This window comes from Balaenoptera borealis, assembly GCF_965194805.1.
Source record: "Balaenoptera borealis genome assembly, chromosome: 7".
In the NCBI taxonomy this organism is placed as follows: Eukaryota; Metazoa; Chordata; class Mammalia; order Artiodactyla; family Balaenopteridae; genus Balaenoptera; species Balaenoptera borealis.
This window is the reverse complement of record NC_138864.1, coordinates 104,448,293-105,560,591: the sequence shown is the minus strand read 5'-3', so window position 1 is coordinate 105,560,591 and position 1,112,299 is coordinate 104,448,293. Positions and strand designations below refer to the sequence as shown.

Sequence of the window (1,112,299 nt, the reverse complement as noted above, 5' to 3'; positions counted from 1 at the left end):
TAGCCACCAGGTGGTGGCAGCAGAGTGGGGAAACCTGCATTCTGTTGCCCACTTCTGCCCCTGGTGGTGGCCTAGGTGCAGGTGCAAGGAGGATCAGAGTCTGGAGCATGCCCTGTGGTGTCTTGGGGCGGCAGCACCCTGTACATTTGGCAGGTGACTCGGAGGGCCCTTTTGAACATCCCCAATCCAGGCGCTGAGCATGTACTGGCGTGGAAGTTATAATCCTTTGGAACTTGCCTGTCGCCTGTGAGCTGGGCACTGGTTCTGGGGCCCTGCATTTTCAGTTTGCACTGGATCATGCAAATTATGTAGCTATCCCTGCCTGAGAATCCTGCTAGAAGCCACTATGCTGAATTATACAACAGAGGCATCTGCCATTGTTTCAAAAGTGTTTTTCTTTTTCAATATAGATTTACCTACAAGGGATGGAAAGATTCTTCATCTGTCTCCCATGACCACATTATCGTGGATCAAATTCATTAGTTTTGCAAATTGTGATCAGAGATGGCATTTTAAAGAGCCTGATCCTGGGGCTTCCCTGGTGGCGCAGTGGTTAAGAATCTGCCTGCCAATGCAGGGGACACGGGTTCGAGCCCTGGTCTAGGAAGATCCCACATGCCTTGGAGCAACTAAGCCTGTGCGCCACAACTACTGAGCCTGCGTTCTAGAGCCCGTGGGCCACAACTACTGAGCCTGCGTTCTAGAACCCGTGAGCCACAACTGCTGAGCCTGCGTGACACAGCTACTGAAGCCCGCGCGCCTAGAGCCCGTGCTCTGCAACAAGAGAAACCACTGCAATGAGAAGCCCATGCACCACAACGAAGAGTAGCCCCCGCTCGCTGCAACTAGAGAAAAGCCTGTGCACAGCAACAAAGACCCAATGCAGTCAAAATAAAATAAAATAAAATAAAATAAAATAAATAAATTTTAAAAAGAAGATATATATTTTGAAAAAAATAAAAATAAAAATAAAGACTCTGATCCTGAGGAAATTCAGAACTGACAGATTTCTGCAGGTAAATTCATCATAACAAATCCTGAATGGTCGTGGCAGGACAGGCCAAACAACAAAGATGGCAGAACGTCTACGGGACCCCAGACAATCCTGGCCAGGAAAGGCAAATACGACACAGTGCAGTGCCAGAAAGGGAGGAAACAGGGGAGGAAGAGAAGGGAATGGCCAAAAGGCAAGTCTCCTATACTTCGTAATTTTGCTTAGATTGGGTTTTGCTTTGAAAATTCTTTATCTTGAGGAAAATGGCAGCAGGAAGCTGACGTGTATATCAGCAGTGTTTATATGCTCAAATCTAAAAGTAGCAATTTCTTGTCACTGTAAAGTTTGGCTGGTAATTTTGCATGTTCTTCTATGACAAGTAGTTGTATCTCTATTGCTATTGTATTATTTCTCATGAAAAACCCTCAAGATGACTTAAGGGCACTTACAGTTGTCCAAGACTTCTGGTATTTTTCTCCCTCAAGATCAAGAAGAAAAATAAGCAGGAGGACTTAGAAATTGAAACTAGAAGTCGTACCACTCATCAATACCACTATTTTACTTCCTTTCCCGCAGCCATAATTTCACAGGCAAAGCATTATTGCTTTAAGAAAAAAGGTAAATGTTATGGGTTGAATTGCGTCCCCCCTCCCACTCCAGAATTATATGTTGAAGTCCTAACCCCTAGTACCTCAGAATGTGACTATTTATTTATTTATTTTTTTGAGTATTTAAAACAATTGTAATATAGTTGATTTACAATGTTGTGTTAATTTCTGCTGTACAGCAAAATGATTCAGTTATACATATATATACAGTTTTTATATTCTTTTCCACTGCGGTTTATTGTAGGATAGCTATAGAGTAGGGCCTTGTTGTTTATCCATTCTATATAAAATAGCTTACATCTGTTAACCCCAGCTTCCCACTCCATCCCTCCCCCAACCCCTCCCCCTTGACAACCACAAGTCTGTTCTATATGAGAATGCGACCTTACTTAGAAATAGAGTTTTGCAGAGTAACGGTAAAGATGAGGTCCTACTGGAGCATGGTGGATCCCTAATACATTATACTCTTTCTTTTGGCGATCTTGACTTACGTATTCCATCCTGCACAATTTATACTCACCTCCTCCCCCAAATAATTCAAGGCAGTTGATGACTCTTTCCTTCTCTCCAGTCTGGAACATCATAGCCATATTGGTGGCTGGATCAATGATACAAGGTTCATTAAACAATTCACATGGACCAATGTGACTCTCGTTGCTATAATGCCCCATGATAATATGAGATGTCTTGATATTGGATCTAACTCAACTTCATGAAATAATATATTAAAATTAAAATAAAATGGGAGACTACAGAGAGAGAAAGCAAGAATGCATTAAGCCTCCATGTTTTCCAGTTCATGAAGCAGCACCTGGACTCCTATTCTAAGACCTGCCTTTATTAGCTAGAAGCTGCAGGGACCAAGACCACAGCTGAGCAACCATGCTACTTGGAGACAATCAATACATAAAGTTAAGATGTAAAAGAATTAGATTCTGAAGATATTAAGCCACTCCCCAACTATATGTTTGACATCTTTGTACATTACACTATTATGCTGTGGTCCTGTAAGGTCCCAGAAGAATTTAAGTGATAAAGGATTAATTTAATGATACCCGGCACGATGGGAGAGCATGGGGGAACACTGGCCACATTTGCACTAGATTTCAAAGAAAACCAGAAAAGCTGTTGTGTCTCTCTTGCGTCCATAGATGAGCTTCTCACAGTCAATTATCTGCACAGCATCTGGAGTTTATAGAACCCAAACATGATTATGTTACCTCCTAGCTTGCTTTAAATACTTACAGTTAGCAATAATTAAAATAGCACATTTTAATTTGTCCCTTAAATCATGAGTTTTATCATCTTCTGCACTTGAGGATGAGGCTTGGGGTTTACTGCTCTGGGGATGAGAGGGAAGTTACCTGACTTCTTTAATCTTTAAACCAGGCTTGGGCTAGAGATGATCATCTAAATTCTTTTAGCATATCAAGAACCAGGCCTACTCACTGGAGAGCATAGAGCCTGCCGTAGTGTAGAGAAGCTAGCCAGGCCTCAGATGATAGCCAGGCCATGAGGCTTGCTGCCCTGGGTGGATAAGGATATGATGTAGAGCAGTGGGTCTCAACCCTCTCAGATCCAGTGTCCCATTTCCATAACTAATGTTGTGTAATTCCTCCTTCATTATCCTGAAATGAAAGTCATAGGTAATATAAATTATATCCACATAGAATTCCAAAAAAAATCAATATAATAACCTATACCTAATATAAAGGGGAAAAAAAGGGGAAGTAATTTATTATAAAATAATAAATCTTTCAATGTGTAAATGCCTGGGCATGTCTAGACTAGAAGATATCACGTAGGGGTCAGATGTTTGAGTCTCGTTATAATGAAAAAGTTTGAATTTGAGAGAAGTAAGAAATTCCTCTGTACAAGAAATACAGGAAAATGAAAGAGCAGAAGTACAAGTGGAAATGAAAGTATAAACTAGAATTAGGATACGTATTATGGATCAGGCTTATTTGTATATGATAAGAGAAAGAGGGAAATAACCATGACCAAAGTGTAGTTAACAGCCAAGACAAATTACAGACAGTTGAAATGGAGAAAATGAGGAAGTACTGTATGATATTTGTACACGTGAGTTTGGTCTTATTTGTTAGTACAATGTAGAATAATTCCCTTTATTATGACATCAGGTAGACAGTGATGAAATATCACACACACACACACGCACACACAAAACATGTCTCCTGTCTTAAAATCCCAGTGCACTCAATCTTTGGTATTTAAAAAGACCTTGGATACTACATCCTTAGACAGGCGAAGAGGAAGAAGGCAGACTGGAAATAATACCGTATTAGAAGAGACTACCAAGAGGCTTGTTTGACAGGCTTCTGGGAACACGAGTAAGATCGAAAAACAACAGACCATTATGAATTACATAATTTTAATATGTAATTTTCACAGCATAGATAACACTGTGTTAGACAACATTAAAATATGTAAGTTAGAAATAACATAGAATATTTACAAACAACCCTTATTGTTAACATGCATTGAGATGCCTGTGTTTCTAAATCTATTAAAAGGAGTCTCAAATTCCCTTGAATACTTATTTGCATGTCACAGCAACAAGCGCAGACTGATACAGAAAGGCATGTTACACCAGCAATTCAAATGCCATGAGGGCACTGCCATTGATCATGTGCTCTGAAATAATGAACAGATCTTGCTAAGCTTCTGAATATAACATGGTATAATCGATACTCAATTTACATGGTAGTTGCATTCCTTGAATTCACCATATATTAAAACCATGCAAAAATATTTCATGATTGTATGTGACCTGGAGTTAAATTCTAGGCTCAGATAATTATAAACAATTTTTCACCTTTATGAAAATCTAATAGGATATTCAAAAGTCAGGCATGGTATTTCTCCAGAGAAGATACACAAATGGCCAATAAACCCATGAAAATATGCTCAACATCATTAGCTATCAGGGAAATGCAAATCAAAACCACAATGAGATACCACTGCACACCAACTAAGATGTTTATAATAATAATAATAATAATAAAAGACAGTAGCAAGTGTTAACAAGGATGTGGAGAAATTGGAACATTCATTCACTGCTAGGATTGAAAAGTGGTGCAACTACTTTGAAAAATAGTCTGCATTTCCTCAAAAAGTTAAACATAAAGTTACCATATGACCCAGCAGTTACACTTCTAAGCATATACCCAAGAGAAATGAAAACATATGTCAACACAAAAACTTATATTTAAATGTCTAGCAGCACTATTTATTATTGCCAAAAGAGGAAACAACCCAAATGTCCATCAACTGATGAATGGATAAATAAAATGTGGTACATCTATACAATGGAATATTATTTGGCAATCAGAAGAAATGAAGTACTGATACATGCTACAACATGGATGAACCTTGAAAACATAATGCTAGGTGAAAGAAGCCAGACACAAAGACCACATATTATATGATTCCGTTTATATGAAGTGTCCAGAATAGGCAAACCCACACAGACAGAAAGTAGACTAGTGGTTGCCAGAGACTGGGGAGAGGGGAGTAGGGCAGCGGTCCCCAATCTTTTTGGCATCAGGGACCAGTTTCATGGAAGACAATTTTTCCACGGACGGGGGTTGGGCGGGGGAGGGGGTACGATAGTTCAGGCGGTAATGTGAGCGATGAGGAGCGATGGGGAGAAGCAGATGAAGCTTCGCTTGCTCGCCTGCCGCTCACCTCCTGCCATGTGGCCTGGTTCCTAACAGGCCTTGGACCGGTGCTGGTCTGCAGCCGGGGGGTTGGGGACCCCTGGAGTAGAGAATAGCTGCTAGTGGGTATGGAGCTTCTTTTTGGGATGATGAAAAGGTTCTGAAATTAGATGGTGGTGATGGTTGCACAACTCTGTAAATATACTAAAACCTACTGAATTGTTCATTCTAACAGGATGAATTTATTCTATCGGTTACGTAATGTTAACTATATCTCAGTTTAAAAATATATGTATATGTATATATACACACATTGTATATAGACACACACGTAACATGATGACACCATGTTTTGTGTGCATGTTTGAGTGTAGTGATTAAATCTCTAATCTTGTTACACACTGGGATGCTTTTACTTGCTTTTAAGACTAAAGGACCACCACTCACGGCCTACAGGGGTCTTTCCAGCCTCATCTCACACCATGCCTCCTGTGCAAAGGCGTACTGGCCCTCATTCTTCCATGAGATCTTTGCACCTGCCAGACCCTGTGACTGGAACGCTCCTTCAGCCTCACTTCGTCTGGGTAATTCTTTGTCATCATGTCCTTTAGCAAGGCTTCCCTGACCTCCCTGACAAGGTCAGACCCCTCTGTTAGACCCTCTCGTAGCACCATACCTCTTATCATGCCACTTCTCATATTATGCATATTATATTTGCATTTTAATGGGTGGCTTTTGATTAGTATCTGTCTTTTCAGTTAGACTGTAAACTTCTTGAGGGGTAGTACGATCATGTCTGGTCTTGCTTACACCTATATACCTTGGAAGAGTATCTGACATACAGTGCCTGATTTAATTATAGAGATGAGAAAATATTTATTGAATGAGTTAATGAGTGAGTCACTTTCTCTTTTTTTTAACCACTGTTATGCTAGTTCTGAGTTTACTTCCACTTCTGCCCATTTGTTCATTCATTTAAAAATGTTCATTGGGTGCCTAGGGTGTGCCAGACTGTATAATGTTGCCTGTGACTCGTGAAATGATGACTGGTTTAATCAACCACGATTACAAAGGCAGGAGTCGTTTTACCTGCAAACAATTCTGAATAAGCCTGCAAGAATATAGGAATTCATCTCCTCATCATGTGGCTTTGTATATGGCAGGAACTTAAGGCTTCGTAGATTCTGCCTTCAGAGTTTTCATATGTTATTCTTGGTAATGTCAGTCAACTAAATCACATGACTTAATCTTGTAAAAGTTTTTTTCCAGCTCCTAACCTAAATCCTACTACCAAACTTCCAGCTCAACTGTAAATTTAATTTTGCAGCAAATCAAACTACTGGGGTATGTAAGAACCAGACTACTAACCACAAATGTTTCTAATGCTGATCTAGACCATAGTATCTATCTGAAAACTGCAAAACGCCAGCTAATTAACTTTCATAAATAATTTTTGATTATTCAAGTAATTATATTCTCTTAATGAGTCACATTTCGTGCAAATTAATTTCTCTATATAAGTTAATCATAGCAAAGAACATTCTTACATATTATGTATATTTGCACTAACTCCATAAATATAAGCAGTAATGTATTTTGGTAGAATATGGTTTCTCAGATTATGTAAATTGAGTCCTTCTAAGCTGATAATCATGATATTTCTGCTGAATGTTTAATAGAAGGAAAATGTTTTTTCTGTTTTAATAATTTTGACATTTTTAATCAGAAAGTAAATTAATGAAGGCACATGCATGGAAACAGTAGACTTCATGTGATCTGTAGGGAGACAGCAATTGTACTAGACTGTAAACTCCTTGAGGGCAGAGGTCATGTTTTTTTGTTCATGATTATATCTCCCATCCCAATCCCTAGCACTGTTATTGGCATATAATAAGTGCTCAATAAATAGCTGTTATATGAATGAATCAAAATACTCTAATTCCATACTTGATATTTATAGAGGATAAACCAATGATGCCTGACCCCAGTGTTGGCATTAACAGGTCAAGTTATTGGTTTGTGTCTCAATTTATGAAAAAACCAGTGAGTAAATTGTATATTCTAACTTTGAATTAGGAAGGGTGGGAAAAGTCTGATTTCTTATTGTATGGTTCATGTGAGAAAAGTTTATTCCGATTTATTGTATTTTGAACTATGAGTTCCGAGGCACGAAGGTTTGGTTCAATCACCAGTCATTTGTGCACACGTCTGGGTTGGAAATAACTTCAGAGTCATCTTTTTAAACCCAGTCTTCCGTCTTAAGTTTGAATCTCCTTTACAATATTTCTGCCAAGGGCCCAGTCAAAGTTTGCACATTTCCAAGTGATAGAGAACTTATCACCTCCTGAGGCAATCCATTCCATTTAAGGACAGTTTGGTTAGAAAATTCTTTATTCTATCATATTGAGATTGGCCTTCCTGCACTTCTTGCACCCAGCAAGGATGGGCATATAGAACACATATTTTTCCTCTTCTATCTGACACCTCATATGTTTTTGAAGTCTTCAGTGGCTAGGCGAAATTTCCCCAGTTTGTACGAACACTCCAGGTAGGACATGATTTCCTATCTCTTCCCTTTTCTGGTCATTCTCCCAGTGAATGTGCCTCTGTTTGCTTGTATCTCTTTTAAAGTGTAGTGTCCAGAGCCCAGTATTTTAAGTGTGGTTTATGTGCTCCTGCCAAATACTGGATTTGTAGATAGCCAGGAGTGTCCGCACATGTTTTCTCCTGGTAGTGTAGTGACAATTCCTATCAATCTGCAGCAACCTTTCTGTCTCCCTTGTGAAAGTATCAGAGCTAAAGCATTTTAGACTGGGCAAAGTGATTTTTTTCATAGGGCACATAAAAAACAACAGGAGAGAATAGCTTCATGCTCAGTGAACATATGAAGGTTAGGATAAAGCTATTTAATACTGCTTGTAAGTGAGATAATGAATGTAAAGTGCCTAGGCTGGTGTCTGGTCCAGAGTAGTGATTCAACTAATGTTCATTAACTTTTCCTTTCCCCTCGCCATCTCTTTATATTTTTTCTCAGAATTTTTTCCCCTCTCTTTTAACACAAGGATGATGTAGGGATGAACACGTAGACTATAAAATATCTTCTGTAGACTCTTTCTGTAATTCCCAGAAGACATGAGTTCTTTGTTTTCTTTAACTAAAATCCTAAGGGAGAGTTAGATGAGATACGTCTCAGACGTTTTCCACATAAAATATAGCACTTAAGTTGAACAATCTTTAGGCATTCATTTTATTAATCTAGTTGACTTGTGCGTTATTTTGCATCTTCATTCATCTGGCTGGGTTGTGTGTTTAAAATGAGCTTCCTAGCTATTTGTTTTTTTTTTTAATTATGGATACAAAGTCAAATAAAATTAGTGTATTTGAACACCAAATAAAATAAAATAAAATAAAATGAGCTTCCTAAGATTAGAAAGACAAAGATTAAAAAATGAGGAGTTTCAATTAGATCTTCTTTCACTTTATTGTATTACAGTTTCCAGTTTCACAAGAGATTAAGAAAAGAGAACTAACATGGATAGGGGAATTCTTGAATATCCTATAGCACTTGTTTCTTTAAAAATAAGGTTCTGAGAAATGTAAAGCAACTTTGTTCCCATAAATGAAACTGCCATTCCTAACAGTTGGCACACCATCTCTTTTAGCAATAAGATGATTAGAAACACACTGAACTTTGACTCACTTTTTTACAAAGACATTTATTTTAGAAGAGAGAGTGACACTACTTTAGGTACTCCCCCACAAAGTACTAAGAAGAAAGCGTCATTCTATGGCATTGAAAACAGTGATATTAACTCCAGCATCTAGGTATTACTGGATGACTTAGTACTGCCCAGCAACACAGGTCTTACCAAGGATCTCGACACTGTGGATCCTGAGGGGCTTTCTCCTAACTTGAAACGTCTCTTCTTGAGTGGAGAGAGTAATTCCTTGATGCTCTTTTTCAAAATTCTCACCAATCTAACTTTTTTCCTTACTCCACGTATGATCATTACAACACTGAAATTGCTTTAACTGTTTGCTGACTGACAATAACTGATGACCTGAAGTAGAAGAAACACCCAAGCAAGCTTCCTGACTTTTTATAAGGTACCTTCTACCTGCAGAGGCTCTAATTCTAGAGATTTCTCAGCTGTAAAATATGCAACTTTCATTTGAGAAAATTAGACCATTTGAAAGGGAAAAATTAATGCCAATTTAAGATAAAAATGTGATCATTTTGTAGAAATTATTTTAGAAATTACTTAAAATCTCAGATCAATATAATAAGTGCAGACACCATTTATTTACTTAAAAATGTTCCATTAATACAGTATTTTGTTGTAGGTTATAGTCTGGTACATAGTAGTCTATGTATTCAACTGGAATTAAGACCTAAGGCACATGTGTTGACTCAGTTCTCATAAGTCAAAAATGTACATTTCTTCTGATACTTTGTTGTTAGAGATGAGGCATCATCTCACTTTTCCAGAGAAGATTTTGGAATTGATATTTTAGATCAAGATACTAATGAAGTTAGAGTTACATAAAAGAGCTAACTTCATTCTGTTCCACAGTCCTGAACTGCAGCCTTATTTTCAATCATGCAAATAAACCTTCTTGGCCATAAGGAGGAACAGTTAGGAGAATGAATGAAAAACTCAGACTGTCTTTGATGGTACAATATCAAATACAAAGTCCTTCATGACTATTGTTCAAACTGAATCAGAAAGCATTTACAGCTTCCGATTTAGGATGAATTATTCTCTTAATATATAGTAATAGGTAATCTATTAGTTAGCTGTCCTAGAGAAATAGGTCTTAGAAACATTTTAATATTTACTTGGAAAAAAACAACATATTATTATTCATGATCTATTATTATGGCTTTCTAACTCGAGTTGAAAACATGCTGCAAACACCCCCTCCCCCCCTGCCCCCGTGCTTCTGTTGTGAATAGACCTTATAAGTCCATGGTTTCAGTCATCTCTCATGTGCCTGTCTTATGTGATTATCATGAAACAATACAGGTTTTTATTGCGCCACCATTACTAGATTGAGAGCTCCTCAATAATTAGACTATAAACTCCAAGTAGGTAAGAACTTCCCAAATTATTCATGAATGTATTCCTAGAACCCAGTGCATAGGCACTAAGGAAATTTTTGTTTACTAAAGGGAAGAGACCTGGTCTTACTCGTCAATGTATTCTCAGCTTGACGTGATGTTTGGAATATCATAGATACTCAGCAAATGTTGGTTGAATGGATTTACTGATAATAAATTAACACCCAGGGTAATAACAAATATTTTTCTAACTTTTTATCATATAAGAGTAAACCAAAAAACAGTTTCCAGTTACATAATTGACCATAGTTTATAATTATATTACAGTCAATTCATTTAACTTTTACTCTGTTTAATTTTGCTTTGATAGTTTCTAAAACCTAAGTAAGATTACTGAGATCACTAGTTAAAAGGAGTCTCTATAATAAAACCATTGTTATCTACACACAAATTACTTATTCATAACAACAGGAAAAACAGTAACTATACAGTGGAGAAGCTGAATAACGTCTTAAACCCATGATCAAGATTAATATCAAACATACATGCACCCCCGTGTTCATTGTAGCATAGCATTATTTACAATACCCAAGACATGCAAACAACCTAAGTCTCCATTGATGTGCATATATATACACACAGTGGAATATTATCCAGCCATGAAAAGAAAGAAATCTTGCCATTTGTGACAATATGATGGACCTAGAGGGCATTATGCTAAGTGAAATAAGTCAGACAAAGACAAATACCATATGGTCTAACTTATATATGGAATCTTAAACAAAAACAAAAACAAAACAAAACTGAGCTCATAGATACAGAGAACAGATTGGTGGTTGCTGCAGGCGGGGGGTTAAGGGGGGTGGGAAGGAGTGAGTGAAATGTGTGAAGGGGGTCAAAAGTACAAAAGTACAAACTTCCAGTTATAAAATAATAGGTCCTGGGGTTGTAATTTATAGCATGGTGACTATAGTTAATAATACTGTGTTGTATATTTGAAAGTTGATAAGAGAGTAGATCTTAGAAGTTCTCATCATCAGAAAAAAAGTTTCATAATTCTGTGGTGATGGATATTAATGACTTATTGTGGGGATCATTTTGCAATATATACAAATATATTTGAATCGTTGTGCTGTACACCTGAAACTAATATAACGTTATATGTCAATTATATCTCAACTTAAGAAAAAGGATTACTGGGAGTTCTCTGGTAGCCTAATGGTTAGGGCAAGCTGCGTGGCTAGGTGCAAAAAAAAAAAAAAAAAAAAAAAGCCTATCAAACAGGCATTCCGTGCCATGAGAAAGACACCACATCAAGTATTACATACCATTCAAAAAATGTAAAACTTCAATCTAATCATGAAGAAACATCAGACAAGTCCAAATTGACTCATTCTATAAAACAACTGGCCCGTATTGAACAAAATGTCATTGTCATGAAAGACGAAGAAAGGCTGAGGAACTATTGCAGGTTAAAGGAAAGCAAAGAGACACGACAACTAAATGCAATATGTGATCCTGGATAGGGTCTTAGATTGGAGAAAAAAAAATCCATAAAAGTCATTATCAGGATAACTGACAAAATTATAACATAGACCGTAGTCTAAATAAAAGTATTGCATCAGTGTTAAACTTGCTGAATATGATAACTGTATTGTGCTTATGTAAGATAATAAAATCCTTGCTTTCAGAAAATACACACTGAGGTAATTACGGATAAAGGGGCAGGATGTACATTTGAATATACTCTCAGATGACTCAAAAAATCAGGTATGTATATGGACTGAGAGAGAGAGTAAGTGAGCAAATATGACGAAATGTTAAAAATTCGTGAATCTGGGTAGAGTATGGGAATTATTTGTGTTCTTTCAATTTGCTTTTAAATTTGAAACTATTTCAAAATTAAAAGTTAAAAAAGTCAAAGATGATATCTAAAAAAGCAGAAATTGCTTAAAATAAAATCCCATTTATTTGCAAGTTAAAAAAAAAAGTTAAAAAAACCAACCAAACCAAAATAACCACCCCTCATAAAAACAAAAACACAATCCTGATGAATGGTTTAACCTGATGAATGGTTTTACCTGATGAATGGTTAGTAGTTTCAAGTGTCCAGCTATGGCATATAGTCTACAGCATTACTAATTGTATACAATAGTGGTTCCTTTAATTGTCCTCGTATGGTCATTCTCTACATTGAAAATGAGTGTCCTATTAGGCCAGGGGCCTAATTAAACTAAACCAGTAAAATTGATTTTCCCCACTAAACTTTTTCTTATGATGTTTATTGCAAAGAATGAGCGTTGTCAATATTTCTTCTTTAGCCCAATTGAAGTGAAAATTCGTTCACTCAAGCCCATCTAGTAACTTTTAATTGTTGCCTATCATGTGCCATGTAGTGGGCTAGGTGATGGCAAAACAAAGAGGGATAAGTTATGATGTGTTTCTTGACGAATTCAGACCAGTGGGAGAGTCAGCCATTTAATCAGAATGATTTATTACAGGAGCAGGAAAATGGAGCAGTTATTTGTCTGTGGGAGCTAGTTTCTCAGAAGAAGTGACATCTGAAGGATGAATAGGAGCTTTACAGGTGGAGGGGAAGGATATTTATTTCCAGGTGTAAGGAGTAGCATGTGCAAAGGCTCAAAGCCTTGAAAACTTCAATACTCATTTCTAATTTATGCCAGATGTAGTTCAGAGGCATTAAAACCTACGTCAGCTGCTTTAAAAAATATTTTTATTGTGAAATATTATACACGTTCATAAAAGTGCATAAAACATAACTATCAGCTTGCTGAATTATTACAAGGCAAATATACATGTAACAATCATGAGGTCAAAACCTATAAAATGGCCAGTAGCCCCCAAATTGGCACCCCTTCCCTCCCAGTACACTTCCCAACCTTCTACCCAAACCACTGTTCTATTATTTAACAGTTGCTTTTGCTAATGGATACAGCCACATAACCTACAACTCTATCATCTCTCTCTAAAGTTCCCTCATGTCCCACACTCCCTCCCCATCCAGTTAAACTACTGTTTGCTTTGTTGATTTCTGCAAAGGGTGAGAAATCCAGCAAGTTTGTTTGGAGCATAAAGTTGTGAAGTTGTGGGAGGGACAAGTATAATAGTCAGTATTTATTATTGTTATACCTGAAATGTGTTCCAGGTCCTGCTGGGCACTTTATTCAGTCACTGATTTCCCACAACACTGAAAGTAGCAGACAGCCGAGGAAACTGAGGTTCAAGACAGGTTCTCACTTGTTTAGAGACACAAAACTCATGAATGGTGGAGATGGGACTAAGACCTAGATTTTTCTGGCTCCAAAACAAATGCTTTTTTTTTTTTCTTCCAACACAGCTTGTGGGATCTTAGTTCCCCAACCAGGGATCGAACCCTGGCCCCCTGCAGTGGAAGCGCAGAGCCCTAACCACTGGACCACCAGGGATTCCCCATGTGCTCTTTCTACTAATGGTTTTTGTTGAGATTTGACTTCTTCATATGGAACATGAGCAGTCAACAGAAATTTTAAATTGGGAAGTAATATTATTATATTTGTTTGGACTATAATTCTGTTGATAGTGTGGAATAATGGAGAGAGGGAGATATGGTGGTAGGGAGACCATGGAGGTAGTTATTGAAATGGTTCAGAGATGAGGTTTTGGACTAGAAGATTGATGGTGCCCATGGAGAGAGGACACTATTTCCTAGACTTTTCTGAGGTATAACCAATGGTGCTAGGTTAGACGCTGGGGATAAGTGAGATGAGAAACCTTGTACACAGGTAACTTGCATTACTTTGCATCTCTGCATGTGCTCCTCTCTATGACTCCAAGGTCTCTACCTTGATAGCCTGAATAGATAGCAACACTTGATTAAAATTTGGAAGAGGAAGAACAGGTTTCGTGAGAAGGTAGGTTCAGTTTGGACCCTGCTAATTTTGAGATGCCTGGGGAAATTCAGATTATCTGCCTCCTGGGTAGTTAGAAATAGAGCTTAGAGGCTTCAGGGACAGGTCTGAGCTGAAGATAAAATTTTAGGAATAATCAGAATGTATAATCCGAACGCATGTAACTTGAGGTACAGGACCTGGACTCAGACCTACGTTTAAATCTTAGGTCAAACACAAATGATCTGTGTCCTAATTTGTAAAATGGGATAATATCTAACCCAGGAACTTAGTAAGGATTCAGTGAAAAACCAGAAAGCACCTAGTCTGAGTTCAATAAGTAACACAATTATCTTTAGCTATTATTATTAGATTATAATACAGACTTACTTATGAACATACTCTAACAAAAAACATTTTTTAAAATGGAATTCACTTAAATGCTATCTGGAATGCATTTGAATGGAAGACCTGTAAGGCATGGTTCGGTGCTGTGTCACATGCCAGCATGGTGCATGCACTGTGTCACCTGGCCAGGAAGACCTAAGTGTACTTTTAGCACCAGGAATGGAAACTTTAAGTCCATGTTCGGGGGGTGGGGCGGGGGGGTGGTGGTTCCTAGTAGGTGACTTACCTCCAGGGCAGCAGACCAGGTACAATCTACTCCCTACTGTCCTTAAAATAAACATCTTGGGGAAAGCATTATCATCTTCTTTCAATGTTATGTTGCTTGCTTAGATGTTAAGTTCTAGAATTGATAATAGATCAACAGTTTAATATTTGTCCTTCTAAATCAATTTTTCCATGACCCTTTCTAAACTTTCAGCCTCTATTTTGGTCCATAATTTGATTTGTAAATAATTATGAATTTGAATATTTGTGTTGTAAAATGCCACATCATAATCAAAGTTGGAAAAATGTGGACCAGAATATGTATGTCCTATAGGAACTATAACTGCTTCTACTTGTTGTTAGGTTTTTATACTGTGTTTTAGAGAGATTTGTTTAGAACCGATGGGAAAATCTTAAAGAAAGCAACAAAATGATGAGAAAAGTGAAGGAATCACTAAAGTTTATTTATACAAGGCCAGCAAATTGACCCACTTAGTCAGTTTAAAGAATTGGTCTGACTAGTGTTTCCTTGTTATGCTCTTCTTAAAGGAATCATCAAGCATTAAGAAAAAAAAGAAAAAAGAAAAGCAATCCAGCAGCTTTAATTAGTTAGTATCATTCTTGAAATAATTATATATTGTGATAGACTACATGCAAAGATCATCACAATAATTGCTTCCATTCCTATATGCATATCCCTTTGAAATGTGACTTGGCTACTCCTCCCATCAAGAAGGGAAATTTAAAATATAGCACAAATGAACCTATCTACAAAACAGAGACTCACAGACATAGAGATCAGACTTGTAGTTGCCAAGGGGGAGGGAGGGAGGGAGAGGGGTGGACTGGGAATTTGGGGTTGGTAGATGCAAACTATTATATTTAGAATGGATAAACAACAAGGTCCTACGGTATAGCACAGGGAACTATATCCAATCTCCTGGAATAAGCCATAATGGAAAAGAATATTTAAAAAAGCATGTGTATATGTATAAAACTGAGTCACTTTGCTATACAGCAGAGATTGGCACAATATTGTAAATCAACTATACTTTAATAAAAAAATTTAAAAAGAAGGGAAATTTATCTGCCCAGTTTCTGAATATGTGCTGGCCTTTTGACTTTCTTTGACCAATAGAATGTGGTGGAAGTGATGTCAAGTTTCTGCTTCAAGAGGTGTTGCAGTTCCCACTCTGTATTTGCTTGGTGTGCTGCCACAATGTGAAGATGCCCAGGATAATATTCAGGATGAAAGGCTACAAGGGGAGAGAGAGGTCCAGCCAATAGTCAACACTAACTGCCAGCCATGAGTGCACCCAGTCAAGCTGCCAGATGACTGTAGCAGCTACATGCATGATCCCAGACAAGGCCAGAGAGCACAACAAATGGCTTTAAGGCACTGATTCTAGGGTGGTTTGCTATGCAGTAATAATATATATGTGTGTATGTGTAATATATACACATACACACACTCACATATATATTCTCTAGCCTTGGAGAGAATATTTTTAAACTGTAAGAGGGTCTTAACATCATTAGGATGCACTTGCAGACATTAAGGATCAAAAATTTCCTTAAAGCTGTAATGATGTGTCACCTAGGTTGCTGCAGTGAACGATGGAAAGGAAGACATAATTTTTCTGTGATGGTTTGTGCATAGTGTTTTTAGAGGTAGGGTGAAAATTCTAGACGATGTTCAAAGTCTCTTTAAACTCTAGGGCCCTGTGAAATTCAGTTGTGATTTCAGCAACTCCATTCCCGCTTCGTGAACTTGTACATGGCATTTTAATACTTTTCACAAATGACAGGATCTACTGGCTCCTCTTTCATATACAATGTGATCCAAAACAGCTGTGGTACAGTGTAGGCAACACAGTATAGCCCGCATAACATAGTGGCTAAGGTCATGAGTTCCAGAGCCATACCATTTGGGTTCAAATGCTGGTTCAGTTGCCTATCAGCTGTAACCTTGATGAGTTATTTAACCATTCTTTGCCTCAGTTTCTCCCCCTGAAGAATGGAATGATAACAAAATCTCATTGGATTGTTGTTAGGATTAAATGAGTTAATGCTTGAGCTTAAAACATATTACTCAAAACATGTCATATACTAGTATTGTTATTTTATAAAGGGAATGATCTAGGTCCTAGACTCAGTTCTGTTAACTTGTGTGACCTTCAGCAAATCAGTTAACCTATCTGGGTTTCAGTTTTCTGTCTATAAAGTAAGGTTTACTACATAACTTTCATGGTTTCTTTTCCTCTTTAAAATTCTATGATTCAGGGTTCAATATTTGTTCTACCCACATGCACATTACAATCTTGTCTATAATTCTAATTTTTCAAAGATTGTTTAAAACTTATTCTATTAGCAAGCAATTTTGAGGACCCTCTAGTAATGACCACTTTGAAGTACAATATAAATAATACTGCATTTACTCAGGAAACTAAACATTTTTTATTCACATCTGGTCAGCAAACATTTACAACTCTCACATATCCGAAGCAATGCCTTTTCAGGTTTATGAAAACTTAAAATTGTATATTCATTTTTTTAAACCCATGATAAATTTGCTTATTAAAGTAGGAAAAGATCTTCCAAAAGTGAAGACAGTATTTCACCTCAAATTTTACCAAAGATCTCCAGTGTTAAATAAAATCCACTGTTACGGGTCACGTTTAAAATTTTTTTCTATTTTTTTGCTTAAGCATATTGCACACAATATTATAAAAATGTGATTTTTTTTTATTGGCTTCATAACAAACACCATCATGTGGACGTAGTTTATTTTACACTGGTTTATAAATTGTGGCATTTCATTCTAGTTTGATGTTTTGCGTTGCTTCTTGACAATGGGACAGATAAAAAGATCAAACGTACTAAGGTGACCAGTTAGTATGTAGAATGTACAGTACATGGAATTCCTTTTAAAAAGTTTTTCATTTTTCTATCCTTTTCCTGTCACCCCTATAATCAAGCTGCTACAATCCCTCAGGACCCATGCAAATGCTCCATTCAATATTTTTACAGTAACAAATTTATCAATTACTGGATCTTCTACAAACTTAACTTTGAATTCTGAAAATAGATTTCAGTCACTCATTTGTTCTTCGAAAAGCCCATCAACGAAACTTTCTTTCTCAGGGATCCGAAAACTGGCAAGCTAACTACGAAGTGGATCTTGGGGGTAGGGGGGGAGAGATGGAGATAAACAAAGCAAAGGGGCTTTTTCTGTCTTAAAATTTTCATATTTGCTTCTGGAGCAAGAATTCTTTCCTAGGAGTCGGGGAGAAGGCGGGGGAGGTGTCTCTCCTGCCCCCGAGCAGCGGCACACGGGTTTGCTGAATTTGACAGACCACTGCGATCTTGGGGGATTTTCCAAGCTGGAAGAGAGCGCCGATGAGAAAAAGTGCGTACAGCCCACGTGACCCAACTTCACTTTCAGGTGCCAGAAGCGGAGCGCAGCTGCAATCAATACCGATCTTCCACCAACTAGACTGTTTTCCTCCCAAGGACCTGATAAAAACCCCGAAGTTCTGAGACACACTTGGAAAATTGTTGGGTTTAAAAAAAAAAAAAGTTCCACTTGTACCATTTATAAATGCGCTGACAACTTTTTCGGAATCACAACGATTTACGGCTTACGCATTTGCCAAGCCTCTTCCTACAGTTCCCTCCCTTGCTTTTCCAAGCCTCCCGTTTCGGTTCCACCGAAAGAAGAAAAGCGATAGCAACAGTTTGGTTGCCCAGCAGCCCGTCTCCCGGGCGCAATCACCGCACCAGAGGCCTCACACCTCTAGGCCCGCGAAGCCCAGGACTTCGGCTCCCCGTCCACCGGGGACGTGCGGGAGTACGGCCGCTTCCAGACCCGGGCCGCGGTCCCGCGCCACCCGCCCCGGCTCCCTCCCCGCTCCCGGCCGCAGAGCGTCGCCTCCCCACCGTCGGGGGCGCCGGGCTGGGCGCATGCGCGCGGCGCTCCCGGGCGTGCCGGCCACACTCCCCCCACCCACTCCGAGAGCTTGTCACTTCCTGCCCTCGCCCCATCTCCGTCCGGGGTCAGTCAGTCGTTCCCTGTCGCAGCCGGCGAGTCTCTGCTTCCCCCTTCCTACCCGCTCCGCGGCGGCAGCTTAGGCTCTTCGTGGAGGGGGAGACAGAGAAAGAGAGAGACTGACTTAATAAAGTTTCCTGAAACAACAACTATTACCAAAAAGAGCCTAAGGCGGGGGGAAACCCCCATCCTTCCCCGCCCCTCTCCAAAAGCCTGAGGGACCGTCACAGGTGGAGCGGCGCTGGGGGGAGCCGGGCTCCGGCGGCAGCCGTTGCCCTGGCAAGGGGCGCCTCGGGTCCTGCCCGCTCCGGTTCCGGCTCCTTCGGTGGCGGCGACAGCGGCTGCGGGGCGGTTCCTGCTGTCAACTGCCTGCGCCCGCGCGCCGTCCGCCCGCCCGCACGCCCAGCTCCACAGCGCGGAGGGACGCCGTGAGCCGCCGCCGCAGCCGTCGCCTCGGGCCGCGGAGGGACGTGGTGAGCTGCGGCGCTTCCGCGTCAGCGCCGGCGGGGAATCTTTGCGAGCGCGTCGGGCCCGAACCCCGGTCCCTTCGCGCGGTCAGCCGAGGCTGCGCCAGGTGGGGCCCGAAGCCGCCTCCCACGCCAGGCTGTCCCCGCGGCCGCCCGGCCTGCCTTCCTTCCTTCCGCCCGCCCGTCGGCCCGCCCTAGGAGTTCAGTAAGTTGGGCGCACTTGGTTGGGGGGACGGGGGCTCAGCCGGGGAGACCCTGGCGCACGTGCGTCGCGGGAGGGCGCGACGTGGGCCGGCCGCCGGCGGGAGCTACACCTCGGCCCCCCGGCCGCCGCGCCCCCCGCCCCGCGGGCCCCGGCGCCGGCCGTGCCCGCTGCGCTCCGCGCCTCCGTCTCCGCGCGCGCCCGCCCGGGAAGGCGAGGCCGCCGCCACCGCCGCCACCGCCGCCGCCCGCGCAGCCGGCCAGGCCCTCGCTCTGCGCGCCCGGGGCTGCGTTTCCGGGTAGGGCGATGAACCTGTGCGGGAGTTCGGGCTGAAGAAGCCTTCGTGCGTTTTTCTTTCTCAGTTTGAGAGGAAGGTGCAGGGCTGTGGAGGGCAAGCGGAGGGCGGGTGAGGGGCACGTTTCTGGAAAATGCAGCCAGAACCCCCCCAGGAAGTTCAGGCTGAGTGACGGGTTTGTGCTTCTTTCAACAGCCAAGCCGCAATGAAGAGCTTCTTACAGTGAAAGGAAAGTAGGTCGCGCCCACTGAAAATGCCTTTAAGGGACAAATACTGTCAGACTGACCACCATCATCACGGATGCTGTGAACCAGGTATACGCCTTTCTTCAGTTACTTTGCCCTCCACCAGAGCCACTCTGCCTTCTGTTTTCTTCTAGTTCTCCTTACCTCCTGCCCAAGAAGACATTCCTAACTAAGCAGGCTATAATTTCCCCCAGCATAAAACCAGTTATGAAGCTAAAAACTTGTGCAAACAAGAGGTCTCCCCTGCTTGATCCCTTAAAAAAAGTACTGCAAGTGTCACCTTAAATCTTTTCCACAAGATCAATTACTCAATCCCCTTTCCTTCTCTTTCACGGCAGCCTTCAGTTAGTAGTATACCCTCATGCTCTGTGAATGTTTAAAACTGAAGAGAAAGGAAAAAATGGCTAGTAGAATACTGGCATTTATCTTCGAGGAAGCTGTTTCATGTAAACTTTTAAAAACTAAAAGTTTCTCATGCTTTGATAGTGCTTAAACACAGAATAATGCTTAAACCTAAAAATGAGTTTAGTTTGGGCTAAGAAAAGTTTGCTGAAGTCAGCTTGTTGGAAGAATCAGGTTTTGTTAAGGGGAACCTCTTAAAGAAATTTCTTGGACAGAACACATTGTTGCAAAATCTGAATATTTAGGTAGAATACATAAATATTTTTAGGATAGTTTGTTCAGTGGAACTCTTTTGAGTTGAATTTATGAAATGAAGAAGTTGCTTTTTGGAGTCTCATGAAGAGTATTACAACACTTTAATAAATGTGACATATAAATTCTTAGTAGTTTCTCTGCTTATTAGAAGTATGATGTGCTTTGTCACAGACATTTAGAGGTACAGCTTAAAAAGGGAATCCTTGAATACACACTGTCACTAAACCAACTAAGAGGTCTTCTGTTACAGTTCAGAGGCAGTTATGTATCATTATTTTTGACCTAAAAGTTATTAGGACTTTTTAATACTTTTGCTTGTTTTTTTGTTGGAGTATTTTAACTGCACTACTGTACTTGGTTTTGTCACAGTAGAGTTCATGTAAAGTAGAGTACTTTTTTTGTATAATGGGAAAAAATGGCAGTGGTAAAAGGGGAAGAACTATTTTCGGAACACTTTGGTACACATGAGAATAAAATTTGTACTATGACCCTATCCCCACTGATTTGCTGAAAATAATACATCTGCTAGTAAAACAGGCAATCCCAGGGTGGAATCCAGTGTTTATTCTACTGTTCCCTGATCTGCCTACCTTTCACCATCCTTTCTGCTGCATATTTTATGTATTTGAAGTGATGATATATCACTTAACGTTTTGCCAAATGTTGAATGAATTTTGCTAGTTTTGAAGTAGAAAGCTGTGAATGACTTCTTATACTTGTGTTCCACTGTCTTTTTATTCCATTTTTTTTCCTGAGAAGTCATTTGAGTTGCATTAGTTAATTAAATCATTATATTAAAACTTCTTATTTAGGAAGAAATTTATTTGGTCACTCATTTCTTTATTTCTTTGACAAATCTTTATTGAGCACCAGTTAGGTGCTAGGCACTATTCAAGGCAATGGGGATGTAAGTGGTGAACAAAACAGATAAGCTCACTCCCTCATGGAACGTTTGAGTGGGAAGAGATAGACATAAGTAAACAAGTAAGATAATTTGTGACCATACCTTATTTAGTGTATTCTGGTAATTAAAGTTTTCTAGATACTTTAATGTCTTTTTAAAGAGGTTTTCCAGAGTTGAACTTTTAAATATGTGTTGGAACTTTTCTGCTGCTTTTTCTCCCTCATTAACACAAATTCAGATAAGTTGCATTAATTGAAAAATTTCAACTTTATTTTGCTAGGAACTCTTCCCATGCAATTTATTTTTCAGACTGTCAGGTCAAAAGTGGTTGGTGTTTCTTCGCTTCCTTAGTTAGAAGTAAACACTTTCTGAAGATTTAGTTCAGTGGAAAGCCAAAAGTTTAACTTACGGGGTAGTTAATTGTCATTATTTCAGAGGAAGGTATGGGCCAAGTGGGAGGATGTTTCCATTATTGAGAGGAATATGTTATGGTAGTTTTAAAAGAGGATGGATGCCCTCAGATGGAGGAAAGACGATGACATGATGTTTGAGAAGTTCTTTTAATGGGCTGTCCCAAGAGGTCTGGCCTCCTTTGGATTATGGACGATAGGTGAGTTCTGAATGAGAGCAGTGTGTTCCTGAGCAGGTCTTGATAGGATGGATCAGTCTGTAGTGAGGGGTGGTGTTATAAGTCTTATCAGTGTATGTAAAATATATTCTTAGTCATGTTTTAAGAAAGTTTTTTGTTAGAGAAATTTTCAAATGTTCAGAAGTAGAGAGAATGGTATAAGGAACCTGATGTAGCCATCACACAACTCTATCAGTTTCAATATGTGGACAAGCTCATTTGATCTGTATTCTCCCCTCCCCACAATTCCCTTCTCCATCCTCCACCTGCTCCCCTACTCTCTACTGTTTGAAAGCAAATCTCAGACATCATAGGTAGAAGGATATTTTAAGGGGCTTGTTTTAAGGTAGGAGAGACTCTAAAAAAAGTAGGTGTTTTATTCTGGGAAGTGTGTTCTTGGAAGGATGTAAAGAAAGGTGTTAACTTCTGAGCGTTTGTGTTTTTTGGCTGGAGAGAGATGCTCTTTTTTTCCTGAATGGTCATGTAACCTGATCTTGGGAGGGATGTTAGGATATGTAAGAGGAAATTTTATAAAATACTAACATATAAAGTTTTTTTAGGATTGAGACTATGTTTTCATGAAGAAAGAAAAGTTTCTTACAGGGGGACCTACACAGATGTGTATACCAAATGAATGTGTCCACTGATAACTGAACTAACCCTGGGGTTATTTTGAATGGTGTCTCAGGATGTGTATGTATTCTGGTGGTACCAGTGATGGTTATGGGTAACAAAATTTTGCTCTAGCTTTAAAATCAGATGTTGTTATGTGGAAGTGGAAGTTAGTGTATTAGAGGAAGTTTTCTGGAGCACGTACCTAAATGAGGACAGGGGGCTCTAAGGAGAAGTTTCCATTTTTTTCCCCCATATTTCTCCCTTATTCATTACTCTTTTCTTCATTCTTCCTTTCTAGAATTCTTGTCACTTAGAGAGCTAGGCCTTCGAGCCTTTTAGTTCTTTAAAATTGTATAACTTCTGCCCTGTCTTCTGTAGTTGTTATTTTTTGTAATCAGTTATTGGTTCTTACAGTGTACAAATACTGGAAAGAACATCTAACCTAAATAAATGATATCATCAATCTATTTACAAACTTCTACTGTTGTTTCTCTAAGGGGTTGCATTCTACTTCTCTTAGATTTTGGAAAAGAGTTTTCAGTTTTTGGTGTCAGGAAAGCAGTTGATTTGTAGATGATGATGATGCTAGAACATTTATTGAGCCTTTACTATATTCCAGGCTCTGATTTAACCAGGTACCTGCATTAGCTAATTTAATCCTCACACAACCCCATGATTTGGGTACTTTTATTATCTGCATTTTAGAGATGAGAACAGAGAAATCAGAGAGTGTAATTTGCCCTAGTGGAAACTAGTTATTGGTAGAAAAAGAATTTCAGCGCAGTCTGTCCAGGTCTGGAGTCTTCTGTTCTTAACCACTGCAGTTAGTGCCAATGTCAGATATTCCCAAAATGAGTTGTATTTGTGTGTATGTTCTTAAAAATATCTCGAAGTTTCTCTTAAAATTGGGAAAATTTTGCTTAATGGAATGATTTGGTCCTGAGACATAGTTCCTCCCATTTGTGTACACTGAACTTAAGAGTTGAAGCCAGAAAGAGAATCTAAGGCTGTGTCTCTACACATAGCCTAGCAGGCTTTATCAGACAGCTAAATGCTGTCCAAGCCTGGGCCCTGAAGCAGTAGCAGCACACATTACTGAAGTAACCCTCCTTATCTTCTCACACCGAGCAGATGATGGTAAAATATCATCTGGGTTAAGACGGTAAAACATTATAACATATTGAAAAAAAAGAGGTAATTAAAATGGCCGGTTTTTCTCCACCACAACTATCTCTTTATTTGATATCTGATGGGAAACTTCAGTTTTCCTTTTCAGTTACCTTATTTCTTATTACCATAATCTTATTTATATTATATATTTATACTGCTACTCTGGGAATTTTGGAAAGCAGGGATGATATAGACCTCTGTATATGAAAATTTTTACTTTTACAATGGGATTATTATTTTTACTTATTATAAAAATGCATACTTTCTAAAGTGCACACTTCCAAAAGCCCAGGCTAGTGAAATGTGAGGCAGAAAGTGAAAATCACCCCTATAAACCCACCCTGACAGAAAGAACCATTGTTAAATTTTGTTGGTATCCCATCAGACTTTCTGTGTTTATATTAGCATTTATACATAGACGCTCATATATGTTAAGTTTATTTCTTTCTGTGGCTACTGAAATATATATTAATATAATTGAGGTCATATTCTATAACCTGTTTTTGTTGCTTAACAATGTAGTATTGACATCCTTTGTTGTCAGTACATGTAGACCTAGCTCATGCTGTGCAAGAGCCGTGAGAGATTCTGTTGTATGGATATTTCATAGTTTATTTAGTCTGGTTCCTTTTGAGAGACTTCTAAGTTGTTTGAAATTTTTCTCAATTATTTACAGTACTGCAGAGTGCTGCAGTGAACTTTCTTGTACATCTATCGTTGTGCACTTGACCAGTTCTTTCCTTAGGCAGTGGTTTTTGAGTTTTGCTCTCTTAATTGCCCAGAGAGCTGTACTAGATTGTCCGGAGAGTTTTGGAATGGTTTATGAGGTGTGGCTAGGTTATCATTGCCCTAGAATTTTGGTTAAATTTAGTGGTTCCTCTTCAAGGGGAATAAAAAGGCAAACATGACTAATATGTACTAACTAACACCAAAATAGTAAAATCTTTGCATTTGAACTTAATGCATAGTCTCAGTAGCCTTAATTTCGCCTTGAATTGAGAAAAATTTTAGTTACATTTTTCCCATTATTTCATTTTGCCTTACAAAGATAATGGTGGAATATATACAAAAAAGTGTGATTGTCATTAACGTGATTATAGCAAACCATTGTTTTACTTCAATAGTAAATGATTTAAATAAATAACCCTTTTTTTGTGGGGATTGGGTTGGGTGTTTGTCTTCCATGTAGTTTATATCCTGGAACCTGGAGATGCTCCTTTGTTACAGCAACCACTACAGACATCCAAATCTGGTATTCAGCAAATAATTGAGTGCTTTCGATCAGGTATGAATGTTTTAGGATGTATTTTCAATCTTCACATAGTAGCTAAAAACTACCTAGAAATCCTTAGAAATAATTTTTTAAAAATAAAATGTATACATTGGTTTTCTTTACAGAATACTTTTAATTGTCATTTTTAAAAAGTGGATGAGTAAATATTGACTTGATTAGAGATTCCTTTTCAGTACTATATATTATATACTAATTTAAAAAGTAGTATGGCTTAAAGAAATATGTGGTATATTTGCTGGCAAAGATTCATTGTTATTTTTTGGCATGTTCTTTATAAACTCTCAGAGGACGGTAGTAGACTATACAGGGTCTTTATGAGCTTTGACAGAGTAGATTATTTACTCAGAATGTCTGAGATGTCCCTTGTTCTATATTAATTACTTTATCATCTCTGTTTATGTGACTCACCATCTCCTACCTAACCCTGGAGTTTCAATATCTTTAGTAGAGCACAGATAGAAAAAAGATTATTCCAGCCCTGATATTTAGATATATTTGTTTAGCTTTTCTTTCCATTAGATTACTATAATAATGGATATATAATAAGTATATTTGTGCAGTTACAATCCAGTGCTCTAAAGTAGGTGTTGCTCAGTAAGTATAAATGGTTGAGAACTGTTAGAACTCCAGTGTTTTGTAAAGTCTTAGGTTGCTGTGATTCTTAAGATCCACTTGTCCACCTCTTGTGGATTTGGCTTCTCTGACATTGCAGGCTATCAAATCAAATATGAACAAGCAAACATACATGACTGATGGACACCTAAGTGGTGGGCAATTAAAGGGTTAGAATATCTTTTGTTATTATTTTAAAGCTTATTATATCGTAATGAAAAATTTCTGAGGTTCAAAGAAAAAGATAATTTATATGAAACCATTTGTTTTGTATTGAGAAATTTTTTGAGGTGCTTGTTTTTAAATCATTTTAAAGGGAAGTAGTATCTATTTGATTTACTTTAGGATTCTAAGAAATAGATTGTTCTTTAATCTAAAATAAAGTTAATTTCTGAGTCTAAGATTCATTTCTTACACTTTTCATCTGTAGTCCTTATGGCATTGCTTTTATGTATATTTAAATCAGTAAGTATTTCGTGTATACCATATGCCTATGCTCAGTGTTGGATGGTGGTCTAACGTATTTTACTGTGTTTTTTGTTGTTGTTTTTTACTTTTGATAATTGCCCTTGGTTAACAGAAATAAATAATACGTCAAATTCTCCTGTGGTAAATACAATTAAAATTTTTCTAATTAGAGGCAGTATTTAAATACGTATCTGGCATAACAGAAGAATGGTTAGTTTTTATTTGTAGTTAGAGTTTCTGTTAGCTACTTTCAGTATAGAGATAATTCTTTTTGTTCTTTCTCATATCATGGAAATGAAGGTAATGGCTTCACACTTAGTCATATTCCTTGCTATAGGTTTCTTTTTTAAAAATTCATAATTTGGGATTAATGAAGTTATTTTATACTGCTTCAGTTTATTATAGTGTTATTTGATTAAGAAGTTAGAATTGTTTCATTTATTTGTGCTTTGTCTTGTAAAAAATACCTTTTCAACAAGCTCCTGTACCCAAAATCTATGTTTTTTTTTTTTTAACTTTGGAAGGTGAATATTTAAAAAGGAAATTATGTGTTTTTTCATTGCACTGTGGTTGTATCTGTTTTCTGTGTTTACTGTTTCTTTACAAAGCTGAAGAAAAGGGACTGTGAAACGGGTAATATGTTCTTTCTTAAATGTCCCTGGTAAATTTGCCTTCTGAGTTTTTTTTTTTTCCCAAGCAAATTTTGAAAATACTATAATTTAAATTCTCTAAGTACCCAATCATTTAAATTAGAGATGATTTAGAAATATGCTGAATGGTACAAAGAAACTAATTTTGGATTAAAAAAGGAATTCTTTTACTTCATTAGTGTATCTCATAGCTAAGTAATTCTAATTTCCTCAGGATAGTAATCTCTTACGTTTCTGGATAATCTCAAGTCTCCTAAGGTAGCTCTTCTTTAGCACTGAGGTATTTAAGCCTTGGCTGACTGAAACCTTGAGAGGATGAGCTGGAAGTTTGGGCCTCATGACTTAGGGTCTAAGATCCCTTCTCATCCTGAGACTCGTGTAAGTTTCTCCCGGTCTCAGTCTACTCCCAAGCAGCCCCTCAATGACTCATCTCTTTCTAGGCTCTTACCATTACAGCTGGGTCACACACATTGCATTTAAAGAACTATCTTGGTGGTGTTTTGTACCTGACAGGTACTTGAAGATAGAACTTTGAAGTCTATGCTTTTGCTCTTGTTAACCTTCAGAGGCTAAACCAGGTTGGGCAGTAGTAGTGTGTTAGGATATCTGCCTTTGTCTTCAAGCTCAAGATAGTTGTCTTCAGCTCCGGTATCAGCTTTGTGTAAGGGATTCATGGTCTCCTGCCTAAACTGGGCTCTCTTTGGCCTGGTATTAATTCCTACCCAAGCTGGAAGTTCATGAAAGGCTGAGGAAGGAGTTGACTCATTTTTTAGGTCTACCGACCCCATGTGTGCTGTACTGACTGCTTGGCCAGTTTTGACTCATTTTCTTTGCTTCACACTTCAGCTTTTGCTTTGGACTGTTTTCCTGGCTTTAAATTACAAATACTTCTTAACCTCCAATCTCTCTTTATTTCTATCTGCTTAACTTATAATCTGAGTAGACTTTTCTTTTTGGAATAAGTGGTTTAAAAAAATAATAAACAGGTATAAAAGGGTATACAGAAATACAAAAATAAGTGTCTTTGTTCAGACAGCACAGCTACATGGTTTGTGTCTTCTTCTGGAGACCTTCTACACACATATGAGCATATATCCCTCACTTTCTTCCTAATACAAGGAGTAGCTGACTGTGCATAGTTACGTGTCTTTGGTTTTTTAACAGTACTTTCCACTGTTGTTTGACATCTGTCCATAGATAGATACCTCATTTTTTTTAGAACCCTGACAGTTTTGCCCCTACCTGCACATTTTCTACTCTGAAATCCCTGATGGTTGGTTGACTTGAGACATGCTGTTTGCTTTGAATCCTGGCTTCAGGTACTACCTTGACTGTGCCCTGCCCTTTGCTCGAGCCTTTCCTTAGTTGTGTCAGTCCTTCCAGGATCATGTCTGTGACTTTTTGTCTTCAAATTTCCGTCGTATCTATTAACTTTTTTAAAGAAATAGTTGATTTACAATGTTGTGTTAGTTTCCAGTGTACAGCAAAGTGATTCAGTTTTATATATATATGTATATATTCATTCTTTTTCATATTCTTTTCCATTTTAATTTATTACTAGATACTGAATATAGTTCCCTGTGCTATACAATAGGATCTTGTTGTTTATCTGTCCTCTATGTATTAGTTTGTATCTGCTAGTCCCAAACTCCCAATCCAACCCTCCCTCTATTAACTTTTATTTTAGCTTCCTTCTTTTCCCAATCTCTCTCCCCAAACGGAAACAAAATTTTAAATAACAAAAAAGGTGTACTTCCATGAGGTATTTATAAATAATTGATTAATTGAGCTTAATATTCTTTCTTAGTCTCTTAGTCTTCTGGTAGAGGCAAAGGAGCTGTGGAATGCCCTAAGGTTAGAAGCAGAAAAATGGGAAATTGTCCAGTATTCATAACTGGTCTTTAATATGAAGTTGACATCTTTTTTTGAATTCTTGAAATATATATGATCTCTTTTTACAATATTATACTGTTGATTCTTGAACATTCACCATGGGTGTGAACTGCGCAGGTCTATTTTTTGCGGATTTTTTCAATAGTAAATATTACAGTATCAGACGATCCTTGGTTGATTGAATCCAAGGATGCAGAAGTGAGGATATGGAGGAAGGGAGTATAAGGAGGACTGTAGGTTATATGCAGATTTTTGACTGTGCAGAGTGTTGGCATCCCTAACCCCTGTGTTTGTTCAAGGGTCAACTGTATTATAGAAAAAAGAGTCTACCTATACAATACATTACTACTATTTGCAAGTAGCAGCATCTTTTTTGAATCTTAGGGAGGAATAAATTGCAGTGAAAAATGAGAATTGGCTTTGTGTGATGTTTGCTATTGTCATTAACTAAATTTAAGTTTGGTCATTTAGTTTCTTAGAAGAGTTTTTGTTTGTTTTTTATTGCTTAAAGCAACATTTCTTGGAGTTAGTGTAAGCTATGACTGGATTGCGATGCCTCTGTCCTGGAAGTGTGATTTATCAGAGATACATAAGAGAGTGCCATATTATATGATGGATTTTTTGGGGTTTTTTTTTTTTTTTGGTTGATACATAGCAACTGTAGGAAGTTTTAAATCAGACTGCATATTTTGGGGATGAATAAGAAAAAATGTAGATTTGTTTTATTTGTTGTTCTTACATTCATCTTCAAAGCATCTCATCTGGGGCTGTGTTCCTAGGAGAGCAACCATTTATATTAGGGAATTTCTCAAGGGCGCAGATCATATCCTTCACTTTTCATGTCTTCAGTGAATAACATTGTACCTGGTATTTAATAGGTGTTCAATAAATGTGTGTAAGACTAAACGAAAGATTCACCAATTGGGCACTAAAATAATTTTATTCTACTTACAAATTTATTGTAGTATGTGGCAGTGTTCCATGATTAATCTAGTATTTTTTTTTTTTTTACCAACCTTTGTAGGTGGTGGTTTTAAGATAACAATTTCAATTTTCGTAAGTTTTCTTATGTTAAGGATGATCAGTATGAAATTCCCTTCGTACTGGTCTTGGAACTCAGGAGGTATGACACGAGTTACAGATTTGCTTGCAGTGTTGGGATGATATTGTGGTTAAACAGTCGTCCTAAAGAAACTGAGCTCATGTGTGAGTCAACAATAAAGCATGCAGTATACTATTTAAAAATCATTATTGCCGCAACTTAAAAGGGTCATTGATCAACATATCAGTATATTAAGGGAGAAAAGGAAAGTTTATCTTTGTCTAGCACTGAAGAGTTAGAAATAATATTATGTCATGTCAACTGACTGCCACCCAACCTAATGTAAAATTGACTATTGATTCCTTTTGAAAATAATTTTTTAAACATTTTTATCAGTATATACAATGTGTTTGGCATTAATTGATAGCACAGGAGAAACCCTTGATGAGGTTTAACTAAATTTTATTGAGCACCCATTATGCGTGATAATCTGAAATATTCATTAATTAGTTAATTTCTAGGCATCAAAAGCCTTCCCTTTGGAGGGCTGGTTTTTTGAAAGATACTAATTGATGATCTGTGTAAGCAGTATGTAAGCAGTACGTAGTGACGTCTAAGATAATTTAAAAACCTAAGGCAAGAAAGAGAGTTAAATATAGGAAAAGGAATAATTAGGGGTAAGGCAGTGTGGCTCTCTCTATCAGGGTTAGGAGTTGTGGAAGAACTTATGTGGCTGTCTAGATGAACTTTTGTTGCTGTCTTGTCTCGGTGTTTCAGGTTGTAGCAAGTTTAACTGTTGACAGAGGCGCAGTTGGTTGGCTGTGTCTAATTGTCAGTGAGCAAAGCAGTCAGAAAAAGGTAGCTGATTAGAATAAAGCAGTTATGTCCCCATGGGAAACCAACAAAACCTTAAATGGTAACTGGAACTAACTTAGGGAATAACTTTTGCCTGTATTTATGGAATGAGGGCACATCTTATTTTTCTCATTTGGAAAATATGTAAGCAGATTGGAAAATCATTCAGGTCCCTTTTTTGACTTTCTGGTCAACTTTACATAGACTTAAAAGAAATCTTACTTACAGGGAAGGTTTTCTGAAACATAGAGAAGGCTCTTCAGTATGTCATTTAACAAATGCCCATCAGGCCTGGTCCTGAAAGCTGGGAGTACAGTAGTGAGCATCAAAGATATCTTCTCTGTCCTCTTAGAGCCTCCAGTTCAATGGGGATACAGAAAAGTAACTAATTACAAGATAGCGGGGTAATGTAGTATAGATGTATAGGGTGCTCTGGGGAATATAGGGGAAGAATTCTTAACAAAAAACAGGAGGAGTCCGAGAAGGCTTCCTGGAGGAAATGACATCTAACCTGGAATCTGAAGGATTGCTAGAAGTGACAGACCAGGGAAATGAGAGAATGTTATAGGCAGAGAGAAAAAAACATAGGTGAAGACCTGAAAAGTAAGTGAGAGAGAGAATTTGGTGAATCCAAGGACCTGAAAGAATTTTGGTATGCCTGGATCAACACAACTGTGTTTGTATGTGTGTGTGTGTGCATAGGTGACGTGAGGGTGGTGGAGCATTTGTGATTGAAAAGTCAGGCAGGTTCTCTTACATCGACCGCCTAAGGGTCGCGCTGTAAGAAGCAACAACCTCTCCTCCTCCTCTCTGCCATCTGCTCGGCAGCCGCAAAACAGCAGCTATGCGTGAGTGCATCTCCATCCACGTTGGCCAGGCTGGTGTCCAGATCGGCAGTCCCTGCTGGGAGCTCTGCTACCTGTAACACTGCTACCTGGCCTAATGGCCAGATGCCAAGTGACAAGACTGTTGGGGGAGGAGATGACTCCTTTAACACCTTCTTCAGTGAGACAGGCGCTGGCAAACATGTGCCCAGGGCAGTGTTTGTAGACCTGGAACCCACGGTCATTGATGAAGTTTGCATTGGCACCTACCGCCAGCTCTTCCACCCTGAGCAGCTCATCACAGGCAAGGAAGATGCTGCCAATAACTATGCCTGAGGTCACTACACCATTGGCAAGGAGATCATTGACCTCGTCTTGGACCCAATTCGGAAACTGGCTGACCAGTGCACAAGTCTTCAGGGCTTCTTGGTTTTCCACAGCTTTTGTGGGGGAACTGGTTCTGGGTTCACCTCCCTGCTGATGGAACATCTGTCTGTCAATTATGGCAAGAAGTCCAAGCTGGAGTTCTCCATTTACCCAGCCCCTCAGGTTTCCACAGCTGTAGTTGAGCCCTACAATTTCATCCTCACCACCCACACCACCCTGGAGCACTCTGATTATGCCTTTATGGTAGACAGTGAGGCCATCTATCATCTGTCGTAGAAACCTTGATGTTGAGCGCCCAACATATACTAACCTGAATAGGTTGATAGGTCCAATTGTGTGGAGCTCTGAATGTTGATCTGACAGAATTCCAGACCAACCTGGTACCCTATCCCCGTATCCACTTCCCTCTGGCCACATATGCCCCTGTCATCTCTGCTGAGAAAGCCTACCATGAACAACTTTCTGTACCACACATCACCAATGCTTGCCTTCAGCCAGCCAACCAGATGGTGAAATGCGACCCTCGCCATGGTAAATACATGGCTTGCTGCCTGTTGTACCATGGTGGGACATGGTTCCCAAAGATGTCAGTGCTGCCATTGCCACCATCAAGACCAAGCGTACCATCCAGTTTGTGGACTGGTGCCCCACTGGCTTCAAAGCTGGCATTAATTACCAGTCTTTCACTATGGTACCTGGTGGAGACCTGGCCAGAGTACAGCGAGCTGTGTGCATGCTGAGCAACACCACAGCCAACGCTGAGGCCTGGGCTCACGTGGACCACAAGTTTGACCTGATGTATGGCAAGTGTGCCTTTGTTCACTGGTACGTGGGTGAGGGCATGGAGGAAGGAGAGTTTTCTGAGGCCCGTGAGGACATGACTGCCCTTGGGAAGGATTATGAGGAGGTTGGGGTGTCTGTTGAAGGAGAGGGAGAGGAAAAAGGAGAGGAATACTAAAGTTAAAATGTCACAAAGGTGCTGCTTTTACAGGGAAGCTTACTCTGTTTTAAACATTGAAAAGTTGTGGTCTGACCAGTTGATTTGTTCAAACATTTAGAGAAGAGCTAACACCTATGCTTCTCAAACTCTTGCAAAATACAGCAGAGGGAGGAACACTCCCAAACGCATTCTATGAGGCCACCATCACCCTGATATCAAAACCAGACAAAGATGTGACAAAGAAAGAAAACTACAGACCAATATCACTGATGAACATAAATGCAAAAATCCTCAACAAAATACTAGTATATAGAATCCAATAGCACATTAAAAGTATCATACACCATGATCAAGTGGGATTTATCCCAGGAATGCAAGGATTCTTCAATACAGGCAAATCAATCAATATGATACACCATATTAACAAATTGAAGGAGGAAAACCATATGATCATCTCAGTAGATGCAGAAAAAGCTTTCAACAAAATTCAACACCCATTTATGATAAAAACTCTCCAGAAAGTAGGCATAGAGGGAACTTACCTCAACATAATAAAGGCCATATATGACAAACCTGTAGCCAGCATCGTTCTCAACGGTGAAAAACTGAAACCATTTCCACTAAGATCAGGAACAAGACAAGGTTGCCCACTCTCACCACTATTATTCAACACAGTTTTGGAAGTTATAGCCACAGCAGTCAGAGAAGAAAAAGAAAAACAATCCAAATCAGAAAAGAAGAAGTTAAACTATCATTGTTGCAGATGACATGATACTATACATAGAGAATCCCAAAGATGCTACCAGAAAACTGCTAGAGCTAATCAGTGAATTTGGTAAAGTAGCTATAAAATTTGGTAAAGTAGGATATAAAATTAATGCCCAGAAATCTCTTGCATTCCTATACACTAATGATGAAAAATCTGAAAGAGAAATTAAGGAAACACTCCCATTTACCTTTGCAAAGAAAAGAATAAAATACCTAGGAATAAACCTACCTAAGGAGACAAAAGACCTGTATGCAGAAAACTATAAGACACTGATGGAAGAAGTTAAAGATGATACAAACAGATGGAGAGATACACCATGTTCTTGGATTGGAAAAATCAACATTGTGAAAATGACTATACTACCCAAAGCAATCTACAGATTCAGTGCAATCCCTATCAAACTACCAATGGCATTTTTCACAGAACTAGAACAAAAATTTCACAATTTGTATAGAAACACAAAAGACCCTGAATAACCAAAGCAATCTTGAGAAAGAAAAACGGAGCTGGAGGAATCAGGCTCCCTGACTTCAGACTATACTACAAAGCTACAGTAATCAAGACAGTATGGTACTGGTGCAAAGACAGAAATATAGATCAATGGAACAGGTTAGAAAGCCCAGAGGTAAACCCACGCACATATGGTCACCTTATCTTTGATAAAGGAGACAAGAATATACAATGGAGAAAAGACAGCCTCTTCAATAAGTGGTGCTGGGAAGACTGGACAGCTACATTTAAAAGAATGAAATTAGAACACTCCCTAACACCATACACAAAACTAAACTCAAAATGGATTAAAGACCTAAATGTAAGCCAGACACTATAAAACTCTTAGAGGAAAACATAGGCAAAACACTCTATGACATAAATCACAGCAAGATCCTTTCTGTCCCACCTCCTAGAGAAATGGAAATAAAAACAAAAACGAATGGGACCTAATGAAACTTAAAAGCTTTTGCACAGCAAAGGAAACCATAAACAAGGTGAAAAGACAACCCTCAGAATGGGAGAAAATATTTGCAAATGAAGCAACTGACAAAGGATTAATCTCCAAAATATACAGGCAGCTCATGCAGCTCAATATCAAAAAAACAAACAACCCAATCCAAAAATGGGCAGAAGACCTAAATAGACATTTCTCCAAAGAAGATATACAGATTGCCAACAAACACATGAAAGGATGCTCAACATCACTAATCTTTAGAGAAATGCAAATCAAAACTACCATGAGATATCACCTCACACCAGTCAGAATGGCCATCATCAAGAAATCTACAGACAATAAATGCTGGAGAGGGTGTGGAGAAAAGGGAACCCTCTCACACTGTTGGTGGGAATGTAAATTGATACAGCCACTATGGAGAACAGTATGGCGGTTCCTTAAGAGACTAAAACCATATGACCCAGCAATCCCACTACTGAGCATATACCCTGAGAAAACCATAATTCAAAAAGAGTCATGTACCACAATGTTCATTGCAGCTCTGTTTACAATATCCAGGACATGGAAGCAACCTAAGTATCCATCGACAGATGAATGGATAAAGAAGATGTGGCACATATATACAATGGAATATTACTCAGCTATAAGAAGAAATGAAATGGAGTTACTTGTAATGAGATGGATGGACCTAGAGACTGTCAAACAAAGTGAAGTAAGTCAGAAATAGGAAAACACATACTGTATGCTAACACATATATATGGAATCTAAAAAAAAAAAAAAGATTCTGAAGAACCTAGGGACAGGACAGGAATAAAAACGCAGACATAGAGAATGGCCTTGAGGATATGGGGAGGGGGAAGGGTAAGCTGAGACAAAGTGAGAGAGTGGCATGAACATATATACACTACCAAATGTAAAATAGATAGCTAATGGGAAGCAGCCACATAGCACAGGGAGATCAGCTCGGTGCTTTGTGACCACCTAGAGGGGTGGGATAGGGAGGGTAGGAGGGAGATGCAAGAGGGAGGAGATATGGGGATATATGTTTATGTATAACTGATTTACTTTGTTATACAGCAGAAACTAACACACCATTGTAAAGCAGTTATACCCCAATAAAGATGTTAAAAAAAAAAAAGAGATTGATGAGTCAAGGTTAGCCCCAGTGTTTTTTTTTTGGGGGGGGGGGGGATGCTTACTGGGAATAAATATATACTCTCTACTGAATATAACTGTGTAACTGGGACTGAAGAAAAAATTGATACTGTTTTAGTTTTTTATGGTTGATTGAGAGAACCTCATTTAGAGATGCAGTCTTAGTTTTTACAAATAACATTTTTTATGTATAACTTCATGTTGTATGTTCTAGTTAGATCTTCAGTAGAATTCTTAAGCTAATCCTAGTTCAGATTATTTCTGTGTCCCTCTTCGATCCTCTTTAACTACTTTTAGAGGCAGAATTGAATTTGTAGTATGGGTCTAGCTGGTCTTTTAATTTATAATTAAAGTGCAAAATTTTCCCATGTTTTCTTCCATCTGGTAACACACCCACCTACACTTACCGAGAACTATATGTAGATCAATTAGAGAGGTTTATCTAAAGTGTTTTTTTTATCATCAGTCTACCTCTCATAGTTTGTCAGTGACTTATGAGGTTAACTATGAACTAAATATATTAGCACTTTATTGCCAGTATATTTTGTAATGTGAAATAAACTAGAGAAGTGTGTGTGTGTGTGTGTGTGTGTATGTGAACTTACTTTTATACAAAGTATAATACCCAAGCTATCCTCTGAATCTTTTAAAATGTGTGTTTTCTGATTTTGCAGTAGTATGGTCTAGTGGACCAAATTAAACCTTGAGTTGGATTGGGAAATAGTGGGTTATTTTATTTTATATATATATATATATATATTTTTTTTTTTTTTTTGCAGTAGAAACCTGGATTTATAATTTAATTCTTGTAGAATTTAGGTTCATATTTTCTTTCATAATTCTCCAAGATAGGTTTGGTTTGTTTGTTTTAAAAGATGAATAAACCAAGGTGCAAAGATTATATAGCCCTTTAAGGTCACACGACTAGGTGATAATCAAAATTGGAATCTCTAAAGACTTAGTAAAGTTCTGATAATGTGGTAATCTTTTTGCAGTAGAAATTTGAGGGCTGGCTTGTCTTCAAAATGATAAAATGCAACATGATGATTGATACAGTAATTAAATATAAACAGATTGCAAAAGATTGAATCAGAAATGCTTAACTTTTATGGATCCTACAGTATTAATTACGCTACTGAGATGGTGTTTATTCTCTAGTAGTCTCAGAGCTTAATAGTCACGTGCTTGTTTAATGATGGAACACTGTGCACCTAGGTAGTCTTAGGTATTTTTCAGGATGCTGTTCTTTCCCCTCTTTAATTTAAGTCAATATTATCATTTTTTTGAGGAAACCAAAGGCTCATTAATTAGTGAACACTGCAGATCACTTTTGTCAATTTACCTGTGTCAAAGACCTGTAGGAAGTAGTGACAGAAGAGCTTCTATTTGTGTTTTATTTTAAAGATTTAAAGAGTGCTTGTTGCTGTTTATTTTTTCTCTGCCTTTTGATCTTCCATCATAATAATGCTTAGATTCCGTAGATCAGTGGCAATTCTTCAACGAATATTTATTGAGCATTATTAGAGCTGAGCACTTTGTAGCTGTAAATAAGGCAGGCTTGGTCTTGGCTGCCTTGGAATTTATAATCTAGTGGAAAAGATGGGCTTTAAAGTAGTAATTATATCAATATTTAATTTATTGCAATTAGGGTGTGTTTTTGAGGGAGAAAGGCTTTGAATAAATTTCTAGTGGTATTAAGAGACCTAAGCAAAATTCAAAACCATGGACAAGGATTCTTTACTCTCACACTAAATGGCCATAATCCCACGTTGCCCCAGAACCCGAAGTGATTTAAGCTGAATTTAAAAAGAAAGTCACAGACAACCCTGTGACAGTTTTGACCTTCTTTAAGGAATCGGGGAAAGTGTATTGCTCATGTTTACTTCCTAATGTGAAAGAGAGCTGGAAGAACCAGCCAAAAACTTGGGTTGGGGTGGCATTTAATTCTTCTGTCAAACTCCAGGTCTATTGAATCAGAATCTCCAGGAGTGGGTCATGTACATCTTTATTCCCAGGTCACAGTGATCAACCAGATGTTGGAACCACTGTTAAGATAGCCCAGGAATTGATTGGCTGCTGAATTAGAAAAAGACCATCAATTTCAGCTGTCCTAATATCCAAATGATAGTAGAATTTTGCTTAGAACTTAGTTTATAAATTAGTTCTGAGTATAGTGTGGTAGACATCGGCAATGCCCGTATTTTGTTTTTAAAGAGTAAAACTGCACCTTTGGATTGTCAGCAGTGGTTGCCCAGTTTAAAACTGCATGTTGAAGTTACCTTTTGTGTTAAGTTTTCTTTTCTTTTTTCCCTCAGGAACTAAACAACTTAAGCATATTTTATTAAAAGATGTGGACACTATTTTTGAATGTAAATTATGCCGCAGTCTCTTCAGAGGATTACCAAATTTAATTACCCATAAAAAATTCTACTGCCCACCAAGTCTCCAGATGGATGACAGTAAGTTTTATTCATATATGCATTTTGCTATGTATTCGTATACTGCAACTACACATTTATGTTAATAATGGTATCGATATCTAGTTACAGATAATTTAGTGATAGAGAACAAGATAAAATACTTGACTCAATGTTACATTCAGTTTCTTTAAATAGATACTTCATATCAGTGTTTTTCATTTGGATTTTGCTAAAGATATATGAGGTTAGATTTTTGAGTATATTTATTTGTATTAAAGTGTTGGATATTGTTTTTGAATGTTTATATGGGCTATACAGTTTATATCCAGGATTTTTGTAAGTTAAAATATTAATGCTTGATGAGGGTGTTGGTATTTTTCCTCCTTACTTCTTAACAACTTGTTACCAGATACGACTCATCATTTACTTAGATTCTCCTTAAGTAAATGAGAAGGTTGGAAATAGAGCAAAGAATGAGTAAATGAGTTGATTTTTTTGGTAATTGTAGAGAGCATTAAAAAATATTTGTTAACCTTTCTAGTGTTTTCTGGGTCTTGATTTGAAGATCAGTTTTATTCTCAGTGAAGTTTATTAGATAAGTCATTTTATCAGAAATTAGACTGTGTTATGGGCTAACCTGAGATCTGAAATAGCTTTATGTGATAAAGGCAGGTTAGTAGCCTAACAAAGTCTTTGTGGAACCAAATGTTTGTTGAATTAAGCATATTGTCTCTGTATGATTAAGTTGCAGTATATATAATGGTATTATTTTCTTGCTTTAAAGAATAATGTAAATTCCTTAAAATATTTTAATAAGTAATAGGTTACTTTCATTATTTCTTGTTCAGGGATTTAACTCTTGTGGACTTACAAAATATAGAATTTATTTTGTTTGATATTACACTTGCATTATGGATTTTGTGCATTTTTCCGCTTAACCTTTTTGGGATGGAAATGGAATGCAGAACTCCAAATATCAAAAGTACTGCTTTAATTACTAGCATGAAGCTGATTTAAAGTATATTATAGGACACAGATGAAACAAAAATTTCGTATTTGTCTGGAAACTTTCCCTACCACTGTTAGATCTTATTATACTTCTTTTTATCCTTGAAATATAAATGAAAAGGTAGGCTATAGAGATTAGTTTCAAATCTAACCTTTTAATTAAAGAACTAGTAGGAATTTAATTTTCTGGTAGTTATTCTTTGTTATTTTTTGGTGTGAACTAAAGTTTAGTTGAATTTTAGAGGGAAATAGATAAATGGATTTGCTGTATTATTGTGCACTCTTCTGCAATACTTATTCTAGAAATACTTCTGTGAAAGTATAATTCTTCTTATAGATACCACTTTATCCATTTGAAAAAGAAAGATTAGTAGACTAGAAGAGCTATGATGAATCATTTCTTTTTTTTTTTTTTTTTTTAAATAATTCACTCTGGGGTATAAGTGACGTCAACAAGGTTTAATGTGACGTCTCCCCCTAGAATGTTTGCATTTTTAGTTACTCTGTTTTTTTTTTAAATTTAATTTAATTAATTTATTTATTTATTTATTTATTTATTTTTGGCTGTGCTGGGTCTTCGTTTCTGTGTGTGGGCTTTCTCCAGTTGTGGCAAGTGGGGGCCACTCTTCATCGCGGTGTGCGGGCCTCTCACTGTCGCGGCCTCTCTTGTTGTGGAGCACAGGCTCCAGACGCGCAGGCTCAGTAGTTGTGGCTCACGGGCCCAGTTGCTCCGCGGCATATGGGATCTTCCCAGACCAGGGCTCGAACCCGTGTCCCCTGCATTGGCAGGCAGATTCTCAACCACTGCGCCGCCAGGGAAGCCCGTCATTTCTTGATTTATAATTAGATACCAGATTTGATGCTATATTTGTAGCTAGATTTTAACATTGTATGTAGAAACATAACCAGTGTTAGACCATTCTGTTACAATAGGAATATTAGGTTGCCTACAGACGGTGTAATTATTGCACAGATAAATAAAACTGGCTCTGTTTTTGGAGTTAATCTGTAGTTTTTAATCATTTGTTTTAATAGGTTGCCATGTTAAGAAGACATGTAATAGGACTGAATTTAGCAAACGCTTCTATACATCCTGTCATTCGTGTTTATATATTTTCCTAGAAATCTTTTTCATTTTCCATAAGATGTTCAAATGTCCCTATACAATTAGACGAGATTATTTATTATGGATTAAGTTAATAGGAATGCTGTTATGTTTTCTAAAAAAAAAATTATTTTTATATGTAGTAACATTCTTCATGGTGTTTTATCCATCTTGGGTTATGAGAACTTTGATTTGCCTTTGCTAGCCTAAAAATATGAAATATTATTTATATTGTTTAGGATACCCATGTGCTTAAATATTTTATATTAAGCGCCCTTATTAGAAGTAGCTCTTCAGATTCCATCTATTCCTTAACATTTGTGTACCATGATGAGATTGTAAATTAAAGCAAATTTTAATTTAATTAATACTTGTTTTTATACTCATAAGATACTGAAAAGTAGATAATGCTCTTGTAAAAATAAATGCAAACCAGTAATATAATAAATTTTAAGATAGAAGTTCATAATACATTTAAAAATATTAGAGGGCTAGAGCAGGCTAATTATTTCAGATTAAAATGTTGTTTTTTCCTTAACAGACCTTCCTGATGTAAATGATAAACAAAGCCAAGCCATAAATGATCTCCTAGAAGCCATATATCCAAGTGTGGACAAGCGAGAATACATTATTAAGCTAGAACCCATAGAAACTAATCAGAATGCAGTGTTTCAATATATTTCAAGGACTGATAATCCTACTGAAGTCACAGAGTCAAGCAGTACTCCTGAACAGCCTGAAGTTCAAATACAGGAAACTAGCACTGAACAGTCTAAAACAGTTCCAGTTACAGACACAGAGGTGGAAACTGTAGAGCCCCCTCCTGTTGAAATTGTTGCAGATGAAGTTGCACCTACATCTGATGAACAACTGCAGGAATCACAGGCTGACTTGGAAACTTCTGACAATTCTGATTTTGGTCACCAGTTGATATGTTGTCTTTGTAGAAAAGAATTCAATTCCAGACGAGGTGTTCGTCGTCACATTCGAAAAGTACACAAGAAAAAAATGGAAGAACTAAAAAAGTACATTGAAACACGAAAGAATCCAAACCAATCCTCTAAAGGACGCAGTAAGAATGTTCTAGTTCCATTAAGTAGGAGTTGTCCAGTATGTTGTAAATCATTTGCTACAAAAGCGAATGTAAGGAGGCATTTTGATGAAGTTCATAGAGGACTAAGGAGGGATTCAATTACTCCTGATATAGCAACAAAGCCTGGGCAACCTTTGTTCCTGGATTCTGTTTCTCCTAAAAAATCTTTTAAGGCTCGAAAACAAAAGTCGTCTTCAAAGGCTGAATACAATTTAACTGCATGCAAATGCCTCCTTTGCAAGAGGAAATATAGTTCACAAATAATGCTTAAAAGACATATGCAAATTGTCCACAAGATAACTCTTTCTGGAACAAACTCTAAAAGAGAGAAAGGCCCCAGTAATACTGCCAACAGTTCAGAAATAAAAGTTAAAGTTGAACCAGCAGATTCTGTAGAATCTTCACCCCCTTCCATTATCCATTCTCCACAGAATGAATTAAAGGGAACAAATCATTCAAATGAAAAAAAGAACGCACCGGCAGCACAGAAAAATAAAGTTAAACAAGACTCTGAAAGCCCTAAATCAACTAGTCCGTCTGCTGCAGGTGGCCAGCAAAAAACCAGGAAACCAAAACTTTCAGCTGGCTTTGACTTTAAGCAACTTTACTGTAAACTTTGTAAACGTCAGTTTACTTCCAAACAGAACTTGACTAAACACATTGAATTGCACACAGATGGGAATAACATTTATGTTAAATTCTACAAGTGTCCTCTTTGCACTTATGAAACTCGTCGGAAGCGCGATGTGATACGACATATAACTGTGGTTCATAAAAAGTCATCCCGTTATCTTGGGAAAATAACAGCCAGTTTAGAGATCAGAGCTATAAAAAAGCCCATTGATTTTGTTCTAAATAAAGTGGCAAAAAGAGGCCCTTCAAGAGACGAAGCAAAACATAGTGATTCAAAACATGATGGCACTTCTAACTCTCCTAGTAAAAAGTATGAAGTAGCTGATGTTGGTATTGAAGTAAAAGTCACGAAAAACTTTTCTCTTCACAGATGCAATAAATGTGGAAAGGCATTTGCCAAAAAGACTTATCTTGAACATCATAAGAAAACTCATAAGGCAAATGCTTCCAATTCACCTGAAGGAAACAAAACCAAAGGCCGAAGTACAAGATCTAAGGCTCTTGTCTGGTGAGGAACAGTTACAGAGTTTTGCTTTTTTCCCCCCATCGAACTAAAAAAATCATTTGACCATAATTTATAGCTGGTTCCATTTTAACACATTTGCTTCCATGTATCTTACGGCAGTGGGAACTGCAAGAGTAATGTGCATATCGCATTTACCTCTTCAGTGACCTTTATTCCAGTGGCTTGGGAACAAAAGTTAACTTCAGAACTTATCTTCCACAGGACAATGCAATATAGTTATAGGTAGATGGCACAGGGTCAGTGATTTCCTCTCAATGTTGTAAAATATATACATTTATATTGGCTTGTGTTTACAATAGAAGTCTTCTGTTTAACTAACTTTGCACAGGTTTAATTTGATTCAGTGACTTAGTCTACTAATTAATACATTGTAGGAAGTTAAGTATATTAGAATGAATTTGTGAAGGCGATAATTATAGGAAAAAAGTCTTTTGAGGCACTGTAATTATTGTTAAATTAATCTGTGACGGCTAAATAAAGTGCTGCACTCAGAAAAAACAATCCCCAAATTGAATTTAGAACAATTAGCATTTATTATTTATGTTTAACATAGTGCTTCCAGGCAAAGGGGGAAACTTGATAAACAAAAGTTTGGGTTTATTTTTCCTTCTCCTTGGGAGTATGTGTTAGTTCCTGTTTTTTAGTTTTGATCTTTGGAAAAAGTGATTGTTTAGGTCCCCGATCCTCTTATTTTTACCTTTTTGTTTAAATAAAGTTTTGGTGATCATTTCAACATAGGTAATATTATTAAGGAGGTTTTTTTTTTTTTTTTTTTTTTTTTTTCTCCTGGGGTTGTGTGTTGCAAGAAAAATAAAATTCCTATTGGGAAGAAAGAAAAAAATATTAGTTTTTTAGAGGGTTTTGGAACAAATGTAGATTTTTAAAAAGCAATATAAAATAAGGAGTAGACTCCCTATACTTGTTTTTGCAAGTCTCTCTGTATTTTAGAAGTTTACCTTCATTACCTGTGTCCCTTGTATTAATGCATTTAATATATTTAATTAGTATTAAATTAGTTTTGGATTCAGGTTCTAAAGCAGTATACTTAGTTTGAGTGCTGAGTAGGTTAAATGTTGTGGTTTGATTATCACACATTTTTTTATTTGTGTGGAAAACTTGAGATGAAACCATCCTTTAGAAGTCACTTACTATTGTATTATTTTGAAAATAAGGTTTTATTGGTAAACTCAAAAGTGTTCATTTATTCCCATTTCTCCTCAGATAACTTCAAGTGATGTACGAAAAGGTTTGGAGTTCATTTTTGTGGAAAGACTTTAAATTGGTGTTAGAACCACTAAACATCTTCAAATGGTACTATGAGGAAAAAAAAAGAAAAAAATTTGATAAATATATGACTGTAACTGCTGTTTTCTGACTAAAATAATAACCATCTAACCACTTGTTTCTAAGGCACTGCCTCTTCCAGCACTTTCAAGTAGCTGTGACATTTTGTATTGTCATCCCAGTCCATCAGCTAACCACCCCTGTGCGTTTGGTCTACAGTTTCTACAAAAATGTTGCAAATTTTGTTTTCCAGCAGTTTGTTGATTAAGTGATCAACAACCTGAAGAAAATATCACCACTGGTGATTTTTAATTAACAAAGACTTTATATGTTAGCGATTTTAGTTTTGTTCCACTTTATTTGGCAGAATTTTTATCTGGATTGTACAGATATATAACTTCCTAGTGAGCGTATGTTAGGACCAAAAGACAAATCTCAACACATTATAAATATTTAGCCTACTAAATATTTGTAATTATTTTTACATCCATTTATTTCTAACTTGTTCTATAGCACTTAAATGTTTGAAAATTTCATTCTAAAATATATACTACAGGAAACTTCCCGTTCATTTTCATCCATGGATCATCACATTCTTCATTTGTAAACATCTGAGGTTTTTATGAAAATTAAACATTCCCCTATTTTTCTTTAAGTTTCATACAAAGCACTTTAATGATAGATGCAACTTAATTTTTCAGTTTTTTTTAAAAGACCACACATTTACTAATGTTAATATGAAGGTAAAGATAGCTTACTGCTATTTTATGGATGCAGACAATCCCTGCACAACCACTTCTTATAATACTAGTTTATTTCTTTAAATATTACTAAAAAAGGAAGATTGGGGTGTAAACCCTGATTCTTTTTCTCTCCCAAGTAAAATCTTAAATGACCACTTTAGATAATATTTGATCCCTACTGTAAAATTTAGAAAATAATGAATTTTTGTCCATTTTTGTAATCAAGATTTTAGGGAAAACAGAAGTACATCTATCTTTAATGAAATACTGGGCAGGTTTTTGTGTATCAATATTTTATACTTTTTAGGGAATATTTTATTTTTTAGTAATTTTTGTCAAATTATAATTTTAAAAGGTACAGCAGAGAATATACCATGTTTTTATATAGGTTCATCCCTGTACTTAGGAGGGACCCTGTCCATCTATATACTTTTTGTATAAAATTTTAAAATGTTGAAGATCCACAAGGTCATAATAAAATGCTTTCATAGCTAGAAAAACATTTACCCTTCCCAGTGCTTTGCACTAAAATATACTGTGAAAGGAAACTAGAAAGACTGTAACTGTTGCTGGAAATGTTCTATATTGAATGTACATGCTCTTGTTGGAAAAATGTACTATATGTGATGGAAATAAACCAGACTCGAAGTTATTTCAGCTAAATGTGCTTCAACGAAGGTGCATTGGTTGAAACTTAAATGTTTTATTATCAAATTTAAATTTATTCAGTGACTATGAGCAGCTACACTTGAAATTTATCCTGATAGTTTTATTTTTTAGAATTAGAGTGATAATTTCTCTTTAATTTAAAAACAGATTTACTTTTCCACATATGGAAAACTTGTACTTTATAGGTCTAACTTTAATGATTAATAGTGTAATATATTTAGGGAACTAAATGTGTAGGTGTTATTTCATTTATAAACCATCTTCGTTAGTTGCACATTATTAAACCTGTATGTTTGACTTTTGCAAGGTGTTATCTTTTATGCATTCCTACACACAAGACATATTCCAAAGATATTTTCCAGACTTAGGTACCTATGACAAGTGGAAAGATATGAGGATTCCTAAAAAGCTTGGGGTAGCTCTTTGCTGCAGCCTCTCGTGTGTATGCCAGCCTTTTCCTTTCTGCTTTACTTGTTAAATACTGTAGGGAAGAAAGAGAAATATCCTGATGTTGGTGGAGGAGAGCCCAATTGCTGCAGTACCCTTACTCCACTCACCTGTTTCCACAGGACGTTTCACATACAGTTTGTCTCCACTGTCGTAACTTTAGAGCCACAGAGCAGGAATTTAGGAGGGGGCATCAAGGGTTTCAAGGACTATAAAAATATTTCATCTGGGTCATAGAGAAAAAAATAGCATTATGTCAGGACTTGTCTAAATTAGAAGGGCCTAGAGAGATTAAAAATATTTTATCATAATAGCCAAATTAATGGATCATGGGCAACATAGGAGTTAGAGACTAAACTAGGACCAGTTAAGTAGAATGAACAAGTAAGAAGTGATTAGAAATTCTTTGTTCTTCCTATTCCTTTCTGGTCTTCATCCTTTTTGGTTTTATTTTGACTCTTGAGGTTTGTCATCTCAGAGGATCAGGCTTGAGGCTCTTGAGAAGAGGCCTAAGAAATTTGTGCCAGAAGCTTTTCTGCACACAGGCTGTATAAGCAAATATTTATAGTACTTTTTGTTGTCGTTGGGGGGAGTAGTGAAGCAGGTAAAGAACCATCAGAAACTCCTTATTTTATATTAAGACCTATTTCTGGCTACAAATTACATTCACTTTTGCTGCAATTTGATCAATTGAGAGTTCTTCTATAGAATTCAAATCATCTTCCTTCCTGAAGATACCTTTTATTCCTAAATTTGGTGCAAGAGGAGAAACAGTAAAAGGTATGGCTTGCACTTCAACTTCATAAGTTTGTATAGTGCAAGCAAAAGCTGGATGAAGTATGGCTGACACTAAGGTGTTTTTGGTTTTGTTTTGTTTCTTTTGGCCACGCTGCCCAGCTTGTGGGATTTTAGTTCCCCGATCAGGGATCGAACCCTGGCCTTTGGCAGTGAGAGTACGGAGTTCTAGCCACTGGACTGCCAGGGAATTCCCTAAGCAGGTGTTGATTATAACATGCAGATATACCTTGAATGCACAATAACCATTTTTGGGGTTCATGTCTCTTTCCCCTCTTTACTCCCTACTTCAAGAAAACCTTGAATGTTCATATATATATATATATATATAAAGCCAAATTTTCGGTTGACACAGATTGCTTGTATTGTTGAAAAGTACCTTCACATTTTTTAGGAATATGTATTTGTTACATTGCCTTATGGTCAGTAGGCTGTTCTCCTCAGTTTGCTTTAAAGAGCCTGTGGATGCAGTAGTGGGGAGTTTTGTGGTTTTGCTACGGTTTGAGGCTGCAGGTATAGAAAGAGGAGTTTCCCAGTAGGTATTATGGCAAGTAGGTATGGAGATAGAAGCACAAGTGAATATCATTTCCTGCTGTGAAGTTGTAGAAGATCTCTTCGAATAGCGTGACTACTGAAAATGAGATTTGAAATGCTTCTAAAACTTTAGAAATTAGGTCTCCAGGTTTCCTGTAGTGGCCCTTGGAAATATTCTAGTTAGGAGTTTTAGAATTTACTTTTCTAATGGAATCCTTAGATTATCAGGATTATGATTCAGACACAGTCTCGTAGTTGATCAGTGGCCGAGCTCTAAGATATGGGCAGCATGATGTTGGCTGTGGTGTTAGACAGAATCCTTCTGTACTCCATGCTATTTTTCTCTTCTCTGACTTCAAGAGCTAGCGGAAACCTCAAGATTGAAAAGGAGTAAGGATCAGCAATCTTAAGTACGGCTGTTAGTTGTTTGGTTTCTAAGGCATTAAGCACATGATAGACTGCAGAATAAAATGTGTTTCACTTAAAGTCACCTACAATGATTTTGGCTTTTCTAACTTTCCAAATTCATTCCTTCTCTCTCTTATAATTTGTTTCTGTACTCTTTTTCTTTGACCTCAGTTCTGAGCTTCTAGCTCTTATCTTTCCTTTTTTCTCTTCTGGTTAATTAACAGAGATCATTAGTACCAAGATAGCTAAAACATTTTTTTGAGAAGGTAAGAGGGTGGAAAGACAGCTCATTTCTTCCTGAATCTTTATCATTCTACACTTGTCAGGTTTATTATTTATTTTGAAGCTTCTTTCTCTACATATGTTCACCACTACAAACAGAGGGGAACTTAATGAGCACCATAGGTGCATCTGGTTCAGAAAGTGCCTGGAGTTGGAGGTTTTGCTGTTTGTGCCCACTCAGCAGAATTAATTTGCTTGATTGTGTATTTTTGAAGTCAGGGACTATGTCTTGATAATTTTGTTTAGTGCCTAGCACGTTTTCATGTATACCCAGGCACTTTAAATAAATGTTTGATAATGATGTTAAAGTAAGTAGTAGCCTTTTCCATCTGAATTGTGCTGTCATATACTTTGAGGCTTTTGGGTCTTACTTTCCTAAACTTTTATTATCTCAATATTGATAGATTTAATTTATTTTAGAAAGTGCCATCAGTACTAAAATGAGAGTTTATGATAATAAAGAGAATTCTTAGTATTAGTTGATAGTAATTAACGTGTATAGAGTGCTTACTATATACCAAGCGCTCTGCTAATCCTTTATATGCATGATGCCCCTAATCCACCAACAACCCTGTGGAGTAAGAACTGTCCCTTCATTGTGCCCACTTTACAGAACAGAGAAATTGAAGCTTAGGGAAGTTCACTGGTTTACTCAAGTTCACACAGCTAGTAAATTACAGAATTGAGACTTGACACTAAGTCTGACCACAAAGCATGTTCCCTTCATCAGTGCACCTTATATTTGCAGATTTTATCATTTGCAAAGTACAGTCACTACATTACTTGTTGGCAGTTTGGTGTAATGATCTGGAGCTAGATTCGTTGGTGAAATTTTTGTATCCACAAATTATTTCCTGTGTGACCTTGGGCAAGTTAAGTTACTTAAGCATTCTGTATCCTAGTTAACCTCATTTATAAAATGAGAATAATATTTCTTACCTGATAAGGTTGTTCTGAGGAGAAAATGAAAAATACATGTAAAACAGGGTGGTCCTTGTCATGTTACAATAAATGCTAGATACGATTACTATAAGTAATTTTCACAGTATAAATGTGCAATTTTTTATTACCTTGTAAAGTTAAGTTTAAATGGAAATGTGTGCATTAGAAGAGAGTTTATTGCTACGCACCAGATTTTAACTGCTGCTTTTGTGTTTAATTGGGAAATGAGGACAACCAACTATATTATTATTTGCCACCAATTTTCTTCTAAGCAGCTATTACTAGTTTATCATTCCTACTCAAGTTTTTCATTTATCTTGAAAAGGTATTAGGTAGTTTTAAGCACATTCATTGTAAGTTAGGCTTTGTTTTTATCATTACTCCTTAGGACAACCCATCTGTCTTAAAATTCTCTTAGTATCTGTTCTATCACACAATATTTTGGTTTTGGTCATGTGTAAAATATTGACATGGAGCAAATATTAACTGAGTAACATAGTTGAAATATTTCTATGAAACTAAAGTAGATATGCATTACTATTTGAAAGCAAGCATTTGGTTGTGGAAAGAGTGGATTCTTCAGGAGAGCATGATTTGGGCTAAGTCAGGAATTTCTTTGGTGAATGTGTCATGAAGAAGTAAGAAGAAATGGTACTTTTCCAAAGTCTTGCCAATGGTAGTCATTAGTGGCAGTACTCCACATTTCAGTTGAGGCCCAAGTACTGTTAAATTATCTACCAACAGGGTTTACCTGCACATCTCCCTGTTCTTGATCTTGTTTTTTTTAACCATAAGATGACGGTTTTAGAAATGTTTGTGTCTAGGGTTAATTTGCAACACCAGAGAACCTTTGTCCCTAGGTTTGGATGAACTTTCGTATCTTGATCTGCAGATCAAGTGCTGGGGTCCCAACACCTGGGTTGTGTGGTTTCTTAATGATTCTGATACTCAAATTCTTATGTCAGGTATCTGAGCATGTTTCTGGCACACAAAACATTGTAATGTTTAAACAGTAGAATGAGGTGGTTGAAAAAAATAGGCAAACCAAAACAAAAAAAAACCACTTCGAATGCTTGAGCAATAATGACTTGCAGCCTATCTGGGTGTCCTGCTCCTGTATAATCTGGTAACACTTTCAATGCAAGAGCATGTAATAATGTTATTATGTTCAGAGGAGAAATTATTACACCAAAATGAACCCTAAATGCATAGAACTCTCTTTACAACCCAGGTTTTGAATATTAGTTTTTAATTCCTTCTATCTGTGGAATTATCCTGAGAATAAATTAGCTCCGAGAAATGGAACTGTGGCTTTTAGTCAGGCTTTCTTTCTAGGCTGTGCAAAAATATATTTTTTAAAAAGTTGAGACTCTTGGCTAAATCGATGCTTTGGTAGACCTAAACCCCAAAGTACTGGTTGTGTCTGGTAGTTTTTATTTTGGATGGGAAGAGAAAGTGAGGAATAGTTTTCTTCTAAGAAAAAAAAATAGCCAAGTACTAGGAACATGGTGTGCACAAGTGATTGAATTACATGAAAAAAAAATTAACTTTTAAGGAAAAGATTTTTATGTAGTGTTCTTGGATTTTTGTCATATAAGTTGTTAGGGTTGTTCTGTGTAAGCTTCTGCAGGAGAGTGGCCATGCCATTTTCATGCCTTTTGCTCATTAGATATTTACTGAGTTCCTTGGAATCCAGCATGCTGGACATTTGTAGATGTTTGAGACTTTCTGAGCCTTATTCTCCTTTCCTTTGAATGGGCAGGCTTTGAGGACATAAGGTAGGCTCATGGGGCTGTCATAAAGATAGAGAGGAACACGCTTAGTGAAATTTGTGAGTCATCTTCAATATTTATATCCTCAAGTTAAACTTTCCTCAAAACGTTTTCATGGTTTTCCAATTTGCCCTTTCTTTGCCTGGCTGTCTTGACTAGCCAGCTGTTGTTTCTTATGATTGTAAGTGAACACAATCACTTAGTTACCATGAAATTTGGATACAAACACACACCAGAGGAAGAAACTTTTCAAGGAAATGGTTTTGTTGCCCGTAACTGCCCTGGATCTCTTTTCAGTTTCTAAATGTATAATTGTAATGATATGAATTGTTAGTTTTTAAGGTTTAAGATACTTCTTTGAAGGTCATTTCTTTCTAAAACAGTTAACTAGAGCTAAAGAACACAATGTCTTCAAACCACAGATTCTACAGGATGGAAGTAAGACCCACAGTAGGTGGCTTACCGGTCACCACCCGGCTTGCCGTGCCATCTCGCTGCAGGCGTGAGGGTGCACGTGTGCCGGTGACACAGCATCGTGCTGCGCTCTTGCTGCTGCTGCTGCGAGTGCAGGGTTTTAGTTGGTCTGTAGCCGGTCAGGAGAGGTTCGTTAGAGAGTGCTGTGTGGGGAACTGAGAAGGGGCCAGGCCTTAAGGGAACCTAGCAGTAATTGTACAAACTGGCCTCACCATATGGATTTCAACCAGGTGTTAAAGAAGCCGGAAAAAATGCAACTCTAGGGACTGGGTGTTGCCTTCTTAGCAGCAGGAGTGTGGCTCCTCTGCTGCTATTAGCCCTTCTCAGACTCTGCTTTTTTTTTTTTTTTTTTTTTAACATCTTTATTGGAGTATAATTGCTTTACAATGGTGTGTTAGTTTCTGCTGTGTAACAAAGTGAATCAGCTATACATATACATACATCCCCATATCTCTCCCTCTTGCGTCTCCCTCCCACCCTCCCTATCCCAGCCCTCTAGGTGGTCACAAAGCACCGAGCTGATCTCCCTGTGCCATGCAGCTGCTTCCCACTAGCTAGCTATTTTACATTTGGTAGTGTATATGTGTCCATGCCACTCTCTCACTTCGTCCCAGCCTACCCTTCCCCCTCCTCGTGTCAGACTCTGCTTTTACTTTAAAAAAAAAAAAGACACTAATTACCTCATTTGATATCTTCTCAATGTGGTTATATAACTGCCTCATTATTTCCACTGCTTGCCTCTTCTGTGTCGTTCAGGTATTTTCTTTCTCCGTATAGCTTGAATTTAGACTTCTGTAAGAGAAAATCTGATTGGTTCAGTTAGGTGCATTCTTGTTGGGCAAATCTCCCATGCTAGGCCTCTTCGTAGGTTGCTGGCCATAGGTTGCTCTTCAGAGGTTGGCTGTTCCTGGGACAGGTGCTCTCTGTGGGTCGTGTCGTTGGTGATCATGGTAGCAGAGTCAGTGCCATAAAACATGGCCCTGGACCCAGTAAGAGGAATCTTTTGGTGCCAGTCTTTTAAAAGAGGGATGTGGCTGGTTCTAGAATGTACTAACCTTTCCAGTACACGTCATTTTCTTTCATTTTAAAGGTGATAGAGTTAAAGGTAACCTGTGGGCTTGACTGTTCGTCAGTGCAGCACCAACAATCCTTTCCATACTGAGAAAATGTGCGGAAGAGTTTTCTAATCAGTACCTGCAGTTCCTTTTCTGAACTGCCTGGTGCTGTTTCCGTCTTTGGCTTTGTAGATTCATAGACAGCCTGAAGTTTTCACTCAAAAAGAGCCATTACATTTCCTGTAACAGTGTATTAGGCCATTCTGTCAGTTTCTGTGATTTTCCAGACACCCACAATTACGCTGCACAATTTGAGTTGGTGATTTAGTGAATCCTTAAAAGTATTGCTTCTGCTCTTCTTGTATTTTCCGCATTTGGGCTTACTCTGCAATAGCTGCTTTATATCGTCTCATTCATTCCTTCAACGACAGGCACTACTGAGTGTTCATCATGTGTCTGGCACCATTCCATTCTTCTGGGAAAACAGAATCACACAGTGGTTAAAGCATGGATTTTTAAGAATCATGCATACCTGAGTTCAAGTCCTGGCTCCTTTACTTACTGACTGTGTAGGTTGGGCAAGTTACTTAGTTTTTCTAAGCTTCAATTTTCTTGTCTGTAAAATGACGGTATTAGAAAATGCGGTATAGGTAGGTTTATTGTGGGAATTTATAAAAGTTTAATGATATATTGTATGTAATATACTTAGCACAATGCCTGGCTCAAGAGCTCAATAAATATGTATTAATACTGTTACAGTGATCACTAAAATTGCTATCAGTTTGCTGCCAAAATACTTTCTGGCACTTGCCGAATAGTTTCTGGTTATCTTGCTTTGCCATTTGATGTTCGTTGCCTTTTTGTTGGTATTAATCCAGGCATTTAAGGAAAAGTCAGATGTAACATCTGTGATAAAGCCAAGACGGACAGCAGTTTATTAAGTTAGAACATATTATTCTATGGGTACTTAACCTGCTGCCGTTTTTGGCAGCACCTTTTGCTAATTGTTCAAGAATTTGTTGAACTTTTTATGATGTAATTGTGCTTCCTTGTGATTAATGTCTTATAGAACAATGCATAGTTTTGAGTAGCAAAACTCAGAACAGCTTTCAGTTTTATTATGATTATTTTTTGTAAAAATTAGGCTATGGGTACAAGAACATATTCTGAGTTTATAAGCAAGAATTATGTCTTCTCTTTGTATCACTAATGCCTCACAATGTACCTGGCATAAAACAGCTAGGAGAATGTGGAAAGAAGGAAAGAAGGAAAGCAGCAACATTACATCAGTTATCTTCAGGCTTATATTAGTCCACAATATGTCTTTGCTTTTAAGCTTCTTTTCCCATTACCTCATCTTCTAATCTATATAGCTTCTCTACCTGTGAATTCCTCTTTGTTTCTATTGCTGATGGCTTCTGGTTCCTGACTTTTTAATTTGAGCCTCCTAGCTTCTGCCATTGCTACTAAGTAGTGGTGACAGGTTCAAATTCATGGGAGTGCTGTACTGACTGTATACCCTGATAAATAATCCATAATCAGTTATACACTGTATGGGTGTACATTTAGTGATTTTTTGATAATTCTTTTTTTTTAAGACTTACCTTTGTTTAATTCATCCCTATTCAATTCTATGAAATGCATCTCACATTTCACTTTCATATTCCACTCCCAGATCTAAACAAACTAAGCATACAATTGTTGATTGCCTCTTCTGTCATTTGTGTAATCTTAGGAATTAGAATTAGTTATTTCATTTATCCAATTCTCACATTGCTACTTCAGAGCTTTTACACTGCCCTTAAAGCCTCCAGTCCTATTTTGCTTCCTTGATAAGAGGCAGCCTTGCCTATATCATGACAAAAGGTAGAAGACATTTCTTTATGCTCCCCTTCTGCATCAGTTATTTTTTGTCTTCGGTTCCTTCTTTGGTTCTTTGAAGGAAGAAGTCCGAGTCCAACACTTCTACCGTTGCCAGTCTTCTTCCTCAGACCTTCCTCCAACCGTCCTCTCCTTCCTCCTCCTCATCTCTGTCTCCCTTTCCACAAACTTCTCCCCTCAGCCTACAAACATGCTCAAATTCCTTTCAGCCAAAAAGTAAACTTCCCCTCCAGACTACCTTCAGTCTAGTTACTGCCATCTGTTCCTCCTTCCTTTCACTGTCAAACTTCATGTCCTCTCATCATACCCTGCTTTAGCACTAATTTCACTATATTGTAATTGTCTATTTTGTTGTCTCCTTTCTCCGTTAAGCTCTTAGGAGACCTGTGCCTTGGTCACCATTGATTCCCCAGGGCCTAGGGTAGTTCCTGGTACATGGTAGGCATTCAATAAATATTTGTTGAATGAATGAACAATATTGAGCCATGCCTATACCATTCACATGTGAACCATATAGTTTTTCCCTACCCCTTCATTTCTATTGAGAGTTCACTTGAAGGCCATCAGTGACCACAGAAATGCTAAATCTAGTGCCTTCTTGCTTCCCATCATGCTTGAACTCTCTACGACCATTAATGCTTACAAGAATGTACCTTTCCAAGATTTTCGTGGTTACTTGTAACTGGGTCACTTTGGGCTGGTCTCAGCATGGTATTGCATCCAAAAGAAACAGACAAGCTTCCAAATCTTTGGAAAATAATGAACTTTTTACGATTTTCCAGAAATCTTCTAAGGAGATAGGTACAATTACGTTAAGCTCAGCAAGCTTCATACAAGTTCTCCTTACCCGTCTCTTCCCAGATCCTCATACAGCCTGGCAGCTTCCGTCAATCCCCCTTCTGTAACATTTCCCCCAGAATCTTGTGTAAACTTCCTACCAAAACCTCGTGTCTACTTTTTTCATCTTCTGGTTCTCTTCTTTTCTCTAAGAATAACTCTGTTCTTTCCAATTTAAATCACTTTAGCCTCTCAGCTTCTTCCAGTTCTTTTCTATAACCCGTTATCCTGTTCAGCATTCCAAAAGTCTAGGAGCATTCTCTTGATTTCATCTGGTTTGTCCTTACCAATTTTCTTTGCATGATTTTACTTAATTTTAGAGCCTTAGATCAGACACTATCTTCTCCAGTGAGTATTTCTTGATCTCCTAGGTTTGGCTGGGTTTCCCCCTTGTGTGTTTCTATAGTGCCCCATCTATAACTATATTGAATTTAACTATTTGTGTCTCTCCCCATAGTCTGTAAGCATCTTAAGAACTCCTGTCTTTTCTTTATACCCCTAGCATCTAGCACAGTACCTGGAACATGGTGGATGTTGATAAATATTTCTTGAACTGATGGTCCTGTGAACTCTGATCCCTCCTCTCTTGCCACTGACTTTTATTTTGTTTCTAGGCCTTTAAATATGATCAGAGTTTCCTTTCTCCTTTTTCTTTTTTCTTTTTTTTTAATACTCTTACTGATTCCTCCACTCCTAAAGCATCACTTATTACTTCTGTGAAGATGACCCCAGACCTATTTCCTAGCCTGGCGATTCTGATTATTAGACCATTTGTTTTCAAAGTTACATGTCAGACATCTCCACATGGATATTTCTCCATATCTTACCAGCAACGGAAACTCAGTAAGCCAAACTTATCTTCTTTTTAAACTTGCTCCTCCTTTATGTGTTCCCTGTTTCAATTATTCACACCCCTACCTTCTTGGTTACCTAGGCTAATTAGAATCCTAGGAAATACCTTGACTTCTTTCTCTCTCTTACACTCTTTACCTTATCAGTGATCAATGCCTGTTCATCCTGCAATTCAGTGTTTCTCACATTTGGGTCCTCCTTGCCATCTCCACCTTTAGTAGTTTGGTTAGGACTATCTCTTATTTACACTACTGCAATAATCTGTTAACTGACCTCCTCTCTGATCTGTCTTCCATGCTGCTGTCAGAACTACCTTCCTAAAACACAGATCCGTTGTTACTGCAGGTTCATTGCTTGACTAACTTACTCATTGTCAGGTCTCAGCTTAAATGTCACTTCTAAAGACAATCTAGAGTAGTCTCCCTTATAGCTCTGTTTCATGTTCCTTTCCATATTGTCATCTAATACAGTTTTTAGTTATGTTTATATTTGTGCATTGACTTGTTTAATGTCTGTCTTCCCACTGGAGAGATTTATGTAACAGACTGGGGAGAGTTATGTAGACCCTGTGCCTAGCACAATGCTTGGGACATAGTAGTCCTTAGAAAATATTTGCCGAATGAGTGAATCGATGATAGATAGCTTAGCAGTATAGGAAAACAGGAGATAGCAAAGGCAGAAAAGTTACGGGGTCCTAGAATCTTCCTACATTTTCACAGACCTTGGTCTGTAGTTCCGGCCTTTCTGAAATAGTAATGGGCTTCTCCCTTCTGTCGTTTGCATTTATTTCCCTAAGGATGAGAGTCAACAATTATATTACCCTACACTCACATTAATGCTGATGTGACTATAGTTGATTTGGGGGCTGTAGGGTAGTGGCAGCTAGATTTGTTGACCTGTTGTTAATATATATAGGTGGTGCCCTAGCCACGCAGGCAAACAGGTATTTGCTAAGTTGACTTAACCCAGATTTCTTTTTAGCCTCTTGAGTGATGCAGAGCTTTGTACCACATGTTAATTAATGTGTTTATTACTTGTAGGACTAGTTGTGTTTGACATGAGGAATTTATTTGCCTTTTAAAGATTAAAGATTTTAATTTAGCAAACTTTTATTGAATGGAAAATGAAAAAATTATTTAAAAATATTATCTAGAAACAGATTAGTGAGTAATAAGCGAATTAATCTCCCCCTCCCTGTGGAGCCTGCTCAGGTTTCAAAAGTCAGAATTTCATCAATATTCTTGAGATTTCACTGTCTTAGGTTGACTCACTTCATCCATTCAGTAGACATTTTGAGCTCCTGCTTTGTGTGAGGCACTTAGTTAGGTGCTAGGATTACAGAGATAAGAAATGCAGTTCCTTTTCTCAAATACTGTGAAAGAAGAACATGTTATAAGGATACACAGAAGTGGAGTATTAAGGCATACTGAGGGTTTGGTGAAGGATTTTCATCATTCATTCATTCATTTTTAAGTTGAGTTTTGAAAGAGTTAGCTAGGCAGACAAACTTTCCAGGTAGGTACAGAGGACATGAGACCACATGTAGACCAAGGGAAGGAATTATGGCCAAATCAAGAAATGTCTTATATACCAAGTGAGTAGTTTGAATCATATTTTCAAAATTAGGAGTAGCTGTTGAAGGATTTTAAGCCAGGGGCATCTGATAGCATTGAGAAGACTGAATTGGAGATGGGATAAGGATAAGATGTGTGGTGGGGAAATCAAACAGAAGCCAGTTTCAGAAATTTAAGTAAGAAGTGATAAGGACCTAGATTTAGGTAATGGCACTGAGGCTCTGGAGATGGATACAGATACTATAATTATTTCAGAAGTGGAATTTCTGAAGTGGAGTTGAAGATGGCGTCTAGTTTGGGCCTTCTGGTTGGGCAGGTAGGTGTTACCATTCTTCAAGGTAGGGAACACAGGAGGAGGAACACTCTTCCTGGGAAATGTTGAATTAAAGTTTAGACATGTTGAGTTTGAGGTGCTTGTGGGACATCATATTGGAGGTGCTTAGTGTGAGTAGGATATACAGACCTAGAGGTCAGGAGAGAGATTGCGCAGGGGCTGGAGATTTAGGGATCATTCATGTACCTGTCGTGGTTGAAAACGTAGAGATTACTGGCAAGAACAGAGTCAACATACCATACTGATTCTCACGTTCTTTTGGTTTATTTTACAATTTAGGTCAGTGCCTTCCTATTTCAGTGTTTCATTTGGGAAATGATGTTTAGCTAGCACCGGTTCTCCTCCCCACCGCCACTCCCCAGCCCCATTGCCACGTATGAAATGTATAATATAGCATGTATTTGATACTACTTTAAGAAGTGCTAAATAATTAAATTGTAATAGTATTAGGCAATGTGAACTAATCCGTCTTGTATTTTGAGCGCTTTTTCAAAAATCTGTTAAGGCCTATTTTTAAAAGATTATTTCTTTAAAAAGGAAATATCCTATTTTTAAAAATAAAACAATCAGTGTTCTTGGACTGAAGAAGATGTGTTTGTTGACTCCCATGGCTTTGGTCTATCCAGGAGTTGTTTGTGACTTAGTCCCTATGTCTCTGACTAAGGCAGAAACTATTTCTGAAAACTGGGAGGAAGCCATCTGGGTAAACTAATAAAATCTGACATAATCCATATGATAAACTTAAGTAATTTAGTATCCATAGCCAGATTCTGAGGGCAAAAATATGCTATTAAACATTGAACAGATTATTGAAATAAATTAGAGTAATTTTACTTTGCCAAGCTGCACTATTTGGACTGGTGAATATTTAAAATAACAGTGAAATGAAAACTAGGCCCTGCATTGTCACGTATGTTTCTGTGGTCCGCACTGGTTTCTCTCTTTCTTTTTACCTCCTTTCTGAAGGGAGAACCTAACAATAAAACTTTAGGTCTTGCCATCTAGATAACCACTAGAGTTCAAGTGGAGATTTTTGTCTTCTTGGAACTGAAATGAAGCAGCCTATTTACCCTGCCCTGGCCAGTGGATACTTAGGAGGGTATGCAGAATGACTTTTAAGAAGTCAGTCCTGCTTGGGATCGAAACCAATGATTTAATTCTGGAAGTGTAGGTCTGTATACCATTTAAGCTATCCAACTTTTAATTAACTTTTAAAATCTGCCTTTAAAGGGAAGAATTCCCAGGAGACTGTGTGTCAGGTTTCAGTAGAGCAGATTTTATGGATGAGTTATGAACCTTAACGGAAGTCAATAATAGCAATGCTGACAGACTTGAACTAGAAGAGAAGAGGATAACTATAATAAAACAACATTTTATTATAATCTCATAATCTATAGTAAAATGAGAAAAAAAACTTTAAAGTTTTCTGTTTTAATGCTTTGAAAATGGTTTCATTTTCTTGTTATTTGAACTTTAAATTAATCAACAATAGACATCAGCATAAACCTAACAGCCATGTCAGAATAACACAAGGCACATTGCTATAGCACAGAATTATTTTAAATCATAAACTTTTAACTAATACCTGTTTCAGATCTTCCTTTTTAAATAAATTTGTTTCTAAACATTGATTTTTCCCTCCCCGCAGCAAGCTTCTATATACTCATTCTCACCTCAGTAAATCACTAAGAGATTACTAAAAAAAAAAGGTAATGTGTGTATTTAGGTGTTTGAAGGATTGTAACAAAAATGAATGGTAGAATAGAATTTTAGAATTTATACTTTCTGCACTGAGGACTTCATTTGTTTAATAACCTTCTTTATATTTGTTGATATTCTTTCTTGCCCTGTGCCAACGTTTTAGAGATAAATTTTGTTTAGAAATTTCTTACAAGATTTATCAGTATGTTACGAATAACAACACACACACACACACACTCATACACACACGCACACTCTTTATTCATAATACCTTGAATAATGTATCTTGCCAAAAGTTATTACATGGTTCTATATTATTACTTTAGCTTCACAAGGTTACTAGATCGTTGAGAGAGAGGTTAGTTTTTTTGACATTTTTTTCGTGTAGTAGAACACACAGTACTCTTTCATCAAGCAGACCCAACTCACAATCTTAATCAATGGAAAGGTAGAACCGGCACCTCTTGATTTCCTCGTTTTGTTGTATTTTGGGTGGAGCTGACTCTTGAGTATGAAGGTTGTGATAGGAAATAATATTAGGTACTCGCAAGAAAATACTGGAAGAGGGTTGCCAAGCCTCCTGTATAGGTATGATTTTCTCATACTTCAGAGCGCTGCCCTATTAAAAGTTGTATCTAGATGCATATTAATCTTATATTTGAGCCTGTTCAGTCACTTTTGATATATCTCTAGCATGTCATCACTCCTGTGAAGTATTCTATCAAGAAAACTTGACAACCCAATATTTGAAAAATAATTTCTAACATTTTTTTTGCCAAGTTACTATTTAAAATCAAACTGTGACTAAAACTAAATTTATCATCCTACTACCAGACTGATTCCCCTTGCTGACTTTATTTTGTCCATGCTACCATCATCATTTTGCTTATCACACAGATTTAAAGTGCTGTTTCTTCTATGAATCTGTTCTTGGTAGCTCCAACCCATGGTGACCTCTTCCTCTGATGAACTCACATTTACCAGTTTTTTTTCACTTTCATCCTTTGTGTTATTAATGCATTATTATTTAATTACAGTGTCCCCCTGATCAGACTGTAAGCCCTCTGAGTCTCAAGACTAACAGCTTTGCTCTACAGCATGTGAGGTCATGAATGAATGGGTCATCAGGCCTGTCCCCATTTTCTGTTCTCCAGGTGTCAGTATCCTCTTCATGTCCTGTTTTTACTGGTCTAAACCTTCTATTGCTCTACCCTTGGCTACCCTGCCTGGTCTGCTATTATCTTGTGTTTATGAAGATTATGGATGATTTTTAGGAGGTTCTTGGGCTAATTTTAGGGGAATACAGGGGTGATTTTTAACTTTTTCCTTACTCAGGATCCATTTTTAAACTCTACCACAAGATTCTACCTCTTTATTTTTAATATTTACTCATGTATCAAAGTATGTTTTGAGAGTCTGTATCTTAGAAGCAATAGTTTGTGTGTGTGTGTGTGTGTGTGTGTGTGTATAGAGGACTAGCCAGATTGTTTATTTATTTATTTATTTATTTATTTATTGGCTGCGGCTTGTGGGATCTCAGTTCCCCAACCAGGGATTGAACCCAGGCCACAGCAGTGAAAGCCCGGAATCCTAACCAACTAGGCCATCAGGGAACTCCCAGGACTAACCAGATTTTTTACTTTTGATACAGAATAAAAACAAAGAAGAGAAACATTATCAAGTTCACAAACATGAATTTTCTTCCCAGATTCTTTTGCTTACTATGCTGCTTTTGTAGCCTGGTGGGAACAGAGCAGGCAGAGTATAAATAATTATAATATCATGTATGTAAGTCACTGCAAAGTAAGGCTTATAGTTATTTTATTTAGCCATCTGGTATATACATTTTGTATATACCTTCTTTTGAGCCAAGTTTCTGTTGAATTGTAGATGGGAACTATAGAGATGTAGTATAACCTCATTTTAAAATGGAGAAAACTGAGGTAAGTGATTGCACAAGGTCAGTGAAGAAGTCAGAAATAGAGACCAGCTATCTCTTAAAGATTATTTTAGTAGGTAATAACATGTACATGTTAACAAAATTAAACAGTACAAAGAGATGTACTGTGAAAGGTAAGTTTTCTTCCCACCCCATCTCTTGGTTTTCTCATTCTCTTCCCCAGAGTTAAGAAGTTAGTTTCCAGTTTATTGGGCTTTCGAGATCTGTTTTATGTATATATAATCATATAAATGTATATATTCCCCTTCACGCAAATGGTAGCATACTATACCGTACCTTGTTTTTTTTTTTCACTTTTTAACATTATGTCTGAAAATTGTAGAACCCAGATGTTTTTATCCCTTGGTCCATGAACTTTCCATTTTACTTGACTACCTATCATTTAGACAGCCAGTTTTTGTTAATGTGAACAAAGTGTTAAATTATTCTTTGCTGCTAGCATATCGTATTGAGTACCTCATGTGCAACATAATGTGGTATTTCACATTTCTTTCAGAAAGAGAGAGATCATGGTCATGGATTTATTTTATGATAAATGGTAAAGTGAAATGTACATAATAATTATTACTACTAGTTACCAAAAATAGCTGATTGGGATATTTTCTTTAATATATGAAAAAGAAATGGCAGGTGAAATTTTCAGGGAAGTCATTTACTTTTAAACTTGTGTAAAAACTTGTATGGTATGTACAAAGCAGTTTAATATCTTAGTGCCAGTGATAAGCAGTGGTGTTATAAATATTAAACCACAAATGTTTATTTTCTAATCTCCAACCTCATATGCAAATCACAGAAAAAATTTTTCATTTGTTTCTCAAAACAGTTTTTAACTATGTGTTTTAATCTTCTTGAGATGACTCATGGTCATCTGTATAAAAATATACCCTTAATTTTGATCATTCAGGGTTTATTTTGGCTAGCTTCTCTGTCAATGCAATTATTGCTTTATTTTTCAGAGATTAATGGGGCCTATTACAACTGCTTGATTTTAGATCTTTTGGACCAGACTATATCACAAAAGACAAATCCATTAAAAAAAAATGTGGACCATACCAAATGTCCATGATTGGAGTCATAGAGGCCAAGTACTTATATTTGAATTTTACTTTAGATAATTAGTAATCCTGCATTCTCCCTAAAGATGGCAGTACTTCTCCATGTATCATTTACTGAGTAATTCTGTTTGAAAATAGTATTAATTATAACTCCATTATTGATTGGAAAAAAGTTAATCAGACTAAAAGTATATTTTCATAATAATATCACAATAGTTAAAATTCAGTAGTAGAACAAATAAAATTGTATCCTTGAGGTTCATAGCATTAGCGCAACTTTTATGTGTGTTATCCTTGACCCTGGACACAGGGTGTTAATAGTTCTTACTGCATTCTGGCTTTGGAATTCTTGATGAGACATCATGAACTCAAGTCTTGTCAAGAATTGTGATGTCATGTTAGGACCTTGCTGTATTTATTTAGATCTCTCGCCTGTAGAGGTGTCATCAGAAAACAAAAACTGACAAAACACCCCAAACAGAAACAAAACCCTTAAGTAACTGCGTATCGTGCATATTTATCGACGTGAGAAATGTTTTAATCTTTCCTCTTTGGTAAAAGTTTATATGTCCAAGTTCTACTTGAACTTTTTCTTTTTTGCTTAGGTGACTAATTCTTTTGATAAATGAAACAATTACTTATTGGTGCCATAAAAAAAACAAACCAAAAAATAAATAAATAAAAACCACACAAATCTTCAGCCTTCTCTGCTATAAAAACTAAGCTCTACATTCACAAGGCAGTGCTCTGGAACATGGAGAAACAACACTATATCTTGGTCCTCCATTTTCCATTATTCCCGTTTCGAATTAAATGGCTCTTCCTTGCGTGCATGGGTTTGAAATCACGTGGCATTGTAGTTTGAAGATGGTGAACAGCAAGACAGAGGGCAGGCTAGCCTCCCTGCTAGGCCTCACAAGTAACTTTCACACGGTCACTACTTTCTAAGGCTGGCCCTATTGGTTCATCTAGGGCCATTACTGGTTCACCTAGCAAGGTGACTAGGTGCTTGAGGACTGTGTCACTCTAACCAGCCTCATAGATACTGGTGTATAAATACCACAATACTAGTTTTTAAATTTGTCATGAGATGTATCAGGGACACTGGCTTCTCATGTTTATGGTTCAGTGTATTTTCTCCCAGTAGGCAAATATACTAAATTATAATGAGAAGGTTTCTTGATGAGCATTGAATCAGCTCTTAGTGACCAGTATCAGCAAGCTCTGGTAGTATGATACATTCATCTTTCCCATAGGAATATACTTGCCACTCAGACCAGATATTCATCAATTTTCAGAGAATCCTTTCTAGTAGACCAGGATGCAGACAGATGGCCAGCTTTTGCTTTCTTGATTTCTTTTCTTACAGGTACTATAGATTGTCTCCTTTAGCACATTTTTTTTTTCCCCATTAGAGTTTAATAAAATTGCACCAATGTATGTAAAACACTTAGCCCAATGCCTGGCATACAATAAATAAATGATAACTAATATTAATAAATGTAACTGGTGTTAAGTTCAGGTTACCTTGGTACTTGTAATGTGAAAGACAATCTTTTAAAGGGCCATTTCTTTAGATGACTGATCAATCTCATCTTTCACATTTTGAGTTATTTTCATTGTTTAATTCCTTATTCTTTTAACTCAATTGCATTTATCATTCATGTTGAATCCCTTTTGGCTCTGCATGATTTTGCTACCATTTTGTTGAGATTTTGATACTCTTAAAATTTAAGTTTCTTGCTCCAAAATACCCCATTCCCCACAGTTCTTCCATCTGTAATGTGAATCTGTTGGAAGAGATAATCTTCAGGTTACTGCTCAGCTCTAGGATACAGGTAATTTTATATCTTATTTGAGTAGATGATGTCGATTGTAGGCCTTTCCATCTAATCAGCTTACCTTAATTTCAAATCTGCTTAACTTCTTTCTCATAGAGTGTGAAGTTATCTTGAAAATGGTCTGAATCCTTAGACTAGCAGGTGGCCATGGAACTGGGAGGCACTGATTGAACAATCCAGGGGTAGAGGTATGATGGTGGTAAATTCAGCAGTCAGCAATGGCATTACGGATCTGGTGAACACACACTTGACAAATCAAACTTCTTGTGTGAAAATGAGTACAGAAAGGAATAACTGAGATGAGTTGATCTGTCACTTGGGCAACAATAAGCGTTGTTGTCAGCCTTCATCCATCTGGGGATGTTATTCTTTTAAGAATGGCAAAATAGGTTTAGGAAAACAGGAGAAATTGCTACAGCTCTTTCTGGTGTTTGTAAAAATACAGATTATGGTGCATTTTTGAAGCTGGTGGTCTCATAACCACACTTTGAGGACAGTCATAAACAGTAAACATTGTGGGAGTTCATAAAAATGGATAGATCATTTCAGACTGCACTAATCAGGGAAAGCTAATTAGAATGGCTGAGGGTCTTGAGGGATGGGCAGTGTTTGAATACATGAGAGGAGGGAGAAGACATTTTTTGATGGATGAAATGCCAAGAACAAGAGTATAGAGGTGGGAAATAATAGTGTATGTTAGGGGAGTGGAGAGTCAAGTAGTTTGGCGCAAAGTTTCTTAAATATGGCCCATGAAAGAGAATTGAGGCAGTGTTTGTCAAATGACATCATTCATTCCCGGGTTGGAAAAAAATGGGCACCATGCCATTTCCGTTCATCATGCAGCCGGATAACACTACTGACGCCTCTCACTGCATCAAGCTTCACGTTTTCATGGGCTCTCTGGTGTCATCGACAAAGAATTTCATTTGAGGACTCTTTTTGGAAACTGGAAAGGCTGTCAATATCTTCAAAATAATATCTCTCCCTCTCTGATAATTATTCAGATGGCAGGAAAAAAATGATAGCACTCTGAGGTCAGATGTACACCTGTGATGTCAGGCATACATCGTGGTTTTCCTGCTTTGATGAGGGATAGCCACATATCATTGTGCCTCATTACTTTCCATGTCAGCAACTGTCACCACCTTTCCAAGAGGTATTGCCAAGAAATGAGAACAGAACATGATGTTTTTCTCTACTAGACAGAAAGAAACGTGCTGCCTTTCCAGAGGTCTTAATTGAACTTGAAGGCAGAGGAAAGAACGTGACTTGACTTCAACTTGAAAGCCTTAGAGGAATTTAGTGTTCTAGTACACAGGCTACCTTAACCTGACAAAGCATTCTATGAAATTCTTCTTTGGTTCTGTGTACCTTTGTGAGTCAAGGATTTCAACAATTGTTGTCATGGAGAAAAAGTTACAATTGATTATCAAAGATTATGTATGTGTTGCTATGTCAAAGTCCATATTACAATTTCAACTCAAGCCAAATCTCAGATTTACTACTAAGCAGTTAGAATTTTAAAATTTCTTTCAGTAAGTCACCATTTTTCTTTCATGAAAAATAACAAAGTGAGGGAGGGATTCCTTTCTTTGTAAATATTTGTTTTTGTATATTGCTTATGTTGAAGAAATCAGTTTCTAGTGCAGTGAAATAAAGTACATGGTGTATGCATTTCTGTGCATGCTTCTGGAGGACAAAGTCCACGTCTAAGCAGAATCTCGGACTATTCTTTGATTCCCCTAAAAGGTTAAGAACTAATAATTTTGCTAGTGTGGAGACAATGGGATGCTCTGGATGAATTTGAGCAAAGGAATGACAGGAAATTAGAAAGTGCTCATTTGAAGGATATGAGAAGGAAAGCTTTGGCAGGACTGCAGCGTGATTTAGGGATTCAGGTTAGCCTTAGGGTTGGAGTTATCTGAATAATCTGAAGGTAATTTTCTAGATAGAGCTTCTCAAAGGAAGGAATCTCATGTTGTCTTTTTTTGGTTCTTAGTGTCTGAGCACAGTGCCTGAGACATAATAGGCACTCAAAAATGTTGAATTAAATTGAAATTGCTGTATGGACACGATATACCAAATGAAAGTTAGACGATAGCACCCCAAAAATGTTCTTCTGTCTTATCTGCATTTAATACTGTTATGTTAAATCATTTGGTGTAAAATAAGGGTTTTGGAGAGACACCACTTTATAAAAACCTCATGCACCTTTTTTTAAAAAATTTTATTTATTTACTTATTTATTTATGACTGTGTTGGGTCTTCGTTTCTGTGCGAGGTCTTTCTCTAGTTGCGGCAAGCGGGAGCCACTCTTCATCGGGGTGCGCGGGCCTCTCACTATCGCGGCCTCTCTTGTTGTGGAGCATAGGCTCCAGACGCGCAGGCTCAGTAATTGTGGCTCACGGGCCTAGTTGCTCCGTGGCATGTGGGATCTTCCCAGACCAGGGCTCGAACCCGTGTCCGCTGCATTAGCAGGCAGATTCTCAACCACTGCGCCACCAGGGAAGCCCTCATGCACCCTTTTTGTTTCAGCAGTTGGTTAACACAAAGTTTTGGCCACTTAGGATTTGTTCTTATTGTATATTTTATTTCTGATAATTTTTTTTACTACAGGTATGTCTCTAGACATGATCATTTTATCCAGTACCTGCAGAGGGAAGGAAACTTGCAGGATGGTATGGTTGATTAGGTCATCATCTGTTTAAGCAGCATTCCAATAAACATCTAAGCTTGGATTTACTCATCATTAAGGAAAATCAATCTGACAACTCTGAGGTCACTTTGGCTTAAAATATCATTGGAACTTATGTATTAAATAGATCTTCTATCAGTTTAATAACAAAGCCCTGAAATCCCATCCCTACGTTACATTAGTATAATTTTATTGTCATCTTACACATTTTTCTGGAACAAGGTTTAGCAAAACAGATTCCCTTGGTATTGAGTGCTAAAATTTAAATTTGTTATGACTGGAAGACCAAGATGTAAAGTTTAGACTCTCGTTTATTGCAGTATTTTAGTTTTGCTCCCACTAAGTTCTTTCAAGTTAAAGAGCAAATTATTGAATACATTGTGAAAACATTGGTATTATCTAAAACATTTGTTTCAAAAGTATGGTAATTTTTTTTCGGAAAACTTTGTGTTCCCAAGTCTGTGGAGATTACAAATCAAATTAGGTTCGTGAGCAGCCCAGAAAGCTTTTTTTTTTCTTCCTGAAGTAGAAAGGCTTAATAGAGTAAAATAAGGTATAACTTCACAGAAGACAGTGGTTTTGATTAACTGCATAACGTTTAAGGCATAAACTGCTCTGAAATACTGTGATTTACTCAGAACTTTTGAGGAAGATAAACTACTGTGGACCATTCATTCATTCTTAAAATCTTTTGATGTCCACCACTTTGCTACACAATATAGAATATAATTTTGAATTGGTAGAAAGTTAGAATGGGTACGTAAGAATGGACTAAAATGCCTTTTATTAAGTTACTTGAATTTTTTATTATAAAGATATGCTTATTGTATACAATTTGGGAAATATATAAATAAAGATTACCTGCAGCCTCATCACCTGAAGATAACCACTTAACATTTTGGAGTGTTTCTCTCCACTATTTTATACATGTGTGGTGTGTGTGTGTGTATACACATGTACGCACATAAAGTATGCACACATCCCACCACTACAAATGGGGATGAACCTAATTTTTTTCATTCTATCTAGTATACCTTTCCATATGAATAGTTATATCCCAGCATTATTTTAATAGCAGGTTAGTTTCAACTATAAGAGAAAGACTATAATCTTATTTTTGGATATAGGATATTCCCGGTTTCTCCTTAAATTTTTTTTTTTCCATTTTCTTTGCCTGTTGGTTTTTGCTGTTACAGATACTGCACTGAATACCCCGTATGAAATTTTTGCATGTGTTCACAATTACTCCTTAAGGGAAAACTCTAAAAACTAGAATTTCTGGGTCAATGAGTATTAAAATTTTTAAGGGTTTTGGTACATTTCCCTAAATTGCTAAAAACGTGTATAATGACACTTCAATTGGATGCTGTTTTCCTCTGATCGACACAGGTTTATCTCCTGTGTTTACGTGACAGACAACCTGTTGGGCGGAAATGGCATCGCGCCGAGTTTGGGTTGGCGGCTCCTTGATTAGCTGGGAGGCGCCGGCGCGTTCGGCCCGTTTCTAACCGGCGTGTCTTTGTCTCTCTCCCTGGGGACCGCTGCCGCCCGTGCGGGCCGAAGCCTCGGGAAGCCGTCGCCCCGCAGCGCCGCCGCCCTGCGCCCGGCCGCCCCGGGGAGCCGCTGCCCTCCCGCGGGCGCCGTCACCACGCGCCAGGCCGCCGCCAGCTGCCGCGCCAAGCTCCGCGGCGGCGCCGCCCGGGAGCGCCAGCACGCCGCCCGCGGCCTGGGGAAGCCCGCGCCCCCGTGAGCGCCGCCGCCCGGCCGCCGGCGGACGCCGCCGCGCCCGGCACAGCCCAGTACCTCAAGCCTCGCCCGTCGCGCCTCTCCTCCCCGCCGGACCCGCCGCACCCGCCGGAGCTCTCGAAGTCCACTCGGGCGTCGGCGATCTCCCTGGGGTCCTCAGCCATCGCAGACCTGCCGTCCCCCCGCGCTTTACCGAACTCTGTCCCACGCAGCCCCTCAGGCGGACCGTGTGCCTTAGGGCCGGCGGGTGGGGAGGAAGGCCTCCCTGCTAGTCGCTGCTACTTGCTGAGCAGCACTTCCTCATCCCGCCTGCCACAGTCCCGGCTTCTCGGAGAATCTTGCCACTGGACAATACCATCCTCTTTCCCTCCTCCTCGTAATTCGTCAAGTTCCTAGTCAGCTTCTTTCATTATTAGTTCTTCAAAGACTAGCTCCCACTTTAGTCTTCACCTCGAATCCCATCATCAACAAGCTGGTGACCCGCACTATCTGGAGTCGTGTGACGCGTAACTGTGGTTAAACTTGAACTCCAGCCTCCAGTCCACTCCTTGTAACTTCATCCCCAATGACCATTTCTTCCGTTCGGAATCAGCCCTTGCTCCCACGTTCTAGACTGCCATCCCAGGGCATCCTCAACTGGGTTTGCGCGGAGGCCGGTGCGTCTCCTGGGCTACTCTTGGCCCATGACTGAGCACAGTCGGGGTATTAGTGAGACGCCGGGACTCCTCTCACAGCAGCTTGGGCATGGGGACTCCTCAGCAGCCTGGCTGAAACTTCCTTAGAACCGTGCTGCGTGCCGTCTAAGGCTCTTCTTGCCCAATCTCCCTCTCCTTCCCTAGGTGCCAGACTTGAATTATGATATGAAGACCCCGCCCTGCTCCTGATTCCTTCCCTTTGTCCTTCACAGATGTGCCCTCAATAAAACTCTTCTAAGTTGAACCCTGCCTTGGTGTCTGCTTCTAGGAGGACCTGAGCTAACACATTATCAGACATTCCACTCTGATTACCATCTTCCTATCCTCCTGGATCCCTTGTTCACTGACAGCTAATTCATAAACCTCATTTTTTCCACTATTTATCAGCCCATGTTTTGGATTCACTTCCTTTCCTGTCTAGCCTAGATCCCATGATCCATCACTGTTATCATTCTCCTTGAAATACGGTGCCCTCAGTAGTCTTGAACCTCAATTTCTTCCAGTTTACTTTCCTGGTAAACCTTACCATCTCCTTCCACTGGCCTGACTGGGCCAATGGGACATTTTCTTTAAGAAAATCACACAACACAGTCAACTAGTTTTACTTTGAATCCAGTATCTCAAACCTCAAATTGGTGCTATTGTTCCTACTGTAGTCTTAGTTTCCCACTTCTAAAATGACTGTTTATACCTTTTCAACTCTCCTCAAATTTTCTGATCCCCTCCTCCCTGTTTACTTTAAATTTCCCTTGGAAAATAGATGTTACATACAAACTTCATCTTCCCAGCACAAGACCCCTCCACCCGCAACCCAGCTAGCTTGGCAACCACCAACTTCCTTTTTGTGACTATGGAGGAAATTGCAAAGTCCAGCCCCTCCTCTTGTGCTCTGGATCCCAACACTTCCTGACTTTTCATGGACTTTTCTCCTTAGCTTTTCCCTTTTCCTCTGCATTATTAATCTGTGCCTTGAATGGATCAGTCTCATCAGCCTGCAAACATGCTCCAGTGTTCTCCATCTTAACCAAAGCTTCCCTTGTGCACATCTTTTCCATCTATTAGCCATTTCTCAGCTGTCCTTCATAACCAGACTTCTTTATGGAGTTATCCTTATAGATTGTCTTCATTTTCTAATCTTCTATTCACTTTTCAATTCACAATGTGACTTCCCCACCACCACTATTGAAAGTGCCCATTTCAGTCACCAAGCACTTCCATATTACCCTATCCAAAAGGATACTTTCCTGTCCTCACCTTGACCACTTCCTGCTTCTTTAAAGATTATCTCTTCATATCCAAGACACTATTCTGTCCAGTTTTTTTCCTGCTTCACTGTTCACTCCTAATGTTATGCTCTATCTCCCGCCTAACTTTGAAAAGTTGAGGTTTTTCACCTCCGTTGGGTCCCTCTTTTCTTTCTATGTGCTTTCCCAGCAGGATCTTTTCCATTTCCATGGATTTAAGTACTGGCTTTATGCTAATGAGTTACAAATTTATGTTTCCCACTTTGACCTTTCCTCTAAGTTTTAGACTCACATATCTAATTGCTTGCTTGATATCTTCCTTTGAATGACTCAGATCTTTCAAACTTAACATGGCCAAAATCGAATTCCTCATTCTCACCCCAAACCTGTTTACCACATCTTCCCTATTACAGTAAAGAGTACCACCATACAACCAATTGCTCAAGCCAGAAACCTACGCATCATCCTAGATTCTTTTCATCTCTCCCCTACATCAGATAGATCAGCATAATATATCCATTTGGTCCCCCAAATCTTTAATCTGTCTGCTTCTTTCCAGCTTCAATGCCAACACTTACTTCTAATCACTATTTTTTCTCACCTGATTATTATGACAGCCAGCCTACCTGTTTTCTCTGCTTCCACTCTTGACCCATGACCCACTTCAATACATTCTTCATAGAGTTGCAACAGTGACCTTACTCCTAAATTGAACTGAGTAAATTGTAAGATAAAATCTAAACCCTTTACCGAGACTCACAGAGTTCTGCACAATCTGATGCCTACCTATCTCTCCAAACCTATCTATGCTCCTCTCTTTATTGCTCACCATGATGTAACCACACTGGTTCCTCCAACATGCCAAGATCTTTTCTGCACCTGAGGGGCTTAGTAAATGCTGTTATCTTTGCTTAAGCTGCTCTCCTTGGCTATCCTCTCCCCAACCACGACCCTTTAGATAACTTCTTAAATACAACATCTTAAAAAAGGCCTGCCCAGAGCATTGTTTGCAAATAGTCCTCACCTCTCTCCTCCTATTTGCTATCTCACTTTTTTGTTTCTTTGAATTCCTTATCTCAATTTGTAACATTATTTGTTTATTTACTTTTTATGTCTGTGTTTCCCATACTGGAATGAATGAAAGAGACTGTGTCTGGATGTCTAGGTTCTTCAACATTGTATTCCTAGCCCCTAGCACAATACCTAGCACATATTAGGTGAACAGTAAATATCTGTTAAAGGAATAAATGAACATATTTGCTCATTTTTCTGTTGGGAGTTCACTTTTTATTGATTTGTAAGAACTCTTTATATATTAAAACTACTAAGCACTAATAATTTGTTTATTCCATTTGCTGCAGATATTTTGCCCCTTGTCATATATGTGCCAATTTAATTCATGATGTCTTTGATATATAGAAATATTACATTTTTTATTTAGATGAATCTATCTTTTCTTTCATGATTTCTACTTTTGGTGATATGTTTGAAAAAGTCTTCTTCCAGCTCAATGTTATATAAATATTTGTCTTTTGTTTTTTCTTTTAAATTTTTTAGATTTAAATCTTTAGTCCAAATGGAATTTATTTTTGATATAGATGTGATTAAGGCTCTAAATATTTATTTAGTTGTTGCATCATCACTTATTGAAAAAGCCCTCTTCCACTGTTTTAAAAATTCTACATTTATCAAAAATTAAATTCTTACATATACTTGGAGTGGTTTCTGGATTTATTAGTTATTTGTTTATTTGGTTTGTTTTGTTTTGGTATTCTCTATTCCTGAACCATGTTGTTTTAATTATTGTCATTTTATAATTTGCTTTATTGTGTGATTAACTTTTTTATGGGGTAAACATTACTCTTCTTTTTCAAAATGTTTTCAGCTATATTTGTGCATTTATTCTTCCAGGTAAACTTTAGTTATAGTTTGGCCAGTTTCCAAAAGAAATTGGCATTTTGTTTAGAATTGCTTTAACATTATAGATTAATTGGGGGAAAATTGCCATCTTTGTAATAATAATTTCCCCATTCAGGAACTTGTCGCATGTCAAGGTTATTGAAGGCTTCCTATATATTTTTCAGTAATTTTGTAGGTCCTGCATATTTCTTGTTAATTATATTATTAGATATTTTATATCTTTGTTGGGATCATTTTCACATTATGTTTTATAACTGGTTGCTCCTTGTTGGGTCAAGCTATTGATTTCTGTAATTGGTAACTTTTCTGAACTCTTTCATTAATTTTTCTAGTTGATTCTCTTCTAAGTAGACAATCATTTGAAGTATAATTAATAGTAATTTTCTCTCTTTCTTTACAATATTAATACCTCATATGTTAAATATATGATGGTATTAATTTTGTTCTTATTCCTGACTTTTTAGGAATACCCGTAATATTTCACCAGCTTTTAATATTAGCTGTTTGATTGAAATAGAGTTCTTTATCAGGCTAAGGAAGTGGTCTCCTTGTTCAAGTATACTAAGCATTTTATTAAAAGTTGTTGTTGAATTATATTAAACATATTCTGGGCACTAGAGAAGATCATGTGGCCTATTTTTATAATAAATTATATTACTAGATATCTCAACATTGGATTATTTTCTGCATGAGATGTATCCTATTTCATCATGGGGTTTTTTTGTTTTGTTTTTTCCTCTTTTAGTACAATCATGTTGAATTCAGTTCCTTACATTTTATTTAGGATAATTGCATTTATGTTCATGAATAAGATTGGACAATAGTTTTACATTTTTTAATTCTATCTTAAACAGCTTCAAAAAAATGTTGTTCCATACTCTAGATTAGTATAGAGTGTAGGAATTGCCTGTTCTTTGAAGGTTTGGAGGAACTCACCCATAGCACAGTTTAGGCCCCAAGCTTTTTTCAGGGTGAGTGGAAGATAATTATCTGAAAAAATTTAAATTTTCTTCTATGGTTTTGGCTTAGACAGGTTAGCTACTATCTCTTGAGTATCAATTTAAAAAAATAACAGTTTTAAAGAAAATCATGCATTTTCATAGAATTTAAAAATTTGTTAGCAGTCCTCAACATATAATCTTATAATTGAAAATATTTTTCTCTGTATTAATAGTTATAGCTCTTTTCTCACTTCTAATCTTTTTAGTTGCATTTTTCTTTCTGTTATTAGACTTGGTAGTCTTCTAAAGGAACCAACATTTAACTATTTTTTCTGTTTTGTACATCATTAATATAACTTTTAATCTTTTAAATTCCTTCTTTATTCTTTTCTTAAGTTTGTTTTGTGTTTTCTGAATATTTCTTTGTAATTAATGACTTAGTTCATTGATTTTTACTTCTTTCTTATTTAATAATAGGACACATAAGGCTATACATTTACCTCTGAGCACAACTTTGACTGCATCTCCAAAGTTTTTGTATATAGTCTCTTAATTGTTGCTATTTTTAAAATAATGGATTATAATTGCTGTTTTTATTTCATTTTGACTGGTGTTATTTAGGGTAGTGTTGTGAGGTTTTTTTTTCTTGTTAATTCTGATTTCTTTTTAATAAAGAATAAATTTATTAATATTTATGTTGCTATTTTAATAAAGAGGTAATTTTGTTTGGAAAAAGTGAAATTATCTGTGAAGTTGAATTATCTCAAGTTATATGCAAGCATTATCTAGAGTTCCTCGTTATGAGATCCTACCAATAGTGCTGACTAGTGCTGACTATACTAGTTACTGACAACAGAGATTTGGTATACCATCAGTGTCAATAATTTACTGGAATTGTGATTTCTATATAATATCCTAGTTACTCATGTAAAAGGTGAAAAAAGAGCTTTAATACTGTTTACTGCTTCAAAAATCCTCAGGTAATATGGAACTTAAATGATCATCTAATAATTAGAAAAACTCATTATCAAAGTTTATGAAATCTGGAAGGATTTGAAAATTGTGAACAGGGAGTTTGAAAATTTTGGCCTTGGAACAAGTTTTCTTTTAGATTTGGAAAGATTCATTTTAAAAATATTTATTTTTATACTTACAAATGTAATTCATGTACCTAAATAAAATTAAAATTACCTATAAGCTATCAAGCAGTAAAAAAAGCACTGTTAACATTTTGTTGTATTTCCTTCTAGGACTGTTTCTGTACATCTCTTTTTTCTTTCTTTCTTTCTTTTGGCGGGGGGGGGGGGCGGCTCATGTTCTTTTGCCTCTTGGTTTGTTTTTTTACTTATTATTTGTTAGCATTTCCCTATGGCATAAGGAAGTAGTGATGGTTGGGAATTAATTTATTTCAGTATTAGTAGCATAAGGATTGGGTTCTTCCTGCTGTGGTTTCTACTGCCCAGACTACTTGCTTTCCAAGCCTGGTTCTTGAAGACTTCCCTGATAATCTTCCATTTAATTATTTTATTTCTGTCACTTGCACTCAAGAACTCTGGCTGTTATAGTGATTTTGTTTTATTTGATTCATAGCATTTTCAGAATGTCAAGAGATATATTATGCATGTGTGTACAGGCATGTGCATGAGCACACACACACCTAGGCACACACACACCCATACAAGTTTGGAAAATGTCACCTACTTTATTTGCCTATTTGAAGATTCACAGGCCACATTCTTATATTAAAGGCTCTGAGAAGTTCTGCATTAAAGAAAAAATTTGCTTTAAAATATGTATTTCAAACATTTCATTACAGAATACTATACTTTTTCCTGGTAAAACTAGTAATATTTTTTTATAAAATTTCATGAAACACTGATTTTGTTTCTTAGCTTAGCAACAGCTTGGTGGCCCTTCCTCTTGGTTTCCACACATCAGTATTAGTTGAACTAATACTGATTTAACATATTGAATAAGTTTATTTTCTGGTGCCTCGTCTTGTGTGCTGACAAGTTAGTCCCAGCAAGGTCTAAGGATCTGATCTCAGGATTGCCCTCAGACCCAGGTAAGAGAGGCCCTTGCTTTGGCCCCACACTTTGCAGAGCCCTGCTCTGGCTCTCTTTCAGTCACTCTTGAAGAGTCTGTGGATCTGAGGGAATATGCCCACCTAGACCCTGAGCACTCTTCTTTAGACTGCACTCTGGGTGCCTGGGATCCAGCATTCTCAATCCAAACAGCCTCACCTTCTAGAGCCTCTTCTGGTCCATCCTATCATGCCAGTTGAGTACCTTAGTCCTGAAGGGTGGCCAAAGGGTGGCTATTTGCAGGGGTGTGACACAGCTTGGTTCTGCAGGCTGGGGAGTCCACATAGGTGCATGTGAGGCCCCTCACAGTGTGGGATGCAGCTGGGGGTATGGGATAAGGACCAATTATGATTAGGCCTCCATGTTCCAGTATGGGACACTGAGGAATCCAAGGATTCTTAACTTGAATGCGGCCTTCCAGGAAATTATGAAGGTATATATGTTATCATAGAACAATAGAACTCATTTAATAGTTTGTTGACTTGGTTTGTAACTTTGAAAATATTTGGATGTATGATACATAAGCATCTACTTTTCTCTTGTTCTGGCTCCTGTGACTATTAGGGGTGAGATTGGTGCTCAGAGGGCTAGAAGCAAAAGTTGCAGTCCTGGGGGCAGTGGCACATCGGAAAGTCTTGGGGCCTCGGAGGAAAGTGGTTGTAGGGGGCCACTTGGGTGATAGAGCCCTGGATGGCATGAGACAGGTAGATAGATAGATAGATAGGAAGAACTCTAGGGCCTCACGGAGCCCGAAAGCTTGGCATGAAGCACCAGAGCCTTCTGTATTTGAATGAACCACAAACTGGATGATGAGTATCTTAGCAGTGATCATGGGTCACAGTGGATTAAAGACTAGAGGCCCTTCCTCCAAGTCCTGGGCATTCCAGAGGCCTTCAGAATTCTGTACTCTGACAGTCTTGCAAAAACATGACTGACTTTGATATTTCCTCCCCACACACTGGTGAGTGGGAAGTTCAGAATCAGATTTAATTTTACTTAGAAAATTAAGTAATAGCACATCTCTTATACCTGAGTGAGGTGGTATGAGTCACACGATTGTAATAAGTGCAAAATGGTGCAGAAAGAAGCACAGAATGTCTTGGAAGAGTAAGACAGAGGGACCTCCCTTGGTCTGGAAGTTCAGATTAAGTTTTTGGAAGAAGTAACATTTAGCTGAGGGATGGACAATGAGAGAGTTTTCAGGGACAGCATTCAAGGGAGGTAAAAAAAGGGCATTGCAAGCAGGAGGGAAGACTGTATGAGGAGGAGCACATGATGAATTGGAACTGAATAAAGGTCTGTGTGGTATGGGAGTTGAAAGCAAGATGGACAGTGTGGCCAGATAAGACAGGAGAGGAATACAGAGGCCTGATCACACAGGGCTCTGTAAACCATGTTGTGAATTTCAGGAAAACAGCAGACCATGGTTTCTACCTTTAATGAACTCATGGTCTAGTGGAGAAAAAAGTCTAGTAAAACAATAATTAAACACAAAGAGGTAAGTGCTACACTAAAGATATGCTCACTGTTATCTGGGATCCTGGGAAAAGGAGCAACTTAATTATTGCTGAGTGAATCAGAGAAGGATATTTCAAGGACTTGAGTGCTTGAGTTGAAACTGCAGGTTTGAGTGGGAGTTTTCCAGTAAACAAAGAAATGTGAAAGACAGAGAAAGGGAAAGGGAACAGCAAGGGTAAAGACGTAGGGGTTAGAAATCATTCATATGGATGGAAGTAGGGTGCATGCCTTGTTAAGAGCTTGGATGTTTTCCTCTGGATGATAGCAAGTCTTTAAAGACTTATGAGTTAGGACATGGCATGATTAGAAAGATCATTCCAAGGACAATGCAGAAGATGAGTTTGAGGGACATGAAACTGGTGCAGGAGGACATGGTAAAAATTTAGTGCCATAATACAGGTGAGAAGTGGAGTTCCTGAAAGAGAGAATTGGTAGTGGGGGTAGGGAGAAGATCAGAGGATGTTTTGGAAATGGAAGGAACCAGTTGGTTTTCCCAGATCTTTGTGCCTTACTCTCACCTTGGCTTCAGACAACCAGTATAGTAAAAATGGGGCAATCTGTGAAAGAAAGGAGTCTGATGACCCAATTACAGTAATGCATCAATGACTGATAACAGCTAGATGTCCTTTCTCAGAGGACTTTGAACTTAAAATTATACGTCTGGGAAAAATTATCCAGCTCAATAGGCAATACTGCCAGGGTTGAGAAACCCTGCCTTAAACTATGGCATGAGTGGCTCTATATTGAGACTTGCCCTATCTCTAAGAGTTACATAATTATTAGATTGAACAATCATGACTTGAGGGATGAAACCATAAAGTGACTTCTATTCTTGTCTTTAAACTCTTCCTTTAAAATGGTCTGCGGGGCTTGTTCTGGCCCTGGCCTTGGATGAAAATGGGCCGATCTCATGAATTTTCTGGTGACTGTTATACAATGAAAAATGTCCTTTATTCATTTTAAACCACAGAGCACATTCTCAATTCAGTAATTAAAATGTCTAGTCCCTTGTAATAATCAAAACTCCAAGCTTGACTTAAGAGGACAACGGTGTGGCAAGCTTCTTTCCCCTTTCCTGGTAGTGGTCCTACCCCTCTCCTAGCTTGTCCAACCTCGGGGTTGGAGCGTGGGGTGGAGGAAGGGAATGGGGCCGGGGCAGTTCTTAGTGAGCTGATAGTGCTGTGAGTTGGTGTGGAACTCGCTGGAGTGCCTGGCAAGTGTTTACAGCTGATTCTAGCTCCTTGGAGATTTGCAGGGGAGCTCTCACCTGGAATTCCCTTCTGTAAGTTATGCACTTTCCTCTAGCTCAGGGCTTCTTGAAAAATCATCAGTGGTGGGACTTCCCTGGTGGTACAGTGGTTAAGGATCTGCCTGCCAATGCAGGGGACGCGGATTTGATCCCTGGTCCAGGAAGATCCCACATGGCGCGGAGCAGCTAAGCCCGTGTGCCACAACTACTGAAGCCCATGCACCTAGAGCCTGTGCTCCGCAACAAGAGAAGCCACCGCAGTGAGAAGCCCGCTCACCGCAACCAAGAGTAGCCGAGTAGCCCCCGCTCGCCGCAACAAGAGAAAGCCCGCGTGCAGCAACGAAGACCCAACGCAGCCAAAAATAAATAAATAAATAAATAAATTTATTTAAAAAAAAATCATCAGTGGTGAAGAACCAGGATTTTTTTGAGTGTGTGTGAAAGAAAAAGAAAGAGAATGGGAACAATAATTTCCAATTAAACACAACATTGTTATTCAACTATACTCCAAAATAAAATTAAAATTAAAAAAAAATTTCCAATTATTTCCAGTCTGCCATGGACCAATAGTTTTGAAAACATACAATAAAAATGAATTGCTAATAAAATGAAATGGAAAGAAAAGACATACAAAATATAAACCTGCATTTTAAATAATCACATTCTACAACAGAAAATTACTCTGTCAAACTGCTCTAAAATTTTCCTAAGGCTTATTCTCGATTTCTGTCCTTTTTCAACATTGTAGACTGGTCACAGTCTGTGCACCAGCACCAGTCCTGACCTCGCTCATTGAGCACTGATCTAGCTCACTGCTTGCTCCTTCCCTCATGCCTGGGAGATGATGACATTTGGCTTCTTTCTTCTGAGGCCTGTCGCCCCTTAGGCTGCCTGAATATCCTTTCTCTCTCACTTGCGTTGCCCACATCATTTGGTCAATGGAAAACACTAGGCTTCCTTGGCTCTGACTTGGTCTTGGAGTACAGACTGCCCAGTGGGGCTGCTTCTTCTGGCTCCCCTCACAGCTGCTAGCCCACAGGTATTCCCCAGGGGGGGTCGACAGAATTATGACCCTCCGTCCCCAACCCCCTGCAAGACATGCACGCCTAATCCCCAGAACTTATGAATATAATTGCTTTACGTGGCAAAAAGGACTGTGCGAAAGGGAAGTGATTAAGTTAAGGATCTTAACGTGGAGAGATTAGCTTGCATTTTCCAGGTGGGCCGAATGTAATCAGAGAGGTCCTTATAAGTAAAAGAGGAGAGAGGAGAGCCAGACGCGTGATGACAGAGGCAGAGGTTGGAGTGATACACCAAAGAACGTGGGGAGCCTCTAGAAGCTGGAACAGGCAAGGAAGTTGGTTCTCCTTTAGAGTCTCCAGAAGGAACACAGTCCTGCTGGCACCTCGATTTTAGCCTACTGAGACTTCTTACCTCCAGAACGGTAAGATAATACATTTGTGTTGTTTTAAGCCACTAAGTATGTGATGATTTGTTACAGCAGCACCGGAAACTAATACAAGCAAGAGTCGGACCCAAAGCAAGAGTAGCCCAAAACTTGAAGAGACAAATAATAACTGGGTGCTCTCTTTAAAGTCCCTCTACTTTGACTTGTCATCAGTCAGATTTCATTTTCATTTTTTAAACAGCGTGGTGCTTAAATGCTTGACATAACTCCCTTTTAAGCAGCTTCATTGCTTGTTTGTGCGGGAAAAAGAAAGGACTAAAGCCTCAACTTTAAGGGCAGTGCTTAATGACCAGTTTATCAGTTTTGAGCTGAAAGAAAAACATTCCCCAAATTACAAGCCTTAAATTTTGTAATTTTACTTCTATGCCGTTCTTTAGCAGAGTGAATTCTTTCTAACTAAAAGGGATGTGCAATTAGCAATTTAATTTTTTTGATTGCTTTGATAATTTTCCCTGACACTTTTCTTTCATCCAAATACTGTAAAGTGCTTTGTAGAAATCAGATTTCATGCAAATAGTATAATTAATCCTTCTTTGTAGGCTTTAGCTTGTAATGTTAGCAGAAATCTGAAAATGATATATGCAAACCCAAGTTTCCTACGATAAAACAACTTAAGAGCAGTTTGCTGTTGTTTTACTTACCTGACTTTTCACTATTCTGTGGTATATGATTATCATTGTGCATAATAAATCAAACACCATGGCCTAATGTTAATCTTCTGAAGGTACTTCAACTATTGTATGGTTCTGTTTTTTTGTTTTGTTTTGTTTTTGTCAGTAGAAGCTCTGTTTCTTAATGAAGGTAGACAGGTTCAGAAAGAAAGGACAGTGAGGGAAAGACTTAAGTTCACAGCCCTCAAATGTTCCTATTCGTCCTTTATAAGGTAGATATTTGCTGACTACTTAAAATGTAAGATGGCACATTAAATTCCATGGAATGTCAGAAATTATTTCTCTTGATTAATTGCCCAGGAAATATCTCTAAGTAATTGGGTGATCATCCCCTTGAATATAACTATTCCCAGTAGTTGCCCACATTAGCACCATATCATATACATAGAATCAAAGAAACCGAATGAAGAACGAGAGATATGTAACTTGAGAAAATCCATGATGAAAGGACTGATTTTCTGGCTGAAGCAAATGATTTAGAATAGTCAAACTTAAAAAAATGTCATGCTTTCTTTAAAATTTTTTCTTTTAGTCCTCTGGGTTCTCATGTAAGTTGAAAAGATGATAAAGGAGGCCACTGACACTAATCTTATCTTTTAATGCTGACTTCTTGGTTGTAAATAAAGTGGAATCCATGGAACTCATTTAGCTCATTGTTCTTGGAAAACATAAGTCAGTAAAAGTGAAGCACTCATAATGCATAGAAAGTCCAACTACAATATACATTGTGGTTGAAAATGGAAAGAAGGCTAATGCTGACAATTGGGAAAAACAGAATGAAACCTTGAATTCATCAGTTAGGGTACTGTTTATACTCCTATTTTCAAGACTAATCTTCCATTTGTTTCAGGTGAGATTTTTTTCTTAATTACTTGGAAACGGCATAATTGGTAACATATCTAAATATCTACTAGTAGATTTGTATTTCACATCTTTTTATTGCAGATATGCAAGTCATTAATACTTTTCTAGGCTGCCACCAGAAACCATATTTTAAGTTGTCTCTTAAATTTAAAAAAAAATTCTCTTTCTCATTAGAAGAATAAACATAACTCTAAATGAGGCCCACTGTTATTTCCAGCAATGTACATTGGTGTTGTCTTTAAGCTTCAACCTACATTAAATGTATTCCCATTTTGGCTGTATAACAGGAAAGAGAAAATTTTAAAGATAATTTTCACTTATTTATAACCATGACACCTGAAATGACAGCTGAATCTGCTCTTTTCAGGGAGTATGGAGACTCACAGGAGGTGAGCCCTGGTACTTCCTGAAATCAAGGCTGTTCTCTGCAGAGTTCATTCATTTCTAGGTGAGTTGTTCCATTTTTGTTTGTTTACTTTACATTTTACAACCTGACATTGGTGGCAGTAGTGATGTAGTGTCCTTGGCTTTGCAGCACACGCATGGTCACGGCTCTTCAGACAGTTTCCTCATCAATCACGTGATGTACATTGTTGGCGCTACATGTTGAGTTTAATTTAAACAAAAGACAGTTAAAATTATTTTCAAAAACCTTGTCCTTTGTAGCATTGCAAAGCCTTCAGGTCTGTATCAAGCCATGAATATGGAAGGATAGGCTTATTACAGTTGTTAAGAAATACAACATGAAATTTAGAAGGAAGAGGAGGGGAAAAGTATGATTTCCATGCTCAAGCACTTGGTAGTCCAGGCTAAAAACAAGTACACCTAACCCAAATGAAGGATGAGACTCTGTGTCTCCATCAGAGTCTTACTCTGCCAGATTGCTTACACCTGAATAAAAGAGGATATGTTAGTCTATGCAGCTTCTGCTCACAAACTTCCATGCTTGTGAAGGTTGGTTTCCAAGCCACACTGCAGCAGAGTTCACTGGTGTGGACAAGTTCTGTGAAGGCCCAGTGAGGTGCAGGAGAGCGGAGAGGAATGGAATGTGGAAAGCACTGGTGGTCAGCCTGCCGCCTTCACGTGCCTTTCAGATGTGGGCCTTGCCAGACTCCTTTGGGAACAAAGTTTCTGGGGCTCTGAGGGAGCTGAGGATTGGCGGGGGGTGAGGGGGGGCTGTTCTATCCCTCACAGGTACCAAATGATTCCCTGGTTACGATTGAGAACGCAGTAAATTCCATGTGGCAGTACATGATCAACATCGTATGGGTTGGATGCTTATAAGAAATAATTATTTCAATAGTTAAAGAAAAATGTAACTCCAGGCGTGATGGAAGAGGTATATTGGAAAGCTCATGCTGCTACAGAGAGAATTCAGTCTGTAAAAGAAACTTGACAGAGTTTAAAAGAAAAGGTAGGATTGTCCTAAAATCTGTCTTGTCTGGAAGAAAGCTGAGGTTGCTCGGAAGGTGGCCAGCTTCCTCAGGGCTCAGGAACAGGCCTAAACTGAACAATACGCTCTCAATTCCCCATGAAGTTTTTTTGGTTAAGACAATACATCTATTGATGAAGAAAAAAAAAATGTTACTCTCCGATTCAGCATTGAAAAGTCATAATGTTCAAAGAAAGGCACAGAAACAGAGCAATAGGACATACGTTTGATATTAATGAATCAGGTATTCATTGTTGGAGGAATAACTGCAATTCCATACTTTCTCGCAAAGCAAAACCAAATGCTCTACGGTACCTAAGAGAGGAAGTCCCCACAAACATGAAGCTGTGGTATGTTTCTTCCTCAGATATGTGCAGAAGAACTCTGTTTGCAGGCCAAGCAAAATCCCTGGAGGCAGAAGAATCACATCCCTTAGATGAGTGATAGAATTTTAAAGCAATGAGAGAAGCTGCTGGGGTCAGTTATGCCTGGTGCAGGCCTACCATTAAGGCATCAAACATGAATTCATCAGAAACTTCTTGCTACCTTTGAACAGAAACTCCTTAACTTCCAGCCACATGTGATTTTTGTTGAGGGAGAAAATCAAACTATGAGTTTAGTCAAAGTGGCAATGCTAATAAAATCCAGGTGCTCTTTGACCATCTTGAAATGACACTGTCAAAGCAAAGGCGCTATAAAATATCAAGATCCAATGACCACAGCTTATTTGACACCTGCCTCTAAGTATAAAAATAATTCTTTTAGTAAGTATAAGATAAAAATTCCGAATGATAAGAAAGCAGTGTTATTTATTTCTTAGTAATACAGAAAACAGTGGCATCTTAGGTTTTGTGAAATGCACTCATTTTTCTGGAATCCTGAGTCTAGTACATTATCAGGCACCTTGGAGTGCCCAGTAAGAGGCTGTTGACTGACTGGACGAATGAATGGTGCAGTGGCCCCCGGAAATGGACGCTCTTCTCATGGGCACTCAGGTGGGTTCCCTGTGGCTCGATGGATTCCTGTTAAGCTTTGAATTTGCTCCAGTTATTTCACATTTTAACCTAAGAGGACTTGTGTGTCTCATGGGAGGAGACTTAATTATGCAGAAGAAAGCAGAGGCTGTAGCGCCAAAAGTGAAATCTCTTTCTGTCCTAGCACCAGCCTTGGGATGTGGTACACCAGAAAGGTTAAAACCATGGCCTTCAGAGTCAGGCAAGTATGGGGGTACCGACGGCTTGGTGTGTGGCCTTGATGGAGCTACTGTCTTAAGTCTCAGTAGCTTCATCTATAAAATGATAATAATAAAGGAGTGCCTATACAGTGGGGTCATGTGCTTAGCGCAGCATCGGGCACATAATAAGTGTCCAGTGAATAATGCTATAATGAGCGTTAAAGACAGAAAGAATGACTGTTTCCCCCTCTAAATTATAGGAGGGGGAAATGGGTGGAAAATTATGTGAATAAATTTTAGCCACCGGAATGGCCAAAACTATAAAAACTGGCAGTACCAGAGGTCGGCAAGCACGTGGAGCAACCAGAACACTTTTATGTTCATTGTCGCTGGGGGCATAAAGTGGTTCAATTATTTTGGGAAAAAATCTGGCAGTTTTTTAAAAAATTAAACTTAAACGTACATCTACCCAATGACCCAGAAATTTCATTCCTAGGTATTTACCTAAGGGAAATTAATATATCTACCCCAAGACACATAACTTGTACAAGTATCTTCATAACAGCTTTATGCATAATAGCTAAAACTGGAAACATCTGAGGTGTTCTTTAAGAGGAAAGTGGTCAAACTGTGAAATATAACATACAATGAGATATTACTCAGCAATGTAAAGGAATGAATTTCTGGTACTCACAAAAACATGCATGAATCTCAAAAACACTATACTGAGTAAAAGAAGAAGCCTTACATGAAAGAATACATAAAGTATGATGCCATTTTTAAAAAGTTTTAGAACGGGTCAAACTGATCTATGGTGAAAAAAACTCAGAACAGTGGTTGCCTCTGGTGTGGAGGATGGGTTTTGACTGGAGTGGAGCCTGAGGCAACTTTCTGGGATGATGGAGTGTCCTGTACCTTGATAGGGGTTTGGGTTAGACAGGTGCATGCATCTGTCAACATACAACAAATGAATTAAAATTTGTGCCTTTCACTGAATGTAAACTTTATATCAAAAAGAAAATAACTGTGACTATTGAACTCTAGTTGATGGTACACCTGCTGATGTGTTAAGGAGTGAAGTGTACTGATGTCTGCAGCTTACTTTGAAATGCATCAAAAATAAGACAGACTGATGGATGGGTAGAAGGATGGAGAGAGGGATCAATATGTTATAATGCAAATGTAGTAAAACATTAATTGTCAAATTTAGGTGGGAGTATACAGCTGTGTATTGTACAGTTATTTCACCTTTTCTGTATGTTTGAAAAGTTTGAGAATAAAATGGTAGGAAACTACAGCATATTTACAGTTGTTCCCCTCCCTGGAGGTGGGAGATCAGGGCATTCGTCCTCCGGTTAGGCCTGCTACTCTTCCGGTTTCCTTCTTCCCACAAAGTTCTATTCTACTTCCGGTGTTCTGCTTTCAGGGTTTGATTTCTGGTATTTCCTATGCACTCTGCAGCATTTGAATGCTCTAGATGGTCTGGCCTCTCAGCTTCTCAGGAACTGATGGCAGCTGTTTGGGTCACTTTGGCCCATCCCCCCTGCGTTTCCTGTGTCTCCGGAATTCTCCCAGAGCTGCCCTGCGTGGATGGATCCTCTGTCCACAGACATCGCCTGGAAGGGCAGGTGGAGGGGAGAAGCCGGTACCCCGGTTGCTGAGTCTATTCAATGCCCCTTCTTCTTTTTTTTTTTTTAAACATCTTTATTGAAGTATAATTGCCTTACAATGGTGTGTTAGCTTCTGCTTTATAACAAAGTGAATCAGTTATACATATACAATATGTTCCCATTTCTCTTCCCTCTTGCATCTCCCTCCCTCCCACCCTCCCCATCCCACCCCTCTAGGTGGTCACAAAGCACCGAGCTGATCTCCCTGTGCTATGCGGCTGCTTCCCACTAGCTATCTATTTTACATTTGGTAGTGTATATATGTCCATGACACTCTCTTACCCTGTCACATCTCACCCCACCCCCTCCCCATATCCTCAAGTCCATTCTCTAGTAGGTCTGTGTCTTTATTCCCGTCTTGCCACTAGGTTCTTCATGGCCTTTTTTTTTTTTCCCTTAGATTCCGTATATATGTGTTAGCATACTGTATTTGTTTTTCTCTTTCTGACTTACTTCACTCTGTATGACAGACTCTAACTCCATCCACCTCACTACAAATACCTCCATTTCATTTCTTTTTATGGCTGAGTAATATTCCATTGTATATATGTGCCACATCTTCTTTATCCATTCATCTGTCGATGGACATTTAGGTTGCTTCCATGTCCTGGCTATTGTAAATAGAGCTGCAATGAACATTTTGGTACATGACTCTTTTTGACCTATGGTTTTCTCAGGGTATATGCCCAGTAGTGGGATTGTTGGGTCGTATGGTAGTTCTATTTGTAGTTTTTTAAGGAACCTCCATACTGTTCTCCATAGTGGCTGTATCAATTTACATTCCCACCAACAGTGCAAGAGTGTTCCCTTTCCTCCACACCCTCTCCAGCATTTATTGTTTCTAGATTTTTTGATGATGGCCATTCTGATCAGTGTGAGATGATATCTCATTGTAGTTTTGATTTGCATTTCTCTAATGATTAATGATGTTGAGCATTCTTTCATGTGTCTGTAGGCCATCTGTATATCTTCTTTGGAGAAATGTCTATTTAGGTCTTCTGCCCATTTTTGGATTGGGTTGTTCGTTTTTTTGTTATTGAGCTGCATGAGCTGCTTGTAAATCTTGGAGATTAATCCTTTGTCAGTTGCTTCATTTGCAAATATTTTCTCCCATTCTGAGGGTTGTCTTTTGGTCTTGTTTATGGTTTCCTTTGCTGTGCAAAAGCTTTTAAGTTTCATTAGGTCCCATTTGTTTATTTGTGTTCTTATTTCCATTTCTCTGGGAGCTGGGTCAAAAAGAATCTTGCTGTGATGTTCTTGATACCATGTTCCTGGATTGGAAGAATCAACATTGTGAAAATGACTCTACTACCCAAAGCAATCTACAGATTCAATGCAATCCCTATCAAACTACCACTGGCATTTTTCACAGAACTAGAACAAAAAATTTCACAATTTGTATGGAAACACAAAAGACCCCGAATAGCCAAAGCAATCTTGAGAACGAAAAATGGAGCTGGGGGAATCAGGCTCCCTGACTTCAGACTATATTACAAAGCTTCAGTAATCAAGACAGTTTGGTACTGGAACAAAAACAGAAATATAGATCAATGGAATAGGATAGAAAGCCCAGAGATAAACCCACACACATATGGTCACCTTATCTTTGATAAAGGAGGCAAGCATATACAGTGGAGAAAAGACAGCCTCTTCAATAAGTGGTGCTGGGAAAATTGGACAGGTACATGTAAAAGTATGAAATTAGAACACTCCCTGACACCATGCACAAAAATAAACTCAAAATGGATTAAAGACCTAAGTGTAAGGGCAGACACTATCAAACTCTTAGAGGAAAACATAGGCAGAACACTCTATGACATACATCAATGCCCCTTCTTAATGAACGCGTGAAAGTGAGTGCTTGACGCTGTTATACATGGCGGCATCTCTCTTTTTACTCTAGGCATTGGAATATGAGACCTATCTCACAAGGGGTATGGGCTGGGCTGTTATATTGGCTTTGTATAGTGTAAAGAACGCTGATCTGGAAGAGAGGCTACCTGACTTCTTGCCCTGCTTTTTCTTCTTCTAACTCTGCCCATACAACTCTGAATGAATCATTTTTGGCCTCAGTCCCTTAATGCGTAAAATGAGGGATTGGATTAGACACTGTGTAAAGATGGCTTCAGTCCTAAAATTCTGAGTCCAGGTATTTAGATCAATAACTGGGCTCAAATCCTGCCTTGCCACTTACTAATTACGTGACTTTAGGCAAGTTACTTGTATTTTTTGAAACTTTAGTTTTCTTATCTGCAAAATGGGAATAATAATAACAACAATTATTTATCTCTTAAGAGACTTCCTTAAGGATTAAGTTACATAAAGCATATAGAGACCTTGCACAGGTGTCGGCACATAACAAGCAGTCCAATGTTAGCTGCTACCACTGTCACTACTACTGTTACTACTTCCTCTACTGCCCCTCCTCCTCCTCCATCACCAGCGTGGACCGGAAAGCTACCACAAATATATTTAGCTGTAAAAGTCCTCCAAAGGCTTTATGTTTCTTTTTTTCTCTTCGAATTTTACTGTTATTTTTTTTTTTTTCAACTTAATGTTAGCTTAAATATTTTCTCTCCGACTTAGATTTTCCAGATATATTTGCAGTAACTTTAGGGGGTGCGCCCTTTTATTTTTTAGTGATATTGATTTTTCAGAAAGGATATCCTGTTAGAAATAAGGATCCATTTTAATTCTACACTCTCTTCCTGATCTTTCATCTTCTAAAGACAAAAATCTTCATATTCTTTCTTCTCTGAATCATAAGGACTAAACTGAAAAATCAATTCTTCCTAAGAAAGGAGAAAAAGAGCTATTATTAAGAAGTAAAGAATAGTCTGAGGATGGCCTGAGCAGATCAATGGAACCATTGGCGATATCATTAGTTCCTCGCTATAAACTAAACCATCTCCTCAGGCTGTTGCTGATGAACATCTGTCCCCACCAGAATCAATCCACAGAAATACAGGGAAATACCTGTCAGCTTCAGTTCTTGGGATCTCTCTGCCTTTCACTTTTCTCTCTTAAAAAAACCCCAACAACTGAGAATATTAATCTAGTTAGATAATTGAATTAAAAAATAATTCTAGCATAAAGCATGAACTGCTTTTAGCTATCCAATATTCTATACTAATTAGAAACATGTAACTAGAACTTTTAGAAGCCGGAGAGTACAACATTTAACCCAAAAGATGAATCATATATATAACATAAATAATAATAATTTTTCCAGAAAGCTAGGGACCTAGAATAAATGAGTGAAAATAAGACAGTAGTGTTTAATCAGAAGTCCGTGATATATATAATCTTTGTCTTAAAGCAATCTGCCATCTCTTCAAGGAACTTGTGGGAAATACAGGCACAGGAGACAAAAGTCTGCCAAATGTATACTTGTTACCACTTTTGCGCGAAACCCTGATGTAAAATCTTAGAGTGCAGGATTCATTTGGCTGCCACAAGAGGCAGCTGTGCATCTAGTACCAATAGGCTGAAAGACTACTCCTTCTCTTAAGCTCATTTCTAAGTCTCAGCCCTCACCAAAATAGCAAGGGAAGGCTGGTTACAGCAAGCCGGCCCCTGGGCTCCTTGCTAGGCCTTGTCAGGTTTGCACAGAAGTTCCCTGGCTAGGAGGGAGGTTGCATTTCATCTTGGGAGTTACCTGGACCCCACGTTTCCCCCAGTTCACTAGATCCAATTGGGAGTAAAGGAAACATGGGGCAGGGGGTGGAGATAAAGATGGTACCCAAGAGCCCCGTAGCTGTAGCTAGGCTGCTGGATCCTGAGTGAGACCTGATCCCATGGCCCAGTGAGGGAGAAGGGTTGCAACTAATGCTATTATTAACACAGCTCTGGACACCTCCTGAGCTTACAGGTGAAGACTCTCAGTGAATCTGCTTGGAAAGGGGCAACAGAAAAAGTGAAGCAGGGACAATTCCATTCCAACACCTCTTAGCTTTTTTTTCATTTTCGTGGCTCCCCCAGGAACTTGAGAGCAATGGTGTCAGTATTCTAAAAGGGACCCCAAGAAGAGCCTCAGAAGAAACTGCAGAACTTCTCTGACAATCAGTCTGAGGAGGCGATCTTCAATCAGCGCTATAAGGCTAAAAAGGGCCTCCTAGTATGTTACTTCTATTGCTAGGGCATCAGATTGGGAACATCAGCATGTTTTCTGAGGAGGCTGACATAAGTGTAACTTATATAGATTTATAAAAGTAACAAATATGAGTTTTATTCTTTTATAAAAGATTCAGTGTAGAGTATCTTTAAGAAACAAACTTCCCAAGTGCAGTTGAGTCATTTTACATTCAGCTTTTCAGGAATAAATGTATATCACATACGGCGAGAATTATTCCTATGAGATACTGTTATGGAAACATACTTTAGGTCTTGGTGAAAAAAACCTACAAGTAAATCAAAAGGTAAGACTAATGCGTTTCAGAGAAGTCAAATCAAAACTTTGGTTCCAACCACAGATACAATATCTAGACTAATTTTCCTAGAGACATAGACCACTAGGAATCAGAATAAGGTGACCAATAGTAAGATTCTTTTGTTGAACCAGTTATAAAATGAGAGGGTTTGTGTTAGATCCACAAAGAGGACTGGTGACAGCAGAATTCCCATATTATTTCTAAAAGCTAAGTCCAGTCAATCTTGTTTTTTTTAAAGAATATTAATGCCTTTTATTTTACTTTTGTAAAGTTATTTTTATTGTTTGGCATGTTTATACTATTTGAGACTTTTATCAGAATGCTTATGTTTCACCATTAAGTAGGATACAATTTATTCATTTTGTGTATGTTTATACTATTAATTTTATTGAATTTCTAAAAAAAAATCAGGATCTAATGCTTTTTTGTTTTTTTGTTTTTGTTTTTTTTTAGTTAAGAAAATGTTGGGTGGGCAGTGTTTTTGGTTCCTCCTCACACCCACCACCATGCTGCGTGTCCTGCGGGATCTCAGTTCCCCGACCAGGGACTGAACCTGGACCACGGCAGTGAAAGCGCCAAATCCTAACCACTAGACCACAAGGGAACTCCCTGTTGGGCAGTTTTAATTAACATAATTTTGTGTACATCAGTTAAGTCAATAATCACTTATTTGTTACCTACCTTCTGCCCATTAGGCTAGGTAGTAGGGAAGATAAGACAGTCCCTAATTTCAAAGAATTTTAAAGCTTATTAAAGACCAAGCTTAAATATGAAACTAGTGTGGTTCACAGATGGGCTCTAAATTCACTTCCTAGCTGTGTGACCTTATTTAACCTCTCTATGCCTCAGTTTTCCCATCTATAAAATGGGACTAATTATCGTAGTTGTCTCATAGGGTTGCAAGAATTAAATGAGCTAATTTATGCAGAGGTATTAGACTAGTTCCCTGACATAAATAAATGCTCAATAAATTTTCACAATTATTATAAAACAATCCCACAGAACATTAGGCCAGCACTAGATTATGTGAAAGAAGATGACATGAAAGGTCCTGAATTGTGTTAAAGCCACTGACTGGGTATAGAAGGCAGTTAAACTACTCCTTTTCAGAAATAATCTACATTTTGCAGTTGTTTCATATTGTATTCCTCAAGTTAAACAGTACACACCATAGACTCCATACTTTACCCGATCACTCTCGTCTTGGGAAAGGAACATTCAGTGGAGAAGAACTTGGTTCAAGCCCCAGGACTGTCGTGATGAAGAAGCTCTCCCTGGAACACTGGTCCTTCCATCACTGTCACATTGGATACGCGTGGCTGGGAACAGGTCCTCTGTTGTCTACCACAAATCTGGAACACAACTTGGTTACTAACCCCCTTTACTGTATTCTAGTTTCCTAAACAACTGTGTGTGTTTAGGTTTCTCTAAATATTTTACCACAAGTTACTCTATGAGAACAGACAGGATAAAAGAAATGGGGAAAGTCTACCGTTAAAAAGCAAAAGTCTGAAGTTTTTTTATTTTTTTTTAATTTTTGTATAGAGAGAACACATCTCTGACAGCTTTTTTTCTTTTTAATTCATTTTTATTTATTTATTTATTTTTTGGCTGTGTTGGGTCTTCGTTTCTGTGCAAGGGCTTTCTCTAGTTGTGGCAAGCGGAGGCCACTCTTCATCGCGGTGCGCGGGCCTCTCACTATCGCGGCCTCTCTTGTTGCGGAGCACAGGCTCCAGACGCGCAGGCTCAGTAATTGTGGCTCACGGGCCCAGTTGCTCCGTGGCATGTGGGATCTTCCCAGACCAGGGCTCGAACCCGTGTCCCCTGCATTGGCAGGCGGATGCTCAACCACTGCACCACCAGGGAAGGCCAAAAGTCTGAAGTTTTACAAGGTTAAATGTCTCCTTTGAGGCTTTGAAATCCAAATCCCCAGCCTGCAGCTGAAAGAGAGGTGAGAAGCAGGGAGAAGGAGACATCTGAGAAATGCTTAATGAGTGTTTCATTTGTGGAAAGCATGATATTCACACAGTTACAAAATTCAAGTTGTCAAAAAAAAAAATAGCGGTCTTTAGAACAAAATGAATAGGGGAAAGGTAATCTTGCCAATTCAAGGTAAGCCCATCACTGTTAAATAGAGCCCTCCTTCCTCCTCTTCTCCCCTGGCTGTGATCTCCAAGGGATCTCCAAGGGATCCAAGGGATCTCCAAGGGATTAAAACTGGGGATTTGACTCTTTGTTCATGCTGGACTTGATGATGGATAAAAGAGAAAAGGTTCTTGGTGGTGAAAAGATGGGGAACCACAGTTCTTGGCCCAGGGGAGATAGGTAAAGGACCCATTCTGATATAAACAGCAGGGTCCTACTGTATAGCGCAGGGAACTAAATATCCTGTAATAAACCATAATAGAAAAGAATATCATAAAGAATATATATGCATATATATATGTGTATAACTGAATGACTTTGCTGTACAGCAGAAATTAACACAACATTGTAAATCAACTAGACTTCAATAAAATAAATTTTAAAAAAAAGAAAGAAGACCGAAGGAACCCATTCTCCACACTGGAGCTAACAAAGCTGTGAGGGGGACTGAGAGAGCCATTGACCAGTAATAAAGGCAAGGTGCCATCGGCTGGTGGGGTGATAGGGGGGTCCTTTGTGCTATGTCTCACAAGAGTTCATTCAGAGCAGGGCAGATTTGGACCAAGAATCGAGGGCCACCGCAATGATCCCAGCTCAGTTCAAGCTCTGTTTACACCCATCAGACCTTGACACATGACCACTGGCTTCTGGAAAATAGCCCTGTATGGAGACATGGCCATAGAAGCGGGCTCTTTCTCAGCACAGGTCTGAGCAGCTTGAGACACGGGGAGGAACAGCTATGAACAGAAACGGAGCTTGTTACGGCTTCCGAGGCTCACTGAGGGATGCGTTAAATGTCCACACAGGATAGAACAGGCAGCAGGCTACTTGTGACCTTTGATCTCCTTCTTGCCTTTCGGAAACCACATTGCCAGAAGTTTCTTTGTCTGGATTAGGTTAAGACAAGACGTAATCACCTCTCTGCAAGACCTCTGCGTAAGAGCCCAGCCCCAGCGCTGCTCAGTTTGCCACCTAGGTTTGTGAAAAGCGTAGTCCTGCTTCCTTTATCTTTGTTTTCTCTGCTTTGTTCCTACTAAACCACAATGCGCACAGCTGAGCTGCATTTTCTGGCCATACCACCTCCGCGCCAGCCTGGGAGGGAAGTGAAGTTTGAGAGCTTCATTATTGTTTATAATCCCAGAGAACTACAGAAACCCTGCTGCGCCGCCACTAAGGTTTGCTCTATGACCATAACAGCCTTTTTAAGAAGATAAGATAAAAAAAAAAAAAAATCAAAACGGCAGAAAACCTTTAATATTTTAACTATTGTTTTTTGCAATTTTTACTTCTATAATCTATGGAAACAAACAATAATAAGACTTTAAAGGTATAGCTAGAAGGTTAAGGTTAACCTCTTCTATCTTATTTAGGAATGCCAAGTATATCATGAATCTCTGCAAGTACAACTTCCATATATTGCTGTCCTCTGAGTTCATGTCAGTGGAGTCCCTTTCTGGTGAGATGCCCTCATGTGGGCCTAATTTTATTATTCTGGTAACTGTATTTGTTTCCATGGGGAGGAGAGAAAGGAAGAGAACTAATATGCATTGAGTTCCTAATATGTGTGAGCTGCTGTGCTCATGTTTATTATCTCATTTATTATCCCCAACAGTTTGACAAGTCTATGTTATTATGCCATTTTATACATGAGGAAAAGGAGGCTCTGGGAACTTACATGACTGGATCAAGGTAACACAACCAGTAAGTAGGGTTTGAATCCAGGATTGTCTGATTCCAAAGACACCTGTGGCCTTGGCTGCCCCAAATGGGCCAAACTTATTCCAGTGTAGAGTGATATTTTAGCACAACTTTGGAAAAACATTAGTTTCCCCATTTCTACTTGATTCACAAAATTCATGTTAGCTCTCTGTTCTATTAGTGGTACTGCCCACTCATCCTCCTAAACCTTCTCGCCAACTCTTATGTTTTAAAGACTAATCTAAGCCTCCATTTACAGCATACACGGTGTCACATCACACAGGGCTATGGGATTATCTATAAATGTCACCAAAGAAAGCTAGTAACACTTCTTTTTATTTTTATTTATGTATGTATGTATTTATTTATTTGGTTGCACCGGGTCTTAGTTGCGGCTCGCCGGCTCCTTAGTTGTGGCACGTGGGCTCCTTAGTTGCAACAGGAGGGCTCCTTAGTTGTGGCATGAGAACTCTCAGTTGTGGCACGTGTGTGAGATCTAGTTCCCTGACCAGGGATCGAACCTGGGGCCCCTGCATTGGGAGCGTGGAGTCTTAACCACTGTGCCACCAGGGAAGTCCCGTAACACTTCTTTTAGGTTTGTTTTTTAATTAGGTCACTGATGTTTCTATATTAATGGCTAGACTTCCTTCAATAATACCTCTTACACAATAATACCTATTATACAATAATACCTATTACACAACGATACCTGTTGAACATATTTAGTTTCTTCAGTGCAGCACTGATAATGATTCCCCCACTACCTAAAAATATTCACTAAGATCCTGAAAAGATACAAATCTGGAGACCTCTGGAGGCTCTTTCCTGTCCTCTTTTAATAGCTTAGAAAGAAGTTGCTTCTAGGATCCAAGACAGCTCCACAGAGGAGCAGGCCATCCCAGAGGCTGACGTCAGGAGAGTCCCCCCCTTTCTAAGAAGGCTGTCACACCTACCATGTAGGTCCCATGGTTTCATAGGTGTCTAGAGCTTTCCTGGCCCCTTTCAATGTTTCTATAACTAGGTAAAGGGGCACAGACACAGGGTCCTTCATTTGGTGCACTTTCCATGGTGTGTCTGGCTCTGCATGACCCAAGACTGTCTCCTTGCAGGATGGCAAGAGGATGGGGCTCATGAACTCTGCTACTTCTTTGCCTGTAAGTTTTTCTTAAAAACCTTATTTTGTACTTACGTCATGTAGTGTCCATGCTCTGCTTTTACAGCAGATCACCAATGCAACCCTATCATTTAGATATATTCCTGTAATAATTTTAAAGAATATTAAAAGTTGCCTCATGATGAAATTATTACAAGTACCTCACTAGACTTAAGCTGTGAAAGTTTTAACAATATTACGTGTGATATTCTATATTGATTTAGAGTATTTCTACATTTTAATGGCATAAAAATGAACAACTACTCAAGCATAATATTGTGAAAGAGTGACAAATGGATGAAAGTGACAGTAAGTACAATTAATCTAAGTACGTTGTACAATGAAAAATTACCCAGTCCAAATTAAGTTTTGGGGAATTTTAAATTAGATTATTTCAAGCATGGCTTATTAAGAAGCAAATATCAATACAAATTTACTAGTTTTTATGTTAAAATATTTTGTTCAATTTAACTGCTTTTAATTTTTCATTATTTATTTATTGGGGCTCACTTTTTAAAACAAATTTTTTTTAAGAGTTGAGAAGGATTGCAATAATAAATTCTTTCTGTATAAGAATATTCATATTTCATAAAGACTTGCTTTAGTTTTTCAAGTGCTTTATAGACCTTAATGAATATGCTGTATTACTGTAGAGGCGGTCTGTGAGGGGAGCGCTTGAGACTCTTGGCATTTAAAGGGGCCAGAGGTTTTGTAAGGTGAATGGAAACAAAGAGGTGTGCTAACAGGGGAAGGAGGAAAAGAGGGAAAGACATTTCATGGAGGTAAATTTAATATCTATTCAGGGTCAAAGTCATATTTGAGTCTCTCAGGGCTGAAAGTTGAGAATGCAGTCTCATTTTGATTGTATTATGTAGTATATGCGGTGGTGTGGCCTGGTGGGGTTGAGCTGAGGCTCCGAGATCAAGCAGACCTGAGTTTAGTCCCGGTTCCACACTCCTGAGCTGCGTGACCTCAGACAAACTCCCGACCCTTCAGGAGGCTTACGTAAAATGGCAATGTCTGTAGCACCAAATTGGATAATACTCATAAATAGCTTAGCACGGTGAGTGGGCCATAATGAACCCTCTGTAAGTATGAGCTATTACCATTACCTGAGACCAAACAATTGGGCAGTCATTTAATTATACATTTAATATCAGCCTAAGACTATTAGAATGGAAGTGATGCCAATGGAAGTGATCAATGCTTTTGCGGCTTTACAGAAATGTAAACAGGTTCCATTTACATATACAAATGAATCTGAGGTTTTGAAAGCTCCCTGCCTGGGGCATTCGCAAGGATCCTACCCCTCATAGATCATAAGGAACTCAGCGGTGACCACTGTGCTGAATCTGTGGAATCATTAGTGCCTGAAAAGCTGACATATAAAACACGTGTCTGAAGATGATCAGAGGGTAGAAGGATGTCGTACTGAGGTAGAACAGAACCACTGAGAGAGCGGTGTTACCTTTTCTCACACACAGTTTGACCACTTGAAGTTCAAATGGATGTGGGTCGATTTAAAATGCCTAGTGGTGTCATTTAGCTGTTTCTTAAAAAGGCTTTTGAGGACTTGACTTTAAGCTGTAACTTTAGAGCCTGTTGGAGCCAAACTGACGCTTTCGGGGACTCAGTGTGAGTAATGTCCTCCTGTAGCTGGGGTCATAACTCATCAAATATTGCTCTAGTGGCCTGGAAGAGGCAGTATATCTCTGAGTATGCACAGGGGATATACTTTAATGCCAGAGGATCTGGTTCAGTAAGCGAAAACATATTTAGAGCTTAAAATAAAAATCCCAATGGGAAATCCAGGACTTAAATACATTTCTAGAGGATCCTCCTCAAATTGGCTAACCGTCACCTCCCAAGGAGTTGATGCCATTTGTGCTCAGAACAAAGCTCTTGTGGGGACAAAACTATTACTGATTTTAATTTTTCATTAAAAGCATTAACGTCTTGACTGCTACAGCAGTCAAGTAGCGATAGCGGTAGCAGTCAAGTCCTCGTGGTATGCGTTGTTTTTGTGTTGTTGCAGATGGCTATGGCACACGTGCTTTAATGTATTTCTGCATTTTTCCATGAGTTGCCTCAAGTAATTAGTTTAGCAGGCTATTGCGTTGGCTAGCATTTAACTGCCCTCACGATTCCGGGAAATATTTGAAGCATGGGACAGGCGTGGCCAGCCTGGCCACCTTGTTATTCTTCTCCCTGCAAAGTGCTCAGACTTGCAGGTCAATTAAGAGGAATGCTAACTTTTTAACTCACAATTTTTCCATTACATATACCTGATCACAGGGCTCAGGGTTATTACCTTAGGGGAGAGACTAGTATAGAAGACAAATTTTTTTTTCTTAACATAAAATAGCTTATTTTAAATTAAAAGTTATATGATTAATAAAATGGGAGTGATATAATTTAGGCGTTTTGTTGGCTACCTCTGTTGTTCTAGCGAGAGATTACAATGTTTATACTTAGCGATCTGGTTCAGACCCAGTATCATCAGACTTTGCGTCTTTATAGCCACAATGATTTGTAAAAGATGTTGGACTTAGTCAGTCCAAAGATTCTGATAATATCTGTTAAAGCAAACAGAAAAGAAATTCACTCATTTTCTTAATATTCTTCAACTTGTAAGGAGAGAGTGGCATTTCTTTTTTTTTTTTTTTTTACATCTTTATTGGAGTATAATTGCTTTACAATGGTGTGTTAGTTTCTGCTTTATAACAAAGTGAATACATATATATATACATGTATCCCCATATCTCCTCCCTCTTGTGTCTCCCTCCCACCCTCCCTATCCCACCCCTCTAGGTGGTCACAAAGCACCGAGCTGATCTCCCTGTGCTATTTTGTTAGTATATATAAGTCCATGCCACTCTCTCATTTTGTCCCAGCTTACCCTTCCCCCTCCCTGTGTCCTCAAGTCCATTCTCTACGTCTGCGTCCTTATTCCTGTCCTGCCCCTAGGTTCTTCAGAACCTTTTTTTTTTTTTTTTTTAGATTCTAAATTCTTGACTTTGGACTTCCAGTAGTTCAATAATTTCTTGATGTTGATGGCAGAGTCAAGGATTTAAATTGCAGAAGTCCAGGTTTTTGAAAGAGAAAAGGTATTTTGAGTTCCAGAAAGCTAAGAGACTGAAGGATTCAGAGCACAAAGTTCATACAATAGACAATAGACTTGGAAAGACAGCATGAGGGTGATAGCTAGCTCTTCTCCTAAAAGGCTGGGTGGGAGATGCTGGTATGATTCTAGGAGAGGGGATGCCCCATCCCAGTCTCCATCATGGACTTAGTGGCAATAACACTACCCAACACACCTAGTACTTCCTATGTGCCAAGCATTATTCTAAGTGCATTACATATTTTGATTCATTTACCCATCTCAACAACCTTATGAGATCCCATTTTGCAGATGAGAAAACAGGCACAGAGGGGCAAGTGATGGGCCCAAAGTCACACAGTAAGTGGTACAGCCAGTGTTTGTACACAGGCAGTATGGCTTTAGAATCCTTGTTTAGCAGTGACAAAACCCTGGGTGAGGATGATAGAAAGCTCAGCTTTGTTTGGAGGGTTCCAAGAGCAGGGAAGTCCTTCGCCGTTCCTGGGTGAAACCTGAGTGCGCAGCAAACCTCATGAACACTTTGGAACAGCAGCAAAGCAGAGATGGTGGCTGGGCCAATCTAGGCAAGCAGGGATCTGACAGTTTTGAGTCTCCTGCATCCCAGAGGAGAGCCCACAGGAATTTTTATTGTCCCTAAGAGGACTGTGGACATAGCTGAGAGATTTGTGATGAGAGTTCACTGTCAACACGAGCAGCACGGAAAAGCCAGAGGCCATAGTGGACCCGTGCACAAGGGCAGGGCATGCTGTGGAGATAGATAGAGACCAGCAGGTGGAGTTGCCTTCATTGGGTGCCAGTGGAGAAGCTGCCTCACTCTCCGGTGCCATGACATGTGCAAACCCACAGACATTCCAGACATTCACTGCCATCTCAAGAGAGTGAAAGGGAAAGGGTGAAACACCTGAAATTGCTTGATTTTATCCATGAAATGATTGAAGAATCACTAATTTGAATTAAATTAGGGAGGTTAACTTTTCTGCTACGGAGAAGAGCGCGAGCTTGAGATTGAAGTTAAATTCAATTATAGGAAACGTAAAGGCTATGTTTTTGCACCCTTGCTTATTGGCTTGTAAAACTGTATTCAGTACGTCCTTCTACTGAAATCATGTACATTCAACACAGGAAGCCACCTTATGAACTTTTCGTCATGTTTTCAAATAGAAAGTGCTCCGTCTTGGGCCTGGGTTGATGAGAAGGACTCTCGATCCCTCATTTCACATTTCTAGTGCAGACACCGCTCCTTGAAAAGCAATTTCCACTCAATTGCATTTACTTTTCCGTGGGTCGGAAACAGTTAAGGGAAATGAAGGACGTTTCGGTGCCAGTGTTATATTGGTTACCGATACCAAATTATTTCTGGATTAGAAACACTGTGGTCCATATTGTGGCAGTAAAAGTACTTTGCACCCCATCTACGGATGAGGCTAAAGTGTCAGTTTATAGACTTGTATCCTCTGGAGGGCCTTGTAAATCTGTGAGTTGTTCCCAAGTGCTCTATTTTACATCTGGATCCCTGAAAGAGCTGGAAAATCAAATGAATAAACGCACACGCATGCAAAGAGGTACCTGGTTAATTATGTGTTGCAGGAGCTAGACATGCTCCGTGTCTTTTTTCTATTTCTCTCATAAGTTTTTTTTTTTTTGGAGTGGGGTGGGGAGTTGAATTTTTGTCAGAGAAACAAAAAGGGCTTGCATTTTCTGAATAGAGGTGAACAAAATACCTCCATAAGAACTGATTGGCCTTGAAAAGAAGTTTAAATGGCCAAAGAGGGTTTGAGATGGGCTCCTAAGCAAAGAACAACCAGATTCTTATCACTGCTGCTGTCATTTGATATTTATTGAGACTCATCAATGCAAATAGCTCTGTTTGGGGTTTAACACATAATTACATCTTAGTTTTGTTGCTAGTAAATAAGTGCATTTGAAGTCTTTTCTGTCAAAATGCTCTTCATGGAACTTAGGTGCCTGGTCCTTTCCTAAATCAGCCTGCTGCCTGGGAGCAAGGCGAGGCTCCAAGTTGTTCTGTGATCCTATGCTTCAGTGTCCTCCTCATTTTGCTAAAATGGAGATGATCTCTGACACAGACACATATCAGAGAGATGTTAGGGTGATTTGTGAGTTATTACCTGAAAAGTACTTTAAGCATCTCAGGAGAAGAGAATCATAAAGTGTAGGCCAGCATTACTTTCACACTGCCAACTTGGAGAGATTTCATCACCTAACAGGCCTCCCTGAGAACATCCACTTAGGACAGGAAGTGGTGATTCACAGGGCTCTGAACATAGCTCCCATTTTTTACCATCTCCTCTTCCTAACACTTAAAGCTGCAGGATCCAGGAGGTGCAGGCCCTCAGCCTGTGACGTAATCGCAGTGTTTTAGTTCTCTTCTCTGTCAGTTTAGAAAAGGTAATTCACAGGATTGCCATATGGAGTGAGTAACCAGGGTGATCGCAAAGCCCTATGCAAATAAAAAGCGAAGCCCTTGGCAAATAAAAGGCACATTTAAGTGAAGACTAATACTCAAACACATGCATTTTGTATGTGGAGATATGGGTATTTGTCTGTTCCACCCTTTATCTACAGGAAATGAGTATGTTGGCTGAATGAAAGCTGTCTACAGTTCTTAAGACGACAGCTGTGAGATACTTAAAAACATATGCTGCTTAAAATATTTGCAAATGAAGCAACTGACAAAGGATTAATCTCCAAAACATACAAGCAACTCATGCAGCTCAATATCAAAAAAACAAACAACCCAATCCAAAAATGGGCAGAAAACCTAAATAGACATTTCTCCAAGGAAGATATACAGATTGCCAACAAACACATGAAAGAATGCTCAACATCATTAATCATTAGAGAAATGCAAATCAAAACTACAATGAGATATCATCTCACACCAGCCAGAATGGCCATCATCAAAAAATCTACAAACAGGGGCTTCCCTGGTGGCGCAGTGGTTGAGAATCTGCCTGCCAATGCAGGGGACACGGGTTCGAGCCCTGGTCTGGGAAGATCCCACATGCCACGGAGCAACTGGGCCCGTGAGCCACAATTGCTGAGCCTGCGCGTCTGGAGCCTGTGCTCCGCAACAAGAGAGGCCGCGATGGTGAGAGGCCTGCGCACCGCGATGAAGAGTGGTCCCCACTTGCCACAACTAGAGAAAGCCCTCACACAGAAACGAAGACCCAACACAGTCATAAATAAATAAATAAATAAATAAAAGAACGTGAATTTCTTTAAAAAAAAAAAATCTACAAACAATAAATGCTGGAGAGGGTGTGGAGAAAAGGGAACCCTCTTGCACTGTTGGTGGGAATGTAAATTGATACAGCCACTATGGAGAACAGTACGGAGGTTCCTTAAAAAACTAAAAATAGAACTGCCATATGACCCAGCAATCCCACTACTGGGCATATACTCTGAGAAAACCATAATTCAAAAAGAGTCATGTACCAAAATGTTCATCGCAGCTCTATTTACAATAGCCAGGACATGGAAGCAACCTAAGTGTCCATCGACAGATGAATGGATAAAGAAGATGTGGCACATATATACAATGGAATATTACTCAGCCATAAAAAGGAACGAAACTGAGTTATTTGTAATGTGGATGGACCTAGAGACTGTCATACAGAGTGAAGTAAGTCAGAAAGAGAAAAGCAAATACTGTATGCTAACACATATATATGGAATCTAAAAAAAGAAAAAAAAAATGGTCAGAAGAACCTAGGGGCAAGATGGGAATAAAGATGCAGACCTACTAGAGAACGGACTTGAGGATATGGGGAGGGGGAAGGTTAAGCTGGGACAAAGTGAGAGAGTGGCATGGACATATATACACTACCAAATGTAAAATAGATAGCTAGTGGGAAGCAACCACGTAGCACAGGGAGATCAGCTCGGTGCTTTGTGACCACCTAGAAGGGTGGATAGGGAGGGTGGGAGGGAGGGAGATGCAAGAGGGAAGAGATATGGGGACATATGTATATGTGTAACTGATTCACTTTGTTATAAAGCAGAAACTAACACACCATTGTAAAGCAATTATACTCTAATAAAAATATTAAAAAAAAGAATTTGAATTTAGCTATTAGGAACTGATAAATGAAAATAATAAAAACAAGTTTAAAATTATATTTAAAAAAAAACAACATATGCTGCTCCACATTTTGTCTGCTTGACACTGCCAGATTGAAGATTTAAAAATGAGTTTCAAAGAATTTCCATGGTATTGCATATCCTTTTTCATAAAGGACAGATTTATTAACAGTCTATTTTGACAAGCCACCTCTATACCATGCCTGATGTGGAAGATCCTACCAAAAGAACAGTGTGTCCAGTAGGTGAGCAGAGGTTTCCTGGACACGTAAGGATGCTTCAGTCTACAGCAGCGACCACTGTAGTCCCAGACCTGTAACAGGCCCCCAAAGGTAGCACAAATCTGAACATTGTAAGTTTGCTAAACCGTGGCTCATTCTCAATCCCTTCTTGGGGTTACAAACACAATAATATTTTCTCAATTGTTTTTCTTAAGAGTTGGGGGTACACATTGTCTGCATTCTGGGGAGCTAATCAATACCTGAATGTTATAGTTACCTAGTAAATCCCGAAGCGCACACCACCATTGATAAAAAGTAGGCACAAGCTTCCTTTGACTCTTCCAATTTCCCCTCAAGTAAAGCCCAACGTCATCAGTGAAGATATTTTTATTCCCTAAGTAGGAGTATGTCGTCTGACACATCATCGGAGTTCCAAAAAGAGGTACTTTTGGGGTTAGTGTTAGATGGAAATTCCCTGACAGCAGACTCTGGGAGGCCAAAGTCCCCCCTGGAAGGTCCAGGCCATTCCTCCTGCCTGGGTTGGCCTGTTGGAGAGCTCCAGCCCTGAGCCTAGGAGGCGCGTTACTAAGCAGTCAGTCATGGCCACATCAGCCAGCAAGGGGTGAAGGAAATGGAATGGCGAGTGAGGAGGCAGAGGGGCAGGTAAACTGGGGCGCTAATGCTGACATCAAGATGTGATCAAATGTGAGGATGGGGAGAAGACCCTGCATACGGAGTGCCAAGACTGGGAGGAGTCATGGGTACAGAGCAGGAGTGGTCCAATGAAAGAAACAGACTTCAAACACATTAGAAACGTGGCCAGTGGTGGGAGAGGGAGATGGAAACAGGGATGGGGACAGGAACTAAATTCACAAGTAAAATAAAAGAGAGACCATTTCCTGGAGTCAAGGAAAACAATGTGCCATCAACTATGGGGTATGATTAGTTAAACTCTCTGCTCTGCAGTTCAACAAAAAAGACAAACGAAAACAACCTTAGGGATGTGGGATTCCAGCCCTTGAATCCTTCACATATGCAGCTAGGAGTGTTCCCAGGAATGGGGATTTAGCATTCTAGATTCCCCTGATACATGCAAGAAGGAAGCAAGCCCTCTTGGACCGGGTCTTAGATGCCACTTCTAAGATAAAATAGCTTGAAATAGTCACCTTCTTTGTTCCATTAAATAACCTACACTTAATACCGACTAAAACATCAGGACGCGGCTATTAGCTGCAACTCTATAACTGAACCAAATGGACCAAGTGTAGGATTTAGACTAAATGACTAATCAGGGTAACATTTCTATTATTTTTGAGGTTTTAAATACCACCCTTTTTGAAGCTGCCTCAGATTGAGGAGTAATGGTGAAAACAATAATTAAAATCTATAAAACCAGAAAAGAGCAACTCTGTTAAAAGGAGTTCAAATGGCAGACAAAGGTCCATTAAATAACATCTTATATTAATATGAGTGAGCATATTAATCGGAGTTGGACCAGAAACATGGGATTCTATCCTGACATTTCATTTGAGGGTCTGAATCCTTTTCCTTAATATTTAGTGTCTTCTGAGATTCTTGGAGGACAACTTTATCCATCTTCCCCCCTTTTCCCCATTTCAACTCTTTCTGTTATCACTTAGAACAGTTTCCCCTAGAATAATTTGGGTCCTGGACAAAGGTGGATAGGAATCAGAATAAGATAAGAGCCTTTTTTTTTTTTTTTTTTTTTTTTGCTTAAGTTGACTTGTTTTTTCATTTCTTCCCATTTCAAAAAAAAAAAAAAAAAAGAAAGAAAGAAAGAAAAGGAAACCGTGAAAATCATTCAGGCGACATGTGGACAATATTATCTTCTTTCACTTGAGTGATGGTCTCTCCATTTTCAGTTTTTGTTCCATGAAAAGTTGACATTTTAATACCAAGTGATATTTCCTCCCACTCTCTGCCATACAACTGGAAAAAGGTCTCTTTTTGCAAGTAATTTGATAGCCAAGATTTTGTGAAAGGATATTGTATCTGACACAGCCACAAATTTTAGGTATTTATCCATGCTTTTCTAAATCTGGGAGAAGCTAAAAGCAGTAATGTTTAGGTTTTAATATCATAAGAAAACCAAACGTTTAAATATAGAAACAGTGATTCATAACAATTTCAGCCCTGGAAAGAAGGAATTAGATGTTTCAAGCTTAAGGAGATCACCAGGGCAGCTAATTAGGTTCATTGGTGAGTTTGTACCCTTGCTTGTCTTTCCAAAGACGTGCTATATGGCAGGCTCAGAGCCCTTGTTACAAAACTCACATTGGGAGCCACAGTTGGATGAGGTGAGTTAGTTTTTGTGCCTAATTTCTATCCTCTTTGTCTCATTAGAAAGATGAAAAACGTTATTAACTCATTCCCTTGTTTTGAATTTCTGTTGAAGAGCCAGGAACCTAGTTGAATTGACTTTCATATCACATACAGGAAAGGGTTTTGTGGAGCCACAAGTGAACCTCCAGTGGGGGCAGAAGGCTTCCTCCCTCGAGGAAGGGAGCTGGGATGTGCATCAGGAATGTAAGACACAGATATTGATTCGTGGGGGAGTAATGTCATCAATGTCGCCAAGATGTCTCAGGCTACGTTTGTCATTAGGGGGTAAGCTATGGGAGCTGGAGACCCCACCTGCCTGACTCTGGTGGCCTCTTGAGGTCACTTGTGTTATTTCTGGGGTTTTATGCATGTCTTTGGACTAGCCTGGCAGTGGCGGTCACTGCACCTTCTATTTGGATCGTCTCTATTCTATCTCCCAGATGTTTCCACTGCTTCTGGGGTTCAGGAGTTTCTGCCTTCTTAAAGGGGCTGGGAGAATGGCCCCCACAGCTCTGAATGTTGCCCCCTGAGCCGGGTAGCAGCTCTGCTGGTCTGGAACTACACCAGCTCTCTCTTGAACTCTTCCACTGGTTTCTGGCCCTTTCTGCCTCCGAGAATGGGGAGGGAGAGCAGGAGGCAGAGACAGAACAAATACCTTACCCTTTGCTCTTTCCTCTTCTTCATCCTCCTCCCGTCTCATCATCCCAAGTCTCTCCCAGGTGGAAAATATAAATGCTATGCATAATGCGTACATATGGCAGAAACAAGTATTGGGGTGGGAAGACCGACGGTTTAACTAAGAGAAGGGAGAGTTGAGGTTTGGTTGCACTCAGTGTCAGAGGCTCCACTAGGCCAGGTGAGAATATTGTCAAAATTAATAGGCACATAGACGGAGAATCACTGGATTCCATCCTCCTCCTCCTCTCTCTCTGCTTCTCCTTATTTAATCTCCAGTGACCTCTGTGTTAGGATGGGCCTGCAGGCACCCCTTGCTTTGGTCCCCTTAAAGTTTTGAAGCCGAGGGAAACCAGGGAAAGTCTCTGGCTGGCAGATTGTGCCGTCTCCTCACTAGACCCGAGGGAAGAAGGTCTGTGTCTCTTCTGCTCAGACCCAAGTCTTGAGTGACGGGGGCATCTCTGAGGCTCACACAGTCCAGGGCTGCCCAACAAGCAGCTCCCGAACTTGGGCTGTTGAGAAAAACAGAGCGGACAATTGCCTTTAGGTCTTTGGCAGGACCTTCCCCAGAGGCCAGTGGCTACCACAGTGTCCAAAACACCTTGATGAGATCTGGCAGGTATGAATAATATCTCAGAGAGTATGTTGAAACTGTTTAAATAGATGAACTTCTCTGGCATCAAAGAAATGCTCATTTGTGGAAGGTCGATAGGCTCATTATTCTTAGCCATTTATACAAAGACTCCCAAGGGCAGATATCTACTTGGCAGCATTTTGGTGGAGTATCATATTTACTAAATGGTAAGACAACAAAATTTCTTCTAAAAGTATCTTAGAATTTTTATTGTCCTTCCCTCAGTAAGAGAAAAATGGTATTGCTGGACTTGACGGCTGTATCGTAACATCCACAGAAATTATAGTTGGCAAAGCACTTTCCAATACACCATATTGTTTAATCTTGACAACAGCCCTGTCTTATGATGAGGCGCAGGGCAGCCAAGGGCTTTGCCCAGGGTCACACAGCCAGCAGGGAACAGAGCAGTATCATCAGCTTTCAAATCTTATTTCATGGTTCTTTGGTGGATCTTAAACTTAGAGTGAACTTGAACAAGGTGAATGGAAAGTCCTTAGCTCTTCCAGGCTCCTTAATTTGTCGCATCACCAGCCGTGATAGTTTTAGCCCCTTCATAGCCCTTTCGTTTTCTTTGGGAAATGCCCCAACGCCTTTCTCATTTTTTTCTGTGAGAATTTTGAGAGATGTCTATAATTTTGTTTTTGAGTTATTTGGCTATGAGTAACTCATTTAACGTAAAAGTTGGCAGTGATGTCTTAGCAAGCACCGTGAATATACTCAGGGATTCCCGCAAGTGAGAAAAATCTATCCTACAAATTGTTTTCAGATAAAATAAGGATTTAAAATATGTTAGATTCAATAATTAATAGAACCTATATAAGGCTATACATGCTAGACATTTTATTAAGCATTTGTTTTTATTTTGCAGCGTTTTATTCATATATTTTTAGGGATTACGTATGTTCATAGGTCTTCAAAAAGCACATTTTCAGTTTCTCATCCATAAATTGGATGTAATAACAGCACCTGCCTCATAGGGCTGTTAATGAGATCAAGTCAATTTCAATTAATAAATTTAAAGCTCTCAGAACACACCTAGCACATCATACTCAATATGATTAGTTAGTATTATTTTCCTATTAGACAAAAGAGCTTTCATTATATACCTCATGACAGAATTAATTTATAGGGAGCCAGTAATTTCACAATTTGAATCCTAACGTAATCCATGACTACTAGTTTACACTGAATACCCAAATAATTTTGGAATATAGCTCTTAAGAAATGATATGGTTTAAGAGAAGAGACTATATAAGGTAATTCCAGTCAAATATAGCAATAGGATTAATGGGAATGTTTTTTTGTTTTTGTTTTTTTAATTTTTAAAATTTATTTATTTATTTTTGGCTGCGTTGGGTCTTCGTTGCAGTACGCGGGCTTCTCATTGTGGTGGTTTCTCTTGTTGCGGAGCATGGGCTCTAGGCGCGCGGGCTTCAGTAGTTGTGGCACGCAGGCTCAGTAGTTGTGGCTCGCGGGCTCTAGAGCGCAGGCTCGGTAGTTGTGGCGCACGGGCTTAGTTGCTCCGCGGCATGTGGGATCTTCCCAGGCCAGGGCTCGAAGCCATGTTCCCTGCATTGGCAGGTGGATTCTTAACCGCTGCACCACCAGGGAAGTCCGGGAATGTTTTAATGAAAGGCAAAAATCAACCCTTTCCAGTAGAGTAGAATAGAGTAAGATGATTAAGAACATGGATGTCTTTTTTCAAATTTTGGCTTTGCGTTTCCTCCCTGTGTGATCTTGGGTAAGTTATCTGAGCCCCTGAAGCATCCATTCCTTCATCCGTAAAATGAGGTATTAATAATATGTACATCGAGGGTCAGGGGAGGATTAAATGAGATGGTGCCAAAGCGCTTAGCCCAGGGCCTGGCACAGAGTGATGGTCAAATGTTGGTGTTACAATCATGAGCTCAGGACAGGAGCCCAGAGACTGGTCCCTTTAGCCCAAACAGCCCTGATGCTCACTTACCCTCATTATATCACTCAGACACCAATGTTTTGCTGCTCTTTAACATTCTTGCCTACAGTTGATTTAAAAAATTTACATCTTCCTCTCCCTTTTGTCTGAAGTTCCAACACGCCCCTAGGGGTGAACCTCTATTTGAGAATCACTGGTTATTCTGCATATTTATTCCAGCCAAGGAAATGTTGTCAAGCATTGGTTTGCTTTCTGTAGTTTCTATTATAAAAAATATACACACACATATATATTTATATTTGAATGATATAATCACCATTTCTATAATATAAAAATGTAATATTGAATAAAAATTTCAAAACTCTACAGTTAACACTTTCTGATTCTTCTATCCAGTTTGTCTGGAACGTAGGCTCCCTGCAGTAGGAGACAAAGTACAAAGAATACAGTTCGATTGGCCACAGGTTGGGGAAAAAACCCAAGTTTTCCAAGGCAATTTACAAATTGAGCAAAAAAACCCCACTCATATTTTAATGCATAACTAATATTTTCATAAGTCACTTGTTTGAACACTTTTGTCAAAAGTAAGTTATTTTACTTTTAAGAGAAATATACCTGCCCTTGATAATTAAATTTCTATTAAGTACTTTTCTTTTTCTCCATGTAATGGCTTTCTATTTCAACCCCAACTTCTTTTATTTAAATGTGAAATTTGTGAGTCAAATATGGCAAATGGTATAAAATGCAAAGTTATCTTTTAGTTCATTACTCTACAGTTTTATTCATTTCCGTAATAGGCTTCCATGGTGGGAAAATACTGACTTTAAGTCAATTAATTTAGAAATGATTCCTATTTCAAGACACAGCACTTGTTTTAACCTGTTCTGTGGTTCATCACTTTTATTTTTTATTTTTTTTATTTTTAAATTGTTTTAATTTTTAAAATTTAATGGTACACAACACTTTTGCTATCATGTTTTAGAAGTTTGCCTTCACTTTTTGAATACTCTGTTTTGTAAGAGCACTTTATTCTGAATTAATAATGCTTTTAAAATGTAAAAAAATGCCTTAGTTACAGCCACGGACCATAGTTTGCTGACCCCTACATAAGACTTGAATTTTATAAGTGATAGATTCTCAGTCTCCTCTCGGGCCTCATGTGGTTCATCACTTTTAAGCATGGGTGCACCTCAAAGAAATTTTGTAAGAACTGAAAATCTGAAAATGGGATAAAGAAACAGGGTAGAGATTGGTATACCACTGGGAGGGGAACTGAACAAGTAAAAGAAAGTGCTCTGAGAAGGAGGAAAGGGAGAAGTCAGGGCTTCCTGTAGTTGAGTGGGTAGAAAATAAAAGAATGTTGGCATTAGAGGCCCAAACAGCATAATTAGATCTGAATCACACAGGACATTGAGATTTTTAACCCATGTCAGTAGTTCCAGAAAACAACCAAAGGTTAAAAGTGGTTAATTGTTACAAGAAGCCCTCTGTGCTTAAAATTCACTTTCACATTGATCTTAAATATAAAAATACCCCTCAGCTCAACACTGGTGTGTTTCTGAGCCTTTCCTTAAAATATCCTAGACCATAGAAAGTTTATGTGCTCATAAACTAACCTGCAGATTTTACATTTATTTGCTTTATGCAACAAAAACTTCTCTGAAAAATGAGTTGCAAAATAAATTTTTATAAATAGAAACATTTTTGAAAAACACCAGAGGAGCTTTCAACTTACAAGAACTCAAATAATAATTCTTTGATTTGGTAATTCTGTAAGCACAACTATACTCGGTTTTAAAAATAGGCAAAACACAAAGCAAAGTTATAAGAGCTCTGGGAAAACAGAGCAAGACAACAGAAGATTGTTTAAAATGGTCACAAATGAGGCAGGGAGAACAGACTATATATATATTGGTCGGCAAATGCAAATATCTCTGTAGGATACACAAGAAACTGAGAATATCAGTTGCTTCTGGGAGGAGAAGAGGACAAATGGTGGTTAAGGATACAGGAGATTTTTCACTGTAAATCCTTTTGTATTACTTGAATTTTGAACCGTGTAAGTGTGTTACCTCCCCTCAAAAAAAAGATGATAAAAGACTGTCTTTTTGGCTTTGTGAAGAAACAGATCATTCTTTCATCTCTGTGTAACTATGTTTTAGTTATCTATCATGTGCTAGCCACTGTTGTGGGCATTAGTTTGATCACAGACGATCTTTCTGAGGAGGGAACTTGTGAGCTGGACCAAACTGTGCCAGGCAATGGGAGTATGTGCAGCACCTTCAGGGGGGAAAGGGTGGAAGGACAAACTATTCTGGGTGAGTGGCCACTGTGTGTGTATTTATAGGCACGTGTGTATATATGCACATCCCTCTGCCTTTGGTCCACTTCATCACTGACCCCCATCCCTGTGGATGGCAGGATCAGCATTTCACCAAGATGCCAGAGAGCTGTGGACCTGTAAAACCATTTCTGGATTCTATTTTTCACGGCCCCAGGGTTTGCTGTTCCGTGGAGCCCCCATAAACACCACAGATAACACTTGGAAGGGGCGTGTTAAGTTCCTCTCACAGAGGCAAGCCTGAGGTATTTCTCCCCCAAAATCAGAGAGAATGTCAAAAAGGAAGAGAAGAGATGAGAGTTTTGGCCTCATGCCCAGAATCACCTGTATGGATGCTACCTTTGCAGGGGGAGGGTGTGGTCCCCCAAATAGGAGGATTTTGGAGAGATTCAGTGATACCAGGTGAACTGTGAAAGTAGCTGGTAAAATAATGCTCAGGGTAGTGATTTTCTTGTCCCTCCACCATTATTATTTTTTTTCTCTAGAGTAGGTCATAAAGAGAGTCATTTGATTTCTTTTTCTGTTTATTTAACAACTTATCGTAACATATGTCAGGTACTGTCCTGAATGCTTTCATTTATTAATTCATTTTATCCTCTTAACATCCTTGCTGCTTGTCCCACTTCACTGACAATGAAACAGTCATAGAGGTTAGACAACTTGCCGCGGATCACATAGCTGGTGGGTACAGAGCTGGGTTTCTAACCCAGGCACTTAGGCTCCAGAGTCCTGCCCTTATTGAGTGTATTGTCAAAGGAATATATTTAAACTTCCTTATTTTCCATCTCAAAGGATTTCCATTCAATTTGAATATTGATGCAAACACCCTTAGAAAAATAATTTGACAATAGCGAGTGCCAGCGTTTAGATTACATTACAATTATAAGGGATATAGAGAAGGAAGTTTATTAGCTTCTATGTTCAATCAGAAGATTTGACTTGGCTTAATTCAATTTTCCAGATGAATCCAAAAAAGGAAATTAACCCAGGGTAATAATTGGTTGAACTCATTTCTTATTAGGTAAACATGTTAATGTAGTGCAATTTTTTCCCTTTTGGGTATGAAGTTTTAATAGTAAAAACACCCATGTAGTTCATCATACAGTTGTCATGGAAGAGCAAGCAAAAGGTGGAGAGCTCAAGGTCCCCATTCAGCAGCCTGGGGTTTATTCATTCCATGGGATACATTTTACCTTATTGTGCCATTACACTTTATTCAGGCACTATTAGCAAGTACAGTGGCCTGTAAAGAAAAATTAACTTTCAATAAAGATATGAGCAATGAAGTAAAATATGGGAAGTTCATACTCTTGCTGTTAGGATCTCTAAAATGTACCACAAAGTTCTAGTAGTAAAATTTCTTTGAACTACATGATGCTTCATGACAGGGCTTTCGTGGAAAAATAAAATGGGAAAGGATACCCTTTTGCCCTTGTTAGCTGTTTCCAAACCTATTGAAGATTGTGTGGTTCCTCCTAAATGCCTGCCCATTTCCTTCAAGCACAGGTCTAACATATACCATCTCTCATTTAACTATGCAGAGTTGGGAAAATGCATCACTTATAAAATCTTTCACTAGGGTGTCAAGTGGCCTGAGTTGTGTGTATGTAGAGCTGAACTTTGATCTCTTGCAGCAGTGTAATGGCTCACGACTAGAGGTCAACGCCTGTTGCTTCTTCCTCAGACCCTGCTCCACACCCAGGAACACAGGTTTGCACCTCAGTACCAGAGAAGGGTGGGATTTGGCCTGCGATCCAGGTAGAGTTGGCAGCAGCATTTAGGGATTAGCTTGAGAGTGTGCACGTGCACCCATCCACACACAGGTACACATACACAACTCACATATACACACACACATACAGTGCTCTCCGGAGACATCATGTTTAAAGATGGTTATGCAAATGTAGGAGAGCAAGTTGGTAAATTCAGTCCTGTTTTATAGTTCTGTTATAAAGGAGAATTACTGTAAGCCCAGGCAGAATCTATTCCTCTTGAAAAGGACTCATCTGTTAATACATGTTGGACTTAAGGTACTATCTTAGGATGTATAATTGAAGTGCATCATCTCTCATGATAGGTAAGGAATCATGATGCTCTTGTCACCCCTCTGTCCAAAACCCTGCAACTACTCGCCATTTCACCCCGAGTTGAAGCCAAAGTCCTCACGGAGGCCCACAAAGCACCCCTCCTCCCCCGTTGTCTTAGGGCCTTTGCTCCAGCTGTCCCCTGCCTGGAACATTCTTCTTCTGGCTCCCTCCGTCCCCTCCATCAAGTCAGCTCAAATCTCACTTTCCTGAAAAAGCCTGACATGACTTGCTTCCTCACCTCTGCTGTCCTGATCCTACTTACACTGCCCTTACTTTTCCTTTTTTTCCATTATATTTAGCACTTCTACTCTATTTTATTTGTTTACCATTTAGCTCCTCTTTCTAAAATTGCAAGCTCCATGAGGACAGGGATCCTTGTTCCTCTCTGATGGGTCCCAAGGGCCTAGAAGGAGCATTCGGCACACTGTTGGTACTCAGTAAATGTTGAATGCACGATTGAACTCACTGAACCACCGCATCACAGAAACTCTCTTTAGTCCTCTTCACAATCCCAAGCACTATGATTCCTGTTTTCTAGATGAGGAAACCGGAGCTCAGACAGATGAAGTATCTTGTCCAAATAAAAGGAGTTACCAAGGGCCGGTGGCAGGATGTGTGATGGGTCTGCCTGCCTTCAGAGCCATGTGCTTTCTTCAGCGCCAGCATCACATCTTCTGAAATGGAATTATAGTTGATAAAAGCAGACTGAATTATAGTTTGTCATGATATGATGGAGGCAACCCCAGACAAAGCAAGAGAAGCTTGTGGTTTTTTGTGATTCTAGGCTTGGACATAACCTTTTATGTAGTTTTAAGGTCTTGAGGGTGGAGTGAGGTTGAGGATCTGAGAGAGAGGGGATGATCCCAGAAAGCTGAATGACAACATCCTTGAATTTATATGTGAAATAAACTAACCTAGAGAAGAAGGGAGAGAGGGTAAGTAGATGTAGGTCAGAAAGGATCTGTTGTGAGCAATATGTATTCAGTTTGGGTTTTATTTTTAGGTTCCTATTCGCCCAACATCTCTTAAGATAGTGTCTTTCAAACTTGAGTGTGCCGAGAAATTTCCTGGGGAGCATGTAAAAATGCAGATTCCTAGGCTCCACCGCTTCTGGCATTTTGTCACGCTGTGGACCCAAAACTGCATTCTCAGCAAGCTCTTCTGCGATTTTGAAGCAGGTGACTCAGAGATCACAGCCAGAAATCTGTCCCTAAGGTTTATAAGTGAAAAAAATGACCTTATAGAGACTTGTCAAGTCCCTAAAATATTCAATATCTCAGTTTTAATCTCTTTCCTCTAAAAAACGGAGGAGTCTGTCATATTAAGCCATGCAAGTGGGCTTAACAGTTGCTCCCTTAAGGAGCCTTTGCCATTCGGCTGGTTAGTGATTGGAACCTACTGACAGGGTGGCGGTTGAAATGCACAGTTCTTGGGTGCAGCGTGCCTTCTGAAAATATTCATTGATGTGAAATGCAAGTGCTCTACAGCCTTTCTGGATGAGCTCTCTGTAATGAAATGTAACAGTTATTCTCACCACTGTAGTTAAGTTTAAATGTTAATGTCTTAAGCATCTATATCCCTAGGCTGATCTCCCAAGTCCCATGACCTATGAAGAGTCTAGAGAGGCTGGGGCATTGAGTAAATGCCTTTCACTATATAGAAAAATCCTCCTTTTTCTTGAAATCTCTTTGTTGTTACCACATAGGTGGGAGCTGTGCCTCAGTGAATATATGATTAAAATGAAGCCTAATCCATGAGTTTGCTAATAGTATTTCCCTGTTTACAGCTAAATTCTGCTTCAAGCCCCACACATGCACTCTTGTTGCAGGTAAGAGTATGGCTGGCTACCTGTTTCAAGTAGAACCTCATGGGTTTCAGTTTTAGAGTTATATTACTTTAGTTCAGGGTGAGATCCTCATTTTTATTTGTATTTATTTATTTATTTTAAAAATAAATTTATTTGCTGCGCGCAGGCTTTCTCTAGCTGCGGTGAGCGGGGACTACTCTTTGTTGTGGTGCACGGGCTTCTCATTGCGGTGGCTTCTCTTGTTGCGGAGCATGGGCTCTAGGCGCAGGGGCTTCAGTAGTTGTGGTGCATGGGCTCAGTAGTTGTGGCTCACGGGCTCTAGAGTGCAGGCTCAGTAGTTGTGGTGCATGGGCTTAGTTGCTCCGTGGCATGTGGGATCTTCCCGGACCAGGGATCAAACCCGTGTCCCCTGCATTGGCAGGCGGATTCTTAACCACTGCGCCACCAGGGAAGTCCCAAGATCCTCATTTTTAAAGAGTCGTGACACTGAATCTGTCACTTCATGAAGCTTAACTTGTCTTGGCATTGATGAAATCAAGCCGAATTCACAGGATGATTTATTACCAAGTAGGAGTCCCAGTTTACTCAACTGCTCTGGAAGGACGGCTTCCCCTGGATGGTTGCATGAGTCTGTCCTGGATGGTAAGGCAGGTGTTGCTGGGAGTGTGTTGGCGAGCACACAGTTAGAGGAGGGAATAGAGTGTCGCTAAGACGACATTTGATTTAGGTTAACATTAACTGCTGTGTGTGCTTTCTCCAGCTTAGGAATATTTTTGTCTAAATAAGTCCTGGTTATCTCCATTTAGGGCACACTTTTCACTCTTCTGAGCTGAAGTTACATATATTTATTTTGATGACCCTGTTGTTTTTGACCCCTCCATCAGTTACCCCAAACTTTCATTACAACCTCACTTCTAAAAACATTTAACAATTTATCTTACTGCTACATTTTAGCAAGTTACTTTCTGATCTCTAATTTTATCAGCAAACTCTGTCTAAATCAGTCATAGTAATAATGGCATCATATGACTTCATAAGGGACCTCATCTTGAGGATGATCCTGAGGATCAGGGTTGGCTTGTGACTTATCTAAGGTCATCTAGCCCGTTAGTGGTAGAATCCACACTAAAATCCAGTCCTCTGACTCCTAGTTATGGACTCTTTTCTTTAATTCTCACAGCCTTGTGTTCCTGTGGCTAACTAGAGGTATAGGACAGTTTTCAGCTGTAGAATTTAGTGCAACTAACTAGCTCGGCTGGGAAGAGAACCTACCATGGTGAGCTCTTTAACACAGCATTCTAACCAACCTAACCAGTCTATATGTGGGTGATCCCAGTTCATTGTAACTATTAAAGGGATGAGGGAGCAATACTTGCTTTGTGTAGACCTCAATCTAATTACTACAGCTAGATAAATTTGTCTTTTAGCAGAAGATTTCATTGACCGTATTTCTTGACAATTTCAAATATTAGTAATTAGCTTGCATCATGAAGCTATTTCTCCCTTCAGTCTTAGAAAAGCATTTGCCTCTTTGAAGCTGTATTTCTGGTGTGGGTATAGAATTCCCTACAAACAGAAAGAGAACCATTAAATTTCTTTTTTAAAAATTGGTAAAAAACTGTAAAATGGCTTTTCATGGCCCTATAATTTGAAAATAATTGAATTTTTCAAAAAGGGCATTTCCCCATATTTCCTAGTACAGAGAATCTATAATATAGGTACATAATAAATATTTGGAATGAATGAATAAATATTAACTTTGGTCATCAAATGAAGTATATTTGATGAGATGAGAAACCAGACATCAAAGGACCAGCCAAGTGACTGGTTGTGTTGTGGACCCTGAGAACCAGGCTAGGTGTTCTAGCTCCTAAATCACCTAATCTTTCTTTAATGATGTGTCATGAAGATCTTTAATAATTTTTGTAAAAGGAAATCATGACTCTCACACAAATATAAAATGAATGTTTATCAAAGGTTTTATTTAAATCATTAATTAATGAGGGAACCAATAAGATGTTAAAACTGGTTCAAAGAACATTTGAGTAGCTGTGCATTTATAGGCAATACTAAGATAAGTTGGTTAATATCCAACGGAGCCTTAACCTCTCTGGTTATCTATTCCACCAAACAAATATCTACAAGTTAACCGCCATTCTGCAGAGTTGTAAACTGGCCCAGACAATAAAAAGCCAAGCCCAGCATTGCACTGAAAGGGTTCTCAGTAATCTCTTTTTGCCTATTTCCAGGTTTTAGATAGCTTTATGATACCCTGGTATGTTTAGGTTTTCTTACCATCACCACTTTCTTACTGCCCAGGCTGCTTCTTCCACTGATCCTTTGTTCCTCCTTTTCTTCCCCCTTTACTGTTTCCAATATATATATTTCCTTTTAATTGAAACTCTACTAAAGTTTTGTCTTGAGTGAAAGTGAACTGTGGCATCTAATTTGTGACTTCCCTTCTAGTCCGTTGATACTCTCCTCTTTTCTTTCATCCATCTAACCATCCATCCCATCCATCCATCCATCCATCCAACCATCCACCCTTCCATCCATCCATTTCTCTATCCCATTTTTATTCATTTGTCCTCACATTTATTCAGCAAGCACTGCTGAACTCTAATTACAGGTGAGGCATATGTTAGGAGCTGTGGAAAAGAAGATATCATATCCATGTCTTCTTTGAATTCAAGTTTATTAACTAGTCGGTGAGACAAGTCATCCATGAAAATTATATTACAAGAGTTATTTTGTTTGCCTAGACTCAAATAATATTTCAATCAAAGATTTTTCCAAATGCCTACCTGGTTATCCAAGACTCTAGCACCCTTCTATATGAACTATTATCGATAGAAACAGTTATCACTCTGAAAGGAATTTGATTTGGAAACAGTCTGATTTGGAAATCTTTAATTTTGCCCATTGAGCTAACTGTCAATTCAACAAAAAGTTAGAGAGTCTGTTAGTCCCTGGGAACTGGATGGGCACTGGGCATACATCTTCACAGAACTTTGCTAAAAGGCAAATCCTTTCCTGGGAGATATATCTTTTTTTAGCTGCTGGTAGTCATTTCAGTTTTAGTGTAGTGTACTCTTTGACTGAGATAGAGAATGTGAGGGTATTTGAGTACCCGAGAAATACAAAGAAGAGCTCACCTTGAAACAATAGAATGAAGAAAATGGGTGATGGAATTTCAGTCATTCTTAAGAATGGGGGGTGGTTTTGAGGGAATTAGTTATAGGTTGTTTTTTGGAGAGAAGAGGATTGCTTAGTTATTTGTTGGTTGGTTAAGGAAAGAGAGAGAGGAATAGAAGGGAGGGAAGGACATTACAGAAATTTCCCCATACCTTGCCATAGCTATCTGGGCCCTGATTGGGGAAAGGAAACCAGTGCTAGAAATGCAGAGGGTCTCATTGTCTTAATATAAATAGGCACTAGCCTAAACATGCCACAGAGGTTGCAAAATAAGTCACTTAGGAGCCATGTTTGAGAAGCCAAGTAGCTTAACCCTAGCTGAGGGCAAAATCTAGGAAATCCAATTTCCTTGTCTTCCCGATTAACATACAGCTGCTTTCAGCACTGCCTTATTTGTTCTGACACAGTTTAGTGATCTGAATAGTCCTCATAATGAAGAAATAGCCTGCATATGCCAAGCATTAAGAGTTTCCACTATTGTCCCTTTGTTAAAATGTTCATAATTTTGCTCTTGAAGGAGAGGGTGTGGTGGGCTTGGAGGAAGAAGGCTGGGGACTAAGGTCAGGTTCGCTTGGAGAGATGAGAGTTAGCCATCTTTGCCAATGTGTTGACATCGCCTGGAATTCATCCCATTCCCAGGGAGGAGTCTAAACTGTTATAGATGCCACATCTTTTATTCATAGGTCTTGAAAATGAAACTGACTATAGAAAGCTGTAGCTAGGATAATGCTGTGCTCAAGAGTAGGTAATCCTTAATTCATGCTTTTGGGAAATGTAAATAAATTGCAATATTCACTTTCTTTGTTTCCGTCATTTGAATGTACTTCATTTGAATGAGGTTAAGATGTTTGGTGAAGGAAATTTAAATACCCAGTAAATGTTAGAGCATTATTTAGTACAAAACATATTATTATCTTAATTTGAAAAATATATTGAATAGAATAATCTACAAACACGGAGAAAAAAAAATCTGTAATACTGCAAACATATATACCATATACGCATATCTAAAAATGTAAGCCTGAACACTCCTGTCCGAGTGCTGGGTGGTGTGCCAACGACTGGACCCGGCATCAGCAGGCCAGCTTCTACTCCCATCTCTTCCTCTAACCCACCAGGGACTTTGGGCAAGTCCCTGCCCTGCTCTGGGCATCAGTTTCCTCACCATGTTTTTGAAAGATTTGGACAAGATCATCACAACAGTATTTCCAGCTCAGTGATTCTAGGTTTGGCCAAAATTTGAGTTCCTTAGAAACAATGGTCCTGGTTTTGGGGTGATTTAATTCTGTCCCTTCATTCTGAAGCAAACTTTTGGTTTCCCTTCCTGCCTTATCCCCCTCCTCTCTTTTTCCTCTTCGCTTTTTTGTTTTCTTAACTCCTTTGCCCCCTCTCAAAGCCCAGGTGAGAGTGGTGGTCCTCGCTGATAGAAGGAAGACCCACATTTCCTCCCCCTACACCTATGAACTTTTACAAAAGAAAATCTTAGACCTTACATGCTTAATTTTAGCTTCTGACATGAATGTGTGGGAATATATTTGTCTGAAAACAATTCCTCAGAAGGAGCCAACCTGGCAAGATGGCTGGTCCTGTCAGACGGTAAAATGGCCACCTCTACACGCTTCTGGTTGGACGCGAAGACGTGATAGTATTGTCTGTCTATTTCGTGGGGAGTTTATAAAATCCTCACCTGATTAATTTGAACTTGAGCACAGTGAACTATCCAAATGTCTTTATGGTAGGACACTGGGTGTGCCTGGAATGTTTGCTGACTTGAGGGGATGTTTTGGCCTTGCCTGGGGGGGGACAGGTGAGACCTCTCCTCACTTGTGGCAGCTGGAGCACCATCCAGTGACACCCAAGTATCTCTGAGAGTCCTTTTAGTCAAGGCACGACTGTGACACAGTCCTCCTTAAACTGTGACAGTGACAGGACCACACCTCAGAGTGTAGCAGCTGGAGGCCCTATACAGGCATCTAAGATAGTATCAGAACTGAGGTAAAAGGTTTAATTTTAGGTTTTGAGAGCTAGGCTTTTTTTTTTTTTTCCAAGTCTGTTGTTGCTTATCACCTTCCCCTCCCCCCCAATGCTGCCAATAAAATGCTTTACTCTCCTTTGCCAGGATGTAGCAATATATTCGCAATATAGATTATTGAAACCAGTTTAACATAAGTCTGTCTTTTGTATTGACTTTATATTGTAAGAAATCCTCAATCCCCAGGTCAGATGCAGAGATTTTTAAATTTAGTTCAGATTGGACAGATAATGCTAATTTCCAACTGGAAACTTTGGACTTAAAAAAAAGAAGACCATTTCATCAAGGAAGAATTTACCAATAAGTGCGCTATTTTATAGCCAAGGACAACATATAGAGACTCAATCCAACCATCATAGTTCAAAGTAGGGACATGAAAACTTTTTCTTATCCAGGGTCAGAGAAGGGAAAAAAAAATCTATTGAGGGTCACGCAAATTAAAAACAGTGAAGTTGGAGGAACTTCAAGATGGCGGAGGAGTAAGACACGGAGACTACCTTCCTCCCCACAAATACATCAGAAATACATCTACACGTGGAACAACTCCTACAGAACACCTACTGAACGCTGGCAGAAGACCTCAGACCTCCCAAAAGGTAAGAAACTCCCCCACGTACCTGGGCAGGGCCAAAGAAAAAAGAAACAACAGAGACAAAAGAATAGGGACGGGACCCGCACCAGTGGGAGGGAGCCGTGAAGCAGGAAAGGTTTCCACACACTAGGAAGCCCCTTCGCGGGCAGAGACTGCGGGTGGCGGAGCGGGGAAGCTTTGGAGCCACGGAGGAGAGCGCAGCCACAGGGGCGCGGAGGGCAAAGCGGAGAGATTCCCGCACAGAGGCTCGGCGCCGAGCAGCAGCACTCACCAGCCCGAGAGGCTTGTCTGCTCCCCCGCGGGGGCGGGCGGGGCTGGGAGCTGAGGCTCGGGCTTCCGTGCTAGCCGGGAGGGAGTCCGGGAAAAAGTCTGCAGCTGCCGAAGAGGCAAGAGACTTTTTCCTGCCTCTTTGTTTCCTGGTGCGCGAGGAGAGGGGATTCAGAGCGCCGCTTAAAGGAGCTCCAGAGACGGGGGCGAGCTGCGCTCTCAGCGCGGACCCCAGAGATGGGCATGAGACGCTAAGGCTGTGGCTGCCGCCACCAAGAAGCCTGTGTGCGAGCCCAGGTCACTCTCCACACCGCCCCTCCCGGGAGCCTCTGCAGCCCGCCACTGCCAGGGTCCCGTGATCCAGGGACAACTTCCGGGAGAACACACCATGTGCCTCACGCAACGTCACGCTGGCCTCTGCCGCCGCAGGCTCGCCCCGCATCCGTACCCCTCCCTCCCCCGGCCTGAGTGAGCCAGAGCCCCCAAAGCAGGTGCTCCTTTAACCCCGTCCTGTGTGAGCGAAGAACAGACACCCTCAGGCGACCTACACGCAGAGGCGGGTCCAAATCCAAAGCTGAACCCCAGGAGCTGTGCGAACAAAGAAGAGAAAGGGAAATCTCTCCCAGCTGCCTCAGGAGCAGCGGAGTAAATCTCCACAATCAACGTGATGTACCTGCATCTGTGGAATACCTGAATAGATAACGAATCATCCCAAATTGAGGAGGTGGACTTTGGGTGCAATGATATATATATTTTTTCCCCTTTCTCTCTTTTTGTGAGTGTGTATGTGTATGCTTCTGTGTGTGATTTTGTCTGTATAGCTTTGCTTTTACCATTTGTCCTAGGGATCTGTCTGTCCGTTTTTTTTTTGTTTTTTTTTTGTATAGTTTTTAGCACTTGTTATCATTGGTGGATTTGTTTTTTGGTTTGGTTGCTCTCTTCTTTCTTTCTTTTTTTTTAAACAATTATTTTTTACTTTTTATTTTAATAAAATAAAATAAATTATTTATTTTAATTTATAATAAAATAAATTAATAACTTTATTTTATTTTACTTTATTTTATTTTATTTTTTCTTCTTCTTTCTTTCTTTCTTTTTTTCTCCCTTATATTCTGAGCCGTGTGGATGACAGGCTCTTGGTGCTCCAGCCAGGTGTCAGGGCTGTGCCTCTGAGGTGGGAGAGCCAAGTTCAGGACACTGGTCCACAAGAGACCTCCCAGCTCCACGTAATATCAAATGGCGAAAATCTCTCAGAGATCTCCATCTCAACGCCAAGACCCAGCTCCACTCAATGACCAGCAAGCTACAGTGTGAGACACCCTACGCCAAACAACTAGCAAGACAGGAACACAACCCCATCCATTAGCAGAGAGGCTGCCTAAAATCATAATAAGGCCACAGACACCCCAAAACACACCAGCAGATGTGGACCTGCCCACCAGAAAGACAAGATCCAGCCTCATCCACCAGAACACAGGCACTAGTCCCCTCCACCAGGAAGCCTACACAACCCACTGAAGCCTACACAACCCACTGAATCAACCTTAGCCACTGGGGACAGACACCAAAAACAACAGGAACTACAAACCAGCAGCCTGCAAAAAGGAGACCCCCAAAACAGTAAGTTAAGCAAAATGAGAAGACAGAGAAACACACAGCAGAAGAAGGAGCAAGGGAAAAAACCCACCAGACCTAACAAATGAAGAGTAAATAGGCAGCCTACCTGAAAAAGAATTCAGAATAATGATATTAAAGATGATCCAAAATCTTGGAAGTAGAATGGAGATAATACAAGAAACGTTTAACAAGGACCTAGATAAACTAAAGAGCAAACAAACGATCATGAAAAACACAATAAATGAAATTAAAAATTCTCTAGAAGGGATCAATAGCAGAATAACTGAGGCAGAATAGTGGAAATAACTACTGCAGAGCAGAATAAAGAAAAAAGAATGAAAAGAATTGAGGACAGACTCAGAGACCTCTGGGACAACATTAAATGCACCCACATTCGAATTATAGGGGTCCCAGAAGAAGAGAAAAAGAAAGGGACTGAGAAAATATTTGAAGAGATTATACTTGAAAACTTCCCTAATATGGGAAAGGAAATAGTTAATCAAGTCCAGGAAGCACAGAGAGTCCCATACAGGATAAATTCAAGGAGAAACACGCCAAGACACATATTAATCAAACTATCAAAAATTAAATACAAAGAAAAAATACTAAAAGCAGCAAGGGAAAAGCAACAAATAACACACAAGGCAATCCCCATAAGGTTAACAGCTGATCTTTCAGCAGAAACTCAGCAAGCCAGAAGGGAGTAGCAGGACATATTTAAAGTGATGAAGGAGTAAAACCTACAACCAAGATTACTCTACCCAGCAAGGATCTCATTCAGCTTTGACAGAGAAATTAAAACCTTGACAGACAAGCAAAAGCTAAGAGAATTCAGCACCACCAAACCAGCTTTACAACAAATGTTAAAGGGACTTCTCTAGGCAGGAAATATAAGAGGAGGAAAAGACCTACAATAATAAACCCAAAACAATTAAGAAAATGGTAATAGGAACATACATATCGATAATTACCTTAAATGTAAATGGATTAAATGCTCCAACCAAAAGACATAGACTGGCTGAATGGATACAAAAACAAGACCCGTGTATATGCTGTCTACAAGAGACCCACTTCAGACCTAGAGACACATACAGACTGAAAGTGAGGGGATGGAAAAAGATATTCCATGCAAATGGACATCAAAAGAAAGCTGGAGTAGCAATTCTCATATCAGACAAAATAGACATTAAAACAAAGACTATTACAAGAGAGAAAGAAGGACACTACATAATGATCAAGGGATTAATCCAAGAAGAAGACATAACAATTGTAAATATTTATGCACCCAACATAGGAGCACCTCAACACATAAGGCAAATACTAACAGCCATAAAAGGGGAAATCGACAGTAACACAATCATAGTAGGGGACTTTAACACCCCACATTCCCCAATGGACAGGTCATCCAAAATGAAAATAAATAAGGAAACACAAGCTTTAAATGATACATTAAGCAAGATGGACTTAATTGATATGTATAGGACATTCCATCCAAAAACAACAGAATACACATTCTTCTCAAGTGCTCATGGAACATTCTCCAGGATAGATCATATCTTGGGTCACAAATCAAGCCTTGGTAAATTTAAGAAAATTGAAATCATATCAAGTATCTTTTCTGACCACAACACTATGAGACTAGATATCCATTACAGGAAAAAATCTGTAAAAAATACAAACACATGGAGGCTAAACAATACACTACTTAATAACCAAGAGATCACTGAAGAAATCAAAGAGGAAATCAGAAAATACCTAGAAACAAATGACAATGAAAACACGACGACCCAAAACCTATGGGATGCAACAAAAGCAGTTCTAAGAGGGAAGTTTATAGCGATACAACCTTACCTCAAGAAACAAGAAAAATCTCAAAAACACAACCTAACCTCACACCTAAAGCAATTAGAGAAAGAAGAACAAAAAAACCCCAAAGCTAGCAGAAGGAAAGAAATCATAAAGATCAGACCACAAATAAATGAAAAAGAAATGAAGGAAATGATAGCAAAGATCAATAAAACTAAAAGCTGGTTCTTTGAGAAGATAAACAAAATTGATAAACCATTAGCCAGACTCATGAAGAAAAAAAGGGAGAAGACTCAAATCAATAGAATTAGAAATGAAAAAGGAGAAGTAACAACTGACACTGCAGAAATACAAAGGATCATGAGAGATTACTACAAGCAACTCTACGCCAATAAAATGGACAACCTGGAAGAAATGGACAAATTCTTAGAAATGCACAACTTCCGAGACTGAACCAGGAAGAAATAGAAAATATGAACAGACCAATCACAAGCACTGAAATTGAAACTGTGATTAAAAATCTTCCAACAAACAAAAGCCCAGGACCAGATGGCTTCACAGGCGAATTCTATCAAACATTAGGGAAGAGCTAACACCTATCCTTCTCAAACTCTTCCAAAATATAGCAGAGGGAGGAACACTCCCAAACTCATTCTATGAGGCCACCATCACCCTGATATCAAAACCAGACAAAGATGTCACAAAGAAAGAAAACTACAGGTCAATATCACTGATGAATATAGATGCAAAAATCCTCAACAAAATACTAGCAAACAGAATCCAACAGCACATTAAAAAGATCATACACCATGATCAAGTGGGGTTTATCCCAGGAATGCAAGGATTCTTCAATATATGCAAATCAATCAACGTGATACATCATATTAACAAATTGAAGGAGAAAAACCATATGATCATCTCAATAGATGAAGAGAAAGCCTTCGACAAAATTCAACACCCATTTATGATAAAAACCCTCCAGAAAGTAGGCATAGAGGGAACTTACCTCAACATCATAAAGGCCATAGATGACAAACCCACAGCCAACATCATCCTCAATGGTGAAAAACTGAAACCATTTCCACTAAGATCAGGAACAAGACAAGGTTGCCCACTCTCATCACTATTATTCAACATAGTTTTGGAAGTTTTAGCCACAGCAATCAGAGAAGAAAAAGAAATAAAAGGAATCCAAATCGGAAAAGAAGAAGTAAAGCTGTCACTGTTTGCAGATGACATGATACTATACATAGAGAATCCTAAAGGTGCTACCAGAAAACTACTAGAGCTAATCAATGAATTTGGTAAAGTAGCAGGATACAAAATTAATGCACAGAAATCTCTTGCATTGCTATACACTAATGATGAAAAATCTGAAAGTGAAATTAAGAAAATACTCCCGTTTACCATTGCAACAAAAAGAATAAAATATCTAGGAATAAACCTACCTAAGGAGACAAAAGACCTGTATGCAGAAAATTATAAGACACTGATGAAAGAAACTAAAGATGATACAAATAGATGGAGAGATATACGATGTTCTTGGATTGGAAGAATCAACATTGTGAAAATGAGTATACTACCCAAAGCAATCTACAGATTCAATGCAATCCCTATGAAATTACTACTGGCATTTTTCACAGAACTAGAACAAAATATTTCACAATTTGTATGGAAACACAAAAGATCCCAAATAACCAAAGCGATCTTGAGAAAGAAAAACGGAGCTGGCGGAATCAGGCTCCCTGACTTCAGACTATACTAGAAAGCTGCAGTAGTCAAGACAGTATGGTACTGGCACAAAAACAGAAATATAGATCAATGGAACAGGATAGAAAGCCCAGAGATAAACCCACGCACATATGGTCACCTTATCTTTGATAAAGGAGGCCAGAATATACAGTGGAGAAAAGACAGCCTCTTCAATAAGTGGTGTTGGGAAAACTGGACAGCTACATGTAAAAGAATGAAATTAGAACATTCCCTAACACCATACACAAAAATAAACTTAAAATGGACTAAAGACCTAAATGTAAGGCCAGACACTTTCAAACTCTTAGAGCAAAACATTGGCAGAACACTCTATGACATAAATCACAGCAAGATCCTTTTTGACCCACCTCCTAGAGAAATAAAACAAAAATAAACAAATGGGACCTAATGAAACTTAAAAGCTTTTACACAGCAAAGGAAACCATAAACAAGGCGAAAAGACAAGCCTCAGAATGGGAGAAAATATTTTTGCAAATGAAGCAACTGACAAAGGATTAATCTCCAAAATTTACAAGCAGCTCATGCAGCTCAACGTCAAAAAACCAAACAACCCAATCCAAAAATGGGCAGAAGACCTAAATAGACATTTCTCCAAGGAAGATATACAGATTGCCAACAAACACATGAAAGAATGCTCAACATCATTAATCATTAGAGAAATGCAAATCAAAACTACAATGAGATATCATCTCACACTGGTCAGAATGGCCATCATCAAAAAATCTACAAACAATAAATGCTGGAGAGGGTGTGGAGAAAAGGGAACCCTCTTGCACTGTTGGTGGGAATGTAAATTGATACAGCCATTATGGAGAACAGTATGGAGTTTCCTTTAAAAACTAAAAATAGAACTACCATACAACCCAGCAATCCCACTACTGGGCATATACCCTGAGAAAACCATAATTCAAAAAGAGTCATGTACCAAAATGTTCATTGCAGCTCTATTTACAATAGCCAGGACATGGAAGCAACCTAAGTGTCCATCATTGGATGAATGGATAAAGAAGATGTGGCACATATATACAATGGAATATTACTCAGCCATAAAAAGAAACGAAATTGAGTTATTTGTAGTGAGGTGGATGGACCTAGAGTCTGTCATACAGAGTGAAGTAAGTCAGAAAGAGAAAAACAAATACCGTATGCTAACACACATATATGGAATCTAAAAAAAAAAAAAATCGTCATGAAGAACCTAGGCGCATGACGGGAATAAAGACACATACTTACTAGAGAATGGACTTGAGGATACGGGGAAGGGGAAGGGTAAGCAGGGACAAAGTGAGAGAGTGGCATGGACATATATACACTACCAAACATAAAATAGAAAGGTAGTGGGAAGCAGCTACATAGCACAGGGCGATCAGCTCGGTGCTTTGTGACCACCTAGAGGGGTGGGATAGGGAGGGTGGGAGGGAGGGAGACGCAAGAGGGAAGAGATATGGGGACATATGTATATGTATAATGATTCACTTTGTTATAAAATAGAAACTAACACACCATTGTAAAGCAATTATCCTCCAATAAAGATGTTAAAAACACACACACACACACACACAAATAAAAACAGTGAAGTTAAAACACAGTTTTTGGTTTTTTTTTTTTTTTAACAAATAACCGTCTCTTAATATTGTAAACATAAAACAGAGAACAGGAAATTCTATTCTGGAAGTATAACATAATGAATATCCTTCTGTTCAGTAATAAGGTTACTTAAGAAGTAAGGACTGAAAGAGAGATGAGAAGGAAGGAAGGTGGACAGAGAAAGGGTAGTGTTAGGAGACAAAGGTAGAGAAGGCAGGGGAAGGAAAGGAGAGAGAAGTGAGCAGGTCCAGGAGTTAGCGATATGGACTTTCCATGGGCCTGTTTAAACGCCCTCCCACTTCTGAGCAACCATTAACATGTCCTTGGGGAAAGATCACTCCTCCATCTCTTGTTTAAGTTCTCACTTTTCACATCCCCTTATCTGGACCTGGCCCTTCCCACCAGCTGCTGTTCTGGGCACCGTTCCCTTCTCTGCGAGGTCTCACCACTCCTCGTAGCTGTGCGCTGCCCTCCCGTCTGCCGCCCGTGTTCTCAGCAGCCTGCACACCTGCCTCTATCACCATTTACTTTCCCACTTGGAAAACTGCACCCACAACTTGCCCCTGGACATTCTCTCGGATTCTGTTTCTCAGAAAAGTGAGCTGGGAATTCCTCCCTCGCTTCTAATTTAAAGCAATGAAACCCCAGATGGCTAGAGTCTTTCCTGGAACCTTCATTTTCTCTCCTCTCTCCTTCTCTCCTTCCTTCTTCTATTCCTTTTCTGCTTTTCTTTCTCCCTTCTCTCAGCTTGAAATGGGAAAAAAAAAATTAAGATGTGCAATAATGCTTCCAAACAATGATCATCTTTTTCACTCTTCTTCCTTCCAATAAAGTCACCACTAAGTATCTGAATATGGAAGAAGGGAAGAGGAAAAGGAGGAAAAAGGGGAAAATCAGACTGCTGTCTGGTACAGGCAGGAGAAACCCTCTAGAGTGCTGTGTGATCATCCAGAAGTCAAAGAATCAAATTAAAGCTGTTAATCACTAGTTTGTTCTCTATATCTATGAGTCTGCTGCTTTTTTGTTATATTCACTAGTTTGTTGTATTTTTTAGATTCCACATATAAGTGATATCATACAGTATTTGTCTTTCTCTGTCTGACTTATTTCACTTAGCATAATGCCCTCCAAGTCCACCCATGTTGCTGCAAATGGCACAATTTCATTCTTTTTTATGGCTGAGTAGTATTCCATCGTATATATATACCACATCTTCTTTATCCACTCATCTGTTTATAGATAGATTGCTTAGGTTGCTTCCATATCTTGGCAATTGTAAATAATGCAGATATGAACATTGGGATGCATGTATTGTTTCAAATTAGTGTTTTTGTTTTTTTCAGATATACACCCAGGAGTGGAATTGCTGGTCATATGGTAGTGAATATAACAAAAAAGAAGCAGACTCACAGATATAGAGAACAAACTAGTGGTTACCAGTGGGGAGAGGGAAGTGGAGAGGGGCAATGTAGGGGTAGAGGATTAAGAGGTACAAACTATTATATGTAAAATAAGCTATAATGATATATTGTACAACATGGGGAATATAGCTAATATTTTATAATAACTATAAGTGGAATATAACCTTTAAAAATTGTGACTCACTATATTGTACACCTGTAACTTATATAACACTGTATATCAACTATACTTCAATTAAAAAAAAAAGCTGTTAAAAAGCAATGGAACCCCTGCCCACTGTTGTTTCTCTACCTCACACACATGTGGTATATATATATATATATATATATATACACATACCACATCTTTTTTATCCATTCATCATTTAGGTTCCATATCTTGGCTACTGTGAATAGTGCTGCTATGAACATAGGTGTGCATGTACCATTTTGAATTATAGTTTTCTCCAGCTATATGCCCAGGAGTGGTCAGACAGAGAAAGACAAATACCATACGATATCACTTATATATGGAATCTAAAATAAGACACAAATGAATTTATCTACAAAAGAGAAACAGACTCACAGAAATAGAGAACAGACTTGTGGTTGCCAAGGGGGTGTGTTGGTGGGGGAGGGATGGATTGGGACTTTGGGATTAGCAGATGCAAATGATCATATATAGAATGGATAAACGACAAGGTCCTACTGTATAGAACAGAGAACTATATTCAATATCCTATGATAATGGAAAAGAATATTAAAAAAAGAATATATACATATATGTATAACTGAATCACTTTGCTGTACAGTAGAAATGAACACAGCATTGTAACTCAACTACACTTCAGTTTAAAAACAAACAGAAAAACAAAAAAACAACGGCTCTGAGTGTCTGACGAGCTATAGAATGCATTTTTAAATCTCTGCAAGCTCCCTTGTATTAGGATCTTCAAAGCAACAACCACAGACCCACCTGTAGGAGGAGGATTTCTAAGATGGCCCCCAAAGATCCCTGCATCCTGGAGTTCATGCCCTTGTGTAATCTCTCCTTCTCCCTTGAGTGGGGGTTAGACCTAGTGACTCACCTCTGATGAATATGACACATATGATGGGATGTCACTTCCAAGATGAGGTTATAAAGATTGTGACTTCATCTGGCTGCACTCTCCCGAGTTCTCTCTCACTTGCTCACTCTGAGGAAGCTGGGTGCCATGTTGTCAGCTGCCTTACAGAGAAGCCCACAGGCCAAGGAACTAGGGGTGGCCTGTGGCCCACAGCCAGCAAGGAACTGAAGCTGTCAGTCTAACATCCCCCAAGGAATTAAATTCCACCAGCGACCCCTGAGTAAGCTTGGAAGCAGATCCTGACCCAGTCAAGTCTTGAGCTAGCTGGGACCCCAGTCATCACTTCGACTGCAGCCTTGTGAGAGAAACTGAGCTGGAGACTTAGGTGAGCCAGGCCTGGATTTCTGACCAATAGAAACTGCAAGATAACAAATGTGTGCTATTTAAAGCTGCTAAGTTTGGGGGTAATTTGTTACACAGCAGTAAACTCTTAGTATGCTACCTTCTAAGTTAACTCTTCCTTTAATGGGGTCCTCTTGGTATCTCAATATACCTAGGTGGGGCTCGTGATTTGCTTACCATAAGTCACATTTTGCACCTAGAAAATAATATTTTAGTAAGATTCTTTTGAACTACCTGGGAAGGGAAAGCTGTGTTTCCTACAAGCACTAGAACACAATCATTATTCCTTCTCTACCCATCCTTCCTAGACCAGCTTGGTCCTATCTCTTCACAACATTCCAGACTTGTAGAGCACCCTATTCTGACCTATATAATTTGTTATTTTCCTACATGTTCTCTATATGATTACACATCCGTCAGGCTGGATTGTATTGTTTTATGATGTAGTGGCTGTGATTTCATTTAGTTCCCTGGACCAAGCAGGTAATCATGAGTTACTTGATTATTAACCTTGGAAAAAATCAAATAGTTTATGTGGACTCCTTACTGAGTTCGTGCTCATCTGTATACTTTCGTTTGCTTATTACTGCCTGGTCAGTTGATGACAGGTTGCAAAACAAGCCGAAACATCCTCTCACTGGAAGTCTCATGAGACTAATGCTCATTTCTAATGTCAAGATTATCACAAGAAGTTTTTTTTTATGAATTTAAACCCATGTGAAATGTAATACAAATTGTTTTCTGGACAATAGCAACTAGTAGCTAACATTTCTATTCTTTCTCTTTGCCAAACATTGTCTTAAGTGTTTTTCTTGTACGAACCCAGGTTTCTGAGATTCAGATGAAAAATCTAGTGAATAATTGAAGGATAAGTTTCAAATAATTTTTAAACCTAAGGAGCTGAAATATATAAATCAAATCATGTTAGGGGTTGGGTTACGCCCAGCAATTTTTACAAAGTGATTTAAAAAACATGATATATATTAAGCTGTCTCTAGTGGAATATTTTAGCTTTAGCGGGAGCTAAATTGCATGTGTGAGTGGTGGTAACGGTGGTGGTGATGGTGGCGGTGGTGATGCTTGTGGTGGTGTTAGTGGTGTGGCTATTTCCTCCTTTCCAAGATTAACAGTCAAGTAATTCATGATTACTTACCATATTCCCAGGGACCCAAATGAAGTCTGCTACTCCACCATAAGACAATACAGTCAGCCTGACAGATGTGCAATAAGAAAGCATAAGAATATAAAGAAGTTGAACTGCGCGTGTGATATTGGGATGCTCCAGAAGTTTGGGAAGGTTTTTGCGAAAGACAGGACTGAGCTGGTCTGGGAAGGATCGGTAGAGAAGAAATAATGAGTGTGTTTCAGTACTGGGAAACACAGTTTTCCTTTCCCAGGTAGTTCAAAAGAATATTTTTTTTGATGCTTGAAGGAGGTTATATAAGAAGAAGTGAAAAGCAATTGCTCTCTCATGAGTGCAGTCCCCTTGGCTTGAAGGTGTCCTAGGGAGTGACTATTCCAGCACGAGGCAAACACTGGTGACGTAGAGGAGCTGCATTAGTTATCTTTTCCTTCTCTCAGGCCAGGCTATGGGAGGGGTAGGGAGGCTTGGGCTTGCGAAGGATGTGAGCGTGGCCTCATGCCTCTGGGTGCATAAATGTTGCCGAGGAAGGGCATGTGACTGTGCTCAGCTTGACCTCAGGTGGTCTTTAGAGAAGCAGGAACGTTCCCCCCGTGTGTCTCCTAGGTGAGTGGGAACAGGCGTCACCATGTCCACCTGCTGACTCACAACCCTGGGAGCTCCCTGGGTGAGATCTGAAACTGGACCTATACATGGAGGGCAAGGAGAGACCGAAGAAAGAGGAGGCCCACTCCAGATTGGTAGGTGGCAGGTTTAATAAGCAAGGGAACATCCGAGGCTTGTCTTAGGCAGCTGTGAGATGAGTAAATCTCAGCATCCGCTCCTCAGAATCTTAAAAGTTTATATAGAAGCCTTAACTGGGTTCGGTTATGCATTTATTCCAACAGGCACCTTACCCTCTCACAGCTACATTCTTGAAACGGCTGCTAGAATGGGAATAGGAGGCAGCTGTACATCCCAAGGACAGGGGAGGCGGGTGAGGGATCTCTGATTGCCCGGGGTCAGCTTGCCGGTCAAGCAGTCATGTCCTTTTGATGACCTCCTCCAACACCACCTTAATAAAATAACAACTAGGTACTGTAACAATTGAATCCTTCAATTTCAGTGACAGCACATGAAAATTTCTAGCTCACCTAACAATGCCGCGTTCTCGTAGGCGGGGAGCTTTCCTCAGCTTGGCAATTTGAGGACCCAGGGCCCTTCTATCTTGAGCTGCCAATCCCAGGACCATGGAGATCTCTGCTTCTGGCTGGAAGAAGGGGAAAGAGAGGGTGAGGAAGCGTTTTCTTCTTAATTTCCTTGGCCCACAAGTGACCTGATCATTTCTGTTCATTCTACAAGAAGTACATACATGACCCCACCTAGATCCTAGATGCAAGGAAGGTAAGGAAATGCAGCCCCTGTGTGTGTGTGTGTGTGTGTGTGTGTGTGTGTGTGTGTGTGCCACTTTCTGGTGACAAGTCTATACTATTGATGGGGGGCATGAATCTCAGTTGGACAGGTGACTGTCTTTGGCAAACCCACATTACAGGTAAGATATAGAGGTGCATAAATGTTAAAAGTTCAAGATGATATGACTTGTTAATGGCAAAGTTAGGGCTGGAACTCAGCCTCTTTTTTCTCCCTCAGAAAACAGGGTGGGAATTCCTCGGTATAAAAACAGTGGACAGCCATAAAAAGAAACGAAACTGAGTTACTTGTAGTGAGGTGGATGGACCTAGAGTCTGTCATACAGAGTGAAGTAAGTCAGAAAGAGAAAAACAAATACCGTATGCTAACACATATATATGGAATCTAAAAAAAAAAAAAAATGTTCATGAAGAACCTAGGGGCAAGACGGGAATAAAGACGCAGACCTACTAGAGAATGGACTTGAGGACACGGGGAGGGGGAAGGGTAAGCTGGGACAAAGTGAGAGAGTGGCATGGACATATATACACTACCAAATGTAAAATAGATAGCTAGTGGGAAGCAGCTGCATAGCACAGGGAGATCAGCTCGGTGCTTTTTGTCCCCCTAGAGGGGTGGGATAGGGAGGGCGGGAGGGAGGCTCAAGAGGGAGGAGATATGGGGATATATGTATACATATAGCTGATTCACTTTGTTATACAGCAGAAACTAACACTCCACTGTAAAGCAATTATACTCCAATAAAGATGTTTAAAAAAAAAAAAAGAGAGACAGGCATTACAAAAACCTAAAAAAAAAAAAAAAAAAGAGTGGAAAAGAGAGGACGAGGAGCTTCTGTGACCACAGACATGGGCAGCATGGGCCTCCCCTCCCTGGACTCCTATTTCTAAGGTCTGCCTCCCTAGGCTTTGCAAGTAAGTTTTTATATATTTAAATGTGCCACCTGCTGATTGCCTGGGAGAATGATTTCCTGAAAGCAGTGGGTTTCACATTTTAGTGAATGGCGTCAGAATCACCTGGAATGTTTGCAAAACATGCAGATCCCCAGGCCCCACAGGGGCTGCTGGCTTGATAACACATTCTTTCTTGGCTCTGTTGCCCACTCCACTACTGGGCCCTCCTTCACCTCTTAAATAACTTACCTGCTCTTAAATCCTTGTCTCAGGTTGTGCTTCTGGGGGAGCCCAGCTGAAGCCAGCAGGATGCACGTACACTGTGCCATAGATTCCCCTCTCGGGAAATCCCTCCCCGTGGCTCCTGCATGCAGGGGTGAGCTGACGGTGCAGGGAGGGGCGCACTGCTGTCATGCCCCTCACTGGCCCTGTCTATCGGTCTCACAAGTCTGATCTTGCTTCCAGGAGCCAGGGCTTTCACAAACTGAGCAAAACCCACATGGTACACTCACCACCACTTACAGATGGTCTAGTAAGAAAAATATATATATATTGTCTGAGTTTCCAGAAGAAGCAAATTGTATTCCCACTTTGCCCTGTTAGCTTTGCTCCATGTGGGAGCTTCATGCTGTGAGTATTCCTCCTGGGTGAGTAGCCTGCAAAAGTTTGAGTCTCAATGATTACCCCAAAGCAGGAATTGTGGCATAAGTCTCCATGTGTGAAATACATATCACAGCTTGAGTTAAATGGACCCCAAACATATGGCATTGTTTTTTGCATTATCTAACACACAGGCAGTTTTTCACGTGGAAATCAATGGAAATCAATGGAAAAATGAGGAGATTATAGGCAAATCTTCTTTGAGGATTAACTGTCTGGAAATAGATTTGGTTTGCATAAATATTTGGGGGTGGGATGGATGATGAGGTCAGACACTTTCCAAAGACACATTTCATATCGTGGTGGGGTAGCCCAAGGTGAGACCAGGCTGGTGACTCTGGAATCAGCTGCTGACACAGGCTGCAGCAGAGGGTGAGTGGAGCCGTGGGGTCTGAGCCTGATGAGTCTGGGTTGGACTGCCTAGTGTGACCATGTGAGTGTTACTGGCAGGGACCAATGACTTGTGGAGACAGTCTCGCTTCCTGTGCCCTGATGTGGCTATCAGTCTGGCTGGATTCTGACCTGTATATGAGCTTGTCACTTGCTCAGGGGCCACCAGATAAAGTCACTGGAAACACTCTGGAATATGTAGAATGAATTTATTCCCTATTGACCAGATTCCACGTCAGATTGGGATGATGGCCCCATTCTGACTTTCAAGAGTTAAAGGTGATGTAAAACTGAACGTCAGAATTATACTTTCCCTAGGAGAGACCAGTTCTGCTCCTCTCTCAGAGGGCTGCACCAGAAAATGCACGATGTGAATGCAGGACCCCAGTTCTCTGCAGGTAGTGATCAATAGGGGAAGGAGAAAAGCAGGCTCATTAGGCATTTCTCTCCTGAGCAGCTCACTCAGTCTTGTCGGGCCTCCAAAGCCACAACCGGCTGTGCTGTCCTTGTTCCTGAGATGGGCCCACCAGAGTGCCAGGGTGCTGCCCTCCATGCTCACCTGGGTGACAACACTCCTGGGGCCAGAGCTGGCCTCTAGTAGACGCTGAGGACTACGGTGCTGTCAGCAGCTCTGCGGGCACAGGGTACCTTTGGGCTTGCTCTGCCTGCCCTCTCCTTCATGTCCTTTTCCCCCCAAATGTATTTTTTTTTTTAAGAAGAGACATATGTTTCCTTCTTCCCTTCCTCCTTTCTTTCTTTCAATATTTATTTATTTTTGGCTGCGTCGGGTCTTAGTTGTGGCACTTGGGCTCTCTAGTTGTGGCACTTGGGCTCTCTAGTTGTGGCGTGGGCTTAGTTGCCCCGCGGCATATGGGATCTTTGTTTCCTGACCGGGGATCGAACCACTGGAGTCGCCTGCATTGCAAGACGGATTCTTTTTTTTTTTATTTTTAATTCTCCTATTAGTCTTTATTTTTTTTTAACATCTTTATTGGAGTATAATTGCTTTACATGGTGTGTTAGTTTCTAATTTATAACAAAGTGAATCAGTTATACATATACATATGTTCCCATATCTCTTCCCTCTTGCGTCTCCCTCCCTCCCACCCTCCCCATCCCACCCCTCTAGGTGGTCACAAAGCACCAAGCTGATCTCCCTGTGCTATGCGGCTGCTTCCCACTAGCTATCTATTTTACATTTGGTAGTGTATATATGTCCATGCCACTCTCTCACCCTGTCACATCTTCCCCCTCCCCCTCCCCATATCCTCAAGTCCATTCTCTAGTAGGTCTGTGTCTTTATTCCCCAGCAAGACGGATTCTTAACCACTGGACCACCAGGGAAGTCCCTCCCCCCAAATGTATTAAGGCACACATAGAAAAGGGTTTACAGAGGGACTTATTCACACACCTGCATTACTCTGCTGAGCCAGATGGCGCCAGTCTGCAGTGTGGGGTGGGGTGGGCTGTCTACTATGGACATCAGGCTGCTCAGCTTACCTTCACACTTCTGGGGGAAGAGGGAGCCCTTCCAGTTCATAAGAAAGTTCCCCAAACTTCATGGGCAGGCATGTGACTCATGAGCCCTCCCAGCCCCATCTCTGTGTCAATGAAGGCTTCTTCTCTGTTTGCACCTTCCCTGCCCCAGGTTGCACGGCCCGCTGGTCACTCCCTCAAGGCTGTGCTGTGCATTCACAGGGAATTGAGGATCCCGGTACAGAAACTCGAGGACAGGGGATCCAGCCTGGTTTCTCTCTCCAAACTCTCCATCCTCCCTCCAGGTGGTTGCAGCCATAAAATAATGATTCTACAATCGAATAGCTAGCTCCTCATGTGGTGATGAGAGAGGGAAGGGAAAGCAATGGGAAGAGATGGAAATGAAAGGAGAAGTGATCTCATGCGCTGGAAACCTGTAGATTTTTTTCTAAGTGACAAAGGGCGAGGGTGGCTTTATGAAAGAGGAAACTTGGTACCCTAACACCAGCCTTGGGAAAAGCAACAGCCTCAGAGAGAAAGTGTGTATGGGGCTTGGAAGCCAGGCTGCTCTGATTTCTGGCTCTAGTGCTTTCTAGCTGTGTCTCTAAGCCTCGGTTTCCTTCTTCACCTGTAGAGTGGACTTAATAATTTTGATCACCTCAGAGCTGGTGTGAGAATGAAAGAAGCCCACGCCGGATAAGCAATATACAGAATAACGCAAGGTACCTGTCATGATGTTATGAAGTTCATGATGCTTAGGAAGTTGGAATTCATTGCAGAGATGCGACCGGGGGTAGAGGGCCTGCCTTGCACCGGGCCTGTCCTCCCCTCCTCCATCCTCCCCATCTCCTGCTGGCTGTCCCCCTCTCCCCCAGCGTTCCCGCGCGGTTTGGGCGGTGGGGAGAGGCGGCACTCCCTCCCTGGCTCACCCGGCGGCCAAGGCGGGAGGTCAGGCCTGGGGCGCCGGCTGCAGTTGCGCGCGGCCGCCTCTAGATGGAACTTTCTCACCAACACAAGGTCCGGCGGGCCGCAGCTTCCCGGGCGCTGGGAGGCGAGGGGCTCCTTCTCTCCTTCGCCCCGGGCAGGTGTGGGGTTCCTGGGCAATAACTCGTGGGGAGTGCCTCTGGACCGTGCCCGTCGAGTCCGGCGGGCTTCCATCGGCTGAGTTTCCCCTCGGGAACCCAGGAGCTGCGCGGCGCGGGTCCCCAGGATTTTCCCGCCCCGTATCTGCAGCTACTTGAATCAGCTCAATAAGATGCCGGTCACCGTGCCGGCCCGCGCCCCCTTCTGCGCAGGGCCCGCAGCGGCCCGATCTTCCGTCCATGCTCGGGCTGCGGGGGTTCTGTAGACTGCGCCCCGAGAGCCGCGGGCTGGGGGCGGGGAGACGATCGCCCCGTGCCGCGGGGCAGGATAAATGGCCGGGCGGTAGCGCGGCGCGAGCAAACTTTGCAGGGGAAGCGCGCACCTGAAGGCTTTACTTTGAGCATCCCCAACAAGAAAACGTGGGGCGGGACACGTGCCGTCTACCGTGTATTCTACACGGTGACCCTTTTCGTGACCCATTGCTCACGAAGGTGAGCCCCGGGCTCGTGGTCCCGACTACGTGCTTCGGGTGGCCTTCGTGCGGCGCTTCCCGCGCGTGTCCCGGGCTCGTCTGGCAGTCGGAGGCGCTCCTCTTCTTCACAGCCTTATTCCTACTTACAGCCGCCCGCACTTCTTCCTACCCTCCCCGCACCCCCTCAGTCTTTGGGTCCTCCCTTTTTTTGTCGGGGGCGGGGCGGATGCAGTGATTTTTAAAATCAGAACTATTGACATTTCTGGTCCCCGCATCGCTGAGGGCTGATGTAGCGCGGAGGGGAATCCGCCGGCCGACTGTCCCTCTCCCTGCCCGCACCCGGGCAGAACCGAGACACCGAAATCCGAAATCCAGGGGCTCCCACCCCTCGGGGTTCCTCCTCCTGCTTCCCGAAGTGACTGGTTGGCGCGAAGCGATTGGCGATCCCTGGCGCGACCCCGGCCGCGGCTCTCCGCACCGCGCCGGGTGAATGGCCGCGGGCGGAGGATCTGGAGGCGCCGGGCGCAGGCCAATCGCGGCCGCCGGTGGGAGTATTTGTTATTCACATGGAAGAGACTTGGCGCCGGCTGGGCCAGCTCAGCCCCCTCAGCCCGGAGACCAGCCACAAGTGCGGCCGCGGTGCTCGCCTCGAGCGGCGGCGGCGGCGGCGGCGCTGACATGGAGCTGCGGGCCCCCCGCGGGCTTCCTCACCGCGCCCTCTGTGGGGAGCAGGGTAAGGCTCGCCGAGCAGCGGAGAGAGGAAAAGAGAAGAGCAAGTGCCGAACCACAGGCAAAAAAAGCCCCCACCCCCGAACTCTCCCCAAAGGCTGTGCTTGAGGAAAAAAGAGAATTCCCCCGTTTTGATTCCCCTTTCCGTTTTCTTCCCTAAAACCGTTCAGTGGACAGCCAGGTGCACCGTTCCTTCCCAGATCACTTTAGTGATTTGCTTTTCCTGGGCACAAGTAGATGGCCTTGCACACCCGGAGTCCGGGAGAGAACTGGTGGGCGGAGGTGACGGGAATGGGAGGCGAGGGAGAGTGGGCACCAGGGGGCGAGGGGCTGGCCGGGCATCGGAGCTTGATTGGGTGTCTGTTGATTTTACGTTGCAAAGAACAAGGCAGCCACCCCTCTTATCTTCCCATGATTACATTCCAGTGAGGAGGTTCAGAAAAGAGGCAGGCTTAGCATGGAACTCCCAGGGCTTGGAGATGTGGTCCCCCAAAAGTTTAGTCGGCGAATGGGAGACTGAAGGGTGACGGGAAGGGGCAGGCGCGCCTAGGGTGCTCAGGTGGGGCGTGCGGCGGCAGGACTGTAAAGCGCTCCTTCCGCGATTGCCTGCCCCGTGTGACCTCCTGGACCTGCCCTGGCGGAATCCGGACTTGCCCCCCGAGATGACGAGGTACCTCCGTTCCGCGAATCTGACCGGAGGGATTTCCGAAGTTAGAGGCTTCCGGGATGAGTTGGGGTAACCCCCGCCTTCCTGAGCGTGGGGCTGGATGAATGTCTAAGCAGGATCTAGGGAAGATGGGGGTCGCGGGGGAAGCCGGGTGGTTTGGGGGTTCTCGAGACCCCCACGTGCCCACACAGCGTACGTGTGGTATGCCTGAGCTTGCGTTCCCCGAGTTAGCCCGGCGAGGTTGGGGTTTCCGCGCCCCCCTTTTGCGGCTTTCAGGAAAACACTGGAGTTCCGTGTCCTGCTGGGGGTGGGAGGAGGAGTAATGGTCTCGGGTACCTTGAGTTTAAACGACGAAGGCAATGCCCCCGACAGCGCCTCCGAAGCACCTGCGGCCAGCGTGGCCCCAGTTTGGCTGGGACCCGCGCGGGGTGTGGGCGCTCGCGGCGGCCAGGTGCGGCGGGGGCGGAGGCGCTCCCTGCCCTGCAGCGCGCGGAGCCCGGAGCCCCGGGCGCGCCGGGGGAGTGGGGCGGCGCCGGAATACCCCGGCGGCGCGGGAAAGGCAAGGGGAACCGGGTACTTCTCCTAAGGCCCTGGCTCTACCCGGAGCCGGCGTTCAACAGACGAAGGAACAGAGAAGAAAAAGGAAGATGCGGCAGGGAAGAGGGGAGCGGGAGCGGGAGCGGGAGCGGGGGCGGGGTGAGTGGCTGCGGGCTGAGATAGAGGCAGAGGTGGAGAACCCTCCGAGCCGCGCCGAGAGCGAGCCCAGGGGCTCTGCCAAGCAGCTCGGAGATCCTCTGAGGTTCGTACAGTTGGTGAGAATGTAACAGAGTACCCCGCCCCCAAAACCCCGTCTGACACGCTTCCTCGGTGCGCATGAAATGCGGAGGGGTGTGCGAGTCAGCCAACTGCGCAAGACGGCGCCCCCGACGCTTCCCTGAAGAATTGTTTCCCCCCGGCGCCCGGGATCAGAGGGTGTCTGCGAACGGGGGGGCAGGGGTGAAAACAGACCCACCCGCCAGCTGCAGAAGCCCCAAACCCTCAGTCCCCGGAGCGAGTCCCGCCCGAGGAGGAAATGCCCTATTTGCCATTTGGGAGTGATCCTTTCCCACAGACCTGACGGCGTGGGAGTCTCGCAAACATCCAAGAATACACTGCCGTCTCGGCCACGACCGCGGTTGGATACAAATCCTGCCAACATCAGAACTGGAAAACAGGGTTGGTGGTGGAGATATCGATAAGGAAAATCATAAACGGGAGAAATGCATTCCGATGATAGCTGGTATTTTGCTTGAAAGAAAAAATAAAAAGAGAAAAAAGAGCCACCAGCAGGTAGATCTTGGATAAACAGTTTATTACACTTGACTATAATTTCCGTTTTCCGTTATGAAATTGTTTGTCAATAATTGCAAATGGCTACAGAAACCACTTTAGTGTACCTTGGTCCCTTGCTTATGAATAATGTCCTCAAAGATCTCTGTCGGAGACAGAACCAACTGTGTGGAGTTCATTGCCTGTTCCTTGAAAATATGTGGTTTGATAATTTTGAAAAGCCTTACCCATCAGGGAAGATGAAGTAAGCTTTTTAAATGCAATTTTCCCATTTCAGAGTCAACTACAGGTTGTATCATACTTGAGATAAAGACAAAGAATTCTTGCTTTTAAATCAGGGATATGGGGAGATATAGGTGAGGGGAGGCTCCCCAGGAGGGGATTTATCCAGAATAAAGAAAAAGGTGCTGAGAACACAGCTCTGTACTGTTATCTAAGCTCCATTTGTTCTGCTTGGTTTGTGCTAGCTAGTTCTGCCCTCCTGCTCCTTTTACAAATTATTACTACTTAATAATGCTAAAAACATCTAAATCCAAAAGGAATAGATAAAAGGAATAGTTGAGCTCCAGTGAGTGCAGGAGAAAGTTAGAGGTCTGGAGAGATGTGCTCTTTTCAAAGTTGGCTGGGCAGGTTGAAGCTGCTGCAGGGCTTGTTTAATTGGTATTTATGCAGCAAACAACCCGCAGACGTTCACTTTGGCAACATCTAGTGCCAATCATTGTGTAAGAGCGTTTTGCTGTCTTCAGGGCCTGAGGCACAGAACACTGTATACATGTGCTCCTGGTAGCAATGCTTTTTTCCTTCCAAGTTCCTTTCTCACGGTCTTCCTCCTGTAGTTAGAATACTCAACAGAAAGAGGACTTTGCTTTAGTCCAGAGAATGGGGTTGCCCTGTCTCAGTGTCTTAAAAAGAAATGGTTGCATGGATTTATCTCTTAGCTGGACCCACAGCAAAGATCTGACCGTATCTCGATGCCTGTCAAATAGGCTGGCTTTTGAAGGTTCAGGAAACTGTTGCTGTTTTCTTGATAGAACCTGATTGGACATCACCAGACTCACTCATGTAGTTTGCTCAGGGGGGGATGGCCACCCCATGTTGTGTGGGAGAAAAGGATATGAACGGAGAGCCAGCCAGATTATAATGTTTCCATCCCAAGGGGGGGGTCTTCTGTCTGCTAGAAATTTATATTTGAACTATCTTCCTCCCTTCCTTCCCCCCTCCCTTCCTTCCTTCCTCCTTCCCTCTCCCTCCCTCCCTCCTTCTTCCTTCCTTCCTTCCTTCCTTCCTTCTTCCCCCTCCCTCCCTCCTTCCTTCCTTCCTTCCTTCCTTCCTTCCTTCCTCCCTCCCTCCCTCCCTTCCTTCCTTCCTTCCCTCCCTCAGAGAGTTCTTTGGTTTGATTTTCATTTCTACTTGGTACTTGGACAACTTGTGATGAACTCACCCACTGACTGAGGACCTTGAGCATGATGCATTTTTCTCCCGGGACCTGCCTTCTGAGTGGTGGGCATTGCTGTGGGATGGATTTGAGAGGCTCCTGACTTATAACTCCCGGCTTTGGTTTGTTACAGTGCCAGTCTTAACCACTATTAGAGACATTTCTTTGGTAAAGAAATTATGGATCTCCTGGAAATGGTCTTATAAATGTGGATGTTCCAGTTGGGAGATGAGAGTAATGCATCTTCAGGTTGTGATACCGGTTGATGAGTTTACTCACTCCCTGGGGAGGGCCACAGTAACAGGAAACCAGGTCTTAAGGTTGTGACCTGTAGGACACATCAGCCCTGAGGGAGGGGGGAGATCCAGGTCTGGGGGAGGAGGGAGCAGGTGCGCAGAAGTGGGAAGATGTAGGAGAGGCTGAAGAGGAGTATGTGCAAATTACTGAGCACATACTTTTCCAGGCAAGGGTATCCCTGCAGATAGAAGTCTTCTGGCTGTTTATTGGCTAACTTTTCCAGTGGTAATGAGCCTTAGTGGTAGAAGCTCTGCATCTTATCCTGCATACAACTTAGGAAGGCTTCCTATTGTCCTCTTCTCACTACAGAAGAATATCTTGTCACCACTTTCTTCAGAATAGCCCTTTGGGTGCTCCAAGTGTCCATGAACTTCAGCTTTCCAGCCAGATGTTGATTTCCATTGACTTTTCCTCTTGTGTCCTTCTTTCCAGTTTTCCCTTGATTTCCTTTGATTTCTTGAACGCATGACTTGTTAAGGTCTGACCAGCCCTGTGTATGATGGGAAGGTGTTTTTTTAGGGTCTTCTAAGCACAGTACACCAGTAAAATATTTGAATTGTAGGACTGATTTTTTTAAAATAAATTTATTTATTTTTTATTTATTTGTTTTTGGCTGAGTTGGGTCTTCGTTGCTGTGTGCTGGCTTTCTCTAGTTGCGGTGAGTGGGGGCTACTCTTCATTGCGGTGCTTGGGCTTCTCATTGTGGTGGCTTCTCTTGTTGCAGAGCACGGGCTCTAGGCGCATGGACTTCAGTAGTTGTGGCACGTGGGCTCAGTAGTTGTGGCTCTCGGGCTCTAGAACACAGGCTCAGTAGTTGTGGTGCATGGGCTTAGTTGCTCCATGGCATGTGGGATCTTCCCAGACCAGGGCTTGAACCCGTGTCCCCTGCATTGGCAGGCGGATTCTTAACCACTGCACCACTAGGGAAGTCCCAGCGGGACTGATTGTTAAACGATAGTTTCCCTGTACATTCTTATAGCACTTGCCAGTTTATAAAGTACTTTGACATATATCATTTCATTTCGCAGCCCTAGGAGGTGGCCAGAAATCATTCCTCAGTTTAGAAACAAAGAAACTGATCCCAGGTTAAGTGACTTGCCCAGTGCCATGGAGTGAGTCCTGGGGGGTACTTCTCAGAACCTAGGATGCCACACTCACAATTCACATCATCAAATCAGGGTCAGCCTGACATTCTTCATGGTCTGCTGCACCCAAGGGGTGTGGGATAAGGGAAAGAACATAGCACAGTCCTGCATTTGAGTTCAGGCCCAAGATTTTAGACACATTCATATAATCTTTCTGTTTTTAGGTTCCTTATATCCCAAATGGGGGCCATGATACCAACCTCATTGGTGTATCTTGTAATGCAAATGAGATAACGTGCTCCAGGCAAGCTGTAGCATTCAGTAAATGTTTCAGCCCTTTTCCCTCTTCTTATATGATACATACTATAAAAGTGGCTTCTCATTACTTTAAATGTGGTCTTTTTATGCAATAGCTGTGTTATTGAAAAAAATGGTACAAATTGAATTCTAAATCAAATTGCATTTTTTTTGCCTCTTTTTAAAAAAAAAAAATCTCAGATTGCATTTTAAACGCACAGGGGGATTTAGCTATTTAAAGGAAACCTGTGGTGAATTCTTTTGTAATGCAAATAATCGCCTTCTAATTTATCTGTTTAGTAAATTGAGCTTCTCATGTATCAGATTTTCTTAATATGGGGCCTGCTTGTAGAGAAGAGCTTTTACAACCCTTTCTCACTGATGGGGAAAAGCCACTCAGCTTGCAAACAAAATCAGTTATTGTGTTCAGTTGGCAAAGCCTTGCTCTGGTGTTTTGAGCATAATCTCATATTCCCTTATCATTAAATAATAGAACCTCAGAACGGGAAGCTGGAAGACACCTTAGAGATTATATGGTCCATCTCACTCATTTCACAGATGAGGAAATGGAAGCACACAGAAGTGAAGTGACATGCTCAGTGTCACCAGCCAGCGACTGTCAGACAAGGATCCAATTCCAGGCCTCTGTTGCCAGGGGAGTCTCTGTCTAGCCCATTCTCATTCTGTCCCCACCAAGATTCCAGGGCTGTGCATACCTGTGGTGGCATAGGAGATGATAAACAAATATGATGCATTTTCTAAAACAACCAAAAAGAGCTGCAAACGTGGGCTGTTTCAAGAGAAACTGCCGGATTTGCAATTTTGTGAATTGATGACAATATTCAGCTTAACCTTTTTGTTAAAAGAGCTGAATGGAATACAGCAGAGGGAGGCTGTTTGGCCTTTTTCTGAGAAAACGATTACAATTCTTGGCTATTGCTATTCCTGTAAGGATTTTACCATACCGTGTCTTAAAAGCACTTGCCAAGTTGCTTCAGGAAGACCTGGTGACAGACCCAGATAAATCCCACATGGCTTGGTGGGTTTGTTCTCACTGGTGTCAGCCCGGCCGGGAAACCTGATTTGAAGCAGAGGGGTTTGGACAAACGACATTTGATATTCTCAACTCGTTGAAACATTCAGAAATCACCCTGCCCTGGAAATGCCCCCAGATTGTCCCCTCCTAATTAGTTCATTATTTTTCTTAAAGAGCTAACCCTCAAAGATATGCACATTTCTGAAAGATTTCAGTGGAGGGGCAGGGCCTTCCCCCCTTGCTTGTGTTGTCCCAGTCAGTCTCTGCAGTTCTGGGGGCTTTCTCAAAGGGCAGGACCCACCTGGAGGTCCTGAGGACTTTGACCGTGGTGCCATTTACTAGCTGAGGGCTTTGGGCCAGTCTCAACCTCTCTGAGCCTTTTTTTCTCATTTACACAAGACCTAATGATTGGTGTATGAAAATTCAGTGAGATACTCTGTTAGGTGCTTGAGACTTTGGTTCAGAGAAGGTACCTAGAGAGTAAAAAGAAGCAGAATTCAGGGCCCTGGCCCTTGAGGAGCTTTCCATATTCTTGGCCTTTCAGGAAACAGCTAGAGCCTGTGAGGGAACCACAGACACATGTCCCAGCTTGGGGGGCTTGCCCCCCAGCAGACCCAGGCCACTGAGGTGGTTAATGCAAGTGCTAATGATCTACAAGGTACCCATTTGCCATGTACTTAGGACCAGCTGGGAGGGAATGAATGAACAGGAAGGGCTGCACGAGCATTTAATGGTTAAGCCTCCTGGAAGCCCTCCGCCTGAGGGCTCAGAAATAGTGGAAGGTGTCTTCTCCCCTTAGAGGTCGCCTTCAGGAGTGTGGACCTCACGCCTCCTTGAAGAAGTCCATCATCTCAGGCGAGGTTTGTATCAAAGCCCAGAGGAAGGTCCGTTTGAGAGAAAAACTGATTTTAAATCAAGCACAGAGCATTAAGTAGAGCTATCTGTCTCGATAGCACAAAAAGGTCATTTTGTTAAAATTCATTGACGCCGACTAGGATAAGTTTAGATTAAAGCTCACAAGAATTGCCCAAGAGCAAGATTAGGCCGTGCAAGATTATGCGATGCCACCAGATTTATGTAGTTTTCTACAAACTTTCAAATATATTTTTCCTTAGAATTTTAAAGGGAAACTAAGCCTTCCAGTCATCAAGAGTCTGATTTTTATGACAATGTATCAGATTTTGAAATAACTGCTGTATTTCAACATTTTGTAAGTAGCTCTGATTTTACTTTTAAAGTGACAAAAATTTTCAGTAACAATCTCACCAACTGGGCAAATATGGAAAAAGTTGCTCTGCTTTAGTGGAAAATGAGTTGCAGACTAGATTAGCAACGATAGCTCCTGTTTACTGAGCACTTACCCTGTGCCAGCTACTGCGCTTTCCGTGTGTGCCATGTGGCAGGTTCTGGCACCCCTTTACAGACAAGAAAACCGAGCTTCAGAGAGGTTATGTGCCTTTAATTCTGTGTTGCAACGGAGGAAATTTAAGCAAAAATCCAAGTAAACTGCCCAGTAAATACCAACCAAAATGGCACCTCTTGTTTTCCATTTAAGTGCTTTCATCCACTAAACAAAACTAATTCCTGTCTCTCTGTTATTTATTCCCCAATTTTTCCCTAACTTAAAGCTGTAAACAGACCTATGAGATGCTAAAGAGACTAAAAATTATTGCAGACATGAATACCTTTAAAAGAAACTCAATTTTACTACTTCCAGGGCTGTACAACAAGTGGAACTAGGTTAATGCCACATGAGTAGCATAGGTAAGGATGATTTGTAATTAACAGATGGACTGAGTTTATGGTCGTCTATAATTGAAAACCATTTATTCTCTGAAGTGTTTTAAGTACTTGGGAGGTGGCTTGAAGAACGGCATGTCCCCTTCCTTTTCCCCTTCATCATTTCTCCTTCGAGTATCCATTCATTCTGTGCTCTGCCAGAAAGGATACGCTCAGGGTCAGCCCAGCCCTGTGGACTTGGTCACAAGCCCTGAATTAGTGGTCAGAGTTAATGAGGTTTTACTGTCTTCTAACTGGTCTTCCTCGTGAAACTGTAAAGCACAATCCTCCTTCTCTTAATGGGTGGTTGGTGTAATCCATGGTCCATCACTTAAGTGGTTTCATATAGAAAGTCAAGTTAACTTTCTAAGTGTTTCCTTTTGTGGAATGCCTGAGGTCAGGCTGTTGCCAAATCACAGATTTTCTGAGGGAGAAGCAGCTGCTAAGAGAATCACGTGTGACGGAATATTAGTCAAGTCGTGAGAAAAATCAGAAAAGGACGAAGTATTTTGAGGCCGAATATGGGAAATCCAGGGCTTAGCATGTGCCAGGAGGCAGGAAATGCTTGTCATAGGCAGATGAGAACTGTCCCAGCAGACTGGGCCATTGACTGTATTTCTGAATATGCTCCAGGTATATACTCAGAAATACCAGGCAGTGGGCTACAACAAGCCCCCTTTCCTCATCTAAAGGTGAAAAAAGTGCAGCTTTCTCTGAAGGCTTTTGGACACATGTTCAGTTGGCCTCTAGAGAAGCACCATCCTTTCCTTTGGGATGGGGAGGAATGAAAATTTTATGAACTGGAAATTGAACAAGTGAATGGAAAGCACAACCAGATGTTGGTTGGCTAGGGTAGAGGAGAATTGTCCAAATGTCAGGTTTCAAACCCATATGTAGTAATAGGTGAGAAATGAACATTAGATGAACTATCCTACCAAAATACGTTGGTGCTGTTTATTCTCTTAACTGCATGTGCATTTCAAACATCAGATTCCCTTGTGTGAAGTCAGTTCTTGTTTTTAGTTAAACCTCCACAAAAGTCCTTTGAAAGAATCTCATGGCATTCTTTAAGAGTGAATGTCCTAGAATAAAATTTTCCTATAGATTTGCTTGTAGATGTTTTCACTCTAGTCTTGATGAAATAACTGTTTTCCCCACTGAGTCAGACAAAATTAAGAAGCTCTTCAATAGACCTCCAGCTCTCATTTGCTCTAGTGATTCTAGGATCAAGAAGTGTTTGCTTCAGAGCTGTAAGCATACCCATTGCTTCCACTCAACAAATTAATAGGAAACTCTGACAATGGTAATAGGAGTATTTTCACACATAACCTACCCTCTGTGTTTAATTTTCAAGTCCTTTTTTTGTTACCAGAGAACAATAAGATAATTTACACGAAATAGCTGACATTCTATGTTTAATATTTTCACAAGCTCTAAAACTTATACATTTTGGGCTCCTTGGGTGGATTCCTTTCTCTTTTTTTTTTTGTGATTGAATAATCACTTTTTCCCATTGGGAAATCTGAGGCACCAAAAAATGTCATTAACAGATGACTGGCTTGTTGAATACATCACAGAAAATAGCCTTTCATTCTGATTTTGTGGACGAAATTTAAATGCTAAATTCAGACAGTTGTAAAAAGTAAAAACAGATTTGAAAAGAACTAATGCCATCAATCTCAGGATTTTTACCTTCACAGAAATTGGATTTATTGAAATGAAATGGTACATAAAAATGCTTTCTGATTTGGGAGAATCAACCTAGTTTCTGATACGTTTCTGTTTCCCTTGCTCCAAAAGTGTCATCAATCTCTCTGTTTAGATGCAGTGCAGCCAGGTGTTCAGAATCATAAGGGGACAAAAAGAATTAGTTTCTTACTGAATAGGGAAAATTAAACAATAAAAAAGAGGTCGGTGCAAACAGGGCTTAAAATATGAAAAATGTAGACCCTTTGAACTGAACCCTTTCTTTTTTTCCTTCCGGCCTCCCAGGAATAATTCTGCTATAGGGCTGACTTCAAGGACATGAATTGGTGACCTCATCCCAACATCAGAACCTCAGCTGTTACTCTAATTTTTGCATCATTCCAGGCAAGTTGACTTTATATGGAAATAAAATTGAACCTTGGGGTCTGATGGAAATTCACTGTGACATTCAAATCAAGAACACCTGCTGAAACCCACAGAGCCTTTTCCCCATGGGCCCTGATGGTAGCCTCCAGAAGGTACAGCCTCAGGTGGTCCCCCTTCTTTTGTGGCAAGAATAAACTTTGGGTCTTGGATTGCAACACCACCTGTGGAGAAAATGGTATTCGAGGGAAAGCGATCAGCCTCTTGTCCTTGTTTCTTCCTCCTGACCGCCAAGTTCTACTGGATCCTCACAATGATGCAAAGAACTCACAGCCAAGAGTATGCCCATTCCATACGAGTGGACGGGGACATCATTTTGGGAGGTCTCTTTCCTGTCCACGCAAAGGGAGAGAGAGGGGTGCCTTGTGGGGAGCTGAAGAAGGAAAAAGGGATCCACAGATTGGAGGCCATGCTTTATGCAATTGACCAGATTAATAAGGACCCTGATCTCCTCTCCAATATCACTCTGGGTGTCCGGATCCTCGACACCTGCTCCAGGGACACCTACGCTTTGGAGCAGTCACTAACGTTCGTGCAGGCTTTGATAGAGAAAGATGCTTCTGACGTGAAGTGTGCTAATGGAGATCCACCCATTTTCACCAAGCCCGACAAGATTTCTGGCGTCATAGGTGCTGCCGCGAGCTCCGTGTCCATCATGGTGGCTAACATTTTAAGACTTTTTAAGGTAAGTAAAGGCACTAGGCAATTCTGACCATTGTGGAAAGACAATAAATTGTCCTGACTCCAGCTGCAGGTTTAAGAGGAAACTGAATGTGGTGAAGATGCTCGTAGAGCCTCTCAGGGCCACAGTTTCCTCAAAGAGAGGGGTTTGTGTCTAGGTTTCTACAAGTGTTGATTTAGTTCCATTTTTAAAAAGAATTAATTGGATTAATTGTGACTTTTTTTTCTGAACAAACAGAAAGGTGATAATTTCTATGACATGTTGGGTCCTCAGTATCTTGGGATATGCTGTTTATTGAGGCTTATTTTAAAGCAAAGCAAGTGTTTTTCGAGGGTCTGATGAACTCTTAGCTCATTTATCAGATCAAACATTTCTATGGTATTTGAGATTTAAGATAATTTACTTGGTGAAATTTCTTTAACGTGGGATGCTCTGTTATGACAAAAGTTCCTGTGTGGAGAAACAGTATTTATTACTAATGGGTAGATGGGAGTGACACTCTGGGCTAGAAGATGGCCATAAAGTTGTCAGGTTTATTATAGCTACAATAGAGCAGAACCTCATTAATTCAGACCGCTCTGATGCAGACTTAGAATAATTGTATGTAATTCTTATTGAATTAAAAGTTCAGATTTAGCAGGATAATTCGAGACTTTTTGGTTTAGGTTGGATGATCTATTACCTATAGATTACATTTTGAATAAAATTGGCAAAATAAAACAACACATGGAACAATATTTTGAAAGCATAAAGTCCCATAAACATAAAGTTATTGTAATTCATCTTTCATTAACTTTCTCATTTTATTTATTAACATCCGTTATGTAGTCATTTGTAATAGACATAATTTTAAAAATTGAAAATACTTTTCACGCTGATTTTTTACTCAGTGGGACATGACTTTTCCAGCTTACTCTGAATTAATGAGTCTTCGTTTAATATTGTGAGAAGCTGTTTCTGTGCATATTAGATTTAAAAATATTAAAAGAATATGGAGAAGTTGGACAGATGACAGATATAGTGACAAAAATGAACAAAGTGATGGAAAACTTACTTCAGAACATAGAAGGGTTCGAATCAAAAGCTTTCTGCTTTGGAAGCTGTCTTGGGGGACCATCTAGTCTGGTTCATGTCTGTAACATCCACCCAGCTTCTGTATGAATTCCCTAAGTTTGGAGGAGAGAATGGTAAGAGGCCCCTTAGTGACTATTTTCAGATGGATGAAATTTTCTCAAATGAGGATGCGGCTGAGCAGAAGCTCTCTGTGTCTAAGGAGTACTGAGGAGTCACACACAGGCGTCAGGGAATGCCTGAGATATTTGAGCCAGACGTTAGGAAGAGCCCCTTGGCAAGGAGGAGGACGCAAGATTAAAATAGGCAGCCAAGGGTGCTGTAATTGTCCATCTCTGAAAACTTTCAAGGGAAACTGGAAAGTTGTTAGTAATTTCTGTTGGGCTAATTGACCCCTTGCCTGGAGGCAAGATGCAGAACCAGAAGCTCCAGGTTTACCCCAGCATCCTAGGATCTTGGATTTCTCCCAGCATCCTGATTCTGAGCCGCATGGCATTTTCGGCTCTGGGGTGACGTCCAGCTCCAGCCAGTTTCCCAGTTCTCTTCTCCCCTCTGACTTGATCTCCCTCCCCCGATGCTCCAAAGCATCTCTTTTCTGTTCTTAACTCATCAACACCCACTTTTAGGGAAGGGGAAACTTTCGTGAGGATCATCTCCCTCCTGTTACTCTCCCCTTATACACTAATTCTGGTTCCCATCAATCCCATCGTAATTCCCGTGAATCCTGTCTCTTTCCTGGAGTCTGGTGCCAAAAGTGGGCAAGGATTTGAGGAGTGGGGTGGAGGCGATAATTGCTCAGTTGAGGTTTTCAAAACTTGTTTACATTAATTTTGCTACAGAATCAGCTTATCTGTAAAATGGGGATGTTAACATTGTGTTAGGTTGTTGGATGATTTAATGAGATAATGCAGGTGAAGGATTCCACCAGGACCTGACCATGTCCTTTGTCTGCTTGGGCTGCCAAAGGGGACATCAGGCCAACTGAAGGGTAGGTTTTGTTTTTATGCATTCTAGACCTGGCTTCTCTCTGCTTTGTTCTTCTCTCACTGACTGGCCAATTCTTGGGTAACTCTGGAGGGACCTTATTTGATCAGGTGGGAGAATTACAATGCCATTGACTCTGGGCAGAGTCCAGTGCTGTAGGTCAATTCTTGAGACCGTGGTCTGCACATGAAGGGGCTGCCACCCTTTACCAAAGCACAGGGACTGGGTGACTTTTAGCCAGGAGGAGATGTTGGTTGGGTAGATGTCATGACTAAGACCAGTGTGCTGGCCCGGAGTGAGCATTTAATATATGGAAGCAGATATATTTATTAACCAAATAAGCGGGGCTTGAAAAATCTGTCTTTTACAAGTAAGTGAGAAGATGTAAGTGATCAGCCCATCGTCCAGCTGAACCTGGAACCACATGACTGTGAATTGATAATTACAACTTAATCGTTGTTGTGCTATTTTAATTTACTTTGACGATTCATACGAGACCTCCAGCCAGCACTCCACACTGATATTAATTATGAAATGGTGATGGTCACTCTTGGAATAGAAAATATTTCACTTTATGTGTGAATATATATTCTGTTTAAACACATATGCTAGGACTGACATGAAATATTAGAATAGTTATCAAAGGAATGATCAGCAAATTAATGCTTTGGGGATTGGCTTACAGTTCCATTTTGAAAGATAATAATTTGATTAAACAAATGCTACGAACTGAATAAAATTAAACATTTAGGACAGTTTTATGGCGCTTGGGCCCCTCCAGGACAGCATATGACCCATAGTATTGAAAAAGATGCCTGGATATCAGTATAGTGCCATTTATTCCTGGATTAATGGAATCACAGAAGGTCGAGCATCTTGGCTTGGAAAAACACATACAATTAAATTTGACCAAGGTCTTGATTAATGAATTTACTTATTGTCCTTTTCAACAATAAGCATTAATTGGGGTTTTTATAATGTAGCTGGAATCTTTTTAAAATTGTATAGAAAATATTTGGGCTGAAATCAGAAGTAATCTCCAAAGGTCCCAGTTCCCTTTTTCTGGACTATCCTGGTAAAGCCATGTGTTATCTGCCTGGGCTACATTGTGAAGGAGACAAAGTCCTCCAGGCATGCCCATCTTCCTCTTCCTTCAGTCTGGCCCTCCTGCGGCACCGTCTCCTGGCCTCGTCTCCCTCTCCATTCTCCTAATCGAAGCCTCGTTTCAGGAAAGGAGCTATGCATGTGTTATCAGTCATCTGCATATAACATGTCTGTGTTTAAGTCAGAGGAGGATTCTGTTTTCCGTGGGATCGCTAACTGTGGTTCAATGAAATGATTTGTCTTTGTCAAGGGGATTCAGGCATTGGGGGGAGGTTCATTTAGCCCCCCAGATCCTGCACCTTGTCGGGGTGGGGGGCAACTCCTCTGCTGTGGAGTATAGCTGGTCCTGCTCGTCTCTAGAGGGAAGGAATGTTGCCCTATCTTTGTTTCTCCTCCTATCAAAGCTCAGGGGCAAATGGTAAAATCAGCCCTTTAACTTCAGCGGAGAATTGGGCACGGGGTGGAGCCAGGCTTCATTGGGGGGTGGGTGTGGGGCGGAAGCTGGCCTGTGGCCTTGCCCCTTGGGGCACTGAATGCCATACTAAACCAGTGATTGTCAACCCTGAGTGTGGGCGGGGCTCACGCCCTCTCTCCTCATGCCCTGGGGTGGGGGGGTGTAGGCTATCAAAACTACCTCAGAGGCTTTTCATGTGAGGACACAGTGAGTGAGTGTGTGCCTCCCAACCCCCTCCCTAGAACCATTTTTACTGATTGAAGTGTCTCACATTTCTCAGGTGTGTTGGGAGTGAAAACAAGTTTGAGAGTCATGGAACAAGACTTCAATGATCTGAACTTTTTTTTTTTTTTTAACATCTTTATTGGAGTATAATTGCTTTACCATGGTGTGTTAGTTTCTGCTTTATAACAAAGTGAATCAGTTATACATATACATATGTCCCCATATCTCTTCCCTCTTGCATCTCCCTCCCTCCCACCCTCCCTATCCCACCCCTCTAGGTGGTCACAAAGCACCGAGCTGATCTCCCTGTGCTATGCGGCTGCTTCCCACTAGCTATCAATTTTATGTTTGGTAGTGTATATATGTCCATGCCACTCTCTCACTTTGTCCCTGCTTACCCTTCCCTCTCCCCTTATCCTCAAGTCCATTCTCTAGTAGGTCTGTGTCTTTATTCCTGTCTTGCCCCTAGGTTCTTCTGACCTTTTTTTTTTTTCTTTTTTTAGATTCCATATATATGTGTTAGCATACGGTATTTGTTTTTCTCTTTCTGACTTACTTCACTCTGTATGACAGACTCTAACTCCATCCACCTCACTACAAATAACTCAGTTTCGTCCCTTTTTATGGCTGAGTAATATTCCATTGTATATATGTGCCACACCTTCTTTATCCATTCGATATGAACTTTTTAGAAGCACTACACACAGCCTTGACACACACACACACGTACACACACACGTGTCATATATGGGTTAACATGGCGGCAGAGTGGTCACCTAGGTGACTGTTTAATCCCTATACCAAGTTAATGGTTTTAGATAATAGTAGGATCGATTAGGATAATGTGACCCATAACTGCAGAGTAGCAAACCCAGAAAGCCCAGAACTGCTCCAACCTACAGGAAGGTTAATATGCCATTTCAGGGGCTCCTGTGTTGCAGAGAGACCAAAGAAAAGAGGGGTCCAGCTCTCGTATGGAGTCTGCTTAGTTTGAAAAGAATTAAAAAAGAATGAGAGGGCCTTTTGGAAATGTTGACTGGGAAGCCCATAATTTAAATTTGTTTTATAAAGCAGTTTCGAGGAATTTGCATATGTTTTATAAAGAGCTCAGATTTTTTCCCCTTTCTAGAACATTTCCACCCCTCTCTTTTAAATTAGAGCAAATCTGTTCCTCAAAACACTAATCATATGTCTTACTTTTAGCAAAGATTGAACATTCTAAGTTAAAAATAGCACATTGATACTAGGAGGTAACACATATTGATGTCCACATAGATGCATTGGGGTTAGAAAAGGATAGTGTCAGATATAATTTCTCTTTCTCATGTTTTTCTGGTGAACTTTACCTAGAGAGTTAATTTTCAACTCTTGAAGGATGGGGGTTAGATAGTCTGTAGTGTATACTTCCCAAAGCAATCAAATAGAAATCCACATGTGGATTATTCTATAAGTATCTAGAATTACTTCTAGATAATTTCTCACCATGCAGAAGTGTCCTGGTTATAAGTGGCTAAAATTGACCTTCATGTTAAGTAAATGAAGTACAGTGAAGTATCCCATTACCCTGGATGTGCTCGCCTACCCTGCTATGTTTACAAAGATATATTTTCTCCCAAGAGACTCTACTAGTTGCAGTAACCACTCCCATAAAGCCAAGCATTTTGCGAGTTATTTATTGCATACAGTAGGCTTTCTTAACGTAAACTCTGAACAGGTATATCTGCCGTATTCAGGCTCATCTAGTTAGATGGGCAGAAAAATGAGCCCAATCAATAAACTCAGCAGGAGGTAACATTTCTTGTTTAATCTTATTTGATGGCAAACAGATAATGGAAAATTGAAAGACAGATTCCTTTAGTCAATCCTTTGCTCCTGTAGCGAGCTCTAATTTAGTTCTGTAAAGAGCCTATTCACCTCGGATGAGAGATGCTGGATGTTCTCTCTTAGTGGCCTTAAGTTGGGGTGGAGGGGGAATGGGCACTGCCCACGGTCACTGACACAACTCGAAGCCATAGAGACACATAAATATGCAGACGTGGTCATGCCACTCCTCTTTTTTTTTTTTTAAAGGATGCACTTTTTTTCTTTTAAGTAATTTATTTATTTATTTATTTTTGTCTCCGTTGGGTCTTCATTGCTGCGCGTGGGCTTTCTGCAGTTGCCGTGAGCGGGGGCTACTCTTCGTTGCTGTGCACAGGCTTCTCATTGCGGTGGCCTCTCTTCTTGTGGAGCACGGGCTCTAGGTGCGCAGGCTCAGTAGTTATGGTGCACGGGTTAAGTTGCTCCGCGGCATGTGGGGTCTTCCCGGACCAGCGATCGAACCCGTGTTCCTGCATTGGCAGGCGGATTCTTAACCACTGCGCCACCAGGGAAGTCCCCACTCCTCTTAAAGTTGTAGTGGCTGCTATTTCTCCCAAGATGAAGGTCTACCTCCACTTCGGGAAGTCTTTTCTTACTTTTCTCTACTACATTAAGTTTCTTTGTTACATGTAACAAAGCTCCCCGAGGGCAGGATGATATCCATGATAACCATGAGGGCATATGTATCTTGTTTGTTGCTGTTATTTCCAGCTCCTAGTATGGACCTATCTGGGAACCCAATAAACGTTTGCTGAATAAATGAATGAATGAACCATATCTCTCTACCCCTTCCACCTCTTCCACCTCCCTCACCCCAATCCCAGACACTGGAAATAGTAGGTGTTGGGTAGATAGAACAGAAATGGGATTTTGTATATTTTACTTTTGTACTCATTGACAAAAAGGAACAGAAGGAAGGAGAAGGGGAGAAAGGAGAGGTGGTATATTCTGGGAGTTCCTATATTTTCATGTGCTGCCTCATTTTCCTACCAATTCACATTTTCTCTAAACAGATTTTTAAAATTAAAAATTAAATAAGTAAAAGACACGAGCACATTCTCACTTTGAAAAGTCTAAGCAATGAATAAGTAAATAGTGTAAAATGGAAAGAGACCACATCCGAACACATATCTATTAGTGAAGTCACATACACACACAGAATTTTATTAATAGATATGTCTTTTGGCTTTCTTTTTCATATAACAACATGGCTGGGAGAGATTTCCTTGTTGGCTAATATAGATTCACCTCAGTAATTCTCAACCCTGGTTGCCTGTTGCCATCACCTGGATAGGTTTTAAAAAAGCCCAAACCCTACCCAAGACCAATGAAACTGGGGTGGAGCCCTGGCATTGGTATATTTTAAATGATCATTAGATGCTTCTGTTATTTGTCCAGGGCTGAGAACTATAAAACTTTAGCTACTTGGTTTTTAATTATATGAATAGAGCATCATTTATTTAATAAATCCCTTACTGATAGGTTACTTGACTTTGATTTCTTAAGGTCATTTATCATTTGAAAAAAAAGTGAAAACAATGCTAGAGGCATTCCAAGCACTATTAGCTCTAGAGTGAATTTTGGTCTCATAGAGCCCCTTCTTGGACCAACAAAGGGGCAGAATTAATGAATTACCAAAAACACCTTGCTATAAGGCAGGCTCACATGATACAGGCCCACCTCACAGGCAGTGACTCTTTATGACATGCAGTAACTTAGAACCAGTGTAGTGGTCATGTGCTCAGACCATTAAAGGAGCATCGTGACTTGTTGGGTGGAGCAGATTTTAAACTTGGTCAATTTAAATTAAATATCTCTTACTTTCCCTTTTCCGAGCCTTGAAAGGTCTGACATCCTACAGTGAAAACTGAAGACCTCTTAAGACGTTACGTAGTGAATAATGCCTATCTTTTGAGTGTTTTAAATAATACGGTTGTTTTAAGTAGCGGCTATGAGTGAGGAGAGGGAAGAGGGGAGGGGCAATAAAGGGGTAGGGGAAAAAAGGGTTATTATGGGATTATATGAAATCATGTGTGTGAAACTTTCGAAAGTCGTAAAGCACTATAGAATTTAAACGATATTTGATCCAATTAAAATAAATAAATAAATAATAATGAGGTTGTTTTGAAAGTAGTGAGGAGTCTTTCCAAGAGAATGGCTTGTGACAGTGCTATACATTTTTTGCTTAAGTTGTCCGAAAACCTTTTGAGAGCAAGTCAGGGTGTATGTAGATAAATAAACAAATAAATTCGCATAAGAAAAGTTCTGTGCTCTTCTTTCTATTCATTCACCCTGAAGATTGCAGTGATTAGTTTTTTTTAAAAATTTAAAGACTTGATTTTTTTTAAAGAGAAGTTTTAGTTTCCAGCAAAATTGAAGATGGCAGTGGTTTTATTTGGTTTCAGGACTGGTTTCTTCCCAGACTCTTCAGAAGATAGCTTTTTACAACCAACGGTTGTACTTTCTGGGGGAAGACTTAGCACCGAGGGCTGCCCCTGGCTCCTGCCCAGTAGCTCTCAAACTCTAGCATGCGTCCAAATCACCCAGAGGCTTTGTGAAGCATGGAAGCTGAGTCCCCACCCCACCCCCACCGGCACAGCTTCTGAGTCAGTAAGTCTGGGTTGGGGTCTGAGACCTGGCATTGCTAATGGTAACCAGGTGATGCTGGCGCTGCCGTTTCGCAGACCACACTTTGAGAAACTCCGCTCCGTGCAAATCGCCTGCTGGCTGACTTAGCAAGTCAAAGTACACAAGACAAAAATGAGGTTGAACAATGTTCTGTCTGGCAGCGGCCTCTTTTCTTTTGATTCATGCCTGGTTGAATTTCTGTTCTTATTGGTCATAATCACAGCAGCTGCTGTATGGATCTATTTTTAATTGTGTGCTCTTTTGGAAGTTGTGTTCCTTATTAAATAATGCGTGGCTCAGGAGTAATGATCAGCAGAATGGTCACTTGAACACGGTTCCTAAGGCAGGGTCACTCAGATGATCACTTTTCCTCATTTTTATTACCTGTGACGGTGGAGCAGACCGATTTAAGAAACCTGGACTGTAAGATACACATTGACAGGGAATTGAGAACAGTAAGTGACGAAAGAGGCTGTGATTTGTCTCAGCTACCAGCCGTTTGTCTTCAGAAACCATGACAGCTACCTCCTGATTTCCATTATGCAATGAGATTGCAAATAACATTCCACAGCAGTCTTAATCAATAGAGGGTCACAAGAGGCCCTTCTTTACCCACAGTGGGGAAAAAGGGCCTATTTACCCATTTAATTGGTAGAACACATTCTCTGGCAAAAGACAGAGATATCTCTTTCAGCTGTAATAAGGGACTTTCTCTATCTGTAAGCACTGTTAATAACATAAAAATATACATGTAATCTTTATGTATTTTAAATACATAATGAGCACCAGGCTGGTGGGGTGGGAAGGGGTCCAGGTATAGCATTGTCCAAAGCCACCTTTATCTGTTTCCAGAATGAGGCCAATCTCTGCTGCTTTATTTCATTTGGCCCAGCAAGCTGATAGGCATGTGTTTTCAATGTTGGCCATTTGTCTCCTTCCAAGACTCTCCCAGGCTCCCTCTGTGCTTGGGGAGGCTGGGTTCCTTGGTACAATATAGCCCCAGATCTACTGGTTAGGCCCACCTTTGAAGTCACGAAGTGCCACCCTGGGCTCCCTTGGGATGTGAGGATGGTAATGTATTCTTGCTCCAGCTCACCCTTGCTTCCCTTTACATGAATCGAGAGTGAATTCTAACTTTTATTAGTGTTTGTGCTATTTCTTACATTTTAAATTTAAGTATTTAACATTGTGACAATTCTATGTAGTAGAGTTCTCAAAGTGATTTATCATCTCAGCTCTGAGAATGTTTGCATTTATATTGTTTAGAGAACAAATGGCATATCATTCCTATGTAGATTTGTTGTAGAGATATTTGTGTCCTATAGATATTTATCCTCAGGAGCTGTCTTTTCAAATTATAGATTATTGTAATATACTTATCTAGTGGTGCTTGATATTCTTTTGAGTAAAACAGATTAATGTGAATTATATGAAATAGGTCAGGCTTTGTAGTCAGACTTGCTGGGTTCAAATTCTGATGTAACACTTATTAGCTAGATTACCTTAAGTACACTAGTTAATCTCTCTAAATCTTAGCTTTCTTTTGTGTGTGTGTGTGTGTGTTTAAATTAAAAAAAATTTTATTGGAGTATAGTTGATTTACAATGTTGTGTTAGTTTCAGGTGTACAGCAAAGTGATCTAAACATTAGCTTTCTTACATCTGAAGAGTACATAATGATAGTACCTCCTTCATAAGGTTTTTTTTTTTTAAATTAATTAATTAATTAATTTATTTTTGGCTGTGTTGGGTCTTCGTTTCTGTGCGCAGGCTTTCTCTAGTTGCGGCGAGCGGGGGCTACTCTTCATCGCGGTGCGCAGGCTTCTCATTGCCGTGGCTTCTCTTGTTGTGGAGCACAGGCTCTACACGCGCAGGCTCAGTAGTTGTGGCTCACGGGCTTAGTTGCTCTGCGGCATGTGGGATCTTCCCAGACCAGGGCTCGAACCCATGTCCTCTGCATTGGCAGGCAGATTCTTAACCACTGTGCCACCAGGGAAGCCCCCTTCATAAGGTTTTAAATGAAGATAAGATAAAGTGCGTGAAGTCCTAAGTAGGTTCCCTGATACATAGTTCTGATGATGACAGTGAGGAGGGAGATGTTGATGTCCACCGTTAGTAGGATATTCACCTTGAGTTAGACCTCTACTTCAATACTCAAGCATCCATACTGACTTGCCTTGTTTTGTGAACAATGGCAGGTTAGCATTAAAGATGCTGTCGCTGACCAAGAAACAATGCAATCAATAGGTCCAAATAGGCTCTGGCATGGAGCTCAGCTGTCTCGTTTGCCTGAAGGCCAAACATGAGACTGGGACCTCACCAACCTCATGCTCCAACCAGTTGAGCTAAGGAAGCAGTGGGCTGCTCTTCTTTCCAAATCCATGTCTTAGGTGGTAAGAGTCAGTTCTGTTTAATGAACAAACAGCCAAGGGAAAGACTGGATGACCCAAAGACAAGCTGTGCTAAATTTTAAGGTTATATCAGCACCCAAACAAAAGTGCCACTAGGTTTCAGTTGTGAAAAAAAAAGAAAACAACAACAAATTCTGGCTCCTTTGGACTCTTTCCCAGTACCCCTGGTTTGATGGTATAAGAGATGGAGCCGTGGTTGAGGACGAGTGGCTGACTAACCTCAAGGCTGCAGGCAGTCTTTAAGTCTGTCTTTTGGGTTGGAATTCCCTTCTTTTTTTTTTTTCACACACACACACGCTGTATTTTATTTTTACAAGAGATAAATAGACTGACAGCAAGCATTGTAAATGGATGACCACAACAAAACCAACAATGACTGCAATTACCAAACACAAAACACACTCGTGCTATGTCATAATATTGACATTCAGTCCAGTAATCCTCCACTGTAACAGCTCCTTTACTTTGCAGTGAAAATTGATTTGTATATTTTTTGCCTCTGAGTCCCTGTGGGATTTTTTTTTTTTATTCAAACAGAAAGTCACAAAAATTATAATCATCCTCATCAGTTCACTCAGTCCCATGTAATTAATTTTTTTTTTTCATCTTGATCTTTTGTTAGTGGAATTCCCTTTCTTTGCCATGTTTGGTACAATGATCCAACACAGATGGAAACATAGGCCCACTGTGGGCAAAGAACACTATCCTTTTTTTGAGGGAATACTTTTATGGACTACATAATACTTATACCTATCACCTTCTGATACAAATGTCAGAAATGGAAGCACTAAAAAGATTCAGAAGTACTTTCTCTAGAAGTCACATTCATTTTTGGACAACCAGAAAAATAGTGGGACTAAATATATAAAACTTTGACTAACACTAGTTAGTACCTCTCATGTTCCACCTGTTGAAAATATAAATAATTCAGTCAAACATATCAATTATGGTCTGGTACATTTTCATTTTAATCAAACATGGATAGTTTACTGAAATGTGAAAAGACTCCTCAGGGAAAGAGAAGTGGTATTTTTTTTTTTTTTATTCAAACAGAAAGTCACAAAAATTATAATCATCCTCATCAGTTCACTCAGTCCCATGTAATTAATTTTTTTTTCATCTTGATCTTTTGTTAGCACTTTTATGTGTTCATCAGTTTTCCATTAGAGTTATGAAAATGCTTATTCATTCAGTTCAGCAGTACAGTCAGTTACCAGAAACCTGTACTTGTCAGAGTCTTTTCCATGAATACCTTGCTGATGAAACCCTTTTATAGGAACATATTTGCAAAAGCATCAGAGTACACCCAGAACTGTCTGTAAATGACAAAAGACTTAAAAATGACCACGGAGAAGTGGTATTTTTGCAGTGCAGAATTCTGCCATCTTTGCAGGAAGGACAGAATCCTATCAGAGTGTTACTTGCTGAATAGTTCTTGGTATTGTTCTTTAAACTCAGTAAGTGTGAAAGCTCTTTTTTTCCCCACCAACACAAGCAGAATACGGTGAAGAAATACCAATATATTACCCACTTATTCTCGTTCTTTAACTTAACAGGTGAGCTAGGTAATAGCCAATCCCCAGCAGGTGTTTGGGTTTATTCAGCATCCTGGAAGTATATGGTGTTTGACACTCCTGGGGATAACTAAGAAAGAAATAGAAGATTCAAAGCTTTTACATCGCTTAGAATCTCGTTGGGGAGAAATCACTAACACGTATACAGTAACAACGAACAGTATAAAACAATGTGATAAGGCTGTGACATGGTGCCAGGGTTTAGAAGAGAGGCCGACTTCACCTGAGGAAGCTGCAGCTATGAGTCGGGCTACCGGTGGTAATGTGGGATTGGCCTGGGCCTACCGGAGGTAATGTGGGATTGGCCTGGGCCTAGAGGGATGGGTAGGAGTGTATAAACCAGAGGCCAGGCGAGGAGGAGGGCTCTTCCAGGTGTGGGGAATCCCAGAACCTTTGACCTGATGCCTTCAGCTCCGTGAAGATGGAAGTAAGTGGAAACCTTATTTCTTCTGCTTAGCGTCTCTCTGCTATGGCAAAACTTCAAAGGGCCCCTTTAAGAGTCTTCTAGGAGGACTGAAAATGGGGAGGGTTGGAGGGTTATGTCCCCAGCTCCCACTGAATGCGAAAGTCGGGACCTCAGTTAAAATCCAAGCAAGTGGGTACTGAGCATCCAGAGGGCAGAAATCTAAGCCCTCTCTTTCGGGGAAGGAGTAGTTACAGGAGGTGAATTGCTGTGCGATTCAAGCAAGGAGCTAGTGGACCCCGGAGAATTCCTACCCCCAGCCCCCATTTTTGCCCTTTGGAAATCCACGTAGCTTAAGATCAAAAAAAATTTTTTTCATCTGCCACATGCCTATCTTGACTGTTTATTCTATTCTCATTAAGCATAGATACACAATTAATTGCTGAGAGAGAAATTAAATGCATTATCAGTGAATCGATTTTATTTGCCTCAATCCAATAAGGAAAGTCACTGTTCTCGAGAGGGTCACAGCTTCTCCTTGCTGTCTTCTTGACCCTTGAGTAAACTGGGAGTAATCATATCTGCACTTTCTCCGTTTCACAAAGTGGTCATAGATCTCAGTAAGGTAAAAAAATTTGGAGAATTTACAATATTCTAAGTGTAAAGCATTTTGAGTGACTTGGAAATAGGTTCTGTATTTTTTTATTTTTTATTTTTGGCTATGTTGGGTCTTCGTTTCTGTGCGAGGGCTTTCTCTAGTTGCGGCAAGTGGGGGCCACTCTTCATTGCGGTGCGCGGGCCTCTCACTATCGCGGCCTCTCTTGTTGCGGAGCACAGGCTCCAGACACGCAGGCTCAGTAATTGTGGCTCACGGGCCTAGCCGCTCTGCGGCATGTGGGATCTTCCCAGACCAGGGCTCGAACCCGTGTCCCCTGCATTGGCAGGCGGATTCTCAACCACTGCACCACCAGGGAAGCCCTAGGTTCTGTATTGAAAATGGCATAACTGCTTATTTTTCTTCTTCATGCTGCGGTACTTTAACTTGTAATTTCTACTCTTGTTACCCCACCGATTTAAATGGGAGCTCGATGGGACATGTTTTGTTGTCTTTGAAACCACTGGGATGGAATTTTAAATCCTTGGATATTTTTTTCCCCTCTGCCTGAGGAGAAAAGATACCGGAAATTCCATTTTTTAGTTTGGATTACTTCGTTTCATTTATATGCATACAGCTAAAGTACCTAGTGAGTTTTGCGTGTGTGTAACTTAATATTTACAGGTAACACCTTGCTGAAAGTAAAATAGATTAAGTGGAGAATATTTTTCCCACAGTTTCCTTCTCTAACAAAAATAAGATAACCCAGCACCACTCCTTAACTGAATGCCCCATCTGTCACCTCCATGCTGATCTGAGCCAACACGGTCCTGAGAGCAGTGCCGGGCCGAGGGTCTGCATGTGAAGCAGGGTGAGTTTAAGCACATGCTGGGAGAATCAGGATTTTAAGCTTCAAACTTGTATTTACCCTTAAGTGTTTCTCTGAAATATGAGGAACTAAAATGAAAACCTGTCTTTTTGGACTGTAATTACAGTTAAATTTCAACCTCTCCTGATCAGTGTTAGGCATAGAATGTGATAAGAAGAAATTTAGTTGTTAAATCAGTGATCTAAAATACTATAGTAGTCCAAGGTTGATGAATAAATATTATTTTAACATCTTATTTAAAACATTTCATGGTGTTTAATAGCATCAATATTTCATTCTAGTAAAGTGGTACAAGTTTAGGATTTGAAGTGAAAGAAATGTAAAACCTATAAATAATGCTGATCACGTCTACATGATGAGAATTACTCTTAAAAAGCTATGCCCAGTTAGAAAATTGATCTTATGAAGGAAAAGTACACAGTTTTGCATTGTACTTTGTTTTATATAACTCAGTTAAATTCAGTAGAAGACTTAACACCATTTTAAGATATCGTATCCACTAATAAACATTTTAAAAATGTTTTAGGAAGCTTGGCACAGAATAATTTATTTATTATTTTACGGTTGTTTTCCCTAGTTCCCCTAATACTTGGCCTTGTGGAACCTCAGGGATGGAAGGCATTTTTGAGATCTTCTATTAAAGCCTTTCATCCAAAGCAGAATCTCATCTATTAAGCTCCTTAATACTTAGTGATTCAGTGCTGCCTTTTGTACCACTTAATTGTGTTAAACATACATCTCCACTCAACCTCCCTCTAGAGTATAATGCTCTTGAGGGCAGGAAACATGTCTTACTCATCTTTATGTCTCTGAGAGTACCTGGCATGGTCCTTGGCACAGAGAGGTACGAAAAGAATGCATCCTGACTTGATGCATTTAAAGACTTGATGCTAATAATCTCACAAACTGGCCCACTCCATTTTGTAATGGCATTCTTTTTTCTTTCTCTATTCTGACCTGAAATCTTCTTCCCCCTTGAGCAGTTTTAGGAATGGCTTTAATTTCATAAGGGATGAGGAAGCCCACCCAGTCATTTGGACAGTGAGGCAATCCTGATGCTCAAGGTAGGAACAGAGGTCATGGTCAATCACTTCTACCCATTGGCCCTGCTCCTGTCTTCTGATGCATCTCTTTTTTTATGGGACAGTTCTTCAAATGTTTGAAGGTCCTGGTTGTCCTGAGTCTTGAGTTCTCCAGGCTAAAAGTTTCTACTGTTTTATCTGCTCCTAACAGTAACAGCATAAGAGCTAACATTTATTGAGAGCTTCTTATATGCCAGGCACTGTGCTAAACACTTAGCAAGCCTGATCTTATTTGATCCCCGGTACAATTCCATCAGATAAGTATGGTTTTCAGATGAGGAAATGAGGCTTACCTAAGCTTCCTTAGATAACTTAGAAAGTAAGTGGCCAAGCCATAGTCAAACCTTGGTCTGACAGATGCAAAAGCTCATGCTTTCAACCACTGCTTTGCACAGTCTTTCATACAGTATGATTTCAAATCCTTTCTGTAATGGTTTCCTTCCCCTGAATATACTCCTGCTGTTAGTTTAACCCTACTCTAAGTGGAATTCGTTTTTCCTTGCCATTCTAAAAGATTGCCTTTGAGCAGGGAAGTTAACATAGAGGACTTCAACTCTCTAAGCCTCATACTCTCAGAGTGGAAGTGGCCAGAATGGCAGGTGGCCTGACCCAGCACATCCTCAGTGGGCAGTGGCCTGGATGCAAGAATGGAGTCTGACCGCCATGACCCCGTGTGCCTTTCCTGCTCCTGGGAAATGTTAGGAAACGTGTTCTCCTTCAGCACTGTGGATGGGAGCTTCCTACTGCACCAGATGTTTTTCGAGGAGGAGGCTGGATGGGAAGAATTTGTATTATTACAGATGGCCAGAGCAGTTTATGTATCAGGAAGTTTTCCATGGAAGGACTAACACACCCAAAATTATTCTTTGAAGTTAATGGCAGGATGTGGTGAAACTACTTGGACCTCAGGAAAACACAGAGACACTAAAACAAATACATGTGGTTTGTACCTACTCCTTTCCCAAACTAAAATATGACCCATGACAGTGTTTCCTCAACACACGGGATCAGTTTCTAGATCAAATGTAGAGATGATACTATGAACATATTTGTGTTAAGGTTCCTTCCTTTAGTCCTCATTTCCACTGAGTCTAGTCTAGAATGGTCGGGTGGAGATGTTGGGACCAAAGTTTGTATGATATTATCAATGTCAGAAAAGCAGACGATTCATTTTCACATACGTGGGGAGAGACCAGAGTTCTAATCCTATTTCGTGTACCTTGGCAGAGGAAGAGAGTTGGGTTTTTAAAGCCACTTTTGGTGGGTAGACTTGGTGAGCAGCCCCACGTGTCCACCGGTTGTCCAGCTGCAGAGCCTCCCAGCTGCTGTGTGTTTGCTGTCATCCTACCACCCTCATTTTTCCTCTGTTAACCTGCCTTGTTATTTCACCCCAAGGCTTTTTTAACCCAAGCTAGAATGGATTTAGCCCTACATACCTTTGCTTTGAAAACACTTTTGATCTTTTTAGAGTTCCTATAGGTTTTCCTATGAGATAAAAATAGCTCTTTGTACCTTTTGTTTCCATGGTAATGGATTCCAGGACTACTTTAGAAAACCACTTGCTTCATGTGCCAATGGGAAGTTGGAGCATGATGGTCTAATACAGTAAACACCAGACCACCTGTATGAGGAGCGCAAGCCAGTGAGAAATACCGTAGAACCACGGTCAAGAGATGATGTGACCGTATATATTTTTACTGCAATCAGCGGAATTTGGAAAGTGACTCCCGCATTGCAGGCAAATGGCTTGGGAGCGTTAGCATGAAATTTAGTGTTCACTAATCAGCTCAAGGCGGAAAGAGCCAAATTAACTTGAGGCATTGATTTCAAATTTAACAGTATTTAAAAAGCCGTGAAACCCTGTTTCTGAATTTTCAGCAACCTTCCCGAATTTTCCAAGTTGCCAGGCCGGCTCTTGGGAAGTCAAAGGAGGATGTAGGTGCAGGAGAGCCTTCCTTGAGCTGTTTGCCTTTCGGTGAAAGGAAGATTGTATCCAGAAACTCAAGGCAATCTACCTGGTATTGTCTGCAAATACATCTTTTAGGAAACTGGGATACAGACCACAACTCAATAGAAAAATCTATTAGAGTTCGCTAAAGACAGGGCAAACATAAAGAGCAGAGATTTTTTTGGGAAAAATAGAACTACTACTCTTGTAAAAAGCCTTAGGTTTCTGAGTTTGTGGAAGGAGAAGGAATAATTAGATTTTTTGGGGTCAACTTCGACTCTGACCCTACAACCCGGCTCTTTGTTACCTACCTCCTAAGGGAGAAGAGCAAGAGGAAAGAGAAAAGGCAGAAGGAAAAGAGGAGGGGAGAGGAGAAAGGAAGATTGGAGGTGTGTGCCAAGCTGATTGTGCTTATTTGGAAGGAGAGAATGAATCAGAGCCCCTTTTTTCCCTAATGTGGATTTTAATATTTAAAATTACCGGTGCCATCATTGAGGATGTTAAGATACTTTTATGTTGAACTGATTAAAATTACATTTGGAATAATGAATGACATGAAATGTACAAATATCGTCCCCAGGATATTTGTACATTTTTCTGTTTTTAAAGCTTAAAAATCATAAACAACTGTAATGGAAGGTTTTCAGAAGCATTCTTCTAAGAGACACAGGGCCGGCAGGTCCTATGAAATGGTTTACTGTAACACTGGGGGCTCCCCACCTGCCTGGAAGGATTCAGGAGTCCTGCCTCTAATACAATTAAAGGGAGGTTGAACTACACTGGAACTCAGGATTCATTTTCTTTTCAGTATATCTAAGACTGAAGATGCCTGTGAAAATAGGTCTTTATATCTGGTAGGGAGAGTTTACCAAGGCTGCCTGATTCTGAACTCAGCTCATTTCTTTAAGCATTTGGGGCGTGGCTCCACATATCACACACTTGATTCTTTCCTGTGTCCAAGCTGCATCCAACCTTCATCAAAGCCACCTGAATTAATTTTTTCCAGTGGTATAGGTTGCAGAGTGGGGCTTTTGGCTTTTGTAATTGGCATGTAAATATACCATACTCCCCCTGGAGGGGGCCTCCACTGTGCTGAAGGTTAGCAGAGACCCAACCCGGGGCAAGGAGCCCCTTTGGGTGTGCTGGCAGGTCAGCCTGATGGCTTTGACAAGGGCCTTCCATGATCGTCAGTACGAACATCCCCAGCCCACTGTAATTCCTGAGGCAAAGCTCTGTGGAATTGCCCGGGGGGTTCCTCCCCTTGGCCCTGCCCCAAAGGTACACCCCTGAGCAGCAGGGAGACTGCTCTCCCCCATGAAAAGGGTCTAGTTAGCTCGGGAGTAACCCTGGCATAGGAGGTGGAGATGCCTCCACCCACCCCCACTCCCTCCTCCTCAGCCTCTCCTTTGCCCTCTTCCTGCTTCCCTGTGGGCTGCTTGAACATTTTATAGAATTCCATTTTGATTTATCGGTTGTGTGGTTTTTTAAAAAATTAATTAATTTATTTTTATTTTTGGCTGTGTTGGGTCTTCGTTGCTGCGCACGGGCTTTCTCTAGTTGCGGCGAGTGGGGGCTACTCTTCGTTGTGGTGCACGGGCTTCTCATTGAAGTGGCTTCTCTTGTTGTGGAGCACAGGCTCTGGGCTCACAGGCTTCAGTAGTTGTGGCACACAGGCTCAGTAGCTGTGGCTCACAGACTCGAGAGCGTAGGCTCAGTAGCTGTGGCCCACGGGCCTAGTTGCTCCGCGGCATGTGGGATCTTCCTGGAGCAGCGCTCGAACCCGTGTCCCCTGCATTGGCAGGCAGATTCTTAACCACTGTGCCACCAGGGAAGTCCTATCTGTTGTGTTTTAGAGTTTATCTCTTTATGTAGCTTTTTTTATTGGTTGTTCTGTGTATTACATTTATATACAGATGATTTATCACAGTCTCCTAGTGCTGACATTTTACCAGTTCCACTGAAATGTAGAAACTTACCTCCCTTTCCCCTCCTCCTTTTATGATTGTTTTAAATATTTCCTCTGCATACCTTGAAAACCACAATAGACAGTGCTATGATTTTTGCTTTAATCATAAACTAAATTTAGAAAACAAAAGAGCAGTCAAGTCTGTTGTATTTTACCCATGTTTTTGCTCTGTCTGTTCTTTCTTCCTTCCCGGTGTCCCAAGACTCCTTCTTTTATCTTTTCCTTTCTGTTTAGAGAGCTTCCTTTAGCCATTCTTTCAGGGTAGGTCTGCTGAGAACAGATTGTCTTAGTTTTCCTTCTGCTGAGAGTGTCATCTCTGAAGAATATTTTCTCTGGATATAGAGTCCTGGGTTGACAGTTTTATCTTTTAGCACTTGAAAAATGTTGGGCCACTTCCTCCTGGCCTCCTTGATTTCTTGTTACAAGTCCTGTATTATTCAAATTGTTTTTCCCTTATAGTTAATGCATCATTTCTCTCTGGCTACTTTTTTTTGTCTTTGTTTTTAGTTTTCAGAAGTGTGACCATGATGTGTCTTGATATGAATTTCTTTGGTTTGCCCTGTTTGGTGTTCACTGAAATTCTTGAATTTGTCCTTTGCCGAGTTTGGGAAGTTTTCAGCCATTATTTCTTCAAATACTTTTTTGGGCCCATCCTCTTTTCCCTCTCCTGGGAGCCAGATGACCTATATTTCAGATCTTTCATTATAATCCCACAGGTCTCTGAGGCTCTGCTCATTTTTTTCAGTCTACTTTCTGTTTTTTAGATTGGGTAATTTCTATTTTTCTATCCTCAAATTTATGGATTCTTTCCTCTATCTGCTCCATTTTGCTGTTGAGCCCATCTAGTGAGGGCTTTTTTTTTTTTTTTAGTTTCAGTTAGGGTATATTTTAGTTCCAAAATTTCCATTTGGTTCTTCTTTCTATCTTCCCTTTGCTGAGAATTCCTACTTCTTTGTCAAATCGTTCCAATTTTTCATTTGTTTCAAGAAAGTAATTGCTCATTGAAGCTACAGCCCTCTGAAACTCCTGGGGATGGTTACTGCTGAGTGTGGGTGGTAAAGCCCTGAATCTCCCCTAGGCTCGCCTGACAGCTCCTCAGCTGGGATTGCACCTGGAGGAGATGGAAGTCCAGTCTCCTCACTCAGGCGTCTCTGACATCATCCTCGGTAGTCTATGCTCAGTCTATGCTCCTTTCTAGGCCTTTGCTGGTGGGGTGTCGGTGGGGCTGCAGGTTTTTCCTGTAGTATTAAGCTGGAGTAGAGTGATTATTATCTAAAAGTTTTCTATCTGAAAGGGACTAGGCTGCCCCTTTCTTGGCTCTTGGGTTAGAGACAGGAGTTCTTTATTTTTGTCTCTGCCTGTTGGCATTTCCAGGTTGCTGGCTTCTCCAGTATCTAGTCTGGAATATATGAAGAAAAAAGAACATCTAGGAACTCACCACCATGTCATTCCTTGGGTCCTGAGGTCCTTAACTTTCTTGACTTCTCTTTACCTTCTGGAGTCTTGTGTTTGTTTTAGATATAATGTCCCCGTTTTTAGTTATACTTACGGGAGGAAGAGGGAAGAGTATATTTACTGCATCTTCCTGTCAGAGCCCCCTTTGATCCTCATCTTTATCCACACCAGTCACCTCATCTTTATCCACACCAGTTTATATTGCTTCACTTTCTCAATATCAGAGAATGTGGTACAGTTTCAAGAACATCCAATAATTCGATAGGAAGCTTAGCTTGGAACAGGCATTACTGCAGGGTAGAACCAGCCTCAGATATTGGAGCAATGGCAAGCACAGTTTGGTGAGATGGCCCCATCACATGTGCTGTGGTTAGCTGAACCTGGGTTCAAATCCTGTTTCTACCATGTAATTGTTACATAACATTGACATATTATTTAGTTTCCCTGAGCCTCATTTTCCCTACCTGTTATGAGGATTAGAAGTGGCATATTTCTGGTGCCTGGGACATACTAGGTGCTGTAAAAGAACAGCTATTATTGTTACAAAGAAGGTTATAAATTCTCCAGATATTTTGTCAATAATCTGACCTTTGCCAGGAAAGAAACAAGTCCGAATTCAGTGAGGATGCTTTTTTTTTCTAAACAAGTCATAGTTAAATAAGAAGCCCCATAAATGATGTCTTCCCATCCCAAATACTGCGTCCGGATGAGAGCATCAGTTAAGAGGAATCACTGTGCTTGCTCCGCGTTCTAAGGAAGTGGAGTAGAGTCATTTCAGGAGCAATGGGTAGCTTGTTAATGCTGTGATGAGACCCCCATTCTCTGTTTAAAGATTTCACCCTGCAGGAAGCAAGTAAAGGGACCTTGGGGGAGGCTTCTCTGCTCCCTAGAGAGAACCAGAAGAATGAGTCATTGATTGTATTTTAGGCAATGTTCTGCTGCTGATAACTTCAGCTTGATTGTTTACTGACTTCAGAATATGTCTTTCAGCTTCTGTTTACAAGTCAGGTGAGATCTAAGATGGCAGGAAGGAGGGGCTTGGTGCTTTTCCCTGGGGAAGGGTGGACTTCTAAGCTGAAAGGGACAAGGGGGCTCTTCCTGGCTATCTGAGCACTGGATTTCATGTTGATGGGATCTGGTTAAAGACAGTCCATGGAGGCCTTTGGACCATTGTGGGGTCTGAACCAGGATGCCAGCTTGGAACACTCGTGGAGAAGCACAGCGTCAAGTTCCCTAGATGTAGATGGGGATGCTTATGCAAGTGATTTATTAAAGAGCATCCTCAGGAGAAAGAGTGTAGTTTCAGGTGAAGCCTAGTGTCAGCCTGATCCCATGGGGTGCTCTGTAGTATCCACTGAATTAGAGTCTGTTTTGTCTCGAGGCAAGGAAGTGGGGATTTTGTATCCTTGTACCAATCAGTCCTTAGCTAGGGACAGCCTAGCCCTAAGTTAGGGATAATTCCCAGGCACCTTTGGTCAAGGTGGCTCTATCACCCAAGGCCAGTTCTCTGGAGAAGTTTATAGGTGTGATGTTAGGAGTAGCATTGTCAGCAGCTAGAATAGGGATCCCTGGGAACATGAGCAGGGCTCAACAGGGTTTATAGCCCCAGGCTTCATCAGTGGCACCAAGTGAAAACCATTGGCTTGGGTAACAGAAGGCCTGGCTAATTTGCTGTGACCTTGAGCAAGTCATTCAATCTCTCTGCCTTCCATGCAAAAAAAAAAAAAAAAAAAGATTGGCACAGATGGACACTTAAGGCCTGATTGACTCAGGTGAGTTGATTGAGAACGCTGGGTCTAGTAAGACCTGGGCTTCCTGGCCTATGGCCCACAGAGACCTCCAACAAGAGCAAAGAAGGCAACTGCGAGGTTATCGTCATGTGGCCTGAAGCCCAGAGGCTTCCTTCCCTTGGGGGCTGAGGACTAGAATTAGACCCACATAGGCCTAGGGCTGGGGCAGAATGGCTGCATGGCTTGGTGACCAAGGGGACAGCAAGAAGGTCCACATCAGGGACTTAGTCTAGAAAGAAGATTCTAGGAGGTACCAAGGGTCTTTGCTCCTTGTCTAAGTGGTTGCGGTGGGAATCTACTCTAGTTAGAAGTTTGGATAAATGTGTTCAGCATCTGGACTTCAGTTCCTTCAATTCTGTAAACCTTTTTCTTGGTTTGAATTCCATGCATCTCATAAGAGCCCTTTTTGTAATATGATTGCATTATTCATAATATTTTGCAATAATTCTTTGACTCATTATTGCAGTTTGTGCCCTGGTCAGGGGAAGAGGCAGGTGTTTCTGTATTTTCATATGTTTCATGTGCAGAAACTGGACAGCTCCAGGGAGCATTTGGAGCAGGTGAAGTTGGAGGACAGAGTGAAGCCTCAGTCGTGTTGGTCCTCGGGCTCTCAGGATAGTGAAGTTCCTCCTTATAATTCTAATTTAAACAATTAAAAAAATTTTTAAATTGTTCTTTATTCATAAACTTGATGCAAGTTTACAAAATTTACTGTCCATTGCCAAGTAAATCTGCAATGAAAAATAAGGTCCAAAAACCCCTCCAAAAACAAAAAACAAAATACAAAGCATGCCAAATGTGCAGCTGTCAATCTGCTAGCCAGCAGGATATTAAAGAATTCAATAATGTATTCAAGATTTAGCCTTAGATTTAAGGAACTTTAATGCTTTAAAGAATTCTGCCTTGTCACTTGTTATCTGAGCAACTGGCAATCAGAACTTTATACAAATGTAACCAAGTGAACAAGAATGCCAGAAAAATCTTTTTCTATGGTCCTTTTAACCAAAATAGAAAAAAAATTAAACATAGTAATGCAGAAGTGCCAAGTCTCTTGGATGTGGTTTACAAAGTTAAAAACTGAGTATTAAAGCACAAGAAACACTTCTGAACTTTGTAACTGGTTTGTGCAGAAAAAACTTCTAATTCAGACAGTTTCCTTCTCTAGGATGGAGGTTTCTAATGAGAACATTTTGTTGTTACAGGACATGCGTCATATTTTGCTCAGCTGCTCTTGTTGAAATAGATTCAGTGTTGGTCCCTGAAACTTGTTTGGTGTTTCAGAAAATTATAGGTCACCGTCCATCAAAATAAACTTCTGACGAGGTCCCTTCTTTCATGCAGGTCTTTTTTAAAAAAAATTTTATTTATTTATTTATGGCTGTGTTGGGTCTTCGTTTCTGTGCGAGGGCTTTCTCTAGTTGTGGCAAGCGGGGGCTACTCTTCATCGCGGTGCACGGGCCTCTCACTATCGCGGCCTCTCTTGTTGCGGAGCACAGGCTCCAGACGCGCAGGCTCAGTAATTGTGGCTCACGGGCCCAGCTGCTCCGCGGCATGTGGGATCTTCCCAGACCAGGGCTCGAACCCGTGTCCCCTCATGCAGGTCTTTTGATTACAAAGCTTTTACCACGCAAACTTTAGCTCATACTGGACACCCTCCCAGGTTAGAAAACATAATCACTGTAGAGTTGGATCTCAGGTCAAATCAACTGGCTTCACAGCAGGTTATGGAAGAAAGCTTGAGCCAAGCATTTACTGTCTGGAGTTGGATGTTTCTGAGAAGTTTTCAAGCTTGATTAATTTACTGATAAAAAGACCAGATTCTTATGGGACCAGTGTCTTTTCCCCATTTTATTTAAAGCATTCTGCATATGAGAAAGCTTCAGTCCCCTTCAGAGGGAGGAAGGTCTCAGCTTGGTACAGCAAAAGGTATCCTGTCCAGGGGTGAGCTGCCTGTTTGTGCGGGTCCTGCCATGTTTGGGTGTTGCTTAGCGGATTGGCTTTTCCAAAGGAGGAGAAAATTTGCTGCGTGGTCAGCAGATCCATGGTCTGCGGGGCTTGTGCCTTGTGCACCTCACATGCCTCATCTCCTCTGGGTGGAGCTTTTGGGATGGACGTGGAAGCTCGCAGACACATCACTGGATCTGCATGAGGATAGTGTGGCAATGCTACTTTTTCTGCTGACTCTCCTTTCTCTGGGCTCTTGAAATATGTGTGGTCATAAATAGTGGCTTATTTAAAATTCTATGCATGACTGTAAAAATAGTTTCATTTAGAAAGAAAAATGAATAATTTCAAGTACCTCCTTAGGAGATTTAGTAATAACATGACTTACGGAATAATTTTTGCCATGGAAGAAGAAAAGCCTTCACTGGACTTCACTGTACTTTCAGTCTTGCAGTAGCTGACATTCTAAGGATGAAGCTTCCTTCCTTGGCTGAGATGTCACCCGGACAGGTAGCACCATTCACTACTAAGGATGATTGATGGTAGTCAGAAAAGTTCTTCTGTGTCAAGAGGGCACTTGGAAGGCAGGTTATAGAGAGCAGTTCTCACCGCCTGAAAGCATTTGTTATCACGCATGCTTTGATGCAGCAACACATTGCCATTCTTGACATAATGAGAGCCGGGTTTCAGGAGTTACTGCTGCAACCTTCTCTTACCTGCCGAACTATAAAGACAAACTATTTTGAGGATTAAAGGATGGAATCCCTTTGTGCTTTGTTGAAGCAGAACTGAAAGGTTCATAATGACAGACAGAACCATTAGGAAGCATGAAAGAAAAAGCAGCAGCAGGGCTGAAAGTGTTCTGTGTAGAAAGGAGTTGATGCCCTTTGAACATTTGAGTTCAAATAACATGCAGTCCTTTATCTCCGAAGACCACATTACTGACCCACTGTTGGTAGAGCATGTGCTATGGGTTGTTTTCCAGCAGAGGGGATAGATTTTCTTCAGATCTGTCTTCTCATGCTTGCCAGAGACCTCCTTAGGGACCAGTGACAGCCACCGAGGAGCCTGAAGGCGGGAGAAAGGGGAGGCTGGATCGTAATGGCTAGCGCTTACTGAGTGCTTGCGATGTGCTGGGTTCCCTTCTAAACACTACGTGAATCAGCTCAATTATTCTTCACAACCAACCACGTTAGGAGGCAGGAAGGCTTATTAGTCCCACCTTAGAAATGGGGAAACTGAGGCTAAAGAACTTGCCCATGGTACACAGCTAGGAAATGGTACAGCTGGGATTTGAACTCACCGAGGCAGAGGCTGAGGCTGCAGCCCTTAAGCTCTATATCCTGCTGCGGTCTAGTCAGCAGCTGGGAACATAGACTCTGGGGTCAGAGAAACATGATCTCAAATCCTGACTCCCCCCACTGACTGTGTTATGAACTTGAATGAGTTATTTAACATTGTTGGGGCAAGAAAAGAAGTCAGCCAGAGAAGCCTGCTACAGATCGTGGCGCAGAATACTCGCTCAATAAATGCTAGCCGCCATTGTTGTTAGCATTTTGTTTTCTTTTTTCTGGAGAACAGAGTGAAGCTAGGAGGTGGAGGCTCTCTACTTGAGGGTGTGTAAGAAAGAATTACCTTGATGTTCTTATTAACAGTGCAGATTTCTGGGCCCCTCTCGTGAGAGATTCTATTTCGGTAGGGTCTGGAGGAGTGGTGGATAATTGGACCCAGAAACCTTTATTTTTAGCAAGGACTTTAGGTGATATGGAATGGGTGGTCCGCAGAGCCCACATTGAGAAGCTCAGTGGTGTGGCAATCACAGAACTGCCCTGTCCTTATCCTGGCTGGGCTGACTGGCCACAGACGGTATGCATAAGGCTTGAAATGTACCAAAATCCAAAGCGGCATTTCATAATTGACTTACGCACTGAGCCATAGTCAAGCAATAGAGTGGCACACAGATATTCTGTAGACCCTCTCTTAATCATTAAAAAACAAAAATAAACCAACAAAAACAACCATCAAAATGAATTTATAATTTCTGTATTGGCAATTTTAGAACGTGTGCTGGAGCAAACATAGGAGAAAATAACAGACTTTTAGAGCTGGTTCCAGAGGTGCTGAAACTGGAGGACCAGAGGGGGAAACAACTTGCTTAAAAATCACACAATTAATTGGCAGCAAAGTCTACGATAGGACTTTGATGTTTGGATACCTGGGCTACCTCTGGACAGGGAGCCAAAACTTGAACTCTTTTGGAGGTTCTGCATTCCCTGAATTTAGGGTGACAGCATAAAGGAAGCAGGAGTCTCTTACCTGCTTGCCATTTGCTCCTTTTCTGTCTGGATGCTTTTCTTCACCACATGTAGCCAGTAGCTGCCTACTCATTCTTTAGGGTCTTTTGTAAGCTGCCTTTTCTGGGACAGTCTCTCTGCCTGTCTCCCACAGTTGCTGCCACCAGAGTTCATTACTCCCCCTTTGGCCACTACTGAACCTTATGGCATTTATTGCACTTAATGGGGATTTGTTTTGCTACTTGTCTTATTTCCTGATACGCAATTAGGTGGCACAAGTGAAATCCGCTCTCATTTTCCATACTTGCAGACATCGTTAACCACTTATTCATTTATTCTCATATATGAATGGAACACCCACTTTATACACCAAGTACATTTAGACAATACAGGGAAAGCAAAGTATGGACTTAATGAGGAAATCCATTAGAAAAAACTAGATAATGTAAGTTACTGTTATGTAATGTGAAGAAGATAGAAAAAGGGTGATGTGATAGATAAATGAAATAGTGATGGGGCTTCTTTCGACTGGGTGGTCAGGGGAGGGCCTCTCAAGGGGTCTCTCATTTGAGCTGAGACCCAGATGATGAGACGTGGGATCCATATAAAGTTCTGAGAGAAGAGTCTTCTAGATGAAAGGAAGAGTATGTGCAAATAAGCTAAAATGAGAATGAACTCGGCATCTTTGGAGAACAGAAGGAAGCCAGTATGAAGAGACGAGAGTAAGAAGAAGAGGGTGTGAGATGAAGACTAGGAGACAGGCAGGGCTGCATCTTGTACGGCCTTGGGGACCATGAAGGAGTCTGGATCCTAGTCTAGGGATGATGGGAAGCTAGTAGAGGTGCTGAAGCAGGAACGCGGCAGGGTAACGTTCACATTTTTCACAGATCACTTTTATCTACTGAAGTTTGACTTGTCCTCAGATTCTTAACACAATACTCTAGACAGTCTCTACTTATTGATCAGTTTGCACTTAAGGAAAAAAAAAACTTTTAGGCATTCTTGCTAAACTCTTTGAGGATCAAGTTCATGTTTCAATCACTTTTGTATGTCTAGCACTTTGTACTGTGCCTGGCAAAGAGTAGGTTCTTGATGAATATTTGTTGTATAAATGAATGGTTTCTGAATTATTTTGTCCTTTGGAATAAAGAAGTAGCAAGGTTCTCTCTGTTGGGTGACCTTTTAGCAAGTCCACTAAGTGGTAAGTGGTAGCATATTTTGAAAATGGATTGTTTGACATGCCAGCTTATTTCAGCTCACTTCAAACACTTTTTAGTTCTATAAAATTCAGATATAGCTAAGCTGGGAGGTAACAGAGTGGGGGCTTTGGAGAGGCAAAGTGACAGCCGTAATGTCTCAACTAGCCTTTAAGCATCAGATAGGGAAGGCCTGCTGGACTTCTGCCTCTGGTATCATGACAGACTGAGTGTTTTGAGAAACTCTCCTAATTATGCACACTGAGAAATGCTGGATATCATACAAATATGTGTTGCCAAGCTCATAAAAATTGAAGGTAGATCCATAGGGGCTGAAAATGAGGAGAGAGCTGACATCATGGTAGTAAGAGAGCTGTATGAGCTATGGGCTGCCTTGTGGGTACCTGAAGATTATAGAAACCCGGAACCTTGGTTTTCAACTGCTGTAGAGCAGGGGGTGAGTGAGGGTAAGTGCGTGTCGCCCATTGTGGGATTGGAGACAAGGTCTTGGGCACTTTCAGGTGGGGAGTTAGGACTCATTAAGAGCCTGCAAAAGCCAGGAGTCTTGAAGATCTGCACCCTCAATGAAAAGATGGACCAGAATAACCCATCTGGCAAAGAAAGTTGCTATGAAAAGTTGTTTGTTCCAGCCTTGGCTGGGAATGGAGGAATGAAAAAGAGTCTCTCCTGAGAATTTGGACCTCATGAGGATTTGGGGTTTAAATTTACATTTTCTACATATGCTGTCCAGAAAACCTCAAGTGAATTAAGATGATTCTAACGTGGAAGAGACTCAGAATGCCTGGCAGAATCGGATGAGGATCTTCTTTGGAGGAATGCAGGCACGGCTGAAGCTCTTTAGAATCCCCACAGATTGCGATCAGCCCTGAGTTCCCAATAAAAAGTTACCAATTACACAGAGTACACAAGCCACTAAGTAGAAACAAAAACCAGTAGAATCAGATGTCCCAAGGACCTCAGCATAAGAATGATCAGAGTCAGAAAATAAACTAAGTATCCTTAAAATGTTTATAGACATAAAAGACAATTTTTATAGTGTGGACAATGGACAGGAAGCCATTAAAAGTGACTAGGCAGAATTTGAAAAAGAATCAAAGTGAAATTCTGGAAATAAAGATTATTATATTTGAAATTGAAAAAAAGAGAAAAAAAGGATTTTAACCACCAAGTATTTTGTTTTGATAATCTGATAAAAGGTTTGAGTTTACAATATTCTTAAAGGAATACACATAGAAAAGTATAAAAATCATAAGTGTAAGACCTTATGAATTTTCACAAATGAAATGTACCACATAACCAGTATTCAGCTTAAGAAACAGAATGTTATCAGCATCTTAGAAGCCCCTTCATGTCCTCGTCTAGGTAATCTCCCCACTCCAAGGGCAACACTATCTGGAATTCTTTTTTTTTTTTTTAATCCTTATTGGAGTATAATTGCTTTACAATGTTGTGTTAGTTTCTGCTGTATAACAAAGTGAATCAGCTATACGTATACATATATCCCCATATCCCCTCCCTCTTGCATCTTCCTCCCACCCTCCCTATCCCACCCCTCTAGGTGGTCACAAATATCCTGAATTCTAATACCATATTTAGTGTTGCCTGTTTTTTTAAAAAAAATTATAAATAGATTTATATAGTATATACTGTTTTGCATATGACCTTTATCTCTCAACATATGAAAATAATAAAAAACATGAAATTCATTTATATTTTTCTATTATTTGTAGTTCACTTCTTGTTATTTAATATAGTATTCCGTTGGGTACATATACCACACTTTATTCTATTGCTGATGAGCATTGGCTAATTTCTAGTTTTTGGCTATTATTTATCCATTCCTGTTGGTTTGTATCTAGAAGTGGAATGGCTAGGTCCTAGAGTACACATGTGGACAGCATTAGTAGAACTGCCTAACCATTCCCAACTTTTTCTAATCTAGGTGAAACCTTGTGTGAAAACACAACAAATAAAACAGTATTCAAAATGTCAGAACAAAGCAAACATACTAATGAAATGGATGGATTAACAGATTCGACCCAGTGAAGAAAGAATCAGTGATTTGGAAGATAAATATGAGAAATTACCCAGGATGTAGCATAGAAAGACAAGAGGATTGAAAAAGAGAGAAACCGAGACATAAAGTATAAAATTAGAAGATGCAACTTATGTCTAATTGAAAAAGGCTCAGTGGAATTGAGTTAGAAAGAGCCTAAAATGATCTAACTCAACATTATCCAATAGATATATAATGTGAGCCACACATGTAGAAAATTTAAAATTTCTATTATATATGTTTTATTTAACCCAATATATAAAAACTATTTTTATTTCAACAGGTAGTTGATATAAAAATTATGAATGATATTTCACATTCTTTTTTTTATACTAAGTCTTCAAAATCTGGTGTGTAATCCTACACTTATAGACTATCTTAATTTACACTAGTCACATTTCAAGTGCTCAGTAGCCATACGTGCCTAGTGACTGCCATGTTAGTGCAGATCTAACCAATGAAGGTGTATAGGGAAGAGAAATGGACTGAAGGTCACTAGGTATGTGGAGAAGTGAGCCAGTTGTAGCAGAAGGATGTGTTGGGAGGTTGGGAGGAATGTGGGTTAGTGTAACATCGCAGTGGTGGCATCAAGCTTTGAGTTTACACACGTTCATATCCCTCTGTACACTTATTATACCCTTCAACATCCAGTGAGTTGTAAAATTACAGCTGTTGAGTCATTCAGAGCAATAGTAAAAAAATGGTTTAGTACTAGAAGAGAAATATATCATATCTGTTGAATTTACAGAGGTGATTTGGAAATTCAGAATTTAATTATCCTCATGCAAATTTGACCAGCAGCCTAAAGTGAGCATGTATGACATTTACAGCAAAGTTCACTGTGTTTATTAATAGAAGCAGGCAGGTTGGAAGTGGTTTTCATTTCTTTGGCTGTAATGATATGAAAACTTGACAATGAATATAAGTAGGTTGTTACCTTGGTTTTTATGTCTCAGTTAAAAGAGAGCACCAGGTCCTAGTGTGCTCGTATAACACAAAAGCTATATTATCAGGCCCTGAATCAAATACCTTATGAACTTGACCCAAATAACCTCAGACTTCCTGGGAAATTCTATGTTTGGGTAAGATACATGACTGCAGTCAGTTGGGTCACTGTTACAACAGCTTCAAAAGCAGTGAAGCAAGGCACTTGGAACCTCTGTCTAGCCTCTGCTATTTGAAAAGTAGTTAATAACCCTGCTATATTTAAAATAGATAACCAACAAGGACCTACTGTATAGCACAGGGAACTCTGCTCAATAACCTAAATGGGAAAAGAATTTGAAAAAGAATAGATACATGTATATGTATAACTGAATCACTTTGCTGTACACCTGAAACTAACACAACATTGTTAATTAACTCTACTCCAATATAAAATAAAAATTAAAAAAAATAGTAATAAAGTTGAAAATGTATTTTTGTCCTTAAAAACGCCTCTAAAGTGCTGTACTTATTTGTGTAATCGCAACACTTTTTATGCTGGCTCTGCCAGTCCAAAAATAGGGGTGTGACTATTATGCGAGGGAGACCAGTACGTAACGTTGGGATCTTTATGATGGAAAAAAATTCTTCTTTTTCCCTTGGTCTGAGACCGACTCAGCCAAATAAGTGCTGTCATTATGTTTGATTATGAGGCTAGCAGTGAAATTATTAGTTTAATATAGTTATCCCAAATACGGGCACATAGAGATCTAGAATGTTCTACTATACTAACTTTGAGATACTCCTTATATTGGCTTTCACAAGTTTATGAAACAGTCTCAGTCTAATGTAGAACTTATTAAGTTGATCATCTTAAAAGGTATGTGAAGGCATATCCATCAGATGTTGAACCTGTTATTTGTGCCTGTTATCTATGATGCCAAAGGGAACTATTCAAAACCAATGCCAATGTCCTCCAGGTGTTATGAGATTGAGTTTACTGGTGATGCTGAAGATCATCCAGTGGAAAGGACAGTCAGCCCTCTGTATCTGTGGGTTCCTCGGATTGAAAATATTCAGAGAAAAATTTCTAAAATTTGTTGTATGCAGGCAACTATTTATATAGTATTTACATTGTATCAGTTATTTTAAGTAATCTAGAGATGATTTAAAATGTATGGGAGGATGTGCTTAGGTTATATTCAAATGCTATACCATTTTATATAAGGGACTTGAGCATCTGAGGATTTTGGTATCCGCAGTGTCCTGGAACCAATCCTGGTGGATTCCAAGGGATGACTGTATTCTAGGAGCTGGAGTGTTGGTTGCATGACTAAGGAAAAGTCACTGATCGATTTTGGATGCTTTTGTGATAAAAAATATTCCTCATGTACATTAGGATTGGAAGGAATCTTAGGAGTCATTTATTCTCACCTCACACCCAAATTACTAGAACTCTCCAAAGCATCTGGGACAGCTGACCATCCAGCTTTGGCCTGAATGCTGGACCACAGATTACTCCTTTGCAACACCATTGCTTGATATTTCACAGGGTTAGAACATCTTCCTTTTATTGAGCCAAAATCTTTTTAGCCAATTCCCAACTCACAAGGGCTGGGGAGGTAAAACATTATAAATATGATTTTTTAAAAAACAAGTGAAAAGACAGTATATAAATCCAAATCAGTATGTTTACAGTTGTGGGTCTACATGAATGGATCTAGTCTAAATCAGAATGCCTAAAATCTTGCTTTTCTTTCTGCAACTTTCCAAACTGAAAGAATGAACATCTTTGTGGTGTGGCTTTGTAATTCAGGCATTGAACTGCTATGGGTTTGTCTTGAAAAGCAGGGAAAAGAATTCTGCTTCTCTAGGTTGAGGAGGGACCCTCATATATATATTTTTAACAGCTGGTTTTATTCTTATCCTGAGTCTAACATTAACAGGGTTAGGAATTCTCCCACTTCTATTGAGGGGCTTGCTTGCCAGGACTCCAAAGCCTTGTAGCTTTCTCCAGGATGGGGATAGTGGGTGAATGACATGTGTGGGGATGTTGATGGTCCATGGGGATCCTACAATCACAGTGTGTCTCTGATTTGTTGCCCTGTTTATATAGGGTAGTCACTCATTACTCATTTATTCAGTCAGTATTTGTTGAGATTCCGTGGTTGGTGCTTACACTTTTTCTCGGGAAGCCCTAAATATCCTCTTCAGTCTGACATGTCATGGCCAGAGGACCCTCGATGGAGATGGAGCTGTTCCAGTCTAGCTGTGGAGGCTCAGAGGACCTGGACTGGACCTCAGTGGGATTTCCCCTTGGGTGAATTAGAATTCCCAAAGACTTTACTCCCCATCTCTCCCACCGCCATGCTGGTCTTGGTCCCTACAAGAGCGTTTGTGGAGGATGCTGGCATCCCCTTGGTTCACTGTACCCATACCACCCTGGAAACTCTGAATCCAGATCTGAACGTTTGGAATTCAGACTTGGGCAGGGAGGGGAGTGGCAGAATTCTTAGGCGGGGCAGGTGGGGCTGCTGAATTCTTAGGATTTCTGGGGTGGATACCCTTCTGCTACCTCAGTGTTCCTCTTTCACTGACCACACAACACTGAGATCTCTGCTGGGCTTCATTCAGGACAGCACATCCCGGACTTTGGGAAAGGTGGTGGGATTTTAAGGAGCTTCCTTTTTGATTTAGCACCTGGCTCTGGTTCTAGGGAAATTTCTTCCCAACAGCTGCTCTGTATCTCTGCTCCTTCTCACATGGAGTGTGCAGGTGAATTTACTTCCTCAGCAATCTCAGAGTGCAAACTGAAGGTGCAGTGTTTTGTTCTAGGTGCTAAATCTTGTTGGGGTGGAGAGAGGGGAGAAGCCTGAACTATATTTAAATGAACACGGCAAGTCCCTCGGGTTGGCGGGTCCTCCGTTTCTCACAGCAGTGTAGCCGCACCAAGCAGAACCTCCACTTTAAATGTTTGTTTCCCTGATGTTGAAACAAATACACACTCTTAGACATTCCAGGGTTTAACTTGTATGGAGAATGGAATTGGGAACTATGTATCTGCAGGGAAAAGTCAGGCATTCAAGGCAAAAACTCAGGTAACAAGCAAAAGAAAAGGAAAGAAACTCAGACAGCTTACAAGCTGGAAAACTCAGAGTTGCTCTCTAATGAAATGACTGAAAACAAGTGACAGCTATGATTACAGGCTGAGTGAGGGGCAGGCAGGAGAGGCCAGTTATAACAGACCTGGTCAAGCGTCCTGAATCAGGGGATTGGAGGCCTGAGAATGGCAGATCTGTGAGATTTGAGGTGAACAAGCAATGAGGGTAATTATAAAAGCTGAATAATTAGTTATTTATAGGTCTGTCTTCCGAAGGGATCCAGAGTTCCGTATGGGAGGTGGCACCACACAGAGTGGCTCTGGAGTTACAGTGTCAGGTACAAATCCTGGCTCCCTACTTGTTATCCAAGTTACTCAGCGTGTCACTGCCTCGGTTTCATCATCTATAAAACACAGCCATTGCAATAGCACTTTCCTCACAGGGTTGTGAGGTGGGGATTGTTCATGGCAGGTCAAGCACTTAGCATGGTGGCTAGTACTTCTTACATGTTAGATATTATTATTATTATCTATGTTTCTATAGCCCAAAACAGTACTTGGCTCATAGCTGACATTCAGTAAATGTTGAATAAGTGAGCATTTATGATTAGTGTTTTAATAAAAGTTTCATCTTCATTTAATGACTTCCCTCCCTTGCTGGTAATATTACTTGATGTCTTATAAAGACATGTAGATAACTTTGGAGTAAGGGTTCTGAAAATAATGAAAGGTCAAATGTGTAAGACAGTAAATACAAATATTTTCTCTTAAATCAGACTATAACGAGCATTTTATAAATCAAAAATATATCCCCTTCCATATACTTCATTACTTTGCAAGTATAAATTAGTGTGTAATTAACCATATTTCTCTCCAGCTCTGCTCCTTTTCCTATGTTTAATTAAAAAATGGCAGCATTCTTTCTAATACCTAAGCCAGAAATCTGGGAGTCATCATTGCTTCTTCCCTTTCTCTCATTCTCCACCCATGCATGTTCGCGGACATACATATAGCCATATCCATTTCATCTCCTGATTAGCTTCTGAATCTGTTCTTTGTGTCTATCTCTGCTATTACTGTATTAGTCCAGCCACTGTCATCTCTTGTCTAAATTAATGTCATAGTGCCCTGACTGATAATTAAGGAAAAATCTTCTAGGAATGTCCAAGGCAACCAACATTTGAACTTGCTGCTGGCAAGCTCTCCAGAGTTCACTCACATAGCATTTATGAACGATTTAAGCAGCTTGGATTTCTATGGGTCTGTAGAATGTTGAGGTGCTTTCTTTCTCTCCTACTGAATTATGTACAGGAAGACTGTTGCTGAAGCTAGTCGGACAGGCATTTGAGGTACATATGACTTGAAGTTTTTCTGAAGTTTGCTGTTATCATGGAGGCATATTAATTCCAAGGAAATAAAACTTCTCAGGATTACAGAAGATCTAGCTGTGGAAAAAATCCAACATAAAAAGATTTTTATGTATATTAGAAGAAGATGACTTACTCAGTCGAAATTTATTTAGCAAAGCCCACATGTATCTTGAGGCTACCCTGCTTAGGGCAGTTCTTAGGCAGGGAGAATCACATAGGACTATAGAATCGATCTTTCAGAATACAGAGGCTAAAAGTTTCTATATTGATTCAGAAAACCCAAGTTAAATGGATTAATAGTCTCAAATCAGCTGTTCTAAGAGATGACTTTACCACATTGGGGCAAGCATATTTACCACATTTGGGCAGGCTTACCAGATTGGTTAGGAAAGCCAGCTTTGCAAGGACTCATAAGCACATTGGTGGAACAGAATGACTGTACATCACTCACAGGAGCCAATTATTCTAACTCTGTAGGTAGAGGTTGAGGAAGACGCTAGGATTTAGCGGTTGGGTGGAGAAGTACATTTGTCAGGAAGTCAAATTGAGTGGTTTAAAGACTGATTCTGGGAGTTACTCCATTTTCCTTGGTCGCTCCCAGGTACACATGTTCTTAAACTTTTGTTTGATTTTCTTCTGTTTTAAAAAAAACAACAACCAAATAACCGATTCTGGTACTGATGTCCTTAACGCCGATGGCTCTCATCCACCCATAGCTGGCAGGGCTTCCTCTCGGAGCCCGGCATCGAGCATTGTCAGGCTAGTCCCTCCTGTGGGGATGTAGTCGCCTGAGATGATGGTCATAAACTCTTCTGTTTCAGAAGGAAAAAGAGGGATCTCTTTTGTTCATAGGTGCCTGGAGAGAGGTGAGAAGAGAGGGAAACACATGGAGTCTAGCTGGAGAGAAGTAAAGATCAGAAGAGAAAGGAGTAGTGTCTGTGAAAGACCACATAAAAGTTTGGGCAGGAAAGAACTGCAGGGCCCAGGTAACATTAGAAAGCAGGTGAGCCTCCATCTTCCTCTCCTCACTGGCTGTGGACCCCAGGGAAGATTGACACCCTGGATCCTCCTGGTGCCCCCAGCCGAGTGCACTGGAGAGCTGCAGAGCAGCACGGGAGAGGATGACTCCAGAAAATCAGTGATCTCATGGTGATCCTGAAGACATGGCAGTCTGCCAGGTCTCCGCCTGGCTCCGAGGAGAGGCCTCGCAAAAAGGCCAGAGTGGAGGAACCAAAGTGGTTAGTTTTTGTGCTTGTTGGATATGAAGCAGCATCTGATAATCCCCCTGAAATAACTGAGGAAGACTTCAAAGGAGGCCTGAGCCCTAGTAATTCAGGCATTAATGGAAATGTGACTACAGCTGTATCCATGGGCTGGTGAAACTTGCAATATTTGGAATATATACAATCCTTTATTTCTAAAATTGCTATGATTATGGTATCTTTAATAGCATTCACACATGTGAGGCCAAAAAATTACTTAGCGCTAATTTACAAATCAATCACAGAACTTTCTGCCCAGGAAGGAACTTTAGGAAAAATCTACTGCAACCCCCATGATTTAGAATCAGAGAGCAAAGATAGGAAGCGACTTAGCTCTGTGATATCAGGCATGTTGGTGGCAGTGAGGACTGTATCTAGAGCTCCCAGGTCCTAGACTTAACCATTTTAGAACAGAAAGGAAGAGGAAGGGGTGAAATAGAAAAGAAAAATCAGTAAAACATATGACGGACAACTTGGTTTTACATCAAGTTGGAATGCCAAAAAGTCACATTTTAACACTAGTTATGTACCAAACCCATCAGTAGTTCTCTAGTTCTGTGAACAATACATGTGTACATTTAAGCAAAAGGTTCTGAAATTTCAGTTCAATTAGGCATCAGTGTGAATCGTGTCTTTGATCACTGTATCTTTGGTGTCGCCTCCCTGTAGGTTTTATCATGGGAGAAATTTAGTGGTGGTTTCACTGTGGGAGGGAACATGAGCCAGCCCACTCCCATCTCAGAGCCTTGGTCTGGCCGTTTCCTTTACCTTAGATGCTCTTCCTCTAAATCATCCGAAAACTGTCTCCTCCTCATCTTTTAAGTCTCAGCTCAAGAATCACCTCTCTTGAGAGACTGTCACTCCTCACCCTCCCTTCCCCAGGCTGGCTATCTCTATCCCACTGACTCTCAAATTTTGTCCCCCAAGAAACATTTACCGAAGTCTGCAGACATTTTTGACTGTCATGACTGGGGTGGGGGGGTGCTAGTGGGTGGCAGTCAGTGCTGATGCTAAATGTCCTATCATGCACGAGACAGTTCCCCACAACAAGGAATTATCTCATCCAAAACATCACTAGTGCCAAAGTTGAGAACCCTGCTCTCACCCTTTGCCTTACCTTTGATTTTCTAACATTGTACCACAATCTTATTTGTTTACATGTTTTTCCATCTGTCTTCTCCCATCCCACCCCCTTGAATGAAAGCTCTACAAAGCCAGGAACTGGGTTTTGTTCATTATCATAGAGGCTTCTGGAACAGTCCTGGGCATCGAGTAGGTGCTCCATAAATGTGGATTGAATAGATTGAATGAATGACTCTATCGCTACCACTGGAAAAATCACTTACGGGGCCAGCTGTGCTATGGTGCAGCATTCTCACTGATGAAAGAAACCAAGGCAGAAGCACCAGGGAAAATCGAATGGCTTTTTTCTTTTGGGCCTCATACAATCAGGATCAGCACAATTTTGTCTTTCAGAAAACCGACAAATGAAAAAAGGCGAAGGTTATTGAAAACAAGCGGGTCCTGCCTGTGTGACAGCTGTCCGTGTAATCCTGTAGCTTCTATGGCAGTGGTTATCTAGGCTCACCGCAAAGGGGAATGGAAATGAAGCCATTTGTACGGGAGCTACATTTGGCAAAGAGTAACAACTTATTGATTCAGGCTGTCCAAGAAACCCATGTTTCTTCTCCATGTCTTTTCATTCCCAGTCTGGGTTGAATTGAAAACACAAATTCTACTCAAATGTATTAACAGCTTTCTAATGTAAGCTATCAGTCACGAAGAAATGAAAAGAATTATTTGAAGCACTCCAGAAGGCCAGAGTTTCAAGCTGGTTTATATTACCTGATATATTATCATAAAAGAAAGAGCAACGCTGCCCTAGTGCCAAATCAGGGATGCATCTGTACAGTTTTCTCAATAGAACTGGATAATATATAGTGAGTGCATCTAACTAGCAAAATGTGATCAGGAGCATCATGGAAATAAAGACTGAAAAGTGCCTTAATGGCTTTAAAATTCACAGATGGCAAATCAAGTAAAAGATCTGTTTATCACCCTCCGAATGCTCTCTGTAAAATACACATCCGAGGGCTAGGAAGTTTCTAATGGCAGCTGCTGCACTTTAGGAAACCTCACTGGAATCCTTGGCTCTCGGAACCCAAGCTCTTCTGGTGTCTTGCTGCAGGACAGGGGAGCTGCTTTCCTGACCACACAGCTTCTGGACGATAAAACTGAGAAGCCATTGTGCTTTGCCCGGAGTGTCTGAAAGCAAACATGAGAGCGTCAGATCTGTATAATAATGCACTGGAGATTGTTATGTCATGTTCTAGGTTTCATAAAGTCTTGCATAAACAGCTTGATATAGAATATTACAGAGTAGTAAAAGCTGCTTTCTAGTGTTTGGGCTCTTTCTGTCTACAATTCAGTGAATGTGACATACATTAACTGCACAGCTTGGCTACCACATTTTTTTATGCTATGAAAATGTAAACTAATTAATGAACTCCATAATCAATTAGCACGCCAGTACATTTTGACCACTACTCTTATATTTAGCATATGTTATATTTTTAAAATATTTAAGTTAATCCCTCTTTATTTGTATTACTTACATTTCAACAGTTTTATTAAAATAAAATTTAAAAAATTCTGCAATCCAGACATTTATAGCTATGAGGAGTTTCTCCTTTCTTTTTCCTTCTCTCCCTCTTCTGTCTCCCCTACTCTGTTTTCCTTTCTCTATTAAACCAATTCATGCTTAGTTCAACCCTTTAAAATCCCAAATTTAATCACCTGATTTCTTAAAAATTTGTTATCTAATAAAAAATAAGAAATATACTTGATAATATTTACCTATCTATAAAATAAATATAATTTCATTTATAACATGGATCTCTACTAGGTGTCCAATTATAATATGGATCAAACCATGTCTCATGAAACGTAATTTATGGTGAAAACCTGATATGAGCATTTGGCCTCTAAGACAAGTGTTAGCTCTGTTTTCTAACTAACTTCTAAATAGTATAGGCTTAAAAGCTGTGGCTTCATTGAGCTAAAAAGACAACTCTGTCTGAAGATGAGGATTCTTGATCCTACCTCTTTGAATCACCATTAGGTCAGAGAGATCTCAAAAGAAGAGAATGGCTGGTTAATTTTTAAGGAGTCTAGGATGAAACAGGGCATACTTGAAGAGGTTCATGATCTTATGTATATGAATGAGTGAACATTTTATTTGAGTAGAGACAGGCTTTGGAGTTATGTGAACTAGAGTCCAAATTCTGGCTCATCCATTTACTAGGTCTTGAATGACTTTAGCTACTTAAATTTCTCAGAGTCTATACTGGTAAAATGGGGCTTAGTAATAAGTACCTTGTAGGATTATTTAAGGACTAGGAATATGTACAGAAAGTGCTTTGTTGCCTGGCACCCAGTAGGCATTAATAGATGGTAGCTATTAGCAATATCTGTTTGTAAACAAGTAAAATGGACTGCGTTAAGAATCTGGAAAATTCTGTTTTTGTGGTAATGTTTATAATATTTATGAGATAGAACTGATGCTATGAATATAATACACACACACAACACACATATGCAAACACATACACGCACACACATTCTCAGCCAGAGTTTGCTCCTGAGACATCAGATTCAAGAAGGCATCTTTGAGCCTTTCTGCCTTTGGCTTCCCAGTGAAGGTACAGCTATCTAATGGCAGGGTCCAAATTGTACATTTTATCCAATGCCTCATCAGGTACAAAGAACGTGCTTAACAAGTATTGACAGATTAAAGTATGTTTCTAAATAGCCTACATTTGGGACAATGTTTATTCCTACTTTTTCTTTATTAAGGTTATGACAATTTCTTTTCCTTCCTTTTTTCTTATGAGCTGGGGTACAAGAAGAGATGTGCCTGGAGCAGTTTTCCTCCACAGCCTCATTCACACGCACACTGGGCAGAAGAAGAAAGGGAAAATGGGTTCCTGGGTGGGTCCCCAGAATTCCCATGCTTTTCTTCCAGGCATGAGGGAGTCGTTTCCCCATTTCATCCTCTTGGCGCTCACAGAAAAGAAAGAATGGAGGTCCCAGAGGGTTACTGTATTTGAAGCTATTCAAAACATGTTTGGGTATATTTTTGACTGTTCTTACTACCATAATGCTTCCTCTATTTTCACAGTTGGGAAAATATATGTACTTTATTGCAACATAAAGAATAACTACAACAAGCAATAAAACCACGGTCCCCTACATATGTTGTGATAAGTGACTCTGGGTCCCTCTGTGTCAATCCTTTAATCAGATCATGGAATCTCTGCCTTGACTGTCAAGGGAGTCATGGAATAAGACCATTGAACATATTTTCGCAAATTCTGACCCTGAATAAGGTTAAAGACTTATTAGGAAGGTTTAATTGAGAGGGAAGCATGAAAAAGCATGGACTTCGAACACAGACACACTTGAGAAGATCTGCCTCTTACTAGCTATGTGACCTTGGGTGACTTATTTAGTGCTGTTTTACTCATCTTCATAATGGGAATAAAACCACTTACACTTAAAGTTTTTATATGGATCAGATGAGACAGCCCATGAAGCACTGAGAACAATGTCTGTCTAGCACAGAGTAGGTATTTGACAAAAGATAAACTGCCTTCGCCTCTTCCTCATTTTATTTTTAGAAAGAGACTAGTCACCCTGCCTGCCTGTCTTAGGGTGAGTATTTGCATTTGTGACTATCAAATGAGACAACATGAAAGCACTTTGTAAACCTAAAGCACAATATCAGTATAAACAATGGAGACAACCGATTTTATGATCCAAGATATGACAAAGCTGTGCATATGTTGAGAAGTTGGTGAAGATTCCAAATTAACTTTGACTCCCTTTGAAAGTTACTAGTAATGGAGAGGTGAGTAGCTTTTGCACCCTATATCTTCTGGGCCCAGTAGTGTTCTCCCAAATTCTTGTCTACCTGGAACCTCAGAATGTGACTTTATTTGGAAATAGGGTCTTTAGAGATGTCATTAGTTAAGGTGAAGTCATACTAGACTAGGATGGGCTCTAATCTAATGACTTGTATTCTTATAAGAAGAGAAAACAGATGTACAGACACACACAGAGAAGAAGGCCATGTGAATAAGGAGGTAGAGATTGGAGGGATGCATCTGAGAGCCAAGTAGTACCAGGAATTGCCAGCAACCAATAGGAGCTGGAAGAAGCAAGGAAGGATGCTTTCCTAGAAACTTCAGAGAGAGCATGGCCCTATGGACACCTTGATTTGAGACTTCCAGCCTCCAGAACTGTGAGAGAATAAATTTCTGTTGTTTCAAGCCACTCGGTTTGTGATATTTATTACAGCAGCCCTAGGAAGTCAATACACTATACCTCGCTCTTTTTTATTGGTTAGAATTTTGCATAATGTAAAATGATGTAAAGGTGTTGCTTTAACTTGAAAATAAAGCTTAGTAAGAGGTCTCAGAACTTTATTCAAATCCTGCTGCATGTGGAAATTAAACCTGACATTATCTATATCTAAGGGCTCTCAAAGTATTGATTATTTTTGGAAATCCACCAAAGAAGTTGGGATGAACTCTTAGCTGGGGCAAAGCTTTGAACTTCTCATGAGTCAGTCCTATCTATTTGCTGAAGAAGTGAATTTACATAGACCAGAAAAAGGGAGGGTAGGGTGGGGAAGGGGGAGCCTAATGAAACTTGGGAGATTTTTATAAGGGAATTATCATTTGTAGGATTAAAATCATGTTGGGGTCTTGAGCATGGCCACATAACTGGTTTGAGAGTTGTATTTTACTTCCCAGACAATTTTGGGCCATCATGTAGGCTGCAGAAGGCAGACAGGTTTAGTCTATGATTGTGTTAGCATTTTCACCCAGGGATTTTATTTTCTTCTTGGTGGACCCCGCACCCCTAAACCAAGTGTAGGGTCTCCCCCAGGCCTCTGGTTATCGTTTGCTGAGTCTGTGTGGTTGGATATAGAGAATGGGCAACTGAATTGCATTGATACTTCCTGTGGGAATTGAACCACACATCCAGAACATCTCAATTACTGCTTCATTTTAACTCACTGTAGAAGACCAAAGAAACACATAGGGTTTGGTGAGGTTTAAATCTGTGTAGTCTTTCCATGTTTCCACAAGCTCAGCCTCACAGCGCCTGTGGTTAGTATGAAAGCTGTTTCTTTCTCTTCTCTAAGAAAAATGTACATGCGATAGTACTCCCCCATGTAACTTAAAGCACTCCTGGTTATTTGACCTACACCTACAAAGAAGCAAAGCTGAAGTGAAATATTCTAAAAATCAGTAGTATAATGAACCAAATAGTATTTTGTCTGCAGACTTTTGTTTTTCCATTTAGAGGATCTTTCCGCTTAAAATAGGTGCTGCCATTTTTAGCATGGTCCTCTGGCTAATTAAGATCCTGTGCAGCGCTGGGACCTGGGCAAACAGGGGAATGAGGCACAACTTTGCATCATTTTAAAGACTAGGCAGAGTGGTTTGAGACAAGCCTGCTGAAAGGTGGAGGGATGGTTTCAGGACAGAGTGCAAAGAAGTCCTATCCTCATGGGCCTCTGTTTTCTCCTAATGTGGCATGACATTTTAAAAACCAAGGCTGGAAACTGCCTGTGATGGTCATCCTGGAGGGAAGAGCTACATCTAAAAAAGTGGAATCTGACTTTTATCGCATGCAATCTGTGCACATTACAGAGAGGAACACATCTGTCAAAGAAGAGACTCGCTAACTACTAGCAGTGGTTTCAAGGTAATTTGTCACAAACTTGCAATAGGCCCGACTTCCTTCATCCATGACACGTTTGCATTTTATTTGAAAGCAATTTTAATTTCTACTTAATAAGCATTGAACGGGTTGTCCACTAGCTAGCAATCATCTTTCTTTTAAATTTAATTTTTATTTTATATTGGAGTATAGTTGATTTACAATGTTGTGTTACTTTCAGGTGTACAACAAAGTGATTCAGTTATACGTATACATATATTCTTTTTCAGATTCTTTGTCCGTATAGGTTATTACAGAATATTGAGTAGAGTTCCCTGTGCTATACAATAGGTCCTTGTTTATTATCTATTTTGTATATAGTAGTGTGTATATGTTAATCCCAAAGTCCTGATTTATCCCATCATCAAAAAGTCTAAAAACAATAAATGCTGGAGAGGGTGTGGAGAAAAGAGAATCCTCCTCGGGTTTCCCTGGTGGCTCAGTGGTTAAGAATCCGCCTGCCAGTGCAGGGGACACGGGTTTGAGCCCTGGTCCGGGAAGATCTCACCTGCCACGGAGCAGCTACGCCCGTGCATCACAACTACTGAGCCTGCGCTCTAGAGCCCACGAGCCACAACTACGGAAGCCCGCGTGCCTAGAGCCCGTGCTCTGCAAGAAGAGAAGCCACCGCAATGAGAAGCCCGTGCACCGCAATGAAGAGTAGCCCCTGCTTGCCACAACTAGAGAAAGCCTGCGTGCAGCAATGAACACCCAACGCAGCCAAAAATAAAATAAATAAATAAATTTATTAAAAAAAAAAAGAAAATCCTCCTGCACTGTTGGTGGGAATGTAAATTGGTACAGCCACTATGGAGAACACTATGGAGGTTTCTTAAAAAACTAAACATAGAGTTACCAGATGATCTAGAGATCCCACTCCTGGGCGTATATCTGGAGAAAATCATAATTAGAAAAGATTCATGCACCTCAGTGTTCATTTCAGCACAATTTACAATAGCCAAGACATGGAGGCAACCTAAATGTCCATCAACAGAGGAATGGATAAAGAAGATGTGGTACATATACATAATGGAATATTAATCAGCCATAAAGAAGAATGAAATAATGTGATTTGCAGCAACATGAATGGACCTAGAGATTATCATACTAAGTGAAGTAAGTTGGATAAATTAGCAATCATCTTTAAACTGGGTTAAGTTGAAAATCCATCAGAGAGTACGAAATGAAAAATAGCATATTTCTTGAGCACCAGACAGCATAAGCCAGAGGTCAAATCCTAGAATAGGATAACCAAAAAAAAAAAAAAAAAAAAAAATTCCACGTAGCATCTCAATGAAAGAAACCATAACAACAATAGCTCGCATTTATTAAGGGCTTACTGTGCACCTGTGTGCTGGGTGCTTTACATGAATGAGCTCCTTTAGCTGTACAAGGACATGTACCACAATTGCTATCCTTTTCATTTCATAGGAGATTGCTGCTCAGATTGGTTCAGTAACTTGACTAAGGCCACAGTGCAGATATGGGTTTCCAATTCAGCACTGTCTGGCTGCACACGTTTATACTCATCGTGGCATAAAGACCTGCTGACTTTTGTCCCGTTTGCACGCATCAGGTTGGGACCAGTGCCTGAAATAACATAAATACTGCTTTAACAAATTAGCTATTTGATAGTCAAGAATGAAGAAAAACCTCATAAGGCTCAGATAAACAAAAATATCTCTTTCAGTGATTTCACCTCTAGAAAGCAAAAATGTAGAGTATGCATATGATTTGGAGTTTGGATTTCAAATGCTTTCTGCTAAAGAAATAGTACTGAGTCTATGTGTGTTATTGCCCAGAAGAGGTAAATTTACAGAGTACAAACCTTTCCTTTGGCCACTCTCTGTGCCCCAAATCTTTTAATACTAGAGGCACCTGAAATAAGAAAAATGACAAGTGATATTGTCCCCTTTGTCTTATGCCGACTCCCTCTTCAGCTCTCCCTGTGCTCACTGTTTGGTTCCCACCAGTAGACGGGCAATATCAAAGACGTAACTGGCATGTTTTATTGTTTTCCTTCCTACTGTTTTCTCCTTTCTCTGAGGGATGTTTTCCTGTTCTATCTTTTTCTTTTTCTGACAGATATATTGCCTTTCTCATTGAGGGAGATGAAAGAAACTATTTCTGTTTAGTGACAGCAAAAACAAACAAACAAACAAAAAACCTAGCAAAGCAAAACAAAATACACACATACATCAATGAATTTTGAGTTGTGAAGCAAGTTATGAAAAAAGTATTCTTTCTTTGGTCACAACCCTCTGTCTCTCACTAGGATGTATGTAAAGATGGTTAATTAATGATTCCTCTGAGAGAAAAAGCTTGAAATAAAAACCAAAGTTTTGGGCCCTTCTGATTTCTTTGCCAATTGTCTCTCTGCACAGGTTGTTGACTTTTTGTGAAAATATCTTTAGTTTACAAGTAAACATATAAAATTAAGTAATTTTGCATTTGAGCACTTAAAAATTGAATTAGAAGCCCTTTTGGAAATGGGTAGAAGTCCTGGGGATTTGTTCTAAAGAAGTAATCCTGTGGAAGTAAAAGCAACCAACTAATCAAATAACCATCCTCAAATCCATATGCATAGAGATGCTATTGTGATATAAATAAACAATCTAGAAACAACCTAAATTATCAATAATAGCACATGAATTCCTAATTACAATAATAATTATTATAAAGCTAAACTTACAGTATTTATGATACATCAAGCACTCTTAATTATTTTACACATTAACTCATTTAGTCTAAACAAAAACCTCATAAAATGGGTATGATCTTGCAGATGAGGAAACTGGGGCACAGAGAAGTTAAGTGGCTTGTCCAGGGTCAAAGAGCTACAAAATGATAGAGTTAACATTCAAACCCAGGCAATCTTGCTCGAGGATGTGCTCTTAAGCACTCTATTGCCTTCAAATTATGGTAAATTAACAGACAGGTTATTAGGTTACACTAAAGATGCTAAGTATGAAGAAAGTGTAAAAATGTGGACCATATACAAAATACTATACCAGGAACCTATAACCATATCGCTGGAATTTCTGAAGGTGACAAAATCATTTGTTTCGCATCACTGATCTTAAGCTCCATGAAGAAGAGTACATATACATATGTAGACTACATATAAAATAACTTACACACATGAATACACACACACGCTTTATTCTTCTATCATCTATCAATTATCTATATCTATCTATCTCTATATTTAAACAGTAATAGAAGATAAACCAAACTTAAGAAATATATAGTAGGCTTTGATATCAGTTTCCAGTTCCTTATTAACATATTGGTGATAAGACTTCACCAGTGTAGTTAAGAGAATATTTGTGTTACAGCCTATATTTTCCTTCTGACTTGCTGTCTACTTCTTGCTTCTGGGCCATTATTATGAAGTGTCTGTTTTTTTACCTACTCAAAGCTCAGTCTTTCCTAAGTTTTTATTTCTGATTTTTATTAAAAGATTTGTTTTTTGAGTTTATTTTGAACTCATAAGCAATAATGTTCTGCTGAGCATACTGTACTAGGCAGAATAATGCCCCTTCCCCCCAACGATATCCATGCCCTGATCCCTGGGGCCTGTGAATATGTTACCTTACATGGTGAAAGGGACTTCGTAGATGTAATTAAGGTAAAGGACCTTGAGGTGGGGAGATTATCTGGTGGGCCCAATGCAATCACACGAGTCCTTAAAAGCAGAGCACTTTTCCTGGCTGTGGTCAGAGAGAGCTTGAAGATGGACTGAGAGATGCAGTGTTGCTAGCTGTAAACATGGAGGAAGTGGGAACATGAGCCAAAGAATGTGGGCTTCTGGAAGCTGGAAAAGGCAAAGAAGTAGATTCTCCCCCAGCTCCAGGGAGGAAGACAGCCTTGCTAACATTTTGATTTGTTCCCAGTAAGACCTCCAGAACTGTAAGATAATAAATTTATGTTGTTTTAAGCTACTAAATTTGTGACAATATGTTACAGCAGAATAGGAAACTAATACATATACTGACAAAGAATAATATTATGAAGATATTTTTGAAATCCTGTCTTCTCAAGAGAAGTACTCCATTGATTACCTATAGTAGATCAGATTGCATTATTTACAATTAATTTTACCAATGAAATAAATAAATCAATGTCTCTGCTCTAGTACCTTACATATTAATTAAAAAGTTGCTACTTTGTCTCTTAAGGCATTTATAAAAACAAAACCTGAACTGTACATTATTAAGGGGCTGTTTATCAGTGTCACTATTTCCCAATTCTTAATAGAGAAATTATACACTACCAGTTTGGATGAGATAAAATATCATTTTAAGCAACAGTTTGCCTTCTTTTTTACCCATTTGCAAATCTAAACAAGGCTATTTTTTCTTTTTAAAATTTGATTGAACTTACTTTTTTCCTTTAAAAGATTATGTTAGCTTAGAAGCTATTTTCTTCCATTCTTATTTCAATGCATTGACCATTTCAATTTTGGGGGTGATTGCCCACCCCAGATTAGATTAAAATCATCATCTATCTCTAAAGGGCTCATCTCTTTTTTGGCCAGCACCTTGTATACCACATGGTCTTTAGTGATAGTTTTAGGACTCACCATATCTCAAAACCCCAGATACCCTCTCTGATGGCTTTGGCCCAAGGGCAGTCATGCTTAATGCAGATGTTGGGATGTGATATATGGTAGACCCATTGACCATAGAGTTGACCTCACTTCTGGGACTTTTCACTATTACATGGAGTCTGATCTACTGCAGTACAGAATGTATCTTTCCTCAGAAATAACCACACATGATAGGACTGAGTTGAACATTGTTCTGCTACAAAACAGGTGTTGATTCTGAATCCCAGGAGTAGCCCCATAAAGGGATTTTGTTGACTTTCTTTTCCAGAGGCCTTTATTTGCCTGAAGCTTGTCTTAATTATTTCAGAATTTTTGATTTTTGTCACTATAATATGCTGAGAATAATGGTGTTTTTTTGGGCTTGACATGCAAAATTAACATAATGTGAACTACAAAATTAATCTTCTTGGGGAGAATTGTGTCATTATCATCATAATCATAATTGCCCATTATTGAGAAGAAAAAATGTAGCCCTCTCATCTATCTTTTGATTAATTAATTAATTAAGAGCTCTAGTCAGGAAGATCTCAAAGGAACGTCAAAACCATTGTGAAGCTTTAAAAGCAGAAGCAAACACAGTTTTGTTTTTTTTTTAATTATTTTTTAAAATTTATTTATTTATTTTTGGCTGTGTTGGGTCTTCGTTTCTGTGCGAGGGCTTTCTCTAGTTGCGGCGAGCGGGGGCCACTCTTCATCGCGGTGCACGGGCCTCTCACTATCGCGGCCTCTCTTGTTGCGGAGCACAGGCTCCAGACACGCAGGCTCAGTAGTTGTGTCTCATGGGCCTAGTTGCTCCGCGGCACGTGGGATCTTCCCAGACCAGGGCTCGAACCCGTGTCCCCTGCATTGGCAGGCAGATTCTCAACCACTGTGCCACCAGGGAAGCCCACAAACACAGTTTTTATCCTGTAGAAAGTTTAGTTCTGTTGGGGGTGGGGGAATCACACTGAAATAGAAGATAAATGAATTCCATCGTAGGAACAAAGTCATTGATATATGAAATTTTACTGTTGTGAAATTTGAATACAGGGGGACAATATTCCAGGAGAGTAAGGCTAAGTGGGCAGAATCAGGCTTTTTATAGGGGGAAAGCCTTGAATTAGTTCTTAAAGAAAGTGATGTATTTTGAAATCAGAAAGTACATTACATTTCCTGATTTTGAAATATATTACAAACTACAGTAATTAAAACAGTATGGTACTGGTATGAAGACAGATGTATAAATAAATGGAACAGAAGAGAGAGCCCAGAAATAAATCCATGTATGTATGAGAAGAATGCCAAAGATATATAGTGGGGAAAAGATAGTCTCTGCAACAAATGGTGTTGAGAAAAGTGGATAACCACATGCAAAAGGGTGAAATTGGACCCTGATCTTGCACCATACACAAAAATCCACTCAAACTGGATTGAAGACTTAAACATAAGACCTGAAACTGTAAAACTCCTAGAAGAAAACATAGGGGAAAATCTTCATGACATTGGTGTTGGTTATGATTTTATGGATATGACATCAAAAGCACAGGCTACACAAGGAAAAATAGATACATGGGACTACATCAAATTAAACAAACTTATTCAAAGCAAAGGAAACAATCAACAGAGTGAAAAGGCAGCCTATGGAGGGAGTGAAATATTTGCAAACCATAGACCTGATAAAGGGCTAATCTCCAAAATGTATAAGGAACTTCTACAACTCAATAGCAAAAAACCCAAATAACCTAATTGAAAAAATGGGCAAAGGACTTGAATAGACATTCCTCCAGAGAAGACACACAAACAGCCAACAGGTACATGAAAAGTTGCTCAACATGACTCATCATCAGAGAAATTGAAATCAAACTCCACAATGAGATATCAACTCACACCAGTTAGGATGGCTATTATCAGAATAACAAAAGATGGCATGTGTTGCGAGGATACAGAGAAATTAGAACTCTTGTATATTGTTGGTGAGAATGTAAAATGGTGCAGTCACTATGGAAACTGTATGGAGGTTCTTCAAAAAATTAAAAATAGAACTGCCATGTGATCCAGCAATGCAACTTCTGGGTATATATCCAAAGAATTGCAATCAGGATCTGGAAGAGACAGCTACACTCCCATGTGTATTGCAACATTACTCACAATAGCCAAGATTTGGAAACAATCCAGATGTCCATCAGCAGACAAATGGATAAAGAAAAGGTGCTGTCTACATACAACAGAATATTATTCAGCCTTTAAAAAGAAGGAAGTCTTGCCATTTGTGACAACATGGATAGACCTGGAAAACATTATGCTAAGTGAAATGTGTCACAAAAGAACAAATGCTCCATGATTCCACTTCTTGAGGTATCTAAAATAGTCAAATTCATAGAAGCAGAGAACAGATGGTGGATTCCAGGGGGTGGGGGAAGGGTGAAATGGGGAGTTGTTCAATGGTATAAAGCAACAGTTACACAAGGTGAATAAATTATAGAGATTGCTGTACAACATATGACTATTGTTAACAATAAGGTGTTGTGCACTTAAAAATTTAAGAGAGCAAATCTCATGCTAAGTGTTCTCAACACACATACACACTTGCAAGGGGACACAAGACATCTTTTGGAGGTGATAAATATGTTTATTACCTTGTTTGTGCCGATAGTATCACGATGTATGCATATATCCAAACTCATTAAAATGTGTACATTAAATATGTGAAACTTTCTGTATATTACATATACCTCAGTAAAGCTGAAAAAAGGGAAAGTGATAAAGATGAATGAATGGAGTGGAGGTTGAAGCACTCATTGTGAGAAGAACAGCAAAGAGATTTCAGCAAGAAGGACCAAGGCTGATGTGGGAGTTATGTGCCAAGCACAAAACTGGGAGCCATCTACAATGACATCACTCTTTGATCCCAATAACTAGAATGCCTAATAATATTAGGAAAGTCAGAAGCAAAGCTTTATTTTGACATTTTTATATTCCATTTATCATTTCAATTGGGATCTGGGAGGGAAGGAGATTTAGACACCTGTGCATACATACCAAGTTGCGTGAAAGTCCCTGGAAAAAGTGGCTTGACTTGTGTTTATTAATCTTTTTGATATAGTCTCTTAAAATGACTTTCCTTATGTAAGTGTGATAAGGAGTAATTCATGCTGATTTCCCCGGATGTCTTGCCAAAATCAGTCTCATTACTTGGTATTCACATTTCCTATATCCCATATAATCAGTCTATCAGGAAAGGTAGTTAAATGAGGGAGTTAGGACCACTGGTTATAGATTAACCATCAAGGACTTTGTTGAAATGGGGCCATTTTCCAAGTGTTACTTATGTTCTTAATTTTAAAAATAGAATATATTTGATTCTTGAGCAGGGATGCCCGAAAGCCAACAAGGGTGCCTCACCTTTTCATTATGGTGCAGAAGGAGCAAATTAATCTCTATGGCAATGAAAGTTAGAGGTTGGCTGGGGGCTTACTTCAAAGCTTTCTACTATTATTTCATAAACTCTTAGGAGTGGAACAAATATTTAGAAGATAACCTAATCCAACTCCCTTATAATAACAATACAGACATTAATGATGATAAAAGCTACAGTTTACTGCCAACCATACACCAACTTACTTAATTTTTATCCTAATCCCATGAGCATTACTCTCAATTTTGTGATGAAGAAACCAAAGCTTAGACTGATTAACTTGTTCAAGGTCATACAGCAGGTCGATGTCAGAGATGACGTTTGAACCTAGGTTTGTTGAACTCTCATTTAAAGCCCACATCCTTCACTATTATCCCCTACTGCCACATTATACATGGAGGAAACTGAGGCAGAGAAGAGCTAATTGCATTACTGAAAGCACAGGACTAGTCGCTTGTAGAGTTGGGGGTAGAAGCTACATCTTTAGACTAAGAGTCCTTGGAGGAACTCTGAACTTGTGTGTCAGGTGGTGGTACGAGCTGATCTCACTCCTCCCTGGTTACCCTCTCACACCTTTGAGATGCGGGCTCATGAGGCTTGCTCATGCTTCGAGTATAATTCATGTTATGCCAGGGATGGACTGTTAATGCTCTTGGGGTTTTAATTGTATACTTTCTCCATTTCTGTTTTCTGATGCTTGCTTGGATCAGTGATGGAAATGTTTTCTGAAAACATATTTCAGAAAGAGCTTTTTGGATGACTGAACTGTAACTTTCAGAGATGGAGAAGCTTATAGAAGCAACTTCCTAAACTATGATAGTGTCCCCCCCCCCAACCCCCCATCTTCTCTGCAAGTTGCAAGATGCTGTAATATTTAAGAAGGTGATTATGAGGATATGATCCATAACCACTGTTCTTGACCCATAGTATTAACAATTGCTCAGGAAAAGCCACTATCTCACTCTTTAAGCCTCAGGAAGACTTAGAGCCTCTTGAAATGCCCTGGGATTGTGGCTTCAAATTAGAGTTGACTTGGGGATTTACTCTATCTCGCATTCACTTTGACATTTCGTCCCAAGGAGTTAACCCACTCAGGGATCCACTGATAAGGGAGAGTAGGTTTTGACTGAATTGGGTGTTTCAACAAATGATATGAAAATTTCAATCTTCACTATAGCCTGAAACACCTGCCTGGGTCAATGATGCAAATGCTTCCTCTTCAATTGATTAACTTAACGCTTCTGAATGGATATTGATGAGAGTTATGGCTTTTACATTATCATTTATGTTTGAAGGTTGTATATATGACAACACTGTGTTATTTTTTTAAGAAGAAAAATATTAAAAATATTAAAAATAAAAATATTAAAAGCATAAAAGACACATTTGTATTATACATTTTCTTTGAATAAGGCACAGTGTTAGCCATTTAGGGGCATTGTTGAATATTCTGACAGGGTTTCATCCTTATAAAATGTATGGCCTATTAGGGAAACAGTGACTATTTACGTAAGTCTTATGGTAGATAGATAGATGGTAGAGAAAATGAAAGCTGTAATTTCTCTAAAGGGAGAGGACTAACTTTGCATTGGAGTACTCAGGGAAGGCTAAGAGGTAGGAAATGAGTTGGACCTTAAAATACGGGTAAAATTTAGGTGTGAGAGGCTTGAAGGTGGGGAGTACAAGATACATTCAAGGAATATGTCGGTTAGTCTGGCCAGAGCAGGGACAGTATTGAGTGTTCAGAAGGGGAGTTGAGAGGGAAAGTAGGAAATGTGTACTGTCTGTGCTCCAGTCTGATACCTCTTCTCCAACACAAGGCTTTGGGAAACTTTAAGTTGTTTTAATAACATGAAGAATGTGAGGATGGCAACAAAGTCCCCATATTTGTTCAGCCCATGACCTCAGTACCAAGGGTTCGTCCTGTGCTGTACGTCATATGAAAGGCTCCCTGGCTTAGTGTCAAATGTTTTTATGTCTCTCAGGTTTCCTTTCCTTTGTAAGCCCGGATGGGCTCCCTGAGACTGGTGATAAAGCGCAAACCTAGCGGGTGAAAGTAGATACCTCATAAATTAGCGAACAGGAGCATAGAGAGCTTTGTTTGGAACAGTCTGGAATCTGAGACCACGATTTGCAGTATCTCTCAGAAACAGATTTTAGAGTTCAGCTCCGTAGAAAAGCCACCCCCAACTCCACCCTGCCTTGGGAAATTGAAAAAAACTGCAAATGGACTAAAATTTAAATGAAGCTTTAGTACCTAGAACACATTTTGGTTAGCTATTCAAAATAATAATGCATAATTTGGCAACATAAAACATATGTTCCTCTTTTATGCATTTGTTCTATTTATTTCCTCCAAGTTTTTATTTGAAAAGGTACTTCACGTGTATTCGATGCCCCAGGTAGTACTTCCTGATCAGAATATTGTGCAGATCTTTTCATGTTGAGTTTACTTGTGATGTGGCAATACAATAATAGTAGCACCAGTTGTTAAATACTATTTTACAAAAAGGGGAAAGAAACGCGTTTTATCAGTTTGCTACCACAAATTGAAACATACATGCACAACCATGAGTTTTAATAAATGTGACATAAGTTAACGGAGCATAGAAGAAAGAAGAATGGAAAATGGTGTCCCTAAATCAATTTAATATGGTAACAACCCCAAACAAAAAACAGATTGGGCCTCTTCAGCAAAACACACTAGAAAAACGAAGGTTGTCAGAGATTGTTCACAGTCTATTCATCAAATTTCAGAGGAGATTATCTGACAGAATTAAGTACAAAGTCAGTTATGAGAAATTGGTCCTCTTGGTAGCTAATGTTGAGAATATTATTTATATTAACAGGCAAAATAGGCTGGCCGTACACAGGCAATCATCTAAATTTTACGGATGTGGTTCTGCCCATAAATCTGGGTAATGATGGCATATCTCTTATGGGACTACATTAACTTATAGGTCACCATAATTGTATTGAATCAGGGCAATGACCACTTGAAGATTAAGGCATCAGAGTGATCGCCACTAGCTGGTAGGCAAAAAGGCCCCGGTCTTCAACAACAAAAGAAACTTTCCAATTAACTATAAACGAATGTAACTTTAATACTGACCCCCTTTATATTCATTAGATGCTCCAGAACTATTTCATTGCTAGAAGGTTAAAGGATGTGAAATTAAAGTAGTCTCCTTTTTCATATGATAAAAACAATGTAGGTAGTTAGACTGTCAAAGGCATTGAACCCAGAAATAGAGATTCTGATTTCTGCAGAGATGTAATTTCATTTCAACCTTCCTTTAATCTGAAACTTCTGATATTGTAGAGTGAGTCTTGGTTCTAATGTGAATGAGATGATATTTCCAAAATATAAGCTTACATAATTGAATCAGATGAGAACTACCAATCTAGGAATCAGATATCTTTCTGCCTTTGTTTTTTCAAAACTGTTACGTGAAAGTACTTACTAACTTTAAAATACTGAAATGAATTTCTAATTTATTCATAATCTTTGTTATATCAGATAGGATATTTCAATTCTCTTTCTCTCCAAAATTTGAAAAATTTATCATTGTCATAGACTTACAAAAATGATTAAAGCTTTTATTAGCTCATAAAAATGTTTTACCAGGCCACTTGAATAAAGAATAACCAGAGAGGAAAGAAATCAATTCATTCTCAGCATAAATGTTACTTATCTCAAGCTAATATTTAACTAATTATAATAATAGTAAGACTGCAGTTAAAAAAATACTGTCTGAACTAGGCATTTATCAGAAAAAATAGCCACCCTCTTTCAGATTGGTTTCCTAGTTTAAGACTTGCCAATATGACTGGTTTCCATCTTTGTAATTAAAAATAGTGTAGTGTAGTTTTAATTTTTATGTAAATATATTTATTGGTATAAATATATAAATATATATGTGGTATATATACTGCATTGTTGGCCTCAATTCTCCATCTCTCTCTGTAGCAGCTCTCTCTCTGTCATTTAATCTTATAGTCCATTTCCACTGAGGGTATATAATTCCCTGTCCCTAGTTTCCGCCACATGACTTGTTTTGACCAATAGAATGAGATAGAGGGAAGGGCATGTCACCTCTGAGTTTAGGCCTCAAGAATCCTGTGTATTTCTGACGGCAAGCCCCTCCTCCGTTGCCATGAGACCGTGCCTGGAATCACCTGCTGGTGGAGAAGAGACATATGGAACAGAGCTGAGTATTCCCAGCTGTCCTAGCCATGGCCAGCTGATATCAGCCAACAGCCAGTGACTACAGACATGTGAGCAAGCCTGGCTGAGACCAGCAGAGACATCTGGCCAACCCCCAGCTGACCCAGGCATAAACAATAAATGTTTATTGCTGAATGTTACTGAGGTTTTTGTGGCTGTTTGTTATGCAGTACGACTGTGGCAGTAGATAGCCGATAAAATACTTATGCTGATTTATTTTCAGAGGTAAAATTTGCTGGCTTGTATATTTCTAGCAGTGGGGATGTAGTTCTTTAAGCTGGTTGCTCTCTTTCTAAAGGTTCTCCTAGTAGTAAAATTCAAGAGCAGATTGATTGGCATGTGAGGTCACAGAAAGATGCTAAGGCCTGTAAAGTTCAGTAGCTCATGAACCAGACAGAGATGTAGTCTTTAACCTTGACTTCTTTTCAACTGCAATTACAAACTTTACCTCCCTCCCTTTCTTGCTTTTATTTTTCCCTTTATTGCTCAGCAAATATTAATTAAACATGTATTTACTGTCTCCTATGTGTCATTGTGGGGCAACACAGACTAGACTGAGGGAGGGTGTGCAAAGTGCACTTTGAACCAATTAAGTAGAAATCATTTAGGTAAAGCATCAATTTGGGGCTGTTTGCTTAATATCTCCCAATATTTACATGCAATTCTTACAGCGGGAGAAAGAAAAAGGAATAAGCTGGACCTGCCGCACGGGGCAAAGGAGACAGAATTCTGCAGATCCTCTGTCAAATGGAATGTAATGTTGCCCCTCCCCCTCTAGCCAATTCTAAATAAAGCCACTTCTCTGCGCTGGAGATGAATCACTGCATTCATGATAAGGCACTTGAGAATTACTGTTGTTTACAGAAAGCATCACCAGCAGCAGGGTTTAAGAATACTCTCCAGTTAGAACACAAACACATTTACAAAGAGGAGTGATGGAAAATAGCTCAAACCTGCTTATGTGTGCAGGTCTTCCTAACACACCCAGTGTACTAGGGGAGGACATTCCACCACTGGAGGGAGAACAGTGAGGGTAGATGTTTAACTGCAATCTAAATTCCTACAAAGTCACTTTCAAAGTTTCTAACTTTTATGGCAGTTTTGGATTTACAATACAGTATAAAAACCTGGGCAATGGAAACCATGAGAAAATAAAAGTTTCCTTCACTACTTCGGAGCCTTAGAGTTTATATTATCATTTAAGACAAGATACAAATCAAGGGGATGAGAGCGTGGAGTGCGGATTGGAGAACTGTCAACTTAGCCCTGGTGGATTGATAGAGGAGGCTCTGCCAGGTCAAGGTGAGTGAGTGTCCTCAGATTGGTCTGGATGGTTTTGATTTGACTCCCTGGATAAAGTGATTATTGGCTTTATTAACAAAGTTTGCTTGCTATTTGATAAGCACTGTACCAAGCTTGGCTGGAGGTGCCCTTGATAGATTAGCTGGGGAGATTAAACATGGCAATGAAACCAAGTCAGAAAAAAATGATGTCAGATGTAGTATATGTATAAATTAACAATTGTATCAGGCACAAAACAATAAAGCACAGATGGGAGTCAATTCATTGAAGATAGCTCTTTGGAGCTGAGTGGGCCTTTGAGCAACGCTTGAGATGGAGGTGACTTGGCTGAGGGTATATGATGAGGACTCCTGATGGGGTCATGTCATGGGCATGGGGTGGGGGATGGAAAGCATCTTGAGCCCAAGTAGCCCCTCATCCTGGAAATCTTAGCAGAGCTAAGCTCTTCTATCCAGTGTTTTATTCCTATCTTTAAATAAGAACTTTTTACTGTTATATTTAAGAGGCAGTGTCATTTAGGACCAAATTACCTAGGTTTGATTTTTGGCTCTGCCATTTACTAGTTGTGTGACTTGGGCCATATTATTAATATCTGTGTCTTAGTTTTCTCGTCTGTAAAATGGTGCCTCATCATAGGGTTGTCGTAAGGATACAAAGAGCCCAGTTTAAATACCCAAGTAGATGTGCTCAGACGTGGTAACTGCTCTTACATGTCAAAAACGGGGATGCTTTTTGTATTCCTAGAACCTAGCACGGCGCTCTTCCCATTGCAGGCACTCAGTAAATGTTAGACGGATGTGAGAATAACGGCTGACACCAAGGGGCCAAGATCAGATGAGTTCAGTGGAGGAATAATAACATCAGAGCTAAAAGAGCGTGTCGATTTTGCTTAGTCCCATTCTATTGTCATTTTTACAGATGAGAAAACAGGTCTGAGTCCATTCATGTTAACCTGGGCCATTTGGATGTGGCAGATAGAGAAGGATATGAAGATAATGTATTGGAGAAAAACGGGGTTTGGGTGTAGAGATGAAAGGAGTCAAGAAAGTGAAGGGAGTGAGAGCAGAAACTGTGGGCTCCTTGGCCTGTGTCAGGGAGACCTGACACAGAAGGGGCTGTGAAGGCAGGATATGCCCAAGAATCACGCAGAGGAAGGTCCAGGAGTTCACGATTCAGAAGGGGGAAGATGAGAACACCAAATGCAGATTTATGACCAGGGAGTTGGTGCCAGTTAAGGCCCATTAGCTGATGGCTTCAGAGGTCATCTGGGTGCACTGCCATTTGCTATTTGAATGGAACACCATAAATTTAATGTTCTGACTTCTGGGGTTGGAGACTCACTTTGATTTTACAGATAGACCTGCAGTTCCTTTTTGAGTTTAAAAGAGCCACTCCTGCTTGCTTTGACAGGCGCATTCTTCCTTTAAAAATAAATCCTCTCTCAAAATAGTTTGGTCTTGGCAATGGAAAAAACAGAAGTGCGTATATATAACATATCAAGGTACATGATGTTGGGGTTATTGTAACCTAGATGTTTTGATATTGAATGGTGTTCTTTTAAATAGCTTGTACTTGTCTTTGTCAGGAAACATGACTTGGAAGGTAGTTCTGAGCTCATTAATAAATGCTGATTGTGTCCTGACTGTGTGTTCTCAACTAGAGTAGGAGATCAACAGATGTGTATTGAGCAATGGGCTAGAACTGGGAATAAAGAGATGATGGAAACTCTCCTCTTGATCTTACTATCTGACGGGAAAGGCAGATGTATTAAGAGAGTCCTCACTGAATTGTACATCACTTGCTATCTCTTGGTTGTGTGTGACTATGCAAGCCAACTGCAAGTTCTTGAGTTGACATCAGTCCAACTGTCAGATCAGATCTCTAGGCATTCCTGTACTTCTCAGATTCCCTCACTTCATGAAGCTTTTCCCAAATGAAGCCCCCTTGTCTAACCTTCTTTCATGCCCACCACAATCCCTTGATATCATACGCTATGTACAGAAAGCAAGAAGAACGAAGAGGAAGTCATAGCCAACTCTTGGGGTCGGTATTTCCACAGAGGAGGTAAATCCTATTTTCCCTTATTTTGTATAAGTTAGATCTATTTTATTAAAACTGAAAAGTCCTTGTCAGCAGTTTATATATTTCATATTCTCTCTTTGTGTCTACACATATTTTATACCTGTATCAATTAGGGTCTAGGCAGGTAACAGATGGGGAGAAATAAACAAATGGACTGCTTCAAAGATGTGGGCAGGGTGAAGGGAAACTAACAAGGGCTGGTGCAAAGCATAGAATGATGCCATTCCTATAAGTGAAGGCACCCCTGGAGGGGCTGTAAGAGGTGGCTGTTTGCCAGGAGCTGTGGTCTCTGCTAGAGAAATGTGGGCATTGTCCACCCACAGCATAGCTGAGAGGAAGCTAAGAAAATACTACTCTGGTCTCACTCTCCTCCTGCCTTCTGCACTCCTACAACTTGGTTTTCATGGGAAGTCATAGTGATGGCACCCTTGAATGCAGACCATAAAGGTGAGACCCCTGGGGCAGCATGGAGAAGGTAGAGTGTACATTTCTTGGTTTGAAACTTCATATGTGGACATGTCTAATTAAGACATAGGGCCATTTCCCCCTTCCCTCCAAGACAATAATAATGAAATGTATTTCTGATTTATGAGTTATCTAATTGGTTTTCTTTGCCCAGATATCGTCCCTGGTTATCTCTTTAGCCATGGTGTATACAATTTCCATGTCTCTGTTCTCCACATCATCCCCTTCACTTGTCTGATCCAGAGCTCTTTTTGTTTTATGCTGTCATAGCATATTCATCCTGAAACTACGGTATATTCTCCATGGTATTATACAAATATATACATAAGGCCTTTGTAGCTCTTTCTCCTCTTATGCCTCAAGTTAGTGCACATTATTAATTAAGCCTCAAAATACCCCAGTGAGATAGATAGTAATGCATACATAATGAGAAAGGTGACAAGAGACAGAAATTTATTAAGATGATTAAATGGGTAAAAATGTTCATGCATGCTGGAATGAAAGATTAAATTATTCACACCGCATTGTATACATAGAACCCTGCTGGCATCACCTATTCCTTAGACACTGTGTTGCCAGGGATCCTGGATCCTCTCCTTCTTGATCCCCCAGGTAACAGCAAGGTCTCTTGAATAATGTTGGCACCTGAGCTGATGGACGTGCCTGAGCCCAGTGCATGGGAGGCCATTAGGATAGAATGGGATGGGGAATGGCTCAGGTGCCAACATTGTTCAAGAGACCTTGCTGTATTTGGGGGACCAAGAAGGAGAGGATCCAGGATCCCTGGCAGTGCAGTGTCTAAGGAATAGGTGATGCCAGCAAGATCTACGTATATAATGCAGTATGGGTGTTTTAAGCTTTTCCTCCTGTACAATGAAAATTTGAAGAATGGAATGAGAAGGCACCTAGTTTCTACTTAGCCCTTGATGTCTCTTCTAGCACCCTCCCATTCTGTGTTATTGCCATCAATCCTCCCATTAAAGAATCACCACTTTGGGTCAAAGTTTTGGGCTTAGAAGGTTCCTGCTCCTGTATCTCAGAGAGTTAATAACAATTAGAACATGTTAACTCTTAACTATGCATTCCTTGCTATCATAGAAATAGAGCCCTGAGGAAATGGGTCAGAAACAGATAGTTCTGATGAAGGGACAGGTAAGTAGAGATGCTGGAGTGGTGACAGATTGGATTGGGTGATGTGTTGGGGGAAACTAGACAGGCAGAAAATAGTATCATACTGAATAGTTTTACCACCCTAAAAAAAATCCCCTCTGCTTCACCTACTCAATCCTCCTTCCCTGACCCTTCCTGAGCCCCCAATCCCTGAATAATCACTGATCTTTTTATTGTTTATATTTAATGTAGGCTTTTTGTAGGCAACATATAGTTGGCTCATTTTTAAAAAAAAATATACTCTGACAAACCTTGTCTTATACTTTGTGTATTTAAACCATTTACATTTAACTGGTAATCAGTATGGTTGATTGATTAATATCTACCATGTTTATAACTACCATGTTTGTAACTGTTTTCTATTCATTGCATTTATTCTTTTTTTGTTTTGGTTTTTTTTGCCATTTTTTCCCCTGCCTTCTCTGGTTTTAATTGAGCATTTTATTGATTTCATTTTATCTCTTCTCTTAGCAGTTCTTAAAATTTCTCTTAGTGGTGCTCTAGAATTTGCAATATACATTTTAAATTAATCTAAATCCACCTTCTAATACACTATACTACTTCATGTGTACTGCATTTCATGTGTACTTATAACAGTATTGCTAATTCCTCCATCCCATCCCTTATGACATTGCTGTCATTCATTTCACTTATCCATATGTTACAGTCACCCAATACACTGATACTATTATTACTTTAAGTAAACAGTTATCTTTTAGATCAATTAAGAATAAGAAAAATAAATGATTTTATTTTATATTCATTTGTTACTTCTCTGTTTTTCTCCCTTTATTTATAGAGATATGAGTTTTTTTTTTTTTTTTAAAGAAATTCACGTTCTTTCTTTCTTTCTTTCTTTATTTATGACTGTGTTGAGTCTTCGTTTCTGTGCGAGGGCTTTCTCTAGTTGCGGCAAGTGGGGACCACTCTTCATCGCGGTGCGCAGGCCTCTCACCATCGCGGCCTCTCTTGTTGCGGAGCAGAGGCTCCAGACGCGCAGGCTCAGTAATTGTGGCTCACGGGCCCAGTTGCTCTGCGGCATGTGGGATCTTCCCAGACCAGGGCTCGAACCCGTGTCCCCTGCACTGGCAGGCAGATTCTCAACTACTACACCACCAGGGAAGCCCTCTCCTTCACTTTTGAAGGACAATTTTGCTGGATATAAAATTCTAGGTTGGTGATTTTTGTCTTTCAACACTTAAATATTTCATTCTACTATCTTCTTGCTCACCTGGTTTCTGATGAGAAATGTGCTGTATTTCTTAATCTTGTTCATCAATAAGTAAGGTTTGTTTCTTTTTTTTTTCTCTAGCTTCTTTCAAGATTTTCTCATTGTATTTGGTTTTCTGCAGTTTGAATATGATATACCTAGATGTGGAAGGTTTTGGTGTTTATTCTGCTTGGTATTCTCTGAATCTCATGGATGTGGTTTGGTGTCTGTCATTAATTTTGGAAAATCTGTCACTATCATTACAAATATTTCTTCTACTCCCTTTTTTCTTCTCCTTCTTGTATTACAATTCCATATATGTTGCACCTTTTGAAATTGTTCCACAGTTCTTGGATATTCTGTTCTTTTTTTTTCCCATACTTTTTTCTCTTTGCGTATCAGTTTGGAAAGTTTCTACTGATATAGCTTCAAGCTCACTGGTTCTTTCATTGGCCACGTCCAGTCTACTGATGAGCCCATTAAAGGCATTCTTCATTTCTGTTAGTGTTTCTGATTTCTAGAACTCCCTTTTGATTCTTTCTCAGAGTCCATAGCTTTGCTTACATTACCCATCTGTTCTTGAATGCTGTCTGATTTTTGTATTATAACTTTTAACATATTAATTATAAATTATTTTAAATTCCCATGCGATAATTCCAAAATCTGTGCCATATCTGAATTTGGTTCTGATGCTTGCTTTGTGTCTTCAGACTACTTATTTCTTGTCTTTTAGCATTCCTTCTACTTTTTTGCTGAAAGCCAGACATGGGTCAGGAAAGACATCAGGAAGTATTCGGGTAGTTTTGTATGGTGGATAGGGTTTTGACATGTGGAGTTAGGAATGGATAATCTGGACTAAAGTATTATAACACAGTTCAATAATTTAAAAAGAGGGAGATTTTAATACTCCCAAATGATCCTGTTTGGCTAAAATGAGGGAGTAATAGGAATAATAGGGCAGAGTAGGGTAGTAGTGGGAGTTATGGCTGGAGTAGATAGAGGGCTCAATTTATAAAGGGTCTTGAAAAACAGGCTTAAGAATCTCTATAATGTATCCTTGCTTCCTTGAACAGTTACAAATTTATACTTGGGTAGTTGAAAGGGCAAAAATCTGGGGTTGAAGGTTGGGCTAATGGCAGTGTCAGCAAGGCAAACTGGAGGGGGTTCCATTGCCCACCAGGCAGTGATGAATATGCACAAGGTGTCCACTGCCTTATCTTCTTTCTCAAGGAATTTTTTTCATTTCTTTTAATTTTTTTTTTTGCTATAGAGCTATATTTCTGATTTTAAGATGGAAATTATAAAAATTAGGTTTTTTTCTTTTTAATAATATTTAGAAATTTGTAATATAGTTAGTGCTGTAAGAATAACCCATCCTTTGGAAAGTTTGAATAGGAATGGAGATGAGATGGAGGGGAGTATTCTAGAATTTAAGTGCTGATTGTGGTAACAAAAGCCACCCTCAGGACATACCTTCAGGAGGGTTCCCTCCATTTTACCTTTCCTAGTGGGTTTTAGGCAATCAGGGGCTTGTGGTCTTACTTGTCAATGTTCTTCTTCCCTTTTGAAATCTGCATCTCCTTCTGGGTTCTTTCTACTCTGTTCTACACACACTTGCTTTAAGGGAGGGGTAGGACACTAGTCATTTACACCTTAGTATAAATTTATTAATTTTTTTCCCCTGGGTGTACTAACTTTATATTGTAAGAGTCAATCCTTACTGTACAAGTTTTACTCCATATTAATGATGTCAAGGCAACAGTGTTTGGGTGGGGAAACTTTGTGGGTGGTGGAGTCAGGATAAGCTTTCTAGTGTCTTTAAATTATATCAGATAGGGAGTTTATGTTTAATCTTCATGAGTCTTGCTTGGATGGAAGCTGTCAAGTGTGGAAAAGAGGCTATTCTATTACTCTCGATACAAAACTCACTGTGCACCCATAGCTGGTTGTCGTAAGGGATAGAAGACGTTTGTAATTCGAGCATTCAGATCTGGGCTTCTGAAGTATGGGTTGACACTGGGAAATTACCAGCTCAGAGCTGTGAGCACTGGCAAGATACTTGGTGTTAGCAAACATCAGAGAAAACTTTTAAAACACATTTTCTACATTGCTAGGAAATAATGTTTCTTAGATTTGCTCATTCCTAGCCTCAAATTCAACTTTCAGTGGGAAGGGTGGGTAAAAACTGGTACCCAGCTTGCTGCTTTTCATCTTGCTTCTGACAGTGCTACCCTTGGAGGATCCCTTAAAAAATAGTTGAGAAGTTAAAGGTCTTCCATTATGACAAAGAAATGTTTAGAAATTTTACTGCCAAAAGATTTAAGCAGAATGAATGTAATAATAGTCTTAACAGAGTTCAGGGACCAAGAGGTCCAATTAAGCTACCAAGAGGCATCCTTCAGTCACCTTTCCTGGGGGTGAGGGTCAGGGACAGGAAAGGGCATACCGCCTCAGGTGTTTGATCAAAAGTCATCTTCCCTATGGCCAATAACTACCCTATTTAAAACTACAACTTCCTGACACTCTCAATCCCCCATAACAGGGTGCATTTATCATTTTCCCCATGGCACTTAATTGCCTTCTAACATACTACATAATTTACCTGTGCATTATGTTTGTGCTTTCCATTACATTATAAGCTCCCACGGGGCATGAAGCTTATCCCAGCTGTATTCTCAGTGCCCAGATGAGTACTTGACACAATGCTGGATATTTACTAGCTATCTATTGAATGTATGGAGGAGTGAATACATGGATGAATTAATGCACATCATAGTTGTCATATAACCTCTTTCTATACCTTCCTAGGAGGTATTTTCTTCTAGCTGTCCTAGAATCCACCACACTACACCAGCTCACAATTTTGATGCAGAGTTGTGTTAGAACTGAGTGGTAATAATACAAAGGTAGACCTGCTTTTTTTAGTTGGTTTAACTATTGTTCTTAAGTTTTCTGCAGACAGCACCCCCCTTTTGGCCTGCATCTTAGTCAAATTTTCTACCTTTTTTTCTAATACCTTTGGCATGCCCTGGAAACACCAGACCTTTTTTTAAACCCTCAGTCTGTAGATTTTCAAAAGGATGTTTTAGAGTTAGTGATTTTCTCCTTTAATAAAGTAAACTTTCAATTTCGTTCAGCTCAGCCCTGCAGATCATAATTTTTAATCCAAACACAAAAGGAAAAAAAAAATCCTTTCCTTTGATCAGGAAAAAGCATGGTCTAGGAGATTAAAATGCGTCAGTCCCACCAGAGGCTACTTGAAGGTGAACCAATATTAATTTTACCATGCCATTTAAGAAGAAATATCAAGATCCTTGTATTAAAAAAAACCCCTTAAACTAGAATAATGCAGCATATTTTTATGAAGCATATTTTTATGAGGGAAATTTCTGTATCAGGATGTGAGAGAGCAAAAAACTGGAACTCTCATGCATTTTTTCTCCTCTGTGATATTTTTACTTGTGAGATAATGAAACTATTTTTATTATTGCTAAAAAGAAAGCAGTCTTTTCTCTCAGGTTAATTTTTTTCCTATTTGGAACATTCAGTGTTGCCCACGCCAGAGTGCCACCTGCACAGACGGTTATTTGGTACCTAGGAAAGTTTTGTGTACCAGCCAGTCTTTGGACAGTGGCTCCATCCCAGCGCTCACGTGGGATGTGCAACCAGATGAAAACCAAGCCGATTCCGTGTGGCCCTCATTCATCACAACTTCAGAAAGCAGGAACATTAATCTGAGTTGCTGAGTTCCTGGTGAAGAAAGCCTCTAAATTTATGTGGTCTGAAGTGAATTCCTTAGAAGTTAATCTTAAGCATTTAATTTCTTGGCTTTTTATGTTTTCTTCTCTTGACTGACTTTGGGCCCCATGTATGAAGGAGAAGGAAAAAAAAATCACAGCAAAGGAGCAAGAGGTAAAGAGGAATATTCAGATAGCCAGATATTTGCCTGTGTATATTGCTTCATGTGGGGAAGAGTCCGGGGAGTCAGTATTAAACTGTCCACTGTTATTTTAATTAGGTAGAATTAAAAAAATTCAATCCATTAACCCACTTACAAAGGTCTCCTAAGGTGACAATTTTCATTACTAGAATTTTTTTCCCCTTGGTGGAAATAAGCATAATGTTTATCTTCCTGAATCTCCCGATACTTCCTAACACAAATCCTTATTTTATTAATTCTCAGATGCTGAAATTGTCAGAAAAATAACAGTGGGGCTCGTAGATCATGTTACTTCTTCTTCTCTGACTCCTCCACTCCTATCAATGTAACCTTCCTCCTCCCCTTCCCTCCAAACTCACACCAATCCCCAGGGGCTGTCAGCTTCTTTTGGAATCTCCTCTCCTTCTGGCTATAAATGGGAGCGAAGAGACAAAGAAGAAAGAGTAAAAAAAAAAAGTGGAAGAAGGTGAAAGAATTCAGTGACAGTGACTCTGATAGAAAAGGAAAACAGGTGAACAGAAGCCTGAAAGCAGTTTAAAGGTGTAATTCAGACTGGAGACAATTTCTTAGGAAACAATTAAAGGTGAAGAAATTAAAAGGCCGGGTCTGTGAAATAGTGGCAAGAGAAGAATCTGTTAACAGTGTGAAGAAGTTGTGATGACAGAGCACTGTGTTTGAAAAATGAGGTCAATATGAAAAAGACAATATGGGAAGATGATCACACGTAAAACGGCAGTTAAAGACAGCTTCGGAATGGAAGCGTAGGTTCAGAATGTGAATTTGTTCATTAATGGCTCTACTTATCCAGGCTGGGATTCTGGATTATCATTACTACTTAGTTGGAAAACACAGACTTCCCAAACCTTTGCAGAGTTTTTGATATTTATCTAAGAGATTTTTCTCCGGCAGTGAAACTGGTTTAAAAACTAATTTCAATAGGTGTCTTTTCATCAAAATGTCACCTTCTTAGAGAGGCCATTCCAGACCACCTTATCTAAACATAATATCTCCCCTTGTTTTTACTCTGTTTTAGTTTCTTCATAACACATAGCACTATTTGAAACCTTAATATTTATCTGTTTATGTGTTTATTATCTATCTCTTCTGCTAAAAGGAAGCTCCAGGAGGGCAAGGGTTTAATTTTGTTTACTGTTGTATCCTCAGGTCTTAAAAAAAACAGATACAAAGTGGAAGCTCCGTATATATATTTGTTGAATAAATGCTCATTACAGTAGCTAACATTGCTTAAATGCTAAGGGTCAGCCAATCCCAAATAGACTCCCTTAATAGTCATGCAAATCCCAGCAAACACATCCTGTCATGAGCTCCATTTTACAGCTGATAAAACTGAGACACTGAGAGGGTAAGTACTTGTCCAAAGTCACCCAGTAACTGGTGAAGCAGAGGTAATAATCCTAAAAAGGAGAGTTCATTTTGGGCCAATAGGGTCAAGACAGACTTTAAAGAAGAGGTAAAATAAGCTGAGTTTTAAGATGGGTGAGTTTTGAACTGGAGGGGAAAGGGCCAGGAGCTTTATGTTAGTATGAGGAGGAAAAGCATGTCTAAGACAGCTATAAAAGAAGTTTTCCATCAAGATTTGCAAAAAGGTACATTGTGAGATAACACTGGAGAGTGCATGAAGGCCAGTCTGAGGCTGAAGGTAAATAAATTGTTCAAGTATTAAAATTAAAAAAAAATAAGTAATCCATAGATCTTTTCTGATTCTGATTGAATTGTTCTCCTAATCAAGATGAATGAGTGAGGTTTTACTGTCTAGTTCCAGTTCAGAAATGACCACGAACAGATTATTTGGGTCCCTTGCTTTTTAGTGATAGCTCCAGGCAACATTATGTAATGGGCCATATTCGTCTTGCTGACGTTCTATATCGCCTCCTCCTCTACCCCGTATCAGTCCAGGTCCCCATGGGAAACAGATAACACACCCCAAAGCGGTGATTCAAAGGAGGTTTTTCCCTTTAAAATCTTTTTATGATGGAAAAACGTAAACATGTACAAAAGTAGAGACAAAATTGTAAAGAAGACCCGTGTACTCATTTACCAATCTCTTAGCTTTGACAGTTATCAACTCATGGCCAAACAGGCTTCATTTAAATATCATTTTATCCCTACATATTTCCGGATGTATCTCTAACAGATAAAGACCACTTTCAAAAATAATCACGAATATCATAATCATGCCCAAATAAATTAGTATTTCCAAAGAAAGTTGCTACTGCAGGGCAAATTTACAAAGGGTTAAGGGTTGGTGGAATTCAACAAGGGTTGGTGAAGCACCCAAGGGTTAGCTACGTGAAAAGCTACTTTGACCTCTATCCAGGCTTGAAGAGTTTCCTGAAACCCACAGAGACCTGGAGCTGGAGGACAGGTCTATCTGGCAGGAGCTGTAGCCTTGGGCAAAGAAACACAAGCACTGCCAACCCAGCAGGGAGAGAATGGGGGCTATAAGTATCCCAACTTTACTTCCCTCCTACCTTGTCAGCCTTGGCAAGTCCTTTCCATTGACTAAACTCAACAGGCTGGTATGGTTCATAGACGTCAGCCGCCCAGGCACACAGCACACAGCAGGATGGAGAAGGATAGAGTAGATTTGGAGCTGCAATTCACTCTCACCTAACACCACCCATGTGCTTCTATGCCACACCTTCTTCTAAGGATGCCTTGGAGGCTTGCCTTCACCACACTGTACCCCAGACCCTGGCTCTATCACTTTGGGCCCCACCCACTACCTACACAGCTAAAGAAAATAATCTCCTCTGTCAACACTGATAGAGTTGGGAGTTAGATATCTTGGTAAAGGAACACCTTTCCTTTTTCCCTTTCCAAACCATTCCTATTTTCAGCTGATCTTGACGCTATGAAACAAGAGCTATATTTCAATATACAAGCCTCAGACATTGATAAATCATAAAGATAAAGCATAAGGAAGCTCCTCTAACTGCTTTTTCAAATTTGCTTTGCTTTGCTGTGTTCTAATTAGGTTTAAAATATTTAGATGAGAAAAAGTAGTTCTGGTTCATTTGAGATAAGCCTCCAGTAAGAGGCAGCTTGGAGTTTGCTGTTGGAAGCCAGCAGGGGTTATACAATGAAGAGTCTAGTTAAATAAATCCTTTTACTATTAACTCCCTAGTAAGACAGGAGGGAGGAACCAGAAGAATGGTTAGTCTAAAAAAAAGAGAGAATAGGAATTACTTTCAGTTAATACTTGGTTACCTAGGCAACCACTCCCAGACTGGAAGAAAGCCAAAGTCTTGATTGGATGAGAGACCTTGGGTCTTCCTTTCTGTATCTTTCTCTTCTGGTCTGGGAGAAAAAGGACCAGGAAGTAGGCACATAGGGACAAAGCAAGTGGGGACCAGCCCTGAACGGAGGTATTGGTGAGAGAGGGGTGGTGACTCGGGGCGGGGGTTGCCTCCCTGTTGGAGCTGAGGTTGGTGTAGCGACAAGGCTCGGAGCCCCCTGAGGCTCTCCAAGTAGCAAAACCCACCGGGACCGCCTGCTCTTCACAGTGTGGAAGGCTTCAGCGCCTCAGACTATCTTAGTTCTGGGAGAAAAGCAGAGATCTGAAGCTACAGAATTTTTACAACATAAAGGAATCTTATACATGATATATATATATAAAAGCCTAACACTTTTATAGTTGAAGAAACGGACCAGGAAGGTTAAGGGATCCGTCAAGAATCACACAGCTAATGATGAGAGTGAGTGATATAGGTATTGCATTCCATCTGCTTTAAGATCCACATTTGAACATCCCAGGGACTGTCCTACAGTTGATGTGATAAGAAGGTACCGAGTTCCAGTTGACTTGGTAACATTTTTTTTTCATAATGACATAAAATGATGGTCTAATCTAAGGTGATACTTTAGATCCGCTGAAATATGGTCAAGAGTGACAGAAGAATGCATCATTCTTCTGCGCTTTCTTTAAATATTTAAATATATTTCTTTCTTTAAATATATTTCTTTAAATATTATTATTATGATTGTCTTGTTTATTCACATTTCATAGGGATTCGTTATTTAATTTAATTATTTAAATTAACAGGTTTTTCATTGGTAGAAAAAGCACATTCAAGTAAAGACTGTATGTTTTCTTTCAGATATCAGCTGTTCACGTTTGGAGTAAATCTATCCGTTCTGCTTAAGCAGCATTACTATGAACACAGGCACACACACAACACGCACCCACAATGCGGACACAGGGACACACATGCGTTTCACTGTAACCCAATGCTCACGTCAGCCCCCTTCAATTGCTGTCCTGACTCTAGATGACCGAAGCTGGGTGTCAGGGCCTGGTGATGACTGGGGTGATGGGAGAGTCAACTCGGAGGAGTGTGGGGAGGGAAAAACTAGGACCAGAGCACAGAGTCCATCTCCCCCAGCTGCTCTAGGGTGGGCCTACCTCTCCATGTCTCCCAGACCTGTTTCCTCCTTTGCTCGTCTTGTTTTTCCTCTTACTACTTCCCTCCTCTTTTCTTTTCTCCTCTCAAAGGCCGAAGTACCAAATGGGTTGGGTGTTTCTGATGACGATGGGAATGTAGTATGGTTTGTCATAACCCTACCTCAGGTTCATGGTTCTTAAAAATCTGTGTGGTGCGCTAAATGCCACAGTCACATTTCTTGCTTTCATGACTTTTTAAAGAAAAACAATTTTTTTCTTTTGTACAAAAATCTCAAGTTCATTATGAAGTCTACTTAAGCCAATCAGAAAAGTGTAGAGAAGAAAGTAAAAATGATGACCTCAATCCCATCATCCAGAAATAACCACCATACTTGACTCTCTTTCCCCCATGACTGAGACCCACTTGTTTCTACTAAGAAAAGACAGCTCAGGCTTTGGTTTTTTGGGGGGGTTTGATCTGCTTTACTAATTGCTGAGAACGTGGCAGGGAGCAGGCAGGTGCAGCAGAGGTGGGGCAGTTGCTAGCTTGTCTGGATCCCATTTGCACTTCTGAGCCAGGTGATACTGCTTGTGAGGAGATCTCCATTCCCAGAAGGGGATCCCCACATGCTTTAGATCCTCCCCCCAATTCATCCTGTAGCCCAGAGGCTTCTCTTTTGCCAGAGAACTGCTATTTCTCTCCCAGCAGCCTTTCCATAGCTCTCCAGAGGAGGGAGAAAAAAAAAGGCAGCCCACTCAGCTTGCCTTTCTCCAGATTTATTACTAATGTGAGGACTCGGGATTTTACAGCTCCCCAGGGTAACTTGTGAGAGCTGTGTGGGAGTGTGTGTGTGTGTGTGTGTGTATGTGTGTGTGTGTATCTGGCAGGGGTGACTGAACCTTCTTACACAGTGCCCCTCTGCTGCACTCCAGAATCTTCTCTTTTCTGAGAAAAGAGGTTTTACTCACTGTTTTCTGAGGTAATAGCCTTAGTTGTAGACTTTTCTTTGTTTGCCACATGTTGGTCAATTTTTGTTTTACTTTTTTTCCCCTAGTTATTATTTCATTAAGTTTGGGAGAGGGAAAAGACATAAGCCAGTTTACTCTATCATCCAAGCCCGGAAGTGCCATTGGCAGGTCCCCATGTCCAGTTTGGTGTGACTTTGGAAAGCTCGCTGATTACCCTTCTCGCAAGGATGAGGGGCAAGTATCTGAGAGCTATAATGTTGGCTGGTGTTTTGCCTAAGCAGAAAGTGTATATAAATGCTACCTTTCCTTTGCTATAATATTAGATTAGTGTTTTCTTGAAAGAGATGTATGTTAATAGGCTTTAAGATACCATTTTCTAGTTTTCTCATGCTTAGCCAAGGCTTTTATAAAATCTCCCTACTAAATATGTTCTTTTATATTCCATTAGTGTATTTGTTCTTTAGTTTAGCTTTGCTTTCCGACTGTGGAAGTAAAGCCAATTTTCAGAATCATCTTTTATTTGCAAAGATAACAAAGTAGTATGCTTCAGCCTTTCAAGCATGTTTTATTGCACTGAAATGCAATATCAGTCCTTCAGGGGGAAATCCAGCATTCGGATTATTTTGTTTAAATTTTAGAATGCTTTAATTTAATAAAGAGGCAAGTCCTCTCTATCTTTGATCTAGTTTCCACTTAAATAACATTAACTCTCATAAAAAAAAAAAACAACAACGTAAAGATCAATGGCTCTGTACACAGGTACAGTAGGGGAAAAAGCCTGTGGCAAAATGACTAGACTCTGATTTACTAAACGAGAAGTATGTTGAGGAGACACACACAGATTAATAATTACTACGGAATTTTTTAAAGTCACTTTTCAACCCCATACTTTTTTTTTCTCCCCAGAGACTTCAATGGTTTTCTACCCTCATGTATTCTTCCTGGCATGTTTGACAAGTGTATTAACAACATGCTATAAGCTTTTGTAAAATTGCTTCAGCAGTAGTATACATTTAAAGTCAGTAGTGGTTTATCTAAAAGCTTTGCCTGTGTTTCTTTTCTGCCCATATTCTATGTAACAATTAATTAGGTCATCTTTAAAAATAGATGCTGTTGGCTAAATTCAGCATACACTCAGACAGTGTTTCCTTTCCATTAATTTTCTGTGTTCACAAGTACTTTATCTTGCATCTTATTATCAAACAGTGACTGAAAGACTTAACTTAGATAAGTAATCTTAGAAAAGAGAACCTTGTGGATCAGATCTGTTCATAAAAAAATGACTTGAGGAATACCTAGGATAGCCAAAAGCAAAGGCTTCATTTCCCGTCTCTTGTGTCCTGCTATAGCCAAGCAGCTATATGCCCTGCTCCCCTCTGCTGTCTAGCCTTCCCAAACCTGAATGCAGGAAAGCACGTGTCTGCATTATTTCCACATGACCTTTCTATTGTGAAGTGTGCTTTATGGCCTGTTGGGGGACCAAGATGACTGGTTTGGAGTGTTTGGTGTGCTGTCATTCTAGTTTTGGTTAGGGCCCTTCAGGGAGCCTGAGACACAGATACAGAGACAGAAGGGGGACCACCAATTAGCTATGTATTGCCACCACCTACAGCTAGAGGGTGCTAAAAAGACCAGAAGACTGTATTCAGCCATCCTTTGGGTACGGATGGGATGTCCCATATCCGCCAAATGTCTGGACAACCACTGGATTCCTGAGTCTTCCCTGGGTCCCACTGACAAGAGAGTGGACAGGGGCGGGGGGTGTCATATATCTGAGCCGGAAAAGACAACCTGTGTCGAACCTTCCAGAAACCTGTTCTGGGTGCCATCCCGTGTCCTCTCCAAGCCTGTCAGGCTCTTATCCCTGATCTGGCCTCAGTGGCATACTCTCTTGAGATGGGGTAAGCGCATCTCTGCAAACAGCAGTTTTAGGGCTGTTAGACCTGAGAAAGTCTCTGTTGATTTGTGCAAACTCTTTAGGTGCTATCTTTTTTCTATCTATTCAAATAAATGCCAATTACTTTTATTTTCAGCCTCCAATCATCTGTCATGGTGGTATTCGTTTGTTTGAATCAGATCTCAGGTCCAGAGAGTTAAGTTAACCATCCTCCTTAGTTTATAACGCATCGTCGTCATTGATGGGTGCAAAGCCCTCTTCTTGTTTTATTTTCTTTCTCTTTCATCTTCTCTAATCACTGCTCCAATTCCCTTCTCTCCTTTAGCATTCACTCTGGTGTCTGATCTATGTCTTAAATGTATTGTATCTTAAATATGTGTGTATCCTTGTTAAGTCTGCAGTGTTGTTTTGCAGTGAATGTGTTCTTAATGTCCATCAATGGTATCGGACTGTAAACCTTGCCCTGTTTTCTACTTTTATCACTCAGCTCTACCCACAACCAATTCCCTAAATTTCAGTGTCAGCAATAGCACAGGTGTTCTTATTCATACTACATGCTTGTTGTGATTTGGCTGTGGTTCTGTTTAAAATTACAGTAGTTATTAGACCTCCAACTAAATCTGGTTATGTGATCCATTAATAAAGGAGAACATATAGTACTGGCCAAAGACAGATCCTAGCCTGTGTCACACCTGGTGGGTTTAAGGAGGGGAGGCTGATGATGTGCCCTGGCTTAGAGAGTTCATAGCACTGAGTTCTGGACCTGAATGTCACATTTGCTCCCTCTTACTAAGAAACTGCCCAAGTGAAGCTCTCTGTGCCTCTGCTCTGAGTCTTTTCTCTTCTTGCATCTTCTCTACGTTGGTTGTCTAGTCCTCAGCTAAGGCTGTGGAGGGGACAGGTGCAGGGACCCTTCAGGGGCAGGTTACTCAGCCTGCACCTGTTTTTAGCTTCTGCCAACAGCAGCCAGACCCCAGCTCTCCCCTGAGTTCCCCCAGGATGGCTGCAGGGTGGGCTGGTGCTGCAGTTCTTCTGGTAAAGGGCAAGTAAACTTTTACAGAATAAAAAGAACACAACTCGTACGCATACCCCCAGCCTATCTGTCCATACGTGTCCCCTCCCTCCTGCACACTGGCTGACATTTTTCTTCCACATTTGGTTACTACCAATCTTTTTCTCCTCAGAGTTTCTTCAGAGTATTTATGTTCGGTCTTCAGATGCACGCACTTTTCTTTCCCTTTGTGGCTTCTCTAGGGTTGGGCCCAGGGAGGAATTCAGTAGCTCTTGCATGCTGGAAGAAAAACCTTTAAAGTTTACACATAGGTGTCATTATAGAGGAACAGTTATTTCACAGAATTCCTGAAATGTGTGGGCTAATACATGATTTTGTCAACGAGAGGTGAAGGATCTTAGTACATAGTTACTTCTTCTCAGAAATCCTTCTTATGACGTTGCAACCCTATAGACACAGCTAATCCCTGCTAGAATTAGCCGCATCCTGTTAACAGTGGGCACTGGTGGTTATTAAATGCCTGTTAGCCATCAAGAGGGCCTCAGTCCTCAGTTTTCACCACCCTCCTCTCCTGTGCTGAGCCCCATGTTACAAGCTCAGAGACCCCTTGACTTTCTTCCAGTTGCACAGGTCTTGCATTAAATTAAAATGAGCGCAAGAAGGATTAATTCATTGTCTTTCTCTACCTCCTTAAGTAATCCTGACATGTGACTCCGGCCCATTTGTATGCATATTTGCTGAAAATTACGTTTATTGAGTGGATTTTGAGGACTCTGCATGACAAAATTTGTGAATAAAACTTTAGTGAACCAAACTTGCCATTTGGTTCTAGACAACTTCTTCCTGATTTTTACTTTTCCTTCCTCCATGGGCCAGTATTAGCACACCACACATCTACTCCAGTGTACTCGGTGGCAGTTTTTCCCTCCCCAAGGACAGATGGCTTAGAAAGGCATTCAGCTCATGGCCGGGGCATACTCTTCTTTGACCTCTCTCATGTCCTTGTTCAATGAACTATTTTAGAAGAGATTTTATTTTCAATGATTGAAGACAGTTATGTAAGATGAATCACAGAAAGAACTGCATCCTGTTTCAAGCAAGTAAGTATTCCCCAAACAACAGAGCTGTGATTTTGGAGTATAAAAGCACCAGAAATGCCATGCTGGGTTAGATCCAACCAAACTGGATGTATCCTGCTCGGTGCTAGGGCTATGACAAGGATGCAAGTGGCACTTTTGTGGTAAGTGAGGGGTGGGTGCACCTTGCTGACAAGGTAAATAGCTCTAATTTCTACTCAATAGCATGCTGGAACCATCATCCTAGATTATAACTAAGTCCTTCTTGGAACCTACTTATATTTTCAAGTCTGTACCAATTAAAGAGTTTCATGTTTACCACCTGCTGTGTAAAGTAGCATTCCCTTTTATTTGTTCTCAAGCCACCTTCTTCAGCCTTCAAGGGGTGCCTCTAATTCTAATACTCCTGAATTTGGAGAACGAGCAGAGTCTTATTTCTGTAACCCCTCATGTCTTTTGTAGTATGTTAGGCATCTTTTTATCAATGCCAACCTTCATATTTCTAGACTGTTTGAGTTAAAAAGAGCTGATAGAACAAAGTAATCAGTATTCATGTTTTTCGTCTTTATTATATATACGTATAAATATTCTTTTCTAGATTTTTTCCCATTATACGTCATTACAAGATATTGAATGTAGTTCCCTGTGCTATACAGTAGGTACTTGTTGTTTGTCTATTTTATATATAGTAGTGTGTATCTGTTAATTCCAAATTCCCAATTTATCTCTCTCCCCCTTTCCCCTTTGGTAACCATAAGTTTGTTTTCTATGTCTGTGAGTCTATTTCTGTTTTGTAAACAAGTTCATTTGTATCATTTTTAAAGATTCTACATATAAGCAATATCATATGATATTTGTCTTTCTCTGTCTGGCTTACTTCACTTAGTGTGATAATCTCTAGGTCCATCCATGTTGCTGTAAATGGCATTATTTCATTCTCTTTTATGGCTGTGTAATATTCCATTATGTATGTGTATGTATGTATGTATGTATGTATGTATGTATGTATGTATGTATATATATATATATATATATATATATATATATATATATATATACACACATATACCACATCTTCTTTATCCATGCATCTCTCAATGGACATTTAGGTTGCTTCCATATCTTGGCTATTGTAAGTAGTGCTGCTAGTATTCATTTTAAAACCTATCTTTCAGAAGTTTTATTCAAAACCCAATAGTGTATATATAATAAGAGGTTCTGGAATCAGTTTAAAAAGAAAAAAAGATTTAGTCCAAAGGTTGGAAAAAGGAGATAGCTAAGAAGTAACCATTTGTCTGCAAGGTAGGTGAATGGCAAGACTAAATTCAACAAACACTCACTGATTATCTTACTATGTGCAAGTCACTTTTCAAGTCACTGGGAGCAAAGGTTAAGTAAAGTGTGGTTTCTTCCAGGCCCAAAGGCGTGGGCAAGGACTGAGTAGGGGTGGCCTCCTGTTCTCTGGGAAGGACAGCTTTGTGGAGGAGGTGGCACCTGAGAAGACAGAGGAGTTTATAATGGATGGGATGGGGAGAGAGAGAAAGACCTTTCACTGAGAGGGGACATCCCGTACAAGGCTTGGATCTTAAAACAACATGGAAATACTTTGGAATAAACCAGGAAATAACTCAGAAAAGCTGCAACATAATGTGCCAGGATGGAAGCAGCAAGAAGAAGCTGGAAGGGCTGCAGGTGGGGGCAGGAGCTGGATCCTGAGAAAGACAGCTAGGTTTGCACTATTATTTTTCTGAGTTCCAGGGAAAAGTGCTCTTTGCAAACCTAGAAAGCTGGACTATCAGAATGATGGGTTTCCTTCAAAACTTTTCTCCTGATTCCAGCCTGCAAAGCATCATTTTCCTAGAGAATCAGGGTCGTGTGGTGCCTCTGCTGATTCCCTTGACCCTGTTTCTGGAACCCCGCTGCCCTCAAGGTGGCATTTGGTAGAGGTGACTGGGCAGCCATCTAACCTTCACACCCATGCTCACCAGGTCCCCTGCACTTGGCCCTCTCCTCCCTTGGCCTCCCTTGGACCACTGACTAACCTCGAATACAAAGTCTAGGCCTCGGGTTTTCCTTCGTGTATACATTGTATTTCACTAACAAGCCAATTGTATTTTGCAAACGTTAAAAAAGTCTAGCATTTAGTTTGTTTATAGTCAGAAAATTCAGGTATCTGTCATATCTAATTGAAGTCAAATTACAGTTATGAATAACTCCTTTGTGCCAGGAGCTGTCCAAGGTGCTGGTGACACAAAATGAATTATGGCCTCAGGAGTCCAGTCTAGGAGGAGAAATGGACAGAAGTGACTTGAGGCGTTTGAGGCTCCTCTTCGTTCACACTCACCACCTTCAAACAGACTGAGAGTCCTCGGCGCCCCAGTGAACTTGCCTTAACACCTCCACCATGACTATTTCCAATCACACTCTCTCCACCTCTCATCTTTCAACAAATGACTTTCTACTACTTCACAGAGAAAATAGATGATATCCACCTAGAACCATCTCAAAGTCCGCCAAATCTTTTAACCACCCTATAGCCAAACCCACCTTTGCTCTTTCCTTCCTGTTTTGGTGGCAAAGTTGTCTTTCCCATGAAAGTTCTAGTCATGGTCTGGATTTGACTTTCTCCCACATTCTCATAGTTCCTCGGTTATCAATTTTTTAAAAACGAATTTCTCTCTCCTTTACTGTTTGTCTGATTGCCAGGGACACCGGGATTGGAATTGCACTAGCTTTGCATGGTGCTTGGATTAACCGTGACTTCTTGTCTGCAGAAGTGCTTCTGATGGCCGTGAAATATGCGTTTCCCCTGGACTATAAATAAAATGAACCTCACACTTCATTAATGAATTCTTCCCTTCAATGTCCAAAGTGATCCAAATGCTAAAGATACAGTATTTCACAGCAGGTTGTGCGACCTTTTATGTAATATATGCTTTAAGTAATTGGGTTATGGTCTTGTGATTAATGTGACCTAATATTCACATTGAGAAAATGGGAGGTGTTAAACTCCTTAAGAAACCCAGGAGCTTTAGGAGATTTTTGTAATTCATGCTAATAAGATTGACTGATTTGTTATTCTACAAATGGAATGCCTGTAATTTAACTTTGACTGACAAATGGTTCCAAATTGTTAAGAACCTGAGTATCATACAGGATTTGAACTCTAGTTCTATTGAACATGTCTGAAAAATAATTTTATTCATGATTTTCCTCTTTGGAAAATTTCTTCAGGGATCTTTTAATTGTTTTCTCCAAGTGTCATTAGCTGTGCTTCTAATTTAAAGAAATAATTTCTGTCTCATAATACCTACGTTCATTTATAAAAAAGACTCAAAAACAAACTTGCAAAGGAAAAAGCCACCTAAGGACACTCTAGACCACTTTCCCCTGGAATTTATTACTATGGAGTTTGAATACAGAGATAAACTGAAGTCAGGTTAGACAGTATGTAGATCCCAGTGGAATATACAATCTAGCTCAAGTGTCTTTGAAAACAGAATGAAGTTGTTAATCAGGTTGGTGGACTATTTCCTTTGTTTTAGGTATTCAGTGATGACCATTTCTTGATTTTAGGGTAACCTGTATCCAGTGTTGTTTTCTTACTTTGCTGCCCTCGCCCTCTCTTTTCTTTGCTCGTCACCCTCATCATCACCATCACCATCACCACCACTATCATCATCATCTTTGTCATAATTTGAATTTCTACACTGTGCCAAGTGCTTTACCTCCATTGTTTCTTACCTTCAGACCAGCCCTGCAAGGTGGGTATTATGCTTATTTAACAAGTGATGAAAACAAGATTCACAGAGATTGATGAACTTGTTCAAGTTTACTCAGTAAGTGGTAAAACCCACACGAGAAGTTGGGCCTGAAAGACTTAAAATATCTACTTTGTTCCCCTCCCATTGCGTCCATGTGTCCTACCAGTCTTCCTTGTTCTTGTAGTTTCTACACTATGTTTATTCACTTTTTCCCTAAGGTGATGAGAGGTGGAGGAAAGCTAGCAGTTTCCCTATTTTCAAGATTAAAAATAAACATGAAAATTCAATCATTAGCAAGTGAGAAATAGTAAGAGTAACTTAAAAGTGGCCTAGGAAATCTGATATTAAAACTTTTTTGATCTGCAGAATTAAAAGGCTTTGGAATGCAAACAAGAAACCGATAAACATTCATAATAAAAAATGCAACTTACATGTAATACTGCCAAGAGAAGAAAAGGGTAGTGTCTAGCTTTCTAAAGACCCCTCAAGGTCTGTATTAGCCCGTCTTCATGTTTGTCATCATAAACTAAATGGAAGCAGCTTTCCCCTCTATGTGCTTCCTATACCTCTTATCACACTTTTGATGTCTCTACGTGTATCTTTAAAAGCCCAATAGAGAGCTATAAACTCGGAGAGTCAAAGAACATGGGATGACAGTGGTGATGAAGGGCAGAAGTTGCAATGTGACTGAACACCTTTCAGAAAATCACCTCATGTATTTAGAAAATGTTGTTGATGACTTGTTAGTGTGATGTGGCTTTTCACCGTCACCCATAATTGAGTTTTGGGGTGTTTTTTCTTTTATGACACAAGCAGGTTCTTACCAGGGTGCTGTGAGTGGAGAATTTTTCTGGAGGTGGTTGGTCTGGTCTGTATACTAAGGGTGACCATAGCCTTTGGGTGACTGCGTTTATTATAGAAGTGTCTAAGGTGTAATTTCCTCTAGAGAGGCCAAGGCTGGAGAAGGGTCAGGGATAGCACAGACTCTGAGGACTAAAGTCGACCCCCCTGGGCCAGGCTGGGAGACCTTCAGAATATAGGGTCTCCAGTGCTGCCCTAATGGGACCTGACCTCCCACGAAGTCCTCTGTACCACAGGGCCAGGTGGCCAACCACTTAGCCATGCCGGCATATGCTCTTCTCCAAGGAAGGAAAAGTGTTTCATTTTTGCTATAACCTGATGCTCATTGTAATATATAGCAGGTACCAACTGGGAAGGGAGAAAACCATCTTGTTAAGACAGCATTTCATAATGCCAGCTTCCTACGCTCACTGTGATAGCCATCTTGTTTTTGAGATAGGGTCTCCCTCCTTCAGACATGAGTGGGTAGTGATATCCGAAGGGCTTCTTGAATTCTGGATTTTAGGAAGCCAACTAAAGGGTTAATTGAGAATGACTGAGTCCACACTATGTAATGAAGACCATATACTCTTTACTCACCTTGAGTAGAAGGAGGCGATAGAGCAGAGGCTGAAGTAGGGCTTGGGAGCCAGATTGGTTTTGAGTCCTGTGAGGTCACTTTCAGTGATGTTTCTTGGGTTAATTTCACAATCTTTCTGGTTTTTAGTTATGCAATCTGTGGAATGGGATAATAACACTCATTGTCTATTATAGTTGTGGTTGAATGAGGTAATGTAGGTGGAGTGGTTCGTCTAACTCCTGACACATTAATACTAGGCACAAATGAGCCAGTGGGGCCGTGATGTAAGTTTCCTGTTTTTCCCCATTGAGACTCGGGGCAGTCTGCACCTTTGTCTTCTTCTCTGGTCTGGTTCTGATGACCCACAGCCTATGCTGGGTGCTCCTGTGTATCCATGTGCAGCTATTCTACTGTCTGAGGACGCACCCTGGCTTCAGGAGCCTGCCCCTGACTCTGTGAGCCCTGCTATTGCAATGCCTTCAGTGTTAAGTACCGGTTCTTCATCAGTTGGTTTCTAGGAAGTGATTTGTTCTTTCTAATCTGAGTCCTGTATTCTAGGCCTGTCTTCTTTCCTGTTTCACTGAGGCAATGTGAAGAGGATTTCAAACTCCTTTGGTAGAAAAGTTGCTTCCTAATGGATAGGTCTGATTGGGCAAAATTAGAGACGCTTGAATGAACAGTGATGTTACAGCCATTCAAGAGACATTCCTTGTAGATTATTTCATGCTGGGTATGGGGGAAGTCAGTGCTTCTCAAAGTTTGTTGTGCATACAAATCACTCGAGGAATCTTGTTAAAATGCAGATTCCGATATGGTGGGTTTGGGGTGGAGCCTGAGACTCTGCATCTCCAATGAATTTCCAGGTGATGCTGGTTCATGGACCATACTTTGAGTATCAAGTGGATGGGCTACATTCATGTGTTGAACACTTGAGTTCAAAGATGGGTAAGAGTAGATACATTATATCTTAGAACAACAGAGCTTTCTATGCTCCTCTGCACTAGTTTTCATTTACTTACTCACTTTTTTTAAAAAAATTAATTAATTAATATATTTATTTTTGGCTGTGTTGGGTCTTCGTTTCTGTGCGCGGGCTTTCTCTAGTTGCGGAGAGCGGGGGTCACTCTTCATCGCGGTGCGCGGGCCTCTCACTATCGCGGCCTCTCTTGTTGCGGAGCACAGGCTTCAGACGCGCAGGCTCAGTAGTTGTGGCTCACGCGCCCAGTTGCTCCACGGCATGTGGGAAGATCCAGGGCTTGAACCCGTGTCCCCTGCATTGGCAGGCAGATTCTCAACCACTGCGCCACCAGGGAAGCCCACTTACTCACTTTTTAAAGCTACATTTGGAGCACCAATAATATACAAAGCTCTGACATTCTTTCCCTGAGTAAATAACATAAAAACATATGGTAAAGACCTGACATGTAAGTGTGTAAGGGTTCAGATAAAAGGAGAAAACAGTAAAATTGGATTCCATGAGTTAATTCAGAGGGGCTTCTACAAAGAGGTGTTTTGAGCCCAGCTTGAAAGATATGGCAATCGAAGACTGGAGGATATTGGAAATATGCTGTCAGCGCACTTGTAAGGGGCGGAGGGTGGACTTAACCCCTAGGTTAAGAAAAGTGGGGAGAGGGACTTGTCTAAAGCTGAAAGCAAGAGAGAATTGCAGCTCATTTGTAGTTAACAGAAAAGTCACCAGCTAAGGTTGCATAGGGCCGTAGGAGAGAGCTTAACAATATGTATTAGGAAACAAGATCTCTTTAAAATACACCCTCTGTTAGTGGGGCCTGTCAGAGGACCTTCATCCACAGTGGTAGGAAGGCAGTATCCTTACTCTCTGCACTTCTGCCAGGACACTTGAACTTCCAGCTTTGCCTGGTAGGGAGGGGAGGACCTTCAGACCTCTTGGGAAGCATCGATTAGCTCTCTCTGAGGTTTTCTGTGGGCTGCCCAACTTTCATTCATTGGTCCATCCATTCGTACATTCAGTATTGTTCAATATTGTTGAACTGAGTGCTCAGTATATTTGAACCTCAGGTCAAGGTTGTGCTAAATGCATTGTGCTAATAGCAACAATAACAACTGCATACTAAAAATGATTGCCTCTAACATAGAGACAGATGCCTGCCAAAGGCCCTACATTCCAGGTAAACAATGGTATTAGGTGATTAGTTTCTGTTTGCCTTTCATTTCCACAAGCAAACTCCTTTTTAAGATGGAGACCCTTTCTTTGAGTTGAAGAGTAGCCAGGGACCTTCTTTAAGGCTATGGAAGTTTCTCTCAAGAGATGTGGGGATTGCAGAGGTTGGGTGGGGTAGGGAGTTACTGTACAATGAGTGACTCCAAAATTAAAATGGGATTTTTGAGTAACTGGAGGTGAAGAGGGGATATTTTTGAAAAGAGGGGATTACTAGCCCTAGATCTCTCCTGTTGGAACTGATACTTCTCTATGGTGAAATATCTGGGTAATCGAATTAAAATATTCAGTTCTAATCTTGTTGATGAAAAAATACAGATTTCAAGGAGACCATTTATCCTAATCATCATATCCCTTCAGCATTCTCAGCTAGGAAGAAACACTTGAACTTCCCAAAGCTGGAAGTTCTTGGGAAAAACTCCCCTCTCTTGACCTCTCAGCCCGTGGACATCTCTGTCCCCCTGTCCTTCTCTGTCCCCCTGTCCTTCTCTACCCTGAGCCATGAGAACCCTATTTCTTTGTCTGAGGCTCACTTTGCACTGGAGAGCAGTTGCCTCTTCCAGCCATATCTCTGGGAATTGTGTTGTCTTCCAGGAATTCCCCTGCAGGAAACCATGAAGAGTCTGTAATAGACCCCAACTGTCTCCTTCAATGACAGAGTGCCCCCAAACTGCAGCTGGCTGTCCTCTGAGACCTATTTATTACAATTAAAAAACAATTAAAGCAGAGCAGATTAAACAATAGATCAATAACTTTTAAACTCCAGATATGACTTACTAAATAAACAGCGTTTGTTTCCTGGACATGCTTTCTTGATGCTGGCTAAGGACCCATCCTACTACCTTCCCACGGCCCCAGAGAGGCCCAGAGCATCGTCTAGCATCAGATTTCTTCTCATTTTTGCCATAGCTCACCCTATATCAGAGACCAAGAAAATGTTTCTCAAAGTGAGTTTAGCTCTTTTAAAAGTAGGGTTACCAGGAACTTCCCTGGTGGTCTAGTGGTTAGGATTCTGGGCTTTCACGGCCATGGCCCGGGTTCAATCCCTGGTTGGGGAACTGAGATCCCATAAGCCATGTGGCATGGCCAAAAAAAAAAAAAAGGAAAGAAAAGAAAATTAACAAGGCCTGTATGGAAGCTAAAATATGACACAAATGAACTTATCTACGAAACAGAGACACACTCACAGACATAGAGAACAGACTTGTGATTGCTAAGGGAGAGGGTGGGTGTGCGGTGGGATGGATTGACAGTTTGGGATTAGCCAATGCAAACCATTATATATATATATGTATAACTGAATCACTTGGCTATACACCGGAAGCTAACACAAATTGTAAATCATCTATACTTCAATAAAATAAATTTTTAAAAAAGGAGAGTTGCCAGATAAAATACAGAACCCCCAGTTAAATTTGAATTTCTGATAAATAATGGACCGTCTTTTAGTATAAGTATGCTCCAATATGGGACAAAAGAGCAAAACCAAAAATTAATTAATTAATGAATGCCAGTCTAGCAACTATGATAGCAGGGCTTATTCTGTTTTCTTGACAGTTCACTATCTAATATCTTAGGCATCATTTGCCATGCTGTTATTCCACTCTGCTACAAAGTGCTGAATGGCCCACATTTATTTTCAAAACCAAAATGAATTAAATCTAATTTTGCTTTGAGAAATTAATAATGCCACTTGGCACAATTAGCAATCCCTACTGTGTTGCGAAACCAGGGACAGGTCTCAGGAATCTATGGCAATATGAAAACTGGATTTCATGGAATTGGGTTGCCAAGCTTGGCAAAATAGCTTATCTGGATTTAATGACCAAGCATGAATCTTTAACTGTAGTATTCAACCCTGAGGTACTTTAGTGCTATGTTTTTGCACAAGACATAAACAAGTGCCTTGAAAGACATAATTATATATAGCTACACTGTTGTTTGCATACCAAGTGAAGAGAACAGGGTTGATAACACTGAGAAACTTTACTTGGAAACTTATTTATGGCTACGACATTATGACCATATAAGTACATAAGAGGGAAACGTTTTTGATCATGGGTAGTTTGAGGTCACTGTTTTTGCAAGGAGAAATATTTAAATCAGATTTAACAATAATTTCCATCAGGCTATTTACAGTTGAGAAAATTAATTAGAATGTCATCTGTTTAATTATTGTTTGTTATCCTTAATTGAAATGTTAATTGAGTACATTTGTATGTGCAGCATATTTAATATGTTGACTTTTTGACAAAGGCAATGACAATGTTTTCTACCTTCTACAATCAGATGTTTAGTTGTTCACTTACCTTAAATATTTTGGAAGAGAAGAGATGAATGTATTTAAGCAACATGGCAGCATAGATTGAAAGATCATTTTTCTGCCAGGGCTGTAGATAGCAGATCTGTAGGAAATCAGCACTTGAATCAGCAGGAAGGAAATCTACCAGAAGTATGCATTTTGGTCTTGTATTTGCATGTGAGAAAAAGGGACAAAAATTAATCAGCTGTAAAATGTCCATTCAGAATGACATTTGTAAGTAAAGAAATTGATTATGAGGAGATGCACTTTAAATGGGTTTTTGCCTCACTAAGAGAACAGGCTAAAAGATAATGAGGACCTTTATATTCTTTTATATTGATGTACACTTGACCTTTTCATTTGACCAACATTTGAGACAGTTGTTAAAAACAGCATATAGACCTTTGCTGCAAAATTGGTTTGAATTTTCTTTTGACAATGGTTATGATTTCTCTTTTCATGCAAACTTATGGTACTGAGCTCTGTTCAGTAAATAAACATGCTGGTTGTGTTTTGCAAAGCAAAGAGATCTCATATATGAGCATTAAAACAAAATGGTTCCTTTCAAATAAGTTATGAAGTGTAATGCTTCCCCAAAACAGCATAAGTTAGGCAATAGCATCTACTGTGCACCTTTCAGCAACTCAAGCAACTGGGGAATGAAGGGACAGATGATGCAACAGACATAATTCTCTGTCTTGACATAGTTTCAAGTTTAATGATTGATTTCTTTTCCCCACCACCCAGAACTTACTCTTTTTTTTTTTTTTCTTGATAAACTCCAAGACGTTAATGCTTAGTAGAATGAGATGAGCTAGTGCTTCTTAGGAAGTAATAATCGTAAGGATAACAAATACATAGCGTTTATTCAGTGTCCACACTGTTCTAAGTGCACTGCTTGTGTATCTCATTTAATCCTCAAAATAACCCCCTAGGTAAATACTATTATTATTTTCTTTTTACAGATGAGGAAACTGAGGCACAGCTTTCCCAAGGCTATACAGCTGTATATAAGCTTCATATAAATTGTGGGGCTGGTAGTTGAGACCACACATTCTGGACCCAGAGTCTGTCCTCTTACCCTCCCACTATCCTTATGGCAATTAAAAGGGGTTAGTGAAAGAAATGTCACAATATTTTGAGCAACCACATATTTAAACCTATTGCATTGAAGGAAGGAAAAAGTACTTGTGTTGACACTTCAGTTCTAAACCTAATGGTTTGTTTATTTATAGACTTTATTAATGATTATGAAAATAGTAAAGAATGATTAAGAGCAAGTCAGGGGAAGCAGAGACTTGTAGAGTAAGTTTTCTGAGCAGAGTTTATATTTTTTTCATACATAATAACCTTCTACCCTTCATGGGGATACAGTCAGTCATTTTGTGGAGCTATATGGCATTTGTTAAAATTTTAGCTCTGCCACTTATTAGCTGAATGATCCTGGACAAATTACTTAACTTCTAGAAGCTTTAACATCTTCTCTTACAGAAGGCAGGTAATAATTCTGCCCTCACCGGATCATTGTGAAGATGAAAGACAAGGCACATAGCACAATGTTGGGCTCATCCTAGAGAACCACTAAACGTGAGCTACGGCAGCTTCAGATTAAATAAGCAAATCATTATGTTGAGAAGTATCAGATTGGACCCTAGTTAATACCTATTAGGATGTTTCTGAAGAAATTTAGGGAGAATATATGTAGATATGTTGTTTAATGGGTCAAAGAGAATCTGCTATCACAATTTCGATGCTTTGCCTCTTACTAGCAGTGAATATTTAATAAAAATATAAACAAAACTTCTCCACCTGTTACACTTGTAGGGAATGTCCACCGAGAACTGGTTCATTTAGCTGTTTTCATTCCCTTTCAAGAGGCTTATCTTATTAGAACTGGGGGAAAGAAACAAAATTAAAGGGGAAGATGCAAAACAGAGCAAACAGAGAATGGCTTCAAGAAGACAGGCTTGACCTTGAAGGCGGATTTGCAAGCGGGGAGGGGGAATGATTTGGGCTATTCTTTCCACTTCATTCCTGTCTGGGGCTTCCCAGAGTGGCGGGGCGATTATTGGGTGGGTCTTTCTTGATGGAGTGGTAGGGAGGAAGCTTGGACACCTCTGTATTATAAATAGTGTCTTTCAAACTTAAAAAAAAAAACTATGACTTACACTGAGAAATCCATTTTACATTTCTATCTAAAATATTATGTATAAGCATCACAAGAATTTTTATCTGTTTTAGTCATTGATGTATCTGTCTAGAAAAGTACTTGGTGCATCATAGGTGCTCAGTAAATAGTTGTTGAACTTCTGTCTCTATTTATCTATCTATCTATCTATCTATCTATCTATCTATCTATCTATCTATCTACCTATCATCTATCTATGAAAAAAGTTTCATGAAACATTTTTACCATTACTATTTGCTTGTAATGCATTCTGAAATTTTCTATTCCATTCCTAAAAAGAAAAAAATTGCAGTCAAGACCTATTAGTTAATTTCAGTGCATTCACTGGGGACAGAGCCTTAATAGGTCATTCTTTCCAGTGCTCTGGGTTAGGATCTGCAATTTGAAAAACACTGCTTGTCACTGGGAGCAATTGGCTTTATGTGTAAATAGGCTTGTGTCATTGAGACTTATCTTTCTTGCTGTCATAGTGCCTTCATTTAGCTTGTGTGTTTCCCTAGTCCATGCACTAGCTTGCTGGAGGCTGGTAGAATAAGCCGAGTAGTGTTGAGGATTCTGGCCCAGCTACTGGGAAGTTCTGAAGGTATTTGCTGCACTCTCATGGGTCTTGTTTTTGTGAAGCTCCCACATAATTTTTAACTGTGGGTAGTGCTATTGCCTAGCCAGGGTCAATGCCTGATTTGAATGGTTTGGATGCCTCTCTCCATAAAGGCAGAAGATTGGAAGGAGTGACCCATTAAGTTTCCCTTCATAATGAGCAGACTTTTAGTCCATGCAGATACTTAAGTGAAAATTAATTACTGGGAGGATTTCGACACTTTTAAAGTCTTTATTTTTGTTTCTGATTTCTTTCTGAGTTATTTGTGCTTAAATTTTATACTTCCCGTAGTTATGAAGAAGGTGGGAGATGAGGTAAAGAAATTGAGGCAATTAAGCATTTTGATTGGAGGGAGAATTGCAAAAGTCTTTCCTTTCCTGAGAAAATATGTGGGAGTAAAAAGGGGTTACATACCCAAATGTAACGTTCTTTGTGAGGGAGCACTGGAGATCCTGTTTCTGTTCGTTTTCTAAGCTTCACCCCTTTCTGGATGATGTAACTGGAAAAGCAATATTCTGGCTTAAGTTTTAAGTAAAATTGAGTGAACTACCTAGAAGAGCTAATCGAATATCAATTCCAGTATCCAGTCTTGGTCTGAGTGCCATAGCCTAGCTAGGGTAACAACCATCTCATGAGCAAAGACCTGCATCTGGACACCCCCCGCAATTGCGTGGGTGGGATGGGCACTGGGGAGGGGGCAACAGGCTTACAGAACGAGACTGACAGACTGAGGATTGTGTCCAGAGAGCTGATGAAATCGTGGATGGTAGCAGCCTAATATAGTCATTGGCATCTTGTAGGTGTAACAAGGTCAAATGAGCATGTGTTGATGGTCGTAGAAGCTCAGTGATGGCCAACATCAAAGCAGGTGATATTTGAAATTCCAAGGAGGAGACAAAGTAATATTGGGCTAACAATTCCATCAGCATACAGATAGTCACAAATTCTGAGGCAGGACTGCAAGAATAATTTAGGGTCCTGGTTCAAAAGGATCGTGGCATCATGAGACCAATTATAAAAGTATAAGACACAACTTGAATTATCAACATTGAATGGTGAGTGGGGACTTTGTTTCCAGTTCAAGGCACATGCCTGGTTTTCAAAACTGGATCACCAGGATGTGGTTTAATGACAAATAGTGGGAGTAACAGGAAATTGATTATGAGAACATTAGGCTAGTATCCCTCCTTGCCAAATCAAGATCAGTCCTTGAGAGACAAGGTTGAGGTGTGTCTAAAGCTGGGTGGAATTCAGGGGTCTCAGGCTGTCAGAAAAGGAAGGTGGAGAGCCGGAAACCAGGCAGGGTCTGGCACTTGAGCCAAGGGAATTTTAATACAGTAACAATGCCAGAATAAGAAAGGCAGGCCACTTGGATGTCTGAATAATCATCAGAGAATCACAGAGACTGACAGTCACAGGGTATATGAAATATCTTTTAAACAGTTGCACTGTAGTACCGAAGTATTACATTTGCCTTTTAGAGACAAATGGGACAAATTGAGCAAATAGAGCAGTGATTCTTAGCTAGGGGTGATTTGCTCTCCCAGAGATATTTTTTGGTTGTTACAACTTGGGGAAAGGGTTTGCTATTGGCATCTAGTGAGTAGAGGCCAGGGATACTACTAAACATCCTACCATGCACAGGACAACCCTTCACAGCAAAGAATTATCCGGTCCAGAATGTCATTAGTGCAGACTGAGAAAACCAGAACTAGAGTAAGATTACTACTACACTGTCTTGATTGAATATTGAATTTGTTTGAGCAATGAAATGTATTTCTGTGTGTACATAAATTAGTTCTACCTTTGTTGTTGGCAAACTGTGACTCTACCAGAGAGGAAGTATGACGGAGTATTTTGCCCTCAAGGTTCAAGCAGAGTGGGGGCAGCCTAGAGAGCATCTGGACATTTCTCTGTGGACCTGGGAGGGAACCTGATCTAACAGCGCAAGTGGCCAGCTGTCCCAGCTGTGGGCTGGCGTCTATGGGATTTTGTGTAGTGTGTTTATAAAGGTCACTTGACTTTGCCAGCCACTTTAAGGTCTGCCCTCTTTCTTACTTCTGATGGAAAGAGCCTAAAGTTAAGGACTCGTGTCTTTCTTTTTTTCCACGAACTTCTGCCCAGTGCCCCAGTCTTGATCTACTCTGACACAGGCTTTCCATGAGCTACAGAGATTCAGTGTGTTGGTGAGGGAAGATAATAGTGTTGAAGCACTTGGAATGGGAAACGCTGAGGAGGGGTTGATAATTATCTCAGGATGGTCTGGTACATTTAAAACAAGCAACGGATTCCAAAGCTGAAACTTAAATTCATTGTTCTGCAGTGAGTAAATATTGCTTAAAGAATATATGTCAGGATTATTTCTCAACCAGTAAGTCTATTTAGACTTGATTATCAGGCAGTTTGCTCATACTATGTCCTTTCTGATATTGTTGCCTTCATGGCTCTGTTATTCAAGATGGTACCATGTTGATGTGACTATTGTGAGTTACAGTGAATGGTAGAGTTTGCCTCAAGACCTGATGTACTCAGGTTACACTTTGTAATCTTTCTCGTGGGGAAGGAGGAAAATGAGCCCCTCGATAGGTCTGTGAGACAGACTAGGCATCCAAACTGCAGTGTCCAGTCCATGGGAGAGGTTTCTAGATAACGCACAATCAAGTTATTTTCCCATTGTCCACCAAATCTGGGCCGATGGGCTGGAAGTCAGCACAGCAAAGTTGTTAGAGTTTATGGGGCTTGAAGTCAGACAAACCTAGATTGTGGGGTCCCAGCTCTGCCACTTAAGATCTCTAAGACCTTGGGCAGGTTGTTTAACATCTCTGTGCCTCAGTTTCCTTATCTGTGAAATGGGAAAAGTTGTTGTGAGGATTAAATAATACACGTGGCTCATTTGACAAAGTGCCTATGTCAGTAAGGACAAAAATAAGTGTTTTTGTTATCATCACTGTTATTGCTACTTGCACTGAACCATACATACTCTCCATTCCGATTTTCTCATTGTTAGAGAGAGTGAGCTGAGAGTTGGGTTTCAGGTAGGTAGGGCTTTTGGACACTCTGCAATGCTTTCCCCACTAAAGACAGATGTTTTGCCTTTTTTCCTTTGGGTTTCTCCTTCAAATTGCCTTGGTTGTGTGTGGATGTGTGTGATACAAATAAAATTTAAAAATCTGTAGTGAGGTAGTTCAAATTCCAAGAGACAAATGCTTCATTCACCCAAACATTAGTTATTATGAAATGGAAATGTTGTGACTTCTATCAGAATTGTACTTATACATTAAGTCACTCAAATCCTGGCCCTGGGATCAGTCAGATGATTGGGGATCTTCAGTATGTTTATAAAAACGAAAAGTCATGAAAAATATCTGCCAGTCTGGGCCCCATCCTGAAGGGCTGGAGCAGAGGTTTCCAACCTTGGGCGCATGTCAGGACCACCTGGAGGGCTTGTGAAAACACAGGTTTCAGGCCCCCTGCAGGGAACATAAAGGTTCTGCAGGTTGCTTACTTATTTGATGCTCTACTAGATCCAGTGAGTAGGAAAAGCAGTGGACCCTCTGCCCCCACTGCTTCTGCATCGGTCGGTTCAACCAACAACAATTCAGTTCATTTGGTTGAATCAGCAGATGCAGAACCCAGGAATATGGAGGGCTGACTGTACTATGCCATTTATATAAGGGACTTGAGCATCCACGGATTTTGGTATCCACAGAGATCCTGGAACAAATTCCCCACGGATACTGAGGGATGACTCTGGGTATATGGGACTCATTATATTAAAAACAAACAAATAAAAAACAAAGAGAAAAATGTATCAAAAGGAGAATGGATGTGAGGTCGGGGGGTGGGGTGGAATTAGATTACATGGTTTATTTGTTTGGAAAAGGTAAATCGAAGAAGAGCTTTGCAGTTGTGGACTGAGGGTATCACAAAGGTTCAAATTAAGGGTGGTGCACCTCTTCTGTGCTACTTGTTTCTGGCACACTTTGTGGAGAGGAGACTGGAGGTGATGCTTAGACTTCTGACTACAGAAAGCTTTTATTTGTTCAAAGTAACCAGTGCTACAGATGCAAAGAAAACAAAAAACAAAGCCCACCCCAAAAAACCCCCCAAACCCAACAACTTCCCCAAAACTACTTCAAAACGAACATATCAAACTTGATTTTCATTAGAATGTAGTTATTTCTTCACACTAATAGATCAAAAAACCAAGACCCAGATTATATATATATATAAATATATATAAAAAGCAATGCAGACAATTATTGAGCTTCATCTTCTGGACAAGAATGCCAAGTTAGTCTCTCTTCATAAAAAGCAATTACAATTTGAGGACACTTCATATTTGCCTCCTTTGCCATCACCAAGTCCGCCTCATCTGAATCTTTCCATTTCCTGAGAAACATGAATTCTCCACTGCTGTCTGTGGCACCAGTTATTCGCTCTGGGTCGAGACCTCCGGCTAAACTTCTTGGTTTATCAGCAGCATCTCTTTTCTTCTTTGATTTGCTATCATCAGATTCACTGTCAGATAAAGATTTTCTTTTTGTTCCATCTTTTTCTTTACCAGCTTTTTGAGAATTAAGAAATGCTTCAGTCAACTCTGGACAATCAAAGTTTTCTTCGGGTTCCCAAGTATTGTCTGCATCTGTAAATCCCTTCCACTTCAGGAAACACTCCACCTTCCCATTCACTACATGTCGGTCCAGTACTTTTTCTACGACAAATTCTTCAGGTTCTGCCTCTTCGACTTTTTTACTCTTTGCATTCTGTTTCTTTCCCATTTTTTGCAGCACAGCTTTATTGGAGGCCATTTTTTTTTAACATCTTTATTGGAGTATAATTGCTTTACAATGGTGTGTTAGTTTCTGCTTTATAAAAAAGTGAATCAGTTATACATATACATATGTTCCCATATCTCTTCCCTCTTGCGTCTCCCTCCCTCCCACCCTCCCTATCCCACCCCTCTAGGTGGTCACAAAGCACCGAGCTGATCTCCCTGTGCTATGCAGCTGCTTCCCACTAGCTATCTATTTTACATTTGGTAGTGTATATATGTCCATGCCACTCTCCCACCCTGTCACATCTTACCCCTCCCCCTCCCCATATTCTCAAGTCCATTCTCTAGTAGGTCTGTGTCTTTATTCCCGTCTTGCCACTAGGTTCTTCATGACTTTTTTTTTTCCTTAGATTCCATATATACGTGTTAGCATACTGTATTTGTTTTTCTCTTTCTGACTTACTTCACTCTGTATGACAGACTCTAACTCCATCCACCTCACTACAAATACCTCCATTTCATTTCTTTTTATGGCTGAGTAATATTCCATTGTATATATGTGCCACATCTTCTTTATCCATTCATTCGATGATGGACACTTAGGTTGCTTCCATGTCCTGGCTATTGTAAATAGAGCTGCAATGAACATTTTGGTACATGACTCTTTTTGAATTATGGTTTTCTCAGGGTATATGCCCAGTAGTGGGATTGCTGGGTCATATGGTAGTTCTATTTTTAGTCTCTTAAGGAACCTCCATACTGTTCTCCATAGTGGCTGTATCAATTTACATTCCCACCAACAGTGCAAGAGTGTTCCCTTTTCTCCACACCCTCTCCAGCATTTATTGTTTGTATATTTTTTGATGATGGCCATTCTGACCGGTGTGAGATGATATCTCATTGTAGTTTTGATTTGCATTTCTCTAATGATCAGTGATGTTGAGCATTCTTTCATGTGTCTGTGGCAATCTGTATATCTTCTTTGGAGAAATATCTATTTAGGTCTTCTGCCCATTTTTGGATTGGGTTGTTTGTTTTTTTGTTATTGAGCTGCATGAGCTGCTTGTAAATCTTGGAGATTAATCCTTTGTCAGTTGCTTCATTTGCAAATATTTTCTCCCATTCTGAGGGTTGTCTTTTGGTCTTGTTTATGGTTTCCTTTGATGTGCAAAAGCTTTTACGTTTCATTAGGTCCCATTTGTTTATTTGTGTTTTTATTTCCATTTCTCTAGGAGTAGGGTCAAAAAGGATCTTGCTGTGATTTATGTCATAGAGTGTTCTGCCTATGTTTTCCTCTAAGAGTTTGATAGTGTCTGGCCTTACATTTAGGTCTTTAATCCATTTTGAGTTTATTTTTGTGTATGGTGTTAGAGAGTGTTCTAATTTCATACTTTTACATGTACCTGTACAGTTTTCCCAGCACCACTTATTGAAGAGGCTGTCTTTTCTCCACTGTATATGCTTGCCTCCTTTATCAAAGATAAGGTGACCATATGTGCGTGGGTTTATCTCTGGGCTTTGTATCCTGTTCCATTGATCTATGTTTCTGTTTTTGTGCCAGTACCAAACTGTCTTGACTACTGTAGCTTTGTAATATAGTCTGAAGTCAGGGAACCTGATTCCCCCAGCTCCATTTTTCGTTCTCAAGATTGCTTTGGCTATTCGGGGTCTTTTGTGTTTCCATACAAATTGTGAAACTTTTTGTTCTAGTTCTGTGAAAAATGCCATTGGTAGTTTGATAGGGATTGCATTGAATCTGTAGATTGCTTTGGGTAGTAGAGTCATTTTCACAATGTTGATTCTGTCAATCCAAGAACATGGTATATCTCTCCATCTATTTGTATTATCTTTGATTTCTATCATCAGTGTCTTATAATTTTCTGCATACAGGTCTTTTGTCTCCTTAGGTAGGTTTATTCCTAGATATTTTATTCTTTTTGTTGCAATGGTAAACAGGAGTGTTTTCTTAATTTCACTTTCAGATTTTTCATCACTAGTGTATAGGAATGCAAGAGACTTCTGTGCATTAATTTTGTATCCTGCTACTTTACCAAATTCATTGATTAGCTCTAGTAGTTTTCTGTTAGCATCTTTAGGATTCTCTATGTATAGTATCATGTCATCTGCAAACAGTGACAGCTTTACTTCTTCTTTTCTGATTTGGATTCCTTTTATTTCTTTTTCTTCTCTGATTGCTATGGCTAACACTTCCAAAACTATGTTGAATAATAGTGGTGAGAGTGGGCAACCTTGTCTTGTTCCTGATCTTAGTGGAAATGGTTTCAGTTTTTCACCATTGAGGACGATGTTGGCTGTGGGTTTGTCATATATGGCCTTTATTATGTTGAGGAAAGTTCCCTCTATGCCTACTTTCTGCAGGGCTTTTATCATAAATGGGTGTTGAATTTTGTCAAAAGCTTTCTCTGCCTCTATTGAGATGATCATATGGTTTTTCTCCTTCAATTTGTTAATATGATGTATCACATTGATTGATTTGCGTATATTGAAGAATCCTTGCATTCCTGGAATAAACCCCACTTGATCATGGTGTATGATCCTTTTAATGTGCTGTTGGATTCTGTTTGCTAGTATTTTGTTGAGGATTTTTGCGTTTATGTTCATCAGTGGTATTGGCCTGTAGTTTTCTTTTTTTGTGACATCTTTGTCTGGTTTTGGTATCAGGTTGATGGTAGCCTCGTAGAATGAGTTGGGGAGTGTTCCTCCCTCTGCAATATTTTGGAAGAGTTTGAGAAGGATAGGTGTTAGCTCTTTTCTAAATGTTTGATAGAATTCGCCTGTGAAGCCATCTGGTCCTGAGCTTTTGTTTGTTGGAAGATTTTTAATCACAGTTTCAATTTCAGTGCTTGTGATTGTTCTGTTCATATTTTCTATTTCTTCCTGGTTCAGTCTCAGCAGGTTGCGCATTTCTAAGAATTTGTCCATTTCTTCCAGGTTGTCCATTTTATTGGCATAGAGTTGCTTGTAGTAATCTCTCATGATCGTTTGTATTTCTGTAGTGTCAGTGGTTACTTCTCCTTTTTCATTTCTAATTCTATTGATTTGAGTCTTCTCCCTTTTTCTCTTGATGAGTCTGGCTAATGGTTTATCAATTTTGTTTATCATCTCAAAGAACCAGCTTTTAGTTTTATTGCTCCTTGCTATTGTCTCCTTCATTTCTTTTTCATTTATTTCTGATCTGATCTTTATGATTTCTTTCCCTCTGCTAACTTTGGGGGTTTTCTGGTTCTTCTTTCTCTAATTGCTTTAGGTGCAAGGTTAGATTGTTTATTCGAGATGTTTCCTGTTTCTTGATGTAGGCTTGTATTGCTATAAACTTCCCTCTTAGAACTGCTTTTGCTGCATCCCATAGGTTTTGGGTCGTCGTGTCTCCATTGTCATTTGTTTCTAGGTATTTTTTGATTTCCCCTTTGATTTCTTCAGTGATCACTTCGTTATTAAGTAGTGTATTGTGTAGCCTCCATGTGTTTGTATTTTTTACAGATCTTTTCCTGTAATTGATATCTAGTCTCATAGTGTTGTGGTCAGAAAAGATACTTGATACGATTTCAATTTTCTTAAATTGACCAAGGCTTGATTTGTGACCCAGGATATGACCTATCCTGGAGAATGTTCCATGAGCACTTGAGAAAAATGTGTATTCTGTTGTTTTGGGGTGGAATGTCCTATAAATATCAATTAAGTCCATCTTGTTTAATGTATCATTTAAAACTTGTGTTTCCTTATTTATTTTCATTTTGGATGATCTGCCCATTGGTGAAAGTGGGGTGTTAAAGTCCCCTACTATGATTGTGTTACTGTCGATTTCCCCTTTTATGGCTGTTAGTATTTGCGTTATATATTGAGGTGCTCCTATGTTGGGTGCATAAATATTTACAATTTTTATACCTTCTTTTTGGATCTATCCCTTGATCATTATATAGTGTTCTTCTTTGTCTCTAGTAATAGTCTTTATTTTAAAGTCTCTTTTGTCTGATATGAGAATTGCTACTCCAGCTTTCTTTTGATGTCCATTTGCATGGAATATCTTTTTCCATCCCCTCACTTTCAGTCTGTATGTGTCCCTAGGTCTGAAGTGGGTCTCTTGTAGAGAGCATATATATGGGTCTTGTTTTTGTATCCATTCAGCCAGTCTGTGTCTTTTGGTGGGAGCATTTAATCCATTTACATTTAAGGTAATTATCGATATGTATGTTCATATTACCATTTTCTTAATTGTTTGGGGTTTGTTATTGTAGGTATTTTCCTTCTCTTGTGTTTCCTGCCTAGAGAAGTTCCTTTAGCATTTGTTGTAAAGCTGGTTTGGTGGTGCTGAACTCTCTCAGCTTTTGCTTGTCTGTAAAGTTTTTAATTTCTCCCTCAAATCTGAATGAGATCCTTGCTGGGTAGAGTAATCTTGGTTGTAGGTTTTTCTCCTTCATCACTTTAAGTATATCCTGCCACTCCCTTCTGGCTTGCAGAGTTTCTGCTGAAAGATCAGATGTTAACCTTATGGGGATTCCCTTGTGTGTTATTTGTTGTTTTTCCCTTGCTGCTTTTAATATGTTTTCTTTATATTTAATTTTTGATAGTTTGATTAATATGTGTCTTGGCGTGTTTCTCCTTGGATTTATCCTGTATGGGACTCTCTGTGCTTCCAGGACTATTTCCTTTCCCATATTAGGGAAGTTTTCAACTATAATCTCTTCAAATATTTTCTCAGTCCCTTTCTTTTTCTCTTCTTCTTCTGGGACCCCTATAATTCGAATGTTGGTGCATTTAATGTTGTCCCAGAGGTCTCTGAGACTGTCCTCAGTTCTTTTCATTCTTTTTTCTTTATCCTGCTCTGCAGTAGTTATTTCCACCATTTTATCTTCCAGGTCACTCATCCGTTCTTCTGCCTCAGTTATTCTGCTATTGATCCCGTCTAGAGTATTTTTAATTTCATTTATTGTGTTTTTCATTGTTGCTTGGTTCCTCTTTAGTTCTTCTACATCCTTGTTAAATGTTTCTTGCATTTTGTCTATTCTATTTCCAAGATTTTGGATCATCTTTACTATCATTATTCTGAATTCTTTTTCAGGAAGACTGCCTATTTACTCTTCATTTGTTAGGTCTGGTGTGTTTTGACCCTGCTCCTTCATCTGCTGTGTGTTTTTCTGTCTTCTCATTTTGTTTATCTTACTGTGTTTGGGGGTCTCCTTTTCACAGGCTGCAGGTTTGTAGTACCCGTTGTTTTTGGTATCTGTCCCCAGTGGCTAAGTTTGGTTCAGTGGGTTGTGTAGGCTTCCTGGTGGAGGGGACTAGTGCCTGTGTTCTGGTGGATGATGCTGGATCTTGTCTTTCTGGTGGGCACGTGCACGTCTGGTGGTGTGTTTTGGGGTGTCTGTGGCCTTATGATTTTAGGCAGCCTCTCTGCTAATGGATGTGGCTGTGTTCCTGTCTTGCTAGTTGTTTGGCATAGGGTGTCCAGCACTGTAGCTTGCTGGTCGTTGAGTGAAGCTGGGTCTTGATGTTGAGATGGAGATCTCTGAAAAATTTTCACCGTTTTGTATTACGTGGAGCTGGGAGGTCTCTTGTGGACCAGTGTCCTGAACTTGGCTCTCCCACCTCAGAGGCACAGCCCTGATGCCTGGCTGGAGCACCAAGGCCTTTCATCCACACAGCTCAGAATGAAAGGGAGAAAAAATAGAAAGAAAGAAAGAAAGAGGATAAAATAAAATAAAATAAAGCTATTATAATAAAAGATAAGAAAAAATTTATTAAGAATAATTTTTTTAATTTTTCAAAATAAATTTATTAATTTTTTATAATAAAAAACAAGAAAAAAATTTATTAAGAAAAAAATTTTTAGTTTTTTTAAAATAAAAAATAAGAAAAAACTTATTAAGAAAAATTTATTAGGAAAAAAATTTTTTTAAGTAAAAAAAAAAAAACAACAAAAAACAGACGGACCAAACCCTAGGACAAATGGTGAAAGCAAAGCTATTCAGAGAAAATATCACCCAGAAGCATACACATATACACTCACAAAAAAAGGAAAAGGGGAAAAATTAAAAATCCCTCCCAAAAATTATAAGTCCCAAAGTCCACCTCCTGAATTTGGGATGATTCGTTGTCTATTCAGGTATTCAACAGATGCAGGTACATCAAGTTGTTTGTGGAGCTTTAATCCGCTACTTCTGAGACTGCTGGGAGAGATTTCCCTTTCTCTTCTTCGTTCGCACAGCTCCCGGGGTTCAGCTTTGGATTTCGACCCGCCTCTGCGTGTAGGTCGCCTGAGGGCGTCTTTTTTTCAATCACGCAGGACGGGGTTAAAGGAGCAGCTGCTTCGGGGGCTCTGGCTCACTCAGGCGGGAGGTGGGGGAGGGAGGGGTACAGATGCGGGGCGAGCTTGCACGGCAGAGGTCGGCGTGACGTTGCACCAGCCTGAGGCGCGCCTTGTGTTCTCCCGGGGAAGTTGTCCCTGGATCACAGGACGCTGGCAGTGGCGGGCTGCACAGGCTCCCGGGAGGGGAGGTGTGGATAGTGACCCGTGCTTGCACACAAGCTTCTTGGTGGCGGCAGCCGCAGCCTTAGCGTCTCATGCCCGTCTCTGGGGTCCGCGCTGATAGCCGCAGCTCGCGCCCGTCTCTGGAGCTCGTTTAGGCGGCACTCTTAATCCCCTCTCCTCGCGCACCAGGAAACAAAGAGGCAAGAAAAAGTCTCTTGCCTCTTCGGCAGCTCCAGGCCTTTTCCTGGACTCCCTCCCGGCTAGCCGCGGCGCACTAGCCCCCTTCAGGCTGTGTTCACGCCGCCAATCCCAGTCCTCTCCCTGCGATCCGACCGAAGCCCGAGCCTCAGCTCCCAGCCCCCGCCCACCCCGGCGGCTGAGCAGACAAGCCTCTCGGGCTGGTGAGTGCTGGTCGGCGCCGAGCCTCTGTGCGGGAATCTCTCCGCTTTGCCCTCCGCACCCCTGTTGCTGTGCTCTCCTCCGTGGCTCCGAAGCTTCCCCCCTCTGCCACCTGCAGTCTCTGCCCGCGAAGGGGCTTCCTAGTGTGTGGAAACCTTTCCTCCTTCACAGCTCCCTCCCACTGGTGCAGGTCCCATCCCTATTCTTTTGTCTCTGTTGTTTCTTTTTTCTTTTGCCCTACCCAGGTACGTGGGGAGTTTCTTGCCTTTTGGGAGGTCTGACGTCTTTTGCCAGCGTTCAGTGGGTGTTCTGTAGGAGCAGTTCCATGTGTAGATGTATTTCTACTGTATCTGTGGGAAGGAAGGTGATCTCTGCGTCTTACTCTTCCGCCATCTTGCCCAGACCCCCAGAGGCCATTTTTTATTGCAGACTTGAAGAGCTATTATTCACTGCCTCTGAGCTGCTCTGGGTCCTGGGTCTGTGGCGTCTCAGGCCCTGCGCGCCTCAAGCTCCAGCCACATCCGAGGGGGAGGGGGCTTGGCTAGTATTTTTTTTTTTTAATAACAAAGCAAATTAAATTTTTGGAATGGTACCGAGATGAACCCCAAGATGGTAAAACAATAGGGGAACTTCAAGTTTCACATTTTAAATGGAAAATCAGCAGCTGATTTTTACAGCTAAATAAGAGTCCACCTATGTAAATTTAACAAAAGCAGAGGGAGAAAGTTTAATAGGTTAAGAATGAGCACTTCATTATTCATTTGACTTACTTGATAAAATATGTTAACATATATGAGGAGCTAGCTGTTCTCGCCAAACATAAGTGGCAGTTGACTGGTTTATATAATATGCCAGGCGTGTGTTAGATCCTGCAGTTACAGAATTGAATATGACACAGCTTCTGCCTGTAATGGCCCATAATGCAGAAAGGAGGAGAGAACATGAGCAGATAATGCCTGTTTAATGTGGGAAATAGGATGTAGGGACAGCTATAGAGTGTCCACATGATATTATGCATGTACAGCTACATATCATGGAGTGCCTGATCTGTGGGATTGTGCTGGAGACTTGGCATGTGTGGTGTGTGTGTAAACTTCAACTCCCACAGCAGTCCTATTTTTATCCCCATTTTTCACATGAGGGAAACGAGGTTTAGCAAGATTAGGTTGTCTAAGATCAGGCAGCTAGTTTTTTTTTTTCAGAACTGAGATTTGAACTTAGACGTCTGAATGACCTTGAAACCTCTTTGCATTGGAATGCTGTGATTTTTACCCTCTGATCTAATTCTTGTATACTGTCTGTCAAACTGGTAAGCAATTGTTCATTTTTCCAGGTAGATCTGGAAACCTCCTTAGGTTGCAAATATTTTAGAAATTGCTTATATGTGTTGGAGAATTTTCTAGGGAGTGAAATATTAAAAAGGAGAACTAGAACTCATAGCCCTCTCAACTGGAGCTTTACTGCGTAGTACACATTTATTGGAGGATGAAATGTGAATGTCCATTACATTCTCAAATGCAGACACGTCCTCCACGTTAAATGAATGATAAATTTGCTCTTTGTAGAAACGTCCATGCCTGTGCATGTACATGTTTATAGAAATGGTGAGTTGAGTCTTAGGAGTACAAAGCAGAGGCTGACACATTTTCCCACAATCCTGGGTAAGTTTTGTAGCTGATCTCAGGTACTAGGATTTGAAAGACTTGAATCAAAAATATATGCCTGGGCTTCCCTGGTGGCGCAGTGGTTGAGAATCTGCCTGCCAATGCAGGGGACACGGGTTCGAGCCCTGGTCTGGGAAGATCCCACATGCCGCAGAGCACCTAGGCCCGTGAGCCACAATTACTGAGCCTGCGCGTCTGGAGCCTGTGCTCCGCAACAAGAGAGGCTGCGATAATGAGAGGCCCGCGCACCGCGATGAAGAGTGGCCCCCACTTGCCACAACTGGAGAAAGCCCTCGCACAGAAACGAAGACCCAACACAGCCATAAATAAATAAATAAATAAATAAATAAACCCAAAGTTAAAAAAAAAAAAGAATATATATATATATATATATATATATCCCTTTAGTGGAAAGAGAGAAGTCTCTGGTCTGCCACAACCTACAAAATTTATGTTTTAAATATCTTGACATTTTATGTTATAAGCGTTCTGCGGGGTTGTGCTATGTAACACACAGTTGAATGCTGGTGTTATGGATGCTAGCTTCCTTCCTGCAGGTAGAATGAATACAACACAATCCATTCTGCCATAACACAAACTATTTGAAGTGATGCTTCTGGCTATTAAGGGTAAATCGTATCTGTGGAACGAAGTAAGAGTTGGGCTGTTTGCAGTATATGGGATTTGCCCATTTCACAACTGCATTCATTAAATACAAATTTGATGAAAGCTGAACTCATATGAAATTTGATAACCCCGCTTCTAGCAAGTTACACAAATTATAAAGCTCCTTTGAAAATTCTCTGACATTTGTGTTATTTTTGTCTTTTAATAACTAAGTCATTTTAAAAGTAGGTCCCCTTACTTAACCATATATTGGTGGAAGCACTTCATAATTTATGACTCTTACTGAATTAATTTAGAATTCAGTGCTCTTATCTGATTCTGTCTCTTTATACTTTGACATTGAAGAAGCTAAGGTTAGTGAATAATCTTAGTTTTTCAGTGGAATTCACCGAACTTTTGAGGAATTCCTATGATGTGCACAGCGCTGTGCAAGATGTAGTTAGTTTGAATAGGAGAAAGAACTAATCCTCACTCTCTAGAAGTTACTGTCTACCGAGCTAATAACAGGCAAGGCTTCTGTGTTGGGTATTTCCCCTGTTATTTGTCAGAGAGGGGCAACCTCCTTGGAGCTAGCCAGGTGGGGAAAATGGCCTATCTTATCATATCTAGATTCTCCTTGGGAATAAGAACAACAATTCTAGATGAATGTAAAAGAGCCTCTTTGCCTAATACTTCTAACAGTCTTATACTTGGTTCATTTTTTGAAAAATAAATTACCTATTCATTCTTTATCTCCCAAATCTGACTTTCAAAGTGGATAATTCTCATCTATTCCCTCAGTCCGGTCCCATCCAAAGCTGCAGAACAAAGTCACTTCTGGAAGGAAGAGTGGGGAAAGCTCAGTTGGAATTAGTAAAAAGCCTTCATTATGAATATTTTAAAAAAATATTTATTTAATTAATTTATTTGGTTGTGCCGGGTCTTAGTTGCGGCAGGCAGGCTCCTAGTTGCGGCTTGCTGGCTCCTTAGTTGTGGCCTGTGAACTCTTAGTTGCGACATGTAGGATCTTGTTCCCTGACCAGGGATCGAACATGGGCCCCCTGCATTGGGAGTGTGGAGTCTTAACCACTGCGCCACCAGGGAAGTCCCGAATATATTTTTTTGTGGGCAGGAATGCTTTTTTAAAAAAAAATTGGAGTATAGTTGCTTTACAATGTTGTGTTAGTTTCTGCTGTACAGTGAAGTGAATCTGCTATATGTATACATATATCCCCTCCTTTTTGGATTTCCTTTTCATTTAGGTCACCACAGAGCACTGAGTAGAGAGTTCCCTGTGCTATACAGCATGTTCTCATTAGTTATCTATTTTATACGTAGTGGTGTATATATGTCAATCCCAATCTCCCAATTCATCCCATCCCCTCCTTCCCCCCATGGTGTCCATGTTTGCTCTCTACGTATGTGTCTCTATTTCTGCTCTGAAAAGAGGTTCATCTGTACCATTTTTCTAGATTCCACATATATGCGTTAATATACGATATTTGTTTTTCTCTTTCTGACTTACTTCACTCTGTATGACAGTCTGTAGGTCCATCCACATCTCTACAAATGACCCAGTTCCATTCCTTTTTACAGCTGAGTAATATTCCATTGTATATATGTACCACATCTTCTTTATCCATTCATCTGTCGGTGGACATTCAGGTTGCTTCCGTGTTCTGGCTATTGTAAATAGTGCTGCAATGAACATTGGGGTGCATGTGTCTTTTTGAATTATGGTTTTCTCAGGGTATATGCCCAGTAGTGGGATTGCTCGGTCACATGGTAGTTCTACTTTTAGTTTTTTAAGGGACCTCCATACTGTTCTCCATAGTGACTGTATCAATTTACATTCCCACCAACAGTGCAAGAGTGTTCCCTTTTCTCCACACCCTCTCCAGCTTTTATTGTTTGTAGATTTTGTGATGATGGCCATTCTGACCGGTGTGAGGTGATACCTCATGGTAGTTTTGATTTGCATTTCTCTAATAATTAGTGATGTTGAGCATCTTTTCATGAGCCTATTGGCCATCTGTATGACTTCTTTGGAGAAATGTCTACTTAGATCTTCTGCCCATTTTTGGATTGAGTTTTTTGTTTTTTTGATATTGAGCTCATGAGCTATTTGTATATTTTGGAGATTAATCCCTTATCAGTTGCTTCATTTGCAAATATTTTTTCCCATTCTGAGGGTTTTCTTTTTTGTCTTGTTTACTATTATGAATATTTTAAATTTAGTTTTGTTATTTTCAAACCTCTGTAATAGCTCAAACAATGCCTAAAAGGAATTGCTTGGAATTTTTTCAGTTAGAGATTTCTGTGGACCTGCTTTGATGAACAGCTAAAAAATTGATTTATAATTAGTTTTACATAATGTTCACATTTATTTATACGGAAATGGGCATGCTTAGATTTTTCAAAATAGCTTTTCTCTTTTAAATGGGTTAAATACTGTTTTCTAAAAATGTTTCCAACATATTAATTTACTGAGTAAACTTCTCCATTAAAGAACGGATGACAAATACATAAACCCCAACACAACCAAGCATCTTCTTAATCTGAATCGGTGATTTTCTTTAATACAACAGGTAGTACCACTGATGAGTTAAATGTAAAAATCCCCTTGCCTATTAAATTTTCATCACATTATATTTCTTCACTGGTCATACATTTAGTATTAAAAAAATTTTTTTTTTCCTGAAGTTTGTAAGAAATGTTAAACTGTTACAAGGTCTTTGTGAAAGTTCAGACCTATGTGTAACAGACCCAGAGGAAAGCTAGCTGAAATTTGGATAGACTCTTCACTTAGCTGAAATATTTTATATATCTAGAAGATATATGTCTTGCCTGCATTTTTTTAACATATTGTATGATTCCATTTATGTAAAATACAAACACAGGCTCAAGAAATCTCTGTTGTGATGCTTGGCACATGATGCTTCGCCTCCCTGGGAAACTGTCCCCACCCCAGCCTGCTGCCCTGCTCTTCCCTGTCTAAATCCTACTCATCCTGCCATTCTTTTGCCTGCATTTTATAGTTAAGAGCTTAAAGTTGGTTTTTTTTCCCCCCCCCTTAGGTAATAAAATGCTTATCAGTTAACAGACCAGGAAATGTCATGAGCATTGCTCTGACAGTTATAAAGTTTCAAAATATTATGGTAACAAGCTGAATAATATTGCATTTTATTTTTTATTTTTTCTTCTTAAAATTGTTTTGACTTTTTTATAATGCAAATTCTATTTCAGCTGCATTTACCTTTGATAGCAAATGTTTTAGTTTATTCTTGAAATAATCCCACTTGGTTCTCACACTTCCTTCATTGAATCACAGGAGGTTTTAAGGCTAAATCAGGCCCATTGGAATTTATGTAGTGGTAGTTTGTCAAGTTGAGGTGGTATTTCATGGAGGTGAGATCTGTAGCAAGATGTGATTGTTTTAATTGTTCTTTGAAGTGTTGAACAACTTTATCTATTGCAAAATTGTAGATATTTTCTCACTCATTTTTTTCTCAGTAATTTCATTTTTTTCTCAAGAAAGGAAACTTTCTGTGAGTAAATGTACTTAGCAATGAGTTCTTGATTTTCCCAAAGGCTTGTAGATAGTCATCTTTTCCCTGCCTGCATGTCTCTTCATATCATCTTCCTTCTAGGCCTGTCTGTCTCTGTGTTCAAATTTCCCCTTTTTTATAAGTACACCAATCAAGTTGGATTAGGGCCAACCCTAATGACCTCATTTTAACTTTAACTTCCATAAAGACCCTATCTCCAAATAAGATAACATTCTTAGGTACTGGGAGTTAGGACCTGAGATCTAGGACTCCAACATATCTTCTTTTGAAAAATAATTAATTAATTAATTGATTGATTTTTGAATTTTTTTAACTTTTTATTTTATATTGGAGTATAGCCAATTAACAGTGTTGTGATAGTTTCAGGTGCACAGCAAAGTGACTCAGCCATACATATACATGTATCCATTCTCCCACAGACTCCCCTCCCATCCAGGCTGCTGCATAACATTGAGCAGAGTTCCCTGTGCTATACAGTAGGTCCTTGTTGGTTATCCTTTTTAAATATAGCAGTATGTACATGTCAATCCCACAGTCCCAAACTCCCTAACTATCCCTTCCCCCACTTTTCCCCCCTGGTAACCATAAGTTCGTTCTCTAAGTCTGTGAGTCTGTTTCTGTTTTGTAAATATGTTCATTTGTATCATTTCTTCTTAGATTCCACATATAAGCGATATTATATGGTATTTCTCTTTCTCTGTCTGACTTACTTCACTCAGTGTGACAATCTCTAGGTCCATCCATGTTGCTGCAAATGGCATTATTTCATTCTTTTTTATGGCTGAGTAATATTCCATTGTATATATGTGCCACATCTTCTTTATCCATTCCTCTGTCGATGGACATTTAGGTTGCTTCCATGTCTTGGCTATTGTAAACAGTGCTGCAGTCAACATTGGGGTGCATGTATCCTTTCGGACCATATTTTTCTCCAGATATAAGCCCAGGAGTGGGATTGCAGGGTCATATGGCAGTTCTATTTTTTGGTTTTTTAAGGAACCTCCATACTGTTCTCCATAGTGGCTGTACCAATTTACATTCCCACCAACAGTGTAGGAAAGTTCCCTTCTCTCCACATCCTCTCCAGCATTTATAGTTTGCAGATTTTTGGATGATAACCTTTTTGACTGGTGTGAGGTAATATCTTATTGTAGTTGTGATTTGCATTTCTCTAATCATTCAACATTAGCGATGTTGAACATCTTTTTGTGTGCCTCTTGGCCATCTGTATGTCTTCCTTGGAAAAATGTCTATTTAGGTCTTCTGCCCATTTTTTGACTGGGTTGTTTGTTTTGGTGATATTCAACATTAGCGATGTTGAACATCTTTTTGTGTGCCTCTTGGCCATCTGTATGTCTTCCTTGGAAAAATGTCTATTTAGGTCTTCTGCCCATTTTTTGACTGGGTTGTTTGTTTTGGTGATATTAAGCTGAATGAGCTATCTGTAAATTTTGGAGACTAATCCTTTGTCGGTCACATCATTTGCAAATATTTTCTCCCAATCTGTGGGTTGTCTTTTCGTTTCGTTTATGGTTTCCTTTGCTGTACAAAAGCTTTTGAGTTTAGTTAGGTCCCATTTGTTTATTTTTTTTTTATTTCCATTACTCTGGAAGATGGGTCAGAAAAGATACTGCTGCGATTTATGTCAGAGAGTGTTCTGCCTTTGTTTTCCTCTAGGAGTTTTATAGTGTCTGGTCTCACATTTAGGTCTTTAATCCATTTTTAGTTTATTTTTGTGTATGGTCTTAAAGAATGATCTAATTTCATTTTCTTACATGTAGCTGTCCAGTTTTCCCAGCACCATTTGTTGAAGAGACTGTCTTTCCACCATTGTATACTCTTGCCTCCTTTATCATAGATTAATTGACCAGAGGTGTGTGGGTTTATTTCTGGGCTGTCCATCCTGTTCCATTGATCTATATTTCTATTTTTGTGCCAATAGCATACTGTTTTGATGACTATAGCTTTGTAGGATAGTCTGAAGTCAGGGAGCCTCATTCCTCCAGCTCTGTTTTTCTTTCTCAAGATTGCTTTGGCTATTCGGGGTCTTTTGTGTCTTCATACAAATTTTAATATTCTTTGTTCTAGTTCTGTGAAAAATGCCATTGGTAATTTGATAGGGATGTCATTGAATCTGTAGATTGCCTTGGGTAGTATAGTCATTTTGACAGTATTTATTCTTCCAGTCCAAGAACATGGTATATCTTTCTATCTGTTTGTGTCTTCTTTGACTTCTTTCATCAGCGTCTTATAGTTTTCGGAGTACAGGTCTTTTGTCTCCTTAGGTAGTTTCCAACATATCTTTATTGGAGTATACCACATATCTTCTTTGGGAGAGCACAATTCAACACATAATAATCCACTACTCTTTTTTACTAGATACATGAAGACCTTGCCTATAGAATTCAAAATCAACTCAAAAGTAGTTAAGTACAGTGGAACTGATGATGTAATGATTCATGACTACAATGAATGTTTGTTGTTTTAAGCCACTGAGCTTTGGGCTGGTTTGTTACACAGCAATAGATAACCGATACCATGATCATGCAAAAGCTTGCACAAGAGATTTCTCAAAGTTTAGAGGAAAGGGATCAATGTTTCTGTGCTATTATATATTACAAATAAGGGAAATTTTACAAACAGCCTTATTGAGGTATACTTGACAAACGAAGAATTGCACATATTTAATGTGTACAATTTAAAAAAAAAATAAATTTATTTATTTATTTTTGGCTGCATTGGGTCTTCGTTGTTGCACACAAGCTTTCTCTAGTTGTGGCGAGCGGGGGCTTCTCATTGTGGTGGCTTCTCTTATTGCAGAGCACAGGCTCTAGGTGCACGGGCTTCAGTACTTGTGGCACGTGGGCTCAGTAGTTGTGGCTTGCGGGCTCTAGAGTGCAGGCTCAGTAGTTGTGGCACATGGGCTTAGTTGCTCTGCAGCATGTGGGATCTTCCTGGACCAGGGCTTGAACCTGTGTCCACTGCAATGGCAGGCAGATTCTTAACCACTGTGCCACCAGGGAAGCCCTAATGTGTACAGTTTGATGAGTTTGGACATAAGCGAACTGATACCATCACCACAGTTAAGGTAATAGATATATCCAACACTTTCCCACAAAAACAAAAACAAAAACAGTCAAATAAACAAATGGGATGTAATCAAACTTAAAAGCTTTTGCACATCAAAGGAAACCATAAACAAAATGAAAAGACAACCTACAGAATGGGATAAAATATTTGCAAACAATGTGACTGACAAGAGCTTAATTTTCAAACTATACAAACAGCTCATACAACTCAACAACAACAAAAAAACAACCCAATCAAAAAATGGGCAGAAGACCTAAATACACATTTCTCCAAAGAAGAAATACAAATGGCCAATAGGCACATGAAAAGATGCTCAACATTGCTAATTATTAGAGAAATGCAAATCAAAAGTACAATGAGGTACCACCTCACACTGGTCAGAATGGCCATCATTAAAAAGTCTACAGATAACAAATGCTGATGAGGATGTGGAGAAAAGGGAACCCTCCTACACTGTTGGTGGGAATGTAAGTTGGTCAGCCACTATGGAAAACATTATGGAGGTTCTGCAGAAAACTAAAAATAAAATTACCCTACGACCCAGCAACCCCACTCCTGGGCATGTATCTAGACAAAACTCTAATTGAAAATGATACATGCACCCCTGTAGTTCATAGGAGCACTATTCACGGTATCCAAGACATGGAAACAACATAAATGTCCGTCGACAGAGGAATGGATAAAGACGATGTGGTTAGCAGATGTAAGCTATTATATATAGAATGGATAAACAACAAGGTCCTGCTGTATAGAACAGAAAACTATATTCAATATCCTATGATAAACCACAATGGAAAAGAATATTCAAAAAACAATGTCTATATATGTATAACTGAATCACTTTGCTGTACAGCAGAAATTAACACAACGTTGTAAATCAACTATACTTCAATAAAAAAAAAAAAATAGAAACAAAGGGACAGAAGCTAACACGGGGATTTTCACAGGCTGAGTTCAGGAGCTCAGATGTTAGTGTTTCAATCTTCCTCCCAAGTCAATTTCTATTTTTTTGTTATTTTTGAGAAATCTTGTCTTGAATATGGGAGGGGGTCTGGTTGTGGATAGAGCTTTGGAGAAGAGAGGAGACTAGAATTAATGAAGATGTGGCATGATATCTTTTGTTTTTGGTCCCTTGCTTGGGTTTGACCTGACAGAATGCAAGTTGCTCTATAAAACTTTGTAAGATTCTAGGTGTATCTAGAATCTGCTTAGGACCCCAGCTGACACAGTGGGACCCTGAGTTGGTCCTGGAACCTTGAGAGAGTGGTTCAGGAGTATCGGGAGAATAGAGACATTGGCTTTCTTGAGGTGGGTACCACCACAGGGGCATGAGTGGTGAGCATCCTTCTAATGGCTTTATGGGTGGAGGTGGATATTCACAGGTGTGAGCCAGTACAGAAGGGAGGGCAGGGCAGTTGCCTTGGGCTACTTCAAAGACAGACTGAATTGTGGGCACCCATGAGACTTTTCTTTGGGGACTTCTCAGAGTGTGGTGCCAGGACCAGCAACATTAGAATCACCTGGGAACTTGTTAAGAATTTAAATGCTTAGGACTTTCTCCAAAGTCATGGGAGCATGTTCTAGTGTAGACAGAGTGGGAGAATTAATGCATTGAGCAGAACCCTCAACCAATGGAGTAAGAAGTTGGCAAATAAACGCCCCAGACTCCTGTCATTTAGAAGGACAATTCCAAGGTAGATTTTTTATAGTTCCCAAGGGTCCCCTACAGAGATCCAGATCCCCACAGTGGTAACCAGGTAATAATACATCCTTTAACTTTTCCATCTCACCTTCCCAACTCCTTCTTGCTTTCTGGAAACAAGCTGAAAAAACTATCTGCACACAAGTTCTTCTCTCAGGCTCTTTTTGGGGGATAATAATAATAATAAACCAATAATAATAATGATACCCACAAACACATGTATTGGTCTGTGAAAATATTCTGATTTGTGCTAAGTATATGGGTTCTAAAAAGTATTTTTAAGTTCCATGCTGCACTGAGGAGCTCTATGGGAGGGACATAGGATCTCTGTCATCTTGGTGAATGTCCACTGTTGCTTAGGAAGAAATAAACTCTCTATGAAGATACCGGCACAGAGGAAAATAACTTCATTTATGACTGCCAAGGGTAGTCTTTCAGGTTGATTCTCTCATTGGTTTAGCTTCCTATGGCTGGGGAATTAAACCCCCTACTATGTGCAATTTTCACTTACTGAGAAATTTAGTCTCTTGGCAAGCTGTTCCTTGGTGTGTCTGGATAAGGATGAGAAAGGAAGTCTTTGGCCGTTTAGCACAAGTGTTTGGGAATTTGATTTTTGGTTACGGTGAATACTTAATTTTATGAGTGCTGGAGGAGGTCATGGAGAGGATGTGACCACTGGTCGACCTGTGAGCTGGACTCAGACAGTTGGAGGCTCCTCACTTCCTCCTCTGTCTTTGGAATGGACATCTGCCCACTGTTCCCAAACTAGAAGCTCTTTCAAGGATGCAGCCTTGAGAGATTAATGTGCTATTGAGACCATCTGGACTGAAGACATGTCTGAACCCCATTAAGGCCACTATATAAACTTTTAAGATTCTAGCATGGTGCAGATATCTACTTGTCTTGCAGCTGCTCAAGACAAGCCTCATATGTAAGTTCCCTTTCTTGCTAAACCTGCCACCTACCAATATGGAGTGGCCTGCATCTTTCTTCGGTCTCTCCTTGCTCTCCGTGTATGGAGGCCAGTTTCAGATCTCACCTGGGGAACTCCGTGTATTGTGAACCAACAATGAGCATATTTTTTTCAGTGTATAATAAATTGATGGTTTAAATTATACTAAAGAACAGGGAGTTTGGTTTTATGCCCAGCAATTTAGTTTCTCAAGGATATTGAATACTTTTGCTTTGATGTGGGGGAAAGCAGTTCAAAGGAAATGAATATCTTTTTCATAAAGTAAGGCTGTTAGCTAATAGCTGCAGCAGAGAAAGGTAAATAAAAGCATTAAGTCTCGTTTATGCTTTGACTGAAAGCATAATAATTTTTTTTGGTTTATACCTATGATTCTATAGATTTATCAAAGATGTCAGGACTTGAAAATGTTGATTTTACCTGGGTTCCTGCTATGAAATACATCATGCATGAAATTCTGACATACTTATGGCTATTTATATGCATCATTTATTTCTAGGAAGAAATAATTCCAATATATCAGGTCAGATATGGTAAAGAAGGAGTTGTTTTGAAGTCATATGATTAATGTTAACAATTCAGTTATTATAGGACTTTAATTCGTGTGGGTTTTTTCTTCTTGTTTGTTTTTTCTTTGTTTTACTCAGATATTAGCTGGTGCTCAACCTTTTTTTTTTTTTTTTTTTTTTAATAATCTTAGTTTGGTCGCACCGTGTGGCATGCAGGATCTTAGTTCCCCAACCAGGGTTCCAACCTGCACCCCCTGCAGTGGAAACTAGAGTCTTAAACACTGGACCACCAGGGAAGTCCCTATTGCTCAGTCTTTTGCTGGGTCTTCTGCTGTGGCAGTTGCCATCCACCAGCTGACTGGGGAAGAAGAAATTCTCAATGTAAATAAAAAGGAATGTAGATCTAAAGGATATAAATGGCAGGAAAATTTTTTCCTGCTATTCTTAGGGAAGTTATATAGTATCATGGAAAGAATGTGGTCTTTGAAATCCAACAGATTCTAGCTTAAACCGTAGCCCTTCATCATTAACTGTTTATAATCAAAGGACAATTATTTAACTTTCTATGCCTCAGTTTTCTTACCTATAAAAGAGATGCTATCTGCCTAAGAAGATTGTTACAAAAGTTAGAGGTAGTATACATAAAGTACCTAGAAGACTTACAACACATGGTAAATATTATTAGTGTTACTTTACTACATTGAAAGGAACTTTCAGAGAAAGATCCCTTTGGTCAGAGTGAGTGATAAACCTTGTGCTTGGTGGGCAGGTTTCCAGGCTGTATAGAAATAGTGGTGTAAACAAAAATGACTCAGCTTGAAGGTCTTGACGTCAGACTTTCCTCCAAATAGCCCCACTGACTTTATAGTATGATATTCAAACCTGGATGATTTTTAGGATATTTAGAAGAACTGTTTCCTGTCACCCCAAAGCAGTGAATATGAATTTTTAAAAGTTGTTTAAGGTGATTCTGATAATGAGTCCGCTTTGGGAACCACTTCTTAATATTCAGACCCAACTCTTGCAGACCAACTTTGGGCATTATTGGGTGAATAGCTACAAATTAGTCTTAAGACCTTTTATCTTTAAAAAAAAAAACTGTTATGCTTTTACGCTCTGAACAAAATTAACATAATATCATCTAAAATCCAGTCCATGTTCGAGTTGCCCAAATTGTCTCCAAAATATCTTTTATGTTTGGTTTGTTTTTAATCAATATCCAAACAAGATCTACATATTGCATTTGGTTGATATGTCCGATAAGTCTTTCTTCTTTTTTTATATCACTGATTTGTTGGAGACACTGTGATTTATACTTTAGAGTATCCACCTTTTGGATTTGATGGATTGCTTCTCATGTTATTTAACTTGTTGCTCTATCCTGTGTTTACTATAAACTGGTAATTTGATATAGAGGCTTGATTAGATTCAGGTTCAATTTATTTTCAGTTTGTTATATTTTTTTACGTGTTCAATTCACTGCAGTCATTATTCTTTTTGATGAAATTTGTCCCATCTTAGGTCAGTGGGAATTTCTTCACATTGGCTCCAGTGTCCTTTGACACAACACTAGTAGTTCTTGATAATGTTGTTGCTTTCTGGCTCAATAAGACGTCCCAGGTTCATCTTTCTGTATGTCTAGAATCAGTAATTCCTAGAAGGAGCCATGCTTTATTTCAGTGGGGAATGGTATTTAGAGACCACAATCTGAGTGCCAGGAGAGTTCATTACTCCTGCATTGTCATTGCATTTAGCAATTTTCGTAGATAGAGTTGGGAAATACATGTTTAAAAATAAAAGAAATCATCAGTGTACATTGACATTTCCAATTCACATTTAAGGTTACAGAATATTTACTTAAATTGTTTGATTTTATATTTGTATCTCTTTAGTCTTGGGCTGGAAATTTGAAGGCTTTCACCCTGACCTGTATAGCTGTGCTGGTCCTGAGTGTACCTGCTCTTATATCCTTTCTTCACCTATCCTCTGATTTGCCCTGTATTACAGGAGGCTGACCCCTACAGTCTGCATTTCCTTGGCTCCCCTGTCAGCTGGCTTCTGGTATATCTTTGTCAGTGGGGAGCACTGGTAGGAAGTTGGCAGATGGGAAGGGGAGAGGTTTCAAATTATTTCTCCCCTTCCATCTTTGCTTTGAAAATCATCTGTGGCAGTGGTCATGTCTCCTCTGAAGCCTCAACTCCCATGGGTACTGGCTTGCCAAGGTTTCAGCTTTCATTGGGTGACCCTGGCCCCTGGCTCTGGTTCTACCACCCCCCTCCCCCCTCTCTCTCTATGCCAGTGGCTTCATCTTGGTGCTAAGCTCTGGGTTGTATCACTGTCCTCTGGGTTTTCACCTCTCCTGTCACCTGTGTAATGAATTCCGTATATTATAGTAGTGCTGCTTTAAATACTCAAGTGGCTTCTATTATTTGGTTGGACTCTGATGCTTAATAATAATGTTGCTTAATCATTGAACATATTATTTTACCAACAAAGTCTTATGAATTTTTGACAGCTTGGAGCTTGCAAACTGAATCCTGACAGTCATTATTGTCATTATCACAAGTCATTTATTTATTTATTTATTTTTTAACATCTTTGTTGGAGTGTAATTGCTTTACATTGTTGTGTTAGTTGCTGCTGTATAACAGAGTGAATCAGCTATACATATACATATATCCCCACATCCCCTCCCTCTTGCATCTCCCTCCCACCCTCCCCATCCCACCCCTCTAGGTGGTCACAAAGCACCGAGCTGATCTCCCTGTGCTATGTGGCTGCTTCCCACTAGCTATCTATTTTACATTTGGTAGTGTATATATGTCCATGCCACAATCTCACTTCGTCTCAGCTTACCCTTCCCCCTCCCATGTCCTCAAGTCCATTCTCTACGTCTGCATCTTTATTCCTGTCCTGCCCCTAGGTTCTTCAGAACCACTTTTTTTTTTTTTTTTTTAGATTCCATATATATGTGTTAGCATACAGTATTTGTTTTTCTCTTCCTGACTTACTTCACTCTGTATGACAGTCTCTATATCCACCCACCTCACTACAAATAACTCAATTTCATTTCTTTTTATGGCTGAGTAATATTCCATTGTATATATGTGCCACATCTTCTTTATCCATTCATCTGTCAATGAACAATTAGATTGCTTCCATGTCCTGGCTATTGTAAATAGAGCTGCAATGAACATTGTGGTACATGACTCTTTTTGAATTATGGTTTTCTTAGTGTATATGCCCAGTAGTGGGATTGCTGGGTCATATGGTAGTTCTATTTTTAGTTTTTTAAGGAACCTCCATACTGTTCTCCATAGTGGCTGTATCAATTTACATTCCCACCAACAATGCAAGAGGGTTCGCTTTTCTCTACACCCTCTTCAGCATTTATTGTTTGTAGATTTTTTTGATGATGGCCATTCTGACTGGTGTGAGATGATACCTCATTGTAGTTTTGATTTGCATTTCTCTAATGATCAGTGATGTTGAGCATCCTTTCATGTGTTTGTTGGCAACCTGTATATCTTCTTTGGAGAAATGTCTATTTAGGTCTTCTGCCCATTTTTGGATTGGGTTGTTTGGTTTTTTGATATTGAGCTGTATGAGCTGCTTGTGTATTTTGGAGATTAATCCTTTGTCAGTTGCTTCGTTTGCAAATATTTTCTCCATTCTGAGGGTTGTCTTTTCATCTTCTTTATGGCTTCCTTTGCTCTGCAAATGCTTTTAAGTTTCATTAGGTCCCATTTGATTATTTTTGTTTTTATTGCCCTTTCTCTAGGAGGTGGGTCAAAAAGGATCTTGCTGTGATTTATGTCACAGAGTGTTCTGCCTATGTTTTCCTCTAAGAGTTTTATAGTGTCTGGCCTTACATTTAGGTCTCTAATCCATTTTGAGTTTATTTTTGTGTATGGTGTTAGGGAGTATTCTAATTTCATTCTTTTGCATGTAGCTATCCAGTTTTCCCAGCACCACGTATTGAAGAGGCTGTCTTTTCTCCATTGTATATTCTTGCCTCCTTTATCAAAGATAAGGTGACCATAGGTGCGTGGGTTTATCTCTGGGCTTTCTATGCTGTTCCATTGATCTATATTTCTGTTTCTGTGCCAGTACCATACTGTCTTGATTACTGTAGCTTTGTAATATAGTCTGAAGTCAGGGAACCTGACTCCTCCAGGTCCGTTTTCCTTTCTTAGGATCGCTTTGGCTATTCGGGCCTTTTGTGTTTCCATACAAATTGTGAAATTTTTTGTTCTAGTTCTGTGAAAAATGCCATTGGTAGTTTGATAGGGATTGCACTGAATCTGTATATTGCTTTGGGTAGTATAGTTATTTTCACAACGTTGATTCTTCCAATCCAAGAACATGGTATATCTCTCCATCTGTTGGTTTCATCTTTAATTTCTTTCATCAGTGTCTTACAGTCTTCTTCTTACAGGTCTTTTGTCTCCTTAGGTAGGTTTATTCCTAGGTATTTTATTCTTTTTGTTGCAATGGTAAATGGGAGTGTTTCCTTAATTTCTCTTTCACAGTTTTCATCATTAGTGTATAGGAATGCAAGAGATTTCTGTACATTAATTTTGTATTCTGCTGCTTTACCAAATTCATTGATTAGCTCTAGTAGTTTTCTGGTAGCATCTTTAGGATTCTCTAAATATAGTATCATGTCATCTGCAAATAGTGACAGCTTTACTTCTTCCTTTCTGATTTGGATTCCTTTTATTTCTTTTTCTTCTCTGATTGATGTGGCTAAAACAATCCAAAACTATGTTGAATAATAGTGGTGAGAGTGGGCAACCTTGTCTTGTTCCTGATCTTAGTGAAAATGGTCTCAAGTTTTCACCATTGAGAACGATGTTGGCTGTGGGTTTGTCCTATATGACCTTTATTATGTTGACGTAAGTTCCCTCTTTGCCTACTTTTTGGAGAGTTTTTATCATAAGTGGGTGTTGAATTTTGTCAAAAGCTTTTTCTGTATCTATTGGGACGATCATATGGTTTTTCTCCTTCAGTTTGTTAATATGGTGTATCACATTGATTGACTTGCATATATTGAAGAATTCTTGCATTGCTGGGATAAACCCCACTTGATCATGGTGTATGATCCTTTTAATGTGCTGTTGGATTCTGTTTGCTAGTATTTTGTTGAGGATTTTTGCATCTATATTCATCAGTGATATTGGCCTTTAGTTTTCATTTTTTGTAACATCTTTGCCTGGTTTTGGTATCAGGGTGATGGTGGCCTCGTAGAATTAGTTTGAGAGTGTTCCTCCCTCTGCTATATTTTGGAATAGTTTGAGAATGATAGGTGTTAGCTCTTCTCTAAATGTTCGATAGAATTCACCTGTGAAGCCATCTGGTCCTGGGCTTTTGTTTGTTAGGATATTTTTAATCAGGGTTTCAATTTCAGTGCTTGTGATTGGTCTGTTCATATTTTCTATTTCTTCCTGGTTCAGTCTCGGAAGGTTGTGCTTTTCTAAGAATTTGTCCATTTCTTCCAGGTTGTCCATTTTATTGGCATATAGTTGCTTGTAGTAATCTCTCGTGATCCTTTGTATTTCTGCCATGTCAGTTGTTACTTCTCCTGTTTCATGTCTAATTCTGTTGATTTGAGTCTTCTCCCTTTTTTTCTTGATGAGTCTGGCTAATGATTTATCAAGTTTGTTTGTCTTCTCAAAGAACCAGCTTTTAGTTTTATTGATCTTTACTATTGTTTCCTTCATTTCTTTTTCATTTATTTCTGATCTGATTTTTGTGATTTGTTTCATTCTGCTAACTTTGAGGTTTTTTGTTCTTCTTTCTCTAATTGCTTTAGGTGTAAGGTTAGGTTGTTCATTTGAGATTTTTCTTGTTTCTTGAGGTAGGATTGTACTGCTGTAAACTTCCCTTTTAGAACTGCTTTTGCTGCATCCCATAGGTTTTGGACCGTCATGTTTTCATTGTCATTTGTTTCTAGGTATTTTTTGAGTCCCTCTTTGATTTAGTAGCATGTTGTTTAGCCTCCATATGTTTGTATTTTTTACAGTTTCTTTCCTGTAATTGATATCTAGTCTCATAGCATTGTGGTTGGAAAAGATACTTGATATGACTTCAATTTTCTTAAATTTACCAAGGCTTGATTTGTGACCCAAGATATGATCTATCCTGGAGAATGGTCCATGAGCAGTTGAGAAGAAAGTGTATTCTGTTGTTTTTGCATGGAATGTCCTATAAATATCAGTTAAGTCCATCTTGTTTAATGTATCATTTAAAGCTTGTGCTTCCTTATTTATTTTCATTTTGGTTGATCTGTCCATTGGTGAACGTGGGGTGTTAAAGTCCCCTACTATGATTGTGTTACTGTCGATTTCCCCTTTTATGGCTGTTGGCATTTGCCTATGTATTGAGGTGTTCCTATGTTGGGTGCATAAATATTTACAATTGTTATATCTTCTTCTTGGATTGATCCCTTGATCATTATATAGTATCCTTCTTTGTCTCTTGTAATAGTCTTTATTTTAAAGTATATTTTGTTTGTTATGAGAATTGCTACTCCAGCTTTCTTTTGTTTTTCATTAACATGGAATATCTTTTTCCATCCCCTCACTTTCAGTCTGTATGTGTCCCTAGGTCCGAAGTGAGTCTTTTGTAGATAGCATATATACGGGTCTTGTTTCTGGATCCATTCAGCCAGTGTATGTCTTTGGTTGGAGCATTTAATCCATTTACATTTGAGGTAATTATCAGTATGCACGTTCCTATTACCATTTTCTTAATTGTTTTGGGTTTGTTGTTGTAGGGGTTTTCCTTCTCTTGTGTTTCCTGCCTAGAGAAGTTCCTTTAGCATTTGTTGTAAAGCTGGTTTGTTGGTGTTGAATTCTCTTAGCTTTTGCTTGTCTGTAAAGGTTTTAATTTCTCTGTCGAATCTGAATGAGATCCTTTCTGGGTAGAGTAATATTGGTTGTACGTTTTTCCCTTTCATCACTTTAAATATGTCCTGCCACTCCCTTCTGACTTGCAGAGGTTCTCCTGAAAGATCAGCTGTTAACCTTATGGGAATTGCCTTGTGTGTTTTTTGTTGCTTTTCCCTTGCTGCTTTTAGTATTTTTTCTCTATATTTAATTTTTGATAGTTTGATTAATGTGTCTTGGTGTGTTTCTCCTTGGATTTATCCTTTATGGGACTCTCTGTGCTTCTTGGACTTGATTTCCTTTCCCATATTAGGGAAGTTTTCAACTATAATCTCTTCAAATATTTTCTCAGTCCCTTTCTTTTTCTCTTCTTCTTCTGGGACCCCTATAATTCGAATGTTGGTGCATTTAATGTTGTCCCAGAGGTCTCTGAGACTGTCCTCAATTCTTTTCATTCTTTTTTCTTTATTCTTCTCTGCAGTAGTTATTTCCACTATTTTATCTTCCAGGTCACTTATCCGTTCTTCTGCCTCAGTTATTCTGCTATTGATCCCTTCTAGAGAATTTTTAATTTCATTTATTGTGTTTTTCATCATTGTTTGTTTGCTCTTTAGTTCTTCTAGGTCCTTGTTCAATGTTTCTTGTATTTTCTCCATTCTATTTGCAAGATTTTAGATCATCTTTACTATCATTACTCTGAATTCTTTTTCACGTAGACTGCCTATTTCCTTTTCATTTGTTAGGTCTGGTGGGTTTTTGCCTTGCTCCTTCATCTGCTGTGTGTTTCTCTGTCTTCTCATTTTGCTTAACTTACTGTTTTGGGGGGTCTCCTTTTTGCAGGCTGCAGGTTTGTAGTTCCTTTTGTTTTTGCTGTCTTCCCCCAGTAGGTGAGGTTGGTTCGGTGGGTTATGTGGGCTTCCTGGTGGAGGGAACTGGTGCCTGTGTTCTGGTGGATGAGGCTGGATCTTGTCTTTCTGGTGGGCAGGACTGCTTCCAGTGGTGTGTTTTGGGGTGTCTGTGAACTTATCATGATTGGGCAGCCTCTCTGCCAATGGGTGGGGCTGTGTTCCTGTCTTGCTAGTTGTTTGGCATGGGGTGTCCAGCACTTGAGCTTGCTGGTCGGTGAGTGGAGCTGGGTCTTAGTGTTGAGATGGAGATCTCTCGGAGCGTTCTCACTGATTGATATTACGTGGGACCAAGAGGTCTCTGGTAGTCCAGTGTCCTGAACTCGGCTCTCCCACCTCAGAGGCTCAGGCCTGACACCCAGCTGGAACACCAAGACCCTGTCAGCCACAGAGCCAGGTATGTGGGGTGTTTCTTGTCTTTTGGGAAGTCTGAGGTCTTCTGCCAGCATTCAGTAGGTGTTCTGTAGGAGTTGTTCCACATGTAAATGTATTTTTGATGTATTTGTTGGGAGGAAGGTGATCTCCATGTCTTACTCCTCTGCCATCTTGAAAGTCCCACAAGTCATTTATTAATCATCACACTGTGGGTATCATTTCATACATTTCTACCTTTCTTTTTAAATCATAACTCTTAGCCTTTGTCGAATTATACTTCCCCTCTGGCTTCTGAATCTGCCTTTCCCACAGCTACCACCCCACTTCAGGCCATTATGAAAGCCTCCTTAAATTTTGCAGTAACTTCACAACTCTCTCCCCACCTCCAGTCCCTTCATTCTCCAGTATATTTTAATATATCCTGCCAGGTTTAATTTTATAAAGCACAGCTCTGATAATGTCACACCATCACTAAGAAAGGAAATCTCCTGTGGCTGCCCCTCACCTACCAAATTAAGCACAAACTCTTTGTACTGGCCTTCAACATTTTCCACAAAATATCCCCAAACTTACCTCTGTGTTGAGTCTCTCATCATACAAAGCATGCTTCAGCCTATTGATCCATTGGCATGGAAGATCCTTGGAAGTAAGAAAGTTACCTTTGACTTTGCCATGTGGGCTGTGCTCTTTGAAATGTCTTGTGGAGAGATCAAGTCAAATTAGGTTTAAAAGTAGTAAAGAAATTTGGGTGTTACCATCATAGAAAGTATTCCTTCTGCATTTATGAGATATAATTTTTCTATCTAATAAAAAAGTTTCCCTCATTCACTACTTAATTAGTCTGAACTACTGAAAGGCAAGTTAAATATAGATTTTTTCCCCCTGTTTGTTATCAATTTTTAGTGTAATGATTCAGTGTCCAACTAACTTCCAGGGGTGACCAATGAATTTCTGAGTATTATTATGAATTTGTGCATCATTATATATTTACATTCATTTTATTTATTTTTCTTCTTGATGCACATTGTCCCATGCTAGGTAATGAATCCATTTCTTTTAGATTTTAGAACATAGAGATGACAATGAATAAGCCATTAAGGATAAAATGACATTCACCCTTTATAGGCTTATTTATTTTAGTCTGAGTTCTGGGTCCCTCTGGACTCATCTTAGAAACAAAATGTTAGTGATTAAAGAAGCTTCTTGTTCTCAGTGAAGGTCATGATTGACACTTCATTTTATTGTTTCTGTGGGCTTCCTTGGTCTTACTTTGTTCTTTGTTATAGGCTATGTTCATTCATTTATTCATGTTTGTTGGCTCTTTTAATACTAGGTACTGGGGACATGATGCTGAATATGATGAACAGGACCACTGATTTTTTTGTGGTTGTTTTCTTGGCTATGCCAAGTGGCCTGTGGGATTTTAATTCCCTGACAACCTGGGATTGAACCCAAGCCCTTGGCAGTGAGAGCACGGAGTCCTAACCACTGGACCGCCAGGGAATTCCCCAGGGCTACTGTTCTTGTGAAGCTGAACTCCTACAGGAGATACAGACATTAAACAATAAATTACACAAATAATAACACAATTCCAATAGAAGTGGGTGCTGTGGAGGAGAAACTCAAGAGTGTTATAAGCAACTGTGTCAGGGGGTTCTGACCTGTTGGAGGAAAGGGGCAGGGAAGGTTTCCCTGAGGAACTGCTGTTTGAGCAGAGATCTGAAGGATGAGCAAGGATTTAGGTGAAGGGGGTAGATGAGCACAGAACATAGCAAGTGAGAAGGCCTTAAAAAGAGAAGAAACAGTCCCTTTGAGGGCTGAAAGAAAGGCCACTGTGGCTGGAGTGTGGAGACCTAAAGGATGATTGAAACAGTTTGGAGATCATGTAGGGAGCAGGCCACACAAGGCCTTCTAGATCATGGTAAGGATGGTACAGTTTTTTAAATAGAGGGCTATCATAATCAGATCTGCATTTAGCTGGAGAGTGGGAAATACATTAGGAGGACACAAGAGATGCCACCAGAGATCCAGGTGAGAAATGTCTGTCTTTATTTCAGAAAGTATTTGTTTTAAAGTCTTCTTTGTCTAGTCATAGCTATTTTAGCTTTCATATGATTAGTATTTCTATGGTGTATATATATATATATATATATGTATTTAATATTTTATTTATTTATTATTTATTTATTTATTTTTGGCTGTGTTGGTCTTAGTTGCGGCACACGGGATCTTTGGTGAGGCATGTGGGATCTTTCGTCGTGGCACGTGGGCTCTTCCTTGTGGCGCACGGGCTTCTCTCTAGTTGTGGTGTGCCGGTTTTCTCTTCTCTAGTTGTGGTGCACAGGCTCCAGAGCTCGTGGGCTCTGCAGTTTGTGGCATGCGGGCTCTCTCGTTGAGGCGTGTGAGCTCAGTAGTTGTGGCACACGGGCTTAGTTGCCCCACAGCATGGGGGATCTTAATTCCCCAACCAGGGATCGAACCTGCGTCCCGTGCATTGGAAGGCGGATTCTTTATCACTGGACCACCAGGGAAGTCCCTGGTATATATTTTATCTTCTTACTTCGAACTTCTCTGTGCTTTTATATTAAAGTGAATTTCTTTTTTTTCAACTTTATCGATGTATCATTGACAAATAAAATTATAATATATTCAAAATGAACAAGGTTCTTAGTACTTAGCAACAGAGTCAAGGGGAAACTTGTACAGATTTCTGGAGTTTTTCTCTGCTTAGCTTCCTCTTCTCTGGTTCTTTGACCTACAAATTACTGTCACTTCAGTTTCTTTGAACTCTGTTTTCTCAACTCAGTGGGCTCACCTTGTTTTGTTTGAGATGTTCCTCCCTACTCCACAGTCCAGAAGGTGCCTCCGGCAGAAAGCCAGGGCAGTCAGAGGGCTCACCTCATTTGTTTCCCTTTCTCAGAGATCGCAGTCCTGAACTGCTTCTTGTCTAAAGTAGTTATTTCACAAATTTTGTCCAGTTTTCTAGTTGTTTACAGTGTGTGTGTGGGTACATCTAGTCCCAGTTATTTTATCATGGCTAGAAGCTCAAGTCTGTGCATTCAGTTTTGATCATGTTGAACATAAGGTAAGTTTGAAATTTCTAAGTGGAAGTCCATTATCCATTTGGTGTTAGATTTGCACTTTAGAGAAGAAATCTGGGTTGAAGAGGAAAATTTGGGAATTGCAGTAGTATGGATGGTGATCAGAGTCATAAGCATAATTGGATGTTATCACTTGTGATAATGAAACGGGGAAGAAAACTGGGCTTTGGGTCAGGCCTCAAGGAACTTCACTTTCAAGTCCCAGGCAGAGAAAGATGAACTAGAGGGATGACAGAGAAGGAACTTCTAGAGAGGTAGGAGAAAACCAGGAGAGCCTGTTGCAGAAGCCAAGGAAGGTATTGTTAAGATTTTCATGATAATGATTGTCAAGATTTTAACGATGCTGCTTCAGGTGAAAGGAGGACTGAGAATTGGCCATTGGATTTTGTGACATGAAAAGTTTGAGTGGCCTTGCCCAGAGCAGTTTCAGGAGAGCACTGGACAGAAACCAGATTTAATGATGAGGAGAGAGTGGCAGGTGAGACAGTGGAGAGGTTAAGTTTAGACAATTTTTAAAAGTTGAGTTGTAAATGGAAGCCAAGAATTAGCTTGAGAGCTGTAACTGGATGAGAATATCAGAAATGGTTTCCTTTCTTTTCTTTTTTAAAAAAAGTTTTCATTTTAAATAGGGGAGCATTGAGTGTATAGAAATGCTGGTGGGAAGGACCTGGCTGAGAGTATAAGGTAAATGATTTGAGAGAAAGGCAATAATCTATAGTATCAGGAGCAGAAAGGCTGCTGCGTGTTCAATTCATGAGTTGAGACTTGACCTTACATAGAAAAAGTGATATCTCTTCTCGCAACAGAAGGAAAGGAGAGAAAATGGGTGCCCAGGAAGTCAGGTTTGTTGACTTGGTGGTGGGAAATTGAGAGCTATCTTTAACTGATGGCTTCTATTTCTTATGGAGAATGTTTGAAAAATATGTGTCCCATATTGACATAGATCTGAAGAACTTTTGAAGAGAATTTGGTAATGTTTAATCAGAAACAATGGACAGAATAATTCAGTTAAGTCTGTGTAGGCCCAGACATTTTAATTACAACATATGGCTGATGATTAGTCATGAAGGGACTCAGTGACCCAGAAGACTAGAATGGATGGAATGAGACTGTTACTGAACTCAGGTTTAGCTGCTCATTGCTCAAGAATCCAATACTGAGAGACAAGTGTTGGGTGAAAGGAAAGATAGCTTTATTGAGGAAGCTGGCAATCCTGGGAAGAAGGTGGACTCGTGTCCCAAAGAACCAACTCCCCACTGCAGATCACGGGGCCAGAGCTTTTAAAGGGGAGTTTCAGGGGTGCACAGGTGGGTGGGGGGGGTCCTATGTACAGAACAGCACAGTTCTGACAGTCATCTTGAAACTGGTCATGTGTTGGTCTGATCAGTGTCATCTTGATTGTTTTAAGTACAGTTAATCTTCAATTCCAGGGTTGCTTTGCTCCCTTTTCCTTGAGGTGGGTTCTTGGAATTGTGCAAGATGGAGCAGCTTATGTCATGGCTTCAGTCTGGTCATCATGTAGTTAACTTCTTCCACCTGGTGGGGGTTTCAGTGTCTACAAAACAGCTCAAAGGATACGGCTCAGAATATTATCTGTAGCCCTTGAGGAGGAACCAAGGGTCCTTGACTCTGTTTAATGGCTAAACTATTGTTATTTTGTCTTGCTTTACTATTTTCCTTTGTTTCTGTATTTTCTTACTTCTCTGATTAAATTTATTCTTTGGAACTTGGGGGTTGGGGAGGGGAGGTCCGTCCCAGGAAGGCCCCATAGGGTCTTGCTCAGTTACAAGACAACCCTGAACCAAATCTCCACCAGTCCAGAAAGATGCCTGCCAGATCATTAGGTCAATGGTAGCCCCTTAGCAAGGAAGGAGAGAAAACAGTGGCTTCTTTGCCTGTTCCATCCTCTGCTAGAGGCTCCCATTTCTCTCCTCTTTCCAGCTTTCTTTCCCTATTTCTGATATTCAGTTCTCAAGCCTCACTGCTGTGTCTATCCATCCTCTTCTCCTCAATCTCTAGCTTTATTTTTCTAATTCTGGTTTCTCATCCAATCCTTAACATTCTTCTCACTCTTCTTGATCCCTCTCCTGAAAATAGTGTCTTCATTACTTATTGAAAACTTTTTTCCCCATATTTCAGCATTTCCAAATCCTTCTCTTCTTGTGTGTTTGTCCTCTTGCTTTCTTTTTTGTAGCCACCTTGAGTCCCACTTGTTCTCCCACTCTATATTTGTTTACAAAAGAAAAGTCTACATTTTCAGTATGCAGTCTCAATTTGAGATTGATTATATTCTTAGATGCCATCTGAGCTGCTTTAAATTTTCTCAAATTTTATTCCTTAGAATGGAAAAAAAAGGGCATCTAAAGAGCAGTATGTAAGTCTCATCAAGTTTGAGGTTGAAATGGTATTATTTTTTTAAAGACAGAAGTGTCTGAAAGGTTTTTGTTTTGTTTTTCGCTTCTTTTTTAAGAAGAGAGCCCAGTGATATTTACATACAGTCTGGCAAACCATTATGAAAACATTTACACATTTAGATTATTTAGAAAATGAGAGAGAATTGGAAAAACAGTGAACGTCTTCATATCTCTAAATTATGGTCTATGAAAAAGGATGTAGCTCTTCATAAAAAGAGAAAAGTATATTTTCATTTAAGCACCAAAAATGTGGGAAGCTTTTGAGAAGTACTTTTATCAGGTAGGCTGCAGATATTAAAAGTTAGGAATCTGAGTTGTCTTACTGTGACTAGTAGGCAGTTAATCCACAATATACATGGATCATCTACCATGTACAAAGTACTTTCCTAGCATCTGTGAAAGAATAACAGTGTAAACCCGAGCCTTAGCTCTCAAGCCAACCCTCTGATAGGAAGTAGGCGTTAGGAATAAATTTGATCTTCAAAACTCAAGTGCAAGCAACTTTTTTCTTCTGTATCAAATAACTCTGGCACTGAGCCACATTGACTAGGATGTCAAGAAATTCAATCACTGTCATATTTTGGGCCTGTACGTCAGTTTCCAGTGCTATGGAGGTGTTTGCTGTAGAGACGCTCAGTCCCCATGGGCTATTTAAAGGTGGTGACTCCATTCCTCCCATGGCAAGAATAGGAAAGGGGCTTCTTTGATGAGGTTTCTGGGTTCCTGGGCACTGGGAGGGAGCAAAATGAAGATCTCCATCATTCTGAGTCCCAAAGGAAGCACCTCTCTCTCCATTTCCATTTCCAATTCCTCCTCTTCAAACCTTGCGTGATCCTCTTTCTCTAGATAATTCAGCTGTACAGTCTCTGTAAACGAAGGCTTCTGAAAACAAGACGTGTTTATTCTCTAGGGCATACAGGCTTGATTGCTCTTGGGGAGGGCACAAAAGGGAAAAAAAGGAAAAAAATTTTTTTCATGGGTCTTCTGAAACAACAATAATTAGATTAAAAAAGTCTTAATAAATTATCATGCTGCATATGAATACTATGGGAAACTTATTGACAACAAGGTACATTGCATCTTATATTTGACATTCAATCATGCAGGCTTCGTCAAATTTTTATTCTTCCAAAACTCATCTGTTATTTGCAAATAAGTAAGAAACATATTTAAAAACCTCTTACTGACTCAACACTGCAGTGATGTATTCACTGGTCTATAGATTTGCAAGGACACTAAAAATAAACTTCGTGCTAAAATTTGATGCAGAGAATTGAAACATAATACTTTTAAATATAATTTTTGAGTAGTTGGATACTTTTGAAAAGAAATGTCTACCTATAAGGAGATGTTGTTCACCTTAGGGGAAGGGAACATCAGGTTCAAGGCACCACCTTCTTCATCAAGTGAACCTAGAGAGAGCTTGTATATCTACCCATGATGACAACATCCAGATCTACCAAAATCATCCTTGCAATTAATGCATTTAAATCCCTTTGAGCATGATATGGAAAAATTTCAAAAGAAGATACAGGGCTCCTGAGTACACATTCAATGCTTTAGACTAGAGCAATACTTCTCCAACTTTATTGTTGGAGAACTACCTGGAGATCTTGTTAAAATACAGATTCTCATTCAGTATGTCTGGGGTGGGGCCTGAGGTTCTGCATTTCTGAGAAGCTCCCAGGTGATGCTAATGCTGTGGGTTTGTTGACAATGCTGAGCAGCAAGGTTGTAGAGACTCCAGTTTCTGTAGTCAATGCTGATAAATTGACTTTTTTGCAATGTGAATATATATTTTATACCAAATCACATGGATATTTTTTTTCCTTTCAAGGCATTTTGTACCTAAATTTAATTTTTGAAAATATCTTCGTTTATGGTGGCTAACCTGACCAATGAAAGATATAAGAAAGATGAGGCCCAGACAAGGTAGACCAAAGTCATGCATTGTGTGCTGTAGATGGAACACACTCAATGCTGTATAGACATAAACTGTTACAATAAAGTATGTAGTAGTCACATACATTTGGAGCCACGCTGATGGGCTTGCTGTATTTTGAGACCCTTGGTGCACCAGTTGGCTTCCAGTTTATGCTGGGGGAGAGGTGGCAAGTTTTGGATGTGTGGTTTTCACATACCAGTTGGACACTCAAGAGGAGATTTCACATAAGTAGAACTTGGGTGTGGAACTCAGCAAAGAGATTTAGTCTGGATGTATAGATTTAGTCTGGAGGTATAGTTGGTGGGGTCCAAGCTCCAGCTGAACCATGAAATGTGACCCTGAGCGAGTTGTGTATGTGACCAGAAGAAGTAAAGACAGGGAACTATGGTTGCTTCCTGAGAAACTTGAGCACTCATGGAAGGCAAACCTACTGAAGAATAAACATTTAAAAATGGACTTGAGGTAGTGGAGGGCAGAGGTGCTTAAGAGACGAGTCGAGAGTCAGACTACCTAGATTTGAATCCTATTCTGCCATTCACAAATTATTCAGCCTCAGAAAAGTTACTTACTTCTTCAGATCTCAGTTTTCTCATCTGTAAAATGGGGACAGAACACATAGCACAGTTCTCGGCCAATACAACATGTTAAATAAATGTTGGCAAAACCAACCAAACACATGAACACACATACATGCACACATAGTGTTTCATGAGTTAGGTGTGCAGATGGGATCTGACACATAAAGGAGGTTTGTCAAGGACAGTAAGCTGGCCTTCTCAAAAAAAGATTGTGGATGGGGCAGAGATGGGCAGAAAGGCTAATCAGTCCATTTTGGGGAAACTTAATGTGATGCCCTTTGGATACTAGGATGATGAGATAATGTTTGTCAGAGGAACATGGGCTTGGCACATTCTCCAGTGTGGAGTGGAATAATGGAATCTGAGTCATTTACATTATTTCATCTACTTTTCCTCTTATCCAATGATGGCCATTTATGAAGTTGGCTATTTGCTTTTTGGACAAGGAGTGGGTTTTTTTTTCCTGTGAAAATGGAGCTCTAAATAAGACCTTTAATCTCATCTGTACCCTCTTGTAACATACAGAGTTCACCAGCTTAGACAACATAAAGGAAATGAAAATTTCCAGTGGTATTTAGTGTTCAGAATCAGTACCTGGAGGATGCCAGCTGGTGGATAAATAACCAGTTGGAGACCAGGATATCAATCAAGGTGGATAATCACTGAAAGTCCAAGAAATCATCAACTGAGAAACTTATTTGCACAGACAAATGTCCCTATCAACATTCTGCCTTATTTCTGGGATTCAAATCATGTATTATTGAGTGGCAAAATGCCAGTCTAAATGGAATATTTGCTAGCTTAAGTTTTATTGACTTCGATTCGTTGGTTATAATTGCTAACTTCTTATTCTTTAGTGTTTGAGTGCTGACATGCTTGGGGGGAAAGCTGAACCACAGTGGTGATTGCACAGCAAGGAAATCAGCAGAAGAGGAAAATTAAATGCTAGGTGATGGTTTGAAGTCAGCAGTGAGGGGACTGAGTGGGGGGAAGAGTTAAATTTTTAAGTGATTTAGCAAATGATGCTAAGAAAGTGCCATGCCATCATTTGGTTTTTCTAATGTAACAAATCATAATTGATCATTTTTTTTGTACTCATGTAAGAAAACCTCTTTACAGAAAATCTTCGCTGTCCTAAGCAACTCATTGCAAAATTCCCCTTCTCTTTTGTTTGAAAGAATACTTAGAGATAGATTTCACTTTGAAATCCCAAGCTGCTTGAAAACTTTGTTGAGAAGGCATCAGAGAAGCATCTTTTACTCTTGAATGCAGTGGAATCCTGGCAGCAGTGGTTAGAAATAGTGAAATCAGGGAGTGACTTCTCCTGGTCTCTCTGGGATGCTGGGTCACTGAACACAGTCTTTAGAGGTGGACAGATCCGTTTATTTCTCTTTCCTCCTCCTGAGAGGTGCCGAAAATGTGTATCATCTTGAAAGCAAAAAAAAAAAAAAAAAAAAAAAAGCTAGATTATTCTCCTGGGTCAGTTCTAACCTGCTTCTCATGTCTTTTGAAATACTATCCCAAAGCTTTCACTGTCTGAGTAAAAATGAAGAGAGAGTTTCTTTTTAGTTTTCAATCACCTTTTTTAAAACGCTTTAAAGGAAACAAATATTTGAGCTTATAAGTAATATTAAGTATACATTTATTTTTTCCTGGGTTCTTGTGTTAAAGTTGTTTCTCTTCTATGGGCTTAGTTTCTGCTGGATTCATTTATTCTTTCATCATCCACCTATCCATTTATTTGTTCATTCACTCCGGACCCCTACAAACCTCAGGATCTATGAGAACATGATGCAGTTGCCTGCTGATAATTACATAGTTATTTTCTTAAATAGTTCTGGTATGAGAACCCCAATTAGGCATACGCTAGTTAAAAATAGTATGTGTAAAAAGCGGGGGAGCAGTGGTCTTTGCTTTAATATTGTTCCGCCTTTAGCAAGTTTCTAAAATTAAGAACCTGTCAGTCGACTGCCCCTCCTCCTCACTTGTACACATTGGGTGGTTTACACATCTGAAGGAAGTCTGAAGTGAGAGGCAATCTGTGGCTGGTATTCCATTCCCTGTTCTCCCTCATTTTTCGTGTGTCAGCTTAATGTCACTTCTCAGGGAAGCCTGCCCAATGCCCACCCCCGCCCCTCAGGTGAGTTACTCTTAGCAGCCTGTGCTTCTTTTTCACAGCAGTCGTTACAAGTGCTGTTAAGTGTTTATTTGGGTGATTGTTTACTTAATGCCTATCTTTTCCATCTGACCATATGCTCTGTGAGGGTGGGGGGAACCATGTGTTGTTTATGGCCCAATCCCCAGAGCCTGTCATGGTGTCTGGCACATAGTGTGAGCTAATTTGTTGAATGAACTAATCAAAAAGTAACCATTAAAAAGACATTAAATTTAATTTAACCACTAATCAGAAAAAGTGTGCGTATTGAATTAACCCTTTTAATTTGTGTGTAATACTGCATATGGACTGGGTATCATTTCCTAGAAATCACAGCATACTGAAATGTGTGGAAATTAGAAAAAAATACGGTGTTCACTTTTTTTTATAAGGGAAAATTGAAGATCAGGAGAAACCATAAACTAGAGGAACTATAGAACTAGTTGGAATATTAAAGTCCCTTCCTTAAAAATTGTAAAAAAATGAAGGTTTTAAATTCAACTTGCTATTAGAAATTTTGAATGAATATATGCAAGGTAGTTAGGCTTAAAAACTCCCACACTGCTAGTGATTTGATAGATTATAACAACTCTTTCCCCTAGGAGCTGCTGTACTTTCTCATTGTAAAATGTAATTAGCAGATGTAAAAAAAGGTTTATTAATCTTATAGGATATAACTATGGTTGTTTATATGTAAATTCTTTCATGTTCACGGATTGCTTGTCTTTCATTTTAAATAAACAGGTTAGAAGTCAAATGTCATTACCAATTTGATTAAAATCATTACAATTCTTTTTTTTCTTTTTAAACAGGTCATTACTTATTTTATTTATCAAAAGATAATGCTAACTTAATTGGCCTAGTTTTAGGGTTGGAGTTTCCAATAGCCAAACCAAAATGTCTTAGTGTAGATGTTCTGCCAAAAGTATTTGAAAGCATCAAGCTATAAAAAGAAAAAAAGCAAAATAACATAGAAAACTGGATATCTGCACCACCATCCGTCGGTTTATTTAAAGTGTCTAATGATCAATGGTGAATGAGACTGGGGATGGGTAGCTTCTGCTCGCCCCTCCCGTTTACCTTCTCTCTTGCGCTGTCCGTTCACTCTCCTAGGAGGCAACTCTGTCCAGACAAGGTCAATAGGTTCTTTGGCCCCTTGGTTTCCAGTGGATTTGGTCAAAGGGAGAGCCAGCAGGAGGTCAGGGAGGGCAGAGTTTGGGATATAATTTCCTGGATCCCACCCTGTAGTGTCGCCAGGGGGTGACTGTGTCCCTCCCTCTGGCGGGGGTGGGCGGTCACTGCTTCTCTCAAATCATTTTTGTCCGTGACTCCTGGTTTCTGTAACTGCTCCTTCCTCTGGTTCTTAGGGCACAGGGCTGGCAACTGACCCCTTTTGACTCTACTTGACTATGGCTTTCCACTGCCACTCCCTCTATACTGCCCCTGCCTTGAAAATAGTCCCCTTATTAACTCCCCTGAGTTACCTGAATTCAAGAGTGCCCTTGAATTCAGGTAACTCAGGGAGGTTTTCTCCCCTGAGTTTTCTTCGCTTCCCAGACTCATACAATACCCTCAAACAAATGGTGATAAATGCACCCTTTTAAGACTCAGTAGAATACATCCAAGTGGATCATGTGAAACCAAGAGATGACATTGTAGTGTACCATATATGTCTACTTTCAGGCATACATGCATATGTACAAAAATGCATTATTCATATCTTGAAGAAAGTGTGCCTCCTATGACTTCGTGTTCTTCATATTTGCCTCTGAAATTTCAGATTCACCATCAGCAGCAAACCATCTTTGAATTATTTATCTACTAGTGAGAATGGATTGACCTTGTCTCATCCTTCTCTGGTTGGCTCTGTTATGGGTGCTGTGCATTTGTGAGAAGGAAGTTTCTGGTGAGAGGTAAGGTCTGTATCCTGGCTCATAATAGAATTACACTTATGACCTTAAGCGTACTAACCATCACTCTATACTTAGCTGTGTTAGCTGACCACAGGCCCTTTCACTGTGCGTGTATAATTAGATTTTGCTTTCTCTGGATGAGCCGATGTTGCGGAGAAGGATAGCATTACGGTACAAGGAAATCATTCTCTCTCCCTTTTCTTTTGCTAGCCCCCACAGTGCATCAAAACACAAAAACTTGGGTCCTTCTCTGAATCAGTGGTGGGAATTCAACTGAGAAGAGAGTCATGGACTAATTTCACATTTGGCATTAACTTGTACAAACAGGAAACTTACTCTCTGTCCATTGTGTGGATTTCTTTGAGCAGGTCCTGGTTTGGGAGGGGAATAGTACTTCAGAAACAAATTCAGGATAGTCGTCACTCTTATTATTACTTCACGCTTTGGCTCCATGTTCCTTTCTCCTTTTCCCTCTCCTCATTCCATTTTCATGAAGCTGAGAGGAGCATGAAAGCTCAGGGTAGTGTGAGGAGGGGAAGGTCAGTGCTGAACATTGACTTCTAGCCCCAACTCCTCATTTTTATACAATTTCTAATTAAATACTCACGTTTGGCCGCAAGCAACTAGTAGTTTTAATACCAGAGAGCAGTCAAATCTGAAAAGACAGAGTTAATGGCTGTAATCATTATGCTTTTCTGGACCTGGTTCTGCAGTGACAACAAATCCATCCCAAGACCAGGTGGCAGGAAGCTATCATAGCGATGGCTGCTGTTGCTAAGGCCAGCATCACTGAAGAAGTGCTCAGACAAGCACTACCCCCTGAGGAAGAGCATGGCTTCAAGCTGATCTTTCACTGGAGAAAACCAATGATGCTATTGAACGGCACCAAGAACCCAACCCACCAACCTCTTCTACCATTAAGGTCGACAATCAATGGGTGAGGTTGTTTGTAGAGATGAAAAAGCACAAAAACCTTTTTAGTAGGAATCGATGGTGAAGATGTGTGTGACTCAGGTCTTAAATTGTCTTCTGTCTGCAAATCTGTCCTCAGACGTGTGTGAGTTTCTTGCAGGAAGGCTTACATTTCCTATGATCCTCGGGCTTCCTCTGAGCTGTGCTTTAGGGCTCATTGCTTGTCAGGGGTGTCTTGGCTTCCTATGGGATCCTTGGCAAACCAGAAACTAGGGAAAATGGACATGGGATTCATGTCATTTTAAGCAGACGTGGAAAGTTTCAAACTTAACATAGTATTTTAATGTGCAAACAGTAGGGAACTTTAAAGAGGCACCTGGGGTGGAATTGTAATCTTCTCGGGCCATGAAAGAGTATTTAGGGTGGTAAAAGCCTCTCGGCCCCTTTGCATCTCAGTAACATCCCATCTCACCCTGTCAGTCATGTGGAGTTAGATTCAGTGACTTCAACAGGGAGAGACACAGTCTACCTGAGGAAGCTGTAAGCATTCTCAGCTCTGTCGAGAAAGTGTATGAAGCAATGGGCATGAGGCTTGGGGAAGAAATAGGGCTTGGCTGGGCCAGGGAACACAAAGGAAGCCAGCCCACTCAGTCAGGTTAGCAAGGGGAAAAGAGGTCAGGTGCTGAATTGAAGGGTCCTGTGGAAAGAGTTTTAGGCTTTATTTTAAGAATACTGGGGAAATGACTGAAGGGCTTTCAGCAAGATTTTGATATTACCTGATTATTATTATTTTGTTTAAGATCAGTTTGGTTGCTGGTGTAGAATGGATTTGAGAGGGATAGGAATGGAAGCTGGGAGACCATCAGGTGGTTTCAGGAATCCAGATACCACAGTGGGTTGGACTAGGTTGGGGCATGCTGTTTTGTTCTACCATCCCTACGGCATGGCCTGAGATGACTAACTGAATGTTAGATTATATCTAAGTTCTGGCCGGTAGGAAAGGGGGAGGGGCATGAGAAAGGCCTGCTGTCTCCCTTTAAGGACACGTTTTCAGAAGTTACACTCACCGCTATACTAATGATCATAGATGCAAAGAAGGCTGGGAAATGTAGTTTTCTTCTAAGTGGCCAAGTCCTAGGTAAAAGTCTGGGGTTCTATCTGGAAGAAGTAGAAAACAGACACTGGAGGACAATAATATCTGCTAACTACTATTTAAAAAGAAAAAAAATATATATATATGTTTGTTTTTATCTTTAACAAAATAGCTAAGAAACTGTACATGAATTTCTTTTGAAATAGAACTAAGTTGAGATCTAAGTTAAACTTTTGGAATATATTAGAGTATGTCAGTCCAAGATTCACAGAATACCTAACTAATGTAGATCAAGTAATTAGTTTTATTAAGAGCTGGGCAAACACCAGATAAGTTCCCAGACACATGGCTGGATTGGAAAGGATCCAGCGTGGACTTGAGGCCAAAATGGTGCCTCCTACTCCTACATCACATCTCAAACTTGGGACCCACTTCTGCCTGCACAGAAGACTTGACGTCTCTTATTCAGCCAGTGGCATGGGCTTCATGCTCTCTCACACACCTGTTGTCAGTAGAATATGGAAAGCGGTGGGCTTCTGCCCCAAGAAAGGAGACCCTACCTGTTCTTCTTACCACACAGGGAAAAGAAATAAGCCTGGGCTGTGTGTGGGCAGGTCAGAGAATGAAGGCAGAGCATTATCCACTCTTGCCCAGTAAGCACAGAACTCTGACCTCTCGTTCAGTTTCCCCTCCCCTTTGGGAGAATAAATAAGAGGAGGAGGTCTAGGTAGGAAACATGCATTCTGGAACTCCCCAAGAGGGGTGAAGTTAAGGGTAGGAATCTCTTCTTTTATAGGCTGAAGTGAAAATATAGTGGGAGAAGGAGGGGTTTTTTTTTCTAACCAAAACAATTATCAGAAAAGTGGAAGCTCAAGCAATTTTTAAAGCAGGGTATGGTGATGGGTATCTTGAGTCGTGCAATTGATTGCCTCAGATATGCTTTATTTGGGTAATGGAAATTGGCCGTATTTTAAGTACACATCATATTCTTATGAAACCTCAGCACAAGGAAAAGAAGAAATGGAAAAAAAAGCAAAATGACAGGTGTTTTCAAATGGTGCAATTTGATGCCTTAAGGCACTGAATCAAGAAAGGGAAGGAAAACATCCTGTAAGGACAGTGATGGAGGAGGCTTGGGAGGGAAAGTGGATGGAGAAGGGCTAGGAGGTTAGGGCAGGGCTGAGGGTGAGGAGGCAGGGCAGTGGATGTCCCTTCTACAGAGACCTGGAAGAGTGGCTGGACTGGTGGGGTTCCGGCACACTCACGGGATAATGGAAGAGAGGTTAGTAAAAGGACCATTTATAAGGCGTGGGCACAGTTAAAGTCCCAAACCCGACATGGGGAGAACTCAGGAACTAGCAACCGTGGGAAGACCTGAAGGCCAAGGGCAGTGACTCATCATGGGAACCTGGTTAGCGCCTCAGCCGCAGATGAGGACTCAGGTAGAGAAACACGGAGTGAGGGCTGCGGCAGGGGAAGGAGATGGGGGCTTCACTACTCCCTTCTGTCTTCTCCTGCCCTCACATCTTCTGTAGGTGCCTCCCACTGGCCAAATTCAACTGAAAGCCTGAAGTGAGGGAGCCCAGGTGAGACAGTCACAGAGCAACCTCCTAGGACATACAGCAGGATGGAGAAGATCGAGAGGGACAAATGGAGAAAAGCCCACATGATATTTTGGTGGAATGTAGGGTAGGGGGTCATGGGGAAGAGGCTGTATCAAATTTCCTGCCACAATTTGAGTAATTAATTGCCTCCAAACATTCATTGAGCACTTGCTCTATTAGGTGCTGGTGACACCAAATAAATCAACAGAGACTTTGTCCCTGAGGGGCTCCTAAGCCAGCACACAATTGTGGTTATAATGGCAGATGATGGAGGCTGCGGGACAAGGGGCAACTAAAGACAGCTCTGCCTGAGAGTGTTAGTGAAAGCTTCCCAGGGAGGAGGGGATGGATGGATGGATGGATGGATTGATTGAAGTACAGTTTATTTACAATGTTGTGCTAGTTTCAGGTGTACAGCAAAGTGATTCAGTTATACATATATGTATCTATTCTTTTTCAGATTCTTTTCCCTTATAGGTTATTACAAAACATACAGTATATAGTTCCCTGTGCTATACAGTAGGTCCTTGTTGGTTATCTGTTTTATATATAATAGTGTGTATATGTTAATCCCAAACTTTTGAGCTGTATATTGCATTTGTGCAGAAGCTCACCAGGTGGAGGAGAGGAGTCTCTCTACACAGAGAACAGCATGGGCAGGGATGCAAGGTGCCATCAGGGTATGACAGCAAAGGCCTGAAGTTGGGAAGGAGGATGGGACAGAATCCGACACCGGGGCTTCAGGAGCCAGACTGAAGAGTTGGGATATTATCCTTTGAATGGGCAAGTGGGACTTAACAGAGGCTTATAAAGGATGTGACATCTCACAAAGGATAAGCTGATGCAGAATGCATTCCTTAACACCTCTTTCTTGGTACACTCTCCTTTTCCCTCTCATTTCCCTCTTTACTTCTATGCCCCATCCACTACATTTTTTTTTTATTGTTGTTTTTGTTTCTGGTAGCTGAAACCTCCAGGGTGAAGGGATTAGTTAGGATGGATTCAGTGTAGGGAAAAGAAAAAGAAACATTCCAGGTTTAAAAAAAATTCCCATTTTAGTTGCCAGTAGGGGTTTAATTTGAGGGTAGTGGAAATATTGGGGATGCCAACACAGAAATTAAAATACTTAATGAGCCAATGCTTAGTGGTCGACCACAATAAACTAAAAATGAGATGCGACTCCATGGCAATTTGAAAAGTCTTGAAATATGATCAGTATACCCGGGCATCTATTATTGTAGGCTGAGACATAGCAAGAACTGAACAAATGAAAATACAAACACATACTCTCACATTACTTTTCCACACGTTGATCCGCAAAGAGAAAACTCTCCAAGACTTTGCGGATAAAGTCCTTTACCTAATTATTCAAACCATCACTTCTTATCTGCACTTTTATTTTATATACACTTTACACCTGTTTAATTAATCCTACACATGATGCTGACTGCTAATTAAACAGCCCTGAAAGTGACTGACTGAAGGTAGTCATTTGAGATAATTAGTTTTGGTTTCAAACACTAAATTTTCACACTTTGTGCTCATTTTTAGAAAAGGGTGGCTCATTATGATAGGCAGGGTGGGGGCTGCGTAGGGCATTTTACTGCTGAACTCTGAGCAGCTGAGGAAGTGGGAGGATTATTATACATCCAAATAGGACAAGGAAATGGTATAGTACCGTGGAATTTGCTATAGAAGGCTCCCCATCCCCTCCTACACACACACACACACACACACACACACACACACACACACACACACACACACACACACACACAGAACCCCTTCCAAAATGAAGGTCAGGCTCATGGATCTTTTTCATTAGAACATAGAAATGTACATGCTCTTGATCTTTGGGAAAGTTTTACCTAGTAAAGGGTAGACCTCACCGAATCATCCATTATCTCTTTCCCAGGTCCTCTAGAAGCAAGCAAGAAAAGGTAAAAAAATCCAAGATTTGGTGTGTGGTTAGAGATTTGGACGGGTGTCCTTGCTAAGTAGTTATGTGCTACAAAGACACAAAGCCTAATCAAGGGGACAGTCTATCAAGAGATGGCTGGTGTATCTGGCAGAGAAAGCAAAAGGGCAAAAAGGAGGCAGGTCAAGACTAGTTTTCATGATCCCACAATGTTAACAGGCAAGTTATTTTGGTCCTACCAGAAGAATTAGGTGTGAAATAGGCTAAATCATTTTTTGTAGGCAATATAGATATGACACAGGTTACACAGAAGCGGAACAAATCCTGCAGCACCCTGGAGAGCTCCAAGCACATTCTTTTACTTCTCTTCCCGGGGCAAGGAGGCTTTTATATCTTAGGATGTTCAATGTCACTTCACTGGCTACCAATACGGAGTAGGACTCTCTAGACCTAAGAAAGGTTTGGATACAGATGTTGAGGGTTTATAAAGGTGTCAAGAGGAGAGTCAAAACCTCCTTGTGGCTTGGGAATCATCTGGCCAGGGAATGGTGGGTGATGGTTGGATCCCAGAGTGTGTAGCCCTGTGTGGGAAGATGGAACGGCAGCTTCTTTGACATCAGAGCACTGACATTAGCTGCAGGATCTGATGGAGAGCAGAATTAATGGTTTTATGTACAAGTCAAACCTGCATCTTCAACCAAGCAACCTGAGTTAGTGCATCGTGGAATCATTTTGACCTCTGAACTTTCACACCACAGCAAGGCAGCTGAGGAGTAATGAGATGCACATCTCTTAAACTCCAGGTTCCACAATATTATTGCCCACTTTTTAGTTGTTTTCATTCATCTCACAGGAACCTCAAAAGAAACAAATCAAAAATTGAGCTCATCATTTTTGTCTTCCAAATCTCCTCTTGTTCTTCTATCTTGGTACATAGCAAACATCGTCTACTCAGATACCAAAGCCATAGAACTGAGAGTCATTACACATTTTTCTTACACCTTTCCTTGTCTTTTAGATACTTACAGGTTCTACACCCTTCCTTTTTTCCACCTGCCACTGCCTTATTTCAGTTTTTATACTTTCTTACATAGATTTCTGTAGTAGTTTTCTAACTGGTTGTCCTGCATCTAGTGTGGTTTCCCTTTAATTCAGTTTATCTCTAAGCATAGTGTGGGTCCACCTGCATCAGATTCTTCTGGAGGGCATATTAAAATGCAGATTCCTAGACCTCTAGACATACTAAGTCAGAACCTTTGGGAATGGGGCTGCCCAGGTGGACACTGAAATTTGAGGGTTGCTACTCTCCCCACTGCGGCCAATGTGATCTTTCTAAAACAAAAATTTGATTATGCCATTCCCTTGGTTACAATCATGCTGTGCTTCCCCATGGCCTTGGTAATAAAATCCACACTCCTTGTCATACCTGACTAGCCCTTCATCCTCTGGTTTCTGTCTAGCTTTGCAATTTTACTTCCTGACATTCCTCCCTTAGTATTCTGCATTCCCAGCACGTGAAATGCTGCAATACCGTGCCCTTTCTTTCTTTTTTTTTGATGTGGACCATTTTTAAAGTCTTTATTGAATTTGTTACAATATTGCTTCTGTTTTATGTTTTGGTTTTTTGGCTGCAAGGCATGTGGGATCTTAGCTCTCCCACCAGGGATTGAACCCTCACCCCCTGCATTGGAAGGCAAAGTCTTAACCACTGGACTGCCAGAGAAGTCCCACCATACCCTTTCTTGACTCTGTGGCCTTGGACATGCAGTTTCGTGTGGCTGAAATGTCCTTCCCGGCCTATTTGCCAGATTTCCTGCATCTTCTGTGCTCTGTCTAGCCTGCATGTCCTTCTGCCATACTTCTTTAACATCCCTGTATTCTTCTATCCTAGCACTTTTCACTGGTAGAGTAAGAATCTTCACTTGTTTATACGAGTGAATATTGCATTTCAAACATTTTTAGGGGTAGATTTATGGCATGCAGTTAATTTGTTACTCAGCTTGAATTTATTTAGGAGAAATGACATGTGATCTCTAATTTTGAATATCTTCTAGCAATTCACCCTTTTTATGTCAGAAAATAGTCTCTTTTCCTAAAGCAATTATGGTATGGATTCCTGTTTTTCGATTTTATTTTTTTTTTTGAGGGTTGGAAGGCTGGAAAGATGTTATAATTAAAAGATACATGGTTAGCTATTCCCAAATCTTATTGTGGTATGTAGTGATTATATCAATAAGCAGTGGCTAGACTTGCAAAACTATATATTTAAAATACTTTACTGGGGCTTCCCTGGTGGCGCAGTGGTTGAGAATCTGCCTGCCAATGCAGGGGACACGGGTTCGAGCCCTGGTCTGGGAAGATCCCACATGTCGCGGAGCGACTAGGCCCGTGAGCCACAATTACTGAGCCTGCGCTTCTGGAGCCTGTGCTCCGCAACAAGAGAGGCCGCGATAGTGAGAGGCCCGCGCACCGCAATGAAGAGTGGCCCCCACTTGCCGCAACTAGAGAAAGCCCTCGCACAGAAATGAAGACCCAACACAGCCATAAATAAATAAATAAATAAATAAATAATTTAAAAAATACTTTACTAAAAATATAATCTTAAGACTGAAATGGTATCAAGTATAAAAATAGTCTCATGTTAAATTCTCTGTTCATTATTATGTAGCCTTTGTGTCCTAAAGCCAAAGATGATTTCAGAGGTGACTTTTTCTGAAGCACGTATGTACATTTCATGTTCATTTCTGCCTCATTTCCACACCCGAACTTATCATGTACAGAATAAAAAAGCAACACAAACAAAAAGCACAAATGCTTTGCTTTGGCTTCTGAAACAATGGGACCTGAACCAAAACTAAATTCTTTCTTACTGTTTAGAAATGTGCTTTGAAAGAAAGTGAGTCCACAGACCCTTATAAAATACTTTCTAATTAAATTGGTGGTCATGAAACCATATTTTGGCTGCAGGCTGATCTGTCTAGGTTTCTGGTATAGCTTTGGCTATTTAGTCTCTTGTGTGACAATCCATCATTTGACAGCATTCCTCATGGGTTGAAATGACCTGTCATTTGTTTCGCAGATACCTCAAATCAGCTATGCATCCACAGCCCCAGAGCTAAGTGATAACACCAGGTATGACTTCTTCTCTCGGGTGGTCCCCCCTGACTCCTACCAAGCGCAAGCCATGGTGGACATTGTGACGGCACTGGGGTGGAATTATGTGTCAACCCTGGCTTCTGAGGGCAACTACGGAGAGAGCGGTGTGGAGGCCTTCACTCAGATCTCGCGGGAGATTGGTAAGCGAATATTTATCAGATGATTGCATTTGGAGGTGACAGGTTGCAGGAGTCGGAGCACCCCCAAGAGCTCTCTGATCTGTAAGGGATAATTAGAGCTCCTAGAGATACATGACCCAGGCTGTCCACTCTAGGGGGAAGCTGGGTTTATTATAAATGATTTTGTTGTTCTTGGTCTATCAAGGTGACACTTTGGTGCTAATTTAGGTATTAGAGCTCCTGACTCAGGCGAACATTTTTTAAAGCTGTCTGTTTTGACGAGGGAGTTTGCTGGCACATTAGAGCCACTGTAAATTTGAATAAATGACATACTATTTGATTGTTCTAGATGGAGGTTTGCATTAGCAAGTCATTACATTTTTTTAAAAAGGCAGTGGAATTTAACATCCAACACTAGAGGGAATTAAGACTGGTAATCATCTTAAAACAATACTGAAGTAGCCCCCAAGGCTATACATAAACGATATTCTTATTCTCATATTTCACTTTTTGAATTTTTATTCTTACCTCAAACTCTGAAGCTTACAGAGGGATTAAGGGCAAGATGTGAAAACTTGGTTAAAACAGGGTGCTTGTGAACTCCGTCCCGGGTTTTTTCAAGGTTCTCATCTAAATCTCTGTAGGCATTTTACTACATGTATATTTAGCCATGAGGCTTACACTACGTGGAAAAACCAGGAAACAAAAACAACTTAGGGCATAAATGTTATTGCTGACTGGTCAACAATATAACTTTGTGGATGAAAGGAGACATGTTACCATTACTTAACAAATGCTATTGTTCTTACTAAGAATTACTGAATAAAATTTGCATACTTTTCTATAAAAGTAATAACAATTTTTTGTCAAAAATTTAAAGTGCCCTTTAGCTGTTTTTGAGTAATTTTGAACTTGCAGGAAATTATATTGATAATTTATTGTTTTTCTTAGAAGCTTCAATTCAGGAAAAAACCATGGGAGTGATTTGGGCTTATTCCCTAGTTAGCAAAGACAAAGTTACTGGAATAAGGTTTTCTCTTGAAACACTTGAAGATGCCTGCGATCTGTTCTTCTGCATATAACAGAACATGGAAACTTATTATACATAATATTTGGTGTGTTTAACATTTGTTCCAGTGCTATGCTGTTACAGAAAATGTAGAAAAGACCTGGTTTTGTTGGAAAGATTGGCTTAATTTATTTAAGGGACAACTATTCATTCCTGTTGTAAATATCCATGATGCCATAATCTGTGCTGTTTGGAATTTTAAATTATATCACCACTGCTATAAAGATGATTCAAAACATTCAATTGAACTTTAAATGATGGTAAATTACATTACCTTCTTGGAAAAGAATCCCAAGTTTATCCTTAGGAGAAATGCCCACTCAAATGAAAACAATAGCTTCTGAAAGCAGGGTTAATGCATTATTTAAGCAGCTGATGTCGGTTCTCACCAAAGTGGTAATTCAACGACAGAAGGAAACTAATAGAGTATGTATTGAAATGAGAAGTTTTCTGCAGTGATCCTGTACATTCTCAACTATAGGGCACATTTTGTGTGCACGAAACAGATTACTGTGAAAAATTCAGTACAGGACATGATTTGCCAATTGTTGAAGCATCTGATAAAATGCATTGTTCTAAAAAAAAAAAATGCATTGTTCTAGAAGTTAAGTGAGATCGCAGTTTTACTCTTCTTACTAAAAAAGAAATATTTTGTTTTCACTTTTAAGGAGCATTGCTCTTCTTAGGTAACTGTCACCTAAAAGGATTCAGACAGTACCATTACTGCTGTCTCTATCTTAGTCATTAGTATGGGAGAAAATAATTTTAGTGCCTTGTGTAGAATGCTCCTGATAGAACAACCTGTTTCTTCTGTGTTGATCCTTTCAGTATTCTGTGACGTGATTGGCTGTCCATTCTATTTCAGTTCTCAGTTATCTGGGGAATGGAGGAGGGCTGGGTTGTTAATTAATATGCAGAATACTGAAAAGGCCAAATTAGTACCACACTAGAGTATGCCATGGAATATATTAAATATCAAAATCATCCCTCATTTTAATGACAAAGATTTTATCCAGAACAAAAATAGCTGAAATTGAAACCTTTTACATGACAATGATACTAATGGGAATGGCATAGGGTAGCAACTTAACCCATTCTGAAATGATCTGATGCCTCTAATGAAAATTCATTAGTTCTATAACATTTGCTCCTCTTACTATGACATTGATGACATCTCTGTCACTGTGTTACTAGTTTTTAAAAACCTTAGTCTCTTGACTGAGAAGGAGATGTATACATTCATTTTTTAGAGCGTCTGCCTATTAATGAAATTGTATATTTTCCCTACTCTTCCAAATTTTCCTGTACTCTGTTCAGAATTTCTCTCTTCGGCAACGTTGATTGCTAAGAAATTTCAGTGTAAATTGAGGCTTCCTATGTTTTGTCTCTGATTAATTCTGACAGATCATAATGGAATGATAGTGAAAGGAAAATCTGTTTAGTGATACAATGCCTGTACGGTTTGATTAGAACGTTTTTCATTTTAACGAAATCTGAGACTTGGGGAAGTGTCCTTCGTGAGTCTTGGAGAACGAAGTTTATGAGTGAATGATGGTCATGAACACAGAGGCCAGTGATGTCTCTTCTCTAGTCAGGATCCTTCTCAGGAAGAGAGGGACAGGAATTATTTGATAAAATAAGACAAATAACCCCTTGATATCCTAGCTGTTATAATCTCAGCCCCTTGACTATAGCATTTTTATTGGAGAAGTCAAAAGACAAATATTTGGGATCAACAAATAGCACAATTTGACTGGATCATTGTTTGTGTAGTGAGGTATGGAAGACAAAACTGGAAGGCTTTGTGACAAGCACACATAGGTGAGTACTTTACCTCATAGGATAGTAATTTTATCCTTTATTTTCTAGACAATGGAGGAAACTACCGAGAAGAGAGGGGTCTACTAGGATATGTATTTAAGACTTTGCTAATGAGAAGTGAAAGATGGGGAGACCAGCTGAGAGGCCTCTGTAGTATCAGTCTTAGGCTCACATGGGGTAGTGGTAATAGAAGTGGAAGAGGGAACAGACTTGAGAGGCACTTGGAGGTGGAGTCTCTGGAACTTAGCAATTGATTGGAATTAGAGCTCGAAGGTAAGAAAAAAATTAAGCTTGAAATTCTGAACCTGGGCAATTGGGAAAATGCAAGTGCCATGAATAGAAAAGAGAGAGTGAAATGGAAAGGTTGGTTTGGGGTGGGAAGCATAGTTTAGTTATGAACCCAATAAACTGAGAGTACTGGTACATACCTTTGTGGAGAAGAGCAGCAAAGAATATTGATCTAAAGCCAAGGCAGGAATTGAGCTATAGATCTGAAGCTCATTCAAATTGATAATTGAGGTGGGAAGGGTAATTGCTGAGGTAGAACATGTAGTAGAGTGTGAATTAAAGGGGGTGGAGGATATACTCTTGGAGATACCTTTGTGGAGAAGAGGAGCAAAGAACATTGATCTAAAGCCAGGGCAGGAATTGAGCTATAGATCTGAAGCTCATTCAAATTGATAATTGAGGTGGGAAGGGTAATTGCTGAGGTAGAACATGTAGTAGAGTGTGCATTAAAGGGGGTGAAGGATACACTCTTCGGGAGAAGCTTTACATAAAGGTATGGGATGACAAGCATTGGTGAGGATGTAAAGGAAAGGGAACCCTTGCACACAGTTGATAGGAGTGTAAATTGGTACAGTCATTATGGAAGATAATATGGAGTTTCCTCAAAAATTAAAAATAGAACTACCACATGATCCAGTGATTCCACTTCTAAGTGTATGTCCAAAGAAAATGAAATCAATATCTTGAAGAGATATCTACACTCTTGTGTTCATTGTAGCATTATTTACAATAACCAAGATATGGAAACAAACTGAGTGTCTGTTGATGGATGAATGGATAAAGAAAATATATGTAAAATGGGATATTATTTAGCCTTAAAAAAGAAGGAAATCCTGCCACTTGTGACAACATGGATGAACCTGGAGGACATTATGCTAAGTGAAATAAGCCAGACACAGAAAGATAAATACTGCATGCTGTCACTTATATGTGCTCTCACTTATAGGTAGAATTTTAAAAAGTCAAACTCATGAAAGCAGAGTGTAGAATGGTGGTTGCTAGGAGCTGGTGGGGGCTGGTAGGAGAAATGGGAAGACGTCAGCCAAAGGAAATAAACTTTCAGTTAAACAGGATGAATAAATTCTGAAGATCTAATGTACAGAATGGTAACTATAGTTAGTAATACTGTATTGTATACTTGAAATTTGCTAAAAGTTGATCTCAAGTGTTCTCACTACACACACACACACACAAAACTATGTGAGGTGATGGAGATGTTAATTAGCTTGATTGTGGGTAATTATTTCACAGTGTATACATATATCAGAACATCATGCTGTACACCTTAAATATATACAAGTTTTATTTGTCAATTATACCTCAAAAAAGCTGGAAAAATAAAATTAGTATAAATGAAAAAAAGTGAAGACTTGGGAATAATGGGCTAGATTTAGTAAAGGAAAGCTAAGAATAGGGCAGAGTGTTCTCTTTTCTCTTCTCTTGATGGGTTTGTGGCCATGGGAGGGCTCTCAGTCTTCTTTGAAGTTTTCCAGGATAGGCGATGGTAGGAGTTCTTGAGGAAAAAGTCAAGGTTATTGAGCAGATATTCATAAGAGAACAGGAACTTTGCCAGAGGGCACAGCTGAAAGTGTGTGGTACAGTGGCAGAGAATCAAGGAATGTCCTTGAGAGGGGTTGTATTAGGGCTGCCATAACAAAACACCACGAACTGGGTGGCTAAAAGCAACAGAAACATACTGTCTCACAGTTCTGGAGGCTAGAAATCTGAAATCAAGGTGTCGTCAGAGCCATGCTGATTCTGAAACCTATAGGGGAGAATCCTTTCCTGCCTCGGTAGCTTCTGGTATTTGCTGGTGATCATTTGTGTTCATTAGTTTCATCCATCAATCCAGTCTCTGCGTCCATCATCACATTGCTGTCTTTTCCCTTCTTGTTTCTGTCTCTGTCTTCTCTTCTTATAAGGATGCCAGTCATATTGGATTAAAGGCCCCACCCTACTCCAGTATGACCTCATCTTAGCTAGTTATATCTGCAATAACCCTATTTCCAAATGAGGTCACATTCTGAGGTACTTGCTGTATCTTTTGGGGAGACACAATTTAATACCCATAACAGGGGGTGGTAGTGATGAAGGGTGTACTTAGGGAGATAACTCCCAGTGACAGGGATAGGAGGTAGGCCAGGAGGACAAACAGTTAGCAATAAAGATGAGGGGGGTGCTCCGTAGACAGAATTTGGTAACGGAGCAGACCATAATATAACCAGCTCAAAAGTTCCTTTTGAAGTGCTACAGAATTTTACTCTCCCAGTCTTGACTACTTGGGTAGATGAGGCGACCTAATGGATAACTCAGAGTTCCAGACGGGGGTGGGTGGTGGGATCCTTGTGTCTGGCTTTCCCAGGATTCTAAGTAGTCAGGAGCCTCCTAGTAGGATCACAGTGGGCACTCCCTCTACAGTGGTGTACCGGCTCTTCAGCCTCCCTGCTTTGTGTAATTCCAAGCTAATGTTCTTTTCAATGACACCTGGGAAATTTTGGACATCTAGAGTCTTTTCTGGCCTAATTTATTTTTATTTCCCCCTCTGGTCTCTTTTGACTTGAGGGAAGGGAATAGCTTAGTCGCTGCTGGTGGTGAAGACTTCTCCATCACCTGTGTTACACATCCCCAGTTGTTAGGACCACAGTCCTCTATGTCTGTCTTGTTTTAATGATTTGATATGAAGTTTTCATTGATATTGTAATAAGAAGGTTAATAATACATACCCATGCTTTTCTATCATCAGCTCTGGAACTTGTAGCTTGTGACTCAATAAATGACTTCCTTGAGGCTTTAGACAGGTTCTTTCCCTTCTTTGTCTTACCTTATTATATTATTTTAAAAAGAAGACAGGATAATAAATGTTAATGCTGCCATGATCATTCTAAGGGGCAAGGAAGCTAAAGCTTTATCTTTGAAGATAAAAGGAATCTGTGATAGCATTCTATCTTTTCACTGTGGATTTGCACAGTATGGCAACACACCTCCTTTAATCAGTCATCGTGTTTATGAATGGTTTATTGAAGATGACAGGCCTGCGAGTCGTCATCCCACACATTACAGGGGGCAGAACAGACCTGATTCTGTCAAATCTACCATACGTGACTTTTTTTTCTTCTAATTTGCAAATGCTGGAAGCTTCTGACTATTGTCTGACGTGTTCAGCATCTTAAAATCTCAGACTTGGAAGGGATCACAGAGGTCGTTGGATTGGCACAATCTGTTTGAAATGTTAATGCAATAAATCAATTTAATTAATTCATTTTTGTGTATATAAAATGACCGACACTTGCCAAAACATTTGATAGTAATTTATTTTCGGTGTGGGTCAAGAAATAAAGTAAGGGAAATTTCATTCCACCTCTACAATGGAAAAGTGCCCTCTGATCATTTTTTAAGCTATCTCAGTACAGTTTTAAAATAAAGCATTTTTTCCTCTTGGGTTATAAACAAGAATCAAGTTTCTATTAACTGCAACGGATTTGCTTCAAGATTAAAACAAAGTATTTTCAATGAGAGAAAGAAAAAAAGTACGTAAAGAGCAGCTTTTTCCCATAGATGTTCATTGCTTTGGAAAAATGACTTCCAGCAGGCAAAAATCAATTTGACAAAAGTATTAATGTTGTAAAATACTATGAATGAAAGGAAACATTTTAATTCAATTGAAATTTTTACTTTATATTCCCACAGCTGACTTCCATTGATAGCACCACATTTCAAGTTGCAAATCATATTTAATTAATATTAACACCAAGTAATTGGCAAGAATAACTTCAAAGGAGGGCTGAGGAAATTGCAAATTGGAACTGCAGGTGCAGCGATCCTGCAGAAGCTTTATAGGGATCCAAAGAAAGTGTATACGATTTTGATAATTACTGCAGAACTTGATCAAATAGAACGTCATTTCAAAGCCGTTCTTCATTCTGGCCTTGCTTAATATTTAGGGCTTAGGAACTGCTAAGTAGCAACAGCTGCTATTAATGTGAAATGGCAAATAGCATTCAATAGATGCTTTGAAACCTATGATTCTAGTGCCATAGTTAAGTATTTAGTAAACAATGGCAGTTTGATGCAGTGGAACCCACCTCGGAGTCCAAAACGTGTCTAAATCCCCCTTCTTCAATTATGAGACTTTGTCTGAAGATTAATTTCCTTGTCTATAAGATGGTGGCCCTCTGCTCAGGGATCATCACGTGCTAGAATACTTGTGAAATGTTCTTTATAAACTCTAAAGTGCTATTTGATATCAGGTATTACTAGTGAAAGGAATGGGGATAATACAGATATTTTTTTCCAGAATGTGTGGCAAAGCTGTAGATTATTATGAAGGTGGTGGATGTGCTGCCTGGTGTGTAGGATAAATAGCCAGAGAAGGCTTTGCTTGATTCATTAATTACCTTCAAACTTAGTCATATTCTGCCTGAAAGATCAGAGAGGAGATTTTGAGTGGCTCCTGACCACCTACCCTCTCCGTTCTCTTTACTCGTCCACCACAACTGCTGTGGTACATATTCTACCCTGTCTTAATCTTGTCACCCCTGGCTGTTGAATATTACTTATGGTGTCACCAACAGTTATGTTTGCTTGGGTCTGATTGTTCAGGTAGCACATTGTTCAGATATCAGGACAAGCTTGAGGGACCTTGCCTCATTCTTAGTGATGTGCTCTCACGAGTCCCTGAGCTTAACCCTGTGGAATCACTTGCCACTCTGATCATAATGCCAATTTCTCTATATACCTCTTCCTCCAGAATGTGTTTTTCTCAGTGGAAGGACACTCCCCTACCCCAGCACCCAGCAGAGTGCCTGGCATATGCCAGGTGCTTCATGAATTACTGTTGAATGGCCATTGTCACCAGATTCATGGCTGTGTTGGTGCTGTGAGCCTAGTGGTCAGCCTTCCTCAGGCTCTGGGAACCGGAGGGCAGAGATGGTCCCAACAATGGCTTATGCATTTTCTTTGCTAACACGTAACCTATATGGGAAGCTTTGGGTCTTCCACATTGTTGAGCCACTCAGAATTCAATTTTTTATTACTGGAAAATACCAAAGCCTGTAATCTATAGGTTCAGCCCACCCTGGATACCTCAGGCCAAACAGTGCTGGGGAGTGGCTAAGAGCTTCTTATCGGCTGGGTTTGACTTCCAGATCTGTCACAGCTTAGCTATAAGACCTTGGGTAAATTACTTACTCTTGTTGTTCCTCAATTTTCTTATCTGTACAATGGGGATAGCAATTGTATAAGAATCAAAAGAAATCACACAGAACGATGTGTAGCTCATGGTAAGTGGTCAACAACTGCCAACTCATATTGTGTTAGGCATCCTCGCTGATGGGTGATCCAGGAGCTGTCTTATTGCCTGGAACCTGTGCCCAGTTTGCTCAGTGAGCAAATAAGAAAGCAGAGTGAGGCCTACGTAAGAGCTCAAATAAAAGCAGCCAGTCCTCCTCATTCCTGAAACTTGCTTTGTACCTTCTAGCAGAGACCAAGCCTATTATTATTTTTTCTTAGCGTGACTAATATACTACATAGAATAGTGTTGGCACCTAGTTGAATGCATGAATTAATTAAATGCTAGTCAGTGTTGGCTCACCAAATATGCTTTCTCCTCTTCCTTTTGAGCCTTCTATATATTAACTGACTCAGCCATCGTCTACTGTGTACCCACCATGGATCAGGGCATACTTGTTCTAGGCTTTCAGGATCTAGAGATGAATCATGGCCTCTGCTTCCTAGCTGGTTACTGTGTATCAGAGGATACAGAGATGTAAACAAACACTTTCAAATGAATGTGATCATTGCCTTCACGGAGGCATCATTTAGAGGCATTGGCCAAGAACACAGTGCCCAAGAGAGGGCATCCTGCAGTTCATGTAACGAAAAGACCTGCCATGAGGCAGTGGAGGGTGACAGTTTATGGACCCCAAGCTCAAAGGGAGTACGCTGTGTGATGTGAGTGGAATGAATTTAGGTAAGTTCAACACAATTTCTTGAGAAAAAGAGACAAAAAATGCATGTAGAATATTATGCCAACTTTGTAATGTGTGTATTTGTGAAATAACTAATGTATGTAAAAAATATATATAGTTTTGACAATTCTTATTTCTTGATCTGTGGATGGCTACCCAGATGTGTCTGCTTATAGATAATCAGTGTCTGACTTGCTCTACAGCTTTAGCCCCTGTTCTCCCCGGTCACTCCCACCCAGCGTCACCGATGCCCTTGGCAGCAGTTTCAGTTTTGTTCAGTTCCTGAGTCTTAATCAGGGCCAGTAGTTTGTCCTACCCTCAGCTTACAAGTTTCTGGGCTCTGGAATGATTTTGCCAAGATGGACCCTGTACCTGGTGGTCCCAGGGTGAGCCCTGAGCTCCCTTCTAGGTCGCAGCAAACTTACAGTGCTGTCTCACCCTGACTCATACTCTGGATCCCTAGGAGTGGGGCTCTGCCCCAGACTCTGACCTCTGAGGATGAACCACGACACACTGCCTATTCCTTGTCAACTCTTTCCCCTGACTGGGTGGAGGTGTCTGGTCCTCTGCATGACTCATGCACTTGTTGAGATCTGACTATGCATGAAGCCATTGAACAGAGTCCTGTCTGTTGGGTCCCTAGTGTGTGCGGGGGTCCTGACCCTGTCTAGTTGTTGTCTTTATATTTCTCACATCCTTTTAGTGTCGTATCCCTAGAATAAAAGGAGTTCAGTCTCAGAGGATGGTTTGAGTTTCTCTCTCAGAGATTCCCATTTAAATGCTTAGGAAGGGTCAGGATATGTCATCAACAGGGTTGTCCCTGTTTCGAGTTATTCTTTTCCTGCTCCCTAACTCTTATTGCCAACTGTATGAGTTTCCTAAGGTTGCTGTAACAAAGTACAACAAACTGGGTGGCTTAAATGACACACACATGCACGCACACACACACACACACACACACACACACACACACATATATATATATATATTTTTTTTTTGGCTGGCTCTGTGGCTTGTGGGATCTTAGTTCCCTGACCAGGGATGGAACCTGGGCCCTAGGCAGTGAAAGTGTGGAATCCTAACCACTGGACCACCAGGGAATTCCCACATAAATCTCTTGTGTCATGGTTCTGGAGGCTGGAAGTCCCGGGTCAAGGTGTCAAAAGGGGTGGTTCCTTCTGAGGGACCCACCCTAATCCAATATGACCTCATATTAGATGATCTCATATAAGTATGACCTCATCTTCATTAATCATATCTGTAATGACCCTTCATTAATTACATCTGCAATGAAAATAAGGTCACATTCTGAAGTACTGGGAGTTAGGACTTCAACATGTGAATTTTGGGGGGGCCACAATTCAGCCATAACACCAAGCCTAACTGCTGGATTGAGCCCTGATTCATGGAGTTCTGTCTGAACTGAACCCACATGTGTCCCGGTTCTTTGGGTGGATTCTGGGCCCTGGACTCCCCTGTTTCTCCTGAGGCATCAGCTTCTGTAACCAAGGTAGCCAGCCCCGTTTCCCCTTGTCCTTGCCGGCTGGGCTCTGCCTGCCTTAGAGCTGAATGCCTGCGTCATGGCAAGCGTGTGCTTCTCCTCCTGCGCTTAGCCCCAAAGAAATTGCATTCTTTCATTTCCCTTTCCAAAGTCATTTTCTTGTTCAAGCTCTTCTGTTTGGAAACTCCAGCACTAGATGAGAGCTTTAAGGTGCCATCTGCACTTTACTGTGTTGATAGAAGAACATAATATAAAAACATCTTTCTGCAGAAATGAAGCAACATCAGAATCCCTTCATGTCACTTTTTTGTAGGTGCTAAAAGAGTTGGCCTGAGAATGAGAGTGTGTTTTCCCGCTTTCCATCATAACTTGTCAACTAAGCAATAATTATGGTTTCCTTGAAAAGAAATGGCTCAAGAATAGTGCAATCAGGAAGGTATAAGATGAATAGTTTATTGAAAAATGTGCCAATTATTTCAAGGGTCACATCCCTTGGCAAAACTGGGCCACATGGTCTTTCTGCTCTAACATCTGCATGTTTGACAGATCCCGGGCTTCTTTCTTTGCTTCTTTCCGTGCTACCTGGTTAGAGGCATTTCATGATTCATTGGGGACCCCACAAAGGGAAGGCAGGGGAAAGGAGGCAAAGTGAAACTCGCGTCAGCACATTTTGTTTCTTGTTAACAGCTCTGGGAAGAGGTTTGGTCGAGAAAGGAATTTTAAGTAATGATTTAAACATATCTCTGGCAGTTCCACTAGTGAGAAAAAAAATGCCTCTTGTAGCAGCTCAGACATACTTCTGAAGCAGTGGTACACAGGGCCATGTGACTCTGGGGCCACATTTGCATCATGAATCACCGCTGGCACCCACATCATGGGCCATTAAGGGAAAGCGGCAAGTGCAGAGTACATTGTTAGCCTTTTGTGTTTAGTATCGTGGAGGGCCACCACTATGCCCCCCTTCAGAATGGGCTTGATGTGACTGCCAGGAGGAATCCTAGGGTGGATGGGAATATTCATGGGAGTTGATGTGACATTTCATTCAAGAAATATTTGAGCACCTATTGTACGTTTGGACCCCCTTCTAGGAGGTTGGGGATATGGCACCGGGTGAGTCCAACCTGATTCCCGCCCTTGTAGGCTTTCCTGTCAAGCTTACAGTCTTTACATTTCTCATGTTCTTTTAGTCTCCTGTCTCTGGGCTATGGGAACTCAACCTAAGCCTACAGTGTGAAATGCCTCAGACCAAGAGTCCATGAAAATAATGAGAGAGGGTCTGTAACTGTCACATCAACAACTTGATCCCTTGGGTGTTCTGGAGATACCAGAGTTCAAAGGAGCTGTCCATGGCGTGCTGGGTGAAAGGACACATATTTGAAGGAAAAGTGTGCCTGCATGGGCACACAGAGGGATAAATCTGGACTTAGGAAGCTCACCGGGTACAGATGTTTGGGAGCACCATCAAATGCAGGATGGGACAAGAAGTCCATCTAGCCCTGCAGAGCATAGATCAAGAGATTATGGTTCTGGGTGATATCCTGAACTGACTGCCATGTGGCAAGAGATCCGCTCACGCCACATCTCAGCCCGGAATTCCTGTCCTCCCCCTATGTAGGTCTGGTTTACGTTTCCTTATCCTTCAGTTCTTGGATTATTTCCAGGAAGCCTTCTCAGATCTCCACCTCCTCATCCTCCCAGACAAACTTAAGTGAGGTTTCTCTTCTGTGTGTTCTCTCAAGTAAAAACAAATCCAGACTTAGACAAGGAGAGGCTTTATTCAGAATTAAGACGATTGCAAGAGAGAGAAGACTTGAATTCAAAAATCCACAAGTATCGCAAAATCAAAGGGAAGAAGGGTTTTCTTTTATATGGTAGGTAGCGGTAAGCAACAGCTTAATAGAAACTTTTAAGGGAAGTTTGGGTAGGCAAAGGGGAAATGACCAGGAAAGTGTCCTGCTCTGATCAGCCGCTTTCCAGAGGCAGCTGATAACGGGGACATGGTCCATTTTCCAGTGCTTGCTCAGATTTGGGGGCAGACAGAGTTCAGGGGCATGTAGGAAGGAGAGAAGCCTGAGTACACTTGTGTCAAGACAAAGTAGAGGGTGAGAAGTGGGCAACTGTGAACCCTTGGTCTGTTTCTAGGGAACCATGAAGATATCTTACCACTGTGGATTTTAATTACTTCTCTCTTCCTTCGGAGGTGGAGAGCATACCTTATTTATCTCAAGTCCAAAGAGGAGGTCGTTGGAACCCCCAATCAATAACCAGTTGGTCAGAAGTACAGGTGATAACTCGGGCTTGCAATTGGCATCTGAAGTGTGGGCCAGGGGGCGGTGTAGTCTTGTAGGACTGAGCCCTCAACTTGTGGAATCTGACACTCTCTCTGGGTGGACAGTGTCAGAGTTGAGTTGAATTGTAGGAAACTTGTTGGTGTCCCGAGAGCTGCTTGTCGGTGTGGGGAGCCCCTCACCAGCACTGGACTTGATATCAGAGCCTATTAGTCTTTGTACAGTACTGTAGTTGCAAGGTCTAGAAGATGCTCTAAAAATGTTGAATGAGTGAGTAAATGAACACAGAGCAGGTGAGTGAATCCTGGCGACAGGACACCAGGAAGCAGGTAGTTTGGAGGAGGAAGTAGGCAGATGGACAGGCTAGCAGTCCACATGAAAGTGCTCAGTGGAAGAGGGTAAAACCCTGTCCAGGGTAAGAATTCACAACATACCTGCTGTTACTTGGGAGGCATGGGGTCTGGGGGCATGGCTGGGTCTACAACAGGAAGTTGCATGGTAAGGAGAGAGAACCGAGAAACCAGTTCAGGGCCAGGATTAAGCTGGGAAACAGAAGCAGTAGCTTAAGTAGGTGACAGCCAGTTTGGTGCCCAGACTGCTAAGCTCGATTCTGAGAACCAGAACCAGGCGGCAGATCTACACTTCCGGTGGGGCGAAGCTGAGTTAAGGGCTAGAGCTTTGCTAGGTCTGATAAATGGGGATGCAAAATCAGAAAGGAGGTAAATATGCTGCTGAATGTATTATTCTCCTTTCAACTGGCTTTGAGTCTTCCAGGTATATAAGTGTGTGATGTGTTTCATGACTGCAAGATGTCCTAAAGGTATAGGGTTTCTGATATTTAGACTCATGACTCCAGGCCCTGAGGATCTTGTTCATTGATGACCCTTTTGACAAATGATTGATGTCCATGTGAAGTTGGACTGTGCTAGGTGCTGGGAATTCTCAGCTCTGGTCTCTGGCCTGAAGGGGCTTAGATTCTGATGAGCAGACCGATTTAAAAAGAAAACAAGTTAAACAAACTAATGATTATAAATTCAAGCTAATAATTATAAAGTGTGTCTTATTAAGAAAGAAACAAATGTGTGTTTATGATTTATTTGAGAGATATCCAGGAAGCCAGTGTGGCTAGAACCCAGCAAGGAGGGGGGTGGCAGCACAGGAGGTGAAAAGCGGTCAAAGGCGTGATTGACTAGTGTCATAGATCATGGCAGGAAGTGTGGATTTTATTCTCAAGCAATGGAAAGTCTTTGAAGGGTTTGGAGAGTGACATGGTACAATTCAGATTTTAAGGGGATCATGTGCAAAAACTGGATTGTAGGGGCAGGATGGAACCAGAATATGAGTTAGAGATTTCTTGGGGTTGACTTGGACTTGGGTGGAGGTAAAGGCAAGGAGGTGTGTGACTTGGCCTAGGTACAGATAGGATCAAAGTCCCAGGCCTGGGAAAATGAGGTGACTTGATGCTCTGGGGATCTAAGCCATTGAAGCAAAACTCCTTTAAGACTTGTTGGTCAACAGCAGGGTATGTCCTAGAGCCCTTAGATTGGAATGGGTGTGTCCCAAGTGACAGTATGGCTCCCTTAAATGGATGATTCAGGGGGTGGGAGATCAAGTGAATTATTTCCTGGCAAAATTTCACTCCAACTGGTGCTTAAGTGAAAAAGAGCTAAAATGGTAAGTGTCTGCCAGGTTTTTGTTACTTTTTTTTTTTTTTTTTTTTAAGCAAAGTCCGTTAGAGACCTTTATTGCTCTTTTTCCTGTGTTCTAGGGGGACCTGAAGTTTAGAGTTTTCTTGTTAATTGTTCTAAATATTTTCCTCTTAACTCATATTTCTTGTTGCTTTTATACTCTTGTGTTACTGATTCATTTTAAGGCTCATTAATCATTATGCAGTTTTCTGAACATTTTTGTGCTTTCATAATACAATGGTGATTCTGGAAACACTTCTGAGTCCACATAGTCAAGGGTCATAGAAATGGGTGATTTGACACGTTGGTCTCTAAAAATTAGGTTTAGTGCAACTTTCATTTAAAGTATGTATAATTATGATTTGACCTAATTATTTTTGACTTGTAAATTCCAACATACACCATATTCTATTAAATGTGAATGTTTGCTTTCCAAAGTCCGTCTCTCTCTTTCTCTCTCTCTCTGTCTGTCTTATTGTCCCCAAGTCCAAGATAATTCATTGAAAGGAGAGGGAACTATTAGTGCTTACTTTATATGTACCATATAACTGAGTTTTCATTATGAGGCCTATATTATACCTATTTTACAGATGGGAAAACTAAGGCTCAAAAAAAGTACATAACAGCCCAAGATAACCTAGTTAATTAGTAAGTGGTAGCATGGGATACAAACCCAGAGTTCTGTGGCTCCAAAGTTCATGTTCTTTTTACTACCTCTTGCTATTTCTCTTTTGAGGTTACAGACTTTGGTTTCTGCAGTCATGTTTCCCATACTTGTCCTGCAAAACTGTAGGGAGGACAAAGAGACCATGCTCTTTCTTTAAACAGTCTGATTCCTTGCCTTTCCCTCCGTCTCCCCTCACTCGTTGTGCTTTTGTGCCGCATCTTATGACCTGAGTATTTTATAATGCACCTGCGTGGATCCTCTTCCCTTTTCTGGAAATGCAGCATCCCCAGTGTCTGCCTGGAGCTATTTTCATTCTTTAAGACCCAGCATCAATGATACCTCCTTAGTGAAACCTTCCTAGATACCCAGAAGGGGTTAGCCGAGCTCTTTTCTGCAATTGCAACCCTTTGTACACATCGTTAGTGAAGAAAGTGTTGACCTGAAACACTTAGAAGAAAAATAGATATTCTTCCAGCAAAGATGGGTTTATTAGGGATCAGCAGGGAATTGCAATTTGGAGTCTGCAATCATGGCGAGCCACAGGCAAGTCCCCACATGGCAAGGGAAGGAGCAAGCTTTTATAAAGGGGAAAAGGAAGTTGGGAGGGCGCTAGTAAACAGAGTCCACGGCTTTTCATTGGCTGAGTCCTTGCCAAAAGAGGAGTCTTTCTTCTCCCTGTTGGGCTCTGCTATCCTCACAGGGCTTGAGAGCTCCCCCTTCTGGTCTCCCAACTCTCTTTAACTGAGGTTTCTGTTTATTAACTTTTTTACAAAAACATTTATTTCACTGTCTTGGTCAGGACTCAAACTTAAGCCAACGAGAAAATTTGGGGTTCAGAAACTTGAAAAGTCTAGGAGTAAATCTGACCTCAGGTCGGCTTAGCTCCACATTTTAAAATGAAGTTGACAGGAATGCGTCCTGTTCCAGCTCTGGCTTCTGCTTACTTGCATGTTGGCTTTATCCTCAGGTTTCTTCCACGTGATGGGAAGAGGGCTTCCAGCAGCTGTGGGCTTGTGTACTACCAGCTTAGCAACTGTATTCCTTTCCTAGAGCTGCTTTAACAAATCACCACACTGTGTGACTTAAAGCAACAAAAACTTATTCTCCTGCCATTGTAGAGGCAGAAGTCCGAAATCAAGGTGTTAGCAGGCTTGGCTTCTTCTGGAGGCTCCGAGGGGTAGTCCGTTCCATGCCTCTCCTGGCTTTTGGTGGCTGCCAGCAATTCTTGGCATCCCTTGGCTTGTGGCTGCATAACTCGGATCCCTGTCTCCACGGTCACATCATCTTCCTCCCTGTGTGTTTGAGCCTTTTTCTGTCTCTTCTGAGGACACTTGTCATTGGATTTAGGGCCCACTCTCATCCAAGATGATCTCATTTTGAGTTCCTTCCCTTCGTTAAAGCTGCAAAGACCTTTATTCCAAATTAGGTCCCATTCTGAGTTCCAGACGGTTATCTCTTCTGGGGGGATACCTTCAACCTACTATGGCAACCTTAGTGAGAAGGGTGTGTTGCATTCCCATTGGTTCCAGCAAAGGCCCAGACTTGGCTCCACCATGTTGGGTTTCACTCCATGACTCAAGCAACCACTGTGGCCTAAGGAAGGCGCGGTTCACAGTGGCCAGACATGGGTCACATGCCCTCTGGAGCTGAGCAGAGGTAGGTGGGGAGAGACCACTTGAAACAAATGGTCAGAGCCACAGGGAGGGATCATCCCTCAATGCTAAGTTAAGATGCTCTTCTAGAACAAGGAGAAAAACCTGCCGGGCAGGCAGGCACTGTGCAGATTGTGTGCTGTCAGCCTGTCGACTTCTGTGCCTTCCGCCTAGACCGTGACCTTCTCAGGGTAGCAGCAACCTGGTCTTATTCATCAGTGCCTGGGGCATGAGAGAGCTCTATCAACATATGTTAAATTGTCACAGTAGCTAAAATTTCCCTGAAAAATAAGATTTAAATGTAGCCATGAATCATAATATTTGTCAAAAATAGTTTTGGCCTCCATCTAAATGATAACAAGCAAAGCAGTTTCAAGGACAAGAAAAGGCTTCTGTTGAGTGTTCTCCTCTACTTTGAAAAGGCTCTGCCTTCTGTCCTGCCTCTCTTTTAGCCAAGTGTGTTGACACCCAGAGGAAAGAAGCCAGGGGCTGCACACTCCTGGATGGTGGCCACGTCCGCCTCCCCAGCAGTTATCTGTGGCAAGATACACGCTCCCCCCCGCCACCAGTGGGGTCCTCTCTGAAAATAGCACAGATCACACAGTGGCCAAAGAGCTGCCTTCCCAGCCATGGGTCAGTTCTGACCACTAGCTGACTGGACAACCATCAGAGGAACCCAGAGCCTAAGGAAAGAACTAGCATATTTGGTTTGGCTCTTTTAAACATGGCTGAATTCTCTATTTTCAAAGAAGATATTTTAGTTCTTTTTATGGTTTGTAAATCAAGGAGTTTTTCTTTTCTCCATTTAAAAAAAAAAAAAAAAAGGGATTCCCTACAGGACTGTCAGGAAGCATGGAGGTCTGTGGTCTATGCATCTTAAAGGGAGAAAGGCACTCTGGGAAAGCCCCGTCATTGAGAACTGACTTAAAAAGTGTAAATGTCATTGGTGTGTTGACTGTCCTCCATAGTGCCACTTCTTTATTTTTAAAATGCAGCTCTTTTATTTTAAGCAAATTCTTTAAGCGACATCTTTATTATTTTTTTTCTTCCTACTGATTCTTCATGTGTGATGGTCTAGCTCCCTCCACACCCTCCTCTGGAGGATAGCTTGGCTTCAGACTCTTAGTCCTTTAGTCACTGCTAAATATATGAAAAGTCTCATTTTAGTTATTAAAATGGCCAGCCCAGTGGAATAAAACTGAATTTCAGCCAAACTGAAAGTTTCTCCCCTCCCACAGCTTGGAGCTGCTTTTACCTGGAGCCCTGCAGTGGGGAGGGGGGTAGGGCTGTGGCTGGCTTCTGGTCCTCTGCCCCCTGTGTCCCCTTTGTCCCCCTGCCCCAGCTGCTGGGCCCTGCTTTAACATCTTGCAGCAGTTACCAAAGCACCAACACAGGTATGCCTGGCGTGGGCTGGCTACAGTATCCATCCTTGATTGAGGGTGTTTTCTCCTCTTTTCCCCACTTCTATTTTTCCTTGGAGAAACTTTGGTTTTCTCCCTGGCTTTTGGCATTGGGCCCTCCACGTGGGTCAACATATGCTTCGGGTCTTGATCTCAGCAGCATGAACTTGTGAGTTCAGCTTTTCTCTCCCCTGCTTGTAAATAAAAAGCTGGAGGTAGGACTTGATTAATGACGGGGGAACAGGAGCAGAACTCTGGTTTCTTTTATTTAGGCTACAGCAGGAGCTGACCCTGGGTCACACTGGATTAGACGTACTACACGTTGGCTACAGACAAGGCACTGTGATAGGCACTGGGGAGGGACGTAAAGAAGGATGTGACGGGACCATTATCATCACATCGCTTAGAGCCAAGATGAGAGAAAATAATTGCTCCATAGAAGTACAGGTCAGGAGCTGTGTGAGTGTAGAGGATGAGGTGATCGGTTCCAACCAGGATCATTCCCCTTCCTTAAAAGGGGAAGCACTGGGAGAGGTCGTGAAGGAAGAGGAGACGCATGTAGGTGGAGACCTGGGAGACAGACATTAGCATTTCAAACAATGTATGTTTCACAGAGTTAAAGATTTTCATTGATAAATGCACAAGATTGCTTTGAAATTCTCAATTATAAAAATAAAAGTTTGCTTGCTTCCTGTGGCATACATGCCTTTATTTTTCCCTTAGTTCAATTTTATGACCAAGAAGGACCTGCTCCATTGATGAGGTTTATATTTCTGAGTTCCCAACGTTCTTGGTATGCATTGTTTTGTCCCATACCTTTTCCATGTTCATGGTGATAAAGATTTGTCACCCTGTTCTACCTCTGAAACATTCAGTGGTCTGAACGTCATTGTCATAGGAACGGTGGTGTCTCCTTCACTGGCCTTCAGTAGCAGTGATTCCTAAACAGGGGCCAGGACGGGTGGGTAAGTAAGTGACAGGACAGAAACATTTCTTAATATCCTCAGACCTGCTGGCCAAGGCGACTGAGGCTTGGAACTGCTGTCTCCCTCAACAATTACCTTCTTTCCCTTTGTGTATCTTTAATATAACACAATTATGGTACGGCTTTGTTTTAATGACTTATAAGATATAAGGTTTATTATAACCTCATCTCCCCCAGATTTTCAGTGGTCTTGAGAACCGTAAAGCTTGTCTCCTCTGTAATGTTGGTGCCTTGTGGTTTCATGTCTTATTTATTATAACAAACATAGACTAGTGTATGCCCAAAAGTCCCCAGTCTACTCTCTCAGTTCCGGTACTCATGTGCACAGCTGCTGGGGACAACAAGATGACAGTTCAGCCTATCTCCTTAAAAGAATCCATCCCCTAATCTGTCTTGTGTCTGAAGATCCTTTTGTTTGCAAGTATCTTGAAGTGCAGCTCAGTCTGCCTCTGTCCTTTTTCACTGTTCTAGCCATCATTTCTTCCTTGGTTACCAATTCTCCTTAGCGGTTGGGAAACATTTTTTTAACTCTTGAAAAACAGCAACAAAAAAAATCCTATAATCTTTCCCAAGGAAAATGGGGCTGCTTGCTATTTCTTGGTACCTTTGGTGATTTCTAGGCCCTGTGTTACATTATGAAATGATAGGCCCTTTTTTTTTTACTAAGGGGGAAACCACAAATGTGACCTCTAGAAGGTCATGTTTATGCTAAATACATTTATAAAGTACCTGGTCTCATATATCCAGGTACTATGTTGTTAAGTTGTTCGTGAACACAGCACTGTCTCCCAGGAATTTATATTCTAGAGGGGACGTTACTTACAGTGGTTGGCAAATTCTCTATTAAGGCTCTGGGGAGGCAGGTATGTAGTACTTTATTTTGCCCAGATCTCAGGAAACACTTTCACAAAATGATGATTTTGAACTGATTTGGGGAGAAAGGGAGCTGGCATTTGAGGCAGAGGGGAAACAGCATTTGCCAAGAAAAGATATGGCAGTTTTAAGGGAGTGCAATTATTTTTGTAAGGGGGTGCTTCAGTGAGTGTAGGGGTTTATTGGAGGGATGACAGGAGATGAGACTGGAAAATAAATGAAGACAGGATTGTAAAGGACCTTTTCACCAAACTAAGGAGATAGGCCTATTGAAGGATTTAAAATAAGCAGCAGCATGACCAGGTTTGTGTTTTAGGAAGAGCCCTCTGACAGTAGGTTGAAAAATGGGTGGAGAGACTCAATCTATCTGTAGGCCGCAAGATGAGTTAGTAGGTTATTGCAATAGTCCAGGCAACAAGTTACAAGGTCTTAAATAAAGCTGTGGTAGTGAGGATGGAGGTGAGGTGATAAATAGAAGCACTGTTAGGAAGTAGAATCAATAGATCTTTGCAAGCAATTGGATGTACAGAGTGAGGAAAAAGGAAGAGTTAGGGATAACTCCCAAACTCCTGGTTTGGACATCTAGGTAGAGAATTCTGTTGTTAACCAAAATGAGAAAAACAAAAGGAAATGTTTGGCAGTGAACCAATCATTTAAAAAATATTTATTAAGTACCCCATTGTGTTAAGTGCACAGATACGATGGTCAATTTTATATGTCACCTTGGCTGGGCCATGGCACTCAAATATATGGTCAAACATTATTGTAGATGTTTCTGTGAGTTGTTTTTTTTTTTTTTTAATGTGATTGAGATTTTAATCAGTGGACTTTGAGTAAAGCAGATTGCTCACCCTGATGTGGGTGGGCCTCACCCAATCAGTTGAAGGCCTGAATTGAACAAAAGATTGACTTTCCCCAAGCAAGGGGGAATTCTGCAGCAGACATTCTTCAGACTTGAACTGTACCATGTGGTGGGGGGGGGGGGCTCTTTCATGGATTCCCAGCCTGCCAGTCCATCCTGCAGATTTTGGATTTGCCAGCTTCCAATACTGCATGAGCCAATTTCTAAAAATTAATCTCTTTCTATGTGTTTATACATCCTACTGGTTCTGTTCCTTTGGAGAACGCTGACTATACAACAGGCTTTGGGGTCACTCTGCATGGCTCTGAATCCTGTTCTGGCCATTGCCCAGTGATCTCACTATGTGACAACATTAGTGACTTCTCGGAGCCCAACTTGCCTCATTTGTAAACTGAGAATAACAATATTCTTCACTTCTATTGTTCTTGTGATGATTAAAAGAGAAAATCCGTGTAAAGTTTTAAGCTTAGGATCTAGCAGGCAGTAAGCTCCTAAGAAATGTTTGCCATTATTATAAACAAGGAAACATTTACACATTAGTGTTAATGACTAATGACAGCTCAGATTGTTACCTTTCCCAGGAGGGATTTAGTGACAGTGGGGATCAGAGTTTTCCATTAGAAGAATTAGCCTCTTAGCTTAATGCTTTGCTCATTGAACTAATAGGTAAATATTCGTTGAACGGTTGAATTACTTCCTGGTACCAGTGAGTGGGATCAGAGAAACACAGTGGGTTAGAAAGGGAGAAACTGAGGTCCAGAGAGATGCATGACTTAGTAAAGGTCATAGAATGAGTTAGTAGAAAGTCTAGTACCAGGACTCAGGTGTTCTGGCTCTTGTCTTGTGCCCTTCTCTTGGAGCAAAGGGCACCCGCCCCCAAAACCACACTGTGTGGCCCATCTCCAAGCTGCCAAGTCAGCCCTTGCAGAGCAAACTGTATGTTATACCCTTCTTTGTGTAGCAAAGTGTAGGATAGTCATCTGGCACCTGGTTTGGTCCAGTCCTTAAAGGGCTTATTCCTAAATGGACCAAAACATGTAAAGGCCTTAGAACTTTTTAAAAGATAAAAATATTTTCAGGCTTATCAGCCTATGTGAATATGGAACAAAAGAAGACAGAGTCGTATATTTTGTTCTCTTTCTTTCTGGTCCAGCCACTTGCACATGTAGGTGTGGTCAGTGTGGACACACTGATTCTTTGTTTACTCTCTCTTAATCCCCTGTCATTCGGCCTCTTTTCTACTCATTCTTGTGAAATTACTCTCTTGGAGGCTGTCTCTCTGAGGTCAAGTCCAAGGCCTTTGCCAGCCCTCTTCCTTCTTGACCCTCTGCATCTTCCACTGCGGCCGATATCTTCTTCTGGAAACTGTCTTTTTTAATAGCGGGCAGAGCTACTTCTGCTATGTTTCCCTCTTGGCACCTTTATCTCCTCCCACCCCAGTGGTAATGTTTCTGAAGGATCTGTTCTTGGCAATCTTGTCCAAGTTTTCACTTTGAACCATCATCTGTGTGTTGATGACTCCCCAGATGAGATCTTGGTCCTGGTGTCTCATCGAAGCTCCAGACTCAAGCTCTCTCATTCATATTCATCCTCCCTCTCTTTCTCCTTCCCCCTCCTCCCTCCCAGTCTGGGCCAGGCACAGAACTAGGTAGAGGCGTTACATATGAAGACCACAGGTTTTGCCTTCAGAGCCCAGGTTAGCGGAGGGGAGAGATGGGTGTTGACTCACACAATCACAGCAGTTCTAACAGTTTGAAAGTGCAGATGAAGGGCTTCCCTTGTGGCGCAGTGGTTAGGAATCCACCTTCCAATGCAGGGGACACGGGTTCGAGCTCTGGTCTGGGAAGATCCCACATGCCACGGAGCAACTAAGCCCATGAGCCACAGCTACTGAGCCTGCGCTCTAGAGCCCGTGTGCCACAAGTACTGAAGCCCGGGTGCCTAGAGCCCGTGCTCCACAACAAGAGAAGCCACTGCAATGAGAAGCCCGTGCGCCGCAACAGAGAGTAACCCCTGCTCGACGCAACTAAAGAAAGCCCGCGTGCAGCAACGAAGACCCAACACAGCCAAAAATAAATAAATTTATTAAAAAAAAAAAAAAAGAAAAGTGCAGATGAAGATGTGCCTAGGATGCTGGGGGAACAGAGGTAAAGTAAGATCACAAATGCTTAATTCTCTCTGGGTAGGGGTGATGCCAGGCTTGGTTCCATGAAGCAGTATGAGTTGAACTGTGAAGAATGAGAAGGCGTTAGCCAGGAGAAAGGGCTCTAGGGACTACCCTGCACAATTGCACAGGGATGGAGAGGCACGTGTTTGCAATGGCTGGGTTACAGGCTACATGGAGGGTAGGGGTGGAATAAGTAAGAGGTAATAGGCTTGGAATATGGGCAAAGGCTAGCTCAGAAAGGACCTTCTGTGCTATTCTAGGGTTTTGTTGTTTTTTTTAAACTATCTGCTCAACATCTCTAATTAGCATTTCATTCTTATAATCTCTGTGACTGAAATGATCTTTTACTTCAAATATTTCTGTTCACCACATTAAATTTCAGCTAATGAGGGGATACCTAGTGGTGGGTGTTTTGCTTACAGAATGAGTTCATTTCTGGTAAAGGGAAGAAGGGCTGCTTTTGCTAGCAAGCCTTGGACCCAATCCAAAACTGGCTTAAATAATAAGTGCACTTTTCTTCTTCCATCACGAGAAGGTTGGAGGTATGTCAATTCCACAGTTGGTTATGTCAGTGTCCAACTAAGGCAGCACGGATTTTACTTCTTTCTGCTTTTCTGCTCTGCTGTCCTTAGAAGGTGGGGTTTCTCGTCATCCTTCTGCCCTCATTGTCTCATTGTAGGAGGTCCAGGTATCATGTGCAGATGGCAACATCTATAGAGAAACAAAGGGACATTTCTCTTTATGAATATCTCCATTTTTTTAAGAGCAAAAATCCTTTTTCAGAAACCTCCAGAAGAACCCCCCCTCCCTGCAACATGTTTTTTTGGCCGGAATTCTGTCATAAGCCTATTCCTAAATCAGTAGGGAAGTGGAAGCACAATGAGAGAGTTAGACTATGCATGCTCACTGGTGACAGAATTGCCACATAGGGACAAAAATTGGTTTGGGGTGTGGGGAGTGTTAGTTTCTTATGCTGCTATTAGAAAGTACCACGAACTTAGGGGCTTAAAAACAACACAGATTTATGATCTTATAATTCTGGATGCCAGAAGCTCAAAATGTGTCTCACTGGGCCAGAATTGAGGTGTCAGCAGGGTTGTATCCCTCTAGAGGCTCTAGGAGAAAATCCTTGCCTTTTTCCTCTTCTGGAGGCTGCCTGCATTTCTTGGCTCATGGCCCCCTTCCTCCGTCTTCAAAACCAATAATGACCAATTGAGTGTTTTCAAGATGCCCTTTCTCTTTCTGATCTTCGGCCTCCTTTTCCCCATTTAAGGAACTTTGTGATTCTACTGGATGTACCAGGATAATTCAGGATAATCTCCCCATCTGAAATTCAGCAGAATAGCAACCTCAATTCCATCTGCAACCCTACTTCCCCTTTGCTGTATAACCAAACATATTTACAGAGTCCAGAGATTAGCATGTGGAAATGCTTAGGGGGCCATTATTCTGCCTGCCACAGGGACAAAAAGACTTAGATGTTACAACGGTTCATGGTCCTCCAAAGGGCTACATAAACAGCTGTACAGTATATCTGTGGTATTAAAATATCATGGGAGGAGTTTGGGGAGTATTTGAGTAAAAAAACGTCTACAAAGATTTCATGAGGCGACAATGAAGGAAAGAAGGTTGAGAAATACTGAGGTAGACTAATTAAACCAAGATCTACCAGTGGGGCACGGGAGGGGCCATTGTGCCCTGAGGCAAGTGGCCTGTGCCACCTGAACAGTCCACCGGCAAGGGGGAAGGGGAAATGGCTGTTGGGTCTACAGGTAGGCAGGATCTGCTCCAGGGGAGTGACCTGAAGCCGAGGCAAGAAAAAGGGTGATCAGTAATTGGACAACTGGCAGAGAGCCATTAACTTTGGCAGGGATGAAGCCATGACAAATCCAGACGGTTTCTGCCACCGTTTGTTCTGCCTCTCCAGAGGCAGATTTTTTTTTTAATTTGCTTTTATTTTATCTTTAAATAAACAAAATGATGTAGTATCTTATCTTTAGAAAGCATCAAAGTTTGCCACTGGCTTTTAAAAAATATATAAATGATGTTGCATAATACTTCAGTTGTGCTTATATATGTCACCATTGGACGGCTTGATGTCAGAATATTTGGAAGACGAGATCAAAATGGCTGATTAGAAATGTGATAATGAAATTTCCTATTTCTTTCATACATGCTTTTCTTTGTATGGGTATCATTTTTTTTTTTTCTTTTTCACTAACCAATTGTTTATCTAGAGGTTACCATTCGAAATTCCATTACTTCATGAACTGCTCACAAAGCCTTGGAAAATTACTGCTAATTCTAAAATAATTGTACCACTTATCATTACTCAGTCAGGAAAAATGGGCATTTCTGTGTGCTTTTGCAATATTTAGATAGGCTGTTACATCTCTTCCTTTAAAATAGTCCTGATTGCAATGCAAATTGCAAGCTGTGATGCCCTCACTAAAAATTGGAATGGCAACAATTTCGTCTGGTTGATATCCTCTGTTGACAGCGGGTGCTTCTGAGAGCTCTGCTCAGTCATCTTGGGTCTCTTCACTAAGAGGACCAGCGTGTGGTCTTTCCAGCTAAGGCTGGACTTTGCATCATCATATAGTCATTCCCGGGACACACGTGCCTTCTCTGTCTATCAGGAGTTACGATTGCCCTTCTGCTGCCAATTGTCTCCACCGTTCTGTCAGGCTTGGTACTGAGATGGGGGAAGCTGCTCATTGAACATTGAATTCAGTTCCACAAACAGTATTAAATGCCTGTTCTATGCCAGGGTCTGTGCTGGTGCGGGGGCTAAAAGGGCTTGATCTGTGTCGCTGGGCAGCTGTAGTCTGACAAAATGGATGAATGGCAGGACGGTGGTGCAGAAGTGCCGTGAAGGCACAGATGGAGGGGTGGAAAGAAGGATCAGGGAAGTGTGCAAGAGCAGATGATGTTTCTTCTGCATCCTGTTAGTGCAACGGATTAAGAACATTGTATTTTAAATGAAAGCCTCTTTCTAAGGTGGGCCGAAGGAATTCGGATAAGCCTAGAACTGCATCTGAGAATAGAACTTGCAACAACTAAGTTTCTCTGGATAAGAGTTCCTCAACCCCGTGACATTTGGGGCTGGATAATTGGCTGTTGCGGAAGCCTGTCCTGTGCACTGTGGATGTCTAGCAGCGTCCCTGGTCTCCACCTTCTAGGTACCAGTAGCACCCCGACTCATGACAGGCAAAAATGTCTCCAGACATTGTTGAATGTCCCCTGGTGGGGGGGAGAGAATCACTGCAGCTGAGGATCGCTGCTCTAGATAGTAGATTGAGAAGAATACAGAATCCCAAATACCCTAAAAAGAGAAGGAAGGGATAACAAGAAAATGGGAAAGAAGAGGAAAGAGGAGTCAGGGAGAGGGTAAAAAGTTAGGTTACCAAGGAGCTTACCTGGCCAGGAAAAAGATCGCTGAAGGAGGGCACTTGAAAAACAGGCATGTCTGCTGGCCAATTTGAAGTGATTTGCCTTGTTTCATAGGAAACAGCCTCACCCAAAGCTTCTCGTACACAAGGTGGTCTTCTGTGAGCGGTTTTGTTTTGGGTGGGAGTTTTTGAAATAGATTTGACTTCCGCATACAGTGTAGAACAGGAAATGGCACATTTGCCACAGTAGCTAACCTGTAACTGGAATTATTTGTTAGAAGAGAATTTAAGATCATAGGTAACCACAAGTCTAGAACTTGCTCCAGAAATCACAGCAATTTGGGCGCAGTCCATGAAGGTACACAGAGAATAAAATGGAGGTTTAGGCTAATACAGTTTAGATCTCAAAGGGGGAGGAGCACCTCTGGTTGAGATCCAGTTTATAGGGGAGAATGCACCAGTTAGAAGAATATTACTTATGAAGAGCCCTAGCATTTGCCCAGAAGAACACCAGAGGGCCAGAGTGAGCTCGTGTGCACTCCTAGACATCTGCGTGCTCTAGTTGCAGCCCAGGTACCCTGCTCGGCACAGACACACACTTACACACACACATAGGCACGCTGCATTAAAGATCTGCTCTGGGAAGCTAGTATGGACAGAGAACAATGCAGAAAAACACAGACTGTTTAAAGAGAGAACAGCACATGCATACAACGTGCAAATAGTGGTTGGAGCACTTGACGGGGAGTCAGGAAACAGGGCTTCTCCCAGTTCACCCTCTAATTCTCCATGTGACCCTAAGGAATCATTCCCCCTCTCATATAGTTTCTTCCTCTTTAAAGACTTTGTTGGACTAAGTGGTCCAACCATAGACCCTTCCTGTTCTAACATCCTGTGAATCCATAAAAAACCTGAAGTGTAACTGGTGTGACTCCTGTTCTTCACTTGGATGGGACATCTGTTTATAGTGCCTGAGCCAGACCAGCTCAAGTAATGTCAAACCCACACCTGGGAGGGACACCAGGGCCAGACCTGGAGCGAAGGACCCCATGACAGCCTGAGGCTCCCATCAGCTACCCGACCTCTGGAGGAGCCCTGCCAGATCTTGCTCTTCAGGGACTCCTTAAAGGGCGTATGCAATAGCCTGGGTGTCCTAGAAGCTTCCTAAAGCTGCTTCTGCCTCGTCTCCTTGTGGACACTCTCTGTTCTCTCTGTTTTCCTGGGCTTGAGGCCACACCCATTTTACTATCTATTCACTGTTGATAATGATGACTCAAAAGTGGCATTCTGCTCTTGATTGCCTGACTGTTGGCTGTGCTTTCAAGACGGGTTTGAACATGGAACAGAAGTAGAGGATTTCTGTTCCTGTTGCATATTAAAGCATTACAAGTCTATTTGTGCACAGAGCAGAGAGGATTTTTAGGGCAGTGAAACTACTCTGTATGCTGTCTTAATGGTGGGTGCAGGTTATTATACATTTGTCCAAACCTAAAGAATGCAAAACACCAAGAGTGCACCCTAATGTGAACTACGGACTGCTGGTGATGATGTGTCAGTGTAGGTCATCAGGTGTAACCAGTGCACCACTCTGGTGGGAGTTGGTGATAATCAGGGCTGTGCATGTTGAGGAGGGCAGGGATATATGGGAAATGTCTGTCGTTTCTGCTCAGTTTTGCTGTGAGCCTAAAACTGCTCTAAAAAAATGAAGCTCACGTTTAAAAAGTCAAGTTGCCTTTATTTTTGGTTTCGTTCAGCTTTTCCATCCCTCTTTGAGACTCAGAGCTGCCTTAATGAATCTTTTACCACACTGTGGGAAGTTGTTTACCAATTTCTGCTTTTAATGCAGCTGTTGGACACTCAAGCTGTCTGTTAGCCAAACTGGCTTTCCACCAACCACATTTTCCAAGCTTCTGTCTCTTAAATACAATGTTTTTGACTAGACTAAGCATATCAAACAGTCTTTTAACACTTTTAAAGCATGTATTTGCCACCATACAATTCAATTCAATAAATATCTTAGCACTTTCTCTGCAGAAGGTCTTCTGCTAGGTGCTTCTGGGTTGTATAAAGATGAAAAGAAGCTATGCTGCCCTTTTCAGTTTGAACTCCAGTGGGAGCTTAAAAGGTAAGTGTGAGTGGGCCTCCCTCCTTCAGGATCATACCTCCAGCCCAACTGCTGGCTCTTTGCATGCCTGCCCCTCCTCCCCCAATAATGGGAAGAGTCCCCTTGGCAGTTGCTTCAAAAACAGGACAGGACTATGTTCATAAACTAGGTTCAACAAGTTCTTGGCAGGCTCTGTAGGTCACTGCTACCCTCCTCCACTTACTCCATCTGAAAACCAAGAAGGTAGATTTAAATCATGGACAATGAGACAAATAACCCTATTTATTTCTGGTTTCTCTATTGTTGTCATACCACTTCCCCCACTACTTTCCAATGAAAACAATATATGAATGCATTTATCCAGTAAATATAGTATTGTATTTCCACCGATTAAAAAAAAATAAATTTATTTATTTATTTTTGGCTGCATTGGGTCTTCGTTGCTGCACGCATGCCTTCTCTAGTTGCAGCGAGCCGGGGCTACTCTTCGTTGCGGTGCGCGGGCTTCTCATTGCGGTGGCTTCTCTTGTTGAGGAGCACGGGCTCTAGGCACGCGGGCTTCAGTAGTTGCGGCACATGGGCTCAGTAGTTGTGGCTCGCGGGCTCTAGAGCGCAGGTTCAGTAGTTGTGGCGCACGGGCTTAGTGGCTCTGCGGCATGTGGGATCTTCCCGAGCCAGGGCTCAAACCCGTGTCCCCTGCTTGGCAGGCGGATTCATAACCACTGCGCCACCAGGAAAGTCCCATTTCCACCAATTTTATTTTAATCCATTCATTTCATTTTATTAGACTACTGGTACAGCCATATTTTGTGCACTGTGGTCCATTAGCTATGTCATGGTAGGGACTATCTAATGCGAATGGATTTTAGGCTTAACTCCAGGTAATGCTGCATTGTACTGTGGAAAACAATATTTGTTGCCCATGATTTCTCATTTTAGGGGTCCACAATCTGTAGCTGGGGAACCTATAGATTGAGCTTCAATCTTACCTGGTGAAAATGTAAGATGCTGGCTGTCACCATTCCATTTCCCACCTCTGCCGCTAGGTCTTTCCCAGCAACGTGACTGTGGGCAGTGTTTCCTACCCCAGCAACCTTGGGAAAATAAAATAAGCCTTCATACAAAATCAGTAGGGACCCTCACATTAGGTGTGGCTATCTGGGGTAGGAAATACGCCTGTAATGCTGAGAGTACAATGAATTTCAAGAATACACAAAGGGGGAAGCTGGCTTTCTGTTGGAACACCCCACCGGCAGGGCAGGGGTGCTATCAGTAAATGGGACACTAACAAGAACCCGAAGAGTATCCAGAATTCCAGAATTTCCAGTGAAGAGATCAGGGTATAGCCTTAGACAGAGCTTGACTGTGTCAGTGGATTCAAAACTATGGCAGGCTTGAAGGTACTAACATTCAAGAGAAGAAGGTGCCAACAGATGATGGAATTAGTGTAATGTTTAAAGGAGGGAGGAGAACATGTAGAAGGCAGTTAGTGTATATCCAGCACTGTTAGGAGAGAGGGCGAGTAGATGGGATGGAGCCTTATGGCCCTATGGGCAAGGCAACTTGTATAATGGGAAAGGATGCTTTACGTTATCTCAAGAGGCACATCTCAAAGTCATGTTTTCATTTCAAGTGATAGTGAAGTGTGTGAGCATTGATTAGTGTGAGCCAGTTCCCAGGTGTTTGTCAAAGTTGTTGGACGTACAAAGCTGAGGATCCTCGCTCAGAACAGGGCAAGTGGGGACAGCCCAGAAGCTGTGTCCCCAGAGGAGGAGCAATCCTCTGCTTCATTCCCTTTCAACACACACATCTGTGACCCTCTGCTGTCCTTGTCCTTTGCCTATATTGCACAATTTCATGCTCAAATGCGATGCGTGAATGAGAATTGGAAATGTAAAAAATGGACGATGTGGAATTAAATTTTCATAAATGGCAAAAAAGGCTGAGTTTTACATTGAAGTCCCCAAAGCCTTCCTGTACCCCACTAATGGTGCCTGTACTCTGGATCATAATTAATCAGAATATTATTTTATTTCTACCTTCTATTATTTAAAAAGCCCAATATTATTTGGAATATCAGATGAATTCAGCATACTATTGTATTGCCATCTGGGCTTATCATCTTGGACTTCCATTTCCAAGTCTTATTGAACCAAACACATTACAGCAATTTGTACGTGAAACATTCCAGCATTACTAAAACTTCTATAGTCCTGAAAGCGCAAGTTAAATTAAAGCATACGCCTTTGCTTACTTAAGGTTTTATGAATGTTACAGTCCTATCTGCAGAAGACTTTTCTTTTCAAGGACAAAAATTCATTACAGAAACTTCAAATTGGGCTTCCCTGGTGGCGCAGTGGTTGAGAGTCTGCCTGCCTGTGCAGGGGACACGGGTTCGAGCCCTGGTCTGGGAGGATCCCACATGCCACGGAGCAACTAGGCCCGTGAGCCACAACTACTGAGCCTGCGTGTCTGGAGCCTGTGCTCCGCAACAAGAGAGGCCACGATGGTGAGAGACCCGCACACTGCGATGAAGAGTGGCCCCCACTTGCCGCAACTGGATAAAGCCCTCACACAGAAACGAAGACCCAACACAGCCTAAATAAATAAATTAAAAAAAAAAAAAAAAGGATGTCATTTCATGGGCACCACCTCAAGCTTGCAGATTCACAACTTTTTAGAATGGGGTCCTGATCCCAAAAAGATTTGTATTCCTTTAAAAAAAAAAAGAAACTTCAGATTATTTAAGAGCTAGTGACTCATACTTGACAGGATTTTCTGTCTCGTTAGAGGAGCACAGTTTTACCATGTGCATAAAAATGTGTGAGGGAGACTTCATGCTTCAGAATCTGGGCTGGGTCTTTCATTGGGTCCGTGATCTGGTGGGTTGCTCCTTCCCCATGACCACTGAGAGCCTGGGTGGCTCATAAAGTTTGAACTCAGGATGCTTTCATGCTGCTTCTACTAAAACCAGTCTTTGCTAGATCAGCTTTAGTTTGGCTTGGGGAAAACCAAACCAACCCGCCTATGCAATCAGACAAAATAAATTCCCTTGGCCCATACCTTTGCCTCTCCTGAAAGAGTAAGTGGAAACTTCTAAGCTAACAGCAAACTCCGAAGCCCTTTGAAAGTGTTCATCTGCTCAAAACCCATTCCCATCGTAAACATCCTGAACAGCCATCCTCGGGGTTACACTGATGGGATGCAGGCCATCTTTCCCTGTGCTAACGCATCTGCCCCCTTTGGATTCATGGTCCGTTACTCTGTTCTTCCTGTTCATGTGGTCAGGCTGACCCAGAGGCAGGCTTCCACCCTGAAGGCCTTTTGTGTGGCTGACCCCCCTTCGACTGTTAAGTGATTTCTCCCCTAATAGGTCCCTCCAGCCCCTAGAAGTGTTATCCTCTGCAAAGGTTTTCTCAGTGGCCTGGAAAGCAGTGATATTTGTTCCTGCCTCTTGGGCAGAGGAAGGCTGCCTTCCTCCAGCTGTGGCAGTGATGAATGACTGACTTCTCTCTCCTTATTCCCCCTTCACTTTCCCTCCCCTCCTCTTGGAGCTGCCTCTATAGAATACTACTTTTTGAAGCAAGAAGAAGAAGGAAAAAAGAAAGGATGGCTTATTTGCAAGCAGTTAGTGGTCTAGCTTCACCTCCCTTGGTCCCCTGCCAAAATAAAAGAAAGAAGCTAGAAGAGCATCTGACCTTACCTTGCCCTTCTTCAAAACCCGCTTAAACATAATGTTTAAGGTTTAACATGTGGGCTGGAAAAACACCTAGAGCTTTCTACCTTCAATTGTACTTTTTACGTCTCTATGAAACGTTCTTTGCGTTTCTTTATGTTTCAGGGTAGCTGTATATTTTATTCATTCAATCTTGCTGAATTAATAATCATTTGTTGGGTGTCTATACATGTGGTGATACATGTGTTGTTGAGGCAGAAGCTGAAAAAGAAATATGATAAGAGGATTCAGCATCTAGTAGGTAGGACAGGCAAGAAACACACATCAAATCCTTATGAAACAGTACGAGGAAGCATATAATTCGGTTCAAGAGCAAATGATACAGATATAAATGCTAAAAAGTTTCTGAGTAAAGGAGATCAGTATAATCTGGAGTGAGTGGGGGAAAAAAAATCCACAAACACGGGGGGACCTTGGAGAGTCTTAGATGCTGGGCTCAGGGGATGTTCTTTATTCTATAAAAGTGGGAAACTTTTTGGAAATATGTGAGCATCCTCAAAGCATCTTGTGGGAAGAGATGAGCAGGCAAGAACTCTTTGTGGCTGTGAAGGAAGTGGCTCCATAAAATGTAAATTAAAAGCCTGTTCGGACAGGGAGAGCCTTTTGAGACTTTCAAATCGAGTGACAACGAAGGAGGGAAAATGCTTGCCAAAGCCCAGCGGGTTGGTTGGGTAGACATAGATCGTACAGGATGATGTTTGAGGGGACCAGGTATTGAGCAGGTGAGCATGCGTGGAGAGACAGGGAAACTGTAGACAGAATGGGGGATGCCAGGTGAAAGCCGTGGAAACAGAGCATAAGCCTCAGCACATCTCAATGGCCAGAGTGGCAGCACTGAAGACATCTTAAGAACTGAGACATCAAAGGGAATGGAGAAAAACTGATGAATTCAGGAGATATTTATCAGCAGTATCCATGGCATTCCACAGCTGGGCATCTGGGGACAGAGAGGGAAAACCCTCGACAGTAAGGATTTTCTATTTTTACCAGACTTAGTTTCCGTTGTGGGGTCTGATATTCAATTTGAAATATATTGAACAGAGAGAAGGCCAATGTGATTTATTTCTGCCCAAAGAAGAAAAGGTATAGAAAAAGTCAACCGTGAATCTCAACTGTCGCCGTATTTTAATCTACTAATTTGAGTTCTCTTTTGAGTTACAGTGTTTCCCGTTATCTCTGAACTGACCTCTACAAATATGAAGAGGAATAGGAAAGACTTCTGAGTTGCCAGGCTGGGTTGTTTCCATCTAGCTTTTGATCTGTTCCAACTAATGAAGGCCCCATCAGGGGCTAGTAAAGGAGGCTTGTTGTGGGTGATGCAGAGAAGGTAGCTCTAAATGGTCTTAAATTAATATCTGTTCACCTTCATGCTTGACTTTGACTGAGCCTAATGGCATCAACGCACAAAGAAGACAGGATGAGGTGGTCTTCAATCATTATCTGAAAGCCAAGTCTGTAAGAAAAAAGTCCAGTTTTAAGCTCATTAAGGGATACTGGCTGAATACTCTAGGATATCAAATCAACCATTAAAAACCTTTGAAAGTTGAGTTGAAAATGAGAACATATTTTGAAACCTTTTTGGATTCAGTTTTTGAAGTGAGTAAAACTCAGAGCTTTAAAATTTTTTCCCCCAGCCATGATGAAGAGAACATTAAAGGCCGTTTGCTTAAACTACTTACGTCAAGTCTAAGAAGTTAGTTTGGAGAAAAAAACGTCTTTGACAGTAATGTTATTTTCTGTAGTATAGTAAGTGTGATTTAGAGCCTGACACTCATAGGAAACACAGTCTACAGATCCTGGTATATGGATAATTTGGGGGGTAAAACCAAGGTACCTATTATGATACATCATTGAATGCTATTAGAACCTCAAGAAGAAATTAACTTGTCCAACATCTTTTTGGTTAGGATTATAATGTTACCCAAAAGGAGAAAACTTCCTTTTATACAGTTTAATGGCTAAAGAGTGTGGGCTTTGGAGACAGATAGACACAGGTTCAAGCCTTATCTCTGCTGTTACCAACTCTGGGACCTTAGGCTATTTTCTAAGTTTTAGTTTCTTCATCTGTGACATGGGGATAATCATAGTCCCTACAGCCCAGAATTATTGTGAGTGTTCAACTGTATCTATATCTATCATCTATCAATCTATCTATCTATCTATCTATCTATCTATCTATCTATCTATCTGTCTATCTATCTACCTACCTACCTACCTACCTACCTATCTAATGTGCTTGGGTTAGTCCCTGGCATTTGGTAACAGTTCTTAATTTTCAACAATAATAAACATCAAAGTTAAGGAAAATAATCCCTGTGCTAGCTCCTTTTTTTGAACAAGCTCCTATGATGGATCCTAGTTTCCAGTGATTTGGAAAGTCTTTACATGGACAAGGTATGAGAAGAATTATTGACTGTATTGACTTTTACACACTATTAGGAGAGGACTCCTGATTTCTGTCATTTTTATTATTGTTCAAAAATGGTGGTGAACTCTGTTATCATCCACTTGATCCTTGTGTTGCGGATATAAGTAAAAATCAGCTTCAGAGGTTTTTAAATGTAGTCTTCATCCTCCTACCTGATAATCATGATTTTTACTTAGAGGACAATCAAATCCAGTGAGGTGTTCAGAATGGAGCTTGTTGTATAGAACGATCCTTGTGTAGAAACAAGCTTACCTGTAGACACACACACACATAAGTGAGGAGATGAATTGGATCTCCAAGTGCATTTTAGAACTTTGCAAGTACAAATACCAGATTGTCTCTACCAGATATCCATTTATTCTGATAAATGGTATTTTAAAAAGACATTTCAATTTTGAAGGTTAAGATAAATGTAAAAGACAAAGAAGATGACCTGAATTACTTCCCATCAGGCTGCTACTGAGATTGTTAATAAATGGTGATAATGAACATTTTTTTCCAAATTTGAGTGACCTATTTGTTCATTTGCAGACAGGATATTGGCAGGGAAAAAGAAAGGAAAATTACTAACATCTGTTGAATATCTACCAGTGTCAGACGTAGCATTCTCCATTTGTTATGTCATTCTCACAAAAGCCCTGCCGATTGTGAGCTATGCTGCCTATTTTTCAGATGAGGAAAGTTTGTCTCATGGTGATTATGAAACAATTCAAGATCCTGTATTTACAAGTAGAGTAAATGGGTGCCCCAATCATGACACCATATTGTTGCTCATTTGTGAGGGAATGTTGTCTCCTTTAGTGAAAATTTATGAGTGTTTTGAGTATCACTAATGTGTAGTTCCAAGAGAGGAAACTTCTGGTGGGAGGAACTGAATGTTGACAGTTCTACTTTCCCCTTGGGGTTCTCTCATCATCTGCTCCCCTGACTACACAACCAACACCCAGACCCCAAGTCATATTCTCAGGTTCCGGTCTTTGCAGAAAACAGGATTTCCTAAGCACAAGGGGGAGGTTTCTTGATATTGGTTATAACAGATGCAGCAGTGTACTCTGGCTGCCTGTGGAGAGAGTGGAAAAGAACTCCGGTTGCCTTTCAATGAAAAGCGCTTCAGTATAATAGAAACTCTGAGTGCTCAATTTTCGGGTTTTTAGTGACACGTAGAGACTTTTCCTTCACAAAAGCACGGACGCCCTATAACTCTGGTGCGGTCCTTATCTCCTTATGTCAGTACTTCAGGGGGAGGGCTACTCTCCCCACCCACGTTCAAGTCTGAAGCGGTGCCTCTGGGTTTAAATGAAGGCATAAGAACAGCTGACCCATCAGCCTAGCACAGGAGCACAAAGGGAAGCTGGGTGCGGGAACTGGGCTTGGGGATGTCTTCTTCCCATGTTGCTCCAAGCTCTGTTGTGTGGGACCATCTGTGCCCCAACTTCAGACTCAGCCTGTCTCCAGCTCTGGGGCCAATCCTGTCCTCAGTGGGGCAGGGGGGTGGGTCTTAAAAGCTTTCATACTCTTGTATTAAACCAAGCGTGGCATCAAGGTGTCTAGTCCAGCTCCAACCTTGTCTTCTGGCTCCAGGGATGCAGCTTTCGCCCTGTTCCCAGGAGCGAGTTCTCCTACATATGTGCTCCAGTTCCAGCGGGAGGTTTTCCCTCAACCTGAACCTAGGGAAACCAACCTGGTTTGTCCAGGGCTGTCTCAGTTTTAGCACCAAAAGTCCCATGTCCTGGGACATCTTGCGGTCCTAGGCATTCCAGAATGATCAGTCACCCTACCAGCCCCCATGTGGATAACGTGGCTAGCATCCCCATAGCACTAGGCCTGGCAAGTTTCTTGTTTCTTGTTCAGTTTGAAGCCTTAGACTAAATTGCTACAATACTCTCTAGTTATTGCTGAGTGCATTAATAAACTGAACGTGGCATTCTGGCTGCAAGTTCCCCTAAAGAATGTGATTTTGCTTATCAAACCACCCACATCTTTTGAGCACGAATTCTAAGTGATTAAAATTTCAATTCATTAAAGAGTACTGTTAATACCACGTATTTTGGGACGTTATTCTTGACTAATATGAGGGGGAGGAAGGGGTGGGGAAATCTCATGTTTGACTATATTAGGGTAAATGTTTTATTTAGTGGGAAAGCATTCTGCTCTGTTGTTTGCTTTCATTGGTCTAAAGGGATCAGACATGTACAGTTACCTAACTATGTGCAATTATAAATCATATCTCCCCTCGTTGTTCTCCCTAAGTCACAAGTCACCTTTGCTGGAGCTTTGTCTAAAAGCATGTTTTATGTGATCCTTAGAGTGTTATTTGTAAGTAAAAAATAATAGCGATTGAGATGAAAGTAAAAATTATTGTAACAAAATGATTTACTATGGAGCTGGTAAAGAAGGGACCTGACATATTCTAAATTGGATGGAGTTTACATTTGCTATAAAAGAAATGTCAGTTTTATCTAATGACACTTTTAATTGCTTGCATCTAATGCGGGATAATATCCTTTAAAGCAAAGGGGAGACATTGAAGCATAATGAGGAACTCTCAAGAGCAGATTATAGAACTAAAGCATGGCTTTTATCCATCATAGGCAGTCTCAGTGAGAGAGAGAAGGAGACGAGGGAGGAGAGAAAGCTAAAGAGAATATTCCAGATAGTTTCTCAAATCAAGCTAAATATTGAATGGGCAAAACGAACTCTCACAAAATTAGCTTACAGTGAGGCGAGTCTCCTTTAAGAATTTGAAATAAAGAGTAATTCTTGATTGGGTAGAAATCTGTTTGCTGTTTACATGAACCGTCACATGGCAGGAATCATTTTACGCAGAATAAATACAACACCTGTTATTACCAGATGTGCAGCTTCCTTGGCTCACAGAGAGGATGGGTGTGCTTTGCAGAAATGCTTGCAAGTGATTTGGTTCCTGAGACAATGAGCATTCTCCCTCTAGAAGTGGTAGCTTATGATGTTCCTCTAGCAGGGACTCCCGTGAGAACCCCTGGCCACCGGTGGCAGGCGGCCAAGAAACATGGAGAGGAGAGCTGAACCATGGCATGGATGGGTGGGGGAGCTGCGTGCGGAGCAAGGAGACTGTTTTAAAAAGCCATTGGCATCAATATTGATCACGCTGCTAGAGAATTGTGGGTGCTGAGGACAGAGCAGAGATTTTGGGGGGAGAATCTCGGCGCCACCACTAAATAGCTAGGCAGCTTCAGGCAGATCACTTCCCCTCTCTGTGCCTGGTTGTCTTCACCTATAAAATAGGTTGGGTTAATAATACCTCTCTCCCAGGATTGTTTTGAGCATCAGATGAGATAATGCCTGAGAAAGTACTTTGTAAACTCTTAAATGCTACACAAAGGTTAACTATTTTCCCATAATGTGGTTTATAATTGCATGTGTTTAGGTATCCATGAGTCACAATGTTACCTCCAAAAGCTAGGGCCTGATAGAAGTTATTCTGTGACACAGATATTAGTCCTCTCCCTGGGTAGAAGCATTATAAAAGGTTAGCACTATATTAAGTAATAGATCTATTGCTCTACTAAATTATTCATGATTATGTGTTCAGTGAATGATCAGTTTGATTGAAAAAATTGTCAGGTGTTCTCAGGGCTCTGGAGAGGAAGCTGATAAATGACATAAGGTTTCTTCAATGTGATGACTTCGCTACTATTAAAGATTAAGAAAAGCCAATTAATGTAATCTCTGTGAAAAAAAAATGTCATCAAGTTATAGTCTGGAATGTTAAAGGAATTATCCCTTTTTGAAGGTTTTTTTTTTTAGCAAATCAAAGCTTTTCAGTAAAAGTTTCAGAGTGGTGTATAATTTCAACCATTTTTTGAAGATTAGTTTTTTGAGTATGAAAGAGAAAAACCTATTTCTTTTTCATAAGGAAAGATGTTAATTTTTTGTTGTTGTGACATAAATGAATGAATGGGTTTGGTGAATTTTGGTTAGGAATTTTAATAACTGTTGAAAAGTTTTGTGTTGAGCCTCTTCTCGGGAAATAGATGCCCACCCCCGCATCTCTATCTCTGATTTCTCCTGTGGCTCCGGAACCATGACAGTGACAATGAACATGAGAATCCTACTTGGGTACCCTGTTGTCATCTCAAACTCTTCACATCTAAAGTGAAACTAATTTCCTTCTCCACCACCTCCATCACCACAACGACCTGACATTCCCATTTATGTCAGTAGCCCAACATTCTTCCCATTTCTCTTGCTGAAACTTTTTGGAGTTGTATTTGTCTTCCAGTACCCTCCAATATTTCTTTTAACCAATATGTTCGTGAGTCCTGACTTTTATCCTGCTGAGAATATCTCTGGTTGGAACCCCACATCCCCTGCCACGGGCCTAACCCCAGCTTTCATGCTTGCAGTGTCACGGCACCTCTGACTCCAACAATTGGCTTCCTCCAATTCCTCCTGAATCTTTCCATAATACCTCTTTCATTAGACTCTCTCTTTCTTTCTTTCCTTCTTCCTCCCTTCCTTCCTCCCTCCCTTCCTTCCTTCCTTCCTATTTATTTATGTATTTATGTATTTATTTATTTTTTAACATCTTTATTGGAGTATAATTGCTTTACATTGTTGTGTTAGTTTCTGCTGTATAACGAAGTGAATCAGTTATATGTATACATATATCACCATATCTCCTCCCTCTTGCGTCTCCCTCCCACCCTCCCTATCCCACCCCTCTAGGGGGGACACAAAGCACCGAGCTGATCTCCCTGTGCTATGCGGCTGCTTCCCACTAGCTATCTATTTTACATTTGGTAGTGTATCTATGTCCATGCCACTCTCTCACTTCGTCCCAGCTTCCCCTTCCCCTTCCCCGTGTCCTCAAGTCCATTCTCTACCTCTGTGTCTTTATTCCTGTCCTGCCCCTAGGTTCTTCAGAACCATCTTTTTTTTTTTTTTTTTTTTAGATTCCATATATACGTGTTAGCATAGAGACTGTCATACAGAGTGAAGTCAGGAAGAGAAAACCAAATACCGTATGCTTTCTATTTATTTTTATCTAAGTTTATTTTTAAAGTGAAGTATTGTTCACCTACAATATTATATTAGTTATGACTTCTGTGTAAAGAGCACTGGCTCTCTTGTGTGTGCTGCTTCAATCCCAACTCCTCTCGTGGTGGAGCTTTTTTTTGGTCATGTGACGTTTCACCAGATTTGCTGGGACTCTGCCCCTGCACACCTGGGCTTAACCAGTTCAGCCACCTGCCTATTGCTTGCAGCTCTGATTAGCTAAATTACTTGGTATTAGCCTTTCCCCTGCAGGGAGCTTGGGAAAGGCCAGCAGGAGTGGGGCAAGAAGGTATTTCAGAACTACAGGTTCACCAACCCCCAACTTCAATTTGTGCCTCTTTCTTCAGTTTGTTACAGTCTGGGACCCACCCTCCCTCCCTATTCTGAAAAAGGAAGTATATCCTGTCTGGAAGAGCAGTAGACCATTTCCATGCTGGTAGGAAAAGTATTCTCTCCAACATTGGCATCTGAAGCCCTGCATTTCTGGGAGTGACCAGGTGGGAGCCAGGAGAGCATTGATAAAGTCCATGTCATCAGTAAGGGTAGTAGAGAAATGGCATCAAACACCCCAGATGGTAAAGTAGGGTCTGGGGAACACAGCAGAACCTGAATGTCCACAAGCATTAGCAGGAGGAGGAAGAGTGTGGGGAGAGGAAGATGGTGCTAGGGCTAAGTATTCCACTAGAGGGGCCCCCAAACCAGACATTAGTAATCAGTCGGTCAGGAATAGAGACGCAGACGTGGAGAACGGACATGTGGACACAGAGTGGCGGAAGTGGAGTGGGGGACAAACTGGGAGATTAGGATTGACATATATACACTACCATGTGTAAAATAGGTAACTAGTGGGAACCTGCTATAAAGCACAGGAAGCTCAGCTCAGTGCTCTGTGACGACCTAGATGGCTGGGATGGGGGGGGGGGGTGGGAGGGAGGTCCAAGAGGGAGGGGATATATGTATACATAATAGCTGATTCACTTCATTGTACAACAGAAACTAACACAACATTGTAAAGCAATTATACTCCAATTAAAAAAAAATGAAAACAAAAAACCCAACAAATTGGTAACTCGATCTGTGCCTACTCACCTAGAAACTGCAGTAAAATGATAATAAGTTGGGATAATTTTAATATAACAATACCCAGCTCATAGAGGCACTTAAAAATGTTAATATATCGATTGGTAAAAAAACTGATGAGCTATCGGATTAATTCAAACAGCTGAATTTTGTAGTTTGTACTCATGTTCCTCTTCAAGAGCATTAAGGATGTGATTGAATTAAATAGCATACGTAAAGCTCCAAACAGTTTCCAGTAGCTAGCAGGTCCTTAATAAATGGGAGTGCTTTTACCCTTCCCTTTCCCTGATTTCAGTAATTTAAAGAAAATTATTCATGTAGATAAATAAGATTTAAAATCTTCCTATGAGCTGTTTCGCTCCAGTTCATGGGAATCTGAAAAGTCCTCAAGAAGTTGAAGAAAAGATTTGGTGGTAGGAAGAATGAGTACAGGTGTTTGCTACACCTGTCTCAGATATAGGGGTAGGATATACCTCTCCAGGTAGGCATAGGATATGAAGGCAGACAGGCTCATGTGAACACTTCTAAGCCCCTACACCCAGGCCCACTGCATCATTGTATAACTGAGACATATTTGCAGAAAAGGGTTCCAGTTTGAGAAAGCTAGTATTGAACTTGTAAAACTGGCAAGTTATGGGTGATTATTTTACTGCAAAAATTCTTTGCTCTAAAAGGTACAAATCAAGTAAAAATTTTTTTCCACATGTATCTGTTGCATAAAATAAATTCTATCTGGATGAAAGGTACATTAATATCCATCTGAATAAATCTGTAAAAACAAGGAATTTTTGTTTTTCTTCTGGAGTTGGAATTTTTTAAAAAGATATACTTAAAATTTTCAAGGAAATAAGTCTTAAGAAATTCATTAACTCCATAGCCTACTGTTGTATACATTTGAGTTCCTATCTTCTACAGATCTTTCTCCTCATATTCTCTATATTTTATTTCCTAAAATGTATCACTTATTCAAGTTAAATTTCTTACTACATTTTGTTTATTTACTATCATATTCATGATAAAGTTTTATATGTTCTATATGTAAGAAAGAATTGGTATTTAGAAATTTCCTTTCCTCTCTCATCAATTACTACTTATTGCATGTCTTCACAGGAGTCTATGTGCTAATTCTCTGCTTTTTATTTTATTATTTATTTTATTAAAGTAGATATGTTAATGAATATATATGTATGTATGTATACATTTGGCATAGGTTAAAAACCACATTTAAAGATTTCATCAAGTTTTTTTTTTTTTAATTGGGGTATAGTTGCTTTACAATGTTGTGTTACTTTCTGCTATACAGTGAACTGAATCAGCTGTATGTATACATATATCCTCTCCCTCTTGGACCTCCCTCCCACCCCCACCCCCAATCCCACCCATCTAGGTCACCACAGAGCACCAAGCTGAGTTCCCTGCGTTATACAGCAGGTTCCCACTAGCTATCTATTTTATTTTATTTATTTATTTATTTTTTAGTTGTTTTGTTTGTTTTTTTATACTGCAGGTTCTTATTAGGCATCAATTTTATACACATCAGTGTATACATGTCAATCCCAATCGCCCAATTCAGCACACCACCATCCCCACCCCACCGCAGTTTTCCCCCCTTGGTGTCCATATGTCCATTCTCTACATCTGTGTCTCAACTTCTGCCCTGCAAACTGGCTCATCTGTACCATTTTTCTAGGTTCCACATACATGCATTAATATACGATATTTGCTTTTCTCTTTCTGACTTACTTCACTCTGTATGACAGTCTCTAGATCCATCCACGTCTCAACAAATGACTCAATTTCGTTCCTTTTTATGGCTGAGTAATATTCCATTGTATATATGTACCACCACTTCTTTATCCATTCGTCTGTTGATGGGCATTTAGGTTGCTTCCATGACCTGGCTATTGTAAATAGTGCTGCAATGAACATTCGGGTGCATGTGTCTTTTTGAATTACGGTTTTCTCTGGGTATATGCCCAGTAGTGGGATTGCTGGGTCATATGGTAATTCTATTTTTAGTTTTTTAAGTAACCTCCATACTGTTCTCCATAGTGGCTGTATCAATTTACATTCCCACCAACAGTGCAAGAGGGTTCCCTTTTCTCCACACCCTTTCCAGCATTTGTTGTTTGTAGATTTTCTGATGATGCCCATTCTAACAGGAGTGAGGTGATACCTCATTGTAGTTTTGATTTGCATTTCTCTAATAATTAGTGATGTTGAACATCTTTTCATGTGCTTCGTGGCCGTCTGTATGTCTTCTTTGGAGAAATGTCTATTTAGGTCTTCTGCCCATTTTTGGATTGGGGTGTTTGTTTCTTTAATATTGAGCTGAATGAGCTGTTTATATATTTTGGAGATTAATCCTTTGTCCATTGATTCATTTGCAAATATTTTCTCCCATTCTGAGTGTTGTCTTTTCATCTTGTTTATGGTTTCCTTTGCTGTGCAAAAGCTTTGAAGTTTCATTAGGTCCCACTTGTTTATTTTTGTTTTTATTTCCATTACTCTAGGAGGTGGATCAAAAAAGATCTTGCTGTGATTTATGTCAAAGAGTGTTCTTCCTATGTTTTCCTCTAAGAGTTTTATAGTGTCCAGTCTTATATTTAGGTCTCTAATCCATTTTGAGTTTATTTTTGTGTATGGTGTTAGGGAGTGTTCTAATTTCATTCTTTTACATGTAGCTGTCCAGTTTTCCCAGCACCACTTATTGAAGAGACTGTCTTTTCTCCATTGTATATCTTTGCCTCCTTTGTCATAGATTAGTTGACCATAGGTGCGTGGGTTAATCTCTGGGCTTTCTATCTTGTTCCATTGATCTATGTTTCTGTTTTTTGTGCCAGTACCATATTGTCTTGATTACTGTAGCTTTGTAGTATAGTCTGAAGTCAGGGAGTCTGATTCCTCCAGCTCCATTTTTTTCCCTCAAGACTGCTTTGGCTATTCGGGGTCTTTTGTGTCTCCATACAAATTTTAAGATGATTTGTTCTAGCTCCGTAAAAAATGCCATTGGTAATTTGATAGGGATTGCATTGAATCTGTAGATTGCTTTGGGTAGTATACTCATTTTCACAATGTTGAGTCTTCCAATCCAAGAACATGGTATATCTCTCCATCTGTTGGTATCATCTTTAATTTCTTTCATCAGTGTCTTATAGTTTTCTGCATACAGGTCTTTTGTCTCCCTAGGTAGGTTTATTCCTAGGTATTTTATTCTTTTTGTTGCAATGGTAAATGGGAGTGTTTCCTTAATTTCTCTTTCAGATTTTTCATCATTAGTGTATAGGAATGCAAGAGATTTCTGTGCATTAATTTTGTATCCTGCAACTTTACCATATTCATTGATTAGCTCTAGCAGTTTTCTGGTGGCAGTTTTAGGATTCTCTATGTATAGTATCATGTCATCCGCAAACAGTGACAGTTTTACTTCTTCTTTTCCAATTTGTATTCCTTTTATTTCTTTTTCTTCTCTGATTGCCGTGGCTAGGACTTCCAGAACTATGTTGAATAATATAATAGTGGTGAGAGTGGACATCCTTGTCTTGCTCCTGATCTTAGAGGAAATGCTTTCAATTTTTCACCATTGAGAATGATGTTTGCTGTGGGTTTGTCATATATGGCCTTTCTTATGTTGAGGTAGGTTCCCTCTATGCCCACTTTTTGGAGAGTTTTTATCAGAAATGGGTGTTGAATTTTGTCAAAAGCTTTTTCTGCATCTATTGAGATGATCATATGGTTTTTATTCTTCAATTTGTTAATATGGTGTATCACATTGATTGATTTGCGTATATTGAAGAATCCTTGCATCCCTGGGATAAATCCCACTTGATCATGGTGTATGATCCTTTTAATGTGTTGTTGGATTCTGTTTGCTAGTATTTTGTTGAGGATTTTTGCATCTATATTCATCAGTGATATTGGTCTGTAATTTTCTTTTTTTGTAGTGTCTTTGTCTGGTTTTGGTATCAGGGTGATGGTCGCCTCATAGAATGAGTTTGGGAGTGTTCCTTCCTCTGCAATTTTTTGGAAGAGTTTGAGAAGGATGGGTGTTAGCTCTTCTCTAAATGTTTGATAGAATTCACCTGTGAAGCCATCTGGTCCTGGACTTTTGTTTGTTGGAAGATTTTTAATCACAGTTTCAATTTCATTACTTGTGATTGGTCTGTTCATATTTTCTGTTTCTTCCTGGTTCAGTCTTGGAAGGTTATACCTTTCTAAGAATTTGTCCATTTCTTCCAGGTTGTCCATTTTATTGGCATAAAGTTGCTTGTAGTAGTCTCTTAGGATGCTTTGTATTTCTGCGGTGTCTGTTGTAACTTCTCCTTTTTCATTTCTGATTTTATTGATTTGAGTCCTCTCCCTCTTTTTCTTGATGAGTCTGGCTAATGGCTTATCAATTTTGTTTATCTTCTCAAAGAACCAACTTTTAGTTTTATTGATCTTTGCTATTGTTTTCTTTGTTTCTATTTCATTTATTTCTGCTCTGATCTTTATGATTTCTTTCCTTCTGCTAACTTTGGGTTTTGTTTGTTCTTCTTTCTCTAGTTTCTTTAGGTGTAAGGTTAGATTGTTTACTTGAGATTTTTCTTGTTTCTTTAGGTAGGCTTGTATAGCTATAAACTTCCCTCTTAGAACCGCTTTTGCTGCATCCCATAGGTTTTGGGTCATCGTGTTTTCATTGTCATTTGTCTCTAGGTATTTTTTGATTTCCTCTTTGATTTCTTCAGTGATCTCTTGGTTATTTAGTAACATATTGTTTAGCCTCCATGTGTTTGTCTTTTTTACGTTTTTTTCCCTGTAATTCATTTCTAATCTCATAGCGTTGTGGTCAGAAAAGATGCTTGATATGATTTCAATTTTCTTAAATTTACTGAGGCTTGATTTGTGACCCAAGATGTGATCTATCCTGGAGAATGTTCCGTGCGCACTTGAGAAGAACGTGTAATCTGCTGTTTTTGGATGGAATGTCCTATATATATCAATTAAATCTATCTGGTCTATTGTGTCATTTAAAGCTTCTGTTTCCTTATTTATTTTCATTTTGGATGATCTGTCCATTGGTGTAAGTGAGGTGTTAAAGTCCCCCACTATTACTGTGTTACTGTCGATTTCCTCTTTTATAGCTGTTAGCAGTTGCCTTATGTATTGAGGTGCTCCTATGTTGGGTGCATATATATTTATAATTGTTATATCTTCTTCTTGGATTGATCCCTGGATCATTATGTAGTGTCCTTCCTTGTCTCTTGTAACATTCTTTATTTTAAAGTTTATTTTATCTGATATGAGTATAGCTACTCCAGCTTTCTTTTGATTTCCATTTGCATGGAATATCTTTTTCCATCCCCTCACTTTCAGTCTGTATGTGTCCCTAGGTCTAAAGTGGGTCTCTTGGAGACAGCATATATATGGGTCTTGTTTTTGTATCCATTCAGCCAGTCTATGTCTTTTGGTTGGGGCATTTAATCCATTCTCGTTTAAGGTAATTATCGATATGTATGTTCCTATGACCATTTTCTTAATTGTTTTGGGTTTGTTTTTGTAGGTCCTTTTCTTCTCTTGTGTTTCCCACTTAGAGAAGTTCCTTTAGCATTTGTTGTAGAGCTGGTTTGTTGGTGCTGAATTCTCTTAGCTTTTGCTTGTCTGTAAAGCTTTTGATTTCTCCATCAAATCTAAATGAGATCCTTGCCGGGTAGAGTAATCTTGGTTGTAGGTTCTTCCCTTTCATCACTTTAAGTATATCATGCCACTCCCTTCTGGCTTGCAGAGTTTCTGCTGAGAAATCAGCTGTTAACCTTATGGGAGTTCCCTTGTATGTTATTTGTTATTTTTCCCTTGCTGCTTTCAATAATTTTTCTTTGTCTTTAATTTTTGCCACTTTGATTACTATGTGTCTCGGCGTGTTTCTCCTTGGGTTTATTCTGTATGGGACTCTCTGCGCTTCCTGGACTTGGGTGGCTATTTCCTTTCCCATGTTAGGGAAGTTTTCGACTATAATCTCTTCAAATATTTTCTCTGGTCCTTTCTCTCTCTCTTCTCCTTCTGGGACCCCTATAATGCGAATGTTGTTTTGTTTAATGTTGTCCCAGAGGTCTCTTAGGCTGTCTTCATTTCTTTTCATTCTTTTTTCTTTAGTCTGTTCCGCAGCAGTGAGTTCCACCATTCTGTCTTCCAGGTCACTTATCCGTTCTTCTGCCTCAGTTATTCTGCTACTGATTCCTTCTAGTGTAGTTTTCATTTCAGTTATTGTATTGGTCATCTCTGTTTGTTTGTTCTTTAATTCTTCTAGGTCTTTGTTAATCATTTCTTGCATCTTCTCAATCTTTGCCTCCATTCTTATTCCGAGGTCCTGGATCATCTTCACTATCATTATTCTGAATTCTTTTTCTGGAAGGTTGCCTATCTCCACTTCATTTAGTTGTTTTTCTGGGGTTTTTTCTTGTTCCTTCATCTGGTACATAGCCCTCTGCCTTTTCATCTTCTCTATCTTTCTGTAACTGTGATTTTTGGTCCACAGGCTGCAGGATTGTAGTTTTTCTTGCTTCTGCTGTCTGCCCTCTGATCGCATGTGTCTTTTTAAATTACGGCTTTCTCAGGGTATATGCCCAGTAGTGGGATTGCTGGGTCATATGGTAGTTCTACTTTTAGTTTCTTAAGGAACCTCCATACTGTTCTCCATAGTGGCTGTATCAATTTACATTCCCACCAACAGTGCAAGAGGATTCCCTTTTCTCCACACCCTCTCCAGCATTTATTGTTTGTAGATTTTTTGATGATGCCCATTCTGACCGGTGTGAGATGATGCCTCATTGTAGTGTTGATCTGCATTTCTCTAATAATTGGTGATGTTGAGCATCTTTTCACGTGCCTCTTGGCCATCAGTATGTCTTCTTTGGAGAAATGTCTATTTAGGTCTTCTGCCCATTTTTGGATTGGGTTGTTTGTCTTTTTGATATTGAGCTGCATGAGCTGTTTGTATATTCTGGAGATTAATCCCTTGTCAGTTGCTTCATTTGCAAATATTTTCTCCCATTCTGAGGGCTGTCTTTTCATCTCATTTATGGTTTCCTTTGCTGTGTGAAAGCTTTTAAGTTTAATCAGATCCCATTTGTTTATTTATTTATTTTTATTTTCAGTACTCTAGGAGGTGGGTCAAAAAAGATCTTGCTGTGATTTATGTCAAAGAGCGTTCTTCCTATGTTTTCCTCTAAGAGTTTTATAGTGTCTGGTCTTACATTTAGGTCTTTAATCCATTTTGAGTTTATTTTTGTGTATGGTGTTAAAGAGTGTTCTAATTTCGTTGTTTTACGTGTAACTGTCCAGTTTTCCCAGCACCACTTATTGAAGAGACTGTCTTTTTTCCATTGTATATTCTTGCCTCCTTTGTCATAGATTAGGTGACCATAGGTGAGTGGGTTTCCTCAAGTTTTAATTAAATAATTGCTGACTTCCAAGAGGATTTGTGTATATCTAGCTTAGATATGACATTTTTAGAAACTTGTTTGAAAACTTGCCTCTCAAGATCATGTAATTCTCAGAGAGATGAAAGCAAGTCTTTTGGGGCTGAAATCCCCTAGAGTTTTTATTCTCTTGTCATGTCTAGTTTTTAAACACCTCTTGAGGATTATGGCAGCAGTAGAAAATACCTAACAGTGGCTTTCATATGGGACTGAATGTCAGAATATATAACCACGTACCATTGACTAGGCTGAGTTGTTTCTCCCATAGTATATGAAAAAACAAATATTCTTCAATGCCTATTTTAAAAAAGTGAACCATCAGTAGGGATTTTTCTAATTCATCTTTACGTACATATCAGAAATGAAGTTATCGAGATCTTTGTGGCCAGTCAAGTGCTTTCGAGAAAACACAAGTTACTTTGATTTCCAATTTTTATTTGGTTAGGAAGAGAGAATAACATATTTAGCCTCATGGAAGAAAACTCTCCTAAAGAATAAGTCTACTGAATTGATGTAGTATATTTCAGGATCATCTAGAAGCTGTTTGTAATTATGATGAAGGATTATGGTGATCTTAGTGTGTGAGTCGGTGCCCCTCAAAATAGCATTTACATGAATGGTTCATGTTGAGAAAATATCTACAAAAGGATTAATTAGTCTAATACTTTGGGGTCTCCCACATGCCCATTTAAAAAATTTTGAGTCTGGAATTTTTCTTTCCTCTGCCTACTCATTTTTCAAGATTCAGAAACATGTTACCTTCCCTGTAGGATCCTCCTGGCAACTCCAGATATTCCTTTCCTGTCTTATCATCATTAGAGGCCTTAGCAGATTGTCTTGAAATCTGTTGCCCACCTGTCATCCTTACTGCTCTGTGAGCTCCTCAAGGTGACACTGCTTCTTCTGCTTGACTTGAGCCCTTGTACCTAGAACAGTGCCAGGCACATAGTGACTCAGTTCATGAATGAGAGGTCACGCCCTGACAGTATGCACAAACAAATGTCATGTTTAATGAACTGGTAACTACAATTTTTCAGGAAGAGTTTATAAGTAAATTCAGAAATGTTCAGGTGTCGTTTGGATGATGTCTGGATGAGATGTGTCTCATCCAAATGTCCCACGTTTATAATGGATACTAACATGGAGAATCTGCTCATCATCAAGGCTCTGATGGCCAGAGGCCCCCTATCTCAGTTTTCAACACTCCTTCCATCCTTAAATGTTTCTAGCCAAAACTATTGACTGCCTCCGCCTCCTGCTCTCCCATGACTTGCTATTTCAGAATATTATAGAAGAATGTGGAGGAAGAGGAAAAAGAATTGGAAGAATGTGGATGATGAGGGCAAGAAATGAGGAACCAAAGAGTTAGGTTGTTTTTTTTTTTTCCCACCAGCCCAAATACTATCCTATCTTATGACCTGAAAAAAGGGGAGACTAATATATGTAAACATTTATCTCTTAAATGGGATTTGGGTGTCATTGGTTATGGGGCAAAGCAAGGAACAACCCATGAAAACCATTCCCATAAACTCTCTCTTGTAACTTTCAAACATGGCTAATTTGAGATCCAGGAAGTTTTAGGAGACCAGGAAATAATTTGTGAAATCTGCTGTTCTCTCCTACTGACCAGAAGTGTTGACAAGAGCAAAGGAAATCTTTTAATCCCTTTTGCCCTTCCTGGGGCCAGGCTGATGAATTTAATTTGATGATATTATGCCATGACATTGTGTCAGTACGCGATGATGTGTGTGATGGCACAGCGTCATCACGTGGTGATGCAACATCATGACGTAAAACGTCACAACGCCAATTAAAGACGTGACTCCAGGAAGGTTTTTAAGTTGAGCAACAAATCTGCAATTATTTGACTAAGGGCTTGAGCTATAAGGCAGTGAGGCAACCGAACTGTAAATTACAGATTAGAAAATGCTTTTTTGCATGAATTATGGCTTTTTTTTGTATATGGCTTCTTCCACAAATTGTAACACCTGTTCTTTCAAGGCAGGTTTAAAATAAAAATATAATTTCGTTTAAAAGACTGCTCCTGTCAGAGGTTGTACCTCTATTAGCTTTCTTTTGTCTGTGGAATATGAGTTGGTGCTAAATTTAAATATAATTTCAGAATGAGATTAAGAAAATATAATCTCTTAATTTGCATATTTGTTAAAAATTATTTAGTACCTCATAGAGCTCCTGATAAAATGATTTATAATTGAAATTACATTGTAACTAATACCTTGTGTAGGCATACATTACATAATAATAATCTTCCACTGAGATTCTAATAATATGAAAATGTTAAAAAGGAGAAATGAATTGCAAAATATAGTTTACTCTGTGTGTGTGTGTGTGTGTATGTGTGTGTGTGTGATCATAGGCAAGCTTTTAGCTATTTTGTGCCCCAGTTCTACCATTTAGAAAATGAGGATAATGCATTTTTTCCTGATTTTTATAGGGATATCGTATGGACAAGTTATATACTGTATGTGAATATTCACTGTATGTGAATATTCACTGTATGTGAATATTCTTTGTGCTCTTTGGAACAAATGTTGTTATATAAATCTAGGGCACTATTAAATACCTTCTCCTGGGATACATGAACTCTACTTATGAACTTGAAATCGACTAGGGAAAATTTTGTTAAGTTAAAACTAAGATGGGTTTCACATTTGATATTTCATCTTAAATTTTTTCCTGATTGCTTCATTTATAGTTTTATGTGTCCAGAAATGAATTAGATTTATTTCTGATCTTTAATGTTTTGGTAACTCTTTCTGTCCTGTAAGTGTGGATTCAAGGTGTTTGTTTTTCACTGGTGGAAGGAGCTTTACAACCCACATCAAGGAAAATACAATTTGAGCAAAGGTTCAAAATTCCCCCATTCTCATGTAGTTTTGGCAGTTCACAGTCCAGAGAATACCGAAAAAGGCTGAAGTGCTACAAGGGTTCTTTGCTGCTTCTAATTTCAGTGGTGAAGTGAAGAGATTGTTTGTTGTCTTAAAATTCACACTTGCTTCATCACTCCTTCTGTAGCTCCAGTAAAAATGTACCAAAATTCTGTGCCTTCTGAAAGGGATACATGACTTTTTGATGGCGTTTGAAATGGTGGCTGATTACTTCTGAATACTCAGGCTCCACTGGTTGGCAGCTCACATCTGCAGCGGAGAAAAACAATTAGCAAATTTGTGAATTAGCTTTGGTTTACACATTAAACAAGCAGAGTAATTCTTTATAACTTTAACCAGCAGGCTGTGTCTTGATTACAGGATATTGGTGCACATTAATAAATGGAACTATTTTTCAATCTTGCCAGTGCATTTGCATTTCATTTGCTTGCCTTTCGTATTTCCCATGAGGTACCAGTCTTCAGGACCACCTACGTAGTCTGTAGGGCCCAGTGTTAAAAAATTATTAAGATTTTACTGTATAGCACAGGAAATATATATCTGATATCTTATAATAGCCTGTAATGGAAAAGAATCTGAAAAAAATATATATGTATAACTGAATCACTTTGCTCTACACCTGAAACTTACACAATACTGTAAAGCAGCTATTAAGACTTTCAAGACATTGAGAGTAGAGCATTAAAGCAAGTGCACAGCCATTCTGAGCACAAGACCATTTTAACTGCAGGGCCTTGTGCAAGTGCATAGGTCATATGCCCACGTGGCCCTGCCAGTCATGGTTTTGAACAGCATTGGGTCCTGTGTGCTGACTCACAGTCTCTATAATTTATGGCCAGTTTGTGTGATCTCTAGCTTTGGTTGGATTCTTTCAGGTAAGTTTCAGACTGCTTATAATACTCAACTTTTATCTCTCTCTAGATTATAATTACTTAGTTTTGGTTAATAATGATCTATCCTCATTTCTTGCTTATCTGTAACCAAGAAGACCTCAAAGCAACATATCATCAAAAAAGTCCCTTAATAACGTGAAGTAATGGGGCTTAATTTAAACTCGGGTATGGTCTAGTTCACACGAAAGCTGGATTTCTTAGGATTGAGAAAATTAACTTTATTATTTTCAAGTTTGTACAGTATTCAGAATAAGTGCTGCTAACAAGTACTTACAACTGGTAAGTCTTAACCTGACTCAAGGTGAAGAATGGGTCATTAAGAAATTGGAAAGATTTATTTGTACAGAAATCATAAACTAATTATTTTTAATGGTGTGTTTTCTTGACTTTAGATGTAAGGCCAAGCTTTCCTCCCAAAATCTTGTTTACACTAACAATTTACTTCGCAAACATGTTTTCCCCTAGAGATGGCCAACTTTGATCCTCTTCCCCTCTGAATTATTACAAATTCCAAATAGTAGAACCTGGACTTATGAGACTTTGGTGTTTATTCCACTTTGACAAGAATCATATTTTCTTTATATATGTGTGTATACGTATTTGGGAAGTGGGTGGGTAGCAGATTTAACTTCAGACCATATTTTGCTGAGACTATTAGTAACAAGAGTAAGTCTTTAACAGTCACTTTTTTTCTGGGCAACTTGTAGATTGTTACAATCTGTTTTCTTTGAACCTACTAATTCTCATTTGACCTCTTTGGGTCCTTCAGAGTATTTAAAAATAGCTATCATATCCTTCTTTCCTCTGGACTAAACAGATCTTTGAAAAAAATTTATTATTACTTTTTTTAATGTCTCTTCATCTGACATAGGACTCTTCTGGTGTGAGAATGTCCATTTTGTCCACATCTTTAAATTTCAACACCACTTGGTCTATATCTTTAAGATTCAACATCAAAATCCATATGCAATATGGAAGTAAATTACCAGAGCCAAGAAGATTAAGCCTATGGCTGCACTTCTATGAGATACTTTTCTTATTTCTGTTATTGCAGAAATGTCTTATTTCTATTATTGCTATAGGTGGCTCCAGCTTTCGGGCAGTCATATTGTTGATTCATATTGAATTTACTGTCAACCAAAGTTCCTATGTCTCTTTTAAGGTAGCTGCCAAACCATTTTTCTTTAAACATCCTGTACTTAAGAAGTTTATTTTTTGGATCTTCAACTTTTCTCTGTTAAATTTCAATTTGTTTGACTTGACTCATCGCTTCACCCTGTCAAATCTATTTTGGTTTATATAATCCATTTATTATCCCACTCAATTTTTTGTCATCTTCACATTTTAGGACCTTGCTCTCTGTTCATCTAAACCACTGATAATATTTCAGAACAGAAAAAGAGCAAGGACAGAACCCTGCAACATGATTCTTTGTCCAGGTTGAGATTCTTAATCACTAGCTGTTTATTTTTTTCTCTCTTTTTTTCCATTAAAAAAAAATTTATTTATTTGGTTGCGACGGATCTTAGTTGCAGCAGGCAGGCTCCTCAGTTGCGGCTCACAGACTCCTTAGTTCTGGCATGCGAACTCTTGGTTGCAGAATGCATGTGGGATCTAGTTCCCTGACCAGGGATCAAACCCAGGCCCCCTGCATTGGGAGCGCAGAGTCTTAACACCAGGGAAGTCCCAATCACTAGCTGTCTGAGCATAGGTCTTGATCTAATTACTGGTTGTCCTAACATCCAGTCCACATTTCTCCATCTACTCCATTTGGGTGTGAAAGGGCCTGCCAGATGTTTTGCTATAATCCAATGCACATTACTGGCTGCATTTTCTGACTAGACTATTAGTGCCCTCAAAGAAAATTATGAAGTTAAGGTACATAACATAATATATTAAGAAGTTTGGTGAAGATAAAATAGGTACCACAGGTAATTCACAAAGTCAGTCACCCACAAGGTAGGAAAAGCCAACTATATTTGTCTAAGTGAGAATAGGGTCTGGGTGGGTCCCACTGACTAATTCTCATTCTAGGCTCCATTACTGTAGCTTTGTTTTTCACCACCAGAGAGGCATATCCTCATAACAATGAATAATAGAAGATGTCAGGGGAGTACCTGAGTAAGAAGTATTAAGTTGTAGGTAAATGTTGAATGGAGGCTGGAAGTTGTTAGAGTGATATACAAGGTGAAGCTCTTAAAAAGCTCATTTACAAAGCAGGAGTCTATCTTTGGGGTGTTAGTATTGTCGCTGAAATGGGCTAAGACAGACGTAGAATTCTGACTGGTATTTAATAGTACTGTGATCCATACCAGGTAGGGAGTATCTGTCTCTCAGAGTTGCTGTAAGGATTAATGAGAAATTGTCATAAGTACATAACATAGTCCCTGGCATAGTATGAGCTTAATAATTTATCCTATTAATTCATTCAGTAAGCATTAACTATATGCTATTATGTAATAGTGACTGGGCAATTTTTTGTGCAATAACTGAGCAGTGTGTATTTTTCCTATCTGTTGAAATATATACATTATATATAAATAAGTAAATATGTATACACACATACTGCATTGGGTCTAGCTGGAGTCTACATGATTCATTAATGACTTTTTCATTTTTTAGCCAAAAAGTTTGAAGACTTAAGACTGAGACTATATATACAAGGCCAGAACAATTGGTTTATTTGGTCATTCCATAGAACCAAAGGATTTCAGAGATTGGAGGGACTTTATAAACAATGAAGTCCAATCTGTGCATAGCATAGGTTAGGAAACTGAGGCCAAGAGATGATTTCCCAAGACTACTACATCTTAGAGTGAGAACCAGATTTGCTTGTTTTTGCCTCATAATCCTAGTCAGTCAACATTAGATATGTTTCCTACCTTATCACTCAGAACAAATGCCTCAAAAGGGGCCTGGAACCCTCAAGCTTGTGATTTGGTGTCACAAGCCCTAAAGCGGAAAATGCCATCTCAACCTGCCCGGCTGATTTGAATATGCAAACTAGTAAAACTTAAAAAGGTATGACAGATCTTGGTGGTGGGTATACTTTTTTGTGTATTTGAAATATTTTATAGTAAATAATAAATTAGTTAAAATTGGTCACTCTTTGTAGGCATAGTTCATCAATATTATGATGTCCATGTTACTGGAATATTGATCACATTTAAAGGATCAACAAACAAACCTATTTGGAAAGGGAATTGCTCTTGTAAGGCAAAACTTGAGAGAAGCTCAAAAGAATCCATGGAAAATGAGAAGCTAAGCTTTCCTTTGTGGAAAAAGTCAACTACTTAGTTGTGTTGAATCATATCTGATGTCAAAGTGGAGGATAAGGAGGGGGAGGTGATATCCAAAGAACAGGGATAAAGCAGTGAATGTTACCGTAATGCTGATTCGAAATCCTCTTCAGCTGGGTGAAATCCATGCTTAGGGATAAGATTCTCCTTCAAGGAAAGGTTGCTTACAAATTCAAGGTCATTTTCTGAATCCCACACAGCTTGTCTGTGTGCCAAAGTTTTCTGGTTTTATTTTTATTCTTTTTGCCTTAAAAATATATCTTAGAACACAGGTTCTCTGATTCCTGCTTTGTGATATGTTATTAGTGCCCATCCCAGTTGCTGAGGCAATTGTACACAGGGGGCTATTAAGTCAGACATCTGGACAATGACCAAGGCCTGAGGAGGCTGCAGTCTATGTATAGAGACCAAAACGGCAAGGGGCTGGGCATTTTTCTCTTTGAGAACAAAAATAGATCATAGAGAATGAATTCAACCTTCTCTCTTTTGCAAGATGAGGAAACTGAGGGCCCGAGAGAGAAAAATAATCTGCCCCGTGCCAAAGATGTGTTATCAGAGTTGGCCTTAAAACTCAGGTAATTTCATAGCAGATTCCAACTGATTTTTTTTCTTATCAAATTTTTAATGAACTATTTCATGTATACAGAAAAGTATAAAAAGTAATATGAAACACCAGTGTACCCATTCCCCCTCATGTCAAATTTAACTTACTGCTATATTTTGTTTAGATTTTTTTTTAAGAAATAAAATTGATGAAGCCCTGTTAGTATCCATCCCTGGTCCCCTTTCCTCTTACCATCCTTCTCCAGAGCTAACTCCTGTCCCGAATAGGCTGCTTGTCATTCCTATGCTTGTCTTTATGATTTTACTACATGCAGACGTGCCACACATAATACCCAATATTATTCAGCATGTTATAAACATTGCATAAACATTATCAAGCTCTGTGCATTTTTCTAGAACCTGCTTTTTTGGCTCAACATAATGCTTTTGAGATTTCTCTGTGCTAAAACGTAGCTCCAATTAATTCATTGTAACTTCAAGTGGCATTCCAATGCACAAACATACAACAATTTCTCCATTCTTCTCTGTTGATAGGTATTCTGGTGAGTCCTGATTTTTTGTTATGAGAGACAAAGCCATGGTGAACATTCATATTATCTCCTTTTGCACTGGTGTGTTTCTGTATGTCAGAGTTTCCCTCCTGGTGGGCCTGTGAGAGGGTTATAGTGAGGTGCTCAGGCCACACTACTGAACAGGGCTGGGGCTGGTGGCTTCAGGCCTCTGGCAGTTTCATCCTCTTAACATGGGGTGCTGTGCAGATACCATCACTTTCTGTGTTTGCCTGAGATGTGCAAAGGTTGGGAAGAAACGTGTTAAGGCAGTGGTTCTTAAATATTAGCATGCATCAGAATCACCTGGAGACCTTGTTAAAATGATTGCTGGCCCCTCCCACTCCTGAGTTTCTGATTCAGTAGGTTTAGAGTGAGACCCATGTATTTGCATTCTAACAAAATCCCAAGTGACATTAATGCTCTTGTTCTGGGGACCACATTTGAGAGCCACTAGGGTATATATTTAGGAGATGAATAGGAAGTTCCAACTGATTATTCAAATGCCTTTGCATTACTGTGAAATGTTTGATCATAATTAGTATATTATATAATCTAGGATGTAAGTTAAAAATAGAAATGATATGATTCTGTAATCGAATAGCTTGGTATATGCAAGCTTTTGCCTGAAAGGATGATGAAGAGCATTTAATCATGCTCAGAAACAACTTCCCCTTAACTGTAAATTCTGTACTCCCTTTTGGGTATTTGGAACCAGGAAGAGGGCTTTAAAAAGACAATTGAATGAGAAAAGCAGTCCTCCCCTCCTTCTCCTATTATCTTTATGGTGTAATCAATAGGTACATCACCCATCACCAAGGAAGGAAAGCAAAATGGGAAATGTTATGATGAGAACATTGTCAGCCCTCAGCAAAGATGTAAAGTAATCAGAATGTTCTTCTCTGTGCACCTCCTTTGGCTTAGTTGCGTCCCTCCTGAGGTCCATCCGGTTTCTGTCTCTTCTGGTATTCTGAGCACCCAATTTCAACGTGGGTGTTGAGGGGGTTTCGTACACAGCACCAAGCAATTCTCAGGACACCAGCTAGGTGTCCTACAGTTCAATTCAAATCTGACACTATCTACCTGGAGATAGATTCCGATTCTACAGGTTACGGGCTCAGTTTCATTAAGACTAAATCCCTCCACCCACCCACAATTTCAGACCTCAGTTGCAAGCCCAGGTTGTTACCTGTACTTCTGACTGACTGGCTATAGATCAAAGATTCCCACAACCCCTTCTCTCCTTGGGTTTGATTAATTTGCTAGAGTGGCTCACAGAACTCAGAGAAACATTTTACTTAGTTTATTATAAAAGAATTTAAAAGAATTTATTATATTTATTATAAAAGAATATAACTCAGGAACAGCCAGATGGAAGAGATGCATGGGGCAAGGTATGGGGAGAGGGCACGGAGCTTTCCATGCTGTCTTCAGGTGCACCATGCTCCTCAAATCTCCATGTGTTCACCACCCTGGAAGCTCTCCAAACCCCATCCTTTTTGGGTTTTTATGCTGGCTTCAGTACATAGTCATGGTTGACTAACTCATTGGCCATTGGTGATTGAACTCAGTCTCCAGACTCTCTTCCCTCCCCAGTGGTCAGGAGATGGGACTGGAAGTTCCAACCCTTTTATCGCTTGGTTGGCTGTCTTGGCAACCAGCCCCCATCTTTAGGTACATTCCAAAAGTCACCCCATTTACATAACAAAAGACACCTTTATCGCTCTCATCACTCAGGAAATTACAAGCGTCTTAGGAGCTCTGTGCCAGAAACGGGACAAAGACCAAATATATATTTCTTATTATAAATCATGGTTTCACACTGTTCCTCCCCCTGCACCACATTCAGTGCTCAGGCTTCTTTGGAAAGTTCTGCCTTCAGAACTTTTCTCTTTTCAGAGATTTCCCCCTGCTCTTCTCAAAAGACATCTGTTTCTCTCCTTCTGCAAGGATGACACTCTTCTTATACCTTCAGTAAGAAGAGACCAATGAAATAAAATCTTTCACAAGCAATGATTCAGGTTGGTAGGGAGAAGTGGTGCTGAAGTTGATGTTCACCCCGACCTCCCTCCACCCCTAAGGGATACTTGACTCGGTCTCACACCTGGGCTAAAGCTGCGCTCCCACCGTGTCCCTTATCTCAGCGAACGGCCCTTACATCCAGCCAGTTGGAAAATGAGGGGTCATCGTTGCCTCTTTCTTCTCGCTTATCCCCCCTCCACAGTCCCTACTGATTTGAATCTGTCACCTTTGCCCACCGCCCTGCGTCCGGCTCCGTCCACATCCCCGCAGCCTCTCCTCTGGATGATGACGACAGCCTCCTAAAGTGCTCTCCATTCTTGTTCTCTTCCGATTTATTCTTCACAGAGTAGGCAGACTGACCTTTAAAAAATGAGAACTAGACATGTCACTCCATGGCTAAAAATCCCCCTAGTGTCTTCTCTTTGCACTTAGAGTTCAATCTAAACTTTTTAGCCTCACCTGACCGGCCCCTGCCTGTCTCAAGCTCCACTTCATGCAGTCCCCACCCTGTGCTGGTTGCCAGTAGGCACACCAGACTTCTCGCTCTTTTTTCCCCCAAGGCGTTGGATTCACTGCTGTATCAAGCCCTTCGCACAGGTTCTTCTCTTTACTTGAAAAGTTCTTTCCTCCTTCACCTCTTTGCACTTCTCCTTGCTCAGTTGTCTTCAGTGGAGCTGAGACCTCACTTTCGCAGGGCAGGCTTCCCTGACCATCCTCTCCTATCACGCTGGGTTTGGCCCATGTTAAGAGCAGCCCTGCGCCCTCCCTCCTCCTTCAAGGCTCTCCTAATATTTCTATTTATGTATGTATTGTTTGGTTTCCCTTGAGGACTCTAAGCTTAATGAGGGCAGGGGTCCTGAACTTTTTATTCTCAGCACTGAACCCCCAGACCCTAAGACGGTGCCTAGGGAACACTCAGTAAATGTAATAAATGTCTGTGGCTGATTGATTTAAATTCTTGACTGCATTTCTGTGTATTGATTGTACACACACACACATGCACGTACACACATTTAAATTCCTCAGCATCATTTACCTGTAAACCTGGGTCAGTGTGGCTGGTTTAAAAACTCACCAAGTGTCTAGAGATCAAATTTGCATGAACTATTTTTGTGTTGCTTATGTTTTATGTTGAGTGGCTAGAGCCACCCAGTTTGTCACTGAAGAATAAATAGAAACATTTCATTAGCAAATCCTTCTATCTGACTATCTTTCTTACTAGTGATATTACAGAAGACAGCATTTCCAGTGTGCAAGATGGGATTTGAACTTGGGAAGGTACCTGTCAGTCGGCAGATTTTAAAAAGAAGACTCAGCACTCAAGTGGTGAAGTGAATTTTAAAGAATACAACCTGAGACTCTATAGGGGAGTAGGAACATAATCTTGAGTTTCTCATTTCTAGGGCTAGAGTAAAAAATCTCCAGGTCCTGAAGTTTATTGGAAGCAAACTAATATTTGCAAATCTAGGTTTAATTTTTTTTTTGATAAGTGATCCAAGAACAAAACCTAGGAATCTAGACCTATAGCATCCAAGCAGTTTTTAAAAAGAAATGTGATTTATTTAAAAGGTTAGGAGTCAAAAATAACATACGATTAATCTAAAATCATGAAGCTATGGAAATAACTCTCATGTCATATATTACTGAATATATAGAGGTTATTTATGAAGCGCTTTCACACAGCAAAGTCCAAGTCGGTCTGACTCCAGATACCATCCTTTGACCTTGGACAGACTCCAGGTTTGAACCAGCTATGCCTTCTAGTAGCTGTGTGAGCTGGCAGGTTATCCTTTTGCAGTCTTAGTTTCCTCATCTATAATAATAGTTGCCATCTCATCCAGCTGTTGGGAATTAAATGACATGAACTCTCCCTCAAGAATATGACAGCCGCTGAGATGGCCTTGCAGCTTCTACGATGGTCCTCACCACAATAGCCAGAGTGATTCTTTTTAAGATCGGCCAGATCACTTAACTCCTCTGCTCGAAACCCTTCAGTGGCTTCTCATTTCCATCAGAGTAAGGCCTACCAGGGCCTCCACCCTCTGGCCCCTATAAGCTCTCTGACCTCATCTCCTGTTTTCTCTGCTTCATCTGTCGCAGCAACACTGGCCTCCTTGCTGTTCCCTGAACACATCAGGAACACTCCGGCCACGGGCCTTTGTGCTCCCTCCCTACCTCTTTCAAGGCTTTGCTCATGGACCTTCTCAAGGGGACCTGCTGACCACCTTGTACAGCACTGTACTCTTGCCCGCTCTCCGACCCCCATGCCCTCCTCTACCTACCCTTCTTCTCTCATGTATTATTTGCTCTATTTTTTATTGTTTGCTTCCCTCTGTCAAATGGTAAGCTTCATGAGAGCAGGAATCTTTGTTTGGTTCACTGATATATTTCAAGCACCCAGAACAGTACCTGGTGTATAGTGTTCAGTAGGTATTGGGTGAGTGAATGAATTCTGAATGAAGTAATTTAGTACAGCATCTGGCACATCCTAGACATTGAAGAAATGTTGGCCAGTTTTCTTTTTGATTTAATGGGAGGATAAGATTTTGCATTGCTTTTAAAGAACATATAAGAGCAATTTAAGAAAAAAGAATAAGAGAAGAAAAAGGGAAAAAGGAAAGGCGGAAGGAGAGAGAAGAAGAAAGAGAACCATGGACATGAGAGATGGTAGAGAGATCAGAGATGAGGGAGCTAGAAAAGAGATTTCTAAAAAACCTGCTTTGGCCTGCTTCCCTGCTTGTTCCCCAGACCCTCAAAGTAGAGTGAAAGTTGTAAGATTTAATATGGTGTCTATCAAGGTGGGCAGGCTTCTGTAAAGGGCCAGATGGTAAATATTTCAAGCTTTGTGGGCCATTTGGTCTCTGTCAACTACTCAACTCTGCCATTATAGTTTGAAAGCAATATATGTAAGCAAATGGGTGAGGCTATGTTCTGATAAGCTTTTTTTTTTTTAATTTTATTTTTCTGCAAAACAGGTTGTCTAGGCTATAGTTTGCTGACTTCTGGCGAATTTATATTGTTGCTAAATATTCAATATAAACTGCAGTGTAGGGATTAAATGAAGGAAAATCTAAGTATCTATATCAAGACCCAGTCATGATAAGAACTCACATCAAACTAGGAATGCAATGGGCCTTCCTTACCGTGATAAAGAGTATCTGACGAAAAATTAAGGCAACATAAATCTTAAAGGTGAAACTTTAGAATATATCTTTCAAAGAGAGTAAGACAGGAATGTTCCTATTTCCTGCTTCACTTATCATGATACTGTTAGTCCTGGATAACATATTAAGACAAGAAAGAGAAATATTTACAGATATAAGGAAGAAGAAGGAAGAAACTCAATTTGTTCTTTCTTGTAGGTTATATCATTATTAAAATGAATTCGAAGATCATCTACAAACTATTTGAACTCACAAGAGAGTTTGCAAGCCTGCCAGATATAAAATCAATTTATGCAAATTAATAATATTCTTATAATAATAAAAGCTAACGTTTACATTGGATTATTATGCACCAGGCATTTTGCATATGTTAACTTATTTACTTCTCACAACCACCTTATGAGGTAGCACTGTTATTATTTCCATTTGAAATTTGAGAAAACTCTCTCACAGAGAGTTTAAAGAATTTGTCCATGGTGACAGTTGGTATGTGATGAAATCCGGGTAAACTGACTCTAGAATTCGTGATAATGCTTCTCTTCCTCTTATACACCAGAAATAGAGAAATAGCCCATTAAAAATGTAATAGAATAAATACTTTTCATGATATCAACTAAAACGATATGGTCCTTTGGAATAAACGTAAGAAAAATCTGTAGAATCATTATGGAGAAAATATAAACATTACTGAGAGATAAAGAAGAAGACCTGAATAATTAGTGAGATAACACTATGTTTATTTAAATTCACATATTAGATGTTTCAGCACTGCAAGGTTGTGTTAATGGTGTGTGTGTGTGTGTGTGTGTGTGTGTGTGTGATATTTGACAGATTCTAAAACTCAGATGCAAACGTAACATTGCAAGAATAGACAGACAATTCTGAAATAAACAAGTAAAAAGGAAAAAAACAAGGATTTGCTTGTATATTGATTTATAAAAAGGTTTTAGCACATGGCACAGTTTGGAATTTGGAATTAGCACAGGGATAGACAAATATATCAAATAGAACAGAATATGTAGCTTGACAAGGTGTTCACACACATATGGGACCTTGGTATATGATGGAAGTGGGATTGCCTATAAGTACAGAAAGAATGAATTCTTCATTGTTTTTTTTTTGTTGTTGTTGTTGTTAAAAAATTAAACTAGGTCACTACCTTACACCATTTATTTTTACTTAAGATGTATTCAGGAGCATATGTGAAAAAGAAAACTTTATAACTGTATGTAGGAAATACAGTTGTAACACAGATGATAATAGATAAAGATATTGGAGGACATCTTTATGAAATCAGGGTAAGGAAAAACCAATGGATTGGACTACTTGAAATTAGAGATCTGAATGACTAAAGACCCCATGACAAGTGTAAAAGTAGGCCACATCCTGGTAGAAGATATTGGCATAAATGTCAGACCAAAGACTCCTTCCCAGAAGTTATTTTTAAAAAGACAAATAATAGTCAAATAGAAAGTTGGGCAAAGATTATGTCCCACATAGAAGAGGAAATCCAGAGAGTCAGGACATGTATGAAGATCAGTCACACTAGTGAGTAATCAGGAAAATGTAAATTAACAGAAAACTGAGATACCATTTTACTCTTATCTGATAGGAAGAAGAAAAAAAAACCTGATAATGCCAAGTGCTAATGAGCAAGTAGGAAAGCAGTGAGAGTGAAAGGTGGTCAACCTCTTTGGAGAGAAATTTGATAATATTTAGTAAGGTTTAATGTACACATATCCCATGACCTAGTAGTTCTGCTCTAGGTAAATGCCTTAGGGGGACTTTTGCATATGTATACAAGGATTTCATGCAATATTGTTTACAATATCAGAAACTTAGGGAAAATTCCAATAAACCTTAGTATAGAAATGGATAAATAAATTCTGAAGTATGCATAAAATAGGTTAATCTAGAAGTTAAATTAACTGAATTTCTATTACTCATTCAACAAATATTGAAGGCATTGTTTATGTGCTCAGGATACATTATGGAATAAAACAAAAAAAATCCCTCTATTTTGTTTGCAGTCTAACGGTGAGAAGGCAACATACTATAAACAAAACAAATGAGTAAATATAATAGCATGTTCAAAGTTGATAAGTGCAATGGGACAGATTAATCAATAGTAATAGATTTTGAAGTCATACATTTGAACTGCTAAAAGAGGATTTCAGGAAATAAAACAAAAATCTGAAAAAATCCCCTGTAGTACTTACAGGTACATATAAATGGAGTAAAACATGAAAATAGTACTGAATATGCAGAGAGAGATAGGGAAAAATGGGATTCAGGAAATATAAGTTACTTCATCTGTAACTTTTTTAAATAAAAAAAAATCTGAAGCAAATATGACAAAACGTGATTTTTAAATTTTGGATGGTGGATACATAGGTATGGCTATATTTTCCTTGTGCTGTTTGGAATATTAAAAGAAGTGATTGAATAAGAAAATGCCCAACTCACAGAAGCAGACAGTGAATGTGAGACTTTGCTGCTATTATTGTGATATTGTTCCTGTTTAATTCTCTGCCCACAGTGGTCTTAAATAACCCTCAGCTTACCTGACTCCATTCCTGGCTGGACTTTGCCACTGAATTAGCTTTACTGCCCTACTTGACAAGAAGGGATTTGGCATTTTGAGCCAAACTTTGTTACTTAAACTAAACTTCATGGCAATTGCTTGTTTTGTTTGTTTTGTTTTTTTGGCTAAACTCTAGTTCTAAAGAGCACCTACAGAGAGACACTGCATAATTTAGGTAAATTGCTAGTAAAGAATTTGTTTTAATTACTTTTAATATCTAAAGTGTACTAAGACTTTTAAATAGACTCCATTTGAAGGTCCACGTGGAGAGGTTGATGTGTCTTTTTACGCTTGAGTACTCCAGGGCAAAGCATGTTAGCCATCCAGGTGGATCTTCCTTCCCTACAGCAGGCAAGTAGAGTTAGGGGGAGGGTGGGTTCCCCACTCTTCACTGGGGGACGGGGACTCTCCAGCTCATGAGCTTGCTTCAGCTTCATAGGTGTGTGTGTGTGTGTGTGTGTGTATGCGTGTGTGTGTGTGTGTGTGTATGACAGAGCTACTGCTTGCCTCTCTACTCTGAGCAAGGGCTTGGGCATGGCTCAAGAAAGTTAGGTCCCAAGAAGAGTTTAAAAGCATAAACTTAACATGGCATGTGAAAGGGATAAAGAACAGAAGTCAAGCTTGTCTTTGGTATTCTCCAACTCCCTTTTCAGGGCTCCGTGCCCCTCATCTCCTGCAACTTCTCGGCCACTGCTCTTCTAGAAGCCCAGTGCCTCACCATGCCCTGGCTACCCAGCGTTTCCTTCAGGTGACTCCAGAGCCACCTGTTTGTCATGGATTTTGTCTTTAAAGTTATCCCTTTTTCCATTTGCAGCAACATGGATGGACCTAGAGATTGTCATACTGAGTGAAGTAAGTCAGACATAGAAAGACAAATATCATATGATATCGCTTATATGTGGAATCTGAAAAAAAAAAAAGGGTACAAGTGAACTTATTTACAAAACAGAAGTAGGATCACAGATGTAAAAAACAAACTTATGGTTACCAGGGGATAAGGTGGGGAGGGATAAATTGGGAGATTGGGACTGACATATATACACTACTATATATAAAATAGATAACAAATAGGAACCTGTTGTATAACACAGGAAACTCTACTCAATACTCTGTAATGACCTATATGGAAAAAGAATCTAAAAAAAAGAGTGGCTATATTATATGTATAACTGGTTCATTTTGCTGTACACCTGAAACTAACACAACATTGTAAATCAACAATACTCCAATAAAAATTAAACAAACAAAAAACATATCTTGTACAACTTGTATGAAGAAATATAGACCTACCTCATTTAATTAAAAAAAATTTTTTTTTAATTTTTTAAAAGTAAATTTATTTATTTATTTGTTTTTATTTTTGACCGTGTTGGGTCTTTGTTGCTGTGCGCAGGCTTTCTCTAGTTGCAGCGAGTGGGGGCTACTCTTCGTTGCGGTGGCTTCTCTTGTGGCAGAGCATGCTCTACGTGCGCGTGCTTCGGTAGTTATGGCGCACGGGCTCAGTAGTTGTGGCGCACAGGCTTAGTTGCTCCGCGGCCTATGGGATCTTCCTGGACCAGGGCTCGAACCCTTGTGCCCTGCATTGGCAGGCGGATTCTTAACCACTGCGCCACCAGGGAAGCCCAGACCTACCTCGTTTTATAACAGGTTGTATGATGTTTCATTGTGTGGATATGCTGTATTTTATTTGATTAGTTCCTTTTTGATTAACATTCAGGTTGTTTTCAGTTCTGTGCTATAATAAACAGTGCTTCAATGAAAAAAAAATTATTCCTTTTTCCTTCCCTTCGCACAATCTTATCGCCCCTCAAACCTTCCCACTTCATCTCAATCAAAACTATTGCCCCTCTGTGTCTTTGCACCTGCCATTTCTCAGCTCTTCTGTCTAAATAGAATATGTGTCCTTGCCTTCTGTCACTCCACTCCGCCAGGCTCAGATGTTGACCTGTTGTGATCCCATTACTTATGCTGCAGCCACTTATTCTTCCCTGTCTCTGCTCTGGGAGCTCTTTATACATAACCTCTATTACCACATATCACACTGTTGATACATTTAAGTTCCTCTTTAATGGTAGCGAATACGTTTTATTCATTTGTGTTTCTCCAGCACATAGCATAGTGCCTGATCATGAGTACTGAATGAATGAATGAATGAATGAATAGAAACGTCTATTTTATCCGTATCAGGAAGACATCTGAACTGAGATGATACAGGTTTGCAACACTGTCCTAAAATCTGCTGATCCCAGCCTAATGTCTGAGCCTCATTTTGTTTCCCCACTTTTGGGGTTGACTCTGGATTCTGGGGATTTCAGAAGAGCCTCCTTGCAACTTTCTGCTCTGGGTGATTTACCCCCTCCTTTACCTGACCACAGACATGCTAATTATGATCATTTACAGGAACTACTTTCATTTATTATTATCACCATAAAACTCTATAATTCAATATGAGGGTCATTATTTATTCCTGTAACGTGAATTGAACATCTACTCTCAGCCCCTGTGCTAGGTATTGGAGATAAAATGATTGAATTTTCATGTTAGATGAACTTGGTTGCATTTTGGACTTGATTAGAAGCTGACAAATTCTCCATTCATGCAAGCTTGTTTTTTATGTTCTTTTCCTCCCATAGCATGTTAGACAGCTCACAGCATTAAAAAAAAAAAAAAAACAAGAAAAAACAGGCATTTTGATTTTTCCATTCCAAGGAAAGAAGGCAGGATCAAAAGGTATGGGGTTGAGTGAGTCTGTAGCATCTTGGGGTCAAACCTCAAACACTACCTTTGATCTTCCCACTCCAGGGTCAGCCAAGCTAGGCTGTACCACCTGTTGTTCCCTCGGCAGGGTCACCACTATCTTTATATTAACACTATTAATTTGGGTTGCTAGCCTGTCTTTTCACAAGTAATAAAGAGATAATTTGCAGGACAGTCATCATGCACGTGGCCAGAATTCTTCAGTCAATGGAGTCTGGCTACACTGGTTTTTACTCTACAGAGCCTGGAACAATATTTGTTTCTGAAGGCAAAAGAGAATGTTCTGTAGCTTCGTGTGATAACCAAGTTGGAAGACTGTCTATGGGCATTTGTGTTGTCTGATTGGAAAGTCCTTCCTGAACTGTCCAGAGCTGTGGAGGCCTTCCAGTGTGGACAGCCATGAGAATGCACTGCTCAGATTTCTGGATGTAGGGAGTATAATAAACTGACAAATCCAATTGCTGTGCTCTAAAATCCGTCACTGATGCTGCCTGTAAGCAGTTCTCAGCCAGTGACTGAGCATGGCAGGGGTACCAAAGCAGCCCATTCCTGGGAGATACAGGACTCTTCTATGGTTTTGCCAAGCTTGCCTTAGATCTGCACTATAGTCTCAGACCTTCCGTTCCCTCTTCCTTCTCTTTCTCCTTCACTCAAGGTCAGACCAGCTTTACTCCCAGCCTCCACCAGCTCCCTCCTCATTTCCTCTCGTAGGAGTGCCCTGTAATGTATTCGTTTGCTTGGGCTGCCATACAAATACTACAGACTGGATGGGCTTAAACTATTTATTTTCTCATAATTCTGGTGGCTAACAGTTGAAGATCAAGGGGTAGGATGTGTTGCTTTCTTTCTGAGGCCTCTCTCCTTGGCTGGGAGATGACATTTTCTCCCTGCATCTTCATGTGGTCTTCCTTCTGTGTCTGTCTGTGTCCTAATTTCTTCTTCCTATGAGGACACCAGTCCTATTGGATTAGGACCCATCCTAATAATTTCATTTTAACTTAGAGACCCTTTAACCTCTTTAAAATCCTTTGCTGTCTTTAAAGATCTCCAAATGCAGTCACATCCTGAGGTATCAGGGGTTAGGACTTCAGCATATGAATTTGGGTTGGGGGGACACAATTCGGCCCATAACACCTAATAAATATTTTTCACATTTAATCCTGTCTTGGTGTTTGCTTTTTGGAGGACATGGACCAATACTCCCAGCCTCCCCACTGGTCTCCCGGAGTTCAGAGGAGCAGTACAGAAAGTGGAGTGAGAGCTCTCCTTGCCCACTAGAAGTTTTGGTGAGTTCCCAAAGTCTTCAGCATTAACTTAGACTTTCAAACATTTCATTCATTTTTGCCATATACTGTATAATAAGTTTTGCTATGATTACCATGATTAGAAGAATTTTCTAACAACTGTCATTTATTTTAGTTGTTATCTGACCAAGTATAGTCATTAGTAGGCTTAAACCAAGATGAAGAAATACCTTTCCTCAACCTACTACTTTATTTAAGCAAGGAATAGAAAGTTTGGTTGTGTCATCCACCACTGGTGATTTTATTATTCCATTTTTATAATAAATTATACTTTATTATTTAAACTTTACAGGCAGCTTTATGGCTTTTGAATTTTTCATTGGCTTTTAAAATAAGGAACAGCCAAGATATGAATATATATTTCTATAAGTAAATAAATAAAAATAATGTTTTAAAGTTCTTCTTTATAAGAGTTCATTCAAAGCTTATCTTCATTATAATACAGTGGGAACATTAATATGAAATAAAGGGTTCTTTAAAATCTTGAATATTTTCTATATCACAGAAAACAATTCTTTCCTGCCTGGACTGGAATGACCTTCTATCATATTCTTATCCTAGATTTTCTTTAAGACTAAGTTCAAAACCCACTTTCTTCGTGTAGCCTTACTTTGGCTGATTGTTGCAAATCAGCCCCATTTTCCTGTAAATCATGTGTACTATAACCCTCTCACATATTGTCTTGGATTTTTCTCCAGTGGTTTCAGATACAACCACTGCGTGAGCTGTAGTCTCCGTAGCGGGATTATCAATTTCCAGGCATCTCTGGCTGTGTTATTTAGATGATAAGGGAAAAACAAAGGACTATAAGATATGGCTCCTGTCACTGTCCCGCCTAATGTTGGAAATTATGAGCAGCAAATCTTGAGGCCCGACTGGCAGGAGAAGACTTTTATTTATTTATTTTATTTATGGCTGTGTTGGGTCTTCGTTTCTGTGCGAGGGCTTTCTCTAGTTGTGGCGAGCGGGGGCCACTCTTCATCGCGGTGCGCGGGCCTCTCACTATCGCGGCCTCTCTTGTTGCGGAGCACAGGCTCCAGACACGCAGGCTCAGTAGTTGTGGCTCACGGACCCAGTTGCTCCGCGGCATGTGGGATCCTCCCAGACCAGGGCTCGAACCCGTGTCCCCTGCATTGGCAGGCAGACTCTCAACCACTGCGCCACCAGGGAAGCCCAGGAGAAGACTTTTAGCATGCAAATCAAATGCCATTTATAACAAAATTAACGATATATATGTATACTGCCATTCTAGTTATTTTGCATATGGTAATTAGCTGTAAATGGTAAATATATTTTGTATGTAACTGTAATTGCCATTTCTTTTACAGAGTCAAACCATGTTTTCAGTGTTTCTTCTCTTCATTAATTCTTAGGTATATGTTAAAAGCATCAGAGTTGGCAGATTTTGCTGATACTATATATAGTGTGATTTTAAACACACACTCACCAGCTGGGATTCAGCATCTGTCCAGCCGTGCTTCCTTGGGAGCCTTATGCTCTGTGGGGCTGAGACACTCTTCAGTCTCTGCTTCTGAAAGCTCCTCAGTCTGCCTCTCTTGTCCTCTCATTCACAAGCCTCCGATAACCCCTGCTCCTTGCTTACTTCTGTCCACCACTGAAGTTGTGAGGCAGCAAAACTTTGGGACCTGAGGCCTGGGCTAGTAGACCCAGCAGAAAGTCATACTTTGAGAAAAAGGAGGCAAGTGGGTTGTTGGGATGCCAATTAAGGTTGTGGCACGAAGTGGGGCAAGGACATAGCAAGAGGTACTGAAGGGACCGTTATTTCACAGTCTTTGGGCAGAAAAGGCAGAAATGGAGGTGGGGGGTTTGGAGGACTCAGATGGGTGGGAGGCCTTGGTGACGGGGCTTGAAAGAATCCCTTCTGCGGGGCTTGCAGCAAGTCCTGGGAGGTGGCTTCTGAAGTCTTGTGCATTCACTCAAGCAAGACTTTATTCCCTGCAATCCATGGACCAGGGTCCAACTTCAGATATTCAAGAGCTCCTGGATATGTACTCAAGCATTTTGCGGGGGGTACTTTTCTGGAGAGAAAGATCTATGCTTTTAGCAAAGGGGTCTGTGACTCAACAAAAGGTTAAAAACCATTTCACCAACATGTAAAATAATTTTTAAAAATCTGGTGTTTTGAGCTAATGATGTTGGGGGAGAGATAGAGAAGGGCATGAAAGCGCTAATAGTTGGCACTGGGGAAGGTTGAGAGAAGTAGAGGGATAAGCAGTATTCCATCTCCTCTCTGAAGGTTTCTCCGTCTGTTTATTTATTTTAAATTAAAAACAGGGGAAAAAGGAAAGTATGTGTGAGTCATTAAATAGAATCAGGGACAAGATTAAGATGACCATAAAATCTGTTTACTTGCTTGGGATAGGTGACAAATTCAGCTCTAACCAGAAAGGGAAAACTGGCTGTTTAAAAATGCCGTAGGGTCCATAAGAAAAGATAAGAACAATTGCTTCGGAGAAGTTCTGTCCTTGGTACTGAAACCAGACAGGACTCTCTCCCAAGCATCTTTTTTTTTTTTTTTTTTTTTAACATCTTTATTGAAGTATAATTGCCTTACAATGGTGTGTTAGCTTCTGCTTTATAACAAAGTTAATCAGTTATACATATACAATATGTTCCCATATCTCTTCCCTCTTGCATCTCCCTCCCTCCCACCCTCCCCATCCCACCCCTCTAGGTGGTCACAAAGCACCGAGCTGATCTCCCTGTGCTATGCGGCTGCTTCCCACTAGCTATCTATTTTACATTTGGTAGTGTATATATGTCCATGACACTCTCTCACCCTGTCACATCTCACCCCACCCCCTCCCCATATCCTCAAGTCCATTCTCTAGCAGGTCTGTGTCTTTATTCCCGTCTTGCCACTAGGTTCTTCATGGCTTTTTTTTTCCCTTAGATTCCGTATATATGTGTTAGCATACTGTACCAAGCATCTTAATGAAGGGGATTGTGCAAAGTAACAGTGGCCTCACCACCTCCTAATCGTGGGCCCATAGTCGAATCCCAAAGAGATGGATGATTGTCAAGTTGCCATTTGGCTTGGTCAGTAATAGAGACAACTCTGTGTGGCTCTAATGGGCCAATACTGTGAGGGTCCAACTGCCTGATTCTCTGTTGCTCTTGCTTGTATGTGGGCAGTAGAGTTGCCAGCATGTGGAGAGTCTACGTGCCTCAAGCAATCCTGTCAGATAAAGGATTCTTTCCACCTAGTTGTTGAGACATTGGGTAGCTATATGTTTGCATTAAGATTGTAGATTCTATGTTAAGACTCATATTTATGCCTTAACAGTTATGCTAGGGAAAGGGTAAAAATCTTCCTAGGAAAGCTGAGGAGCTTTTGTTAGAATATATGCCTGAGTAGAAAACTACCCCACTTCCACTAAGAAGGATCCAAGAGAGATTTACTATCTGTATCATCATAACCATGCTCCTTAACTTCTCCAGGCCTGAGTTTTCTAATATGTTAGATGTCCTTATGAGTGAAATAAAGCATAGAACACTGGGCAACTGTTAGTTGTCATTTATTATTTAATTAATCACCAAAAAACCCTACAACAGCTGGACACAGTTTAAAAGATGTACTGGTCCAAATCTCAAAGAGTTTAATAATCTTTGTTGTAGGTGATACAAAACATATACTGATGAATACCGAGCAAGCCAGCAGATTGTAATTGAATGCTCAAATATCTGGGGTAAACAGTAGAGGAAGTCAGAAGGGGGAAACATCTGTCAAACTGTCAGGGAATGCTTCGTGGGAAGCGTGGCCTATGAAATTGGAAGAGGGAAAGGCTCAAGTGGAGAGAACAGGGTAGAGAAGGTACCCTGATAGGTAGGCATGTAGAGATGGGAAACTGTGCAGCGTCTTTGGGGGAAACACTTAACTAACCTTTTTCATTGGGCCCTCTACACAGGATGAGACAAATAATGTTTAGGGATTAAGAAATGGGACAAATTCGATCACCACCCTCCCCCCACCCCCCCGCCACCCAAGGCAGCTTGCCAATAGCCATGCTATTGACGGATTCCCCACACTATACAGATCCTGATAACTCAACTAGGTGCTGGAGGTAGAAGATGGAGAGGAAGCCTCCTGTGCCCTTTGAGCAAAGAGCTCAGTGTTTAGTGAGGGAGATAGACTTGTAACTAGGTAATGACCCTGTAAAATGTAGAGCTGGGAAGTGAGAGTTGTGAGTGACTGCCCCAAGTGGCCAAAGGAGACATGGGAGAGAGCAGAAGGGATACAGCAATGTGACCAGCCAATCAAACATGCCAGTCAATCACTCGGTTAATGTAGGCAAATAACAAGGGCTTGAGTAAATGTTTCACTGAATTAACTGGTTGCTTGAGTACATCAACCTAATCAAATGTTTGCTGGCATCATATAGACACAACCTTAACAATGTAAATATTATTATACTCCCTTGGCTTTGAAATGATTTGATGGGACTGGCCAAGGAATCTGAGCTCCTAGTGTTCTCTAGCCTTGATTTGACTTTCTGCCCATGATGAGAAGAGAATTGTTTTTTTATGGACTATTATTCACTGTCTAAAATACAGCTCTGCAAATATTTCCAACATTAACATTAATTCTATGATTTAGAAAGATATATTTGAAATCTCTTTTTGAAGGCTAAAGTTCTTTGCCTGGCTGTTCACTGGAAACTGATCTAAACCAAGCTGCTTTAGTTTATGACCATAACCACCTAGGTTCTGCTTTCAAAGCTCTGCAGATTTTTTTTCCCATGCCCGTCCTATCCAAGCACTTTTAAAATGACTGGAGTGAAAGTTCAGAGTTTTATGGGCTTTCTTACAGTAGTGCTATTTTTAGGATATTCAGTTCTTTTCCAAAAATCCAATTTTGTCTCCATGATCCACTCTACAGCAGCGTTCAAGGTTATTCGAGGGATGAAGTGAGTGCAATTTTGCTTTTATCCCCTGGAGCTTGTACTATACACCGCAGAGTGAAAACACTGGACTTATGGAAGGTCAGGGATGTACCTCTGTGATGTAGAGTGCATAACCAATTTTGTAATCTAACTGTGCAGCCTCCTGGTCTGAGCTTGAGTCAACAGCAAGTACCCCTATAAAACTTGCCATTTTGGACTTGGTAGGGAGAAAGAAAGGAGAAGGAGCAAGAAGAATTAGGGTTAGGATAGCAGAGTGACTGTTGATTGATTGTACAGTTGGGATAGTGGCTTTACCTCTTAAGTTTATTTCAGGGGCAATATGCCTGTAGTAGGCTCAGATTATAAGGTCTCTAATATGGGCTTTTGTCTCACTATCTTCACAATCACGTGATCAATTCAGTGACTATAAACTCAGATGCCTCTAGAGGAGGGACCAGGTATATAAATATATCACATCAGGCCAGGTGTGATACAATAGGGAGTAGTACTGCTTGTGGCAAACTGGAGAAGGTACACTCATTTGTGTAGAACAATTAAGGCTTTTGTGCAGGCTGATTTTGGCTACTGAGCATTACCAGTTTGCAACTACTGAATTAAAGTGCATGAGAAGAAAATATATTTATATGTAACTGCTGAAGAGACGTGCAAATTAATTATACAGCTATGTCCCTGTGTAGTTTGCCTTCTGTGTCCATCCCCTATTTGATTAACGGAATGAGGAAACAGTGGATAGGGACATTCCATCTTGGAGGTTCAAAATTTTCATTCTCTCAGAAAACTATTCCATTAAACCATGGCAATGAATCTTCCAAGATTTAAGTTTTGTGGTATGTCTTCTAGACAGCATAATTTGTGATGCACAGTTAGTACTTATGGGGAAATAATTGAATAGATTAAAAGCAATGTGTTTACACATGTGATTTTAGCTTTCATTATTAATGGAGTCTATTCTTTTTAATGTATGTGTCCAGAATTTATATGAGGGAGAATTATTCTGTGGGTCATCAGTACTATACTTTCTAAAACTTAGAAGTTGTGGTTTAATGTTTAGGAAAGTCCCTTCTAGCTAGAGGTTTGTGGGAGAAATATGCATGCTTTTTTTCTTACTCACTAAAATGCCATGATTATGCACATGGGTTTTGGAGACAGAAAACCCAAGTTCCCAGGTTTAAATTCTAGTTCTAGCATTTATGGCTTGTACAACCTTGGGCAAACTACTTCACTTCTTTGATCTTAAGTTTCTTCATATATAAAATGAAGTTTTTATAAGGCTTCAATGAGGTGGTGCAGATAAAATAACCAGATCAGTCCATGGTCCATAATAAATGTTCAGTAAATGATTAGATATTGCTCTTATTACAGTTACAATTAATATTATTAGAGACACAGGTGTTAAAATCTGATACAAGGGCCATGGAGATTATTTGGAGTAAGTCTCAAGGATGATATAAGGCTTAAAATATAGAACCCTGGGAAAAAACTGGAAAAAAAAAAAAAGGTTTAAGATTTTTAGGCCAGAGAAGATGAGGCTGAAGAAAGAGTATATTGTTTTTTCAATTGGATCAAAGCATATGTTACTCAGTTCTATAGGTTAAAATAATTTGAAGTTGACATAGAAGAATATTTTTACAATTTTTGGGTGGGGAAAACATTGTGAAAAAAAGTCAAAAGACAAGGAACAGACTAGGAGACAAAAATCAGATACATATACCAGACAGAGGATTACTGAATACAAATAATCTTTATGATCAATTAAAAAACACATGCAAATAGCATGTGTCCTCACATGGCAGAGAGAGATAGAAGCAGAGCCAGCTCTCTGGTATCTCTTCTTATAAGGGCACTAATCCCATCATGAGGGCCCTGCCCTCATGACCTCAGCTAAACCTAATTATCTCCCAAAGGCCCCCTCCTTCAAATACAATCACCCTAAGAGTTAGTGTGATGGTATCACACTAACAGATAAAAGCACAAAAATGTGTAGAGACAACTCACAGGTAAAAAAATATTTATTTTTACTGTGGTCAAGAAAATATAATTTAAACAAGTTACCATATTGTGAAAAATCAAGAAAAGAAAGGCCTTAAGGTAATTTCTAAAGACCCACTGATTAAGGACATTTAGAATGGCCTTTGAGAGAAGTTTTGAATAAAAGCTCTCCAGATTGTACAGTAAAAATCTTTCCCACTTCAGCCTTCGGTAGAAATAAAACAACAACAAAAAGCAAAATCAAAATTTAAAAATAGAAAACTCTTATCCTCCTTATAGAAAAAAACCACAGCTATTTCTCTCATCCCCTCTCATACCTAAATCTGGATGCCGTCCAGTTTGGGAAAAGTGGAGTTCTGAGAAGGGAATGGATGATTTGAGGGCTAACCGGTCTTTTTATATTTTCTTAAATTTCCCATGTTCATGCATAGTTAAAGATTTGGGCTATTTATCTCCAGTGGGAATTAAGATTGCTATTGATTTTTTTTTGAGTACCCCAAATTGAGGCCGTAAACGAACCTTTCCAAAGTACAGGGCTTCGATTTTCTTTAAGGAGCATTGCTAGAAAGATGGCAGGAAGAGTGTTCTTTGGTGGTGGCCTGCAGAACTCAGCTCTTGCAGAGAGTGCATCCTGAGCGGGTGATGAGCAGGGGTGGAGCAATGTCTTTCTGAAATGCTGCTAGAGGCCAGTAAACCAACAATGCAAATGAATTGAATGTGATAGGTTTGCCAGGCAGGAATCTTGGGGCAAGTAGGGATGCATGATTAGGTGAAATGCCAAAGGAAAAGTGTGAGAGATCTGTTAGAGCATGTCTGTGAGGACTAAGTTCCTGGCAGGAGCACAGTGATGTCAAGAAGAGCTCACAATGCTGAACTCTTGAAACTGTAGCTCTGAAAATGCTGGACTATAAAATATTTTTTCAAGATTTAAATTTGGAATAAGAAATAATGGAAGACTAGGCTCTCTATTTAGAGAGGATGGTATTATAGGATAGATTATGGAGAAAAGGAAGAAAACTCAATCTTAATTTTCTTCTATTTCATCCTTTCCAGCAGAGCAAATAATCTTCAAATTGGGAAAGGGCAGGACAAGTAGTATAAATAATATGAACAACTAGTTAATTCCTGCTATGCACTGAATTATATCCCTCCAAGATCCATAGGTTGAAACCCTAACTCTTAGTGTGATGGTATTTGGAGGAGGGGCCTTTGGGAGATAATTAGGTTTAGATGAGGTCATGAGGGCAGGGCCCTCATGATGGGATTAGTGCCCTTATAAGAAGAGATACCAGAGACCTTGCTCTGCTTCTATCTCTTTCTGCCATGTGACACATGCTATTTGCAAGCTAGGAAGAGAGTCCTCACCAGAACCCAACCGTGCTGGCACCGTGATCTGGGGCTTCCAGCCTCCAGAACTGGGAAAAAAATAAATTTCTGTTGTTTAAGCTACCCAGGCTGTGGTATTTTGTCATGGCAGTCTGAGATGATACAATTTCTAAGAGAGATGAGGAGGTAATAGAAGAAAGTCTAGGTGTTGTCAGTGATCTGGGCTCAGACATAGGACTTCCCCAATATTAAAAGAATGTGAAGATTTGACACTGGAAATGGGGGGTGCACAGTAGGGATGTTCTGCAGGCATTTATGGAGCTTAAGAGGAGCCTGAAGATGGATAGGTATCCAGATTTTCAAAACAGATATAAAGATTTTTGAAAGATCAGAACAACCATATCGATGTTAATCAGGATAGTCTGTGTTAATTTATAAAATAATTCACTAGTTGTTTTTATGAGGAAAGGAAGCAAACTATCTATATATCATACTAACTTAAACATACCTTCAAGAATAAGGTGACTGTTGTAGATATCATATTTTTATTTCTCCAGAGTATTTTTTAAATAAATTTATTTATTTTATTTATTTATTTTTGGCTATGTTGGGTCTTCGTTGCTGTGCATGGGCTTTCTCTAGTTGCGGCTAGTGGGGGCTTATTGTGGTGGCTTCTCTTGTTGCGGAGCACAGGCTCTAGGCGCGCGGGCTTCAGTAGTTGTGGCTCTCAGGCTCAGTAGTTGTGGCGCACGGGCTTAGTTGCTCTGCGGCATGTGGGATCCTCCTGGACCAGGGCTCGAACCCATGTCCCCTGCATTGGCAGATGGATTCTTAACCACTGCACCACCAAGGAAGCCCTCCAGAGTATTTCTTAAAAGCTCTAGAGTTTTATAAAAACAGAGGTGGTGGCAGGGATTAGAATGTGGGCTGCAAGAGGGCAACATTAGGCAGATTTAGGTGATTTGCAGTTGGGTGAGCAGCCATATGCAAAAAGTGCCAGTCCAAATGGATGTCCCTAGGACACCCCAAGGCTCTGACTTGGTTCCATTCTCTGCAGATCACTGAAAACAGTTGTGGTCTAAGTGAAGACATTGCAAATGTGTTTGTCATATTTGCAGGTAATAACAACTTGAATATGTCAGTATGATATCCAGATTAAAAAAAAACCTCCGGAGACTGGAACAAAAAGGCAAAAACAAAAGGGAGAAATGTTACAGAGCTAAATGTAAGATTCAACATTTACATGTGAAAAAGTCACTTAAGCCAGTGTAGGAGATGAAGGTGTGACATTTGTCCGTCCATAGAAAGGAATCTGAGGTCTGTTGACCATACATTTAACATGAGCCAACTATGTAGATCCTCTGCTGAAAAAATTAACCCCACACAGCAAATACCCAAATCCTAATGCAAGTGCAGCTGCATTAACAGAAAAGGAGGGTCCAGCTCTCAGGAGGTGCTAGTCCGATTGCTTATCACTGGTAGAGCACTTCTTAAATGTGCTATTAGTGCTTCAAAGAAAGGCAGCCAAGATGGTCAGTGCGGGTCTGGAAACCATGGGGCATGAGAAGCCTGGAGAAGAAAAGGAATCAGGGTCATCATCTCTATCTGGGAACATTTGAAAGGGATGCTATGAAGAAAAAAAAAGGGGTTATTCTATTGTTGTATTGGGCAGAGATACATAAAATGGATAAACATTCTCTTGATTTCAAACCACTAGGGCTCTTCAATATGTAATGGGCTTCATTATGGTGTAACTTCTTGTTTTTAGAAGGGTTCAAAACAGGATTCATTTAACAAATCTCTAATGAGCACCTACTAAGTGTCCAATGCTTTTCTGGGTGCTGAGGGTAGACTGAGATGGTGGAGAGTAACAAAGGAGCGAGTTGAGACTGACAGAGAGTAAAGCATTACATGGCAATGGTATTTTCCCCCTTAGTCCTGGAATTGGAGCTTCAGCTCAAAGCTGAGGACCTGAAGAACTCAGTGCGACTCTGTGTTCAAGGTGCTGCTGGCCCCTGGAACAGCCCTCCTGCAGTGCTTCTGAGGGGCACCAAATAAGAATAAGCTTTACCACTACACCCACTCTCACCAGCCAATGTAAGTAGGCTGAAAGGGGTAGGAGTCAGCATTTTGGGGATGCATATTCAGAGCTTGGCTATTCCCTTCCCTCCCTGTGACAGAGAGGTAGGAAGGCCTTTCCCTTCCTTGGAGCTAGGTGAGTAGGGCTCAGAGTGAACCGACATTGGGGGTGTCTCCAGGATGGTAGACTAGCATCTCATTCCCTGATAGAATCTGTAGGTCTTTTTCGATGCTGTCTCTGGAGAAGAGTAGGAGAAGTTTTGGAGCCTAGCAGTGAGGCTGCATCCCTGACTTCTCTCTAAAGAGAGTAAGAAGTGAGTATTTGATCCTCTCTAAAGAGAGTAAGAAGTGAGTATTTGATCCTCTCTAAAGAGAGTAAGAAGTGAGTATTTGATCCTCTCTGAAGAGAGTAAGAAGTGAGTATTTGATCTGTACCCTTGAAGATGCAAGGATGTGTGTCTAAAGGCAGAGCCCAGAGGTCGACTGGAAGAACCCAGGACAGGGGAGCGTGGTGTGGCTGGGGAGATGGGGCAGTGTTTGCACCATGCTGGTTACTGGCAGCTGTCAAGATGGGGAGCACGAGGGCTCCAGTTGTTAGGCTGGCTCCACTTGCAGTATTTGGGGAGTAGCTGAGTGCAGGATCTGGACCAAGTCTTGGGGCTCTTAACTTGGGAAATGGCAAAGGTACTGTGGCTGCTCCCCTGGAAAGGTAGGGGGAAGAGTGTTTCCCTCAGAAAACCCCACTTCTCATCTCAGCAGATTCATTAGAACCATCTTCAATCACAATAAGACAGAGAAAACCTTTACCACCAATGCATGTCCAGGCACATAAAAAATTCTCTTCAATGATAGTGGCGGAGGTTGTGTCTGTGTGTGTCTCTATGAGAACTCTCTGAACTTTCGGCCCAATTTTGCTGTAGACCTAAAACTTCTCTGAAAATTAAAGTCTATTAAAAAAAATGATAGCTTATCTGACAGGAGGCTCCCTCTCTCAGAGTTGTCGAGAATTGATATGATTTTAATTGCTGAATGAAAGCAGCTATAGCCGTTTCTACTGAGAGCAAGCCTAGCTCCTCTATTTTTCAGAATTACAAAGATTTAGCTAAACAGAGATAATAGAGTTTGCTTCTGGTCAGCTATCTTGTGGACTGTCTTTGGACAGGATATTGACTGCCACTGAGCTGTACATGACTTGCAAGAGAAAAAAGAGGTAAATGTTGAAGGTACAGGAGACTCAGAGAAATGTTTACATGTATGCCCGCCACAGCCCTGGGGAACATACCAAACGCCTAACACATGGTTGCTCATGTGACTGAATGAACAGATGGACCGGTGAACTAAAGAGGACTCTTACTTTATTATTATTATTTTTTTTGGCTGCACTGCACGGCATGTGGGACCTTAGCTCCGTGACCAGGGATCGAACCTGCGTCCCCTGAATTGGTAGGTAGAGTCTTAACCACTGGACCACCAGGGAAGTCCCTAAAGAGGAGGCAGCTCTTGATCCCTGCAGTAGCACATAGTGGAACTAAAAACTCATGCTCTGGCAGGGAGGAGGATGGGAGAAAATGCTGTCATACTCCAAAAGTCAAACAAAATAGGAGAGAGAAAGAGAGAGAGAGAGTAACTTCCTTCTCCTGGGTGTGGTGGGTGAGACTGAGGTTCTCTGAGAGTCCAGTGTCTGGGAGCAGAAGAGTGAGGAAATTGAAAGAAAGAAAAGAAGTGTGTAAACATAGTGGATTTCACTCCAGTCTCTCCCATAAGACCCTATGGTCTAGCTTGTGATGGGGACAGGGAAGAGAGTAGCTTTGAATTAACTTTGAGATGAGTAGTATTTGAAAATGAAGAGGCTCAAGTCTTAAAGACCAAAGTGAGACAGCTCTCAACCACAAGTGGCTGAAAAGCTATGGATTTTGGCCAAGATGCCATAAAGGACCCATTTCTTCTCGAGAAAGGGGGGTTGACATGGCACTGTTAGGGACACTCTTTCGTATTTATATCCCAGTAAGTAGAGATTTCTCCAAAAATTGGTTACATTAAAAAAAAAGTCACAGGGAGAAGTGAAGGAAATACAATTGAATGGGTACTAGAGCCAGATGCAGGGGCAGTGGGATGGCAGGACTGAGATGCTTTTCTAGGTATGGGGTGGGGGGCATTGCCCTGAGGATGTAGCCTTTGAGCTGAAGAGTTTGTGGGAAGAGCTAACAGGTGGTGAGCTTTGTAGGCAAAGGCTACAGCAGGTGCTAAGGCCCTGAGGTGGGAACAGGCTTGGCCAAGGCAAGAAACAGAAAAAAGGACAGTTTGACTAGAAGTGGGGAAGGCATGGCATGAGACAAGGTCATGGATTAGTTCCTGGGAGGCGTCGTGCCCACAGGACAAAGTTGGGTTTTATTCTCGCTGTGAAGTTAAGTCTTTGGAGGGTTCATTCAGGAGAGGGATGTGGTCTGATGTATGTGAGACGACGTGAGTGCTGTGTGGAGAATAGGGAGAATGAGGGCGGGAGTGGAAGCAGGGAGACCAGTTCAACAGCAACTCTCTCTATTTTCTCAGTTGAAAGAGACAAAAAAGTATTGAATCTCAGTTGTTGGGGCCATCAGTAATGATGATTAGAGAAAAGATCAAGAAAACACTGGAAACTCCTGCTGGCCAATGCTGGATAGGTCACTTTATTTCTCTTTCAGTTCAATAGCAATTGTAAAATAATTGCTATTAAAATATTAAGAGCTGCCATGTATTGAGTGTTTACTCTGTGCCACGCCCTGTGCTAGGCATGTTAATTACTCTTACCTTATTTAATCCTCACAGGAATATGCACCAGAAATGCTGTAGAAGAAGTAGCAGCTGTTAATAACCAAATATAAGACTTGGCAAGCTATCAACTTAGTCAAGCAAACGTTTAGCCATGCAGTGATTTAAAACCAATTCCATATTTGACTAAATTCCATCTTTGTAAACAACTGCTTTATTTACAGACTTTCATATCAAAAGGAACACTTGAAATATTCTTCTCTAGATGCAGAGATATTTTGAAGTCACAGGCATTGTCAGGAATACATCTCAGAAAAATTACCAAATCATTTTCTAAAATGCCCTTCAGATGTTATGGGTTTTAATAGTCTGAAATGTTATGGTATAGAGAAAAACCACACTGGGACCCAGTATTTATGGAGGGCCTTGCTTTAATAAGCAAACAAGATTCCGTGGAGCTGTGCAAACGTTGAATGAGGGATGACCATGGATTTAAATTGGAAATTTTTTGTCAGCCAAGGAGAGTTTTTTGGTCTGTCTCCATGAAATCAATTTTACAGTTTTTACTTGATGAAATGATCAAAGCCTTTTGCTTCTGAGCGAACATTCCTTCGAAATGTAAAATTAATAGTTTAAAACTTAAAGGAGAAATAATCATGGTTTTAGATTTCAGAAGATGACCAGTTATTGTGAATATTTGGAAAGAGAAATTTCTGATTTAAAAACACGTTTCCAGGCTTAGAAATTAACCTATCTTTTTTCTGTACAGGTAGAAAGTATTCTCAGTGTTTGTCCCCTTTGCACATACTATGCCGTTCTCCAAACAGCATGAGGGTTGTTGGCACAAACTGATAATGAAGACTTAAAAATACGTTTTGCCATAATAAGAAACTATAAATAATTCATAAACATTTATTTTTTATTCTAAATAAAGAAAAAATTCATGATGAAAGCAGAGAAAACCTGTTATGAAGAAAATAGTTTGGAAAGCCAAAGTAAGGCTGAAAACATAAAAGAAGTATTCCTTCTGAGTATTAGAAAAAATATCCTTTAAGTGAAAGTGTGCAACTACTCAGATGGTAGCACATGCAAGAATAAGGGCACAGGTGGGTTTCTAGAAATCAGTTAATATTTTTATATCTAATACATTATGTTATTGCCATAAATTGAGTGCCTACCTCATGGCAGGCTTTTTGCAAGGCACTTAAAAACATGTTATCATATTATAGATATTATTATTCCCATTTTATAGATGGAGAAACTGAGGCTTAGAGAAATTAAGTGGGAGAGTTAGGTTTTGAACTCAGGTCACTATACTACACTGCCTTTTAGGTGTTATAAAAAGCTGTAAAATTTAGGTGATTGGTGAAATAAAAATGTATAGAAAGGTGTAATATTCTTGCAATAAAATCAATGGGATTTTATTGACTAGCAAAAATGCCTCGGTCACTAATGTCTTTTTTTCCTGGTTCACACGCTGCTTCCTAGAAGAAATAATCTTGGAAACTGATCTTGATCTATTCTTGCTTGCCTTTTTGCCAGTGACCAAATCCTTTGCTCTCCCCTGACCCCAGGACTCCCCTCCCCCCAGCCTCTTCCTCTCTCTTCCCCTGCCAAAGGTGGGTGAGGGTGCTTTGGGTTGGGTAAAGAGTCGTTATAGTAATTTTTTTTTCATTTTTGTATTTTATATTAGAAATTGTCATTTGCAGTAGAAACTCTATTCTACACTTTAAATATATTTTTTTAACATCTCTTTTGGAGTATAATTGCTTTACAGTGGTGTGTTAGTTTCTGCTTTATAACAAAGTGAATCAGCTATACTTTAAATATTTTTTAATGAATTGGAGTTTGGACTAATCCTCCAAACATCTAGAAGATCCTTATAGGTTACAGTGGAACTATACTTGAAGAACTACTGCTTCAAAGGTTGCTTAGAAATCAGATATTTACCATACAGTGATCTATGCAGCCATAATAAAATTTATGTTGGAAAAAGAAAAGAAAAAGCATCAATGCAGAGAAGGATAATAAGCGGTATTATTCTAAGAAGATCCAAACACAGTTTTAAGTATCAATTACTATCATGTTTGGACCGTGAGCCAGCTGGTTCCTAGACAGAAAAGTTAGAACTCATAAGTGCAATTTTAATATTGTTGCCAATTTTTAATTGCCTAAAACATAGGACTTAGGTTTGGAGGACAAACTTTTATCAGATTGAACTCAATTATAAGCTGGAATAGAAGGAAACAAACAAAATCTTCCAAAAGCAGGGGAGAGAAAAATGGTCCATATCTTTTCATTATATTTTGCAGTATTTGTTCTAATCTGAATCTAGTCTTGTACTTCCTGTCTTAAGAAAAATGGTGGGATTTAGTCCAGCAAACTTAATAACTAGACATTATTAACTGTGGGGCTAAATTCGTCTATTTTCTAAAAATGTTTTTGTGTGAATAGCCGATGTCCCTGTGTTAAAATACCATGACAGGTAATAGATTTTCTAGAACTATTATAAGATAGATGTTGCCTTTTTCAAAACAAAGTCTACTTTGGGATATTTAATTTAGGTATAATTTCACAGAGTTACCACTTTGATTTATTGATTGAACTGTCCAAGCAACTGGACTGCTTCACTTTTTTCTTTTGTACCACCTACAGCTGTACAACTATAGTGACTAAATGGACTCATATGCAGTTGACCTGCTGGATGTTAGTATCACTTAGTTGTCACCTTTATTAGCAGAAAAAGAAAAATTACCAAGGGAAGAAAATAATTTAAGAGTTTAGGTTTGGTTTATTATATTTCTCGGAAGTTCATTTCTTTGAAGAAAATAATTTCCCCCTGCAGTAGCTCTCTGGCTTGAGGTCCTTAAAGAAGCAGTTGGTGAGGTATGGGAGCCCTGAGCCTGGTGCTGGGGTCAGGGTTTTGTTGAAACCTGGCCATGGCACTCTAAATTGTGGAAGCCAAGACTTCAGTCTCTTTGTCTCTCTTGGTCTCTGTCTCTGTGTCTCTTCTTTAAATAATAACTGCTGTATTTACAGTACTTGTGAATGTGAGTGTAAGTGGCTTTCTCCTGTAGCAGCCTTTGAAAAATGTGAAGATATTATTCCTCGTAAGCATTTAGAACTAGAGTTGAAAGACAAGAAAGTGTTGGCAATTGTACATCACACAATTGCTTATCTCTTTTCAATAATGTACTGTTCAGCACAGTGTACATTCCCTGAGGAAGCTCTGTGGAATTGCCCTTTCTTCCACTTAGAAAGAAAGCTTTAATTCCTTTCCTGTATCTACTCTGAATGGTAATTGGACATTGAGATTCTTATTTCCTGATTTATGATGATGATTAGGGCAACAGAGAAATAATACAACTTTGGCCACTCTAACATAAAATAAAATGAAACATCCTCTGAATAATTATAGGGTGACAATGATGATTCTTCTCTCCCCCCCTCACTCCTCTCAACATTCCTATCAGAGAATGAATGAGGCAATGCATTTATATTAACAAACAAATGAATTGACATTTTTGAGAGTGGCCAAGGAAATGTTATCACTCATATTTCCTGCCAGAAAAAGAAATTAATTCTCAGTATCCATAAATATTGCTACTGTTTTTATCACTAGGGTCCTGCTTATAAATGTTTTGTTCTCACTGTCCCTTGCCTGCCAGACTGCCCTTAAAGGAGTGATGTAGTCAGAGAGATGACTCATGGGGGAGGTGATGGAGAGAGGGAGAACTGAGAGGCTCTCTCTGCTCTCCTTGAGGAGATATTTGCTCTATCTCTGGACTGGTCCAAGGTGAGGGAGACAGACAGCTGTGGGGCAGACAGCTGTGAATGTAAGGGTCACAGGGTGATGGGAGCAAACGTATTCAGCAGGAAGCATCTTCCATTCTTAACCCTTTCTGCTCAGGGCTGTACCCAGGCATATCTGCCACCCCACGTCTATAGGACAAGGAGGCATATGTATGATTTGGGCTTTGGGCTTGGTCATTACGTAATACTAACTTAGTCTTTCAAAAATGGAAACGGTCCTTAAAATATTCTTTTTATGGTCTGCATGATATTCCAAAATGGGTGCAAGTGATTTTTATCACCCTCTGTATGTGGATAATTTTTGCTTCAGAATATAAGGTTCTGTATGTTGTATCGTTGCTTCAGAATTTAAGTAGAAACCTTCTCTTCATGTTACACTTAATTAGGTTGGGATCTGTTCTGTAGGAACAGATTTAACTAGCTTAATGAAAATTCTTCAAATGCAGTGCAGTATAGGAATGGGCAAAAGAGAAAGGAGATAATATTTGCAGAGGGCTTATAGTCTTGTAGGCCTTTGTGTGGACTGTTTGATTTTAAAGGATCTCATTTAATACTCACAAAACGTAGGTATTCAGGAAACCAAAGCTCAGATAGATTCGGTAACGTGCTTCAGGTAAAACAGCATGTTCTAGAGATAGGATTGAAATCCTAAGGTTTTTGGCTTCAAAGCTGCATCAGATTGGACACACTTTACAGTAAAATTTGTGCCATAGTGAACAACATTATAGAATGTGCCAGTATAATGATTCTTGATCAGGCTGGCCAGAGCTGACTTTACATACCCTTCAAAATGGGAGCGTCATGACAAATCAATGTGTCTAATTAGGGAAAGGAAAGTGTTGGAAACCTATTTATGCTTTAATAACTAAAAAAGCACTGGTCTCTTGCCAAATTGAGATACATTTTTGGAATCAGAGACTCTAAGATACTCCTTAAATGCTACTTATGATAAATAATGCCATTTAAATGTCCACCACCTGCTACAGCACATGGCTGAGTTCTCAGAACGTTTTCATTACTTCCTTAGATGGTCTTGATTAATGTACAATGATGGAGAAAGTTTGTTTTTTTTTTTTTAAAGAAAATGTTATGATGTGACAACTAGATGTCTTTAAATATACCAGTTTTCTGTATAAGCTAAACAGTTTCCAGGGGATAACTTTTACAGTTCCAAAACATTATCCTAAATAGGGTAGTATTTATGTTATTGAAGAGCTTGATTATCCTATGTATTTGTGGCACTAACAATGTCTATGTTGTAAAATGGGACTGGGAATGGTTTTTGATTCCTATTTCTGTCCGTGTCATCATCTCTACTTTGATCACCTTTAACAAGATAACGCCCTTTCCCACCCCACTACAACCCTGTGTCAATTAGGAATTATATTTGACTGCAGGTAACAAAAAGTGGTCTACCTTGGCTTAACCAAATAAGAGTTAGCTTTTCTCACATAACAAAAAGCCCATAGGTAGAGAGTCTGGAATTGGTCCAGTGGCTCCAGGATACCCTCAAAATTCCAGCCACCCTTTATGTTCCAGTGTTCTGTCATCCTTAGTGTGAAACTTACATTCTTACGATTGCTTCACATTGCACGATGGCTGCTTCACTTCCAGACTCATGGTGTCATTCAAGGTAGGAAAAAGAAAACCAGGTGTCACTCAGGAAGGGCCTGTGTTGCTCTTGCAAATGCAAAACTTTCCGGAAATCCCCAGCAGCATTCTGCTTATGTCTTACTGCTCAGAACTGTCATGCAGAAGTCAACCGTCACTGCAAGGCAGTCTGGTGAAATGAGTATTTTAGCTGGGCTCACTGTCACCCTAAAAAACTTAGGGTTCTATTAGTAAGGCAGAACTGGCGAGTAGTTTTTGGGTAAAACAGCTGTGTCCATGCTAACCCCAACGCCAACGCCAGCCCTGAACTGTCCCAAGTGGCTTTGGGATTAGAGTAGAAAGTGCAGAGGAAAGAAGAAAAGGAGGCTTCTTCAAGGTCACCGGTGGCCTCTTTATAGTTATGCACTGTGTGTTTTACTCTTCTCTTCCTTAGTGTTGGGATATCTTTGCTCCCTCTGTCTTTGGTGATCACTTTCTCTCTCTCTCTTTTTCTAATTACTCATTTGCCAGGTAATGTCATTTCCTTAGGGTAATCATACCTGACACTTCAGAAAGATTAGGCAGCTCCCTTTTATATATGCCCCCAGCACCTGGACCTGTTTTTTTTTTTTCCTTCTTTTTGGAACATTTATCACAATTATACTTACTTATGGGAGCTGGGGTGCAGTTTTGTTATTTGTTCAATGTCTTACTCTCTTTTCCACTAGATTATAAACTCCCCCTAGACTATATTCTCCCTCCCTTCTGTGTCTAGCACAGTGCCTATGACAGAGTAGACCCTCAATAAATATTTGTTGAATGAATCAATAATGAATGAATAAATTTCAAGGCTCTTCTCTCACCTGCTGTTCTTTCTTTAGGCATCTTTTTTTGTCCTCTTCCTCCATTCTAACTTTAAACATTCTCTAAGTACTCTCATACATATTTATCCATTCATTTATATTTCTTTTTTTTTTTTCTGTCCGTGCCTCTCTCTCTAGATTATTCTTCCTGTCTCTCAGATACGTATTATCTTTACTCAAACTCTATATGTCCACACCAATTCTCTTACTCAGGTATCTGTATCCCACTTCTAGTTGCCTGCTGCTTTTTAACCGGAATGCCTCTCCATCGCCCTACACCCAATAAGTTCCAAATGACCGTCATCAGACACACATCTCAATTTTCTAGTCTCTGAAAGTGATGACACCTTCTTCTAGTTACTTAAGCTTGAAAACTTGGTGTCGTTTGTGGGATCATTTATTTATATCATTAAGTTGCATTTTCCTTGGCAAATAGCTCTAGCTGTTCTCTCTTCTTGTTGCTGCCACCCCTGTACACAGTGTGCAGGGTTTGTGGGTACTGGTATGTGTGAGGTGGCAAGATCAAAGGTGACAGGGGTCAACTGACCAAATGCTCCCCATCAAGGATGCGGCAGAGCGGAGGCTTTTGCCAGTTTATGTTGCAGTATACTCTTTTAAACACCAGTTCTGGTGCTCATGACTCATGGCACAATCAATTTGATAACCTGGGATTACTCTGCAGTAAAATTTGAAAGGACTTAGCTACTTAAAATGGGGGAGACATTTTATGATGGTAGGTATGGATGACTTTTGCAGTATTGATGAAAAGATCACAAAATGGTATTAAAAACTGCAGAAGTATAGTAGCAGTAGTAAAGCATTTTGTAAAGACAGATTAGATACTCCCACTCAATTTCATAATGCAGAAATTAGTGGAAATTTATTAAAATTAATAGATATGAAATTTACAAAAGTTAGCATAATTGCTTCACAGATTATCCCATTAATCAAGATGGCCATTTTTCTTTTACAGGAAAATAGTAAATCATATGGATATATTGTATGAATAAATGAATACAGCAGTGTATCTATGAGGCCAGAATGATTGATTTAATAGTGACAAATTTTGATACTTTCTGTTTAGCATTTGCATTCTAAAACTCTATTAGTTGTTAAAAAAAACCCCTAGTGTTTGAAAAAACTATAGGCAAGCAAAGTTACATTTTAACACGAAACTTTTAAAACCATTTTGTGAAAGGATAATTTATGCATCGCTTTAGATTGATTGGCCATGCAGTATGCAGAAATTTAGTGAGCACCTTCCACATTACCCTGGTTATTTCCTACAGAGAATGTAAGGTTATTTAGGATTCTTTTTGTTTGTTTGTTTGCGAAGGAGGAAAGTTTATGATATAGTTCATTTTTTAGTTCACAGCATTTGTCAGATTGAAATTCATCTCTGCACCATGTTGTTCTTTAGGATATGTTCTTCTGATAGATAGATGTTTAGATATGTAGGGTACAGAGGCAAAGAAACACAGCTGGTATCAATAACACGCTCACATCACTCTTAATTTCCCTGATTTTATACCTTTGCCCTTGCTTTATCATTCAAGTATTCATTTGATCATGGGGATTACATACAGAGAAATGTGTCATAGACAGGATCTATGAAGCAATGTTTTCCTTTCCAATTTATTTCAGCTAATTCTGGTCCCTTTAATGTATCTAGCATTGGGATGTAGGAATTAAGGCATGTTTAGATTTTTGCCATAGTCTTATTCCCACAGGAAGAGTAATGCTGGAAAAGGAGAGCAGAGATCAAGATCCTATTCCCCTTTATTGGTGGATATATTTCATTTATTGCTTTTAGAGATTCTTCTCCTCTGGACATTTTCATGTTTTTTTCCCAATAGGATAGAATAAATATTATTTGGGTTTTCATCCATGATAATAATAAAAAGCTACTGTCATAAGGAGAAACTTGAGGCTTGAGAGCTGGTGCAGTGTTAAGTCAAAAATCTAAGCTTGTTTTTATGATAAAAGCAGTGAGTAAAAGGCATGCAAAAGATACCAAAAAAAAAAAAAATGTGCCTAATCTTTTTCTTTGGATTTCACCTTCATGGATGTCTTAAAACAAGTGGTTATAATTCAGTTCATCAATTTGACTAACATGATTCAAGTTGGTTGTCATTATTCAGTGACAAAACTGAGTAAGTTCTTCCGTTTTTAGCTGCTTGGGCTGGTGTGTTTTTATATATCCAACTAACCTCGGTACCGTGGTATATGTCACTATAATAAAATAGGAAAATCAGCTCTATCAAAAAAATACAGTAACAACCAATATTGGAGCTAGTAAGTTCTGTTTATATGGAACTTTCTCTTTCTCTACCATTTTTGTGGAGGTAGAAAATCCAGTGGTTATTAGAGTGGATAGTGGCCAATGTCGTGTTTTTAATGTAATATGATATGAACCAGAACTAAAAGCGGTCAAAGTTCAAATCATGTCTGTTGTTGAATGGCCTGTATCTTATGGTTTGAAGGCAATAGATGAGTAAAGAGAACGGTTTTGAAACCATAGGAACCTTTTGTAGGTTACCTGCCTAGTATCCACCTTCCTCCTTCCTTTTTCCCACCTAGACCACTACTTTCCCAAACATTCCAGTTCTAGCCAATCAGCATATTGTAACCCTCCAGCACAGGAATTGGTCTCAGGATGATCATGTGACCTGATAGGAGGAGACGGGTGTTGGAGAGTCAGAAGGACTCTTCTTCTCTCTTCCTTGGGTCTCTCTCTCTCTCTCTCTCTCTCTCCTTCCTTCCCTCCCATGTCAGATGTGCAGGAAGTATTAAGCAGCTTTCTTGCTACTGATCAACAAACTTTCAGTCACAAGAAGGCCAGTTGTAAGGTGAAGCTGACACCTTAAGTGGTACAAAGAAAGCATTCTAGATGATTTAAAGCCATCTCATTTAAAAACAGGTGGTAACACTAATTTAAATGCTTATTATTTATTTTTTTATTTAAAATGTTTTTCAGCCAAATTTTGAATGTGATGCTTTTAAAATCAATAATAACAGCATCTATCAGCTATTGAGTTCTTACTATGTGCTAGGCATTGTACCAGATACTTTATGTGCCTTAGTTCATTTAACCTGCAAAACCACATTATGAGTTAAAAACTACCCTCTCCAAGTATAGATGAGGAAGCCGAGGCACCAAAAGTTTAAGTTGCTTGCACAAGGCACACAACTAGTAAGTGGTAGAGTCAGAATTTTTGTCCCAGAGGCCATGCTTCTACCCTATGAAACCATCCATAGTCAGACCTTTGGAGACTTGGATTTCCAAGGTGAAATCCAAAGAAAAATTTGGAGAAGGCTATTCTCAAGGTCATTTAGGTCTTTATCGTGAATACCCTAAAAACAGCCCTTTGAGGACAATTTTGCAGATGCAGATTTCTGAGACCTTAGAGGAATTAAAGTCTTGGTCATGGTTGCATAATAAGTGGGATGAAAAAGGCAGTGGTGATGTGGTAGGAAATAATTTGGCTCTGTGAACACAATTCATCCACTGTCTGAGGTCAGTGGGCTTGGTTTCTGCTCTGTCTTCCCAGTATCCCTAGGCTTCCTGCCTTTCCATCTTTGACCTTGTCATCATCAATTACTATGTTCTGGGAGCCCAGATGTTGCCTTGTCGGATTGGAGCCTCACTCCACTCTGTGAGGAATGATCCTTTACGTTTCTGTAGTGGCCTGTAACTCACCAAGATCTTCTCATCTGTGATCTCACTTGACCCTTTCAACCACCCTATGAGCTGAACTGTTATACTCATTTCCTTTACATCTTAGGTGCTTAGATACCACTTTGCTTTCAGTTAATTTGCACTTATAGATATGTTGCCTTAGAAGTGACTTTGACTTCTATCTTACAAATGTTGCTGAACTTGCAGCTAAACTATAAACTCCATGAAGAGAAGAATTGATTATGAGTTTGGTGTGCTTGACTTTCCTTCAGCAATGCCTCCTGTTGGTACAGAGTGGTTTCTCAGGAAAAAAAAAGATAACTCATTAATATCCAGCATTGACTTTCCAGAGCTGATTGTCAAATATGCAGAAATTTTGTTAGCTGGTTATTAAACCGTTGGTAGTTTGAAATCTGTGGTGGGATTATTTTATAGCAGGAAAATTGGCAACGGCTACATATCCAGGCTACCCTCTATCTACTCCCACCGTCAGAGAGCCAGTTTACAAGGACATCACTGTTTACAACCTTTCCTTTGGTCCACAGACAACTGCTCTTCTTTATCCTTTGTGGATTAGCTAATGGCCAGGACCCAAATGTCTTCACCAGGGGAGAAGGTAGAGATGAGGACACTGAGTCAGTCTCCATGGCTTTGCTGTCCTGAGACTCTGAGCAGAAGATGACAGTTTATGTTCACTGTAGAAAGCAAACTACAGAAAACCGTCAGAGAAAACTTGATCAGGAAGCCCAGAAAAGGCATCAACCAGGAGTCTGCCTCCTTTCCTGTTCCAGTCTGTGTCTATTTCCATCCGTTCTTGATTGAACCAGTAAGCTGGTCAAGCTACGCTTGGAGGGATCTCAGAGCCTGTAACAGGATGCTTTGGGTTGCAGGTAAAAGAACTCCTGATTAAAGTGGTATAAACCATAGGGATCATTATTGTTTACTTAATAGAAAGTCTGGAAATAAGAAGCCTAGAGTAAGTTCACTGTCCTATCAGTGGCCTCAATGATTCCAAGCTGTTTCTTTTTCCCTCTCTGTCACCCTCAGTGTGTGAGTACGTGGTATTTCCCCTTCTGGCTGCAAGAAGGTGTCAATAGTTCTAAACAGCAGGAAGTTAATTCACCACCCAAACCCTCAAGGATATCCTGGATTTGTGATAGGAAACCCTTGTTTGTCTCTCTCTCTCTCTCTTTTTGGCCGTGCTGCATGGCATGTGGGATTTTAGTTCCCTGACCAGGGATTGAACCCATGCCTCCTGCAGTGGAAGCACGGAACCCTAACCACTGGACTGCCAGGGGATTCCTGGTTTTTTTTTTTCTGAAGGAAAGACATTCTCTAACCTTAAATAGAGGGTTTAAGGAATAAAAGGGAAATGGCGCATCTTAAGGAATACTAAAAAAAAAGCCCTTTATGGTAAAAATAATTTTGAGGTATTCATTTCCAATTAGCAGGATTCTCCAGTGATTCTATGTGACGAGAAGTTAATTAAGGAAACCAGCAACCCAAGACCATCATAGAAGCTGTAGGAAGAACTAAAGGAAAAATATCGCAAGAAGAAAAAGCAAAAGCATTCATCATTGTAACATCTGAGGCAGTAAAATGCTATTTAAGTGGAATTGAAGACCCAAATGGCTGCAATTATGGAATATTGCAAAATTTTTCACATTAAGGGAAAAATAACAATATTTTTACTTTTACAGGAAGCAAAATTAAATGAAGCTGCCACAGGAGACAGGATATCTGAAATCGTAGGAATTAGTGAGTCCCCTGCCCTGAGGGACTTGTTCTTCTTTGTTTCCCATTTCTAACACAGTACCTGACACACCATGGGAGTGTTGGCTGAGGAAAGGACAGGACATGATTCAGATAATAGACCTGTGCTACGGGGGATGGGGGGCGTGTGGGACTGGCCATGGTGGAAGGAGCCCAGCAACGTTATTGGAGACAAAGTGGGCAGACTTCAGATGGAGTTGAGGGTTTCTAGCGTTTGGCCCCGTGTTTGGACCCTCATTTGCTGCAGCGGGAACAGCACTGGCCCCAGAAGCTGGTGAAATGACTGCCAAGGGCCGAGACCTGCAGAGCTGCATCGCTGCGCCCTCATTCCCTTGTAGGACCACCTTTCTGGCTCAATCTCTTTGACACCAAATATTACCTCTCCTTCCATACTATTGGGTGAAATTAAGTAATGAAATGGTTAAAGTGGATTCACAGGTGACTGATATTTGTATTGAATAGCTTGATTAGTTGTTTTATAATCCTTTTGGGGAAAGTTGGGCAGTTGATACAGATGTAAGGCTGGATTATCCACAGTATTCATGCCAGTTACATCATCAGCTTAAAATGCATCGGGAAGGCATCCCATGCCGTGATGGTACAGAAAATACTGTCACACAGAATGCAGGGTATGAAGAAAGTCTTATAATCTTTCTTTAACATTTTTCTGTTTTAAAATAGTGAAGTGTGAGTACATATGGTACAGAACTTTTTTTGGAAATCTGCCTTTAGTGCATCAGAAATGAAAATGTCCTTTAAGCATTGAACATCAAAATCCATTTTCATGTTAAAAAACTATCACCCTTCCTTAGAACACAGCAGATTTGTTTTTTTCCTGTAGGAGAAATCCTCACAGGCTTCAGACACAGAGTAAAGGGGAAGAAAAGAATATAAGTTCAAGTAGTATAATAAATATATTACAGCATCACAACTCCATTCATCCTAAGTGAGATGTATAAATCTAGTAAAATTGGAAGCATCATGTTTGTGAAGGATAGCAGCTTCCTTCCACCAATTTTAGTTTATATAATTAAACCTCAAATCACATGTGGGTTTTCATATTAAATGCATATGTTCAAGTTAGTACTGTGACTTTATTTTACTAATTTTTTTTTTTTAATTTTACTAAATTTTGAGTCTTTTCCTTTCTGGGGCAGCATCACCTCTTTCACAAAGAATGTGTGAAAGGCCAAGTCTGCAGTATTTTATAAACATTGCTGTGGTCGTGCTGTTTTGTATTCCACGAATTTGCTATTGAGTTTCATGGAATCTGACACTCAAAGGAAATGTCTCTTAAATATTACCTCTGGCTGAATAATACATTGACTTTTTTAAAAAAGGCAATATGTGAGAAAATGAAATAGTATCTAGGACAATAAGTAAAATTCAAGGACAGTAATAAGTAATGATGAACGAGATGCTAATCTCTTTGAGTTCAGGATCCTCCTCATCGTCCTCCCCCTCTGCATTTTCCTTGTTCTCTTCCTTTAATTACATCCTATACAGCAAGTGACTTTGAAACTCATAGTGACTCAAAAAAAATAGCTTTTGAATAATGAATGGACACATAAATCTTTTTATCCCTCCCCAAATCTGGCTTGCCATGTCGGAGGTAATGAGTGATTGATAAACATTTGTTTTGTTTAAGATGTTTTATTTATTTATTTTTTGATGTGGACCATTTTTAAAGTCTTTATTGAATTTGTTACAATACTGCTTCTGTTTCATGTTTTGGTTTTTGGCCCTGAGGCATGTGGGATATCTTAGCTCCCTGACCAGGGATCGATCCTGCACCCCCTGTGTTGGAAGGCGAAGTCTTAACCACTGGACCACCAAGGAAGTCCCGATAAGCATTTGTTGAATGAAGTTTTTGAATTACAAACTTTTTTTCTCTAAGGCATGCAGTCTTATAACTTTTGAGCTTGTACTGTACTGAAGAAGAAGCTATTAAAATGTTGTTGGATAAAGGTTTCGATGGGCCCACTTTAATAGAGGAGTCATTTAGAATTAACACAATGGTTTACAAGTAAATACTGGGAAAGAGATTGCAATTAATTTGTTCACCCAGGTAGATGGTTTTCTTCTTATAGTTTTGTTCATAATTTTTTAATGTATTTGTTTTTACATATATTTACTTCCTAACATCTAGCCATTTTTACCACTTTCATGATTTTTGGACATACTTTCTTACCACCTGTACAGTTATTACTCCGTATTTTCTTTAAATTGATTCACTTGGCAATCTAAATTTATTTAAAGAGAAAACTTTATATTAGTACTGTGAATAGAAAACCAGTATCCTCTGCTGAAAACAGAAGGCAGCTATAAAAATAAATATAATGTGATGAAAATGACGTTATTAAATTTTAGCCAGCTTCTGTTGGGAGAAAGACTGAGCCTGATTTAAATGTTTGAGGTTGTCAAACATTAGAGAAGAGTAAAAGACATACAAGCACCAAACTGAGCCTTTTTATCTGGCCATGTTATAAGGGTTGAAAAAGAATCCAGAGAAGAATAACTTATCTCTACACTGAGTCAAATATAAACTTCAACCAAGAAAAAAAAAATCTAGATTTTTTTTTTTATGATTCCAAATTAGTGGGGCTGTAATTTTTGAAATTTTAAGGCCCTATAGTTTTTGTGATAAAGTAAAACGTTCTCTTCATCTTAAACTTTGTTTAAAACATTTGATTTAACACATACAAAATTAAGAATATAATTTAGAGTGAAGCTTCCATTTTCCTTCCGTGAATTTATTTCCTGCCCTATGGGTCATATAAGCAATGTTTGGGTGTTCTATGAAGGTACCATATGCTGAGTCGGGTTTATACTTTTTATATCATTAACGTTTCATAGGGAATGTCATTCTAGATAGTGTTCATGAAGTTAAGATACATGCATGTGTAAACTTTATTAATACTTTAGTGTCTCACGGAACTAACTCAGCAGAGAATAGGTCTAGTTGATCAAAATTCCAAATTAATGTAGTCATAGGTAATGAGTTTTAGTATGTAAGTTTTGAAATACTTCATTCTTTAGCGATTGCTTTGGGCTGGTTATCTCAACATTGATAAAGATCATTTCAGGTCATAACTGACACACAATCAGATTGACCCTTTTGATTGAAAGAATTGATTTTCTAACAAGTAAAGTAATAGTCTATCAATTCAGTCAAACCCCTGGTGGTTGGTCACTTTAATCAAAGTCAAAATGATCTTGTGCAGAGATGGGAAAGAAAACTTGTAAGTTCTGCATCATTGGTTTCCCCTGTCAATTCGGGAAAAGCTATGTGGCTCAAAACTCAGCCTGGCAAGTTTAAATAAGGAAGAAGGCAAATGAAAGATAGGCTTTAGAAATTTCAGCCGTGATGGTGACATGTGTTATGTAATATTTTCTTTTTTTTTTTTTTAATTTTAGCAATTTCGTGTATCTTTATTTATTTATTTTATTTATTTATGGCTGTGTTGGGTCTTCGTTTCTGTGTGAGGGCTTTCTCTAGTTGCGGCAAGTGGGGGCCACTCTTCATCGCAGTGCGCGGGCCTCTCATTATCGCGGCCTCTCTTGTTGCGGAGCACAGGCTCCAGACGCGCAGGCTCAGTAGTTGTGGCTCACGGGCCTAGTTGCTCTGCGGCATGTGGGATCTTCCCAGACCAGGGCTCGAACCCGTGTCCCCTGCATTGGCGGGCAGATTCTCAACCACTGCGCCACCAGGGAAGCCCCTGTAATACTTTCTAATGAGAGTTTCATGAGTGATTTATCCCACTGACATAGGTAGAAATATACTCGAAACACTGAAAAATCAAAGCAGTTGATTTTTAACTGCTTTTTCTGGATGAGCAATGGATATATTCTTTATTTATGCTACATAGAAGGCAACTTAAAAATATATGGAAAACACTCTCATGACAAATGCTTGATGCTTTATACTAGCTGGGAACAGAGGCTGTTTTTAAAGTGGCCTTGGAATTTTTGAATATTGTTTTTGTAACTACTAATTGATTTAAAAATAATATTTAAATTAAATCAAGCAGAAATGCTTTTACAAACAAAAATAAGGTTTAGTAAATGTTTTACTTTTAATAGTCAATCTGAACAAACATTGAGAGATTAGATTTCAACATAAAACTAAATAGTTTTAAATAATTTAGAGAACAGCACATACTTTTCACAAATGCATCACAGATAATTTAGTACCTATGTCCTGAAGCATGAGGAAGAATTTTAATAGTGCTGTATTTATAAAGACGAATTTGCTTTAAAGTGTGGATGGTTGAAATTTCGGCCCGTTTTTCTTCTCCTTTCACATTTTTTTGGTCCAAGCTTTTCTAAGATTTTCTAGAAGAATGCTGCTTTGAATCAGTCAGATGCAAGGTGGAGCAGGATGAAGGTTACAGTTAAAATTCTTCCTATGTATCATGTTAATAGTAAAAGGTTATACTCAGCCTTAGCTAGATATTTGGGCCCACATGAGGAATTCCAAAAAGAAGCCATTTACTTTTTGTTGCATACAATCAAATACATCCTTAAAACCTCTGCCTAAAAATCAAAAATGGAGATAGCTGGTAGGGACCGTAACTCTTAGATTGACTTTCTTTCTTTTCTTGTCTTTCTTTGCTTAATTGTCTTTATACTTTCTGGTCAAATCCAAAGAAACAATTAATCCTGACAAGGACTGTGGGTGATCTTCAAAAACTGAGTGATTCCTATAAATTTTAAAAAATTCGACAAAGTGACTCCTTCAGGTATAAATACAACATTTTATGGCAATGTAGGAGCCTGGCAATGCTCTGAACATTCTTTGTTTAAACTGCAGAAGCTACTGGAAGTTAAGGACTTTAGCTTTGTTATAATGAATTCTCCATTGGGGCATCTTTGACTTCTGAGTCCTGTAATCTTGTTGAAGTTGCTTAAGCAATAGCTACGTGTATGGATTTATGTTAAGGAGGTACTTGATAACAAGTATTTTAAGACAGAGTTTCATTTGGCATCTTTATAAAAGCCATGAAAAAGCTTTTCTTAACTATAATTATAAGAAAATTATCTTGGCCTTGAACTTTCTAAGAATGCAAGAAGTTATTCTCCTTTATTAAGATGTTAATTCTTACCATATCACCCTATGGTTGTCTGAAAGAATTCACTAGTGATAAAACATGGCTAGAAGTCAAAAGTTAATAGTAAAATTAATGAAAAAAGTTATTATTATAAAGCAAAGCAGAGTGATGGGAAGAATCAAGGATTCTTCCCTAAGGGGTAAAATGCTTTCTTATGGGAGGATTAACGTATTTTAAGAAATAGAGCATATAATGGTATTAGAAACTCTTATATTTTTACCACCTGTATTGAGATAAAATCTCTCCTATAGTCATGAGTGATCAATATATTCTCTATTTTTTAAAAAGTGTAAGAAGAAATTAAACAAAAATGCAACCCATTCTCATAAGTGAAAACAACTGCTATATCTACCATACAAACCCACAATTTGTATTAATTTCATGTACCAATAGTTCTGAGATTATCTGGGGGAAAATGATGATCCTGGAAAGCAGGGAATGAAGAGTTTGCAGCTCTCCATCTTTGCTAGAGGGAGGAGTTGGAATTATTTCTCTCTGAGATAGAATTTTAGGAAAAGATAGGATTTACTTTATACCAAGGATCCCAGTGTCTACCCTACTCTAGGTGACACCCTTAGGCTGGCGGAATACCATGAAGGTCTCTTAATAAGAAAGAAGGAAAGACTCATCACTGGTGAGGCATCTCCACAATAAATTTGATTCCAGAGCTTCTTAAAGAACTAAGGTTATTGTATTAGTCAGGGTACTTCAGAGACACAGACAAATGGAATTTATCCATGTCTGTCTGTCTGTCATCTATCTATCTATCTATCCATCTTGTAACAAGAGATTTGTTTAAAGGAATTGGCTCACAGGATGGTTATGGAGGCTGAGAAGTCCCAGGATCTGCAGTCTGAGGGCCTGAGAAGCATGAAAGTCCATGGTGTGAGTTCCAGCTCGAGTCTGAAGGCCTGAACACCAGGAAAGCTGATTGTGTAAGTCAGCCTGGGTTTGAAGACAGGAGGAGACCCATGTCCCAGCTCAAGATTATCAGGCAGAGAGAGTGAATTCTCTTACTCAGACTTTTGCTCTCTTCGGGCCTTCAACACATCGGATGCGGCCCACCCACGTGGGGGTGGGCAATCTGCTTTACTTAGTCTATCAATTCAAATGTTAATCTCACTCAGAAACACCTGCATAGTCACACCCAGAATAATGTTCAACTAAATATCTGGGCTCCCTATAACCTATTCAGCTTGACACATATAATTAACCATCACAGTTATGCTTTAACACTTATTTAAAATTTTCATGAAGATTTTTAGCACCTAGAAGTTGCTGGAAGTCTCCATCAAAGGGAGGAATGGGGAGGCTGAATTGACAGGGCATAGAAGCAGCTTGTTTGGGGCACTGCTGCATCTTTCCATGACGTGACTGAAATATGCATGCTCTCATGGCGGAGAAGCTCTAGAGGTAACAGGGGCCCTGATGAGGGTTGTGTGTGCATGTAGACAGCAATCAGGCAGCATGAAGGTGCCGAACACCAGTGGGTGAGGGAGAAGGGACATTAGAAAATAGGACAGTGGTTCAAAAATTCTCAGGTCGAGCATTGCCTACATTGAAATTTCACCTGGTTTACTCTGTCCCCACATAGAAGACAGAGTAATTGTCCTTTAACACTGTCAGAAACCTGCCCTCCCCAAGCCAGCAGTGAGCTAAATCAGCCAGGTCGTTTCAGCAGGCCAAGGACATTCATTCATGTATTTATTCAGGAAGTATCTCTTGAAGACTTTCTGTGGAACCAATACTGGTTTTGGCAGGTGTGGGGATACAGCAGCAAATACAGCAGAGTCCCTACCTGAAGGGGTTACATTCTAGTGGAGAAGACATCTAATAAACATTGTAAAGTGTTATGAAGAAAAGAAAGCAGAATAAAAGAACATTGAGTTATGGGGAGGTGGGGTGGGGGGTGTCTTACATAGACTGGTCAGACAAAATCTCTTTGTAACAGTGAAGTTAGAGAGGATATCTGAATGATGTAAAGGGTCCATTTATGAGAAGATATTAGGGGAGAGAATTCTAGGAGACAGCATGTGTAAATGACCTGAGAGAGATGGATATTTTGTATGTTTTTGGAGGCAAGAAGACAGGTGTGGCTGGAATGGAGTGATCTGGAGATGAAGTCCAAGTGGTAGGTACAGGCCAGATTACGTGGAACCCTGTGAGCCATGTAAGGAGTTAAATTTCATCAAGAATCAATGGATTGATACCAATTATAGTTTTCAACAAGGGAATAATATAATCTAATCCCTGTTTTTAAAAGTTCAATTTGACTATTAAATGGAGAATAGATACAGGAAGGTAAGAGTGGAAACAGGGAGATCAGTTATTAAGCACTGCAGTGGTCTAGGTGAGAAATTATGTAGTTTGGACAAAGGTGATAGCATTGGAAGTTGTGATAAATGTTGGACTTGGGATATTTTGAAAATGGAGACCACAGAATTTGCTGATGGTTTGGAGCAGGGTGGAGGGAAAGGGATAATTAAAATTATTGATAATCAAAATTATGAGTAATCAATGATTACACTTAGATTTTTGTCATGGTGCTGGTAACTGAGATGGACATAACTGGGGGGAGGTTCAAAATTTGCAGAAGATAGAAATGAAGAGTTTCCCTTTGGCCATTAGTTTAAGAGTCTATAAGACCTCCTAGTGGAGATGTTGAACAGGAAGCAGTAGGACATCAAGAGTTGTGAGCTTAGGGCACAGGTAGGAGCCTGGAAATAGAATACAAAGGTTAGAATATGGAGTATGGGGACTGTATAATATCTGTGTGGTCTGGTAATATTTAGCCTATTGGTAATTATATAATATCATGAACTAGATGAGATTATCTAGGAAGAAGTAAATATAGAAGAAAAGAGAGCCAAGGACTGAACTCTGGAGAATGCTAACATTGAGAGAAGGAGGAGCCAGCAATGGAAACTGAGAAAAAAATGCCAAAGAATTAAGAGGAAAACCAGTAAAGCATCCTTCACTGGAAGCCAAGTGAAGCAAGTGTTTCAAGAACAAAGCTATTATCCATTAAGTTAACACTTTGGAGAGGTTGAGTAATTTGGAGACAGATGTGGCAAGATAGAAGTTGTTAATGACCTTGATTTGAGCAGCTCCGTGGGAGTGGTGGAGACAGAGCTTGGTTGGAGTCGATTAAAGAGCAAATGGGAGCAAGTGGAGACACTCTTTCCCAGAGGAGAAGCAGAGAAATGGGCAGAAGCTGGAGGACATATATGGCAAGGAAGTTTGGTTTATTTGTTTGCTTTCAAGGTGAGAGACTTTTTATAACATGTTTACATGCTGATGGAAATGATCCAGTTAAGAGAGGGAAAATGAGGAGGGAGCAGAAAAGGAGGGTAGAAGAATTTCATGTAACAAAATTTCTCAATAGGGGAGAAGGAATGGAATCCAGCACACTGTGGAGGGTTGGTTTAAATGGACCAAGGAGAGGTCATCCATTGTATCAGGAAGAAAGACAGAGTGGATGGGTCCAATGCAATTAGGTTGGAAGATTCAGTGATAAGAAAATGAGGACTTTTTTTTCTGATTGCTTTTCATTTTTCAGTGAACTACAGATCAAGGTCATCAGCCCAGAGTGAGAGGCAGAGGGAGGGGGGAGTATTGAGGGTTTGAGGTGAGAGGAAAAAATACATAAAATAAATTTTTGGTAGAGTAGGAAAATGCATTTACTATGAAAGATAGGAGGATGCTGATGGGGTGTTTCTTGAGGTTTATGGTCATAAATTTATTTTTTTTAAATGAATAGTTTTCTTAAAACTATTTCTTAAAAGTTTATATGAGATCAGGTAACTCAAGTGTGTGTTTTTCTCCAGCCACTTTCAGGTACTGGGGTGCAAGTGGGGAGCAGATAGGTTTTGGTTTTTGGTAGGTAGATAGGTTTTGGTTTTCTCTCTTTCAGATACTTCAAATTAGAGACAGATAGGCAAAAATCACTGAGTAAAATTCTAATTTTAGAATTGGAAAGAGAGAGAGAAAGAGAGAACAAGACATATTCGAGTTACTAAAAACAGTGCCTGGCATAGTGGAGGAGAGGTTTCCAATGAGCCAGTTGCTAAAATTCTAAGTGAAATGCCAAGAGAGGGATTGGGAAGATAGTAGATAATTGTAAGAGACTCATTGCAAACAGAATTGTGCTTGGCAAAGTCTCTTAGATCTGCAACTTAGTGGAGATATATCTGGTTAAGATAGTTCACAGCCTGGCCTTAGCGAGTTTGAAACAATATCATCACCATGACTGTCAATTAGCTTACAATTTTTATTTTTTATTTTTAGTACTTCCACCTTGCAAAGCCCCGCATTATCTGTAACGAAGAGAAAGCACAGTCCATGTCTTCGGGGAATTGACATTCTACCAGAGATCTGGTAGAAAAGATAATTCGATGTAGAAAATGATCCAGAATGGTTTTGTTGAGTAGTCTGTTTTAGTGGGAAAGCAACAGGCCCACTAAGTTGTTTCTGTGCTCTCCTAGAGTGGAATGTAAATATTTATGGAACACAGACTTCTTTTAATCAGTAGCACAGTTGGATCTCTACAAATATGGAGTTCTCCTTCAGATACTTCAAATTAGAGACAGATATCAGGAAAAAATCACTGAGTGAAATTCTAATATATCAGGTATAAGCAGATATTCCCAAGAATTCACGTATATGATTTGTGATCAATACAAAATGAATGATTTTTCTCTCTTTCTCTTCCTCCTCCTCTTCTTCTTCCTCTTCTTTTTTGGTAAAGATTAGATAACAAGAAAAGAGATAAAATAGTATCTTGCAGATCCATAGTCTCTTTCCTTCCTCCCTCCCTCCCTCCCCCTTCCTTCCTATAATGAGTTTTGCTTTTGTTAAAGTAGCACAAGTTCATTATAAATATAAAAAGAATAGAGGAAGGTACAAAGAAAAATGTGATTGCCCACCTCAAATTCTACCTCCCGGAAATAATCATTATAATTTTGACGATTATCATTCTAGAAATCTCTCTATGCTTGTGCGTGTAGGCAGAATAATAGACAGCAAGAACTGATAACTAAGTTGTTCTTCATCCTTGAAGTTGGGGGAAAATTTGTAGCCAAAGGTCTTTCTTGCAGATGATCATCACTTATCAATGTTTCTTGGAATTGCATGTGCCCTTTCAATATACAGATTTATTTTTTCCCTTAATTATCAAAGAAGCTTAGTTGCACTATATCTTTGAATACTTTCTCTGTTGCATTTATTGTGTTGTCTACCTTTTCTACCTTCTACATATGTTACTTTTCTTATAATTCTGTTAGGTTTTGTATTTTTTCTCTGCCTTTACTTGATTTTCTCAAGTGTTTCCTCTAGTGAGTAATTTAATTTTCAACCTTGTCTATTCAGTTCTTTGATCCTACTAATGTGTTTGTTATTTTATTAATTTAATTTATAATGACCATCAGTTTCTTTCCTTACTTGTGCAATCCCTTTTTCTAAATCTTATTTTGTAGTTCCATCATCTGGTTTTGAACTTGTTTAATTGAATTCATATTCAAATAATTTATTTTGTAGATTAAAGCACTCACAACGAATTTTCTTTAAAATCTTTCTTAAAAGTTAAGAGCCACTAATAAAAAGAGATGCTCTTATCGTTACAATTGTTGATTGGATTCACCTAGTTTGAATACCTTTTCTTAATAATGAAAGTGGTTTTAAAGTCCTTAAAAGGAATTACTGAGAATGGGAGGCCACACCCTGCAAAATAAACTGTTTAAACTGAAACAAATAGTTCGTTAGCTTAGGCATATATAAAGAAAAATCTATAAATAAATTACATATAAGCATGACTACATATTGTTCGGGGGTTAACTGTCAGCTTGACTCATTAAGGTGTTCGTGAACCCTTAACCATGAGAGGCTAGGAGGGTCTCTGGCTAGTTGTGATTGATCCTCTCCTGTTGTCATCCTAGTTCCCTTCCATTTACTGATCGTCTTCTGCATCGCATGTTGACCCAAGTGGGCTCATGTTGGACTGGTCATTTTCAAGACCAAAACCAGACATAGTCGTGGAAATGTTTCCGTCTGTCTACCTTTGTTCAAAGTTAGACTTTGACATATTGCTTCTCCGTGAACTCAATTTCTGTAGTTTAGTTATCTGTTCTATTTGACACGACACGGTTGCACATAATACGGATTGCTCCCAAGAGGTGCAGCACTCTTCCAATGCACAAGTTGCAAAATTTCTTGGCACAAAACGTCTTCCCTTTCTTCCACTGTTGTAGAAGACGTTTTATAGACTTTCTGCCTGTGGATGAGAAGGGACTCATTCCCCATCTGGATACCACCTGTAAGAGTTCACACCTTTTCTCAGAAGAAATTTAATCGATAGCAGCAAGCTATTTCATGTCTTTTTAAGCAATCCATGTTGCCATTCTCTAAGAGTTAAGTATAAAGATTCTTTATGGGTTGTTTTCCTAGGATGTTATTATTTATAGAATCAGTGCCATTTGTATTTAAAATTTGTTTAACAGAAGCAAAGTCAACAATCAAATATATATTTCCCCATGCAAAAATAATCATGTTGTATCTTCATGAGGGACTGTTTGAAGAAAGTATATAGTGACTAAATTGACTTTGATTATGTATTTTGGTTATTATCTAGCCGGTCAACTCACTCCAACCTAATTGGAGGAATAAAAAGTCGTGTCTGTGGCAAAGCAATGAAACAGTGAACCCATTAAAGCAGTGTTTCTTAAACTATGTTTGAAGACTATCTACACTAGAATCATCAGGGAGATGTTAAAATGCATATCTTTGGACCCTAATTCCAAGCCCATCATAGACCTCTGAGGATTTGCTTAAGATCATGAAGTGTTTGAGAACCATAGTATTAGTATTAATATTAGTATTAGAAGTTGCCTGTATGATCATCAGTGAAAATGAACTTTATTAAGAAATTTAGAAAACAGGATGAATTTTTATCTGTGCAAAGAAAATATAAACCACCACTTTAGTTATGCTTTCAATGTTTTAAAATCATTTCTGGGCTATCTTGAAGGTGGGGGATTGAGAATTAGTGGGCTGTCCTGGTTAGGGAAGCAATGGAAGTGACAAAAATGCACAAACATCTAATCATTCACAGATAGAAAATGCTTTATTTTTAAAGCATATACCTTCTGGAGAGCTGGCCATAGCAAAGGTTTCCTGAGTCCTGTCTCAAGTACCCACTGCCAAGAGCAGTTGTCTTCTTCTAGGAGGAAGATGCCCCATAGTCTTTCTCCTGGCTCTCGAGCTGTTGACCTGGGATATGTACACTGCTGGTGGAAAAGAATGTGGACCTTTCCCAGCTGGGCACGAGGGAGAGCTTGCCCCTGATTCTGCCAGTGACTCAGGAGTCTGTTTATTCTCAAATTGAATTTACACCCACACTTTAGCTTACCTGTGTGTGAGCTTGGCTGTATTGCTCTGACAATCCATTTCATCACAGCCTCAGCAAGTACATGATGTGATTCAGTAATGGATGCAGGTATTTATTTATGTTTTTTACACCTTTATCAAAGTATAATTTACATACAATAAAATGCACCCATTCTCAGTATAAAGTTCAATGAGTTTTGACAGATGTATGCATCTATGTAATCACCATCACAATCAAGATATAGAACATTTCTATCACCCAAAAACATTCCCTCATGCCACTTTGCAGTCACCCCTCTCTCCTACCAGCCACAATCCTGGGCAAACACTTATCTGTTTTCTGTCATTTTTGCATAGTTTTGTTTTACTGGAATTCCAGATAAATGGAATGATATGGTATGCATAGCTTCTTTAGCTCAGTAAAATGTTTTTGAAATTTATCCATGTCATTACATGTAACAATAGTAAAATAGTCTATTTCTTTTTAATGTTAAATAGTAGTCCATTGAATGGATGTGCCACAGTTTGGTTATCCATTCACTTATTGATGGATAGTTGGCTTGTTTTCCAGTTTTTGGGCTACTATGAATAAATCTGCTAGGGATATTCTTGTAAGGTAGGCATATAATTTAATCAGTTTGGGGATGGTTGGGTCATATGACAGATGTATGTTGAACTTTATACAAATCTGCCAAACTGCTTTACAAGTAGTTATACCACTTTACTGTCCCACCAGGATTGCATGAGATTTCCATTTGCTCCAGTCTTTTAATTTTCAGCCATTCTAATGGATTTGCGATGGTATCTTAATGTGGTTTAAATTTGCATTTTTCTTTTGACTAATGTAGTTATGCATTTTTTGATGTATTTAGAGGCCATATGTATATCTTCTTTTGTAAAGTGTTCAAACCTTTTGAAAATTTTTTAAAATGGGATTTTGTTGTCTTGTTATTAAGTTCTGAATACAAGTCCTTTGTCAGATATACCTGCACACACAATTCATATATATATATATATGAATTCATATATATACATATACACACATTCATATATATACACATATATACATACATATGAATGTGTATGTACATTCACATATATATGCTCATATATACACACATATACGTGTATATGTATATGTGTGTATATATATATACACATATATATAAACATTTCATCCCAGTTCCTCCCATTTTGGTGCTTAACTTTTTATTTTCTTAATGGAGTCTGTGAAGATCAGATTTTAATTTTGGTGAAATTCAATTGATTAATGTCAGGTTTTTGCAAAGTTTTCTCCTTTTGGAAGATTTATAGTTTTGGTTTTTACATTTAGGTCTATGATCCAGTTTGAGTTAATTTGGTGTATAATCTGAGGAAAGGTCAAAGTTCATTTATTCATGTGCATATCCAGATGTTCTCCACCATTCATTGAAAATACTACTCTCTGTATTGAATTACCATGGTACTTTGTCAAAAATTAATTGATTGTATATGAATCTATTTCCAGACTCAGTGGAGGAGACTCTGTTCTCCTCCATCGATCTGTATATCTACCCTTTACCAATAGTACACTATCTTGATTATTGTAGCATTATAGTGAGTCTTCAGATCAGGTAATGTAAGTCCTCCAACTTAGTTATTCTTTTCAAAATGATTTTGACTATTCTAGGTCCTTCACATAGTCATGTATATTTTACAATCCACTTGTTTTCTACAAAAAAAGCTTCCTAGGATTTTTTTGTAAATAATTTTCTTTATTGTAATAATACATATATAACATAAAGTTTGACATTTTAACCATTTTAAGGTGTACAATTCAATGACATTAATTACATTCATGATATTATGCAACCATTGCCACTACTTCTGAAATTTTCCATGATCCCAAAAAGAAACTCTGTACCCATTAAGGAGTAACACTCAATACTCCCCAGCCCCTGGTAATCTCTAATCTACTTTCTGCCTCTATGAATTTGTCTATTCTAGGCATCACATATAAATGGAATCATATAGTATTTGTTCTTTTGTGACTGACTTATTTCACTTAACATAATGTTTTCAAGATTCATTCATATTGTAGCATGCATCAGAACTGCATTCCTTTTTATGGCTGAATAATATTCCATTGTATGTATGTACCAAAAACATCTTACTGAGCAAAAGAAGACATGCATACTATATCATTCCATTTATCCAGAATTCCAGAACAAGCAAAACTATTCAAAAATGACAGAAAAATTTATCCATGTCATTGCATGTAACAATAGTAAAATACTCTATTTCTTTTTAATGTTAAGTAGTAGTCTACTGAATGGATGTATCACAATTTGGTTATATATTCACTTATTGATGGATAGTTGGCTTGTTTTCCAGTTTTCTGGCTATTATGAGTAAATCTGCTATGGACATTCTTGTAGGGTAGGTATATAATTTAATCAGTCTTGGGATGGTTGGGTCATATGACAGATGTATGTTGAACTTTATAAAAATCTACTGTAGTAAACACTGACATGCAAGTATGTTTGAGTACCTGTTTTCAATTATTTTAGCTATATATCTAGGAGTGGAATTGCTGGGCCATATGGGCCTGCTGTGCTTTCAATTGAGATTGTGCTGAATTTGTAGAACAATTTGGAGTGAATTGATATCTTAATCTTAACAATGTTAAGTCAACTGACCCATGAACATGGTATATCTCTGTCATAGTGTGGGCTGGCTTAACCAAATACCATAGACTGAGTGGCTTAGAAAACAGAATTTTATTTTCTTACAGTTCTGTAGGCTGGGAAGTCCAACATCAAATCAGTAAAGTAGATTTAATGCTGACGCTTCTTTTTTCTTGACTTGTAGGCAGCTGCCATCTTACTGTGTGCTTGCATGATCTCTTGTGTGCAGAGAGAGAGAAACAAACTCTCTTATGTCCCTTCTGTAAGGGCACTAATTTCATCATAAGGACTTCACCCTCATTATCTCATCTAAACCCAATTACCTCCCCAAGGTCCCATTACCAAATTCCATTACATTAGGAATTAGGACTCCAACATATGAATTTAAGTGGAGGTGCACCTCAACAACTTCCTTATTTAAGACTTTAACTTTTCTCAGTAATATTTTGTAGTTTTAAGTATACTACTTGTGCACACATTTTGTTAAATTTATTTCTTAGTATTTCATGGTTTTGTGATGCTATTGCAAATGTATATTTGTTTCATTTCCAATTCTCTGTTGTTTATATAGAGAAATACAAGTGATTTTTGTTACTGATCTTGTATCCTGCAACCTTGCTTAGTTCTAGTGGCTTTCTTTTTTTTTTTTTTTTTCTGTATATTCTTAAGATTTTCTACATACCCGATACCCAAACAGGTTATCTGTGAATAAAGATAGTTTTGCTTTTTCTTTTCCTATCTGTATGCCTGGTATTTCCTCTCCCTCTGCCCTTGCTTTATTGCATTGGCTGGAACCTTCTATGTAAGGTACAATGGCACTGATGTGGGTAAACATCCTTGCCTTGTCTGCAGTCATATGGAGAGGACATGCAATCTTTTACCATTAAGTATGATATGAGCTGTAGGAAATTTAATTCCATTTTAATATTTGTAACTAATATGATCAGTTTATTGGCTACACAGGCTTTTGCCTTATCCAGATTCTGTAGTCAGTGATGATGGTAGCTTCAGGCCCTTTAATTGTGTTTCAATTAGAGCAGTGCTTATTTATCTATGTTACATATGATAGCTGCTGCATAACATTTTATTTTCCAGATTCCATGGCTAAAAATAATTTTGAAGTTACTGGCATAATGTCATGCTATTGACTTTTATTGACGTTCAAAGCAGCTACTGAACCCTATTGATGAAAATACTATGTATTATGAAACTTGATTTACCTTGAAGAAGGGCCCATAAGATAAATTCCTAATGGAATTTACTACCAAGACCACACTTGGAATTAGTATATAAAAGTATTACAGATCTGCTCTATATAGTCATGAGAAATTGCTTAATCAACTATATTTCCATTTTCCCCTTAGTCTCATGGAAGCTCAGAGTTAAATTTTGTGCATAATCACATCAATGATGATTTTTATATTTGCATCCACTATTCCAGTGCTTTGGTATGTTTTGATTTATTTTCATCTTAATCTATTTGTGTCTATTGTTGCAGGTCAATTGAAATCCTATTAGAAAGGATTTAGAAGTATAAATAATTATCTCTTTTTAAATTAATAAAAAAGCTACTTCATAAAAGGACCTACCATTTAAATATTTAATTGGAATAATATCTACCTTTAAGTAGCTTAATGGAAAGCTATAAATGGAAAGTCTCTAGGCTTAGGAACACTATCTTTTATTAGCCTTGCGAGATAAGCTTCCAAAGAGAAACATTGGGAATGATGATCTCGTTGAAGTGAAACTGAAATGCTTGTGACTAAAAAAAGGAAAACAAAACCCAGAGACCTGTTGTTTTCTTCAGTGATCCAAGAGAAATGGTTGAACACCCTGAAAATAACCTAATAAATGAAACACTAAAGATTCACAATGACTCAGGTTTCTGAGTGAGGTGGTAAAAGAAAGTTGGGGGTGCCTGAACCAAGATAGCGGAGTAGAAGGACGTGCTCTTACTCCCTCTTGTGAGAACACCAGAATCACAGCTAGCTGCTGGACAATCATCAACAGGAAGACACTGGAACTCACCAAAAAAGATACCCCACATCCAAAGACAAAGGAGAAGCCACAGGAGATAGTAGGAGGGGCGCAATCACAGTAAAATCAAATCCCATAACTGCTGGGTGGGTGACTCACAGACTGGAGAACACTTATACCACAGAAGTCCACCCACTGGAGTGAAGGTTCTGAGCCCCACATCAGGCTTCCCAACCTGGGGGTCCAGCAACAGGAGGAGGAATTCCTAGAGAATCAGACTTTGAAGGCTAGTGGGGTTTCATTGCAGGACTTCGACAGGACTGGGGGAAACAGAGACTCCACTCTTGGAGGGCACACACAAAGTAGTGTGCACATCTGGAGCCAGGGGAAGGAGCAGTGACCCCAGGGGAGACTGAACCAGACCTACCTGCTAGTGTTGGAGGGTCTCCTGCAGAGGCAGGGGGTGGCTGTTGCTCACCGTGGGGACAAGGACACTGACAGCAGAAGTTCTGGGAAGTACTCCTTGTCATGAGCCCTTCCGGAGTCTGCCATTAGCCCCACCAAAGAGCCCAGGTAGGCTCCAGTGTTGGGTTGCCTCAGGGCAAACAACCAACAGGGAGGGAACCCAGCCCCACCCATCAGCAGTCAAGCAGATTAAAGTTTTACTGAGCTCTGCCCACCAGAGCAACAGTCAACTCTACCCACCACCAGTCTCTCCCATCAGGAAACTTGCACAAGCCTCTTAGATAGCCTCATCCACCAAAGGGCAGACAGCAGAAGCAAGAAGAACTACAATCCTGCAGCCTGTGGAACAAACACCACATTCACAGAAAGATAGACAAGATGAAAAGGCAGAGGGCTATGTCCCAGATGAAGGAACAAGATAAAACCCCAGAAAAACAACTAAATGAAGTGGAGATAGGCAACCTTCCAGAAAAAGAATTCAGAATAATGATAGTGAAGATGATCCAGGACCTCGGAAAAAGAATGGAGGCAAAGATCGAGAAGATGCAAGAAATGTTTAACAAAGACCTAGAAGAATTAAAGAACAAACAAACAGAGATGACCAATACAATAACTGAAATGAAAACTACACTAGAAGGAATCAGTAGCAGAATAACTGAGACAGAAGAACGAATAAGTGACCTGGAAGACAGAATGGTGGAATTCACTGCTGCAGAACAGAATAAAGAAAAAAGAATGAAAAGAAATGAAGACAGCCTAAGAGACCTCTGGGACAACATTAAACAAAACAACATTCGCATTATAGGGGTCCCAGAAGGAGAAGAGAGAGAGAAAGGACCAGAGAAAATATTTGAAGAGATTATAGTTGAAAACTTCCCTAAAATGGGAAAGGAAATAGCCACCCAAGTCCAGGAAGCGCAGAGAGTCCCATACAGGATAAACCCAAGGAGAAACACGCCGAGACACATAATAATCAAACTGGCAAAAATTAAAGACAAAGAAAAATTATTGAAAGCAGCAAGGGAAAAACAACAAATAACATACAAGGGAACTCCCATAAGGTTAACAGCTGATTTCTCAGCAGAAACTCTACAAGCCAGAAGGGAGTGGCATGATATACTTAAAGTGATGAAAGGTAAGAACCTACAACCAAGATTATTCTACCTGGCAATGATCTAATTCAGATTTGATGGAGAAATCAAAAGCTTTACAGACAAGCAAAAGCTAAGAGAATTCAGCACCACCAAACCAGCTCTACAATGAATGCTAAAGGAACTTCTCTAAGTGGGAAACACAAGAGAGGAAAAGGACCTACAAAAACAAACCCAAAACAATTAAGAAAATGGTCATAAGAACATACATATCGATAATTACCTTAAACATAAATGGATTAAATGCTCCAACCAAAAGACACAGGCTTGCTGAATGGGTACAAAAACAAGACCCATATATATGCTGTCTACAAGAGACCCACTTCAGACCTAGGCACACATACAACCTGAAAGTGAGAGGATGGAAAAAGATATTCCATGCAAATGGAAATCAAAAGAAAGCTGGAGTAGCAATACTCATATCAGATAAAATAGACTTTAAAATAAAGAATGTTACAAGAGACAAGGAAGGACTCTACATAATGATCAAGGGATCAATCCAAGAAGAAGATATAACAATTATAAATATATATGCACCCAACATAGGAGCACCTCAATACATAAGGCAACTGCTAACAGCTATAAAAGAGGAAATCGACAGTAACACAGTAATAGTGGGGGACTTTAACACGTCACTTACACCAATGGACAGATCACCCAAACCGAAAATTATTAAGGAAACAGAAGCTTTAAATGACAGAATAGACCAGATAGATTTAATTGATATTTATGGGACAATCCATCCAAAAACAGCAGATTACACTTTCTTCTCAAGTGTGCATGGAACCCTCTCCAGGATAGATCACATCTTGGATCACAAATCAAGCCTCAGTAAATTTAAGAAAACTGAAATCATATCAAGCATCTCTTCTGACCACAACACTATGAGATTAGAAATGAATTACAGGGAAAAAACCGTAAAAAACATGAACACATGGAGGCTAAATAATACGTTACTAAATAACCAAGCAATCACTGAAGAAATCAAAGAGGAAATAAAAAAATACCTAGAGACAAATGACAATGAAAACACGATGACCCAAAACCTATGGGATGCAGCAAAAGCAGTTCTAAGAGGGAAGTTTATAGCTATACAAGCCTACCTCAAGAAACAAGAAAAATCTCAAATAAACAATCTAACCTTACACCTAAAGAAACTAGAGAAAGAAGAACAAACAAAACCCAAAGATAGCAGAAGGAAAGAAATCATAAAGATCAGAGCAGAAATAAATGAAATAGAAACAAAGAAAACAATAGCAAAGATCAATAAAACTAAAAGCTGGTTCTTTGAGAAGATAAACAAAATTGATAAACACTTAGCCAGACTCATCAAGAAAAAGAGGGAGAGGACTCAGATCAATAAAAGTAGAAATGAAAAAGGAGAATTTACAACAGACACTGCAGGAATACAAGGCATCCTAAGAGACTACTACCAGCAACTCTATGCCAATAAAATGGACAACCTGGAAGAAACGGACAAATTCTTAGAAAGGTATAACCTTCCAAGACTGAGCCAGGAAGAAATATAAAATATGAACAGACCAATCACAAGTAATGAAATTGAAACTGTGATTAAAAATCTTCCAACAAACAAAAGTCCAGGACCAGATGGCTTCACAAGTGAATTCTATCAAATATTTAGAGAAGAGCTAACACCTATCTTTCTCAAACTCTTCCAAAATATTGCAGAGGGAGGAACACTCCCAAACTCATTCTACGAGGCCACCATCACCCTGATACCAAAACCAGACAAAGATACTACAAAACAAGAAAATTACAGACCAATATCACTGATGAATATAGATGCCAAAATCCTCAACAAAATACTAGCAAACAGAATCCAACAACACATTAAAAGGATCATACACCATGATCAAGTGGGATTTATCCCAGGGATGCAAGGATTCTTCAATATCCGTAAATCAATCAATGTGATACACCATATTAACAAACTGAAGAGTAAAAACCATATGATCATCTCAATAGATGCATAAAAAGCTTTTGACAAAATTCAACACCAGTTTATGATAAAAACGCTCCAGAAAGTGGGCATAGAGGGAACCTACCTCAACATAAGAAAGGCCATATACGACAAACCCACAGCAAACATCATTCTCAATGGTGAAAAACTGAAAGCATTTCCTCTAAGATCAGGAACGAGACAAGGATGTCCACTGTCACCACTGTTATTCAACCTAACAGTTTTGGAAGTCGTAGCCATGGCAATCAGAGAAGAAAAAGAAATAAAAGGAATACAAATCGGGAAAGAAGAAGTAAAACTGTCACTGTTTGCCGATGACATGATACAATACATAGAAAATCCTAAAGATGCCACCAGAAAACTACTAGAGCTAATCAATGAATCTGGTAAAGTAGCAAGATACAAAATTAATGCACAGAAATCTCTTGCATTCCTATACACTAATGATGAAAAATCTGAAAGAGAAATTAAGGAAACACTCCCATTTACCATTGCAACAAAAAGAATAAAATACCTAGGAATAAACCTACCTAGGGAGACAAAAGACCTGTATGCAGAAAACTATAAGACACTGATGAAAGAAATTAAAGATGATACCAACAGATGGAGAGATATACCATGTTCTTGGATTGGAAGAATCAATATTGTGAAAATGACTATATTGCCCAAAGCAATCTACAGATTCAATGCAATCCCTATCAAATTACCAATGGCATTTTTTATGGAACTAGAACAAAAAGTCTTAAAATTTGTATGGAGACACAAAAGACCCCGAATAGCCAAAGCAGTCTTGAGGGAAAAAAATGGAGCTGGAGGAATCAGACTCCCTGACTTCAGACTATACTACAAAGCTACAGTAATCAAGAGAATATGGTACTGGCACCAAAACAGAAACATAGATCAATGGAATAGGATAGAAAGCCCAGAGATAAACCCATGCACCTATGGTCAACTAATCTATGACAAAGGAGGCAAGGATATACAATGAAGAAAAGACAGTCTCTTCAATAAGTGGTGCTGGGAAAACTGGACAGCTACATGTAAAAGAATGAAATTAGAATACTCCCTACCACCATACACAAAAATAAATTCAAAATGGATTCGAGACCTAAATGTAAGACTGGACACTATAAAACTCTTAGAGGAAAACATAGGAAGAACACTCTTTGACATAAACCACAGCAAGATCTTTTTTGATCCACCTCCTACAGTAATGGAAATAAAAACAAGAATAAACAAATGGGACCTAATGAAACTTCAAAGCTTTTGCACAGCAAAGGAAACCATAAACAAGATGAAAAGACAACCCTCAAAATGGGAGAAAATATTTGCAAACGAATCAATGGACAAAGGATTAATCTCCAAAATATATAAACAGCTCATGCAGCTCAATATCTAAAAAACAAACAACCTTATCCAAAAATGGGCAGAAGACCTAAATAGACATTTCTCCAAAGAAGACATACAGATGGCCAAGAAGCACATGAAAGGCTGCTCAACATCACTAATTATTAGAGAAATGCAAATCAAAACTACAATGAGGTATCACCTCACACCAGTTAGAATGGGCATCATCAGAAAATCTACAAACAGCAAATGCTGGAGAGGGTGTGGAGAAAAGGGAACCCTCTTGCACTGTTGGTGGGAATGTAAATTGATACAGCCACTATGGAGAACAGTATGGAGGTTCCTTAAAAAACTAAAAATAGAATTACCATATGATCCAGCAATCCCACTACTGGGCATATACCCAGAGAAAACCATAATTCAAAAAGACACATGCACCCCAGTGTTCATTGCAGCACTGTTTACAATAGCCAGTTCATGGAAAGAACCTAAGTGCCCATCGACAGATGAATGTATAAAGAAGAAGTGGTACATATATACAATGGAATATTACTCAGCCATTAAAAGGAACGAAATTGGGTCATTTGTTGAGTTGTGGATGGATCTAGAGACTGTCATACAGAGTGAAGTAAGTCAGAAAGAGAAAAACAAATATCACATATTAACGCATATATGTTTAACCTAGAAAAATGGTACAGATGTACCGGTTTGCAGGGCAGAAATTGAGACACAGATGTAGAGAACAAATGTATGGACACCAATGGGGGAGAGCTGCGGGGGGGTGGGGTGGTGGTGTGATGAATAGGGCGATTGGGATTGACATGTTTACACTGATGTGTATAAAATTGATGACTAATAAGAACCTGCTGTATAAAAAAATCAGTAAAATAAAATTCAAAAATTCAAGAAAAAAAAAACTTTGGGGGTCACTGTGAGCCATTTCAGTCTATCCTCATGCTTGAAGAAGTAGTTTAATTTTCTGTGACAATAACCAGAACAAAAACATTTAAATCATAGTAATTATAGGACCACCTAATGTAATCACACATGAGTGTATTAATGCTAATTGTAGATGTCTTGACCTAAAAGATATAGAGAGTGAGAATTATTTTATAAAACATTGAATTCTGTATCACCCTAAATATTTAATTTTTTTATATGAAATTTTTTGGGAAAAAAGACACAACATTTACTTTAAAAACATTCCTGTATCTTTATATTTTAATATTAGTATGTACCTTTAACATTTGAGAGTGATATTAAAGTTCTGCTAATTACTTTACGTGGATTTTTTCATATTTCTCACAATAATTCACAAAAATTCTCTAATGGCAATTACACTTATGTCCATTTCACAGATGAGAAACTGAACTTAGAGACGTTTAGTAATTTGCCCGAAGTCACAGTTAGTAAAAGGCAAAATCAGGATTTAAACCATAACTGTCTTAATCAGTGTCTCAGTTGGAAGGCATTTGGCTGTAGCAGTGGCTTACACAAGCAAAATGTCTTTTCCTCACATCGAGTGTTCTGAAAGAAGGAGATTACGTGCATTGGTTTGCTTGCATTGTTCAATAATGCTATTTTATCCTCGGTTTCACTGTTCCCAACAAGTTGGTTTTTCGTTTTCACATTTTTTTTGCTTCATGGTTGCAAAATGCACAATGCAGGCCCAGGCATCATGTGTCCAAGACAGGAAGAACGGGGAAGTGGCAGTGCCAGCCAGAATTGTGTCACATGGGCATCCCCGGCTGCAAGAGAAGCAGGGAAAGTAAGCAGAAAGTGACTGGGGCCCGGGAATTGCTCTTTGGTTGGCCAAAGAGTGCCTGACACAATAAATATTTCATAATGTCGTTGCTGTCAGGTTGTAGTGGAATTTGATTAAGTGTAAGTTTTAAAAGTGGTGATTAAAAGAGGGAGAGTGAAAGAGAATATTTCACTTCTCTTAGAAGTTTTCATTCAATTTTCCATCAGAGAGTTTTGGGATACTTTTCTCTGCCACCTCCTCGCCCCATTTTTGCAGTACTCTATTATCTTTCCCCAACATGCCCCTGGAGTGGATACAGTCACGTGTATCCTGTCAGGGTGTGAGGATGGCAAGAAAGAAGGACGGGAACCTGGACCGTGCTCTAGCTTACGGTTTAGTTGGGAGATAAGGTAAACATTCATTATAGTAGAAAGGGTACAGGACACCATGATGAGAGGTGCACATTTCATATTATAATATTATCAACGTTATGAAAAGGAGATAAGCTTGAATAATCATGCACTGTTAAGAGAATTTAAGCTGGTAACCAAGAAGCAGAGTTATAATTTATTATTTTGTTAACTTCTAACTTGATAATTAGAGTACCCCAAAAGATAACAAAAAAGTAAAAAACCAAAACCCCAAATAAAACGGTATCAGGGATGAAAAGTTAAGAGAATTAAGGAAAACTCACTGAAATGAACAGCTGTTAGTAAAGTTATAGCTTGTCCTGGTTAATTAATCTAGTTAGTTTCAAATCATTTTGCTTTAAGAGCCTCAGTATGATCTCTGCATCTAGGTAGGGTTAATATTATAAGGGTAATGACCAAGTGACCATCTTAATGTCTGGTACCTCTGGAAATTTTTATTAATGGGATATAGTTTTATAGGCTTGAAAGAGGTTATGTGGGGTCATTTATTAAAAAAATCATATATCAATGTCTGGTCTGTGCTGGGAAATACATCCAGCCCCAGAGCCACAGAAATCACAATTCTTATACTCAGGAGCTTGTGGTCCAGGGGGGCTGGTCTTCCAGTGCCCATTCAGCTCTCTTATTTTATGGACCTACAGCCAACCCGATCTAAATGCCAAAGCCAATTTGACTATTTCAGTGAACTGAGTGATCAAATTAGGCAAAAATGCAAAATGGACAGTTAATCAGAACAATCCAACTACATGTGTAAGCTGACACATACCTACGTATGTTCCTGCCATTCAAGATAAAATGTAGATTTATTTATGTCAGTTAAAATTCTGCTTTCTTCCCATGAATACGAAGAACTCACTATCTACTGTTGTTAAATTTGACAAAATATCTGGAAATTACTAACTCAATTTAAAAATATGGTTTTATTGGCAGAAAAATGATTCATATAAGTACACTCAATAGAGTGCCTAGCACTAATAGGTACATAATTAACAATTTGACGAGTGAATGTTGCTGGATGAAAGCAAATAAATCACCATTTCTCTGCAGAACTTTATTTTCTAAGAGTTAGTAGGACTCTTCTAACTAATCCTTACACTTATAAAGAAATAGACATTTTAGGAAAGTTATGGTTTGTGTTGGTTAATAAGTCTAGTTAGGTTCAAATTATTGTGCCTTAAGAGCTTCTATAGCAATTTTCCTGGGAATGCTTAAAGTGATATGTGAAAGTCTTCTCCTGGTGTATCTAAATCCTCTGTTAAACTGACAAGTTGTTTTGATGTCCTTTGCACAAAATGACATAACGTCATTTCTTGTGCAGAACAATGTGCTGGCTGGCAATTGTTTGCTTGCTGCGAGGTTTTGATGGAAGTGTTTTGTTATAGTAGCTTGGTATATATTCCTCGGCTTTCAGCTTGAAAAGCTCAGTGCCGCTGGGCTGCCACTTCTTCAAATGAGGGACTCTAGTGTCTTTCAATTCGAAGCCCCCAAGTTTTGAAAGCTCTATGCCAAGAGGAAAGTGGACCCTTCATTTACCTGTTTTTCTGCAGTATCATTTCCTTCAAATCCCAAGCCTATTTCCACACACTTGCTAATTTAAAAAATGGAATGGGTATCTACTCCCGTGGGTAGAGAAGAAATCTATTTATTACAGGTATCAGAACTTGATCAGAAAGTTATTTAACTCTTTGGCTGCTGGATGATTTATAACGATGTTTTATCTGCACAGGTGCATGTTCGAGATGCACCTGTGAAAAGACGTACTCCCTGCCCTTAAAGAACTTGGCATTTTAATATGCAGAAATCGTGTTAGGATCTGCTATAGGAGAAGGCACAGAGCTGGAGGGTGCACAGCAAGAGGGCACCTGAGCCAGTGTGGTGGGGAGCAGGGAGACCTTGGGTGCCTGTGTGGGGGCAGCTACAAAATGATTTCAGATATGAAAGTGAAAATGTTATATTTTTTTCACAAAATTAAAAGCTTTAATATTCTTAATATAGAAATGAGATTCCAAATACGGAAATAATTTTGAAGATGGAGAGGCAGCCTAGTAGAGTGCTGAAGAGCTCAGACTCTGGAGCCAGATTTCTAGGTTTGCATTCTGAATTTACCATTTATTAGCTCTGTGGACTTGGGCAAGAGCCTTAACCTGTTTATGCTGCAGTTTCTCTGTCTGTAAAATGGGGATCATGATACTACCTAACTCATAAGGTTGTTAGGAGGATTAAATGGATTAACATATATAAAAGGCTTCGAACATAGCAAGTACTATATGTGTTTGTTAAGTAAAATTGCCATAGAGATACAGAAGGGTTTAAGCACAATTATTTGCCTGTGACCTGTGATATAACGTATGTCTTCTGTACTCTTCCAAGTCAATGAAATTAATTCTGGTAGCCTGAAGCTCCTATAAAATGGTATTGAGAAGTGGGTTAAACATTGATTGGCTACGATCTCATCTAGTGAACTTGCTTATGCATATTAATGTATATTGTATTACATGTATGTATATTAATAATTTTGAATATTTTTCAAGGGATCTTGAAAAATATAAAAGTAACAAATATAAAAGTCTGCAGATGGACTTCCCTGGTGGTCCCGTGGTTAAGACTTCGCCTTCCAATGCAGGGGGTGTGGGTTCGATCCCTGGTCGGGGAGCTAAGATCCCACGTGCCTCACAGCCAAAAAAAAAACAAACCCAAAAAACAGAAAACAGAAGCAATATTGTAATGAATTCAATAAAGACTTTAAAAGTGGTTCGCATCAAAAAAAATATTAAAAAAAAAGTCTACTGAGTTTCTCAGAGTCTAGTACATTTATGATAATAGAAACTAATTATGAAAAGAAAAAATGTTGGACTTTAGTTACTTGAAGCATCAGTTAACCTGTATTAAAGACATAATACAACTATAAGAATTAATTTAACTGCAATAAAATATGACAGAAAGATAAATTTCCTTTCCCTTGATTGCTAGAGCAAGTTATGATAATAATAAAAGAGACTTGAATTTTCTTTTATACATCTAATCTTCATGAAAAAGGAAATAGATATTTTTGAAAAGGTAACTAGAACATTCTAATAAAGAATCTTTCATTAGTTCTGCTTCAATTACTAATAAACTCAAATTGCAGTCTTGTTCTTTGGACATGTAAAATACATAGAAGATAAACATTTAGTTTGAAATCACAATAAAGTAATGAGTTTGCTCTTTTTATTTGTTATCCTCCTGGTCAGTGGTGAAATTATTAATCACTACTAGATCCTGTGTTCAAAGGCTGGGCTGATTTTAGTTTGTAGATGTTGAACCAAAAGTTGCCTGTAGTATGTCAGTCTGTAATTAATTCAAGCTACTGAGCTTTGGATCCTATGGAAAAAGACATAGTGTAGGCTTCAAATGGGTGTAAAGGAAATGGGAAAGATATATACAATTGGCTGAAATAGTTTGCTTGTGCTTCTTAAAACTCCCATTTATGTCAGTGAACTCAGTAAATTATCTCTAAAAGCTTTTTTTCTTCCTTCCCTCGTGTGTGTGTGTGTGTGTGTGTGTGTGTGTGTGTGTGTGTGTGTGCGCGCGCATGCATGCGTGCTCTGTGGAAGAAGAGTTTGGTGGAAACTTGGGAGGAAGATAATTAGAAAAGTTTTAACTAGATAAAATGAGGAGACATATGCAGGTACATAATAAGTCATAGGAGCCAGTGGTACAGCAGCCTGAAAAATCCAAAATCATTTTCAGAGACCAAATAGGTTATTTATAATATGTGTAAATGAAAAGGTCACTTTAATAATAGAATTATTCAGTTTTAGCATTATCTTTTCAAAGCAATAAATTCATGAAAAAGAAATTTGATTCTATAGATATTAGGGAGCCAAGGTGGGTTCATAGGTAGGGTAATGACAAGCTATAATTTTTCTTATTCAAACAGTATTTATTTGTCTTCCCTCTGTCAAACCTTGAGTCAACCACTTTTCCTGGCCTGCTTGGGAAGATACAAGGAAAGGAACATACAGAGCAGATGGGATGTGGAAGAAAGAACACTGGGAGACGGAGATAGCTCTTTCACATGGCAAAGAGGATGAGAAAGGCCATCATCAGGCAAAAGACCCCCATGGTCTCCAAGAGGGCAAAGCCCAGAATGGCATTAAGAGCAGAGCTGTTGCTTCAGAGAAGGATTCCTGGCATAATCAATGATGAGGCTCCCAAACACAGTCCTAAGCCTAGCCCCAGAGCCAGCCCCTCTGACCATGGCAGCTCCAACCTCAGTGAACTTGGCTGCTGTGTCAATGTTCCTTGAAATGGTGCCATTTTGGAAGCTTCTGCTAGGGATAAGTAAGGTCAGGGGGCATGGGGCTGCCACGCTGCTGAGGCTCTCGTCTGTCAGCACCACCTCAGAGAGTGGTTGGCTCTGCTGCTGAGAGGTGATCCTGACCAGTGAGGGGATGGAGATGAAGTTGGGGCAAGCATATGTTTTCTAGGGGTGGGGAAGTGGCAAGAGCTGCTCCCAGGGCAGAGAAGACAGAGAGGGGCAAGGACAGACTGTTTTAAGATTAACCATGATTTAGTGTACATGATCAATTGCAAGGAAGAGAAATTGAGACATTAAACCTTTTGGGGAGGTTGTTTTAGTAATCCAGGTATGAGCAGTGACAGCCTAGATGGTGTAGCCCACTGGGAATAGAATAAAGATTTTAGTTCAAGAGACAGTCTGAAGATGTAATGACAAGGTGAAGAAGCTGGGGATGGAGGTCTTCCAGGAGGGAATGTCTAGTAGTTTGCTGTACTATTTGGGAATAGAAATAGTTAAGACTAGCCACACCTAAAAATGTGATCACTGAAACTATAAAGCCTGGAGAACCCTTGATGATGGAATAAAGCATACAGAATTAACTGTGGGTAGACAAATGACAAAAAGGCAGAAAAAATAGTAAAATAGTAAACAGTACTGTGGAAAATGGTTATTTTGATAATTTAAAATAATTAGTTTCAAGTATTTTTGTAATGGTATCTTTCTTTATGAAAAAAATCTTGATTCATGATAGGAACACAACAAGCTCTTTTTCCTCAAGAAGGGACAAAGTTAAATAAAGCTTTGAAATTAGAAGTGTTAAGATGAAAAAAAAAAAAAAGCTGTTGGTAGAAATTCTAAAGAAAAAAGAAGACTGAATAAAAAAACAGTAGATTCAAGGAAATCCTAAAACCATCAGTGTTTGCCATCTGAAGACTGTCAAGGGAAAGCAGGCTGGCGACTGTAGGGATGGGCCCACCTGAATGAAACAAAAATACCTTGTTGCCATGAGGCTGAAAGGGAGATACACTAGCATTAAAATTCAAAACTTAGGGAGTTCACTGGCGGTCCAGTGGTTAAGACTCCGTGCTTCCACTGCAGGGGGTGTGGGTTCGATCCCTGATTGGGGAACCGTAATAAGATCCAACATGCTGCGCGGGGCGTGGCCAAAAAAAAGAAGAAAGAAAAAAATTGTAACTTAAATAAACTTTTCCATTAGCTGTTTACCTGTTATTGTTGGTTTTTCCACTAGAATGACAGCTCCATGAGAGCAGGTACATATTTGTTTTGTTCGTGGTGATATATCCAGCAGCTAGAAAAGAAATTGATAAGTATGTGTTGAATGAAGAAATGAGTAAACAGTTTCACACTTTGATCTTTAGCAGGAGATGAGTCTGCCCAACTCTAAGAAAAAAGTTGGCCAAAGTCAAGAACAAAATGGCATCCTAGAGCAGCGCTGTCCAACGGAGCATGACGAAAATGCTTCATACACTAGTCGCTGGCCACATGTGGCTATGCAGCACTTGAAATGTGGCTAGTACACCAAGGAACTGAATTTTAACTTTAATTTTTTTTTTTTAATATGTGCTGTGCTAGTTTTTTTTTTTTTTAACTTTTTTTGTGGGGGAGTTATTTATTTATTTATTTACTTATGGCTGTGTTGGGTCTTCGTTTCTGTGCGAGGGCTTTCTCTAGTTGCAGCAAGCGGGGGCTACTCTTCATCGCGGTGCGCGGGCCTCTCACTGTCGCGGCCTCTCTTGTTGCGGAGCACAGGCTCCAGACGCGCAGGCTCAGTAGTTGTGGTGCACGGGCTTAGTTGCTCCGCGGCATGTGGGATCTTCCCAGACCAGGGCTCGAACCCGTGTGCCCTGCACTGGCGGGCAGACTCTCAACCACTGCGCCACCAGGGAAGCCCCTTAACTTTAATTTTAATTTACTTAAAATTAAATTTAAATAGCCCTATGTGGCTAGTGGCTGTATTGGACAACACAGGTGTATAGAAAGACTTCACTCATTAGGAGAACCTGCCTCCTCTGGGCAGATGTAATCTGTGTGAGAGCAGTGGCTTTGTCAGGAACTAGAATCAGACTGGGACTTGTGAAGGAATCAAGGATCTGCTTCTAGGGCTGCTTTTAAAAATTAATCTCTAGCCCAAGGGACAGAAAGAGTCTGCCAAACTCACATGAGGTCCCAGGTCACTTCACCAGGAAAGGAGACCAGAAAGGTATTTGGGGCCAAAGCCCTCAGTGGTAATAAAGTTGTGTTTACTCTGAGTGTCTTTATGAACATGTCTGTTAGGAAATTCACTGTCCGTGGGAGAGATCTCTGTAGATGACTAGAATGAATTCAAGATTTAGGGATTTTGGTCACTTTCTTTGTAACACGATCAACAATAATTGCATTCAGTCATTAAAACATGGACTAGGCCTATATGATAAACTCATAACAAGCACTCAAACGCCCAGGAACTCACAGTATGGAAAAGCAACATCTTTGAATATTAAAGTATAGCAGAGAGTAAAAAGTACTTATATATGTAAAAATATTTATTAAATTAGAGAAACATTTGTCATACTTATACTTATCTAATTTATATTAGATTTTGGAATGTCTACTGTGGTTTTTGTTTTAGCAGACTTACCTGCTTAGTTGTAGCTGGCTTGGGCAAATATTAGAATTATTCTGATTTCCTTGAGCTTTCTGTGACTGGGCCACGGGAGGAAGAGGGAGTTGTTCAGGAGTGTGTTAAATTGGCCTTGTATTCAGAATTCACCCAGTAATAATACATATCAATATCATGTATTGAACTGTGTGTAGGAGCAGATGTTTGGCATGTTTCAGGCTGCTTTTGGGAATAGTCTCTACTGAATAAAGGAAAGTACACTTCACATCCATTCATGTAATTTATGAAAGTGAATAGGGATTTCGCACAAAGAAAGAATGCTGTATGGACTATTATATTTAGCAAGATAAAGCACGCTGTGTGCAAATTCCCAGAGTCAGCTGGTATAGAAGAGGACAAAGAGATATTAATACATTCCTGGGGAAGGAGATTAGTTCTCTAGAGAGCAAACACGCAGTTCTCTTAGGATTTCCTGAAGGCTTGGTTCCCGTCCCCAGGCTAACCATTTGTTTTCATTGTTTTTATTAGAGAAAATCTTTTGCAAGAACTTAATTTGCACCACAAGAAAATGTTTGAATATTGGGGTTGGGAGGGACTTTCAGAGATTATCTAGTCCTATCACCTATCCGATGCTTGTTAATTTTGCAAAAGCTCTGCCAAGGATCTTCCAGTCAGGGCTCCAGTACATCCTGGAGAGAGTGGCCAGTAACTCCATCCTTGGAGAACTTTGACACTGAGATATTAGTACAGAATCTAATTCTGCTGCTTTGTGCCTTCCATTCATTATCTTATTTGTAACTATTGGGTCTAAACAACAATACCTCCAATTCTTTTTCCCACGAAAATCCTTAGGGTATTTGAACATGATTATAAGGTCTCCAAGGCTAAAGATGCCTGATTCCTTCAAGAATTCCTTGAATGGTGCTGATTTGACACCATCTCGGATCACTCCTGAGTGTACCCAGTTTGTCCATCCATACTTATACTTCAGTACGTCTAGGATGGTCTGGGCTGCACAGAGACAAATGGAGTTTTTTTTCTTTTCATATAGATTCTCTCTTATCCCTCCTTTCCTCCTCTCCTTTCTCCTTCCCTCCTCTTCCCTTCTTTCTTCATCCCTCCTATTATTCTATAGTACACTTATTCATTCATTCAACAAACGTTCTGTTTATTGTTGATTCATATTAACCTTTCTATAGACTAAAATCTCTAAGCCTTAGCTGCATGGATTGTTTCTAAGCCATTGCTACTGTCCAGTCTGTACAAAACAATTGTCCTTTTGGACTTAATCACCTCATTTTATATTTATGTCTATTACTTTTCACCTTATTGGATTGAGCCCTTGATTCTAACATGTCAGCTTCCTTCTTGATCCTGATTCAGTCATCCAACATGGTCACTGGCTGGTCTACAAATGTTATGATGTCCTCTCTATAGTCTCATCCAGGACATTGACGAGAATGTAAAATGTTGAAGCAAATGGAACCCAGGAAAGAATCCTTCTATGATGTTGGAAACCTAGAACCAGATGGATGTTACTCTATTGATTAGCACCCTCTGGGTATAGCTGTTGAAGCTGTTACTAATCTGCCCTAATATTCATGCACTCAGCTTCTCCTTACTCCATTTTGTCCACAAGGATAAGTTGAAAGATCTTCTAAAGGTCTCTCTGAAGGTGATGTGTGCTTGGTCTCTACATTTTCTATAATCCCAAGACTTATACCAAAGAAGGAAAGGGCATTTGTCTGTTATTCTTTCCTCCTGAAATTGTTGTGTCATCCTCTCTTTAGCACATTTCTTCTTAGGCAAGCAAAGCCTTTTGATTCCCCAACAGACATACAAGGCTGAGAGAAGGATATTGGAAAAAGTTGAACATTCAGATAATTATTAGAAATGGCAAGGCATTTTATGGGAGTGCAAAACATAAGATCAAAATGCTTTGACTGTCAAGTGAGATCCACTACTTTCTAATCAGCAAAGGACTTAAACTAATTGATGTTTTTGTTAAAACAAATCAGAATCTTCGAAACTCTGCTAATGCTTATTTCTTAAGATTTTTCTTATGTCTTCCAAAGAACTGAAAATACTTAAAATCATCATATACACTGATATCATGAAACTTTAGGAAGTTTATGCATGTTTTGGTCAAAATAGATAAAGTACACAAAGAATTCTTTAATAAAGATAAACCCTGGTGGAAAGGTGTATGCAAATGAGTGAGTTGGATATTACAGTGGTAGATGGGACTGAAGAATTACAAGACCAGTCTTTGTCTTTTTCTTTGGAAAATAGGGGTGGGGTTGCATTCATTGTGCAACCAAACCGTGAAAGACAGAACCAATTGAACAAATACTGCCCTCTATATTTATAGTAAAACAGGAATGAATTTTCTATAAAGATATTGCTACTTCCTCCTCACTTAAGTTGACAGATATTCTCTATGACCAGTGTGACTGTGTCTAAGATGTCCTTATTCAGGTGACTGTGTTTTATATTAAATTATATTCTACATGTGCAGTCATTTAAATTATGTAGACATTTTTGTAGAGTTTCATGATATCTTGTATTTCCTATTCTGTAATTAGAAACATGAAAAATTTTCAACATCACGGTTTTAAAAACATCACTTTTGTAAACCTTTAATATATAACAATAGAAAGGAATTTAATATGAGCCAGGACCAAAAGAGGTTTCCAAGGTACAAAACAATTTTTTCACAAGTATAGATTTCATTGGTAGTGTGTGTTTGTGTTTGTGTGTGTGTGTGCGTGTGTTCCTAATACAGTGAGAAAATGAGAAAATCATCTATACTAGTGTATTTTAAAATTTTAATTATCATTGCTATAGTTTGTCACTATTTGGAACTGCAAAAAATGTTCTTGATACTCTCTGACTTACATCTTATGTTTGTTTGTCCATCTGCATTGAGTATTTGTTATCAATTCCATCCATTAAAGGAGCAATTGGGTAGTGACAAGATAGGAAAGAGTTCAAATGAAATTTTCATTGCTGGAAAATTACAAATGCAGCTATGATTTTATTTCAACATTTCATTGAAGATTTACATTCTTAGAAATTTCAGAAGCTAAAATGAATATTTTATTTTCTCGTTATAATTAACTCATGTGCACAGAGACTACCAGAGACCGTTTATTGAAGTTATTAGAAATCTTGAGCTCCCAAATGAAAATGTCAGGAGATATTGCCCTGTTCTATGTTGCATTACAGACAGATGCACTTCCTGTGGGTGAGAGCATTAGTATTAAAGTTGAGGGAAGTTATGTGCTACTCCTGCCTTCACACAAAATTCCTAGAGTGAAGGGAAATTGAAATTAACTATTGATAAAACAATTATACAAAATCAGTTTTTTTTGGCAACACTTTACATACTACAGTTTAAAAATCAAGATGGAAAACAAAAATTTACTACGGCAAGTCCCAGTAATGTGACTTCCACCACCCTCCCTTCTCCCCCAAATATAAATCATGTTTTCTCTCTTAAAAGTCTCCCCAAGTACTCCTCAAATCTCAGGATTGGAATTCATGTTTATGAAGGAAAAACTCTCTTGGCCTGACAACTTCCTGATCTGATTGGCTCTATCAATGGACTTGTTTGTTCTCATTATGTGGGGAAATGCTATCCAATGGGAGAAGTTTAGAGGGTGCATGCTATCAAACCAAGAGGAAATATAATATTTTTGTTTCATTAGCAGCCTAGGGAATTGTGTGGTGGATTATGATATTAGTCTGTGTTATAGTTCTAAGGATGGGGCTTCCAACCTGTGGGCTCTCAGTTTCAAGGCATCTGAACTTTGAGTCCCCCTTGCAGCTGCCACACTGACTAGGTTAGTGTTTTTTAACCAGAATTGCACATCACAATAATCTGTGAAGGAAGCCCAAATTCACATCTGTACCTACTGTATTTTATCAATTCCAAGATGCACATTTTTTCACGTTTGCTCATTTCTGAAATCTGGTTGCTCTCACTTTTCATTAGTTTAGTCATGGTGTAATTGCAGAATTTTCTTTCTTAGTGGTACCTGTTATATAGCATAGGAGTCTCCTACAATAGGAATAGGAGCCATTGCTAATAAAGACAGGACCTAATAAAGTTTATTAGCTAGCTGGCTGGCTCATATTTTAATCCTAAAATAATGCCATATTTGCAAGGTTGACTAAGCTTTTAGTTGCTTAATAACAAATAAAATTGCATTTGCTCAAATGTGCTTTAATTATAGTTCCCAGTAGGCAGAACTATGGTAACAAAATATACTAGGCTCTAATGCTTTTTGCATAATGAGCATAGTCAAAGTGTTTAACATGAATGGATTACAATACCCCATATTAGATGGGAAAGCTCTAGAAGGACCACATACCTTTCTTGGGTCTGACCTCCTCTTGTTCTCAAATCTTAGTCTAATCCTATTATTTCCTTTCTTCAAAACTACAGAATACAGTATCTTTGTTCCTGAGAGGAAAGGATGAACTGACAAGATCCCTCTTTGTATTATCCTGGGTTGACAGGTTGGTTAAATCTAGCATTTGTAATGCAGTCAGAAATAAACAGTTTCTGAACAAAAGCTGACTAAAAAATTTAGCTGCAAAACAAAGAACTTGCTTGCTTTAGTGAAAAAAATTGATTGACATGAAGGTATTAAGCATTCCAAAAGGATAAATAAGTTTGATTCCAAGGAAAAAAGGCAGTTTAAAAAATAATATACCAAAGAGACAAAGTGCAGAGATGCCTGGTGAATATGATTATGTCTACCCAACATCAGTACAACTATTTGAAAAGCACAACATTCAAATTGTAATGTTTTTGCTCTGCATGATGCAAAATAAGCAATTTGATTGTTCTTTTCCCACTAAATTGATTGGTTTTTGAATGCATTATTTGACCCGCAGTACTGTATTAGCCGTGGAATTTGCCAGATGACTGAACTAAGTAGATGTCTTATTGTTTTTTTCTAATAGGCATGTATGGGGATGAAGATAGTGATAATTGGAAAAGAGGAAAGCATAGCATTTGGAACTTGGCAGTGGAGATTTTAGAAGCATGAGTGGTCTTCAGCCGAGAAGACCTGGTGTTTGGCTGCAGTGACCTGCAGGCCCTGTCTCTGCCTGCATAGGCTTGTACACACTTATTAGCACAGATTAGTGCCTTATAAATAAGGCAAAAGTGTCCGGGGTCTTGTTCCAAATCCTGAAATGCCCCCTTTTTGGTATCTGTTTGCTTGGCCTTGCAATAGCAGTCAGCCAATCTAAGCAATTTGTCACTCTTATAACAAGAATGCAAAGGAAGACCCAAAAGTGGTAAATGTGTTTGGAAGTCATTGTAGCTAAAACCTGAAGGAGTTAGAGGATTGATTAGACTATGACTGACACAGACATGCTTTATTGACCATGATTTAATGGCTTCACAATTTTCTTTTCATTTCTGGAGCATTTACACATTTCTGAGTTGCCTAATAGATAAATCTTAGGCCATGGCATTATACTATGATGATGGCACAGTGGTAAACTCATATATTACATCTAATGGATATTAAAGTGGTAGTTTCTCCATGACCAATATGTGTCTATAAGACATTTCATAAGCTGAAGTCATAAAACACATTTACTTCTGCATATGTATCCTGTGCATTTATAGGTGTACATTTAATTATGCATGAATATTTATATTTTCACACACATGAAATGGGATTTATTATAAGTGCTGAATATGGAAATTTAAAGTCATGGAGGCTTAAGGCAGATTCCTCAAGACCTACTTTTTCTTGATTATTATTTATTAGTTTAAACTTAACCAGTTATATATTAATAGTACTGTTCTCTTTGAAGAGAAGACTATTATCTCAAAGCTTTTTAGGACAATATATGAATTTTGGACCTATTTAAGATGTGACAAATTGAATTAAAGAAATAGTGTATGAAATATTGTAAGTTTCAAAATGTGAAGGCTGCTCTCTGTTTTATGTAATCGAATATTTTATGATGCTTTCAGGCATTTTTAAGGACATATTTGTATTTGGGGGCAAAAGGGAGAGGATAGTCTAAAGAAAGATGAAAATGAAGAAGCAAGGCCCGTGTAATGCATCTGAAATTGCTATATGTTTTTTTCCCAAGGAGGGTGGATTTAAGAGGTTTACAGATAACCTTAGCTTGTAGAATTCTTATTCTGGCACAGGTCACTGTTATCCACTGAATTTGCAGAATTATGTGGGTTATTTTTTCACATATATGTGAAATAGGTATATGTGAATAAATGAAGCAATGCCAATAACTACCAGAAACTCATCTCACCCATGGTCCCAACGTAAGATGGTCCAGGCTTTCTGTGTCTCAGGATAAAGTGAGTCCAACAGCAGATGTAGTGTGAGGGAGTCTTATGGAGCAGGGCTCTGTAAGTTTTTTCTGCCCTGGGGAGATTGGGGTGGTAGGGTTGGGCCCTAAGAGTGACATTAAAACATTACAATGCAAACCCAACAGCCCCAGTCTGAACAATGGGTGTTTCCCCCTGTCCCCAGCCTTGTCCCTGCCCCATGACTCTTGTCCTTCAGAGCAGAGCAGAGTCACACTTGTTTGTTGTTCTCAAAGGTAATTCTATTTCTCATTGACTTATTTTTTTTCTGAAGGTCTAGGGAGAGCCTTGGGCAGTGCAGTATTATTTCTATTTGTCCAATTAGCTTTGTTTTACTTAGGAAGACAAGTTTACTAAATCAAAACTATTCTGGCTGGGTCATGCTGACCAGTACAATAGTATCTCCAATTATTTCGCTATTAGAACAAAACACGTCCACTCCCTAAACCCTCAGTGTAGAAATTGTGATATATGTTTCTCTCTTTCAAGGGGAGGTAATAATATTATTTGTAGGAAAATTTTCAGGGCACAAGCTGACACCTTCTGTTGGTTACTTTTCCTTTTAAGGTGACATAATCACAAACAACTTTAAGAAATCTCTGTACTTCCTTACTTGGTGCATAAATCTTTTCTATTATTCTTTTTTTAAATTTTATTTATTTATTTACTTATAAATTTTTATTGGAGTACAGTTGATTTAAAATGTTGTGTTAGTTTCAGGTGTACAGCAAAGTGAATCAGTTATACATATACATATATCCACACTTTTTTAGATTCTTTTCCCATATAGATCATTACAGAGTATTGAGTAGAGTTCCCTGCTATACAGTAAGTCCTTATTAGTTATCTATTTTATATATAGTAATGTGTATAAAAGTTGAGGCTAAAGATGATGAGTATTTTGGCACTTGCTTTGGTTCCACGAGGTGCCATTTTCTCTGTTTTAATCTAACTTGAGCAATATTTTTGAGCACTAAGTGCCACACATAGTGCTGGTGGCTGGAGATAGGAAACTGAAAAGACATGAAATGCCCTCAAGCAGCTCACAGTCTTTCAAGAAAAAAATCACTCAGTTTTGTGGTTATTTGTTGATATACATAAGTGTAATGAGAAGCTTGTCCACAGCATATCAGGTGACGCAGAGGGAGGGGTCATGCGGGGATAGTCAGGGAGGGCTTCAGGAAGGAGAAACATTCTGAGCTCATTTTTGAGCAAATAAAGAAATAAGGATATATTAGTCAGAAAAAGAAAAGAAACCTTAAAGTAGGGTGCAGGAGGCATATTTTTATTTTGCAACCACAGTAGAATATACGGTAGAAAACCTCCTCAAAAATCTATCCTACTAAGAAGCATATTCGACAGTGGAAGGACAGATTCAAGAACATTTGTATTCATATCACAAAAAGACTTATACAATTGGAATAAATCTGAAATACTATGCTTTTCTTTAAAAATAGAATTGAATAACTTTGATGTTTTAATACAGCACAGTAAACTAATTTAGATTCAGAGAGCTTCACTTGTGAACATGTCAGTTTTTAAAAATTGTTTAGATAATGTATCGAGAATTTTAAATAATCTGTTAAAAATCTTCTTTTTCTTAACAAACCTTTTTTTTTTTTTTTTCTCCCCAGATGTAGGGCAAAAGTAATTCTGCCCCAACATCTCTCAGAAATTATAAAATCTGAATTAGTTAGGTTCTGATGAAAGAGGCTTTTACGGCACCAACTAAAATGCCTTTCGGAAACTTCTTTATCGCCCTATTCAAAAAATACCCTCCACTCCTAATGTGATGACATTTACCAATCTCTACCAGCCAACACACGAGGAAGAGCCTTTCATCAGGCATTATTGCTCATTCTCTCTTTACTATCCTGTTGTATATTTTGTTTTACATTTTTATCTGCGTGGTTATCACAGCATTGGGAATATTTGTTGTAATGTGTGTGTGTGTGTCTCTCATACAAGTTATAAGCTTTTTGATGTCACTCACCATCGCACCCCCTGACATTTAAATGAACAAAATGACAAAGTTCATGTTCAACCTCCTCCATACTGTTTTTGACAAGTGCTTGTCAACTTTGGCTACTCATTGCAACTGCCTGGGAGTTTTAAAAAATATTGATGTTTGGGTCTTACTCCCAGAGATTCTGAGTTAATTGGTTTGGGGAGTGGCCTAAGAATCAAAATTTATAGACCTTCCCCAGGTGAGCAGTGAGGCTGAAGACCACTGATCTGGACCCATGCTGTCCAGTGCAGTAGCCACTGGCCACGTGCGGCACCAAGCACTTGAAATGTGCTAGCCTGAACTGAGTGTAAGTGTAAATATATACACCAGATTTTGAAGACTTAATACAAAATAATGTAAAACATATCTCAATAGTTTTTATATGATTACATATTGAACTGATAATATTTCAGATATGCTGGGTTAAATAAAATTCATTTACTTTATATTAACACTTTAAGTAATGTTATAATAGAAATTAATCTCACTTGTTTCTTTTTGCCTTTTTAAATGTGGCTACTAGAAAATTTAAAATTACATATGTGACTTGCATTGTATTTTTATTGAGCAGCACTGATCTAGATGATGTCTCTACATGGAAGGGACAGAGATGCTTAATTAGCAAAATAAATGCTTAATAAGTGCCTTCTGGCAAACTAATTGGTAGTGTTCATGTTTTGGACCATATTTGGTACAAATAGTTCCTCTTCATAACGATCTATATTTAAAATAATTCAGATTCAATTAATATTCATTAATTGCATGAGTTGTAGAAATAACTGTGCTAAGAAAGCAGTAATGCTCATGTTATAAATGGAAATAACTGGTGACTCAATCAATGGTATCAAGTATGTAACAATGAAATAGCACTCTTGAAAATGAAATAGTCCTTTGAAACTGGTTAGAATAAGGGGGAATTGAGAATACAGAGTGTTATTTTTGTCATTGCCATTGTACTATAGGCCAAGAAAAAATATTCTTAAACTGCAGTCTATCTGGTCTTAACACAAAAACCAAAACCAAAACCAAACCCTGAGTGAGTTATTTGGTTTGCATGCAGAAGAGATGAATAAGTTATTCGTATAGACATATGTGTTTATTTACGTATGTTTACAGTGGTTGGAAAGTGATATATTGAAAGAGAAGCCAACGTCAAAGATGTCTAAGGTTTTCATGAATGGAGAAATGACTATAGGATTGAAATCATTAGACAACATACCCACCTTGAATACTGAGCATGAAACTCAGTTTGTGGGAAGTGTACACAGGAACAATTTGACGTGTAGGGCAAACCACTGGGCACAGCAAATATGTGGACGGTAGGAGTAAAACACTTACTGTAGGCTTAGCTGATTGGGTTATCGTGGTGGGCAACATTTGCTGTAACCACAGGTATTCAAAGAAAACGACGTTAAGTGTTTTGAGCAAGCTCTTATTGAAGGGGATTGGTTAAAATTGGAAATTGCTAACTGTGAGTTATTAAGAGACACAGTGTCCATAAATCAATTAAGGTACATTATATTCTATTCCATTACCAGCATTCATTTAAACATAAACTACTGTAAGTTCTACTCACAGTAGTACAAATCAAAAGTTTAGGCTACTTTCACTTATACTACAGTGTTTGTCTTTCGTTGGTATAAAATGAAATACTTCTTTTTGTTTTGGTTTCCGATAAGCTTGAAAGGAAACAAATTTGTATTCAACAAATACCTGGCACTGTAATCTTATTTTTGCTTTGCTTCTCACACCTTGACCTTATGAAGCAGCATGAGGGCATTTTGAAAGCTGGGCTTTGGCATCTGAGCAGACCTGTCTGCATATTGTCTCTCATCACTTGCTGTTTGACCTTGGCCAAGTCACTTAACCTACACAAGCCTCAATTTGCCTGACCCTGATACCTGCCTTGCAGGGCCATTTAGGGGAGGAAATGTAACATCCATTACCAAGCATATGGTAAGTCTTTATAAATATTGTTATTCTTCTTATTATATGGTTGTAAAGCGTTCTGAGCAGGACAGATAGTTTTTGTGTAATCAAAAATTATGATGGAAACTAGTATTTTATACGTGAGATGTTTTATGACTACTTCTAGCCCACAGAGTTTGGAAGGGGGAGAGAGGGGGTACAGAGGAGAAGGACTGGGGAAGGGAGAGAGAGGGGGTACATGGTATCAGCAAGAAAGCTTCCCTATTTATAGTTGGGGCCATTGGGGAGTTAAATTCCTCTACAGTGGATATGGAGGAATCTTTAAAACAAGAACAGATGAGTGAGGAGCTAGCTATAGCAGAGCTGAGTGATCCTCCTCTGATGGGGAAGCAGAGCTCAGCTGTGCTTGACTAGCAGATGTCCAAGCAAAAAGGACATGTACAAGGAAGTACAAGCCGGGGGACAGTGCTTTCCTTCAGGCTCCTGGACTCTATTAATGTAGTTCCTGATAGATAGTTTGTGATCAGAATATTCCAAAGCATCTATCTCGGGGTTTGCAGAGTCTGAGACGTGTCAGAAAGCACCCACTGTGTGGTGTTCAGGGGCAGGGGCAGAGCCAGCGCCAGCCTGCTTAACCAGAGCCCAGCACACAGTAGGGATGCCATGGTGTTGGTAGGATCTGAATGAATGCACACATCCTGCACTTTACAGCCCCCATGAGTATCTGCATTGTGAACAATTCAAGCTAAGTTCTAGACAAATTAGAATCTTGTTATATTCTCTTATATGTGGTGACGGTATAAGAGGGGAAAAGAGAACGGGAATCAATGATAAGTTAAGCAAAGGGAATTAACTTCCAAAAGACAAGCCCTTTAAATGTCTCTCAAAATTTTGCCTTTGCTTGTTTTACAAAATGCTTTATTCAATGAAACGCAGTAGGTGAGGCGTTTCACACTTAGCGATTCTTTCTCCAAAGCCTATTTGGAACGAACCAGAAAATCTTTCACTTTTTCCCCCTAAGCTTAACGCTTTTACATAGAGAAAGGATTTCTGTTATCTTCATTTGGAGTTAGACTTAGATAACTAAGATCAATTGAACTTTGAGAGCGATATACTTTGTCCTTTAGCTATGATAATATGGTCAGAACTGTCTTTATGAAAATGAGGAAAGAGAATTGTTTGATGTGTGAATATTTGCAAGAGAAGAACTGACTCCAATTCTAGGCATCACATTTTTTATATGTCAGTCATCCATAATGATGAAGGAGGTATCTCCTGGAGGTGGGAATGCTGTTTGCTGAATTTTAAGTATTGTTAAACCCGTTTTGTGGGGTGGGGTGGATCTGGAATATCCCTCAATGCATACAGAAAGTGCGAGTAGCAGGAAAAAAACAAAATTAAATGGCACCGTCTTCAAAGTAGGAATAGTTTGGGTTTTAACATTTATTTGCTTGGAAGTGGCATAGTCCAGTGCCATTCCTGTATTTCAATTCAATTCAATTCCTTTTTTAAAATATATATCTGAGAAATATCATGCACAAATAATTTTTCTAGGTTTAGAACACAGCCAAATCTAGGTCTCAGTCTAAGGCTCCAATATTTCCTTGAATCTGCCCAAAATATATTAAGATGATTGCCTTGACTTCTCCCCTGATAGTCATCTTCTCTGAATGTATAACTTCACAAACTAAAAATAATTTCATTTTCAACTGTAAGCAAACATTCTAAGAACAGTGTTGTCTTTGGGCCAGAATAATGTTATTAATTAGTTTATTAATTTTCATTCTTGTTCTAATAAAATATTGTCTCTTTTTTGATAACTAAAGCTATGTTTTCTGTTTTCTACATTTCTTCAAAAGCCAAGATACCTCAATTATTTTTAGGGGGAGTATTGTCCATTTACTTATTTTTTTGCTTGAATCTTTGAAGAAGGCGGAATAGCATAGCATTGTATTATTAGTAGAATTGTCTTCGTTTGTAAAGACTTCTGCTAACTGTGACATCATCTGACTCTGTTTTGATAACAAAGATGATGCATCTTTGCAACACATTTTGTTCCCCTCTCATTACCAGTTGCCAGGATCTTGTCAGAATAGAAAAATTGGAAGATTGATTGGTGTTCTTTTCTTATTCATTGATTTACTTGGGTTTCTGACTGACTGGTGTTTGTGGAGCTTCAGATACCATGGATTGTGTGTGTGAGAAGAAAAAATAAAGAGCTCAATAATAAAAATAATGAGCACTACCATTTGTTAAATGCTCGTAATTTGCTAGTCACTGTGGTAAGTACTTTATACACATTATCTCTTTTAATCTTCTCAACAATTGGATCTTAAGGATGAGGAAGCTGAGTGTAGAGAATATTTAATTTATTCAATGTCATTCAGCTACGTGATGAAGCTGATTTCAACCTAGTTTTATATGACTTAAGAACTCAGAACAGATTGCTTCTGATAAAATTATGATTTATGATAGAGTTAAATTTAAGATATTTGAGCCAGGCATTTCACTAGGCACCATGAAAGATGCAAAGACCACAAGAAGTTTAGAGTTCTTTAGAGGAAAAAGACACGGACTGATAATGATTGTAAGCAAATGAACTTTAGGATTTTCTGTTTTACTAGAAATCTTTCAACACCAGAAAGTGTACCCTTTCCAAAGTGTTCCTCCAAAATTTGGGTCCCATGTCCATTGGTTCCATTGGAATATAACGAAGACAAAGTTTCTATGACTTTCACCCAATCCCAGGACAACGTTGTCATCTCTCAAATAAGGAATCAAAACTAGTCTTTAAATGATTTTGAATTCACTTTAGTCAAATTTTGCCTCTAAGCACACCATCTTTCCCTCTCTCCCACAACCCTGCCAGAGCTTTAGCTCGGGGACTTTCCATCTCTGGTCTGGTCAATTGTAGTTTTCTTTCTTCCAGCCTTTGGTACCACCTTCTGTAGTCTGTTCTTGCCTCTTATCCTGGCATTTTCCTCTCAATTAAACATCACACCAAGCCAGCCCTTAGAGCTCTGTGGATTCCCAGAACCTTACGTATTAGAGCTAACAGCCTTCACTCTCCTTCAAAATCTTTTCCCAGGGTTAATGTTACAATCTCACTGCTCTCTTCTTCTTTCATCTTCCAGCTTTCTCCTTCCATCTGCCCGCATTAAATTTCACTGTGTTTCAGAAGCTTATTAAGGAGTCAATGAAGTAAATTTCAAGTCTAAATGTGTGTTCTATGCAGGTCACTCCCTCACAGTTTTGATGACATTGGATGACTTTACTGAATGTACTTCTTCATGAAATAAACTGGGTCATGTGTTGACTATTTGCTATTTCAGTACATGGGTTGAGGATGGGGACAGGTGGAGAAAACCCTTAATACAATAGACATGGCTCTTTTTATGTAGATTTTTTTCTTTAAGGGAAGAGATCCCATGGTTATCTAATCCTTTGGGGGACGTGGAAGGAACTCTTCTATTATAGGTGTTCTACTTCTTTTCAGCTAATGTTTGAGTACTTACTAATTTTGTTCAGCTCTCTGATTAAGAGTTTCCTTACCTTCCAGGCACAGGCCCCTCTGCACCAGTGCAGTGGTCTAACCTCGTCAGGCACCAGAATCATCTGTGGAACCTTTAAGAAGTGTTCACACAGGGTCCCACCTCTGTACTTCTGATTCTGTAATTTGTCACCCAGGGTTGAGGAAGATGCATGCATTCATTAGAATGTCCTCCATTGCTAAGATTATTTTTCTTTTTCCAGATCTATCTTCATGATTCATTTTCACAGTTATAGTAGGCTCTGTCTTAGGTGAAGAATTCCATTAAGAGAGAGAAGAAAAGATAAACTTTGCAAGTTTAATCAGGCCTAAGAATAAACTTTGCTCCTCGTGTGTTCTATGGTGAATTCTGACAAGAAGATTCATCTCTCCTCATCACAAGTTATTGACCCCTTCCTACCATGTGCTTCTTGTTTTTCCCTGTTCATGTTCCTGCCAGGCTAATAAAGAAAATGTTAGGAAGTAATAAAGAAATCAATTTGTGGCCTCTTCAGTTACATTGCCGTTTCAAAAGAGAATGCTGAAGAGAGCATGATGGGAATTAGCATTTGTTGAACTTCTACTAAGTGTCAGACACTATGCTTGGTGGTCTTGTATACATTATTATGCTTAATCAAACAACAAACTGAGTTAGGCATGTTTATTTGTCTTTTATAGATGAAATGGAGGCTCAGACTATAAAATAATAGTAAGTAATAGAGTGGAGTCCTTCTAACTCCACAATATATTTTTTCCTTCATCGTATTTCCTCTTTGGAAACTTTCGAACCTCAGAGGTATTTATATCTTTCTCCCATTTCTTCTCAAAATAATACTAATAAAGCCCTAATTTTATAGTGATGAACTTAGATTTTATAAAATATTTTCATGTGCACATCTTTGTTCCCATTGCTTTAAAGTGCCATTTAACTCTTAGAGGAAAACATAGGCAGAACACTCTATGACATACATCACAGCAAGATTCTTTTTGACCCAGCTCCCAGAGAAATGGAAATAAGAACACAAATAAACAAATGGGACCTAATGAAACTTAAAAGCTTTTGCACAGCAAAGGAAACCATAAACAAGACCAAAAGACAACCATCAGAATGGGAGAAAATATTTGCAAATGAAGCAACTGACAAAGGATTAATCTCCAAGATTTACAAGCAGCTCATGCAGCTCAATAACAAAAAAACGAACAACCCAATCCAAAAATGGGCAGAAGACCTAAATAGACATTTCTCCAAAGAAGATATACAGATGGCCTACAGACACATGAAAGAATGCTCAACATCATTAATCATTAGAGAAATGCAAATCAAAACTACAATGAGGCTTCCCTGGTGGCGCAGTGGTTGAGAGTCTGCCTGCCAATGCAGGGGACACGGGTTCGAGCCCTCGTCCGGGAGGATCCCACATGCCACGGAGCGACTGGGCCCGTGAGCCACAGCTGCTGAGCCTGCGCGTCTGGAGCCTGTGCTCCACAACAAGAGAGGCCGCGATAGTGAGAGGCCCGTGCACCGCGATGAAGAGTGGCCCCCACTTGCCACAACTAGAGAAAGCCCTCGCACAGAAACGAAGACCCAACACAGCCATAAATAAATAAAAAAATTAATTTAAAAAAACCCAACAAACTGGTGAATTAAAAAAAAATAAAAAAAATAAAAAAAAAAATAAAAAAATAAAAAAATAAAATAAATCAGAGTCCTAGTTTTTTTTTTTTGTTTTTTTTGTTTTTTTTCAGAGTCCTAGTTTAAAAAAAAAAAAAAAACTACAATGAGATATCATCTCACACCGGTCAGAATGGCCATCATCAAAAAATCTAGAAACAATAAATGCTGGAGAGGGTGTGGAGGAAAGGGAACACTCTTGCACTGTTAGTGGGAATGTAAATTGATACAGCCACTATGGAGAACAGTATGGAGGTTCCTTAAGAAACTAAAAATAGAACTACCATACGACCCAGCAATCCCACTACTGGGCATATACCCTGAGAAAACCATAGGTCAAAAAGTGTCATGTACCACAATGTTCATTGCAGCTCTATTTACAATAGCCAGGACATGGAAGCAACCTAAATGTCCATCGACAGATGAATGGATAAAGAAGATGTGGCACATATATACAATGGAATATTACTCAGCCATAAAAAGAAATGAAATGGAGGTATTTGTAATGAGGTGGATGGAGTTAGAGTCTGTCATACAGAGTGAAGTAAGTCAGAAAGAGAAAAACAAATACAGTATGCTAACACATATATACGGAATCTAAGGAAAAAAAAAAAAAGGCCATGAAGAACCTAGTGGCAAGACGGGAATAAAGACACAGACCTACTAGAGAATGGACTTGAGGATATGGGGAGGGGGTGGGGTGAGATGTGATAGGGTAAGAGAGTGTCATGGACATATATACACTACCAAATGTAAAATAGATAGCTAGTGGGAAGCAGCTGCATAGCACAGGAAGATCAGCTCGGTGCTTTGTGACCACCTAGAGGGGTGGGATGGGGAGGGTGGGAGGGAGGGAGATGCAAGAGGGAAGAGAAATGGGAACATATTGTATATGTATAACTGATTCACTTTGTTATAAAGCAGAAGCTAACACACCATTGTAAGGCAATTATACTTCAATAAAGATGTTTAAAAAAAAAAAATAAAGTGCCATTTAGTTTTAGGTAATTGATAATATCCTCAAATTGACTGAGTGTGGCCCTCTGTGCTGAGAAGTCACACATACATGTGCAAAGGCTGCTTTTTAATGTACTCGGCTCTCAACTTGACCGTCTCAAGTTCATTTTTAAAATTGCTGTTGAAAATGGAAATGGGACGACTAGAAGAGAGCTCTTAAAATCATTGAGAAAATTCTCCACAAAAAATATCAGTGTATGCTTATGAAATTGACAAAGTTGTCAGACTGGTCTCTTATTAAGGAAATTAGGGGGAGAAAAGGAAAATGTTACAGAGATCTACATATTCTTTAGAGGTGGTGGCAATGTAATGCAGAAAAAAATTTTCCTTAAAATGTTTGAATCTGGAGTTTATCTGATTAAGTAGGGAAAGAACCCCACTGGGATTTGTTAACAGGAAGACAGACTTGAATTGACAGGAATAATTAATCTCTTGAGGCTAGACAAAGAAAAAGGACTCATCTGAGTCTGGGGAACACCCTCAAATACCTATGAATACTAGTTATAAAGAAAATGAATCATTTATGTTGATCCTGGCTCTTGGGAAAGAGGAAATGTTCTTTGGAAACTGCTGGTGTAACTGGAGACTGAGAACCACTTTTATTTATATATTTTTTACCTCTCCAGTCAGCAGAAAGAATGAGTTGATAGTGATTCAAACAAACAGTTTTCATTGAGAACCTTTCTGCTTTTTTGCATCCAGCCAAGAGGAAAATGTTATTTTCCAGCCTTTGTACTGGTGTTGATGTGTTCTTAGGAGACTTCTTAAGGGAATGAAGGTGGAAGAGGCAGATGGGACACTTCTAAGAGAAAGACTTAAATATTGGCTGTTATCCAGGCATAGGTAATCTTGGAAAGGGATTGTCAACCAGCCTCTACACAGAAATATTTTAGTAGAGGTCACTGTCAATTCTTTTTTTGAAGGGCTTGTAGTAAGTGTGTTCTTAATTTACGTATACACCTTCTCCTCATTTTTGTTTGGGTTTGTCTCAGTTGTTTCACTCCAATTTTTCTGCCTTTTATTCTGAATTGAAGTGAAAAATGAAATGTATAAAACATTGCAAGAAAATTCGGTAAGCGTTCCTCATTCTGAAGCTTGACGGTAATTAATATTAAGGGATTACAGGAAAATCTTACAACGTAATTTAGGGATTCTCAATTTATTCACAGACTCTTCTTCTCCCTCTACCTTGCTTAGCAAAGACATTTTCTACCTTTCGGATGAAATCTAAACTTATTGACCTGTTTGCTCCCCCAACAATATTTTATTCAGCGCAAACAATAATAGTAAGGTAACTACAATAATAAGAGCGAGCATTACTGTGCCAAGCACTGGGCAGATTATTGGATTTACAACAACCCGAGAAGGAAGTTATTATTTTTATTATCCCATTTTACAGATGGGGAAATACAGACATTAAATAAATTGCCTAAGCCCCACAGTGAGGATGTGGTGGATTTATAGAAAAATCCAAACCTGGAAGTTAAATGGTAGCATTATTTATCCATTTCTCAGAAGGGGGAGGGGAGATGCTGGACAAAATACAGGACACTCAGTTAAATTTGAATTCCAGCTAAACAACAAATGATTTTTAAGGTATATCCCAAATATTGCATGGGTTGTGGACATCCTGTATTTTTATTTGTTAGATCTGGCAACACTAAGAACACTTGACTACTGGCAGAATCATTTTTAGCCAGATATTTCACCGGAGGCCATCTACTTCCAGTGTCTTAGTACACAGATGAAGAAAGGCTCAGAAATCTTTTAAGATTTTCATGTTCCCATGACTGGCAACAAAGCGAGGCTTAGGGCTTTGCCATGCTGCCGCTGGATTAATTCCTCAGCAGTTTTCCATTTGACCACCAGGTGAAGATTTCCCCTGTTATTTCTAAGGGTATTTATCTCCTGCCTATTTTCTGAATTGTTGTCTGGAAAGCAAATCTTTGCAAACACTCTACCAATAACAACATGAGGAGAAGTGGAGGCCGGGAAGGAGGAAGCAACAAGTAAAAGTTCCTGACTGCTCCTGTGCGCCCGCGACACCATCCTTTCCATATGGCGTCTCCTTTGGTAGAAACAAGAGACGTGAGTATGATGGCACGTATTAAATAGCTACTTGTCCTAGCAGTGTTTCTTTTAAGACCTTGGCCAGGGGGTCCTATTTGAATGACTACTATTGTTATCAGAGAATGAATAAATAGGAATGCATTTTTATAAAGTAGTCATCCTTTTAGCGGATAGTAAATTAAAATGCTGTATATTTCACTGGAGTTCAATATTGGGTCATTTTCTTCAAAGAAGAGACAGGTATTAATTAGTCTGTTGCTTGGAGGCTTCGTTATACATGCTTCATGCCCTTTGCTGTTGTGACAAACAGTTCCTGGGTGCTGAGGCCCTGACTGATTAATTTGCATAGCTGCCTCTTGATAGCTCTTCTTCTGACAGACACTGTTAAACAGGGGAGAATGGGAAAGAGGAGTAGAAAAAAGAAAAAAAAACAAAACCTGGCTCTTTTCATGATGTGGGAAAGAAAATAAATACAACACCTCAGCAGACAGAAGGGAAATAAACTGCTTGAGTTGTCCATCTTAGCCATAGGGTTCTTTGAGGCTGAAAATCAAATGTACTAGAGGCTTTTCACAGTTGGAGTTGTAAACAGCTAAGAGATGACAAAAAGCTTTTTGAGGTCCCGTCTGTGGGGAAAAAGAAAGATGCCTCTGCTGCAGCTGGAAAATTAAGATGGATTCTAGTTGAAGAATAAAAACTCCTAAGTGTGTTGAATACAAGGGACACAATTGTTGATACAGATTCCTAAGTTGTAACTACCCAAAGGTGGGAATTTTTAACCAAATTATTTTCATGTTAGACTGCCCCCCTCACCCCGCCAAATTTGGTCTTAACCCTCGAAAGAGGTTTACTTCTTCAAAAGTATTTTCAATTCTGTTGGAGTAAAGACAATACCTTTTCTTTTCACTTTTGATTTTGAACGGATTTCAGATGTAGAGAAAATTTGCAAAACTAGTACAGAGAGTTTCCATATATCCCTGCCCTAGCCTCCCCAGTGTTAAAATCTTACTTAACAATAATGCAATGAGTAGAACCAAGCAATTAACATTGGTATCATACCAATAACTAAACTAAAGTCCTTATTCAAATGTCACTGGTGTTTTTCATTAATGTCTTGTTGTTGTTTTTTCTGGGATTCTATTCAGGATCCCACATTGTATTTTGTTGTTATTTCTCCTTAGCCTCCTGAAATCTATAACAGTTCTTCTTCTTTCCTTAACCATTATGACTTTGCCATTTTTGAAGAGTATAAGGCAGTTATTTTGCCAAATGTCCCTCAAGTTGGGTGTGTCTGGTCTTTTCTCATGATTGGATTGAGGTAACTATTTTTGGAAAGAATTCCACAGAAATTATGTTGTGTTCTTCTTAATGCATCATATCATGGGATTCACGATGTCAAAATGTTTCATTATTGGTAATGTTGACCTTGATCACTTGGTTAAGACGGTTTCTGCTGGATTTCTTCACTTGACAGGTACTATCTTTTCCCTTGCTGTTAACAAATATCATGGAGGAAATGCTTTGAGATGATGCAAATCCTGTTTCTCTTCAACTTTCACCCACTGTTTTTTAGCATACATCAGTGAATCTCAGTTCTGTAGCGGTTGTTACTATGGTATTTGCTTAACAGTGATTTTCTATTCTTCTCTTTCTTCAACATTTATTAATTGGAATTCTATAGCAAGGAAGAGCCCTCTTTCTCTCTCATCTATCTAAATAATTGATCATCAATTGACATAAAAACAGCTAAAAAAATAGCTGTTTTTATATCAAGGTGATGCTAACAGAGAGCACAAGAAAAAGCAAGAAGGGGGGGAGAGAAAGAAACAGAGAGAGAATACATAAAAAAGAAAATGAAAATGATCCCTAATTTTACACTCCATTTATAGTTATTACAAAATATTGGCTATATTCCCCATGTTGTACAATACATCATTGTAGCTTATCTTCATTTTATTATGAAGATTTATCATTTTTTCCACCGTACTTTTCTTCCTACCAGAAGGCTCGACCAGATCATTTGGTCATTTCAGTCTAAGGTCTGATTAATCAAATGTGAAACAGAATTGAAAAAGCAGGCGGACAAACTAACTGAAACAAGCTCAATAAATTTGGGTGTTTGAATTACCTGGGTGCTCTACTCAACCAACTATATTTTTGTAAGTGTAACATTTGCCAAACACTTACCTGGAAAATACAGAGTTAAATTCAAGGAATCAATCCCTTGCTTCTTAAACCTTTGTTTATGATGTTCGTTTTAGTGGTATTACAAAGTGAGGGAATTAACCTCAACTTCAAACCCACAAAAACCCATTTTGATCTAAAATGCTCGACAGAAGTCTCCAAACTCCCTATCAGCCTGCAGTTCTAAAGGAAGCACTTCCATCATGACTTTAGTTTGTAAAAGTTATCAGTAAAGTTTCAGAGTTTTGAAGAATTATTTGGGCAAAGCCTCCTTAAAGGTCTCCTTTGCTCCCTTCCTCCTTCCTACCCTTCCACCTTCCTCTGGCTTCATTATGCAAGAAGTATTTATTGCTGGTCTCTTAATATTGTCAACATTTTAGATGGTGCTGAGATTAATGAAAATTTCCAGCAATGTAGAAGATGTAGCTTTATTTTTATTTTTTAATTCATGAAGGCAAGAAGTGAGTGGATGAAAATTCATCAAATTTCCCATCTAAAGGGACATTCTTAACCCCAGCTAATCTCACAAAACCACCATGAGATAGGAGGAATAGCGGTAGGTATACTGTTTTTTCCTATATGAACTATACACCTGTAATATATATTTTGATTCTAATATTCTTTGCTCTTTTTGAAAAGAGGGTCTACTCAGTGGTAGAAGGAAGAAAATAATTTTTTAAAATTTTATTAGCTACCCCAAGAGTAGATCTGATCCTTTATGGAGTTTAGCATAAATATGCTTCCTTAAGAATGTAAGAAATGCTACTATGGAACAGAGAAGAGGCCCTTTAAATGTAACGTTTTCTCTGCGGGCTCTCTAGAGGGGAAGAAAAGGGATGAGATATTGAGGAAGAGTGTTTTTAGAAACATCTGCCATGTTCCAAACTTCTTTAGGAATAGGCAAGGTGCTTGAGTGCATGATGCTAAGTGATAATAATCATAATCATGGATTGTGGAGTGCCTACCATGTGCCAGATCTGTGCTGAGTGCCTCACATGTATCATTCATTTAATATATCCATGATACAAGGCAGGTGTTACTGTTATCTGCATCTTGTAGATTAGGACCCTGAGTCTTGGAGAAGTGAAATAACCTTGTCAAAGTTACACAGTAAGTAAGTTAGTAAACCACCTGATGAGACTTAACCCAGATGTGTGGACTCCTACTTCAGTGACACCTGTGATTGAGTCTTTGGGTCTCTGGATTCCCTGGGGCCATGGTTTTCTTCTCAGCCTTTACTCACTGATCCAGCTGTGAGCAGCAGTGGGCTCTGGTCCTAGGCCTGGCCCCTCCAGGAATCTTGAGCATCTCCAAAGCCTTCCCCAGGGGACCAGGGTTTATGTGGCAAATGGCACGTTTAGGCTGGAGGGAATGAAATCCAACAGAAACTAGTGGAAAGAGCAGTAGACATGTATTAGCCTCCCAGTGCTCTCATTTCTGTGCTAATAATCACTTTTTTCACTAAGTCATTAGCTGGGCTTTCTTGTCTCCTCCTTTACCTGTTTACATTCTTCTAGTGGTTCATTCCTCATCTCCTAGGCAAAAGTCAAAGCTCTTTTTGTTGCATTATTTATTCTTGCCTTTTTCTTCTTTCGTGTCTCCTTACATTCCCAACCTGCATCCTAGGTGCAAGCTTATCCAACTGCTTACAGTCTCCCAAACACACGTGTATGTGTGTGTTTTATTTAATTTATTTATGTATTTTTGACGTGGACCATTTTTAAAGTCTTTATTGAATTTGTCACAATATTGCTTCTGTTTTATGTTTTGGTTTTTTGGCCTCGAGGCATGTGGCATCTTAACTCCCCAACCAGGGATCAAACCTGCACCCCCTGCATTGGAAGGGTAGGTCTTAACCACTGGACCGCCAGGGAAGTCCCATGTGTGTGTTTTAAATGTCTTTGCATATGCTGTGCTCTCTGCCTTTTCCTCCCATGCCCTAAATGCCTTACAGACTCCTTATTTTTCAAAATGCAGCTCAGTTGTCTCCTCCTATATGAAATTTTCCACATCTCTTTAAGCAAAGTGAGGTAGTCCTTCCTCTGGATTCTCAAAGGATCCCTCAAATACCTCTGCCTTGGCATGTGTGTTAGGGTTTGGCAACTGTTCCTTCCTTCTTCACTTCCACTGGACTGTGCTCTCCATGAGGGCAATGAATTTGTCTTAATACTCTGTGTTTCCTGAGTGCCTAGCAATGTCTGGTAAAGGTTCATTAAGTCTTGCTTGAATGCATTCATGGATGGATCAGGAATTAGAAAGCATAAAATTACAACTTACCCTGCCCACCAAAACACTGTATGGCATTTGGTAAATTATAGGACCTTATAGGGCCTTGGTTTCCTCATCTGTGAGATGAAGATATTGACCATAATTTTCAAAGTCTCTTCCTTGGAGGACATTTACAATTTAGCCAGTTTAACAACGAGGCATTAAGGAGCTTCTGATGGCAGCTACTTTTCAGCTTACTTTTGTCTGAAATCTTCATTTCAGTCCAAGTTTTTCAAATGAGTGATTTGGACTGAGAGAAAAGACATCAAAACCTGTGGATACTGAAGTGGAATGAAAAGGTTGCTTTTATGATAGGAAGGCCTTGGGGGCTTGTTTCACTGTCACAGGATCATGGAATGTTCAGATTGGGAGGAATCTAAGAGAGAAGTCATTCAACCTCTTTGTTTCATTAAAAAAAATGAAGACCTGGAGAGTTTAAGTGACTTGCTCAGAGTCACAGCACTAGTTGGTGGCAGGATGCAGCCTGTGGCTTCTCAGGTTTGTACCCCTCTGCCACACCAGGCACTTGATCTGTGTCACTAAATCAAGATACAGAGTAACATTGTGCTAAGATGTGCTTTTGGGTCACAGTTGACTCAGTTTGGGGCAGACTTAGAGAAAGCTTAGAACTTTTGATTTCTCTCTATATTCATATTGGCTTGTAATCTACTGCCAAATAGAGCACATGTTAATGAGCAATTTGCTGTTTGTTGTCTTTTTTCTTTTTTCAGAATTGATTAAAGAAGTTTCATGAAGGGTAAAGGAAGGCATAGGATACACCATGCTAGATCATATGCTGAAAGATTCCACTTGAGCCTTGCTTGCTGGGGTTCCCACTTCATAAAAGAAGAAAAAAGTGTCTTCTAAATAAGAAACTGGACAGTGTGTGGGAAGAATAGAGCAAGTTTTGATGTCAGACCCTAATGATGACATTAATAATAGAGGCTCGGAGTTGTTACATGTGTGTCTAGATATGAGTCAGCAGGTCAACTTTGCTAGAATGGATGGACCTTTTCTCTACTCTTAAAAATCTCATATGTGGCGAATGCATGTGTTAGCTATTAAGGCATGATAAAACTACTCCAAAACTCAGTGGCTTAAAACACTAAGTAGTTATTATTGTTCATGAGTTGATGGGTCAGCCAGACATTTCTTCTGGTGTCAGCTAGGCTTCTGCAGTCACTGTGGGTCAGGTAGGCAGATTTGCTGATTTTGACTGGGTTCTCTTATATGTTTGGGGGTTAACTGTCTGTTGGCAGGTGTAGAATTGCTTTGGTTGGGATAACTAGACTGTCTTTCACTTGGTTTTTTTAATTCTCCAGCAGGCTAGTCAAGGCTTTTTCTAGGAAATGTTAGCCCAGCTGTGGAAGAGAGGGACCAAGGAGAAGCCTGGCAGCCTCTTGAAACCTAATGTGTACTTGGCACACCATTATTTCATTTGCATTCTATAGGCCAAAGCAAGTCACAAGGCCAGCCAGAGTCAGATGGAAGAAGACTGTGAAGTTACAGGGTGAAGGCTGTAGATAGAGAAAGGTCATTAACCGGGGCCTCAGTGCAATCAATATAATACAACATGTGAGCACATGTTCATAAATATGAAAACAATACAGAATTAGATAGAGTAAAAGCGAAAAATCCCCTCTTGACATTTTTCTTCTATCCTACTTTCTCCCCAAGGTTAACACTATCAAAAGTTCTCTATTTTCCCAGGCCTATATGTATGTATGTATAACGTACATACATATACTATCTTGATAGATACGAAATAACATCATGTCATTAGTCATTTTGCCTTTTTCTGATTATTATTGAATTGAGCAACTTCTCATATGCTTATTGGAATTTGGGGTCTTATTTTTGTTGAAATAGCTATATGTATCTTTTGTTCATTTTTCCATGAGATTGTTTGACTTTCTCTTACTGATTGTTATAAATCTTTTATATATTCTTGATACTAACTCTGCATTTTATGTACATTCACTTATCTTCTTTCAGTCTGTAGTTTGTCTTTTAGCTTTGTTTAGTTATCCTATGGGTAGCAAGGTCAGAAAAAGTTAGGCTAATTTTTTTTTCTATTTCCTGGAACAGTTTGAATTTCAGATGGGTAATGGCAAATATCACTTCTAAATTTCTTTTTATTACTAGTTTAACAGCTTTAATCATTTAAGTCTATTTAGGGTAGAGCTTAGGCTTTGCTTCAGGCTCTCTGGGCAGGGGTAGGGATTTTCCTGTCCTCTCTTCAAGGCCTGGGCAGCCCCAGTGGGCCAGGTGTTCAGTTCTGGTTCTCCACTGAGCCAAGATCCAAGGCCTGGCCTTCAGAGCCCATATTCTCATAATACCCCTTTGGGATACCACAGCCCCAGTTCCTGCTTACATTCCAACTTTGACTTCCCTATTTGCTTATGACTCCTGAGAATCTTTGATCTTTCCTTCAAGTTCAGATTACATTATAATATTTATTTCAGTTATATTTGCTCCAACTTTCCATGTGTTCGTAGTTTGAAGAAGGTCTGTATCAGCTTTCTCTGTCGTGTTGCTGGAAGGGCTCCACAGTTACATTCATGACCCTGATGAGGACGATTAGTGTCTCTTGGGTACAATAGCTAACCCAAGGGACTCGGTTTTATTTGCATGCTAATAGTATTTAGACCAGGAAGGGGATCAGCTGAGTTATCCGGGAAGATACAGAAGGTATTAATGCACATTTTCAGATTAAGCATTTAGTATTTAACTTTTGTCAAACTCACCAGTAAAATGAGTCCTTTACAAAGAAAAATATTAGGGCTATGCCTTCCTTAGACAAGGGAAAAGCTCTTTTGGCAAATATTTGACAAATGCCTAAATCAATCCATATATGAATGTATTAAGTTTGTCTATTTATAATCCATTGAACTCATGGCTGACTCATCTTCATTTGTAGCACTTCTGTGAACATGACTCTATAAGCCTAATTTCAGCTGCCTTACCTCATTTTACATAGGAGACCTCAGCTAGAGAGGGAAAAACGGATAGGGTTTCACCCTGGATTAGCCAAAGAGATATGCCACCCTGTTCCACACAAATGGACTCTGGCACCATGATTTAGTGTATTTGAGGTGGAGAAGACCACCCACGAGGCCTCAGACATCCTCCAACTTTTGTGTATAATGATCTGTTTAAGCCTTGTGCCAACCTTTGGCCAATAGCTGCACAATTCTGATCTTAGCCTTACAGCGGCGATCTGAGATTTGAATGTCTTTTAAATTCCTTGCCTCCCATCAGCTTCCAGCCTCCTCTTAGTGCCTCCGCACCTGTCTCTTTAGCATCAGCTGCAGCAACTGCTCTCTGCCAATGCCCTCAAGATCAGGCCCCTGTCCTGTGTCCCACAGTCCCTGGCTGCCCGCTCTGGATAGCAGAGACAGGGGAGCCCCCGACTCAGAGCCCTTAACACTCACTGAGACTTAATTCTGACTCTTCTGAGTGATTGCAAGTGGTCTGATCTTTGGATTCCTGAAAACTTGGTGACCCTGACCACTAGTATTTGTCAGTTTCTTAAAACTTTTCCTGGCTGTCTGGACTCCTGAGGTCTGGGATTCCTATACACGTGCTAATCTGAAAAACTCTCAAATCTTGCTACTTAAAATGAGGTCCAAGGACCCTTCAGCTTGGCACCACTTGCCAGCTTATTTACAGATGTGGAATCTCAGGTCCCACCCCAGACCTACAGAATCAGAAACTGTATTTTAACCAGATCCTGAAGGGATTGGTATGCACTGCTCCACTTGACTGAATTTCAATTCAGTGCTGGGTTTCATTATCAACCAGGGTCCTTTTTTTCAAAATATGTGCCCCACAAATGATGGAGATAGCTCTCTTCACCTGCCCAATGAGTGTACTCTCTGCTTGATGATCAGTGCTCATGAGTCTGTGTTCCTGATGGAAGTGTGGCTCCCACTGAGGTATGTTAAGAGAAAGAAACAGAGGTGAGAACCACTGTGCCTGCTTCTGACCTTGACCACAACCCGATCCTTCTGGGTTTCACAATGTTTGATTGTACCTCCCCAGCCCTGGTCGTGTTGGGGACTTGATCTAGAACATTCATTCACATACTCCTCATGGTCCACACTTTCCTCCCCCCAAACACACTGGGTGAGCAACAGCACCGACCAAGGCATTTGGCTTATTGTTATGGAGCAAAGCAAACGTCCACTCACGTCAGGTCCAGGACCTTGGCCTTATTAGCACTGACCTACATACTGAGCTTGTTACTGCGATGTTCCCCATCAGGTAATGAGTGCTTAAGCACCTACTGCTTCCAATTAGAGTGAACTGTTGGCAATATGGTCTCAGCCCTCAAGCGACTTTTGCAGTCTGAAATGGGGAAATGATATAAGGAAGGAAGGAAGGACAAAAGACATGTGGAATGAAAAAAATAATAGCATAGGGGCCTTCAGGGTGGTTGTCTTGACCACATGGTGACCATTTCATTACCAGGAGATTTTGGGGTTTTTAAAAATAGACACATTCTCAATATAGTAACAAAGGGCTTCCATGCTGTTCTCTTTAGTTGGGAATGTGGATGTTTGGAGGTTTGTTTGCTTACATAATCGAACCATCCAGAAAGCAGTTTTCTAACTTAACATTTTTTTTCCAAGTTTAGAGGAATTATCTCCTCAATTTCACTACCTAGAAAACAATTTGTGAGTTCAACAGCCTTTACTAATTCTGTCAAATTTTTACTCCAACCCAGATGAGGAGAAGTATTGCAGAAAGATATGCCAAAGTGCATTTTAATTATAAATCACATTTAAACTTTTAAAGAAAAGGAAAGTTTTCATTTAACCTACATTTTTAGAAGAAACTATTTATACCCTATTTGATACAAGATTGGAGGAACTTGACAAAAGATTCTTTTTTTTTCAAAAGAAATGTTTCTAGGTAGATCCAATTTTTGTATTTAATAGTGATTATTTGTAAATCTAACAAACTTTGGAGTTTATAGCTTTTGCCACCACTGTTGTATTTGAACGTTATCTTGTTTGCTATTTTTCTGGACGTAAAATTAATATTTAAAAAATGATGTGAACTTGTCCTGCTATAGTACAGATTCGATTCTTAGGAAGGGTTCTAATTTGCTTGCTTTGGTTATAGCAAGATCCTGTTCCAGAAGGTGAAGAATTAGAATTGCTTCTGCTCAGGTTGAAGAGATCCACTGGCTATGCTGTGTTCTTTGGCTCAGTGTTTCCTGAGCACATGGCAAAGGTAGTGCAGGGTCCTGGGAAGGCTCCACGGTGAAGCAGGCATGCAGACTATTGTCAAAGAGCTTGTGAACGAGTAGGGGAGACAAAAAATTATGTGAACCATTTTAATACGTGGTTGGAAATAACTGTCATGGGAGATATAAAGAGAAGTGCTGTGGTTATCCAGAGAAGGAAACGGGAGTGAGGGGGTGAGGGAAGGCTCTGTGCAGCAGGGACAAATGGACTGGGTTTGGATAGATGGGTAGAATTTGAACAAGGATCACATTCCTATGTAAATCCTGCTGCGGAGATAATGAACTAAAATGTGTAAAACTCTGCGCCTCATTATCATTGCCTTTGTTTCAAGGTAGATGCAAACAAATAGCCTGAAAACTGGCCAAGCAAGCAAATAATGATATACAAAGCCCCCTATTCAGTCATGTAATCTGCAATGATTACACAGTGGGCACTGGCTCTAGGCTGGGCTCTTAGCTGGGACACCCAGCCAAGCAGCAAACAATCCAACTGGACAAAGTCAAAAACATTCTCAAAGGAAGAGAAAGGACAGAAAAATAAAGGACCCAAATGACAATCATAAAAAACAGCCAGACTTCACAAGGAGATATTATGGCATAGCCAGGAGTCCTGGAATAGGACTGTGCCTACGTGAGGCCACCCAGTAGACTACTTCAGCTGGAGTTTTTTTAAATTTCTTTTTTGATTTGTAGAGGTTCAAGGGCTCTTGTCTGCATGGTGACAACAAAGACCATGGATTCTGGTCTTAGGTTTGCCACCATTAAGCAGTGTAGCCTGGGCCTACATACTCCCCTGGGGCCTATGTGCAGCAGGGCAACGTTAGTGACCGTATCATGAAGTGCCCACCAGATGCAGCCAAGAAGGTTCCAGGGACTATGGCAGAACGGAATGGAAGCATTTGAGCTGGGAGGCCACTCAGCCAGCACCTCCGCAGCTGAGAAAAATCAGCTTAGAAAACTGGGTCAGACTAGGGTGGTGACTATAATCAGAAACCTGCAGGAGGAAACACTATAAACATGTTAGCCCGGGCAAAATTGATTGTTTTAAAAATAAAGATGAAACAATGGCTTAAAGGAAGCGATGCTACGTATCTTCTGCCCTGATAGAAATGGGATGAAGAATTGGAATCTGACGTGGAGGAGAAAAGTTTCTATTTTAATCCAGAAAAGAAAAGGCTCATTTTCCCTTCAGTTTCAAGCATGTTTTTTAGTTTCAGTCTTATCTACATGTTATGGGTGAAAGAGAAAGGGCCCTGCTCCACCCCAGATATTGAGTTAGCTGATGACACTAATTGTCCCAATCAGCTCCCTGAAGGCTAAGAGGGCATTTTCTAAGTTTTAGTTTTCTAACTAAAACTTAATTTTAGTTTTGTGAAATCCTGAAGTCTTGGAGGGTGCTGGGTGACACACACTGCTGTAATTATTGCTTAGCCAAGCCTGGCATGGTCAGCTTAGTTGGATAGGATGTGGCACTAATAAGAAACCGCAGCGAGAATACAATCTCTTGTGAAGCATTTAGCTTGACAGAGGGGAGAATGTATGTTTCACTAGTGCATCTCATCCCCAGACAACAGCCTTGCAAATATAATGTTTTGGTATCGATGAAAATTGGGAGAGAACATGCTTGAGTGGCCAGTGGGACACATTAGTGTGATGAGGAAAATAGCACAAAGCGTGTGCCTGACGACCAGTGGGTCTCAAACTCATGTGAGGGTGTTATTGTCTTATATGGACAGCGTTTTACTATTTTGTGTAATAGTAACGATACCAAAGAAAGTTTTCATTGTCTGTTATCTGAATGCTTCCTGTATGCTAGACATTGTAGTAAGCATCTTGGGTGCATTATCTCATTTAATACTCATAGCAATCAATGAGCTAGATATTGTCTCCATGTTACAGATGAGGAAACCTAGTCTCAAAGATGTCTGGGGACTTGCCCAATATCACACAATTAGGAAATAATAATTCAGAGACCTAGTGTTCCTTATTTAGGTAAGCATAGCATAGGGAAATGGGAGTTCTTTTGTTGTTGTTGTTATTTATTTATTTATTTAAATTTTGATTGGAATATAGTTTACTTACAATGTTGTGTTAGTTTCAGGTGTACACAAAGTGAATCAGTTATACCTATACATATATCCACTCGTTTTTAGATTCTTTTCCCATATAGGCCATCACAGAGTATTGAGTAGAGTTCCCTAATCTATACAGTAGGTCCTTATATTAGTTATCTATTTTATAGATAGTAGTGTGTATATGTCAATCCCAATCTTCCAATTTATTCCTCCCCAAAATGGGAGTTCTTAAATCTAGAAGTTGTTTTTAAGAAAATCTGTGAATCTGATTTTTCATCAGTATATTTATTTTATTACATTAATCATTCATTTCATGCTAAGGTATGAACACACTGGTATATAAATAAATTCCCTGACTGAGTTGCTGCCTTTCCTTAAAACCCAAGGCAGTAAACATTTTGTGACTTGCCGACCTGAGAAAGAATTCAGTCTCATAGAAGACAGAAGGTTAAGATGCCTGGCTTCTAATAGTGACCTTTTTACAATCAGGTGGTAATAATTTGAGATGGTGAAAGGTTCATTGAAATCTTACTATGAACTGGGTATTGCTCCGAGTGCTTTGTGCATTGTCTCATTAAATCCACAGGAAATTGAAACAAGGGCAGCTGAGACTTAGACAGTCTAGGTAAGAGTTCAAGGTCAGACAGCTAGGAATTGGGGAGTTAGGATGCATAACCAGTCCATTTGTCTTCAGGATCAGAGCTCTTAACCACTTACGTTTACTTCCTCTATACTATGTGATTACTTTTCTCATATTTGGTACTAAATATTTGGGCATGTGACCATTCATTTTTCAAGTGAGTTGCCCTTTCTTTATGGGATTTCTTCTTGAATAGATCAAGTGACCTATTATTACCTCTAAACTATTGAAATAAAAGATAAATGACTTAACTTTACAATTTTTTTTTAAAGATAAAGTGTTTTCAGACTGAATGTGGTTTCACTTATTCACATGAATTTTCTTAGCTGAACTTTGATGAGGGCTACTGGGTTTCAGTGCACTCATTACTTCATCTTATGACCTCCTCTTCTTTTTAAAGTGACAGAGTTTCCATTTCCTTACTTTTAGCTCATGTCTCTGGATATACAATGTATACTTTGTCCTCACATCACTTTTATTTCTAGTTTTTTTCTGTATTAATTTTAGGGTCAGGCTTTGTTGCTATAAAAATGAGACTGCAAAATATAGTGCCTCATGCAACACAGACATTGTTTAGGAAGGCAGTTCAAGGAGAGTAGCAGGCTTGACTCCAGGAGGTCACCCAGAGACCCAGGTTCTCTCTGTCTTGTTGTTCTGCACCCCCTATGGCACTGTTTCCATCTGTGTGCTCAGTGGTGGCACACGCCTTCACATCTGCATTCTAGCTCACAGGAAGGGGGAAGAGACAGTAAGTTGAGGACAGGCAATTCCCCTTATAAGCATGTACTCCATTCGTCAAAATCCACAACCCATTGGCCAAAATCTAGTCATGTATCCATGCCTAGTCAGCTACAAGAAGGGCTGTGGAGTGTAGGCTTGGGCTGGGGGAGTTCACAGCTCTCTTGACCTAAAAGGACACGAGGAGAACAGACACTGGAGGTAATTAACAACCTCCGTCACAGTTTGCTCCTCTAGCATCCGGTATCCCTTCTCACCCTTCCTCCCTTGTGGAGGAAATGCTTACTTTCTTCCCAACGGAGACAAACCAAATTACTGCACCCAGCTGAGAGCCCAGGATCCCTGGGAGGGGTTCAGCTTCTATCAGGTCAGATGTGGTTCCAGCGACCTCTGCACTAAAACATGAGTTATCTGCTACAACAACCCCAGTTGGAAAGTGGGAGAATGGAAAGCATCCAACTGAGTCTTATAAGTAGCAGTTAGCAAATTTTGCTGGGCAGGAGATGCTTGGCCATCCTTGGTAGGCCTTCTTGGCCATCCAGATTGGCCCTCTGGGAGTGACTTTTTGCCATTATTCTTGGTGGCCTCTGTCTTTTGTGGCCACATCTGTGGTGAGTATTGAAGAGTGTCCCTCCTTGGGAGCTGCTCTCCTTTGACAGCCTGCTTTCTACTGGTGCAGGTTTGGGGACCTGAGATTTGCTTTAGTGATTGAACGATCACTGGCTTTGTCAGCTAGGCTTTTGTTTTCTTTGACAATGCAATTTCCTCCAAAATTCCAGTCTGTTTGCTTCCAGTCTGTTCCATATGAAAGTAACCTTTGGCTGTAGTTCTTAAGCTTGCAGATTCTAGGTTTTTACTTACTGGCTGCAGCGTGCAGCCCACTCCTAGTTCTCTCTCTCAGTTTAAGGGCTTCTACCTTAATGTCCTCTGGAGCCATGGGCTTGTATGCGGAAGGTACACCTTTGTCATCTGAATCTTTGCAGCAGGGCTGGCTCCCATTGTGTGGCTTGGGACAATGTCTCATAGGAAGTTCTTGAAGTAGGCTCTGAGTGACTATCTTATCTTCTGCTACTTGAGAGGAGAAGCAGTTGGCTTTACTAGCAGGGGTCATGAGCTTTGCAGCCTGCAATATCTGTGTTCTTACCACCTGCCACCTGGTCACTGAGCCACTGCCAGGTATTTTCAGTTTTGGTATGTACTGACCCTGCATCTAGGTAGCAACTCTATACTAGGACAAACTAAGCTGCTATAACAAAGAGACCCAAAATATACCGGCTTACGCAAGATAGGAGTTTATTTCTTTTTCATCTGATGGTCTCCACGTAGGCAGGTAGTCCAGGATGGGTCAACACTTCTGCTCTACAACATCGATTGGAGACCAGGTTCCTTCTGTTTGTTACTCTGCCTGGTCCTGAGGTGCTGTCCTCAGCTTAGCACTGAAGCTGGGACACCGTCTCGTCCACATTCCAGATTGTGGGAGGTAGGAGAGTGGGAGACAGAGTGGAGGGTAAATAATGTCCTTATGGAAACTGAACCAGAAGTTACACACATCCTTCCCAGTGACACCTCACTGGCCAAAAACATACTTCTGTAGCCACACCTAGATGCAAAGGATACTGGGAACAGGGAGGGTGGGGTAATGGTCTCTAGTGGGGCAGCCGCTATTTTTCTTTTCTGGATTTTTTTTTTTTTTTTTAAAGAGGAGATGAGAAACTCTGGTTTAAATTTATTTATTTTTATTTATTTTATGGCTGTGTTGGGTCTTCGTTTCTGTGCGAGGGCTTTCTCTAGTTGCGGCAAGTGGGGGCCACTCTTCATCGCGGTGAGCGGGCCTCTCACTATCGCGGCCTCTCTTGTTGCGGAGCACAGGCTCCAGACGCGCAGGCTCAGTAATAGTGGCTCACGGGCCCAGTTGCTCCGCGGCATGTGGGATCTTCCCAGACCAGGGCTCGAGCCCGTGCTCCCTGCATTGGCAGGCAGATTCTTAACCACTGCGCCACCAGGGAAGCCCTGGATTTTTTTTGTTAAGGTTTCTGCCCTTGAATACATACCCATGCCATGTATAAAATAAAATATACTTAAAAATTGTTTTAGCTTTATTGCGGTATAAATGACATATAAAATTGTAAGATATTTAAAGTGTACATCATGGTAATTTGATACGCGTATACATTGTGAAAGGATTCCTCCCATCTAGTTAATTAACACATCCATCACCTCACATATTTCTCTCTCTCTCCCTTTATTTTTTTGTGAGAACTTCTAAGTTCTACTCTCTTAGCAAATTTCAATATATAATATAATGCTATCGACTGTATGAAAGGAAACTTACTTTAAGTCCCTGTTTTGGTGCCACTGGCCAGGATTAAATCTCTCCTCCTTTACGTGAGGTGAACCGAGATTTTTGTTTGTTTTAAACACCTGCCTCTGGGGTATGTAGAAATGGGAGACAAGTTGGAAATCTGGGTCTAAGAGGAATAGGAATGAGATCTCTCTAAATAAAATTCAGGGGATTCTACAATCCCTCTGAAGGAAGAGGGATGAATGGATAGTGGGAAGTCAGAGAGTGCCTACCACAACCCTGCTGACTAATAACAGAATGAGGTTAAATGTGATGCGACTTCTGGCATTTTCTTAGAAACTTGCTCCTTCACAAGGAGTCTATCCACCCCGGAAACGCTAGGAACGAAAAGCATCTGCCTGCTCTTTTTGTTCATTCAGCTCTCTTCCTGTGTTCTTACAAATACAGTGTGAATTGAGTTTTAAGGAAAAAAAAAACATAGGACAAATGATCAACTGTTTGAAGTTCAAATATCCATCATTTGTTGAGTTCCTTTCAGCCAATCACATCGTGATTCCATCAAGGGAACTTATTCGTGTGTCTAAAAAGGTATATTCGTAACTGATTGCAAGCATCATGGTTTAGGTGATTTTCATCTTTTCTTAAATACTGACAATGTTGCCAGCCCAGATGGAGTAATTCAGTCTTGTTAGGAGTCCTATGTGCATGAAAGCAAGCACGCTTGTATTCTGTTGCATGAAGATGTAAAAATAATGAGCTGAGTGTCATTGCCTCAGCTCAGTCTGATTGTCTATTGCCTCTGATAGCACTGAGCTTGTAGGCAAAACTGCTTCCCAAGTTTAGATTAGGGAACGAGGTTTATTTAAGATGAGAGGAAAAGGAAAATGCAGAAGAGTCATTGTACCTTGAAAAGTTAGGATGCTGGGAAGTACGGTTTGGAGGTTACACACATGTATTGTTTTCTGATATGGTAGGTTCATCTGGGCACCTGTGAGCAGTTCCCTCTTTATGCTTCTTGAACTCTGTTTTCTTCCCCTACACACACAATTATCAACATTAATTTCTGGGTTCATATGAGTGTACATGTGTGTGTGTCTTTGCTTCCCTTTCCATTCGCTGAGTCAACAAGTAGCTGCAGTTCTGATAGTCTGGCCCTTGTTCACCCCAACCTTGAAGTTTTTCTCCTCTCCGTTCCCACACAGCGTCTCCTTGGCCTGATGATCTACTTTGCTAGGGTCTTGTCAGTTTTAGTTGCTGCCTTCCTGTTTGGGTGTTGAGACTTTCTGGTTTTGGTATGTCTGGCTTTCCCAGACCCCCTTGCTCCTGAGCAGGTCTTGGTCTCAACCAAATTGTGAACTTTGCCTTTATGTGCTCTTCTTTCTGAATCATTCTCAATGACATCTCCCTCTTCAGTACAAACTCCTCAGGAGCTTAAAATGATCTACTACAAGCATGATGCTTCTTTGCAGTTTGTGTGGTTTTTTTTTTTTTAACATCTTTATTGGAGTATAATTGCTTTACAATGGTGTGTTAGTTTCTGCTGTATAACAAAGTGAATCAGCTATACATATACATATATCCCCATATCCCCTCCCTCTTCCATCTCCCTCCCACCCTCCCTATCCCACCCCTCTAGGTGGTCACAAAGCACCAAGCTGATCTCCTTGTGCTATGCAGCTGCTTCCCACTAGCTATCTATTTTAATTTGGTAGTGTATATATGTCCATGCCATGTTTTTAAAATGAGTGCAAATCTTGGATTCTGCAGCACAATTGATCCATTCTTTTAAATAAACAAGTGATTTAAATTGAGGGTTAAAACATTTGCCTCCCTCTGCCTCAAATCTTCAAGTAAAACTTAATTTGCAGGAAAATAAGCCATGTTTATCTGTGGCTTTGCAAAACCTTTAGGCACTTGGCTCCGCACAACCTTTAGGCACTTGGCTCCAAACCTCCAGGGAGTCAAAGTTTTCTGGTTTGAGAAATACATATTTTCTTAGTCAAAGAAATTGAGCTCTGAAAGTGGGATTTGAGTTTAAGGAATTAAAAAAAAAAATCCCTTTATTTTATTTTATTTTACTTTTTATTTTTCCAGCTTCATTGAAGGATAATTCACAAATAAAAATTAAATATAAAATTAAAAATAAAAATTCTATATATTTAAGGTGTACAACTTGATGTTTTGAAATATATATACATTGCAAAATAATTACCACAATCAAGTTAATTAATATATCCATCACCTCACATAGTTACCATTTTCTTTTCTTTTGGTCTTTTTTAAAAATTGAAATATAGTTGATTTACAATGTTGTGCTAGTTTCAGGTGTATAGCAGAGTGATTCATATATATATATATATATATATATATATATGTGAAGATATATTCATATATATGTATATATATATATAGTTTTCAGATTCTTTTCCATTATAGGTTATTACAAAATATTGACTATAGTTCCCTGTGCTATATAGTAGATCTTTGTTGTTTATATACCATTTTTTTTCTTCTTTTTTTTTTGTAGTGAGAACACTTTAGATCTAGCCTCTTAGCAAATTTTGAGTATACAATGCTGTGCTATTAACTATAGTCGCAGTGCTATACTTTAGATCTCCAGAATTTGTTTATTTTGTATAACTGAAACTTTGTACCTTTTGACCAACATCTCCCCAATTCCCCCTTCCGCCTGCCCCCAGCCCCCTGGCAACCACCATTCTACTCTCTGTTTCTATGAGTTTGCCTATTTTAGATTTTATACATAAGTGAGATTGTGCAGTATTTGTCTCTCCGTGACGGGCTTATTTCACTTAGTGTGATGTGCTCCAGATCTATCCATGTTCTTGCAAATGGCAGGATTTCCTTCTATTGTAAGTCTGAATAATACTGTATTGTGTGTGTGCATGTGGGGTGTGAGTGTGCGTATGTGTATCTTTATCCATTCACCCACTGATGGAAATTTAGGTTGTTTCTTGGCTACTGTGAAGGGAAAGGCTCTCTCTGAAGCCTAGGACTCATCCTACAGAAAAGATGACTCATAGGTCCGGTCTAACCAACAGTTCTAGTCTCCTGCCATGTCTTGTTTGACCCATATAAGTGTAATTGCCTCCCTCATGACCTTCACTGCAGGCACAAAGACCTGGGATTTCTATCCCTGACCCTCAAGAGGAACCTCATACTGTTTAGTGGTCTGTTGACTTTAATATCTATAGTCATTTGAAGATACCTCTTACTTATTTACCTTTCAGTTTTTTTCTATTGCTCCTTTCTCTGGCCTAGGAATAAGTGGTATGTTCACGTTGAACTCTTGTGGTTTAACCTTGGTGAATACCATTATCAAAATCCATTTTAGAAAGTTGCAAGCATGCTGTGGAGACCCATCCCTAAACATTTTTACGAATGATTTAGAGCAGGGCTAAATAATTACATTTTGTGGCTGAAAGACTCACAGTAAGTTAGAGGAACTGACTCTCTTTGCCTTTCTTAAATATATACTAAAATGATGAACTTTTATACATTTATAGTGTAAAATCATTTTGATAGCATAATTGAGAGCTCTAGGGGATTTTGCCTCTGCCCACATTTTTCTAAATTTGGCTTCTTAAGTATTGGGAAAGTACTGGCTTAAGTTTAAGTCTGATCATCATGAGCAGTTATACAGGGCATACAAAAGGAATGATGTCTTGTCCCTAGTCCCCTTGAGAGCAAGGGGACAGAATGAATGTGTATCTACATATATATCAAGGGTTTGATGGGTAACAAAGTATGGAGTGATGATTTATTCATTCACTCCATATATACTCACTAAGCTCCCCCTACATCCCAAACACTGTGCTATGTCCTACAGAGGAGGTGGTAGATGAAATAGACAAGGTCCCTGCTCTCATGGATCCAGTGGGAATGATGACATATTTATTGGAATGTGATTATATGCCAGACATTGTTCTGCCATCTTCACATGTACTAACTCTTGATCTCTACAGTAACCATTATGAGGCATGGGATATATTTACAACTAATGTGTTGGAACCAAGATTTGAACCCTAGCAACTATCTCCATAACACAGAGTCTTGGCTTCCACAGCTCCCTCTTACATAATCCACCAGTATGTACAGGTTTATCAACCTGTAAACTGTGATAAGTGCTAAGAAAGAAGAGTACAAGATGCTAATTGGGAGTAGCAAGGGATGAGGGGTTAGAGAAGAACACATGAAGAATGATTAAGTCGCCAGTTAAGTGTGAACAGAAGAGAGACTGGGCCAAGCGAAAGAGTTTGGTGTGTCCAGCTAGGCTTTTACCTGGCTAGAGTCAATGTCCAGATAACCCCAGTCCAATCATTAATCTCTATGCTCTTAACTATTTTCAGGATGCACTATTTGCTTGCATTGCCCTTAACACCTGTATGATTGTGTACAACTTAATTGAACCTGCTACTTTCTTTCATTTAAAAGCTTTTGAAGCCTGCCCTTTTTACAGTGTTTTCTTGAGAAGAGGTAGGGAAGTATGTTTCCATTAATTGCATCCTGCTTGGGGCCAGTCCACCTTGCAGCTGTGCTTGGTGTCCAGGTGTGATTCTGAGGGCTTCATTGTTGCAACCATGAGAGGATGGGTCTTTCTAAGAGGTCATGGGACATAATTCCTAAGGGGAAGTATCTTGAGCTTTTCACCATCAGCATCATGATCATCCTGGTTCTAACCCTTTCCTGGATAGATAATGGGGCTCCTGGAACCCTGACAGACCTCTTAACTTATTGCTTTTCCATATTGTTCAACTCTAGAAACTGGACTCTTTATTTCATTTCATAGCAAATCTAGTCTTAGTCAAACAGTTGAAGGATCCATCTCTACCTTTCTTTCTTGCCTCCCCAATATGAATTGTACAAATTCATTTCTGATAATGTTCACCCCTTCCTGAACACAGGGCATTCTCATTCTTTTTTAAAAAATGTATTTTAATTTGTAAGGCCTCTTCAAGAAGGTCTTCTTTGATTAACTCAATTCATTAAACGTTATTCCCTGTCTCCAGGCATTTTTGTATGCTGCTTACATGCTTTCCTTTGAACTCAATAATACAACTTTATGCACATTCCTGCTTATGTTCTCTAGCCAGATGGTGTAATCTTCAAGGATGAGAACTATGCCTTTTCTTTATAATTCTTCCACAGAATCCTGTGAATACTCAAAAAGATTTCCTAAATAAGGAATTCAATGTCAGTTCTTTATTAGTTGTCTGTGATTTGCTCTGTGTAGTGTCAACCTTGACTTTAGATTGCCAACTGAAAATATGCCATTTATGTGGTATTAACTAAGGATAAACAATGTGTTCATTGATTGACTTTCTTACCTTCCAGTCTGTAGTGTTGGCATGGAGAAGAGTTAGCCTTCACATACTTTGGATTTCTACTATCCTTAAATTAAAAATCCAAATGATGAAATGAACATAATAGATTCTTTTTTTTTTTTAACATTTTTATTGGAGTATAATTGCTTTACAATGGTGTGTTAGTTTCTGCTTTTTAACAAAGTGAATCAGTTATACATATACATATGTCCCCATATCTCTTCCCTCTTGCATATCCCTCCCTCCCACCCTCCCTATCCCACCCCTCTACGTGGTCACAAAGCACCAAGCTAATCTCCCTGTGCTATGCAGCTGCTTCCCACTAGCTATCTATTTTACGTTTGGTAGTGTATATATGTCCATGTCACTCTCTCACTTTGTCCCAGCTTACCCTTCCACCTCCCCGTATCCTCAAGTCCATTCTCTAGTAGGTCTGCATCTTTATTCCCATCTTGTCCCTAGGTTCTAAATGACCTTTATTTATTTATTTTTTAGATTCCATATATATGTGTTAGCATACGGTATTTGTTTTTCTCTTTCTGACTTACTTCACACTGAACAGTCTCTAGGTCCATCCACCTCACTACAAATAACTCAGTTTCATTCCTTTTTATGGCTGAGTAATATTCCATTGTATATATGTGCCACATCTTCTTTATCCATTCATCTGTCGATGGACACTTAGGTTGTTTCCATGTCCTGGCTATTGTAAATAGAGCTGCAATGAACATTTTGGAACATGACTCTTTTTGAATTATGGTTTTCTCAGGGTATATGCCCAGTAGTGGGATTGCTGGGTCGTATGGTAGTTCTATTTTTAGTTTTTTAAGGAACGGCCATACTGTTCTCCATAGTGGCTGTATCAATTTACATTCCCACCAACAGTGCAAGAGGATTCCCTTTTCTCCACACCCTCTCCAGCACTTATCGTTTGTAGATTTTTTGATGATGGCCATTCTGACCAGTGTGAGATGATACCTCATTGTAGTTTTGATTTGCATTTCTCTAATGATTAATGATGGTGAGCATCCTTTCAAGTGTTTGTTGGCAATCTGTATATCTTCTTTGGAGAAATGTCTATTTAGGTCTTCTGCCCATTTTTGGATTGGGTTGTTTGTTTTTTTGCTGTTGAGCTGCATATGCTGCTTGTAAATTTTGGAGATTAATCCTTTGTCAGTTGCTTCATTTGCAAATATTTTCTCCCATTCTGAGGGTTGTCTTTTGGTCTTGTTTATGGTTTCTTTTGCTGTGAAAAAGCTTTTAAGTTTCATTAGGTCCCATTTGTTCATTTTTGTTTTTATTTCCATTTCTCTAGGAGGTGGGTCAAAAAGGATCTTGCTGTGATTTATGTCATAGAGTGTTCTGCCTATATTTTCCTCTAAGAGTTTGATGGTGTCTGGCCTTACATTTAGGTCTTTAATCCATTTTGAGTTTATTTTTGTATATGGTGTTAGGGAGTTTTCTAATTTCATTCTTTTACATGTAGCTCTCCAGTTTTCCCAGCACCACTTATTGAAGAGGCTGTCTTATCTCCACTGTATATTCTTGCCTCCTTTATCAAAGATAAGGTGACCATATGTACGTGGGTTTATCTCTGGGCTTTCTATCCTGTTCCATTGATCTATATTTCTGTTTCTGTGCCAGTACCATACTGTCTTGATTACTGTAGCTTTGTAGTATAGTCTGAAGTCAGGGAGCCTGATTCTCCAGCTCCGTTTTTCTTTCTCAAGATTTGGCCATTCGGGGTCTTTTGTGTTTCCATACAAATTGTGAAATTTTTTGTTCTAGTTCTGTGAAAAATGCCATTGGTAGTTTGATAGGGATTGCATTGAATCTGTAGATTGCTTTGGGTAGTATACTCATTTTCACAATGTTGAATCTTCTAATCCAAGAACATGGTATATCTCTCCATCTATTTGTGTCATCTTTAATTTCTTTCATCAGTGTCTTATAATTTTCTGCATACAGGTCTTTTGTCTCCTTAGGTAGGTTGATTCCTAGATATTTTATTCTTTTTGTTGCAATGGTAAACGGGAGTATTTTCTTAATTTCACTTTCAGATTTTTCATCATTAGTGTATAGCAATGCAAGAGATTTCTGTGCATTAATTTTGTATCCTGCTACTTTACCAAATTCATTGATTAGCTCTAGTAGTTTTCTGGTAGCATCTTTAGGATTCTCCATGTATAGTATCATGTCATCTGCAAACAGTGACAGCTTTACTTCTTCTTTTCCGATTTGGATTCCTTTTATTTCTTTTTCTTCTCTGATTGCTGTGGCTAAAACTTCCAAAACTATGTTGAATAATAGTGGTGAGAGTGGACAACCTTGTCTTGTTCCTGATCTTAGTGGAAATGGTTTCAGTTTTTCACCATTGAGGACGATGTTGGCTGCAGGTTTGTCATATATGGCCTTTATTATGTTGAGGAGAGTTCCCTCTATGCCTACTTTCTGGAGGGTTTTTATCATAAATGGGTGTTGAATTTTGTCAAAAGCTTTCTCTGCATCTATTGAGATGATCATATGTTATATCTCCTTCAATTTGTTAATATGGTGTATCACATTGATTGATTTGCATATATTGAAGAATCCTTGCATTCCTGGGATAAACCCCACTTGATCATACTGTATGATCCTTTTAATGTGCTGTTGGATTCTGTTTGCTAGTATTATGTTGAGGATTTTTGCATCTATGTTCATCAGTGATATTGGCCTGTAGTTTTCTTTCTTTGTGACATCTTTGTCTGGTTTTGGTATCAGAATGATGGTGGCCTCCTAGAATGAGTTGGGGAGTGCTCCTCCCTCTGCTATATTTTGGAAGAGTTTGAGAAGGATAGGTGTTAGCTCTTCTCTAAATGTTTGATAGAATTCGCCTGTGAAGCCATCTGGTCCTGGGCTTTTGTTTTTTGGAAGATTTTTAATCACAGTTTCAATTTCAGTGCTTGTGATTGGTCTGTTCATATTTTCTATTTCTTCCTGGTTCAGTCTCGTAAGGTTGTGCCTTTCTAAGAATTTGTCCATTTCTTCCAGATTGTCCATTTTATTGGCATAGAGTTGCTTGTAGTAATCTCTCATGATCCTTTGTATTTTTGCAGTGTTCGTTTTTACTTCTCCTTTTTCATTGCTAATTTTATTGATTTGAGTCTTCTCCCTTTTTTTCTTGATAAGTCTGGCTAATGGTTTATCAATTTTGTTTATTTTCTCAAAGAACCATCTTTTAGTTTTATTGATCTTTGCTATCGTTTCCTTCATTTCTTTTTCATTTATTTCTGATCTGATTTTTGTGATTTCTTTCCTTCTGCTAACTTTGGGGTTTTTTTGTTCTTCTTTCTCTAATTGCTTTAGGTGTAAGGTTATGTTGCTTATTTGAGATGTTTCTTGTTTCTTAAGGTAGGATTGTATTGCTATAAACTTCCCTCTTAGAACTGCTTTTGCTGCATCGCATAGGTATTGGGTCGTCGTGTTTTCATTGTCATTTGTTTCTAGGTATTTTTTGATTTCCTCTTTGTTTTCTTCAGTCATCTGTTTGTTATTAAGTACTGTGTTGTTTAGCCTCCATGTGTTTGTATTTCTTACAGATTTTTTCCTGTAATGGATATCTAGTCTCATAACGTTGTGGTCAGAAAAGTTACTTGATATGATTTCAATTTTCTTTAATTTACCAAGGCTTGATTTGTGACCCAAGATATGACCTATCCTGGAGAATGTTCCATGAGCACTTGAGAAGAATGTGTATTCTGTTGTTTTTGGATGGAATGTCCTATAAATATCAATTAAGTCCCTCTTGTTTAATGTATCATTTAAAGCTTTTGTTTCCTTATTTATTTTCATTTTAGATGATCTGTCCATTGGTGAAAGTGGGGTGTTAAAGTCCCCTACTATGATTGTGTTACTGTCGATATCTCCTTTTATGGCTGTTAGCTTTTGCATTATGTATTGAGGTGCTCCTGTTTTGGGTACATAAATATTTATAATTGTTATATCTTCTTCTTGGATTGATCCCTTGATCATTATGTAGTGTCCTTCTTTGTCTCTTGTAATAGTCTTTGTTTTAAAGTCTATTTTGTCTGATATGAGAATTGCTACTCCAGCTTTCTTTTGATTTCCATTTGCATGGAATATCTTTTTCCATCCCCTCACTTTCAGTCTGTATGTGTCCCTAGGTCTGAAGGAGTCTTTTGTATACAGCATATATATGGGTCTTGTTTCTGAATCCATTCAGCCAGCGTATGTCTTTGGTTAGAGCATTTAATCCATTTACATTTGAGGTAATTATCAGTATGCACATTCCTATTACCATTTTCTTAATTGTTTTGGGCTTATTATTGTAGGTCTTTTCCTTCTCTTGTGTTTCCTGCCTAGAGAAGTTCCTTTAGCATTTGTTGTGAAGCTGGTTTGTTGGTGCTGAATTCTTTTAGCTTTTGCTTGTCAGTAAAGGTTTTAATTATTACGTGAAATCTGAATGAGATCCTTGCTGGGTAGAGTAGTCTTGGTTGTAGGTTTTTCTCCTTCATCACTTTAAATATGTCCTGCCACTCCCTTCTGGCTTGCAGAGATTCTGCTGAACGATCAGCTGTTAACCTTATGGGGATTCCCTTATGTGTTACTTGTTGTTTTTCCCTTGCTGCTTTTAATATTTGTTCTCTTTATTTAATTTTTGATAGTTTGATTTATATGTCTTTTGGTATGTTTCTCCTTGGATTTATCCTGTATGGGACTCTCTGTGCTTCCTGGACTTGATTAACTATTTCCTTTCCCATGTTAGGGAAGTTTTCAGCTATAATCTCTTCAAATATTTTCTCAGTCCCTTTCTTTTTCTCTTCTTCTTCTGGGACCCCTATAATTCGAATGTTGGTGTGTTCAATGTTGTCCCAGAGGTATCTGAGACTGTCCTCAATTCTTTTCATTCTTTTTTCTTTATTCTGCTCTGCAGTAGTTATTTCCACTATTTTGTCTTCCAGGTCACTTATCCGTTCTTCTGCCTCAGTTATTCTGCTATTGATCCCTTCTAGAGAATTTTTCATTTCATTTATTGTGTTGTTCATCACTGTTTGTTTGCTCTTTAGTTCTTCTAGGTCCTTGTTAAACGTTTCTTGTATTTTCTCCATTCTATTTCCAAGATTTTGGATCATCTTTACTATCATTATTCTGAATTCTTTTTCAGGTAGACTGCCTATTTCCTCTTCATTTGTTAGGTCTGGTGGGTTTTTCCCTTGCTCCTTCTTCTGCTGTGTGTTTCTCTCTCTTCTCATTTTGCTTAACTTACTGTTTTTGGGGTCTCATTTTCGCAGGCTGCAGGTTTGTAGTTCCCGTTGTTTTTGGTGTCTGTCCCCAGTGGCTAAGGTTGGTTTAGTGGGTTGTGTAGGCTTCCTGGTGGAGGGGACTAGTGCCTGTGTTCTGGTGGATGAAGCTGGATCTTGTCTTTCTGTTGGGTAGGTCGACATCTGGTGGTGTGTTTTGGGGTGTCTGTGGCCTTATTATGCTTTTAGGCAGCCTCTGTGCTAATGGATGGGGTTGTGTTCATGTCTTGCTAGTTGTTTGGCATAGGGTGTCCAGCACTGTAGCTTGCTGGTCGTTGAGTGGAGCTGGGTCTTGGCATTGAGATGGAGATCTCTGGGAGATTTTTGCTGTTTGATATTACATGGAGCTGGGAGATCTCTTGTGTACCAGTGTCCTGAACTTGGCTCTCCCACCTCAGTGGCACAGCCCTGATGCCTGGCTGGAGCACCAAGAGCCTGTGCTCCACACGGCTCAAAATAAAAGGGAGAAAAGAAAGAAAGAAAGAAAGAGAAGATAAAATAAAATAAAATAGTTATTAAAAAAATAATTATTAAGAAAAAAAGTTTTTTTAAGTAATTAAAAAAAAAGAAAATGGACAGAGAGAACCCTAGGACAAGTGGTAAACCCAAAGCTATACAGACAATATCACACACAGAAGCATACACATACACACTCACAAAAACAGAAAAAGGGAAAAATATATATATCGTTGCTCCCAAAGTCCACCTCCTCAATTTGGGATGATTCGTTGTCTGTTCAGTTATTCCACAGATGAAGGGTACATCAAGTTGACTGTGGAGATTTAATCCGCTGATCCTGAGGCTGCAGGGAGAGATTTCCCTTTCTCTTCTTTGTTAGCTTCTAGAGTTCTGGGGTTCAGCTTTGGATTTGGCCCTGCCTCGTCCTGTAGGTTGCCTGAGGGCATCTGTTCTTCACTCAGACAGGATGGGGTTAAAGGAGCAGCTGCTTTGGGGGCTCTGGCTCACTCAGGCCGGGGGGAGGGAGCGGTACGGAGGAGGCGGGGCGAGCCTGCGGCGGCAGAGGCCGGCGTGACGTTGCACCAGCGTGAGGCGCGCCATGCGTTCTCCCGGGTAAGTTGTCCGTGGTTCACGGGACCCTGGCAGTGGCGGGCTGCACAGGCTCCCGGGAGGGGCGGTGTGGAGAGTGACCTGGGCTCGCACACAGGCTTCTTGGTGGCAGCAGCAGCAGCATTAGCGTCTCATGCCCATCTCTGGGGTCCGCGCTGATAGCCGCGGCTCGCGCCCATCCCTGGAGCTCCTTTAAGCGGCGCTCTGAATCCCCTCTCCTCGCGCACCAGGAAATAAAGAGGCAAGAAAAAGTCTCTTGCCTCTTCGGCAGCTCCAGACTTTTTCCCGGACTCCCTCCCGGCTAGCTGTGGCGCACTAGCCCCTTCAGGCTGTGTTCACGCCGCCAACCTCAGTCCTCTCCCTGTGATCCGACCTCTGAAGCCCAAGCCTCAGCTCCCAGCCCCGCCCATCCCAGCGGGGGAGCAGACAAGCCTCTCGGGCTGGTGAGTACTGCTCGGCGCCGAGCCTCTGTGCGGGAATCTCTCCGCTTTGCCCTCCGCACCCCTGTTGCTGCGCTCTCCTCCATGGCTCCGAAGCTTCCCCCCTCCACCACCCACAGTCTCCGTCCACGAAGGGGCTTCCTGGTGTGTGGAAACCTTTCCTCCTTCACGGCTCCCTCCCAGAGGTGCAGGTCCCATACCTATTCTTTTGTCTCTGTTGTTTCTTTTTTCTTTTGCCCTACCCAGGTACGTGGGGAGTTTCTTGCCTTTTGGGAGGTCTGAGATCTTCTGCCAGCGTTCCGTAGGTGTTCTGTAGGAGTTGTTCCACATGCAGATGTATTTCTGATGTATTTGTGGGGAGGAAGGTGATCTCTGCATCTTACTCTTCCGCCATCTTGAAGCTCCTCTCAATAGATTCTTAAAAAAAGACTCAACAACAAAGCCAAACCAAGCAAAATAGCCGACCTGCCAATGGACAAACAAAACAGTGTTTCAGAGATGTTCAGGGAAAGAGAAAAATCATTTATAGCCATCTGTTGGAGATGCTAGAAAAATTCCTACATTGCGAGGGTTGACCTTAGATAACCCGGAAGTTATTCCCAGCTGAGATGCTATTATAAAATTTAGAGGCAAAATTAAAGAAGAGGATTAAAAGGAACCTTAGCAAGTGAATATAAAAATGAGGACTTGGGAATTTTTTGTGAGAAGGTCAATAGTTATTTTCTGTTGAGTGAGATGCTAAGTGCCTTGTGATGCTTTCAAAGCAACCATGATAAATTATTAAGTATTTGTAATTTATTATACACATCAGGGAATAATATATTGCAGTGTGAGCTGATGACACCAAGCAGTGCTGGCTGAAACATTTGTCTAGATATTGCACAAGATTGTCTGAAAAGCAATGGGCTCATTAGTAACTCAGATTGTTGCATGAGACTGTGTTTTCCTTCTTATGAGTTTATTAGTAACTCAGATTGTTGCAGGAGACTGTGTTTTCCTTCTTATGAGTTTTTCAATTTCCAACTAGAAAATGAAGAATTGTAAAGACACATTTACATTAGTCAGGTGTCCTGGTGAGACTTCTACCCTCTGAAATTATTGGGATAATCACCAGTGTTTTCCAAGTGTTAGAAATGAAGGATAGAGCATGACTTCTTCTATCTGAAACAAATGTTTTATGAATTCTTGACAAATATATATTTGGGCTTTTGACTTTTCAGTTATCTATGGCTGACATGAAATGCTATTAATCTATTGTTTGTTAGCCTAGTTACAAACTACGTTTTCTGTTCTGCTCAGTGTAATTTTATAAAGAATAATTCACGCTAAGCATGCAGAAGCATGCCTCAGGTAAGGATTAATTCATAAAGTCCCTAGAGATGACCGTTTTTCATAGCATCTTCACAACCTGAGTATGTTCTTCTACTGATTCGAAGCACATCATTGAATTTGTTATTTGGAGGATAATAAAGAATACTCTTGCATTTTCCTTCCTAGCAATTATAGGAGCCCTTGTCATATGCTGTGGCTTGTTAGCTCTGTAACACCTTGAAAATCTTTAATTTATTTCACATCTTCACATCACTCCTGGAAATTATTATTATTATTTTTTATCATTCTCTATTTTAACTAATGCTTTTCTTCTGAGGTATTCTAAATTTTAACCTCCATTCTAATGTGTTCAACATCAGCTCTACTTATAGACAAATTATTTCACTGCTCTTGAGAGCTTTCCATAAAACTTTAAAAGCTTCTATCCACCTGCACCAAGCAGTGTGCTGGCTGGAGAGAGGAGGAAGGAGAGGTGAGGGGTGGATGAGTGACAGCTGGAAGAGGATGGTGGAGGCTTGGAAAAGCAGAACAAGTTCAGAAACAGGCTAGGGTGTAACCAAGAGCAACATTGTGAATACAAAGTACCTCCCAGTTGCAAGCTGAAAAGTAGAGGACCTTCAAGAATTCTGCCTGTGAATATCATTTACTATGTTATGTTCACGTGAAAACATTTAATAGTTGATAGGAATCATCAGCCCATAACTTACCTATAGTTTGTAACCTGTTAGGAAGTTGAAAGGAAAAGTGGCCATGCAAACAAAATAGAATAACCATTAGGCTGATAGGGTGTTGGAATTCGATTATCAGGAGGAAGGGAAAACTTGGTTGTACACCGTCTATTATTATTGGTTTAATGTTATGCTTTCCTTTGTCTGGGACCCCGTCTGAGACCTCATCTGACAATCATGAGGCAAAGACATATTAGAGTCAGAAGAAGGACCAGCCAAGACCAGAGCAGTGTGTCCTTCCAAAAGACCGTGTGTGGCTGGGGGGGACTGCTGAGCCCTTGGTTAATTGCTAACCCATTAAGAGCAATTTACTATGTCTGTCAGGCTCTGTTCTAAGTGTTTTGCATGTGTTAACTCGTATCAGTCCTATGAGGTCAATACTGCTACTGTTCCCATTAAGGTGCGGAGGAAAATGAGGCAGAGAGAAGTTAAGTAATTTGACTAAGGTCACACAGAACCGGGTTTGAGCACAGGGAGTCTGGTTCCAGCGCCTGCATTCCTAGTCACTATTGTCCCCTGCCTGTCCAGTGTGGCTCAGTAAGGTCTTTACTCCACAGGAGCCACATTCAATTAAGTGAGGACATGGGGCCCTGATTCCTTTCTCATTGCCTCTGTCAACTCGGACTCCACTTTCATCTTCAGCTTCTATACTCCTGTTAAATAAAACACATGAAAGTATGTTATAAATTGCAAAGACCAATAAAAATATGATTTCATTTTCTCCCAAACAGGTAACTTCGCCCCTTAAGTCCTCTTCCTTCTTAAATTGAAAAGTTGTCTTATTTTTTAAAGCTTGTAGGGCTATATAGAATTCTGCTCTGCCCAAAAGGGCACTAACCACATGAGGCTATTTACATTTAAACTTAAATCCAATACAATGAAAAGTGTGGTTGCTCAGTCATACCAGCCACTTTGCATGTTGCTCAGTGGCCTCACATTGCTGGCTCCTACTGTCCTGGACAGTGCAGCAATAGGACATGTCCATCACTGTAGGAAGTTCTATTGGGCAGCACTAGACAGATCACACAAGGTAGTATTTCCTTTCAAATGAAGCAACATAGTAATTGAATCACTTTGGTATTGAAGCATCTCATTTTTTAATCACTGTCTTCATGCTTATAGAATAAATAGGATACCATGTCTCTTCCCCTTACTCCTCTTGTTTATTTACTTCTACCTTTAAACAAATACACTTGGTCCTGTTTCTTTTTTTTTTTTTTCTCTAATTCTCTTGCTTCAATTCATTCTTCCATACTGAAAATGTGTGAAAGCAGCTGCCTGAGCCCATTAAATGCATCAACACCTTTGCCTCTGGGCAGCCTCCTTCCAGACTCACTTCCTTCAGACAGCTTTCCTGACCTGCAGGAGGACCTTCTGAGACAGCCAGCTTGGACCTGAGGCTCTGCATCACCCTTGAATTCAATTTTTCCTTAAAAGGCATTCATACGCTATATATTTATTTGCATTTTCCCTACTATGTATTTGTTTATTATTAGGATAGAACTCACATTTAATGCATATGTCAAAGAGCATCCAGGATTCTATTTAGTAAATCACCCAGGATAACCAATTTCTTGTATCTTTCTGGCCATCCAATACTTTAACAGTGCCTTGCACATTTCAACAGACCATTGGCCCAGTCATATGTAGCAGAAATTTAGTAGCAGCTCTCTCGTTCTTAAAAGTCAGAACAAACAGGATGGGCTGTTTGTTAGGTACTGTCACTGGAAGATATTGTACAGAGACTGGACCATTCACTCATTTATTAATTAATAAATAATAACAGACATTTGTTCCCTACCACTAAGAGCTCACACTTTGCAGGGCACTGAGGATTCAGAGCTACAGACACATCTTGAACCTGAAGGAGCAAATAGGCTAGCTGGGAAAATCACCAGCTAAATAAGCAACTATAATACAGTGGAATAAATGCTCAGATTAGAGATTTCTAATCTGTGTTGATGGAATTATGAATGACCAACCAACACTGGGAGGATGTGGAGTTAGGAAAGTCTTCCGGAAGAGTGGACCCCTGAGACAAGTCTTGCAAGACAATAGTTGTCTAAGTGAAGGCTTGTAAGAGCATGGCCTTTGTGGATGTTGAATGGGTGTGGGGTTATTGGTGAGAAATGAGACTAAAGGCTGAGCTAGATTATGAAGAGCCTTGTATGCTATGTCACAAAATTCAGATTTTGTCCTGAAAAAAAAATGGTGTGCTGTTGGAGTACTTAAGCAAGGAGTAACACTCACCATCGGATTAATATTTCAGACCACACCCAATGCCAACCATTGAACTGGAGGCAGAAATACTGGAGAAGAGGTAATTGTAGTAATCCAGGTGAGGGCTAAGGAGGGCTTGAACTAAGGCCATGCAGGGGAGACAGAGAAGAGCGGGCAGATTTAAGAGGGATTTTGGCTTTGAAACAGCAGGACTTAGTAACACATTGAATGAGGGCAATTAAGCACAGTGAGGAGTCTAGGATGGCCAGGTTTCAATCAAAGATATTACTGCAAAAATTTCTCCATGGGTGAAGGACTAGGTTAAATTACATCTATAGTTCTTTACAGGACTGTGGGTCATAATTTAAAATTTTATTAACTTTTAGGACTCCTGAAAACTTCCACTAATTCTCATAAAATATAAGACGTTAACACTTAACGTCTACGTAACATGGTGGGATATCCCTCCCTTTTCAGATATGTTAGCAAAACATTAAACATCAAATACTCAAGATTGGCAAGGATGCTGTATACTCATATTTTTAGTGTATTATTTTTATTGAAATATAGTTGATGTACAATATTATATAAGTTACAGATGTATAATATAGTGATTCACAATTTTTAAAGGTAATCCTCCATTTATACTTTTTATAAGATATTGGCCATATTCCCTATGTTGTACAAAATATTGCCTATATTGCCTATGTTGTACAATAAGCTTGTTACAATATATCCTTGCAGCTTGTTTTATACATAATAGTTTGTACCTCTTTTTTTTTTTAACTGGGGTATAGTTGTTTTACAATGTTATGTTAGTTTCTACTGAACAGCGAAGTGGAGTTCCCTGTGCTATACAGCAAGTTCTCATTAGTTATCTCTTTTATACATATTAGTGTATATATGTCATTCCCAATCTCCCAACTCATGCCACCCCTGCTTTCTCCCATTGGTGTCCATACGTTTGTTCTCTGCATCTGTGTCTTTGTTTCTGCCTTGCAAACTGGTTCATCTGTACCATTTTTCTAGATGCCACATATATGCGTTAATGTACGATATTTGTTTTTCTCTTTCTGACTTACTTGACTCTGTATGACAGTCTCTAGGTCCATCCACATCTCTACAAATGACCCAATTTCATTCCTTTCTATGGCTGAGTAATATTCTATTGTATATGTGTACCACATCTTCTTTATCCATTTGTCTGTCGATGGACATTTAGGTTGCTTCCACGACCTGGCTATTGTAAATAGTGCTGCAGTGAACACTGGGGTGCATGTGTCTTTTTGAATTATGGTTTTCTCTGGGTATATGCCCAGTAGTGGGATTATTGGGTCATATGGTAGCTCTATTTTTAGTTTTTTAAGGAACCTCCATACTGTTCTCCATAGTGGCTGTATCAATTTACATTCCCACCAACAGTGCAAGAGGGTTCCCTTTTCTCCACACCCTCTCCAGCATTAATTATTTGTAGATGCCCATTCTAACTGGTGTGAGGTGATACCTCATTGTACTTTTGATTTGCATTTCTCTAATAATTAGTGATGTTGAGTAGCTTTTCATGTGTTTGTTGGCCATCTGTATGTCTTCTTTGGGGAAATGTCTATTTAGTCTTCTGCCCAGTTTTTGATTGGGTTGTTTGTTTTTTTGATATTGAGCTGCATGAGCTGTTTGTATATTTTGGAGATTAATCCTTTGTCCGTTGCTTTGTTTGCAAATATTTTCTCCCATTCTGAGGGTTGTCTTTTCGTCTTGTTTATGGTTTCCTTTGCTGTGCAGAAGCTTTTAAGTTTCATTAGGTCCCATTTGTTTATTTTTGTTTTTATTTCCATTACTCTAGGTGGTGGGTCAAAAAAGCTCTTGCTGTGATTTACATCAAAGAGTGTTTTTCCTATGTTTTCCTCTAAGAGTTCTATAGTGTCTGGTCTTACATTTAGATCTTTAATCAATTTTGAGTTTATTTTTGTGTATGGTGTTGGGGAGTGTTCTAATTTCATTCTTTTACATGTAGCTGTCCAGTTTTCCCAGCACCACTTATTGAAGAGACTGTCTTTTCTCCATTGTATATCCTTGCCTTCTTTGTCATAGATTAGTTGACCATAGGTGTGTGGGTTTATCTCTGGGCTTTCTATCCTGTTCCATTGATCTATATTGCCGTTTCATTTGTACCTCTTAAGCCCCTACCCCTACATTGACCTTGCTCCCTTCCCTCTCCCCACTGATAACCACTAGTTTGCTTTCTATATCTGTGAATCTGTTTCTTTCTTGTTATATTCACTAGTTTGTTGTATTTTTTAGATTCCACATATAAGTGATATCATACAGTATTTGTTTTTCTCTGACTTATTTCACTTAGCATAATACCCTCCAAGTCCATCCATGTTGTTGCAAATGGCAAAATTTCATTCTTTTTTATGGCTGAGTAGTATTCCATTTTGTGTGTGTGTGTGTGTGTGTTTGTGTGTGTGTGTGTGTGTGTATATATATATATATATATATATATATATATACCACATTACCACATCTTCTTTATCCATTCATCTGTTTATGGACACTTAAGTTGCTTCCTTATCTTAGCAATTATAAGTAATCCTACTCTGAACATTGGGGTGCATGTATCTTTTCTAACTACTGCCTTTGTTTTTTTCAGATATATATACCCTGGAGTGGAATTGCTGGGTCATATGGTAGTTCTATTTTTAGTTTATTGAGAAACTTGCATACTGTTTTCCACAGTGGCTGTACCAATTTATACATTCCCAGCAATAGTGTGTGAGGGTTTCCTTTTCTCCACATCCTTGCCAACGTATGTTATTTGTGTTCTTTTTTATGATAGCCATTCTGACAGGTGTGAGGTGATATCTCATTGTAGGTTTGATTTGCATTTCCCTGATGATTAGCAATGTTGAGCATCTTTTCATGCGCCTGTTGGTCATATGCATGTCTTCTTTGGAGAAATGTCTATTCAGATCTTCTGCCCATTTTTAGTTGGGTTTTTTGGATATTGAATTGTATGAGCTGTTGATATATTTTGGATATTAATGCCTTATTTGCAAATATTTTCTCTCATCCTGTAGGTTGTATACAATCATATTTATATTGCTGGTAACAGTATAAATTGGTATAAATCTTTTGGAAAAAAATTTGGTAGTATGTACCAAAAGGAATAAAGCATATAAAAATATGTTCACCTGCTATGAAATTATATCAAGGATAGTCTTCAAAAGAAGAAAAAAGCTATGTTAAGGAAGTGTGTATTGCAGTGGTACTTAGACCTGTGAACTGTTGCTCATGCTCGAGAACAAGGAGAAGAGTAAGTAAAATTGGTTATATCAATTCCAAGGAAGATTGAATAGCTACGAAAATGATGACTATCTGGGCAGTACAAGGAACTCATGTGTGCTAAGACCTAAAGCATATCTTGCTGGTAACCCAGTGTTATTTCTGCTGCTTCTCTTGAAATAGCATGTAAGAATACTAACAGTACAATGCTCAGTGGAAAACCAAGCACAAAAAAGTATATGCACATTAATAAAAACTGTTAATTATGGGTTTATGTGGATAAAGCTGGAAATATGTCGAAAAAAATTTTAACGCTAGGATGGTAAGCTTATGGGGAGTATTCTTTTCCATGTTCTTCTTTAGCTGTTGTTCTTTCTGTTTTTGTGCTATGATGCCACAATGATATTTTAACAATTATAAAAATAAAAAAAGAACAAGACAGTTTTATTTTGGTTTCAGAATCATATTGTTTAGGTCTTCAGCTTTCCCACAAGATTGCTTGTTATTATCCTTCCCAATTTAGAAGAGTTAGATATTTAATAATAGAACACATGTGCAGCAATTCTAGTAGCACATTCTGCTTTCTAAAAATTCATTCAGCACAAATTTCACAGAAGCCCACCTACACTTTCGAGCTATTTAATTTTTCACTGTTTTATGCCCATGTTGTGCTATAGCACCCATGGAAAAATAAATTGAATGCTAACCATGCTACAGAAAATAGATGAAATGTATGCTCTGAGCTCTAAAAATGACAAACCAAGTGTTATTTTGGCTATTTTTCATGCTTAATAGTAATAAATGGAAAGCAGGAAGAAACAGTTCCTGTATTTGAGTTCTTGATGTTCTCCTATGTCACATCCCACCTGAAGCTATTCAGAAACATCTTTTCATCCAGATGCTGTAGCCCCTTCCCTTTCCTTCTTCTCTCTCCTCTTAGCCCACTTTTTGCCTTTTCTCACGTAAATTGTGATCTTGCCTACCTGAGTCCCACAGACACTCACTGGAGACTTATTTTCCTGGAGGACAGTGAGCTAGCATTTATTTGGCTCTGGATTTGGTCCTCATGAAAGGCACTGACCTCTTTCTCCCTCTGTTTCCTCATTAAACTTCTCACATAAAATGTCAGCTCTGAGAGGCTCCCATGTCCATTAATTTCCTTTGCACAAAGCTATGTCCAATTAGAGCCTGATAAGAACCTGGTTCCTATTGACACCATCGACATCTAAGAAGATTAGTGAATATTTTTTTCTAAAATGAAAAAAGATAAATCACACAGATGTCATTTCAATAGGACAATAAACAAAGAGGGAAAGAAAGGTAATATCACCCTTGTGAGGGTTGTAGATATGAGTTGGTGGAGGGTGAGAAAAACCTGTTACCAGAAAACAATGTCATCACCTGATTTCACATAAATCACCACATCTGGGACACCTGTGACACCCAGCGGGATTAGACAGTATAATCCCTGTTGCACAGTGATGATTGCAGGAAAAGAACTTAACACTTTGCGAGTTACATTGTTAGGCTGCATGATTGTTCACAATTTTATGCCCAGTTGGTGTTACAAAATCCATGAGATTTAAAATGAATATTTATTATTTGGGATTAAAATGAAGGAATGACTTATGGATCCAATACCTTTTCTTTCAACCCTTGGATCCCAAATTCTGTGAAAACCAGGGTGTGGTCTCTCATCCCCCATGCCTGGTGCAGTGCTGGCAGGAGACTTCTCCCCGTTGTTGCTGTTTGCTTCATCTTTAGCCCCTGTGAGTGTTGAGTAGGGGCCTCGTCTTTCACATAGTCTAAAGGGAGGCTGCCCATTCGTTGTTGGAAAAGAAATCACTGCAAATCTTTTCTGGAGAACTATGACATACAGATTAATTTCCAGTGCCTCAATGTACAACATATATTAAAAATGTAGATGTATTCAAATCACAGATTATTGAAATCTGTGATTTATCCCCCACTTAGGACTCATCAAGTTTCAATTCCGGATGGATTAGCTAAAATTTGGCCAAGGAGTTCCTTCATATCTCCTCATATCTTCCTGAAACCACCTTTGCCAAGGCTTCAAATCCTAGCTGGAGGGGTTTGGATGATGACAGCCTCTGGTATATTTCTCATTTCCACCTCCTTCTCTTGTGAAGTATGATTGAGCACCTACCAAAGCTACCATAAATTCATGTGCCTGATAGCGAGAACACTAGAGTCACCTACACCAATGCCCATGGCTGCACATACCCACCTCTGGGTGCCCATGTGCTCCCCTCTACTCTGCAGGCACTTTGCCCATAGAGCTTCATTCCCTTGTGGTCCTTGAAATACTCAAATAAGATTACCTGGGTGGCAATTATATCCTTATGTGAGAGAACTCATTTTCTTTAACATAACAGCAAACATTATATTAAATTGCAAATAGTATCCAGATAAAGTGTCAGTTGTGGTTTTGTTTAAATGATAGGTCTTTTATGTCATTGAAAACAGTTACTGATATATCTTTGCAGTTTGGGTAGGAAACATCTATGGACAGGTTAGCTTTAACTGAGATGAAATCTGGTGCTTTAAACTCTGGCAACGTGGGTTGTCATGTTGTTCGTATTAATTATTATTTTTGTCAATATGCATTGTTGTCCGGGTTTTGGTCCCAAGAAGATTAAACAAGCATCTGCGATGCCACCAAAAAACCAAACAAACAAAACCCCCAATTAGGTAAGGTTATACAGGTCTAGGTGTAAACATGCAGAAACATTTTTAAGAGAAACCCAGTTACAGGAGAGGCTTCTCTTAACAGATAGAAAGCCATCTTTCAGCTCTTTTTTTTTCTTCCCACTTTATGACTATAAAAGGCAGAGCCCCAAGCATGCATTTTAACTGAGCGATTTCGTATATAGTGCAACCAGGCTTAACAAAAACAGCAATCACGCAGTCACACACCTCAGTCCTCCCACTTTTGAATCTAGAAAATTTGTTTTCAGTATCTTTAGTTGTTTTTTTTTCCTGGTTTTTGTCTCCATTTTTCCACACAACATGTTTATGTTGGTATCTTGATTTTTTAACTTTCATCTTTATGGTCTTCCTACTCTGGAAGATGATGACAACTCATGCACAAATACACACCATACACAAATTGCACATGCATGTGCACATAGACACACACCTCTCCAATCCTTCCAGCAGGATTGTATCGCAATTTTGGTCCAGTTAATATTCAGTGTTTATATTATCATGACTCTACACATGACATTACAATTGATCTAGATAGGGTACTAAAATAACATTTCTCTTCTATGCATATTTTGTTTTTCCTGGAATTAATTCCTTGCTTTGTCATAAGCTTCATTTTTCTATGTATCTATTATGAATTCATCTTCAGACTCTTGCAGAACTATACATATTCTTTCAGTACATCCAAACACATCAAATAATCCATCAATTCTGGTTCTTTTTTTTTTTTTTTTCTTGGAGATATTCTGGAGTCTTCCATCTTCCTGCTCTAACCTGGACTAGGTGATCTCTAGACGAGTTCCATCCTGTTAACTCTGACCTCACTTTATCATCACTTGGAGAAATCCCTTTACCTTCCCTGTGTTGGATTACCTGTTACCTGGATTCGGAGTCTTCTCCTTTCTTGTTTCCTTCCTGGTTTGGATGGTGTACATCCTTCAGAGGCTTCCTAAAAAGGGTGCATGGAAGGCAAATAGTTTTTTGAGATTTCTGCATCTCCAAAATAGACTTTATTTTACTCATACATTTGATTTATAGTTTGGTGATTATGTTTGTCTGGAATAAAACTCATCTTTTCTCATCATTTTGAACGTGTTGCTCTGTTTTCTTCTGACCAGCAGTTCTGCCGTTGAGGATCCAGAAGCCATTCTGAGCCCTAACCCTTTTTCTATAATCTGTTTTCACTCTCAAGTGATTTTAAAATCTTGTGTGAATGTTCCTTCGTGTGGGTCTTTCCCTTCCTCATCCTTCTCTTTTCTTTTTGCTACAAATTTGACAGGTGTTTTCAAGTCAAAAACTCATGTTCTTCAGTTCTCAGAAATATTCTTTTATTTCTTTGGTAATGGCCTCTCCATTTCTTTTTGAGACTTCAGAGTTTGAATGTTGAACCTCCTGGATACATTCCCTAATTTCATGACGATTTTTCATTTGTTTTACTTTCTGAAATATTTCCTTCACTTTCTCTTATATCTTATCTATTGAGGTATTTCTATCTCACTTATCTTTTTTAATATCCAAGAGCTCTTTCTTATTCTCTGAATGCTCCTGTTTTTATAGCCTCATCATCTGCTTTTCAGCTTTCGAAACATTGATGACATTTCTTTCTTGTTTTCTCCATTTGATACTCAACTCCATTTGATACTCAGTTGGATATTTGGAGGAAGTGGAGATAAATAAATGTGTTCTCGTTTCCATGCTTAACCAGACTCCAGGCCACACAGCAGTTCTTTTTGCTGCTCTGTCCTGTTAGTGAATCTTAGGGAACAGCGGGACAGGCTTGGAAGGGTGCTACATCAGGTGACCTGTCACCATATTCTGGTTTTTGAAAGGGGAGAGGGGGGAGTAAGAGAGGAGCAAAGAAAGAGAAGAAAAGGAAAGTGGAGTAGGATAAAGAAATGAGAGGGAAATTAAAAGATGAGAGGAGAAGGGAGGCTTATGGAATAGTGAAATGAAAGCTATTAATGGGCAAATCTGCATGAATGTCTCCATCATGACTATGCTGAACCCCCCGTCTCATTTCCTTTTCAATCAGCTGAGAAGGAATGAGAGTGCTTCGACAAACTGGTCTCCAGACCCAAAGCACCTGACTGAGACTCTAATACCCTCATAAAAATTAGTTTTTAAGCTACCCAGGCTTCATAATTTTGAATTGAATAAATTTTCTTATGTCTCTTCTAGTTTTTCTCCTGTAGGCTTTTAAACAAGTGATTTATTGTATTTTACATGATGTTCTTTCTATTTCCATATTAGAACTTACTAATTATGTAATAATTATGTAATAATTCACAGTACTCATGGGAGGCAGTATATGTGGTATATTCATAGAAACACAAAATGCTGAAATTCAAAGGAATCTTGAGGTCATCCCATCAAGCACCCTTCTTTTTACAAATGAGGAAACTGATAGCCAGAGAGGGTCCTACAGAGGGGACATGGGCATGATCCAATGTAGGAATGAGAAAATTATATCATGGCTTGAGTGAACTTGTTGTTAGAATGGTAGAGCCAGTACGTCTGTCATACTATTCATATTTCAGGATTTTTTTCCCACAAGCCGAACTGCTTTTCATTTTATAGATATTCACTTGCTATAGTATATTGTTAAGATATAACGCATTTGTAAAGAGAATGAGTTTTATCTGGGAGTCACGGCATGAATGGAAATTGTAGAAATTATACCATAGAAATTTATGAGGTAACAAATGGTTATCCTTTTGTCATTTGCAGTTCTGATCTGCAGTTTTCATTTTTGTGCTTGAATGATGTTGGGATTATTGAAAGCTTAATGTTCTTTTCTAAGATCCCCCTTAGATAAATGATATAATTTAATGCAAAATGTCATAACATACCTGCTCTGTTCCTATAACACTGAGGGTATAGACGTTTCTTGGTTTCAGTAAAAGAATGTTGGATAGTGAATCTCTAAATGATGCAGATTTTGCCTTGGCTTGTGCATTCACAGTTCGCAATAATAGGAATAAACTTTTAAAAAACTATTCTTGCAAGTTCTGACATGTTTTAACATTGAAATAAACAAAGCCGTGTATAAACTGTTTGATTAGTTGTGATTAAAATGCATTGAACCCAACTAAAATCCTTGGTTCTTAGAACTGATGCTTTGTTCTAATCCTTTCAAATGGCCATTTTAATGGTTATTCAAATTTTTTTCTCTGTATTCCTTCCACTTCAAGATGAGTGGTCTGTTTCTTATTGTGGAAAAGTAAAATTAAATCCCCCTTGTACATAAACGCAAGGTATTTATTACATCGTATTTAAATTATTAATGACAATCACATTTTCACTGGAAATACTGGATATGTCTGATGACAGGTAGTTTCCATTAGAAATAGATTTTGCTGGTTTCTGGCTGGCTAAATCAATCATAAGCTTACTTCTGAAATGATTTCTGACTTTGTTGATCCTGGTGTGTATGACTGTACCATACAGCTACTTTTTATGCTTCTTTGACCATGTATTCCTACGGTCACTGGCAGGAGCTGGTGAATCTTATTCATAGTTAACTCGATTCTGTTTTCTTGGTCCCATACCCCTAGGCTACCCTGCATTGTAGCATTTCTCACATGAAATTGTAATACTGTTTAAATATTGTGTTATTTACTGTGAGTGCCTCAAGACCAGGGGCTGTGGCTTCTTACTCATTTTTGTATCTCCAGATTTCAACAGAGCACTCAGCATATAGTAAGCACACAGCTAATGCTCTGCGAGTGTTGGTGGGCATGCCTGGGTTCATGTAGAGAAGAAGTCTGCAGGACACTCTTTTGAGAGGATGTTAATGAATGAGATTTTTGTCCAACCTGAACCAGACCAAAATCCATTTTCCTAAGTTTTTCAGTCTTGATGGTATAAAACTTTGGAGTTCACATTTTGGTCCTACTACCTTACCTGTTGATGCTGTTTAATTATTTATATTGAGGAGTTTTAATGATCAAGGGGACAATTATGAGAGATAGTAGTACAATGAATATACTTGGCTACTAGGATAAGGGTCACAAGGTCTGCACTTGACTCCTTCCTAGCTGTGTGACCTCAGGGACAGTTTCCTCAAGTTTATGATGTTTACCCTACATATTCAGTAGCACTGAGATATTATGAGGGTGAAATGAGATATTAAAGCATGGTGAACTAGTATTCAATACACTATTATTATTATTATTATTATTTTCTATTTGTTCTAAATGTGTTTTTAGTTAAGGAAAACGTAATAGAGTTAATTTCTTTTGTGTATGGGGAGTCTTGCATCTCAAGTTACTAACTGCCTTCTATTTTGAGTAAAATCTAGTGTAAAATTTATTTTAACAAGAGTCCTTAAACTCCTACAGTGCAATAGCAAAAACCCAAGTGACTCAATTTAAAAATGGTCAAAAACACTACATTGTAAATAAACTATAATAAAATTTAAAAATAAATAAATAAAAATGGTCAAAGGACTTAGGTATTTCTCCCAAGAAAACATACAAGTGGCCACTATGTATATGAAGAGTTACTCAATATCACTAATCATCAGGGAAATTCAAATCAAAACTACAATGAGATATCACTTTGCACATGTTAAGATGACAATTATCAAACAAACATACAACAAAATATAACAACTGTTGTCAAGGATGTGGGGAAAATGGAACCCTTGTACACTGTTAGTGGGAATGTAAAATGGTACAACCACTATGGCAAATAGTAGAGCTTCCTCAAACAAATTAAAAAGAGGACTACCATATAATCCAGCAATCTCATGACTGGGTACTTAACCAAAAGAATTGAAACAGGATCTGGAAGAGTTATCGGCATTCCTGTGTTCTTTGAAGCATTATTCACAATAGCCAAGATATGGAAGCAACCCAAATGTCTATTGACAGATGAATGGATAAAGAAAATGTGGAATACACATAAAATGGAATATTATTCAGCCTTAACAAAGAAGGAAATCCTACTATTTGAGACAACATGGACAGACCTGGAGGATGTTATGCTAAGTAAAATATGCCAATCTCAGAAGGACAGATGCTATATGGTTCTACTTATGTGAGGAGTTTGAAGTAGTCAAACCATAGAAGCAGAGAGAATGGTGGTTACCAGGGGCTGGGAGGAAGGGGAAATGGGAAGTTGTTGTTCAATGGGGGTAAAGTTCCAGTTATGCACGAGGAATAAGGTTTAGAGAGCTGCTGTACAAAGTAGTGCCTATAGTTAACAGCATGGTATTCACTTGAAATTTTGTTAAGAGGATAGATCTCATGTTAAGTGTTCTTACCACACACACACACACACACACACAAAGGGGACATGAGACACAAGGAAACTTGGAAATGATGGATATGTTTGTTACCTTGATTGTGATGATAGTATCATAGGTGTATGCATATGTCCAGACTCATCAAATTGTATGCATTAAACATATGTAGCTTTTTTTGATATATCAATTACACTTCAATAAAACTGTTAAAAATTTTTTTAAAAAGAGTTCTTTAAATAACTAACTGTACAATGGCTTGCTATCAAAAACAGGTCATTTTACTCTTCTCTCTTTTTAGTTCTATTTGAATCCAAAGAGCTAAATATATAACTATATTTTTAACTTTTATATGCCTCAAACACATAGATCAAATCTTGCCGTGGAAAATTATTGTGAACTACCTACAGAAATACTACAAGTACTTGCATTTGCTTGAAAGATGGAGTTTTTAAATGCTTTTGGTGCTTTATTTTTGTTCTCTGAAGTCCACTTCTTAGCTTAGTCACTATTGTACGTTGGTTGTGGTACAAGCCTTGCTCTGAAGAGTTATATAGCTAAAACAATAATGATCTTTCAGCTATTAGTTCCTTCTTCTTTAAATCAAGAATGTCAGCACCCTTTGAGTATCTGTTAAAATGCTGCACTGAAAGCCAATATATAGCAGAATTCAGGTAATGCTGGTAAGTAGACTAAGATATTACTTGTGTAGAAGAATGTTCATAGTTTGCAGGCTCTGATAGCTGCTGTTGAGATACTATTGAGAGTGTCCTATTTGCAGAAGGTATTTGGAAATGACTTTATGTTACATACATATATGACATAGATGCAGAGATGCTTTGCCTTTTTCTGAATGATGGTATTTTTAATACATGGATATGCTTATTATCTCTTTATTAGATCATTCTACTACATCATGAAATAAGAATTTCTTGTTTATTCACTTATTTATCACACATCCAATGAATGCCCACAGGTATCAGGCTTCACAAGACCCTAGGGATTTACTGAGATGTGAGCTCTGTGACGTCAGAGACCTTCTCTATATTATTCACTGCTGTATACTCTGTGTCTAAAAAGTATCTGACCTGTAACAGTGCTCAATAAATATTTGTTGAATGATTGAAGAAGGGCGGATGCCACGATTGTCTGCTCTCCCTCTCACTCATTTAATAGGCATGATTCTGTAATGAATTCCTCATCTGTAACTGAATTACTAATTTCTCATCTGTAACTGTAATGAGCTTAATCCAAAGTCCAGTACTGTTTTTTTCCTAATCCAGAAGGGTAAGAAATTTAACCAGTGCTCACTTTGATTCTAGTGGTCATTGGCATGATGGTTTTTCCAAGCAATGGGCTAGAAAATATGAAATTTCTCTTTTCTTAGAGAGTTTATTCATATTGAGCATTTGAGCATTTACAGGGAGTTAGTTTTATCTTTCAAAACCTTCCTGTCATACTTTTGGCCCCAGTGTCTGGGAATCCACTTTGAAATAGCAAAAAAAAAAAAAAAAAAACAGACAAAACAAAATAAAAATCCCAAAACACTCCAAAAATAGTACACAGAAAATAATTCACATAAATACAAATGCACACAACACAGTAGTAAAATTTATTTAAACCTCATCAAGTGCTCCTTCTCCAAATGTTCCTAACTCCACATTTGCTGTTTCGACCCTAAAGAGAATGGATTTTTTGCCCAGCTCCAAAAATACTTCTGGTGTGGATGGTCTGCCCTCTAGTCTCTTCTCTCTCTACTCTTGTTCTTTTCCCTCTTCTTTTTCTTCCCCCAAGTCATGTCATTTCCCTTCTCACCCTCTCCCCACCCCCCTTCTTCTTCTTCTTCTTCTTCCTCATCCTTTCTTTTCCTGAATTTTTCCCATCTACTGTACCCAGGTCTCCTTAGCCATTTCCAGTTTTCAGGAGGGGGAAGAGGCAACACATTAGACGTTTAGTTCTAGTGGTGATGGGCACAAGTTTCCCTTCTAACGTAGAACCTTTTGTACTTAGCATCCCCGTTGACTGGACTTGCTAGTAAGAGTTGTTATTCTCTGTACATTTGGGGAATGAAATTTGAGGAGTCTAGAATTAATGTTATAGGTAAGTATTGCTTCATGGAAGTGAGTTACTGTTTCTGTTTGGGGTGTGTCAATTTTTATTTTAAGCAATTTACAATGAACGTGTTTTCTGAGAAAACAAATTAATCTGTTGAGTGATTATTTAATCTTTTCACAGTAACCCATTTGGAAGATACTAGCATTCTCTCAATCTTTAGACTGAGGGACAGAGGCACAGAGAAGTCACACAACTTACCCAGCATCACAGCTAGTCAGAGAAGGGCCAGGATTTGGAGCGAGGAAGTCTAGCCCCAGAGACAACATTCATAACCCTCATACCACTCTGTGCCTCTGAGTGGATCTGTGATGAAATGAGGCCATGTTAGAAAGCCTAGTATGTAGGAAACTGACCCTGCGAACCTGTCCCAGCCCAATCTGCCTTCCAAGCACGAGCATCTCTGAGTCACACGGAGACTGGCAGGAAAGGGGCTCTCTGAGCCAGTCCTCTCCCTACTGGATTGTCCCTATTGCCACTCTTAGGGGACAAAGAGGGGAGTAGCAAGGCGCTCATGCCCCTTCTGTACCAGGACTTTCATTCCCTCATTTCATTGCTTTTCAGATTTTTTAAGGGTGACTTGGCATTTGATAGAGGAAAAAGCATAACAGGTTTGGTGGTGGGGGGGGGGGGAATGAGCACAGATTTGAGTGCAGTTTTGCTCTTTTAATGCATGTTGTTCAAGATAACACTTTTTCTTCACTGCGATGTGTGAGGTAAATCTTCTCTTTCGCAAAGTGCACTTGAAGCTGACAAAGAGGCAAACTTTCATCACACTGTATAGTTTGCTGCTAAATCCCAGTTGTACCCCACATAAGGAGGTGAAAATACTGTTACAAAAGGCGTGATTACACTTGTTCAAACCTTAGAACAAATTTTACTGAACTATCACTAAAGGACCAATTACATTAGGGCCAAATTGTTATTTTACTTATGTCTCCAGAGAGGTGGAAAGAAATGATGTCAAGAGTAATTAGGTTGCTTCCATGTCCTGGCTATTGTAAACAGTGCTGCAATGAACATTGTGGTACATGACTCTTTTTGAATTATGGTTTTCTCAGGGTCTATGCCCAGTAGTGGGATTGCTGGGTCGTATGGTAGTTCTATTTTTAGTCTCTTAAGGAACCTCCATACTGTTCTCCATAGTGGCTGTATCAATTTACATTCCCACCAACAGTGCAAGAGGGTTCCCTTTTCTCCACACCCTCTCCAGCATTTGTTGTAAAGCAATTATGCTCCAATAAAGATGTTAAAAAAAAAAAAAGAGTAAAGCATAGAGTTGTGATATTGTGATGTATAATAAGAAATACGTATATTTAGTCTTTATCCAGTTTTTGGCACAGAGCTCCTAAAATCCTTGGAATTTCCTAAGTGATGAGAGTGAAAAAGTTGTCTTTTGTTATGCTAATGGATGACTTTGGGAAAGCCTGTAGGTAACCTAAGGTTGGGGCTGGTTGTCAGGAAGACCAACCACAGGATTAGAGGGTTAGAACTTTCAGTCTCACCCCCCCAACCTGCAGGGAGGGGAGAGGGGCTGGAAATTGAGTTCAACCACCAGTGGCCATTTCAATCATGCCTATGTAATGAAGCCTCCATCAAAACTGTAAAGGATGGGGTGTGGAGAGCTTCAGGGTTGGTGAACACTTGGAGATTCAGAGAGAGCATGGAAGCTCCGTGCCCTTTCCGCATACCTTGCCCTGTACATCTCTTATTTGGCTGTTCCTGAGTTATATTCTTTTATAATAAACCAGTGATCTAGTAAGTACAATGTTTCTCTGAGTTCTGTGAGCCTCTCTAGCAAATTAATTGAACCCAAGGAGGAGATTTTGGGAACCTCTGATCTATAACCAGTTGGTCAGAAGCACAGGTAACAAGCAGGGCTTGTGACTGACATCTGAAGTGGGGCGGGGGCTGGGCAGACAGTCTTGTAGGACTTGAACCCTTAACCTGTGGAATCTGACAATATCCAGGTAGATAGTATCAGAAATGAGTTGAATTGTAGGGCACCCAGTTTTTGTCAGAGGATTGCCTGGTGACGGTGGGGAAATTCCTCACTCCCTAAGAATTGGAATTGGGATCCCGGCACTTTTAAGAGTTAACATGTTTCTATCGTCTTTAAGAGAGAAACAAAAAAACTGGTTATTTGGTTTTTTTCATTGCTATTATTTGCAAGTGCATTCATAAGAAATAATTTAATAATAGTTGACTTACTATATCACATTCTTATTAGGGTCAATTATAAGCAATCTCTTACGGTTAACCAACAATTTTGACCAATCACTTTTTTACCAATAACCTTAACCATTGATAAAATGGTAACTTTGTTGATTTGTTTATGTATCAAAACCATTCTGTCATGCAGATCTAACAAGTTATATGACCAGAGACTCGATTTGATTTACTTAGAACTTGACAGAAATTGTGAACCAACTTGAGACACCGGTCAGTTGGGCAAGTGATGGAAAAGATGATGGAAAAAGTCTAGTCTTGGAGTCAGATCTGACTTTGAACCTGGGTTCCAACCTCTTGCCAGCTGTTGACACCCCTGTTTCTCAGTTTCCTCATCAGAAATGTGGTGATAATGCCAATCTTAGAGCGCTTTCGCTACGACTAGGGAGGTAAGAGTGAATGAGACTGGGAAGGAGTGATCACGTGTGTTGTAGAGTGAATGTAAAATGTTCCGTTCAACAAATGATCTTTTATTTATCACTAAATAATCAAAAGGAAAACGTTGACACAAATGAGGAAGTCAGACAGAAGATTCTAGAAAACAGCCAATTATAAATTCCTCCGTACAACATTCCTTTCCTAAGTGCTAAGCTTTCAAAATTATTTCTTGCAGAACTGGGGACAGCTGTAGAATAAGAAAGTTAGTGTTCCTTGAATTGTATTCAATCAGTACTCTTCCAGAGTGAGGTATGAAGAAATAGATGCAATAGACACGTGCTTTGATGGAGAGCAGTTCCTCTTCCTCCTCCCACCCCAGGAGTCTAAATCAAGTCAGAGAGTCTCTTTAAAAATTGAAACAACATATAATGAGTATTGAAGGAAAGCACGTCTTTGATAAAGGCTGAATGTTTGACTAAATTTCATTGGTATTTTACCCCAACTCTAACAGTATATAACGACCTCTTCTTCTTATGAAGTCATTGGACTATTTGGCGGTGGGGTGGGGGGGGACTTGTCATTTATTACTGCAGTTGATTTGATCTTCTGCTATTATTTTTTAGCAGTCCATCATTTTACATTCTTATCTGGCTTTTCTTATGTGTACATCTTGTCATTCAGTTATAAGACTTTTGTGGACAGAATGGGAGACAGAATGTCTGTAGCTCCGGAAATGTAGTAGACGATATGTGCTTATGAGTGTGGCTTTTTGACTGATGTGAAGATGGAAATTGTGAATGAGTTTCAAGGCTAAGAAAAAAATCCTAATCTTCTAACTCCAATTACTTGAGAGTAACATACTCTACAATTTAATAAAATATCCATAAGGCACCAAACAGCACAATGCCATGTGGTGCAGGATCTGCATAAGGATTTGCTCAGCTGAAATAAATTAATTGTTCAGTCCCTCTTTCCAGGAAAATACCAATTGACCCGGCTGACAAATAAAAAGTGAGGTAAAGAAATAAAAACATATGAATAGACTATGTAAAATTCCAACCCAACTCAGCTTTTTACAAACAAAAATGTTCACTAGATCTGTAGTAAATGAATACATCAATGAATTCAGACTAAACCATATGTCTGGATTGCCTGTTTGCCTCATCTGAAATAGTCATAATAAAAATTTTCTGGCCTTCATTTCTTCTGGCTATGGAGTCAGGATTAATCTCAGAATGATATTTCGGATATGGCATGTCTTTAATAGGATCCTTAAGTAATCAGAGCAATTTTCTTAAAAGAGCAGTCATATTTTGAAACAGCTGTTGTTCCCCAGAGAGTGTTACAGTTTGGGTCTTGCATTTCTATGGTTACCTAATGCTTCCACTCACCACAGTTTTTTGTTTGTTTGTCTGATTTTTAAACACATTATGCATAGTCTTCAACTTAAGACTTTGTCCCCAAAGTTTTCTCCTCAAACTATGTAATCACTTTTGTCCAGTCTCTTTCACTAGCTCCCTTCCCCAAGCTGGTGGGTTTTCAGAGAGCTCTGTCACTCACCTTTTCCTGTTGTTGATTTCAATATTCTCTTTGAGTGATCTCTTCATTCCCAACACTTCAACTTCTTACTGTATCTGCATAAGGCAACATTGTGATTACAACTCCCTTCTCTCTCCTTAGCTCCAGATTCACTTTTTTTCAGTTTGATGTTCCATGGGTACTCTGAAAACAACTCATCCTAAATCAAAATCATTCTTTCCTCCTCTCCAAACCTGTTCACCCTCCTGTGTTTCCTACTTGTTTAATGGTGTCATCACACAAACTGATCACCAAGGCCAAAACCTTAGAGTCATGCTTAATGGTTTCCCCCTACCTCACTACTTAGATCCAATCAGTACAACCTAAATATATACAGTTTTTATTTGTCAGTCATGTCTCAATAAAGGTGGGAAAAATATTACAAAGCCCTACTGATTCTAACTCCAGTTCTCACAGGTCCACCTGCCCCTCCTCAGTACCAGCAGCATTACCCTAGTCATCATTTCCCATTGCCTGTTCTGATAACCTCCTAACTGGATTCATGGCCTCCTGTTCTTTTCACTCCAGGTTGCCCTCTTACATCATTCAATGGTCCTCATTCATTTTTCTTCCATGAAATGCAGCAGTCATAGACAAGACATAACCCTATGGGCTACTAAATGTCAGGCACTTTAATTACACATAATCTTCTGCAGGCCCTGCATGCCATGCATGATTTGGCCCCCAAATTACCTCTCATTTTTGTCTCACACTTCTCTCCCCTTCACTCATTAACTCCACTGGCTCTTTCCTGCACTTTCCCATGTGATGCTCTCCCATTCTCTCTTCCTTCTGACCTTAACCAAGTGATACCAACTTTAGGGACACTTTTCCCAAACATTCCTCAATCTAAATTAAATGTCCTTGCTCTTCCTCATAGGACTTGCCATAACTTATACTTATATACTTATTTTGTGGGTTTGTTTTGCATTCAGCCTGTTTTACCCATAACATCTCTAAACCTGTGAAGGCAAGGGCCATGTCTATTTTATTCACCACTGTAAATCCATATGCCCCACACGGTATCTGGCAGATAGTGGGCACACCATAAATATTTGCTGAAGGAATGAATCAATCATCACAACTATTCATGGCATATCAGTAGACTAACTAACTACAGGCTCTGTCTGTGGATTATGGGCAATTCCCACCCCTGAAGAGCATAGTGTAGGGTTAGTGAGGGTATTGCTATTGCAGGGATAACTTTAGCAGTGCTCTAACTTATACAAAAAATAACCTTCAGTACTCTAGCACTGTCAATCATACAGTATTGTCACGTATGTTAAATCTGATCACAACACACTGGACACCCATTGTCTGGCTACCACATGGTTCTTCTTTGTTTGGCTACCTGAGGTTTCTTCCTAAAGCATACAGCTCAACATGTAATTCTCCTGCTCGTGAACTTTCAGTGGGTTCCCATCCTTTTCAAGATAAAATCTAAATTATTTGGCATGTCTGACAAAGTCATTGTCAAGCTGGACCTGTCCATTCTTTCCAACCTCAGCCCCAGCCAGTCTCGACCATAGGTCACGATCAAGCAAGGTTCTTTCATACCTTGGCTTCTACCAGAAATATCCTATTTTTGTCCCTATGTTTATGTATATTTGCCCTTTAAAATCCAGCTCTCTCAAGCACTTGAATTACTCCTTCCTCTGTGCTCCCAAAGTGTGGTATACTCTCTTCATTCTAAAATTTATTACATGTTCCATGATAATTTATTGGAATGCCCCTCTCCCAGACTAGCTGGTAACTGCTGGATTAGACTACGCATTCCCAGTGTCCAGCCCAATGCATAGCATATAATGGCATCCAATAATGTTTGGTGACTGAATGCATTGTCAACTGTTTAGAAGAAAAAATGCCTTTGCCTACTGAAGCAATGCTATAAATAAATAATGATTTTCTTGTCAAGCGACTCAAAAAGCCTGCTTAAACCATAATGCTATTGAAACATCTTGCTAATATTGCTTTTTCTCCTAGTATTAGAATATGTTATAACTGTTATAACTGTACCACTGCAACCAAGGAAACCTCCTTCTTCTCCTCCTAGCCCAGCCCATCGGCAGGGGGCAGAGATCTTTTCTAAACTTTTCTTTTTGGCTTCTTGTTGCTTTAAAAGGAGAGGCCAAAAGAAGAGTTCTTTTCTTTTTCCATGTGAGTGGGATGGGATTTCTGCCATTTTGATTTTCATGGTGGAGACATACGTCAACTGAGGGTTTGTGTCTTTGAAACTTGGCTAGTGTCTCAGTCTTGAAGACCACTTGTCTCATAACATATTATGGTGCTGCATAAGAATCTTGCTGCAATACTATGAGCTAAAAAAAGGAAATTAACCTTAAAGGAAGTCTACTAATAAATAAAATTAGCAAAAGGAATGTCCTTCCTCACAGGTGGTCTCACCTATAAGACATACTCATACCTTTTATTAATCCAGACACTTATCCTTGGACTTAGGTTAAATGAATTAAAAGAGCCTTCTTTCCACTCTTTCTCTCTTGTCCCACATTTTGTACACTTTGGTTTTTTTAAAGACATCCACAAAAATAACGTTTAAACTTGGAAAAAAACTCTGATGTATGATTAAGTTATTGATGTCATTTATTTGATACATATAATGCAAAAAAGTGATTGCTTTTAATAGGTGAGAATGACAGATATTTTGAGAAACAATATCCTTTACTGAGTCATGTGTTTTTATAAAGTAACTAACCTCATTAAGTGTGTTAAGTAAATGTCTTTTCCTAATCACTTTCTCTGTTTCTTTCTTTTTTTTTTAAATAGGTGGTGTTTGCATTGCTCAATCACAGAAAATCCCACGTGAACCAAGACCTGGAGAATTTGAAAAAATAATCAAGCGTCTGCTAGAAACACCTAATGCTCGGGCAGTGATTATGTTTGCTAATGAAGATGACATCAGGTGCTGATTGCTTTTCTTCCTCATGCAGGATCCGATTTTCAGCCCACATCCTTTTTCTAACATATTTCATGTTCAATGTAAAATCTTGTGAGATTTCATAGGAATTGCAACATTCTCATGCAATTACAGACTGCCTTCTGCTACATAGAGACAACAGCCTTCTAGTTTCTCAGTCCAATCTGTTTATCAAGTAAAACCTGGGGACTGAAAGAAATGAAACAAATAACAATGATAAACAAAATGATGTGAGTGAGGTTAAGGATAAGGCTAATTATCAGGTGCTGGAGTTAAAGTCTCCAATATATTCCCTTTAGGAGATGATAAGACTCAGGCAGTTAGAATGATTGGTTGTTTAATGGTGACCTACTGAGTGTTTATGACTTGATATAGCTGGTCTTGTAACATTCACAAGTGTAGAGTTTCTTGGTAAATGTGGTATGTTTTATTTCTTTTTATTCCAATAGGAGGATATTGGAAGCAGCGAAAAAATTAAACCAAAGTGGGCATTTTCTCTGGATTGGCTCAGATAGTTGGGGATCCAAAATAGCACCTGTTTATCAGCAGGAGGAGATTGCAGAAGGGGCTGTGACAATTTTGCCCAAAAGAGCGTCAATTGATGGTAAGGATGCACTGTAGAGAATTTGCTTCATTCCAACTGAATCTAAACTCAAAAGCAAAATCAGGGTATCAGCATTCGATGAAATGAATCCATTATTAATGACTCGATAGAATTTTTAGGGCTGATGGCAGAATGGTCAAGACAGTAACTATTTAACTCAACATATTGTATATATATATATATATATATATATATATATATATATATTTTTTTTTATTAGAAAAGAGTACCCACTAGATATTTTTTTAGGGGGCACTATTGTTGGTCTTGGATATCTCCATGATGTTAGTAGTTGCCCTCTAAGTTTGCATATTTCCATGGGTGTATACAATGGTTATAGCATTGTTGGAAGGAGAGTGCTTGCTTTATAGCAAATGAAGACATGATGCTGGCCTGGCTCTATGGGTAAATAAATGCAACAGCAAAGATGTGGAGCAACTCTGAAAGGCACTCTGTCTCCCAAATATCTTTTCCAATGATCTCGACAGTGATTGAAATTCCTACCTTTGCCATTATCCTTGGTAGTAAGGCATTATTTCCAGGTGGTCTCCCTTCAGTGAGGTGGTTACCTGAGCAGAATGACACTAGCCCATTACCCATGACTGCAGAAGATTACATTAGTAGTGATTACTTTATTGAATTAGCTGAAAATGGAACATGCAGGACAGATAAACCTTGAGGCAAGTAGAAGCACGGAAGCTTGGAACACTGACTCGTGCTAGGGGAGAGGGAGGAGAATGAGAAAAGTCTGAGTTGGTTTTGAATATTCAGCATGAGGTCACTGCTTGCTGCCACTGGGAGACATAGAGGAGAGAGAGAGGTGGTGTGGATGGAACCCAACAGGCTTACCTGCTGTGTGCGTCCCTAGAGTCAGGTGCCTGAATGGTGAATGATGGGAGTGGAGATATTGTCCACTGATCCCCATTGACTCTTGTCACAAGGGAAGCCTTATTGCTGGGTTATTGGCTGCCCTCCCCCATTTGTTATATATATTTTTTCATGCAATGATCACAACATAATATAATATCTATTCAAAAGCTCTGACGGTATTTGGTTTTGATTTTGGACGAATATTAAAATCATACCTTTCTTCTTTAAAATAGGGTTTGATCGATACTTTAGAAGCCGAACTCTTGCCAATAATCGAAGAAATGTATGGTTTGCGGAATTCTGGGAGGAGAATTTTGGATGCAAGTTAGGATCACACGGAAAAAGGAACAGTCACGTAAAGAAATGCACAGGTAACCACTTAAATGTTTTCCTTGGTGCATTCGTTTTATCATTACCTGAGAAATGAAGTTTTTCTATGTGGATAATGATGACGGTATCTTCTACTTCCTCACGTCTCTTGTTATAGTTTCTCAGCGGGGCTGAGCTTACATTGATCATTCAGCAGACTTAGGTGTGCTCATTGGTTCTTACAGTCAACGGACAAGTATTTACTGAACATGTGCCATGTGTCCAACACTGGGATATTTTAATTCTATTTAAAAAAACATCTGTTGAGTGCCTACTTTAGGCAAAGTACTTTATTAGGTTTGGTGGGATACTGACAAATAAGCAAGACATGAGTTTGCTCGCCAGGAGCTCAAAATGTAGTGAGGATGACAGATCATAACAAATTGCTCTAAGATAGTGTTTTTCAACTGTTTCAATCCATGTCCCCCATATCTTGCACAGCTCTATCAGCTATGATTTTTTTTGATGCTCTACTTTCTATATCTTGTGCTGAAAAATAATAGTGATATTAAATGTGCATTTTTTGAGTGTTAGAATGAAACTTTTTATTTGCAGAAACATGATTGTGTACGTAGAAATATCTATGGAATTTTAAAAGTGACTTAGAACTAAGTAGTACACTTAGCGAGATCAATTCAAGATACAAGGTCAATATAAACAACATTTTTAATCCATTTATATATATATAAATATATATATTAGAAACTAACACATAGAAAATGAAATATGTACAGCATGATTAAAAAGAACATAAAAAGTTAGGGGTAATTTTAACAAAGATGCATAAATCTTCTACACTAAAATCTTCACACTGAATGAGCATCTTATAACCAGACACTCCTCCCTTGCTTACCCCCTGGCCCCGACATTTTGATATGACCTCCTTGCCCTCGATTCACTTCCTTTGGAAATAGCTGTTCAAATAAGAGATGTAATCTGATAAGTGCTAGAGCAGCCATATAAATGGAGCGAGGATGGGGATGTGAAAATAGGGGCCACCCTGTGGAGGGATGTGACTTCCAGGAGCTGGGGTAAGTGAAGTGAGACAAAGTTCATGCTCACAGGGCTTACATCTGAGTGTGAAAAGACAGACACTAAATAAGTAAACGTATAAAGGAACAGAGACTTCCAGATGCCTCGGAGAAATACAACAGAGTAAATGTGAAAAGAGTGACCAGGTGGTCTCGGGAGGGATGGTGGCAATTACTGTAGATCGTTTGGTCAGGATGCTTTGCCAAGGAGGTGACATTTGAGACCAGACCTGAATGACCAGTGTCGTCAGCCATGTGAAGATATGAGGGCAGCCCATTCTAGGATCCAGGGCAAGCCTCTTTGATTCAAGGTACAGATACTAAAAGGTCAGGGAGGCCAGAGTGAGTGAGAGTGAAGATAGGGAGTGAGAGGGAAAGTGAGGGCAGAAGAGGATAAAGAGACAGGCCACCTCATGCAGGCCTTCCTAAAAGCTCCAGACCTGAGGAGTTGGGGTTTTATCCTACCTGTAGTGTAGAATTACATGAGGCTTTTCATTTAAGGCACTGCTCAGATACCTGTTTCAAAAAGATTCCTCTGGCAGAAAGGTAGGGAAGGTTGGAGATCAGGGGAGAGAAAGGAGAAAGGTCAGTCAGGGCCCATCCAGTAGCCCCTGTAATGGGCAGTCACAGCTTAAATGAGACGTGCTAGTTAAGGGTGGAACACAGAGTGCAGAGATCGTAGTAGGTAGTATTTACAGTACATAGTGAGTGATTAACGCAGGGGGGATGATGGTAAGTGATGGAGGTTCTGAATGTTAAATCTTTGACAGCTAGGTCTAGGAGAATTACTTAACAGAAAGGACAGCACGGATGGTAGATGTGGAGGGACGATCTTGAATTTGGTTCTAAGCTCGCCTCATGGAACTCCCCAGCAGGTGGCAGCATAAGGTCTGGCACCCCACATTGTGTGCCGCACTAAAAATACAGATTAGGGAGTGGCATGTGGAGACCTGGAAGTTAAAGACGCGGACAGAGAGGCAGTTGCCGAAGGAAATTGAGCAGATACGATGGATGACAACTTGAGCCTCTAGGGGAGGAGCCAGAAGAGGAAATGAGCATGGCTGTTGGGGAAGGAGATGAACTGGGAGTCAGGAGAGAAGATGGGGTGCACTCAGGTGGAGACTCAGATTGCGAGGGCTGGAGATAGAGCGGGCATAGAAGAAGTAGAGGAAAGAATGCTTTTCAAAGAAGTTTGACAGAGAAAGAAAGTAGATACGGTGGGGGAGCTTGAGAAAGAAGCAGGGTTGCAGAAGTTTCTTTAGGAGAGGGCACATTTAAGCATGTTTTCAGATAAACGTAGCAGTCAGAAGAATTATCAAGAGAAAGAGAAGTTAAATGTGGAGTAGGATCTTGACAGAAACTTTAGGGAGAGGCTTAAGAGGGAGGTATTACCTTTAAATCATGTGATTTAGTTGGGAAAAAGAGATACACGTACATAAGCAGAGGGCAAAACAATCCTATGATTAAGTGTTAAATTTGGACATAGATATTGAGGAAGTTCAGAAAATGTATGACTGTAAGTTCAAGTAAAATTCAAAGCTTCATGGAAGACGCGAGTGTTTGATAACAAGAAAGATTGGAGAAAGCATCCGAAATGAGGGAAAGGATGGGTCAGCAGAGAGTGGCATGGAGGTATGTGAAGAACAGTGCAGAGGTTCAGCTTATTGGAGAGGAGTTTTGCATGTCAATGAATAATGGGATATAAAGAGCAGCCAGTTTATAGAAAGGTTTGAAAGGAGAAGTTATACAAAAAGTACCTGATGTGTTTCTCATTCAGGTATATTTTACAAGGTGCTTAGTTTTGTTTTGTTTTGTTTTTAATTTAATTAATTAATTAATTAATTAACTACTTTTGGCTGTGTTGGGTCTTCGTTGCTGCGTGCGGGCTTTCTCTACTTGTGGCGAGCGGGAGCTACTCGTCGTTGCGGTGCATGGGCTTCTCATTGCGGTGGCTTCTCTTGTTGCAGAGCACGGGCTCTAGGCACAGGGGCTTCAGTAGCTATGGCACGTGGGCTCAGTAGTTGTGGCTCGGGGGCTCTAGAGCTCAGGCTCAGTAGTTGTGGCACACGGGCTTAGTTGCTCCACGGCATGTGGGATCTTCCTGGGTCAGGGCTCGAACCCGTGACCCCTGCATTGGCAGGCAGATTCTTAACCACTGCGCCACCAGGGAAGCCCCAAGGTGCTTAGTTTTGAATTCTGAATGTTACTGTTTGATCATCCACATGTTTAGATCATATTAAAGAAAATTTACCAGTTAGTGAAATGAATGAATTCCGTTCTTTATATATATTTATATATATGATATATATGTACATATATACTATATATATGTTAAAATTAGCAATTAATCACATAACTCTTTAACATACTGTTTTCAGAATCATCAGTTTCTCTAAACTCATATTTTCCAAAAAATTTTGATGTCTACAGATGTTCTTTTAGCATCTGTTGATGGTGTATAAGGAATACTTATTTCAGGCATACTGAACTGGGTTGCTGTATAATCCAGACTTGGTGGCATGTCTGCTTCATATTCCTTTGATTTATTTGGGTGTTGCTAAAATTGTAACAATCTACCCAATTAGAACTATTTCTAGTGCAATGAAAATGGTGTTTACTCCAAGTGCTAGGGCAAATGCACCCTTATGGAATGGGGTCACTAAACAGATTTTCATGCAAATTCCATTGTGAGTGATACTAAAATAAATTGTCCCTGGGTAGAAAATAAATAAAGAATGCAATATTCTAACTTATTTTTTTGGAAAACAGTAACACATGAATGTTTCCAGATGGTGAGAGAAGATATTTGTACCCCAAATTGCCATCAACACCCAGTTTTTATCTCTATTTTTGGGAAGCAAAGAAGATGGTCAGCACGTTAGTGGTCAAAGAGGAAATGTACATAATGTATGTAAGAGGAAAAACCTACAGGATATTCATGAGTAGAGGTGTCCAGGGTTTGAACATTATTTATATTCCCAATTTGCCCAATTCCACGTAATTCAGAAGTGAATGTATACAGTTGTGCGTGTTTCAAAATCTAGCCTTACAAGGTTTACATCTTAACCATTCACAATGAGTCCAAAAGTTAGAGAACTCTGAAAGTGGGATATCCACAGGTCCTTTTTGCGGCATTTAGAGCATCCTTTGTGGGTTATGTTTTGAGTAAAATTTTACATTAGGCGATGGTAATCTGTAAACGTAATTGCATCCGTTGGGGGCAATACTGGCAATGTATTTACATGGATAAGAGAGTGCTTCCCAGCAGGCTAGAACTTCTGTCTTATCAATTTTCGGGAGATAGAATGTCTTCAAGCAGTGAGGAGCATCCCCTTCCTAAAATTAACTTGGTACAGTTTTTCTGAGACGATTTCCCCCCTAGAATCTCAGGAAAGCTTTCAAAAAGATGTGATATTACTGTTAACTTTGATATGCTGGCCGAATTCCAAAGTGAAGTAATTCCTGCCATCCACTTAGCTATTTATGTAGTTATTATTGCTTCTGAGAGCTGCTGAGTTCTGAAAGCTACTACTACTTAATCCTACTTAAAATTCCCTTTGTCTTTCTCAAGAAGGAAGAAAGATTTTTTTACACTTGTTATCATTGTTGATGGGTGTTATTTTATAGACATTTCTCTGACCTCTTCTTCTCTCTTTTCCTCCCTCCCTGTCTTCTCCCAGACTTAATGCCTTTCTGCTCCTCTCGACCCAGACCCCCACACCCTCCCTTGAAGACTGTGGGTCTAACTCTGCTCTCTTTGTTTTGGCGCATTTTTTTTCACCCACCTATTCTCCCACTCACACCTCTGCCCGAACTCCTCTTCCGCAGCTCCCCTTCAACATCTCGTTTTTTCTTTTTCCTGCTTTTCCTCTGATCAGTCCCTTACCTGACATTGTTTTGTCCAGCAAGATCCTCACTGACAGTGGAGAGTTTTTCTTTGGAGGTCTCACTTGAATTTTGTAATGGCCATCATTCTGATTTCTTGTCTTTCCTAGTGAGGCCTGATAGTGAATATTGCAGGGAAACTTGAGCACGTGCAGAGCAACTGCTAATCAAAGGCAGTCTCTCTCTTGGGTCACACTGTGTCCTGGCCTTCATTTCTCCATCATGAATTGTAAATAGCTCTGCCCTTACCAAAACAACATTCTCTGACCAACCCTCAAAATCCGGTCGGTATAGCATCTTAAAACATTTTGCCTCATTCAACAATTTGTTCATTCATTCATTCATTCTTCATTCGCTTATTTATTCATTTTGGATAGCCAGCCTTGTGCCAGAGATTGCTAGAGACACAGACAAAGAACAGATCACCTTTGCCTTCAAGTTGCTCACACAGACATATACACCATCTTAATGAATTTGAAGTGCTTTCCTTGTCTCGTGGGTTTGAATTCTCAGCCAAGAGGTTGGGGCACTCTTGCTTAGCTTGTGTACAGCTGACACTCAGACGCTAAATGGTGGTGAGCATATGCTACTTGAAATGGCCTATTGATTCTTATTTATGACGATAGAAATAGTGGTAATGGAAAAAAGCAGTGCACAAATATGTTTCTTCCCACAAACAAGAAATTCTGTCAGTGAACCAAATAGCAGACTCAATAATTAGCTTCTAAAAGGCCTGTCAGTTTACTTTCTGGTGCCAGAGTAACTATGTCACTTTTCAGGTGTGACTCTCCCTCAACCTTTCCCTGTTTTGGGTGCCTGTGAAATGTGGAAGCTCTCACCCATTCACTCAGATTCATGGAGTCCATATGAGTGAATTGGGGGATGGATCGCACAATTGGAAATGGTGATTCAGAATGAAAGGAAACTAAGACAACTTTCCCTGCATGAAAATGTGTTCTGTCATACCCATTTGCTCCTCGCATAGAGAAAAAGTCTGTTGGGGACAATATCTTTACATTTGCACCACGAAGTGGCCATCTAGATCATATGTTCCTGTTCTTAACTTATTTAGGCCACTTCTGAGACTTCATACTGAATTTCAATAGGTGCATTTGAGATGACAAATGGGCATTGATTTCAGACATACTGGATTTCAGAATTTTAGAGCTGGGACATAAAATCAAGATCATTCTTTCATTTTGTAGATGAAGAAACTGGAACCCAGAGAAGTTTAGTAGATGGCTGAAAAATCACACAGTGTTAGAGCTGCAGCTTGAATCCTTGTCTGTTTTATTTGAACTTATACTTGAATTTTATATCCTTGATTTATATTATTATTTACTTATTTTAGAGTTTTTAACCACATAGTTGAAAAGTGGTTTTTTTTTCTCTTTATGATACTTTATGTATGACAGCAATGCATTATGAAATTTAAAACCACCAACTATTAAGTGAAACAAAAATTGCACATTGGTTGTTATCTAATCCTATAGAAAAGAGTCTAACATTTTAATATACTTCATATTGATTTTCAGTGTGTATGTAGTATTTGTGAGTGGGTCTTGAACAGAATAAAGCTCTTCATCCAGTTCCCTGGCCCCCCCCATTTCTAAGGGTAGACCTAGGACTATATTAAAAAGAAATGGAGAAACTATCAACCATAAGCTTCTATAACTCTTAAGTCCAGTGGCATTGAATTGTAGAAATTCACTTTGCTGAATTACAGTTAGTTTGCTCATTTATTCATTCCCTTATAGGTACCTCCCCCCACCATGTATTTTAAAGCAGTGCAGGAAGCACTGTAATGTATAATAGCACTTCTAGAAGTTTAGTGAGCACATAAATCACCTGCGAACCTGGTTAAAATGCAGATTTTGATTTCATAGTCTGGGGTGAGGTAGTCTGCATTTCTGACCAGTCCCAGGTCATGCGAAGTCCATGGGCCCTGGGACACAACTGAGTAACAGGTGTGCATTAGAGTTAGTTTATAGAGATAACAAAAGTACCTGACATTAAATTAGCATAATAGATACACAACTGTGCTAAAGATTACTGATAAACTCAAGATGTCTTAAAGAAGATCATCTAAATGACTTTAAAATTTCAAATACAAAAATTTACAATCACTAGCCTATGTTATGTATACTATCTTCAATAAGTATTTAATTAGTAAAGTATAAAGATATTGTAATGTGTGTGTGTGTGTGTGTGTGTGTGTGTGTGTGTGTATTTGTCTCCTCATTAGGAAATTTGAAAGTGGGAAGCTTAATTACTAAACTTAAAGAAACGTACACAGTTACACCTGTATCTCTAAAATCTGCAAAGTAGATAGCAAAGCTTGCCATATCAGGATCCAAAAATATTCTGAAAACTTAAAAAAACTGCACTGTCAGTCATAAACACACATAGAGTAAAGGAGTTGGAAATGTCCATAGAGATCATTTTGCTCAATTCTTTCATTTCTCAGTAAAGGAAATTGAGGCCCATCTGGCCTAAGTGAGTTGTCTAAAGCCCCATAGCTACCTGAAGGTGATGGTAGGGCTGAAATCTGACTCGACACTTGATTCTTTTCTTAATCCTTTCCTGCTCTGAAAGCCTTTCCCAGCCTTGCCCAGAGATGGCCAATAGCCCTCTTGCTCTTTCCACTATTTTTCCCTGGCATAGCGGTCTGAGTGTTTTCATACATATACATACTTAGCCCATCTAGGGTTAAGTATTCCCTCTGTGTGAAGCTCCCTGACTTCTAAGGGGGTCAGATTGATGCTCTTGGTCTGAGAAGTACTAATACTGCTGGAAGTGTGGAAGTGTAAGGAAGTGCCCTTGAAGAGTGAACTTTAAGTGTACATAAACTCTTACATTTTTCAGACAGTAACTTAAAACAGAAGAACATCCATTCTATAGAATCAAAATGAATTTACGAGTCTAGAAATCTATGCAAAATATACAATGGACTCTGGCATTAGCATGATTGATTAGGGAGTCACACGTCTCTCTGGAGAACATGATAAACATGATCTCTGGAATATTATGCTAAAGGACTTAGAAATGGACGAGGGAATAAAAGCAAATAAGTGACAGCTAAGCATTTTTAAGAACCAATTATTTGAAAACCCATAATAAAGCTTGAGCCAGTGAGGATGAGAGAGGGATTAGAAAAGTATAGAAACATTAGAAAAAATTATCTTTCCCTCAATGCTTATTGAACTTCAACGGAAGGAACCAGTTCATTAAAATAAAGCAAAACAAAGAAAGAATATACAGATGGCTCAATATTAAGAAAATTTGATGTTCTTCCTCTCCCTCAGAAAACATACAAGACAGATAAATATAGGGTCCAACTATTTACATTACAAAAGGAATATTTATTTTCTAAGAAATTTTATCTTGGGATTCCTTTAAACCCATGAGATTTGAGGGAATTCTATGGCTACCACCATGACTTGATGAAATAAAAGAGACTTACACAAATTCTGATGAACACATCCAAACAAAAAGAGCTACATATTCAACTGAACAAGGAATTGGATACGTTAGGGCAAGGGAGACATCAAAGGACGTGTGATCAGAGTTTACTAAGGCTAACTGAGAAAACCTTCTGGAGAGTCTTATTTTTTGGTTACTTGTAGCTTTTGTTAAAACTCTATAACATGCTAAACTTCTCTAGTCCTTCTCCTCAAGGAGCTTATATTTTATGAAAAAGACAGTAGTTAGAAACATGAAGATACTAGTCTGTAAGCTTCTAGTAGGCAGGACCTGTATCCTCAGGACTTAGCACAGGCTTAGCATTCATCATATGTTTGTTAGCTAATTGGTAAAAAATGATGGCCAATAGCCCTCTTGCTCTTCATTTGAATCGTGTAGCTATGATGATGGGGCCTAGTTTGGCATAACTTGGACAAGTACTTTAATTGTTGGAATGGCATTTTCATTGAAAGGGAAAGCTTAATACAAATGGTCATATTAAAAGAGCCTTTACTGTAATTTAAGAATAAAAGGTACTCTTCTGGTAGTTTATCTGTCTTTAAATTTCTGACTGCACTGCTAATATGGAGATGAGAATATAATTCTATAAACACATATAGGCCTGTGTCTTCCAGTTAAATGTAACTGGAATATTTGGTTTCATGATTATAAAAGCCATGACTCTGTAGTGTTGTATTTTTTTTAAATTATATTTATACTATGTGGGCAGGGCATACTATATATCCATACTACCTCTAATGTTACAGAATAATAAAAAGACAATTTGGAAAATATGATAGAAAATGTCAGTTAAGAATGTGTTTAATAATTCCATTTAAGGAATATTACTCAGCCTTAAAAAGAAACGAAATTGAGTTATTTGCAGTGAGGTGGATGGACCTAGAGACTGTAATGCAGAGTGAAGTGAATCAGAAAGAGAGTAACAAATGCCATATGCTAACACATATATATGGAACCAAAAGAAAAAAAAAGGTTCTGAGGAACCTAGGGCAGGACAGGAATAAAGACATAGATGTAGAGAGTGGACTTGGGGACTCGGGGAGGGGAAAGGGTGGGCTGGGACAAAGTGAGAGAGCGGCATGGACATATATACACTACCAAATGTAAAATAGATAGCTAGTGGGAAGCAGCCGCATAGCACAGGGAGATCAGCTCAGTGCTTTGTGACCACCTAGAGGGGTGAGATGGGGAGGGTGGGAGGGAGACGCAAGAGGGAGGAGATATGGGGATATATGTATATGTATAGCTGATTCACTTTGTTATACAGCAGAAACTAATGCACCATTGTGGGGCAATTGTACTCCAATAAAGATGTTAAAAAAAAATTCCATTTAAGCATGTTCATTTATTTGTCTATCATTGGTTTTCTTTCCCCACAGAACATGGGCTTCATGAAGCAGGGACTTTGTTTTGTTCTCTGTTGCATCCCAGTGCTTAGGAAGCCATTTGGCACAAATAGGCTTCCTCAAAATACCTATTGAATGAATGAATGAATTGAATCCAGCTTATTTATTACCTACTTTTCCTCAGGTACTGTTAGATGTTGGGTGCATATTAGCGAACAAAACAGAAATGGTTTTTGCCCTCATGGGGCTTATAGTTTGAGAAGATGAATAATTAAGTTGCATCCCTGCAATGAAATGTTATGACTGGTGAGTGGGAGCATGTATCAGGGAGACCTAATGTGGTGTAGGGGAGAAGAGTGGTGTCATTTAAGTTGAGACTAAAACATAAGCAGCATTTAGACAGGACAAAGAGGTGATCGGTAGGATTATTATTTCAAATAGATGGAAGCACAAAGGCCAGTAGGCAAGAGAGAGAGGATGGCAGTTTGAGGAAATGAACAAGTTCAGTACGGCTGTGGTAGAGAGTAGGGGGGTAGAATAGTAAAAGAGAAGGATAGAGACCTAGGAAAAGGATGGGCCATGTAAGATTTTATATGCCACACCAGGGAGTTAACATTTGTTTTGAAAGGCAATGAACAGGCACTAAAAGGTTTTAAACAGATCAGTGACATAATCGGATTTCCATTTTAGAAAGATTATTCTGGCTGTAGCATAACACTGGCAAGGTGCAACACTGGAGGAAGGAGACCAGTTGGATATTACAGTAATTCCCCCAGGGATGATAGTGACCCAGGTTATGATGGCTGTACCACACTGGGGTGTGGAGAGAAGTAGATGGATATATTTTAAGAGATAGATTTAGGACTTGGCAATTAATTATTTACTGAGTGGAAAACTCATGGATGACAACTTGATTCTTGGATTGGGAAATTGGGTCATTGGTTGAGAGAGTGTTCCTGACATACGAATGATTGGGGAAGAGGGGGAAGGAGAGGATGATGAATTCTGTTTGGGATATGTTGAATTTAAGGAAGCTGAGAGATATTCAGCTGCAGATGTCTGGGAAGCAGTTAGTTGGTTATGTGAGTCTGAAGCTGAGGAAAAAGGTTTGCCGGAAATTATGTGGACAGCAAATTGCAGAGGGCCTGAGCCAGAGCTTGACGGACTCAGCCTTAGGGAATGTGTTGAAGGAGAGGACCCTGGAATTCTAGTTTCCCTATGAATTGTTTTCAGTATCCATGAGTGGACCCTCTAAGGTCATATTGCTGATCTACAGCCCTAGACCCTACTTCCCTCCCTAATGTTTCTGCAACTACAACTGACTAGTCCAAGGCTGGGTGCTTGACCCAAGCTGTACCACCAGAGTCTCTCCAAAGGGTATTTAGACCTGGAAGTGAAGGAGGAATACCATTTTCCCTTGGGCGGGAGGGTGTGTGGTGAGGCTGTGAGAGGTGAGGCTGGGGAGACTGTCAAGTTCTTTACTGTGAGGAGAAAGTTGGCCTGGGATAATGATGTTGACATGTAGCCAGAACAGAGATGGCAAATGGAAAGAGTTCTGACTGTGATCAAAGCCTTAACCATGCCCTTCCTGCAGGTATGTGAGATAGTTCAAGACGCTTCTAATTAAATTTTCCCATCCTTAGCTAGCAACCTTAAGACCAGACTATCATATGGTAATAATACGTAGGAAGATTAGAAGAGATAATACACATAAAGTTTATTGCTTGCTACATAGGGAGTACAGCAGGCACTATAACTTATCCAACAGCAATTTCCCTTTCTGCTAGGCTGGTACCATGCAATAGAATTTTCTGAGATAAGGACGGTTTTCTATATCTATGTTGTCCAATGGAGTAGCCACATGTGGCTAACATGTGGCTGTTAGTCACTTGAATGCAACTAGTGCAACTGAGAAACTGAATTTTAAAATTAAAATTTAATTAGTTTACATTTACACGTGAATAGCTACATGTGGCTACTGGCTATCTTATTGGACAGCAGAGGTCTGGGCTGACAGACCTACAGAACAAGAATTTTATTTTAGTGTGCATCCCATGTAACACAGTTAATTCTGATTGGTCTGGTTCATTTATGGTGGTCCTGTCCTGTTTTGCCAGTGTTTAGTTAAAAGGGTAACTTGTAATATAGTTCTGGTCAATGAGACAGATGGGAAAGACTTCCAGGATCCTTCAGGGAGTGGGGAGTCTTTGTTCTTCTGGTTGTTGTTAAATTTGTAATTGGTGGCTGGACCTGCAGCAGAGAAATCATGCTGAGGGTAGCACAACAGAAGAGTAGAAGGTACCTCAGTCACTGCTGATGTCTTTGAACCTCTGAATTAACCAGCCCTGGAGTCCCCTTCCATTCTTGTGATATGAGATAATGATAAACCCTCTCAATCTGAAAGCCATTTTGCATTGGATTTTCTCTTATTTGCAACTGAAAGCATACTAACTAATACAATATATTATCAATGAGTGGGAATGATTTATTTAACATGACATGAACATGCCTCATTTTAAGAAGATATGACAAAAATTAAAATTCTAAGATAAATCAGGAGTTTAATGTTTCCAACACAGACAAATTGTTTATATTAAATGGATTTGCTACAGGTTTCTTAAATACTGACTTCCCAGTCAGTGAATGTAAAATGTGATTTGATTTATTAAAATTAAAATGATATACAGCTTTTCAGCAATCTTTCACTGAGACATGTTTCTATATAAGTTGCAGAATTATGAAACACAAGTATTAGAGAATGCTCCTTAATTTGTCAAATTAATTCGCCTCTGGGTTCCATTAAGCAACATGACCTAGAGCCTACCAAAATGTTATTTTACAGATGATGGTGGTGTGCTACTTACCACCCAGACAGACAGTAATTTAGCTAAGCATTCTTCTTTGCAGTGTAAGTGAAAACCTGTTCAAAGTGCTTGTAAGTTTATCAACTAAATCATAAGACCTAAGAGGAGCTAGGTGTTTATTATGCTTTCTGTGTCTCATAAAATTATCAGCCTCGTTGGTAGACATTCCAACACTGCATCTTAGCTGTGTGATCTTGGGCAAGTAACTGAACCTCTAAGAATTCTTGCTAAATGTTAATTTTTCCTATCTCTAGATTTTGGTGGTGACGGTGGTGGCTGTTATTGGTATATGTACCTTTCACAAAGGCCATTCAATTGCTCTGGTTCTCCCTTATGTTACCAAAATGCTCTCTGGCTAAAACATTGAGCTTAAATGTAGAACTTATATTGTTTTTAGAAGTGGTGCTTATTTCTCTATGCACTTCCCCACTACATCCCAACACAGGGCTGAGTTGGGATGTGACTATTTATTGGGAAAGGAATTAGTATTCTGACCAATGGGTGATGTCATTTCACCCCTGTATTACTTTCCATTAACCCATTGGCCCACACAGAACCTATTAGCTGCAGGTTTATTTGCTTACATCACTGTGATCAAATGCTTAGAATTGTAGTTTCATTTGGGAAAATGATTAATATCTTTCATTAAGGACATTACAATGCTGGTTTAGGATGACCATTCTCGCCACTATTATTCAACATAGTTTTGGAAGTCCTAGCCATGGCAATCAGAGAAGAAAAAGAAACAAAAGGAATCCAAATTGGAAAAGAAGAAGTAAAACTGTCACTGTTTGCAGATGACATGATACTACATGTAGAAAACCCTAAGGATGCTACCAGAAAACTACCAGAGCTCATCAATGAATTTGGTAAAGTTGTAGGAAACAAAATTAATACACAGAAATCTCTTGCATTCCTATACACTAACAACAAAAGATCAGAAAGAGAAATCAAGGAAACAGGACTTCCCTGGTGGTGCAGTGGTTAAGAATCCTCCTGCCAATGCAGGGGACACAGGTTCGGTCCCTGGTCTGGGAAGATCCTACATGCCACAGAGCAACTAAGCCCATGCACCACAACTACTGAGCCTGTGCTCTAGAGCCCGCCAGCCACAACTACTGAGCCCACATGCCACAACTGCTGAAACCCATGTGCCTAGAGCCCATGCTCCACAACAAGAGAAGCCACTGCAATGAGAAGCTCGCACACCACAACAAAGAGTAGCCCCTGCTCGCCGCAACTAGAGAAAGCCTGCGCACAGCAACGAAGACCCAACACAGCCAAGAATAAATAAATAAATAAATAAATAAATAAATAAATTTTAAAAAAAGGATAAAATATCTAGGAATAAACCTGCCTAAGGAGACAAAAAACCTATACTCAGAAAACTATAATATACTGATGATAGAAATAAAGGATGACACAAATAGATGGAGAGATATACCATGTTCTTGGATTGGAAGAAGAGATATTGCAAAAATGACTATACCACCCAAAGCAATCTACAGATTCAATGCAACCCCTATCAAATTACCAATGACATTTTTCACAGAATTAGGACAAAAAATTTTATAATTTGTATGGAAACACAAAAGACCTCAAATAGCCAAAGCAATCTTGAGAAAGAAAATCAAAGCTGGAGGAATCAGCTGAGGCTCCCTGACTTCAGACTATACTACAAAGCTACAGTAATCAAAACAGTATGTACTGGCACAAAAACAGAAATATAGATCAATGGAACAGGATAGACAGTCCAGCGATAAACACACGCACCTATGGTCAACTAATCTATGACAAAGGAGACAAGGATATACAATGGAGAAAAGACAGTCTCTTCAATAAGTGGTGCTGGGAAAACTGGACAGCTACATGTAAAAGAATGAAATTAGAACACTCTTTAGCACCACACACAAAAATAAACTCAAAATGGGTTAAAGATCTAAATGTAAGGCCGGATACTATAAAACTCTTAGAGGAAAACATAAACAGAATACACTTTGACATAAATCGCGGCAATATCTTTTTCAATCCACCTCCTAGAGTAATGAAAATAAAAACAAAAATAAATAAATGGGACCTAATTAAACTTAAAAGCTTTTGCACAGTAAAGGAAACCATGGTTCCTGAAACATTTCAGAAGTCCTTCTGTGGGAGATGGGAATATGCTCTATGTCTGTCTCCCACCCAGATCTCTTCCAGAAAGAATATAGGCAATACTAGCTAAGCTGTTACATGGCAGCAACATTCAGTTCTTTGCCAAGAGAGATCCAAGATTCCAAATATGCTGATTCAGCAGAGCACAGAGATGAAAACTGATGGAAGTCTCAGGTATCCATCAGAATATGTGATCATTTAAATAAGATTCAAATCCCATTAGCCCACAGAGAATCAGAGGACATCAGATGAGGAAGGAAACTTAGAGGTCAACACATCCAACATTTTGCTGAGGTTCACCTCTCAGCCTGATGTAAAATGAGGACAGGGAGGGCATAGACACATTTTGGTTTTACTGATTCAGTAGAACTCGTGAAGGCTTTATTTGGTGCAAAATGAGGCTTTCTCATTCACTCCAAATAGGCTTATTAGCAGCACACAGAAGGATTTCCACTGTGATCTTCTTTTTGTCCCCAGTCAGAGTGAAGTCGTAGGTCTGACACAGGCTGATAGCTGTGGAAGAGAAAAGTACCAGCAGACCAGAGCCCAGAGAATGGGCTGGCTGCCAGCTCTGGGTTCAGCACCCTGAGGAGTATCGTTTGTCTGAGCTACTTTTATGAAACAGAAGCCTTCTTTTCTGTATTTGTACCTGTGAAAGGGAGCCGTGGTGTAACTGATCAAAAGAAGCAGAAAAACAAATAATTCATATTGGTTTAGGATGCCCACCTACCCCTGTCTTTTTCAGGAGTCTTCATTTACATTTCAGCACATGGCCAACGTTCTGGGAATTCTGGCTTAATGCATCCCAAAGGGGTTTCCTTAATAGATATGTAGGTTTAATTCAGTAGAACCCAGAAATCTGTTTAGCTTTTTCTCCCCTGCCCCATGACAGAAAATGTCCCTATTACTGATTTCTTCGTGGGGTCATCTGCATTATCCCTATGGCTGACACAAAGCCCGACTTCAGTGTGCTGTGTGGGCTGCATGACTCGCATCTTCCCCGAGGGCTACAGGTTTGATTAAATGTTTAAATGACCTTTTAGGACAGATTATTATGAGGTTGGGCAAACAATTTGTTCTTCCAATTCTGAATAACTTTGATGTGTATTTGGGGTAAATGTAGAGAGAATTGGGAAGAGTGTGAACAAGATACTTGGGTAGTCCTTGCAGATGAGGGTGGTGATGATGTTGATAATTTTTATATAAATAGAGAGTAAGATTTATCAAAAGAGGGGCAAACTCAACACAGTTCCTCATTGCCAGCTCCCTCCTTTCCCTCTCAAAGACAGACACGTATAGCATTTTAAGTCACTGGTGACTTTCTAACTATTCAAGAGCTCCAGTGCTTCCCAAGTTCCCTGTGGTCAGGGAACTTTCTGCTGATGTCTCTCTGGGAAGCTCAGTACTATCTTTAACATGGCAAGTATAATTTGAGAGTGGATTTCCTTCAAGGACATCTCTAAATACTGTATGCATTTGTAAACTATACACAACCTCATTGTTCAGTATGTCCCTATGGAATCTTATAATCTGGCCATAGGTTTCACTTCCTAGAGCTTAGTTATCTATCTCCAGTTGATTCTTTCATCTAACTCTAGTTCTTGAAAAAGGAGTCTCTCCTGGTTTGATTTTCAGGTGTATCTCATGCTCATTTTAGGTTCCAGATTGAAAACTTCCTTTTTTTGAGACACCCAGATGGACCACATCTTCGTCCACCTGGCTTTTATCATCTGGATCCCTTGAATGAGTCTACCTTGTTTGGACACATTTCCAGAATAATGCTTCTCTGTCCTTACAGAATGCAGCCTTCCCCTCTTTTGGCCCTTACTCTGCTGCTCTAGTACATTCATTCATTGCAACTTAGAATAAACACTAGATAAATATCTAAGATTGAATTCCACATATTATATGTTTTATTATCTGGGAATCTGGCTGCATAGAATTATAGTAACTTAGGGATGGGAGGTATTACTCAAGAAAGTCTCCATACATATATATTTTGGAAAATGAAATTTTGACTCCATAAGATGAATTAACTATGACTTTTCTTCAGAAAAAATGTATTTCAGTGACTTTTCATTTATATCTGTTGGCATTAATGAATTCATGCAGCCTGCTCAGAAATTAATGGAGCCTGTTTATCCTATGGATTTTCTCATTCACTCCTTTTAGCTCTTCTTGTCTTCTTGGCAACACTGCTGACATCATAAAAGATGTTGCACATCCCACTGCTACAGCCTTTGCAAGTTTTTTTGATGATTATCACACATTTAGGGACTTGTATAGTATTGGATCTCTGGTCAAATTATTTTGAAATTGTAATACAAAATGCACAGGAGAAAACTGAAAATGTGCAGAAGTAGGCATGCTTTTCTTGGAAAAAATTGAAGTCAAAATAAAAAGTAAGAAGTATAAAATGTGTCTGGAATTTTGCTGCTCTATTTTCTTAATTTGTTGGTTTACGTACTTAACTGGTTGATCTCAAGTTGTGTTAATAGGTATGACAAGGGTCCATGTAAGTCCTGGCAATAATGTGGGGAAGCTCAGATTTCATTTTGCAAGTTATGTGAGTATGCAGAATGACCCTATCATCAAAGTCCCTGCCTTGTAACACATGCTTTGGCTTCATGAGAGTGCCCTTGTTTTGTAACAAGCCAATTGAGTAGAGCAGAACATCACTGTACCTGCACAAAATTACCTGGATAACTTTGTGGTTATAAAGAGTAAGATAAAAACTACATCATTATAATCACTCCCTGCTATTTATATGACAGAAATAATACTGTGCCAAGTGCCACAAAGAATAAGAAAATGTAGCCCCCGCCCTTCAGGAGCTATCATTTCCAAGGAGAAAAACAAGCTTGCTTTTGGATTCAGATAAGAACCTTTATTATGATTACAAATTGGGTTTCCTTATTTTATTTCAGAAAAGTTACATTTGAAGGTGGAAGATAGCTTGAAATGCACCCTCCAGCTCCCTGAAGATTTAAAACCATTCTTGAATTAGTAAATGTATTCAAAAATTAAATCAGAATTGTTGTATGAAATTATCTAAACCTAATTTCTCTATTAAGACTATTTTAAGTTTACTTAAAATAGCCTTAATAGGCTATTTTTTAAGTTTTAAGTTTCATATGCTTAAGTGTCCCATGATTTCCTGCTGCAGAAAACAATTTCCCTGCTGGTGTGAAAGACATGGGCTCTTTTTCCAGCTTTTGATCATAGACCTCTAAATACTGAGTAAGATAATTACGGCTGGGGTACTCCTCTGACTATTCTCAGGGTACAGGGAACGGGAAGGAGCAAGGTGGGACTGTGGACTAATCTTGGGTTGATTTTTTAAGTCTTTTGATGTTGAACCTCTATTTTAATTTTTATTTATTTATTTATTATTATTCTTTAAAATAAATTTATTTATTTATTTATATTTATTTTTGGCTGTGTTGGGTCTTCGTTTCTGTGCAAGGGCTTTCTCCAGTTGCGACGAGCGGGGGCCACTCTTCATCGCGGTGTGCGGGCCTCCCACCGTCGCGGCCTCTCCCGTTGCTGAGCACAGGCTCCAGACGCGCAGGCTCAGTAGCCGTGGCTCACGGGCTCAGTTGCTCCACGGCACGTGGGATCCTCCCAGACCAGGGCTCGAACCCGTGTCCCCTGCACTGGCAGGCAGACTCCCAACCACTGCGCCACCAGGGAAGCCCAGAACCTCTATTTTTAGAAGTTAGGACTTAGTTTGTGGTTGGATGTGTGCTTCTCAACTCTAGAAAGTTTGAGTTTATTTAGTTCTTCCCTTTTACTGAGGCTCTTAAACTACATTCTGTGTCACTGTAGGAATATGGTGGAGGAGAGGGCAGTGAGTCCTACTGGGGTCCCTGCAAAGCCAGCCATGATGCTGCAAGCATCCCTTATAAATAAGGACCAAGACTGAGCTGCTCTGGTTTGAAGATGTTGGATGATGTGGGGTTTGTGTCAGAGTGTTGCTTCATCTCTCATGACATGTTGAGCTCACTCTCAGCAAGGCCAGTTGAAAAGCAGGGTCAGCTTTGGATACAGAGGTATATAGTAAGTGGCTGCCCTCAGGACAGGACTTTAGGGTGTCCAGAAGAACATTCTCTTCTTGGAAATACTTCCCTCACCTAGTTGCTGATGAAAGAGCTCCAGGAATAGGGTACAAAGCCTCCAACTTGTCTTAACTCTCTGTCTAGGGCAGATCTCCTTGCTATATGCCCATAGAGCACTATACTCACTTTTACATCATCACTCACTTGTACATTTCTGTATGGGATTGTTTGATTGATGTTGATTCCCTATTAAATTGTAAGCTCCAAGAGCATAAGAAGTGTGTTTTTGTTGCTTACCTTTGTGTTCACTCTGTCTGCCACTTAGAAGGCACTGGATAAGTATTTGTTGAGTGAATAATTATGTAAAAAATACTTCTGTGGTAGGTGAGGCATTCATTAAGTTTACACTACAATGAAAGACATTTCTCCCCAATAGAACATGATCTCCATTTTCTCTATGTCATTTCTAGTTGCTAAATTGACTTTGAGGTTGAGAGGTGGGGCTGTGACTCAATATGCATAAACTCTTCAAGAAAGAATGTGCTTCATTTTCTTTTTTTAAGTCATTGAATAAGAATGAAAAAAGAATGATAAGAATGAAAAAAGGAGAAAAAAGTGAGAGGCTTCTTAAGCTACTGATATCCAGTAGTTCGTTGGAAATATCGATATTTGTGTTGTTTGCCTTTTGTTTAGTTGCAAAACTCCTATATTTCTATCTTTGACAAAGTTTTATGCAATCAATCTGGATGCCCATTTTTTTACTTTGATTTTCTTTGTTTAATCCACTGCTGAATGACATCCAGCTTTTGGTTGTGGAAAATGTTTCCATGTCTCCATCTTTTAAGGAAATGTTCCTAAATGGCTCAGTCATTTTGAATACAGTTTTTTTCTGTGTTTGTTTTTAATTTATAGCACCAGTAAATGGTTTCTATTATACTGTTAACTAGTGCTCATTGACGATGATGATTTTTAAATTCTAGGGACCTAAAAGGAAAAATCACAACTCATTTTATTACTGTGTAGGATCTTATGACAGATATTTAATACTATTATTCATCCTTGATCTTTTCTTTGCTAAACTATCTGCATTATCTCTATTCTGATTTTTAATATTTTCATTGGATAGACATATGTTTTTTTACAACTGTTGTTTTTTTAAAAAAACATGGTTGAGAAATATCTGTCATTTTCCATCTATTGATTATCTATCTATCTCTAAAACAAAATTTTTGAAACATATCTAACAAATGGGTGTGGGATATATCAACAATATAACTTCAGATATGAGCTATTCTTGGTGAAAGGATTTATTTCATCTCTGTGACTTGGATTCTTCAACTTGGAATGATTCTGGCTGAGCCCTTCTTTTATCTGATGTTAAAGTTTTTGAATACACATTTGGCTGCTTCAGACCCACCTGAAATGCAACCTCATTGAAACATAGGTGTGCAATTCATAAAATTATATTTTTACCCTTCTTGATACATAAAAAAAGCAGCTTTTTGTGTGTGTGTAGAGTTGGAAGAAATATTAGAGACTATTTATCCTGGATTAGTTTTTACAGATTAGAAAAGTAGAATCGTTTGGGATAACTTGTCTAAGGGCCAGAGAAAGGAACCAGGACCAGAAATCCCATATATCTTTTTATCTTACAATGAATTGCTGTTGATGTGATCTAGTCTGAGTGATTTATGCATGCCATTCTATTTGTCTTTCTGGCATCAAAACAAAAGAAAGCCCAGTTTGTTTTATTCTTCTTCTACCCATTGCATAGTTGAAGTGAGGCTCAATATTCTGTTGTAAATTCAGAATCAGTCGAGCCTAAGAAGATGAAGCGGACTTTGAATCATCTATCTAATCCAAACACCTAAATTAGCTGTGTAATTATTTGTATGTGAAGCTTCTTGAGTTTTGTTGTGTTTTGGATTGAGACCAATCAGAAATGACCCTTGAGTTCTGATTTTATCTAGTCAGTCTCTCCTTGGCCAAGGAGAACATTTGGGCATGAATGGTAATTTTTATTATCCTGTGAATGACTCCCGTTAGAAATAGCTACCTGAGGCCAGCCTTCAGTTCTATTTTGATCTAATTATATCATAGACATAGCCTTTGGTGTTCTCTTTGACCTCTGGAGACTGCACCTGGGCATAGGGAAATTACAAATACTATTGAGATCTCAGTAACGAGGATACCATTTTATATACTTAGAAATAGATGCTTTTTCTCTGTGGGGTGCCTGAGTAGGAAATTTTTACGGCCCCAAATGTAGCCACAACATTCAAACGTCAGGAGAGTCTCCTATTACAGAAATTCCCCTGAAACATTCGATCTCAGGAGGATCAAACTGCTCCCGCAGACACTTGACCTCCTAAGAATAAATCCTTTATCTCTCTATCTATCTATCTATCTATTATTCATTTATTTATTTTTATTCTCATAGCAGAAATCAGTGTAGAATCTTATTCCTTTCTAGTGAATTTTTGTAAATTCTCCTCTCCGCTTTTGGGTTCCTTTTTCTAGTTGAGTCGAATTGCCTACATATTTTTATAAGCTGTCTCTTAGTATTCTTGTTTCTTATTATTTAAAATATTAAAATGCTAACATTTGTAATGAGAGGAAGCTCAAAAAGAGCAGACTACCCTCTATCTAACATCCTTAGTGATACAGAAATGACAGGTAGAGTACTTTATCATATTTTCACTTGCCTTTTTTCTTTTAATCAAAGAGGTTGAATTAAATATATAAAGCAAAATAAGCAAAAAAACCCAGTGCTATAAATTTCTGGGTTAGTCCAACTACATAAAGCACTAAAAAATGTCAGATACAAAGCTAGATGCAAACTGACGGGGAGAAAAAAAAATGTGTACTGAAAGCCCCAAATCAAAAGCAAAATTAAAATTTGTGCTGACCCTTCTCCCTTGGGGCTGCAGATGTCACTGCTGTCCAGGGCACCGTCTGTTACTGAGTGGAAAGAAGAGAAATGGCATCCAAGTCACTAGTGTAAAATGAAGTCGTCTGCCTGCCAAGTCCTGAAGATGTCCTGCCATAGTTTTTAAGGCAAGGGGATGTGGGGTAGAGGCGAGCTACAAACGTGACCACTAACACTCAGGGATTCCTATCTTTGATGGTTCATTCTTTTATTATAAGATGTTTTATAAGAGTCAGTTTATTATAAAGCTGAAAATAGGACTTAAATTTTATTTATTTATTTTATAAATATATCATTAAAATTTTATTTTATTATGTATACACATTTATTTATTTTAAGACTAATTTTCATTGTGGGTAACAGTAGTTACCACTTATTTAGAGCTTATTGTGCTAGAGATTTTATAGACTTTTTTTCATTTAGCATTCAAAATAATTCTATAAACTGAGTATTATTGTCATTTTAAAGGTAAGGAAGCTGAGCCTCTAAGTAAAGTTGCTCAAAGTAACACATAGCTGCGACTTAGGGAGTTCTGTAGCTGTTTCCTCACTTCAAATGCCGGTGATTGCAGAAACTGCCACCGTTTAGAAGGCTGCAGCTGAGCTGGGGACTGTGCAAGCTGTTCTCCGCTTGCTGGGCCCCCATCCATTCTCCACTGTTCTGCGTCCTCCCTGCGTCCTGGGAAGCTGGCCTTTGCAGCTTCCATACAGATTCCATGTCCAGGACTCTCCTCCCCTCTGTCTTCATCTTGGACTTGGCCAATGGGAAGCCTTAGCAAGATATTGGAGGGCGAGAGGAGAAAGAGGTGGGAATGTTTCTTCTCCATGTCCTGTTTGACCCTGTGCCCTGGCTGTGGTGGTGTCCTTTCAGGCTTTCACTCCCTCCAGGCTGCCCTCTTCCATGCCTCCAGCTTTAACTGGGCTCCTGTGGAAATGCTACTCCTTCTCCTGTCTCTTCATTTCTACTGGTAGTACTGTCTTCTCACCACTGTTAGTCTCACTGTTGTCTCACCATCTTGTTTGTTCCTTAACTCTATCTACACTTTGGTAAATAACTCCTTCATTAAAATCTCTTCATTTGGGCTTCCCTGGTGGTGCAGTGGTTGAGAATCTGCCTGCCAATGCAGGGGACACGGGTTCGAGCCCTGGTCTGGGAAAATCCCACATGCCGCGGAGCGACTAGGCCCGTGAGCCACAACTACTGAGCCTGCGCGTCTGGAGCCTGTGCTCCGCAACAAGAGGGGCCGCGATAGTGAGAGGCCCGCGCACCGCGATGAAGAGTGGCCCCCGCTCGCCGCAACTAGAGAAAGCCCACGCACAGAAACAAAGACCCAACACAGCCAAAAATAAATAAATAACTAAAATAAATAAAATTAAAAAAAAAAAAATCTCTTCATTTGAACCATCTGGGATGAATTCTGTTTCCTTCTGGGACCCTGACTGACACAGAGACTGATAATACACCCATATGAAAATGCGTCATAGATAATTTGCAAAGCAATTTCAAAAGCTCTAAAGTAGGATCACTAACATGCCAAAGAGTACAGATAAGAAAATAAATTATTTCATACAGAGCATGGCAGGTTTTTTTTTTTAATTAATGGTGAATCTGCCTCAGGGAGATATGAGAGACTAGGATGGTGAGGGGGTAAAGACTTTAAGAGTCCGTTATATACCAGGTTTCAGAGAACTTTGATAGGTTTTGAGCTTGTGATAAAAGCTGTCTTCGGGGAAGATTTTTCTAGCAGCCATTTGTAGGAAGAGAGGGCGTGAGTAGAAAGGTTGGCATCAGGGAGAAGAATTACAACGCTTTTAAACAAGCCCGTGGTAAAGTGACGGGCGGCAGGTTTGCATAGTGACTGCAGGTATGATAAAAAACATGGAATGAAACATATCGAAGGAAACATCACTACTACGTGACTGCATTCTTGCCTGTGTGATGCATTTGCTTTAAGTTGGTATAAGCTCTTCACATGCGGAGGCCCCATATGCCTTGATGTAACATTAGATCAAATTGCAGAAGTTAAATTTGGAATTAAGGCAACAGTTGGTTGTAGTGAACATCATTCCTGTGTCTATCTCTTGGACTTTATGTGGAAGCACTTAAAGTCCTAAGAGGCTAATTTCAGTTCAATCTATTCATTTAACAATATTTCAGATGTTTTAGTTTTCTGTTTCCAGTTGATTAGACTCCTCAACTTGAAATCCAAGGGCATTATAGACTTCAAGCAAATTGCTTGTGCATTAAGACTACTGAACTTGGAAAGAGTAATCCTATAAAAGCCCTGTCATTGCTGAAACAGTTTCCTAATCGTGTATTCCTGAAAGTTTATTTGAAAATGTTCTCTTTTGGTGGGGAGGTAAATGAGCTGGTGTGTATTGAGCTCTATCTACCCATTTGTTTATTTATTCATCTAGTAAACATTTTAGGGAATAGGTATCAGACACATTTATGTTTTACCCAAGAGGTCTTTCATTTAATATTCAGCCATTCAACCATTTGGTCATTCATAGTGAAAAGGTCATAAGGTTAGGAATGAGGCAGGCCTGGGTTTGAAACTGACCTTTGCCACTTTCTGGCAGGGCAAATCATTTTTTAGGCTCCTTTTCAGATGAGATAAAATAATTTTTGTAAAGAATCTGCATGTGACTGAAGAAAGACACTCAAAAGTAGGTGAGTTTAATCCTCCTATATCTCACCCCCAACTAACCTCAAATATACACAAAAATACACTAGGCGTAAAGATGAATATGAAGTAAATGGAAGTATAGTACTCTTAAGTGTAATTGCAGACACAAGACAAAATACAAAACTGTTTAAGTATATGAGAAAATTAATATAATAAAGAAGAAAATACAGCATAACTTTTCTTCTGTTATTTAACTGGTATAAAATTAATTCCTTGAATCTCACATTTTGTCAACAAATATGATAATGTATGTTGTGATATATTGCTTTGCCTTGAGAAGGAAAAAATAATTATAGCCATAAAACATTTAAGAAAATTCTAGAAAATAAGAGTACTAGAATTAATTTTTTTGAACATTACATTTCCCAAATGTATTCTAAATGGCTTTCCTGAAGGAGAGAGAAAGAGAGAAAAATATATCATGCAGATATAATTACAGATAAGACCCATGCATATTATTAGTGGACTTAAAAATAATCATGCATATTCATAGCTAAATTGCTAATTACCGTTCCCAGAATTTTGTTTAATATCAGCAAGTTATTTTAATGGGGTTAGGGCAAAAACAATATGATGAAGATCTAAATTTGTGGCTATTTAACCAGAACTGAAAACTTGACAAAACTGCCTCTCCCCCTCCCATAGACATCAGCAATTAAGCCTCATTATCATGTTTTTTAAAGAATAAAAAGGGCAAGTATCAATAGAAAGCATTATATTGAGATATAACACTTTAAGTCTTTGTTGATTATTGATGAGTTTCCCTCAGGGGGTTTGAAAGAAAGGCTGATGGAACTTGGGGACAAAAGTCATGGGCTAAAGTCCTATCGCTGTCACTAAATAGCAATGTGAACTTCAGGAGGCCTCTGAACTCTCTCAGCCTCTGTAAAATGGAGATAACATTTCCTGCAGAGCAGCCTTAGAGCTGTTGGGGAAATTATATGGAAATAAATTATGGCTGCCAACAAGTTTTATGAACTGTGAGTTACCTGTTACATATAAGGCATTTTTCACTTTTAACTTATTTACCAGTGGAGCCATGTCTAGTATCATGAGGCATGTGGGGTGGACATTAATATGGAATGAGATGGAGGAAACGGTGTGTCCCTGGGATTAAGGGTATGAGTATTAGACCAACCCAGGGTGACTCAGGGCTCACCACTTCATGAGCCCAGCAATCACCCCCTGTCTTGAGACCTTCATTTGGCCAATCACTTCATCATCTTTAATCCCGGTTTCCTTAATGTTAATATGGTAAAACACCACATGTTTCACAGTGGAGTTATAAAGATCTGAGAAGCTTAGCACATTGAAAGCGCTCAGTGACAGGTGACAAATATCAGCTTTTCAGACACTTTAATATCTAATCAGGAAGAGCAGATATTCACACCAATAATGACAGAACAGAGGGTAAGAGTGGTACAAAGAACTTTGGGAGTCCAGAGTAGGGCTGCAACACTTTCAGTTAGAGTGAACAGAAAAGATTTTGGGAGAGGTAAGTATTTAGAATAAATCTTGAAGGAAGGGTCCTATTTCAATAGGAAGAGGTATGGTTGGTGGAGACAATTCCAGGTATAGGGAGTGGAATGGATTGAAGTTTAGAGGTGAGGAAGTCAAGTAGTCCAGCTGTCTAGATTAGCACTGCCCAACAGAACCTTCTGCCATGGTTTAACTATTCTAGAAATGTGTTGTACAATATGGTAGCCACTAGCCACATGTAGCTATTGAGCACTCGACATGTGGATGGTGTGACTGAGGAATTTTAAATTTCAGTTAATTTTAATTAATTTAAAGGCCCTATGTGACTAGTGGTGGCCTAGGCCATAGGGTACGTGGAGAAGAGTTTTGTGTGATGAAGCCAAAACATTTTGTCAAATCTGGTAGAACTTAACTGCTAGACGAACATGTTTAGATTTCAAAATGGAACTGAACATATTCAGAAGCTGGAGAAGCAAAAGAATTAATTAGCAAAGGAGACACAAAAGCAACAGAGAGAGAAATTGGAAAACCAGGAACCATTGAGGAATGGGTGTTGAAGAGAGGCTTGCCCTGCACTATAGTTTAGAGGCCAACAGATACCAAGAAGTTTGTTGGACTTGGCAATTCAGAGATTATTAGTGATCTTCAAAAGAAAGGTTTCCATTGAGTCGTGGAGGTGAAAAGATTATTACAAGGGTTAAGGAGTGAGGTATGTCAAGTAGGTGGCAACATGGAGCACAGTCTTCTTTTGAACTAGTTTGTGTTCCTAGAATTAAAGAAGAAAACATTACACACTAAATTAGTTCCGGTAAGTACCGTATAATCGCCAAGTAAGTGGAGTTCTTGCAGGCAAACTAGGTAGTTTCAATGCCAGGTATGAAATTACAGTGGCTTAGGTAAAATTTTGAAGCAATTCTACAAATAACTACTCTAAGTCATGACATTTTTAGGCCACATTGAAAACACTAGCTGAAAGAATACAAACAATGTTGAAATCATAATCAGGCCCCTTGCCTAGTTTATATTCTGAGCTAAGGCTAGAGTATCCTCATGCCCTTATATTTATATGATGAAAAACTGTTTTTTTCTGATTGCACAGCACAGATAGGTACCAGGTAAAGGGGGAGGGTGAAGTGTCCTATGGATACCTCAAAGGCAAGCTAAGGGCAGACATATTTTGTACAAAGACATAGGTTTTCTTACCTCTCATGATTAAATGACGATAGTAAATCTCCCCTTCCCTCATTCGCCCTTCTGAAAATCACTTGGAACACCTGATAAACATATATAATCTTTTGCCCTAATTCAAGATGGTCAACATGAATCTCCAAGGGATTAGTTTGGGGATCTGCATTTTTAAATTAGCATCCAAGTGATTCTTAAGATCAGACTATTTGGGGACATTCTGATCTATTTCATTTATTCACCTTTTCAACAAACATCACTTGAGCAATTTCCATGTTCTAGGCACTCAGCTAGATACGGGGACAGAAACATAAATAGGATATACAGGTATCCCCCACTTTTCTGAAGTTGGTTTATGCCACTTGGCTTTTACAAAACACCTACATTAGTACCTGTTTTTCCTAAATGAGAGAAATCTGAAGAGGATTTTCGATTTTATGTAAAAAAGTGAAAATTATAATAGTGTTCAGTGTTTGTTTTGCAGTAGCCTTATAGAGACAGGGCACCATCCAGTACCGAGAGTGACACCACTGAGCTCCTTCCCTTCACTCAGCATCTCAGCATCAAGCTGCCATAGCTTTGAACTGTGTCTGTGAACATCCGTGCTTTATCTCGATTGATTTTGTGCATCTGTTAGCAAGATGTGTCCTAAGGTAGTTGCTTCTTCCCTTTATGCCATTTCGGTTTATGAAGGAACGCTCTACTTTCAGATAGCAGGGGAAACCTGTAGTCTTGGCCTCAAGAAATCATTCTGATTGGGGAGATAGTACATGCCATTTCGGAATAAATGGTTTGGTAGATGTTCAAAGGGAGCATACAGGAGGAGCATCTCAGCCTGGGGAAGATCATGGAAAGCCTTATTCGGGGAAGATAAAGCTTGAGTAGGGTGTCAAAGGAGACGTCCACCAAGTGATGGAAAGAGAAGCATTCTGTTCAGGAAATGTCACATTAAAAGGAAGGAGAAAGAGTATGTTGGGTCTGGGAATAGCACTGAATTTAATGTGGCTGGAAAATAGGTTTCCCATGAGAGAGTGACTGGTGTGGCTACAGAATAAAGCCACTGGCCAGAGCACAAAAAGGAGTTTCTAGTTAATCTCAAAATGATGAGAAGTCATTAAAGGATAATATAGGGTTGGTGAGATTGGAGATAGGGAGATCCATTAAAAGTTTAGTATAATAACTCAGGTGAGAGGTGATGGTGTCTGACCTAAGGCAATATCTATAAAGGAAGAATGGAAAGGACATTTTTGATAAATCGTTGATGATTTATTATGCATGGTACAACCAGATGATAGTTTACTTGATTCTTTTATTAAGATTGTCTTAATGAGATGAACTGGATTGCTGAACAATTTATTGTGTAGGTGGCCCACATGGTGCATTTTGACCATGATGGAGAACATACAATTGCTTGTTCATAGCTATAGTCACTGCTTAAATTGGACTTTTATTGGACAAAGTTTCCAAAATTATCCCACTGGTTCAGGACTATACCATCCCCAATGATGGTACAGAGGTTTCCACAGTTGCCTCTATGAGTATCTCAAACTCTGTGACTTCATGTAAGTGAGAAAGTGCTTGTTGTTTACTACCTATTTAAATTCTTCCTGGTATTCTGGCCCTTAAATAATTTGTCTTGTTTGTTTTTCCTTCTATGATTACTTACAGCTGTAATACTATTTTAAAACTTATTTTATATCTCTTCTTGACCCATTCCAAGTTTAAATTACTATAAAGAATATGCAGATTTCCAAACTATAAGTATTCAAATATAAGTGAACTAAATAAATCATTTTTGAGATTTTTTTTGACACTCACTAAAATATTTTAATATATCTTGAGTTGTCATGAAACTAAGTTTGAAAGGTGCTGATTTATAGTGATAATATCTGTGGTGACTCAGGAAAAGAGGCACTGGACATCTTAATATACAGTTTAATAGAATTCAAATAGATTACACCCAATTACTGACAAATAGAACACAGAGCATAATAAAATACTTGGCTACCTTACCATTTGCAGACATATTTCACAAGTTGGAACAATTTGAGGATTCATAGAATTTGCATAAAATGTGTGGCAGTTAACATATTTTAATACATTGATTCTATTTTGGAACGCCTTACCCTAATGGTTATGGTCAAATGTATTTCTGTTTATACAGTTTGCATTCACAGGAGGGAAGTGGGTTACTCAGGAGCACTGGTCTAGAGAAGCTAGACTAGACTAAAGCCAAGGGATTTACAGGGAAACAGACAAGATTTGGGATTCTGACTCTTCCAGGGTATGAACCTGGATGAGCCTGTCTTCCCTCATTTGTAATGTGGGATAATATTGCTTACTTTACAGTAGGGTCATTTTGAGGATTAAATCAGATAATGCAAGTAAAACACTCAGTAGTGTGGCTGGCTCATAGTATGCCCATGTCAACAAAAAAATTAGTAGTCTATCTAAGAAACAAATGGAAAATTTTATTTAAGCCAATCTGAGGATTATAACCTGGAGATGCACATTAGAGGTCAAAGCACAGTTATATAAGTTTTTGAGACAAGGGCTTGTGTCAAGTGGCATATTATTGACAGTTTACACAATTCAGGTCTACACGTACAAAGCAAGTAGGTCATGGGTCATGGGACCCCTTACACGATTAGGGAGGAAGGTTATCTTCTAAGGAGTTGTGACACTTTATGAGATTAAGACTGTTATCTCTTAAGGAGGTCTGATTAATGCAGATGTACAACACACACTAAAAGGGAGAGAGGAGACCCAAATGGGCAAAGAAAAATTTTAAGTTTAAATTTTTCTCATCTTGCCATAAAATATGAATTTTATTTCATCACTCAGTATAAAAATAATAGCAATTACCAAAAAGTAGGAGTCAAGATTCTAGTTGTTGCTCAGCTACTAATTCATGATTATCTTGGACAAGTCATGTTTTCTCTCAGGGTCTGAGCCTCCTTATCAGTAAAACGAAGCAGGTGGATTTTGAGTTCTAAATTTGGTGATCAGGGTTAGGATTCGATGACTAATATGAGTCACATCTGAATTTTTGCTGTCAGAAAATGTACCATTTAAGAAGTTTTATTTTACCCTGAGTCATGCACCCCTGCATGAGCATTGAGAATATATTTGATCTAAGCAGATTTAGAAGCTTCAGGAATGATGACATGTTGATTTTGAAAGCATGCTAGATATCCGAGTGAAGAATTCCATGAGGTAGTTAGAGATAAAACTCAAGGAGGAGGATAGAGCTTTAAAAAACATGGAATTTAACAATGCAAATGACATGGAAGGAATGAAAGTGATTGACAACTCCTTAGACATAAACAAAAGAAAAGTATGCAGGCAAATTTCACATATATATTTATTTATCCATTTATTTTCTAATATTTGTAACAGGGATAACTCATTAAGAAATCAATGCTTAACTAGACTGCTTATTTTTTAAAATTTTTAAAATTTCTTATTATGTTAAATTTTTTTTAACATCTTTATTGGAGTATAATTGCTTTACAATGGTGTGTTAGTTTCTGCTTTATAACAAAGTGAATCAGTTATACATATACATATGTCCCCATATCTCTTCCATCTTGCATCTCCCTTCCTTCCACCCTCCCTATCCCACCCCTCTAGGTGGTCACAAAGCACCAAACTGATCTCCCTGTGCTATGCGGCTGCTTCCCACTAGCTATTCATTTTACGTTTGGTAGTGTATATATGTCCATGCCACTCTCTCACTTTGTCCCGGCTTACCCATCCCCCTCCCCGTACCCTCAAGTCCATTCTCTAGTAGGTCTGCATTTTTATTCCCGTCTTGCCCCTAGGTTCTTCATGACCTTTTTTTTTTTTTTTTAGATTCCATATGTATGTGTTAACATACGGTATTTGTTTTTCTCTTTCTGACTTACTTCACTCTGTATGACAGTCTCTAAGTCCATCCACCTCACTACAAACAACTCAGTTTCGTTCCTTTTTATGGGTGGGTAATATTCCATTGTATATATGTACCACATCTTCTTTATTCATTCATCTGTTGGTGGACACTTAGGTTGCTTCCATGTCCTGGCTATTATAAATAGAGCTGCAATGAATATTTTGGTACATGACTCTTCTTGAATTATGGTTTTCTCAGGGTATATGCCCAGCAGTGGGATTGCTAGGTCGTATGGTAGTTCTATTTTTAGTTTTTTAAGGAAACTCCATACTGTTCTCCATAGTGGCTGTATCAATTTACATTCCCACCAGCAGTGCAAGAGGGTTCCCTTTTCTCCACACCCTCTCCAGCATTTACTGTTTCTAGATTTTTTGATGATGGCCATTCTGACTGGTGTGAGATGGTATCTCATTGTAGTTTTGATTTGCATTTCTCTAATGATTAATTATGTTGAGCATTGTTTCATGTGTTTGTTGGCCATCTGTATATCTTCTTTGGAGAAATGTCTATTTAGGTCTTCTGCCCATTTTTGGACTAGGTTGTTTGTTTTTTTGATATTGAGCTGCATGAGCTGCTTGTAAATTTTGGAGATTAATCCTTTGTCTGTTGATTCATTTGCAAATATTTTCTCCCATTCTGAGGGTTGTCTTTTCATCTTGTTTATGGTTTCCTTTGTTGTGCAAAAGCTTTTAAATTTCATTAGGTCCCATTTGTTTATTTTTGTTTTTATTTCCATTTCTCTAGGAGGTAGGTCAAAAAGGATCTTGCTGTGATTTATGTCATAGAGTGTTCTGCCTATGTTTTCCTCTAAGAGTTTGATGGTGTCTGGCCTTACACCTAGGTCTTTACTCCATTTTGAGTTTATTTTTGTGTATGGTGTTAGGGAGTGTTCTAATTTCATTCTTTTACATGTAGCTGTCCAGTTTTCCCAGCACCACTTATTGAAGAGGCTGTCTTAGCTCCACTGTATATTCTTGCCTCCTTTATCAAAGATAAGGTGACCATATGTACCTGGGTTTTTCTCTGGGCTTTCTATCCTGTTCCATTGATCTATATTTCTGTTTCTGTGCCAGTACCATACTGTCCTGATTACTGTAGCTTTGTAGTATAGTCTGAAGTCAGGGAGCCTGATTCCTCCAGCTCCGTTTTTCTTTCTCAAGATTGCTTTGGCTAATCCGGGTCTTTTGTGTTTCCATACAAATTGTGAAATTTTTTGTTCTAGTTCTGTGAAAAATGCCATTGGTAGTTTGATAGGGATTGCATTGAATCTGTAGATTGCTTTGGGTAGTAGAGTCATTTTCACAATGTTGATTCTTCCAGTCCAAGAACATGGTATATCTCTCCATCTGTTTGCATCATCTTTCATTTCTTTCATCAGTGTCTTATAATTTTCTGCATACAGGTCTTTTGTCTCCTTAGGTAGGTTTATTCCTAGATATTTTATTCTTTTTGTTGCAATGATAAATGGGATTGTTTTCTTAATTTCACTTTCAGATTTTTCATCATTAGTGTATAGGAATGCTAGAGATTCCTGTGCATTAATTTTATATCCTGCTACTTTACCAAATTCATTGATTAAGTCTAGTAGTTTTCTGGTAGCATCTTTAGAATTCTCTTTGTATAATATCATGTCATTACAAACAATGACAGCTTTACTTCTTCTTTTCCAATTTGGATTCCTTTTCTTTCTTTTTTTTTTTTTTTTTAAATAAATTTATTTATTTATTTTTGGCTGTGTTGGGTCTTCGTTTCTGTGCGAGGGCCTCCTCTAGTTGTGGCAAGCAGGGGCCACTCCTCATCACAGTGCGCGGGCCTCTCACTATCACGGCCTCTCCCGTTGCGGAACACAGGCTCCAGACGCGCAGGCTCAGCAGCTGTGGCTCACGGGCCCAGCCGCTCCGCGGCATGTGGGATCCTCCCAGACCAGGGCTCGAACCCACGTCCCCTGCGTTGGCAGGCAGACTCCCAACCGCTGCGCCACCAGGGAAGCCCCCTTTTCTTTCTTTTTCTTCTCAGATTGCTGTGTCTAAAACTTCCAAAACTATGTTGAATAATAGTGGTGAGAGTGGGCAACCTTGTCTTGTTCCTGATCTTAATGGAAATGGTTTCAGTTTTTCACCATTGAGGACGATGTTGGCTGTGGGTTTGTTATATATGGCCTTTATTATGTTGAGGAAGGTTCCCTCTATGCCTACTTTCTGGAGGGTTTTTATCATAAATGGGTGCTGAAATTTGTCAAAAGCTTTCTCTGCATCTATTGAGATGATCGTATGGTTTTTCTCCTTCAATTTGTTAATATTGTGTATCACGCTGATTGATTTGCGTATATTGAAGAATCCTTGCATTCCTGGGATAAACCCCACTTGATCATACTGTATGATCCTTTTAATGTGCTGCTGGATTCTGTTTGCTAGTATTTTGTCGAGGATTTTTGCATCTATATTCATCAGTGATATTGGCCTGTAGTTCTCTTTCTTTGTGACATCTTTGTCTGGTTTTGGTATCAGAGTGATGGTGGCCTCCTAGAATGAGTTAGGGAGTGTTCCTCCCTCTGCTATATTTTGGAAGAGTTTGAGAAATATAGGTATTAGCTCTCTCTAAATGTCTGATAGAATTCCCCTGTGAAGCCATCTGGTCCTGGGCTTTTGTTTGTTGGAAGATTTTTAATCAGAGTTTCAATTTCAGTACTTGTGATTGGTCTGTTCATATTTTCTATTTCTTCCTGGTTCAGTCTCGGCACGTTGTGCATTTCTAAGAATTTGTCCATTTCTTCCAGGTTGTCCATTTTATTGGCATAGAGTTGCTTGTAGTAATCTCTCATGATCGTTTGTATTTCTGCAGTGTCAGTGGTTACTTCTCCTTTTTCATTTCTAATTCTATTGATTTGAGTCTTCTCCCTTTTTTTCTTGATAAGTCTGGCTAATGGTTTATCAATTTTGTTTATTTTCTCAAAGAACCATCTTTTACTTTTATTGACCTTTGCTATTGTGTCCTTCATTTCTTTTTCATTTATTTCTGATCTGATCTTTATGATTTCTTTCCTTCTGCTAACTTTGGGGTTTTTTTGTTCTTCTTTTTCTAATTGCTTTAGGTGTAAGGTTATGTTGTTTATTTGAGATGTTTCTTGTTTCTTAAGGTAGGATTGTATTGCTATAAACTTCCGTCTTAGAACTGCTTTTGCTGCATCTCATAGGTTTTGCGTCATCCTGTTTTCATTGTCATTTGTTTCTAGGTATTTTTTGATTCTTTGTTTTCCTCAGTGATCTCTTTGTTATTAAGTAGAGTTTTGTTTAACCTCCATGTGTTTGTATTTCTTACAGATTTTTTCCTGTAATGGATATCTAGTCTCATAGCGTTGTGGTCGGAAAAGATACTTGATACGATTTCAATTTTCTTAAATTTACCAAGGCTTGATTTGTGACCCAAGATATGATCTATCCTGGAGAATGTTCCATGAGCACTTGAGAAGAATGTGTATTCTATTGTTTTTGGATGGAATGTCCTATAAATATCAATTAAGTCCATCTTGTTTAATGTATCATTTAAAGCTTGTGTTTCCTTATTTATTTTCATTTTGGATGATCTGTCCATTGGTGAAAGTGGGGTGTTCAAGTCCCCTACTATGATTGTGTTACTGTCGATTTCCCCTTTTATGGCTGTTAGTATTTGCCTTATGTATTGAGGTGCTCTTAGGTTGGGTGCCTAAATATTAACAATTGTTTTATCTTCTTCTTGGATGGATCCCTTGATCATTATGTAGTGTCCTTCTTTGTCTCTTGTAATAGTCTTTATTTTAAAGTCTATTTTGTTTCATATGAGAATTGCTACTCCAGCTTTCTTTTGATTTCCATTAGCATGAAATATCTTTTTCCATCCCTTCACTTTCAGTCTGTATGTGTCCCTAGGTCTGAAATGGGTCTCTTGTAGACAGCATATACACGGGTCTTGTTTTTGCATCCATTCAGCCAATCTATGCTTTTTGGTTGGAGCATTTAATCCAGTTACATTTAAGGTAATTATCAATATGTATGTTCCTATTACCATTTTCTTAATTTTTTGGTTTTATTATTGTAGGTCTTTCCCTTCTCTGTGTTTCCTGCCTAGAGACGTTCCTTTAGCATTTGTTGTAAAGCTGGTTTGGTGGTGCTGAATTCTCTTAGCTTTTGCCTGTCTGTAAAATTTTAATTTCTCCCTCAAATCTGAATGAGATCCTTGCTGGGTAGAGTAATCTTGGTTGTAGGTTTTTCTCCTTCATCACTTTAAATATGTTCTGCAGCTGTCTTCTGGTTTGCAGAGTTTCTGCTGAAAGATCAGCTGTTAACCTTATGGGTATTCCCTTATGTGTTATTTGTTGTTTTTCCCTTGCTGCTTTTAATATTTGTTCTTTATATTTAATTTTTGATAGTTTGATTAGTATGTGTCTTGGCATGTTTCTCCTTGGATTTATCCTGTATGGGACTCTCTGTGCTTCCTGGACTTGATTAACTATTTCCTTTCCCATATTTGGGAAGTTTTCAACTATAATCTCTTCAAATATTTTCTCAATCCCTTTCTTTTTCTCTTCTTCTTCTGGGACCCCTATAATTCGAAAGTTGGTGCATTTAATGTTGTCCCAGAGGTCTCTGAGACTGTCCTCAATTCTTTCCATTCTTTTTTCTTTATTCTACTCTGCAGTAGCTATTTCCACGATTTTATCTTCCAGGTCACTTATCCGTTCTTCTACCTCAGTTATTCTGCTATTGATCCCTTCTAGAGAATTTTTAATTTCATTTATTGTGTTGCTCATCACTGTTTGCTCTTTTCTTCTAGGTCCTTGTTAAACGTTTCTTGTATTTTCTCCATTCTATTTCCAAGATTTTGGATCATCTTTACTATCATTATTCTGAATTCTTTTTCAGGTAGACTTCCTATTTCCTCTTCATTTGTTAGGTCTGGTGGGTTTTTACCTTGCTCCTTCATCTGCTGTGTGTTCCTATGTCTTCTCATTTTGCTTAACTTACTGTGTTTGGGGTCTCCTGTTCACAGGCTGCAGGTTCGTAATTCCCGTTGTTCTTGGTGTCTGTCCCCAGTGGCTAAGGTTGGTTGAGTGGGTTGTGTAGGCTTCCTGGTGGAGGGGACTAGTGCCTGTGTTCTGGTGGATGAGGCTGGATCTTGCTTTCTGGTGGGCAGTTCCACGACTGGTGCTGTGTTTTGGGGTGTCTGTGGCCTTATTATGTGTTTAGGCAGCCTCTGTGCTAATGGATGGGTTTATGTTCCTGTCTTGCTAGTTGTTTGGCATAGGGTGTCCAGCACTGTAGCTTGCTGGTCGTTGAGTGGAGCTGGGTCTTGGCATTGAGATGGAGATCTCTGGGAGATTTTCGCCGTTTGATATTACATGGAGCTGGGAGGTCTCTTGTGTACCAGTGTTCTGAGCTTGGCTCTCCCACCTCAGTGGCACAGCCCTGGCGCCTGGCTGGAGCATCAAGAGCCTGTCCTCCACACGGAAAAAGAGAAAAAGGGAAAAAAATATATATATCGTTGCTCCCAAAGTCCACCTCCTCAATTTGGGATGATTTGTTTTCTATTCAGGTATTCCACAGATGCAGCGTATATCAAGTTGATTGTCGAACTTTAATCTGCTGCTCCTGAGGCAGCTGGGAGGGTTTTCCCTTTCTCTTCTTTGTTCGAACAGCTTCCGGGTTCAGCTTTGGATTTGGCCCCGCCTCTGCGTGTAGGTCGCCTGAGGGCGTCTGTTCTTCGCTCAGACAGGACGGGGTTAAAGGAGCAGCTGCTTCGGGGGCTCTGGCTCACTCAGGCCGGGGAGAAGGAGGGGTACGGATGCGGGGCGAGCCTCCGGCGGCAGAGGCCAGCATGACGTTGCACCAGCCTGAACTGCGCCGTGTGTTCTCCCGGGTAAGTTGTGCGTGGTTCACGGGACGCTGGCAGTGGTGGGCTGCACCGGCTCCCGGGAGGGGCTGTGTGGAGAGTGACCTGGGCTCGCACACAGGCTTCTTGGTGGCGGCAGCCGCAGCCTTAGCGTCTCATGCCCGCCTCTGGGGTCCGCGCTCATAGCCGCGGCTCGTGCCCGTCTCTGGAGCTCCTTTAAGCGGCGCTCTGAATCCCCTCTCCTCGTGCACCAGGAAACAAAGAGGCGAGAAAAAGTCTCTTGCCTGTTCGGCAGCTGCAGACATTTTCCCGGACTCCCTCCCGGCTAGCTGTGGTGCACTAACCCCTTCAGGCTGTGTTCACGCCGCCAACCCCCGTCCTCTCCCTGCGATCCGACCGAAGCCGGAGCCTCAGCTCCCAGCCCCGCCCGCCCCTGCGGGTGAGCAGACAAGCCTCTCGGGCTGGTGAGTGCTGCTCGGCGCCGAGCCTCTGTGCGGGAATCTCTCCGCTTTGCCCTCCGCACCCCTGTGGCTGCGCTCTCCTCCGTGGCTCCGAAGCTTCCCCCCTCTGCCACCCTCAGTCTCCGCCCGCGAAGGGGCTTCCTAGTGTGTGGAAACCTTTCCTCCTTCACGGCTCCCTCCCACTGGTGCAGGCCCCGTCCCTATTCTTTTGTCTTTTTTTTTTTCTTTTTTCTTTTGCCCTACCCAGGTACGTGGGGGAGTTTCTTGCCTTTTGGGAGGTCTGAGGTCTCCTGCCAGCGTTCAGTAGGTGTTCTGTGGGAGTTGTTCCACATGCAGATGTATTTCTGATGTATTTGTTGGGAGGAAGGTGATCTCCGCATCTTACTCTTCCGCCATCTTGAAGCCTTCTCTCTAGACTGTTTATTATTAATTACAAAAGTTTTACTTAGAAGGCATATAAAAATTTGAAAACAATTTGAATTGCCACGTATTTTTGTTATGATAGTTAGCAAATGTTTGACATATCTGGAATAGCTGAGGCCAATTGTATTTTGAGAACATTGTTGAATTTTGTATGTCTCAGTCAGAGAGCCTGGACATAGATAGAATTCTGCTCATGACAGAGACAACTTCGGAAAATATTGAGATCAGGAACAGAGAGATTCACATTTTTGGTTTATTTGTCCTCAGTTACATCTAGTTAATTTGAATTAGTGCATTTCTCTGCTTATACTCTGTGTGCCCAGTTAGAGTCTGAGTATAGAGTATAGGTGGGCATTTAACTCTTGAGCTAGACTTCCTAGGTTCAAGTCCTAGCTCTGTATCATTGGGAAAGTTATTTCACTATCTGAGTGTTAGTTTCCCCAAGTGGTCATTGACATAATAATAGTACCCACCTTATAAGGGTTTGTGAGAGTTAAATTAAATAATATATACAAAACACTTAGGCTAATACCTAATATACAGTTTATAAGCATAAGTTGGTTTTCTCCTCTTAGTTATTAAAGTAAGTTTTGCTTTTACCAAGCCCAGATTTAAAAAGTTCTGTATCTTAAACAAACAAACGAACAAAAAACATCTATGCTCAGTAGATTTGCTCATGTACAGAATTTTTAAAAATGCAATGAGTGTGGTTGTTTTTGAGTTGACTTGTCAATTTCATCAAAAAGCCAGATGGAGTGCACTGTGCAGATACAATTTAGGTTAAAAACTCCTCAATGAACGTTATCAAAGGTGAAACAATAGTGATACATGCAGAAGAGGAAAACTACACTTTATAAAATTATATGTGTGTGTGCATGCGTGTGTGTGTGTGTGTTTTAAACTGTAGTAGAAAGCCTAAATGTCTAGCATAATACTAGACACTTGATAACTATTTGGTAGATTCTTTTTATTAATACAAAATGAATTTTAAGTTTTTTATAATCTGAGTGCTTGATAACTGTGTTTAAAGAAAAAAGAAATTTCTCAAAAGTTATCTCAGTTTTCTCCCTCTGAGAACTCTGACATATGCCTGATGGATATAGATTTTCACTTTAAAAATTAAAGAGGGGCTCCAATGAGTTTAGTTGTTTTCTTCGATGATGAAATGCTCTGCAGAGGTGGACCAAGAAGAGTGATAAATCTTTGATGCACTTGTGTAATATATGGGGTACACTGCTGAGAATATCTGGTTTTGAGGTTTCAGTGGCAGAAAACCAACTGCAGAGAATCTGGATATTCTAGTATAGCTCTGACCTTAAATGTTTTACACACTGGAAAGAATAATGCACAGTTTCAAAAAAGTTAACATGGTCCCAAAAGAAGGTGAGGATTTTTTTCCCCTTTCCATACAACTTTAATCACACTGTATTAAACAGGTACTAGCCCTAATCCTAACCCTAACCCTAACCCTAACCCTAACCCTAACCCTAACCCTAACCCTAACCCTAACTAGTATGACCTAATTTTAAAACAGAGGGCTCTTTAAAGTACTGCTACTTGAGACGATCTAAACAGAGTCTTAGCAGTTAAAAGAATTAATGCTCCTAATATTCCTTTTGGGAAGTAGCTTCCACGGAGGACAAGCAGGTCTGGACTGAAGAAGCTATGGGAAGGGAATGGCTTTCTTCCTCCAGGATCCTAATCATGTGATCTCTTGCTTACCAAACTTTGCCAGCACTTCAGAATGAAGAGGAAAAAAGGGAAAAAACAGGAAAATAGGGAAAAAAGAGTGCAGAACAACCCTTAGAAGAGTTTGCTCATCTTCAGAACTAAAGACAGAGAGTAGAAGTTCCCCCAAGAATAGCAGAGTTGCTTTCCTTCCCTCCATCCTATGCAAACACAAAGACCAGGAGCAAGAGCAGGTTTTCATGCCAAGCCAAAGGCCAAGCACCCAGGTCATTTAAAGACATAGACAGGTTTACTCTCTGAGTGTCATTTGCTGTGGGCTGGCAATGCTGGCAAATGCTTTATGCAAAGGATAAAGCATAAAGGATAATTTGGATCCATGAACATAATGCATCTTATGAATCATATGTATTAGAAGTATTTTAATTTCTCGTTGTTATCAAACCAAACTTGGGTCTGCTCACCTAACACGCAGCAAAGCCAATCTACTGGTACTGGGTTGTGGTGAAGGAAAGTGCAGAGTTTATTGCAGGGCCAAGCGAGGAGAATAGGCATCTCATGCTCAAAAGACCTGAACTCCCTGATGGCTTTCAGGGGAGGGTCTTTAAAGACAGTGTGAAAAGAGAGGGTCGCAGGGTACGTGATCAGCTCATGCACAGTTCTCTGACTGGTTGCTGGTGAGGTAACAGGATAATGTTTGGGGAATCTCAGTCATCAACCTTCTGGTTTCAACTACTCTGGGGTCTACTTGATGGTGGTCAGCATGCAGTTAGCTTTTTCCCCTGGGTAGGGGTTTTAGTATTTGCAAAATAAGTCAAGGACATGACTCAGGATACTACCTGTAGCCCTTGAGGAGGAGCTAAAGGTCCTTGACTTTATTTTATGGCTAAACTATTATTATTTTGTCTTGCTTGGCTCCTTTCCTTTGTTTCTGCTTTTTTTTTTTTCTCTTCTCTGATTAAATTTGCTCTTTGGAACTCAGGAAAAGCCTAGGGAGGTTAAAGTTTCCTACAAACAAGAGGTGGGGGACACAGGGGTTCTGTCCCCAGGAAGGCCCCACAGGGTTCTTCTCTATTTCATCATGATCAACCACAAAATTATCTATTTAACACTTCCCCTTTTATTTAATAATTCTAGTGTTTACTGTGGACAAGTATAATTATCTGTAATGCTTAGAGATGAATTTAATTTTACTTCTATAAGTCATTTTCTGAAGACAGTCATTCTTATAAGTTTTAATGCAATATACACAAAATAGTTTACTAACCACTTTTGTCACGTGCTGGCAACCTCTGTAACATCAGAATGACTAGATGTTGTAATCTTAGGACTCATTTGTCCATTAGATACTCAGCAAAATAAAATGAAATGCACAGAACATACAGGACAGTGGTTAATCTTTTTTTTTTTTTTTTTAATAGAAGCAAGCACATTTCTTTTTATTTATTTATTTATTTATTTATGGCTGTGTTGAGTCTTCGTTTCTGTGCGTGGGCTTTCTCTAGTTGTGGCAAGTGGGGGCCACTCTTCATCGCGGTGCGCGGGCCTCTCACTATCGCGGCCTCTCTTGTTGCGGAGCACAGGCTCCAGACGCGCAGGCTCAGTAGTTGTGGCTCACGGACCCAGTTGCTCCGCAACATGTGGGATCTTCCCAGACCAGGGCTTGAACCCGTGTCCCCTGCATTGGCAGGCGGATTCTCAACCACTGCGCCACCAGGGAAGCCTGGTTAATCTTGTCTTACAAGTGAAACTGCTGACATGGAGGCCTCTGCACTGCCTTCTCCCCCCAGCCGGTTCACACACACAGTGCGTACTTCTCAGAGGTGGTTTGGCCAGTCCATTTCCAAAAGACAAATTTCATATGATTTTTAACAAAAGGATATTTACAAAATGTGTTATTTTACTGTCTCTAAACATAAATCAGGCACTTCATAGCATCTACAGAGATTAGATATTTCAAAAAAGTACTTAGCATGGTTAACTATCTATATAGTTGTGAGTAATAAAATGCGCACACAGGGGGATGGGCATCATATGAAAACATTTCCGAAGTCTGACCAGCTTGGCATAGTGAGCCATCCTGTTCCTCTTCATGGCCCTGGGCTCCACCTCCTCTAACCTATGAACAGACATGGATATGGGTGATTCCTGGTGTCTCTTCTAGTGGTGGTCTAAACATTCCATTTCCCAAAGTCATTCTCAGAAAACATTTCTTTCCCATGATTTTTTTCTTCCTTTTTCTTTCAAAAGGGCACATTTAAGATGTGGGATTTTCTATCAGATGTCAGAACTTCTTTACATCTAGAAGGCCCAGACGTAGCAAAATAAGACTTAAAAAAATTCAGCTCTATGGAGGTATAGTTGACAAATAAAATTAAGATATTTAAAGTGTACATCGTGATGATTTGGTATACCTATACATTGTGAAAGGATTCCCCCCCCATGGAGTGAATTAACACATCCACCACTCCACATTTTTATTTTTCTGCACTTATTTATTTATTTATTTTGGCGAGAACTTTCAAGTTCTTTTCTCTTAGCAAATTTCCATTGTACGATACAGTGTTTTCTTTTAAAACGATGGGGGAAACTTGAGAGCACCTGCTTCATATTATATATGCAGGCCTTCTATAAATGGCCAGCAAAATTTCCCCGAGGGTGGTGGGCACTTCGTGTGGGCCCAACGGGGGATCCTGTTGTATCATTTCCCTCTTCCAGGGTCAAGGTCTGGTGGAATAGACTCCAACCATTTCCGCTTTCTGCTCCTTCTGGGCCCCTTAAGGGGCGGGACGGGGTAGCATCTTGCTCACTAGGGGACAGAGGGGTCACCCCAGGCCCAGGACCTGCGTGGCTCCGTGGCTTGAGGCTGAGGTGGCCGAGCTCAAGTTCTTTCTGGTGTCTGGGCGCTGCCTCTCTTCTCCGCCTGCCACGCCCCCGCCCACCGGTGCCCTTTCCTGGAGTGTGGAGGGCTCAGCGACTGCCCCAGGGCTGGAGCCAGAGCCCGGAGACCCGCGGGCTCTATAGGGGTGAGATCACAGGAGGGCTGGGCTGCTGCTGCCTCAGGGCCTGGGCCTGGGCCTGGGCCTGGCCGCCGGGCTCTGGGCCCTCAGCTCACCCAGGCCGAGAGGGCCCCAGGCGGCGCTCCACTAATGACCACCTCTCTACCGGAACTTCTTTATTTTCACATTTCACTTTTTCTGATTAACATTTTAAGATGGATAAGTATCCTAGAGGTCCTGATTATATGATTTTTCTGCTGTAAACTGTTACTAAGATGGAGACACTTTATAAATACTTTTAGATGTATTTTTTTAATTAATTTTTATTGGAGTATAGTTGCTTTACAATGTTGTGTTAGTTTCTACTGTACAGCAAAATGAATCAGCTATACGTATACATATATCCCCTCTTTTTTGGATTTCCTTCCCATTTAGGTCACTACAGAGCATTGAGTAGAGTTCCCTGTGCTATACAGTAGGGTCTCATCAGTTATCTATAGATGTATTGTTGATTGATTACGTCTCATGAATACCATTTAAGATCGCATCCCTGGTTTGCAGATTACACCCTTTCTAATACAGGTGGATGACAGTATTTTGTCCCCCTCCGCTTGTCTTTGTCTCTCCTTTCACCACCTCAGTTTTCCTGTCCTCCCATCTCTGTTCGCTGGCTTTCCTCTCTTGCTTTCACTCCTCTCATTTCTGTGTTAGCATTCCTACCACAGTCTTTGTTCCCCCAGACCCTTTTTTGACAGGGTCCTTTTTTTTCTCACTTCTCCTTTTTTTTTTTTTCTCACTTCCCCTTTTAATCTCTCTTTCTGATATTGCAATAAATATAGAGAGAAATGCAAAGAATTACATACTGGGATTTACCATATTATAAAGAATTTCTGTTCTTTCTCCTTTGCCAATGATTCATTACTTGAAAGTATTGACATCAGTTTCCAGATATTCATAAATGTCTCTAGTCAATACATATAAATTTCAAATAAACCTCTAGTGGTTTTGGTGAGAAAGTGCCCAATTTATTACTTTCTTTCATTTCTTGTAAATCGCAGCAGTGAGAGTTTGGAACACGGCTGCATCGGGAGGTTGTAAGAAATCAGCCTATGCAAATGAGTTTTTTATTTCCTTAGAACCCCTCATACTAGTGACTCAAGTTGGTTAAAGCTCACTGAACTGTTTAGTTCCTGGTGTTTCAGTACTGCGTCCTGATCGTGTATCAGAAGTACAGCAATGATGGTTTCTTTTAGTTCTGTTAACCATAGAAAAACACACACGCCTGGAAATATATAAAAGAACCAATCTCTCTGAACTAAGATTTTATAATCCCATGCTTTTTAGAGAGATCAAAATATCAAAGAGGCTGGTGTCTCATATAATTTTATATTGCTGTGATAATAATTATTCATAGTGACCCCAAATCATGTCATTTTTTGGTCAGATCTTTAATTCTTAGAGAAAAACCTTTCCAGGTTGGTAGTCACCTTAAAAAATACCACTGTGCTCACACCATATGAAAAAGTAATTGAAAATGATTGAAGACTTAAATGTAAGCTCTAAAACTATAAAACTCTAAAGCAGGAGTTCCAGAAGTACAACATAGAAAGAATGAAGGAGAAGCAATAGCCAAATATGTAATGATAGAGAATAACCCCGATATAAAGAATGAAACGGGTCCTTGGGCTAATGAACAAGCAGGTCCACTTGGACACATCAGAGTGAAAATGTGAAACGCAAAGACAAAAGGAAAGCTTTAAAGATGCCAAAGAGAAAAGAAATTATCCATAATAGTTCAGCAATAAAACTAACAGCAGCAGAAAAATATTTTTAAATGTTGAAGGAAGAATAACAATAGTTATAAATCTATACTCAAACTATCATACAAGAATAGAAGGAAATGAAGATATTTTATATCATATAAGACTTAGAGAATTTGCCTCTTAGACTCTTTTTGAAGGAGCTACTAACTTTAAAAGAAGAAAATTGATTCTACAAGTAAGCAATATAAGAAGCAATGATTTTCAAAAAGTGGCTAGCATTGGAAATAAAGTTCTCGACAACAATGATGTGTTTGAGAGGCTGGAATTAAGCCTTCCCAAACTCCTTGCATTGTTCAGAAGAAATATAAAAATATTAATTATCCTAACACATCATTATATAATTACGCATGTTAAAAATTTAAGGTTAATAATTAAAAGAATAAAAGTGCAATTATAGCTTAGAAATCCCTAGAGGCATAAAAGGATGTGTGGTACTGAAAAGTTGATCAATCCAATGGGAGTGAGAAAAGGAGAAAAAATAGAAACAACCAAAAGGATGGTAAATAGGTAATACAAAATACATTGGTGGAAATAGATGTCAAATATCAATAGTTACAGTAAAACTCAACAATTAAAACACAGAAAAATATCAGATTAAAATCCATCTAAAAAGTGGCAGATTACACACAGAAATACACTTACATGTGATTGTATATGTATGTATGCCTATGTGCACTTGTATATATGTCATATAATTAAAAATAAAAAGTGATATCCAGGCAAATTCGAGTGAAAAGAAAAAAAAAAGGTGGTATAGTCAGTTAAAATCAGAAAAAAATAAATTTTATTGTAAAGTATTAGTAGGTATAAAGAGAAATAAATTAATAAAAAATCATTCATCAAAAGATATGACAATTATGAACTTACAAAACAAAAACCACAGTAAGGTGACATTAACAAAACTGTAATCCAAATGGGAGATGTTATGAACACATCTCTCAGAAATTAATAAATTAATCAGACCAAAATATTTAGAAAGGATATAGAAGATTTGAATAACTCAATTAACAAAGTTGATCTGACAGTTGTATATATAAGTGCACACTCAACAAATGTGAACATCTCTTTTCTTTATGCATGCGGAATTCAAGGCAGTTTCTTATGGAGTTACAAGTGCACACTCTGGAGTTTCACTGACTAAGTTTGAATCTTAGCACCACAATGTACTAGGTGTGCTACGTGGTTACTTTATCTTGCTATGCCTCAGATTCCTCATTTGTAAATTATAGGTAATAATAGTACTTATGACTTTTGTGAGTTTTAACAAGTTGAAACATGTAAACTGTTTACAATAGTGCATAACACATGGTAAACATTTAACCAACATGAGTTGGTATTATCATTATATAATGCTGCAAAAAAAGTAGCATAAAATTCTATGAAATAATTCAATAAAATTAGGCACCAACTATAAAAAATAGCCCAAACTCTCCCATACAGCTGGAAATTGAAAAATAGGCCTCTAAATAATTAATGAGTTAATGAAGAACATAAAATAGATATCATACAATATTTATAATTGAATGATAGTGAATATAGTACATATAATAACTTGTGGGCTACAGTAATCACTTAAAGGGGAGTTTCTAATTATAAATGTATACATTAGAAAATAATTCATTTGAAAATAAATGAATGAGGGTTCAATACAAGCAGTTAGAAAATAAACAGCAGAGAACCTACAGAGAAGTGGGAGGAGGAAAATCGTATGAAAAGGAGCACGAAGTAATAAAATGGCAAACAAAAACAATAGCGGTATTACTAATAAAATACAAAGGATGCTTTTTTGAAAAGGATGTTAAAATAGACAAGCCCATGATGAAATTGATCATTGAAAAAGGGCATGCATAGACACATATAGGCAATTAGAGGAATAAAAAAGGATAAAATTTCAGATCTAGTGAAGATTTTTAAATCCTGAGAGACTATTCGGAACATGTTATGCGAAATAACTTAAGTAACTTGCTATCTTAGGTTAACTGAACAATTTTTTAAGAAAATATAAATTTTCAATATCAACACAGGAAGAAAGAGAAAATCTGAATTTACTAATAACAATTTAAAATATTAAGTTTATAGTAAGAATGCTGCTCTCTTCCTCAAGGATGTATGCCATCAGTTATTATTTATTGTAGCTAAGTCCTAGCCTATGCAATAAGACAAGAGGAACATATAGGAATTGGAATAAAAAAGACCATATAGGGATTTGAAAATAAGTAACAAAATTATTGTTTGAAGAATATAAGTTTATTGTAAGAAAATTTATAGACAGATTTTTTTTTTTGCTGTAGACCATTTTTAAAGTCTTTATTGAATTTGTTACAATATTGCTTCTGTTTTACGTTTTGGTTTTTTGGCTGTGAGGCATGTGGGATCTTAGCTCCCTGACCAGGGATTGAACCTGCACCCCCTGAACTGGAAGGCATAGTCTTAACCCCTGGACCACCAGGGAAGTCCCCAGACAGATTTTAGAAGTAATAATTTTGTTGGATATAAGAATTATTTAAGAATCCTTTTATGTTACAGAAACAAACAGAAATGTCATTACAGGTTTTAAAATTCAAAATGATTCCTGGAAGATACCTAGTTATTAATTTATATTTTGTACCTTTATTGCAAAATAGAACAGACATCTCAGAAACTGACCACATAGGAAGTCAAATGAATGGGGTATTAAAAATCATTGTGGAGAGAATAGGCTATTGATTGTATTGAAGTAATTTGCTATAGAAATGGAAAAAGAAAATAAATAAATTTTGTTTTCCACGTATATCTCTAAATCTGTCTGGATTTTATTTTGTTTTAAAATGTGAAGCATGAAACAAAAGGGGGAAAATTGATCAATTTGACTACAACAAAACAACTTAAAAATGGCTATATATTAAAAGAAAAAGTTAAAAGACCAGCTACAGACCAAGAAATGATAATTGCGTTACACATATTTGAGTCTTTCTATACAACAAACAAAAGAAAACAAGACAAAAAACAAAAAGATTATGTTCCAGACTATATAAATAACTCCAACAAATCAGTGAGAAATGAAAAACAACTTGTGGAGTGGGATAAAACATAAAGAATAGGAACAGGCAGTTTACAAAAGTGGATAAGTAAATAGCCAAATAAACATGAGAATGTTCAAGCTCACCAGTAATCAAGATAGTACAAATTTTAAAAAATCAAGGACATATAATTTTATACCCATCAGGTAAGAAAAATAATTTTTAAAAATACCGGCAATATCAAACACAGGAGAGGTTATAGGGAATTGGAAACTCTTACACACATTGCGGGGAGAATACATTGGTAAAACCACATTACAGGGCACTTTAGCAATATCCAGTAATATCAAAAATTTACATTCAATACTAGTAATTCCACTTCTATGCATACACTATAGTAATTCTCACATATGTACCCATGGATATTCATTGCTGTGTTGATTTTAATAGTGAAAAATTGGAAACAATATAAATGGCCATTTATAGTGGAAAGGATAAGTAAATTGCGGTATATTATATAAGACTTAAGATAAATGAACTAGATCTTCATTATCCACTTTGGCCAAATCTTGAGAGCATAGTGGTGGATAGAAAAAATAAAAGTATGGCACGATACTTTTATTCCTTATGAATAGATACATATGAGGGAAAACGAAAATATGGATGGGGAAGGGTACACAGCAACTTCAGTATTGGGATTATGTCTGGGGAGGAAGGGGATTATAAATTCTTGGTGGTGGGTGTGTGTTTTATATAGCCTTCTCTATGTATTTTTGCATGTTAGAAATATTTCAGATTAAAAAGGTCCCAGCCAGCATGGTGTCCTTATGAGATGCTGACATCAAACAGTAGGAGAATAGCTGGCTGGTATGGAATAAGAAAGACATGTTTGAGCATGGCTGAAGGCCACAAAGGGAGAATTCACCAATAAAAGATTTATAATCATTGCTGCAGTCACAAACCATAGAACAATCTTAACATGTTCACCATATCAAATGGGTGCTTCATTATTTATGTCTTTTCAGTTCTCTGCTGATCTTCACAGGTCATGAGGACTAAAAGTGATTTTAGTTTCAGAAAAGCAAAAGGATATCAATATATAAAATATATATATTAAAAAAAACAAAACAGCACAGATTTTTTTTAAAGTGCAGTATTTCCCCCAATATTTCCAACTTAAGATACATGTTTTGACCAGTAAATGTTATATAATATGGAGTAGAATATCTGAACTCATATGCTTGTAATTTCCATAAATATATCTGTTGTGGTTTTATTAATTCTTTAAAGAATGAGTTAATGTCTACAAACTGGGTAAGATATTAATACATTTTTTACGAGGTTATGTTTATGCTTTTATTATAACACTATTTGTCCTGTAGTCATTTTAATTAGGAGTTGTTTCTTCGTAATTGATTATATTCTTTAATTTAACAAATATATCTGTATTGCAATCATCTTCTAAATAAAATTATTTACCAAAAAACATTTCTTAAAAAGGCATAGATTCTTACTTATACATAGAAATCATTATATATCACAGTAGGACTACTGAGTCTATTAATTGCTGTCATAGCTGAATTTTGTTTAAGAAACTTAGTTTAAGAAATAAATTGTAGGGAAAAAATCATAAAAAACACAAACACAGGGAGGCTAAACAATACATTACTAAATAACCAAGAGATCACTGAAGAAACCAAAGAGGAAATCAAAAAATACCTAGAAACAAATGACAATGAAAACATGACGATCCAAAGACTATGGGATGCAGCAAAAGCAGTTCTAAGAGGGAAGTTTATAGCAATACAAGCCTACCTCAAGAAACAAGAAAAATCTCAAACAATCTAACCTTACACCTAAAGGAACTAGAGAAAGACGAACAAACAAAACCCAAAGTTAGTAGCAGGAAAGAAATCATAAAGATCAGAGCAGAAATAAATGAAATAGAAAGAAAGAAAACAATAACAAAGATCAATAAAACTAAAAGCTTGTTCTTGAGAAGATAAACACAATTCATAAACCTTTAGCCAGACTCATCCAGAAAAAGAGGGAGAGGACTCAAATCAATAAAATTAGAAATGAAAAAGAAGTGACTACAGACAACACAGAAATACAAAACATCATAAGGGACTACTACAAGCAACTATATGCCAATAATATGGACAACCTGGAAGAAATGGTCAAATTCTTGGAAATGGATAAACTTCCAAGACTGAACCAGGAAGAAATAGAAAATATGAACAGACCAATCACAAGTAATGACATTGAAACTGTGATTAAAAGCCTTCCAACAAACAAAAGCCCAGGACCAGATGGTTACACTGGTGAATTCTATCAAACATTTAGAGAACAACTAACACCCATCCTTCTCAAACTCTTCCAAAAAATTGCAGAGGAATGAACACTCCCAAACTCATTCTATGAGGCCACCATCACCCTGATACCAAAACCAGACAAAGATACTACAAAACAGAAAATTACAGACCAATATCACTGATGAATACAGATGCAAAAATCCTCAACAAAATACTAGCAAACAGAATCCAGCAACACATACAAAAGGATCATACACCATGATCAAGCAGGATTTATTCAAGGGATGCAAGGATTCTTCAATATACACAAATCAACCAATGTGATACACCATATTAACAAACTGAAGAATAAAAACCATATGATCATCTTGATAGATGCAGAAAAAGCTTTTGACGAAATTCAACACCCATTTATGATAAAAACTCTCTAGAAAGTGGGCATAGAGGGAACCTACTTCAACATAATAAAAGCCATATATGACAAACCCACAGCAAACATCATTCTCATTGGTGAAAAACTGAAAGCATTTCCTCTAAGATCAGGAACAAGACAAGATTGTCCACTCTTGCCACTATTATTCAACATAGTTTTGGAAGTCCTAGCCACAGCAATCAGAGAAGAAAAAGAAATAAAGGAATCCAAATTGGAAAAAAAGAAGTAAAACTGTCACTGTTTGCAGATGATATGGTACTATATATAGAAAATCCTAAAGATGCCACCAGAAAATTACTAGAGCTAATCAATGAATTTGGTAAAGTTGCAGGATACAAAATTTATGCACAGAAATCTCTTGCATTCCTATACACTAACAACAAAAATCAGAAAGAGAAATTAAGGAAACAATCCCATTCACCATTGCAACAAAAAGAATAAAATACCTAGGAATAAACCTACCTAAGGAGGTAAAAGACCTGTCCTCAGAAAACTATAAGACACTGATGAAAGAAATCAGAGATGACACAAATAGATGGAGAGATATACCATGTTCTTGGACTGGAAGAATCAATATTGTGAAAATGACTATACTACCCAATCTACAGATTCAGTGCAATCCCTATCAAACTACCACTGGCATTTTTCACAGAACTAGAACAAAAAATTTCACAATTTGTATGGAAACACAAAAGACCCCAAGTAGCCAAAGCAATCTTGAGAAAGAAAAACAGGGCTGGAGGAATCAGGTTTCCTGACTTCAGACTATACTACAAGGCTACAGTAATCAAGACAATATGGTACTGGCACAAAAACAGAAATATAGATCAATGGAACAGGATAGAAAGCCCAGAGATAAACCCATGCACCTATGGTCAACTAATCTATGACACTGGAAGGCAAGGATATACAATGGAGAAAAGACAGTCTTTTCAATAAGTGGTGCTGGGAAAACTGGACAGCTACATGTAAAGGAATGAAATTAGAACACTCCCTAACACCATACACAAAAATAAACTCAAAATGGATTAAAGACCTAAATGTAAGACCGGACACTATAAAACTCTTAGAGGAAAATATAGGAAGTACACTCTTTGACATAAATCACAACAAGATCTTTTTTGACCCACCTCCTAGAGAAATGGAAATAAAAACAAAAATAAACAAATGGGACCTAATGAAACTTAAAAGCTTTTGCACAGCAAAGGAAACTATAAACAAGAAGAAAAGACAACCCTCAGAATGGGAGAAAATATTTGCAACCGAATCAACAGACAAAGGATTAATCTCCAAAATATATAAACAGCTCATGCAGCTCAATATTAAAAAAAGAAAAACAACCCAATCCAAAAATGGGCAGAAGACCTAAATAGACATTTCTCCAAAGAAGACATACAGCTGGCCAAGAGGCACATGAAAAGCTGTTCAACATCACTAATTATTAGAGGAATGTAAATCAAAAGTACAGTGAGGTATCACCTCATTACCAGTTAGAATGGGCATCATCAGAAAACCTACAAACAACAAATGCTGGAGAGGGTGTGGAGAAAAGGGAATCCTCTTGCACTGTTGGTGGGAATGTAAATTGATACAGCTACTATAGAGAACAGTATGGATGTTTCTTAAAAAACTAAAAATAGAACTACCATATGACCCAGCAATCCCACTCCTGGGCATATACCCAGAGAAAGCCATAACTCAAAAAGACAGATGCACCCCAATATTCATTGCAGCACTATTTACAATAGCCAGGTCATGGAAGCAACCTAAATGCCCATCGACAGATAAATGGATAAAGAAGTGGTGGTACATATATACAATGGAATATTACTCAGCCATAAAAAGGAATGAAATTGGGTCATTTGTAGAGACGTGGATGGACCTAGAGTCTGTCATACAGAGTGAAGTAAGTCAGAAAGAGAAAAACAAATATTGTATATTAACGCATATATGTGGAATGTAGAAAAATGGTAAAGATGAACTGGTTTGCAAGGCAGAAATAGAGACACAGATGTAGATAAACATATGGACACCAATGGGGAAAAGCGGGGTGGGGGGTGGTGGGATGAATTGGAAGATTGTTATTAACATATATACACTAATACATATACAATAGATAACTAATAAGAATCTGCTGTATAAAAAAATAAATAAAGGTAATAGAAAAAAAGATGGTATATACCTGTAGTGGACTTCAAAAAAAAAGGAACTTAGTTTAAGGAATAGCTCTATGTGGAATCTAAAAAATACAACAAACTAGTCAATAGAAAATAAAAGAAGCAGACTCTCAGATATAGGGAACAAACTAGTGGTCACCAGTGGGAGGCAGAGAGGGGCAATATAGGGGCTGGGGAGTAGGAGGTACAAACTGTTGGGTGTACGATAGGCTCAAGGATGTATTGTACAGCAGGGCGAATACAGCCAATATTTTGTAATAACTGTAAATGAAAAGTAACCTTTAAAGCTGTATATATTAAAAAAAGGAATTGTAAGGAAGTCCATGTGGCTTGGATCAAGTGGGCAAAGGTGATAGTAACAGAAGCTGAAGTCAGAGAGTTAAGGCTAGTGTGTAGATCATTAGTTAAATGAAAGACTAAGCGAGCCATTTTAAAAGCTTAAATATATGCTACAACATAGAGAAAATGAATTTACCATCTGGATATGAAGCTAGGCTCCATTATGGACTTCTGCAAAAATGGGGCTTATTGACCTTACAGGGTTGTTTTGAGAATTAAATGTAGTAATCCGTGGAAGGTATACTGCAGAGTGCTGGATACATATTAGTGTCCAGTAAACGTTAGTATTCCTTCCTTTCACTCCTTCCCCCAATTTATAGATTCTTTCTCTTCAGTCTGTAAGGGCGATGGGGCAGTTCAAATTGCTTAAGGAAGAATTGTAAGCAAAACCAACAAGGACCCAAGATTTACAGTGGAAGGAAATGGAATCTTGTTTTTCAAGTAAATATAGGAATTTTTTTTTTTTTAATTCTTAACAACTTTGTTTTTCAGAGAACTGTAAATCAGATATAAGCATTTTCTTTAAAATTTCTTTTTTTAAATATCTTTATTGGATTGTAATTGATTTACTATGTTGTGTTAGTTTCTGCTGCATCACAAAGTGAATCAGCTATACGTATACATATGTCCCCATATCCCCTCCCTCTTGTGTCTCCCTCCCACCCTCCCTATCCCACCCCTCTAGGTGGTCACAAAGCATCGAGCTGATCTCCCTGTGCTATGAGGCTGCTTCCCATTAGCTATCTATTTTACATTTGGTAGTATATATAAGTCCATGCCACTCTCTCACTTCTTCCCAGGTTACCCTTCCCCCTCCCCATGTCCTCAAGTCCATTCTCTACATCTGCATCTTTATTCCTGTCTTGCCCCTAGGTTCAGAAACTTGTTTGTTTTTTGTTTTTTTATTCCATATATATGTGCTAGCATATGGTATTTGTTTTTCTCTTTCTGACTTACTTAACTCTGTATGACAGACTCTAGGTTGGTCCACCTCACTACAAATAACTCAATTTTGTTTCTTTCTATGGCTGAGTAATATTCCATTGTATATATGTGCTACATCTTCTTTATCCATTCATCTGTCGATGGACACTTAGGTTGCTTCTATGTCCTGGCTATTGTAAATAGTGCTGCAATGAACATTTTGGTACATGACTCTTTTTGAATTATGGTTTTCTCAGGGTAGATGCCCAGTAGTGGGATTGCTGTGTCATATGGTAGTTCTACTTTTAGTTTTTTAAGGAACCTCCATACTGTTCTCCATAGTGGCTGTATCAATTTACATTCTCACCAACAGTGCAAGAGGGTTCCCTTTTCTCCACACAGAGTGCGTAATGAATAGACTTCAAGGGACCCATGTATCATTTCAAATTGTATGTAATTTTTTTGCATTTGTGAACTTTTTTCCAGATGTTTTGATCCAACCTTGGCATCAGACTCTCAAAAGTACCCGTGACTCTCAAAAGTACCCATGACCTCCTAAAATATTAATATGCACTGGCTCTTAAATATGAGTGGAATATTCTTCATAAAATAGTGTGTGGTATACAATCTGTTTTATGAAGGATATTCTATTTACTCCAATGTGATACCTTTCACATTGGGTTAAACTAAGCCTTCAATTCCAAAATGCTAATTGCACATACATTAAAAAAAAAAGCTGCCTCTTTCCCTTCCCTACCATTAAAGTGCAAAAAGCCTGGGGAAAGTACAACTTATCTTGGTCAGTCAGTCTTCAGTGTAAGTTAGTTCACTGGGAGTGTAAGGTGGCGTAATAAAGAGCTTATGACGTGGAGCTGGTTTCACTTTTTCAAATTTGGTCAGGACAAGCCTAGCTTTTGTTCATTTATATAGTAAGTTTCAATTGAAAACCCTTTATGTGCCAGAATCTATACTAGGCACTGGAGCTGCTGTGGTGAATAAGAGAAGTAAGCAAACAAACTGACAAGAAGATTTTTAAATCACAGGGATGGGGGTTTGGTGGGAGGTGGAAATGTGCTGGGAGAGGTGTGTGGCCCTGATGAAAACCAACTGAGCTGCTGTGAGAGAGGTCCTTTATGATGTGGTGGGTGGGGAAGGCCTCTCTCTAAGGGAGATGTTAGACTGTCGGCCATGTAAAGAACAGGGACGGGCACCCAAGGGAGAGGACCCGGCAGAGGCCTTGGGCCAGTGGGAAAATGTATGCCATGTTCAAAGAATAGAGAGCAGCTGGTGCAGCTGAAGCATCCTGAGTGAGAGGGAGACAAGTAAGAGGCAGGACTGAGGGGCAGGCTAGTCTAATCATGAAAATACATATGGCTAGGATTAGGAATTTGAGTTTTGCTATGAGAGTAATAGGAATGAATTAAAGAATTCTGAGTAGAAGAGTGATTTAAGTGTGGAAACTACGACTCCTATGACCCTCTGTGGAAAATAGATTGTAGTAACCAATAGTGGGTGCAGGGACTTTCCCCGTATCCAAACCACTGAGTTATTATGTAAGTTCTATCACCACCATATATATAACAGATCCAGCCTCTTTGGCATTGGGGTCTGAGGGAAGGGGTTAATTACCAAGTTTTGGGCTTTAATAACTGGGTGAGTGGTAGTGTTTTTTTTTTAATGGAAAAGATTAGGAAGGCTCTCATTTGAATGTGTAGAGGGTGGGAAATACTGTTTTGCACATACTGTTAAGCCTACTGAACATCCATGTAGTGATGGCATTGCATAAAGGAGTCTGAAATGCAGAGGAAATGTAGCCTGGAGGTGAATATTGAGAATTGATAGTCTACAGTGGCATTTAAACCATGGGACTTAATAAGGCAGAGAAGCAAAGAGGAGCTGCCTAGTACCTCTCACCTGATGAATTTTGCTCTGAAGGGAAGCGTGGAAATGACGGTGTAGGTAGAAGTGGGTGTAAGTCAAGCCTGGGAGTTTTTTGGGTTTTTTGTTTTTGTTTGTTTGTTTTTTAAGATGAACTGTATTGGAACATTTTTGTTTGTGAATGGAAATGATCGATTTTTAGGGAGTAAATGATGGTGCTATGAGAAGATGGCTCATTGCAATTTTCAGAATTGAGGCATTTCCTTTATCAATGGGTCTCACATTGCTCTATCTATCTACTATCTATCTATCTATCATCTATTTTTATGCTGAGTATTTACAAACCCCACATCTTGACTCCCTTTAGCTGGGTAACTAAGTGGAAAATGATTGCTTATAAATGTAGCTGCCACCTCTGTCTGTAGAATCACAGGCAATAACACCATAAAGCTTAGACAGAGTTCTGTAGGCACCGATAAAAGCAAAGATACCGTCTCGTGTAGTTGTTGTGGTAGTCCACAGAATTTTTCCTATTATTTGTATTTCTCCCCTGCCCCTTTTTCTAGAAAAAGCATGGTTTCTGTTTCCTGAGTAATTAGGTAAATTTTCATGATCCTTGGAGTAAAGATCTCCCTGCTCACAGAAAGTGTACCTTGCTTTTGCCACAGAGTAAATGTACCGTGCAATTACAAAGAACTTGCTTATCATTAAGACCTATGCATCGGAATCTAGTTGGAGAGAGCTTTCCCAAAGGAGGGGAAGAAAAGCATGCTTATTTTCCAAATACCATGAGATAAGAGCTAATTGACTTAACTGAGAAGACTACCTTCTAAAGGGAAGAATGAAAGAATGCATGAATCTTGTAGTGGATAGTACGGCATGTTTGATGGGCATTGCTCATAACAAGAATTACACAGCAGTGTAGAACTTGGCAACTTCTTCCCGATCTAAGGGCTTTGAAATTTCTTCGTTGCCTGGTTTAGGTGGTGACGAGCATTGTTGTGTATTTTCTCCCATTTCCAAATCCTTGCATAAAGAAGTCACCCCCAAGTGAGTTAGCTAAAATGTTCCCAGGTTCAGCTACATCATTATGAATTTATCCACTGGTCTTACTGACCTCTAAACTTAGTGGTATAAAGGAGGATATCACCATATAACAGAACTCATTCCTGAAGCTACCCCAGAAAAATTAGGAGAATAACAAGTAGATGCAAATGAAAGGCAAGTAGAAATAGCACTGTTTTTCCTATAAGTTTAATCACTTGAACTCCAAGTCCATATTTCAACTGCATCTACTCGGATCCTTCAGAAGAGATTGCTAAAAAAAAAATTGTGGCAATGTTATTTTTGTTATCTGATTTTTTAATTTACAGGCATTACCTGAAGATATCACACTGACAGCAAATTTGTAGAGTGCTAATAAAAAGGATGTACTGGCTGGAAATATTTTAAGATATGATATTTCTTAAAGTAATTACTCAAGCTAGTAAGGTCCATAGCTATAACATTCTGTTTGTTAGCCTGATCTTTCATTATTTATTTGAGTTCAGGCAAAAAAAAAAAAAAAAAACAAAAAAAAAAACCCAAATACTGACAGGGAATTTACTTTTGGGGAAAAAAAGTGGATTTTAGTAATACTCGGGAACAGATTTAAAAAAGCTGGAGAAACTTCATGCTCTTTAATCATTAAGGCCATTTTTCTCCTTTAAAGAAAGACTCTGTGTTCTCTTGTTATGAAATATTTTAAATTTCTTGAGATCAGTGTCTGCATTTTTAATTCAGTTAGAAATATTTATTAAATATCTTTGACGCACTATGGATGATACAAATTACTAACGTTACTCTTAAGGAATATTCACTTACAAATTAGCTCTAATGCAAGGTAGGTGACAGTCCAAGAGAAGTCCAACTACCTACAGAAGCCCAAAGTAGAGATAAATTATTTTTGGATTAACAACTAGAGAAGACTTCAGGTAAGACACAGCACTTAAGAATGCAGTAGGGCTTCCCTGGTGGCGCAGCGGTTGAGAATCTGCCTGCCAATGCAGGGGACACGGGTTCGAGCCCTGGTCCAGGAAGATCCCGCATGCCGCGGAGCAACTGGGCCCGTGAGCCACAATTACTGAGCCTGCACGTCTGGAGCCTGTGCTCTGCAACAAGAGAGGCCGCGATAGTGAGAGGCCCGCGCACCGCGATGAAGAATGGCCCCCGCTTGCCGCAACTGGAGGAAGCCCTCGCACAGAAACGAAGACCCAACACAGCCATAAATAAATAAATAAATAAATAAAAATTAAAAAAAAGAAAAAAAAAAAAAGAATGCAGTAAGTGTAGCATTCACATAAGTGTAGATGAGTAGAAGAGCATTCCTGAGAAATTCAACCAGTGATTCTCCAAGTGTGACCCTGGGACCAGCACCTGGGAATTTGTTAGAAGTGTAAAATCTTGAGCTCTACCCCAGACCTACTGAATGAGAAACTCTGGGAGTGGTTCCAGTGATCTGCGTTCTAATAAGTCTTCCAGGCGATTCTGATGCATGCTAAAATTGAGAACCATGGGATTAAACTAGTCAAATGAAAGTAAGAAGGTGGGAAAGATAAAGCCATTTCAGGGATGAAAGATATCTTTATTCTTCTGGGCTTTATGATAGAAGAGAGGCCATAATGAAAGAAAAAGGTAGGTTGGTATAATCTAGATTAGGGATTTCCATGTTATGCTTTGGAGTTCGGGCTTTATTCCGTTGGCAGAGGGGATCCATTGAAGGCTGATGAGTAGGAGAGTGACATCAAACCTGATTTCAGCGATTCTTCTGGCATCAGAGTATAGGCTGGAGAAGAGATTACCAACAGAGAGACCATTGAGGAAGGACCATTTAGGAGATTATTGCAATCGTCCAGGTAGAAATTAATTATGGTGGAACTGTGATGCCAGGGATGGAAAGAAATGGGCTCCAAGCTGTTCTGACCCTTTTCTCAGTGGAAAACAAAGGAGAGGGGGAAGTAAAATAGAAATTAAATAAAGATAGTAAAAGGAAAAGATATAAGTGGATAGCGTTAATTTGGTTTTGGAAAATTTCAATTATCCTTGCAGATATTGAGGTAGGGGTGTCCATGGGGCAGTTGAAAATGAGAGTCTAGAGTTGCACTGTCCAATAAGGCCACACATGGTTATTGAGCACTTGAAATGTGGCTGGTTTGAACTGAGATGTGCTATAAGTATAAAGTACGCATTGAATTTTCAAAGCACAAAAGATGTAAAAATATCTCAATAAGTTTTACATTATTTTTTGAAATGATAATATTTTGACATCAAAATATCTTGAAAGAGTTGACTGTACATGCTGCTTCTAATTTCTCTTCCTTATTCTCTCCTGAACCTACATCAGTTATAATTTCCACCATTCAGCTGTCCTTATCAAGGTCACTAATAACTTTCAAGTCGCCAAATCCAATGATCAGTTCTAAGTCCTCATCTTACTCGACCAGTCAAAAGTACCTGACATAGTTAATCATTCTTATCTCCCCTTGGCTTCCAGGACAGCTCACATTCCTGGTCTAAATTCTGTGCCCCTAGCTGTTCTCAGTGTCCTTGACTGGTCCCTTTTTATTCCCAACATTTACATGTTGGAATACTCCAGGATCCAGTCCTTAGAGTTCTTCAATTGTGTATGTATATTTACTCCTGTCAATGATCTCTAGCCAAAGACCACCTGGAACACACTTATAGCTGAACAAGTTGGGTTTGTTTATTACTTGCTAGAGCAAGGAGAACCCACACCATGGACAACTGTGAGGCGTTTAGTAAGATGGTGTTAGAAAGGATTTATTATAGGGTTTGGGATTTTGTTGGGTGACTTTGGGGAGGGTCCAAAGAAGTGGTAGTTCACTCTGGATTGGGTGCTGTCAGACAATTCTGTGATTGAGTATCTTAATAAACCTTACCTATAGTGAGAGAAGACTAAAGCAAGGCTAAAGGTATAACTGGTAAAGAAGCAATTTGCTCATATTAGACAGATAGGATATTTAGGCTTTTCGGGGTTTGAACAATGATGTTTTATCTGTGTTCAGACATAATTATGGAATGGTCATATTCCTGTCTTGATCCATGATGGTCACAGAGTGGCCTTGTCTGATGCCAGTGTTCTATGAAATTGTTTATGGTCAACAAGTGAACATCAAGGCCTAGGTGATAGTATTGGACTGGCTCCTGGAAATAAGGGGCTGCTTTTTTCTTTCTTTCTCATTGGGTAATCTCATCTAATCTCCTGACTTTAAATTCCATTAATATGTTCAATATTCTAAAAATTTTATGCATAGTCCTTATAGCCACATATTGACATGAGAGCCTGAAAGCCTTTGTCTAGAAGGCTTTTTAACTGAGCATATCTGAATCTGGGGTCCTGAAAGTCCCCTCCAAGTCTGTTTCTCATGGTAGACTTCTCCATGCTGGTTTAGACAACTCTGTCCTTTGTAGTTGTTCAGACCCCAAACTGCTCCCTTCCTTGACTCTTACATGCCTTATATTTCTCTTATATCCCAAATCTGATATTTGGGAAATCCTATTGGCTGCACTTGCAAAATTCACCGAGAATCTGACTACTTCTCACCTCTCCAGGGCTAACCCTCTGTCCGAGTCACCATCATCCCCCTCCTGGATTTTCGGAATAACTCCTAACTGTTCTCCATGCTTCTGCCTTTTCTCCACTTCAGTCAGTTCTCAACTTGTCAGCCAGAGTGATCCTGTTAAAAAGTAAGTCAGATCATGTCACTTATCTATGGAAAACCCTTCACTAGCTTCCCATCTCACCCAGCGTAAACACCAGTGCTCTTGCTATGACATCGTGATCTGGACCTTCTCTCTGAACACACTTCCTGCTACTCTCACCCTTACTCACTCTGCTTCAGCTACACTGGCTTCTTTGCTGTCCTTTGAACACACTAGAAAATCACCCAGTTCCTCTGCATTGTCTCCTCTGCCCGGAATGCTGTTCTCTGTGTATCTCTGTGTATTACTATCTCTGTGTATTACTTCTTCATTTCCCACAGTGTTTTACTCCAAAGTCATATTACAGTGTTCCTTCCTGGACTTTCTCTCTAAAATTAACCTCCTACATCTCACATTTCTTCTCCACATTTCTTGCTTTATTTTTTTCTCCTTAGCACTTTTTACTGTCTAGTATACTTTATACTTTACTTACCTGTTTTTATTTATTGTTTCTTTCCCCACTGGAGTATGACTTCCACAGGGGCAGGATTTTTGTTTGTTTTGTTCACTGCTGTATAAAGAGTCTCAGTAAGAATTTGTTGTATGAATGATATATTGACATGCTGGGGACAGTGGACACTGGCAACTGGGGACTTAGAGGGGGTAGCAGCCTGGAAGAGCAGGCTGGGTCACCCCTCGCCCCTCCATGGGCTGGAGGTGTTGATGTTAAGTACCCTCAGGTGTGGTATTGTGGGTGGCACCGTATCCTCTTTCTGGTTTTATCCTTGTTTGTGGATGGAGTTAACTATCTCTGGGATGGGCTCAGGCCAGTGGAGCCCTATCCTTCTGAGTTCCTCTCCCTGCCCTGTGGAGTGGTCCACTCTGGCCATTCCATGTGCTTGTTTCTAAGCATCACAGATCCTAGGCCGCCAGCCCTGGGTTGACCCCCAATGCCTTTGTTTGAGATAGACATTGGTATGTGGCATTTTGTTTCTCCTTTCTTAGATATCATTAGACAGCAATTGAGCTAGGGAAATGGCAGAGTGTACCACTGAGGGAAAAAAGTCTAAGATGGTAGCAGTTCTTCTGTCAGTAGCTTAAAGGGCCACAGATGATAGGGGCAGGGTGGCATGGAGTAAGCACTGCTCATATTTTTTCCCCATATTAAATTATCCTAGTTCCTCATTAATACAAAGAAAAAAATGAAAAGAAAGAGCTTACAGTAAGTAGATTTATAGAACTGAACTAGAAAGATTAGACCTTGCTTTTGTACTAAATTGTGACATTTAATAAACCTTTTTAGAGATCTAAAAGTGTATTGAGAGTGTTTTCTTAAAAGAATTTTCAATTGTTGTGTTTGCAAAATCTGGTGTCATGTGGCTTATCCCTCACACAGTCTAGCTTGCATAACTAATCTTTGAACCGGGATATTTGGGCATTACAGAATTACACTTCTATATATTTCTATATTATATTTATTTGTATATATTTATACATTTATATATTTAAATACTTACATTTATACAAGACTAGATAAAATTCCACCTTATTGAGTATTTTTTAAGTTTTGGGCTGACCCTAATAATGATTGATCAACATTTTTAATTTGTTGTTCAAATGGCCTAATGTTGCTCCAAATAGTTTGCAAATAAACTGATTGACTTTGCTAATGTCTGCATTTTTTTTCAAAGTCAAGATATCAGAGATGACAGTTTTCTGATAGATGGAATGTTTTATAAATATAGACCTGAAGCCTGGGTTTTTGGAAGAGGATGAATCACCTGGAGTAGTACCAGTACTACCTGCCTCCTCTGTTTCTTTCAGCTGTTTTAGGTTAAATTAACAGTGATGTTACTTGACTGGCCTTAGAGCATGAAAGAATCGGATCACTGCAGACAGTGCATGCTGGATTAGGCATCAGCTTTTCTCTTCATCATCAGTTATCTGTGCTTTGTTTGAGCCACCTGTAATATGTAATAACAGATGATGATTTTTTTTAACTCTTTGTTCCCTTTACTATGGCAAATTTCTAGCTACCCGATTTGTACTTACTTTAAGAGGCCCCAGGTCACAGTAAGAAAAGGTAAGCCTCTGGTTAGTGGGCCAGACTTATAGAGGCCCATCTTCTAGAGACAGGTAGACAGTTTCTGACTTCACTTGTGTATTTTTAGGACTCTTTCTGGACCTAGAAAAACTTATAAGGTGACCAGCCTCTTTCATGCATGGTCTATCCTGCATAACTAACCTTTGACACAAGCTTTACACATAAATAAATAAATAAAGGAAGGAAGGAAGAAAACAAGCAAGCCTCTGAATTACCTTTTGTGTCATTAAGTTTTTGAGTGAAGGAGCTTCATGTTGAATTTGAGTTTTAATAGATTTCCAAAGTTTCCTTGACAAATTCCAAAACCTAAAATATTATGCCCTACTTCTCCATAGTTTGCTGTAATTCCTGGTACCACATTAATATCTCTATGACTTGGACAAATTAATTGATCTTCCTGAGCCCTAATTATCTATACAATATTCAAGAATTTTATGAAGGAGATAGATATGTATATACATATAAAATAAATAATACATTTTACATGTAGAATGTATATATTTAAATATTATATAATGTTGGGCATATAATAGGAGGTACAATTAATAATTATTATGTTCATTTTTTTCCTAGGAGGAGTAGCAGAGGTAGTGATGATAGTCTCCCCTCCCCCAAACCCATCCATCCACTCCTACATTTTCTTCCATCTCCCTCCCTATAGTATTCTAAGGGTCTCTTCAATAGAGACCTACCCTTGCATGGCATTTTGAAGTCTAAATGTTCTCCATGAGAACAGATAGTTCACTAGTGATAAATTAGCAGGAATAAAATAGTTGTAGCCAACAGGTACAATGTGGTCTTCAAAGCTTAATAAAGCAATCTGGATTATATTAAAGTCAATTCTCAGTTAATTGAAAACTGATTATTCATCCTAGCCAACCTCCATGCCCCTATCCCTAAGTGACCAATCACTATTCCTTGCCCATGGCCCAGAATGGAGGGGAGAAATGGCAAGGTAGGGTAAGGTAGTCGTGTGGGCTCCTTTCAGGCCAACTTGGGTATGAAGTCTGGATCCCACTTACTAGTTGTAATAGGCAAGTGTGAGAGACTGAATTGTGTGCCCCTCACCAAATTCATCTGTTGAAACCTTAACCCTCACATGGCTTATTTGGAGATGGGGCTTTTAGGAGATAACTAAGGTTAAATGAGGTTGTAAGGGTAGGGATCTAATTTGATAGGTTTGGGGGCTTTATAAGAAGAGGAAGAGAGAGAGCTTTTTCTCTCCCTCGGAGCACACTGAGGAAAGGCCATGTGAGCACACAGCAAGAAGGTGGCTATCTGCACACCAGGAAGAGAGCCTCACCAGAACCCGACCCTGCCAGCAGCCTGATCTCAGCCTTCCAGCCTCCAGAACTATGAGAAAATAAATTTCTGTTGTTTAAGCTACCCAATTTATGGTATTTCATTATGGCAGTCTGAGAAGACTAATACAGAAATTGACTGAACCCTTTGCCTCTTCATCAGAATAGAGATCATAGTAAACACCTAAATCGCAAGATCATTGTGAGGAGTAAAAGAGATGATGTATGTAAGGGCTTGGAAATTTAAAGAAAGGAGCAAAGGAGTTTGAGCAACAGTATCATTGTCCAGATTTTTATATGTTTGCAAAACAGATCTGGTTACATATACCTTATCCTATGAATCAGAGTCTCCCAGAATGCTTGTTAAAAATACAGGTTCCTGGACCCCGCATTAGACCTAAATAATTAGAATCTCTCTGATAGGGCCCAGGAATCCAGCAGTTCAGGTGATCTGTATTCTTAAATTTAGGAGCACTACCTCAAAGGAATGGTATGCCAATCAGTGTCTCTAAATGTTGTTCTATAAATGCGTACTGCCAGGAACTCTGACTAAATGAATTTATGTCAGTAGATGCCAATCGACAAGGAGAAGATTAACAGAAGTCTTATTCTGAAAGCTGCTATCAGAGTCTGCCTTAGCTATTGTTAATCTGCACGTGAATCTTTTAGATTTACCACGAAGGACAGGGGTTGAGTGCTGGTCATAAAATTAATTAAGATAATATAACAAGATTACTGGGTAATTTTACAAATGGCCATCATTTTAAATATCACTTTTTGATCAATAATATATGAGAACATATTGTGTTTGAGGAAATGAACTAAAGGAAGGTGGTGCTGCTCATATTTCTTTATCTTGTGCTGTCTCGAATAAATAACTAGTAGGTGAAGCTGACTCTTGTAGGCCCCGGGTAACATCCAAACTGAAGGAAAACATCAGTGCTATTCTCTCCCCCGGCTCACAGAAATATTGACTTCTTTTTTAGAGACACTGAGCCTCATCTAAATGGTTAAATCTTTAAAAAGAATGCCAAATGCCCAGCAAATGGTAGTTACAATGCCTAATCCACCTCCTCACATCTTCATGCAAGACAATATTTACTCTGGGTTATGTGTTTGCCGGAACAACCATAGCCCAGCTTTAGCTGGTGGGAGTTCAGCTGCATCTTTGCCGTGCATGTTTGCAAGATGTTATGAAGAACGAACTGAAATTTAGAAGCTTTGTCAATGGTTAAAAATGTCTCACTAAGAATGTATTAGCATTTGCACTTAAATCTCAGTTTGACTTCTATTTTTATTCCAGTTAATTTTAGCTCCCTTCTCTCTTCCTTCCTTTGCTAATGTAACCAATCTCACAAGCCATATGTGATAGTGAGTTTTGTTATTTTATAGCCCCATTTAGTTTAAATAATGGATTTATTCCTTACTGAGTTTCTATGTACCAGGCAATGTGCTAGTTACTGAAGTCCAGATCTGCCAAAATTGACATTAAACAAAACAGGAAGGGGACTGATATTCTAAACAATACATGGAGCTTATTTGTTATGAACCTCATGGAGTTATGTCAAGCATTATGTGTTATAAACAGTTATCTTCCTTTATAATATACCTGTAAGTTTCGCTCTCATTTTTGTCATCCTTGAGCAACTGTTTGTAAAGTAAATGCTTTTACGTTTCTCTTCCAAGTCCCCCGTACGTTTTTCATAACTGCGTTAGTTTCCTATTGCTACTGTAATACACTACCACATACTTAATGCCTTAAAACAACACAAATGCATTATCTTCCAGTTCTGGAGGTAGGTCAGAAGTCTGAAATGGGTCTCATTGGGCTAGAACCAAGGTGTCAGCAGGGTTGCATTCCTTTCTGGAGGTTTCAAGGGAGAATCTGTTTTCTTGCCTTTTCCAGTTTCTAGAGGCTGCTAATGTACATTCCTTGGCTTATGGCCCCCTTGCTTCTTCAAAGCCAGGAATGACCAATCAAGTCTTTCTCATGACGTTATGGACAGAATGTTTGTGTTGCCCTAAATTCGTATGTTGAAGTCCTAGCTGCCCATGTGACTGTATTTATAGAATTGGGCCTCTAAGGAAATAAAGGTTAAATGAGGTTATAAGGGTAAGGCTTGATATAGTAGGATTAGTGTCCTTATCAGAAAAGACAGAGAGAGCTTTCTCCCCCTTTTTCTCTTTCTACTCAAATGCATCAAGGAAAGTTCATGTGAACACACAGCAGGAAGGTGTCTGTCTGCAACCCAGAGGAGAGGTCTCACCAGACCCCAACTCTGCTGGCATCTTGATCTTGAACTTCCAGCCTCCAGAACTGTGAGAAATAAATTTGTGTTATTTAAGCCACCCACTCTGTGGTGTTCTGTTATGGTAGCCCGAGCAGACCAATATACCATCTCTCTGATTCTGGCTCTTCTGTGTCCCTCTTCCCCACTTAAGGACACTTGTGATTATATTGGGTCCACCTAGATAATCCAGGATAATCTCCTTTTTAAAAGTTAGCTGATTAGCAATTTAAATTCCATCTGCAACCTTAATACCCCTATGTAACATAACATATTCATGGGTTCTAAGGAGTAGGATGTGGGCATATTTGGGGGGCCATTATTCTGCCTACCACAATACATATTTTCTCTCTCTCTGCTTTCAGAGGTTAAGTGTTATTTACTCAGTCTTTTTCCTTTTATTGCATCGTTTTGGGTGGGAGTGCTTCTTCTTTTCAGCAATTTGTGATTTAGAAATCAATTGTTTGCTTTCATGGTCTGATGAACAGATTATAAAGGCCTATAGTGGTTTTCAGTAACCTATATCCTCATAAACATCTTTTTGGCAACCCTTATCCTCATTTATCCCGGTATTCTTCTATGTAAGGCTGCCCTCGTTTTCCTCCTGGGTCAGCTGCTCTGCCTTTGTAGTTTCCCTTTGCCACTTAGAACCTTTTGTTCTCTTCTGAGAGTATTCTTTTCTCTATTCCATTTCAACATAGGCAGATAAAATTACATTTAAAGTTTTCCTCCAAATTATTGTGGTCACTCTTTTTAGCAATAAATCACAAAAATGTATAATGACTAAACAATTTGTTGGTCATATCTAACTTTTTCTGTCAATGTAGGTGTGTGAGCTTCCTTTTTATATTAACTATCTTATTTATGCTTTCTAGCAATATTTTTTTAAAACTAAAGACCACACTTCATTCAAATTTCTTTGGTTTTACCTAGGATACGTTTTCTGTCTGTGGATCCACATTCTATTTAGTCATTTTGTCCCCTTAGGCTCCTCTAGTTGGTGACAGCTTCTCAGACTTTCCTCGTTTTGGATGACATTGACAATTTGATGAGTACTGGTAAAGGTATTTTGTAGAGAGTTCTTCAATATGAGTTTGCCTGATGTTTCCTCATGATTAGACTGGGGTTATGGGTTTTTGAGAAGGAGACTATGGAGGTTAAGTGCCATTCTCTTCACAGTGTATTAAGGGTGCATGCTATCAATGCGACTTATCAGTGGATGTTGACTCTGGTGAGCTGCCTGATGTGGTGTATGTCAGGTTTCTCCACAGTAAAGTTACTCTCTTTCCTGCTTTCCACACTGTGCTCTTTGGAAGGAGTCACTATGCACAGACCACACTTAATGAGAAGGCAGCTGTGTACTCCCTCTTTGAGGGCAGAGTGTCACAGAACTTATTTGGAATTCTGTGCAGGGGATTCCCGCCTCCCCCCAACTTATTTATTTATTTAGTCATTTATTTTTATCAGTATTGACTCATGAACATTTATTTTATACTTTGAGTTATAACTCAATACTACGTTATTGATTTTGTTGCTCAAATTGTTCCATCTTTGGCCACGGAAGTTCTTAAAGTTGGCTCCTGTATCCCTTTGACATACCACCATCAGTTTGTTTTTGAGCACTTCCTTATTTTCTGGCATGACAAGATATCCCAGGATTATCCTATATGTTTCCTGCTCATCACTAGAATCAGTCATTTCTCCAAGGAGTTCTGGTTCTTTTCATTGGAGGATGAAATTAGAAACCAAGAGCTGGGTGCCAGGGGTGCTCATTGCTACTAGGGTGTTGTTAGTTCTAAAACGTTGCAGTCAGTGCACAGAGCTTGGAAATATATGGGTATATACTAACCTACGTACACACATACATCTATAATTATTTCTATATTTATCCATCTGCATTTATATTAAACTGAATGTGAGTTCATACTGATGTCTCAAACTCTAATCAGTCACCCCATGGATCATTCTAGCCTCCTCCTCTTGCTTCTCTGTAACCAGTTTTTGGTGTCCAGTTTTTGGTGATTATGAATAAACCTGCTATAAACATTCACATATGCTTTTGTGTACATAAGTTTTCATATCATCATGGTAAATCCAACAATTGCTGAGTCATATAGTAATACAATTTTTAGTTTTATAATAAAGTGCAAAACTGTCTCTAAAGTGACTATACCATTTTGCATTCCCACCAGTAATGAATGGGAGTTTCTGTTGCTCCACATTCTTGCCAGCAATTGGTACTGTTAGTTTTGTTTTAATTTTAACCATTCTGATAGGTATGTAAGAGTATCTGATTGTTGTCCTCTTAGCCACATCTGGAAGATGTGCTAAGCAGCTATAAATGGTCAAGAGAAGAGAAGAAAGAATGATGGTGGTGGTGTATATGCTTTAATGTGGATAATTAGTTTTGGGCTAATCAAAATTTCTACATTGTATGATTTATTCCACTTATTTTCCAGGTCTGGACTCAATGAGAGCATTACATTTAGGAAAGTGGGGCCTTTATAAATCATACTAAGTTGGAAATTTACTGTTATACATATATACATATGTCTTCATTTTTCTTTATCTATCTATGTACAAGTCCAACTCCACTTACTAGTTGAGCAAAAAAAAAAAAAAAAAAGCATAGAGATCTAAGTGGTTAGCTGTAATGGATCAAAGATGGCTGCACATGTTTTGCTACCCCTCTCATTGAGAAACGGAGTCTAATTTCATTCCCCTTGAATTTAGTCTGGTTTTGTGGCTTGTTTGATCAATATATACATTGGTAGTGACATTCTGGGACTTCTGAGGCTAAATCAGAAGAAGCCTTATACCTTCTGTCCAGGACTCTTAGGACATTTTCTCTGGGAATCCTAGACTGCTAAGTAAGATACCTGATTACTCTGAGACCATCCTATTGCAGAGGCCACATGTAGGTGCTGCAGTCAACTGTCCATCTGAGCCTATGCTTCTAGCCATTCCCACCAAGATTCCAGAAATGTAGTGAAGCTGGCTTGGGCTCTCCAGAGCAGCCCAGCCACCTGCTAAATACCATCAAGTGGCTTCTGTCAATGCCTTATGGCACAGAAGAATTGCTCAGACAGGCTCTTCTTGAATTCTTGATCCATCAAATTATAATGAGTGATAAAATGGTTGTTGTTTTAAGAGATGACCAGAATGGTACCCAATAGTTTTCTAGGTCTGAAAGTGAATCACACAGTACATGTTAAGGCTCGTCCTATGAGAATTTACAGCAGCCAGAAAGCCGATGCATGCATCATTCTATTAAAAGGACTGCATTTTCAGACCCTGCCAGTACCTTTAATCTTCACATACACAGCTACTTACACAAAATGAAATATATCTTCTTTATTAAATTTCCAGATCTTTCTCTGATAGGAGCTAGAGTTATCTAACAAATATTGATTATAAAAACAGAAGCTCTAATCTCATCTGTGACATAAAATTAGTGTACACTTTTCACTATTAAAATGAAAGTTTAATGAAAAATTATAATCTTCCTTTCAAAAATGAGTTGCCCTTGTATTCCCTTTCATTTATATTATAAACGCACACAAAGCTCATTTTTTTCCCTCTGTGGAAATGTATTCATTAGTAAGTCATGCTATGATGTGGAATTTGGAAAAGTTTTCACAATGAAAAACCATATGGCCAAAAATTCATTTTAAAATAAAGAAGCTCAAAGTCATAGATATTGAAACAACATGAGTGTCTCCTTGAGTCACCTGGTTACAATGACACACTGTAATGAACAAGAAAAAATACTCTTAAAAATAGCACTAAATTCTCCTCCAAGAAAAGATGAAAATACTGTCTCATTAAAGTATTAAAAAATATGATATTGTGAAGGCATTTACTAAAATATTCTAGTACAAGAGGAAGGAAAAATAATGGGATCTAGTTAGTTTTTAATGAAAAAGCAATAGAACTAAACCTAATTAATTATGATAACTTGAATTGTGGATGACCTGCAGTTTAACTTTCTATTCTGGGGAACAGAAAGGTTTGCTTAAAAAATTTGATAATATAAATAAGACTGTAGCAAAAATGCTTAACTAACTTAAGGTTAAGGGAAATTGTTTTCAAGATCAGATGCTAATTCACAGGAAAATGACATATTTTGATTCCTTCTTAGGTTTGAATTCCATCAAAGCAGATCCCAGATGGATGCCTGATGGGATAATATAGTTTGATTTATTATCTATGGTGGAAAAAACTAAAATTGCATTTAAAAAAATGCAATATCCCTCGTATAGGTATTTCCATTTGTCAGATTTAGTGAAGTAGTTGGTATCTCTAGAAAGCTCGATATTGGGCTGATTGTCTGATATTAGAACCTGAAGAATAAGTATGTACATTTGGCAAAGGAATGTTTCTGGAATCTTATTCATAGGATAGGGAATGGCATGGTTCATGAGAAAGTGATCCTGTGCATGATTCAATTAAGGACTGCTTGAGCTTCTCGATGAGGTTATTCAACGTCAGGGACCATTTCAGGTTAACTAGAACCATGTTGGTAACAGAGTCAATTGCCAACTGACTCAGTCCTTAGCCAAACTGTGACATGGATAAAGTGTGTTTTTAGCCCTATTAGCTTTCCCGGTGGTTCTCGCCTACTCCCCTATCAAGGGTATCTACTGCCTTCCTGATTCCCAGCTCACCCTTTCCTCCTCCAAAATTTATAATTTTCTGTATCGGATTTTGTCAGCTAATGGAAAAATCATGTCTGCGTGTAAATATACTCAATGTTTTCATTTTTTAGCTATAATTGCATCATCAAGAAGAGCCGACTATTTTAATACCTGGATTTTCGAGTTAGATACACCCGAGCTTGAACCTCAGTAATTCCGTTTACCTTAGAGCAGTGTTTCTCAATATTCATATGTGTATAAATCACCTGGAAATCTTATTAAAATGTAGATTCTTATTCGGTCATCTGGGGTTGGGCCTGAGAGTCTGCATTTCCAACAAATTCATAGGTGACGCTGTAGCTGCTATTCCATGGACTGTACTCCAAGTAGTAAAAACCTTGACCGTGTTACCTGCCTCTGTTTCCTCACCTGTTACTTGAAAATAATGTCTACCTCCTACAGTTGTTGCAGGTGTTGTATGAGTTGCCTTACGCAAGGTGTCTGATGCAGTTCCCTCCAAGAATCATGTAATGCACTATGGTAGTGGTGGTAGTAGTATGATAATAAGAGTTTTAATAATACGTTGGAGAATTTCAGGCTGAAGATTTTAGAAATAAGTTTTAGGTGTAGAGTCTTCCTTGGATACCACACGCTGCCTTCAGAAGCAGCCCATCAAACCACCTGCACCTAGAGCTTTCCCTGATTGGCCCAGCAGCACCTCCATTGTTCCACAGTTGTCCTCCAATAACTTTAAGATCACAGAGGCTTCTGAGCGATCATGTCTAGGCTTTGTGCTCCAGTCATCACAAGATACTAGCTGTGAATTAACATTTTCTCTTATAGCCTGACTTAGATGTTTTAAGTGGAGAATTCAGGGGTTGGGGGAGACATGGGAGAGGGATTTTGTTTTATTTTGTTTGTTAGTACCTACAGGTCTGGAGAACTCTTTGAGTATTTCAGGAAAGGGAGAATTCAAGTGCAACTTTACAATGCTTCTAAGCATTAATAAAATTCTATGTGGGAAATATAAGTACAGCATGATGTTCATTGCACCTTTATCTCAAGGGGTCTCCGAGAACTTAAGATGGAAACATTTCTCTCCCCTTGGTAAGAGATAGTGGCTGGGAAAGATTATGAACCACTTCTTTAATGTCTTTGGTTGCTTACATTACTCTGTAATTTCAGGAAACTCTGCATATAATTGCCTCGATGCTGAACAAGCAGAGTAGAGAAACAAAAGAAGGAAGGTGATATTACCAATACTTGGCTGGAGTCTTACTGTCCATGTTTTATTGGCTGATTTTTCAGGAAACTGAAACACTTTTTCTCTTGGGTCTTTTTTCGGTTTCAGATGCTGTTTCTAAAAGGTCACTTATTTGTCATATCACTACTACTGCATATTAAGATGCAGAATTCATCAAATTAGAATAAGCTAAAAAATACTCCAGCAATTCACTCAGTACACATTTTTAATATTATTTTTAAGATTAATATGTTTAAAGGCACAGGTAGTATTGACGATTGAGTATCTATCAAAATTTTCATTTCTGTGGCAATGGTTATCTTTCATAATCCATTTGAAATAGCCTTCATGGTCCCTTTAACTTTAAGAGGATATAGCTTCCTTCTTGGATTTTTTTAAGGGAAGCACTACAAGTCTTTGATTTTCTGCAGTACTGCGTGAAAGATGAAGATGTCAAGACGGATAACAGCTAATGAACTGAATGCTCAATAGTTCATCACCTTGGTTTTTCCTGAAACCATTTCTTGTCCTTGCTTGGTAAATTGAAATCACTTGATTTTGTTGCAGTACCTGACAGGAGTCAGATCCTCCAAAATATCCAGACAGAAGTAAATTCTTTTAGCATCACAAATCTGTTGTCCAGGGCCATTATGCCAGTGGGTTAAGGTATATAAAAGAGGAGACCATGGTCATGTTTCATCTGGCACTGGTTGGCTCCCTTCTGATAAAAAGTGCTCTAGAACCATATATCCTCTCACCTTCTCATTTGAAGAAGGAACGAGGTGAGAATTGTGCATAGATCAGCATAAATGGATCTCTACTCTTGGAAAAATAGCTCAGACAATAAGTCCCCTCATGATTGGCAAGTCATATCATTTTGGTGTATAAAGTGTATTTCCAATTTTCATGTTCATTCAAAGGCATATTTTGTAGTGAGGTGGATGGACCTAGAGTCTGTCATACAGAGTGAAGCATGTCAGAAAGGGAAAAACAAATACTGTATGCTAACACATATATATGGAATCTAAAAAAAAAAAAATAGTACTGATGAACCTAGTTGCAGGGCAGGAATAAAAATGTAGACGTAGAGAATGGACTGGAGGGCACGGGGTGGGAGGGGGAAGCTGGGGCGAAGTGAGAGTAGCATCGACGTATATACACTACCGAATGTAAAATAGTTAGCTAGTGGGAAGCAGCAGCATAGCACAGAGAGATCAGCTTGGTGCTTTGCGATGGCCTAGAGGGGTGGGATAGGGAGGGTGGGAGGGAGACTCAAGAGGGAGGGAATATGGGGACATATGTATGCATATGGCTGATTCACTTTGGTGTACAACAGAAACTAACACAGTATTGTGAAGCAATGATACTCCAATAAAGATCTATTAAAAGGCATATTTGAATTATAAAGTGGCATGTACCTTGTATTGTTTTCTAAACCACTGAAGTGGTTCACATAAATAGAACAACTAAGTAATACCAGTGGGTTTCTTTTTATGTGACATCTTGGCATAAAGTGTATTAAAGGAAATAGTGTTAATCAAGATTTTGATATACCTAATGTGGCATCAACTTTAGCTGTAAATTACAAAGCATCATTTTTTGTTATTCACAGTCTATAATATTCCTTAACTACCAAGCTTTATTAGTATTAACTGTGAGGCTTTTCTAGGTACATCTATACAGTGTTATATCAACTAAATGAAGACTATAATGGTCAGTTAAACAGTTCTTTGGTTTATAATCTTGATATCATAAAGATAATAATACCTAAAGTTTGAATGGCACTTTCCAATTTGCAAAATGCTTTTGTAAATATAACCCAGATAAAATATATAGAGGTTATGGAGTTGTTGCCCATATATATAGATCAGAAAACTGAAACTCAGAGAGTTAGATGACTTGTCTAAAATAACATAATTAGTAAGTGTCAGAACTGGGATTTTATCAATTTAACATCATTTATTGAGTATTTACTATATGCTGGTCACCATATGTAAACCATCAGAAATCTTATGGCCTAATGAGGGAGAGAGAAATTAAATAAATAATTACACAAAAGTATTATAATCGCACATGTTGACAAATGTTTCAGAGGGACAGTAAAGTGTGCCCTGAAAGAGAATGGGTGCCTGATTAAGAGTGTGGGTTAGGCAAGGACGAAATTTGAGGAGTGACGTGTATGGTCTAGGTCACGTGATTGAGGGAGAGCCAATGGTTGCCAAGGTTGGGAGGGGCCACACATATTAGAGATTGGACAGAAAGACAGCGGACAGCATGTGCAGGGCACTGCCGGTCATGTCACAGAATTTTAATTTCATGTAAGTTACACAGGAAGTAGGGGAACCACAGGTATTCTGCTTCCAAGTTTAGTGTCTATTTCCATCATACACCATCATTCTTTGGTTGTGCCCTCATAGAATTCTTACTCTCTTGTCTTTATTTATTTGCCTAGTGTCTAAATATACTGTTTTCCATATAGACTATCTGTACATGGGAGTTTGATCTGTTGGTTGCCATAACTTGTGGCTCCTGCATTTCTTTTTAACTTTTGCAAAGACATAATTCAGGCCAGGAGATTAATATCAGGTTCTAAGAAGGCTGTGTTTAAACCTCTGTGAACTTCCATAATGTGGAATTCAGCTTAGATTTTGACGTAAGTTCTTCATTGTATTAAACAACTGGTTGCATAGTGCTTTGGATCAAAATGGAATGTGCTGACCAAAGAGGGGATTTTTTTTAAGACATGGGATAATGCCCTCGACTGATTGTCATCTTTTTGTCTTGCCTCCATGCTCATTAATCAGTCCTAACAGCCTGTATCTAGATGTTGAACAAGTCTTCGGCTTTAAAGATGGCCTAACCCTTTTAGAGGTGAGTTTGTGTGTATGTTTTAAAGCAGAGAAATGTATTCACTTTGAAGTTGTTTGCTTTAAAACAACCTAGACTTCTGTCTTTTGAATTAATTTCCTAAAATTTTAGAGAGGCATTTAGGACACATAGATGGAATCATCCCCATATTTTTGTTTTCCTGAGGGAATCTGTTTCTGCATCAAATGGCATTTTGAGACCAGTACTTACAAATCACCTGAGACCAAATCCATAATAAATCTAAATCTTTGGAAAATTTCACATTTTCAAAGAAATTAAGAAGATTTTTAAAAGATATAACTATTCAATTTAATTTCAATAATAGTTAATCATTTATCATTACAAACTTTTTTATGGTTATCAAAATACTCCACAATGTACCAGTGATAACAGTTCCTAGGCATTTGGAACTTGGCTAATAGATTTTTATTGTAGTTCCTGAGCCCTGCTTTTAACCTGGAATATTCCTGGTGAAATAGGGGAAATTAAAGTTGATATCAAGAAGGTCTTTACTTTTAAAGAGTAGTGACCTGTAGGAATTAGACTTCATTTTTTACTGGTTTGTTCTTTTACTAAAGCATAGCTTGAGTAAGTCCAATATATAAATAATTTACTAATAATCAGCACTGTGAAGGCCTTCATTTTTCTTTTATTTGAAACATCAATAAGTTTCATATATTCATATTTGAAGGACAACTTGAACTTTTATAGGGAAATAGGCTACACACTAAAAGTAATTTTGATTCTCAGCATTATAATTCTGTTTCTTTTGGTTCTTCCCTCTTATGCTTATGAACAATAATAGTTTTAAAAATCATCATAATATCTGTGTTGTGAAATACTTTGAAGCTGTTAAGCTTATGATTTCAGTGTTTTAAAATTTAAGCCCCAGCAGTTAATTCTATCAAAGCCTTGTCCATTAAGATTTTTTAGCTGACCATCCTGCATTATCTTTAGGACAACTGAGTTATCAGTTCTCCTATGACTTTTTTCTGGATGTTATTTTTTGTTTGTTGGTTTGAACCATTCATGACCATAGATTTCCCTTCATGTTTAGCAGAGAAGACAAATTGAACCAACAAATTTTAAAATATTGTATGTATTTAGAAATAGCCTCAAAAGTTTTTGTTGTTACTGTTTGTCTTTCCAAAGTCTTTTCCTTGGTGTCACACTGTCAGGGAGACGCCTTCTTGCTCAGGGTGAGCTCTCTTTGGCTAGACTGATTCCATTGGCTTACACACCGATGTATTCCCCCAGTTGGCAGTCAGTTGCCTTCTACTGCCCCTCTCAAAATCCATCTTAAAAACTCATCTTTAGGTTAGATATGAGGATACTATCCAGATTTTTCCTTTTTTATTTCTCTTTTGCTCAAAAACAGTTTTCCAGAGGTCATGGAAATGGCAGTGTGAGTGGGAATTGGGCACTGAATATGTCTGCATTACTCAGATATACATTATTCAGCACCACTTTGCTGACATTTATGTAGATGTGCCTCTGTTGGCACTTCCTGGTTCTGGCTCTTACCATTCATAGGACAGTCTGATCTCTGAGTACTTCCTTTGACTCCTCCAGGTATGGCACAGGGACCTGTGAGCAATCCCTTCTTTCCAAAGCTAATCTAGGGCAGATGTCTCACACTGTGGCCAGTGGACCTTTGCAACAGAATTCCCTGGATTGCTTTTGAAAGTATTTCCTGGCCACCTCCCAGAAAGAATGAATCAAAATCTCAAGTGTTGCAGGACTGGTGCCCTGCATTCTTCCTATATCTCTCCAAGTGGTTTGTGGGCACACTGTAGTTCGATGACCAGTATTGGATTGAGTGTTTGTGTCCTGCTTAGTTTCATATGTTGTAGCCATAGCCCTCAATGTGATGGTATTAAGAGGAGGTATTTGGGAGGTAATTAGGCTTAGATGAGGTTATTAGGGTAGAGCTCTCATAATGGGATTGGTGCCCAGGTAAGAGGGGCAGACACCAGAGCTTCCTGTCTCCATCATGTGAGGATACAGCAAGAAGGCAACCATCTGCAAGCCCTCACCAGAACTCAGCCCATGCTGGCACCCTGATCTCAGACTTCCCAGTCTCCAGAACTGTGAGAAATAAAGGTCTGTTGTTTAAGTCACCAATTGATGGTATTTTGTTGCAGCAGCCCAAGCAGACTAGGACAGCCAGGGTCCTAGGGAAAACTTCCCATATCTAGACATAAGAGGTAGTGTCATCTTTTAGGATAAGAATGAAGACCTGGGGTACAAAGAATGGTTACTTGGAGATTAGTTCTTGCATAGAGTTGTTGTCTCAATTCTTCTACTGTAGAGACTATTGTCTGTTATCAGGTGTCTTTGTACCCCTCCTTTATTACCCCTCAAACTGCTCCTTCCACAAGCTGCATTTAGTGCAGAAAAGTTTTCAAAGCACGTCTCAGGTGTTGGATTTAAACTCTTAAGTGTCCTGATTCCTAGCCTGCCCTTGGCTAGCCAAGAGATTGTGTAAGACTCCTTATGTTTCTGCAGAGTTAACTAAATTTGCTTTACCATTAAATTTGAGACTATCATGTGACCTCCCAGTGTGCATTAAAATTAACAACATCCCTTTAGTCTTCAACACAAAATCATATCTTTTTTTTGGAGGTTCTGCAAAATTCATTAACTATCATTGAATTTTCTGAAATTAAAACAGCATGTTAACAAATGGCAGTAAATGATTTCTGGGGTGATGCGGCCATTCAACATATGCTGTAGCTTTTAATTCTTGGTTATTATCATTAACCAGGGAATCAGTGCAAAATGCTTGAGAAAGAGAACTAATAGAAGAGCATTTTCTGTAAAATGGAAGTACCAAAAGTACATGTTTCTTCCTAAGTTTTGTTGGGAATCATAGTCACATGGTTTGGAAAATTGAAAGTCTGTAGCCACTTTGCTCTTCCTTCTTTTATAATAAAGGTTTCATACTCAATAGCTTCTTAGTTAATATCAGGGCTATACTTGATTGTGTAACATATAAATCTAAGTTAAAAAGTGAAAAATGTAGGTAAACAAATTATTTAATTATAAGTTAAGAAAAAAATAAGTTGTCTCAACTCAGCTTTATCATGTTTGATTGTATGTATTAAGTTTCTTGTTTGCTTTAACTGAATGGAGATTGAGTTTAGATACTGAATATATAAATAAGTTTAAGAACAGTCTAAATATATTCAAGCAAAATGCATTCCAAATTATGATAGGTGGAAGATGTTTGGATGCCCATTCCTTGCTTTATGAGATTATATGCTACAGCAATGATCCCTTCCAGTGTGAACCATTGTCATGACAGAGCACAGGAATCTGATCCACTCACTATGGCATTATTTTGGAATACAGTATGGTGTGTGTGTACCAGCTCCTGGACAAAAGAGAGGCAGTGATCTAGGTTTAGTCATGACTCTGCCCCAATCTTGAGGTTCTTTGGGCTTTTGGCACATAGCAGGTACATAACAAATGCTTGAACATGGATTTATACAGTTATGAAAGCCTATACTTCTTACTGAGATGGCTTTCTCCCCTGCCAAGGAAAAAAACAACTGCTCTACTAAACTTCCAGAGATGGAAACTCTTAAAATGAAATAGAAAAGAAGTTCAACTGTTCAAATATAGTATAACACACAAGGGATTATTTTATCTATGGACATTTCATTTGGGTGTAACTATTTCAAAGTTTTGATTTTTAAATCAACGTTTAAGTTTCCATTTTGTAAGTTGTCATTCAAAGGTACAAATTCAGAGTCTATTCTTGGCCTGGTTCTCTCATTTTACAAGGTCTTGTAACAGTACTTAAGTACACTTCCCAAAGCATAGGCTTTTTGCCATCTTCTGAGGCCGTTTGTGGCGAGACCTCTGGACTTGAATTGAGAAATCTGGTAATCTGCCACTTATTAGCTATGTGACTCTGGACAAGTTGTTTAATGTCTCTAAACCTTAGGTTTCCTATTTAGTAATAAAGAAACAGTAATAAAGAACATAATAGTAATAAAGAAAATAATAATACCTCATTAATTTGTTGTACATTTTAAAGGTCATGTGGTGTAATTGCTTTCTAAACTCTGATGCAGCAGCAGACATGAAGGACTGCCCAAGTGGTCTTCCCAGGCTCTGCTGTTTTTAAAATAGTCTCATGAGAAAGAGGGGGGTCCTGGAGAGAGTTCTGTAGTACAGAGGTTTTTATGACTCTATTCCTAATGCTTGTTCAGATCACTTTGTTGTCTTCCGTAATTTCACTACATATGGATTAAGGAGGGAGGATACAATATAATGGGACTGCTAAGTCATGAAGTCAGAAATATTTCAAAATATTTCTTAGTCTCTAACCAAGAAGGTAAATAAAATAATAAAAATCTTATATTCCATTTTTTGCTAAAAAAAGATACTTGCACTGGTATCTCAAGCTATATTGCATAGATAAGTCTATAGGTTTGGGGCAGGTGCCATTAGCAGTCATTATTGTGACATGCCAAGGCTGAGCCACAATCTGTGGCCAGATGCAGCCCTTTGATGGGACATGTTGGCCTGCCAACAAGCACGCCCTTTACGTGGCAAGAGACCCTTCTCCCAGTCAACCACACAGGGAAGTGAGAGGGAGAGCTGGCATCATAAGACAGTAATAACTTCCTGGGAAGTGGATCAATGAACTTTTGGAGTCAAGGGTGTTTTACTGATCGACTTGTTCTTTGGCGCCTTTCTTTTCTCATATGCGCTTGTGATTTATACATAAAATATATTTTTTATTCATAACACAATGCTAAAGCCATGATTGAAACCAACTCTGCAACATCACCTTGTTATTGATTCACCCAGACTGTCTGTCATTGGAGAACATGCAGTGACTCACTGAGGGATGAGCACTGGTGACCCCAACCTGGGAAAGAATAACAGTCGCAGTGATGATGAGATTTTCAACGTGAAATACTTTCCTTAGTCTTGTGTAAAAATGAATAGAAGTATTTTTAGAAATCCTTTTTTTAAAAAAATTAATTAATTAATTAATTTATTTTTGGCTGCGTGGGATCTTCGTTGCGGTGCGCGGGCTTCTCATTGCGGTGGCTTCTCTTGTTGCAGAGCTCGGGCTCTAGGCACGCGGTCTTCAGTAGTTGTGGCTCACAAGTCTAGTTGCTCCGCGGCATGTGGAATCTTCCCGGACCAGGGGTCGAACCCGTGTCCCCTGCATAGGCAGGCAGATTCTTAACCACTGCGCCACCAGGGAAGTCCCGAAATCCTGCTTTATTATTTGTGACGTGCAAACTAAACAAATAAAGTGTTCTTTTTATGCAAATAGAAATTTAAGACAGGTTCCCTTTTGTATTCCCCAGCCCCTGCTACACACACACACACACACACACACACACACACACACAGAGAGAAGATATAAATATATTCTGTCTAGAAATCCCGGAAACCCACCAACCACTAGCACTCTTGGTTAATATCCATCCTGCTGTAAGTGGTCATGGCAGTGACCCAATCCCTTAGTCACTATCACTTTTCCTTGGATGAGGATGGGGATACATTGTGACACAGAAAACACCATTGAGGAGTTTCTGGGAATTGACTCCTTGATAGATGGCAGAATAAGCTCAGAAATGTTGAGAGATTACTGGAGAGGCTGTAGGACCAAACAAATAAGTCTCCTAATTCCTCAGCCATAATGGTAGGACAGTGTGCATCTAACCCGTAGTTCTCCAATGGCCATACCAGAGGACTGATGACTAATGGATTGCTACAGCCTGTGTATGTAAGTCCCCAGTTGTGTGTGGCAGACCTCTGTCCTGCTTTTTCCTGTTTTTCTTTTCTTTTCTCACTGCATTTGGATCCCATGTTTAAGATGAGGATAAACAAGATATGCTCATCAAATTTGCAGATGGGCAGGATGGCAAACTCAGGGCCTGGAATGTGGTTGGTTGTTCAATTCTTGTATACTTTAGGTTAAGGTTTAAGCTGCTATATTAGAGCCTCCAATATACAAGCAGTTTCCTTTTAAGCAAATGAAGCTTAAATTGCAGGTGTAACTTCCATTCACCTTCCGTTGGCAAGAACACGGCTACACCTTGTAGGGAAATGCAGTCTCTTCACCTCTCCACTATAAAATACAGTAGCCATGGCCCTATGAGGCTGCTGAGCCCTTGAAATGTGGCTGGTCTGAATTGAGATGTGCTCTGAGTATAACATACATGTCGATTTCAAAAACTTTGAAAAAAGAAAGCATGCTATCTCAATATGTTTTATATTAATTACGTGTTGAAATGATAGTATTTGGGATATATTGGGCTAATTAAGATATGTTATTAAAGTGAATTTCACCTCTTTTTTTTAAAATTTCATTTAATGTGACCAATAAAAAATCCAAAAGCACATTCGTGGCTCCTATAACATTTCTGTTGGTTAGTGTTGCATCTAGCTGATGGCCAGGAACCCAGATGAACCTGCAATACTATAGAAGAAGAGAAAATGTATTGAGGTGACAACTAGCTGTCTATCTCACTATAGTACCTTCAGCGTCTCACAGAAGTTTAGTGCTTGCTCAGTATATGTTGATTCAATGAATAATTGAATTACTGTGTTTGGATCCCAGAATATATCAGTCTTGAGTGATGGGCCAAATTCAACAGAGTGACATAGTGCATCTTAAATTTTATCTGTACAACTATGGGACTGGGGAAAAACAGCTACAGCAATATATTTATAAAGAAACTCAGGGACCAATATGTGTCAATTATGTGATGTGGCCACCACAGAATCTAATGCAATTTTAGACTGCATTAATAAAAATAAAAATCTGTTCTTTCAAAAAACAGATGACATTCTTGACCTACTCTTTACTTTGTTGAGTTTATATCTATAGTGGTTTAGTAGGTTTGGGAGGTCCTCCTGAAATGTAAAATAAGTCTTACTTCACCAGGCAAAACTATAGATCTCTGGTAGGATTGTTTGGAGGATATGTTCAGTGTATGACTCCTATAAGATATTTTATGGAGATGTTTAGAATGCAGTTGTATATATGGGTATAAAAATTAGGAGAGAGAAATGTCTTGAAGGTGTAGATGTGGGAATTGTCTGTAAATGGATGGCCAGTAACACCAGAGATGGAGCTGCAATTGTGCCAGAAGAGTGCACAGTTAGAAATCAGCACTGACATGTACAGGTAGGATATCAGAAAAGGAGCCAGGGGAGGGGACTGAGAAAAGCATCCAGAAAGGTTCGTGATAAATCAGGCAACTGTGGCATCGTTGCTGCTGAGCACACGTGTCGAGAAGGAGAGAGTACTCAGCAGTGTCGAGGCTGCCATGTGGTCCAGGAGTAAAGGACCAAGAAGTTTCTTTTAAATCAAACAACTAGAGAGTTCTTGGTGTCCTTGATAAGAGCAGTTTTCACTACACTGACAGGGAGTGAAGCCACTGAACAGGGGATCGCAAAGCAAGAGAAAAGAGATGAAGTGAGGTCACAGAGAGGAGATAATTCTTACAAAAAGTTTTGCTCTGACATATTGCTATCATGAATCTCTTGATATGATGTCCCAAGAAGGACACAATAAGAGATCTGTGGTATCCTTTCTAAAATTGCAAGAATTTTTCAAATTGCAACCCTGAGAAAATATCAGACAACCACCAACTGAAGGACAGTCTACAAAATAACCAATTAATTCTCTTCAGAAGTGTTAGGTCATGACTAGGGTAGACAAAGGAAGATTACAGAGTACCAAGAAGAAATAACAACTAGTTGCAATGTGGGATCCGGATTGGGTCCTGTAACAGCAAAATGATGTTAGTGGAAAAACTGGCAAAACTTGTATAAGGTCTGTAGTTTAATAGTCTTGCACCAATGATAATTTCCTGGTTTTGATCCCTGTACCATGGTTATGCAATGTAGTGAACATTAGAGGAACCTAGGTGAGGGGTATATGGAAACTTTCTGTACTAATTTTGCAATTTTTCTCTAAGTGTAAAGTTAGTTCAGAAAAAGAAAAGTTTTAAGTTTTGCTCTGAAGGGAAGGAGAGGGGTGGGGGATGATGGCTGGAAAGAATACGAGGCTGAGGAGGATTCAGAATTAGCAATAGTTGTGAAAATGATCGACAATATTTTCTAAGAGCTTTGTGGCAATTTTTCACTCAGTGTTCATAACTATGTTCCGGAGGAAACGGCGCTGTTTTGTTGTTGTGATCCTACGTTTTCAGATGAGGAAAAGGAGACGTGAACGAGGTTAAACATGATCACAAAGCAGTAAGGGGCAGAGCTGGGATTTGCAGTTAATTTCTTATTCACTGCATTCAATACTGTCTTTGAAATTGGAGAGAAATTAGGTGTGCTTAAATGCTTGTTAGATGGCGAGACAGAGGCAAGTCAAGAAAAAGAGGGAATAGAAGATAGAGGGTGGAATTCAGAATATGAGTGGAATATAGACTTGGACCTGAAGGGGGGACACTATGATAAAGAATAAGTAAAAAGGTAGGAAATGTGTAGATGACTGGCTGGAGATTGAGAAAGTTCTTCTCAGTGGTTTTTAATTTCTTTGTGAAGTGGGAGGGGAGGTTGGAAGTTTGAGATAGAAGAAGGGTTTTAGGAGAGCCAGGGTATAAAAAAGGGGAGGGAGCTGGTAATAGCCATACAGGGTAGCTAGGGTGTGCTGAGAGGAGCTGGTGAGACCACATACCCGTGGTTCCACCATCTCTGCGGCGGGCCGCTTTCTCCGGTGTGTTCTGTAGTCCAGGCTGCAGACTGTTGAGTTTATCCAAGATGGAGTTTTTGCAGGGTTGGTGCCACAAAAGTAATTGATCAAGGAAGAGAATGATGTTAAGAGTAAAATGGATAGACTCAAATCTGACTAATGGGAATGGGGTGAAGACAGGGTGGGACTGATAGGGAGGAGTTAGAGCACTCAGTGTATTTTTTTCAGTTCATATTTCTCTGATAACTAGTGACTGGTGAATGCTTTTCATATATTTATTAGCCATTTTTATTTCTCCTTTTTGTATATTGTCTGTCTTTTGTTTTTGCAATAGGGAATTTTTTTCCTTTCCAGCTATTTATTTATTGATTTTTATTGAAGTATAGTTGATTTACAATGTGTTAGTTGCTGGTGTACAGCAAAGTGATTCAGTTATATGAATGGATAAAGAAGATGTGGTATATATATACACAATGGAATAATACTCAGCCATAAAAAATGAAATAATGCCATTTGCAGCAACATGGTTGGACCTAGAGATTATCATACAAAGTGTAAGTCAGAAAGAGAAAGACAAATACCATATTATATCACGTATATGTGGAATTTAAAATATGACCCAAAAGAGCTTATTTATGAAACAGAAACAGACTCACAGACATAGAAAACAAGTTTATGGTTACCAAAGGGGAAAAGGGTTGGAGGAGGGATAAATTAGGAGTTTGGGATTAGCAGATACAAACTACTATATAAAATAGATAAGCAACAAGGGAATTTTTATTCAACCAACAGATATGTTTCACATATTGTTTTTCAATTTTGTGGTTTGCATTTTTGTTTTCCTTCTGTAAGATTTTATTTGGACTTATAGATCAATGTTGTCCAAAATAGCAGCCATTAGCTATAAGTGAGTTAAATTTAAAAGTAATTTGAATTGCAGTTAAATTGATTAAAATGAAATAAAATTAAAAATTAAGCCTTGTAGTCTCCCTAGTTAAATTTGTAGTGTCCTGTATCTATGTGGCTGGTGGCTACTGCATTGGAAAGTGTAGCCAGGGGACATTTCCATCAATGCTGAAAATTACATTGGGCAGCACTGGTATAGAATTATTTTTTAATTGGAAAAGCCGTCACTGCTTTCCTGATTGATGTCTGCCTTTGGAGTCATACCTAGGAAGGTCTTTTCCATCCTTCAACATAATATAAATGTTAATTTTTACTTTCTTCTAGTATTTCTATAGTTTTTTTAAAAAGCCATTTACATTGTTTAATGTATCTGGGATATATGCTTTTGTATTGTCTGAGCTAAAGTCTGACTCATAGTCTCTTCAAACTTTTTACCACAAATCCCAATAATATTAAATGAAGTTGAAATGACATCTTTTAATGGATACTTAAATCATTTAATGGATACTTAAATATTCATAGTTTATTTATTGAATATTATATTACTTAGATTTGTCCATTGGAATCAATTTCACCTCAATGCATATTTATCAAGGAGATAAATACAATAAAGACTAAGACATGATTTATAGTTTAGCAAGGAGGTAGTAGACAGAATAAATGTTTATAATATATATGAGTTTATTGATAGGAATATGAGAAAGTCCAGTGTTGTTTCAAAGATGATTAAAGTGGGCTATGTGTCTCGGGAGTTGTGAGGAGGTTAGGGTTAATGTGATGTGATATGTATGTGTGTGAACAGGAGGGGGGAGTGGGAAAGAGGAAGCAGGGAGGCGTAAGGAGAGGAAACATGATAAAGTGTGTGAAACTAAATTGTGAAATAGTTTGTGTGTGACACTCTAGTTTATTAGCCATCTGAAGATTTGTTCCCTAAGAGGAGAGATCTTCTGGGTTGTTCAGCCAAGCATCAATGACTGGGTGGGCGGACACAGAAGCAGGGAGCTCCCTCAGATAACCAGTCTAGTTATAATTCAGGTGAGAGCTAAGGAGGGCCAGAACTAAGGCATTAGCAGTGGGCTGAATTAGAGAGACTTTTAGGATACAGAAGTGACAGGAGTTGGTAATAATTGGATGTGGAGGGAATCACTGACTGAGTGATATTCCAAGGTCTGCCTGCAGACTAGAGTAAAGCATGCCTCCAGTTCTGCCAAAAATGAATCAGTTTCCTGACATGGGGAAGCTGAATATTAGGCCATATGCCATTCACCTTATTACTGTCGTTTCCTTGTCAGAGTTCTCAGTAACTTGATGTGATTTCCTTCAGTTTGAGTATAGTTGGAATTTAGCTTACAAGAGTGAATATCTTAATGCTGGAGAAAAATTTACTTACCTTGGTTCATCATAATGCCAAGATTAATTCTGGTAAGAGTTGTGAAAATTCACAACTTTAAAAATTTTAAAGGAATAGCTTAGAGCATTTTCCCTTTTACAGAATTTATTTGAGGCACACTGAATAAGACAAGAAGACTGAAATTATTATAGTTGAAAGATTTGACATTTGATATTTTCTGTTGGCACTAAAGGCCTAAAAGTTAGTTTAATGACAACAAGCAGGAAGAGATTATCTTTGCATCCTTCAATTATATCTTCTGGCTGTTCTTCCTGGAAAATATTTAACAGAACAGTTAATGTTATCCACTTAAGATAATCAAGCCCTAAGTCAATACCACAGAAAATTAAGTTTAGATTTAACTGATTTTAGAACATGCTTATACTAAGGAGCTCAAATTATAGCTCCTAAGATTTGGGGGGGGGGTATCTCATTTAGAAGCCAATTTTATTGTTTGACAGCTGAAAATAAGACATTTCTGTTAATATTACATTGACTAATATATTTTATATTAAGTTTAAATTGTCAGTTTTTTTAGAAGTTTCTTCTTTCTTTAGCATCCTTTTTCTAGTTTGAAAAAAAATCTCTTTAGGATTTAAAAAATTTCATCATTGTTGCTATTTCCCAGACAGAGTTAAAGACTGTGATTCACTAGTGGAATTGTTCTGATTCTGTGTTTTATCCATAAGGCTTATAAAAATTTTGGGATGCTGTGGCATTTACTATAGTTTGGGGAAAAAGGTGTGTCAAGAGAAATGGAAATAAAAAGAACATCTAATAAAATACTATATAGAATGAATCTAAGATATTTTCCCTTTATCCTCTTAAAGGGATACTTTACTTACCTTGGTGAAATTAAATCTTTTTCATTAAAATGAGTTATTGCCTCATAAAAATGGGAACCCTCAAACAACCTCCTGTTCATCCACTCCCCTCAAATGTTTACTTCTGAAAATCAATTGCTCAAAACTGATGATGGCAAAAGTAGTCAGGATGTGTGTAGAGGATGATAAATGATGGGGAAGGACTTTTCGTAAATATGCAACCTACAAGGTATTTTCTCAATTTATAGGTAACTGTACATCGATAATCTTCAGTAAATAAACTGAGCCTTACAAATGAATCAGACAAGCAAAAACTCATCATCCCTCAGGTAAATTATTTCTGAGGAAACTGGTAAATATTTTGAAAATATTTAAATGAATGTTCATTTGATTTAGTGAATCGTCATATATCGTCATATATATTTCCCATGGTATCATTTTGCTATAATTCCTCTTACTGTATTAAAATGAACTAAATAGTAAATATTACACAACCTACCTTGGGTTGTTTGGATGTTAAAATACCAAGAAATTGAAAAGAAAACTCACCTAAGCTAGTGAAAATAGGTATTAATAGAGACAGAATTCAGTTCTATTCCAAATCTTCCATCTTGACAAAAATAGAGGAGTAATTCAATAACTCACCATTTATTTTTATGAACACCAACTTAAAGAAAAGTGAAAATGAAAAAAGGAGCCATAAATGTGTGGAAACAACTGAAGTATGTATAAATCAATGTTGAACTTCTCACCATATTAGATTCAAAGTACAAACAACTGGTATTGGATAATATTAAGGAATTTTTAGGGGTGATAATGGCATTGCAGTTATAGTTTATGAGTGAGTCCTTATTTTTTAGAGATACATAATGGAATATTAAGAATGAAATTATATGTTGTTTGGGATTTGCTTCAAATAAAATAAAAGGGAGAATTGGGGGACTATGGATGGAAAAGATTGTCCACGAGTTGATAATTGGTGAAACTGGGTGATGAATATATGGAGGTTTATCATATCTTCTGTGTACTTCTGTATATGCTGTATATATAATATGTATATAACCCACTGTATATGCAGTTCCTTAACATCACCGTGAGGTAGCAAATGGCAAGACATGATTACAGTCCAGATTGCAGAACTTAGCAAGTACAAGAAACCATCATCTTCATTATCACTGTAGTCCCTGCTCATTGGCCACCTATGTGCCAGACAATAGGATAAATATGTTCCATATTTTGTCACATTTAATCATCACACCACATCCATTTAGGTAATATTTTGATGCTTATTTTTCAGATGAGAAAACTGAGGCTTAGAGATATTAAGTAACTTTCGATAATATACATATCCTGAATGGCAGAACTAATAATTAGTAAGCTATATTGCCTTTTTACACTATAGGTATGCCTGCTAAAGTTTGCTGTGCTCTGCTGCCTATGGACAGTGTACAAATATGTGAAAATAAATGAAGAAACTCAAATGAGAACAAGCAAAGCTATTTATACTGGGCTTGCTGTATCTCCTGCTACCACCACTTGTATTTGTCAGAGACACAGACAGGCAGGAGAGTAGGAAAACTTTACACTGAAAAACAAAACAAAACAAAGGCTCTAGGTAATCTCTGATTGGACATTGTTGACATGGACTAGTAGTGGGGCATCTTACGTGATTGGTTTCAGGAGCATATTTGGCTTTTCTGGGTTGGTTCTGTGCTGGAAGGGAGAACAAAAATAGGGCAACTGGCTGAAGCTTTCTGTAGAGGTTATGCTTTGGTTCCCGGGCTGGTTGCTGCAGAGCTTGCGGGTCAGAGTTCTTTTGTCATATATGGCTGGTCATTGTCCATTTGTATATTCAGTCTCTCACCGGGTATTTCTCTCACTTGAGAGAGGTTGGCCAATTCATGGGAAGCTAGAGATCCAGATCATCACCACTCAGGGAATGTTTGGTTGTCTCCATAATCATTGTATGCCAAGATCTTTAACTTTATGTTGTCATAGCATTATGGCTATCATCTGATAAGAGACTTGCTTAAATACAGATGTATTCAAGGCTCTAGATAAAGTGCAACAGACCAGCATCATGATCACTCTGACTACAACAAGAAAAATTAATAGTTCCTGTAAGATACTTTGGAACCAGGAACCCCAGTTGCCCAAGTCAGGTTACGAGAACAAATTTCATACAGCATGAGGATCACATTAGAGATCCAAATAGCTTTTTCTTAAGGCAAAATATAGGCTTTCCTACCTTATCTGCTTCATTGATCCATGTACAGCAAGCAGTATGAGTAATGGCACAGAGGCCACCAGGACTAGCAAACAAATCTAGAGCAATGAGGATGTCCATTACTGATTCTTCCAATGAGTTGAGAGTGATGTATATTTTATGTAGGTTACAGATGATATTGTTAATAACTCCTGCTAGAGTTAATGTTAGGTTTCTAACAGTCTTTTCGATTTGTATGACTCCTTCTGTTGGGAGCACTGCTCTGATTGTTCATATAAACAATGAGTCAGTGATTCTCCTAGGTAGAGTGCCTGAAAAATCAAAGGTGGCTTCTTTTTTGGAGCTTGTGCTTGAGTTGGAATTTCAAGCCTTGATGATGTATAGAGTTAGGGTTCCTATGTGCAGAAAAGTCTCAGAATATTATTCCCAAAGTATATGAGGTGTCAGTTGGAGGCAAACATAACCAGACATCCTGGTCACACAGGATTTAATAACCAGTAGGGGTACATGGAGAGCCATGAGAAATAGAGTTATTCATGACATGAGGTTGGAACCAAGGCCTTACATTAGCTGGATTATGTATTTAAATATCAATTACTATCTTCCAGGTATCAAGTAATTGGTCCATCATTCAGGGAAGATTATGAAATTCAAATTTAAAATTATTTAGGGTCTGATCAATAGATGGTAATCATTGGTCCTTTTACTAGGATAGAGGGACAGTAGTGAAGTCACAGGTTGATTTATTTAAGGTCATTTGTCCATGTAGGTGCAAGTGGAAATGTCACTGGAATAATTCCTTATCATCTTATTTGATGAGACCAGGATTGCTCAGAGGTTTTTATCAGGAGATCTGGTTATGGATGGCCTATACAGTAGTCTGTAAGATTGAAGGCAGTGGCCACTGTTTGGGAGAATCTAATAATGATATTAGAATGACTATGTTCTGATTTAACAATTATAATAAAGGGAGAGAAAAACAGAGGAGAGTGCCATTGTGAGTAGATGACAAACTGGGATCTTTAGAAAATGAGAAGAATGGTTATAGGCAAGAAGATAAAACAAAACAAAACAGGAATTAGATAGAGGTCTTGATCTGATGTCTTAGACAGAAGCTGCCTACTATCTGAGGTTATATCCCTTTTCTGAAGGTTTTGGGTCTACTCTCTATATCTGAAGACCATTTGCTTCTGTTAGATCTCCAAGAGTCTTCAGTTTAACATCTCCTATTGAAGTAGCCTCCTAATTGTGTGGAAGAGTGAATGGTGACCCAAGGATTGACTTCCTGGGGTATATCTGCTGTATTTTTGTTAAGCGTATCTGATAAGGTCCTTTAGAAAGAGGATTGAGAGCTGTTTTTTCTGATGTCTGTTCCAGTGGTTGGAATCTCATGGTTGAAGTTCATGAAGGGGTTGTAGGAAGGCAGCCATAACTTGTTGGTGATAAGACTGGGTATAACTACATGAGTCCTTTGCAATATTTTGTCATATCTTTGTGCAGCAGGTCTAGTATCAGAGGCACCTGAATGAAAGGGCCTTCAAATGACCACTTCCTAGGTAGAAAACCGTTATGTTCCTGAGGGACAGGTAGTGAAAGTAACTTTGGCTTCCCAAAGGAGGCTGGCTTATGGGTTTCTGAAAATTTTGTTAATTTTAATTTAAAGGTGCCATTGGTTTTTTCGGTCATTCTAGAAGACTGTGGCAGTTTTTGAGTAAGGGGGTAATGCCTTGCAGATTTCTTTTATAATGTTTCCCACAAAGTATGTGCCTTGGTCACTTGATATAAAAGTTAATATGCCCCATGTTAGAAACATGTAATCAAGGAGCTTTTTAGTGACTATGAAGGATATAGCTTTTCAACAAGGAAATGTTTCAACCCATGCTAAAAATAAACACACATTAAAATATATTCAAATCTGATGGAGGATGGAAGTTGGATAAAACCATCTGAAGGTGTTTAAGGGGTCCTTGAGGCTTTAGTTCCTGGCCATATTCACCTTTATAGTTTTTCCAGGATTGTGTTGTTAACAAGTGACACATAACCTGAAAATAGCCTCAGCTGTCTTTATAAAATTTCCCCAAAATGTTGTTGTAAGATAGTAACCAATTTGTCTGTACCATGATGAGTAACTTAATAGAGAAATTTAGCTGGTATTCACTTGAAATTATCTTGTGGCCCCCAAGCCTCCTTGTTGGGAGTGCCGGAGATGATCTGAGTAAAAGGTACAGCCAGACTCTCTTCATTTTTCCTTTTCATGGACTTAATGTTGTTATTTCCTAATGGACTCTTTGAATCCCTTAAGGGATTTATCTTTTCATGGTTTAATTAGGATCATAAGTTTGACGAGGGCTGCCTGTTTGGTAGAATGATCTGTTTTAGCATCTCCTTTATTTCGTTTTGCATCAACCTCAACCTAGCCACCTAGCTAGGAAACATCTAAAAGTTCCTGAACTTGTTGTCCATTTCTGATAGAAGTTCCAGCAGAGGTAAGAAACCCCTTTGGATCTAAAGCATTCAAAAGTCATGTACTATTCCAAAAGCACACCTGCTCTCTGTATATGTTTCTTCTCCAGTCTTTGGTGGGATGACAAGCTCTAATAAGCATAATAAATTCTGCCACCTGAGCTTATTTTAGTCCGATCAGAGGACTCTATGCTAAAGGAGAACTTAAATTAGTGGTAACATATCATTCTTGATAACCCCCAGTTTTAATTTTGAGATATAATCCATCAACAAATAACATTAGGTCACGGTTCTCAATAGGAGTCTTTACTGAATCTGAGTGAGGTACAGAAAGTTCCTAACTTAGATAAAATAATCATAAAGTAATCCCATCTTCTGGCAGCGGCAGGACTAGGATTCCGCAGTGGTGAAGAGTAACGTGAGAAAAGAGGGAGTAGCAAAGTCTCCTGAGCAGTTAATTGACCGGCTAAGAATGTCGTTTGCTCTGTCAGTAGCAGTGCCGGTACTGTGTGAGGACCCATGAGATCAAGCAGGGAGCCTGGAACTAATTCAGAAGAAGCCTTAACAAGTTTTGCAGGGGCAGCTATTGCCTTGAGACAAGGAGGTTAAGCCTTGGCACCCAGGTCAAGGGTGAGGCCATACTAGGAATGAGTTTTTGATGCTCTCATGAGATTGAGTTAAAAACTTCACCTTGTCCAGATCACTCATGTACAAATAGATAAAAGGGCTTTTTCTAGCAAAGGATGCCTAGGGAAAGGAGGCTTTTAAAGAGCCTTCTTCAGGTTACAGAAGGCTTGTGCTTGGCTTCTCCAAGGAGAGTATCTCTTTATCTGAGACTTTAGCCAATTCATGGAGAGATGTTGCAATCCCAGGAAAATTTGGTGCCTATTATCTGCAATGTCAGTTAAATCCAGAAATCCTCTAAACTGTCATGTTGTGAGGGGGCTAGGATAAGTTAGGATAGTCTTTAGTCTACCAGGAGAGTGTGTTTTCCACTTCATAGATAACTCATATCCTAAATAATGGACTCTGTTTTGACAAAACAGTAATTTATTTTGTGATACGTTATGTCCTTTTCTGCCAAGGCTTAGAGCAAGTCAAAGGAATTCTTTGTATAGGCTTTATTGTCGTCTGGAAAAAGTAGATCATCTACATAGTGTATCATAACTAAATCACAAGAGAAGTTTAGATCTTTTAAGTCTTATTTGAGAATCAGGGAAAATAGAGAGGGTTTCCGTGAACCCTTAAGGCATGACTGTCCAGGTATTTAGTTGTCCTCTCCAGGTGAAGGCATAAAAGTATTGACTGTACCGGTCTAGAGGCAAACTGTAAAATGTAGATCAGAGATCCGCCGCAGTGCAGCAAGTGGCTTCATTTGGAATTGTTGATAGGATGGTGTTTGGGTTCGGTACTACTGGGAAGCAAGGCATAATAATTTTGTTGATGGCCCTGGGGTCTTGAAAAATCAGTATCTTCTCTTGTTTGGTTTTTTTGCTGGCAGGACAAGTATTACGAAGGCTAGTGTAGAAAATGAAAAGACCTTTGGATATAAAACTTTTACCTGTAGACTCAAGCCCTTCCCTTGCTTCTGGCTTCAGGGGATATTGGGGAAGTTTGGGTAACTGGTTGGATCTATCTGAACTTTAATAGGTTCTCCTCCAGTGATTTTTTCCTATGTCAATTTTAGCCCTTAGTGTTAGGTACCAGGTTGTAGTAGGCAGAATGATAAACCCTCAAAGATGGCCACATCCTAATCTCTGGAACCTGTGAATATGTTAGGCTGTATGACGAGGGGGGATTAAATTTGCATGTGGAATTAAGGTTGCTAATCATCTAGCCTAGCCATAGGAGGTTAGCCGAGACTATCCAGGTGAGTCCAATATAATCACAAGCGTCCTTATAAGCAGAAGAAGAAAGTCTGAGTTAGAGATCTGAAGATGCCACACTGCTCCTTTTGAAGCTGGAGGAAGCGGCCATGAGCCCAGGAATTTAGGTGACCTCTAAAAGCTGGGAAATGCAAGGCAATGAATTCTTGCCTAGAGCCTCTGGAAGAAATGCAGCTCCACCAATACCTTGAGTTTTTTCTCCTAAGACTCATTTTGAATTTATGGCCTCCAGAACTGTAAAATGATAAACATATACCGTTTTAAGCCACTAAGTTTGTGGTAATATGTTACAAAAGTGGTTGGAAATTGAAATAATCCGTGTATCAAGACCTTTATCATAATGAAGGAGACAAAGATGTGTCTATAGCATTTACGACTTGACTATGAATAGAGGAATCGTCTGGAACCTCAAGAAATCGTCCCTCTGCTTTGCATTTAATATTGCAATTTCATTTTCAAAGTAAGTCTCTCCTTATTCAATTTGGAGGGTAGTAGGATCACAGAGCAGGAAGAAATGTTTTCATTCCAGGGCCCAAGGGTTTCAGTTAAAGGCTGAAAGGCAGGGGAAACCTGTACATTATTTGAAATACCTACCACCTGTGTGGTATGTTTACTCTGAGGAAGAGGTCGAGCGAAAGTGTGCGGGTTAAAGAGTAGCTCTTGGATCCAGCAGGAGGTCGACCATCTATATTTACAGTAATTCATCTCGAGTGTTTAAAGGTAAGGCAGGATACTGGGTACTTTTTCCTTCCTCAGAGCATCCTTACATACCTGAGTTGAGGGATTTTTTTCCTTCAACTTGGCGTTTCTTTTGTAAGATGGGACAGTCTTTTTCCCAGCGTCCTTTCTTCTTTTGTGGTTTACAGTATCTACAAGTGTCCTTATCAGTAGGTGATCTGTCAGAAAGTGGGCTACTTAGCTGTTGGATCTGCAGGACCATAAGTTTATTTTGGATCCTGTCTCATTTTTGTTCCAAACCCTTTCAAAATGTTCTGTAAGATGTTCAGGTAAAGGGGTGTTTCCTATTCTAATTTCTATTTATAAATTGGTTCCCCAACTTCAGGTGTAACTGTACTGACAAAATTAGATGGAAGGGTCGCTGTTACATCAGAACCTTTAACTCCCCAGTATTGCTGAAAATATTTTCTAGTCTATTCTGAAAATGTCCTAACGTTTCATCGTTTCTGTTTGCGTGACTGAATTATGGCCCAATCAATTTTTTTTTTAAATTTTTATTTATTTATTTATTTATTTATTTATTTATGGCTTGTTGGGTCTTCGTTTCTGTGCGAGGGCTTTCTCTAGTTGTGGCAAGTGGGGGCCACTCTTCATCGCGGTGCGCGGGCCTCTCACTATCGCGGCCTCTCTTGTTGCGGAGCACAGGCTCTGGACGCACAGGCTCAGTAGTTGTGGCTCACGGGCCCAGTTGCTCCGCAGCATGTGGGATCTTCCCAGACCAGGGCTCGAACCCGTGTCCCCTGCATTGGCAGGCAGATTCTCAGCCACTGCACCACCAGGGAAGCCCCCAATTAATTTTTACTGGAAATGTTCATCTATGGCTTTTATGAGACCTTGCCCTACTTCTTCATCCTTTTTTGACTCGCAGGTTTATTGTGGAAAGAGCGATCCTGTCAGTCCCTTTTTGGGTGAGTCCAATCAGCTATTGCCGTTTAGGGTTTAACGTCTGAGGTGTTCTGACCAACATGTATTTAAGCTGAAATAAGTTAGGTATCCATGGTTCATATGTACTCAAAAGAATTCTAAATTCTTCTAGGAATAATTGCTAGTCTTGCCTGGGTTTAGGGAAATCCTTAATTATTGCTTGTAATTCAGCTCACATCTGAGATAGCAATTTTAGAGTTGCCTGCATAACTGGCTTTGGAAGGGATCGATCTGTAGAGGCAACTGGCAGTTTACGACCTTAGGAGAAGCACTGGGAAAGCATAGGGGTCTGGACAAGAGAAGAGGAAGGAGGACATGAAGAGGGGCGGTTGGAGAGGGGGAAGAGGGAACCCTGGATCCAGGGAGGCAGTGGAGGACAAGGAGGACGTGGATTTACCAGGGAAATGAGTCGAGCTTGTTTTTTGCTTATGTCTGTCAAATTGCTCATTAGCCTTGGCCAAAGATTCTTTTAAAGAATTTTTGGAGCAGAATCTCACTTGAAGGCCTCTGCACACCAATCAAGAAATGCTCACCGTGATGAAGAGTGGCCCCCGCTTGCCACAACTAGAGAAAGCCCTCGCACAGAAACGAAGACCCAACACAGCCATAAATAAATAAATAAAAAATAAATAAGTTAATTAATTAAAAAAAAAATTTGGACGAAGACCAAATAAAAAAAAAAAAAAAGAAATGCTGCACATTGGGCCTGAGAAATCTTATTCCCCTTTTCACTAAGTCACTGCTGAAATGAACAATTTTGTTCAAGTCAAAATTTCCCTACAGTGGCCTCTGAAGGCTCAAATAATCCTTGAAGTTATGCCATTTAGAGAGAGATGCCCAATAATTAGGAGTGTACTGAGAGTACATAAAAGAAGCAGGAATTTTTCTTGGAGGAGAAGATTTAGACTTGATGACCCTGTGAGATCTGACAATGGTCGGCCAAAGGTGACGCTTGTGTACTTCATGTCTCAGACCCCCAACTAGTTGGCTGCCTATAAAACAAAAAACAGACGCGACAATCTGTGCCTCCTGGCAGGCAGAAAAGTGGAGAGAACTCTCTCTCTGGACCAAAGCCAAGCTCTCAGGACAGAAAATTGAAATAGAAGCAAGGCGTCATTCATTTTTATCGGCGTTTTACAGCAAAGTTCGTCCAAATGGAAGCTGGTCTGATGAAAACCCGCAGACTCGCTGGTCTGTGACACTGGCTCGAACAACAGGCTTCTGGGGCCTGTGCCTGTGTTCTACCCTGTGATGCTCCTTCACAGTGTTGTTAGGTTTTTAAGTGGTGTTATGATAAACAACACTTTTAGACAGCACAACACAAACGAGCACAAAAGAAAGCAGAAAGGGATGAAAAGGAATTGCCTTCTGAGAATGTCAAACAAATGGGAGCTAATAGTAAAACTTAGGTACCAAACACAATAAACAGCTGAGGAACTCAATGAAGAACAGAGTTCAGCTGGTACTGATTTACTGCACCTGTATGGGCTCAGTAAGCCACAGGTAGCAAGACACAAGGGACACCCGCGGGTACCACACCTGATGGATTAGCAGCAATAGGCAGTGTGGACAGTACCTCAGTGGAAAGTTCAGGAATACTGTGGCAATGACAAAGACTACCCAAATGAGAATAAACAGAGGTATTTCTTCAGAGCTTGCTCTAGCAAGGGGGTCAGCCATAATCATTTGCATTTGTCAGAGACTCAAAGGCAGGCAGGAGGATGAGAAAGCTTTATACTAAAAAAAAAAGACCATTTTAGGTTTGCTCTGATTGGACATTACTGGCATGGAGAAGCTGAAAATAGGCTATCTAGAGGTGGGGCATCTTATGTGACTGGTTTGGGGAGCATATTCAGCTCTCTCTAATTTGTCCTGATTTGGAAGCAGAACAGGGACAAAAAATAGGAAACTGGCAGTCATTGACTTGGTCAAGTTCTGATCTTTCTGGGCCAATTTGTGCAGTGGTTTTGGTCTGGCTTCCCAGGCTGATTACTGCAGGGGTTATGGGTGTGAGTTCTGTTGTCATTTATGGTCTTGGCATTGTCTGTGTACTCAGGCTCTCAGATGGAAGGAGAGTATCAGCATAGGTTCATGTCGATTATCAAGTGGTGAGAGGACCATAGTCTAGGCAAAAAATTCACTCCTGCCTTTGATTGACTGATTGATTGAGGGGGGGTGGAAGGGGTTCCTTGTAGTATACTTTCTAGCAGAGCAGGACAGAGCTGGTTAAGATTCTAAAAGACCCACAAACTGTTAATAAGCCTTAGCATAATAGGATAGATCTTGATAGAAACTTGATTCAGTCCATTCCATCTCCTCTCCCTGGTTATAAATATATAGAGATGATTCAGCTACCACTACCAAGTTATAATGCAGCCCTAAAGAGAGGGTCACTATTTCCAGTTCAGGCTGCAATATTTTTGGATTGTAAAACAGAATGGTACATTGACAATGAGGATAAAATGTAGGTGTCTTTGTTGAATGGATTGTGAAATGGAATTACAGTTAAGCTGTGACCAGTAGATAAAGGGGGAGGGGAAGGTTCTGAGATCAGTAGGTTAATGACATAACGTTTATTCCAACTGGCTAACCTGGCCGACTAAGGCAGGAGAGTAAACTGAGGAAAGAGACAGGGAAATGGAATGGAGTTGGAGAGGATTTGTAGAAAATAAAATGCTTGTGTACAGTCATTTCAGTATGTCTTGTTCATGTTTAGAATATGTTTAGAAAGATTAGAAGAAGAAATAACCCTGCTAAGTGAGAAATTTGTTAAAGGTTTAGAAGTGGAAGGGGGAAGAAAACCCCACTCATCTGCCAGACAGCTTCAGGAAAAGCCATGGAGCTGGTAAACCAGACCAATGGAAAAAAGCATTGATAAGAGCTGTAATTGCAGAATGCAGACAGAGAGGAAGTTGGAGAGGAGATTGAAATCAGTTGTAAAAGGCAGCGTGCACACCGTTGCTAATGTGGCAGCCTTGTCCTGCATCCTTTGTGATTAGGGTAGGAAGCCAAGGTGGGTCAGTGGCTGCTATTTTTCATCTGAACTTTCAAACAGAGGAAACGGTGCTCCATCAAGGACTTATCATGAGTAATGATAATAGAGCATTAGTGAGGGCTCACTATGCTTCAGGCACAGTGCTTTAAATGTAGCACTTTATTTTTTATTTATTTATTTATTTTTAAACATCTTTATTGGAGTATAATTGCTTTACAATGGTGTGTTAGTTTCTGCTTTATAACAAAGTGAATCAGTTATACATATACATATGTCCCCATATCTCTTCCCTCTTGCGTCTCCGTCCCTCCCACCCTCCCTATCCCATCCCTCTAGGTGGTCACAAAGCACCGAGCTGATCTCCCTGTGCTATGCGGCTACTTCCCATTAGCTAGCTATTTTACGTTTGGTAGTGTATATATGTCCATGCCACTCTCTCCCTTTGTCCCAGTTTACCCTTCCCCCTCCCCGTATCCTCAAGTCCATTCTCCAGTAAGGCTGTGTCTTTATTCCCATCTTGCCCCTAGGTTCTTCATGACCACTTTTTTTTTTTTAGATTCCATATATATGTGTTAGCATACGGTATTTGTTTTTCTCTTTCTGACTTCACTCTGTATGACAGACTCTAGGTCCATCCACCTCACTACAAATAACTCAATTTTGTTTCTTTTTATGGCTGAGTAATATTCCATTGTATATATGTGCCACATCTTCTTTATCCATTCATCTGTCGATGGACACTTTGGTTGCTTCCATGTCCTGGCCATTGTAAATAAAGCTGCAATGAACATTTTGGTACATGACTCTTTTTGAATTATGGTTTTCTCAGGGTATATGCCCAGTAATGGGATTGCTGGGTCGTATGGTAGTTCTATTTTTAGTTTCTTAAGGAACCTCCATACTGTTCTCCATAGTGGCTGTATCAATTTTCTTTCCCACCAACAGTGCAAGAGGGTTCCCTTTTCTCCACACCCTCTCCAGCATTTATTGTTTGTAGATTTTTTGATGATGGCCATTCTGACCAGTGTGAGATGATATCTCATTGTAGTTTTGATTTGCATTTCTCTAATTATTAATGATGTTGAGCATTCTTTCATGTGTTTGTTGGCAATCTGTATATCTTCTTTGGAGAAATGTCTATTTAGGTCTTCTGCCTATTTTTGAATTGGGTTTAAATACGTATTCTCTCATTTAATCCTAGGAGTCAGGTGTATTGTTAACACCATTTTACAGATGAGGATACTGAGGTTTAATAAGATTAAATCATCTGCCCAAGTAAATGGTGAACAATTTAAACCCATGGCTTTTTGACCCCCAGGCCATAGCTCTTGACCATAGTGGTCAGCATCCTTATTTAGGGATAATTAAGGACCTCAGTTTACTTGGTTGTGGGGGCCGTGGTCATAGAGTGATGTTTAAATCTCAAGAACTAGAACATGAAGGGCTGGAAGAAACGCAACTAAGGCTGTGTTTTAGAATGTAGATGACTGTAAATTCCGGTTATGGAATTTACCAAAAAATTGATAATAAGCTATTGGATAACTGGGAGACTAAAAAATTCCTGTAGTTTTTTATTTTTTCAACTTTGAATTTGAAAATAAAACCTCACTTATAATCTTTCCATAGTACTTATACACATTAATTGCTGAAGGTTCCTGCTTTTCTCTAAGTGCTGGAATCTTCACAAATAGTTTTTGTATTTAGAAAGAATTAAACTAGACATTTTAGGGAGACTATCTAAGGGACTACCAACAGTTTGTGCCTAGAGGCTGGTACCTGCTCAATTAGCCAATGTTGCCATCTGCCGGTAGCTTCTCTGAACTGCAGGCACAAGGTTCCAGGGCCCTTACTAGTTAGTATGCGCCTCAGGGTTGGCGTCCTACAGGGAAATGAATCATGACACCACCAAAAATTTACAATGAAAAGTCAAAATAATTTTGGACCTCATGAGCACCAAGAGAACCACCAACTTATTCAAAGAGGATTTTTATTTAGTAGTAGGGAACTGACCATTTGGAAACCTTTCCCTTTGACCTGCCTCTATTAATGTCTGCCTGGATCTCTCTTTCAAGGTTAGTAAATCCCAGCAAGAGCTACCTGAAAACTTATGCCCGTACACTAAATTCAGGTTCCGCAGTCTAAAAGTGTAATTCACATGATGGTTTGATTATGTCAACAAGCAACATTCTTCCTTCAGGTGCATAGTCACAGTCACCATTCCCTGCACATTTTGACCTTGGTGATTTCAAATTACAAAGGTTTTTCTTTTTGAATAAAAAAAAATAGTGTTATGACTTTATCCTGGTTTTCAGCATGGCTTTTAGTGATATTGTCATTTCTGCTCCAGATTTTGAGGAGCATGGGCCATGTTTAGGAGAGACTGTCGTTGGAGGGGTTAAGATAGGAGTTCTGAAGAGATGGGAGACCAGATGCAGAGGTGGGCCAGAGAAGTCGTAGAGGGGGGCTCACTCATAGTTCTTCTACCATAACAGGGGAAAATCAGAGCTATCACAGTCCTTTGAAATCTCGCATAAATAAGTATATTGGTCCATATTGCTTACATTAACCAGACAAACCATTAGGAGACTCTCACTTGCTAGAATCCCATTATAACTCATGTTGACATTTAACTGTCTGCATTTCCTCGAATAGTTGAGAAAGTGGACCAAGTGATGGAATGCGAATCAGAGCAAAGGAGACAACACCACCAGTGCCTGTCTTCCCTCTGTAACAGTCACTCTGAAAGGATGGGCCTCTCTACTTATCACAAAGAGAGGGAACCTCTTCTGAATAGTTTGTATGCTGGGTCCTGCTCTTTCCCCATCCTAAAATTGTAAATATTAATTTATTTTAAATTATAGCCAATATGTATTATAATAGCTAACACATACATATTATAGAAAATTATATAATACAGATAAAAACAATTTAATTAATAACTCATTAAATACCACCTAGATATTAATGCTGAATATTTTGGTGTCCTATATAAACATATGCATATCATTCTTTTCATTTTACACAAAATAAATTGTAAGAAAAAAATACCATGTGGTAACCTGCTTTTTTGCTAATATAGCAATATGTCATGAGCAACCTTTAAATTACTAATTATAGATTTAGATAACAAATTTTTATGATCACAAATTATTTCATTATACATGTCCCCTATTGTTGGTTGGCTTTAATAAACAACAGCTTTACATCTAATTAAGATTTATTTCTACAAGTGGCATTGCTGTGTGAAGCATATACACATTTTTAAAGTTTAAAAAAAATATTAGCAATTTGACTTTAGAAAATGTGACTCAACTTATGCTTTCACTAGCAGTGTATGGGATATTAATAGGTGAATAATATAGTGTTATAGTGTCACTTTGATTGGTATCTGTTTGTCACAAATGAGGTTGAACAATTTTTGTGTGCATATTGGCTGATTGTATTTCTCTTTTTAAAATATCCTTTTTATAGCCTTTGCCATTAATTTTTTTTTACTTATTTCAAGCATGTCTCATTTTTTTCTTATCTGGTTTATTTCAAACAGTTTTCTTCCTTATACATACAATGTTATATCTTTTGTTCATCATATGTTGCAAATATTTACCCAGAGACTTACTTGCCTTTTAATATTGCTGATAAAATATGGCTTTTTTGCACTTAATGAGTTTTGTATTTTTATTCTGTTAAATATATTAATCATATTTTTAAGGTTTCTGACTTTGGTATCATGCTTTTAAAAGTTCTTCCTTAAGTCAGGGCATATTTGCACTGTTTTCTTTTAAACAATTTATTAATTTTTACATTAAAGTTGTTAATTCATCTAGAATTTATTTTGATGTACATTTAAGACAAATATTTAACACTTTTTTTCCCCTAAATCATTGACTGGAACACCACTTAAATGATCGCAGGGAGCTGGATAGTCTACAAACTTCACACCCTTCAAGTACTGACTGTCCTCTGGTGGCAGACTTGGGATGATGTAAACAGCAAGTTCAGAGGCCAGTTAAAGAAACAAATCATCATGTAGTGAGAGAGACAGAAGCATTAACTTTGTAGTTAATGGTCTGCATTTCTCTGTCATTAAATATAAGAAGAATTACTATTGATGAACTGGGGCATAGCTACATTACACTTATACATGTTTAAATAAGAAAAACGGGAAAATCTATTGAAGGCAGTGATTTCATAGCAAGAGGAGTGAGAAGGAAGCCTGCCTGGTGTGCAGATGAGGGATTTCTAAGGGGAACCTAGAATGCATTAGGAAAGACACTTTGATGAATGACAGAGGCTGGTCTCCTTCCTGGGTCTGTACAAAGCAATGCATTAGGATATGATGAGATTTGTAAGGCTTATGGTTTTTAAGATACCAGAAAGTAATTTGGTAAGGTAGACTATTGTCAGCAACATGAGTTATCATTATCATCATGGCCATCATCTAAAAAAAAAAAAAAATCAGAAACAGTTTGAAAGTTAGAGCTCGTATTTGAGGATGATCATGTCATTGAACCTGAAAAAAGAATATGTCTGCTTTCTGATTTTGTAATGTGAGATGATTTCCAATTCCAGGCATGTCTTTTGGAGAGACATTAGTGTTCATCTCTTCCTTTCCCTGGCTTCTATTTCCTTGGGTTGGGAAGGGGGAGATGACTCGATTCTGCAACTTTGGGCTGGTTTGCCTCAAATTCAGGTTTGTCTCACTCAGGTTCTTAAGTATCAAGGAACTAAGTAAACCCAACCTTTATGGAGCAGGCTGGATAGATGAGGAGGCACAACCAAGGTGCTAGTAATAATTCTTCTTCTTATTATAACAACAACAGTAACCACATTTATGGAACACCTAGTGTATGCCAGACAATGTTCCTTGTACTCTACAGAAACACTATTCTAGTTACTAGTAGCTGAGTCTCCCAGCTGGGGGATCTGCGTCCTACAGTCTAGGGAAGGAAGATAAAAGGATGGAGGTGCTACCTTTGGATGAACTTCCTAAGTACAAAGAGGGCTCCTTGATACTTTATCCATCCTATGTTCTTATGTACCAAGCTAGGAATCAAAGAGGGAGTTTTAAGTTGGTTTGGCAAACCCTACTGCATAGGCATAATCACGTATACATTATTGTCACCGTCTTTTTTTTTTTTTTTTTTTGTCACCGTCTTTTGAATGATTGCTGCTTGTCCCTTTACCCTTATATCCATCCTACCCATCTGTATCAGATTAATGTTCCTCAACTACTTGGTAGTTGCCATCCTCTTATTTGTCTCAACCCAGATGTTTGTTGACTTTGGAGATTCCTGAGCTCACTGTTAACTTTAGTACCCCGGGTGATTCAATTAAATACTAAAGCAGTGCTTCTTTAGCATCAATGTGTGCAAGAATCACATGAGGATCTTGTCAAAATGAAGATTCTGACCTAAGAGATCTGAGGGAGTCCTGAAACTACATTTCTCTGAGCTTCCACAAGGAGTTACTGCTGCAGGCCCACAGATCACACTTTGGGTAGAAAAGGGCTAGAGTGTCTAAACTAGTTATTCTGGCATTCTAGTCCTTCCATATATTGGACCTCTTTTCAGCTCTCCAGATGACTCCTCTGGCTCCTACCTAGCATCTCTGAGGCAGTCAAAGCAGTCTCCGGAATGTTCTCCAATAGAGCCACATAGATTGAACTTTTGCTCCAAGTTATCAGCACTGCCATTCTTTCTCATTCCCATCAGCAAAAACAGATCTTTCTTGGAGGACCTTCCCGGGTAAGGTCATGGGTAAGGCTCTTTCCAACAGCTCCAGCCCTCCAAAGCCCCCTGACCTTCTGTAGGAACATAAATCGTCTGCCCTTGGTATTGTGTCAGGGACAGTAAGCCCTCTGACCTCACTCTGGGATGTAGGAGGAGTTCTGTTAAGTTCAACCAGGCTTGTTGAAGTGAACTGCTTTATTTTCCCTTGCTATCAGGCAGGAATCAAGGTTGTCATAGAGCCAGCACAGCCCTTTTTCAAAGCCAAAGCTCTCTTTACCATCCCTTCTGATGCAAAGGATACCATCCCTGTAGTTACCTCTGACTTGAGCTGATCATTCAAATTAATCCTAGCAATGGGCAGGGGGAGCCCATTGAAGTGACCCCATCCCTATGAGGTGGGCATAATCACATCTGCCCTTCTCCCCAAAGTAGAGGAAATGTTCATATTTTTACTCAGTTTTCCTTGGCCTTACACTTCCAGGCTAACTTGTGTGGATCTGTATTTTCCCCGTCGGAACTTTCCTTGATGTCTTCATTCCATCTTGGTAAGATGCAGACGCCAAAGCCTTTCCCCTAATCCTTAGTTATGCACTTCAAATCTGTCCTTGAGTCTGTGAAGGTGATGAACACTACACAGTGGGAGAAAATGCTCTAAAATATTAATCCTGATATAATGCACAGCAAGTTGAAGACAGTGGACTTGGCACTGTGTAAACCTGGAAAGAAATTCTGACACATTCTGTGATGCAGAACTTAGAGTATTGTGATATCACTTGGTTCTTCCCACAGAGCTGTTTTCTTCTTGCACTTTTTTCTGGAGATGTAAATTTATCCCCGAAGAAGACAATCCTGAATCTCTTTCAAATGCTCTATCGGTGGTTAGCTATACTTCTATGCATTAGACTTGCCCAATATTGATCTCCGTATTCCTACTTTTAATGTGGATATAAAAATGTATCTTTAGGTAGTATCAGGCTTAAACCAGACACAAGTTTACGTCGGTATTTAAGGGAGAAGAGGAGGGGCAGCAAATTTGGAATGCCGTTGTTGTTTTACACTATCTTAGTGCTACTTATGGATTTTGGAATAATATTTCATGTTCTAGGAGTCGTTTTTATCCAATGATTAGACATTCACTTTTTCAACACTTTTCCCCTAAATCTCTTAAGGTCAAAAATCATGAATAAATCCATGCTTGAGAGACTGAAAGGTTTTAGCTTCAGAGAGTTGTCAGTAGACTTCAAACTGGAGCCATCTTTCAGCTCTCTTACTTGCGAGTTATTGATAAATTTGCACACCACTTGCTGCAGACTAATGAATATATTCATGGACCATAGAGCAGGGCTTGGTATTTAGAGGAATCTAAAATTGTGATTAAAAGAAAAAAGTTAAATTCAGTCAGGAATGTTATTTATGATTGACTATTTTAAGTAAATAATTAGGAATATGTGCGGTTGTACTTTTAATTCCAGATTAAGTGTAAAAAATGTAAATAATAAATGACAAATCATAACTGATATTCTTAGGCCATTCCGTTTAAGCCATCTTTACTAATGTTAATCACAACACAGATGAAGTATTTATAAAAATTAAGAGGTTTAGCGTGGTAACTCTGATCAAATGTAACCTTTATACTGACAGAAAAGCCAGGGGAATTATAAACTGTGAAAATCTCAGGGATTAATTATGTGCAGTTCTGATAATAACACCTAGGGTGGGGCTAGGAAACCTCCAGATTTAATGACCATTTCTATGGTCTAGAATGCAGTTTGAACTTTTTTTTTAGAGTAAACAAATTAGAATTTTTAAATGTCCTGTTTAATTCTCCCACTCAAGGGGAAAGAACAGAGCACTTCCTTTCCTGAAGGCATGTCTTGAAGAGAAGCAAGATGGTGAGCTCAGAGCAGGACTGGGTCTAGAATTCATCTGAACCCCAACTGATCCTCCAAAAATGTTTCTTGGAATGATGAATACTTATTTGCTGACAAAGAATATAATATCTATGATAAGAGAGTTATTCTTTTTGAAGTTTCCTTTAAAAGGAGAATCTTAGTAAACTGATTCTATGCCATGCATTCAAAAAGATCAACCTGCTAGTGCCTTCCTAGACCCAAAATGGAAAAATGGGCACATGGTGAACCTCAGATAAGGTGGCGTCTTACACACAGTTTATTTTTAACTTAAAGGAATTTGATGTGTCAACACAAAGTCAGCAGATTCCAGTTTGTTATAATTATTAATGGGAAACACTTACCAGGAGCTTTGTTAAATGATCATCTTAAACACTGCCATTGTAAATACCACCAAATCCTTCGAGACATGTAGGTTGGTGTGATGACTGGCTTGCCCAGTGTATCATTATTGTCACAGACCCAGATCAGTGAAGGTCATTTTGATCATCTGCTGGTCATTTATGTTTCCTTCTTTGATAAACACCACACTTTGAAGAGGTGGATTAATAATTACCAGATCTGGAGCTATACTCATAGATAGCAAGATAACTTTAAAATTCCATTTTAAGATGCTGGCTGATAGGTGTTTCCTGGACATACACCTTCTTAGGACATTTTCATGGAATTTGATATGTGGACAGTCTTATAGAGATAAATTTGAGGAAAAAAGCTTAAAATGGGCATGTGCCTTTCCTGCATTGATTTTTCTGTGCTCTTTCTTCAATTTACAAAGGTGCATTCTCACTAAGATTTACTAGCCCCTGAAATCATTTATCTGATTAGAATTCAGCCTTGTGTAAATTTTGATCTTTAAAATTTTAACTCATTCATGTTGAGAAAGCTTGCAAGCTGAAATTCTTTTAAAGATTATGCTATCGGTTCAATGGTAATATATTCATCATTTTATTTTCAAGTATTGGTATTTATAGATTAGGTTAATGTTTTAAATTTGGGGTGACTGTAATGAGAGAACTCTACAGAAATTTTAGGGTTGTTATTTATCAATCTTTATTGTTTCCACTTCACCAGCTACAGTAACATATATTCAATAATCTTAATCTTCTCCCTCACTGTGTAAACCTGTGAATGATTTTGCACCTGTGTTTATTCCATCAGGATCCCCATTTGGACAATTGGGTAATATCTAAAGGCTCCCAACCTTTTTCTGAGGGGGAAATGGCATTACTTTTCAGCTGCTTTATAAACAGCAGATAGTGAATATCATTGAAAGAGGTGGCTATTATCCAGGACTTCTCTCTTGCTGGGAATCCTAGGGATCTAGAGAGGGGTTTGTGACTGTAGAAGCCAATTTACCCTTTAGGAAAGAGTTTAAATAACCATGGAAACCAACTTGTTGGAGGTCCCCCTTTTACTTAGTGTTTTATAAGAGAATATTTCAATGTAAAAAAGATAGATTGTTCCACATGTGAAACCTGTCTTGCCTTTTATTTATATTTATTTACCTAATTTAAAGTTAGTCAACTCCTATGAAATTTTTGGGAAAACACGAGTTTATGAAATAGTCAAGGATGGGACAGATATTTCTCTTTTTTAGCCTGCTTTTGAGCTATATTATCTCAGTTCTACCCCTATTGCCTGCGTGTTTCTGTAGAGTTTATATTCCAATGTCTTTAAAGCCTTGGTTTAGAATTAGTTGTTTTCAGCCTCAACTGCCCAGTTGACTCAAAGAGAAGAAATCTTGTGCTGAGGCTCCATAACTCAGATTGCCAGATTTAGTAAACAAAAATACAGGATTCCCAGTTAAATTTAAATTTCAGATAAACAACAAATAATTCTGTAGTATAAGTTTGTTAAATAAGCATGTCCTGAATTTTATCTGGCAACCTTATTTATAGTATGTGTGTGTGTGTGTGTAATTGTGTGACTCATTTATTGTGTAACTGAAAATTTGTGCCTCTTAATCTCTCTCACCTATTTCTCTCTTCTGCCTACCTTCCTTCCCTCTGGCAACCACCTATTTGTACTCTGAATCTACGACTCTTTCTGTCTAGTTATGTTTGTTCATTTGTTTTGTTTTTTAGATTCCACATATAAGTGAAATCATATAGTATTTGTCTTTCTCTGTCTGACTTATTTCACTTAATGTAATACCCTCTAGGTCTATTCATGTTGTCACAAATGACAATATTTCATTCTTTTTTATGGCCAAGTAATATTCTATTGTGTGTGTGTGTGTGTGTGTGTGTGTGTATACACTACATCTTCTTTGTCCATTTATCTATTGATGGACACTTAGGTTGCTTCCATATCTTGGCTATTGTAAATTATGTTGCATTGAACGAAGAGGTGCATATATCTGTTCGAATTAGTGTTTTCATTTTCTTTGGATAAATACCCAGGAATGGAATTGCTGGATCGTGTGGTAGTTTTATTTTTAATTTTTTGAAGAATCCTCACACTGTTTTCCATAGCAGCTGCACCAATTTACATTCCCACCAACAGTGCATGAGGGTTCCTTTTTTCCATATCCTGACCAACACTTGTTATTTCTTGTCTTTTTGATAATAGCCATACTGACAGGTGTGAGGTGATATCCCATTGTAGTTTCGATTTGCATTTCCCTGATGATTAGTGATGCTGAACATCCTTTCATGTGCCTGTTGGCCATCTCTATTTCTTCTTTGGAAAAATGTCTATTCGGGTCCTCTGTCAATTTTTTAATTGGGTTTTTTTTTTTTTTTTGGTCTGGGGTGAGTTCTGGCCTTCGGTGTTTTTATAAGTTCCCCAGGTGTATATAATGTGCAGTGACTTGGGAATTATTGGCTAAGATTAACAGTGTTTCACAAACTGTAGTGTGCATAGGACTCAACAACAGTGTTTGTGAAGATGCAACTTCTCAGTTCCTCCTCCCCCAAGTCTAATTCACCCGGATGGAGTTGAGGAACCCAAACAAGTATCCTAGTTAATTCTGTTGCAGGTGGTTTGTGGACCACACATTGAAAACTCTGTTTTAGGGCATATTAACAAGCACTGATGTTTCTTAAAAAAAAATTAATCCTATGCTTTTATGTTATTTAAAGAAAATCTCAGAATAATAAAATCACAGGGTATAGCATAACACACTGGATAAGAATGAATACTTTATTTTCATATATTAGAATAAGTGATATGGATTAGAAAGATGTTTTTCAGAAGAAAAAGAAAATTCAATGTGAATTGTGTTCTGTTGTTTGCTATCATTTCTTATGTAACAAGTTAAAGACATTTATCTTCTGAATTGGAAAGCAGGTCTTCACGATGACAGTATGTTAACTTTAAGGACCTTGCTTTGCTAAAGGACTCTGATCTTTGGTAACTAAAGAAAGTGACCTTAGGGAGGCACTAAACCTGGGGAATTGACACTAACAATTTGAGATTGGTTGTAAGCTCATGCTGAGCAAAACGTCTGTGAGAATGCACTCTACAAGGTTAATAGGCTGATTTTTTTCAAGATTATATACAAGGAAAAATAATGTAGATAATTAACACTGCTAGTGCTGAGGGCTGTTTTGTTGTTGTTGTTTTTCCATTTCTTATGTGGCTTCAGTAATAAAGAGAGCAAAGACATTCTTATGTTAGCCTCTTTGTTTTGGTGATTTCTGAGTTCCAAATCGATATTTTTTCCTAAGATTAAAAAAAAAAAAACCACAGGGAGATAAATATTATGCCTTATTTTCAAGATCCATTTAAACTGATGGACATCTATACTGCTGTTAATGATCCAATGTAATTTCTTATGGGTGTGATTTTCCCCATAGCTATTGATGCATTACTGATTAATCACAAAGCCTATTTTATATTAGTAAACATTTCTGTATGGAATCATTGGTCCCAAATCCCTTTCCATGGTTGTTTAGGTAGTGTTGTCTTTGGTAGGTTGACTCCTTTTGTTCCAGTTTTTCTCCAAATGTGGAAATATCTTAGGCAATACTTTCTTTCTCTACTTACAACAGCTTCAGCAAAACTGAACAATTACTATTTGCTTTTCATTACAGACATTTACTAGTTAATCAATTGGATCAACATGTCTGAATGGTTTGTGGTATTCTGACTCTGTAGATTACAAGGCCACTCAATCTGAAGAGACATGTTATAATTTTCAAGTCCTAGTTCTATTGGCTTTCACTTTGAGTCTGTAAGCTCTGTCACTGATACTAGTAACTCAGGTTTACTGTGGCCACAATGACTTCACATACATTTATTTTGTTGCTAATCACCTTATGTATAGGAAGTGTTTTATTTGGTTGCTCAACATTTTTTTTTTTTTAATTTTATTTATTTATTTATTTATGGCTGTGTTGGGTCTTCGTTTCTGTGCGAGGGCTTTCTCTAGTTGCGACAAGTGGGGGCCACTCTTCATCACGGTGCGCGGGCCTCTCACTATCGCGGCCTCTCTTGTTGCGGAGCACAGGCTCCAGACACGCAGGCTCAGCAGTTGTGGCTCACGGGCCCAGTTGCTCCGCGGCATGTGGGATTTTCCCAGACCAGGGCTCGAACCCGTGTCCCCTGCATTGGCAGGCAGATTCTCAACCACTGCGCCACCAGGGAAGCCCCTCAACATTTTTTTTAAACATGTTTTTTAAAATTGAAATCTAGTTAATTTACAATGTGTTAGTTTCAAGTGTACAGCAAAGTGATTCAGTTATACATATATACACACACATATATATTCTTTTTCAGATTCTTTTCCATTATAGGTTATTACAAGATATTGAGTATAGTTCTCTGTGCTCTACGGTAGGTCCTTGTTGTTTACCTATTTTGTATATAGTAGTATCTGTTAAGCCTATACATTTTTAAATTTGGTCTTAAGAGTTGTATGGAGCATGCAAGGCAGGGGTAATTATTAATTCCATTGTCCAGATCAGGAGACCATGGCTCAGAGTTTTGTAAGTGCTAGAAATGTCCCTTGAACACAGACCTTCTGACCTTCAGAACACAGACCTTCTGACCTTTCCACTCTATCATAACCATCTTTTATTAGAACAGACCAACCAGGCAAAAGAAGATAAAAGTGCAGTGGGAGGGTAGCTGTTACCAAGGAAACCATTACTTTAAATTATAAAGTATGGATCAGAAAGGAAGTCGATAAAGAGGGCACTTTTTATTACAAGTAGAGAAATAAAACAAATAACCGAGTGAAGATTTGAAAGCTAGCTGGTAGAACTATCATGCAAAAACTTCACACAGCAGCTTGATTATGTAGGACACAACCCTCCCAACTTTCTTCTGTTTCCGGGAGGGGAAAGGACGTATAGGGGTTTAGCATGAAAGTCAAAGAGTATTCTGCAGTACAAATTATATCGCAGGGAAGAATGTGCTGTAAATTCAATGGAGTGGACCTCAGCAAGGAGGAAGATGAGAGAGGGAGTGAGGAATGAAGAAGGAACTTGTATCTTCTGCACCAAGAGGCAGTGCAGGAGGGCCCCAGAAACAGTAGGCACAGGCAGTGGCCAGACATCATGTTGACAGTTGGCAAACATTGCTCTGTTTCCCTCAGTCACTGAAACAGCTTTGACAGAGTCAGTATACTGTTTGTGGCTGGAATGGTAAAATCACCTGATAACTTACATGGAGGGCTTTTTCAAAAAATCAGAAAAATAGCTTTATTTTCTAGAATGATGGATGTGTTTTAGGTTGAAAGTCTTTGCAATGTAAGGCCTGTGATAGTAAAGTCAGGGAGACAACTAGGTTCAGATTAATTAATGATTAGAGCTGAGAGTAAGGTAGAATAACTACACCTAATTGCTCACAGTTTAAACTTTGCAGTGAATCAGAATCACTTTGTTAAAACACAGGTTGCTGGGCCCCAGTCCAAAGTTTCTGATTCCATGGACGTGGGGTGAGACCTGAAGAGTTATTTTCTGACAAGTTCCCTGACAGGTACTGCTGCGGGTGCCCGTCCAGGGTCCACACGCTACGTTTAAACGTCGCCTTGATTACTTTGGTTTCCAGCAGCAATGGATATTGGTAAAAGGAGAACACAACCAATCACTGTGAAGTTTTTAAAAATTCTCATCAAGGAAACAAACTGCTCACATGTGGAAAGGCCACCAGGACTGGAGCAACCTGAAATTCCCCTGCTGGTCTCCCCCAGTTCTCTATTCCTGAGGGACACACTGTGGCCCTGAACCTGGCCCTCCAGACTACCATCCTGCCAGACACTGGAAATTATAGCAGCATTTTGCATGTGCCACAAGTCTTTTAAATCGCCCCTCTGGAAACAGTTCATTTATAATCTGTGAGCTGTCTCTGAAAGGGTATTGACAAATACCAGGCACTCCTAATTTCTGAAGAAAACTCAGCATCATCTTACACTGCATTGAGGAAGAACATAGAATGCTCAGGTGTGCTATTCAGTATCTCTGTCTCTATCTCTCCATCTTTCCAAAAAACCTGTTTCCCTGCAAATACATGTTCAATTTCAGCACAGTGGTTAATGACCTGATTAAAATGGACGTTTATCTCTTTTAGAGTTGTTTTTTTTTTTAATGGAATTCAGTTAACCACTCTTATGGTTCTTTTACCCACGAGCTGCACCCAAGAGGCTATTTTTCACCTGATGGCAGCAAATACCAATTATCAGCAAAATACTTTGAAGGATTGTGTAAGGGCTATGCTTTTGAACACAATCCTGTGAATTGGCAGTGGACATTACAAGTCGGTTTCTCCTTCAGGGCTCCTACACAAGGAGAAAAGGGAATGCCCTCCTGCTTGATTCTGTACTTGCATGTATGCAGAGTGCGACGTGTGGGTCACCTCCTGGAGCTGGCAGCCTCCCTGGTTACAGCAGGACTTAAACAAAAAAAAACTGGTCTGGGATAGTTGCCTCCGAAGAAACAATACAGACAATGCTTTACATTAAAAACATGAATATAGTACAGAAGGTAGAAAGAAAATAATAACACTAATAGTAAATGCAAGTCAAAGTAAATGTAGACAAAGAAAGCTGGTAGCAATGAAGATATTCAGTTATCTAAACCTGACATCTCAAATTAAGTCCTTTCTTAAAAAAGTAAGAATGTAGTAGTGGAGTATTTAAGAACTGCGCGCTAGACTTGAATATCTCTCTTTCGGCTTCTCTCTCTCTTTAATATAGTAACTGCATGTATGACATGTACCAGTCATTATCACTCAGATGCATTCTTTGGGTGGGGTCACACTCTATATGAATAAGCTGGCCGCTGTAGGATGTACGTTTATTCCAACAGATGCTTGGGCTCCACTTAGAACACCAGAACACCGGCACTGCCATTTATCAGATGGCACCCTGGTGATCTCAAAGAGTTAATGAGAATCTCCAACTTCCTACTTGCTCCTCCGCAGGAGAGGCACCTGACTCACATTTTGCAGTCTAGCAAAGCAGCTGGCACCCCCTGAATTCAGGTCAAGTCCTTCTACTCAGAGCCCCATTCTCACCCGCCGAGTCTCCATTCTTTCCTGTCTTCCTGTCTGCATCTACAGTTTCTGGGGCCTCACTGCCGCTCTTCGCCATTCACCTTCACCTGTTTGGACTCTGAACCATCCTCACCATATGTTCTTTTCTCCATTAGTTCAGCCCTGGCTCCAGAGGTGGCCTCTGACTTGGCAAATTTCTCTTCACCCTCTGATCGCCTTGGCACAAGCATCTGAACACGTAGCTAATTCACCTCTAGGACTTATAACCGTAGTTTTTAATGAAAAGAAACAATCTTTTAAATAAAATGCTGATACTATGGTTTAATACAATGACAAATACAACTGCATGAATAAATACTAATGCAAATCCCAATACCCAACATTTAATTTAAAATGTAGGTGTGAGGTATACTATCTCTTGCATCCTTATGAAGCTACATAAAAGATTTCTCTTTAGGAAGTACAGTGTCTCCATATTTATTAAATGAAAAGAAATTCCAATACATATTTTGATTATGCTAACGATGTGCATTTTTGTTGTTTAAAAAAAAGGTAGAATTTCATTGACAATGCCTTTAAGGATATGCTCTTACACAGACTGATTTTAGAATTAAACAGGTAGTGAATTCCGTACTCCAAAATGCCAGTTAGAAAAAAGATTATTCAACTCTTTAAATTAATTAAGAGAGCCTTTATGGTCTTCCTTTTGCAGATAAATTGATCTCTGAGTCTGTATGACATAATCTATATAGCAAACCTTCTCTAGAAAGTCACTGTATAGAAGATGTAAATGGTTAGACTAGCAGGAGGCAACTCACACTTTCTATTCCACTAAAATAAGATAATTTTAGCAAGCCATAATATTAGATGATATCAACATATTTTAGAAAGAACATGTTTCATGTTTCTTTAAGCTTGTTATTTGTTACAAATAAGAAGCTACTTTCTGCTGATGCTTAGTTTTAATTATTTATATTTTCGACCTGTGTTATTTGTCATGCTCTATGAGGTTTTAACATTAAAGAAAAAATTAGCTTCTTTGGAACATTAACTTGTACATCTGGTCTGGATGCTGGTGCTGATGAAGGGAGAACTTTGGAGTCCCCATCATCTGTCAGGGCAGTGGAAAAAAAAAAAAAACAAGCTTCAAGGCACCATAAATTTATAACATGGAAGCTGACCGGGAGTTTCTTGCTGTTTCTTTATGTGTTGCCTTGTTTGCAGGGCCATAATTATAAACTGATTACAGCCAGAGAAAAGATGCTTCCATTGTTCTCCTCGCTGAATAGTAATTACTCTGTGATTGTGTTTCATTGCCCATTTTTTGTTGTTCTTGTTAGTCTTTTGAACATTAGGCTATCTTAGATTTCAGTATGGCTTCTGGCAACTAGGAAATGCAAAATAAGTGTAAAATATGTAAGATGTTTATAGTGATTATCTTACTGTATGTTATAAATCATACTGTGGAAAAACTGTTTACTAGAAACAAAGCATCTTATTTTTCTGTCTATTCATTTGTACCATGTTTGATGCTGCTCCCCTTTGCTCTTTGTTCTACTTCTCTTTCTTCCTTGTCATGTAGGTGGTTCAGAAAAGGCTGTTTCAAAGTTAGAATGCCATATGTTACAAGATTTTGAATATGATCTGGATAACATGAAATCTGTTTCCATGTGAAGAATAGCTTATATTTCATTAAGGCTGCATTTACATCAGCTGAAAAGCAGAGCTATTGACAGTTTTTTCTTCTGTCTCTGAGCTGATTTATCTTTTTGTTTTAAATTGACCAAATCGACCTGAATGCTGTCTCACAGACATAATCTGTGAACTAATTTCCTAGCGTCTAGGCCTGATTAGTCTAAATGCTTTCTTGGTTTGCTACTAACTGTATGTTTAACTGTATACTTATGATAAAGTCCATTTAAAGGGTAAAATAGAATTCATTCTTCATGTCCTTTAATGTAATTGTATTTTATTTTACCATTGCAATAGATAGGGAAACCAAATTTTCCCACGTTCTAAGGCCTAAGAGAGATTTGAGTGACTCTGGGAAATGGGAATATTCAGGAAGATTGTAGTATCAGTAGGATGGGAAATGTTGAAAAGCATGTAAAATTTGGAGTACAAGGAATAAAATAAATATGAAGGATATCTGAAAGAGATTTTTGAATGATAGATTAGCCATACATTTTTCAGATGACTTTTGCTGTTTTTGTTGGTTTTGACCAAAGATTCACTGAAGAAAGTAAATGGAGCAAGTGGATTTTCTAATATGATACTTTGAAATAGAAAGAATTAGGTGGGGATTTCCCCCTCATCTTTAGTCATTTGTATATGACTCTCAGCTGAGATCTTTTAGCTAAGAGAATGAAATTGATTATAAAATAAAAGTTTTAGGAACTTCTTTGAAAATTAGTGAAGCTACTAAGAATTATATTTCAGTAGAATTTACCTTATTTGAAGAAGTTGTGTAATTGAGGTATGATGATCTACAAACATACACAAGAGATGAAATCGAATACCCAAAAACAGAACTAAAAGGTCTACCAAATTATTAAAGCACACAAGTCTGTGCCACAGCAAGTAAAAGCTGGGGATGATTATGAAGAAGTTAATGAGCAAAACATAATAAATAGTGAATTATTTAATAAAGAAGATGAGATACCACTTAGAAAATTGATCAAAGTGAATAGAAAATTCTCTTTATTTGTCAATTTGTAAATATAACAGGAATAAAAGATTTTGATAGGCTGGTTTTTTTTTTTAATTAGATTGAGAGGAAAAGATAGCACTTGATTTGATAATATTTTTTCTGTGTTTTTTAAGAGTGAATTTTTACCTTTGAAGAAAGGTAGAATTTTTATTAATAAAAATTATGCAAAGGAAATGTTTCTTAAAGCTAAATGTGTTCACATATTTAATTTCAATTGACTAGTATCCAATAGAAAAGGAATACTGTAGGATTTGGCTGAAGTTATTGTTACTTCCTCCCCTCTTTTTGTTGACTCCTAGAAATCTGGGAAGAGGATCATCACTGGGATAGTAGTTGAAATAAATGGCCATCTAAATTTGGCTATTCTTTCCTACACACAACATGCTGGTAACATACATTCCAGGAGTGAAGGCATGTTAACAAAGTATACTCGGGGTGGTGACACCTTGAACATTATCAGCCATTAATATCTCTTTCTGAAGCAGTTTATCTTGCTGGTGTCAGGCACTTGTGGCAGGGATGAAGGGACAGGAGGGTGGCTATTTAGAGGAGAAACATGATCAAGATCTACAGAAGCAAGAGGAACTGAAAATGAACTTAGTCTCCCTCATAACTTGGTTAGACATAGCCCCTAACTGTGGGGGCAGAAAAGAGCCAATATTGTGAGCAAAACAGCATTTGCAAATTGAGAAGGATTTACAATTACTCCATCTGTGAACTTAACTGAGAAAGAGTTTAAAACAGTCATGCAGTTCACAAACACTTTGTCACATTAATCTGATTTTTGCTCAGTTAGACCAACACATCCAGTTGATTGACAGAAAGTCTATACATGCTAATTATAATAACTGTAGAGAGCTTTTGAGTCTGTTTTACTCATCATATTTATTATTAAGCCATAAGAATGTGGGGTAGAACATAATTGGCTATAGGATTATACTTAGAAAGTAAAGGATAAGAGATTGCCACAAGAGGTAGCCAGTAGAGGTAGGGCATAAATCTGTTCATAACTTTTCATTATGTGGCAGAAGAAAGGACCCTTTGATACTGGGATTACTAGCATGGCAGGATGGGAAACAGGGTACATTTATTGCGATGTTACCATGTGCATGGAAGTAAAATGACACATGAAAATAAACATGGTCCCTGCCTTTGTGGACCATTAATGACACTATCTTAAAATAAGATAGGATACAGAGATGATTTTAGAAGCAACAAAAAGGAGAGTGCCTTGAACGGATTTCTTTTTCCTTGTTTATTTTATAAACAATTGACTTATCTGAAGAAAACCAGAATGTCCATTAATTCAGTGGTACGTAAAACTAGAAAAGGGGTACTTTGGTTGAAGGGTACTTTAAACTTAAAGGTATAAAATTTATGATTCTAAAGTCCTTACACCCTGTGAAAAAGGACACAAGAAATTGTAGCTTCCATTTGATTGACTACTTGTAACAACACTTTGAGGTAAGTGGTCATTTTCCCCCATTCACCAATAAAGACACTGAGACCAAGAGAGGTTAAGTCATTTGCCATAGATCACAGAGCTAGTAAGAAGAGGAATTTTTATTATAAATTTTGTATTTTTCCTACTGTTCCATGCTACCTCGTAAAAAGACTGGTACAATTAAAAGTCAAAATGGGGTAAACTGTCCTTGGGTTTAGACACAAAGAGACCACGGTTGTTTATCATTTAGGATTATATCCAGCTATACGTAACAGGGAAAATAACACTGGTTTAAAGAGGCCAGAGTTTTATTTTTCTGTCTGGTAAAATCTGGAGGAGGCAGTCCAGGAATGGTGCAATGGCTCGGCTTTACTCAGGACTCAAGGACCTAATGCTTCTAATTTGCTACTCTGCCATCTCTAGGATGTGGCTCTAATTCCTCCTGGTTCCAGATGGCTGGTGGTGTTCCCATTATAACATTTGCCTTTTAGGTGTCAGGATGGAGGAAAGTTTGAAAAATGATAGGGACAAAGGGCAGATGTCCATGTCTTTATTCTGGTCAACTGTGTGCCCTGATAAAAATCATGAGTTCTAATACTATGGAAAAAGTGGTGAGTTAGTATTGAGGTACAACTAATGGTCTCTGCCCAGATAGCCTTGATGTGTGGTTGGGCTGAGAGACAACTTGCAGGAATCAAGAGTCTGTCTTATTCCTAAAATCATTTGATTGAAAGACTATGAGAAAACTCATTAGTGAGCAGAAATAAATCCATGCATATATGGCCAATTAATTTATGACAAAGGAGCCAAGAATATACAATGAGGAAAGGACAGTCTCTTGGTGCTGGGAAAATTGCAAAATGCAAAAGAATGAAACTAGACCACTATCTTACAGCACATACAAAAATTAACTCAAAGTGGATTAAAGACTTAAGCATAAGACCTGAAACCATGAAACTTCTAGAAGCAGACATCAGCAGTAAACTCCTTGAGATAGGTTTTGGCAATGGTTGTTTTTTTTTTTGTTTTTTTTTTTAATAAATTTATTTATTTTATTTATTTCTGGCTTCCTGGGGTCTTCATTGCTGCACGCGGGCTTTCTCTAGTTGCGTTGAGTGGGGGCTACTCTTTGTTGTGGTGTGCGGGCTTCTCATTGATGTGGCTTCTCTTGTTGCAGAGCATGGGCTCTAGGTGCGTGGACTTCAGTAGTTGTGGCTCGCGGGCTCTAGAGCGCAGGCTCAGTAGTTGTGGCGCACGGGCTTAGTTGCTCCGCGGCATGTAGGATCTTCCAGGACCAGGGCTCGAACCCGTGTCCCCTGCATTGGCAGGCGGATTCTTAACCACTGCGCCACCAGGGAAGCCCTGGCAATGGTTTTTTGAATCTGACACCAAAAGCAAAAGCAACAAAAGCAAAAGTAAATAAGTGGGACTACATCAAACTAAAAACATTCTGCACAGCAAAGGAAAGCATCAATAAAATGAAAAGGCAACCTACTGAATAGGAGGAAATAATTGCAAATTATATATCTGTTAAAGGGCTAATATCCAAAATATATAAAGAACTCATACAACTCAATACCAAAAAAAAAAAAAGTCTGATTAAAAAATGGGCAGATATGAATAGACATTTTTCCAAAGAAGACATACAAATAGCCAAAAGGTGTGTGAAAAGATGCTTAACATCATTAATCATCAGGGAAATGCAAATCAAAACCACAACGAGCTAATACTTCACACCTGTTAGAATGGCTATTTTCAAAAAGACAAGCAATAACAAGTGTTGGTGAGGATGTGGAGAAAAGGGAATCCTTGTGCACTGTTGGTGGGAATGTAAATAGGCACAACCACAATGGAAAACAGTATGGAGCCTCCCCTCAAAATTAAAAACAGAAATACCATATGATCGATCACATCCATTCCTGGGTATTTATCCAAAGGAAACAAAAACAGTAATTTGAAAAGATATATGCAGCCCCTTGTTTATTGCAGCATTATTTACAATAGCCAAGAAATGGAAACAATCTAAGTGTCCATCTATGGATAAATGGATAAAGTGATTATAGAATATTATTCAGCCATAAAAAAGGGTGACATCTTGCCGTTTGGGACAACATGGATGGACCTTAAGGACACTGTGCTAAGTGAAATAAGTCAGACAGAGAAAGGCAAATACTGTATGATCTCTCTTAAATGTGGAATCAAAACAACAACAACAACAAACCAAGTTCACATATAGAGAGAACAGATTGGTGATTGCAAAAGGCAAGGGGTGGGAGATGGGAAAATGGGTGAATTTTTTGTTTAGTTTAAATAAATTAAATAAAAACTTTTTGAAAAAAGAAAACTCATGTATTAAAAATTGCTTCTCATACAGAAGCTGAACACACAAGACTGTCATAGGAAGTCAAAGGCCAAATGTTTACCAGGTACTTAGAGTGCAAGTGAGACAGGTCTATTCAAGGACCTGGTAGCAGGTTTATATCTTAATCTAAATCCATTATGCTGTACCTGGGCACATTCTTTATTGTTTAGACTTGAGTTATAAGGAAAAAACAAGACAGTTTGAATAGACACAGTTTGGAGTCTTGGTACAGCTTACTCTGCCTGTGATAACAGGCATATTTTTAACCTGTCTGAGACTCAGTATCCTCATCTAAAAAAATGGGAAGAATAATAAAACTTGCTTCATGGAGTTATTACAGGGATTATGTAAGGACACATCCGACTTGTCTAGCATGGATGTTGGCTCACAGTAGATCCCAGTAAATCTTATTTCTTCCTCTGAGCTTCTAAAAAGAAGGCTGTTTATGAAAATTTGTACACTTGAGCCATTATGTCTACATGTTTCCTTTATCATATCTCCCTGTTTTCTACTCAAGTCCTTGATGCTAGTAACATAATTTGGGAAGTAAAAATAAACCACTGAGAACAGACTCCAAAAAACAGATTTGTTAGAAATAAATTTAAAGTGCATCTCAGGCTATGATTTTCACATTGGTTCTAAATATATCAAATTTCTATTTATAATTTTCTCACAAAATGTGTTTTGGTATTTAAAGCGTATGATGAAAGTTTAAAGATGAAAATATTTTCAATTCTTTTTTGCATTTGCATGCATTGAAAGTTTAAAGATGAAAATATTTTCAATTTTTTTTTTCGCATTCACATACAGGGGTAATTAATGGGAGATTCCAACTGGTCATGCTCCGTCTTTCCAGTTGAAATCAGAGGTGGTTGCCAGAACAGACCCTTGGTGGTTACAGGGCCAGAATTCCACCTTTGTCTTGGAAAGTTTACTAGGTCCATATAAAAGTCACACTAAATCATGCACTATAATTTAGTTTATATGTAATGTTGGAGGAAACCACAGTTTATACTAGTTAGAATTTTTTTTTTTAAAAAGATGTCGAATCTACTTTCTGTTGTAAATTCCTAGTCAAAAGCCACAATTTTTGAACTTGGGCAACTGTGTATATAAGTTCGGCTTAATGAATACTGATGTTTTATTGATTGTTCAGGAAGGGAAGAAATACAGCCACAGGCGTATTATGAGGGGTTTGAAATCAACACTTACCTCATCTTGGATCTGTTGTTTCAACACTGTCTAATGCAGTTAGTCTCAGACATTCTACTGACTCTATTATGGAAATTATCCTACCAGTCTGAGTGGAGAGAAACAAAAAACAAAACACCCCTACCGATTCCATCTTTTGTGTACATTTACTTGAACATAAAAATAAAAGGCATAACTTTAGTTTATTTGACAAAAGCCTTCCCAGTTGTACTTTATTATATCCCATAATAGTTTCCTAGAGTGGCACTTCATAGATTATTAAAGCAAAGGGGATGGACGCTTTATGCACAGCTAATTGGGATTATGTTATTGATGTAAACCCTTCTTTAAAAAGAAACTTGATGTGAGTTGGTTTAACAAACATTGATACTCACCCAAGACGTATTTAGGCACCATACTATGCCCAGCGGGTATTCAGAGGAGGCAGATCCGGCCACCGTCCTTCATGAGGTTTTAGATTATTGGAAGAGAAAATAATATTTAGAAACAAGCTGTAAATCAAGAATGATGACTGAAAGATGAATCCTGGTTATTCATTAAACACAGTCTGCAGCCTCTGTGTTTACTGATTCCTGGTGAGGACTTGGAATGAGTGGATGGTTTGCATCCCTGAAGGTGTCTGATGGAAGTAGAGGCTGATTGAGTTAATTTGAAGGCAACATGAGAGGTCATCTTGTCTGGTCCCTGTCCCAATGAAGGATGGCATAGAAACTCTCCCAGACAGATTGCGACCTGCTTTAATCAGCCACTGGCGTTATACCTACGCCTGTGTTGTGACCCCTAAAACTGGGAAGAGAAGTGAAAAACCCAGTCAGTCACCCAGAGGATGGACCACATTGTACAGAGGCAACGATTGTTTTCCTTTAGCATCTGGGTGGTCCAGTACCACAGAAAGATACCCTAACATTTCCATTTTAAGGGTATGCATATTATACTCAAAGTACTTCAGGTTTTCTTTTTTTTTAATTTTAAATTTAAATTTAAGTTTCTGTTATAAAATCCTTTGCTTTTATATTTTTGGCATTTTCAACCAAAAAACATAGTTCTCTGAATGTTGTTGGTTTCCACTGATACTCCTATTAAGTTGGCGTGAGAGAGAGCCTTACCATAACTCACACCTTCTTGTTATTCATTTCCTCCCATAATTCATTTAACTAATTCTTTCAAGGCTTTTAGTTCCTCACGGGCAAACTCATTTAGTGATTCCCTCAAGTTTTACTTATCCTCAATGGAACTCAGTTACAAAGGGAGAGAACATGCAGCTGAAAAGAGGTAACATGATATAAAGGGAGGAGTCTTGGAATTAGGTGGTTAAGGTTCTATCCCTGGCTCTACCTCTTCATGAGCTGTCAGACCTGGAAAAATCACTCAGTGTTCCTCTACCCTAGTTTCACCATTTGTAAAATAAGAAGATTGGACTAGGTCAGTGAGTTTCAATTTTTTCTGACTTCACTGCAGATTAGTAATTTGTTGTATATGGCAGCCCGGTACACACATGCCTAGCAAGTGAAATAAAAGTTTCAAGAAATAATTCATCCTGTTCCTATATGTGATGCACTTGATTTCTGTTTTCTTTATTTTAAAGATATGCTGTTTGTGACTTACTACATTGATTTGAAGAACCAGTCATAGGTCATGTCATGAAGTTTAAAAACAGCAGATAGGATGATTTTTAAGGTTGCTTTAGCGTGAGCATTCCTCTTTTATTAATTGCGAGTTATAGGTCTCTTCTGTCACTGGACCTTCGCTATTACTGTCACCCTGCCTTTTGTGCTTCCCCTGCTTCCCTTTCTCACCTAATTCACTCCTGTTTATCCTTTAGATCTTAGTCCTAGTGTCATTCCATGACATCAGGGTCTAGGTGAGTTTTGGTTTACCATTGTATCCAGCTCAGTGCTTAATATATCATACAGTGATGAATGATGATAGATAATAAAGAGGATCATAGCAACATCCCCTTATATAGTACTTCCTATTTCAACAGACTTCTGCCTTATATGTATTAACTCATTTAATTATGACAACCCCAGTGGGGTGAGATACTATTATTATCCTCATTTTATAGATAAGGAAACTGAGGCATGAGATATTAGGGGACTTCATCAAAGTCCCATAAATAGTAAATGGTGATGCTGAGATTTGAACCCAGGCAGATTGGCTGCAGGGTGGTTGTTCCTAATCATTGAACTACATTGCCTTTATCATGCTTATTGAATGAGTACATGAACATGTATCCTGGGTTTATATTGTGATCTCTTTTGTTTGTGTAATTGGAAAAGTGTTGCACATTATAGAAGGTTAAATATTTGATAGCCCTACATAACAAATAATTGTGTCCATTTATTCACTATGTAATGCGCCAGATGCTCTACATTATCTCAATGCTCAAAACAACTATGCAACATAGGTATAAATTCCCATTTTCTGAGTAAAGAATAAGAGACTCAGAGGCAGGGTCTCAAATTTTCATCTGTCTGATCTCAGAGCCCATGCTTTTTTGCATTTTTCTTGTTTTGTAGAAGAGAGAGGACTTAATCTGGGCCTTCTTGAATGCATAGAGTTTAAATAAGGGGAGAAGGAAATGTTGAGCAGTAAAAGTGAGTTGAGATTTAGGAATTATACCATGAATAACCAATTAAAAATCGAATGAAAAAATTCTATTTCATAAAGCTTGAAAACACAAAATATTGAGGTATTACTTAAAAGGAAATGAGCAAGTGACATATATTTCTGAGGATTCCAAAAGAAGATTGGAATAAGTGGAGATCCTATGTCTCCAAATGGGAGCACTGAATATTGTAGCTATGTCAAGTCTTCTGCCACTAACTTTAAAAATTGATGCAATTCTAATAAAAGCTTCAATTTTTGAAACTAGCTTAAATAATTCTAAAATTTATTTGTGAGAATAATCAAGAATTTTAAAAAATAAGAGTACTGATAGAATTTGTGTGAACAGATGGTACAACCTATAGAATTACAATGTTTGTGAAAAAGCGAGTATTGGCATTTTAAGAGACAAGCAGACTAGAGCAGAAATTCCACATTTATATATCTAATAATATATGCATCTGATACGTGTTAGAAGTGACTTTATATAAATGAATGGGACAAAGAATGTTCATTCAATAGTCTGGGAGAATCGGTTCACGATTTAGAAAACATAAAGTTAGATCCCTACCTTGCACCAAATATCATGTTGGGTATCAGGAGTTAAATGCAAAAACCTGAATCCATTAAGTGAGCTATATATAATACAAGTGCTATAAAAACCATGTTTTCCTACAATATGGGGAAATTCTCACTATAGGTGAAGTGAATATTGCATATTTTAAAAGTATATACAGAGTTATCTTAATTTTTATAAATAAAGAGGGAAAGAAATACTGTAAGGCAATAGACCAGTGTGCAAATAGTGGTTAACACGGTGGACCAATAGATATTCTCTATTTTCTTCTTTATATTGGGTTGGCCAGAAAGTTCCTTTGGCTTTTTTTTTTTTTTTTTTGTGTGTGTGTGGCTGTGTTGGGTCTTCGTTTCTGTGCGAGGGCTTTCTCTAGTTGTGGCAAGCGGGGGCCACTCTTCATCGCAGTGCGCGGGCCTCTCACTATCGCGGCCTCTCTTGTTGTGGAGCACAGGCTCCAGACGCGCAGGCTCAGTAATTGTGGCTCACGGGCCCAGCTGCTCCGCGGCATGTGGGATCTTCCCAGACCAGGGCTCGAACCCGTGTCCCCTGCATTGGCAGGCAGATTCTCAACCACTGCGCCACCAGGGAAGCCCTCTTTGGCTTTTAAGTAAAAAGACACATTTTTCATTTTCACCAAGAACTTTATTGAACAATGTATTCACTGATTTGTTCCACTACTTTCTGCCATTTTCCAGGCAACTTCATAATTCCATCTTCCCAAAATTTTATTTCTTTTTGAGCAAAGAACTGTTTCAGGTGCCTTTTACAGTCTTCCAGGGAATTGAAATTTTTTCCATTAAGGGAATTTTGTAAAGACTGAAATAAATGGAAATCTGAAGGTGCAATGTCTGGTGATTACAGTGGATGAGTCAGAACTTCCCAGCCAAGCTGTAACAGTTTTTTCCTGGTCATCAAAGAAACATGCGGTCTTGCGTTATCCTGATGGAAGACTATGCGTTTTCTGTTGACTGATTCCTTACACTTTTCTTCCAGTGCTGCTTTTAGTTGGTCTAATTGGGAGCAGTACTTGTTGGAATTAATCGTTTGGTTTTCTGGAAGGAGCTCATAATAGAGGACTCCCTTCCAATCCCACCATATACACAACATCACCTTCTTTGTATGAAGACCGGCCTTTGGTGTGGTTGGTGGTGGTTCACTTCACTTGCCCCACGATCTCTTCTGTTCCACATTATTGTACAGTATCCACTTTTCATTGCCTGTCACAATATGTTTCAAAAACGGAATGTTTTCATTATGTTTAAGTAGAGAATAGCATGCGGAAATATGGTCAAGAAGGTTTTTTTTCACTTAACTTATGTGGAACTCAAACATCAACGTGATGAACATAACCAAGCTGGTGCAAATGATTTTCAGTGCTTGATTTGGATATTTTGAGTATGTCGGCTATCTCCTGTGTGGTATAATGTTGATTGTTCTCAATTAATGTCTCTATTTGATCCCTTCCACTTCAGCTGGTCTACCTGACATTGTGGAGCATCGTCCAGCGACAAATCTCCAGCACAAAACTCTGCAAACCACTTTTGACATGTTCGATCAGTCATAGCACCTTCTCTGTACACTGCACAAATCATTTTTTGAGTTTCGGTTGTATTTTTTTTGACATTAGAAACCCTTTTTTGAGTGAGACAAGGCAAACATGGATGAAAATATTACAGGGTGAAGGAAGCCTGAGGAAACCAATGTAATTTCTTTTTCCTCTGTGGAAGAATGAGCAGCCCAAATGATGAACTGAAGCCACTCCAAGATTACTATTTATACTTAAGGCAATGTAAAAAGCGAGGTTTTAACCAAAAGGCCTGTATCTGGCATTAAAAAAAAATTACGTCTTTTGGATGGATCGGTTGCATTTTTACCTTTCTTGAAATAATAAAGCATAACATGCTGAAAACATTCCTTTTTTCTTCCATTTTCAATATTAAAATGGCTACACAAAAATTCACCACTTTTGATGTTTTTTTTTTAAACATCTTTATTGAAGTATAATTGCCTTACAATGGTGTGTTAGCTTCTGCTTTATAACAAAGTGAATCAGTTATACATATACAATATGTTCCCATATCTCTTCCCTCTTGCATCTCCCTGCCTCCCACCCTCCCCATCCCACCCCTCTAGGTGGTCACAAAGCACCGAGCTGATCTCCCCGTGCTATGCGGCTGCTTCCCACTAGCTATCTATCTTACATTTGGTAGTGTATATATGTCCATGACACTCTCTCACCCTGTCACATCTCACCCCACCCCCTCTCCATATCCTCAAGTCCATTCTCTAGTAGGTCTGTGTCTTTATTCCTGTCTTGCCACTAGGTTCTTCATGGCCTTTTTTTTTTTTTTTCTTAGATTCCGTATATATGTGTTAGCATACTGTATTTGTTTTTCTCTTTCTGACTTACTTCACTCTGTATGACAGACTCTAACTCCATCCACCTCATTACAAATACCTCCATTTCATTTCTTTTTATGGCTGAGTAATATTCCATTGTATATATGTGCCACATCTTCTTTATCCATTCCTCTGTCGATGGACATTTAGGTTGCTTCCATGTCCTGGCTATTGTAAATAGAGCTGCAACGAACATTTTGGTACATGACTCTTTTTGAATTATGGTTTTCTCAGGGTATATGCCCAGTAGTGGGATTGCTGGGTCGTATGGTAGTTCTATTTGTAGTTTTTTAAGGAACCTCCATACTGTTCTCCATAGTGGCTGTATCAATTTACGTTCCCACCAACAGTGCAAGAGTGTTCCCTTTCCTCCACACCCTCTCCAGCATTTATTGTTTCTAGATTTTTTGATGATGGCCATTCTGACCGGTGTGAGATGATATCTCATTGTAGTTTTGATTTGCATTTCTCTAATGATTAATGATGTTGAGCATTCTTTCATGTGTCTGTTGGCAATCTGTATATCTTCTTTGGAGAAATGTCTATTTAGGTCTTCTACCCATTTTTGGATTCGGTTGTTCGATTTTTGGTATTGAGCTGCATGAGCTGCTTGTAAATCTTGGAGATTAATCCTTTGTCAGTTGCTTCATTTGCAAATATTTTCTCCCATTCTGAGGCTTGTCTTTTCGTCTTGTTTATGGTTTCCTTTGTTGTGCAAAAGCTTTTAAGTTTCATTAGGTCCCATTTGTTTATTTGTGTTCTTATTTCCATTTCTCTGGGAGCTGGGTCAAAAAGAATCTTGCTGTGATGTATGTCATAGAGTGTTCTGCCTATGTTTTCCTCTAAGAGTTTGATAGTGTCTGGCCTTACACTCAGGTCTTTAATCCATTTTGAGTTTATTTTTGTGTATGGTGTCAGGGAGTGTTCTAATTTCATACTTTTACATGTATCTGTCCAATTTTCCCAGCACCACTTATTGAAGAGGCTGTCTTTTCTCCACTGTATATGCTTGCCTCCTTTATCAAAGATAAGGTGACCATATGTGCGTGGGTTTATCTCTGGGCTTTCTATCCTGTTCCATTGATCTATGTTTCTGTTTTTGTGCCAGTACCAAACTGTCTTGATTACTGTAGCTTTGTAATATAGTCTGAAGTCAGGGAGCCTGATTCCCCCAGCTCCATTTTTCGTTCTCAAGATTGCTTTGGCTATTCGGGGTCTTTTGTGTTTCCATACAAATTGTGAAATTTTTTGTTCTAGTTCTGTGAAAAATGCCAGTGGTAGTTTGATAGGGATTGCATTGAATCTGTAGATTGCTTTGGGTAGTAGAGTCATTTTCACAACGTTGATTCTTCTAATCCAGGAACATGGTATATCTCTCCATCTATTTGTATCATCTTTAATTTCTTTCATCAGTGTCTTATAATTTTCTGCATACAGGTCTTTTGTCTCCTTAGGTAGGTTTATTCCTAGATATTTTATTCTTTTTGTTGCAATGGTAAACGGGAGTGTTTTCTTAATTTCACTTTCAGATTTTTCATCGTTAGTGTATAGAAATGCAAGAGATTTCTGTGCATTAATTTTGTATCCTGCTACTTTACCAAATTCATTGATTAGCTCTAGGAGTTATCTGGTAGCATCTTTAGGATTCTCTATGTATAGTATCATGTCATCTGCAAACAGTGACAGCTTTACTTCTTCTTTTCCAATTTGGATTCCTTTTATTTCTATTTCTTCTCTGATTGCTGTGGCTAACACTTCCAAAACTATGTTGAATAACAGTGGTGAGAGTGGGCAACCTTGTCTTGTTCCTGATCTTAGTGGAAATGGTTTCAGTTTTTCACCATTGAGGACAGTGTTGGCTGTGGGTTTGTCATATATGGCCTTTATTATGTTGAGGAAAGTTCCCTCTATGCCTACTTTCTGCAGGGCTTTTATCATAAATGGGTGTTGAATTTTGTCAAAAGCTTTTTCTGCATCTATTGAGATGATCATATGGTGTTTCTCCTTCAATTTGTTAATATGGTGTATCACGTTGATTGATTTGCGTACATTGAAGAATCCTTGCATTCCTGGGGATTTTTTTTTTTTAATGCACGCTGATATGACAGCTGTCACAATACAGTCTAACAAAATTGTTTCGAATGAAGTTAAAGACAACTAATCACTACTACAGCCATCTTAGGAAAAAAACGAATGAACTTGTTGGCCAACCCAATACTTTTCCCCCAACGTTTCTACAAAGGCTGTGATTTACTTTTGTAATTGGAAAAAAAAATTTTTTAAGGCAAATCCTAAGCCGTATCATAGGGTCTGCAATGACAAGTATAACATATTTTGGGGTGGAAGGTGGGGCATTAGAAATCCTACCCAGTGAAGGGGGAATTATGAAGGGAAAATTTGAATTCTTCAATGGGGGAACTTTAATATGCTTTAAAGAGAAAAGCTCTTCTCTTAACTATGAACTCTACTATTTATCAAGAGTTTTACACACTATTTTCAATCAAAATTTATCTCTAATGTATATGATCTAAGATGATTATGTAGAAAGATACAACTGTTTGAATTTAATCAACTGCCCTTTCTTTGGGGACCTAGGGATATACCTATGAGATGACTTTCTCTTCTGAACATCTTTCTTTTAAACTGGTGGTTTTGCCTGAAGATACACTCTTAATCTTATTTGCCACTTACCTTAGGTTTTTCAGTGTTTTAAAAACCCTAGGACATTGCATGGAAAATTTAACGCCTGAAGGGGACACCTGGCACCTGCCGGGATCATTTTCCATTTCCTGCCAGGCACAAAGGAGAGAAGTTGTTGTGGGCTACTGTAGCACTCTTCACTGGTTGATTTACAAGTGTCTCCTGACGTGTCATCAGGCAGCCAAGAGCCTTCAGTTCTTGGGACTACATTTAAATTACAGAAGAAGATGGAGAGCAGGTGATTTTCAGTGGAGGACCCTTATCTTCTCATTTTCTCTGTCCTGTGTTAATAGAGAAAGCCAAGGCTCAAGTTAGTTGGTTAGTCTAATACATGTATTTATACAGGTCCTTGAGAAAGCCTACTATAGAATCTATGAAGCAGGACCTTAGGTGTCGAGTTCTCTTTTGAGCTTGGTGTTATTTTCCTATAGAAATCCTCTAGACATATAAATATACACACACAAATACACTCTCACTCTCCAATGCTAAAATACCCTTTTTAATTTTTATAAATATAAAGTTATAGGCCTTATTAGCTTGGATTTCACTACAAATATCCAATCATCTTGCTTATGAGTTTCAGCCATTTTATGCCAATTTTATCTCAGGTGTGTGGTTGAAATTCACAAACAAAAATTTTCTCTGTAGTTCAGAAAAATGCTCAAAATGTTACAGAAATGTATTCCCCCCTTTTAGCATTTCAATGTAGATATTGTCATTTGTTAATATTTGTTAGTATTTATTAGTTACTATTTTTGTAAAAGTATGCATTATTTTATAATATTCTTTAATCCCTACTCCACTGCTCTCTTTAAAGTTTCACACAGACACACACACAAACACACAATCTTTATACTTAACTAGGAGACAAATAAATCATGGATATAATGGCTGAACGTTAAACAGGAGTTCGAAGAAGTGAAAGTGAAGCCCGAGCTGGAAGAATCAAAGAAAACTTCAGGAGGAGGAGGAAGTTAAGCAGTAAATGGCAGAGGTTTGGGGTCAGACCTGACTTGACCGTTTACTGCCATAACTGTGTGATATTTGGTAAATGATTCAACTTTTTGAGTCTTAGTTCCTTTATCTGTTAAAAAAAAAAAAAAAAAAAGAAGAAAGGAGTAATAATAATTTACGATCAAAGAGAAGCTATCTGTGAAGAGTCCTGCCCATTTTAATTATTTGTGTCCTCCCTCTTCCCTTTCATGGCTTCATAATTGATTTTCCATAAATGATTCTTTTAACCATTGGATAAAAATAAAAAGATAAATGAAAACATTTCTCCTTTGTGAGGAACCAGATTCAATATATAGCTCAAGTCTAAGAGTAATGAAAATGTAGTGACTCAGTTAATCAGTCTGAGCATTCAAGAAGAAAAATCCAGGCTGACATTTGGTTTTTGTTTTCTTTTTTTGTTGTTGTTAGTGCAGAATTTCCAGGTCTTGGTTACTGGATAGTCCTAACTGTTTTGGAGAATTGAGTTTAGTGGTATTTGTTCAGTCACACCCTAATGCAATCTTCAAGTGATCTTAGAAAGTGTAAGAAGGAAACAAATAAAAGAAGCTGCCCTAGAATCTAGAATTTTCGAACTGAAGGGACCCTGATTGATCATCTTGTTCAGCCCTCTAATTCCTACTGAGAAGTAAATAAATGCCAGAGAGATCACGACTTGACCAAGGACACAAAGTCGGTTGGTCACTGTGTTAGAACTGGCACGCAGGTCTTTGAATTCTCAAACCATTGGTCTTAAGGCAGTACCGCATAAGGTATTTCACTCCAAGGTAGCATAAATTATTGCAGTGTTATAAATAAATAATCAACCATATCACTGTTATATGATTACTCTAAACATTTGGACCTTTATTCTTTAAATAACTCAACAAATTTATATAAAGTTTATATTTTGTTAGAGGATACAGTACTATAGAATCTTAAAAATCAGTCTTTTTAACTGCCATAAATGGAAACTTTCTGTTCACCTGATTTTCCAAATTCTGTTAATGGTGCCAATATTCTACTACCTATCCTCAAAACTCCTGAGTTGTTGATTACCTCCAACTCCTACTCTCATATTTAATTAGGTATCCAAAGACTGTTAATTTGACATCTGAAATATATTTTCTCTCATTCTTTTTCTTTTCCACTGTTTCAACCTATTGCTCCCCTGCCTCCCAACCTGTATCTCTACCTTCAACTTATGTTTGTTTCAATTTACTTTACACATAATTCCCAGAAATAATTTTAAATACCAGTATTGGCTCTCTGTTTCCAACCAAACAATATTTAGTACTTAAACCTAGCATTTAAGATGCTCTTTGACCTGATCTGAGCTGTTAAATTGAAAATAAAATGATTAACTATCACTACTGCAGCCTAATTTGAGTTGACATCTTACCTGAAGCTTGGAGGTTGAGAAGGAGACCTCTGGGAAGCAGTGAAGAAAGTTACAGAGTGAACATCTAAGTGAAGTCCCGTGGTTTGAAGATCTCAGGTTATATTCAAGGACCTGAAAGTGGAGAAGAGAGAGGTAGGGTGTTACCAGCAGTTGAGGCTGGAGAGATGGGGACCCTGTCTTGGAAGTCCCTGTGGGTAACCTTTCCAGTTGAAGACCTAGGCTTGGTGAGGTTCAGGAAAGTGTCCCAGGCCTGTTGAGTTGTGCAACTGGGACTTGAATGCAGGTCTGTCTGACTGGCCCGTCCTCTTCTCCTGTGCCGGCAGCCTCCTTTACTCAGTCTGTCCTTCTGCCTTACAGGGCCCCTGTTTTCATCCCTCTGCGGTTTGGGAGGTGCACACATTTCCTTTGCGTATCCTAGTGCCTCGGAGACATTCCTGAATAACTGAACACGTTAATCTTTCTTTCCCATCCTCCCTCTATTGTGTCCTTGAAACCAAACCAGTTTAAATTCAGTATAAGATGACTTAACGTTTGCTAACCTGATAGCGATTACTTTTTAGTGTGAAGTGCAGTTCTTGGCATCATTCTCACAGGTTTAAGAATTACCCACTCTGCATCACCACATACATGTGCGGTATCGGGAAAGCTCAGTGTAGAGTGTGACGGTCTCATCTCTGGTGTATCAAGGAGTAAGGCAAATGAAGTTTTTGTGGAATTCAGAATGACTTTTAAATTTGGTCCTGTATGCATAAATGTGTTTATTCATAGCAGCTGACAAATTCTTTTCTTCCCTCTTACCATCCTCCTCACAGCAACTGCAAGAAAATTATTTAATTATTTAAAATACTTGCTACATGCTTAAGAAAAAGTCAGGGAGGAGCTAAATAAAGAAATCATTTTTAACCTACAAATTTAGAGTGTGGGATTATTTCTACTACCTGGTAAGACTATAGTAAAAAATTCAACCAATTGGATGTTTGCTTTCCTGGGAATAAAAGGACTAATTTGACTTACATATTTTTCCCACTGAATTGACCACTGTTTATTAGATCATCACTGCAGTAACATTATGAGTTTTATAATAATTTCAGGAAAAGGAAAATAGCCCCTAGTATCTCAGTTTACAAAACTAAGCTATCTTCTGAGAAATGAGAAATTCTTAGAAAGCAAAGCTCAAAAACTATGTGTCAGTCAAAGAATTTAAAATTCATGTCAGGTTCATCTGAGGAACTCACATTATAATATATACAGCACTTTGCAAACTTGAGCAGATTTGCTTTTCACTAAGAAGGAACAAAACCAAAAAAGATACACCCTGATGTGCAAAAGACCTTAACGGAGGTCCATGTGGTATTGTTCGGACCAGTAAGAATTTTTTTTTTTTTTAAACATCTTTATTGGAGTATAATTGCTTTACAATGGTGTGTTAGTTTCTGCTTTATAACAAAGTGAATCAGTTATACATATACATATGTTCCCATATCTCTTCCCTCTTGTGTCTCCCTCCCTCCCACCCTCCCTACCCCACCCCTCTAGGTGGTCACAAAGCACCGAGCTGATCTCCCTGTGCTATGCGGCTGCTTCCCACTAGCTATCTATTTTACATTTGGTAGTGTATATATGTCCATGCCACTCTCTCACCCTGTCACATCTTACCGCTCCCCCTCCCCATATCCTAAAGTCCATTCTCTAGTAGGTCTGTGTCTTTAGTCCCGTCTTGCCACTAGGTTCTTCATGACCTTTTTTTTTTTTTTCCTTAGATTCCATATATATGTGTTAGCATACGGTATTTGTTTTTCTCTTTCTGACTTACTTCACTCTGTATGACAGACTCTAACTCCATCCACCTCACTACAAATACCTCCATTTCATTTCTTTTTATGGCTGAGTAATATTCCATTGTATATATGTGCCACATCTTCTTTATCCATTCATCTGATGATGGACACTTAGGTTGCTTCCATGTCCTGGCTATTGTAAATAGAGCTGCAATGAACATTTTGGTACATGACTCTTTTTGAATTATGGTTTTCTCAGGGTATATGCCCAGTAGTGGGATTGCTGGGTCATATGGTAGTTCTATTTTTAGTTTTTTAAGGAACCTCCATACTGTTCTCCACAGTGGCTGTATCAATTCACATTCCCACCAACAGTGCAAGAGGGTTCCCTTTTCTCCACACGCTCTCCAGCATTTATTGTTTGTAGATTTTTTGATGATGGCCATTCTGACCAGTGTGAGATGATATCTCATTGTAGTTTTGATTTGCCTTTCTCTAATGATTAATGATGTTGAGCATTCTTTCATGTGTTTGTTGGCAATCTGTATATCTTCTTTGGAGAAATGTCTATTTAGGTCTTCTGCCCATTTTTGGATTGGGTTGTTTGTTTTTTTGTTATTGAGCTGCATGAGCTGCTTGTAAATCTTGGAGATTAATCCTTTGTCAGTTGCTTCATTTGCAAATATTTTCTCCCATTCTGATGGTTGTCTTTTGGTCTTGTTTATGGTTTCCTTTGCTGTGCAAAAGCTTTTAAGTTTCATTAGGTCCCATTTGTTTATTTGTGTTTTTATTTCCATTTCTCTAGGAGCTGGGTCAAAAAGGATCTTGCTGTGATGTATGTCATACAGTGTTCTGCCTATGTTTTCCTCCAAGAGTTTGATAGTGTCTGGCCTTACACTTAGGTCTTTAATCCATTTTGAGTTTATTTTTGTGTATGGTGTCAGGGAGTGTTCTAATTTCATACTTTTATTTATAGCTGTCCAATTTTCCCAGCACCACTTATTGAAGAGGCTGTCTTTTCTCCACTGTATATGCTTGCCTCCTTTATCAAATATAAGGTGACCATATGTGTGTGGGTTTATCTCTGGGCTTTCTATCCTGTTCCATTGATCTATGTTTCTGTTTTTGTGCCAGTACCAAACTGTCTTGATTACTGTAGCTTTGTAATATAGACTGAAGTCAGAGCGCCTGATTCCTCCAGCTCCATTTTTCATTCTCAAGATTGCTTTGGCTAATCGGGGTCTTTTGTGTTTCCATATAAATTGTGAAATTTTTTGTTCTAGTTCTGTGAAAAATGCCAGTGGTAGTTTGATAGGGATTGCATTGAATCTGTAGATTGCTTTGGGTAGTAGAGTCATTTTCACAATGTTGATTCTTCCAATCCAAGAACATGGTATATGTCTCCATCTATTTGTATCATCTTTGATTTCTTTCATCAGTGTCTTATAATTTTCTGCATACAGGTCTTTTGTCTCCTTAGGTAGGTTTATTCCTAGATATTTTATTCTTTTTGCTGCAATGGTAAACGGGAGTGTTTTCTTAATTTCACTTTCAGATTTTTCATCGTTAGTGTATAGAAATGCAAGAGATTTCTGTGCATTAATTTTGTATCCTGCTACTTTACCAAATTCATTGATTAGCTCTAGGAGTTTTCTGGTAGCATCTTTAGGATTCTCTATGTATAGTATCATGTCATCTGCAAACAGTGACATCTTTACTTCTTCTTTTCCAATTTGGATTCCTTTTATTTCTTTTTCTTCTCTGATTGCTGTGGCTAACACTTCCAAAACTATGTTGAATAATAGTGGTGAGAGTGGGCAACCTTGTCTTGTTCCTGGTCTTAGTGGAAATGGTTTCAGTTTTTCACCATTGAGGACAGTGTTGGCTGTGGGTTTGTCATATATGGCCTTTATTATGTTGAGGAAAGTTCCCTCTATGCCTACTTTCTGCAGGGCTTTTATCATAAATGGGTGTGGAATTTTGTCAAAAGCTTTCTCTGCATCTATTGAGATGATCATATGGTTTTTCTCCTTCAATTTGTTAATATGATGTATCACGTTGATTGATTTGCGTATATTGAAGAATCCTTGCATTCCTGGAATAAACCCCACTTGATCATGGTGTATGATCCTTTTAATGTGCTGTTGGATTCTGTTTGCTAGTATTTTGTTGAGGATTTTTGCATCTATGTTCATCAGAGATATTGGCCTGTAGTTTTCTTTCTTTGTGACATCTTTGTCTGGTTTTGGTATCAGGGTGATGGTGGCCTCGTTGAATGATTTGAGGAGTGTTCCTCCCTCTGCAATATTTTGGAAGAGTTTGAGAAGGATAGGTGTTAGCTCTTCTCTAAATGTTTGATAGAATTCGCCTGTGAAGCCATCTGGTCCTGGGCTTTTGTTTGTTGGAAGATTTTTAATCACAGTTTCAATTTCAGTGCTTGTGATTGGTCTGTTCATATTTTCTATTTCTTCCTGGTTCAGTCTCGGCACGTTGTGCATTTCTAAGAATCTGTCCATTTCTTCCAGGTTGTCCATTTTATTGGCATAGAGTTGCTTGTAGTAATCTCTCGTGATCGTTTTTATTTCTGCAGTGTCAGTGGTTACTTCTCCTTTTTCATTTCTAATTCTATGGATTTGAGTCTTCTCCCTTTTTTTCTTGATAAGTCTGGCTAATGGTTTATCAATTTTGTTTATCTTCTCAAAGAACCAGCTTTTAGTTCTGTTGCCCTTTGCTATTGTTTCCTTCATTTCTTTTTCATTCATTTCTGATCTGATCTTTATGATTTCTTTCCTTCTGCTAGCTTTGGGGTTTTTTTGTTCTTCTTTCTCTAATTGCTTTAGGTGCAAGGTTAGGTTGTTTATTCGAGATGTTTCCTGTTTCTTGAGGTAGGCTTGTATTGCTATAAACTTCCCTCTTAGAACTGCTTTTGCTGCATCGCATAGGTTTTGGGTCGTCGTGTCTCCATTGTTATTTGTTTCTAGGTTTTTTTTGATTTCCCCTTTGTTTTCTTCAGTGATCACTTCGTTATTAAGTAGTGTATTGTGCAGCCTCCATGTTTGTATTTTTTACAGATCTTTTCCTGTAATTGATATCTAGTCTCATAGCGTTGTGGTCAGAAAAGATACTTGATACAATTTCAATTTTCTTAAATTTACCAAGGCTTGATTTGTGACCCAAGATATGATCTATCCTGGAGAATGTTCCATGAGCACTTGAGAAAAATGTGTATTCTGTTGTTTTTGGGTGGAATGTCCTATAAATATCAATTAAGTCCATCGTGTTTAATGTATCATTTAAAGCTTGTGTTTCCTTATTTATTTTCATTTTGGATGATCTGTCCATTGGTGAAAGTGGGGTGTTCAAGTCCCCTACTACGATTGTGTTACTGTCGATTTCCCCTTTTATGGCTGTTAGTATTTGCCTTATGTATTGAGGTGCTCTTATGTTGGGTGCCTAAATATTAACAATTGTTTTATCTTCTTCTTGGATGGATCCCTTGATCATTACGTAGTGTCCTTCTTTGTCTCTTGTAATAGTCTTTATTTTAAAGTCTATTTTGTTTCATATGAGAATTGCTACTCCAGCTTTCTTTTGATTTCCATTAGCATGGAATATCTTTTTCCATCCCTTCACTTTCAGTCTGTATGTGTCCCTAGGTCTGAAGTGGGTCTCTTGTAGACAGCATATATATGGGTCTTGTTTTTGTATCCATTCAGCCAGTCTGTGTCTTTTGGTGGGAGCATTTAATCCATTTACATTTAAAGTAATTATCGATATGTATGTTCCTATTCCCATTTTCTTAAATGTTTTGGGTTTGTTATTATAGGTGTTTTCCTTCTCTTGTGTTGCTTGCCTAGAGAAGTTCCTTTAACATTTGTTGTAAAGCTGGTTTGGTGGTGCTGAACTCTCTCAGCTTTCGCTTGTCTGTAAAGGTTTTAATTTCTCCATCAAATCTGAATGAGATCCTTGCTGGGTAGAGTAATCTTGGTTGTAGGTTTTTCTCCTTCATCACTTTAAGTATATCCTGCCACTCCCTTCTGGCTTGCAGAGTTTCTGCTGAAAGATCAGCTGTTAACCTTATGGGGATTCCCTTGTGTGTTATTTGTTGTTTTTCCCTTGCTGCTTTTAATATGTTTTCTTTATATTTAATTTTTGATAGTTTGATTAATATGTGTCTTGGCATGTTTCTCCTTGGATTTATCCTGTATGGGACTCTCTGTGCTTCCAGGACTTGATTAACTATTTCCTTTCCCATATTAGGGAAGTTTTCAACTATAATCTCTTCAAATATTTTCTCAGTCCCTTTCTTTTTCTCTTCTTCTTCTGGGACCCCTATAATTCGAATGTTGGTGTGTTTAATGTTGTCCCAGAGGTCTCTGAGACTGTCCTCAGTTCTTTTCATTCTTTTTTCTTTATTCTGCTCTGCAGTAGTTATTTCCACTCTTTTATCTTCCAGGTCACTTATCCGTTCTTCTGCCTCAGTTATTCTGCTATTGATCCCGTCTAGAGTATTTTTAATTTCATTTATTGTGTTGTTCATCATTGTTTGTTTGCTCTTTAGTTCTTCTAGGTCCTTGTTAAACGTTTCTTGTATTTTCTCCATACTATTTCCAAGATTTTGGATCATCTTTACTATCATTATTCTGAATTCTTTTTTAGGTAGACTGCCTATTTCCTCTTCATTTGTTAGGTCTAGTGTGTTTTGACCCTGCTCCTTCATCTGCTGTGTGTTTTTCTGTCTTCTCATTTTGCTTATCTTACTGTGTTTGGGGTCTCCTTTTCACAGGCTGCAGGTTCGTAGTTCCCGTTGTTTTTGGTATCTGTCCCCAGTGGCTAAGGTTGGTTCAGTGGGTTGTGTAGGCTTCCTGGTGGAGGGGACTAGTGCCTGTGTTCTGGTGGATGAGGCTGGATCTTGTCTTTCTGGTGGGCACGTCCACGTCTGGTGGTGTGTTTTGGGGTGTCTGTGGCCTTATTATGATTTTAGGCAGCCTCTCTGCTAATGGATGGGGCTGTGTTCCTGTCTTGCTAGTTGTTTGGCATAGGGTGTCCAGCACTGTAGCTTGCTGGTCATTGAGTGAAGCTGGGTCTTGATGTTGAGATGGAGATCTCTGAGAGATTTTCACCGTTTGGTATTACGTGGAGCTGGGAGGTCTCTTGTGGACCAGTGTCCTGAAGTTGGCTCTCCCACCTCAGAGGCACAGCCCTGATGCCTGGCTGGAGCACCAAGAGCCTTTCATCCACACGGCTCAGAATAAAAGGGAGAAAAAATAGAAAGAAAGAAAGAAAGAAAGAGGATAAAATAAAATAAAATAAAATAAAGCTTTTGGGAGGTCTGAAGTCTTCTGCCAGCGTTCAGTGGGTGTTCTGTAGGAGCAGTTCCATGTGCAGATGTATTTCTAATGTATCTGTGGGAAGGAAGGTGATCTCCGCATCTTACTCTTCCGCCATCTTGCCCAGACCTCCAACCAATAAGAATTTACTGTGTGTTCCAGGGACAGAGATACTGTCAGGGTTTTCGATTTCATTAATGAAAACATAAAACAATCTTGCTATAAAATTTATGAGGCTGACTTCATCTCCCACCACACAAACTCTTAGCTATATGTTGTTAATTTCAAGCTATACACTAAAACACATCACAACTTTACAATCAGTGTTTTAAATGGATGGCTGACATACAGCCTTTAACAATGTTTAGCACTTTGTAGCAATACATTAACGCTAACTTTAGAAAAGATAGCATAATGAGATTTTACAGGCAATTAAGTTGATGAGTCACTGTCAGCTTCCTAAATTATTCTCTTAGATGATCAAGAAAGGCAGATATAGGAAGTGAGGGGCAAACTCTAGATCTTGTAAAATCTTAAGTGTCATTATGAGTTTGAAGTTTTAGGGAATAGAGAAATACCTTGTCTAAACAGCCTGAAAAGAAGTCAGATAATTTCCTTTCAAATTTAGAAATGGTAATAGTGATCAGTCTTTTAGTTTGTCACCATGTACATACATTGATTTATGAAAAATATCTTATAGTGTCCATTGACTTGTGTGGCAATAGTTACTAGAGAGCCTTATGAACGTTTACTTTAAAAGAAAAAAAAAACAAAGTTGTATATATTTAATCTTTACTCAAACTAATTGGAGTTTATAACTAGTCAAGGAAATAAATAGTTTCACTAGTGAAAATTTAAATATTTTCCTTTAATAAGATGGTGTGGTGTTTCAGAATTAATATAAATCCATTATACATGAAGGTGGAAAAATATTGGGGGGAATCTAAGGAAGAGTATGTCTATTAAGTTGGGGTATCTATATTAAAAGTATATCAGGAAACTGTTGTTTATAATTTTATCTCAATTATTGAATGCTCAGAAATATCTTACAGACTTGTAGGAGGTTGCAGTAGCATTAAAATAAAATCCTAGTATGTTAAATTCAGAACATTTGGGGATAGAGTAAATTTAAAAATATAAAATAATCATACACATCTAGCTCTTCTATATATCCCATGGATTGTGGAAGATTTCCAAATGCCTTAAGTTCTCATGGTCATTACTTTCTTTGAATCAATTTGGCTTTGGCATTTTCTGCCAATCCTATGCCTGCTGACCATACTCCTTTAGTAATGGAGACATGGAATTCCTCTTTTTTCTTTAAAGTGTGTGTGTGTGTGTGTGCGCGTGTGTGTGTGTGTGTGTGTTTGCATGTGAGCACACAGCAGAAGAGTTTACAGAGCAGCAATACAATCAACATAACCTGGAATATGACTATATATATATATATATATTCAGCTATAGACTGAATGCTTGTGTTCCCTCCCCCACCGTGTTCCTATGTTAAAACCCTACCCCCTAATGTGATGGTATTAGAGGTGGGCCTTTGGGAGGTAATTAGGATCAGATACCATCTTGAGGGTAGAGCCCTCATGAATAGGATTAGTGCCCTTCTAAGAGTCATAAGAGAGCTTGCTTCCTCTCTGCTTTCTGCCATATTGAGGATGTAAGAAAACAGCCACCTGCAACCCAGAAGAGAGCCTTCACCAGAACCTGTCCATGCTGGCATCCTGAGCCTGGAAGTCCAGACTCAGAGCTCTGAGAAATAAATTCCTGTTGTTTACCAGCCACCCAGTCTGTGGTACTTTGTTATAGTAACCCAAACTGACTAAGACACTTAGATATCTATGTTTTGAAATTACAGATTATTCATGTCCTCAAGTTGGGAGATTCTGATTCATTAAGTCTGGATGGCACTGCAGAATCTGTACTTAAGAAGATAACTATGATGGGAACAACTGCTCTGGGATGCCTAGTCTTCCTTTTCAGTTATCAAGTTCAGTGATGCAAAATAAATGAAACACAAGGATCTCTCCATATAGACCTAGGGACCTACCCTCAGTGTAGTTATTTCAGTCTTTTATCATTAAATTTCCCTCATCATTTGCCTCCTTTTTCATAAGCAACCATGCTGGTCTGCCCAGGACTGTCCAGGTTGTGATCCTACATCCTGAGAAACTCCTCAGTCCTGGACTAACCAGAGCCATTTGTCACCAGATAAGGTCTTTAAAGATATAACTGAATATTGTTGGTTTCTGTGACCATTCATCAGTATTTATTTATGAATTGTCTATTTTGTGGTTAAAACTATGGAAAGCTGAAAGGGCTGCTTTCATAGGTTACTTGGTGATATTCTGAACACACACAGTACTGTCCTAGGACACAGAGATAGGGAGAGGACAGTACCCCCATATCTGCATGGATCTTAGCTTAGATCACTCAACTAAGGCAGGTTGAAGGAGACAGTATACCTTTTGGCACCTCAAAGAGGTTCTTTGTTAGATCTGCCTTCTCTCTTTGTGTTCCTAAGCCTGCCAAATCCTCAATAGGAGGTTTTAAGAAAATAATAATGTGATTCCCTACAATGATAGCCTGGTTTTGGATCTTATGAGTTTGATATGGAAGCAGACTAAATAGAAATATGGTATGCAATTGGAAATGTGGGTTGGAAGTTAGATGACAGTAAAGTCCAGAAAGCTAGATTCCACAATGAATTAAATTGATACTATAAGTTGATCTAATGTTTTGGACTCTATAACTAAAATTTTGGATTCCAGTTTCTATTTCTAGACCCTAGCAATAGTAATAGTTGAGAATGAATGGATTCTGAGGTTGGGAAAAATAAAAGAGGACTCAATCTTGGGGAATGGAATGTTGAGTCATCAAAAAAGTCTGAAAAGGTGTGTTGAAAGGGAGGAGCAGAATTTAGCATCACAAAAGACTGCAGGGAATAGAGCACCAACAAACAGCATTTAAAGGGTCTGGGTGGAGCAAGTGATTGAGACCAGAGGAAAAAAGGTTCAATGATCTGATTAATAAAAATGAATGAATTGAACACTACCATTTGTCTAGAAGAAAGTCACTGGTTTTGTCAGAGTGTAAAAACCCAAATATAAGACAACCATCTTAATTCACGTCTCTAAATTTAGAGGAAATATGCATTTTTGTGAAGAAAGGAAATATTTGTTGAACTTAAAGACTTTTATTAAAGTTTACTAACTGACATTTATGGGAAGATTTAAAGTGCTTGCTTTTGGTCTCTCCCAGTGGTACCAGATGTATAAGGTTTGGGGGGATGTGGAAATGATAGATCCTTTTCTATCTCCTTAATAAGTCCTCAGTGTCCTATCTGTCGTTTTTTTTCTTGCGTGTCCAGCATTCTTGCCATCTACCCCATTTTCCTGGGGATTGAGAGAATATTGGAATTCAATATCTGAGACCTGGCAGTGGTTCCTGTGTCTGCTTTGTGTGTCCTAAGCGAATTTCACCTCCACAAACTGAGTTTCTTCATCTTCAAAATGAGAATGTTGGATTATAACTAATTATACACTATCTAACTTTTAACATTAATTTTATCTTCCATTTTTAATTCTATGTTTCTATTATATGTTAAATGATAAAGGCCAAGCTAAAGGTAATCTCCAATGCCAGTTCTCAGCCCTAAATATACCTAAAAACAGGTACAATTATTCTGAATGACATTCATTTTGAGAGCTCTACATCTTTTATCTAATGTACAGCAAGATGACTATAGTTAACAACACAGTGTTGTATACTTGAAGTTTCTAAGAGATTGGATCTTAAAAGTTCTCACCACAAGGAATAAAAAAGGCAACTATGTGAGGTGGTGGATATGTTAACTAACCTTTTGGAGGTAATCATTTCACAATATGTATGTATATTAAATCACCGTGTTGTATTTATTAAACTTACACAGTGTTATATGTCAATTATATATCAATAAGCTGGAAAAAATTAAACAATAAAAACAAGTAAAAAGTTGAGTTCAAGAAGAAAATAAATTGAATGATTCTTCTAAAGATAAGCAGTTCATTTAAGGAAATATTGTCATTTAATATTTACAAAAAGAGCTCCCAAACAGAGCACATTCTAAACAAGGACAGACGTGGGGTGGAGGGGGAGATCTTACTTTGGGCAACTTATTAAATGATGCCCTTGGAGCTGAGGTGGATGAAAAGAACAACAGTCTACACATTTTACTTAAAAGATCAAATCACTACCAAAATGCTAGGTAATTACCAGCATGTACAGTATCAGAGAGCTCATAAGGTAGAAATGAAGATAATGAAACTATATGTCTTTTATTTACTTTATATCTTTTTGTTGCTAATGAAATAGTTTCCGTTCTTTCACAATAAAACATTCAATACCCAGTTTAAAAACTCAGTAAGTATAGGACTAAAATAATCAGGAGTAAAATCAAATAGTTTTGTCTCATTTATGTGTGCCTCAAATGATGAAAATCTTAGCCCTCATGCCAAATTTTTAGTGAAATCTAACCCCAGTTGATGGTTTCCCTTTTCTTGTACAGGCCTGGAGCGAATTGCTCGGGATTCATCTTACGAACAGGAAGGAAAGGTCCAATTTGTAATTGATGCTGTGTATTCCATGGCTTATGCCCTGCACAATATGCACAAAGATCTCTGCCCTGGATACGTCGGCCTTTGCCCACGAATGAGTACCATTGATGGGAAAGAACTACTTGGTTATATTCGGGCTGTAAATTTTAACGGTAAGTCACAACTTTTTTTTTTTTAATCTAAATACTTTAGAAGTGACAGGGTGTGTTTTTTCTCCCTATATATAGAGCATACTCAAGCAGAGTGGAAAGCACAGGATTAGAAGCAGTTCCCCTTTTAATCAGAAGTGTGAGTTTTTCCACCTGCTTTTAAATCTCAAACATATCTTTTTTGGTGCTACCATTAATCTGCTCCTGAAAGAAGCAGAAGTTAAAAATAAGCTTCTATCAATCAAAATATCACTATTTCAGAAGTAACTTAGGAGACTCATTTGGAACCCCTGCAACAGATTAGATTTCTTTGAAAATGTTTTGTTAATGCCGTTATTAAAGAAGGAATTGTAGACATTTTGTTTTGAAACCTATTTTAAGCATTTTAAACAGTAAGATGACTTGAGGAGAGTGGATGATTTGGAGTTGCTGTATATTTACATTCTAAGAGTGCTGTGTTAAGTTTCTGCATCTTGTTTTTCATTGTATTTCTTTCAATGATTGGGTCAATTTGAAGCAATGAGCTACATCGTGTAAGGTAGAACTACATACAATCAAGTGTAGATGAGATTTGCCTACTGCAGAAGCAGAAATGCTGCTTCTGTGAGCTGTCACAAGAAATTGGTACAGAATACGCTGGATTCATAGTGTTCGGCTGAGAACAGCCAAACTGCCTGTCTGAAGTGATGGAACTATTGAATTCTGCTGTTCTTTCATGAAAGTTGTAATGGTTGCTGCCCATGACTTTGACCATTATTTTCAAATGAAATGATAGAATGCTCTGAGCTGTCTAATTCTTTCTGTTTGGCTGTAATCCACACAATGGACATGCCTCTGAGCAGGATGCCCGGCGCTGCACTGTCCATCATAATACACTCCAGTGACCTCAGCTGCCAGCCTTTCTCAAAAAAACACAAGGTCATCTTCAATTTAGAATTCAAGTGGAAACTTCTTCTTTTGCTTTGTTCAGGCAACGTGAGACACAATTTGGTTTACATTCAACATAAAGTATCCTCTTTTTCACCAGAATTTTGGTGAAACATTACATAACATAGTTCCTTTTGTTAAAAATATAAATAGTAAGGGGAATTTGAAAATAATTTTCTTACAATTATTAAATGGAGCAAAAGAGGAGTGTTACAATACAAGTGTTACAATACAATACGTTATTTACCCTAACGTGATGGACTGTTGGGGAGCACTTTATTTATCCAAATTGTTAAGAAGTGGGAAGAGGAATGCAAATGAATATATTTTTTCATTAACTGAAGCTCATCTCCAGAAGACAGGGAAGTCTTTTAAAGAAACACTGGATTAAAGTATTTGAAAGTTGAATTACCAATTTCTCTCTTAACCATAGACCTACCCCTTCCTTGATGACTTTAATTATTATGCTATACTGTAATATAATGATGCTGTTAAAGACTACTGAAAAAGTCATAATGTCTAACGATTATTAAGACAATTTGCCTGTAGAGTCCAATGATTTTTGAGTTCTTCTGTCCACTTTTTATAGTTTTTTTTCCCCTTCTACATTATCAGACTACTGTTGCTGTGATTGTTTTTTGGACTGATCCCTTCCATAATTTGCTTCTTTCAATCTACCACGGACACAGAAACACACATAAAATTTCATTAACTTAGTCAAGAGATATTTATTGAGCACATAGAATGTGGTAAGCATTATGATAGGTACTAAAGATATATCACTGGTAAAAAGAGTCAAAACAGACATGTTTCTTGGGGAACTTAGATATCAATCAAATAAGCACACAAAGGTGTAATTATATAATCTGCAATGAGTATTGAAAGAAGAGGTATGTTGGACTAAAAGTTTATAATAGGGAAATATGTCCCTATTCTAGGGAGTTAGAGACAGCTGGAATCTGGAGATGAGAGTAAGAGACAAGGATAAAGCACTAGACAGGACCAGATAGATCATGAGATATCTTACAGGTCATTCTTAAGATTTGTTCTTCATCTTGAAAGCAATAGGAACCCACTGAAGCATAATAGAACTGTGTCTGATACAAGAGTAAGTGCACTCCGGATGAAGATCATGGAAAATACATGAATTTTAGTGTATGAACTTAAAAGAGAATCTCTCTGAACTCCTTGGAAATTTATTTTGCAAATAGCTTGAAATTTTTCTGTGTTCCAATAGCTGGTAATAATAGTACGGTTATAATAATAGAGTAAGGGACCTGAGCATAAGCAGATTATCATGGGATATATAATTTGATTTTCAGTAATTTTCAGGATATTTATCAATTTTTTGATTTCATTATTGGCTTACTGTTAGTATTCATTTATTATTAATACCTTGCCTGTTTCTGATTAAAAAGAAGGCACATAGGGCTATTCAAGTAGAAGTACACCATCAAAACCATTGAAGGGGGAAGAAACAAATTTAGTAACCAGAATGAAGGACTACGTTAAGTTCTGAGCTTCCTAAGCAGCTAAAATATAAGGAGACATTCAATGGAATGTATGTTTCATTACATGAGAGAAGCAAACTTACCTATTTCTAAGGAGACAATGAATTTTCTTGCAGCTAATAAGCAATGTTATTTAACAAAATTTTACTTGGGAAGCTGGAGGGAAACAAAGGCCTGCCTTTTAGGATTACTTTTATTTCTACCACTTGAACAAAATGCTATTTCTATAAATTTTTTAAATGCAAAGATTTATCAAAAGAAAAACATAAAATAAAGAAGAAGAGTTCAGATTTTTCAGGTACTTAAGCAACAATGTCAATTCCTTACTCTGGTGTGGTCTGTAGGCAATAAAATATTAATACTGTACATCTTGTATAGAATCAAAGATTTTTCTGTTGCCGTGAGAACCTTATGCATCATAAAGAAAAAGTGTTGGACAGAATTGCAGAGATGTCTCCTTACTTCTCTATAGTTGAGCAGGGCAGGATAGGCACAGCAGCATACTAAGCAGGGTTGTTTGACTGTAGGTAACAGAAACCAACTTAAGCTTGCTTTAAGCTAAAAGGAACGATTTATGAGGGTGTGTCAAGAAACCCCATGGCAGACTATAGAAAGGTGTAAGAAAAGAAGTGGTTATAAGTACTAAAACCACTCAGAAATCCAAATATCCCTCTGTCTGCTTTGTTTGGTTCTCTTTATATTGGTTTTTTCTACGTCTAGGTCCACAGCGTAGGAGCAGAAGACCATCTACATTTCTAGAATTTAGTTGCTGTTTGTTCAGGACATGTGCTAAGATTAACATATATGTATTTTAGGTCCCAGTTCTAACTTCTTGGAAACTTGAATCTCATTAGCTAAACTTAGGTTGGATGTCAGACCTGTTCCAAATTATCAGTGGCAAGGATCAAGTAACTACAAACTTAGTTGTCATGAGGCACTCCCAGTGGGTGAAAGGGACATTTAGGAAGCTTCTATCATTGACTTAGGGGGAAAGTTTAAACAAAGTGAGCAGAGAGGTGAAAACCTGAGAAAGGGGTGATGCCGTGGTCTCTGAATCTCTTTGCTTCTCTAGGTGGGTGAATTTTTGTTAGGCTACAGGAAACAGTTAAAATCATATAGAATTTGTGGGAATCTGAGAGAGGAATCAATTTTGGAATTATTTAATGCCAACAAACCTTCATGCTGTGATTGAATTCCCTGAATGAAGCAGCTTTCCTAAACTCACAGTGAGGTAGTGGTCTAACCATTTCAATGCTCAATATTCTAAGAAACATACGTAAACACTTGCCTGATTACAGAGACTGGTATAGAGATGGAATTTATCAGCACTTTCTTTTCTTTAGAAACCTTATTGATTTTAGGGACTTACTGCAAATTTTCCAAATATCCAATTTTGAGAGTCTCTGAACACTGCAGACGGTTTTAAAGCAAATTTCTTCACGTAAAGTACCTTTAAGCTATCTAAAAGAAATAAATACTGCTTAATATTAGGAAATGCATTACAAATGCACTAATAAGTCAAATAAGACAATGACAAATATAAGATTCTGTAAAAGCATTTGATTAAAATATAACCCTCATTTCTGTTACAAGTACAAAAACAAACTAGAAATGGAATAAATGTTTAACATGATAAGCACATCTCTCTCAGCCTATAACTGGTTATATATTTATAGTTATTCCTATTACAGAGGTGGATTAGTCCTATTAGCACTATTATTAATATTCTATAAATTTTAACCAATGTGATAAAACAACAAACAAAAATAACAGAGATTACTACTAAAAAGGAAAAAGTATTATGATTATTTTCAAATGATTTGATCTCAAGACAATAAATTGAAAACTAGAAGTACTTACTTTAAGATGATCAAATATAAAATTAATATTAAAACATTAAGAACTTTCCTACATACAATGTTAGAAATCATTGACAATTATGGGAAATGAGACTCTTTGCAAAAATATATAGAAAATATCTTGGAATAAATTGAACCAAAAAATATTAAAGACATATGAAGACAACTTTATTGAGAGACATCCTTTGTTTGTAGACAGAAAAACTAATTAGAGGAAACATGTTAATCTTTTCTGAATTAATCTGTATTCAGGCTTAGTATAGTTCCAACCAAAATGACAAAGGAGTATTTTCTGGAATTTGAAATAATATTTAAAATTTTAATTGTGAGAATAAATGAGTAAAAGTAACTAAAATGATTTTGAAGAAAAAAATATTCCTACCAAACGGTTAACATTTAAGCATAACGTTAATCTATAATAATGAATCCAGCATGGAACTATTACCAGAACAGACATAATGGTAAATAGAACCAGATAGAAATAGCCAGAAATATCAATATATAATAATAAATAAATCAGTTTGTACATGTATTTGTATATATATACATATGAACTTATGATGTGATAAAGATGAGTTAGAATTCAGTGGGAAAGGAATTTTATTAACTGATTATCAATTTACAGTAAAATCAAGTGATCATGATTTCTCCCTATAAGAGAGTATAATCCATTTGGAATTTATTTTAGAGTTAGGTGAAAAGGAGAAGCAAAAAAAAAACAAAAGAAGAGAAGATAGAAGATGGTTCATCTTTTAGATGGAAGGATTATACTAAAATAATCTAAACGCTGAGGTCTCTTCCAACTCTATATTCACTGAAGATTATTTTAAAGATAAAGGTAATTTTTAAAACATAGATGCCTATAAGTGTTCTTACTGTTGTTGTTTTTTTAGTTATTTATTTTTTATGAATCATTCCTTTAGCCCACATACATTTTATTGAGAATCTTACAAAGTATCTAATAAAAAGCCTCTTTGCTAGGCATCAAAAATACAAAGATTAATAAAATGTGGTTCTATGAGTTTTCAAATGTCATAGCTTAACACAGGAGAGACACAAACATGTTACCAACAATAAATCAATTTGATAAGTGATATGATAGCGGCATGGGCATGGCATGTACAAACCCAACATAAGGCTGAGATTAGGAAACTACATAAGGGGGGCTCAAAGAATACAACACAGAGAACAGGTGACATCTGATTTAAATTACAAATAGAAAGTGACATTTCTTTAGGTGGACAAGATGGGAAAAACTATTCATGGCAGACAAAACTGTTTAATAGTAGATGGAAGACAGGCAAGAGTGTGCATTCTGAGAAAGTGAGCATCCACAGTGTAAGAATTCAAAGGGGTGACGTGGGAGCAGCCTGGAGATGAAACCAGCAACATGAACTTGGGCCTGGTTAGAAATCCCTGCGAAACTCTGATGTTTGAATGTGACACAGGGAACTGAAGCTTTCCGAGCAGGACAGTGAAGTGCTAGGATTTGTGCTTTAGAAAAATAACCATGGCAGCAATTTGCAGACAGGAGGGAGAGATTGAAGACAGGGATGACAAGTTAAGAGACGGTTCCAATCATCTCCAGGAGAGAAGAGTGCCTGAAGTGGGAAAATGGAAGTACAAATGGAATGTAAAGAAGTGAAAGAGGGAGGAAGGGAACAAAGAATCATTTCAGTGCTGGCTCTGTTCTAGGCACTGTGCTTTGATTAGAAGCCAGAAGGTTTTGAGAAATATCTTTACTTCCCCAAATGATCTTTCTTTGTAACTGTTTGTGACAACCCCATTACTAGAGCTAATTCATTATTTTTTTGTGTGCATAAATCATTTTTATTTAGTGTTTTCATTTTCTTTTTTAAATTAATTTTTATTGGAGTACAGTTGCTTTGCAGTGTTGTGTTAGTTTCTGCTGTACAGCAAAGTGAATCAGTGATACATATACATATATCCACTCTTTTTTAGATTCCCTTCCCATTTAGGTCACCACAGGGCCCTGAGTAGAATGTTTTAGTATATATACCATTGATGAAATTGTCTTGACACTACTTTGTTTTATCCACCTTTATAAGTAGAAAATGAGACATAAAATGCCAATATATGGAAAAACTGACATAAAATGTCAACTATAGAATTTATGATGCATAATATCCTTGTGATTAGATATTACTTATTTGGTAAATAGAGATGAAGCAAAATCAAATGTGATAAAGTGGTTCTATGTTAACCTTAAAGATAAATATCCTTTTTGATAATTATCGTATTTGAAATAAAATTTAGAAAATCATTATTAATAATTTGGAAGTACATTATATAATTTATTCTTGATTATAGAGGTTTGCAAGTCATGAAGTAATTCCTGGAAATATTTATACATTTTTAAAAAAGCGAACGGCATGTGTAGTGATATTGAATTTGTAGAGATAAATAAACAGACTGATTTGAAATTAGGTAATATTTCAGTTTCTGATTAAGGAAACTTCAGGCTGCTTATAAAATATTAATCCTACAAATGAAACCATCATGAAATTTAGCAGCACAATTATACCAGCCTCTGTTTTCTGAGTAAGTTGATAAACTGTGGGAGTTTTTTTTTTTTTAATCTTTATTGGAGTATAATTGCTTTACAATGTTGTGTTAGTTTCTGCTGTATAACAAAGTGAATTGGCTATATGTATACATATATCCCCATATCCCCTCCCTCTTGCATCTCCCTCCCACCCTCCCTATCCCACCCCTCTAGGTGGTCACAAAGCACTGAGCTGATCTCCCTGTGCTATGCGGCTGCTTCCCACTAGCTATCTATTTTACATTTGGTAGTGTATATATGTCAGTGCTACTCTCTCACTTTGTCCTAGCTTACCCTTCCCCCTCCCCTTGTCCTCAAGTCCATTCTCTACATCTGCATCTTCATTCCTGGCCTGCCCCTAGGTTCATTAGAACCTTTGTTTTTTAGATTCCATATATATGTGTTAGCATACAGTATTTGTTTTTCTCTTTCTGACTTACTTTACTCTGTATGACAGACTCTAGGTCAGTCTACCTCACTACAAATAACTCAATTTCCTTTCTTTTTATAGCTGAGTAATATTCCATTGTATATATGTGCCACATCTTCTTCATCCATTCATCTGTCGATGGACACTTAGGTTGATTCCATGTCCTGGCTATTGTAAATAGAGCTGCAATGAACATTGTGGTACATGACTCTTTTTGAATTATGCTTTTCTCAGGGTGTATGCCCAGTAGTGGGATTGCTGGGTCATATGGTAGTTCTATTTTTAGTTTTTTAAGGAACCTCCATACTGTTCTAAGTCTAATTTCTTTTATAGTCATGAAGAACAAGGGCTTTCACTTCCTCCCTTAATATATAAAGACTTATGTGTGGACCAAGATGGAGCCAGCATCCTTCGAAGCTTCAGGCAAATCAATGGAGTTGCCTTAGTTCTTCCTTGGATCCTGCTCAACTTCACCCACTGCACTGGGTTTCTTTTACTCCTTCTTTCTTCTTGTAATTCATCAACTTCATCATGTGCCAAAAATTAGGGATAAATGATAAGCAAACCCCAGAAACAGATGGGGTGCCGTAGGCTCACTAACTGTGGGTTATGTGGGCATTGGGTTTAAACAGGAGATGCAGCAGTGAGCCTTGGATGAAGGATGGGGACAGAAATGAAGGAGCAGAGAGGATCTCAGGTGGTGGGGAGTTTCTGCAGGAGTTCACATTTAATGGTTTGTATTTATCATAGTGATCAGAAACACAGACTTTATACTCAGAGTTTGAATCCAGTTTCAGCACTCACTACTTTGTGATCTTGGTCAAGTAACAAAACCTCTTTAAATCTTTGTTTCCTCATCTATACAATGGGGATGTTAATAGTATATACATTTTAGAGTTCCTGTGAAATCTAAATATAAGGTGATAATATATAGAAAGTGCTTAATAAGAGATATACTGTATTATATGTGGAGGATACTTTATCAATAGAGAATTAATGAAGTTAGTACTTGGATCACCTTATAAAGGTGATGAGATGAGTGGGATGGGACTGAGAGCTTGAAAACAAGACACAAGTTGGAAAAGATGCTTCTTCCAGGGCACCAATCAACAAGGTTTCCCCAGCAGTGTCAGCTTCTTAGATAAAGGAACAGAAACGTGAATAATTTTACAACCTTCTCAAAGTACATGGGAAAGTATATTACTGCTGATATTGGCATCTGATGAGTCTAGGGTAGATCAAATGGGGCTCATTCTCTCACTGTTTCTTCTGTTTCCTTCAAAATTATGTACTTTTTTAATGAAAGAAAGTATTTGTTAGAATAGCTCCCATGTTATTAAGGGTAATTATTTTCTAGTGATATTTTGCTTCAGAAAGAATCTACCCGAAAATTATAATGGAGGCTTGATTATTTTTCTCTTTAAGGTTATTAACTCATATAATTACATTAAACTTTAATCAAGAAGTTAGTTTGAAAGTGAAGGATATGAATGAGAAAATTATTTTTAATTCAGGTGCCTAATTGTTACACTTTGGGGATTTGGGTTTTGAATGTATTAAATTTGGTCTTTTGAGTGTATTAAAAAAACATGACTATAAAATAACTTTTCTTTTGAACCATATAAACACCTTTGTAGCTAAGTTAAGGGAAAATTATCAAATATAATTTTTAAAAATTTATAGAGTGTATTTATGGCATTTATTTGTATATGCCATATACATTCATTCAACAAACATTTATTGAATGTTTGTTATGTACCTGAACTGTGCTATTTGTATTTTGTCCCTCTTCCAGTTCTCACTTCTCCTTTTTCTTACTTCATATTCCTTTAGATATTAAATTTCTTATCCTCTTCTTTTGTCCTCTTTTCTTGCCCAGTGTTTCTCTACTTGCTCTTGTGATCATTCAGTAATCAAGATAGTAGTGGTGGGTAAGAGTATGAGCTTTTGAGTTGAAACAGAGATGAACTAAAGTTGTAACTCTTGCACTTAGGTGGAGAGACCTTGGATAAGCCACTTAAATTTTATAAACCTCTATGTTCTCACCTTTGCATGGGAGTAATAATCATACCTACCTTGTAGTGTTATTATGAGCATTTAATGAGATAATTCACAACTCCTGGCAATTGTGAATAATCAATGAATGACAACTATTATTTTTTCCTCTACCCCATGACAAGAGTAAATCTTCTGCATATGTTTACTGGGTTTCAAACATACACACATAAATACCCCCCCAAATACACACTCATTCACATACGTTTCCTTACACACCTTAGATTCCAAAGCATCTGATAAATTTCTTATAATCAGTAATATTGTGTGGTCTGAAATTATCTTCTTATTTCTTCAAGGCTTAACTCATCTATTCTCAAGGTTGAATAGGCTTTATTGTTCACTTTTTCTCTCCTCTCTTTTAATCACCTTCTGAACCCTTCATTTTTTATTAGCACTTTAGGGTGAGATATAGGAATAAGAGGACGTAAAGCCCATTCTAATCCATTTTGCCTTGAGTAAAATGACCTGATAGGTAAAGAGGTGGAGGCTGCTGCTTGAAATAGTGTTCACGGAATGTGTACGGGAATATAATACACCTCCTAGGTTAAGAAACTTGTTGGAAACTCACTTAGACATGGGCTATAAAAGAGATATCTATGACTTGTGCAAAGAATTTAGCTGAAGGTCATTGTTTGCAACAGGCTGAACTAGAGGAAACTGTTGTACCAGTGCACAGCCCACTTGAGTTGTCCGTGCCCACAGAACAGAGAAAAGTGGACTCCGCATGATAGAATTATTTAATAGCCATAAGCCCTATCATTTAAAAAAGTAATTCAAATAAAAATGACAATGCACATTTTGGCAGGTAAAAGCGATGTGGTACAAGTCTCCCAGAAAGTTATTTATCAATTCCTACCTTACTTGTAATCCTTAATCCTGCTTAAGAAAGCTCTAACTTTCCTCGGATCTTATGTTTTTCTTTGCCGGCTGTCTAGGTTATATAGACGTCCCTATGATTTATATTAGCTCACTGAGAAATTCTAACCTGTTTTAACAATACATCCAAAAGGCCGTTCCTCCCAGCTCCTTTAAGCTCTCTTAACTTCCTTTTCATTCTTCTCTGTCCTTATATAAACCACAGGCTTATGTAAAAATGTATATGCCCTCATCTCAGTTCCTTCTTTGCTTCAGTCAGAACTTCATGAAATGAAGAACCATGTTTATGGCCTTTTTTTAACTTTAAAAAAAGTATAACGTATATATAGAAAAGTGCAATAAGTCTACAGCTCCATGAATTTTTACAAACTGAAAACACCTAACCCAGTATCCAGAACAGCCAATCAAACCCCCAAATCCGCAACTGGCACCTCAAAACCTTGCTGTGCTTTCTCAGTCAGTACCCATCTCTCTAGGAAGTCACTGTCCTAGCTCTGAACAACACAGACTAGGGTTGCCAGCCTTTGTGCTCATATAAATGAAATTACATAATCTGTACTCATTTATGCCTGGCTTCATTTCACTGTAATTTTTGATAAAGAGGAAGGAAAGCACATTCCCACCATTATCTCTCTCTATTACCATAAGATTCAATTACTTAATTTACTTTATTACATATTAAGAATTTAATTTTTAAAGCCTAATGAATTATTTTATGAAATAATAACATTTAATATCTATTAATGAGGTTTAAAATATATGAAACATTTACATTTTAATACAATACCTACAATTTCTTAGAAAGTGGTAAAAAATATTACTTTCAATAATATTCTCATCTTGGTCATGTTCCCATCATTTAAAAAAAATAATAGACTGTATTTTTTAGAGCCATTTTAGGTCCACAGCAAAGTTGAGTGGAAAGTACAGAGAGTTCCCATATAACCCCTGACCTCATACACACAGCTTCTCCCACTATCAACATCCTGAATCAGAGTGGTACATGTGTTACAGTTGATTAACCTGCATTGACACATCATTATCATCCGAAGTCCATAGTTTACATTAGGGTTCTTGATGTGCATTCCATGGGTTTTGACAAATGTACAATTATATATATTTCACCTTCCAGGAAACAGCATTCTCATAACTGTTTCAATTTTAATCAACATCATGAAAAAATACTCCTAATTCCATCAGCCTCAGTCCTAGGCACTAAAGAGAAGGAAATTATGCTCTTCCAGCTGGTCCTCTAGGATAATTCCCAAATACCCAAAACATCAGTGTAGAACTTAGCAAAAGGATTTTAGCATGTAATCCTTTTATTTTACCAGGAAAGAAAACACATTTGCTTTCCTTACTTAGCTATCAATGACAATATGTCAGAGCTGTCACAAATTCTAGAGTCAATAAATTCTAGAGTGCTCAGAGGCATTTGAGAAAACTGCAGTGTTCTTGATTGCACGTTGCATCCATTTCTGGAAATAAGTGATATCTGATTTTTCTATCCCCATGTTTATCTCTTGAAATAATATTGGCCCTCTGTTAAAAAAAAAAAAAAAAAAAAAAAAAGCTTCAGACTGACATTTCAAGAATTAGTTGAGTATATCTTTCTGGTCCTACTAGATATGCTTTAACCCAAGCCAAGGAGAGAACTGATATTTTTTATACACAGAAACTAGCTTGTGGTGAAGGAGGGGGAAGTCATTTTTCCATTGTTAAACACTGTAATTAACTAGTAGTTTGGGGTGAGAAAGTTTTTCTTTTCTTCTTAAATCCGGTCTATCTACATAGGCACAAACTATCAGATATTGTTAAAAAATAATGAGATTTTTATGCAATGCTTGCATAATACTTTCTTTTTATACCTTTACGGGTGTGCTTCATCAGTTTGAACCATCTTAGCCTTTAAAGTTGGCTGTAAATGCAAAATTTAAATGATACTACTTTGGGCAATTATATGCTAATATATGAATAAACGAATACGATTTCATGTTGGATTTTTTTTCTTTTCAGCATTACTTGAAGTCATCTTTTGGCTTTTGAGCATGATAGCAATCTACTTCACTGGTATTGAAGCAGAATATAACCAGTTCATAAATTTTCTCGCAACTTCCACACACAAAATGTTTATAGAAATAAAGTCACATATTTAGCAAACTCAAGGATGGTTTCAGCTGAGCACCTCTAAGTCCTGCAACAGATCTAAGTAGAAAGTGTATTTCTAATATCAAGAGCTTTTAAGTGCACAAGTGTGCATGCACACACACAGACACACACACACACCCCTCTCTTTCTATAGAAATAGAGGAAGTGAATAAAAAATAGTAAAGTGATATGATGGAAAGAAAGGATTTGTTTCCTTGCCAATGTCTAGGTAAATTTTCTAACTTTATGGAGACTGAGTAAGAGCAGAAATTTTGAATCGCTTCATATCTTTGAACAGGGACTTGGATAAACCAAATGACATTTGAGCTTGTGTTGACTTTGGCTGGCATTTACCAAAAATGTTTTCAGAGTCAGTTCACTACCTATATTATATTATTTTTTAATCTTAAGAATTGATAAGAACAAGAATCAGAAATGTACAGAGTACTGTGATCAACATCCATCTTCTTTACTGCATTCTTAGACCACCATAATTTCGCCATGATGTGGTTACAGATTAGTGTAATGTGCTATTTTAAAATCTTAGCGATCTACTGCAGATTTTAGACCCTCCGTTCGGAAAGGCCCGGTTGTGAGTTTAGGTGATCTGTGGTCCCATTTGATAGCCCAGTGGCTGTGTTAGGAGATACAACCTAACATAAAAAATGAACCCTGTGTATTTCAAGATTTCTTTGAAATAATTCCTGACTAGCCTATCCATCTCTATCATTTGATTTGAATTAGTGATAAAATATTAAGTGCCATTATTCAGTGGTAGTTCTCTAAGGTTTTAAATACATCCCTCTGTGGATAAGGGAATACGATTACTTAATCACTGTGATTAAAAAGACTTTTCATAGTTTCCTGGCAAAGACAATGATGTCACAAATACAAATAATTCTAGGGTGGGTTCAGATCACTTCACTTAAAATGTACAGCAGGAAGGGTCAAATAAAATTAGCTATATGCTGTTTAGGAAAAAAAATTATTGCTGAAAACTTTTGTGTATTGTTTTCTGTCCTCATCATAGACTCTGAATTGTCAAAATCCTATTAGAATTTTAGGTAAAAAATCTTTTCATTTGGGGTTTATATTCAAACAAATGTGTACGTGTAATGATGATAAGCCTCTAATAATCATTCCCCAAGTTTTCTTATTTTGTATCTCACTGAAAGATTTCTTTTGATGATAAATTTATCCATATTAAGTGTTTTTAGTGCTAATTACCTTGAATTCCACCGTATTACAATAACAATCCCAGGCATCTTAATGCTTTTCACTTTAAAGTACTTTCATATATATTCTCTCATTAGCCCTAACAGTCTTACGTGGGAGGGCAAGAAAGTAGATGTTAATACGCCATTGACTACAGAGATGTATAAAAGTTAAGTAATATATTCAAGACTTCCAGATACTGAATCAAGGAATTGAGACTAAACCCAGAATTTTCAATTTTATGTTTAGTGCTCCAAGTTTCAAAGGAGCTGAGATAGGTTATTGCTTTGAAGGTAGCCAATTAAAATTGCTAAATCTGTATACATTCATCAAGTTATTCATTCAACAGATTACTACATGCCTACTATGTACTAGTAGTCTTTATCAGGAACTGGACCTGCAATGGTGAATAAAGACAGTCGCTGCCCTCAGGAAGATGCAGTTTAATAGGGCAAGCAGTCAATTAACAAACAACTACAAAATGTGAAGTATTACAATGTTAAAATAGAGAATATGGTGGAAAAGGGAGAGTGGGGCTGTAGGGAAGATGGTGAAATCATCACGAAGGTGGTGATATTTAAACTGAGACCTGAATTATGAGAAGGATAAGAGCCTAGGAAAAAACTGGTACAAAAGCCTCAAGACAGAATAGAGATTTGTGTCACTATCATGCTAAATGCTTCCCCTCTGTCTCTGGAGTCACAGACCTTTTCACTGAAAAGTATGCTATTTCCTGAAATTCTTGCAATGGCACATTATCTTGTAAACACTTTGTAGAGACCCATGGAAGCCCATGCAGCTATTCTCATAGGATATATGATCCAGGTATGTCCTCCATGTGAGCCTGCACCACACCCCACTGTAGTTGGGAAGTACTGTGTAAAAATGTTTTCTTTGAAGTTCACGCTGTGAACATGATGCTACTGAACGCTGAAGAAATATTTTGTCTTGCAAATACTTCCCAGATTGTAACAGCAGCAGCAGGGAAGTATAGCATAGCAAACTACATCAGATAATAACTAGTCACGTTTTAATTTTCAAAGACTTTAACAACTGCTGTGGGCTTATAGGGAAAATAAATGCTCTCTACTCTGTATCATCGAGTGCTCCCCAACCCCCAAGGAGGAAGAGGTTGATTTGGATGGGTCAGATGTGAAGTTTGCCTGCTGTGCTCCTGAGAGGGGTCATCTTCTGGCTAAGAATGAGTGGCCAGGGCTGTCGTTGGAGCAGCCCCTGAAGGAAGAGCGATAGACAGGTGCTGGGACGCTCTCTCTAAACAGGCCGGGCCATCTAGCTTTTGCACTGTGGATGTGCTTTCTCACATGTGGCCACTGTCCAAAGATCATTGTTTTAGTCTGAGAAGGCCTGGGGCATGTTGGCTTAGTTCGACTCAAAATTGGGCCCTGCTTGTGTAACTGGTTCATTTTCCTAACTAATGTAGAGACAAGGAACTCTCCATTTTCTCCCCTGGTTTATGAAGTTCCACCACAGAGTCTGAGGCCAAAGTCACAGCTAAGAAGCAAATCAAATCAAATCATAAAGTACTTTTTTTTGCCTTCTTTATGCATATGTTTCCTTGGAGGCCTCCATAGGAGGATTGGTTAAACCAAGACAGGACTTGGGTATTCCTAGTTTTTCTATCCAAATAATATATTCAATGCAAGTCCTTTAAAGAGTCCCAAATTGAATTTAGGATACAATAAAGTACATACATACATGCATAATGCAAGCACACATACATGATATAGAAGGTTGTAATAGGTATAAGAAATATTATCATAAGACAATCTTTAATTGACCCCTCTCCATTGTAATATAAACCAGAAAATTAAGAATGCAATGATAACAAGAAAAAATAAAGAAGACACACAAAACTGAGAAGCAGAGGATGGCTTTTCTGTTGAGTTTTGAAATTACAGTTGAGTGCAATTCTTGCGTTTAAAATCCCAGTTTGGCATTTTATTGAATCACATTGGTTTCACTTCTTTTTTCTGGAATTTTCAATGGAAAATATGAGGCTGATACAAATGCTAACATTTATTGAGTCTGTATGATGTTCCAGGTATACTTCTAAGCATTGTTTGTGTATTATCTTGTTTAATCCTCAAAACAATCTGAAGAAGTAGGAACAATTTTTATCCCTGTTCCTGCAGATGAGGAAACTGAAACACATATTTAGTTCACTTACCTAGTCAAGTGGTGGAACCAGGGTTTGAGCCCTTGAAGCCTTAGCTCAGAGTTGCACACCTAATTACTATGGTGATTACTGTGATTATGGTAATTACTATGTTAATTAAGGTATACCATCTCTAATGATAAGTACTATTGCAGAAGCAGGGGAAAACTTGTTAGTGAAAAAACCATGTGTCTAAAAGAGAAAACAAAGAACCTTTATAATTTTGATGGAACACTGGGACTCACGGAGTCAAGTTAGTTCTCTGTGACTACACAGATAATGTGAAACAAAGTGAAAATAGCAATTGAGCAGCAAAAACCAAAAGAAAGTTGTTTCCAAGAGTTGGAAGACAATAAATATAACAAATATGAAGTCAAGGTAAATCTTTTGAAAGTGCATTACAATCATATATGAGTCTTGGATATTAACACCCATGGGTTTCTTGAGGCTGGGAAGTGGGCAGTAAGGTTCCTGCCAGCCCAGTAATTTTTACTTAGTGAGCTTCATTGAGGTAAAATATACAGACAGTAAAACCAACTAGTTTTAAGTGTACAATTTATGTGTTTTTTATGAATATATACAATTGTATAACCACCACCACAGTCATGGTCTAGAACATTTTCATCACCTCAAATGCTTCTTCCTGCCTCTTTTCAGTCAACTCCTTCCCCACAATATCATTACCTGGAAGCCAGTGGTCTCCTTTCTGTCAGTATGTTTTTGCTTTTTTTAAAAATTAATATGAATGGATCATATATTTTGAAATTTTTGTGTCTGTTTTTTTCCACTTAGCATAACGTTTTTGAAATTTACCCATGATGTTGTATTTATCAGTAGCTCACTGCCTTTTTATTTTCATGAATATATCACAATTTGTTCATTCATCAGTTGATGGAATTTGGATTCTTTTCAGATTTTTCCATTATGAAAAGAGCTTCTAGGAATATATAAGTACAACTCTTCGTGAGGACATATGCTTTTGTTTCTCCTGGGTAAACACTTGGGAATGGGATTGCTGGATTGTATGGGAAGAATATGTTTAACTTTATAAGAAACTGCCAAACTTTTTTTCTAAAGTGACTGTACCATTTTGCATCCCTAAGAGCAATGTATGAGGGTTTAAGTTACTCCATTCCTCTTCAACACTTAATATTGTCAGTCATTTTAATTTTAGCCATACTAGTGGGTATATAGTGATTTCTCACTGTGGCTCTAATCTGCGTTTCTGTGATCACTAATCATCTTTGTATATTTTTTCATATGCTTATTTGCCATTTTTATGTCTTCTTTGATTGTCTCTTCAAATCTTTTACTCATCTTAAAAATGAATTGTTTCATTTCTTGTTATTGAGTTGTAAAAGTTCTTTATTCATTCTAAAAACAAGTTATTTTATATATGCATTTGTATATGTATACAAATATATATTTGTGTTATACAAATATTTTCTCTTTTTATTTTCATAATGTTGTCTTTTTTTTTTTTTTTAAAGATTTATTTATTGATTGATTGATTGCTATGTTGGGTCCTCGTTTCTGTGCTAGGGCTTCCTGTAGTTGTGGCAAGCGGGGGCCACTCCTCATCGCGGTGCGCGGGCCTCTCACTATTGTGGCCTCTCCTGTTGCGGAGCACAGGCTCCAGACGCGCAGGCTCAGTAGTTGTGGCTCACGGGCCCAGTTGCTCCGCGGCATGTGGGATCCTCCCAGACCAGGGCGCGAACCCGTGTCCGCTGCATTAGCAGGCAGATTCTCAACCACTGCGCCACCAGGAAAGCCCCATAATGTTGTCTTTTGATAAACGTTTTTAATTTTGATGAGGGCCAACTTATCAACTTTTCTTTTTCTGTCCTAGCTAAAAAAATCGTGTCTAACTCAAGATTACAAAATTTTTCTCCTGGAAGTTTTATATTTTTACATTTAAATATGATCAATAGAAATGCAATTTTAAAATATGGTATGAAGTAAGGGCTTGTTTAATTTTTTAAAATATGGATATCCAATTGTTCTCCTAACATTTTTTTTTGAAAAGCTACCTATCTCCTGTTGAATAACTTTATACTTTTGCTGAAAGTCATTTGAACACATATGCATGGGTCTATTTCTTGAATCGTGATCTTGTTCTATAAATTTATAAGCTTATGATTTTGCTAATACCACACTGTCTTGATTACTATACCTTTATATTAGGTCTTGAAATAAGGTAGTACATAAATTCTCTTTGTTTTTATTTCTAAAAATTGCTTTGCTAGTCTATGCCTTATGCATCTACATATCAATTTTAAAATATATTTGTCAATTTCTAAAAAAAAAAAAAAAAAAATCCCCTGCTCTGATTTTGATTGGAATTGCATTGAATCTGTAGGTCAGTTTGGAGACAACTGGCTTCTTAACTACATTGTCTTCCCATCTGTGAACATGGTTTTTCTTTCCATTCATTTAGATATTTTAAAATTTCTCTCTACAATGTTTATAGTTTTCAGTGTAAAGGTATTGCACATATTTTGTTAAATTTACCTCTATTTCATATGTTAGATAGGCTTGTAAGTGCAGTTATTTTAAAATTTCCATTTCTAAATTATTGCTAGTAGAAAATTGAGTTTTATATGTTCACTTTCTATAAAGCAACCTTTATTAACTCATATTTTAGCTATTTTTTGTAGTTTCCTTAGGCTTTTCTACATAAACAATCATGTTGTCTGCAAAAACAGTATTACTTCTTTCTTGCCAATATGTATGTGTTCAATTCTTCTTCTTGCTTTGTAGTATTAGCTAAGACCTTCAGTACAATGTTGAATAAAAGTGGTAAAAGCAAGTATCCTTCTCTTTTTCTCTGTCTTAGTCAGAAGTAATTCCATCTTTTACCATTTAGATGTGTGCTAACCTGGATAAATATAGAAAATATGAGTGATATAAACTAGCTGCAGAAGAGTATAACATATGATACAATAAAATATTATAAAACATAATATTATATAAACATTAATACATATTATATACTTTTAAAGACACAAACATGTATATAAAATGAATAAAAACATACATAGGAATGATAAATACCTGGGATAGTGGTTATCTCTGGAAAGCAAGGAGGAGAGGAAGAGGGGTTGGGAAAAGTTCATAATTCTTCAGTTGTATTTGTGTGGTTTTATTAATTGAAATAAAACTGAAGGAAAGAGAAAAGAACAGGTAATATTTACACAAAGGAAGGAAATAGGAAGAACTTCACAGGTCTTTAATTAGCGTCATTAGAAATGTAATCATAAAGAAATTGGAAAGAATACTGTAAATATTTTTGTTGGTGGGTAATGAAAAATAGGATTGGTTAATATGTTGGCATCAGAATATGGATATTAGTGAAAACCAAGTAGAATAATTTAGATTTGATAGTGTAGGCAAAAGGGAGCCATTGTAGTTTCTTGCTGTGTTACTAGGCCTTTATTTCTAGTAAGTTACCATCAAATGGATTATTTGGTCTTGATTATAAAATCTTTATCAAAGCAAAAGAGTGAAAACAATAACAACAGCTGACTATAGACAAGTAATCTGTCTCTGAAAAAGTAACATCAATACATATGATTATCCTCTTGTAATCAAGTATAGTCATACTTTGAAGGTTAGCTTTTATCATTTTTTTCTAATTCACAGGGATTGGGATATTTTGAAAAATATGACTCAATTCTTCTGAATTTTTCTTTTGATGTTTTCCATGGTGAGTTTAAAAGTGTATGTACCCCATCTATTTTAAATAATCACATTAAAACTCATATCGTAGTATTTTATGATAAGGGCCTCTTTGCCACTTCAAGAAGCAGTACTTCCTCAGCTTTCTTTAGGGAAATGAATGTGTGCAAATAATAAGAGAATTTTCAAAAGATGTAAATTTACTATCTATTTCTGAGTTGCTAATGAATTACAATGAAGTATTAAGTAGAATATATACTGAATATATAAAATATATTCTGAATTGCTTTTTATTTTGAGGATGACATTTAATTTACTCTCTGGAAGGAGAAAAGCACAGGATAAGAGGAACAATCTTGTGAAAATTCAGTTTACAGGAAGAAACTCAATAATCATGAGTTAGGGAGAATAGGTTTATAAGCAGAGGTTGTACTATGGAATAGAATCAAAAAGGAATGAAATTTCACAGCTATGGTTTGCCATTACAAAAGTTAAAAAAATAGCTTTTCATATTTTATGCTTAGTGCTAATATTAGGGAAAAAACCCCAAAGCATACAAAGGTAATAATTACCACTAATGAGTATATGCAGTTTAGTGAATGATCTCAGTTTTGGACCATTTAGAGCTCTTTGTGGAAAATCCAAGTGAAGATATTTATGAGGCAGCTGGACACACGCACACAAAGGCACACAAAGACACATACACATGAGTTTCAATGCAGAAGAGAGATGGGAATAAATATATCGATATATCACTATATGGATAACAATGGAAACTGTAAATGCTCTGATGACAGACCCATGTCTTATGTTTTTGTTTTTTCCCATTGCACTTGACCTATAGCAGGAACTGAGAAATGGTTATTGAATAAATGACATAAAGATCATTGAATCTGTATAGTGAAAGATTCCAAACTCAACATAGTGAAAAATAACATTGCCAGAGAATTTGTATTTTTTTCTTTCAAATTATGTAGATTCCTAATGTATTTTCTAAATCGGCAGTGTTCTCAAACACTTTGGTCCCAGCATCTTTTACACTTAAAATTATTAAGAACCCCCAAAAAGCTTTTGTTTATATGCATTGTATCTATTGATTGGCCATATTAGAAATTTAAAGAGTTAAAAATTTTAAACATTTATTAGTTCATTTAAAAATAACAATAATAAACCGATTACATGTTGATGTAAATAACATTTTGATGAAAACAACTATTATAAAAGAAGAAAAAAAATTTCTGAGAAGAGTAGCATTGTTTTACATTTTTACAAATCTCCCTAATTTTATGGATTAATAGAACGTAGCCTGCTGTCTCGTATCTTTTGCACTAAATCTGTTGCAATATGAAGTTTTGGGTGAAGAATATTAAAAAGTCCGGTTTCACACAGATACATAGTGACAGGGAAGATTATTTTAATAGCATTTTCACATTATCTTTGATACTACACCAAAACTTGACAAATATTTCTTCATAAAAGATAATTCCAATATAGAATCTGAGACTATAGCAATAACCTTAAAATCCATTGGTCTATGTGGTTGTTTGATTGCATCTTTTAACTAGGGAAGATTTTGAAATTTTTGGATAATATTGGTTCATTGGGTTTATATATCTGTTTCAAATGTTGGAACATTTTATTATATAATAACAAAACATAATGTTTGTTAATATCACCACCAATATAATCAGAAAAGTGATCAGAAAAGCCTGATTAGATTTGTGGAAGATATAAATTTTGCAAAATATTAATTTTCACTTGAAAGCTCAAGTTTGATCATTGGCCAAAATTTCTAAGTTTTTCTTTAGTTAACAGGTTTATTTTGTTCATTTTTGTGAAAAAAATCTTCCACACACACAAGTCTTAATAATTGTAGTTTATCTATCAGTAGGCTTTTCAAGTAAAAATCATGTGCCATCAAAAAGGTGGCTAGTTTGGCTCACAACTGAAATTATTGTTTAATGCTACCCCTGACCCCTCCCCAAGTCAAACATCATCTGTCAGTCTGTAACAGAAGTGCTTTATGTGCACTTTACATTTCATCATACAGGATATTAAGAAGATCTTTACTCCAATCAAGATTTTAAAAATCAGTAGATTTTACTGCTTCATCAAGGCTATTCTCAAGTGAAACTAGCAATTTTTCTTTAACTGCGAGTGTGTAGCAGTGGAAGATATACTGACACCTAGTATAGTTTGGCTCCCGTGCCTTCTTCATGGTAAGAGGTCAGCAGTTTTACCCACCATCACTTTCTGTTATCATCAGGGCAAATATCAACATGACAGGAGAGGCAGATACAATTTTAATATTACTATGAAAACAGTTTTCACCTGGTGGATCACCTGAAAGGGAACACCAGGGCCCCATGGGCTACACTGGGAGACACTCTTCTGAATAATATTTCTCCATAAGTACTGTTGTGTGAAGGAGGAAGAAAAAACTATTGTAAAAATGTATAGGCAAACTATACTGTTACAGAAGCAGCTCAAATAATATTTCATTTGAAAATGTCAGTACCCTCACTTGGTATAATTTCTTTAAGGAATACCAAGGTAGAGAAAATGTTACGTTTAGCCATGGCTGGATTTCCTCTCCATTTTCACTCCAGGTATATATATTCTTTCTTCCTTCCTTCCTCCTTCCCCATGCTCCAACTTTCTTTCTCTCCCTTCTTTCCTTCCTTCTTTCCTTCCTTCCTTCCTTCCTTCCTTCCTTCCTTCCTTCCTTCCTTCCTTCCTTCCTTTCTTTCTTCCTTCCTCTCTCTCTCTCCCTCTCTCACTTTCTGTAAGATTATGATTGAAATCTAATTCAGTATAGTTTTAAAAACTTGTCAAAAGTGTCAGTGTAGGTTATGATATGAAAAGTGAATGACTTTAACAACACATGCACTGAAAATTAATTTCTGTTCCTGGGACATTACCCTGACATTCAAATATTTAAAAATGAAAATGGCAGAGGTTTTATTGGATCTGCATTACAGTACATTAAACTATAATATCTTTATACGGGAGAATGATTTTTTAAACTGCCGATTAGTTGCATCCTTTCACTGAAATTTTACTACATATGTCCCAGGCTCAGTTTTGCACTAGTCTATTTTTTTCAGATATTAAAGACTTCATGCTTTACTTTTCAGGGCACTGTTTCATTTAATGTCTGCCATACACTGAATTAAAGGCATCATGACAGGGACCAAGTGATTGAGACAAGTTTTGCTGTGGGCTCCATCCATGGCCATGGCAATCTGCAGCGCCCCCATATTATTCCAGCAAATTTGTGTTGAATACCTACTATATGCAAGACAGTAGTTCAGCCTCTATGGGAAAAAATGAAGATATATAAGATAAACTCCCATCAGGAAACTTGAAATCTAGTTGAAAGTCAAGTTTTATAAATTAAATTATTAAGATATATCAGAATGAATTAGTGACTAGAATTAATAATGAAGGTATACACAGGTAATTGTTTTGTAGGAGCCCAGTGCAGGGAAAGATGCATTCTGACTGAGAAACTTAGGGAAAGGAGAAATAGTATTTGGTCAGATCTTGTGTGAGTGTTATATTTGCTGGGTGATGATGTGGTTTGTAGATTACATTCCAGGCAGAAAGAAGGGCAAGAGTGTAGACACTGAGGAACAAGATACTCAGCGTGTTTGATTAATGGCGAGTTGGCAGTAGGACACATTGGGAGAGGTAGCTGGGAAGGGTGGTCTTTTAAGTAGTGGTATGTGTGGTTTCGGTGGAGGCTGTGATAAGAAGCAGAGGTTCATCTTTGAAATGCTAACCCTACGTCTTTTTCTCAGATTTATTGAGATATAATTGCATAAGTTTAAAGTGTATAACATGATGATTTGATATATGTATATATTGCAAAATGATGACCACAATTAGGTTAATACATCTGTTGCCTCACATAGTTTTTTCTGTGTGTGTGTTGAGATCTTTTAGAATCTCTTTTAAGAAAAACTTTCAAATATACACTACAGCACTGTTAACTATAGTCGCTTTGCTGTACATTACATCCCCAGAACTTACTCATTTTATAACTGGAAGTTTGTACCATTCAACCACCTTCACCTGTTTCTCCCCTCCCCTCAGCAACCACCAATCTACTTTCTGTTTCCATGAGTTTGTTTGTTTGTTTTAGATTCCACATATAAGTAAGATCTTATATTATTTGTCTTTCTCTTTCTGACGTATTCCGCTTAGCACCAAGTTTCATCCATGTTGTCATCTATGGCAGGATCTCATTTTTAAGGCTGAATAATATTCCATTGTATGTATATACCACATTTTTTCTATCCTGTCATCCATCAGTAGACACTTAGGTTGTTTCTGTGTCTTGGCTATTGCAAATAATGCTGCAATGAATGTGGAGGGTGCAGACATCTCTTTGAGATAGTGATTTCATTTCCTTCAGATATATACCCAGAAATGGAATTGCTGGATCACTTACTAGCTCTATTTTTAATTTTTTGAGGAACCTCCATACTATTTTTCACCTAGGTCTTCTTAAAGTCCCAAATCAAAGGAAACCAAACGATTCTGTTTTAGGACTATTTTACAGTCCTGAAACATGCCTTCAAACTGTCCTCCTTCCTTGTTTTTTCAGTCTTTCTGATGGTGTATGGGTTTCTGAGCACATTCAGTGTATATGGTTTCTTCTGACATTCAACCTGCGGATGAGGTTTAAAAATGAGAAAGTAATGTTTACAAATCCTTTACTGGGCCAGTTTCGTTGCAGAGGCTTAACTTAAATCCTTGCAGCAGTCCCAGTATGAATAGCAGTAATGCATGCGTTACCTCATTTACTCTTCCTCACCACTCTCTAAGGAGTCTCAGAATCCCAATTTATGAATGAGGAACTCAGTCTTAGAGAGAAGCAGGTGGCAGAGTTGGGATTTGAATCTACGCTTAACTGTCAAGCTGTACTGCTTCCGCAATCTCGTGGAAGTGGCTCCTATTATTATATTCCTTATTTATAAATAAGGAAACTAAAGCACAGAGAGATTAAATAATTTGCCGGTATTCATTTACTTTCACAAATGACAAGCTGGGATTTTAGCTTCTATTTGCTGTTCCCCCTAAGCCTTTGTTCTTTTCATGACATCATGCTGTCGGCTTGTGTTGGACTGGTCTGATTTCCCAAGGACATTTCAGTTCTCTCACATTTGGGACTAGATTTGCAAGAAAAAAAATCCTGGCCTGTTCTTAGGGTAAGTGGAAAGAGAGCAACTGATGCTTAGAAAATTGTGTGCCCTTACAGGCGTATTAAGTGCATCTCTGAAGTCAGCAAAACTATTGTATGACAGTCCTCTCAACAGAAGACCAAATGTTTGGATGCTGATTTCTTCCACTTACAAATAGAGGGTTTTTTTTTTTTTTTCTTTTTTGAAAGTAGTCTAGCAGCCCCGTTAGAATCACCTTGTGAACACTGAACACACACACACAGACACAAAACAAATATGTTCCTGGAATTCTGACTCATGAGGTATCAGGTGGTACCCAGTCAACTGTTTTCGAAAAGCTTCTTGGTTAAGGCAGTATAATGCAATGGTAAAAGGCTGGGTCTCTGGAGCCAGATCTCATTAGCTTTTTCCCAGCTATGAAGTTTTGGCAAGTTAGGTAGCCTTTTTGTGCCTTAATTCATCATCTCTATTTGAGTTCCCCATATACTATGATTATTATGTACAATCTGGTTTGAGAGACACTGGTCTAGAAGAAAGATATCAAGAGATGGGTGAGAAAATTCCATAAATCTAAGGTACTATTTCCCTAGTTATATGAAGAACAGGATATTATAACTGAATAAACCCAGGACAGTTCTACTGTGGACCCCACCTATATTCAATGTACACTGTTCGAATATTATAGTAAAACAGCATAAGTTTCAACCTATTAAATTAAAATCAGGGTGATGTAGATGTATAGAATACACTGAAGTTCATTCTTAAAATGTTTACAGCACAAGGGCTTAGTAAGCACATTAATATTGTAATCCAATTGCATGAGGGGCGTTTGACCTGATTAAATGAACAACACAACAAATCTTAATTACCTCGCAGCATATATTTGTACACAATCACATACACAGCTTTTCCTGGCAGTGAATCTCTATTTAGCAACACTTTCATAGACCATTAGGACCTTGGAGCTCCTTAAACCCTGATGAATTGTTCCTTTTTATAGACAAAGACATTGAATCCCAGAAAGGTTAAGATGACTATCTAAAAACCTCACAACTGGTTAGTTGCCAAATCAAGGCGAGGGGTCAGATTTTAAAATCTTTTGTTCCAGTCCAAACTATAGTGAAACTAGTTTTCATTAAAGTAGTTCCAAGAATTCTGACCATTCACTATGCCAGACTGGCTGGGAGTTGCTCTGTTGTAAAAGAAAAAAAAACAAAAACAAAAACAGGCTGTGGAGTTCTCCAGACCTTAGTTGGAAGGCTCTCTCATTTACTGGTTGTGTGGCTGGGGTATATTACTTAGTTTTACTGAGCTTCGGCTTCCTCTTTTCTGTGAATTCAGATTACAGTAAAATTGACCCTTGCCATTCACGGGTCTAGCACTCATATGTTTCTATATTTGAGAGCAACTTCCAAGTTCCATGATGTGTAGCAAACCATGTGCTTCGGAGCAGTGAATTCCTTAGCTAATGAGTGAGCATAATCAACTATGCAGATTTTCTCTTGAAGCTATACAAATCTCTATTTCTTTATAAAAAAATGAGCCTGAAAAGAAAGTCAGCTGCTGGTGACCATGCTGAAAAGGAAAATAAATGAGAAGAGATCTAATAAAGCGATGTTTCTTAGCAGATAGAAGGTTGGGGTATACTAAAGGGTAGAATGTCAAATTCTCTACTGAGTCAGATCCAAGATATGACTAGTTCTGCCCTAAGGTCCATACAGAGAAGCTAGAGAAAGTGCTTCCTAAAACTGTTTTAGTAAATGCTGTCATCTTTGCAAAACAACTTAAAGAAAATCAAGCTTTAATGCAAATTGAAATGTAGGTTACACTGTGAAGAGATGAACAGGAAATAATTGAATTAAACATGAATGTGGTTTTAAAGACCAGAAGCTTGCATAAAAACGTCCATATTTGAAAATCTAGCTATTTGCAAGAGTATTGAATATTTTGCTAACAAATATAAGACTCTACTGTAACTACTCAATAAAGTAGTTATGAGGATCATGTGAGATAAAAAATCTAATACATTTAACATATTGTCTAGCATATGCTATGTCAATATTAATAATAATAATAATTTCTCAAGTTAATCAGTACAAGTAAAGTTTTACCATTTGGCAAATATGTTTTATACTTACTATCATTTTCTATATAAAGGATTAATCAATTACCCTTATTGGTTTTATTTATCACTAACTCTTAACTTACCCCACTTTCAACTTCTCATTTTCATGGCAAAAGTTATTAAGATCTTATGTGCTTTACTGGAGGAAGATGTTAATCAGGTGGTAAATATTTAGCCTTACAATTTTTTTTAGTATTTTCGCGAAAATTTTCATTACCCACTATTACAGCTGGTTGACGTGCATACCTGAAACAACGTGAGGTGACAGGACTCCGCTGTCAAAATCACCTGTGGCTAGAGGAATCTTTCAGCACACTTTCATGGTCTTTCAAATGAAGAATTGCTGAGTTCAAGTCAGAAATAATAGAGTTTTCCTTCCAAGCCTATGAAACAAAGAGGTAGTGTAAGTAATTTGTTCAAGGTCATGGAAGGAGTGCTTATTTGAGTCGAGCTTTATAACTTGGGAGCCACATTTTGTGTCAACCATTAACACACAGTTCCCTGTTTAGCAGTAGAAGCTTAGGTTAAGAAAGAAAGGGTTTTTAAAGTATGCTTAAAGTACCTGCATTTTATTCAAGCATTTTTATTATTCAAGCGTTTTTAAACAGCCATTGATCTTTTTGGCAAAACTAATTGTTTGACTCGATAAGAGTTATATCCCAGTGCATAAAAAATGGCCCATGTTAACAGTCACAGGTCATATCAGCTTGTGGCATGGTGTTCGGTGGAGCAACTCCTGTGACTGATATTAGCTCAAGTCTTATGAAGCATCTTTATTGTTCGGGAGCTAGGTAAACAGCATGCTAATTGTGTGGCTGGTTGTTTCATCATCCTTAATGTTGCCTAGCATTTATTTACACGAGCAGTTTGGAAAGGTGCTTTGGGATCTCTCAGGGTGAATAATGCTATATAAATGTAAGTCACCATAATTATTAAATATTTATAGCTGATATTAAATTAGAGTTAGAAACAAACATTAGTAAGAACTAAAAATATTTATACAGAGGGGTTAGGGGAGAATTACCAGTCTAAAAAGGGAATAGTGAGAGGAGATTTCACTAGGAAAATTGAGAGGAAAATTGAAAATTTAAAGCTCTTTGGAAGAATTAATCTAAAACACTAGTGTTAAATGTTAGGTGACTAAACAGAACACCATGATCTTAAAGAAAATATAAGATGCAATGAAGTGAGTATCACCTATTTATTTACGCTCTAGTAGGATAAACTTTGCTTTGTGTGAATGGCATGTATCTGTACCAACATGATATTGAATAACTTCGGAAGGAAACTTCAAGTTGATTCACTCTAATTCCCAACTGCTGCTCCTGCTGTTGACACTATTTATTTTAAAATTTGACATCAGAGTAGAAACAAAAACAAAGTTTATCTTCTATTCCATTAAAACTGTTTGCAAAAGACTTAATTTCTGTTTGAAAAGGATGTTGTCAAAACATGCATTGTGGAATAATTAGATGTGATAATAGTTATTTATTTTAAAATCAGTGGTTGATATGGAGTATGTCTGCATCGTTCTTTTCTTCCTTTGATAAAGTATTAGGGAAATTGGTCCCCACTGCCCATTTCCCTCCTTAGCCTTCTGGAATCTGGTTACTTCTCTTTTCCTTTTTCTTCCTACCACTGTTTCCTTCAGCTCTGATTTCCACATTGCTAAAGGCTCTGAACATTTGTCTTGTTCATACTAAATGACCTCTTTGAAGCATCTGAAACTACCTTCTTGGAGTTCTTCTTCATCAACCTGTTTAGATCTCTTCTCCTCCTCATCTGTTCCTCTAGTAATTAAGTATTTGTAGTTTGCTTAATGCTCTCCTCTCAGTTTAGAGTTTCCCAGGGTTCTATGCTGGTACCTCTGTTCTTCTTTCTGAGTAACATCCCACCTTCTGCCCCTGCCCCCCATAACCTTGACCACTCCCATGACTTCAACTACCTCTTTATACAGTTGAGTCCTGTATCTCTGACCAAGACCTTTCACTTATCCAGCTATATTCTGCATGAATCCACTTGGATCTTGAACTCATTAAGTTCAAAATTAAGTTTACCATCTCTCACTTCAAGTCTATTCCTTCACTTGAATTTCTCATCTTAGTTAAACGGCATTCACTTAGAACTCCAAATCAGAAATCCAGAACCAGTTTAGATTCCTTTCCCTGTGTACAGTTTTTCACCAGTACTGAAATATATTCCAAATCTGTTCTCCCCCTTAGATCTCTCCTACCTTAATTGAAGCTCTTAAGATTTCTTCCCTGGATTATTGCAATGGCATTCCATTTCCCTCTCTCTAGTTGTCTCTCCTTTCAGTGTATCCTCCATAGAACAGCCAGAGGGCTTGTTTTCAAAGCACTTATCTCATGATATTTTTCTCTCTCTTAAAGTCATGCAATGGCTCCCTGCAGCTTTCAGCATCAGGGAAAATCCTTGGCTTAGCACATCACATCCTTCCTGAAAGTTTTTATTTTCTTTCTACCACATGTGCCCTTTACTCTGGCTATGCTGGACTTGTGATTCTGTAAATGAATCATACCATGTCACATCTTTGTGATGACTCATATGTCATTCCCATTTTCTGGAGTATTCTCCCTCCTGTCTTTGACATGTCACCTTTTCCTCATCCTATTTCCCAACTCAGTTCAAAGGTCACCTCTAGAAAGACTTCCTTGACTTGAGCCCATCCTCATAAGCATTAGATTTGTTTCCATGCTCCTCCTGCATGTCCCTTAATCAGTAGGTAATACTCACTAAACTGTGGTTGAATTGCTAATTTACTTGTCTGCCTCTACCTAGACTATAATTTTCTTGAGGGCAGGAGTCATGACTTATTTGACTTTATATTATCATGGCTTGGTTCAGTGCTAAGTTAAGTACTGTTCAATAAATATTTCCTGAATAAATGAAGAAATTAATGGGCATTGGGAATGGCTCTTTTGTAAGTCTAGCCATTGGTCAAGAAAGGAATGGAAAAATTGAACGCCAGCGAATATTTAGTCTAGAGTTAAATTTAGCATGTGAGCAGTTATCATTAGAGGGAAAATGAGAAAGACTATATTTTATTGCAGTGGTACTAAGTTGGGACATAATTCTGAATCTTTAAGAAACTTGACAACGTTGCTGTAATGACAGCATTTTCCAATCAGATAAATCTTTGGATATTTAGAAATATGAGCATGTTTGGTTTCTTATAGAAAAGCTATTTAGAATAGTGACGGACTGCAGTTTTTCATTTCTATTAAGATATTTTGGCATCATGTAGCCTCAGAGGATAAATAGTAGCAAAGGTTAGAAATGCCTAGGACACTTTATTCCCTAAATTATAACGAGAGAAGCACAAAATCATCCAGATTGCAGTTATAGACTCATAATGTTGATGCACATAATGAATGAATGACCTTGTCCAATTACAGGATGGATTGAACATATCAAACATGGAAATGAAAATGCTTTTGCTTGGTTCAGTAGGTTATGTTTACAAAGTCTAGAACATTTCTGATCCCTATTTTAGAGGGTTATGTTTATACAGTTTAAACAGTTGAAAATTTCAATAGGTGCATAGTTGTAAAGCTGTTGCACGTTTCCAGTTAGTGAGAAGAGCCCATAATATGTTCACATACATTCACACATGTTGTAAATTAGGTTAAGTTTCCGATCTAACCCAGCATATTTTGGTGGAGTCCTTCCTGGCCCCTGGTTCCCCAATAGATCACAGAACTGCTGCTGCTATTACCCATACTGAGTAGAGCAATGCTTGATATGTGAAGATGTTCAGTTTGTGCTGAACCCCAAGTCTTTGGACCCAGAGCTTACATCAGCCTTCTGGAAGAACCTAACATTAACAATCTGTGCCCTTCTGTTTAACGTATTATATTCAGATACTGGGCTCTTCTGGTTCTTGAATCGAATTTAGCATTGGCATGGCTTCTTTCACATCCAGGGAAGGAAAGATAGTGCCCAGGTGTCCCTGTTTCTGCCTCCAGCTTTTTAGTGATACAGAGAACCCATTCCCTGCAGGTGCACAAATGGGATTCACAAGGTCTCCATCTGTCTCTTTATTCAGTGTCTCTCTTTGTTCTTGTGATTAGAGCTTTTGAATTATGGGTGCCATCTAAAAAAGGAATCTGTGCATTTTCTTGATTTGGGTATACTGTGAGGACGGGGTCTTTACAATACTAAACAGCTTTTTATTCTGAAAAATACATAATTCATCAGAATCTTGGTAATAACACGGTGTCCTTTGTAGATGAGGAAAATGACAACACTCTGTTTACTTGCTCAATTATTCTCTTAGGAAGAATTCTTAGATGTGTAATTGCTACCTTTAAGATTCTTGACAGATATTATCAAATTGCCCTTCATAGTTATACAGACAGTAGTAGTGGATAAGTTTACCTATCTTCCCATACATTCACCAAAATTGGGTATTATTATTTTTTTCATCTTTATCAATACTAGAGGTAAAATTTATTCTATTATTTTATTTTATTTTTATTTTTTTAACATCTTTATTGGAGTATAATTGCTTTACAATGGCGTGTTAGTTTCTGCTGTATAACAAAGTGAATCAGCTATACGTACACATATATCCTCATATCCCCTCCGTTTTGCGTCTCCCTCCCACCCCTCTGGGTGGTCACAAAACACCAAGCTGATCTCCCCAGGCAATGCAGCTGCTTCCCACTAGCTGTCTATTTTACATTTGGTAGTGTATATATGTCAATGCTACTCTCTCACTTCTCCCAGCTTACACTTCCCCCTCCCCGTGTCCTCAAGTCCATTCTCTACATCTGAGTCTTTATTCCTGTCCTGCTCCTAGGTTCATCAGAACCTTTTTTTTTTTAATTTTACGTTCCATACATATGTGTTAGCATATGGTATTTGTTTTTCTCTTTCTGAGTTACTTCACTCTGTATCATAGACTCTAGGCCCATCCATCTCACTACAAATAACTCAATTTCGTTTCTTTTTATGGCTGAGTCATATTCCATTGTATATATGTGCCACATCCTCTTTCTCCATTCATCTGTCGATGGGCACGTAGGTTGCTTCCATGTGCTCACTATTGTAAATAGAGCTGCAATGAACATTGTGGTACATGACTCTTTTTGAATTATGGTTTTCTCGGGGTATTTGCCCAGTAGTGGGATTGCTGGGTCATATGGTAGTTCTATTTTTAGTTTTATAAGGAACCTCCATACTGTTTTCCATAGTGGCTGTATCAATTTACATTCCCACCAACAGTGCAAGAGGGTTCCCTTTTCTCCACACCCTCTCCAGCATTTATAGTTTGTAGATTTTTTGATTATGGCCATTCTGACCAGTGTGAGGTGATACCTCACTGTAGTTTTGATTTGCATTTCTCTAATGATTACTGATGTTGAGCATCCTTTCATGTGTTTGTTGGCAATCTGTATATCTTCTTTGGAGAAATGTCTATTTAGGTCTTCTGCCCATTTTTGGATTGGGTTGTTTGTTTTTTTGATACTGAGCTGAATGAGCTGCTTGTATATTTTGGATTAATCCTTTGTCAGCTGTTTCGTTTGCAAAAATTTTCTCCCATTCTGAGGGTTGTCTTTTCGTCTTGTTTATGGTTTCCTTTTGCTATGCAAGAGCTTTTAAGTTTCATTAGGTCCCATTTGTTTATTTTTGTTTGTCTTTCCATTTCCCTAGGAGGTGGGTCAAAAAAGGATCTTGCTGTGATTTATGTCATAGAGTGTTCTGCCTATGTTTTCCTCTTAGAATTTTATAGTGTCTGGCCTTGCATTTAGATCTTTAATCCATTTTGAGTTTAGTTTTGTGTATGGTGTTAGGATGTTTTCTAATTTCATTCTTTTACATGTAGCTGCCCAGTTTTCCCAGCACCACTTACTGAAGAGGCTGTCTCTTCTCCATTGTATTTTCTTGCCTCCTTTATCAAAGAACAGGTGACCATATGTGTGTGGGTTTATTTCTGGTCTTTCTATCCTGTTCCATTGATCTATATTTCTGTTTTTGTGCCAGTACCATACTGTCTTGATTACTGTAGCTTTGTAGTATAGTCTGAAGTCAGGGAGCCTGATTCCTCCAGCTCTGTTTTTCTTTCTCAAAATTGCTTTGGCTATTCGGGGTCTTTTGTGTTTCCAAACAAACTGTGAAATTTTTTGTTCTAGTTCTGTGAAAAATGCCATGTAGTTTGATAGGGATTGCACTGAATCTGTAGATTGCTTAGAGTAGTATAGTCATTTTCACAATGTTGATTATTCCATTCCAAGAACATGGTATATCTTTCCATCTGTTTGTATCATGTTTAATTTCTTTCATCAGTGTCTTATAGTTTTCTGCATACAGGTCTTTTGTCTCCTTAGGTAGGTTTATTGCTAGGTATTTTATTCTTTTTGTTGCAATGGTAAATGGGAGTGTTTCCTTAATTTCTCTTTCAGATTTTTCATCATTAGTATATAGGAAAGCAAGAGATTTCTGTGCATTAATTTTGTATCCTGCAACTTTACCACATTCATTGATTAGCTCTAGTAGTTTTCTGGTAGCATCTTTAGGATTCTCTATTTATAGTATCATGTCATCTGCAAACAGTGACAGCTTTACTTCTATTTTTCTGATTTGGATTCCTTTTATTTCTTTTTCTTCTCTGATTGATGTGGCTAAAACTTCCAAAACTATGTTGAATAGTAGTGGTGAGAGTGGGCATCCTTGACTTCTTCCTGATTTTAGAGGAAAGGGTTTCAGTTTTTCACCATTGAGAACGATGTTGAGTGTGGGTTTGTCATATATGGCTTTTATTATGTTGAAGTAGGTTCCCTCTATGCCTACTTTCTGGAGAGCTTTTATCATAAATAGGTGTTGAATTTTGTCAAAAGCTTTTTCTGCATCTATTGAGATTATCATGTGGTTTTTATCCTTCAGTTTGTTAATATGGTGTATCACATTGATTGATTTGCATTTATTGAAGAATCCTTGCATTCCTGGGATAAACCCCACTTGATCATGGTGTATGATCCTTTTAATGTGCTGTTGGATTCTGTTTGCTAGTATTTTCTTGAGGATTTTTGCATCTGTGTTCATCAGTGATATTGGCCTGTAGTTTTCTTTCTTTGTGACATCTTTGTCTGGTTTTGGTATCAGGGTGATGGTGGCCATGTAGAACGAGTTTGGGTGTGTTCCTCCCTCTGCTATATTTTGGAAGAGTTTGAGAAGGACAGGTGTTAACTCTTCTTTAAATATTTGATAGAATTTGCCTGTGAATACATCTGGTCCTGGGCTTTTGTTTGTTGGAAGATTTTTAATCACAGTTTTAATTTCAGTGCTTATGATTGGTCTGTTTATATTTTCTATTTCTTCCTGGTTCAGTCTCAGAAGGTTGTGCTTTTCTAAGAATTTGTCCTTTTCTTCCACGTTGTCCATTTTATTGGCATATAGTTGCTTGTAGTAATCCCTCATGATTCCTTGTACTTCTGCAGTGTCAGTTGTTACTTCTCCCTTTCCATATCTAATTCTGTTGATTTGAGTCTTCTCCCTTTTTTTCTTGATGAGTTTGGCTAGTAGTTTATCAATTTTGTTTATCATCTCAAAGAACCAGCTTTTAGTTTTATTGATCTTTGCTATTGTTTTCTTCATTTCTTTTTCATTTATTTCTGATCTGATCTTTATGATTTCTTTCCTTCTGCTAACTTTGGGGTTTTTTTGTTCTTCTTTCTCTAATTGCTTTAGGTATAAGGTTAGGTTACTTATTTGAGATTTTTCTTGTTTCTTGAGGTAGGATCGTATTGCTAGAAACTTCCGTCTTAGAACTGCTTTTGCTTCATCCCATAGGTATTGGGTCGTCATGTTTTCATTGTCATTTGCTTCTAGGTACTTTTTGATTTCCTCTTTGATTTCTTCAGTGATATCTTATTAGTAGTATTAGTAGTTATTTAGTAGTGTATTATTAGTATTATTAGTAGTTATTTAGTAGTGTATTATTTAGCCTCCATGTGTTTGTATTTTTTACAGTTTTTTTTCCTGTAATTGATATCTAGTCTCATAGCACTGTGGTCAGAAAGGATACTTGATACGATTTCAATTTTCTTAAATTCACCAAGTCTTGATTTGTGACCCAAGATATGATCTATCCTGGGAATGTTCCATGAGCACTTGAGAAGAAAGTGTATTCTGTTGTTTTTGGATGGAATGGCCTATAACTATCAATTAAGTCCATCTTGTTTAATATATCATTTAAAGCTTGTGTTTCCTTATTTATTTTCATTTTGGATGACCTGTCCATTGGTGAAAGTGAGGTGTTAAAGTCCCCTGCTTTTATTGTGTTACTGTCTATTTCTCCTTTTATGGCTGTTAGCATTTGCCTTAGGTATTGAAGTGCTCCTAACTTGGGTGCATAAATATTTACAATTGTTATAGCTTCTTGGATTGATCTCTTGATCATTATGTAGTGTCCTTCTTTGCCTCTTGTAATTATCTTTATTTTAAAGTCTATTTTTTCTGATATGAAAATTGCTACTCCAGCTTTCTTTTGATTTCCATTTGCATGGAATATCTTTTTCCATCCCCTCACTTTCAGTCTGTATGTTTCCCTAGGTCTGAAGTGGGTCTATCGTAGACAACATATATATGGGTCTTGTTATTGTATCCATTCAGCCTGTCTGTCTTTTGGTTGGAGCATTTAATCCATTTGCCTTTAAGGTAATTATCCATATGTATGTTCCTCTTACCATTTTCTTAACTGTTTTGGATTTGTTATTGTATGTCTTTTCCTTCTCTTGTGTCTCCTGCCTAGGGAAGTTCCTTTAACATTTGTTGTAAATCTGGTTCAGTGGTGCTGATTCAATGTGAATTTTGTCAGATGCCATTTTTTGTCACTGACATGAGAATATATTTTTGTTCTTTAATTTATTAGACATTAGGATCTTTATCTAATAAAAATCTGCTTTTATCTGTGCAGCAAATACTCTTTATATATGATGTATTGTTCTTTTAATATATTACTAGGTCTAATATTATTTAATTTTTAGTAATTTATTGAAGAATTTTTGCATTCATATTTATAAATGAGATTTAGTTGTAGGAGTTTTTAAAATAAATCTTTTTCCTAGCAAGTCCTTTTTTTAAATAGGAAGAAACACTGCTCATTGCCAAAGATATAGCCTGACATCATAATACATTATATATTATGATGTCAATTTCATGTGTATTATATATAATAATGTGAAGAAAATACTTTAACAAAGTAAAAGCAAGAAAAATCTGTACTCCATTGATCTTTTCTTTTCTCCCATTAGGGCAATTCAGTCAGTGTTAGAAATATTCTTTAATAATTCTAATGTTTTTATTTTACTTTGTTCATCACAAAGACATTGCCCTTTATAGGTTAATTAGTGAAGGAGAAAAAAAAAAAGGACAATCACTAAGATAATTTAAACATAATTGATTTAGACTGAGTATGCCTTTAAAATAAACTGGATTATTCTTCACTCTTTTCTCTTAAGAAAAATCTTATTTCCATTTCTTGAGATTTTGGTTTAGAAGACAGTGATTCAATGGAAACTAGAAAGCCTCTATGTGAAAAGACATAATTCCTCAGTTTAAAAAAATTTAACAGTGATAAAGCAAAAAGAAAGTACTTTCCTCATACAACTATTTTTCATATGTAGATGTGCTATAATATATTTGACCAGGCTTTCAATTAGGCAGAAATTACTAACTCAAATGAACTGCATTAAGTAGGATGAGTCAATTTTTAAAATATATTTTATAAAGCTCTCTATATGCTATACTAATATTTTTTATGAAACAGAAGAAAAATATGTTTTCTTCTTTCATGATTCGTCACTGTAACTAGCTAGAGAGAATGACTTCACTAATATATCTTCCTTTAAGTTAGGATATGGGTAGATTTTCCTACTACCTCTCAAAGTGGTACTTATACAAGATGTAAAGTTCAGGAGAATAAAAACAATTTGTTCATTGGAGTCTTTGAATTTTTCTTAGATAACTTAGAGATAGTTGCTATTGCTCTGAATAGATACAGAAGACTTAATTACATAATTTCTTAGATTTCTTAATGGGTCTTTTAATTTTTACAACAGATGTTCTTTTACAACTTGTCTTTTATCATCCTTAATAACCTGCCTGCAGTTTTTCAGTTACATTTTAAATTAGTTTATTTAAAATTATATTAAACATCTAATGTGGTGAAAAAACATATGATGATATTTTTTCTGGCTACAGACTAAATTTGGTTAATGACTGTATAAAAGGAGTAACTGCTGACACATTAAACTAATTAGACTTTTGGTAGTACTTTTATTCTGAGGGATTGTCATTATGGTAGCTCCCTAGACTTTATACCCCATGGCAATTCTTCTCATATCAAATAAAATTAGTTCCCAAATAGGAAATGTATATTATCTCTTATTTAGAGGAAGCTTTACAGCGCTGCACTATAAAAACCTCATTTAAAACAGAAAACAAAACCAAAACACTCCATTCTTGACAGTACAAACGATGTACCTAATTGATTACTTTACCTAGAGCTATTTTCTATTTTCAGATATTTATTAGAGAAAATGAGAAAATAATATATTCTCGTTGTCTCTGGGAAAGTATTTGTATTCATAATTTACATGAATATATATGCATTTATCACAATGCCATGATTATCATAACTATGGTACGTATCCTAGTGAAATATGCAAATCTAAATTTGAGTGTTTGTTTCTACTAACTTATTACTGGTGTGAAATTGTGGAATATGAGAGTATATTAAATGAAGAAATTTTAAGTAGAAGTTTTGGGATGCCTAGAAATAGTCCATATTGATAATAAAATGTCAGAGAATGCCTAAGTTCAAATGAGAAATTTCTGGAATGGATTTTATTTCTCTCCTGTTTACTGCCATTGGGAATATCCAGGCAATGTTCTTTCAATTTCTTCTTCTTTTTTTTAAGAGTTTTTGATGTGGACAATTTTTAAAGTCTTTACTGAGTTTCTTACAATCTTGCTTCTGTTTCATGTTTTGGTTTTTTGGCCCCGAAGCACGTGGGATCTTAGCTCCCCAACCAGGGATCAAACCTTCACCCCCTGCATTGGAAGGTGAAGTCTCAACCACTGGACCACCAGGAAAGTCCCTCAGTTTCTTCTTATAACAAGTTTAGAAAATTAAGGGTTAAAGAAGTATTGGAAAGGGAAAGGTAGCTGGTGGAAATAGAAGTGGAGGAACCCATAAAGTCATTCTTCAAACTTCTGAGATGATTCAAACCCCAGGGTAAATATTTAGGTTAAGTTTAGGTCTATACTTAACCTAGTTACACAGCAAGTTCTCAGGATATCCAGTGGTTCTTTCACATCTTGCTGATAATGGCCAAGGTATCAGACTAAACAAATGTGACCTCAATGTAATTAATCAATCCATATTAAGCCTTACCATCAGTACCTCAGGAGAGCACATGGTTAAAGAATGATCACTTCGTTTTTACCCTCACAAATTTCTTTCCAATTGACAAAGTTAGTTTAATATAAAAAATTAATCTAAAACCTCCATTATTTGAGGTCCCTTTAAACAAATAATTGTATTTGAAAACATATTCTTAAAATAATAGTTATAATTTAATTAAATTTATAACTTTTAGCCACGTTCATTAGTTAAATATTGTGGTGTTTATCAAATGATTATATACAAGAGGAGAGACATTGTACATCATTATCAAAAGGTGAATTTGATAACTAAATTAACTGCATAGCTATTACTCCCAAATGTGCATAGTTAATAGATAACCTAATCCCTTTTGTGCTCTGTAGGTAAAATACCTCTGTTTCCTTAATTTTCTAATTTAATTAATAACCTGAACATTATACTACTTTTGATACTTTAGAATAGTATCTTTCTCCATATCAAGCTTCATATTTAAGCAGGAACCAACTATTGTTTTTCCATCATACTATTTCTTCCATTTTCTCTTCTCTTTTAAAACTTTTGTGATAACTTTGTATCCTGTCTCCCTCTTGCATGGATACACAGTTTAATGTCCCTTAGCTACTCCATTTTTCATACTCAAAAGTTTTCAACAGTTCTGCATTATTTACAAAAAGATTCATAAATTTCCTGGACTGACATCCAGAATCCTTCATAATCTACCCAAATTCACTTCCAAATTTACTTTCCAATAACTCTAAAGCGATTCTTGTATTTCCAATCCAACTGTATATTTACTGTTGCACAAATTGACCTTATAACTTCCCATATCTTGGATCTTTGCTTAGGCATTTTCCAACTTCAAAAGTGCTCTTATTTTGTATTCTGTATCCGTGTAAGCCTTAAGCTTTTTTTCAAATCTCTGCTCAAGCTATATAGCCTTCATTATTTTTTCTGCTTCTAAATCGGTGCTTGCCAATACCATTTCTTTGACACATATATGGTTTATGTGTGGATCTATTTCTAATCTTCTCAACTAGTTCCATAAGCCTTAGATCATGATCTGAACTGAATAGAAGAGACTCAAACATTTCTCTTACATTATTGCTTCCTTATTCGTAAGTCTTTTTAGTTTTGATCCAGCTCTCAATTGGTCTAGCTATTCTGTTTTGTTTTTCCTACTGAACTTTCTCAGTACAAAGATTGTCTTCCTAAACTCTTACGTATTTGAGACTATATTTCTCTTCCCTTAGCTTAGCTGGGTATAAACCCTGAGTCTCGGACTTCTACTCCAGAACCTTTCTATTTGTTACATTGTCTCCTGACATTTAATGTAGTGGAAATATCTTAGAACAATCTGATTTTCTTAACCTTAACTCTCTAGAAGGTCTTGTGTTTTGCCTCAAAGCTTGAGAGACTTTTACTTCCTTATCCTTGTAATTCCAAAAATAATGGCCAGAACATGTTTAGGTGTGAGTTGTTAGGGGTCCAGTGAGATTTCAGGGCCTGAATTCTTCTCTCTGAGATCTTGGATGAGGAAAAATCACAAAAGAAACAAGGTCATCACATGAAAACTGATGCATCACTTTCTTTAGGGCTAGTCCAGCACTCAGTATCCCCTAAATGTTGAATTTCTAAACTGGAATGCACAACTTATTGGGTGGGGCTTAGTGAGGTTATCTGCTTACTTGAGTCCACATATCCAGCCAGCCACAGGGATGATGGCATCCCCCAAAGTGCCAAGCTCCAGGAGTCCCCTACCACATGGCAGCGGGAAATGAGCACTTGGGCAGGCTTCTTCACTTTTAAGGCACAGGAACCCCCTTCTCCCATTAGTAAAAGAACGTCTTGGGTTCCCTCCAAACAGATGAGTGCCTGCTTTTTTGTGGAGAGCTATGAAGTGGATGAAGAAAGTGGAAATGACCCTTTGCATGCTTAGGTCCCCTCCCCCCTTTTATTTAATATTGAACCTATTCTTCCATTGGTCGTTATTACATTCCTAAAGAGAACCTTGGATTTCTTCCTTAGGAACTCCTAAAATTCTTAGCTTTGATTTTCGTTCTTTGTCCTCCATATTCATCATATTCATTCCAGTCACTTTCACCTCCTTGTCTCTTTTCTTTATATTCTGGAATAGCTTCTCAAGTCTGCTTTGATATTCTTAACAGGATTTTTCTTCATGTCATTTCAGGCGCTTACTATCCTCTAATTTGAATTATAATAGAACGGCCACATATATGTTTTTATGGTTCTTTATTTCTTTCATCTCCCTTTTCTCTCATACTATTGTCCTTTTATTCATCTTTAAAAATTCATTCCACAAAGTATTCATTAAACATGCACCTTTTACCAGGCATTGTTCTAGATACCAAGATACAGCAATGAATAATACAATTAATACTTGCTGAATTCTTACTCTGTTCCAGGTACTGTTTTAAATATTTGCTTATATCAACTCATTTAATCTACCCAATTACCCTATCATGTAGGTTTCATAGGTTGGGTTCCCTCAGAGGCACACCCTGAGGCTAGCATTTGAGTGGGACTAATTTAGGTGGGAAGGGATCTCAGGAAGGACTGGTAAGGGCGTGGAGAACTGAGACGGGGAAGGAAAAGAGGAGAAGAAAGTCATTAGCGGGTGTATGGGCTGTGGTTGCAGAACTCTGGTGTAGAGCTGGCTTCCGTTGTTCCACCAAACAGGTGAGGAAGCTGAGATATTTATCTTCAGACTTTGATTCATCATAGTGTGGAGACCGTTTTAACTCCTTGGCACTTCTGGCCTGCCCCACATGTAGACTGGGCATCCTCTCTGGGCCAGAGGATGCTTTTTTGGCTGAAGACTGTAGGTGCTGCAATGGGAGGCCATCTGAGGGCACAGGAATCCTAAGTGTTGAGGGAGTGAAGCACTAATACCGTTGGCTACAGTTAGTACCAAATGAGAAAGATGAAGCAAAGATGAAGCAAAGAACGGGTAAGTCACACAGCCAGGAAGTGGTAGCTCTGGGATTTGAACCCAGACCCTTAATCACTAGGATAGACTGCCCTTGTGCTCAAGTGCTGCAAAGACCACCTACTTTAAAGCAGGGTAAGGTAATGAAGAGTAAAGGAAGCTGCCGTTTCACAGGAAAAGCCTTTCTGAAGAGGGCACCTGTGAACAGAGACCTGAATGAGGTGAGGAGGGGGTGAGCCTAGGGATAAGCTGAGGAAAGAACCTTCCAGCTTGGAAAGTGTCTGGAGTGTTTAAGGTACAGCAAGGAGACAGGGCGGCTGGAACAGGGTGAGTGCAGGGAAGAATGACAGGCATCCAAGGGCCATATCATGTAGGGCCCAGAAGCCCACGTATGACTTCCTGTGCTTTTGGCTCCTATGTCATTAATGCTGTTCCTTCTTGTCTCCTGTTGAGTCTATCAGTTTTCTAAGATGTTCATCAAGTTCCTCTACTGAAAAGTTTTCAAAGGTCTTCTCCTATGACTTTTCAGAATCAGGTTCTTTATCCTTGTGGATTTGGAGTGTTCTCCAATGGCACCATGTATTTTTATCTACTTGTTTGTGTGTTTGTGTAACAGGGGCAACCTCTCCAGAGCCAGTGTGGGTGTGTTGCTTCTGTGTGATTCTTTCTCTACTCCTTTGCTTGGTCTTTCACAGACGGAGAAGACAGTGGAGGAATGCACAAAGCCCCAAGCCCAAGCCCTGTCCTAGTAGCAAGGAGGCTTTCCTTTTCTGTAACGTTACTGCTCTGCACTGGGATCTTGTTTTCTACCCCCACTGTGAGCCAGCCAGTTGCGGTCCATGTTTCTTCCAGAAGTAAAGGGAAATTAGTGGCAAACAGCATCCCGAGCAGTACTGCAGGCAAGGGCACCGACAGGAGTTCTCTGGCAGGGTCTTGGATCTGTGAAGAGGAGCCCTGATGGCAGGGGTGGGATGGGGTGCAGGGCAGTAGTGGCAGATTTAGATTGTTCTTGTTGCTTCAAAAAGCAGTGGCTGTGCAGTAGACAGCTTCTCAACAATTACGGTCTTCCTGGCATTTCTTAAAATGATATTCACATGCACAACCCACTTTTCTGTGTGTCTACAGGGGTTCGTGCAATTCCTAACGTGCTAGAGGTGGCTTCACCCTTTCTTTCCAAATTTGTGAATTGTGTCAGAATGCAAGCACTAATGTAATTTAGGTGTAATTGTTCAAGTGTCTATAAAATAATACTGGTAAGAAACGACTTTCTATACACCTCACAGCTGGCCTCAACGCCCAGCTACTCAGTTTCAGGTGGTCAAAAATCTATCATGTCTTAAAGGTTATGGAGTCTAGGAAGGCAAACATCAGAGGGAGGACCTTTGGTTCTTTGGCATAATTTCAGGTGATTAGGCAGTCTCTCTCCTGGGCACCCCCTGGGAATACTTCTAAATCCACTTTAAGCCATTTAAAAATTCGCTTCAGATCCTGGAATTAGCCTTATTGTTAGTACTTTCTTTAGATGATATATTTGCTTTTCACTTTTTCTTAGTGTTCATAGTTATTTTAGTGGGAAATTAGAAAAGTGTATATGAGAGACATCTACCTAAATGACAATTTATTTCAGAGTTTTAACTTGTACCAATTTAATAAAGTTTTATTTTTCATTTAAATTGCTTTAGATTCAAAAACTATATTTGAATACCTATATTATTCTGAGGCAATAAAATTCTGAATCAGATATTGTTTCTGTATTTATATAGCTCTCATATATTAATTTCTGAATAGCAACGGTTAGAGTTCTTTTAAAAGTATGTTCTTAATGTACCCTCATACCTCATACTCCAACCCGCAGAATTTTATAGAATATTTTAAATACTATCTTATTGAACTTATGTATTGATACTCGTTAACATTTAATTTTATATATGTCATTGTGTATTTAACTGTTTAAATATTTTACTTGAATACATTTAGGGACTAGCTAAAATTACTTGATTTTTGTGATTCAATAATTATATATGTATGTATATATTTCTATAGTTATATTATTAAATAAAATATTTAACATATAAATATATATATACATGTTTACTAATAGTATATATAGTATTTAAAATACTATTTGATAGATTTTATATTATTCAGTTATTGGAACATAATTAATAAAATACTGTGAAATGCTTTGGGGAAATCTTATTTTGTTAAAGAAGAAAAATGAGGTATGGAGAATATATAAATTTATATTTTTAAATGCTTGACAGTATTTTTAATGAGCATTTTTTTAAGTGCTTGACAATATTTTTTAAGCCTGGTTTTGAGCCAGAGGGAGAATAAGTGACAGAAAAAACTGGTCCCGTGGGGAAATGGGTTCACCCTTCATGGGAAAAGGCTTGCAACTCAAAGAGTGGTGGTGGCCAGAAAGGGGAACTATTCATCTACACAGACACAGAGATGTGACAGAGAAGTACATTTAAATATCCAACATGGTAATTGGATGAGTCTGCCTCCTCAGCTTAAATTCTGAACTTCTAGGTTGTTCCCTGTCTCTATTCAGAAACCAGTGAAACTTCTGCCTCAGCCAGTGCATTAAACAAGGAGCGGGCCGTACTGAGTTCTTCTGTATTCCCCCTCCTCTTAGCCATATTATTAAGCAACATAGGGATTGCGGACCTTTAACAGGGGTGGAGTAAGGCTTGGAAGGGACAGACAGGGCCTCCTGCTGCTGTTCCTGAGGTCCTGAGCATCACCGTCAGGAGCCTATTGCATGTACTTTGTACCCCAAGTTTTAAAGAGAGATGCCCTGGATTGAAATATGCACGGCTCATATGTATTTATGCATGTGATAATTGACAATCTAGATTAAAGGTGGCACAGACAGCAGATCGCTGTCTTTGATTATTGAGTATAATGAGATTACTCTTAGAGAGGCCAACTTTGTTGAAGATGTAAATCTGGGGGTTTGTGACTCGCTTCAATCTGCCTGGCTGTTGATAACTTGTAGACTGTGCTTTGATGCTTTTAGAAAATCTCCAGTTGTCTTGAGCGAACATCTGCTCTTACTTCCTTTACAATTCGTTTTCACAGCTTGTACCTCATCTGCGAGAACCCACAGACTATAGGCTGACATGAGGTACTGTTTCTAGCTACATGTAAGAATGTACATCAGTTTAAGTAACTTTGGATATCTTTTTATTTCATTTTCTTTTCTTCCCAAGCCTCATTATATGCTGACATTGATTTTTCACTTCTTTTTAAAGTGCTGCTTAAAATTTTGAAGATGGTTACAGGAGACTTGTATGAAAACAACCAAAATCCCCAATCATCTTTTTTCTAAAATAGACGCTTATTATGCATATGTGCATATTTCCAGCTTCCCCTTTTCAGGCACATATTTTAAAATGTGCTTTAAGCAAACGTGTCTTTAAGTTATACACATTTACACTCATAAAGGAGGCAAAATAAATGAATCATCATGAAGCATCCCTGAGATACACATATTTGTTAGGATAACCAATTGTTGTAATAAGCAACACCAGAATCTCAGTGGGTTAACTTGATAAAGGTTGATTTCTTTTTTTTTTCTTATTAGTTATCAATTTTATACACATCAGTGTATACATGTCAATCCCAATCACCCAATTCATCACACCACCATCCCCACCCCCCCACAGCTTTCCTCCCTTGGTGTCCATACGTTTGTTCTCTACATCTGTGTCTCAACTTCTGCCCCGCAAACCGGTTCATCTGTACCATTTTTCTAGGTTCCACATACATGCGTTAATATACGATATTTGTTTTTCTCTTTCTGACTTATTCAATCTGTATGACAGTCTCTAGATCCATCCACGTCTCAACAAATGACCCAATTTTGTTCCTTTTTATGGCTGAGTAATATTCCATTGTATATATGTACCACAAGTTCTTTATCCATTTGTTTGTCAGTGGCCATTTAGGTTGCTTCCATGACCTGGCTATTGTAAATAGTGCTGTAATGAATGTTGGGGTGCATGTGTCTTTTTGAATTATGGTTTTCTCTGGGTATATGAAAGGTTGATTTCTTTATTGATGCTATGGTCCAGTACAGGTTAGTGAGGCTGAGGGAGGACACTCTGCTCCATGCATTCATTTAGGGACTCAGATTCCTTTCACACAGTGACTTTGCCATCCCCTAGGGCCTCACGGTTCCCTTCTGGATCTTTGTACCTGTCTAGTCAATAAGGGAAGAGAGAAAGCATGGCAGATCCAGCAGGAGGTCTTTCAGAGGCAAGCCTGGAAGGATCATGCAACACTTCTGTGCAAATTTCATTGACCAGAACTGTTGTCATGGCCACACCTCACTGCAAGGGATGCTGGGAAATGTAGTTGCCCACCCAGGAGGAAAGAGATACTGTCTGGGGAACAACAAGCTAGTCTGATTTGTCTCATTAAAGAGAACTCACTCTAGTGGCTGAGTTGGATCCCTTCCTCTAACCTGAGAGTAGGTCTAGTGATTGAAGGGTAGCTCCTAGCATAGTAAACATAAGAACACATTCACAAAATCCCATCCCACACACACCTGTTCAAACCTGTATACCCTCCGTGTAAATGTGAATTCCTGGAGGCCAGAGGTGGTCTCTTATCTATAGGCCCTTCCTTTAGTAAAATTAACTGTTTTGGTTTTTATTTTTCTTTCTTGTTATCATTCCTGATCACTTGTGTTTTTTACCCTGACCCCAGTTTCTTCAATGCTCTCACTTTTCGCCCACTGCCCAGAACTTTGGTAGACGTTAGGAGAAAAACAATTTGATTAGATGATTTGCACTAAGATATAGTTAATTGTAAAATTCTATTTAACTCCCAAATGTAAAATCCGCCTGACATTCTCATTCTTACTCCTTATTCAGATATGTTATAGTGCCCCCTAGACCACTGTTTTCAGGGTAACTGTACTTGAAGTGGCCCACACCTGTGAGTCCAAAGTTGCCCAAGTGTTGCTGTTAATACAAACACTGGTTCCCTTCATCTCTTTGACCTGTTGTTATCCTCTTGTTAAAATGAGGCTCTTTTGGTTTCCTTCTGAGCGTTAATAACTGCAAATTCCTGGGCCATTGTTCTGATTCGGTGGCATTCTGACTTCTAGTATCTGTGGGGCTCTTTAATGCTTGACTTATTCTTTAACCCCGATCGGCTCTTGGAAATCCATTTCCCACCCCTGGTCTATTCTGGTGGCTGCCAGTCCCAGAGCTGGGGTAACTTTTCAGCTGAAGACAGTAGTTAACAACAAAAGGGAGTCATCAATTGATAGAAATTTAAATATTTATTTATTATTTATTTTTTTTGGCTGTGTTGGGTCTTCGTTAAGGACGTGGGCTTCCCTCTAGTTGCAATGCACAGGCTTCTCTCTAGCTGAGGTGCACGAGCTCAGTAGTTGTGGCATGCGGGCTTAGTTGCCCCATAGCATGTGGGATCTCAGTTCCCTGACCAGGGATTGAACCTGTGTCCCCTGCATTGGAAGGTGGATTCTTTACCACTGGACCACCAGGGAAGTTCCTGATAGAATTTTTTAAATGAAGAAATGTAGATGGTTTCATGAAGGAGGCATAATTGTGAAGAAGATCTCTCCCATGCTCCTTCACACCGTATCCTTGACTACCACCAGCAGTGTTAGATCTGCTTTCATCTGTCACTTACCTAGCCCTAGATAAGGGCATAGGGAAAGGAGGGTTCTCACAGCTAGCCTTTCAATTTCTATCTCTTTCTGAGGAGACAGGGAAGCAGTTCTTTTAATAAGGGGGCAAGTGTGCCCAAAGGAGGGCCTGCAAGATGGGCAGCCTGACCTAACTTTACTCATCCATACATCATCCCAATTTCAATCTCCACATCCTTGTGAAAAGGAGACCTGACTCTTCACACACTTAGGCTACTAGAGACTTTTGCTGGAAAATGAAGGAAGTTCAGGTCCTAAATGTTCCAGGGATCTTCAGATAGATGTCAGAGATCATCGGTCATACCTCATTCTTCCTAAAACTAATTTCAGAAATTCCTCCCTCATTCTAATTTCCTTAGACCCTCATCTCCCCCACCAATCCCAGTCCTTAACCTGTTCCTTCATGCTATGAGGCTGTATCAGGGACCACTAATTGTCCATCAGTTTATTCTTTTTGCATCATGGGCACAGGCTAGACTGTATTTCCCAGCTTCCCTTGTATGTAAGTGTTCCCAGGCCCTGAGTTCCATCTTCTGCCTGAACTGACCTTTGCCATGTGATGTAATATATTCACAGTTTCTGGGGATTAGGACGTGGACATCTTTGGGAGGGGACATTATTCAGTCTACAAAAAGCACTGTACCAAAAGCTGGGTGATAGCTCTATTCCTAAGGATTTTAAAGTCCACTTGAGAGAATAATTAATAAAGTAATGATGCTGTGATAGAGATGAATCACAAATTATTATTATTATACATTAGAAGACTGCTCAAAACAGACTGAAGACAAGAAGAGAGAAGATACTGTCATGGAAGCATTATTAGTTGAGTTTGGTTTATTTAGTGAGAAAAGGTAGCATAAGCTAAATATAAGCAGTGGCAAAGAGTTTGAAAATTATCTTGAAGGCCCTAAGAATCAACAAAGGCTTTTCAGATTGTACAGTGACATGAATAGTTTGTCATTTAAAAAGATCATCCTCATAGCCCTATGGAGGACTGATTGGAGAAAGATAAGCCTAGAAGTAGGAAGATCTAAAATGCTCTGACAAACATCCAAAGCGTGATGATGAGAGCAGTGGTAGTAGAGACAGAGCCTGGGGCATATTCGAGAACAACGCAGGGATAGATTCTACAGCACTTGGTAATTCTTGGCTAAAGGAAGGAGAAAGAAAATAGGATATAGGATAGCTCATTTTTTAAGGTGATGGAAGTGTAATAATTAAAATAAGTATAAGAGGAGGAGCAGGTCTGTAGAGAGAAAGTCTGTTTTTAGATGTGTTGTGTTGAATTTCCCATGGGGCATTCAGGTAGAGGTCCAGTTGCAAATAAGATAAATAAGTGTGGTGCTCAGGAGCAAACTTAAGGAAATAGTTTAAATGCAGATTTGATGGTCCAGTGCCTTCTAATGGTTCATGATACCCAGTCAGAGGCATAATGTTGTCAGATAAACATGGGTCAATTACCCACTCCGTCTGAAGGTGCTTCTCCTAAGGAGGCCTTGAGTACCATTTAGACTTTCAAATCTACGATTATTAAGTTTGGGCCTAGCCCATTCCTCAGAAAAGCAAACAACAAAAAAATCAAAACAACGGTAAGCTCTACAAAATGAGATGAGGATTAAGACTGGAAAAGAAAAGAAGCTCCATTACCGATATTTTCTCTTTAAATGTTGGAGAATGGGGTAGAGGGCAAAAAGAGGAAATATTTGACAGTACAGTTTAATGAAGGTGTGGAAAAGTCTTGTTCACGAGCTTATCTCTAAATGAATGTTCATTAAATGAAAGTGAATCATCATTCAGAGGGGAGTGCATGACAGGACAAGTCCAAGTAGAGAGAGGCAGAAAAAGAATGAGAGGAAGAAAATATATTAGGCCAATTGAATGGATTGTGAAAGTGAATTGATGATGTTGATATTTTGATGGAGTTGGAAACTATCTTTGAAGTCAATTCCAAAGAGGAATTCCAATGACCACAGCGCCAAGGAAGTGTTTAAACTTCCAAGGGGTCACAAAAGGACATGTTTCTTTAGATGCATTTATTATAGTAAAATTGGTACAAAAATCTGTTTCATTTCTTTATAACCTTAATATGTTCATTTTTTAAAAGCTTAAAGGAGAAAGCAGTGCTTTACTGATGGCTGCACTTTACTATTCTAAGGCAAAGCACAGGGTATGAATGAGAATTGAAAAGATTTTTGATTGTATAGATTTTGGATCAGACCCAAAATTGTGTGCCTTTGAGTTTGATCACCATTCAAGCCAAGCTGAGGCTTTTGACATTGTGAAGAAATAGTGACAGATCAAAGGATAAAAAGAAAAATCACTGCAGATAAAATTCAGTTCACACATTTTAAAGGCAGGTATGTCCTATATACCATTGGGGTATAAGGTCAAGCTGTTAGTGCTGATGAGGTGGCAGCTCAAGAGAGCAGAAAACATTTTATGTTTTGATGACAGTAGAATGACCAACACACTGATCTTTAATCCCTGTGTTTGCTAGAGGGAAAAAGTGAAGGAGGGCAGCAAAACAAACACTCACAAAGCAGTTTACCAAAAAGCCATTTGTAAGCTTTGAGTCTCCTCAAACTTTTCTTAGAGATGAAAATTCTACCCCCATCCAGTGAAAATGTTTCCCTTCATTTATAAAAATAAAGAAATACCTTTGGTCAAGGCAGTATTACTATATTATATATATTAAATTCAGTTTTATATAAGATAGTGATATGTTTTTCCTAATTTATATTGTAACCATCCATAGTTTTATGTTTTATCAGTATATTCCTTATAATCAAAAATTACAAAATCTTATAATTTTAACGGTGGTAGGATGTCTGAAAAATAATTTAGTTATCTTTCTATGTCATCCCTTTTAAATAATCATACAGTGACAGTTTTGGTTAAAAATCAAAATTTGCTTTCTTTATAGTCACATATAGCGCCCTTGTCAGGAAGTAATCTGTCATAAGAATGACAACAGCTCTACTCTCCAGCTACTTATTTCAGAGATAACTTTTGAGGATCAAGTGAGTTAAATGGAGGTAAGGAAGGATGAAAAAGAAGAGAGAAGGAGAGCCTTCAAGATGGCAGAGGAGTAAAACATGGAGATCACCTTCCTCCCCACAAATACATCAAAAATACATCCACATATGGAACAACTCCTACAGAACACCTACTAAATGCTGGTAAAAGACCTTAGACTTCCCAAAAGGCAGGAAAATCCCAATGTACCTGGGTAAGGCAAAAGAAAAAACAGAGACAAAAGAATAGGGACGGGACCTGAACCTCTGGGAGGCAGCTGTGAAGGAGGAAAAGTTTCCATACAATAGGAGGCCCTTTCACTGGCAGAGACGAGGGTTGAGTGGGGGAGAAGCTTTGGAGCCATGGGGGAGAGCGCAGCAACAGGGGTGCAGTGGGCAAAGTGGAGAGATTCCCACACAGAGGATTGGTGCCAACCAGCATTCACCAGCCTGAGAGGCTTGTCTGCTCACCCACCGGAGCAGGTGGGGGCTGGGAGCTGAGGCTCAGGCTTCGGAGGCAAGAGACCATTGTTACAGGGTGCACGAGGAGAGGGGATTCAGAGCACTGCCTGAAAGAGCTCCAGAGATGGGCACAAGCTGTGGCTATCAGCATGGACACCAGAGACGGGCATGAAATGCTAAGGCTGCTGCTGCAGCCACCAAGAAGCCTGTGTGTAAGCACAGGGCACTCTCCACACCTCCCCTCCCAGGAGCCTGTACAGACCGCCACTGCCAGGGTCCCGTGATCCAGAGACAACTTGGCTGGGAGAACACAGGGTGTGCCTCAGGCTATTGCAACATCATGCTGGCCTCTGCGGCCACAGGCTCGCTCCGCATTCCGTACCCCTCCCTCCCCCCCAGCCTGAGTGAGCCAGAGCCCCCTAATCAGCTGCTCCTTTAACCCCCTCCTGTCTGAGCGAAGAACAGATGCCCTCAGGCGACCTACACACAGAGGCGGGGCCAAATCCAAAGCTGAACCCCAGGAGCTGTGCGAACAAAGAAGAGAAAGGGAATCTCTCCCAGCAGCCTCAGGAGCAGCGGATTAAATCTCTACAATCAATGTGATGTACCCTGAATCTCTGGAATACCTGAATAGACAATGAATCATCCCAAAATTGAGGTGGTGGACTTTGGGAGCAACTGTAGACTTGGGGTTTGCTTTCTACATCTAATTTGTTTCTGGTTTTATGTTTATCTTACTTTAGTATTTAGAGCTTATTATCATTGGTAGATTAGTTTATTGATTTCGTTGTTCTTGTCCATTTTTTTTTGCACATATATATATATTTTTCCTTTTTCTCTTTTTGTGACTGTGTATGTGTATACTTCTTTGTGTGATTTTGTCTGTATAGCTTTGCTTTTACCATTTATGCTAGGGTTCTGTATGTCGGTTTTTTGTTTGTCTTTTGCATAATTTTTAGTGCTTGCTGTCACTGGTGGATTTCTTTATTAGTTTGGTTGCTCTCTTCTTTCTTTCTATTTTTTTATTACATACTAATTTTTTTATTTTTAATAATTTTTTTAATTTTAATAATTTTATTTTATTTATTTATTATTTTTTTATCTTCCTTTTCTTCTGAGCCATGTGGCAGACAGGGTCTTGGTGCTCCAGCCGGGTGTCAGGCCTGAGCCTCTTAGGTGGGAGAGCTGAGTTCAAGACATTGGTCTACCAAAGACCTCCCAGCTCTACGTAATATCAAATGGTGAAAGCTTTCCCAGAGATCTCCATCTCAACGCTGAGACCCAGGTCCACTCAACCACCAGCAAGCTACAGTGCTGGACGCCACATGGCAATCAACTAGCAAGACAGGAACACCACACCACCCATTAGCAGAGAGGCTGCCTAAAATCATACTAAGTTCACAGACACCCCAAAACACAACACTGGATGCATCCTGCCCACCAGAAAGACAAGATCCAGCCTCATCCACCAGAACACAGGCACCAGACCACTCCACCAGGAAGCCTACACAACCCACTGAACCAACCTTACCCACTGGGGGCAGACACCAAAAACAACAGGAACTATGAACCTGCAGCCTACAAAAAGGAGACCCCAAATGCAATAAGTTAAGCAAAATGGGAAGACAGAGAAATATGCAGCAGATGAAGGAGCAAGGTAAAAACCCACCAGACCAAACAAATGAAGAAGAAACAGGCAGTCTACCTGAAAAAGAATTCAGAGTAATGATGGTAAAGATGGTCCAAAATCTTGCTAATAGAATGGAGAAAATACAAGAAAAGTTTAACAAGAACCTAGAAGAACTAAAGAGCAAACAAACAATGATGAACAACACAATAAATGAAATTAAAAATTCTCTAGAAGGACTCAATAGCAAAATAACTGAGGCAGAAGAACAGATAAGTGACCTGGAAGATAAAATAGTGGAAATAACTACCACAGAGCAGAATAAAGAAAAAAGAATGAAAGGAATTGAGGACAGTCTCACAGACCTCTTGGACAACATTGAACACACCAACATTCGAATTATAGGGGTCCCAGAAGAAGAAAAGAAAGAGAAAGGGACTGAGAAAATATTTGAAGAGATTATAGTTGAAAACTTCCCTAATATGGGAAAGGAAATAGTCAATCAAATCCAGGAAGCGCAGAGAGTCCCATACAGGATAAATCCAAGGAGAAACACGCCAAGACACATATTAATCAAACTATCAAAAATTAAATACAAAGAAAAAATAGTAAAAGCAGCAAGGGAAAAGCAACAAATAACACACAAGGGAATCCCCGTAAGGTTAACATCTGATTTCTTGCAGGAACTCTGCAAGCCAGAAGTGTGTGGCAGGACATATTTAAAGTGATGAAAGAGAAAAACCTACAACCAAGATTACTCTACCCAGCAAGGATATCATTCAGATTCGACGGAGAAATTAAAACCTTTACAGACAAGCAAAAGCTAAGAGAATTCAGCACCACCAAACCAGCTTTACAACAAATGCTAAAGGAACTTCTCTAGGCAGGAAACACAAGAGAAGGAAAAGAACTACAATAACAAAACCAAAACAATTAAGAAAATGGTAATAGGAATATACATATTGATAATTACCTTAAATGTAAATGGATTAAATTCTCCAACCAAAAGACATAGACTGGCTGAATGCATACAAAGACAAGACCCGTATATGCTGTCTAGAAGAGACCCACTTCAGACCTAGGGACACCTACAGACTGAAAGTGAGGGGATAGAAAAAGATATTCCATGCAAATGGAAATCAGAAGAAAGCTGGAGTAGCAATTCTCATATTAGACAAAATAGACTTTAAAATAAAGACTATTACAAGAGACAAAGAAGGACACTACATAATGATCAAGGGATCAGTCCAAGAAGAGGATATAACAAATGTAAATATTTATGCACCCAAGTTAGGAGCACTTCAATTCATAAGGCAAATGCTAACAACCATAAACGGGGAAATTGACAGTAACACAATAATAGTAGGGGATCTTAACACCCCACATCCACCAATGGAGAGATCATCCAAAATGAAAATAAATAAGGAAACACAAGCTTTAAATGATACATTAAACAAGATGGACTTAACTGATATTTATAGGACATTCCATCCAAAAATGACAGAATCACTTTCTTCTCCATTGCTCATGGAACATTTTCCAGGAGAGCTCATATCTTGGGTCACAAATCAAGCCTTGGTAAATTTAAGAAAATTGAAATTGTATCAAATATCTTTTTCACCACAAGACTATGAGACTAGATATCAATTACAGGAAAAAATCTGTAAAAAATACAAACACATGGAGGCTAAACAATACACTACTAAATAACCAAGAGATCACTGAAGAAATCAAAGAGGAAATAAAAAAATACCTAGAAACAATTGAAAATGAGAACACAATGACCCAAAACCTATGGGATGCAGCAAAAGCAGTTCTAAGAGTAAAGTTTATAGCAATACAATCCTACCTCAAGTTTATAACAATACAATCCTACCTAAACAAACAAGAAACATCGCAAATAAACAACCTAACCTTACACCTAAAGCAATTAGAGATAGAAGAACAAAAAAAAAACACCAAAGTTAGCAGAAGGAAAGAAATCATAAAGATCATATCAGAAATAAATGAAAAAGAAATGCAGGAAATGATAGCAAAGATCAATAAAACTAAAAGATGGTTCTTTGAGAAGATAAACAAAATGGATAACCCATTAGCCAGACTCATCAAGAAAAAAAGGGAGAAGGCTCAAATCCATAGAATTAGAAATGAAAAGGAGGAGAAACAACTGAAACTGAAGAAATACAAAGGCTCATGAGGGATTAATACAAGCCAGTAAAACGGACAACCTGGAAGAAATGGACAAATTCTTAGAAAAGCACAACCTTCCGAGACTGAACCAGGCAGAAATAGAAAATATAAACAGACCAATCACAAGCACTGAAATTGAAACTGGATTAAAAATCTTCCAACAAACAAAAGCCCAGGACCAGATGTATTCATGGCAAATTCTATCAAACATTTAGAGAAGAGCTAACACCTATCCTTCTCAAATTCTCCCTAAATATAGCTGAGGGAGGAATACTCCAAAACTCATTCTACGAGGTCACCATCACCCTGATACCAAAACCAGACAAAGATGTCACAAAAAAAGAAAACTACAGGCCAATATCACTGATGAACATAGATGCAAAAATCCTCAAGAAAATACTAGGAAACAGAATCCAACAGCACATTAGGGATCATACACACTGATCAAGTGGGGTTTATCTCAGAAATGCAAGGATTCTTCAATATACGCAAATCAATCAACGTGATACACCATATTAACAAATTCAAGGAGAAGAAGTATATGATAATCTCAATAGACGCAGAAAGAGCTTTCAAAAAAATTCAACACCCATTTATGATAAAAACCCTCCAGAAAGTAGGCATAGAGGGAACTTTCCTCAACATAATAAAAGCCATACAGGACAAGCCCACAGCCAACATCATTCTCAATGGTGAAAAATGGAAACCATTTCCACTAAGATCAGAAACAAGATAAGATTGCCCACTCTCACCACTATTATTCAACATAGTTTTGGAAGTTTTAGCCACAGCAATCAGAGAAAAAAAAGAAATAGAAAGAATCCAAATTGGAAAAGAAGACATAAAACTGTCACTGTTTGCAGATGACATGATACTATACAAAGAGAATCCTAAAGATGCTACCAGAAAACTACTAGAGCTAATCAATGAATTTGGTAAAGTAGCAGGATACAAAATTAATGTGCAGAAATCTCTTGCATTCCTATACACTAATGATGAAATATCTGAAAGTGAAATTAAGAAAACACTCCCATTTAACATTGCAACAAAAGAATAAAATACCTAGGAATAAACCTACCTAACGAGACAAAAAACCCGTATGCAGAAAACTATAAGACACTGATGCAAGAAATTAAACATGATACAAACAGATGGAGAGATATACCATGTTGTTGGATTGGAAGAATCAACATTGTGAAAATGACTATACTGTCCAAAGCAATCTACAGATTCAATGTAATCCTTATCAAACTACCAATGACATTTTTCACAGAACTAGAACAAAAAACTTCACAATTTGTATGGAAACACAAAGACCCCAAATAGCCAAAGCAATCTTGAGGAAGAAGAACAGAGCTGGAGGAATCAGGCGCCCTGACTTCAGACTATACTACAAAGCTACAGTAATCAAGACAGTATGGTACTGGCACAAAAACAGAAATATAGATCAATGGAACAGGATAGAAAGCCCAGAAATAAACCCATGCACGTATGGTCACCTTTTCTTTGATAAAGGATGCAAGAAAATACAATGGAGAAAAGACAGCCTCTTCAATAAGTGGTGCTGGGAAGACTGGACAGCTACATGTAAAAGAATGAAATTTAAAAAAAAAAGAATGAAATTAGAACACTCCCTAACACCATATACAAAACTAAACTCAAAATGGATTAAAGACGTAAATGTAAGGCCAGACACTATAAAACTCTTAGAGGAAAACATAGGCAGAACACTCTATGACATAAATCACAGCAAGATCCTTTTTGACCCACCTCCTAGAGAAATGGAAACAAAAATAAATAAATGGGACCTTAAGAAACTTAAAAGCTTTTGCACAGTAAAGGAAACCATAAACAAGATGAAAAGATAACCCTCAGAATGGGAGAAAATATTTGCAATGAAGCGACTGACACAGGATTAATCTCCAAAATATGCAAGCAGCTCATTCAGGTCAGTATCAAAAAAACAAACAACCCAAACTTAAAATGAGCAGAAACCTAAATAGACATTTCTCCAAAGAAGATATACAGATTGCCAACAAACACATGAAAGGATGCTCAACATCAGTAATCATTAGAGAAATGCAAATCAAAACTACAGTGAGGTATCACGTCACACTGGTCAGAATGGCCATCATCAAAAAATCTACAATCATTAAATCCTGGAGAGGGTGTGGAGAAAAGGGAACCCTCTTGCACTGTTGGTGGGAATGTAAATTGACACAGTCACTATGGAGAACAGTATGGAGGTTCCTTAAAAATTAAAAATAGAACTACCATATGACCCAGCTATCCCACTACTAGGCATATACCCTGAGAAAAGGATAATTCAAAAAGAGTCATGGACCAAAATGTTCGTTGCAGCACTATTTACAATAGCCAGGACATGGAGGCAACCTAAGTGTCCATCGACAGATGAATGGAGAAAGATGTGGCACATATATACAATGGAATATTACTCAGCCATAAAAAGAAACGAAACTGAGTTATTTGTAGTGAGGTGGATGGACCTAGAGTCTGTCATACAGAGTGAAGTAAGTCAGAAAGAGAAAAACAAATACCGTATGCTAACACACATATATGGAATCTAAAAAAAAAAAAAAAGGTTCTGAAGAACTTAGGGGCAGGACAGGAATAAAGACATAGACGTAGAGAATGGACTTGAGGACACATGGAGGGGCAAGGGTACGCTGGGACGAGGTGAGAAAGTGGCATGGACATATTTACACTATCAAATGTAAAATAGATAGCTAGTAGGAAGCAGCCGCATAGCACAGGGAGATCAGCTCGGTGCTTTTTGTCCACCTAGAGGGGTGGGATAGGGAGGGTGGGAGGGAGACGCCAGAGGCAGGAGTTATGGGGATCTATGTATGCGTATAGCTGGTTCACTTTGTTATACAACAGAAACTAACACGCCATTGTAAAGCAATTATAGTCCAATAAAGAAGATGTCAAAAAAAAAAGAAATGTAAAATTTTTCAAATAATTTTCACATTATCAGAAATTTATGATGGAAAGAAATCTAGGGAAATTTGCTTGGTGAATTATAAGCACAAATTTATAGTTATTATAATTACAAGAAAATTTGAAAGAGTCCATAGTATTTGAAAAGATTTTAATCAGTGATGATGGCTTCTTGGAGGGTGAAAATGATTGTGAAATATTAATGTGCTAACCTATAAGTGTAAGTACAATTAAAATTATGCTTAGTTGGAAAAAAAAAAAAAAGAAATGTGAGTCCATATTCCTGAGGGAATAATACATTATGGAGAGATCAGTAACAAATAGCTTTTGCAGTATTCTAGGCAAAATACTGTTAGAGTTTGATACATGTTTGGGGGAAAGATTAAGAAATTTGTTATTTATCTCATCAGTCTGAGTTTATACACTGTTGTAATTTGACCCCATCTGTAGCCTCCATTTATTTGCTGCAAATTAATAGTCAAACTGCTCAAATGAATTGATTACATAAGCAGTATCCTCACACTTATCTCCTATTAAATATGGAAACTGCATAATTTCACACTCACTACTTGTTAGAATCACAAGATACCTCCATACTACAAAATTCATTGAATTATTTTTTGTCATCTTATTTCACATCTACACTGCATTTGACTAAGTTGACCAATGATTTATTCAACAAATGCATTTTTCATTCAATAAACACATATTGATCTTCTACTATGTAACATTCATTGCACTAATATGTTTCACTAGGTATACAAAAAAGACATGAGTCTAGTGGTTGAAACAGTCATATAAATAAATGAAAAATTTCAACTGAAATTAATTTTATGAAAATTACTGGGAACTCATTTTCTCAAGAGAATCAACATGTTTATCTCTTGACTCTCATCACATCATATTCTCCTACATCCCTGGCTGCTCTTGACATGTATCTACCTATCTATCTATCTATCTATCGATCTATCTATCTATCTATCATCTTCCATCCATCTATTCATCTATCTTATTCAAATCACAAAGAGTTCAAAGGTAATAGGGAATAAGAAATTGGAGGCAATGAGTATATAAGTAATGTGAAAGAGAAGAGACTGGGTGACAGGATTTTAAAAATGTTTTTAAAGAACAGTGGATATTTGATATACCATAGAGAAGGCAGGGGAAAGGGAAAGATTGAAGATGCAGGAAAAGAAGTTTACTGTTGATAGAATAAAGACATAGGCGAGATGAGAGACTATTAGTAAGGGCAGAGGTGAATGGATGCTTCATTTTATAAAGAAAAACACCTCATATTCTGTAACAAGAGGAAAGATATCAAAGTGCTAAATTTTTATTTTATAACTATAGTAATATGGTATGGTAAAAACATTAATGAGTAACATTAGGCAAATGTTGACTGCAGTAGAATTATAATTTAAATTAATAACATTAGAGCAAATTATTATTTTGAACTGGGCAAGCCCAAAACAGTAACAATTAGATTTTAATATATTTGCCTGTTCAAAAGATGAAGATGGTCTATGAAAGTGTCTCATATTCAACCCTCTCTGCAACAATGCTGTGAACAGCTGAATTCAAAATACTCAAAACAAAACCCACCCACTCCCATTTTAACAAAGATTGTATTGACAGATTCATTTTTTTCAACAATTTTCTCAATAATTCTTAAATATCTCAGATTTCATTATCAATTCTGAATTTTTTTTTTGTATTTGTTGATTGGTTAGTTGGTTAATTAGCTAGGTAACAATAAACTCTATATTTATTTTTTCCTTCTTTTGTTTTATATCTGTTGTTTCCTTCTGTGCGTGCATACACTTGCTTACACACACACACACACTGAATCCTTTTCTAATTTCTGAGGTTAGATGTTTGGTCCATTTATTTTCTTTCTTTATCCTTTAATGTATAACACATTTAAAGCTATGTATTTATCTCCAGGTATAGATTTTATTATAACAAGTTTATTTTTATATATAATGTAATTTCTCCTCAAAAATATTGTCTGTAAATATAATTTTATCTAATCTATGCAACAATAGTAGTTTAAGGAAGTTTAAGTAGTTTAAGCATTCTAACTCTTTCATCTCCAAAGGGTTAGAGTACTTTTATATATTTATTTTGTTGTTTCATCATAATCTAAGAACTTCCCTGAGTGATGTCTGCTTGTTTTCAAATTTATATGCAGCCTAGTTTATGATCATACTTTGCATTTTTTCTAAAGGAATTTAAAGTAATTATTCTTTCTACGGTAAAAACTACCTATATGTGAACATTTATAAACATACTCATCAGATATGCTTATCAGAGACAAATGGTAATCTCTTAGTAAGGTTACATTTCTTTACGCAACTTTGTTATTTATACATATTAATATATATCTTTTTTTGTTGTATTTTTTGCTTCTTTTATAGGTTCTCAATTCATACAGATTTATGACTATTATCTTTATGATGCTATATATCCTTACTTTAAAGGTATTTTTAATACAAGTAGGATGCATTTTAATTTTGTCGTTTAAATCAATCTGATAATATCTAACTTTTAATTCAGTGATAAACATAGTTTCATTGACCTAACATATGTTTGGTATTATTTGTTTATTATATGTCTTTTTATATTTTTGTCTTTTTTTTTTGTTTTTTATTATTTTCTTTATTTCTCTCTCATCATATGAATCGTATTTTTTAAAATTAATTTATTTATTTGTTCTTATTTTTGGCTGTCTTGGGTCTTCGTTGCTGCGCACGGGCTTTCTCTATTTGCAGCGAGTTGGGGCTACTCTTCATTGCGGTGCGTGGGCTTCTCATTGTTGTGACTTCTCTTGTTGCGGAGCCCGGGCTCTAGGCGCGCAGGCTTCAGTAGTTGTGGTGCATAGGCTCAGTAGGTGTGGCTCGCAGGCTCTAGAGGGCAGGCTCAGTAGTTATGGTGCACTGGCTTAGTTGCTCCGCGACATGTGGGATCTTCCCAGACCAGGGCTTGAACCCATGTCCCCTGCATTGGCAGATGGATACATTTTTTTTTTTTTTTTAACATCTTTATTGAAGTATAATTGCTCTACAATGGTGTGTTAGTTTCTGCTTTATAACAAAGTGAATCAGTTATACATATACATATGTTCCCATATCTCTTCCCTCTTGCATCTCCCTCCCTCCCACCCTCCCTATCCCACCCCTCTAGGTGATCACAAAGCACCGAGCTGATCTCCCTGTGCTATGTGGCTGCTTCCCACTAGCTATCTATTTTACATTTGGTAGTGTATATATGTCCATGACACTCTCTCACCCTGTCACATCTCACCCCTCCCCCTCCCCATATGCTCAAATCCATTCTCTAGTAGGTCTGTGTCTTTATTCCCGTCTTGCCACTAGGTTCTTCATAACCTTTTTTTTTTTTTTCCTTAGATTCCATATATATGTGTTAGCATACTGTATTTGTTTTTCTCTTTCTGACTTACTTCACTCTGTATGACAGACTCTAACTCCATCTACCTCACTACAAATACCTCCATTTCATTTCTTTTTATGGCTGAGTAATATTCCATTGTATATATGTGCCATATCTTCTTTATCCATTCATCTCATGATGGACACTTAGGTTGCTTCCATGTCCTGGCTATTGTAAATAGAGCTGCAATGAACATTTTGGTCCATGACTCTTTTTGAATTATGGTTTTCTCAGGGTATATGCCCAGTAGTGGGATTGCTGGATCGTATGGTAGTTCAATTTTTAGTCTTTTAAGGAACCTCCATACTGTTCTCCATAGAGGCTGTATCAATTCACATTCCCACCAACAGTGCAAGAGGGTTCCCTTTTCTCCACACCCTCTCCAGCATTTACTGTTTCTAGATTTTTTGATGATGGCCATTCTGACCGGCGTGAGATGATATCTCATTGTAGTTTTGATTTGCATTTCTCTAATGATTAATGATGTTGAGCATTCTTTCATGTGTCTGTTGGCAGTCGGTATATCTTCTTTGGAGAAATGTCTATTTAGGTCTTCTGCCCATTTTTGGATTGGGTTGTTTGTTTTTTTGTTATTGAGCTGCATGAGCTGCTTGTAAATCTTGGAGATTAATCCTTTGTCAGTTGCTTCATTTGCAAATATTTTCTCCCATTCTGAGGGTTGTCTTTTGGTCTTGTTTATGGTTTCCTTTGCTGTGCAAAAGCTTTTAAGTTTCATTAGGTCCCATTTGTTTATTTTTGTTTTTATTTCCATTTCTCTAGGAGCTGGGTCAAAAAGGATCTTGCTGTGATTTATGTCATAGAGTGTTCTGCCTATGTTTTCCTCTAAGAGTTTGATAGTGTCTGGCCTTACACTTAGGTCTTTAATCCATTTTGAGTTTATTTTTGTGTATGGTGTCAGGGAGTGTTCTAATTTCATACTTTTCCATGTATCTGTCCAATTTTCCCAGCACCACTTATTGAAGAGGCTGTCTTTTCTCCACTGTATATGCTTGCCTCCTTTATCAAAGATAAGGTGACCATATGTGCGTGGGTTTATCTCTGGGCTTTTTATCCTGTTCCATTGATCTATGTTTCTGTTTTTGTGCCAGTACCAAACTGTCTTGATTACTGTGCCTTTGTAATATAGTCTGAAGTCAGGGAGCCTGATTCTTCCAGCTCCATTTTTCATTCTCAAGATTGCTTTGGCTATTCGGGGTCTTTTGTGTTTCCATACAAATTGTGAACTTTTTTGTTCTAGTTCTGTGAAATATGCCAGTGGTAGTTTGATAGGGATTACATTGAATCTGTAGATTGCTTTGGGTAGTAGAGTCATATTCACAATGTTGATTCTTCCAATCCAACAACATGGTATATCTCTCCATCTGTTTGTATCATGTTTAATTTCTTGCATCAGTGTCTTATAGTTTTCTGCATACAGGTTTTTTGTCTCGTTAGGTAGGTTTATTCCTAGGTATTTTATTCTTTTGTTGCAATGTTAAATGGGAGTGTTTTCTTAATTTCACTTTCCGATTTTTCATCATTAGTATATAGGAATGCAAGAGATTTCTGTGCATTAATTTTGTATCCTGCTACTTTACCAAATTCATTGATTAGCTCTAGTAGTTTTCTGGTAGCATCTTTAGGATTCTCTATGTATAGTATCATGTCATCTGCAAATAGTGACAGCTTTACTTTTTCTTTTCCGTTTTGGATTCCTTTTATTTCTTTTTCTTCTCTGATTGCTGTGGCTAACACCTCCAAAACTATGTTGAATAATAGTGGTGAGAGTGGGCAACCTTGTCTTGTTCCTGATCTTAGTGGAAATGGTTTCAGTTTTTCACCATTGAGGACAATGTTGGCTGTGGGTTTGTCATATATGGCCTTTATTATCTTGAGGGAAGTTCCCTCTATGCCTACTTTCTGCAGGGCTTTTATCATAAATGGGTGTTGAATTTTGTCGAAAGCTTTCTCTGCATCGATTGAGATGATCATATGGTTTTTCTCCTTCAATTTGTTAATATGATGTATCAAGTTGATTGATTTGCGTATATTGAAGAATCCTTGCATTCCTGGAATAAACCCCACTTGATCATGGTGTATAATCCTTTTAATGTGCTGTTGGATTCTGTTTGCTAGTATTTTGTTGAGGATTTTTGCATTTGTGTTCATCAGTGATATTGGCCTGTAGTTTTCTTTCTTTGTGACATCTTTGTCTGGTTTTGGTATCAGGGTGATGGTGGCCTCGTAGAATGAGTTGGGGAGTATTCCTCCCTCTGCAATATTTTGGAAGAGTTTGAGAAGGATAGGTGTTAGCTCTTCTCTAAATGTTTGATAGAATTCGCCTGTGAAGCCATCTGGTCCTGGGCTTTTGTTTGTTGGAAGATTTTTAATCACAGTTTCAATTTCAGTGCTTGTGATTGGTCTGTTCATATTTTCTATTTCTTCCTGGTTCAGTCTCAGCAGGTTGTGCATTTCTAAGAATCTGTCCATTTTTTCCAGGTTGTCCATTTTATTGGCATAGAGTTGCTTGTAGTAATCTCTCATGATCATTTGTATTTCTGCAGTGTCAGTGGTTACTTCTCCTTTTTCATTTCTAATTCTATTGATTTGAGTCTTCTCCCTTTTTCTCTTGATGAGTCTGGCTAATGGTTTATCAATTTTGTTTATCTTCTCGAAGAACCAGCTTTTAGTTTCATTGATTTTTGCTATTGTCTCCTTCATTTCTTTTTCATTTATTTCTGATCTGATCTTTATGATTTCTTTCCTTCTGCTTGCTTTAGGGTTTTTTTGTTCTTCTTTCTCTATTGCTTTAGGTGCAAGGATAGGTTGTTTATTCGAGATGTTTCCTGTTTCTCAATGTAGGCTTGTATTGCTATAAACTTCCCTCTTAGAACTGCTTTTGCTGCATCCCATAGCTTTTGGGTCGTCGTGTCTCCATTGTCATTTGTTTCTAGGTATTTTTTGATTTCCCCTTTGATTTCTTCAGTGATCTCTTGGTTATTAAGTAGTGTATTGTGTAGCCTCCATGTGCTTGTATTTTTTACAGATCTTTTCCTGTAATTGATATCTAGTCTCATAGCGTTGTGGTAGGAAAAGATACTTGATACGATTTCAATTTTCTTGAATTTACCAAGGCTTGATTTGTGACCCAAGATATGATCTATCCTGGAGAATGTGCCATGAGCACTTGTGAAAAATGTGTATTCTGTTGTTTTTGGGTGGAATGTCCTATAAATATCAATTAAGTCCATCTTGTTTAATGTATCATTTAAAGCTTGTGTTTCCTTATTTATTTTCATTTTGGATGATCTGTCCATTGGTGAAAGTGGGGTGTTCAAGTCCCCTACTATGATTGTGTTACTGTCGATTTCCCCTTTTATGGCTGTTAGTATTTGACTTATGTATTTAGGTGCTCCTATGTTGAATGCATAGATATTTACAGTTGTTATACCTTCCTCTTGGATCGAACCCTTGATCATTATATAGTGTCCTTCTTTGTCTCTTGTAATAGTCTTTATTTTAAAGTCTATTTTGTCTGATATGAGAATTGCTACTCCAGCTTTCTTTTGATTTCCATTTGCATGGAATATCTTTTTCCATCCCCTCACTTTCAGTCTGTATGTGTCCCTAGGTCTGAAGTGGGTCTCTTGTAGACAGCATATATATGGGTCTTGTTTTTGTATCCATTCAGCCGGTCTGTGTCTTTTGGTGGGAGCATTTAATCCATTTACATTTAAGGTAATTATCGATATGTATGTTCCTATTCCCATTTTCTTAAATGTTTTGGGTTTGTTATTGTAGGTGTTTTCCTTCTCTTGTGTCTCTTGCCTAGAGAAGTTCCTTTAGCATTTGTTGTAAAGCTGGTTTGGTGGTGCTGAACTCTCTCAGCTTTTGCTTGTCTGTAAAGGTTTTAATTTCTCCATGAAATCTGAATGAGATCCTTGCTGGGTAGAGAAACCTTGGTTGTAGGTTTTTCTCCTTCATCACTTTAAGTATATCCTTTCACTCCCTTCTGGCTTGTAGAGTTTCTGCTGAAAGATCAGCTGTTAACCTTATGGGGATTCCCTTGTGTGTTATTTGTTGTTTTTCCCTTGCTGCTTTTAACATGTTTTCTTTATATTTAATTTTTGATAGTTTGATTAATATGTGTCTTGGCGTGTTTCTCCTTGGATTTATCCTGTACGGGACTCTCTGTGCTTCCAGGACTTGATTAAGTATTTCCTTTCCCATATTAGGGAAGTTTTCAACTATAATCTCTTCAAATATTTTCTCAGTCCCTTTCTTTTTCTCTTCTTCTTTGGGACCCCTATAATTTGAATGTTGGTGCGTTTAATGTTGTCCCAGAGGTCTCTGAGACTGTCCTCAGTTCTTTTCATTCTTTTTTCTTTATCCTGCTCTGCAGTAGTTATTTCCACTCTTTTATCTTCCAGGTCACTTATCCGTTCTTCTGCCTCAGTTATTCTGCTATTGATCCCGTCTAGAGTATTTTTAATTTCATTTATTGTGTTTTTCATCGTTGCTTGGTTCCTCTTTAGTTCTTCTACATCCTTGTTAAATGTTTCTTGCATTTTGTCTATTCTATTTCCAAGATTTTGGATCATCCTTACTATCATTATTCTGAATTCTTTTTCAGGTAGACTACCTATTTCCTCTTCATTTGTTAGGTCTGGTGTGTTTTGACCCTGCTCCTTCATCTGCTGTGTGTTTTTCTGTCTTCTCATTTTGCTTATCTTACTGTGTTTGGGGTCTCCTTCTCACAGGCTGCAGGTTCGTAGTTCCCGTTGTTTTTGGTATCTGTCCCCAGTGGCTAAGGTTGGTTCAGTGGGTTGTGTAGGCTTCCTGGTGGAGGGGACTAGTGCCTGTGTTCTGGTGGATGAGGTTGGATCTTGTCTTTCTGATGGGCACGTCCACGTCTGGTGGTGTGTTTTGGGGTGTCTGTGGCCTTATTATGATTTTAGGCAGCCTCTCTGCTAATGGATGGGGCTGTGTTCCTGTCTTGCTAGTTGTTTGGCATAGGGTGTCCAGCACTGTAGCTTGCTGGTCATTGAGTGAAGCTGGGTCTCGATGTTGAAATGGAGATCTCTGAGAGATTTTCGCCATTTGGTATTACATGGAGTTGGGAGGTCTCTTGTGGACCAGTGTCCTGAAGTTGGCTCTCCCACCTCAGAGGCACAGCCCTGATGCCTGGCTGGAGCACCAAGAGCCTTTCATCCACACGGCTCAGAATAAAAGGGAGAAAAAATAGAAGGAAAGAAAGAAAGAGGATAAAATAAAATAAAATAAAGCTATTATAATAAAAAATAGGGAAAAAATTATTAAGAATAAATTTATTAAGAAAAAAATTTTTTTTAATTTTTGAAAATAAATTTATTAATTTTATATAATAAAAATAAAAAAAATTATTAAGAAAAAATTTATTAGGAAAAAAAATTTTAATTTTTTAAAATAAAAATATGAAAAAACTTATTAAAAAATTTTTTTTCATTTTTAAAAATAGAAAATACGGATAAAATTATTGAGAAAACATTTATTAGGAAAAAGAAATTTTTTTTTAAGTAAAAAAAAACGAAAACAAAAGGACGGATCTAACCCTAAGACTAATGGTGAAAGCAAAGCTTTACAGACAAAATTTCACCCAGAAGCACCCACATATACACTCACAAAAAAAGGAAAAGGGGAATAATTAATATATCCTGCTCCCAAAGTCCACCTCCTGAATTGGGGATGATTCGTTGTTTATTCAGGTATTCAACAGATGCAGGCACATCAAGTTGTGTGTGGAGCTTTAATCCGCTGCTTCTGAGGCTGCTGGGAGAGATTTCCCTTTCTCTTCTTTGTTAGCACAGCTCCTGGGGTTCAGCTTTGGATTTGGACCCGCCTCTGCATGTAGGTCGCCTGAGGGCGTCTGTTCCCCGCCCAGAGAGAACGGGGTTAAAGGAGCAGCTGCTTCGGGGGCTCTGGCTCACTCAGGCCGGGGGGAGGGAGGGGTACGGATGCGCGGCGAGCCTGTAGCAGCAGAGGCCGGCGTGACGTTGCACCAGCCTGAGGCGCGCAGTGCGTTCTCCCGGGGAAGTTGTCCCCGGATCACGGGACCCTGGCAGTGGCGGGCTGCACAGGCTCTCGGGAGGTGCGGTGTGGAGAGTGACCTGTGCTCACACACAGGCTTCTTGGCGGTGGCAGCAGCAGCCTTAGCGTCTCCTGCCCGTCTCTGGGGTCCGCGCTGATAGCCACGGCTCGCACCTGTCTCTGGGGTCCGCGCTGATAGCTGCGGCTTGCGCCCGTCTCTGGGGTCCGCGCTGATAGCCGCGGCTCACACCCATCTCTGGGGTCCGCGCTGATAGCCGTGACTCGCGCCCATCTCTGGAGCTCGTTTAGGCGGTGCTCTGAATCCCCTCTCCTTGCGTGCCGCGAAACAAAGAGGCAAGAAAAAGTCTCTTGCCTCTTTGGCAGCTGCAGACTTTTTCCCGGGCTCCCTCCCAGCTAGCTGTGGTGCACTAACCCCTTCAGGCTGTGTTCACGCCGCCAACCCCAGTCCTCTCCCTGGGATCCGACCTAAGCCCGAGCCTCAGCTCCCAGCCCCGCCCACCCCGGAGGGTGAGCAGACAAGCCTCTCGGGCTGGTGAGTGCTGCTCGGCGCCGAGTCTCTGTGCGGGAGTCTCTCCGCTTTTCCCTCTGTGCCCCTGTTGCTGTGGGATCCGCGCTGATAGCCACGGCTCGCGCCCGTCTCTAGAGTTCGTTTAGGCGGCGCTCTGAATCCCCTCTCCTTGCACGCCGTGAAACAAAGAGGCAAGAAAAAGTCTCTTGCCTCTTCGGCAGCTGCAGACTTTTTCCCAGACTCCCTCCCGGCTAGCTGTGGTGCGCTAACCCCTTCAGGCTGTGTTCACGCCGCCAACCCCAGTCCTCTCCCCACATCCGACCTCCGAAGCCCGAGCCTCAGCTCCCAGCCCCACCCGCCCCGGCGGGTGAGCAGACAAGCCTCTCGGGCTGGTGAGTGCTGGTCGACACCAATCCTCCGTGCGGGAATCTCTCCGCTTTGCCCTCTGCACCCCTGTTGCTGCGCTCTCCTCCGTGGCTACGAAGCTTCCCCCCTCCGCCACCCACAGTCTCCGCCCGTGAAGGGGCTCCTAGTGTGTGGAAACCTTTCCTCCTTCACAGCTCCCTCCCACTGGTGCAGGTCCCATCCCTATTCTTTTGTCTCTGTCATTTCTTTTTTCTTTTGCCCTACCCAAGTACGTGGGGATTTTCTTGCCTTTTTGGGAGGTCTGACGTCTTCTGCCAGCGTTCAGTGGGTGTTCTGTAGGAGCAGTTCCACGTGTAGATGTGTTTCTACTGTATCTGTGGGAAGGAAGGTGATCTCCGCGTCTTACTCTTCCGCCATCTTGCCCAGACCCCGGCAGATGGATTCTTAACCACTGCGCCATCAAGGAAGCCCCATGAATCATATTTAATTTTATTTTCCTATTGAGTACTAAATTTTATTGGTATGAAACTATTTGACTGTTGAACAAATAGGAGATCTAGACATTTTTAAATTATCAAAGTTAAGGGGAAAATCAGTACTGCTCTCCCCATTACATGAAAAAGATTTTAATTATTAATTTTTATTGTACTCCTTTTCAATTAATACAGACCTGTGAATAATATTTTTCAGAAAGGGTATATATGAGGATATCTTTTTTTATTTTGACATATGCTTCCAAATTTGGGTGAGATGCAGCCTTCTTTGTATACATTCTGTGTATCCTTGCCTGTTAGTATTAAATATTAGAGAGATGAATAAAAATAATAATAAATATAAAAAAGACATGAAGAGAGAGAAAGAAAGAAGGAAGGAAAGAAGAGAGAGAGGGAGGAAGAGGGAAGGAGGACAAGGAAAGAAAGGGTATGTTTATGATGTAGAGATACATCCACTCCTTTTCTAGGGGTGTTATAAATTAGGAAGAAGTAAAAATTATGAATGTTGCTTTAAAAAATATCACATTGGAATTTAGAGAGAAGTAAAGGAAGAGAAAAAATAGAACTTGCTAAAGAAATCAGTAAACACCTTGTATTTCTTGATTTCCTTTTTAAAGACTCCAAGATTGCCTTTTATCCTAACAGCTGCTGCTTTGAAGAAAAGAAAAATCCACCCACTCCTCAAGTCTCTGTCTATTTGTAATTTCCCAGCTCCCTGGAGACTTGGTGAATTGTGTGCATTTTTCCAGAGAAAGATTGCCCAGCTAAGTACTATCTTGGATCACAGCCTGGGTAAACTTGAACTATCACAAGGCCTTCCCAATAACACACCTCTGTAAGTTCTCTCAGTGGTTCCAAGGCCCTTGTATCTTTCACACATGGTGACTCTCACAGCTATAATAGTGTAGTTTCATGGGAACGAACTGAAGGCTTGACGAAATCACTTACAAGCTTCTTTATGCCTCCTTTTCCTTTTAGAACCATACCTGAACTATGCCTCCCAGGTTACTGGTATTTGATTGCAGCAGAATTCCTATGGGATTAAAACCATTCATACTGATGAATACTTTATTGAATAAACATTTCAACTTTGACCACTTAATAAAGTTTAGAAAATAAAATCTATATTTACTTTATGTTAAAAGAATTACTTTCAAAATATGCCTCTTTGTTGCAAGGGCCAATAAGTTAAAAATGAGTAATGCCTACTGTGACCATTTATTGACCGTGTGCCAAGAATTATGCAAAATGCTCAAATATATTATCTCATTTATTGTTTTATTCTTCACAGTAACTTTGTAAAGTGCATGTCACCCACTTTATGGGTAAAAAAAAATCTGAGGTTCACAGAGGTTAAGTAACTTTCCTAAAACCTCCTACCTTTTTTTTTTTAATTTTAATTTTTATTTATTTATTTTTATTTTATGGCTGTGTTGGGTCTTCGTTTCTGTGCGAGGGCTTTCTCTAGTTGCTGGCAAGTGGGGGCCACTCTTCATCGTGGTGCACGGGCCTCTCACTATCGCGGCCTCTCTTGTTGTGGAGCACAGGCTCCAGACGCGCAGGCTCAGCAATTGTGGCTCATGGACCTAGTTGCTCCGTGGCACGTGGGATCTTCCCAGACCAGGGCTCGAACCCGTGTCCCCTGCATTGGCAGGCAGACTCTCAACCACTGCGCCACCAGGGAAGCCCAAACCTCCTACTTTTTAAGTGACTAGTCTAGGAATTGGACTCACATCTTTTACTCCAAAAGCCAGGTATTTACATTCTCTCACAGCATATAATATTGATTATACGTTAATTTTCTTTTGAGATGGAGAAAAGTAAGATAACCCTAGAGAGTTAAACATTTTCCTTGAAGAAGTAGGGAGTAAGATCATTTGCTTGGAAAGTGCAGCAAATTATGAAAAAGACTTAAGGCCATCTCCATGAGAAACGTCTTTGAGCATCTGTAAAAAGTTAATAATTGTGGTGAGAGCCCAAAGGAAAGTAGATGGCACAAATGTATAATGGTATAGTCACCAGAATCCTGTAGCTCTCAGTCAAGTCTGGACAGGGAAGAGGTAGAAAACATAAACAATAGAGCTGATTCCAGAGACAAACAATTCTAGAGATTGGAAATGGAAAGCAAATGGAAAATCTAAAGTTAGCATCTGGTTACGTCTACCTCTGACTCTCAGTGGCCATGATGACCTTGCAAAGTAGCCAATGGAGACTACCCTGACAAGTCCTGACCTCCACCTCTGACCAGCAGAGGAACTCACCAGCACAGAGGCAGAGCTCAGCATCGCAAATTCTTTTACCTGATTCATGGCAGGTTGTGGAATTTCTGAATCAAAACCCAAAACCTCTGTGAATCAAATCTTTTCCCCTGTTCCAGAACCTGATTCTGAAATAGTCAGGTATGAACACATTTGGTCCTTGAAGAATGCATTTTTTTAAACTTCCCTATATGGAGCAAGTTTAGCCTTTCCTCTGGAAAAATGAGAAAATAGAAATAACTCACTGCAATTCTGAAAGGCATCACTGTTCAAATTAAGGGATCCACTCAACTATGTTCTTGTGAAAGAGTTATTTCTAGAAATAGAAAACAGTTTTTAGATAATCATAAATTTTTGTTCTCAGCATGGTTTCTAGGTAAAGAGATGTTTCCATAAAATTCTTCAGATATTAACCAAAAGAACTGCTAACTTAAGGTCTATTATTAATTTGATTAAATAATTGCTTTGTGAATTTTAATTTTTACAAACATGTAAATTGGTAATATATAATATGGGGTAAAATGTATTTTCAAATATTCGATGTCACAATCTTTGAAGTAGAAATAAAGGCTATATTGAAAATATGTAGAGAAAATTGTGTGTAGAGACAGCATGGTTATTGACCTGCTTTATTTTTCTCAATTGTCTCTTTTTGGGAAAACCTGTTCACAGCTGTGTGTCTCAGCCAAGTTTGACCTGCCCTCCCAGCATAAAGGAGGGCAACGGTTGGCTGTGTCTATGAACTCTTTTACCCCTGCCACTCATGTCCCTGGACAGCTCACACTAATGGTACATGCAGGCTCCTGTTTGTCCCACCAGCCTCCTAAGCCTGGACCTGTCAGTCACGCTAAGGCTTTCCATTTCCGGTCCCTAGAATTATTTGTCTCCAGGATTAGGTCTGTTGTTCACACTTTCGACCTCTTCCCTGTCCAGAATTGGCTGAAAGCTATAGGATTCTGGTGACTACACCATTATACATTTGTGCCATCCACTTTCCTTTGGGCTCTCACCACAATTATTAACTTTTTATACATGCCCAAAGACATCTTGGAAGTGGCCTTAAGTCTTTTTCATAATCAGCTACACTTCCCAAGCGAATGACCTCACTTCCTACATCTTTAAGGAAAACGTGTAGACTCTCTAGGGTCTCCTGTAGTTACTTTTTTCCACCTCACAAAATTTTTAAAGAAATTATTATCTTTTTCCTGCTCCCCTTGACATGTTTATTGCCGCTCTTCTTTGATGGAGGAGGAGCTCAGTGGCCTTGTTTGGAGAATAACCCCTGCACTCATGTTCATGATCCTTCCTCTTCTCTCTCATGCTTTCCTCTCTCAATTGCTGCCATTTCTTTAGTCTGTCCCTCTTCACTGATACTTTGTCTTCTGCCTACAAATGTTCTCAAATATTCTGTCTGTGCATGAGAGTAGAGTGATACTTTAAAACACCCTCAGGGAGAACGAAGTTTCTTGGCTTTTGAAGTTTCTGGGCACAGATGGAATAAAAGATGCATTAGAAGTTTTGGACCAGAGGGAGGAGGTGAGAACCAACGTTCCGTAGGGGCATTTAAGAAGAGGTTGCTGCCAAAGTGTGTAGGTCACATCATGAAGTCATACTTTCTAGCAGCACTCACCTTCGGGACTCTGAGAGAATGACATAGGCAGACACCACAGGGGAGTAAAAGGTATTATAGAAAAACTGTAGTTATTACAAGCCTAACTGATCTCTTTCTAAATTTCAGTGCATTTCTGTAGAGAAATAACTTAGCTGTCAAATACACTTCTCTGGGTAACTGCTTTATAACTCCAGATAGTTATGGAAAATACTGCTGCCAACATGATTTTTAAATTAGGCCAATTAGACTGAAAAGTCAGGAGTCTAAGACGGACTATATATAAGGAAGGAAAAAAAAACTATTTTAAGAAAGAGATCAGGCTAGCCTTTTCGAAAGGAAAAATAAATACATTATTAAATTCGAATGCCTAAATTTAAATGTTTCCTAATCTAATGCAATTGTATCACATAGATTATTATTAAACACCTACTGTGTGTCTAGCTATGCTAGAGACTGCAAATGTCTGGCTTAAAGTTAGCCTTCTATAAGTGGATACTGTCATTATTGAATAACTTTTGCTAGTTTTCTGAGTTCCATAACGTCAGGGGCTGTGCCTTTAATGTTTTGAAACCCCAATCCTAGTATAGACTAGGGTGTAGAAGACACTAAATAAACGGTTGTTGAAGGAAAGAAAGACCACTAAGATGACATATTTACTGGTACTCCATTTCCCCCAATACACACAGCTGATGGCAGTCACAGTTTGCTTGTAATGCACACCCCATGTACTATTAGAATACTCATTTTGTTTCCACTTTGCTTACAATTCTGACTCCTCTTTGAAATTCTAAAGGTGAATATACGGACTTTAACTTTTAATTTTTGTAATGTCTAATACATAATAATAGCCATAGCCTCTTTGTAGAGATGAAAGTTAATCTGCCTTTGCTGCTCTGGTGAGACATTGTAGGTTCTTGACTATGGGAGGGTTGTGACGATAGTAATGTTTGGGGAAGATTTATCAAGTAATTGTGTAGAAATGGATTGTTATGAAGAAAGACTGCTGATAGGACTGCCAGGTAGGCATGAGGTAACAAGGACCAAGGTCTTAGTGAGTGTTTTATTGACTTTTGCAGTTGATATGGCAGATATTGGGTATGGATGAAGCATATTGAATAACGGGAGTCTTTGGAAATAAGGATCTGAGGAAAATGCACATAATACTTTTTACAACCAGACTTAGAGTGGTTTGTACTCTCTCTGTCAGTTACTATTCATGTTAGTCTTTTCTTTAGTATGGAGTTTTAGAAAAGACAAAAGATCCTGTATCCTGAGAGAATGTTGACCTACTGTGATGATCAGTTTTATGTGTTAACTTGACTGGGTCACACAAGGAGTCAAGATATTTGGTCAAACATTATTCTTGGTGTTTCTATGAGGGTATTTTCAGACTTACATTTAAATTGGTAGACTGAGTAAAGCAGATTGCCTTCCCCAATGTTGATGAGCCATATCCAATCAGTTGAAGGCCTGACCTTCCCATGAGTAAGAGAGGATTTTTCCTGCCTGACTGCCTCTGAACTGGGACATTGGCTTTTACCTGCCTTCAGACTTGAACTGAAATATTGCCTCTTCCTGTATCTTGAGCCTGATGGCCTTTAAACTGGAACTACACCAGTGGCTGTCTTGGGTCTCCAGCTTGCTGACCTGGGACTTGTTGAACTCCATAATTGTTGACTCATAAGTGCATGAGCCAATTCCTTATAAATCTCTTTAAATATATATATTGAAATATATATACATACACACACACACACACACATCCTATTGGTTCTCTTTCTCTGGAGGGCCCTAACTAATCACCTTCTTTATACATTTTCCCAGTGTAATAGGTGATTTCTCTCAGGTTCACATGGATATTGAAACAAAAAGAAACAACACTTGACATCACTTGCATATTCTTTCTACTAAATATACTGTCAGTGACATTAAAATTAATACCAACCCTTGCAATTTTGTGTTCTCTCCTATCTTAAAATAATGGAACTTTTATCTAAAATTCATTTCCTAGTGATATATTTAATGATTGCTTGGATCTTCTTTACTTGCCTTAGGTTTTAACAAACTAGATGACATGTAAAATAATAAGTAGTTTGAAGTTAACACAGTGAAATTTCCTAAAAGAAACGGTCCTTTGGTTACTTACTGCCTTTCCTAAATATGCCAAGATCTTTTTTTTCTTTTTTTTATGATGAATACTTTAATCTTAAAGGTTGAACACTTAAACATTTTGGAGCTCTCCCATATTTTCAGATAGTGAAATCCTAAAAGTTTTGTATGTTTCAATGGCTGTGAATTAAAATAACATTGATGATAAAATGCTGGTTTTATATATATACATGTACATATACATACATACATTCATATATACATACATATGTATATATACATAACATAGGTGTGTCAACACATATATCCGTATGTATTCTCCCTGTAAAGATTTCATGCATGCAAATATACTTAGGTGGAAATAAAGCATACTTTCAAAGAATGACTGATATAGCCAGTTTTCAATATATAGCAATTATGAAAACAACTACCACCACAATGATGTTGATGATTATGATGATAAAACGTGCATATGGGATGGGCAAGTTTACACAACAGCAAGGAGATTGGCATCATGGCACATCATAGCTAATGATGTTGTGAATGTATTTATAAAGAAGAGCAAGTCAGCTCTCTAGGTAGTTATCAGAGAAAATTGAGAAGACTGGAGGTTACTGTCTCAGGGTCTGTGTTAGAAGTATGAAGCAAACATGTAGTAAGAGGCTTGTAGATGACCAGAGAGCCTGATTTAGTTTTTTGTTGATGGTAACTAGGCAGGATAGGTCCAGACCTTACTGGATCTGAGGAAGTGTTCATGAATTTCAGAGAAAACACAGGGGAGGTGGTAGTAGGGTTAATAGAGTGGAACTGCCTACGGTCTTTGATAATAGCCAATATAAGAAATAGGCGCTTGGATGTGCTGTGCTCAGAGGGCTTTTTCCTGACTCTTGTAATTTAAAAAATTTGACCTGGTTCAGATGAGGGTCTCCAGATGGAAAACTGTTCTTTTATAGACTCTTATTTACAACCTCTCCTTGACATAGGCTCTTAGATGGCCAGTTAGCATCTCAAATTCAAGTTGTGCAAAAAAAATTCTTGATGCCTTAAACACAAACTTATTCTATCCCAAGAGTTCCCATTTCAGTGAATTGTACCACATCTATCCTTTGATTCAGCTAAAAGCTGAGGATTCACCTTTTTTTTTTTTAATTTATTTATTTTATTTATTTTTGGCTGTGTTGGGTTTTCGTTGCTGTGCACGGGCTTTCTCTAGTTGCGGTGAGTGGAGGCTACTCTTCATTGTGGTGCGCGGGCTTCTCGTTGCTATGGCTTCTCTTGTTGCGGAGCACAGGCTCTAGGCGTGTGGGCTTCAGTAGTTGTGGCACGAGGGCTCAGTAGTTGTGGCTCACGGGCTCTAGAGTGCAGGCTCAGTAGTTGTGGCACACGGGCTTAGTTGCTCTGCAGCATGTGGGATCTTCCCGGAGCAGGGCTCGAACCCATGTCCCCTGCATTGACAGATGGATTCTTAACCACTGCGCCACCACGGAAGCCTGAGGACTCATCTTTAATTCCTCCTTTCCCTCCCTGCTGCTGCTACTACTACCATTGCTATCACTACTCCTACTACTATCACCACCACTACTGCTGAAACAGCCCCATAACTAGTCTTCCTGCTTTCTTTTTCTACAAGGCATCCAGAGTAAGTTTTTAAAACTAGATCATGCCTGATTGAAACTCTTAATTGATTTTCCAATGTACTTGGGAAAAAATCTGAACTTGATCTCACTGGCATAGACCTTATCTGCCTTCTACTGTATCTCATCCTTCCCATTTCCACCTGTTTGTTCCAACACCAATGACCTTTCTGTTCCTTGAATGTGCCAAGCCCTTTTCCAGCCTCACTACCCTTTGCACCTGCTGTTCTCTCTGCCTAGAATTCTCTTTTCCTGGTTTGTCACCTGCCTCCTTTTCATTCTTCATGTCCTTATCCCTTGCTATTCTTCAACAGACAACAGAAGCCACTCCATTTTTAGCAGGAAGGAATCTCACACGATAGATCAGTGCTTACAGTTTTTTGGGAAGGCTTGGGAAGAGCTCCAGATTGGACCTTCAAGGGTGAACCCAAGAACACCACCCCAGAACTGGTCCACCAGCACTGCCTCATCAGGAAGTGGGGGAATCAGGAAACCACTGTCCCAACTTCTGGCTTCAGGTTGTACTGCTGTCACCATGCCACAAGCAGGGCATGGGAGATGGGCTTGTCCAAAACACACCAGGGGATACAGGCAGCCCACTTATAATGATCACTATCGTCTGGCAGACTCACTTCTTAGGTTGTCGCAGAGGGGTCCAGATTCCCTACCCTAGCCTCCTTGGTTACTCTGTTTGCTTCTATCATCTCCAATGGCTGGGATTAAGTGGACTATAAGCCATTTTCTACCACTGGTGGTATTTCCAAGACTGAACAGAAGCTTTTCTCACAAAACCTGACCATTTGAACTCAATTCTAGATTTTGTAATAAGAAAAATCAAAAGCAAGACTATAGTCTAAGGTTTTCCAATACCGTTTTAAACAGGCTACTCAGAAGTCACTGGGAGAGTTTACTAGAAACACAGATTTATTTTTTTAATTCCTTCCTGGAAATAATGAAGTTCTTGGTGAAGCTCAAGAATCTGTTCCTTATAAAAACCACCAGTGCCTCTGGTACATGGTTAGATTTGAGAACCAGGAGACTAGAAGTATCTTGAGGTCCTTTCCATATTTTGTATGAGAATTCACAAGTACCTTTTACATGTATAAGCAGTGGTATTAACTAGGATAAGAGCTATAAATGGGCCTGCAGTGTTAACTGCCAGGTCCACTGTGCTCCTACGGCTCTGCATTGCATGTGGTTGCAATTCAGGGCAGCCCAACCCAACACTCTGAGGCTGCAGCTGGGAGCAACTGTGACTAAACTGATTCCCATAATAGCTGACTCATTTCATTGCTTCCTGCTTCTCTTATTGTAGTTTAAAATGTTTGCCATGGAGAGCCTAGCGCACTGCCCAGTGCATTGCAAGTGCTTGGTAATTATTAGTTATATATACATGTTTATTAAAAGAAGGAAGGGAGGGAGGGAGGAAGGGATGGAGAGGGGGAGGAAGCAAGTAATGGGACAATGTGGGAAATATAGCATAGAAACAAATTTACTGTTCTTAGGTCAGGATGGAATTTTGACTTAGGAACATAAACACTTAAAGTCTCTGGAGAAGAAGACAACATTATTTTCTCCACTGTTTTATGACTATCAAAAAATTAAATTTTGTTGCACTGATTTTTAAGCATCTGAGAGCTTAGGTAGCTGCTTTTTTTTTTTTTTTTTTTTTTTTTAAAACATCTTTATTGAAGTATAATTGCCTTACAATGGTGTGTTAGCTTCTGCTTTATAACAAAGTTAATCAGTTATACATATACAATATGTTCCCATATCTCTTCCCTCTTGCATCTCCCTCCCTCCCACCCTCCCCATCCCACCCCTCTAGGTGGTCACAAAGCACCGAGCTGATCTCCCTGTGCTATGCGGCTGCTTCCCACTAGCTATCTATTTTACATTTGGTAGTGTATATATGTCCATGACACTCTCTCACCCTGTCACATCTCACCCCACCCCCTCCCCATATCCTCAAGTCCATTCTCTAGTAGGTCTGTGTCTTTATTCCCATCTTGCCACTAGGTTCTTCATGGCCTTTTTTTTTTTTTTTCCTTAGATTCCGTATATATGTGTTAGCATACTGTATTTGTTTTTCTCTTTCTGACTTACTTCACTCTGTATGACAGACTCTAACTCCATCCACCTCATTACAAATACCTCCATTTCATTTCTTTTTATGGCTGAGTAATATTCCATTGTATATATGTGCCACATCTTCTTTATCCATTCATCTGTCGATGGACATTTAGGTTGCTTCCATGTCCTGGCTATTGTAAATAGAGCTGCAATGAACATTTTGGTACCTAATGAAACTTAAAAGCTTTTGCACAGCAAAGGAAACCATAAACAAGACCAAAAGACAACCATCAGAATGGGAGAAAATATTTGCAAATGAAGCAACTGACAAAGGATTAATCTCCAAGATTTACAAGCAGCTCATGCAGCTCAATAACAAAAAAACGAACAACCCAATCCAAAAATGGGCAGAAGACCTAAATAGACATTTCTCCAAAGAAGATATACAGATGGCCTACAGACACATGAAAGAATGCTCAACATCATTAATCATTAGAGAAATGCAAATCAAAACTACAATGAGATATCATCTCACACCGGTCAGAATGGCCATCATCAAAAAATCTAGAAACAATAAATTCTGGAGAGGGTGTCGAGGAAAGGGAACTCTCTTGCACTGTTGGTGGGAATGTAAATTGATACAGCCACTATGGAGAACAGTATGGAGGTTCCTTAAAAAACTACAAATAGAACTACCATACGATCCAGCTGCTTTTTTTGGCTGAACATAACTTAAAAATAAATAATAGAGATTTTTATTTCATCAAATGTTGTGAGAATGGCCTTGGGCTGGGTGCACTCAACTGAGCCTGGAGTTCTGGAGGCCCCTTTACCACCCTTATCAAATTATGTAATTTATTTCTCTCAACTTTTTAAACTCTAAAATGTAGATTATGATAACTTTTTAATTATAGGATTCTTAAGAGAATCAATTGAGCTAACGAATGAGAACATGGTAAGAAATATTTAAAAGTGAGATCTAAAAAAGATTACTTGGCATTCTTGCAGAAATAGGTTTTCTTAAAAATCAATCATTAATTGCTAGAATGTAGAGGTATGAGGTATTTGATTCTGATACAGTCTTCAGCTTTATTTTCTTTGAATTGAATTCTTGGATTCCTGATTTCCTTTAAGTCCAACATGATTTCTTTCAAACACTGCACATGAAACGTATTTTTATGTTCATTAGTGGTCCCAATATTGTGCAATTACAGTTGTTCTATCTGCTCTATACCAACCTCCCACATATTAAATCGATGTGTAAAGTCAAGTGGGTGATTAAAAGGACCCTATGAACTATCTGAACAGTGTGTGCATTGGTTCTGATGTTCTTCTATTTCATTGTGGACTCAACACCAGTTCAGTTAATGTCCTCTATCCCCTTATGCAGCAATGCTTAGTTACCCTGAACAGATGTCACAGTGCCTGGAAAAAAAATCAGTTTTTCAATAGACGCAGATCTTATTTCTCTGAGGAATACTTTCCATCACTCTCCTTTGAGCCAGTATTTATCATTGCCCTGAAACATATGCATTGCAGCTAGAAGGATACTACCATCTCAGGCAAGCAAGCCCCCAGAGGGCTTAGGGCACTTCTGGGGCACGCTGGCTCTTTATCTGGAGCCTGGAAATGATTTTTTTGACACACATCGAAGGGAGAACCTCATCAGACACTGAAAATGGCACCCTGGAGTCTGCAAAAACCTTCCGACTGCTTCAGATGCAGAAACATAAAAGTCAAATTCAAAATGTAGTAGAAAAATGAAAGGAAATAGAGAGGAAAAAGGTGATTAGAAAGAAATGTATGAATTGCTTTTCTAGTTAGCCGTCTTTGCAAAGTCATAGGGGGTGTGTTTTGTCCATTGAAGTCCAGAGTCCTTGGGCACCTAATGAAAATATCATGAATTTTCCAACTGCTTTCCATTTTAAAATTTTGAAAGCAAGGGGATTGACATTTAGCATCAATCCAGCAGATACAAAACAGCACGACAGAGCTCTTATAAGCTTATTTTTATTGAATTCGATCCTCCTAAAAGCAGCACAGTTACACTTGAGGGACAGTATGGAAAATGGGTTTGCCCTGAATTTTGATAGCATTGTTGAATCTTTAAATCTACTATCATTTCGGTCATTGTATCATTAGTCTTTTCCTCTGAAGTCCTTTGATGGCAATCGCGTTTTACAGATGAACCCATTAATTCACTGGAACTTAAGTGATTCGCTCTGCTTGGCGGTCAGGTGCAGGGATAAGGTTAGATAAAAGCCCCTCAGGTTCAGGTGATTGCTAAGCCTTGAGGGCAGCAGCCAGACCTTCAGAAATCATCCACCAGCTTCTCCCACCACATTTAAAAGAAAGTTTATTTCCCTTTACAGAAAAAGTGCTTCTGAAGATTTTAAGGATCAGGTTGCTGGAAATATATGCTTTTCTCCTCAGAAGCTATGATTATAATTTAGGGAGAATTCCTTGAAGTAAATATAAATGTATTCCAATCTGTGCAATACACATGTAATTAATAATTTGGTAAATATTTATTTGACTTGCTGATGTTCCAGGCACCATGGTAGGCTCCACTGGGGTCACAAAGATATGTAGCCCATAGAATCTGACCCCATTGATCAATTAATTCATTTCTTCATTGTTTTGTCCAGTGATTTATGATAGTCAATAACTGTTTGATAAATTAAAGAAAAGATAGCTTATCAGGTAAGACTGGATGTTGTAGGAAGCATCAGATGGATAAAGTGTTAACAGGCAGATAAGTCTGGATCATTCCAGGTATAGAAAAATAACATGACGCTTTTCCTTCCCAAATAGATCCCAGAGGTGGAAAAGCATTACTAAACATATACTTACATTTAGTGAGTAGCACATACCCTGATATGCCTGGAGTGTTTTGTGACATGGATGCAACTGAAAAATAATATTAATATAAGTTAAATACTGATAAAATAATAGAAAAGATAAGCATCCCTTTTGTTAATTTTCCTGCAAATTTATGTTTATTTGTTTAGTTTTCCTTCAACGGGGGAAAATAGAGCAATTTATTATATCTCAATCTTTGTAACAAACTCCTCTAAATAAAATTACAACAAAGAGCAAGCCACTACATATACTTTAAACATTCCCCTTCCATTTACCATAGGAGAAAAACAACTCTTAAGATTAATTGTGAGGGTTCCACCAGAGTATTGCCTAATTAAAGATGACCAGAGAAGCACCAGCCTTGGAGACTCCTTTAATTTGACAGCCTGGATACTTAGCATGTTTGAGAAGTAGTTCTGCAATCCATTCCATTAGTATCAACCTCTGGAACTTAGCTCAAACAATGGTAGTGCACAAAGGAATAACTTGCTTCTCCGAATAACAGACATTTACTGCATTTGCTTGCATTGTTTTTCACCTTTTTAGTAGATATTTTATTACTAAAATAAAAGAACTGTTTTATGGAAAAATTGCTCTAAGGTGCAGACTGTGGTGAACTTGGGGATCCAGCCATTGCAGCCTTGAGTATAATTTTCACCTGAAGGTTGGGTAAGAGCGTTTTTGAAACGATGTGAGCAGCACTTAAGCACTGCTTCTATTATTTTCATCAAACAGTTTTTAATGCTTCTTTGTTCTTCCGTTGTTGAAGCTTCACATTAGTAACTGCTGATTGATGCTCAAAAGAGAGGGGGATTATGGGAGATAAGTATGGCATACTAATTCCTCTAAATTTGGGGATGGGAAAAAATGCAGAAAGATGTGAGGAAATGTTATAAACATTACAAAAGATAAAAAGAATGATCTGCAGAGGGATGATATGCTGATGTGTTATCCAGACAATAAAAGCTCTTTCCTTCACTGTCAGTTCCTAAGTGGGAACTCCCTTAGTTCTGAAGACCTTTACTAACTTATCTACATCAGTCCCCATCTTCCTCTCCTTCCCTCCAGCCCCATCTCTCCCTGTGCTTCTCTGCCTTCCTGCTCCCAAAGCCCTCCCTCCATCGCCAGCCCTTTTAACATCAGAAAGCAGATATGTTCAAGTTTCTTCTCTCATAAAAGAAGAGTAAAAAGAAATAAGAACACCTTCCTTGTGTTAAACCAACTAGGTGGAAGGACTTCTTTTCAATGTATACATATGTCCAATTATTACAATGTGCACTTTAAATACCTTATGATTTTATTTTTTAATTATACCTCAATAAAGCTGGGGGGAAACCCACAAAACACACCTTCTGTAAACCTCCTGCCCAGCTGAGGACTATCCGATCTCTTCAATCACAGCTTCCTTTAAGGAGCCAGGGCTCCCAGGTGTGGCCACTGCCTCCTGTACCAGGATAGGTATTCCTGATTTTTCTTTTCCTCCAAGGTGGCTCCATGTGGTGGCATGCCACTGGTACTGATGCTGCCTTTATTTAATATTTTGATATTTTGTTCATGAATTTCTGCCTTAATTTGGGTTTAAATTTTTTTTCATTAATGTAGTATTTATTCTGATTACTGAGATTTTTTGCCCCTTAATATTTGCATCCAATTGAGTGCCTCACTCACCTCACCCTAGTCATGGCCCTGTGTTTCCACTAGGACATTTGGTCGGTAACTCAGGATAGTTGTATCTACCTTGAGTCAAGTCTCCTCTCACACTGCTGCTCTCCGTTTCTGTGAATGTCATCACGTTTTACCTGGTTGCCAAAGCCAGAAATCTAGGGCATCTTGGACCTGCCTTCACTCTTTCCCTTATCCCCATCTCCTTAACCATGTAATAAACAATCATATTTTGCCTCCTTAGCGCTTTAATATCTTTCTTCAGAGTAAGATAAGACCCTCATAATTTCTTTCCTGAATTGCTATAATCGTCCTCTATTCGTTTTGTATCGGTATGTCCCCCCATCCTTCCCCAGTTACATGGCTGCAGCCAGAGAAATCGTTCTAAAATGCAAATCTGATCATTCCCCTTGACTACTTAAAATCCTTCAGCACCTCTCCACAGCCTAGGATAGAATCCAGAATCCTTAGCAAGACATATAAGAACCTTAATCATTTGGCTCTATTGAACCCTTCATTTCCATCTTCTGCCACTAACCAATTAAGACCTTTGCTGGAGTACTTGCAGGGCCATAAGTGGGCTATTTCCTCACAGCTTTGAGCCTTCTAGTGTGCTATTCCATCTGCCTGAAATTTTCTTCCTTTAAAATTCAGTTCGTAGGTCACCTTCTCCAGGAAGTCTTCCAGCTGTTTACAGTCTGAGCTAGGCATCCATTCCATCTACTCCCTGTCATTTAGTGTTTGCCTCTCATAGCTTTTTTTTTTTTTAATTTATTCATTAATTTATTTATTTATGGCTGTGTTGGGTCTTCGTTTCTGTGCGAGGGCTTTCTCCATTTGTGGCAAGCGGGGGCCACTCTTCATCGCGGTGCGCGGGCCTCTCACTATCGCGGCCTCTCTTGTTGCGGAGCACAGGCTCCAGACGCACAGGCTCAGTAGTTGTGGCTCATGGGCCTAGTTGCTCTGCGGCATGTGGGATCCTCCCAGACCAGGGATCGAACCCGTGTCCCCTGCATTGGCAGGCAGATTCTCAACCACTGCGCCACCAGGGAAGCCCCTCTCATAGCTTTTATACTACTTCCTGGACAGTCTGCTCACCATGCCATGAGCTCCTTGGGGGCAGGGACTATATCTTTTAACCCTTTGTCTCTAGTGCATGATATAGTTCTTGGCACAAAGTGGGTATTGCCCAAATTACAGAAGATATCACTCTGGCGGTCATTTTTCTTTTCTTATTTTATTTATAACATAAACAACATTTCCTTTAAAAATATTTTCATATATTACTAACCTTGTATTGGGGGTAGTTCATGATGTGTTGTATTGGCCTAGAATTTGTTATTCTTGAATATAGACACCTCAATCCCTCCCCTCCCTACCCTACCCTACACGCTCCTGGAAAAGTTACCCCATCCGGATAATCCTAGTAGGAACCGAGATCCTTAAAAATCATGACTTTTTCTGAGTGGGAGGGAGGGGACGCTGTCCTGCAGATGCTGGACCTGCTGGCACCGTGGGTGCAGCTGCCCTGCTGCACCTGTGACATTGGGGCAGAGAGGGAACGGCTATTTCTACACTGAGTGCTCAGAACAGTGGGCACTAAGATTGGTTTGTAGCAGGACATTGCAAAACAAACAAACAAACAAAAATCATGACTTTACATAGGAGATCCATGAGGCAAGACCAGGGGTGCAGGCAGAAGCTAGAGTTCAGCATCAGACAGGACCATACAAATTCTGTTTCTCATTCTTAAGCTTAGACCTCCAGATACAAGACTTTATCAAAGCAAGAGACCATTGTTGGCCAGCTTAAATGCCTCTGGCTTTGGAGCTGGACAGAAATTGCATGGACATCTAGTCCGGGCAAGGAACCTAGAGGGGCAAACATATCTCAAGGGTCTGATTGACCCAGATTAATACAATTTAATAGCAAATGTGTGACAGAATCATTAAATCTAACTAGGTTTGCCTAAGCAGAATCCAGATGAGACACAAAGATCTAAAAATAAAATAGTATATTTCAACACTCAAGAGCTTTCTTGATCACTTTAAGGCATGCTAAGAATTTTCCATAGATATGACAGTTACGAGGCAATTAATGGAATACTTTGCAAATCAATTGCAGAAAAAGGAGAAAAAAATGAGTAAGAAACAGCTAAAGTAAAAAATGAAACTGCTATAAATATAGATAATAGCTTCCATTAAAAGTGTCTTCCAACATTAGAAAGTTTAATCACAGTTACACGCAAATCATTGGTTACACTCTATTTCACAGCTATCCAGCTTGGGAAAATCTATGCACCATTAAACATGATAGGTTCAATGTTTTTTATAATATCTGGTCAGTAGTGGAAAATTTTGTTAGCTGATTTTATTAACAAGTTTCAGTTTCATTTAATTTTAACAATAACAATTAAAAAGCAAGTACAATTTTTTTTAAAATCCGTAGACAACCTTTAAGATAAGATTAGACTGGCCTATGAAGAAGTAGATCCTGGAATATAGTAGAATTGAATTTCTGGAAAAAAATAATGCGTTTTCCTATTTGAAAAAGACAAGTTTAACTTTTACCTCAAGCCGTACACCAATATAATCACAGTGAGATCAGATCAGGGTCTTATGTGTAGTAGCCAACCATAAATCAATTATTTAAAAAATGTAGATAATGCATATCTAATCTGTAGAAGAGGAGGAATTTTTTAAACTTAAAGGAACTGAGGGAAAAAAATCACATAGGAAAATAATAGATTTAACTAAATAAAAAGCTTAAACACTATGAACAAAGTTAAGGAGAAATAGCGGGGAGAAATATTTGCTTCAAATATAAAAGAAAACATTAATATATTGAATATTTATAATGCTTATACAGATTTCTAACAACCTCCCTCAAAATCCTAAAATATCAATCAACAAAGAACATATTCAAACAATTAACACAAGAAACTGCACTTGACTGTTTATGAAAACGATTAAGCTTTAGAAGTGATCGATGAAACATAATTTGAGACATCATTTTTCACCTACTGAATTAGAAAATATATGCAGGAGAAATATTTTGGGTTGATGAGAGGGCAAAGAGACGAGAGTGCTCTTTTATATGGCTGGCAAAGGATTAACTAGGTTATAAAGTAAAGAAAACTTCCTGGAAAATATCTTGCCAGTTATTCTCTTCTTACACTTTGGTTCAGAAATACCTCTTCCAAGAGTTTTACGCTAACAATCTGAAGTAAAAAGTATTTGTGCGTGAAGTTTTTTTTTTTTTAATTATTATTTATTTATTTATTTGGCTGTGTTGGGTCTTCGTTTCTGTGCCAGGGCTTCTTCTAGTTGCAGCAAGCGTGGGCCACTCTTCATCGCGGTGCACGGGCCTCTCACTATCGTGGCCTCTCTTGTTGTGGAGCACAGGCTCCAGACATGCAGGCTCAGTAGTTGTGGCTCACGGGCCCAGTCGCTCCGCGGCATGTGGGATCCTCCCAGACCAGGGCTCGAACCCGCGTCCCCTGCATTAGCAGGCAGATTCCCAACCACTGCACCAGGGAAGCCCGTGCGTGAAGATTTTTGTTAAGGCTTTTACTGTTAGAAAAAATACACAAATGGCAGTAAAATGGAATATAATATAGGCATTAATATTACAGTAGTTTAATGAAAAGAGAACATCCTTTTAAGTATAAAATGCAAATCCTATACATAGGGTGATGGATAGGACTTACATATACCAAAAGACTGAAAGAAGAATGCTGGTCTGTTAAAATGAGTGTGTATGGTTGGTAGCTTTATTATTAAATTACTATTGTTGTCTGGTATTTTTCTCTATCTCCTTGATTTTCCAAAAGGGGCATTTATTATTTTCAAAATCAGGAAAATAAACATTGCTAATAAAAGGATTTGGTTGAAAATGCATCACAAGGGAATAATGTTAATATAACACTTCCTATTATTTACCAACCTTCAATAAATTAGCAGATTCTTTGTACCCATGTTGACAATTTGGCTTCCTGTCTTGTCACTTGTTATTCCAGTCAGTGACTACTGTGATCTTTAGGGGAGATACCATATCTAATTAACATTAGTGAAGTTTAAGGCAATTAGTAAGTTATTTACTTCTCCAGCCAACTCTTCCCTGTTGAGGGCTTGGGTAGTGGAGCAAGGGGAGGGGAACACCATTCTTTGTGATAATTTCATGAGGGGTAGTTAAATAAACCAATCATTAGGCTACAAAAAGAATTTGCCCATAAAGTATGACCTACTAATTTTCTGATCTTGCATCTGTTTTACAAGGTTGATATTTGGAAGGCGATTATTTTACTTTTGTGGGATTTGACATTTGTTAGGAATCAACTCCTGAAAGAATAATGCAGTTAAAATAACCTTAACTAAATTCAGAGTTAGTAAGGAACTCTTCCATGGTAGGGAAGAGAAAAATTGCAGCTTTTGTTGTTGTTGTTGTTAGGACAGTGTAAACTCCTATATTCTGCAGTTAGGAGAAACAATGGATGTAGTTTTTGAGATTCTGAAGTATTCTCAATTTATTGCTCAGGGCCACAGTATTTTCCCATTATGTGCTGCTGGAAGAGTTCACCCTTCCCAGGATGGCATATTGAACACACCTTCCAAGTGGAGAGTTATACTGTGTCCTGAAGACAGACAGCTCCCTTCCCAACACTTTTAACACAGGTCACCCAATGTTGCCAGCAAGGACATAGAGAGTGGCCTTAGCAGTCACTGTCCTTGGTGGGTGACAACTAGAGGCCTTTGGGACTCAATGATGAGGCATTTCCTCACCATTCTGTTTACCTCTTACTCTACAGCAAGTCTGTGTATCTGTCATTACTATAGAGTTTGACACAATTATAGCAAAACTTCAAAGATTGCAGTGTGAAAATTTAAATGCTGGTTCTCAAGGGTGTCTTCTGACTTTAAAGATACAGAGAGTGTTAGTTAGGCCTCCCACTCCTCTGTCAAGGCCCTCCTCCCAGGGAAAGCCTGACTCCCTCTTGTGATTAGGCAACATGGTTTTTTCCATCCCCGCCTTTCACTTCTGGCCCCATCTCCTCCCAGCCTGTTTCTCCCTCCCTCAGAGTACCAGGGCTCTTGTCTTCTCTCCATCCTACCCCACAACTGCCATGGAGAAAAAGCTTCCTACATTCCTTTACCCTCAGATCCAAATATTAGTTCATTTATAGTAAGATTTCCATCATTCTTGGTTCCATTTGCATTTAAAAGGCCCCAAGGGTCTGAGTAGTCTACAGGATTAAATTCTGATTGAGTAGAATTCCTTGAGTTGTCTGCAGAGTCCTGTGGGGATTGGTGCCCCTTCCTATCCAGCTGGCTCTGTTCTTGAACAAGGACGCATGATGAAATTCATCAGCTCCACTCTTACTCTCCTGCTCTCATGCTCACCTTCTCCCTTCCCAGTCTCATCTCTACAGGTACACAGGCTGCATCTCAGTGGGCCCAAGTGGGATTTCATTTCTCCAGTATTGTCCATAACTGAAGTTTTGGTCCTTCTGGCCAGCGCTAGTAGCAGTAGCAATAAATTCAGAAGCAGCTCCAACACAAGAATTTGTCTTTGCTTTGACTGCTTTATTTACACAATTAGAGCTTATCTTTTATAGTTTCCTCTGGCCAGCTTCTTTATAATAACCTGCTTTATAGAGAACCTCCCACCTCACAGTTCCCTGTCCATGTCATCTTAAGCAGAGGAAAACAGACCACCCCCAAATGATATTCAATCAGCCCAACAATGGCGATAGATACATATATCCTCTCAGAGTTCAGTCATATAGCAAGAGTTTTACTCCTGATAATTCAGAGACTTCTCATATATTTGGTATATACATAAATTGTATGTATATATACAAACACAAAGAAGCATTGAGTTATTATTACAAGTGAAAATACAATCTACAATTGTTAGTGGGATAAATTTGCAGAGGTAGATCTACTTCTGGCCAGTCCCTCCCTTTTTGTAAATATCCTTTCCAGCCACACTACCCCCAATCACACCCCACACACACTCTATTGTCATTCTCTACTTCATTATCTTGAGAGTGATTTTGTTGAGGCCAGGACCATGACTTATCATTCAGTTGGGAAACTGAGGCTCTTTGGTTTTATTCTACCCATAAGTAAATTTTCTTCTGTTAGTCATCTAAAATAGACCCTGTGCTAAGTATCTTAAACACATTATCTTGTTCCGTCATCACAATAACTCATTACTGTAGTTGGCATAGTTCCTATTTTACAGGTAAGGATATCAAAACTAAGGATGGTTGTTACCTGTCTCAGGTCACTATTGTGCAGCAGGGCTCAAGGAGGATTCTATAGGATCACATGGTCAAGGAATAGGCTTTATTGGAGAATCTTACAAGCCGATGTCAGTAAGAGAAGAACATGCTCCTGAAGACTCAACATCCCACAGAGCGGTGGATAAGGAGCAGCCCCGTGCTGGATACAGAGTGGGCTTATGTTCTAGTGGAAGAACATTGCCCTAACTGCTCTCTCTTCTTATGAGGCCAGGGTATGAGCCTCTTGTTAAGATAGTGCAAATATATTGTTTTGGATGACAGGCAGTCTGCATTTAGTTGTCAGCAATGCGAGAAAACCAGCTGCTCCAAATCTGGGCACCCTGGAACCCAGGGTGAAGTTGTAGCCCCTCTTCTGAGAACACTGTGGCCCTATACCTTGGGAAAAGTGAGGGCTCCAGCTCTAACTATTTTATTGTTCAGGTGATTGAAAGAGTATTTAGGGTTACTTTTGGAAAATTCTGCTTCATACCCCAGTCACACAGGCTGTAAGTGTGTGTGTATTAGACGAATGCAGAATTTAAACCCAGATCTCTGTGACTCCAAAGCTGATATGCTATTCATTGCCTATAATACTTATCAACCTTCTATTTTCTTCTTCTTTATCCACAACTTCCGAAACTCACTTTCATTGCCATCCAGCTCAGCTCTACTCCGCCACAGGACAACCACACACCTGCCCTTAAATCTTTTTTTAAAACCACAGGGAATATTTATTTTAAGTGAAAATATCCTTCTAAATCTTAGAGACTCCTTTTACCTTTTCTCAATGATACCTAGGTTTCTATTGATCACTGAATAGATGATGAATAGACCTTTCTTGGGAAAGTTTCTTCATCCAAGAGTACTGCTCTCTCTTGCATTTATAGGGCAAGAGAGGAATCATAGTATTCGTTTGCCTTGAGACTCCTACCACCAACACTAGAAAATTACTCTTCTTTAAAAGTCCATGCAGTCCTTATATATTAATGCCACTCTCCCCCAATTCTTGTTGGCATCATTTATTCCCATTTTAAATATTTATTTTTCTTGATAACTTCAGTTGCTAAACATATAACTTCTCCCATTATCTCCTCATTATTTTTGAAATTAATCTAAGCATCATATTGCAACGATTTTCTTAATCCTAATAAATTTTCCTTCTAACCCTGTTCAGCTACACATTGGCATGGGTATATTTAGGACCTATGTATTATCTGGTGTGTTTTTTAGGGTTCTCCAGGGAAACAGTACCAATAGTATATGTAGAGAGAGGTTTATTTTAAGGAATTGGCTCACATGATTTCAAGGGCTGGCAGGTCCAAAATCTGTAGGGCAGGCCAGTGAGCAGAGACCTGGCAGGCTGAAAAGGGTTGAAGTTATAGTCTGGAGTCTGAAGCCAGACTGGAGACAGAATTCCTTTCTTCTCTGGGGAATCTCAGTGTTTCCTCCTAAGGGTTTTTACTGATTGGATAAGACCTGCCCACATCATGAAGCATGATCTGCTTTACTCAAAGTCTACTGATTTCTACATTAATCACAACTAAAAATTACCTCACAACAACATCTAGACCAGTGTTTGATCAAACAGCTGGACCCCATCCCATAGGCTATTCAAGTTGACACAGAAAATTTAATATCCCATTTGGTATGGTTCTGCCTTTGAGATTATTAATGACACTCTCTTGATTTGATTTTCTTCCTGCTTCAGGGGCCACTCTTCAACTTTCTTGTCTCATTGTTCCTTTTTTTTTTTTTTTTTTTTTTGGATAGCTCCTCTAAATATGGCTACCAAGATTTGATCCTTTGCTTTTCTATTACTCATTCTTTCTTCACAATCCCATATACTCCCAAAGTATCAATTTCATCTGTGACCCTTAGACTGTGTTCTCTTTCGCTTTGTTCTCACTTCCTTCTACTCATGAGAGCCCCTTTAATTTTCTGGAAAATATGAATGTATATTTTCAAGATTTACCTTCATATGACATTTTTAGAGTTCCCACTCCTCATAGGTTTAATTGGCAATTCTTCCTTTGTACTCTAACGGTACTCTGAATATATGTCTATCAGAGAACCTGCCACAAAGACTTTAATATATGTCTCCTATTGGATTTAGTGCAGAGAGTTAAAAGGCAAGCTACAGAATGGGACAGGACATTTACAATATACATAACAGTCAAAGTGCTTGTATATATTCTGGAATATCTATTAAGAAAAAAAGTCCTACAAAGCAATGAGAAAAAGGCAGACAACCCAATAGGAAAAAAACCACAAAACAACCACGTAATTTGAATATATACTTCACAAATTAAAAAAAGTTAAAATGATTTTAAATTCCATTAATAATCTAGGAAGTTCAAGCTAAAACCACAATAAGGTAGTGATATGTACCTTATCTACCTTATCTACCTTTTGAGAATGGCTAAATTTGAACAAACTGAGACTATCAAGTATTGGTAAGGATGTAAAGCTATAAGGAGTATCATATACTGCTGGCAGGAGTGTAACTGGCTCAACCACTCTGTAAACCAGATAGGCATTTTCTGTTGTGTTTGAAGACATTCATACTGGCCAATCTACCAGTTCCATTCTTAGTTATATACTCAATGGAAATACACATCCATTTATGGCAGGACATATATAAAAGAATGTTTATAACCATAATGTGCATAATAGCCAAACCAGAAATAACCCAAATGTTCATCAATGCTAGCATAAATCACAAATGATAGTGTCTCTATATAGTGAAATACTATTCAACAATGAAAACAAATGAATTACACATAACCATAACAGTGAAGGTAATTCTCATAAGCAAAATCAAAAGTAGCCAGGTAGATAAACTGATTCCATTATATAAATTTCAAATAGGGAAATTAAAATGTTGATTTTATTTACATAAAGTTCAAAAAAACCAGGCAAAACTAAACTAACAGGTTTAAAAATGCACATCATGCACATTTAGGTGGAAATGATAAGAAGAAAATCAAGGAAAATATTGTCAAAGTGGTTACCTTTAGACAAGAGGATAGATTCGTGATTGGGAGAAGGTACAGAAGGGTCAATGATGGTACACAGGGTGAGGAGCAGTTGTCTGAAACTGCCAACAGTGCTCTATCTCCTGACCCATGTGGTGATTACACAGTAATAATTCATTGAAGTCTATGATTAGGCTTTGTTCAGTTTTCTATATGTGTATTATATTTTATAGTGAAAATCTCTCTATATATAGATATATAAAGATGAAAACAGGTAGAAGTGAGCTACTGGAATTGTAGGGTGATAGGCACCCTGATGGAGACGAGGCAAGCCAATGATTTCTGGCTTGTTTGTCACATACTTTTGGGCTGAAGGAATTAGTACCACGTTAGTCCAGATGTCATGTATTGTTTTCCACTGAGCTCACAGTAGAGAAAGGCAATCAAGGGTGACAGGAAAGTGCTGAGCTTTTAGACTTTAACAACCCGTGACTAACACAGTCAGGCTAACAAGAATACACAGAACACAAGGTGCATGGGCTCCCAATTCTCAAATGAGTAGAAAGAAAAAACCAAACAGGCTTTCCCAGACATTCCTTATCCACATAATCCTGAGAATCTGCAGTATTGGTCACATTTTACCATGAATCCATCCCTCTTGTCATGGATCTGTTTCCATATTCTGGAAAGCAGCAGAACCTCTCCAGGTCAGACTATTCAGACGCTGCCCCCTGCACAGGACACTTAGTGGTTTTTGATGCCCTGGATGGAGCTGTGGTGCAGTTAAAGTCTGACAGGCCTACAGACAGGGGGACCACCAAGCCACCTTCTCCTGATAACTTCAGTGTGTTGCTTGAGGACGCCTCTGCCTCTCTCCCTAAACCTCATCTATCAAAGTGAGGAGGAGGAGGATGTTCTCTTCCATAGCGTCATGTCAGAAAGAAACAAGTCATAGCAAAAATCACTGGGAGCCAAGAGTGGTAATACACAAAACGGGCCATTTCCCCAAGCTGAGCCCGTGTGCCAGGAGGGACTCCAGCATCGGCCACAGTCTGCTGACACTACATCCCTCCAAGAATCAGGTGCTAAGTCCATAATCTCAGCCTAGATCATCCACTCCATTATGGTGGGTGTGCTCAAAAGGACTCCCTTTTTTTTTTCTCTCTGATCTTCTCTTTATCTTCTTTCCCCCCATCATTGCCCCACTCCCATCCCTTCTCCTTCCTTCCCTTCTGCTCGCCTTTCCTTCATCCACATATATTTACGTGCCAGGCACTGTGCCAGGCAATGTAGAACACAGTAGCAAAAGAATTCAACACGTTCCTTCTTTCACGAAGGTCACAATTTCCTGACTCCTGGCCTTAGTGTGGATTATCTAACAACCTCAGAAATGTTTTAATAACTATCTCACAGAAAAGGGAATGCAGTCCAAATTTATTTTCTTCCAGGGGGACTTTAATCTACTATTAACTCATAATTCATAGTAAAAAGAGCAATGGAAGAGAAGGACCCGCCCAATCACCTAAAGACCATAAGTCTTTCCAACAAAAACGATTAATGTCTAGGCCCTTGCCTGGGCCAAAATACCTTGTTTGTGTAACATCTATCATATGTAACCTATTTAAATGCTTGGCTTAATTAAGAAAGGAACATTGACTTTTTAAAAGTAAATACAACACATACTTGACATTTGATAAGTTCTACAGATGAACAGTTAAGTAGAGATATGAGTGGAGGGAGAGAAGTATCAATAGAAAAGGGAGAAAAAGACACCTTAAAGAAGAGAAGAGAAAGGCTTACTAAGTTCTGAAATATTTTCACACTTTACGTTGAGAGCTGAAGATTGTGATTACCTTATCTCTGCCCTTTGAAAGTCTAATTAATTGTTTAACAGAAGCTTCAGTGCTCCAGCCGCTCTCATCTCAAACAGAGACTTCACTGGGGATGAGTTAACCACAGCACCAAACAGGGTCCAATAGGAGATAAGGCGGCAGCACAGACCAGACCAACACTGACCTAAGGCTGGTTGAATTTAAATTAGGACCTTGCCTGGGTGTTTTTCAATCCCACAATAACCCCGTTTTTTTGGAGTGGAGAGTCGGATAAAACTGTGAATTAAGCAAACATGGAAATCCAATCTCTCCCCTGGGCAGGAGTTCTTGCTTTTCTTTTCACCCTTCTTCTCACCACTGTGGTCTGATCCTTCAGTATATCCTAGGGCAGGGATCACACTCTTTTTCAGTAAAGGGCCAGATATCCCAGCCTTTCAGGCTAGACAGTTTTCTTTGCAACTACTCAGCTTTTTCATTGCAGCCCTGAAGCAGCCAGAGACAATATGTAAATGAATGGGCGAGGCTGTGTTGCAACAAAACGTCCTTTACTCCAGCCGTGGCAGGCAAGAGGAGTGTGGACCATACTTTGCTGACCCCTGTCCTAGTGACTAAGACTGACAGTCTTGAGCCCCCTTAAAGCTGTCGTTTATGAGATTTATAAGCTTCACCAAGTCTCAACCTCTCTCGGCGGCTGTTTGCTCATCTGCTAATTGGGGAGAGTAATGCCTGCCTTACAGTAGCGAGAGAATTAAATCAAATCATTTATAAAAACTGTCCAAACACTGTGCCTGATTCATATTAAGTCTTCAGTAAAGGGAAGGTGTCTTTAATAGTCACTCACTAATTCATTTGTCCCTTCATTCATTCCATGAGTTGTCAGACATTTAGTGAGTGCCTATCATGAGTTACATATTTGGTAAGGTTGGGATACCAGAATAATGTCTATCCCTGATCTAAGGACTCACATAGTATAGGAAGGAAAATGAACATATGATTAAGCATTTATAGTGTAAGATCAGTGCTAAGGAAGATACCATAATTCAAAAATGCTCTGAAAACTAGGAAGGGTGCATCTAGTTTAGTTGTGAAGCTTCCTGGCTTTGAATGATGCTCTTTTCACTTAGAGCAGTTGCAAATTTATCTCTCTGTATTGGGTTTGGAATAGCTCATAAAATCCAAGTAGAACATATTCATAAAGTGGGGGGAAAATGGAGGATTACCCATGAGAATTGACTAAAAATAATGAATGCAGGGAATAAAGGAGAAAGGGAAAAAATAATCTCCAAGGTTAAAAAAATGTGTCTTTGTGGAATACCTGCCTGGATACTAAACCATTTTTGATTAGAAATATGGATTTGGGGAAAGGTCATCTTTCAAGCTAATGAGCCCCTGAACTTACCATCTGAGAGGGATCTTCCTGTATCTGCCTCTAAGAATATGTATCTAGCAATTGAAAGTAAAACGCAAGTCAGCATGATGCCTGGAAATCTGGGTTCTTGGGAAAGAGACAAGGTCCCTGCTCCGTCATAAGTGATTGGTTCAGGAGGAAACTCCTGAAATCTCCAAATCTTTGAATTCCAGCCAAGCTTTTCTTTTCCTCGATAAGGAATAGGTGCTCAGATAAAATGTATGCACAGTACTCTCCGTCCCGTTTGTAATCTCACGTGAACATGTCACTGTGAGGGGTGCCTCTGTAGCTGTGCAGTCATCGGGAGAGCAGCTCTGGTGGGCTCAGCTCCGGTGATGGGCAGATGACTGCAAGTGGGGAGCAACTTTCAGGGGCTGTGGACGTAGATGATGGACAGCTGTCTGAAGGAGGCAAAGCTGGTGGAGAAGACAAGCCTGCTGCCACAGAGCAGTAGAGATCAACTTTGGTTAAGTAATGAAATATCTGATGGGGAACCCTAAGATAACGGTGTGGGCGTGTTGTCAGGGGCTGGTTGGTCTGCACAAGGATGTGCTGAAGATGAGGCATAATCAACATAGGGGTTAAGAAGTCAAAACACTGGCTGCCTAACCTTTTATCTTCTCTACCTGCTCACTGTTCCTTCAAATATTTCTAAAGTATGTATGTATTAGTTCCAGAATCACTTCTCAATGAATTCTAAAGATAAGTTGAGTTTTTTTCTTGTCCCAACCAACCATAGAAGCGAAAGAGGCAAAATATTGTACTGTAACTCAGACGCATGCATGTGTGTGTTTTTGTGTGTTTGTGTGTGTGTGTGTCTGTGTGAGGGTTTGTAGGAATTACTAAGGGTAAATTGATACCATAAAGAGGAACAAACATTGCAGGTGTCAGATGTCTGTGCTCTTTTGAAAAGCACTGAGGGTGTTGCTCATTACCATGAACGGTACCTGAATATTAACAAAAAGTTAGAAGTAACAAATATTTACAGAATTGCTTATCCCCTTGCATCTTCCTAAGCAAAGCACACTGCTAATGATGTTAGTTGGCAGTACACCAGGGCAGATAGACAATGATAAAATAGGTTATATTAGTGGCAAATAGGTTACTGACAAGAGTTCTAAATCTAAAACACCCCTTCCTTAATTAACTTATTAAATAGATTGTATTGTAAGGCACAGAAGAGCAAGACCTCATTTTCAGAAAGAAATAACTGGAAAAATATACATACAAATATTTAATGTATGTATATTTATTGCATTTCCTCAATTCTATTATGATTTATTACAAAATAAATTTGATTAAGAATCATTTTTTTCTGGACCTAATAGCTATTAAAGATACATAACAGCTAAAAAGCAAGTTCTAGTTATTTGGAAACTTCAGTATGTGGCAATGTGTTTCTTTCTTTTTTATTTATTTATTTATTTATTTTTGGCTGTGTTGGGTCTTCGTTTCTGTGCAAGGGCTTTCTCTAGTTGCGGCAAGTGGGGGCCACTCTTCATCGTGGTGCGCGGGCCTCTCACTATCGTGGCCTCTCTTGTTGTGGAGCACAGGCTCCAGACGCGCAGGCTCAGCAATTGTGGCTCACGGGCCTAGTTGCTCCGTGGCACGTGGGATCTTCCCAGACCAGGGCTCGAACCCGTGTCCCCTGCATTGGCAGGCAGATTCTCAACCACTGCGCCACCAGGGAAGCCCGGCAATGTGTTTCTTGATCAAGGAAATGTGTGTTATATATATATTGTCGGCACTCTTGTTGAAGGATGAGCAGACTGGCCAGGCAAGACTAGAGGTGAGCTTATAAACTAAGTAGACAGTCTTCTACTGGCAATCTCATTGTCAGTGGGCAATAAATAACCACCAGTAGGGAACTTGCCAGTGCATAGAAGAGGATGTGCCACTCATGCTATAAAAAACTTTGGTTCCAGTTGCAGTTGTGCCTCTTACTGGCTATGTGACCTGAGGCAAGCCTTCTATACAGTAAGTCCCATCTTTAATTAGACCCTCTGAGAGAAATAACCCCTGGATGTATAGACGGGGTTTTATCACCCTATTTTATACTCTTTCAGCATCTCCTACTTCTCGCTTATAGCAATTATTACAATTATAATTCAGTTATTTGTATAATTATATATTAATGACACAATCTAGTGTGGATCTCATTCATCACTCTCTCCAGCTTCTACCTCAGTGCCTGGCATATGGTTGATACTCCCATTATATTTATTGAGCAAAGAAAATTATTTCACTCTCTAGGCACCAGTGTTTCCATTAGCAACATGAGAACATTATACTAAAAGATCTCGGCAGAGCCCTTTTCACCCTAAAATCCTTTGATTAATTTTATTTTAATGTATCCTCATTTAACATGTTCTATCAGAGGAAATTCTAGGTTTTCATGATAAATTATTTGTTCATGCATCAAAAAATAATAGTAGGGAAAGATTTCCTCTAATATGCACGTTATATGTGGTAATTTTAGAGGTATAAAAATTAGCTATTGAACTAATTTTTAAAAATGGGCTAGCAGAGTGTTCTCCATTGGACTATAAGCCCCTTGAGGGGAGGAATCATGCTTGACTCATCTTTTCAGTTCTAGTTTCTAGCATAGACCCTGGCACGCAATCTCTATTGAATTAATAAGGGAGGTTGAGTGAATAAAGTAGTAGGAAAATAGAAAGAAACAACCAAGGTAATGGAGAGCTTTGTAGGCAGAAGTCTCAGGAATTTGAAGGAAAAACGGGACTAGATAAACGTACTCGGGTGGGAAGCATTAATGAGAATGATTTACAGAGTATCAGACACAGACATTTCTGAATTTAAAATCAGTTTTCAAATTGTTAGTTACAATCGTATTTTTTATCATCTGCATTTAAGACAGTGGAGGAGACCTAGTGCTTGATGGGAGGCCTCCCCACCCCCACCGTGAGTCAATTTTGAAAAACTCTTTCTATTCCTGAAATTGAGATACTAGATGCAACCATAGCCAGGACCTGAGTATCAGTCAAAAAGAAGGCAGCAGACGCACACTGAAGAGGCATAAAGTTTTCCAGGTGCCTGAGTACCTCTTAATGGAAGATCACTTACAAAATAATTGTTGATGGGTTTTTTTTTTTTTCTTTTTTCGGGTTGTGTTTTTTGATAGAGTACTTCTAAGGAATGCTCTCAGTTTATCAGAAAGAGGAGACCCACTGCTTTAAAAGTGCCTTAAGAAGCTCAAATAAAGATATTTCCTTTGCACTATATTATTATTTTTCCTCCCCTTGCCTGGAGAACCTTTCAGAATCAACACATTTTTCCTCCCAACTTCACAGAAATGTAGCACTCAATGGCTCTTTAGGGATGAAAAGCTGGATTTACTCAAGAATTTTAATAGGACCAAAGATACTTCAATATCAGATTCCTCCATGATATTATTTGATTATTTTCCTTGAAATCGGGACACCAGTCTATATTTATCAACTATTAACATGTAAAAGATACTACTTAAATATAAAAAACAAATAGGAAGAGCAGAAGTCAATATCTTTTTTTAGATCTATGTAGCGCCTATGCCCAGAAGCAGTTTTCAAAGAGAAATGATCAAATCACAATGTTAAATATGAAAGCTTAGTGTTTGGGTTTCATCAGTGTTGCTGCTTCAAACCAATGACACCCAATAATACCTTTATCAAGGAAAAAATAAATCAGTGAGTCACTTAACTGGTTTAATTTTAATCATCCCTAAATTTCCCAGGCTTATCCTTCCAGGGCATCCCACTTCCCACATTCATATCATGACACCCATAGAAAGTGATGACATTTACATGACTCCCTGGGACAAAAAGAAGAGGCTGTTTGAGCCTGAGGGGATTGGCCTGGAAGTTCCTTTCCTCTTCTCGTGCCAGGGCATGGACCTGAACGCTTGACCCACATCCATCCATGCATTTACCACACATCAGTGACTTTAGATCTCTGGCTAGCAATGTGACCAGAACTCCGATTCATTTATTTTTTTCTTTTTCCGTTATTTGTCCTGACCCAGGTTTTGCACTCAGGTATGTACTAACCTAATGACAATTGCTAGATGACTTTCATCTATGTAATTTGGGTAAATGTTAAGCGGCTGTTCTCTTTGCCATGGTAACTTGCTCAGAACAAATGATGTTTCCTCCTGTCTGGGGGACATGTGACCCTCTTGAGCTTGTCAGTTGCACCTCTCTCCTTTATTGTACTATTATATTAAATTCTAGTTATTTTTTATTTTTATATTGTGAGTTCTTGGGCGCCAGCAACTACATCTCATTATTTCCTCAGTATCTAACAGTGCACAGCACCTGGTAGATTTCCTAGAAATCTACATTTGATTCACTCAACAGTCTGGCTGAACATAACTGATGTGAAGCTGGCACCACTGAGATGCTTTGAATATAGATACAAACTTATAGTTACAAATTTGGGGACATAAGCACCCACTGCAGGAAGACAATGTACTTCCTTATTTAAATGAGAAAGAATCCCAAAGAGATCACAGAAAATGCTGTCACCTGCATTTAAGGATTATGACTAGGGAAAAACACACTGCCTTTTATATCCTTCAGTCATTATGACACAGACAACTATAAATCCCTCTGTTGCTATTGATATTTGGGGTTTATCAAATCTCTGGTAAGCAGTACAGTAGAGATGGAATATGCATTTTGTTGAGTCTGAAGCATGAGTAGGAGAAGGAAGTAAATGGGAAGAGGCCGGCAAGTCGAAAGATGGAATAAGAATCGGAAGAGACTGAACTGTAGTGTGTGAGTTAGGTACAAATGATGTTCAACCCGAGTGCAGTTTATAATGCACTGAACCAGTTAATAGACTTGAGGACAAAGGTCTATATTGATACATTTAAGTTCTTTATTCACTGTGCAGTATCAGGGAAGAGAGCTAATAGAATGCCAACTAAGATTAGGGGAAATATTAATAATATGTAACACTTCTCCAGAGCAGCTCATAAAACCAAAGACACTCTGAGTTGCAAAGTATCTTAGAGGTCATGCAGTCTACTTTTCCAGCTAATGTCTCTTTAAACTTTTATGTTTAAGACACACTTCTGAACGTTAGAAATTGGACGGTTTAAAGCACTCAAGGTAACATCTACCATGACAAATTTGACAAGCATGAGCTTGCCCTTTGATAAGAAAGAAAAAAAAAAAATAGCAACCCCCGCTGTGTGTTAACAGCTCACACGGGTCCACACTCCTCTTTATAAATACGATGGGAGGATGCGGGGCTATGGGTTCTTTTCTTGCTGATCCTGTCTTTGTAAGTTTCCCCAGCAATGCCTACTCTTTGTGTGACATTGTAGAATGTGTCCCCTGTCCTGCTACATATCATGGCTACCTTGAAGAGACGTACCTTGCAACACAGCACTGTATATCCTGCAAGTTCATTATCTCCCCTTTGAGGTCTTTTCCTTAAACTGTCCACAAAGGGCATGAACTCTGCTTCCAACAGCAGGTATAGAGGGAGGCAGAAGTCTGACAGTCTACCCTTGTTGCTTCTCATGGCCATATGTTGCTCTTGGATGGGTCCTGACCTCTGCCACCGTGATGCCCTTGCTGGTCTGGATGCTGTCACAGCCCAGTGGCACATAGTGCTGTTTACGTGTTACCTATTATTACTATTGTTATCATTATTATTTTAGTGATATTATATCATAAATACTGTTATATTATGAATATATTTATATAATTATTATATCAATAATTATGATTGTTGTTGTTGTTATTTCCATTATTATTTGTTCACAGTCCTTTACCTCAGTCCCTTGAGGTCTGATGTTTTTTGAAGTTCTTACTGGATTTTTATTTAAAAGGCAATATGGACATATTATGTAATATCCCCAGTGGGGCATAGGGCAGAATCTCATAATTAGGTACATTAATATTTTTGCAAATAACCATGTGAATACTCACACTAAGTTGGAGTAGATAAAGACAGCCTCTCTCTCCTTATTTCAGGTTAGGATTTGGCAACAACTAAGTTAAACGTATTTTGGTTTTCTACCTTTTTGGATTTTGGAACTGCAAATAAAGAGCTGAAATTTTTTGTTATTATTATTGCTATTGTATTTGTTACTCTTTTTTAAAATGACTGTCACAATTTACTATCCTGATTATTCTCTGCCTGGCTCCCAGTTTGCCACTGTCTTGCTTAAGCTTGAGGTTCCTGGGTAGAACATGTTACCTTGGTTGTGATATGCTGGGCTCAGAGTAGAATTGATATATTACCCTCTTGATGTTGATATTAATGCTTTTGTGGCCAAGTCACCACACTATGATTTTCAGTCGACAAAACCTTTATTTCTTTTTCATATGTATTACTATATAATCTCACGTCCTCTCTTGTTGTTTTTGTCAACTGGTTTTTGGAAAATAAATTTCTCCCTGTGAAATTGTTTCTCCCCATGAAATTTAATTTTTAAGTCTTGGCCCATTTTCTCAGTCTGATGAGATAATTTTGGATCCTGACTCTGACATCTCAGTATCTGATATTGCCATCCATCAGATGTAACTTTGATTAGCATGTCTTAATCCAATTTGGTGAGAAAAATATTGAAGAGGACAGTGCCAAGAGCAGAGTTAATGTTGCTCATTAGTGAACATTAGTCAACATTATTTGGAATAGTCATTCAGCCAATTAAAATCCATTAAATTGTATGACAATTTGTATTTCTACCCTTGTCTATAAGAATATCAAAAAGATCTTTTCTGAGGTCTAGTTAAAATCCACATTCCATCTGTCGACAGATATCCCATGGCAAGTACTAGAGTTGCCTGAAAAAAGAAGGAATGAAGGTGACTCTCACCTAGTTTAGTCTTTATAAAACCATGTTCCCTCTTAGTGGTTGCTTGTTCTCTCTCAAAGTCATCACAAAATCTGTACGGTAATCTGTCCCTCTGATTATCAAGTCTATATTCTTTGGTCAAGGTATAATAACATATTCCTTCTTTCCACTTTTGAAAATCAGAACATATGCTCATCTCAACTTTCATGGCACCACTTCCATTCTCCATAGATTCTCAAAGATGACTGAAAACAATTCAATGTGAAATACCTTTCTGATATATGTTAAAGATGACCATATCATTTATCATCCAAGTAAAGCTATTTTTAAAAGAGAAGGGAGGTCCATTAATAAGTATGCCAGAAAGGCAGGCATAAACTGGGACTATCTTAGGCAAACCAGGATGTTCACCAGTAAGTGAACATGGCTGAGAGTCTTTGATTCATTCAGAATTAGAAAGCACCTGTTATGGTCTCCTCGCCTGGCAAGCTTCATGCCGGCATTGGCCCTAACCATCTTTAATCAACAGTTGTCTTCCACTGCAGAAGAGAATAAATAGAGCAGCACCCCACTCTCTACCCCAGACATTCACTAATCATTCCCTCTGTGCGGAACAAAGACATTTGCCTTTCTGGTCCTTCTGGATCTGAATGGCATGTAAAAAAAAAAGGAAGAGGAAGATGAGAAGGAGAATATATTTTCTGCCATATATATATATATTTTTTTTCAAGTCAGCTTATTATGTGCTTTTGCATTTCCGACTCTTTATTTTACAAATATTCTCTTCTTAACTCTTTGCCCTTCTATCAAGTGCACAGATTCTCATGAAATTTTATGTTATCATAGATTCCTATGGATCTTTTTAGATATGCCTTCCTGCCCTTTTCTTTTTCCTTTTTAAGAATTATTTGCAGAAGAAAAACTGAAATTTCCTTTTGAATAGCCTAACAAACCTCCTGAGCTTTTTTTTTCCCTTCCAGAATCTCAGCCATGGTTTCATCCTTCCCTGTATCAGGACTTTTGGAATGCTCCCTTCCTGACTTTTATACATCTGGTTAAACTTAACATTCCTCTCACTAGCTCTCAGGAGCTTGAAGATGTCATAGACACTTTTTCCTATGGTTTTTGTCATTTTCACACTCCGAATCTACTTGACGGCCAGAATTAATTTGAAAAAATAGCACTTTTCCTCATCGTTTATTCTATGTTCAGCATAATTTATACATTTCTATTAAAAGATCCCTTTTCAGTTTTGTTTTCCTTTCAGCTTCCCAATCCCTGGAGTATGTAAAAAGTACCCAAAGAACCTATTACAAGATGTAAATTTAGAGTAATTTGGAAAGTCTTAAGGTATTTGCTGTGACATAAAAACCAAGTAGAGTAGGAATGTGGGCATGACATTTTAACAGTCAACAGTGATCTATCAAAACGTATGCTTTGCACACAGAACCCCCGAAATAGGAGATGGGGCCACTGTGACTTGGGAGCTTTCTCTCATTCAAAGGGCATATATTGATTTGAAGCAAGTTGATAGGGAGCTCCTTTTTTGTTCTTATATTTCTGTGGGGTGGATTTTAAGTTTACTTTCTTGGAAGGAGTAGTATGACAGTAACACTTCTGGCGCTGGTCTTCCCACTTCATTAGCTTGCTACTCCGCACGAATGATGACTGACCAGATAGTGAGGCGGGTCAGACTCACAGCCACCAACCCATCCGCTGCAGGGCAGAGACACTACCAGGAAGAGCTGGCACTTGGACTGCCCATTCTCAGGCTCTGCAGGTGTTTGATGTCTTCTTGCTTGAGGTAATGGATGAAGCAGCATCAGCTCGGGTTGGCTGACCATAGTCCTGTGATGAATCAGGATTCCGTGGGTCCTGGGGCTAGGTTTGGGAAGGCTCAGTGTATTCTTCAATCTGGTCTTTACAAAGATGCTTTTAAAACCTGATTGTTTTTAAACAGTTGATACTGACCTTTGTACACTTATACTCTACTGGACAGAACCCAGGAAGTGATGAGGGTTCAGGTAAATTTTAGACAGAAAAGTTCATCTTGGACTTCCCCTGCAAATATTAGAGGGAGCCCTAAAAGCGTTCTTTAGAGGAATGACATTTTCATATACTTTTGTTAATTTCCTCTTGGAGCCTTAACCAGAAGTTTTGGCAGCTTGATTAGTCAAGGGCATTTTCTGAAAAAAGAATAATTATGGAGGGGTAATTGCACTAAAAGTAATTAAAACATTAGTCAGCCATACTGATTTTAATATTGTAGCAGTGTTGCCTTACTATTCAGGCAGATCAATGGACTTCAATAAAAAGTCTAGAAACGTATCCAAACACCTGTAGTCATTTAGTATATAATAGTGGTGGCATTTCAAATTAGTGGGACACAACATGCATTATTCAAAATATAGTGTTGGGACGAATTTGGAAACATTTAAATTTAAGTTCGGTTTTTATTGTATTCTGCAAAACAGTGTTCATTTGTAGTAGGGAGTTAAATAATCTCTAGAGTTCATTGGGTATTTATTATATGCCAGGCACTAGACCATGTACATTACATGGATTATCCCACTTACTGCTTTTAAGTGTCCTACCAGGTAGATGCTACTATTAATCACATTTTATGATAAAGAAATTAAAGCAGAGATCAGATTACCCCTCAGATCAGTGGAGGCAGATTAGAGCACAGGGTTAAGGTAAGGGTTAGGCATAGTTTCCCAACTCCAAGCCCCAAGCTCATTACACCTTGAAAGAACTACAAGACACCACTGGTGAATATGTATGTGTGGTTGTAGCATAGAGGAGATCTTTCAGAACTTGACAACAAAAACAAAAACCAGGAAGGAAAACATGTAACTACATACAAATTTAAAGCCTCCTATATGTTAGAAAATACCATAAATGACATAATGCCATAAATGAAATAAAACAAATCAATTTTAAATATGTATGACAGAGGATGGATTAATATATTTAATATAGGGAGCTCTTTTACAAAGCTTAATACCTCAGGGAATAAAATGGACTGTAGACTTGAAGGCAATACACACAAAAAATGCAAATAGTCCGAAACATGAAAAATGATCACTCTCATCAGTAATCAAATAATGCAAGTAAAACCAAGGACATTAATTCATAACTTTATTTGAAATAGTGGTACTTTGAAGATCTAACTTTTTAATTTCAGGAAATTTATTAAAAGTAATAGAATTTCATGCAGCCTTTAAAATAATGTTTTAAGATTATAATGAAATGACAAAGTACACAATGTGTTGACAAGTAAAAAGGAAGTATTAGGGTCCCAGTTTTGTTCATAAACAAGGCACAGATGTAACAAAAGAATAAAGCCGTGTATGTAATGCACCAAACTGTTGAAAGTGGTCATCTCTAAGTGGAGGGTTTAAGGTTGAATAGTTCTCTTTTTTTAATCTTTTCCCCTATTTTCCAAATATTCTGTAATGTATATCTGTCATATTTATATTCAGGAAAAATATATATATACACACATACTTTGTGAACTAAGGACTGAAATCCAGGGCCACTTCAGAGTATTATTTTCCTTTTCTAGTTATTTTTAGTTCACAAAACTCAATCACATACACTTTCCCATTTAACAGAAACTCAACCCCAGGTAGGTTCCCACTACCACTTGTAATAGCTTAATTTTCTATTCCACAGATTTGGGGAATAAAAGAATTATTTTCCAAAAACTTCATTATTGGAATTTCTGGCCTTCCTTCTTTACTTAAATGGATTCCTCCCCTCCAATTCATTAGAGCACATCATCCATGGCTCCCCTTTTGTAAAGAACCAAAGTATTTTACTACAGTTGATCTAGAAGGCAGCCTTCATATTATACAAAGCCGTCTAGTAACCCAGTGCCCAGGTATGAAGCATGAGATAGACTGTGGGCAGAGCTAACAGGTGATATGTGTGCTTCAAATGTATCATCCCCAAACTTCCTGGATTAGATGACACTCTCTTGGGTCCGACAGTTTCCAGTTCTGTCCTCTGCTCATCCAGTCCTGCTCATTGGTTCCAGTCGCTACTTCCGGTCCTTCTTTGTAATTCATTTTACTTCCTCCCTCATGTCCAAGAGCAGGCCATTCTCTTTATATTCTCTCTGGTCCCTGGAAAGGCACGCCTTATCCTTTCTGGAATCTGGGTTCACCACATTTAACTTCCACTGGGAACGGCCTTCTGTGGCTCAGTGAGCCTTAACTCAGCCCGTGGCTTGTGAACTGCCTGCTAACATTGTGTGGTCTCGGCCATATTATGCCGTCACCTCCATTGAGCTGAATCTCACCTGTGCTTCCTGCCGGCTTCTCTTTACTTTCCCGCCTTTTTTCCTCCTTTTGAGCTTATGCACCCCTTAAAAGCTCTAGTTCCACTCAATTCTTTCTCAGCAGACAGACAGTTCTAGCCTCCAGGTCATCAAGCTATTGTTTCTTCTCAAAAAATTAATATAACCAATAGCACCTCTTGACTTAATTTTAGGTCGTTGTTTCCTGCCTGAGAGAAAGATCTATAGACAGATCTATAACGAAGATCAGGGAGAAGTTTTTCCCACTGGCTGCAGGCCTTCCTTCCAGCACCCTTGCTGTCACCCTGTGTAGGTGCTTCTTCTGTTGTTTTTACCCATCTCACCCTGCTCTGGACTGGATGTTTGGTTCACTAATTAAATGACTACATTCAAGGGTTCTGATGCATTCCCAGCTCAGACACTATTGCATTATGTGTACACATGCATATCAGTTTTATTGAATGTATAACTCCTCACTGTTAGGTTAAGCGAATATTTCCCCCCTATAGCTAGTGGTCCTGTGGTCTGTGGAGTTCACGAGTTCTGAAATTCACAGATGCTGAGGGTGATAGATGCCTGGAACTATTATCCATGTTCTCTGATTCAAATTTTTATATTCATAAAAACATTAATTGCCCTAATAATTAGTAAATGTTAGAAAATGTTAGTAAAATTCTACTAATACAGTGCAGTTGTTATCTTGTTTATAAGGAATTGTGTGTAACATTATTTTGAAAAAAAGAAAGTAGAGTTTTACTGCTAAGAAATTATCTCAATGCCACTGGTCTATTTAATGTCAAGAAAACATTTTAGGCTCATTTTTATTTCCCAAAAGGTTGTTTTTGTTTGTATAGACACAGTCTGACTCAATCTACATGATTCCATATTAACTACTTGATGTCTTGTTTTCCTTATCTAAAAAAATTAGAGATAATACCTCATGGATCTGTCTTGAAGAATAAATAATGGAAACCACTGTAGCAGTCAGTAAATATAAATTGCAGTGTGAACATACTAAATCACAGCCATACTGCATAGCCACAGTATGGCTTATGCACATAGCCATACTGTGTGCATAAGCACTTTTCATTTGGGCTCCTTGCTAATGCATTAATCTGTTGGCAAAGGTTAGACCCTGCAACCAATGTCAGATGTGGATGAATTTGTTTCCTTAAGTACACATTGCCTCCAAAGCAATGCTACCAAATGTAAAATAGATAGCTAGTGGGAAGCAGCCGCATAGCACAGGGAGATCAGCTCGGTGCTTTGTGACCACCTAGAAGGGTGGGATAGGGAGGGTGGGAGGGAGATGCAAGAGGGAGGAAATATGGGGATGTATGTATATGTATAGCTGATTCACTTTGTTATACAGCAGAAACTAACACACCAGTGTAAAGCAATTATACTCCAATAAAGACGTTAGAAAACATTTTTTTTAATAGTAAACACAGCTTGTCTGTGAAAGCAAGCATCTCTAGCAACTAAAGGGATCCCCTGTCAGTCCCAGCTGTTACCTATGACCCCTTCTCATGGCTGCTCCAAGATGGTGACATGAGGAAGGGTCACAGTTATTAGATCCCTTCCCAACTGGCATGCCGTTAGATGCCTGAGGAGATCAAGGCTGGTCTTTGACTATGCCCATCCTTCACATTCCTCACTGTTTTGACTGCCAGAGGGGGGACCAGGAATGAGGCATAGTCCCTCACAACTCATTCTGATTATCATGGCCATCATTAGCCCTTATATCACTCTCCAAATCCCCAAAACTTTGGCATTTAATGCCCCTTGGCATTGTTTTATGGTTATTATTTCTAGTTTATATTTTGTTACCCCTACCTCCCTCCCAAAAAGAAAGCCAACACTAAAAGGTCAGTGGGCAGTTCCCTGACTTTGATAACTATGTGGTAGACTATTTAGGATAGATTTTAGTATTTATATTACTTTGCCAACAATGGAGAAATAGCTGAACACAATATTTATTTTCTGCAATAGGAGAGAGTACCAAGGTTAGCCCAATTTCTGTGCATTTCTGTAAACATAGTTTTCCTGGAAGGTGATTTTAATGCTATGTTACTCTCTGGTGCCGTGCTTTGGAAATATATCCATCTCGGGATTCAGCTAAATCACACGTGGATAGTTTGATAAATCCTATAGTGATTGAGCAAAAGGAAGTGACTTCTTTAGATTTGGACCAGCTATTTAGTTTCTGTTATCTGTACATTTTGGATATTATTTGATAAATCAAAACAACACCACAGATTCAAATGCCTAATATATATTTACAATAAGATATTCCAGAAAATGTTATATTATGTGGTCATTTAAGGATAGTATATCAGTCAGGGATAACCCTGGTTCCAGATGAGTAACTGAGACCAAGAAGGATGAGATGTTTAAAATTTTGCATTTTATTTCATAGGATTATGGGATGCAACTGGGATCTATTCTCATAGGATATGGGGTTAGTGAATTTCATGGTACAGAACTCAGCCAGATGTTCTAATAGACTGAGCTCCAAATATAATATTAAATGAATGAGTGAACGAATATTAAGGGCTGAGGATATTCTGATTGTCTTTATGATAGTATGAAAGTTAGGAAAAGCACATTTAAGCAGAATCAGTATTCTGTCTGAAAAATATAATCCATGTTGCACCCTCCCTTTTACATATCTCTCTTACTTTTCCTTTTCTACCCTCATTTTCTCAGTCTGTTTCTTCAGGTCACTTCCTGTGTTTGCCAGAGCCCGTTCCTCCTGTCTGTGATAATTAGCATCAGTTCCCTGTGGCTCTTCCTGGATTTTTTTTTCAACCGAATAGTCATTTTTTTCTTGAACATTTCCTACTGCTTTAAATTCTTCATTAACTGTGATTAAGTTTACCCAAGGCTTAAATACCTGTAAAACTTTCTGAAACGTAATCATTTGATTTGCCTGCTCAGCTTTCCTAGTCTTGCCTAGTTTTAAGACCATTAAATCTAAAATTGCGCCTGGGAGATGGTGTGATCACAGAGGGGAAAAGAAATGATGGCATTGTTAGTGAAAGTTTAATGATGAGTTTCACTGGAAGAATCTCACACTTCAGTGTTCTTTGTGTGTCATGTTGATAAGTGGCTAATAATTTTAAATGCCCTCATTTTAGGTTTAATTTATTAAAAACACGATTTTCAAGTCAACATAAATACTGGGTACAAACTCACTCAGTCTAGAAGAAAATTAACCTTACATTGTCCTTTGTAAACTTTGTTGCTTACTTCAGCAAGTCTCTTTTATTTTAATTCTGTAGATGATTATTTTCTTAAACCTGCCATAATTTTTCTGATGAAGAAGGTAGAACTGGAGGTTGATCTTCAGGATGAAGTATTCCATTTTTTTTTCCAATTTTTAGAACCTGAAGCCAGGAGAGGTTAAAGTTGCAGAAATGGATAGTAGCAAAGCCAGACCAGAACCCAGGGATTTGTCTGTTTTTGGAGTCTGGCTATACACTGGTTACCAGGGACATTCATTATAACCATAAACCATATTGTTATATCAATTGGTCTGAAAACCACTCTTGTCACCTAATGTCAACTCAAGTCCAGATGTAGAGGAAGTATTGGAATACACATACACCTGCTTAGGGCTCTGGTTGTTATTAGAAATGATTATAGAGTTCACTTTAATTCAAATGGATGGTACTTTCTCTTGATTCTAGGGAAAGTTGTACCCCTCTTATAATCCTGCTATATGAACTCTAAGACTATGTATGCCATTGTGACTTTTAAATCCAGCAGTTGTTTATAGTCAGTGTTATAAGGTCTACTGAGAATCATCAAAGGGAATGTTTTGCATCATCTGAGATAGTCCTGGGTCCAATTATTTCCTCTTCTTCCCCACAATGGATATTACCAAAATAAGCTCTGTTACTACTTCTGAGAAGATAAATGGAAATATAGATTGCTCTTTGATTAGAAAGCAAACAACCCTATTGAAATGAACTATATTAAAATAAATACCAAGCATATTCATGGGTATTCTTGTTACAGATTATTTGCCCTAGACTATTATTTTTACTTGGTTTTGTTTTTATTGAGGTTTTCATATGTAACATAATCCTTTTTTTAAAATTGTAAGCCATAGAGGCAGCTGAAAAGTGAACTGCTTTGATATGGGTAAGTACATTCTCTGATAAGGTTTTGTGCTTTTAGGAACTGTAATTCTTATCTACGTAATCAATGTAATTGTCTCCTTATTTCTGTTGGGGTTTCCTTATTTAATAAAATTTGAGATGAATTTAGTTATTTCATACTATTGGAAAAGAGTTTTATTTTCTTATTTAACAAGTCAACTTATTTGACCATTTCATGATAAGTGATTTGAATCTTTCACTCTGATTGAATTACCTGTTTTGGTTGAGTTCACCCCTCCACCTCCTGTACACAACCCCCCCACCTCCTGGAGTGATTGTAAGGGGTTGCAGTAGAGATAAATGTCATAAAACCACATTGACATCACATGTCTCTCTTGACCACTTTTGAACCCTTTTGATTCTTACATATTTTAGAGAATTCTCCCTAAAATTCAAAACTTGCTATTCCTCAGGGAGTCCTTATTATGTTTCAGGATCCCCACTGAATTGTAGGTGAGGTCAGTGTTGCTGTGACTAATCACTAACTGGGGCACATGTGTCACTAAGGAGATGTGTCAAAGCTAAAGTGACTCCCAACCTTGGGAAGAGGGAGGTACATAGAATTGATCTTAAACCTCTAAAATAAAGAATGTAAGCCCTCATAAGCGGTTCTTCCTCCTTTGTCTCTGTCATCACATCTAGATGTTCACATTTGGATCCACAGTTTTATACACAGATGAAGATAGTATGATTTACTTAATATGAAATGCACCAAGCTAACATGGCTTCTAAAAGCCTGAGGCCATCTTCGCACAACCATTTTGAAAGTAATTTGCCAATGAAGTCCTCAGATTATATTGTCACTGTAGGGATAACCCAGGAATAATACAGAACTATGAAAAGTGCTTCAGTAACTATGGTGGGAATACAGTGTTTCCCTGAATTTTCCTTCTAAGCATTATGTCATCCTAATAATCAGGCTTTGAACATTACAATCATTGTTCAGCATTTGTTCTTTTAAAAGTTTGTTTAAATCATAGTATTTTTTTCTGTTTATTATTTGTATGTTTGAGATAATGGAGTTTCAAAATACCCAACTTGTTAGTATCTACCAATCCATCCCTGATCCTGAAGCATAAATACATGTAGTCATCTGAGAAAATAGGCAGGTTGGGCTTTTGGTTTGGGGTCTTCAGCTATCAAATTAGTCCTGTTTGACAGTCCCATCATTCCTGCCCTTCTGTTTAAAGCTGTGACAGAAACCACATAAAGGAAGGACCACAGACTGCAGAGCACTCGAGGGCATTACCATTTGAAATGATTAATTCTAATGTTGGACAGATGTTTTTGAACAGTGACTCTGTGTGTCAGACGCTACGCTAGGCATGAAGTATTAGAGAGAAACAAATCAGACTAGTTATCGTCCTTATGAAAACCAGATGAACAGGGAACAGAGAAAATAAAAAATCACATCAAGAAATAGGTAATTTCCAAGTGTGATAAGTTATGAAGGAACAGTCAAGAATGACTCCAGAGAGTATAGTCAGAACGAATTCTTCACTGACATTGGCAGGATAAGAAGGTGTTTTCAAAGTTTGGCATGAGGTCATGCTGGCTTGGCAGAGAGAGGAAGCAGCATATGTAAAGGTCCTGATACAGAAAACCCCTTCTGTTTTAAAGAGGTGAAGTGAGGTCAGAGACGTAGGATCCTGGTGAAATAAATGGCAAAGGGGGTAAATGATGTAGCTGAAGAGGTAGCCAGAATCCAAATTACTCAGGGCTTTGGAAGTGATAGTAAGATCTTGAATTTTTTTCCCATGGGTAAGCAATGAGACAGCATTGAGAAATTTTCAAAAAGGCAATAACATGATCTTGGTTTTGAGGAATTTACTTTGCTATGAGGAGAATACATTGGAAGAGAGTGAAGTAGGAAAAGTGTGAGGAATTTTAGATTCAGGTGTTTTGGTTCATTTGTGTGATAATGGTGATTTGATTTGGGATGGTAGCAGATGGAGATATAAATGAGTGGACAAATTCAAGGTGTTCTTTGCAGGCAAAACTGACCACTTGGAAAATGTGGTAGGTAACAAAGAGAATATTCAATGATAGCTTGCAGGTGTTTGATGTAAGCAACAGTTGATGGTGTTGCCGTATGCTTAGAGGCAAGCCATTTGGGATAGAGTCGAGGGGGATCAATAGTTCAGTTCCGCACATGTTAAGTTTGAGATGACTGTGAAATATCTGAGTGAGAATGTCAAGGGCATAGTCAAATATGTGAATCTGAAATTTGAAGAGAGGAACGAGCCGAGTTAGGAATTTGACTATTTTATCAGGATTTTTCGTTTCAGTAGTAAAAGCCAAATCTGACTAATTCACCCAAAAAAATTATTAAAGGATATAGGTAAGTTTACAGACTTTTCAGGAGTACCCATTGGGGATAGGCCCTTTGCAAAGTCACCCCACAGCTAAGAAAGACAGCAATGCTCCTACCCGTGGGCAGAGTCATGGTGGCTTACAGTACAGATAGCACCAGCCCGCACACTGCATGCAGGGTGTCGAGCAACTGGCTCTCTTCCTTTGGAGAGTGTTGTTTCATGAAATGCAAGATTAGAGAATGATTAACGAAGAATTAACATTAATAATATTAACAATTATAAAAATAACAATTGTAAAATCCTTGCTATGAGATAGGTATAAAGTCAAACATTTTGCATGGATTATATCATGTCATCACCAAAAAATAAAATAAACAACAACAAAAAACAAAAAACCATGAAAGGGAAATAATTGCCATCCCCATATATAGGTAAGGAAGTTTAAAAGGGTCGCACATCTAGTATGTGGTGGGACTGGGATTCCAACTCACATGAGATCCCAGAGCTCATTTTCTTAAGCAAGGTAGCTGTTAGCGTACAACGGAGAGGCCATGGAAAGTAAGAACAGTTAAGTGTCTCCAGGTTAGACAACGTGGATGCAATTGGTGACCTTTGAAAGGGAAGCTTCAGTACGAAGGGAGAGAGAAAACTAGAGGGCTGAAGAGTAAAGGAAGATAGGGTAGTGAGTGGAAAGAGGCTTTTTAGGTTACTTTCAAGAACTTTGGCTGAGAAGAGAAGTGGAAAGATAAGGTAGTAGCTGAAGAAGATCAGGGTATCAAAGGAAGATACCATGTCTTCTCTCTCCCCTTCCCTCCCTCCTTCCCTCCCCCCTCCCTCCCCTCCTTCTTTCCCTTCTTCCATCCTTCCTTCATTCCCCTTCTTCTTTCCCTCCCTCTCACCATCTCTTCTTCTCCCAGTCATAATGTAAACTAATGTACATGTAAAGCCTCGGTGAGGAAGAAGAGGTTAAGGAAGCAGTAAGAGATGTGATGACCTATGAAGGCAGAGTCCTGAGCAATGACCGGATTGTGTGGAGTGGGGTTGACCTTTAATGGAACAGACACTTTCTCTACTTTAGCTGGAGAGACGGAGAGGGAGGGGTGGGTAAGAGACCTTGAAAATTCAGCTGTGGACTAAAAGCAGGGGCTATGCTTTAGGACGTCTATTTTTTTCTAGTGAAGTATAGGATAGGATTATCAGCAGAGGCAAGAAGAAGGTGGGGACAATCGGAGACCTAGTAGAGGGGAGAAGACAGGCAATATTTGTTGAAGACAAATAAGAGAGAGCCAGCTGACAGAGAAATGTGGAGAGATTTTCAGGCAGTGCTGAAGTCTTTTGAAAGTTACTGATCATGAATTTAAAGTGATACTAATGAGATAAGTTGCATTATCCCTCTCACCCCCAGAAAGATATTTTAAAACCATAATGGATTGAGGACTGAATAAGGCTTGCAGCAGAGAGACGTCAGCATCCTCATAGAGAATAACTCTTTCCTTTGGGAAAATGCTTATCTGTTATGCCATTTTCTGGGCGTGATTCTATGGACCCTGGTCATGACTATCACTGTACAAAACATATGGTTCACGCACTGAAATAGATGCTCCCAGTTAAAGGCAACAACAGAAACACACAGGTAATTATAGTGCAATATATGAAATGTGTCTCACTAGAGAGGGCTGGGTAAGCTTTCTTCCTGAAGTTCTTCCCTCAATTACTTTATCATATATGTACTCATATATACTCACTAGCCAAGAATCCAGGCTAGTTCCCTCATCACTTTGAGGAATTCATTTACTTTAAATGTATACAGGTATCTTTTGAAGGTACATTAAGTATTTGGCACTCAGTGTAATGTAAACATAGGGTTAAATAAACAGTCCCAGCTAATATCTGTAGAGGAAGAAGAGTAAGAAAAATAAGTAAACGTTTCCATTGTGTTATTTTTCCATTCCCCAGGGTAATTAAACAAAACATTTTGCCTTGATTTAAGTATTTAGCACCAGAAAACAATCCCTATAAAATACCTGTGAAACTGAAAATACTTGTGAAATCTGTTCACATTTTCATTACCAAGGATCATCATCAGGGCATAATGCTTTCTTTAACAACCAGCTATTTATCTTGAGAACTGCATGTTAAACTGGAATAATTCACTGTGTTACCAATTTTTCTTTCCCCACTGTGGGAGTTAGAAGGCATTTGGATATTGGCTGTAACATATCATACTTGTATGATATATACAGTGTTGCAGAATAAGGAAGATTCAGGCAACAGACAACTCCAAGTGAAGTGCCAGCTATACACACAAAACCAATCATTATTTCCATGAGATTTTGATTGAACAGGCTAATTTTCAAAAGGAGAAAAATTATCCTCCTTTGCGGCATGGCTTATCTGCTTAGGGATATATCATCTATGTCCATGGGAAGCACTGCCATATGGCCATGGCATCAGGCATTTTTAATTCTTAAAAATTAGATCTTTAGAAAAGCCAAGGGATGATGTGAGTTCTCACACTTTGCCCACATTCCTTCCAAAACTTAACCAGATTATCATGAAAAAAAAGAACTTTTTTTGGGTGAGGAATAGGCTGCTATTAATATAATTGAAATGATTTATGATTAAAAACTTAAAATTCATGACAAAATGTATATCATATTGAACTTTATTCTAAAAATATTATTATTTATTCTAAAAATAAAGTTCAATCTGATTTATTCTCAAGCAGCCCTTATGGACAAGTTTTGGAATTGTAACATTGTTCCAAGATACCACCTAATGTAAGATTCACAACTGACTTAATAAGTGTATTTCTGGAAAAAAAAAAAAGAAAAAAAGAAACACTACATTAAATGTGCATTATGTTTCTCAACCAATCTCACTTTTCTATAAATTCATTCAGTTGATTTCATTTGACTAATTTCTTTTGTATCACAACCAACATTTGGGTCTAAGCCTTCCTCATATTCATGGTCTACATATTTTGCTTGATTTTGACCTATGGCAGCACAGTGACTGGCTGCTTTCCAAAACCCGTGCTTATAATCATGACCTCTTTACCTGCCTTAGGACTGACAAAATAATTTTGAAGCATATCTAAAAACACCAGATTTTGTTTGCATTTCCTATTTGGTTGAATTTACAGTTTTGATTTTTCCATAATAGAAGTATGTATTACTGGATGTTAAACAGTTTCTTTTGAATATCAGCCACAAGCTTTTGACATTTGCTGAGGTTTAGTCACTAATGAAACTCTATGGGTGTATGGAATTTCTCTTAGTTTTTCAAATCCTATGATATATCCGAAGATATTTGACAGTTTTTATTGTCTTTAATAATCCTTCTTCATACGTTTTAAGTGATTTTTTAATTTGAATAACTATACATATACAGAGACATACATATATACATATACACATATACATACAGTTTTATTTGCTTGTGTATATCTTTCTTTCTGAGAAACTAGAAAGCACTTGATTTTGGACTCGAAAGAAAATACGAGAAGGCATTTATTCTCCTACAGTGATACATTGCCTCAAACGATATTAATAATAATGATAGCTAATATTTATGGAGCACTTCTTGTGTGCCAGGCATAATCTCTAGCATTCTCATCAGCATTAACTCATTTAATCCTCACACTGACCTCCTTGTCACCCCCATTTTATAGATGAGCCACAGGGGATGAAGTAAGTTCTCCAAGGTCACATAGCTCCCAAGTGATGGAACCAGAACACGCTTCTGATTCTAGCACCTGTATTCTTGACCATTAGCAATACTGCCTCTAAAAGAAAATGTACTTCCTTCGACTCTACTTTTGTCTTGTTTGGTATAACAACCCTTTGCTTGACTACTATACCATGACATCATCTTTTTGTTGACATTTTAAATCACAACTAGAAATAAAAAATTTAAAGCTCAATCATGTGTCGTGCTGCCAGTGAAAACACCTTCACTGTGGTGACGCATGGATGAGCAGCAAATACCTTCAACAAAAGCCAATTTGTGCAAGTTTCTCCTAAGAGTAATTGTAGAACACATACTGATTTAAGAAATGTTAATATGTGGGAAATGTGTGCCTTAGACTCAAAAAAATGCAGTAATAATAATTAAGAGCTACCATTTATTCATTGCTTTCTGTGTGTGGCCGATAATGCTAGTGCCTGCCCAATAGCCAGTCATCACGCCCATTTTAATACAGTCCAGTTTGCCTTTGAGGTAGCAATATGCTCACCTAACCTCAGACTAGAGGTGGTCCTGTGACCATTCTGGACAGGGAGGTACAGCTGGGAGTCAGAAGCTTAATAAGGTCTGGGGAGGGTTTTTTTTTCTTCATATAAAAAGAAACAGTTCTGCCACAAGAGACATATATTCCAGTTCCTTGAACATGTCTTGCTTTTGTGCTTCAGCTCATGTTGTAAACTCTGTTCATTTCACTTCCCTGAGTCCCACCTACTTTTCTGCCTCAGCTGCAGAATTTCAGGTTGTGGTGGAAATATTACCGAGTCTAAGCTCATTTTGCTCGTTGCATGACAGACCAGTAAATTGGGAGACAAAGTGTTGGGACAAGGAATGATGACTTTATTTGGAAAGCCAGGAGTCCAAGAAGATGACAGACTAATATCTTAGAGAACCATCCTACCCAAGTCAGAATTCAGGCTTCTTTTATACTGAAAAGGGGTGGGGGTGTGGTTAGTTGTTGCAAACTTCTTGGTGCTGGAATCCTTTGTTCTTGCAGCTGTCCATGTAGGTCAGGTAAACCTCAACAAGACACATGTTATTCTCTGTTCTGCAACTTTTTATCTCTATATGAATGGGAAAATCTTATACCCTTAAAGGTCAGAGCCTTGAGAATGGGCTATCCTGTATATTTCAGGCTATAGGCAACATTCTTAACTTGTAGCAAAAGCAATAGAATACAAAGGTTAAAGTAAAAGAAACAGATCCAATATGGAGTCAGATTTGTTCTTCCCGATTACAGAAAGAGGCCTGGTGAACAAATGATCATGGGTGTTTTACTTTTTGTTTCTTTTTTACCAAATCAATCATCTTGCTAAACTTTATTTATTTATTTTCTCCCCAACAAAATAGTAATTAAAACCATCTACTTGTCAGGAATGTGAGGATTAAATGGAATAATGTATGAACGCCGCCTCTCATGGCACCTGGCACAAAACAGCAGCTTCTTAAAGACACTTTCCCATGTATACACTCAGCAGAAATGATCTTACTCTTTCTCCCCTGAGAGTTACTCTGTACCATGCTTATCCCATGTCTCTTACTATTTTTTATGTATTTTGATTAATAGTATCTGTGTCTTCATTACCAAATAAAGGATGCTTCTTGAAGCCACAGGCCCTTGCTCATAGTATTTATGTTTGTATTGAACTAAAGATATATGTTGTGAGCAGCAACATGGATGGACCTAGAGGTTGTCATACTGAGTGAAGTAAGTCAGACAGAGAAAGAGAAACATCATATGATATCACTTATGTGCAGCATAAGAAGAGAAATGATACAAATGAACTTATTTATAAAACAGAAACAGACTCACAGACTTAGAGAATGAATTCATGGTTGCAGGGGGAGGGATAGTTAGGGAGTTTGGGATTGACCTGTACACACTGCTATATTTAAAATGGATAACCAACAAGGACCTACTGTACAGCACAGAGAACTCTGCTCAATATTATGTAACAACCTAAATGGGAGGAGAATTTGAAGAAGCACAGATACATGTATATGTATAACTGAATCACTTTGCTGTACACCTGAAACTATCACAACATTGTTAATCAACTCTACTCCAGTATAAAATAAAAAGTTTAAAAAATATATATATATATATATATATATATATGTTGTGAGACTTCCAGTTTCCAGTTCTGCATATAAGGAGATTGGAAGACAGCACTCTGCTCTAGCAACAAGTAAAACCCTCAACAGACTGAAAAGGCAATACTACTTCTACAAGCTATAAGAGAGAGGGGGTTATAGGGTAGAATGGAGGCACCAATAGGCACATACAGGAATGCAGGCAGGCAGGGCTTATACGAGCAGAGGCTTAGGAATGGAAACCACTGCAGGAACCAGGGCCAGGGTAAGAAAACCTGAACTGTAATCGATAAATTGCTGGAGATTCAGTGTGGAAAATTCTGAGAGTTAAAAATTCTTGCCGGAGCCAGGCATAGGGGAGGCCCCGCAATTTTGTTAGATTTACCTCCAGGAGCTCAATCAGGTCTCCATAGTAAATATGAGAGAAAATTTTCTTTGTGCTTCTGGCAGAGGGAGGGGAAAAGAAACGATTCTGAAATATGCCAGAACACTCTGTTATTAACAAGGCCTGCCCTCAAGGGAAACTACTTAACCAAAACCTAACCTCCTGGGGTTTTGTCAGAGACTGACTGACCTGGGGAAAGGAAACAGGCAACCCCAGCCCACTGGAGCCATCCTGTTCCACCTACGGAAAGAGAAGAAAAACGGAAAAACACTTGTGAAGTTCACGGTCCAGAGGCACAGGCTCACTAAAAAACTGAAGCCTAATCATAGGACTATAAAATGCTTCCCCTCCCCCTACACCTCACCACCACAATACTAAAGGCCTGTTTACAATAGTTCCTTTTACCTAGTACATTGTGTCTAGCTATCAAGAAAAAAAATCACAAGGCATACCAAAAGGCAAGGAACACAATTTGAAGAGACAGAGTATCAGGACCAGACATGGCAGGAATATAGGAATTACCAGGCAGGGAATTAAAAACTACTCTGATTAATATGCTAGGGCTCTAACGGATAAAGCAGACAGTGTGCAAGAACAGTTGGGAAACATATAAAAGAGATGGTAATCCTAAAAGATAATCAAAAGGAAATGCTAGAAATAAGAACAACAACAACAAAAACACTGTAATGAATGATGCCTTTGACGGGCTCCTTAGTAGACTGGAGATGGCAGAGGAAAGAATCTTTGAATAGAGGATATATCAATAGAAACATGCAAAACTGAAACACAAAAGAGAACAGACACTGACAAAAACAGAACAGTATAGCCAGAGACTGTGGGCCAACTACAAAAGCATAACATATGTTTAATGGGAATGCCAGAAAGAGAAGAAAGAGGGATAGGAACAGAAGAAATATTTGAAACAATAATGCTGGAGAATTTCCCCAAATTAATGTCAGACTACAAATCACAGATACAAGAAGCTCAGAGAACACCAAGAAAGAAAAATGCCCCCAAAATCGATTTCTAGGCATATCATTTTCAAACTACAGAAATTACAGATAAATAAAAAGTCTTATCCCCAGAAACCATGCAAGCAGGAAGGGATGGCAGTGAAATATTTAAAGTTTTGAGAGGAAAAAAAATACCTCCAACCTAGAATTCTGTACTCTGAGAAATTATCCTTTCAAAGTAGAGAAATAAAGAATTTCTCAAATTTGAATTTCTCAAATTGAGGGAATGTGTTGCCAGTAGACCAGCCTTGCAAGAAATCTTAAAATAAGTTATTTAGAGAGGAAGAAAAATAATATAGGTTAAAAACAATCTACATAAAGAAAGGAAGGACATCAAAGAAGGAATAAATGAAGGTAAAATAACAACTTTTATTTTTCTTATGCTTAATTGATGTAAGTGATAAATTTTGTTCAAAATAATAATAGTGACAATGTATCCAATTATGGATGCTTATATATGTAATATGTATATATGTATACATATATAGACACAGATGATACATATATAAACATACATTTGTATCTATTGTGTGTGTGTATATATATATATGAGTGTGTGTGTGTGTGTGTGTGTGTGTGTGTATGACTTTAGACCTTAAGCCAACTCGAATTTATTTCATAGATTTGTAGATGTATTTTTTTGTTTGGGGTTCAGAATAGTGGATGGTCAGTTTAAAAGTTTTTAAAGAGATCAAGTAAATAGATCTAGGCTAGAGAAACTTTGATATTGTATTTCCATTGCTAACAGAGCAGTATAACAGTATGAATCTAAATGAATTATAAATTGATGTTGACTACGCAGTTTTTTTTACAGTAACAAGAGTAATAAGTCAGTCGATATGACATTTTATGGTGCATTTACACCAGTTTTCTTTAAAAATTGCTAACAGTGATAATAGGATATATTGATCCACACTAGAAAATGAAAAACCCGCTTGGTTAGAAGTAATTAAACTCTGTGATGACACATTCCGCAGCAGGATATTCTTCTAGTTATTATTATGATGACGGGTATGAAAAGAACTAAAATATAACTCAGGGCCTCTCTCTTCTTCATGAGCCTTCCTCACCTGTATACCCCTGAGATAAGGAAGGTGGGAGCAGGAGAGAGGGAGAAGGGAAAAAGGAGGGAGGAAAGGTGTGTAGGAATGTTGTTCTAGAACAGTTCCCCAGTTTCAAAGATGACAGGCATGGTAAGGAGAGTGAAAAGAGGGAGTAGACATATTGGTGAGAAGTCAAATCAGAGAGGTTTACTCAACTCAAAAACTACAGAAAATATACGTGTGCGTATATTAATACATATTCTTATAGGTCCACACAAAGAAAGAGATACACAGAGAGACAGACCCAAAATACAAATACACAACTTTATACAAAAATCGATAAATATGCATTGATATTAGAAGAGTTCATCTCCTTTCAGACATCAATCCATCCCATTCATGTGATTCTAGAAAACAGACTAGCTTGGTTTTATCCCAATTTGAAATAATATTTTCTTCTTAATTATCCTGGTTAATTCTCACAAAACACTTTTGCCCCCATGACAGAAGGAATCCTGAGCCAATCATAAATGTCTTTATCTCTCATCCTCACCATCCTGTCAAATAGAATCTCAGCCATCAATTGCAGAAAAAGCTATCTTAGGTTCCAATTAATTTTATTGATAGGTTACAAAATTCTTTAAAAGTGTTTGTTTTTTGTTTTTCCTAAGATGTACTCTTCTGAGGAGTACTTAGGCTCTAAGCGAGGCAATTGGAAAGATTTCATATCCCACATTCCTTCAACTACTCTCTTACAGCTTGTGTGCTCTGGTTATGTGTTAATAGTATTCTGACATCTGAAATCACAGCCCCATTGAGCCACATGGAGTGCTTTTCTCTCAAAGGGATTCAGCCTTAAATACAGATGGGCTTGTCGGCATGGTCTAGATGACATTTTTATAACCCATAATGTTCTTCAGCAAGATGTGGTTAATGATCCTTCACATCATCCAACCAGAGCGCCCTGGGCTCCTGGCGGAAGGTCGTGTTCACATCATAGCTTCTGAGGCTGCTCAGCACAAAGCTATTACTGTAGGAACTGGCTAATGAAAATCTAGGTATTGCTACTATATATTATTTTATCATGATTGGTATTAATAATGTCTATTTGTGCCATTTTCTTGCTACTATAATTTAGCCCAGTTTTACCTTTTGCTTTTGATTTGTTTTGTATTGTTTTTTAATTTATTTTATTCAAGTATAGTTGATTTACAATGTTGTGTTAATTCCTGCTGTATAGCAAAGTGATGCAGAATATATATATATATATATATATATTCTTTTTCATATTCTTTCCCATTATGGTTTATCACAGGATTTTGAATATACTTCCCTGTGCTACAGTAGGGCCTTGTTGTTTATCCATTCTATGTATAATAGTTTGCATCTGCTAATCCCAAACTCCCAGTTCATCCCTCCCCCACCCCTCCCTCCTCCTTGGCATCCACAAGTCTGTTATCTGTATCTGTGAGTCTGTTTCATAGATAAGTTCATCTGTGTCACATTTTAGATTCCACATATAAGTGACATCAGATGGTATTTGTCCTTCTCTTTCTGACTTACTTCACTTAGTATGATAATCTCTAGTTCCATCCATGTTGCTGCAAATGCCATTATTTTATTCTTTTTAATGGGTGAATAATACTCCATTGTATATATGTACCACATCTTCTTTATCCATTCATCTGTTGTTACCTTTTGCTTTTGGAATGCCATTCTTCCTAGGCTTGGAGGGAAAGGAATATCCTCCTGTCATTGCCTCCTCTTGCTTGACTGTAACTCCAAAATGAGCTAGTCCTTCTGGAGACTGACTTCCAGAAGGTTTATTGACCCCTTACTAATGTAACGAGACTATTCAGAAAACTATCATGGAAGGTACAATGAAGCCTGGATATAATCCTATGGAATACCCGTGACACTAAGTCCCTTCAATTTGTCTCTACTGTTTTTGGATTACTCTTCTCTTGGCCTTTGGACCCTACACTGCTGGAAATAAATTCAATAAATGGCTCTTAAGCATTTGCTTTGTGTAAGGCACTATGGCTTCTGATGATAGGGTACATCCTTACTTCATACAGTTCGTAGTGTGTGAGATAGTAGACGTCCTACATGGTCAGTAGATATACTCCCATGCAAAATTAAATAGATCTAATAAAGAGAGAGGCAAGCAAAGGGCTAAAGTTATTTCCAAATAGCAGGAAAAAAGAAAGCGTCAGGGAGGTGGCATTTGGACAGGAACTTGAAAAAGGATTAGGAGTTTGATAGCAGAAGAAAAGGCAGACATGCATTTCAGGTTGTTCAAAAAACTTCAGGCATTTTGGGAGAGTGGATGCTGCGCCAGGGGTATCTAGTGTGTATCTTGAGTGGCTAGATTGTGCAGTGAGATTCAGTGGCAAGTGAGATGGAAAAAGCAGTGAGGCCAGATTAGTGTGCAAAGGTGGGCATGGGGGTGCTTCCAATGCCAGCTAAGCAAAACTGACCTTTATCTGATTGGCAATTGGGAGGCATTCTAGGTTTGTTGTTGTTGTTGTTTAATATTTATTTATTTATTTGGCTACTCCAGGTCTTAGTTGCAGCAGGCAGGATCTAGTTCCCTGACCAGGGATCGAAACCGGACCTACTGCATTGGGAGCACGGAGTCTTAATCACTGGACCACCAGGGAAGTCCCATCCTAGGTTTTTGAGTAACATGATTTGACTAGTGTTTCAGAGCCATCACTCTGCTGGATGGAGGACCACAGAGACCATTTAGAAAGTTCATGGGCTAGATCAGGTTTCAATGTGGTACATTCAAGGGATTGGAAAAAAACAAAGATACATGGGAAATTTTTCAGAAGTCAAAGATCATGCTTTGTGAAGAAACTGAGATGAATATTCAGGGAAAGAATGAGAATAACTCTAGAGTGACTAGACTGGGATGTTGCCGACCTATTAAGGAGACTAGCACCTAGAAATATAGCAGAGACGCAAGATAGACTAAGTGATGAAGCAGGTAAACGTCATCCTAGGCACATGCTAGTGATCAATACCTGACAATTCCTCTTTGATCCTGCTGGCAGTATTTATGACTCTCCATCTTGTTCTGTAGTGCCTTCTGTCTGTCCGTCCATACATGCTCACCCAGGCTGCCTTCCAATACTCTGAATTACCTTTCTGAAGAAACCTGCTTGTTCATATGCATCAAACCATCAGAATCTTGCACTGATCTAACTAAGAGATACAGTTTTCTGTGCTGATGTATAAAAAAGTTAGTAGGTTAACCTGCCAGAGCAATACTGTTGCATTTTACACATAACCTTCTGCTTAATCTAAATAATTATGCTAATAGTAGGAATTCGCTGCCTTGTGCTAGAGCAGTAGGAAGATTTCTGGAGGCGTCTGGGTCACATAAGATGCATTTCTTCTGCTTCTGGATGGAGTTGGCCCTATACAGAGCTGTAACGGGGGGGGAAGGAAAGTATTAAAATTGAACAGTGATATTTAGGGAATCCAGGATTACAAAACAAAACAAAAAATATATTTTAGCACCTAATACAAGTTCATTTTCAAAAAGTAGATGTATCATTTCTTTCAAAATATAATAGTAAACACACTCATGTTACAGAAAAGTCTTATATAAAATGCTTTTTATTAATTTTTTACAAAGTGTACTTCCATCCTGAAAGAGTATTGATTAAACCAAACTTCAGGAGTTAGGAAGAACAGGGGGCTAATTTGATCACTTCTAACAATGACCTATCTTTATGGAGACTTCCCATTTCTTTCCCAGGTGCTTCCAGGTAAATTTGCATCAACAACCTTCCGGGGGATAATTGTTCATGTTGGGTACTTCTGTAATAGGAATAATGTCCCCTCCTGCTGAAATCCAGCCACCTTAGGGGCAGATGGTAATGACCTCTTGAAAGAGTGTGGACTGCTATAAACAGATTAAGCATAGAAGTGACACAGATTATGAGAGACTTTAGGGGACTTCGAGGCAGCTAGAACATAATTACCCAAATTACATTTGGCTTAAACAACAGGCTAATGCTTCTTTTCTAGCCACATGTTTCAGAGAGACATTAATGTTCTATGTTGTAATTTTCTGTACAAGGAAAGAACAGGCATTTTTGAGCAAAGCAACAGTTTCTAAGCCATTATTGTATTTGCTTTTTGGTTGTTTGGTATCTGGAAATATCTGAAGTCTTTATTTATTTATTTGTTTATTCTTTTGTTTGTTTAAAATTGTGGTGAAATATACATAACAAAGTGTATCATTTTAATCATTTTTAAGTGAACAGTAGCATTAAGTACATTGGCAGAGCTGTGCAACTATCACCACCATCCATCTCCAGAAGAGTCCTTATTTATTTTTGTTCCATAGAGATTTTAGTTTATTTGATTATGTATACTTGAAGAACTGTGTTTTTCTTTTTCTTTTTCTTTGGTTATCACAACCTCTTTCCCCCCAAGTTTTGTGACTGTTTCAAAAATAGGTTTTCAATTCACAATGTGTTTCTCTCAGGGAGATAAATCATACATCCCACTATTCTCAAAAGAACTGACATCTCAATTTGAAAAATACAGGAATGCTTGGCTTCTCCAACACCGTGTTGCTAATGCTTTAACCAGAAGCCAGTTATAATTATGGCAATTCCGAGTCAACAGTATTGAGTTGACATCCTCATGTTTCACAGCAGCTTCAGAGGGGGCTGCTTTAAGAGCAGTTTTAATTATCCGAAATGTTTTTAAAATTCATTTATTCCTTAAGCCAATAAATACCCTTTTTTAGATTATCTGTGCTGTGCTACACAAATGCACTAAGAGAGAAGGCTGTAATGATTGTGGACTAGTCAACTGCCGTGGTGTTTCTTTGGGAAAGACCTTCGGAGGAGGGATCTGGCACGTAGATGGAATTTTGGAGCACACCTTGATCAGTCCGTAAAGCAGAATAAAAAAATCATCAACAAGCTATTTGGTGTCATGACCCCTTTGAATTTTAGATTACAGTACTTGTTCTCTCCAGAATAATGCATTTTCACATGCACCCTGTTTACTAACTATTGCAGGTGGTATAAACATTTCATAAACATTTCATAAAGCTCTTCTATAGAGCCCTTAGAAGTCGGTGGAATTTAGGTTAGTGATGTGCAGACGTGGAGGTGAAAACTTTCCTCATTATCTTGTAACAATACATTGTTAAATCTGTAAGCTCTTGCTACTCAAAACATGATATGCAGATCAGCAAGGCTGTTATCACCTGGGAGCTTGTTAGACATGTTACAAATGGAGACATTTAGACTCCACCCGAGACCCACTAAATTAGCGTCTGCTTTTGAAAAATATCATGGGTAATTTGTGTGAACATTAAGCACTGCACACAAACAGGCCAGAGAAAAAAGTGTGTGTGTGTGTGTGTGTGTGTGTGTGTTTGCATCCTAGAATAATTCTTAAGGCTTTTTCATATTATATAAATATTAGCAGTTATTCATAGGCACTGCTATTTGGATGTAAAATTCCTAGAAGGAAATTACTCACTTCAGAATTTGAAATATTTGTTCACTTTGACACAGCAAGCCCAGATAAAGAAATTTTTAAAAAAGCAGACTATTAGACAAAGTAATAAGCATGAGATTTTTTTGGCAATGTTGTTATATGACCAAATAATTGGCAATGATGTAAGTATCCACCACTATGAAATTGGTTAAGTAAAATATGGTAGATATAGAAACAGAATAAATGTATAGCCAATAAAATTATATTAGTGATCGTTACGTATTGACATATAGAGTTTTCCATAATTATTGTTAATTGAAAAAGGAAGGATTTAAAACTGCATAGATAGTATTATATCATTGTTTTTTGAATAGATAGCTGTAGATATAATAGGAAAAAATGTAGTTCAAATAATAACCATTTTCACTAAATTATAGTAGAATGATGGGCCAATATTCTTTTTTTATTCTCCTATCTTTCTTTTGCTTATCTTGACTTCCAGATTTTTTACAATAAATATGAATATCTCTATAATGAATATTTTGTTAAAAATAGAAACATCATTGTTCTCCAACACTAATATTCAGCTCATTTCATCTGATATTTGACAATATTCTGCTTCCTCCTATTTTCGATGATAAAGGTGGTCAGTTACATGAGCTTGGTTTTGAAAAGGCAGTGACTAGATAGAGCATATCTTATTGGATGTTGGCCCTTGGATATAGTTTCCTTCTGTATACACAGCAGACTAGATTATGGACCAAGAAAATGTGAACACTAATTTTTCCCCTTCCTCAATGAGACAATCTGTTTATTGGTTGTTGCCAGGTAACATTACAACTTATCCTTTAGATATGGTATAACTGTTGCAATAATGTCATTTTCACTGAGAAGATGAGGAACTTTAGAAACTAGTGTGACAAAAGTTAAATGTAATGAAAAATGAATAGGAAGATGTATCATTACAAAGGCATCCAAGTTTTTAAAGCTACTTTCCATTATTGTGCTTTTGTTATTTTTTCTAACTTCCCATTTTGTATTTGAATTTAATTAGGGTATAAGAACAAATTAATTAATTATGAGGTAGCTAACAGATATAGATAGAATTTCTACAGGCTTTCAGATGACTGAAAAATAAACCAAACCAGAAGTATGGCTTCTGATTTTGTTTTTCTTCAGATATGAGACTTGCAGGGTCTTGCTGTCTAGTATCTATTACATACACTATTCTCCTAGGCTATTCTCAGGACTACAAAATACAAAATATATATTTTACATAAGTTTCTGAGGGTTTTTTAGTCATAAAGTTAAGTGCTTCTATAAACTTCCGAGAGCTCAGTATCTGAAGACATTTAAATCAGAAAACATAAAGCATTCAGCAATTTCAAAGGAAGAAAAACAGAGCTTCATGAAAATTCCAAATAATATTTTTGTTATTATTATTTTCAGATATTTGGGAACATTTAGAACTTCATCTTATGAATTAAAAAAAATTTGGAGAGCTATCACCATTAACCTGGGATATCCAACTTTCTAAAAGAGGAATGTTTATGGTTTTGGTAGTGAATTTTTAAAAACCACTTTATCGAGGTGTGATTGACATACAAAAAGCTATACATATTTAATGTATATAGCTTAATGAGTTTAGAGATAATTATACACTAGTGAAACCATACCACAGTCAAGGCTATAAATTTATTCATTACCTCCAAAAGTTTCCTCTTGCCCCTTTTATTTATTTATATTTTTTTCAAAATTTTTTTGTTTGTGTGGTAAGAGGATTTATAGGAGCTACGCTCTGAGCAGATTTTCAAGTATATAATGCAGTACTGTTTTTAAATTTTTACTGGAGTATAGTTGATTTACAATGTTGTGTTAGTTTCTGCTGTACAACAAAGTGAATCAGTTATACGTATACATATATCCACTCTTTTTTAGATTCTTTTCCCATATAGGTCATTACAGAGTACTGAGTAGAGTTCCCTGTGCTATACAGTTGGTCCATATTAGTTATCTATTTTATATATAGTAGTGTGTATGTGTCAATTCCAATCTCCCATTTATCCCTCCCTCCCTTTCCTCCTGGTAACCACAAGATTGTTTTCTACATCTGTAACTCTATTTCTGTTTTGTAAATAAGTTCACATGTACCATTTTTTTAGATTCCACATATAAGTGATATCATATGATATTTGTCCTTCTCTGACTTATTCACTCAGTATGACAATCTCTAGGTCCATCCATGTTGCTGCAAATGGCATTATTTCATTCTTTTTTATGACTGAGTAATATTCCATTGTATATATGTACCACTTCTTCTTTTTTTTTTTTAGATGCTATTTTTGTAGACTTTATTTTTTGGAGCAGTTTTAGGTTTACAGAAAAATGGAGCAAAAAGTGAAGTCCCCATTTATTACCCCTCTCCCTGCTGGCCCTCAGTTTTATCTGTTATTAACATTTTACATTGGTGTGATATATATGTGTTATAATTAATGAACCATTACTGATACATTATTATTAATTAAAGTCCATAGTTTACATTAGAGTCAACTCTTGCAGTATTGTTAACCAAATGCCATATGTTGTACATTAGATCTCTACAACTTATTCATCTTGCATAACTGAAACTTTGTACTCTTTGACCAACACCTCCCCATTTCCCCCATCCCCCTAACCCCTAATAACCACTATTTGACTCTCTGATTTTATGACTTTATGATATGTAAATGCTTCTGTGTATTTAGGAAGTCTAATATTATTTGAGTAAAGAAGTAAATTATTTAATCATGTTATTATTACAGTGAGTGAGCAACTCATGGTTAAGCTGAATGACATTAATTTAGAACTCTAAAAGGTGCCCCTGTAATCCCAGTGTCATCCAGTGCAATGAAGGGATCAACTTTCCTCTCTGTATGTGACGTGATGAACACATACATCACACATATTATGCATGTTGACATGCTACTTTACTTACTATGCTAATTCTAGTGATATGCCAGAGTTCTTAGGTAAAGGTATTTTTTTTAATGTGAGATTCATAACAGGAAATAAAAAATATATTCCTCAGAGTTTATCTGGTGTAAAATTTTAATTTTGAAAGAAAATATTTTGTAATGTACTGAAATTTTAGTTTTATTCACAGAAACAAATAATTACATTAAACCTCCATGAAGCTTGGTCTTCAAAGCTCAGAGTAAAGGGTTAGTTGCGTTTAATGTTTTTGATTATTACATTTTCATAATTTTGGTGGTATTCAACAGATCAATTCTCAATTAGCTAAATATAGAGTGAAATGCAGAAATTTGATATTAATCACCACTATGAACATAAATAGCTATAAGGCATTAACTCCTTTCAAATGGAAATTCATGTTGACAAAAATGAAATGTCAACTTGTTTAATTTTTTACACCCTTAGTTGATTATATCAATGGGAGAAACAGAGTTTTAGTTAATTAATTTTTTGGTTGAACAAAGTTATTGATTTATTCTACTTTTATAGACATGGCACTGAGGGATGGGGTCTATGATAATTATTAACACATGATTTTTTTAAAATGTTATATCTTTTAATCCTCCAGCTACCTTATGATATAAGTGATATTCACCTCATGCAGAAGAGGGAACATACGCAGTGATACTTTCTCAGTGGTCCATGAGCTATGGCACGATTGATTCCAAAGGCTTTGCTCTTTCAACCACTAGACACTTCTCCCTTTGGATAGATGTCTGATCCTGACGCTCATGTTCATTATTTAACATTCCATCATTAAAAGTCAACATTAACAACACTGCTTTAAAGAAAGATAAAATCACTAAGATCTCATGGATCAACTTAAGTAAAGGGTAACCTTATGTTTGTGTATATCCACAATGTTCAGCAAGTACTAAGGACTCAAAACTGGTTGATGATGTTGGTGATGATGTCAATGGAGACAACGATGAGGTACAATTGCCCTGGAAGGGCAGGAAGGCCAAGGGGGGAAGGTTGACCAGGGCCAGGTTCTAGGTGACTAGGAGGACTATGTTAGGTTAGAAAGCACTCTGCGATACTAATTTGGAGCTTGTAGTCAGTAGCAAATATGAGAGGCAGATCCCTATAGGGGTCTAAATCAACACTGAGATTAAATAGTCTGGAGCTGAGTTTTGAAATGCAAAGGTAACAAGTAAAATGAGAAACCATTCACAGCTTGTGGAATTAGGAAACCCCTTCAGTTGATGAACAAAAAGGAGGAAATAGGCAAAGCCTAGAGCAATTCCTAAGGTAGGGTCAGATATTCCTTAGGACATATTTTTTGTGGTGCTGTGACCTGGGTAATGGGAAGCAGTTAAAAAGAGAGAGAGCTGCTGATGTCCTGGGTAGAGAACTAACTTTTTATGTTCACAGACATATATAGAACCACTTTAAAATACTTCTATTTGCTCTTAATTCCTTAATTAGTTTTTTTAACCCAATGTGTTTCCATAAAACAAAACTTTAAAATGACAACAGATTGTTTCTCTAATGATCATGAATAATACACCCACTTCTCTTTTTAAATGGAACCAAGAAATTTATTCCTAATTAAAACTAATTTCTATATAGCATTCCAATACAAAACTATAATAATTAATATACCAGGAAATTTTTATAAATATAGATTTAAAACATAGAGTGTTATTCTTTCCTATACTTTTGATACATATACTAGAACATATGAGAAATTGATTGTTCTTTTGTAATTGATGTAAAGGCTAAACTAAACTAATTGTAAAATGGAGACGTAAATCCCTTGTTAATATGGATACTCCTTATGAACCACATAGTTATTAAAAGGAAGATATTATTTTAATACACATTATTTTTGGATATGGAGCTTAAGAATTCCTATGGAGCTTTTTAGGAAAAAATTGTGTTTTTAGCTATTTAAAGGTCTTCAAAATTTAAGATTAAATTATACAAGAATATCAGTGTAATGAATACTATCTCAACTATTTGTTTTAGTACAAAGTTGTTTTCCTTTTAACCAAAAAGATTTTGTCATTCAAGAGTTCCGAGTATTTGCAGACCCAGGCCCAAAGTGTATATCAAAATCTTCAGAAACGTCAGTGTTAGCTATCATTAATTATTTAACATACACCTCCATTTTTTTTCAGGTGCTAACATTTTTTAGACAAAAATGCAGGAATACTATTGGGGACCTTCTCAGAGATAAGCTACCCGACTGACCTGCACTGAACTCATTGGTGAACTGCAATTTTTTTACAGAATCAGAGTAACTGAACCAGACTCTCCCATATTACTTCTCAGTTGTGTAGGGGAGAACATTGCTATCAGCAGACTCTGAGAGCTACTTCTCTCTCTGCTAATATCTGTGTGTTTTAGCCATTGATATGAAGTGTGGTTTTTACCAAAAGACACCTTATTTTTTTCTTCCAGGTCTTTACTACATTTTAAAGAAAGCACAGTTTATCCATTCCTCTGTTGATGGACATTAGGTTGCTTCCATGTCCTGGCTATTATAAATAGTGCTGCAATGAACATTGGGGTGCATGTATCTTTTTGAATTATGGTTTTCTCCAGATATATGCCCAGGAGTGGGATTGCTGGATCATATGGTAGCTCTATTTTCAGTTTTTTAAGGAACCTCCATACTGTTCTCCATAGTGGCTGTACCAGTTTGCATTCCCACCAACAGTGTAGGAGGGTTCTCTTTTCTCCACACCCTCTCCAGCATTTGTTGTTTGTAGATTTTTTGATGATGTCCATTCTGACCGGTGAGGTGATACCTCCTTGTAGTTTTGATTTGCATTTCTTTAATAATTAGTGATGTTGAGCATCTTTTCATGTGCTTTTTAACCTCAATTCTTTAAATTTCTCTCTGAGGGCAGGCTTGACCATATCTTCTAGTTTTGAAATATATTAGTATCTGTTAAATAGTACTCTATAATTTTAGTTTTAGTTCTGACTCAAGGATTAATTAACATGAGCACTTAATTGTTTTTTCTAAATCTTTAGGAGTTTTTGATGTTTATCTTCCTTAGTCTTGCTTTAACTTTTTACTCTCTTTAAAGCTTTAGTTAAAAATGTCAGCTTCTTCAGTAGTGGTCAGAGAATATGAATTGAGAGTTCTAGTTTATGGTAATCATTCATATTTTATTTTGGGCAGAAAATAATTTTTGTAAGTATTTTATATATATTTGAAATAAAATATATTATTTAATAGTTATTGTTTTCATCCGTTTAATGGATCAGCCTCTAAAAGGGATATGTGAAAGTCAAACTACACTTTTAAAAAAAATTTATGATGGTTTTTTTTACTTACATATTTCAGTGTTTCTTTTGATTATGCTCCAAATTGTTATGCATGCAGCATAGAATAGAAACACCTCAAATCACCATGGTAACATAGACAAGTCACATTTATCACAGTGGCATAATATACATTGACAGTTTGTGTAATTACAGAAAATCAGATCCATTATAAATAAATGATTTGGTATCCTTTTTAATTCAATATATAAATTATTGTCAGAAATGAGTAGATCTCTCTAGTTTCATATTTTATCCATTTCTTTAGACACTTTGACACCTACATTTGTTCCTATAGAATTATCTGTATTTGATTGGCTTACTGTAATTTTGCAAATATTAACAAAATATTAATTCCAAACCATATTGAAAGACTGTATGTTTAATGATATTTCAAACAATGAATTATTACAAAGGCATGCATAACCGAAGATAAAAGAACAATCTGATATTGAGCAAGAAATGAAGTAATAACTCAACTGGTAAGAGGTGAATTTTAGCTTTATTTTACTCTTCAGAGAAATCTTCATAGTAAAAAGTGAATTAAGCTTTTTGGCTTAAAAATATAATGTAATTCTAATCCCAGACATTATATTTTATAAACTGGGAATTCTTACAGAAGCTTGACTAGTTCTGTTTGTGACCTATTTTGTTTGGGTTCATAGACCCTCAGGGAGTATTTGTATTCTCCAAGGGCATAATAGCAGAGCTATTTTATAATTTTTAATATATCTCTCTTTTCTTTTTTTATTCTTTTTTTTTTTCTTTTTTTTCTCCCTTTTCTTCATTCTGCTTCCTTACTTCCTTTCTTCCTCCCTCTCTCCCTTCTCTCTTTGTCTCTCTTTTTCTCTTTTCTCCTCTTGGTTCCTTGGCTAGTGACACATGCTCATAATTTTTCTATGCAAGGTCCATTTTCATCTATTTAATTAGTTATTTAGTTATTTGGTTATTTCAAAGAATGTAATAAGCATCTGTGAAAATACTCCCCTGTCCCCCAAAACTAGGATTGTGATAAAAAACTGTATCCAAACATGTTTTTCCATCACCAACCCATCCTCACATCACTCCCAAACAGTCAACATTCCTACCTTTTAAAATAGATTTGTCTTGCATATGTATTCCCAAAAAAGCACACAGATTTTTTAAAATTTTAATCATTTATACCTTTGTAAAATGTATATTTGGTACTTTCTTTTTTCACTTAATGTTATATTGCTAAGATTCATCCAGATTTATGGCTGTCTCTGTAGTTCATTCATTTTGGCTGCAGTATAATATTCCATTGTATAAATATCCCATATACCACAACTGATTTATTCACTCTCTTGATGGTATCTGGGGTAATTCCAGGTGAGTTCTATAAAACTTTCAAGGAAGATATTACAATTTTATAAAAACTCTTGCAGAGAAAAGAAAAAAAAGGAATATTTTCCAATTTATTCTATGTGGCCAGTATAACCCTGGAACCAAAACAAAAAGGAAATTATAAGAAAGAAAATTACAGTTCCATCTCACTTATGAGTATGAATATAAAGATTCTAAACAAAATATTAACTGATTGAATCCAGCAGTGCAAAAAATATTGAAAGCAAGTTCGATCCATCCCAAGCTTCCATGACATAACTGAAAAATGCATAAATGTAACTCATTATAGTAACAGATTAAAAGAAAAATACTTTGTCTCAAAAGATGTATAAAATACATTGCTAACACTAAAAAAATACTCATGATAAAAAAAAAATCTAGTACATGTAGGATAAAAGGGACTTTCTTAAACTGATAAGAAACACATATAAAATGCCTAGATCAAACATAATCCTAAATGAAGAATGTGGGAAATATTCTTTAAAGGTTAGAAGAAGTATAAGGATGTCCACTATTGCCACTTCATGTCAAAATTGCATTGAAGGTCCTAAAAGTGCAATAAAAAAAGAAGAAAGAAAAAGATTGGAGGCATAAGAATTGTTAAGGAGAAAATGAAATTGTAATTATTTACAGTTAACATGATTCTTTACATAGAGATTAAAGAAGTTTTAAGAATTTATAGAGATAAATCCTTAAGTATAATAAAAAGAGTTTCACAAGGGTTTTTCAACCTTAAAACTACTGACATTTTGAACTAGATAATTCTTTATTGGAGATGGATGTCCTGTGCATTGTAGAATGTGTAGTAGCACCCCGGCCTCTTCCACAAGTCACCAGTAGTTGCACTGCCCCAGCTGCAAAATCCAAAAATATCTCCATACATTGCTAAATACCCCTGGGTGACAGAATCACCTCTGGACTGGATAAAAGACTAATACAAAACAAAACAAAACAAAACAAAACAAAAACAAGCAAAAAAACAACCTTCAGCTGAATTCTCTATACTAGCAGCAGAGTAGTAGATAATATAATTTTGGCCACCATTTACAATGGCATCAGAGAATATTAATTACCTAGGAGTAAGTCTACAAAAAATGGTTAAGTGCTGTGGAAAGAAAATTATAAGACTACATTAGATCTTGCAAAAGAAGATCCAAACAACCAAGAGACAACTTATGCTCATGGATAGGAAGATATTATAAAGATATCAAATCTTCCCCAATTGATTTATAGATATTATATATTTTTCCAATCATAATCTAAATAGGATTGTTCAGGGAACTTAAAAAGATGGTTCTACATTGTATACAGAAGAGTCTAAAGCAAAAACAAGTCAGAATACTTCTGAGAAAGAAGAATAGGGAGTGGGGACTTGCCATACCATTATCAGTCTTATTATGGAACTTTAGTAATTTATACAGTATGATATTGGGTCAAAGAGAGACAAATGAATTAATGGAATAGGAGGGAAAGGCCAGAAAAAGGCACATTCTCTATGTAACAGGTATAAAAGAGAAACATCTGTCCAGTCATTCAGAAAAGGGGAGTAGTGCTGAAAAAATGATAATCAATATAGGAAAAAGGTGACGTTGTATACCGACCTCACATCATAAGTCAACTGTGGGTAAATTAAAAATGTGAATGTCAAAAGAAAAATTTTAAACTTCTTAGTAAGCATTCATTATAAAAATTAATAAATTTGACAATTTTAAATCCAGATGGTAAAAGCATCTTTTTTTCTTTTCCAGCAACACATTGGACTAGATAGTCAGAGACCTCCTCCTAGTACACAGCAAATTTGAAAAAGCAAGAATATATGTACACACACACACACACACACACACACATACACTCACATACACAGACACTTTCATAAATGTACTCATAAATGTAGTACTGTTAGAAATACAATGATTAATTAAAACTTATAATGGAAGTCATATATACAAATAAATATCTATAAGGTATTAAATACCCCCACGAAAGAAACAATAAGCTTGCTCTAGATAAAGAGAGGTTTTCTGTCAGCGAATGAAAATATACTGAGATCCGAGGATTGCAACACATTTCGGTTTGTTCCCAAATTCCTCTTAAAATGTATTACTTAATATTGCCTAATTATTACATATTCTTTTGCATTTCTTTCCTTTAAACAAACATTTGATATTTTTATCATCTCTTCGGTCACTTTTCTTATAAGAGATTTTATTTAAACCTCTTAATTCATCTGCTTCCCTGAAATGTGTATCACTAAATAATGGATTTTTTTCTTATTTTAAACATTCAATCAGCTTATTTGAGTACCATCAGTACAATTATAGGTTGTTATTTCTACTTCTCAAATTGTGCTATTCATTCCTGATAATGACACTTTTCATTCTTAAAATACCTTTAAGGCAAGATCATAAAGACATTTCCACAAGAGAAAGTACAATTGTCAGTTCAGTTTCTTGATGGAAAAATCAAGAAGGAGGGTTGGCTGAGAGAATTAGAAATGCCATTCAACTGTATTCCTTGTCCTATTTGTTTCACACACTAAAATAATCAGATAAAGAAAACCATTTCAGATTCTTTTCCCTTATAGGTTATTACAAAATATTGAGTATAGTTCCCTGTGCTATACAGTAGGTCCTTGTTTGTTATCTATTTTATATTTAGTGGTGTGTATGTGTTAAATGATGAGAAGGAGCCAAGCCATGCAAAGATCCAAGTGGGAAGACCATTGGAGAAAGAGAGAAGGGAGAGAGAGAACAAGAAACACCAAAGTACTGAAATAGAGCAAACATCATGTGTTTGAGGAACAGAAGGATCCCAGGGTGGATGAAGTATAGAAACAAGTGACTGGAGAATTAACAAGGCCTAAGGGCCATGATAAACACTTTGTGTTTTATTTTAGTGAAATGGGAAGCCACTGCATGATTTTAGGGAGAGGAGCCATCTGATTTGATGTGTGTTTCACAGTATCACTCTGGCCGCAGGATGGAGAGTGGATTGTTGTTCACCACTGTGAACATAGATATGGGCTAGGAGTTCAGGGAGAGATCACAGTAGCTTGGACCAGTGCAGAGAAGAGGAAATGGAGAGAATGGGGAAATTCTGGATATGTTTTGGAGACAGGACCTGTTAATGTCTTAGATGTGGGCGTTTATTTGTTTTTACCACTGGGGCAGTTTGAATTTTATTTTAGGATCTTCTCTCCAGTTCTGGCATCCACTGAGCCATGGGTCAGACTTGGATGAATCCACACCTTTTTAGGGGAGAAACTATTGAAGGCGGGGGTGGGGAGTTGGTCCAGTTGAAATTGAAGTGGAGGCCAGATCAGAAAGGCTCAGCCATGGACTTCTTCCCCAGTGACTGGAGGGTTAGAGCAATAACTGCTGAAATAATTAGTCTTTTACACCTGCACTATGAAATAGGGATGGCTATTGAGCTTTTGAAATACAGCTAGTCCAAATAGCAATGATCTGTGAGTCTAAGGTATACACAGGAGTTTGAAGATGTGATATATAAAAAAGTGTAAAGTATCTCATTAATGTTTGTATATTGGTTGCATTTTGATGTCATAATGCTTTGCATATATTGGGTTACACAAATGTTTTAATGAAAATAATTTTCTTATTTCTTTTACTTTTTAAAACTTCTTTGAAGAACAACTTTATATTTACAGAAAAATTGAGCAGATAGTACAGAAGTTTCCCATATTCCACACTTCCACACACACAGTTTCTCCAAATATTAATGTTTTGTATTAATGTAGTACATTCGTTACAATTAATGAACCAATATTGATATACATTGCTATTAGCTAAAGTCCATAGTTTACGTTCACTCTTTGTGTTTTACACTTATATGTGGGGTTTTAACTTAGGTTTTTGAATTGATTGAATGGCTAGACAGTCCTCAGCTCCTTATTAAGAGGAAAAAGACTGTGAGGAACGTGTTTTGAGTGGGGACTGTTGCGTCTGGATATGTAAAGTGTAAGATGGTTCTCAAACAACCAAGTGGAGATACAGGTAATTGGTAAGTCTGCACTCAGGGCTAGGTGTATACATTTGAGACTCATCAGTGGAGGTATGAAGTTACATTTCGAATTAACATGGTCTGATGTGTTAATGGGAAATAAGAAAACAGACAGAGTGAGGACAGCTCACTCAAAAAGTTTTATTTTACTGCTAAGGAGAGTGGATAAATGAGGCAGTAAGGTTAGTAATGGGATTTGTTTGCTTGCTTTTTTTTTTTAAGATGAGAGCTATGAGAACTCAGTTGTAAACTGAAGGGACCACTGCAGACAGTCTAAATCTGTTGATGTAAAAGAAAGAAGATAACTGTGAGACAAAGTGCACGGAGAGTGAGAGTGAAGGGGGGGTCCTAGCACTAGGGGAGGAACACGCCTTTGATTGGACGAGGGACGTGTGTTTCAGCAGGAGGGAAGCGATCATATGAGCATAGATGCAGCTAGGCTGTAGGTTTTGTTGGGGAGTGAGGAGGGAGTCTTTGTCCTATTGCTGCTTTTCCTCGGTGAGAAAGTCAGACAAGCTGAAGCAATGGGGAGGAAAATGTTGGATGTGTGCGACATGAAACAGTTAGTCATCCAGAAGTGGGAGAAGTGGATTCACTGGGAAAGTATGGTAGAATCAGAAAACAATGTTGACTACACACTGGAATCTGAGGTCATGAATTTAAGGTAAGACCAGAGAGCAGGGTCGGGACTAGATGAAGCAGTGGGGCACCTAACGAGCAGAATTTAGGGAGGCGCCCACTCTCAAGAGTCACGCCCAAGGCATCTCACATGCTTCAATCTAGTCCTGGCCTTGCCAGGCAGTAAAGTTTTATGACTTTTTTAAACAATATTCAGCTGCTTGAGTAGAAGAAAAGAAGATGTACAATTGAGTTCAATCATGAGTGTTTTGGCAGAGGAATAAAATCAGACAGAGAGGGGAGAAGTATAAAAGGACAGAAGGCATTTGGAAGGAACATCATAGAACCTATGCAAGACTAGGAGGGAAGAGAAACTATCATGGGGGTGAAATACAATGAGAAACTGGGGTAATAAATGAATCACTATATTTAGGGGCTCATAGAATTGTTGCAGTGGGGGCAGAAGGTGGTATCCAGAGAACACAATTTGAGAGATGATGTAGTTACTGATTTTAGATTCTGATCATGTTAGTGGCGGGTGAAATGCATGTGAAAGTGTGAAAGTCAGCTAATGTAGAGGCCAGGATGCTGAGTCATTCAGGTGTGTGATGAAGCCACTAGAAATGATAACAGGAATATGGGTGGAAGGGAATACAGTGAGCCAAATGCTGAAGTTTTCAATGAACAAAGGCTAAGTAACTGAGATATGTAAGAGTAATCTGACTGATTCCTAAATAAACTATCATATGATTCTAAGTCAAATATATAGCTCTGTTTACTGTTGTAATGAATACTTGATAAAAATAAATTGGATAAGAAAAGGGAGAGCATGAATAATTGAGATTCTGTTGAAAGTTGCTATTTCCTATGGCATTTGGTCAATGACTTCCATCTCATATATTCATTCTTCTTTTAAGGGTGCTAAAAATTACTAAATTAACTGATTTTATTTTACCATTCTTATTTTTTCCTGCTTACCCAATAGCACAGGTGGTTATGAGAAGGAAAAGGGATAGTTTTGTAGCAAGAAAGAGAAACAAAAGTAATAAACATGACAATACACTGAGCGCCTTACACTTATAAATACATTTATATATAGTATTTGCACATAAAAGTGAATGAATTACTCTTGCATTGCCTTTTGCGTTGTGGAAACAAGAAAATGTAGATCAAGGGAGCATAAGTGTCGGCAGAGGAATGGATAATGATGATGATAGTTTTCACATATTGCACACCTGTTGTGTGCCAGTCACATACTACGTGCTTCACATGCATCGTCTCATGCAGCCCTTGTAATAGCCCAGGGAGGTTGGGGTTATAATGTTCTCTTGACAGTTGACAAAACAGGTTTTTGGAGAGTAACTTGCCCAGATTACACAGGTAACTGGCAGAGCCAGAAAGCAAACCCCAGTCCCTGGATCCCAAGCTCATAATCTTCCCCAGAACAATATTCAACAGAGCCAATATTTTCAAATAAAATCTTCATTGGATAGGTCATTTTTCCTACCAAAGCACGTTGGAGTGCTTGACATGCCTAGTAACAAAAATACAGTTTTTTCCATGCATTTCATATTGAACAGAAAATATCCAAGGTGATATATAGACTCTGAGAGCAGTATCTGACTAGTAAAAGTCACCTCCACCTCCATGTTGTTTGTTTCCATTTCTCCACTAACCCACATTGATTAAAGAGTATGTAAAAAATTAGTGCACTTCAAAATTTCTGAAATAACTAAAGTCTAGGATGGAAAGAAACACAAGAAAACTTGCTGGAGCATAATTTACTATATGTATATGAATTTAGCCTAACAAAATATATTTATATTTCTTACTTGTGTTGTTAGTAAACCATAATACATTGATGGATATATGGAGACGTTTGTCATTTCAAGTTCTTTTCTGGACAAAATGCCGCTTAATTCTGTTTTTCAGGGTGCCCAGTTTCAATACAAAGGCTGATCTTTCAAATTTCTACTTGTTGAAATTAATAAACAACATAGCCTCTCACAGTTACTCAAGGGTGTTCTTTGTTACATAGACCACAGTACCAGGGCAATTATTTGAGATAAGCCAATATGCAATTGAATCAGTTCTTTGTTGAAAGGGTTAAAGTAATTCAACCGCAAGCCTAGCCCAAGATCAGAAATCAGATTAGTAAAGCAAGTTGCAAGAGTGGTTTCTAACATCACACTGATAACAGTGTAAAAGGGACTTATTTGGTCCCTTCATTTGTGAACATAAAAGACGAGAGCTGATATAAGTGAAGTTCATAATGCTATGAAGAAGCTGAATGTGGATTTGCTTGGAATTAGTGGGTGCCTCTTTCATGCTCTACTGTAATTTATTGATTGCACACTCAATATCAAGCAGTCTTCGGTGCCGTGCCCACAAAGATAAGAAATGCACTCTGCCTTTATTAAGGAGACCACGGTCTTGTGAGGAAGGCAGAGGGTCCACCCAGTATTGAGCACATAATAGGCTCTCAATAAATATCTGTTGAATGAATGTTTTGATCAGGAATGGGGATGGACAGTACAAGTGTACAGAGAGTAGTGAGTGCCATGATAGAGAAGGACAGGACATGAAGAGACACTTGGGTCCCTGCTCCAGATTTAGAAGATAAGTATCCTTATAGGTGTGCCTTTAAGACACATCTTGAAGGAATTATATAGAGAAGAAAGGTTAGGATAAAGGAGGAAGTGAACTTATAGAAAATAACATGCGAAACAGGATCGTGAGAAAGAGCATGGTGAATTTAAAGAACTGGATTTTAGGTATATTTGGCTTTGTGTTCGTAGAGGAGAACAAGGATTAGAAAGGGTGACTCCAGAAAAGCCATACATGGTCACTGAGAAGTTCTTATGCTCTCATATAGACCCTGGATCTCAAACACAGCACTGCCATAAAACAATAAAGGAAATAATAGTTAATATTTATATAATGCTTACTATTTACTGAATGTTTTCTGTATACTGATTCATTTAATCCTCATATCCCTCTGAGATGGGAATTACAATTAGCCCATTCTAAAAATGAGCCAAGTGAGGAACAGACAGATCAAGTAACTCACCTGAGATCATCTATCTAATAAGTGCCAGAGCTGGGGTTTGAGTGCGATGATCTGGCCCCCAAACCCACATTTCTAGTATATTATACTTTTATATAGTATGTATACTTTAGTATATTGCCTCTTGGTGCAATGCCAAATTTAGTGTAACTTGCTATTAATAATTATATTGAAGTATCCAAGTTGGACAATTATGTTTGGGACAATACAGCTCTCATTAGCTTGCTTTCCAATATACCTTCTTGAGGTGGAGAAAAGAGATATAGAAACAGTTAGCCCACTAAGAATTATATATAACTCAGAGTACATTCATGAGAATGTGTTACACAGGTGACATTCTCCTAGCCTGGGTATCATTATGGTAAAAAAGACTGGGATGCTGTTGTAGGAGATGAGGAGCTATTCAGTGAGGGATATGACAACACTGGGGAATTTAGTGAGACAAAAGTAAATATTACTTTATTCATGGAGTACATGACATCAGAATTTTGAAATGGTATGTAAATGTCAGGACTTGTTGATGATGTTAATGTGAAATTCATAATTGATGTGTATTTTTCCATCCAGTAATCTCTTACCCATTGAATTCCCACAATCCTTTGTCTAGATATTACTTAAAGAATGTTTAATGTCCTGTCTATTACTCTGCATGGGCAGGTACTGAGAATACATATGGGGTGAATCATCATCATCATCATCATCATCATCATCATCATCATATTTAATTATCACATGCATTGTTCTTTGCAACTATTTGTTTAATTTTCATAGCAACTCTATGAGTGTTATTATTACTCCCATTTTACAGATGAGGAATCTGAGGATTTAAAAGTTAACCTGCTCACGTTCACTTGGAGTTAGAAAAGGTTTTGATCAGTTATAGCACATGGGTTTCCACTTGAGTATCTAAGGAGTAGTTAAGATAGTGGTTGATTGGAGAGCTCCTATTTTTTTCTCTAATTCCCTATTTCTTTCTTGATTTATATATAAAGTCACTTCCCATGTGAACTAATAATAATAATTTAAATGCATTTAGATCTTTTGAGACTTAAAAATATGTTCATCTTTATTGTTTAAGTCCCTATGTGACAAGTGAAGAAAAGAGAGTACGTAAGTTGTGAAAATAAATGCAGAAGCAAAGTGAGCATCAATGTGCAGCTCTTGACTCTCAAAACAGTGCTCTTTCCTCCATGCTGTGCCATCTCTTGCGTCCTTAGCAGTTTTTTGCAGATACCAGGCATCTCATCAGAGACTTCACACTGCATTCAAATTTTAGGAAGATTCCAAAGAGGAATGTTTTAGACTTTTGTGATTATTGGTTTTAGTTTAAAACTCCACAAGTAGAATAAGGAACTCATTATAAGATGGAAATATATAGAGTTGACATGTATAACTATTAGTAGTATATATTTTTGGGGAGTGAAATATAGAAAAGAGATAGTAAGAAGAGGACAGTTTCTAGTATAGTATAGAAGTTAAATCCGGTATACGGTGAGAAGAAATTCAGGGAAGGGAACGTGCAGAGAGAAGATTGGCACAAAGAAAAGGGATTGATGTCAGGCGAATTTGTCAAGATAGTAAAGAGTAAGGCAAGAAGATGAAGGTGTGGGCTGTGGGCAGCCTCCAAAGGCTAGTAGAGAAAAGGAAATTCTATATAGAAAGTGAGACTATAGATGGAACAAGAAAACATTGCAGGTAGTGATCCCTTTCTACTCTTAAAACCTGGGATTATGTAAAACTTAATGAGAGAGAAAGTAAAAGTGAGCAGAAGCTATTAAGAGAAAAAGATGAAAGCTTCTGGGAGAAATGGAAGGTTAGAAAAGATGACATTTCTTGCATCCTGCTGCCCCGCCACTATTGCACTATCACAGTGAACTGAGGGAACTTTTATGATCTGAGCGGAGTTGGGACTTCCCAGCGACCACTGCCTCACCCACTGAGAGGATCCTAAACGTAGCCCACATGGATAGACTCTTGGGCAGAAGTAGCAAAAGCAGAGGCTTAGAAGAGACATAGAATACGGCACTTGCTTCAGAGTGGAGTTCAAGTCAGAATAAAGTAAAACTCTAGGGAATCTGGCTGCGACGTTCTCCTGCCACATTTTGAATTGCTGTTCATAGTTCATACTGTACAATAGCTGTTATGCTTCAAGGCGTTTACACTCTTCTCTATTAACTGCCATTCTCCGTAGCCACTATTGGCTGTCCAGCCTATCAACTTTTATTTATTTAACTGTTAACATTTGTCGCCTAACTTGGATTCTCATCAGTTACTTTCTAGTGTGCGTAATGAAGCACGTCTTCTTCCTGAAAGTATGTCTGGGCTTCTTTTCATGTCAGAGATATTATGCTACCAAGAATGACCTTGTATGGATTACTAGCTTCATATCTCTTACTATGCACAATATTTTTTTATCTACCATTTTTTTCTTACGGAGAAATAAGCCTAGTGGTCTATCTCACTGAAAAGTTAACATTGTTTTCTAAACATTTACAGGCAGTGCTGGGACACCGGTCACTTTTAATGAAAATGGAGACGCTCCTGGTCGTTATGATATCTTCCAGTATCAAATAACCAACAAAAGTACAGAATACAAAATCATTGGGCACTGGACCAATCAGCTTCATCTAAAAGCAAGTATCAATATAAACTTATACTTTATGTATATTGTTCTCAAGGAGAGACGCTTTAAGTGTATAACATTTGTTAGAATTGATCTTCTTGTAAATAAATTTTCAGAAAATGTATGATTTGATCCTTCTTCAACTTTAAAATGTTAAGAGAAGTCTTAAATGTCTGTAGAGATATTTACTCTCTGCAGGGATTTAATGAAAGATCTCATTTTCTTTTAAGTGACTAAATATACATTTAGGGAAACTTTATACTTTTCTGAAAGGCTCAGTTGTTCAAACCCTTGTACAGTGTGTGTGTATGTGTGTGTATGTGTGTGTGTTGGGGGGAGGGGTGACAAACTGTGCCATGAATGACAAAGTCGGTGCTTAATAATTGTGCTTCACCTTTGCCACATCGTAAGTTGAGATCTTGCAGCTACATCTGCTGGATGGAAGTCAGTCATGCTCTGTATTTACATTACCTCTTTGAATCACAGCATCAGAGAAAGTTAATGTACCCAGAAGAGATGTTCAGTTTTTTAACAGCCCTTAGGGCTACCGGCTGTTCCTGTCCCCCCGGAGAGCCATGCAGGCCCAAGGCCCACAGATTTTGCATTTCCTACAAGTGGCCACGTGAGGAGAACTTGGAGAGCCCAGCTGGAAGCGAGGTCGCAGGGCAGCGAGGTCGCAGGGCAGCGAGGTCGCAGGGCAGCGAGGTCGCAGGGCCTGGGGCTGGTGCCAAAGGCAGTTGGTCATCTGCCTGCCCAGTGTCATGCTGTCACCGCCACCCGGGGCTCTGTCTCCTCCTGCTGGGACCAGGTGGGGCTGGCACGTGGGATGGCGGCAGGAGGAGAAGCTCTATCAGATGTGTCTAGCTGGCAGGCGGCCCTCCAGAGGGGCTATCCTAGGGAAGGGGTCTTCGGGGACACTGAGGGGAGCTGTCTGTTACCAGCGCCCACTAATCATAAGGGGCTCCAGAGCAGGAGGCCCATCCTGAACTTGACGGATGGGGAGGCCTGGGAAATCACAGGGCATAGGGCAGGCAGTGGCTGCGTGAGGAGGGCACAGGAGTGGTTGGAGAAGCATCTGCTTACCACGGGGTAAGGAATCATTTCAAAATTTAACAGCCTGTGGTGCCATATCCATGCACACCGGTTCCTTCTGGTACAGACAAACAAGGAGTGTGCTCTGTGGTCGCAACTAAGGATCAGAGTTCCTTCATACATGAACATTAATGTCCATAGTACATTCTCTCATACATCTGTAACGCTGGACTGTTTACAGGAACTGAGTGGCCGAGGAATCACTACAGCAGCAGTGTTTCCCCTGTAGGCAGTGAGGTGCTTTTAAAATGTGTCTAATAAACCAGAAACATACTCTTCTACTGTTATATTGTTCTAATGTGTATTTCACTCTTTCCTTTAGTAAAAGTACCTCCTCTTCTTTTTTTTTTTTTTATAAATTTATTTATTTATTTTTGGCTGTGTTGGGTCTTCGTTTCTGTGCGAGGGCTTTCTCTCGTTGCGGCGAGCGGGGGCCACTCTTCATCGTGATGCGCGGGCCTCTCACTATCGCGGCCTCTCTTGTTGCGGAGCACAGGCTCCAGACACGCAGGCTCAGTAGTTGTGGCTCACAGGCCCAGTTGCTCCGCAGCATGTGGGATCTTCCCAGACCAGGGCTCGAACCCGTGTCCCCTGCATTGGCAGGCGGATTCTCAACCACCGCGCCACCAGGGAAGCCCAGTACCTCCTCTTCTTGATTCTCAAAGCTACCATAACACTGTGAGAGCTGAGTTCATTTCTTAAATGAATAGTTAATTTCATTTCCTAGCTATAGCTTATCCTAGCTGGAAGGTAAACACTTATGACATACATGAGAGTGGGGAGAGAGATTATTCTTGCCTGTGTGTGTTTTACACGTGTGTATGTGCTTTCTTGTGTTTGAACCCATTCAAAAGACATCAATTTGGTGTTGTTAATACATTTTTCACCTCTGTATGTCCAAATGTAGCCCCTGAAGTGCACGTGTATGTAGCACCAGTCACCGTATTTCTCAGAAAAGCAGATAATGAGAAATAAGAAAACTAGGATATTTATGATTTATTGTCTCTGTAATGACTTCCTGCTAATTATCACAGTTCCACATTCAATAATGCACAAAGACAGCTCATATTTGCAACTGTGGTTGTACTTCGTAGGACCACATATCTACACCTTACTACGTGTAGCAGCCTGATGAAACCTTATCCCTTGTCCTGCAACCCAAACTTATGGAAACAAAGCTTTGGTAACTCTGTGGGTTATTGATGCCAATCTGAAAATCAATCGCTTCTTGGCAAAAACCCTTTTGACAGCGGACCTCTGTGAAATAAAATAATTAAACACAACAAAGAAAATTTGATAAGGGTTAAAATAGGGAAGCTACTTTTTATCTGACTTTTATGAATGCCAAACTGCTTACTATATTCTTATGATTAAGGATTTAAATAACAAAGTTCAATGGTCGAAAAATATGTGCATTAATATATAATATGAAGATACCTAAAATAATTATACACACAAGCATACATACACATACACACACACACACACATCTCTCTCTATATATATGATATATTTATTATAAAACTTTATGTTGAATCTCAAGCTGCTCTTTTATGTACATTTACGGTGCATGAAAAGTTTGTTTATTATTGTGTTACTGCTCATAAAATATATCAAAACGATTTGTAAGAATTATTTCTCATGCATGATCATGATTGTTTATAACTACATAGCCATGCTAGCTTCACTGAAACAGAGAGAATCAACTGTCAGAAGAGAGTGAATTAGTTTGTGAAGAAAGGTCATATGTCAAGGGTTGAATTCTGAATTTTATCAGGACAAACAAAATGTTTCTACTTGGGAACAGGATTAGTCATCTGTTTGAAGGTGGAGGAGGGGTTTCTTGGAAAGTGACAGATTTACTGAAGTTCTGCTTAGATCTTAGGCAAGGCACCAAACAAATGCTTTGCCCCAGTTTTGTCGTCTATAAAGTAGAAACATTAATAGCACCTACCTTAGATGGTTGTAATAAGAATTAAATGAAATAATACAGTAAAGCAGTTAGTCCAGGGCCTGGCACACATGACATCCATAAACATTACCTATTATTAATCCAGTGTCTCATGATTCTATGTGGTCAGTGGGAGATCTGAGAATGAGTGTGGTGAGTAGAGAAGTGAAGGTTCTGTCAGAAGAGGCACTTGAGTTTGCTTTAGCAAGTTCAGAATATGTTCACTTAAAATGGGGACCATTTGTCCCTATAGCCCATTGCGTGCCTTTAATATTGGCCTTAATACTTTAGCAAATCTATCTGCACTTACAAAGTAAACTTTATTTAATATAAGTATGTAGTTTCTTTTCCTACGGTAGCCTGTGGCTAGATATTGTCACCTAGGCAGTTATTTTTGAATGGTTTGGATAAATTCATTCTGTGCACATACTGCATGCTTAGTGCTGGGATTAGAGTGAAAATGTGAACTCTGCTCTCAGGGCGCTCACAGACTGGAAGGACAGACACTCAAACCAACAATTCTAGTGCAGTGGGGCAGGCCACAGATGAAGGTAGGTCCGTGGTTTTGCACCTGCAGCCCAGAGACAGGCCCCGAATCTGGCCTGACTGCTGGTGGGGGTTGTGATGATGGCAGGGGAGGGCACTCTTCCCCATGTACTTCATCTCTTCTTATTCTCTTAAACCAGATTTGCAATAGATTTCACACTCTTAATGGTAAGCATTTATCAGCCAGTTATTGGATTGAATTCGGCTTATTTTCAAAGAGCCAGTTTTTCTGACTGAATTCAACCATAGGATAAGTTTGTGCACAGAGGGTGCATGATTATGCATATATGAGTGCAATAAATTTGCCCTGAATATATCTTAGTGGAGTGAAAGAAATTGTAAAAGTAGGTTATTCTTTTTTTTTTTTTTCCTGGAAAATCATGAGGTGTTTTATTTCCCATTGTCTTCATTGTTCTAAACATTTTTTTTCTTTTTTATGGCACTAACATATGTTCTTAACTTAGCAATTACAATGAGTTAGTATAACTGTTGATTTTGATTTCAGTTTTTTATTCAGTAACCTCAGTCCACGCATGAAGGGCATATTGTCTACCTGAGAGTGCATTTGAACAATTAGGCTTCTCCGTTTTGTGAGGCTGAATCTCTCAAGAGGCAGGTGGTCCTTATTAGTAATTACAAAACGTACTGTAACCTAGAGGTTCAGAGAAAACAGCGGAGCCTGAACTGCAAAAAGAACAGCCATATGCTGCTTCAAGTCCGCAGGGAGAAGGTGTATGGAGGCTACCGGATGGGCCTAAAATAACTGAGGGCTCACTTTTCTGTACTTCCAACCAGAGCTACTCTTTCTAGATTACTGTAAGAATGAGACATAGTTTTTGCTTGTTTTGTTGTTTTGTTTTATTCTTTTTTTATTCAAATAAATAATTTGAAGATGAATAAAGATAGTAAAGGATAATGACTTAATAAGAATGTTTCATTGTTAGTGGCATGGAGTCAATTGGAAAGGGTGACTTGAAGGAGAAGGGCTTCATTTAATTTTGTGTGGGGCCACTCCATAGATGAAAGTAACTCTTGACCAGGTACTGAATTCTGACCCTCAGTTTTCTCATCTGTTAAGTGGGATTATAAATAGGCTTATTATGAAGATTAAATGCATTGGTATTCCAATACATAGTGGTCAAAAACAAGACCTCAAAGTCAGAAAGAAGATTTTTGTGTTCCAACCTTCCATTCCTGAGCCTTGGGCATGTTATTTTACCTCTTTTAGTAGTCTCAGATTCTTCATCTGCATGAAACAGTCATAACTACTTCATAGAGTTATTGAGATAATTAAAGGAAATTGCATATCAAAGATCCTAGAACACTGCCTGCTACATATTCAGTGTTAAACGAATATGGTAATAAAAATTTTGTTTTGTTTTGCCAGGAAAACCAGCCTATTGCAGAGGACCTATAATGGGTATTGCAATCTGAAATTCCATATATGAAAAGTCTTTTCTGCCTTTATCTTGATGTTCTGAGTAGGGAGTAACTGTAAAAAGAGTTACACTATGATAACTTGTCTGTGCCTATATAATAAACCCCAAATGTTTATTTTGGTATGAAAAAAAAAGTGGGCTTCATGAGTCAGTGCTTTGGGGACAACCAGAAACTCAAGCAAGCTTTCTGATTTAGCGCATTAAATCCGTCTTTTCTATGTACCTCTACTGTAGCATTTATAACATGATATTTTAATTGAATATATGTCTTTGCCTGCCAATGGTCAGGCAAATACATGCTATACCAGGGGTTCCTCAACCTGCTTGAAATACAGAAAGAGAAAGTTTCTGAGTCCCCTCATTTGCCTCATGGTTATATTGCTTTGGATAAACATCAAAAGTTTTTAACCAAAATCACTAGATTCCCTAATGTCATAGAGGAACAGCTTTTCTATGATGAAGGGTATTGACATAGCCTTGAAGTAGAGGACGGAGTGAATGGAGTGGAAACAATGTTTGAGGGGACGCTTGACCCTTTATTTGCCTTGACTCTTAGGAGCCATGCGTTTCCTCTTTGCCTGTTTCCCCATTGCAAAGTTGCCTGCATTTGAAAATGCTCTTTCATATGATTGTCAGTGCATATAAAAGATCATTCACCCTATGAGACAGGCATTATATAAAGCTTTTCCCATCCTACAGAGTATGAATGTGAAGTCAATTCTCCGAGACCCTTTACTACATTCCAATAGGACTTTAAATGCCACTCTATTTCCTGCCTTTATATTCTATTCAGACAAGGCCTTTTTTTGCTTCCTTTCCTTGTAACAAGATGATTAGTTGTCAAAACTATATTTTTGTTCACTAGATGCAAATTTATTCTTTTCAAAATAGGTCATTTTGGGGTAATTAATTTTTGTTTATGAGAAAATAAGCATTTGGTAAATTCATGTTTTTGACACATCAAGCAAAGTCAAGGTAATTAAAGTTTAACTACGTTCTTGCTAGTACAGAGTAGGGGCTCAGTAAGGACTTGTTGAATATGTCATGAACAATATGCTGATATTTTCTAAATACTGACTTAATATGCAGCACTGATCCAAGATTATTGATTAGGAAGTTGACTTGTGCACAGATTATTTATTCAGTGACTGCTCCCTCCCAGGCAGGATGCTAAGCCATTGAGAAGTACAACGTTCAATAAAATAAACTCCCAGAGAGCAAATGATTTACAATCCATTAAAGGTAACTGTACACTTGAATAATTATAATAAAAGCATACTTAGAAGGTACAGATTAAAGAACAAACTATGAATTAAAATATGTAATGATTACCTCCAACTAGAGGGACTGGATAAAGTTTGTTGAATTCAAACTGGATCTTCAATTACTTTGGTGGCTAGAAATGGTTGGAAGAGTGTGTAGGCCATGGCAAAAGCATCCATATATCCATCCATCCTTCCATCCATCCATCCATCCATTTATCTATCTGTTCATTCCAGAATAAAGTGCCTCCAATGTGCCATTGCTCTACACGGTGCTGGAATGATTTAGAGGTGTTACAGATTCAATCCCCAGGATCATCCCTGAGTTGGGAGTGCACATCTATTGGATGTGCAGGCATATCCCGCCTACAGAATGTAAGTTGTAAGTTCATTGATGGAGATGAGGAATGTTGACTAGGTTTTCATAGGGAGGTGGAAAGGGTCACAGTTTATTTAGGGAATTGAGTGTGATCCTGAGCTGCCAGCACAGAGGACTATCTGAGCAGAGCATATCATGCAGAATGAAGAAAGATGGCTTAAAGCTAAATTTTATAGAGTTTCAAAAACTATTAGAACACAAGTTGATATTCTTTAAGCTACAGTGAGCTTTTCGATAGAGACATTCTCAGCTTTACACTTCAGGGAAACATTTTGGGCAGCAAAGTGTAGATTGGCTGGAGAAGAGGTCGTTCCATTATTTAGCAGAAACCGTAATTAAGAATTAATTTCTTTCTTATTTTACCTAATTGTTTGGCAGGTTCTTTCTGCCCTATCTGTCCATCTACTTGGTTTGTGTTTTGTTCTACAAAATATTTAAAAGGACTTACTAAGATACACTTATCATAGTAGGAAAAACAAACAAACAGTAAATTAGGAAGAAAGGATCAAGGGAGTTGATAAATTTTAGTTAGTAGTTGAGTTGATTTTCTTGTCAATAATTATGGCCAATAGATTTATCTAGCTGTTCAGTAGAGTCAGAAATAATCATGCTGCTATTTTAAGAACATACAAAATTATGCCATATAAAATGATTTAATCTGATTAAGAATTCAGAAGCTGGATTCAATTATCTGGATCTAGTTGGAGCCAGATTCCTGGGGTAATCTAATAGTATCCAAGGAATCTAGTAGTTCATCAGGGAAAATACAAGTGGGGCACTAAAAAAGCTATTATTATTCATGAAAAATAGGAAAAGTCATAAGTGCTTAGTTATTTTGGTAAATAATCAAAGTGACACAGACAGGGAAAAGAAAGCTAAAAAAATAATAGAGGTCAAATTGGAAAAAGCAAATCAAAAATACAATGCAACTAAAGAAGGACGTAACATAAAATAGAAAGTGCCTCTTTATACCAACACCAAAGAAGGGCAAAGGAAGATGGTGACTCTAGACTTTTATGGGGATAATAAAGTAATAAAAATGATAATAAATGGTATTTTAATCCTTACTTTAACCTTGGAAGGAGAAAAATAAGTGCAATTTTGACATGATGAGTAGAATCAGTAAGGTTACAAACATAAAGTGATAATGTAGACTAGAGGAATAACTGGTAAAAAATCATTTTCTTATGGTAGATTTACTAAACTAAAATATATGTGAACCCTGTATCCTAGGGTACTTTTGAAAAGCTCAGTGGACACATCAGTGTTATGTAAAATCTACAACGTACAAGAGAATTACAAGTAAGAACTGAAAAGTATTATATATGAATAAAATATGTAGCTTCCAGCTGTAGATGGAGGTCAGTAGTTGATAAGAGCATGAAACTAAAAAGAAAAAAGTTAATATGTCTGTTGACTGAATCAGAAGTTTAACATGACATCTTTCCTCAAAGCTTCCACTGTCTAAAGAAGGAAAATAGAGCCAGAAGCTGAAATCCTCCCAAGTCCCTATTCCATTTTGTTGAGGTCATGGATCCTTATCTCTAAGTGAAGTTGCAGAAATGTGCAATTGTGCATAAACTCAGGGGTAGAGATGTAAAATAGTGTTCTTTCTTAAATCCATAAATAAATGACAGAGGGATATAACAAGGACACAGAAAGGTACTAAATTTGACTAGTATTTGATTGCTTTTATCAGTTATAAAATCGTTTGTAATAAAACATTATTTTGAGATAATTGCAGATTCACATGGAGTTGTAAGAAATGATAAAGATTCCATGTCTCCTTTACTCAGTTTTCCCCGCAATGATAACATCGTGAAAAACTATGGTGTAACAGCACAAGCAGGATCTTGATATTTATACAGTCCACCAATCTTTTTCATATCTCCTGTTTCACTTATACGTGTGTATGGGTGTTTTTATGCATTTTTGACCTGTGTAGGCCCATGTATCTACCACTATAGTCAAGATGTAAGACATTGCCGTCACCACAAGGATCCCAAATTGTCACTTAATAGCCACACCCACATCCTACCCATATGCCTCCCTTTAGTGCCTGGCAATAACTAATATATCCTCTATTTCTATAAAATTGTAATTTCAAGAATGCTGTGTGGATGAAATCATATTGTATGTAACCTATTGGATTTGGCTTTTTTCGCTCAGCATGGTTCCCTCCAAATGTAAACATGTTGTTGTGTTCCTTTTAATTACTGAGTAGGTCCATGGTATGGATGTACCAAACTATGTTTAGTTATTCACTCTTTGAAGGACTCCTGAAAAATAATTATGCATCAATCTGCTATGAGTATTTGTTGAATTGTATGTAGAGAGAAACAGCAGGGAAGAGTGATGTCTCATCTCAGAACTGAACTAAATCATTTTTATAAGATAGTTTCAGAAGTTATACTTAACCCTTTAATATAGAATATTTTTAGAAAATAAGAAAAGGAAACTTTCTTGCTGCAACATACACCTCAGATCCTTCACAACTGGCATAGTGACACCTTGGCTGCAGTGTGCTTAATTACTATGATCGCAGCAAACATACCTAAGAGAAAAGTTCTCATTTAAAAGTAATACCACCTGGATCTATGTCCTCTTAACGTTATAGTCTGTGAAACCACACCTATGTTCTTTCTTATCGTGCTTCACTTTTCCATCCCTTCTGTCAATATTACACTAATGTTGCTGTCTATGACACTAAAACGCAACTCTCAATGAGTTTCCAAGACTTCCTCAAAGTCATCCCTATCCTGTATTTAAGTTGTTCTGACGCTCTGCTAGGCTTTGCTCTATCTAGTTCTCATTTGACTGCTTTTGTAGCTGTCAGATCTGTTGGTACATGCATTTTTCTGCATTCAGGCCATGTTTTTAAGATTCCAAAATTCAGACATGATTTCTAGATTAAGCCACTATAAGATCTTTGAGACTACTGATCTAAAATTTGTAAAATTTTTAAAGGGAACCTGCAGGGACACTGCAGTTGGCACATGCTCTATAAATCTCCTAGCAGGAACCCACTTTAAGCTTAGCAGCTGTGAATTAAATCCCTTAATTATCCTATCCTTAAACTAGTTTATCAAGGAATCAGCCAATTTTTATAAATGGTCTCCATAAAATATTTGACAGGGGTGTAATTTCATGTTGTTCAGGGCACACAGGGACTTGGAGGACAGACCCTAGGAGGTTCTACATGGTGTGGAAAGTGTCACTGGAAACTAGGAAACTTGTTTTTACCCTGACCTCTCATTCATCCTGAGATAGGGTTGTGCTTTATTACTTAATATTTGGAGCCTCAAGTTCCATGTTTATAAAATTAGGAATTTAATGTAGTTATTCACTAAAATTTCTTCCAGATCTATTATTCTCAAACTGGATACTTCAGATAGTGAGAGTTATGTTGGATGTATTTTCCTGTTTTTGTTTATTTGTTTTTTAGATTTAAAAGTTTAAGCCATCCATCATTCAACTATACAGAAGTGATCCTACTGTGTAAACCTCACTGAACAGAGAGCTTCCTTATGTGATTTTTTTTTTTTTTCAATTTGGGATATTTATTTTAAAGACGCATGGCTACTCATACCCTTTGAAAACTAAAACCAAAATGGGAGAGGTTAATAAAGACAGCTAAGGTATTTTGCTACCTTGGTTTTAATAGAAATGTAAAAAATGTTCAAAATAGATATGGTATTAGTTTTCTTTTGCTCTCCCAGCTGCATGTTTTTATAATATGCTTTAAAAAATAGGACTCTGCTATAGGGGAGCTAAGTTGATTCTGTTAGTTAGACTGAATTCAAACATGACTAAGTAGAAATGACTAATGTGATTGGAGAAATGCTAGTTTATCTCTAAAAGGAGGGATAAGTCCTATGTTTGTGAAGAATTAGGGGATGTCATGGTAGAGAAGAAAAGGCCGCATATGAGCAGTAAATGTGAGCTCGGCTTATCTTTTCTCCTATAAAAAGAGAAAAACAAGATGATTTCGGAATTCCTGCTGTGCCATCAAAAATTGGGTTGCATTCAGCCTGTGACATTGAGGCAATCAGGCTGCAGCATTTATTGCCCTCTTACCTCATGTACAATCAATAGTTTTATAGTCAGAGGTAGAGGTATCGGAACTCAGGCACTGTGATCTCATCTCAAGTCCGCCTTCATCACAGGCATGAGCTTATCCACTTCCTGAATCTCCCCAGAGTTCTTTCCACTCTTTATCGGAGTTTTACATATTTGTATGTAAAACTTCTCTCCTGAGATGAAGTTTTGCATCTGTTACGGGCTGGCTGAGCAATTACTGGGCATTGCATGAAAAACAGAATTTTTTTCATAACTTTTAAGAGATTGTTAAGAAATAATTGGCTTTTGAAAGTTCATACCATTCTACTACCCTTATGACACAGCTTCCCACAGGACAATTTGGTTCATTTTTCTGAGAGTTTATGATGACTCTGAACATTAGGAGATAGTAGTCTCTTTTACAAAAAAAAAAAATTCGAAAACTGTTGGAAACCTGAGGCTGAAATAACTTCCAAAATGATAACTGTGGCTCTTGTCCAAGTCAGCATTTTTTCAAATGCCTTTCTCAGAACACTGGTTCTGCAGAATTTTAAATAGCTGCTATATATGCACACAAAGGCCCTCTGGTTAAAAAAGCTTAGGGAATGTTAGGACAACTTTTTGTTTTGTTTTGTTTTGTTTTCCTGCAAGAATTTGGAGACCCTTTAATATACTAATGTACACCATGGCTGACTGAGAAATGAGCATTGAATGTAATGTTTAATAAATTGATTTAACCATGAATCCTTTTTTATTTGAAGAACATTTTGTGGAACTAATATGCCTTGAAACTTACTGTGAAAAATGTTGGCTTAAGTTGAATCTTCCACCTAAGTTACATTTATTAACTCATTTAATCTTTGTCATATCCCTGTGAGTTAGATACTCTTAGAATGGCCATTTTATAGAAGAGGAAACTAAGATTAACAATAAGCTACTTATTTAAGTTCACTTGGCTAGTGGAAACATAGATGAAATTCCCAGGCATACATATCCTACACCAGTGTGCCTGCTTTTAGGAATACTAAAGAAGCAGAATCAAGAAGTTGGTGAACGGTTGGTTATGGGAACCAGGAAAGGTGGAGCTCATGATGACTCTTTAGTAGATGAGAAGGCAGAAGAGATTTTAGGAAAAAGCTTGCTATAGAAGAAAGCTTCAAGGAGGAAGTCACATTTAAGCTAGATGGATCTTGAATGTTCTGAACAATGGGCAAGATGGCCGGGCATAGCAAGGGTAAGGAGGAGATTGCACAGATGCAGAGAGAGGGAGTCTCAGAATTTTCATGAAGAACAGAGGAAATGGGAAGGAAATCACAAAAGATCTCATCAAAAACTGAATTTTGGAATTTGGATCTCAGCATTGAGTGTGTATATCATTCTATAACTAGCATCAGTCCCTGTAAAGAAATGACCTGAGGACCACTGGGCATTAGGAAGATTACCTGCCATCAGCCTATAAAAAAGATGGCTTTCAGAGACAATCATAATTTAACAGTGCTGCTTGGCCATTTAAATTATTAGTGAATAGGCATGCCTTTAACTTACAGCTTATTTACAGAAAAAAAAAATCCTTTATCCTAAACACAACTTAGTTCTTCAAATGGGACAAGCAAGTTTTCTTTTTACAAAACACCTCAGTCTATTCTGCAGTATTTTCTTGAACTTAACTGACCTCATTTAAGGAATTTAGGGAATTTTGAGGTAGAGATAACACAATTCAAAGTTCATTTAAGAACCATTTCTGTAATACTGGTTAATAACAGAGCACTGTTAGATATCTTACTGTTTAAATTAATCTTCAGTAATTCTTTAAGTGCTATAATTTTGTATATGTAAGTGAATAATTTAGTGAACAAATTCAGAATCTATCAGGGCTGAGCTTGTAGTTCAGCTGACAAGTTATAGACACACTTGGTGTACCCCAGAAGACAGGCAAGAAAAATTTCTTTTCCTTGAACACCAACTACTTTGCCATTCCCATAAAAACTCTATAAAACTAGTTGGCCAGTGGTGACACCTTCTACCAGTATCTGAGCGAAGCCTTGTTATAATGTCCACTGCCTGCCATAAGCTTATTAAAATGTCACTGCTCCAGAATAGAGGCTGACACCAGTCAGCACAGTTACAGCTCCGAAATCTTTTCTCAACTAGGAATTGAAGCTTCCTATTATATACTGACTCCTATTTTACAGAATCTTCTTAAAGATCAAGAGTTTTGTATGTGAAAATACTTTGGAAGCTTCAAAATGCTATAGAATTGTTAGCTAGCTATTATTTGTGAGGGCCATAATCATTTTGTATAGAGAATAACAGCCACACAAATCACATTTAAAAACAAAACAAAACAAAAAAATCTCAACTTTGTCATTTTCCCATTTGGGAGAAGTTTGGACATATATTGAGGTAAGTATAAAATTAGTCAGAATTGGATTTGCATACATTTCTACAGAACTGAACTTCTAGTATTTAGTTTCCTCTGATTTTTGCATCTTTTTTTTTTTTTTTTTTTGGTGTGTGTGTGTGAAGTGAAATCTTTTACCTTCCCTTAAAAAAATAACTTTTCATACCCACCTCACATAAGAATGCCCATGGAAAATTCTGGTACTGTAACTGGCACACAGAGTAGGTTCTCAGTAAATGTGGGTTGAATCTGAAAAATCCTCTCCTAGAATTGTCACTTGACCATTCGTCTCCTGGGTAAGTTGAGATGGGAAGAGATAATACGTATTTTTTTCTTTAAGTTTAATCATTGTCCTATAGCTGATATATAAGATCAAATACTAGAAAAATTAGATAACTAGATTAAAGCTCCAAATTAAAAATGGTAATTTTCCACGAATGTGTCTTTTTGCAGCCTTTTAGTAGGCTATATTTATTGGCATATAAAAGATAGCTGCTTTTGATAACTGGAGCCCTCACCATTCAAGAGTGCACCTCTAGAGCGTGGCAGCCATCTGCTGCCACTCCCTAGTGGCTGCCCCCAAACTGATCGGATTCTCTAAATGTTAAAGAAGAGAAATGAGCAATGTCCTGGAGCTCTGTGGCTTCCTCTGCCCTCCTCACCACCTGGCACATATACAGCTCGACCCATGGAGGAGCAGACACACTCAGCCAAGCTGTATTCCTCTCCACACCAGTTGCTCCTTCCTCATACTAACCACCCATCTCTTCTGTGCCATCCCTTCTCCTTCTCCTTTCTCTTATTCCCATTCTTTCTACAGGACGCTAAGGGGGAGCGGGATTGAGAGGCTGTACCCAGAGGGATGCAGGATTCTGGCCAAACTGTGTCCTCCTTCCCATCTCACTACTTTTATTTCTTTCACCAAAAAATTCTTCCTATGTCAGGAATATATGCAAATACATCATTTCTTTTAGCTTCAAAGCAACCCTTTATGATGATATTCTGTTCATATGTAACAGAAACAGTATGTCTAGTTTTCTCTTTAAGGAGAAACATCTTTGCTGTCCATAATCAGGTCTATGAATGAGGGGGGAATCAGGAATCACTGAAATAAGCTTGACCGATTTACACTGAAAAGATCAGAGAAAGAAATGAATATATCTAGCAGGTCAGAATGAGCATAGAGAAAGGAGCATGGGCTGGTTTTGTGGGAGATTTTGAGAGGGAAGAAAGAAGAAAGAGAGAGTCTTTCAGGTAGCTGCAAATTGCAAAATTTACAGAGAAAGAGAGAGAGAAATGAATGCTTGAGATCAAGAGACCATCCATGGAAGAAAGCTTGCTCAAGAGGAATGCAAATGATTTTAAGAAATTGTGCTTGGTTAGATGGTTTACATAGAGATTCATCCTTTGGAATTACTGAGAAACTTCCATGAATATTTAAGTTGCTTCCAAATTATTATTTGGATATTTAGTCACTATGCTGTAGTGTCGTGAGGCAGTGAGTTTTCTGTGGTTATAGTATTTCAGTGTAAAGTGTCATACCTAGTGTTTTTTTGGAGTGCGTCATCACCTAGAATGTAGGTTAGAGTGAAAATTTCAGTGTTTTACAGTGTGGAAATTTTATAGAAATTTCTAGATGACTAGATGTTGTCTGTGGTTGTCCCTGGAATACTATACCAGATCTGGAAGGAAACTTTAGCTACTACTCTGAGATTAATATAATGGTTTGGGATGATGATCTACTATTTGGCTTCAGATTACTATATATATTACTTTTTTTAAAAAATTAGTATTGAGTGAATTCACTAAATTGAGACAGCGTAGGACATTCCTTTACATACTGCAGATTAGAAATTAGCTTTTTAACCTTACCTCCTAAGATAACAAATATCTTAAGAAATGAGGGACCATTCAGAATGGAGGCCTGGCAGTAAATGACAATTGAGCGGGATGGATGGCCCATGCATCAGTGATCCTGCATATCTACTCTTTCAGCACAATGTTTTCATATCATTTAAAGCTCATAAAATTCAAATTACTTGTTGTCTCTGGGTGTTATATCTCCATGGGGTTCGCTTTGGGCAAACTGGTTTCCTTTGAAGTCCCTAGCAATATATTTTAGGTCATGAATTTTCCATTTGTTTTTATCTATCAACCTATGAGCCTCCGTTTTCTATTTTTCTGGCATTTATTAAAAATCTTGTCTGTTGGTTACAACTCCCTTTGCATTTTGTGTAATTACATAGTCTCTAATGACTTTATTCTTTCTCACACATCTAGACTTTTCCTACAGAGGGGTCCTGAAGGGATGGCCAGCAAATTCATGAGCCCATTTCCCAACCTAGATCAGCAGTGTCAATGTGGTTTTGAAAGTAACCTCATGAAATGTTATCTCACTTGTGAAGGGGGAAATTGCCTATTAATTGTGTAGATTATTAGATTTAGAAAAGAAGTGGCAGACAGAATCTGGCCATAACTTATGCTGCCAACATTCCAAATATATGTTCTTAAGGCAAGATTTTGTTGGGATATTTATGAATGAATATAGGAATTAACTGGACACTGACTTTACAGGAAGAGTTCTAGTTTGTGTTTTTGCTTTTTCACATCCTGGTAAAAAGGAAGTGTTGTCATGGTAACTCTTATGGGTGGGAGTTGTTGGGGAGAATGTCAGAGAAAGCTCCTTACGTTTTTTTTTTTTAATTTTATTTATTTTTTTTATACAGCAGGTTCTTATTAGTTATCTATTTTATACATATTAGTGTATATATGTCAATCCCAATCTCCCAAGCTCCTTAAGTTGTGAATAGCTTTATAATTTAACATCAGTGGTAAAGAAAGGTATTTTTCACGAGCACTTCAACCTTCCAATATATGGGTAATAGGAATAGCTCTAAACTAAATTAATGATCGTTACCACTTACAAAAACTTCTTCAGAGATTCCTAGTCCTTGTCAGTGGGCAGGTTGCTTCCTAGGAGTATAGGACATACTTTGAATTTCTAATTTCTAGTTTATTTTATATTCATACAATGAAGTTGGCTATTACAGCTGTAGTAGCTCAATGCTTTGAGCCCTGAAGTTATAATTCAAGAAATATCCTATCTGACAGATGTCTAGGACTCCATGCTTACTGATGCAAGGATTTATTGTCCAACACTATTCTATACTGTGTCCCAGTGAGGGAGTGCAGGTGAACTGAAATCAAATATAAAATGACTGAAGGCCAGAAAATATGAATATATGATGTAAAAAAGTGACCTGTAGCAAAGGACTAATTGAGAAGAAATGAGATGAGAAAGAAGCAGGTAGGGAGAAAAAGCCAATAGCAACCGAAAGTAATATCAAGTTACTTTAGGAACCAAGGAGATTGGGAAAATGTGATGCAGTCTAGAGCCAGGGAAGGGTTAAGAGGAGAGTCAGAATGTTCTGCTCTTGAAATCCAAGTGAATACGCAATAAACTCACACTTCAGGTGACTGCAGGGAGAGAAAATTTTGTCCTATGGGGGTAGGTTGTTCGTGGAGCTCTGATTGAAAACTCTAAGTATATTTAAGGACTGGAATTTGAAAAAGGATAACTTCTAAGATTGATATTGTTTAGATTGAAAAACTGGCAGACCTGGGATTGATTTGTGTGCCTGTAACTTGCCTTTCTGTATTCAGCTTAGAGTCCTAACACTTTGCAGCCAATAATAGAGTAGATTTTCCTTTCTAAATGGAAGAGACTGCATTTTGGGATAACTCATGTTGTTGGGGGGTGTGGAAGACACACTTTATACACATTACCAGGAGAAACCACTTGGCCCCTTCCATCCTCACGGTCACAGCAGAGCTGACCGACACTAGCTAAGAAAATCTTCCTCCTTGTGAGTTCTCCACCTGATTTCATTCAAATTTCGGTGACACATGTTAATACTACCTGAGAAGTACTGGTCTGTCAGTTTTTGATTGGCAGCTCTGATCTGAATACAAAGTGTCCCTTTCTTCTTGAAAGAAGAATAAAATTTAAAATAAAATTGTTTCAGCATTTTTGTTTCCTTTTGAGGAAGTTCAGTATATCTCAGAACAGAAATTTCTCTACTTGGAGCCTGTCATGGTTGTAAATATCCAAGTTGGAAAGTACCTCTTTGCAAACAATATCTACTTGGCACTTTTGCCAGCTTCATTGTAGGGAGAAAATCAGGGAAACATTTGCTTTTGACTGTGTTATGTTAAGACACAAGGCAAAGCACCGAGCTGATCTCCCTGTGCTATGTGGCTGCTTCCCACTAGCTATCTATTTTACATTTGGTAGTGTATATATGTCCATGCCACTCTCTCACTTCGTCCCAGCCTACCCTTCCCCCTCCCCATGTCCTCAAGTCCATTTTCTATGTCTGCGTCTTTCTGTCCTACCCCTAGATCAGCTCCGTGCTTTGTGGCCACCTAGAGGGGTGGGATAGGGAGGGTGGGAGGGAGACACAAGAGGGAGGAGATATGGGGATATATGTATATGTATAGCTGATTCACTTTGTTATAAAGCAGAAACTAACACACCATTGTAAAGCAATTATACTTCAATAAAGATGTTAAAAAAAAAAAAGACACAAAACAAAACTAGATTAAGAAACTCCTCTGTCTTTGATGGCCCACTGTTTTGAGAGAAGAAATAACATTTTCCTTATTAGATACTTGTCACTCTTTCGTGTGTTCTTCTGCAGCAGCTAGACTTTGGGGGAATAAATTTTAAAAGAATGATTTTAAGAAGTATGATAGTGTGAAGTTTTGAAGAATCATGAGTATGGGGATGGATCATTAATGTTTAGCAGTGAATTTGCAAACAAATTGTTCTCTGGTTTCTATTCAGGGATTACAAGCCTTGATTTGCTCTTACTTGATTTCCCTTTCAATATTATCAGCCTTTCAGCCTTGATAGTGATTTTACATTTACTTAGCCTGTTTCATACTAGCTAGTCATGACTTTTGTCATGATTTCCAACTGATTAAAGAGCTACAAACAGTTGTCCTGATATTGAAGCCACCAGAGACTCCAGTGTCACCCTTTTTAAAATTTAATTTTCATGTTATAAAAATCCTATGGAAGAATACTTCCATGTATTTTTTTTAACCTGGTTGACATTTTTAACTTTAGGGTAGACGTTATTAACTGAAATAACGGAAAGCATTGTACATTTTAATAATAATTTACAGCAGACAACAAATTGATGATCTGCAAATAAATTTAGGAGACTAATAATTTACCCCAAGTTCTGCCGTTTTTAGAGTCTTATAAAATTTGAAATTATGTGAAGTTAAAATAATAGTCTGCAGTGAGACAAGAGACAGAGAGGGAAGGCCATGCAGTTTTTGTGGAGGAGTGTAAACCAGAGAAACATATATTTTGTCGGCCAATCAGATAACCCTAAATTGTTCGTTTTTTAAGATTGACATCAGCTCTGAATCACCTACGTTAATAGAAAAGAATTTTAAAATTAAAAAAAAGAATCATCTAGAAATATTCTATTTTTTAATATACCTTTTTTCTTTACTATCAATGTAAATGTGAATGTATTTGATATCATGAAATTCACAAAACTTTAAACAGAGTAATGAATTCATGGAAAGGTCTGAGTCAAGAGAGGACACAAAGTTTTGAAGCTTTCCTCCTTTTTTGCCTTCTACTCATATCTGATCTGTTCTTCGTTCCAATTTTGAGACCCTCAATCTCATCTAAAACAACAGCCGAATTTCTTCCTTTATTGCTATTATAACTGGTTTATTACATAAGTTTAATTTATAGGGGGAATAAATAAAACTTTGCGAGCACGTCCAAAGGAGGGCCTATGGAGGGTGGAGTTCCGGAGTTTGGAGGTAGGGCCCTGGCTGGGGTATAGGGGCCGGGCTCGGGCTCTGGGAGGCAGGAGGGAGGCTTCGAGGGCAGAGAATTAGGCCCGGGAGCCCAACAGACTCCCTGGTGCCTAAGTGGACAGGGAAAGCGTTGGCCGCGTTCCCTTCCAGTCCTCCATGCCCCCCCCCACGGTCTCCCCCAGGGTCTCCCCCATCCCCTTTGGACCCCTAACCATGGGTGGGTCCTGCTGGGTGTCGGAACACCTCCCCTCCCCCAGCCAACCCTCAGGGGTGCGGTCCTGGAGGTCCGGCCTTTATTTTTGCTCCCCCTTCCCTCCCTCCCACTCCCTCAGGACCCACGTGGCTGGAGGGGGCCTAGGTGGGCAGAGGATCAGGCCCGGGATCTCAGCAGGTTCCTGGGGGTCCAAGTGGGCAGGGGAAACCTGGCCATGCTCCCTTTTGATCCTCTGCCCTCCCAATTTCCTCCTTTGGGCGTGGGATCCCTTCCCCTCCCCCAGCTGCCCGTCAGGGGCCCCAGTCCCGTCCCGCCTCCACTTCTCCTCCCCCTTCACTCCCCCCACGCCCCACGTCCCACCCGGTTGCTGAGGGTTCCTCCCGTGCCCTTAGGTGTCCGTGGTCCCCCTCCGGTGCCTGGTAGGTGCCCTAGTTGTGAGGAGACACAAATTCCACGTCCTCCTAGGCCACCATCTTGACTCCACCCCTACATGTTCGTTTTTAAGAGAGTAAATCCTACAGGTTCTCATCACAGGAAAAAAATTTTTTCTATTTAATTTTGTATCTATATGAGATGATAGACTTTCACTAAACTTACTGTGATAATCACTTCATGATGTATGTAAGTCAAATCATTATGCTGTACACCTTAAACTTTTTCAGTGCTGTATGTCAATGATATCTCAACAAAACTGGAAGAAAAATTCGTTAATAAATAAATAAGGGAATGGAGGCAGTAAGTCCAACTGATTGCAGTTGAGAAGTCCAGTATTTTATCTTTCAACCTACTCTTTGAAATGGATATTGGATAATATGTACGTCTTCACTGGGTTTATTTTTTTTTTTTTTGAGATGCATATTTTTCTCCTCTAACCTATCAACGTATTAAATACTACTCAAGGATTTTCTAACGTTAAACCTTTTGAAAAAATAGGAATAACTCTCTTGGTCTGGAAAAGCAACTCTTTTTGCATTCTCTAGGAGCTGTTCCCCAGCTGAAAGGCAAAAAAGAGCTTCTCCCCCCTATGCATATGGTGACCTGCCATGCTAAAGGAAACATTTTTTTTTTAAGCTTTTTTAAACTGTTTTTTTCTCAATTTTTTTTTCTTGTTTTCTTTTAATTTGTATTAATTTATTTGTTTTTGTATTTTGGCCATCTTGCGCGGCATGCAGGATGGTTCCCCGACCAGGGATCGAACCCGGGCCTCCACACCGAAAGCACCAAATCCCAACCACTAGGCTACCAGGGAACTCCCTAAAGAAAACATTTCTTATTCCAGCTCTCATCTTGTTTTTATTCTAGTAAGACTCAGATGGGATAGTATCATTCTTTTTTTTTTTTTTTTCTTTTTTTGGCTGTGTTGGGTCTTCGTTGCTGCAGGCGGGCTTTCTCTAGTTGTGGCGAGCAGGGGCTACTCTTCGTTGTGCGTGGGCTTCTCATTGCGGTGGCTTCTCTTGTTGCAGAGCATGGGCTCTAGGCTCACAGGCTTCAGTAGTTGTGGCACATGGGCTCTAGAGCACAGGCTCAGTAGTTGTGGTGCGTGGGCTTAGTTGCTTCGTGGCATGTGGGATCTTCCTGGACCAGGGGTCGAACCTGTGTCCCCTGCATCGGCAGGTGGATTCTTAACCACTGTGCCACCAGGCAAGTCCCAACTACATTTTCTTTAATTTGCTTTTTTTTATATCAGAAAAAGAGAGAGACAGAGAGAGAGAAGAATTCCAACTAAACTGGATATCAAGAGTTCTATGTTTTAGAACTTTAGGGTTCAATTTATCATGCTTTCAAAAGTTTGAGCAAGGCATACCACAAAGGCCCTCTTTCTGAGTGGGCCTAGCAATTTACCCTAGGGGCAAAAAAAGAAAAAAAAATAACCTCCATTATTGCTTTTATTAGCCCCTGAATATTAGTTCCCAGTTTTTATTTTATACTGTGTGGGCTCAGGTAACCCTATTGGTTTCCTTTAGTATGTTTAATTAATATTGCCTGAGCAGCAGACTTATGTGCCCTGTCTTATAATACCAGGCAGGGGAAGCATTCCCTAGTGAGACATAATGTCTTTCCTGATAGGGATAGAATAGGATAGTTATACAGGTAGTTGTAGAAGTCCCAATAGGGAACTATACATAGAGAGGGAAACCTAGGAAACTTTGGGAGACCACTGTAAGTTAATGATCACTCAAGAAAGCTATTGGAACGTTGTGGAAGGAAGCAGCCTTGCTTAACTATAAAGCCATAAATAAAAGCACGAGATATGCCCCAGGCCATTAGGTGGAAGAAAAATGTCACCACCTTTCTACTGATAATCCTAGTTTGACCTCATAGGGTCAGACACTCTCTGGCCTGATATGAAGGAGGAACTAGTGATGTAAGCCTCATGTCTACTCAAAGAAGGCGATCTTTTCCCCTCCCCCTTTCCTTTGACTATAAAATTGTATAGTCAGAGCTCCCTCGCCTGCCCACTTGCATCTCTTACAAGTGTCCTATATTAATAAAACTACTTCTTGCCTTAAAAAAAAAAAAAAAATAAATAAATAATAAAACCTTGCTTACTTCTTTTCCTCTTCTTTAGAAAAGTTGAGTGCAGATTCCATAGCTTTCTGATAATTTTTTGGCTATCAAAATGAATCCAGCATCATTTAGGGATGCAGTCTCACATATCCTATTCAAAGCTCTACCCCTTATACCCCCAGTGTAGACTAGAGCTGTTATTTTGGCCAACTGAAGTGTGAGTGAGGGATTGTGGGCAGGGATGGGTGGGGGGAGGTATCCAAGGCTGGTACTCCCTTTTTAAACATCTTATTTCCCTCTCTCTCCATCTGGTTGGGGGCAGGGACAAGCAATAGGTGAGACTAAGTTCATCTGGAGGCTTGTCAGTAGTGGGGAAATATCTTTGACCTCACTCTGGCTCAGTCTAGCTCCATCTGCTGGTGACCATGACTGACAGGTGGTTTCCAAATCAGTAGTTGGTTTGATCTCTTTGAGTTGAGTTCAGCTTCATCCTCACAATCTCCTTTGATGAGAAACCCTTCAGAAAACAGCAGCCATACTATCCCTTGGCCCTTTCTATTGATCAAAATCTCCAATCAAAACTCTTTGACTAGGAGAGATGTCTCATTGCTTGACTCAGAGGCTGCTAGAAAAGCCTACTTACCTGCCTGTTACCTAACTTCTGTGTTTTTCACATAAAGGTGGAGCCATATGAACTACTACTAAATCCTCTTTCCCATCTCCAAGGTCCTGGAAGCCACCCACTATCCCTAAATATAACCATAATCATCACACTTTTAACTTTGGACTGGATGAGGCACTTTACTGTTGTCATTTTTTGTCCCATTGGTTCAGGCTCCTCTAGCAAGTCTCCAGGTTTGAGAACTCTCTAGCAATAAGCACCCTCTCTGTTGACATACAGCCTCATACATGTGAGGACATGTATCAGGAGATTCTTAACAACTATCTCACCATCCTTCTCTCTAACGGTAGCCCCAAGTATACCTGTAGGTTCTGCACAGCAGACATCCACCCAGAACATCTTTTCTTGCAGGTATCAGTGGTCTCTGCTAGTGGTTTGGTTGGAGAATCCTCATTCTGAGGAAGGAAGCCAGTAGCCTCTACCATGAATATTGCCCTTCTAATAAGTCTGGTGAGCATCAGATGGATGCCTTTGGGTGGATGCCCTCCCCATCAATTTTCTCCATATGTGGATGAGAGGTGGGGGTTAGGGTGGGATGGGGGGATGCATCCTCGAAGTGGGGAGCGTCTAAAGCATCTTGTTTGGCCATCAGGATAGCTCACTGACTCCTTGCTAGAATGTAAATCCAAGCAGTTTTGGGGCAGCTCTTCTTAGACCTTTCAGCTTTGGGTTTCTACTTAGATTTCAGGGTCAAGGAAAAAGTCCCACTCAACATTCTGTTACATTATGATTTCTTAGTATTTTCAGGGGCAACATGAGAAGCAATGAGTATTGCTGGCAAAATATGCTTGTCTTAACTTCATAGGGCAAGTAGCAGGTCTGATATTATAAACAGGGGACTTAAGAATGGTTCAAAATATCAAGAATTTTAAAATGCCATTGATGTCATAATTAACTGAGGGTGGATTATAATGCCTGTGGATTCATCAGGTTCAAATGCCTGTGGATTCTTCAGGGTTGAATGCCTTGCAATATAACAAGGGGAAGTACGCACAAGTACCAAGAGGGCTAAGGGATTGCCACATTCATTATAATGGACTTTAAAGCTTAAAAACATCATATCCAGATACTGTACAATGGGAAGTACAGAGTGTTTTTTTTTTACTTAAAAATTTATTTATTTATTTTACAGTACATCCTTGTTGGTTATCTATTTTACACATAGTGGTGTGTACATTTCAATCCCAAACTCCCAATCTATCCCTCCCCTCTTCCTTCTCCCCAGTAACCTTAAGTTCATTCTCTAAGTCTGTGAGTCTGTTGTACTGAAACATTTTGAATAATAATTGTTAGCCACTTACTTAACCATAAATTCCTTTATTAATTCTTTGTTTTAGCCATCTTTTTGACATTTAGAGCTCACTCAGTTAAAGCTTTTGTTTATTTTTAAGGTAAGTTATACCTAAATTTCAACTCCTAATTTAGATTCTTAAATTATGTGCCACATTGGAACTGCTTATGTAGTTTACATTAACAGTATTTCTTCAACATTAAACACCTGGTATTAGATTTATTTGGATTTAACTCAATACAGTAAATATCCCTCATAACAGGACACCCTGGTCAATTAAGACTCAAAAAACAGATTAGAAGGCTAACCAGTCATTACTAGTCACCCATGGTAAGTAGTTCAAGAAAAATTGGAAATGAGCACATTCCTTTTGCCATAAGAAAATGGCTGAGTCTTGGTGATACCTTTGACATAAATGTAATCTTTTCCCATTTCTCTTTATCAAAAGTTTCATTCCCAAATACTCCTATATAAAATGTTAGCCAGCAAAAGTTTTATATAAAGTTGATTTCTAGTATTGAAACTCCATTTTCTTACAACTCACATTAAGGAGAGGACTTGGAGAAGCTCACATAACTTCACAGACTACTACTGTAATTAAATTAAACACAAGATTGTCACTCATTAGTGTATTTTGTTAATGTTCCTATTTAGCCAACTTGGTAAATGCACATTTTATCGATCTTCATTGAATAGCTGTACATTCCTCATCCTATTCCTAAATGCCATCAATCCCAGAATTGTTTAATACTATCTCCAAAGCTGGAATGCTAATACTTCAAAATGGTACTTGCAGAATTATTGCTTCTTTAGAGTATTTTTGGTCTTCTTGAAGAAGCCTGTTATAGAAAGTAATCTATTTACCATATCAGATCTAACTACTCATCACACTGTGTTCTTATCCAAAAAGGACATATATTGACCGGTAAATTTCATCTGTGGTGTTTTTTGTTTTGTTTTGTTTTGTTTTTACATTGTACTCTTTGGTATTTTACTGGTTCATTTCATTTCTATGCAGAGATTTCTACTTATTTATTGACTAATTTATAAGTAACAGTGTAAGGCTGACTAAAAGTATTTCCTCCTGCTGTTCAAAATCTCAAGATGTAAACAAACATCTTTCTAAAATATATGAACCAAGAATACAGTAGTTTTGACATAATTTTTCTCTATTCCTTGTTACCTTTCCATCAAATAGATCAGTGTTATTTCTGGGTTGTTTAAACCAGATGGAATATTAGCAATTCATTAAATTAGAAGCCTTGCTAATAACTTGACTTCTAGTTAAAAATCAATGATTTAGGGACTTCCCTGGTGGTCCAGTGGTAAAGAATCTGCCTTACAATGCAGGAGACATGGGTTTGATCCCTGGTCAGGGAACTAAAATCCCACATGCTGCGGGGCAACTAAGCCCATGTGCCACAACTACTGAGTTCGTGAGCCTCAACTAGAGAGCCTGCATGCCACAAACTACAGAGCCCATGCGCTCTGGAACCTGCGCGCCACAACTACAGAGCCCACGCGCCCTGGAGCCCGTGCGCCACAACTAGAGAAGAGAAAACCCGCATGCCACAACTAGAGAGAAGCCCGCACACTGCAACAAAAGATCCCACATGCCTCAGCAAAGACCCTGCGTGCAGCAACTAAGACCCGATGCAGCCAAAAATAAATAAAATAAATAAATAATAAATAAATCTTTTTAAAAAATCAATGATTTACATAATCACTAATAAAGACTAAAAATTATATGGGTCTGAAAAGGTCACTGTCCAACATTTTTATGTTCTTTCGTCTGAAACAGAAGTTCAGGGGTGCCTTTAAATAAAATGAAGTAAAGGCAGCATAGGATATGTGTTGCTGCTGATACATAAGTAGAGATTGGCCTTCTCCTCTGACAATGCAGCTTTCTATCTTTGGGTTAGGTTTCAAGTGCCATTGCATTTGTTGCTCCAGCTTCCTCAGATCATAAAATGATCATGTCTGTTGACGCAATTACAGATGCTGCTACTCAAGATCGGAGAGCGATTGAAGAGAATTTCGAAGAGAAAATCTAATATATCCAGTTGCAAATGGACACACATGTCACTTCCAGAGGCATTACACTCACTGCTCTTACACTGAGCCTACACAACAGGGAAAAATAAGATTGGAATTTTCAGTTCCAATTTAAAATAATGGTTTACATTCATACCATGTGGGTCCCTGCAAGTCCCAATTTATCCTCAGATAATCCTGTACAGTTGGGAGAATTCACCAAATCAATTGAGCATTTTTTAGTTCTGATTCTAAACACACACCCCCACCCCGCCTTGTCTCATTATACGTTGTTAGGCCATGTAAATGGCATTTTAGAAGGAACCGAGTCACAAGACAACTTGATCCATTCAAGAATTACCAGCATAACAGTAACTGAGATGGAGTTTGAATCTTGTTAAAGTTGAAATTCTTCAATTAGTGTTGGAATTACTTGTAACTGATACTTCCTTCAAGATCAGCACTGAACTTATTTTGCTTTTCCAGCTATCTGCGGCCCATTCCCTTGTGCGCAGTGCCAAGTTCCTCACAGCACTTGCACACCACGATTTGCTCTGGCAAAACACAAAGAAGGCTGCCTTGCATCAGGACTAGGCCCTCTTCACTAAGTGGCAATAGGGCATCTGAGCCTGGCTTTGTCACAAATGTTAGTTTTTCTACTTATTTTCTGTCCTTGTAGCACTAGATCCTGAATATTACCCAGTCCCACTCTAGTACAGCTTCCTTGGTCCTGTCTTAAGATTGCAAAGTTTTCTTCTTAAAAATATCCTACAGGGACTTCCCTGGTGGCACAGTGGTTAAGAATCTGCCTACCGATGCAGGGGACACGGGTTCAATCCCTGGTCCGGGAAGATCCCACATGCTGCAGATCAATTAAGCCCGTGTGCCACAACTACTGAGCCTGCATTCTAGAGCCCGCGAGCCACAACTACTGAGCCCGCGTGCCACAACTACTGAAGCCCACACACCTAGAGCCTGTGCTCCAAAACAAGAGAAGCCACCTCAGTGAGAAGCCCGCGCACCGCAACGAAGAGTAGACCCCGCCCCCCGCAACTAGAGAAAGCCCGCGGGCAGCAACGAAGACGCAATGCAGCCAAAAATAATAAATAAATAAAATAAATAAATTTGTTAAAAAAAAAATCCTACAGAGAAGGAAATCATCAGCGAGGCACTGGTGAGGTCTGCTGTGCCTGCCAGTCTGTCCAGAGATAGTGGACCAGTGAATGTCACAGGAAAGGATACTTGATCCCTATTTTGGGAGCAGCCTACCTGCAAGCAGCTCATTTTCCAGGGCAAGAGCAGAGCTCTATTTTGTCTTTTTCTTTGTGTTTTTAATTTATGCTGTCCTCTAACCCCTCTCTCCAAACCAATACTTATTATTATATCCATATTTTTTCATGTGTCTTTATGGCTTCTAGATAAAACTAAAGATACCAATGAAGGGGCTTCCCTGGTGGTGCAGTGGTTAAGCATCTGCCTGCCAATGCAGGGGACATGGGTTTGAGCCCTGGTCAGGGAAGATCCCACATGCCGTGGAGCAACTAAGCCCGTGCGCCACAACTACTGAGCTTGCGCTCTAGAGCCTGTGAGCCACAACTACTGAGCCCATGTGCCACAACTACTGAGCCTGCTCTCTAGAGCCCGTGCTCCGCAACAAGAGAAGCCACCACAATGAGAAGCCCGCGCACCACAACAAAGAGTAGCCCCCCTCTCCGCAACTAGAGAAAGCCCGCACACAACAACAAAGACCCAATGCAGCCAAAAATAAATGAATAAAATAAATAAATTTTAAAAAATAATAAATAAAGATACCAGTGAAGAAGGCTTGGCATTTATATGTGATTAGAGAAAGAAACTAAGGACAATGCAACAGAAATAACACTCTCTTTAGAGGCAAAATATTTTTTTGGAACAAAAAACACATTTCATTTATAGTCTTTTTTTTGTATCTTTTTTTTTTAATAGTCTCAAGCATGATTGATGCTTGCAAGGCTGGCGTTTCCCTCTGAAAATGAGGAAAGGCTTCTAACTAAAATTTGTAAAAGCATATACCCTTTTTTTTTTTTAAGAGAACTGCTTCTCCATTATAACTCTAGCTGCATTGTCATCCCAGAGCCCTATTTTGAAGTTTTACAATATAGGTGCCAATCTGAAAACCACAAAACAATAACTTTATTTTTAACTGTTTGCCTGACTTTGAAAACTGAAATTATTGAAACATGTTTCTGCTTTCCTGAGTAATTTTATTTCATGGATACAAAGTGTTTTGTCTCTCACTCAAGTAACTTTAGACAAAGTGGGATATTTCTCCAACTGTATGTACCTAACCTCAAAATAATTTGTTATTTGGGGAAGTAAGGACAAGAAAGCACAAGCTGTTTTTTTTGGTATTTCAGAGATGAGAGTATGCTCACTTTTCAACCAGATGTGTTTGGTGTTTTGTAGACAGAGCCATTGTACTTTATTTTAGTATTCTGAGATAGACTTTTCCTTGGCATGTCCTTTTACAGCAAATAAAATTACTTTTCATGGGCATTACCAAATTTTAAGCAGAGAGGATTCAAACGTAGTGTTCAAAGTGGAATTCATTCTGAGACCATTTGTATTCTATCCTTATTTTACACTTGGAGGAAAAAATTATCTGGGCATTTACAGCCATACAAATAAACAAACATCAAACATAAAAACAAAACAAAGCTATAAAAGCTGAACAACAGTAACAAAATGCTAGTAGAGCCTTCATTTAATAATCTGAAGTATCAAATATCAGAAACCCTCAGAATAAATGATTTGCCTTGAAGTTAGTACAATAATCAATTACAATACTTAGAAAAACAATTGTTCATATAAACAGTAAATCAATCATTTGAACAGTTGACAAGATTATGGAATAGAGCAAGTTTGTGATAACTTATTTCCAATAATTAATGGATATAGTCCTACAGAGTAGTTTATGTGTGACAAGACAGGGATTCTGGTTCAGAGCTGTTCCCTGCCTTTTGTAAACTGGTAGTAGTAAAGTAAGGGAAATCTAGACAGACCCTGCTGGATTCTGCCGAGCTCTTAATCCAAGCTATGAAGAGCATCTCTTGCCTGAGCAATTCATCTGGAGCTCCTTTCGTCATTTGCATACTTTGCTTCTTCACATGTAGTTGTGGATACCCTGTGTGCAACATGGCATGGTGTCATGGAATTAGGCTGTAAATTGTAGCTTAGTCTGCCCTATTCACATGGACCAGATTAAGCTTCCCATGAATCTATCAAGAAGATAAATTGCATCTGTGTTGTTCTACAGGTGTTTCTGTTCTAAATAATTTTGTTTATGTTTTTTGTTTTGTTTTTAAGTGTTTCCTTGAGTTTCGAGATCATAATTTATTCTAACTGCTCTCACCCCTTCATTTTGAGTTGTAGGCAACACATTCTTCATTTTCATGATGCTCTTCTGAAAATAAGAGCAATCTGTGTCCACACATTGAAATCTCAAGTTTCAATTTATTCTCTTCTTCTTACATTTATTCTATTATTCTCCAAACAAGAAATAGAGAATTGTTTAAGAATGTCAAATATTAACTGTGTTGTTCTTAAACTATTATAAACAAAGTTACATAGTTTAGTGCCTTGGAAAATAACACATAGGACTATAAAGAGGAAGACTGAAAACATCAGAAAAGAAACACTCATAAAAAAATTTTAATTAACTAAATGTTCTATTCTGATTTTCTTTTAAAAGCAGAAAACTGTTTTTAGCTTATGTTATACCAATGTGCTTTGTCTTTTTCTCGTTCTTTTCTCCCATGCCATTCTTTTGTTTGATTTATTCTTTAGTGGTCTCTCCAAAACTTAACTTTACATGTTTTGATTTTTGTCTTCAAAATTTTGGGGTATTCTTGAGCCTAAGTCCGGATTACTAGGTTGGAGTGGATGTATTAGAGAGTTCATGCCGGGCTTTGGGAGAAAGACATAGTCTTTCTGTGGAAAGCAAAGTACTTCATTGAGATTCATTCATTCATTCATATGATAAATTCACTATTTTAGAATTGGTTTTGGTCAAATGAAATATTGTTTCAGGGAGTACAAGGTAACATTTTAATATTCCACATCCATTTTTGAAATGACAAAAAGGATATTTTTTAGAGCTACATCACCAGCTTAACAGGCATACAGAGATCTCTGAATAATAGAAGCCATTCAGTATTAAGTAAAAATACCATTGTGCTTATTTAATATCACCGAAAAGAAAACAGCACATAGAATATGTCAATCACACAGTAATGAGACTATAGCAATGATATACCAGAGCTATAAATTTTCTGGAAAAAAATTTTATACAGAGAATAGAACATTTGGGTTTTTTCCCTAAATAATTTATATGTTGTTTATTATAGTTATTTTAGAGTAGGAAATAGAAAATAGAGTATCTCATTCAAGCAGCAAGTAGGGGAGATGTCAGGTGTATTTTGGGAAGAGAAATAGCAGCAGTCACAATGACAGGTAGAGGGAGTAGATAAGTGAAGAGGAGGGGGTCGGTGGTGGTTGTTGAGTACAATGCTTACTGTGCTATCAGACTTACCCTGTTCTAGGACATTTGTATGGACTCATCCACTGAATCCTCAAAAAATCATTTGAAGTAAGGTATTACTGACCTATTTTCACAGATGGGGAAACTGAAACTCAGAGAAATACTTTTAGTAAGTTATAAAACTCTGATCTGATTCCAAAACCTAATGTTGAATCTGACAATTTCACAATCCCTGTCATGGCTGGTTCTTATACTTGCTCTGTCTCTCCGAGTTGTGTTTTTTGCCTTTTGCTGTGTCTAGTGATTTTTTCTTGGTAGTTGGATACATGTGTTTGGTAAAAGAACTGCTCTACAAAGGCATTATTATTGTGGTGGTAAAGTGGGGAGAGGGAAAGTGTTGTATTTGTAACTCTGTGATTAGATCTCGGTCTTTTAACGAGCCTATGCCTCTGAACTGTGAATTCATAAGTGTTTCTCTGATATTTATTGTGAGAACCTAGTCGAGCTCCTGGGAATAAATGCCACAAGTTGTGGGGCCCCCTGTGAGTGGGTTCCACTGTAGTTCTAACTCTTCAAGTTGTCCACACTGAGCCTCCAACAACTACAGTTCAGGTTTTCCTACCCTACTACTGGCTTCTACGGTGGTTCCTGCTAGGGAATCTCCTCCTGCAAACTCTGACTCCCCCTATTCGCTTTTTTGTTTCTCCGTTCTTGGGCAAAGCAATACTCCCTGTGTCCTCACTTCTTTTAGGGATCTTAGAACTATTGTTGATCTCTCAATCTGTTCACCTCTTTACTTGTTAGGATGGAGTGGCAACTTCCAAGCTCCTTACATGCAAAGCTGAATAGTAGTATTTTGGTAGCCAAAAATGAAAACATGTTTTTCTAGGCAGAGACAAAACAGGAGTAAATAGAGGAAGAAAGCCAGAATACATATTTCAGAAAAATGAGTTCAAAAACTGAGCAAGGCATATAATTCCTGAATGGGCATTTTACATAACACTTGAAAGGCAGATTGGGGCAGAGGATCTGAGGGCTTAAAGTTAGGTTACCAATTTTTATTGGTTTTTTTTTTTTTTTTTTTGCTTTGTATCATTGAGAAATAATTGTAATTTTCTATCAGGGAAGAGAAAGAGTAAAAGAGGTTGTTCAGAGTATTTTTATCCAGCCCTGATTTGTATGTGAAAGATGGATTAGAAGAGAAAGAACAGCCAGTTGCAAGCCCTTTATGGTGGTCAAGGAATGGCATTATGATAAATGACTGCAGTAGAGCTGGACAAAACATTGGATGGATGAAAGAAAAAGATGTATATAGTGGCTGATACTGGCTATGAAATTTGATTGAACAAAATTAGAGAAATCAAGAAGAAAACTCCTTAGGTCAGATGACAAATACATTTTTAGACATAATGAGCTTTATTTCTCATACTTTGGGTCTGTCTCATGGTGCTTGGTCAGTAGGCCATTGGAAATGTTGTAATAGCGGGAGGCTAATAAGATCAGGATTGAAGTAGGGCAATGATGTTTGAAGCCAGGGAATAGTTGGGATGTCTGATAGAGAAGAGAAGTCAGAAAACATTAAGGATAAAGAGTTCATCCCAGCAAAGAAGAGAGAACCAGCATTCATGACAGTAGGAGAGAAAGAATAGTGATTGGGTTCGAGATGTCAAGAAAGGAGGGTTTCAAAAAAGAGATGGACTGAGGAGAGGTCATTGGATTTGAACGCAGATGCTTTTCTCACATAATATTTAAGTTGAGTACATTGCAAAAGCTAGTTTGCACAGGGATCGTGGTGCAGAGGGCATAAAACATTGTTTCTAAAGGATTGGTCAAGAGAGAAAGAAGAGGAAGAATACACCAGCTAAAGAATACAACTGTCACAGACTATTTTCAAGGTCTGGGAGTCAGGGTATATTTATAAAGCAATATGGTACTATATTATGTTATATTATATGCTATATTATTACCTACTAAATAAGATTTTCTTATTTCTCTCCCCTTTTTTGGTATCTATAGTTATATCTGTAATCTCAGAATTAAGGCTGTGTATTTGAGTTTTACCCTTTTTTTCCAATTTAGACTTGCCAGCTATCTGTAAATTTTATTGGCTATTCCATAAAAACTGTTCTTTAATGCTGTTTTAAATTAATTAACCATTATTCTGTCTCCTAAGTCTTTAATGTGTGCTTTTATTATTATTAATTTCCCCTCTACTTTTCTTAGTTTTATGTTGTTATTTTTGCCTAGCTTCTAGAGTTGAATACTAATTTTGTTTATTTTTATTATTTCTTATTTTATAATAAAAGCATTGAAGAATACAAATTTTTGTTCTAAGTACAGAATGCTGTATGTAGCATTCTCATTATCTTTTATTTCTAAATGGCCCTAATTGTGGTTTTGACTCGACTTTTTGAAGAGAGTTATTGTTTAATTTCTAAGTGGTTGCATTTTTGTTTATGACTTTAACTTATTTCCAGTTTTACTAGAAACTGTCATCAGAAAATGTGGTCTACACAAGGTTGGTTTATTTTACTTTAATCTATTAAGAATTTCTTTATGACCCATTTTTAAATACATTTTCTCTGAGCTCTAGAATTTGCCAGTTTATCATATCTCTAACTTCTTTTTTTTCTTGTCATTGTTTGCTTTGTTGCCCATAAAAGCACATACAAGTTATATTTTCATTGAAACCTAGGGGTTTTGGATCCAGATTATTGTGACTGTATTTTTTGGTTTACATTAAACATCATTTTAAAATATTTTTTAATTGTACCCAGCTTTAAAACTAGATTTACTCCCATTTTGGTAGATTTCTCACACATTTCAATGATCATGGTCACAACTTTTATATTATGATTCCATTTCTGGACTTCTCAAGTTTTCTGTAATTTTCAGCTGACTGGATTACATACTCAAGCAAATTTTTTCTGATAAAGTCTTTTAAAAATATTCTTTTTGTTGCAATAGTAAATGGGAGTGTTTCCTTAATTTCTCTTTCAGATTTTTCATCATAGTGTATAAGAATGCAAGAGATTTCTGTGCATTAATTTTGTTTCCTGCTACTTTACCAAATTCATTGATTAGCTCTAGTAGTTTTCTGGTAGCATCTTTAGGATTCTCTGTATATAGTATCATGTCATCTGCAGACAGTGACAGTTTTACTTCTTCTTTTCCGATTTGGATTTCTTTTATTTCTTTTTCTTCTCTGATTTCTGGGGCTAAAACTTCCAAAACTATGTTGAATAACAGTGGTGAGAGTGGGCACCCTTGTCTTGTTCCTGATCTTAGTTGAAATGGTTTCAGTTTTTCACCACTGAGAACGATGTTGGCTGTGGGTTTGTCATATATGGCCTTTATTATGTTGAGGTAAATTCCCTCTATTCCTACTTTCTGGAGGGTTTTTATGATAAATGTGTATTGAATTTTGTCGAAAGCTTTTTCTGCATCTATTCAGGTGATCATATGATTTTTATCCTTCAGTTTGTTAATATGGAGTATCACATTGATTGATTTGCATATATTGAAGAATCCTTGCATTCCTGGGATAAACCCCACTTGATCATGGTGTATGATCCTTTTAATGTGCTGTTGGATTCTGTTTGCTAGTATTTTGTTGAGGATTTTTGCATCTATATTCATCAGTGATATTGGCCTGTAGTTTTCTTTTTTGCAACCTAAGTGTCCATCAACAGATGAATGGATAAAGAAGATGTGGCACATATATACAATGGAATGTTACTCAGCCATAAAAGGAAACAAAGTTGAGTTATTTGTAGTGAGGGGGATGGACCTAGAGTCTGTCATACAGAGTGAAGTAAGTCAGAAAGAGAAAAAAAATACCATATGCTAACGTATATATGGAATCTAAAAAAAAAAAAAAAAGGTTCTGAAGAACCTAGGGGCAGGACAGGAATAAAGATGCAGACGTAGAGAATGGACTTGAGGACACAGGGAGGGGGAAGGGTAAGCTGGGACGAAGTGAGAGAGTGGCATGGACATATATACACTACCAAATGTAAAATAGATAGCTAGTGGGAAGCAGCCACATAGCACAGGGAGATCAGCTCGGTGCTTTGTGTCCCCCTAGAGGGGTGGGATAGGGAGGGTGGGAGGGAGACGCAAGAGGGAGGGGATATGGGGATATATGAATACGTATAGCTGATTCACTTTGTTATACAGCAGAAACTAACACAACATTGTAAAGCAATTACTCTCCAATAAAGATGTTAAAAAAAAATTATGTTTTCTCAGTGAAGGCATACCTAAGAAAGTCTAGTCCTCAAATGTGAAAGAAAACTTGTCAGTTTATTAATTATGTGATCATGAGAGTTTCTCCTAAAAATGTTATACTTCTTTTTATTCTGCATTTGTGTTGTGGTGGAAATGTTTGAGACTATCCTTAGTTTTATTTTTTGTTACACAGATTTTTTTTAATCTTGCTTGATTTGTTTTGAGCTTTTCTTTAATCTTATACCTCCCACCAAAAAGTCTTATGTTTTATCAGTCCCTTTCATGAAGTTTGCCCTTCAATCCATTTGCATAGATGTTTCTTCAGCAGAGAAATGTTTTCTTTCCTTATATTTTTGATTATATTTTTCCATAACAATTGTTTTGATTTCTCTAGAAATGTTAGTTGTCCATAATTTTTCTCATAGTCTCCTTCTGTTTTCTTCCATTTTTTCTATTACTGTTTCCATCTCTGCATTTTTTTTTCTTCAGTGGTTTGAGAAGCTTTACAAGTTGGTGTCTATACAAGAATGTGATTTTTTGCAAACTCTTTCCTTCCCTTCAATGCTTCCTGTGTGGATTTCCAGTGGGCATTTCATTTTTAGCTCTCCTGCACTTCTCTGTTTCTTATTTGTCTTACTTTACTATCAAGCTTATTAACTTTTCATTTCAATCTGTTTTTATTTAAATTTATTTGTACATATGATTATAAAAAGTACATTGGTCTCACAAGGGTCATTTGAAAATGTCAGCCCCCAATATATCTGTCCTTGTTTTCAGATGACCAAAGGCGACTACATTCAACTCCTTGTTTCTTGATGTGTTTTACTCTGTATTTCTAAATAACTTGCTTACACTTACTTTCTGCTTCTTATTTTTCTGCTATGTCAGTTTGTGTTAACTTCTCACTATGGAATATGAGGAATTATCTCCTTTATACCTGTCCTCCACTGCCATTACATTTCCTGTCCCATCATCCTCCCAATATAGATAAACCATAACTTACATTTTCATGTAGCTAATAATCATCATTTACAAAATTGTTTGGTTGCTTAGTGTTTTGTTTTGATTTTGTTTTGCTTTTTATATACTTAAAACCAATTCACTTCCAAATTTTTCAGCAAAAGACATCTGCTTAACTATATTTATGTTCTTAGAGATATCTCTCCAGGTTCTCCAATTTAGATTGGTACGTCTCTAAATAAAGGCAAAGCTTGCATCCCACATCCCACATCCCACATCCCAGCATCTTTCATTACCATAATTCAGAGGATTTCTTCACATTTCTTTTGTGCTGCATCTTCTGTTTCCTATAATCCAGTTTCCTCTTCCTTCATTTATTCTTTTATTTAGGTACAACATATTAACTGAAAACTTCCTGAGACTGAAAATGGAAGATACGTTTTTTAGAGAACTTGCATTTATAAAAGTGTCTTCAGGGGGACTTCCCTGCTGGTCCAGTGGTAGAGAATCTGCCTTACAATGCAGAGGGCACGGGTTCGATCCCTGGTCAGGGAACTAAAATCCCACATGCCATGGGGCAACTAAGCCCACATGCCACAACTACTGAGCCCGCGCGCCTCAATTAGAGAGGCTGCATGCCGCAAACTACAGAGCCCACGTGCCCTGGAGCCTGCGAGCTGCAAGGAAGAGCCCGCATGCCCAAACGAAAGATCACGCATGCATGCCTCAGTGAAGATCCCGTGTGCCACAACTAAGACCTCATGCAGCCAAAAATAAATTTAAAAAAAATTAAGAAGTGTCTTCATTTCGATATTATGCTTTAACAAAAGATTGCCAAAATCTAGGTTGGAAATCATTTTACTTCAGAATTTGAAGACACTATTTCATTATTCCCTGGCTCTCGGATTATTCTGATCCTCGATTCTTTGTACCTTTTTTTGTTTTTTTGATCTCCAGAATCTTTTAAGATCTCCTATTTGTCTTCATTATTCTGAAATCTCAACAGGATATACCCTAATATGTGTATAATTTTTATTGATTGTACTAGGCACTCAGTAGGACCTTTTACTCCAGAATGTCTTATCTTTTTCTTCCAGAAATTTTTTTCTTTAATAATCCAAATGCCCCATTTTCTTTTTCTGGAATTATTATTTAAATCCCGCATTGATCCTTTAATTCTTGCTGATTTCTTTCTCTATGTCTCTTTAATCTATTTTCTGGGAGATTACTTCAACTTTACCTTTTAATTCTTCTACTGATTTCTGTTTCTGAAATTATAATTCAGAATTGTACATAATTCAGTTATCTAGAATTATAATTATAAATAGAATTAATGTAATTTAAGTATATTATTAATTATAATGATTTAGAATTAATTTGTAAGAGTTATTTCATGATCTATGAATGTTCCTTTTTTTTTTTTTTTTTTTACAGAATCTTCTGTTTAGTGCATGCATTTTAAAAAAATCTCTGAAGGTATTATTTTTTAATGCTTTCCTCTCCAGGCATAGCCTTTATTTACTTAAATTGCTATGTTCCCCCTATTTGTTTGATTTAATGCCTATTGTTCATGGTAGAAATTTTCTTCATGCCCAGTGACCCTTGGATTCCACTCACATCTAAGAGTGCAGGGAAAAGCTGATCAACAGCTCTCTGTACATGTGTGTGTTTGTTGACAGTAGATGTCACTGGGAAATCACCTCACATCGGAATGTTTAGATCTTCCTCTTTTAGGCTGATGTATCTAAAAGTCTCCCAAAGATGAATCTTCAAATCATCTCCTTGGACAATGTAAGCAAGGCTGGTAGTACTCTGTGAGCCAGGTAGGGGAAGAGAACTGGAAAACACAATTCACCATATGTATTTTTACTTACCACAACTGATGTCAATGTGGTACCCTGGTCCCAAATGTGCCAGGTGTCCTGCATCCAAAAGACTCTATGTTTTTACCTTCTCCAGAAAGTAAATCTCTAGTCTTCTGCCAGGTTGAGGGAAAGAAAATGGCCCAACTTCACTAATGTCAAGTATTTGATCCCATAATTTTAGTCTTGAATTCCAGTCCCTTCTAAATTGCTAAGCTCTTAATGTGCCCAAACATTGCTTCATTCATTTTTATATTCCTAGTACCTACCCTGTTGATTATACTGTTATTGCAATTCATGTTTTTGAATAAATGAATAAATAAGTTTTTTATAAATTGAGGAAATCCTTAGCCAGATATGGCTGATTGAAAATGTTTCTCTTCTGATGTCATAGAGCTCCTTTTCTTCTATTGTTGCCTTAGTTCTGGTATATTTTTTGTCACCTCTGTGTCAGAATAAACGTGTTAATATCATGTAGGCTTTCCCTACAAGTTTGAGACAGTTCACAGTTTTTATGTCGGCTCTTGTTCAAAGTTCCACATTCTAATCACAGTCTTTACACTGTATTTCAATAGCTTTGGTTACCATTTGTCCTATTAAACAATGCATAGAAGCAAATAATTCTGGAGACTATTAGTGTGTCTTCGTGAGGCATATTCCCCCAAAATGCCGGCTGTGGTCTCCTCTTGTACCATTCAATTTCTCATTCATCTCCGTTCTTTTCTGTCTGGTCACTTTGCTCCAGCTGAATCCAAGGGAACTTCTTAATCTCTCTCAATCTTTCTATTCTGTACCACAGTCTGTGGGAAGAGCCTTTAGTCTCTAGGTTTGGGGCTGGAAAGTGACATCAGGTTCTCTCCCTCTTTCAGAAGTCATTTATTTTTATGACATGTCCCAGTTGTGATAGCTCTATTTCTCCCTGGCTGCAGGAGCTTTTTTTGTTCGCGTTTAGCAGTTTCCCGTCTATCTTTATGTGGGTAGAATATAGAGTCATGCAATTCCTAGGAATTCAGTACAGAATTGAGATTTTTTTTTTTTACTGGGTGTCTTGTTTTTTTAATTCAAATTAGGTATCTTATTTTTGCATATATTCATTTAGGATTAAGTTATAAATGCCTTTCAGGCAGGAAGAGTGCCATTTAAGGTGACTGTGAATAAAGCATGCTAAATTGATACAATAACCTTTTTGGTGCTCTTATATGGAATGAAATAGCTAGAAGAATCTAAGCTGGAGACAAGGTTTCACTGTAATAACTAAAAGGGAAAGGAATCCCTAGGATGAAGCATACTGAAACCATGAAATAAATGTTTATCTTATCCTAAGGTTTTTACATTGGTTCTGGTATGAAGAAATCCTTTAAGCAAATTATTACCAAATTCTTTTGATTCTGCTTTCTAAACCTGTTTTAAACTCACCCATTCTTTTCCATTCCCAGTAAACTGACTGTCCTGGTCTCACTCACTTTTCTGCTCTTGTCTAGGGCCTCTCCTATTTGGTGCCACACTCCTTTCATCGGACTATTATTTCAAATGTGTTATGCCTACTCCACTGTCCCCTATCTTCTCTGCTCCCTATTCTGGATTTTCAGTCAGTTTAAAATATTTTTCTACCATCTATCATGTCATGCACTGCCCTGGGAGCCAGCAGGTACAGGCAATAAAATGCTGTGATTGGGCGTGTGGCTTTAGGCCCCCTCCATCACTGAGTAACTATGTGATATGGGGCAAGTTACCTACTACTCCGTGACTCCTTAGACAAAATGGGGTAGGGTCAGGGGTACCTAACCCACAGGGTTGTTACAAGCATTTAATGTTCATTACTTAGAACAATTCTGGCACATAATATGCCCTCAGAAAATGTTAGCTTTTATCATCATCATCATCACTCTTTATGTTCTGTTTGCTTGGCAATATGAAGTGGCTTTCCACTGGAAATAAGTCATTCCAAACTCCTTTGTCTATCTTCTCACATTTTGAAGGTATTTACTTCCTATAAATTTCCAAAGATTGAGTTAAATATACACTGAGTGATATGGCTAAGATTGAAATAGACAAGTGTTTTGTATTGAACGTCTATTAAATTGTTCAAAATATCACAAAATACTTTGTAAAGAATTATCTTAGTTTCTGCATGCACTTATAAATCAACTTAGTGTAGGAAAAATAAGAAATGTGAATAATTTAAAGGGATATCCTAAGAGTTAACAAAATTGCTCATAGAGAGTATTACCCCTGAGCTGATTTTCATGTTATTTACTTCTACTTATTAGCAATGAAGGATCTGCTTAACTGAATTTAGTAATCATAAAATACTGGCACAATATATATAATATAGCTATCATATATGGCATTCATGTCACATTTTAAGATTTAAAATTAAAATATGAAAGCTTTTAAATAATATTCAGAAAAGATCTGACATACCAAATCATCCTGAGAGGTTAAAATAGTTATTTTTATAGTAAACATTCAGATGAATTAATCTTAAATGAAAAGCTTTTTTGAAAAAATTAATCAATTAGTTTTTTTATTTTTGGCTGTGTTGGGTCTTCATTGCTGTGCGTGGGCTTTAGTTGCGGCGAGCAGGGGCTACTCTTCGTTGCAGTGAGCGGGCTTCAGTAATTGTGGCACAAGGGCTCAGTAGTTGTGGCTCGCAGGCCCTAGAGGGCAGACTCAGTAGTTGTGGCGCACGGGCTTAGTTGCTCCGAGGCATGTGCGATCTTCCCAGACCAGGGGTTAAACCCATGTCCCCTGCATTGACAGGCAGATTCTTAACCACTGCGCCACCAGGAAAGTCCCTTAAATAAAAAGCTTTTATCTAAAAAAATTGTTTTGGTCATTTAGAATATAATCATGATCATGAACATAGTAACACAAGTTGTAGCTCGATGTCTTTTGAGTTCAAATGGCCACTCTTCATAGTATTCAAATTATAACTTTTATGATAAATTTAACATTAAGGAAAAAGATTATTCTGTTTCAATACTATGGCTACAAATACCCTGAACTCCCTGGATATTTGCATATGCCGTGTGTTGGGGTGCAACCTAACATAGGGTTAGTGCATCCCATTCACCAAAAATATTGTAGGTCTGACTTCCTATACTAGTCCCCAAAACCAAGTGTCCCACAACACACATCCCAACATCCACACTGGCAGATGCCACCCTCTCCAACCTTAGAGTCAAGGGCAGAAGGCACTAGCCTAGATTCTTTTCTCTGCCTAGAGCTGTGATGAGAGAAGGGGCATCTCATGTGGCAATTACCAGGAACTGACATTAAGAGCTGAGAGTGGGAAAATTAAAGCAAGAAACCAGAGATCTGTATGAAATCCAAAGACCGTGGTTTTGCTTGTTGCTGCTGACATAGTTTTTTTAACAGAGCAGCTATATTTATTATATGTAGAGAGTGGGTACCTTCTTTCTAGTGCTGCCTCGCAGTCCTAAATCAAGGTATATGCAGAGTTTCTGAGCACCTTTTACATTTTCCATTCACAAAACATTTTCACAGATGTTAACTTGTTAGATCTTTCCAACATCCCTATAAGGTGTGTGTCAGAGTACATAGCCTCCCCAAAATTAGCTTCTTGGAAGGTATGGATAAAATAATCTAGAGACCACACAGATTTAGGAAAGAATAAGTTTACTACCATCCTACTCGAAACCCTAAATAGAGAGTAGTTATATATTTGGAGTAGTAATAGATGTGCTTACCACACATTCTACTTATTAATCAGCTTATGTTTTTTTCAAACATTGAATTCCTATTGAATCCTATGTCTTAATAAAGGTAATGGGAGGTAAAAATATCTGTCCTTGAGATTACTGTGCTCTCGGTCTGGTGCAGAAATGGATATGTGAACAGATAGTCACAATATAATGCCAAAGAGTTATAATAAAATACATAATGCAATCCAGGGGAGGAACATACCTACCCGACTGCAGTAGGGTCAGTCAGAGAAGACTTCACAGAAAAGTTAATTTTTTTGTCATAAAGGCAGCCAGGTACTCTCAATTTTCAAATTGTATCCTCATGAAATTGGACTATCTTTGGGCACCACTGACCACTTCCTCTTTCCTGAAATTATCTGTTTGGCTTCTTGGACCTTGGACTAGGTTCTTCCCTGATTTCCATCTGACCATAGTTTTTCATCCTCCTTTACTAATCTTCCTGCATCTGCTCCTTAAATTTTGCTCTTTCCATGCCTCCATTGTGTCGTCTTCCCTTCATACTTTCCATTGTTTCTGTGGGTGAGAATTTGCTAGTACATATTCATGATCTCAACTGCCTTGCGTATGACTGTGCCTTTGAAATCTTTGCCCAGGGAAACTTAACTCATGAACACAGATCATGTGTTCATCTGATTCATGAGCTTCCTGGCTTGGAAGCTTTGCTGGGGCTTTGAATGAAGGACACCATCACCTGTTCACTTGTTCTTCCATTCCTTCTTCATTCATTCAACAAATATTTATTGATGGCCATTGCAGGGTAGTCACCACATTAGGCTCTGGGATGTAACACACCAGGCTCTTACTCCCCTGAGGAAAATAAATTTCAATTGTTGCTTGGCAAAGTGTGGTTCACTAATTACATGACAGACTCACTGGAAGAAGAAAGGCTTCTTTTAAAAATGCCAACTTGAGAGACCTTCAAGACGGCAGAGGAGTAAGACGTGGAGATCACCTTCCTCCCCACAAATACATCAGAAATACATCTACATGTGGAATAACTCCTACAGAACACGTACTGAACGCTGGCAGAAGACCTCAGACTTCCCAAAACGCAAGAAACTCCCCAGGTACCTGGGCAGGGCAAAAGAAAAAAGAAAAAATAGAGACAAAAGAATAGGGATGGACCTGCACCTCTGGGAGGAAGCTGTGAAGGAGGAAAAGTTTCCACACACTAGGAAGCCCCTTCAATGGCAGAGACAGGGGTTGACCCAGGGTTGGGGGAAGCTTTGGAGCCACGGAGGAGAGCGCAGCCACAGGGGTGCGGAGGGCAAAGCAGAGAGATTCCCGCACAGAGGATCGGTGCTGACCAGCACTCATCAGCCCGAGAGGCTTGTCTGCTCACCCGCCGGGGCGGGCGGGGGCTGGGAGCTGAGGTTCGGGCTTCGGAGGTCGGATCCCAGGGAGAGGACTGGGGTTGGCTGCGTGAACACAGCCTGAAGGGAGCTAGTGCACCACAGCTAGCTGGGAGTGAGTCCGGGAAAAAGTCTGGAACTGCTGAAGAGGCAAGAGACCATTGTTTCAGGGTGCACAAGGAGAGGGGGATTCAGAGCACTGCCCAAACGAGCTCCAGAGACGGTGTGAGCCGTGGCTATCAGCGCGGACACCAGAGACGGGCATGAAACGCTAAGGCTGCTGCAGCCACCAAGAAGCCTGTGTGCGAGCACAGGTCACTATTCACACCCCTGCCCCCGGGAGCCCATGCAGCCCGCCACTGCCAGGGTCCTGTGATCTGGGGATAACTTCCCCAGGAGAACGCATGGCACACCTCAGGCTGTTGCAACGTCATGCCGGCCTCTGCCACAGCAGGCTCGCCCCGCATTCTGTACCCCTCCCTCCACCCAGCCTGAGTGAGCAACAGCCCCCTAATCACCTGCTTCAGACCTAGAGACACATACAGATTGAAAGTGAGGGGATGGAAAAAGATATTCCATGCAAATGGAAATCGAAAGAAAGCTGGAATAGCAATTCTCATATGAGACAAAATAGATTTTAAAATAAAGACTATTACAAGAGACAAAGAGGACACTACATAATGATCAAGGGATAAATCCAAGAAGAAGATATAACAATTGTAAATATTTATGCAGCCAACATAGGAGCACCTCAATACATAAGGTAAATACTAACAGCCATAAATGGGGAAATCGACAGTAACACAATCATAGTAGGGGACTTTAACACCCCACTTTCACCAATGGACAGATCATCCTAAATAAAAATAAATAAGGAAACACAAGCTTTAAGTGATACATTAAACAAGATGGACTTAATTGATATTAATAAGACATTCCATCCAAAAACAACAGAATACACGTTCTTCTCAAGTGCTCATGGAACATTCTCCAGGATAGAACATATCTTGGGTCACAAATCAAGCCTTGGTAAATTTAAGAAAATTGAAATTGTATCAAGTATCTCTTCTGATCACAACGCTATGAGACTAGATATCAGTTACAGGAAAAAATCTGTAAAAAATACAAACATATGGAGGCTAAACAATACACTACTAAATAACCAAGAGATCACTGAAGAAATCAAAGAGGAAATTAAAAAAATACCTAGAAGCAAATGACAATGAAAACACAATGACCCAAAACCTATGGGATGCAGCAAAAGCAGTTCTAAGAGGGAAGTTTCTAGCAATACCATCCTACCTCAAGAAAGAAGAAAAATCTCAAATAACTAACCTAACCTTATACCTAAAGCAATCAGAGAAAGAAGAACAAAAACACCCCAGTTAGCCGAAGAAAAGAAATCATACAGATCAGATCAGAAATAAATGAAAAAGAAATGAAGGAAACGATAGCAAAGATCAATAAAACTAAAAGCTGGTTCTTTGAGAAGATAAAACTGATAAACCGTTAGCCAGACTTATCAAGAAAAAAAGGGAGAAGACTCAAATCAATAGAATTAGAAATGAAAAAGGAGAAGTAACAACTGACACTGCAGAAATACAAAGGATCATGAGAGATTACTACAAGCAACTCTATGCCAATAAAATGGACAACCTGGAAGAAATGGACAAATTCTTAGGAAAGCACAACCTTCTGAGACTGAACCAAGAAGAAATAGAAAATATAAACAGATCAATCACAATCACTGAAATTGAGACTGTGCTTAAAAATCTTCCAACAAACAAAAGCCCAGGACCAGATGGTTTCACAGGAGCAATCTGTCAAACATTTAGAGAAGAGCTAACACCTATCCTTCTCAAGCTTTTCCAAAATATAGCAGAGGGAGGAGCACTCCCAAACTCATTCTACGTGGCCACAATCACCCTGATACCAAAACCAGACAAAGATGTCACAAAGAGAGAAAACTACAGGCCAATATCACTGTTAAACATAGATGCAAAAATCCTCAACAAAATACTAGCAAACAGTATCCAACAACACATTAAAAGGATCATACGCCATGATCAAGTGGGGTTTATCCCAGGAATGCAAGGATTCTTCAGTATATGCAAATCAATCAATGTGATACACCATATTAACAAATTGAAGGAGAAAAACCATATGATCATCTCAATAGATGCAGAAAAAGCTTTCAACAAAATTCAATACCCATTTATGATAAAAACCCTCCAGAAAGTAGGCATAGACGGAACTTACCTCAAAATAATAATGACCATCTATGCCAAACCCACATAGAACATCGTTCTCAATGGTGAAAAACTGAAACCATTTCCTCTAAGATCAGGAACAAGACACAGTTGTCCAATCTCACCACTATTATTCAACATAGTTTTGGAAGTTCTAGCCACAGCAATCAGAGAAGAAAAAGAAATAAAAGTATTCCAAGTCGGAAAAGAAAAAGTAAAGCTGTCATTGTTTGCAGATGACATGATATTATACATAGAGAATCCTAAAGATGTGACTGGAAAACTACTAGAACTAATCAATGAATTTGGTAAGGTAGCAGGATACAGAATTAATGCACAGAAGTCTCTTGCATTCCTATACACTAATGATGAAAAATCCGAAAGAGAAATTAAGGAAACACTCCCATTTACCATTGCAACAAAAAGAATAAAATACCTAGGAATAAACCTACCTAAGGAGACAAAAGACCTGTATGCAGAAAACTATAAGACACTGATGAAAGAAATTAAAAATTATACAAATATATGGAGAGATATACCATGTTCTTGGATGGGAAGAATCAACATCGTGAAAATGACTATATTACCCAAAGCAATCTACAGATTCAATGCAATCCCTATCAAACTACCAATGGCATTTTTCACAGAACTAGAACAAAAAATTTCACAATTTGTATGGAAACACAAAAGACCCCTAATAGCCAAAGCAATCTTGAGAAAGAAAAACGGAGCTGGAGGAATCAGGCTTCCGGACTTCAGACTATACTACACAGCTACAGTAATCAAGACAGTATGGTACTGGCACAAAAACAGAAATATAGATCAATGGAACAGGATAGAGAGCCCAGAGGTAAACCCACGCACATATGGTCATTTTATTTTTGATAAAGGAGGCAAGAATATACAATGGATAAAAGACTGCCTCTTCAATAAGTGGTGCTGGGACAACTGGAAAGCTACATGAAAAAGAATGAAATTAGAACACTCCCTAACACGATCCACAAATATAAACTCCAAATGGCTTAAAGACCCAAATGTAAGGCCAGACACTATCAAACTCTTAGAGGAAAAGATAGGCAGAACACTGTATGACATAAATCACAGCAAGATCCTTTTTGATCCACCTCCTAGAGAAATGGAAAGAAAAACAAAAATAAACAAATGGGACCTCATGAAACTTAAAAGCTTTTGCACAGCAAAGGAAACCATAAAGAAGACAAAAAGACAACTCTCAGAATGTGAGAAAATATTTGCAAATGAAGAAACTGACAAAGGATTAATCTCCAAAATTTACAAGCAGCTCATGCAGCTCAATATCAAAAAAACAAACAACCCAATCCAAAAATGGGCAGAAGACCTAATTAGACATTTCTCCAGAGAAGATACACAGATTGCCAACAAACACATGAAAGGATGCTCAACATCACTAATCATTAGAGAAATGCAAATCAAAACTACAATGAGGTATCATCTCACACCGGTCAGAATGGCTATCATCAAAAAATCTACAAACAATAAATGCTGGAGAGGGTGTGGAGAAAAGGGAACCCTCTTGCACTGTTGGTGGGAATGTAAATTGATACAGCCACTATACAGAACAGTATGGAGGTTCCTTAAAAACTGAAAATAGAACTACCATACGACCCCAAAATCCCACTACTGGGCATATACCCTGAGAAAAGCATAATTCAAAAAGAGTCATGTACCACAGTGTTCATTGCAGCTCTATTTACAATAGACAGGACATGGAAGCAACTTAAGTGTCCACTGACAGATGAATGGATAAAGAAGATGTGGCACATATATACAATGGCATATTACTCAGCCATAAAAAGAAACGAAATTGAGTTTTGTAGTGGGTGGACCTAGAGTCTGTCATACAGAGTTAAGTCAGAAAGAGGAAAACAAATACTGTGGGCTAACACATATATATGGAATCTAAAAAAAAAAAAAAAAAAATGGTTCTGAAGAACCTAGGGGCAGGGCAGGAATAAAGACGCAGATGTAGAGAATGGATTTGAGGATACGGGGAGTAGGAAGGGTAAGCTGGGACGAAGTGAGAGAGTGGCATGGACATATATACACTACCAAATATAAAATAGATAGCTAGTGGGAAGCAGCTGCATAGCATAGGGAGATCAGCTCGGTGCTTTGTGACCACCTAGAGGGGTGGGATAGGGAGGGTGGGAGGGAGACACAAGAGGGAGGAGAAATGGGGATATATGTATATGTATAGCTGTTTCACTTTGTTATACAGCAGAAACTAACACACCATTGTAAAGCAATTATACTCCAATAAAGATGTTAAAAAAAAAATGTCAACTTGAGGTTCCTTTCCAGACCTATTAAATTGTAATATCTCCGAACTGGGACCCAGTGAGATGTATTTTGTGTAAACCCTGTAAGAGATTCTGAGGAGCATAATTTAAAATTCAGAAAATCTCTTATTTAAATAAGAAGAAAATCAAATAAATAAATGCATAATTACATACTGTAAAGTTGCCATTGAAGAAGACTAGAAGGTGCTGTGTGTTGTATAATAAGGGATTAAGGAGGGTTGATACCTAATTACCTGGGAGTTAGGCACGGGGAGAGATCATGCCTGGCCATGTGATTAATCAGAGATGAGGTTGAAGTAAGTGAAATGCTAAGGATGACTCTCAAACACAAGCTTGGATGGCATTGTTTGGTTCCTCTTTTTTCTCTTGCCACCCTTATCTCTATTTTCTTCACTGTATCTTAAATCCAGACCATCTTCTTCATCACCACTGCTTCTAACGGTTCACAGGCTCTTGTTTTGCCTGGAATCATGACATTATTCCCCTATTTCTTATCCTTGCCTCTGTATCACTCTTTTCCCTGATCTCTCACCACAGTGATCTCCAAAATAAAAAAATATATTTTTTATATATTTATATAAAGTTTTATATTTATAGTTTACATGTGATCACACATTTGGTTAAAATCCTTTAAACATCCTCTATGGCCTTGAGAATAAAATCTGAAAACCAAAACCTGGTACTGCTTACAACATCCTTCATGCTCACTGCCGTTCTTTGGATTCCTGTCACCATTGCCTTTCATCTGGAGTTCTGCAACAGCCTCAGCGTGATTGGTGATTGACCCATATCTAGTCTTGGGTTCCTTCAGTCTTCTACCTTGCAGCGCAGCAATTCCTCTAAACGGTAAAGCTCATCATCCCTATCTTTATTATAACCCTTCAGAGGATCCCAACTACCGCCTTCAAGATAATATCCGAACTACTCTCAATGGCTTATAAGGTTCTTCAGGATCTAGCATCACCTCTATTCCCTAGCTTGCTTCTTACCAATTCCCCCAGTGCTTTTATTTATACTTTTGCTATTCTTTATACCTTTAGTTTCTCCAGTTTGTTATGACTTCTTGCCCTTGAATCTTGATGTCTTTTTTTTTTTTTTTTTTTTTTTCTTTTTTGGCTTGAGATCCCCTTCCCTGGTTTACCTCCTATACATCCTTCAGGCTGCTGTTCACACATCCCTGAAGCCTATGCTTGGTGGCCCTGCTGGATCCTCTTTTAGCTGTACCACTTCCTCACCCCTTTTCTTTTTGGGGAGTTTCATACTGAACTGCGACTGGCCCTCTGCTTATCTCTTTCCCCACTTGCACTGTCTCTGGAGGCCAGCAACCATGCCTTGGTCACTGTTGAATTCCCACATCGAACCTTGTCTGGAACATGCAATATGTTTTTTTATACAGCAAATGAAGGACTGAGTATTAATACTTCCTGACTGTATCAACATAGTTTGCATATTTAAAAAATAACAGCTTTATTGAGATAATTCAAATGCCATAAAATGTGCCCATTTTAAAATATATAATTCCGTGGCTTTTAGTATATTCACAGAGTTGTGTATCCATTACCACTAATTTTAGACCATTTTCATCACCTCCCAAGAAATCCTGTACCCTTGAGTAGTAACTCTCTATTCTCTTCCCTCCTTAACCCCTAGCAGTCACCAATCTACTGTCTCTCTATGGATTTGCTTATTCTGGACATTTCATATAAATTAAAATCACACACTATATGGTCTTTGTGACTGATTTCTTTCACTTAGCATATTTTCAAGGTTCATCTATTTTATAGCATATAATAGTACTTTATTTCTTTTTAATATTTGGTTGAATAGATAAAGCACATTTTGTTTATGCACATTTGGGTTGTTTCTGCTTTTTTGCTATAATGAGTAATGATGCTGTGAACATTCATGTACAAATTTTTGTGTAAACATATGTCTCCAGTTTTCTTAGATTAAAATTACTTAGGAGTGGAATTGCTAGGTCATATGGCAATTCTGTGTTTAACTTTTGAGGAAGTGCCAAACCGTTGTCCAAAATAACTGCACCATTTTACATTGCCACCAACAATGTAAAGGGTTTTACTTTCTCCGCATCTTCAATAACACTTGATACTGTCTGTATTTTTTATTATGACCATTCTAGTGGGTACTATGGTTTTGATTTGCATTTCTCTTATGACTAATGATGTTAGACATCTTTTCATGTGCATATTGGCTACTCATATGTCTTTTTTTGAGAAATGTCTCTTCATTTCTTTTGCTTATTTTTAATTGGATTGTATGCCTTTTTAACAGTTTGATTCTAAGAGTTTTAAGAAATAAAATCTGGATATAAGTTCCTTATCAGATATATGATATGAAAATATTTTTGCCCACTCTGTGGGTTGTCTTTTCACTCTCCTAATGGCATCTGTTGAATCACAAAAGTAATACTGATGAAGTCTAATTTATTTATTTTTATTTTGTTGCTTATTCTTTTGGTGTCATGTCTTGTCCCAGCACCATTGTTGAAAAGACTATTTTTTCTCCATTTTCTTGTCATCATTGTCAAAAATCAATTGACCATACATATAAGAGGTTATCTCTGGGCTCTCAATTTTATTTCAGTAATTAGTTTATCTTTATGCCAGTATCATGCTGCTTGATTACTACAGCTTTGTAGTAAGTTTTAAAATTAGGAAGTGTGAATCTTCCAACTTCACTCTTCACTTTCAAGGTCATTTTGTCTCTTCTGGGTCCCTTATATTCCCACATGAATTTTAGGATCAACTTGTCAATTTCTGCAAAGAAGCCAGATAAGATTTTAATAGGGATTATGTCAAATATGTTGGTCAGTTTTGTATCTCCATCTTGGCAATGTTAAATCTTCTGATCCATGAACTTGGGATTTCTTTTCATTTATTCATTTCTTTAACTTTCTTGAAATGATATTTTGTAGTTTTTAGTTAAAAAAACTCTTGCACTTTACTTGTTAAGTTTATTCCTAAGTATTTTATTTTTGATGCTATTGTAAATGAAATTTTAAATTGTATTTTAAATAAGAGTAGTCTGCACTTTTAAAGGTTATGTAGATCTGTAACATCACATAAAACTAGGACTTCAATCTGAGAATCATCTCACACATATTATCTTTTCAAAGGACACTAAACCTACATACCACTTTGAAGAGAAGTAGAAAGCTTTGCATGACCCAAATGAAAGGATGAATATTACTGAATCAATATATATCTATATACAAACATATTTATATATATGAATGTGTATACTAATATATTGAGAAACTGTATTTTGAGTTGCATTATCAAATTAATTGTGCAACATGTAGTCATTCATATGTGAATCGTATGATTCACAAAATATGATACCAAATTTTGACATTTTAAATACTCATGCTAATTAAGTGCACTTGTTAAAACTATTGACTATATGGAAATTAACGAGTAAACCTTTGAAAAAATGCCCAGTTTCACTGAAAATGTTTGCATGTACAATCTGCTGTTACATAAGTCTGATGAAGAGTTGGGTTTTTGAATACTGCAGTGGCAAACTAGTCACCAAAATGATTATTAATACTATGCTTATTTATAGAGCAAGATGAAAAGAGCTAGTTAAGGATGGTATGACTACATATCAATTATCTTTAAGTGTTATATTTAAAATTTTCCCACATGTATAGTAATCATAACATTGAAGATACCACTTAATATGTGGGAAAAACACTGCAACAGAAGTATTAAATTGAGTGAGAATTTTGTAGTGAATACTGGAAATGATTAATTATAGTGGGGCCTTTAATTGGGAAATATTCTTGTAGTCCTTTTTTTTCAGGAGTTCTTAAAACTACACAGAAGAAAATTATTCTATAAAAAATAATGTCTTTAATTTATGAAGCATTACTCTAGGTTGATTGGTCTGGGAAGATTAAAGATGAAAAAATGTAAGCACATTCACTCAGAAAGTTTTGGTTTTGTGGTTGCTGATATATTTGTCTGCAGTAATAATAGAAATTGACAGCAGAAGCCAGTTGATGGCTCACATTCTATGAAATGTACTGGATTGGAGCCTACAGAATGAATTACTATTGGTGAACATTGTCAAGACAGGAATGGGCTATGGTTTTGTCCCTAGAAGGTCTATCTATATAACTATCATCCATTTGTTAGAACACATGTTTTAGACAGAAAACATCCTAATATCAGAATAATGCCAAAGGAGAGGAAGATACATTTTTAAAATGTATGGATATGGCTTCTCTTTTTAAGCATTATGAAAGATGGTATTATTTGTTAATATAGCAAAGCAAGAGAGCTGAATGATCTTTGTTGATGCTTTGTAGCATAGTTGTGAAAAATAGGAAGTTTAATTTACTCTCAAGTAGTAGTATTTTTAATTTAGCAACATATCCAAAATAAATTATGTGTCTCAAATACTAATGTATTTACAAGATCCTGACTCAAGTGTTCGCTACTTGTTCTTCCTTGGGGTGGATATTGGTTGGTTCCCAGACTTCAACTATGGCATCAAAACACAGTACAGTTATATGTAAATAGATTCCTTGGTGAAAATGTAGTCATGTATGATTAACATGTTTACTGAAACATACATAAATTTTCTCCATTATATCAAGAAATGTAACATGTATTGCTTGACTATACTGTTTTTTACTAAAGAAAATTTACAACTGTTAAAAAATTGTGGTTTTTTTCATTATCTTATAACTTTAATTTTTATTTATGAAAAACATTTTTCCACTAGTTCAGTATTCAGGAAACTGATCAAGAAAATGTAGTACTTAGCTTTTAATGATGAATATTTATCCTCCATAATGAAGCCTATCAGATTTGGATATATTTCTTTGTTAATAAGTCTTATTTCCTTATAGAAAATAAAGTATATTGAGAATTAAAGAATTAGACATGTGGGTAGACAAGCTGAACTTTAAGGTCTCTACCAAACTTGAAGTTTAATGTTTCTGAGGTTTTTTTTTTTTGGCTGCCTTTTTTTTTTAACGGTAACATTATAAATCTATAGAAGCCCCAAACAAAATGCAATTTTGGTTTTACAATAATTAGCTTTGAAACATAACCTTCACAGAAAGTATTTTATTATCTTGTAAGAGTCCATTAGGGTATACAATCAATATTTTAGCCACTCAAGTGGAGTATTTCATTTTTCTCAATATTTTTGAGATAAGCCACTTTCAATTTAACTTCTTTTTCTTGCCTAATGGAATCTTATACATAAATAAAATAACTTTTCTAAATCATTAAAACCTAATAGAAAATTAACAGGGTTATGATAGATTGCTTTTCCTTTGTGGTGAAGAGACAAGGTAGAGCTAGTAGTCTTGAGTACCTTTAGGACATATGAAGTACCATCTACTTTCTCAAGGGAGGATATTTGAAATTAAACATGCATGAATTATCTACTCCACCTGGGGGAGATCTGATAGCCCTCAGCAAGTGTTGAACTTCAGGGCTACAATTCTCTGCCCTCCACTATTCACCCCACATTCAAGAAAGGAAAGCATCCTTTAGCAATAGATCTATTTATGAGAACAATCTCAGTCACATAGTTCCCAAAGGGGAGGCAACCTTAAGAGTGATGATAGATATTGCTGACACTAGACACTTTGGGGCATTTTTTTGGTATAAGATAGTTGTCACTACCTTCTCAGTAGATTCTCAGTAGACTACTGTACTGGTGGTGGTCACAGAATGGGTAAGTAAGCTTAATTTGAGCTGCATTAGTTTTCTATTGCTGTGTAACAACTCCATATTTAGCAGCTTACGACAATAAAACACTTATCATCTCACACAGTTCCTGTAGATTGGACATTCAGAAGCAGCTCAGCTGGGTTGTTCTGGCTCAGGGTCCCTCATGAGGTTGCGGTCAAGGTGTCAGCTGGGGCTGCAGTCATCTAAAGGCTTGACTGGAGCCAGACGATTCACTGTCTAGGTGGCTCCCTCACATGCATGGCAAGTGGGTGCTGACTGTGGGCAGGAAGCCTCAGTTCCTTTCCGTAGGGCTGCTTGAGAGCTCTCATGACAGTCTGGTTCTCTCCCAGGAGTGAGCAGTCCAGGAGAGAACAAGGCACAGGCTGAAATGTCATTTACGACCTAGCCTCAGAAACCGCGTGCAGTCATTTCTGGAATATGTTATTGTTTATAGCTTATCTTTTATATAGTAGTCGCTTTTCGTAATGAGCTGTCTCCTATGATCCATAATTTCTGCTTTGTCTTATTAGCATTCTGTGCGATCTGATGCTATTTCCAGGTGACAGTGTCAGAACTGATTTGACTTGTAGGACACCCAGCTGGTGTCCAAGGATTGCTTGGTGGTGTGGGAAACCCCACTTCCCTTGCCCCCTCACATTGGAATCGGGTCCAGAACCTTCAGTAAACAGATTTAAGGAAAGAGGTCAATGATTGGCAAAATTCCCTTAAAATAACAAGTTTGTTTTAATAGAGGTATTCTGTCATCTAATTCAAAAGAGTACGATGGAACTTTAAGACCCTGAAGCAGAGAGAGATCATAGCAGGGGAACTCGCTCATTTGTGCCAATTTCACTGCTTTAAGCCTACTTTTGTTCAATGGAAAACATAACCGTCAAGCTATCTCACTCAGCATGGTCTTTTCCATAATGTGAAAATGCAAGAGTGGGGGAATAAGTGAATTTTAAGCTTAAACAGGCAAAAACATTAATATAGTTATCACCATGAACACATGAGGAGTGTCAGAGATTAAAGTAGCTAGTTTTGCCATTTCCTTTCAAAATTGACACAGTGAGATTTGAATTTCCCCAAATATGGTGGAAAGACTTGGATCACCATTTCTATGTGTGTTTATAGCCTAGCCAGTGTTTCAAGGATTCTGGCATTTATATCTGAGCTTAGCTCTAACATGTTTTTCCATGGGACTCTTTTTTTTTTTCTGTTTTAAAACTGTTTGGGCCATTAAATCTTTCTCCAAATGTCAGATTGGTCAACACCAAGGAGGTAAGTGGAACGTAATGACACTCATCAAGTTGATGATGTGAATGATTTATTGGACCCAATCATTTAGCACTTTCATAAAGTCAATATCAGGGAAAGAAACTCTGGGCTCTTATTATGGTAAACTGTACTGTCAGCATTCAGTGATTTATTACAAACCTGTGGCTAGGATTAGGATATTATAAATGGGGGGAAAATGGAAGGCTCATGAATATTTTATACCTACAGGTGGAAGACATGCAGTGGGCCAATAGAGAGCACACTCAACCGGCGTCTGTCTGCAGCCTGCCCTGTAAGCCCGGGGAGAGGAAGAAAACGGTGAAAGGAGTTCCTTGCTGCTGGCACTGCGAGCGCTGTGAAGGTTACAACTACCAGGTGGATGAGCTCTCCTGTGAACTCTGCCCTTTGGATCAGAGACCAGACATCAACCGCACAGGCTGTCAGCTCATCCCCATCATCAAACTCGAGTGGCATTCTCCCTGGGCTGTGGTGCCTGTGTTCGTTGCCATATTGGGAATCATCGCCACCACCTTTGTGATCGTGACCTTTGTCCGCTATAACGACACACCTATTGTGAGGGCTTCGGGACGCGAACTTAGTTACGTGCTCCTAACGGGGATTTTTCTCTGTTATTCAATCACCTTTTTAATGATTGCCGCACCAGATACAATCATCTGCTCCTTCCGACGGATCTTCCTAGGACTCGGCATGTGTTTCAGCTATGCAGCCCTTCTTACCAAAACAAACCGAATCCACCGAATATTTGAGCAGGGGAAGAAATCTGTCACAGCACCCAAGTTTATCAGTCCAGCATCCCAGCTGGTGATCACCTTCAGCCTGATCTCCATCCAGCTCCTGGGAGTGTGTGTCTGGTTTGTTGTGGACCCACCGCACATCATCATTGACTATGGAGAACAGCGGACTCTAGACCCGGAGAATGCCAGGGGAGTGCTCAAGTGTGACATCTCTGATCTCTCGCTCATTTGTTCACTAGGGTACAGTATCCTCTTGATGGTAACTTGTACTGTTTATGCCATTAAAACAAGAGGAGTTCCAGAGACTTTCAATGAAGCCAAACCTATTGGATTTACCATGTATACCACCTGCATCATTTGGTTAGCTTTCATCCCCATCTTTTTTGGTACAGCCCAGTCAGCAGAAAAGGTAAGTGGCAAGAAATGCCAACCCTTTTCCTGGATTTAACTTCTTCCTTTAGGATGCTTTCCCTTCTTTCTTTTTGGTTCACTTATATTCTCTTAAGAAGCTTCAGTGTTTTATATATATATTCAAGGTCACTTTGCTCTGAATATGTGTTGACTAAGGCTGATTTTCTATGAAAAACACTTTAATGTGTCCTCCTTGGCAAGGTTGAAGATTGACAGAGCTCACATCACTTTCTGGGTCCCTTTTCCCAGTTCTGTTATCGACTAACATAACTTCTTTTCCAAACGTTAAGAGGAAGGGAGAAAAGGCAGACATGATTCACAGGGGTGAGCTATTCCAGAGGTATCTCAATGCATGACAAATGCCTCCTTTCCCGGTTCTAATGTTACTCTCAGAAAAAGCTATTCCTTAATAATTATGATGGTTTTAGTCACAGAAGCAAACTGCAACAGCAAAAACTAAGTGGCTTAATTCAATCTGAACCGTTGTACTATTTCTCTTTAGCCCCCATTCTTATTATTTTTCCATATGAGGAGGATGATGGTGAGGGTTGAAAGAAGAAGCAATGGGCGGTTATATAATGCAGTTTATATTTTTTTAGAAGTTGAAGATCAATTGAATTTCCTGAAATAATTTTCTTTTGTTACTAATCTTCCATTAACTTCGCCACACAAAACACTGCATGTGAAGAATATCTGTGCGTGAAAGGAAATACATGCTGAACTGGATGTGTGTATTTCTATGTATAGAAAAGCAGAGAACTAACGTTAACCATGACTTCCAAGGTTTGGGTGGTGTGATGGAGACAGCCAGTTTGAAAAACAAAGGCAAATGCTACCATTCTAAAGGGATAGCTCTTCAGCCCTAATGGGCATATGAGAAAGTTCTCTCAGAGTAAGGATGTAAAGATTATTCCATCCTCCATCATCAGAAGTCATGAGGAAGTCAAAACACCGGGGGGGGGGGGGCGGAAATTATATTCCCTAGGTTCTAACATTCCAAGTAAGGTCCCACATGACTCTTAAAATTCCAACTAATTCAGAGGAAAAAATACTCAACAAGGGCATGGAGAGCTCATTAGTATGAGCGTTCATCCCTTACTCGATCAATGTGGTCTTCAACTTTGAAAGACAAAAAAGGTACTTCAGCAAACCTGCTGCTGAATAGAGCAAACTTGCCATGGGTTCCAGACCTGTGACCTTTCTTGACTTGAATGGCCTGATGAAAGTCCACGAATATTTTATGTAGGACCATGCTCATGGCGGGAAAATAAAGTAAGACAGTTTGGGACACTAAACCTAACAACTAGAAAACATTATATCTGGACATACACAGATGTGAATTTATTAGGATCAAACTTGTAAATTTAACTTAGGAAGGGATTTGTCGCTCAAAGTTTATTAGGTCTGTTTGGACATGGTTAGTTGGACTAGTCAGGGAAAAATATTGTTTTTTAGTGTCTAGAAATGTCCACATTATGTGAATTATTGATAACATCAACCTAACTGGTACTTGTATTTGTGTTTGAACCTAGAACTGTTTTTTTTAACATATTGTTTTATCTAGAGAGGGCCATAGGAAGTTTATTTTGTTTTCTTGTGGACAACAAATATTTAACCAAACAAAATCTCCTGAGTTCTGATATCTAACTCTCTTTTCTTTTGTTTTCTCTTCCTTTACATTTTATAAAAGACAGTCTACTCTTACTTTTCATATTGTGAGTTCAAGGATCTGGGGGAGCAAATATAAGTGCTAATAAGATGTTATTTCTATTCAGGGAACTCTTTCAGTGACTCAATTTTTAGAAGAAATTTTTAGAATAAATAAAATCGTGGTCCTACATCAAGCTATTGGACACCTTCATAGTAATTCAAACATGCATCATAGTAAGTTTTTTTTAAGGTAACTGAAAAAAAAAATGACCATTTTCTCTCAGATCAAGAACTCTGCAGAGTTGCAGCTGTCCCCTGAGGAGCAATGATGGAGACAGTGAGAGTTTCAGGATGAGATGGACACATGAATAAGCCAGGGCTGGAGGCTGCCCAGTGCTGGGCCTGTGGGAGCTGTACATCCATCTGAAAACCTGGAGTGTATGTACATACTTATCAGGGTGGATTTATCAATGCCTCCAGAGAGATGACTGAATGCTAGCCAGAATTCTTTTTTCTTTTTTAGCTTTGTGCAATCGAAGTAAGTCAGAGAAGCACACTGTAAGACAAATTTATAAAATATGTTAATGGGAATTTATTTGTATTCATGATATGATTGAATGTGGAAATGAGTGAAGAAATCAAGAAGAAACACTAATTCTAGGAATTTTCAGAACATTGGAAAGTGCTCAAATTATGTAGTTAGGCTTGGAGTTGCTGAATTTAGACCAGCTCTACATCAAGAGCTATTATCTGATAAGTAGCTAAGATTTGCTACTGAAGTATTTTGTGTAATACACTTATGCGTCAACCTAACACTTCACGTTAAAATTTGCTTCCTGCTATTCTCTGTCAAAGTATCTTTAATTACTCAAAACAATACACAGAATGTTTGAGAGTGTTTATTTTTTCACGTTGCTAAAATTATTGACACAGATATTAAACGTGAATAAAACTTTTATATCTCTAAAGGCAGGCTTTCTCTAAGTTTTCTTGACTTTGGATGACCAAAGAGCTGGTCAGTTCTCCATTCTCCTTTATAATGCTCAGCCAGTTAACCCCACGTGATGAGCTTGAAGTGTTTGCAACAGTCAGGAGGCACACACAGCCATTAATTCAGCAGATCCTCATTGAGCATTGTGTCCAGCATTGTGCCAATTATTGAACCATGTCAGTCAGTTTCCCCGAGCCTTCCTTGTACAAAGGCTCAGCCTGTCTCCCAGCTGATGCTGCCTGATGCCTGTCATCACCAGCAAGTGCCAGGTTCCAGGGCAGGAGAAGATCAGGCTCAAGGGCAGGGGGAGATGGTGAGGAGTCAGATGTGAGATGAGAAAGCGAAGAAAAGAACTATGCATCCTGTAACTATACATCAGTGACACAGAATTTATAACATGGAAGAGCAAAATTTCTTCCAGTATGCATTTAATTATGTTTCATGGAGTCATGTCTACAGGAAAAAAACCCATCTAGCCACACAGGTCTCTTTGAAATTACAAGAGAAGTAGGAATAAAAAGTAAAATTAGTTGAATAATTTAGACAGATGTTTTAGAAAACCTCTGAGTAAAATCAAGTTATAAAGGGACATTTGTAGCATTCATGAGGACAGACAGCTCTCCAAAGTATGTCTTCATCCAATGATAAAACACCATTTAATTTCCCCACATTCTTTTTTTTCAGATTTCAAAATCAAGATGAATCATGTTTTTTCCAATAGATTTTAATGACATTATTTATTAGCTTTATATCTACTGCGGCATTTTACTAAATCATAGTTTAAATGCACTTTCTTTTTTCCTATAAAAAGGTGGTGTGAAGGAAGGGCAGACACACTGCGGCACAGACAGGGACCAACTCAAACTTTCATAATTGGGTTGAAAAGACAAAAAATTAAAATATAATTAATGTAATAGTCAGGAAGAGAATCCTCAGGGATGGTTAGGGGCTGTTAGGATGGCAGAAATCTCTTAAATACATGTCTTACCATCTCTAATTGGGTTCATAAAGCCTAGATAATCAGACAAAGGTTATGACACTGCCAAGCTCCAAGGAGCACAGTACTTCAACCAGAGAATAGGATGGAAACAAAACAAAACACCCTCAAAACAGAAAAGAAAACAAAACTCCAAAATGTCAAACACCCCATATGTCCCAAACCAGCCTTTCTTCTTTCACCTTCTGGATAAGTCATGCAGCCTCTATTTAGTAACTTAAGTCAAAAACCTGGAGTTATCTTAGACCCCTCCCTTTACTCACACTCACGTACTCTCACCTTCAAATGTCATCCTTTATCAGTTCATGGAGGGTAAGCCATGTTTGATATATATCTGAATGAATGCATCTCTTAACATAGAGACTTTCATGTAGTATATTCTCAATAAATACCTATTGAATGAGTAAATAGAGTCCCTTGCACAGTAATGACATACTATAATAATAAAAATGCTTATTATTTAAGTTAGAGTATGGCATAATGGTAACCTTATATAGTCATCACATTGTGATCCCCATTGCAACTTTTTTTTTTCTGAAAAATAAGTTTTCTCCTTTGAATGATGGGCCAAATACATTTCTTTTTAAAAATTTTGTCAGTATCACTTATTCTGATATAGGACTGCTAAATAAGGAGAAATATGAAAAGGAATTCTAATAGCTGTCCTTAGTTCTGTCTAAAATACACAAAACAAAGGAGAATTGATGCTATTTTCCAGATGCTTTGCCATGTCAAAAGTATCTCCCTTATTCTTTTACTCTGTCTGTCAGTTATAAGGTGAATGAGTGGAGTAAGGAAGAGCATAAGCTCTCGAGTGGGAGGATGTGGATTCAAATCCTGCAGCTCTGCTAAACTAGCTGAGAAAATTCAGTTAAGAGGCTAAATTTGTGCAGATAGAAATACATTCCCTGGGGAATGCAAAACTCAGATATAAAGCAGCATAAAGCATTTGCCTGCCATCTGTGCCCAGCCCTATTCACAAACTAAAGCAGACTTGAGTTCATACCATCTAGGAAAGGGCAGGAAGATGATTGACTTAAAAAAATCCTCTCATCTCATTATGGTGTATTTTTGTATTAATAGATGTCTCATGGTAGTTTTGCTGAGAGTTACATGCTATGAGTCATGAGACATATTTAGCACATAATAGGCAATCAATAGATACTGGCTGTTATTACGATCAGGCTGTATTTCACGAGGGCAGGGATCTTATTTTATTTTGCTCACCATCATCTCCTTGACACCTAGCATAAAACCGTGCCCAGAATGGGTTCTCCAAAAATATTTGTTTAATGATTGAATGCATTTAAAATTATCCAGATAACTGCATCAGTTTCTCCAGCCGTCTACGGAGCATCCCAACCAGACATGTTTTCTCAAACACAGGGGCTTGCCTGAGGGTAGAGCACACAAGATTACAAAAGTTAAAGATGGAGACAAGAATCTGCAGGACTAGGCAGAAAGAGAAGAGAGTGTTGTTCCTGAGGCAGTATGTAACTGCCTCCATATATTTAGCAGAAAATACTAGAAGAGAGGAAAGCAGAAAGCATTTGCTGAAATACTTGGGTTAAAATTGAAAAGCAGTTTTTTTCATCAGAAAGCAGTTGCTGAAATACTTGGGTTAAAATTGAAAAGTTGAATAACTCTAACAAGAGTTGCGAGAGGTAGTTCTGAAAACAATAATAAAATCCCTGCTTTAAGGAATAGTCCAGATGAGAAGAGAACAGCCTGAAAACCTGTGGTAAGAATGTCAATATAAACTAGATAGCAATGGAAGTAATTTTCAGAAGAGATCAGACCAACCATAACTGTCTCCTAACTTTTCTCCATTTCTTTCGAAAGGAGGGAAATGGAAACAATGATCAGTAACCATCTTGTGTGTCTGTAATTGCTGTAAACCTTATAGCGTTTTCTTTCCTTGTTCACTTACAGTCATTTGAAGCTGATTCCTTTAAAGGAATCCCAGGTTGCAGAACTATTTCAGGCATTATGGTAGATTGTGTCCAGGCAAGATTAATCATACCAGCCTGTTACAATCAACTCTGGAAGGAAAAACCAAATAAAAAAAGGAAAAAGAAAAAAAAGCAACTGGAGAAGAAAACATTTATAGAATCTCATTTATGCACTCAGTAAAAATGATATGCTTGTGAAGGTATAGAAGAAAAAAATGAAATTTTTTCATTAAGGAGATTAAGGAGAAATTAAGGAGATTCTAGGGCACAGTGTAGGCAAGTCTGTTAAGTAGCTCTTCTAGAGAAGGCTGCCTTAGCCAGCCAGGCTTATTACTTTTTTCCCTTTGTGCTACATATTACTGCTGCAGAATATTACCAACTTACACATTTAGGGCAACTCTTTGTGGGGATGCCTATCTAACTGGACAGCACAAAGAAATATTTGCTCCATGAACCTTGCTTAGATTCCATGATCCCACTTTTTGGTGCTCAGATGAAGCTGTGTGGTCTGGGGATACTTAATTGAAACATTTGGTGAGATTGTGGTATTTACACATTTCTCTCTCTCTCTCTCTTTAATTGAAATTGAATTTACAAAGGATTTGAATTTTCTATACCCAAGTTACAATAAATTAATCAATCAGACAATTTAGATAGTCAACCTGGGAATTTAGTCCTAGAGTTCACATATCTCACTAAAATTGTTTGGCTTTCTTAATATCTTTGAAATGCTGTAGAACTAGATTTGATTAAGACCAAAATGTGAATGTCTTCTGAGACATAGTGACCATGACTTTATTTCAAAATGTTTAGCAGGAATACCATACAAATAGACTTATTTTTTTTTCTATATAGGCAGAACTTTAATGACATCCCAGACTGTTCATAGTACAGAACACAGTGACTAATTTACTTATGTAACTTCAAATTGCATTTTCCATGATTCAGTAGCTGCTTATATCTCATGGAGCACACAGGGTGCCAGGAGGAGCAGATTGCAAGCAAATAGTTCCTTTTGGCTGTAACCATATATACATTTTTAGGTTGGGAAATTTTTTTTTAATCTCTAAATACAGTATCACATGGATTAGTACCACCCATCCCAAAGTGTAGAGAAATATTTAACCAAATATTAGTATAAATTCCAGGCTATTTAAAATGAGTGCAAAGCAGATTTATTTGCATCATTAAAAGAAATATAAAAAATACTTAGTCTGGCTTCTGGTTCAAGATATAGGCTGGCACAAACATATATATCGATTGCCTCTAAGGTGATAATGAAATGAAAAGAAGAAGGAAAGAAAAGGAAAAGAAAATAAGGGAAGAAAAGGGGGATGGGAGAGGGAGAGAAAGGTAGGGAGGGAGGGAGAGAGACAGAGAGAGAGGGTCATTATAGGCATAGCTCGGATATATTGCGGGTTTGGTTCCAGACCCCCACGATAAAGCAAATAACACAATAACATGAGTCACAGAGATTTTTTTGGTTTCCAAGTGTGAATAAAATTTATGTTTATACTACACTGTAGTCTATTAACTGTGCAATAGCATTGTATCTAAAAATATGTACATTATTTAATTTAAAATACTTTATTGCTAAAAAATGCTATCATCTGGAGCCTTCAGAGAATCACATCTTTTGTCTGGTAGAAGGTCTTGCCTTGATTTTGATTGCTGCTGGCTGATCAGGGTGGTGGCTGCTGAAGATTGGGGTGGAGCTGTGGAAATTTCTTAAAAATAAGAAAGCAGTGAAGTTTGCCTCATTGATTCACTCTTCCTTTCAATGCTGTTTGATAGCTTTTAACTCAGGGTAGAACTTATTTCAAAATTGGAGTCAATCTTCTCAAACCCTGCTGCTGCTTTATCAATTAAATTTATGCAGTATTCTAAATCTTTTGTTGTCATTTCAAAACTCTTCATAGCATCTTCACCAGGAGTAGATTTCATCTCAAGAAACCACTTTCTTTGCTCAGCCATAAGAAGCAACTCCTTGGCCATTAAAGTTTTAACACAGGATTGTAGCAATTCATTCATCTCTTCAGGGTCCACTTCTAATTCTACTGCTCTTACCATTTGCACCACATCTTCAGTTACTTCCTCCACTGCAGTCTTGAACTCCCACCCCAAGTCATCCATGAGAGTTGGAATCCACTTCTTCCACACTCCTGTTAATGCTGATATTTTGACCTGTTCCCATGAATCATGACTATTCTTAATGGCATCTAGAATGATGAATCCTTTTCAGAAGGTTTTCAATTTACTTTTTCCAGATCCATCAGAGGAATCATTATCTATGGCAGCTCTAACCTTATGAAATATATTTCTTAAATAATAAGACTTGAAAGTCGAAATTACTCCTTGATTCATGGGCTGCAGAATGGATGTTGTGTTAGCAGGTAAGAAAATAACATTAATCTCATTGTACATCTCCATCAGCGCTCTTGGGTGACCAGGTTTATAGTCAATGAGCAGTAATATTTTGAAAGGAATCTTTTTTTTCTGAGCAGTAGGTCTCAACAGTCAGCTTAAGATATTCAGTAAACCAAGTTGTAAACAGATTTTCTGTCATCCAGGCTTTGTTGTTCCACTTACAGAGCATGGCTTCCGAATAGATTTAGCAGCATTCTTAAGGGCCCTAGGGTTTTTAGAATGGTAAGTGAGCACTGGCTTCAACTTAAAGTCAACAGCTGCATTAGTCCCTGACAAGAGAGTTGGTCTGTGCTTTGAAGCTTTGAAGCCAGGCACTGACTTCTCTTCTCTAGCTATGAAAGTCCTAGATGGCATCTTCTTCCAATATTCTCCTTAAACCTCATAAGCCAACCTCTGCTAGCTTCAAACTTTCCTTCTGCAGCCTCCTCACCTCTCTCAGCATTAATAGAATATAAGACAGTTAGGGTCTCACTCTGGGTTAGGCCTTGGCTTTAGGGAATGTTGTGGCTGGTTTGATCTTTTATGGAGACCACTAGAACTTTCTCCATATCAGCAATTAGGCTGTTTAACTTTCTTATCATTTGTGTATTCACTAGAGTAGCACTTCTAATTTCTTTCAAGAACTTTTCTTTTGCATTCACAACTTGGCTAATTGTTTGGCACCAGCGATCTAGCTTTTGGTCTCTCTTGGCTTTCGACATGGCATCCTCACTAAGCTTAATCATTTCTAGCTTTTGATTTAAAGTGAGAGACTTGCAACTCTTCCTTTTACTTGATCACTTAGAGGCCATTGTAGGGTTATTAATTGGCCTAATTTCAGTATTGTTGTGTCTCAGGGAATAGGGAGGCCCGAGGAGAGGGAGAGAGTCAGGGGAAGGGCTGGGCTGCTTGGTGGAGCAGTCAGAACACATACATGTATCGATATAAGTTCTCTGTCTTATATGGGTGTGGTTCTTGGTGCCCCAAGACAATTACAGTAGTAACATCAAAGATCACTGATCACAGATTATCATAACAAATAATAGTGAAAAAGTTTGAAATATTGCAAGAATTACCAAAATGTGACACAGAGATATGAAGTGAGCAAATACTATTGAAAAAATGGTGCCAACAGACTTGTTTGATGCAGGGTTGCCACAAACCTTCAATTTGTAAAAAATGCAATATCTGCAAACTGCAACAAAATAAAGTGCAGTAAACAAGTTATGCCTGTATATGTTTGGAGCCAACAGTAGGTAAAACAATTTGAGAAAATCCTGAAAAATAAAGGTGGAATGGGCCTGATTTACAGAGGAATTAAAAGAGGGAAAGAACAGCTCAAGAGACATAAATGATTCTTACTATGAAAATACCAAATAATTTCTAAACGTAAAGTCAACATAAAGACTTGAAGCAGGCCTTGAAGTGACCATCAGGAAAATTATTTAAAGAGCTGAATTTCAAAATAGCTGGGCCATTTGGTCCCCTCGCTTCTCCCTTCTGCTCTAACCTTACGTGTAGAGAGAGTTTAGGTTAAAATTACAGAATTCTACTCTAAAGAACAGGACTTATCTGATGGTGAGATTATCTTATGCTCCTAGTGTGGGCACAAGGCATTTGAAGGAAAACAGCAGAATTTGAAGTAATTTTATTTCAGACAGCCATAGACAGGTGGGAAATAGGACATGCAGTTTCTATACAAGATAGAACTATAATAAATTTCTCCACTCTTAGAATAAGTTTCTCCAGGGGTGGGTCCCCAGTCTGCTTGCTTGCCTGTATCCATGCATCTTTAAGAGAAGCCAGTCAGATGAAACTCACTAATTTACACAGGTCCATAGTCTGCCCGCCATCCAAGGAAAATGCACCCCACCAGTAATCTTTATCAATCAACCTGACCCTTCAATCATAATTATACATCAACAGCCAAAGATGTCATGATAGCTGAAGAAAACCAATAGCATAATTTAAAAAGACAAACACACATACCCACACACAATAAAAACAAAGCCAGAGGTGATTCAGAAAATGTAAGAGAATTTTTTAAATAGAATTTTAATTAACATCTCTTCAAGAAAAAATTCAAGAGAATATTGAACATACACACATATATATAGGTGGTCATGGAACAGACCAATCAGAGAATAAGAAAATGACCCTAGTAATTAAAATTATGAATGTGAAAATAAAAAGCTGAACATCTTAAACATGAGGTGGCTAGGGCTAAAGACCAGAGTGATGATCTGCAGGATAAAATAAAAGGTAAAACCAAAGAGAAAAGTGAAAAAAAGAGAATATGAGGAACATTTAGAACACATTAAGCTAGACCCAGGATCCCAGCATATATCTGAAAAACATCTGAGAAGAAGAAAGAGACCAAGAAGGGGAAGAAATGATCTAAAAAAAAAAAAAAAAGTTTCACAAACCGAAGACAGGCAGCTCTTGAAACTGAAAGGGGCACACATCTTAGTAAAATTTTACTAAGCAAGAGAACATTCTATGAGTTTTTTTTTTTTTTTTTGGTTGGGGGTCGGGGTGGGACTACTCCTCTAAGGAATGAAAACTGGACCTCATATGCCTCCCTGGATTCTAGAAGGCAATGAGCCAAGACTTTCTGAGGGAAAAGTATTTTAAACTTACCGCTATAGAACCAGCCAAACTATCAATCAATGTGAGGCTAAAAATGAATGTGGCTAGGAAAACCTGGTGCCTACATAGCTTATGTATGAATTATTCTAGGTATAATCCAACAAAATAAAAAAGCATATCTGATATGAGATGGATAACATTGGCAATCGCCTATGACCTAGAAAAAAACAAAGAAATTTTAAAAGCAATTGTAAAAGATATGTTAGACCCTAGTGTCTAATTACCCTTTAAAAGGCAGGATTTTAATAATTATATTTATCCCTTCTCTGTGAGTCCAGTCATGCTACTTGGATGAATCTGAAGGGAATAATATTTAGTAGCCATAATGCTGAAATTGCTTTCTGTACTGGTCTTACACTTAGAAGGAATCTAGGAACAAAACACAGAAATGTTAATTTATCCACTGAAGTGAATGTAAATATTATAAACTTGTTAAATTAAAAATAGTATTAATATAATTTTTTAAAAATTGAGAGGTGCTTAAGGATGGGCAATAGAGAGGGGAGTTGTGTAAGGACCTCAATCACTCACCTTTTACTGTGAGTAGTCAACAAATACAATCTAAAATTGGTAACTCAAGAGATATAAGTGCATTATTTAAACAGCAGCAAATAAATAACTAGATATATAAAATATATAGATAAATAAATAAATAAATAATAAAACCTGTTCAAACTTGTTAACTCTATAGAATAGCATTAGGATATAGGGAGATTGGTGATGCAGGGTTTTAATTTTATTTAATACTTAGGTTTTATTTTTTAATAAACTAATCTTATAAAAATAGAAATCATTGCATATAGAATGGTTTAAGTGAAAGTCTCAGGAAAAATTTTCTAAGACAACATGTATGTATTTTCTCTAAGGGACTTTGGGTGTGTAATATGTACTTTGAGAAAATCTTTTAGATACAGAAATGGGTGAGTGATTTTGAATTTGTTTAAATGACTCAAGATCTTTGGTCATCACAAATGGTTTATGAAATTCCTCCTCTTTAGGGTTAATGCCATTACTAAATAAATAATTTTTAAGGGTCACAATTTAATTATCAGCTGGTGACTGCATTTTGAAATGCTTGCTATACACAAGGACTTTTGCTTGGTGTTTAGAAATATGCAAAGATGAGTAAGAAGTTGTTTAGGGTCAAGTACAGAGCCAAACCAAGCACATAGAGGTCAGGTACAAAGCAGAGGAACATAATGCAGGCGAAGTGCCTAGAATGAAGTCTTGGGGCCAGGGATGGAGAAAGAAGGAAGGGAGCCTGTCCTCTTGAGAGACTGAGAAAGTCTCCATGAGGACATGGGGATTAAATCGACCTCAAAGGGTAGAGAGAAACAGAGGGAAGCCATCTTCCAGGCAATAGGAGCAGTGGGTTTAAACTTTCAGAAAAGGGAAAGTCAGGGCATTGTGTGTAAAACCTGTGACTGAAGAACAGTTCTGAGCTTGACACATCACAGGGAGAGCTGGGTGACCATATGTCCCAATTTGCCCCGTTGTTAATAGCACTCCTTTTACTCTGAAAATGTATTTCCCAGTGGGAGCAATAAATTATATGGTTATCTACAAAATAAGGCTCATCAGATAATTGGCAGCCATTCCACGTGGAACTTATGCCAAGTTGGTACTTCATTTGTGAGGGACTTGAGTGCATTTGAATCTTTCTGAGCGTGGCTGGATTCTCAGCACAGTCCCATTTTGTGAGATTTCTCTGACAGTGGTGAGTCAGATGAGTTGCAGTGTGCAAGGATAAGAAAAGAGACGATGATAAGATGATTAAAGAAATCCAGGCGAGAAATATGGGGGCTTGACTTGTGGCAGTGGAAAGAAGAGACTCATTTCCAACTGAATTGGGAACAGAAGACAGAGTGGGAGGTGAGGTGCTTGCACTGTGTGGTCTGTGTCTGTGTGTGATTTTGAACCTTCTCTGTGGCTGCCACAAGGACTCTATCTAATCGGACTTCAAGAAAGAGCCCATAGCTTTCCCTCTGGTCTGGGCTGATGGAGAGAAAGCAATTCTTTTAGACTGCTGATGACTGCCTCTAGCCAAGTATGGAGAAGGATATTTGGTCCTAAAATAGTAAAGTTGTGTAAAAATCAGTGTGTGGATAAAAGCAAAGGTAAGAATACAAGGACAAGAAATAATCTGGTAGACTATGATTTTCAGTAAATAACTCTGCTAACTAATATTCAAATGAATTTTGATAGTGGAAATAAAAAGGCAAGCTCTTTATTAATAAAAGGCAAATCATTTCTAAATGATTATGACTCCAACTTAAATATGTAACCACCATTGCCATTATATACATTTGGACATTAGACAGATTTTATATTCTGGTAATCCTGGGCAAATTTTAGGGTAATCTTGATTTTCTCTGCTTGTCATGGTCGTGACCAAATTCTATCAATATTTTTTTCCTTATTATATATCTTGTTTTGTGCAACTTTGGGCACCTTTCATATAAAATTTGAATAAATCAATTTTCAATTATATTGTTTCTCTTTAAAATCGTTTTTTAAAAGTCATGTATTGAGTTCTTAAGGTAAACTGCAAAGTTCTGCATTTTAGCAGTGTTCAGAATCTTTTTTTTTTTTTAATTTATTTATTTTATTTATTTATTTTTGGCCGCATCGTGTCTTTGTTGCTGCGCGTGGCTTCTCTCCAGCTGTGGCCAGCGGGGGCTACTCTTCAGTGCTGTGCGCGGGCTTCTCACTGCGGTGGCCTCTCCCGCTGCGGAGCACAGGCTCTAGGAGCACGCGCTTCAGTAGTTGTGGCACGCGGGCTTAGTTGCTCTGCGACATGTGGGACCCTCCCGGACCAGGGCTCAAACCCGTGTCCCCTGCATTGGCAGGCAGACTCCCAACCACTGCGCCACCAGGGAAGCCCTGCACCACCAAGGAAGCCCCAGAATCTTATTCACAGGTAGTAGTTTTGAATCAATCAAAACTTACAACATTCATTGTAGGGTTTTTTGTTTATTTGTTTTAAGGATGACTTCAGGTTCTTCTCATTTTGAAAAAAAAATCTTTTTAGTTCAAAAATTGCAATCAGTTGAATGTTTTCATCGGAATTTTAGACTCACCAAGTTATTTGCTCAGTCAAGTGTATCTACAGAAAAATGCCAAGGAATGTGATATTTTCTGCTGTCTATTGGCCCAGATTCTGTAAAATACAGCTCCCTATATAACCTTTGTGAGTATATACAAGCATGCACGTTTCACACACACATATACATATAGCTTTGTAAAGGATTTCATGTTCTCAGGCAAGATTAAATGTCACGTGTTTCTCCTGCCAGCTGTTTTCTCTAAAATCCTCATTCACACAAATTGAATTGAATTGAAAATAGTATTGGTAGATTGTGAGCCTGTCATAAAACCATAAAGTATTTACATCAGCAGACAGCTTATCACGGTAGCACTGCCCTTTCTTCAACAAAACACTTTCGCCATGCTAAAACACCCAATCACACCACAATTTATTGAACATTTGGTTATATTGCCTACTTATTGTTAAGAACTGACAATGACAAGCAAGGAATAAATAATTACATTTGGAATGAAAAAGAAAAATGTGTGTAGAAGGTAGCAAGAAAAGAGGCAATGAGTAGAGGCACCGTAGGATTATAAAATACCATAGGACTGTAAAATACCATAGGACTTTAAAATACATGTCTCCAAAGAAGGCCCTCAAATTACTTATTTCTACTTTGCTTATTATTTTACAGTGTATTTTATATACAGAACATGCATACATTTGTCATTGCTAATACATGTAGCTTTGCACCCCTCCACCCTCATCTTCCATTTTCCCCTCCTGTACACTCTGAGAAACCATATTGCTTTCAGTCTGTTTTTGTTTCTTTGTCTCCTTGATCTCATCTTCCTCCTGCTCAACTCACCTCTGACTTTGGCCTTTCTCCCAGGAACCATTCCCTTGAAGTAGCCATGGTTCACATGGCTTCTGCTATAAATGCGACACTCATGCTTTTCACACTGCTTTCTTAATCCCTGCTCTTTCACATGTACAAAGATGTGAAATTAAGCAATCCAGAACCGAAATTGTGAAATTAAGATATCTGAAACCAAAATTTATCATATTTGAAATAGGCATTACTTATTGAATGCCTCGTGTGTGCCAAAAACCAGGCTAAGCTTTTTTTGTATAAACGATCTTTCATCTCTAAGAGATGAATTTTACAGAGGCAGGGACATTAAGTCAATAATTCTTACATTCATACTGCTACTATGAGGTAGACCTGGGATGAACCTATTCCATTTGACTACAGATCTCACACTTTTAGCGGCTACTTTATGTTTCTCCATTATGCTTAATCTGCTTAATCTTTATTTTAATTCCTCCTTTCTATCAACAGTATCTTTGATTTTTAGAGATCCAAACTTTCAAGTTAACATAGACTTCCTCTTCCCTTTCACTCTTTTTTTTTATTGGAGTATAATTGCTTTACAATGGTGTGTTAGTTTCTGCTTTATAACAAAGTGAATCAGTTATACATATACATATGTTCCCATATCTCTTCCCTCTTGCATCTCCCTCCCTCCCACCCTCCCTATCCCACCCCTCTAGGTGGTCATAAAGCACAGAGCTGATCTCCCTGTGCTATGCGGTTGCTTCCCACTAGCTATTTTACGTTTGGTAGTGTATATATGTCCATGCCACTCTCTCACTTTGTCACATCTTACCCTTCCCCTCCCCATATCCTCAAGTCCATTCTCTAGTAGGTCTGTGTCTTTATTCCCATCTTGCCCCTAGGTTCTTGATGACCTTTTTTTTTTTTTCCTTAGATTCCATATATATGTGTTAGCATACTGTATTTGTTTTTCTCTTTCTGACTTACTTCACTTATTCTTTGTCAGCAAATTATATTATTCATTTGAAACTTTTCTTGGATCCATCCTTTCCTTCCCACTTCCAAGGTCAATTCCCTAGTCTAAGTCTGGGCTTCTGTGATGATGTAAGAGCTGACCGCCGGCTCTTGCTCTTCAAGAATGTCTTCTGGATTTCTGCCATAAAGTTAGTCCACACACTTCTTCTGCTTTGTTGTTTTTTAGATATTTTCTCAATCAACCAATTTTTATTTAGCACCTTCACTCTGCTCAGTGCTGACAGCATTGTTTGAGCTCAATGTGGCCTCATGGAGCTTGAATTCTAATAGATTTTAAACTGATAATTATAGAATAATTGCTCAATACAAATTCTTATAGGTGTTATCAAAGATGCTATGAAGGTTTCTTAAACTAAAATGATCTCTTATTGACCATTAGCTCAAACCTAAACTTTGTCTTTCACAGCCCTTCACTTCACTGAATTCAATTTTCTTAGCAAATCAACCAACCTATGAATTGTCCTCTAACTTACAAAACATTACAGATTCTGAACAGATATATACTCTCTCTGGACATCCAGAAAAGATGATAATCATAATTCTTTTATGATCTTCCTCTTACTGCTTGCTAGCGCCACAATGCCTGACAAAGTACATTTCAAATAGTTCTCAGCTAAAAAGGTTTTTGTTGAATTAGATGAACAGGAAAGTGGTAAACATTTTCAAGGCGATTCTGAGTCAGTGTGTGCCAGAAAGTGAGTTTAAACCAAAGTGGGGAAAATAGTTTGGATGAAATGGTTCTTGTCTCATTAAGGTCTCTGTGGCCTTGATAAAGCAAGTTATCTCCTCCTCACTTGTAAAATAGGGCTTGACTAGGTGGTCTATCTTCCAGCCTCACTTGGAATGTCAGAGCCTAGGGAATATAATTGCCTCCAGGATATTTGATTTCCTCACAATTTCTCTAAGACCTTGTCTAATTCTAAGATGCTCTTGTAGAGAAAATTGCCGGCTACATAGGAAATGGTCAACCACTCAGAGATAAGACCTAATTTTAAGCAAATGCACATGAAAATTATTATGCATATGTAGAGAAGGATGCAAATGAATGCAGGATGCATTTTAGAAGATAAATGTGCTTGAGGCAGTCATCAGTCTCAAAAGCCATAATCAAGTGCATTCACATTAACATAGCATGATACAAACATATGATCCAGAGTCTAAATTACTTTTCCAAAAAGCCCTATGGGGCATGTCCTCACACCATATGTTTCTTTCAGTTTTACTGAGATTTCATGGGCAGGAAAATGAGAAAGGCACTCAGTACTCAGTCCCCCAGATTAATTTCTAAATTTCTTTCCTCTCTGGTTGAAAGAAACAGATATACAAGGTATAGCTGACCATAGACATTTCCTAGTTCATCGGATTTTGCTAGTTTAGCTAGCTTTTCTTTGGCACAGTCTACTTGTCCTTACTCCTAGTTTATCTGTCAGATTATTTTTCCCTTGCTAGAAATACACAAACCACTGGCTGGAAGACTTTAATGTGACCCCAGAGAAGTTAACGTGTAATCTCTTGTTAGAGATTGATTTTGACTTCACCTCACATTAGTGAGTTCGTTATCCCTTCTACTACATTTTCCTTGTACCTCTAGTCAGTGTAGTATCATAAATCGCTCTGCCACAATGCCTTAGGAAGAGAGAAGGAAATTATGTCTACTAAGCAGCCCTCTCATGACAAATTATAGAATGTTGGTAGCAAGAACCAGTTAAGTTCCCTTATATACATTTGAATTTTTCTCTCATTTGATTTTTCCCCCCTAATTTCATCCTCTGGACCCTGAGAGAAAGCTGGTGCTTTAATGTCCTTTTGTAACTGGAAACAAGAAAAGTTATTTTCTTGAAAAGAAATTAATTCTAGTTTAAAACTTAATTCAAGCATGATAACCATGTAGGTGGCAATAGTTCTTTTCCTGTTGATTGAGAACCTTATGAGGCAAAAAGAGAAATACATATTTATTTTGAAAAATAAGGGCCATATTTCTAACACACAGAACATTTTAGGATCAATTGTAACTGACCACAGGTGCAATAGTTATACATTGCACACTATTGTAAGTAATACCATGAGCAATTGAATTGTGCTCAGTCTAATTGCATGGGGGCAGCATGGAGTAGTGGTTACAAATATGGATATGAAGCCTGGCTGCTGGTGGACGAATCCTGGTTCGGCCAAGTGCTCTGTGCTCCATATGTGTACTATGTGCTTCATATGTGTACTATGTTCAGCATATGTTATCCTCTAAGCCTCAGCTCTCATCTGTAAAATGGGGATACCAACAGTATTTAGCAGACAAGATTAGACTGTTATATAAGAGTACTGCTTCCTGTAATTCCAGTGTTGGTGATGGTGGTGATGGTGAGATAGGGATCCTTCATTTCCTACAGCCAACCAACCTGAATGGCTTTGACGTTCTCTATCTTCTACCTTCCCTACTTTCAGTGCTGATGCATTTAGGTACTTGAGACATTTTAAATTTATATACTTGTTATACAAATCTACCCTAACTATAGCACCCTATTCTTTAAGTGTAGACCTAGCCCCAAACAGACACTAAATGTTTCACAGTTTCATCTGCTTTAATAGAGTAGAGCTTAATTATTTAATATCAATTATGATGTGATTTTGTATTAAAAGTAAAATTATTTTTATGACTATTTTTATGACTGTAATACAACTCTAAAGAGGAGGAGAAGTTATAACACAGTTTGCATATAAGTTTTTTTTTTCCTATTCCCTACACTCTAATATTATGTTCTATCAGAAAATACTCTTAAACTGTGTGATTCTTGAAAAATTGCTATGTTTGTAATGTATGGTTAAAAAGCATGAACAATTTTTTCTGAAGAAAAACAGCCTCAATTTAATGTTAGTCAATGGGAAAATGTATAGTGAAGTTCACTTTAACATCATTTCTAAAACATATCTTAGATAAAGTTAAGTATATGTAAGTCATGACATTTTTCAATTTGAACTCCTTATATTATAAATTCCTGAAGCATGGCCTCTTTTTCACATTGTTTCACATGTTCTTTCTCAGAATATTACAATAATTTAAAGCTATTCTATATGATCTGGTATTTTACCAAAGGGTTCTCATTCTCGTCACTCCACTACTGATTTCATACTCTGTATCAGGAAGACATAGATGCTTGCTTAGTTTAGTTCCATGTGCCATAACAACATGCTTCCTACTTAATCCTGTTAACCAATTATGTATTTTCAGTCATTTAAAAATCTGAACAAACTTCAGCTTCTATTTGAAACCATTCTGACATCGTCAGTTGCATTCGATTTGGGTTTTAGTTTCCCACAAAAGGTCTTACCAGATGATCCTACAAATTCTCTTTCAGTTCTTCAGAGGAATAATTCCATTTCCTCTTTTAGTTCAGAGTTTCCTCCATTAGTGTATATTTGAGTGAAGCGCAACTTACAAATGAACTCAATTGCTCATTTTTCTCAATAACTTACATTCCCTTTTTCATATCTTATTCCACAATTCCAGTATTTTACCTTTATTCTGGAATAGTTGGTCCCCTTCAAGTCATCTCTCCCATTATTGAAATGAAATACTGCATGCATCATAATATCAAAAGAAGAGCTCTATATTTTAAAATATAATTTTATCATAGCATCCTGAAATCTCAGTGCCCTAGAATAGTAAAGCAAATTTGGAACTGTTAATATGTATAGAAGGAAAATTATTAATATTTATAATATTAAAATATTCTGTTTCTGTGTGGAGTGCTGATAAGCAAAAACTATCTATTCCATTTTACATCTCAACTCAGTATATAATAAGTCATCATTTCCCAAAGTTACTTTAAAAAAATGTTATTAGGGTAGGGTTGCCAGATTTATTACATAAAAATACAAATGTTCAATTAAATTTGAATTTCAGATAAACAGTGAATAATTATTTTGTATAAATATGTCCTGTACAATATTTGTGACATCCTAAAATATTACTTGTTGTTTATCTCAAATTAAAATTTAAATAGATGTCCTGTATTTTGTCAGGCAACTCTATACTAGGTTGATAAGACTAGATTTAAGAGATGAATGTAAATAACAAACAAAAGGTTGAAATCTTCAAATTGTTTGCTATAAGAATTTAATACAACTTTATTTATATATTTAAGGCACAAAACTTTAATTTACAGTGCAAATATAAATTTAAATGATAAGAAAAGATATATCAAAATAAGCCAATGTTCCTTGGATATATGGCATAAAAGTTCAATGGCTAATAATTGTGGTAAGCAGAATAAAGACCTCTCAAAGATGCAAACATTCTAATCACGGGAACCTGTGAGTATGTTATATTACATGGCAAAAGGGAGTTAAGATAGCAGATGGAGTTAAGGTTGCTAATCAACTGACCTTAAAATAGGTAGATTATCCTGGATTATCTGAGTGGGTTCAAGCATACGTATTTAATGCGTTTAGGTTGATTGAGATTTAATGTGGACCAACAAGGTCTCTAAATCTCCCTCCACTCACTACCCACTTTCTCAATGTTTCTACTCATCTTTATTTTATAACCTGGAAACAGGTTTCACCCAAGTTCAGATTCATTTAGCAACTTTGAATGTGTGGTTTGCATGATCAGGATAAATGTTTTCTCATTCTTTTATTTGGCTCCTAAGGAGTGCAGAGTCAGCATGGAGATGGCCAAGGTTTCCTATGCCTGTGTTTCAGCTATAGATTCTGGCGTCTGCAGAGCTGTATCATGAGCTTTGGGCATCAGGCAGAGCCACAACCTGATGAGCCAGAGCAGATACTGGATGGTAGAGTTCTGCACAGTAGTGGGCCTGATGAATACAAGCACTAAGAGGGAGGCACAAGAGGCTGGAGTGTCATGAGTTGAGGCCAAGTGTTGAGGGATTGGGCATGGCCCAGATTGGCAGATAACACTCTGTCAATCATGTTCTCCTACATTACTGCCAGTGAACACTAGGTTTTATTTGAACCAACCTGTTAGATGAATAATATGGAGATCTGTACTGAGCCTATAGGTTCACCTGCACAAAGTAGCCACCAGCCACAGACGAGAATGTGATTGGCCAGGAGCTATCTTATTCCAGCTGCATATACAGTTGATCAGGCCCATCTTATTCTCTAACTTCTTCTGGGAAGGGGTATAGCGGCTTGGAGACCATTACGACCCATTTTCTACCTCTCTGCTTTTGGAGAAGAGAAACGAATGACTCCCAATTCTTTGCTTCTCCCATCCTCCAGTATTAGTTATTAATCCACATGGAGAAAAGTCCTTCTTTAACTTTTCACTTCTGTGGCATTATCAAGATCCTTAGTCTAGAGATTTATCTTCTTATACTGGCTCATTTTTTTTTCCTTTTCAGGATCTCAAATTTTTGTTTTAACTCAGTCTTTTCTATGTGCTCAACTTTCTTCTAGATCCAACCCCATATGTGATCTTGCCACCAATTTCCTTCCCATTTATTTCTTCCTTGGCCTTGTTGGCATTCTTATGTATTTTTTTAACTCACAGCCAAAGCTTAGAAATTTCCCATTGGGATATCCCATTCCATGAACACTTAAAGTTTTACTACATTGACTGAAAATTATTTCTCTTATTAATTATGCACATTCTTTTGAAGGTTTTCTAAATTCACATTTGTACATTCCTTGGCCTTTGCCCACATTTAGTTTCCCTCTCTTCCTCGAATCTGATCCTATTAACACACAATTAACACAGTTGTCCATTGAGGCATTTACTGTTCATCTTGATACTCCTGTGGTTGCCTTATGGGAACTTTCCCTCAACGGGATAAAAGGCATACCACATAGAGCCATTCTCATCACAATCCACTTGGAGGAAAGAAAGATTCCACAAATATTTGTCTGGTCGTCTATAGATTTGTCCATTCTAAAATTCTCAAGGAGAAGTCTTGCTAAGACCACTTAATTCAAATCCGCTTTCCCATCATCATGTCAAAGTTCATCGTGTAAATCACTGATTACTGGCATTTAACATTGGATAAACCAGGAAGTGGTGGGTGGTCATATTGTAGCAGACTTGAATGGACAGCACAGCCCTGAAATAAATACTAAGCTTTCCACTGAGCTTGCCTTTAGTGACACCTGAGTCTCCCTACATCCATGAAGACCATGGGAGCTGCTACGGGCAGTGTTGATCTTCCCATGCCCCACACCCTAACCAAGGAGGACTGCTTGTGGGTGTCTCCATAGGAAAAAAGGGGAATTTTCTCAATATGTTGACATATATGAATTTTAAGAATGTCTCTATATGGCTTTTTACCTGTTTCCTTCATCAACACTCTTCAACCATAGCTGTGTAAGAGGTTCAGGTTTGGAGGATATGATACTAATGAGTCCAAGGCCACAGGCTAAATCTCACAGATTAGACTCTAATGAAGATTCTCAAGGTAGTCATGTCTAAAGACTGGCTGCAAACTTTGGTCAAAATATTTCGGAAATATGTATCAAAGTATGTACAAATCAGTGTCAGCATTGAGAGATATCTTAAAACTCACTGAATTCAATTGCCTATCAAGAATTGATGCCAACCAGTGTATGCCCACCTGATGTCTGGACACCTGCGGTGACTAAAAGCTCCTTATTTTCCTAGCTAATTTAAAGCAGTTGTCAGTGATGACTCTAATCCTTTCCTTAGGTTGAGTTAAAATTTATCCCTATTTAACTTATACTGATGGGATTATAAAACTTCAAGACTAACTCTCCATCTCCCACCTGGCAATCAATTAATCCTTTACGTATCCGAGGACAGCCACCACAATTATTTTGAATTTTGGTTTTATTTTAAATGTGTTTATTTCCTTCAAAGGTCCTTCATATATATTCTGGTTTTTCCAGTCTCACATGTTCAGTAAGTCCCTTTTGAAAATTTTTTGACAAGAATGACCCACAGTATGCCAGCAGAGATCAGAATAGCACAGGTCACTTATATTGGGGAACTCTATTCCATAGATTTCTTAATGAATACTCAGATCACATCAGCTTTCATCTGGAAGCTGTATCAACTCTTGAATCAAATTGAGCTTATTTTCAACTAAAACCCATGTCTTTTATAAGACATGCTGCTGACCCATGGATAGTGTCCACTGCCATTTGCATAGTCTTTTCCTGCTTTTAAAGTGCTTCTGTATATCTTAGGAAAGAGTGTAGAAGGGCTCCTGCTTTCTGCCAAACAGGTCATGCAGCAGTAGGTAAATATGTGCTGCTGTGGTGGCTTTGTGATTGTGTCGGGGGTGTTTTATCTGTGCCCTTCTTCTGGCCAGGGGACTTCAGTGTTGCTACAGCTGAAATCTGAATTTTCAGATGATTTCCCCTTTCTTTTTTGTAACCTGTGTGTGTGTGTTAAAGCTTTCTATTTTGGTCTTGTCCGAATAACAAAAAAGGGAATAATTGTCCCATTTTTCCTGGTTTTATTTGCACTCATGAATGTCTAATCTGCACCTGTGATATGACAATTTTATTATATTTATCAACTATATCCTAGGTGTAGATGGGTCTGTGGTATTTTAAGATGTTTTCCTCTTCCCAAATGTTTTCTCTTTGAATGTCTCCCATGATGAGGCACTACAGCATGATGGTTTGTGGTATGAACTGTGGAGTTAGATGATCCTGATTTTAAATACTATCCCCACCATTTGCTAGCTGTGAAATTTTTAGCAAGTGACTTAAATCAATTAAATTTAATCACAACTGAAAACAATCTGCATGTTGGAGGCAATAATTACCCACTTCAGAGGGACATTGGGACATTGAATTAGATATCTTTCAAGTGCCTGGGAAATAGAAGACACTCAATGAATGGCAATAATACTTACTGTTATTATTACTTGGTTATATTGTGGTTTCTACACTGCATTTATCTTCATAATGTGCTCAATTTGTAATTGATTTCACAACTTAATGTGGGCTTTTATTCATCTCCCCCCTCTATGTTCAATTTAAGTTATTTATGATCATATCTGCCATTTTCTGGACATATACGTATTTTCTGAATCTCAGGAAATGATGTACTTTGTCTCCTCAAGGGTCTATTTTCCGGTACCATAATCAACATCCCAGAAATCAGAATCCCATAATATCACAATACCTATGCAACCAGCCATTCTCTTCCAGGAGTCACATATCTATTGCAATATTTTAACCATAAATCAAAAAAAAGTTACTAAAAATACTTTTATCTTCATATATTCACTTTCCTGACCCTATCTTCAGAGTTCCAGTATGCTTTCCAAATGGATTCTGGAATCATTGTTTGATAACTAGGAATCAGTGCCAATTACTGGATTTTTCCATCCCCACATCCAGGTTTGTGTTATTGAGAGACAACCATATATAGATCAACTTGGCCAGGTCTGTGTAGAGCCCATTCCATTGATGCCCTCCATTCATTATGACGTTGGTACTTGCAAACACAATTACTGCCTGATATTTATTTACTAATAGTCCTGATTTATTCAGTAACACAGAGTTTCATATAGTTCATGTCATTCTAGGGTTGCAAAATTTCCTTAAACTTTCCATTATGCATGTCATCTATTCAAAACACATGCTAGATCGTTTATTTGAGAGGCAACTCATCTGACTTAACCAACCTACCTCTCAACTCTTCACTGATTGCAGTAAAACAAATCTCATTCACTTATAATACCAAAAAGATATATAATATACAAAGGTATGATGAAACATGAAATTTAGGCCAGAAGCTGAAGTTGGAAATGTAATTTTCTCCTTCAATCATAACTAATAAATACACCGAGGGTTTGTTAATTATGCTCACATGTTGCCATCCTATACCTGTCCTGCCAGTACAAATACTTTTCAGTATCTCCATGAGTGAAACAATGGCAGTGAAGTGGATTTCATACTGAGGAGTGGGGATGGGGAGAGGGAGAAGCCAGAGCCCAGAACAGATGTCTTGATTGATAGAAGTTGAACAAGGAGTTATTGTTAAAAAATAGACACTGTGGAAAACTTGGGGGTGGGTCACAGGAAAGTAGGGTCGAAGAAGAAGGGGATGTTGTGTAGGGCAATGTTTCTTGCAAAGAGGGGACATGCCCCCAGCAGAAGCAACTGTTCATAGGAACAGATGCTCCATTCAGGCCTTAGATATCATTCTGGACTCTGGTCAAAGGAAATTTGGTACTTTAAGACTGCCAGGAGTAGAGGGCAAATACAAACAAATTACATTTCAGAAAAAAGAAGAATCCAGGAAACTAGACAGAGAAAGTACCAATCAAAAAGGAGTTATTGAGTCTCTACTGCTTCAATTTTGGTAACATATAAATATTCCCCAAAGGAAATTACAATTTATTAAGGTTATAGTATAGTTATATTGATAACAACCTCTGATTGCAGAAGAGGAAAATTTATATATTTATCGCCAATATTTATTGAGTATTTACTAAGTTCCAGGCACTGATTTAACACGATGTTCTAAATGTATCAACCTAATTAATCCTCATACCAGTGCCATAAGATATGCGCTATTATTGTTCCATTTTATAGATGAGATGGATGAAGAAATTGATGTATAGAGAGGGGAGGTGACTTGCCTGAAGTTGCATAGCTAGGCAACTGGCAGAGCTGGGATTTGAAGCCATGGTCTCTGGCTTCAAAATCAATTTCTTAATTACAATGCACACTGTCACAAGGATAATTATGTGGGGAAAGTAGAAGAGGGAGAAGCATGAATCTGACTGTGGTGATTTGGAAGACTTCCCTGAGAGCCTCTTCAGGCTGAGTTATCTCCCTCTTTCTACACTTCTGTGGTATCTTTGTATGTCACGCTCATGTGATGTACTGCATTATATTTTACATATCGATTTGCATCTGTCTTCACCACTAGATTGTTACTTCCTTCCGGGGAGAAATTGCCTCTCATTTATCCATCCTTGTTGCTAGCCACACAGAAAGACATTCAAGAAATGTTTCTTGAGCAAATGAATTAACGAGGCTTTAAATGATGAATATGATTTTTAGTGGTGGAAAGGGACTTGCTGGGACAGAAGAATCCCTTCCAGAAGTTTCCAGTTAGAATAGGCGGAAGGTCTGAAATCCACACTGCAAAGGCAAGAGTTTTGCAAGGAACACATATGAAAGAAGCATCATAAAGTGGGGTGGGGGACACACAGAAAGAGCAAACTGAGACTGAAGCTGTTTACTTAATTTTTCTTGATTTGACTGTACTTACCTTTAACCTCAGATAAACACAGATTGCAGAGCTGAGCAATTGCCTCTTTCTTGCTCCATTGATTTTGGGGAACACTGGTCTTGTTCCAGACTCTGAGGGGTTGCCAAGCCACCACTAGCCTGGACTGCCTTCACTGAATAAGAACCATGGTTAGATTGGGGATGGGTGGAGGAAACCTATCAATATATAAATTCAATAAAGAATCTCACGGGGGCTTCCCTGGTGGCGCAGTGGTTGGGAATCTGCCTGCCAATGCAGGGGACACGGGTTCGAGCCCTGGTCTGGGAGGATCCCACATGCTGCAGAGCAACTAGGCCCGTGAGCCACAACTACTGAGCCTGCGCGTCTGGAACCTGTGCTCCGCAACGAGAGGCCACGATGGTGAGAGGCCCGCGCACCACGATGAAGAGTGGACCCCGCTTGCCGCAACTAGAGAAAGCCCTCGCACAGAAACGAAGACCCAACACAGCCAAAAATAAATAAATAAATAAATTAATTAATTAGGGGGGAAAAAAAAAAGAATCTCACGGAAAGATCTCCAGTCTGAATGTCTATTCAAGAAGATACCGAAGGTATTGAATCGGGGCCACTCTAGTCAATGTTCATGTTAATTAGTTGTAAGATTAATTAGCAAGCCTACACAATTAAGACATTAGAGAAAATCTGGGTGATGAGAGAAGGAAAGCAGAATGGTTGTAGTTTTTATATGTCTGCTTATGCAACAAATCAATATCAGTCCTAGTAAGGGTTTGCTTGCATCCGTCAATCTGAAACCTAATTGGTGACAAGAGCTGCTTCTCTTGTTCATGATTCCACTTTGAAAACTTGAAACTAAAAAATGACTCCAGCTGCACAATTGAAGACCTTCATTTTCCCTTCTTCCTATGAAAAACCTCTATAATTTGGCTCCACTACCGGTTATCATTACTTGCTACCTTGTGGGTTTGATATTCTGCACTATAGTTAGTAACAAAAAACTTAGTTATTTGGAAATTAGTGGGCAATAAGCTCTTTTCCAGCACAACTTTGTAAATTTTCAGCCACAAAATCATGTCTCCTTTGAAAACATTGGTAAATACTTTATTCAAAAAAATGAACCAGAGACAATCAATTGATGTCTTAAATTAGCTTCTTTAATTATGTATATATATATATATATATATATATATATATATATATATATATATATATATATATATGATTTTAACAGAATAATTGGAAAATAATTGGTGAAATGATTGATGAAAAACATAATGTTTTGTATGTTTATGAGACATAAAAAATTAAAAATCATTAGATGCAAAATCATCAGAACACTGATGCTGTACATATCATCATTATAAATGTAGTGAAGAGGAAAAAAAAATAAATCCGCAGGAAAAAGTCCATGTTCCCAAGGAAGGAAAATTTTTGACTTATACTACCAAAAGAAACCTGAATTATATGTGGAAATAGAAAACTTATAGTGAATGATAAAATGTTTCACTTTAAACTGAATAAGCCTATATCTTGTTAAAATGTAGTACGCATAGCTTGATCAGTAATCAATTATGAAACATTTAACAACACACATCTATATGATTCCTTGAAAACAGAATTTCCATAAATCACATCTACAGTTCCAAAATGGTACTTATGTAAAAAGGTTTTGGATCTTTTTTTGGGAAATGCCTTACTCATATATTGTCAAACTCAATTTTATGAACAAAATGAAATGGGAAATAAAAAGGGAAATATTAGTGAAGATAGACTAAGTTATGTTGTGGTAGTAAAATAACCCTGAAATCCCAGTGAATCATCAGAACAGAGGTTTATTTTTCTTTCATGCAACGCCTACTGTGACTTAGGTGACCCCCCAGAGCTATTTTCCTCCATGTGGTCACTCAGCAGTGAAAGATGCTTCCATCTGGTGGTTACACCATCTCAGTGTATAAACCCCAGAATCATTGTGGTGGAGGAAGAGGGAGCTGGAGGGTCAAGCACTGGTTCTTAAATGCTTCAGCCCAGCAGTGATACATGCCACTTCTGCTCACATGTCATCCGTCTGACCTCGTCACATTCTCCCCTGTGTGCATGGAGCCTGGGGAAAGCAGGAGAGCACAAAGCTATTTGGTGAGTAGTAGCCAGGACTGGAATATTTATTGATAAAGTACCACCATATTTTGTTGCTAAAAACAAGGCTTCTATGAAAAAAGAAAAAAATATATCATGATATGGTAATTGCTTTCTTGCCAGATTCCTGGCTTTCTAGTCCTATGCCCATGTCAATACTTGATGTTCCCCAAACCTAAGTAATTTGGTCCATATCTACTGCTTTCTGAAACCATTGTTTATTAAGGAAATATTAAGCTAATTAGTTATACGAACAGTCACATATCTGGTCAGCTGGTCAGAGCCACAACTCACGTTCATTTTACACTCACGTGCCCTGAGCCCCTTCCTCCATCATGTCCCTCTCTTTGCTCTCTGCCTGCTTTCTTTTTCCTGTGAGCCTTATTCTCTCAGTTGCAGATATGCTTTCTCTTCATGACAGGAGAAGATGAAGGCTAATGATCCTCGATCACAGCCTCTCAGCTTAACAATGTCAGCAGAAAAAGAAATTCTTTCTCTGAGAATAATGTATCAGTTCCTGGGAATCACTGTGATGGGTTCTGCTTGAGTTTCACTCCCTAACTTTTAACCAGTTCCACTCGCCAGAAGAATGAAGTCCTAAAGAAGGACTTGGGACCCATGACCATCCCTATAGTTGATGGCGAGGAAGGCTGTTTGCTTGACAGCACCACTGAAAGAACCTGGAAAGTGGAGCAGGGAACTGTTCCCAGAGGACCAGATAGGACCCATGTCCTTCGCTTCATATTTGATAATTATATCTACTCTTATAACTCTATGTTCATATTAGACCCTAAACTACCTGTTATAAAGTATACGTTCAGTCAATAGCATTTTTATGTCTCTGTTTTTGAAAATATACTAAATAAGCATTAAATTGGAAATAAGAGCATTCTCTATTTATTAAGAATAACTTATAAGGAATAAGAATCTGAAGCTCTATTTTACACTATTATATGTTATATATTATAGTTATATGTATGTCATATCATATATATAATATATAATTATTTTAGAACACTAAGGATCTGCATTTTACCAAACTTTCTTTTTTAGGTCAAGTACAAATATTCATTTTTTTCCTTTAAAAATGGAGGGTTTTGGTGTATTAAAAATAGAATATCTGTGTATTAAAATTAGAATATCTGCAATGGGGTCTATCTCTAACACTTTAAGTAGATAATTTTGAAAACTTCCATCTCCCCTCTCCTGTAGGAAGGCTTCTAAACTACCTGTGGCTTGATTGCACTTCACTTGCATACCTGACAAACGGGCTGCCATACTGTTTTTACTTAGCTTTTCTCCATAGCGGTAGACTGTGCCTTTCACTGCTACAGCATTAAGGGGCAGTTAGCTCTTTTCCATTTTCTCCCATTCCCCAGTGATTGCCAAATTATGCATCTGTTCTATTTTTTCATTCTTGGAATGAACATTCCCAACCCCTGCTGCCTAAATATTTGAAGACAAAATCACTTACTCATAATGGCAGTTTCTTCACCATTAAGACAAAGAGTTTGTAACTAATCCCAACAGGTCGTACAGTAATTATAATCAATTCAGTCTTGCTGCTGGCCTTGCTCTAAAATGTAAACCATGTCTAGTCATCAAACGCTGAAAACACTTTATGAGCATCTTCCAGGCAATGATCCCTCGTGTCACAAGTACCCTGCCACTGCACCCAAGTCCTCCAGGCTGATTTAAGTCCAGGCTGCTGACCGTTGGTCTGCCCAGAGCTGCTATCAGCTCTTTCTGGACCCCATTGGCACTGTGTTCTCCCTTCTTGTAGCAGCCTTCAGTGACTGACATACTCTCTGACATCAACTCCCAGCCTGCCTGTACCTGCTTTCTGGCTTGGTATTTGGATCTCCTGATGAGTTTACGGAGTCCCTAGAGCTTGTCCAACTCGATCTGACTGGTCCAGAGTCACCCAAACCCCTTGATGACAAGTGCTTGCTCTTTTACTTAATCTGTCCTTTACTCTGTTGTTTCTGAAAAATATTATCTCGGCTACTGCTGCTGAGCTGTCCACCTTCCCTTCTTCCTTTTACTTGCTTTTCCTGTTTTTTTCCATTGACTGCCACTTGCCCCAGGCTTCTTAGGCTTCACCTAGTTAAAAAATCTCAATGCATCAAGTGTTATTTGTAGGGTCTCAGTTCTTCTCAGCTGTGATCATATGGGTAGCGCAATATGGGATGAATACTTACCAACTATTTCCCTAGTTTCCCTTACAAACTGTTTCTTTTTCTGGAACTTCTATAGCTCTGGAAGGCTGATTTCTGAATAGCCACCATTTCACTGCATCCGTAATGAAGCCATGCTCCCTCAACTCTTCAATGAGTTAGTTTTAAAGCATCATTTTCCAGCTCCGTACTCATTTTATAAAAATCCGTAAAATGGAAATACTAGCATTTACTTTCCTGTCTATCCTGCAGTTAAAAATAAATAATTCATGCAGAACTTTTGGAGATCCATTCATAAATTATGTGATGTGAGTATGAAGTCTTACCATTATTCAAATAAGTGTATTATTACTGGTTGGATGTAAACAAAATAGAAAGGGTTCAGAAAGAAATTATAAGAATAAAGTACAGTACTAAAGATGACTTATTTTTAAAAGGTCAGAAAAATTAAATATGGTTTGATAAACAAAAACTAAGGATAGCATAAGAGATGACAAATAGCTTAATGGTCTACAAAATAAGCAAACATTCGTACAAAGGCATTTTGACATAATGCAGTTAAAATTAAGTCTAATCCCCTTTGGGTTGATATAGTATCTCATAATTTATATTATAATGCATCAAAAGCTATATAAGGAAGACCTTCTGAGATGACTAGCAAGAACTGAGCCTCTGGTATTTAATAATTGCTAATGCTTATTTGCACTTAATACCACGTGACAAATACTGTCTTGGACATTTTTCATGTATTCACTTACTGATTCTTCACCATCTCCTTAGGAAGTAGTTACTATTACACCATTTTATACTGAAGAATCTGAGCGCAGCTGGTCCAGGGTCACAGGGTCTTAGCTGGTAAAGAATGGAGTGAAACCCAGGTTGTATGTCCCTGGACTCACATCCAGCCATACTGCCTCTGTAGAACATAAAATATCACACTTAAAATGGTTCTTTTCCAACCTCTATAAATATTCCTTCTCTGTGACTTTTGCTGGCTCTTCTCTCTTTCCCTCTATCTTAAATTTCACTGTTCTTATTCTTATTTCTCACTCTTCTAACTCAATATTTCTGTCTTAGGGTGAACTCCTTTATCCCCCTTCCTGATATTGTTTCCCAAATTATTTTGATCTCTGACCTTTCCTCTAAGCACCAGACCTACATCTCCAGCTGCCACTGAACATATCAACTCATATGTCCAGGAGGTATTTCAAGAGAACAAATCAAAATGGAAATCATTGCTTTTCCTTCAGTTTCTCATCTCTGCTAATGCCCCACTCCCTGACCCCAGGCACCCTTGACTCCTGTCTCCATCATTCCTCACATGGATTCTGTCACCAAAATCTCTGAGTTCCAAAATTCTCCAGAAACCTCTTAAATCTGGCTTTATTTCTTCAGTATTTCTACTTCCCATTGGTTTAACACTTCCTTGTCTCTCACCTAAACTAACAAAAATCTACCAATCGCCTAACCACTAATCCCCTTAAGCCTCCTAAAGTCTATCCTCCACTCTACATCCAGTATTACTGTCCTAAAAATAAAACAAAGAAGAGAGAAAAAAAAGAAAAGCCTTCCGGATTAAAATCCTTCATGGATTTTCTTAGGTCCAAACTTCCTGGTATATTTCCCTTAAGCCTACATCTCTCGTTATGCTCCAGACCTTCTAAATTTTTTACTGCTCCTGAAGATGCTTTCTCTGAAAGACATGTTCTCTATTCCTTTTGCCTTGAAAGAAGCAAAGCCTATAGCCCCATAAATTCCTTCCTTCTTTATTCTTATTGCTATCAAACTTAATCTGTATCACCCTTTGCCGTGTACCTTTGCCCCTTGACTGCAGCTATCTGTACTCCATGTAAGTGTAAGGACCATGGTAGGTTCATCTTGATAGCCTTAATATTTGACCTAATGCTTGGTACAAAGTAAGTGTTTTTAAAGTTTTTCTTGAATAGAAGAATGGATGCTATATTCCCTTGATAACACAATTTGGTGTACTTAAACACTATGGCTGTAAGCTATCAACAAAGTTGTTTAACTTATAGTGGGGAGGAAAGAGCTGTCATATGAGTTATAAATTTTATTTTAAACGGTCAAACTACTAGCCTTGTACTGACATCACTAAATATCTTATGCTCTATCTTGGACATTTAAATGAGTTTGTTCTTCTTTGTTCTCTCCTTGTAAAGAATCATCTGCTTCTGAGAGTTCTTATGAAATATGAAGCCTCTGGTGCTGGAAATGAGCTATATGTGGATCTGGATGCCACATATATAAAATTAATTGAGCTGTAAATCCAAGATTAATGCTCTCTATGCATGTTTCGGTATCTATCTTATACACCAAAAAAAAAGTAACAAAAATAAAGAAAGTTGAAGACCCAGTGAGTTCCCAGATGTAAGGAAGCCGGTTATTAAAGATGGCACCTCTTGTCGTGTGCTCTGTTCCATTTAAAAAAAAAAAATTGCCCATCAGAACTGTAACATAAAACAATGCCTAACAATGTAAAATAAAACAACAAAAGCAACAAGCTGTTAAATATTGGATAGACAAAAGTTGTTAATCTGGGGACTTGCTTATTTAATCAGTTTCAGGGAGCTTTTTTTTTTTAATTTAATTTAATTTAATTTATTTATTTTTGTCTGTGTTGGGTCTTCGTTTCTGTGCGAGGGCTTCCTCTAGTTGCGGCAAGCGGGGGCCACAATTCATCGCGGTGCGCGGGCCTCACGCTATCGCGGCCTCTCTTGTTGTGGAGCACGGGCTCCAGACGCGCAGGCTCAGTAATTGTGGCTCACGGGCCCAGTTGCTCTGTGGCATGTGGGATCTTCCCAGACCAGGGCTCGAACCCGTGTCCCCTGCATTAGCAGGCAGATTCTCAACCACTGCGCCACCAGGGAAGCCCCAGGGAGCTTTTTAATATATGCTTATTGGTTGGTTAAAAAGGGGTAGGGGCAATAAAAAGTTAAAAGAGGTGCTGAAGTAATAACAGTAGTAAGTCCCTAAGGCTGGAGAAATAAAGGGGAAAAAAACTAGGTTTATCAGAACCTAGAAGCTGGGAGGAGGGGTCCTGTGGGTTTATGATTCATACTTTGGGTGTGGGGTGCAGGGAGAATTTGCTGTGTGGCAGAGCTGGCGCCTCAGGGCTCAGAGGAGGGGTCCTTCAGAGCTGGGACTCTGACCTCTGAGGAGGGCGCCCACTGCGGCTGCTGCTGGTACCTCAGGAGCCTAGAGAAGAGTTTCCTGGACCTAGAACTCATCCCTTTGAGGAAGAGTGCTGCCCGTTGTGCTAGTTCTTATGGGAAGTCCAAGAGGCTCCTCTAGAAGTGATGACAGGAAATGGAGACCAGAGCCACTGCGGCTGCTGGGGTAAGGGTCATTGCTGGGCGCTCTCAGGAAGGAGGAAGTCCCTTCTCCTCTCACCTTGTCGTCCAGTCTCCCTCCCATACCCTCTACTGGCACCAGAAGCAGAAATCCAGCTGACAAGAAGCAACATAGTTTACAAGGACCCTGCTCCACCATCACAAACCAGAGTATATACAGGGTGGATTTGGAGCTGGGAGACAACAACTTCATAACCTGAAAAGGCAATAAATCTGAATCCTGAATAAATCTCTCATCAATTCTCCCAAAGTGGAAAGGTCTACATGTGTTTTCCCAGAGGCTTAATATATATATACATATATATATGTATGTATGTGTCTAGTAACAAAATATACATTTATATTCATGGCATGATATCCTATTTTATGCCAACTGTAAATGTAAAAGACATTTACCAATAACTTTGATTTCTCCTTAATTAGCAAGTTACTTTCATCACTTAATACAAGATAAATAGATAATTTATGATCCATCATCAAATTTCATGTCATAAAAGGCCTAATTTGACACCATAGCTACATTATAGCCATTAGAGCTCATCTTTTACATGTACTGCCAAACTGAAGCTTGTATGCTTTGGTATAGAACAGGGCAGAAGTAAGGTGGAAAATGGAGAAGTAAATTATCCTATAAAATATTTAATATTAATTGCCAGCTCATTAATCAGACAAAAAGATTAGAGCCAGCCAGCAGTGCCATTCCCCCCCCCCCCCTTTTCTGGAGACACAGCGTCTCTTGTGTGGATGAGTGTTTCCTGCAGAAGAGTTTTCAGTTGCCCATGGGGATGTGCCAGAAGGGGTTTCCCAAGATGAGGTCTAATAACATGGGGTCCTGGAAACTAGGCGCTCCTGCTGGAAGCTGATCTCCTGAGGCCCCACCAATGCTCAGAGGTCAAAATGCTAATAACTCTGCTTTTGTGGGCTTGACCAGGAGATAGGCTTCTCTTTGGCCCTGGATACCATCTTCCTTTTATTTCATCCAACACAATTCACTATGCATGGACAGCCAAGGTTTTGCAGTTGCTGTTGTTAATATAAGAGAAAATATTCTAGGTAAAAATATAGCATCACAACAGCTGAGTTTTGGGAATTCCCTGGCGGTCCAGTGGTTAGGACTGCACTCTCACTGCCGAGGGCCTGGGTTCAATCCCTGTTTGGGGAACTAAGAACTAAGATCCCTCAAGCCGTGCAGCGAGGCCAAAAACACAAAAAAACAAATGAGTAGTTGCAGCCTCAATATGCAAAGCTGTCCCTCCCAATACACAGCACTCTGCTGTCCTGTGGTAAATTCTGAGAATGTTTACGGCCTCAGGGCTCTCCTCTCATTATGAAGTCTTCTAACTCTTGCGGGGTCTGTGCCTAACTTTAATTTCCAGAATGGGTCTTCTGTCTTCTCTAGGACACATTTCAGGATCAGGGGAAGTCTTTGTCTTAGCCTCAATTTCCTGGGCCTCATCTAGAAATCTCTTGCTTTACACTGTTATCATTCCCTTGAACTTTGTGCTCCATCCAAGAAGCAGGAAGTTCACGCCTCCACTCTACTGACAAATGGCCCCTTGATGCTCCTCCTTGGTCGCCGATCTGATTGCCCAGTCCTCCCTGCCTTTTATGTCAGGGCACTCTCAGCATCGTTCGTTACAGTCACTTATCATTTAAGACTCACCTTTCTACTTCAGAACCTACAGCTTTAATCCCACATTCTGGTAGGAACTCTAAAGTTTCACATATACCAGTATTGTGTATTGGCATACAGAAATATTGTGATTTCTTCAGAAGGGAGAGAAAACATTCCACCCAGAATAATTTTAAGATGTTAAACTAGTTCCTGAGTTGTTGCAAGGATTGAATTGGGGTAAGGACATCAACAGGCCATGGAGACTGCCCAGGATGGGCGATTCTAGCTGCGCCTGCCTAATGCTTAATCTCTCTTTATAGATGAGTAAATTCAGGCTGATGTATCTTAAAAATGCCAAGTTAGGGGACAGTGTGCTAATGAAAAGGGCCTGGATTTGAAAGACAGACGTACCCAGGTTAGAAGGATGGCCCTTCCATCCACAGTTTTACCTTAAGCAGCTCATTTACGTAATACTAGCTGCGCCCAAGTTGCCTCATCTTTAAAGACCTTCATAAGATTGTTATGAAAATGCATGAAATAGCAAACGTAAAGTTCAAACACAGGTAAATATGTAACAAACAGTAACACTTCCCATGTGTGCCTCCATCTTCTATCCACATGCTGCTCCTTTTTTTATTCTGGGGGTATGTTAGCACTGTGCTGCTCTCTGATTCCTTCTTCATGCTGAAATTGGCCATAATCACTATTCTCATTACTTATTAAATTCCTTCTACGTACCTGGTGTTTAATATTACCCTATTTCATGCATTCTCCATGGAGGTGATATTGGTCCCAAGGGTATGTAAATTGGTTTGGGGGGCAGTACTCTCTTTACGCATAAAGCACGAATATGCATTTAACACCTAGAGAAATACACAGTGTATCTGGGGTATTAAAATTTCATTGTGGAGATTAGAAAAAAGTGTCTAAAAAGACTCCTTGAGGCCAGTAATATGAAAAAGGTGAGAGATACTGCTCTATGTAATTGCAGAACCCCAATTTCTCCTGCAACCATCCTACTAGGTCTATAACAGAAAGCTTAGAGGTGAAATGAATTGTCCAAGGCCACAGAGTTAGTGAGTGATAGGCATATAAGTGAAACAGATCTCTGGGCAATTTTACTTCCCAGAGGGAGAGGCTGACAAATTGCAGATATTAGAGAAAGAGCAACTGCAAGAAAATCGGCCCCACTGGACATTTCCTAATTTAGAAAAGTCTGCTAGTACCTGAACGGAAGTAACAGGTGTGCCCTGGTCTCACAACAGTGGAACTATTGAAACTTTTGGATCAAAACCTCAGAGAACTCTTCTCATTAAAGCACAAATGCAGCCACCAATACTTCTTGTAGTGGAAGAGTCAGAAGGCCTGGGTTTAGTCCTGTCTGTGCCAGGAAGGTGTGAAATGTCGCTTATCCTTCCTAGACCTCAAGTGCCTAATCTATAAAATCTGTACATTTTCCCTTTCTCTCTCTTTCTTTCCCTCCCTCCCTTCCTTTCTTCCTCCTTTCCTTCCCTCCCTCCCTTCCTTCCTTCTTTCCTTCCTTCCTTCCTTCCTCCTTTCCTTCCCTCCCTTCCTTCCCTCCCTCCCTCCCTTCCTTCCTTCTTTCCTTCCTTCCTTCCTACCTTCCTTCTTTCCTTCCTACTTTCCTTCCCTCCCTCCCTCCCTTCCTTCCTCCTTTCCTTCCCTCCCTCCCTTCCTTCCTTCTTTCCTTCCTTCCTTCCTTCCTCCTTTCCTTCCCTCCCTTCCTTCCCTCCCTCCCTTCCTTCCCTCCCTCCCTTCCTTCCCTCCCTCCCTTCCTTCCCTCCCTCCCTTCCTTCCTACCTTCCTTCCTTCTTTCCTCCCTCCTTACCTTCCCTCCCTCCCTTCCTTCCTTCCTACCTTCCTTCCTTCCTCCTTTCCTTCCCTCCCTTCCTTCCCTCCCTCCCTTCCCTTCCTTCCTTCTTTCCTTCCTTCCTTCCTTCCTCCCTCCTTTCCTTCCCTCCCTCCCTTCCTTCTTTCCTTCCTCCTTTCCTTCCCTCCCTTCCTCCTTTCCTTCCCTCCCTCCCTTCCTTCCTTCTTTCCTTCCTTCCTTCCTCCCTCCTTTCCTTCCCTCCTTTCCTTCCATCCCTCCCTCCCTTCCTTCCTCCTTTCCTTCCCTCCCTTCCTTCCTCATTTCCTTCCCTCCCTCCCTTCCTTCCTTCCTTCCTCCCTCCTTTCCTTCCCTCCCTCCCTCCCTCCCTCCCTTCCTTCCTTCCTTTTTTAATACCAAAACTCCTCTTCACAAGTGAAATCTCTTGTGAGGTAACCATTGAAGATGACGAGGCAAGGCTCTGGCCACAGGGCCACTCCAGCTTGCTATCCCCACCTCAGCAATCATGAAGGACCTTAGAACTCCTCAGCCCTGTGGAAGCCAGTTAGAAGACCACCTAATTCAGTCCCTTCAATTTTGTAGTCTTTGGCTTTGGACTTGTACTCTAAAGGGATGACTGAGTTGACCAAAAGTTATTGTGCAAACAGTGTTGCCGCTGTGCACATATGCCTGGTCAGAAATGGGATACTTTAATCTCTAGTCACCTCATGAGTGAGTTTTTATTGATACACACACATAGAAACACATATATGTAGACTTAAATATTGGCTGACAAAGCAGAATGTTATGAGTACGTTTGCTGATATTCATTATCAGGATATTTGTCAACAGTTGTCACATGAAAAGGCTGGGCTGATCTCCACACATTAGTTTTCCATATCATGACTTAACTGATGGTTGATTTCTTTTGGAACACAGCTTTTGGCATTTTAAGAAGCCCTAATGAAGAAGACTGAATGACAAAATCACTTAAAACTTTTATTACTCTGCAGGTCCTGTCTATTCATACACTCCTTTCTTCAGCTTGGGGACCTCAATTATTATTCTGCTTTTAAGTGTCTGGTTCGCTGGCTTCTACTCCAAATACAGTTAATTATCAAACTTCGACTGAAAAATTATCAAGACCTTTTGATGTGTCAGATCTCTTCTGCTTGCTGTACTATCGTTGCTGCAGTGTTAGTAGCGTCCCCCAATTAATGGATTTTAATCTGCTCACCCCACTTAGTGCTAAGATCTTTGGCTCTTCTTCATTCCTACTACATTTCTAGTCTCTGACTTTGCCATTTAGGTATGAGCCAACTCTGGCTTGCTTTTGATTCTAAAGCCCTCCACCGACTGACCTCTGCTTCTGAGGCCACAAGTTTTCAGACATCTCACTACATCCTGCTTGTGGGATTGTCATATTCTCACTTCTCTCCTGACCTTTGGCTTAGAGCCACAGTCTCTGCTCCAGGACTGTAGTGCAATTTGCAAATGTTTTATTATTAACGGGCCATATCCACTTGAAAGAATTCCCAGTTATATATTTATATATACATTATATATGTAATTTATATATTATATAATATATATTTATATATATATATATAAAATGTATGTAATTTATATATTTTATAATATATATATAGGTCACATTTGTTTTGTTTGTTTAATTGATTTTTTACTGAGGTATAGCTGATTTACAATGTTGTGTTAGTTTCAGGCATACAACAAAGTGATTCAGTTATACATACATATATATCTATTTTTTTCAGATTCTTTTCCCTTATAGGTTATTGCAGAATATTGAGTATAGTTCCCTGTGCTATACACACAGGTCCTTGTTGGTTATAATTGATTTTTAATTTAATGTTCTTGTTATTCTAAGAAGCCCATTAGTAAATGCTCACAGGAAATTATTTATGCTGTGAATTACACTGAGCAGTTTTCACCAGCAGTCATCTATTTTAATCAATCATATAGTATTTCCCAGTGTTCAGCGTTCTTTGAAGGGACTGTGTTTTGTACATTCTTAAACCTTGCCTTTTGCGATTTTAGTCACCTAGCTCAGCAGAGGAGTAACATGTTTTCAAGAAAAGTGCAGTTTGAAATTCTGAATTTTCCATCAGTGGCAGTGGCATTCAAATTCTATTTTTGAAGACTTCTTGAGTTGTTTTTCTTTCCCTCTTTCACTATTTTTTTTTTGTGTGTGATGCACACACAAAAAAGGGGCTCTTTGAAATAAAGGAAAACAAAGTAGAGTATGAGTTTTCTTGTCTTCCCCAGACATTTCCTTCAAGAGGACTTACCTAAGGGTTTGCAAACAATTACTGTGCTACTTCCTTGTACTACTGGTTTATATTTATTTGTTTAAAGAGGTAAAAATGTAAACTATGAACAAAATTACTTAAGTATTTATATATAATATACAATATATAAATATAATATATAAATATATAATATAATGTGGTAGATTAATGGGGCTATTAAAGGTGCCCCCCCAAATCATTACAATCAAGTGTAAGACACTGACAATTAAGCTGCATGTGATTTGCAGATATTCTCTAAGATTGTTTGAAATGACGTTTAGTTTCCATAATACTAAGCGGCAGGCCCATCTATTTGAGCTAAGGGTTAGATTGCTTCTTTAAAAGGTAATGACAACATATACAACTTTCCATCAAGAGACTTGTGAGTGTATGAGAATCACAATCACGCTCCTGTCTCTAGGTTCTAAACCAATTGCAAGATTAATACAGTTATAAATAAGTAAGAAAATGATCATATTCTTACTGGTAAATTAGGTTGGAAAATACAGCTGGGATCTGAGAGCTGAACTCTGGCTTCCTAACACCCCGCCCTTCCCCAGTGGCCATCAAGTCTGGTTCTTTTTTTTTTTTTTTTTCTTTAACATCTTTATTGGAGTATAATTGCTTTACAGTGGTGTGTTAGTTTCTGCTTTATAACAAAGTGAATCAGCTATACATATACATATATCCCCATATCTCCTCCCTCTTGCGTCTCCCTCCCACCCTCCCTATCCCACCCCTCTAGGTGGACACAAAGCACCGAGCTGATCTCCCTGTGCTATGCAGCTGCTTCCCACTAGCTATCTATTTTACATTTGGTAGTGTATATGTCCTTGAGACTCATTATGAGAGAGAGCAAGCGGGTCTGCAGAGCCGAGACTTCCCCTGCCGGTCATGCTGTGGGAAGCTGTTCCTCATGACAGCAGTTGCAGAGAGAAGAATGTGCCTCCTACAACCAGCTGATTCCAAAAAGAGAGCCTGGAAGTAGCTGAGTTGTGCGTTCTTAGTGCCTTTGCCTAATCTTATCCATCAGATAAATCACTCCCTCTTCCAGAGGGAGCCATAGTGGAGGTGTCAGGACTAGAGATAGATTATCGAGGCCTCCATATAGAGTTGATGGTGGAAAACTTTAAGGTGGCCATTATTATTCCAACTTAGAAAATGAGAAAGCAGCCTGATAGAGATTAGAGACTCGGTCAACGTCACGGAACTAGTAACTGATGGAGCAAAGCTTTAGATGCTCCACTCAGCGAGGCTGCCTTCGTCAAAAGCGGCACAGCTATAAAACGGTGCTGATGCAAACATCTGCTCATTTTCTTCTCACACGGAGGCTGCCATAGGGTTTTTTGTTTTTTGGGTTTTTTTTAACAGCTCAAACCCATCTTCTGCTAAAATCGGTACTTCGGGGAAAGATGATCATTCCTCTCTTAGCATATTCTTATGAATCTTTTGGTGCATGCTGCTCTCTTCCTTGTCTGGCAGAAACTTCAGTCAATGTTTCTGAGCCAGGGTTACCCTAGTCTTATGGTCACTGTTCTCTGCTCTCTCCTCCCCTCCAGTACCACTCCTGCCCCCTCTCACCCCATGGCAGATAGCCTGTGCTCTGGATCTGATCATGGGCTCCCTGTCTCTCCTGCTGTTAAGTCAAAATGCAATTGCATTTAGTAACATAGCCTCTGGTTTCTTAAAGTCAGATGCTTTTTAATCTCCATTTTCTTTCTTAAATATATTAAGATAATTAACTTTTTTTTAACAAGGCAGAGGGGATTTCACAGTAGAACAATTTCATTAGGTGAAAATATTTTATCCACTCTACTCTAATAAAAACATAAACAACAACAACAAAACCCTCAAAAAGCTTCTCCAGCAAAATCAACCAACTAACACACATTCTCAATGCCCTCTTCCCCTTCCCCATACATACTGGTGCCTATTCTGATATGTTTCACATTTTTTCTAGCACAGATATTTTTATGGACGTTGAGAAGCATTTCAGGCAATATTCAAATGGGTCACTAAACGCATTCATTTGTGATTTCTGCATGTGTGACTATTCTGACAGACAGATATTCAGAATTCTAGCTTGTATATCAGCTTTGCCAAGGAAAAGGTGTCCACCTGACAGAATTACTCAACTTTGAGATTTGCATATAAGGAACACCTATCTATAAATCTGTCTACATCTTTAACTATAAAATCAATGATTGTCACATAATAAAACTGCCTAAGTTCGATATATGAGTTAAATCTAATTTTTATGAAAATAATTCTAGTTTGTTAAATATTACCATATAGTTGCTGAGACCAAACCATATTAATAAAGAACTAGCATGAGGTGAAGCGCAGGAGGAAGGCTTTAGGAGGCAGGAAACTTGGGATGGAGACTGGCTGTAAGGTCCTCTGTGTGGCACTTGTCATTTATCCCCTGCATAGCTCAAATTTCTTCATGATTGAAAAGTGAATAATAAGATCTGACTCATTGGCTGTGTTATTTTAAAATAAGAATGAATGTACAGTTCTTAGCACAGACCCTGGCACATAGAGAGTGCTTCATTAAAGAGAATTACATAATTATTGTATAATTAAAACTATACAATGAAAGAAAGGATAGTTTGTCTTATTATTTCTCTCTAAAGTCAACTTACCTATTTAGAAGCCAATTCAAAAAGACAAACAAACAAGGAAACAGGTCTTGTGGAAACATATATAATCCGTATGGATGATTTAAATCATCTGAAATTTATTGAAGGCTAGACTGTAAGAATCTTTCCACATCCACTGATTTATTATTTTCTTATATTTCTAAAGTTATTTTCAACCTTTATCTTATCTTATTCTTTCAATTGTCCTTCTGATTGTTAACCTTATTTTACAAATAAGGCACCTGTTGCTAAGAATAAATAAAATATATTGACCAAAGGTTCATGGACGCTATAGGACAAGAATAAGGAGAATCCACATGGTTCATTGTCATTTGTATGACGCCTCATTACCTCTAACAGTGAAAGTTGTTAAGTTCTTGCACTTACATTTACATACTTATAAAATGCAAGTGCTCTACATTTGTAATACTTTCTTTAAGCTGAAACTCCTTGAAGAAGCACATAAAGTATTTATGAAAACTTTTAAATGACAAACAACAATATCCATTTCATTGTTCTTGCCTGTAAAATGAAGTTGATAGAGACACACTATTTTAGGACTTGCTTACTTTTTGAACATTTACAATAGTGCTGAATTAAGTTTCATCAAAATAAAACAAGAAGATGGGCTCCATTGAGAAAACTGTCTAGAGTCTAAAGAGAGGGAAATTACGATTTAGTGAAATGGTATATAATTTCATGAAATTCGTAAGATGGTACTAGTGCTTGTAGAGCAATGCTTTCTTTTGAAAAGTCAAAATAAGCCGATTTGGTTAGAGACATATAACCTCAGACTTCACGATGGATAAGGTAAATAACAGATTTAACAAACTGCATATAGGAGTTATTCAACTCATGTTTGCAATTATTGACAAAACCGCCATAGCAGAGAAAAAATAGTGTAACGTTAGAGTTAAATGGTCCAAAGCTAGACTCACATCTTGGTTCTGTTATACATTAGCTGTACAACCTTGGGCATATTACTTAATCTCTCTGAATTACCATTTCCTTATCTTTAAAATGGAGACTTCCCAGCCTTCTCAGCCTTCTTCCAGGATTAGAGATCATCTATATGAAGAGTCTAGAATGTAGTGCATTTTCCATGAAAGATGACGATCTTGTGTGTTTGGATTTCTCTGAAAGCAGAAGGCTGAGACAGAGACTTGAATGCAGGCAGTTTATTTGAGCAGAAATACCAGGAAGGAGGAATGGGAAAGCATGGTGAGCAGGAATGGGAAGGTAGCAGAGGCAGCGAAGAGTATGTTTAGAGCCCATGAGGGCCCCATTCCCACTGGGACCTCTGAAAACATCAACTACCTTCCCTATTTATCCATCTTCATAAGAGGAGGGACCAGAACATTTGTCCACTGGCATAGTTCCTTTTCTGTAAGGATTTACTTTTCCAACTTCATGTTAAGAAATGTCACAACTTACACCCTTTTTGGTCAAGCCTCAGAGAGCTTTTGCAGTCAATAATTGACTGCAAAAGCTCTCTGAGGCTTGACTTTCCATTGTTAAGGCTTCAGGATTTTATGTACAAGATGGAAGCCTCTATTCAGCAGAACACTGCTACCATTTTCAAGAGTCTAGTACTCAGCATGGGAGAAAAGTGCTCTTATCAGGGGTCTGGTTGAAGTGAAGGGGGTGGTCACATTAGAGAATCTGGGTAGGAGGAGAAAGTAATTGACTAGGACACAGCATGCTGTCAAGGGTAACTTCCAGAGAGACAAGGGTTGCAGAAGATGAGGGTAAAACTATAAAGGGAGAAAGAGAATTCTAAAGTTTTTTATGAAGTCTTTCTTTGTAGTGATGCAGATACAAATATACATTTATATCTTCTTTTCAGAGCCTTATTATTCTTCAAGGCTTTCAAAGTTAAACTGTTAATACTGGACCATAAGGCTTCTTTGCTTTGTATGGGTTACATATGAGATGTGTACACACCTAGTACTCAACTAATATTCAGGTCATCCTCTAGGTGGAGTATTGTGGATTTAATTCTCAAAGATGTGTCATTTATGGGTCTTACGTCCTCCTAATGGTTGTGCTGTGCATCTAGTCATCTTATAACTGATACTGCTTTGCAATAAATGTGCAAGTCTCAGGGTAATACTGACATCAAAAGATTGCATTTGAATACTACTTTGTTTACCAAAAGAACACCTTCTCATAAAATTTCTCATTTAAATATCACAGTAAGGGGGAGAATTTCACTGTTATAGATATGTTGTAGACACTGGGACTCAAGGTTTGTGGCTACTCTAAGTCCATATGGTTTTCTAAGTCCATACTGTGTGGACGCTTAAATGTAGATTTTCTTTCTACTAGTCCAGCTTTTTTCCCGCTATACATAGCTACATTATCATAATATTTGTATACTATGAGTTTTACATTACTTCATAAATTGATGTTCTATATTAAGTATATCTTTATTATTGATTACCTAAAATAGAAGATATTACAAAAATAATTTTAAAATGTTTTCTATATAACAATATTTACATATACAGAGGCACATGTGTATTTGTGACATACTCTAAAAAGACTGATTTATAAAATTCAAGATATTATTAATATCATTGTTATTATATGCTCAACTCTCTGCAAAGTACTATAGTCAGACAAACTATAAGACAGTACTCACGTTGGAGATTTTACAGTCTACTTTGAGATATAATTCTAAATCCCCAAGAAAAAAAAAATAGCATATGTATTAGTCAGGGTTATCCAGAGAAATAGAACCAATAGGAGATAGATGATAGACAGATAGATAGATAGATAGATAGATAATAGATAGATAGGAGAGATTTATGATAGGAATTGGCTAACCCAGTTATGGAGGCCGAGAAGTCCCATGATCTGCCATCTACAGGCTGGAGAACCAAGAAAGCCAGTGGTGTAATTCAGTCTAAAGGCCCAGTCCTAGTCTGAAGGCCTGAGAATGGGTTGGGGTGGGGGGATGGGATGGTATAAGTCCTAGTCTGAATCTGAAGGCCCGGGAACTAAGCGTGCTGATGTCCAAGGACAGGAGAAGGTGGAGGTACCGGCACAAACAAAGAACAAATTCATCCTTGCTCTGCCTTTTTGTTCTCTCCAGCCCCTCGACGGATTGCATGACGCTAACCAGCATTGGTGAAGGCGAGCTTCTTTACTTGTGAGGTCTATTGATTCCAATGCTAATCTCTTCTGGATATACCCTCACAGACATACTCAGAAATACTGTTTTAACAGTGATCTGGGCATTCTTTAGTACAGTAAAGTTGACATAAAATTATCCATCACAGCCTATAATCGTGTGCCTAATCCGATACTATAGAAACATGTGAGATAGATAGAAATGAAATGGGCTAGCTCTTGAAAGAAGGAAGGGTTTATATATGATGAAGACTGGAAAAATACATGAAATTAGGAGGTGAGGAAAAGAGTTGTTTTTCAAAATGGTAAAATTGGTTCAATTCAACAGTAGAGTGGAACCAGATTATGCATGGATTTTAGCCATAGGAATTTGGATTTGAGGCTTTAGCATTGCATTTTCCAAAACGTGGCCTGAAGACATTTGGGGATTCCCCCAAAACACTTTAGGTGTCTGTGACATAAAAACTATTTTCATAATAATACTAAGATACCATGTTTTAAAATTTTGGATTGGTATCTGTACAGTTGGTACAAAAGTGCTTGTTACAACTGCTAGCATCTTAACATGAATCAAGACACCCATACCAAAACTGTGTTATTGGTCATTGTATTCTTCACCACCATGCACTTACATTTAGGAAAAAAAGGAAAATATACAGTTTCAGTTGAGAGCTATTGATGAAGCAGTCAGAATTATTAATTTTATTGAATCTCAGTCTACCAGGTTTCTAGATGATGAAATAAGAGCACTTCTAATTCCTACCAAAGTATGATTGTTGTCTCAAGGAAAAGCTCTCATGACATTGAGTGGGAACCTGAACTAGGGGCTTTTCTAACGCATTACCCTTTTTCCTTCAAGGGCTGACTGACAGAAAAATTATGGTTATGCAAACTTAAGTATACGGCAGATATTTCCTTGAAATGGCTGGAATGAGCTTGTCACTTCAAGGAGAACAACTGACAATATTTGTTGCCAATGATAAAGTTTTAGCTTTCAAGCAAAAAAGCAGACTTTTAGAAAACTTATACTATGAATGTGAGCTTCATAGATTTTCATTTCTTAAAGACTTAGCTGATGAGACCAATGGTGATATTAAGAAATGTAAATTTTAATATTGTATAATAAAATGTGTCAACGTGAAAGGCTTGTATAGCTTAGTGAACCACTATTTACCCGATGATAAATACATCATGTTACAAGATCATGAATGGATGAAAGATTCATTCAGAATGCAAAATAGACCAACGGATTTTAATGTAGTAGCATATGGAAGTTCAGTGATATTTCTTTGGTTTCCACATTACCACTGATCTTTAAGAAACTACTACAGTGAAGTAATAGGGTAGTATCAAAGAAAAATATCTATAATTATCTGAAAAGGTTATTAGAATACACCTCATTTTCCAACTATATTAGTGCACGAGGCTGTTTTCTTTATACACTTTAACCAACACAACACAGGACCATAAATTGAATATAGAAGAAAATAAAAGAACCCAGTTGTATTAAGCCAAGAATTAAAAATACTTGCAAAAAAAAAAAAAAAACCCTGTAACTGCTTAATAATATTTTAAATAAATAAATATTTATTATATTTTAAATAAATATAAAATGAATAAATATGTTTTTTAAATGTGTTACTTTTAAAACAAATACTGGGCTAAATCTTGTTAAATCTTTGTTTAAAATGAATTCATAAATAGATATTTTTAAAATTTCTATTTTAATTTCAAACATTATAAATATTGATAGATATAACCCACATAAACAAAAGTACTTAGGTATCCTCAGTAATCTGTAAAATTTTTAGGAGGTGTGAAGACCAAAAAGGGTGAGATCTGCTACGTTGGCAGAAAGGTAATCCCAGAAGATTTTTGAGTCTTCAATTTTGTCTCCCTTACAGCCTTTACACTCCAATATAAAGCTCTGTTTCTAACTCCTTTTTAAAGCTCCCTAAAGACCAAGCTCTTTAACATTCTTCAACATTTCATATGAAGGCCTATATGAAAATTCTTTAGTTTTCTTTCCCCAGACACCACTCACCATTTTACATATTACCATTACTCATGGGGATAAAACACGCCGTGTCATGCTGTGTTACACGCTCATGCCTCTGCTCCTGCTGTTTCCCTTGACTGGAAACCATGCATGTTTTTTCTTCTGCCTATATATGACTTTTCTATCAAGACCTAGATTGGGCACATCTCCCTCAGGAAACTGTAACTGAACTCCCAGTCTGGGTCTTGTGCTGATTCTTTATGCCCCTATATCTCAACATAAGCATTTAGCATATTATTGTGATATTTCTTATTTCTGGATCTGTTTTATCTCATGACTAGTTAGCTTCTTGAGGATAGAGACCTTGGACCTAATTAATGCATGGTTGTCACTTAAAAATGCTTGTTTATTTAAATTTGCTTGCTTAATAATTCTTGCTTAATAAATCATAGTACTGTAAATTCTTATATAATAAGTTATATAATAAAAATACTAATTAGGAGCGTTAATCTGGTAACTGCTTTCAAAATGATTTCAAGTCAAAAAGGTCAGCGATAGAACTTAAGAAAAATTCTGATAAACAAATAAACAAGTACATAAATCAAGCTCATTTTTTCTCCTTGTTGACATACAGATCAAATGACAGTAATAAGTTTTGAAAAAAAAATTTAGCAGTAGGTCCATGCAACTGCAGCTTTGCTCAGCTTTCCTAAAATGGAGGTGATTATTTAATATTTTTAATCACATTTGTTTTATGAAGGCCGACTCTAACTTTTTAAGGTCATTGTTGCAAATATGGTTTCATAAAAATCTGCGCAAGAGTTTTCAAAGAAATAAAAATCAGATTGGTTTGGAATAAGGTTATCATAACATTTTTTAAATTCTAATATTAAAGTAATGAATAAATTATATTTAATTTCTTGTTTGGATTGAATATGGTCTTTAAATAGTAGTTACATTTTAAAATGAGGACACTTTTTAACAAATGCGCTCATTGCCTTGCAATGACCAACTTTAAATGTATCTGGATATAAGACACCCATCTGAGTACAGTAATGATAGATAAGAACTTATTACTAATATTTCTACACATGAGTTCTATTGACATGCATGTTCCGAGCTACAGGGACTTGTCTGATTGCTTTTCCAGGTGTCCTTCCATTTCAGCTACTTCCTTTGTCCTAATGTAGGTCTATTAGCATACTGCTTCCGTTGAGTTGGCACAGCTTTCTTGCCAAGGGCTGCCCTGCAGTTGCTCCATCACTGGGGTAACCGGCTGTTACTTATTTAAAGCCTCCATCATTTCGTATGACAGAATAACTTAATTATGTCCTGCTTTGGAGATGTTAAACTATCTTCAAAACAAGTGCACTTCGCTTAATATTTTTCTCCATCAAGTACTTGAACAGTAGTGACATTTTTGTTATAAGCACTAAGTAATTAAATGCTTTATAAATGGAGGCCTTCTGATAGGGTAATTATAGTTGAGGCAGAACACTCCTCTAAAGTACCTGAGATACAAATTGTGGTGGCTGATGCTCAAGTATGGATGAAAGGGTTTTGGAAAAATGAAAATTTGATAAACAGATAATGAATTGTCATTATCGATGCTCTGGACCAAATTTTGTTTTTCAGCTTTTGGATAGGGTCGCATTAGCGGTTGTTGTAATCCTTTCAGTGGATCACAAAATCTCTTTATTGAGTCATGACCAGCATTGAGAGAAAGAAAGAAGGAAAGAGAGAGAGACAGAGACAGAAAGGGAAACAGAGACAGAGAGAGACAGAGAGACTGAGAGAGACAGAGAGAGAGAAACCGAGGGAGAGAGGAAGGAAGGAAGGGGAAAGAGAGGGCAGGAATAGAATGTAAAAGAGTGTGTAGTAGGTGCTAAGGGTAAGTTCTGTTTCATAAAATTTTAGTTGTAGTTATATGTTATATGTAGTTATATGTATGATGTATTCTACATCCCGGATCAAATATAAACATTTTTCTTACTGTGAGCCCCTGTCCACAAATTTGAAAAGCAAAGTCTTGAGATTAATTGCCATATAAAACTTTTATAGAAGTTGCTAAAATCCTCTGAGATTAAACTCCTAAGCACACTTGCCATCTCACAAATACCTGCCTTTAGTCATGTTTTTCTCCCCTAACTTTGAAAAAATATTTCTTACTGTGATAAAATGCACATAATGTAAAATTTATCATTTTAATCATTTTAAGAGTATAGTTCAGTGATATTAAGTATATTCGTATTGTTGTGCAACCATCACCACCATCCATCTCCAGAGCTCTTTTCATCTTGCAAAACTAAATGGCTAACCTCTCTACCCATTAAACAGTAACCCCCCATTCCACCATCTCCCCTCCAGTCCCCAGCAATCATGACTGTACTTTCTTTTGCTGTGACTTTGACTACTCTAAGTACCTCATATAAGTGGAATCATAATATTTATATTTTTGTGACTGGCTGATTTCTCTTAGCATAATGTCCTAACTTTCATCAATGTTGTAGCTTATATCAGAATTCCCTTCCTTTTGAATGCTGGATAATATTCCATCGTATGAATATACCACATTTTGCTTATCCATTCATCTATTGATGGGCACATGGGCTGCTGCTGTGTTTTAGCTAATGTGAATAAGGCTGCTATGTACATGGATGTACAAATGTCACTCTGAGTTTTACTTTCAATTCTTTGGGGTATATACCCAGAAGTGGAATTGGTCAATTATATTGTAATTCTATTTTTAATTATTGAGGAACTCCTATTCTGTTTTCCACATCAGCTATACCATTTAACATTTCCCACCAACAGTGTACAATCAATTTTTCTATGTCCTTGCTAACACGTGTTATTTTGTGTTGTCTTGATAGTAGCCATTCTAATGGGTATGAGGTGGTATCTCATTCTGGTTTTGATTTGCATTTCCCTAATGATTAGTGATGGTAAGCATGTTTTCACGTGCTTATTGACCATTTGTATGTCTTCTTTGGAAAACTGTTCATACAAGTCCTTTGCCCATTTTTGAATCAGGTTGTTTGGGTTTTGTTTGTTTGTTTGTTTTTCCCCCAATGTTTTAATTTGAAATAATTTTAGACTTACAGAAGAGTTCTAAAAGTAGTTCAGAGAGTTCCCATATGCCCTTCCCCTAACTTCTCCTAATGTTAACATCTTATATAACTATGGTAAAGTTATTGAAACTAATAAATTAACATACTAAGTAAGCTACCAACTTTATTCAGATCTCAACCGTTTCCACTAATATCTATTTTTGTGCCCAATAGCTAATCCAGGATCCCACTTTGCCTTTAGCTGTCATGCTTCCTTAATCTCTTTTTTAAATTTTTTAAAAAAATTTTTATTGAGGTATAGTTGATTTACAATATTACATAGGTTTCAAATGTACAACATAGTGATTCACAATTTTTAAAAGTTATATTCTATTTACAGTTGTTATAAAATATTAGCTATATTCCTTGTGCTGTGTAATGTATTCTGATAGCTTATTTTATCCATAGTAGTTTGTACCTCTTAATCCAATACTCCTATGTTGACCTATCCCACTTCCCTCTCTCCACTGGTAACACTAGTTTGTTCTCTATATCTTTGCTTCTTTTTTGTTATATTCACTAGTTTGTTTTATTTTTTAGATTCCACATATAAGTGATATCATACAGTATTTGTTTTTCTCTGACTTATTTCACTAAGCATAATACCCTCCAAGTCCATCCATGTTGTTGCAAATGGCACAATTTCATCCTCTTTTATGGCTGAGTAGTATTCCATTGTATATACATACCACATCTTCTTTATCCATTTGTCCATTGATGGATACAGGTTTCTTCTGTATCTTGGCTATTGTAAATAATGCTTCAATGAACGTTGTGGTGCATGTATCTTTTTGAATTAGTGTTTTCATTTCTTTCAGATATACACCCAGGAGGAGAATTGCTGGATCATATGATAGTTCTATTTTTAGTTTTTTGAGGAACTTTCATACTGTTTTCCACAGTGGCTGCACCAATTTACATTCCCACCAACAGTGTACAAGGGTTCCCTTTAGATCTGTGATACTTCCTCAGGCTTTCTTCAACTTTAAGGACATTGAGAATGTTGAACAGTACTTGTCAGTTACTTGTAGCACTTGTAGATATTATGTAAAATATCCCTTACTTTTCTCTTGACTATATTAAATTTATACATCATTGGAAAGAAATTAACACAGGTAATATGCACTTATCATTGCATCATATCAGGGATATGATATCTTATGTAATATGTAGAGATGTGTAGTAATATGTCTTATTACTAGTGAATTAATAACCTTGATAATTTGATTAAGGAGTTTTCTTCTGGGTTTCCCCACTATAAAGTTTCCATTTTTTTCCCAGTGTAATTAATAAATCTTTATTTGGAAGAGATGCTTTTCTTAGTTTTCTTAAACACATATTTGCATAGTCTCAAAGTATCTCCCCCAAATAAATATTTAGCGTTCACAACTGAATGTTGCCTGCAGCAATTACTGCTGTGACGTTCTAAAGACGATTTTCTATTTCCTTCATTCCTTCTCCATTTATTAACTGGAATTCTTCTTTAAGGAAGAGCTGCCGTTTCTCCTCCACTTATTTAGTTATTCAGATATTTACATGTCTCCTCTGAGTTCATGCTCTTACAGCTACATGCAACTCGAGTATGATAATGGAGAAAAACAGTAATTTTCAATGGGTATTTTAGTGATTGATACCATCACTGAGAATACTTAAAACAAACGTAGTTCCTTCCCCACACCCTTGCAAGTTGTTTTTGGTGCCTCATGGTTTCTGATACCTCACAGGTCCAAAAGTTATTGGATGGGAGGGAGGAGAGGTGAGAGGGCAGGAGAGGTCTTACCTGGCTGGTACTGTTATGAGCTGCTGTTCCTACTTTGAGTTGACTCATTTCTCATCGGGCATTTATGTGGGATCTTCAGAGTTCCCCGTCACTAGAAACATCTCATCCTGACTTTATGTCATGAGAGTTGCCTCTTCAGCCAACTACCATAACTACTTGGTAGGCGCTTACCCGTGGGCAGGTGTCCTCTGTGGAGACTTTCTCTTGGAGTCCCATTTCTTCCCTTTTCGCTTTAGGATAAAATACCTTTAAGGAGATTTCAGAGCAACTTGCCTTCTCTCTCCTATTTCTTCTTTCTCTCTTTGCCCACATCTGGCTCACAAAAAAAAAAAAATGTATTCTTCACTTCTTCTGGTGGGAATTAATAACTTCTTTAATTCTAAGTGTTTTCTCTGGTGTCAAAGGCCAATTCAGTCAGGCTTTTGCCCATTAGGTGTCAGTCAGGCATCACTCTTCTATGTCTCTCAAATTGCAAGGGAAACGTAACAATTTTTCTGTGTCATCTCTTACACTAGTCTTACAGGAGGTGTAGGAACTCTCCCCTAGCAGGCCAGCCAGGACAAAGCTATAGAACTGGAAGAAAATTCTCGAAGAAAATTGTCTATCCAACCTCTGGTCCATCTCTCGACCTCTTCAAACTTCTTTTGAGAATGAAGATGGGTGGTCAGCTAAGTATTAAAAATATATACAATTTTTGAACATCTCCTTTACAAATTCTGTTTAGTTGGAGGTCTACATTTCACTTTGGAATGTGGAAAATAGAATATTCCAAATTGTCCTAGGACAGCAGCTGAAACTGATTGGGCTCATTAAATGTGTCAAATGTTGCTGAGAGATAAATCAAGATAAAAGTGAGAAAGGGTCATTTGGATTTGGCAACATGGAGGTAAACTTGCAAAATCAATTTTCATACAGCCTGATTGGAGTGGGTTCAGGAGAGACTGAGTGGAAGGCAAGTGGATTCAGCAAATGGAGAAACAATTGCACTGAATTTTACTGTAAAATGATGAAAACAAGTATTTTTTAATGTTTGGAAATGAGGGAATTATAGGAGTGTCATAAAATGGGATATGAGAGCCTGTTTCTATTATAAGAATAATCCAGTAGAAGTGGGAAAATTGATAATGTAGGCGAGAGAGGGGAAATCATCAGAAGTGCTGAAAGGGGAGAAAGAGATGGAATTTTGTGTACAAGTGGTGAGCTGGCCTTAGTAACCAGAAAAAAGACAGAAATGATTATTATAGAAGCCAGTAGGTTACTCAAAGTGGTACAGAAGTGTGTGGAAGTTCTCTAATTGTCTTTTCTGTTTTCTCAGTGAAATAAGAACTAGTTATCAGGGAACTCCCTGGCAGTCCAGAGGTTCGCACTCCGCGCTTCCACTGCAGGGGGCACGGGATGGATCCCTGGTTGGGGAACTAAGATCCCGCATGCCATGCGACACGGCCAACAAAAGAAAAAAATAGACAAAAGCTAGTTATCAAAAGAAAGTGAGGAGAAGAATGGGTATTGCAGTTTTGAGGAAAGAGATGTGAATTAGTCATGTTTTTGAAGAATGGGATAGTGAATTGAGGAGGACGATCTAATAGAATTGAAGGCTAACTGAGGCCCAGCTGAGTCTTATTATTAACAATTTAAAATGAGGCTAATTTACAACAAGCTCACTCTTAGCTTTCCAATCAGTACAGACATAGAAGCAGCAGTGAGTTGTACTTAAACCGAGTTGGAATTATATTTTCTGAACACAAGCAATGACAGGAGAGAGGAACAGGGAAGTAGAGGATATTTTCAAAGCAATCCTCTTAATGATAAACAGTGAAATCTAAGACAGGTAAGGAAGGAAGAGAGGAGTAAGGGAGGACTTAAGCACTGGTGTTTTGGAGGAAATTGTAAGGTTGAAGAATTGTTGACATTGGTACTGAAAGGAATAGGCTTAAAAGAGTAGGCTTATCAGACAGCTTAGGATGCTTGAAGTTGAGACTTTGGCAGGTGTGCAGTTATTGTTAAAACAAATGAGATGCAGGGCATGATTACTGCAAGTGAAGAATGCAAGAAATTGAGAGGCCATGGAATGGGATGGATCATCAATGTAGATGGTGATATCAGCAAGAATCCCGGAATAGAGAGAGAAATAATCAGTCTGATAAATCTCCAATATTATATGAATGATACATTGTCCTTTCTCTTATTATTTGGCATTTTAATTTTATTTGCATCAGTTGTCTCTCTTTGATTGTAGGCAAGTGACAGGGGCAGATATTGAAACTTTATGGTCAACCCCACATATCTGAAATGTCCTACAACACTTTACAGTCTTTATGGTTTATGAAGCAATTTCACATGCATTATCTCATTTTGTTTTCATAGCTATCTAGTGAGGCAATTAGAGATAGCATTGTTATAACAGTTTGATAGATGTGGAAATTGAAGTTTGATATTATTAAATCATTTGCCAAAGTTGGTATGGCTAGGAAATGACATATTGGGACAGTATGGGCTAGGAAATGACATATTAGAACAAATGACAATGGGAACATATTCCACATGGATATGTTTGAGAATGGTAAATGGAAGACATTTATTAAGTATCAAAACTCTTCTTTGATGTTTTTAATAAAAGTCTTTTCTTTGCATGACCATTTTTATGCAATGGAAATTTATGATAAGAAAAATGGATTATTTTTAAATTTTGGAACACAGTTTAGTCATAGAATATACTTTCATATTGTTCCTCTCCTGTCCTTAAACACTAAGTGTTTTTTTTTTTAAACATCTTTATTGAAGTATAATTGCTTTACAATGGTGTGTTAGTTTCTGCTTTATAACAAAGTGAATCAGTTATACATATACATATGTTCCCATATCTCTTCCCTCTTGCATCTCCCTCCCTCCCACCCTCCCCATCCCACCCCTCTAGGTGGTCACAAAGCACTGAGCTGATCTCCCTGTGCTATGCGGCTGCTTCCCACTAGCTATCTATTTTACATTTGGTAGTGTATATATGTCCATGACACTCTCTCACCCTGTCACATCTCACCCCTCCCCCTCCCCATATCCTCAAGTCCATTCTCTAGTAGGTCTGTGTCTTTATTCCCATCTTGCCACTAGGTTCTTCATGGCCTTTTTTTTTTTTTTTTCCTTAGATTCCATATATATGTGTTAGCATACTGTATTTGTTTTTCTCTTTCTGACTTACTTCACTCTGTATGACAGACTCTAACTCCATCCACCTCATTACAAATACCTCCATTTCATTTCTTTTTATGGCTGAGTAATATTCCATTGTATATATGTGCCACATTCTCTTTCTCCATTCATCCGATGATGGACACTTAGGTTGCTTCCATGTCCTGGCTATTGTAAATAGAGCTGCAATGAACATTTTGGTACATGACTCTTTTTGAACTATGGTTTTCTCAGGGTATATGCCCAGTAGTGGGATTGCTGGGTCGTATGGTAGTTCTATTTGTAGTTTTTTAAGGAACCTCCATTACTGTTCTCCATAGTGGCTGTATCAATTTACGTTCCCACCAACAGTGCAAGAGTGTTCCCTTTTCTCCACACCCTCTCCAGCATTTATTGTTTCTAGATTTTTTGATGATGGCCATTCTGACTGCTGTGAGATGATATCTCATTGTAGTTTTGATTTGCATTTCTCTAATGATTAATGATGTTGAGCATTCTTTCATGTGTCTGTTGGCCATCTGTATATCTTCTTTGGAGAAATGTCTGTTTAGGTCTTCTGCCCATTTTTGGATTGGGTTGTTCGTTTATTTGTTATTGAGCTGCATGAGCTGCTTGTAAATCTTGGAGATTAATCCTTTGTCAGTTTCTTCATTTGCAAATATTTTCTCCCATTCTGATGGTTGTCTTTTGGTCTTGTTTATGGTTTCCTTTGCTGTGCAAAAGCTTTTAAGTTTCATTAGGTCCCATTTGTTTATTTGTGTTCTTATTTCTGTTTCTCTAGGAGCTGGGTCAAAAAGAATCTTGCTGTGATGTATGACATAGAGTGTTCTGCCTATGTTTTCCTCTAAGAGTTTGATAGTGTCTGGCCTTACACTTAGGTCTTTAATCCATTTTGAGTTTAGTTTTGTGTATGGTGTCAGGGAGTGTTCTAATTTCATACTTTTACATGTATCTGTCCAATTTTCCCAGCACCACTTATTGAAGAGGCTGTCTTTTCTCCACTGTATATGCTTGCCTCCTTTATCAAAGATAAGGTGACCATATGTGCCTCGGTTTATCTCTGGGCTTTCTATCCTGTTCCATTGATCTATATTTCTGTTTTTGTGCCAGTACCAAACTGTCTTGATTACTGTAGCTTTGTAATATAGTCTGAAGTCAGGGAGCCTGATTCCTCCAGCTCCATTTTTCGTTCTCAAGATTGCTTTGGCTATTCGGGGTCTTTTGTGTTTCCATACAAATTGTGAAATTTTTTGTTCTAGTTCTGTGAAAAATGCCTGTGGTAGTTTGATAGGGATTGCATTGAATCTGTAGATTGCTTTGGGTAGTAGAGTCATTTTCACAATGTTGATTCTTCCAATCCAAGAACATGGTATATGTCTCCATCTATTTGTATCATCCTTAATTTCTTTCATCAGTGTCTTATAATTTTCTGCATACAGGTCTTTTGTCTCCTTAGGTAGGTTTATTCCTAGATATTTTATTCTTTTTGTTGCAATGGTAAACGGGAGTGTTTTCTTAATTTCACTTTCAGATTTTTCATCATTAGTATATAGGAATGCAAGAGATTTCTGTGCATTAATTTTGTATCCTGCTACTTTACCAAATTCATTGATTAGCTCTAGTTGTTTTCTGGTAACATCTTTAGGATTCTCTATGTATAGTATCATGTCATCTGCAAACAGTGACAGCTTAATTCTTCTTTTCCGATTTGGATTCCTTTTATTTCTTTTTCTTCTCTGATTGCTGTGGCTAACACTTCCAAAACTATGTTGGATAATAGTGGTGAGGGTGGGCAACCTTGTCTTGTTCCTGATCTTAGTGGAAATGGTTTCAGTTTTTCACCATTGAGGACAATGTTGGCTGTGGGTTTGTCATATATGGCCTTTATTATCTTGAGGGAAGTTCCCTCTATGCCTACTTTCTGCAGGGCTTTTATCATAAATGGGTGTGGAATTTTGTCAAAAGCTTTCTCTGCATCGATTGAGATGATCATATGGTTTTTCTCCTTCAATTTGTTAATATGATGTATCACGTTGATTGATTTGCGTATATTGAAGAATCCTTGCATTCCTGGAATAAACCCCACTTGATCATGGTGTATGATCCTTTTAATGTGCTGTTGGATTCTGTTTGCTAGTATTTTGTTGAGGATTTTTGCATCTATGTTCATCAGTGATATTGGCCTGTAGTTTTCTTTCTTTGTGACATCTTTGTCTGGTTTTGGTATCAGGGTGATGGTGGCCTCGTTGATGAGTTGGGGAGTGTTCCTCCCTCTGCAATATTTTGGAAGAGTTTGAGAAGGATAGGTGTTAGCTCTTCTCTAAATGTTTGATAGAATTCGCCTGTGAAGCCATCTGGTCCTGGGCTTTTGTTTGTTGGAAGATTTTTAATCACAGTTTCAATTTCAGTGCTTGTGATTGGTCTGTTCATATTTTCTGTTTCTTCCTGGTTCAGTCTCGGCAGGTTGTGCATTTCTAAGAATCTGTCCATTTTATTGGCATAGAGTTGCTTGTAGTAATCTCTCATGATCGTTTGTATTTCTGCAGTGTCAGTGGTTACTTCTCCTTTTTCATTTCTAATTCTATTGATTTGAGTCTTCTCCCTTTTTCTCTTGATGAGGCTGGCTAATGGTTTATCAATTTTGTTTATCTTCTCGAAGAACCAGCTTTTAGTTTCATTGATTTTTGCTATTGTTTCCTTCATTTCTTTTTCATTTATTTCTGATCTGATCTTTATGATTTCTTTCCTTCTGCTAGCTTTGGGGTTTTTTTGTTCTCCTTTCTCTAATTGCTTCAGGTGCAAGGTTAGGTTGTTTATTCGAGATGTTTCCTGTTTCTTGATGTAGGCTTGTATTGCTATAAACTTCCCTCTTAGCACTGCTTTTGCTGCGTCCCATAGGTTTTGAGTCGTCGTGTCTCCATTGTCATTTGTTTCTAGGTATTTTTTGATTTCCCCTTTGATTTCTTCAGTGATCACTTCGTTATTAAGTAGTGTATTGTGTAGCCTCCATGTGCTTGTATTTTTTACAGATCTTTTCCTGTAATTGATATCTAGTCTCATAGCGTTGTGGTCGGAAAAGATACTTGATACGATTTCAATTTTCTTAAATTTACCAAGGCTTGATTTGTGACCCAAGATATGATCTATCCTGGAGAATGTTCCATGAGCACTTGAGAAAAATGTGTATTCTGTTGTTTTTGGGTGGAATGTCCTATAAATATAAATTAAGTCCATCTTGTTTAATGTATCATTTAAAGCTTGTGTTTCCTTATTTATTTTCATTTTGGATGATCTGTCCATTGGTGAAAGTGGGGTGTTAAAGTCCCCTACTGTGATTGTGTTGCTGTTGATTTCCCCTTTTATGGTTGTTAGTATTTGCCTTATGTATTGAGGTGCTCCTATGTTGGGTGCATAAATATTTACAATTGTTATACCTTCCTCTTGGTTCAATCCCTTGATCATTATATAGTGTCCTTCTTTGTCTCTTGTAATAGTCTTTATTTTAAAGTCTATTTTGTCTGATATGAGAATTGCTACTCCAGCTTTCTTTTGATTTCCATTTGCATGGAATATCTTTTTCCATCCCCTCACTTTCAGTCTGTATGTGTCTCTAGGTCTGAAGTGGGTCTCTTGTAGACAGCATATATATGGGTCTTGCTTTTGTATCCATTCAGCCGGTCTGTGTCTTTTGGTGGGAGCATTTAATCCATTTACATTTAAGGTAATTATCGATATGTATGTTCCTATTACCATTTTCTTAAATGTTTTGGGTTTGTTATTGTAGGTGTTTTCCTTCTCTTATGTTTCTTGCCTAGAGAACTTCCTTTAGCATTTGTTGTAAAGCTGGTTTGGTGGTGCTGAACTCTCTCAGCTTTTGCTTGTCTGTAAAGATTTTAACTTCTCCGTCAAATCTGAATGAGATCCTTGCTGGGTAGATGATCTTGGTTGTATGCTTTTCTCCTTCATCACTTTAAATATGTCCTGCCACTCCCTTCTTGCTTGCTAAGTTTCTGCTGAAAGATCGGCTGTTAACTTTATGGGGATTCCCTTGTGTGTTATTTGTTGTTTTCCCTTGTTGCTTCTAATAGTTTTTCTTTGTATTTAATTTTTGATAGTTTGATTAATATGTGTCTTGGCATGTTTCTCCTTGGATTTATCCTGTATGGGACTCTCTGTGCTTCCAGGACTTGATTAATTGTTTCCTTTCCCATATTAGGGAAGTTTTCAACTATAATCTCTTCAAATATTTTCTCAGTCCCTTTCTTTTTCTCTTCTTCCTCTGGGACCCCTATAATTCGAATGTTGGTGCGTTTAACGTTGTCCCAGAGGTCTCTGAGACTGTCCTCAGTTCTTTTCATTCTTTTTTCTTTATCCTGCTCTGCAGTAGTTATTTCCACTATTTTATCTTCCAGGTCACTTATCCGTTCTTCTGCCTCAGTTATTCTGCTATTGATCCCTTCTAGAGTATTTTTAATTTCATTTATTGTGTTTTTCATCGTTGCTTGGTTCCTCTTTAGTTCTTCTACATCCTTGTTAAATGTTTCTTGCATTTTGTCTATTCTATTTCCAAGATTTTGGATCATCCTTACTATCATTATTCTGAATTCTTTTTCAGGTAGACTACCTATTTCCTCTTCATTTGTTAGGTCTGGTGTGTTTTGATCCTGCTCCTTCATCTGCTGTGTGTTTTTCTGTCATCTCATTTTGCTTATCTTACTGTGTTTGGGGTCTCCTTTTCACAGGCTGCAGGTTCGTAGTTCCCGTTTTTGGTATCTGTCCCCAGTGGCTAAGGTTGGTTCAGTGGGTTGTGTAGGCTTACTGGTGGAGGGAACTAGTGCTTGTGTTCTGGTGGATGAGGCTGGATCTTGTCTTTCTGGTGGGCACGTCCACGTCTGGTGGTGTATTTTGGGGTGTCTGTGGCCTTATTATGATTTTAGGTAGCCTCTCTGCTAATGGATGGGGCTGTGTTCCTGTCTTGCTAGTTGTTTGGCATAGGGTGTCCAGCACTGTAGCTTGCTGGTCATTGAGTGAAGCTGGGTCTTGATGTTGAGATGGAGATCTCTGAGAGATTTTCGCCGTTTCGTATTACGTGGAGCTGGGAGGTCTCTTGTGGACCAGTGCCCTGAAGTTGGCTCTCCCACCTCAGAGGCACAGCCCTGATGCCTGGCTGGAGCACCAAGAGCCTTTCATCCACATGGCTCAGAGTAAAAGGGAGAAAAAATAGAAAGAAAGAAAGAAAGAGGATAAAATATAATGAAGTAAAATAAAGCTATTATAAAGCAAAGCTATACAGACAAAATCTCACCCAGAAGCATATACATATACACTCACCAAAAAAGGAAAAGGGGAAAAATTAATATACCCTGCTCGCAAAGTCCACCTCCTGATTTTGGGATGATTCATTGTCTATTCAGGTATTCAACAGATGCAGGCACATCAAGTTGTTTGTGGAGTTTTAATCCACTGCTTCTGAGGCTGCTGGGAGAGATTTCCCTTTCTCTTCTTTGTTCACACAGCTCCTGGGGTTCAGCTTTGGATTTGGACCCACCTCTGCGTGTAGGTCGTCTGAGGGCGTCTGTTCCCCGCCCAGACAGGACGGGGTTAAAGGAACAGCTGATTCGGGGGCTCTGGCTCACTCAGGCCGGTGGGAGGGAGCGCTATGGAATGAGGGGTGAGCCTGTGGCGGCAGAGGCCGGCATGACGTTGCACCAGCCCGAGGAGCGCCGTGCGTTCTCCCAGGGAAGTTGTCCCTGGATCATGGGACCCTGGCAGTGGTGGGCTGCACCGGCTCCCGGGAGGGGAGGTGTGGAGAGTGACCTGTGCTCGCACACGGGCTTTTTGGTGGCGGCAGCAGCAGCGTTAGCATCTCATGCCCACCTCTGGGGCCCGTGCTGATAGCTGCGGCTCGCGCCCGTCTCTGGAGTTCGTTTAGGCGGCTCTCTGAATCCCCTCTCCTTGTGCGCCTCGAAACAAAGAGGCAAGGAAAAGTCTCTTGCCTCTTCGGCAGCTGCAGGCTTTTTCCCGGACTCCCTCCCAGCTAGCTGTGGTGCGCTAACCCCTTTAGGCTGTGTTCACACCGCCAATCCCAGTCCTCTCCCTGCGATCCAACCGAAGCCTGAGCCTCAGCTCCCAGCCCCGCCCACCCCAGCGGGGGAGCAGACAAGCCTCTTGGGCTGGTGAGTGCTGCTCAGCGCCGAGCCTCCCTGCGGGAATCTCTCTGCTTTGCCCTCCGCATCCCTGTGGCTGTGCTCTCCTCCGTGGCTCCGAAGCTTCTCCCCTCCGCCACCTGCAGTCTCCACCCGCGAAGGGGCTTCCTAGTGTGTGGAAACCTTTCCTCCTTCACGGCTCCCTCCCACTGGTGCATGTCCCATCCCTATTCTTTTGTCTCTGTTATTTCTTTTTTCATTTGCCCTACCCAGGTACGTGGGGAGTTTCTTGCCTTTTGGGAGGTCTGACGTCTTCTGCCAGCATTCAGTAGGTGTTCTGTAGGAGCAGTTCCACGTGTAGATGTATTTCTACTGTATCTGTGAGAAGGAAGGTGATCTCCGCGTCTTACTCTTCCGCCATCTTCTTCTCCCCCTCAAGTGTTTTTATTTTTAAAGAACATTTAGTAATTCCTAAGATGTCAGTTATTGTAAGGCAATATGTTATTAAGAATGTACATGTTTTTAAAAAGGTGCTAGACTAACTATTCTTACGAATATAGGTATATAAGAGCAAATAAAATACAGGGAGCAACGATTCAACAGAACATTAAAACACTTTCAAAATGAGAAGATAATAAGTATACCAGAATATTCAATTAATTGGTCAAATCATAAAAGCCTTACGATCCTCTCAATGGATTATGAAAAGATCCATGAAACTTTCAATATCTTTTCTTTTTTAAAAGAAAGAAAAGTCTTTGAGAAAACTAATAATAGAGAAATGCTACCATTTTATAATGAAGCATATGTATCTAAAACAAAGAATTAGAATTATTCATAATGATGAGATTCTAGAGGCATTCTTTACAAAATCAGCAACAAAATAAGGAATACACATCCATTTTATTTATAATTTTTCCAGAAATTTAGGATAATGCAATTAGACATCAAACAGGATTAAGAGTTCTAGTTCTTGACAAGGAAGAAGAAAAGTATCTTTTTTCCCAACCATCCTATCATATCCCTAGAATATCAAAAGACATCAAATAAATGCATCTTATGTTAATAAGAAATTTCAGAGCACGATACAATGACCAGACACATTATGAATAGCAAAATAAAATCAATTTTTCTTGTACCCTAACAATAACCAATTAGAAAATGTAATGAATAAAAAATACCCTATTTATAATGGGACCTTAAAATCCCAAGAATAAGTCTAACAAGAAAGCATAGTACCTATTTTAAGAAAACTACAGGACTTCATTGAAAGATTGAAAACAAGATTTGAATAAATGAAGTATGTATTGTGTAGACAGGAAGAAAAAGTACAAAAATGCCAATTCTTAAATTAACTGAAATTCATTAAAATCAATATCCATTTATAACTTAAAAAACATTATTATCAAACTAAGAATAGAAAAGAACTACCATAATCTGATAATGAGTAATTCAAAAAAGGCAGCAAATATATACTTAATGTTGAATTATTGAAAATTATTTCTCTGAATTTGGGAAAACAACGAGTGCCCACTATTGCTGTTATTAACTATGGTGCTGGTGTTCCTATCCAGTGCAAGATAAGAAGACAACTAAAAGGCATAACGTTTAGGAAGAAAGAAAAAAAACCCTATTATTTGCAGATGACATAGGTATTCCAAAAGAAACTACAGATATTAGAATTAATAAGTAAATTGAACAAGGTCACTGTATACAAGATCAAAATATAAAATTAATTGTATTTCTCTATAGAAGCAATGAATAAATATAAAATGAAATTTTAAAAACAAACCGTTTATAATAACATAAACATTAAATACCTAGAAATAAATCTGACAAAATAAATACGTGACCTCTACACTGAAACAACAAAATAATATAGAAATATATTAAAGAGGACCTAGATAAATGGAAATATATAAAACATTCCTGGATGGAAAGACTCGATTTTGTAAAGATATCACATGCCCAAATTGATCTATACATTAATGCAATCCCAATCAAAATCCCGGTAGGGGTGAGTATGTGTGTGTATGTGTGTGTGTGTATGAATGTAGGTGTATTGGTGTATTTGTATGAAAATTGATATGGAATTTTAAAGGACCAAGAATACTGAAGGCTATCCATCTAGCTAGCTATCATCTATTTACCTGTATCTTAGGAGTTGGTTCCGTTTCTCTGGTTGAATCCTAATACAATCCATAAATATTTTGGACTACATAAATCCATTCCAAGAATAATTCTAAAGAAATGTTATATTTGAAGTAAAAATACCTGAGAAAAGATATCCATAAATATGTGGAGGAAGTGTAAGGTATACAGTAAGCAGGAGGTTATGAGGGGCTAAAAGTTCAGGCTTTGAAGTAAGGATGGAGAGTAGAGTTTAATTTTAGATAATATGTCACCAAATTAGAAACAAAAATCTAAATATGTAACATCAGGATATTATTTTAATATATGTTGTCAACAGAATTGAAATCAGGTGGCTATTAAAATTAGATTAATAAATCTGGAAAATATCTAAGAGGCACTTTTAACTGTCCATGGTCAAACACTTAATATTCACACTATTCTAATTACAGAAAACATGTATTCATTTAAAATAATATACAATTATACAATTTATTATATAAAATGTACCAACTGAATGTTTTTGCTAAAAATGAGTTAATGTTCCACAATAGAGATTAGTCTCATGGAAAGATTATAATTTCCTAAAATAAAAGGAAAATATTTGGTAACAAATTGTATATCTTGTGGCTCAGCAAAATTCATCAACAATTGGGCATTGCTGAACGCCTGAGTTCATATTGCCTAGTCTTGCAGTAAACGTAAATAAGCGTGTAAAATAGATTATATACATATTAATGGACTGAATGCTTATATAATGTATAGTTCTTTTGAAGTAAGATACATTTTATAAAGAAATTTTTGTTGACCTTGTAGAAATATATTGGTAAATGCAAACTAGCATTCAAATGGATTGCAAAATTAACAGTAAATAAATAAATACATATGTCTATGGTATATATTTGCAGAGTTATTCAGTTAGTATATTCCTAAGTTAAAAATATGGATTTAAAAAATTTGTTTTATAATTCATTAAGATAATTCCTCTATCAAAGACAGGAGTAATTCTCTATGACGGCAATTTGTTTCATTCTTTGTCATGTTCAAAGAGTCACACAAATCCTTCATATTTCTCTAAATTTGGTTAATAAGGGATAATGAGTGAATATGGTTTGCTTAGTTCACTTCACTTCATCTCACTTCTTATCTCATTGATCTCATTTCTATCCTTTCATTAGTTGTTGGTTTGTTTTTAATGACACACACACATACATTCACGCATCTATAAAAGGAAGACTGTGTCTCCTTTGATTAAGTTCCACTATTTTTTTTCATTTTATAAAAGTAATTTGTACACATTTTAGAAAATTTTTTAAATGTAGACCAAAAAACCAGAAAGAAAGAAACATCACTCATGATTCCTCCTCATATGAACAATCAGGGTTAATGTTTTAGTTTATTTCCTTCTAACTTTGGCCTTAGAGATCATAGTATAGATATAGTTCTGTCTCAACATATATTATTCTTTAAATTATATTGTTTCCCATGTCATTAAAATTTCTTCATAAATATCAATCATGGCTGTGCCGTGATTTCTGTATTCATTATATTTTTGGTCACTGGGCTATGCTAAATTTTAATTTTTAATAAGTAATTTCTAATGAACATCTTTGTGAATAAATCTTTGTCCAAAATATCTGATTTTTTATTTATTTTAAATAGAATATTTTTGCTAATGAGACATTTCTGGCTTGAATAACAATCAACAGGTTCACTAAAATTTTCTACTTTCCCTCATATTTTAAGCATCGATGGCAATAAGTTTTCTTAGCAAGGAATGGGTAGACTTACTTTAATTAATTATCCATCTTCTTTCATATTCTTCCCTTGAGTTCAATGTTTTTTTCAAAATTTGTGGAACTTTGCACTCTTTCCTTTTTAGAGTCATGGAATCACGAATCTGGTTAAAGGGAAGTACACAGACTCTGAAGCCAGATTACCTGGTTTGGAATTCCAGCTGTGCCACTCACTAGCCCTCTGACCTTGGGCAAGTGCCCTAACATTTCTGTGCGTCATTTCTTTATCTGTAAAGTGGGGATAAACATAGTACTACCCTAAAGAGTTGTGTGAATTCATATAAAGTGAGAAGGCCTGTAAAGTGCTTACAAAGATCCTGGTACATAGTAAACACTATTGTAAAGATATACTTTATTTATTATCTTAGGTTTTTTGGAAGTTTCCTCCCTTCTAGTACTCAGTCTTTTTTGTTTTCTCCAGTCTCTATGGCAGGAAAGTCTTACTTTCCCCACCTTGTCTAGGGTTTTCTGAGTTCCTAGCTGGAACATAGTCTCGGCTGGATGACCAAATCTTTTTCTCTAATTACCTCTTTGGCTTGGTTGTGTTGTTTCATTCTTCTTGCCCATTATCAACACTTCATGAAAGCAAGATGTCCCCAAACAAACACCTTATATTTGACAGACAAGCTGGAGGCAGAAATACTTGAGGGAAGATATCAATCCTGAATAATATTAACACCCAACGGTACTCTCAAAACACTTTTTTATACATTATTCACAATCAACCCTGTTTGTTAGTTTATCAGGTCAGGAAAAAATTGTTCCTGTTTTCCATATGAGAGGAAGGGACTCATAGAAGTTAATATATTACCATATCCAGGGGTGACAAAGTCAAGCATTCACCATTGGTTTTCTGACTCTCTCAATAGAACGGCCTTTCAGTTTCATAAAATTGAGTATCCATAATATATTAGTCAGCTTTTACTAGTGTGTGCTGCTGTAATAAGCAACATAAAAATCAGTGGCTTGCCAAAACAACAATGCTTTATTTCTTGCCTGTATTACATGTCAGGGATTACAGTTGCACTGCTGATGGACAGCCTCCATCTGAAAGATACTATTCTCCTGGCCAAGAGAAAGAGCAAGGACTAATCACTCAATGATGCTTAATGCTTCTGCTTAGGCATGGTATACATTATTTCTGTTGACAATTCATTGTTTAAAACATATCACATGATGAACCTTGGCAAGGATGGGATGGAGAAGAAAGCCCTTCCCCAAGAAGTGGTTCTGGAAATCATATAACAATGGGCAAAGATGTGTAATCATATTATAAGGAAGGGCAGAGTAAATAATCGAGGGCAATAATGTAGTATACCACAGAAATTCATGAATTGAAAAGGATACAGGGGAAGGTCTTTGCAGTAGAAACAAAGTATAAACATTAAAAGAAAAAAATTAAGAAATAATAGACTTTGGGAGAAGTTTACCGTGTGAAAGAAGAGTTCTCAGGGATAATTCTGTAGTTTAATTTTTTTTTCTTAGGTATTCAGAGATAGTTGTTTCCAGTGACAAAGAAGTTGGTTAGGGGCAGTGTCAGATATAAACTATCTGAGGGAAAGAGGTCAAAAGAGAAAGCTGTACATCAGGCACAAGTGCTAAATTGCTGACTTTGGAATTTTAGACTATTAATCTGACAGCCCAGCTTCCTTTTGTAAGTGCTGAGTTATATAGGCTTCCTTTCCTGTAAACTCCCTCAGGTACTGAAACCTATATAAAGTGCCTGAAATGATTCTTTCTTGAAAATGTAATAGAAAACCCAGCTTGATTCTTTCTTTCCCTAACCAAAGACCGAGGTGACTGAACCTAGGTATAAATTTAACGGCTTGGGATTATATTTGACAGATTAGACACTTTGTCAGAACATGGTAGTGATGCGAATCAGGTCAATACTTACAATCTATCTGAGCATATAGTAACTTCGTTTTTCTGCCATAGCCATAAACATTATCCTTCACCCTGCTCCGCCATCACACATCAGTCAGAGGGGCAGAGGAACATTTGTATTGTGCAATACAAATCCATTTGTAGAAAAATAATTCAAAGCATATGAGCTGAGTATACAATTTTATTTCCCACTCAAGCAACAGTCTGAGACTTTCTGATTGGCCGCTCCCCTCCATGTAGTGACTCAGGAACCCCTATTTCTTGTATCCTATAGCTTTATCAGCCTCATTATCATAAATACCCAGTCAACAACAAGGGGAAATATTTCTTAGTTTCTTGTAATAAATTTTGTAAAACACTTTTTTTGACATTGGTCATTTTTTGTTCACATTATATTGGTTGAAGACTAGCCAAATGGCCACACTCATTCTAGTCAGAGTGGACTGGCCAGTCAGGCACGCCCCAGAAACAATTCCATGCAATGGAAGGAGGGGCACCCATTTTCATACCCCTGCCACACCCATTTTTCCAATTAAAAATGTCTGTTTTTTGCTCATAATCTTCTCCTTGAAAAGCTGTTTTATTTATAACTTTGCTCCTGAAGTTGCTTGGTAAAAAATAGTAAAAGAAAAAGAAGTACAGGACTATTTTTTCCATAACATTAAAAGAAAGTGTAGAGAATTGACTTGAGGACACGGGGAGGGGGGAGGGTAAGCTGGGACGAAGTGAGAGAGTGGCATGGACATATATACACTACCAAATGTAAAATAGATAGCTAGTGGGAAGCAGCCGCATAGCACAGGGAGATCAGCTTGGTGCTTTGTGACCACCTAGAGGGGTGGGATAGGGAGGGTGGGAGGGAGAAGAAAGAGGGAGGAGATATTGGGATATATGTATATGTATAGCTGACTCACTTTGTTATAAAGCAGAAACTAACACACCACTGTAAAGCAATTATACTCTAATAAAGATGTTAAAAAAAAAAAAAGAAAGAAAGTGTACTCAGTGCTATTTCCTCCATGGCAATTAAAGTTTTCACTTGGGTGTAATTATTCTGAAGACTGAAGCATCAATAGTTTGAACATACTTGGAGCTCAGTCTATCAGATTTACCAGTGGAATAATTTATCCACATAATTCTCTACTCCTACTCCTAGGAAAAAAGTTTTAATAATAGCATCCAGATGGTCCTCCAACTTAAGAATGGTTTATGTTCTAAAATTCTGTTTATAAATTGATTTGCGGTCTTTGAGATATTATTTTGTACATACAATATTACATATGGCGATTGTCTTTATGCCATCCATTAAAAGCCTATTTAACCTATCATCTAATTTAGATACAGGACCTTTGCTATAAAAACTGTAGTAAATATTGTTGTTGTGATGTTGGTAATTAACATAAAAACCTAGGAATGAAAAGTTGTTTTCTGAATATAAAATGTTTAATTAAAAATGTTGACACTATAATGTATAAAACAGCTGTTGTTATAACTGCATGCATTTTATTTGATAATAGCTGGCTTCACTTTTTTATTATTTAGGAAAATACAAGTTATACTATTTAATACTTGTATTTTCACATTTGGAAGAGTTGACATTCTATCACAGTGAAGTATGGTCAAAGTTAACAACCCCAGTTTTTAAATACTTGCAACAAGTCATAATGACTTTTATTTCAAAAGATCCCTGTATGCATTTACATTAATTCTGGTACCTTAACAGTCTGCCTGGTAAGCTCTTTCCATATGGGAACATGCATTATGTGAAATGAAAAACACACATCCCTCCTCGATTTTAGCTTTTTGAGTGCATGGGCAACAACAACGTTGATGTCACTGAAGCCTGTGAACATAACTCTCTATTTATTATAAGTGAAAAGTGGAATGGCTTAGAGGAACATATGAGATAATGTAAATAATCTCTTACCAAAAAAATAACATATTAAGCCAAAAGTATTTTACAGAATTTAGAACAAGAAGTGAAAACAGTATTTAAGATCCACACTGCGATCATGAAAGAGAGTGGCTGAGATGGAGTAAAGGACATCATTGGAAATGAGGAGGTTAAGGAAATGATAGATCAGGGGACTGGAGCAATCGTGTACACGGATGCAGAATTCATCCAAAATACCCACATCGCTTGGGATAGAGAGCAAGACTGTGGGCCAGGACCAGAACGTCCAATGCATGAGGGCAAATGATGGCAGAGCGAGCGACAAGGATATGGGAGGATGTGCAGCTGAAGGCTGTGACAGCTTAAAAGTCAGGACATTGAGGAAAAAGATGAGCCTATAATGATCCAGAAGCAGCAAATGGGAGTAAGCCATTCCCCATCTTTATTACCATCCCTGAGGAATATGGATTCAGAGAATAAAAGCAACCATCACTTAAGAGACTGGAGAGAAAATAATACTTTCAGGAAGAGTGAAGTTTCAGTTGAGACCACAGGGTGGAGGCCGGGAGAAGAGGTTGGGGATACAGGGGAGTTTATGTGGAATAGGAATTACAACCACTCTAAATATATAGAATGGATACACAACAAGGCCCTATTGTATAGCACAGGGAACTATATTCAATATCCTGTAATAAACCATAATGGAAAAGAATATGAAAAAGAATCTATCTATATATATAACTGAATCACTTTTCTATACACCAGAAACTAACACAACACTGTAAATCAACTATACTTCAATTTAAAAAAAGAATATTTAATGTCAGAGCTGCATTGCTTTGGAAGCGGACTGATAATTATGGGAATAATCTAGTGGCTGTTGTCTCAGCAGAACAACATGGGCCCCAGCAGGAGAAGACTCAGTTACATACCAACAGGTCAGGCCATTCAAGACCCACGCAGTGGTCCAACTGACCTGTGTGAGGTCAAAACGGGTCATCTGCATCCAGTTGATCATTGAAGCCTATTATGGCACTAGGCTCTTTGGAAAGAGAGAAATCTAAAATAAGCTCTGGGTTCAGTATCCCAGGAGAGTTAGATACTGGGGAGTTCTAATTGATTCTTGGCTCTAGAATATGCTTTAAAGTTTCTTGGTTCTAGCCTATGCTTCGTAAGTCTCTTGTTCTGAGAACTTGTATCCTTTGCAGGACAATAGTGTAAATGTCAAGAAACGGTCCTGGGGGCTGGATCAAACTTTGTGGGAGGGACCTTGGGTTGGTTTCTCATAGAGGACTGTACAGAGATTCTTCACCTTCACTCTCTGCATTTAGCCTCTTCAGGTTCCTAGCCGTGGTAATCTTAAATCGCTGCTAGATGCTTCATTCAGAGTATGTCCCTTTGCTAAAGCTGGATGAGGTTTCTCAGCTTTAGGTGAGATGGCAGAACAGCCAAGCTCTCTTTCACATTGTAGAGTTTACACCTGCTAGAAAAGGACTTTTAGCTGTGACCTGCTGAAAGCACGTTCCACTTTTCACTGGTTGTGACACCCACGACTTCTTTAGTCTGTGATTGGCGGGTGTTTCAATGTCTTGAACCTATTTGAAATAATTCTGTCTTTTCCTGAAAGCTCTCATTACCACATAGAACTGGGTCTCCAATGTGACAGAACTGGGCAGTAGAACCGGGTACTAGTGCCAATATGTGTGATCAGTACACTGCTGTAGCAGATCACTGGTCTGATATGGGCAGCATCTTCACCATGGCTAGGCATGATAACCTGGGGAAGTCAACATATGTATAGGTAAAATTTTAATTCTCCTGAAAGCTTCAGCCATAGCTGGCATCCAGGAAGACCCATGTGTCAATATCAGACATGGTAGCGGACAGTTGTACAAAGTAAAGCAATATTAGGTCTCAGGCTTTTCATCTATAGAAACCTGGCTACTTTGACCTTCATCTGTATTTTCTAGAAGCACTAGTCCTGGGAACAAAGATGTCCCTATACAGATTATCTCAGAAATGGTGATGTGATGAGTCCAGAACTGCCAAGCAGGTACATGACAAGAGTAGGTAAAAATATTGATGGGGCAGAGAAGTCATGGTCCCTAAGTTACAGAAGATGCTATTCATTAGGGTCTGGAACACAGAGAGGGTTATGAGTCTTTGAGGCTGAGTTGGATGTGGATTTGTCACCCTTTCAGATAGAGTTACATTTATATCCTCCCCAACTCACCTTATCTTAGGGCTAATCTTAGTAAAGCAGTCACTCGTTATAAATATTCATGCTCCCCAGAGATAGTGCACAGATAAAGGGGGTGAATGGAGATCCTGCTTCACCACTGTAGCCTTTTCAGCACTTGGGAGAAGGCGGCTCTTTGCCATGTTCTTCCTTTCAAATAGCAGTGAGGCATGACGGAAGATTTAGAGGAGATTGAACCTGAGAAAATTTGTTTCTGCCAGTATATCTCATGAGCACTTGAATCTCTAATTCCGAAAGGGACTGTAAACTTTCCAAGGTCTTAGGCCCTGCTTAAAACAAGAGCAAAAGCACCAAAGAAGTGCTGATGTAAATATGTCACTAGGTGAGAGGTGGGAACAGAATGGGAACTGGGGTGGGCACTTTCCTTATTCTCACCTCACCCAAGGGCATAGTACAAGCAACACTGGCTCTTTCCTCAGTGCTGGGTTACCATCCTTCTGTCAATCATGTACTACCTTTCTAATTTTTTTCCCCCCAAGGTTCTCAGTCTATCCTGTATTTTTTTTTCTAACCTCTTATATCTATTTCCTGGGCAATAATGCATTTTTTCTAGATGTGTAGATTTAGTGACATTAAGTTATACATAATTTGCTCTTATAATTTGAAAATCTAATTTGTATCTTTATTTATATCCTCTTTATAGTTTCTATGTTAGTCATGTCTTATCTCCTTTTTTAAATCAAATATTACCAAATGTGACTTGGTTTTGTTAGTTACATCTGCTGGCTTTAGCTTTCTGTCTTATTCATTTCTTCTTTTATCTCAGATATTTCCTTTCTTCTACATCTATTGAGTTTAATTTTTTTTACTTTGAGTAGTTTCATGGTTAATTTTGAGACTTACCTGTTTCCTAACATTGCCGTTTTAGATTTAAATTTTCCTTCAAGCATTTAGGTTGCATCCACCGGTTTTCACAGGTATTGTTCTCATGATGGTTCATTTCTAAATAGTCTGTCATTTCCTTTTAAATGCAAGTTACTTACAGGGGTGCTATTTAGTTTCCAAATAAAAACCAATATTTATTTATTTGTTAATTTTAATTCTAAGTTGATTGCCTTTTGAGGGGAAAGACTGTAGCCTGTAAGTTCCCTGTTTTCATTTTTGTTTTTGGGTAATCTAATGCATGATCGATTTCTGTGAAGAGTCCATTAGGTTTTAAAATAATGCAATCAAAATGGCAATTTTGTTATTTAGTTAAACTATTTTTTTTTAATATTTCCTCGTGATCTGTTGAAGTCAATCGATATATATATATATTTTAAAGAGATTGGAGTTTATTTATTTATTTTTGGCTGTGTTGGGTCTTCGTTTCTGTGTGAGGGCTTTCTCTAGTTGCGGCAAGCGGGGTCCACTCTTCATCGCGGTGCACGGGCCTCTCACTATCGCGGCCTCTCTTGTTGTGGAGCACAGGCTCCAGACGCGCAGGCTCAGTAGTTGTGGCTCACGGGCCCAGTTGCTCCGCAGCATGTGGGATCTTCCCAGACCAGGGCTCGAACCCGTGTCCCCTGCATTGGCAGGCAGATTCTCAACCACTGCGCCACCAGGGAAGCCAAGTTAAACTATTTTTAACCTTAATTTTATATTGTATATTTAAATTTAAACCTGAAAAGGTGAATTAAAATCCCTCATAATGATTATGAATTTGCCCATTTCTTCTTATATTTTTATGATTTGTTGCATTACACATTGTGATAATGTATTGTTGGTGATCTATCTACATAGATAGATGTGTTCTTTGTATAATTTAAGATTTTATCTTAAATTCTATTTTGTCCCATAATAATATTACTATTCCATCTTTCTTTGTGTTTACATTTTTCTGGTACATCTTTTCCAGTTACTTTATTTTCAGCCTTTACATATAACTTTCTCCTTATTGGAATCACATTTAAAATCCAATCTGATAACCTGTGTATTTTTTAAATGGGGAATTTAATTTATATCATGAAAATCACTGGTTTATACTTGCCAGTTTATTTTCTATTTACTATACTCTCGTGTTTTTGTTCTTTTCCTTTCCATTTTTTTAACTGATCAAATTTTCATTCATTTGTTTCCATTTTGATAGTTCAGAAATTTTAGGTCTTATTTTAATTTTTTTAGGTTGCCCTTAAATTTTAAGCATATACTTTAATTTTTTTTTTTTTTTGCTAAGGACATCCAGAACTAGTTTACTGGTATATTTTGTTGACTTTATACCATGTCTTGTCCTTTTTATTTTTGGTCAGCCTTGTGAACAGTTTGTTAATTTTACAGTCTTTTCAAGGAATTTTTGGCTTTGTTGATTTTTCCCTATGTTGCATTTGTTTTCTATTTTATTGACTTTTATCTTTCATCCTTATTATTTCCTCCCTTCTATATTCATTGGGTTTAATCTCTCTAACTCTCTCTCTTTAGTTTTGTGAGATGGATAATTATAGCACAATTTCTTCTTTCCTAATATAGATGAAGCCTGTTTTAGCTGTATCCCACGACTTTGTTGCAACTTCATTATTATTCAGTTCAAAATAATTTCTGATTTTCACTGTCAATTCTTCTTGACTTATAAGTGATTCTGGACTGTGTTGTTTAATTTTCAAACCTTTGATACTTTTCGTGTTACTTTTGTTATTTCTACCCTAACTCTACCTTCTACCCTACTTCCACATTAGTCAGATTACATACTCTGTATTTCAATCCTTTGAAATTTGTTAATACTACACGGAATATGGTCATCTGATACCTTTTCTCTGTGCAATTTTATAGACTATGCTCATTCAGTTTTTGAAAATTCTTGGCCAGTATCTCTTTAAGTTTTTTTCTTTTTGTCTAGTATATCTTGCTTCTATTTCTGAAACTCAAAATTCATACATATTCAAAATTTTTATTATGTTTTATATATTTCTAATAATTTTGTTCAGTATTTTTAAATTCTTTATTATCTCCAGGCTTCAATATGGATATTTTCTACAGATCTATCTTTCAATTTGTTAGTCATGTCTTGAACTTCATCTAATCTGTTGTTAAACTCATCTATTGAATTCAGTTATTATATTTTTCAACCATATAATTTTTGTTTCAATTTTTAAATATATATATGTTTGTATATATATATATATATATATGTATATATACATATACACATATATATATATATATATTTCAGTTCCCCAGTTAAATTCATTATCTTATTATGTATTTTCTTCAATACATTTATGTTCAAGCTTTTGTAAACTTCTGTCTGAGAAGTACAGTATCTTGATCATTTGTGATACAATCTTACATATTGGGGTTTTTTTTCCCCTTTCCTGTTGGTTTTGGTAATTTGTTCTTATGTTGGACATGTTTTGCTGGTAGCTGGTAATCTTTTATTGAATACCTGACATTGTACATTTTAAAAATGTAGATGTTACAGATGTTGCCATTTTCCTCCAGAGAAGTTGCAGTTTTCTACCTGTCTACAGTTAAAGCAGAGGCATTTCACCTTGATGTAATCCAGGATTGGGATAATTTGAGACTAGGTTTAGGCTTTCTGTGGGTTTGTCCATGTTTGATATTTCATTTATCTTGGTGGGTATCCCTTCAGATATATCAGCTAAAAGTCCAAGGTGTTTATAATTACCCATCCTCCTTAATTGACACAAATTCCAAATTTTGTTTCCCAAGCATTATGACACTGCTTAACTTTTTAGCCTCTGAATCTGGATTATGTTTGATTTTTTTTTTAGTCTGTTGCTCCCTTCCACTTAAGATACACCAAAGTCTAAAGAAAAATAATTGGTGTAAATCTCAGGTTCACTTCTCTGTAATACCCTGGAATCTTGGGTCCTCAAGTCCTGGCTGCATTGGTAACCCTGAATTCCATTTTTTGTCTTCCCAGCCCCATGAGACTGCTGAAAAGCCTGTCTAGAGATTTCTGCCCTCTAACACCCATGCAATGAATCAGCACACTCCCAATGGAAAAAGCAGTGAAAAATGCCTGACTCACATCAGAGTGTGAGTGAGTGTGTGTGTGTGTGTGTGTGTCTGTGTGTGTGTCCTAAGATCTTGGCCCTTCTGAGTCCTGGCTGCTTTGATTTTTCTCTGATGCCTCCAAGCAATCTTTTTTTAAACTTAAGATCCTTTTATAGCTATTCTCAGTGGGTGAATTGGTTTGATGACAGCTACTCCTTCAGAGCCAGAATCAGAAATCCTTCATCTATTGAGATTTTAATTTTAATGACAAAAAATTTGTATGGTATTTATTTGATACTTTTTCTTTCAAAATTTTGCAAAGATAATTGTTTTTATCTCTAAAGACTTCTTCCACTAACTCTAGTGGATCTATCTTCTTGGATTTTTATCCTTCTTTTTGACGCTTCTCTTTTACAGTATCGGTTTTCTGTGAGTATTTGCTAATTCTTGGTGTCTGTTCATCTGTATTTGTGAATCCCAGTTTGCTTGCTTACTGTGTTGTCAATAGCCTGTCTCTGATGGCTGTGGAAATGGAGCAGTGCCTATGCAGGAACAATGTTCCAGCAATTTGTCTTCTGAATGTAGGGAATCCTTGTCCCTTCTGGTGGTCAGTGGTTCTATTGGGTACTCCTCTTCTCTGGCCAGTGCAAACCTGGTGCTAACTATCTTCATTTAAAAAGATGAACTTATCCATCTCTTTAAGTCTGTATTTCCAGCTAAATGGTTCTGTTAAGTTCAACAATACATAGTTCTAGGAAAGAGCTTCTCCAGGATCCACAATGAGATTTCTTTTCTGTTTTTTGGATTTTTTTTTTTTTTTTTTTTTTTTTTTAATGAGGAAAGTAGCTGATGGATAACAGCAATCTAAAAAAATCCTCTGAGTTCTCAATTAAACATTAATTCAGGTGCTTTAATTGAGACTCTGTTATTTTTAAGAAATTTGGCCCAACTCTATTAGAAAAGGATGATTTTCTGACTTGGTAAGGATTCAAGTCATATTAACCCTGCTCTTTCACATCTCTGTATATCTATGGGAGCCATATGGTGTGTGCTAAAGATATGGGCTTTTAAGTCAGACAAACTTCAGTTTAAACCTCCACTTTATCTTCATGAGTTGTGTGACTCTGAAAATATTATTTAAATTCTCCAGAATGGACCCATTCTTAACTTACAGGATTACTGTGAAGGGTTAATGTCCATAAAATGTTCGGCAGTAATGATGATACCTGATCCTCAATAACATAAATCTATTTTTTTCATAGTTCTGGACACTAGAAATCTGAGATCAAGGTATTGACAGTGTTGGTTTCTTTAGAGGCCTCTGTCATTGGCTTTTAGATGTCCACGTTCCCTCTGTGTGGTCCTCACAGGGTCTTTTTCTGTGTACACACATCTCTGGTGTGACTTTGTGTGTCCTAACCTCCTCTTCTTATAAGGACAACAGTTAGATTGGATTAGAGCCCACTCTAAAGACCTCATTTCAACGTAATTATCTACTTAAAAACCCTATGTCCAAATACAGTCACATTCTGAGGTACTAAGGGCTAGAAATTGGACGTGTGAATTGGGGTGTAGGGAGGGACCACAATTCAGCCCATAATACCATTACTCTTGGTTCTTCCTGCATTAAGTAATATCACTAGGAAAAAATTAGTATTTCTACAACATCTTATGCCTCCACAAAAGTACCTGCACTGAGGTACTGCTTTAATTCTTTTGGCTTTAGAAAGTGTTGTATAGGAAGTATCCAGTTGAACAATGATTTAGTACCTTTTAGAAAACTATGGTTGAAACTATTTCCATAATGTTACCAATTTCCTTTAATAATACAACCTACATAACTGTCTCCTGAAATTTAAATTCCAGCAAAGTTTCTATCTTCAGACAGTGATAACTATAAGATAACTAACTATAGATAGATGATAGATAGATAGATAGATAGATAGATAGATATGCAGATCTTCCTCAACTAACTATGGGGTTACAGCCCCATAAACCCATCATAAGTTGAAAATATTGTAAGTCAAAATGCATTTAATACACCTAACCTACCAAACATCATAACACTTACATTAGCCCACAATTGGGCAAAATCTTCTAACACAAAGCCTATTTTATAATAAAGTGTTAAATATCTTATGTAATTTATTGAATATAGTACTGAAAGTGAAACAGAGAATGGTTGTGTGGGTACAGAATGGCTGTAAGTGTATTGGTTGTTTACCTTCCTGATTGCGTGGATGACCTGGAGCTGTGGCAATGTCATTGCCCAGCATCACAAGAGAGTGTCCATACCACATAACACTAGCCCTGGGCAAGACCAAATTTCAAAATTTGAAGGATGGCTTCTACTTATTGAGTATCACTTTTTCACGATCGTGAAGTCAAAAAATTCTAAATCAAACCATCCTAAGTTTGGGACCATCTGTGTGTGTGTGTGTAATTACACAGATTTTAGATAAATTTTGTTCTTGTAATAATTGTTTCTTCTCCTTTTCTTATTTCTAAAATATTCTTCACTTTTATTTGGTCTCTTCATGTAACTATTCTCTTTATTATATTTTTTATCTGTTCAAATAAATACTTTTAAAATTATAATAATTAAAGGTATCTCCATTACTCTTATTCTTAGTTTTGAGCATACTGTTGTAAAATGATAAAGGGCTAAAAGGTGGCATGGAAGCAGGAATCCATGGAGGGAAACATGGAGGAAAAACAACATGTAAAGGAGGAAATGATAAGCAGTCAACAAGCAGATGTTTCATATTCATTTGCATATGTCACAGTCGAAAATATAGCACCATTGTTTGAGACACTGTTTTTTTATTATTTTTCTATAAATAATACTTATGGAGGATAACTGAAAACTAAAGACTACATTTTATTTAATAATGCTCTACTTTAAAACATCTACTTTAAGAAATGTCTACCCGGCTTTAATAGAAAATTTATTTACTGATCCAAATATTAAATATGTATATTTAATTATAAATACTCATTATAAATCTAATATCTGTCCTGCCACCTTTAGAGGATCTTGAGCTTCCTTACACTTGTCCTTTCCTACCCTTAGCAAAGCTGATAGTTCACTTATTGGTGTATGCTTTATTATTCCCTGAAGCTGGTTTCCACCATTCTCAATAAGTCCAAGGTTAAGGATTCAGACATGAATGTGAACCAGCCCAGTTCTGCATCCATAGTCTTCACCCTTTGGTTTGACTCTTCATTTTGCTAACATGTGTCCCGGCTAAAAGAGGCCAAAAGGGAGACAGCAAATGGATCAGAGCAAACTCATCTCCATCACCACTAATGAAAACACAACGTAATGTCTCTGACCTGCCGATGGGTCAGCAACCCTACAATTTCTACCTGACAGGAGAGACACTCAGGATTGTGATTTTTTTCCAGAATGATACTAGACTATGACACTTTGAATGTGTTTCCTACAAGCATAAAATATATTTCCTTATGAACAAATATTTTGTGCCTATAGTTGTATGTGTGCGTGTTCCTTATCAAAAAGGCTAAAAAAGGTGTGGCTGATGTTGAGAGAGCAGTACTGTTATGTCTTTACTGTGTGAGGAATGGAGGAGGGTTCAGAGAGAGTAAAATCAAGGCTAACTAATAACAGCAATAGCTACTGTTTATTGATTACTGTATGCCAGGTGCTGTGCCAATATCTTACATACATTGCCTCCTTAAATTCATTTAGTTAAGTCTATGGACGTTTATCAACAGTGTGAGTGCCTTATCCTCAGTTGTACATTTCTTAAGTGGGGGAGGGATGCAGGACAGAGCCCAGAGCTCTCATGTTCCCAAGCGGAGGCCATTGACTTTTAATTGTCATATTTATAGTTTAAAAGGTCATCATGTTGGGAATTCCCTGGATATCCAGTGGTTAAGACTCCTCGCTTCCACTGCAGGGGGCGTGGGTTTGATCCCTGGTCCGGGAACTAAGATCCCACATGCCATGTGGCAAGGCCAAAAAAAAATGATCATCATGTTTATCTATCCAAGAGTTTCTGTCCCAGCCTGGGTATTGATTTGAAGGGGTATGGGGCCATCAAATTTTAATATACTGTCTAGCTTTAGAATCTGATTTATTGTTCTCCTCTTGAAACTACACGGGTTATTTCCTTTAAATGTCAAATTCAAGAGTAAGGATCCACACTGCCTCAAAGACCAGAAAATACATGTATTCAGGCAGTGTTCTAGGTGTTGAGTTTATAGCAGTGAACAAAACAGGTAAAAATCCCTGGACTCATGGAATTTTTATTCTAGTTAAGGGAAAGAGACAATATGTAAATTAGTAAAATATATAGACTTTTATGCTAGAAAATAGATGCTGAGGAGTGAAATAAAGCTGGGGAAATAAAGGCAGGTGGAGGGGTGGGGGTACAATTTTTAACTCCATGTTTAGGAAAGGGTCTCATTGAGAAAGAACCGTTCAGAAAGGAACACTTCCTGAATGAAGTGAAGGGGCAGTTCATCAAATATCAAAGCCCCAAAGCAGAAGCATGCTTGGTATCTTCTAAGATTAGCCAGGAGGCCAGTGTGATGGGAAGAGAATGAATGAGGGAAAGAGTAAAGCCAGATCAGCTCAGAGGACCTTGTAGGCCATTATAGGGACACCATCAATGTGAAGTCATTGTAGAGTTTTGAGGGTAGGGGTGACCGAACCCAATTTATGAATAATGGGATTAAATTCTAGCTACTTGTGTTAAAAATCAATCAGATGATCAGATAGAAGAGAATAAGAGCAGAAGAGGAGAAACGTATAGATGTCAACAGGACATCTATAGTGAAAATCCAAATAAGAGATGATGTTGGCTACGACCGATGCAGTACCAGTGGGGGAAGTGGAAAATGACATATATGAACAAATTTTGGAAGTAGAGTCAACAGGATTCAGTCACAGATAGAGTGTAAGAGAAGAGTCAAGGACAATTTCCCTTTGTTTTCATCCCAACAACTGGAAAGATGGAATTAAGACAAGGAAGACCACTGGAAGAAGAAGTTTAGGAATGAAGATGGGATTCAGATGCTTGTTAGTTTTGGATCGTATATGTCTGACATCCAAGGGGAGCTACCCAGAAGGCAACTGAGTTTCCTGAGGGAAGCCTGGAATTAGTCAGCATATAGTTTTTAAGGCAGGGCTACCTACATAACTTGTGTGGCCCAATGAAAAATGAAAATGTAGGCTTCCGTATTCAAAAATTATTGAGAATTTCAAAACCCTGACAGCAGAACATTAAACCAAGTGTGAGGCCTTTCTGAGTGAAGGACCCTGTGTACAGGCAGTGCACCCAGAAAGCTGGTCCTGCTTTAAGGCCATAATTCTGAATGTTATCATCAAGAGAGTAATGTGTCCAGATAGATAGATAGATAGATAGACAGACAGATAGATATCCAAGGACTGAGGTCTGGGATACTTCAAGGTAAAGATGTTAGAGAGAATGAGGAGGATCCCTCAGAACTGACTGAGAAGGAGAAGCCAGCAAGGTATTTGAACTCGACAAAACAGAAACAATAATGAAATATTTGATATGGACTTGGGATGGTCCATTAGTATCCAGGCTCAATCCAAAGAGCTGGTGGGGGGGGGGGGGTGTTATCGCCGCTGGTGTCACATTGCAAGAGGAGTTTTATTAGTTTGGATTGTTTCATGATAGGTTGATTTGAGGCTTTTACCGCCCACAGGGCAACTCCAGAGTTTCTTTGTAAACTTCTCCATCTTTAAAAAAAAAATTGTTTTAATCACTTCTAGTAATTAATGAGATTTTGAAATCCATTGGCTGAAGCCCTTCTGAAAAGCAGAAAATCCATTTGTGGAGGCAGGTGCCACTTTGGCGGACACACAGATGAGGGAATAGATAACAGAAGTAGAGAAAGGCAAAGGCAGGCTTTAAGTGTAAACGTAGCTTTCTCACTGGTCATACTGTGTGAAGCAGCCAAACAGGACCTGGCTGACTGCAGCAAAAAGTGAGATGAAACCAACCATCCAGGGCAAGGCAGAAATATTCAGGAATAAATAATCTGTTTCTTATCACATGGCACAAACCCGTTTGGGGTGTTAGGTTTCTTAACAGGTTACATTGGTTACTTAAGGGTTGAAAACTCACCAGCTTGGATATCTGTAGAGTTCTGTGTGCAGGCAGCTGGTTGAAAGTAAAAGACTGACCTTTCTCCTGGAGTAATATAATCTCCTCCCTCCTTACTCTTCCTAGAGTCTTGAGTGATTCCAGGCCAAGACCTACATTCAGTAGACCCTGGATGTGCACAAATGACTCCTGCAGAGAATGAAGAGGAAGCTGTAATAGGTCCCAGAAAAGATGTCATGTTAATATGCTCCATTGTGCCATCTCCTCCCTGGCTTAGCCAGAGATCATTTAAGTCTGCTTCACTGCATGTGACTGCTTCAGCTTCAAAATGTCCAGGGGCTGTGGAGGCAGAGGAAGTGACAGGCTATCAATGGACATAATAGAAAAGACACTCCTCTTCCTCCAGGTACTAATATTTTGGAGTGACAAGGGGCAGAGGGTGGGGCATGAAAGAAGGATGGAAAAAAGAAGGTTACATTAATATATCCAGTACCACTGTCAGCATCTCTCAGTGGATTTATGTTGGTTATAGGGAGTTAATATAGTTTCCTCCTAATATAGTTACAGCATTCTGGTGAACTGCAACTTTGATACAGAGAACCAGTGCACTATTCTATTCCCTACCAGCAAATAGGAGTTGACTTTTGGGCAAAATCTTATTCTGCCTACTTTGAAGTAAGATTACAAAAGCATTTTCCTGGACATCATATAGTGAGAGCAGGGCTGTCAGCTCTTCACTAAACTGTCAACTTTGGATTAACTGGCTCATAGGCCCCTCTCTTATTCTATATACCTGGAAGGATGCTTCGTTGGCAGCCTTTTAGATTCAAAGTTGTAGGAAAAATAATCTTCGTTGAGCTACTACTCTTTTATACCTTTGAGACATTTTATAAAGATTATGTCATTCCACCTATAACCCTTCTATGAGAAAAGTCTTATTTTCCCCCATTTCATAGGGAAGAAATTAAAGGTCAGAGAGGAAAATAAGATCTCACAGCTGTTCAATTGCCAGGGAAGTTTTATTAGAGTTCAGATTGTCACCTGATGGGTCAACTAGGGGCTTTTACCACCCACAAGGCAACTCCAGAGTTTCTCTGTAAACTTCTTTATCTTTAAAAAGAATTTTAAGTGGCGGTGCTGCAATTCAAGCTCAGGTCTGCTTGAACATGTTTCTTCCTTACGTGGTTCAAGTAATTAGAATATTTAACAGGTATAAAAAAAATCCATGAGTTTTTTGGAAACAAGTGCTCATTTTCAATCTTTTAATATAATCTTTCCATTTCTTCTTAAATATGGGAGATACTGAAAATCCTATAATCCATGATGCTAAGAAATTAACTTCTCTAGAAGGACAGTAGGTGGCATTTCATTTCTTTGCTTATTTTGCTCTTATTGCTTTCATTGAGGTTATAATATATACGACATTTTTATTTCATTAAATATTCAAAGAGGAAGTTCAAAAACTCAGTCTACTCACAGTCTGAAGTCCTGTAACAAAGCCTTGGCCACTGTAAGGTTTTAGATTTTAGGGTATGATTTTTTTATAGATGCTTTTTCCCATCCAAGTACTAACCAGGACCGACCCTGCTTAGCTTCCGAGATCAGACGAGATAGGGCGTGTTCAGGGTGGTATGGCCGTAGACTGTATAGATGCTTTTCATATATTAAACCCACATTAAAATTTTTCAGAAGCTGTTGTAAGAGAGCACATAAGGAAGATCAGCAGTATACTGTAATTTGCAAGCATAGTGTCTAATGGAGGGCTTGGAACACTAAGCATAGTACTGTTTAATCCTAATGTCTATGTTTATTACATCTTCTTTTGAGTTGGTTTGCTAAAAGGTAGACTACAGTAATATATTTAATGTGGAAACTAGCATTCCAGAATCTTCTTCATGCTTAATATTTAACAAAATCAAGTTTACTATATATTATAGAAATTATTCTGAATAAGGGGAGAAAATTATCACATATTTATGGTAGTGGATAAAATTTATAAGATTTTCAAACTAGAAAGGTATTTATGAATTATTTGGACTAGTATTATATGTTTTAGCAAGACCAACAGGTTAAGACATATAAAAAGAATCCAACTAATCAATGTGGATGTTCCCATCATTTCATGGCTATACCTCTGGAGGGTTTTTGTTTGGTTTTTGTTTGTTTTTTAAGTTAAAGTGACTTGGCTGGGTCTGACTGGGACAAAACTGATGGTTACCTATTTGAGTGGCTTTGGAATATTTATGTGTGGTTTGCATTTGGCTCTATCCTTTCCTTATCATTACATCCTTTCTCCGCAGCCCATTTTCTGCATAGCCTTTCTGCAGCAATGCTAGCTGGAGAATAAGTAGGAATTCAAAGAGGATTAACTATCGCATGAGAAGCTTATGAGTATTCATAATAATAAGTTGCTTAAAACTAGGTGGCAAAGCTTAGGGAGGTTTGTGTGGTTTAAAGGCACATATTCACATTTTATCAGGACCTTCTTAACTGTAGTAGATTAGTTCTCTCAAATTTAACATGAATTTTCACTTGTTGGCAGGTAGCCTGAGAGGTCATGACATGTAGTAATTTATCACTTTGCCGAGGTATGTATTTGAATCATGTCTCTACTGAGGCTGGTATGCATGAGTCCAACCTAGAATCTGGATTCATACCTCATCTCTTTGTGTTTCTTACTTAAAATGTCATCAACCCTGATGTCCATTTGACAGAGTGGAAAATTATGGAAAGCATATTTTGTATGCTTTGTGTAAATTAAGGGTTTCTTGAAGATCTTCATATACTTAAAAATAATGAGTGGTATCTGAGTAATTATTGTGTGATTTCTTAGAGGTATATAAGAAAAAATGTAGATTATAGACGCTAGGGAAGTTTATACCCTGGTTGTGCATTTTTTATGAATTATTACAAAGTTCATATAAATTATTATAATCACATAGTTACACATTAGCAAGTGCTCCATTGTATTTATTTTTGAATGCACTAGTGCTTAGAAGTAAAATAAGGACATTATAATCAAGATTTATCATGGAGGACTTCCTGGAGGAGGTGAACTTTGAAACAAATCGATCCTAAATATCACCTTGTTGAAGGGTGTTCCATTACTCATGATAGGGTCTTAAGCAAAGGACAGCCTTAGTGGTAGATAAATTGAACAGTAAACTCAGTAATCCACAGGATATGATTTCTCAGATAAGGACAGTCTTTTTACTAGAGCCTGAAGTTCTCTTCATGTTTCAGACAGTTTCTCACCTCAAGGCTTTGTCATCTGTTAAGAGAAACAGTCTCCCCTAGGAAAAGGAAGCCATAAGGCTGATTCAGGTATTTACTCTTGAAGGTAAATATATTTCGAGTCTTTATTAAAAAGGACACAATTAGTTTGGGAATTGCTGGATGCAATCTGACAACTTTTCAGAGGTATCATTAGAATGAACAGACATTAATGAAGATCATGGAGATGATAAAGGGATCTCTTCATCATCTTAAAACATGGCTACCTTGTAACCTCAGTATTCCAAGTTATTTGGGAGAAATTATATTTTGGGCTCAGGACATGAAAAATGTAAACAGATCAAAGGTTTTATTTTTAAAGAGGTGAAATATTCATACAATGGAATATTATTGACTCTTTAAAAAAAAAGGAAATCCTGCCATTTGTGACAACATGGATGAACCTGGAGGACATTATACTAAGTGAAATTAGCCAGATACAGAAAGACAAATACTGCATGATCTTACTTATATGTGGAATCTAAAATAGTCAGACTCATAGAAGCAGAGAGCAGAATAGTGGTTACCAGGGGCAGGGGGAAGGGGAACTGGGGAGATATTGGTCAAAAGGTACAAACTTCCAGTTATGCAAGATGAATATGTGACTACAGTTAACAATAATGTATTGTTTACTTGAAATTTGTGAAGAGAGGAGATCTTAAGCATTCTCACCACAAAAATATAAAAGAAAATAAAAGAAAATAAAAGAATGAAAGAAATAAAATGGTTACTATGTGATAGACATGTTAATTAACTTGATTGAGATGATCATTTCATAATATATGTTTATCAAAACATCAAGTTTTGATAAAACCTTAAATATATACAATTTCTATTTTTTGATTATACCTCAATAACATTGGGGAAGAAAAAAGATTAAAATACTGTCATGTTTGTTTTCATAACATAATGAAAAAAGCTAAAGCAGTGATTTTAGGTTTGACTTTTTCAGTTCATTAACCTCTAGATTGCAGGAAGAAAAATCTTCCAGAGGGACTTCTCTTTGTAAGTACCAGAGCAGTCAATTTCAGTGAAATAAGGATAAGGAATGAGCACAGGGGGAGAATTTTTCAAAATGCAGATGTCAGGACCCATCCCCAAAGGGCATATTTCAATCTTGGAAGGAGGAAGTCTTACGTATTTTCTAAAAGCACCCACATTTATTTTGATCTGATGCAATCATCTAGAAACCCTCTGGAATTATCCTTTAGGGGGGCTCTTAAAAAATATCAAGTCCTTATGGCATGCTTGTAATTTATCAGGTCTGGAAGCTGGAATTAAGTAATTATGTGAAGATGCAAACACTCGCATTATTCAAGCAATGGTGTGCAATAGTGATGATCTGAACTATTTCACTCCCACTCTATTTCCACTATATATAATTTATCTTCTAGGTTAGGTTTACTGTTGAAAGAATAACATTTGACCTTGTGATACCTCCCTGAATAAGGTTTGTGTGACATAAAATGTTAGTCTTTTGCTAGACTGATTTTGCTCCCTTCCATACATATGCTTAATTATAATCTAAAGAGGAAACTAAGCTCCATCAGCTTACTTGTTTGTTTTTGTTTTAAAAAATTGGGCTTCATAAACACTACAACTTTACCCACATTTGTAGGTGGGGATAAAGGAATGTTTGACTATAATTAAGGGCAGTTTTAATAAGTACCTTCTAATGCACCGTTAGCAGAGAAGCTGGAATAATTTCAGAAAACGGTTATATTATTTGCTTTATCTTAGGTCAGGCTTACCAACATTGATTCTATGTTTTTTTCCTTCTTCAGATGTACATCCAGACAACAACACTTACTGTCTCCATGAGTTTAAGTGCTTCGGTGTCTCTGGGCATGCTCTACATGCCCAAGGTTTATATTATAATTTTTCATCCAGAGCAGAATGTTCAAAAACGCAAGAGGAGCTTCAAAGCTGTGGTGACAGCTGCCACCGTGCAAAGCAAACTGATCCAAAAAGGAAATGGCAGACCAAATGGCGAGGTGAAAAGCGAACTCTGTGAGAGTCTTGAAACCAACAGTAAGTCATCCGTAGACTTTCCGATGGTCAAGAGTGGGAGCACTTCCTGATAGATGTACGTTGAACATTCTTCTACTGGTCTTGGGGACTGTGCTACGTGGTTCCAGGGGCCTGGTGGTACTCGCACACCATGAGACCATCACAGCAGTTAGAACCATTTGGTTAGAACCAAACGATTTCAAGGCAAGTGGCTCCTCTCCAGAGCATGAACATAAACACGAAATCTCTTTTACAAAGTGTGACACTCAGGTCTCTCTTTTGAGGCACTACAGAGCTTGAAGCTTGGAACTATGCTCCATTTATAAAATTATCCTTTAGCTCTTAGGAGCTACTCTCCAATCTTTGTCAGTTCAATACTGGTCGCTCTTCACAGAATTAATAGTTAACTAGTATTTATGAAGCATGCTACCAAAGATCTTACACAAATAAATGATACGTTATTCAGATATTTAGGGAAATGAGAAAACTAGCTAGCCAACATGTTAGGTTAAGTCATAGTCTATATTTGTTTCCCCAAAGTGATCCCCTTCTTTGGTTTCCCTTGACTTCCCTTCTTGGATATATTAAGATAATTAGAGCTCTTCTCTGAAAGCCTCATGACCCTGAAAATAGGACCCCTTCTACAGCCACCACTCCACTTTTCCTTTCCTCACCTATTATCTTCTCTATAATCATCCCTGAAGAAGCACATAACAACATACTGGTACCAAACTAAGCCAGTAGAGTTTAACTGAGCTGTTCAAGTCCATCTTGGACTCTATGGAAGAGTAGCAAATAGACTGAAGGTGTGTATTGCAAAATACCAGAAAGCTGAATACAGTGAAAAAAATTTATATATATGTGTGTGTGTGTGTGTGTGTGTGTGTGTGTGTGTGTGTGTGTGTATAACCTATACATTACGAGGTTCTGTAGATGGTTCAAAAAGAAAAAAAAAAAGCTAAGGTCCTTGTGTTAGAGTGGCTTCCTGTCTTTTGGGAATATAACACAGGCATTTAATAATTAAGGATAAAACCCTATGCAAAAATACCCTCTTCCTCTCGGATTCTGCCAGGAGGCTGTATCTCCTTTTCTCTGTACTTTTGACATGAAATACAGAGAAGATTGAGATGACTTTATCTGATTTAATTATTATAACAACTTATAGTCTTCACTAGATTCACAAACCTTCCCTTGCATCAAGAGTTTCAGATGAACACTGTCTACTCTAATGCCCCATATGCAGAATTATCCTTAGAAGATAAGTATTGATTAATTAAACTTATTGGCTTCAATTACTATCAGACTTCTTGGAATGACTGGCCAGGTCCTCTAGGAAGATGACCTTCAGCTCGTGAATATCAAATTTAGTTACTTGTAGAGAAAGAAGCCTTTTAAGAATTTCACAGACATTCCCCACATATTCACCCTTCTGCAAACATGAAATCTTGAGGAAGTGCAAGAGAAGGCACAATAAGGATGGGTTTTGGTATCAAATTGTTATAATCATCTCTGATTATAGATAAGCAATTGACTAATAGTGGGGCTATCTGGGCTCCTAGCAAAAGTTGTGCTGTAACTACTTTCAAGGGCATCAGAGTAGAATGCTTGTGATTTCAGGGCAGAATTTTATTTGTTTTTTCTGCCTTGAAAGCATCAGTGCAGGAAGTTAAAACCTATTATAGGATGCCAATAAACTACTGTTGGCCAGTGATACACTTTGAACACTGGCACTTCTCAGTATGACTCACCAGAGTCTATAGTTGTACTTGGTTTTTAGCAGCAATCCAGAAAACCTTACATAATATGGTTGCAAATGGAAACAACCAAATGTACACTGAAATAAATACCAGTTATCCTGGACTCACCTCTGAAATGTGGTAAGGAAAAAAATTAATAAACTTTTTCCACCCCTTTAAAAAATAAGTTAGTTCCCTGAAGGGAAAATTTGCTGTATTGATAAAGACTAATCCCATGCTATAGAAATGTCTCATACATTTTGTTTTCCTTTTATTATTTTCTGTTGATGTTGAAATGGAAATTTCATAGCATGTGTACGTTTCCCTCTTTTCTCTGAAAATAAGAATGAAAGATTACAAATGTGAAGGCTGTATGGTGGCTAAGCCTATAATATTTTGGAGGAGATGAATGCTCACTTTTGGAAGGTAAAAGAAAGTTAAGAAGGTGAAACAAGATAAAGTCAATTATGACCTCAAAGAAGGTTAAATTGTACTTTGGGGATTTTACTGTAGTAGTCATCTTTTACAGGAGTGGTTTGGATTGAATAAATTAGGCTCAGATAAAGTGATTATAGTTTACACATTCAGGAGAGACAGAGTAGGAAATCTTCACCCATCCTTCTGCAATCCCACTCCTGGTAACCATTGTTAACCTTTGTTCACTTAAGGACTAGCTACAATGGACCCCTTGTGTGCCTGTTCCCTTTACCACATGCACCAGTGGTTTGAATGGGAAAAGTAAAAAGTCTTCCAAAATCACAAACTCTCTAAATTAAATGCAATAATTTTCTTCTAAAAGTGTGTCTTATGTCTTTAGAAGTATAATTGAATATTGGAAGAGCTTTTGCCATTCAACTCTCTGTAACTAGTACCTTGCCTCCTCAGATTTAAAATACCTCCTTTCAAAACCGGTGGAGCCTATTCTCAATCAAACCGGGACTAGTTAATCCACTGGAACAGTATCCATGTTGCCGCATTCTCGTACTTTCTGCTACCAGACTTTTGATAAATCACCATTACTACAATGACTTGACAATGACGTACAGGACAGTATTTTGTAAACTATAAATCACTGTATAAAGGTAAATGTATCATTGCTCCCATGAAAATATAGATTGGTCTGTAACAAAAAAGAGAAGACAAAATTCAAAAACTATTGTTTTAGCATCCCCTTTAAAAAATATTTTTTTTTTGATGTGGACCATTTTTTGAAAAGTCTGTATCGAATTTGTTACAATATTGCTTCTGTTTTATGTTTTGGTTTATTGGCCCCAAGGCATGTGGGATCTTAGCTCCTCCACCAGAGATCGAACACTCCCTGCATTGGAAGGTGAAGTCTTAACCACTGGACCGCCAGGGAAGTCCCTCCCTTTTTTTAATATGTGGAGGATTTTGATAATTATGGCTACTATGCTACAGTCGGGATTTTTTTTCTGACCAATTAACTGTATTCATGATATGCATGCAATGTTTTTCTTTCATAGCCATGGAGTTCTACAAGTCCATCATTCTTAGAAATTTCATCTTAAAGATGACTTGTTAATGCCAGAAATTCTGATCACATATTTAAGAAAAGCTTCTAATGGTACAGAGAATAAATAAAAGTAATGTGAAGCTGGAAGGGAGACCAAATGAGTCCATGTTAATGACTGAATTTGCAGAATACTACATTGCACACATAAAAAGGTCAAGTGTTGTTTCATAAAAGTGTGGAAAGAGAGTTAGAAACAAAGTTGATATATATGAATTTTATCAATGGTACCCAATTAACGAATGCTGTAACATGGTATTCCTTAAGCTCTATTCATGCATAATTCATGAAAACAGCTGCTTCTGGAGGTAGATCTGCTTTCTCTAGCTTATGAACACAGTGTAGTGTGCACAGGAAATTCATTGTTGCTGTATTCAAGCCTGATTTTCACATAAGCATATTCATCAGCAGAAGTATTACATTAGCTTATATGTACATCTCTGATCCCTTTTGTTCTGTGACACTTCTGGGATAAAGGTAAAAGTATCACTGCTGCCATGAAAATATGCAGACATACCTCGTTCTACTGTGCTTCACTCTATTGCATTTCCCAGATACTGCATTTTTTTCAAAAGTGAGCATTTCCGGCAACCCTGCATTGTCAGATGATGGTGAGCATTTTTTTAGCAATAAAGTATTTTTGTCTAATTTAGGTATGTACATTGTGTTTTTAGGCATAATGCTATCACACACTTAGACTATCGGATAGTGTAAACATAACTTTTATATGCACTGAGAAACAAAAAAAATTTCATGTGACTTGCTTTATTGTGATATTCACTTTATTGCAGTGGTCTGGAACCTAACCCACAAAATCTAGAGTGGTCTGTGATTAATAGAAAAGATAAGACTTAAAATTCAAAAATTCTATTATTTTAGCATCCATCTTTTTTTCTTCTTGGAAGAAAAAAAGGAAGACTCTTGCAAGATATCTGCCATTCACATCGTTTCAAGGTTGACTACATTATGTTTCCAAAGCCTTACATCATTTTTCTAATCAGAAAAATTAAGATTACTTTCCTTTTGTAAATTATAGTCTTAGTTCTCAATAGAATTCTACCATCTTTTTCCCTGGAGGTTACTTCTAAGAGTTCAAGAAAGGAAATATGAATTTCTAAAGAGCTTTAGAGTCTTAAAGTTGGAATGATCCTTCAAAATTAACATCTGAATATCATCTTCGTTAAGGTCTTTTGGCTCTTGTTCCTCTGTTACAGCCATAATTTTTCTTTCTAGCTATCTACAAATTTGATAGATATTTCTCACATTTTTAGTTACTGTTAAATATACTGAATAGGGCAGGAAGTTGAGCAATCTTTTAAAGGGTCGTTTTTCTAACTCATAATTTTTCTCCATCTTGTCTACAAAGATCATATGAAAGTCTTTCAAAAGCATAGTTGAAGCACAGATTTTATTTTCTTAGAATATATTTAGAGGCATATGAGAGCATTATATAAATTAGAAATAAAAAATTAAAAAATAAAGACCATAAAAATCACTGTGTTTCACTTCACACCAAACCAAAGGTAACAGACACCCTACCTTTTAGAAGCATAAACAGAAAAGTAGCATTCCATATGGACTCTCTAAGACCACAGCCATTCCCCACAAATCTACCGTGCCTCCATCCTCACAAAAACCCAGTGTTGTGGATTGTGGACCAGTGATGAAGCTGAGGCCCCATAACCTGGTTCAGTGACTTTTTTTGACTCATTTTGTAGAGAAGAGAATGCAACTTAAAACCAAGTCTATTGGTGTACAACAGAAACTAACACAGTATTGTGAAGCAATGATACTCCAATAAAGATCTGTTAAAGAGATCTCGAGAGGAGGGGCAAGATGGCGGAAGAGTAAGACGCGGAGATCACCTTCCTTCCCACAGATACAGTAGAAATACATCTACACGTGGAACTGCTCCTACAGAACACCCACTGAACGCTGGCAGAAGACGTCAGACCTCCCAAAAGACGCCCTCAGGCGACCTACACGCAGAGGCGGGTCCAAATCCAAAGCTGAACCCCGGGAGCTGTACGAACAAAGCAGAGAAAGGGAAATCTCTCCCAGCAGCCTCAGAAGCAGCGGATTGAAGCTCCACAAACAACTTGATGTGCCTGCATCTGTTGAATACCTGAATAGACAACGAATCATCCCAAATTCAAGAGGTGGACTTTGGGAGCAGGATATATTAATTTTTCCCCTTTTCCTTTTTTTCCGTGTGGATGAAAGGCTCTTGGTGCTCCAGCCAGGCATCAGGGCTGTGCCTCTGAGGTGGGAGAGCCAACTTCAGGACACTGGTCCACAAGAGACCTCCCAGCTCCACGTAATACCAAACGGCGAAAATCTCTCAGAGATCTCCATCTCAACATCAAGACCCAGCTCCACTCAATGACCAGCAAGCTACAGTGCTTGACACCCTATGGCAAACAACTAGCAAGACAGGAACACAAACCCACCCATTAGCAGAGAGGCTGCCTAAAATCATAATAAGGCCACAGACACCCCAAAACACACCACCAGACGTGGACGTGCCCACCAGAAAGACAAGATCCAACCTCATCCACCAGAACACAGGCACTAGTCCCCCCCACCAGGAAGCCTACACAACCCACTGAACCAACCTTAGCCACTGGGGACAGATACCAAAAACAACGGGAACTACGAACCTGCAGCCTGTGAAAAGGAGACCCCAAACACAGTAAGATAAGCAAAATGAGAAGACAAAAAACCACACAACAGGTGAAGGAGCAGGGTCAAAACACACCAGACCTAACAAATGAAGAGGAAATAGGCAGTCTACCTGAAAAAGAATTCAGAATAATGATAGTAAAGATGATCCAAAATCTTGGAAATAGAATAGACAAAATGCAAGAAACATTTAACAAGGATGTAGAAGAACTAAAGAGGAACCAAAGCAACGATGAAAAACCCAATAAATGACATTAAAAATACTCTAGACGGGATCAATAGCAGAATAACTGAGGCAGAAGAACAGATAAGTGACCTGGAAGATAAAAGAGTGGAAATAACTACTGCAGAGCAGGATAAAGAAAAAAGAATGAAAAGAACTGAGGACAGTCTCAGAGACCTCTGGGACAACATTAAACGCACCAACATTCGAATTATAGGGGTCCCAGAAGAAGAAGAGAAAAAGAAAGGGACTGAGAAAATATTTGAAGAGATTATAGTTGAAAACTTCCCTAATATGGGAAAGGAAATAGTTAATCAAGTCCTGGAAGCACAGAGAGTCCCATACAGGATAAATCCAAGGAGAAACACGCCAAGACACATATTAATCAAACTATCAAAAATTAAATATAAAGAAAACATATTAAAAGCAGCAAGGGAAAAACAACAAATAACACACAAGGGAATCCCCATAAGGTTAACAGCTGATCTTTCAGCAGAAACTCTGCAAGCCAGAAGGGAGTGGCAGGATATACTTAAAGACATGAAGGAGAAAAACCTACAACCAAGGTTACTCTACCCAGCAAGGATCTCATTCAGATGTGATGGAGAAATTAAAACCTTTACAGACAAGCAAAAGCTGAGAGAGTTCAGCACCACCAAACCAGCTTTACAACAAATGCTAAAGGAACTTCTCTGGGCAAGAGACACAAGAGACGGAAAACACCTACAATAACAAACACAAAATATTTAAGAAAATGGGAATAGGAACATACATATCGATAATTACCTTAAATGTAAATGGGTTAAATGCTCCCACCAAAAGACACAGACTGGCTGAATGGATACAAAAACAAGACCCATATAAATGCTGTCTACAAGAGACCCACTTCAGACCTAGAGACACATACAGACTGAAAGTGAGGGGATGGAAAAAGATATTCCATGCAAATGGAAATCAAAAGAAAGCTGGAGTAGCAATTCTCGTATCAGACAACATAGACTTTAAAATAAAGACTATTACAAGAGACAAAGAAGGACACTATATAATGATCAAGGGATCAATCCAAGAGGAAGGTATAACAATTGTAAATATTTATGCACCCAACATAGGAGCACCTCAATACATAAGGCAAATACTAACAGCCATAAAAGGAGAAATCGACAGTAACACAATCATAGTAGGGGACTTTAACACCCCACTTTCACCAATGGACAGATCATCCAAAATGAAAACAAATAAGGAAACACAAGCTTTAAATGATACATTAAACAAGATGGACTTAATTGATATTTATAGGACATTCCACCCAAAAACAACAGAATACACATTTTTCTCAAGTGCTCATGGAACATTCTCCAGGATAGATCATATCTTGGGTCACAAATCAAGCCTTGGTAAATTTAAGAAAATTGAAGTCGTATCAAGTATCTTTTCTGACCACAATACTATGAGACTAGATATCAATTACAGGAAAAGATCTGTAAAAAATACAAGCACATGGAGGCTACACAATACACTACTTAATAACGAAGTGATCACTGAAGAAATCAAAGGGGAAATCAAAAAATACCTAGAAACAAATGACAATGGAGACACGACGACCCAAAACCTATGGGATGCAGCAAAAGTAGTGCTAAGAGGGAAGTTTATAGCAATACAAGCCTACATCGAGAAACAGGAAACATCTCGAATAAACAACTTAACCTTGCACCTAAAGCAATTAGAGAAAGAAGAACAAAAAAACCCCAAAGCTAGCAGAAGGAAAGAAATCATAAAGATCAGATCAGAAATAAATGAAAAAGAAATGAAGGAAACAATAGCAAAAATCAATGAAACTAAAAGCTGGTTCTTCGAGCAGATAAACAAAATTGATAAACCATTAGCCAGACTCATCAAGAGAAAAAGGGAGAAGACTCAAATCAATAGAATTAGAAATGAAAAAGGAGAAGTAACCACTGACACTGCAGAAATACAAATGATCATGAGAGATTACTACAAGCAACTCCATGCCAATAAAATGGGCAACCTGGAAGAAATGGACAGATTCTTAGAAATGCACAACCTACCGAGACTGAACCAGGAAGAAATAGAAAATATGAACAGACCAATCACAAGCACTGAAATTGAAACTGTGATTAAAAATCTTCCAACAAACAAAAGCCCAGGACCAGATGGCTTCACTGGCGAATTCTATCAAACATTTAGAGAAGAGCTAACACCTATCCTTCTCAAACTCTTTCAAAATATTGCAGAGGGAGGAACACTCCCCAACTCATTCAACGAGGCCACCATCACCCTGATACCAAAACCAGACAAAGATGTCACAAAGAAAGAAAACTATAGGCCAATATCACTGATGAACATAGATGCAAAAATCCTCAACAAAATACTAGCAAACAGAATCCAACAGCACATTAAAAGGATCATACACCATGATCAAGTGGGGTTTATTCCAGGAATGCAAGGATTCTACAATATACGCAAATCAATCAACGTGATACATCATATTAACAAATTGAAGGAGAAAAACCATATGATCATCTCAATCGATGCAGAGAAAGCTTTCGACAAAATTCAACACCCATTTATGATAAAAGCCCTGCAGAAAGTAGGCATAGAGGGAACTTTCCTCAACATAATAAAGGCTATTTATGACAAACCCACAGCCAACATTGTCCTCAATGGTGAAAAACTGAAACGATTTCCACTAAGATCAGGAACAAGACAAGGTTGCCCACTCTCACCACTATTATTCAACATAGTTTTGGAAGTGTTAGCCACAGCAATCAGAGAAGACAAAGAAATAAAAGGAATCCAAATCGGAAAAGAAGAAGTAAAGCTGTCACTGTTTGCAGATGACATGATACTATACATAGAGAATCCTAAAACTGCCACCAGAAAACTACTAGAGCTAATCAATGAATTTGGTAAAGTAGCAGGATACAAAATTAATGCACAGAAATCTCTTGCATTCCTATATACTAATGATGAAAAATCTGAAAGTGAAATTAAGAAAACACTCCCGTTTACCATTGCAACAAAAAAGATAAAATATCTAGGAATAAACCTACCTAAGGAGACAAAAGACCTGTATGCAGAAAATTATCGGACACTGATGAAAGAAATTAAAGATGATACAAATAGATGGAGAGATATACCATGTTCTTGGATTGGAAGAATCAACATTGTGAAAATGACTCTACTACCCAAAGCAGTCCACAGATTCAATGCAATCCCTATCAAACTACCACAGGCATTTTTCACAGAACTAGAACAAAAAATTTCACAATTTGTATGGAGACACAAAAGACCCCGAATAGCCAAAGCAATCTTGAGAACGAAAAATGGAGCTGGAGGAATCAGGCTCCCTGACTTCAGACTATATTACAAAGCTACAGTAATCAAGACAGTGTGGTACTGGCACAAAAACAGAAATATTGATCAATGGAACAGGATAGAAAGCCCAGAGATAAACCCACACACATATGGTCACCTTATCTTTGATAAAGGAGGCAAGCATATACAGTGGAGAAAAGACAGCCTCTTCAATAAGTGGTGCTGGGAAAATTGGACAGGTACATGTAAAAGTATGAAAGTAGAACACTCCCTGACACCATACACAAAAATAAACTCAAAATGGATTAAAGACCTAAACGTAAGGCCAGACACTATCAAATTCTTAGAGGAAAACATAGGCAGAACACTCTATGACATAAATCACAGCAAGATCCTTTTTGACCCAGCTCCTAGAGAAATGGAAATAAAAACACAAATAAACAAATGGGACCTAATGAAACTTAAAAGCTTTTGCACAGCAAAAGAAACCATAAACAAGATGAAAAGACAACCCTCAGAATGGGAGAAAATATTTGCAAATGAAGCAACTGACAAAGGATTAATCTCCAAGATGTACAAGCAGCTCATGCAGCTCAATAACAAAAAAACAAACAACCCAATCCAAGAATGGGCAGAAGACCTAAATAGACATTTCTCCAAAGAAGATATACAGATGGCCAACAGACACATGAAAGAATGCTCAACATCATTAATCATTAGAGAAATGCAAATCAAAACTACAATGAGGTATCATCTCACACCGGTCAGAATGGCCATCATCAAAAAATCTACAAACAATAAATGCTGGAGAGGGTGTGGAGAAAAGGGAACCCTCTTGCACTGTTGGTGGGAACGTAAATTGATACAGCCACTATGGAGAACAGTATGGAGGTTCCTTAAAAAACTAAAAATAGAACTACCATACGACCCAGCAATCCCAGTACTGGGCATATACCCTGAGAAAACCATAATTCAAAAAGAGTCATGGACCAAAATGTTCATTGCAGCTCTATTTACAATAGCCAGGACATGGAAGCAACCTAAGTGTCCATCATCGGATGAATGGAGAAAGAGAATGTGGCACATATATAAAATGGAATATTACTCAGCCATAAAAAGAAATGAAATGGAGGTATTTGTAATGAGGTGGATGGAGTTAGAATCTGTCATGCAGAGTGAAGTAAGTCAGAAAGAGAAAAACAAATACAGTATGCTAACACATATATATGGAATCTAAGGGGAAAAAAAAATGTCATGAAGAACCTAGTGGCAAGATGGGAATAAAGACACAGACATACTAAAGAATGGACTTGAGGATATGGGGAGGAGGAGGGGTGAGATGTGACACGGTGAGAGAGTGTCATGGACATATATACACTACCAAATGTAAAATAGATAGCTAGTGGGAAGCAGCCGCATAGCACAGGGAGATCAGCTCGGTGTTTTGTGACCGCCTAGGGGGGGTGGGATGGGGAGGGTGGGAGGGAGGGAGATGCGGGAGGGAGGAGATATGGGAACGTGTGTATATGTGTAGCTGAGTCACTTTGTTATAAAGCAGAAACTAACACACCACTGTGAAGCAATTATACTTCAATAAAGATGTTTAAAAAAAAAAAAAAATACTGAGATCTCCTTCAAACTGGGAGAAGAATTTGATGAAACCACATCAGATAACCAGAAAGTAAAGAGCATCATAACATTAGATGGTGGCTCAATGATTCATTTCCAAAAATGGCTTGGCAAAGAGACAACAATCAAAGGATAAATTGTAGATGGAAAAATGGTAGTGGAATATATCATGAATAATATTGTCAGCATTGGAATCTACAAAAAGGGCTTCCCTGGTGGCGCCGTGGTTGAGAATCCGCCTGCCAATGCGGGGGACATGGGTTCGAGCCCTGGTCTGGGAGGATCCCATGTGCTGTGGATCAACTGAGCCCGTGCACCACAACTACTGAGCCCACATGCTACAACTACTGAAGCCCGCACGCCTAGAACCCGTGCTCCTCAACAAGAGAAGCCACCGCAATGAGAAGCCTGTGCACTTCAACAAAGAGTAGCCCCTACTCGCCACAACTAGAGAAAGCCCGCGTGCAGCAACGAAGACCCAGTGCAGCCAAAAATAAATTTTAAAAAATATGTGTTTACACGTGTGTGCATATGTATATGTATATATAGACATATATATATGTGCAAACCACATTTTCTATCAAAGCCTTTATACCATCTCAATTATTGAAAAATTTTGTAAAACAATCAAGGAAATAAAGTAGGAAATAAAGTTGGCAACCTGGATAACACACGATTAGAAAATTAAAAAAAAAAAAAAAGATCTATTAAAAAAAAAAGTGTAAGATCTACTTCCTTTCCACTGTTCCTCAATAATAACCTAATGTGAGCAACATAGAAAGATAAGCAGGTATGTCCCACCTGTTTTTGGCATGAAGCTCATAATATTCAATGAAATAAAAAAACAGCAAAAACCTCTACAGCTAGCACTTCCTGGGCTATCTGCATTAATTTTAGTCACTGTGGACTTTGTCTGATCCTGGTCTCTGGTAAGAACTTGTCTGGTCAATTACCAGTATTCATGTACACTACAATGAATGAGTCTAATTTCCAATTATTTCAGAGAAGAAACTTTACAATTTCCTTATTCAATGTTCAAAAGTGAATCATTCTCTAAAAATCTGTTTCACCCTGAATTGGATTTATATACTGAAATACATACATGTTTTGCACTTTTTCTTCTTTCTTCTTATGATTATTCATTCCAGAGTTCCACTGAAAAATAAATAAGATATCACTTTTGAATTTTAAAACAGAGATTTATTCCATCACATCTTTCAAAAACGCAAAGTAATTATTTGGATTTAGATTTGTATTTCTGGAAATTTAAGTATGAATATAAATTTGACTTAGAATATTTTCTTGTTCATATTTTTCTAATAATCTTACAATAATGGGTTTTAGTTCATGATAAGTTGGTACCAGAACAATTAAATATTCATTTCCTTCTTTGAGTCTTTATTTATTTTTTAAACATCTCCATTTGTATCCTTTGGATGAAACCAGACCATAAATATGTATTGGCAATACGCATTGATATTTCACTCTGTTCACTTCTAGAGTCTAAAAGTACTATTTTTAAATGGAAGATATATTCATTCTCAAAGCACGACTAATTATAATGACTATCTCTTTCTTGGTCATCAAATCAGACTCAAAGAATTGAGGTCTTTAACGTGCGTTGTAAAAAAAAAATTATTTTTTCATTTTGCAGGATAGAGATTTCATCTGTTCTTTCATTTTTTATATTGTAAACCTCTGTTAGTCAAAATGCACATTTAAATTGAATTTCACCTAAATATATTAAAGACCAGGGCATTCACATTTTCAGTTTTCTGCTAAATGTCTACACTATAAATGAGACTAGTGGTTTTACAGATTAAAAATTCTGCTGATTTTTATTTCTACAATTGTTGAACTCCTACTACACTGTTTAAAATAATAACAGGTTGTAAAGACCACATATCATAAAAAGTCATTGCAATATTTGAATTTTAAAATCATTTTAACAAACTAATTTATTATTCCGTACTATAATTTGTCTTAATTTGTCTCAACAGCTTCCTCTACCAAGACGACATATATCAGCTACAGCAATCATTCAATCTGAAACAGGGAAATGATACAATATGAAGAAATGTGGTATGCGATCTTAAACAATGAACGTGACACCACCAACACTCACTCCTGGAGATCTCTGTAGACTACAATCAATCAAATCAATAGTCAATCTTGTAAGGAACAAAAAGTAGCCACAAGCCAAAAGTATCAATAACAGGAAGTGAAGAAACCCATTTTATATAATACAACTAATGAGTGTCAAGCTAAAGTATTGCTTACTCATGAGCAGTTAAAAAAAAAATCACAAAAGGAAAACTAATGTTAGCTTGTGAAAAAAAAAATGCTGTTGAAATAAACCATGTCTGATGTTATTCTTGTAAGTATTTTTCTGTGACTGTGAGAACTCCCATTCCTGTCCCACATTGTTCAACTTGTATAAGACAATGAGTCTGTTTCTTGTAATGGCTGACCAGATTGAAGCCTTGGGTTGTGCTAAAAATAAATGCAATGGTTGACGCATGCAATTTTTTATACAAATAATTTATTTCTAATAATAAAGGAATGTTTTGCAAATGTTGAGAGTTGTTTCGTCCCAGTTTTAAAGCCAGGGAAAACTCTTTCCAGTTGGCACTGCTGCTGTTATTTAACTGCTGTTGTAAAAGCCCTGGTGTGCCAAGAAACTACTATTTCCTCGAGGAATGTCTTTTTGTATGTTTGCGTGTATGTGAAGAACACGGTCTTTCATTTCTATATGAAAAAATATTTGTGTAAGATTTTTGTGAATATTTCAAGATTTATGTGGTAGCTTTTCATAGTAATTGCTTCTTTTATGAAGAATCAAGCAGTAGCTTGAGGTCAATTGCTTCAGGTATCATAATTAACAAATGATGAGTTAAACTTGGGAGAATGTAATCTGAAAATCACCATCTAAAAGTATATCCAAGTGTCACTGAAATTCTCCATTTTCGAAGTCAAACTTTTGCAAAAAGAAATATTCCAAGGTGTGTAATATTAACTTTTTCTCACCTGGGCCTAGTATCCACTGAAATCAGTGAAGTAATGGGCCTTACCCAATACATTCCTCAAAGCACAGAATTAGCATATTTATTCCCTTGGCATCACTAAAGAAACCACAGTTCAGATAACATGTCAGTGCTTTCTTATTTTCCAAATGAAAACATTCATTGGTTCATAGAACAGTATCATTAAAGAGAGAGAAAACAAGGAGCCTGTGTCATGCTAATGAACCACACTAGGATGGGTAAGAGGAGCCCATTAAAGGCCTTCAAATCTGCTACCATTTTCGTCATGGGCGCCTCCATTCTACACAGTCCCAGACATCCATCAAGTCAATGGTTCTCTACAATCATTTTGTTTGTTAGTAAATGTTCTCTCTGCTGAGTTAGCTTGGACGGCTCATTGCATCCCTTATAGATATAAAGAGCTATCTGTGCTCTGTAGCTTCAACCAGGATATTGACAGTCACTTTATTTAACACAGAGAGTTGACGTAGCATAGCTTAGGCTCCTTCAGCATACAGTAGCATTTCCTAGATACCAACCCAGACAGAGAGCTACATATAGAAGGAAATAGGTACTTATTGGCCTCTTGTTGAGTTTCTCCTAATAGTTATTTGTTGTTTGTAGATAATATTTAAATCCAGAGTGAGAGTATTGTTTTCCAGTTTTCAGATTATCTGAATTACTGATAAATACACTCCTGTAAGCAGGATCATAAACCCACCTCTAGGTGTGCCTTTCTAGATAAGACCTAGTTTAAAATGAAGGAAATTCATAACTGCATATTTACTATATTTTATTGTGCCATGTAGCTCAGTACCAATAGCCATACCAAGAAAAGTAATTATAATTGTATTTTAATTTTTAAACTGACAAGTTTTCTTCGTATTGGAGATCGTTAGTCATTTTAAAGATTTTTTTTAAACTAGTAAGTATATACATGTTTGCTTGAGAAAAATGCTTGAATTTTACAAGCCTCGCATTTCATTCAGAGAGAAATTCAAGTACATATTCATATTTTCATTTACTAATTGACTCTAGTCAGGGTAAGTGGATGCAACAGGGTGATTATGAGAGCAAAGCTGGCTTTCAGGCCAAAGGTGGGTTTTTATTATTATTATTATTATTATTACTTTTTTCTTTTAAGGCTTTAGGAAGAAAAATAAAATATTAAGCAAAATTCATGACATTTCAAAATTGTTCTTCCTATTACAAACTTACCAATGGGTTTTCTTTCCTAAGTACTTTTATAAATAATTGATAATTATTTGGTGTTCTACAAAATCTTTTTAACTCATAATAGAGTTGAATAATAGTCCTCATAGATTTACATATGCCAATCCTTTATAACATTATCTCAGTGGAAAATTTTCTTGATGAAACTGTCACCCTCCCCAGGCAGTGGGAGGATAAATTCCCTCAACCTCTTATAGTAGGAGCTGGAGCATTCTGACCTCCACTGTGGTTATTTTCTCAGGGATTTTGCTGAGGGCTCAGGAGATAGTTATACACGCTGGGACAGTGTGGGGAGGCATCCTGTAAGGAGAAGGATTTAGCATGTGCCAGTAGTGTTTCATAAGTCCCACGCTTTAAAACTAACTAACTGCCTGTGTACCATAGATAAGCAAATGCAAAGTTGCATGGAAAAAATATAGTATTATAGTCTTTAGAATCGACCTTGTGTTTTATTCTGGCCAAGAAATGTCACATCTAATCTCAGCATGCCAGAGGGAATACTAAAAATGTAGCCTAAGGTAACATTCAGCAAATGTCACTAGTAGACAATAAGCGATATATTAGTGTGACCTTGGGCCAACCAAATCTGACCTCAATTTTTTTAAAAAATTAGCTTATGCTAGCTAATATTTAAAGGCATCTAAATCCATGACGGTTGATCTGGCACAAACTAATTTTATTTTTAAGGAAAACTAATCATAAATGTAAGCTTGAGGGAAGACCGTTGGAATATGAATAGGAACTAAATGATTAAGCTTAATTTTTAGTGTTTATCAGAAACTTTTACAGATAATTTAACGTTTCAGATGAACAGGATTTTACTTTTTTAACTTAAATTAAATACCATATTACAGGAAATCTCACTAAGAGCAGAAGTTTGTGTCATTTTATTTCCTTCCCCTTTGACTCTATATTCTCTATTATTTACCAATGACAGTGAAGAAAGAATATTAACAATTTTTAAAATTATGTTAGCCAACACTGATATTTTATTTATTTATTTATTTTTAATTTTTATTTTATTTTTGAGTCTTTTTTTTTTTTACATCTTTATTGGAGTATACTTGCTTTACAATGGTGTGTTAGTTTCTGCTTTATAACAAACTGAATCAGCTATACATATACATATATCCCCATATCCCCTCCCTCTTGCGTCTCCTTCCCACCCTCCCTATCCCACCCTTCTAGGTGGTCACAAAACACTGAGTTGATCTCCCTGTGCTATGCGGCTGCTTCCCACTAGCTGTCTTATTTTACATTTGGTAGCATATATATGTCAATGCTACTCTCTCACTTCATCCCAGCTTACCCTTACCCCTCCCCGTGTCCGCAAGTCCATTCTCTACATCTGCGTCTTTATTCCTGTCCTGCCACTAGGTTCATCAGGACCATTTTTTTTTTTTTTTTTTTTTAGATTCCATATATATGTGTTACCATATGGTATTTGTTTTTCTCTTTCTGACTTACTTCACTTTGTATGACAGACTCTAGGTCCATCCACCTCACTACAAATAACTCAATTTCGTTTCTTTATGCCTGTCCATTGTATATATGTGCCACAAATTCTTTACCCATTTGTCTGTCGATGGACACTTAGATTGCTTCCATGTCCTGGCTATTGTAAATACGGCTGCTATGAACATTGTGGTACATGTCTCTTTTTGAATTATGGTTTTCTCAGGGTATATGCCCAGGAGTGGGATTGCTGGGTCATATGGTAGCTGTATTTTTAGTTTTTTAAGGAACCTCCATACTGTTCTCCATACTGGCTGTATCAATTTACATTCCCAACAACAGTGTAAGAGGGTTCCTTTTTCTCCACACCCTCTCCAGCATTTATTGTTTGTAGATTTTTTGACAATGGCCATTCTGACCGGTGTGAGGTGATACCTCATTGTGGTTTTGATTTGCATTTCTCTAATGATTAGTGATGTTGAGCATACTTTCATGTGTTTGTTGGTAATGTGTACTGATATTTTATTTAGTCAGCAAGTGGATGAAATGACATTCTTAAACTCTATTATGCAACTTACCAATTTTTCTCATTTCATTTATTTAATGTCAGTATTTCATCCATCTTTTAGAATAAAATTGCTAAAAATAACAATAAGGTTGCATGAAAGGATGAATAAGAAATAATACCAAATTATAGAACATTCTAATCATACAAAATAATGTTTAGAAATGCTTCTTTTTTCTTTTATTATGGTTCTCCTTTAATGGAGATATGAATAATGAAGAAACATTTGGCTTTAGCTAGAAGAAAAGATTTCCTTAAGAAAAAACGAAGCCTATGAATGTTCAGAAACTTGCTTTTATTCTTGGATAGTGTCATATTATAGTAGCAAAAAGAAGAACAATTATTGTTTGAAAAAAATATTGTCTATGTTCTATTTCAGTTTTCTTCTAACAAAAAATTTTTTGTAGCATAACTTTTAATGATATTGTGACTTATGGGTGCCATTATTTTTTATTTAATTTAACCCTTCATTGGGACATTCGGAATATTTTTCTCTCTGTTGAACTTAGTGTATTATAAATGTAAAGCCTTGTACTATATTTTGGCTACTTTCAGAGTGATAAGGATAGAGAAAAAGAAATTTGACCTATTAAATATTTTTCTAATTGTGTAATGCCTTATGAAGTAGTTTTAGCAAAGCTAACTTTGACAAATAACTTGTTACAAAGTCATGAAGGTCAAGCATGGATTGGGACCTATTAAAAAATAAAAATTGGCCATGTAATGACTTGGATAGGAGGTAGGGGTGATGTGGTTATAGAAAACAGGAAAGGCAAATCATCCGTGTGATGTATCAGATTTTGAAGTAAGCATATAAGATTATTTACCAATGAACTAACTTTCATTAGGTAAGTTCACTAGAACATAGGATGATCTTGAGAGCTAATGAAAATTATCAGAATGTTAAAGTATAATTCTGAAAGAGTTAAAAATATTGATACAACTTTCATAAGGAGGTAAAATGAAAAAGTCAAGGATTTTATTCAATCCATTTATTAATTAGGGAACCAGTAAGATGTTAAAACTAGCACAAAGAGCATTTGAGAAGCTAATGATGTATATAATATATTTAATATATAAATACATAATGGGATAAATCAGAGGATTATATATAAAACTAGTTTAGTGTCTTAAGGTGTAATAAACTGTAAACTTAGAGGTTATCTTTCACTGGACAGACATTATTTGAAACTACTGGATAAAGATTGACAAATTAACCCCTGTATTTACAGAGCTATAAAATAACCATGTTGATAGAAATTCAAATGTGGCACTGTGCTGAAAAAAAAAATCACCATTTTTGCCTATTTCCATGTTTTGGATAATTTTTCTAAGTTTTATTTTATTGTTTTGTTTCCCCTAATTTCAAGCACTGCATTTGCAGTATCTGAATAATAAACATCACAAATGCGCTTAAAATCATATTAAGATAATCCAAGTTAGTAATGGAAGAGTTCTGGAATGGGACTCTATTTTAATTATTCTCTCTTATCTTTATTCTTTACTGTGTGTGCAATTCAGAGGCTGGATTGAATAAGACGATACGGAGGATAGATGTGAATAAGTGTGTAGCTGCCTTCAGCTAACAGTTCCTTATCTGGCAGTGCCACAAATAATCTGTGAAAGCGTGACTTCTTCCTTTTGTCCCATAGGTATTGTCATCTCTAGGGGGTATTTCTTCTCCCTTTTTTTGTAGTATATTACCCTGAAAGGGCAAATTAGTTTTTCAAGAGCATCCCCAAAGATGACAAACCATGGATAATTTATCACATATCCATGCATATCTTCTAGTTGTCCTCGGCTATTAACCCTTGCCCACCCCAACAAGGCCTTTTCTCAGATCCTGCCACTGGCATCTTCCAGGCAAGAGAAGCAAGAATGAGGTCTTCCCCGTCAAAGGGCTGGAGTTGGCAAGGGGAGAGGTATGATGAATAGAGCTCTGTTTTTCTACAAATATCCTAGAATTTATGAACGCCCATGTACCCCACTTCAATTTTCTGAATGGAGTACTAGTAGCATTGGAGCTCAATAAGAATCTTCACTAATCTGGAAGAAGGAAGAGGAAGCAAAATTATAAAATAGATGAGATGTGGTTTCTGTACTTATTTTTTTTCTCATAATGTTCTTGAACTTCTTTGTACCTCCTGAAGATGTCATCCAGTTGACTGACAGCCTCTACATACATTCTAGGTATTCAGAGGTCCTCTTTTCCCATTTTCCATTTTTGGACCCAATAATACTTTGCCATGCTCCATTGCCTCAATCCCAAATTACTTTTCGATGTCAAAGTTGTCCCTGTCCCCAATACACACAGATATCAAATAGGCATATCAAAGGTCCCTAGGGAAGCTACTACAGTTGGATTTTAAGTAATAAAACATATATTTAAGATAGTTTAATTATTCACTTTATTTAGAATATTTACTGAGGACCAGCTATGTAGCAGATGTTGTAGGCGCTGAGAATATAACAGGGGACAAAAACGACAACAACAAAAAACCAACCCTGGTCCCCAAGGCATTTATCTTTCTGTGTGAGAGATAAATAATAAACAAGATAGATGTATAAATATAGAGTATGTGGGCTTCCCTGGTGGCGCAGTGGTTGAGAATCTGCCTGCCAATGCAGGGGACATGGGTTCGAGCCCTGGTCTGGGAAGATCCCACATGCCACGGAGCAACTAGGCCCGTGAGCCACAACTACTGAGCCTGCGCGTCTGGAGCCTGTGCTCCGCAACGGGAGAGGCCGCGATAGTGAGAGGCCCGCGCACCACAATGAAGAGTGGCCCCCGCTTGCCACAACTAGAGAAAGCCCTCGCACAGAAACGAAGACCCAACACAGCCATAAATAAATAAATAAATAGATAGATAGATAAATAAATAAATAAATAAAAATCCCAATGCTCAGTCTTTAAAAAAAGAAAAAAATATAGAGTATGTAAGATAGTGATAAATAGTGATGAGAAAAATAAATAAATCAGAGAAAATGGATAGGAAATAGGTTAAGAAGTAACATTTTAGAGTACAGGGTTGAAATTTTAGGTTGGGTAGCTAGGGAAGATGACATTTGATTAAAAGCCTGAAGAAAAGGAGGGATTGATCTATACAATGTCTTGGGGAAGAGAATTCTAAGGCAGAGGGAACAGGAAGGAGACAGATCCTGAGGCATAAGCATATCTAGAGCAGGGTAAGGTAAAGGGGAGGAGTGGGGTGGAGAACAAGATCTTGAAGGGCCTTGTAGATCACTGAAAGAACTGGAACTTTTACCCTGACTGATGGGAAACCCTCACAGGGTCTTGAGCAAATGAATGACATATGGGTCTTAATTTTAACTGCATCTTTATGACTTCTGTAATGAGATGAGATTAGCCTCAAGGAGGCAATGGCAGAAATACAGACACTGGTTACACACTCTTGGATGATCCAGAGTAGACAGGACCATGGAGTGGGCTGAGTAAGACAGTGGAGGTGATGAAAAGTGGTTAAACTCTCTCTACATTTTAACAGAAAATATTACTAATTTGCCGATGCATAGATGTGGTTGAGAGAAAAGGGTGATTCCAGGGTTTTTGACTTAAGTAGCTGAAAGGATGGTTGCTATTTATGCAGATGAGGTGACTGTGAGAAGAATGAGTTGAAGGAAATATAATTCATACTAAAGTATGAATGTCCAATATTTCTTCCCACTCAGGCTCCTTGATTTGCATTTTTAAAGATGCATGGATCACTAACCGGAATAACCCTAGAAATGCTGGGATAAATTTGGTGACAGGAAATACTTTGAGAATGAGCATTTGTTCCCCCTGCAACATTTCCACCAGGGTCTCAGATCATCTCCTGATGTCACCGAATTCTTCCCTCTTCTCTAAACTTCCTCTTCCAGGCTGAACCCTGAGCTGACTTTTTTTTCTTTCCAGCTTCTCTCAATAGCACTTATCTACCTCCTGAGGCCTATCCCAGTTCTTTTACGGTATTTTAAATTTTGTTTGATTATTGTAGTCGTTGTTGATATTGTGTTGTTGTTTTCCCAGGAATGGCCTGTGGGTCTTCGGATCAACTTTAATCTCTAACTTTCTGTTTCCTTGGCTTCTGAGTTATTTTAAAGTGAATACTGCTCCTCAGAATCTACCCCAGGAATATTATTTTTAACCCCCAATCTTTTGTCCCAATCAAAACTCTTTGTCCGAGGTCAATTTCCTTCTTAAGAAACATACCTATCTGACTGAAATATAGAATAAGTAAATAAAGGGAATATTGACTGAATAAGTAAATAAAGGGAATATTGCCTGAGATCATAATAAATATTAAGGGACTGCATGAGTATAGTACTTTAGTTATGTTTTCTGCTAGTATATAAGCTCCCTGTTTCTCAAGGCCTTGCTTTTTAAAAAATTCATTATTTAATTCATTCAATCATTCACTTATTCTTTCAGTAAGAACAATGTGAAAATCATGTATTATTTCCTGTGTGGAGATGCAAAGAGCTTACAAGCTGGGAGAGATGATAAGTCACCTAATGATAATAGCAACTACAATAATTATAATAAAAATTATAATCACTAAGATTATGACACCCTTATATCAGACAGCTTTCTAAGTGCTGCAGTGGAACAAACCTTGCAGTAGCCTTGGGGGTTTGGTACTATCATTACCCCTGTTTGTAGAGGATGAAACAGAGACAAAGATTGATTAGCTAACTTGCTGGAGATCATATAGCACCTAGGTGTGGAGCTTGTACAGAGCTATGTATTGGAGAGAATGTGTCACCTGAGAGTCAGGACACAATCCTACAGGGGTCAGCTGGAATATTAGCCACAAGTCTATTCTTGTTCCTGGAATCCTTTGATTTAACATTTGATATTAGTGTGTCGTATCTGTTCTTGGAGAGCTATCCATCCTTCCCAACTCTGGGGAATGTATTCTGATGAGGGATATTGGATAAATTCAAGTTAGTGCTAACTTTTTTATTTGCTTTAGAGTTTTAATTTTTATTCTGAGTTGCCTCTAATGTGCAATTTTTACAGTTATCCATGTACATTATAAGACCAGACACAGAATGCAGGCCTTTTTCTTCATGGTTTATGATCTGTTATATCTCATTTGAAAATTTTCAAATACTATGAAAGAAATTTTTTAAAAAATGAAAAGACCACTTGAGGGGTGTATTTACAACTTACTGGTAAGTTCACACAAATCAACCTAGTTTTATAATTGTTATATACAGGGTAACTTTATTCAGAAGTTCACGCAAATCATTTGTAAATGTGTTCTTATTATATTTTTAGGTTGGCAACCCATGATTGTTTCTTTCATGCACAAGTAGTTGCCTTAGTAATTAGTGCATGATCTCCTTCCTAAGATATAGACATTATTATCATAATGTCTTACAGACAGAAAGACCAAAGCTGAAGATTATTCAAGTTCAGTGTCAAATCACCCATCACTAATTGAGCCAAGAATAGAAATGTAAAATCCACAATACTGGGCTAACACCCCTTAGGCCAAACTGAGCCCAGCCATCCTCTTTCTGTCTTGATCAGTGTTATTACCTAATGGCTATTTACTAGGCCCACAACCTTAGCATTGCCATTAGCAGAAGTTGTCTATAGTCTTGGAGTCTATTACAGTGGAAACTCTTGGCAGAGCAAAAGGCAGAATTGGCAGAGACCTTGCTGCATTTTCACTGGCAGGTCCAATCTTCTAGGTCAGAGGTGAGAGAGAAGGTGTTTGGATAGTCAGTTGACAAGCACCTTTATTAGCACTATACTGGATCCAAGGTGCAATTTAAGACAAAGGTTTTTCAGGTGTTTTAAAGTTGTAATAGTGTGAGTCCTATCCAGTTTTCCCCTACTTCCCCCACGCCTCCCCCCCACCCACAGCAACATTTATGATGATTTCTAAGAAGCAAAAACTAGACCAAGATTGTGTTATGTAAAATGGAAATTTCAAATTGAAAAACTGTTATACCTGTTCATGCCTTGTAACTGGAGTTTGAGAATATGTGTCTTCTATCAGCAGGCATCTGAGACCTGAGATAGATCTTTAATGGGGCCCTGGGGCTGCTGGACAGACACAATCATCCATAATGGCTTTATGGAGTAGGTCAGTGAACCAGAACATAGATGGTTGATGTGATTGGCTTATGAAGAAGCTATAATAGCCTACCGTAGAAAAACCCTCACTTTTCAGAAAGTACCTACACCAATTTACACAGTAGGGATTTTAAACTAACAGTGACAGCTGTCCCCCACAGAGGAGTTATCTCTTTACTAATAACCAACAAGAGAAGAATTTGGCTGCTTCAACATATTTAATTTCTGAGTGCATTGACTGCATAGTATTCAAATATAATTACCATATTTATGGGGCTCATTCTACCTACAGAATACAAAAGTGGCATATTTAATATGATAATAAAGAGAAAATGTCTTCATAGTATATTCCTTATTGCTGTCAGCTTTAGAATTTCACAAGTGTGTTAAAATATATTTTAACTTAATTTTCACCATGAATACATAACAACGATTCCTTCTTTCAATCATTATATGTTCTGAGGTTAGCATTAGAATCCAGGATGAAATGACTCATGCTGAATTAAGCTAAATAAATATTTAAAATCACTTCAAGCATGTCAAAATTCAGCCATACTATGGAACTGAAATATTTAATGGAGGTATTTTGTTGAGAGGTTGTGCACAGGTCACTAACATAGCTACATGGTGATAAAGATTTTTCTTGAACTTTTTAATGGCTGGATAAAGTTTATGTATTATTTATTAGACTAGAGATAGTTTTTCTAATGGAAAATTTAGCAGTAAATATTCAGAGTATGTTCTAAAATTGTATAGTTTTAGGGCTTAATTTAAATACTGTGAATATGGTATGGTCCCTCTACTGACTAAGCTGACTGGCATCATATTTTGAAGCATAAAAATACAAAAAAAGAGTGTACACTGTATATCAGTAAATGGTGACAATTTTCTAAATTAAAATATGTAAAGCTTATATAAATATACATGGGCAAGTCATTTTACAAGATCAGCAAGAAGCAAACAGGGAGCTCAGTCCTTGTGTTTCTACCACACATTTATATTACCATTTCATCATGCTCAGCATCACAGAAGGACCATTTAAGAGCTGGCCTTTAAAAACAATCTATAAATCTGTAAGTCTAAAATTAGTTTAAAATAAGTCATTTAAATATCCATAAATCTGCCTCACCTCTCCTCTCTGATTAGTACCCACTAACCCTAGAAATTTACTTTGATGGTCAACAGAACACAATTATTTCAGAAACCAACTAAAATGAAAATTCTTTAAGGATAGTTTTAATCCAAAGTTTCTCCAAGAGTGGGCTGAACACCACTTGATCAGGGACCATAGGGATGTGGTTTAAAATGTAGTTTATGAAGCCCTGCTAGAGGCCTATCAAATTAGAATTTCAGGGTATAGGTCTTGAGAATCTGCATTTTTAAATGAGTACTTGTGCTCAGTAAGTTTGCGAACCATTGGATTGGAGGGATGAGTTGGAGAAACTTTCGCCCATAAATGGTCCATGATACACAGTGAATTTCAGGTAGTTTTTCCTGTCAAATTTTACTATTATTTAGCCTCAATTCTATAGGTTCTTCATACCATAATATAATTACTTATAAGTATACAAAGGTTTTAACTGACTATGAAATTACAGTAGAGAGTTTTAAATGGCCAAGACCATATATAGTTCCTATACGATATGAAGAATCTATCTTGGCTTTTTCTTTGATCTAGATGAAAAGTCTTTAACGCACCTTTAATAAATTTACTTTTTTTTATTTAATAAATTCAAGGGCCAATAACATGTACTTCTCAGTCTGGCAACCTAGAGAAGACTTCACTCTAATCTTACTCTACTCACCACTCCCCATTCAATCAGTAGAATTGCATTTAAACATGCACATGAATAATAGGGGTCATTCTCCCACCAATGTTTTGGTCTTGTACCTTAAGCAAGGAGTAAAAAACTAAATAGATATAATTATCATGCCATGGGTTCCTAGGGAGTAAATATGGCATGCAAAATTTGTTCACTTTGACTACTGGCTGTAACAGTAATAGACAGTGAGTCCACTTTATGGAAATTACTAATTATTCTTTAAGAATTCTAAAAATGTCATCTCTCTTATCGGTCCATGTTACTGCCTCATGTTATCAAAATTGTCTTTTTTAATGGTCTATGGAATGCATTTTTGCACAAATAAAAAAAACTTATGTATTCATGATGTGTTTTTTCCAGCACCTTGCCTCTTTGTGACACAGGATGAAGGCTAGTTAAACAACAGAAGCTCTGTTGAGAAGTCAGATCTCAAAAACCCTCTTGAAAAGGACCTCTTTTCTAGTTGACTAATTGGATAATGGTGTGTTGTTTGGCATGCCACTGTCTTTTCTCAAAAATGCTAACAGTTGTCTTTTCACTTAGGTGACTAAAATGCAATAACTCACTTTTTTGAGGCAATGGAGTCTCATTCAGCATTAAAATAAGCATAGTGTTCAGAATATAAGAGGGAGAGTTTGTCACATCCCATATTAATCAGACCAAATCTATAGGTTTATATCTGGGGTCATAGTTGAAGAGAAATAGTAACAAATTAGAGTATAATTAAATGAACATGAATTGAAATCATTATACGGTAGGATTTTGGGAAAAGAAAATAAAGAATTACGTATGTTAAGTTAAAAGAGAAGACTTAGGTAAAGAGAAAATGCAAAATAACTGACTTCAGATTCATGGGCGGTCCTTAGAAGAAGGATTGAATTTGGTCAAATTATCAAGGCAGATTGAAACTGCCTTGCAATACGACAAGGTTTCGGATGGGAGTTAAATGACCATCTCTAAGAAATTATGTGCAGAAGTTTCTTGCTTTAAATCATAAGGTGCGACTAGATGACCCCCAGCAATTATGGGCTGAGTACCTGCAATGTGCCAGTCATCCGGCCAAGGGCTGCAAAGAACACAGAGAAATAAAGACACCATCTGTGGTCTCAATTGTGATAGATGTTAGAAGAAAAGCAAAAAATCCCTACAGAGTTTCAAAGTTGGGAAACATTTCATCTCTAATAATCGCTGATTTGTGGGTGCCTTTTGAGATTTATCATCATACAGTTTTTAACATGGCATTGAGTAAGATAAAACAAGGATTCAAAATTTGTCAACTCTAAGTAACCTGGAACCAAATCATCATGGACAGCAGAGAAGTCCCCTATGACTCTAGCAAGTATATCCTGACCACAGAGACTGGTACTGGTGACGATGAGCAGTTGTAGGTATTTCTAAAAAGCAATAAAAAAATTATCTGCTCAGGATGACTAATCATATATCAGCCTGAAGCAGGTCTCTTCCAGGTATACATGTGTATAATTCACTGATAAATAAAAACAAGCGTTGTGAAATGCAAATATGAACATGTTAGAACTTATTTAAAAGTCTCATTAATCTGTATTTTAACAGCAAACCATATTAATTACCTTAAATAGTTGTCTGCCACTCAGCCTAGTATAAATTTCAGGTTTCTGGAAAGGATAGCATTTAAAAGGTTTGCCTTTTTTGTTTTGTTTTGCTTTCTTCTCTTCTCTTTTCATTTTTTAAGCCTGTCATTTCTGTACAAAGTGTCATGAAATGTTTTTGGACATTGCCACATGGCTTTTTTTTTTTTTTTATCACGATGGATAGAACTACCCATGGCAACCCAGGAAAGAGGGAGACAGAAGAAGACCTACCTCAGCCTAACTCTCCTGCCCTCAAATCTCCTATAGTTGCCTCCTACTGGCTAAACCCAAGGCAGTGCCTGGCTGGCTTCCATACGGGTTAGCCTACCAGGCACAGGACAGAGTATTAAAGAAAGGGTTTCTAGCGAGGCAAATGGAATAGATCAGGCACACATACCTAATATGTGCAAGGCTCTCTTCTATGTACATGGGGTACAAAGATAAGGGAACAGTTTCTGCCTGCCACGAACTCAGACAAGTAAAGAGGTAACTTCAAACGGGTGTGCTGGGGTGGAGGGTACTATGTGAGAAGCAAGCCTGGACGCTCTGGGGACGAACGGGAGGACCTAACCTACAGCTGCTTCTTCCTCCTCCGGACTGTCAGTGTTTCCACACAGCCACACTTGTCACAAAGACAGGAGAGAATAAAGATGAAATCTGTGGAGAAGCACGGAGTTTCTAAGTCCCATCTATGCTTTCACAAAGCTCCAAATCCGGGGAGATTTTTCTGAATACAGCTGATTCTGTACACAAAAGAAAAACATGTTCAACGTTTTAAAAGTTGATATTTTAATATCTCAGGCCTAAATCTACTTTATACAAAAGCAAAAAATGAGAGGAGAAAGAAAAATGTTCTGTTATTCCGTGAGTCAAGTAATACATTATGACAGGTTTGCCAGAAAGTTCTACTCTCTTTTACGTTAGGAAATGACGAGACAAGTATTTCATACAGCAGGACTTTGTTTCTGTTTTAATTTCTAGATCTTAGACCCCTGACCCCAGAAACACAAGGGCTCCAGATTCTGTGAGGCTACAAAAACAATCATTTAGCCTTTTGGCCTTGACTGCTTTATCTGTAAGATGGAAGTAATAAGACTTTCTATCTCCTTCAGAAGACCTTAATTTTGATAACTAATAAGAAACTAATAACAAAATGTTTTGAGCTCCCTGGAGGTCAGCCACTAGCTGGGATAAAGTGGGTTATTATAACAGCACTTCTTGACATATTGGTACTTACAGCAACTAAAAACAAAATATATCATATCCTGTTGAAACTGCCCTTGGATAGGAAGAGTGCAATTATCCAAGGTTGCAATTGATTGCAGTGTCTGTGAACATCTGGATTTTTATAAAGTGTGTCTTTGGAGCCCTAAGATATGTGGACTATTTACAAAAGTGGACTAATCTCAGAGAAGAGGTAAGCATGATACACTCTTCCTGTTTCTACAGCTTTTTAACGTTGTGCTAGGGTCAGAAGGATAAAACTCCTTTTCCCTTGCAGTGTCAGTCACCAGCAATGTTGCCATTTGTAAGTGAGGGGATGAAGATAGAAGATCTGTCTCTTCGGGGGGAGAATCATTAGTGTCACCTAAGTTAAAAAGAGGCAGCAGATGTGGGAAGCAGCACTGGTTGTTTCAGGCAACTGAATTTCAAATCCATCTATGCCAGTAGCTGTGATAATAAATAAATCTTCTCAGGTGTCTCATTTACGAAACGAGACCCACTGAATCAGACCCTCTAGGAGTGAGGTCCAGGCTGCTGTATCTTGAGGAGGCCCCACAGGGGACACCGATGAGCAGCCCGTTCACAGACGTGCTCCACTGGAGCAGGTGATGACCAAGGTCCCAACGTTAATTCTCTGTTTAGGAATTGCTCTTAGGCAGCCTCCTATCTTTTCTCCATTACCTCCTAAGACCTCCAATTCAACCTTAACTCCTCCCTGCCAAAGAAGAAAGTTCGGTCCTGCAGACCTATCATCCACACAGTAACCACCACCCCAGGCTCTGCCTCTCCCACATAGGCACAGGACAAAATGACAATGTCGTGTCATGGGGGATGGTTCTGATTTCTTATCTCTTATAGGAGTGGCTGGTTGGCTTCTTTCTGTTTTAACCAATATCCTGGACTCTGAAATACAGCTCAGGAAATAAAAAGTCATAGGATCACCAATGTAGAGTAGAATTAATGAAAGATGGCAGCATGGGAAGAAGAACAGAGAATAGAAAATAGAAGCAGTATTTGGGTCCCGTTCTTGGGCACCATTAGAAGATTATTTGAAAGGTTGCATTTGGTCAGGGGATTCAGAAAAGCTGGATCTTGCCCTCAACCACAACTGCTCCTCTAAGAGTTCCTTGGGAATATAAACACACATATACACATACACACATACACACAAACACGACGGAGCTGGCGGAGAAGCTGAGACAACTTACTGTTACCAGCTGGAGTTTGGACCCTAAATTCTAAAGCAAGAGCTAATGCAGTTGTTTTCCAAGTATGGTCCTTGGACCAGCATTGTAAGCATCACCCAGAAACTTCTTAGAAATGCAAGTTCTCAGGTCCCACACCAGACCTACTAAGTCTGACATTCTGGAATGGGGCCCAGCAGATGGCATTTTAACAAGTCATCCAGGTGATTCTGATGTGCCGCTCAAGTTTAAGAACCAAAGACTTAAGGGAACAACATAAACCATGGTCACTGGCTCTTCCTTCTCTACTTTCCCCCAAAGTCTATCCCAGGTCTTTGGTTTTTAATTCAGAATGGGGGAAGAGGCAGATCCACACTTAGAGGAAAAGGAGTGAGAGACAGAACAAGAGAAAGCATTTACTTCAGGGACCCTAGAGGGTTGGTTTGGGCTGTCTGCCCAAAACACCAAGAGGTCTTGCCAAAACAGGGCAATAGCTATTGGACTGACAGAAAAGTGCTTGGGATGGAGACATGGATATCCCTGGTTATCTAAAAGCAGACCCACCATTGTGCTTAGTTCAACAGCATTTTTTTTTTAACATCTTTTTGGAGTATAATTGCTTTACAATGGTGTTAGTTTCTGCTTTATAACAAAGTGAATCAGTTATACATATACATATGACCCCATATCTCTTCCCTCTTGCATCTCCCTCCCTCCCACCCTCCCTATCCCACCCCTCTAGGTGGTCACAGAGCACCGAGCTGATATCCCTGTGCTATGCGGCTGCTTCCACTAGCTAGCTATTTTACGTTTGGTAGTATATGTATGTCCATATCACTCTCTCACTTTATCTCAGCTTACCCTTCCCCTCCCCATAACCTCACTCCATTCTCTAGTAGGTCTGTGGCTTTATTCCCATCTTGCCCCTAGATTCTTCATGACAATTTTTTTTTTTTTTTAAGATTCCATACTTATGTGTTAGCATACGGTATTTTTCTCTTTCTGACTTACTTCACTTTGTATGACAGACTCTAGGTCCATCCAGCTCACTACAAATAATTCAATTTCGTTTCTTTTTATGGCTGAGTAATATGCCATTGTATATACGTGCCACATCTTCTTTATCAATTCATCTGTTGATGGACACTTAGGTTGCTTCCATGTCCTGGCTATTGTAAATAGAGCTGCAATGAACATTTTGGTACATGACTCTTTTTGAATTATGGTTTTCTCAGGGTATATGCCCAGTAGTGGCATTGCTGGCTCGTATGGTAGTTCTATTTTTAGTTTTTTAAGAAAACTCCATACTGTTCTCCATAGTGGCTGTATCAATTTACATTCCCACCAACAGTGCAAGAGCGTTCCCTTTTCTCCACACCCTCCCCAGCATTTATTGTTTGTAGATTTTTTTGATGATGGCCATTCTGACTGGTGTGAGATGGTATCTCATTGTAGTTTTGATTTGCATTTCTCTAATGATTAATGATGTTGAGCATTCTTTCATGTGTTTGTTGGCAATCTGTGTATCTCCTTTGGAGAAATGTCTATTTAGGTCTTCTACCCATTTTTGGATTGGGTTCTTTGTTTTTTTGATATTGAGCTGCATGAGCTGCTTGTAAATTTTGGAGATTAATCCTTTGTCAGTTGCTTCATTTGCAAATATTTTCTACCATTCTGAGGGTTGTCTTTTTGTCTTGTTTATTGTTTCCTTTGCTGTGTAAAAGCTTTTAAGTTTCATGAGGTCCCATTTGCTTATTTTTGTTTTTATTTCCATTTCTCTAGGAGGTGGGTCAAAAAGGATTTTGCTGTGATTTATGTCATAGAGTGTTCTGCCTATGTTTTCCTCTAAGAGTTTGACAGTGTCTGGCCTTACGTTTAGGTCTTTAATCCATTTTGAGTTTATTTTTGTGCATGGTATTAGGGAGTGTTCTAATTTCATTCTTTTACATGTAGTTGTCCAGTTTTCCCAGCACCACTTATTGAAGAGGCTGTCTATTCTCCACTGTATACTCTTGCCTCCTTTATCAAAGATAAGGTGACTATATGTGTGTGGGTTTATCTCTGGGCTTTCTATCCTGTTCCATTGAGCTATATTTCTGTTTTTGTGCCAGTAACATACTGCCTTGATTACTGTAGCTCTGTAGTATAGTCTGAAGTCAGGGAGCCTGATTCCTCCAGCTCCGTTTTTCGTTCTCAAGATTGCTTTGGCTATTCGGGGTCTTTTGTGTTTCCATACAAATTGTAAAATTTTTTTTCTTGCTCTGCGAAAAATGCCATTGGTAGTTTGACAGGCATTGCATTGAATCTGTAGATTGCTTTGGGTAGTATACTCATTTTCACAATGTTGAATCTTACAATCCAAGAACATGGCATATCTCTCCATCTATCTGTTTCATCTTTAATTTCTTTCATCAGTGTCTTATAATTTTCAGCATACAGGTCTTTTGCCTCCTTAGGTAGGTTTATTCCTAGATATTTTATTCTTTTTGTTGCAGTGGTAAACGGGAGTGTTTTCTTAATTTCACTTTCAGATTTTTCATCATTAGTATATAGGAATGCAAGAGATTTCTGTGCATTAATTTTGTATCCTGCTACTTTACCAAATTCATTGATTAGCTCTAGGAGTTTTCTGGTAGCATCTTTAGGATTCTCCATGTATAGTATCATGTCATCTGCAAATAGTGACAGCTTTACTTCTTCTTTTCCGATTTGGATTCCTTTCATTTCTTTTTCTTCTCTGACTGCTGTGTCTAAAACTTCCAAAACTATGTTGAATAGTAGTGGAGAGAGTGGGCAACCTTGTCTTGTTCCTGATCTTAGTGGAAATGGTTTCAGTTTTTCACCATTGAGGACAATGTTGGCTGTGGGTTTGTCATATATGGCCTTTATTATGTTGAGGAAAGTTCCCTCTATGCCTACTTTCTGCAGGGCTTTTATCATAAATGGGTGTTGAATTTTGTCGAAAGCTTTCTCTGCATCTATTGAGATGATCATATGGTTTTTCTCCTTCAATTTGTTAATATGGTGTATCACACTGATTGATTTGCATATATTGAAGAATCCTTGCATTCCTGGGATAAACCCCACTTGATCATGGTGTATGATCCTTTTAATGTGCTGTTGGATTCTGTTTGCTAGTATTTTGTTGAGGATTTTTGCATCTATGTTCATCAGTGATATTGGCCTGTAGTTTTCTTTCTTTGTGACATCTTTGTCTGGTTTTGGTATCAGGGTGATGGTGGCCTCATAGAATTAGTTTGGGAGTGTTCCTCCCTCTCCTATATTTTGGAAGAGTTTGAGAATGATAGGTGTTAGCTCTTCTCTAAATGTTTGATAGAATTCGCCTGTGAAGCCATCTGGTCCTGGGTTTTTGTTTGTTGGAAGATGTTTAATCACAGTTTCAATTTCAGTGCTTGTGATAGGTCTGTTTATATTTTCTATTTCTTCCTGGTTCAGTCTCAGAAGGTTGTGCATTTCTAAGAATTTGTCCATTTCTTTCAGGTTGTCCATTTTATTGGTATATAGTTGCTTGTAGTAATCTCTCATGATTCTTTGTATTTCTGCAGTGAAAGTTGTTACTTCTCCTTTTTCATTTCTAATTCTGTTGATTTGAGTCTTCTCCCTTTTTTTCTTGATGAGTCTGGTTAATGGTTTATCAATTTTGATCATCTTCTCAAAGAACCAGCTTTAGTTTTATTGATCTTTGCTATTGTTTCCTTCATTTCTTTTTCATTTATTTCTCATCTGATCTTTATGATTTCTTTCTTTCTGCTAACTTTGGGTTTTTTTTGTTCTTCTTTCTCTAATTGCTTTAGGTGTAAGGTTATGTTGTTTATTTGAGATGTTTCTTGTTTCTTAAGGTAGGATTGTACTGCTATAAACTTCCTTCTTAGAACTGCTTTTGCTGCATCCCATAGGTTTTGGGTCATCGTGTTTTCATTGTCATTTGTTTCTGGGTATTTTTTGATATCCTCTTTGAATTCTTCAGTGATCTCTTGGTTATTAATTAGTGTATTGTTTAGCCTCCATGTGTTTGTATTTTTTACAGTTTTTTTCCTGTAATTGATATCTAGTCTTGAATTTCCCCTTTTATGGCTGTTAGTATTTGCCTTATGTATTGAGGTGCTCCTATGTTGGGTGCATAAATATTTACAGTTGTTATATCTTCTTCTTGGATTTATCCCTTGATCATTATGTAGTGTCCTTCTTTGTCTCTTGTAATAGTGTTTGCTTTAAAGTCTATTTTGTCTGATACAAGAATTGCTACTCCAGCTTACTTTTGATTTCCATTTGCATGGAATATCTTTTTCTATCCCCTCACTTTCAGTCTGTATGTGTCCCTAGGTCTGAAGTTGGTCTCTTGTACACAGCATATATATGGGTCTTTTTTTTTGTATCCATTCAGCCTGTCTGTGTCTTTTGGTTGGAGCATTTAATCCATTTACATTTAAGGTAATTATCGATATGTACGTTCCTATTACCATTTTCTTAATTGTTTTGGGTTTGTTATTGTAGGTCTTTTCCTTCTCTTGTGTTTCCTGCCTACAGATGTTCCTTTAGCATTTGTTGTAAAGCTGGTTTGGTGGTGCTGAATTCTCTTAGCTTTTGCTTGTCTGTCAAGGTTTTAACTTCTCTGTCAAATCTGAATGAGATCCTTGCTGGGTAGATGATCTTGGTTGTATGCTTTTCTCCTTCATCACTTTAAATATGTCCTGCCACTCCCTTCTTGCTTGCTAAGTTTCTGCTGAAAGATTGGCTGTTAACTTTATGGGGATTCCCTTGTGTGTTATTTGTTGTTTTTCCCTTGTTGCTTCTAATAGTTTTTCTTTGTATTTAATTTTTGATAGTTTGATTAATATGTGTCTTGGCATGTTTCTCCTTGGATTTATCCTGTATGGGACTCTCTGTGCTTCCTGGACTTGATTAACTATTTCCTTTCCCATATTCGGGAAGTTTTCAAGTATAATTTCTTCAAATATTTTCTCAGTCCCTTTCTTTTTCTCTTCTTCTTCTGGGACTCCTATAATTCGAATGTTGGTGCATTCAATGTTGTCCCAGAGGTCTCTGAGACTGTCCTCAATTCTTTTCATTCTTTTTTCTTGATTCCTCTCTGTGGTAGTTATTTCGACTATTTTATCTTCCAGGTCACTTATCCGTTCTTCTGCCTCAGTTATTCTGCTATTGATCCCTTCTAGAGAATTTTTAATTTCCTTTATTGTGTTGTTCATCACTGTTTGTTTGTTCTTTCGTTCTTCTAGGTCCTTGTTAAACGTTTCTTGTATTTTCTCCATTCTATTTCCAAGATTTTGGATCATCTTTACTATCATTATTCTGAATTCTTTTTCAGGTAGACTGCCTATTTCCTCTTCATTTGTTAGGTCTGGTGGGTTTTTGCCTTGCTTCTTCATCTGCTGTGTGTTTCTCTGTCTTCTCATTTTTCTTAACTTACTGTGTTTGGGGTCTCCTTTTCGCAGGCTGCCGGTTCGTAGTTCCCATTGTTTTTGGTGTCTGCCCACAGTGGCTAAGGTTGGTTCAGTGGGCTGTGTAGGCTTCCTGGTGGAGGGGACTAGTGCCTGTGTTCTGGTGGATGGGGCTGGATCTTGTCTTTCTGGTGGGCAGGTCCACGTCTGGTGGTGTGTTTTGGGGTGTCTGTGGCCTTATTATGATTTTAGGTAGCCTCTCTGCTAATGGATGGGGTTGTGTTCCTGTCTTGCTAGTTGTTTGGCACAGGGTGTCTAGCACTGTAGCTTGCTGGTCGTTGATTGGAGCTGGGTCTTGGCATTGAGACAGAGATCTCTGGGAGATTTTGGCCGTTTGATATTACGTGGAGCTGGGAGGTCTCTTGTGGACCAGTGTCCTGAACTTGGCTCTCCCACCTCAGAGGCACAGCCCTGATGCCTGGCTGGAGCACCAATAGCCTGTCATCCACACGGCTCAGAATAAAAGGGAGAAAAAAAAGAAAGAAAGAAAGAAGAAGATAAAATAAAATAAAATAAAGTAAAATAAAATAAAGTTATTAAAAAAGAAATTATAAAATAAATATTAAAAAAAATTTTTTAAGTAATAAAAAAAAAGAAAGAAGAGAACAACCAAACCAAAAAGCAAATCCACCAATGATAACAAGTGCTAAAAACTATACAAAAAACAAACAAACAAAAAAAGAAATGGACAGACAGGACCCTAGGACAAATGGTAAAAGCTAAGCTATACAGACAAAATAGAGAAGCAGAGAAGCATACACATACACACTCACAAAAAAGAGAAAAAGGGGGAAAAAATATATATCCTTGCTCTCAAAATCCACCTCCTCAATTTGGGATGATTCGTTGTCTATTCAGTTATTCCACAGATGCAGGTACATCAAGTAGATTGTGGAGATTTACTCCACTGCTCCTGAGGCTGCTGGGAGAGATTTCCCTTTCTCTTCTTTGTTTGCACAGCTCCCGGGGTTCAGCTTTGGATTTGGACCCGCCTCTGTGTGTAGGTCACCTGAGGGCATCTGTTCTTCACTCAGACGGGACAGGGTTAAAGGAGCAGCTGATTCGGGGTCTCTGGCTCACTCAGGCCGGTGGGAGGGAGGGGTACAGATGCGGGGCGAGCCTGTGGCGGCAGAGGCTGGCGTGACGTTGCACCAGCCTGAGCTGCACCGTGTGTTCTCCCGGGGAAGTTGTCTCTGGATCACGGGACCCTGGCAGTGGCGGGCTGCACAGGCTCCCGGGAGGGGAGGTGTGGAGAGTGACCTGTGCTCGCACACAGGCTTCTTGGTGGCGGCAGCAGCAGCCTTAGCATCCCGTGCCCATCTCTGGGGTCCGTGCTTATTGCTGCGCTCGCGCCCGTCTCTGGAGCTCCTTTAAGCGGTGCTCTGAATCCCCTCTCCTCGCGCACCAGGAAACAAAGAGGCGAGAAAAAGTCTCTTGCGTCTTCGGCAGCTCCAGACTTTTACCCGGACTCCCTCCAGGCTAGCCGTGGCGCACTAGCCCCCTTCAGGCTGTGTTCACACCGCCAACCCCAGTCCTCTCCCTGGGATCAGACCGAAGCCCGAGCCTCAGCTCCGAGCCCCGCCCGCCCTGGCGGCTGAGCAGACAAGCCTCTCGGGCTGGTGAGTGCTGGTCGGCACCGATCCTCTGTGCGGGAGTCTCTCTGCTTTGCCCTCCGCACCCTTGTGGCTGCGCTCTCCTCCGTGGCTCCGAAGCTTCCTCCCTCCGCCACCCGCAGTCTCCGCCCGCGAAGGGGCTCCTAGTGTGTGGAAACCTTTCCTCCTTCACAGCTCCCTCCCATTGGTGCAGGTCCCCTCCCTATTCTTTTGTCTCTGTTTTTTCTTTTTTCTTTGGCCCTACCCTGGTACGTGAGGAGTTTCTTGCCTTTGGGGAAGTCTGAGGTCTCCTGCCAGCGTTCAGTAGGTGTTCTGTAGGAGTTGTTCCACATGTAGATGTATTTCTGATGTATTTGTGGGGAGGAAGGTGATCTCCATGTCTTACTCTTCCGCCATCTTGAAGCTCCTCGCAACAGCATTTTTGAAAAAAACTTTGTTGACCTTTTACATTCAGTTTATTCTCTAATGTTGTTTTCCTTTACAGTGATCCATGAATGAAGCACCATAATCTTTAAGAGTGTATGGCTTCTAAATATCTTACTCTTGTCCTAGAATAGAGGTGAGAGGAAAGAAAAGATAGAGTGCACTCAGGGGGCTCGTGGAAGATAGCCAGCAAGTCTTCTCCCTTCTGGGCCTCAGGCATTGACTGCCTCCTGTTAATATCCATGTGTGGATATTAACATATATATGCTGTCACCATGATCTTTTTGCTCCACATTCAGTGCTCAGTCCTCTAATCTGTATTCTCAACCCTGAGTAACACATGATCTCATTGGGTAGCCAGGCTCTGACTAGGAATTGTTTTTATCCTTGGTGAGAAGTCAGATGTATGAGCGAAGGTCTCGAGCTCCCTCTACAGGTGGGCACCTTTTATGTTCTCAGGTTGTCAAAACTAATATAGCTTGTGACATTGCCAAAACAATGCTATTCCCAAGCCATAGCCACCGGTGGCTATTCAATTTTAAATTAATTACAATTAAAAATTCAGTTCTTCCGTCGTACCAGTCACATTTAATTTGCTCAGCAGCCACAAGTGGCTAGTGGCTGCAATACTGAACAGTGAAGATGCAGAACACCATCGCACAGCCGGAGGTGTTAGAGGGACAGTTAGGGGGTAAGAGTGTGGAGATAATCTAATATTAACGAGAATAAGTCCCATCCTAGGGAAGTGACGCAGTGACATATAGATGCCAAGTAGCGTATTCAGATACAGAACAAACGCCTCTGAGTCGAAGGCCAATTCAAGGGAAAAAGGCATCCTGCACCCTAGGCCTTTAGGTGTTTCAGAGACACAGCTTTATAATCACAGACTCCTACATGATCAACTTCTCTATGCTGCAGGGTTCTGCCCTATCATCATCCAAGAGAGCCACTGACTCTCGTCACCAACCCTACTCCCTATGCTACTCTCTACATTGGTCTTTCCTTTACTTTGTAATCCAAGACCCTGATCATGGGTAATCACAATTACACAAACATAACTAAGAAATAGTCTTAAATTCCTATTTAACTCTAGCTTATTGTATTCATTCCACTGTCTCTCTCTTTTCCCGGTCATTGTACCAATTCACTTTGTAAAGCAGGACTCATTTGCCTAACAGATATGGAAGGTCAGCCTATCTTTCAAGTTTCCTTCCAACCCTTCTTTCAGATGTGCACGGGAGGAAGGACAGGTGGCTAAAGAAGGGGGTTAACTTTATATGTAGAATAGTAAGCAAAAATCATTTAGCAAATACAAGTAGCTGCCTTGGCAGCTTTTTTTCTTTGCCTCTTTGGCTTGAAGGTCTTTTATGAGCTCAACCAGTCCAGTCCAATTTACGTGATCCACTCCTGGAATAGGATGATTGCAAAGCATTATGCAGTGCTATATTTCTGAATTTACTTATCAGCAACTCTATTTCCAAAAAGATTGAAGGGCAGTTTTTCCTGTAAATATTAACTGTTTGGGGGGAAATAAATCTATAATCATATAAGGGATGGTTATAAAATTACAACACTGTGTTCCCAAGTCACACACCCCATCAATCTCATTAACTTATAGCTATATATATTTTCCATGTTGGATTTATGCTACTTGTCATTCATATAGAGTACAACATATTTTAACAGCATGGTCCAGGAACTTATCAGATAAAAATAAAAATGCCTTGATCACTTATAAAACAAAACCAACTACAGGTTTTAAATGTAATAGACAAAAATACAGCAACGATGACTTAGACAAGTTAGGGCATAATTCTGTAGGTAAAACTGAGAAAAAGCAGACATACACATAGTAAGACTCCTCCAAATGGCACTAAATGGGAGACAGGAGAGTCACATCTGAGAGAAAATCTGAATTATAGAATACTTTAAGAATGCAGTCTTGTTATACCCAGAGAAACAACAATAATCATGACAATAAGACTAATTGTTTACAAGATATTTCTAGGTATCAACTGACCTCTTTTCATCAGCAGATTTTACTGCAAAAGGAACAGAAGAGGATTTCTTAGGAGACAGAGGGCTAAACCAGATGACCTTTCAAGATCATTTCAGATCGTGACCTATGATTCTATGGTCTGTAAGTAGCAACATCTAGTTATACAAAACTAATTAATGTGATAAAGTCATTAAACATAGTTCTTTCAAATGGGTTAAACATATTTTCTATAATACTCTTTATGTTTCACTTTTTGAGAGAGAGCGTAAAACGGAACTACATAAAGACCAGGTCAAATGATAACATACTTCAAGTTAATGCAATCTGAATTAATACCACTCTTGGATAAATATCTCCAGTAAGCATACTTGAGAAAGAAGACAGGTGGTAGAGTTCCAGCTCTGCTTCAAGTGACTGTTTTACAACCTCTCTGACCTCCAGTAAGGGGTTTCAATCCTATCATCTCTGAGGGTCCCTTCCTTCTCTAACCTCTGCTGTTATATGCAGAGTTTTAGTTTCCTTGCAATTTATACCCAACATATGACATTAATCTAGAGGAATGAAGAGATTAGAGCCTATTTCATATTGGACTGAGTTGTTATTTCTTCAAACCTAAAAGACAGCAAAATTCTTGTGATTTGCTTTCTATCACGGAAGACACTGGAAATTTCTTTGATACTGATTACTTTTAAATCTAATCTGAAAACCTTCATATTGGTCTTTTAATTTTATAAGTCAAGAAAATAACACACAAAAAGTTCTGCAATATTCACAATTCCAATTGTCTTGCTGTTGACCTAGAGATGGTTTGTGGCAAGAGCAAGGTGAGAAGCCAAGGACCTTTCAGCCGAATGTTGGCAAAGTTGAATGCTCCTAAACATACATTTCCTGTGAAAAATCATAATGACAGATGACCAAGTGGGAAGTAGGGTTAGTTCTTGCATTGCCCAATATCATGGGGTACTTACAAACAAAAGTCGGAGAGCCGAAAAAAAGCATCCTGATTAATTTCCAGACTCAACTGACTTCTCTGGAACTTCTATACCTTAAGACAATTTCTTTTGCTCCACGTTACAAAACAGGCAAGAAGTAGAAAGACATTCTGAGAATAATACTGTAAACATTAAGATTGGAAAAGTTATATACTCAATGTATATCCTGAGAGGCAGTTGACTGTTTTCATTTTGAGGAAAATGAAACAGTAGGTAGAGAAAATAAATTCATTTTAAGTAAAAATTGAAAGTATACCCACTGTCTATTAAGTATTCTGCTTTCACGTGTCACTCAATTGCCAGATTTTGGAGAAGATTGGATACAAATCACAAAGCCTGACTTCTCTGTTTTGATTGTTGGTCTGACTACTGACTGGTTAACCTGGTAAGATCAGTCCAAAAATGCAGTTAATTTATATATTTAGATCCAGAATACAATCCTCAAAATGTACAAGTGTTTCCAGTGATTTTATGACCTTTTATCGGACATTCATCATTCCAGTTCACTTCAGTGTGTCTTGTTAAGATGGTTGCAAAACTTTGGGAATCTTGACTTAATAACAATGTCAGCTGATTAACAGCAAAACTTCTCTAATTGGGAAGGTTTGAAAAATGCTTTAACCTCAATATGTGTGTCTCTCCATGATAGATACCTACTTTCACCAATTTCTCTCGTCCCTAACAGGCCTGTCAATTTTATAGTAGCTCTGACCCACTCCTTGTCAATGTTTATGTTTAACTGGATCAGCAAAGGAAGTACGACATGCTGAAACATGGGGAAGAAAAAAATAATAACAACATGACTTTGAGGATGAACAAATACCCTATTGATATTCAGCTACAGCTTCTGAAAATGCTCACAGGATGTTTGGAAATTGCATTTCTAAATGTTATGGGCTTCGGGTCTCTCAACCATGTAATGAATATGTATTTTTTCTCCATTTATTTATTACTGGTAGAAATTGAGTGATGGACTTTTCCACTGATGCCCCTGTCCACGTTTATTTTCTCATCACTCGAGTCAGCGTTGTTATCTGACAATGCAAAACAAGTTACGTTTGGGTTGATACACACAGGCAATCTTTCTTTCAAAGATTTTTCATCTGTCACCATCATCTCCACTAAGATGCAGAGCAGGGAATGACAGAATGATTGGTTTTATCTGCATTTTTCTTTTCAAGATAAAATAACAAAACTGTGGTGATTTCAAATGGCAGGGTCTAATGGAGGATTATAAATTATTGCCTAATGTGCCAAATACTTTGGACCAGTAGCTTGAAATTGTGTTCTGGAGACTGTTTAGAATGACTGCTTGTCACAATCTCTTTCTTCATTTAAGAAAATGAACAATGATTAATGTGTGCCAAATCTTATATTAATACATTAAAGCTATGGTGATAGAATGAGTTTTTTATTCTTTATAAAAGTGATTATTTATATATGTTAAACAGGAAACTAAGATGTTACTATGGAAATCAAAGTCCCATGGAGTTGCCAAATTTTCTTGAAAATATCATAAGACCAAAAAAAAAAGAAAAAACTGCACAAAATAGCAAGGTCAAAACAAACTCAAGTAAAAGAGATTATATAGTTCCCTTCACATTAGTAGCTCTTGCCAATACTACTTGTTGAAGCTATGCTCCTTTGTTTTCTAAAAGGAAAAAGATTTTTAAAGCCTATTTTTTTTTTGCTTTAGTTTTTCAAATGATATAGATTCAAACACAATTGCATAAGTCTGATAAACTCAAATGTATGTATCATCAACTCCTAACTGAAGGCTCACAGATGTTAAGAAAGTTGAGATCCAGCCAAGGAACCCACCAAATAAGACACCTGTTTCTCGGGCTTGGGTTGAACTGAGCAGGGGCAATAGGAGGCTGATTGGCCAAAGATGGTTGTCCTCACTCACATATTTGGGTCAAAACTCTTCTTTGGCTATCGCAGCAGAACAATAACAATATTTTCAACCTAAACGTGAATATTGCTATGCAGAATCATCTCAATGTTAAAATATAGCAGTGTGTTACCCTATCATTTTTCCTTCTACATGGGTTTCTAGATTAAGGAAGGAACCTAAAATGCTGAAGGCAGTTCTGTTTCCATAACCTACAAAATCTGACCTGATGAAGTCAACTACACACATAAACTTATTCCCTTGTTGATCTATGGCAGAGGAGAATACGTAGGAAGACTGATGTGACTGGTTTAAGACTAAATTATCTGATTTCAGTGAAAATAGTTTGGCAACCTGAATGAGCATCAGATTACAGACTCCGCTGATTACCCCAATATTCCTGCCCCCTGCCAGAATAAAACATCTTCGACTATCAGTGATGTTAACACTGTCAATATTTATTCGTCAAAACAGAGGACTGCCCAATTTCTTAGCACCTCGGTGCTACAGATACAGCCAATCTAGACGGTTCAAGCAGAAGAAAAAAAAAAAGTTTTGGATCAAAGGTATCTGAATTCATGAATTAGATTATTGTGAATTCAGTAGATTCTGCTTTGCTTTGCTAGTGAAAGGCAAAATGTTACATTGCTTTTGGGAATAGTGTATGATTCTTGAAGCTATCAGTGGAGAAATAGCTGTGCCAATTAGTTATGAATAAATGACTATAGGAGATAGTTTTTGCATTGGGTAACATATTAAGATAAAAAGTTAAATAGTTGAATAGTTTACAAAGCATTAAACTTGATCGACAGCCACATATACATCTGCTTTTGGGGCCTGAGATAAGAGGACAATGGAGTTTTCTCCTCTGATTACTGTGTAAATTAGGTGTGCCTGGCTCTCTGTTTTCTATTATATTCGGAAAGTGAGCAATGGGGAGGCAAGGGAAAAAGAAAGAAGGAAAAATAAGTGAGAAGAATAGATGTGACAAGAGGACAAGCAGAAGTGAGATGCATCTTTGAATAATTTTTATTCTATATGGAGAAATTGAAACATTATAATAAGACCTGAGAAATAACTTCTATGTTTTTCACCCCATTTCAAAATACATGTACAGTTCAAGAACAATAGATAGAGAGGGATCTCCTGGCAATCATTTTGATCACTTCAATGGGCCATTGAAATTTTTCATGAAAAGGAACAATGATTAATGTGTGCCAAATCTTATATTAATACATTAAAGCTATGGTGATAAAATGAGTTTTTTATTCTTTATAAAAGTGATTACTTATATATGTTAAACAGGAAACTAAGATGTTACTATGGAAATCAAAGTCCCATGGAGTTGCCAAATTTTGCCAGTACAATTAAACAGCTCTAGAAAAGACTCATTTCTATCAAAAATGAAACAACATATGGTTTGCTCTAAAAATAGGTCTCTTGAAGAAAAACGGTGCTATGTAGTTAATGTTGTGCTTTTGAGGGCTTTAAATCTTATTTTCCCTTAAATAACTTTTGTTCTTAAATTCTTTAAGAAAAGTTGCAAATGCATTTACTCTGATCCAGCATAAGTGACAGCACAGAATGCAGCTAGTGACACATTGTCCCATTCTCTTTAAAAACATGTTGAATGGATAAAACGGTTATTACACAGCCAAGGGCTAAGGAATGAAGTTGGTGTTACCACCTGTGTCTGTCAAAATCCATAGACAAGCGCCCTTCTAAAGGTCTTCTTTTGTAAGAGGGGTGTTTGCCTATTAAATCAAGTCATCAGTACTAGAATTGAGACTAGCTTCTCTGGATCATCTCTGAAGAGATGAGACTGTAATTACAATTGGTGATAATGTGCAAGTTAAGTCCAATTGTTTCAGATGCAGTAAAAATGAGCCATTTAAAAATAAATCAATTAAGCAAAACTTTGGATGCTCAGAGTAAGCATTAAAAAAAAAAACAACTTCCCAAGGACAGAGATTTTCTTCTGTTTTACTTACTGTTAAATCCTATTTTACTAGAGTAAATAGTACTTAGGTACTTAAATATTTGTTGAATGAGTAAATGAATGAACAAAATATTTGCAAAATACTGCATGATGTGATAAAAATAAAATACTCTACAATTGTTTAAACAGTTAATACAATTGTTTAAACAATTTATATGGATTATCTCCTTTATTATAACTACTGTATTTGGTATTTGATAACAGTACCCTGCTTTACATGTGTAAAAACTGAGGCACAGACAATTAAGCATTTCACTTAAGGTTATCATCTATTAAATAGTTGTGTCAAAATTAGAACTCAGTCTGTCTGACTTCAAAGCCCACACTCTTAACCACTTACCTCCCACAAGTGCAGTGCTAATGTTGCTTCCTTTTACCTAACACATCTTTTTAGTAGAGTGAAATATATAAGTTAAGGTTGATTGTTAAACACCCTCTCTGGATTTATGTCAAAGCTCAATGATAAATGTGTCAAAATGCACCTGCCATTAATGACAAGATTTAATACCTGATGCTGGTAGGTATGTGAGGTGTTCTTTTTTTGACATATTCATATAAACCAGCATTAAAGCTGATATAGTTATTATTGGTTGATCTAACTTCTCAGTTTTCTGCAATTTAAAAGGATTTTGGATCATAAATATTCACATTTGCAATGCTAAAGAAAAGAGCTACAATCATCTTTCCAGGGCACCCTTGAGAATTCTAAGTATCAATCCACCTATTTGTCACTCATGAAAGCTTAGCACACATTTACAAAACTTAACACTTTTAAAAGGAAACACATAATAAAGTAACAGGAATGTCAATTTTTCATGCAATGAGCCCAAGGCAATCAGATTCATCTTTTGACAATGTTCATTCCTCGTTCTAGCCAAGCTCCCATTCTAGCTGCACCTTGGTGTCAAATCAACTATATGCTGACCAGCCTAGCTCTCTCCTGAAACCACAAAGGACTCAGCATACAATTAAACAAGGAAGATTTTCTAATAATGTTTAGTTGTTTCTCACCTGAGTGAAACATGTCAGGGATCCCTTGGGTACCATTTAAATATCAAGTGATACAAAACCACTATCAATCAAGATGAGAAAGGGCAAATCTCTGCTCTCTCAACCTCCCTGTAGCTTCAGCCTGAGGTTTCCCCGGCACTTGAGTAAAATTAAGTGCAAACATACACTTGCCTTTAGATTCAATCCAGCTCTACCTTCCAACTGCATCTCTCATTTCTCCTTTGTAACTTTCAGTGTTAGAAGACAGGGATGGTGGCTGTTCCATTTGAGCAGTTTTATCATGTTTTATCTAAGTAGAGGTAATCTCAAGATCCCAAAATACCGGACTTTAGGGAAGAGTTATTAGCTAATATATCACCTAAACTTGACCAGAATTGAGTCAGAAATAGAGAGATCATGAGCCATGAGTGAAACAGTAACCTGAAAGAAATCAAGGGTGGTTTAGTAGAATCAAGTCTAGAAAACTGCAATTGGCATAGCATTAGGGGGAGAGGGAGGCAAAGGGTTGAAATTAAATACTAAAGCTTGCATAGTGAAGCAGGCAGAAAGGACTTGGGGACCTTCAGCACCCAAAGATGTCAGCCATGTCACTTCTCTGCCAGACTTTGATGGGAAGGAAAACCTGCCAAACTGCTGAATCTTGTTTCTGTTTTTCAATGATGACTGCTTTGGTAGAGACTTCTAATTGTCCCTGAATATTCATTACCCTCTTCTTATATAGTAATATACACCCCAGTTTTCAGCTGGATACATTCCCACCTGTAATAAAGACTATATTTCCTATCTCCACATAGCTGGTGTGAGCATGAACTTTTTCTCTTTTTGACTTTTCTGTTAGTTAAAATACAGATGTGAAAAAATATGTCCAGCTGATTTCTGACAAAGGAAAAAAAAATCAATGAAAGAGAGTCTTCTTAACAAACAGTGTTGGATCAATTGCATCAATTTCCCCTCAAAATGAACCTTGACTTAAGCCCACACTCTACCCAAAATTTCACTCAAAATGAACCACAGATATAAATGTAAAGTGTAAAACTGTAAAAATTTTTGGAAAGAATATACGAGAAAATCTTCATGACCTACCATTAGGCAACAAATTCTTCAATATGATACCAAAGGCATGATCCATAAAAGAAAAACTCAATTATTGGATTCCTTAAAATTAAATGCTTTTGCTCTATGAAAAATGTTAAGAAAATGAAAAGACAAACCACTGACTTAGAGAAAATGTTTGCAAATCACATATCAGAGAGGACTCATATCCAGAATATATAAAGAACTCTCCAAACTCCACAGTAAGAAACCAAATAATCCAATTAGAAAATGAGCAGAAGATTCCAACAGACATGTCATCAAAGAATATATACAGATGGCAAATAAACATAGGGAAAGATGTTCAACAACACTAGTTATTAGTAGATGCAAATTAAAACTACCATGAGACACCACTACATATATATTAGAAAGGCTAAAATTAAAAAATATATATACTGATAATGTCAAATGCCAGTGAGGGTGTGAAAACTGGATCTCTCATATATTCCTGGTGGAAATGTAAATGATACAGCCACTCAGGAAATTAGTCTGGCAGTTTCTTTGTAAGTTAAACATATCCTTACCATATGACCCAGCACTTGTACTTCTGGGCATTTATCCTAGAAAATGAAAACTTATGTTTATATAAAACTCTGTACATGAATATTCATAACAGCTTTATTTGTAATAGCCCCAAACTGGAAATGACTCAAATGTCCTTCAGTGTGAACTGTTAAACAAACCGTGGTGTATCCAAACAATGGAATACTACTTGGAAATAAAAAGCAATGAACTACTGATATGTGAGACAAATTGGTTCACTCTTAAGGGCATTCTGCTGCCAGAACAAAAGTTAGTCTCAAATCATACATAGTGTATGATTCCATTTATACAGCCTTCTTGAAATGGCAAATTATAAACATCGCTGTTGCCAGGGGATAGGGAAGAGGAAATAGGGTGTGACTATACAGGGGTAGCACAAGTGAAGCACTTTGTAGCGATGGAACAGTTCTGTATCTTCATTATGATGATGGTTATACAAAGCAAATATATGTGATCAATTGTCATAGAATTAGTTAAAAAGACATACAAAAATGAGTGCATGCAAACAATGATGAGACCTGAGTAAGGTCTGTAGTACAGTTTATTGTACTGTTCCAATTAATTTCTTGCAGTTGATAATGCTCTATAGCTATATAAGATGGCACCATTGCAGGGGTCTGGGTGATGGGTACACAAAACCTCTCTGCACTATTTTTGCAACTTCCTGTGGGTCTGGGTCTATAACTATTTCAAAATTTTAAAAGTTTAAATAAAACATTCCTGGTCATGAGGTTAATAAAATGAATCAGAAAAAATGAAATGCAATGAACGGGTTAATAAAATGTCCCCACAGCTCAGGACAGTTTGACTATCTCAGTCAAGTACTGAGTTCTTAACCTACTCTAACAGAATACAGCTACCTAATAGTCATGTCTATCTATCTACTTTTTCAAACCTATTTCGGTTATGATGAGTCATAATTTCTAGAAAGAACAAAGAAAAATGATTTAATTTGTCCCATTAACCAGTTACATTATTAGCACCTTTAATAATAAAATGTCAATATTCTCTGTAAAATTAATACATTAAAATTTCAATACTTAAACCAGTAAGAATCCCTTGGTAAATGATGAGCTTCATCTAAGCAGATACGGTTTGTTCTTTTCATGTTTATTTTCTAAGTGCGGAAAATAAACCCACCAGAACAATCATTCTCATTCATTAAGCTTTTGTTGAATGAATAAATAAACGTATGCATGAAGAAAATAAATGGTGGTGGCAGGAGCTTGTTCGCTGTCAACAAGCTAGCTATAATCTCAGCATGTCGTATATAGAATAATAAACTACAAAATATGGTACAGGGTTTGGGCCAGATTGGGTAATTATTTTCTAGGGAAATTTGGGTATAAGGAAATGAAAGAACTAGCTATGGAGAGAAAAATTATAAATCTATCATAAATCTACAACAGATTGCTGGAAAAGAAAAGCCTGAATTGGGCTATGTGTAAGCATAAACTAGTTTGAGAAAAGCAATTAAAAAAAATAACTGGATATTTGGGAAGTATACTTGTATATAGTAAATAATTAAACATCTTAAACTCCTCATTGTTAAAATAAATGGTTCTTCGTACAATTTCCCCTCTTGATATTAACATCATAGTTTCTTCATTTTCCTGATCTGGTTTATAAGAAATTTCTAATAATCATGACACAGAAAGCAAATACTCTACAAATACTGTCCTATTATCTTTGCGCCTAATCTATTCGAGGCTCTCACAAATCATGGATATGACATTCAGGAGCTTTGAGGACTTGGCCATCATATTCTGTGCTAACTGTAAAAGAATTTCCAACCAAAATTTATTTCCAAATTTTTGATTAGAACCAATTAGATTCTGCCACTGAGTAAATCCCTACTTCATTTTCATGTAAATTGGAAAATTTAATATTATGTGGGGTGGGCGCTAGTTCTAGATGACAAGACTACATATTTGGCTTTTTTTCAAAAGTATCTAAGATTTTAAATTAGTTGCACTTCACTGTCTTATGTGAAAGTTGTGGATGGTTTCTCTTTTTCTTTTTTGGGAGAAAGGAGATTAAGTGAACAATTCAATGTCTGGAGTATACAGGGCTTTTTTCTATGCTTTAAAATAATTAAGGTGCTCTGCACAATTCCCACATGGTGTTTTAAAGGTGAGATTCAGTTAGATAACAAATTATCTGACTCATAGCTCCATACATTCCAGCAATATTCAACTAAAGTCAATTATGCATCCTGTGTTTTTCAAGTTTCCAACATATGGGGCTAAGGAAGGACGCTGTCAAAACATCCATAAACTCAGACATGTTACTGAACTACACATGCAAGTTGGTTGGGAAATTGTCTACTGATTTCATTTGTACGATGATTAATTTTAGGAATAACTGGATACTAACTAGCTAGTAAATTATTTCTAATGTAGTAAGAGTACCATAGCAGGGATGAGATCCAAGAATTTACTCAAACCTAAATAGCTGTGGGGAAAAACCCAGCAGCTTTAAAGCTGTCAATTTTTTTTTCATGTTCTCTAGAATATGACATTTTGAATTCAATTTTGAGAGCAGATTTTACCTTAACTTTGGGGAAGAAGGGAATGGCCTTCATAGGTTTTTTGATTTTCTAATGTAAAGGCCACTATCCTAGTCTGGAAGTGAACATTCAGAGGTAAGGATAAGCTGAATATTGATGAATATATGCATAATAATGAAAAGTTTGTTTTCTTTTAAATGAAGTTGCATCTGTGACATGGTTTACATTCAGGTAAATAAAAACAATGAAATAGCATAATACCATGAAGGAGAACGCTTGTTTTCTCACTAGGAATTTCAGAAATATAAGGGTCTAATCTTCAGGCAGCGTGACTTGAGAGAGGTGGCCTCCTATGTGGTTGGTGAACTGGCCTTTTGAAATCATGGTAGGCTTGAGCTGAGAGCCACATCCATCCAGTAAGAGAACCTGTGAAGGTCCACGATTAGGAATATCCATTTCTTTATTCTTAATCTACTCTGTGCACTGCTTTACCTTTCTATTATGCCCAAGATTTTGGTGAATTTTTTACTACAAGTGATAGCCAGGTGTGACAGTTTATTTGGAGAGCTAAGACAAGGGTTGATGATGTCCTTTAGGATGACACAGTGTGGGAGAGAGACAGTATCTGAACTTGACAGAATAGAGGACTACTGGAAGAGGGGAAATAAGCGGCCATCAGGCTGCATATAACACAAATGCACTTATTGGGATTTCTCAAAAATAGGGGCAAAGACTTGGCTTCCTCTGATCAAATATGATAGAGGCAATTTGGGTATTAAAGGATCATCTCTTTAGACTGGAGAAGTTGAAGATGGGTTATGTAGGAATACCTAGCTAAAAGATAAATTATTTAAAATGAGCTACACTGTTTGTTTCCAAAAAAAGGTCATTACTAAAGTGAAAAAGGAGCTAGTATATAGTTAATTGATGTTTAATAAATATGTTATTATGTATTAAGCTAAAATTTTTGAAAGAACAATCATGTTGAGTTTTGGTATACTGACATATGAAAAATACATTTTAATCACAAATGATATTATTTGTGAAACACAAATGCATGGAGTGGAATAAGTAAGCATTCTGTGATTAATTGATTCAAAGATTCAGTTTGAAGAGAATGAGTCTAAAGTATACCCTACAGAGCTTAAGGCTTTAGGACACCAAGGCTGTGCTGATAAAAACAAAGCTAAGTGATTTATCAATCCTGTGAATTAGATTAATGCAGCCAGTCAATCTGGATATTATGGGGAAAATCTCTTTATTTTTCTCAACAGCAAGTATTTTTGTCTGTAATTGTTCTTAATCATTCAAATAATTGCATTAGCTATCTTACTCTGCTTGTGTGAATGACTTTTCTTGAATTATTTCATTTTTTTCTCTGTAGGTTAGGTATTTAATTTCTGAAGGTTTTCTACCATATGTCCTGTCTTTGCTGGTGGTCATCCAAAAATTGTTCTTTTCCTATAAAATATGTATCATTTCAGTTATCTGATGTTTTTTCCCTTCTTCGATGATAACCAACCATAGATTGTGACCTTGATTTTCCTGTCTTAAATCCCACTTTATCTCCTCCATAAAATTTTCATTTACTTTGTCTATACATTTATCTTAATTAGCCTTCAGCTCCTTCAATTAAGTATATCTCCATCAATGTTTGCTGTGACCAGGACAAGTGGTGGATAAAAGTGCTATTTTAAGTAAGTATGAGTCAGATAACTGCAGCCCCAGGAAGGCCATGTCTTTTTCTCCTCCTTGAAAGTCCAAGGACCAAGAGAAGGACAAATGAAGTCATGAGAATGAGAATTGTACTTTCATAGCAGAGGCAGGGTCCAGAGATGCTCCTCAAGTTCAATTATGTGGTCATTAGGAAATGTCTTTTGTTGCTGTAATGATAATAAGATAAGCCAAGTGCTTAAGTAGCATTAAATGAACAGGAGATATTTATGGAGGAATCCCTTAGGTTTTGTTGAAATATATCACTTATTTTGAGTAGATTACAAGGTAGACTTATGACAACTCAATCATGCAGACATTTAAGGAAAAAGAGTCACTGCTGTAGTTAGGAAAATGTTTTAGCCTGGGGGCAGAAATAATCCAATACTAATAGTATTTGATTTTCCTTTTTCTCTTGTTTGCATGGAAATGGTGAGAGTAATAGAAAGAAAAGGTAGGGATGCTAGTCCCTGCCTGCGCTCCCCCCCAGGGTCATAAAACTCTTGTAAGAGAAATTTCTCCCCAAATGGAGAGTACATAGTCTATAGAGGACAACCATTTCTCCCCAAACGGAAAGAGTACGTAGTCTATAGAGGACAACAATTTCTCCCCAGATGGAAAGAGTATGTAGTCTATAGAGGACAACTATTTCTCCCCAAATGGAAACAGTACGTAGTCTATAGAGGAAAACTATTTCTCCCCACATGGAAAGAGTACGTAGTCTATAGAGGAAAACTATTTCTGGTGGTAAAACATAAGTATGTTTAGACATTCCCATTTATAACTTTTCTTAATCTAGATAAGTTTTTGCTCAGATCCTATTTTATTTTCTCTGCAGTCTATGTGATTTGTTGACCCATCTCTACTTCTGTACTTTATAAGATTCTTGAAGAAATGTTGTTTGCTTTATTACTATAAATTGTGATTCTATAGCTTTCATACATTTTTTCTTTCTTACAAAATAAAACTATCGTTCAATATATCCAGCTAACTCTCATTGTTTGTTAAAAGATAAGTAATAGGGAGATACAAGAGAAAAGAAATAATACAGGTTTAGCAGAAACATCTTTTTGAATAGCAAACTAAGACCAGGGATTTTTTTTTTTTAAGCAAACCCATCATCAGATTTTAAAGCTGCAGATCAAAAAGGATTATGCCCAATCTCTTTTTTTTTATTAATGTAGAAGTTGAAGCTCAGAGGTCTTAAAATACTTGCCCTCAGCTGTTGGATCCAGTATAATCAGCTGTAAGGTGTCTGCCTGACCTGAAGCTTAGCTCTAGAAGGGTGAGAAAGAGACAAAGAACTTATTGTATGTTAAACTTCAACCTGAACCTCTAGTAATGAGGACAGCCTCCTTTGAAGGTTCCAAACAGGGAGTGGGGTCAAGACTTCTCCTTTTCCCTTGGTTACTTAATTGTTACTTCTCCCTGTCCCCAGACAATGCCAAGCGTGTGTGATAAGCCTTGACCCTCATATCTGCCTCTTTCACCGCCCTCTGTACCAAGCCTTAGGGCCAGATATAGTCTGTTTTTATTCTTTTTTTTTCTCAGCCTTTCACCAACATCTTAGCCTCCTCCTCCCTTTGATCAGGAAGCCTGGTGACCTCATGGTCCCAGACGACCACTTTATTCTTACTGGAGAACTCTGTGAACTGAGGCCTCCAGATTTAACTCTTAATGTACTGAAGATTATCAAAGAAACTGGAAAATCTCCTCTCAAGAAAATGTCCCTTGCTAGGAGGGCCATTGTTTCACTACAAAATCCTATCTTGAATGCCAAAAGCGAAATATTACTTCATTTCTTACTCTAAATATCCCTAGGGAAACTTAATGAAACCCTGGAAAGATGGATGCCTTAGATGAACGTCAAAGAGAAAGAAATGCAGTAAAGAAAGCACATAATTTTCAAAGTAGAATTCTGATCACATTTATTTTGTAAGTAAACAAATAATCCAGGAAGAAATCACTAGGGAGAGGTCTATACCTAACACAATATTGCTGGTATTTACTGAACTGTGTCAAAAACCTAGTAGAATCTCTACATGCCATCAATAAGAAGTTACAGTGTCCTCGCGGAGGATATATTGGAACACAGATTACATTGCTACTGGAGTCATGCCTATGAGACATCAGAAAAATTGGGATTCTAATAGATTTGAAACACAGGTTGCGTATCTGGGGAAACTGAGAGGTGTCTTTCTACCTCAGAAATTGCATAACCTTGTACAGAGAGCCGAAACCTACTAAATGGATCAGCCGTCCGAAGGGGACTTGAGTGATTTTTCCCAGTCCTGTCATTTTGTGAGCCTCTCATTTTTACAACACTTACGGTAGAGACAAATTGCAAGAGAAAGTTCACTTAGAATGAAAAAAATCAAAGGCTAGCAACGACTCAAAGATGTTACGGTCTTGGCTTCACCCCTTCCTGGCCTTTTAATAACTACAAGTAATCAAAGCCATTTTAAGGCTTTTATGTGTGCTTCCATTATTTTCCTATGCTGTGTAATTCTCACTGTAGAAGCAAGATGTATTTACCTAATCTGTGGACTGACACACAGTAACCAATATCTAAATACAAATGAACCTTTGGGAGAACAAGGAAAGGCTTAATATGTGAAGATCACTCAACCTGTAGAGGTTTATCCTTTTGTGTTTAGGTTCTCTGGTCCCCTCAGGATGCCATCTAGTATAATTGTTTTTTTGAATAGCTCTAGTGATTTTAACAACCTTGCTTGTAGGGTTTTTTTTTTTTTTCTATGTTTTAAAGTGTTTCTAATTTTTTATGAAAAGTTCCTTCTGACATTTGCTTTGATTTTTTTCCCCATTTAATTTCCATTTATGCCCTTACTCCATTATTTCTAGGAAGTGGGAAACTGAAACTTTGGGTATGATCAAGGCTATTAAAAGCATGTACTTCTGTTGAAACCTCTTACCATTTTGTTCTGGGTATTATCAGCCTCAGTATGGGAATAGAAAGGGAAAAGGTTAAAGTTTACCAGTGTATATTGCCCTTTGTTTTTATTCGCTTTTAAGAGCCTGGGAATAGTGTCTATAATCCCAATGCACCTGAATAACAAAACTCATATCTGTGTATAAATTTTATATATGAAATGATATTGGAAATTGAGAACAAAAATAATGATTTGACAGTGAATCGTCCCAGCATTAAATTGAAAATAAGTAAGCCACTTTACATTTTTAAAATTAAGTAATTACAGATCATTGATCATTGGCTTAATGTTGTTTTCTGATCCTATGATGTGCATACTCACCAGGATTTCAGCTGTAGTTTGTTTAGCTTTGAATCAGGGACATTTTGTACCATGATTCATTAGATGTACCTAAATTTTACAACAGCAACGATTTAGTCTTTTTTATTTATGTTAGCAAAAGGTAATATAATAAAGATGATCTGGAAACTTATCAGGAAAATAGGAACTGCACATTCATGTAAGCACCTTAATGGATATCTTATTATGATGAAGAGTTCAAAGAGGCCAGCCTTTAAGAGGCCAGCTCCTCTTAAATCTTGCAAAGAACAGTTTTTCCTCAGCTAACACTAAAAGAGATTTAACTATTTTAAGAGGTGTTAAAAACTTTGAACCTAGATGTTAATCATTCAACAAATGCTTATGGAGCACCTAATATGTGCTAGTCTGTCTCTGTTTTGATCCCTAGAGATACAGAAGGAAAACTAAAGCAGGTAATCAATCTGGAAATAAGAGCTCACTTCTGGGTGCCTGGGGACCATGCACTGGGACCATGTCGCCCTGGACAGAAAGGGTCAAGAAAATAAAAATGGCAATTTCATGCTTTATTTCTAGGTGTCACCGTGGAATTACTTTTCCTAACCTATAGAATTTATTTTTTTTTTTAACTTTTAAAATGTAAGTAAGATACAAATACAGAAGAATATGCAATATAAACATAAAGCTTAATGAATTATCATAAGACCAACACCCTAGTACACACTATTCATGTCAAGAAACTGAAGTATGTCCAGAACCCCAGAAGGTCCTCTATGTGCTCCATCTCATTATAATCACTTCCCACCCCACAAAAGTAGCCATTTTAAAAATTCTTATAGTAATCATCTCTTTGCATTTCTTTATAGTCTTATTACCTTGTTATTCTAGGGACTAGATCAGAGCTTTGCAAATTGCATGTACTCAATAAATTCCTAAACAAGTTAAGTCACTGAAGATGCATTCCTCAAGTATACATCCTTAGAAACTCTGTTTAATCTTTCCTGTTTTTAGGGGTTTTTTGTGGGGGGCGGGGGGTTGGGGTGATTTTGGGATATGTCTCTTAAGTCACCATTATTCTACATTTTTTCCTTCCATCCTTACATTTTCTTACAATTTATTTTTTGTAAAAATAGGTCCATCTGACCTGTAGTTCTGAATATGCCTGTCCTTTGTATTTCCCACAATTTGGCAGTTGATGCAGAGGTTTGATTAGACTCAGACTCAGTCCCTTTGGCAACACTGCAAGTTATATTGTGTTCTTTCATTAGGAGGCACATGCTATTTGGTTGTTCTTTTTTGTGATATCAGCAGCTGTGAATGCTATGACTAGATGCATTAATTTGATGGGAGTTATAAAATGGTGATATTCCATTGTTGTCATTTATTTCTCATTGTCTGGATGGAATACATAGAGGGTCTCCCTCAACTGTTATTTTGGTACCCAATCATATTGGTAAGGCAAGATAAATGTTTTATTTTTTTCCTTCTATTTCCCATTTCCCACAATGATGAATTTGTCCCCAAACACCTTCTGAAAGTAACTAATTAGTTCTTTTATCCTTTTTTTGCACCATTATCAATTCACAGATTTAAACATATTTTATGAGTGTCAGTCTGACTGGGCTCCTGTAACAAAATACCATAGACTGAATGGCTTCTAAAAATGTATTTCTCACAGTTCTGGATGCTGAAAGTCCAAGAGTAGGGGGTCAGCATGGTCAGGCTCTGGTGAGAGCTCTCCTCTGGCTCACAGACTGAGGACTTCTCGTTGTGTCCTCACATGGTGGAAAGGGTAACATAGCTCTCTGGAGTCTCTAAGAGTACGAATTCCATTCATGAGCCTCCATACTCATGACCTAATCACCTCCCGAAGACCCCAACTCCATCACATTAGGGGCGTTAGGATTTCAGCATATGAATTTTGGGAGGACACAAACATTCAGTCCATAACAATGGATTTGAATTCATTGCTATTGCTATCCTTATTGGAGTTCAAATCGTCCTACATTTGACCTGCAGGAAACTTACTCAAGTGCCTGGCTTTTGATGCTGTCAAATGGGATGATGAGGGTGACTGGGTTATGTGTCTCTCCTCAGCCAGTAGGCTAACCCAGACATCATCAGAGTGGCTGTAGGGTTCCAAAGAGCCACAAGAGACGGCACACTTCAATGTGCAAGTATTTATTAAGTTTCTTAAGTCTCATTAGCCAAAGCAAGTCACCTGGGCAAACCCAGGTTCACTGAGAGAGAACTACCTCAGAGTCGGAAATGAGATGAGAATTATTGGTCCATTTTTGCAAACAATCTACCACATATCTAATTGTCTTTCTCTTAAACATCACATACTCTTTTAGCTAGATCCCTATTTTTTTGGCCTTTTCTATAAAACTCAGTAATTTTACCAGTTATAGCTTGCTGTTAGTCAATATTCTCTGGTATGCAGAGAATATGTAGTTTCAATTTTTTTGTTGTTAATTTCAAGGAAGTTTTCTTTAATTATTTTTAGTATTTGTTTTCTCTTGCTTTGGTTTTCTTCTTCAGCTATTCCTATTATCCCTACATTAATTTTTTCCATGTATTTTCAATATACGTTTTTTTCTCCTGAATAATTTTCATCTATTTATTTCATTTTAATTTTTAATATCTTGTTTCTTTTCACAGTTTTCTTTCTCTGAAGTCATTATCTCTTGTGTTCATTTGCTCTCTCATTCTTTCTGATTTATTCTTCATTTCTGAATTTTTTTCCTTTATTTGTAATTCTTTTCTAAGTTCCATCATCTTATTTAAGAGTTTAAAATTTTTGATTTATGTCATTCCTTTATATTTTGTATCAATTTTAATTTTTTAGCTCATTTTGAAAAATATTAAGATGGTTTTAATCTCATGGATGTGTTTTTTATTTTCTTTTTTCTTATAGTAACATTGCATGGAATTTGACTTCAACCATTTTTGTTGCTTATTTTTTTGTAAATTAGTTCTCCTAAGGTTTTAGAGAGAGGTGTTGTTCACAACAGCTTTCTGAGATTTCATGGCTCTCTGTGATTTTCCCTTCTCTATCATTATCTGAATCCTCTCTTCCTTCCTTTCTGTTGTCCCCATTGTGCTTAATTCTAATCATATTCCAGAATTTTCCTCCCATTGCCTAGCCCTGTCCAGGAAGGTAGTTTTGGCTGGTCAGATTTGAAATCATAGGATCTAGACTGCTCCAGCTTTCACACTCTACAGTAAGCCCCTGGCATACCAGCTACTGGATTTATCTAAACCCCTCTTTGTGTAAGCTGCTGTTCTTAGTTTGGCTTGATATGCATTCCAGTGCAGGCATGTTGGCTGTTATGGATTCTGTTCTTAGATCTGTCCCATACCTCAGCCTCTTTCTGCTGCTCCTTCCCACACAGATACTAACACACATGGGCATCTTGAGTCTGTGGGAGATGTTTTCCCTCCCACTCGTATTTTGGAGTTCATGGAGGATATTATGTCACCTAGTTAATTGTAAATGTTATACCTTGGTTTTGGGGTTTTGCTATTTGGTTACCCATTTTTACAAAGAGTTTTACGGAGACTCACAAAGTATGCAGTGCCGTTGCCATGCTCTTTCCAGATTCCCTCACCTCTCTCATCTTTTTATTTTCCCAATTTCTCCATTCTCTACTCTATTCTAAACCCCAAATCATCTAAAACTGCTATTCCACCCCCCCCTCCATAAGTTAATTCTTCAACCCAGCATCACAGACTATGCACTTGAGGTCACAGACTATTATCTTGATTTTTAAAAAATAAATACAAATTGATCAATTACAGATGCTTTCTTCCCACGAGCCAAAAGCACTGTGTACTAGATGCCCAATAAAAATTACTTTGGATGATTACTGACACTGTGCATGGCACTTCAGCATTTGGAAGTGTTATAAAAGAGGATAAAAACTGGTTTGAATACCAGCATCTCAGGAAAGTGTTGATATTATATTTCCCAGACAAAATAGGAACTGGGACACGGCTTTCTCTAACTTAGCTCCAAAGTATTTGTTCTGATTAAAGAACATATAACAAAGAAAAAACTCCTTTCCCAGTGAACCATTTCACAATGTTCTCTTAGTCACAGTTCCATTCCAATACAATGTGAATACCAAACATGTAAAGCATGGCATGACAATAGGAAAACTTTATCTGGGTTAGGGACACATTGATCTTCCATAGTGAACATTGCTCTTCTTTCCCTTTCAAAGGGCTGAGTTTGCCCTAAAGGATGTAAAGTTTTAGCCTGATCCTCCTTAGGACCAGTCATAATAATCTGTACTAACAAGCCAGGCTTAGCATGTTATCTAAAACCGTGGAGCAAAGGGAAACAAACTGGTCCATACTAGGGACTTGACTCCCATGAACACTATGATCTAACAAACTGAACTTATTGAAATACAAGTGATTTTTAAAAGAATAATCAGAATAATATTTAATGCAAGAACTCATTACTAAAGTCATGTTTATTCATTTAAAAGTAAGTGACACATTTCTATACACACCAGGAGAAAGTGGTCCATGCTGAGTTCTAATTAAGTATCGCCAGCCTCATGTTTATAGATAGTTTCATAATTACAAAAATTGCCAGGAACCAGTCTTTGATCTAAAACCTATCAGCCTGCATTGAATTACAATCTAATTTGCTTCCTCTGTCCCAAAATGACCAGCTTGTGCTGTAACATGATCTTTTAATAATGTGATATGAAGTAACTGTTCAAACAAAATTTGATTTGTTTAATGAGCAGATACAAAAATAGTGCAGTAATATTTTTGTCTTGAGAAGAAAATTAAAATGCCTTTCAGTTGATGAAGTTGCCTTAGATATAACTACATTTCCAGTGTGCCAGCACCCAAGCAGTTAATGGTAGTGAGAATCAAAGGCCCAAAGAAAGAGGCCCTAATCATAATGATTTTATTCTGAGGGGCAAAACCAGGGCAAAGTCAAACATCACGTGGTCTTGTACTCCGTTTGAAACATGCATTGATAAAGCTGTTTTTGAAGTCAATATTTGTTCGCCTCAGTGTAATTATAGTCCTTTGGGTTTTTCTTGCTAATATGTGTGTGTTTGTGTGTGTGTTTGGGGGAGGGAGGATGTATAGATGAGGAGTAACATTGCTATAACAAGTAACTTGCTCTTTCCCTCATAATGCTGTCATTTTTGCTCCCAAGATAGATACTTATAAACTCAATGACTGCTCCCTGTGGCAGTGGCAAAAATTCCAGAATGGCTGAAATTGAAGATTATGAAAAAGTTCATTGTGAATGACAGCAGGAAGGGTTCATGACTCATTGCAATGTCAAAAAGCACTGACCAGAAAAAGTGTCAAAAGGCTTAGGACTAAGTCCTAATGCATTTATTTATTTACATTAGGGCAGTTTATACGTTCCCGGTAATCTGTACTCTTCCGGGTATATGAAATTTTTTGTGCAACTAATTTACCAAATTCTATGATTTACTTTGCTCTTCTGAGCTAAGACATGTTCATGAAGTCCCTCAGTCTCATCAGTGACTATTCTCTCCCTTTGAAGAAAAACAATAATTTACATCTCTGTCACATTCTAAGAACAAGAATTCCTATTTAAGAACTTGATAAAAACCTAATACTTTAAGCTCTATATTTTGGATTAGTGTCCAAACTTACATTGAAGAGAGACTTATAGTGATATTATCCCTTCGACAATTGTCCCATGGATTGCCTTGGATGTTAAAAACTCAAAATAATGTTTGCTTACCTCAAGTTTTAATGTTTTGTTACAGATGTAATAATCCAGTGTGACAAGAAATTAATTATAAATTTAAATAAATTAAACAAATTACTGAGAGCATTTTTTTTCTAAAATTATCTATTATTCTATCTAAAATAGCATATTTAGCATCCTCAAAATTATTACCTCCTCCTCCAAGTACTCTGGGAACATTCACAAAAATACATTCAATTTCTTCTAATTTCTTCCCCTATTACCACTCCCCTCTCTAAAATCATAAAAGGCCTCTTGTCTCTCAAATGAAGTGGACTCTTTTCATTACATTTTTTATATTAATTCACTCTATTGATAATTCTCTTGTTCCTCCATTTTTTCAACAAAAAATTGAGAGCCCTCTCTGTAGCAGACATGATTTTGGGTATTTGGGATAAAGTAGGGATCAAAACAAGAGATTCTCTGTCCTCATGCTGCTAAAGTCTGGAAGACAGGAAAAATTAATCCACAATAAAATATCAGATATTGAAAAGTACTGTAAAGAAAAGTAAGCAGAGGGACTTCCCTGGCAGTCTAGTGGTTAAGACTCTGAGCTTCCACTGCAGGGGGTGTGGGTTCGATCCCTGGTCAGGGAACTAAGAACCTGCAAGCCACTTGGAGCGGCCAAAAAAAAAAAAAAAAGGAAAACATTAAAAAAAAAAAAAAAAAAAAGAAAAAGAAGAATAAAGCAGAAAAAAAAAGAAAAAGGAAAAATAAACCAAAGTAAGGGGAGAAGATTAAACGGTATCTACGAGGGTTTTTTCCAGCGCTATAATCTGATCTGGGACCTGAATTAAGTGAGGGAGTAAACAGGGTGAATATTTGAGGAAAGGTATTTTTAGGCAGCAGGACAAACAGAGGCTTAAAGAATGTATATTGACATTTTTGGAAAGTTAGCTGGATGGAGGGAGAGTGGCTGGAAATTAGAACAAAAAGGTAGTTAGGAGTTGGATTATATAAGACCTCAAAGCCACAGTAGATTCTTTGCTTTTATGGTATATTCTATGGGAAGATTTCAGGCAGGGAGAGGCATGTTCAACAAAAGAAGTTGTTTTAGTCGCTTTGGCTGTTATATGGAGAGTCAACTGTGTGTGTGTGTGTGTGTGTTTGGGGTGGTGGAATGAGTATGGCAAGAGTAGAAGCTGGAAGACCAGGTAGAATATGATATCAGTAATCCAAGTTATTTATTATGATGGCCTAGACTAGATAAGAGGACCTAGTTTAGGAGAGGAACAGCAAATGTGGTAAGAAGATCTGACTTCAGAAAATAGTTTAAATGTATAACTGAAGGACTTTAATGGAGTAGATGAGGAATGTGGGGAAAAAAAAGAGGCAACAGAGATAATTCCAATGTTTTTGACATGAGCAGCTAGGCAAATGTTGGTGACATCTATTCACATAGAGAAACTGAGTCAGAAACAGAGCAGGGGAGAATTGAGTTCAGTTTAAGATACATTTGAGTTTATTAGACATATAAGTGGAGATATTAAATAGCAAGTTGGATAAAAGTCTTGAGCTATGGAAGAAGTTGGGTCTGGAATTGTAAAAATGGGAGTCATCAGTTTCCAAATTGTATTGAAAAGTATGAGTCTGAATGGAATAACCAGTGGTTGAGTGTAGATGAGAAGAGAGGAGAAGTGAAGAGGAGAGAAGAGGTCCCCAAATGGAGTACTGGTGAGAAGAATCCAATGAAGCCTATTGAAAAAGTGAAGACAGAGAGACAGCAAGGGAACAATGATGTGTCCCTCCCAGAGGCCAAGTAAGGAAAGGTTTGCAAGAGTGAACTGTATCAGGTGCTTTGAGAAAGTCAAGGAAGATGAACACTTAGAAATTATCCTTGGATTTGCAATATGAAGTCATTCATGACCTTAACAAGAAAAATTTTGTTCAAATGTTGGAAACAAAAGCTTGCTTGGTGTAGGTTCAAGAGAGAATGATCAGGGTTGTAATGAATAGCATTCAAGGAGATTTTCAGTTAAAAAAAAAAAAGGAGAGAGAGGGAAATGTGGCAACAAATATTAAATTGAAGAAAGAACTGCCATCAGGGAAAGTGAGAGCTAAATTCTTGAAGGAAATCAGGGAGAAATTCCATGTTGTATTATCCATTTGGAAGATCCAGAAAGGCACACCCCAAGTAAAGCTGTGTAAATGACATATGGGTCCATCAACTCAGATCCATGGGAAAACAGAACAGGAATGAGAAGAAGACAAGTTGAAGCAGAATAGTCTACGATTTTTGCTTGGAATAGTTTCGGCACTTCGGGGATTCATTTTTATGGTTATAGGGGTATATGTTACATAAGCATATTACGGTGGTTTAGAGATAGGAGGACACTTTTTTTACTGAATTCTTTTCCTAAATATTCTATTCCACTATAACAGACTTAAATATTGCTTCTAAACTGATATATCTCAAATCCAAAATCATCTTTCTAATTCATTTTCTGAGTAACAGATGCCAATTAACAATTATTTGCTGGGTACCTACCACTGGAATTCCCACTGAAAATTCAACTGAGCATGCTTTAGAATCAAAATCATTATCTTCTTGAAATATGCCTTTGTTCCTCTCATCGCTCCTTTGTATAATAGTCCCTCCATTATTCCCAACACCCTGGCTTATAAACTTGACTTCCTTGTCTTCATGGTCTTACAGCCAATCATCTACCAAAGTACCTGTGCAGTGTGGTCCCTACTTCCACTTCCCCTTTCCATTTGTACTGCCAGTTCCTTAATTCATACCCTCATCAACACTCACATCGACCATGCAATGCCCTCCTATGCATTTCCTATATTGCCCCACAATCTAGCCTTTCACATTGTTAAATTTTCTTATCATCCACCTGTATAATCATATCACTCCCTTCCTCTTTAATTTTCTTGAATATCATTATGTAAGGAATTTAACCTCTTAGTGTAACTTTCAAGGTATTCAGTCATTTGGTTTCATCCTGATTTTGAAGGTAAATAGTTTTCTGGAAGGTTGGACAGCTGGGGAGTAGAGAAAGGAAACAAGGGATGCCAGGCACTGAAATTGCTTTTTCCTTAAAATAGAATATGATTTTGTCAATGTGAGCATAAGGTAAGAAAGCCCAGGTGTCTGTAATTTTTCCTATTGAAAGCATAAAGTGATTGAATGTGTTGTGGTTTTTTTTTCCCTGAAAACTGATGAGAATCCAAATTATAAAAATACTGGGATATGGCAAAAACTTCAGATTTTCAGATCTAAAATATTCCTAATTTTCTGGTACAGAGTCACTGATGGCAGGTCATCATCCCCACAAGTGACATTCTACAAAAGAAATGAGGCTATTGTAATTTTGTATTCTTTGCTTAAAATAATAATAATGATAGTAATAATAACAATCATAGTAATGAGGACCAATCTAAATTTATGGTTTGAATTTGTTATGCTGCCATAATTTCATAGTCCATTCTGATGAGCTGTACCGATCCTGCATCAGTATATACAGGTATTCCCTGCTTTTCAAAAGTTCTGTTTATGCCACTTTGCTTTTACGGAAGACCTACCTTAGTACCTGTTTTCACTAACGGAACGAAATCCAAAGAGGCTTTTTGCTTCTACGCGTTTGTTTTGCAGCCAGCCGTCCTAGAGGCAGCACACACCCAGAGCAGTGAGAGTGGCCCCGCCAAGCTCCTTCCCTGGGAACTGCACTCAGCATCTCAGCCTCAAGCCGCCATAGCTTTGAACTGTGTCTGTGACCGTCTGTGCTTTATCTCAGTTTATTATGTGCACCCGTTATCCAGATGTGTCTTAAGGTAATTGCTTCTTCACTTTACCCCATTTCAGCTTACAAAAGTTTTCACAGGAACACTCTCCTTTCAGATAGCAGGGGAAACCTGTATTCTTTTCATCATACCTCTTAGTCACTGTTCCATTCTTCCATGTTTGCTCATGCTGTTGCCTCCGCTTTTGATGTCCACTCCTTACTTCATATTACATTTCCCTTAAATTTCAAGTTTCCTATAAAATGCTGCTTCTATTGTAAAGCCTTCTTCCTGCAGCACTTTGACGTTACCTCTATTCCTGCATTTATTACCTCTATTCCTGCATTTATTTTATGTCTTCCTTGTGCAGAGGTTAACTGATAATGTGTCTGGGAGCTGACCACATCATCATTTCTCTATGCTCACAGCTGCTGTTGCCCAGTTGCCTTACTCTGGGCAGATGATTAATTATATTTGCAATGGTGGGATTTAATGGACCAGCATACTTAGGAGAATCTTTCATTGCAATAGGATCCTTCTGGACAAGGGTTATCTCCCAAAGGTGAGATTGTGAAAATGTACTTCGGGGGATATGGGATAGTAATTATGAGGATAGTTTTATTTTTTAAACCATTTTAAAGTATACAATTCAGTGATTTTTATTATATTCACAATGTTGTGAAACCCTCACCACTATCTAATTTTAGACACAAAAAGAAACCCTAAACCTCCCAATTCATCCTCACCTCTGGCAACCACTAATCTACCTTCTGTCTCTACGGATTTGTCTATTCTGGACATCTCATATAAATGGAATCATGCAGTAGGTGACCTTTTGTGTCTGGCTCCTTTCACTTAGCAGAATGTTGTCAAGCTTCATCCATGCTGCAGTATGTATCAGGACTTTCTTCATTCATTTTTATGGCTGAATAATATTCCATTGTGCAGATACATTTTTTAATCTATTCTAATCTATTTGATGGACATTTAGATTGTTTTCACTTTTTGGCTATTATGAATAATGCTGCTATGAACATTCATGTACGAGTTTTTGTGTGAACATATGTTTCCAGTTTTCCTGGGTATAAACATAGGAGAGATATTACTGGGTCATAGAGTAATTCTATATTTAACCTACTGAGAAGCTGCCAAACTTCCCCATAGGTGCTGTCCATTTTACATTCCCACCAATATATGATGGTTACACTTTTCCACATACTTACTGACACTACCAACACTTGTTATTTTCTGTTTTGTTTTGTTTTTTAATAATGTCTTTTCATGTGCCTATTAGTCATTGTATATCTTCTTTGGAGAAACATTTATTCAAATCCTTTTTCCATTTTTAAATTGGGTTATTTATCTTTTTATTGTGGAGCTCTAAATATTCTCTATATATTCAGGCCCTTCTCAGATACATGATTTGCAAATAGTTTCTCCCATTCTAATAGTTATCTTTTAATATTCTTGTGGTTTTGGTGTCATGTTTAAGAAAGTATTGCCTAATCCAAAGTCATGAAGATTTACACCTATGTTTCTTTCTGTTTTATAATTTTAGTTTTTATAGTTAGCCTTTGATCCATTCTGAGTTAATTTTTGCATATAATATGAGGTAAGGGGATAAAATTTATTATTTTGAATGTGGATATCCAACTGTCCCAGTGCCATTTGTTGAAAAGACTATTCTTTCCCTCATTGAATAGTCTTGGCATCCTTGTCTAAAATCAATTGAACATAGATATGTGGGTTTCTGTCTGTAATCTCAGTTCTATTCCATTGATATATTCATTTGTGCTCATGCCAGTAACACACACTTTTTTTGTTTTTTAATGTGGGATTTTAAATTTTTAAAAAAATTTATTTATTATTTATTTATTTTTGGCTGTGTTGGGTCTCTGCTGCTGTGTGGGCTTTCTCCAGTTGAGGTGAGTGGGGGCTACTCTTCGCTGCGGTGCACGGGCTTCTCATTGCGGTGGCTTCTCTTGTTGCGGAGCACGGGCTCTAGGGTGTGCAGGCTTCAGTAGTTGTGGCACATGGGCTCAGTAGTTGTGGCGCATGGGCTTAGTTGCTCTGCAGCATGTGGGATCTTCCCGGACCAGGGATCAAACCAGTGTCCCTTGCATTGGCAGGCAGATTCTTAACCACTGCACCACCAGGGAAGTCCCCACATGCTTTTAATTTCTATAGCTTTGTAGCAAGTTTTGGAATCATGTGTGAGTCCTCCAACTTGTTTCTTTTTCAAGGTCATTTTAGCTATTCAGGATCCCTTGTATTTCCATATGAATTTTAGGTCAATGTTGAATAGGAGTGGTAATAGCAGACATTCTTGTTATTCCTGATCTTAGGGGGAATAATAGTATTCTGACAATTGCTATCTATTAACTTGAGAGTTTAATCTATTTACAGTTAATTACTGAAAAGAAGAACTTCCTTCTGCCAATTTGCCATTTGTTTTCTCTATGCTATATCTTTTTCTGTTCCTTAATTCCCCCTTATAACTATTAAATAGGTATCTTCTTGTCTATCAGTTAGATTCTCTTACTGTTTTTATATTATTTATTTTTGAGTTATTTTCTTAATGGTTGCCTTGGGAATCTTAATCAACAATAAACTAACACTCTAGTTTGAATTAATACTGATTTAATTTTAATAGTATACAAAACCTTTTTTCCTATATATCTTGTGGGTTCTACTTATTCTCTTATGTCTTTTCATTTCAGCCTGAAAACTCCCTTTAGCATTTCTTGTAGGGAAAGTCTAATGGCCCTATAGTTTTTATCTCTTTCTCTTTTTGTTCTTCTGAGAATGCTTATTTTGTCCTTTAATTTTGAAAGATAGTTGCTGGACATAGAATTCATGGTTGACAGCTTTTTTCTTTTAGAACTTTGAATATGTCATCTTACTACTGTTATGGACCCTCAAAATTCATATATTGAGACCCTAACCCCTAATATGATGGTGTTAAGATGTGGTGTCTTTGTGGGGTCATGAGGATGGAGTCCTCATGATTGGGATTAGTGCCCTTATAACAGAGACCCCAGAAAGCTCTCTTTGAAGACACAGTGAGAAGATTGCCATCTATGATCCAGGAAGCAAAACCTCTCCAGACACTGAATATTTGGGCACCTTGATTGTGGACTTTCCAACCTTCAGAACTGTGAGAAATAAATTTCTGTTGTTTGTAAGCCACCCCAGCTATGGTATTATGTTATAGCAGCCCAAACTAAGACAACTACCTTCAGGCCACCATGGTTTCTAATGAGAAACCAGCTGTTAATTCTGTTAAGGATCCCTGTATATGAGTTGCTTCAGTCTTGCTTCTTTCAAGACTCTTTGTCATTGACTTTTATCAGTTTTATTATGATGCATGTGGATCTCTTGGAGTTTACATAAAATTCGTTGAGCTTCCAAGTTGTGTACATTAATGTTTTTCATCAATTTTTAGAAGTTTCTGACCATAATTTCTTCAAATAACTCTACCCCTTTCTCTTTATTAATATTTGATACAGATTGTCACTAGCATTCTCACTCAGTCTGTATGTCAGATTGACAGACCTGACATTTCTGAATCTACCTTGTCATTTCATTAGTCACAGCACAAGATTAAAACAATGATAAACTAATCAGATGCGAACAGAAGTTTGTTCTCTACATTCACACTTAAAGATAATATTTGTAACATGGATTTATAACATTATTCTTAAAATGTTCAATACCTTAAGTAAATATTTTACTTTTAGATATTAATTATCATATGAATTCATCATGAATAACAAGATACATTTTAAAACTAAGCATACAAAATAGGAATAAAAACATCTACAACAGTTTCAGTGGTTTTTAAAAACATTAATGCTCAGTACAATACTTTATAAAATATCACTGAATGTCAACATAATGGTAAATATTTAGAAGTCTTTTTTGAGAATTCTTAGTATTGAAAAAGAATAATCAGATATAATTGGAGAAACACTTGTTATTCCCTTCACAATGAAACTTGTTGTAAATAATACACGAAAAATAATCTGATCTTAAACTGTGTTCTTTTATTAGAAAATACTGTTAAAAGATACATAGAAAATATTGCTGAAGATTTAGAAAAGCAACTAATAGATCAAATTACTTAGTGTGGGAATTTGCTATATAGTTGGATGGAATAACATATTTCTAACAAGTCCTACCTTAGGAAATCTGATAGATGATAAAATACTCAAATTATTGTTGTCTGTGAACCTCTCAAAAGAATATGCATTGGATAATGTTTCAACAGTAAATAATTCTTTTAATTAATTAGAAAAAATATGTAAATTTAACCACCATAGACTGATTACCTTGACTGCAGTTTTTTTTTTTTTTTAAACTTTTTTTTTTCTTTTTCTTTTTTAGTGCAGTTTTTTTTTAAATGAGTGGAAGACAACGTTGAGGAAGCTGCATCATGCATGAAATGCATTCATTACATTATTTATAGCCAAGCTATTAAAGCAAGGAGAATAAAGGCAGCAGTGCACCAAATGCTTTACTATGTCAGTATTATTCATTTAAAAAATTAATACATAATAAAATCTTTAAAATAGCTTATAATGAGAAGAGATGTGACCTTGAAGATCACATGTATTACTTAGAAATGTGCTGGCTGCTTTGTCACAAAAACTTAAGAGTTGAGCTATACATTTTTTATTTTAGAGAAAAAAGAAGTTTTCCAGATACGTGGAAATTTTCGCATATGGTTTCAGGCAAATGTTAAAGAGAAAATGTGACCCTTCAAAGTACAGTAGAATTTTAACAGTGAATGGGTAGTTTTTGAGTTTTTGAAAGAAACTTGGGGTATAAAGTAAAAATTTTTGATATGGCTTCTCAGTGATTATTTCCATTACACAATTTTGTTGCTGAAAATAAATGTGTGTCATCTACAAAAATATTCAGATTTTCAAACTCAGAAATAAAAATTTCTAACATATTTAAAAATCTTCCAAATGAATGGTTCTATGGTTGTTCAATCTACTTGTTAACAATATTAAAAGGCAGCATTTTCTTATCAGCTTAAAAGAAGTACTGGGTATTAGGGAAAATGAAATTTTACCAAATCAACTTCAGTAAAAACGTTGACAGAATTTGTGAGTGTGACTGAAATATTAATATCATGATGTGGTAGGCACAGTTGACAGTACTTCTTCAGTTTGAAAATAACCTCATTATGACATCTTTTTTTACCTGCAACAGTGATTAAAATCAGTTATTTATATAAACTGAACTAAGAATCAAACGTTGAATTTGTGGATTCAAAGAGCTTTACTAGATTTTCAAAATTACCAAAGCGTTTTCTATCATAGTATCTGTGAGGGAAATGTTTTTTAAATCATTAATAAATAAAACAAAATCTGAAATACTTTATCTTTCTTTTTTAATTTATATTTTTACATATTTTATAATATATTAAATCGTAAATACAATAGCATATGATTTATAAACAAATACCTAAGACATATTTTTTGTAATTATGCAAATCTATGTACTAACCACTGATTTGACTTTTGTTTTAGGCATTAATATTATACAACAGCAACTGAAATACTGGGTTCTCTGCTCTTAATTTAAACTATATTAAAGCTGTTATGAGGAATATTTTTGTCTTCTCTTTATTTTAAATTATCCATTTCTGGGAAAATGCTGGAAGATTATTTTATTTTTAATTAGATCATGTTTGTTTTTGACACATTCCTACCCTTTATCTGAGTTAGGATAGTGAAAGTTTTCTCATATCCTCCAAAATTAGTTCACATCTGGTCCCACTTCTTCATTTTAAGCTATCCAGAATTTATTTTGTTCCTCTGAAAATGGAGTTGAGTTGTAAACTATGCTGGAAATACAGGTAAGATAGCCTAGAATGAGTTGCATGCATACTTGATAGAGAATTTTATGTACCACAGTTAAGAGGACAAAAGCCAAGACACATATTTTGCTAGGGTAATTGAGTTTGAATGGTAATTTCTTTTAACAATGTAACTTTGAATTTAAAAAGTCAGGGGCAAAATATTCCATAAATATAATTTGGAGTCAGACTAGAACAGACAGGAGAGGATCAAATTCAACAAAAGGCTAGTGTGAACAATTCCCAAATCTATAATAAGATAATGATTACAGTAATAGTTGTAGTTGTAGTAGTATCAGTAGCAGAAGTGTTGATGGTGGTTGCAATAAATAAAAATAATAGCTATTTGAGCACAATTTTAAACACCTTACATATAATTATTCATTTAATTCTCACAACAAACCCACAAGGTTGGTACTAAAATTACACTCATTATACAGATGAGGAAACAAAGCTTAGAAATGTAAACAACTGGTCTCTAAACTCACATCTAGTAACTGGAATAATAAGGATTCAAAGCAGAAATTGTAGGCCAAGTCTATGCTCTTATCTAAAGTACTATATTCAGTGGTGCAGCAACGGGAGAGGAGTTATTACTCAGGATCAGATCCAGGCGTACCTCAGAGATATTGTGGGTTAGATAAATCAAATATCACAATAAAGTGAGTCACACAAATTTTTTAGTTTCCTAGTGCATATAGCAATTTTGTTTACACTATCTTGCAGTCTTTTAAGTGTGTAATAACATTACATCTAAAAAAAGTACATAACTTAAAAAATACTTTATTGCTTAGAAATGCTAACCTAACCATCATCTGACAATGCAGGGTTGTCACAAAACCTTCAATTTGTAAATAACTCAGCACCTGTGAAGCACAATAAAACGAGGTAGGCCTGTAAATAAAAGGACTCACAAGACTCTATAGGGTGGAGTTTGGGATTAAAATATACTCACTACTATATATAAAATAGATAACCAACAAAGACCTACTGTATAGCACAGGGAACTATACTCAATACCTTGTGATAACCTATAATAGAAAATAATCTAAGAAAAAAATATATATATATATATATTTGAATCACTTTGCTGTACACCTGAAACTAACACAACATTGTAAATCAACTATATTTCAATAAAAATTTTTACAAAAGGCTTTATAGGGTGTATTTACCTAAGGATTAAATAAAACTCAAGGATGGTAAAGGAATGTATCTGCAACAAAAGGTGCTGTAATATTCAGTTAACTATGGTGCTGGTTAATAACTGGTAAAAATTACTTTTGAGCATTATTTCATACCATCCAATAAAGCATAACAGGAGAAAGAAAACACAGGCAACCACAGAGAGCTCTGAAAACTGTCAGGAGCAGTCCCCAGCTCTTTTTCTTCTTTGGATTATGAAACCCAAGATACATGTGTGAGGCATCTCAGTTTCATGGGAGCCCAAATCTGAGTTTGCTACAGAGTCTTTCACACTCCTCTTATCAGGTAGCTAAAGCCAGGGTATAACTGATTAAGTCATTTGAAAACTATCAATCTATACTTCAGTATACAACATAGACACGCTAGTACTGCATGTCTCCAGAGATGTTTCAAACTTTGAATAGCACAATATAATTCACTTATCAACACATCTCATCCTTATCTTGGCCAAGGGTCAGTACCAGACTTCCAGGTATCCCGGATATAAGCATGGAGTTGCCCCAGTCCAGCTGTAACCTCCTCCTTACACAGGCAAGATAATCATGTTTTTTGATGGTCAGAACTTTATATTTTAATCAATTTCAACATATTCATTTTTTCTTTTATAGCTAGAGTTTTTGTTTACCCTCCAAGAAATCTAGTGTTACTCCAATGTTGTGAAGACGTTCTCTGATATTCCCTTCAATGTATCATTCTGGAAAATTATAACTCTGGCATCTATGATTAGAGCTGATATTCACATAGGATTAAGATATTTGGATGGAGTGAAATAGGGAAAAATAATTTTTTTCCATATGGTTAACTAGTTATAGCAGCTTCTGTTGAAAAGATTTTATTCTCCCATTTAACTGGCTGAGCACCTTTGACGAAAATTAATTGATAGTGTAAGTGTGGGTCTATTTCTAGACTTTCTGTCTTGTTCCATTGATCTGTTTGTCTGTCTTCACACCAGTACCACACTATTGTGACCATCAGAGATGTACAGTAAGTCCTGAATTGAGCTGATCTAAGTCCCCAAACTTTGCTCTTCTTCAATATATATATATATATATATATATATTTTGGGCTATTCTATATCCTTTGTATTTCCATATACTTTTTAGAATCAACTTGCCAGTTCTCCCCTTGCCAAAAATAGCCTTTTAGGATTACAATGAAAATATAGAACAATTTTAGAAGAATAAATATTTTAATAATATTGAGTCTTCTCACCCATGCACATGGTAAGCTCTCTCCATTTACATACATAAAACATATCCTTCAACAGTGTTTTGTGGGTTTTAGAGTAGAGGCTTTGCATATCTCTACTAAGGTTCTTCTTAATAATTTTGTTTTTAATGGTATTACAAATGATATATTTATACTTCATTTTCAATTCATTTGTTGCCTAGTTTATAAAGATACGATTGACTTTTGTATATTTACCTACTGTGCTCATAAACTACTTATAATTTCTAATAGCTTACTGGTAGAATCATTAGGCTTTTCTACCTACACAATCTTATTGTCTCTGAATAAAGGTATTTTATTTCTTTCTTTTCAACCATATGTACATATAATGTTTAATAATAGCATAAAATGTATATAATAACACACATAATAATGTATATAACGCATAATATATATATATCTAATATGTAATTAGATATAATACATTATATATAATTTAGGATATAATTTTTATATACCAGTATATAATATATAGTGCACAATATATATATACAATGTATATAATACTGTATATGCTATCACTGATATCATGTATATAATAATATATGCATATGTGTATATATATACAATTATATATACCATATACAATGCATATAATATGTATATGACTCCCACTCTCTCTCTCTCTATGTGTGTGTGTGTGTGTGTGTGTGTGTGTATGTGTATATATATATATATATATATATATATATATATATATATGTACACACACTGGGCACTGATCTGACCTCCTCTTTTCTTTTAAAATGCAAATATTATGTGAGGGATAAGGTTCTAAAAAAGTCAGGCAGTTGTTTACTTTTCCAAAACATAACGGTTGTATAGAATGTTCATTGCACAAGGGTCATGGCAGAGAGCTGCAGGAGAGTGGGGGCTGAAATCTGGCTCATTCTCTAGTTATAGAGCCATGCATCCCAGCATCTTTTGAGTAGGGTTGGATTCTCCTGGATAAAATGGAAACTTCCTAATTCACAGAAGTCACCTCGTGAATCAACAGTAAACACGTAGCTGAAAGAAGGCTTTGCGTGGGAATAGGGAAGCTACGAAAGCTACGAAGAAAGCGCTGGGCAGCAAAATAAAGGGGAAGGAGTACACTGAGCAAGAAACATGATGAAGACAAGTTTCCAGTTTTGTTCAATATACTTTCAGTGGTGATGGCCTTTATCCATTTTTCTTCCTTTGCATAATTTAAACTTACTATTTAGTGTAATACGAAAGTTTAAAATGTAAAGGACTATAGTCCTTTCACCCTTTAAATTGTTGTTGAATATCTATGAATACTATATAGCAAGATTAAAAAAATGAATAATATGTAGTTACTGTACTTGTATCACCTGTGACGGAACTTCTGTTCCTCTTCCTCAGCCATGACATTAGGTTGGATCTGACCTCAATCACCCCCACTCTGTGTTCCTGACAGTGACTTTAACTGGATAAAGCCAAACTCTCATATTCCAATCACAGAGAATGGTTCTCGTATAAAAATTTGACCCAGTTTGGGTAAAATAGACTACAGAAGGTGTTTTCTGGATATTTGACTTCTATGAGGTTCATTTCTTTTCTGGAGGAGCTGCTGGGAGAGATGCTTCTGTTTGGGTGGAACGTTGCAGAGCTACCACAAGAGGGAGCTTGGTGAGAGTGCCCTAGAGGAAGGTGTGGCCAAAAGGATGATAGAGAAACAGAACCGGAGCTCTCTTAAATTAACACTCTCAGCTTATTTTTTTGTTTAATCCTAGATAAACTGAAATTAAGAGCATGTGGATATTGGCATGTACCAACCTATGTAGTAGTCTGGGAGAAAATAAGGCTAGAAAGTAAGGTTTGAACTAAAAAAAAAAAGGAATAATTTTGAATTTACTAAAAGTTTTCTTCTAAGCATTGTGGAGACATCTATGATATTTTATGTGAAGAATAAATATTTTTATGACAAATGTCAAATGATATACCTCTGCAGTTGGACATAAAGGAGACCTAAATTTTGGATAGCTAACATCCTGGAAGTTTTAATATGCAACACAGGTCTCTGTATAATCATAATAAAAGGTGTAATCAATTGAACATTGTCAGTTAATTGCAATCTGAATGGTCCAGGATGCCATGCTTCTCGTCAAACTTAATTTGAATCTTTTTAAAAGGTAAGGTTGGATTTTAGCTGGTTTGAAGTCTTTCCCAAAGCATGACTTTCCAGCTGAACTCCCTTCATTATGAACAGGAATAAAGTGATGCGCTTGACACAGCCAGATGAAACACATCACCACTGTACCTGACAGCCAAGAAATTTAAACTGACAAGAGCCTCTTAAAAGAGTCACAGAAAAAGTGGACTTTGAACTGCGAGTGCAAACAATAGACACTGGTTTGGCTTTGGGCATAACAGGGGAATCCTTTTTTAAACAGCTCCTTTCTCATATGTCTACTTTAGGAACTAGGGTTTTTCCTCTTATTTACAGTTTCTTAGAGAGCTTTGCATATCCAAACTACGAAAAGGAGAAGCAGTGAACTAAAAACATGTATAGTGTTTATACAACCCATTATTTTGGCTTCACTTTCTATAATGAAAGACAAAGTTGATTTTCCCTGCTGCCTCAATGAGAATACAACCTGTTTCTCCCCACTCTTCCACATAACTCTAACTGACAGTACCACCCAGTCAGGCAGCATGCTGAAAATGTCACTTATTTCATTACCTAATCACTCAGCAAATTCTGTTGCTTGTACATGCAAATACATTAAAAGGAATTCATTCATTTATGTCCATCTCTCCTACTTTCACAGTCCACATAATCATTACTTCTTAACTAATATGCTAATCAATATTTATGTTCACTAAGTATTTTGAGCTGTCTTCTTCCCGGGGCTTGTTAAAAATGTATTTGCCCACTCCATTTGAAGTTAGGCATAGCCATGTGACTTTCTTTGGCCCATAAAACGTGAGCAGAAATAATGTCTGTTACTTCCAGGTGAAAGCTTTAAAAGTCAATATATAATGTTCCATCTTTCCTTTTTATACCTTCACAGTTAAGAAAGCTCAGAGATGGAGCTTCCCTCTGTCAGGTTCAGGGAGAATGACATGGGACAGAGCCCTAGTTGACCCTCAATGGCCCTGTGACTCATTCTGACCAATGAAACATGAGCAGAAGTGGCATGAGTCCCTTCCAGGCTGAAACTAGAGAGCCTCCTCGTTCCCTCTCTACTGTTCCTTCAAGAAATGACAACGGGGATTTGCCTGGTGGTCCAGTGGTAAAGAATCTGCCTTCCAATGCAGGGGACATGGGTTCGATCCCTGGTAGGGGAATTAAGATCCCACATGCTGCGGGGCAACTAAGCCTGTGCGCCACAACTAGAGAGAGAAAAAGCTGCACGCTGCAACTAGAGAGAAGCCGTCACACCGCAACAAAAGATCCTCCCTGTCTCAACGAAGAGATCCTGTGTGCCGCAACTAAGACCCAATGCAGCCAATCAATCAATCAATCAATCAATCAATCAATATTGGAAAAAGAAAACAAAAAGAAATGACAATGAAACCGTATATTGAGTTGTCACCACCATATTGTAGCAATCTGTATCTCCAAGACACCTTATACCCAAGCATGAGGCCTAATCCACAATGAACTTTATATGAGTAAGAGATATACCACATAGTGATAAAACTTTTGATTCACCAGAGTGATATAAAAATTCTAAATTTGAATACATCTAATGAAATCAAAATATGTAAAGACAAAATTGATAGAACCATAAAGAGAAGTTGCCAAATTCACTACCGTAGTCATGCCAAGAATCACTTTAAAAACAACAGCATATATTAGTGACGGAATTGAACGTTGAACAGGAAAGTCAGTACGTTTAATTTAATGCACCTATGTGGAGCCCTGCGTGCAACAGTGAGAGAACCCACATTCTCCTCAAGCACGCAAGAAACACACGTGAAAACTGAGCATGTACGTGGTCATAAAGCAAGCCTCAAGAAATGTCAGAGATGAGTGTCCTAAAGACTCTTGCAGAGCATGGGCAATAAAGAAAACATTACTCAGTTGTGAGCTGGCTTAACTTAGAACCTTAAAAACAGGTAAGGAGGATGATATATGAAAGGTAAACAATATATACATCAAATTATTTGTAAACTCTTCAGCAAAATATGAAAACAACAAATCTAGGAACTTTAAATATCATTACAGCAATACAAAAGTGGTTATTAAAAAAATTATAAATGACATTCATTATAGTAACAGATGAAAGGAAGATAATCTTATCTCAAAAGATATAGGAAAAGCATTCATGATTAAAATGCTTAGTAATTTAGGGAGAAAAGGAACCTTCTTAAATGTGTTAAATTATCTACCAATATTCTATAGCAAAAATGTCTTTACTGTTGAAAGCTTTCTCATTCAATCAGTGACAAGCAAAGATATCAACTATCATCATATCTACTTCCTTTTTTACTGGCGGCATCAGCAGATAATAGTATATAAGTTAAATAGACAAAAAAAAAAAAAAAAAAGATACATGGTTAGTCAAGGGAAAAAACAAGTCCAAACTGTCATTATCTTGTATAATGGAATTCTTTTCATAAAAAAGATGTCAGTTATAGAACATCATTAGAATTAATACGTTTGGCAAGATGGTTGGATATAAGATCAAAATGCAAAAATAAATTATATTGATACCTACTAGCAGCAATGACCAATCTTGTCCTCTCAGCCAAATTCTGGACTTGCTATCCAGTATTCTGTTTATGATGCTGGTAATCCATTCTGCAATCCTATGTTAGCTTTTCTATTGTTTCCCCAATTCTGACATCATGACATATATAAAAAGTAGTAATACTTGTTTAGCAACATAGAGCAAATGGGCAAGGCTGTTTCTGGGCAGAGAAAACCAGTCCTGACTCCTTCATGCCACATGCTCTTTCATATTGATAAACCAACTTGAAGCTTACAAAGCGCATTCATAGACATTTCACAGACATTTGATCTAGCAGGTAGAAATATGCAATCACCCCAATGAAGTTATTCTTTAATCAATCTGATTAAAATGGTTATTATGCACAAGTATACCTGTTATCTGATACACTCTCCTGCAACACAGCCTACTTAGAACTGATTGGGAAAGTTTATCATTAATTCCTATTATAATACTGAATTGACTCATAAAACCATTCATTTGCTCCTACAAATATCTTTCTTTTTGCCATGAATGTGAAAGACGGTGTTTGGACCAGGTACAATAGTTGTCTCAGTATGAATTGGGCTTGGAATGCTCTTTTAATCTCAGGACCTATAAGACAAGACTTCTAACTTCAGTATTTGGAAACATTAGGCAGTTTCAGGATGGAATGGGAAAAACATTAAGGTGTGCCAATTATTTTGGGATATTTCTATAAAATTTGCTTTTAAAAATAAGACTGAACAATTTCCCTTTCAAACCAGTTTTTGTCTAGGAGTTTATAAATTTGAGTATTTCTTTATCTAAAAAAGTATATAATCTGTATCTTAATACTACTTCATATGCAACCTGGGGCAGATTAGAAGGATAAAATATTAATGTGGAAACGATCTACACACTCAGGATCCAAACTCATGATATTAGTACATCAGTTTCCTCCATTGCCCCTCCCACGTTTCTTACCATTCAAAGGATTTCAACACATGTCAGAACTTTTTGTCATCTATTAGGAGCTCAGCGACTCTGGTTTGCTTGCTTCATTTACCTGCTTATTTTTGGTCTCCATTTATCATTATTTTTAACAGTTGTCAGCATTAAACGTGATTTGCCACATCAGCCAATTTACACAGCAAATGTAAAGCCTTTTGAATTTAACTTACAATTTCTGGACTTCCCCAGTCACTTCAGTTTTGCTTTATCAGCATCATTTGACGTTTTGCCATTAGAGAGTTCTCACTGATTTTTATTGTTTTAAGGGAACAGGAAATAAAATAGGCATGTTCAATTAGATATGGTTATTCACTATTATACAAACTAGAGCACTTGTATTTCAACAGTAGCAATCTAGATCATTAAGACCTCACTATCCCGTGACAGATACTACAAAATAATTGGATTATTGATCCAATTTTTTTGATCCAAATTTTGATCCAGTTTTGGGAGGGCAACATGAGAAGAGACTATATGTACACCACACCCTTTAGGTTGCCCTCGTACTGCTCCAAATTATAGAATTTAACTTTGTGTTTACCTTTTATTTACTGTTTGATTTTATTTCTGAAAATGACAATTCAGACCACATTTCTTTGTTATACCAATTTTTTTTTTTTGGCTGCACTGCACAGCATGTGGGTTCTTAGTTCCCCCACCAGGGATTGAACCTGTGCCCCCTGCAGTGGAAGGGCGGAGTCCTAACCACTGTACCACCAGGGAATTCCCCAGACTGCATTTCTTGATGAATATCCAAACACTATATCATTATTCAGGAATTTAGCTTTCTGTTTGGACAGTAGTTCAATTTTTAGCACCATCTCTAGATTTTTTAGTAGGATTCAATATTTTAAAAACTCTGAGCATCAAAAGAAAATTGCTTTATCTCCTTTATCACAGCTCAAAGGCATACTTGTTTGTAAGGGCATATTTCCAAAACTGGGTGAGGCGTAAAACCACATAGATGCACTTTTTGGTTTTTTGCCCTCAACACAAGCAGTAGCAAATACATCCATTTAAAATCAAGCGGAATATCTCAACTAAATGTGGAAGAGTAAAGCTAAGATCATAAAAATTTCTTAATGCAAATACTTAATAAGACTAATATCAATTAGAAACACAAGCAAAAGAAATTCATTGCCAGTAAACTGATCATAACACTTCTAAACCATACACTTCAAAATTGTTAACCAGTGAAAAGCAGCAGTTTGGGTCAAAATGGTTTGACTTTAGATCCTTCCCCTTTGCCTACCTCTTGTCTCCCTGGATACATATTTTCAGAGCTTGAAGTTGTTACTAGGAAAGTACAGTCCTTTCCTGGAATGACCGTTACTGATTTCCTTTATACCACCGGTCGAATGTGGGTGCGTGAAGTCTGGGAAAGGGTGAGGACGGCAGCCCTGTGGTTGGTTTCAACAAATCATGATTCTCTGTGTGGGACCAGGTGCATCATCTTTAAAATCAAAATGAATTCTTTTAACAAAGAAGAGGGGATGTATGTCAGGTATGTAACTCTGTGTCTGTCACACTTATTTTCTCCAAATTAGAGAAAAAGACTAAGGTGGTACCTTTAGCCCTTCTCTCCTCCTATTAGAGGAAATAAGAATGACTGCTGAGGAGAGATGGGGAAAATTGGAGAAATTGGAGGAAAACAACTAAGATTCTATTACAGAAACATAGGGCTTATGGTTCCACATGGAACTGGGGGGAATAATCTAAACAATATATATCTCTGTGGCAAGCTTTAAAATGAACTCCCTCTCTGCCTCCACCCACGCCCACACACCAGGGGCAAAAGATATCCACACCTAATCCCTGGAACCTTCTATTTCAGAACAGAAAAGGGTATTTTAAGTTAAGAATCTTGAGATAGGGAGATTATACTGTGATATCCAGGTGTGCTCTAAATGCCCTAAGTTCTAAATGTGGGCAGACGGAGACTAAACACACACACACACACACACACACACACAAACACACACACACACACACACACACACACACACACACACACACACAGAAGTGGAGAAGGCACTGTGAAGACTGAGACAGAGATGTGGTCATAAGCAAGGACTGCTGGAAGCCACCGAAGCTGGAAGAGGCACCCTGGGCTTCTCGACACTCATGAAAGCATTCTGAAATGAGCTAGCAGTATTTACCCAGACACATGTAAAATATAATGTGCTATGTCAGCAAAGAAGCGCAAAGTCATTAATCTTTTTATTTCATTATTTTCCATTTTCTATCATAGGCCATTTGCTTTTATTTTACTGAGAACATGCTTCGACATTATGAGATTAGGCTTATGGCAAGAAAAAGAAGTGAAGAAAAGGAAGAAAACTCTTGAAAAGACAAATGCTCTCTTAATTAAGCAAACAAACTTTAGGTTAATATTTTGGTTAACACAGATTAATGCCTTGTTACTGTTTATGCAATATGGCACTTTAAGGTCACTTATTACATGTTCATAGCTCCATAATATATACTTTAGCCTATATGTTTACCCTTATTTCACAAATGAAAAAACTGGTATATTAAATTGAGAGATTTAAAATCCTTTTACATGGTTTAATGATCTATATCTTTTCATGAGATATGAAAAATGTGCTTGGAGTGACATATTTTCCCTGAAGTATTATCCTTAAACAATCATGTGTGCTCCAAGTTAGGGCTGAGATTAGCTTTAGGTACATATATATATAGTAGAGTTCCTTTATTTCCCACCCCGTCCTCAAATCCCTTTACTAAAACGTGAGATTTCTCTCTTCGAGCTACGTTATTTTAGGTGAAGTTTTGGGTCATTTGTTAAATTCAATAGCCTATAGTAGAAGGTAATATAATGAGTGTTATCAGTAAGTCAAAGGGTATTTAAAACGTTCCAAATTATACTTTCTGAATAAATAAATACATGTAAATCTCAGGGTCCTGAATAGACTGAGAATATTTGTGGAAGGATGGAGTAAGGGAAAAAACAGATAATGGTCAGTCAGCATGAAGAGAGAAAAACACAGACTGTGAGGAATGGTCATGCTAAAAACAAGCTTCAACTCTTCTAATATTTTAACGGTTATTCTAAAAACCAAGGGCAGTTCTGTTGTGAGCTGATAAACATCTTTAAGTGTCATATAAAGATACCAACTGTAATTGAAGTCCATTCAATAGACAAACTGTGCAACACGACTCTCAAAACTGTGTAACAAAAAAAAAAACCCAAAAATTAATTTTATAGATTCCATTCTTTCCCATAAGAAAGAAATCTGTATTTTGGAGACTCTTCCCTGCTTCCTCGACATATATCTTTGCAACACACATATCCGTAAGAGGCTTAGACTCAATAAATTGTATATCCTTAGAAATTAGGAAATGAGTGAGATTAGAGAATACTTGAGAGTAAGCTTTTAAAAAATGCTTACTCAGAGAGATGGCTGAATAATCGATCAAATTTATTCAAGCATATGTATGTGATGGATGTATTGATTTATTTTTAAATAAGCAAACATATTATCCACCTTGAATGTAAAATTGTTGGTTTATCAGACTACCTGCCTTTAAATATATGTGACATTTTTAGTTCTATGTACTCCCAGTTTATGTCAAAGAATAAATGGCTATGAAAGGGATTTTATATTTGTGAATGAATTTCTAAAATAATATTTAGATATAGAGATAGAAGAACCTATCTGGAAGCTGATATTTCAAAGTGAGCAAGTAGTTTCCCAGAAGTTTAGAGATCATATTACATTTCTAATTATCTGCAAACCAGTGAAGCAGTTTAGATATTTTAAATTATTATTTCTTGGAAATCTGTACCTAAAACTTTGTTCAGAGAAACTATTGCCTGACTGAAAATCAGAAAACTTCAAGTCTGAAACTGCTGAAATGACCAAGAATCAATGGAATATTCTAAATGGGGTTGTGTGCTGGTCCAGCCACAAGAGAACTGCAGAGGACATTCAGCTCTCAGCAGAGATGGAAGCAGGTGTAGAGTACGTGCAGAAGAGAACCCACAGGAGGAACTGAGTGCAGGATAACGGAGATGTTCAGGACCAAAACATTTATGAAGTAAATGAGAAATCTTTACTAAATCTAGTGGGAGGGAAATCTAACAAAGGACTAGAGATGAGAGTGAAGAATTTGGTTTGAAGAGATAATTAATGACTTTGGCAGACAAAGAAGTTGAGTTAGAGGAAAAGAATGGAGATAATCGATACAGAAGTGATTCTTTCTTTTACCTCTTCCAGCTTTATTGAGGTATAACTGACAAATAACATTGGGTAAGATGTACAACGTATTGATTTGCTAACACTGACATACTGCAATATGATTATCACCATCACATCACATAAATACCATTTCTTTTTTGTGGCAAGAACAGTTAAACCTACTCTCTTAGCAATTTTCAAGTATACACCACAGTACTGTTAACTATAATCACAATGCCGTGCATTAGATCCCCGGAACTTAGTCATCTTCTAACTGGAAGTTTGTACCCTTTGGCCAACATCTCCCTAATTCCTCCATCCCCCAGCCCCCAGTAACCACTATTCTATTTCTATGAGTTCAGGTTTTTCAGATTCCACATATAATTGATTCTTACATAAGAGGCACAGTCTTTTAATAGATTGTATCATTATTTCTCAGGGAGGGAGAAAGATGAATAAAATAATCTACATGTATTGATAAAAAATATTCAATAAAATTTCATGTGTGAAAAGATTGAATAAAGTTGATATTGAGACTATATTTGACATGCTTAGATTAAAGCACTAAATAAGATGAGTAATAGCTAGAGAGGACGTATATATGAAATAATTATATTGAGTAACACAACACTCAATATTAGCTCTTAGCTACTTCTGAGCAAACTTTTTGCCAATATATTTTTCAAGGAATGTGAAATGCATTGCGCTTCTCCACAAGAAGGATCTATATAAAGTCCTTGATATTGCAGTGGATTTATTGTTATTAATGGCCCAAACAGAAATAGAGTTCATTTGAACTCCTATTTGCTCCTAAGTGAGACATTCAATCTATTTAAAACTATATTATGATTGAGTGGTCATAGCTGAGAGAACTGATTAGGAACTACTTCAACAAGGAAAATGAAGAACTCATTACCTTAATTTTCTGCTAACAGGCCTTTTGAGCCCTTTTAACCAGCACTAAGTTGTCATGGTGAAAGCAAAAATTAATGGTGGATTGGGTGAGAATTCTGACCCAACTCTCTCAAGCAGCTAACAAGGTTATTGGGCCATAGAGTTGGAGTCACAGCTTTTTTGGCGCTTACAAGGACAGAGATCATTTTTAATATTAGAGACTGAAAATGGAAGCATTTTCTTGGCCTTTCTGAAAACTCTTGAGTCTTTTTTCAGTGATCTTCAGTGCTTGAGTCTTTTGATTATTTGAGCAATTTACTGTGGTTCTTTTTTGTGGGGATCGTGCTATGGCTCATTCAGTCTTTAGGCAAAGTCATTTATTTTGATGCCTCATGTCATAACAAGAACTACAGCAAATACTATTTCTTTTACTTTTTAAACCCCAAGTTTATTCTGCATTTTACACGCAAATGACACAAACATATTCAGAATTGAAAGACCCATTTCCTCTTTTTCTTTCTTCTTTTTCTCTCTTCTCTATCTCACAGAAAAAGGTAAAAATAGTTCATGGAACAAGACTAAAATTTAAACTATGTGCTCTTTTTAATTAAACACTTTTGCTGGTTTGAGTGGAATCTATGCTATCATATTTATAACCTTCAAAATAATTTAGTAAATTGAGAGATTAAGATGTGTTCTTGGTGCCATTTATACATTCTGTATCTGATTCTACACTGTAAGTATGGTTTATGTAACTCACTGAGAATGGTTCAAAGAGAGTGATTTCTCTTAAAAGACCACTATGGTAAAGGAGATCAAAAGGGCTTAAGCAGGGCTTCCCTGGTGGTGCAGTGGTTGAGAATCTGCCTGCCAATGCAGGGCACACGAGTTCGAGCCAAGGTCTGGGAAGATCCCACATGCCGCGGAGCAACTAGGCCCGTGAGCCACAATTACTGAGCCTGCGCATCTGGAGCCTGTGCTCCGCAACAAGAGAGGCTGCGACAGTGAGAGGCCCGCGCACCGCGATTAAGAGTGGCCCCCACTTGCCACAACTAGAGAAAGCCCTCACACAGAAACGAAGACCCAACACAGCCAAAAATAAATAAATTAATTAATTAATTTAAAAAAAAAAAAAAAAAGGGCTTAAGCAAAATCTTAAAGGATTTTCCCTAGAAGATGGACATTAGTGTTTACCTAAAGAAAATCAGAAAGATACATCCTAGTATAAGCAATCCCACCGTCCTATTGTTTGGGTCAAGCTGAAGGTCAATTGCACAAGCTTTGGACGTACAAAGTATGTATTTCTTTTATGGGAGGTCTATGATTGACTCTGATCCCTGACCTGTATCACCAGCACACTAGAAGGGAGTTACTGCAAATAAAAAGTAGCATTTTATTTAAGCGCTGGCTTATCCTATTGTAAAATTGTTGGGCTTGTGAAGCTGAGCAGGGCATGAGCACGTGCACGTATGCTGACACATAAAGAGACGCAGACCCCCAGGTCTAAAAGAGGTCTTTAGGTCGTACTAATTTCAATGACTCTAGTAGTGATCGCCTCAATCTCCAGAGAGACTGTCAAGACTCCTCCCCTGATCTGCAGCCTTCACAGGTTTTTAATGAGGTCTCATAAGGCCTCAGTGCTGATCTTCAAGGATCTCCATCAACCATTTCCACTTTTTACCTGCACACGCTTTTTCTCTCTAAATTGTCGGCAAGGCCACATCAACGTCCTTTCCTCGTACTCTGCTCATTTATGCCTCTTGTAATCTTTAATAATATGTTCCACACCTTGAATGAACTTTTCCACGGAAAAAGTCATAATGATATTTTACTCATCTAAAAATTGGACTTTGCACAGCCAGCAACAGGAAACAAAATAAAATAAAGCAGTCTATTTAAGCCTAGCAGAATTTAGATTCACTTAAGGTGGAGCTCATGGCACCAGGGAATTCTTCTGAACTAGAAACTGATTTTTTTCTGTTATTTTAATTTCTTTTTTAATATAACCTATATTAATTATCGAATAATAGCTTACATAGTAATGTGTTCGAAATGTTTCCTTAGTACTTCATTGACATATAGGTGAAAGTTATTTAACAAGATGTGTTTTAAAACTCATTCAACTATAAAAATATGGGATCATTACCAGTGATGTCACCTATTAAAATTTCATCTCCGTGACTGAAAGGAGACCATTAAACTTCAGCAATGATCTGTGATTTTGAAACATATATGCATTTTTTCCAAATTGTACTTTTAAAGTCTCTCAGCAAAAAAATAAGAATAAACAGTTTTTCACATTATTGATTATCACTGCGGTCTTAACATCTTTATGTTACAAAAATGTATGCAAGTTTAGAGTATAGAAAATAAAAATTACCCATAGGGAATTCCCTGGCGGTCCAGTGATTAGGACTAGGCGCTTTCACTGCCGTGGGCCCGGATTCGATCCCTGGTTGGGGAACTAAGGTCCCGCAAGCCCCACGGCACAACCAAATAAATTAAAAATTACCTATATTATTATAATTAAAAAAAAAAAACACTGTTAGAATTTTCGCATGTACCCCTCAGAAAGATAGAAATTCAGCTAAAATATATAGTTAAATTAAAATATGATAAACTAAATATGAAATTATTTACATTTATAATTTGTATTTTATGTAATTTTATAATATGTTATAAAATGTATATGTACAGACTGGTAATCAGCTTCCCCAACTTTATAATTTATGACCACCCTTACATATTGATACACATACATTTATAATTTAAACAACTTCCTAGTATTTCACTGTATGAATATATCATGATTAATTTAATTTGTCCCCTATTTGAGGCTATTTAGTTTGGTTCCTTTTAAAATAAATTGCAAGTAGCATGTTTATAGTTTATTTTTGTGATATTTACTCCTGTATGACATATTTCTACATTTGAAATTGCTTAATAAAGTTTTTGCTGTATTTTCTCAATATATTTCCCAGAAAGTGCTCTAATATATAATCTCAATAGAAATGTATCAGTATTAACTTTTCACACAGTTAATAATACTCCTCTGCCTATTAGGATGGTTTATAATCAGATTATGTATATTGTCATTTCAACCTATAATCAACATGATTATTTACTATGGTTGTCAAAATTCAGATATTTTCAAGCCTTTTTTGTGTATTAAATATTTGCATCAGTGTGTATTTTATATATCTACCACGTCTCAAGTAAGACACTGAATTTTAATTGAAAATACTTGATTCATGTTTAGAAGTGATTAAATTTACAATTAAAAAAGTATACTCACACATTCAAGCTGTTTGAAACATATTTAAAAGCTTCCCAATAACTGAATCAGGTATCAATTAAAATTTTTAGTTTAAATTAATTTAACTTAATTTCAATTAATATTTGGTCACACTAGCCAGATTTCAAGTGCTCAAGAGCTACATTTGGTCAGTGACAACAGTACTGCATGGCACAGGTCCTAGGTCCTTAGTACAATTGACAAGACCTACATGATCCAGCATCCTATAAACCCTGTGCCCTCATTTCTTACAGTCCTCCTCCTCACTTAATCCACTCCAGCCCTCTAGCTTTCCCACTCTTTATGGAACACTGCAGGCATCTCAGGACCTTTGTAGTAGCTATTCTTTCTGTCATCAAATACCCTTATGGGTTGCTATTAGTACGTCACATCTTTGCTGATATGACCCCTTATCAGTGAGAACTTCCAAAAGTGTTACTCCCTTCTCACTTCTTTATGATCTTTATCGGCTTTATTTTTCTCTTAATACTAATTTCCTCTTGTTATTGTCTGTCTCTCCACTCTAGAATATAAGACTATGAATGCAGAGACACATGCTCCCTGTTGTATCTAACCTCAGTGCCTGGCACATAGTAAATGCTCAAATATTTGCTTAATATGAAAGCTCATGTATAATTCCTAATTATTAACAGGTCCTGTGTGTATGTCTCTGTGTGTGTGCTACCACTCTTTTTTTCCCTTCTCTTCCTTCTTTTTCCTTTATTTCTCATTATGATCATCCATCTTAAGAACCACTTCCCCCTAACTTATTTCTTACCATGCACCCTATTAGCTCTTCTACCAAACCCTAATTTTCATTGATGAGTCAGTAGTTGAAAAACTTTTTCATTTCAAATATGGGTTAGGTCAGACTCAGACATTTACATGCCTAGGAATTAAAAACTCTAGGCAAGAGCTGTTTAGACCAAAGATTACAAAATGCAACGGCCCACAGCTAGTTCCACCTTATATATGAGGAAAAGTGATTTAAGACATTTAAGTATCCCTCATTTCTTCTGTTAGATAAAAATCAGTTATTCCTAAAATAGAGCTTAGATTCTGGAATAGATAGCAATTGCAACCTCATGCATATATGTATTTTAGCACTATTTACATAATGAATACTTGGCTCTGAAGAGATCATATAAACTTAGAAAATTATATCAACAGTATTAAATAAAGATCAAATCATCACTAGGTTTATCAGTCATTTATCAATCAAAAATTTAGATCACATTTATAAATATTTATTATAAACACTGGCAACTTAATATAATGCAGATTGTTAATTATAATAAATTACTCATAATTACAGAAAGAGCAATCATCATTTTCAGAGGGCTCTCTTCTGTTTTGCTATATCTCCTACAACTGTCTTTCTGATAGGTTTCCACAGATAATGCAGAAATTAAGAAAATAAGTTTTAATAAAATAAATACATTTAGAAACATTCATCATCGTAAAATAAATTTATATATACCAATACATTTTGTGATACTGCAAAATTCTGTCGTCAGAGATAATCTTCTCATTTGCCTCTTTTGTAAATAGTATCTGTAGTGAGTACACCAAGTTCTCACCAGGGTAATGTCTTTCTATGGCTACCACTGCCTTTGTTATTTCAGGATGAGTTTCTCTAATTCCTTCTAATTAAATCTCTGTTTGAAGACTCTCAAGGGAGTCGGGTCGTAAAGCTGTTCATTTGTAGTGAAATGGAGCATATGGAATATGTAATGTTGGTCTTGGTGTCCCTGGAATAGCTCACAATTTGCTTCGGGTTTGAATTCAAGATCCAGCTAAACTCCATTTTAACATTGCTCTTGAATAACTAGATTAAACAGAAAATTAGAATTGCACAGGGAATTGGTAGCTTGTATTATGCTCCTTGGCACTGCCCAGTTGGTTTCTAACGTACCTTTCCCATAGTTCTCTGCCTGGTAAGCTTCTAGTAACCCTTGAAGATCCAGGACATTTCCATTTCCTCTGGGTAAATGGATCCAATTTTTAGAGGCAGTTAGTTGTTTCTTACTCTGAGATAACACAGCCCTTTGCTCCTAGCTCTACATATAGCATTTTAGACACTTGTAATAATCTACTTATCTATTCCCGCCAGGTACAAACCTACAAATCATCCTCCACGCCGTTTACTTCCTCCTTTCTCACCTAATCAGTCACCTTGTACTGTGCATTTTATCTTCAGTGCCTGTGGTGGGTAGTAGCATAATGTTCCACTAAAGATGCCTACATCCTAACCTGACTATCTGGCTATGGACACACACTTTAACCCTTTGTACTTCAAGTTCTTCACATGTAAACTGGGGATTATAGCAGTGGCACCTACTTAAAAGGATCTTTCTGAGGATTAAATCAATGACATATATATACACACAGAAGAGTGCCTGGCAGGAAGTAAGCACTCAAAAATGCAATTACTATGAACTATAGTTCTTTACCTGCATTTTCTCATTGGAGTTTTGAAAACACTAGGAGGTAAGTATTAACATTATTCTCAATTGCAGATAAGGAAATTGAGGTTTAGAGAGGATAATTAATTGTGTGAAGTAAGCGTCAGGGTCTGGAAACACAGCAATCTGTCTGCAGGACATGTTGGTTTACATTACTTATTTGGATGACGTATTATTCTTATTTAATTAATCTGGAATTTTTTTAAAATTTGAGATTACTTTTCCATATCAAACTGCTAAACATTTACATATGTAACAAACAGATCTCTTAAACAACTGACACGATTTGAAGAGGGAAGGACAGTTGTTAACTTCCCAGCATAATAAAGATTCTGAGCTGTTTACACTTAAGGAGAGTTAGATTCAGATCAAAAATACTTTCTTAAATATGGACTCAAAGTAAAATAGTATGAGTAAGTCTGATATTCAACTTCAAGTCCTTCTTGGGTTTATAGCATAGAAGAATCATGCATATTAAGAAGTCAGTAGCTTATATATGGTGAATACATTTTGCAAGAACCAGATAATGTATTTCTTTTAAATAAAGAGTAGTTGAGTGGACATTTAAGTAAGAAACTGAAGTCGAAGTAAAATTATTCCAAGAAAAAAAGAGGAGTTGGTCTAAGTACCTTGGGTCTATTATTTCTCAGAATTTGAATTAGTTCTTAATGAGCACATTTTACTTTATGTTTATGAGCTTTCATTTGGACACATTTATGCAGAATGTTCTAAATTTATAATTATGGCTAATGTGAGACTCAGCAGGTCAAGGACTGTAAACTGTTTATGTTTATTTCACCAATACCCTAATGGCTCCTCCATTTGTTTATTCAACAATTACTCAGTGCCCATTATGGGATAGTGAGTAGTATCAGGTCTTGAGATACAGAAGAGACCATGACAGGAAAAGGCTATCTTTATAGAGTTTAGATTCTAATCAGGAGCGATAAGCATTAAACAAGTAAATAAACAAATTATGGGTACATAATGTCACTTAGAGGTATCTGAAATAAATGACGATTGCATCAATTATTGTAGTTTGCAGTTGTCAACCGCTTTACTTTCCCTATGTTCTGTGTGATCGCAATTCTGGAAAATAATTTTGGGAGATATTTTTACTTTTCAGAGGGGAGACATTGATAAGTCTGTAGATTAAACAATCTTCTCAAGCTTACAGAGTTAGTTGCCAACAAAAGCAGAGTGAAAACATATCTTGAGATTACTCACAAATCTCATGCAATTTTTATAATACTTATTTAAATTACTTTTACATATAAAACCTACTGCGACAACTTTAGTGGGCTATGTCTAGATGTACACCATGCTACTCTAAAAACCACAAGCTCTTCCAGCATGATAACATGTCGTAGGAAATATTCAAAATCTACTCATAAAAGTAATGAAGTTTTTATGAGCCAAACACAATTTAAATAAAAGTAGTTGGTAGCAAGAAAAATATCTATATGTATACCTATACCTATATCATCTATCTTTCTATCTATCTATCTATCTATCTATCTATCTATCTATCTATCTATCTAACTTGTCCAGCACAAATACATTGTTTTTTGTAAGAATATCAGCTCAATTCCTTTAAAAGTTGTGTATAGTTAGCGGACATCAACTTTCATTTGAAAACTTTCAAATTTTCATTTGAAACTCAAGATGAGTAAAAGAAAATTCAAATATCAACTAACTCTGAAAACCAACAAAATGCCCAAATCTCAGAGAAATTTCACTTACTGTAAATGATGGAAGTTGTTGGAGAAAAACTATTTGTGGCCTGCCTATGCTTCATCTCATGAAAAGAGCAAACCACCATCTATAAGTAATATAGAAGAGACAATTTAGCTTTCTCCTACTTTCTGCCCACTAATTCATAGGAACCGATTTGTACCAGTCAGAAAGCTGGGTAGTCCTCCCTCTATTACATGGAAAATATTTCTATGTTGCCTTTATTGTTTCCAGTTTTATGTCACTCCCTCTCAACATTCTGCTGCATAAGATTGTCAAACCTGTTTCCCCAGTTGCCTGCATCATGGTAGAGACTGTAAGCTCCCAGAAAGTGTCCACTATGGTCCAGCAGATATGCAGGAGGTGAGGAGTTCTGCCTACTAGCACTGGGTTAAGGAAGTGATACCACTTCTCCAGCTGTAAGTCTAAGAACAAGATTTGAACAGCACCCAAGTGAAAAAAGGAGGAGGGACACAGGCAATCCAAAGTTTCTCCCAGTTGGCAGATTCTGAGCACGGTCAGAGCCCTTGTCTTTTGAAGAAAACTAAACAAAAAACAACAACAAAATGTGTGAAGTCTCAAAAGAGAGTTACACAGTGATAGGGAATAACATAATTCTAAAAAAATATTAGTAAGTTGATGAGCAGAAGAAACTTCAAAAACTGGTACCTGGAAGTTAATGAAAATGAATTATCTATAAAGCTGGAGCAGAGAGTCACAGGAAAATAATTACTGAGATAAAATACAATGGGAGGAACTTTTAAAAAATCCACAAAGAGGCAAGGGCAACAAAACTGAGATAAAAAGGGAATAAAATGAGAAAAGGAGTGAGAAAGTCTGAAAGGAATTGAAATCATGATGATGGAATTAAAAACTTCATTGGCAGCTGTAAGCAGCAGAATTGATTCTCAAAGAAATTCATCAAGGATTAAACAAGAAAATAATGAGAAACACCATTTTTACTTTGGAAGACAGAGAATAGGGATAAAAACAAGAATAATCCATTTACTGGAGAAAGAAAGCCAAAGATTTGGAATGGAAGCAATAATCAAATTATGGTTGGAAAAATCCTAATGCGAATCACAAAAGGAAACGAACAAAAATCACTCAAATGCTTCAGAAACTCTTCTCTGGTTTCCATGTAAAATCAATGGAAAAAACTGACACATTCCCTTGCCCCTGCTCCAAATGTTATATTCCCTGACACAGGAAAAAGCAGGTTAAATGAAAAGTTGTAAATTTACACAGGCACAGAAAGTTTTAAATTTAGGGCACAGAAATAAATTAAGACTGGAGGCCTTTCTGTTTGAGGGTAATGTGTGCGCTCTAGTGTACGTGTTTGCGCATATCTGCGGTAGGGAGCGTGATTGGAGGAGTGGTCGCAATCTTGGAAGGATGAGAGAAGTTACATCGGTGTGCAACATCAGAACTCCAATGCAGGAGTTTCTAGATCAATACAGAAGAAAAGAGTAACTTAAGTTGATGTATTAGTAAGAACGTTGTATGATAGTTACGAGCTCTTTTCTCTTCATCTATAGTGTTTCTACCTTGCTTTTAGGCTACCTCTGAGAGGTTCCTTATTAAATGTTTCACTCTATCATGGGACTCCACTTAACTGTCTTCAGGAGACTGGGGCAGTGATTGCTGCCTGTCTCCCATATCCGCCACTGAAGGCTGGGAGGGGATAGGAGGTTGTTCTGTGGTAGATACTGACTGGCAGTTCTTGTCCTCCTTTATGAAATACACAGAGAAGGAAGCCGACAGAAGAAAGGGCAGAAGCTAAAAGACAAATAGAGAAAATGCAGTAAATAGAAAGCATGAATCAACAGAGGTCGTAAAGCAACAGAAATCATGAGAGATAGATAGAGAATTGGTTGGCAACACTTGGGCAGTCACCTTAGGCTTGAAGGGAAGTGAGAGAGTAGCTATCTGAACACAAAGAAAGTATCTATCTGGAGAGAGTCCACTGTCCAGAGCTGTGGGCTGTAGTGGACATGGACGGAGGCACCCAACCTACAGCAAACAACCCAGAATGGAGGGAGTGAGCCTGGGGGGTACATTCCTCCTACTGGTGCTCCCTAATGTAGAGTAGAATCCAGCTTAAAGCCAGAGGGCAAGAGAGCCATTGATGCAGTGTTATAAAGTAGGTCCTACTCCTAGGGCCCAGGGCAGGAGTAATTAAAAACAATCCAAATTACAACTCCAACCCCACATAAACAATGAAAAAGTGATGGATTTTTATGATGAAGATAAAATCTTGCAAATAAATATTTAGGTAGGTAAAACATGTTGCCTACAAAGGACTGGAAGATTAGTTTCATTCGACCCTTAGAAACATCTTTTCAGAAATTCTTAACTTGAAGATTAAGGTATGCGTTTCAGGCAGCTCTTGAATTATAAAAGCCTTTGTTAAATTTTGCTACTATTTTGAATAAACGCTTGTTTTCTATGTAGGGGCCTGCACCTTTCATCAAATTCTTAAAGATGTTTGAAACCAAAAAATGTTCAGAACCACAGATCAGTACAAATTTAAGATGAAAAGATCACCAGCAAAGAATTTTATATTCTTGAGGATTGTTTTCATGTAAGATAGAAATAGAAGACAATTCTAGACATAAACTATTTCAGAAATATATGCCTTTGGTGACCTTGGAAAAACTTACTTCAGCCAACCAAAATATGAACCAAGATTAAAAGCACAAGAATACAGGGACTTCCCTGGTAGAGCAGTGGTTAAGAACCACCTGCCAATGCAGGGGACACGGGTTCAAGCCCTGGTCTGGGAAGATCCCACATGCCATGGAGCAACTAAGCCTGTGTGCCACAACTACTGAGCCTGCGCTCTGGAGCCCACGAGCCACAACTACTGAGCCTGTGTGCCACAGCTACTGAAGCCTGCGCGCCTAGAGCCTGTGCTCCACAACAAGAGAAGCCACCGCAATGAGAAACCCGTGCACCGTAATGAAGAGTAGCCCCCGCTCACTGCAACTAGAGAGAAAGCCCGCGTGCAGCAACAAAGACCCAACACAGCCAAAAATAAATAAATAAATAATAATTTTAAAAAGCACACGAATACAAATACAGTGAGATAGAAGGCAGATAGAGGATATTGAAAATGATTAAAAATAAGGTTAAAGTAATTGTCATAATGATGGTTACAAAAATGTGATAATTAAAAAGTAAATATATAATTTAATGAAATTTAATAGAAATTATGTTTGTACAAATGGCCAGTCTATTACAAGAAAGACTAAGTTTGTGTTGGCAGAAGAAGAACAATAGGAAGTTGAAAAGTGGATAAAAATAAAGGGTTTTAGATTTATACTCTTTTGTAAAGAATAGGCAAAGGATGACCTATTATTGGTTGATTAATTTGAGAAGTATACACTGAATAATGTTTTTGAGAAACTTAAAGAAAATCATTTGAAGAACTACAAGTGCATGAATTCCAAATCAGAGTGAGACCAAGGCATAATTCATATAGCAAAAGAGGAAACAAAGGAAATAGCAAGAAATACAATTATGTGAAAGAACTATAACCGCACATAGGTTATGGAAATATTTATATACATGTATTGTTTTAAAAACATATCTAACTATATAGCCTTCTCATAAGAAACCCATCTAGAACAATTAGACGTTGGAAATTAAGGGGCCACAAAAGTTAATCAGGAACCTATAAACATAATGTCCATGATTTATGAAAAAGTTGAATTCAAGGCAAAAAGACATTAAAAATGACAGAGATTTGCTTCACACTAATAAAAGGAATAATTGATTTAATGAACTTTTATGTGCTAAAAATCAAATTATATAGATCAAATAGTAGTACTAGAAATTTACAAAAATATAACGGTGGGAGAGAGATATTAGCATGGAACTTAGTCTTTGACAGATCTTAAACAAAAATTAATATAGTTATAGAAAATTTTAATGTTCTGAAGTTGAAAAAGAGATACCAAATATTTTAATGAAAAAAACTATATATTTTGCTAATATATGCTGATATACATTAATAGGTAAAGAGATATATCTACAATAAATGATGCAAAAACTTAACCCCAGGGCTTCCCTGGTGGCGCAGTGGTTGAGAGTCTGCCTGCTAGTGCAGGGGACGCGGGTTCGAGCCGTGGTCTGGGAGGATCCCACATGCCGCGGAGCAACTGGGCCCGTGAGCCACAACTGCTGAGCCTGCGTGTCTGGAGCCTGTGCTCCGCAACAAGAGAGGCCACGATAGTGAGAGGCCCGCGCACCGTGATGAAGAGTGGCCCCTGCTTGCCGCAACTGGAGAAAGCCCTCGCACAGAAACGAAGACCCAACACAGCCAAAAATAAATAAATAAATTAATTAATAAACAAAAACAAAAACAAAAACAAACAAACAAAAAAATTTAACCCCAAAATATATGCAGTCCTTCAAATTATATGGAGAAGCATTGAGAAAAAGAACTTGTAATTTAATTGTAAATTTCATCTGGAAGAATAGTAAATATTTCACATGAAGATAAAAATGTGTTATATATTATGTATTTTAAATGTATCATGTACAATGTTTTAAAGTGTTTCACTTTCAATGTTTTAAAGTGTTTCACTACTTAAAAATCATATGGTTCTGGTATAGTAATCAATAAACAGATCAGTAATAACCCAAAATATTCCTTTCTGTAATAATAATAATAAATCTTTTGATAAAAGTAATATCAACAATAGAAATTAACATTTGAGAGCAATGCACATGGTGACCTTGAATAAACTATTTTCCAGCCTCCCTTGTGGTTAGTCATAACCATGTGACAATCCTGGCTAATAGGATGAAAGTAGTAATAGCGTGTTCAGGTTTCTTGTTAAGTATACATAAAGGGAAATGGCATGCCTTTCTCCTCTTTCCCTTCTAGTTGCTGGCTGAAATATAGATGTAGTGATTGGAGCTGGCATAGCCAACTTGGGCCAAGAAGTGAAAGCCAAATATGTTGAAGATGGAGAGCAAAAAACCAGAAGGATTGTGTCATGTAATGATTGTGGACTCATCTTCCTTCCTGTGTCTGGACTGTTCACCTCTTCAGTAACATATGAGAAACATAAACTGATATCTTGGTCTTGGTTAAGTCACCATTTAGTGAGTTTTCTCTCACTGAAAGATAAACAATCTCAGTATATATGTTTTAGTTTCTTTTTCACTGAAACAGTTGTGTTTGGTTCCATTGGTTTTTACTAAAATTAGAATGTGAGACAAAGCTGTACATAAAAATAGAAAGCTCTGTGTTTTTTAAACATTTTAAAATATTTTAGACATAAAAAAGATGTTAAGAGTATGATAAATACTCAAAACAACCATCAAACAGAGAGTAAGACATTTTAATTAGTTCTGAATTTCCCCAAGCATATCTTACTGATCTGTTTCTCCTCTCCCAACCGCCATGCCCCAATCTCCAAGGGGAATAACCATTCTGACTTTGGTGTTCATCATTCCCATGCAAGTGTTCATATTTTTACTACCAAGGTTGATAATATGGAATTTTTTGTAGATTTTTAAATTTAATATACAGGGCATTACTATAGCCTGAATTGGGTCCCTCTCCCCACCCCCACCCTCCTGAGTTCATATGTTGAAGCTCTATCCCCACTGTGATGGTGTGATGGTATTTGGAGATGGGGTCTTTAGGAGATACGTTTCAATGAGGCCATGAGGGTGGGACCCTCACCATGGGATAGGTGTCCTTATAAGAAGAGACACCAGAGAGCTTGCTTCATCTCCTTCTTTCTCCATCATGTGACGAGCCAATGAGAAGGCACTGCCTGCAAGCCAGGAAGAGGGCTTTCACCAGGAACTGAACTGCTGGCACCTTGACCCTGGACTTCCCAGCCTCCAGAACTATGAGAAATAAATGTCTGCTGTTTAAGTCACTCAGTCTATGGTGTTTTGATGTAACAGGCCAGGCAGAGTAAGACAGGACCCACACTATATATAGTCTTCTGAAGGTTGCTTTTCTCTAATTATCATTGTTTGAAAGATAAATCCATGATGATATTCTTTCCTTTTGTGCATTCATTTTCACTCTGATACAGTATCCCATTAGGTACTATATTATATTCCCTTATCTATTTTCACTTTGCTGGTTATTTACATTGTTTCTATTATTTTCATATACAAATTGAAGCTGTTATGAACAACCTTGTACATCGCTTTGTTGACAAATGCCAGTTTCATCAGTACATAGCTGGTGGTGGAGTTTCCATGTTACAGTGTATGCGTGTGTTAACCTTTACTAGTTTTTGTCAAGTTGCACTGAAAAGTTAAAGATTCGCCACATTGTTGTCACTTAGCATTGCCAAATTTTAAAAGCTGTCAGTCTATTAAGTGTGAAATGGAGTTTCTTTTTACTTTGATTTGTGTTTAATTTTCGCCAACATTGTGGCTAAACTTTTCATGTGTTTTTTTAACCTTAAAAGGTTTTCACATGTTTGAATTTCCCGTTGGCATCTTTGCCTAAATTTCTAGTCAATTATTTCTCATTTTCTTAATGATTGGTTGGAAGGGACTTCATTCTTTATTAAAAAATATCTCTAGTCAATTTTAACTAACTAAATTTCCATAAGGAGATCTTTTGCTATCAGTGGTATTTAACCTCCTATATAAAAAGCTGTGTTTCCAGGCCACCATTTCAAGTATTAAAAACTTGAGAAAGGAGCTAGCTTTTCTCATTCTGCCCCCTGTAGTCTGTCTTTTATAATCAGCACATCCACCACCACTGAGTCTGAAAGGGATAATGCTAATAAAAGGAGCAGAATCTCCCTCCCTTTTTTTATTTCTCCCTTATGGCTGGCTGTAATGCAAGTTTCTCTTCAGGCTCTTGTGGAATTGCTGACATAAAAATACGGGGAGACTTTAACAGCAGGAATAGGTCAATGAAGCAGCCCCTGCTATTCCTGCCATGTTTTGGTGGCCACACTCGAGCTCTTCCCCTCACCCCCTCACCCCTGATTCTCCTTCACAAGTGCCCCAGGGTGTTTCTAAGGCACATTTATTATTCATCAAATACTAGGGCTCACAGTCCCAGATTGGGATGAAATCAATCGGCATGTATCTTCATTTTATATATTTTGCAAAGAGGCTTGATTTTATCCTTTAAAAAGCATGTAGGTTTTGTAGGATAATAATTTACATAATTCAAAATGCAAACAGTACAGAAGAGAACACAAGGAGAAGTCTCCCTCTCAGGTCTATGTCATTCTTCTTCCCCTCAGGCAACCATAATTAATGATCTTTCATAAAATTCTAGGACCATTTTTTTTATCATTTAAAAAGAAGCATTAGCATTTTATTCACATGAATGTGTATAATGGAAGGAGTATAATGGCCCCCAAAGATGTCCATCCCTAATTCCTGAACCTGTGACTATGTTACCTTACATAGAAAAAGGGACTTTATAGGTGTGATTAAAGGTATGTACTTGAGATGGGGAGATTATTTTGGATTATTCAGATGAGCCCAATCTGATTGCATGAATATTTAAAATCAGAGAACCTTTCCCAGCTGTGATCAGAGAGAGGTGTGACTACAGAGAAGGATTCAGAGTGGTGTGATGTTGCTGGCTTTGAAGATGAAAGAAGGGAACCATGAGCTAAGGAATGTGGGGAACCTGAAGAAGTTGGCAAAAAAACAGATTCTCTCTTTGGCCTCCAGAAAGGAATGTAACCCTGACAACATGATAACCTTGTTATCATGATAACCTGATAACCTTGAGTTATCCTGGTGAGACCCATGCCAATCTTCTGACCTGAAGAACTGTAAGATAATAAATTCATGTTGTTTTAAGCCTCTAAATTTGCGTTTAATTGTTACAACAGCAGCTATAGAAAGCTAGCATAATACATGTACCTTGATTTTTACTTTTTCTCATTAAAAAATAAAATCATTTCATATCAGTACAGAGAGCTTACTCAGTTTCAAAATTTTTTTCATAGCTGCATAATATCCCATTATATCACTAAACCATCATCACACATTTTGAAGTCTTCTGCTATTTCAAATAAGATTACAGTGAATATCCTTGAATAAGTGCCAATTTTCACACACATCAGTTAATATATGGGGCAAATCTTAAGAAATGGAATTAACCATTCAATAGGAATGTGTATTTTACATTTTGACCGCTATTTCTAAGTTAGACTCCATAGAAATTGTTTCAATTTATATTCTATGTCTGAAAGTCCTGTTTCTACATACCTTTGTAAATACAGTATGTTACTGAACATTATCTACCTGATAGCAGATAAGTGGAATCCTAGTTTGAATTCATATATCTTTTGGGATAAGTGAAATTGAGAATCTTTTCATATGTTTAAAAGTTATTTATATTTCCCATTCTGTGAATTTTGTTCCCTGTCTTTCCTTCCTTATTTCCTTCCTTCATCCCTCCCTTCCTTCTTCCCCCCAACTGTTTGCTCATGTTTCTTCATGCTGGATTGATGAAGAATTTCTCATTGATATACCAATGTTTTATATCTTCTAAAGAAACAAATTATTTTTCTTTTGGCTTTTCTTTGTCAATGTAAGTTTTTTTTAATGTAAACTTTACCAAATTTTTTGTTTTGAATTTAGGGTTTTATTTCATATTTAGAAAATATTCATTAATATATTTTTACTCTTCCATGGATTATTTACTATTTTTATGATTTCAGGATTCATATCTTTGACCTATTTTCTTATGCTGCAAGTTATGAAAGAAATTTACTTTTACTCTTTCCAGAAGGTTACCTAGTTGTTCTAACACCATTTATTGAATATTCCACAACTGCTTTTAACATGCTTTTTAAAAATACTTTCCTTTAAAACCAACGTTTTCAAGTTTAAGAATGGACGTGTTGCATATACCTAAAAGTTTTTAAACCTCAATTTACATTAATTGTATTCCTATTTATTAAGCTCTTATAAAGGACTAATATATTTTCTGTATTTTCATGAATGGACAGATAATGTAATATGTCTTGGCAAGAGATGCAGTAGACCCCAATTGGGTTGACTGTCCAGCTAACATCAATTTATCCAGTGCCCCTATCTGTCCTATGGATTTTTCTTTGGGAAACCATTCCTTTTCCCCCATTCTGGTCATGGTCTGATTGTACTAACAATCATCGTATCTTATCACTCCAGACACAGGGTTCAAAATATGATTTACCTTGGCTCAGTAATTGAGAGTAATTCATCCTCCTGGCAAGCTCTTCCTGGACCCACTCTCAGACTGAGCTATCACAGGAATGGAACCCAAGGATTTAAACTCTAGGACCCAAATTTCTTTTTACTGTCACTTCCTCCCAGTATATTACTAGGGCACAGGAGAAAAAAAAAGCACCTTTCTTCTGTAATTTTGTTTCTTCACTTCCCTTCCCTTAATTGTGCTTGATGATCATCCAAAAATGCTTGATCAACCATCATAAAGAAACCTCAGCTCTTAGAGCACAAAACCTTAAGTCATCCAGGTTTGAGATGCAGAAAGATTTTACTCCTATCCTGGTTGGTGGTACGCGTTATTTTTTTTTTTACTTCCTGATATATTTCCCACTTCTAGGAATGGGAGGAAGAGCTTCTCTCTAAAATAACAGAAAACACAACACAAGATGAATTATCAGCAATTCAAAGCTGGGCACATCCATTGGTTTGAAAGCTTTCTTTCCCTCCCTGAAATCTAGGCAGATTAATCAACTCTGCATCCCAGGGACTTAGCATAAGTACAGAAAAGATACTCAGTAAATGTTTGTTTAATAAATGAGTAAATGCATAAACAGCCCCTAGCTGGAATTATTTCCTCTGGGAGAAACTACCAGAGACGACTCACTGCCTTTTGCTTCAGTAGTTTTTTATACCATTCTCTGTTCCTAGCAGTGCCCCCCCGTCCCCCTACCCCGGGAGATTTCCACTACATGGCTCTACCCTGTGATGATTCAGTACCTTCTTTTAGCTGTGTCTGTTCTCCACTGCTTAGGGCACCAGTGGCCATCCTGGACCATGTTGTTCAAGCCATCCTGGATCTCTTTAATTAGGAGCCATGATTTCAGGAAGAAAGGCTAGAATAACATTTTCTTATTTTCCAGAACTTTATTCAAGAAAATGATTTTTCCAGCTTCTTTTGGGACTTTTTCCAGATCTGTTGTTTCCCTTCCTCGACAGAGTAAATAAAACTTGGCCCCAACTCTTTGGCGCTGCCCACTCCTTAGTGGTGAGGGAAACAGTCCCTCAGTTTACACTCACTAGGCACCGAACAGTGATAAGGCGAGTAGAGCTCTGGCCAGAAGTTCCTGTCATTATCCTATGTGAGTGTGCATGGCTTGGAGTGCTGCCTTCAGCACTATTTGCAAACAGGGACATTGGTGGGATGAGACTTGGGTTTCTTCTCTAGAGCCATGGATTTTAGCTACCCAGGCAGCTTTTTCAAAGTTCTGGTCCTAAGTCTGTGATGGAGCCTGAGCTATGGGTTTGGAAAGCCGTTCATTTGATTCTGATGTATATGCCTGGTGAAGTCTGGCTCCTGAGTGCTAATTACCACTAATCAACTAGTTCTGACTTCAAGTATTAGTTTTGCCATCAACGAGGAGTTTTCTATCCTCAAGTCCCTTAACGTTTCTGACCCTCATTAATAAACTGCAGAAAATATTGACCCTTTCCCAAATGTTTGTGAAGATCAAATGATATAATGCATAGCACAAGGACATGCAATAAATAAAATTATTATTATTATGTAACTAAGCATGTGACTCTGTTTCAAAGGAGCAGATGAAAAGGGTACCTATTCATTATGGTGGTGAACAGGAAGAAACGTCTTTTAGAGAAAGGCAGGGCTGATGCTACTTTGAAATAGTTAATTCTGGAAAAGCTTATTTGGTCAAAAGATAGTCTTAGAATGAAATCCAATAAAATATAGGTTAAGTCCATGGAAAGAGCTATCAAAGAACCCAATGAAATTCAAGTTAATTCTTTACCTAAGCTTATAAATAAGTGCTGAAGCTGCCTTTCTCCATTTAAAGTGCTTTCAGCTAAGACAAACAACTCAAATCCTTTTATTTTCCTTTAGTTGCCCTTAAATGAACACCTTAGTTATTTCTGACATCTCTAATCCAATCTGGAGTCCTCCATACCTTCGGTAACTGCTATTTGTTTCTCCAGAGTTTAAGAGTTCCTGTCCTTCTAAAAGATGAATTCAGAAGCCCCTTCCAGATTTCTTACTCTAGCTTCAGTTCCGGAAATTTACTTCAAAACCCATGATGTTACCAAGCAGTAGACTCAAGCCCCTTCATTCATAAAAGGGATATAAGGCTGGAAGGAAAACCTGCCTCACTATTTTCCAACTAAGAGATGAAGCAACAATTATGGAATCCAGAGCTGGTGATTAATCACAAAATCTTGGGCTGTAACACAGAGGGCTGCCTTTCATGGTGTGACACAGGAAACATTATAGGGCAATAACTTCAGGGGGATTCAGGCGTAGAAATCACTTAGTAGTGTCACAAGCCAGGGAAGCCTGTATTCCCCATCCCACTGCTGCAGCTCGGAGGAGGAGCAAGCAGGTCAGGGATAGCAAGCACAGACAAGAGCTGCGCCCAGAAAGAGAGATTCTTCTCCCTCTACTAGCATGTGCCTATGCGAAATCTCTCTTTTCTTTTTGAAGAGTCATGATATTTTAAGAAGTATAGGGCTTCCCTGGTGGCGCAGTGGTTGAGAATCTGCCTGCTAATGCAGGGGACACGGGTTCGAGCCCTGGTCTGGGAAGATCCCACATGCCACGGAGCAACTGGGCCCGTGAGCCACAACTACTGAGCCTGCGCATCTGGAGCCTGTGCTCCACAACAAGAGAGGCCGCGATACTGAGAGGCCCGCGCGCCATGATGAAGAGTGGCCCCCGCTTGCCACAACTAGAGAAAGCCCTCACACAGAAACGAAGACCCAACACAGTCAAAAATAAATAAAATAAATTAAAAAAAAAAAAAAAAAAGAAGTATAGTATTGTATCAATTAATCGGTAGTAAAGTAGCAAGCAGAGACGGAGTGACAAATATATAGTTGATCAAGATTATACTTTAAATATACTCTTAGCAAAGGTAGACAAAAGGCTGATACTTCTATGAATAAATGGGAAGCTCTAACTCAATGAAGCCACCTCGCTATAGATTAAATGGTATAAATAACAACACAGTGCACAGCTGAAGGAGAAATCAAATAAGAACATACAGTTCCCTAGTCACTTTTGGTTACAAATTTCAACAATTCTGTAATAATGAGGAATTAAATAGATGCTATATAATAGCTCAATTTTATTATGTGCGTGTGTGTGTATGGTAATTCTTTATCACATTCCATAGTACAAATATTCCCAATTAAATTTTCCTATTGCTTTAAAAAGACCCCCCCCAAAAAAATTTCCTCCAGTATTTGTATTTTAAAAATTGAATTAATATATATTTTAATTTTAAAATAACTCAACTTGTTACCTTGAACACACAAATTATATGTTGTCTATAGCAACACCATTTTTAAACCTTCTAATTTTTGTGTATCTTCTTTTTTAAAAAGTTTTTAATCAAAGTAATACATCACATGGATATTGCTTAAAATGTTAAATTTATTCAATTTTTTAATAAGAAGTACTTGAGCTTCTACTGTGAGTCGGGAGATTTTTCTAGGCACTGAGAAATTCAATAATGAAAAAGAAAAAACATAAAAACTCCTATCCTGAAGGAGCTTGTATTCTAGTTGGGGCTCAGATGCTACAGTTACAAGATCTAAAGAGAAAAATAAAATGAAAGAGGAAGACAGGACTGTAGAGCATGGGAGGAGGGTGGAAATATAGTAGTAGTTACTATCTAGTAATTTAATTGTCTTTATTTAAAAGATCAAGCCCTCAAGTATATTTATTGCTTGCATATTATGTTGTAATTTGATTTCATATACCCTTTCTAAAAATGTGTCTGTAATATATGATGATGACTTAGTAATTGGCTTCTAATGAAATTAACTTTTGCTTGCTTCTGCATCATACCTATCTTCTCATCTTTTCATCGAGGTTCCTAAACCAAAGGAGAAAATACTTCTCAAGGTTAATGGATTTCTTTAATTTCCCTCATTCACTGTTTAACTGTCTATTGTATACCAGACATTAGGCTAAGCCATGATAAGTAAGGCCATGAAAAACCTCCTGGCATAGCTGGCAAGACACACTTAGTGGCAATGCAGTATGATGAGAACCATAATGAAGAAAAGCATGAAGTTCCACTGAAGTAGAAAGGCAGATTAATAGAGATAACCAAGGAAACAGATAGTATTTTTGAGAGGAGGGGAAATCTAAACTCTCTGGAATGATGAATAGTTGTCCAGGCTGGAATCAGAGGAGGACATTCTAATCCATTCCATGTATAGTTTATAAAGGCGTGGAGCAGTTCATTTCGTGGAGGCATCAGGAAAATTCCAATAGTTCTTTTGGAATTTGAAAGAAAGAGTTTGTGAAAGTCATGAGTTTGTTGGGAGGAGAGATAACTGACAAGGACCAAAGATCTTGAAAACTTCAAAATTTCCAGGCCTTTGATCTAAGAACAAATGCTTTTGTTGCCCTGCCTTTCTACTCTGTCCTGTCTACTGAAAGGATGCCAGCTGCCAGCACCTGTGTTCCTTTGTTGGAAGGCTCTTTTGTCCCTGAAGCCTGCTTTGCCAGTGAGTACAGCAGGCTGAAAAGGTTGGGGAATTACTGCTTCCTGAGTTTACTGCTTAACCAACGCTCTTAGGAGTTGGTATTGAACTACTACTGCTCCCTTGCCTGTACAGTGGGACAACCCTGAGAAGCACGTCCTACACTAGTTCCTAGAGTTCCTGCAGCTAGGTTAAGCTCCAGTTCCCCATACTCAGATCCTCAGGAAGGGATGCCAGCGTTGACGATGGTAAGTGGGCATGCTGTGGTATCACAATTATTAAGCTGCTCACCCATGCTGAACTGTGTTGGGATATTGGTAGGAGATGCATTGTTTACATATCTCTAGTATTTGTGAAATATTGGGGCAATGGCAATTTCAAGGTTTGAGAAGTCAGAAGGTTGTTGTTAAGTGTCACTGAAACATTGAAGGGAAAACACGTGACAGGCTCAGGTCACTCACCTACCAACTCAAGGCAGAGTGTGAAATCCAGAGGGTTTTGGGCACCATTAAAAGAGGGATTCTTATTTTATAACCAGAGGGCAGAATGAGCTAAAACTTAGGTTTCAGATAAGATTGTAAGATTAGGGAATTTTCAAACAGGTCTGAATTTGGAGCCCTGGTTAGTCTTTGCTAACCTCTGGGCCTGAGACTGGGGATGGGAACATTGAATGGGTGTGGTTTGAACAGGCTGCAGTCTTAAGTGCCAACGAACATTTACCATGTTCTCTGGTAGAAGCGTTTCCATCCCTGGACCTCTAGTCTGATAAAAACTAAAGTTGTAAGAAAGGAAAGCACAAAGTCCTCAAGAGATTCACGAGGAGGGATAATGAGATTTCCTCCTACATCTACTCTTTGGTTCCAAACCCAGGTCTTCTAGTGATAAGGAATACAGCGCCTCTTAAATCCTGGTTGGTTCAAAGTATACACTGCACCTTGAGTGATCACATCCAATCCTCAAGCTAGCATTTCAAATGTATTTTAAGAAGGCATGCCAATATTCTATTAGGCTGGAAGCTTCTGGGACATATGGTAGCACCAGTGGATTCTCTCTGGTTATGTGCCCATTGTTGAACGTAAAGTGGGTTCCTTGGTCCAAGGCAAACTTATGTAAGATCAAATGTCATTAATCAGAGACTCTGTGAGCTCTGGGATAGCGGTGATGGCTGAGGCACTGAGGGCAGAGAAGATAAACCCCTTGTACCACTTCAGATCCAATTTTGACCCACATTAGATTCAATCTGTCCTGTCAGTGGTACTTAAAGTTGGTGGTCACTCACAATTTCTGGGAAAATAAAAGAAAAGAAAAAGAAAAGAAAGACTTACGAAAGGAACTGTGGCAGGGTAAGATATTATACCTGCAGCTGCAGTCTTTCCTGAGGAATTGATATTGATCATCTTCCTTCTCTACCAGTCACTGTAAATTCCCCTCATTTTTCACCAGTCCTCAGCTCTCTATCCCTGAGGAGTCTGAGCCCTTGATTAGCATGCCCTTGTGGAGCTGTTGCTGCAGTTGGCCAGTTATGGTCACCACCAGTTTAAAAAGCACCAGGAAACTCCCCAGGGAATCAATTCCTGAGTTCTATACTCCACACAGGAAGCAAGTCTGCCACCTCGTGAAAATCAGGGGCAATTACTACTACCAGTAATTCTGTTCTTCCTCTTCTGGCCTGCTGGCATAATAAACCCACTGTAATGGAAATCATGCTCTCTCTTTAAAGTGAATTTATATTTCTCTGCTCTTTTCTATTGTGGTATGATTTTATAATTTAGCTATGAGAAGATAATTTTATTTCCTTTATTTCCAACTATTTAAGAAGTGCCCTGCCGTCACCCCTATGTACAGACTATAGTTCAGTATCACTGCAGATGTGTATGTATGAGAAAGAGCTGGCAGGAGATAACTCTGGAGAAGGAATTAGAGAATAATTTGCAACAGAGTTTAGAGTTTATTCAGCAGGCAATGGGATGCCTTTGAAAGATTTTTAAGCAAGGAAGGGATAAGTCCAGATATGAGACTTTGAAAGCTAATTACCATGGCTTGAAGGGTTGAGGCTGGAGGAGGTAATCAAGATGATCTCAGTGGTACAGCTGAGGGCCTGAATGAAGGACAACAGTGACTGGATAAAAGAGGAGAGGGCAGATTTGAGACATGTATCCAGGAAAAATGATCAACTTTCATAACTAATCAGTTATTCGGTCTAAAAAGGAGGAACAGTTCTAACTGAATTGGACTTCCTCTCTTGGGTTAGGTACTGTCTAGTCTTATCTCAGCTTCTGCTGCTTGTCACTCAAGAAGCACAAAAAGACTCAAGAGAAGTCCCAGGACTCCAAAGAAATGAGTAACTTGGCTTTCCAAAATAGGACATGGAAGGATGTTACAGGCAAGTATTTGTTGAGGTAAAAGATATAATAAAGAGAACCATCCAAAAAAGGTGCAAAAGTCACACATTTTCTAAGGCTTTAGCTAAAAAAGGTTTCATGGCTTTTGAATACATTCCCTACGTCTTAAGTATAAAAGCTTCAGTTATTGTTGGTAAGGAACATTTTTGAGGATGATTTTTAAAATGTGTCCTAATTCCTAACCCTACCCCCGTCACTACCACTAAAGAGGGCAGTATGTTAAACATAATAAATACAAATTTATAAATATACAAAAATAATAAAATATATGATATATAAAAGCTAAGAGATAAGCAAGCTAACAGTAACCAGCAGAGCAAAGAAGAAATCGCTGAGTTGAGAATGAGTCATCATTCCACGCGCAGGATTTGTCAGGACAAAGGACGTGAGTGTTTCCTGTGGGCAGGATATGGACCACACAAAAGAGAAAGCCAGCGTGAGGCTGCCCTGAGACAAGCTGTTATATCTGAGGGGCTTGAAAGACTTTTGTGTTTAGAAGAAAGGAGGCAGCTGGAACTTAGTGTGTGAATTAAGTGTATGAATTCGTCAAAGCAATACAAATGAATGAAATCGTTCATGAAGAGCCGTAAACAACATACTGGAGAGCACCGACAATAAAGTGATGATAGAAGGTGGCTTCGGTAGGGTTAGGACGGCAACAGAGACCTCACTCTAAGGGGAACATTAACAATGACACAGCTGTCTATGCTTACTGCCCTACTTTTTCTCTTCACAGACAAGCACATCTTGAAAGAGCTGCCTGCAGTTACTCCTCCTATTAATTTATCTATAAATCTCTCCTTGATCCACTCTGATCAGACGTTCCTCTGCACCACTCCACTGAAAGAGCACTGATGAAGGCCATTAATGTATGTGCTGATGAAGGCGACCAATTATATGGGTGTTGCCAAATCCAGGGGTTACTTTTCTGCCCTCTCTTGTGTGAACTCTCATTGACCTTCAACACAGCTGACTGCTGCTTTCCTCTCTTGGCTTCTATGCTCCCAGACTCTTCTGTTTCTTTCTCCTATCTTGCTGGCTGTTCCTTCTCAGTCATCTTTACGGGACTTACCTCCCCTACCTGAAATATAAACGTAGGAGTGTATCCAGGATTTGATCTTAGCTACTTTTCCATTTCTGTTTATTCTTTATCCTTAGATAATATTGCCTAGTACCTTGGTTTAGAATGTCATTTATGTGCCAATGACTTCTTAACTGTATCTATAATAAGAAGTTGCCAAATTACTAACCTGATAGAGCTAGTTGGATGGCTAACAGGCATCTCAAACTTGTCATATCCAAATCTTAATTTTGGTTTGTTTGTGCTCCATCTGCCATATACAATCTTTTTCTCCAGAGTCTTCCCGACTTGGCTTAACATCCAGCCAATATCCACCCAGTTGTTCAAGCCAAAAGTCAAGAAGTAACTTTGATTATATTCTTCCCCACTCCATGTCATCCAATAGATCCCACAGTAAGTTCTAAGGCCTCTATATTTGAAATATGTCATAAGTTCCTCCACTATTCACCATCTCAAGTACTATCCTCCTTGTCCAAACCGCCCCCACAGTATCTTCGATGGATGACTTCAACAGCCTTATACATACTTTCACACCTTCCACAAACAGTTCCCCACAAGGCAATTCCCCATCACTCACTGTACAATACACACAGCTTATAAATCATCACATCACATAGACCCCTTCTGACCACTCTGTCAGGAGTGGCCACCCACTTTTGTTACTCTGTATAGCCAGTGTATTTTTTGTTTATTAGTAGTATTTTTTCTTTTGCTTATGTACTCTCTCCACCCAGGGTAACTTACAAAAAAGCAGTTATGGCAATAACCTATAATGGAAGAGAATGTAAAAAAAGATTATATATATATATAAAGTCATATATATATATATTAAACTGAATCACTTTGCTGTACACTGGAAACTAACATAACATTGTAAATCAACAATATTTCAAGAGAAATTTTTTTAAAAGCAATTATATTGTGTTGCCACTGACTAGAACAATGTGTGAAGCACAGTAAATACCCAATAAATATATGATGAATAAATGAAAGATGGATAAATAATAGGAAAAAAAGGCAGTTTGTAGAGGATTAATGGCTATGTCAGAAATATTAATATTTCAAGACTTCATATTTGAAAAGGAGAAAAGAAAACAATAATGTGGAAATTTAAGGAGGCAAGGTAAAGAAAGCTTTGTTGGTTTTTAAGATTAACAAAGAACTAAATGCGTGTGAAGTTTATAGAGAAGGCACCAATGAAGGAAGAGATTAAAGATAATAAAAAATAAACAATGAAACATGATCCTAAGATAATCAGGAACTACTGGATCAGAGCTGCTGATTCTTTTATTATTTTTTTAATTTATTGAATGATTTATTTTAAAATATTTTTATTTCTTAATTTTTTAAATTTAACATCTTTATTGGGTATAATTGCTTTACAGTGTTATGTTAGTTTCTGCTGTATGACAAAGTGAATCGCTATATGTATACATATATCCCCATATCCCCTCCCTCTTGGGTCTCCCTCCCACCCTCCCTATCCCACCCCTCTAGGTGGTCACAAAGCACCAAGCTGATCTCCCTATGCTATGCAGCTGCTTCCCACTAGCTATCTATTTTATATTTGGTAGTGTATATATATCAATGCTACTCTCTCACTTCATCTCAGCTTACCCTTCTCTCTTCCCATGTCCTCAAGTCCATTCTCTACATCTGTGTCATTATTCCAGTACTGCCCCTAGGTTCATCAGAACCTTTTTCTTTTTTTAGATTCCATATATATGTGTTAGCATACGGTATTTGTATTTCTCTTTCTGGCTTACTTTACTCTGTAAGACAGACTCTAGGTCCATCAACCTCACTACAAGTAACTCAATTTCGTTTCTTTTTATGGCTGAGTAATATTCCATTGTATATATGTGGCACATCTTCTCTATCCATTCATCTGTTGATGGAAAGTTAGGTTGCTTCCATGTCCTAGCTATTGTAAATAGTGCTGCATTGAACATTGTGGTACATAACTCTTTTTGACTTATGGTTTTCTCAGGGTATATGCCCAGTAGTGAGATTGCTAGGTCATATGGTAGTTGTATTTTTAGTTTTTTAAGGAACCTCCATACTGTTCTCCATAGAGGCTGAATCAATGTACATTCCTGCCAACAGTGCAAAGAGGGTTCCCTTTTCTCCACACCCTCTCCAGCATTTACTGTTTGTAGATTTTTTGATGATGGCCATTCTAACCAGTGTGAGGTGATACCTCATTGTAGTTTTGATTTGCATTTCCCTAATGATTAATGATGTTGAGCATCCTTTCATATGTTTGTTGGCAATCTGTACATCTTCTTTGGAGAAATGTCTATTTAGGTCTACTGCCCATTTTTGGATTGGTTTGTTTGTTTTATTGATATTGAGCTGCATGAGCTGCTTGTAAATTTTGGAGATTAATCCTTTGTCAGTTGCTTCGTTTGCAAATATTTTCTCCCATTTTGAGGGTTGTCTTTTCGTCTTGTTTATGATTTCCTTTGCTGTGCAAAAGCTTTTAAGTTTCATTAGGTCCCAGTTGTTTATTTTTGCTTTTATTTCCATTTGTCTAGAAGGTGTGTCCAAAGGGATCTTGCTGTGATTTATGTCATAGAGTGTTCTGCCTAAGTTTTCCTCTGAGTTTTGTAGTGTCTGGCCTAACATTTTGGTCTTTAATCCATTTGGAGTTTGTTTTTGTGTATGGTGTTAGGAAGTGTTCTAATTTCATACTTTTACATGTATCTGTCCAGTTTTCTCAGCACCAGTTATTGAAGAGGCTGTCTTTTCTCCATTGTATATTCTTGCCTCCTTTATCAAAGATAAGGTGGCCATATGTGCGTGGGTTTATCTCTGGACTTTCTATCCTGTTCCATTGATCTATATTTCTGTTTTTGTGCCAGTACCATACTGTCTTGATTACTCTAGCTTTGTAGTATACTCTGAAGTCAGGGGGCTGGATTCCTTCAGTTCCATTTTTCTTTCTCAAGATTACTTTGGCTATTTGGGGTCTTTTGTGTTTCCATACAAATTGTGCAATTTTTTGTTCTACTTCTGTAAAAAATGCCATTTGTAGGTTGATAGGGGTTGCACTGAATCTGTAGATTGCTTTGGGTAGTATAGTCATTTTCACAATGTTGATTCTTCCAATCCAAGAACATGGTATATCTCTCCATCTGTTTGTATCATCTTTAATTTCTTTCACCAATGTCTTATAGTTTTCTGCATACTGGTCTTTTGTCTCCTTAGGTAGGTTTATTCCTAGGTATTTTATTCTTTTTGTTGCAATGGTAAATAGGAGTGTTTCCTTAATTTCTCTTTCAGATTTTTCATTGTTAGTGTATAGGAATGCAAGAGATTTCTGTGCATTAATTTTGTATCCTGCTACTTTACCAAATGTACTGATTAGCTCTAGTAGTTTTCTGGTAGCATCTTTAGGATTCTCTATGCATAGTATCATGTCAACTGCAAACAGTGACAGTTTTACTTCTTCTTCACCGATTTGGATATCTTTTATTTCTTTTCCTTCTCTGATTGCTGTGGCGAAAACTTCCAGAACTATGTTGAATAATAGTGTTGAGAGTGGGCAACCTTGTCTTGTTCCTGATCTTAGAGGAAATGGTTTCAGTTTTTCACCATTGAGAATGATATTGGCTGTGTGTTTGTCAAATATGGCCTTTATTATGTTGAGGTGAGTTCCCTCTATGCCTACTTTCTGGAGAGTTTTTATCATAAATGGGTGTTGAATTTTGTCAAAAGCTTTTTCTGTATCTATTGAGACGATCATATGGTTTTTATCCTTCAATTTGTTAATATGGTGCATTACAGTGATTGATTTGCGTATATTGAAGAGTCCTTGCATTCCTGGGAAAAACCCCACTTGATTATGGTGTATGATCCTTTTAATGTGCTGTTGGATTCTGTTTGCTAGTATTTTGTTGAGGATTTTTGCATCTATGTTCATCAGAGATATTGGTCTGTTGTTTTCTTTTTTTGTGACATCTTTGTCTGGTTTTGGTATCATGGTGATGGTGCCCTTGTAGAATGAGTTTGGGAGTGTTACTTCCTCTGCTATATTTTGGAAGATTTTGAGAAAGTTAGGTGTTAGCTCTTCTCTAAATGTTTGATGGAGTTCACCTGTGAAGCCATCTGGTCCTGGGCTTTTGTTTGTTGGAAGATTTTTAATCACAGTTGCAATTTCAGTGCTTGTGATAGGTCTGTTTATATATTCTATTTCTTCCTGGTTCAGTCATGGACAATTGTGCTTTTTAAGAATTTGTCCATTTCTCCTATGTTGTCCATTTTATTGGCATATAGTTGCTTGTAGTAACCTCTCATGATCCTTGTATTTCTGCAGTGTCAGTTATTACTTCTCCTTTTTCATTTCTAAGTCTGTTGATTTGAGTCTTCCCCCTTTTTTTCTTGATGAGTCTGGCTAATGGTTTATCAATTTTGTTTATCTTCTCAAAGAACAGCTTGTAGTTTTATCAATCTTTGCTATTGTGTCCTTCATTTGTTTTTCATTTATTTCTCATCTGATCTTTATGATTTCTTTCCTTCTGCTAACTTTGGGGTTTTTTTGTTCTTCTTTCTCTAATTGCTTTAGGTGTAAGGTTAGGTTATTTGAGGTTTTTCTTGTTTCTTGAGGTAGGGTTGTATTGCTATAAACTTCCCTCTTAGAACTGCTTTTGCTGCATCCCATACGTTTTGGGTCATCATCATTTCATTGTCATTTGTTTCTAGGTATTTTTTTATTTCCTCTTTGAGTTCTTCAGTGATCTCTTGGTTAAATAGTAGTGTTTTGTTTAGCCTCCATGTGTTTGTATTTTTTAAAGTTTTTTCCCTGTAATTGGTATCAAGTCTCATAGCGTTGTGGTTGGAAAAAGATACTTAATACAATTTCAATTTTTTTAACTTAACCAAGGCTTGATTTGTGACCCAAGATATGATCTATCCTGGAGAATGTCCCAAGAGCACTTGAGAACAAATTATATTCTTTTGTTTTTGGATGGAATGTTCTATAAATATCAAGTAAGTCCATCTTGTCTAATGTGTCATTTAAAGCTTGTGTTTCCTTATTTTCATTTTGGATTATCTGTCCATTGGTGAAAGTGGGATGTTAAAGTCCCCCACTGTTATTGTGTTCCTGTCGATTTCCCCTTTTATGGCTGTTAGCATTTGGCTTGTGTACTGAGGTGCTTCTATGTTGGGTGCATAATTATTTGCAACTGTTATATCTTCTTGGATTGATCCCTTCATCATTATGTAGTATCCTTCTTTGTCTCTTGTAATAGTCTTTATTTTAAAGTCTATTTTGTCTGATATGAGAATTGCTACTCCAGCTTTATTTTGATTTCCATTTGCATGGAATATCTTTTTCTATCCCCTCACTTTCAGTCTGTATGTGTCCCTAGGTCTGAAGTGGGTCTTTCGTAGACAGCATATATATGGGTCTTGTTTTTGTATCCATTCAGCCAGTCTGTGTCTTTTGGTGGGAGCATTTAATCCATTTACATTTAAGGCAATTACCAATATGTATGTTCCTATTACCATTTGCTTAATTGTTTTGGGTTTGTTTTTGTAGGTCTTTTCCTTCTTTTGTGTTTCCTGCCTAGAGAAGTTCCTATAGCATTTGTTGTAAAGCTGGTTTGGTGGTGCTGAATTTTCTTAAATTTTGATGATCTGTAAAGCTTTTAATTTCTCTGTTGAATCTGAATGAGATCCTTGCTGGACAAAGTAATCTTCGTTGTAGGTTTTTCCCTTTCATCACTTTAAACATGTCCTGCCACTCCCTTTTGGCTTGCAGATTTTCTGCTGAAAGATCAGTTGTTAACCTTATGGGGATTCCCTTGTAAAGTAATTGTTGCTTTTCCCTTGCTGCTTTTAATATTTTTTCTTTGTATTTAATTTTTGATAGTTTGATTAATATGTGTCTTGGCGTGCTTCTCCTTGGATTTATCCTGTATGGAACACTCTGCACTTCCTGGACTTATCTTTTTTTCTTCTTCTTCTGGGACCCCTATAATTGGAATGTTGGTGCATTTAATGTTGTCCCAGAGGTCTCTGAGACTCTCCTCAATTCTTTTCATTCTTTTTTTTGATTCCTCTCTGTGGTAGTTATTTCGACTATTTTATCTTCCAGGTCACTTATCCGTTCTTCTGCCTCAGTTATTCTGCTATTGATTCCTTCTAGAGAATTTTTAATTTCATTTATGGTGCTGTTCATCATTGTTTTTTTCCTCTTTAGCTCTTCTAGGTTCTTGTTAAACATTTCTTGTATTTCCTCCATTCTATTTCCAAGATTTTGGATCATCTTTACTATCATTACTCTGAATTCTTTTTCAGGTAGACTGCCTATTTCCTCTTCATTTGTTTGGTCTGATGGGTTTTTACCTCGCTCCTTCATCTGCTGCATATTTCTCTGTTTTCTCATTTTGTTTAACTTACTTTGTTTGGGGTCTCCTTTTTGCAGGCTGCAGGTTCATTGTTCCCATTGTTTACGGTGTCTCACCCAGTGGGTGAATTTGGTTCAGTGGCTTGTGTAGGCTTCCTGGTGGAGGGGACTGATGCCTGTGTTCAGGTGCGTGGGGCTGGATCTTGTCTTTCTGGTGGGCAGGGCTGTGTCTGGCAGTGTGTTTTAGGGTGTCTGTGAACTTAGTATGATTTTAGGCACTCTATCTGCTAATGGGTGGGGTTGTGCTCCTGTCTTGCTAGTTGTTTGGCATGGGGTGCCCAGCACTGGAGCTTGCTGGTCTTTGAGTGATGCTGGGTCTTAGCGTTGAGATGGAGATCTCTGGGAGAGCTCTCACCGATTGATATTACGTGGGGCCATGAGGTCTCTGGTGGTCCAACGTCCTGAAATCGGCTCTCCCACCTCAGAGGCTCAGGCCTGATACCAGGCTGGAGCACCAAGACCCTGTCAGCCACATGGCTCAGAAGAAAAGGGAGAATAAAAGAAAGAAAAAATAATAATAAATTTTGAAAATTAAAAAAATAAAATAATTAAAATAAAAAATAATTACAATATAAAAATAAAAAAGTATTAAAATAAAAAAATAGTAAAGTAATAATAATAATAAAAAAGAAGGGAGCAACTAAACCAATAAACAAATCCGCCAGTGATAACAAGGGCTAAAACCTATACTAAGAGAAACATAAAAATCAGAAAGAAGTCAGTCGCAGACAGCAAACCCCAAGTCTACAGTTGCTCCCATAGTCCATCGCCTCAATTTTGGGATGAGTCATTGTCTCTTCTGGTATTCCACAGATGCAGGGTCCATCAACTTGATTGTGGGGATTTAATCCGCTGCTCCTGAGGTTGCACAGAGAAAGTTCCCTTTCTCTTCTTTGTTGTCACAGCTCCTGGGGTTCAGCTTTGCTTTTGGCCCTCTGTGTGTAGGTCATCCTCAGGCACCTGTTCTCCACCCTGACAGGAGGGGGTTAAAGCAGCAGCTTCTTAGGATGTTCTGGCTCACTCAGTCCGGAGGGAGGGAGGGGTATGGAATGCAGGGTGATCCTGTGGCGGCAGAGGCAGATGTGATGTTGCAAGAGCCTAAGGTGCGCTGTGTGTTTGCCTGGTGGTGTTGTCCCTGGATCATGGGATCCTGGCAGTGGTGGGCTGCACAGGCTCCCAGGGGGGCAGTGTGGATAGTGACCTGTGCTTGCACACAGGATTCTTGGTGGTTGCAGTAACAGTGTTAGGGTTTCATGCCCGTCTCTGGTGTCCGAGCTGATAGCCGCAGCTCACACCCATCTCTGGAGCTCGTTTAGGCTGTGCTCTGCCTTCTGTGGGCAGACAGGGAAGGAATCCCCTCTCCTCATGCACCCGAAACAATGGTCTCTTAGGTAGGTCCAGACTTTTTCCCAGACTCCCTCCTGGCTAGCCTGGGCGCACTAGCCCCCTTCAGGCTGTGTTCACGCAGCCAGCTCCAGTCCTCTCCCTGGGATCTGACCTCTGAAGCCCAAGCCTCATCTCCAAGCCCCCACCCCACCAGCAGGTGAGCAGACAAGCCTCTCAGGCTGGTGAGTGCTGGTTGGCACCGATCCTCTGTGCGGGAATCTCTCCACTTTGCCCTCTGCACCCCTGTTGCTGCGCTCTCCTCCGTGGCTCCGAAGCTTCCCCTCCGCCCACCCCCCATCTCTGCCAGTGAAGGGGCTTCCTAGTGTGTGGAAACTTTTCCTCTTTCACAGCTCCTTCCCAGAGTTGCAGGTCTCATCCCTATTCTTTTGTCTCTGTTTTTTTCTTTTGCCATCCCAGGTATGTGGGGATTTTCTTGCCTTTTGGGAAGTCTGAGGTCTTCTTCCAGCGTTCAGTAGGTGTTCTGTAGGAATTGTTCCACATGTAGCTGTATTTGTGATGTATTTGTGGAGAGGAAGGTGATCTCCACTTCTTACCCCTCCGCCATCTTGAAGGTCACCCCTCTGCTGATTCTTACTGAAGGATTAGCCTCAGAAATGTGAAAATGTGGAAGATTCTGTCCTCCTTCCTCTCTTCCTTCACATTTCCTTCCTTCCATTTCCCTCTCCCACCCTTTCTTTCCTTCTTCCCTTTTTATTCCTTTCATCTCTCCTTCTACAATTGCTGTTTTAGCACGTCTATAGTATCAGGTGCTGTGAAATAGATAGGGGATTTAATCTGAATGAAAACAAAAAGCGAGATCTGACAATAGATAAGAAGATAGAGAAATTGCCTTTGTGCCAAGGAAATTAGCAGCAGCATCCCTAATGGGTTTATTACAGCTACTCTATTAGTCACAAATAACTAAATGGACTCTGGGTGACTTAAGTAGAAAATGAGTGTGTTGAAATTGTGGGGGACATCTCACAGACCCTGCAGGACGGCCAGATACAGGCTATGGCATAAACCAAGCGAGGCAGGACCAAGACAACATCAGAGCCAACATCACGGATGACCGGTTGCCACTTCTGCAACTGGCATCGCCTTTAGTCATCCTTTGGTTACTGTACTCCAGCACTCTGAACACTTGTCACCACAACACTGGACTCTCCACTCCACTGTAGGGACCACACAAAAATTCTTCACTGACCCTTCCTTTTGCTTCACTCCCTCAAGAATCAAGACAAGGTCATGTAACTGGTTATGCTGAGGTCACATAGAAGCTGAGGGGAAAGGAATATCTACCCTCTTTTCAGCCTCCATATGTGGCAGTGTACCTGCTTCTTGTCTTCCTTTGCATACCCACACACCTAAGTATGAATTCTGGTCACCCCCAAAATCAAATATTCACTAGAGTGAATTCCAAAAGAGGGAAGCTGTATGGTGTGGAAGTGACTCTGGCTCCCTGGGCTCTCGTTCACACCTCCACCTTGAAATTTGTATAAATCAGCTATACTCTCCAGGCCATCGTTCACTTATCTGGAAAATGTGGCTGTTGTTTTCACATTTGCTAGCCCTTTCCAGTGCCAAGATTCTCCAGGTAGCATCTTAGAGCAAAAGAAATATATCAGTAAACCAAGTCATACCTGTTTGTAGCATTTTATCACTTACGACTCTTCTTAGAAATCCCTTAGGGGTAAGATAAATCAGAATATCTTCACTAGGTTTTACAAAGATAGAAGAATACCAGTGAGAAATGGTAAAGGTCAGACATATATACACTGGTCAGACGAACTGAAGTGAGACTCAGAGAGAAAAGGTGTCAACACTGTGGTTATGTTTATGCTCCTGAGAAAGAGAGGGAAAAAAAAAAAAAACACCAGGGGAACTAGATTTCCCTCTTAACAAACAGTTCAACAGAAACAGGGAAAATAACACAATATAAAAGGCAGGATATGTCAAGTCAACACAAAAATCAGCTGGAGGTAACTGGCTAAATACAATTCAGGTTTCCATTCCACAGAGACGTCTCCAGAGCCAAGAAGTTCAGGAAAGACTGGTACAGACTACAAATGGTGCAGACTCATCTTTGCAACATTATCATCGAAGGCCATTGAGGAAAGCATCAGGAACACTGAAAGTTCAGACATCCAGTATGTTTTTAAAAATAAGTGTTAGGAAAGTACAAGAAGGCAATGCACTAGAATTAGTTTTAGGTCTTTGACGATTTAAATAAATACACTGGAGAAGAAAATTAAGTTAAACCTTAACTGAAAGAAGATGGTTAAAATTGCATTTGTTCATAGAACCTGAGAATGTAACCACTCATTCTGGTCTATAGACAAGTTCAAGTAAACTCAAATTGCATCCTTGAATTTATCTGAGACCTTACTGATATTTCCCAACATGACAGATGCTGATAACCCAGGAAAGAATCTTATTCTCCTTACACCAATTATTTGTGGCAAGGTATTCAGTTCAGAAATTGATAAGAAGTAAAACTGGTTAATGATGTACCAGGCCGTGATCTTTTAGAGAAGCAGCTACCACCTCAGTTTTGTTACAAGATATTTATTTGATTTATAACTTGACAAGACTGCTTTCCTTTATATTCAAAGAGTAAAAAATCTTGTTAAATCCAGAGAGATAGGTATTCCAGGCAGTGTGCATTTTTGGGGGCTGTATTTACACTTATGTCTTTCTTTTCATGACTGGGGAATAGCTAACACATTGCATATTTTTACTCATTAACATTGACTATGATACCAAATTTTAGCAGCAAGAAAGAAGAAGATTTTTTTTTTTAATAAAGAAGTATTTTAAGATTGGACTAAGACAACCAAGCCTTTGGGAAATATCCTGTTTTTCAACAGAATAGAGAGAGTAAAAATGAAGAGCTAAATGCTTTCATGGCACTTTGACCTTCCTGCTGGGGATCCAAGATGAACATGACCACGCATGTCCTTCAATCATTACAGTCCAGTGGAAGAGAGTGATGAGTTTCCAAATATCTTGAGAAGTAAGTACAACAAAGGGGTTTCCCTCAAGGAAAGTGCCTGTAGACTAACATGGGAGGGACCCATCACAGTGGAAGAAGTCAACATTATTTTCCTCAAGGAGGTTACTCCTTTAGAGGAACTGGACTTTAACATAGCAATGCAAAAAGGGAACAGTGTTTATCATGTCACAGTTGGTATTGCATAGCGAATTTCAGGCATCAGCAGCTCTTATAGTTCTGCTTCCTGCCTATCTGTCCAGTCATATATCTTGTCACTCCTCCCCTCATGTTCTACACTCCAGTCTCTCCTAACTCACCACACATGCTCACATCTCTTTACTTTTGCATATGCGAGTCTCTTAACCTTGGATACCTTCCCCATTGACCTATGACCTTCATAAGGCTATAAACTCCCTGGGACTAGGATTAGGTATTTCATCAGCACATACTGCCATATTATACCACAGGTTCTCGGTAAGAATTTATGGAATACATGAGGAGATGAAAAAGGCAGTGTGGATAGTGGGTAAAATCAGGAGCTCTGGAGGTGCCCTGCTAAGTTTTGATTCCTGTATCTTCCACTTAATCTCTGGATGATATTGAGCAAGTTATATAACCCCTCTGTAACTCAGTTTTCAAATTTATGATAAGATTTTCATGAGATTAAATGAGATAATACATGCAAGTCTTTAAGAACAGCATCTGACACATGCTAATCATAACTGTTAGGTATTTGTAACTAAAAACAAACTCTTGGATGGATATTTGTGGCGGAGGCAGTCATTATTCTCACATATTACATTGGCTTCTTGAATTTCCCAGTACCTTTATGGTTAGGCAGGGACATAGGATGAGTTCTAACCTATGGGCTGTAACTAAAAAGCTATCATTCGACTCTGCATGCTCTCTGTTGTCCTGCCACAGAGATCACAAGGCTATGTTAAGATGGAAGAGCCATGAAACTCAAGCAGCCTGAAGGAAGATTGTGTTTTGAGACTTTGGGGTTATCATTGCTGCCGCATGAACTCACCCACCCTGACGAATTCAGGACTACCCTAAAGTCATACCACAGAGATGACTGCTTTATATACTAACATAATCTTGGATGGAAACAAGTGAGTAGGCAGAAACAGCAAATCAGCATCGTCTACAAAGGCTGGAGGGATAAAATGGTGGCTGGAAAGAGGAGCTGTGTTAGGGATAGAGGAAAGGAGGGAAGAGGAAGAATGCTGTAGATTCAGTCTTGGTTCAGGTATTGTTGCAATCAGTAAGGCCTTTTCTAAGATTTAAAAAAGCCTTAAATAATGACCAAAGTGATGTCACATTCTTTTATTTGGTGGGGGGGGGGGTTTCCCTATAAGCAAGATTAAAAGTCAAAAATTAAAAAAAATAAAAATTACTTTCACAACTATATTAAATTAGTAAAGACAAATAAGTCAAATGATTGTATTTCTTAAACTTTTTCTGGAAATAGGCAGACTTTTGTGAATGTAGGTGGATCACAAAACTCCTTTGAAAATTGGATAAAAGCTATGGAATTTTTCCATAGGGAAAGATGAAGTTGTGCACATAAACACACAATTTCCAGGAATCTTGGACCCAGAGTTATGTTGTGGGTTTCTCTATCAAATCCTGATTTGAACTATCCAGAAATATATTGAAAGAAATTCCCTATTTTAATTGATCAGTTGGGCTACAGTTAATAACAGTACGAGTGTAGATGCACCACGGACACTTAAATTAGTATAAATGTTGTGAAGGGCAACTAGTCAATATTCATCAAATTGAAAAATGGTCATACTCTTTGAGGCAGCAATTTTATGGATAGGAATTATCTCTATAGATACACTTGCAAAATTATGCTGTGATATATGTTCAAGGATCTTCATTATAACTTTGTTTGTAATAACAAAAATACCTGGAAATAATGGCCAATGAGAAGAAAATGGTTAAATAAATTATAGTACACTGATACAATATAATACTCTGAAGCCATTAAATAAAATGAAGTTGATGTGCACGTAGTGACATGGGAAGACAATCTGTTTATTTAAATCAAGAAACAAAACTGTGTATATTAAATGGTCACTAGATAATTTTTTACAAGAATATGTGTATATGTATTCTGAAAGAATATGTAGGACACCATTAAAAGTAGTTACCTTGGTGAACCATATGCCCATGCATGACACATAGAAGCTTTCAATAAATACATCTGCATTTATTTATTATCTACTGTGCTCAGAATTCCCCTGTGCTCAACACATTGCTCAACGCCTTGGGAATACAAAAGAATGGAAGAGAGCCATTACCAGTGACTTTTTTTTTGGCTGTGCTGGGTCTTAGCTGCGGCATGCAGACTTCTTAGTTGCAGCATGCAGACTCTTAGTTGTGGCATGCATGCGGGATCTAGTTCCCCGACCAGGGACTGAACCATGGCCCTTGCGTTGGGAGCATGGAGTCGTACCCACTGGACCACCAGGGAAGTCCCATTACCATTACTTTTAAAAAAATTATTAAAGTATAGTTGACTTACAAGTGTATGACATAGTGATTCAATAGTTTTATAAGCTATACACCGTAAAAAGTTATAAAATATTGACTATATTTCCTGTGCTATATATTACAACCCTGTGACTTATTTATTCTATAACTGGTAGTTTGTACTTTTTAATCACCTTCACCTATTTCACCCCTCCCCAACTCCTCTCACCTCTGTCAACCACCAGTCTGTTCTCTGTATCTGTGAGTTGGTTTCTGTTTTGTTATATTTGTTCATTTGTTTTGTTTTTTAGATTTCACATATCAGTGAAAACATACAGTATTTGTCTTTCTCTGTCTGACTTATTTCACTAAGTATAATACCCTACAGGTCCACCCATGTTGTCGCAAATGGCAAGATTTCATTCTTCTTTATAGATTAGTAGTATTCCACTGTGTGTATGTACCACATCTTCTTTACCCATTCATTCGTTAATGAACACTTAGTTTGTTTCCGTATCTTGGTTGTTGTAAATAATGCTGCAATGAACATTGACGTGCATATATCTTTTCAAAATAATGTTTTTGTTTCCTTTTAATCTTCTTGTCAATGAGAAAAACAGATATTTGAAATCATTAGAGAAAATTTAAAAGAAAAAATATGAAGAAGTGCAAGTTGAAATGGTAAAAACCGAGTAATAAGTGCTGAAGAGTTTCTTATCAGCTTTGGGAGAAACTGCTCTATCAAACAAGATATTCTCACTTAAGGTAAATAACTCTGCTTGTGTGTGTGTGTGTGTGTGTGTGTGTGTGTACTTTGAAGAGAAGAAAACATGTGAATCATACAACTCACATAGGAAGAACTCAGGAAAGTGTAACTTTAATTCAAAGTGCTGTGCGCGCATGCACACACACACACACACACACACACACACTCACCCCTTACGGGGATATCACAAACTTCTTTCTCATAATTTTGGTTTATTGAGGGTAGAACAAGCACTGAAAACACAACTCATTTATCAAGTGTCAAATGAGAAAACAGCAAATCCAATTAATATACCATGTGGTATTTCTCTAATTGCTTCTAGATGTGTACCCTAAGTCCTTACATGACTCCAACTTCTCAGATACCAGCAAGCTATATTTGGCCATGTTGGCAGCTTTATTAATATAGCTGTTAGTGATGCTAAGAAAGTACACTTATTTTCAACTGAGCCTGACAACATTTGATACATAGGCCATGTTGAAAATTGCACCAGCTGGATCATTTTGAATCCCTACAATAGACAAATCTGTCAAAAACTCAACTACTTTGTGTGTGTACCTACACAATCACAGGCATGACTGACATTTTTTCAGTGATGCTAGGATCGTATCTCTCTGGGAGAGAATACCGATATTTATAGTAGACTTAAAAAATGCTGGTCAAAACATCCTAAAACCTAATAATAAATTTCTGTAAAAATATGCAGTCAGTTAAATTATTGGAAAATCTACAATGAATGGCTATTTGAGTTAAGATAATTTTGTTTCTAAAAACATTTTCTTTTATATTTGAGTATCTAATCGTGGTAAACATGGTACTAACTGTTGTATGTTGTTCTAAAATGATTCCAAAATTTTCTTAGTAAATGAAATGTTCCAAGCAGCATTGAGGAGGTCAGTTGGCTAGAGCCTCTGGACACAGAATTGAGGAAATACAATGACAGCAGTTTTGGACCGGCATTAGCCTCTAGTCTTCCCAGCCATTGACACAAGATGGGAGGCTGGACTCTTGGTAAGATCCCAAAACAAGGTATATATCTGCATACTAAGAGTGGGTGAGGGGGACCTCCTTGGTGGTCCAGTGGTTTAAGACTTCGCCTTCCAATGCAGGGGGTGCGGGTTCGATCCCTGGTCGGGGAACTAAGATCCCACATGCCGCACAGTGTGGCCAAAATTAATAATAATAATAATAAATTGAAACTATTAAAAAAAAAGAGTGGGTGAGACCTCCACTTTAGGCTATCAGACCACAGTCTCACCTCTGTAAAATTCCTCTCCATGGGTTCATTTGCTGGACTGATTTCAGTATAAATCTGGCTGGGAGGTGAGGACAGAATAAAAGGTACTTAATCTGACACCTAAGTGATTTGTTGGACTTCTTAACAACATGATTGAGTTGACAGCTCTTTGTATTTCATCAGTTGTCCAGAAAGTCTGAGGTGGAACTTGTGACAGTTAAACCACTTGCTTCAGGATTGCCTAATTTCTCTAAGAATCAAGCCAATTTTACCTCTCCCACCATAAATTCCAAAGTCTTTTATTTCATAGTATTCATTTCTTCTATTTGTCTTAGAAAGTAAATAACTTTGATGTAGGTAATTACATTAAATGGTGTGGGATGTCTCAGAGTTTCTGATAATTTATTGCTTTATTGAGGAAAATGTCCACCGTACTTACCAGGAACAGCTGTGCCCAAAAGCGAAGTGATTTTTAAAAAAACAAAATATTATGCTACCTAAAACGTTGTGGCGCCCAGATGATATTCCTCTCCTAGGATAATGGCAAAGCTCTTCAGGAAGCGTACAGATAAGCAAATCTGTGACCTTCAAATTGCTGATAGTGAGAGCAAAAGTGTGCATTGTAGCTAAACGGGGAGAATCTCTCTGTTCCTGCACCTGGAGATTTCTATTAAGAGGAGTCACCTAAATGTTGGTTATACATAATTTTAAATAGGAATACAAATTACTGGGCTAAGTAGGTCTTCTGCAGGAATAGGTAGGTGATTTAAGAGAAAAGGAGTTTTATTAAACACAAATTCTTAGTGCCTATCCAGTGGAGGGTAAAACTGACATGATTCAAGGATTAATTAAGCCATTCCTGAAGTTCTTTTTTAGTTGCTAAATGCAGAAAAAAAGATCAACCTAATCATAGGCAAACAGTCTAAGAAATAGAATTATCTAATGCTAACTCACCTCTCTCACTTAACATCCAGCTACCACCTAGCAGCTGTCAAACATGTGCTTTGAATGATGGATTCTGCTCTTAGTAAAAAATTGTATTTTTCCTAAGTAACTGAAAGTATATTAGCTATATCTTGGAAAATTATGGAATTTCTAAAATTTGTATTTATGGGTACTCTAAGCTTTTGAGTGGGTTGAGAGTATCAAGAAGATTCCGGAGCTTGTTCCAAGCTTCACTGAGGTCTGAATTCAGATAATGCTAAGAGGTACTGACGGATACTACAGTCTAAGTCTCTTGTATAGCCTTGGGATGGAATGAAACCTCACCTTAAGCTAAACTGGACAAGATTACCCAGAATTTAGAAAAGTACTGAGGGGCAGATATGATATGAATTCCATGAGACAACACAAAATCAGATAATAGTAATAATCTCAATAATAATAATAAAGTATATGTATTGAGCGCTACATATTTGAAATTTCATATGCATCATCTCATTGATCCTGATAACACGCCTGGGGATTATATGATATTTTAATTATTATCATCATTATTATTATTTCATCCATTTTATTATTGAGGAAACTGAGACTTTATACAAATTAAGAAAATTGCCTAAAGTCACTCTGCATTTAAATGGCAGTGCCCAGGCTCGTAACAACTGTGCTTCCCTGAGCTATCCATCTGCTCAAAAGATATCAAGAATCTGACTGAAAATGTCTGTAGCAGGGTCTGCTGCAGAGAGACTAAGTTGCTGAGAACTATCAATAGTAGAATTCCTTTGGTGGGAGCAATTGTTATTATGAAGCCTCAAAAAGCATTACTTAGAGATGATGCTAGTTACAAAGCCCTTAAACATTTGCTACTCTAAGTGTGGTCTTCAGACAGCATCTCCAACGCTTGTTATGTACACTCTCAGGGCCCACCCCAATCCCGCTGAATCTGCATGATAACGGATCTTATGACTCTGAATAAGATCTCTAGATAATTCACATATAGATTAAAGTTTGAGAAGCACTGCCAATATCACCCATAAAGTACTGCAGGGCATCACCTAAGTTAGAATGTTACAGCTTTATTTTCAATTTAACAAGATGAACTGGGAGTAGGAATTGCATATATGGGAATTTACTATTTATAGAAAGGTAATTATACTGGTATTAAGATAGGACATTCAATTTGGGGACAAGGCAGACGGTGCTACCCTCTATGACAGGAGTTTATAAGACTGCTTGTGTACCACATGTGTGGAATTTAGCTGCCAATCCATGAGTTTCAATTCTGCCTGTTGAAAAGCTTCTCAGAGGAAGTTGATACCACAGTGCCATTTTAAGGCAACTTAGAGTTAATATTAAGGTACATCTCCATATGTCATCAGGGAGCAGCCATCCTAAAAGGTAATCTGAATGGAATGTGGAATAAATAATCCTGTAATAACTAACTGAAAGTTGATAGTCCTCATGGAGTCTAGAGAAATGAAAAGCTAGAAAGTAGAATCTGTCAATGTCTCTTCAGCACCATCCAGAGGAGAAGGCCTCATCACCAGTTACCAGAAATATTCCCTCCATTGGACAACTCTGTCTACTCAGAACAGACAACGTCTCACCAAATCTCCACTGCTAGGATACTACCCACAAACCTTCTTGTTACAGTCAACTATACCAGTGCTTATCAAACTATCTGTGGGGAAGGACCAGCCTTTTTTCTCTCCATTCTATTTTGGAACAATAAATACAATAAAAAATAAATTATAGACAATGAAATAAAATGGGCATAAAACATAAGTTCATTTAAAAATTATCATTACATTTAATGATCCTCACTGTGGATAAGCAACAAAAAACTGTGGACCACATTTTGAGGAACACTTTTTCACACAACCCCAGATAATTCTTCCTCATCCTTTAAGGATTTTACCTCCTGGTTCTCTATTATTTTCTCCAAAATTGCTCCTGCCATGGCAATTTTAATATCCATGTAGGCGATTCTTCCAATAACCTTGACTCTTAGGTATTTGACCTATAATAATCTTGTTCTTGACTCTTCCTGAGACTTCCAAGTTTGTGAAGATATTCTAAAATTTGTCATTACCAATATCTGTAATTACCTCATTCTCTGACCACTGGGAAAATCCCAGGCAAACCAGGATAAGTTGATCATCCTTCCTCACTGCCACATGTAGCTCATCCATGGTGAGGTCAGAGCAAAAATTGAGAGCAGCCATTCACACACTTTTGCAACAATCTGACAGGTTTGTTTTAAATATCCATTAAATCTAATAATAATAAAAAATGAACTTATGTTTATGCCCTTTTCCATATTATTCCCTCTAGTTCCTTCACTAAAATAATTTTTCAACCTGACAAGTATCTACAATTCATTAGTTCTACCATCTTCTGAAATTTTCATTAAATTTTATTTTTATTATGAAATATAGAGAATCAATGTCTCAATTTTGAAAATGAAACAGTTGTATTTTTAATTGAAATGAATCCCTTGATCAGTTTTGAGATAATTCTATCATTACAAAACTGAAACTTCCCATGCCATGCTACATTCTCCATTTATTTAAGCTTTACTAATCCCCAATATACTACATATTTACTTAATTATTTTTTGATGGACTCTCTTAATCCACTGCAATGCAACATCAATGAAGGCAGGTATTTTTGTGTTTTGTTCACTGTTGTATATGCAGCACCTAGAATTGAGCGCCTGACACATAAGAGACCTTCAATAATATTTGATCTTTCATTCATCCATTCACTTAAACAAGTTCATATGGGAGGAATTCTGGGATAAATGAGAAATAAAATCCGTTTTCAAAAATTCCATATATTTGTCTAACAAATGTTTAAACAAATAATTATAAGATGAAGTGTAATATGAAATAGGTTTGTACACGGAGTATTATGGGAGCACTGAAGAAATACGCAGAATTCCGTCTGGGGCTGGAACAACTTTGAGGAAGATACTATGCTTACCCTAGAGGGGTAGACAGAGCTATTCCAGTGAGAGGAGAGATATATGAGGGTGTGCTCTAGGAAGTTCAAAGTCCAGAGACACAGACCTTACAGAGCATGATCGGGTGCTGATTGGGATATAAAATGAGAATTATGGAGAGGCAGCAAAGGGGACTGACAGACAGTGGTGCAAGTGTAAGAAACCTAGAATTTCTTTTTCCTTTTATGTATGGAAATCATTGAAGAATTTTAAGTATGGAAGTGAAATATATATATTCATACGTTAGTAAAGGATGAAATTGAGCATGACATAGTCTAGGAAATAACAAGTTTGAATTTCAGCACGGTTTATAGCAATAGAGAAGACAAAACAGATTTGAACATTATTGGTACTTAGGAGGCATTAATGAGAGAACTGGTAAATGCATGGATTTGGGAGATAAGGGGAAAGAGTGAAGTGGATGATGACTATTAGCTAAAAGCAATCAGTACTGGGACCAGGTCAAATTGAAGTTTCAGCCACAGCAATCAGAGAAGAAAAAGAAATAAAAGGAATCCAAATCGGAAAAGAAGAAGTAAAACTGTCACTGCTTGCAGATGCCATGATACTATACATAGAGAATCCTAAAGATGCTACCAGAAAACTATTAGAGCTAATCAATGAACTTGGTAAAGTAGCAGGATACAAAATTAATGCACAGAAATCTCTTGCATTCCTATACACTAATGACAAAAAATATGAAAGAGAAATTAAGGAATCACTCCCATTTACCACTGCAACAAAAAGAATAAAATACCTAGGAATAAACCTACCAATGGAGACAAATGACCTGTAGGCAGAAAACTATAAGACACTGCTGAAAGAAATCAAAGATGATAGAAACAGATGGAGAGATATACCATGTTCTTGGATTGGAAGAATCAACATTGTGAAAATGACTATACTACCCAAAGCAATCTACAGATTCAGTGCAATCCCTATCAAACTACCAATGGCACTTTTTACAGAAGTAGAACAAAACATTTCACCATTTGTATGGAAACACAAAAGACCCCGAATAGCCAAAGCAGTCTTGAGAGAAAAAAACGGAGCTGGAGCAATCAGACTCCCTGACTTCAGACTATATTACAAAGCTACAGTAATCAATCAAGACAGTATGGTACTGGCACAAAAACAGAAATATAGATCAATAGAACAGGACAGAAATCCCAGAGATAAACCCACACACATAAGTCTCCTTATCTTTGATAAAGGAGGCAAGAATATACAATGGAGAAAAGACAGCCTCTTCAATAAGTGGTGCTGGGAAAACTGGACAGCTACATGTAAAAGAATGAAATTAGAGCACTCCCTAACACCATACACAAAAATAAACTCCAAATGGATTAAAGACCTAAATGTAAGGTCAGACACTATAAAACTCTTAGAAGAAAACATAGGCAGAACACTCTATGACATAAATCACAGCAAGATCCTTTTTGACCCACCTCCTAGAGAAATGGAAATAAAAACAAAAATAAACAAATGGGACCTAATGAAACTTAAAAGCTTTTGCACAGCAAGGGAAGCCATAAAGAAGACGAAAAGACAACCCTCAGAATGGGAGAAAGTATTTGCAAATGAAGCAACTGACAAAGGATTAATCTCCAAAATTTACAAGCAGCTCATGCAGCTCAATATCAATAAAACAAACAAACCAATCCAAAAATGGGCAGAAGACCTGAATAGACATTTCTCCAAAGAAGATATACAGATTGTGAACAAACACATGAAAGAATGCTCAATATCACTAATCATTAGAGAAATGCAAATCAAAACTACAATGAGATATCATCTCACACCAGTCAGAATGGTCATCATCAAAAAATCTGTAAATAATAAATGCTGGAGAGGGTGTGGAGAAAAGGGAACCCTCTTGCACTGTTGGTGGGAATGTACATTGATACAGCCACTATGGAGAACAGTATGGAGGTTCCTTAAGAAACTAAAAATAGAACTACCATACAACCCAGCAATCCCACTACTGGGCATATACCCTGAGAAAACCATAATTCAAAAAGAGACATGTACCACAGTGTTCACTGCAGCTGTATTTACAATAGCCAGGACATGGAAGCAACCCACGTGTCCATCAACAGATTAATGGATAAAGAAGATGTGGCACATACATACAATGGAATATTACTCAGCCATAAAAAGAAATGAAATTGAGTTATTTGTAGTGAGGTGGATGTACCTAGAGTCTGTCATACAGAGTGAAGTAAGTCAGAAAGAGAAAAACAAATACCATATGCTAACACATATATATGGAAGCTTTAAAAAAAAAAAAAGGTTACGAAGAACCCAGGGGCAGGACAGGAATAAAAACGCAGACGTAGAAAATGGACTTGAGGACACGGGGAGGGGGAAGGGTAAGCTGGGACAAAGTGAGAGAGTGGCATGGACATATATACACTACCAAATGTAAAATATATAGCTAGTGGGAAGTAGCCGCATAGCACAGGGAGATCAGCTCGGTGCTTTGTGACCACCTAGAGGGGTGGGATGGGGAGGGTGGGTGGGAGACGCAAGAGGGAGGGGATATGGGGACATATGTATATGTATACCTGATTCACTTTGTTACAAAGCAGAAACTAACACACCATTGTAAAACAATGATACTCCAATAAAGATGTTTAAAAAAGAAAGAGAACAAATAGCTATATTATAAAAAAAAGTGAACAATAAACATTAACCAAAAAGTAGTTTTCTTATATAGAAAACATGCCTTTTAAAAAGATAATAAAGCACAAAACACCTGAGACGAAACCTAACAAGAAATCTGCTGGATATATGCATACATAATTTCAATGTTTATTGAGACATGAAAGAAAAATTTAATAACTAGAGTGTGATACCTTCTGCTTGCATAGAAATAGTCCCATCAATTCATTGTAAGTACAAATATAAATTGAACACATCTAAATCAATTGGTATCATAACTCTCTATCCTCCTCTCTCTCCTCTTCCTCATTCTACTTCTTGATTTCAATCTGAGAAAAAAAACTTCCTAACATTTGTGTGTATAAATAAATGTGTAAAGATGAGAAAAAAAGCCAAAAAAGGTTTTTTAATGGTAGAGAACTACTCCTGTCAAGTATACACTAAGCTGTACTGATTAAAATCATGCAATAATGGCTTATGGGCTGACAAATCAATGGAACAGAATAGAGGACAAAAAAATAGAACCGTTTATATGGGATATTTAGTACATGATAAATACAGGTTTTCAAAACTCAGTGATGGAAAAACAGGTTACTCAACAGATTGGATTAGGATAACTAGCTATGTGTTGAGAAAAAAGAGCTGGACCCTTACCTTTCTCAACAAAATTAACTCCAAATGATTCACTTTCAACAAAATTTAAAAAACAAACTCTGAAAAAAAATCTTTACAATACACATGGCATAATGTTGTCAATCCATAAATAAGTATTAATGATTTATTTTTTTAAAGTGAACAACTGCATAAAATGGGCAAAGGGTCTGGAAAGCTAGTCTTTCTCTCCTCTCTCTCTCTCTCTCACACACACACACATACACATGTACATCATATAAATGACTAATAATATACATAAAAGCTCACCTCACTTAACTAAAATATGCCAATAAAGCAAAATTTAACTGCTTCTTTACCAACTAGACTTGCAAATATTGTAAACATTTATAAAATTCCATGTTATTTAAAGCATGGGAAAGTCAGTACACCCTTTGCCAGAAGTGTATAGATGCTTCGTATCAATTTTTGTAGGGTAACTTTGAAATTTTTCAAAATATAAACTATATATGTCATTTGAAATTTAGTCTATGATAAGATTTACTCAAACAAGTGCTCATTAAATGTACAAGGATTTTCATTTTGCTAGGGAGTGACAAACCTAATTGCCCATTAAATGTACAAGGATTTTCGCTGCATAGGAATGATACTGGGTTGGATGCCTCAATTGGGCTGCATAGTTAAGAAGCAGCACTGTGGAGCCATTAATGAGGAGAGAGTTATAGGTATGAGTTTTGCTATAGGAAGATTATGCATAATTTTATTTCTAAGTGAAAGAAGCAAGTGGAGATCAGTATATGTAGTTTGATTACAGTAAAAATAGAGTATGCACATGCTTTTTTATTTGCATATGAATGCAAAGAAGTGCTAGAAAAATGCACCCCAAACTGATAACAATAACCACAGCTGAGGAGAGGAATTAAGGCAGCAGTGGGTAGAGGAAGGAGGCTTTCAGTTTTTATTTTGATTATTTTAGTATTTTCTGAAATTTTTTATAATGACCATATATTACTTTTTAATAAAGACTACTTACTGTATAGTAGTGAGTTAAATGCTCTAATAGTCTAAAGTTCTAACTGGACTTCCTAGCAATATCAAATTTGGGATAAAATGAGACACATATACTCCTCAACAAAGAATGTGTTTCAGTAGGCTGTTGAGCAGACCTGTTGTGAAGGCACAGATAAATGGGACCGAGCAAGACAAATAACCCATCCATAAGATTGCACAAGCAACTCCTCCATATGACTGACCTGCAGACTCAAGGGCTTAGGTAATTTTGTCAGGAATTTATTTATTCTGGAGATGGAAGTAAGTGATTAACATAACCCAACGTCGAATACTTACAGCAAAATTCTCTGACATTCTTCCTCTGGTTTCTTGCTCACCATGCAAACTTTTTATTAGAAGTTGGCTCCCCAAGTACTTCTGCTTGTGTTGTAAATTAATAAATTGATATTCTCATTTATACTTCAGGCTCTGGAAACTTGATTAATGTGAATCTCATCCTTAGCAATTGACCCATTCTTGGAATGCTGACAAAATCAAATTTCTGAGCATATGGAAACGATCCTAGGACCTAGATTCTGGTGTCATCGCCAAGGCAAATGCTAACTTTAGAAACCTTTCATTGAGATGAAACAGACTTTTGCTGAAAACAGCCCTTCTAACTAAAATACCCCATTTCTAAAAATTGTACCTATTATACAAGGCTTGATCCAAACCTTACCTCCTACATAAAATCTGCCTTCATCATAAAAGGTGACTTGCCTCTTCTAAATTTTTGTAGAAATTATTTCCCTTGTACTCAGGCACTTATCACACATTGATTGTATTTTTGTTCATTGACATTGATTACATCCTGTACAAAATTAAACTACTGGTATATTTTTCTGCAATCAGTGTTATCTGGCATAATCCCTTACATGCACTATGGTTAGAGTTTAGTATATACTTGTTAATTTAAGCCTTCTTGATTGCCTCCTGCTGTAATCTTTCCTTCTCTGAACTTATTTCCTATATCACCATTTAAACATGTGCCTTATTACATTTCTTTCAGTTTTATTTTATACTATTAACTTTCATAAAGTGACTATCTTTCTTTTAGCTTATATACTGTCTGGTGGTGAAAAACATTTATTAGTATATGTGAAAGAAATGCTTACTGAATGAATTTAAAGGTGTTGTTCTCCTTTACATAACTATAATGCGTAGTGCTTTTAACCAAGTAGACACCCTCTTTATGAGTGTTAAATGAACAGATACCCACATGATATTATAGGACCTCCTAATAGAAGTTCTATGAATTAGTGATTCAGGAATCTTTTTAGATAACTATCCTTAGATTTGCTTTGAAGGAAAACAGAAAACTCCCAAGTGTTATAGGTTCACTCTAAAGAATGGTATTAAGTAGATGATAAGTGAAGAGTCATTGCCCACCAGTATAATTGTTTTATTTATGTGCTCCCTGTCAGCTTCCAGGATGAAGAAAAATGTTCTGTGAGGTGTTCCTTTTTTTTTTTTTTTTTACATATTTGCATTAGCTTTTGTTAATTAACTTAATTACTGTGACCCAAAGCAACCCAGGCTTGCTTGAAAGGCTAGTCAGGTCTGGAATAGAACAGGTAATTCCTTATGGAAATAATATCTCTTGTAGACTCTGTATGGTGGTGTGCTCATTGTATTAGTATCTGGGCACCTTGCTTTATGGAGTTTGGCTATCTCTGACCACATATTAAACAGGTTACAGAAATATGAAAGTGATGTGTTGAACCTGAACTAATAAAGCATTTCTATGGTAAGTGTAGGTTAGTTACTTCTAAAATTCTACTTAGGAAATTAGTTCTCATATTCATTGCCACTTACCTTGAAGGTATTAATTATCAGAGCTAGAATGCATCTATAATAGTTACATTTCATGTTTATATCTGCATATATAATCTCTGTGTGTTTCTATCCCTCATTTAAGGTATAAAGTCAATTCATTTCTCTAGAAATGTTCCTTTAATTCTCAAGTTCAAAAACTGGGAAATGTCTTATCTTATTCTTAGACATTTCTGTGTTTTTTTTTTTTTTTTTTTTTTTTAAATTCTTTTCAAGGACTTTTCCTGACCATTCAGAAATGGTGGCCAAACTCTGAACATGCTGTTCTGGCTACTGCTATAAGTAACTTGTCCTCTTGAATGTCAACATGGCAAAGAACTGAGAGGTAGATGGCTATTTTATCTTCCTTACAGAGGAGGACAGAAAATGAAACCCACAATATGTGGGGCACCAGTGTGGTCTCCCCTTTAACTCCCTAAGGCAGTCTGCTCCACAGGGCTTTGTGGAAGACCACTGGAGTGGTTGAAGAAGGAACGGCGGATGGAAGCAAAAGGAGAAGACTGGGATAAATAGAGCAGTGTGGACCATTCAAAGTAGTAATTAATGACCCCAAACAGGAACTCAAGCACCTTTTCACTCCTCTCTCTTCTGTCCCTAACAGATACCAGAGTGGTGAACAGGCTGCAAAATAGTATATCCCTGATTCTCTGGCTTTGGAGTAAGTGGCCAATGTGGAAACCACAGAGTTATTTAAGATGAAGGATTTGTCCAAAATTTGAGTTTGTCAAATATTTTTTTTTGGCTGAGTAAAAATGATTTTTCTTAAAAAAAACAGCAGTCCAAGTTATAAAGGAAATTAGAAAGTTAGAAGTTGTATCTGGTTCTAGGGTGTGTACACTGCACAGAGGCACCACGTTTAATAGTGTCATTCATAACTAAAATATTTACCAACATAGATGAGCGCATGGGCTGATTTGAAGATTCCTTTGCTTCTAGGCTGTGTCCATTAAAGAAGAAATCTTCACCATGTAAACCCACACTCGGATGCATGGCTGTGTTCACAAACCATGACCTGGGCTTCCAATTAGGTTGATTCCTTCACTTACTTGATGTTTTTAAATGCTCTATAATTCCCACTCTCCTTACTACCCCCTCTTTCCCCAACAGACCTAATCCCAACACAACAATCTGGTTATCCCACCTTGAGCTGGGGTGGCTGCGGTCTCAGACCTGCACACTATATGCTGGGTCCATTGTTTCGTAGGTGACTGTGAGCTTAAGAGAGTTGGTACAGAAAACTCAAAAAGGTATCCATTTCTTCTCTAAACATACCTGTGTAAGCACTGGTATGAAGTATGAATTAATGATCCTAATCCTGCCAAATGAGTGAAAGCCTTCCTGTAAACAGATGCCTGAAACTAGGAATGGCTGCCTTCAGTTGTACCGAACAATTTGACTTTGCCTATTTGGTAAAGGAAAAAAATAGGCCAGTGGCTTGGCTTCATCAAAATTTCAGAACTGAGACCTTAGAGTCCTTTTAAACATTTCTCTCTTCTGTCTCTTACTTTCAATCAGTCTCCATGTGCCATAAATTCTACCTCCTAAATGCTTCTCCAATCTCCTCATGCCTCTCCAATCCTACTACTAAAGATTTATTTCAAACCCCCATCATTTCTTACGTGATTTACTATATTCATCTACTAGATTATTCTGTTTATTATCCATCTTTGTTTACTATTAGTCTCTAGCACTTGTCAGTAGGCTTTGTGAGAGAGTGGGACGGAAGGAGACAAAGAGGAGGAGGGGGGAGAAGAGAATAAATGCTTGTTCTGTTCTTCACTGTACCTCCAGCGTGTGTTACATCGCTTGATGTGTAGTAGATGAGCAAAACATATGTTTGAACACTATGCATGTGAATAAATGAATAAGGGGTTGCGTGCATGATTGGGTAGATGTATTCAGCCTATCATCCTGTAGGTTGGAGTTATAGTGATTTTTTGAAATGTAAATCTAAACATGTCACTCTCATCCTTGATTTACTCTGATTTACTCTGTGGCCATAAATATGAAGCCTACCTGATGTGGAATTTAAGAACATCTTTTAAGTCAGTTTTCACCATTCTTTCCCATAACTAGTGTCTATCCCACCTTCAACCATTTGATTTTTCACCCTTCTCTGAAAACAGTATTTTGTTTCTCATCTCCATGTCTACATGCATAATATTATTTTCAAATCCATTCACAGCACTTTTTTAGACATTAACTTCATGAAGGAAGTTGAGCATGCTACTTACCTCTATCACAGGACTATTGAATCTATTGTGAATTTGGTTCCTCATTGTCCTCCCACTTTGGAAAGTGAGTTCCTCCCAAGGTAAGGGTAGAGTTTTTGTGTGCGCATGGTCTTATACACTTCCCTGCTCTTAGTAGACATCTGATATATATTTACTGAATGAAAAAAAATGAATGAACCATGACACCCACCACAAAAGGTACACTGGTGACTTCAGGCACTTGTATCAAGTTTAATTTGGGGTTGACGTCTATCACTGGACTGAAAGTGTTCCCTTTTTCTCTTTTCCACTATCCAGTTATTTAAGGGGTAGTTTGAAAGTAAGGAAGCTGACAGCTGAGATTTGAGGAAGCTGAGATTTAATATTTCAACCTTGATTTAGATTGATAAATAAAAACTAGAGATATTTCTAACCAAGGTTTGGGATAACATGGACACAGAATTTTTCTCAGAAAATGGTATTTATTGTGCTTACTTGCATATATTTGAATTTGCATGTCTTACTCAGAAAGTACTATTGACAGTTTTAGGTGCATATTCAAACTACAAATGAATAATCTGGCTCTATAAGGATGTAGAAGAATTTGGCAGCACTAGTGTTTTCTCCTTACATCTGTATGAAATTGGACCAGCTAATTAACTTCTCAGATCCTCAACTTCCTTGAGTGTCAACTAGTGATAATAACATTTAATTCACAAAGTCAGTGATGATGATGATATTTATATCATTTATTTAGCAATTATTATGTGCCAGCTTCTATGATAAGCACATGGTGTAACCTGTTTAACCCTCCAAACACCTGAATGAATTATCGTCTTCTTATGTGGCATAAAAAGATAACCACTTAAGATTTTATTGTAAGTTATTGGATTAGAGTACAGGTTAGACAGATCCCAAAGTTATCCACTTAACTACTACACTATGGCAAAACTTCCTATGACAAAACCTTCCATGCATAGCATACCTAATTTCTAGGTAATTGTGCATATTGGGAAGAAAGTATTGATTTTTAAATAGAAGTCCCTCCTGAGAAGCTAATAAATATGATTCATTAATGGACTGTATAACTGTTCCTATCACTTCTCCTTGAAGAGGGCTATTACACTGATTTCTTTCTTAATTTACCATGGGGAATTAACATTCTATTATTTATTCAGTTCATATACCACAATAATATAACACTATAAAAATAAATTGAAATATTCTGAGTAGAAGGCAAGTAATTAACATTATTTCAGCTGTGTTCTGCAGAGTGAAGGAATGTGTTTTGTGACTCAAAAACTAGGTTTCTAAAATCAGTTCATCTTCTGAAATGCAGTTGTGTTACTGACACATTTTTTTTTTTTTTTTGCTTTTGTTATTTCTTGAAGCACTTTTAATTGGTTATTTTTCTATCCACAGTGAGGGAAAGAGTTATGAAATGTTATTCAAGGAAAAGACTAATACCTCCTTAGGGTCTCTCTGAGGTACACTAAATTTTTTTCATTTGCAATTTCTTTTAGTGAGGTACTATTTGTGAATCATCAGCATCATCACTATCAACCTTGTAATTTTTTGAAAACTGTATGGATTCCATTTCTGTAGTCTACCCACACATGCTCCTGTACAAGGAGCTGTGGACAGAATGTGCTGCCTTGTAATGCAGAACAATGCTTACTCTAATTTTTTTTTTAGTCTAGGAGAGGGTGTGGGGAGGAAAGTGAAGAAACTGAATGAGAGAGAAAGGAAAATGAAAAGAAAGGGAAAAGTAGAATTAAAGTATCTGCTTTTATTCTAAAGTATATCAAAATGTTCATTCCAAAATCATTCCGTGAATTCTCTACTTCACTACACAACTTACTTTTTATCAACATTTTTTAAGGCTAAATCTATCAAATATTTCGTTTTGCCATTTTGTCAAAAATGTTTCAAACCAAATATAACTGAGAAAAAATAATGGAAACTGTTTTTATAATTCCATTTAAGGAATAAAACACTAAAATTATAGTTGAATATCACTATCTCTCTACAGTCACATCAGAGCTAACTATACCTGTACATCAGTGAGGATAGACTAGATAATAAACTATGCCCCAAACCACAGTAATGTAAAAAAACAACCATTTATATCTTACTCATGGTAAAAGTTCATGTGGGGAGGCAGTCAGGGACCCAGAATAACAGAGTACCTACTATTTTGAACTTGGATAGCCTTCATAGTAGTAAGAAAATTGAGATTTCTGTAGAGTCTCACACCAACAACAAATGCTTTACCTGAAAAGAAATTATGTTACTTCCACTAACAAATCATTGGCTGGAACAAATCATGTAGTCCCATTAACTCAAAAAGCATGAGAAAGTACAGACCTGCCATGTATCAATACTTGAAAAGCATATGAACCAGAAATATTGGTGAACAGAAATAATGATAATTTTATATCCTGATGTTGTGGTTTATCTTTCTCATGCATATATGCATGTGTATTTATGTCCTCCCCAAATATATTTTATATAAATTGTGTTTTACCATATTTTTCTTCCTGAAACTTGTTTTTATTTTGGGTCATATTTATATCTATTGGCATTATCCAAAATGTTACATGTAGCTCCGATTTGTTCACTTACACTGCTGCAAATTATTTCATTGTCTAAATAAACTGCAATCTTATTTGTCCAGTTTTCTTTTGATGGATATTTCCTATTTTTCCTTTTTTGATTATTACATAAATATAAACAAACTTATACAACTAGCTGTATAAGTATGTGTGTAATAGGGAAGAACAAATCTGACTCCATATTAGATCTGTTCCTTTTCCTAAAACCTTTGTGCTTTTTTGCCTGTGCTTATATGCTGGCTCTGTACCTTTTGTTAAAGAATGTTACCTATAGCCTGAAATATACAGGACAGCCTATTCTCAGGGCTCTGACCTTTGAGTTCATTCATACAGAGATAAAAAGTTGCAGAACAGAGAATAACATTTGTCTTGTTGGAGATTTACAGGAGCATCATGACCTGACTTACATGGACAGCTGCAAGAATAAAGGATTCCTACACCAAGAAGTTTGCAAAAACTAACCATGCCTCTTCCTTACCTTGCCTTAAAAAAGCCTTGTTGAAACCCTTCGAGGAGTTCGGGGTTTTTTGGCACAAGCAACCTGTCTCCTTGCATGGCCCTGTGTTAAGCCCTTTACTGCCCCAAACTCCGATATTTCAGTTTGTTTGGCCTCACCGTGCATTGGGCACACAAACTTGTGTCCAGTAACATGTGTAAGATTTTCTCCTTCCGTATATAATTTTCAGTAGTATTTTTGGGCCTTTTAATATTCACTACTTGCTATTACTAAATAAGACCAAATTATGCTTTAATCTATTTGGAAATGACTTTTACATATTCTGTAAGACAGAGATTCAATTTTAAAACTTTACATATAAACATCCAATTGTCTAGAAGCAATTATTTAATAATTTGTTCTTTCCCTATTGGTATTGATATAATGTGACCTTGATCACACATAGAGTTTACCTACGGCTCTATTCTTGAGATCTTTACTTATCCATTGGACTATGTACTCTGTTTCCATCACACTGCCTTCACAACAGTTATATAATAAATTTTGATATCTAATTCTTCAAGCATTCCTACTTTGTTGCACTTCATCAAAATTACCTTGGTGAGGGAGAGACCTTCAAGATGGTGGAGGAGTAAGACATGGAGATCACCTTCCTCATCACAAATACATCAGAAGTACATCTACATGTGGAACAACTCCTACAGAACACCTACTGAGCACTGGCAGAAGACCTCAGACTTCCCAAAAGCTGTGTGGCTGACAGGGTCTTCATGCTCTGGCTGAGTGTCAGGCCTGTGCCTCTGAGTGGGAGAGCCAAGCTCAGGACACTGGTCCACCAGAGACCTCCCAGCCCCACGTAATATCAAATGGCAAAAGCTCTCCCACAGATCTCCATCTCAACGCTAAGATCCAGCTCCACTCAACTACCAGCAAGGTCCAGTGCTGGACATCCTATGCCAAACAACTGGTGAGACAGGAACACAACCCCATCCATTAGCAGAGAGGCTTCCTAAAATCATAATAAGTTCACAGACACCCCAAAACACACCACCGGACATTGCCAAGCCAACCAGAAAGACAAGATCCAGCCCCACCCACCAGAACACAGGCACCAGTCTCCTCCACCAGGAAGCGTACACAAGCCACTGAAACAACCTTACCCACTGGGGGAAGATACCAAAAACAACAGGAACTACAAACCTGCAGCCTGCGAAAAGGAGACCCCAAACACAGTAAGTTAAGCAAAATGAGAAGACAGAGAAACACACAGAAGCTGAAGGAGCAAGGAAAAAACCCACCAGACCAAACAAATGAAGAGGAAATAGGCAGTCTACCTGAAAAAGAATTCAGAGTAATGATAGTAAAGATGATTCAAAATCTTGGAAATAGAATGGAGAAAATACAAGAAACGTTTAACAAGGACCTAGAAGAACTAAAGAGCAAACAAACAATGATGAACAACACAATAAATGAAATTAAAAATTCTTTAGAAGGAAATAATAGCAGAATAACTGAGGCAGAAGAATGGATAAGTGACCTGGAAGATAAAACAGTGGAAATAATTACCGTAGAGCAGAATAAAGAAAAAAGAATGAAAAGAATTGAGGACAGACTCAGAGACCTCTGGGACAACATTAAAGTCACCAACATTCGAATTATAGGAGTCCCAGAAGAGGAAGAGAAAAAGAAAGGAACTGAGAAAATACTTGAAGAGATTATATTTGAAAACTTCCTTAATACGGGAAAGGAAATAGTCAATCAAGTCCAGGAAGCACAGAGAGTCCCACACAGGATAAACCCAGGGAGAAGCAGGCCAAGACACATATTAATCAAACTATCAAAAATTAAACACAAAGAAAAATTATTAAAAGCAGCAAGGGCAAAACAACAAATAACACACAAGGGAATCCCCATAAGGTTAACAACTGATCTTGCAGCAGAAACTCTGCAAGCCAGAAGGGAGTGGCAGGACATATTTAAAGTGATGAAAAGGAAAAACCTACAACCAAGATTACTCAACCCAGCAAGGATCTCATTCAGATTCGACAGAGAAATTAAAACCTTTCCACCCATTAAAAGTTAAGAAAATTCAGCACCACCAAACCAGCTTCACAACAAATGCTAAAGGAACTTCTCTAGGCAGGAAACACAGAGAAGGAAAACATCTGCAATAACAAACCCAAAACAATTAAGAAAATGGTAATAGGAACATACATATCGATAACTACCTTAAATGTAAATGGATTAAATGCTCCAACCAAAAGACACAGACTGGCTGAATGGATACAAAAACAAGAGCTGTATATACGCTGTCTACAAGAGACCCACTTCAGACCTAGGGACACATACACACTGAAAGTGAGGGCATGGAAAAAGATATTCCATGCAAATGGAAATCAAAAGAAAGCAGGAGTAGCAATTCTCGTATCAGACAAAATAGACTTTAAAATAAAGACTATTATAAGAGACAAAGAAGGACACTACATAATAACCAAGGGATCAATCCAAGAAGAAGATATAACAATTGTAAATATTTATGCACCCAACATAGGAGCACCTCAATACATAAGGCAAATGTTAACAGCCATAAAAGGGGAAATCGACAGTAACACAATCATCATAGGAGACCTTAACACCCCACTTTCACCAATGGACAGATCATCCAAAATGAAAATAAATAAGGAAACACAAGCTTTAAATGACACATTAGACAAGATGGACTTAATTGATATTTATAGGCTATTCCATCAAAAACAACAGAATACACTTTCTGCTCAAGTGCTCATGGAACATTCTCCAGGATAGATCATATATTGGGTCACAAATCAAGCCTTAGTAAATTTAAGAAAAATGAAATCATATCAAGTACCTTTTCCGACCACAACGCTATGAGACTAGATATCAATGAGAAGAAAAAATTCTGTAAAAAAATACAAACACATGGAGGCTAAACAATACACTACTAAATAACCAAGAGACCACTGAAGAAATCAAAGAGGAAATCAAAAAATACCTAGAAACAAATGACAATGAAAACATGGAGACCCAAAACCTATGGGATGCAGCAAAAGCAGTTCTAAGAGAAAAGGTTATAGCAATACAATGCTACCTGAAGAAACAAGAAACATCTCAAATAAACAACCTAACCTTACACCTAAAGCAATCAGAGAAAGAAGAACAAAAAAACCTCGAAGTTAGCAGAAGGAAAGAAATCATAAAGATCAGATCAGAAATAAATGAAGAAAACAATAGCAAAGATCAATAAAACTAAAAGCTGGTTCTTTAAGAAGATAAGCAAAATTGATAAACCATTAGCCAGACTCATCGAGAAAAAAAGGGAGAAGACTCAAATCAACAGAATTAGAAATGAAAAAGGAGAAGTAACAACTGACACTGCAGAAATACAAAGGATCATGAGAGATTACTACAAGCAACTATATATCAATAAAATAGACAACCTGGAAGAAAGGGACAAATTTTAGAAAAGCACAACCTTCTCAGACTGAACCAGGAATAGAAAATATAAACAGACCAATCACAAGCACTGAAATTGAAACTGTGATTAAAAATCTTCCAACAAACAAAAGCCCAGGACCAGATGGCTTCCCAGGTGAATTCCAGCAAACATTTAGAGAAGAGCTAACACCTATCCTTCTCAAATTCTTCCAAAATATAGCAGAGGGAGGAACACTCCCAAACTCATTCTATGAGGCCACTGTCACCCTGTTACCAAAACCAGACAAAGATGTCACAAAAAAAGAAAACTACAGGCCAATATCACTGATGGATATTGATGCAAAAAGCCTCAACAAAATACTAGCAAACAGAATCCAACAGCACATTAAAAGGATCATACACCATGATCAAGTGGGGTTTATCCCAGGAATGCTAGGATTCTTTAATATACGTAAATCAATGAATGTGATAAAACATATCAACAAATTGAAGGAGAAAAACCATATGATCATCTCAACAGATGCAGAAAAAGCTTCTGACAAAATTCAACACCCATTTATGATAAAAACCCTCCAGAAAGTAGGCATAGAGAGAACTTACCTCAGTATAATAAAGGCCATATATGACAAACCCACAGCCATCATCGTTCTCAATGGTGAAAATCGGAAACCATTTCCTTTAAGATCAGGAACAAGACAAGGATGCCCACTGTCACCTCTATTATTCAATATAGTTTTGGAAGTTCTAGCCACAGCAATCAGAGAAGAAAAGAAATAAAAGGAATCCAAATTGGAAAAGAAGAAGTAAAGCTGTCATTGTTTGCAGATGATATTATACTATACATAGAGAATCCTAAAGATGCTACCAGAAAACTACTAGAGCTAATCCATGAATTTGGTAAAGTAGCAAGATACAAAATTAATGCACAGAGATCTCTTGCATTCCTATACACTAATGGTGAAAATCTCAAAGAGAAATTAAGGAAACACCCTCATTTACCACTGCAACAAAAAGAATAATATACCTAGGAATAAACCTACCTAAGGAGACAAAAGACCTGTATGCAGAAAACTGTAAGACACCAATGAAAGAAAATAAAGATGATACCAACAGATGGAGAGATATACCATTTTCTTGGATTGGAAGAATCAACATTTTGAAAATGACTATACTACCCAAAGCAATCTACAGAGTAAATGCAATCCCTATCAAACTACCAATGGCATTTTTTACAGAAGTAGAACAAAAAATTGCACAATTTGTATGGAAACACAAAAGACCCTGAATAGCAAAAGCAATCTTGAGAAAGAAAAACGGAGCTGGAGGAATCAGGCTCCCTGACTTCAGGCTATACTACAAAGCTAGAGTAATCAAGACAGTATGGTACTGGCACAAAAACAGAAATATAGATCAATGGAACAGGATAGAAAGCCCAGAGATAAACTCACACACATATGGCCACCTTATTTTTGATAAAAGGGGCAAGAGTATACAATTGTGAAAAGACAGCCTCTTCAATAAGTGGCGCTGGGAAAACTGGACAGCTACATGTAAAAGAATGAAATTATAACACTTCCCAACACCATACACAAAAATAAACTGAAAATGGATTAAGACCTAAATGTAAGGCCTGACACTATAAAACTCTTAGAGGAAAACATAGGCAGAACACTCTATGAAATAAATCACAGTAAGATCCTTTTGGACCCACCTCCTAGAGAAGTCGAAATAAAAACAAAAATAAACAAGTGGGACCTAATGAAACGTAAAAGCTTTTGCACAGCAAAGGAAGCCCTAAAGAAGATGAAAAGACAACCCTCAGAATGGGAGAAAATATTTGCAAATGAAGGAACTGACAAAGGATTAATCTCCAAAATTTATAAGCAGCTCATGCAACTCAGTATCAAAAAGACAAACAACCCAATCCAAAAATGGGCAGAAGACTTAAATAGACATTTCTCTAAAGAGGATATACAAATTGCCAACAAACACATGAAAGGATGCTCAACATTACTAATCATTAGAGAAATGCAAATCAAAACTACAAAGAGGTATCACCTCAAACCAGTCAGAATGGCCATCATCAAAAATTCTACAAACAATAAATGCTGGAGAGGGTGTGGAGAAAAGGGAACCGTCTTGCACTGTTGGTGGGAATATAAATTGGTATAGCCACTATGGAGAACAGTATGGAGGTTCCTTAAAAAACTAAAAATAGAACCACCATACGACCCAGCAATCCCACTACTGGGCATATTTCCTGAGGAAACCATAAGTCAAAAAGAGTCATGTACCACAATGTTCACTGCAGCACTATTTCCAATAGCAAGGACATGGAAGCAACCTAAGTGTCCATTGACAGATGAATGGATAAAGAAGATGTGGCACATATATACAATGGCATATTACTCAGCCATAAAAAGAAATGAAACTGAGTTATTTGTAGTGAGGTGGATGGACCTAGAGTCTGTCATACAGAGTGAAGTAAGTCAGAAAGAGAAAAACAAATACTGTATGCTAACACATATATATGGAATCTAAAAAAAAAAAAAAGGTTCTGAAGGACCTAGGGGCAGGACAGGAATAAAGATGCAGACGTAGAGAATGGACTTGAAGCGAGAGGGTGGCGTGGACATATATACACCACCAATTGTAAAATAGATAGCTAGTGGGAAGCAGCTGCATCGCACAGGGAGATCAGCTCGGTGCTTTGTGACTACCTAGGGGGGTGGGATAGGATGATGGGAGGGAGACGCAAGAGGGAGGAGATATGGGGATGTATGTATATGTATAGCTGATTCACTTTGTTATACAGCAGAAACTAACACACCATTGTAAAGCAATTATACTCCAATAAAGATGTTAAAAAAATAAAAGAAGAAAAAAGAAACCAAAACCAAGACATAGGTAGCAAAATGTACATTCACACCTTGCTAAGAAATCACAGAAGCCTAGAAACTTAAAGATGAAAGGGGAGGTCTTTGTTCTAGAAGCCTCATTGTTTCTCATTTTTTCCTAGATTTATTTATGCACAATTGACAAATAAACAATGTATATATTTAAAGTGTACATCATGATGTTTTGATATACATATACACTGTGAGATGATTACAATAGCCGAGTTAAATAACATTTCCATCATCTCACATAGTTACTCTGTGTGTGTGTGATGAAAACATTTAAAATCTATTCTTCTAGCAAATTTCAAGTATACAATATGTTATTATTAACTATGGTCATTATGCTGTACATTAGATGTCTAGAACTTATTTATCCCGTATAACTGAAACTTTATCCCCTTTGACCAATATCTCTCCATTTCCCCCAGCTCCACGAATAAATTTTTAAACTGTTTGTTTCTAGTCTATCCATTTATTGAGATTGTTATCATTTGAGAATCCAGGCTTTGTGTGAGCAACTACTTCCACTTCCCAACATGGATCAGCCCAAAACTTGTCTCTTGTCCCTTAATTCATGTTAGAACCAAAGCTCCTTTTTACTGAGATCAGCAGGTAATCAACTGACATATCATTCTCAGTTTACCATGCTTACTTTCTGCTTCCTCTTCACTTTTCATTCATCTTGATATATGTATCACTTTCTTTTGAGCTCTGATATACCTTTAAAAGGTGAAGGGTATATTGCACCCATAGCTTTACCATGTTTCATAATGGGATTTTAAAATGATATTAGTTTAGCCAATTATTTTTGTAAAATAGTCTTGACATAACCTGGAGAAGATCAATCATAGTACCAGATAATTTGATTTGAGGATTGATAAGGGGGATGTAGAAGGAAGGGGAGAAAAAGGAAGGTATGAGTCAATTCCTGGGCTTTCCCCTTCTTGGCATTCACTCATTCATTCATTAAACAAATATTAATTGAAGCTTGGCCATCAAGCAACTGTTTTTAATAAGAATTCCCAGTTGGAGTTAAATCTAAACTGGTGTCTGATAAAGGAGTAAGAGTTAATTAGGAAACTAAGGGAAGGAGAACTGGGGCAAAAAAAGAAAATTGCAGGTAAAAAGAAAGCATCTTAGGATTCTGGAGATTTTGAGGCTAACATCTCTATAATTACTTTATTTGTCTTACATAGCATATCTTTAGTATTTTTAATTTATTATTGTACTTTATTTCAAGAAATTCAGTAAACACTTATTTTGTTTACCTTATAATAATACCAAGTACTTTATGAAATACTAAAATGCATGGCCCTCTCATTTGAGACTTACTGCCTCAGGGATTCAGTAGCATTAATTTTTATAAAGTTTCCTTCTTTTTTGCTCCCAATTACAATTAACAGGCAATTTTTGTCAGTTTACTTTTTAAAATATTAAAGTATGAAATACAGGTCTTATATCAAGCATGTGCCTTTTAATTTTCTGACTGGATTTATACTTTGGTTATCTTTATTTGTATATTTTCTAATACATTTAGATGCATATGTTTTCCCCAATCCAAATCTACAATAACTAGCCATCACATCAGTTCTATAGATGCATGCAGGCTTCTATTATGTTAATTTTATCAGGAACTATATTTGCTCTTCATTCGGTGATAAAACATCCACCCAAACCAGAGATTTGTTGCAACTCTCAAATGCAATGCAAACTGGCAGTCTCAGTGAAGGCTTCAAGATTCTGTACTGGGTTAATGTCTCAGCCGTTGTACTCAAGTAGCATACAGCCAACTGTGGGGCTCCGTCTTTGTAGTAAGGCCTCAAAATAATTATTCAAAGAATGTTCTCAGTATGTTTGGCTTAATAATTATACCGACAGTGTACAGGAGTTTGGAAAGCAATTTAAGGGTGACAGACAATGTATTTTCCTATTAAAATATTAAAGCCTCAATATTTGTATAAAGCAAACCACAGGAATTACTTTAACAGAGAATGAGGAAACCTTTATAATTATAGTAATGGACGTAGGAAATGGTCTGAATAAATGCAGAGATATGTCATGCTCTTGGATGGTACAATTTGATTTTGTAATGATGTGTTTTCATAAAATTAATTTGTAAAATTTTCAGTGAAGTTGTTTTGTGAAATTCGATAAACTTATCATAAAATATCCATGGAGGAATAAAGGCACATGAACGGCTAACTAAAAATTTAGCAGAAGAGTTTACTAGATGTTGATGGGGAGCTGGTTCCTTAAACATCACTGGCTTCCTCCCTAACACTGGGACATAAGGAGACACTAGACTGAATACACTTCAAGATAAACTACAGGTGATCTTAAGGTGAAACTACGAAGGTAACAGAAGAAAATGGTAAAAAAAAAAAAGTCTTTGGGACTCCCATCTCTTCTCTCTCCTTCTCCCTCTCCTCCTCACTGTGATTCTCTTCCTCTTTCTCTTCCTCCTTCTTTGGCAACTCATTTAGGCTACTTACAAAGAGAACTAAAACACTTGCTCAATCCAGTTGCAGTGTCGATCATCACTGCATTTTCAATGAGTCAAAATACATGTATTAAGGTGATCCTGAAGCAACAGAAGTCAGAAGCAACATATTTGTAAATGCCTATTTATATGCTTAGTCTTAAAAACTAGAATTTGATTTTTCCTTCTACTTATTTCATATAGTTCTCCTTATACAACTAGGTTGATTGTCTAAAATAAAGTGCAACAAAACCATCCTATTCACTTGAGTTTGGGTATAAATTAAATGATTTATTCAGGAAAAAAATGAGCCCGAGGCCAATGTATAAATGATCCTGTGCTTTTCCTGACAGGGGAACATAGTCTCCAGTTATTTTTCCAGTAGTAGAAAGCTCCTCTGGCTTCCAAATACCTGTGGCAGTTTGCAGTCAAAGGGCATGAACAGAATGAATTAAATTTGTCCTCAAAGGAATAAACTTGTGACCTTGGCCTCATTAATTGTGGGGTGTGTTCTGAGTTGATTTGTAACCTAAAACAGTTCAGAATTATATTCACATGCTAGAATACCCTGAGTATTTTTTGCACATCAGGAAAAATAAAGAATCCTGGTCTAGGTGTTCACTGCATTCTTTGTGTAGAGGGAAGTCCTGGGCCCTTGGTCCCAATACCAACCTGCCTTCGGTGCCTTTCTCACTCTTCAGGATCTTAACCTTGGTTTACTCATCTCCTATACTGCCTAGTCACAGAGAGAGCTGAGGCTCTTGACTGTTGAAAATTCAAACTCTGATTGAAGTGTCTTCCTTGTTTTGTAGCATAAAGCAATGCTGAGTGATGGCAGCTCCCCACAGCAATGACAATCCAACCCAAGCCACCCCTGAAGCTGTAGTCCATCCCTGAAGCTCAGCACCCACCTATTGAGGGCTTACAGCATTCAATACTCCATTGGCAACTATGGAGGCACTGTGTAAAGCTCTGTATTTAAACCATGCTTTACATCTTTTCTACATTTGAGAAAGGCCTGACAGAGAGACTAGGAGTTTAAGAAATAATTCTATTAGGAAATCTGGGAGCCCTGTGTAAGTCATCTATCCTATCTGGGTCTCAGGGCCTAGATGACCTTGAGGTTGCCTTTAAGCTCTGAGACTTTTGATTTCAAATTCAGGGGAAAGTCCCACCAATGTCCTTACAAAAGCAAAGCAAAATTTTTCAAGATCTCTCTCAGGGTTTTAGACTGGGGATAAAAAAACAAAACAACAAAACAAAACAAAACAAAACAAAACAAAACTCCAAGGGAGAACCTACTGCAGTGGTTGCTAAGGAAACCAGCGGTATAGTGATTCAGGTTATTAATTAGTATATCTTCCCAAGTAGTCAGCCATGGTGGTGGAAATACCACCAACAGAGCAAAATTCCTTTTGATTGAACTATATATACAGTGGTTTCTGATTAAAATGCAAATCTTCATAGAGGTATTAATCTATTATTAGCTATTAACCATTTATTATATCAATTTTTAAGCATTGGGACAAGCCAAGTACATTTTGAAGGGAGCAAATGAAGGAGGGAAGATATAGAATATGGCAAGTCTGCCTGGTAGAGAAAGATAAGGTGCAGCTTCACAGGAAGGAACCTCAGTTAGGATGTAGCTTATAAAGATCTTAGGGAATCAAAGGGAAAGAGGCACCATGATGAGGAAAGAGACATGATAAAATCAGACATAGGAGAATACTGAGGATTACTTGTCAGACAGTGGTACCCAAAATCAACATGCCCCATAAGGCGGGTGGGCAGGTAGAAAGAATAACAAAGTTCACTGCCTAAAATCCCAGAATATGTTCCCCTCTAATTCAAGGTGTTACAGAGCATGTTCTAGATACTCTGATCCTTGATACTGAGTTATTGAGATCAAGACACAGCAAATTTCTTAGTTTAAGAATAAGGCTACATTTCAACGTTTATTAATATCACCATGCCTAAAAATGTTTTATCTATAGTTTTTGAATGAGAATACAAATGGGGAGTTTTAAAAGTAGCCATTCTTAAGTAGTCATTAAGGCAAAATAGTTTGTTTCATCTGGTTTTACTTTTTCCTAAAGCTACACTAAATACTTCCTATGAAAGTCATTACACACACCGAGATAGCTCAGGCACAATTCTTGGATTTGTGTTTCCCGGAACTAATATGCTATGGAGATTTGAAGGTTCTTCCCTTCTGTGACACATTTGGTTTTTGTGTCAAACACAAATGTTTTTGGAGCATTTTAGTAAGTTCTTGAATTTTCTTTGATTACATCAACAATGTAATTTCTTAAAATGAAGCATTATATCAAAGAATAAAGTGACCCAATACAAGTTAATACTTAATTCATACTTGTATCATCCTAGACAATCATAGAGAGCTCTATGGTCTAATCAATTTAGAAGGTATAAATCCAAGGCCTGGGAGGTTCACCACTAACAATGTGGCTGGAAATCATTAAGTGCTCTATAGAATACATAAACTTGGACATAATAATTTTCAAGTTAGGTAAAGATCCTTGACATATAATGTTTGGAATAAAACACCAAATCTATGTATTTGGAATACATTATAAACATGACAGTAAAATCTTAAAAGATGCTCCAGAATTTTTGTCTGCCTCCTGCTTTCAATGACTCCAAATTTTGATTTGGTTTTCTTCACTTCCAAGATTTCTTCCCTGAATTTCAAAATTGCTTATCTTGACATCTACATGGGGCTATCTAAAAGACATCTTAAATAAGGCAGTCCTCACTTTGCTTGCTCTCAATATACACACATTTCAGTAACCAAACTTTAAATTATATCAGTCTTCCAATAACACAGTTCCAATTCCAGTTACCATAGTACATTAACTCTAGGTGATTGCCTACATTACAAACTTTGCTGCTACCTCTTCAGTCCACAAGTTGCTACATAAATAACAGATACATTTCATCATCAGAGATCAATTGTATCACTTATTTCGAAGTCTGTTGACAACTGGCCATTGTGCATTTGTAATTCAGTTCATGCACAGACAGCAAAGCATGTGGTTATGTTACCTCTTTATCTCCCATAATAAACTCATAATATTTTACAAAAGTGATAATTGAGAAAGAAAATTGGCCAACAAAAAAGAAAGTGCAGCAAAGAAAGAAAAAGTGTTAGCTGATAACACTAGAAGTAAAATAGAATAGAACATAAATGGAGTTAAAGAAGAAATAGCTGATCTTGTAAATGTTAGCATTACCTCCCTTTGAAAGACTCCAGATACACATTCAGAGGGGCTTAATAAAGGCAAATTTACCAACGTAAATGAGGAAAGTGGTTGTAATGGAAAAGATGAAGATATGTCAGAGGAAATGATGCCAGCAAAGAAATTCACATTAAAGAAATTCTCGCAAAGTTTCACCACAGTGGAAGCACAAAGGATCTAAATTTGGAAAGGAATAAGGCGAATTTTCAGTTTTCTTGTCAAGTACATGCTGCCAGGTTGAGAAAATCTATGTCAACAGTTTACATTATTCTTCACAAATTCTCTAAGATTTCTGGAGGGGTCAGTAACTTGTTTCATTGAAGCAAAACTGCAAAGTCCTAGGTCAGGAAGAGAGTTGGATAGTGCCTTTATTTTGTTTATAGTCACAGAATCACAAACTATTGCTATATTCAGAGCTTCCCTGTCTCCTTCTTGATCAGTATTTTCCCAATAGTATCCTCTATAAAATGGGCAAGCCAGACACAACTGCTAAGAGAAGTGAGAAGGAGGGAGTTATTCAATGACTTAAGGAAGTATCAGACAAAAATGATATTTTAAATCATGGTGGAAGATATAAAAACTTGTAGATATAAATAACATAATCTATTTTATTTAAATGTTAATTTGATTATCCACTGGTGTTTTTTTTGAGAATATTGTTAACTATCATTAAGTAAATAAGTCTGTGTTGCCATAGCCTTTGGAGCACACTGTATAGAGTGGTCCATGTTGAGGAGCAGCTCAGTTACAAAGCAGCAACCAAGTTTGGTGAATCGGTCATCAAGGCTTCCAGTTTTGGAGTGTGTAGCTGAAACCAATGTTGGTTTTCTGTTCATGATGTCATGACTCACATGGATGTCACTATGGGTCAGAAGGCATACCTTGGTAGCATATTTTTCATCTTCTGAAAAATGACTGCTTATTTCTCTGAGGTGCTCACCAAGAAAACTTGAAACAGAATTGTGAGTACCCTACATGTCCTATTCTACAAACATACCACGCAAATTTGGTGATTATCCATCTGAATGCTTCAAGTTGATTCAACAACTTAAAACAACAGACAGAAATTTAATTTTAATTTTGTTTTTACATTTGGGATATGTTTCATTATACCTGAAACCCAAACAATGTACAAAGAGTTTTTCAAAGTATTAATGCCATTCCAATTGGTAATGTTTAGAAAAAGAGTTCAGAATGACATAATGATGTGATCTTTACAAATGTACACACAACTATACCTTATTTTATGCTCTCAGTGCAGGCGTGTGTGTGTGTGTATGTACATTCACAAAAATACATCAATTATTTTATTCACTATTTATCTATTCAACCAATCTGTATAAAGTGTTCACTCCCGGCAGATGGATGTGAGAACAGCAAGAACCATCTATCCATGTGGACATCCAGGTTACGGAGAAGAAGGCTGGGGTATCACAAGGGCAGGGAGGATCAGACAAGCTAGCGATTTCCACTGAGGAGAGTATGACTAAGCCCCTTTGACTCTAGTGCTCTACCCAGCCTCCAGAGCATGGAGCCGTTTCATAAACCATTTTCATCATGAAATTCCCTGAGGAATCTAGCGTCAAATCCTCTGTCCACTAGTCTGCTATTGTCTGTGTGCAGCCACTCGCGGTGAAGGCCGTCTCTCTCCAACACCAGTAGAGAATGAGCTACAGATTCTTTACCTTTCCTTCTACTTCCTCCCTGTTCCATTTTTCTGCTTTTAATGTTTTCTTCTGGGGCAAAAAGGATGAGAAGGGGAAAACACGATAATGACATATTAACGAAACCACAAAACTTCTGCTTAGGGTCTTTGTTATTTCTTAATTGACCCTTGGGGTAAAACTGTCTGCCATGGAGAGGACATAAAGAACCATATTTATGAAAATATGGCACTTACATATTCTCAGTCCGTGGTTAATTTTCATATCCATCTCAAACATAACTTGAAAGGCAAAGTGAAATGGTGATAAGGTAAGAATTGTGCAGTATGAAAGACGAGGGCTTGAATCCTCACTGTTTTGCCTACACACTGTGACGCTCTGGCAGATTCCTGAGCCTCTATAGTTGTCAGTTTGTTTCTATGTATTAAGGAGCTAATGAATATCAAATACAGAAGAGGGAGGGATAGAGTTTAAATACAGAAACAGTTGTCAATAATTATTTTTCCTTCCTATTGAGCAGATATGAACACGATCTTTAATTTTCATATTATTTAAACTGAGAAATAAAATATAACAACGTTTATTGAAAACTTACTATGTTCTAGGCCCTGGTCTTAGTGCTTTTATACATCAGTCTGCTTCATTCTTATAACAAATTTATAAACTAGGAACTATTATTACCTCTCTCTTATAGTCAAGGAAAATGAGGTATGCAGAATTGCAGTAATTTGCCTGAAGTTGAAAATCAGACAGCTAGAATCTGGCTCTCCCATCTCTTCTGCGCTGTTATCCACTAGACCACAAATCTCTTTACTAAAGCATCATATCTAAACATTTCTTTCAAATCATCATTATATAAAATCTTAGGGAAAGATTTCCATCTAAAGTATTGAAGCAGTTAATTAAAATATTCCTATCTCGGACAGTGTTTGAATGGACTATTGTTGATGGGCTACAGGAGAAGGTTAATTCAAGAGATAAATGAAAAATTCCGAGTTCAGATGACAACACTAAAACTGAGTTGATCACCAGACTACCAAATGTCAGTGAACCCTAACTGTGATCACCAGACTACCAAATGTCAGTGAACCCTAACTGCGATCACCAGACTACCAAATGTCAGTGAACCCTAACTGTGATCACCAGACTGCCAAATGTCAGTGAACCCTAACTGTGATCTGCTCCTCCCCAGTTCCCTGCATGTCTGGATTTGGACATGATTAATTATTGAAGTTAATCTCAATATTTACAAATAATTTTTATATAAAAAAGTGAGGGATTTTATTTAGAAAGATGCTAAGCACATATCTGTCTCATTAAGACTTAAAGATAATTACATCTTCTTTTATGTAGAAGGACACACTTCTTAAAAGAAGAAATTTAAAAACATTGAAGAAAATAAAGGAAGATGAAGATTCTAATTTATCAGGTCTTTGACAAGAGAGGAGAGAGAATTATTTATTGAGTAGTAACCATCCATCTTCCTATAGTTGGAGAGATGTGATGGATGTGTGTGCATGCCTGTGTGTGTGTGTGTGTGTGTTTGTGTGTGTGATTATTGGAGGTGAAGTGGGCTGGCTGTGAACTTCTTTAAACATAGTCAGAACTGGTGACTCTCATAAGATTCCTCCAGCCTTTGGCCTGAACAAATTTCTCTCTGACCTAAGGCTGATGATTCTGATGATTGATTATACTTCTGTCCAGTAAGCTGTTAGAGGTGAGAGATGAGTCTCCCTGAATCCCTTATCATCTTACACTCTAGCTTTCTTTTATGTCTGGCACTAGCATTGTACTTTGGCCCTTCAGTCATCACCTCCACTTTCACATTCAAAGCTTTTACTGAAGGGTTCCAAACTGTCACAAAGATAAGATATATGAATGTATGGAGGAAATGGAGACTCCTCAGCTCTATTTGTATTTACTTTAATCTTTCCAGTAAGAACAGAGTGATACATGTTACTTTCTGGCTGGCAAACTACAAGAAAAAGGCAGTTTGCCACAGGAACACTATAGTATTTTTTCCAGAAGAATAATTGGTTTAACCTGTTGAGAAGCACCCTCTTTGTGCGCGTGTGTGTGTGTGTGTGTTAATGGTAAATCTTGATTTAAATAGAAGACTGGTGTTGATTAGTTTTCTGATTTACCAAAGGATTCTTAATATATACTCTAAGTACAAAAGAAATATCATTTTTAAGGAGTCTGTTTTGTTTTACTATAACTTACGTATTTCAGGATAAATAGCACTTTCTAATTTTATTGTCAAGTAGATTCTTAGTAATGATTGTTTGTGATGTATATAAAGTACCTACATTTGGGAAGAGGTTGGATTGAGTTATCTCCCAATTGTCTTTGCAGAATTCATGACATCTTTGTGTACTTAAGCAACCAAAGGAAGAAAAGTCAGAGATGGGTCTGTTCTTTCCCTTGCTTGCCATGGCAGTTCTGGCGTTTCTCCTTCACTGGGTGTGGCTATCAGTTTCTTCAAGCTCTTAGGAGCCATTCTCACAGCAAGTATGCAGTGTCTTCTAGGGTCCACATCAGGATGTTAAATTCAGATCTCAGGAGAGTGCTTCCATCTTAATAAACTCTCCCTCATCTAACTTCACCTTCTTCCTGCCCTCTTGCTCCAGCGCCTTCAGAATCCAGTCCCACACACACGCTCACGATTCCTGCCCTTACACGTCGGCTGGGTCCTACAGCTGCTTCAGCACCTAGTTCCATTCCCCCCTCAGCAGATTCAGCTCATCTCTGGCCATCTTATATTATTTTTTAACCACCTGATACATTTTACGGAACAGTGTATTTCCTTCCATCAGGATACCATCCGAGTTTACCATTAATGATAATTTTAAGACTACACAACTACCTTGTATATCCATATATCATGGCAGGTCAGTACTCCATTTGCTGCCAGGAAGGGACCCTCATTGCTAGGCAGGCAGTGTGTGACCCAGACCCAAAATTTCATCTTAGAATCTGTTTCCTTAACCACTTTCAGTAGCAACTGTAGCAGGTTGGGTTTCCAGGAAAACAGATTCCAAACACACATTAGCAGGCAAGAAGTTAACTGATGAGTGCTCTTGGAAATAATACCTGTGTAGAAATGGGAGAGAGTGGAAATGAACAGAGTAGAAGATGGGCCATAATGCAGTCACAACAAGGTCTCAGCTGACCCGTGGGAACCTCAAAGCTGGATTGGCCCCTTAGAGTTGTCCCATGATAGGGCAAGAAGTCTAGACCTTTACATTCTCACATCAACCAGTCACACCTTCAGGAAGAGTGTGCTTCTTTGGGGAAGGTAACTCCTCAGCAGAGGGCAATTAGCTGAGAGGACTGATATCTGAGATCTGTTATCCAGCCTCTGGGGAATAATTCCTTCAGGCTTGAAGGAGGACCTGGATCGCAGTGCACAGCATGCATTAGGACCTGATCCATACTGCTTCTGTGGAAAATCTACAATCAACTTATTTAACTTGTATTATTATTTCTATGAAGACTACCCTTCTTTCTATCCCCATATCACAAACTATGTATTATTTTCCTGTACTGCCATATAGTCTCTACATTGAAGACAACCACAAATTTCCCCCTGCTTTAGTTATCCCAAGTCTATGCATAACTTCAGAGAAGAGTCACATCTATATGAGCATATGTATTGAGAACAGATGGCATATTTGGAGCATGGAGCAGTATGCAAGTTGTACAATTTTCTCTATGGAAATTATAAGTACAGACACATTTTGGCTATTTGAGAATGGACTCAATTAGAATCGAAGAAGTCCTTCCCCCCACCCCCCCCAATTAACAGGCAGAAATCTGGAGTCAGATCTTCTTTTGTGTGCATTTCTTCTATGCTGTTCTACATCTGGTCCTGTTATTTAGCAAATAGTGTGCTGATCAAAATTTGTGATCTCCTTTTCTTACACATAGTTTAGGCTTCTCTCTCTTTATATTTTGGTTTTAATTTATGTAATTTTGATAGTCATCTATTTTGTGGATGCTGGATATTGGATAAGATCCCAGTGATATCACCATGGTGCCAAGAGATATTGTTGAAGGCTTGAAGAACAACAGCTCAGAAAGAGAAGACAGAGATAAACGCTGCGCTTTTGTTAGAAAGTCTGTCTCTACTGCACTCAACACACAGGCACATGCAATCACCCTCACCCATGTATGCTTCCTGATCAAAGATTAGCCTGTTAGTTAGAACCTTGATTTCTCTAAACATAATTATCAATAGCAGATGTTTACTTGTGGACTTACTTATTTTTAATTAAAACATTTTAATTATTATTTTTAGTTTATACTTTTTTAGAGCTTATAGTTATTTATCTAGAGTTATTAGTTATTAACTCACTGATTAAGATGTAGAATACAACAGCAACAATGTTATAATGTGTATTTTTAGCTAGGATAATGAATAAAGGTGATTGGTCCCATATGCCTCAAATAAAATACTAAAAAATATGCTTTTGGCTATCACTTGGGATTAATTTTTTCAAAACTTTTTATTTTGAGGTATCAGACTTACAGAAAGTTGCAAGATTACTAAGAATTCTCTTCACTCAGATTTCTCAAATGTTAACATTTTATATTTGCCATATCCTTCTCTATTACTGTTTATTATGTAAATCTAATTTTTTCTGAACCATTTGAGAGTAAGTTGCAGACATGATGCCCCCAACTTTAAATACTTCAATATGTCTTCCTATAAACTAATATATTCTTTCACATAACTGCAGTGTAATTATAAAAACAGGAAACTAACATTGATATAATACTATTATCTAATTTATATACCTTGTTCAGAGTTTACCGGTTATCTCAGTAATGTCCTGCCAATTTATAATTATAGTTAAGTATAATTACAATTGCTTTTTCTTTCTTTAGAAGAGTAACGTTTAGTTATGAGTCCTTAATACATAAAAGCTCTGAAAATGTATGCTATATTTTGTACTTGTGTTCATGTGTACTTTTCTCTGGGAAAGCGTCTATACATTTCATCAGATTTTCAAAGAGGCCAATAACCTCAAAAAAATTTTATGGACCATTGCACTGGGAAGTAAGTAGGGGCAGAATGGGGCCCAGAGGCAGGAGTACATGGCCTGTACTTGCTCAAACCTGGTGGAGATCTAGGCAACCAGATTCGTATGGTTCCCAAGGTTTGTGCCTGGTTCTGTTCTACTCAATAGGGCCCAAGAACAGATAGTATATGAGATACAAATCCTCAAGACAAGGGTAAACAAAGTGTTTTCAGGGGCTTTAGATAGAGAAAAGATGTCAAGAAGGAATTAGACATTTAAGATACTGGGAGAAGTGCCAGTAAAGGAAAAAGAGAGGGACCAGGAGAAGGAAGACAGAGCTTATTGGAAGTGGTGCAGGTCTGATACCTGTGAAGGAGAGGGGGAAGAATGGAGGAAGAATGTGTATGAAGAGTGTCAAACTGCAGCAGAATTCTAAGAAAATTTAGCCAGGCCAGGTGAGTCCTTGAGTTAAAGTCCTCCATAAGAGGAGACCCAGGTTGGGCAAGAATGGACCTCTCTGGTACCCCTGCCATGTTTTTACATTGACCGGAAACAGCAACTGATAAGCATGACCTTGGAATAAATACAATGATGGATCCACAGTACAGCAGCTGGGTCCATTAGCCAACTATGTTCCCTTAGCAGATAAGCAATACATCTCACGCAGGTGAGTCCATCCGGTTCCCCTGTGTCACTATCTGAGGTACCTGGAGCATGCTAGTAGTTAACATGATAGGGGTACAATCAAGCAAATAAGGAGTACAAGCTCTCATTCAGGAGACCTAACAAACTACAAGTGCTCCATAAATGATAGTTGAATAAATATCACTATTGTAATCAATGTTCCACATGCGTTTCTAAGTGGTACAGAAAATATCTAAATCTCAATACTAACACTTTTACTTATGTTAGAACATTTGAAGTGGCATGCAATTGCAATTACATTAACAGGATTATAAAATGTCAAAGACATTATAGAGTTGACCTCAGTAGCTTTATATATTTTTTAAAAAAACTCTTCAAAAGTATTGATGATTTTTCTATTTGTTTTTGTTACTTTCCTTATATCAACCAAAACTTTATTTTTGCTTTTGTCACAACTTACATTCCACTGAAAATACACATTTGAGCCTATGATCTAAATGTAAATGCAGACTTCTTTCAGAATTTGTGCATATTTTCCAGCTGCTTTGTGATAGGTAGCCAATTATGTATAATATATCATAGAGAGGAAGCAATTACATTCATTTTCTTGGGCACTGAGAAATTTGATAAGGGTGACAACACTTGGCACAGTGAGCTGTGATAACAGTTAATTTTTTAAAAGGCATAAAATATAGGACAGTTGAATTGAAGCCATTTGTTTTTAAATTGTTGGAAATTGCATTAACTTAGATGCTTTCAGATGACAAGAGGGAATGAAAAAATTAATTTAGAAATCGGTTCCAAATGCACAATGAGTACTAGGCTCATTCACTTAAAACAAAACACTTCATTCTAAGAATAAACCAACTCCTGGAACCTAACAATTAGCTTCACATGGGACTGGACCTTTTTGTAACTGAAGAAGGCAAAGTCTTCTCACTATGCATAATGTTGTTTTACTGAACTCTTTTCCATTTAAAAATGATGCTCCTTTTCCTATTTTCTGCAAGGCAACCAACATCCACATTTCTTCTTCTTCTCTTCATTAAAATACTCTCTCAGGGAGATCAGGTAAATTTATCAATACTCTGAGATAGGTGAGTTACAATTCTAATAAATGCACAGAGTATTTCCATCTATTTATTCAGTGGGCATCTCTAATGGGACAAATGCTATACAATCTACTCACTATACCATGTGTGCATTGAGAGTCACGTACTGGACACAGTAGTGTTATGAAAGGGGCTTCACAGGAACTTGAGGCAAATTTGCCCTGTGGGTGTGTTGAAATGGGGTAGGGGGGATACAATTTAGTCAGAAGGAGTAGCATGATCAGTGATATGGAAGTGGGCACAGAGTCATCCATTTAGGAAATTATAAGTGACATGAAGTCTAGAGCAAGTGATATGGTAACAATGTCTCAAATTTTCTGGAGCCCTCCTAGCTCATACTTGTTGTTCTGGCATAATGAACAATACTCGCTTTTGGTCACAGATGTTCAGTTTGGACATCACAGGATCACTTTGAGCATAGAAAAGATGTGAGAGAGATGGATGATGAGGTTAAAGAGATAGGCAGGGACTGTATTATGGGTACAGCAAGGCATTTGAACTTTCGCTGAAAGAAGTGGGAAACTTCTACTTTTTCTAAACTTAAAAAAAGTCAGAGGTCTAATAGTGAACTGTCAGGCATTAGTAAGATGGGGGAGGCTTTATGGCCGATCACTTCCTAATAACATCAATCCATGCCATATATACTATTTCTCATTTCAAACACTGGTTTTCCTCTAGCTTCATCTATTTCCACATCTAAACATTAAAGCCTGGCAGCTTAGCTATGGGCTTTATTATTTTAAACATCAGTGTAAACAAGATTATTTTGTAATATCTACTAAATAAAAAGGTTTCTTGCGTGTTTCAGATATATCATGGGAAGGATTATGCCTGAGTGAATTGTTAGAGAGCATTAGTAATGGCTGTAAACAACCATGGAGTATGTTATACAATTTTCTTTAAGAAAATGAAAATATTTAAAATAAAGAGAAAAATTAAAACCCATTCTCAAGATTTTCTTCCTTTCCTCTAAGATGAAATTCTGCAAGTAGCCTGTCAGGTAAGCCTACAGGTCCCCTGAGATGAAGTATCCTAAGTCACCTCAGCAGAGACCATTCCTTTCCTGGATTTCATTAAGGCTCTGCTGTGAAAAATATCTTCTTTCCAGTGACTCCAGAGAGTTCAGTGGAAGCTGTGGAAAATGAACAGGATAAGCACAGAGTAGCACTGATGATTTTGTAATAATTCCAGTGCTGTTTCATGGACTGCACACTGAGTTTAGTAAACACAGTTTGCTGATCCATGCCAGGAATTTTGCTGTAACAACAAAGTATACCTATGTGTACAGAGAACCAAACACAAGTGAGAAGAACAGAAAGCTACATATTTACACGAGGAGAAATTCAGAGCTCATAATCAGGTGGAACAGTAGGACCGATCTGTGTTTTGTTTCTTTGGGTATTATTATAGTACTTCATTTGCGCTCTCAGGCACAAGCTTTAAATTTTCTTCCACAAAATACATATTATTATGGGTTTTTTTACATAAATTATTTGCAGTGAGATAAAGGCACATGTTATTTTGAGACAAATTCTGACTGTTCCCTGAGTAGAAGAAATAGGGCAAAGAGAAGGCAGGATAATGGTATAGCGCAAGTTTGAGGTCTGAGTTTATCCACAAAACGTTTCTCAGAGGTAAACTGAACTGCCCTCAGATTAGCTGGTCCATTGCCAAGCTTCATTAATCCACATCCACCCACGAGCATCCCTTTTACTCTACACACTTTTGTTTGTGAATATTTTCTTTGCCTTTATTGACTATGTCCACACTGAAAGTAGCTTGTGTGGCATAGAACACAAACAAGGGGCTAATGAAAAAAGTGTAGAGACAGTGTCAAAAGGTGCCACAAAATAATGCCGTAACTACACAGAGCCACACTCTATAAATAGAGTTAACTACTCTCAAAAGTTACCAGACATTACTCATTCTACAATGTCAAAATGAAATGAAGATAACCTTCTTCCCCGGGGGCACCATGCTTAAAATATAATCATCAATTAAAATTACACACAAAATTATTAGAAATGTTAAACAAATGGAAAGTAATATTTGAACCTTTAGAATGTAAAGAATTAATAAAAATAAGCAGAACACTAACACCTTTATAGAAAAGAAGTGTTAGGCTGAAATAAGAAGAGAAACAATTTGCTAGTAAGTTCTAAAATATGATAAATAATGAAACAAATAAACTAAAAAAAAATAGAAGACCAGTTTTCATCCATGAAGTCAGAAAAGAGAAAAATAAAAATAAGGCTGTGATGGTTAATTTTATGTGTCAACTTGACTGAATCATGGGGTATTTGGCTAAACATAATTTCTGGGTGTGTTTGTAAGAGTGTTCCTGGATGGATGAGTTTAGCATTTTAATCGATAAGACTGAGTAAAGCAAATTGCCCTCTCCAATGTGGGTGGGCATCATCCAATCTGTTGAGGGCTTGAACAGAATTAAAAAATAGGAAGGAAGAGTTCACTCTCTCTCTGTCTGTTTGAGCTAGGATATCAGTATTCTCTTGCCCTCAGATTGGGATTGGGATTTATACTTTCAGACTTGGATTAGAACAACACCATGAACTTTCCTGGGTCTTCAGTTTGCAAGTGGCAGATCACGGAATATAAGAGCCTCCATAATCACATAAGCCAATTCCTTATAAATTTCTCCCTTTCTCTCTCTCCTTCTCCTCCTCATGTCTCTTTCTCTCTCTTTCTCTAGACAAACGTGACTAATGCAAATATTCAATGTTACTGAAGATGTAGTGAATTGGGCACTTTCATACGTTGCAGGAAGGAGTGTGAAATAAAACATCTTTCATATAATAGTAGAGAATATGATTTTTTAATGGCATATCCTTTATCCCAGTAGTTATATCTCTAAAAATCTATTCTAAAGTGGTAATCAGACATGTGTACAACTACAAATGTTAAAAACCAATCATTGTATTATTAGTTATAGATATGAAAATTTTACTAAACCAAAATATCCAATAATAAGAAAATGCTCAAAAAATAATCTTTCTATTCAGTGAGAACCTTATGCTGCCATTATTCAGGTTGTTTTATGAAGATCTATATCACAGAAAATTACTTAGAAAATAATATTAAAATAAAAAATAGCAAACTATAAAATAACATATGAAGTATAAACCAAGCATTAACTTAAATATAAAAGAGAGGAAATACATCAAAACTTTGAACTTGTTTTATGTTGGTTAAAGAAATATGAGTGCTTTAAAAATTTCCAAAATTTTCAGTTTTATATAATGGATATATGTATATTGTTTATAACATGAAAAATGTCAGTTAAAATAGAAAGCCATAGTTGAGACTGTTGTAGAGAATCGTTAAAATTATTAATAGATATTCCTAGAAGCCCGTAGGCTTCTGAAAAGTGCATCTAAATTTAGAAGGAAGAAAAACTAATGGTAATCTCATGTTACTTAACTTTGCCCTTTTCTGGTTGTTTATTCTATTCTTATTACTAAATCACATGCGCCCTATGTCATAGGTAATTCAGAATTTGGCATGGGATTTCAAACTGTAATACAGATTTTTACATTATTTGATTTATTCTACTAAATAGAATTGCCTACTTTTCTGATTATCCTAGTAATTCTTAATTTTCTATAATTTCTGTTAATTTTGAGATAAGTTCGAAGACTTTGAGCCACTAATAAATGTTTAGCTTGGTATTTCAGCATAATTTTCATACTATTCTTCAGATTCAATATTTTCTGAATTTCATCCACAATCTATAGAATTATATTGACTTTCTAAGGTATGAAGGAGCATAATAAGTTTTTTGTGCTATAAAAATTGGAGTCAAGGATAATGATACTTAAAGCTATTGTTAATAAAAATGAATTCAGATTCTGTTGCCAAAAGTGGAAAGTTTTAAACAAGAAAAGAAAAAAAATCTTCAATCATTTATTTTAAAGAGGTCAGAAGTGACAAATGAATCACTGTCAGGGAGAAAATATTATGATGTCTAGAGAAAAAGTATCACCCAGAAATAACCATAGATTAATAGTTCTATTTCTCTTAAAGATACCCTCAAACGAATGACTTATTCATCATATTATTGAAACTTGATAGAAATACCCATAATAATATTTAGCCTCTCTTGTTCTGATTCTATATTCACAAAACAATTAGAATCCAACCTAGTTTGGAGTTTGTATCAAATTCTCCATCAGAAAGAGCTGTGTGCGGATGGAATTATCCAAGTTAGCTTGCAAGTTATCAAATAATGAATTGGCACCTGGATAGGAAATTATTCTCTTGTGAGCTTTGCCTATAATAAGTTAGCTTCTCATGGCCATTTCAAACATGTATACACTGATATAATTAAGTACAGTGTAGCGGTTAAGAGGGCGGGCTCTTGAGTCTGACTCTGTGTTAATAGGCTATCTAATTGCTACATGACCTTGGGCAAATCAGAAGACAGTTTCCTTCTCTGCAGAAGAGGGATAATAATATATACTTCAAGTGGTTGTTATGAGAATAACAAAACAGAATAAATAAGTTAGCATATATAAAATTCTTAGAAAAGTGGCACATGGTAAGTGCTCAATAAATATTAACTGTTGCTACTCTTAATACTATTTTATCATCTAAATTTGCTTATCTGCTTATTGTAACCAGAAAAAATAGCTTTAATGATTCTCAGCTTAAATAGCCTGTTAGTCTTACCAATACCTAAGCAAGTGGAATTCATGATGGAATAAGATCTCTACTTTGATAAAACCAATATGTGCTATTAAGCATCTTGCTTAGATCAAGTTTAAATAATTATGTATAGTGATATATTTGTATCTAGTTTTAGTGATTAAGTATTTAGTGATATATGCTTTTCATTCTATAACCTAAGCTTTAACCAATACATATTCTTTGGCATCATCTATACACACTATATTTCTTTCTTACAATTAGAATAGCGATTAAAGTGAAGCGAGAAAAAGCTTATTGTATTACAATCTGAGGTCACTTCCATAAGATTGGCACTTGCTCAGTATTTTATCACAATAAAATTTCACATAATTTGCTTTTAATTTATGGCAACTAAGAGAATATTCTATATTTCAAGCTTTAATTAAAGGTGTTTATCTCAATAAATGCCCCAAAATACACTCCAGTGCTTTGCAAAATTAACTCATTTCTTCCCCTAAGTGGGAGGTTTAAGTCAAAATGTTTCTGTTTCAGAAGTTTGGTGTCCTAATTATTCACATGTTTCTGCTCTAAAAACACTGAAGAAAGTTGCACTTCCTTTAAAATGTGAGCAAAGCAGCATCTCAGAGAAAGTTCATCAGTCACAATCCCAAGAGACCCCTTCAGTTCCACACAGATACCCAATCAGACAGTACTCTTTTTCTCTCACATTTCCTGATAATTGCATTGAAATATCACTCACTTATAATGTAAGGCTGTGAGGAAGAAAAGTAATTGCATGATGATATACTATGCTAGAACTGTGTTTTGTAATAGTAATCTTAAAAGAAAAGAAGTTCTAATTTCATTCAAGCACAGTGAAATGGTTAATAAGCAAAACTCTAGAGACAGGCATTACAACCTTCAAGATGGTGGAGGAATAAGATGTGGAGATCACCTTCCTCCCCACAAATACATCAAAAATACATCTTCATGTTGAACAACTACAGAACACCTAATGAATGCTGGCAGAAGACCTCTGACTTCCCAAAAGGAAAGAAACTGCCCACATACCTGGTTAGGGCAAAAGAAAAAAGAAAAAACTGAGACAAAAGAATAGGGATGGGACCTGCACCTCTGGGAGGGAGCTGTGAAGGAGGAAAAGTTTCCACAAACTAGGAAGCTCCTTCACCGGCAGAGATGGGGGGTGGGTGGGGTGCAAGCTTTGGAGCCACGGAGGGGAGCGCAGCAACAGGGGTGCAGAGGGCAAAGCGGAGAGATTCCCGCACAAAGGATCAGTGCTGACCTGCACTCACCAGCCTGAGAGGCTTGTCTGCTCACCCGCTGGGGCGGGCGGGGGCTGGGAGCTGAGGCTCGGGCTTCAGAGGTCAGATCCCAGGGAGAGGACTGCGGTTGGCTGTGTGAACACAGCCTGAAGGGGGCTAGTGTGTCACGGCTAGCCAGGAGGGAGTCCAGGAAAAAGCCTGGACCTGCATAAGAGGCAAGAGACGATTGTTTTGGGGTGAGTGAGGAGAGGAGATTCAGAACACCACCTAAACGAGCTTGAGGGACAAGCGTGAGCTGCAGCTATCAGCGCGGACACCAGAGACGGGCATGAAATGCTAAGACTGCTGCTGCAGCCACAAAGAAGCCTGTGTGCAAGCACAGGTCACTCTCCACACCCCTACCCCCGGGAGCCTGTGCGGCCCACCACTGCCAGGGTCCCGTGATCCAGGGACAACTTCCCCAGGAGAACACATGGTGCACCTCAGGTTGTTGCAATGTCATGCCTGCCTCTGCTGCCACAGGCTCACCCACATTACAATTATAGCTACCGTCCCCTCCCTCCCCCTGCCTGAGTAAGCCAGAGCCCCCAGTCTGCTGCTCCTTTAACACCCTCCTGTCTGGGCGAAGAACAGATGCCCTCAGGCGACCTACATGCAGAGGCAGGGCCAAATCCAGAGCTGAACCCTGGGAGCTGTGCGAACAAAGAAGAGAAAGGGAAATTTCTCCCAGCAGCCTCAGGAGCAGCGGAGTAAATCTCCACAATCAACTTGATGTACCCTGCATCTGTAGAATACCTGAATACACCACGAATCATCCCAAAATTGAGGCCGTGGACTTTTGGAGCAACGGTAGACTTGGGGTGTCCTATATGTGACAGACTAGTTTCTGATTTTTATGTTTATCTTAGTACAGTTTTTAGCGCATGTTATCACTGGTGGATTTGTTTATTGGTTTGGTTGCTCTCTTTTTTTTTATTATTTTTAAAATTTTTTGATTTTAATAATATTTTTATTTAACAACTTTATTTTATTTTCTTTCTTTCTTTCTTTTCTCCCTTTTCTTCTGAGCCATGTGGCTGACAGAGTCCTCATGCTCCAGCCAGGTGTCAGGACTGAGCCTCTGAGGTGGGAGAGCCAAGTTCAGGACATTGAACCACCAGAGAACTCCTGGCCCCATGTAATATCAATTGGCGAGAGCTCTCCCAGGGATCTCCGTCTCAATGCTAAGACCCAGCTCCACTCAAAGACCAGCAAGCTACAGTGCTGGACACGCCATGCCAAACAACTAGCAAGACACGAACACAAGCCCACTCATTAGCAGAGAGACTGCCTAAAATCATAATACAGTCACAGACACCCCAAAACACACCACCAGACGCAGCCCTGAACACCAGAATGACAAGATCCAGCCCCACCCACCAGAACACAGGCACCAGTCCCCTCCACCAGGAAGCCTACACAAGCCACTCAACCAACCTTATCCAATGGGGGCAGACACCAAAAACAATGGGAACTACGATCCTGCAGCCTGGGAAAAGGAGACCTCAAACAAAGTAAGTTAAACAAAATGAGAAGACAGGGAAATATGCAGCAGATGAAGGAGCAAGGTAAAAACCCACCGGACCAAACAAATAAAGAGGAAATAGGCAGTCTACCTGATAAAGAATTCAGAGTAATGATAGTAAAGATGACCTAAAATCTTGGAAATAGAATGGAGAAAATAGAAGAAAAGTTTAACAAGAACCTAGAAAAACTAAAGAGCAAACAAACAATGATGAACAACACAATAAGTGAAATTAAACATTCTCTAGAAGGAATCAGTAGCAGAATAACCGAGGCAGAAAAATAGAAAAGTGACCTGGAAGATAAAATAGTGGAATAACTACCACAGAGCAGAATAAAGAAAAAAGAATGAAAAGAATTGAGGACAGTCTCAGAGACCTCTGGGACAACATTAAACACACCAACATTCGAATTACAGGGGTCCCAGAAGAAGAAGAGAAAAAGACAATCAAGTCCAGGAAGCACAGAGAGTCCCATACAGGATAAATCCAAGGAAAAACACGCCAAGACACATATTAATCAAACTATCAAAAATTAAATACAAAGAAAAAATATTAAAAGCACCAAGGGAAAAGCAACAAATAACATACAAGGGAATCCCCAAAAGGTTAACAGCTGATATTTCAGCAGAAACTCTGCAAGCCAGAAGGGAGTGGCAGGACATATTTAAAGTGATGGAAGGGAAAAAGCTGCAACCAAGATTACTCTACCCAGCAAATATCTCATTCAGATTTGATGGAGAAATTAAAACCTTTACAGACAAGCAAAAGCTAAGAGAATTCAGGACCACCAAACCAGCTTTACAACAAATGCTAAAGGAACTTCTCTAGGCAGGAAACACAAAAGAAGGAAAAGACCTATAAAAACAAACCCAAAACAATCAGGAAAATGGTAATAGGAACATATTGATAATTACCTTAAATGTAAATGGATAAAATGCTCCAACCAAAAGACCTAGACTGGCTGAATGGATACAAAAACAAGACCTGTATATATGCTGTCTACAAGAGACCCACTTCACACCTAGGGACACATACAGACTGGAAGTGAGGGGAAGGAAAAAGAAATTGCATGCAAATGGAAACCAAAAGAAAGCTGGAGTAGCAATTCTCATATCAGACAAAAAAGACTTTAAAATAAAAACTATTACAAGAGACAAAGAAGGACACTATACAATGATTAAGGGATCAATACAAGAAGAATGTATAACAATTGTAGATAATTATGCACCCAACATAGGAGCACCTCAATATAAAAGGCAAATGCTAACAACCATAAAAGGGGAGATTAACAGGAACATGATAATAGTGGGGTACTTTAACACCCCACTTTCACCAATGGACAGATCAACCAAAATGAAAATAAATAAGGAAACACAAGCTTTAAATGACACATTAGACAAGATGGACTTAATTGATATTTATAGGAAATTCCATCCAAAAACAACAGAATACACTTTCTTCTCAAGTGCACATGGAACATTCTCCAGGAAAGATCATATCTTGAGTCAAAACTCAAGCTTCGGTAAATTATAGAAAATTGAAATCATATCAAGTACTTTTTCCAACCACAACGTTATGAGACTAGATATCAATTACAGGAAAAAAAAAGTGTAAAATATACAAACACAGGGAGGCTAAACTCCCTAAATAACAAAGAAATAACACTCCTAAATAACAAAGAAATCACTGAAGAAATCAAAGAGAAAATAAAAAAATACCTAGAAACAAATGACAATGAAAACATGACGACCCAAAACCTATGGGATGCAGCAAAAGCAGTTCTAAGAGGGAAGTTTGTAGCAATACAATCTCACCTCAAGAAACAAGAAACATCTCAAATAAACAACCTAACCTTACACCTAAAGCAATTAGAGAAAGAAGAACAGAAAAATCCCCCAAAGTTAGAAGAAGGAAAGAAATCATAAAGATCAGATCAGTAATAAATGAAAAAGAAATGAAAGACATGATAGCAAAGATCAATAAAATTAAAAGCTAGTTCTTTCAGAAGATAAACAAAATTGATAAACCATTAGCCAGACTCATTAAGAAAAAAAGGAAGAAGACTCAAATCAATAGAATTAGTAATGAAATAGGAGAAGTAACAACGGTCACTGCAGAAATACAAAGGATCAAGAGAGATTACTACAAAGCAACTATATGCAAATAAAATGGACAACCCGGAAGAAATGGACAAATTCTTAGAAAAGTATAACTTTCCAAGACTGAACCAGGAAGAAATAGAAAATATGAACAGACCAATCACAAGCACTGAAATTGAAACTGTGATTAAAAATCTTCCAACAAACCGAAGTCCAGGACCAGATGGCTCACAGGTGAATTCTATCAAACATTTAGAGAAGAGCTAACACCCTTCCTTCTCAAACTTTTCCAAAAAACTGCAGAGTAAGGAACACTCCCAAACTCATTCAAAGAAGCCAACATCATCCTGATACAAAACCAGAGAAAGATACTGCAAAAAAAGAAAATTACAAACCCATATCACTGATGAATATAGATGCAAAAATCCTCAACAAAATACTAGCAAACAGAATCTAACAACACATTAAAAGGATCATACACCATGATCAAGTGAGGCTCATCCCAGGAATGCAAGGATTCTTCAATACACACAAATCAATCAATGTGATACACTATATTAACAAATCGAAGGATAAAAACCATATGATCATCTCAATAGATGCAGAAAAAAGCTTTCAACAAAATCCAACACCCATTTATGATAAAAACCCTCGAGAAAGTAGGCATAGAGGGAACTTATCTCAACATAATAAAGGTCATATATGACAAACACACAGCCAACATCGTTCTCAATGGTGAAAAACTGAAACCATTTCCACTAAGATCAGGAACAAGACAAGGGTGCCACTCTCACCACTATTATTCAACATAGTTTTGGAAGTTTTAGCCACAGCAATCTGAGAGGAAAAAGAAATAAAAGTAATCCAAATTGGAAAAAAAGAAGTAAAACTGTCACTGTTGCAGATGACATGATACTATACATAGGGAATCCTGAAGATGCTACCAGAAAACTACTAGAGCTAATCAATAAATTTGGTAAAGTAGCAGGATGCAAAATTAATGCACAGAAATCTCTTGCATTCCCATACACTAATGACAAAAAATCTGAAAGAGAAATTAAGGAATCACTCTCATTTACCACTGCAACAAAAAGAATAAAATACCTAGGAATAAACCTACCTAGGGAGACAAAAGACCTGTATGCAGAAAACTATAAGACACTGATGAAAGAAATTAAAGATGATACAAACAGATGGAGAGATATACCATGTTCTTGGACTGGAAGAATCAACATTGTGAAAATGACTCTACTACCCAAAGCAATCTACAGATTCAGTGCAATGCCTATCAAACTACCAATGGCATTTTTCACAGAAGTAGAACAAAACATTTCACCATTTGTATGGAAACACAAAAGACCCCAATAGACAAAGCAATCTTGAGAAAGAAAAACAGAGCTGGAGGAATCAGGCTCCCTGACTTCAGGCTATACTACAAAGCTACAGTAATCAAGACAGTATGGTACTGGCACAAAAACAGAAATATAGATCAATGGGACAGGATAGAAAGCCCAGAGATAAACCCACGCACCTATGGTCAACTAACCTATGACAAAGGAGGCAAGGATATACAATGGAGAAAAGACAGTCTCTTCAATAAGTGGCACTGAGAAAACTGGACAGCTACACATAAAAGAATGAAATTAGAACACTCCCTAACACCATACACAAAAATAAACTCAACATGGATTCAAGACCTAAATGTAAGGCCAGACACTATAAAACTCTTAGAGGAAAACATAGGTAGAACACTCTATGACATAAATCACAGCAAGATCCTTTTTGACCCACCTCTGAGAGAAATGGAAAGAAAAACAAAAAATAAACAAATGGGACCTAATGAAACTTAAAACCTTTTGCACAGCAAAGGAAACCATAAACAAGAAGAAAAGACAACCCTTAGAATGGGAGAAAACATTTGCAAATGAAGCAACTGACAAAGGATTAATCTCCAAAATTTACAAGCAGCTCATGCAGCTCAATATCAAAAAAACAAACAAACCAATCCAAAATGGGGAGAAGACCTAAATAGACATTTCTCCAAAGAAGGTATACAGATTGCCAACAAAGACATGAAAGGATGCTCAACATCACTTATCATCAGAGAAATGCAAATCAAAACTTCAATGAGGTATCACCTCAGACCAGTCAGAATGGTCATCATCAAAAAATCTACAAACAATAAATGCTGGAGAGGGTGTGGAGAAAAGGAAACTCTCTTGCACTGTTGGTGGGAATGTAAATTGATACAGCCACTGTGGAGAACCGTATGGAGGTTCCTTAAAAAACTAAAAATAGAACTACCATACAACCCAGCAATCCCACTACTGGGCATATACCCTGAGAAAACCATAATTCAAAAAGAGCCATGTACTATAACATTCATTGCAGCACTATTTACAATAGCCAGGACATGGAAGCAACCTAAGTGTCCATCAACAGATGAATGGATAAAGAAGATGTGGCACATATATACAATGGAATATTACTCAGCCATAAAAAGAAACGAAATTGAACTTTTTGTTGTGAGGTGGATGGACCTAGAGTCTGTCATACAGAGTGAAGTGAGTCAGAAAGAGGAAAACAAATACCGTATGCTAACACATATATATGGAATCCAAAAAAAAAAAAAAGGGTTCTAATGAACCTCAGGGCAGGATAGGAATAAAGACGCAGATGTAGAGAATGAACATGAGGACATGGGGAGGGGGAAGGGTAAGCTGTGAAGAAGTGAGAGAGTAGCATTGACATATATACACTACCAAATGTAAAACAGATAGCTAGTGGGAAGCAGCTGCAGGGCACATGGAAATCAACTTGATGCTTTGTGATCACCTAGAGGGGTGGGATATGGATGTTGGGAGGGAGGCTCAAGAGGGAGGGGATATGGGGATATATGTATACATATAGCTGATTCACTTTGTTATACAGCAGAAACTAACACAACATTGTAAAGCAATTATACTCCAATAAAGGTGTTAAAAAAATGATTAAACGAAGTACAGTATACAATGTAATTACTCAGTATCAAAATATTGCTTATTAATACACAAAGCAAAGTGGATTATTCTTTAAAATATTATGCTGAATGAAAGAAGCCAGACATGTTAGCGTATATACTGTATAATTCCATTTATATGACACCAGAAAAGACAAGTTTAATCTACAGTGATATAAAGCAGATCAGTGGTCTCCAGGGACTGGTGTTGGTGTAGAGAAGGGTTGCAAAACGGGTCAGAGGAACTTTTGGGATGATGGAAACATTTTATAACCTGATTGTGGTACAGTTACATAACCATACATTTTTCAAAATTCATAAGTGGGTCAGTACGTAAAGTATAAAGTTTGATTAAAAAAAAAACAAACCCTAACATACACAGATACACAGACACATGTGAATGCACACACATGCATACACACATCTACATCTATTCACAATATAATAATCATATGCCTATTTTAAAGGCTTAAAGTCAAGATTAAAATGACTATTCAATTATCTGTGTTAATTATCTACTTCTCAGTATTAGATGAGTGACTTGGCACAAATTATTTTTGCATAATGAGATTGCTTTAAACACTAGAGACCTGACCTTTTCCTATAAATTGCTCAATTTCGGAAATTTATTAAACTGCAGGCTAGTACAAAAATCTCATCTTTCCTCCAATGATATTCATGTGATTTTAAAGGTGCTAACATCCATTAAAATAAATCATTTATTCCTTTCTATTAGGGGTGAATCATATAATATTACTCATATATCTTTTATATGTTGTAATATTTAAATATTCTAATATTTATTACAAAGAACCCATGTGTGTATTATAAAAAAAAATCAAAACCAGTTTTCCACCTATTTGACGACGGCCTAATGCAACATTCCTGCCATGATGGATGTGCTCTATATCTGCCCTGTGTAATGGGATCCCCACTGGCCACATGGAGCTATTAAGCACTTGACATGCTAGGACGATTGAAGAACTTAAAATTTAATTTTTTTTACTTTTAATTAATTTAAATTTAAATAGTCACATGTGGCTATTAGTTACCATATTGGACAGCCAGACCTACTACCTGGAATGGATGAAGTTGGTAATTCTTTGCACTTATGTCAATCTATTGTCTTACATTATGGGGGGATTCTCTCTACACCTTCTCACTCCTACTTAATAGGATGAAATACATGATTTAGTCATATTCTGAGCTTTTGTTAGAATAATTTTACATGGGCAAGATTATTCCACATTAAATTATGTCATACATGAGTATGGTGACCTCAGAGTCTTCCTCCACACTCACAAGGCAGATGGAGAAAGCTGACTCCAAATCTGTCTCACTGGGCATAATTTGAGCCAGCTTATTTCTCTCTTCTCTTACACAAGTTGTTAGGTGCCTGGGAGTTACTGGTACCGGTTAGTGTTAAGGCTTTAAGTTTGAGAAATGGTAGAAGCCCATTAGCTAGTGTCTAATCTATTTATTCTAGTTCAGATTACTAAAGAGTCCGATCTTTGGAATAATGGGCACTGGCTATTAATGAACCGTTTCTTATTTCCATTGCCTTTGTGTAAATACAGAAGGTTTTCTACCTGCTAGTGGTTTGGGTTCCAAAAGACTGTTCATAAATTCTAAATCACTAAAGAAGAATTTATACATTTTGTCCCTGGATATTTTTAAATGAGGCACAGTCATTTTCTTAAATGATCTGTACTTTGCCTTTCAGAGTGGTTCTATTTTGGAATGTTTTATTGTTATGGAATGTTCTGTTGTCTCTTCTTAATTTTCATCAGAATCATATTCTCACTGCCTTTGCACATATTGGAAAGGATGAGGTTAGTGGTGCCTATATAGCAATACATTCTCAGCACACCCATAATAAAGAAAGGATATGAAATTTCTGACCATTTAGAGAAACTCTGATCATGTATATTTTAAAATGTTTGATCGTGGGTGTCAATTCTCTGCAGAGGAGATAGGGGCCACATTTATTTGTAATTCTAAAGAAATTACATTTTTTTCAACTATAATAAATGTGACAAAAATCTGAGATTCAAAATTAAAATTGATTGGGGAATACATGGTTTAAAAATCTTTTTAATGAGGTATATGAGCAAATTGTTTGAAGACCAGTGGTCTAGACCAATGACTAGCAAGATCTCAGGCTCCATTTATGGAATTTGTAAGCTGAGTTTACACGTAGGGAAGATTTGGTATTTCTATTGGCACTTGACTGGGAGGATGACTGGCAAAGTATCTGATCTTGGTATCCTGTTCCTAAAATCATTAAAATTTTATATTGATTTTAGATATTTAACTATAGCAATGATTGGTGAATGAAAAAGAACATATAGAGACACAAATGTCTCCAGAATGACAAGGTCAATCCAGCCCTCTCTGATATCTGATTCACAACACTGACCCATTCATGGAAACCACTGTTATATACTAGCGCTTAGGATAGCGCTTGGCACAGTGCGGGCATGCAGTGAAGGTTTTTTGAATGAATAAGTAATCCTGGACATTGATAAGATATTCAACAATTTTTTCCTCCACAATAAGACATTCACAAAATAACTTGTACATGCACACACAAACACACATATCCTTGGGCATAAGCTTATTTTGCAATTTACAAAGACCCCATCAGAAATCTGATTCTCATTTTTGAAAATAATTATATATATGACTCTTTCTTCAACCTTGAAAGCTTCTTATTATTCCTGTATCTACCTTGTAGGAGAAACTGGTTTTGAAAAATATTTTTGCCTTGAGGTTTTCCTAATAGCTTATACTCTAGTCACAGGAAAATTCTGCTTCTTCGAATAAAATTATTGTTTTAATAAAACTTGTCTGCTTCAGAGATCATATTGCTTTTTCAAATTTAGCTTCAGAAAATATTTAAAGACTGAGGATTACCAAATTCTATTATTTTGTTTGCATCCAGAATGAATATTTAAATTACTTGCTTAATACTTACCTTTTTAATACTATTCCCTAATTCTTAGTAACTAAATTTTTCACTAGATGTTGTTTTAAAATACTATAAGAATTAATTGATTTGCATTATACCAAGCATTTGTGTAAGACTGAGCCCTCGTTATGTAACAATTTATTTTTCTGTATTCCAAGCATCCCCACACGGTTAACGCCATCTGTTGTTAACTACCAGGATGCTAAAGGGCTTCTTCCTCAGTCTTTATTTACTATCTAAAATGAACATTTGCAAATGTGTAAAATTTATAAACAGAAACAGGAGACTCTATGCAGGATGCGCAAAAAGGGAAATCTCTTTTGCTCTCGTCTTCTTTTACGCACAATGTGCCTATTGTGTGGTATTCCGGAGCTCCGGGAACTCTGCGGATAGACCCTTTGGCAATTAAGCAGTAAGATGATGATGACACTCATCATAATAACCCTGAACTATTAGGGTTGTTGATTCAACAAAGAAAAGTTATATTTTGTTTGGTACTGGGTTAATGTCAAAGGTATTTACTTGAATTCTAGTGTTTGGAAATTTAATTATCTGCAAAATATGTACAGCTACTATTAATCGGGAGACGTGCTTAAACAGAACACTGATTAGCCACCGTCTGATCATATCTGATGAAGAGAATAAGGAAAAAAATGGGTATGATACAAGATTCACAGATGGATTCTTTTCATGTATCTGTGAGTCCAAAGATCTGCATCTTATGAGAGAGAGAGAGCACTCACAATGATCACTGACATTCATATACACATGTGTGTTTGTGTTTATAATGACATTTATCCCTCTGTTTACATAACACATGTGTGTTCTAGCTGCAGTCATATCTATATTCCTCAGGCAATCAGCTGGGATTCATGTTCTGCCTTTGAATGCCATTTATTATTTTCCTCCTTTCACTGCCATTGCTCCTCTGCCTGCCTCAAAGTAGAGGAAGGAGGCCGGCAGCTGGGAAAAGGAATCCTTGCCCCAGCTCTGCCAACAACTAGCTCTATTACCTTCAGCAAGTGACTTCACCTTATCCTTTACTTACACTTCATTATCCTCATGTAAAAGTGTGTTGGACTAGACCACTGTGTGGTTTAACTTTTTGAAAAGCAGTTGTATCCTTAAAAAACCTTACCTGAAAAAACTACACTCAATGCTTGAAAGGAAGGCAGATAACAGGAAAACTGCTCTGGGTTCTAGACTAAGTCTGGAGTCCTGCCCTCTCAGCAGCACATAAGGTACATCTGCAAAGCCCTAAAAACATAATTTTAGAACAACTAGACTAGATTTTCTCCAAGGTTTTTTTCATTCTTAAATATTATGATTCAGGATAACATGCAGAACAGTTACTAAACACTTGGAAAGTGGTTGCAGTTAATGATGAAAACTGAATTTTACATTCACTGTATATTTCTTTTAGTTATACCTTGACAATACTTCTTGGAACACATAATTGAAAATTACTTGGTCTCTATTACCACTGGTTTTGGACTCAGTTGTGTTACCAAATGCTCTTTATTTTTGGGTTAAAATAATATCATTTCTATGTATTATTGAATAATATATTCTATTTTTTCATCTGTTAAGTGAGGAAAACTGGATTAGATGTCTTCAAAGGTCTTTTCAAAGACTAGTAGTCAATTTTTCTCTGAATCGATGTTAAATTTGGCCAAATTTAAGTACAGATAATTTGACTAAGGATGTTTCAATTAAAATGAATTTAATTAAATCCATATTTAAATAAAATTCAACTACAATGAATTTTAGCAAGAACTTTAGTCTTCCTATAGCCAACAATTTGCCCAATCCTCTTTCTTTACCAAGTCTGTTTTACGACATTAGACCAACCAAACTTCAGCTATTTCATTCACCTCCATACTCTAGACTCTTTCCACTGATAAAACCTACCTGTTCTTGCAAGAATATTCTTTTTAAAGTAGTCCCATTCTAAAATCTCAGAGGGGCCCTCTATATTACCATTGCAGCTGATTGCAAAAGGAACCACAAAAGTAACCCTTCTCTGTGATCGTGCTTCTTGAAGTATGACTTTGTAATAATTCTCAGCAAGAGGTTAGTGTCTACAACCTGACCCCTTGATTCTGGGCTGGTCTTGCGGCATATTTGTGTCTACAGAATGTAGCGGATGTGATGTTGTGCCAGTTTCAAGCCTAGGCTTCCAAGATGTCTTGTTTGTTTCTGCTCTCTCTTGCAACTCTGCCACCTCCACATGATCAAATCTGGACTAGCCTGATGGATAAGGAAACACACATGCCCCAGTTACCCTTGTCTTCCCAACTGACAGGTAGCCAATATTTGTGAATGAGGCCATTCAAACCAGGGAAGCCCCAGCCTACCTGTCAGCTCATTACAGATGCATGAGTAAGTCAAGCCATGATCAGCCAACATCATCCACTTTACCTGGTTCATGAGCAACTACAAATGGTTGTTATTTTATGCCAATAAGTTTGGAGTGATTTTTTTATGCAGCAATAGTTAAAACCCACTTCCACTGCCCAATTTTCTGTACTAAACAACTTTTGTCTGGACTAATATAAAAATATTCTCTTGCTCTGTCTCTAGTCTTCATATTCTCCATTGCATTGTCCCTCAGCAGTCTTCAAAATGCTGTATTCGTATTGACGGGAATGGTAAAAATTTGCCAAGAAAAAGGCCAGATAATTTTAAGGGAATCATTTTCCACATCCTCTAATTCCATGGGTTCCTCTTCCCAAAATTGACCTGCCTGAGAATGCTCCTGTGATCAAGGCATCATGCTGGTTTTTCTTTCCCATGTCCTCTTCACAAGATGCCAATTCAAAACATTGGTTTTGAGAAAAAGTCTTTATGAGCTGCCATATTTTTTTCAAAATATTTTTTAGGGAATATATAAGCAAAAATGTTTTAAAACCACTGCATCATTGCCAACTGCACTTCTTGGCATGCAAATGTGACCACTTTTCTCTCTAGTTTAAAATACTTCAACAGCTTCTCATTATTCATAGAATAAAATCCAAAATCCTTGGCTTGGTGATCAAGACCCTCCAAGACTTAGCTCAACCTAATTTTCTGGTTTTACTTCCCTTCAGGAAACCTTGTTTTAGTTACACTGCACCACTTGGACCAAGGTGCCTCCTGAAGTTGGCTGCTATTGGATTTAGGCTCCTCCTATCCTCCCAAAGAGACAGGGTGATGGGGCACCATCTTCCTTGATGATCAGGTTTCAAAGGGATCACTCCCATGTCCTTGAGAAAGGCAGTCCTGGGTTGTAAAACTGACAGGAGGCTTTAAAAAGCTTAAATCTCAAAGGGGCAGAATTTACAAGTACAGTTTTCTAAAGTAAATGCTCTAAGGAAAAGGAGACCAGGGACCTGGAAGTGGGAAGAAGCCTGTCTAAAGTTTGGTCAAGCTGAGGGAAACGTTAAATCTACCTTGGTCAGTATAAAATAGTATTTTGAAATGTGACACCATACCAAGTTATCTAACAAAGCTTTAGAGCTGGTTCTTACACTAAACTCTCTCTAGGAAAGGCTAAGAATTTCAGATGTCACCTACTCCAAACTTTCTCCCAGTGTAGGAATTCCTTCTTGGTTGAATCTGAGAGTCAGTCATTCACAAAATTCTTTATCAGCTCTGACAATTAAAGTGATTATCTCACAAAGCAGTTATTCTATCTTTGCACGGTTCTAACTTTAAAAAAAATATTTCAGTATTGCTTTCTAATTGTAATACAAAGGCTTCTCACTAGAACCTTCTAAGTTGACTATTCCATGAGAAATTAGACAAAAATAATGTAGTTAAGAAATCTGAGCTTCTATTTTCAGAATAAAACCAATATATTACCAGATACTAGTTTTCTTAATTTGGGAGCATATGTGAAGCTTATTTTTGTCAAAAAAATAATCTGGTGATAGATATTTTAGGGGCATGTGAAGCAACTGTGGATAAAAGCTAGCTTTTATAATGCTTAAATATTTGGTAATATATGAAACACCAACAATTAGTATAGAAGTGTCAAAATATTTGATAGAAATGTGGAATCATCATAGTCATCAGTGAAGTAACTTGCTGATGTTTGTTACACCTTAGTTTCCTTCATACATTTTTAGGCAAAAAGCAAAGGCATCTAGAGAAATGTGCCAGGTTATCAAAATATGTTGCTGTTTTAATGTGCCTGAAACCTCTGTTTTAAATGCAGTTAAATCTGCCTGTCTATGAAGCATTCTTCTCCTTACCTTTGTCTGCCTCCTTGAAAAGACTTAGTAATGGTTATAAATATTAACTAAGGTCAGCTCCCCCTTCTCCATCTCTAATTAGCTGGAATTCCTAAGACTAGATAGATAGCTATAAGCTCCCTTGACCTACCTGGGCGTCCCTTGACCACAGTAGGTATCACATTGAAACCAAGTGCCATATACTTTGGTAGAGTGAATGATAACTAATGCAGGATGGGATGCTATGGTTAACTGGTAAGGTGAAAGTTACTAATAGAAAATTGATCTTTGAAAATTCTCTAAACTTTCAAAGACTGAAAGATAGCTTCATTTCTTCATTTGAGTACCAGGCCAATCAACTTATTTATGTTTATAAGTCCTAATTTATGAAAAATAACTTAGATTTGTGAATCATATGTTCGACATACTGAGATAACTGAAGGAATATCAGAGTTATATTCTTTATCTCAGTAACTCTCAGGAATAATTGGGGAATGATGACTATCCACATTAATTAAATTATAATTTTCTCTCAGCCTCTCTCTCTTTCACACACACACACACACACACACACACACACACACACATGCAGGGCCATTGGAATTCACTTCTTCTAGGCTATGAGAATTGAACCCAAGATAATTCCCTCTCCTTGTATTAAATTATGCTGAAACCAAGCAAAAATAATTTAGCCGATTGCTCCAGGAAATACCTGCTTCTAGAAGATAAGAGTAAGAACCAACTAAACGGATTACTTATCAAGTCTAACAGCTTCCTGATTGAGACTTGCTTGAAGATCCTTGCCTCTGTGTGCCCAGCAATCCAAGGTTAGTTGTAAATGCTACCAAATTCTAACTAATTTCTAGTTTTGCAAGACCCCCTTAAGATCACCCAGTTCAGTCCCTAGAACTCTATAAATCCCTTGTCTTAATTTCCCTTTTGAGACTATTAAGACTCTGTCAAGGTTGTGTTCTCCCTTGCTGTAGTAAACCTAATAAAATTAACTTGATCAACAAATTTCTCAGGACTTCCGCAGTGGCGCAGTGGTTAAGAATCCGCCTGTCAATGCAGGGGATACGGGTGCGATCCCTGGTTCAGGAAGATCCCACATGCCGCGGAGCAACTAAGCCTGTGCGCCACAACTACTGAGCCTGCACTCTGGAGCCTACAAGCCACAACTACTGAGCCCGTGTGCCACAACTACTGAAGCCCACGTGCCTAGAGCCTGTGCTCCGCAACAAGAGAAACCACCACAATGAGAAGCACACTGCAACGAAGAGTAGCCCCTGCTCACAGCAACTAGAGAAAGCCTGCATGCAGCAATGAAGACCCAACACAGCCAAAAGGAATTTAAGCCCATTTGTCATGGCTTTCCAGTGCAATTGTAGGGACAGTGTCCTTAACCACCAACCCACTGATATCAGATGCTTCCCTTTGCCTATATCTTAATTACTGAAGACCTAATTTTCAGCATTATTTATTATATGGATATTATAGAGTCATTATAAATACAGATTAAATGGCATATTTGTATCAATAACCCGATACTACTAGTCTTATAAAATAAAGAACTACAGAACTTCTCCAAGCCTCAGTTTCCTCAGTTACAAAAGAAAAAAAAATATTGTAAAACAGATTAAATTATATTCTACAGGTGAGTGTATTTTACAAATATAAAGTATCAAAGATGTACTGTTTAGGTAGTAGTCTATCAGTGGGCTAGAATGCTTTGTTTACTACAAAAGCACAAACAAAATTAATAACCCTGTGCATTTGGATTAATAAACTACCTAGATAACATGAGCTACCTTCTTCGCTGCAGACAGAATATGGGTATGTTCATACTTGATAACCTAAAGGAAAAACTTGAGTGTTCAATAACCATCTATTCAAATCTTCTCATCTAGGACCCTACTCCGCATTCTCCTGGCTCTTGATTCTGACCTTTTGGCCACGGCCATGCTCATTAGCATCAGAGTATAAGCAAGAAGGAGGGATGTGAGCTGAGATAAAACTCCATTCTGCGTGTGACTTCTTGTTAGCAACTCTGTAAAATATTTGCTAGCGAAAAGGCTTTACTTTTGCATTTATCCTCTCCTCATTCAGGAGAGGGCTCAGAAAGGCACAGGCCATAAATACTGAACTTTATGGTCTGTGTACTACTATATCAAATGGCTTCAAAGGGATAGCTATGCCAAAATGTGTTATAACTAGCATCATTAATTTCTGCCATTGGGGCTATAATTTTGACTGTTAAATCTTTGCCATTTACATGTACATAAGATAATATATATTTATGCATTATACATAAGCATAAATATGTGTATACTTCATACGTATATACTTCAAAGAAATGGATCTGTAAGGTTAATTGTTCTAAGAGTATATGGTGCTTTTTTTGCTTTGTTTTTCCTTTTTTTTTTGGTCTTAAGAGTAACAAAGATACTTAGCAGTCACTGTAGCTTAAAATAAAAAAAAAAGAAAGAATGAAGGAGAGAAATATGTAAGCTTACCGTTTCATTTCAGGCTAACCTGACCCTGACTTTCAAATTGAAATGGATAAAGACAGAAAATGGAAAAGCCCTAGACATGGTAGGGACTTTTTAAAAAAGTTTTAAAATTCTCCATCTTCAAGTGGCTAAAAGAGGATTTACAGTAAATAAGAGTTTTGATTCAGCCATTAATATCAAATGAAGCATCTTGGGAGGTTTACATAGCTGGAGGCATTATTCAGAGACAGAGCTCCTCACTGTTCCCTCAGGGCACACACTGTTAGCAATCAGAGGCAGGTAACAAGCTCTATGCTGTGTTCTCCCCTGGTTGCAGCTAGGGAAACTTTCGAGAAGCTCTTCAAGAAACCCTTGATTAGAATTCTTCACAGTAGTCCAGCTTGGAGGACTCAAAGGGCAAATTCACTTGTGACCAGGGCTATATATAAGAAAAAGTTTAGTGATTAAAAAAAAAAAGTCTAAACCTATGTCTAAACCTAATCCCACAGAAACCCAGAGATTTACTAGTACATACCTCACATTCCTTTATTCTTTCTGGTTACGCAAAAGAAAAGAGGTTTACTGAAAAACAAACCTCCTCCACACCATTTTATTCATTTCAATAATATACAGTGTATAGTTATAACAATCAATTAACTGTAAATATTATAATTACATAAGCAGTGCTTTAAGACTAGTAAATTTATTTTAGTGATTCAACAGTGAAGAAAGGTATACACATTCTCTGTCATGATGAGGGTCTCTCGGGCAGTACTAGGAGGTCAGCACTTACTTTAAGGTCAAGGCAGCTTGAATGGAAGTGATTCTACACCTCCAGGATCAATCAGGAGTGAACCCATGCTCCGGCTGCCCTCACCTGCCCTTCTTTGTTCTGAAAAACTGCCAAGATTTTTGCACTACGTAATACTCAATGGGAGAAATCTAAACCAGGCTTTCAGAGACAAAGCAAGCAATTGAATTAAAATATACCATAAAGAAAATAAATGAGTCAAGCCACAGACTGGAAAAAAGATTCACATTACAATTATCTGACAAAGGATTTGTATCTGGTCTATATAATGAAATCTTACAGAACAACATTAAAAAGGAAAACTACCCTCAAAGACAGGCACAAGATTTGTATAGATGTTTCAAAAAAGAAGATAAATAAAAAGCAATAAGCACATGAAAAATATTAATCATTATTAATTAGAGAAAGCAAATTAAAATACACAAGTATGGCTAAAATTAAAGATTGCCAATAACAATGTTGGTAAAAAATGGAATGGCTAGAATACCCATACATTGCTAGGAGCATAAGACAGTATATCATTTTGGAAAGTTGGAAATTTCTTATAAATGAAACACATTTGTATGACATAACATTTACATATCTACTTCTATGTATTTATTAAAGAGAAATGATAATATATGTTTTCAAAGTCATATTAGCCTTATTTAGAGTAGCCCCAAATTGGACATAACATAAATATCCATCAATTAGAAATTAAATCAACAAACTGTGTTTTATATTCATACAATGAAATGATACTTAGCAATGAAAAGGAATGTATTACAGATGCACATAGCAACATGGATGAATCTCAATAACACTATCTTGAATGAACAGGAATGGAATATGAATATACACACTAACAGTTATAGTTCTAAAACATGATGCTAAGTGAAGCCTGAAAGTGGTTGCCTCTGGAAGGGGGTAAATGTCCCAGAAAGGAGCATTAGTGAAATCTCTAAAGTGATGGAAATGTTCTATATTCTGTATTGGATAATTTAAAACTTATTGAACTAATAATCAAGGTTTTTACATCTTATCATATATACATTTTACAAAAAAAAAAAAAAAGATGAAAGAAAAAAAATGATAGAAAATCTAAACAATGGCAGGAAAAAAATACCCTTTGGCACATTTGCTATGTACTAAAATGTGTCCCTCCCCAAATTCATTTGTTGAAGCCCTAACACCCAACGAAACTGCATTTGGAGACAAGGCCTATAAAGAAGTAACTAAACTTAAGTGAGATCATAAGGGTGGACCCCTGATCTGATGCAATTAGTGTCCTTATAAGAAGAGACACCGGGGAGTCTAATATCTCTCACTCTCACCACACATGCACAAATAAGAGGTCATGTGAGTACAAAAGGTGATAGTGGCTGCCTGCAAGCTAAGAGAAGAGAACTCCGAATGACAGCTACTTGGTTAGCACCTTGATCTTGGACTTCCCAGACTGCAGAACTGTACGAAATAAATCGCTTCTGTTTAAGCTGCCCACTGTGTGGTATTTTGTTATGGCAGCCTGAGCAGACTAAGACACCACCAACCTTACTTATAGGAACTTACTATAACTGACACATCCAATCATACAAAATATATCCACACATATACATGATGGTATTTACTGAGGCATTTTTAAAATAATTGCAAAATATTGGAAATAACCTAAATGCCTAGACATAAAAATAACTGATTCAACTATTTCACTTTCATGTAATACAGTACAATACAGCTATTAATAAACTGATAAGTTATTTCCAGTGTGTAGGTGCGCAGAAATGTGCTTGTGTTTGAAAAAACAAAAGATGAATAAACGAATAAAGTTTGTTGGCAACAGAGTGGAGCAAAGGAAGAGCATGGAAGAGACATAGGGAGGAGTGACAATACACTGTGTATATATGTGTGTATTTCTGAATAGTTATGTCTTCTCAAGCCACCATTTTGCTAAAGTTTTACTTAGTTTAGAAATAAACATAATCAACAGGGATGGTAACAAATATACATTTAAAACAGAAAAAACATGAAACTAACTGTATATCCACCTGATAACATAACCACATGCCAGAACAAAATAACCTATTCCAAGTAATTTCAGTATAAGCTCAGTCTAAAGACAGAAAAAAGTAGAAAAACATCTTGAACTGTACTTAATGTCTTTGTTGTTAACCAGCATTCTAAAGCTGTGTGTGTGTGTGTGTGTGTGTGTGTGTGTGTGTGTGTGCCATTGGATTCAGCAAATAAGTAAATATATTGCTGCTCTTCAGAGTCAGGGTTTTTGTTGTGGGAGGAGAGGGATATAACTAAGGAAAGAAGGAAGAAAAGAACATATCCTGTTGTACTGGACTGAAATTTGAGGTATCAGGATGAACTAGTGATTTGAATATACATATACTAGCTCTGTTTTCTAGAATCTATGACACCCCTAGGCCAATGAGCACAGCTAGTTCCCAAATCTTGGTTTCTAATTATTATTACTATCAACGTAATTCCCTTACAGGATGATTCTAGGGTTGGGGAAGGGGAAGTGGAAGGGTCTGGGAGATCTTTTTATCCCAGAAAGTAAGATATTGCTCATAAAATGATGGGGACATTTCAGAAGTACACATGAGCCAGACTGTAGGAGTTCACATTGGCAAAATTTAAAAAAAATACACACACACACACACACACACACACACACACACACACACACACACACATACACAGAGAGGAAAAACATCAAAATGAGTAATACAATAATGGATTAAAATATATTGAATTAAAATACAATCCAGGAATCTATAGTGTTACTTTAGAAATGCTGTACACATATACACATATATACACACTTAAGTGGAGGAAGGAGAAAAGCTCTTCCTTACAGTAAAAGGCAAAGTAAGAAATGTAGAAGGAATAACAGAGTGAGAAAAACACCATTTTGCAACTTCTATATTAACAACTGATTCAAGTAAAAATCACATGTGGTTGCTAAAGATTCTGACACCCATTCCACTGTGTGTAGGTGTGTTCTTCCCCACACCATCAAACAGTTTTTCTGATACCAGATTGGTGTCCTACAACTCAACACAATTCTGATACTATTTGCCCAGACATAGCAACAGAACCCACAGGTTAAGGGCTCAGTTCTACAAGATTGCCCTCCACTTCAGATACCAACTCCAAGTCCAGGGTGATACCTGTGCTTCTAACCAACTGGCTATGAATCAGAGGTTCCCACAGCCTCTTCTTTGGGTTCTATTAATTTGCTAGAGCACCTCACAGGACTCAGGAAACCAGTTTACTGACTAGATTACCAGTTTATTACAAAGAATATTAAAGGATATGAATCAACAGTCAGATGGAAGAGATGCATAAAGCAAGGTATGTGGGAAGGGATAGGAAGCCTCCTTTCCCTCTCCAAGCATGAGAGTCTCTCCAAATCTCCAGAACTAATATGCTATTTTTAGTGTTTTTCTCTCACTACTGTATTGCCTTTTCTAGGATTTCACATGAAATATGTATTCTTTTGTATGTGATGTCTTTGATTTAGCAACATCACTATCATAACAATATTGAGTCTTCCCATGCATAAACACAATACAGCTCACCATTTATTGGGTTGGCCAAAAAGTTCGTTTGGGTTTTCCATAGATGTTACGGAAAAACCCAAATGCACTTTATGGCCAACCCAATATTTAGATATTCTTTAATTTCTCTTTGCAATCTTTTGTAGTGAGCAGATCATTCACATCTATCATTAAATATATTCCTAAATATTTTTATGTTATTATATATAAATGAGGATGCTTTAACAATTCATCTTCTAATTGCCCGTTGCTAGTATAGAAATATAATTAACTTTTATATTGACCTTATATCCTGTATCCTTATTAAATTCACTTATTAGTTCCAGTAATTTGTGGCCTCTTGTAGATCCTCTTGGGTTTTCTATACGTGATCATATCATCTGAACATAATGACTGTTTAAATTCTTTCTTCCCAATCATTTTTCATTTTATTTCATTTTCTTGCCTTATTGCACTGGCTATGATATTAAATAGAGTAAATAAGAATAGACATTGTTGCCTTGTTCTTGACCTTAGGTAGAAAGAATTTAGTCTTTCATTGTTGAATATGATGTTAGTATTTAACAGAGATAAAGATGAGGAAGATTACTTCTATATCTAGTTTGTTACTATTAAATTGTAGAGATTCTAAATTCTTTTTCTCTGAAGAGTATGTTACTGTTTCTGACACAATGAGTTTAATATTTCTTTAAGCCAATTTAAATAGGAGTTTTCTTTATTTAGAGGTGATAGGTTGTAGCTGATATTATGCATTTACTATAAACAAGTGGGCATAAATAATGTGGATTCTAGAAGAGAAAAATGTTTGAATCACTAAATAAAATACACTTATAACTTAACCAAGTTAGTTAATCCTTAGAGAAAACATACTTTTGGCTCACCTTTGTTTGTGTGTGTGTGTGTGTGTATATGTGTGTGTACCTGTAGTTATGTGTGTTGGGAAAGTGGGTTTGTGGGAGAAAGGAAAGGACAGTATCATTCTGAGTGTCATGAAAATTCAACATTGGCAACAGAATTTTAAAAAACATTTTAATATATACACATGTTAATATATGCTTATGTCTACTAGTTATATATAATTTGTTATATGAAATTATATATACATATGTATAATGTGTATAATTATAATAATGTACTTGTGCTATATATTTCTAATGTGTATAGCATTAGTGTTTATAATGTACCTAATTCAAATATTAATCTATAAAAACTTTTAGAATGTATATACTAGGTAGATTAATATAATAAAAACATGAAAAGGTGTAATGGAATACATAATTTGATTTTAGCCATATGTTTCCTCATTCTGTAATTATTGGAGGTATTGGCACAATGTAAAGGCCCCAAAATATGTTGATGTTTGAAAGGGGTTCCAATTAAGGTGAATGATACTTTGGGAAGCACAAGATTAAGCCTTTCTGTTTGTATTGTCTGGCTCTGGCAATACCATCCCCATACTCTCTCATATGTAAATAACTAGATAAGCTCTTAAGTAGAGTTGAAGCAATTATCAGCCTGTGAATAAATGTGACAGGTGTAGAAGAGGATAAAAAAGGGATAAAGTGCCCAGCCTTGTTTTAAAAGGGGACCAGAGAGAGGAAAGAACATGGTTTTTGAAGTCTGACCTAGCAACTTAGGACAAGAAATTTCTCTCTCCAACTTATAGCTTCTTTATGTTACATAATAGCATTTAAAATACTTAGCTCCTAAAGGTATGAAAATTAAAATGGATTATATTATTACCAAATTATATTTAATTAGTGATAGTTATTTTATGACTCTAATAATAGGCAATCTACATTACAAATTAACAAAATTAAATTACAGGAAACAATGAAATATATTAAAAGAAGTTAGAGATGATAAAAAGCAGTTAGTTTCAAAGAGAACAAAACGGAATTTGTATCTAAATTAGGCTAGTTAGATGGAGGCTTTGATAAAATCTCAGACTCAGTGTATAAAGGACTTAAAGATTTCATTAATAATAATATAAGAACAGCCATAATAATTTTATTATGTAGTTATATAAACAAAAACAGTAAGCATCCATGTTATTAGTTTGGAATTTAGCTATTCATTGCTTTATTAACATGCCTTTGCACCAATTATTTTTTTAAATAATGCAGTAAAATATAATAAATACATGTGATTTATGCTTAGCAAAATCCCACAGTCTCTGTGCATAAAATATATGTTAAAATCATTAATTTTGAGTCCAGTCCCAATGTGTTATTCCTATGGTTCATGCCACCAGACAGATGTAAGCATGAAGTATGGAGAAATTCATATCAATGCAACTCCATCAGGGAGAAGGGATGATCAGAAACCAGGGTGGAAATCTGCCTCTAGGAACAGATCTGGAATAACCAACCGAAATTCAAAAACACAGCCAAAAAAGAGCAGAGACAGGCAGTTCAGCACACAGAGAGCTGTGATATGAAAGGTAGGTAAGAAGGGTTTAGTAGGCAATCTGGGTGACAGCTGAAAGTTTGACAGTTTTGTGGACAGTAATCGTCTTCCACAAAGTTTCCCATGAGGATTTCTCTGCCAATGGTAAGTCTAAGGTCAGAAGTAGATAGAAAGCAAATTTAAATCAGAATCCAAATTACAGAGAAGGAACATGACAGAACCTAGTGGTGACTCCGGGTTCTAAACCAATAGGCTATGGTGGATGATAAAAAGTAAAGACATAGGTAATTTCTAGGAGAATTAGACACCCTGTGAAATGTGGTTAAAGACAGACACATTATAACCTGTGTGGTTGATGTCAAAAGAAGGGTGAGTGCAGGAAGTACTGAATCTCAAGTAGGCACACTTAACTTTCTCTAGGCAAAGATGTGGACCATTCTTATAGGGGTGGATCTAGTTCATAGTTACATGTGTGAACACTTTCAGAAGAAAGTCATGATTCTATGGATGCTGCAAGAATATTCTCTGTTGAAGTTATACACTCCAGTTCTGTAGAATAGACATGTAGTAGACACATCACCTTTATTGCCCCATTATATTTTTCAAAGTGACAAGACAGTAGTGTCTTCAACCCAAGAGAAATAATTTAATGCATTCCAATTTATGGATAAAGAGATAGAGAAAATCTAGAAGTTCTCTAGAAATAATTTAAGAGAGAAAATACTACTTTCTCATATCGATGCAAGTTTATGAACAGTGGAATACTGCCATAATTAATGAGGAAGATTTAGAATTATTTTTTTTTTAAAGCTACATGTCATTTACGTGTATTTATAGTTTGTTACTTTTAAGGGACACATCAAACATATGGATCACAGCTGAGTAATTGAGGACTAGGTCTCAAGGATAGACACTGTTTTACATTGATGAGGTGTATAGAATATTTTTAGACTTCATGAAGAGCAGCAGATAAGCTTTCATTCATCTGATGACAAAACAAGGAGATATATTTGGGTATTCTAACTTTGCATAAAGGGTGTGATCAATCCATTTCAGTGGAAAACATCAATTAAAACTGTGATTACAATCAGAGCTGCTACACAATGAAGGGGGTTCCATGAGAGATCTTTTTCAGGTATACAGCATGTTATGACATTTTGTGGAATAGGTATTTACTTGCTTTCTCATCTTAAAAATTTAGATTACTCATCCATAACCCATTACACCACTGAAGATGGAGATTTATGTCTCAGAGCAATGCATTTTTTCTGGCAACAGACTGAAGAGTGACAGCAGCCTAGTAGACATTTTCACAGAAATGGTAACACAGAAATGGACTGCAAAGCACTTCTCATATACGCAAAAAGCAATCTTCATAAGCTTACAAACAAGACAAACCTACATATTCTGGAATCACATATAAAAATAACAGATCATGATAGAAATCACAGCTGTGTTTGATGGTTGCAATTCTTTCTTATATCTGGATAAAAATGAAAAATACCTTGAACTTGATTCTACCCATCTTTTTCATAAATTTTAAGTGAAGAGACAGATGGTGGTCAAGAATGATATATCGAGGGGCGGAGCCTCAGGCACTCCAGGATCGTGACGAGTTGCGGCGAGAACCGGGAAGGATGGGGGTCTCAGCTGCTTCTTATAGACACTAGGGAATGAAGCTGGACCTGGATCCAAAGCAGGCTCTCCATATCAACCAGGGTTGGAGGACAACGGCTGGCTGGAGGACTGAGCGGAACGAAGAAGGCCGGCCACCCTGTGCCTTTGGATTGGAGAATTTAACCCATTTACAGGTATGCCATGTGGCTGACAAGGTCTTGGTGCTCCGGCCGGGTGTCAGGCCTGAGCCTCTGAGGTGGGAGAGCCGAGTTCAGGACATTGGACCACCAGAGGACTCCTGGCCCCACAAAATACCAATTGACGAGAGCTCTGCCAGGGATCTCCGTCTCAATGTTAAGACCCAGCTCTACTCAAAGACCAGCAAGCTCCAGTGCTGGACACATCATGCCAAACAACTAGCAACACAGACACACAACACAACCCATTAGCAGAGAGGCTGCCTAAAATCATAATAAGTTCACAGACACCCCTAAACACAACACTGGACACAGCCCTGCACACCAGAAGACAAGATCCAGCCCCACCTACCAGAACACAGGCACCTGTCCCCTCCACCAGGAAGCCTACACAAGCCACTCAACCAACCTTACCCAATGGGGGCAGACACCAAAAACAATGGGAACTACAAACCTGCAGCCTGCAAAAAGGAGACCCCAAACACAGTAGGTTAAGCTAAATGAGAAGACAGAGAAATACACAGCAGATGAAGGAGCAAGGTAAAAATCCAGCAGACCAAACAAATGAAGAAGAAATAGGCAGTCTACCTGAAAAAGAATTCAGAGTAATGATAGTAAAGAAGATGCAAAATCTTGGAAATAGAGTGGAGAAAATACAAGAAATGTTTAACAAGGACCTAGAAGAACTAAAGAGCAAACAAACAATGATGAACAACACAATAAATGAAATTAAAAATTCTCTAGAAGGAATGAAGAGCAGAATAACTGAGGCCAAAGAACGGATAAGTGACCTGGAAGATAAAATAGTGGAAATAACTACCACAGAGAGGAATGAAGAAAAAAGAATGAAAAGAATTGAGGACAGTCTCAGAGACCTCTGGGACAATATTAAATGCACCAACATTCCAATTATAGGCGTCCCAGAAGAAGAAGAGAAAAAGAAAGGGACTGGGAAAATATTTGAAGAGATTATAGTTGAACACTTCCCTAATATGGGAAAGGAAATAGTCAGTCAATCCAGGAAGTGCAGAGAGACCCATACAGGATAAATCCAAGGAGAAAAACGTCAAGACACATATTAAACTATCAAAAATTAAATACAAAGAAAAAATATTAAAAGCAGCAAGGGAAAAGTGACAAATAACATACAAGGGAATCCCCAAAACTGTTAACAGCTGATCTTGCAGCAGAAACTCTGCAAGCCAGAAGGAAGTGGCAGGACATATTTAAAGTGATGGAAGGGAAAAATCTACAACCAAGATTACTCTACCCAGCAAGGATCTCATTCAGATTTGATGGAGAAACTAAAACCTTTACAGACAAGCAAAAGCTAAGAGAATTCAGCACCACCAAACCAGCTTCACAACAAATGCTAAAGGAACTTCTCTAAGCAGGATACACAAAAGAAGGAGAAGACCTACGAAAACAAACCCAAAACAATTAAGAAAATGGTAATAGGAACATACATATCAATAATTACCTTAAACATGAACAGATTAAATGCTCCAACCAAAAGACACAGGCTGGCCGAATGGATACAAAAACGAGACCCATATATATGCTGTCTACAAGAGACCCACTTCAGACCTAGGGACACATACACACTGAAAGTGAGGGGATGGAAAAAGATATTCCATGCAAATGGAAATCAAAAGAAAGCTGGAGTAGCTATACTCATATCAGATAAAATAGACTTTAAAATAAAGACAATTACAAGAGACAAAGAAGGGCACTACATAATGATTAAGGGATCAATTCAAGAAGATACAACAAATATAAATAATTATGCACCCAACAGAGGAGCAGTTCAATACATAAGGCAAATACTAACATCCATAAGAGGAGAAATCGACAGTAACAAAATTATAGTAGGGGAATTTAACACCCCACTTTCACCAATGGACAGATCATCCAAAATGAAAATAAATAAGGAAACATAAGCTTTAAATGACAAAATAGACAACATGGACTTAATTGATACTTATAGGACATTTCATCCAAAAACAACAGAATACACTTTCTTCTCAAGTGCTCATGGAACATTCTCCAGGAAAGATCATATCTTGGGTCACAAATCAAACCTTGGTAAATTTAAGAAAATTGAAATCGTATCAAGTATCTTTTCCGACCACGGCGCTATGAGGCTAGATATCAATTACAGGAAAAAAACCTGTAAAATATACAAACACATGGAGGCTAAACAATATGCTACTAAATAACCAAGAGATCACTGAAGAAATCAAAGAGGAAATCAAAAAATACCTAGAAACAAATGACAGTGAAAACAGGATGACCCAAAACCTAAGGGATGCAGCAAAAGCAGTCTTAAGAGGGAAGTTTATAGCAATACAATCCTACCTCAAGAAACAAGCAAAATGTCAAATAAACAACCTAACTGTACACCAAAAGCAATTACAGAAAGAACAAAAAAATCCCAAAGTTAGAAGAAGGAAAGAAATCATAAATATCAGATAAGAAATAAATGAAAAAGAAATGAAGGTAACTATATCAAAGATCAATTTAATTAAAAGCTGGTTCTTTGAGAAGATAAACAAAATTGGTAAACCATTAGCGAGACTCATCAAGAAAAAGAGGGAGAAGACTCAACTCAACAGAATTAGAAGTGAAAAAGGAGAAGTAACAACCGACACTGCAGAAATTCAAAGGCTCACAAGGGATTACTACAAGCAACTACATGCCAATAAAAAGGACAACCTGGAAGAATGAACAAATTCTTAGAAAAGCACAACCTTCTGAGACTGAACCAGGAAGAAACAGAAAATATAAACAGACCAATCACAAGCACTGAAATTGAAACTGTGATTAAAAATCTTCCAACAAACAAAAGCCCAGGACCAGATGGCTTCACAGGCGAATTCTATCAAACATTTAGAGAAGAGGTAACACCCATCCTTCTCAAACTCTTCCAAAATATAGCAGAGGGAGGAACACTTCGAAGCTAATTCTATGAGGCCACCGTCACCCTGATACCCAAACCAGACAAAGATGTCACAAAAAAAGAAAACTACAGGCCAATATCACTGATGAATATAGATGCAAAAATCCTCAACAACATACTAGCAAACAGAATCCAACAGCACATTAAAGGGATCATACACCATGATCAAGTGGGGTTTATCCAAGGAATGCAAGGATTCTTCAATATATGCAAATCAGTCAATGTGATACACCATATTAACAAGTTGAAGGAAAAAAACCACATGATAATCTCAATAAATGCAGAAAAAGCTTTTGACAAAATTCACCACTCATTTATGATATAAACTCTCCAGAAAGTAGGCATAGAGGGAACCTACCTCAACACAATAAAGGCTATATATGACAAACACACAGCCAACATCGTTCTCAATGGTGAAAGACTGAAACCATTTCCTCTAAGATCAGGAACAAGACAAGAAGCCCACTCTCACCACTATTATTCAACATAGCTTTGGAAGTTTTAGCCAAAGCAATCAGAGAAGAAAAAGAAATACAAGGAATCCAAACTGGAGAAGAAGAAGTAAAACTGTCACTGTTTGCAGATGACATGATACTACCTACAGAGAATCCTAAAGATGTTATCAGAAAACTACTAGAGCTAATCAATGAATTTGGTAAAGTAGCAGGATACAAAACGAATGCACAGAAATCTCTTGCATTCCTATACACTAATGACAAAAAATCTGAAAGAGAAATTAAGGAAACACTCCCATTTACCACTGCAACAAAATGAATAAAATACCTAGGAATAAACCTACCTAAGGAGACAAAAGACCTTATGCAGAAATCTATAAGACACTGATGAAAGAAATTAAAGATGATACAAACAGATGGAGAGATATACCATGTTCTTGCATTGGCAGAATCAACATTGTGAAAATGACTATACTAACCAAAGCAATCTACAGATTCAATGCAATCCCTATCAAACTACCAATGGCATTTTTCACAGAAGTAGAAAAAAAAATTTCACCATTTGTATGGAAACACAAAAGACCCCGAATAGCCAAACCAATCTTGAGAATGAAAAATGGAGCTGGAGGAATTAGGCTCCCTGACTTCAGACTATATGATGAAGCTACAGCAATTAAGACAGTATGGTACTGGCACAAAAACAGAAAAACAGATCAATGGAACAGGATAGAAAGCCCAGAGATAAACCCATGCACATATGGTCACCTTATCTTTGATAAAGGAGGCAAGAATATACGGTGGAGAAAAGACAGCCTCTTCAATAAGTGGTGTTAGGAAAACTGGACAGCTACATATAAAAGAGTGAATTTAGAACACTTGCCAACACCATACACAAAAATAATCTCAAAATGGATTAAAGACCTAAATGTAAGGCCAGACACTATAAAACTCCTAGAGGAAAACATAGGCAGAACACTTCATGAAATAAATCACAGCAAGATCCTTTTGGACCCGCCTCCTAGAGAAATGGAAATAAAAACACAAATAAACACATGGGACCTAATGAAACTTAAAAGCTTTTGCACAGCAAAGGAAACCATAAACAAGATGAAAAGACAACCCTCAGAATGTGAGGAAATATTTGCAAGTGAAGCAACTGACAAAGGACTAATCTCCAAAATTTACAAGCAGCTCATGCAGCTCAATATCAAAAAAACAAACAACCCAAGACAAAAATGGGCAGAAGACCTAAATAGACATTTCTCCAAAGAAGATACACAGATTGCCAACAAATACATGAAATGATGCTCAACATCACTAATCATTAGAGAAATGCAAATGAAAACTACAATCAGGTATCACCTCACACCTGTCAGAACGGCCATCATCAAAAAATCTACAACAATAAATGCTAGAGAGGGTGTGGAGAAAAGCGAACCCTCTTGCACTGTTGCTGGGAATGTAAATTGATTCAGCCACTATGGAGAACAGTATGGAGGTTCCTTAAAAAGCTAAAAATAGAACTACCATATGACCCAGCAATCCCACTACTGGGCATATTCCCCGAGAAAGCCATAAGTCAAAAAGGGACATGTACCACAATGTTCATTGCAGCACTATTTCCAATAGCCAGGACATGGAAGCAACCTAAGTGCCCATCAATAGATGAATGGATAAAGAAGATGTGGCACATATATACAATGGAATGTTACTCAGCCATGAAAAGAAACGAAATTGAGTTATTTGTGGTGAGGTGGATGGACCTAGAGACCGTTCAGAGTGAAGTAAGTCAGAAAGAGAAAAACAAATACTGTATGCTAACACATATATATGGAATCTAAAAAAAAAAAAACGTTCTGCAGAAGCTAGAGGCAGGACAGGAAGAAAGACACAGACGTAGAGAATGGACTTGAGGACACGGGGCAGGTGAAGGGTAACCTGGGATGAAGTGAGAGAGTGGCATGGACATACCTACTGTACCAAATGTAAAATAGATAGCTAGTGGGAAGCAGCCGCATAGCACAGGGAGATCAGCTTGGTGTTTTGTGACCACCTAGATGGGTGGGATAGGGAGGGTGGGAGGCAGACACAAGAGGGAGGGGATACAGGGATATATGTATACATATAACTGATTCACTTTGTTAGCAGAAACTAACACAACATTTAAAGCAATTATAGTCCAATAACGATGTTAAAAAAAAAAAAGGTATGATATATCCCAGTGGAGACAAAAATCAAACAAAACACCTCTTGTCTACATGCTGCTATAAATAATAATACATAATTTTATGGAAGTGACCTATGTAAATCCCATTCTGAACTGTGTGATTTTAGAAAATATCATATAGAAAATATCAGCTATATTTTTATTTAGTTTCAATGGATTTTTGTAGCCTATACATAATATAACTGAAATGGCTATCTGGCCAAAATCCAAGTGTGAGAGAGCCAGAATTCCTCACAGTGGGAATTAAGCCATGAATTATGCCTACTACGTGTGTACTTCCTGGATGGAAAAAGTTTGGAAGCACTCTCCATTGTAAAAGCAAATTTATATAAAATTCATCCATTGCCTAAGCAATGTTTAGCAAGCCACAACACTGACAAAAGAGAAATGGTGGACACAGTAGAAATTCAGTTCTAAAGTAGTAATAATAGTTGACAATTATTGAGTACTTACAATGTTTTAGTCATTGTTCTTTAACATAGCACTTTGTATGCATTATTTAACATTCACATTAGCCCCATGAGCTGGACACTATTTTTTTCAATTATTTTTTATTGTGGTAAGAACTGTATAACATAAAATTTACCATCTTAAGCATTTCTAAGTGTACAGTTCAGTAGTGTTAAGTATATTCACATTGTTGTACAAGCAATCTCCAAAACTTTTTCAACTTGCCAAATTGAAATTCTATACCTATTAAACAACAACTCCTCATTTTCTTCTTCCCCAAGCCCCTGAAAACCACCATTCTACTTTATTTCTATGAATTTGGCTCCTCTAGATACCTCATAGAAGTGGCATCATACAGCAGTTGTCTTTTTGTGACTGGCTTATTTCACTGAGCATAATGTCCTCAAGATTCATCCATGTTGTAACATGCATTGGAATTTCTTTCCCTTTTGAAAATAATATCCCATTGCTTATATATAACACATTTTGTCTATCCATTCATTAGGTGATAACCACTCAGGTTGCTTCCACCTCTTGGCTATTGTGAGTAGTGCTATAATGAAGATAGGCGGGCAAATACCTCTTTCAGATTCTGCTTTCAATTCTTTTATATATATACCCAGAATGGAATTGCTGGATCATATGGTAATTCTATTTTTAATTTTTTAAGGAAACACCATACTGTTTTTCATAGTGGCTGTACCATTTTACATCCTCACCAACAGTGCTCAGGGTTCTGATTTCTCCACATCCTCACCAACACTTTTTATTTTCTGTGTGTTTTTTTAAAAGAGTAGCAATCCTAGTAGGTGTGAAGTGATACCTCATTGTAGTTTTGATCTGCATTTCCTGGTACTATTTTTAACCTCATTTTTCAGTTGGGGAAACTAAGCTGCAGAGAGGTTATGTAACTCATGAAAAGCCATACAGTTTAGATCTTAAAATCCACACTCTCTGCCTTCAAGTTTCCAATCCCTCACTACTCTGCAGCCAGCAGTTACAGGCATTTTGGAAAAATGAAGACTGCTATGCAAGAACAAAACGGGACAGAGCAGGTAGTTGATGTATGCTCTGCACTTGATACACGACAGTTGAGAACAATGGAGACCCTGAGAGTTCACCTTAATTGATGCTAAAACTCTGACAAATAGGAATGACCATTCTGTCAGATGGCATGAGTCACAGTGTGGATAAAAAGTGTTATGGGTGATGAAGGGAGAAGGAAATAAAAGTTAGACAAGAAGAGAAATATTTTCCTTAGTCATACTTTGGTAGATTTTCTCTAGTTTATAACGTGGTAAATATGGAAAATCATACCGGCCTCTCACTATGTGTTATTTATGACTTGTTGCATATAAACAATTGCTTAGATTAACTATATTTAATTAATGTTATATTTAGTAATATAGATTTTTATCATTCTGTATTAACATCATTTGTTTAAATATTTTTTCAGAACATTTCAGAGAATTATTGGATTAGGTAACTCTCATCTGAAAAATTCTGCGAAGAGTCTCATGTCTTTTACGGGAACTTCAGTGAGTTGCACATGTCTTAATAATAAGAATGACTACCAAATAATGAGAACCTATGACGTGCCAAGCTTTCTGCTAAATCTTTAACATTCAATAATCTCATTCAATCCACACATGAACTATTTAACAAAGGTAATAATGATACAGTTGAAAATTTGAGGTTCTATGTGATTAGTGTCGGAAGTCCAACCCTGCTTATGGAGGATACAGAATTCCAATCAGTTCTATTCTAGAGCAAAATCAGTATTCTAGCCAAATAAGTTACCCATTTCTTTATTTGTTCATATGGTCATTCATTAATTTATCAAATTTTCGTAAGTGTCTTCTATGTGCCAAACAGAAAAGACAAGTTCCTGATTTCAATGGGAATGAAGTCAGCTTAACATGCTTTTTATAGGAAGCATACAAATAAAAGATGGTTACAGCTTTTACTTCTGGTTAGGATAAAAGAGACCACGGTGACCCAATATTCCCCCTGGTAC

The 1,112,299-nt window shown here is 38.2% G+C and overlaps 3 protein-coding genes and 3 pseudogenes across 10 annotated transcripts; 4 read left to right on the top strand and 2 right to left on the bottom strand.

Annotated features, from left to right (window-relative positions):
• The first annotated feature begins 14,905 nt into the window (after positions 1-14,905).
• Positions 14,906-68,712, top strand: ZNF800 (zinc finger protein 800). 3 transcript variants are annotated; one of them, XM_082400048.1, is made up of 6 exons: positions 14,906-19,563; positions 20,051-20,169; positions 25,264-25,359; positions 38,226-38,369; positions 40,985-42,677; positions 68,394-68,712. In XM_082400048.1, the coding sequence occupies exons 2-6, from the start codon at positions 20,109-20,111 to the stop codon at positions 68,578-68,580; spliced, it is 2,181 nt and encodes a 726-aa protein (XP_082256174.1). In that variant the 5' UTR covers positions 14,906-19,563; positions 20,051-20,108; the 3' UTR covers positions 68,581-68,712. The 3 variants fall into 3 exon arrangements, with proteins under 3 accessions (XP_082256174.1, XP_082256176.1, XP_082256175.1); XM_082400050.1 differs by lacking the exon at positions 68,394-68,712 and adding an exon at positions 43,917-45,693 and having other exon boundaries at positions 14,911-19,563; XM_082400049.1 differs by lacking the exon at positions 14,906-19,563 and adding an exon at positions 19,576-19,858.
• Positions 25,370-35,184, top strand: LOC309632464 (tubulin alpha-1A chain pseudogene; annotated as a pseudogene). Its single transcript has one exon. The product of its transcript is annotated as a tubulin alpha-1A chain pseudogene (transcript).
• Positions 68,713-139,785: 71,073 nt separating the features above from the next.
• On the top strand, positions 139,786-786,751 carry LOC309632456 (metabotropic glutamate receptor 8). Of its 2 annotated transcripts, XM_082400086.1 has the most exons (8): positions 139,786-148,909; positions 289,193-289,409; positions 484,646-484,781; positions 485,246-485,400; positions 486,504-486,641; positions 629,323-629,527; positions 773,405-774,200; positions 774,233-786,751. In XM_082400086.1, the coding sequence occupies exons 1-7, from the start codon at positions 148,400-148,402 to the stop codon at positions 773,652-773,654; spliced, it is 1,611 nt and encodes a 536-aa protein (XP_082256212.1). In that variant the 5' UTR covers positions 139,786-148,399; the 3' UTR covers positions 773,655-774,200; positions 774,233-786,751. The 2 variants fall into 2 exon arrangements, with proteins under 2 accessions (XP_082256212.1, XP_082256213.1); XM_082400087.1 differs by lacking the exons at positions 773,405-774,200; positions 774,233-786,751 and having other exon boundaries at positions 629,323-641,292.
• Positions 234,204-241,347, bottom strand: LOC309632491 (chromobox protein homolog 3 pseudogene; annotated as a pseudogene). The gene has a single exon. The product of its transcript is annotated as a chromobox protein homolog 3 pseudogene (transcript).
• Positions 405,324-417,869, bottom strand: LOC309632278 (ATP synthase F(0) complex subunit C2, mitochondrial pseudogene; annotated as a pseudogene). Its single transcript has one exon. The product of its transcript is annotated as an ATP synthase F(0) complex subunit C2, mitochondrial pseudogene (transcript).
• A 39,892-nt stretch (positions 786,752-826,643) lies between the features above and the next one.
• Positions 826,644-945,116, top strand: LOC309632467 (metabotropic glutamate receptor 8-like). 2 transcript variants are annotated; one of them, XM_082400118.1, is made up of 3 exons: positions 826,644-828,630; positions 914,854-915,100; positions 928,217-945,116. In XM_082400118.1, the coding sequence occupies exons 1-3, from the start codon at positions 827,674-827,676 to the stop codon at positions 928,264-928,266; spliced, it is 1,254 nt and encodes a 417-aa protein (XP_082256244.1). In that variant the 5' UTR covers positions 826,644-827,673; the 3' UTR covers positions 928,267-945,116. The 2 variants fall into 2 exon arrangements, with proteins under 2 accessions (XP_082256244.1, XP_082256243.1); XM_082400117.1 differs by having other exon boundaries at positions 914,854-915,155.
• Positions 945,117-1,112,299: the final 167,183 nt, after the last annotated feature.

Coding starts and splice junctions, on each gene's coding strand:
- ZNF800 (XM_082400048.1), top strand. CDS start 20,109: ATGCCTTTAAGGGACAAATACTGTCAGACTGACCACCATCATCACGGA. Junction 20,170..25,263: donor TCACGGATGCTGTGAACCAG/GTATACGCCTTT, acceptor TCTTCCATGTAG/TTTATATCCTGGAACCTGGA. Junction 25,360..38,225: donor AATTGAGTGCTTTCGATCAG/GTATGAATGTTT, acceptor TTTTTCCCTCAG/GAACTAAACAACTTAAGCAT.
- LOC309632467 (XM_082400118.1), top strand. CDS start 827,674: ATGAATATTTTATACCTACAGGTGGAAGACATGCAGTGGGCCAATAGA. Junction 828,631..914,853: donor CAGCCCAGTCAGCAGAAAAG/GTAAGTGGCAAG, acceptor TTCCTTCTTCAG/ATGTACATCCAGACAACAAC. Junction 915,101..928,216: donor TGAGAGTCTTGAAACCAACA/GTAAGTCATCCG, acceptor TTGTCTCAACAG/CTTCCTCTACCAAGACGACA.
- LOC309632456 (XM_082400086.1), top strand. CDS start 148,400: ATGGTATTCGAGGGAAAGCGATCAGCCTCTTGTCCTTGTTTCTTCCTC. Junction 148,910..289,192: donor ACATTTTAAGACTTTTTAAG/GTAAGTAAAGGC, acceptor TTTGTTTCGCAG/ATACCTCAAATCAGCTATGC. Junction 485,401..486,503: donor CAAAAGAGCGTCAATTGATG/GTAAGGATGCAC, acceptor TCTTTAAAATAG/GGTTTGATCGATACTTTAGA.